The 1,153,433-nt window shown below is 33.1% G+C and overlaps 1 protein-coding gene, 2 long non-coding RNA genes and 2 other non-coding genes across 9 annotated transcripts in view; 3 read left to right on the top strand and 2 right to left on the bottom strand.

Moving 5' to 3' along the window:
- The first annotated feature begins 11,737 nt into the window (after window positions 1-11,737).
- On the top strand, window positions 11,738-11,811 carry TRNAI-GAU (transfer RNA isoleucine (anticodon GAU)). The gene has a single exon. It is a non-coding gene; the product is annotated as a tRNA-Ile (tRNA).
- A 192,923-nt stretch (window positions 11,812-204,734) lies between these two features.
- LOC118185645 (uncharacterized) lies at window positions 204,735-744,651 on the bottom strand. Of its 5 annotated transcripts, none has more exons than XM_035355536.2 (5): window positions 744,549-744,647; window positions 573,962-574,353; window positions 222,936-223,141; window positions 215,922-216,057; window positions 204,735-207,033 (listed from the first exon to the last, which is right to left on the bottom strand). In XM_035355536.2, the coding sequence occupies exons 3-5, from the start codon at window positions 223,113-223,115 to the stop codon at window positions 206,933-206,935; spliced, it is 417 nt and encodes a 138-aa protein (XP_035211427.1). In that variant the 5' UTR covers window positions 223,116-223,141; window positions 573,962-574,353; window positions 744,549-744,647; the 3' UTR covers window positions 204,735-206,932. The 5 variants fall into 5 exon arrangements, with proteins under 5 accessions (XP_035211427.1, XP_035211429.1, XP_035211426.1 ...); XM_035355538.2 differs by lacking the exons at window positions 573,962-574,353; window positions 744,549-744,647 and adding exons at window positions 350,257-350,354; window positions 546,821-546,867; XM_035355535.2 differs by lacking the exon at window positions 573,962-574,353 and having other exon boundaries at window positions 744,549-744,651.
- Window positions 416,334-735,647, top strand: LOC146993099 (uncharacterized). The gene is made up of 3 exons (XR_015038380.1): window positions 416,334-416,639; window positions 653,767-653,941; window positions 734,960-735,647. It is a non-coding gene; the product is annotated as an uncharacterized LOC146993099 (long non-coding RNA).
- On the bottom strand, window positions 597,644-597,717 carry TRNAI-GAU (transfer RNA isoleucine (anticodon GAU)). Its single transcript has one exon. It is a non-coding gene; the product is annotated as a tRNA-Ile (tRNA).
- A 46,938-nt stretch (window positions 744,652-791,589) lies between the features above and the next one.
- LOC146993100 (uncharacterized) overlaps window positions 791,590-1,153,433 on the top strand; it is a 395,311-nt gene continuing 33,467 nt past the window's right edge. The window contains exons 1-2 of the long non-coding RNA XR_015038511.1: window positions 791,590-791,787; window positions 812,299-812,387. This is a non-coding gene — a long non-coding RNA (uncharacterized LOC146993100). The remainder of the gene's footprint in view (window positions 791,788-812,298; window positions 812,388-1,153,433) is intronic.

A 1,153,433-nucleotide genomic window follows, 5' to 3' on the forward strand; every position in this document is an offset into this window, starting at 1 on the left:
TTCAAAATTCTTTGCTTTGTAGCATTATTTCACCTTTTGGAAGATGGGTAGCTCTACGGTTTTAGTTTTGCTAAAAAAGCCAAACTGGCAGCCCTTGACCAAAGAATATTGTAATAGGAGGACCGGAAAGTAATGTCGTTTCTGCGCATGTCGACAACAACTTGCTAAGGGCAGAAGTGGAAGCAAATCCATGTCAAACACTCTACCTTGGTCGACCATCCAAGAACATTTAAAGCAGAATGGAAAAATAAGCAAGTGTTTGAGTCCCCCATAATCTGTCCGAAAAGAACAAAGCCAACCTATCCATCACATGCAACGTATTGCTTCAACGGCACCATACAGAACCGTTTTTTGATCGTTTGATTAGTGGATACAAAAAAATAAGTCCTATATGATAATCCAAAACTCAAAAGGCAGTTTTAATAGGGGTTACAAAGGGTTTACATCCCGAAAAGGCGCTTCTGGGTGTTTGATAAAGTATTCGCGGAATTGTTCATTTTGAATTGCTGAAACCTGGAGAAACTGTTAATGCAGACCTTTATTGTGAACAATTGGATCTAGTGAACCAATCTTTAATTGAAAAATATCTGGCGATTGCCAACGGAAAAGGTGTCATTCTTCAACACGACAATGCAAGACCGCACTGTGCAAGACGAACACTGGAAAAATATAATGAATTGGAGTGGGAGGTACTGCCTCACCAACCATATTCGCCCGATATCGCACCCTCGGATTTCCATTTATTCCGATCCCTACAATATTTTCTCAGTGACAAAAAATTTGAAAATTTGGATGATGTCCAAAATGCCATTTCGAGATATTTAACTCAAAAACCAATGGATTTTTATCAATCTGGGATTGAAATCGGCATACTAGATGGCAAAAGGTTGCTGATAACGAGAGTGATTATATTATAGATTAAAAATAAAAACTTGATACAAATTTATTCGTTTCAATTTAATGTAAGAAAGCGACATTACTTTCCGGTCCTCCTATTACATAGACGTTCTTTGCCTTGACGTCTCATTCTAAAGGAATTTCTAACGGGTTCACCTTGCTGTTTGATTAGAGGTTTTCGCAAATTATTTTGTTAAGATTATTTTGAAATTTCAAAGATTTTTTTTCACTTTAGGATTTGAATTTTTTTCTACATTTTAAGGGCAAATTTTCATTTTTATTAAAGAAGAGAAAAATCTTTTTAAATTGGATGATATGTTTAATGATTTTACTTTGTATTTTTGTCATTTTCTTTCGTTTTCACTGATGTTTGATAAGAGGTTCTTGCAAAGATTTATTTGTGTTAAAATTATTTTGAAATTTTAAAGATTTTTTTTCATTGTAGGATTTAAATTTTTTCTAAATTTAAAGAGTAAGTTTTCATTTTTATTAAAGATTCCTTTTAGATTAAAAAAATATTTTTGAATTTGAGATATTTAAATGATTTTACTCTGTACTTTTCCAATTTTCCTTCGCTTTGAGAAGGACCAGAATTTTCAGGTGAACAATTAAGATTAAAAAATGTATTGGAATGGTTCATCAGTTAATTCTAGATACAGAAAAGTAGGATTTTGTTTTGGAAGAAGAACTGTAATTAAGTTCGACATACCTTCTTCTGACGACGTTGTGTCTAGGTTGATTGGCTTCCTCTTCTTTCTTGTTCTTTTATATTATTTTTTGGTTTTACTTATAACGGTTTATTTTAATTTTTGCATTAAAAATATTCTTATTCAACATTTATAGGATTTTATGAAGTTTTTATATTTACATAACAACATTTAGTGGCAACGTTCTTTTATGTTGCCATACTTTTTTATATTAACTATATTATTTCTTTCAAAAGAATATTTAAATATAATATTTGGTGGCAGCACCCTTTTATTTGTGTTGCGATGTATTTTTTTTTACATTTGCTTATTGCGTTATTTCTTTAAAAATAATACAGGGCGATAATATTAGATGCTAACACTTGAAAACTGAAATAAGTGAGGTTTGAAACAAATAGCTCCTTTGTTGCTAAAATACGTCAGTTAGAGAAAGGCATTTCCTTTTCGAATTAATGAACCAAATTAAGTCCATCTTCATAAGATCAAATTTAGAGATATCATTAATTAAAAATTTTCACGACCTTATGTAAGAACTGCACAATAGAAATTCAACTACTCTTTCAGAACTGGTAATGAGTACTTTTTGTTTTGGCGTATTTCATCGTAGCCAGATGTTGTCAGTTTGGTTTTTTTTTTTTTTTTTTTTTTGGCGATAATTGTCTTTTTAACTGTTGCTCTCGCGCCCACATTTTCCATCTAACGAGTTTACTTTTTTTACTGCTGTGGATTTCATGATATGGGAATTCCAAGAGATGAAGAATTGAATATTCTGTTGTTTTTTTTCCTCCCAAGAAAGAGATATAATTTGCAAAGAAAGATTACATTTGAATAACCACCTCATGAAATTAAAATGTAGCCGAATTGTTGTTCAGGCACCTTCCATGCCGGGAAGAAAAAAGTGTTTGAAAACACTTTTTGGATGACGTATTCCTTTCGGTACTGCCATATGATTCCTTTACTTACGGTATCAAAAGTTAACTTCTGTTGAGTACTAACTAACTGCTAACTAACGCTTGCTTTAAATGAATCACAACATACCAGTTAATTGGGCGAATTACATAAAAAAGTACGAGTCAGTTCTTTGTTATCTAGTCCTTGAATTAAAATCGGTGGAATCAATAAAATTGTGAAAATTGAAGAAAACTTATTCTCCCCCCCCCCAAAAAAAAATAATAATGTGGGTTGTATTCTTCACCCACAATAGTTTTGGAGAAAATTAACATAAAATTAGAGAATATGCCTTGCTGCTGTTCCCAAATGTTCTGTTTCGTCTTGCATCGACACCAAGGTGTGGCGAAAGATGTAAGTCAAAATGCGATGATATCGCACAAAAAATGCATGTATCTTTAGCTTTTTAAAAATATATATATATATATATGGCAAAGTTTTTTCAATTAATTTATAAAAAGGGTTTCGTATACAGTTTCAATTGTCTGTTTCGGCGAAACGCGATATGGAGTTAGCTTGATTCGAAAATCATTAAAAATAATTTCCTATGAAAAGCCATAATGAGATTCGAATTAGGCTAATCTACCATTTACCTCTTCTTAGTTTCTATTTTTGTTTAAATCATTTGTCGCACTTTAATTCTAATGTTTAAATAATGCCTTACTTTGATTAGCATATTGCTTACAATTAGTATTGAATTTTATTTGTAAATATTCAAGTGTTTGTATTGTTTGTTTTACCTTTAGAACACATTTCATTGCACCTTATTTTACTTATGTTAATATTTTCACGGAACCACAGTATCTAAGCAACATTTTAGCGTACGAACTAGGAATTTTCTTTTAACTTATATATATATATATATATATATATATACCAAAAAATGCATGTGTCTTTAGCTTTTTTTAAAATTTTTTTATGTATATATCAATATACAAAATAAATGAAAGATATTTTGAATATGAGTGTTTAAAATTTATTTTATGGAATAAATTACTGTATCTTCTTTTTTTTTTTTTTTTTTTTTTCGTCTTTGAGCAGAAAGCGTCTGTGTCGAATATTTCAGACTCCAAATTTCGTATACCAATTTTTTACGAAGCGTTAAATACTTCCTCTTTTATTTAATGACTATAGTGTTTATACTAAAAGGGGAGCTTGAGAGTGCGATAGTTTGCACTTCTTTTCATCAAACAACACAACCTTATTCTTCATTATCGTCAGATTACACCTAAAGAGATGGCTCGAAATATGCTTTTTATCACTATGTTTTGAAACGAGAATAATTCGCATTTGCGTATGAACGGAGCTATTATCTATTACAAAGATGACTACCTACTATCTTAGCGTTATTATGACTACCTATTATTATGAAAAAGATGACTACCTATTATTATGACAAAGATGACTACCTATTATCTTAGCGTTTTCAGCATATACCGCTTAAAATATTTTACAGCGAAAAATATGAAATACTTTTAAATCGAGATAAATTACTTTTTAATTCGAATTTTCACTCTTTGTTGGGGAAATGGAAGAAATTCGTTTTTGAAATACTGATTAGTTAAATTAAAATTCGACTGCATTTTATAGACGATTATGTATGTTAAACGTTCATTGCGAATGCTTTAGAAGCGATTTTTAAGTTTGAGAAACGTTAATTTAGATGCCCTGATTTCAAATTACTGTTTGTCGAAGTGGTTAAAGTCAAAATTGTGCGTTTAATGGAATCGATGTTTGGACATTCTGTAATTCGACCTTATTCTTAGCATGAAAGTAATATAAATTATACGATTATGATAATTTTTTCAGGGCTAATTTTGCATGTTGTGGAATTTTTTCTAAAAAGAATAAAAAAACAATTTAATGATTGGAACATTTTTTGTCTAATGTTGAATGAAGAAATGTATGAAAGCGTATATTATTTGATTAATTTCTTAAACTGGAATCAGTCCCTTCTTAAGCCGGATATTTTTTTTACTTTAGATTACTTACTTCAACTTAGATTACTTTTACTTTAGATTTTTACTTTTCTAAAGACCTTTAGCAAAATATGGGATATTATAACTTTCTTCGATTCTTGATATATTGCATACATTAAAACGCGATTCCTCTCAGTTACTAGCCCACCAGCGGCCAAGCGGTAAAATCGCTGAACACTGGTAGTTCGGTCCGAGGTTCGAATCCCGCGAACGGGCTGGCTGCATGGGCGTTTTCGTTGTTTTTCCCATGTGTAACGTGTATTCGAGCCAGTTTTCCTTAGAAAGTCCTCCACGGAGGCATCCCTCCCCTTAGGCAGATAGCCCTAGTGTGCTTTGCCGTATTCTCAATACACCACCTCTCAGTTACTGACTTAGCTGAGCAACTTGAGCTTGTACATGGAAGTGGATACGTGATGGGCGAGATATGTAGCTGCTGACGGATTCTAGAAGCTTACATTCTTCGATAATATTACATTCCCCATTGTTTATTTAGATTTCTAAATAAAAGCCTCAAAATAAAGCCTCAAAATAGAGTAAGGTTATAAATTTGGGGTTAGGGATAAATTTCGTGTTTCAAAATGATCGTGACCCCAATTTTTTGGATTTTATCTTAATACCGTTTTTCAATAAAACCTCTCATGGTCTTCACGTAAAATATCCCCCGGTTGTCCATTAAAACCCATTTGGGACTTCATGCAAAATACCACTTCCGGTTGTCCAATTATAACCAGAATCTAATCAAATCTTTTCATGAATGCAGAACGCTTAACTGCAGGAAATGAAAATTTCCGGAAGTTGTTTATGTATGGTGGACAAAAAAAATCGTTTCACACATACAGATAGAAAGACAGAGATCAAGCTAAAAATGGTGAAAATGTGTTGTGGGGACGATGATTCGCTGCTTTTTATTCACTGAAAATTCGCTATTGAAATTTTGGACCAAAAACATTACCTTCTTTACCAATGTTTTATTTGGATTATGTCTTATAATGTCTATAAGTGAGAGGGAGGTAAAAATCTACATTTATTTATTTAAATTTTGTCATTTATTTTCAGCTCCAAATTGTTATTTTCTCCTTTCTGTATAACATAAGAAATTACCTTTTCTGAAATAAAAAGAGATTGCATTTTATGCGAATTGATTATTTACCATGAAGCTGCATCTGTCTGGAAACATTCTTATGCATGTTCAGATTTTGAAGTCACTGCATCTAATGTTTGTATGATTTTAAATTGAATTTTGAGCTGGACTTAAACGGGTAAAGCAAGTTTTGCAAAAATTAACATTTCATTAAACTTTATTTGGTTTATTTATTGGTGCTTCAAACAATTACTACACGTAAAGACGTCTGAACTGGAATTTCCTTTAGAATTTGAAATAATCCTTCCACGTAATTTTGAGATATACGGATTTTATTTTTCAAAGGTATACTATTAGTCTAAAAAAGAAATGCTGCTTTTTATCTTGATCCTTGCATTATCAAGAACAGAACCCGCAAAAATAAATCAAATGAACATTTCGATACTCGAATGAAAAGAAAAAACTTATTACATATAGTTTTCGGAATTGTAATCTAAATAATTTACAGTAGTAAGCGTTAATTGGGAAACTGACTAATAATTAAATACTAGCTAACTTAGAATTCAGCATAATGAAAGATTTATTTTATCAGTCACACTTTCATGCTCTGTCTCTTAGGTTTACTCTTTATATAGTTTTGTCTAAACAGCAAGATAGCATTTAGATGCTTCCAATTGTTTCGTTCAAAATTTTAAATAAATATATTATTATAAGACGCATTTCAAAATCAATGCTTGTATAAAATACTTGCAGGAAGACTAATCGATCAAATTTCTATGGGCTAATTTAAATAATTTATTTTAAAAACTTCTGCATCAGTAGCAATTAATTAGCCGTCTTATAAAAACATCAGAGCAGTCAATTGTTGTTTGATGAATTAGAAAATATCATATATAAATTTAATCAGTTAACATTTTACTAAAATGGGAAGATAAGTTTGAGTTTCCACGAGAGCGACTGGTTGTGACAATCTATGCTCAATGCTTCAAGAAATTCCACATGTCGTTTCTCTGAGTATAATCTCCACATGCAAAATGTGAAGCACGTAAAAGTTGAAATCTTCTTTTCAAGCGTGACACCCGTCAAATCAATGGCATGCATTTCACAGCGATATATTCTGAATTCACTTTTATTAGTGCTCTGAGAATATCTACAAGTATTTTAAAAGAATGCGACTACCTTATATATAAAAAAGTTGACTCATTTTTCTTTAGATAGACTGCGCCCACCAGCGGCTGAGCGGTAAAGTCGCTGAACACTGGTAGTTCGGTCCGAGGTTCGAATCCCGCGAACGGGCTGGCTGCATGGGTGTTTTCGCGGTTTTCCCCATGTGTAACGTGTATACGTTACACATGTTTCCCTTAGAAAGTCCTCCACGAAGGCATCCCTCCCCTTAGGCAGATAGCCCTAGTGTGCTTTGCCATAATTAAATACACCGCGCCACCATTTTAGATAGACTAGAACCCAATTTTCAACTACAAAATGAAGGGTTTTTAAGGATTTTTAAACCGTGATTAAGCCATCGTAACACATAGAATCTAGCAGTTCGTTTGCCGTTCAGACAGTATGGTGGTTAGGGGAGCCTACTGCGGTACCGGAGGGCCTGGGTTCAAAGCTCGGAGAAGGCACAGATGTTTATGATGTGTCTTTGCAGCATGGGGGCACTCTAAATATATGGCGAGCCGAAAGTCCTCTGGTGTAATTTGGCAGTACAGGAGAGGTGTTAAACCCTCTGACCACCCCTGGGTAAGGGTCTGCCTCAAAATTGGGTGGCAGTAGAAGTCCAACTTCCTTGAGGCTCTGGCAACAATTCCTTCATGAAATACATGAACAACAACAATAACAGTGGTTTTAGATTACTGAAAGAGTAAAACAAATATACAATGAAGCCTCTCTGATAAAGTCAGCCGCGGTTTGAAATGATTTTATCTACTGTAGAGGCAGAGGCATTAAAAAGGTGTTTTTTTAAACTTGCTGTTTATGCTTTCAAAAACACCGGTAATTTTAATAATTATAATGATACAGTATTCACGAAGAAAGAAGAAGAACTTGAAAATGCATTTGCTGTATTTCATCGATATGGAATCGGAAGGTTCAAAATTGTTTATAATGAATTTTTAATCATCTGTTTTATTCGGTTAAAAATATTAAAATGCGGATTCAACTTATGAATTCATATATTTAGAAAAATAATTTCCTATGGCGTCAAATTTCGTTATAAGGCCACCCCTAAAGAATTGACAAAAACTGTTTTATAAGCAGAGAGATTTAATACGGGAGAAAGGATTTAGAACTGTACTATTAAGAACGCAAGTTAAGTAATATTGAGAAGAGCAGATATTAAAAAAAAGTACTTTCAACTTTTGAATGTAAATGTTGTAATTAGTATAATTATAATTTAAATAATCAGTGATACTTTATTTAAAATTATTGACATATTTTTAGTTATTTATAGCACAGAGTAAAAACTTGAGTGAAATCAGAAACGACCTGAATTTGGTGTTTGAAGAAATTAGTAATATAGGATTGTTTTTTTTTTTTCGATTAAAACAAAAAAGAAACAGCAGTGCTAAGTTAAGAGTTTTGAAATTCTCTTCATTAGCACTATATGCTTTCTTTTCAAGTATGCTTATAACACCTTAATATCTTACCGTTTCACCATACGTTCTCACTGAAACTTTAGGTCTTATTGTCTGTAAATCTCATCAAGCTCCTTGCCTATAAAGCCCACCCCCCGGGGGTCGACGTAGAGAATTCTGCGAAGCTACTGGCTAGGATCTGTACCTAGGCAGTCTCGGCCACGGGGGTATAAAATTTATGAACTTGGTGGTTCTGAAGGCTCTGGGAAAGGTCACTTATTGGCCGGCCTCGGAGCCTGGCACGTCCTAGCGCGGCGTGGTTCTAGTAACCCGGAGGTCTCCCCCGGGGTCGCTGGGTAATGTCCCGCTGCGACGGGCTCGCCCAAGCGACTGGTAGGAGCATTAGACGACCGGTGCTGCCTGGTGTCATATCCAGGTGGTGCGCTGCTCTCCTGGAGGGTAATAGTGGAGGTTGAACTTCCACGAAGTGCCCAAAGGGGGAGTAGACATGCAGTGGGATTGAGTTCTCGGAGCAGGGAAGCCTAAACTTATCTTATCTTGTTTATAAAGCCCACCAGCGGCCGAGCGGTAACGTCGCTGAACACTGGTAGTTTGGTCTGAGGTTCGAATCCCGCGAACGGGCTGGCTGCATGGGTGTTTTCGTGATTTTCCCCATGTGTAACGTTTATACGAGCCAGTTTCCCTTAAAAGGTCCTCCACGAAGGCATCCCTCTCTTAAGGCAGATAGCCCTCGAATGCTTTGCCGTAATATAATAAACCAAACCAAACCAACCTTGTCTATAAATCTGTTTATGAAATATCGCTATCTACATCAAGTCGGCACTGAAATTCAAAAGAATAATTTTATTACATAATTAAGTAAGTTCTTCGGATAAACTTCTTTTTTCCACATCGAGAGATTATTCACGTTATTTTAGATATTCCATTTTTCAGTGCATGAAATCTCTCATTGTTTAATGATGAAGGATATAATTTTAGTTATGTACCAAATTATTTTTTTTTTCTCTTCGTTAATTTCCCTACTTTATTTTTCTTTGCATATTGAGAGTACTGCTCTAGGACTGAGCCCTAGTACTCTCATTTCTCTTATGCTGTTTTTATTAAAGGATTCCAAAACATGGGATATCATGACTCATAAATTATAGTCATCAAATTTTCTGCTTTTATTATTCATACTCAATGCTACTAAAAAAAGGAGCTTAAAGACAATATAAGTCGGACTAAATTACGAAAGCTAAAGAATTTTCGTGCGAATGATTCTCATGAGTCCAGCTAGTCAAAATATAACGAAAAAAGTTTCTCTTTTATATTACTCTAAAACACATACTATCTGTCACATGTCGCTTTGAGAGAGTTTTCTGATACCAGTTTGCTGGCTGAGTAAATGTCATTACATAACTTAGATCTACAAAAATATAAGAAATTTTTCGTGTGAGGTATACAAAAATATGCATAGCAAGAAAATTAAAGTAAGTCGTCCAAGAAAACGAAGAATTATTATTTCATTAATTAGCGTTCGTACTGCCAGTTGTTAAATCAGTAGCCCTTCAGTAAGCCAAAGAAAAAAAGATTGTATTCGAAATGGGTAGTTCCGTTGAATCACCAATGCTTGACATAATGGAATAATGTTTAGAGTTCCTGCATTGGATTTGTTCTTATCATGTATTTCATCTGGATGGTGTAAAGATTTCATGGTCCTGCATCTCTGTAGCAGTCTATAAGAAGATAAAATATGCAAGTGTATATATTATTCTTTTTTTAATGGTACAATCTTCGACGGATGTAAAAGACCTTTATAAACCCTTTTGCACGACTGTAAGAATCTGAAACCTTTCAGATTTTTTTTTCGGTGCATAATAAATTAGATCTTAGTGCAGTATTTAACACTTCTGGACGTAAAGTGTCTTCACCGTGTTTTAGAATTGAAAGACATTTAAAGCTAGAAAGCATTAAATTTAGAAAATTCGCTTCCCATAAATATATGATGGTGAATGCACAGGAACATTTAATTCCATTTTAGAAATTATGCGAAATTCAGCTCTAGCTCCGATCTGGAATATAGTCAAGAAGTTTTGTGGAAACTTAACTCTTAAGTTAGTCACTCGCTAACTCAACAGTTTCCTTTTCGGCTTTCTCTTAAGCACTTTATCTCAAGCATATCAGTTAATATAATTTCTTTAAATTCGTGTATATGAATTACATTTTCGGGATCCCAACATTTCGCTTTGCGGCCCCGTCTGGGGTCGCAACTCGCAGTTCAAGAAACGCTGGTCTATTGCATTCATTCTCATAACGGTATTTATAGCTTGTTCCAGTCTATAGAGAAGAAGGATATTGAGACTCGCAAATGTAGACGAGTAATTCTTTGTCAGCACATTTTCTGTGCATTAAGTGACTGAATATTTTCTGTAGAAATAATTTTTAACCGTTTACCTGTTTCTTTAAGTTTCAGTTTGGTAATCCATCTGTAAAATGACATTCAGATAATTTAACGTCGAAACATAAGTAGGTCATATTCAAGGTGAAGCAGATACACAGCGACAAAATTTTCTTTGTATTCTTCAGCTTTCAGATACATCTTCGAGAAAAATTTATTATTATTTATTATTATTATTCATTATTTATTTTTTAAAATAAATTTCTTTTTCCCTTTAAATACTAGTTTTATATCGCTTAAGAATTGCAGGATATATGCATTCACGAGCAACGATGATAAACATGCACGTTATACACATTTGCATAACATCGTGTCTTCTGTACATCTCTTTAAATACACAGATTACAGCATTTATTGAAAACAAATATGACATACTCAGAAGAGAAGCTTTTTTTTATGAAAACTAATAACAGAACATATTTCTAAAGCAAATATTTCAATATCACTAGATGTACGCATCTTTGATTCTGCAGTCTATTTTGTGCTGAGAAAGAAATAATTGAAAAGTAATTTTATCTTCAAAAAGTAAGTCTTTAACCCCTTAACTTAAGTATAGATCCTATTTTCTGTAACTATTATTTTCTTACTTTATAGCCTTAAGAACCGGTCTCAAAAGGAGATATCAGTATGTAATCTCTGCTTGGTCTGCTGTGAGAATGGTAGCTTTAAGGAAGACTTTCTTTAAAACACTGTATTGGGCTCACAATATACCAGGGTAAAAAACCTCAAAACCCTTATGTAACCAGGTTGTTTAACTCCTGCAAATGGAATAAGAGAGCGCTTTAGCCTCCAGGGCATTGCTGGGTTACTAAGAATACATTTGCTGCGGATAGCTGCAATTGACAGAAATTCAACTGATAATATGACATCAACACGTTATTAAAAACACAATTTTAAAATTAACCTTTGTAACATGTAAAACTCCTACATGCCACGAGCTCTTCTTCCCGAAACTGCTAGAGTGCAGAGAAAGAGAGATAAGGGGAAAGACGGTTAGAAGGCCATCTTTCATGGTGCTACATTTTCTTGTAGAATTTGAACAACAATTGTTTTAAAGTTATAAAGTATTTCTCCCGCCTTCCTAGCGTGCCTTCGTAGTGTAGTGGTTCTGCACGCTGGGCCGATATTCCAGAGGCCCGTGGTTCGATTCCCGGCGAAGGCGATTGCTTATTTTTCATCTCTCCGGCCTCAAAAAAATATCCTAATGTCTCTACAGTGGCGAAGGAACTAAAAGGGTTTTGGATGATGACACTCCATACCCAGGATTTGGCGACTGGTTCCCCTAAAAAAACCCAGTCACCCTTTAAAAGGAACCTAATGTCTCTACAAAGTTATAAAAAATATCGTTTATAACCTTCGTTCTATTGATGAAGAAGCGACGAGTTTTAAAGATGCCAGCGAAATCTTTCAACCACTGTGTGGATGGTAAGGGAGTGCAATGAACTCTGTTGCTGCTTCTCTAAAAGGAGGTGATTCAAAATTTCGATATTTGATGATAATATAAATGGGATACTAAATACAAAATGCATGATTGACCACTTGGTATTAGATTACATGAATCAATCTTATTAGAAAGTGCTCATGACTACCAGATTTTGCGGTACATGTTTACCCGCGCCCTGAGATTATGAATCCGTGCGGTATGTGCAAATGAAAAATGTTTCTGGGTTTCTAAACTTTCAGAATTTCAGAATGAAGGTTTAACTCTATTATTACATACATTTGTTTACCATTCAGTCATAAAAGTTTTGTCAGTGCATTTAAAAACAAGATGCAATCCAGAATGCTGAGGTGTAAAAGGAGGACGCATCTTAGCGATCATTAGAAAAATGGAAGTGCATATTTTAAAGAATGAATTTATGTACAGTGTTTTTGCTTTCATAAGTTGCTGCTATAGGAAAAATTTTCTTCATCATTGAAAGTAGATCTGATACATATGTAGGCTTGGCTGACTTTTTAAAGAACCAAACCAAAGATGATCAGCTGACAGTCTTCGAGAAGTGCAGCAGACAATATGAGAGTTGGTTGCACTTAGATAATCTTCGAAAACCCATTAACACAACTGGAAAACTATTCATGCACTTTGTATTTTCATGAGCTGTAAGAGAGCTTTTAAGATGCTTGTGAAATCCTTTAACCACACATTACTTTGCAGATCAAATGCAGTGGAAAGAATTCTGCGTATACCTAACAAAATGGCTAGCAAATACTTGTCGCAATCTGAAACAACTGATCTAAATGCTTCATGAGTGGAAAATTTATCAGATTTCTGTTTGAAAAGTATAAATAAGTGATTTCTTATCAATGTAATTGGAAACGTTTCTGTCTTCAAGAATTTATTGAAATTTCTTTCTGATGAATCTATGGCTACCAATTCGTATCGCATGCTGAGAAGTTTCACCGCGGACATTATTTAAAACGTTAGTGACTTCATCAATAAATCTTTGATAAGTGCTAGACGTATTAAAAAGTCAAATTTACGGGTGCTTTCAAAATGTGTAAAGGGCAATACATTTAGCCGTTTTGTGAGTATATTTTGGAGAAACAGGAATCTAATAGAAAGCTAAGTCTATGCGTAAGAACATTTTGTTGCGTGCAGTTTACTAGTAAAATTTATAATAGGATTAGGTATTTTTTGTTTACTGTTTAAGTGTTTAAAAAACAGTAATCGTCAACAGGACGCTAATCACCATTTTCGGTTTCAAGAACCATATCCTAATGGAGACGAATACTTACTCTTTGATGGAAGCATAAGACATAATTTAACATATATTTAATTTATATATTTGCTATTTAAAATCTGTCAAGTGCAACTTGAGAGCAAGTGCTGGTCGAAGAAAAAGGTCAGTATTATGAATCATATTATGTTTCACAACTTGACGCGCATATGGGGATTTTGTAATTTTTAGTAGGTCGTTTAATAATTTATGAAATCCATTAATATTATCCCTAGACGCAGCTTTTTCAGAAAAAGTATCAGTAGCATTCAAAATACCACAACAGTGTTATTCTTTTTTCCATGCATCATTTAAGCACCATTTCTAATATCAAGTTCTAACTTTAAATAACACAAAAAATTTGCCTTAACTATAACAGCAGAAGAATTACTATAACAGTATAAAATACAACCATAACAGTATAAAATGGATAAATTAAGTTTCTTATTGTTCTTCTTCAAAATCAAGAGATAATTTTTATCTGTAAAAATAAAATAGTGCACTATTCAGTAAAAATAAAACAGTGAGCGGCACTGAAGTTTTATCTAGGAATTTGCTGTTTTTTCAATCTGTTTGTTGCAACTGGATTGACATCAGAATCTATATTAGTGAGACTAGTTTGATTTGTTTCCTGTACCATATAAATATTCTACAAGACATTGAGGGCAAGACATGTATCGCCAAAACACCTGCCGTTTATCTTTTCTGGGGGCGCGGGAAGCAACAGGATTCTATACACTTGCTTTACTTTTAAATTGTTGGGGATACCAATACATGTACAAAATGGCTGTGGCTGAAGGGCTACGAAAATGACGTTACCTTGAATTGTTACCGTGACAAGAATGAATTTCAACCTTCGTAAAGATTACCTTCTTTCGGAGTTGTTTGATTTCCGTAAGCTGTGACTGAGCATCAACAGAGATGCATGATTATCAATGAAAATTACACTTATCTTAGAGGAAGTTATTCTCAGAATTCTGCGTTTAGTGTTATTAAATATGTAATGAAATTTCTCTTTCCTCCCTGGTGTGTTAGAAACACGTCTGGCTAAGAATCGAGAGCTCCGGAGATCAAATCCTGGAGAAAGCATTGCTCTCTAGTTTCCTGCTCCAAAATAAACCTAAAGATTTCACAAATGTTGCTATTGAAGAAATAATTGTTTGCACACTTATTGGTAACTAATCTGAGGAAAGTTCTAACAGAAAAATGTGGTAATATTGTCCAGATCGTTGAATCACGCGAAACAATTCACTTGGCTTGCAGTCACCCAATTTTTCTTTGGCAGAAAGGCGCCGGATTTGAAGGATATGTGTCCAGCCCTCTGGTGAAATTACCTCTTCTTTTAGTTAGCTGTAAAGTTCGTTCTTGTTTGGATTTCTTATATCACGAACCATAAAATCTTGTTTCTTATATCACGAACCTTAAAATCTGTTTTCGATTGATGCTAGAACATACAATATTAATTTTTTTTTCAATTCAGTGATCGGCTTGGAGGTTATCAGTTCGAAAATGACTTCACACATATGAGCCACAAATTGGTCTCATAAATAAAGAAAACATATATTTTCTTTGCTAAAGTCTCCATTGCAAATAGTCCGAAAGGAAAGAACAGCAGTGTTTTAATAGGAACGGCTTGATTTCTGTTAAACTTGGCTTTGGAGTAGGATTCACCGGCAATGAGCAATTATCTACAGATTTGAGTGCAGAAGCAGACAGGTTAAAGTTTTCTAACTGTCCGAAATCCGGGTCACTCTGTTGTGGAGGGCTGCAGGTGGACTCCACAACAGAACTCAATGTTATATTGCTAGCAAAATGCAAGCTAGCAATATAACATTGAAACTTTAATAACAACAAGTGCATTGCTATAGACACCACTGTGCAGAATTAAGGAAATTTGCACATTATGTCGAATTTCTGAAAAACTAATGGACAGATGTTAATGAAATTTGGTATGAGTATACATTTATAACAGAGAGAGTGAGAGAAAGCTGAACCATTTATGTACACATTGTTATCAGTAAAGCTCATAATGCTAAGATTTCCACAATCCACGTTGTCATTTCGAACTGAAGATGAGTCTAGTATGGAGTATGTCAACAGTTGAGGTTTCTTAGCAGCCTATCCTACTCCTGCAGCAAGGTAGATTTCAAATCCAGGATGGTTCTCGGATGGGGAATGCAAGAAGAAATTACCTCCCGAGAGCGTCCCAGACATCCTGTATAAGGTTAAGGTTAGGAGAACTGGCTGGTCAATCCATGCGGCAAATATCCTCTCGTTCCAAGTAATCATTGACCAGCCAAGCCATTAGGGAGGAGCGTAGTCGTCCATTAACAGCAGCACAGAACAAACTACCGCCCCAGAAAATTCGAACATACAGCTCTAAGATCTCTTTTCTATATTTTACAGCAATCAGGAAGCCTTTGTCAAGAGCATGCAGGGTTGTGCGGCCATCCAGCATAATGCCTGACCAAACCCTCACATCTCCGCCATCATATTGATCCTTTTCCGGAGGTAGGGTATTGTGTTTCAAGCTCTCTCCAGGTTCAGGCACACCGAGAATCAGTGTCCAGGCTGAATCCCGATTCGTATGCAAAAAGCACGATGCTTCATAGAAGTTTGGCCCTAAGCTCATGTTGTTTGCACCATGCTGAATGCGCTCTCTTGTGTGTTGCAGTGAGTGGGTTGCAAACAGCGGGTGTTCTAGCATACAGACCTAACTCACAAAGCTTTCGGGCAACTTTAGATCGTGAAACTCGGGCTCCAGTGGCAGCATATTGCTCACATGCGAGCTGTGAAGCTGTGGCAGTCCTGTGTCGCTTTGTTGAAAGTGCCAAATAATGGTTATCATACGTCGCTGTGGATTTTGATCGATTTTGTTCAGGTCTTTTCGATATGGATCCAGTGTCTTGAAACTGATTTCACAAATTGCAAACGACATTGGGTGTTACATTGAGCTTTGCAGCCACCTGCGTTTGTGAATGACGTGCCTCCAATCTATCAATAATTCTTCTTCTTATTCAGTCTTCCATACTTTCTTGGTTATTGATTTTACGTAATACCTTAGAAAATTCACTCAACTTTTGCGAGAAACACGCCTAATGTATTGAAGGAGTGCGAGCACAGAAATCAACGAAAAACCTTCGTGCGCTTATATTTCCTCCAGAATCAAAGCTTCGCAGACACACATATGTACGAAGAAATTATCGAAGAAAATTGTATCGTTAGCCGTATAATAATAAAAATAATATCGCTTGCGATGATGAGCTAAGTTACATGAAGATCACATTTTTTATAAAAAAATTAAGATAGTCATAGAGAATTCACAGTATAAAAATACGGACAGCATTAAATATGAATTATATATTAAAGGAAAGAAGGACAAATTCTTTCTTTACAGTGAAGTTTCTAGCAAATAGAAAAAATGTTATGAACTATGAGACCGCACTACGCCATTTACTAGTTAATACGCTGCAGATAACATTCAATATGGATTCATAATATAATGCAAGTAAGCTCTTTTAATATTTTCCGGAAGTTTATAATAGAATTTGATGACAAGGTCTGTTCACTTACCCTTAAAATATGCATAAATTTATACATATAGCAAGGCAAGAATTAAGCCAAAAGAAAAGAAAGCTAAGCTAATTATCAGGATAATCTTATTTTTATAATAATGCGTAGCTATGTAACGGGATTCATCTACTTGTACATGCAAGAAGAAAATCTTACTTACGGGCGTCTCGTTAACAGAAGCAAGTCTAATAAGAGAGTTATGCAGCAGACTTTATTTTGTAAACTTTCTTGATATTTCTCATTACCTTTTTTCCTAATTAAGTTCAGATAACGCAAATAGTTGCTAGTTCGTAGGAAGAATAATGAATATAATCTGAATGTTTCTCAAAAGCATTAACGACGTATAACGAAATCGAATAGTTTCTATTAATAACTTCCCATTTTATGCACTAATTAAATATTAAACTCATGGCAATGCAACATATAGTGTTTGCATAGGTTTGAATGATTTCTTTTTCTATTTCTCTTGTAAGTACTACAGAATGAATAGTTAATATATAAGCAGAATAAATAGCTAATATAAGGAAAAACTCAGCTGTACAAATAAATGTTGATAGTTTATGTAATTTAGTCTAACTTAAAGTCTTAGTTTTACAATCCCCAGTCTCTAGAGATTCAGATATTTTATATGAGAGCTTTATTTCTTTTTTTTGTCCGGTATTAAAGAGAGGAAGTTAAATGAATAAGTCAGGCAGTATTTTAAACTATTAATACTAAGCACTTTTTAAAGGTAACAATAACTTTTTTGTTGATAATTTCTTTGTGATTTGAGAAAGGAGATATTTTGAAAGCTTTTATTCTTTTTTCTCTTTCTATAGCATCAGAGCCTATAATTTCGAATTGAGTGTGATTAACATCATGACATTTAGTCTGTTTAATTGTTTTATACTGATTTGATTTAGTATTAATTGCTGTTAGTTTATTCCTGATGGCATTTATTTCTGTTGGTTTGTTCTGAGCTGCGTTTCATTGTATTGGTTTGTTTTGAGTTGCGTTAAATTCTATTGGTTTGTTCTGAGTAGCGTTACGTTCTATAAGTTTGTTCTGAGTTGCGTTACACTCTATTGGTTTGTTCGTAGCTGTATTAAACTCCATATTGATTTAATTTAAGTGGCATTTTTCTGATCCACTGCTTCCTTTTCCCCAACAGCTGGCCAGAATTTCTCTATTCCCCCTTGAAAAGAAACAGAACTGACTGCTGAAAGCACACTTCGTAAATTTGCATTCATTATGTATGATACAGTGATCAGCTGCAATTTGCAATCTTACGACATATTTCAAAGAGCATCTTAAACTGAAATAATTGTTGAGACGATCGTCCTTGGCCTTTTTTTCTGATTATTTTGTCAGATTTTCACTTGTGTAATTATTAGTTACTGTAGAAAGTGACGAATTTTAAGAACTAGTTAGCAAATAATCGCTTAAGTTCATGTGACAAGAAACAACAAGAAGGAAGGGTGACTAACCCTTTACTATGCCAATAAGATTTAACAAAACTCCGTCTTGGAGTGTACAATAAAAGCCGACAATTGGGCTTGAACTTAAGAGACTAAGAAATTAGACTAAAACTAAGATTAACTAAAGAAATATAGCAGAAGCTATCAAGATTCTAATCGAGTTGGCCCTTTAACTTTATTTGACTACGAAGCTTAGCAAGGGCCTGAGTACGGCCGAGCGTAATAACAGCTTTGAGAGAGAGTAGCCCAAAAGGCAGATGGGAGTAAATCAGAAACTCTTGATTCTCTCTCACTCTGCAAGTAACTTCGCGGTTTAAATACCGCTCCTCCAGATTCCAAAACTACGTTCTGGCCGGAAGTAGTAAGTTGAAGTTAAGAATTTGACAGGAAAGGAAATTTAACTGTTAATAAAATTAACATAATCCTTACAATTTAATAAAATAAGCATAGTGAATCTTTCCTTGTGTTTAAGATAATTTCTAGTTATATTTTTTTCCTTTCAAATTCTGAGTGGAGTATTAATACAATATTATCTGTGTAAAATCTATTTGGAGGCTGCATCTCCTGCTTGAACAGATGAGCGCTGTACAAAATAAGATCGATATTCATCTTCATTCTTATTTTATAGTTGAATGAATTGGGCGGTATTTCAAGAAGTCCCCGTTTAAACAATGCAAAAAACGAAATTTTAGATAAACTAGAACAGTGGTTCTCAACCTTTTGCCAAACACATACTATGTAAACAAAAACTGAAAAACTTTAGTACCACCACTACATTTTACAATGATTATTTTTCAATTTCTCAATAGAAATATTTAAAAAATTGTATTTTTGCGTGCGTACGGGTTCGTAATAAATTGAATGCACAAGTCCGATGAAAAGGGAATAAAATTTATTCTTATCACAACAAATAAAACAAAATGCTGAAATTTTCTCAGAGATATTCGTACAATATCGCAATATCTCACAGTAGTTATATTTTAAACTACTAAAACGTTTAAAAGAACTCAATTCAAAACAGAGAAAGCTAATCCGATCTCACCGAGAATTCACTACAGTAAACCACAAGAACTAAGTAAACAACTGAATTGAGATGTTTTCCCCCTGCTTTTATAAGCTTTTTAAATGCACGAGAACATTCTCGCATTTTCTCGATTTTTCTGGGTAGCAAAAGAGTACAATTATGAGATATCTATTTATTAAAATGTTAAATGTACGTGCTCCTGTATTTTAGTTTTTCCGGCTTAGCTTTCTCTTCAAATAAGTCTCGTGGTGCATTGCACGGGAATATAAAACAATTTTAATTACAAATTATACTAAAAATAGCTAAATAAGTACAATATTTTGCCATTTGCACAACCTACTGGCTAAATATATTTTGCCATTTGCACAACCTATCATTTGGCCCACCAGCGGCCGAGCGGTGAAGTCGCTGAACACTGGTAGTTCGGTTCGAGGTTCGAATTCCGCGAACGGGCTGGCTGCATGGGTGTTTTCGTGGTTTTCCCCATGTGTAACGTGTATTCGAGCCAGTTTCCCTTAGAAAGCCCTCCATGAAGGCATCCCTCCCCTTAGGCAGATAGCCCTCGAGGCTTTGCCGTAATTAAAATAACCTAACCTAACCTAACAACCTATCATTTGTATTAAATATGCACACATAAAAAGTATTAGATTAAAATTATTTACTATTTTTAATTATCAAAATTTGAATTATAATACTCTAATTCTAAAATCTACTGTGAAATTTGGGCCTGTTTAAGACAGATGAATTTCTTTATGTAAGGTCTTATTTCAGTTAGTTTTAACAGTAAATTAGGATCCACTTTTAATTTTGTTCTGTATTCATTTTTCAAACATAACATGGAAGAAAATCCTTGTTCATGCAAATAGGTTGTGCAAAAAGGCAATAAAAATTTAATAGCTTTATTTGAATTGCTTTTAATTTTTTTTTCCCGTCGAGTCAAAAGTTAACAAGTATTTTATTTTTGAAATCTTCAGTTAGTGTTAGATTACAAGAAATTTCTATCAGTTGCTCTTGTTCCTCACGAGATAAAATTTCAAGTATATTTAAGCAAAATGGATTTCTACTTCAATTTTTATTTCCATAATTCTCGGCAAAAAACATGTTAAAATTATTTATGAATGAAAAACAATGATTTTTAATGTCGGATGCTTTTATTTACAAATTATTTTCGGTTAGAAAACCTTCTAAAAGTGGTAAAATGCTTAAAATATTATTATTCAATTCTTTGACTATTAGCTCGAGTTTTTTTATCATTGCATTTAATTTATCTCTAATGGTAAACAAATTAACACTTTATTATTGTAATCCTAAATTTAATTCATTTAACTTTCCAAAAATATCAACTAAACATGCGAAACACGCCAGCCCTTAATTCACTATATAAACAATATTGAAATTCATATTTTGAATTATAGAGGTGTAGAGACATTAGGCATTTTTTTAAAGCAGGCAAGATGAAAAATTACCAACGCCTTCGCCGGAAATCGAACAGCGGACCTCTGGAATACGCGCCCAGCATGCAGACCACCACACCACGAAGGCATGCCAAGAAGGTGGGAGAAATACCTTATAGAGGAAAATTTGAATTTCTAGGTAGAAGTTAAGGCGATTTTAAACTTTGCCTCTGGTTAACCACCTTACTCCGGAATGTAATAAAAGCGTTCCATGTTCATTGCTCAACTCTTGGCATAAAATCGTAAATGTTCTTGATTTTAAAGCTCGGCTTTTATTAAAATTAACAATTTTCAGAGCATGATTCAAACGATTTTCAGGTTATTCAGGTTATTTCAGGTTATATTCATTCAGGTTATCGGGTTATTTCAGATTTTCAGGTTATCGGGGATTGTTTGGCTGCTAAAGCTTCAACATGAATGGAGCAGTGAGTAAATTCAGTTTCAGGTGTGACTTTTTTTATTTGAGAAATAACACCAGAATGTCTTCCTGTTAAAGTCCAAGTTCCGTTACTGTATTCGCCAATGTACTTATTCCAAGGAATACCATTCTCAGACAAAAGTTGTCAATTACTTTGAAAATTTCATTTGCAGTTGCTTTATCATGAAAAGATTCACAAAATAAATACTCTTTGGCAATTCGTTTATCTTATTCGAAACGTAAGTGTAAGCTAATAATTCAGTAAAGTTCGTTATATCATTCTTGGCAATTCTTAGTCTTATTAGGTAACTAGGTTCCAAAGCTTTCTCACTTGAAGTAATAAAACCTTTCATTACTTGTTTACTATTTTTGAATTTCGATAATTTCCACCTAAAATATTATTCAGATTTATCCTTCAAAGCGGCATGCTTGATACAAGATGTCTTTTAAGAAACGATGATTTCATACTTTGATTGGATACTAGTTCACCGCAAACAACATACTGATGTTGGTGTGGTGGGGTGGTGTATTTAATTATGGCAAAGCACACTAGGGTTATCTGCCTAATGGGAGGGATGCCTTCGTGGAGGACTTTCTAAGGGAAACTGGCTCGTATACACGTTACACATGGGGAAAACCACGAAAACACCCATGCAGCCAGCCCGTTCGCAGGATTCGAACCTCGGACCGAACTACCAGTGTTCAGCGACTTTACCGCTCGGCCGCTGGTGGGCACATACTGATGTTGAGGGTCCATTTCATCTCCATTCCAAGTAAACCCAAATGATAAATAGCTTTCATTATATTTACTATAAACAATTTTTTCTTTTTTTTTTTTTTTCAATGTTTTTAGTGCTAGTATATTGTCTTGGATTCATCACGTTTGAATCATAACTTTCCGCTTAGTCAATCCTAGCCATTTTTCCATTTCGAAAATATAGATTTGTTTTACTATTTGTAGAAAAGTAAGGAATACAAAGCAACAAATACCTATTGTTAGAAACAGAAAATCTACTTAAAAATAATTCCAATTAAAAATGCGGCAATATGAGCCCGACATGCTAATAGACACGCTAATAAATCGATTAACTCTAAAAGACTTAATGAGATATTATTATCTTTTTATAGTAACTTATTTTTATTTCCTATTAAATACAACATTCTCCGTTTAAAAGCATCATTTATAACAAATTTTGTTACGTCTTGTCTAAAAAAATATTTGTCAAAATAAAAACTGATTATTTTGCTAGAGTCTATGATCGCATAAATTTACGAGTGTTAGAGAAAAAAAAACTTAAACAGGATGTTGGGGTATTTAATTTTGGAATTTATATTAATTAGTTAAAAATTTATATTAATTAGTTTTTGGAATTTATATTAATTAGTTAAAAATACTTTGATTGTTTGTGTACCACCTATTTTTCTCTTGCGTACCACCGGTTGAGAATTCCTGAACGAGATTATTTTGTTAGCCTTTGAAATAAAGCTCTACTTTTAGTCTTTTATATACGATGGGCTCTGTTGTCAAATGATTTTTGAGCTACTCCTTGTTTTCCATACACGTGCTCATACTCTGTAATACTCACACAGTTTATATTACATAATAACTCTAATACTGTGTGACAAACAGAAATGGAGAATCTATTTTCCTGAAGCAAATTCTACTTTGCGTTAATTATATATAATTCTCAAAATGCAAAATATACTTTCGTAATTTAAAGTTAAAAACTGCATTCAATATAATCAAATTTCAAAGAGAACGGCATATTAAAAGCTTGTGGGACCGTTGGTCATCTTTTTATGCATCACTATTACATTCTTTGCAAAATTATTAGACCAAGTAAAGTAATCCATTCGATCGAGAACACATTGTCTTAAAAATAATTGTATACATTTCTCACTAAAAAGAAATTTGAAATAATTTTATACCAATGTGTGTATGTGTGTATTGTAAAGCATGGTCAAGACTAGAAAACTAGCAAAACAAGACGTAAGCAGGATTTCTTTACCGATCAAATTGAAGGAAAAATCATGCTTTGTAAGGGTCAAAGTGAGCTTTTACACTTTGGAATCATACTCGTATCTTTTCCAAGTATTTCTTAAAGCAGCATCGCATCATTAACTTTCATATATTCTAAAAATGATTATTAATAAACTTTCTTGAAGCGATATAAATTTCTTTAATAATAATGAATGTAAATATCTTCATTTTTACTTCCTTGTACGAAGTAAAAAGGAAGTATTGTAATCGCGAAAAGTTTCAGGCAGCATATTTCAACGAAAATATCCATTTTGACCGCTATCGAATGCAATTTAACGATGTTTTTGCGTGATATCTGTACGTAAGGACAGAATAAAATACTCTTTTCCTTCAAAAAAATTATAAAAGTGCTTTAAAATGAATTCTGAAGAGAACTTTTCGTGGCGTCTGTATGAACGTATGTACGTACGTGCGTACGTACGTATCTCGCATAACTCAAAAACGAGTAGCCTCAGGACGTTGAAATTTTGTATATAGGACTGCTATAACATGTAGATGTGCACCTCGTATTTTGGTTCCAATCGGCCGCACCAAACGTATATAAATATATTTATATATATATCCACTCTGTTACCCGGCTCAGTAATCTCAATTTCTTTACTCTTATATGTTTGTAAATTGTACATTTTTTGCATTAAAAATGATTGTATTATGTTGTTTTTATCTTACGGTTAAGGTTTTTATGCCTTTAGTAAATCTATATGCAATATTTTTAGAATTATCAACAATTTTAAAGTTGTCTAAGTGCCGCTAAGCCTTTTTTTAATGGCGGCCATTGATGTTTACATTTGAAACAGGAGACTAGTGTATTTGTTGCCAATCTAGAGAAACTTAGCTTCGCTACAACAAAGATAACGCATTCATTTATTATTGCCAATTAAATCATGCTTAATTCTTTCTGGAATTTTTTCAAGGAAATAAGTGTTTGAGATTTACTTCGTAATTTTTAATATAGATATTTTGAGTTTTTATGTATTTTTGCCTTCTCGCGAAGTGAGAACTGAATTAATTGAATGAGAAATACTCAATCGTCTGTGAAAAACTATTTCTTTTTTGTTTTGTTTGCTTAATTTCTTTTATACATCGTTCTAGCTTTATTATAGTATTTGAATAGAACATGTGGCAACGATTAGATAATTCTATTCTTTAAATGATATCAATTTTGTGCATTATGAGTTATAATATGAACGAAATATAATACTGTTAATTGAATCTAGCGCCAGAGTGTTGCTATTATACACAAATACTAGAGTGAATTTTAAAGAATGCATTTATTCTATTGTGGTTTATGCGCTGTCGGCGAAGTAGATTTAATTCGATCCAATAAGTTTAAATGAAATGCAAGAAAAAATGCGTATAATTTAATATTCCGTACAAGGAAGTCATGTGGTATACACATCAGATTTTTTATTAAAGAGATACTGCGTTAAGGCTAGACTCTGAGTTTCCAACTTTGTCATCTCTAATTCAAAGAAAGCAGTCGCAAAATGAATATATATATGTATATATATATATAATTAATTAAAGTAGGATTTTGTATTTCCCTTTCGAGGATTCTGATAGCTGCTGCGCGACTCTATGTCGACGAATTATGTCTGAGGAACGTCCCCTTGCACTTGGCACAAGTGGCCCTGCTGACCTAAATGTTTTCCTGATGCCCACACGTTCCCCGGACTTGTGTCGTCCCCTATCGCTCACGTATGAGATATTAAGGATCACGAACTTCACTGGAATACTTCGACGAGCACGTTGCAGAAAATGCAAGTCTAGAATCTTGAGCAAGATTTCCAGGAACCAATCCCGCTTATCGACGGCATCCGTCTCCTTTCTATCATGCAATTTCAATCGTTAGGTAACGTTCCCATATAACCTACTGTATAAAGATATATATTTCACACGTTTCTGACCCAACCTCTAATCACGTGCCTTTCATGCTGTTTGAACTACGTGCCTACACTACTAAGTGGAACATAGTTTTATATAAAATACTAGAATCAAGAGGAAGTTTTGGTTCTTTCGGCTTGAAATAATGTGCTAATTCCTTTTTACGCCGTAAAATCTTTGGATGTTGCATTTATTGCCCTGAATTTCAAAATTTCGATATTACAGAAATTTGTTTCATTATTTTCTCCTAAAGCGGAATAAAATTCGAAAGAAAAAAATATTTATTATTGTTTTGCTTTAAAAGCAGCTTAAAACTTTCTCCAGCAGCCATGAAATGTTTTATAGTAAAACCTGCCGTATTTTATAAGCTATAAACTTTGCGAAGGGGGCATAGAAATTTCTTTTTATAAAGCAATGGCCAGTACTTTATAAGTGTAAACTTTGCAAAAAACTGTTTAATGATGTAAGTTGTTTTAAAAATTATTACTGAATTTATAAAATTGTTTAATGTTACATTAAAATACAGTATATTCTATTTCCCATGTACGGTTACGTTAATCGTGTTAATGTTTATTCTGTATCGCGCCTTGTGTTCTTCTTAACCATCCTCTTCATGATTCTTAAAACGCCGATCTTTTTCTCTAATCTTTCCTTTATATTTTGCTGATTGTAAAATTATGAATACTTATCTTCGAATGGGTCTTAAGCTCTGACCATCAGTTCTCATAAACGGGCATTCCGTCACTATACTTCCAAAGCTTCTAGTAACTGGCTTTTCATAATTTCTACTGAGTGACATGAGAGCTTCTTTTTGACCATCTACATGAGAGCTTCTTTTTGACCATCTACATGAGAGCTTCTTTTTGACCTTGACCAAGTATTTTCTGTACAAAGATATTTTCGCTAATAAAACATTCTCCAAGGCTCATCAGTTTTATTTTTTGTCGAGAATGATATAATACAGAGACTGTGTGTCCAATCTTCCAAAACTTCTTGACCTTAAAAATCTTGTGACATAAAAATGTACCACAAACCATTATAAATGGTGATTAATAAATTCACATTTCATATTTAACAGTGAATTTATTAATAACCACAATGATAAAATTACATATTCGTTTTCCTACCATATGACATGAAATCCGCACAATATGATAAAGTACGTGATACAAAACATACTTTAAACTGTAAGAAAAAAAATTACTTTTACTATCAAATGTCTGTTTTTCAGGGAAAAACATTATAAAGTATTTCTCCCGCATTCTTAGCTTGCCTTCGTGGTGTAGTGGTGAACACACTCGGTGCGTATTCGAGAGGTCCGTGGTTCGATTCCCGGCGAATGCATTACTTTTCATCTCTCCTGCTTCGAAACTACATCATGTCTCTACAGTTGCGCCCGAACTAATGGTGGTGGATGATGATTCTCCACCAGCAGGATTTGGCGACTGGGTCCCCTAAACCCTAATCGGCTTTTTAAAGGGGGTTATATAAGGTATTTCTCCCGCCTTCTTAGTGTGTCTTCGTGGTGTAGTGGTCAGCACACTCGGCCCATATTCGATAGGTCCGTCGTTCCGAGTCCTGGCGAGGGGCTCATTTTTCCTCTTTCCTGCTTCAAAATAAACCTAATGTCTCTACAACATGAAAATAATACTTTTTATGTGAATATCAAACCTACCTTTGGAATACCAGTAAATTTACATCCAATCTTATAGATGCAATGGATGCGAATGCAAGGAGAATATTCAAATTTTTATTCTGAAGTTTTCGCTTTTTTTAAGCTTCATACCGGGAAAAAATTGCTTGCAAATCTATATACCCGAACTTTGGAAAAAAGGCATCTGAACAAAGAACTGTAACACTATACGTTTTTATTTAGTAGGCAAATTAGTATTCAAATTTAGGAAAATGTAAAACTTTAATAAATAATCAGTGAAATAATTTTGTTATGTTACCTATTTGATTGCAACATTCGCAAAAAACGTTTGTCGTCAAATGAAAACGGGGTAGTAAGTATACTAAAAGGCAGTTGATGTTGTCTGAAGGCGGGGATTTTATTTTCAGTATCTTCTCATAAAAGGACAAGCAAACCACATATCTTTCTCTGTTTGCATGATCATATAATATTTTCCAGTGAACTGAATTCTTGATATTATATAAGGTATTATATGTAAGATTTCTGCAACGGCAATTTAATTTCGAAGTTTCTTTGAAACATCACTTATTAATTGCTTTTGGCCTTAAACACTCGTGATTAAATATTCGTTTAACCTTTAAGAGACGGGGCAGTTTGGAAATTTTTCACTTAAAAAGACGGGAATTCCAAATGCATTTCCACCCCCCTTTTAGCTGCCATTGTATAGGAAAACTACTACTCTTTTGCAACGTTTCCTGTAGGTCGCCTTTGTTAATTTTCAGATAAGAGACTAGAGAATAATATAAAAGAATTTGTTGAATTTGTTCTCTTTTCTGCTGTTTCTTTTCCTTAAACTAGGGAAACATATTATGGTGAGATTTCGTAGCTAAATAATTGTCATATGTTGGAATATTAACTTTTGACATTGCGTCATAATGAAAATACGCTTTAGCAGCAAATGCACGCCTATAATCAGTTCATAGTTTATTCAGATTTTATTTATTTCCAAACTGAATTTAGTTTAGAATTACGTGTACTAATTAACATTTTTAATTTAAACTCGAAAATGATGTTTAACTATTTGTTTCTCGCATAAATCGGCAGTTCGCTTTTATTTGTTTCCAAGCATTGTGTAACAGCTTATGTTTATATATCAAACATATCTCGTTGTATTTTTCTTATATTAGTTTCATTTACCTTTCTCATTAGTATTCTTATTCAGTTTAATTTATTGATTCCCCCCATTGTATCGTAAGTTATTTCATCTTTCAACTACATTATTGTTTCTTGTTCTTTCTTGCAGTTTTGTGATAAAAGCTTTTTTTATTTTTTAGCGTTTATTTAAAAAAGTATTTTCCTTTACTTTAAAAACAGATTTTATTGATTATATTTTCAATGCATTGCACTCCATTGCATTTTGCATGCTTCAAACAGCAATATTAAATACAAAAATTACAATAAAAAGCGGAAATATAAAGAAAAAGAAGTACATTTTTAATGACACTGAAAAGTTGGTGAAATTAATACTAATGTAAAATTGCTAAGATTTCACTGCTGAGGGAAACGAAAGGGAATTTACGAAACCCCACAATTGGAAGGCGCGAAGGTTATCTCGCATAAGTGGCAAAAGAGGTTATTCAGACAATGACTATCTCCGCACCCTGAAGAATGGGGGGGGGGAGGGGAATTCGCTGGCTGATATTTCGGCCACAGCCGTCTTTTTGAGACATTGCAGCTCTGGCCGATTCTTAGGCCACCCGTCTTTTAAAGGTTAAGGAAGGAGAAAAATCTGTGCAGACCACCACACCGCGAAGGCACGCCAAGAAGGTGAGAGAAATACCTTATAAGCTGTTCATGAAATACCTAATGTAATTTTCCTCAAGTGCTACCTTGAGCAGTGGGTAGAACATTTTATTATATTGAATTAAGCAAGTTTATGTACAAGATATATTTTCGATTTGAATCTGAGCAACCTTTTGTTTCTGTATTATTACAGCTGCATCTTTAAAGTCATGCTATCCGCTATGATAATCTGAAGGTAGTGAAGTACTCAAAGGTCTTTCGCGGCTTCATTCAATGCGCTGGTAATAAACAAATATAAGGATTTCCACATATAATATTCTTTGCACTTATAATTCACACAGAAATGGAATTTTGAGAAATAAATAAGAATTTGAAATATATTCAATTTTGAGAAAAAGGCTTTATTTTTCATCAGGATGAAGTTTGGCTCGGCGTGGTTTGTTTCATTATGGCAAAGCAAGCGAGGGCTATCTGCCTAAAATGAGCCTAAGAGGAGGAATGTCTTCGTGGAGAACATTCTATCGAAAACTAGCTAGTATCCCCATTACCCATGGGAAAAGCACGAGCATGCCTATGCAGTCAGCCAGTTTGCCGGGATTCGAACTATGATCGAGCTACCAGTGTTCAGCGACATCCATTTGACCGCAGTAGGTGCCTTTATGCAGATTTTTAAACTTTGAGATTAAACTGTTTTTCAGTGAATAAGTTAAACATAATTTGACCTCATGTCTTATGCTGCAAATCGGAACATACCTTATAAGGTATTTCTCACACTCTCCTAGCGTGCCTTCGTGGTGTAGTGGTTCTGCATTCTGGGCCGGTATTCCAGAGGTCCGTGGTTCGATTCCCGGAGAAGGCGTTAGCTAATTTTTCATCTCTCCGGCTTTTCCAATTAACCTAATGTCTCTACAACCTTGCTAAAATAGAAATATCCATAAAAAAGCTTCGTATCTTGGACTTGTTTAGCAGAAATTTTACACAAGTTGTCGTCAAGCATTAACAAGCAAATCGTTATTTACTCATTTAGTTTAATTAACTCGAAATTGATAACAACATGTTTGCATTTACAAATTTTAAATTTCTATAACGAGCTTTAAGTAGCAATTTTACCATTCAGCAGAATGATGTCATGTTTTGCAAACAAACTATGTAACGTACTTAAAGCCTAAGCACTTGCTTCTAACTTAGTGTTACAATCAAAGAGAGTGCTATTTAACTTCTTTTCGCAATTCCTTTAAGCTGTTTCGGGAATGCTACAAAGAACACGGGAGCATAAAAACGCAATGGAATAGAGCCTAATAAAAATCTTTAAAGGCTTGGAGTTTTCTTACACATTTTCAAAGCATTTGATAACATCCGAGTAGATAACTGGCTTTTAATCAGAATGTGAGTGATGCTTTTGGATCTCAAGAACACCGGAATAAAGGATGAATAGACGCAGGAAAGTTTTACAGTTGATGTAACAATAAGATCCCGAGCAGCCGGTTGCTCTAAATGTGGATAAAATTAACTGAGAAATGCAGATGAAAGCGTGGCTTACGTTTTAATCCGCCGTATCAAGATCCTTGACTATCAAACAGAGGTTTAACCCGAACTGAAAATAATTAAACCAGCACTCCCACCGGAGGAGAGAGGAAGTATCTGTTAACGTTTCAAGGGATTAACAGGGAGTCGGACAGTTGCAAATTTAAACCCAGGGAACTGATACGCGGTGTGAAGCTTTAACAGGCGTTAAAGGGTGACGCATAACGGGCCTCTGCTCTTATCGGCGCGCCAAGAGGAATCTGTAGGGGCGGCGCAGATCATCAAATATATCACGGAGACCGACAGCTGGACCTTATCTTCGTGTTCCATGCAGGCGCCTCCTGATCTCCGCTAGGGGATGCTCGCGAAAACTCCTTACTGCGCGACGAACTTAAAAAGGAGTTTTGGACCTCGTTCAACTTAACTGCTGGGCCTTTTTCGTCGTCTCCAGTGTCGCGTAATTTAAATTTAATCAGAAAGGGTAAGTCGCCTTTAAGATACTTCGGGAATGCTACAAAGAACTTGTACCTTAAAAATGATTAAACGTAATTTATACAGGCACTCAAGACATCTTGATTTTGCCATAGTTCTCGAAGCATGAAATTGGTTAGAGATAATTTTTGCTAGTTTTTGTAAAAGTTGTTCTTACGTTTTAGCTATACTCAAGGACATTTTTTATGCACTAATATAACTTTGAATGTAAAACGTTTATGTAGCTCTGACACCTCTCTGCTTATTATGAAAGTTGAAATAAACTTGCTTTAAATAATACAAGTAGAAAGGCCCCTTGAGAATGAATGACAAATTGACAAACATATTTAGTTAATATTTTTATATCTTGCATATTGAAACTCTGAAAATGTGTTTAAAATTTTTTAAAAATTTTAACCCGAAATCCACAAAAAATAAAATAATTATGCACATATACCACATTAACAAGATTTTCTTTTCGAAAACTGTATTTCCGAAGTTTCGAAGTCTCGCAAAAATTTAGAACTTTTAGTAAAAGACTTAGAATACGGCTTACATAATTTAACAATTTTTTAATTGAAATAATAATGTAAATGGAATGTTTTTGCTTTACAAGGTTTATTTTTAAAACGAAGTATACTGTTCGAAATTCGTTTCCTTCAGTAGCTGAGAAAACTCAGTTATATGTCGATGTGATTATATAGTATTTTGATGAGGAATAGGCTTTCCTTTTAATATGAATCCAATTATAACCTCATCGACACACCTCATTTTACCTCGTGTTGCATCCTTGTGAAACTGCATAGACTGTTAATTACTATAATTGAATGAAGGTTACGTCGACTGCTTCAGTTGAAACTTATACTAAACCGATTATGAACAACGTAATTGCAGAATTATTTTAGGTAAATTAGCTTAAAATATAATTTAGAACTGTCGGAAAAAATTAACATTAAATTTGGGCCATAACTTCAGTTACCATATAATAGGTACTCCCTTCTATGCTAGAATGCCAATTAAAATAAATGTTTCCCGGTTTATTTGTTAACCACGCTTTGTTTTCCTGTTTAACCTTTCAAAATAGTCAGAATAAGTTTTTGACTAACACTAATGTTCTCTGTTTTCTGAGCATGTGTTCGTTGATAAGTTCAAATAATGACTAATATAATTTCGTATTTTTAAGAGAGGGGAACCAGTAATACGTTTTGAGATCGAAAAAATTAGCCTTGGAGAACTTTGGAATTATAGTGGAACTTTGGTATTGGTGAAAGTATCAGAAGCGTACTGACTCAAATTAAATCAAAGAAAATGGAGCTTCAGCTACAAAAGTGTAAATGGGGAAGCAGCCACGGCTAAAGACCGATTAGGACAGATGGAATTTCGGGAAAGACAATTGGAGACAGAACATCAGATAAAAATTAAGAATTTATAAATTCAAAGTTAAAAGATAAAGGATAAAGAAGGAAGCAAACGGTCTCAGAGCATGAAGGAGTTTCAGATGCTGAGAACAAGGAAAATGATTTTCTGAAACATGTAAGTTATGAAAGGAGTCATGATTGACCCTCCGGCGAAAGCCAAAGAATAGCCTTTCTTTTTCCATCATACAAAAACGGTGCTTAATTTATAAATTCAAAGTTAAAAGATAAAGGATAAAGAAGGAAGCAAACGGTCTCAGAGCATGAAGGAGTTTCAGATGCTGAGAACAAGGAAAATGATTTTCTGAAACATGTAAGTTATGAAAGGAGTCATGATTGACCCTCCGGCGAAAGCCAAAGAATAGCCTTTCTTTTTCCATCATACAGAAACGGTGCTTAATCTATACAAAATTCCTGAAGATAATAAGGGTAACATTATTTTGTAGAGTTTAAAAGCCAAAGTTAAAAGTTTGATCTCAACTCTAGATGAAAAGGATTTAGAAAACTGTTTTAAAATTAAAGACACGGTAATAAAGGAATTCCAGATTACTCCGTTACAACATAAAAAGAATTTAGAAAGATGTATGAAAAAGTATGAGGAAACGTATACTCAGCATATAACGAAAGTTTGAGGCAGCGCTTGATTTTATTTTCTTATAACCCAGAAAAGTTACAACTTTTGATAAATTTGTGATGTTGAGAGGCCCCAACTTGTCAGCAATAGTAGTAGTGATTGCTACGAACTGGAAATTACACAGACTCTTAAGAAGGGTTTTAACTCCCTTTTTATTTCACTTTAGAAATCACAGTTGCGTTCACTCGACGCTCACAAACTACACCGACCCGGCGGTTAAACAAAAATAGAAAAGTACAACTAAAAATGAATGACAGGATGAATAGCTAACGAAGTCACTATCTACGAGGCTCTATAATTGTAACTATCTTAACCGCGTTCTAAGATACAGCTGAGATTCAGCAAACTTTCTGAAGAGAAAGTTGAAAGATTCAACTAACTGCCGAAGTAGGCACACAGGCCGAAATGCGCGGTACTTAAATTTCTACCTAGCAACCTTCACGCTCGTGATTCAAGAAGCACACTTACAAACTCGCTTCCCTTCTGTTTAAACTCAATTACTTCTGCTAAAAATTTGAATACTCTGCGCGTTCTACTAAAATTTACATACTCTGGAACTGGCAATTCTAGGCAAAAGTAAAGGCTTGACAGGAAAGATAGCTTAAAATAAATGTTAGTTAAAATAAATATAAACCCTACAAATTAATTGAAATTTTGATTGCGGATCAGCTATAAGATCAATTAAACTCAAACGTTAAGGCCTATATATGCTAAAAGAGGCAGAAAATTGGTTATCTCCTTCGGTGAATGATTCGGATAATTATGTTAATATATATAATTATGTCTAGAAGCTATATTTCGAGTACTCAGGAAGTAAACAAAATGGGACCAAAATATAAACTAGCAAGTGGAGAAGTTAGTGTGACAAAATAAGAGTAAGGGAAATTTTCAAGTCGGGTTATACAGTCGAGAAGGAGAAATACGAAGAAGTAAAAGCTTCAGAACCTAAGCAAATAAGAAAATCGTGAAATGTTTTCATTGTGAAGGGTGAAAGGTTTTCAGGGTGAAGGACACATAAAATGATTTTGTCCAGCAATAAACTTGATAGCTAAACCCAAAAGAGGATTCGAGAAAGATAACATAGATAAAGCGGAAGCTAAGAAATTAAATAAAATATGTGTAAGAATGAAGTTAGCTAAATATGCAGAAGAAATTCTACTAACTAGGGCAAAGGAAAATTGCCTAGGATAGACTTACGGATAGATAACTCTAGGTTTAATGAAGTGATTTATAACGAAGTAGAAATTACTGTAATCCAAAAATACCTAGTTCCAGAGCAATGCTTGGAGTCTGGAAGGATTTATTGTTAAAGCCCGCCGTTGGATCTGAAGTTGAAGTCCATGTAGTTTCATACCCTTAAGTATCTGGTAGGGGGGAAGAGTAGGTACAGTTTTAAGTAAATGTACATGCAGCAGTGATCCCTAATTTGAACGAAGAAGCGCTAGTGACCTTTTAGACTCTTCAGGAAACAAAGGGGTATTTATTGGGAAGAAAACAAGGAAGAAAAACTGATGTTGGAAGTTGGTCTACACACACACACACACACACACACACACACAAAAAAAAAAAAAAAAAAAAAAAAAAAAAAAAAAAAAAAAACATTTCTGAGACCGAATTTCGTCCGGAAACATCCGGAATTACGCCGCTGGCAGGGTAAAAAAACGAAACAGAAGTAAAGATGAAAAGCAGTGAGTGAGCAAGTGTCAGCTGATAGCCCACCCCTTTTACAAACCAAGCGTTTCCAGACAGGAAGAATAGGAATGTGGTTCTTCGAAAAATATGTTTCTGGATGCGTAAAATAGCAATAATGGGTATTGGTTGGATTTGAGGATCCTGTACCATACGGGGAATATTAATGGGCAGCGCTATAGTCAATTAGTGGTCCCTGAATGCCGTAGGAAGGAAACCGTGAAGTTAGCTCACGGAAGCTTAGAAGAGAAGAACTTGACAGAAAAGAAGACGAAGGAGAAGATATAAACGTCATTTTGGTGGGCAGGAATGGCGAAAGATGTCTGGAGTGGTGCGAAGCTTGCAAGAAAAAGAATTCTTGCAAGTTTATAACTGTCCGCGTTTATAACTTAGAAGGAAGATTAATGCGAAGAAAAGGGCTTCCATTAGAGAAATAGGGAAGCCAGAATTTCCTTTCAAAGTTGTAAACGCGGATATTTTAAGGCAGATTGAGCCAAAATCTTCACGAGGGCACCAGTTTGTGTTATGTGTAGTCGATCAACACAGTAAATGGTTTGAGGCAGGGCTGATTTAAAATGGTGACCGCGAGGATCACTTGTGACGCTTTCATTAATATTTTCATGCGAACCGAGAAGGGTCCGAGAAAAGGCGCCATGGATAATGGGACGAATTTTAAAGTCAAGTTAGCACAAGAGTTTTTGAGTAGACTAGGAGCCTTGCCAATATTTTCTACGGTTCTACACTGGGTTATCCGCAATCAAATGGGTTAGTGGAAAGGTAGAGCCGAACTAAGAAATCTAGCAGTTATCACATTTATTTTGGGCTTACCGGGAGATACTAAACCAGCTATTAATCAGCTGGAGTTTCACCATTTTTATTAATGTACGGCTGAATACCATAGGAACCTTTAGAGATACTTTAGTGAAGTTAAGTAGACGAGACTGTGTTATCACAAGGAATAGTAGAATCGGTAACAGAATACTTAACGCTTTGACTGCTAACAGCTTTAAGTTGAAGCGCTTCGCGTGAGCGGCGTGTGGCCGCAGAATGACTGAGCAACTAAACGGGATTCAGTATTTTCTCGTTGCTAAGCAACGAACAAAGTATGAGGTTTTTGCGAGGGTTGGATATATATTCGATAGAAATAATTTCAGAACATGCACATGAGACCAACAGTAAACAAGCAAAGCCTTCGCCGAGCGCACATTTGCGTCCGTAGTCTACACGATGGCTTGCGCCGGACGCACATGTGCGCCCATAGGCCACACCGATGGTTTTTGATGGACGCATATATGCTCCACAGAAGTCAAAGGATTAATTTCGTTTAGGTTAGAAGAAGCGGAAAAAATTCGCTAAGGAAGATTTAGAAAGTAAGCAGCAGAAATATGTTTATTATCACACTTCGAGCTCTACGGAACACAGTAAGATAATTTGAAGTAGGAGATAAGATAGAAGTATTAATACCAATATCCTAAAATAAACGTTGCTCAAAATGGACGGGACCCAAGGAAATGGTTGAGAAAAGATCTCCACATTTGAATTTGGTGAAAATGTCTGATGACATCTTCATCAAATTGCGGAAAATACATGTAACCCGTACATGCAATAGGAATGTTTACGAAGATGATGTAGAATTCGGGAATTACAGCACGCCTCTATTCAAAGAAACCCGAAAGTGGAAATTGTTACATAGGAATGGTATTCCAGATGAATGGAAACATTTAGTTAGGACACAAAAGGATAACCTAAGTAGATTGATCAAATCTTACCATGTAAAGTATTAAACGGGGAGACTAAGTAGGATACCGAAGTATCAGGTTAAAACGTGTTGAAAGGAAGTAGCCTCGCATTTACAAGGTACCTCAGCCGCTGAAACCACAAGTGGAAAAACAAACTGCTGATTTGTTAGAAATGGTTTTAACTGCTGATCTGTTAAAAAGGAGTTTACCCTCAGGTGGTAAAACAAATTGGGGATTTGTTAGAAAGGGGGATGCTACGCATACCCTATTGTATGTGAGGCAAAAAAGAAAAGTAAATATTCATTGCTGAAATATAAAAGAATTATACTGGTGTTACGAAATTTTTGTTTTTATTGTATCTCTAGGAAAAGAAATATTAATTGCTGAATCTCAAAGAATAACACTGGTATTATAATTTTTTTTATTATTGTAATTATAGGAAACATTTTGAGATATGCATTATTTATATTTGTATATTTTTTTCTTTTGTTTCTTACTTTGTTTCGTGTGATTCTCACTATGAAACCCTTTTATATTCTCTGGTTTTACTAAATTTTTTTTTTGTGCTGTGTCCAGGTTGGGAGGAATTTCCTTAGAGGTTTCAAATTAAGAAGTTGTTTAAGTTTTTCGACAAGAGCTCCAGAGCGGAGATTTAACATCCCTTTAAGAGAAAAATTCTTTGTAGAAATTTGTCTTCGCAACAGACCGCGAGGAAAGTGACGTAGTCACTAGGAAACCGGTCGTGAGGACAATGCTCGAGCGACTGAAGAGTGACTGAAAGACTTTTCACGTCCCATTGTTGAGGACTTCTTACTCATGTCTTGGATCTTTAAACCCGTAACGGTTCTTTTTTGTAACTTTAGCTATTGCTCACTCTGATTTAATTCATATTTCTTAACCATGATGTGGAGGTAATTACTTTAAGCAAAGATACTCCGTAAGTCAACGTCTTGGTCCTTGGTCGAGCGAAAACGAGTGGCGGAGTAGAGCATGACTACGCAGCAAGGACACTGCGTATGTGCCTGAGAGAATAGCTAAAAAATGTGTTAGTGCTGTGCATATCTGTATAGGAGAGTATAATAATTTTTTTAGTGGTAATAAAGTGGTAAGTACTAGTAGAAAGTGGTGTTTGGAAGCTCTTGATACCGCGAGTTTTCATCGAAAAAAGAAGCAGACTCAAAGGTCGAGTCACAGACGATTTTAAGGAATACGAGAAAACTATACCTTTTGAAACATTCTGAAAGGGGAAATTGACTTTAGAGGTAAAAGCAAAAGGGTGATGATAACTGAAGTGTTCTTAGTAAAAGAAAATTAAATTGAGGTATTATGAGGCAAGAAAATCTTTTATATGTGATTTCAATAATAATATGAGGAAAGCAGGAAGAATGAACAACGTTGTTTGCAACGTGAAGTTCTTTTATATAGGTGGTTCCCACCAGCGATCGTGCATGGATAAGACCATTGAACACTGGTAGTTCGACCTGTGTTCAAGTCTCCATGAACAAGCTGACTGGAAGTTTTTTGTGTTTTTAACCTTGTGTAGCATTAATATGAGCCATTGTTCCTTTGAAAGTCCTCTGCGAAGACATCTCTCCCCTTAGGCAGATAACCCTAGAATGCTTTTCCATAATATCATGAATCCAAAATTCATATAGGCGGCAAAATCAAAACATAAATAAATTACTCCATATACATAGGTTTGAAAAATGGTAGTTTCTCGTACATGGATTAGCATAGAGAATATGTGGTGACATGGAGACAATAAAGGGTTTATAAAAAACACCTGAAATTTACTATCTAATTTCAAAACCAGTGTGTCTAAAAGGGGAAGGAATAGCTTGTATTTGTTATCAAACTTCACTCTCAAACTTCTGATGACTATATTATTGTTTCGCTTGATGTGAAATTGCATTTGATCATTGCTCTTCCGTATCATGTGAACTTAAGTGTTTGTGAAAAGGATATAGTGAATTTTAGTATTTTGGTTCTGAATTACAAAACTCGGCTTGTGTCAAACAAATAAGCTTCTTTTTCGGTTGAAAGTTTTATCAACAGACAAAGTCTTGCCATAGGCGGTCCATTTTCTCCCATCCTGTGTGACATTTGCATACACTACCTTGAATGTAATTTTACGAATGCTTACTTTGAGTTTTCGGACATAGTCTGTCGATGAGAAGCCAACTTACGACCTCCTCGAGCTCCTTCCTGAAACATTTAAAGAAACCATACAGTTTATCTTTGAAGATGAACTCAACCATTTTTTTCCTTTATTAGAAAAACTAGTTTCGAAATTTTACAATGAATTTAATACACGAATTTTAAGTAAAATTTTGTTTTTAAACATATAGGAATTATCCCTCGTTGATGCCAATGCAGTTGCCAGCCATAGACTAATCGGTCAAGTTAAAGGAAACTCCATCCCGGAATTGAACTGTGACAGAGTCATATCGACTATCATAACTAGACTTAGGACAAATCACTTAAAAGGGATGAGGATTTCTGCAGACGGACAGCGTAGTTACACCAATATTTGTCCTCATTGACCAGATGACATCCCACTGTCTCGCCATCACATCTTCAGCTGCCCAGCAATCCAGGCCAAACTGTTTAGCATCGGCATTGAAGACCCAGTGGACCTACTTTATACTGATAGAGCTGCCGAGGTTGCAAAAGCTGTCTTTGACAGCTTCGGAGCTATCTAATTGCACATTGCCATAGACACGACATCATCATCAGGAATTAAATTGAAAAATATTAGAAAAAGCTTTACCTGTTTTCTAAACGCACTAGGTATACGAATTAATTATACATTTTAAGAATGATTACACTAAAAAGGCTGTATTTTTATCTTTTGAACGAAATTTTTTGTACACGGGATTATACTCATTATGTTCAGTAGTAAATTTGACTCAGTCATTTGACTTTGAGTCTCTCATCTGGTAGACAATTTCTATGGTCAGATTTGTTTGATATGATAATTAAGAAACTTGCCCAAAAATATAAAAATAATCCAAATAAAAAGCAATGCTGGCTTATTTTTTGGAAGTATGGAAAACAGTATTTCTAGGGAGACACTTGCATAAGTGTAATAAATTTTCTTTCCTGAATAATGTGATTAATTAAAATTACAGAACTGATTTAATTTCTTCCCATGAAAAGTCGAAATATTTTTCATAAAACTTGAAAATCATCTTATCAATTTGAAAATCTGCACATTTTTTTAAGATAACAATTGTAGTTTTTCGATATAACTTATATAAATAGCTCTCTGTCATCTTTAGTTTTCAAATATTCTGTAGCAAATTGGAAAGTGACATAAGTTATTATTTTGAAGCTGAGACCTTGAAGAGCGATAATTTAATTAGAGATGTTGATTCCTTTTTTATCCACATATGGTACTGAGCTGGTTTTTCTTGCATCCTGTGATTCAGTCCATTGATGCGAATATAAGTACTAATGAAAAACGTAACTTTAAAAAAGCTTATTTGTTTACTCATATTTCAGCGAAACTTTCACAAAATTGTCATTCGATAGTGCACTTATGATTACTCAAAAGTAATTAATGGCAGTTGAATTTGTGCGCAAGAAATGTAATCTCTAAATTACTTAATTCTTTTCTGAATAAAAATAAATGTCATACCTATTTACGTTGATAAGACTACCATGTTGAAACATTTCCGATAGTGTCTTTTGAGAAACATTGCCTAAGAGTCTAATTTAATAAACTACTGTTTAATAATTTTCTTGATACTGTTTAGTTGTCATGAAATTCAATAATTTAGCAATTAATTTAATATTACAAAATTATATTAAGATCTATTGTAACTAATACAAAATTAGATAATTTAAAATAAATTATGAACGTTTTTAATAAGAAACAGAGGGAAAATAATTAACCCGTTTTTATAAAAAATGATCTTATTACTATAATACTGTTTAACACAAAAATACAAATGCAATGAATGAAGTAGATATTGTGTATAATAAAGTACAGCACATGATACTGTACATCAATGTTTTTCTGCTATCCAATTTAAAAGCAGTTTTGCAGTATACTCTAGCGTCTCTTATCTTTGGTAATCGATTTCACCTTAGCCGATTTATTAGCGCCTTTGTTTTTCAGAGTCGTAGATACCATCGTACTCCGCATACGATGTGGAATAGCCAAGTCCCGTAAGATATGCCATCATCATATATTTGTACAATCTCTCTGGTGATCCTAACAATTTTCTTCGTTGCTTGACTTTTCTCCCTGAGTTTCCTAGAACTCATTGTTAATGAATTTGCAAAACATTTACGCGAAAAGCATAGTCATTTGAAAACTGAAAACTATAGGGAGGGCTGTTTATTGAATAGTAGCAACAGGCGTACGGGTGCTGATGGGCAATTGTAACATTGTCTCGAAAAAGGTAGTCAAGTATAGTGCTCGCAGTCGTGACTCATCGAACTCAAATCGTATTGCAAACAAATATCGTATACCAAACAAAAATTTTCGTGTCCAGCTAGGATGTTGGACACAATTCAAAGCGGACGTATATGGAAGTAACACGGTATTTTTCTAATTAAGCATGTTATGAACGTTTTAATTTTTTCAATCTCGCTCCCTGAAACTAAATCCTCTGTACGCTTTTGATATAGATTGTTTGCTTTTTCAAACTCTTTGTTATACGTGTATATAAGTTGTAGTAACTACCGTTAGATCATTCATTCATTAAGGCAACGCTCATCTTTTTACGATATTCAAAAGAGGATACAGACCTTTTATACACTTTGCCCACGATTGTTAAGTACTGAACACAAATTTTGAACATTTCCTTTTTAATAATGTTAGACATCGTTATAGATGGTGTCAAATTATTAACCGTTTTATACCACTCCGTTCTTAAGATAACTATATTTTTCTGTTGGTATGAACTATGAAATATATCACATTCAAGAAAGGGTTTTCGATTGTATATAGAAAACTATAAATTTTAGCTGCCTGTTTCAACGAGAGAGCTATTAAGCAAAACTACATTTCTCAATGCAAATGTTCGCTTCTTTAAATATTTAAAAGGTAATGGTAGACCTCCTTTATTGATGCTTGCGTGTGCGCATTGTCAATCGGAAAAGCAATTTAGAATGATACTGGTTTATGATAAGGGAAGATTTTCTGTTCAATTGACTTCTTTCAGACGTTACAGATGCACTAGAATCAGAATTACGTTACTTTGCAGTTAAATTTCATAATGCAAAAAAAGACACGGTTCTTCCTATTTCAGCAATATACTTACTTCGGATAACATGTGCTTGAGGTGACACATTTATTTTCCCCACGTAAAATTTTATGGCAGTGTACTGCACTATTAGGTAAAATTCAGGCAGACATTTGAGAGTAAATATTATTCTGAAAAAGAAGTATATATGTGGACAGAAATTTGTTCCGTGTCGGATGTTGGAATATTTTCAGTGGTTTTTGGCCTTCTACATTTAAATTTTCAGTTCTGCTATATTTAAATAAAAACTGCGAAAATTGTTATAGGTGAATAAAACGTTAATCACACAAGAAAAGGTTGATAAAGAAGACGAATTTTATTTTTTCACTTGAATGGCAGAAAATAATTCAGTGAATTCTCTTTATCAAAGAACTGTAATTATTGATGTAAATTAGTCCAAAATTGTGTTAATTCTTAACCCAAGTTTTAATCTTATTTATAGTTCTCGACATATGATGTATGACTATGATGTACGACATATGACTTAGCAATTTTAGTTCTACTATGAAGCAAAAGAGATTTTGTCCGATACAAACTGTACTTCGAATTATGAACTGCAATCATTCTCAGTAACATGCACTAGATATGATTTGTGCACATTACAGAGGAGTTCACAGATAGATTAGATGGCAGTTGCTGTAGCCATAGGCATATTAGAATATATATGACCAAAATGCTGCTTTTTTTCGTAACTGCTTAATACCTACATAGCACAAAACATCCTAAGGATATTCTGAAGATGTTTTTGCCTTATGTGGGTAGCAGTTACGAAAACGAGCAGCAGTCTGAGGATGTTGCTCGCGAGATATGTGCACATCTCAAAACATCCTCCGAACCTCCTAAACGCATCCTGAGTGCTTAATGTCACATCTCAGTGTATCCTCAAGACTTCCTAACTACGTCCCATCGACAGCGTACGGGATGTTGTCGGGATCTGAAATCCTACACACTGCATCCTCAGGGTATCCTGGAGCATCCCACTAACCTTCTAAACACATCTCTTTAAATCCTCGGAATATCCTCTCTAGGTCCCATCGACAGTGTATACGGAATGCTATTAGGTTTTAAAGTCCTATTTACTACAGCCGCAGGATATCCCGTAATATCCCAGTTTTCTCCTAAACTCATACTCTTGGGTGCTTAATGTCACATCCCAATATGTCCTTAAGACATCGTATCTAGGTCCCATCGACAGCATTTGGCTTGTTATCAGGATTTGATATACTGGTTACTATATCTCGGAATATCCCTTTAACCACCTAAACGCATACTGTCGACTACTTAATGTCACATCCCAGTATACTTCTAGGAGTCTTTCTTACATTCCAGTAAAAGTGCGTAATGACCTAAAAACCTACTTATTTTCCACAGATAGTCTCAGGCCCTCCTCCTATGGTTACTATGAAAAAATAAGATATATTGAGAGGATTTATATAACTTGTTTTTTATCTGAATTTCAATTCATTGAATAATTCGTAAATGTATCCAAAAATGAGCAAGGCCTTAAAATAAATTATCAGTACAAAATATTACAAGAAAAAATTTTGCTTTTTTTTAAATATTAAAAATTTTTTGATTTTTTTTAAGCATCCAATAGTCCAAAATTGAATTCTTCAGTGCATTTATAATTAAATTATTTTACAAAATCAGCTTCTGATTTCAGTTAATTTGTATTCAAAATTCAATAATAAAATTACCCGTTTAATAATCTTTACAGATTTAATGAATCATCTTTCTTTAAAACGCGTCAAGAATTTTTAGTCTTTTAGTGAGGCTTGTTGGGAAATTGTTAAAAGGAAATTTTATTTTTAAAACTAACTCAATTCCTAGCCACAGGATAAATAAATATGGATAAGTACTTTAGTTACATGAAAATGCTGCAGGCTTATTTATATATTTAATTGTAAAAATTATGTTGTTGACACTGTTAATAATTCTCTGCATCATTAGAAAAGTAACTCAGGGAGCTCTTTTAAAACTCTATCCGTTCAAACTTGCAAGATTTAATAAAAATTATCAATAGTTATATAATAATGACACTAGTAAAGTAACATGAACTCAGTATTAAACTGTATATGACTATAAAATAAACCAGCATATAATAATAGTGCACTGGCTTCTAAAACAATGCGCAGGATATAAAAACACATATATTACGGTAGCTATTCAATTTCTTCAGCTTCACTAATATTCTCACGTTCAACTTTACATAACTAAAGTAGTTAAAATGCAATAAAAATGCTAAGGATATTTATGAAAAAAAAAAAGTTAAAACGACCACTCCTAAAGTGACAAACATTTCTGAGAATATAAATAAATATTAATATTAAGCCTTATTTTTCTAAGACGACCATCTCTATCAAAGTCAAAAACTTCTGGAAACGGGACAGTGATCAGAGAGAATTCTTTTACTGCGAAATTAACGCACAACTGTAATTCAATACCATTAACAGTGTACGCCATTGAAAAGCATTTCCGTCTTGTAATTTAAAAGAAAAACGTTACTTTTTCTAATTTTGCCTACATTTATAGGAACGTTTGTAATCTGCAATGCAAGCAATTTAAACAATTTAAACAATTTTTCATAAAAAATATGTTATTTAAAACTTGGTAAATATTGTAGAAACTGCTAAATCATTGAAAATATCTTTCCCATACCCAAATAAATTTTTAAAGATGCCAGAAAAAATAGCAGTTAACGAAATAAAAAGAATAACCTGGCTATCAATATTTTTACTGAAGAACATTTAGAAACTACTCTTAGCAAATACGTATGAAAATTAAATAATGTTCATGCTTTCAGACGTGCAGTGTCAAAAAAGTAAAATTGGTAGATTTGAGAACAAATATTATCAGAATGTTTGACAACGGAAATCCTCCAGGAAATGCAATATGAATATCCTCAGACTGTAAAATTAGTCCTCAGGACATCTGAGAATCAACATCTTCAGGACATCCTCTCATATCCCGGGACATAGTGACTTAGAAAACAAGACACCCTCAATTAAGATACAATAACACGCCGAACAAGTATTAATTTAGAAGTGAAACAACAAAAATCAACACTATATTTGAAAATATAACGCTGATTTTTGTTGTTTGACTTCTACTAAATTAAATTGAGACATCCGCGGTATGTTACATCTTAGAATCAACGTACTCAGGATATCCTAAGTACGTGTCGAGATACTGCGACTTAAATAGGACATCTTGAGAATATTCAGTGCTATGCGGGTAAGTTCCCATTGTAACAAGCAGAAGTTTTACCTTTTGAAGCAGAAATCATTTTAAGGGACATTTTAAAAATCAATTTGGGTGCTTTTCCGTTTTGCCGGCGCAAACGATAAAGTCGCCAATAATGGTACAACTGATGCCAAAAGGAATATCTTCGCTGGTAACCTTTTTACGCTTCATTTTCAAAACAAGTCGCAGCCATTTCTTATCAGATTAATTGTTTCTTTCAATACTGGCATACAATTAGATAGAAATTTTACCAGATGGTTCAATTTTATACTCTAAGACCATTTGTGGTAATTAAGTCAATTAGGATGCAATCACACCGCTCACCCGAAGGTGAAAATATAGGAAAGGAAAAATTAAAGGTTAAATTCATCAATTTTAATGAGAATGCATTAGAAAAGTAAAGCACTACGGTTTTACATAATTTCTGAGTAGGCTATTAGTACGAATTGAAATAATTCTTGCATTTAAACTTGTATTCCAAATTAAGATTTAACTTGAAATTAATGTAGATAATTAATGAGATAATTATATTTTTGTAGCGTAGTTTACGTGAGATGAGATCACTTTGGAACACGTGATACGAACCGGCCAATCAGGATGTTGAACCATGAAAGCACAGTAAGTTCTTAAATTAATGTCTTTTTACAAATTTATTGTCTTTATTTATTGGCTTTTTACAAAATTTTAAATCCTATTAATATGTTTATGCCTTCAAAATAAAAAATTCTTAGAACTAAAAATTTTTATGTGTATACTGTATGCTGTCGCCAACAAAATCTGCTTGGCGAGATTTGCGCCAGGGAAACGGAAAAGTACCTCAATTTGTAATGCAAGTTTTTTAAAAGTCGACCTACAAACTTGTTAGACTTTGGAAAACTGTTCCTGAGCATTGGGATAAAATAAAATACCTCTTTTCGATACTGCAAAAGGCTTTATTGTCTTCGAAATTAAGGTATAGAAAAATAGTGAAGAAAAAAGTGTATCAACTAGAATTAAAGCATAAACATTATAGATAAAAATTTTATGTAATTACAATGCAAATCGTCTAAAAAAATGTGCGAACAGCTCCTGTAATCAAACCAAAGAGACAGTTATATCGGCATTATACTGCGTTAGCAATGTACTTCAAATCTTGTAGAAAGGACAGCAAAAATAATAAGTATAATTGCAATATGCATTAAAAATTTAAACCAAATTGATAACCCATTTCTTATCTAACCTATCTCCTATCTTCTTAATAAAATGATTTAAGATAAGTGTTATCTCTCTATAGTGGAAAACTATGCAATTATTTAATACAAAATTTAGCCAAGTTGATGGAAGTCTTTAAATGATTTTAGCATGTCAGCTATAATTTCCTCACAGAAGAAAATCTCGTCACATTTATATTCTTACTAGAGGAGTGTGTATATGGGATAAGAGTAAATTAAAATAACTAGATCTATTTTTTAAATGATAATTTTTATCTTCCATCGAATAAAAGTTTTTACAGTATTATAAGAACTACTATGTCTTTTTTCATTACCAATTTACTTCTGCAAAACTTACAATAGAAAACTAAAAATTATTAGGAATCAAAAGGAAATGTTTAACTTTTTTTTTTAATCTTAAAAAAGGAGAGTTTAAAGTTTGAATATTTTAGGAAAGTATTTTTCTGGAAACAGAGAAAAAGAAACAATAATTATTTACTTGCTTTTATAAATTTTATCATAAAAAGTGCGAAACCTTTGTAAATTTACATGAAAAGCTTCTGTTATTGGAAAAAATATTTTTATTGGAGTAAAAATGACAGAAATGTCTAACAGCGGTTCTAAGAAAATCTAATCATGTCTCTTGAATGCTCCTGAATTCCATCACGCGGCCTCTACAGACATGAAGTTTGGCCAGTCCTGTAGCGAAATACATAATGAAAAGAGGAAATCAATTGCATAGCCAGAATTTGATGCCTTCCTGAAGAGCACTATTCGCGCTAAAGCATCATCAGGTATCGAAGCTTCAGTGTCATCTACCAGCTATCTCGAGCCTCATTAGAAGAAAGTGAAATTGATGATCTTGTTTACCATAGCAACCCCTCCATCCATTAATTAATTTAAGTTCAGTGCTTCAAACATTCTTTAGCTTGGTGGGCTTTCATCGTTCATTAATGGTAGGTACAATGTAACTGGACTGTGTTTTTGCTTCCGTTGCAAAGCCCAATAATTTGTATGAGATACTGAAATCTTTAATACAAAGTAAGATCCGGGTCTGATGATTTTGTCTGAATCCTTTCTGAGCACATCTGAGGTAGTATTAATAAGCTATGGCTTTTGTTGGGTAGATTTATCAAGTGCATATCCGATTTACGGTATCTTCACTTTAGATGGGATTAAAAGAAGCACTGTGAATCGAGGGTAACCTACGCTTTCTAATCTTTGGTTAATGAGACTGCTTTCGGATTAATCTTGCGAAGAATCCTGAATTGTCCAAGTTCAGATTTATTTATGAGTTTTTCGAAAAATATGATATAGCAGTAGGTTTAAGGACCGTTATGAACGTTTTTTTTGGAATCTTGGAATCTCAATTTTATATCTATCTGTGAAGAGGATAAAGTTCACTTAATAAATTTTAGCTAATATATTCTATGCATTTAAAAGAAAAACACAATTTTTTTAATGTTAATCTCTCTGCCTGTAGACAGCTGAAGTTACTAATCTGTCGTAGAGGACTACACAATGTATATTTGGCCCTGATGCTAAAGACTGGGTTATTTTCAAAATAGTACATTGTTGCTCATCTCATTACTATACAATTTCCTCTACATGAGAGACAAATAAATTGAAAGATAACGTTTATTCTGTGAAGGATTAGACATCTGCTATTCTGAAAAGTATTTGATCTTTTTTAAGATGATATTCATTACAAATGCTGAGCTACGAAAGAAAAAATATTTATAAATATTTCTTATAGAGACATATTTCTTTATAGAGACAGGGATAGTTGAATGTATACGTTTTTCTGAAGGGAATGAAATTATTGTTTGAATGAATTACACATTTAGGTAAGAGAAACAAAGTTTAGCGAGCATAATTACTCAAGTGAACTGAATTACTATTTTGTAACGAATAAATTATGAACTAAATGAAGGCGAAGATTTTGTAAGAATATTTAAAATGAATCTTTGTTTTTTGAAATCTAAATATCTGAATGAAAATTAATTAATTATGAGGACTTACACGCATTTTATGAATGCAGACTGGTAGTATTCAACTTATTACTACGAAATTACTGTTTGAATGAATTGCACATTTAGGTAAGAGAAACAAACTTTAGCGAGCATAATTGCTCAAGTGAACGAAATTACTATTTTGTAACGAATAAATTATGAATTAAATGAAGGCGAAGATTTTGTTAGAATATTTAAAATGAATCTTTGTTTTTTGAAATCTAAATATCTGAATGAAATTTAATTAATTATGAGGACTTACACGCATTTTATGAATGCAGACTGGTAGTATTCAACTTATTATTACGAAATTACTGTTTGAATGAATTGCACATTTAGGTAAGAGAAACAAACTTTAGCGGGCATAATTACTCAAGTGAACGAAATTACTATTTTGTAACGAATAAACTATGAACTAAATGAAGGCGAAAATTTTGTAAGAATATTTAAAATGAATCTTTGTTTTTTGAAATCTAAATATCTGAATGAAAATTAATTAATTATGAGGACTTACACGCATTTTATGAATGCAGACTTGTAGTATTCAACTTATTACTACGAAATTACTGTTTGAATGAATTGCACATTTAGGTAAGAGAAACAAACTTTAGCGAGCATAATTGCTCAAGTGAACGAAATTACTATTTTGTAACGAATAAATTATGAATTAAATGAAGGCGAAGATTTTGTTAGAATATTTAAAATGAATCTTTGTTTTTTGAAATCTAAATATCTGAATGAAATTTAATTAATTATGAGAACTTACACGCATTTTATGAATGCAGACTGGTAGTATTCAACTTATTATTACGAAATTACTGTTTGAATGAATTGCACATTTAGGTAAGAGAAACAAACTTTAGCGAGCATAATTACTCAAGTGAACGAAATTACTATTTTGTAACGAATAAACTATGAACTAAATGAAGGCGAAGATTTTGTAAGAATATTTAAAATGAATCTTTGTTTTTTGAAATCTAAATATCTGAATGAAATTTAATTAATTATGAGGACTTACACGCATTTTATGAATGCAGACTGGTAGTATAAGCTACATAAAAGCATTGCCTCTCCGAAAAGCAAAACCTGAGATTCTTTATTTATTTCAAGCAATTCGCTCTGATTTTTCAAATAACTCCTCAGATTCGGTCATTTTTATTTTTCTGTAAGCAATGTGGAACTTAGTTGAGCTTGTTTGTAACCTGAGCTTCCCAGACTGCAAGCAATGAGTTGATTCCCAGACAAAAAGAAAACTGTCATTCTTTGAAAGTTTTATTTATTTATAAGTTACTGATTGACTTTATACTCTAATCATGATTTTATCATCTGTTGGGCAACTTATAAATTCTGCATTTGTGGAAATTCGTTTTTTGAATCACAGGAACTTAAAAGTGTTTTTGTTAACCACTATTAAACCGTTTCAGTCCGTGTTACGACTTATCAACTGCTTGTTTGAAAACAGATGCTTTAGTTATTAATTTATTGAAGGTTGTAGAGTCATTAGGTTGATTGGAAGCAGAAAAGATGAAAAATATGCAACGCCTTCGCCGGAAATCGAACCTACTGACTTCTGGAATACCGGCCCAGCGTGCTACCGTTATACCACGAAGGCGCGCTAGGGAAATGGGAGAAATACCTTATATACTCCCCTTTTTAAAGGGCGACTAGGGTTTTAGGGGACCTAGTCGCCAAATCCTGGGTGCGGAGAATCATCATCCACAACCCTTTAAGTTCGGGCGCCACTTGTAGAGTCATTAGGTCAATTGGAAGCAGAAAAGATGAAAAATATGCAACCGCCTTCGCCGGGAATCGAACCACGGACCTCTGGAATACCGGCCCAGCGTGTTACCTTTACACCACGAAGGCACGCTAGGGAAGTGGGAGAAATACCTTATAAGGTATTAATCACTTTTTTAATCATTCTTTGGGCTAGATGATACAGCTACTATTATGCGCTATTGTAAATCTTGCCGAACTTCAGTGATGAAAATAATATGACAAGTTGTCTTTTTAAATATTTATTTTGAAGCTTAACACAAGTTTTCTTGGTTAAATAAAATATGAAAATAACAGCTGAATTACAGAAAGGGGAAGATAGCAGGTTTCCCGTCGAATGATGCTACTTACTCCTCCGGTATTTCTCAGACAAAACCTGTTTTTTACATTTTCCGTTTTTATCCGCGGAAACCCCACAAAGGGAGCGTCCCTGACGAGTTTTTTCCTTGATCACTTTTCGGCCATTTCGGTGGACCCTGTGGTTTTTTTTTTACCCAAGAGAAACATGGGGGTTCTATAATGTAAACTTGAATCAATTAAAATGCTGAATCACTTCGAAATTTATTCGACGCTTCATTTGGTCCGTTATCATGAGATCTTTTAAAAGTTCAAAATCTTTAAATATTTCCTTAATTCAAAGGCAAAAATCCCTCTAAAGTGGTTTGAGTGTTTTTATGGGATTGCGCAAATTTGATGCGAAATTGTTCTGGACTAAGTTAAGCAGTATCTTTTTTACGTAAGCACAGGGCTTAATTTCTACAATTAGAAGTGCCGGAGACCTATGGAAAATCGTCGGGAAAGAGGAACAAGAATAAATAAATAAATAAATAAATAAAATGACTAATAATATGGTAAAGTGATTGATAATTAAAAAATTCAATAAGTAATTATTAAAATAATTAAATAATTAACGATTAGTATAATAATATAATTAAAATTAAAATTTAACAAAATGTAAAGCGAAAATAAAAACTTAATAAGTTATTAAATAAATGGTAAATAGTTAAATAATAAAATAAAGCACTGGACATTGACTTATTTGGGGTTCCTGCTGGAAGTATATTTTCACACAAAACTAAGAAATAGCTCTAACGGTCTCCGGTTGAATTTAATCTCTATACTACTTCAATTGACGATAGGAATAAAGACCGTTCTTTTTCCAGAGACACCAATGAAAAATGTTAAAATGGTTAAAGCATCACTAATGAAACTATAAAAACAAAGAAGAGTCTAACATTTTCTGACCATGATCAATGAATGAATTATCAATATAATTCTAGTTGTCAAGCAAAAATGACTGGGAAACAACGAATCCGAGGGTTAGATAAGGAAAAAGTAACAAATGACAACTTTCGTTCCCCGTCTTTGATTACCATTGTTCCCAAAAGTCTGCAGATGCTCTTTACCGCAGGAGACACTAGCGTTGAAATGAAAAATTTAGGCGCTGTCATAAAGTCATTATACATTGTGGAGAATAAGACTTTGACATGTGGGTGGGGGTTTTTCTTCTATTAAAAGTCTCTACTTCCATGCAAGTGTTTGTTTCCCAAAGAAAGAGAGGCATGCATTTAGAAGTGAGGATGGATTTTTAATATAATTTTTATTATTAAAAATAAAACTTTTGAGATCTAATTTCTGCTGATATTGTTGTTCAGTTACATTAAGAACTGCCAGGTGCTTCTTACTTGGAGCTCCGGTGTAGTCCGGCTCCAGTTACTCCGGTGCAGTCCGGCTCCGGTGTAGTCCGGCTGCTCTGGCTCTCGCATAATCAGCTGAATTATATCAGTTGGATAAAGTGTCGATAATACAGAAACCCATTCCGATTGGGGTGGATTCGCAAGCTTTACTTGCCTCTCAAACATAACTAGATACAAATCAGAATGATTCTCTGCGGGATCAAAATTTAGAATCAGTTTTTTTTAGATCGAAACGGCTTTTCCTAGGCACACTTTCTTTATTCCCACCAGTTAATGGATCACTTTATACAGGATACCAGGTCCAGATTAAAACTGCTGGCCGCTAACGGCGGCCAGCATTCTTAATCAGGTTATCTCAAAATCCCTTTCTTCTCTCCTAATTCTACTCTGCCTTTCTTCTTCTCTCCTAATTCTGTCTTGTCTCTCTTCCTCTTCTCTCCTAATTCTATTTTGGCTCTCTTCTTCTCTTCCAATACTATCATGCCTCTCTTCATCTTCTCTCCTAATTCCATCCTGCTCCTTTTCTTCCCTGTCACGTCTGACTTAAGTGATATTTTACAACAGACGTTTCACCAGTTCCCCCTAGTAGGCTTCGTTTCTCATAATCAGCTGTATATATTTCATAATCCAATACCTTAAGCTCAGATCCAACCTTTTCGCCTAGCTCTTCGGCTAAAGTTTTAAAGTCCTTATTCCTAATCTTTGCTAAGAATTTGATAATAACCACAATTTACATAATAAAAAATGTAACGACTCTCTCTGTATATATATATATATACATATATATATATATATATATATATATATTGTTAAACAAATAGTAGTTTGAACTTCGAGGAGTAAAATTTAAACCTTGATGTTTTTTCACAACTTACTTCACTCACCTAAAACATAAAGTCAAGACAATTTACAATATAATGTGCACATTATGCGTTCAATTATATTTAGTCTACTTGAGGGCTTAGGGTTATACAAATAATATTAATCTTTTAAATGCTTTACATTCAATTGCTTCAAAACTCAAATGTTTATGGTAATATAATATACTTTATATTTACTTATAATACAATATACTTTCATCATAATTTTCGAGGTACATTTGTGGAGATATTAGGTAGTTTTGGAAACAGGGTAGATGAAAAATGAGCAAACGCTTTCGACAAGAATCGAACCACGGACCTCTGGAATGCCGGCACTGCGTGCAGACCACTACACCACGAAGGCACGCTAGGAAAGCGGGAGAAATACCATGTACATTAGCGTATGCATTTAAAGGTAAATTAAGTTAAAATATATATATATATGCATGCTCATATCTAAACTTTGATACAAAAGCAATTTAAACATCAGATACTGGGGATTCCTAGCCTTTCCCTTTAAAACATTCAATTAAAAATCTTTTCAGTTCTTATAATTTTTACGCAAACTAATATTTCATACCCCTTATCGAAAACTTCTAATGTTTAAAACATTCAAAACGATTTTGAAAGGATATGTCGAAATATTAGCTAACATTTAGAAACTTCAGCATTATAGTAATTTTTCTCTCTTACACATTCAGTTATAATTCAATTCAATTCTTAATTTCAGCACAAGTTATCAAATTTTCAGATATTAAAAGCTCTTTTAACATAAATTCAATTTTTAAAATTTATGCTTTCTTATTTGAAACACAAAAACAAAGCGTCACATTTCTTTAAGCTTTATAGAAACCCTGTCGACTAATAAAAACAGTTATATAAGCTTGTATAAATTAAATTACAAAAATAACTTAAAATAATTTAAACCACTGCCTCAATATATAAATCCAAGGTTCTTATCCGCCTGGATATGTAGACTTGAATGCACTGGTTGACATTTGGAAAATGAAGAATCTGTTAGTCGCAAGAATTTTGTGGACGCGTGTGGCCCAGACACTTTAGCACAATCACCGCAAACACTTTACACTTCACCGGTACATCACTTTTCGGACACTGATGGCCCCCAAACTTAAAGGCTTTTCGTAACCACCTCCTAAACAGGTCAGATATTTACATTTGAAATATTTTCGGACACGAAACGGTCTCAACTAGATGCTGATGATCTTTGGACATTGACTGTCCCAAAAACTTAAAGATGAGATGTATTCAGGTAATACACACAGAAAACAATGTTACTTTGAGGAAAACGCACCTAAGTTCCGTTATTACAATTTGGGGGGCCAAAACAGCAACTAAAACCTTAAGCAGAAACGTGATGGTACCGTGGATCGGTTGGCCCTAGACGTGAACTAGTGAGTATAACCTGAAAAGAGTCACTCAGAGGATTTAACCTCATCTCTTATCAAAAAGTCATCCGAATACTAAGTTTTCTCTGCATTGGGTTGTGTAAAATAAAACAAACCTGTAATTGCAAGATCATGGGAACAAGCACACAAAAATTGAATGACATGAATTCAAGCAAACACTTCTTAATTTTAAACTATGTTAAAGTTTATTTAGAGCTTGGTATACAAGCAATGATAAATGATACAATATTGACTCCTAGCAAGTAAGGAATTTCTAAAAAAAATTATAAACTCGCATTCAATACAATTAATTGGTACAACTGGTGTGCTGTACTTTAATTAATTAAATTAACCGGAAAAGCCATTATGAATAATTCCTTCCATATTGCACTGAGATACTCATACTTTACCCCTTCGTTTTTCTTTTTCAATAGCAAAGTGAGCCAGTTAATCCGGTAGGGTTTACCAACCATCGGGCAATAATATTCAGTTAATGAGCATAATCTATTAATATGTATATATATATAGAGAGAGAGAAAATAAAAAAAAAGAACATAAAAAGAACTAAAATACAGTTAAGAAGTTTTGCACTAAACTTGTTAACATAAGATTAACAACTCGTTTCTATTAAAAAACAATTAACAATATTGCACTGATTAAGTTAGCTCCAACCATCCTCCCATATTAAGAATTTTTACTAATCTTAAGACATGTAGCTTTACAAGAGATGCAAGCACCGAACCAGAGATTAATTCTAATTTTTATTTAAGTACTTTATTTTAAAATGCTAAGTGAAAGATTACCTTCAAATCTTTAAAATACCCAATAAATTCTCTCTCTCAATTAAGCCAATAAACCATTACATCGTTATTTATTTACAACTATTTTAAAACGTGCAACACTTTATCTATGGAAGCTTAAATTCTGAACTTACAAGGAGCTCCTAAGAAACTTATTTAGAAGGAAAAAAAAGGCAACATTAAGACTTATCTTGTCCGTCCTTGGGTTTGTTGAACCGCTGTCATTCCACTTCCACTAGGCATTCCCTGGAAATTAGGAAATACTGCCGAAGAGAGGTACATTTAAATCCAAGTTAAGACATCACTAACTGATGAAACCATACTCCTACGAACGGTACGGAACCCATGAAGACGGCGGATCTCAGATTTAGCAGGCTAACTCTGGAAACATCGAAGTCTGCAGGTATTCATGAATAATTCCGTGATTCCTGATCAACTGAAGACAGATGAAGAAGTGAGAAGAAATCTGGAGCCAGCGCCACAGCATTAAATTATATGATGACTACGTATTCTATACGGGGAAAATAACAGCTTAATTACATAAAGGGAAAGATAGCAGCTTTTTAGTCTCATAATGAGACTTACTCTTCTAGAATTTCTCAAGCAATCATCCACGGAAAATCCGCAAAGAGGGGCGTCCTTGACGAGTTTTCTCTAACTCACTTTCCAGCCATTCTGGCGCACCCTGGGATATTTTCCCCAAGAGGAACTGGAAGTTCTATAATATGCACCTGATGTTACAGTATGCTTTCGTCTTCCTCATTTAATCTACAGGGTGTCTATAGTTAAAGACCCTTATTTTCAAAGTTGCCTATAAGCGAAACCAGTGGTCACAAAATTGCGAAATTTTGCGGCGGACTTAATGAAGGGATGAGAATTTCTTTGAGTGAAAAAAGAGAAGTTACAAATAGCGTCACCAGAGGACATTATATTAATAAATTATATATTTAGGTACACCTTTACAGTAGTTTTACATTTTTACAAATTTTGTTACAAAAAAAAAAAATCCACATTATGGCCACAATTTCGGCTACCATCTGAAATCGCAAGATGGCATGTTCCACAGCTGACCGAACTGTGTGCCGAGAAATGTTTAGCACGTGGCGTGAAATGCTGACTTTAATTACAGGTAAAGTTCTTGGATTTTCACAACCAGATATTTCAAACGTCCCCAGCGCCAAAAATCATATGATTGAGGTCTGGGGATCGGGAAATGTCGCAAATTACGAACAGTTCCGGCTAATGACACGTTCTTCTGTAAAATGACGTTTAACAGCATTCGTAACTCATCGTACAATGTGCGGAAGAACTCCAGCTTGCATAAAGATTGTGCGTTCAAGTCAATGACGAGCTTGCAGAATTTCTTTCTCTAACCTGCGATGCATATCGCTACCCGGTGATGGAGCATGCCACTGGACCTGTGGAACTTAGCTCCTCGAAGAAGTACGGGCCGAGAATAAATGACTCAGAAAATCCACACCATATCGTCACTTTTGATGAATACGGATGGAACCTCTAAGACAGGGCGAGGATTTTTTGATTCCCAAATTCGATTATTGTGAGTATTCACTGCACCGTCTAAATGAAAATGTGCTTCGTCTACCCAGACGATATTCCAAGGCCATTCCGTATTTACTTCAAAGGCAGCAAAAACTGAAGTGGAAACCGCAGTCAAACGTCAAAATCATGTGGAAGTAACCGATGCCCTACTGAATGTATGTAAGAATAATATCGGAGGATATTCCGAAGATCTTACAGACGTGGTCTCTTCAGCACTCCTCTACACGGCGGACACTGTTGTTGGCTTGAAAAGTTGAAGCTGTGTCCTCTACGATCTAAAGCGCAACCTCCTATACTTCTTCCGCAGACAGAGCTTTTTCTTCTAGGGTAAACAGAAAATGATCCTCTTTTTTCAGTGTGCATTTTCCGAAGGGTTTTTAACATTCATTTGACCTCTCAGGATCTTCTTCAAAGTCCGAACTTTCTGTAGAACAGCTATTGCAGAGTTACTGTTTTGGTAAAATAATTTTAATAACAAAGCGCGATCTCGTGAACTTATCGTCACTGTGAGCAGCAAGTACCTTGAAAACAAAGTCTCCGAGAGTGTTTCTAAGTTTTATAACAGCTGGTACATAATATAGACACAGATTTACATTTTGAGTTTTTCAAAGTAAAACGCCCTCTGGTGACCCTATTTTTAACTAGTTTTTTTTTCGTTGCAAGAAATTCTGATCCCTTCATTAAGTCCACCACTAAATTTCACAATTTTCTGATCACTGGTTTCACTTGTAGGAAGCTTTGAAATAGGGTCCTTTAATTATAGATACTCTGTACTTTACCTGTCTAATTTAAACGAGAACTGTTGATAACTCCTCAATTTCGATTAGGTTTATAGTATGTATTATAAAAAGATTAATAGGTGTATAAGCAGTGGAAAATATAAAATTAATAAATCTTTAATAAAGAAAAGTTAAACTTCTTAAATAACTGACGTGTTTGTTGCAGGACAAAAATCTTGAAAAGTTTTGATTCCGATATAAACTCAAGACTTTTTGTATTTTAAATGTACGTTATTTGCTGTTAACAAGTGACTGACATATTTTTTGCTGAACTTTCAACAGTATAAATAGCCACAGTTCATAACATTACGAAAAAGAAAAGAAATATGATGCAGCTAATCATAGGGATGTAATTAATTCCTTCTTGTTATTTCTTAAAACCTTCTTTTTTTAAACGTCACTTTGGATCAAGCATCAGCCTCTAGAGTTAAAAATAAATTTTAATTAAAATAATACGTTTCCTGTAAACTTTTGAAGCACAAGCTTAAAACAGCAGTTTGCAGCTTTGAGATGTAGCAAAGTACGTCGATATGAGATTCCTCTAGTTGCATGCAAAGAAAATTTGCAATATCAAAGTCGATCTTATGATTTTAATTGCATGTTATTTAACTCCCAAATTACCGACCATAAATAATACCACTGTGACTTGCTTTTGTTAACGATATTTATAATTCTAGGCAAAGGTAACGTAAAATTAAATACTAATATATTGATCTAGGAATGAGGAGGAGCCTAGGGGGGATGTTACTAGGAGAAGCTAATTGGTTAAATGGTTATACCAAACCACACGAGAGCTGGACCGTTCATTTGAGAAACCAGACGAATTATTACCGCTCATCTGTCTCAACCATTGGCTGCTGGTGCGTGTTGTTAGAAGAGAAAAACGTTGATAAAGAAAGATTTGCGATTTTTTGCTTTACACTTTTTTAAGGGCATTTCATGCAACGTTTAAGAGCATTTTCTGTAACGTAGATGTGTGGTAAATTAAAACTCAGCGTTATTTATGCAGAGAAACATTGAAAAAATTTATAAATGAAAAGAATAACGTTTGGGTTTTAAAGTTAAACTTCGAATGACTTAAAATTTCAGATGACATTACACAATTAAATACTTCAAAACATACAGTGACAACTAAGCAAAATAGATTTAGGTTTATATACATCCACTATCCCCAATGTAAATAACGCAAGTAAACGAAACTTTCCTTAACAATTTATAACTGACCATTTCTGATTTTCATACAAGCTATTCAATGACTTATTTGATCTTCTATATCTTCAATTACGTGGATAAGCTCACCCCAATTAGAAATGACTGCTTTTCCCTTGTAGAGACATTAGGTATTTTTGGAAACAAAAGAGATGAAAAATTAGCAACGCCTTCGCTGGGAATCGAACCACGGACCTCTGGATACGCTCCCAGCGTGCAGACTACTACACTACGAAGGCATGCCAAGAAGGCGGGAGAAATATCTTACATATTTCCCCTTTTAAAGGGCGACTGTGGTTTTAGGGAACCCAATCACCAAATTCTGGGTGCGGAGAATCATCATCAATCACCCTTTTTAGTTCGGGCGCCACTGTAGAGACGTTAGGTATTTTTGGAAGCAGTAGAGATGAAAAATTAGCAACGCCTTCGCCGGGAATCGAAACACGGACCTCTGGATATGCGCCCAGCGTGTAGACCACTACACCACGAAGGCATACCAAAAAGGCGGGAGAAATACCTTATACCTTTAGCACGGAAGTTTTCAAATTTTTGAAAGTAATTGGAATGGGACAACATGTCCAAAGTTTTCGATGCAATTGAGGTCAGGAGAATATGCTAGCCACTCCATGCGAGCAATGCCTTCATTTTCAAGGCATTTATCTACTAGGTTTGCTCAATATGACCCTGAATTGTCATCTATTTGAAAAAAATGTTGGATCAACTGTTGCAGAATTAAATCTTGCACTGGAGTTATGTATTTTTGAAACGTCACTGTACCTTCTGCAAATACAGGCATATTGATGCGGTAGCTCAAAATTCAGCCCCCAGTATTACACTGTTTGCACTGATATTCTTCACAGATATTACTGGACGTGTTCCTAGCTACCTCATCTTTACAAATCCTCACATGTTTATTTTCGGATTTTAAGGAAAATTTTGACTAATATGTGAACATTACGTTGGACTAAGCTGTTTTCCAATGCGCATGTTGACAACTCCCTTTCTACTATACTGCTTTGGCTCTGAAAGGAGCACAAACCCCTGTATTCGAACATACATTCCTTTCATATGCTGTCTTCGCCGCACTGACTTCAAAGCCCAGAAATGGCAGAACCGTTTTACTTCGTGATGCAAATTTCAGGTTTTCTATCACTTTAACACTGAAATATTAAAATTTATTTTCCTCTGTCTTATTTTCGCTATCAATTAATAATATAACACTCATTTTACTTGCTTTCAGTTAAATATCTGTTAGTCACGACAGTAAAAAGTTGCTTACAAAACCTAAGTGACATTGAGATTCGGATATTTTTCAAGCTTTGCCTGGTATGAACAAATTAAACAAAATGTTTACTCTGTTACATGTAATAAGAAATGCTTTGCATAATTCATGGAAGCTTATTATCTTTAAAAGTATAGCGTCTTCAACCAGATAAGTTACGCTGATGTCTTCAAATTGTTTTAATTATCGCAATGAAATTAGCCTAGACTTTGCGTCTGGTATTCCAGCGATACATTACAGTGAACACTGCGTGGGATAAATTGATACCCATCTTACCGCCCCCCCAATACATATCTAAACACTGCAGATCAGCCTTATTCCAGTTTGATCAATTACACGAATTTGCAGTATATGCACAAAACCTTGTCAAGCATGAGAAGAGGATGTGCTCTTTAACTTTAATGACCTCTCTCTAGTCTAATGAAACTCTAACCGATAATGGCATTATAGGACGAGTAGTATCCTCGTAGCATGCCTTTAGCTAACTTTAATAGTGCCTGTAGGTAATTCACTACGAATCAATGTCTTCACTCTGAATTCCCCCACCAGGTGATCCACAATAGCTAGGGAATAAATAAGATCGTTATGGATGAGCTGATCAAAGCAGACGTAACTGTTCTCGCCAATAGCCGGACACCAGAAATTAAGGACGAAGATCACGTCACCACGATTTACTGAACATATATTGCTTGTCTTTGCTTTTTACTTCGAAAGAAACTCGTGGAAAGGCATGGAACTAATTCAATAATATTTTTTGCTTTGCAAGAGCCAGCAGTATTCTCAAAATACCAAAAATATACAAATTTTGTAAAAAGTTTAGCCGGAGAAAAATTAAAAAAATTTAGAAATTAAATTTTTTTAAAAGTAAGATACTAATGTTGATTGCGAGAATAGTGATATACCATAATAAAAGATTGATCACGAAACGAGATATAAAAAAAAAGCGAGAATATTACGATATTTAATTAGAGAATTTGTAAGGATCTTAAGTTTTACTAACGTTTATTTTATTTTAAATCTTTACTATCACTTCTTATTTTCTACTTCCGGCCAGAATTATAAGCGTTAAGGTTTTTATGCAAAGTTTGTCTGGCGAACGCCAAGTATTTAAGTTGTGGCCTTTTGTCAAGCGAGAGAGAGGAAGCAGTTGAGTCAAAGCAGGCCGCTTACCTTAGAAGTTACGCAGTTGCTGTTTGCCTTCCAGGCCAGAGGTTTTAATCCTCTTGATAAATTTAAACGTATTGTAGTGTTCTCAGTTATCTGTACTACATACGCCTTCCTGTTAATATAAGGCCAATCTTCCACGTTTATTAGTTTAAAGTTAAATTAGAGTTTAGTTTTATTTTTATACTTTTACGTTAGACCCCAAGTAGCGGGTCAGTGTATTCCGAAGTACGGGAGTTATTGTATATAGAGAAAAATAAAGGGTTTTGTATACCCTTCATGTGTATCCTGTCTACTTACCACAATTAGTGAACATAGCTTTAGTAAGCTCTCTGTTCCGAGTCAGGTCCTTGTTCCCGAAGAAGGTAAGAAGGAACTTTGAACCTGATAAATTTAGATAATTTATACTTAGCTTCTATAGCTAGTTTTTGTAGGTAAATTTTCTGTTTTGTGGCGATTTCCTTTTTTGAACCTTCATTTTTACGAAAGAGAAAAATTTGAATAAAGAGGAGCTACATCTTGGAAATGATTGTAATTTATACTTAATCATTCCAAACAATCATTAAAATTCATATTTTTGATGTTACAATACATAAAGGTTAATACTAGAAGTTTTTTTCTTAATATGTTTATCTTCTCATTATTTTCTCTACTTTTCAGTAGACACAAGCATGGAAAATATAAAAAATTCTTCTAATCTTATCACATGGACAGGCATTTATAGAAAGGAATTTTTCTATTAATAAAGAAATTGAAAACTGACAATTATCTTGTATGCCTCAATGCATCTTGTATGTCTTAATGCATTATCCTATTCTTATATGTCTCAATGCATCGTCAGTGGTGTTACAATACATAAAGGTATTGTAACCACATAATAGAAAAGGTTTAGGAAGCATTTGCAAAACTTGATTAATACTGATACTTCTAATTTTACAACAATAGTTAAATTCAGCTGCGGAGCTGAATTTAAATGCGTGTTGTAAGGAAGTTTCTTCCTTTTTGTCGCGCATCTTTGTGGTAATATTGGGAACAAATACGGCTAGCAATTGGGAGGTCCTACGCTCGAATCCCAAGGACGGTGTTGCTTATTTTTCATGTTTCCTGCTCCGGCTAATACCTAATGTCCCTTCAGGTTTAGAAAGAAGAAAAACTAATTGAAAGTGCAATTTAAATTTCAGAACCAGTTGATATTAACAATAATAAATTGTCAAGTTGAAAGTCACTCCTCTAAAACAGGCGGTTTGAATGACGTATGTTTATTTAAGAGAAGGTTGAGAAACAAATCATTAGAAAATCCAACTCATTTTTTTTCTATCATTTGCAAAAGTAAGAAACACTCAGCCGCAGCATTTTATACAAAATACTTTCTTGCTTCTCTTCGCGTATATAAACATTTACTGATTTTGTATTATGAAACATTATGTTACAGTAAATACATACCTATTCAACAAAAAGTATCTCATATTAAGGTGTAGAGGAAAGAGCGGGTAATTTATAAGGTATTTCTCCCGCCTTCTTAACGAGCCTTCGCGGTGTAGTGGTTTGCACACTGGGTATTCCAGAGGTCCGCGGTTCGAAGCCACGGTGAAGGCGGTTGCTCATTTTTCATCTTTCCGGCTTTCAAAAAATCCTAATGTCTCTACAGTGGCGCCCGAACTAAAAGAGTGTTGGATGATGATTCTCCTCACCCAGGATTTGGCGATTGGGTCCCCTGAAAACCCCAGTCGCCGTTTAAAAGAGGGAGCATATAAGGTATTTCTCCCGCCTTCTTAACGAGCCTTCGTGGTGTAGTGGTTTGCACACTGGGTCGGTTTTCCAGATGTCCACGGTTCGATTCCCGGCGAAGGGGTTGTTAATTTTTCATCTTTCCTGCTTCCAAAATACCTAATGTCTCTACAAAGTTTTACATAAAACTCGATTATCTGGATTTTTCGAATAACTAGTTAGTCTGCAGTTGCATTGCATTCATGAAGTGGCAGGACAGATTTAGTTAAAGCTTAATGTTTTAGTGCAAAATGATATGAAACTTGCATAACATTCAAGAGCTGATAAATTATAGCTAGTAAATTATATAAGTAAATATTAAACAGAAAATATATTTTGAGTAACTGCTGCAAAATGAAGCAAAAGATGAAATAAACGCATGCTGAAATATTACATTAATAACATTATGGAATTTTAAAACAGTGTAAACAATGTGTAAATGAAACCAAAAATATTAGCATATTATTTTCCTAATTGAGTGATCTAAGAGGTAGAATTTTGCAGCTGAAGATGCAGTTAAAGCGAATTAATCTGATAATTTTGACATGTTTTTAGACATTGAAGTGCGTTAGAAATTAGCTGTTTGCTTTAGATGATCACAGATCCCCGATTTTGCGGTATTGTGAATGTTAATTCTAGTTAGTATGGTCTATAAGTTTACCAATGTTCGAAATCAAGTACAGGTTCTTTGTGCTCTGAAAATGTTCAATTTTGCACTTAATTCATTAACGTATTTACATGAAATGATAAAAAAAATCCCTGAAACTAATAATTGACTCAAGTTATCTTCAGGTAGCAACAACCTCTTTTTCTGAAGTTTTATAATGCATATCAATCCCAATAAACATCAATGCAATTTCTGTACTGAACGCAAGTGCATGGATTACTTTAAATAAAAAAGCTAAACTTACAAAGTTATTTAGTCAGTGGAACACAGTATCTGAGCAACGAAAGGCTAATTAGAGAAGAGAAAAAAATTTTTCCTCCAAAACAGGCGGTTTCAATCTTGTTTGTTGTTTTTATTAAGAACTTGAGATAACAATTGTAAGAAAAAATATGGGATGTTATTATAGTTTAAAGCTAAATGTTTCGCATTTCAAAATTGACAATAGCGGCAAAATTTTGATTAATGTGTTAGTTTTTATTTACTCGTTTTGCAGCTTAGAATTCTTCAATCTTATGAAGGGCAGTCTTAGATTGATTGATTTATTGAAAATGAATTTTGGATTGTTTTTGTAATAATAAATGAGTTCAGTATTATTTTTATAATTATGAGATGATAATTGGCCATATAAACCTAGTATAATGTTTCAAATTTCCTAGAGAAATATCTGAAGCTCTCTTTTATATAGTTAGGAAATATAACTCGGCTCTCTGCACAGTGATCATTCGTATTAGAGAAAACTAGGCCCACAGTTTTAAGTGCTTATTGTCGAGGCAAGCAAAGGTTCTTGTTTTTATCATGGAATTTTGATCTATCTTAATTGCATTGATCTTTACCTCTGGTTAATGCAGGTGAGCTAGTGAGGTAAATGAGCTGGAGATAAATGTTTGCTCCATGTATTGCATATAAATTTTGCAAAATACATTTTTAGTATTAAGCATTCCTAATATTCGTTTCAATTTACTGATGAAATTTTCGTATTTTTGTTTCAAATATTTCATGACAGAATTTCAGACAGAATAGAAAGGACCCCCTCTCTCTCTTTTTTGTTGAAGAAAAACTAAATTGCAATTACTTATAACTTCTACTATATTTTGAACTTGTGAAGAAATTGAGTATTATCAACTGTCATAGTTGAAGTTGACAGTATGAAACGGAGCTGACGATTATTTCGCGAGGCAAGAGATATTCACCTAAAGCTTGCGACTGTAACAAGCGACTAAAATATAAATTATACATATGGAGTTTATATATATTTATACGAATGGCATAGAGTGTATGCCACTTGACAGATGACGGCACATGTTCGCTGCGTGGTACTATGATGAATGAGCTCGCGCAAATCCTTGCTCAACTTCCTCTGCGGATAAAAAAAATCGATCAGCTTTCTTCATCTTCTTTGATCAATGGTAATGGGAAGATTCCGGCAGCGCAGACGTTTTCCTAAGATTTTCCCAGAAGTAGTAACACCAATAAGTTACTCCGTCAGCACTTGGGACACATACGTTTTCATTTGCAGAGAATTTCAACTTATCAAAATCTTAAAAAAGAGGAAAAATAAAGGAAAAGGGAAAATGTTTATAGTTCTTTTTTGCTTGTGTTATTTATTTATTTGATGTGGGTGAATGAATGGGAAGTGCGTTTAGTGCCCTCGAGGGATCTTCTTAAAGCTCGTTTTAAGATAATTTGCTTTGAGCGTTGCATTTTTAGAGCTCTTTTAAATAAATGAATTGATAAAAAATTCATATTTGTTCGTTCATTTTTCACTCTCGCTGGAGGTAGGAGTTTTTTACATAGCTATGAGATTCCCCTGCGCTTCATATTGATTATTAAAACTTTTTCTCAAGAAGCTACTGTTGTGGTATCATCGATTAAAGAATGTAGCAGCATTTTCTTGGTTGCTTTTTTTTCGTTCTTTTAACTTTCTTTCTTTCCCCTTTTTTTGCTTTTATATTTGTTTTACATTTTAATATTGCCGGAAGTTTTGCACTAAAAGCCCCCTCGAAACACTGGATATATTATGAAAATAATAATTGCAGTTCATGTTAAACAATAGCGTGACTGCAGGCTAGAAAACTCTTAAATTAATTTCGATTACCATAGTGTACGTTAAACGATGATTCCTTTCACATCTCGTATAGTTACCACATTCGGTAATGATACAATTCCGATTGTTAGTTAAAGAGAAAGACTATTGAATTCTGTTAAGCATGTAGGGTTTATATTTATTTTAACTAACATTTATTTTAAGTTATCTTTCCTGTCTAGCCTTTAATTTTCCTCTAGAATTGCCAATGCGAGAGTATGTAAATTGTAGTAGCGCGCGCAGTATATTCAAATTTAGCGGAAGTAAGTTGAGTTTAAGTAGAAGGGAAACGAGATTGTAGGTGTGCTACTTGGGGAATCGCGAACGTGAATATTGCTCGGTAGAAATTTTAGAACAGCGCGTGTCGGCCCGGCCTGTGTGCCTAGCTCGGCAGTTTTTGCTAGATCTCTCAACTGCTTATTCAGTAAGCTCGCTGAATCTCAGCGGTAATTCAGAACGCGGTTAGGTTAGTTTAAGATTTCTGAGTCTCGTGGATAGTGATTATTCATCCAGTCATTATTTTTCAGTTCTACGTTCTGTTTCAGTTAAACCGCCGTGTCGGCGTAGTTTGTGAGCGTCAAGTGGACGCATCTGTTATTTTAAAAGTTGAATAAAAGGGGCTTTAAACCCTTCTTACGTTTCTGTGTAAATTCGCACTTAGTAGCAGTCACTACCACAGTTTTCTGACAAGTTAGGGCCTCTCGATCTTACAAGCATCTAAATTACGTTTCTCATTACCTTTAACTCAATGGGCATAAAAATATTCAGCTGGATACAAACGAAACAAAGCGAAATATTCTTGACTGACTATTTTACTTGAAAACATCATAATTTCTGTTCGAAATTTGTTTTCCCACGTTAGCTTTTCCTTGAAATTCTCATAAAGAGTTTAAATTGTCCACTGTAAAACATAATATGTGAAGTTACATTACTTATTACGTCAATCCCATTCTAAATTTGATTACTTCCTCTGAACTGTTAATCACACAGAATACAATATCTGAATATTTCTCTTCAACTTAGCTATTCCTAAAATTTATTTAATAATTTTAAAATTTGTTTATTATCACATATGCCACCCTCCTTTACAGAATAGATAAACTGCTTTTCGAGATTATTTGATTATATTTCATATTGCTTCGCCAATATGACTTTTATATTGCATTTGCTGCGTTTATTACTCGTATTTGCGTTGTTGATTCTTAGTTGTTAGGTGTAGCATTCATTTTTGGTGAAAACTATTCTACGCTGAATGGTAACGTACATTTTCTGCTAATCTGAGAAATCACGAGAGAAGCATTTGACGGTTGTTTGATTACTTTGTATACTATAGCATTTTCACTACTATTTTATTTGTATTAAATATATGTGTGTAATGAACAAGTTTGGTTATTTTTATATTTTTTTATTCTCACGGTTCTCTTAAATATCTGATCCCTAGCACACAATAGTTTTAAAAACTAAAAGTCTTTATTATATAAATGAAATTCTAAATTAGCTATTCTCATTTGAACGTTAAATTTAGCATCTTTCTCTTTCCTGTTAAGAAAATATATTTTGTAATGGCAACATACCTTTCACAAGAAAATTTCTAGTTTTCTGCTTCCTTTATTTAACGGTCCTCAGGCAGTTCCTGAACTTTCTGCTTCCTTTGTTAAAGGTGAATAAAAGAAAGAGAAAGTCTGGCTGCTGGCCTTCGGAAACCTCGTGAAAGAGAGAATTAAATTTTGGTGTATAGAAATTCCTGTTGTAAGTTACTTTAGAGTTCTTTAACAAGCGCATGTTCGTAAATGGCAAAAGCGTTGCGTAAAACACCGATTTAAGGTGCTACGTAAAATTCAAATTTTGGCTGAGAATCGAGCACTTAATTTTGTTAGTTGAGTCAAGAACTTTCACTTTAATTTATAGACATTCGCTTTTATTTCTTCCTTGGGACCGTAGGCTTGGATACTAATGTATGTCGTTTTTTAATTAGCAGCATATGTGCTCTAATTCATAAGTAACGTTATATGTGGCTTATTTCAATTTACCAGAGCTATGTCTTGCATACCAAATATCGAATAACTCGTAGACGGAATTCTTGGTTTTTTTGTAATAGGTATTATGCAGCAGTTATTAAGAGATTGTTAGGATATGCATTTTTTCCCGCTTTAGTCATATTAATATAGTGTCAGTTGATTATTATCTGCTTTCAGATATCTAGTTTACATATTGCTTCAGTTTTAAGATAATGAAAAATGAAAGCCAAACACGATTCAGGAATCGATGAAGTGAAAAGTATTTTTTCTGGTCAGCAATTAAATGGAGCTTTAGAAAAACAAAATAAGGAGTCTGTGAATTATCTGAGCAAAAGTGTTTATTTTACCTGTTATTTTCAAAGATATTATTCTTCCAGTCTGTTCATTCAGGCTGCCATCACAATGAATACAGTCCCATTAGATTTTTAAACAAATTAATTCTAAATTAAATATTTATCTTAAATAATACTTCTTCTTTAGTATTAATCTCTATCATGTATATTTGAAGCGAAATATATACTGCAGCACTGAAAATACCTCTTTTTCTGTTTTCTAGAAATCTTGTTATAAAAACATAATTATATCTGATGAAATTATATCACTTACTTTCCTTCGCATGCACACTATTAATCTTTGTTATTAATGATGTGAGGTGTAAAGTTTCTAGCTGACGGACACCGTGTATTTTTAGAGTTGATTGGACATCTGAAGAACTTGCTTTTGAAAGACTATATTTAGTTCTCAATTCAAGAACTACAGGTAAGTTAATTGGGCAAAGAAGGGGATGCATGTTACTTTTTGGCTAAGTATTTAATGCGCATAACATTTAAAACTGCCTTAGAAGTTTACTAGCTGATCAGCATGAAGGTTAAGGTATTAAATTTCAACTGCGTTTTAATGTAAACCCAGTCTCGTGTGAGATTTTACCTCCCAGAATTAGAGCTCTAACTATGTATACGTATGTTAATTATACTGCCTGTTTTGGCCTAATGACGGGACTAGCAAAAGATTATAATAAAAAGCAAATTAACATCAGGTTAAGCGATTGAAGTATTCACAATTTTATTATGTATGTATTATAAGTTGTAAAAATTTCACAGCAATTTAACAAATTTAACGCACGCAGATAATGAAAGGAAAGAAAAGCATAGTAACTCAAGCCAGAAAATTAGTCCGAAAGATTTCTGTATAACTTGCATTTACAAATGAACTAAACAGAACGGAGTTTCACATCTTTTTACCCTTCCGGAATCCTTAAAACAGTTATTTTGTCCTACGAACTTTACATAAAAATTATAGCATTTCATTTTCAATGTCTTTTTCTTTTCGTTAATAAAAAATGTCGCGGGGACCCTACATAAATTTATTTAATAACGTTATTAACATTTTTCTCATTTAGTTCATAATAAAAATACAACTTACCTTTAATCATAAAATTCACATAAATTTTGAAGCTCGTTCAATCAGGTCGCAATGTTTTATGATGAACTGACTTATATAACGTGAAGGAATGAAGGACTGTACATATACACAAGGAAGCATATATTAGACTGATGACAACCATTCATGCCTCCTGTATTCATGTATATCCCTCGAAGATACATGAAACCGTCATGTACAGGTCTGATTGACTACAAAATGCGATTCATCAAATATATGTTTTAGTATTAATGTGGGATTCTAACTCCATAGTCTAACATATTTCTCGCGCGTTATCTCATTTTTAACTGTTTACTGCAGGAATAAAATTGATGGAACTCTCGCCACTTTATTTTAAGAAAATGAGATGAATGATGTTACATAGGTATTAATAGATGAACGATGTTGTGCATGTATTAATGTTTCATTAAATGTGTTTTGTTTCAAGATGATTTGTGATTGCCCAAGACAAAAACCTACGTTAGTATGATGACTGTGATTTTTAAATGAGACAATGAGTCTATTTTCTTCATTGGAGAGAATAAGTTTGAGTTATTCTTTCAATTATAGTTCTAAATAAACAAAATAAAATAAGGGAAATTAGTCATTATTCATAATGATTCAAGATAAATAATTGACTTGAAAGTCAGAATCTTTTTCTTTAATATTGAATTTTATTAATGGAACAGAAAGTAACTTTGGGTTATTTTTTGGAATACCTGGGTAATGGTTTAATTAACAAAAGTAAACATTTTTGACGAAATGATATTTGCAGTTGTTTTTAATGGGTTGATGAGTTATAAGAAAAGAAGTAAATTTTAAAAGCTTCATTAACAATAAGGAGATGTCCAGAGCATCAAACTGTTTATGCAACAAAATGTCCGCTTCAGCCCTTAGAGACTCTATATCAGTTCTTGAAGTAATATTCTTAAGAGTGTTGTTTAATATTGCGTTTTTCTTCAGCTCCAAAACACGTTTTTACAGTCGTCGATGAACTACTATAAATACGCTTACACGATCAGTGACACAGCCTCCAGGTTATCAGGGTATCTCGGTGGAGACAGCTTCACAGCAAAGCACTAGAGTACAGCTCCCGACTTTGCTTGGTCGTTCTCGGAACTCTACGTACTCTCGAGACTCTCCACGCTACAACTCGCGATGCACTCGACGACACACAGAGCACAGCTCCCGACTCTTCGGTTGAGTCGTTCCTGGAGCTCAACATGCTCTCTCGACGATGCGCTAACCGCGATACACTAGGAGACTCGTTTGGTGCACTCGACGACCCACTCGGCACTCGCTGCCCGGCTGTCAACTCGATCGACTCCGCAAGGAATGACTAACTCGAGCCTAACTATCTCGCACACTAGACGAGGCACACTCTCACTGACTGCGGACCAGCAGGGTTTATATAGCTTTCGGCTTGTGTTCGAGAATATTCTGGGCTAAACCGGTATGAATTCGTTCCAGAAGGTTCTCCATCCGTCTATGGCATATTTTTCGCCAAATGGGCGATTTCTCGCCAAATCTGACAACCCTGGCTTTATTGCTGTCTTAGGGCAACCCTAAAACTGCTTTGCGGGGAAGCCAATCTTACTGCCCCTGTGCATTTCGTAACAATATATATCGATTAACTAAAAGAACTTCATTATTTATTAACAATGAATTAACAAATTCTTCATCTTTTAGCATTGTTAGTTATTTTTTTGAGGCAGTTAAATTTTCTGAGCCCCAAATGTGAAAAAGCAAATGGATTCGAAACAGAGATCCTCCAATTGCTAAATGGACTTACTATCATTTTTAGAACGGAAGCATGCAGCGGACAATGCAATAATTCCTTATATTCTGCTCCATTTAAAAGGCAATCGAGGAGTAGCACAAGAAACTATCATTCAAATCCACGTGGTGATGTAATATTTTAATTGGTCTACAATATTTGAATTTGTGGGTGTCATTGTAGAGCTCTTTTCCAGAAAGAGAGGGAAAACAATCGGGCATATTGTCACAGGGAATCGAGCCGCATGTATTCCAATTTCTAGCTGGACCTACACGAAGAAAGCGCGAGTGAATGCTATAATTCCTTGCAACATTCTTAAAATTTTTTCTACTAAATTCTTTCAAAAACATATTCAGATAATGAGTCGGTATTCAGATAATAAATTTCATATTCGGTAAAATTTTCAAACTTTAATTTAAGAATTTGTTTCCTATTCTGCTTCTGCAAAAGTGTTTAAAAAGACATATTTTATTTCCTTTTCCTCCTGCGATTTTTCAAGTATACATGAAACAAAAGTATTTAAATTTATTTATTTATTCCTTTTCATTTTATTCCTTTTCATTTGTGTTTCTTTATTTGTGATGAAATGGGATAAAATGCAATGGAGTAATTTCCTATTCAGAAGACAGGAGACTTTGTCAGATTCTCTCAAAATGCACGCAACATTTGTCTAAAATTAACTAATATAAGATTAAACTTTCTAATTTTATTATGTGTATGCTACTTTTACATTTTATAAGGTATTTTCTCCCTCCTTCCGGCATGCCTTCGTGGTGTAACAGTAAGCACACTCGGCGCGTATTCGAGAGGCCCAGGTTCGAGTCCAGGCTAGGACATTGCTAATTTTTTCCTTCTACCGTATCAGAAATAACCTAATGACGCTACAATTTATTGGAGCATAATTAGTGGGAATACATTTTGTGCTGTTACTCACAGTCTGACAAGGATTGATAAAGCTCAAAATACTCAAGCCTTTTACATGTATAACAAATTAAAGCTGAGTGTAGAACTTTAAATTCAAATTCAATCATTTATCTTGTCGCTGCTCAATATTGTATTCCATGATATTTAAAGCTATCTATTTTACGTACGGATGCCGCCAGATGTTATATCTTACTGCTAAATATTACTAAGTGACAACGGAATGCATACGGGACAGATTACGTACGTAAAAGACAGATATTTTTATAAAGCAGGTATATAATATAAATTTATAATTTACAGTGAGCATATCTTTCACGAATCAACAGACCATTTACAAAATAAGTGGTGATATTTGGTCAGTGAAATGAGTAAATATAAAGAACGTATTGTAGAGGTATAATGCTTTCAGTATATGTTATCTTGTGAAGATGATACACGTTTTAGATTTTGCGTGATGGTGGCTGTTCACATAACAAGAGGGAATTATCGTGATTTCAGATTAATGGCGGGCGAAACAACAATTTTCATGGCAATCTAGAAATCCTAACGCTTTAGCTTCAATTATTCATCATTGCATATTGAAGCTTATCTAAGCTTTAAATGATTGAAATATTGTGTCTTGATTGTTCAGTTTAAGCTTCGGGAGATTAACAGAGCTTTGAAATGCTGTGATATTCACTGTTGTTAACAATCAATAAGCGACAGATTCTGCACTAATTTTAGAAACCGTGGATAATCTTTTCAATGAATCATGTGTTCTCTTTGATTTGAAAATACAGATATATAATGCAGTATTGAAATATTCATATTAGTTCTGGTTAATATGTAAATATCAAGTTTTTTTACTGAGTAGGAAATTTACCTAACTAATATGTCACACATCTTCAGTTAAAATAATTTAGAATCTAGTACTACACACGTCTTAAAATACTAAGACTGCCAGAAATTTCCGACTATAAAACAACGAAGTCTAGATTATTATTTATAGTCGACATTTTGTACTTTATCTTTCAAGAATTAAAATCCTGATTCTTAACAAAAATGTGTAAGGATTATGTTAATTTTATTGACAGTTAAATTTTGAGTTAAATTTCTTTCCTGTCAAATTCTTAACTTATTACTTTTTTTTTTTTTTTTTCCTTTGAGAACATACAGACTCCCCGTGCACCACATATGTACAACACGGGGCTTACAGAAGTAAGTTAACTAGAACATTATAGGTTACATGTATAAATAGACATTAAAAATTACATGCATAAATAAAGCGAACAAAAGCAGAGAACAGCAGTCTGGACTTCACGAAAACAGATAAGTTCACTGGCCAAGTCACTCCGAACATTTTCAAATCGTTCTGTAAGCATAATCTAGGGCCATCAAATGTAGGGCACGAGAAAATCAAATGTTCCACTTACTACTTCAGGCCAGAACGTAGTTTTAGAATCACGCCTGAATACATAATGAGGAGGAGCGGTATTTAAACCGCGAAGTTCTTCGGTCTTAGAAAGAGAATTACCAGGTATTCTGTCTGCACGCGTCCGCCTTTTTAGGCTACCCTCCCTCTCGTAAGCTATTATTACGCTCGGCCGTACTTAGGCACTTGACAGCTTTGCAGTGAATTAGCGTTAAGGGGAACTCGGTTAGAATCTTGTTAGCTTCGGCTATATCTCTTTAGTTTAGATCAGTTTTAGTTTACTTCTTAGCCTCTTAATTTCAATCCCAAGTACCCGGCTTTTATTGTGCACTCCAAGACGGAGTTCTGTTAAATCTTATTTGAATAATAAAGGGTTATTTACCCTTTCATCTTGTTGTTTCTTGTCACACGAACTCAAGCGATTATTCGCTTATCAGTTCTTAAGATTCTTTACGTTGAACAGCAACTTAGCCTTTACGAAGTCGAGAACTCTACAAAGGTTAAAAGAAACACTGTGTTTGAGGGATGGAAAAACATGAATTGAGGTATTAATCAGTTATGTGTCATGTAGGCTTCAAACTTCAAACCAGCCCTTTAATAATGAACTATAACCTTTAGCTACTCATGTGAATTAAATGTTGCTGAGAATTCAAGAATATTTATGATTCACCAGTGACACAGTTTGATATGAACAGAATTAGACTTGAATTTCGTCTTTTTTTTCGCACAGGAATTTCAAAGGCATTTAACTTTAATGTTTCAAAGGAAGACCAGAAAACAGAGTTTTCTTAGGGTATGGCATTCTTCCTTGCGCTTTAGAATGAAGATCACGCAAAACTATTTGCATTCTATGAAGTGGTAATGAACAGTAAGACTGGAGTAATTTTCCTAGCAAAAAATTAGTTCCCCTTAAACTGTATTGCACGCTTTGCAACCTTCAACTAATATAAAGCATAATATCAAGAAAGATTTTTCCTAATGCGTATAGGCTTTAAATGCACTGCACTAATTGTTAAGGATTATTTACTTTTGATTACAGTCTTCTCAAACGTGGAGGTATTGGAAGACACGAGACCAAATAATGATAAAAATAATTACGATAAGCTTAGATTACCTCAGGCGTTTTTGCTTGGACAAGAAACAAATTCAGACAGAGTAATGTTAGTCTTAAGACGTTTACTTTAAACACTTTTTTTTTTTCATCAAAAGTAGACTTAAAAAGTTTTGGCCTAATTTTTCGAAATTTGTGTATTGTTGAATAAACACTATAAGCTATTTCTTCCGCCTTCTTAGCATGCCTTCGTAGTGTAGTGGACAGCACGCTGGGCGCATATTCCAAAAGTCTGTGGTTCGATTTCCGGCGAAGGCGTTGCTGCTCATTTTTTATCTCCCCTGCTTCGAAATAACCTAATGTCTCTACAACACTGCCTTCACCTTTCAAAATTTATTTCATTTGTATATGGGCAATTGCTGCTTGCAATTACCGAGAGCTAATAAATTGTATGAGAATTTGAAATCGTTGTGTCAAAGAAGGGCACATTGAGCTGCGTGATTTCAATGGTTCTTACTCACCAATGCCCGAGACGACAGGCACTTTGTGCCCGTCGCTGTTACGGCTATAACATGTGTCAGAGAAGAGGCTGCGTTTCATAGCATCAGCTATCCGTACATGCGATGCGATAACGTTCGCAGTGACCGGTGACATTCGTTGTTAACAAGGCGATAATTACTTCGGATTACCTTGACGATACAACACAGAAATCAGTCTTTCTAATGGTACATATATCGACGCGGATGGACATATCAATTCCGTGACATTATCTTTTCTAACGAATGCTACCTTTACTTACAGCATCAGGATAGTCATATTGTTGCGTACAAATTCAGAACTGATTTAATATTTTATGATTTAATCACAGTTTTCTGTAAATGAGTTAAATGCTTTAAAATCTTAGTGTAAATCGCATTAATTGAAGGAAACAATGTTAGTTAAAAAGTATTGTATAGCTGTAAGCGTTTAAAACTCCGACTTGGCCTGTTTGTTCTCTTGAAACCATCCTATGCGCTGTAAAAAGGCTGCAGCGACTGAGTGCTACAGCGCTGAATACGTGTTTTTATCGAGGGAAGGTATGAGAAATTTTCAAGGTCATCTTAAGGGTAAACCTTTCTGATTTGTTTCCTAGTATTGGTATCACAACTCCGAATGAAACACTATTGGGAACTTTCTTTGTAATTCTTGCTCAAGTTTAGTAAAATCAACTTCACTCTTTCATTTTAAGGACCTTGATTCATGCGTACAAACAGGGTTTGCCGTTTTTGGAAGAGTTTGACTTCTGTTATTGGAAAAAATCTCGCTCAGTTCACGTTGGTTCGGGAGAACTGGAAAAACAATTTAGGGGATAAAAGCTAATTTTTTTTACTAAATCCAGCCAACTGTATTGTTAGGGGCGGTCTTTATTACTGAGAAGCTGAATTTTATACGTTCTCCCATCAGAGACCGAGAAAGGATTTTTAACTTATTCAGTTTCGAAAAGAAAAAAGTCCAGCGCCTTACTAGCTGCTCCGGAGGATTATCGGATGTCCGATTGCGAAAAAAATCTCGTTTCCTTGGCCTGTTAGGTGATGATGTGTGATCGAAAATGAAATAACATAATTAAGCGAGAAATCATTATGTATTTGATTACAATTTTTGAACGCGCCCTTTTACCTTCGGGAATTTCACCCTTTCTTTACTTCCGATGCTGAGAATAACCTATCAAGAAATCTTTATCTCATATTGGGCTCTCATTATCAGATTAATAAATCTGCAACGAGTAAATTGTTGCTATTTGTGTGCGGACTTGTGTGCATGTATAGGGAGAAGAAAATATGATAAACTAACAAGATCTTTAAAGAAAAATAATAACCAAGGAAGTGTCTGCTATCTTTCTATCTAGGAGATCAGGAATACCACGGATGTACTCTGTAGGTATAACTTTATTCTCTCTCTGAAAGGAAAGGTATAAGAGACTTTAATACTATTAATATCAAAAACTTCAGGGGCTGTAAATAACATTTTGAGAATATTTTGAGATAATAATAAGTAAATTTTATGAAGGAATTAAACACAACTTGAACGCAAAGACTGAATACCAATGTTTGTTCAAAAACTCTAGTGATAATTGAGATTCTCCTTCTGATTATAAAATACCAAATACTAACTCCCTTTTTTTGTGCTAAGTATATTATATGTACTTAACCGATTTTATCTGTTAATCACGAAATTCGTCTTAAATGCATTTATGCGATGAATAACGCTATAATAGTGAATCTAAATACAAAAAACCTCAAATTCAAATGCACCGGAAGATATAAAAAGCGGATACGTGGCAAAAGTTAAACTTTACAGTAGCAACAGAAAAAAAATTCAGAAATCGAAGTAACTAGGATCCATGTAATTCAGCGTTTTTTAAACTACTTCTGACATTCTTGTGAGGAATGGAATAGTTTTTGTAGCACCTGTAAAATTTGACTTTTGTCACATAGCTCTTTTTTCCATCTTCCGATTCAATTATAAACCAAAAGCTGAAACATTAAAAAAAATTAGTTAATAGAATGCCTTATATTAATTTGAAAATTTATGGCTATATGTTTGAAACCATATATGTATCAAACAATTTGTAAGGGAAGTTTCTGAGTTCAAAAAAATATATGTAAAGAGAATTCTTGGTTGGCATGCGAAATATTTGATGAATATTCGAGGAATGTGTTTCTTTTTTGTTAACGTATTTGTAAGCGTATTGAAGTTAGGAGTAAAAATAAATCTATGTTTACTAGTATCTTTTGTATTTCTTTATTGTGGATACTGCATTGTTCTATGGTCTGTAAAGAATTATCCCATGATTGATGCTTTCTTAATCCATGGCTTCATCAAATGAAAGAAAGCGTTTAAAATTTATTTTGAAAAATAAGGATAACTCCGAGATGCGGTGCCTATAAATGTAATAGATGTTTGGTATTATTGATGCTTAAATGTTAATTTAAGTTAAATAGAATCCTTGATTTCGAACTTGAATTTATGGTTTTTGAGAACTGATGTTTGATTTATGGTGTTAATAATTCGTTTGTGATGTAGTGGTGTGTTAGTGGTATGAAATTCTATGAACATGATTCAATTGTCCATGCTGAATGCTTAGCTTTCTCTAGTTTTGTATATTGATATGTACAAATTATATATTGTTTTGCGATTTTTAGTGTTTTCCTATAGTTTTGTAGTAGGGATTTTCATAAGGTGTGGAGATTCTAGGATTTGCATAGAAGTAAATTATTCAGAAGCATTTTGATTTTGTGTGAAGACACTGCAGAAGAATAATACCTTGTAGTACTTTACAAATATTAAAATATAAGCGGTTTTAATATAAATCACTGAATTCTAAGTTCGAGTTTTTATTTCCCGCTGGCACCAATAAATTTGTTTCACAATAATCTAGCATACCATTATGGGTGGGTGAAGACGTTGAGGAGAGTGAACATTAGAAGCTTGCAGTTTTCCTCCTTATACTGGCCTAGCATCGTATATTGATAATATTGATAATATTGGGGATATTGGGTATCATTGGGTACACATCCCATTTACCCCCAGTTCGCAAAGTTGGTATTTTTGGCTATTCGCCGTTACATTGCTAAGCGTTTAATGCCCGTGCCTCTGCCATAACTTCGAGTTTCTATCACTCCTTCTTTCAACAGGACAATGTTAAACTTCATCTTGCTCATGCTGTGCTATATTTCCTCAATATACAGTGTGTTCCACTTCTGCCCTGACCGGCGTTTTCGTTAGATCTCTTACCAACTGAAAACGTCTGGTCGATGGTTGCAGACAGATTGGCTCATTAACATCTGCTGGCTATCACGACAGGTGAACTCTGCCACAGAACTGAAGCCGATTGGACTTCAGCATCCGTAAATGTCATCCAAAGTTATCCATACTTAGGCGTATAATAGCTGCTATTACTGTTGGAAGCGGATGTTTGGAGTAAGGATTTCTGCACGTTCCTTACCTAATAATAATTACACCTTCTGTTATAATATATTTATAAAATAAATATATTTCAGCTAACTGCTTTCCTTCACTCTGCAGCAACAGTAATGGTCTGCAATGTAAATATAACAGTGAGACAGGGGTGTGTCATCAGTAAACTTGCGGTACTAAGCTCGACCCCTAAAATTTTAGGTAACAGAACTTTCAGCTAGGATTTCACTATAAAATTCTAAAAGTTATTTCGTTTTGCCTTCGATATCAGAAGAGTAGTGATTTGAATGAGTGTAATCAATTATTCAGTGAACCATTTTGTGACAACACGAACAGTTTATTTTTTTAGTTTTATTTAGAAATCTAATAAGTGACAACTTTAGCTTTGACATCTCAAACAACACTCAAAACATAAATGGCGTAAGATAGCAATACTCATTAACTTTCCAATACACATGAAAAGCAACTAAAATCAATTTTTCTTCTTTTCTCTAAACAAAACGAACAAGTTCAAAACATAAATGCAGAAAAACTGAATTGTAGCTATTCGTAGTTTATTAAATTACATCAAAACAAAGTTAGAGCGTTATTTTGCAACATCTGTGAGCTTGCATTGTTAGAGTATAGTTGTATTTTTACTTGAATCGTTTAAGTATGGGTTGCGTCAGCTTTATACGAGGACATATTAATTAGTTTTCTGTTGTTTCCACAGCCATCACAAATGCATTGTTAATAAACGGTGGTAGTTCACAAGAAAAGTAAATGTTACAATTTTTACAAATGGTATTGCCTTAAACTTTAGCGCCATAGTTTAGTCTGGGCCATGAAAATATTCTTATAATATCTGAAAAAATTCGAAGTGACACATAGTGATAAAGTAACTTCGAATTTAAGCTACAGAGAGGGACTCGATATGCAACAGGAATCCTCACAAGAGATCGTTATAGAATATGGGCAAGCAAGTTGTAAAGCAGCTTTAAATCAATTCGCTGATCAGTATTTGTATCACAATGTTACGGTCTCTACCGTTGGTTATCTTAACCTTCAGGTCATTGTGTTTTCAAAAGAGACAAAATATTATTCCAAAAGTTAGATCTGCCGTAAGTTTTCGTTTGCACAAAAGTTAAACATTATACTTGTCATTCCATAATCGAATATTATGCATTTTCAAAATGATTAACGATATTCAAAAACAGTTAGTGTTACTAGCATTGCGTTGTTTTTGACAGATATATTTATTTTTTTACTAAGGAGTTTATAAAATTAAATGTTTACTTGTTTATTTCTTACCGTGGCATGATCATTTTGATTGCTACTTCCTGCTGATTACCTCAGTTTTACCACACTAATAATTGCACCATTACTTCCTTAACCATTGCTGTACTTGTTAGTCGTTGGATTTTTTCAAAAATCCAACGGCTAACAAGTATTTTGATGTCTAGATGTCTTTGGTTAAAAACATTCTAAGCCACTGCTTTCCAAGCACGTTAGAATTATCTTCCCCACCTCCAAAAATACGCCCCCCAGCGGACTTCGCTGCAAACAAGGCCATAAGTCGTGGTCACTGCATTATGGAGGAACCTAATAGGTTGGCCACCTTTACCTTCTATGAAGGGACGGACAGTTACAGCCATGCTTTCTTTGGGATTCGAAGCCGGGCACTTTGGTATCGCACTCGCCTTCCTTAACCACTATACCGTCTGGGGAGCATAGAATAGTCTTTTCAGTTTTGCTTAGCAGATAAAATTGAGATAAAAATTAAAGAATACGCATGAAATTCTTTTAAAGAAATGAACTTAAATTGTACGAAGACATCATATCAAATGCTGCTTTCGAATTAGTAGTACAAGAAAAATAAGTTGTAAATTTTGTTTCAGATACGTTCATTCATTTTCGTACAATAAGCATAATGCAAAGAAATATTTATGTAAGCAACATAGATATTCATACTTAACTATCGAAAAACTGAGCCAGAAAAATCACCAATACGTGCAAATTTAAATTAACTCAAAAGTGTTTGTATAAAAAGACATTAAAGTTTTTATTGAAAATATTGAGCTCATAGAAATGAACGTGTTCTAGAGGCAGGAGAAAATTTAATGCTGTTTATAATACGTTAGTTACCCTTGCTTCATTCAAAAAATGGTGGTATTTCACTTTTATATACCATTATTTCTGCAAGAGTCATCCAGATTTCGAAGCAGGAAACGTGAAAAATCAACAGCGCCTTCGGTCGGGACTCGAACTCGTAACCTTCAGATTTGCTAATCACTTGCTTTCCAATTACACTACAAAGATGTTCTATAAAGAAGGAGAAGGTTATTTATAGATTCGAAACAGAAGATCACCGCTTTAGTTTATGAAATTATTCTCTCTTTTATGCATAATGTAAATGAATCATCCTTGCCAAACAAATAAGCACACTTTTATGTTTCGGCCCTCATGTGACAGAAAACTTTGTGTAACATCGTTAAACTCAGAATTATTGTAATTACTACTATCAACGGGAAACAGTATGTAAAAATTACACTCAGATTTAAAAATTAACTTAAAATATTTTTAAAATCCAAATACTATTTTTTCATATTTATTAAAGGCAAAATCGACTGAGATATAGAAGGGCTAACGAAAAGACCATAAATAACTTCGTTTGATAGATCGCAAACTTTCATTCAGTTTTTTGATTTTATGCAACAACATTTTTAATAACAACAAAGGATTTGATACAAATTTAAACAATTTTATCACCCTCATGTTTAGAAAATCATTTTGTATCGCTTTACAACATTTTACCTTACGCCCTCTACCGTACCTAAATTTAATCTTATTGCGCGGAAAGATGCATTCGCCGTTTCCATGGAAATTAATCCACTCACCTTGTGAGCTCCATGTTTTATATGCAGATGTAAATCGCCTGATCTGAAGTACCCTTTTTTTTTGTTTTAGAAATTTCAACCAGTTTGGTTTTATGTTTTGAAAGAATAAATAAATTTCGCCTCATTAATAAATTACTTAATGTTGTGGAAGTGTTGAATATTCAATTCCCTATGAAAATACTGTGTCGTGTGCTGGGTATTAAATGTGTTGCGGGAACCTGATTGATCTCTTTAGAGGCGAATGATTTTCAGATGATTTTCTTCATGTTTCAGACACTCTTTCGAGTGTACTCTTTTAAACGATGGAAATTACGTTGTAGATAATATGTTCTATCCACAGTATTCAAAAACCAGTCATTTGTAGTAGAATATGCATCTTATCACTTTAAAATGTTTAGAAAATTAACTTTATATCCTTACTTTATTTTCACACACATGTATATATATATATAAGAATTTATTTTACAACAAAAATGTTCATAAACCATTTCCTATCAAAATGCTGCTGGAAAATTAAATAATTACAATTGCATTTTGAAAGCAAACTCTCTACTAGGTTTACCAACTTATCTTTTTAAGGAATGAGAAAAGGAAATATTGGGTCAAAGCAAAAATAATATAAATAAAGTTCAAGGATTTAAAGGCATTAAAAATTCTAAAGATTTATTTCAGAAGATTACGCAGTTAAAAAAATAGTTTACAGTTACCAAAATTGGTAAAGCAAGCAATAGTTTTAGTACTTTATGAAAAACGTCTATAATTCTCTTAATGAAAAGAAGCTTCATAATATAGCAACCTATTGAACCTTTGTTCCAGAAATAAAGAAAGATCGACAATCAGCAAATTTAATCCTTTTCGCAAAAACTGGAAAATTTCTCTTTGTACTTCAAACGATAGATTTGCTAATTCATAAGCAGTACCAAAATTTAATAAAAATTCTATCAAATTTAGATTTATTGCAAACAGTAGCAGAAACTACAAGAAGAAATTTGACAATATATTTATAAATCTGTTTAAATCAATATGTAATATAATTTTTGATGAAGCCAATGTTGAATTCTAATATGAATCCACTACTTCTGGATTATTAATACCAACTTGCAAATAACTGAAAAAATTAAAAATTTAAAAGTTTACATATCAGCTGCTATGACTTTCAAATTCTCTACACATCTCTTCCATTTAAAGAAATCTATGAAAGCCTTCTTGAACTTCCAAAATGTTTTCCTGAAATGCTTACTGTACTAGATTTAAGAATGGAAACAATATCTCTATTTCATGCTTTTTAGTAACTTTACCAAGCATGCAAATACTCTTTATATGCAAACAATTGGTATTCCAATTCAAAGTTCTTACGTGACACACTTATGTGACCTATTTATTTTACAAAGAGTACAAGTTTCTTAAAAATCTTTCAAGAGATGGTTACAGCAAATTTGGATCTCGATTCGCAGATTTAATTCTTTCCTGAAATCCATTTGCCATCTGAAATGTTCATGAACCGAAACTATTTATCTTTTAAGAATTAACGTAAAATTAATTATCCGCTTTTGGATTACAGATGATTATTCATTTGAAATTTAGTACAGTAATTTGTGTACAAATGCATACTAGAGGCGATCAATAAATCTGAGAAAAAATAAGCACAGTATCAAACAGATGAATAGAAGAAAGTTTAATATAAGTTGAATTATACCTGCAAGAAACGCAGTGAACGGCTTAAGTGAGAAAAAGGAAGAAAAAGAAATGTATGAGAAGTCCTATAACATAAAAAACAGGTTTTTAGGACGTTCTTCATTCATCCTCTCTTTGTCTCTTACCGGTACTTAGCTCTTACCGATTTGTTATTGTCTACGTTTTGAAATATTCCTAATGTGAACTATGGTATTGCCATTGAAACTGCTTTTGGTGCAGTTTGCGTCTGCTCTATTAGGTTGATATTATTATGGGAAAACTTTGCATTTTGTTCCAGGTTTCAGAAATTTCACAGATTAAAAAAGACTAGAACCACCTTTTTCTCCTTTTTCTTTCTCTAAAGACATTTCCTTCACCGTCGCCTTTCTGCGTCTACTTCTAAAGTTGTTGCAGTTCTTTCTTGTTGAATTAATTTTTATGGTTTTCTAGTAACTTCTCCACGTGTTGTTTATCAATTTACAAGCATAAGACTAGAGACACAGTGTCGTAGATTATAAATAATTCCAAAGTGTCAAAATCCTCAAAATCTATGCCTACAACACAATCTGGTCATGAGTTCTTATAAGCCGAATTCATGACCATGCAAGTCACTTGTCGGCGAGGAGCAACGAAAATGATTTAAATTATGTTTTAAGAAGTCTCTGAGTGTTAATTTGGTGGCTTATGCTACATAAAACGCCTTTGGAAATCATATGTTGTCGCTGTGAGTGTTCGTAACTCGAGATACCGTTATTCACTACCGTAATTGAGATACCGTAGCTGTTTCATTGCTCAGATAATTTGCTCGCGATGAGAGCTGTTAGTGATCCGAGGTTCCACTGTCAATTAATGTGTTATTCTAAACTTTAAGAATAATTTTTGGCAGGCAATAATTGTTCTTCAGCATAGAGTTCTTCAATATCATTTGCTTTATTTATGAAATGCAAAATTTTGTATTGTATCCAGAAAAAAAAAAAAAAAGGTTTACAATATTCTTTGAAATTTTCTAAAATGCTTCTGAATTTCCGTTAAGAATTAAGTATTTAAATAACTACTTCACATCGAGACATTCACAGCAAAATTTCAACTTTAGTATTTGAAAAGCAGTGACAGTATAGGTAGATATTCCGTATCAGACAGTACTTTAACACAGTAATCAGACAGTACTTTGTCGAAATGCTCTGCGACACAGACAGATAGTGCTTGCATGTATTAATGACGATTCTTCTGAAAAATGAAACACCTTTTTTTTAATTTAAAGAAATACTATTGTTAAAAATTATATTTCTGTAATGGTATAAACATGCCCCAATACATGAGAATTAAGGATATATTTGCATGTGTCAGACATCTGTATATGGATGGAGATAAACTTGGCTAGCTTTGAATTTCTGAAAACTAACGCAAGATAATATCCAACAAAGTGTTTGGAGTAAAATTCAAAGGAATGGTAAAGTCTTTTGAAAAAGAAGTCCACATATGTATTCAATGGAGGTGAAGAATTACCAATCAGCATTATTTACCTAAGCCCAGACAATCTGACTTCTCAGTGTAGAATATATCTACTCGAACTTTGATGCATGATAACGCTGTGACACGTTCGTTACTAAGACGTTGGTGGGTCAGACAGTTATAACCCGTCTTTAGAGCACTTATTAAGATCTGCTGCTTTCCGATAAATTATTGCGAGCTTTCCATAACGTTTCATACATGTGTGAGCCTGTAAGTCGATTCGATGAATATTGTCCTTCTCCAGAAAATTCTGCCCTACTCTTTTTTCGACGATAAATAGCAATATATCAATTAAACGAAATCTTCGTTATTAATACCACGGAAGAGTTGAATTAGGCATAAAATAAGTGCTTTACATCAGTGGTAGTCCATTATTGTTTCGCTGTTCAGCGCCTGCGGCTCAGTACCTCCATTAGTCATGATACTATTCCACACTATCCTCAATATACCATAATAATACTTTTCGTGCATAATTCATTGGAGGTACACTTTATTTCTTTCTAGGCAAATGAACTGATGTCTGGAATCGATACTCATTACAGATCAAGCCCTTGGCCCCTTACTGCATAATCCAATCTGACGCTACTTCAAATGTTTTCCTCAGTTACAAGCAATCGGTCTTTGAACATCATTCAAAAGTCAAATCTTGGTTTGGCAGGATATCTTCTTTTATGTGCTGCAATAAAGCCGATGGGCAGATCAGGTGGTTATGTAGCATTGGTTGCATTTAACTGCTACCGCAAAATGTAGGACTTTTCACGCAGTCGTAAAGAAAAAGCCACCTTCTTCAGCTCGTCTGGGGTGTATTCCGTTGTTTGAAACGCTTTGCAGTTCTTTGCAGGTCTGTAATATATAGAAGCCGTTGTCCCTCGTTCGTATGATAATTTCAAAGGTGTGAAATCATCGACATGATCTCCCTAAGACATGGTGAAAATTTCATACTCAGAATTTCTGACAAATGAAATTTTTTGCTAGGTCTAATTTCTTTCGAACTCGCTTTCCGGTTCCTACTCAAACCTTAAGCCCAGGATTCTGAAATTATCAAATTCATCCCGGCTTTATACTGATCATATCTTAACTGCAAAACTTAATGATTTGATTAATTGTATAACGAGCTGATAACTCTAAATAAGAGTGTTCATTTTTATCTTTTTGAGATGTTTGTATCTCCTAACAGTAAGAAAACTCAAAAGATGTAATCAGATAATTACTGCTTTAAACTTGGCTTTAAAACTCATAAACTCTTCATAAAATTAAATCAAGTGCTTTTGTTTATCTCCACTGAAGAAAATAATCTCCTTCACACCGGAAGCTGCCTGAACGTTCTTATATCCCATCAGATGGTAGTCATTCGACCTTCTAGGCTTAGTGTTTTGCCAGTCGATAGCTTTTCATTGTTTGAATAGCTGTCTTAATTGAGTGTATTCTTACCCCATCCTTTGTTTTGCGTCAACGTTTCCTTTATTGTTGTCATTCTATTATTGACATACCCTTTTGCAATCTGCCCGAGGGGTAAATCGAAAAGTGGCAGCGCATAAAAACGTACCTAACGAAAAATAAGTAGGGAGTTTCTGAAAGTTTATTTCTTGGGAAGAATTTCTTTTTTCCGAAAGGAAATTTATGAATACAGGTATTTCAGGAGTTTGTGAGGAATAGATTTAATGGTCAGCTGATGCAAAAGATGTCAAATTGCTTTTTGACATAATAGCCTAAGGTACTTAAGTCTAAGGTAAAATTCTACATAACGTTGTTGTAAAACGAGCATCATTTTCTATTCATTGCCTCCTAACAAATCTAATTTAATAGTCTAAGGCATAACATGTACTAATGGCTGAGAAGTATTTGCTTCTTAAAATTTAATATACAGCTACAAAATATCTTGCATTTAATACCATTAATATCTGATATTTGCCCTTATTTCCGTTACTGTTTAATTGATCAACATGAAGAAACGAAGAGCGTGACAGTTAATACGTTTTACTGAGTTTCTGAAAGTAAACAGTGGACACAATTTACCCCCATATTATAAATTTGTACTATAAGTGCAACAGATGTTTTTTATATTATCAAAAAATTGGGAATGTTTAATATGCTGCAGTTTCAATTTTAAAAGCTAACAAATGTGAGCTGCAAGCATGCAGCAGTTAACTCTTCGAAGATAAAGACTCTGTATATAGATCATTATCAGTACGGGTTTCGCTTGATTTATTTAATTATGACAAAAAACGCGAGGGTTATTTGCCTAAGGGATGCCTTCGTGGAGGATTTTATAAGAGAAACTGGCTCGTATACACGTTATACATGGAAAAAATCACGAAAACGTCCATGTAGCCAGCCCGTTTGATGGATTTTGAACCGCGGACCGAATAACGAGTGTTCAGCGAGTTTATCACTCTGCCGCTGGTGGGCATATTATTAGGTCATAACACTTAAAGGGTTAATAATATGCTAGTTTACCTTTATCAGAAATGTAAGTATGCGAAATCATAATAGAGATATAGGTAAATCTGTATATCGTTTCAAAGGAGTTCCAGTAAAAATTTTATTTCGTATGATATTTAAGATATATCAAACAGCAGAGGTTGTATAATGGAATACTTGATTATTATTGTATAATACTTAAGCGATATCGAAGAGCAGACGTCGCACAATAGAATGCGTGATTATTATTGTAGTACTTCTCTTAATATAAAAATGTAATAAAGGAAAGAGAAAAACTAATAAATGTAATCTGTGCAAACAAAGAAGGCGTTTTTATGAAATAGTTATCATCATCTCAAACTCCATTTAAAAGCTCATCTTCATTACGGCTCAGTGAAAAAAAAAGACTTGTACCTAAATCTCCATAACACGCAAAACACCGGCATAAAACGAGACGAAGTAACGCATTTTAAGTGTTTTGAATAGCACTGGAGCTGGCTTGCTTCTATTCCAATAGTAGATCACAGACATTATAGTGTAATCAGGTCGTGGAGGAGCTCAAGAGGGGGCGCCATGTGATTAATAGGACAGAGAATCACAGTACGATGGATCGAGGGGCGTGGAAGCACTTGGTGAGCTGTTGGCAAAAATGTCCGTCGTGATTAATAGAATGCAAGCTCTTCTCCAATAGCACATCATTAAGAAATGGTATCTTTTGTTTTTATACTCAAAGTTTTTCAGTTAAAAACGATAAATAAAAGGAACTGGTTAGGTGTTATTTCACATAGAACAATATTACGCCACTAAATAAAACGCATACCCTATTTATTTATATTTCCCTTTAGAAATAAATCCCTCTTCCATGTACTGAATTATTTATAACGTAAGGAACAGACACTAGATCCATTTCTTGAATGTAATGAAAATATAAATAACAGAGTAAAATACTCTTGCAGTTCTTAGGCTGAAATACTGATTTCTTTCTTCGTGATTTAGTTCTGAAGGCAACAATGAGTTGAGAGCAAACTGAAAAAAAACTGGGAAGAACTGAAGCTATTTTACAAAATTGAAGTTTTAGTGGCTGTGCAATTTCAGCCTCGAAATCTTGGTTGAATAAATATTGTTAAAATTATTTACATTTCATTACAGAGGGAAAATTTCCTTTAAAATAATAATATAGTTGGCAATAATTTTTTACACTGTTTTGCATTATTTAACGTTTCAAAGTCAGACGCAAATGTTAGTCATTGCACAACAATTGCTGTGCTTATTCCATGATGTTTAGTGTTTGTCAAATTTTAATAAGCTTCTTAACATCAAATGAAATCTATTAGCTTCTTAACTGTTAAGTTATTGCTTAGCTATTAAGTTATTGTCCTTATCGGCGTCTGACAACCAGATTAAGCATTTCATTATTTGCAACATTTATATAATAATAGATAAAAGCTATAAATTAAACTACCATTTTTGGGAAAGCGAATTGATTAGGTTAATTTATAAGGTATATCTCCCACTTTCCAAGTGTGCCTTTGTGGTGTAGTGGTTCTGCACGCTGGCCCGGTATTCCAGAGGTCCGTAGTTCGATTCCCGACAAAGGCGTTTGCTCATTTTTCATCTTGCCCGCTTCTAAAAAATAACCTAATGTCTCTACAAATTAAATGCATAAAAGCAATAGAGAGCCACCTAGATGAAGTTAAAAGCTTTCGTAGAAGTCTGGCTGAAGGATGCTTGCTTGAGTTTAAGGTATCACGAAATCACCCACGCAGCAAAACAGTTTCACTCGGTATTGAAGCTGTTGCAACAGACAGTACTTGATTACATTACCTAGTCGATTCTTTATGAAACAAGAGGTAATTGTAAAATTAAGTTTCTGTCATGTAACACATCTTTTAGTATTAGGCACATTTAAACTGGGTCTCCAGATTCTAAAGTATCGTGTTATATGAAAGATCTCAGCTTTTTATAATACATGGCAATTCAGCGCAATTTGGTTTGGAAATTGTTGTAGGAATTGAATCTAACTGTTCGGTATGTGTGACAGGTATAAAGTACTACCTGTTGAAGTGTATGAGCATTATGCCTGCCAAGGGTTGTGTGATAAAATTAAACATAATTAATTTATAGAGACTTTATTAATTTATTGTCTAATCAGTGTTACAAAAGATATTTATATTGCATTTAATAAGTTCTTGGTAAGAGAGAGACAGACATCCACTATTTTGTCATAATAACCTAAGCTAATATAATTTAACAACTATAATCACTGAATTCTGCAGCAAATCAGTTTCACTCGGTATTGAAGTCAGTTTCACTCGGTATTGAAGTCAGTTTCACTCGGTATTGAAGTCAGTTTCACTCGGTATTGAAGTCAGTTTCACTCGGTATTGAAGGTCAGATAAATTTTAAAACTTCATGTTAGAATGCATTATGTACAGAAGAATAGAACGTTTTCACATCTAAAAAGACAATTAGGCAAACTTTGCTCTCACAATTTTAACAATGAGAAATCATTAAAGATAACCATACAAATGTTTTCTTTTAAGGAAAAAGAAGGAAACTTTGTTTCGGCAAATCCTTATGGGCTTATTTTCTTAGGCCAACAGTTTGGCATACCATTAACTTACTTGTGATTATAGCAGTTGAATTAAAATGCCAAAACACCATTAGATCTGGATATTTAAAGTACATGTCCTAAACTACAAGTATTGCAGCTCCGCTGCTCCTGCTTCTTTACTTTTGCTCTGTAGAACAGCCTACTCAGTCTATACCTATGATTACATGGAGGAATGTCAGCAGGATGCGATGTCAGTGCATTCGGAATCAAACACTACTTAATTAGGTCGGTCTTTCACGGATGAAAGTCAACAGTGGATAGCTTGGAAGCGAGTTAGTTTAACAATGTCTTGTCGCAAAGGTGTAGGCGTCGTGATCTATGACAGCGTTTTAGATCGGATGACATACCCGAGTAAAAGTATCACATCAGAAAGGAACCGCTGTGTTTAGTTGCTCTAGTGATTTGATCTAATTATTTCGTCCTCTTTCCTATCTAGCTTAAGAATTAAAGCTTTGAACCTTTATTTGATGAGCATATAAAGGGGAATCGAAACGCTGTCGTAAATTTACTTTGTAGATACTGCTAGAAGAAGCCAATGGCTTGTGCCTTCTGAATATAATATACCTTTCTTATCTTTGTATTACTCGCATGATTTGTTCAAGTAAAAAATGTCGTATGAATTATCCATCCGATTTTTTTTTCAATTGTTCAAGATGTTTGTTTCAAGTTGCATATCTAAAATCATCTTTGTTCAGCTGTATGTTATGCTGCCAATTCAGTACAGCTCGCGTTTTTTTACCAAGAATAAATGTTATAATTGTAGAGGAAACTGTCTATGCCACAGCTAATTTTATGCCACTTGTGTTTATTCATTTATTGCAGGATTTAGAACTGTAGAAATTTCGTTTAAAATTATATTCTATCTAGAGGGGCTGGTGCTTAGCCATGACAAGAAGCTTTAGAACAGTTTCTACCGAGGTGCTCTGTGTCTTGGCCAGTTCGCCGCCGTATTCAATTAATTATTTTTTTTTATGAGAACATAGAGACAGGACATTAAACTGCATGGAGATGACTTATTAACAAAATATATGTTTGAGGATTATAATGTATATAGTGTACATCCATCTACAAACCTGTCAATTACTTACGATAAATACGAACCAAAGACTGAGTAATAGACATTTATACTGACGGCTCCCAGACAGGTTATCAATTATGGTTCAGCATTCATAGTATTTTACTATGGAATTGAAACAGACTATGGACAGTATAGACTGAATTGTTATAACTTAGTTTTTCAATCTGAATGCTGTGCATTCAATAAAGCCTTGATGTGGAGGAAAAGTCATTGTCTAGTCCAGTTTCTGAAAATCCATTGATTAATGAAATCAAAGAAAATTTAAGAAATAGGAAGAAGTATCATTGTATTTTGTTACCATTGGGTTAAAGCTTAGGTGGGCTTTCCCGGCAAGGAGAGGGTGAACTTGTTGACTAAGGAGGCGATCATGGTGGAAAATGAATATTTTATAGAACTATATAAAGAAATATGCAGTTAGAGTAATGCAAAAATATTATCTTGATAAATGGTCGCAACAATGGTAAGAAATAAGGACTTATTGAAAAATATAAAAATAACTCAAAAACTGCCAATGTATAATGATATAGATGCAAATCAGTTTGTAACAAATCATGGTAGATTTCCGAAGTATCACACTAGATTTGATATACAGGAAAATTCATTATGCTTAGCTTGTAATTCAACTGGATCCGCAGGACACTTCGCGTTTGAATTCAAATTAACAGAAAGTGTACGACAGCAAATGAAAATTGAAAATTTTGAAAATATAAGCTATAATAAATTACATAAGTTTGCTAAAGGGATTGTAGGAGTTATTAACGGTAAACAGAGTGCATGTGGTGTTTTTATATTCACAAAATTACAGATGTGTTAACTGAAAATTTTCTTTTATTCTATTTTTATTTGCATTTTAGTGATATTAGAATTTTATAGATATAACTTGGAGTTTTTACTTATAACTTTATTCATTTTGACTTCTTCAGATACTAATTTTAAGCCATCTGAATATTTAATTCTATATGTCCTTCTTTTTTTTTAAGTTGATATATGTTTGATTGTGTGTTTATAGTTTGTGTTCTAATGTTGTGATTGTGTTTGAGTTTTTGTGGTGGGATTCCTTTTTTGAGGTGAACTTAGAGGCGACCAAAACAATAGCATAAGGTCTATTTTTAGGCCAGTTGGATTGGCTCGTATTAATCTCATTTGTAACCTTATTACTCTTATATATTTTAACACTCCGCCTGTCATGTTACATTTTCAGAATATTGCAGTTACTCATACATATAAAATAATTCGTTTTTTTTACTGCTAATCAAAGGAAACCACTTTGCGCTGAGTAACTCTACATCATGTGCTTTTATTTTGCTATTACTTAAGATGAATTAAGTTATACTCTAGGGCTCAAAACTTAACCAACAAATCCATTTTTCAAACAGCCGGGAAATTGTTGTAAAAAGAATTTTTGGGATCAGTACAATGAAACCCCAACTCAGTAAAAGGTGATGCAAGTGAAAATATCAGCGCTATGGCGTTAGGGCATGCAAATGCAAAGAGCCAGCTCGCGCAGGGCAAGACAATTTTAAAAGAAGAAAGGAAGGCTCATTTTCAGGAATCCTTCTACAAGTGAAAGTGAGATTTCACGTGCAGTATGGCTCCAAAAACATCAGCTTTCCTTTAGAATGATCGGCAAACTTGAGGAGGTGCGTATCTTGACATCTGTAGGTCAATAGTTTGAAATTGATAAAAATGTTTTTTCACGAACTTGGTAAGCTCCGAAACTACTCTAAAGGTTGGCGGTGGTCGGTCAAAGAAAAAACGGCGACTGATGACCCATACATTGTCCAGCAGGCGAAAAGAGATCGAAACTAGGTAACGGACAACACTGCGCAGCAACTGCATGCGGAAACTGGACGACATGCTGTGACAATTTAGTTATTTTTAGATGACAAATTGGGTTTTAATTTGTATCTTCTGTATCACTAAGTCATGCAGCCTTTTCCCTTCAGATGGATATGTAAATATTTTATACGAGCGTAATAGCATAAGTAGATTAACTGGAACCGTAAAAGTTGTCTGAGGTTGTCTGTTGCCTGCTGTCTGAAGAACATCAATTTGCGTCTCGGCATGGATGTGGTGTTGCGAAGCAGATGATAAGAGTCGCGAGCTGTTAGCTATTGGTGATTATCATTGTATAATCCTGGCCGTCAGCTGATTTTGGAGAAATCCTGTTCAAAACCGTAAGGTATAATTGAAAGCGTAGCACATTAAAATAAGATATAATTGTAGTTAACTAAACCAACTAAAGTGCGAATTTTAGAGAAATCAAGGGAGCTGTTACCTGTAATTTTATATTAATTCTCAAGTAAAGATTCTTTAAAGTTTAAGTTAAATGCTATTGAGTTCTTGCCTGATTGAATCTGGAAATATTAGTTCCATCACGATAACTCGTGTAAGGCAAACAGTGGCACCTAATAATTAAATCCCACAGAGCTAGCTGCAGAGGTTACAAAAACCCAATCACTCTCAACTCTTAACATAAGGTGTAACGGCTTGCTGTTTAGTCAGACGACTTCACAAGGTGGCCTATTCTTCTGCCGTAGTGAACGCTGCATATCGTTGACAGAAACCCATAGGCGTCATCCTTTACAGTGGTGTAGAGAACACAAAGACTAAACTTCTCATCAAAGAAGAAACGTCCTTTATTACCGATGAGAGTGATTTCTGACTGAAAAACGATTTTCTGCACTAATTAAAATGGAGAGGGATAGGGGCACGTTTCCATCCAACTAACATCAGGGTAAGAGTCTATTGAAGTGGTGCTGGCGTGCTCGTGTAGGGGATTATGCTGAACTGGCTGAAGGAGCTCCACATTTTTGGCAGTGGTTAAATTAGATCCGTACTTTGATAAAGTTAATCCCCGACGTGCGTCTTTCCCAGGGTACCACTGGTCTCAACTTTGTTTTTATGTGTGACAATGCTCGACCACACAAAACTCAGGCTGTTGAGCAGCTCTTGGAAATTGAAGATCTCCACAGAATGGATTGGCTAGCGTGATCCCCTGAAAAAAAAAAAAAAAAAAAAAAAAAAAAAAAAAAAAAAAACATGTGTCGGATACTTTAGCGAGACACCTGGCGGCACGATGTTACCCTCCAAAAACACTAGATGTTCCTTAAAGAGTGGGAATTCTTACTCCAGAAACAGCTAGGTAATCTGGTTTTAATAATCGTCATATGGTGCAACGAAACCATTGTAGTTAGAAAATATCTCTTACTTATTAAGTATTCTTTGGTTTACACTACTATTACTTACCTCTTAGTATTCTTTGGTTTACATTACTCTTACTTACTACTTAGTATTCTTTGGTTTACATTACTCTTACTTACTGCTTAGTATTCTTTGGTCTGTTCTCCCTCTTGGCCAGACAATTTTTGTACCAACGCCATTCTGTTAATAAAGCCTTTTTTATTCGTTCCGTACTGTATGCGTCCTATTAATTTTCTTTTACTTTACGTTCCTCATCCTTTAAGTATTACATTGCGCCTCTGTAATATGAATTTCATGTCTCCTAGTTGATTTTTTGCGGAATTAGGGCCAAACTAGAGAAATCGCCCCTTAAGTTTTTCCCACTAGTGTATGAGTTTTATGGGGTTTTACATGATTTGAAACTGTTGATTAGTCCAATAACCCCAATAGACGTAAAGAGAATTGTCACTATGTCTAGAATAACTACAAAGTCTTGGAAAGTCTTAAAAAACATTTTTATTTAAACAGAATTTAGAACATAAATGCACGTTCTTGCACCATCAAAATCGACCACAGCTCGTGGTGATGCAACTAAAGGAACAGTCAGATTCAATTTAAAGCATAAAATAGTCAAGGACAGCACGATTTAAACACATTCTAGGCTGGTTGAGTAATTCGAACCAGAACGTCAAAATCAAATTATTGGCTGCGAAATAATGCAAAGCCAAATAATTAATATTATCAAAGCTGGCAGGAGCTAAACGTTGTATGCACGCACAGCCAGAAACACGGTCTTTCTTAAAGTCCCAAAACCTCAGTCTAGTTACTAAACTCATTTACATTTTGGTGAGAAAAACGGAAAGGAGAAATTATAGAAGAGATTCAAATCAAAAAATTACCTTTTTCTAAAAATATTTTGTATGAGATAGTAGTTTAAGTTTTAAATCAAAACGTTCTACCAATTCTGAAGTGGATAACGGTTCAAAGTGGTATCAAAATTACCAGCCCAAAAGAAAGCTATACAATGTATAAATGTATTAAAAACTTAATCTGTGAGTGGAATTGCAAGTGAGGATTATGATATATTGTATCCCTTTGAAGCGAAATAATCTTGCTCTTACAGTCTAACACCACAAAAAATATTTTATAAGTAAAAAGTAAATAAATATAAAAATTTCATAAAATTTAAAGCAATTATAATCTGATTTAGCATTCAAGTTGCAGTGATGCCTGAAAATGAATTTTAAAGATACAGAAAAACTTTCCTTCTGTTAAATAAGTGCCTCAGTACCGTAACCGAAGTCATGCACCTACAAAATAAAAAGGTTTTCTTCAATTTATTTCTTCCGTTCTTTATTTGTTACCAACCAAGTCTATCTTTATAGGTGTGCTACGTATTTCTAACAGAAATATGCAGGCATATTTCAAATAAAACTATGTTTCAACTAATATGCATTTTAGGAACATTTTTAGCTCCTATTACGCTGGGTATTTTCAAACAAATGCAGATGGAAGAAAAGAGCTTTCAAGCGTTATTAAACTGTGAATCATTTGATACCCGATTCGTGTTTTTCATCCAATACCTTGAAATCACTTCATTTAATTTTATTAATTTTTGCTAGGAATATTCTCCTTCGGGGTATTTAATGCTCTTAATTGTCGCTTTCCAGCTGAATGTAATTATCTCTTGAGTGTCTTCGCACTTTAATTATTCGTTTGAATCACATTCATTCTTATCTCCCCGGCAATCCTAGGATTTTGTTGAAGTTAGAAAAAAAATCAAGTTATACCATTCTTTTACATGCATGATTACCATTTTAATTCGAGATCGTGTTCAACATCCTTAGAATCACTTCCGGTTTTGGTTCCTTTCTGTCTGACTGAAAATGTTTTAACTTTTGTTTTATGGATTTTTGTAGTACTCGCAATGTTTATTGATTTTAATCGTGTACCTAAAGCAGATGAGTTTTTTCCATGCTAAATAATATTCTGCTTTCTTTGCTACTTTAATCATGTGTTAATGTTTCATTTTTGGTAATTTCTGTGCTTTAATAAAATAATCTTTTCCGACGTCCTATGTTATTTAATTTTAATAGCATTAACCCCTTAAAGTTTGTTTTTCGATAAGGTATGCACCTGAGTTAGTGATGTTCACGAGGGCATTTCTTAAAAATGTTAGTAGTTTCTTTTCCATTTTTAATTTACTTATGTATGTTTATGGCAAAATAAATAAAAAAAATAATTAGTTAAAATAGTTTAGACGTTATAAAATTTTTTTTCAGCATTTAAAATAGTCTGCAACAAATAAATCGTACACAGTTTAATTAAAATATCCTATGTCAGTTTCTAGTAAAGGAAAATTTAGTGATTCTAGGTTTTACAATTCACAACATATCAGTTCGAAATTTTGTAACTGACACTCTGAGAAAATCTTTCAAAATATTATTGTGTGACTTTTATAAAGCAGTAAAATTCAAAGTCAAATTGCTCATGGGCATCTGCATTAGATAAGCAAACGTTTTCTGATGAATGTTTTGTTCCCATTAGCCCATTTTCTAATACATTTGTTGCTCAAGTTATTTGTTGTTCAGCACAAGTATAATTTTCTCTGCTATGGCTATTCATGTGCACTTAGAATGAAGGAACTCATTTGATCTTCATTCCCAAAGTGAAATAATCAACTCTGCGTTTCTGTAAATGCTTAAAAGATTTGGATTTGTTCTACTGTTTCAAAGAGAATGAGGAATCCTGAGCACAGAAGAGGTAATTAAAGGTCTGAACTTTGAAACCGACAACAGGATTGAAGCATGGAGAGAAACATTCCTTCCCTTAAAAATTAGCCTTCTAGTACTTTGCCGCAATAATTTAAACTTTAACTGAACAAACAATTAAAACAATCGTGAGGTTAATTACAATGCTTATTAACTGCGTTGCGCATGTCTTTAAATAATATACATATTACATATATATATATATCCACATTCTCCTTTGACTTCATTTCTAAACGGACAGTATTTTATATGAAGTTAGCAGTTGTTTCCTCTTATCTCTGAAATTTACTTTTAATGTTCTAACTTAATTGTCCATAAGTTGACGCTCATTAAAATAATTAAAGCAGCTTAAAAAAGTACAGTTTTGAATAAAGTTTGATCCATATTTAACCGAAGAACAAACCTAAGATGTGATCGAAAATCAATAACGATATTTCTGCATTCGAAGTTTTGATTGATGATCAAATAATATTCTTGTCGTGATCGTCCAATTAATGTGCTACTCACATGACACTACAAAGGCTGCATTCAGTGGAAGAGAAGAAATGGGACGAAAGATTGTCATTTTTATTTATGCGAGAAATTTGCAAAGAATGTAGAACATGTTTATCCAGAAATAACGTATTATAATTTCCGTAAAACAATTTTTTTCCCGATGTACTACTTCGCTATACATTTAAAAATGTGTGCTTCTCAAAATGTAAAGTTAGTTCTAGAGAATTATTGGTTTGATAATCATGTGTCTATAGTTTCTGATGGTATGAAATACGAAGAGGGGACGAGATGCTATCATTAATGAAAAGGGATGAAATTACAGTATTAAACAGAACTTATATAAAATTGAAAGGAGAAATGAGTGCAATAAATACATTTTTAAGCCGTTATAAAAGTGACTGAATAGTTTGTCTTTGTGAACAGTCATTCTCTTCTATTTTGATAAGGCGTGATGAAACACGCTCGTCTTTTTACTCTGATAAATTAGCTTACTAACAAGAATTTTCTCAAAATTTTCTTCTCATCAGATTTTCTTTAGAAAGGGCAGTCGTTATTAGTTAAACATGATCAAAAGAGAAAATTATTATTAATTACCTCAAGGTATCCGATCTCTGTAAGCAGTTTTCTTTGCATATTGAAACCTGTCCTTTCTCTTGTTTACCTTTTTCGTATTCAAAGTCTTTTCATTCCTTTCAAAAAAAATTCTTAATTTTTAGGAATATCCTTCCAATTACTATCCTTTCCTAGAAAATGAACACATTTCTTTCAGTTTCATTTATTGGCCCCGAAACACTATTCTCTTCATTAGAATTTCATAACTAAACTTTTAAATATTATATGCTCGTTACATCTACACCATCTTCACACCTGACAACTTAGTAAGCTGCTACAGTTCTTAGGGTTATTCCAGTGGAACGAAATAGACATATTTTGTTTGAAAAAAAAAGAGAGTGAACTCAAATTAACATCTTATTTACTTCTCTTTCCAGAATCGAAATGATTAGTACGAAATACAGAAGAATACTAGTAAAAAATATTTTTTATTTATTCTGTATGAAAGCGAAAGAAAAATTCCTAATTTAAAGGTTAAAAATAAATTTCGTCTATAGGCTCTCCCCCCCCCCAAAAAAAAAAAAAACTGCATTTATTTGTGAATATATTGGACTTACAGATCGGATTCCATAATGCTATGATTTAAAGGAAACTGTAATTCAAGAGTACTTAATTACAGTAAAGCGATTTTTATTCCGCACAGGAGACACTCATATTATTGTTTTGGTTCCCTGTTAGTAAGAAGTAACAACAGATACAATAGTAAACATACCTATTTACACATAAAATCACAATAGATGCATATTTATTATGCAACCTGAAAACATAGAAAATGCAATATCACAACGATTAGCTTACAGAAAATTTTTGTTTATTTTGATGCTTTAATTCCGTCAGCTTCGATATGGTAAGTACTGCACCAGAGATTTTATCAAGAAGAAAAAGTGAGGGAGATGCAGTAATATTTTTACCAAATAAGGTAATGAGAGTGTGTTTCCTCTCTAAGGACATTGCATGTTTGCCTGTATCCCATCCTTCCAAAATTGACTGACTTTTTTTCTTTGTTTCATGAATATTACCATCATTCATAAGAAGCGTCTCCAGACCCTTATTTTACGTTATTTAATGTTAGAAGTTCTGTCTGTAATTACCTTGGTTTCTTGAACCTACTCAGTCAGGCGAGTTTTCTACCTGTGATTAAAAAAAACTTTTTTTTTTATTTAAATCTTTAAATTGAACAAATGCAGAGCTTGTGCGTACGATTTAATTGTCCACAGCTTTCGAGATATCACTGAGAGAAAAGGTGAATTTAAAACTGAAGTCAAGTAGAAGCTGGCAACTATAATGCAAACAGTCTAACAATTGCTGGCTCAAACTGCTAAGTGCGCGACTGACTTCTACTAGCAACTTTAGCTAATGCCGAATAAGTACATAACAGAGGAAAGGTAAGAGAATAGTACCAATGTCAGCATCTCTGCCCAAACTTTCTCTGTCTAAACCTTCAAGTCCATTGTCTTATCTCATTTACGTCTTGATGAGAACTACGAAAAGAAAAATTGACATTTCAATCATAAGAATCAGTTTCAAATCATAAGAAAATGTGTTAACACAAAATATTCTTTGCAACTAGTTATGCATAATCTTTAGCAGTTTTAGATTAAAATTATAGAGATACATTACAAGTTTCATATGCTGATATAGTTTACAGAGTTTAATAAGAAAATAAATTAAATGCGTTAATAAAATTATTCTGTTTAATTATATCTAGCTTTTTCTTTTGGATGTTTAGCATGGATTCATAAAAGTAAGCTTAGCTGAAAACACAGTGAACACTCTCATCCCCACTACTTCCTGAAAATACCACATATCAAAGTAACGAATGCTTCAGATAATATAAATAAAAATCATCACTTAAAATTATAATTTTATTTTCTGCAATAACTAATCCCAACGCGATCGAAATAATTGGGAGTGGGATGGACTCTTACAACTATCAAGGTGCAGTGGCCGCAGGACATCGTCAGCACACCATGCCATTAAATACATCCATCTGGACGTGTCATGCTTAACAACAGAAATTCGTCTTAGCTCTGACTGCGTTTCTTCCACGCGCGGAAGTATTGGTCATGTGCATCAAGCCAAAAAAGAGATTCATCAGTGAAAATGACTCGCTATCATTCATCATGGCTCCATGATGCTCTCTGGCGGCGCTGTTCAGTTTGTGTTTAAGCTACTGTGGTGTGAGGGACAGTCGTCTTAACAATCCTGTAAACTATGTGCTAACTAAAGCTATGTGCAACCGTCTACTATTGGCACTGGCACACACAGGATGCAGCAGAAGGGAGAACCTTTCTTGTTGAATGTTCTCCGCAATAATGGAAATGGTGAGATTTGGACATGTCGGGCTTTCATATTATTTGACTGTTGAATGTAGGTTTTCCAGAGCCTGCACATTGTGAGTGAGTACCTTATTAAATCCAGAGCAATCAACAGAGTGCACAGTAATATCCTCGCTATCGATATACCACGTAATACCGAAATGAAGTACTACGATGTTACCCTTCTCAAATTCGTACAATTGTTCAGACTGCTGTCAGATTCATCTCAAGCATTATTCCCGGGGCTAGCCAAAGTAAAAATTATGCCCGTTGGATTATCAACCTGAAGTGAAGATAATTATTTCATATTGGGTTAAGAAGGTAATTATTCAGGTAAAAGATGCATTACTTCGGGAGGAGTTTTTTAAGGACTGCCTCATTCTTAAATTACGCAGCGAAAAAACACAAAACCTCACATAGCCAAGCTAATGGGACTCTAGAATTGAGCATGGAACACTACTATCAGCAATAATAAATAGGATTAATTTATGCATTTTTTATTTTCTATTCACGAACCTCATAACTGAAACTATTTTGAAACACATGAACAGAAAAGTTTAGAAGCTTAGCTCAGTTTAAATTTCTTTTAAGATTAAAAAGAAATAAAATCTCTTATCCAAACATTTCCTTTAATCTATCATGAACCTGTTCTGTATACTTCTAAAATTATGCTCCTTATATTGTTCTTCAAAGGTCTAGGAAATACACAGATCTCTAGGTCAAATAAAACTCAGAAGTATCAGCAATGAATAAAACATAACGCGCTAGTAGCTCACAAGAACTAATATCATCATATAAGGAAAAAACAGTGCATTGGTTTGCAGTGAAGTTTAATTTGAATTTGCAGATTTTTGCCTTTTTGTGCTTGTGTGTGAAGATAATAATACGTTCCTATATGCTTTAGAACATTACTTTATGAATTAGTGATTCTGCATTACACATTTGTAAAGACTTATCCAGCAGCAATAATTGTCTGGGAAGCAGAGAATTTGGTGTGATTCCTCAGAAACTGCTCTTAAAGTAATTTGGATTTAAGAGTGAGTCCCGCTGTGAAGAGTGAGCTTTCCCAAGAGTGAGCTTCGGAAAGGAAATTGCTGAAACAGTTTGCATTTGAACCCTCTCTCCCCCAGCATTTTGAAGAGTTATCCCTCATTAATGAGAAATCAAGATGAAGTTAGTTCAAAGACTACAAAATAAAAATTCTCCCCAATGGCCTACTTACGGATCGTAGGACAAATTAATCCCCCCGGGAGGAGGTGTTTGTTTGTTTCTTGGCCACTAAATCAAAATGCAAATGTTGAATACATTTTAATTTCCTCTTCGATCTAATTGCTTTTCTATTAGAAGTGTCATTAGGTATTTAATCTCTTCATCTGACAGCGGCAATCTCCCTCATCTCGACCTCCTAATAAGATCTGTCAATTCGTCCCTCCAACCGCTCTCCTTCGAGGGTTTAAGCATTATCGGAAAGGTTTAGCCAAGGAAAATGGGTCATTTTAAATGGAAACTTCGCCCTTTCTGGCTCGTTAGGTACTGACCTGAATTCTATTTTGAGGTGCAACCGATATTTGATCGAAGGCAAATAACGAAAATGGAGCTCAAGTTTCCTAAATTCTGGTCTAGTTTACATTTTACTCGATGGTATATTTTCAATTTTTTTTAATCATTTCGTGCACGAAACATAGTTTAAACGCTCTTTTACCCAAAATAAAACTGACACAAAGTTTTATCAGGTAATATAATACGGTATTTGTATTAATGTATTCTTAGCGTCCGCATACTATGTGGTCATTTGATGATTTGTGCTTATTAGATAAAACGCTATTAAATAAAGTATCTTATTCTATCCTCGTTGTGAGCTCGGAACATTCTGCCTTTAAATTTTCTTTAAAATCTGAAAATAATCAAGTCTTTTGTTAAACTTAGGTATCAAAACCACTAGTTAATTAGAACATTATTTCTTTAATTTTTTATGCAATTTAAATTCTGTTATGCCGCTTGCATTATACATGAATAAATTTAGAACGTACTATTAGTGTGAAGTTTCATCATAAATATCATAACGAGGCCAGTTAAACTATTTTCTTATGTAAACAGAAGAGTCAATTAAATAACTTCTTTGACATGCATTTAAAAGTTTTAAAATAGTTTTGTTAGTTTCGTTTGCATGACATTCTTGAAAATAATCGTAAGCTGATTAAAATTTTTAATAACCAATCAATTTTATGTACTTCCGAGAAAGAATTAGCGACAACTCAATAATAAAAGCTAATAATTTCCTTTTAGTAGCAAGCAACCATCTTATCATTGAGAGCTCCAATGTGTTAAAAACTGTAATTTTTGAGAAGAATAATTTAAATAATGCAATTGGAATGAATCAATGAAACTCGTAAGCTTCAAATATATTTTACCTTAAAGTATAAATTGTAATTATCGGAAAATAATTCTGAACAACAGCGACCGAAAGAAAGTGTACCTTTCTAAATTTTCTCGTTGCAACAATAAATTAAAGTATCAAATATTTATTTCTAGTAACTCGAACAATTACAAAATTAAACTAGTTGCTATATTGTGGATCATCCAGTAGACTAACATGCATTGAAAAACTTGCAGAAAGAATAATTTAGACCTTCTAGAAACTTTAACATTATAAATAAGAAGGAAAATATTCCGAAAGTTTTCCAAACTTTTTATGCAGAATTTTAGTTAGAAGCATTATGTATATAATCCTTGGAAGCGTGACAAATAATATTTCATAAAATTAAGGATCGACGGAGCGCCCTATATGGAAAAAATAAAATTGGCCATTTTTTCGAAAGCTTTTCTCGAAATCTGCTGTAGATACATGTTTGAAATTTTTTGCGTAATTAAAGAAAGTACACTTATATGATTATATAGAAATTTGGGACATTCTGAGTTTTAGAGTAATTTATAGAAAATTGTATTAGGTTAATATTTAGCAGTTTTCTCACACACACACACAAAAAAAAGGTAATTTTTTCCCCTTAGTTTATCACCTTTCTTTTCAGTAAATATTAAGAAACATTATAAATAAGCAGAAAAAAATTTACATACCTGTGAAAAGTAGTTCCGGAGAAAAGGTACATCGAGTATAAAAAATCACATCTGGAGAAAAAAGCTTTTTTATATAAAAATCCTCATTTATCAAACCATTCGATGATAAATTAAAACTAGATTTTTTACGGTTCTAATTTTCGTAGAGATTTAAATATGGCATTTTTAGAAAGCTAAAAGTGCAGAGAATTTGAAAATGCAAAAATCTCAAATTACCATTTTTTGAAGATTTTTGGTTTCCAACACCGCTTAAGGATTGTAACTGTAACTAGAATGGCTATAGTGCATTAAAATTCCAATACAAAAGAAAGCTGATAAATTCGATCACTTGCTCTTCTTTTGATGCCACTTAAGCTTAAACCTGCTGTTCATTTATACAGTGAATGTTAATTTTTTCCTCTACTTATTTAATGGCAAAAGATCAAGCAGTACAATAAAGTAAGTCAAACAACAAAAATCAGCGTTATATTTTCAAATTTTCACAGGACTCAGTTCGGTAAAAACCATCGAAACTATTCCTGTGAAAATTTGAAAATATAACGCTGATTTTTGTTGTTTGACTTCTAAATTAATATTTGTTTGGCGTGTTATTGTATCTTAAGTACAATAAATGTTTTGTTAATTTAAAAGATGAACATATACATGTTTGTTGGCTTACATTAAAAGATACTTATCTTAAGCTAATAAATATGCATTCAGATTCATCTCATTTCATTTAGTGACATGTTATTACATAAAAATATCATGTCACATATTGCTTGACAAATACCCGTATCGTCATTTACTAGCGTATCCTTCTCCATTCCGACTAAGTTTACCGCTTAAAAACCGGTACTTGTTTCTAAACTTACTGAAAAAATACATGGTGGCTATTTCTACTTTGGGTAATAAATATCACGCATTAAAATATACATAAAGATACTAAAATTACTATACAATGTATTTTAAACGAGGTATCAATTTCAATAATATTCGTTTTAAGTACACAAAATACTTTCCTATTTGCGGACACATTTTACATTGGTAGAATAAATCAGAAGTTTTAAATCACGTGATTAGGCGAGGGGAAGATACGCTAGGCAAAATATGTGAATAAACACGATATGTATGTCCTAAACGTTAACAGGAAAAAGCAGTTACGTATTGTACAATTCTAATCTTTTTTTTGCTGATGATTAGCGATAAAAAATATTTCTATTCTAGAAATCCGCACACACATATTTATGTAAATAAAAATACTTAATAAATAAATTCTATTCAACCGCTAAAATCGAGCGCTGAAAGCCCCTCTAATTTAGTGATAATAATTTTAAATTAAACACTAAAATTGCCTTTCATAACGCCTTTCTTACGCCAATAACCTTTCTTTCGTTGATAAAAACAACTGCAAATTCTCATATTGAGGGTTATTGATAGTTTTGTTAAGATAGTAAGTGTTTTTAAATTAAGTTAATCGTTTTTTTTAAGAAATTATGTGGTTTCTTATACACGTTAATTTGAGAGTAGTGTCCGTAAAATATAGGTATACAAAAATGTCCCTACACCTAGAGCTAATAACAATTACTTTTAAGCTTGATGCAAAGGTCGCAAATCCTCTAAAGATTCTATGCGGCAATCAAAGTGTTTCAGTTAGGAAATGTGTTATTAAAAACATATGTAACAGAAGTTTTTGTCTCTTAGCTTCAATAATAAATTATCTTCTTTCATGTTACTTTCGAGGTATGCAGCTAATGTGGGAGGTGTAAAATCGTTTGTTCATTTGTTTTAAAGTGCACATTAACAAGATAGACATTATTTGTTTAGAACTGTAGAGCTGAAATTTGGGACACTTTGCATTTATTTAAATGTTACTTTAAAAAAATATTTGACAGTGAATTTAGGAAGTCTTCTTAGTTTCAGGTGATATAACAAAATATATTTTATTATATTCTTTTCAAAATGAAGAATGCCAGTAACATTACTGTACTTATACTTTTCGTAACACAAAACCATATAAAAACTCAAAATATTAAAATTAAAATTTTTGCCATATACTTTAAAGCATTTAATTTTCGTTAATTAGTACATCTAGGGTTTATTACATAGTCAAAGAAATTCCTACAGATGTTTTTGTTAAATTATTTCCTTACCATGTATTTCCTGTAAATAAACATGTTAGTTACATTTTACCTAATTAAAAAATGAGAATAAAAGAAATATTTTTCAAAAGTGAAGTACGAAATAATTTTAAAACTATGAAACAGAAATTTCTTATTTTTGAATTAAAATTTAGAATTGATCAACTTAGAGGATTTCTTCTTAGTTCAAATAACAGAGAAACCTACAATAAGAATAACAGCAGTAATAAAAGAATTGATAAAAGAAAGGGAAAAGAGAAAAAAGAAAAAAGAAATAAAAGAAGTGGAATATAAAGTGTATAAAACATAAAATAGTTTATGTATTCGAAGTAAAATAGAAAAGTACTTTTTTACTACTTACTGCAGCTGGCCAATATTTCAAAACGATAATGTGATTTCATTCCATTTATTTAGTGTTAAATCTGATTGCCGAAAGAAACGAACACTGGAAATTGATTCTCTGCACGTATATAAGAATTAAGAACATCTCAGATGTCATAAATATTAGCATTCATTGGTCATAAAATAGTGCTCTTTAGTAATATCTATTTGAAATTTATCCTATGCACTAAAAAGTAATTGAAATCTAATAATATTTTTTTTGGATAAAAATCGGGGTTTTGCTGCTCTGAAATTAAAGGGAAAAGTGTAGGTAAACTTGCTAGTAGCATCTTAGTAAAGTATATCTTTTTCTTGTCTTGCTTTCGATATATGATCTTTGAATATAATTTAGTGATGGACTGTATTAGTAAGCAATCGACGTAGTATGAGACAGTTTTTGCGATGAGTTTTGAAACAGTTCCAGAGTGATCCTCGTAAGAGTGCTCTGGAAGGCATTTTCGCGTTCATTATTCGACAGATGTAAGACGGCATCATCCAGTGAGATATCAAACTAGTGCTCAGCTATCACACAAAACTGCTAATGAGTATGGCGTGGAATGGGTAGAAGTCTCTTCAGCGCTTGGTTGCTTCTGTTCACTCTGGTAATTATGTTATCTTGTTCTCACGGTGGATGCTATTGCAACACGTTCTGGCGAGAACTGTCTATTTTTCTTTGCTGCATTTGTAATGCTAAGCCGGGGAAATGCAACTTATTGTTGACGGAGAAAGGAGCATTGCCTGCATTTGTTCTGAATGAGCTGTTTATTCAAAGTTGAATACAACTCTTTGAAAGCTTCGTTTCCTTGGAAACAAAAGCTGTGTAATATGCAGTAATGTTTCCACAGCGTCTGCGAAGAAACTTTTATTTGATCGAATTTCACAAAAATAGTTACGCCAACAATTATCCATCTGATATCAGTTTCGTTTTATAATACATTTGGGTTGTTAAGCTCATTATATTTTGCGCAATTAATCTAAATAAATCGAATACGATATTTCATCAACACATTGACTCAACTGTTATTATCAATGATAAGAAAGTAACGGTGTAAGCTTAGTTCCGCTTAATCTTCTCCTGGGTCAACTCATTATAGATGAATAAAAGCAATTTTATGAATACTAACACATAAATGTCTGCGAAAAATGTTAAAATGAAGTTAACAGAAATTAAACAAGAGCTCACGTAGAATTAATTTATGACAACTTTATGTATGTTATACATTGGTTTTACTCATCTGAATGATGTGTATTTGAACATAAATTAGATTTAATAGCATGGATAATGTGGAGATTGCCTTTAACCATTATTTTATAAGATTATTGTAAATAAAGGAAAATTTTATTTCAGTCAAACACTTAAAAATAATAACACTTTGCTAACTGATTTTGAGGTGAGGATTTACAGCATTTTATTTAGCCAGACAGAAATTTAGGCTTTTATGAAATTCTGTTCATTTATTGCTGTTTGATAATTATGAGCGAAGACTCAAATAAAAGGAATGAAGGAATGCTGTTTATTTATAATAGGGGTCAATTAATGTGATCACGTTTGTCAGGACTTTTTGATAACATTAGCCAAAAGAAAACGGTAAACGATGAGAAAAACATATCCTGTCAAATATCAATGGAATTTAACTAATTCAGTATAAATATAATTAGAAAAATATAAAGAGTTACACAGCTTTTTAACTATAAAAAGGCAATTAATAGTTAATTGTCAGTAATAGTAATAAAAGGACAACAGTAATAAAATGTTAAGCAAAAGTTAATTTAAATATTCATATTTATAATATAGGTTTCATCAGCGTTCATAGTAGGATATTAAAAACACACCATAAGGCAGTAACTGTAATTTAGTTATTACCTCTTACGTCAATTAATAGTTAAAGGTATGCCATTTACTAATGTGTAAGTCATTGCCCATTGCGTGGATTACTTTTTTCAAATGATGCCCCCTCTACGCAACACATTCATCTAGGCGGCGTTGGAACCTTGCCATAACTCGGCGTAACGTATTCCCCGGGACATTGCCGACGGCAGTTCGGATGCGATCCTTCAACTCAGGAATAGTGGCACAACGTGTTCGGAAAACTTCTTTACTTCAGGTGCCCTCCAAAGTCTGCACATGAAAGATCAGGTGAGCGAGGCGGCTAGGAAATGTCACCAAAACGGGAAATTACTCTACCTGGAAGTGTCTGTCGCAATCTGAGCAAAGTTCCATCTGGAACTTTCCCATAACATCCCAAGCTGAAATGTTGCCGAAATAGATGCTGAGTAGCAATTACAGAGTAGTTATTCTTGAAATGACATTCAACAGCAAAGGCACGATGCTGATATCACTGTCACACTCGAAATTGCAGCTCATTAGTACACGAATGCGGCACGAGCTGGGGCGCATTCATGCAGTACGCCATTGTACTACGCAAGTCAAATTACGCTATAAACGCTGCCGGACCCTATATTTATAATCATTATAGTCGGAGGACATTATCATCATAGCATTTGTATAAAATCCGCCGATTTCATCCTCATCAGCTTTAAACGATTTATCACATAACGTGTTTGTTTCAGAAAAGTACAGACAAATATAGTCCTCTGTCACTGATGCAGCAATTTGATATATTCTTCAATATCCAATCAAGTGCCGCTCAAACGGTATAGTGGTTAGGGGAGCCCGACTGCGATACCAAAGGGCCCGTGTTCGAATCCCGGAGAAGGCATGGATGTAAAACTGTCTGTCCGTTCATAGGAGGTAACGGTGGCCGCCTATTAGGTGCCTCCATAATAAAATGCTCATTGCTTCTGGCCTTAGGAGTGGCCAATGCTGTTATAGGCAAGTGACCGCCATTTGGGAAAAAAATTCAGCCAAGCATTAATTTCCACACAATTTATGTTAGCTGGAGAAGTTTTGTTTTTATTCAGCTTCCTTTATTTCATTATGTCCTAAGAGGATGGCATGCTAAACAGTGTTTCACTGTCTGAGATGCGGTTCCAAGACATCTTCAGCAAACGCAGTGCATCAAGACGGCTAGTTTTGTTTGCTAATTTATTTGTACTTATATCTGTATCATCTGTGTTATAAAGGACTCTAACACTCATTTTACGATGATAATGTTCTTTCATCATTCTAATAATCTCTTGATCACATGGCTGAATTATGATTGTGATATTTGTTGGCAAGTATAAAATTTCATTGTGTTTAACAGGAACATTTTTGTTAAGTGCTGAGCAGATATCAGTAATAGTTTCCAATAGTTATTAATATAAAGAATAGTTATCAATATTTTTATTGATAACTCTGCAGATATCATTCTGCAGTTTGTTATCCCATTTTAAAAGACATTCATTCAAAATTACTGCCGTCGTCTGTACCGTTGAATTACACTTATAATCCACTGGTAAACTCTTCACTTCAGAGCAACACGGATTTTATCTTTTTCCGAATATTAATAGTTTTTTTTCCTTACCACACATACTCATAGAGGACACACGGTCTTTCGATATGTTACATCCTTTGAAATTTCAGTTTTAAATATACAGGGTGATTATAATTAAAATTGCGATTTCAAAACGCTCTAACTTTAAAACTACCGGGCATAATGACTTGATATTTTACCAGAAAAATGGTCAGGCAATGAAATTTTATTTAGCAAAGGAAAAAATAATAGTTCCAAAATGTGCACATAGATGGCGTTACCACTGTAATGCCAAAGGAAAGGCCTAAATGGGTTAATTAAACACAGGAATGTTGTTAGCCGAAAGGAAATGGTAGACTCGGTTGACGGCAAATTTCTTAGAGAAAAGACAAGAATACATGTTCAAAGTGTAAACAGAGATAATGACAAGAGAAAAAAAGGAACTTTATGAAACAAACACCTTACGGGTGATTAACGCTTACGTTGTTCAATATGCCTACCGCCTTGCTCCGCTACTAAGTTGGAAGCGCAAAATGGAATGTTCCACAATAGATCGGAAAGTATCCTTGGTGTGTGATACTTGCCTTCAAGTCGGCCAGATTCGCAATCTGCCCGTTGTAGATAGCATTCTTCAGGCATCCCTACAATTGATGCGCGACGATTCTACTCTCCATAGTCACATTTCGCAAATGTAGCAGTGCGCAGTTGCAGATTGTGACGTTCTACTGTACTGTAACGTCTGTAAAACTTTAATTTACAATGCGTTTAAAATTTTAGTTTAAAAGGTGTTGGCTCTTGTTTCATACAAAGAGCATAATCTCAAACCTCATTATAATCTCGATGGCAGGCTATAATATTAATTTGCTATCCCTTTGTGACGCTTTGCTTTAGCTGGATTTTTTTGCATGTGTGTGTGATGTTATCAAATTGTATTGGCATAAGTGCGTATTTAATGCAATAAAAAGGTGCATATTTCTTAATAATTACGGCTATTCCTGTTAAACGTTTACACAAAATGGAGTGCATCGATTGCGGACATCTTTGGGTATACAGGCGACAATTTATCTTATACGTGTAAACCAAATAGTGTTTCATACTAATTAATTGATGATCTAAAGCTTTGTAATTGGAAATTTTGCTCTATCTGTTTTCGTTGTCGATTTGCAATGCCTATTCTCCAAATGTCGGCACTGGGGACACTACTTTCTTTTGCATTAGGTCGGGCGTAGTCGCTTTGCATAACTGTTACCTCATTGTAGCTGTAGCTCTCTCCATTTGCAAGAATTTCAGGTTAAAGGGACTTTCCTATGCACCCTATATATATATATATATATATAGTCAAGTTAAACTGTGAGTAGCATCTAACAACAGAGAGAATGATACCGCTGTATTCCTTCTCTAATAACGATGCAAAAAATATGATTCATAGTCATACATTTTTCAGTCTGATGCGATATGGAACCCACATAAAAAATTTCGATAGGAAAAACAAACTAATTCTTTCTCTCATTATATCAGCAACAATAGCACGCAGTTTTTAATGATTTTCGTCTTTCTAATCAAATAGTCGTAAAAGCTTATATTCCATCCAATATTTCACCTATATTCAATTTCAGTCGATTAAATGTGGAAAATCATTGATCATAATTCATCAGAAACCAATAATCACTCGGAAAAATAAAGGAGAAAAATATCTTTTTTCCGAGTATTTAATTAATATCTCTGATTTTAGCTATTTGTTTTTGGAAAAAAGTGGACGTAGAACTTTTCCATGAGCCAGAAAAGAATTAAAGAATTGTAGAAAGTTTGGTCACGATAGCTATAGTTCTGACTGAGTTATTAGAGGACAACCAAACACGCAGACTTTCTTCTTTATATATAGAGACGAGAAGGTTCTGGTAATTTCCGTTTTCTCGAGATTTCTGGAAAGCTAAGGAGTAGAATTATAGTCACAGCTAACATAGTAGTAAATGACATTTATTCAGTTTAAATCTAAATGACAAGATATCTATTTATTAAATGTGCGTGCACTAGTATTTTTCCATTTTTGACGTACCTTCTCTTAAAACTCGTCACGCGCTGCATTACACGGGGGTATTGCTGAGGTATTCACATACTTATGCAAGCCTCATCACCTATCCGGTGGAACAAGTGAGGTTTTGTATTTCTTTTCTTTAACAATAATAACAATAAACTAATAATAGTTATAAAAATGTAAAAGCAGTTGTGTGAGGAGGAGTGAGTCGAGGTGCAGGCTGAGGTGACCTCAGCGGCAACAGAAAAAAACCTTAAAGAACTCTCTAATGCGAAGTTAAAATCAAAATCCCTTTCAGACTTTTTCTTCCTTCCTTTTTTAATAGTACTTTCGTGTTTTGAGTGCTGTGTTATTTTACATAGACGAATAAACCTGTCTATAAAATAAATTGCTTCAAAACGTAGTTAAATTATTAACTGTCAGTTTTTATTAATTATAACACATTTTATTCTCCTTTCCTGCAATTTTAAATGCAGTCGCCATAACCGTCAATTGACTAGACAGAGAGTGTGTTTGGTAAATCTTCAGTTGCTGTAGCTGCTTTTATGTTACCAGTCAATACAATGATAAAGATGTCAAACAATTTTTGCTTCGAAAACAGCAGTCAACATAGCAGGCTATTACGTTGTTGTTCCAAGGTGAAAATATTTCAAACACGTGACATCAGTTGCCACCAGAAGAATACTTTGGTTTTCTCATAAATTTCAAGTTAAAAAATATTGAATATAGAGAAAATAACCTAAGAAAAAATAACCCTCTTCTTCAAAGGCAGATGCGATATTTATCAATTAAATGTTACAATATTATCTTAACAACTACAATATTATTACTTACAATTATGGATTGGCGGGCCGCAGGCGGAACGTGGCAGAGTGGCACGTGGGCCCCGAAGCAAAATTATTCTGCTCGCGAATAATCGTTTCGTCTTACCGCTCCTCATCCTACTGCTGCTTTTCCTCCTGCTGCTTCTCCTCCTGCTGCTGCTCCTCCTCCTGCTACACCTTCTCTTGCTGCTCCTCATAATGCTGCTCCTTCTTCTGCTGCCCCTCCTCTTCCTGCTCATCCTGCTTCTCCTCCTCTTCCTGCTCCTCCTGCTGCTCGACCTGTTCCTGCTCCTCTTCCTGCTGCTCCTCCTCTGCAGAAAGAGGAGCACCAAGAGGAGGTGAAGCAGGAGGAGGAGCAGCAAGAGGAGGAGCAGCAAGAGGAGGCGCAGCAGGAGGAGCAGCTAGAGGAGGAGCAGTAAGAGAAGGAGCAGGAGGAGGAACGGAAAGAGGAGCATCAAGAGGAGGAGCAGAAGCAGGAAGAGGATGAGCAGCAAGAGGAGGAGCAGCAAGATGGGGATCAGGAAGATGAGGAGCAGTAGTAGTAGGAAGAGCTGCAAGAGGAGCAGCAGCAGGAAGAGCAGCAAGAGAAGGAGTAACAGAAGGACAATGTTCGTGGGAAGAATAATTATTTTTCTGGGCCCACGTGCCGTTCGCGACCTGCCATTTTTTCATGTGCCACCCTCAGCACACCATTCCATAATTGTAAAATATTGTAATATTGTAAATGACAAATATCGCATCTGCCTATGGACAAGAGGGTTATTTATTTTTAAGGTTATATTTTCTGTATTTAATGCGTTTTAACTTGAACTTTACGAGAGAACTAAAATATATTTCTGGTGGCAACTGTTGTCACGTGTTTGAAATATTTTCGCCTTGGAACAAAAGCATAATGGCCTGCTAGGTTGAATGCTGTTTTTGAAGCAAAAATGTTCTACATCTGTATAATGACTGTTAATATAAAAGCAGCTACAGCAATTAACGATTTACCGAAACACGCTCGCGGTTTAGTCCATTGACGGTTATCGCGACTGCAGTTAAAATTGCAGGAAAGGAGAATAAAATGTGTTATAATTAATAAAAACTGTCAGTTAATAATTTAACTATGTCTTGAAGCAACGTAATTTGTAGACAAGTTTATTTGGCTATGTAAAATAACAGCACTCAAAACAAGAATGTATTATTAAAAAAGGAAGTTGGAAACAACTGTCTAAACAACTGGGGTTAAAAGTCGAGTCAAGAGAAGAAATAATGATTCACACTTTCAGGGGTATCTCAGGTGCCTACCAAACAGAATTACGCGCGAGTAGATGTAAATATGAAGAGCCTTTTCGATAATCAGGAATTAATTGCTGAGGTTTTAGAAACTGAGGAAATATCAAATGCTGAGCTAGACTCTCCTCCGGAAAATATTAAGGAGTTGTTAAAAGATTGGACTTTAACTAGGATAACTTTAGAGGATGCTGATCACGAAACTTTATATAACAACAACGTATCTTTACTCATTGGAGCTGATAACGTATCTTTACTCATTGGAGCTGATAACGTATCTTTACTCATCAGAAACTGACTGATATCAGCCCGCTTTGCTAGGTACATGATCTATTTGAATGTCAACCTAGACTTCTTATATGAACGAAATTTATAATTTCGAATTGATAATTAATGTAATTTTTTTAAATTTAATGTATATAGTGCCAGTCAAGGAAATATGCCAGTCAGTGAATCTGTCATACACAGACTTCCACATCACTCATGAGGTACTGTGTATTGGGATGCGTCTTCATTATTTAACGTGGCAGGATCCCCCAGTAGGCCTACACCACGAAAAATTGCCAACATAAAACTAAGGTTTATATATATTTAACTGTTATCATAAGTTTCATGAAAATAAATGTTATTATCTTTGATATCAAATTTTTTAATTAATTATAATTATCTGTCCTTGATATTTTATGTATGGGAATTTACATAAATAACAAAAACATTTTTATTTTTCATCACAATAATTTATTTCTCTTAATAATAAAATTTATTTTTATGAAACGTATGACAACAGTTAAATATAAATCTTATTATTAACCTTATCATTAAAATATTGTTTGTATTCTTTGGATAGATGCAAGTTAGCTACCAATTTAATAATTTTAGAGGAAAATGCATTCATTGGCAACACTGTATTTCATATCTAGTTTAGGCAACAATAAAAAGAATTCTGAACTGTCTACATCGTGGAATGAGTAACTACGGAAAATTTCAAGTCAATCGGGTGTATAGTTTCGGAGATCTTGTGATGAGTCGGTGGTATTTCGCTTATATATATATATATAGATATACTACACACTTATACATATGCACACACTTACATATATATAGATATACTATGCATAAGTGTGTGTGGGTAACATATAACAAAATACGATAGCTGCTTTATGAATAATTAACGACCTAAAAATTAACTACTCTAGATTTGGTGCTCTCCCTCTAAATTCATCTATTCTCCCAAATTCGATATCATTCCATGTTAGATAACAACCTAAAAGTAACCAATCACAGCTTAATTATACAGCTAGTATAAATAGCTAATAACTGCGTAGTCTCCCTCTCTTTAGCCTCTTCGTCTGCCTGCTGACAGCGTGTCGCTCAGCTAGCTGTTGGTGTATTTAATTATGGCAAAGCACACTAGGGCTATCTGCCTAAGGGAAAGGATGCCTTCGTGGAGGAGATTCTAAGGGAAACTGGCTCGTATATACGTTACGCATGAGGAAAACCACGAAAACTCCCATGCAGCCAGCTCGTTCGCGGGATTCGAACCTCGGACCGAACTACCAGTGTTCAGCGACTTAACCGCTCGGCCGCTGGTGGGCCCGCTCAGCTAGCTATTCGCTATTAATTAAAATGCAATTGCATATCTAAAATTATGGGGCGCTTTTAACATCCCTAGTTTTCTAACAGTTATGTGTTAAGAAATTCGTTATTCAAGAATAAATGATGTTTAACTATCAAGCTGGTCATGCTTCTTCTAAAATTCCATCCTATCATCCTCTACGCCATAATGTGCCATCATCTGCGAAGCAGTTTTTTCGGCCATGACTAAAAGTGAATTGTTTTTATCTTCCGCCAAAAGTACAATGTTACACACACGCACATACATACATATATATATATATGTAATAATAAAATTCCATAGTCAAGAATACACTTAAAGTTCTAACTGCATGTTCTTTTAATTTTTAATGGCGACGTTCTCTTATTTGAAAGTACGTGGAATTAAATCCACAGCCCCGTAGTCAAGTTGTTTTTTCCGCCTTTTCTACACGTACAGTTATAGAATGTTCTCGAAATATTTAAAGCGAACTGGATTGGCTGACGAGGCGGACGTCATTTCTTAGAAGTTCCGCCTTTCCAGAGGCTATAAAAAGACTCGCAGAAGAATATCGGGGCTTTTTTCTTAAATGTCACGATGCAGTAAACTTCATACAAAAAGTTATTAGTAATTCTTTTTATTTACTCCGGATATCTGATTTTTTTAACTGCTATTTCTCCTGAATAATAGTAAATGGATCCTGTTTTTTAAACTTATCGTCTGATTATTTAAGCTACGACTAAAGCTGATACATCACAAGGAGTCTAAAGCTGATACATCATATATATATATATATATATATATATATATATATATATATATATATATATATATATATATATATAATTATTGTTACAATTATTGTTATAATTATTATATTATTATATATAATTATTGTTAATTAATATATTGTTACGGATTTGGTATTTAAATAGTTAATGTTAGTAGAATTATAAATAAATTGTTTTATTCCCCGTGCGGCGCGTGACGAATATTAAAAGAAAGCTAAGCCGGAAAATTAAAAATACAAGAGCACGTGCATTTAATATTTAACAAATGAATATTTCTTTTTAATTTCGAGAAACTGATAGAACAATCTCGCGCGTGATTTAAAAAGCTTATAAAAAGGAGGAAAACCTCTCAATTTAGTTAGTTAGTTGTTGTCTTAAGAGTTTGTTTAGAAAACTGCTTCTGTTGACTGTATAGCGAATTCGCGAATTAGCTTTCTCTAGCTATTTTGAATTAAGTTGTGTTCAACGTTTGAGTAGTTAAAAGATAAGTACTGTGAGATATTGCAATACTGTACGAATATCTGAGGAAATTTAAGCATTTTGTTTAATTTGTTGTGATAATGATAAATTTTGTTAATTTTTTCATCGGTGTGGTGTGGTGTATTTAATTATGGCAAAGCACACTAGGGCTATCTGCCTAAGAGGAGGGATGCCTTTCGTGGAGGACTTTCTAAGGGAAACTGGCTCGTATACACGTTACACATGGGGAAAACCACGAAAACGCCCATGCAGCCAGCCCGTTCGCGGGATTCGAACCTCGGACCGAACTACCAGTGTTCAGCGACTTTACCGCTCGGCCGCTGGTGGGCCATTTTTTCATCGGACTTGTGCACTTAATTCCTAACGAACCCGTTCGTACGCAACAATATGTAATAAAAATAAGAGAACTAGAATTAAAAGAAAATATAAAGAAATAAATATAAATTAATTGGTCATAAATGCAGTAAAAACGTTTACAAAAAAGGTCCAAAATTAAACTCCACTTACATTTTTTAGAATGGGACGATCACTTATCTTTAAAAAATCTGAGCCTTGCCTTTTTGCAGGATATGTTTATCCGAGCATCAAAGATAGAGAAACAGGGCTCCTAAAACGAACTTTCGAACATCGTAACCAGTAAACATGCCTTTAAATGGAGTTATTACAACTCTGATAATACGATAGCTTGTAAACTAATTACAGTAGAATCCTGAGAAAAAAAGAAAAAAATTGACAATATATATAAGGTATTTCTCCCGCTTCGCTAGCGTGCCTTCGTGGTGTAGTGGTCAGCACACTGAGCCGGTATTTCAGAGGTCCGTGGTTCGATTCCCGGGGTAGGCGGTTGCATATTTTCAACTTTCCTGCTTCCAATTAACCTAATGTCTCTACAATTATAATGTCTTCTTATTTTATTCTGTTGATGTTTATATTCATTGTTTTATTCGAAAAAATGTAACTCTTAAAATATACACAATCTAATATTTATTAAAATCCGTGTATGGGATCAAATTATGAACCTTAACATAAACGTCGATTCCCTAAAATCAGCTCATCAATAATACATTTTATTCCAGAAATAACTGTGTTGCAAATTTTAGGTGATTCATTCTGTGCGTACATAACATACATCCATATCATTCTCTCATATCCAGTATTCTAAATATACTTGCAGAAATAAAATAAAATAAATAAGTCTTCCATTTAGAGATGTCAAATTTTCACCTCTTTTTAAAATTAATTTGCTTGAACTTGGCATATGTGTTTGTTTTTATAATAGCGCTATCCATGATCTGACTGTTGAAATATAAATTTTAATTTAATTCATATTTGTCCTTTGCTAGCTAAGAGATCCCGCCCAAAGCTTATCAGTGTTTTAATGTTTTTCAACATATCATGTTCAGGACACTCCTGCTCATCACAAACAGGCGGAACCCATAAATCACAGTAACAATAAGACAGATCAGGGGTCAACAGTCTTATGCAGGTTTTTATTTTCACATAGAATGAAGAACTTACGCTAGAGGTTATCTAATGTACTTTTTGAGGACATGACCCTTCTTATTCCCTTTAAACTTCTTATAGTATTACGCTTTCTGAGGATAATAGTCAAACAACAAATTAACGGGAAAGAAGTTATTGACTTCTAAAATTTCAAGCAGTATTACCGCACATTTGAGCGGGGATATCAAATAAATATGTGAAACACACGCCAGTTATCTTCACTGACTTTACATTACGATTATGGATGAAAAATTATGATTTAAAATGATCAGAAATTAAATATTAATTCAGTGGCCTAATTAGAACTCTTGGGCCTTTAAGCAAAATATTTTCTTAGGACTCCCCAATAAATTTACAGTTGTTCTCCAATTAAAAAATACTAGGTTAAAAAAAGAGAAAAAAGAAGAAAAATGTGCTAGGTTTTTAGATTTTTAACTTGTCCCCAAAAGAGTTTGCTAGGGCTCTTTATGCTCTCGCTAAACTTCCTCTCTAACCGGCCTGCTCTTGCTTTCACTAGCTTTATTATTAAGTATCATTTTCTTCACACTTACGCCACTTCTAAAAGCTGAATAGCTGCATATGTTTAGAATTCCAGGTACAGTGTTAAGTGCTGGCATACATTTTTATATTTTTTCAGTCTTTTCTCAGTTTACCATATGGATATTCTGTTTACTTAGTAAGATGGCTATATGGATAGCATTCTTCTCAGTTTTCTTTATTAATTTTTAATCTGCTAAGTTTATCTATTAAATATCACGTTCATCTCAGTTATGCCACAAAACTCAATTCAACAACAAAATCACAGATTATTTAGAAACAGCGTATCAATTCTCGATATTGTTAGAGTTTGCCATGCAATTTTTATATTCGTTATGTTATTTCTTTAAAAACTACCCGATCGCTCAGCCAGCCGCCTCAAATAGTTATCATGCAAAGGGAAAAGTATATAATGATTTTAATGAGTCCAGTTAGTGTCATATGATAAAAAATTTAATATTTCTAATTAAACATCTCATGATTATAATACATGATTATTTAAATCAATCACATTAAAAAAATAAAACAAAATATATTTAAGAATTATTTTTATTACTTTCAAATCGCTTAGACTATTATTTAATAACCTTCCAGATTAAATTTGAAAGTATCTTAGGCTTTAGTGAATGGCAACACTCTGGTGCCTGGAAGATAAAAAAAAATTACTTTCGGAAGCGGCAACATATTGCTTTCATAGAGCTAAGTGTTTTAATTACACTCATGTCCATAAATTAAGGATAATGCAAAATCAGGCAAAGGAAGGGTTAGAAGCAAAACAAATTTGACTTATTTGTAAAGCTTATTTAGTAAACAAAAGGTAAAGAGCCAAAAAAAGATGCTATATGTTTGATATTATTAAAAAAATTAGCGATTTTTTCTCCCTGGAGCAAATTACAAAAAAAAACCTATTTACAAAAAACCAATATTACATGGTTGGTATGATTGTTAATACATTGTATGTCTTCCAGACAATGCAATACAGTCCGTACAACGCCTAGGCATGCTGAGTATCAAATTATCGATCTGATCTTAGGGGATATTACACTCACAAAGCAATGCTCTCCGAAGTTCCGGTAGACATGTAGGAAGAGGTTGACGGGCTGCAACTCGTCGGCCAAGCCTGTCCCACACGTGCTCTACTGGATTCAAGTCCGGTGAGAATGCTGGCCAGTCCATACTGGTGATATCCTCCGATTGAAGGCATTCGCTTACGATGTTTGCACGGTGAGGACGGGCGTTGTCATCCATAAACACAAATTGTGCGCCCATGGCGCCCCGAAACAAACGTACATGTTGTTCCAGAATGACGTCCGGATAGATTTGGCTTGTAATGGTTCCGATTTGAACATGCAGGTCAGTTCTGGAACCCAGAATAATTCCACCCCAAACGAACACTCTTGCACCACCGTAACGGTGTCATTCAATCATGTTTTCTTCGTGGTAACGGGTACCTGGAGCTCTCCAAATGAAAGTCCGGCGAGAATCAGACTGCAAGCTAAACCTGGACTCGTCGGAAAACATCACACAAGCCCACTGTTGCGGTGTCCACAATGCATGCTTTCTGCTTCAGGCTAACCGCAGGCGACAGTGAGTTGCAGTAAGTGGAACGCATCTGACAGGTCTACGAGCATATAGAAAAATCTGCCCTAAGCGTCTGTACACGGTCTGCCTTGAAATTGTCGTACCAGTGGCTGAAGACAGCTGACGAGACAGGTCTGAGGCTGTGCTCCGCCTGTTTCTTTTGGCAGTAACTGCCAAATACCGGTCCTCATTCGGCGTTGTAACAGTGGGGCGACCTGTGCTGTAACGTCTACTCACATTACCATCATCTTGGAATCGTTGCCAAAGCCTGGAGATGACACTCTGGGCAATTCCAAGTTCATCTGATACTTCCAGTCTGGTACGCCCACATTCCAGACGGCCGATAATTCTACCACGTAAAAAATCATCCAAATGCGTCCTTTGTGTCATAACTATTTGGTTATTGCACTGAAATGCTTATAAAGCGCCTGCAAACAATTTTACTTCTTTGCCTGTATTCCTTATATATCTCTCTCTTACACTCTGGTCATTGTGACGTACCATCGGTGTCATCTGGTTACTTCCTGAAATTTGCATATGATTCTTGAAGATGTGTGTAGTGATTTTACAGGTGATATATTTATTTTAGAGTTCGATTTCCGCGTGACTCCGAATTATCCTTAATTTATGGACATGAGTGTAAAATTAAAATATAAATATCTTACATTTTTCCGAATAGCCACCTGCACTTGTTAATGGCCTGCTTTCAATCTATCGACAATTTTTTTTGGTCCATGTCAATCCGTTATCCATACGTTTGCGGCTACGTATTTTACCTGATAGCTTGTAAAATGTATCCAACTGTTGCGAGAAGCATGGCGAATGTCGTAAAGGAGTACGAGCACACAAACCCCTCATGCACTTATTTACCCTCCACAATCACAGCTCTGTAGATACGCACATTTAAGTTTACGTATTCGACTCTGAATGTTTGCACATTTTTGCGGCGGCATAATTAGCACCTTTGGTCCAATGCGTTTTGGAAAAAAATAGACATAATTTGAAATTCTTTTGATTTTGCTCGTAAGTGTAGGTATATGTTGTAGGTCTTCGTATGTAAGTTTCCGGAGTATTTTTGGCATGTCAAGAGGATCACCACAAGACGTAAATTGAGGCATGAATCTTAATGCAGAGCAGCCTTATGGTCTGAAGATGGAAACATTCAGGACTGCATATTCATATATTTAGGTGTTTGAAACCGATAAAGACAGTTTCTCTTCGATTGGTGGAGATAGGTTTGCAGTCAAGCCTTCTGCTAAAACGCTTTCGCGGACACCAAACCACAGTCGTAAATGCTTGCAGTGCTTTCGCACGAACGTTATCTGTCGGGACGAAGATGCTGAGTATTTATCTTGATTCTGCCTTAGTTTATGATGTTTATAGGATGGAAATCTAAAGATAACATAGCAGTCATACTAATTCTTCTGCTGCCATTGAGCTTCGCAGAGCTCATCATTATGGTGTAATTGCTTGAGGCGGAGCTAAAATTGCGCCGAAGAGCAATGAAATGGATCTTTTATAAAACCGAAAAGTACAGGAGAAAATATTTTTGATTTCAAAAATTTTATTTTATTAATAAGTAAATTTTAAAGGTCGATTTTAACATTTGAATGTATGTCTGCTTCTTTGGAAAACGAACCCCTTTAAAGAATAACAAAGGGAGGAAGCAAAGCGCTCTCCCACTCAAGGCTTATTTTCAAGGAAGTGCAATGAATTTATTGTGTGTGGGTAAATTTTTCCTTCTCGAGAGTACTAGAGGGAATCATGCTGGTCGTGCACCTCCAACATTAGTGACTTCTCGCAGACAAAAGCACGTACAGACTTTTTGCACTGATGTAATCCATTGCGGGGAGAAACTATGATCAGCCGCCCAGTCGGGGGGTTTAAGGGAGTCGACTGCGATACCGAAGGCCCCCAAGTTTGAATCCCGGAGGGTCCATGCCTCCTCCGGGGAAGGCATCCCCTCATAGGAGGTAACGGTGGCCGCCTGTTAGGTGCCTCTACAACAAAATAGCGTTCACGTCTGGCCTTAGGATTGGCAAATGCTGAAAAAAGGCAAGTGTCCGCCATTCGGAGGAAAAAAAAAGGAAACTGTAATCACTTGTACGAAGCCTGTCTTTGTTTTTATCATAAAGATCACCTGTGAGATTCGTGGAGAACTTTTCTCCATGTCACATTCTACTTGACAGTTAGAATTGTATCGTTAGGAGATCGTGGTCAAAAAAGGGCGCACTGTCTGTTTTCATATTTACATATGTCCATTAAACTTCTCTCTATTTTCATTGACGCTTTAACCATTTTAGCTCTTCCCATTACTATGCTGGGAAAACTATAATCTTTACTTGTATCATTGCATGAAATAGTACATTATCAGGGCTTAAAATCATCATGGGATACTGGCTCCAAACTAGCATATGGTTAGGATTGCCTCCAAGAAAAATAAGTACCGGTTACCTAAAGATTCTGCTGTAGCAATCTGAAACAATTTTTATTAACAGTTCTGCATTTATAATAAACCGAGATTAAAGTTAAAATTACACGAAGAGATTTATAATACAGTTTAGAATATAGGCTTAACATATTTATAAAGGCAAGTTAATGAGAAAACTTTGGGCGTTCATACGAACAAACATTTCACCAAGGACAATTTTCTGTGATATTGTTCATATGCATACCTTAAAGACATTTTTAATTTGGTAAAGGTATGAGGATAGCAGACATTTGGAAATCCGAGATCAATAATAATAAATTTTATTAGTTTTATTGCAGTCACCAGTTGGCCATCATTGCCTCACAGGTTTCAAGCTACATTTCATTGAATCAGTGCCGTTCGAATTCATGATTGTATCACTTAAGATGGTGATTGTGATACCAATTAAAATTAATATAGCTTTAATTGAGAACGCACACTGAATGGGAAGTTTTGTCGCATTTGAAGCAAATTTTTGTAGCTTTGCATTTACTCTCTGGAGCATACAACTTGCAGTTGTTGTGCTTTTCTTTAGTTTTCATTAATGTTTTGAAACTCAAACTACTTATTCCTGAAAGATAGTTGTATATGTAATCCCACTGCCTGTGAATTTATATGAATGCACGAATACAGTTTATCAGAAGCAGTTCTCTCAAATACCCGATTATGTTTTACAGATCAATTGAAAAGCAATTAAGGATTTACATCAATAAGAAAAGTTACATGCGATGAGGAAGAAATGATAAATACCGATACATTTTTATACTTTGTATTTAATGTACGTACTTTTTGAAAGACGTTTGCGCGAATTTCACGCGAAGTGTAAAAATAAGGAAAATAATTCAACATTCGAAGTAAAATACTTGTGAGATTATTTAGAAGAATTGAAATTTTTTATTTTTTATTTTTTATTCTTTCCATGACTAAAAGTCATTTGGGGAGACTCTCACGATTGTATTTCAAAGCAAATCAAAAAGCTCCTTTCTTTATTTCCTAATTAAATTGGAAAAGCTTCCAAACAAATCCAGAAGTTATACTTTTATTTTTATTTATTTGATTTGGGTTAAAAACAATGGCACTTATTTTCTGTTAGCGTAATTTCAAATTTTGGCGTGGTTCGAAGAATTACAGTTGTATCAAATAAAAACGACTTCCCTGATATTTTGAATTTTATGAATATGAAGTGTGATAAAAAGGTAAAAATGTATTAAAATTCCTAATATCCTTATATATATATATATATATATATATACGTATATATATATATATATGCATTTCAAGCTTCATTTCAGAAGTTAATTATGTAGTAAGTTAATAAAAATGTTTTTAATCGATATGTATGAAATGAAATTTAGATGGGAAGGATTTTCCATAAATTGATTTGAAAACGTTTAATAGCCGGTAAATATCCTTATCCTGCAGTTTCCAATTCTTAAATCCTCCCAGTTTCTGTTTATTAAGGAACAGAAAAAAGCCTTCGATTTGTTTTATAATCGAATTAAGTAACAGAACTATGCATCGAAATTTATGCATTATAAATATTTCTTTATATCCAACATGAATATGTCGGATTTGATTTCTAGCAATTTTTTCTTTTGCAGAAGGAAGATAATCAGAATTAAGCAAAGGAACGTTTCTATGAAGCACGAAATTTGAGTTTTACAAAAGTTCTTATGCGATTCCAGGTCTAATGATTTTTATGATGTTATCAGGTTCAATGTTCCGTCTTACTTTCTTCGGGAACATGCAAGGACCTGACTCGGAACAGAGAGCTTACTAAAGCTATGTTCAATAACTGTGGGAAGTAGACAAGGATACACAAGAAGGGTATACAAAACCCTTTATTTTTCTCTATTTACAATAACTTCCGTACTTCGGAATACAAAGACCCACTACTTGTGGTCTAAACGTAAAAATATAAAAATAAAACTAAACTCTAATTTAACTTTAAAATAATAAACGTGGAAGATTGGCCTTATATTAACAGGAAGCCGTATGTAGTACAGAGAACTGTGAACACTACAATACGTTTAAAGTTATCAAGAGGATTAAACCTCTGGCGTGGAAGGCAACCAGCAACTGAGTAAAACTTCTAAGGTAAGCGGCCTGCTTCGACTAACTGCTTCCTCTCTCTCGCTTGGCAAAAAGCCGCAACTTAAGTACTTGGCGTTCGCCAGACAAACTTTGCATAAATACGTTAACGCTTATAATTCTGGCCGGAAGTAGAAAATAAGAAGTGATAGTAAAGATTTAAAATAAAATAAACGTTAGTAAAACTTAAGATCCTTACAATGTAAATAATGAAGTTTCTTGCAAATATTCGCAGAGCAAAATATTGAGCTTCGTTAAATAGAGATATTCTCTCCCTTCCCGACTTCAGTAACTCTCTCTCTTTCCCCCATCCTTTAAGAAGACCACGGAAGTAAGAAAGGAAGGAGGAGCCAACCCCGCACTACGAGTGAAGCACCGCTCCGAGACTTTGGTCTCCAGATAGAGCGTTTTTTGTTTACATTCAGAAGCTCCCTTGATACCGCTCTGATTGTATTTCGGCACACGACAATTCCATACCAAGCGAAACACGGGGCACTTTCGCATAAAAGAAATATTCACTGTGTGATGGATAATAGCAATTCGTATAATTTAGTGACATTTACACAAAAATCACATCTTGGTTACTTTTAGATAACTAACAACAGCGATTTTGATTATGAATTTGTTTTATAAAATCCTAAGCTGTTGAACTACAAAAATATAAATTTTAGCAAAAATGTTATGTTTAAAGAATGAAAAATACCTTACGATACCTTTGACATTTTATACGTCTTTAGATGCCGTCTATACAAAATTCCAGCGTTCTGAGGCTACTCGTTTTTGAATTATACGAGGTACATACACATGTGCTTACGTACAGACATCACGAAAAAACAATTCTTTTGAATCCATGTTGAAACCATTTTTCAGTCCGTTTCAGGTGAATGAGTCCATTATTCCGCCCCTACTTACAGATGTCACGCAAAAACATCGTTTAGATGAATTCAAGAGGGGTCAAAAGGGATATTTTCGTTGAAATATGAAACCCGAATTTTTTTGCAATGATAATACTTCCTTTGTTTCCTGCAATTAAAATTATCCATATTTAACAGGAAATTCTTAATACGCTATTTATTAATGCACTGAAAATAATCTCAGTGTTTTTACAATTAAAAATATAATTTTCTTCCATTTTTTTCAAAATCTGTCAGTCATTTTTTATATTGTAGCTACATTAGGTAATTTCGAAGCAAGAGGTTTGAAAAATGGGCAACGCTCTCTCTCGGAATCAAACCACGGACATCTGGAATACGCGCCCAGAGTGCCGACCACTACACTACGAAGGCATGCTAAGAAGGCGGGAGAAATACCTTATAAATATGTAGCACACACTTATAAAATAACACTCTGTAAGGCTGAATTAAAATTATGCAATAATAAACTAGAGCAGTTATTGTTTTTGTAGGAAAACTTAATCTTAGTTTAAAAAAAACTGGCGCTTGATTTTTAATTTTGCTATCTACCTGTTAATCTCCATATATCATTCAAAGAATTTCATTTGAAAAAAACTGTAATTCACAGAGTTATTTCACTGTGAGTGAACAAATTTGCTTACACAGAAAAAATTAAAACATTGCCAACAGAGATAGCATTACATATTTTATAGAAATTTCAGACATTTATAAGTAAGTGCTGTGTAAATTAATTACTGCCGTTTACTTGTAAAATCAAGCGTTGCTGAAAATATTTTATATTATTCACACCAAAATTATTCTTCTATTCAGTTAGAAAAATATGTTATAGTAAAAAGGCCTTTGCTTGAGTATCCATTTAATGCGTTTAGTTTACAATGTCTTAATTTAGAGGTTTTTATAAATGAATACTTAAAAGTTTTCTGCAAGAGCTTCAGAAACCTCAGGAAAAAAGCCTTTATGGTTTAGGGAAGGAAGAGGACCAAAAAAAATGTTTTTTTTAGTTGTAGTTTGATTAAAATTTAATGAAGTAAACTAGATTCTTTTCCTTTCCTAAAAGTTATTTTGCTTAAAAGAACCAAAATAAAAGCATTGTGAATTTAATTTGATTCTTCCGATTCAGAATATCGTTTACTTAAAATAATAAATATTCTTAAACTTGGGAACACGTTTTTGGTTCAACATCGCAGCTACAAATTATTAAACTCGGGGTCTTTATAATTTTCTAGTAAGAATTACATAATATACAGGAGTAAAATTTATCCAAAATTCTTTTTTTATAATTTCTAAGATAAAGGTATATGTTTACGAAACTCACCTAATTTTAGGAAAACAGCAGTTAGCAGTTACTTGAAAGTTGTTAGAATTAAATACAAAGCATTTTGAAAGCAAGCAGGGAGTTTTTAAAATTACTTTATAAGGTTATCATTTTGAACTAACCAGTCGTAATGCTTTGGATCTTTGCAATAACTTTTCTTTTCCATTTCCTCACCAGAATGCAAGTGAGATAGCCTATTTAAACTGAGGCTTTTGAATTTTAAGACACAGTCTGTGTTCTGGCTTCCGCGTGCACGGTACGTATTAGTTCATGTTTGTTGTAATTACTCGGCTTTGCTTTATATCGCTGCCGATATTTTGATTCGAACGCTCCAATAGAATTACTGAGCAGGATTACAAAAATATTTAAATTTTGTAGTATTAGGCTAGTGTTAAGAGTTTGAGTTAAATTTATCTGTTCTTTTTAGTGGCATCACTAAGAAATGTGGCTGATATCATAGCACAAAAGAACGCATTTATGGTTTAAAGTCTTATTTGAATCATCTCACTTTATTTCTACTGGGATTATTAAACTAGTTACTAATTCCAGATCAAGTAAAACCCCACATGTTTCGTCAGAACAAATTATGGATCATGTCGCAAGACAAAGTAAAATTTAGTCTGGCATTCCCCCTTCAAGATAACAGGTTCCACTGGCATCAAGAATTCTACTGGAAGGCTTCAGTTTCGTCGTAGAAACGATGTGAGAGTCCATAAAATCAACTATTTTTGATGACTGAAGTTCGGTGGTAACCTTTCGGGAACAATTGGATTCTCAGTTTCTACCTTATTCGGTAGAATACGAGTACAGATCAAACGGGTATTTTCATAGATCAATATTGGATGGAAGCCCACGATTCGAAGGCAGTAGACATTTTGATAAAGGAAAGAAATTTTCACCCAATAATGGCGACAGCCAAAAAATAAATCGTAAATGTGGAAACAGGGAAAAGACGTTAAGGATTTAAACTAATCACGGATAATGAAATACAGAGTTAGAAGAAAAGAAGAAAATCCCTCTCAATTCAATTAAATATAGTGTTCATAAAAAATGCGTCCTTGCCATTGATTCAAATTCTATTAAACAATATAACAGCAGATGAGCTACTGGATACAGGGGCCGCAAAGTAGTTGTAGGCAGAAAAATGTTTCACGAAACACTTTAAACGATTAGAGTGTATGATGTTGAAGGAACGAAAGTAATCGCCGCTCAAGACAAGCACTGTGAGTGCGCAGGGAAAGTAACCTTGAAGATGAAGAATGAACACCAAAAGGTGCTTTTCTTTGAAGGTAAAAATCTACAAGAAAAGGTAATATTGGATATGGATTTCTTAAAGGCTATGGGAGCGAAAACTAATTTTTAGGCAGCTACAGTACAACTGGATATGAATGAGCTTGTGAAAATAATTAGAGTCCAGCCTTCGGCTTTGAACTTGAAATAATTGAACACAGATGAGAGAGAGAAACTTTAGCAGATGACGAGAAAATTTTCAGATTTATTTCATGAGACCACAGGGTTGACTCAAGTGGTAAATCGCAGTAGAGAAACGGGGAATCACGTCCTTCCTACCGAGCAAAACCTTACAGCTATAATAAAGTCAAAGAAAGAAAAGATAGTTGAAAAACACATTTAAAAATGCTAAAGAATAAAGTTATAATCTCAGCAAATAACCCTTAAGCCCAGTAGTACTGTACAGAAAGAAAAATAATCTCTCACCTACGAAATTTAAAGCATGGCGTTTTGCTGTTGACTGTATAAAATTAAATAGCATAACAAAATATCCGATTTACTCATTACAAATAATTGAGGAAATCATTCGAAATATAAAATCCACAAAATACATGACGATGCTAGACATCACCTCTGGATATATTCAGATACGTGTACTTGCCGAAAACCGAATTTATACCAAATATTAGTTTATATCTTCCTTAGAATGCCGTTTTGCTTAAGGGGACTCATACACCTTAAAACTCATAAGATGTTCGAATAGGTAACTGTTGCAAGAATTGGGATAACTTATTTATTTTAAAAGCAATTACTACCAACGTTTTGCAGCTAATTACATAATATAGCTGCTTTCTGAAATAGTCATCAGAAAGTTTGTGTTGCCACAAATATTTTTATAATTTAATCCGCTTTGTGTTAACATTTTTCGTCATGTTTCCAACTTGCGTGTACAGTTTAAAATATTCTACTTCATAATTTAATTCCATATTTAATATATAGCTTTTATAACATCTGGAAACTACTGTGAACCTAAAATTCTAAAAATTTCATGTTAAATTTTTATTTTATTTTCAGATGAGTTTATAAAATGTATTTTATTAAAAAAATTTTTAATGTTTTCGTTCATAAAATTTTTCAATATTAAAATATTCATCAGATTGTTGGTTCAGTTAGAAAATAGTGCCCATATAAAGAATTACATCAAATTTCAAGTATGTACCATTAGCCATTTTTAAAATATCATGCGCGCAAGGTGGAAACATGGCGAAATATTTTGTCACAAAGAGGGTTCAATTACAAAAATATTTGTGGCAACACAAACTTTCTGGTTACTAGTTTCCAAAGCAGCTATATCATGTAGTCAGCTGTAAAAAGTTGGAAGTAATTGCTTTTAAAATAAATAAAATATCCCAATTCTTGCAATAGTCACATATTCGAAGATCATGAGGGGTTTAAGGTGTATGAGTCCCCTTAAGCGAAGCACTCGCCACATTTCAAAGAGCTACAGATATCATTCAAAGATCTGTCCCCAGAAAATATATACATTTGTTTACTTAGAAGATTTAATCGTTATTATCGCTGCAAATTGACGAACATATTCGAAATTTCCACGAAACATTTTTTCGCTTCTAAAAGAAGCAGGTTAATGTTTAAAGAGTGTGAAATTTAAATCTGCGGGCAAATAACTGCGTTACCTAGACTATAAGATACCTCAAAGGAGAACCGATATATTAGAAACTACCCAACACCTCATAAGATATTTTCCTCCCCCTTTCTGCCTGCCTTCGTGGTGTAAATGGAAGCACACTCGAGAGGTCCAGGGTTCGAGTCCCAGCGAGAACATTGCACATTTTCCCCGTTTATTTCTTCAAGAAACTTAATGATGCTGTAACCTAATATAGCACAAACGTTGGCCTCAATTTTGACTTTATGCTCCTATTATAGGACTTTCCTCAAAGAGTTTGCTCAATGCCAGTTAATGTTTGCCCATTTCTATATTAATTTTGCTAAAAGCAGATATGATATTTCCAAAGTATATTTATCATTTTAAGATATCCAATTTTTATATTTATTTAAATTAAATAAGTTATATTAATGGATTATAACAAAAACATGAATTATAAAGCAGAATTGTTATTGCTTTAAACATTTAAGATTTTGAATTTAATGGCTTTGCTATGCTAAAAGATGATGAAATGACCAAAACTGCAATTTTAGGAGATTTTTATCTTCATAAAAAAGAGAAGAGAAATATGTTTGCGGGTAAATTTACAAACTGAAGATTTTCAAAAATCACTGCTTTTGGTCCTTGGTCCTTTTTTAAAAATTTATTTATTTGCTATTTTAAATTTTATAAAATTCAATCATATTCGATGTTTTTCGTTTTTTATTTTATGTTATAAAAATTGTTTCATATGCTTTACATGTTATTACACATTTCCCTACAAAAGTTCATTCAATTCTCTTCAAGAGTTTTGCTAAATCATATGTTTTGCGAGCGTAAAGTTTATTTTGGACACCAATGTAATTCTGTTATTGATAGAAAATTTTTAAAGATACTTATTTATTATCATTCACTTTTTAGTTTACATTTGGTTATAGGAAATGCAGACTCATTTAGATTGCTTATACCATGTGGAAAATCGAGTTATATAGCACTCTGCAAAAAAAAAATTGGAACGAGACTATTATTTTTTATCTCTTGCAAATACCTTCATAATTTCTTTATAACTACGTGTAAAAAATACACAGAATAAACCAAATCTTTATATTAAGGTGCTGTAGATATTTTTCAAAAATCTAATGAGATTTTACTCTTCATTAAACTCTTAAAGTAAATTTACACCAAGAAAGGAAGAGAATGTATTATGCAAAATTTTAGTTTCCTCCAACTCCAGAATTAAAAAAGTATTTTCCAGACTGACTGTAAAATCTATGCTTAACTTAAAAAAGCAATCTCAATTCATTTTCGCATAAAAAGCTAACAGCCGTTCTACAAATAAAAGTGTGATTATTCTGAAAGAAAATATCATAGCAACTGTTTGAACATCAGATATTTTAAGAACAATTAATGAGATATTTTAAGAAAATTATTTTTAAAAGACTGTTTATTTTAGCATAGATGCTTTAAATTGTGTTCTGTAAATTATTGATTTATAGTTCTTGAGAAATTATTTTCAGACTTTCGTTTTGTGTACTCTCATTTGTAACTCAAAATCTAAACAGGATACTAATTGGCGGGTTTTGTTGTTTTTTAAGTTATAGTTATCAAGTTTGTGCATTATACAGAAGAAATTCCAGATCTGTTTGCGTTTTAATGCAGGATTTATTCTGATGCTTATGCTTCATAATATGAAAACTAAATTAATTAATTTTACTTTTTAAAAAGCTGCCCTTTGAAGTACTTTAGTTTTACAATCCTTTTGAAATGTTAATAAAAGAACGTTTTGCTAAAGAGCATAGTGATTTGAGTTTTGAAATATATCTTGGGATAATTATGTTTTTTTTATCTATTTCTTATCACCTATCATTTAAAACTTTTATGGTTTCTTATTTTATTTTGCTTTCGTCGCTATAATTAGTCCTTTTTAGAAGTTTTATGCAAATTTCAATTACACATAAATAAATTTAAAAATGTGTTTAATAGAACAGTAGTTCAAACAGGAGTTATTTCGCTGAAACAAATGAATCAGTGATTTTGCATTTTAGTTTCGTGTGCTGGTAGTTGAACTTGATATAAGAATCTTTTCGGATAAAATAAATCTGAAATTATAGATAGCTAGAATATTTCTAAGTATATAACTAAGTTAGTAGTTAGAATTTTAATCAGCTGCTTTATTTATTCGCACACCAGCGGCCGAGCGGTAAAGTCGCTGAACACTGGTAGTTCGGTCCGAGGTTCGAATCCCGCGAACGGGCTGGCTGCATGGGTGTTTTCGTGGTTTTACCCACGTGCAAAGTGTATACGAGCCAGTTTCCCTTACAAAGTCCTCCACGAAGGCATCCCTTCCCTTAGGCAGATAGCCGTAGTGTGCTTTGCCATAATTAAATACACCACACCTTATTTATTCGCAAGCTAGCGACTGTTTAAATGTTTGAAATGTACTATTTCTGTTATTGATAAATATTTATATTAAGTTATGCATCAAAATCTGTGGTTCAAATAAGCTTTCAGTTATTAACAATTTAGTTGTTTGGAAATTTCACATATTTATGTTCGAGGTAATTTACCTTAAAATCAATGAAACGTAAGCGACACCGCGAACCTGAAGCATAGAATTTCAATTTTAAATCTATCTGTATCCTCGATTGAAATAGACCTAATATGATAATTTACCTACTTTGAATGCTTGATATGTTCACTGTATTAGACATATCTTTCATTAATCATAATAACGCACCAGTTATTCATAACTGTCGATTGGTTGTATTGAATATTAAGTGCATTTTAAATTACATCAGTTAGGTGTTTTACCAACTATTAAATAAAAGTATTACAGTTTTAATTTATTAGAAATCTATTTGTTAGTCCAAATTTTCAGTATTTTTGAACATCTGCAAGTTGATTAAATTTGAAAAAGCTGGCTATTTGTGGGACCACAAAAGGTGGAAGAGAAATAAAGATTGTGTTATTTGCGCAATGACAATACTTGCAAAGCCGCTTGGGATTTAAATGCGTCATAGTGTTAAGTAATACACCTTAATGAAAATAAAGATAAAAAATTTATAACAACTCCGCTAAAGATCACAATTAATAAATGGGTTGACACATTTTAAACTTTATGACCCTCAGGCTAAAAGAAAGTTTTTTCCTTTTTTTAGCGTCCAATCTTAAATGTTAAAATATTTCCTTAAATATAATTTTTTGAAATTTTTTACACTTTTGTTAGCTATCTGAAAAGAAATTAATTTTTCTGATGCCTAATTACAAATTATTAATTAGGAAATATAGGAGAATTTGTTTGTTTGAGTAATTAAATATCATCTTCGTTTAAACTACTTCGTATAAATGTTTAGAATTTTAGAAAACGAGAAGTATTTAACAATCTTACCTTTAATGCAGATCACCTCATTGCTCACAGCTATTCTGCTTACTTTTCAGAACTGGAAAATGTTTTCGGGACAATCTTTTTTTTAATCAGTCAACGGATTTCTAACATTTGAATTGTAATCTAGCACTTAATGTGATTCCTTTATTACATGATAAATGATAATTTTCCAAAACAGAACATCAAGTTACATTTTCATTTGCTTTTTGGTTATCTGGGTGAATAGTTGTCTCGTTGTGCCTTAAATTCTGATAGATAAAATGTTTATGCTTCGATTTTAGAATAAGCTTTCTTGCTAATCGATGAAGGATCGAAACTTCGCTCAAACCGAAATTCCGCATTAACTTTATGTAAGCAAATCTGAATAAATGATAAGTAACAATAAAACGACGAACGATAGGGACAGTGTACCCGAGTTCTTTAAATGACTATCCTGAACTTTATCCGAATAAAATTCAGAAGGAATATGTTGGTCATCACAGCGAATTGCGCTCGTATTTCCCCTCTAGAATGCTGCCACCAGTGACCAGTCCATCCCGAGAGCTTTTACTGGAATTGGCACTAACGACACCCTCGAGAGATCGTCACCTGTTTTCTCGGCACAGTCAGTCGCGATCTTCAGCGTCGACGGAGATCAATCTCAAATATTTCCATCCTCGGAAAGATTTCTCCAAGCAGGGACTTTCAGTCCTAGTTAAAGTCTTATGAATACCTTTATAATTTTGAATGCCTTAATGAATATTATGAGGATAATGCGTAAGAGTTATTCTCATGGGACTTTAACACCTCTCATTTTCTTACCTGTCCCGCATGAATTCGTTAAATGAAGGATAGAACAATTGCTCCAGTCCTGTGGAGCTGTTCGTTGTGTCTCTATAGAAATGGTATCATTTGAGTCCAACAATCTTTTTATATAATTATGAGACTTCTGATTATCAAAAGGTGAAAATTTAGTGCTGATGTTTATAGTATAAAAATAATATTTATATGCGTATATATATATAATTTATTTACTAAATAATATTGATTATATTATCTCCTAAGTTTAATTATAGTAGAATTATCTAAAAAGAGTGAATCCTTACTTCGTAAGTTCTATTTCGAAAGATGTTTTGAAGTAACTTGAATGTAAATTGTTAAAAATGTTTAACAGGGTCTTGAATTAAATCATGAATAACAAAATTTCAATTGCAAAAGGAATAAATTGAAAGCAAGTAATTAAATTAAATGCAAGTAATAATTGCCATTGATCGGAAATTAGTTGACTTTTTAAGGGGAACAAACCAACTCCCGTTCAATGAACAATAATTAAGAAATAAATACGAAGGTGTTTCGTCCTTTACTCGAGCAATAATTCGATGCCAAAGCGGCAATTCAAGCGAGGCCAAACATTTCCGTGCATAGAAGGGATTAAGAACCAATGCAGAGAACCAAAGAACTCATCCCGATTAAGCATTTTAGCTAATTCAATTTTGAAAGAAAAGCAATTTCTGAAGTAAAATTGATAACGCTCGAGTAACTGTCCCCCGACACCCACGTGTTTATGCATTTTAGTTCAATATTATTTGTAAAAATTAAACATTGGAAATTGTCATTATGAAATAGAATACAAAGTAGTTGATTATATATATATATATATATGTGTGTGTGTGTGTGTGATGTACCAGCTTTTGTCGTAGCTTAAATTATCAGACGATAAGTTTTAAAAACAGGATCCATTTATTATATTTCAGGAGAAAATAGCAGTTACAAAATCAGATATCCGGAGTAAATAAAAAAGAATTACTAATAACTTTTTGTATGAAGTTTACTGCATCGTGACATTAAAGAAAAAACCCCCGATATTCTTTTGCGAGTCCTTTTATAGCCTCTGGAAAGGCGGAACTTCCAAGAATGACGTCAGCCAATCCAGTTCGCTTTAAATATTTCCAGAACATTCTATAACTGTACGTGTAGAAAAGGCGGGAAAAACAACTTGACTACTAGGCTGTGGATTTAATTCCACGTACTTTCAAATAAGAGAACATCGCCATTAAAAATGAAAAGAACATTCAGTTAGAAATTTAAGTGTATTCTTGACTATAGAATTTTATTATTACAAATATATATAGTGAGTTCATTAGGTAAGAGATATATATTATCTCCACCTTTTATATATATACTATATATATATGGTTTATAATTATTGATCTTTGCGTTTTCTGTTTTCTCTAACTTTTTCCTTATGAAATCAGAAATATTAAGTATTAGTAACATGGAATTGTTTGTGACACTGAAAACAAATGTGTAGGTGTCTGCAGATGCCCAGATATGCTCCATCACATATTATCTGAATAATTGTTTTATTCACTTAATTAATCACATCATTCACGAGAGATTTAATAATATGATAAGTATTTGATGGCGACAACACACAAACTATACACAAGTGCAGTTTTTTAAAGCCTTTTAAAACACATTTAAATTATTTTATGGCACAATATGGAGCAATAAATTTGAATTTTTAAAACTTTTTTTCTTTTTTTCTATCTGTAGTAATATTCTATTTTTCTCATAAAGAGAAATTTTTAATTCATTTAGCTATGAGTATGTAGCTTTGAAAGTCTTTTCTGACTATGAAATTTGGTGTTTTCTCTATACTGCGACTATTTTGAGAACATAAATACTCCACAGCAAAGTATTCTCTAAACCTGATTATTTTAATTCTTTATTATTTTCAACTGATGATTAAACATTTTAATAATGTGTTAATAATCAACACTTAATGTTATGCTGACTTCCACAGCTGGACATAGAAAAATCTGGAGCTAAATTTAGTTCTTACATCCCTTACCATACGTTTTGGTAGGAGAAGTATCTTCGGAAACCATCAGATTATTTTGAGCCATGATTATTTGAGGTTTTTGTTCTGAATTAACAATCTGATTACATCGAGCCATTTGTTGCACTCATCGATGATTTTAGATTTGTGTTCCATTCTAAGGGTTTGCAGCGAATCGCGCATAGGGTCTCAATTCATAGCGAGAGATAAAGGGAATCAAATGAAGTAAATTTAGGTACCTTTCTAATTCTATTAAAACAATGGATAAGACAAACTCAATATATAGCTTTTATTATTTGAAGGAAAATTAAAACAACTTTAACTAGTCACTCATAATTTAGGCAAGTATGCTGGTTTGAGTTCACAAAACTTCGATGTGTTTATGCAGTTTTTCTGCGGATGCTTTTCTTGGAGGAAGAATTAAAAGTAAAGGAATTAATCTGGAACATATCTGACACATAATTCCAAAAAAACGTTCTTTCTGAGAAAGATAGCTGCTAAAATTTTATATTCCTTCTTTTTACTGGATCACACAAAAGGGTCATAAAAATGCCTTATCGTAACCTCGTGAATAGCGTCATAAATGAATTTACGTTATATAACCTTAGATTAGATGAATAAATCTCCAAAGGCAAGAATCGTATCATTTATTTAACGAATAAACGAACTTCATAACAGCATTTTAACAAAAATCAACAATCTGATCAATAGCGACGTACTTTGCTTATCGTTTAACAAGCCTTCTTGATGAAAAGTGCTTTATGTGCATGGTAAAAGTAATTTCTATCTTACGTTGTAGATGCACATTGCTTGAAGAAAGGTTGATTCAAAGACGCACTTCACGTTCGCTGAGATATGGGTGATCACGTTTCGTACATCGCTGAACTGATGAAGTCAAAGTCCAGGGAGCAGCTGTTTTATTCCTCGTTGTTTGTAGAAGCTACATTGCTTTTCTTTCTCACTCAATGTTGTAGCTTGACTATCAAATAGAATAAAATGCAAGCCTGTATTTATTTCCATTCGTAAGCACTGTGATGCATTCTTTCCTTTCATTGTGAATTAGTATCACGCATTTTGGCTTTATGCCACGAGTGGAAAGCGAAAAATTTGCACGCTAATACCTTTAGTCTGTTTAAAATAAACATTTCTATTTTCTTACTAAAGCTAACAAACTTTGAGAGTCAAATGGCACATAATTTGAAAAAGAAATCTGAAATTCTACCCGTTAAAAAGCAGGTTTAAGAAAAATTTAAATTTTTCTTTATATCCTTGTGTTCAAACTAAATATTAAATTTAGATAAGTTGAAATTTAAATATTTCTAAGTTCTATTTTTTCTAGAATGTTAAGGATCAAACGGATATGTTTAAAAACCACATTCGGGATTTGTTGATTTGCTTCTTTACAGCCTGTGTAAAGATGAAAAGATTATTATTTGTTCAATTATAATTGTTTGAAGCTTAATTATACTCGTTTAAAGCTAGAGGAACAAAAGTATTATTGTTTTACATAATTTATGAAGACTTGAAACACACAAAATAAAACGCACTAAAATGTACAAGTGACAACACAGATTTTAAAAATGTATTAAAATGTTTCATTGTTGGCTCATGAAAATTCGACTGATGTTTGCTGATATAGTTCATTAAATACACATTTTTACCACTAAAAATAAATCACAGTAAATAGTTGAAGAAATTCAAAATTGAGGCAATCATACCTTCTTATATGAACTTATTATTCGTATTGAAATTAATTTAATTTCATGATTCCCAACAGACTATTACTTCACAGAAAAACCTTTGGCTTTGGCCTGGCTGTGAGATACACTTGAAGAAACGATAAAATAAATTACAAATTTTCACGAATTAAATGCATGGACTTGACCAACATCGACATGAAATTTACATATTGCAGCTGACATGATAATGCGAAGAGAAGAAATGAAGACAAATTTGACACATGAATTACGCGTTTTCGATTATGCGCGAACTTTTTTTAAAAATACATTGCATATCAGTTTGAAAATTTAGACCAATTTAAGGAAATAGCGCACAAATAAAGTAATCTACAAAAGCAAATAAAATAATAATAATAATACGTAGCCTTACTGAATATTGTGAAAAACAAAACTGTTAATTTATTAAATACCAAATTAAATGCTTTCAATTTTTACGATGTAATTTGTTAAAGGTAATAAAGCTTCGAAGAAAATCTTTGTTTCTGAAAATATTTTCAAGCATGAAACAATTTTATATTTCCAAACCTCACAGGGCAGGACTTAAGTGTGAAAGTTTTAAAGTGCTTCGCAGTCATAATTAGCTCTTTCGGAAGTCGGAATAGTCCGTTCCTAGTATGATTTTCCTTGATGAGATTAATTCCATCTTTCGATGTCACCGTTAGGAAAGCTGAACAAATCTAATTAGCGTCAAGACAAACCAGAATCTTTAAATTTCCTTTTGATTACTGAAATTAATATGTTTATTAATACGTTTGAGTAAAACATATTAATTTTAGTGTGGAAAATAGTGTAATTTCAGTAATGGAGTATCCCACAAACGGGGCATTTCCATTATGACTCTCTAACACGGAAAGTATTTGCAACGTTTGAGGTAATTATAAATGTAGTTTCTGTTATATGACAAAAGCACAGCAGAAACGTCTTCTGTTAGCTGCCTCTGCGTCAGTATTATCAAAAACAATTGTTACGTAAATTGCCAAAATATATCTATAGTAGTAATTAAATGTAACTCACGGCAAAATTTATATTTCTGGAATTTTTAAAATATTCAAGTTGTCAAAATTGGTCAGTTGGGAAATATTTACAACGCCACTCTTAGTTTTATTCTAACTCAAATATATTCACAAATCGCCCTCTTGGGCGTACAAATAGTCAGTACTTACGATTGTAATTTAAATGCGAAAAACGTAAACCTACAATAATTCTGAACTGAATAATCATCGGAAATAGCACTGAGATATTTAATATGTAGTTGGCTCTTGGCTAATACCACCGACGTAGATTAACACACGATTAATATGCACGGCCGTAAAATAACAAGCTTATCAAAACAATGTGATCGATCGTAAGGCAGAACACGCTTTGTCTGAAGTAACTCGGACCTCAGCTTAAATAGTAGCTTCTACCCTACTTTCCATAAAGCGTGAACCTAAAAGCTCGAAAGCGTGCGTAGAGAAAAGGAGGGAGTAAAGGAAAAGCTAGTTTCCAAACTAAACATTAACTGTTAGGAAGGTAAAATAAAACCCAACAATGCAAAAAAATCAAGAACTAATAAAAAGACATGCACGTGTAATAATGAAAAATATTTTTTTTACACATCTTTTGGGGTGTCAATTATTTTACGACTTCATTAATTTCTAATTGCATTATGTTTAATTTAGTGTCACAATAAACTTAAACTGACATTTCACATGCTGGAGACGTATTATGCTGGAGTCGTAAATTCTTGTCAGTTTAAAGAAGTTGTCATTAGCGAGCAAAACAAGGGAATTATGTTTTCCCTTCTTAAAGACTTTCTAAGAGTTTTTACTTAGTACTTATAATGAGATTCAAAGTCCCTCAGATGGTATAGTGGTTAGGGAAGCCTAAGAAGAGCCTGGGTTCGAATCCTGGAGAAGATATGGATGGTTGTAAAAGTATAGTCCATGCGGCATGGGGTCACTCTAAATATGCGGCGTGCTGAAAGACCTCTCCTGTGGTTTAGTGGAAGGGGAGAGGGGCGGGACACTCACGGAACAACCCTCGGGGTGCTCTCCCTCAAAACTGGAGGGGGGATAGAAGTCTATCCTATCTTTAGAGTAGGCTTTGGCAACCATTCTTCCATGTAATATGGACACAACAACAACAACAATGAGTTTTAATGATTTTGGTATCAAGTGTTGGTAATTATTTTTGTCTTTCAGTGTGTGATACTGGTCAGTATCATACACTGAAATGCATGTATTTATCAGTGATTATAAACAGTGCGTGACAGCTATATGCTTCAAGAAAGCGTTCATGAAGACTAAGCGAAACTGCATTGTATTCAGGTACCCGGGCAGGAAAGTCGCTGAAAAAAAGTAAGCATAAATAATGGCACTTGAAAATGAAGAACCTTTGAATCTCCCTAAATAATGCTCCTGCAGTCAGACCCTTCGTCGAGAACTGTGACGATTAACAAAGTGTAATCCGCTACTTGCAAGATAACGCTTTTCTTTTGGTACGTTTTATCGTTAAATGCGCAGCTAGAAAACATATTTTCTAGAATATACGTACATGGGCTATATGTATTTCGGATAATTTAGTATTTTTTTAAAGATGCTTCAGGAAGATATGTTAAAGCAATTGTATTCCATTTTTTCTTAGTGTACTTGTAAAATTCAAAGTGGTTAAAATCTGTGACTGATTTCCTAAGTCCATGGCACTGAATTCTCTTTAGTAACAAATAAATGAAAAGCCTTATAATAGATTGCAAATCAACAGTTAAAATAACGCTTTTTGGTCTCTATAAAAACTTTCTTTGGTTGTGTTACTATTGGACTCGGAAAGGGATTTTCTCAGAAAAATAGCTCTTGTTTCTGAAAAATGAGATGGAGGGTATAAGGATACGCATGAAATGGAAACACGTGATTAGCAATTCTAATGCAATGGATTATAGTATGAAGGAATCACCCATGATAAAGTCTGTCTACGATAAGACGCAGCAGGATTACTGACTAATGTTGCCGTACATAAAAGTTAAGCGATAACGCAAGGTGATAAATATTGCTAGCATGCTTTGTTAAAGAAATACACCTTCTTTTTATGCCTTGAGGAGAAAAAAGGGATTTAATTTCTGACAGCGCGTTTACCTTTATTTCAATGATTTCCTTTAAACCCCGTGACGCAAAACGGTTAAGAATTATTGAAAGGAGTTTTATAATGCCCTAGAATTGCCCTAGAATTATGTGTCTTTAGGTTTATATCAGGTTTACCATTTTAAGAATATTTTATCCCTTTAAATGAAGATCTGAGAGCAAAAATCAGCTAAATCTTTGCTAAAGTTGTCGAAAGTATTTGAAATTATTTTATGTTTGAGATGCTGATGCATTCGTGTGGTAGTATCAGCCGTGAAAGGAACATATATTCAAATAGCATATCACTTTATCTTATGCGAAAAGTTTCGGGTTTAAAAAAAATAAGGATGCACATTTAAATGCACAGGGAAATCTATAAAAAAACATCTGTACCATATGGCAATATTGGTGTCAGTTTACGCTATTTTGTGTGTTTATGCTGCGTCGGTTATGTCTTTATGTATTTGTACGTTTTCCATAACTTATGAGAAAGAACTCGAAAATGGTGTTTTGTAAATGGACAAAATTTAAATGAAAGTTAGTTGTAATATTAAGTAACATAAGGCACTAGTTTAATTAAAACTGATATTGAATAGTATTTAATTAAAATGCATTCCGAGACTACTTAAACCTCCATAATTGAAATATAACAGCAATATTTCAGACTGTTGAGTGATGCAGATTAGGTTAAGTCACTGATACTTTCGTGGAGGGCTTTGTAAGGGAAATTGGCTCATGTCACGTTACATATGGAAAAAAACCCCAAAGCCCAACCATGCAGCCAGCTCGTTCTCCCAGGATCGAACGCGAGACGAATTAACAATATTGAGTAATCTTTAACAGCGCGGCCACTGGGGAAAATAAAATATTCTTTTCCTTGATATAACAAAAATAATTTTGGAAAATAGAATAATGCATAGATTTACCAGCTGGGATTTGGCTTCATTCAGATAAAGAAGTATAACACAAATGCAAAATTCTATTTATATTTCGTGATGCGTTGTAACACCTTATAAGGTATTTCTTTCCTCCTTTCTGCATAGTTTCGTGGTGTTACTGGAAGAATACTCGGCGCGTATCCAGGGTTCGAGTCCCGGCGAGGGCACTGCTCATTTTTCATGCCTCTTGCTTCCAAAATAATAACATAGACACTCTACAACCTAAAGGGATAAAAGTTAAATGACCAGCATGGAGTTGGTAATGTATCAACAATGTAATGTATCATAGTATCATAGTATCATAATGTATCATGCAAACTAATTATTGTAAAAACACACGTAATTGCATACAATGAACTGACGAAAATAAGTTGGCAATATATCAGCATATGTATATCTAAAAGTACGTAGTAAGCATAAGTATGCAGATGAAGCTATTTTTTTTCTTTTGTTTTCAGACTTATTTATTTATGTCTTTTTTATTATTTTATATTCTTTTCTATTTTTGAGAGCTGTTTGTAAAAAAAAAAAAAAAAAAAATATGTAAACAAGTCATAATTGTAGGCATGATCTATCTACTAGAAATAAGTTGCTTCTAGCCTCCTCAATTTATAATGTCATGATCAGTTTTTACATGCAAGTAACAATGTACTGCTAGACAATAATGTAATTTCTGAAAATCAATTAACACAAACATACGTTACAGCACATAATGAATCATCAAAATTGAGCTGTTAAAGTTTCAGCACAACTTTACAACAGCACTTAAATGTAAGCTTTGTAACAATTTTATAGTTCCTAATTAATTCTGATAGTAATCAGATCATGTTTACAAAAATGATTCATAACGTGGGAACATCAAGCCTGTTTCTAATGCAATATATAATGTCCTGAAACATGTTGCCTTTACCCACTACAATAGATAACATCTTAAAATATGCACCTGCACAACTATGTATTTCGCATTGTATATCATGTAATTTAATCCCTTTCACTCGGGCTAATTTAAACGCTAAAAGGTAGAAGTACCGTTGATGCCGCCGCCGTGGCAGTACTTATAGTGTTCACTGGAGTCACAATTTCCATCGCGACTCGAGGAAAAATGATGCCAGAATGTTGTTAGTTTTCTAGTTAGTGTGTCGCGCTAATACCTGCTTACTTAGGGTAAATATTAGGTGGCCCCCCTCACTTCTACATAACATAACATATATAGCAAATGGAATTGTTATAATAATCAATACATAACTAACCCACTTTGCATTTATAACTTTTTATCAGTTATACCAATAGTCATAAAAAATTAAGTCGACCTAGAACTGGAAGTCATTAGCATTGCTGTTATTCTAAGAATACGAGTTAACCACACATCCTGATAATAAATGATTGAGCTGATAAGGAATCTTACTCACAAACTACGAGAAAAACAACATACATTAGAAGAGATAATTTTAGTTAAATATTTACGCAAACACAGTCAATTTAATTTTGTATTATGTAAAATCTTATAAGATTCTTATCGTTAGTAATTGTTACAGATTTTGAAGCTACGCAGTTTAAAAGAACAGAAGTTAAGAAATCTTAATCATTGAATTAAAGATGTTTAAAACGATTTCCTGTTTTAAAGTTTTTACACAACATTTTACCACATTAAAACAATAAAGAGCTCTAAAATATAAAAATTTCATAAAGGCTACACCAAAAATTCATATCCCACATTAAAACTCAAAAGCAATTTCTCTACACTAGCTCTTGCAAAAATCCATTCTTCTCCTATTCGTACTCGTCTATATATGGATACGGATTATGAAATTGCTTAAGTGGCCTCAGAAGAATATTAACAAGCTAGATAAGAAAATTACGCTTCTAAAGGCACATGACTTCGACGAGACAGTAGGTGAAACTAGACTTTTATTAATTTTTTTACTAATAATTATTTTAATTTGTGGGCCTTTCCTTCTTTCTCTTATTACCCTTGCGTTTCCTGGCCAGGATGTAAATGAGTAATGGTGAACGAGGATATTTAAACTGTTGAAGCGAAAAGTTTAGACAGAACGTGATTTCACTCTTGCTCGCTGCTATTTTCTTCCAGCTGCTAATCTTAATATCGGCTACACATTCTTGCCGCCGAATTACTATTATTCTGCCAATGTAGGTTCAGAGTCAACCTGTTAGCTTATATTGAATTTTGTGGTCTCTCACTAACTTTTACCTTTAATTTTAGCGTTACATTATTCTTACATTATGTTTGTAAGTACGTAAATCCGTGATCTTCTGTAAATTATATTGTGTTTAATAAAACGGTATTTAACACCCTTTCCCTGGTTGTATTCATCATCAATCCCGTGCGAGAATTCGCAAGGATTAACACTTAGGAGTATCTAATCACATTTTATGATAGCTGAGCGACTGAGATCTTACATTTGGCTACCGAATAAATCCGGACAAATGGACGAAGATCAGGCCACCTTACCACTGGCCCTACCAACGTTGCAGACCTCATCGGCTTCAGTAATTCAGGGAAAGAATTTGGATTTTAATGAATAAAGTGCCGGCCTCCATTAAACCTGCTGGGACTTTTGATGGGAGAACATCGGTCACAAATATTTTGGAAAAGGTGGACAAACACTTTTTGCTGTAACCAGTCCCAGAATTTCAAAGGATAGCGATAGCGACCCCCACCCTACGAGGACAGGCTTTAAGGTGGTTCAAAGGGATAAGTACATTTTTACTAGGAGAAACAGGCAGTGAGACATATACGTTTGAAAGGTTTAAAACCACCGTTATGAAAGCATTCCCAGTGGTCAAAGACAGAGAAAAGTTAGAAACTGAATTATAAGGCAAGTATCAAAATGTAGTCCAGGAGTAACATAATTTATTTTAAGAAAAATTCAAGTCATTTATTTATAGTATTGGAAAAAGAGCCGGATAAAGAAATTATTGAGATTATGTTGCCCTAACTATTGTCCCAGATGCAAAATTTTATTGATTAAGAATCACCAGTACTTTGTAGTAGTTGTTTGAGCTGGCGGTTAAATTTGAAAGTCGGCAGAATATAGGAAAAAATTTACCGGCGGGGAAAACTTTCCAGATAAAAAGAAATGTTTTGGCTATCGCCAAAGTAGGACGCAAGATAAAAAAAAAAAAAAAAAAAAAAAAAAAAACAAGAGGCGAAAAAGCAACAGTTAAACTAATCCGGGACGCTGAAGGAAGGAGTTTGCAGTTAGCCCTCTCGTATAGAAATTCCTCTAAATTACGGTTAAACATTGTGGTTATAAACATTTGGCGTTTTCGGTCATTCAGAATTTCCTAAATAATGTACCAACAATGGCTTTGTTAGATACTGAGACGCAAGCAAATTTTATTTCTGGAAACCTTTTTCAAAACATTTGTAAAAAACACCAACTATTTAGTGCGGAAAATATCAAAGTTATTGCCGCTTAAGGAAAATGTTGCACGTGTATAGGTAAAGCAACGTTTAATGTTCAAGTTAGAAATGAATCACAAAAAACTTTATTCTTTATTGTGAGGAATTTGCAGACCTCTTCAATTTTATAAGTGAATTTCCTAAAAACAGCCGGAGCAGAAATGAACTTTCAGGACAAAACTTTGAAGTTACAAATGCAAGTCAAATCCGAGGAATTACGTAAACTGAAGAAATGAAGAAACTAAAAGACTTGGTAAGAAACTTTTCTGATTTATTTTCTGATAAATCGGGAATCACACATTGCACAGCAAGAGCAAAATTAAAGAACAAATGTCTCTGTAAAGCAAAACCCTATAGATATGACAAAGAAGATATAATCGAGAAAAATGTTGAGGGCATGTTACAAAATAAAATAATTATTGCCATCAACAGTTCGTATGCTAGTCCGGGAGTGTTATGCCAAAAAAAAAAAAAAAAAAAAAAAAAAAAGGATTAATTGCCTCCCACGAATTTCAGAGCATGGCGATTTACTATAAGAAGGTAAATAATTTAACGAAGCATCTCGTTTATCCACTGTCTATACTAGAAGAAATTATAAGGAAAGTAAAGTCAACTAAATACACAACAACGTTATATCTTACCTTTAAAAAAAAATCCAACTGGTGAAAAGAAATATTTCGCCACTCTCTGATTAAGTTATGGTTATTTGAATATGACTAACCACTCGTGAAATATCTGCCTAACGGGAGAAATGAATTCATAGATTACATTCTAAGAAAAACTGATTCATATACACGTTACACGCTTAGAAAGCCAAGGAAGACAACTATACAGCCAGCCTGTTCACCTGCGCTCGAATCCGAGTTGAACTACGAGCACTCAGCAGGTCTTAACCCCTAAACAAATAGTGGCACACTCCGATGGCTGCACGATTAAGCAATATAATGTAAAACTATTGATAATAAACTGCAAAATACCATGAGCAACACTCATCACCATTGCTCACCATCTTATCTGTTCAGAGAAATCTTCTGTGTAATGAAGATAAATTAAAATTTTATAAATTAAATCAAAAAGTCATTAGTCTTAACATTTTTTAAGCAAGCATTGACGATGAAAAAAATAGTGTTCCTTATTTCAAAATTGGAAATCTTCTATCCGGTATCGTTTTAAGGCATTATTCAAATATTAGTATGATAAATTTGTTTATTCTTTTAAATAACTGAAAATGTTTCTTTTGTCTGTACTATGTATTTCTTTTTCTTTTCCACAAGGCTGTTCAAAGTAAATTACGAAACCTAGAAAGCTTAAGTTTTCAATTTTTCTTTGGTCGTTCAAATAAAATTTATTCAGGTAAGAAATAAACGAGCGTAAAGAAGAGGGAAAAGAAAGGAAACTTTTGACGATTTAAACAAGCAGCCGTAAATGTTGAAGTTGAAGAAAAGAATTTTGCTCGAATACACTTCTTTCGACTCAGAGTAGCCATGGTGTAAATGTTAAGGTCATGGGAACCAAAAGATGGCCCTTCAGCTTTTTTGATAAATGCTACTGGAGGCAACGCTTAAGCGTGGAAAATAAGTGTTTTGAGAATTTATCTTGCAGGTAAAACAAACTAAGGCTGAAATTTCAAAATTGAAAGGCTGCTTTGTTCCCTGAAGTCACACCTCAAATATTTTAAATTGGCTTATCGTATTTATCTTTTTCGCAAAGTGACTTTGGCAGATTCCTCGAATTTATTGGCTCGATAGCGTCTTGAACTCATGCCATAGTTAATTTTAAAGAAACCTGCAGTTTGTACGCTTAAGAATACAGAAGAAATGATTTTCAGGTAACCTCAACAGCGAAGCAGATAATTTACCTTTTGAGGTTGGATTATAAGTTCTTTCGCAGAAAACGAAAATTACAATGATACTTTGTAAGCCGGTAACTGCAGAGAATCGTCTGATTATTCGAGCAAATTACATTAAGCAATCACTTGCATATCTTCTAATCAGTGCTAAACATATGTTTACTTGCCATTTACTCGATGTTAAGCGTATCACCTAGCCGTTTGCAACTTGAATATCCTGTTAAAATTATATGTTATCAATAAAAGAAGTTACTGTCTATGGATGATACTTTAATATGCGTCATCTGGGAGGCTTGAGTTTAATATTTAAATTGTTTCTACTCTTAGTTTAAAGTTTCGATTTCTATGACTTCGATGTTATTCATTCGCCTTTTTAATTTATATTGTTAAATAAAGACACTAAAATTGAAAGTTTAAACTAAGGTTAAAGAATGAGAAACTGATTTAATGATCTCAAAAGTTTTAATAAAAATTGATGGCGTATTTCCCAGTAGGAATTTAATTTACCATTTAATACCTCTTTTAGGAATATTTGGATAAAAGTTAGTTAGAATCATATTTCCATTGAATTTTTTTATTTCTTGTTAAAATTAGTTATGTAATAAATATTCATTTGGATTATATAGTTTTGTTTATATATTATTCATAGTTTCAACTTATTGGATTTAGTAAGTTTCGTTCAGATTATAAGGTTTTTCCCCCACTTCCCTGGCGTGCATTCGTGGTGTAGTGGTTCTGCACACTGAGCCGGTATTTCAGAGGTCCGTGGTTCGATTCCCGGCGAAGGCGGTTGCATATTTTTTCATCTTTTCTGATTCCAATTAACCTAATGACTGTACAAGATAACTGAAACCGTTTTAAGATACTAGCTGAGTTAAAATACATATTACAACTTACATTAATTACCTGTAATGTTTCAAAATATTTTGATGAAATCTCATACATTCCAATATATAGTTTTCTTCTTGAGTGATCCTTCCAGTACTTCTTTAATTTTTATATATTGGTGTAAGTATGTTGCATTTACATGCTAAATAAGTATCAAAGAGACTATATCTGGAACTAACTTATGTTTTTAAAACCCAGAAATGCCAGAAGAATATATTACAAATTGTCATTAGCTTAATTCAAATCTTGGCTTAAACAACGAGATAAAAGCTGCAAAAGATTTTACTAGGGTTAATATAATGAATAAAACTTTTATGATCTTTTCGGAACAGCCAGAGGGCGTTTGTTTAACGTTTTGTGTGTCCCCTTTATTTATTATATATTATGTTCTACGTACTCAAACTATAAAATTCAGTTCAATGGCAATATCGCAAATTAATTTTAAAATGAGCATATCTTTAGAATTTGCGATACAGAGTCTTGAGCGCTAGAGATAATTTTTTTTCCGTAGAGTGTTGCCATTGCTCGATTTGAAATCGTTTAGTTTTTTAATCAAAAATTCGTTGAAGTGTTACAAAATATAAAATCGATAATAAAACAAATTTCAAATTCAAATTAGGGCTTTTACATGTCCATATTCTATGGAAGATTACGTTATTCAAATTTTGAGGGCTCTAGGTACCGTTGTTTTATCACAATGCGAAAAACATACCTACATTTGTGCAGATTCTTCATTATTTAATTTCTTTAAATATAAGACAGGGCGATAATATATGGTGGCAACGATTTGAAAAGTGATACAGCCTTTTAAAGTTTTCGACGCAAAATGTCAAAACGAAATTAATAGTCCTTCAGGGCAAATTGCTCCTTTGGACTAAAAACGCTTCGGTTTCTTTCGTCGTTAGAAATTCTAGCGTAATTAGGCCTATTTGAAGGGGGAAATGCAAAATATAAGCAGCGTTTTGGCAGGATTCAAACTCCGGAGCAACCGATTGCTAGCGGGATGTACTTTCCAATTACACCACGATGGTATACAGCAAGGAGGGATAAAGTACCTTACATTCTCTCCACTTAACTACACTTTAGTTTGGGCGCAAGTGCAGAGTCTTTAGTATTTTTGAAGCAGGGAACATGAAGGATCAGGGATACCCTGCCCAGAATTCGAAATCTAGTCCTTGCACTTGTTGGCCAGACATGCATCCAGTTACATATCAAATGCACTTCAAATAAGGAGGGAGAAAATGCAAAGTGAATAATGAGATCTTGATTCTAAGTAAAAGATTTTTCTTAACTGAAAGAGTAATGTAAGGAATATTTTTTTCCAATGGCAGATTGTGAACAATTACAAATGTGACCCAGTCCATTAATCTTTACAAGGCCGGATGTGGTGGTTTCTTTATTATGGAGGCACCTAAATAGGTGGGCTACTATAGCCTTTCCTATTAAAGGACGAACAGTTAAAACCAGGCCTTCTTCGGGATTCGAACCCAGGCCCTTCGGCATTGCAGTCAGCTTCCCTGACCACTATACCGACTGGGCGACATGTAAGGAATATTGTCATGCTATATCAAAATATGCTTTATTATTTTTAAGTGGACTCATTTATAATTTTATTTTCATCAAGATCTGAAATGTTTTTATATAACATACTTTTTCAGAAGAAACCTAATATTGCATAAAATGAATTCACAAAATAGCTGTGAACTTTTCACTTGCTATTGAAGACGGTTGATTTGCCATTAAATTAAAGATTAGTGTATTAGGTGTCAAGCTAAATTTCAACTCCTTTGATATATATGGAAAATTTATCTTAAGCAAAAGTCCTGTGTGTTAGTTTCGTGTCTTCGCGCAAAAATTGCAAGTAATGTGTGCTTCATTGTTGTTTTTACTTTTCCGTTTTTACTTTCTGACAAGTAAATTAATGAGTTACTGAAATATAAGTTTATTTTGCTCGTATTAAGACTGTGTTTGAACTGTTCCATAAAATGCCTCCTTAAATAAGAAACCATTGCTCAGATTTCGTTTTCATTGCTTTCAAAATACATTTTTAGCCTTTCAGAAGAAATTATGTCAGTTTTAATTTACGAGTTCCTGTTTAACCTAGGGTAAAAGCAATAAAATTTTACTGTTGAAACATGCGGCACTGGTATTGTGTAAACTCACTTTTTTCCCTTTCAAAATGATTTAGGGTATACAAAAATTCTTCAAACAGTTTTAGCATTCTGAAAAGATATAAAGGTGGAAGTGTACTTGGAATCTAACGATTTTAACATTAAAACACTAATTTATCGTCTTACGCCCCCCTTTGCGTTAATTCCTTTTAAAAGGATGTTTGTTATTTGATACACTAAATCGATTTTTTACACTTTCAATTTACTCCTCGATTGGTGATGGTCACTTTATAGAATTCTAAATCGCTATGCATTTACGTAAAAGACTTAATTATACTTCTGCGAAAACATTTGGCTGACAGCCAGGAAAAGAGAAGATTATGGTTTTCGGAGGGACAATTTAATTGCCAGAAAATATGTTTTATTCTCGAGATGCCTTTGCGTTCATCAAGAGCATAATTTTATGTAATTAAATATTAAAAATTGAAGCTGAGGGTGTAAAGTAGAGCGTGTAGTAATAAGATCGGAATTTCTATTCAAAGAAATGGATCTTGGGGAATAAATTCCTCTTCTGACCGGTTTGAAGTTAAATGCTGGCAATTTTTGAATTGAAATGAATTTGCGATACTTATTTTGCGTTACCAAGAAAACTAAAATAAAACAAAAAGTAAGTGTTTTAAACAGTATAACTTTTCTCTCCATAATTAAAGTGTATTGATTTAAATGTTTAAGCTTAGAATTTCAGTTAAACTTCAATCAGTTTTACATTAGGAATTCTTATGTGGGAGTTGTTTCATTTGTGTTTGTATGATTGCAAATTCCGTTTTAGTAATGCTCTTTTAATCAGAAATGGGAAAGGTTTATTTTTGTGCATTCTTTCTTTCAGGTTTGATAATGAAAAACATTCATAAAATAATAGCCTTTGAGGAAAGAATGAATTTAAATTCTTTAAATTCAGTTTCGTTGTGTGACTTTTCTTTTGATTTACAGTGTATGGATTGTGTACTAAGAGACTCACTTAAAACCTGATGAATGGAAGGGAATTGATGAAAAGGAATTTTCCATATAGCAAAATTATTAAGGCGTATATGCCAGATAGGAGGAAATTAAGATGCATTCATCCACCCTCTGCAGTTTAACAGCGAAATAGGAAATTACGCGCTACTGTGATGTGCATGAAATGATGATTCTTCGTTTTCTGAAAATATGAGTTTATTTGCTTTCTTAAAAAGCCTACTAGGGCTATCTACTCAAGGCGAAGGGTGAGATAGTAAAACATTTTCTAAGAAAATCTGATTGATATCTTCAATTCGCACGGGAAAACATAGAAAACACCCACTTAGTCAACCCGTTCTCCGAGATCATAAATCCGGGTCGAACAATCAGTGGTCAGAAATCTTATCCACTAGATTACAGGTGAGCGAAAATATAATAAAAAAAAGAAGTGTTTTTTAGCAAATAAAGCGTCCAATGGGGGAGGATAGAATAGGCGCTAGCCTGCCCTATTGGACGCACGCTATGAATTTTAGGGGGCACTGATGACGACAAAATTTACTTGACAGTTTTACAGATTTAATGAAACGAATGTATAACTGCAATGATACGAATGTGCAAGTAAGGAAAATGAAATAAATCTGCCACCTTTTTTGTTTGAATTAGACATTTAAGGAAGTAATCTTGAACATAGGAAATTTTATCAGTTGTCAAAGTTCTTTTTGGGGGATGAAAAATTATAACGATTGTAAGATTTATTCTCAGAGCTCAGGCCCTTGGTGATAATTTTATTAATGTATTTAAATGTATTATCAACTATTCAAGCTTCTTTACTGTCTTCTAAACACATATTCAAGTACAAAAGGCTCATCGTTATTCAAACTATGAGCAAATGAAAAGTTAAATTCTTAAAAAATGGTTTACGAGCATCTGCTTCCAAATTCACTTAAAAGCTTTTCAGCTTTACAGCCTGTCGAAAATAAACAAATGTATATAGATATAAAAGAGGAACATACTGCGAATAACAGAGCAAGGGGAGTTGAGTATACTGCTGCAAAACTGAAGCCAAACAGAGAGAAAATTTCCATTTAAAAATCCTCTTAACCTTAAAAGTTTCACGTAAAAAATTTTAATTCTTTTACTTCGTTCTGTGTAAATCCATATTTGTTACCTTACATGATTAAAGAGCTTTAGAATATATATTTTTAGTTAATTTGTTCCTTTAGTTATTTTATTTTCTTCATTTTCAATCTAAATTTCAAAATAAACTGCGAATGGTAGCCAGTTTCACTCAGAAAGTTCTCCTAGTAGGTACCTTTGTAGAGTCATTAGGTTAATTGGAAGCAGAAAAGATGAAAAATATGCAACCGCCTTCGCCGGGAATCGAACAACGGACCTCTGAAATATCGGCCCAGCGTGCTACCATTACACCACGAAGGCACCCTCGGGAAGTGAAAGAAATACCTTATACCTTTTCCTCAGGAAAGATGCAGTTTCAGCAATCCGTAATAAATTAACTCACCAGCCAACCAGACAAGAGAACTTATTAATTGCATTCAAATGTTATCTATAAACTATTCAGTGCTTATTGATTTACTGTTAAATTACCTCTTACACCTCTTAGTTAAATCTTAAGCATTTTAACTGCTATTACCTTCAAAAGAATAGGATTACTCTGAAAAAACAAAGGTGTAAAGGATTTATAATTTTTAAATGCCTATTAGAGAAATACTTTAAATCAAAATAAAATTACTACAGAATAATACTAGGAAATAAAAATATTTTGATACTTCCGTTAGTTAGTTGAAGCTATAATCTTTTCCCTTAATCGCCTTTTATTAATGAGGGCTTAATATCGGTCGAGAAAATACATTAAGTAAAAATATCCATTGATACGAATTTGAGATAAAAATCATTGTCTTATTCCTGCATTTTGTGAATAGATAAAAATATGCTAAGAAGATAAAATTTCAGCCCACTATGATTTCGTGTACTCTTGATTTTCAAGTGCAGGGAAATTTTAATTCAAATTCCTTAGCGTCTAGAATTTTTTTTAACCTTGTAGTTTCGAGAAGCTTTTAAAATATCTGATATTATTAAAACAGATATTATTTATCTTCATTCAATGCAATTAATTTATATCATCATCAATTCAGCAGAATTTTTTTATAAATTCTCATTTCAATAGAGCATAGTATGGTAATCTTTTTTATCTCTAAAAAAGTGAATTTTGAATTAATATTAAGTTAATAGAGTGCAGTAAATGCTGTTCTGGAAGTGCCTGACGCAGAGACCAGTGCATCTACTTGATGTACATTAAGTCTTCAAAATAATCTCGTCTTTAGTTTCGTTGTTTTGTGGGTATTGTTTTACCTATCTTCAGTTTTTTTTTTTGTCTTGGCAAACATACATTTTACAGAATATTAGTTTCTTTTCAGTTTCTTCACTTATTTTGGCTTTTGCAATATTTGAAAATACGCTTATGTATTTTTATATAGTTTTTTGACTTTATTTTGCTTTTCAACTGGTTTAAATTCTTACTGAATAATGGTTTTCTAAAATATCAAGCATAAACCAATTTCATTCTAAAACGCCTCAGATTTCTAGAATGTAAGCAGATGCGATTAGTATGCGCTAATTTGCTGTTTTTTTATTAATTACTAGCAACATTAATGTACTTTAAGTGCATCTCTAAGTGTCGATTATTCAGAAGAAGCTAGCAAAGTAAGCAACTGAGAATTGTATCAACTGAGCAGTTGATCAAAAGGGACTGAGAAGCAACTGAGATTTGGGACAACACACCTCCCAAACATTTTATCCCTCACATACTAATCCATTTTATACTTTAATTCATTCCCAGCATGTTTTCAACTTCTGCATTGATCATCCCGAAAGTTAAATTCGCGATTAATATTTATTTCAAACTAAACTAAACTAAAATCAGTGGCACAAGAGCCCTAGTGGGCAGTCCCCGAAATCTGCTTTCTTAACCGTGGGCCCCCGGGGAGCGTGAACATATGCCCTGAACAAGTGGTCAGCTTGCTGCATGACCCCTAGTCTTTAATCCCCAAACGAACTTGGTACTCATTTATCGGCCCATTAAAGGGATGAAAGGCTGAGTCAACCTTGCCCATCCCGGGGATCGAACCCAGAACCTCTGGTGTTGCAGCGCGACGCGCTAGCCACTGCGCCACCGGACTTCATTTATTTCAAATAGTTAGTCAAAATTTAACAAAAATTGCTAATTTCTTCAAAGTAAAACGAAGAAAATTCTAATTACGATTGACAGAAATGGTAGAAATAAGAAAATGAAGTACTGAAACATAGACTTGAAAAAGTGCGCTATACGTGAAGATGATATTAAATTTTAAATCTATGCTTTGGAGCAAAGTTGTAAAATTGTAGAATTAGCTAAAAGTCAAACCTTACGTATAATAAAGGAATCGAGGGAAGTTGAATCTCCAATGTTTTGAAGCGATAGCGTTTTTGGAAATTTTTAAAATATTCGCATTATCTTCCGCTTCATCTGTTGCACACAATTTTTTCTTCACAGTTTCTTCCAGTTTATTGATAAATTGTATTCTCTTGATTAATTTTACTTTATTTTTTATTGTATTCCATTTATTTGCATTTTTTATTAGCATTTCATCAACTTTTATGTTTTCTTGCATTTATTATTTGAAAGCATTTTGTGAAGGTTCTACATTACGTTACCAAGGCGTGGCAAGTGTTCTCATTTTTAAGAAATTTTTTAAACACGGAATTTCATCTTACTTCTGTTATTTACATTCCAGCTCACTGTAGCCTTATTTACTACTTTTGGCTCGATTTTTCAAAAACCATCCTTTATTCGCCTGCTTCTCTTTCATTCGTTCGATGTCCTTCTTGGCGATAGCGGTCAAGACTCATTCCTGTGAAGTGTCCATGGAGTTTTACAAAGTAACTGAGCCCGGCGCATTACGCTCGGAGTTAAATTCATGGCTTTAAGATCATCAAATTCTGTCATTTAGGATCGAAAATTTATAGTTAGAATTTCCTTTTGACATGTGAGCACTAAAAGCATAGTGCACCATGAATTTTAGAACCATGGGAAAAGAAAAGAATCGTAGCTGCATAGCGAAATTTTAAATTACAATTTTTTAATTAGTTGAAGTAAATAGTTGCAACCTACGTTGATTCGATACTGCAGAATACACTGAAGTGACAAAAGTCATGGGATACCTCCTAATATTTTGTCGGTCCTCCTTTTGCCCGGCGAAGTGCAGCAACTCGACGTGGCATGGACTCAACAAGTCGTTGGAGGTCCCCTGCAGGAATATTGAGCCATGCTGCCTGCAGGAATATTGAGCCATGTGGCCTGCAGGAATATTGAGCCCCTGCAGGAATATAGACGTCCATAATTCTGAAAGTGTTGACGGTGCAAGGTTTTGGGCACGAACTGATCTCTCGATGATGTCCCATAGATGTTCGATATAATCGAACCCATAAATGTTCGATCCGCAACAACCAAGTAACATTTAGCCCCATAAAATGCGTCCAGATTAATCTACGAAGAGCGCAGGCAGCGACATCTCAAGCAGTCACTCATGCAACATCCTACGATGCAGATCTACTCCTGATACAGGAACCTTATTGTAGAGAGGGTCAAGTAGCAAGCCTTCCCATATCGTGGAAAGTCTATCAGCGTAAAGCAGAAACTAACGAAAAATCCCCCAGAGCCACAATAGCATGCACCAACCCATCCTGGTCTCCAATAGTCATCAAGCAAGAACGAGACTTCGTTGCCATCTTACTAGCATTCAATAACGCACAGTACATAATAGCTTCAATTTACTCTTCCCCAACGGACAGTATCACTGGCACCACCTCATACATTCTTGACACCATACAACGATGCCCTTCAACCCCTCTGCTTCTTAGTGGTGATTTTAATGCGCATAACACCATATGGGGATATGCAGATACTACGACGAAGGGACAGGAGCTTGAGGACTTTCTGGCAGCCAATAACATTCATCTATTAAATACATCCGATTCCCCACCTACATTTGATAATACCTATCATGTGGGCTGGCCAGATCTCACCCTCTGTTCAAGCAGCATCGCAAACCTAGTGCAAGACTGGACTGTGGTCGATGATGAGAGCTGCTCCGATCACAAATACCTTCACTTTCTCATAAACTGTGACACGAAAATCACAGTCCTACGTAGGTACAGGCTTCCAGGCAACAAGATCCGCCCCCTCAGTCGCTCCTTCACACGCATCTTAAGTAATGAGGAAAACAACCTTGCGCTTCACAACAGCCCAGAAGGCATGGAGATTTTCACAGACCGACGACTTGAAAACCTTAAAGCAGCCTGTAGTGAACTACTCCCCACACGCGCAGCGAAGAAAATACAAGGAGTTAAGTGGTGGACGAAAGAGCTCAGACAACAACGGCAAAAATGCAGAGCTATCAGACGCCGCATACGTTCCACCACCAATGAAGACAGAAAAATCCAACTATTGGCGACATTCCGCAAGGAGCGAGCTCTTTACAAAAACAACATACTAGCGGCCAAAATTATCAGTTGGAGGAAATTTTGCACCGAAAACAGCAATCCGTATGGAATCCTCCACAAGCTAGCCTCAAGTAAAATATATCAGCCAGCTCAAATCTTCATGCAGCCACCAAATACAAGCAACGACAATCCAGTACAAAATACAGCCACCACAATCCTCAACGAAGTCTTCCCCACAGACAACGCGGAGGAAGATACGCCAGCACAGAAAATTGTTCGCATGAATACCACCATCCCACCGACTCCACATGATATACCATTTAGTGACAAGGAAGTCAAGCAAATTTTCCAACACCTACCCCTGAAAAAGGCCCCCGGTCCAGACGGCTTGGACTATAGCATCATCAAAGTTGCCTACAAAGCACGCCCCTCCTTCTTCTACAAATTCTTTAACCAACTGTTTGACAACCAAATATTCCCGCAGGCATTCAAGAAAGGACAAGTTATCCTATTCCTGAAAAAGAATAAAAGCCCGCAAGACCCGCGCTCTTTTCGCCCGATATGCCTTTTGCCAACCCTGGGCAAAATTTACGAGAGATTAATTGTTAACAGACTAAAATATCATCTCCATAGCAACAATCATCTCAGCCCCAGGCAGTATGGCTTTCGCACTGGTCTGTCCACTACGCATGCCCTCTGCAAAATTCGTGAAACAATTCAACGCAATAGCACCACAGGTTTCCATACAGCTTTCATATCCATTGACCTCCAGAGTGCGTTTGACACACTCTGGTGGCCAGCGATAAGACAGGCCCTCCGAGACGCACAGTGTCCATCCAACCTCTTCAGCGTTTTTAGTAGTTATCTAGAGAATCGTAGTCTTCTCATAGCCATCAACAACGACACTACCTTCAAAGTGCAAGAAAGAGGATGTCCCCAAGGCTCTTGTGCTGGTCCGATTCTCTGGAATTTAACATTCAACTCTGTACTGGATGCAAACTGGCCACGAAATACAAGTGTCATCGCCTACGCAGACGACGCAGCTCTTCTTGTCAAAGGTCGCACTCGTGCGGAGCTCGAGAAAAAAGGCACCGAAGTCTGCTCCCTCCTCGCCAATATCTGCAGCAACTTAAAGCTTACAATCTCTACCGCAAAGTCATCAGCAATAATAATACCCAAAGCAGGCACGAATCCAACGCGCGGCCTCTGCATCAAACTACAAGGAGCCAACATAAAGATTGTCCAAACGCTAAAATACCTAGGTGTAATCTGGGATAAAAAACTAACCTGGATCCCTCACATCCAAGAACTAAAAAACAAAACATCAGCTATAGCCAGAAAGGCCCGCGCCTTCCAAGGTAAAAACTGGGGTCAGAATCATCATATTCAGAAGATCCTCTACCATGTGGTAGCTGAAAAAATAGTCTTGTATGCTGCTGCCGTATGGGCCCAACCGATGGGAGGGCGAAAGATCAAACATCTTACATCTCTTCAACGACATTCGCCCTGAATCTCTGTAAAGCGTACCGCACCACAGCCACCAGCTCAGCGACAGTCCTTGCAGGGCTCATTCCACTCCACATACGGGCAGAACAAGAGGCAGTGTACACCACCCTCATATACCTCCGCAAAGATGCAACATTTGGCAACATAACATACAGCCCTCTGCAATTTCAAAGCCCAGGTAACACTCTTCACACTCATCCTGCACGTAAAGGCACAGGAATAAGAATTAACATCTCACGGATACAGCCACTGTCAATGACGCGAGTTTCAAGGGATACGCAAATATACACCGACGGCTCTAAGCAGGAAGATGGAGTAGGCAGCGCCTTTGCACACTATGACAAAGGAAGAATCATCCATGTATGGAAAGGATGCCTTGACTTAAACAACAGTGTGTTCCAGGCGGAGGTGCAAGCAATTATAACCGCGGTAGATTACATTTTCAATAACAATATAGAACGGGCGAAAACTTTCACTGACAGTATGTCAACGCTTCTAGCACTAGATAATCACAACCACACCTCGCCCTTGATCATCAAATTACAACAACTTTTACAGCGCAACCCGCAGAAACATCTCTCCTTAACATCGATCAAGGCACATGCAGAAAATGAGGGGAATGAAGCAGCTGATAGCCTGGCAAAGCAAGCAGCCACTGATCCAGAAGCTGAAAAAATCACAATCCCAGCCCCTCCTTCCTACCTCAAAGGGCTATTACGGGGTCAAGGCCTAAATCTTTGGCAGGAAGACTGGACGCACTGCACAACTGGAAGACGTACATACAGTTACCTCCCGAAAGTCAGCACTGAACGCAACATTGCAATAGCTCCTCTTACGGCTTATATTACGGGACACGGCCCATTCCCGACCTACTTCAATAGACATGGCATAACAACCACCGACATATGCGCCTGCGGAGCGGAAGGCTCCCCAGACCACTATGTTTTTGAATGCCATCTGACAGCAGGAAATCACCTCCCTCTTCCTTTCAACAATAGTGAAGCTTATCACTGCTTCCTTATAAAGCACAAACCGGCAGTAAATACAATTTGCAAAGTTGTTAACAAGCTCAAGAGAATGGGCCAAGATTTGTGCTCTCCTCATTAATCAAAACTCTCAAGACATGATACACTAACTAAGTCAGCATACAGTTCCACATTCTCAGACACATAAGTCTACTCCTAAAATTTACATAAGTCCCTATTACAGACACCTTTCAAATAATGTACAATCAAATGTATTTAACATTTCCTTTTCTGTATATGCATAATACTTAATTTTATTTTTATTTTTATTTATTTTATTTTATTTTATTTTTATTTTTATTTATTTTATTTTATTTTTATTTTTATTTATTTTTTTTTAATTTTTTTTTCCCTATGAGCCTGTATTTTGATCCTATTATTTTGTAACTGTATTTTTGTATCTGTATATTTAATTTGTATTTTTATTAGAATTTTATTGTGAATGTGCAAAATTATCATAGCAAATTGCAACAACAAATGTCAAAACGGTAAAACGAATGCAATCTGCCCTTGTATGGCCATGTAAATGATCTTGTTAACATCCTAAAAAGCTCCCGAGGCGGCCTCTTGAGGCCCCAGGGAGTTGTTCCTGGTTAGTGGAGGGCGCGGGACACATGCCTGTTTACCTCTGTTAGACATCAGGCGTTCCCGTCCTCCGTTACCAACCAACCATAAATGTTCGATGGGATTCATGTCGGGCGATCTAGGTGGCCAGATCATTCGCTGGAATTGTCCAGAATGTTCTAACCAATCGCGAACAGTTGTGGCCCGGTGACATGGCGCATTGTCATCCATAAAAATCCCATCGTCGTTTGAGTACGTGAAGTCCATGAATGGCTGTAAGTGATCTCCAAGTAGCTGAAGGTATCCATTTCCAGCCAATGATCGGTTCAGTTGCACCAGAGGACTGAGTCCATGCCATGTAAAAACAGCCCAGACCATTATGGAACCACCACCAGTTTGAACAGTGCCTTGTTGAAAACTTGAGTCCATGGCTTCGTGGGGTCTGCGCCACACTCGAACCCTACCATCAGCTCTTACCAACTGAAATCTTGTCTCATCTGACCAAGGCACGATTTTCCATTCGTTTAGGGACCAACCGATATGCTCATGAGCCAACGAGAGTCGCTGCAGGCGATGTCGTGCTGTCAGTAAAGGCACTCGAGTCGGTTTTCTGCTGGCATAGCCCAAGGAAGACAAATTTCGCCGCACTGTCCTATCAGACACGTCCCTCGTACGTCCCACATTGATTTCTGCGGTTATTTGACGCAGTGTTGCTTGTCTGTGAACATTGAAAACTCTACGCAGACGTCGCTGGTCTCGGTCGTTAAGTGCAGGTGGTCGACCTTTGCGCTGTCCATGGTGGGAGGTTATGCCTGAAATTAGATACTCTCGGCACACTCTTGACACTGTGGATCTCGGAATGTTGAATTCCCTAACGATATCCGAAATGGAATGACCCATGCGTCTAGCTCCAACTACCATTCCGCGTTCAAAGTCTGTTAATTCTCGTCGTGCGGCCATAATCACGTCAAAGCCTCTTCACATGAATAACTTGAACACAAATGAAAGCCCTGCCAAAGCACTTCACATTTATACATTTTCTAAGCGATACTACTGCCATATGTATATTTGCATGTTGGTATTCCATGACTTTTGTTACTTCAGTGTAAAAGATGCACTGAAGTAGACAAATACACAACAGAGGGCGTTTCGAGAACCGAAAATCGAATTTACAGATGAAAGCGTGGAATGAATCGAAAAAACGTGATATTACGCCCCAAAAAAAGTGGGCAGAGGATGAATCAATCATTTTGCGAGGAAAAATGGATTAAGTTTAAAAAAGCAACGCTTGCAAAAGGCTACCAGAGGTTTATGAAGAAAAGGTGTCAGAATTTCACAGGTTCGTAATCCAACCAAAAAAAAAAAAAAAAAAAAAAAAAAAAAAAAAAATTACGATTAAGGTCTTGAACATGAAGGAAACTCAAATCAAACTGTTATATTTTTACATGCCTAATAACATTACAGTTAATCAGAAGGGAGCATCTTCTGTGATCGTAAATACTACAAGAGCTGAAAATGTGCCTTGCACAGTAGTGGTAGCAATGACTGCTGACCTTAAAATGATTGCCGCCTTTCGCAATTTTTAAACACAAGACGATGACGGAACGAGAACTCTATCCTGGCATTATAGTTGGAGTAAATGAAATAGGGCTGGGTATTGTCCGTTTTGATGAAAAAATGGTTCAGATTTATATGGAACCGTAGGCCAATTGCTGTTCTACAAAAGAAATCACTGTTAATCATGGATAGTTTTCCCAGGCATCTTATGGAAGTTGTCAAAAAACAAATGAACTGAACAAATACTGTTGTCATTTTTCCAGGAGGACTGATATCACTTTTGCAATCACTGGATGTATCAGTGAATAAACCGTTGAAAAACTATTTTCGAAATTTTTATAACTAGTGGACATCAGCAGGGTAGCACCATTTTATTACACCAGAAAAATACAGAAACCATCCTCGAACTGATCTGCTAGTGGATTTCGGGTGCTTGGGCTGTGACTGATAAAACAACAATAGTGAATAACCTCAAGGAAATGGGGATATCTAATGGTATCGAGGGCTTTGAAGATCATTGCACATGGAAAGATGGACTTAACCTTGACAAAAACGACGACGATGGAGACGATTTGCAAACTAAAACAGACGACACAGACAGCAGCATTGCATGATTTGAGGTCTAGGAACTAGCAATGGGCAGCAGTAGGAAAGGGCGAAATTCAAGTTACAAGAAAATAAAAATGAAGATATCTTATTAGATATTGTAATGTTAATATTACTATGTATTTTTATTATAATGTAGGTTTATTTTAAAGAAATGGTATTGCGATAGTTACCAGTTGCTTATCCATGAATACTCTTCATTTGCCAATTTTTGTTGAAATCTAGTCCCACGGAAAATAAATTACTCGCATAGTTTTCAAATCTCGATTTTGGGACGATAAAATTGGTAAGAAAAGGTGGGTGGAAGAGGGGTGTATCCCTCTGAAAACAGTTCTGAAATATAATATACTTCTTACGTAACAGGCGTGAATAAAAGTCTCTTAGTCCTCATTCTTTTTCTGTCGGAAGCATATTTATGTGGATATTAAGCAATCAAGGAACACATAATTTAAGAATATCTGCTTCTTAAAGTAGAGGAGAAGGAATTTTGTACGGCAAAAGGGAGTCTTTCCAGGTTTGGTTATAATAAAGTATGCGCCACCCTGATAGCTTAGTGCTTTTGGGGGAGGAGGGGTATATCGTCGGTTTTGGGTTTGAATCCCAGAGAAAGCATGTATGTTTGTAAGTGTGTAATGTCTGCGAGGCATGAGGACACTCAAAACTGAAAATCGTCTCTTCTGCTTTGGTGGTAGGGGAAGAGTGGTTGGAGACCCTCGGCCCATCTTCCGGGGTGATCTTTCTCAAAACAGGGCAAAATTAACAGATCGCGCAGTGGGACTACACCTGTGAAAAAAAACAGAGAATTGGTAGTATCTCCATCTACTTATACATGCGAATACTGTCTGCCTTCATGTAAGGTTTTCTTGAAAAGTGGACTGGATGTGATTTGCTAGTGTCAGCAAAGGAAGTATGAATATCTACTACAGATGATGGACGTCTGCCTGGAAATCTTCAAAAAGGAAGCGTGCCCCTATTCACGCTGACCACGGGGAAAATTACAAAAATCCCATGCTGTCAGCAGGGTCCATCTCCAAGAATCAAAACTGCAGAAACTATCAATGTCTCACGGCTGTTACTTTTGTAATTGTTGACATATTTGTAATCGAATTCTTATTGTTTAAAAGAAGTATAGCTTTCTCTCACGTCAGATGCATTAGCTTTCTGTCAGGTTCGATGTATTCTGAAACTTAATCCCATTCTTTATGTTATTTCTGATTGGTTGTTTATTGTGTCTTGTTTATGATTTGTTGAAACATGATCTGTTGTAAAGTTATATATATATTACCTCTGCAAACGTTTTCACTCTTATGAACTCATCCTTAAAAGAATTTATTGTATTTTTGATTGTACAAAATGATATATTAATTAAACTTCAGGTACTGCTTATAAACTTACGAACCAATCACAATGCTTTATTAAGTCACGTGATACGGCTCGGTAATCTTATGTTATTGCTGCTCATCCCAGTCTGATTAGAACTCTCAGCTACGCTGCACGTAAAAACTGCTATTCATCAGCCAGCACCTACTCTAGTTTTAAATACGACCTGATTATGCCCATTTAATTGCTAATGACTTGAACTAACGTATGTCACTTACGATCTGTGACGTTCCTAAGACTTGCCACCTTTGACCAGAATTTCGCCTGCGGGCGAGGTGCTCTACGCACCACTGAATTAAATAAAAACCGCGATTTGCCATAGGCACTATTGATAATAACTCTGTGTAGTTGAAACCAAGTGCGAGCGAAAGCAATTGGAATTGGAGGTACTATTTGATTGAATAGTTAAAACTCTTAGTAGTTGTCACCATAATTGAAGTGATGATCCCTAGATTCCCTTTTCACTCTGTGTGTGTATTTCCTTGCGTATTACTTTGTAATATATGTTTGTTTTTCGAACCACGGCATTTTCAATATTCAACAGCAGAGCTTGGTTCGTCAAAAGTTAAAATGTACTGATCTTTTTTTTTTTTCATTGAACTTTCTATGCCAGTGTCATGATTTATCGTTCACGTGATTTTGTTTTGTTTTTTCGTGAATGATTGCTTTTTCAAGCGGAAGTGAAAGAGTGCTTTTGAAGTGTCGCGCCATTTGATGGCGTTAATAACTTTACTGTTTGGTGTCGAAGAGTTCAAGCAGTACTTACTACAAAGGAATTGGATACATTTTTAGAAACAGAAGTAAGTGAGGACAGAACTGCAGGTGTTTTGAAATCATATAAGGCTTGCGCCTTAATTCTTGCGCTTTTAAGTGATATTATTGCTTCTCTTCAACGTGAAGACACGACATGTAAAATATGGAAGAAACTCCAAGATACGTATAGTGCTAAAAGAGAAGTGAGTCAAATTTTAAAGCGTAAACGTTTAGCTACCATAAAAAATCTAAAGATGGGGCAATGAGACCTCATATCGACAATATAATGAACTTGGTTACTAATCTTAGCGTCCCACGATCTGAAGTAGGTGACTTTGATGTTATTATTTACATTTTAATGTGATTGTCAAAATATGAAAATGTTAAGCCATCACTAGAAAATGAACCAAGTGATAATTTGAGTTCAGATTTTGTTACAAACAGACTTATTGATTCTGAATCTCTTATGTTCGATTACAAAAATAAAAATAAGCATTCTAAACCAAATATGGACAAATCTGTTTTTATTAGTGCTCGTAAAGAACTGTTTTGTACTTATTGTAAAGGAAAAGGAAATTCTGTTAAATTCTGTAGAAAAAAGAACTGCGTCTGTCATAGCTGTGGGAAAACTGGTCATTTCAAAAGCGAATGTTTTGATAATTCTAAAAAGGCGGGAAAATTCATTAGTTTTAATTTTTTATCACAACAGTGTCGTAATCTTCTGTGCCATAAATCATCATTCTTTACTGCTAAAGCTGTAAATAGATTTGGTGAAAAATCACTAAAATATTGTCAGCATTTGTCCAAATATCCAAATCTAAAACGTTTGTTTTTGTTTTCACTGTAAACTATTTCATTTTCAAAAATTACGCTCAAACCTGCTGCTTCAATATTTTTGGCAGAACTTAATTGTACGTTTAATTTTGGAACGTAAAGAACATCTTTTAACATGATTTCAACACCATTCTTAGTTTTGCCGCAAATATCCCCAATGCCTTTCACTTCTAAAACCGCTGATTTTAGACGCACATTTAACAGTTCCAGTCTTAGGCTTAATTGAGGTAAACCATTCCTTGCGAGAAGATATGTGAGAGGTTTCACCAGAATCAACAATAAATTGATCATACACAATATTTTCAGCCATAAAAGATATTGTAGGTGATGCATACTTATTACTATTTGAATCTGCCTGTTTTTTAGAATTATCAAAACATTCACCGTTGAAATGACCAGTTTTCCCACAGCTATGACAGACGCAGTTATTTTTACTACAGAATTTAACAACAGAATGTCCTTTTCTTTTACAATAAGTACAAAACGGTTATTTACGAGCACTAATAAAAACCGAGTTGTCCATATTTAGCTTGGAATACAGATTTTAAATTTTTGTAATCGAATATAAGAGATTCAGAATCAATAAGTCTGTTTGAACCAAAATCTACAGCAGCTGATTTTCAGAAAGGAAATGCATTTCCTGGCCCATACAAAGAATTAATTAGATCTTTACTTTACTTAGCATATATTACAAGGCCAGATATTTTATTTGCAGTAAATTGCTTAGACCAACTGCAGGAGCATCCTACTGATGTTGCGCGGTATGCTCTAAAGAGAATTCTTAGGTACTTGAAAGACACCTTAAATTTAAAATTGATATACAAAAAGAGTGATTTGGAAAGGGTAAACTTATGTTTGTATGTAGATGCAGATTGGGGGGGGGAGATACTGAAGATAGGAAATCAATTAATGGTTACTTTATAATGTTTTCAAACTGTCCTATTATGTGGTGCTGTAACAAGCAAAAGTGTATTGCACTTTCATCAACAGAAGCTGAAATAATTGCTTTATGCAAAGGTATTCAAGATGTTTTATGGATAAAAAATGCAGTAAATGAAATTTCCAGTGTTAAAAATGTTTATAATTTTGAAGATAACCAGTTATGAATTAAAAGTATTGTCAATGAAAACTTTTCAGGTATATAAAATTAAAGTTCACTCTTTTGAACCACGGCATTTTCAGTGTTCAACAGTAATGAAAACTAACCCATATTCATACTACATATAGCGAAGCCAAGTTTTCTTAGCTGACAACTTTTGGCGCAGGTCACTAGTATTGAGCGGGTTTTGTGAATTATGCTGCAAGGTACTTTCAGTAATAGAACATCGTTTTTCTAGGTAGGCGGTTTTTAATATGAACAACATTATACATGGTAAATTTCACTTCTACTTGTTTAAGACAGTCAATAATGCCACAATGTTACTGTTTACCGTTTTGTTCTAAGGTTAAATTTTACTGTCATGTGTAACTTAGTGTCTAATTAATATTGAGCTATGTGTGTGGGGGGGAACTCAATAATTAAATTAAGGTCTGATAGCATTTTAACTTTCGAAGATTTTAACAAAATATCGAATTTGTTTAAATTCTCAATAAGACTTTACATTCAGCTAAATAATATAATTATTTCCCTCTTATTTTGCACCTAAGTAGTATTTAAATAATTTAGGTGATCAATCAAATCAAATCAAATGAAATCAAAAAATAAACAATCAAATTAAAAATTTTTGATTTGCACATTCTTAAAAAAACTTATCATTTGCATCATGTATTTTATTGATGAAGAACAAAAATAGCTTTTTTAATTTTCAACTTTTCATACATTACATAAATAATTAAATAATTTACCTTAAGCAACTTAATTTTTAAGACACGTTTTTCATTTTGTATGTCAAATGAGAAGGAAGTATGGAATTTATTTTGATTGTGTTGTACATTAACCTTTCCCAGTAACCGTAGCAAAAATATGTAACATTACGATTGCAGAAAAAGAGAGAAAATTAGACTTATAATGCGTAACTTAGTGTCTAATTAATAATGAGCTATGTGTGCGAGGGGGGGAACTCAATAATTAAATTAAGGTCTGATAGCATTTTAACTTCCGAAGATTTTAACACAATATCGAATTTGTTTAAATTCTCAATAAGACTTTACATTCAGTTAAATAATATAATTATTTCCCTCTTCTTATTTTGCATCTAAGTAGTATTTAAATAATTTAAGTGATCAATCAAATCAAATCAAATCAAATCAAAAAAATAAACAATCAAATTAAAAATTTTTGATTTGCCTATTCTTAAAAAAACTTATCATTTGCATCATGTATTTTATTGATGAAGAACAAAAATAGCTTTTTTAATTCTCAACTTTTCATACATCAAATAAATAATTTACCTTAAGCAACTTAATTTTTAAGACACTTTTTCATTTTGTACGTCAAATCAGAAGGGGATATGAAATTTACTTTGAATGTGTTATACATTAACCTTTCCCAGTAACCGTAACAAAAATATGTACCATTACAATTGCAGAAAAGAGAGGAAATTAGGACTCTTAAAAGTTTATGCTAATTAATCAAGTTACTTTGTTATTCGGGCTTTGCTATTACTTCTAATTTCTTAAACTCTCTCCAGAATGCAAGTTAGTTAATGGAAACAATAACAGAGTTTCTATATTTGTCAGATAGCCTTTGGAAACTATTGCTAACCGATTGCTCTGTTATCTTCTCTATAACTAAATTGATTTATCGGGCTTTTGTTTTGCAAGCCCCATTTGATTTGTGAACGTTTAGAGCCTGAACCAATGTTTATTTAGGTGCGTGTTAATTTGTATTTCACATGCTTATTTTACTGGAACTTTTGTTTGACCTTTTCCGCAAGATGGTATGGTACTTAATTTTTCTGTATTAGTTTAAGTAACCGTCTCGTTGCCGTGTTAATAAATAGGTTTATGTGTTGCTAACGTGAAAGGTAAGGCAGGACGATAAGTCATCCATTTGTCGTTTTGAAAGGATTTTTAATTCTAAGTATACTGCTGTATTTAATAATTGTCGATCATGTAATCCAGATTTTTGTGTAACCTAAAGTTTTATTTTGTGTAAACCTAAATTAATGTCAAGCATTAAAAAACTGTTACGTGGCAATAGTCTAAGTGCACATTCATTAATAATATACCAATGGATATAAGAAACAAGCTAGGATGTGTTTCACATTTTCTCAGGCCTTGAAAATTCCGTTCGAAAACCCTGAATTACATTTATAAAAATTAAGCAATGAACAAATACCTTAATAAAAGCAAAAGCATTAAAAAATGCAGATATACTTTTAAAAGTATTGACTTTATTTTGAAGACGAAAAACAGGAAAAGACCGTTTCTTATTTATACAAGCCGAATATTTTCTTTTGTCGAAAAATACGCAGATTTCCACTTTGAACAGGACCTCATTTTCAGTTTTTAAATAAACACTTTGGACTTCGATGTACAGTGTTTTCGTTGCATCCTGTTTCGTTAAACCGCAAGGCTCGAGGAAAATATTTATATGTACTCGAAAAGAAATAGACGGAACATTTATGAGCTTCTGGAAAATTATTTGAAAAAATATGTTATCTGGAAGGCCAAAATTGACAATATGTGAGTTTGGTTTCTAAAAATAACGTTAAAAAATTCTTAAAAAGAGACCTGGGATCATTGAAATTCTTATTTCTGGGGATCGACTCCTGTCATGAAGGAAGCAATCAAAAATAGGTTATTACGCCAGCAAGCTGAACGAGATCTGAATTTGTTCTGGGTGCAAAAATTATCGGGTAGATTCTAAATGACAATAAACATACTAAATACATAACATTTGCCTCTAAGGCAGCTTTTACGAAATCTGAAGATGTATTTTGAATATATATAGAGCAAATATCGTAGGAACTAGAAAAACTAAATGTATTTAAAGACGAGAAGTATTTTAGACCTGGGTAGCTAATTATCGCATTAATGGCACAATCTGAAGGAAGAATGAGAATAAGAAGTTAGTTTGGATCTCAATCCATAACCCTCATCGGTCAAAACTTAAGTGGTGGTTAAATGTCTGGTAGAAGGTGCTTTTGCTTGCATGAGAGGCTCATTTTTTTAAGTCAGTTACTGAATGCAGAGATATATCAATAACAGAGTTAAGAGCATCTTTTAGAAGAAGAACGGGAAATACAGCGACCGGCGTAGATGCAATGTCTTTCATTTTAAGTTTAGACTCTCATTTTATCTATTTTAGGCTCTTTATCTTTTCTCTTATGTGCATTAGACTCTCATTTCCTGTTTCGACACTGGTGGATGGAAAAATTTGTAAATAAAAAATTTACCGTTTTATGTGGTTCCTGTAGCACGAAGTATGGTTTTTTTAATAACAACGATATAAATTTTTTTTTTTAAATTAAAATTAGCCTATAAATTTTTGACCCATTGCTTTACCTTATTTTGAGAAATGAAATTGAAAATACGTATCTAGAATCAATATGTAAAGAAATAAAGCATGTAGCCGCCCTTTCCAAACAAACCGTATGTAGTATGTAGAAAATTCGATGTATTATGATTACATGAAACTTATACATACACATATATACATGTGTGTAGTATAATTCAGACTCAAAAGATATGAAATAAGAACTAAAATTCTTATTAGAAACCCCCTCTGCTACTGCAATTAATATAATTTAGTTAAGAATTTCTTAAATAAAAGGTATACGGCGAAATTAAACTCTCTTCCCGATGGAGATCGTGTTAAAAAATTCACACTAATAACGCATGCAATTATAAAACTGCAAAAGTATACATAGTAAGAGGAAGAATGGAAACTTGTAACCTTAGCTAACCAACAGAAACTGAGCGGAGCCATAAATTTTGTAGTTTTAATATAGAATCAATATCGTTATCTTCCAGTCTTTCTTCTCACTATTAATCTGTGCTGAAAACATATCCTTTGCCTTTTCTCTATCGCCATTTAGAACTCTGTAAAAGTGTGGAATGTAAGTAAACAATTAAGGAATAAAGACAGCATATTTCAAAAATGCATTTGTTCAGCTATGCATATTTCGAAAGTTTTATACGTTAAAAATTATATATTGTTGAACCGGACCATGACTTCATCTTCCATTTAATCAGTCTACATTAATATAATCTACGACAGATTCAAAAATTTCATTACATATACCATAACAAAAAATATTTGCTTTAAGTTAATAAAAGAAGAAAAATGAATAATACGCTCTAAGCTTCAGTATGATCTTTAAATGCGAGTGTTCAGCAGGTAAACGTGTACTACTTGAAGTGGACTCCAGGAAAGCAGAGATATAAATAAGTAGAGTAGGTGCATAATATACACTGGTGTGTAAAAATTAAGGACGAAGTCGAAAAATTAGCATATCAGCTGAACGAAGATGCAGAGCGGACAGAAAGACCAATCAGGAGATTAAGTAAGGTGATGTACGGTAGCACATGCGCAGATATGCAGGTAGACGTAATGGGGGAGTGTCTGAGTAGTATAAAGCATGTTGTCGGTGTAAGATCAGTATTTCTGGCAAAGAGATTGCACGCCGTATAGCAGTTAAAATCACACCGAGTTGCTGCCTCAGCGAGAAATGGCGAATAATCAATCTGTTAGACGACATCTGGATGCTTTTACCCGAGGTCCAATCATTGGGAAGTTGGAGGAAGGCCGCACGTTGGTGGTCTGTTTGCACGACGCCCTGTACGGTGTGTACCTCTAACGCCTGCCCATCGGAGAAGGCGTTCTCTGTGGTGCCGGGAACACCGGAATTGGAGAGATAATGAATGGGGACGAGTACTCTTTACAGATGAGAGCAGATTCAATCTGAGTAGCGATTCTCATCGCATACTCATCTGGAGAGAGCGGGGAAGCCGCAATCATCCCTCGAACATCATTGAAAGGGACAGGTATGGAGGTGGCGGTGTTCTCGTTTGGGGAGGCATCATGCTTGGTAGTCGTACAGACCTTCACATCTTCGACGCAGGTTCAGTCAACGGGACCCGTTATTGTAACGAGATTCTTCTTCCATATGTGCGTCTTTTTAGAGGCGTTATGGGTCCGAAGTTCCTTTTTATGGACGACAATGCACCATGTCATCGCACAGTAGCTGCCGAACAGCTTTTAGAGAGTGAGGATATTGAACGTATGGATTGGCCGGCACGATCTCCGGATCTCAATCCCATCGAGCAGGTATGGGATTTTCTAGGCAGACGCTTGGCAGCTCGTACCTTACCACCAGTAACGATTCCTGAGCTTCGATTGGCGCTGCAAGACGAATGGGCAGCAATGCCTCAACAACTCATTGACACCCTCATTCTCAGCATGAGCAGACGCTGTGAAACCTGCCTAGCAGTCAGGGGATATCATATCCCCTATTAAAGACCGGATGTTTCTTGCTGGACACCCATCACAGGGATGTTTCGGCCTTCAGTCGCATTGCGCTCCATGCTACTTTTTCAATAAAGCTTCTTTTTATCCCTCTGATTTCTCTTTTAGTAAGTGTTGTTTACATTACTCATGTCCTTACGTTTTGGGGATCTTACGGTATTAAATGTGTTGATTTGGAAAGCTTTTGTACAAAGTTATATTGAAAAAACCGTCTCGTCCTTAATTTTTGCACACCAGTGTATATAAGAATAATTTTACAATATTGTTTTGAACATTATTTAGAAAATAATAATATTATTTTTATATTTATAGTTATAAATTGCATTTTCATGATTTTTATTTTATATTTGCATGCACTTCGCATACATATTTTTCCTTTCCTGAAATTTTTTAGTTTAGTATTTGTATGTATCTATATGTACAATATATAGTGACTGCTATTCATTAAAAACAGATAAAAGGCTTTGAATTAAAATTAAATTTATCAGACGGGCGGGGACGAGAAAACAAATAAAACTGAAGTAAAAAAATGACACTAATTTTGCTGGTTGCTTTATTACCCATAACACAATTAATGTAAGACAATGGTCTCACTGGCAGCCTACAAATAAATTTTGTGCGGCCCGCGAATGCATTTAAACTATGTGTTTGCTGAAAATACGGTGTTGGAAAAGTTTAAATACTGCAGTTATTTAAAGTCCGAATTTACATTATTTTCGTTATCACTAACAAAGAACGTGAATAACGCACCTGAAAACCTATAAATCAAGATGATTAGATTACATTTTAATGTGAATATTATTCAAAGATTTGAAAATGCAGATTTAATTAATTTTTGCTCATATTTGTCAAAACACATTCAGGTGTGAATTTTTACTGTAAGAATTAGCGTTTTGTGGTAGCATTTAACAAACATACGTATTTTTATTTACGTGTCAAAGATAATTTCAATATACAACATAAAGAGACTAGGTTGTCAATATTTATTTCTAAGTTTTGTTCCGCTTCGAAAGTTTCATTATTTGTTTTTTCTTATTAATTTTAAAGTAAGTTATTTAATGATTAATTAAATACATTGAAGAATCCTTAGGTTATTTTTTTAAACAGGAGACATAAAAAATGAGCAATGCCCTCGCCGGGACTCGAACCATGGACCTCTCGAATACGCGCTGAGTGTGCTGATCATTACACCACGAAGACATGCTAAGAAGGCGGGAGAATTACTTTATATACTCCCCCTTTTAAAGGGCTACTGGGAATTACGGGATTTAGGCCAAATCCTGGTAGTGGAGAATCATCATCCACCACTTCTTTTAATTCGGGCCACCACGAAAGCATGCTAAGAAGGCAGGAGAAATACCTTATAACATTAGAATTATTTTGAATAAAAATCAATCTGAAAATTTAGTATTTAACTGTCAGTATGCTTGAAATGCAAAATGTAACCATCAAAAATGCCTTGAAGGTACCAAACTTCAGATCTCAAGTAGAAAATAAATATAAATTAATTTTTTTTTGCGTTATTATTATTTTTGTACTGATAAATATTATGTAAGCCACACTAAGAATTTATTTAAAATATTTTTTATTTTGTTACTGAAAATCTTTTATTTCGTTAAAAAACATGTTTTGGCTCAGCTCTGTATTCACATACAGCTCTGTATTCGGCTCTGTATTCAGCTCTGTATTCGGCCCGCACAGATTTTGAGACCACTGACGTAAGCAATACCTAATATACGTCTGAATCTGCTATCTCTTCGAAAACTGGAGCACAAGACCGTCTGGTCAAAGCAAGATAAAAAAAAAATTCAAAGCAAACTGAAAATTAAGAGACAATGGGTATTGACTGGGATAATGTGTCGTGTCGAGAGGAAACCAATTAGCTCTGTTTCTGATATTTAACCTGTACAATATGTACTTACAAATAATTTGATAAGCAAATTAAATATCTTAGATCCCAGGCTATTAACTCCATCTTTTAAGCTGAATAATGTAAATTTAGTAAGCAGAGGCAAGTTAAATCGATATTTAAGCCGAACAAATTAAATAATTTCTCCCACGGCAGTTTCAGAAAACATGAAATTTTTGTACTCATTGCTATGTAAGTCTTATGAAACAAATACCAGACATAAAAGAGTGTATTTAAGTTCCAGATAAAGATAAACACAAATATAAAATCTAAAAATATAAAAACTGACCAATAAGATAGTCGCCGCTTAATGTGATCAAGTTTGTCTATGTCTATTTTGATAAGAATAACCGAATGGTAACATTAAACGATGAGATGAAGTCTCCACATAACGTTGTAAAGTCATAAGGATATTTTAAAGCAGGATGGCGTGAAAAATAAGCAATGCCCTCACCAGGACTCGAACCTGGACCTCTCGAATACGCGCCGAGTGCTCTACCGTTACACCACGAAAGCAAACAGAAAGGAAGGAGAAAATACCTTATATACTCTCACTTTTAAAGAGCGACTGGGGATTAGGGGATCCAGTGGCCAAATCTTGGTGGTGAAGAATACCTTATGTCTCTCCAAGTGTGACTGCCTGAATGTTTCCATGGGTTTCTCCATTGTGATATAAATTAAAAGTATCTTTGCTTAGCAAGCTTTCCAGCAAGGAATGCCATTTTTGTTTCAGGTAGCTTATAGTCTACCTTCGGTTTATATTGCATTGTATTGCGGCTGTTCAACGTGAACGTTTCAGGTACTTGTAGTTGTGTAGTAATTAATAACTCGATCTCTTATACTTCTGGTTATAGGTTAGGAGGTGCTGGTAAGTGCAGATAATTATATGATGTCAGATGAATCATTATTTATGATATTTACTTAGATGTTTATCGCGGACAAATATTGACAATAAAGTCATAAACTAAGCAGGATGAAAATTTTACTTTGGCCAGCACGGGGAGTTACTTAATGATGAATAATTAGACCTATCATACTTCTGGTTATGGGTTAGGAATGACAGTTAAAATACAGATAATTGTATGATGTTAGATAAATCATTATTTATGACATTTACTTAAATGTTCATCGTGGGAAAAAACTGACGATAAAATAATAAACTAAGCAGAATCAAAATTATACTTTGGCCAGGAAAGGAATAAGAGAAAAGGTTGATTTATGTTTCATTAAGACTTTGTCAAAGGCACTATAATAATGCTTGCTATTTGACATATCTTGATTTATTTTTAAATGAAAACAAAACTGAAATTTAAATTTGTTTGCCTCAAGCGGGAAAAAAATATTTTATATGTTAAAAATTCCCAAATAAAGAAAGAAAAAAAATTACTTGTACACATTTATTTTTTTCATTCAAATGAAATAATTTATTAAAAAGAATAGGATTTACTTAATATTTAAAAACATAAAAGATGAGAAATATATTTTTTTGAAGATTTTGATTTTTTCCTTTCTTTCAAAGAAAGGTTTTTTAATTATATGAAATGCAGTTATGAATTTTTCGGATCTCATCTGCCGAAAATAAACGTGCAAGCTGTAGGGCTAAAAAAAGAAAGCATTGAAGTTTAAAGCTTAAGAAGAATATCATCCCAGCACAAAGACATTTAACACTCGTTTATAAAAATCAGAACTCTAAGTCAGCTTCATAATTTGCTTATAAAATTTGTTTATGATCAGAACTTGGTTACGAAGAAGGGAATTACGGTAGGTAATTCATTGTTCCTAAAGAACAGATGGACAGGGGAGCAGCAGGAGAGGTTATTTCCTGCCCATTAAATTGTTTATTTTCTCCCAACATATAACTGTATCTTCCTTGAAAACTCATTATCTTTAATTTTATCTTTTGTTTAGAGCATGATTAATGATATATCTTCCCGCGTAATGTTTTTAAAACTGAAGTCAGTGTAAAAAAATAATTCGTTAGACATAAAAGCGAAACCTCGACGAAATTCTCCATCGTTACCCCCTTTGCGTCCTCACAATGTACCTTCTTCATACAAAAAAGAAATCTCTTCTTTAGGAAAAAACCTTTTTAATGCTGCATTTGTGTCAGCGAATGCCTTTGAGTAAACAGCCGACTTAAAATAGATAGCATTCTTTAAAAATTGTTTATTGCCGTCAAAATGCCGGATTTCTGGTTATAAATCTGCAATCATTCTCTCTCCAGAAATACTTCAGGTATATCAATGTGTAGACATTTATGAGAGCTTAGAGTTTCTTAAAAATCTTTCATTGGTAAAAAGGTAGTTTTTTTTCTAATTTGTTTTCTAAATATATATAACCATTTGAAGTCGCGAAATACCAAAATTAGTTTTAAGAACATTTAGAATAGACGAAAAAAGTTTGCGTGGAAATTTTTTTGTTTTTAAAATTTCCCTCAAAACGTTCATATCACTTTCATTGGTTGAAATTCTAATTTTTAATCGAAATTTTTGTTTAAAGAAATGATATAACATCCTGTTCGAGGCCATGAATTTAATTAAAATGTTATGTTTATCACAACAGCCTACCAAAGCAAACATTTTCATAAATATAATTTTATTGTAGCAGTTGACTGAAGATAGATGGATGTTATTTTGTTTAGAGCATAAAAGTTAACCCTAAAACTTTAAATTTTTCGATAGAGGAAAAGATGAGTATTTTCGTTTGAACAACAGCTGTAATTTATACACAAATTGAAACTGTATGATGAATACGAACGTTGTGCTCAATATATTGTAATTTATCTGAATATTTTGAAATATTAAGGGCTTTATTATACTTTAAGACATGCATAAGTTTTCCCTCTCAGTGACTGAAGTCATAATTTTTAATGAAAGGTATGATGGCTTTTTAAACAGCATTTGTTTACTAATTTACTTTATTCATTGTTATTCTCATTGACCTTCTTAAAATAACTGTGTTTGTACCACTTGCAAATATTACCGGTATGAATGTGACATTTAATTGTTTTATTTGCAGTTTTTTCCAGTAAAAAGTATCTGAAAGTTTAGACACTCATTGTTTAAAATTAATGAGCATTTAAGGATTCGTAAAACACATATTAGGAAAAATAGTTGATATATGTAATTTTAAAATTAATTTTAACAAATTATGTAATGCAGCATTATCTATTCCAAAACATAATTAAGCTTCAAGTTCACAAGATTCATGATTGTACTTAAGTTTTCAAGTTTACAACGTCTTATTGAAGATTGTATTTTTTTCTGCACAGTTTTCAATTTAAAACACCATAATAGTTTTATGTCAAGATAAAGCAATCCTGAGTTGGAAGGATGCATACAAAATGTATTGAATATTAATGCACTAGACATCTGAAAGTTTAGACACTCATTGTTTAAAATTAATGATCATTTAAGGATTCGTAAAACACATATTAGGAAAAATAGTTGATATATGTAATTTTAAAATTAATTTTAACAAATTATGTAATGCAGCATTATCTATTCCAAAACATAATTAAGCTTCAAGTTCACAAGATTCATGATTGTACTTAAGTTTTCAAGTTTACAACGTCTTATTGAAGATTGTATTTTTTTCTGCACAGTTTTCAATTTAAACACCATAATAGTTTTATGTCAAGATAAAGCAATCCTGTTGAATGAGTTGGAAGGATGCATACAAAATGTATTGAATATTAATGCACTAGACGTGCATAAACTTATGTGGGTTGCAACAGCATTAATAATATGTTAATAAAACCATACCATAATGGAAATATCTGCTTCTTCGTTATTATTCTGTATCCTAAATAGTAGTAACAAGAGCGCCATTTATCGTCAATATTTGAGTATGATTTTTAACAGTGATAGTTTTTCTTCACTATACATTCCTTTGAACGAGGTTAGAAGTTACATATAAGAATTTGTATGCATTTTGACGATTCTAATAGATCAAGGTCTTTTATGTTCTTAAACTCTTTAAATCAATGTTTGAGATTTGAATCGTTATGATGGTATTACACCTTTGCTGTTCCTGAGGGATGGTTTTAATATTTTTGACCAACCGGTATGCTTAGGTTTATTACATCTCTTTAGTTGATGCTGAGTTAAGTAGTCTCAAATTTTGCTTTCTTTGTTTCAGTGTCATGAATATAAATTTCTGATTTTAATTCGTTTCTTTTTGCCTTCAAAAGCGCAGGTTGCTACCAAGGGAAAGCATAGCTAATGACGACGAATTTTAAACAGTTTTGTATAGATATATTCATTTCAACGCTTTATTTTAAATTTAATTGATATTTTCTAATTTTTTAAGCATCTGTTGTCCATATTCCATTGATTAATTAATTATCCATTGATTAATATGGGTAACCAAGTATCTTTCGCAAGAAGCGTTAAATAATTTCTAAAATTCAAAGGAAACAGTGTAAAAATATGAACAGTAGTATATCTACCTTGAAAAATTAAAGAGCACCGTTGTGCTAAGCTGAAGTGAATCTTCCATTTCATAAATTTCCTACTGGTCGCAACACATCGCAAAGAAGATTTCTAATTATAAGTATGATGCGGTCATTTAGTTCCAATATGGTTGTAAAACGTGTTAAAAAAATTCTTAGCTGAGTTCCTGTCTAGAAACCTATAGCATCATTTTTCTTGAAACTGGAAAAGAATGGAACTACGAGTTTCGAAATTCAAAGTCGTTATTCCTTAATTAAGATTGAACTGCAAAAATACGATGCTTAGAAGCCCAGCCGTATGTGTTGAACAAGTTACAAAATGGCAATCGATTAGCAAAAGAATGCTGCGTCATGTGGTTCACATTAATGAATGCCTTCCATGGTATGTGAGCCCAAAATACCCTATGAAACTTTCTTCACCCTGCAGTTTAAGAAATGGGGGACTCTCTTAGAGAATAATAAGAAAAGTTGCAAACGAATGCTCGAAAATAAGGTAAAGGAGGATATTTTACTCGTACATTTATTCATACTACGTGTCACTGTAACAAGGTGTATTTTGACGATTCTAACAGATCATGGCCTTTTATGTTCTCAAACTCTTTAAATCAATGTTTGAGATCTGAATCGTTATGATGGTATTACACCTTTGCTGTTCCTGAGAAAGAGTTTTAATATTTTTGACCAACCGGTATGCTTAGGTTTATTACATCTCCTTAGTTGATGCTGAGTTAAGTAGTCTCAAGTTTTGTTTTCTTTGTTTCAGTGTCATGAATATAAATTTCTGATTTTAATTCGTTTCTTTTTGCCTTCAAAAGCGCAGGTTGCTACCAAGGGAAAGCATAGCTAATGACGATGAATTTTAAACATTTTTGTATAGATATATTCATTTCAACTCTTTATTTTAAATTTAATTGATATTTTCTAATTTTTTAAGCCTCTGTTGTCGATTATATTCCAATGATTAATTAAATATGAAAAAAGTGCCTAGAATGAGTTTATACTTCTTAGGTGAATAATGTAAAGAAATAGTAGGTGTAAACAATGTAAAGAAAAAAAAAAAAAAGAAAAAAAATATCAGGGCTTTAAAAATTACAGTTGGCAAAATTGCTCATGATTAGCAATTTCATACTGTCAGTCCATGCTATACTGCGCTGGGTTACTCAATTAATCATTAAATGTGCTCAAAGTGTAATGAAAGTCAACATTTTTTGCCGGCAATAACTTATGAACGCAGATGAAAACAATTTATGTGTAATGATTTCTGTGAATTATAAGCAGCACAATTATTGAGCACTCTATGGGACTAAAACTGATTCAAAACTTCTTAAACTGCGTACTTTAATTCATTAAACCTGTAAATTTCTTACAAGTCATAAAGGTGAATATGAAAAGTAATTCTAATTCTACATTAGGTGAACCTAAGCTGAGAAAATTGTTGGAAATTTTGTTTTCTCAAGAACTGCGAATTTTTAACGTCTTTTGCAGGACAAAAGAACTTTCTTCCCTTTTAAAGCATACTTCTCGAAGTAAAAAAAAAACTATTCATGATTAGAGTATGCTTATTTTCTTCGTTCAAAATTTGAAAGCACCATTAATTTAATTAAAATGTAACTAACAAAAATATCCTTTAATTTTTAGTTTTTGTGGCATCCTTCGTGAAAAGTACTTTAAGGCAACGACTGGAAAGCTTAATGTGTATATTTCATTTGGCTGTGAGGTTCTAAGCTTACGTTAAGCAGCAGAGAAATTATGTTAAAAATTAGGTCATCTATGGCTCCATATTTAAGATGCTTTATCATTTACAACTAGTGAAGAATTTATTAAAAATTTGAGATTTTATTTGTTTGAGATATTACTTTAGCAATTGGATGCTTTAATTTTAAATATTTTTGTCATTGTTTCGTTTTTTTGTAAAGAATGAGAGATTTTTATTAAATTACATTTTTTTCAGCATTAGTTGTGCATTAACATTTAAGAGCATCAAGTCAAAATTTGAAACTTGTTAGGTATTCATCATTTTATTTTGCAAATTCAATTAAAAATCAACGTGTTTCAATTTTTATTTTATTACATAGAAGATCAAATAACATTAAAATCCTGCCGTAATTACAAACTGCGTACGGAAATCCAAACAACCAACCAGATCTCTCAGTCATTTACAGTTCAGTCATTTACAACTCCCATGTCAAAACGAATATATTTTCCCACTCTGATACATGAGTAGTAACTGATTTTAACTTTGAAACAACTGTTAATTTGGTGATTACCTGAAATGGCAAGCTGCGCCGTTTCAATGCTTGTGATGAGATTTGTATGTGACAAGCGGATCATTCCGAGAAAAGCAATTATTATCTGATATTGGAAATTCATGTGCGTTTTAGAAAATTAAATGATACATTTCTGAAATTAGCATTAGGAACATTAGGCATCTGCATAAATATTAGATGATATATTTTATAAATACAGAAATTGATATGAGAAATATGAGTTTGTTATTTCTTAGAATAGATGTTAAATAGTAAAATACAAGCTTATCTTATAAATGGAAAATTATTTTTAGAAAATACAAATTTAGCCAGTAAAATGTCTCTTACTGGAGCAGTGAAATTCAGAATTTTCTGAATCTATTACTAGCCATGCTGTATCAACTATGAAGATAAATTTTGCTTCCCTTGTGCAGCTCTCTCTGTCCTGCTGAAAGAATATGAAGTTAATTCACAGGCTTAACAAGAGTAGTGAGGTATCAAATTATAGCAACTTCCGAAAGGAACCAGTGGTTTGCAAAATAACTATAAGCATAAATCTTGAAGGGAACTTTGAATGGTCTGTCTTCCTTTGGAGTTACCTTTGAATGGTCCTTTTTTATTGAAAACGTTCATTTATTTTTGCAAATATTATTGCATGTTAAACAGAATAATTTTATGAAGGAATAAAAATTGCTGGTTACTCTTTTAATGAACTTAAAAAATTAAATAACATAACAATTAAAATATCTTTCTTCTTCTTCAGTTTTTGATGTTTTTTCCAAATATTCAATGTTCATTAAAGTGTTCTTCACAATTTTGAGGATCGATTTTGCAATTAACTTTTGAGACAAAAAAAGCATATTCGTATGTAAAAAAATTGGAGGGGATAAACACGATTTCAATAACATTTTCATATCTAATATTTTTCCTTTTCAGTGTATTGCAAAATCCATCCTTGTTTCTATTAAGTAAATAACAATAAAATTAGCATAAAATTTCTAAAATTTGTTAAGTTAGTAGAAGATATTATGGAAAAAATGCAAACTAAGAATACCAAGTTTAAAAAAGGTGAACTCTTAAAATGTTTATTAAACGTTTTCAGTTTTAAATACTGTTGACACTTAGTTTAAATACATATATTTTAAACTTAAACCTATTACTATACATCTGGTGAATATAATTACAAATTATAAGCTGTTTTTTTTAAACCTTATCTGACTGAATATGTTGCAAGAAATTCAAAACATGTAAATTGTATTTTGCTTTATCTGGCTTTGCTTTTAAAACTAATTCAGAATAATTTGAATTTATAAAAGAGTAACAATATTGTTTGTAAATCATAGTCAGTATCAATAATATTAAGTTGTTGTTTAGTTCTATTTTTAAAATAAACACAATTTGAAATATGAAATAACACAGAATCATTAAATTCAAACCTGCCCAACAGCTACGTCGTTTCTTCTCTTTTTTAACCACTTGTTCCTGTAGGTAACTTTCCTTTGTAATTAATTTAGTACTTTATTTATTTAAAAGCTTAATATTTGTTCCACTACGATTTACAGTGTTATACTCAAGATCTTTGTGATTTTCATTATGCCACCGCTTTCTGGAATACTTATCACAAATAATTTGCATTTATCACCTCGCGTATCAAAACTAACTGATAATACAGACAAAAATGTTTGCTGAACTGAGTAAAAGAGAAAAAAAAAACAGACTGTAAGTTCAGAACTCAGAACTCAGAAAAGAAAGAAATCAAATACCACTTAGTATTTGAAATCAAATACACTGCACATGTAAACAGTCTGGTGATAATTACGGCCACAGCTAATTACGTTCCTCTTCTACACTGATTTTTAATAAATAAATGAGGCAATTAAGAAGTGAAAGAAAATAAACATTAAAGTGGGTGGAGCATCAGAAGGCTGTAAAAATTTTTAAAAGCCTTTTTAGGCCATTTATTATCTTCAGATGGTTTAAAAATTTCTTCTCAGTGTAATAAAGGTATTAAAACATAATTCTAGCGAAAACGTGGAAAATCAGCATTTTATAGATTTCGCCAATCCTAGGGAGCACCCTTAAATCTTAAGAATTAAAGTATGGAAATAGTTGCACGGCAAGAATTATAAACTTTGTACTGAGTATATTGTGGCTTTAATATGCAACTGTCTCTGAATTTAGTCTGCAGGAACACCGTATGTTGAAAAGATCGAAACTATTCTGTGAAATAAATGAAGATCGCAATTAATTTATATTTTAACAGCGTCAATACCTTTCAAGGTAATGCGATTATTCCCACGCTGTAGGTCCTTGTATTTAAAGTTGCGTACTAACCGAAGATCACTTTGAAGATCATGGATTGCTTTTAGAAGTTGTTAATTTTCGACTGTCTCATAAACGCATAAACTCTTTACGTTTGTCAGCACAGTTCAACATATCGTGTATGTAAGTTCACAAAGAAATATTTGTTTTGTTTTTAAGAACTATGAGTTGAAATTAAAATTTGAGTAAGCATTTAGAAGCATATTTTGCTATATTTAGAAGATATCACGTTAAAACAGCTTATTATACTAAGCGTATATTAATGTGTGATTTACAAATACAGAGATGTGGTTATGATATAGTTTGATATGGTTTCTAGAAGATAGATGAGTAATAACGCATTGCACATTTCCAAGTTAGCTGCACATAACATTTTATAGATATTAAATTTGACGCGGTTATAACATAGTAATCAGCTGTGAGATGATAAGCTCATAAAGAAAGAAGCCCGTAAATTTCATATAACCTCGTATAGCCATATGTCATATAGTGTGGACATTTGTGATTAGGTTTAGTGAATGAACCATGAAAAATACGCGGGAAAACTAAGTGGTTACGAAAAGGAATATCTTCTTGAATTATGTTAGGGAAACCACGCAAGAAAATATTATATAGTGAAACTACTAAACTATTAAACTGCTTATAAAATACTCAGGTAGGCAATCAGATCCCCCCTCCCCAGGAAATCAACTTAGGACACCATTATATTGCCTTGCCTTATCTCTATGGCATTAACGGGCTCGCACAAGCAGATACAACAGTTATATCGAGCACTCTATTATTTAAAAGAATAAGCTCTAGAGAAACTTACAAATGTAAGCCTATACGCCCTTTAGCGATTTAATGCTTCACTGAATTGTAACTGTAGCCTCGCAGACAAAACTGATTTTCAAAGAGACAATGTAAACATATGCAACTGGTATCAGACTTTATAGAAGGTAAAAATGTTTCTTAACTAATTAATGTGTATGTAAATACTCACAATCTGCGTGAAAAATGATAAATATCTGAAGAAATTTCCTTTTCTGACACTTGACCGAATACATCTGCAGTCAAATCTTATGCGGGAGTCGAAACCACACCCTTGATTTCGTAAGAGCAGTCAGCCTTCGCTACCACTATACCGTCTCAAGCGGCATCTGAAAGAAGGAAGTAACGTAAAATTCAATAAGTGCGTTTTACAGCACTCATCGTGGAATTCCTTGTGGTTTCAAAGCATTAAATATAATTAAACACTAGAGCAGCGGTTGTCAACCTTTTGACTAACGCGTACCATCTCAACAAAAGTTGAAAACCTCTAGTACCACCATTATAATGTACTACTACCACCACCACTTTTGAACAAGACTCAAATCGCATAAATTTACGAGTGTTAGAGAAAAAAACTCAATCAGGATGTTGGGGTTTTAATTTTTGAATTTAATAGTTAAAAATACTTTTCGTCTTTGCGTACCACCTATTTTTCTCTTGCGTACCATCAGTGGTACGCGTACCACCGGTTGAAAATCCCTGCACTGGAGTAATTGGTAAGAGTCTTAATCTGTTTACCAGATGAACAGAAAATTATAACTACAAGCAGAAAATGGTCAGCTAGATCTGTAAAACTTCGCTGTATTGGGGAAAGGTGTCTCGGCTAATTTTTGTCATACGGTTTGTGTTTCACTTTTTATAACGAGTACAAAAGTTTCTAAAGATAAGCATGGGGACCGGAGGAACATGCAAAACGTTCGATTTCATAATATTCGCAAAATTGATTTCTTTAAATTTAAAGATGCCAAAGCATGAATCTTCGAGTCATTGAAAGCATTTCTATAGCTGATGTATATGTTTACGACTAATTTTTGTGAAAATAAAGGCCGGATAAGAACATTTGCGGATACGGTGTAATTTAAAATCAAAGAATATAAGAAATATGAAACCCTGCTCTTAATGCTAATTAAAATAAAACAGTGAATGTGGATTAGTGACACTGTGCAGTTGTTTCCAAACTGAGGCCCCAGGTTCAATTCCTGCCCGAAATAGCTTAACGGTTTAATCCTGCACTTCTTGCAAATAGACAACTATAATGCACTCATACGTGCTCTCATCTACTCTTTGAATAAATGTGCAGAGAATAAATTTTACGACTGATATCTTACAACTGTTCTTTTTTTCGGATATTTTTAGTTTTTTCTAACTTTTCAGATAAATAACCGATAAAAATTAAGATAAATAGGATAAATCATCGCTTAATTCATAAAGAAATGTGCTTTGTCTCTTCTATAGAGTTCAGTGGAGGCCCACCAGCGGCCGAGCGGTAAAATCGCTGAACACTGGTAGTTCGGTCCGAGGTTCGAATCCCGCGAACGGGCTGGCTGCATGGGCGTTTTCGTGGTTTTCCCCATGTGTAACGTGAATACGAGCCAGTTTCCCTTAGAAAGTCCTCCACGAAAGGCATCCCTTCCCTTAGGCAGATAGCCCTAGTGTGCTTTGCCATAATTAAATACACCAACACCAGAGTTCAGTGGAGATTTTATTGAAACGAACTCAAAATGTTTTTTCTTTTTGCTGCTGTCCAAATGTCTAGCTACTTTTACTGTTTTGCTTACAGTTACCGATTGAGCTCCACCTTGAACAGTAAGGGGGTTAAGAAAATGCATCATGAGTTTAAGAAGTTGCATATTATTTTAAATAGTTCCTACTAAGCATTTATTTTGTCCCTGAATACCGTCAGAATTTTAACATGAATACGAAAACATATACAGAGTGTTCCATTAGTTTGGACAATTTTAATGCTATTACATAAAATTAATAAGGAAGCGTACCAAGAAATGGTTTAGACATAAAGACTTATTACAGATATTTTCACGATGTAAGAATAAATTTTAATTAGAACTTTCACCAGTAGACTACGCTGACTGCATTACACTATAAACAATACTACAAATAATGTAGTAGTTAATCTCGAAATCTCACTCATATAAACTTTTAAAGGATTTAAATATGCATCTTACCGAAGTATTGCGTTATTTATCATTAGTTAGTAGTAGCAATATCACTTAACTATGAAACTTTTACCCAAAATTTACGTAATGCTAAAAAACGACAAACAAAAACAACAAGAACACAGGCCGCTGCAATGGATAAATCTTTGTGTAAAAACACCACTTAAATAGGTCAGGTTACTAATTTTGTAGCTTTTTAAATGTGTAAAACGTCTGAGACACTTCTTACGTCTTTTAATGCCATCTAATATAAATCTAATCATGCCTTTAGAAGCTGAATATTTGTGTGATAAGAATTTACATTGTTCTGGTGTCTTGGAACAATATTTATACTCTTTGTTCGAACTACTAAAACTTCACAATAGTAGTCATCTTTTAACTTTTGAATGAAAGCAATACGTTACCTATTTTCGAAAATTTTACGTATGTTTATTACGTACATTAATTTTACGTATTATCTAGAAAACAGTAAAACTTATGTTGATATTAATAGATTAACGTAAATAATAAACGTGTCTTCCTCCAAAAGTAAAATAATAAAGAAGGTTATTATATACAGATTTATCATTTCGATTTGAGGAAGTTATCAGTCACCACGTTTTGTTTTTCAAGAAAAATTTTCTTAAAGTATGCTGTAGCCATTAAATTCTCATCATTCGTCTAATTCTCAAGAATTCCTCTTTCTTCGGATGTACTTTCAAAATAGTTCCATATTGAGGAGGAATAAGGTTCTTGCAAACGTAAGACGGAAATGGCAACCGCTATGCTAGATTCGAAAAGACTGATTATTTTCTCTTTGAGACTCTGGGCGGAAATCCCTCACTCTCCGAACTTCCTTTTTCTTGAAACGAACTTTTCTCACAAAGTTCAAAGCAATTAATTATCACCTATCGGACATGATGTAAGTTCTTATTTGTTATTTTAGAATGTAAGTAAAGATCTTGCTGTCGTATGCTCATAAAGACTATGAGCGCTTGTAAATATAGTTCCCATTAATAATTTCCGGAAAACAATTTTCAAATCAATTACTAATACTTTATTTCTACAAAGATTATTTCACCATCCTCCTGGTGATGAACCAGTCTCAAGCTTAAAATCATTGTTTATATGAGATATCTACAGATCAGAGTTCTTTTGCATGTGGGCGTGCACTAGTAGTACTAGTGTTTTTCATTGAACCTATGATTATTCCTACCCCTTCAGACTGCGTGTTAGTTAAAATACTGCGATAATTCAAGTTAAAGTAATTGCTGTGTGTTGTTGAAACTTATCTCACTTGTCTGACAGTAGCATCAGAACAAGCCCACGAAACTGATCCTGGCAAGGAATACAAGATTGCGCCTGTAGTTGGGAAGAGCCTAGAGCACGATACAGGTGACAGTAGGACTTTGCGCTGTTCACCCCCGCCCCAATTTTGATGGAGAGCACCCCGGGGAACAGGTCTGAGAATCTCCCACCCCTCTTCCCCTACCACCAAGATATCAAGAGGAAATTCGGCTCGCCAGATATTTAGAGTGCTCCATGCCACAAACACAAGATACATTTATAAACATCTATGCATTCTCGGAGATTTGAACCCGGGCCCTTCGGTACGGAATTGCGGTGTAATGTTTCTGATCATTTTAAATGTCATATGTGTTTTAAAACTTTCCTGTGTGCCAAAAAAATACCCGCAATTCGTAAATTAATTGAACTATTAATAACTGGAGTTATTATATATAACTCCAATTATTAATAGTTCTCAGTTATATTCAATAACAGGACAACAATAATTAGCAAAAGGTAGTGTAGGTTTTTAAAGAGTGTTGGAAGTGTTAGCGGAAAAGCACTTCGTATTTTAAATACTGTTACCTCGGCTTCACTTGAAAAACATTCTGGCTGCAATTTAGAGAGAAACACGAAAATTATTCCTTTCATGGAAAGTTTTGAATTAGAAATACATCAGAATTTGGGAAAAATACGCCTCAATTTTCTATAACTGTGAATAAATTTTCAATAACTTTATATCGTTACAGGATCTGTGCTATAATTCGTAAGGTCATGAATGCTTGCAGTTGACTTTTATGTAAAATATGGATTCATTGCCATAAAGAAATGCTTACAAATATATACATCTTAGGTAGTGCGTCTAAATTATGTCTTGAGTCGTATGAGGAAAAAAGTTAAGATCTTTTCTGGCTTTCGACATTACATTGATATGCAATTGAGATTTGTTTATAATCAATCGCGTTGCATAAACGAGAAAAAAATTAATTATAATATTATTTATATAAAGTATATTTTCCTAAGTAAGATGCTACAGTTCATTAAAACTAATTAATTGAAGTTTGTAGAATATTATTGTAATCATACTAGCGTATTAGCATGTCGCATTTTAATCCAAAGATGCATTTGTAAAGTAATCTGTCAAAGTACAGGCATTTGCTAAGATAAATATTCATTTAAATATCTTTTGCTACTCATGCACAGATTAAAGATACTTTATACATGGAGATAAAATAGTAGAAATTTGTTATTGATAAAATAGGTAAATAAATGTGACATGACATGAAAGGCAAAATAGTTCATCTGCAAATTTTAGTTTATAATAAAAGCTTGTGATGTCAACTTTTCGCCTCCTGCAAAATTCGATGTACAGTAAGACCCCGCTTAACGCTGTTTCGTTTAGCGCTGTTTCGGTTTAGCGCTCTTTTATTTCAACCCGGGGATTCCACGAAATCGCTCGCAGCATACGGGGATTCCCCGAAATATTATGCAGAGATAGGTTTCAAATACATATCCGAAAGAGTGTACTTGTATTTCTTGTTTGGTGCGGTATTGTACAGACATATTTTGAAGGGGTAAATGTGGAAGATGTCGAAGAAATAATTCCAGAAGCAGCGGCTAGTCTTTCTAATGATGAGCTCAAGGAATTAACTGAACAAGAAGAAAACAAAAATGTTGACAGCAGTGATTCAGAAGAAGAGCAAAAAGAACTTTCGATGGCGTTTGTAAAAAGGAGTTTGTCTACCATAACTGAAATAATGGATCAATTCATTGAAAATGATCCGAATTTTGACAGGAGCTCAAAAGTAAGGCGTGGTGTTAGAGATGCTCTATCCGTTTATGAAGAACTTTTAAGAGAACAACGCAAAAGAAAAAGGCAAACAACATTAGATGCTTTTGTCACAAAAAGGCAGAACACTGAAAACGCGGAAGGCTAACTAAATATGACTGACTTAGAATTTTATTTGTTTTTTTTAAGAATATTCGTTTTGTTACTTATATTTTGTTTTTATTTTTGCAAGAAATAATAATGTGGTATTAATTTGGGCTTTAAGAAATAAATGTTTGGTTTTATTTTTATTAAAAAAACATACTTTTTAAATTTAATACCTAACCAATTTCCTAGCCATCTTCCCCTAACCCCAATATTTACATGTAAAGATAGCCTCGTTTAGCGCTGTTTCGCATTACGCTCTACTTTGATGGAACGTATCCCCCGCGTTAAGCGGGGTCTTACTGTATATTTCATATGAGCAAAACCTGTGGGCATTGTATGATCGCCGTTGGTTTGTGACAACAATGGAAACATACATGGAAAAGTAGTCTACATTATACGTTCTAAAGCCAGGTCCTTGTAAGGCCATGTACTTCCCTTTGACAACATCAATAATCTCCTGGTGCAGCCTCGTGTGGTTCCAGGAAGCTTTTGCCGTAGTTAGAGGTGGGCGTGGAACACATGCTTGTTTACCTCTGTTAGACACCAGGCGTTCCAGTCCTCCGTAACCTACCTTCCTATATATGCTGTTTGATTTATATGTTCTAAGTAAAGCACAGGAGCTGTTGACAGGGTATCAGCTTTAATTTAACAGCAGTGTAAGCTCGTAAACAATATCCGACATACAGCATTTTCTGAAACTGTAATCGTATGTGTTAGCAAACAGCATAATTATAACTTAAATTCTGACAGGCCAGAGTATTTTAGAAAGTATTTTAGAAAGCCACTGTGCCTAATCTTACAACTGTCTTTTTATGTGAAAATAAAAAACTGAAATCTATTGCTCCTAAATGTGTGGAAATTGTTTAAACTGGTAAGGAAGCTAAGCTGCCAAATACAGACCATCAAGTGACATGAATTCATTCTGCGGGAAAAGCCAACCGCTTTAAAGCAACTAAAAGAGCTGAATGCTAGTTACAGCAACCTCAATTTCTGTGCTTTCAGAATTTCATTGAAGAAGTATTTAGAGCCAAGTTGCAAGTCATAGTTTTAACTATGACATTTCCAGGGCCCAACAGCGGCCGAGCGGTAACGACGCTGAACACTGGTAGTTCGGTCCGAGGTTCGAATCGCGCGAACGGGCTGGCTGCATGGGTGCTTTCGTGGTTTTCCCCATGTGTAACGTGTATACGAGCCAGTTTCTCTTAGAAAGTCCTCCACGAAGGCATCCCTCCCTTTAGGCAGACAGCCCTCGTGTGTTTGCCCATAACTGAATAATCCAATCCAGAATGACATTTAGAGACCCTATAAAACATTTTCGTAAGTTAGTGTTAAGAATAAAGAACTGAATTCTAGTAATTGGCTTTTATGAATTGTTCCAAAATTTGATTCTGAAAAGGTTCTTGCAAAATTTTGTCGGATTACAGATAGAAAAATTTGCTGAAAGTTGACATTATTTTAACAAAAACTTTGTGTTTAAAAAATGAACGATTTTTAAATTCATCATTCATTTAAATTCGTTCAAAATTTAGCAACATATTCAGTTTTTATTGCAGGTAAAAATGGAACCAGATAAAGCATATCTGCGCCCCTATTTGTTTTCTTGTTTTAGTCAAGGAGGACTATTTAATGAAATGAAAGAATTATCTGTGCTTCCTTTGAAGGCTGAATCATTACGAGAGGTGAATAAAAGCATTAAAATGCAAGAATTCATAGTAATGACGAATCAAGTTTAGAAAGATCGAATTAAATTTATATGGATTAACTGAAATTCTTGATAAAGACCCAACTTAAACACTGTCGTTTCTTAGATAATGAGTATTGCAGAGTTTTCATTTCTGATAATTAAATAAAAATATTTAAAAATTCAGCGAACTTTTGAAACCACTTAGCAGTTATTAACAAAGTCTTCAGCCACAAAAATTAGATTAAAGCATAATTAGATCAAGGTTCATTGCCTTGGTCTAACTGTGAATTGCAAAGCTGAATCTTGAAGGAAGACATATCTGATAGCTTTTCCCAAGATAATTAATATTTTAATTCTCTATACTTTACATGAAACTATGTATTCGTTCTTGGTAGCCACCTTCATCTACGTGTGTAAGCAAACTTACGTGATGGCTAAATCTGGTGCCTGGTGAAGAATATTCCAAATAAATTGCAAAATATACGCAACAGTGAGGATATTTTAAGCAGTAGTTCATTGTATACACTAGAAATTACATTTTAAAGAATTCAGAAAGAATTTTTGCCTTTCCGACTCCATGCCTTTCTGGGGCAGAACGTCCAGCTAACCGTAGAAGATCCAAAGTTCGAACCTTGACCAAGGCTTAGGTGAATTTCTGAGTAGCCTGGCTGTAAAAAACTAAATGTCTCTACGGTGGTGGCTGACTAAAAGGTGGAGGATGATAACTCGTCTTTACATGGAAACGGCAACTGGATTTCTACCTCCCCAGTCTCTTTTTAAGTGAGAAGAATGTAAGGAGTTTTCTCCTTTTCTCATCGCGTGGTATCACGCCAGGCTAAAAACTGGAAAATCAGTTGTTCGAATCCCGATGAAGGTATAGTTCATTTTTCATATTTCCTGCTTTGAAAAGACTAATAGACTCTGCAGATTGTTAAAAATCCTATTATATAAATTGTAAGTTTTATATATTCTTCCTAAATTGTGTCATTGTTATGAGAATTATAGTATGGGAGATGTCGCATTAATGAAGACTTTCGAATGAATAATTCATACTTAATTATAAAAATAGAAAAGCGTGAATGTGAATTTAAATTCTTAAATACGAATAGATATTATCATGTTTGCGGGCAAATAAAAAATTAACTCCTATTTCCATATTATCATTTCTTCCTCTATTTTAACGTCAGATTCAAAATTTTGCAAAGTATTAATTTCCTTTAAATAGCTATCTTTTATATCGTCATTATTATTAACAAGTTCATTTAAATTTGGTTGATAATTTCAAAATCTAATAGAATGCCATGTTAGAGCTCAAGCTCAATTACTTAAGAAAGGTCATGTAGGTAAGTTTTCGAGCTTGTTTGTAAAGATAAAAATAATTTTAGAAATGTTATTATTCAGGAATAAGCGTTAAAGTCGTTTAAAGTTTTGTACTATTTTTATTCTTTGTAAGCTGAACGCTAAAAAATTGCTACTTTATTAGTAGTTTGAGGTCCTAAAATCTGTTACCTAAATTTCCATTTACGTACAAATTACATAAAAATAATGATGGAAGATTTATAGCATTTTAGAGTAATTTGCTATAAATTACTAATTAATTAGAGGTAAATTAAGAAAGTCAATTAATTAGGTGTCAAATATACATAGGACGAAAAAATATTCAACAACTTAAATGATAGTTATTCCTAAATATGCACATAAAAAAACTCAAGATGTCACCAGGATCAACCAATGTTTAATTATTTCGTCGCCTGCGCCATAACCAAGTTTTAATTCAAATTTCCTACCTTCATTTCTACCATTAGAAATAAGCTAGCAAATTTTCAGAAAATACTTAATTTTTTGATACCACCTTTAGATAAATTCTATATTCAATGCTATCTAATATCAGTTCTGTTATTTTTGAGAAGTACTGCTCAAGCATTTGCTGCAAATGGCGGGACCCATCGGTTATTTAGCTGTCTTCTCAGCTGAAACATTGTCCATGCTGACCGACAGCTCTTTCAGAAAAGTTTTGATTATTTAAAAATAACTGAAATAGGGACATTTAATGTAATATTCCTACGTTTAGTACAATAAATATGCTAAGCGTTAAAGTAAATCAGCAGCTTAAAGTACATGTAATAAGGTATTCATAACAAATGAAAGCGGTGCTGGAAGAATTTCAAATAAAGGGTTCATTTAAAACCTTTTAAAGTGTTTGTGACTTTGAATTGAGGTTTTTGTCTTTAAATGCTGATAAATCTGAATAAAACTCGGTTGTACGTATTATTGCATCGTATTATTGCATCAAAGGTCCTTAGCATTTCTAATTTATATTTTGAGATGTAACAGATGACTTCCATGACTGTCATCATTGTTATCATGCACAGTTTAAATTACTGAAGGACACTACATTTTTAATATAAATTATGCTTGTTTTTAAACATTAAAAGCTGACAGAATAGACGCAAATTAGCTACGTTAAATCTGTGCCTCTAAGTACACAATGATGTTAAACTGAAATATTTATACAGATGAATTTTCTTAGAGTCGTAAGACATATAGAAGAATTTAAATTAAAACAAGTACGTTCAATTTAATTCCTTGAAAAAGTTTCTGATAGACGTGAATAAGTTTATAAATAGGATATAATATATTATGAAACTGTTGAATATATTCTTTTAAAAATAAGAATATATCTGGAGGTCCATAAAGATGAAGCAATAACATGCAAATATTACGTTCTCAATATCTTAATGTATTATAGTTGGATGAAATAACAGCGTTTAACAGAGGTTTCCCATACTGAATTTTAAAGTATATTTGAATTGGCTTCAAATACAGTATATGAATTTATGCTTTTTAGTTACCAATTTTTTTCGTAGTTTGCAATACACGTCGTTATTTTACACATGTATTTCATCATTAATATGGATAATTACCTTATAAAGGAATTTCAGGTTACTTTTTCTGACATCTGTCGCCAGTACAATCATTTCTGTATGCAATATGATTTAGGTAGCATGTTTAGGTCTTCCATTTTTTTATGTGTTTCCATTGTGTTTTTTTTATTATACTATATTTACTCCTTGGAATCTAAAACGTTACATTTTTCAAATATTCATTTCATTTATTTTAGATAAAATCTAAGAAATAAAAATGTAGGTGAATATCTGATTATAGTATGGTCCTGATAAGAATTCGTTTGATTTTTATTAGAAGGAACGTTAAAGTATCTAATTGAACAAGATATTTTACTAGGGTATAGATAGGAAAAATAGGAAAAGTCATGGATGCATTGTTATTTGTTTTCTTTTTCAGCATATCAATGACCAATATAGTGGATGGAGACCAAAACTGAAATCACTTATTTAGGCATGGTTCTTACAATTTGCAATAGTTATGCAGCGTATACATATATAAACAGAAAAATGAACGAAGACTTTCTGCGAGCTATAACATTATCATACTAAACAGAAAAACATTAGCGAAGAGAGGTTTTACTTTAAACAATAACTTACAATAAGTTTGAGTACATATCTAAATACTCTATGAAAAATCACTCTAGCGATAGTTTCTTATTATGGAAGGTACGAATTAAACAATATAAGTCATATAAAAGTGATGGTAACTCGTAATAATGAAATCTTTGAAAGAATATGACTCCATGTCTTAGATGTAAATTATGAAGAATAAAGAGAGTTCATCATAATGATTTTTCTTAGGGAGTAGCATTTTTCGGCGAATAAAATTTAAGGACATTTTCTGTTTATCAAATATTATGCCTGAACATTTTACAGAAACTGAAAGATTTGCCTTAAAAATATAAATAGTTTATCAAAAAAGTTGTATTTTCCGCAGAGATGCTCTTGGCATTAATTTAAAGCGCTGACTAGATTTTGGATACAATTGGACAATCTGAAGTAGTATTTTGCTTGAAGTCTATAGAAACCTGTTTATATCAGCGGAACTTCGAACCCAAGAAAGGAGGTTGACTTGTCTGTTTAGCCGAAGGGAAAAAAGAGCACTCACTATTTTTACTTCCGCCCGATTTTATATACTATATTAGTAAGGAAGATACTCTTTTTGTCCAAAAATGAGTTCTCAATTAGTAAACACGAATTAGGGTCCTCATAGCATGTTTTTACTATTTTTTATAATGATGTCCCTCTGTGAGTCTGAATGTGTGTGGCGATTGTTTTGTCCAAGAAAACTTTTGTATGAAACTTTGTAAAATTGGGAAGATAGAAGTAATACATGCAGCCCATAAGAGTTTTCAATGAAAAACTACACTAAAATACTTTGTACAATAAAATATTTTTCAATTTTAGTATTTAAGACGTTTATATTAATGGAAGCAATATATTAGGTTTTGGCTGAAACTGATAAACTCAACTAGACGTTTCAAATCTGGTATTTAAAATACATGTGTGATTGAGAACAACATATTACATTTATAAGCATTAAATATATTCTTGGGGTCCTGCTAAATGCAACGAGAATAAACTCAAAGAAAAAGACAAGTTCTTGTTATAAAGGAATTAAATGCATTAGCTTCAAATCCTTAATTTTATGTTCGTTTCACTCTCGTGTCAAATCACCTTTTGTAGAATAGGACGCTATCACGAATTTTTTTCTATGTACTATTTTCAAAGAAATAATATTGCAGATGTAAATAATATAACACATATAAAAATTGTATGGCGACAGTTAACAGTCAATTGGGAGTTCTAAAGATATGCTGAGTTTAAAGATTTTGTGATTTTAATGTTGTATTTTATGATGTGTAATTGTGAAGAAAGTGATGTTCAATAAATAAAGCAAAAATGAAATACAAAAAACTGAACACTGATACCACAAGCTGAGTAAAGACTGAAAAACCAGTGTTAAGTGTATGGCTACAATGAACACTCTATCGAGAATTGTAAAATTACTCTGCTTTCAAATATTTTGCGACTGTAAATCCGAAGCACTACATGACCAATCGATTTAATGAGAACGGGTGTGTACATGTGCACGTATATTTATCACTGTCTTTTGTATGGGAAAATAGAACAATAATACACGAGTAGTGTTTATAATTAACATTGAGCCATACAGTTTATAAGGAATCAGATTTTATCTACAAATGATCAAACGAAAGTACCAGTTTGCTTAAAGTTCTTTCTACCTCGCCATGTCTTAACATGGAACTGGCGGGAGGTTCATATGCTTGTCATTTTATTTTCTTTATTAAAATGAGAGATTTTCAGCAAGTAACACACAACACTTACGTTCCCAGAAAAAGAAATATCCGAATGAACCAAGTTTTCGTTTAGATTTAATGGCAGTTCAAGATTGAATTTTAATCATTTTAATTCTGAGGTTTTCATACAATATCATTATTACCCGGAATAAGACGCCTGATTTAGAATCTTTCTTAATTTCAACCTTTTCTCTTTTGTATCAATAACAGAAGTATCTGATACCCGAAGTAGGTAAAGTTTAATTTAAAAGTATCCTTATTTATATAAGGCATTTTACAAATAAAATGTTGACTGTGTTAGAATTAGTTTTAGAGATATTCTGATAACAAGGGTCATGGAACTGGAGCTCAATGAACTTTGAAAGGAGTTTGTTATAGGAAGTTCACTTTTCATTTGTTCTTCTTCATGATTTAGAATAAACAGCGGGACTTATTTAAATTAATCTTTCTCATGAAAATGTCTTAGGTATGCTTGAAGCTATATATAATGCTTTTTAAATTATATTATTAATTGCAATTGTTTGAATGTTTCTCTTGATTTTAGACCTTTACGTTTATAAAATATTGAAGTGAATTTTCGAATGTGAATGTTGTTCAAATCAGTCAGACCACTATGCTTTTAAATTGCTGTGAAGTTCCTTGAATTTATGAATCAAAATGTTTGGGGAAGAGAATAGGAGAAATCAACTAATGCAAGTTCTCTACACGATCAGAATCAGCAACGAAGCAAGTTAAGCATATAATTTACAAGTTATTAATCATAATCGTTAACTCATGAAAGAAAATGAAGGAAAACTGTTGACGTTACAGGCAACAATATCTGCACCTAATATTTGCTGTTAACATAGGTAATCTATGTTAACAGCAAATGTTCGGTGCAGTTATTGTTGCCTAACTCTAACGAACGTATAAAACTGACTATGAAACTATATTTAAATATTTACGTAGTAAGAGTTATTATATATTTTAATTTATTTAGGAGGTGGCGTTTTAAAATTCAGTTTCATAAGTTCTCAGTGAACAGAGTATGTCAACCGTAACTGAGTTTGCTAGAGAGTGTTAATATCATTATACATGCACATTAAACTACTTTTACTGAAGCTCAAGACGGCTACTTTAAGCTACGAAATTGATTAGGTGATATAATTGCAGTTCCTTCTAAATATTTATTAGCTTTCTTTATTAAATAATATTAGTTTGCGAATTTTCCTTATTTTACGCAGCAGGTATAATTTTCTTTCTAGGCAATTTAAAAGTATTATTTATTTTTTAAAATTAAGTAGATATGACTAATTACAAACTTATACTCGTACATACTAGTATATACTAAATTATATATATATATATATATATATATATATATATATATATACTAATGTTCTCCTTTCTTTAATGATATTATATTAGTGTATATATATATATATATTAGCATATATATATATATATATATTAGCATATATATATTAGCATATATATATTAGTATATATATAATGTAATTATTAGTAACATGCTTAGTACTTGCGCTAAAGCTGCAAAGTAATAAAATAATAATTTATTTACTAGAACAGTATTGAATCCTTTGAAAATAAAGTAGTTAAGTTAGAATTCTGTTGAAATTCTACATTAGCATATTTAAAATTGAATTATTAAAATGGATTAATTAAAAGCGAAGTGTAAATTGTCCCTCCATAATGTAGTGTCTACACTGGTGTGCAAAAATTAAGAACGAAGTCGAAAAATTAGCATATCAGATGAACGAAGAGGCAGAGCGGACAGAAAGACCAATCAGGAGATTAAGTAAGGTGATGTACGGTAGCACATACGCAGATATGCAGGTAGACGTAATGGGGGAGTGTCTGAGTAGTATAAAGCATGTTGTCGGTGTAAGATCAGTATTTCTGGCAAAGAGATTGCACGCCGTATACCAGTTAAAATCACACCGAGTTGCTGTCTCAACGAGAAATGGCGAATAATCAATCTGTTAGACGACATCTGGATGCTTTTACCCGAGGTCGAATCATTGGGAAGTTGGAGGAAGGCCGCAGTGTGACAAGTGTGGCTGTAGAGTTCGGAATTGCTCACAGCATCGTTTCACGACTTTGGAGACAATTTCAAACTACAGGAACAGCTATCCGGGGGTTTAGTAGTGGTCGTCCACGAGGAACCACACCCGCAAATGACCGGTATATTGCCTTACAGGCCAGAAGAAACAAGCGGCAGACAGGGGGAGAAATCGCTAGACACACGACACAGGCACGACACGACACGACCGATATCGCGTTTTACCGTGGCCAGAAGACTGCACGGTGGTGGTCTGTTTGCACGACGCCCTGTACGGTGTATACCTCTAACGCCTGCCCATCGGAGAAGGCGTTCTCTGTGGTGCCGGGAACACCGGAATTGGAGAGACAATGAATGGGACGAGTACTCTTTACAGATGAGAGCAGATTCAGTCTGAGTGGCTATTCTCATCGTATACTCATCTGGAGAGAGCGGGGAAGCCGCAATCATCCCTCGACCATCATTGAAAGGGACAGGTATGGAGGTGGCGGTGTTCTCGTTTGGGGAGGCATCATGCTTGGTAGTCGTACAGACCTTCACATCTTCGACGCAGGTTCAGTCAACGGGACCTGTTATTGTAACGAGATTCTTCTTCCATATGTGCGTCTTTTCAGAGGCGCTATGGGGCCGCAGTTCCTTTTCATGGACGACAATGCACTATGTCATCGCACAGTAGCTGCCGAGCAGCTCTTAGAGAGTGAGGATTTTGAACGTATGGATTGGCCGGCACGGATCTCAATCCCATCGAGCATGTATGGGATTTTCTAGGCAGACGCTTAGCAGCTCGTACCTTACCACCAGTAACGATTCCGGAGCTTTTATTGACGCTGGAAGACGAATGGGCAGCAATGCCTCAACAACTCATTGACACCCTCATTCTCAGCATGGACAGACGCTGTGAAACCTGCCTAGCAGTCAGGGCAGATCATACCCCCTATTAAAGACCGGATGTTTCTTGCTGGTCATCCATCACAGGGATATTTCGGCCTTCAGTCGCATTGCACTCCATGCTACTTTTTAAATAAAGCTTCTTTTTATCCCTCTGATTTCTCTTTTAGTAAGTGTTGCTTACATTACTCATGTCCTTACGTATTGAGGGTCTTACGGTATTAAATGTGTTGATTTGGAAAGCTTTTGTACAAAGTTATATTGAAAAAACCGCCTCGTCCTTAATTTTTGCACACCAGTGTATATTATGATATATTAATTATTAGACTGCTATAAAACTGTTCTGACACTAATATACTTGATAAATTGTTCATTACAATTGATTTTGTCGGTTTATTACGCTAGATTTTAAACTCTTCTTAACGTGATTTTATGTAATTTGTATAACCATTTGATCTAAAAGATTAGGTTATTTAAGCATGGCAAAGCACACGAGGACATCTGTCTAAGGGAGCGAAACCTTCGTAAAAGATTTGACAAGGGAAACTGGCTCGTATTCATCTTACACTTGGGAAAAATGACAAAAATTATCCATGCTCCCAGCCTGTTCACCTGGGATCGAACTCCAAGCATTCTAGTCTAAACAACTATTAATAGCCACCTACCTTGGCCTCTAGTAATAGCCAACACTTGGCCACTAAGACTTTGGACTGAAAGAAGATATGTGACGTAAGTCAAAAGTAAGACGAGAAAGTATTTAAACCAACCATTAGTAAAACACGAAATAAATTTCACCTTAACAATTGTAAATCCACCTGCTAATTTTTCGAAACATCAAGAAGCATTAAAGGACTGGATTGCTTAGACTGGGACAAAGCACACAAGATCTATTTGCTTACATATAGGAAAGGCTCACCAGCGGCCGAGCGGTAACGTCGCTGAACACTGGTAGTTCAGTCCGAGGTTCGAATCCCGCGAACGGGCTGGCTGCATGGGTGTTTTCGTGGTTTTCCCCATGTGTTACGTGTATACTAGCCAGTTTCCCTTAAAGGTCCTCCACGAAGGAATCCCTCCCTTAAGGCAGATAGCCCTCGAGTGCTTTGCCGTAATCTAATAAACCAAACCAAACCAAACCAAACCTTAAATATATGAATGTCTTCGTGTATTAATGTTTAATAGGTACTTCGCTGGCACTCGCGTTACACATGAAAAAAAAACCTTGGAAACTCCTGCTCTGGAATTTGAAGCTAACTCAAACTACCAGCGTTCAACAGTGTGACCGCTAACTTACTGCTGGGGTTCCAAAGCGTCAAAGTGAGCTATGCTGTACTAATATGTCGAAAAATAATTACGTCTTAAATCGTATTTAATATACAAGCAAGAATAACGATATATGCATATAGGTATAACTGCCGTGAATGTGAGACGATGTTTTAGCGTTTTAAAATGTTCTCGTGAAGACCTTACCTATTCTAATATGCAGTCTAATATACAATCTTATCACATATCCTTTTATTCGAGTACACATATTTACTCAGTTTTATTTTAAAATATATTACATGCTTCATTTAATTTTCTTTCTTAGAGAATTCAACATATCGATCTTATATGTGCCTAGATGAATTATATTCAAACTCTTGTTTTCCTGTATAAAACCTTAAAAATGCTGTTTGTCTTATATATCAAATTGTTTCACAATACATTCGACTCAGTGAAATGTATATGTACACTACCTGGGCAAAAGTCATAACACACCTTTAAAAAGAGAAGATTTTGGTCTGCAGTGACATCACATGCGCCATAGTAGAGCATCAGTTTACTTTGAGAGCGATTAAATGATAAGTTGCTGCAAAATGTATTAGACATAATACCTCTATTCATATTGTTATTAGATGTGTGTTTCTAATATTATGGGCCTGTTAAATTTATCCAAGCCTAATGTGGGTAATTTCATTGTTATAGTAAAAAATGCAACAGCAAGGCAGTCAATAAAGGATTTCTGAAGTTGACGATTATAAATCTGCAAGCAGTGGTAGAGGATCATCTGAAAAAAAATCGGTTAGCTTTCGGAATGTGAATATCAGAATGTGAGTGGCAAGATTCTTCAGAGTAAGTACGAATTAATGGGAGAGAAGTTTTCTAAAAAGCCCCTTTTCACTATGATCATCGCTTAACGAATTTACGGGCCTTCTTGTTAGTTACTTGCAGTTAGACTATTGCAGAAATGAGAACTTAATACTTGACATGAAAGATCTTTGGTAATCTGATGGTCTCATCAAAGGTGTGGGTGAAGAATTTCAGGCAAGTGCTAACTTGATGGTATTGCGCCGGCACTGAAACCTGGTTAAGTTGTTCATCTCTATCTCTTTGTATAGACTGGATATTTTGGTTTATGCAGAACAAACTACTGATTCTAGGATTTTTTGAGTATTATTAATAATCTTACCTTAAGGAAATTATTGTGCATGCGTCCATACATTATCAGCACGACATCGCTACATTCGCGAATTGAGGTCTGTATCTCTAGTTCAGTGAAACGATCTAGAAGACCAAGACTATAATTTATGTTGTCTAAAACTTAACTAGTCATAAACTAGTTACCCAAAAACCATTAAGCCTCCATGTGATTCTCTTCAAATTAATGTCTGATCTGTTGTCAGCAATACTCTATAAAAAGGGGAGCGGGGAAAGTCATCGATTTTTATCTGCAACTTTCTTCCAAAAACTTGCGCAAAGTCTGTGACAGCAGAAAATTGTGAACCCGAAGTTCTGTTAGATTTTCATATAAACGTCTACCATCAACTGTCCTAGTGTTTTTTTAAAAAGCGAATGTTTGTTGCAAAAATGCTTTCCTTTTATAAACAGCGGTACTAGCTTACATGGCGAAAGCATAGTCTGTGTGAACAGGAAAAGTTTAGAAACAGCTTATATTTACTTCTGTTACTGTGTGATCGCTTTCAGGCAAAATGCCAAAGTATACTGAATGTGTGTTAGAAAGACAAAAATGCGATTAGATGTGAAAACAAAAAACAAAAAAAAAAAAAAAATATTAAGCTTTTTAATGCGTTGTTGAACTTAGATTTGCACTTCAGGTATTTCATTACGTAAGCGTGCACAGTAAGGATAGATAGCATTAAAAGAAATAAATATTGTTTCTTTTTATTCAACATGCAAAGATATCAGATAAAGATTATATTTATGTATTAAACATTACGAATTATGTACCTTTTGGCGATGAAATGTATTTCTGACGTCAGAAGATTGACGAAATAGTTTTCTTTCTTTAAATTTATAGCGGTTATTGTTTGGCAGTCTCATTTAGAATAGTATTTGCTTATTATTCTCTGCAGGATTTTATTTGTCTTCTAATGAGCTCTGATAAATTAGAAGCCAAGAGACCTCCTTAATTTAAATTAGTAATTTTCTTTAATTGGTCTGCAAGTGACAATGAAACTTAAAAAAAAAAAAATCAAATTATCGTTAAAAGGAGACAAAAAAAAATTCTCATGTATCTCGAAAACTCCGGAGCTAGTTCAACGGTTCCCGATCGCATGTAGGGATTAGTGAGAGGAGGTATTTTGAGCAACGTAATCAGAGGATTTTAATTTTTCAGAGGATAATCAGAGGATTCAACGTAATCAGAGGTAATATTTTGAGCAACGTAATACAAGTAGCTTAAAGTTTTCCTGTGCCGCCCTGTTAACATGGTGGTAAGGAAGATGGCTAACATAGCCCCCTTAGAATTGGGTCCGTAACTCGGAGAAGGCATAGTTATTCGCTAATGCATAGTGTCTTTGCGGCACTGGGCATTTAGTGTACTTTTGAGACGAAAGTCCTCTTGAGAGTTTAGTGGAAATGAAAGAGTGCTAGGAAAACCTCGGATCTGTTCCACTGAGATTTCTTCTTCAGAACTGGAAAGAAGCTGGGAAAAAAGGCCGTGCCTATAAGATGTCCAACCCCCTTGACAAAAACAGGCACTCACAAAATCCTAGCCGTGATGAATTCATATACCTGATCCAGAGATCCTTCCAGATTGGGAGAACTAGAAACATCAACAACAGGTTTTATATATGTATTTTTATTGTTGTCAAAAAAGTAATTTCTATCACCTTTTGATAATTTTGATAATTCTATCACCTTTTGATTTAGTAATTACTCGAATACACACTCTGTTTTCTCAAAGAAAGTCTCTCACGCAGCATCTCTTTTCTTAGATGAATAAGCCTGCGTGGTTTGCGAAACTGATAACGAAATCTATATTTGGTTACAGAAAATTATGTGCATACGAAAAACTCAAATGATTTGATCGGTACCTGAACATCTATTGGTGTAACACTTATCTTTTCATTGCTAAGGAGATCGGTTTAAATTAAAAAAGCAAATATCAAGGAGTATATTATGCGGAAATATTTTGTTCTTTTTTTACAAGTAATATAATAATACTTTATTGCCAAATATAAGATGTATAAAAGGTGTTAGAATAAGTGTATGGACACTACATTATAAAAAATGTAACTTATGTTGGAACTAGATTAATTTTCAAACAATTCCGTGTTTAATTTTTTGTATAACAATTTTGATCTGAGTAAAATAATAAAGCGAAAATAATAAAGCATAACATTAGACTATTTCTATTGTCTATTTATGTTTCTCAATTTTGTATCAGCAATTGTAATTTGAAAACAGTAAAATATTTGACGAATGACTCATAATCAATTTTTTGGGGGGTTTTTAAAGGTAATAAGAGCACGCGTTCTTTTAGTCTGTTTCTTTACGGATTGAATTTGATACTTCCTAGTGGTTCTTTCAGTTTCCTTTTCTTTAATTAAACAACAAACATTCATTAGAAGGATACGTATCACATTTTTTTAATGTCCTCTTCTAATCGACCAGCAAGTCGAATTTCTTGCATACACTATTGTCATCCGTAAAAGATTTATAATTGTTCCATCATTACAGTTTCTTAAAGAAAGTTAATATGAAGAAATTACTTATAGTTACTTTTAGAAAGCATCAGTCTTCTTGTAATTAGGATTTTACAACTATTAATCCCCCCCCCAAAAGTATTATCCTTATGAAATAATATTTTAGAAGTTTTCAGGTTTATTTTTAAATCGCAGAATTTAGCTTTTACAAGCTTCTTACAAGCAAACAGGTCAAAATAATGCTGCCATTATTAAATTACACTTCTATTGGTGAACTATCCATTTTACATACATTATTTTTGTATTTTACATACATTATTATTGTATTTTACTTTCAGTGTTCTAAAAGAATTTGCCTTTCGCTTATGGACGAGTTTTCAAGTAATCATTGCATGATATTATTCATACATTCTTTGTTGCATGTCTTTTGATAAAAATTCGAATACACTTTCTCAATATCTTTGTCTGTTGTTGGAGTGAAACCAATAACAGACTTTATTCCGATAAAGCTAATTTATTTGCTAATTTAGAAAAAATGAGAATTTCTACTAAGCAAGTTAGAGATCTGGAAACTCTAACTTCCTTATGAAGTTGTAATATGGAACAATACATTGATGCTTAGAATTTGATTGCCTCTTGGAATACATTGCATGAATTTTAGTTGCGGCATGAGTAATGTACGTGATAAAATCCACTCTACACTTTAATCTAAAAATTCCACTAATTATGATTTCTTTCTGTTTTATTATTCTTATATTTTTAAGTTGACTTTATTAACATTATCTTTCTGAGCTAAGATTTGTGTTCGATTGAGAGAGCCAAAGTATTATAAACTGGATTAGACGTTATATGAATTGTTTTTTTAAATAAAATTACGTTTGTCTTGGAGCAGATGTACATTTCACACAAATAAACATAAAAATGCGGTAGAACTGCAATTTGTTATTGCAACTTGCATTGTGAATTTAATATCTGGTTTTGCAATTTAGGAAAAAAGGAGAGCAGTTATTAGTACAAAGAAAGATATGTTTCCCCATTTTATACTAAAGTTCTGATAAAATCCGCTTCTTCGAAAGTTCAACGACTTTAATTCGTTTTTTTAATTACCCCTTTTGTTACTTTTTGGTTTTTTTTTTATATAAGGGCCATAAAAAATCGCGAAACTACTGTTGATGCCAATGCTGCCAAAAATAATTACGGTAACCATAACGCAAGAAAGGAAACATAATAGTAAATAACTATCTAGGATTATTGTTTTAGTTTAGATGAAAGGTTAATTTCATTTAAATACATTTTTTTATTATAGTTTATAAACAAAAGGCTAAACATAACTGAAATATATAAGTTTTTGGCTAAACATAACTGAAATATATAAGTTTTTTTTATGTCTTCCAACATACCAGAGAGTATTTCATTTTTTTTGTGCAAGCGTCTGTACATAAACTCGGACAAGTAATAATCGAAATGCTGTCGAGCAATGCGACTTTTATTACGCCATTTAGCACTGCACCACAGCCGTTCTGCTGTTTGTTTTTATATGACGCTTACTTTCGGGGTCCACAGTGCTCAAAACCGGCATTTTGCAGTTTATCAGACTTGCATGATTTCCAGCAGTTAGTACAAATTTTAATGCTTCCTGCTGCGATATTTTTTCTAATAACGTTCAATAAAGTTTTAGCCGATCGTTCTGGAACAGCGATTAAGAAGAAACATTCATTCCATTCTCTGAATAATCCGCCAAAAACACATAGTGGCGGAAGAACTCGTCCAACGTTATCCTTTCTTCTACTGAAAGGGCTTTCTTCTACTGAAAGGGCTTTCTTCTACTTCAATAATTTTACCCCATCCGCCGAATTTCAAGTTAGGCCCCGAGTAAATAAAGTTACGGCACACACCTCACGCATGCAACTGTTCCTGTCTACAACTGTATTGTGGTTAATTTTCAGATGAAGTTCACAAAATTCAATAAATGTCATTTCTTGACACCAAAAATAAATGAACCTGTAAGGAAGGGGATTTTCGAGCCTTCGAACCAATTTTGACTTCTTAATCCTTTCTTCTCATTACACAGACCCATCAGCGGCCGAGCGGTAAAGACGCTGAACACTGGTAGTTCGGTCCGAGGTTCGAATCCCGCCAACGGGCTGGCTGCATGGGTATTTTCGTGGTTTTCCCCATGTGAAACGTGTATACGAGCCAGTTTCCCTTAGAAAGTCCTCCACGACGGCATCTCTCCCCTTAGGCAGATTGCCCTCGAGGCTTTGCCATAATCACACACACACACACATCTCTACTGAGTTACCGCTAAAGCATAATTTCATCTCGTGGTTGTTCGAACAAATTTTCTATCATGAATGATGCCTCTTCTTTGAAAATATTCTATTGCAGATTTTTCGTCATTGGGCAATTTCCAAACTATTAAATCCATAGCGTTATTAGAAAAGAATTAAAAAAATTAAACTAGTATTTCAATGGCGACTTATAAATATAGAAATGTCTAAATTTAGGCACACCGACACGTTCGCTAGATCTGGTGCTTTTGCGCATATATTTTCGCTGCAATTTTTTACGGTTCCTAAAACGGAATAGTACGCAATTGTTTTAAAGCATTATAGCACTTTTATAGCTCATTTTGCCCATCTACTGTCAAAATTTTAAAATCATGTAAAGTTTTAAATTCATTCGTATTGTAAATTGTAATAGCATATTTTGCTAATTTTCATGGAACATGCATCTATTTTAAGTTAAGGGTTATTTGGTATCATGGGCAGTCCTTTAAACCCGTAATATTTTGCTTTTATTACTTTTTTGTGATATCTTCGAGAGAACTGGGCCTTTAATCACAATCGCATTGACTACGTTGTATTTATTTAATTATTATTTGAGTGAAATATCTTGGATAGTGTCTGCCGTAAAAGGGTGTGACTTGGTTATGCAGGTTAAACTGAAACTTGAGAGCTGTTTTGTTTTCATCTCCAAAGTTGAGTACTGTGTTTCATAACTTTGTGATTTGAGGCAAACTGAGCAAAACTGAAGACCATAAGGACAGTTAGATTTAAAACACTTTCGTAATATTCTTGAAGTCAATAAATGTTTAGAAGTACTCAACAAATGTCTCATTATTATTATTATTGCACAACTTAAAAAGGTTAGTAAAGAGTACGTAATATGTGTATATTTTTAAATTATACAACAATATATTTTATTCATTTACCATATACAATCGATCAAGTTTCACAAACAACACAGCGAAGAACTTGTACATCAATTTTAAAACACGAATTAATCTGATATATAGTTGTTGATATTTTAAGCCAAGCAAGTGTGTGTAGAATTTTATAGTTCATCAAAATGAATAAACAATGATATAATTTCTAATACATAAAAGATCGGTTTAATCTTGGTGCCCGATATTTCTTACGAAAACAGTCACTTTACCAGTTGTCCTACAAACTCTCACTTAATAGCACTAAGTAGCCATTTTCTCCAAAAATGCAGATAAGTGTTATTTTTTTTTTTATTTTATTTTTATTTTTATTTTTATTTATTTATTTATTTATTTATTTATTTATTTATTTATTTTTTGCAATGGAGACGATATATTTTGAAGAAAATTTACTTTCCAAAAATCACAGAAACGTGGCAATTTTAATAAAAATTAGATAAAAAACATTTCCTTGAAAATGTGGGCCCAAAATGTGTTTATATATTGTCTTTTTGACTAAAGAAAGGTTAACGTTTGCCTAAAAATATATTTGTTTATTTAATCTTAATGAAATTTAAATAAACTTTTGTAGTACAAAATATCGAAATTAAATTTACAATTTGAAGCTGGTTATATTCATTTATGTCTGGTTGAACATTAGTGTCGTGAAAACGATATAAAACCAATTATATGCCAAATGCTAAATTTACAAAGTTTTACAATTTAAATCACAGATAACAGTTTTGAAAGAATGATCGATGCGGACTCGCACATTTAGATATTTTTCAAAGTAACTGATTTATATACCCTCTTTCAAGTACTTTAAATAATGGTATGAATAAAATTCTTTTCAACTTAGAGTTCTTAAACATGTTCCCTAAATATAGACTTCACGTTTTCCTAAATATAGGCTTGAATTTTTATTCAGGATTTATTGCGAATTATTAAACTATTTTTAATTTTTATTATCTGTAACTGAAAACTATATTAGACAGTAACTATTTTTTAATTCATAATTTCCGGACATGACGTTTTCTTTTCAAAATATAGATATCTTTTGTTTTAAGCAGTAGTATCTAGCTTTGAAAGCGTACGAATAATTGAGCGAAAAACTCTGAGTACATGTATATATTCAACAACCATTAACCAGTCTTTGGATACATGGCAATACTATTTGCTGTAAATTCATAATTAAGTAATATAATTTAGTTAGTTGAATTCATTTCATCTTCAATTGTTTGCAAAAATTGTACTTAATAACTAATTTCCATGATTTATTTACACAATTTGTGTACGCATGCAAACCGCGTTTGCGCATGCGTTAAACAAATACATTTAAAAAAAAAATTATAGGCTACTGTGCGAAGGTAATAAACAAATGAATTTAGCCGTTTTTTGGATCACAGAGCTCAACTTAAGATAATAAGTTAGATTTAGTTAATTCTCGACCAATCGAAAAACTTTATAATTAATTTAGTTATTAACAGTAACTGTAATATTAAACTAGTAACGTTTAACTTTCATTATAACAGGTACATACGTTATATGAAATAACCAAACTGCATATTTTTGAAGAAATATGGCTACATTTGCATTTATTGATAACATCGTCAAGATGTACTAGCTAAGACGCTTAGTACGAAGGGAAATGTGTGAATAAATCTAATAATTCGATGAAAGGCTGTGGAAATTCAACGACACTGAATCGTGACGTGAAACTGATCCACGTATCCGTTAACATAATCCAGAATGAATGATGTTTCATACAGGAAAGTATACTTATTTACAAATTTTAAAATTCCACCATTCTGGTTTACAAATTATTATCCTAATTACTTATAACAAGTTTCGTGCACTTCTTGGAAGAAACGATACAGGAAGTGTGAACGAAACATTAGACGCCTTTAAGTCTCTTCTTAAACCCATGGCTAAGAAGCTTCAAAAGTTTTGTAGTCTAGGATAGTACCTAAACTCGCATCATCCGCTTAGTTGCTTGAGCTTTTTACCTTGCTTTAACCTTTAATCTTTCGATGTCTCAAAGCAAACGTTTGAGGAACCTTCCATCATTGTCTACTTTTCACAGATGCCCTGTTTATGGAGAGGATGCGAAATCTCAAGGCACAAAGCAACTGTTGGAAGTTCAGAACTTGCAAGTTAAGATGAATGCGTCACCACATGTGATACCTCCACTGCAATATCAACAGCATGGTTACTATCAGAAAACTGGCAGTACTTCTGTCTGCTTCATATTGAGCTTGACCAGAGGATTCTGAAAAATAAGATATTGTTAGGAACATGCTTTTAATCAAAATATGCGTTGTAATGAAATGTATTAATTTGCAACAAAATGATTAATCATGTCTTGATTTGGAAAAGGGGACAGGTACTAAAAATAGGCCAATGATGGCCGATTGCTTGAAGATGTTGCCCCAGTTATTTCATAACGATTTAAACTTCTAACAAAATTGTCATGCTGCATTGGCGTCTCTGTTATTTTCTTCAGAAAGCACTGATTGCACTGTTTTTAAGTTTCAGATTTTTAACAAAACTCTTAGAATAATCAAAGAGATTCAAATGTATTACAGTTTGCGACAGCAATTTACAGAATCTTATGATTAGATAATTATTTAAAGAAAATTGCCGTGGTCCTTTACCTAATAAAATAAATATCTGACAAAGAGAGCGCGCGGCATTTCAACATCGGTTTTAAGAAAATCTTTGCAAAAAGCTTAGCAACCATTTCGGGATTAGTTCTAAATAACGTTCACATTCTTGATGTTAGACTGAAAGTTAGAGCCATTTTGAAGTCTTAAATTTGACATGAGGGCATTTCACAGCCGCGCAGATATTCAAAGACTTGAGAGTTAGAATTTCAGAATATGTAATTCTTTTCTTAAACGTATGAAGAATGAGTATTCTGCTTTATAAGAAATTACTTCATTAAGAGAATTTTTAAAAATGTGTTTTATTTTGAAAGAAATTCATCCGCAGGAACAGCTTTTAAAGATCAAACATGTAAACAGGCGGGCACAAAATACCAAGAAGAGTAAATATTCATGCATTTTATTCGAATTTACTGTGCGCATTTATTTATTGTTAATAGGAACAGAAGCATTGTGCAAACACATAAAATATAAAATAAATATTGGCACCTTGCGTATTTAATAAATAATGGCCTATCACTGTTAAAAATTTTACAATAGAATTTCTATTTATTTAAAATTAGAAAAAAAACACACTTCGTTAATATTCATGAAGATCTCTCTGTCGCTTAAAAATCCTGTCACAAACTAGATAAAAATTAACATTTGCGAAAACGCCGAAATGAATTGCATTCAGTTGGCTGCGTATCAAAATAGGAATCCTGATAGTGTATTCTCATAAGCTTATTTTCTGAGTCTGAAAATCGCAGTTCTGTGTTTGAATTTGATAAAAGTTTTGTTTTCGACTTAGTATGCCTTACAAGGCTGGTATAAAGAAAGAAAGAAAAATAATCTAGAAAAATCATTTCCATATTTCGTTTTTTGCATAAATAGAAAATTAATTTAGTTTTTGTCATTCTGTTTTTAAAAATACTTTTATGAATACATTTTCTAGCAAAATAAAGTAAAGACAAAAATAGCAAAAATAAAAGCCTTATACTTTACCGAATTTAAATCAAGTACTACCTCTTTCTATCACTAAGCAACGCTACGTGATACTTAAGCTTTTAGGACTTGAGATTTGATTTTCTTGCACCGTTGTTAGACACGTGCTGCTCAGGTTTGCAAATGCATTCTATAATTGTGTAGAGTTCGACGGAAATCGATGTTTGAATATTGTTTACTGCCCTAGAGAGTTGAGGAAATTTTGGCTAATCTTTGGGATATGGTGAAAGGTAGTTTGGTGACATTTTGGTAACGCAATAATCTGAGAAGTACACAGTTCGAATCACAGATTATTTTGTCTCAAAGAAATGAGAGATCATGAGACATGTCATGTGACATTTTCCGGAAAATTCCGATCGTGATTTTAGCTAATAAGCACTTAGAAACAATTTAGCTAAAGTGCAGAATCGTCCACTTACTTGACCACCCACTTGTATTTGCCTGGCGCTTTTTACAAGAGTAAGAAGAATTGGATTTTTGTCAATTTTCTTTGACTTTTTAAGTGAAAATAGGTCGATTTATACATGGATAAAGTCAAGAGTGTGCGCAATGCCACTTTTGTGCAATTCTGGGATGTTTTTTAAAGTGAAAATAGGTCGACGTGTACATGGATACCACGTATGTGAAATTCTTAAAAACGCGCGAAGCAGTGGGCGATTCTGCACTTTCTGCCAATTTCGCATCTAATCTTCGTCATGATTTAGCACTTTTGTTCCATAAAAATTCTAGCATAAGCGTAATTCGGCTAGCAGATTGTTGGAAAAAATATTGAGTAAAAAAAATAAAAATAAAAAACATGCCTTTACTTCGTGAAAACAAAATGGCGTCCAAAAAAACTAGCAGGTTGCTGTAGCAGATTTGGTCGCCAAAAAATCGCCAAGTTGCCATCATTCGAAGATTCACCGAATTTTTTTTAAATGTCATTTCTAAATTTTGCTTAGTCTCTGATCAAAGCCTCACTAAAGAAATATAATTCTCTTTAGTTGAGGTTCATTGAATAAATTATAAAATATCCATTGACAAGGTTCTGTTTGACTCATCTTCAAAAAGCCCACCAGCGGCCGAGCGGTAAAGTCGCTGAACACTGGTAGTTCGGTCCGAGGTTCGAATCCCGCGAACGGGCTGGCTGCATGAGTGTTTTCGTGGTTTTACCCATGTGCAACGTATATACGAGCCAGTTTCCCTTAGAAAGTCCTCCACGAAGGCATCCCTCCTCTTAGGCAGATAGCCCTCGAGGCTTTGCCATACTCACACACACACACACACACACACACACACATCTTCAAAAAACTGCCTAAATGCAGCATAATTATAAGGGAACTTTAATTGAATTATATGATTATTTTATTGAATTATAGAGGACTCGAGTATGCTTGTGAAGAAAGAGAGCACTGCTATTAAAAATAAAGAAGAAACCCAGGGCTAGTTATCGTATATAAGTAGAACGAGAGAAGTTCTAAGTTCGAATCTATATATCGTAAGCTCTTTTCTGTCAGTATTATTCATTCTTTTAAAGGTATATTATCATGGACAAAAATATTCACCAAAAAATGTTTAAGCATATCAGATCATTCAAGTATCAGTCACAAACTTTAGATAGATTTTGAGCTACTCCTGAACAAAGCGAAGTTTCGTGATAAGAAGTACTTCTTTAGACACAGTATTCTTTTAAATGTGCTGTTTCATACACTTCCTTTTCTCCGGAATTTATTCATTATTTTATAAAATGTCAGTCATTATTTTAAATAAATCAATATTACCAAAAAGTCATTATTTTACAAATAAATGCATCTAAAAATCTCAAAACTTCATGATTTTAATTGGCAGTTGTAAATTGGTACGGGTTTCAATTTCATTCGCAACATATTTTTAAACCTATTTACATACATAGTGTTAAGGCTTTTTGCTAAGCTAATTACAATTTAAAGATAATATTAATCTTAATGGTCTTTAGGGAACATACTAAGTTTCTTGTAAATCCTGGGAAAATAAAGTTTATTCCATTCAGAAACATGATATTAAATTCCAAAAATGTTCAGTTTAGCAAATTCAATTTAGCGTTTCTCTTCTTATTGTTTATTTACTGTCTATAAAATTACGTCAGCCTTCAAAATGGTAACTGGGTTCTTTGTACAAGCTCTCAGGACGATTTGATAAGCCAGTTTTTTCAAATCAGGCGTTGAAGGTTCGAATCAACAAATCAACACTGCTACAAATTTAGTGGCCTCAGTTACTTACAAAATGATTATCTATTACAGAAAGGTGAAAAATGTATTTTACGAAAAACACCCGGTTAATCACACAAATTTAGATCATTTAAATCTTAATAAATGAGTAAAAATATAAATTGAATAAAGTGAAAGATTTTAGTCGGATAAAAATGATTAAACACAGGAAAAGAATCAATCATTTGCTAAAGCGATAACTGATAAGGAATCTGGATATATTAATAAAATATTCTTAAGAAATTATCGGCTCTTATAAAAGCTTGGAAACTGTACATGATTCGTAATCTTTTTCTTTCTGTATTCATATTATTAATAATTTTCACAATGTATGTAACAATATGCTTATGTTTTTTATTTAATCATTATGTTAGATATGAACGCAAAAATAATACCTGTTGTTTCCTTTTAAATTCCAGAATATTAATTTGCTATATGAACATCTCTATAACTACTTACAGTTTCTCAACCAGTAATAGCCAAAGTGAGCATTCACAACCAATCACTGTTTGACTGCAGAACGTTAAAGAAGTGACACTTTAAATCTTATGCTAAATTTTATGCATATAATTCGGGAAAATTTCATGAATCTTATGAAAACTAATTTGTAATATTCAAATCGTAAATGTAATTAACCTGTTATTTTTTCTATCAGAATGAGTTTGTACACTTCGGTAAATCAAAATACATAGAGATCAGTCGTTCTTCTAAGCCAGGAAACATGAAAAATCTGCTATACGCTTGACGGAATTCTAACTGAAGTTCTTTCAGTTGCACAGAAGACGTGCTAGTACTTTCACCACGAAAATACCAATTGCGGAAAGGTATAATTCCACTTAAGTGTGTATTGAAACATCAATATGCCTGAAAACGTTCCTTTATTTTTCCATTCTTTTGATATGAATCATATTTCTCATTGAGAATCTGTTGAATTACTGTACCAGACGAGAGTTTACACCAGTAAATGAAATTTTCTTAGTCATATAAAAATTTTCACTGCAAAGCCTTAAGCATATGTGTTGATTTTCTCATCCTTGAAAGATGAAAGTTAGAATAAATTTTCTTGTATTTTGTTTTCCTTTTCTTGATATTTTAGACTTATTTGTTTTCCTGGTCTTCTCTCTTTTGTTTCATTTTCAAGATCCCGCTTCTTGATTTTCTGTTTTTATATTGCTTTCTGCGTTTTAAGGTTTCTCTTGTCTCGGCGTCTTTTTTCATGTCTCTTTTACTATTTGACATTTCTTCTTTCTTTTCTTTTTGTGGACTACTTTTTTCAGGTTTTATTTTGGACCTGATGGCGTTTGACATATTGTATACGTAAATTTATCCAGCCGTTTTCCTTCTTTTCCAACGTTTCATTATTGAGTGAATGACTATAAGAATATAAAGTGCAATTCCTTTGTACTAGATATATCGTTTCATTCCTTTAATTTCTGTGTAGTTCAAAATTACTTATTTTATGTTTTGACATTGAATCACTGATCTTAATTAAACTTATTACTAACTAGGCAAGCATTTAATCAATAAGAACATTTAGAAGCAATAAATAGTACGGGTTACATATAGTGTAATAATATAAATTTAAACAAATTTAAATTCTTAACAAATACGTATAAAAGTAAAAAAGTAAAAAAGCAAATTTAAATTCTAAAAAAAAGGAAAAAAGCCAAAATAATTTAAAATAATTTAAAAATATGCAAACATGTAAGAGATTTAATTCTCGAATTAATCTACAATATCATTTAAATTCAGAAGCATAAGCAAATCAAGTGCAAAATCTATTCAAGAAAATAAATCTACTAATTTAATAAATTAAAATTAAATTAAACAATTTTTTAAAAAAATGCATATGTGAAGATCGTAGAGTAGGCAGGAGACAGACTTATCAAAGGGAAGTTGCCTCCAAACCTAACTCTCCAATCATTCAATTCGTGTTTCGTCATTCATGTAGGCAAGGGTAAAAGTCAAAACCAAAAGTAATTCCAATAAAGTGGTACCGTTAGAAATTAACATTTAAGTATTAACATTTAAGAATTAAAGTTCAAAAAGGAAAATACTAATTAAGTCTTTTGAGAAACAAGCAAGTAAAGTCAAGAATCAAACTTTTTCTTAAAAAATTAAATTTTTAAAAAATTAATTTTTTATAAAATAATAAAAAAATCTAGAAACCAATGTATTTTAGAAATCCTTGTCTACAGAAACTTCCCCTACACGAATATGCATATCAATAAAAAGAAACTATAAAAGAACTATACATAATCCATATAAACCAATAAGAAATAAAAAATAAAAAGAAACAAAAAGAACTAATTCACAATTTTTAAAATAAATATATATTTAAAAATATAATTTTATATTTCGAAAATACTTAGATACTACATAAAAATTTTTTTAAAAAATACTTAAGGCAAGTAAATAGTAAGTTTTAATTCTAACTTACCTACTATATGAGTGTTGGGGGTCTGCAAAAGTGTTGTGAAAGAGAAGTAAGTGTGTTCTTCAAATTATATAGATGGCGCTTGTGTAGGTAAAGTTGAGTGTCAAGATACTATCTTTGTTATAGTAAAAATTTTTTGTAAATATTAATATTAATTAAATTAAATTAAATTTAAAATCCTAAAGGTAGTAATATCAATTATTTAGGGAGTTAAGTAACTGAGCCAATTAAGAGATGTATGTTTGCTTGAAGGACATTAATAATAATATAATAATTTCTAGCTCCAAATTATATCGCATAAGTTAGTTTAAATACTCAACGCACAGTCCAATTAATCAAAAATAACATTACAACCATCCCGAGCAGCTTTATTTCTGAAACTGCCACTTTCAAAGGATTTTACGGCTTGCCATCTTAATTCCGAATCTGTTCTGCATTGATTAAATTTAAACATTCTCAGGCTAAAGAATTTGTCTAATGGATGTAAGCTGTTGCATATCTAAAAATGATTAGAACATAAAAAAGAAAAAAAAAAAAAAAAAAAAAAAAAAAAAAGCAATTAACTTCAGCTTTTTAAAGATTGCCTAGTTGCTTAGAACTTTTATAATGAATTTATATAATTTTTTTTGTGTGATTAAAATGTTGTATCTCACAAGCCTTTTGCACTCATCAGTTGACTTAAGGATTAGGTAAAAACATAATAACTACAAATAAAAGCTAAAGTCATATTTCATTTCCGTTTCGTTTAAGTATGAAACCAACTTGTCTTAAATTTCAAGCTTCATTCATTTATCGACTACTCGCTTGTATCTTTCATTCCCAACAAGAAACTAGTTGTATAATGTCTATTGCGCTTCATTAACATAATTACATTTAATAATTAACATAATTAATTTAACATACTTTATTAAGTTATTAACTTTATTTATTAAGTTATCTAAATTATTAACATAATTACATTTCTAAGTTTAATGATATAGTGGTTGCTCGTTTGCATCTGATTATAGTATATAGTAAGACATTTTTTTTCGTACAGCCAAATATATATATAACATTTTCAGGCTAAAGAAATGGTCTTCTGTTTCGACAATCAACAGTTTCCGACAATAAATTATTACGCAACATGTAGAAGGAGCAGGAAATACTTGCATCTGTAGCAGTGTTCATCGTTACTTGGAGAAATTCAATTTACTTTTAGCTTATCATTTGCTGTTAGGCAGTAGATTTGACTTTTCGCTATTAACTTAATCTTTACAGCATCATGCTCATTGATATATAGAAGAAAATATGTTTTACTATTAGCTTAGCATAAGTACAGTTTAGAGTAAAAACTGATTTAAATATTTAGCGTTGATACATTAAGTTATAGAAAGCTATAAATAACTATGAATGATTCACCAGATTTTAAAACAGTGTAATTTTTAGGGGTTTAATGTGTTGAATAATAGCTGACGCATGAAAAGAGTCTCTATTTATAGAGTTTTAGGATTTTTTTTGTTGCTGGAGAAGTGAAAAGTGTGCAATGCGCTCTCCGGATTTCGAACTCTGGACCTTCCACATACGCGTCGAGTTTGCTTCCAGTTTTACAACGAAGGCATGAGGAAAGGTGGGAGAAAATACTTTATAAGTCTTACCAAAATTTCCTAATTTTTTTCCCACTGTATTTTCCTGACATTTAAGGAAAGCGTGGCTCGTTGATCACACAACATATCTAAGCATTAATTTAGTACGATTCTTACGACCCATTATAGCATAGTCCTTCAGGTCTCTTGATCTAACGCGATGTGACTGCTTCCTTTGAATCGTACTTTAAAAGGAGGTACTTTTAAGTACCATCGTACTTTAAAAGGAGGAAATTTCGTTGCATGAAGTACTTGATTTAAAGTTGAATTCGCAGAATGTGTTGTGCCAAATATATTTTCGGCTAATCTTTGGGATATGGTAACAGGTAGTTTGGCGACATTTTGGTAAGGCGATAAAGGTTACTAGCTAGGACTTTAGCAGTGTACATGGATAAAGTCAAGAGTGTGCGCAATGCCATTTTTGTGCAATTCTGGGATTTTTTTTTTTAAGTGAAAATAGGTCGACGTGTACATGGATGATACCGTGTATGTGCAATTCGTAAAAACGCGGCAAGCAGTGGACGATTCAGCACTTTGTCCCAATTTCGCACCTAATCTTCGTCATGATTAAGCACATTTGTTCCATAAAAGTTCTAGCATAAGCGTAATTCGGCTAGCAGATTGTTGGAAAAAAAAGTTGAGTCTCAAAAAAAAAAAAAAAAAAAAAAAAAAAGCCTTTACTTCGTGAAAACAAAATGGCATCCAAAAAAAACTAGCAGGTTGCTGTAGCAGGGTTGGTCGCCAAATTTTCGCGAAAAAATCGCAAGTTATCATAATCCGAAGATTAACCATATTTTCTTTCAAGAAATACCTTTATAAATCGTTAGCACTGTTTCAGAATTTTCTATAAAGAGACACAGAAGTAAATACATTACTTTGCAGAATAAAATACAATTGAAGTATTCTTTTAACTTTTTTAAGCGGTGTTGTGAAGGAAAGCTTAAATGAATTTACATTTTGCAAGTTAAAGGTAAAGAAACCGTGAGTGATAATCTAAAACATAAGGCGCTTTGAATGTACAATTATTTAAAATACAGCTGTGACTTTGCTTTAAAACGTAAATTTCATGTCTAAATTTTGAGAATATCGGTAATTTTTATCTTGTGGTGAAATAAAAAAACATCAGAAATTTCTTACATTTTCGTTTTGTATGTCCATTAAGAATGTCTTGAAATTATGCTCAGTAAATTTGTAATACAGAATTCAAATAAATATATTTTACCAACCTTCTACTGCCATCGGTTTCTCAGCAGATACTGTTTGGAAGGAGGGGGCATCTGCAGACACTTCGCATTTATAGATCCCTGCTGTTGAGCGACTGACGTTACGAATGTAAACTGATCCATTGCTAGACCTGCCCAGCTGTAAATAGAAGAATTGTGTATATCATAAAATTATAAAACTACATGCATTTTAATGACGCGAAATATAGATTTGATATTACAAACAACATTTCTGAATTAGTTTATCACCAGATATGACTATCTATAAACTAAAGTAAAATTAATTTCATATTTTGATGATCAGCATAAAATTTACGAACTTTTTTAATTTTAAGCTCTTCGTCATCAGTAACGCGTCTAGCGCGTTCAAGTGAAACTTCCGAAGGCCGGCCGTAAGGCGCTACAAGCGTTCTTCTACATTTTAAAACGATTTCTAAATGTTTACTTGTTTGAGTTTTTATTTTTGTTTGTTCTAATACCTCCTAGAGGGTAGGACTAATCAGGCATTCTATTTTTAATTGAATTTTCCCCGAATTTTATGAATATTCGCGCCATTTTACATAAGATACAAGACAGTGAGAGATGGCTTCAACGTCTACTCAGCAGAAAAGAGAAAAAAGGAGGTTGTGAATTGGAAAGACAAGAAGGATATACGTTTGATGAGTATAGTCCATAATAACTCGATGATTGATGTTGGAACACGTGAAAGAACTGAAAAAAAAAAAAAAAACAATAATTGTAAAAGATTACAACAAAATGGGAGGAGTGGACCGCCTGGATCAGATGTTATAAAATTATCCTGCTGTTAGATATAAGCAGAGGTATTATGATTTTCCCATTATGCTTTATTTCCTTTTAATTTTACTTAATATTCCTTGACATTCATCCACTACGGAAATTATGTATGGGAAGTTATGATGTACAGAGAAAACAACATTACACGCTACAAAAAACAGACGGCCGCTGGGGGTAAATTTTCGCGAACAGGAGAGGGCGGCGAAAGGGTTAAAAAGCGTTATTAATTTAAAAAGAATCGAATTTATTATAAGATGATAACACAACAGAAAATAATACATTGCAATACGTGATAATTTGACTCGTTACAAATGTACAGTGTTCGCTATCTGATATGTGACAATATGAAGCATCCAATAGGGTTAAAATTGACACTTTTCGTAGGAAATGCAATTTTTAGTGTTGCATTGCATATGAAAATCATGTACTCAAGCGCGTAGAAACATTAAAAACTGGAGAACAGAAAATTTCTTTAAGTACTAGGATTGCGTGCTTTCTCTTTGTTTCAATGCATGGAAAGCTTTAACGTGCCTTATAAAAATGTCATTTTAGCAAGTTTCTAAAACTGATAGAGGAAGAATTGTGGCTTATAGAGATTGTGTATTATTCTTTTAAGAAATCTGTGCTGGTGTTGGAACGAATCAAAATGAAATGCAATGGATAGATGCAAGATGGACAAAATGATCGACAAGAACGTTTAGACTACCTCACATCTATCATCGAAAGAGAGATGAGTATTATGTGTTCATGGTATTGACGCATGTCACAGCAACATCGAGAGCCATAGTTTAAAGGCTGTTGCACAGCAACCCGTGTCAGATCGTGCCATTCAATTCTGTCTGCAAAGAATCGGAATCTTTGCAAGGCATCCATTGCTGCAGTTGCTGTTGACTTTGTACCACTCACATGCGTATCTGCATTAAGGTGTTGAACGCCAAATTTGAACAGACGATTGGCACGTCGTTGTATCTGTATTCTGACTGCAGCATCATTGAAGAAACTGAAGAAGAAGGTTCAAACCTTCGAAACTAGTCTTACAAATTTATAAATATTGATGAGTCTTTTTACTTTAATTCCTCCAATAATAATCATGTACCTGTTTCAAGGAACTGCGGTGACAGATATCATGACTCTTGCATTATGCATCCCCATAGTCTGTCACTTGGAATAATGGTACAGGATGTCATTAGATTTTACTGCTGGGCATTGGTACTTTGGTCTGGGGTTCAGTTTCCGGAGAACAGGCTAACTACACTGTCGGTTTCGTAGTTTTTACCATGTGTAACGTGTAATGCAGCCAGCTTCCCATAGAAAATAATCCACAAAGGGCTTCATTCCCTGCGGCAGATAGCCATTTCCATAATCAAGTAAACCAACACTTACCTTCAAGCTCTTCCTGCGGACAATTTTCTGCAGAACTATACACGATATACGACTACACTTGGTAATCACCGTTCAACAATTCTTCGTTGTCCACCAAGATATACTTCCGTTTTGGCTCAGCTCTTTTTCCCTTATTTCGATTATCGAACATGTCTGTTCAAAAATCTGGCGAAAATAATGTTTCAGCTTGCGCCACCCGTGGCTACGCGATATGAACTGTGAAAACTTCATGAATTGCCATACACCAAACGCACATCCCAAGCATCTTCCTGTCAACTCTGAGGCACGTCGTATGGAGGTAGGAACACTTTCTTTTGTCTGGCCAAGGTTAGATCTTTTCTTCCTCAATCCAATCCTGTTTGCTATCACAGTGCTAAGAGAGTCATTGGAGCCAGATGTGGAGCTCATCTTCGAGAGAAGAATGGGGATTCTCTGAAGGGAAAGATTTGGGATTCCCAGATAGAAAATCCCATTCTTTGTGACTTACTTAGACCTGTCGGTGTTGCTAACTTTAGATTAAAACTGGACATGACTATCTCATGAAACACCTATACAAATTTAGATGACCAGACTCTCTATTTTTGTCCATGTGATATTGACGACATATGCGGTGACCATTTGGACATATGTTCTGGTCTTAATGGAATGGCATCGGTTAATACTGTAAAAAAGTACTGTACTTTTTTTAATGTTTCTGAATTGTATAGGGCTGCTTGTCACAGACTAATGAAGTCATGCCTAGGTCTGACGTAGGATTAAAAAACTGTCCTTTCGTCCGTAATCGCAGCAACTATTTCCTGCCATGGTGTTCTAAATACAGACACATAGTACTGATTTTTTACTGATACGCAAGTTGAAAGAGGCTGCACTGCAGTTAACGTTTCTTTTTTTTACCTCCTGCCAACTTTTAAAAGGGGGTATATAAGATATTTTCTGTCTCTTTCCAGTATGCCTTCCTGGTGTAACGATACCACACTCGGCTTGTAATCGGGGGTTCCAGTTCGAGTCCTGGTGAGGGCATTGCTCATTTTTCAAGTACTTCTGCTTCGAAATGACTCTACAAGGTCGCCACCTAAAGTTAAACCTGTCGTGCATGAATATAAATTGTGTCACACATAAGTTGCAAATTACCCTCACGAATTAGACCGGACCATGTTTTTCAGTTTCGACTATTATGCTATGTTGCACACCGATTATTTGAGAGTACTGAAATAAATAACAAAATTTAATTAGTGCGTAATGAACTTATGATTTTTGTAAATATTTATTTGAAAAAAACATTGCAAAATAAAGAAAAATGATTTTCAGTTTATAATATGTCTGAGTTTTATGTGAAAGAGGTAATTAGAATAACTTCTGAAGATTATACAATGGAAACATATTGGCGCTGCAATCTCAAAAACGGGCAAGAGGGTTAATTAGTTCAAAAAAAATAAAGATGCTAAGGATTTTTCGACTTTTATTTTGTTATCGGATCAAAGTGCAAGTGAGTGGCAGTGTCAGAGAAGATTTCAAATCACATTTTTAACAATGAACCAGAATTATGGAGTAAGAATTGAATTAAATAATCTTACGTAGACTGGCAAAGAATACTGTCGCTTAGGATATATTCTATAAAGTTCTAATTGAAGCATTTTAAGAAATAATCTAGAAAGGAACAAAGAGATAAGCTAGACGAATATTATCTGGTGTTAATATGAGTACATAAATGTTCAATAAATCCTGGTATGAAATGAATCCGAATGACATAAAAGTATATTTTCATAATGATTACTTATGATCCACATGATAAAGACAGTGGTTAATGTGACTTAGAGAAAAATAATAATTGAATCCATAATGGTGAATAAAACAATGCCTCATAAAGGATTTTACAGACATCTCAATTTTTACAATTCCCACTGTAGAGATAGTGGGTTATTTTGATGATGGAGACGTGAAAAATGAGCAATGCCCTCGCTGGGACTCGAACGTGGACCTCTTGAATATGCACCGAGTGTGTTACCGTTACATTACGAAGCCATGCAGAAAGGGGAGAGAAACTACCTTATAACATAGAATAAAGTTATAGACATGTTAACAAACTGAACTGTAGTATTGTACACGAAGGACAAATTAAGTACTAAATATAGGCTAGAGAAAAATGCATCTCTAAATGAACCTTTAATGAATTCTACTGCGTTTCGTTTGGATATATTTATTTAATCTAAAGAAAACTCAATGTGGAGTCTATTATTTCAGACCCTGTGAATAAAGGCTAGAATACTGAATTTGGTTTCTCTCAATCAATGTTCGGATGTTGCAAATTGACAATGAAAAGGAAAATTCATAGATTTCACTGTAAAGTATATTGCACCTGAAAGTATTGTTATGGCAATAACACAGCCAGTTAAACGAAAATGATAAACACACTATTTCTGAATGCAGCTGATCTGTGCACCAGCTCCAGTACTACCTTTATTAAATATGTACAGTAAACAGTATTTAAGGTGCTCATTATGACATTTTGATTAAATCCGTTATGTGCATGAATTACTCTGACAAACTCAGACCCTTTATATGCTTTGTTTTCCCACTTTTTTGGTAAAATATTCCAATCTCTCAAAGTCATAACAGAAGTACATCATTCTATCACAATTTGCATCTACAAAACGGGTAGGCCGTTTGCAACCGTCCAATATCTGAGTTCTGGGAAATGCAATGCAAGGTATAGCTCACGAGTTGTCTCAATGGCAATATCAAAATTATAAGGTAGGCTTCATTCGGAATCTTGTTTAGTTACAGATCGCTGCAGGATTATTTAAATCTGTGCACAAACTTGCAGAGACGTAAGGGATGCATATTACTATTTTTATCGACTATCTGTGCTCTCTTGCGTGGACACCAGGCTTCAGTAGTGATCCAAACTGCTTACGACAAGCGATATGAGAAAGTTTTCTGCTTCCCTTTTGTCCTGTTACTCTATTCATGTCTGGTGCGATTCCAACGCCACATGATATGAAGATTGATATTCCTACGTTAACTTGAATAGCCGTAAGAACTTGGATGGAATAGAACAAATTTCTTAAGTCTCATGCGATATAAGTATTTGAGTATGTAAAGAGAAGTTATGAGTTTCATGGTACCTGCATAGTTTAGTTGTTTACGAACTATTTCCGAAAATATCACTATAAGAGACAAATATTACTTTTATAATTTTGCTGACAAACTCATAAAAATGCAAGGAAACCACTGTGTTATTTTATTCTTGCACGACTCTAAGGTGGCATGTGACTGGTGTAATCTGCTACAAGATATTCAAGATGGCTTGGGAAGTTTTACTTTATTCCCCGCATAGTTCAAACTATAATTCAAATCAAAATGTTTTCATTAAATCTCTGCACCATTTTCGGTCGCTGGGCTAAGTCCTCGTAAAGTCTTTGCCAACAGGATTCTAGTGAATTTGTTATTGGTAGCTTCTTTTCCACAGGGATGGGATCCGAAATGTGCTTGAATGATAGTAGAAGATCATAAAGGTGAATAGTGTCAATTTTTTGCAATGATCACTTTTGATCTTGAACAAAATAAGTGTTTATTATGCGTTACGAAAGCGCTCATAAATTTCCTAGAAACCCAATAAAACTGTAACAAAGTATAGGTAAAGGTAAAGGTAAAAATATGGGGGACACCAGCGATGTACCATAGGTCAACTGTTAATGCCTTCCCATACTAACTCTTAAAAAAATGTGGGTGGGATTGCAAGTTTTATGGGAATTTACATAGACTGAAGCTTTCCAAAAGGTCTAGAGTTTGCCTATTATGGTACATCGTGCAATCCCATAGTACGTCCTGCATCCAGTATTTATTAAAAACAATGATGTAGGACATAAGTAGATTACAAAATAGTCGGAATACAATTTGAGATTCACAAGATAAGATGAACATTTGATTTGGTGCAACAAAAATAGAAGGTAAACATAATTAATAAACAGATAAACATAATGAGATAATTATAATTAGTACTGGCAACACAATGTTAAAATGAATTGTAATAATAATGCTAAAGAGGTGAGTCTCCATGGGTTATTTCAGATATATTGGTTTATTGTAGTTTATAAAGTTCACGAGCGGAGTATAACAAAGTATAGCTTTTCAGCTGTACTTTCAGCGATGGTTTTCACCCACATTATTGCCGATAAATGTGCATTAGATTTATCACTTTAATCTGTCCGGCTGGTGAAAGTTGCTCTACAGGAAGTAACGTATTCCGAACATAAATTGCAATTTACAACTACAAATGTGATATGTATTCATCGTAAACCTGTTAGGTACTCACAGTATAAATTCCCGTGATAATGCCAAGAAAGATACGTTTGCTATGTTTTAACAACTATGAAATAATTACTGTTTTAAATAAATAAATGCAAAGTCATCAAGCGTAAAACGATCGTTTATTGCATGATGCGGTAAATTCGGTTAGTTCTGGATACCTAAGAAGATAAAGAATAGGTTTTAATATCGCGTTTTTAATTCCTTTTGATTATCATATTTTGGTTATAAACACTCACACGTTTGCACTGAATGTTATCTGTATTGTATTTATTTTAATTTACTACAGTTAACAACCTACACCGACACAATGATTTGAGAATAAAATATCAGGGATTTCTTTTCTGTGTTGTTCAGTCCATAATATGAGACTGACACGCAACTTTACGAACGTAGCGTTTAGTCTATAGGTAAATAATAACGAAGCTTGTCAAAAGGTATAATGATGAAAGGTTCTTTTGAGAGGGTTAAAATACTTGGCATTTATTTTTGCTTACTCCAAAGCGTAACAACATAAGTAGAGATACGTACGTCGACTTGGATGCCTTTCAGGGGGAAAAACTGGCCCGGAGGCCGATCGGTTGGGACGTATCGGAAAAACTCGACCTCATCTTTATACCATTTGATGGAGTATAGAACGTCACCTTCCAGGTCATAACCGCACGTTAATCTGGTGCCTTGACCCCGGGCTACTTTTTCAGGAACTTCCATGGATACGAGCCTCAGACTGACTGCACCTGAAAAATAGCCAGAAGCAAAAGATTAAATTATTGGTTGACATGAAACAACTCCGAAACAAGCCTATGCTCTTTTTTACCCTGAATATTCACAACAAAAATACTATAACTGTGATTTTATACTTAACATATAAGCAAAGATTTTGAAAACAAATATTTTACTAATCACCGATTATTACCAGATAAGATTCCCCTTCACCAGAAGTTGAGTTTTCTTTTTGTCAGTTTCAAATTAATTCCATTTTTAATCTATTAACTTCATTTCACGATTCATTTCGCATGTAGTCTTTCATATATCTTACTGTGAGTTAGTTATAGTTAGTCATTTAAGAAGATCAATAAGTAAGCTGTTAGGTAAACATCTGAAAAACATACATCTAAATTGTTAATCAGACGTAAAATCTCGGAAGATTATGATTGGGTAACTTAAATATGTTTGAGGAAATAAATAATACTGCAGATTAAATGTTAACATTCAAAGGTATTTTTAAATTAACGAATTTAAGCAAGGCCTTCATACATGATGAAACATAAAGCGAAATAAACTAATTGTTAATATTTTAACAATGTAGTTTTGCTCTCAGTAAAAATTCAAATCATTGCGTTTGATATGCTCCGTGAAAAAGCTATAAATGTGGCAAATGTATATTAAGAGTACTTCCTTCTCTAATATACATTTGTGTGCAAAATTAAGAGAATATGCCCTGAATTAATGTCGAATTTCTAAAAACTAATGGAGAAATTTTAATGAAATTAGTTAGGAATATACATTTATAACAGAGAATTTGATGTAAGATTCAAAGGTCATTTTATGTCCACATGATTATGAATGAATGTACGCATGAGTGTATGTATGCATGATTAGGACTGATAATTAGTGAATCTCATAAAGCAGGGATGTCCAAATTCCACATTGTGATATTTATCTGGAAATGTGTCAAATATGGTGAATGTTCCCTTCTCACAGCTAGTGAAAGTTGCTCCAGGAAGCCAGACAGGTTGCTGACCGGCACGGCATAGTAGACAGGAGGCAGCTGAGGAATATCTGTAGCACTCCAGTAGTAAAGTAGTTCTCAATTCCGGGATGATTCTCAGAACATGGATGATGCGATGAAACTGCTCTTCTAAGAGCGTCCCAGACATGCTGTATAGGTTTGTTTTGGAGATCAGGCTGACCAATCCACGTGGAGAATATCCTAATTTTCCAGATAATCGCCGATCAGCTTATGTGGACGAGAGTTGTCGTCTATTAACAGGAAGCTAGGAACAACCGAGTCACTGGAAAATCGAGCATAGGGCTCTAAGATCCCTCTCTATACCTCATAGCATTCAAGGAGCCTTTGTCGAATACATAAAGGGGTATGCGGCAGTCCAACATAATACCTACCCGAACCTTCACCTCCACTATCGCAATGATCCTTTATCCTGACGAGGGAGGGTTGCTGTCGCATTCCAGGCTTCCTCCAGATACAGGTACGCCGAGAATCAGTGTCCAGGCTGAATCTCTACTCATCTGGAAAAATCACGGTGATCTACTGAAGTCTGGTCCAAGGCTCATGTGTCTGCACAATGCTAAACGTGCTCTCCGCTGTGTTGTAGTGAGCGGGAAGCAAATAGCAGATTTTCTGCGATACTGCCCTATCTCAAGAAATCTTCAGGCAACTGTAGACTGTGAAACTTGAGTTCCAGCGACAGCATACAGCTCAAGTGATAGCTGTGTCCTGTGTTGTTGAGTTGAAAGTGCTAAATAACGATCTTCATTCGTCGCTGCGGATCTTGGTCGACCTTATCCAGGTTTTCTCGATATATACCCACTGTCCTGAAGCTATTTTCACAAAATACAAACGATTCTAAGGATTACATTGAGCTCTGTAGCTATCTGTGCTTATGACTGGCCTGCTTTCAGAATACTGATATTTCTCCATCTCAATCCGTCATCCATACGCTGGTGGCTACTCATTTTACCTGATACCTTTTTAAATTTACCCTACTCTGGCGAGAAACTCGGTGTCGTGAAGGAGTACAAGCTCACAAATTGCTGAAAACTCCTCGTGCGTTTATATACCCCTCCAGCCACAGCTCCGCAGACACGCACGTGTATGATTACTTATTCGACTCTGAATACTTTCACAATTCTTCGGGGGCATGATATTCACTTTTGATTCAACAGGTTTCATAATAATAGACGTAATCTGCAAATTCTCTGAATTTTGCACAGGAGTGTATTTTATTAATAATTAATTACCTAAAAGGTACATGATTGTTGTAATTGCATGAAAAAGCTTGAAGGAATAGCAAATGGGATTATATTGATTATCAATAAATTTAAATCTGTGTTAGTTCACTCCAAAATCGCCCCCTTGACACATGAGTAAATTGTTTCAGAGTAAATATGTTGGAACCTTTGGCGGAAATCAGTGAATATTGAACATTCAGCACGTATACAAGGCCTGGAAAGGCACCTTCCTTGAAAATATAACAAAATATTTAAAACTAGATGTATTATCATTAATGCATGTAAAGGCATGAAAGTATTGGTGCATTTTACTGTTAAATAGAATAAAATAAAATAAACACTTATCTATTGTAAAGTGCCAAAACCTCTTACCATTCACATGGCATTGTGAGAAGAATATAAACTAATGTAAAAGTAATTCACATCTCCATGAAAATAATTGTAACACATATAATACAACTGTCGTAATTTCCCAATATTTGCTACAACGTGTACTATGGTCAGTTCAAGTGAAGCGAATGCGTGCTTAAAATGTCGCATGACGGTGATCGTATCCTCGTGAATAAGTGAATAATCCAGCAAATTGAGCTTTGTATTATATTATTATCTCTAATGGTTTTTCAGTCGTTTTTGAGAATCACAGAGCGGTTTTAACCAAACAAACAAAAGAAGGGATTGCATCATTCAAAGTTGATGAGTATAACACATGTTTTGTCTATAAAACAACCTATTAACTTTAGAGTCTAGTTTTAATATTATTTTAAGTTTGTGATTTTTAATGTTTCCAGTAAAAGTAACTCACATTGAAAAACGTATTTTTGCCTACTTTTAGAAACTGATCAAAATGTGCAATCTATAAATATCATCCAATCTTCTTGAAATTTAGCATATACATCTTTTACATCAGTGAGACTCGTGAAGCAAGCAAAGTCAGCAGAAATTTTACATTTTTTTTTGCCTTACAAAATGCAACCTTACTGTATGTTTGGTAAACCAGGAAGTTTTTTAGAATGTGTTATATTTTTAAAGTGTTAGATATATAAAATTTTATATAAGTGTTAATACTCCTGTTATAATATATAACATAAGAAATCAGAACGCAAATACGAAATCAAGGAAAAAAATCAGTTGAGAAGATGAACATAATGTAAAATATCAATGAAACATTGTTAAGATCAATAAAATACTTAAGTAACTAATGGCACTGCATTTTACAGCTGATTTTATATCAGAAAGCAGCAAAAAAGATATTTTTAAGTTTTGAATTTATTTCATGTTCAAGATTTCATTTTATTGTTACTGTTACTGATTGAATTTCGTGGGGAAGCTAAACCGACACCGACAAGCAGAAAATAATCCACATTTATTATAAAATTTATTTTGATACTGACGCTGAAACAATGAAATTACATTAACACTGCTCGATAACTTAAACATTTTCTCACCATTTTCTGCTCAAGATTATCTGCAAACAAAAACATTTATTAAAAGCGTAAATTTGCACTGGCTGTGAAAATGCATTCAATATATTTATTTGTTGTAAGTAAAACATTCACATGTTTTATTTATTATTTGCTTTTGCTGCCTTTAATTTTGCACTGTAAACCTTTCTCTTAGTTAAACTTTTTTATTCTCTTTTTTATAGTCCTTTTAAGATACAGATGTTATTTTAAAACTTCTTAATTAATTTGCCAGATTAAATTTTTAAAAGTACAAAGAAAGGTTCTTTACATATTACAGCTAAATAAAGTTCTTTTTTGGCAAAGAAACCACAATTTAACCAACTTCATTAACTTTGAAACGCACAAGAATTATTTAATACGTTAAACAGGTTTGACAAGTATGTACTGAATCAAAAACTGAACATTTACTGCTCTCCTTTTCTGAAAGAAAATGAGCTTGGGAAGATAAAGAGGATTAAACGTTACTTTTCAACGCGCTCCCAAAAAATAAAGAGAATATGAAAGCCATTTCTCCGTTGCTTATAAATAAAAGACTTAAATGGAATTATTTGGATTGTGTCAGAGTAATCGTTTGGTAGAATAATTGTTTGTAGTGAACTCTGGTTTGAAATTTAACTTTTTCCACGTTGCGCAGGTTAAACACATAATCGGTCTGTTTCTTGAAATTTCTTTTCTGCTTAGTTTGCTGCTAGATTTATCTGATTGTCAAAGAATCGAAAAAGGTTAGATTTATATACTGCACATTCATTTATAAAAATTTTTTCTTCATATGCTTTCTTTAGAAAAGTTTGCGTAGAACAGATTATGTTCTCTCTAATGTACATTTTGTTTTCTACATTATACATATTAAATGTTAATATTTTAATGTTTTATAATTATTGCTTTTCTAAAGATAATGCGCAAGCGAATTATAATGAATCTTTTGCTTTTTATATAGTCTTTTTTCACGAAAGATGTTATACCGCAGTATTATTCTTTCCTGATTTAAAATTTTAATCCGTAATAAAACATAATTGTGTTAAAGAAAAGATAAGTAATGCATAAATATTTAACAAATTAAGAAATTAAACATTAAAACATTTTTCTTCTTGAAGTACTTATTTATTAAATTTTTTTAAAAGTATATTTTACATAAAAATAACTAGGATAACGTAGTTTGAATATTTCTGTATAAAACAATTTTAACACCAACGATAATAGTTCGCTTTGCGCAATTATAAATACTTCAGTACAAAACGCTTTATATATTTTAATTTGCTTTTGGAAGCAAAATTCAAGCAATTAAGAGGCCCACCAGCGACCGAGCGGTAAGTCGCTAAACACTGGGAGTTCGGTCCGAGGTTCGAATCCCGCGAACGGGCTGGCTGAATGGACGTTTTTGTGATTTTCTCCATGTGTAACGTGTATACGAGCCAGGTTCCCTTAGAAAGCCCTCGCCGAAGGTCTCTTCCTTAGGCAGATAGCCCTAGTGTGCTTTGCCATACTTAAATAAACAAAACCAATCAAGCATTTAAGATCATATCTAACTATTTTAACTTATTCATTATAAGCAAAATTTCAGCATTTACTATTGCAAAAGAAACAATTGTTTCAATTAATGTCTCAATGATGCAGTTTGCTAATGAAAAGAAAATTGCAATATTTTTAGGGTTTTATTTTCTTATTTAGCACCACATTTGTTAGGAATCAAATGCATTCTTATATTAGGAAAATGGCAATTTTAACCTGAAGGGTAATCAGTATGAAATGAGCATATAATGCAAAAATATGTTCAAATATCTTGAGCATTTCCCCAGTCGCATGACTGGGGAAAATGCTCAAGTTTTTCTACTCTTTTCTTGGAGTATATTTTACATGAATGAATTAAAAATCCTCTTCGTGCAGTTGGAAGTCCCTTGGCAGCTTTAAAATTAAGTAATATTAAGTAAGCAATAAAAAGAACTTGAAGACGTTATTGAACCTTTAACAGGTGCAAAAATATGACAACACACATTTTACGCCGAATTTGGGAAATCATCTGCGACATTCGCTTGAAAACACTTGTGAGAAGTGTTCACTTAGCTTGAATACATGTCTTACTTTTTGAAAGTTTCTGCCAGCAATTTTATGTGCTTAAAAACTGGAATTCCAAAGAGAATATGTAAACTCCATATTGTAACCATAGTAAAATTTCATACACTAAATAATAAAAATACATAACCTTGAAGTACCTATCATATTTACAACGCAAGTCGTTAAATATTTCAACAACTATAAATGAAGAAATACGAATTGTAAAAAATCAAGTGTTTTGAAAGTGAATTACAACTAATTTTAACTAACATTATGACGTCTTTGAAATGATCTCTCTAGAGACTCGATTGGCGAAGTCATTTTCCATTTCCTTCCCTTCCTGGATGAAAAGTTCAAATTTTCCGAAGACAAAAGTTGCTTAAGTTCCCGTTCGGCACAAAACTGACAATAATCCTAATGAAAGTAATTCAAGAGCAAAAAATGGGCGAAGCGTAATGTTTTAGAAATGAGTTTCAGGGTGAAATATTCATTAGAGTTACTAACTGCCTCTGTTGCATAATCACGTTGGGGCCACGATTTAGAATGCAAAATGGAGCCTATGCATCATTCAGTAGAGAACGTATGGGAGGAGACGGATAGAGGATTCATCGGTTCTAGTTTCTCTGTGTGTGAAGCCCGACCATTCTTAATTAGTCAATAATCTGAACTGCTTATTTAGGTGGGAAAAGAGTTTCCTTCTTTCCGCAATATTCTAGGAAAGATTTTACCAGGTATTTTGCAAACGGTGAAGTAAAGCGTTAGCATTATTTTAATGTATTAATTACCTAAACCTTAGTGGATTTTATTAAATTAATAAATATTTCCATTAATTATTTCCTTAAGTAATTCCTGTAAAACTCTGCACATGGATGGTGAGAATTTTAAATTTGGAAGACCAATATTTATTTAATTAAAGTTTCCTAAAGCCACCCGCATGCTTACACTTTAATATTTAAGAAATATAATGCGTATATTTGGTTAACTAACAAATTTTGTATAAACTATATGCGTGCTTGTGTGTATATATAATATATATTTAACTTAGTAATATTAATTTTAACTTAATTTTATCTCGTGGAAGCTTAAGAATTAGTTTTGCTGTTTCCATATCTATCCTCTTTACTATACAGCCTGCTTACGCTGCATTATTTTTACCATTTCCTGCTTTGAAGATAGATATGATGTTCCTCAGATGTTTTTCAAGTTTGATGTTCCTAAGATGTCTTTCAAATTTGATGTTCCTAAGATGTCTTTCAAGTTTGATGTTCCTAAAATGTCTTTCAAGTTTGATGTTCCTAAGATGTCTTTCAAGTTTGATGTTCCTAAGATGTCTTTCAAGTTTGATGTTCCTCAGATGTCATGTCTTTCAAGACACATAGCAAAATTTACTTACAATTGTTTAATAATATAAAATTATATATTAATAGAATCTTTATCTATTGGTTATTTGCGACTTTGTTTCTTGGCCGAAAATATTAATTCGATGCTAAATCATTATGCAGAAAATTTCCTGAATTATTCAGATACTTATCTGAAGTTCGAAATTAAATCTTCTATTCCTCTGACTCCACAGGCGGAAGGTGACGTAATTCTTTCTCGCTCTCAAATGCTGAGTTATAAGCACTGTATTCTTTCCAGCACACATATCCTTACCAGGATATTTTTAATAGTAGGGAATAAAATGGTAATATTTACATCCTGAATATGCTGATATAATTCATTCCAATAAAGATAAAACTAACCGAATTCAATTTATCATTACGTGGACCCTACGAACAAAACCTTTCTCATACAACTGTTTTCTTAATAAAATCTTTCTTAGTATATCATACCTTTTCTTTGACTTATTGGACTTGCATATTGTAAGTATCTGAAAATACTCTGGCGATACTTTATGAAGAATTTACTGTCTTTCAAACTAAAATCCCTGTTCTTTTAATACCTTCATGTGTCTTGCGAAATGCAGATTATGAGCTCCCTTTTTTTCCAGTTAGTCTGTAGTAATGGGCTCACCAGCAGCCGAGGAGTAAATTCTCTAAACACCGGTACTTTGGTCCGGGGTTCGATACCCGGCGAACGGTCTGGCTACATGAGCGCTTTTGTGATTTTTCCCATGTGTAACGAGCCCCACCAGCGGCCGAGCGGTAAAGTCGCTGAGCACTAGTAGTTCGGTCCAAGGTTCGAATCCCGCGAACGGGCTGGTTGCATGGGCGTTTTCGTGGTTTTCCCCATGTGTAACGTCTATACGAGCCAGTTTCCCTTAGAAAGTCTTCCACGAAGTCATCCCTTCCGTTAAGCAGATAGCCCTCGAGGCTTTGCCATAATCACACACACATTACATGTGTAGCGTATAGGTCCCAGTTTCCCTTAAAAAGACCTCCACGAAAGCTTACTCCTACCTTTATTCAGATAGCCTTAGTGCTTCGCATAATCAAATGAACCAAACTATTCTACAGTAACGATAGAAAACCTAAGCTTTGCATCTGAGTTATGAATGAACGTGCGCCTTCCACCGCATGTCCCACTTCATCTGCATACACTTGTTTCTGTTAAGCTCTGTCTGAGAAAAAATAACTGTTTCAAATATTACTGAGGGACTGTTATTAGAAAACGTGTATTATTATCGCTTCTTCACGTTCTAAATATTTCTAATATTAATTTTTCTTTATGTCTCATGCAGTTAGTAATATTATAAATATTTTATATTACATATAAATGTTACTGCACCTGCGTAAATTAAGCAATTGTTTTAAGAATTTCAGAAAACAATTATTTTCTTTATAATTATTTAAGATAAAAAATGTAAAGCAAAATTTTGACTTTTATTTGCAATAGTACTTTTACTCTCTATTTCAAATTAGGTACTTCGCATTTAAATCCGAAAAATAGTATCTGCTTATAATATATCTCTTTAAACTGCGTCACTTCAAAATTATTAGTTATAATATGATACTTACATAAAGCTCATGACGCCGCACTAACATAAGGCTTCAGCACATAAAAATTTTATATGCCTATTAATATTAAGCAATCAAAATGATGGAAACCGAAACTAACCCACTTGTGTACCATAATTCAAATCATTTTCAAACCAACTTTCATCTTAGGTACGTTGTATTGGTTTTTGTTTTTAGCTAGACGTGTTAAAGTCGTTTTTGTCTTTAAAAGTCGGAGTTTTGATAAAAAAAAAAAGAGGTAGGCAGTCTAATTAGGCCTAGAGGAGTACACAAGTAAAATTTTGTGAAGATAGCACTTATCGTTTTAATTCTGTGGGTGTGCCCAAAGTGGGCGCACTGATTGAAAAGAGCTTCGAAAAGAGTGCTGAAAAGAGCATTGTTGTCAATGAACTGACCGATGAGATGCGAAGAAACAAAGAATACAGACTCTGAGTTGTCCTAGATTATCGGTGAGCCCAGTCTGGACACACCTAGGGTTCGCCGTTTGATTTTAGGCAAGATTTCAAGGTAAAAATTTAAAGCTAATATAGAATAAGGAGATTAGCATACAGCCAAGAAATAACATAGAAATTTCTTCTCAGACAATTCTTTTATACCCTAAAAAAATCTGGAAGATTTCTTTGAAAAATGAGGGTCTTAAATAACTAAACATGGCTAAAATATATGGACTGGTTTGTGTTGAGCTGCCATTTACTATAAATAAAGAAGGTTCAGAGTAACCTATAGTAACCTATAAATCCCTTTTAATTCAATTTTTCTGTGCGTACAGAAGAAAATTTTTGTGCCGCAAAGAGTTAAAGCATTATCATTATCAAGTATTATCATTTCAGAAGCCTTAAGATTCGAATGTGTCGAGATAGATAGTTAGAATTTATTAAACGAGAAACTTCTAACATATTTTTCTACAGTAGAACATTTTAAGTTTAGTGATTTTGTCTAAGTCACTTACAAATTTAAAAACACTGGTAAGTAGTATTTACGCCAAAACGTAAAATTAGGCTCTGCGTTGCATTTAAGTGATCTTCAATTTGATTGTAAAAGTTAAAAATTAGTATTCCGTTGTACTAGCCGTTACTCACGCTTTAAGTCGATTAAATAAAGAATAAAAACTTTGCTTAACAAATAATGTGATAAAAAAATCCCTAAAAAGAATAGTGTGCAGATAATAAAAAAAAGGTAGTAGAGATAAAAATGCTTTCACCAAGATAAATAAGATTTGGAGTTAAGAACGTGATTTACTAATTTTGTAATACTTTGTAAAAGTATTTGAAAGTTGTTGTTCAAGCATATAATTCTATTGAAAGTCTTAATAATGCAACTTTTATTGTTTACATTACCTTGAGTCACAAGCTATTAGAAAAAATAAATTTGTATGTAACTAAGATTTTGTTGCTTGTAAAATTTGATTTTTAGTTTTGGTAATAACCTTTTTGACCTTTTATGCAGTTCATAGTAGCCGTTGGGTTAAGTTGTATAGACCAGTAACCTGATAGTAAGTAGTTTCGTTAGGAACTACAATCGAATGAAATCCTTACGTTAACATATTAAAAAGATTTCATGTGAAAGTGGCATCAAACTTAAAAATATAGTGGCTACTCATTTAAAAAAGCTTCTTTTTTTAAATCATTTATTTTATTTTGCATAGCAGTTAATGCTAGTTTTCCGTAGCTTACGATTTCATTTCTATTAAAACCCGAAAGTTCCTTAAATTAAAACTGAATCTCATAAAAGAGAGCAAATGCAAATATACTAGACGATTATTTTATTTATAAAGAAATATAGTTTAAGAGAATATTTTCGTCTTTTAACAATAAGGATATAAATAGAATTTTATTAAAGAACGAAATAAATTAAAGCAAAATGAAGCAAATGTCAGTAGCAGGTTTTCTATTCTTGTTTTTCCAGAAACAAATTGCATTATCAGACAGCTAGAACAGTGAATACCTACGTAGGTACCTTTTGTTATGAACAAATATGCTTGTTTTTCAAACTTCTATCAATGTATAAAACGAAGTCGTGTCATTATGTTTATGAAATTTACATGTTTTAATATCGAGAATATGATTTACAGTCTGTATATAGCAATTTTTGTACTTCACTGAAGAGACCACCTCCACCGTTTATGCTAATTTAGATTCCAACTACGTAAAGTCTATTTACTATGAGTTTACCAGCTTGATACTCGCGGCACGTGTATGCATTGTTATGCACGTGCGCCTTCGCAGCCGAATGAAAATAGAAACAAGAGATGTTCATTAAATTTCTGGTACTCCTAACTGCCTTTTGGTGCTAATCCGTCTTTGTTGTATTTGTTAATACTTCTCTTTGCAGTAACTGCTATGGGTATTTCAACAAAATGTTTTAAAGCTGTCTTTAACAGTGTACGTTTTTAATATGTTTATGAGAAGACATTTCTTTAAACAATTCTGGATGCGAATTTTCGTTAAATTGGATTAAAATGACTCTCCGTGAGTTTCGCTCCAAAACTTAAGTGAATGCAACTTTCTGAAACTAAATAATGAAACTTAACTAAACAAATACATTTATTTCCAATCAAAATTGGCTAAATACTTACATATTATTACTGAAACAAAATAATAAATCAGTAAACAGTAAACTTTGCATTATTATTATTATTATTATTATTGTTTTGTTTATTATTAATAATAAACAAAACAACAACAATCATAATAATGCAAAGTTTACTGTTTGTACTGCAGTTAAGTATATGCAGTGAGAAATGGAGAAACTAGATTTGCTTTCAAAAATACCAACATTTTAAAAATTGTTCGATAAACTCGGAAATATTCCAGTTTCTTTAATAGAAATTTAGGTGTTAAAGTTTAGGTAACGAATAAAAGTTGAATTAAAAATATTTAAATACAGGTGATGAATTAATACCTTAAAAGTATTCAGTTAAACAAGTATTAGATAATAAGGGTTAGATTAGGCTTCCTAGTCAAAAGAACTAGGCCTCTGATTACTCTATTAAATTAGTAACTGTAATAATTATCATAGTAACAAGTATCTAAAAACATACATACATGTTACCATCTAAAGACATGGTTTATACTTTAAATATATATATATATATATACTTCTGGAGAACGCTATTGAAAATACACCAATTATTCCAAGTTCTTTGCCACTTTTTCGTTTTCAAAAAGTAGTAGCAACACGCTACAATTGAAGACATTTCTACTTAGGATATGGATGAATACCTGAAACATTTCTCGATTAGGCTGCAAGAGATTTCTGCCTCCTCATTGCGTGCTTTCATAGTGTAACTGGAAAGCACGTTCGGCTAGCAATCGCGAGATACGAATTTTGAATCGCTGCAACAGCAATGTCTTGATTTATAAAGTTTCTCGAGTTCAAAATTTCTAAGACTCTAGAGTGGCGTCCGAACTAAAATGTGGTTGGCGATAATTCATCACCACCAGGATTTGGGACTGGATCCCTTCTTTCCCATTTGCCTTTGAAATGGAGAATAATGCAAGGTGCTTTCGTGGGGTGTAATTAAAAAACACGTTCGGTTAGCGCGGGATCCGGACAACATCCGATTAGTTTATGTAAGCCGCCCGGGTGTCCGGACCCGCTTTCACCTGTTATCTGTATGAAGGTCCGGAGTTTGAACCCCGGTTTGGGCATGGCATATTTTTCATGTTTTCTGTTTCGGCAAACCTGAAGGCTCTACAAGGCTACGAGCAGAACTTACCCTCTACCTCGAAAAATATAAGAGTGTGAATAAGAGAATTAGTGTCCTTAGAATTTTATTCTAAAGATTATTGGTTTCGTTTTATTTTACATTATTTTAACTGAATTAAAGTAGTTAATTGTTCTTTAGATAGCACCTAATTTTAGGCATAAGGTTTTCCTGATTACAATTAATAAATTTCAACCTTAATAGATGAAAATATTCTTCATGTGAATACAGATTCAGTAAACATTCTTAAAAATAAAAGACTTTTAAGAAAGAATCAGTCATTAAAACATGGTAAATCAAAAATGCCAAATATAATAAAACTCATTTGTCTTCTTAGTGTGCGAAATCTTGTTACGTGATTATATCCTTTGTCTACACTGGCGAAGGTAGAGTACTAAGCACTAGTCTAGTCTCGAGAGGACACAAGGAATTAAGGATATTAGAGTAGAATGCAGATTAAAATGGCATTACAAACATTTGAGGTACGAAAATCCATGAATAGATATAGCGCAGGCAGAAGCTTCATCAGCATGTCTCAACAATTAATGCAAGCTTATTTGAAACTTTAGAAGGGAATCCTTTATAATCTTTCTCACTGGCAAATTACAGTACTTCTTTGGTAAAAGTTGTTTAAAAGTTATTCTTTACAAATTTTCCTGACGTTAATATAATGACAAATTTTCATGTTTAAAAATTCATATAGTGCTACCTTAAGATTTTAACTTTAAAAAATGAAAATCTTATTATTTAAGGAAAGAAAACACTGTCTAGCTAAGCTGCGTTATAGTGTTTACTAGAGCACTCCTGGAAGAAAACCTTTGACTAGATTAAAAACCAAAAACGCAGAGTCAGAGTGAAAAACAAGTGACTACGAGAATTTCAGAAATTATTTCCATTTTGACGAATACTGAAAAGTGAAACACGAAAAACTAAGGAAAGGAAAAAAAATACATTCGCATTTAGCAGATTAAACACATTCGCATTCGCATAAAAAATACATTCGCATTTAACAGATTTAGATGATTAAACAGTGAATGCAAAAAGTTATGCAAATGAAAACGTGAAGATAAAATATGTAAATGTTATAAATAAAAATAATATGAAAAATTCATTTCTCTGTTTCTGAAAATACTATGTTAAGAGCGCAGATGTTTGCTCAAACTGTGTACAGCATTTATTGCGCGGGGAGTTGCAAATGTCGAAGAAAGGAAGTTGAGTTGTATAAAGCTACTTTATCATGCAGGTATTAATAAAAATGAACAAACCTGCAAAAGTGCTAAAGGGTTTTGTGACTGTGGAACTGAAAAGATATAATTGCTGCTGTGTTCATAAAATTATCTATAAAATTCCCTACATGTATTAAAACATCTAATCTGTGTTTTTTTAAAATTGTACTAACGTTTATTTTATTTTAAAACTTTACTATCCTCTCTTATTTTCCACTTCAAGCCAGAATTAAACACTTGTTTATGCAAATTGTACTTGCTAACGCCCAAGTATTTAAGTTGTGGCTTTTCGCCAAGAGCAGAGTTAGATAGAAAGGGAAAGTGAGCCGTCTTGCCACTGCATTCCGCACGAGTTTTCAATTAGGCTGCTGTCAGCCTTTAAGGCCAGAGGTTTAGTCCTCTTGATATTTAAAACGTATAGTAATTTCGGCAGACTGAGTACTACATACTACATATGTAATAATTTAAAAGGAGAGTCTTAGCGTTAGTCAATTGTGTAAAGCACTCGCAGTTAACTCTTACTTTTAGTTAGTTAGTAGTTTTTATATTTTTAAGTTCAGACCACAAGTGGTTGGTCTCTGTATCCCGAAGTGCGGGAGCACCTGTAATATCGTGGACAATAAAGGGTTAATTTAACCCTTCCTGCTTGTGTAGTCCATTCCACACATATTTGAACATAGCTTGAGTAAACTTCCTGTTTCTATTCAGGACACGTCATGTTCCCGAAACAGATAAAAAGGAATACAAGTCTTACAGTGGCGACCAAACTAAAAGGGTGTTGGATGATGATTCTCCTTATCCAGGATTTGGCGATTGGGTCCCCTAAAAACCCTAGTCGCCCTTTAAAACGCGTAGTATATAAGATATTTCTCCCGCCTTCCTAGCGTGACTTCGTAGTGTAGTGGTTCTGCACGCTGGGCCGGTATTCCAGAGGTCCGTGGTTCGATTCCTGGCGAAGGTGTTTGCTCATTTTTCATCCTGCATGCTTCCAAAAATACCTATTGTCTCTACAGTTTAATGCTCCATATTATATCCTTACACCTATTGTAAAACGGAGAATTAATCAGACTTTAAGAACAATATTTGGAAAACTACTTTCAATCAAATTAATGGGCATAGGCTGGTTTTGATTAAAAAATGCGTTTCCTTACAAAAATTAATATTCGCTTAGAAGGTTTTCCTTATAATTCACTGACTTTTAACGGCATTTGTGAAAGAATTAAGGGTACATGAAGAATTCTATATCAAAATGGATGGAATTTTTACGAAAGCTGGTTTTTATCTGTTTATTTCTAATTTTAAGAAAACGATTTTTATATTTGGAGTTGCATTAATTTTATCACAAGTACAATAAGTCATTTTTTCCCAGAATAAAATTCATTTCTATAATTAAATGCGTAGGATCCCATTTAGTTTTACTGATAGTTATTTTAATTTGTGAACCTTTCCTGAATTCGTATATTTCCCCTCGCATTTTCTCGCCAGTATGTAAATGAAGTAGGTAAACGAGATTATTTAAGCTGTTTGGACGAGAAGGTTAGACAGAGAGTGATTTCGTTAGTGAAAGCGCACGTTTGCTAGTTTGTAATCTTAATAGCAGTTACGCATTCTTACCATGGAGTTAGTATCCTACCGGTGTAGATTCTCTGAGTCAACCTGTTAGATTAAATACAATTGTGTAGTCTAGCACTGCATCTTTACCTTTTAAATTTATTGTTAAATTAACGCTTAAATTCTCATCGAAAATGGTCGGTGCTGTGTTGTACGCACGTAAGTCTGTGCCTTCTGTTAAACATTTTGTGATAAATAAAAGCGTTAATTTAGAGGTCAATCAACACAAATCAGCGTTATATTTGCAACGTTTTACAATGAAATTCGCAAATATATCGCTGACGTTTGTTGATTGACTCCTAAATTAATATTTTTACCTAAAATAAAAAGGTCTTTTATACCCTTTCGCTGGCTTTGTTCACCTTCAAGACTGTGCGAGAAGTCGCCAGGCCAGCACTTAAGTGATCTAGTTGCCCTTTTGTTACGTGTCAAAAAAATAAATCATTAAAATTGCTTTACTTTCACATTTTTCCTTTTCTTTCAATAAGTAATTTTTAAGATTTTGGATGTATTAAATTCTAAACCCTTTAGCTGACATTTTTATTTGATTAAAATGCGAATATTTCAATGAATCAATTAATAGTAGAGAAAGTGTTATGAGTATTTAATAGTTGAGAAAGTGTTAGTTATGTTTTTTATGTTTAATTGTCATGAGTTTAATTTTTGAGTACATGTTTAAAAGATTAATAACTGTGAGGTTATTAATTGTTTCACTATGATTTTTGTGTGTTAAAAATGAGATGGATATGAAAAAAAAAACTATGAGTCACTTTTAGAAAAGATTTTGATGGGGTAGTCTGGCCAGCTATCTAAAATTATAATATTTGGATTATTTAATAAATGTGTTTATGGATTTAATTTAGTGTATGTTTCTTTCGAGTTTTAATTGTGGTGTACTGTAGGTCACCCATGTGATCCTTACGGAACATGGTTCTTAAGTATTGGTGACTATACGATCGGTTAATTTAATTTATTTGGAATTAAGTAGTAGACTTCTTAAGTGGGAGATTTATCCTTCTCTGGTGTTTTGAAGAGTTCTGTGTTGCATTTTAAATGTTGTGTTTTAGGGCTATCTCTAAATTTGTAACGAAATTTATGTGTTTTAGGTTGAAGATCTGAACTAGTTTTATTTTAGTGAGATATAGCGTGTTAATAATTTTGTTGTGGAAATATCTTTTCGCATTTTGTTTTGATAAATAATCTTTGTTTTTACCAAAACACCAATGAGGATATTTGTCTTAATTTCTTTAATATAAAGTGTTAAGATTTTAATTCTTAGTTTAGTTTTAGTTCATTAGTTTATTTTTCTTTTGTCGCGGCACCAAGAAGTAGTCAGTTTAAAAGTTAAATTTGATTTTTTTTTCTACGTAACAATTTTATGACAGAAAAACCTACTAGATCCCTCAGATGAATTGTCTCCCAACACTTTTTTTTATAATTACCGGTTCATTCTATAGTGACATTCTAAAGAAAATATTTTAAGTAAGCTAGAATTTTCTGAAGTGCTGTTTATTTATAAATTAAATTTATATTAAAGTATTTTACAGTTAGCCAGCTAAATCCACTACCTTCGTGCATTGTCATTCATAATGTTCAAAATGATTGTAATTTTTAATTTAGATTCCTGTTTATACGTGTAACAAAACGTGGTATGCATTTTAATTCAGATTCATAAAGGAGATAAAAGTCCAATTAAAGTGTATAAAAGTACGAAATTTTGTCTAAAACTTAGGTATACGTAAAATAAATATTAATTAAAAATTAACATTTTATCCAATTCACTAATCGATACCAAACTATGTTTGTAATGCATTTTTCAATAGAAATAGAGCAAAAGTAATGAGAAATAAAAAAAATTAAAAGGTATGGAGCATTTTGAAAAAAAAAATTAAAAATTAAAAAGAAATTTCAAAAATTTAAATTGCAATAAGCCAGGAATTGTTTTCAAAGGTATTTGATATAATTATGTTAAAACATACATGCATGCAAAATTTCATGTCTCTATGACAATAATTAAAAAATATTTAATATCCACTGTACCCGTAAAGGAATAAAGAATGTTTGTTCTGTTATATAATACTTGATGAACTAAATGTATGCATTCGTTCATATTCCCGAAAATAAGTGTATATAACATTTGCTGAAACAGATTAAACACGTTTTAGTCTTTCCTTTGATAGATTTTTTGCTGTCACTAAAGCATCTACTAGCACCGAAAAGAAAGGCATAATCATCAAATTTTAATATCAATCAAATTTAAAGACATTAAAATATTCGATTTCGCTTCTATTTCATGTTTTTAGAGTTTTGCTGTATCTTAGCACGTTGAAGTGTATATTTTCCTTCCATTTCTATCTCCATCTATAGAAATATTTTCGTAACTATGGGATTTTGAAGTCCCCAAACAATGCGCAAGGGCGTGTTCTTTCTAGACATACATTGGCGTTCTTAATGAACTTGCCAGAAGTTCCAGACAAAAAACAGGTGCTTTTTTATTATAACACTTCTTATAATACTTAAATTACGCGACAAAATACCTTTGGGATTTGGCTTCAGAAGGCTCACATTCATTAGAAATGGAAACCTAATTGTGAAAAATCGCAGCCAGAGTGTTAGGAAATGAAGATCATTTTCATCCTGTTGGTTATTTGTGCAAGGAAACAGCGTTTTATCCAAATTAATAGGGAATTCGTACGTGAAAGTTTGCTTTGATTCTCTAAGGTTCATAGAAAACACTTTAATGTTTTGCAATAATAATGAGCATACCAGAACGCTTCAAGAATACTTCAAATTTTCTGATATTTAGTTATGTTATTATGCATAATAGTTTTTTCCTTTCCCAATGTTTATGGACATATTACATCTGTTAATTTTACGATATAATTCTCAAGGAATCCCTTTCCCGTTTTAATGATTTCAAAAGATTTTGTTTTAGAAGTATATTATTTTCCATTACTTATTGGAAACTTTAGTGATTTTTAAAATAAATACAGAAATGATATTAGAGATAAGAATTCAAAGGTAAACTTGGTGGTGTTAATTTTGGCCATCATTTGAATTTTATCATAAAGTTATATTCTCTTTTACAAAACGGAATTACATAAATTTAACTCTCGTGTAGCAGATAAATTTAAGGTCACTAGAATATAAAAAAAAAGCTGATCATGGTATGAATTACATGTTTAGGAAAATTGTTAACTTTAATCAATGCTATAAGCTAGTTGGCTCTTCTCATTAACACGTGTTGAAATAAACATATGTTACTGTTTGATATACGGAGGAAGTTTTGTTCATTTTCATCCTTACATGAACGCAGATATTGTTAAGAATTATTATATTCTTTGGGAAACTCAATTTGGTGATAAGACTTAAAAGGTATAATCATATATATTTCTATTTCTAAACAGTAGAGAAAAGTAGTTTTCAAGAGGTAATAAGGTAAGGAATTTATCACACCACTAAACATGCAAGTTTCGTTTTGGTACTGATATTTCGATTTAACCACTTGCGCTAAAAAGACGTGCCACACACGTCGAGATGCTTTTGTCTCAAACCGCGAGCGACGTGAACACCACGTCGATAGGCATTTATCGCATAAATGAAAATAACATGATGCACACGTCGCCTAACAACGAGATTGTTTATTTCTCGAGTTACAGCTCTGGATTTCACTCGCAGACGCGGAGCGGCGTAAATGAGAAACTTTACCGCTTGTTATATTGTAGCGCACGGCACCGCAACCGTGAAATTTAGTCGTAGCTCAAGTGGTTAAAATTTTAGGTACTATACTGTTGCTTTTGTAGTAACTAGGTGTTTGTTCATTTTTTAGTTGAATACAGGAAAACATGCAAGTGTATCTTGCCTGAAGAAAGAAATGTCTTCGGGAGGGCTTTCTGAGAGAAACTGACTCGAAGTCACATTAAGTGCAGCTAAAAACTCGAAAATACACATGTAATCATGCCACCGCCAGGATTCGAACTCGGATAGAATTATCAGGGTTCTTATCCACTTGGCTTACAGTTGGATTAGGTGCAATAATCAAATATAGAACATTTTGCTTTGTAATATTATAGAGTCTATGTCTTTTTGAGAGCATAAATTGTAGATCCTACTGAAGACGAAGTAGCTAATTCTCGCTATGTCTTTGAAGAACAGGTGTTACAGAATAAGTTTTAGAAAAGCTTTTTATTCGAACTAACGTAACTCACTCGGTGCTCACAATTCATCTGTGCTTGTTGCTAAATAATTTGAACAGAAAATAAAAATGTAAAATCACAATAAATAAGGATGGCTAAACGACTGGCTCCTTATTTATCTAAACCGTTAAATCGGCTGTACACAGCAAAGCCGAGACTAGAATATTAGTATAATCTGAAGAGGATGCCTAACACTTACTAGACAGCTATTTCAAACATGCAGCCTAAACTTGGAACTAACTCCGCTACTACTCTTCACGAACTACCAATACCAATAAATACCAATAATGAATTATTGCTAGTCTATTGCGCGAAGCGCGACGTTACCAGCTCTGCTGAAATAATGCTACGAGAACGGCAATTGAGGTTATAATCTACGTGAAGGGTATTGTGTTTGTGGGACGGTGACTTGAGTCCGGGAGAAGAAGTGGGTGTCGATGTTACACCATCTTCACGAATTCTTGAAATCGCAGCTTAAATACTGCTTCTGAACACACTTAGATTTTTCATACTGCGTCATTAAAATTTACAGGAAACTGAAGTCAGGAGGGGAAGAAAAGTCAAACTGAAAATAATTGGTTGGACTAAAATTAGGTCTTTACAATATAACGAAAAAAGAATGTAGAAGATAAAGAAGAAAATTCGTGCCTAGAAGTTAGTTTCTGGCTTTTACTTAAATTAGTAAAAAATAGCAGCTGATCCGCTATCATAGATACTTTAGTCAATATATTCAAATTAAATTATATATGACGGAAAAATATTCGAGAATAAATTCCCTCTGTTGAAGCTCCTGCGGAAAACATTTTCTAACAGAAACGTTTTCAAATTTACATAGGCTTCCAAACGTTCAGCATGTAATGCAAATTCTCAATTTTCAAAAGCTTAGTTGAATTTGAGTGGCTGAAAATCGCTGCGGATGAAGATGACAATATGTAAATATATATTACAGACAATTACGACTGACTGCCCGAAGATGTGCTAACTAGGCATCCATTGAATATATCAGCATTGTGAATGGTTCTAGGAATGTCATTTAAAAGCTGATACGAAAAATTTATAACTTTTGTCGTATAAGGTTTGATTATATGCGTGTTTCTGTGGCTCAGAGAAGACAAATGGCAGATATTCAGAGCCGGAATACTGTCGGACACATTGAAGGATAACAATCAATCAAACATGCCGTTCTTTTCTTTGGCGTTGATCACTGGGCAATTTCTCGAATGTGAAAACAGTTTTTTGGATACTTGTGCTCGGTCGCCAGGGGTTACAAACCCTTCTGAAGATCGATATATTCTATAGCAGATAATTGAAATCGACAAGCGTTCCTCCACAAATGCTGCTGTGTCACTTGGTAACCTCCACAAATGCTGCTGTGTCACTTGGTAACCTCCACAAATCCATAGTTGCTGTGTCACTTGGTAACCAGTACTGTGCGCCGATGTATTCATATAAAGAGCTGCATACACGAGTACCAAGTGCTTGTCATGCAGTAAGCACCCATTCCAGAGGAGCAAGATTAAAGTGGTGTCGTGAACATCTCGCTTGCTTCAGATTGGCACAACATCTTGTTCATGAACGAGTCCAGCTATGCCCTGAAATCATGCGATAAGGATGTAAAAGTCAAGAGAGAACGAGGTGTATGGAATTAGGTCCAGAATATCCACGAACATCACGCTTTCAGAGGTAGTAATATCATGTTGTGGAATGGAATTTCAATAGTATATCACATCGAGCTGAACATCTTAAAGAGGATTTCACGATGGCTGCGAGTCATCGAAATTAAGCTCCACACTCCATTAGGAAACCCTACATTGCAGAAGTTGATCTTGAGTTTCCCTTTATGAATAATAATGTTCGTCCCCGTTGAGTCAACATTGTTAAGTAGTGCCTAAGGGTCTAAGAACATTTAATGTATACTTGGACCGCCGTAATCTTCCGACTTTAGTTCTATTGAAAATTTTTAGGATTTCCTTGGGTGTGCTCTATGTGTACGTTTACCTCCTTCAGCCAGTCTCAGACAGCTCGAAACTGCCCTAATGGAGGAAAGGCAAAGGCGTTTGCCATGGTTGATTACCACATTGAAAGTATGGGCTATCGACGTTAAATATGTGTGAAAGTCCGAGGTGGTCACATATAATTTTAATGTTCTGTTTGTGCATTTTTAGTTTTAAACAGCAGTTTGTTAATGATTCAAATGTGACGTCATACTATGATTTACGAAAATTAAATATTGCTTACATCTTTGAACGTAAGATAAATATTTACGTTTGCTGTTTTCAGTTGCGATTTGGCATTGATCAAAGCTTTACTTTTCCATTTTTGTTGATTTGATCGTCATATGTTTAACTTTTGGAAACCAGTGTAAAATAGTTTAAGTTTGCTTTTGGTAAACAGTGTAAAATTGTTGTAGTTTACTTTTGGTAACCAGTGTACATTAGGGATTCGGAAAACTACAAAGCAATCAACGCGTTCAACGGCCGAAATTGAACATGAATCCAATCACCAGTCTTCATTCCATTACACTCAGGAATTTTTACTCGCTCTCAGAAAAAAAGAAAATTTCTACTCTTACTCTAATTTGTGTGACATGGAGTTATAAAAGATAATATTTTAGCAAAAATTCTTAATCATTTTTTACGTACAAATATCTGCATTTAAATAAAATTAACTCCGAAGGACATAAATACTATTAACATTTCATATAAGTTGAATACTATCACGACTTTGATTATTTTAAGTCTTTAACAGGGCTCTGATACAGACAACTTTACATTCTACAAATAATTTCATTGTTATGTTATAATATTCAAACATCACGCATCTCTTAACGGATAAAATATCTCGTTTTACACGAAAAAAAAATTATGAAACCTAAATGCTTCTGAATTGTTAAATGTAAGAACGTTTTCAAAAAGGTGGCTGCATTTAATAAAGAATACATTTTCGGAAAACACATTCATGAAACGTAAAAAGCTCGAACCTCCCACAGGTTTATAAGAAAAGGCCTTGCAGTCGGATGTTATCCTGCTCATATAAGAACGGATCTACTTAAATAATAATATCTGGGCATCTTATAAGATTTCTTTAAACTCTTTCTTACATTTAATGCTTCATGAAAATACCACATTTGGTATTGTGCAAGAATATATATTCTTTGCATTTGAGCAATCTTTTAAATATATTTATGGATCTTCTACTATAGATGCATAAATATTGCAAAAGACTATTTGGTTTCACAATAAAGAAACCTTTTCAAGAAACTGTGAACTTCCAACGCGAATTTTCTTTAGATCATCGCAAAATAAAATATATTTTATTAAAATGGCATCCCTCGCTTCATCTTATAGACTTTGCTTGAATATCTTTCCGCAGCATAAAAAGTAATGAGACTTAGGATACGATGCAATAAAATAGCTTTTCATTATACAAGGCCTTAACCGAAAAGTAGATACAGAATACTCATAGAAATTATCCCCGATATATTAACCCCTATAATACCGACTACCTGAATAAGGGGAGGGATGCCTTCGTGGAGGACTTTCTAATCGAAACTGGCTCATATACACGTTACACATGGGGGAAAACACAAAAACGACCATGCAGCCAACCCGTTCGCCTGGGTTCGAACCCGAATTGAAACTACTAGTGTTCAGCGATTTTACAGTTGGGCCGCTGGCGGAGACACAATTGAAATGAAATTTCAGATATTATTATTTGAAGCTATGCGCCCGAGATTGTAATAATTTAAAAAAATGAAAATGTCTCGGTTACAATGAAAACATTTCGAAATTTTGGAATGGCAACACCCACTTTGAAATTTTTGAATGACACTTACATGATTGATGAACGCATGGATTGATTGATGATCACAATGCTTGAGTGATCCCAATGATGGATGGATTGATTGATCACAATTGATCAGCGAATGGAGAAACCATAAATGGAGTTGGAACGATATATGTATGACGAAAATTTCCGGCGTGAAGCATTTACTAGGAAGAAACTATCATCATTCTTTATCATTCCTCATCAGATATGATGTAGATAGTAAATGACCGCTGCAATTATTATGGACGAATGAGGCGCATTTCTCCTTAACTGTGAACGTAAATTTCGATAATTTCGTTCACTGGGTTGACGAAAGTCCTCACAATGTCGCTCCAGCGCATTTACACAAAGTTAATATGAAAAACGTGCTCCGTAAGTAGTCCTCGGTATATAACACTGCTGCAGAATTACGTAATTTCAGAAATGCAGCAGCTCGATAGAGTTAATGATATCATATGGCTGCAAAATGGTGTTCTTCCAGATGTGTTCGGTAAGTAACGGAACAGCACTTTGCAGATAGAGTCATCTCCCGTAACGTTGCAATTTCGTAGCCACCGGGAACTCCCTACATCACTCCGACGGATTTCTGGTTTGGGGATTATTTGAAGTCCAAGGTGTACACATCAAATCCACGGGATTTGCCAGAATTGAAAGATGGCATAAAACGTAAAGTTATGAAGATTCCGCCTGCGATTTACAATAATCATTGTTGTCAATAATCTCCCGCATGCAATGCGCTATCGTCTGAGAAAGGGCACGTTGAAAATTTGAAAATCCAATAAAATTATCTTTTCCCTGTTCTTTCTTATATTGTCATTGATCATTTATGATATTCTTCTTTTGAATGTTTTACGCCGACAGTTTTTGCCATATGTGTATCGTTTCGATGCCCTTTATGGTTTTTCAATGCATTCGAAACATTTTCACTGTAACCGTAACTGTGAGAGTTCTATTGTTTTAAATCATTACAATCTCGAGCGCATACCTTTAAATAATTTCTGAGATTTCATTTCGATTGATTGAGTTGGTAGGGCGCTAGGGATTAATTTATCGAGAAGTTCTTTCATAACATTCACGGCATATACACACAGAATATTTTAAAATGATTGGATGACTAGGTATATTTTGAAAAACTGTTTGTCAAGCCATAAGTTGTTTTAAAAAATAATCAAATGAAATGCTACTTAAGATTAGGAGAAATGTAAACTACCGCTTATAAAAATAATGAAAAATTGTTACGGTTAATAAAAGCATGCAAAACTTATATATTTATAAATATTTCCTCTAAAGAAAGTTTAATTAAATAACGTTAATTAATTAAAACCTTTTCCCTTGTCCTACTGAATGTATTTTAGGAGAAAAATCAGTGCAAAATCTGTCCTAATGAAAATTATCAAAATTGCATTGTTTAAATGAACCTTTTCCTACAAATCATTTACCCATATTTGTATCTTAGATTAAAAAGTATTCACAATTATTCGTAAGAAAACCCTTCTCTAGAAATAACATTCCATAAAGCACACATAATGGCAATAGAGCTGTTAGCTTATAATATATTGAAGACACAATCTAGTAATAATAAGGCCAGAAAATATTTGCTTTAATTCGTGAATTTTAGTTTACTTTAAACACATTCTACTTAGTTTGTAGAACTCCATTATGGAGTTAAATGTGATAAAATGTGTTATATTATTCACAACGTGATTAAAGGTAGATAAAAATAGTTCCTGAAAATATTTATGAATTAAAATAGAAATATGGAAAACGCAAATGGAAGAATTTTTAATTTTAGAACAATATTTTCCTTCCAGTTTGATCTACAGAATTCTTAGGAACTGATAGATTTTGGTTGCAGATATGTGTATTTAAGTTTAATGCAAAATTTTAACTTTTTTGAAAAATAATTCACAACATAAAGGTCTCCTCAAAACTCATAACATTGACGATGGTAAGGGAGATTCCCAAATCTTTCTATCTGCTACTTGAAATCAACGTGTAATTGTCAAATATCATTTCCAAGTTAAACGGAGACAAGGAATTATTAATTATCTTAACATAAAATCCATAATATCAGATTCGCTTCCTTGTTTAAACTGGCAATTCCAGTGATCCCAAACCGATCAAACCAGTAACTTTACTATTCTGTCATTAGTCGGCCGTTTCATTTTTAAAAATGAATTTTAATAGTAAAAAGAAAACTATAAACTAATGCGCAGTTTTGCAAATAAAAAAATATGATACCAAATATTTTTAAGAGATCAAATAATTTGAATTCTGTATTAACGATATTATATAATATTCTACATAATATATATATATTTTTATTCGATAGCCATTCGAAAGTAATCATTCCACATAATTTATCCCGTATATCAAGTCATATGTTTCTTCAGCATATAAAAATGCATAATAGTAATTAATACTGCATAAAAAAGTTCTCTAATCTGAAAACTGGGTAAGATTCAAATGCCTTTGCAAATTTTTGATTGTTTCGTCCGTTTATTCACACAATTCTATTCTTTGTTGTACGTTAAATTGCAGTGATATGTTTGCACAGGCGACAACTTCTTAAAACGAAAATAAATGATCCTTTAGTATAATAGTTTTCTTAAGTTCCTATTCATTATATTTAAGCAACAATGCTATAAAATGAAATATTTATTTTGTTTTTAGGCCCGTTTACCTGACATTTCTCATTAAAAGAAAATGTTTTAAAAATGTTGCAACTGAATTTTAAGAAATAAAACTATGCGTAGTTAAAAAAATAAATTATATTTGAGAAAGTTAAAAAAATTAATTGCTTTGTGTATTTTATAGTGAGTTTTATTAGTTGAAATGGAAAGCTCGCTAGAAATAAACGCATGCGTCACTTTAAGTTTCGATACTGAATGTTTTCTGGCCATATGAAAGCCAGTTTTTCAATCACTCAATGAGTATTTTCAAATGGTTATGAGATAAAAAAAGGAATTAAGTCTCATCCGATTTTCTTTCCTTTCCTCTGACGATCAAAAAAGTAAATCCTTTATGAATTAGCGTAAGCGAATTAAATCTGGAATAGCTTTATTTGAAATAAATTGGGCTGACAAATATCCTCAAACACAGCTGCCAATGTTTATGTGACGCATTAAACGAATTAATATCAAGGTAGCATTTTGATCTATATGCAAGTTAATTAATACGAAAAATTTAGCTCGCTTTCATTATCTAAACCTGGTACCAAAAAGAGCTTGGGAGTTGAAAAAAGAAGACAATGCCTTTTTCCCCCTTTTTTTTATCCCCTCTCGAGTCCTGGGGAGTTAGGCTTCATTGATTATGCATTTGCTTTAGTTTCCGAGTTATCTTTCTTGTAAAACAGGCTTGATTAATGATCCAAATGTTGCAGTACATTATTGGCAAACATTTTGATTGCTTCTCAAAGAAAGAGAGTTTTTTACTTTATTATTTCAGAGAAGAAAATGAGATAAAACGTGGTATTAACTCAAGTGTCAGGCGACTAAAAAAGATTCTCTCTTCAGGAGATGATGATGGGGAAAAAATTCCCCACTCGTAGGCATTAAAAAAAGAGGGAAAATCTTCTCGCCGTATTGCGGTCATTTCTCCAACAACTGATAACTTCTGGGAGTTTTTTATTATATTACTTTATGTGAGACGAGAGTCATAATAATTCTTTTTTCACTGATTCTTTTTCTTCAAGATTTTTTTTTTTTTTTACGTTAGAACTACTTTTCTGTTTGTTGTTTTTACTTTTTTCTCGATTTGAAGAATGTAAAGAAGTAATCAAAGCACAAAAAATGACCCGTAATTCATTTTAAACAGGATTCTTGTTTACATTCCTAATTTGCACCTCAATAATGTGTGCAGTACCCGTAATTAGTTTGTATATGAAATGCTGAAAACGGAAAGTGTTCAGTATAACCAAAAAAGGTGAAAATTCTTAAAAACCATTTTAACGAGAATATTTCTAAGATGAACAAAACAGGTTTTTTCAATACTTATTAGTCTAGCACAAATTAAAAAGTGTAAATGAGTGAATATTGTGAGTGACAGCGCCACTTTAAGAAAAAGAAAGCTGTGAAAATGATAAGAAAAAGTGAATTAAGACAGTTTTCCCCTCTTCTGAATAATCACAAGTCGCACCGATTAGAAAAAGATAATACAAGAAATAAATGAAATTATATCCTTATAAATGAAATACTAAATGGAATTTTAATTCAGAAAGAAGTCTTCTATCTTATTAAAGAAACATTAGAATTACATTAAACAGAACAGGCACTTCAATCTACTTGCAGTATAATAAAATGTATATATTTGTAATAAATCACACTGGATCGAATTTAAGATAATAAACAGAGAGCGTTATTTTGTGCAACGTGTATTTACAAACATCAAAGACGATTTACAGCATATACACAATTATGATATCACAGTTTCTTTTTACAAATAAACACTACCGCCATCTATTGACAGTCTAAGGATACATAATCACAAACTTATATTTAACACAGGAAAATGATCTTATTAAAAGCGTCAAAATTCTTATGCAAAGTAATCTAAATTAATATTTAAATACGAGCAGCTAAACTAATTTCATTTAAAAGGTTTTTATCAGAGCACTTTGTAGAAATATAAATTTAACTAAAATTTATTAAAGATAAAAATATTCCGACATAGTATATATACTAATTTATTAATTATGAGTTGTAGATATTACTTTAAGTTCCTAATAGTTATTTTAATTTTGAAACCCTTTCCTTTACTTTCTTGTTTCCCACATACAATGCCCTCTAGAATGAGTTTTCAGCATTCCGTTCTATGTAAATGAGGTAGAACCAGTATTTATAGGAAATCTCGGTCGCTTTCGTAGAAGAGCTCAGAAGTTCTCAGTAAAGCGTGCTCTGCCTTCTGGCCACATCGTTGCTTTAAGCCAAACATATTTTGTTCGGCAGTATTCTTAAATATCTGTTAGTAAATCGTCGGTGTGGTTTAAATAAGGGCCAACTCGGTAAGTTATTTCTGTACAGCTTCGGCGAGTTAGTTAGAATTAGTTTAGTTTCATATCTTCTATCCTAAGTTAAAGCCAAAGTGGAGGCTTTCCTATAAGCCTGAGAGGGGCCAACTGTAAAAGTCTCTAAGTTAAATAAAAGAATAATTTAACCCGTCTTTGGAACTTGTTCTTACAGTTTTTCAGAAGTCGAATAATCGCTACACTTTTCTCAAGTTTCTAGTTGCTAAGGATACTCAATTTCACTAGAATCCTATATTGACCTCCGGAGGAAAAGTACGAAACATGTCTCTGGAATCCGGAAAATTCACATTGGCCACTCCGAGACCGCGAATTCCACCGGCATTAGAAAACCCGATGGAATGATTCGGATTCATCATCGAGACCATGTGGACTGTGATAAAACCAGCTGCTACCTTCGATGGCAAGGATTCCATGACGTCCTTCCTGGAGCAGTTGGAACTTCATTTTACGTTGCATCCTGTTCTGGAACTACAGAAAGTTACCATCGCCCAGGGAACATAAAAGGTCAAGCACTCAGCTGGCACAAGGGGATTGGAAATTTCCTACGGGTGAACTATATAAACATATAGCTGGGGGACATTTAAAAACGCTCTGCTAAAAGCGTTCCCAGTAGTGAAAGACAGCGCTAGGAGTGAAATACGCTGAAAAGCCTTATTTCAACTCGACGTGAAATTTTAAAGCTGGCAAGCTTCTGAGAAAGCGCGTACGGCAAGTTTTAGCCAAAGCCAGTACTCGAGACTTTCACCCTTTAAGAAAAACTGCAGAATAGTGAGTATCCTTAAAAGCAGTTTGATACGACCAACGAAACGCGATAGCAAAAATACGGATCACAAAAGAAAATCATTTGAAGTTCGCCAAAAGCAACAATAAAAAAAGAAGGGGCTGAAAAGGAAGGTAATTTAAATTAATTACGGTGTCCAAGGAGGGGTCCAGTCACCCCCACTGAGGTAAAATCCCTCAGTAGTTAAACTAAATACTCTCGCTGTGCAAAATTTGGCTTTGTCTGACATTCAAATCTTAACTGAATAACATTCTGACAACTGTATTATTGGATACCAAGGCTCAGTGCAGTTCCTTATAGCAAGAAGTTTTCAGTTTTAGGAGGCACAGATAGAACATTTAGGTTTAAACTTTCAGCGCAGAAAGTAATCGCCGTCCAAGGGAAGATTTGCAAATATCTCGGGAAAGTGTGTCTATCCGTTCAAATTAAGAACGAGCAACAGAGAGTCACTTTTCTTTTCGTAAAAGATTGATTAGTATTAGTATTTTTGGAGGTCGGCTTTTTGAGACCGGCAGGAGGGAACTTATTTCAAGTGCTCTACTTTACAGGTGCAAATGTATGCTGTGCATGAGGAAGTGCGCTCAACACCTGAAATGGAACTGGGTCACCTGTCGGAAGATGAGAAGAAGGATCTAGAAGGGGTGGTAAGAAATGTTTATAAATTATTTGATTCCAACCCCGGTTTCTGCCAGCCAATTACGCACGCATTCGATACAGGAAATATCTCCCTTAAAGACTAAACCCTTGCGCTATGATAAAGTAAAGGAGCAGATAATAGGAGAACATGCTAAAGAAACGATTAAAAATAAAATTATCATCTCGACTAGTAGCCCTTATGCAAGTATGGGAGTTTCATGCCGAAAAAAGAATAACCTTCCACCTTTAGATCCGAAATCATAGTGATTTGCCGTTGACTAACGCATATTAAATAACCAAATACACTGCGGAGCACAATGTACTGAAGCGAAAACATTTCTTATCTTCCTTCCCTGAGAATAAGATGGCAAAACTCGAGCCGAAATTTGATGACCCATTCGTGATTGAGACGTTAAAATATGCTACAGTCTGTTTAAGAGATATTAATGGACAACAGACTGTGGCGAATATTGATCAAATAAAACCATATATATAAGGACCGATTTTTCAGTTTTAAAATATCTTTTGCAGAAAACTAGAAGAGAGCCAAGAAGTAGCAGTGCTGAAATCTCCGAGACAGTTGTTTCAGCACAAAGAAGAGTAGCAACTTCTTTGTGCTGAACCTAGAGAAACCCTAGCGAAACGTCAAAAGAGTGTAAAGTTTAAGACAGGCAAAGGAAAAGTTTCAGGGCCGCCGTACAAGAGAAAAAAAGCACAGACATTTGACACAAAGCCAAACGAGACGCGTTCGGGAAAATCTTAAAGAATCCCACCTACGGTCAACTAAGGATGTCTGAGGTTGAAACGGCGGATAAAATTGATGTCTTTCCCGCGGATAAGGAAACTCAATTGGAAAGTGCCAGATGCAGACGCGAGAAGTGGCTCTCACCCGATGAAAAAGAAACAGAAATTAAGTTTCTGCAAACCCGAAGGAAGCAAGGACGATTCATCGCCAAAGGTTTGAAGAGAAGAAATTCTCCCGTGCAAACTGAAAATAGGCTGCAAAGACTTCGAGTCAACTACAACGACTGCTTTTCCACGTGGGGACAGTTTTTACAGAAACGAATGACTAAGTTAAAAGGTGAAAAAAAAAGTTATATTTTTCTTTGCTTTCTTCTTAGTTTAAATTCAGTTTATATCATAGGCTCCCTAAGCAGGGATGATTAGGGAGCGTATGATATAAACTGTTTCATCTGTGCAAAGTTTAGTTTTCCCTAAGCATGGACATTTTTTTTAATTGTTATCAAAAGCAAGAACCTTCAGTTTGTTTCTCAAGTTCGCGATAATGCAACGTATTAAGGTTTTTAGTCAAAAAGACTCAAAATTGCGAAAGTAAAATTAGAATTTTTGAAAAGCTGTTGCAAGTAATGTACAGCAACTATGTACCTCTGATGTAAAGTGAGTCTTAACTTTGAACAGTTTTTTATTTCTGTGCACTGAATATGTAAAGTTATTCTGTTTTAAAAGTAAATGTTTTTATTTTTAATGCTTGGAAAGTTTAAAGTATTGTGAATGAATGCAAATGAACTACGTGCAAGAGAGCATGAATAAGTTAAGTTAGGCTCATCAGTTTACACGAAAATTTAAAACACTTTCGCCGTTAGCATACAAAGCAAAGTGCTGAATCTATGGTGTTTTGCTAGGTCTTGGAGGTCCAGTTTTATCTAACATTTAGGAAGTTGATTAGATGGTAATTGTTGTACATTACCAAACCACACACACACACAAAGAAAAAAAAAATCGCTCGTATCTTCGCTGAGCAAATTTTTGGAGAGCGTGGAAGAATTAAATTTATGAGTGAATGAAATTGCTTGAGAGCCAAATAAATGTGATTAAATGTAATTTGTTCTTGAATATGTGGCCAAAATATCTCTGCGGATGGAGTTTTCAATGCTTTTTCCTTCCAGATATATTGGAACGAGGCACAAGAGTTCAAAAAAATATGCAGATTCCAGCAAAAGACTGTAACAATTTGTAAAATTTTTTAATTTGTAAAATTTAAACTATTTATTTTCTCTCAGGCTTAAGTTAAAGTAAGATTGTAAAGTTGGCTCTAGTGAATGTGGAGTTAAGAGTCTTAAACTCAACTTTTTGCAAGTACAGTTTAAAATGCAAAAGTTCAAATTTTGACACTCTTTCCTTTACTTTCTTGTTCCCCGTCGTTTTATGTAAATGAGTAGAACCAGTATTTTATATAAACACTTCTGGCGGTCACTAAGTGTCGGACTAAGTGTCGGTCACTTCCGCCGAAGAGCTCAGCTCTCAGTAAAACGTGTTCTGCCTTCTGGCCACATCGTTGGTTTAACCCATTCTCACGATGTTCGGTCAAATGCTTACGTGCCTGTTTGCAAATCGTCGCTGAGGTTTAAATAAGGGCCAACTGGATTAGTTATTTCTGTACAGCTTCGACTAAGTTTTAGTCAGTTAGAGTTAGTTTAGTTTCTTATTTTCTATCCTAAGTCGAAGTTGAGTTTTTCCTGTAAGTCTGATAGAGGCCAACTTTAAAATACTTTCCGAGTTAAACAAAAGGGTAATTCAACCCTTCTTTGAACTTTGTTCTTATAGTTTTCAAAAGACCAGCGAACAGTATCTCTTCTCATCTAGTTCTCTCTTCTAATTATAGTTGCTAAGGACACTCAATTTAACTAGAAATCTTATAGAGTTATTAAAATGTAATTAACATAACGATTTCGTCTTTAACTTTGTAATCGGGTAGTATGCCGTGCAAACAGAATTATTTTCAAATATGTATAGGGTGGATTTTAAAAATAAATCAATATGAAGGTTTGAAAAGATAAATTTACTCCCCATATTGGAGGAATTTTCTTATTTATGAAACTGAATAAGTAATTTGTTGTGGACATGTGCTATGGCAAAGTACTCAGACGTCAATGACGTCAGAAGTCATGCTTTCGTTGAAAACTGTCTAAGGTAAATTATGTGAATTCATATTACACAAGGCTGAAAAAGAAGGAAACTTCAAGTAGACGCTTTACCAATCGCTTTAAATCGAATCTGGGCGAAACTACTATTGATCACTGGCCTTGTTCACCTCCCAAGTGAATAAGATTACTGATTGCTGTTATCAAATACGTTAATGAATCTCAAAATTATGGATTTTAACACTTTATAAAATATATCCTTAAAGAGTTATTCGTTTTAAGGTCTATCAATTCCTTTTTAAAAAAAGTTGTTTAGCATAATAAATTAAAAAAAAAATTAGTTTCTAACAATTTCTATTTTATTAGAGTTGCAGACAGGTATAAAGCAGGCTAACTATCATGATGTACATTAAGTAATTAATTATGCAATCAATGTTGATTATGGGTTTTGGAGGCAGTAAAATAATGAGCAGAAAATATGTATAAAAAGTTTGCTGCTGTTAGTAATGTTATTAAAATAGAAACTAGCTTCATTGACAGTCATCAGTAACTTTTTATTAGCAAATGTATTTTATAAACTTTATTTATGTTCTGATTTTATTGCTGTACATACAGATATTTTCATCCTTGGTACCTTACTCATTTAACATTTACAAATCTGTATATACAGGATGTCCCAAAACTACCGCATAAACTTTGTACAGCTAGATTCCTCGTTGGGAGTACATAAAAACTGCCCAAAGAAGCTTTCCTGTACGATCCATGGTTTACGAGAAAAATACGAAAAAGAAAGTATGACGTCACTGCCGGTGCAAGGAAAAAAAAAACACTTTATTGGACATATCAACAGCAGTATTGGCATATCTTTCCAGGCGATAATGTTTAAAACGGCCGCAGAATCATCAGGAACGTTGGTCTCTTAACGTGTGGGCCGGCATACTCGGGGATCGCCTGCTTTGACCATATTTGTTACCTGAACAGCTCTCGGGACAGTCGTACTTGGTGTTTTTCAATGAGGTTTTAACCGAGTTCCTCGATGACATACCATTAGCGGCAATGCAGGGACTTTGGTTCCAGCATGATGGGGCTCCGGTGCATTTCTGTGCTCCTGTACGTAGTTGGCTGGATATGGAATACCCCGGCCTCTGGATCGGACGCGGGGGTCCGGTTCTGTGGCTGCCACGTTCGCCAGATCTTACACCTTTGGAGGTTGGGCCATCTCAAGGAACTGGTGTATCGAGACGTAGTGACAACATCAATGGACTTAGTTGCTCGTCTGGGCATGCTACTTGTACTTCGGTGGACCACGCGATGCTGCAACGTGTGATGACAACCCTTCCACGGCGTCCTCAAGCCTGTCTCGACATGCACGGTGGACACTTTGAACATCTGCTTTAAATTGTGTATATACTGCTGTTGATATGTTCAATAAAGTGTTTTTTCTTGCACCGGCAGTGACGTCATACTTTGTTTTTCGTATTTTTCTCGCAAACTATAGATCGTACAGGAACGCTTCTTTGAGCAGTTTTTGTGTACTCCCAACGAGGAATCTAGCCGTGCAGAGTTTATGTGGTCGTTTTGGGACACCCTGTATATATGCTCTTTTCCGCATTTTACTAGCCTTTCATTATTTTTTGCTTTTATGGTTCAGTTCATGAATGTTTCTAATTCTGATTAAGATTTAAGAATGCCAGGGAAAGAGTACGGTGAGATATGGCTGAATATTATTAAATAGTTCAAACAATTATTAAATAGTTTTTTTTAATTCGACATGCTCATCCTACATTAGAGATTGATATATTTATAGTACACGTTCAGAAATTTTGTAATTCATTTCCTAGATTATCATTTGAAATAAAATGTGTTTAATAAATAAATTCAAAATCAATAGTAACGTTACAAATTTATTCAATAGAAATGAAGCAAATTTTAATGACGGAAGAGAAACAGCGATGTTATAAATTTTTAAAACTTTATTTTAAATGAAATATTACGTCTAATGGAGATCGTATTAGAGACTTCACGAATTAATAAGCCTCGAGTACTCTGTCTAGCATTATCACCATTAACTGCTTTTCTAAGCTTCTTAGTTTCTTCTTACTAATTACTTCCGACAGCACTTAAAATACTTTTGCTAAATGATGTTTTTTTAATTGTACATGCTCATCCTACATTAGAGATTCGCTTGGTTTCTGATAGCAGTTTAGTGTATGGTTTATTAATAAACTGATGTGCTGAATGTACTTAAATTAAAGAACTGAAATTATGTATGGGATGTATTATTTTTATGTACGGAAAAGGGCTATGGCAGCAACCTATGAAATTACAATTACTAATTCATTTTAAGAACTTTAAGTCAAGAATAAGAATAATATTAGTTCTCAATTTTATAACGCATTGCTATAAATTTTAGACGCTCTTTTAGAAATAGATGTTTACATAGCAGAACAAAGTTAAAGAATAAAATGATGGCGCACCTCTGTAACACATTAAAATATGTATTGATATATGATCAGAAATTCGTGTTTCTGCCATATGTGAAGCTAATCACGTGCTTGTAGCGATTATATTTTGGACGGATTTCTATGTCTTAGCGTAACAATTCAGGTGACAAAGCCCTATTGTTTCGAAATTGAAGCACCCATAATATTCATCATTACTTCTAAAGAGAAAAAATATCAAGTATGCTCAGATAGCAGGTCAGCAAAATCGAAGTTCTGAGGATTAATTCTTTTTTCCTTCTATTTTTTCCTCTTCGCTCAGGTTAATGAACGTTGGATGAGAACCGAAGGTAAGAGGAAAGAAATCGTGGTCTTTTGCTAGCAAATAGATACGGCGCCGTAAAGACAAAGCCATACATATTGACGAAGAAAGAGCGGTGCTAAGGGGCACACTCTTGTTTTATTGGGACAGTATGCCAGCGGCACTCGATGAACAGTGTCCCAGACAAGCACGGTCTCCATGGACTCGTCATTAATGCTGGCGAGTTGGCGGATTCCTGGCTTCATGCCCGATTATTTTTCCCTGAAGGAGGCGGTGGTAAGAGGGAGGGGCCTTCTACTCATTGACTTGGCTTCCTAAAGCTGTTTAGAGCTTCAAAGATTCTTATTCCGTTACCTGCCGTACATTGCAATATCTAAGTTCAAGTTCTACGCAGCTCTATAACAATGTTCATTCGACCGTTAGAATAAACTTCAAACTGAAACGGCTTATTTAGTTTCAGAGACAAATGACACATTTCTTCAATATCAAATTTCCTAGAATTTAGGAATCCCCAAAGGGTGAGTATCAGATAAGCTAAGTTCAATTAATTAACGTCAAGTTGCTGTGCTTGCTTGGGTGTACAAATCCTCAATCGTATTAAGCTATGATTTCAGATATTTGTAATACCCTAAAAAAGAATAAAAAACAGCAAAAAAAAAATTACCGTTATTTGGAGATTTAATTAATTCCATAGGTTATAAACTAAGAGATACAGCAACTTAGCAACTTGGAAAGAATGTTACTTCATATTTTTCAGATTTATTGTCTGCTGTAAATAATAACTTGAGATAAAGATCCGGAAATTAATCTCGAATAGCAGAAAGTTTAATTAATTTGTGGTAAGCGTAAAAGCCCTCCATCTGTGCTTCATGTACTAAATTAAGTTAGCTGTATTTCTAATATTATATTTGAATCTGCAAGGAATATAATACTTATAATATAATACCTATTACGTTTATTGCTGAAATGATTTTAAATTAAATTAAAATTTTCAAGGTACGTACAGTACAGTAGCCTTAACCCTTTTTAATTCTTGCTGGTTATCAATTTCATTATATTTTTAAGTTCAATTTAAATTTTAAACATAAGTGTGAAAAGTAGACTTATTCCTTTATTCTCTCACTGATTATCAAATTCATTATATTTTTATTTTCAAAATTTACGTTCAAGCTAAATAATTCGCTAGATCAGTTCGATAACAGAAATAATGGACTGAGAATCGATTGCTGTAAGAACACAAGAAAAATATCAGAAACTAAAGGAGGTGAACAGAAATCAATTACGAACCAACGGGGGCTGAGCACCATTTCTTGCTGTGTTTTATGCTTTCGTCTAGTTCTTGAGCTATATGAGAATACGAAGATTCGGGAACGTAATTTATCTAAAGATGTTTTTATTCATGAACCAGAATCAGGCACAATCAACAGCTACAAAAAATTATAGCATTTCTATGAAAAACCATGTGTTTTATGATATAATTTTAGAGCGAGACTAAATATTACAAAATTTAGTATTTTTTGCTTGAAGAAGGTTGTTAATTTAGCTGAGCAACTTTAAGTATTTGATATATATTTCCTTACTCAATGCTAAATACATCGCTTGAGACGCTTCATAATGATATTATTCAAATATGTGTTATAAATTTTCCCTAATCACATAACAGCATCTTTTAAAATTCATGAAAGGCATTTCATTGCCACATTATCGCCAATGTCGAAACATTGGATTTCTGAATTCAAATTATTAGACTTACGAACGTTTCATTTAAAGATTAAGTTGTTCACTGTTATATAGATTACCGTGAGAATTCAATCCAACCAAAAAATTACTTATCTGGTAAAGACATCTTGACCAATGTTATATCTTAAATTCATATTATGTTAAATGTTAAATATGAAGCTACTTGCCGTGAAAAGGTTTCTACTTCCTCTTAGGGAGGAAAACTAAACTCTTAAGAATTTGCCAACTAACAAATTTTTGTGATTGTATAGTGAAACGTGTACAGCATTTTTGCGTTGTGAAAAAAAAATGCATCCGGGACCGCGCCGTGAGAGGATCGAAACATAAGAAAAACATATACAAGAAATATAGGAAAAAACATATTAAATATATAAAGAAAACATACTGTACGAGGTTCCAGATTAAATATCAGTTTATTCAATTACATCACAATAAGAAAAATCTTAACCTCATCTGAGAGTCTTTTCATTTAAATTCATAAAAAAAAACTTAAGGTTTGTCAGGTAATTTAAAAGAAAGGAAAGGGAAACAATTTAAGGCCTGAGAGTTAAATTTTAGATTCGACGTTGTTTTTACTGCTAAGGACGTTTTTGAAAAACTTGCTTAAAGTTCAAACACACCAAAAAAAAAATAAAACTTATCTTGAGTGGACATCTTGAAGGTCGACCGGGCTCATCGTTATACTGGTATGTTATTTTTCCACTGTAGAACAGAAACAGGAGCACTGCTGCCCAGGACGGCTATCCGCTTGGTCCTGAAAATCCTAAGTCAACACGCAGGTAACTCGTTCAAATTTCGCCTCTTTACCAGCACGTCGCACGGAAGAGTGTTTTTAGCTTCAGGCCAGAAACGTTTTTTCTAGGCAATTACTGCTCGCCTGTTCTTACTCATCCCAAGAGCAAGCTTCACGAGTAACGTCCCAAGTAAGTTCCACCCGCCAGTCAGTAAGAGAGAGAATCCAACTCGAATTTCCTTCAAGCCAGTTTTCAAGAGCAACGTCCACAAGTCCAGCAAACCCGAAAGTCAGCGAGTCAGTGAGTGCCAGAGTGAATCCAACTCGAATTTCCTTCGTCTCCTTCACAAACGCGGGCTCCCACCATGGCTTCACTTATCGCCCACTTAATTATGGCAAAATCTTCGTTTTCAACTCCAGAATGCGGAAATAAGGGTGATCGCGCATGCGCGCCCTTCTTCACTTAGCCAACCACCGGACCCTCAATCGCCAAAAACCTGAATGACTTACATTGAAAGACAAGTAGCAACCTTTGACCTTTCTGTCACGTACTTTCCTCTCTTAAGGTCAACTAACAATGAAAATTCTTTCTCGAACATTCTAAAGGACAAAACGCGCGAAATCATGACTTGGCAAAAAATTGCCTCCCTTTCCCTGCTTCTTTCACAATGAATAAAAGTTTGTACAAGATTTGCAAATAGAGGAAAATAAATAATATTCTTTTAAACTAAATCCTATTTCCAGAAGCATCTGTTTTTCCCCCAAATTAAAGCCTTAAAATAAATAATTCATAATCAAACAAAAATTAAGATTTCCATAAATCATAAAATCATTCACATAGTTTTTACAAAGCTATCAGATAATTTCTCTACATAACATCACTTTCCTAATTTTTCTCTCAGAATTTCTCGTAAATGAATAATGTCTTTCCTCGGTTTAGGGACCATCCAATCAAAATAATGTAATCAATACATTTTTATTATATAAACATTGACACTCCTTTCAGCAGTATAAAGAATTCGTAAGATACAGAACTAAAACATTAGGAGATATAAGATATTTTATGTTTATTACGAAATTTCTGATTTGGCTGTCTTTTATAAGTTCTCTTTCCCATTAGTACTTTCTAGGATGCAAAGGAATTAAACAGTATTTATGGCGAGGGTTTTGAATGTTTTCAATATGGAGCTTTTGGTAGTGACGCTTAAAGCTTTACTTTTCTATCGTCCAGCTCTGCCAGTTAATATGCCATATCCTAGCCGAAGGTGAAACGCACCATTAAAATTTTGAGTCAGCTTAGTTGTGTCAAATCCATGTAATATTTCAAATTGTAAATTCAGGTTTTGTTATTTTAGTACCCCCAGGAGTTGGAGTTTTGAGTGTTCACACAAGCTGTGATTTCTGTTAACTCAAGTTTAGTAAAAATGGTTATTTAAAACCTTCAAGAACAATGTCATATTTACATAGAGGGAGCGATAACTAGTTTGACAGACTGAAAGAGTGTGAAGGGCTTTTAGTTAAGTTAAATTCACACAGTTAAGACCCTGTATCATATAGTTTCTGAAATGCATTGTTGAATTCATAAACCGTGCCATTTGTGTTGACAGTCGGTGAAAATGGGCTCTAGATCAACTGATATTATCACTTTGGAAGCTATTGGCTGAATGTGGGATTTAGTGTAGAGTAAAATCAACCTTGGTACTTGTAATGAGTGGCCAACGATAGCTATTCATCTTCCTGCTATGATCGACTTTTTATGGGATTATCAAGTTGGACTCTGGCTAAGGAATAAAGGAAGGAGACGGTATTTAGGTCCTAGATTGATGGTTCACGCATGAAAGGCTAGAAAGCTTTCTTTGATGACCTAAACACAGTATTATGTACATGAAAACTCTTAAATTTGCTACAATTAAGATTTGAATTTCTTTTGTAATTCAGTGTTAGAACTCTAATGAAACATTCTTTGAAGTTTACGAAATTAGATTATTTAGAAAGCCTCTTAAAGACGGTTGTAATTTCCAAACTGGAAGTTCATAAGCACATTTAATTCAGTTTTAAGTTTTAATTGAAATTATATGTGAGTTATGTTAACTGCCTCGACACCTCGACACACATTTAATTCAGTTTTAAGTTTTAATTGAAATTATATGTGAGTTATGATAACTGCCTCGACACCTTCTTTAAAGGAAAGTGGAAAATATTGTTAATTTCAGATCTTTAACAGTGTTTTAGTCCTTTGAAATGCATGATCCAGATATTTTCTAAACCGCAAACTATGAGGCGAGATACTTAAAACTCACAATTCAAGACTTTTGCCCTAACTTCTTTTTCAATGGGCGAAAATGTGGGAAAAAGTTGTTTATAATTTATGGGAATAATTATGTGTAATTCATAAATGCTTAGTTGTTTTGTATAAATACTTCCCTTCATTTATATCTCAATTATTATTCTATATACTTTTTCATTAACCAGTGAGTGTGCTAAGCTTTGTTTGGTCAGTTTATAAAATGGCATGGCATGTGAACAGAAGAAACAAATATTTGATTTTACAAAATATTAGGAGATTCATTACTTCATAAACCAAATCTGCGCTTAACTTATGGCTTTGTATTATAGTGTACAGCAATGATTTACATCCAGAATTTTAGTTAAGAAAAGGTTAATATTCTTTTCATTCGAATTTGCGGAAAAAATATAATATTATGAAAATTAAGTTTCAAAAATAAAATTCACTGATAAGTTTTAAAAATGCGACATTTGAAGGGTAGCAGTAGAAATAAAAAGGCTAATAGATGCGTACATTATTGTTATCTGAACATTAATATGTGTATTATTGTTACTGGAATCTTAGTATTAAACGTTTTGCATTAAGTAAACTGATGGAGGCTTTTTCTTGCAACGAAAAATATTTTCACCAAAATAAAAATAGAATATATCTATTTAATAAATACGTAATAAAATTAATTTTACATTTTGTCAAATTGCATGGACGACGTCGTTCTTGTCACAACTAGAAAATATGCACAGTGTATGGTGTTGGTGTATTTAATTATGGCAAAGCACACGAGGGCTATCTGCCTAAAGGGAGGAATGCCCTTTCGTGGAGGACTTTCTAAGGGAAACTGGCTCGTATACACGTTACACATGGGGAAAATCACGAAAACGCCCATGCAGCCAGCCCGTTCGCAGGATTCGAACCTCAGACCGAACTACCAGTGTGTGCACAGTGTATGAATTTCTAAGTTTCAGTATTACCATAAATTTGAAGTAAAAGAAGAGTCATTCTCCTCGGGCTAGGACTGTGGCATTCTGAAGCATAATAAACATGAATGCGTTTTTTGATTAGATACAGTATCTGAGGTAGAATACCTTCGTCGAGGACTTGTTCCTGAACTTACCTTGCACTCAATTGAGAAAAATCTGAAAATATTTATGCTGCCAGCCCTTTATCCCTCCGAGAATAGAGTCCGGGGCTTATTATCAGTATTTCACGGCATTACCTAATGGCCGTAGTTAACATCAATGTGTTAGCAAAATGAAAGCATTATTTATATTGCCTTAAAATTATAAAAACAATAAATTTTCATGTAATACTTTAGATATCTAATTTCTGAAATATATTATAAGTTAATAATATTGAAGTATCTTATGTATTATAAATTCAATGAATAATAGTTGCCTTTCTACAATTTTAAGAACATTATTGTAACTTCTTGCATCGGCACAGATGGAAACAAGCGAAATATTTGAATTGTATCATTGATTGGCCTCCTAAGTGCATTTTCCTTGATTTCTTTCTGTAGGGTTCATATAAGATAAAGTTTATGCAAAAGAAAGTAATGTAGGCGGAATTTATAGATGAATTACGGGTTACCCAGATACATCCAGTATCAGAGAGTATGTTTTGAAACATTTCGCGGGAAATGTAATGCATACTCAGTTTCTAAAAGTAGCAAAAGAAGATTTTATTCATTTATAGTAATAGAGTGTAATCCCAGAAGTTACAAAACAAATATTTTGATTTAACAAGCACTGCGCAAAAATGTGCTTTTCATATTCATTAATTTTTTTTATTTGCCCAGTCTTTTGATTAGGCGGACCCCGTGAGAGTATCCTGTATTTTAATACTTGCGTTTCTGAGAAATATTTTATTGAGGTTAATAAAAGTTCTTCATTGTTCGAGATATTCTACCACACAAATTGTCAGATATTACTGAGAGAATATAATCATTTTTATTTTATGATAACAGCTAGATATATGAGTATGGACGTCTAATCATTTACAATAATATAGTCAAGATTTGACTTAGGAGCTCGAGCAAGAACATTTGTAAGAAGTTTATTTTATATTTTAATACGAAAACCTTAGTGCTTGATAAACTAGAAACTGATAGTATGATAGATTTGGTAAACATTTTAATCAAATCAACATAGAATACATTTCGTTATTTTTGCTATTCATAGCTATTTATGTGTTCCCTTCATTAAAGCAGAAAAAAAACAGCGCAGTGCTTTACTGTTTTCCGGCTATACTGCATAAGGTAATTGAGCCATTACATCCTTCTCTGCAGCACAGAAGAAAATGGGGAAGCAGAGACATTTATTATAATTAAGATCTTAAGATAAAAGCTTTATTTATAATAAAATAACTAGAATTTTCATGAGAGGTATTAAGGCTTTAAACTATCACAAGTAACTAATTTTCTCCACCCGGTCAAAAACTTATGTAAAGTGTTATAGTTTTATTATCACGAATCTATGTAAAGTTATCTTCATTTTAATTACAGAAATATAACGTAAAATCACATACTTTAGTTTCTTCTCATCGGTTAAGAATTTTAATAATATCTTTCTCGAAGTCATGAGTCTCATGCGTGTTTATTACATAGGCAAACACTTAACCTTGCGCTATTGCAAAAAACAAATGTTACTATTTACAGAAGTTATACGTGATCAATAAAAATCATTTAAAATTACTGTGTTTAATATGATTGAAATATAATAACAGACTCAACAGCAGCTGAAAAGTATATGACTTATGATTTCATAGGCCCACCAGCGGCCGAGCGGTAAAGTCGCTGAACACTGGTAGTTCGGTCCGAGGTTCGAATCCCGCGGCAATCTGGCTGCTTGGGCGTTTTCGTGGTTTTCCCCATGTGTAACGTGTATACGAGCCAGTTTCCCTTAGAAAGTCCTTCACGAAGGCATTTCTCCCCTTAGGCAGATAGCCCTCGAGGCTTTGCCATAATCACACACACACACACTATGATTTCATAAATTGCAAAGAGGCCCACCAGCGGCCGAGCGGTAAAGTCGCTGAACACTGGTAGTTCGGTCCGAGGTTCGAATCCCGCGAACGGGCTGGCTGCATGGGCGTTTTCGTGGTTTTCCCCATGTGTAACGTGTATACGAGCCAGTTTCCCTTAGAAAGTCCTCCACGAAAGGCATCCCTCCCCTTAGGCAGATAGCCCTAGTGTGCTTTGCCATAATTAAATACACCACCACACACCACCATAAATTGCAAAGTCCATTTCAAATGCTAGAGTGTCCAATTCCAGTTGAATTCTAGTTGCCCCCCAACGATTCCAGTTGAAGGGTCAAAAATGGATGATTTACTTTTGACGATTGATGAATTCCGCTTCATGTTTATCTCTTCATATAAATAGTTTTAAAATTCATTGCTAAAATTACTTGGAGACGAATTGGAATGCACTGAAACGAGGCACGAAATTTCATGCTCATTCAAAAAAGCATAACCAGACAGCTAGCAATATTTGAAGTCTAAAAGGTCATTTTCATTTTTGAAGAGCGAATGCCTAGAAAAATATCTTTTAAAAGATTTTATTACCTTTGATACACTGGTTTTTGTCAGTTTACATTCAATGCAATAAGTTACATTCTGAAGAGGCAAGAATGTCATGAGCTCTTTGAAGATAAAGCTGTTAAAACAGAGAATAAGGAACTGACTATGTATGTAGGATATCTTGAAAGAAAATATGAGTTTTAATATCTCTAAATTCTTAAATCCTAAATCAAGTAGACTGGTAAGCATGGTTCCAAAGGGAAACTTTCAGCAGAGGAGAATTTTGTTTTTCTTTTAATCTTTCGGAAAATATGTGAAAAACGTTTGGACAAGTATTTGGCAAAATATTTGGAAAACCTTACTGACTACTGATATCAGTATTTGAGTATCATAATAATATGTCATATTTTACTCAGTGGGATTATATTCTAAAACATGCAAGTGCAGAAGTATATTTGCAACAATGTTAATAATTCATTATTAGAAAGTTTTAAAATCTAGATTTGAATTTGAAATTATTTTTGTATTTTCTATTGTAAGAACTTTAAGAGAATTTTTGAAAGGATTATGGTAATTAATAGCGAACCAATACCTAATGCGCAAAATGCAAATTACTAAAGACTGAAATAATCATTAACTAAATTCGTGTGCTACTAACTAGCAACATTACCGAATTCATTTCATGAAGCATCTTAAATTTATCACACATTTTACTTCACTATCAAAGAATTAAATTACAGCCAAAGATTCCTTTGATGAAGAAAAAAAACGTGGAGAGGGAGAGAGTTAAAGGGCATTCTTTTTCATTGAAACTAATGGTAATTTTTTCAGCAGGTTTCCCGTATTTTGTGGGCATTTTTTCCGTCCTTTTTTGTGATGATGCTTCTTCTTAGGTGTACGATACTAAGAATTCCCAACCGCTGATCTCGTATTTATTTTTTCCCCTCTTTCCTCGAAAGAAGATAAGGAAAACTTCTGATAATTCTTACTTTAAGTGGAGCATAAAATTATCTTTCAATTAAAATGGAAAGCTCTGGGGACATTTCTCCGCACAAGTGATAATGTAATTAATTCTTCATTAGATTTTATATCAAGATTTTAACCAATGAATTTTATCATCGTTCATACATCTTGTTTTTTCTTTCAAAACGCTAAAAATGTGTATGATAATACGTATCTTATAAGCTATCGAGGGCAGTATTTTATGCAAAAAAGACTTTAAAGGTTTGAAATCGAAATGCAGAAGTATAGAAGATCACTCCGTCGAAATTCTTTCCCGTGCATACTTTAATGACGAATAGAATTAATAACTTTACCGAATTGAACTGTATTATACTAATGTAGGGGAGTAGTTCAATACTAATATAATCCATTTACATATTTTTTTCTATTTATCCAGGTATTTCGAGTGGCACAAACAACAGACTTAAGAGCATATCCGCTCGGCCCAGTTTGTAATCATAAAAAGACCTAAAAACCAAAAACTAACGATTTCAGCTAAAGAATCTAGATGTATAAACTATTTGAATTAAAATTGTTTGTTGAATTGAAATACGATACACTATATGCGCAAGATTTATGCATGCCAAATCCATATTTCATTTTTGTTGAATTTACGTTGTCTCTCCCCAACAGGTTTTAACTTTCATTGATAGGAAATACTGAATTGAATATTGAAATTGAGCTTAGAGTGCACTGAGTTAAAGAAAAAATATCCTTTTCTTCTGAAAGAGCTGAACTAATAGTTTTAGAAACGTATAAAAGTAGAAAAAATGGAGTTACATTTAGAAGAACTACCAGAAACGGGAATAGAAAAACACCCAATAAGTATTTTTTAAATTAAAACGGTGTTTTCAAATTTTTATCAAAAGTTTTAGTTTTTGAACGAATGAAGGTGATTAAATATATTATTTTACAATTCAAGAGAATTTTAAAATAGTTAAAAGTTTACTTTTGCTTTGGAATATTTAATTTTTGTTTGATTCCCCATTCACGCGTTTTTCCGCATTAGCATCACCAAGCATTTAATTAAGTCAGCTTTTCTTTTTATTTTTCACATACATATTTATTTAATATATTTTGATCATATTTAGGGAATGAATATAAAAACATTGATTTTATTAATTGCTTAGAAAATAAATAAGATGCCCTAATTAACTGCTTGGTAAGAAACAAGTTTACCTGATTTACTGCTTAGCAATTTGTCTATCCATAAAATGTATTAGTTTAAAACAAAGCATGTCATTTCAATTCATTGACTTTCATTACTCATTCTTTAACGATAAACATGATTTGCTAAAGATTTTAAAATGAATTTCAGAGCTCTGGTGAAGAATGTCCCAGTAAAATCATATAACTTTAATGTAGTGATTTAAATAATAATAGAAACAGTTTTTTGAGATCAATGAATTATTTACAGTGTGGAGTGTATTGTAAACGCTTCGGTGAAAAACATTACTTTGGAAACAGCGTATACATTTTCAAATGCAGCAATTTTTTTATTTTCGTTTTTTTATATCCGTAGCCTCGCACTCACATTCTTTATCCGTGTTTCAGTTTTTCAGTATAGTCCAGCTAAAAACATCAAAAAATTTCGAACGACATTATTCATGAATTCTATGAAAGCCTGATGATCACCGAGGGAAAGCACACTATATTTATTGGCGATTGAACACTAGGAACTGGTTCAGGTAAAACATAGCGACTTATCTGAAACGAATATGGGGAAGAAAATAGCTTGAAAGTAATTTGGCAAGAGATTTATTCTGCTGAATAAATAAAGTACAACAAAGGACGAAAGAAAAGAAGATCACTTTTTTGCAGGCCATTTTTTTTCGTTTCTATAAAAAAAACGGGAAAAAGTTGAAATTTCATAAATTTTGCAAATGAGGTATTTTGTAATTTTCAACTGAAAAATAACAATACATTCACAGTCTTTTAAAGCGTTGACTAACACATTACTTACGCTACAAACTATTAAAATTGCAACACCAGAAAAGATGCATCTTGTAGATTCGAAATTTTCATATTGCGTACATCATAGAAGAACATGAAAATAACTAGATTCAGGTTACTTTTATTATTGGAAAGCATGTTAAGGATATATGCTTAAGGATAGGTATGCTTTCGTTAAAGATGTTCTAAGGGAAAATGGCTCGTAATCACGTTACAGCTGGGGAAAAGCACGAAATCGCCCATGCAAATAGTCCCGTGTAAATTATTTGCAGCTTATGAAATACGTGAATTATATGTGCTTTAGCAGAGCTCTGTAGAAGTGGGCTAAGAGGACTGAACAAAGAGTTACTGATATCGTATTTAACACTGGTACAGTATTTAGCATTTAATTTCACATTGATTAACGCAGCTGTGCAGGCAAGCCTCCACATTTATTCAGCGTACTAACTGCGACCGTCGAATGACAAGGCGAAATTGATTGCTACAACCGGTTTCTCCTTCCTCTGCTACTGGGGTCCGAAGGTGTAGGACGTCTCTGGATGTCCTCACCCCGGCTGATGCATGTGCTATTTTTCTTCTTTCTTCTTTTTTTGACTGCCATCTTCGTTGCTGGATGTAGAGCCATGATATTCCTTCTAGTAAAAAATTGGAATTGAAGATTCAACTAAATAGACCCATATACCTACCACCTGCCGAAAATTAATGATGTTCTACAACTTAAAAACTTCGAGAAGTCTTCGTATGCACGTGCTTTAATCTTTCCTGATGATTTAAGAATTCGCTTGTTCTTCTTCGAAAACTATATTGGTATAGCGAGCTAACTCAATTCCTGCCGTTAAATTTTGACTGTTGTTTCTCACCGAGACTTTGTTTCACGTTGATGGAGTGAGATCTACTTTGATTTGAGTACAACGCATAACTCGTACGAGATGTTCCGATTCAAAATTGTAGGACTGATATTCGTCTGTCTGGTCGATAATTGCTTAATTTATGCTAATACTTATTCAAAATTTAATGATTTCAAAGGTATAATAAATATGCAGAACCTGCGTTATGATATCAATCTGCTTTTAGAAAGTACTGGAATTTCTGTGTCTCACAAATGCTATGTTAACACTTGGGCTCAATATAAAGAAATTAAGAGTTTTGCTTTATAAATAGGCTTCAACATGTACTGCATTTACACTCGACTATCATTCCAAATACGGCACGTTTATGCCCCGGTATCGTTTTGCTCTAACTGAACAGAAAAATTGTACGAGTTCATATATTGTTCCATTCATTCATCGTAGCATTAATTATAAACTTTTTTCTGTATAAGGTTAATCATATATATGCGTAGAGTATTTAATTTAGACACATATCACTACATTGTATTCTATCAACTAATACACACAAAGCTGTATGTCTAGATATTAGGGAACTATAAATTTTATATTTTAAACTTTATTTATTTCGGAAAGTGAACTAATTTTGCTGATAACGCTGTGTGAACATAATGTGTCTATCTCAAAGGGAAGTTTTTGAATGTCGAAATCTTAAAAGATGGGATACAGAAGTTGCATTTCCACTTCGTATCAACTGGTATTCCAGAAGGAAGTGTTATAGAAGGAAGTTTTACAATGTGTCTACAACATTGTAAATACCAGTGTCCAAAGAATTTACAATGTTTCCAGAAGAAAATACTTGCAATGTGTCTACAGCATTGTTTTTGGTTAACCTTAAAATAAGGAAATTCTGTCCCTCTGAAGCTCAAAGAAGTCTGAAAACAGTGTTTTATAGGTACAGGGACTGGGGGGATAGAAAATTTTTTGTCCAACCCATTTCGTTGAAGTACTACGTACCTGAGTGATAAAAAATGGTCTGCATTATGTTAAACGGTTGAAACTATGAAAAACTTTCCATAGGTACAAGTAGTAAGATATCCTGGCGCTGAAGAATAAGTCTTTTGCTATTCCGAGTTTAATAAGCTACGGTTTCTATATTGATTAGTATGTAGTATTTGTTTTGGTTCCTGAAAATTTGACCGTAATAAGAGGCTGAGTTTATTACAGCGAGTTTAATAAGCAGTGGGTACTGTATTTCTAAAGAAATGAATACATTATTATTTTTAGTGGATCGTGGTTTGTTTTGAAAAACATAGGTGATGAAAATATCCTCTTTGTCTAGAAAATGAAAATAGAAAAACCTATCACTTATATTGCAGCATACTAATATTTAAAAATACTTCAGATGTTAGAAAATATTAGTATGTTTATAAACTAATTATTGTCTAAAGAAATTTAAACACATTCTCTTGGAATTATTATTATGATAAAATAACACGCCGAACAAGTACTAATTTAGAAGTGAAAAACAACAAAAATCAGTGTTATATTTGCAAATATAACGCTGATTTTTGTTGTTGTCTTCTAAATTAGTCTTTTGAAAAACTGTTTTTCATTTGCATTAATTGCAGGGAATCAGTTAAATATAATTAAAAGATATACATTCCCTAAAAATCCGTTTAAATATCAAGCAATAGTGGATGTTAGTCAAAACGTTTTTGAAAAATACCTTCAATATTTTTATTTTAATATTATTGCTATCATACTGTGCGCTTAGTTTTAAGAAATACTTATGTCTTCAATTTCATTAGGCTTTTCTTTTCATATACGGAGTAGTTCAAAATTCTTTTAGTTACCTGCATTATTTTAAAGAAAGTACATTATAGTTCGTTACTAGTGAAGCACAAAATTCGTATGTGACATTGTTTCTTTATTTCTTTTGTTTTCAGAGCAGTTCCCTAGCTTTCTTAACCCCTTAACTGCCGCGGGCGTATATATACGCCTTGCTCAGCCGATGCGTTAACTGCCCCAGGCGTATATATACGTCCTTCCAAACTGCTATCATTTGCTTTGCGCTGCTACACCTAAAATTATTCGCAAAGTTAACTCATCGGCTGCGTATCTGGGCGCATCTGGGGCAGTTAACGCATCGGCATAGCAAGGCGTATATATACGCCCGCGGCAGTTAAGGGGTTAATAATCAGTTGACATCTGTCCATTCAATTTTACCATTCAGCTATAGACCAATTTGTGTAATTATTGTGTCCGGAGAGCTACATCGATTTTATACTAGGTGTGTTTAAAAGTACTAATGTCATAGTTCGACAATTGTGTACTATATTCTTCTATTTCAATGAGTTAATTCAAATTACCTATGCAACTGCACTTGAGCAGCTTTCAAATATCATTTAAAGTCTTATAAGGTGTTTCTCCCGCATTCCTATCGTGCCTTCGTGGTATAGTGGTTTTTGCACGCTGGGCCGGTATTACAGAGGTCCGTGGTTCGATTCCTGGCGAAGGCGATTGCTGATTTTTCATCTCTTCTGACTCCAAAAATATCCTGATGTTTCTACAGTCTAAGGTGGCATCTGAGATCAAATATAATCAGATTTTTAAGAATCTCAAACAGCAAAATATCTATGAATAGACTTTATTTTTCCAACAGCATTTTCGATAGTTCATTTAGCTATATTTCCTCAATAGCTTTCGATAGCTCTATCTGTTTTATTTTCAAAGATATTTTAATTAATTAAATATTTTTAATCGAATAATATATTAAATTTTGTTTAAGCATATGTTAAAATAAGAAACGGGGGAATATTCTAAGAAATACGCCCCTTATTATGAATCCTTTGAACTGATATTGGGTATGTATGATTATGCTGTATTGAAAACTACATGTATCCAGTATTCAAGATTTATTTATCGCAATTTTAGGGAAGAGAATTTCAAACTGATCTTTTCTCGATCTAGAATTTGAATTAAATATCAAGATTTAGAAGAGATATCCAGAATAAAATTGGCTATAACAGACGGAGTTCGAGTTCTTCTACCACATCCGTGAACTTCACAATCGTTTAATTCGGTTCTTTTGTTATTCTACCAGAACTTCGTCTACTGTCTCGAGGGCTTGCATTTGAGCGTTGGTACTCCGCTATAAGGATAAGAAAACATCAGAATTGGCTCAAATTTGAAAGTCGATTTTCTTCCCTGACGAGTGCTCTGGCATTAAGCTAACATGATTTCGCTCCCTACAGGTCAGAATTTCTCTCTTTCTCAGCCACGGTTGAAGTATGCCAGAACTTTGTTTTCCCTATGCTGTTTAAGCAAGAAAGGAAAGTGCAAATCCGCTTAAAATAACGAGCAATTACAAAAATATAACGAATAAGAAGTTCCAACAAAAGGGACTTAAATATATTATCAACAGTGTAATGCGAACGCTGACCAATTTGCCTTAGAAATTCCTCCAAGGAGACATTTTTTGTAAGGCATATAGCCCTTGCATTTTTCGCCATAATCAAACAACAAAACACCTTTTAGGTTAGAAGTAATCTTAGAACGAAGTTTTAAAACATACATTGTGAAAACAAACCGAGGAATTAATATTCAGACTCGAAAGAGGATATGTTTTGGCACACTGTCTATTTAAAATCTGATTTCATGTTCTATTTCTAAGATAAACTAATTCTTCTTAAAAAGCAAACTTTGGATTACGTTTTAAGATCAACTACCCTATATTTATATAAGATATAAAGGAGAAACGGCACAAAAATTTTTCTAGTACTACTAATCTATTCAACAGTTGTGGATAGAACCTGAGATGATTACATATTTTGCAATATTTGCAACTTTGTTGATTTGGTTATTCATAGGCCGTTATTTAGTTATTTTTTTGGCTGAAAATATACATTTTTCCGCAATGAAATGCATTGGTAATTTTTGTTTTATTACCGGATTTGATTAGAAACAAAAGTTTAGTTTTATATCTCATATACCTACTACCGACTTGCAGTTATCCTAATTGTGTCAAATTTCATTCGATTTGCATTCAGCCAGCCAAATCTTCATTCGATTCCACGGAAGAGATACTGCTGTATGCAAGCACTTCCTCTTCAACTCGTTCTGCTTGCGGTTGAACTCCTTAAGTTGCCGGATTTAATTTTTCTTTGTATTTATTTTCGCTTCTGAACAAAGATGTTAAATTACAGAAAACATGTATTCTCATCAATAAATTCAACTTTGTTTTATGAATACGCCGCATTAAAGGGCGAAGTATTTGTCAAACATATTATTATTTGCTAGTCGAGTAGCATATAATATTTTTTGTCTAAGAATTAATATTCAAAATATTGAGTGCAGTTTTATAATTTGAGCTTTATAGTGTATAAGTACAAAGTATAGGAGAAGCACTCTCTACTAGAATGGCTTCCAAAGTTTGAATGTGCTATAGATATGTGCTAAGCTTGTGGCACATAATGAATAATATAAATATAGGACAGATCAGCATTTGGATTTTTATTTTCTATCTAACAACTATTTCTCTTCTTTATCTAATTTAAATCAAAGAAAGTAATCTCAAAAAGCATTTTCGAAAGCTTCTTTACCTTGCAAATCTTCCTGTTGACCGCCTTTGCATCTCTCTTTTTTAAAGACCTCTATAATCATCTCTCTGTAAAAAAAACTCTGCTTTCCTAGTCGTTATAGCGACAGAGTATCACATAAGATAACTCAGTTTTATCTAAAACAAGCTGAAGGAGAGTTATTATACATAAATTTTACTTTTAATTGCCTTATCTCGGAAACTTGTAAATATCAGCTTTCCATCCAGTGTTGGGGATTCGTATGTGCTTATGCACTACCTGTTTGTGTAATAATGCACTTCTATCTCATATAAAATTAGGAAAGCTATAATACCTTAAATTAAGAGATACAGTGAGAATAATAAAATAATAATAAATACAATAAAATAAAAATAAAGAAAAAGTTTAACCTCTTACAGCCTGTGGAAAAGTGACCCCGAAATTCAAATAAAATATCCTGAAATAAATTTAATTTCCAACCCTCTAATAATTTTTAGTTTTGCTATAATGTAAATATTTCTCTTCAATGTTTTTACGATTAACTAGTTTTCTTTATATATATAATAAAAATGAATATAATAAAAACATAAACGTTTTATATAAAAGAAGGAAAGCTGAAATAAAAATATCTTCAAAAATCTTTACATTTTATAGAACATTACATGCCTTTTCTTCCAAAGGTTCATTAAGAGTTGTACTGTTTAGCAGATCTCTGTAATGAAAACGTTAGGTGCTAATTTTCCACTTACTCGCTCAAAGACTAGCAATTACTCACAGGCAGTAAGGCATGTAAGAACGTTGAATTGCAAGAAAACAATATCAGTCACGCATACAAAAAGAACTACAAAAATAACATCTACATCGATTAGGAGAAAGAGAAAATCAAACCACAAATAGACAGAAAGACAATGGGATGCAAAGAAAGAAAATATATAAAAGAGAGGCTTAAATTTGCAGTATGTAAAAACTAACTAGGTACGATTTATAAAAAAAACGTTAAGACACTTAAAGAGGAAAATAGACTAAAATAAGTGCAACATATGAAATGGAAAGAGCCATCGCTAGTTGAAAAGGGATCTCTAAGTACCAAAACATAAAATGATGAATAACATATCTATTCCATTTAGAAATAGAGTCAACATTAGAGAAACATTTTAACGTGTAAAACTAGATGATCAATCAATGACAAAGTAGCATATGCATGTGCGCCAGTAGGTGAAAGAAAAGCACACCTACAGAAAAGTTTATTGAGCATAAAAGAGGAGATAAAATAACGTTTGTGGAGAACAAATAAGAAATATTTGAAAACAAATAATTGTATGCTATAAAAGGAAAGAAAAGTAAAGAAATTTCTAGTTTACGAGAACTAAATTAGAGTGACATCGTGTTTAGACAAACAAGCAAAAGTAAGTTTTAACTAAAGACATATCAGTGTCTCCGTGTAAGTGATACACAGTGACATAACAAGTGCTGTTGAAAATAATGGAAACACCTAAAAATGAAAAGAATTGTGTAACTGTACGGTGTAAAAGCACCTTTGTCCTTTGCTTGAAATCTTTTTGGAATGGATACATAAAGTTCTGAATTGGTGTTAAAAAACTGTGTTGGTTGTGTTACTTTATACCATTCTTCTGTTAGAAATTTCTGCTTTGTTTTGAGAGATGTAGGACAGAAGAACGATATTTTACTCTATTTTCCAGCACAATTATGTTTAGTTATGTTTAGTTATGTTTAAGTTTGGTTGTTGTACAAGCCAGCGAAGTAATTTCATCTTTATATTCTTCAAATTACGTTCAAATGATTTGTAGTCGGTAAAGGGGACGGAGTATTTTTACCTTGCTAAGTGTAAGTACCTACAGGAAAGTGATTGTGTTATTAAATGGGCATAGTCGCTTAAAATGGTTATGTAGTCAAAACTACTTATTCGTTTTCATAAAGTGATAAGTGGACCTGCCTATGGCATAATTGCCCAAAGCATAATCGACTATAACATAATTGCCTAAAGCATAATCGAACTACCACCGTGTTTTACTGTAGGAAGCAAACAGTCTCGATTGCAAGCTGGTGATCTCCGCACTCCAGAGTGAAGGTTCATTCTTCTGAAAATAGTGCGTGTTTCCACTGATCAGCATTCCACGTTTAACTTTGGGAACAGCAGCTTCTCCAGCTGTGCTGCTATTATTCTATTTATGGGGTTCCCTTCGTATACTATCTGTGCCAAATTGGATTGTCTAAGATACATATTAGGGTCAACAGTCACCGTTTTTAGAGTAGCCCATAAGTGTGTTTCACAGACTATGTTTAGCATAGAGTATTGCATGTTCTAATGACTTTAGACACGATACCTCACAGTTCTAACAATAATTTTATAATTGAGGAGTTAGCGAGGATCTGTAACCTCAAACTATTCCACGAAGCGCTAACTATCTGATGTGTTAGGAAATCAGTCAGGTCAGTAGCTTTCTTTCACAACAAACTAAACTACACAAGCCGCAATTCAAGTCTATCCTTGTACATAACATTGAGAATATATATATATATATATATATATATATATATTAATCACACACAAATAAACGCAGTGAATGATCTGGCTTCTCTGATGTCATGTCAGAACAAGCCCACAAAATTCAGCATGCAAAAAGGTAAGATTGCGCTTATCGTTAGCAAGAGGATCCCAGGGGATACTAGGAGCACCCCGAGTGGATAGGCCCGAAGGTCTCCCATCTCTCTCCCCCTACTACCAGCCTTTCGAGTGAACTTTCGGCTCAACACGTATTTTGAGTGACGCACAGACACTATTCATTTACAAACACCCATGCCTTCTCCGGAATTCGAAACCAGGTCCTTCGGTACGGCAATCAGAGTCCCTACGAATTTTACCCTGATTCTTGTTGCTTTAACTACTCCAATAACTAGATCACTTGTTATTAATATCTGTGGGCGTTCTGTTCTCATTCAGAAACATATTAGCTGACGAACATAAAGACCAATGCTCGCTCATTACGGTCACAGATACGGTCGCATTAAAAAAGTATCCGCAATAGAAAGGTGTGCTCAATTATAAGTAATATAACCAACTTTTTCTCATGAATCGAGTATATCAATACATAAGCGATAACATGTCAGGTAGCGGCAAACATACAGCCCAAAATGGCATGTGAGGAAAAGTGACGCACTGGCCAGCTCAAAAATCCTGCAGAAGTGCAGCATGATCAGAGGTTATTTACCGGTATCCCAAACACTTTAAAATTATTTTAGTTACGACGCAAGTCGTAGTTGAAGATTAGCGTCACGTACGGCCGATATTGGGGGGATATAATAAACCATTTCACGAGAGCTGAAACATAGTTGGCGTTCTGCCAAAATGATTGAGATTTTCCTTTTTTTATGTAGTAAACATAGAAAAAATTAAAATTTCATTTTTCTTAGCGCTGCGCGTGGAACAATATACGATATGCCAAAAATGCGAGAAATATTTCCGATATTTGAAAGAGAATATTTTGCCAACGTGTTATAGAAATAAATATTAATCTACTTAGTTTCTGGAAACGAATGAGGAGTTCGCAGAACATAACATCCTACGAAAATTCATTTTTGACCTGTATTTAAATTCCCATTTATTAATATTTCAATACCGTAACGAAGCGTTTTTAATTATGTATTCTAATATGAGAAAACGTGGACGTGGCTAGAAACGCTGACCACGAAGAAACAATTCACCGAGATCATCTATTTTATCAAGATATCAGTAAAATTTCGTGAAATTTAGTTTTGAAAGCTAACACGAAACGAAATATAGTTATGTAGGAAACTTACAAATGCGGCTTTTTGTTATCATTCTTATAGCATAAAAAGAGCATGAAAAAAATAAATTTACTATAGCATCAGAATATACGGTGAATCAAATATAACTACAATGAATGGCGTTCGGAATTTAACTAACGAAAGTCTGCATACTAAATTTAAATAAAGACAAAAGCCGCTACAGCGAATCTCTGCTCATAGCAAATCAATTATTCTGGTCTCGTCATTTTCCCCAAGTATATTATAATTTTATACACAGTGTTCAAATTCACAAAACGTCTTTACGTTGCAATAAATTCCATCTGCGCAATTTCCTTATTTTGCCTTAAACATAAGTCAAGGCAAGTGAGACACAGGGTTCTTGGATGATCAAGGTAAACAGTAAGTATGCCTTTGGGAACAGGTTATGTTATATTCAGGCAAACAAACTTTCTGTTCTTTTTTCTTGTTTACGTGAATACAAGCTAATTTCCCTTAGCAAATCTTCTGTTAAGGCATATCTCCGCTTGCGCCTTGTGTTAGCCCAAATAATTAAATTTAATCTAATCCTTATTCGATATTAAGAGTACAGTTCAGTAAGAAAATGATTTTCCTTTCCAGTTTCTCTAGATGCAAAATTTATTCATTGTGGATTTAATTTTTAATCAGCAATTTTACACTAATTTGTTGTATCAACAATCCATCAGTATGGCGACCTGTAAACATACGATGCGGTCTGCATCGAAAATAAAGTGAGCAATAGAAGAAGAAAGCTGAATGAATTTATCTTATCAACTGTTATCTTCCGGGAAAACAATTCATACAAATCTACAGTTGATATCAAGAAGAAAACTAAATATTCAATTTTTATTCCTGAGGAAAAAGTGTATTAAAAAAAAGTTACGAAAGACAGAACATAGAGATTCTGTCAGACTAGGAAAAACATTCCTACAATATCCGTCAAAAGCAGTATTTCGAGAAAACTTTGTTGCTAGGATTTTGATTCAACTATTCTTCTTAATCTTTCCCTCAGTCTGATTGGTTGTTATATCCACAGTTTTTTCTCTAACGGCGGAAAACGTTGTGGATTGTTATTTAAATTCTTTGTGGGAGAACTCGTGTGGGACTACGATAATAAGGATGTTAAAGAAGCATTGCTGAAAAAATTCAATATTCACAAAAGCAGTAGCTTGCCAGTATTTGAACAAATCCTCCAAACAAAGGCTAATGGACGTAGAGAGATTGTTCTTTTGGGCTCGAATGGTTGTATAGGTGAGTTTAAGAAGCGGAAGGACATATTTCTTGGAAATAAGTTTGGAAAATCTGGGAAATTTTTTATTTAACCTCTCATATACAGAAAGAGATTCACTATATTGAAAAAAGAAAACATTCAATGAGTACAAAGCTAGGCTGAATGAAAAAATGAAAGGTCGAGATTCAAAAGAGAATGGCTAAATGAAAGGTCGAGATTCAAAAGAGAAAGAAGCATCTGTCGATTATTCTTAATATTTCGAATCAATGTGATTGCATTTGCCCGCATGAATGGAACTGATTTTCGTAGATTCAGGTAACTGGAATACATTCAGGTAAGTGGAACTGAGTGTCGTTGATTCAGGTAACTGGAATACATCTAAAGCTAATATGCTTGAAAAATATACCCGTTTCCTATAAACCATAGGGCGAAGTATGGGCGATGTTGGAACTGTTTGAAGAAAAAGTACGAATATGTGATGAAGGACTATGAGTTAAAAGTAAATATTCTGCTCTTGCTTGACATTTATACTCACATAGCTATAGACAATTTTCAGCGGCTAAGATCACATTTTGTAGTCGTCTTACCTCCGAATGTAACTTTTATTGTATTGCCAAAAAGCAGTCAAGGGTGAAACAAGGAGTAAGGAAAGGAATTTTAGAGGAGGTACAAGGAAAGTGTAGGGTTTATTTTTTTTATTTATTTTTTTTTTTGCTGGAATACTAATGATAGAGAAGTACTATCGATTATCAGAAAATCCAGATGTCGAAACGTCTTTCGATACCCAGTTCAAGTAAAAAAACTGCTGAAAAAGAAGGTGAAAGCCATATATTTATGTAATAATAAGGGAAAAGATATAATGGTAAGGAACAGTGACACCAGTATTTTCAAACTTCTGTACGGAGCTTTTCCGATGTGTAACGACGATGCTATATTTTAGAGACATGCCGGTGGTATAGTGAGAGAAATTAAACTGAAAAATGTTGACATCGAAAGTCTTTGGCTGATATCAATGAAGAAATGCAACACGTAGAAACCAATTCACCACTCTTGGGGATATCAAAGCAGCAACTGTCTGTCATTAATGAGACTGTGTCCATATAAACTGTAAAATCGGGAATGATGAAGCCATTTGATTTTTGTGCCAAAAGTATGGATAAAAGTTTCTTGCAATCTGCATAACAGAAGTAGAAGATTACGGATGATATTTTGTACGGAGATTAAAAGTAAAAGGTACAAGCGTGAATATTTTCAGTCGATTTAAATGAATTTGTATAATTTGTAGGTTAATATTATCATTCATAATTATAAATATGCTTTTCAGAGAAATATACGTGTCCGAAGCAAGGGCTTGAACCATTAAGTTTTAATTTATCGTATATGATATAAACTGTATTATATCACACAAGATCCCCTCAAGTATGTTGTGAAACTGAAACGAAAAATATTAAAAATGTGCATTATTATTCAATGAAATTCTAAAATAATTTTGTTTTCCAAATTAGAACTGTTATTTTCTTTTATTGGTAGGATTTTTGTTGAGCTATCTATATTTTTGTTAAACCGGATACAACGAGCTAAACACTTGGTTTTTTGAAGGCCACTGCAGTAAATTTGACTGTATGAAGAAACGAACGTTAAGTTAGAACGAAATGAAGAAGATGCAGGAACTAAACTTAAACACTGTTATGATTTGGAGGAGATGAATAAACCTGAGTATATTAAAAAAAAAGGGGCAAAATGTTTATATAGAGAACTTTATTAGCGTACGTTTTTCTGTGTAGAAAAGAGGATACTGGTAAAAGTTTACAATTGGGTGCCCCTTGTTTCTTGGCGATTCATTTTTGATGCCAAGATCGGCGTCAGGAAGGCACAATTTCAAGATGGCCGCTACACAAAACAAAAATAGGAAGACAAAGAATTTCACAAACTCTGTGTCCATATACACATCGATCTGTTGTCACTTAAAAAAAAAAAAAAAAAAAAAAAAAAACCCCTAGAATTGGACAAATTAGGCATTGCGCATTGCCTTAAATTTGTCCATGTACACATCAATCTATTTTCATTTAAATAAAATCAGGAATCGAAAACAAAGTTAGGCCCACCAGCGGCCGAGCGGTAGAGTCGCTGAACACTGGTAGTTCGGTCCGAGGTTCGAATCCCGCGAACGGGCTGGCTGCATGGGCGTTTTCGTGGTTTCCCCATGTGTAACGTGTATGTTATCGTGAAAGACCGAAATTGGAGAATGTCGACTTTCATCGAAGAATGTCAACATTCACCAAATACGTCGGGGAAAGATCGAATATTGCACTACATTCTTGTATATTCGGACCCTTCACCGGTGTATGTCGACAATCACAGATATGCTCTGGTGAAAGTCGAAAAGAGAGGTCATAAAGTGCCATAATAGTTTAAGTTGTTGCAATAAATAAGATTTGAATCACATAATTTAGTAAGTTTTTTATTACTGTTATTTTATTTTCTCATTTAGAACGTACTGTATAATTAAGTAAGTTTTTAACTTCTATTATTTTCCTTTCTCATTTTGAATGTATTGTGTGTTTTAGGTTCTCATGTTCTCAAGTTCTTATTTCGAGTTTCAAGTGCGTTTATTCGCCACTGAATTACGGAGAAGAAAATATAATATTGTTATATGTTCAACATTCACCATTAGTACATGGTGAATGTCGACGTTGACCAGTGTAAGTCAGAAATAAGAGTATTTGGAAAATATTTCGGACATACACCAAGAGACTATGTGAATTCACCGGTGAAAGTCGACATTCTCCAGATTTCGGTGTTTCACCGTAACATATATACGAGCCAGTTTCCCTTAAAACGTCCTCCACGAAGGCATTCCTCCCTTTAGGCAGATAGCCCTCGAGGCTTTGCCATAATCACACACACACACTAAAACAAAGTTAAAACTATCATGGTAACCAGAAGTGAGGTTTCATTGCCAAAATTAAAAAAAAAAAAATTCGCTAATCGAAGGGGCACCCAATTCTAAACTAGAGCCAGAATACTAATCAAAAAGGAACATAGCACGCAACAGAAAACACAGTTAAAGTTCAAAATGTATGGATTATTCAACTGGGGATTCGCAGACTTACCTTAAAATTCATGTAATAATTAATGAACTGAAGTACACAGACCACTGACTTAAATTCAGATTTATACGTAGTTTAGTATATGATACAGTCAATTTTTAGTATAGCATGTAATAGTGTAATTTTAATGAGAGTTTAGTTTTTATTCTGCATAATTTGTGCATGTTCTTGAATAAATGCTAAAAATAAACATATATGTAAGAATCCAAAATGGAATAGCATCAGCTAAAAAAATGTTGGATTAGAGAAAGGCATCTGCAACCGAAAGTCAGAAATTCCTTTAATTTCCTAGTAAAATTTAAAAGAGAAATTAAAATATGAATTTCCAAAAGGAACACACTTAAATATAAGGAGGGTTCTATTCATTTAAATCAGCTAATATTATAATAGCATTTTACGAACATTGTTTGGTGACATGAATAAATGGCTAGTGTAAATTTCAAATAAAAATTAAAACTGTTTATTTGAAAAATGGAATAAAGATTTACCGTATTCTTTTAACCGTGGGAAGTTTTATAAAGTAAATAATCCTTCATAGGAGACAAAATCCCAGAACAATGCAACGAAATTCCCGGAGCTTTTATTTTCTTCACAACAAAAATCAAGTAGTTTCGCACTTTTGCCAAACAAGTGTTAAGAAAGCATCAGGATATATCCGATGGGTTTTTTTCTCCTCGTCGCTAGGAACAAAAAGTGCTAGGATGTTAGGTTTGTTTTGAAAGAAGAATTCCTATAACAAAAATAAGCAAACACGCCTCTGTCTTGTGGGATAGAAACCGATTCCCTTACCAAATGATTTTATCGAACCGTTCAAGCAGCGTGTTCGGTTGCGGTGTGACACCAAATCTTCGAGGAGAGAGTCTGTCAACGGAAGATAAAAAAGGGAACAGGAATTACAAGTTGTTTTTCGCTTTAAAGCTTCTTTGGTATTTATTGAAAAGAATAAACTTAGTTTTACTGAGAAAGTGCTAAACATGTACAGAGACACATTAAATCAAGTATGAATTAATTTAATACGTCTCTGTACCTGCTGACAAAATACCAGCGAACTGTCATGTGGTATATGAACCGCGTGTTTCATGTTTTCTTGAGAAAACTAGAAAAACTATGAAAGCGCTTTGTATTAAAACTAATGAAGGTAAACTGGAATACTATTTTGCAACAAGTCGGAGATTTCAAGGGAAACAGAAGTATAAGTCATTTGTAGAAGTGTTATATTAAAATAAATTACACATAGGCGGTTAATTTGGTTTTTAGTATGACAGCCATCGTGACAGATACATTGTAAATCGATTTTTATTTTCCGTTATTTAATAATTAATACTTACGGTTTCCATTATCTGTGCATTACTCACATATTTAAGTATTTTTCCGCACTTTTGTGTAATTAAGTTCGTAATTAGTTGGATATTTTCCAGTCTGAAAGTAAGCGAACTCGGAGAAAGAAGTATTTTTAAAATTGATATTGGATTTAAAAATGGTTTTTGAATTAACATTACCTGTCACATCGCAGTATATAATCAAATGGGTTACAATGAAATTAATGAAAGGCGCTTAAAGCGACTATTTCTAAAATTAAAAGACCATTATAGTGCCATCTAGATTAACCTATCATTGATATATATATATATATATGTAATAATAAAATTCCATAGTCAAGAATACACTTAAAATTCTAACTGTATGTTCTTTTCATTTTTAATGGCGACGTTCTCTTATTTGAAAGTACGTGAAATTAAATCCACAGCCCCGTAGTTAAGTTGTTTTTCCCGCCTTTTCTACACGTACAGTTATAGAATGTTCTGGAAATATTTAAAGCGAACTGGATTGGCTGACGAGGTTGACGTCATTTCTTTGAAGCTCCGCCTTTCCAGAGGCTATAAAAGGACTCGCAAAAGAATATCGGGGGCTTTTTCTTAAATGTCACGATGCAGTAAACTTCATACAAAAAGTTATTAGTAATTCTTTTTATTTACTCCGGATATCTGATTTTGTAACTGCTATTTCTCCTGAATAATAATAAATGGATCCTGTTTTTCTAAACTTATCGTCTGATAATTTAAGCTACGACTAAAGCTGGTACATCATATATATATATATATATATATATATATATATATTATTACGCTCAGACGCAAAGCAAAAATCAGGATTTACTCCTAAACTTTAGCTGTATACATATAGCTAAAGAGCTAGTGAAGTCGTTTGCGGCTATCACCTCTCTGAGATAACCACATGTAAAAATGACTAAAATTCGTGGGTAAGTAAAAATTGCTGCTGCAATTACGTCTCTAAAACGACCACCTCCACAGAGGTCTAAAATCTTCTGTAACCATGAGTGGTCGCCTTAGGGTATTTTATAATGCTACAAACTTCCCATGGTAAGTCTGACTTTATTCACATGCTGGAATGAAACATAATCCATAGCTAAAACAGTCACTTTCGTGGTACTGAACATGTGCGATTTTTATAAAAAAAAAAAAAAAAAAAAAAAAAAAAAAGAAAATCATTTTGCAAATCTTGAATCAGCAAGGAAGCTTCCTTTCGTTCCTAGGAATCTTCGATTTCGAGTACATTACATATATCTCAAATGTTAACTATTTAAAGTATTTAATTCGAATCAGCTGATAGTCAATCGGTTATTTATCTAAAGATAAAGAGCATCAATCCTGATGACCACTAATTAATCACTCTATCAATATGACATGGTTTAAACCAGCCATTTTAAAGCAGTAAAATGCTTTTTGCAAGTTAATTAAAGCTGTATTAGTAAAAATATGGAATACAGAAGAGATGAAGCGTTACATATATAAACATAAAAGCATTTCGCAATAACTTTTAAAATAATATTCTTTGCAGAGATAACAGCTAAAAGACATTTAGATGTCAGAAATTCAAGTAAAAATGATTTAAAATTATCCAGAAAAAGGCTCATTGAAGAAACGTATTTAGTTCAGTATAGAATACAAAATAGTTCATCCCAAACCAGGATACGTTTGTCCCCTTCAAGAAAGATCGACTGGTAGCATAAAGTTCGTTTCACTGTTTGTATCATCAGATGATGTGGCTGAACAGTAACTAAACCGTTCAGAGAAAATTACAGAACTCTGAAGTTTTCTGTTGCACTAGAAAATGTTCTCTTGACCCAAGTAATCGAGCTACCCTGTGTAAAGGAATCACTGCAACAATCACAAACATTCCTCTGGAAAATGTCCATGTGCGTGAAGCTTTCATACTATAGTTGAAACTGTCATCGATATTCTTGCTGCCTTAAAATGATTGAAAACATATTGAGATACATTTGAAGTTCTTATTTTTGAAAGGACTAGAAAATATTAGAATGGCTTTTAAATTATGGGTGACCTAGAACTACCCTTCGCGAATCTGTAGACTAGCTAAGAATCTAATCGCATAATCTCTAATGCTGTGGCTAATTTTAACTGTCTTGGTGTTTCAACCTGTAATAAACATTTTTACATCCAACCAATTGCTCATCACCTTACTAAACCAAAAAAAACCTGCCTTTTAAATATTCTATATACAAAATTTAATATTCTACCGCATTTTTGAAATCAGAGCGATTAGGCACGTCAATACTGTCAAGACTATCCACAGGTCAAAAATTAAATATGTACATTGTGTTTTTCTTAATTACTTTCAGTCTCTTGTTGTAAAAAACTTCTTCCCTGTTTGGTTTTCTCGGTTTATGGACCCGTAATTTTGACTATATTTCATATTTTAATAATTGTTAGTGCTATAGAAGAAGAATTACTCCTTAACTTACTGCTCTTTAAATATTAAAGGGCAAAGTACGTAATTATACACGCACAGCTAATTCAAATATTCGGTCTCTCAATAATTCAAATATTTTGACTTAATTATCATTTATAAATTATTTTTATAAAATATTTATATTAATAATTTATAATTTATAATATCAAAATATTTATATAATCATTTATAAATTATTTATATTAATCATTTATAAAATTCCGTAATCATCTTTTCAACAAACGAATGTATTATCTTTTCTCAAACGACCTGCTAATCTGTATTCTATAATTTCTTCGAGGTAGAAACCTTTTTGAGAGTCACACAAAAATAACAGATCTATTTGAAATGCAGACAATTTAGGAAAAATTAAGAAATAGAGTTCATTCAAATATCACATAATGGTGCTCAAATTTTGCAAATGTGGGGGAAAAGTAAAATTGCTTCATTTGCAGAAGAAATTCATGCTCTGGTCCGCATGCCGGCAAATGGAGAAAGCATGTAACCCTCCAAGTTAATTCATGAGAGTAACATTAGGTCACTGTACATCGCAGTGAATAAGAATGCACGTACGTTCTCACCAGGAACTGCAAAACTAACAGTGAAAAATCTTAAAAATGTCAATGCGAGCGCAGCATTAGACACTTGTTAACGTGACGAAACACAAAAGTAAACAAATGAGAGAAAATTTAATTTTAGTTTATTCTGTTATAAACATGAGATATTAGGTAAAGCTGAAGCAAATTTAAAATAAGGATACCTAATAATAGCTATCTAATAATTGAGTAATACGTAATTAAATTTAATGGCGAACAGTCCTCTTCTAATAGACAGCTTCAAAAATAACATGAATGAACTTAATGTAGGTCTAAGTGTTCAATACTTGATTGCAATTACGCGTTGAAGTTTCCAATAAGATTAATCCATGCAGAAAGACGATAAAAACATGCTTTATTCGTCGAGTAAAGCAGGACATTTGAGGGTGCTATAACACTCAAATTCGGCACTGAAATAACACTCAAATACAGCACAGACGCCTTTGCTAACAAAATGCAAATTAACTAATAAATTATACTTAGAACGTATATATGAGCATATTAAAATATGTCAAAGAAATTAAAGCAATATTTTAAAAGTACACAAATCCAGTTATAAAATACCAGAAGAAGTTTTACATTAAAATCAGGAAAATAATTCTTTCTCGTAGTAGTTTTGGGAAATTTGTGCTTTCTTAGCGAAAACCCTAACCGGTCAGAAGATTAACTTTCTAACCGGCAAGGCCGTGTATATACGGCCTAGAACAGTTTTGTTATATCTGTAAGAACGTATATATACGTGCATTTAAGGAATTATGCAACAGTTGAATGAATTCTTTCCTAGTTATACAAGGTAAACATTGGAAGCAATTTATTATTGTGCTAGCACCATACGCAAAAACATTTTTGGAGGCTTTAGATATTATTTTATGCGTTTTCCTGCTTTAAAATTTCTGTCACATTAGTGCTATTTTGTCATCGTATTACTTTCAACAAAAGATTACAGGCGCATAGCCATCAAGTCGTTTGCAAGGCAATTTTTCGTCGATCGCAACAGATCATATCAAACGGATCATACAGCTCAAGTGTAAAATTTTATTATTACTAAGATTTATTATAGTTTTGCAGTCTGAACAGTTCAAGTGATTGTGCTCTTTGATCATACATCTCGAGTACAACTTTATTATTACTAAGATTTTTTATAGTTCTGTAGTCTCAATCCCTCCTATTATTATGTACCCTCAGGCACTAAAATGGGCTGAATTACACGAATCTCATAGATAATTCAGTATTATTTCTATGTGTAAAAATGTCAATTACATCAAACAAGCAATTTGGCTATTTCTAACACATAAAATATGAGGAATATAAATAGATTTTTTAAAAATTGTATTAATTTTTTTAATATAAATGTTTTTTCACTTTCTGTAATAAAGTATAAAAGAAAGAACTTCTTATGGTGAGAAATTTGCAGTTTTGTTCTTTTTAAAATACGACGCGCACTCGACTTTCATTCTTAAATTTATATACTAGCCATCAGTTGTGAAACACAATGCTTATGGAATTGCCACAGGTTAGTTGATGCAATAATTTAAAATATAAAAAAGTTTCAAATTAAATCTGAAGCCGCTTTTATTTTTGCGTAAATTTACTGTAAATGTTTGCGGCATTTTTTATAAATCAGTCCCATTTAAGAAAAATTGCAATCGGACGTATCTCCAACACACTTAATAGTGTGATGGTGTGGTGGTGTATTTAATCATGGCAAAGCACACTAGGGCTATCTGCCTAAAGGGAGGGATGCCTTCGTGGACGCCTTTCTAAGGGAAACTGGCTCGTATACACGTTACACATGGGGAAAACCACGAAAACACCCATGCAGCCAGCCCGTTCGCGGGATTCGAACCTCGAACCGAACTACCAGTGTTCGGCGACTTTACCACTCAGCCGCTGGTGGGCCACAGTTGATAGAGAAATAAGAATGTGTATGCCTAACAGGCTGCACAAGAAATCGAAATATTACACCAAAAGCAAATTCATTTCGAAAATTGGTGGAGATTTCTGTGCCAAATTCCTACCTCTTGCCTTTTAGTTTTTATGTGCGCACGTACATGTGTGTGTGTGTGTAAAAGCCAGATTTTTAATATTTGTAGTTTTCTAGTGAACAAATTGTTGGAATTCATAAGCATGAATGAATTTTGTAATCAGTACTAGAAGTTGTTGATGTTAATTGGAGACTGCTGAATTAATAACTGAACTTTTTAGGTGATTTCAACAAATATTTCACATTGATTTTCGCAATTTTGTTATATTCAACTTTGATTAGTTGAAGTTGATGCAGGATCGCATCAGAGAGCAATTTAATTGAGAATTTTTAATTTGATTTGCAGTGGAAACAAATAATCAAGTTATAAAATGACATGGTATATTAATTCCTTGATTACATTTTATCGATATGCTTATGACTGTGTTTCATAAAAATACTTCCGAGTCTCGGAAGAGATAACTGAACTTTAATTAAGCGTATGGTTCGCTCAAGCGTTGTCACTCACTGCATTAAGTATTAGAATTTACGGATGTGGCACGCGTGAAAATTGCTATTAGAATTACCTCTGCGAAGTAAAATAAGTAATGAATGCTAGGTTTATTTTGAATAACACTAGAACTATTTTACCCAGCAGACGCAACAGCACAAATTATTCTCTAAGTACAATAAATTTCGTGATAGTAGATTTTTGCAGAGCAAAATATATGCCAAAATTAAATTAGAATTATGACATAAAACGCTGTAAATAAATGCTGTAGTCTCAGACGGTGCTGTGCTTTTTAAATTAAATCTAGCCTGTACTTTTCTTTAAGAGCATCAATAAGCTCAGACGCCATATTATTCCCATTTTACTTTTTTAATGAAATTCCTCTTATTTATTACATTTTATGAAATGATCAATTTATATATACAAGGAGATTCAGAAAGATTTCAATATAATTGTAGATCCATCAGTCCAGTTCATTAGCGGCCGAGCGGTGAAATCGCTGAACACTGGTAGTTCTGACCCGAAGTCGATTGCAACCTAACGGGCTGGCTGCATGGGCGTTTCACGGTTTTCCACATCTGTAACGTGTATATGAGGCAGGTTCCCTTAAAACGTCCTCCACGATGGCATCCCCTTTCTTAGGCAGATAGTCATAATGTCTTTTGTCATAATCAACTGAAACTGAAACGTTCCAGTTTAAGGAACGGTTTGGTTAATTTTATTATGGAGAAGTACTCGAGGTCTATCTGCCTAAGGGAAGGGATGCCTGCGTGGAGGACTTTCAAAAGAATATACTGTCTCATATACGCCTTACATATGGAAAAACGACGAAAACGCCCATGCAGCCAGCCCGTTCCCTGGGATTCGAACCCCAGAACGAACTACCAGTGTTCAGGGACTTTACCGTTACCCAGCTTAAGGAATGAATCAAATAATTTAAGCCTTCTACTAATACTTCTACTACTCTTCTTCTAATTAAGCTACGACAACTGCAGTCCTGACTACGACAATTGTAGTCAAGCTTCACTTTTTATCAAAAATGTATGACATTTAAATATTTACTCACGCTCTGTGAGAAGAAATTTACAATTAACAAAATCGACATTTTTATACGTGTATGAAAACTTAATTTTTCTTGTATTTTTAATAAAAATTCTCATGCACCTATTAGATATTATAGATGCACCCTTTTTTAAAACTCGCAATATGAATAAATAAAATTCGCTCAGAAATTTTAGCTCCAAAATAGTTTAAAATCCAAAATGAAAGTGAACGAAGACTCAATTTCTATATTAATTGCATAAAAGCTCCAGAACATAAGTGCAGAGTTGCTTACAAAATAAAATTTGACTAATTTATTTGCTTATCCATGGGTGTGTGTAGTAATTTCAGTTTTAAATGACAAACATTTGACACATAGAATTCACGCAAATGTATACACTTTTGTAAACTCAGCAGATACACTCAGGTAAAGAATTAAATACTTATTTATAAGTACATAGATAACTAATAATTTCTGTCAAAAGTCTGATGACATTTCATAAATATGTATTTACAACAATATAGGATAAGGGAAAAAGTTCTCACTGTTGTCAGTTACAATATAAAGCCTGGAATACCTAAATTAAAATCATCAATTACCCAGAGAAGCATAGGAAGCGAATGGATCCATTCGCTTCCTATGCTTCTCAAGGTAAACATTTTTTCACTTCTCTGAAGCATCGAACTAGCTCGTTTGGTGTTAAGAGATGACGTTTCAGGATAAACAACTACAGGTAAAACCGAAATGGTTATTTCAGCTCTGAAGAATATGATGCATAAATATTCTGAATTCCTCTGAATGCTTTCCTATTTTATGAACGAGGAAAGGGTTTTATCAACAAACAAGAGAGAATCATTTCACAGGAAAAATCATTTGTGAAAGACTGCTCTGTGTGACTTTGACGGCATCATAATATCAATAGCAGCAACGGATAAACGAAATAATATAACATAAATCTTTACAAGTTATCTTCATTAGTGAAATCTTCATGTGCGAAGACTAATGATGGGAGTTATCTTTATATTTTACACCGTAAGAGCCGGTTTATCATGCAGTCTGAATTTTTGTACCATGGATCAATGAAACATGATCGTTCTCAAATGAGTCGCAGCTTAATTTGAGCATTTTGACGAATTTTCAGCTACAGAGAACTACCTGTTTTTCAAGTGCTTACAGAAACATTTGTGGTGGATTTATGATTCGGATAAGTATGCAATAAAAATGCATAGAAAGATTGTTTCCTTTTAAAGAAGCTCGTGAATTGTGAATGAGAAGAAGATATTTCAAAGCCGGTATTCAAGGGATGAATACCATCATTTAGACTGGAAATTGCTAGGGTAATCTACCTAAGGGATGCCTTCGAGAACTCATCTTTTAAGACAGCGATTGCCTTTGAATCAAACTTTCAGGACAATTATATTTGTTTTATTGCTATTAGCCTGTAGCCACTTATGCTAACCAAATTACACTAATAATATGAGACTGTTTTACTAGAATCAAGACAGTTAATCTGAATAAACCTTCATGTGTAAAGCCATTAGGCTATCTTTGAAGCCGGAGACGTGAAATCGCCGGGACTCGAACCTGGAGCTTTCGAATACACGCCGAGTGTGCTAATTGTTACAGCACGAAGGCATGCAGAAAGGCGGGAGAACATACCTTATACATTACCCCTTTCAATTCGACTGGGGTTTAGGGTACTCAGTTGCCAAATCTTGGTGGTGAAGTATCATCATCCACCACATTTTAGTTCGGGCGCCACTGTAGAATCATTAGGGATTTTTTTTGAGGCAGGAAACACGTGGAAAATGAGCAATGCCCTCGCCGGGACTTGAACCACGGACCTCTCGAATACGCGCCGAGTATGCTAACTGTTACACCACTAAGACATGCAAAAAGGAGTGAGAAAATATCTTATAACGGCATTAGTAAGACACATAGGAGAGCACAGTGACTCCATTCAGTATTTTTTAAATTCATAATGTTTGCTTATTGTAAATGAATATATGTTGCTATCAGAAGACGATATATGTAGCCTCAAAATCTATAATTCTATAAACCTATAACAGTAGCCTCCTAAAACTATATAGTTTTATTCACCATTCCAGATACATGCTCTCTTCGACATCCTACCAAGAGCAGAAATTTGTACTTTTGTTATTTCCATTTATATGCATTTTTATGTTTTAGTACTATTGGAATAAAGAAATGCTTATTCTATGAGAGAAATGTATGAAAACGGTGTGCTAGAAAACAATGCACGCCTGGCCTTTAGGTGTACGCCAAGCCTTTCATCTCAGTTTCATTCAAACAGCAAATTTCCATGAAACTAGCTAAACGTTTTAAGTACGGTCCCCCCCCCCCGAAAAAAAAAACTTATTTAAACGCAAAACATTAATTGCTTCTTCTAAAATCTAATTTAAAAATTCCCCGAAAAATTTACCAACAACCTTGATTTTTGTATTATTAGCTTATTTGCCTACTGCACTACATTTCAATTATTTCATGCACAGACAAAAATTATGAAATAGTAAATATGGTTTATTAATACACAAGCACTAATGAAGTAGCGGTTGCGAAATGACTACACATTAAGTGTAGTTATTTTACTACCGTCAAAGCATGTTACCTTAGTTTTAATTTTGAAGTCAAAATTAATCATTATTTTAACACGTTTAACACACCAAGAAAGGTGCCTTGTCAGTATGTAATAAAGTGATTTTAAAACAGAATTTGAACAGGAATGATATAATTCCTTTGTAGCAATGTAACTAAGCCGAAATTTTATTATTAAATTACTGTCAACATTTGGTTCTACCAAATGCTTGAGAAGTTTTATTATCTGTAAAATGCGCAGTAGAAATTATTTCTTGTTGTCACTTATCTCACTTGTCTGAAAACAGTAACATCGGAACAAGCCCACGAAATTCATCGTGGCAAGGAGTGCAAGATTGAGTCTGTGATTAGCACCATAAAGGTGAGAGTACGATTTTGCTGAGTTTCTCACCTATTGTTGATGGAGAGAACCCCGGAGGACGGGTCTGAGGGCACGGGTGGGTCTTGGCGGGGGTGCAGCGTATTAAATTACGCGGGCGGCGAAAATCAGGCGCGGGCAGACTTTTGTGACATCACGACTAAATATTTTGAATCCATTGTGAGTACTTGTCATATATATGTCATATATTAGTGAGTATGAAATAAAAATTTTATTAATCATTGAGCACTTTTTTTTTAAATTTCGGGGCGGGAATCTTAGGAAAGTACGCGGGCAGCTAATGGCCTAGGAACGGTCCTGTCCGAGGGTCTCCCGCACTACTTCGCGTACCACAAACCTCTCGAGAGGACTTTCGGCTCGCCGCATATTTAGAATGTCTCATGCTGCGCAGACATTATACATTTACAAACATCCATTTCTTCTCTTGGATTCGAACCACGGCCATCTGTACGGCAGTCAGTGTCGCAAACCGTTATCCCGGTTGGGGGGAGTAGAAATTATTTGAATATGGTAAAACTCTGATCTAACAAACGAAATGTCGTTTTATCAAAATGCAACAGGATGTAATTTCAGGAGAAAAATGTACTTTTTCCCAAATCCACCGTAAGAAAATGTGATTGAAAAGAAGAGTAGACAAACAAAATAAACTTTTTTCTAACACTATTTTGCGATATTTAATATTAAGCATTGCAGTAAATTAGAAGATTATCGTAAAATAGAAAACCAGATTTTGTAACTAGGTTACAACTTCTTTTCTGTAGATTTATAATTAATCTGCAAAAATAACTAAATCATATTAAGAGAGAGAACATTTATAAAAGAAAGTAAATAATTTACGCGGATGTATACGCACATATATACATGCATACATGTTACTATATGCTTTCTCATCATCCACATACACAAAAAAGTGAAAAAAACGCAACCATACGTTAATCATAGAATCAATGCATTTATAACATTCTGTTTATATGTATTTTATAGGTCATTCTTTAGCAGTCGTTATAACTGTTAGGAATAATTATATATGTAACGCATTCAAACTTTATTAGACTGGAGCGCACGGTTTGGTAGAACAGAGTAATCACAAATGTTACATGGCTCAATTTCTTGCCAACCCCGAACAGTGAGAACTTGATGAGCAACAGGGCCGACTGCGCAAAACCAGAGCCCATGTATTGCAAATGATAGCCTCGGGAAAAGATCATCATTGTTAGCTATCTTACTCTCTCACACTCACTCACTTAGTGTTATATCTAGGTACCTAGGCAACTTTCAACTTGACTGCTTACGAATTAACAAATGCAGCCCTTAGCGCGAATTAGCTGTCAGCTGGCATTAGAACTGTTATCCTTTACTCGCAGTGGGGGACCGTAAATAGACCGTTGCCCTAAGTTCTTTTCCATTTCTCCTGAGTCAAGTCATGATAACTTTCAGGAACTCGTATAAATAGACTTTATTTAGATTCTATATCAGAAGAGAACTAAGGTATATTTTAAACTAGTTTCATAAAGCCATGAAAGAAAAAAAAGTAAAACTGTGGTTTCAAAATGTAGTGGTAAAAACTCTCGCCCAATTTAATATAAATCTATGCTTAAAATATACCTTATCTAGACTAGGTATCACATAATGTTTCTGACTGCTGAGAACTTATTAGCTGCATACTTTACTTCCAGAAAGATTTATCATGTGAAGGGGTACCTAAAATATTTCCTTTTTAAAGCATGTCATCTTATCCATCACGTAGACTCAACCCTGCATTTTTTACTTGAAGCAATTTTTCTTCTAAAATATCAGAAAATATCTGTAACTGTAAATAGTATTGCCTAAAATGATACTAAGTTTAAGATGTTAAGAAAACATAAGTATATACTGTAGAATAAATTAATACTTTAGAAAAGTATGGAGTAAGGCTTTCACATATCCCGTTATTACTTTCAATAGCGTGAATGTAATAGGTTTACCTCATCAACAATAATTTGGTAGATGAGTTCATAAAAGAGCCAATCACTAATTCTCATGCTAGGTGTTTAAATAAATTCACAGTTTGTTATCGTAAACTGATGAAATTACATTACGGTTAGGAAATTATCCTACCGGTGGCCAAAATGACTGAAGTTTGCAGTTACTGGTATCACACCTCGGACTTACTTTCTGGTGTTTGAAACGTGTAGATTATATGTTTTTTTTTTATTTTTGTTATTTTGTCTATGTGTAACGTAAATATATGATAGTTTGCCTAAGAAAATCTTCTAAGAAGGCTTTCGTCCCCTTAAGAAGATAATCTTAGTCTGTAGTGATATCATGTAAACTGATTTAGACAGATATTTCTTTTACAACAGGCTGTAAATTATGCCAAGCTATGGGTTTTGTTATTCGCCTGGATCTAATGTTTTGTTATTCGAAGTCAAATTAAGCATATTCATCAAAGGGATTAACTACCCTGTTAGTGAAAGAGATAAATCAGACCAATGTGTTTTCAAGCACTTTTTGCTTAGTTCCCGTAGGAAGACTTCTCTGCTAAGGCGGATAGCCATGAATAGCTTTGTGGTATTAAAATATCGGTTAGTTCTATACATATCAGCCGATTATAGTATACATTGAAGGATTGAGTGTGGAATTCTACTGGTAGATAGTGTGGTTTTTTATAGCAGCAATATGCAGTTATTTTCCCTAAATCTTACCTCACTACAAGCGAAGTCTTTTTTCAATTTTCTTACAAGACTTTTAAAGCTGGAATGTTAAAGTGTTTCTAGAAATTACGGCAGATTATATGCATTCAAATCTGCACATCTACAATATCAGTTAAATGTAGCTGTTGAATTCGCACGAAAAATTCAGGAAGAAACAAGGGATAATAGTTTTCAACGGCCAAAAGCAAGCGTTTTGACAAAGCTGACAAGAATTTAAAATTTTGGAATACCACAAAATAGTTAAGCATCGCAAAATGTAGTTACCGTTTTCATATATCTGAGCCACAACGATGCAGTAATTCATTTTTTATCATTGTGTATTGCTCGAAGAAAAGAATCTTTGTTGTCATTTTGTTTCCTTGAGTATTGTTTTGTTTTGGATGATATCATTTATTCTACCCAAAACGCTTACTCAGAGTTTCACCAAATTTGTATTATATACTCTAAAATAATGTTATAAAGCTATTTTCACTTAACTTAATATTCGTTTGTGAAAGAAATATTAACTTTTATTTAAAATTTGCTAAATTTAGATTTAATGCATGGTGTAGAATTATGTTACCATTTTGATTAATTTCTACTGAACGTTACTCGCGCTACACTGTAATGCTCTCAGTACATAACCAGCGAATTGATTTTCATATGAAATATATCTTACTTATATTTTATAAATATAATTACAGTATGAAGCTAATTTGCTTAGCTTAAAGTTGTCTTAAAGTTTCCTGCATAACATTCTCCTAAAAAAACCAAATTTCCATATCAGATTTATGATATGGAATCTGTGAACAAGAAGAATTAGATAGCTTTTTACTTATAACCTATTTACTAATTGTTTTATGTTTTCATTTGCTAATCAATTATTCACGGGCTGAGGGGAAAGATGTATGAAATTTTGGATAATCGTAAACATAACACTGGATCACAGAGTATTATTAGTTTTAATAAATTTGGCTGCCTATCTATAATGCTACAGTTACTAATTTTTCATCACTAGCTGTTTCTAAATTTGTACAATTGTGTGAAATTTCCTCCAGGAAAATTTATATACTCTAAAATAATGTTATCAAGCTATTTTCACTTAACTTAATATTCGTTTGTGACTTAAGAAATATTAACTTTTATTTAAAAGTTGCTAAATTTAGATCTAACGCATGGTGTAGAATTATGTTACCGTTTTGATTAATTTCTACTGAACGTCACTCGCGCTAAACTGTAATGCTCTCAGTCCATAACCAGCGAATTGATTTTCATATGAAATATATCTTACTTATATTTTATAAATATGATTACAGTATGAAGCTATTTTGCTCAGCTTAAAGTTGTCTTAGAGTTTCCTGCATACCATTCTCCTTAAAAAATCAAATTTCCATATCAGATTTATGATACTATCTGTCAACAAGAAGAATTAGATAGCTTTTTACTTATCACTTATTTACTAATTGTTTTATATTTTCATTTCGCTAATCAATTATTCACGGGCTGGGAGAAAAGCCGTATGAAATTTTGGATAATCGAAAATATAACACTAGATCATAGAGTATTATTAGTTTTAATAAATTTGGCTGCCTATCTCTAATGCTAAAGCTACTAATTTTTCATCACTAGCTGTTTCTAAATTTGTACAATTGTGTGAATTTTCCTCCAGGAAAAATTGAACAGTCTAGTACAAAATATACCGATAAAGAAAAATCTTTCCCATTAACCCTTTGCGGCACTGTGTGTCCGGTACACCTAAAATTTCTTTCTGTACGCACAGAAAAATTGAATGAAAAAGGATTTATAGGTTACTATAGGTTACTCTGAACCTTCTTCATTTATATTAGATGGCAGCTTAACACACAACAGTCCATATATTTTAGCCATGTTTAGTTTTTTAAGACCCTCATTTTTCAAAGAAATCTTCCAGATTTTTTGGGGGATATAAAAGGAACTGTTTGAAAAGAAATTTCTATGTTTGTTTTTTGGCTATATGCTAATCTCCTTATTCTATACTAGTTTTAAATTTTTACCTTGAAATCTTGCCTAAAATCAAACGGCGAACCCTAGGTGTGCCCAGACTGGGCTCACCGATAATCTACGACAACTGAGAGTCTGTATTCTTTGTTTCTCCGCATCTCATCGGTCAGTTTATTGACAGCAATGCTCGTTTCAGCACTCTTTTAGAAGCTCTATTCAATCAGTGTGCTCACTTTGGGCACACCCACAGAAATAAATGATAAGTGCTAGCTTCACAAAATTTTACTTGTGTACTCCTCTAGGCCTAATTAGACTGCCTACCACTTTTTTTTATCAAAACTCCGACTTTAAAAGGTAGCGTGCCGGAAAGGGTTAACATTGCTTTCTTTTGATCCCTAGAAACAGAATCAGCAAAAAGAAATCGAACATCCTTTCAGATAAGAATTTAAATTTGAAAAGTAATTGTTTCCAACAATGGTTAACATTAAAGCAAAGAACAAATTCAAATACTTGAAAGTTGTTAAACTAGGATAAGAAATTTATGTTTAAAGAAGATACGGGCATTGCTGCTGTAATCAAAGTGAATCCTTCGTCTGAGATTACTCTAAATACATCTCTAATAAAGCCTTTTACTTAAAAGTACAGAAGGCTGGAAACGTGCTGCTGATCGACGTCAGTTACAATGGTTAAAGTTACATACATGAATTTTGAAAACGTAGCACCATTTGCCATGAAATTTAAAGAAAGTTACAGTCATGAAGACAAATTTCATTAGGTGAATTTACATAAGCCCGAGAAAAGTAGGATTCTCCATAGTTTACCAATAAAATCTAAGACATACTAAAAGACTTGCAGAAATGTGAAACTTCTCAATAAAATAGATATACGTCTTTCTGCGAAATATTTCCTCGGTTTGATAGATTTAAAGAATACTTTAAAACATTCGCTGAGTTTACAACTCCAGTTATAGGAAGAAGAAAACGATGAACAACTCTGTCGCTAACTTATCACACACTGAATAACAATTTCTGCACTGATTTACTACAGTAATTTTATGAATGTTCTTGCATAAACTAAAAAGGTAATCCCATTTTAAATTTCTTTAAATATATTACAGCATGAACAATATTTGTGAAGTAAGAAACTCCATTTGAGGCAGAAAATTGGTAAAGGTATAATTTATTCTGATGTTGTTTTCCATTTTCGAATTCGAAATTCTGCTGTTGGGATTTTATTTTGTTTAATTTTACGCTGCTGACAAACGTTTTAACGTTCTAACCATTCTTAGACGGAAAGGCACAAAAACAGCAACTGAAATTTAATAATTATTGAACAGGACAAAAATAGTAGCCACACAGAATTGCGGGGAAGCTCGAAGCAGAGGACTGTCTTTTCGAAATTAAGAACGGCACTGTTTTTCTTTTACGCTATATTTTAATTCCTTGAGCAATTTTACGCGCTAAAAATTATTATAGAGTGGTTTGAAAAAAATAATATACACTAGTTTGAAATTGTTTAGATAATATTAAAATTTTATCTATGCAAATTAGTTTAAAATTATGCGTGTGTTTATTAACGGATTGTGGGAATGGAATGAAATTCTATTTGAGAAGGTTTTGATGAGGAGGAAAAAAAACGCCATATAGAACAAAGCTGCTAGAGTGTGATCTGCGTGAAATTTTATGATTTTAAGGCACTTAACACTCCATTTTAAAGTACTTGAACCTGCTTTGCAACACATGTAGAACTCTCTTGGCATGCAGTTTTTAAATGCTTTAAAGTGTCTATCACAAGTATCAGTCAAGAGGCTTTCAAGGTCAGATGGTCGCAGTTCTTAACTGCAAAGGTATAGAGTCGTTCGTAGACATGCGTTTGCTATATATTTAAGCGTTGCCAGCTACTCAGATGAAAAAAAAAAATTAATATATTACAAATAAGAGTCTATATATATCTGATTGATAATTTAGATACCAAATTATTGAAACTGAGAAAGAAACTTCGGTGACGTTTAATGCATAAGAACATCTATTTAATGTTGAGAAGTTGACTAGAAAAGCAATGGATGCTTTCTAAGGCCTGCTATAAATGATTTTTTCTCTGTTGAAAATAGGTTAAGTTAGGAAAATCACATGATGTTCATTCGTTTGATACTGATAGAGTTTAAGGTCTTCTCATACAGCCGAAAGCTGCACGTAAATGTGCAGAATTTCAATAATCTTTCGGGTATGAGTCTCTGCACAAGTAATGATTAAATATCACTTTTTACTATAAGAACTGATTCGTAAGTTTATATGGAATTGTTACAACTAGGAAAACGTCATTTGAATTCTGCTTGAAGAGTAACGCTTATTTCAAAATTATTAGCCAAATGTTATTACACCAAAATATACACCAAAATATTAGCATTAGCAAAATATAATGAAAACTTCCCTTTTTTTGATGTGACGCCCATGGAAAGTCTGTAGGTTATCCTATTCAGATTTGCTTATCAAAGACGGACTGTAGTTTTTTACCCTACAGTCCATCTTTGGTATTTTCTTTTACCCTTGTATGGTTAAAAATTAATTTAATTTGGATATGGTATGATAATATCTGGGATAATTTCACAAACTGTTTGAAATGATGCCATTTTTTAATTTGAGCCAAAGTAGAGTGATTACATGAATTATTAAACTCGAACTTTTTAATTTGTATTATCTAATCTAAGCTGCTTTATGTCTTAAAATTTTATATTTCCAATATAATCTTAATAGATTTATTATAAATCATTCTTCATTTTATTTTAAATACTCTCCACTAAACTCTTATATGACATTCTCTGTTATACCCTGGCTTTTATAGCAATTTCTACTATTCTCCTTATCAAAAATTATTGCGAATAAAATCAAAACAAAGATCGGCGATATTTTAAATGGAGGCCTAAAAATCAGATCAAATGTTAAAAATCGAGAAATCAGTTCAGTTAAAAATATTTATAAGAACGAGAAAGAGATTTTCTCTGGAAAATAAACTTCCGCTATTTAAACAGCAAGTTGAAAAATATATTTTTTAGTTCAGGTGGGTTTTAATCGTTTTCAAAGTCTTGATATTATTATGTGGACCTTTGCAGTTGCTTACATGAGATTTTCTAATTTACTAGCGATGTTTAGATAGGAAAGCCTTAATTTAAGTGAATCTTTTTCCTCACTTAATAATATTATTCTTATTTTATCGGGGAGTTTTTTTTTTTTTCGGAGAAGTGGCTTGAATGAAAGATGCGGAAAATAGTTGACTGTTTTTACTAATAGTTGTACACACTGTTAAACAATAAGAAATTTAGTAAAAAGATTGCCAGTCTGCACATCGTAATTCTTCCTTCAAGTCAATTTTTTGAATTAATTCGGTTAATCCAAAAGACATTTTTATTTCTGGAATGTATCTCCTTCATTGAAGCAAATACTTAGAATGCGTATGGAATTTCCTACAATTCCTAAGCACCGCCTGAAAAGCAATAATTATTTCATATGGATAAAACGGGTCGAATTTTTTACACATAATAAAATTTTATAATCTTTCGAAAAATCGTCGTTTAAGATATCATAGTTTTGGTATGCGATCTGACTCTTTCTATCAAGTATGCAAATTAGTGGCCTAGTAAATTCAGTAAAATAACGTTTTTAGTCTCGCATGAGATTTGGTTTCTGGTTGGCCAGGATAACGGCACAAAAGTTTCCATAGTTTTTATATGTGTATTGTACATAAGAGAAAGCCCTCAAGTCCTCCATAAAAGAGTTCAATTCCAAAATAATGGGAACATTATTAATTATTTTCAGTACTTTTCGCTTTAAATGTATCAATTAATATATTAATGACCAATATATAGTAAAATTACCTGAAAGTTGTTAAAATTAAGATTGCAATATATATATATGAATGTACTCAGAATGTGTAGATATATGTATGCAAGCACATTTTTGTATATCTGTGTATATTGTATATTTATCTACCTATATTTGAATAAATACAGAATTATTATTTTTATGAGTATTCATCAGTAATATCAACACCCTATATTTAGGTCTTCGATGACCTTCATGTAAGGTTCAGTTGCTCCAAGGTAATTAGAAATAATTACCTGAGCTGAGGAAAAGTGCAACATATGTTTTTAAATAGATAGAAACCGTGTTTCAAACATTTGTGTTGATCACTAAGAAGTTCAAAAATGTACCCAGAAGAAAATCTGTCAAATTAATAGTAGTAATTTAGACACCTTAGAATATCATTTTCGAGTATTGAGAGCTAAAGTGGAAAAAACTAATGCGAGACATATAAAACGGAAGATTATGAAAGTGGGAGAAACATTTTCATAATAAATATTTATGTAACTTATACAAATCAGTTTTGCATATAAACTTTGTTTATTAATAGATATTTGGAATCTGTGTTATCTTAGACAACTTAAAAGTTTAGTATATTATCTTCTAAGCTTAAACTTTCAAAGATATTTAAGCGAGGCTTGGGAAATTTGCCAAACATTACCTGGAGATATTCCAAGCAGTTTGTGCACTTCAAAGAGCATTTTTACCGGTTCCAGATCTTTGAAGAAAGAATAACAATTTCCAATAACAGTTTTCGTGATCCATTTTATCTGCCAAACTACCAAACATAAAATGCATGCATGTATGAGTTAATACTTGGAGGTTATGTTCTGAATGTTAGCTCATCTAATTGATAGTATTCTATTTGATGAGGAAACTGTGGTATCGCGGAAACAAAATTCTCGTCAGAAAACTGTTGTTGCATATCTGTGTAAATGTTACATAAACAGTAGCATATATAAATTGCGTTACTTTGAATAATGAAATGCGATGGAAGTCTCAGTTTCACTAACCCCAGCTGGCTGTTTTCCTCTTCCTAAACTTACAGAAATATGTTTATTTCAGAATACCTTAAAAAGTTCATTAAAATATATTCGAAGTCACTTGCAGAATCAATTTGTGTAAACAGGTTTCCTTTGACACAGCAAAAGAGAAGCATGGTTAGCAAAAAAGGCGGAGCCACTTGTGTGAGCCCAACGACTCGGAAGATAGAAACCCATTCACTCGTCATCTCTGCTCATATCCAAGAAGTGCGGTTTATAAAAAATTCCTCAAAAGAAATAGGGAAACTAAAATAAAATGATTTTATCGAGGCGTGAAGTGTACCGCGTCCCACTGACGCGTGATTTATACCGAGTTAAGAATATTGGCAGGTACGACGGCGGATCTTGTGTTTGCACTGGCTGCATGTTATGGCCCGCCCGGGATGTCAGTAACAAAATTGAAGGTAAACTTAATCAAGTCTGAGGGCAGCTTTATTGTCCACCTGGGAGGTAAGATAATGGTCCATCTCTCCGCCCCCTCCCCTTTGCCTTACAATTGAGACTGAAGGCGCCATCACGTGATATTTGCCTTAGGCAATCAATCGATATAGGTGCTCCAATTTTCAGGCTTCAAAGTTGAGGTGAGTTTTTGAAGAATTTAGCTTCTTTTTTTTTTTTAAATTTGCTTTTTTGCGGTAAAAGTTTTGAAAGCTGATGTATCAACTTGAATAAATCTTACGGAACAGAACGGAATTTTTAAAATAATATTATGAAGTTAGCTTGAAGAATTCGGTATCGGAAGAAGCAGTACACCAATGAACAATAAATTAAATGAGCTTTGTTGTAGTTTTTCTAAAATATTAATAAAATGCTATTTTACTATAAAATTTAAAGAACAATTTCATTGCTTCTAAAAATAAAGTACCTAATCACATTTACAGATTACTAGAATACTTTTATGTGCGAATTTAAAAAAAATGCAAACGATGTTTTTTTTAATAGGGCAAGCGAGAAAGTTTCAAAACTAAATTTTGGCAAAGAAAAACTCGAAGCAATATACCAAATACATTTCCAAGGAAATGTGTGTATATATATTAACTCTTAAGGTGGTTTTTCAAGTCATTTTACTTATACCTAAATCTAAACGCAATGTTGCATAAAGTATTTCTCCCGCCTTCTTAGCAAGCCTTCGTGCTGTAGTCGTCTGCACGCTGGGCGCGTATTCCAGAGGTCTGCGGTTCGATTCCCAGACAAGGCGTTGCTTATTTTTCATGTTTCCTGCTTCCAAATTACCTAATGTCCCTACAAGTGGCACCTGAACTAAAAGGGTGTTGGATGATGATTCTCCTCACTCATGTTTGGCGATTGGGTCCCCTAAAAAGAGCCAGTCGCCCTTTAAAAGGAGGATTTTGGCTTCCCTGCCCCGGGAACTTAAGCCCACTACAGGTCTACTCCCCCTTTGGGCACATCGTGGAGGTTCAACCTCCACTATTACCCTCCAGGAGAGCAGCGCACCACCTGGAGATAAACCCCAGGCAGCATCGGTCGTCTAATGCTCTTACCAGTCGCTTGGGCGAGCCCGTCGCAGCGGGACATTACCCAGCGACCCCGGGGGAAACCCCCGGGTTACTAGAACCACGCCGCGCTAGGACGTGCCAGACTCCGGGGCCGGCCAATAAGTCTGGCACGTCCTAGCGCGGCGTGGTTCTAGCGCGGCCCTTTAAAAGGAGGAGTATATAAGGTTTTTCTCCCGAGTTCTTAGCGAGCCTTCGTGGTTTAGTGGTCTGCACGCTCAGCGCGTAATTTAGAGGTCCGCGGTTCGATTCCTGGCGAAGGCGTTGCATATTTCTTATCTTGCCTGCTTCCAAAAATACCTAATTTCTCTACAGTTGTATTAAAAATTGATTTGCATAACTGTGATCTACACTTGTAAAATAGTCTACAGTGAACATTATTTGACAAACGTGCTATAAAGTTTAGCATGTGCTAAAAAATTGTCAAATATATAGACATGCAGAATGATTTTTAATAGAAACATAGGTCTGTGTATTCATTTCCTAGGAAAACCGGACAAAAATTAACAAATATACTTAAATATATTGGTCTTTCATTTTTTAGAAATGAATTTTAATGCCTTTCATGTGCTCAAGGCGTAGAATTTCTAAAAAGTGTGTTAAAGGTAACAAATTTGCTGAATTAAATTCTATGATGTAAGCTTTCTGTCGAAACTAATACATTAGACAGTATATAAAAGTCTTGAAACGATTCCGTCGAAAAATAGTTAAAATTTGAAGAAAATATAGTCTTAGTTACTTTAAAGGTTTCATGTTTTAGCATATTGTTACTAATTTATTTCGATAAGAATTCATTTACTTTGAGAGCATCTATATTGAATTTACAGTGTTGTAATAGAGCACGAAAATTAACGTATATTAAAATCAAATGAACAGCTCACTTTAACAGTTCACCGTGAATTAATTTCAATAAGTAAATGGTAGGAGTCGAAATAAAACAAAATAGCAAGAACTAAAATTTTTTTAAAGCGCATTCGATTTTGGCTATCCTTTTCTTTTATTCGACAAACATCAGACTTAGCACAACATTTTAATCTGCATAAACACACTGTACTTATTTATATATCATCCCAGAACTAATCTATATGGACTATACAAAATGCTTTGTATAAATACCTGCAAAAATTACAGATAATTTTAATTCCGGTTTCTGAAAGATTTAAAAATATTCATTTTCCATTAAAGTTGCATTAAGCATGTAAGAAGTAGGTAAAGCAGCAGAAACATTCCATATTAAATCATAGTAATAATTCAGCTTGTTAACAACTATTTCTAAAATTTATCAATTTTTTTCCAGTGAAAAAAAAACAAAAATTGTATATGTGCCGTAACCATAAGTTGAAAGAAGTAAAGATCTGATAAAGCTACAAACATAAAGTTGCATGTTCATACAATGCTCTTTTAAAACACTACTACTAGATAATAATTTGCTCACTTTTAAAACAATACCAGCGTTAAAAATTCAATTCAATATTTCGTTGATTAAAGCTCTTTATCCTACACGCAGAGTTTGATTAGCAGTTTCTCGGTCATTAAAAACTACACTGAATATATACAGCCATACGCTTAATACATCACACACTTAGAATTCACGAATTCACTTAATACATACAGCCATTGATACAGTTTTATTCTTTAATAATGAAAAAATTAAAAAAAAATAAATAAAAAACGAAATCACTGGCCAATATTATATAAAGCTAAACTTCGAAGAAGGCACGCAGTCCAGAGCAGATAGTTTCATTACACCATCATTAGCTCTTGACAGACCACAGTATTTAGTCTGTATTAACTCACTTAAATAGCGCTTAATGCTATTTGCTTAACTCTGACTGCTTACACTAATTGCACTGATAAATATAAATATACTTTAGAAGTACAGTTTACTTGTAAAGTAAATGAATATGAATTAAACGAACAATAATCTTGTATCCTGTTGCCATTTATAATACAAAGACATGAACTATAAAAGAATTGATCAAAATATGAAACTTTCGGGGCTTTACACTGTATTAAAATTGGTATTCAAAATTAAGTTAAATCTCAACATATATTAAATTCATAAAAATGGCCCTATTAAATACAGATATGATTTTTTCAAGAACATTGCACTTTTATTTCAGATAATTATAGCTTATTTATTTACCACTAATTTTTTCAGTAATTGTCATAAATTAAATTCACTGTTTTTCTTTGAAGAACTGTACGTAGGTCATCAATATTTTGCACGTGTATCCGGCATGCAGATTAAAATAACGCCTATGAAACAAGCAACACTTTATTCATGAAGCAGCCAGCTTTTTAACAAACCACTTGAGCGCGCAGTACAAATGCTAATGGCATCTTAGAAATGACACTTGCGTATTATAAACTCTGTATATATGAAAATAACTGCTAGAGACATCGCTTGAACTTCAGAAAGCAGATTCCTTCAAGCAGCGAAAGACAATTAATTCTTCCAAAATGCGCTAGTGTGTTTGGAAAAGAAGCGCACAAACCAAGATACGCATAGAGTGAAAACTTAAATTATGTATCTTTTCTAGAATTGTTAACACTCGTGGATACATGGAAAATGAGATGTAAATCGACTAACGGACCATAAGTGGAAATAACTCCGTAACCATAAAGGGTTTCTCGCACAATAGAATCTTAGGAAATATAATTTGTATAGTTCAACATCTTTATTCATAAGACATTCATAACTGGAAAGGAATGAAAGTATCCTTTATATCTCGAAGTTAACAGTGGTTGGATCCTTGTGAAGTGAATATTTCATTTAAAAGTTCCCTATTAAGATAATTTTTAATTCCTTTAAATATTGCTTTGTAATTTTACTAAATGCAATAAACCGTACATTTAAACGGAATTTACAGATTTATAAGAATGACACTAATTTTATCACCATAAGCAATTTTAATAAAACGAAACCAACAATTACAGACACAAACGATATTACATATGATACTCGAAGAAGGTGACTATGGGGTTCGCTAACTTCAATATTATCCTCAGCATGCCTTTTCAGTTACCGATTACCATAAATTAACCTATAGAACTGAATGAAAAAGTTTTAAAGTCATCAATGAGAAAGTTTCATAAACATATCTGCGAAAAGTATGAATTTCTCCTAAATTTACGAAATATGATTTAGTGTTACGTGCGAAATTAACTTTTTATGAATTTGGCAATTTTTTGAAATATGACAAAAATTCTACCAATAATCACCATAAGCAATTTTAATAAAACGAAACCAACAATTACAGACACAAACGACATTACATATGATACTCGAAGAAGGTGACTATGGGGTTCGCTAACTTCAATATTATCCTCGACATGCCTTTTCAGTTATCGATTACCATAAATTAACCTATAGAACTGAATGAAAAAGTTTTGAAGTCATCAATGAGAAAGTTTCATAAACATATCTGCAAAAAGTATGAATTTCTCCTAAATTTACGAAATATGATTTAGTGTTACGTGCGAAATTAACTTTTTATGAATTTGGCAATTTTTTGAAATATGACAAAAATTCTACCAATTTATTCAGTTAATCGTTTCATCACCCCCTTATTATATCAAATATAAGTTCTTCCCTTTACGGAATATTTTATTGCGAGTCACCGAGTTTGACAATTTATTAATATTTTGGAAATTCTAAAGCCAATTTGCCTACAAAACTTTTGATTCGCGAAGTTAATAATGTTTTTTTTTTTTTTTTTTTTTTTTTTGAAAAAATATTATAAAGTCACAACGATGACATTAAAATAACAGAAATATACTTTTTAGAAAATAACATTAAAATAAAAAATTTAATCTGTTTTTGTCATGTTCTAAAATGACTTTACATTTCATTCTCTCGAATTTTAAATATCTCGATTCTGAAATTTAAGCAAGATAATAACGTTTTAAAAATCAGGACCAAATGTGGTGTCCGCCGATAACATCGCGGCAAAAACATCGCGGACGAAAACGTTGCGGAGAAAACAACGCAAGGCAAAAACATCGTGCTACAAAACATTGTGGGAGAAAACATCGCAGTTCTAAAACATCGTGGTACAAAACATCGTCGTCAAAAATAAAGCGGTTCAAAAACTTCGCAGTTTAAAAACATCGTCGTCGAAAATATCGTGGTAAAAAATAAAGTGTCTACAAATCATCGCATGACGATAACATCGCAGACATGCTTTTTCAGGTTTTAATAATTGTAAATGGATATTCTCATAATGATTTATGAGCGCAAGATGTGAAGAAGGATAATTTTTACTTTTACATTTTTTTATTAATTAATAAATTTTTGCTTAAAAAAGTAAGAAGGAAACTTAAGCATAGAAAATTAAATGCAACTTATAGATTATACTTTTCATGAAAAATTACCAGTAAAAACTTTATAAAAAATGTTTTATTAATGGCCTTTTTTAGTTAACTATGTCGCTTTAAAATTCTATTAAGTGCTTATAAGTTGCATTAATTTTCTATGCTTAAGTTTTCTTATTTTCTCAGCAAAAATTTATTAGTTTATAAAAAATGTAAAAGTAAAAATTATCCTTCTTCACATCTTGCGCTCACAAATTATTATGGGGATATCCATTTACAATTATTAAAACCTGAAAAAAGCATGTCTGCGATGTTATCGTCATGCGATGATTTGTAGACACTTTATTTTTTACCACGATATTTTTAAACTGCGAAGTTTTTGAACCGCTTTATTTTCGACGACGATGTTTTGTACCACGATGTTTTAGAACTGCGATGTTTTCTCTTTGCGATGTTTTCTCCCACGATGTTTTGCAGCACGACGTTTTTGCCTTGCGTTGTTTTCTCAGCGACGTTTTCGTCCGCGATGTTTTTGCCGCGATGTTTTCGGCTGTAACCAAAAAATGTAGCCTTAATTTGGCGTAGGTTTGGAATGAAACTCACTCGGTTTCAAGGGTGATCAAATAAAGTTCACACTTCTTTAGGAGGAAAAAAAAGGACTTTAATTTGGCTTAAATTTTGAATAAAACTTTATTAATTTCGGAGACGATCAAACATAGGTTCCTCTTCTTCAGAAGAAAAATTGTTTGAATCAAAATAGTCCTCAAAATTGATAGAAGTTTTATAAATTGACGCTAAACTAAAGTTACGTTTTTGCTTAATTTAAAATTTTACATTTGCGCGTTTATTTTCTAATTTGAAGATTAACAGCTGTTATGAAACACAACTTAGGAATCCTTGTGTTCTTTGAAAAATTTTATAATCCCCTACATTTCTCTTCAATGATTTCCGACAATTCTCTTCTTGCTTTAGTTCCAAAATACAAAATTTATTTTTCATGGATCAAAAGACTTAGTGGGCATTTTGGTTACGTTCAGGCACAGGAATTAGTCAAAATAGCAGCTCTTAAACAAGATAGTTTTGAAATAACAGCTTAAATGGCTTCGCACAAATTTCAGGTACTAACTTAAACAACTTGCTTCAAAATATCGGGCCCACCAGCGGCCGAGCGGTAAAGACGCTGAACACTGGTAGTTCGGTCTGAGGCTCGAATTCCGCGAACGGGCTGGCTGCATGGGCGTTTTCGTGGTTTTCCCCATGTGTAACGTGTATACGAGCCAGTTTCCCTTAGAAAGTCCTCCACGAAAGGCATCCCTCCCTTTAGGCAGATAGCCCTCGTGTGCTTTCCCATAATTAAATACACCATCAAAATATCGGCAAGATTTGTCGAATAATGTTTGACAAAGAAGAAGCACATATAACTTTAAACCTATGTAATCTTCGCATCTCTGTACTCAAATCCTTCATTAAATTTTCCCCATGTGTAACGTGTATACGAGCCAGTTTCCCTTAGAAAGTCCTCCACGAAAGGCATCCCTCCCCTTAGGCAGATAGCCCTAGTGTGCTTTGCCGTATTCTCAATACACACACACACACACACATACACACCTTCATTAAATTACTATACAGCAGGATACGGAACCTTCTCAACATATTTCTGAGCAAGAACTCCGACATCTGCATATGTGGGAAACAGAGAAACCCTGATAATTACACTTTCTTATGCCCCTTAAATGAGGTAATTCATATAAAATCCCCACAAAATGATCTCCTGGCGTGCCAAAGCTTTCTAGATAAGGATAAATATCAGTATCCGAAGTTTAAAAAAATTATGCAACGACTCTCTTTGCCAAGTACAAGCTCTTGTATTGCATAAATTTAATCAACTTTTACATTCTGTGAAGTAATGTAATTATGTTCAAAAGGACTCCACTTGTGAACTTTGTAAACTATAATAACCTGTAGTAACTGTACTAACCCCGTGGACACCTATTTAGTATTATTACTATAATTTATTGAGCATAGCAGTGTATTCCCAGTACTTAACACATTTATATCATCATATTAAGTTTATCTTTTATTTTTGTTATACCAAAATAGATATTCAATTTAATTTGTGAATTTGAAATTGTATTGAAACTACACTCTTAGACAAAAAACAACGACACACCAAGAAGGGATGGGACGAAAATCGGTAAAGTGCAGAAAAACATGAGCATGTGCAGAAAAACAAATGATTACAGTCTGAGAAAAATTGGATGATTTATTAAAGTGATAGAGCTTCACAAAGTGAAAAAGTCAGTAACGCGTTTGTCCACCTTTAGCCCTTATGCAAGTAGTTATTCGGTTTGGCATCGATTGATAGAGGTTGCCGATGTCCTCCTGAGGGATATCGTGCCAAATTCTGTCCAACTGGCGCGTTAGATCGTCAACACCCAGAGCTGGTAGGAGGGCCCTGCCCATAATGCTCGAAACGTGCTCATTAGGAGAGAGATCCGGCGACCTTGCTGGCCAAGGTAATGTTCGGCAAGCACTAAGGTAAGCAGTAGAAACATGTGCAGTGTGGGGGCGGGCATTATCTTGCTGAAATGTAAGCCCTGGGCGGCGTGACTTGAAGGGCAAAACAAAGGGCCTTAGAAATTAGTCGACGTACCGCTGTGCTGTAAGGTTGCGATGGATGACAACCAAAGGGTGAACTATGAACCAATTATGAAATGAAATGGCACCCCAGACCATCACTCCTAGTTGTCGGCCTGTCTGCCGGAAGACAGTCAGGTTGGTATCACACCGCTATCCGGGGCTTTCCAGACTCGCCTTCCCTGGTGATCAGGGCTCAGTTCAAAGCGGGACTCATGACTGAAGACTATTCTACTTCAGTCAGTGACATTCCAGTGCGAATGAGACCGACACCACTACAAACGGGCTTGACGTTGTACAGAGGTTAATAGTAGTCGGGCCAAGGGGAACCGCGATCTCAACCCCCTTTCTGTGAGCCGTCTATGAATGGTCCTTGCGGTCACTGAAGCACTAGTTGCACGTACAGTCGATGATAATGATGCATCTGGGGCTGTGAGTGCCGCTCTGACTATTGCTTGGTCTTCAAGTTCTGTCGTTTCTCTAGGCCTACCGCTTCGTTCTTGACGCTGTGTGCGGCCATGGTTCACCCATTCCTGCCAACATCGTCTAATAGTGGCATCGCTCGTGCTCAAATGTCGAGCTATTCTCCGATACCAACCGGCTTCTTTGAACTCAACTACACGACCTCTTTCAAATTCTGACATCTGCGCAAAGCGTTCGCGCACCTGTATGCGAGGGCATAGTTACTGTCTACCAGAGTACAAGAAATGAATTTTGTGAAGAATTTATGACCTGGAATCGTAATTTCCCCTCTTAAATATTCTGCCAGTTGCGCAGATCAGATGCGCTGTAGCGACAATCGTTCGTTCATTGGCAGTCAAAATGTAAAATTTTGCATTTTCTGTCGAAACCTGTATGCATATTAATTTGTGTCCAATTTGCTTTATATCTTCTCGGTGCGTCGTGGTGCGTCGTTTTTTTTTTTTTTTTTTTTTTGTCTAAAAGTGTATATTGTAATCTCTTTATGTCCTAAATAATACTTTTTAATAAATACTGGGTGCGGGGTGAACGGTGGGATTGCACGATGCAACTATAATAGGTAAACTCTAGATTCTTTGGAAAGCTTTCGTTGCTAACATACTCTATCTTTCTTTCTAAACTCTTACAAAGCTTGCATTTTGTTAATAGTTAGTTAGTAGGGGAAGGCATTATTAGTTGACTCTTGGTACATCCCTGGTGTCCACTATACGTTTACCTGTAGCTGTACCTGACAGCCTGATAACTGGCAGGGTAAAGTTTTGCACACACTTATACTATTGCATTTCAACATAAACTACCTAACTGAAACCTGAATTAGGGATTTTCAATAAAAAATAATTTATTCTTCGGAATTTAGTGGTAATTTTCTTACGGATTGATAATTAAGCTCTTAGCATTAATAATGTTTTCGAATGATGCTAACGTAAATTATCTGGCTCCATTTGTTTGCTTAAATAATTCAAACACTACTTAACCTAAAATTACTGAGGATGCTAACAGATTTCAAATCAAACACTAGGTCCACTACAAATGTATTTTAAATGCTTTCATATTTCAGAAGCATTCGAAGAAATAGTGGAAGTGTGGAAGTGGACTAAGAATGGCTGAATGTGGTAAGAGAGGAATTCAAATAATGCCTAATGCCTTACTGAGAGCAAATATCAGACCAATGACTTGGAAAACCGTATGAGAAACATATGAAAATGTGAAATAAAACTCCACTTAAGGAAAAACCCGCTTCTAAAGACTTTGAGTACAAACCACACTGTGGTACCATAACTTTTTGATTTTATATAATGTTTTTAATTATAATTTCACTCATGCAATTCCCTGTATGTTAAATAATATGAAACTCTAAATAGTAATGAAGAAAACCATTACATGAATAGTAATGAACAAAACCTTGTTTACAAGATAAAAACGATACACACTTCATGTGATAATGAAGACATTGATTTCAAATCGAATGCCTAGGACAGATGACATGCAGTGAAAAAAATTACTGTAATAGTAACGTATTTTACTCAGGCTGCATTTGAAGAACTGCGTCAAAGTGCAAATTTGACAGCTGGAAATAACTGCAATTTGCTCATCAAACGCAAAATCAATCAGTAACAACAATTTCACTTCATGTAACCATACACCAAAAAATATCGACTCAATGAATTATGGGTATGGCGCAGGTGATTAAATAGATATTATACGTTATACCTGGAGGCACTAAATGAGACACACAAACAGGTAGTGGAATATGAAATTTATATATTTGAATCAGCATGAATACTTCTATAAAATGTACAAATGGAAGATGTTTTATACATAAACCTTAATAAAAGAGATTTAAAAAAATATTTTGCAGGATAGGTTATTGATTAGACAAGAAATTTGATTTCATGCTTTTGCTTTAAAGATTTCAGTCTCAAAATTTCTTTATAAATGAGGAGATGCCTGAGTAAAATACGTTACTATTACAGGCATTTTTTCACTGCATGTCACTTGTCCTAGGCATCCGATTTGGAATCAATGTCTTCCTTATCACATGAAGTGTGTATCGTTTTTATCTTGTAAATAAGTTTCTGTTCATTTCTATTCATGTAATGGTTTTCTTCCTTACTATTTAGAGTTTCATATTATTTAACATACAGGGAATTGCATGAGTGAGAATATAATTAAAAATATTATATAAAATCAACAAGTTATGGTATCACAGTGTGATTTCTTTATGAGAGGGATATCTTCAGAAAGGAAACTGGTTCCTATTCGCTTTACACATGGGAAAAAATCCTCAAAAACCAACCATGCAACGAGTCTAGGATCGCTCTGACCAAACCCTAACTCTTATTATTAATTTGTACCTACAAAGAAACTTTATACTTAATAATGTTTCTAGAATATATGGCGATTTGGCGGCCAAGAAATTTAATAATACACTTTAAATCCAATTCTTTGCAAAGCCATTTTTTCTTTACCTAAAATGCGAAGTATATTAAACTAGAAAATAAATGAGAATTCTTTCTTAATAAACTAACAGTAGCAGTCTTAGAAGGAGTGTCATATGCCTAATCCTGTACCTCAAGAGTACTCCTCTAACTAATATGTTTAAAATATAGTTAATGATGTTTACCATTTTTAACGCTTCAGCAGAAAGTGTATTTTTTTTTTTTTTTTTTTTTTTTTTTACCACATTTTCTTCATGCCCTGTTCACGAGGAGGGGGGGCAGAAAATCAGCAAAATCTTAATTTCTTTTTGAATGTGAACTTTTTGAATACAGTAATAAGCAAAACACACCTATTAGAATAAAATTAAGAACTTTATTTCTCCATAAGTAGGAATTTGAATTGCTGATGCAAAAATGATAAGCTCAAAAGAATTAATGCAAAATATGCACATTTTGGGCTAGAAATCCTTTTTGAAATTAACATCAGACAATGGGAGAGAGAAACAAAAACTCGTTTTCCATTAATTAGACGTTTGAAACTATTTTAACACAAAATTATAACTCAAAAAGCTACGAATTATGAAAGAAAACAAAACACGATAGAGAAATAAAATAATTAATTAAATTAATTTTAGATATAAAATAAAAAGCAATTTAACATTTCTCGATCGAATTTGTCATCGTTAGCAGCTAAAATTATAATTAATACTAATAAAAATTAATTTATTAATATGAATTCCTTTTAAAATTTTTTAAATGTGAGAATTTACGAAAACACTTTTGGATATTAAATACTGTATTTTTAAATACGAATTTATATTATACTTTAAGAGAAAAATAATTTGTTAAATAGAAAATGATATTTGCAAATAAATACATCATTACTATCAAAATACGTTAAGCTTTTTTATAAGAAATCTAAAACTAAGCAAAACATTTTCATATTAAAGTAAAAAGGAAAACTGGAGGTGAAAGATAAATTCCATGTTCAGCGAGACCAAGTAAATAAGTTAGAACAAAAATGCTAATTATTTCTTGCTTTTTAAAAGTTGCTGAATGCATTGCTAGAGTTTGCTCTACAGGCCCTTGACATGTTGCTAGAAATGAAAGATATTGTATGTCGTAAAATATCTTCATCTATCCTGAGCTTCTGCATTCTGTAGTCATGAGCGTTATCCCCGAAATATACTTTTGGCGAAACTCATGCAGAACGCTCACTAGTTAACACTATGAAAATTAAACGCGAAGTACTCATTTTCAATGCTTCTTCCCTGGGTCATTTTTCCCTCAAGCCTAACAAACTGTATAGCGCAAATTACGCTTTTATGCCATGAATTTACGCACATTTAAGGTTTTTATGAATTTTCGGCTCAGATCAATAAATATATTGGGAATCTAAAAATTATCAAAACAAAACTATTTCGTGCAGAAATGATGACTTTTACGAGGGTAGGAACTTTAATAGGGGCAACTATTTATTTACAAGGAATACAAAAGTGATTCATGTCACCATGTTTTACAGTCCTTCAATATAGTCGCCAGCATTGTGTACAACCCGTTTCCAACGATGTGGAAGTCGCATAATACCTGTAGCAGCGCCTGTTTTGTTGATAGTTTGCATGGACCGGTCTACTGCCGCAAGAATCTCAGGAACAGTTTGGAAGCGAGTGCCAGGAAGTGGTTCCTTCATCTTAGGAATTAAGTCATAGTCACAAGGGCTTAGATCTGGGGAGTATGGTGAATGGTAAAGCACTTCCCAGCCCCATCGCTTGAACAAATCAGTCACAGCTTGCTCTGCATGCGGTGCTGTACGACCTCTGGCACATTCAATTTTTATCCAACATCGTTGTTCTTGTTTTGAAAACATCTTGACAAAACTTACTTTAGACCGCGAGCTAATACAAGGATTCGTTCTTCGCGTCACTCCGCATGCGCATGACGTAGGCAGGACGAGTCTTTTTGCTGAGAGGTAAGATAGGTATGTAGTTCACGAGTGGTATCGCGATATTCTTTGGTTTTGTTTCGTAGCGTTTTTTCAGCTGTGTTGCCACTATTAAAGTTCCAACCCTCGTATATGCAATGATAAAAATATACCTTAAAGCATAAAAAATAAGAATGCACATTCTCACTGTACACACTTCCTTTACTTCTCTAATAAAGAAAATATTATAGTATTCGTATGTAGTTATATAAATTTATTAAAACGAATTTTGTTATAGAATTATTTTCAAAAACGAATATATGTTCCCGTTCCAAATTTTGAATTAATATGCTGCATTTCATTTTTGGTTGAAGACGAAGATTTGAAAGATAAAGATCTGACAAAGAAAGATAAGAATTTATTTATTTAAGTCTAAACTAGGGGTAGATATATAAAAAAGTGGAATGGTTTCTGAAAATTTGCATAAATCCAGTTACTTAACTTAATGGAATTTTTCTTATCTAAAAGTATGTTGTTGATTTTAGAGTTCTATTGATATATGAACTAAATATATGTATATATATATATATAAGGAGAGAGCGAAAGTAAAAATAATATTATTGAAAAAGTCTGAAAATTAAGAATTAAGAAAATATTTTTTTTAATGTGTGAAAAATATATTTAAAAAATGGTGAAATTATAGCTTGCTATATATCACTGCAATTTCTTTCGCATTATAATTTGCAAGCAGCTCTTAGAATGCTTAGTGACTATTATAAGATCCAGTCCAAAACATTTCCTTATGAATAAATATTTATTCACCGCAGCAAAAACGCCAAGTTAAAATTATATACTTCCCTTTTGTCTGTAAAACCTTTTTTCTGGCTTTTATCTCTTTTATGCGCCATGGAAAAACATGTCCTTTTCTTTAAACATAGGTAATAGCCATTAGGATTTAAAACCCTATTAAGGTTGGTCATTTAGTTGAAAAGCCGAAATTTAAGAGGCATAGTAATATTTCGTGTTTTTAAGAGCTTTTTTCCCTTATTTTTACAGAATTTTAATTCCTTTGTATTGGGTACCTAATTGCCCATTTAAAAACCGATATCTCGATTGAAGTATTTTCTGAGCATTAAATAGATATCATCGATGCCCTCGAGTGCTCTATGAAGCCTATATTTTCAAATCTTTGACAATAATGGCTAAGGTGATCTTTGACAATAATGGTTACGAGATAATAAGACGGTTTAATTCAAGATAAAAGCCTGAATAAAGTAATCGTGAAATTTTAGTGCTCAGAAGCTGCATAAAAAGTAATTTCATAAAAGTATCCGAGTCTTTTTTCAGTTGGATAAAAAAAAAGTGGAGAGCATTTAAAAGTGCACAAGAGTAGCTTTATGAATTTAAGCCCATAGTAGAAAGTAATTTTTATATAAGCTAAAGGAGTTCTAGTATAATTAGGTGTTCTTATACAGAAGGTGTACTCGATTAGGGTACTTGGAATTCCTGTACCAAGGTTTTTAACTGTTGAACTAATGTTAGCTGATTGAATAGCCCAGTTATTTCAAAAAAAGCTATTCATTTATTTTTGGTGATTTTAACCTCATATTTCTTTAGTGTAATTTAATACAAATATCAGTATTTCACGTAATTACGATTTCTGTGGCTTTCATGGAGTTCATTTGGTAACTTATGGCAGATCCTGATCATAGTGAAAAACAAACATAAATGTAGATATTTGCGGTAATTTTCTTTTGCTCTATATAATAGAAGTTTTATGGGAGGATTAAGTTTAGATAAACAGATAATGAGAAATGAATACAGCATGAAAAGGACTATTCCAGCCAGTAAAATGCTTCTTTAAGCAAAAGTTGTAAATAATCACACATATTAGCAGAAGCTGGATAAAATTCATACAAGACGGAAATATCCATACAACTAGCCTTCTTTGAGGATTAAAGAATTTCAAAGGAGGACCTTAGTATTTAGCAATTTTACCCACTAGATCGCAGGTAAACTTCTAGGTTGAATAGTTACCCTAAATATTAACTATTCAGAATACACTATAGGCAAAGAGAAGAAGCAAAGTTTCATCGACATAGCAATTCTATTGATAAGATAATAAAATAAAGTCGAAAATGTGTAAGACGTCGACAAAATTTACAGGCGAAATGTCAGATGATTTCAAAACTTAAATTTCTTGCATAATTCTTTATTATTTCTTTAACGTTGAAAATATGTTTAAATTTATACCTTTAAATTCGTTAAAAAACCATCTTATGATATGAGAAGGTAATCAAAAAATCGCACGTAATTGAGCAATTGGAATTGGAAACTCTCATTGAAGCAATTTATTTTAAAATTATAACGCAGACTATTAAAGAAATCAGGAACATTTAAAAGTTTCTCAGTACGAAATTTTCTTTTTATATGTTGGTTATCTGCCTTACTTTTAAGAACCAATGGCTTCCCAAAAATTTCTAAAAACCAAACTTCATCAAATCCTTCAATTCTCAATATAATAATAATGCTAGCCACAAAATGGACAATCCTAAACACCTCCTCCTGAAGAAAACAAAATAACATCCAACACAAGCAATTACAAATTTACTCTTAAGTCCTAAATCTTACTCCGAAACAGTTAAAAACACTAAACCCAATAAAAATGTTATCGAATTCTTTTTACACAATGAGGGAAATTGGAAACATTTTCGGGAGCACTAAATTATCCTAATTAACAAAAACTTGCAATAATTCTACCCATGCCTTAGTTTATTTACATTTCCGATTCTCTGGCAGCTGAGATTTAAGAATAGTTTCCCTCACCTAAAACTAAGCAGTCAAAGAATGCGATCAGCATTTGGAAGGGTGACCACTGCGAAGGTTACTTAAGCGCTTCTATTGTCGCTACTCTCCGAGGTTTTTCTTTTTTTGTTTTAATAATAACAAATGTTACATTTGTTACCATAGATATTTAAAATAAAAGCATAATTCACTATAGTATTACATTAGAAATATTAATATAATAGTAACGATTTATTACAATAAACTTACGATAGATCGTAATATTTTTTAATATAATTGCTATCTGTAAATTTCTCTTGGTAGTCATGAGTTTCCTTACATACACTGCATAAAAATTGCTTTATTTTTTCCTTATTGTCCTTATTCGATGATTATATACGCATTAAGTAATTGTATCCCTTTTCGTAATTAATGTTGATATCTGAAATTATATTTAGACAAAATAAATATATCAGCTAAGTTTTAAGTATCGGAGATTTTTAAATGAAATGAAACAGACATGTGTAATTGGAAGCCTCTCTTATTTTTCTGAACGATTCCATATTGCTCTACTTTGTGAAAAGTAGCCTACAATTGGTACTGCTATTATAAAATCATCACTTTTTTAATTTAGGATTTTTTTTTAAATTAGCAAACGCGCGTACTGTGTTGTAGATTTTCATCTGCAGTTATAAGGTATGGGTTTCAATTGGCACTCAAGTACAGGATTCAAGTGCAGATGTGAGTTCTACTAGGAAGCTGTTAAAGACTCTACCACGGTCGATTCTAACATCTAACTGAATCACTAACTAGTTGGTTAGTTGTGCCGTCACTGTACCTTTTGGTATTAGTATTGAGATGTATTATGCCATCTGCAATAAAAGTGTGTAGCCTGACTATCACTGAAATTTTCCGTTGATATTTTTATTCGGTAACTATGTAAAAACTTGGACTTGGACTGAAAACCTCAGACATTCTTTTCAGCTGAGGGGTATGCCTGCTTCGTTTACCGAAAGGGCCAACTTCACCAAACTTACGTTATTAGGTTGCATACTTTTCTTTGGTACAGAAGTTTTGAATGTAGTTACCGGACTATATTAGACTCACAATTAAAGTAGTTTAACGATGTTCACAGTGATATCTTAGTCCTTCGATAAACTCTTTAACGTCTTCGAGGTACACTATCAATGTCGTTGAGTTGTCGCCACTGGAATGAAATTTTCTGAATGTTAAAGTGTTTTTTCACTTGAATCTAAGACGGAACCTATTCATCTTACTGTTTTCAGTAGTGAGATGTGAATCTAAGACGGATTCTATCCATCTTACGGTTTTGAGAAGTGAGTTGTGCAAATCATAAGAAACAGATAATTTTTTTTTTATACATGAAAGGTTCTAACACGCGCAAAAAACAAAAAACAAAAAAAAAAAAAAAAAAAAAAAATGTGCATCGAGCTCCCACGAGAAACAAAGTATTTAAATCAAATTCATATTATTTCGCAGCACTTTGTATTCTGATATGCAAATCCCACTCTAGTTTAAGGTTTGATGAGTTAATTTACTTATATTATTTATTTAGTTTTATATCTGAATCTGTATTCTGGATTTCATACCTTAAAGAGCTGATAAAAATTTAATTGTACATTACTTTATATAACGTAAATCTTATTGCTCTTTTTATCATCTAATATATGATACAATTAAACGTTTTAAATTCTGATAAACAGATTTCTTATGAGAAACAGCTTTCAGGACACTTGAGGATTATGCTATAAAATTTGTGAAACATTTTATGTTGCATTATATATGTTTAGGGAGAGAGAAAAATCAAAGGACTTGCCATTCTTAAAAATTAAATGAAGTCACTAAGGATACCAAAGCAATATAGAGATCTAACTATGACTGTTAGGATTTCAACATTTTAATTAAATACTATTAATACCGCATTTGCGAACTAATCAAATTTTGTTTGCAAACAGAACCAAATTTTTACTAAAACACATGAAAGTATTAAAGTTAGGAGCATGCTCTAAGACTCAAACTTCAGTTATTTATAGAAGGTAAAAGGAAACTTCTTTTCCTCTAATTTCAGAATTTTTAGAACATTTTGAAAGACGGATTTCAAAAGAATATGTAAAACATTGCCTCCGCTCTCGAATTTAGTTTGAACTGAAGACTTCTTTTTTTCACACTCCTTAATCACCGAAGCGAGAGCAGTAAACTGAAAAGAGAGCTAAAGGACGCTGTCAAAATGTCGTGTCGCCGAAGTACAAATCACTTCAGAACAACAGTCCGAAACTTGAAGTCCGAAACCGAAGTGTTTTAGATGCCTGAAGAATCCATGATAAGGAAACCGTTCAAGTTGAAGTTCGCAAGGTTCTTAAACGCTGCCGTTTTCCTTATAGTAAAAACCTCCTTCGCCCCACTTCTCTTTTGACTCCATCGAACCGTTGTTATCGCTCTGTAAAGAACACCTCTCCCCCAAACGCAACATCCTGCCTTACAGATTGAGAGAAAAAGTAAAAGAAAGAAATAAAACAATGGGAAAACATACTCGAGGCCTAGCTAAATAAAAGAAACGGCAATTGGTATTCCAACAACGGGCTCACAAATTAGAGTTTCAGAGTTGGATCGATTTTTTTTTCATGTTGAAAGGAGGAAGCCTGAAAGTCGTGCTTGCGCATTAGTGGCGATGAAACTTATGAGTGGTCCTTCCACTTTATTACCCAACCTAGCAGAAACTAGTAAGCCTTGAGGGTAACAAAATTTCATCTCATCTTCACAACTCTTGAAACACTTTCAAAAAAGCTGACATATGCTCGTTTGGTATTGGTTAGCGATCGTATGCATGGATACTTGCTTTCGGAATGAGATCAGGGAAAAAAATACAGCTGTTGAGTTATTACTTGAAATTCCATCCACATATAGAAAAACATTAGAATATTTGAAGCAGAATTGTCAGTTAGTTATGTTAGTATATGAGCCACAATGCCTAAAATCTGGAAATAAAAGATATATTTTACATTTAGTGAAGCACAGTTTTAAAAACAGTTCTGTAATATTAATAAATTAAGCACTATGTAAATAAAGGTTTTCTTGTTTGCATGCTACCTATACCTTTCGAGTAACAACGTATATGCAAGTTAAATGCTTCAAAGATGACGACGCTTCCTTGTAACGAATATTTTTATAGTGCTAAGAGCAAGTGATAATAAATATTTGGTTTTAGAGTATATTTTTAGCTGAAGCTTAGAATAATAGTTCTGTAATATTAACAAATACAACACTATGTAAATAAAGGTTTTCATGTATGCATGCTACCTATACCTTTCGAGTAACAACGTATACAAATACAGCACTATGTAAATAAAGGTTTTCATGTATGCATGCTACCTATACGTTTCGAGTAACTACGTATATGTAGGTTAAATGCTTTAAAGTTGACGACACTTCCTCGTAACGAATATGTTTACAGTGCTAAGAACAAGTGAGAATAAATATTTGGTTTTAGAGTATATTTTTAGCTAAAGCTTAGAATAACAGTTCTGTGATATTAACAAATACAGCACTACGTAAATGAAGGTTCCCTCGTTTGCATGCTACCTATACCTTTCGAGTAACAACGTATACAAATACAGCACTATGTAAATAAAGGTTTTCACGTATGCATGCTACCTATACGTTTCGAGTAACTACGTATATGTAGGTTAAATGCTTTAAAGTTGACTACACTTCCTCGTAACGAATATTTTTACAGTGCTAAGAACAAGTGAGAATAAAGAGTATATTTTTAGCTGAAGCTTAGAATAATAGTTCTGTGATATTAACAAATACAGCACTACGTAAATGAAGGTTTCCTTGTTAGCATGCTACCTATACCTTTCGAGTTACAACGTATATGCAAGTTAAATGCTTCAAAGTTGACAACACTTCCTTGTAACGAATATTTTTACATTGCTAAGAACAAGAGATAATAAATATTTAGTTTTAGAGTATATTTTTAGCTGAAGTTTAGAATAATAGTTCTGTAATATTAACAAATACAGCACTATGTAAATAAAGGTTTCCTTATTTGCATGCTACCTATGCGTTTCGAGTAACAAGGTATGTGTAGGTTAAATGCTTTAAAGTTGACGACACTTCCTCGTAACGAATATTTTCAAAGTGCTAAGAACAAGATATAATAAATATTTGGTTTCAGAGTATATTTTTAGCAGAAGCTTAGAATAATAGTGCAACGTCATTCTTATAATAATCTAAGCATTAATTTGAGCTTTATAGAGCGCTTTTTCCAAATGAAACTTCTTTCTTAAGCAATGCAATGCTCAAAGTGATAATATTTATGGAAATTTGTTACTTTTTTCAAAAACTAAGTATTTAAATCAAATCGTACTTAAGGACTTAGGGAAACAATTTCTTTCAAGTTGAATTAATATTCAGTGTATCTTTAGTAACTTATAATAAATATTTTATTAAAAACTTTGAAGTGCGAACACACTATTTTATCTATAGTTATATGTTAGAATTTAAATAAAATATGCATTACATGCAAAATTCTATAAAAGCATGCATAAAATATACACGGAAAAAATTCTTTCACGTAATTTTTATGAGTCTCTAATCTAATCCATCTTTTATTCTGAATACCTTCTAAAGTGATTAAATCTGAAAAAACTGTAGAAAGGATATGAAAAAAAAAAAAAAAGTAAAAAAGTCCGTCTAGGATTTCTATCTATGTAAGATAGCCGTTTTTTACGTTTTATTCCTTTTTTCTTTTCTGCCGTCGAAACAAAATAATTCATGAAATACATTTTTAAGCTTAGATTTGTCATTTTAGTTATTTTTAAATTTATATCCAAAAGTTTAAATTACACTATCAAGAACTCCTTAGATTTCCGTTATATTACTTACAGCATAACAATTGTTTCAGAGTGAATCAAATCCCAAAAAATGAAAGCGTAAGTATTCTAAAAAATTATCAAAAGTAAGAGATTTCTGTATAAGCAGTATAATTCTTTTATAAAATGCGGCATATTTATTTTTAAAATATTTCGTTCAATGAAAATAATTTTACCATTTTATTTTAGTCAAATAAAGAGTAACGGAATAAAATTCATTACGCAATTACAGTTTATTTAATATTTCATTCATTTTGTTTGCATATATCATCGAGTAGAGGGAAACGTATAACTTGCGAGTAATACTTGGAAATATCCGATGCAGTGACACGCGTCCGAATGATGTAAGCTATTTGAGCAAGCCTGTTGTTAACCCTTTCAATATGATGCACCCCTCTCGCAGCGCGGCTGCGAAAAATGATTGTAGCTGCGGCTTGCTTGATAAGAAACAAGAAAAACAAGTTACTAAAACGCAGCTGTTGTCAAATGTATTCTTCCTGTTTGGTTCTGTTATGACTGCTACTCTTTTTTAGTGATTTTTTTCCTTCTAGCTGCGGAATATATGACTTGAAGATCATAGAGCGGCATTTGTCTGATCGGAAGTAACAACAGCAAAAGTAAACAAAAATGAAAGAAATACAATGCAAGGTAGTTCTTCATAAGAATAATATTTGCCTATCATAAAAGTTCGCAACAAACTGGTGAAGAGTATTATATGCAAAAACTGAAATCACCAGAGTGAGAATGTAATGGAATTTTAGTTTCTGCATTCTTATTCACAAAATGTTTTTGAAGCTTGCGAGAAGAGAAGAAACGAAATTTCCAGTAAATATATTTAATTTTTCTCCTCGTTCTAAAGCAGATAATATTGAGCAGCATTACTAAATAGTTTCTTTTATAATGTATATTAACAAAAATATTTTATTTGCAAGGTCGTTCCGAAAGTTAAATTATTTCAAGGTTATATAAATTATCAGACTATTGTTTTAATTATTTATTTACTTATATTTTTAATAAGGGCAAACAATGTTCTGAGTTATTCCTTGGCGAACTGAAAATTATTTTATTACGATCTTAATGAAACTGATATAGTAACTGTACTGATTTTTTGTTTTCAAATGCAATAATAATATCTTCATGCAATCGTGTACTAGTAATTGTTTATGAGCATTTTGTTGGACACTTTGACACTGTTTGAAACACCTTGATACCGTTTAATTAAGGCACTTTGAATTGCAGAATACTTTAATATACGCATAAGGTATATTTTAGAAAGAACCATGAGTTTTTAAGGTATTTTCTTCCTTCTTTCTGCATGCCTTCGTGGTATAAAAGTATACTTCGTGGTATTTTTCATGTCTTCTACTTTAAAATAACCTAATGATTCTACAAGTTATGCAGATATACAATTGCATCGAATATAGTGCCAGGCATCTAAAAAGGTGCTGGTGTAGTCAGCTTAGATTTGTAGTATTATTTTCGATGTTGATAATTAATCACTGAGCCGAAATGTGAGAACGATTATGTTTAATAGGAAACATGTTTCGTAAAATATTTAGTAATGAAATTTGAATCCAGCTAGGACATTTGCTGATGAAAGATCGCGTACAGTTACCTCGTCGTATAAATGATGAATTTAACTTCCATTCCCGTTTTCTGTTTAAACATGTAAATCAATTCAGAATCCTTTATTGTCATTCACGCCAAAGGAAAAAAAAGATACCTGCTATCTCTGACTATACATAATACTTCTCTAATACAATCTTATGCATAGACTCAGGCTGAAGCCAGAATAATGTTTTAAAGAAATACAGAAATTACTTGTACATAATTTTCGAACTTACTTTCTTATTCCTTTCTTGTTTTTTTTTTCCCTAACCGCATTTTTTCTTTATAAATATTATCTGAAAGCATTAAGGCATATTACGAGGTATATTTGCTAGCAGTGAACATTTTTAAGCGTAAACGTAGTATAATCATTATTTATTCATTAAAAACATGTTTCCTTGATAAACCTTTCAGCAGAAGTATTATTCCGATGCATGTAATAATTTTAACCCAAATGAACAAGTTAACTTTAATATAAAATATTATTTTGGAATTAATCTACAAAGTTGGGGCATATAGTGAACTCGGATGGACTCAGTATTAATTTTACAATGTTAATCCGACTATTAATTTTATTATTTCGCAGCTCGGAGAATTTACAGAGTTTAGAATTTAATAATGCTAGGAATGTAGTTTTCTTGTCGAATAAATGTGTTTAACGTTTTAATATGCTCAGAGAATTCACAATGATCATATACTTCCACAATGATCATATACTTCGCATCTGCTTTTCGAAGAGTCGTGCATTAACTGTTACTAGAATTCCTTTTTTTTTTTCTTTCCCTGAATAGAAGTTATAGCTTTGTTACTATCTGCCCACTTATGCAGCTACATTGAAATTTGCAATTGGTTTTTGTATTTGTGAATTTATCATTTTTAGATGTTACACTTATCTCCTGATTACCTTCTAGACACATTTATCGAATTTTATATTCTGATTAATAACTTTGCTTTGATATGCCAGTCTTACCCCAACATCTTCGTAATTCTAGCTTACAACTGAAGCAATAACAGAAGATTTAATACAATAATATAGAAACAATAATTTGGATGATATTTTGGGTAAAATATTGTTTACAACGATAACGCAAGTTTTATTTCGAATTATTAAAAAACTGTTTTTTTTCCAGTATATGCATTTTATACAGTTTTATTAGCATTTGAAGTGTTTTAGTTTGCATCGTCAATTATTGTATTTGGGATACTTCTAGTCATTCAATCTTTAGAAATAGTGTTACAAATTTGAAATAATTCATTTATGAAAACTAATTGAATCAAGAAATTAGTTTAAAAATAAGAACACTGCTAGGCATCATTAATATATAGTGTATCAGATAACATTACTAAAAACAAAGTTAAGATTAAAACTGATTTTGAAATTAGAATGAATAAACATATTCAGTTTCTTTCATTTCTGTGTAAATATTCACTGGCTTATGCTTTCGGTATTTAGCAACTTATATTCAAAATTCTGCCGTGTTTTCATTTGTATATAACTTAATTTAAAATTTTGATTCTACTAGTTTCAACTAAAAACAAAATAAAAATTAGAATTCAAGCCTTTGTCCTACTTAATATTCTCCAGTTGTTCCACCAAATACTACCTTTTTACTATTAAATATAAATCCCTTAGAAATTGATGTAAACCTATAAACGTGTTCTTTTCTTCTAAAGGAATGGAGTCTCAACTGGCCAGTTTCGTTAGGCACCATAGGCAGTAAAAGTTCTCTTTCTAGTACTTTAGTAGTGGCCCATTTTCGCCTTTTTAGAGTGTAAGAAATAGTCCGAAGTTTCTGGACCAAAAGCAGTTTTATGAAATTTGTCTCAAAGGAAATCTTGCACAGTTTATGTCAAACTTCTTATCGTACTGATGAAAAAAATCCAAATCCAGTTCCATATGTATGCATCAAGATCTTCTGAAACTTCAATACACTTTTTATACTCATTCAGATGCTGCGGCAGCGCATAAAATATATTAAACTCTAGCGCTTGCTTTCCATAAAATTATCATAAAAAGGCATTTGATGAATAAGTTCCACTTCCTTCGATCAGGTGGAAGAAATATTGCAGTGTGTTTCTTTTACGAAAAGCTAAAAAAAATGGTGATTGGATCGGAAAATAGAAACAAACCCCCTTCCCCCCCTTGAAAAATAAATAAAAAAACAAAACAAAATCATGTTTCTGAAACAAAAGTTCTCAAAACATTGTTATATTTTCATATTAAAATTTGATAGTAGTAGTGCAGTCAGATATTTGCAATTTGATAGTAGTAGTTTCTAAACTTTTAATTCGGAATCATTCATGTAAATATTTATGCATAACGTTAGTTAAAATTAGAATAATTTTATTAAATTCTTAACTAACAAGGCAAAATATACAAAATTAATTTCGACTATATTCACAAAAAATAAAACTATCTGATTCAGAGCTACATCTACTTAATTTAATTCAGAATAGTTAAAAACTGTTGCATATATTCAAATTTACAATTAAAATTAAGCAATAAACAACTTTAGATTGGTGTTAATTTTATAGAAAATTATTGTCTGTGAAGGTCCTCGCAACCCGTTATTTCAGTATTTTTCTTGCAATGACGGATTCTAGAAATTTTACACAAAACAACTGATTTCCATAAAGTTTTGACTACATTTAAACTTGCAAAAAGTATCTGTTTTATATATGTAAATGAAATGTCAAATGTACAGAACTGTTGTGTAACTTTCAATATTTGCTTACTTTGCTATGACGGTTGTTTATGCAGGTTTTTCAACATTTCCAGCAAGCCTATCTGTGTGCCGAAATTACAGGTTCATTCAAAGTTTCTTTGTTTAGACGCATAGCAAGTGAGACCTACATTTTAAGGGTAGAAATGCCTTTGCATAGGACGTTTTAAAGAAGTATGGTTCTTATTCAAAATAAACAATTTAAATACGTATAGTAAAATAAAAATAAGGAAAACAACGTGTGCCCGAAGATATTGAGAGCCTGCTAGTTTGGTTATTTTTGTTTCGTTAATTTTTAATAAATATATAGAATGTATATAGGGTGTATTAAATACATATGTGTTCGCTAATTTTTGTTCAATATATATGGGATAAAATGGCTCTGAACAATTTTTATACGTTTAGTACTAGTCACAGTTTTAAAAGCAATGTTCAAAGTTTTTGTAACAAGTGGCAAAAGTTACACAACCTCGACATGCAACAAAAATAATCGAACTAGCAAGTACTGGTTGACGGTCGTCCAACTGTAGGCGAATGAAATTAATGTATCAAGGTAAACTCCGGCTGTTACAAGAAATACGCAAGCAATAGCTTGTTTTATTGCTTGTAATTGCATGTTGTATTGTTGGCATTTATTGTCGAAACAAACAATAGCTTGTTTATTGCTTGTTACGGCAATGCTTGGACTGCTTGTTTATTGAAGAAACATTTTTCTAAAATTTTGTCCTGCAGCATCCCACACCAAATATTCATTTTCGAGCTGTCCCCCTTCAGGTCTGTTGTGATATGAGGGTTTTTAAATACCCTAATCCTCAAATTATGTTTATATTAAATCAAACAAAATTGTCGGGAAAAACTGTAATGCCGTGTAATAATAGCACGCAAATTTACAGCAGTACCTCTTACAGAGCGCCTTTTGCTGGAGATGCGAAGCAAGGTTGGTTTACGAATGAGTGAGGATCTTCTTAAATCGCTTTCCCTGTAGCGATTGCGGAGACATACACGATAGATTTTAGCCATTTCCAATGACTCGTTAGACAAGCTCACCGAGATGGCCCATAATACCATGACAGCGACCGGAAATGTTGCACCAGCGTTTAAAGTATAACGGATTTCAACTTGTTTTGAACGATTTCAACGAACCTATTTCAACACGTTCCAGATCGCGTTCAATCTCACGAGAGTAGCAGAAAAAAATGCTGTTCATCAAGTCTACAACGACGGGGCAATACAGAGTATTGCTGGTACCATCAGCGTTGCAAAGAAAAAGCTACCAAATGCATAAAACCCTGTACGTTTCAGGCGGACTTCAGGTGACGGCAAAACCGAGATTAATCATCTATACCTCTCAGATAAATCTACAGCGTCACAGTATCTGATTGATACTGGAGCAGACGTATCGGTATCTCCGCCCACAGTTATGGAGCGCCATCGACCACCCGCAAAGCGTCAACGTTTTGCTGCGAATCGAACACAATACCTACTTTTGGTCAAAGATTACCGTTACGCAAGGAATTTCATTGGCCTTTTGTCATCGCTTGAGTCTCTCAACCTAATATTGAGGCTGACTTTCTACGTCAATTTGGATTATTGGTTGACATCTGTCAAGGATGTTTAGTGGACTCCCTTACCTAATTGCGTTCTAAAGGAACTGTGACTAAAAAGATATAAATCACATCAAGGGATTAAGCGAGGATGCTACATTTCACAAACTGCTTGCCAAATTTCCTGCACTTATGGAAGTTAGCTCAATGCACGAAAAATTAATCATGACATTATTCACTGTATTGAGACTAGAGTTCTAACTGTTTTACATCGCGCTGTGGCCGCGCAGTTTTTTAGACGATAAGCTTAAAGGAATCAAACAAAAAATCAGTACCTGGTTGAAACCGGAATATGCAAGCCATCCATAAAGCTGCTGGGCATCCCCTCTGCACATAGCGACCAAAAGCAATGGAGATTGGCGACCATCTGATGATTATAGGAAATTAAATAGTGTTACCATTCCAGCTTGGTATCCTGTTCATCAGGCACAAGACAGTCTCCAAGTGTTGGATGGGAAGCGGGTATTTTCAATCCTTTGCTTGGAAAAAGCAACCCTCAAATTCCCGTGAGAGATGATGTTCCCAAAACAGCCGTTTTTACTCCATTCGCTTTCTTCGAATATTTGTTCATGCCATTCGGGTTATCGAATGTTGCTGCTACATTCCAGAGCATTATTCATCATATTCTCAGCGGAATGGATTTTTGCGCATCGTAATTTGATGGTTTATTGTTAGCATCTGAAAATGACATGAAACACATGCAACATCTTAAGATGGTGTTCCAGCGATTCACGAATTATGGTGTAATACTATATGCAGCTAAATGTGTCTTGGTAATTAGCTGTGAAATTTCTAGGACATATGATAACTCCCGAATGTATCAGTCTTTTGCCGGATAAAGTTTCAGCAATTGTGAATTTTCCAAAGCCAGAAGCGGTGAGAGGATCGTCATCGTTTTCTGGCTATGCAATTTGTACCGCCCTTTTATTCCGTACTTTGCAAAAACTCAAGCAGTACTTATTTTATACCTAAAGGGTGTGACGAAGAAGAATAAAAGACTAAATGTGTGGTCGGAAATAACCACAAATGCATTTGAAAAATATAAAGAGGACCGATGTTGTACCATCCTTCGTCGGAGGCCCCGCTGATTTGTTGCTTCTGACACAGCTACGGATGCAGCTGTTTATTACGTATCGCGCTCTAAATTAAGATTTTAGAAAATGGATATTTAATGTAATGCATTTCAATTTATTAAAACTTTAACTGCATTTAACGCTCAAGCATTATGTTGCACCTACTTGTGGCTCGAGAATTCTACTAATTTGAATTTTATCTGATAAATTCATTATTAATATTACCGCATTCACACCCTTGATTTGATGTTCGGAGGTACGTTGTGTAAGAATCTTGTTATTTCGACTTTTGAAAAATGCTGTAATTTTATCCTGTGCGCATATGCCACTATGAATAATTTGCATCTTTTTTTATGAAGTTTTATCAATCATTCTAATGTGGACATGGTTCAAAACCTTATATACTAATAATCTGCATGGTGATATTTAAAATTCGAATTCACATTTGAGTGTGATGGAACTTTAAGGAAGCGTCTGTAACAATACTTCACATGTAAGTCTTGAGTAAAAGATTTAAAGAAAATTAAATTTTAACTTTACATAAAAATTAAAGCCCAGTTTCAATTTGCAATCATTATACCTAGGATAATTTATGTGCTATTCAATGAAGAATTTGTAAGGCAGAAATGGAACGATATTTTAATAATTCATTAATTTTAAGTAACATTCTTAATAATGAATTTATGCATTCCATTCTTCAGTAACATATTTAAATTTCATGAGTCTGTTGAAATCTCAGAGCCCACATCTTGAAGTATCTCTTGTGTGGTACTGGGGGATTACATTAAAGAGTATTATTATTTACTTATGTAAAATAATATCACTCTTTGCTGGTTTCAATTAGATTCTTATTATTGCTTTAATCAGAAAGATCCCTAAAATTAGGTATAACAGGATTTCAAATTCAGTATTAAATGTAATTCTAAAGACACGAGAACCGCGGTGGTTCACAATTACATAGATGTTAATGAATATTCAAACGCATATGTAATTCGATTTGCTTTAAAATGCAGCGCTTAATTATTTTCAGTTGTCAAATTATCAGCAAACTATATTACTGCAACAGCAATGATTTCGCCAAGAAAAGAATTACTTTCCAAAGTGACTACCTTTTGTAATTACATAAGAAAAATTATTAAGAACTATCTTGGTACACATAAGTAACTCCTTTTTTACATAAAATGAACTTCTGCGAAATTCTTTTTCACATTAAACTTATGCTTGTACATTTGCTTTAAATTTCATTCAAAAATAAATGCTGCAAATTATAATAGCAAAATTTTTAGTTTATTTTCTTCGTTATGTAAAATACAGAAACAGAAGTTGGCACATTTTTCGAGAAGAAAGTTTATTTTGTGATTGAATTGAAACTCATACATGAAATGAAAATTTCATGTGAAAACTGTACGTTATTGGACGAAGAAAGCAACTTCTGATAACGACTGGTATGATAAAACATCTAATAAATGAACGTGACACGGAAAAATTATCAAATGTACAAGTATGTACAAAGACCAGATATGTAATATTTACTTAATGAGTAAAACGAAATAGCATTAAAGAATCTTTGGAGATTTATTTCGATCACGAATCGAGCGCCTCAGTTCTCAGTGCTCAGACGAGTAACACGACCAGTAGAATTGTAGAAACATTGGGTATTCTTTTTAAAGAGGAGAAATGAAAAATGAGCAATGCCCTTGCCAGGACTGGAACCACGGACCTCTTGTATACACGTCGAAACCTTAAAGAAAACGCATTCACGGGGAAAAAATCGTTTATTCCTTAGTGATATATTTAAATGCAGGTTTGTCGAGACATCAGGTAATTTGGAAGCAGGAAAGATGAAAAATATGCAACACCTTCGCCTGGAATCGAACCTCGGACCTCTGGAATACGCGCCCAGCGTGCAGACCACGACACAACGAAGGCAGGCCAAGAAGGTGGGAGAAATACTTTATATACTCTCCTTTTAAAGGCGACTGGGAATTTTAGAGGACCCAATCGCCAAATCCTGGGTGAGGAGAATCATCATCCAACACCCTTTTAGTTCGGGTGCCACTGTAGAGAAATTAGTAATTTGAAAGCAGGAAAGATGACAAATAAGCTACGCCTTCTCCGGGAGATGAACCACGGACCTCTGGAATACGCACCCAGCGTGCAGACCAACACACCACGAAGTCATGTCAAGAAGAAATACCTTATCAGTTAAGGTAAAATTGATTGTTTATAGAATCAGTTTATCAGTTACTCCAATTTTAGAGAGGGACAAATGATATAAAAACTGGAACTATTGTACATGTGTGCAAATGCAATCAAAGCGACTTCTAGCTTTCTGAAATAAATTTACATCAAAGTAACTGAAAAATTAGTTGTAACATACACACACACACACACACAAAAAAAAAAAAAAAAAAAAAAAAAAAAATAAAAGAGAGAGGGAAAAAAAGTTCGAAATGCGAAAAAAAAAGTCGTTCTAAATTTAGTAACGTAACATAAAAAAATAAAATATTATAAATGAAAAAACAATTGCATTAGAAATTCAACAAAATATTTAAAATAATATTTGAATGCATAAGCCGAATCCATAAGGTTAAAGTTTTACTCATGTCAAGAAAATGGTTTCACGTACAGAAATATGCTATTGATAAAGTAGTTCTAGTCCTAAATCCAGAACATGATGTGCACAAAACGTTAAGCAAAGCACGTTAAGGTTATTTCCTAAATAGAAGGTTGCCTTCTTGGAGAACTTTCTTAGTAAATCTCATATATTTGTATCACACAAGGGGTAAAAACCACGATAATGCGTATGCAGCAAGCCTTTTCGCTGGGATTTTAATCGGATTGAAGTACCAGTATTCAGCGGGGTTATTCACTCGACCGCTGGTGTGTACCAATTTTAGATTTCATATTTTAGAGAAATAGGTTATTGAATGTTTTTCGACGTTATCATATAATAAAGTATGGAATTAAATACTTAAATTGTATGCCTCTGTGTTTCTGTTGTTCCTAATTTGCCTGACCTGTAAAGGATTCCAGATAACGTTCGCTAACTTTACTGTGATCATGTGATCAGCAGGGAAAGTATTGCTCCTGTCGGTTGGCCAAGATCTTAAGCGTCTTATAAGTGCAGAACGACACAAGCCCACCTCCGTTCTAATTTTTATGGATAGAAAACACATTTTGAGAAGAATCTCATCGTCTCTTATACCAATCAGAGCAGCAATCCTATAAGTATTCCTTTCTCTTGTGCACATATTAGATAATGGTCCATTAATTAATATGATAGTAGTTACATAGGTTATTATTTCTCTTATTCCCATATTACTTAAAACTGTGTAAAGACAATCAAATTTTAGGTAATCCTTTCGGCTACAACATATTCAATAATTCTTTAATATAATCACACTACTCAGTGTAATGAGTCGATGGTTCGTGAAAGGCCAGATAATTAGCCTCCTACTGCACCAGTAATAATTTCATTCACAGAGATTAATTTCGTTCTCTAATATGAGAATGTTCTACAATACTAACACACTATCATTTCCATCATTAGATAACCTTTAAATGCGCAAGAGTTACTAACAACGCTTTAATAAAGTGGTAAGATGAGTCAATTAAAATCAACAACACAACTTTAGGTTTAATGGAAGTCTCATTGGGAAGTATAAACGACTGGATTTAGCCCCCACTCTACACTTAACACCATGAATGCTAATATTTGTTTACATGGAACAGTCGCATATGCAAATATTGAGGATCGAATGCCATTTTCTCCCAGTATTAATGAATACAATGAATATTAATTACATTTCAAACTATTAGGCAGTAGAGAACATCTAGAAAGGTTCAGCATTTGTCTATCATACTCATGAAATACACGGAATACTATGTCTAATACGTTATGGCTAACCCCTTTATTTTATTCATTGGTTAAATATTTATAAAAGAAAATGTTGCTTGCATAGAAATCTCTGTTCGTCTGTGGTATCTTTTTAAAATTAAATATCAAACTGACACAATATATTATAATGGAAGCCATCTTCGATGTATGAATACTTAAACATATTAAAATTTAAAATAAAAGTGTAGAATGCCTTTCAGTGAAAAAAGATAGCCGATTCAACGCATGCAGAAGCTCCTCTGCTATTTATTTGTAGCATTCAATTATGTTATGGCTAGAAAGGGTTAGTCAAATGACAAAATAAAGGTAAATAAAGCTTATGAAATAATCAATGACGGAAAAATTTCGATTTTGGTCAGTTTAACAGCAGTCGGTAAATATAACGGCATAAACATCGAAAGCAGGGAAATGGAAAATCTTGAATTATTCACTATCCTGTAGGATTCGAATTCCAGATCTCCAGAATAATTTCTTATATTTCTCCGAATATCATAACTGGCAGGAAGAAGAAGGCAGAAAGAAGCCTAGTTGACCGATCCAAACTGGTAAAGTAGCGTCCTCAATTTTTGATTATGGCTGTTAAAATAGGCAAGACGATTTTAGGATGAGTGCAGTAGTCCAAAAATAAATTGTGTTCTGAATAGTATTATTATTAGTGTGTCTCCAGACCGACATGCTTACTGTACAATTACAAGACTTCAGGGGAGTATTGTCTTTAATTCCTTAGATTCGTTTCCTTCCCAAAGATTCCAACTCGGGGCAGAACGAGTTGTCTTATTTAGTAACGGAAAAATATCTGGGGGTTTACTAAGTCAGTCCTCGCCTAGAGATCACTGAATGCTGAGTCAAGTATGCTATTCAGTGCATCAGAACAACGCATGGAAGGAAAACTCCCAAACAGCCGGGAAAGTGATTTGGGTTTAGGTATGAAATAGTTCCACGTTTTTGTCTCATTGATTACTCCATCAGTATTCTGATAATTTATTGACCGTTAACTTGTATTGCTGATTAAAATCAACTCAAAGAACTGTTTCCTTTACCAGTTTAAGGGAACAAATTAAAGCAGAGTTCTGATATAATTAGAATTGTGTGAAAACGTAAATGGTTTTAACTATTTCACTAACCTTTTAATTACTTTAAAACCATAAAAAACGCTGTGCTATTTGAAAATAGTTTAAGAAACTGGAATACATCTTAAAGATATTTTCAGATTTATTAACAGCAGTTCACGGTATTCAGTTATAAATTATTTCACTTTTCTTGTATTAAAAGTTCACTGCTAACACATATTTTCAAATCAGATGAGAGAGCTCTTGAAACTAAAGTTAACGTTTCAAACGTGATAATATCTTGACAGCATAAAAATAAATTGTAAAATAGTATAGAATAAAAAAAAAAAAACAAATGACTTATTACTTCGTCTTAAGTCCATAAATACGTTTTCTAAATGACGCAATTTGTAGTTGACATTCAAATGTAGGAAACTACGAGTACTTAAAATTTCTTTCTGGTCGCTAAGCTGAAACTAAACTAAAGATTCACAAACGTTTTCGTATCAGTCGATTTGTCGGAAATTCACATAAAAAGGTCAGAGCGATAGGAAATAAACTAAACAGTTTAATTTTAAGTAAGAGAATATAATCTGTGAATTTTGATTAAATTGCACAGCCTTTTAAAAATGTATTTAATGAACATTGTTACAGTGTATAATGATAATAACACTGCATTTGACTCTATAGCATATAAGCACAATAATTGCATAAATGCAAGGGTTTAAATAAATTACGAGTTAATGAGTCCATAAGGTTCTTTTTCATGAAGTAGCAGTTTACTGCAATTTTTTCAATTTTACGCTTTCAGAATAATCTTACTTTGAAATTCCCAATAAGTGAAATAAATTTCATTTCGAAGAAGCTACATAGCAGCTGAATTCACGTAAGATGAAAACGAGAAATCCGAAAAGTCCGTTTTAATTTATCCTAGCTTCCTACTTTAGTAGAAACAGTTGGTGAAGTGGGAAACGAAAGAAACCTATCACCCCGATGTGTAATCATGGCGATCTCAAGAGCGTTGCCAGAAATTCCTGGAGATTGTGCGCTAATACTCCCTAACTCTTGGAGCCCCAGCTACAAGTTGGCGGAAGAATGGAGAGAGAAACAGTCTCGGAGAAAAGGAAGGTTGGAGGTCATTAAAAAAAAGAGAAAAAATAAAAGAAAAAAAAAGGGAAAGAATTGCAGCCGGAAGAAGCAAACACTTCCAACTATTTCGAAATTGGAAAGAATACTTCGCGTGGACGGCAAATTTTAAACTCGCGGAAGTGCAGAGCTCTTTGTTTTCATGCGAGAAAATAAAATGAAACAACAGTCTTGGAGAAATAAGAACTACTCAGGGAGTGGACAGCGGTTTAAACGGAAATCGCAACCTACGGCCTTTCACTTCCGAAGTCAAGGGATAAGGGGCCATCTCTGCAACTCACACTCGAGTGGATCTTGATCTTTCCGAAAAAGTCTGAAAGAATTATTGAATACTTTCCTTGGCTCTATTCGAGTAGATTGAAATACTTTGTAAACGAAAAACATTTAATAAAAGTCTAACAAGGCTAATCTTTAGATCTGGTCAAAGCAAGCGTGACAGTACTGAAGCTCTTCAAGAGCAGAAAACCAAATATTTTTTGGAAGAAAGATTTAGAAAATGCTCTAAAAGAAAATATTTTACATGATACGTAAAGAACTTGTTCTACATTTAGAAGCAGCTATCCTTTAATTTTAAACGTAGATCATGCATATAGCTAGTACTAGAAAAAATTTAAATCTTCAATCATATAAAATCTTAACCACCGATTTAAATTTTTTATCTTAAAACTCTCAGCAAATCATAAAGTTGCACAAGACATTTAGAAAGTATTAAATATTTTGAACTACATGACAGATTAGGATTTTTTCGTAACTGCACTCTTCATTTAATATTTTAGAGAAAGTTTCATATCCTTATTTATTTTTTTTTAGTTTTCGCGAATTTCTAGCGATACTCTGAGTGCTAAAATATTTTTAATTATGTTATAAGTATATAAACAAATGACATAATTGAAAAAAGAGAATGAACTTAATTAGTTGCAGCCTTTAATTAATTGTTATTTAAATGAAGCACAGATTTGTACCACAACTTGAGCATTAGTAATTGACAAAATTCTGCTTTTACTTAACGATTATTTTTAACAGGGAAGAGGCAATATAATTTGCTTCCCAAGAAGGAAATATCACCTTTTCACCTCTCCAATTGAAGTGAGATTTTTTATTTAAAACTTTCTGAAAACAACCTGAATTTTATAAATTATTAATACCGTTTAGATATTTTGTTCTCATAGACCTATATATACATACATATATATATATATCACATGACTTTTGCATAACGCTGGTGACATAAAAGAAACTAAAACTCAAAAACAGCCAATAATAATTTTACAGCAGTATTAAATATTCAATCAAATGCACAGAAACCGAAACTAACCCACCCTGAATTAAAATATCATCTTGACCAAGACACTTCCTTCCCGTTTTCGGCCTATATGGAAACCTGCTGCGCTGTTCGCTTTTTATTGTAAACAATATCAGTAATGTAACTGTTCTGCGACAGGCATGATTATTTATGGCTGCAAACGTCCATTAAAATGAAAGTGGATATTTAATCTTCCTCGGCTGCCAAGTCTCCATTTCATTGGATCAAAGTCTTCAATATCTATCATATCAATATTCCTAAATCATTGCATCTAAGTAAACTATATTATATACACAAGTTGTTTCCGAATTCGACCGACAAATTCAGAGGCGTGATAGTAGGCATCAAGAGGACGAAAAATTACCTTAGAACACGGAGTCGCAAACCACGTGTAGTGGGAGAAAGTCGCAAAAATTGTTATGAAGGGTGTTATGTCGAATGGAACAAAAGGGGCTAATAATAAGTAGTAAAGCATTTATTTGACGTAAAGAAGGATTACATCGCAATTCAAATACATCACAATTCAACTTTGAAACAAGATGCTGAGACAATTTTATAGGAATTGTTGAAACCCAACCGGTGACCTGGCGATGTCTGCTGAAGTGATGACGATCCCCGTGGTGTCAGGTCCTTCAGTGTATCCACTAGCATCTGATACACAACAGGTTTCACTTGGTGCGAAAAGAAGAAATACTAGGGACTGAAGTCCGGGGACTGTGGAGGCCAAGCAACAGATCCGCCGTGACCAATCCACCTCCCGGGATATATAGCAACGAGCTGGTTACGCACCGCAATCGCAAAATGAACTGGTGCACCATGATGTATGAACCTGATGTTTTGGCGCACAGTGGGCGATATTGCCTGCTTAAAATCTGGGAAGACGTGCTGTAGGAAAACAAGGTAATTTGCGCAGAAGTTACGTCCCAACAGATGATCTCTGAGAATCCCTGTTCGTATATTAAAATTCGCGTTGCACTTCGGAGGGGACAGTGCTGTGAGGATTTTCGGAAGGCGACATGTGCGCATTCTACATGTATTAACATGTACATGCCTTCTCTAGCAAAGCAGGTTCCATCTGTGAATAAAACAGTGGCAGGAAACTGTGAATCATTTTATGTGCATCAAACATCCAGCGTACGAACTCTACCAGATGGGAGTATTCGGCATCGCCTGGGATTTGAACCTTCTGGAAAGGGTGGATGTTTTCTTCAAGCAGAACCTTCCACACCATTTTATGACGAATACCGAGTTTAGTTACAACCGATCGTGTGCTGGTCGACGGAGAAATGACACACTGTTGCAGTATTCGGTTTTCTCTTTCAGGTGTGCGCACACTGCGTTCTTGCGCTCCATCACTCCACGTTATTTGAAAGGATACCGTCACCCATAACCGTCGATTGATATTCGCAAAGGAGGTACGGTTCGGACAAGGTCTTCTCTTATATTGCGTTTGGTAGATCCTCTCTGCGAGGCGTGCTTTGTTCCCTTCTCGGCCGTAAACCAGATGCATATCCGCATACGTTCATGTCATCTGATCTATTGTTTCGGAATGATGTTTAACTCCAGCGAATTCTGCAATTTCCAAAATTGGAAATTGGTTCGCTGCTTTTATTTTTAACATACGTTTTGGAAATTTGCATATGAAAAGGTTTCTTCTTCTGGACCGCAGTGCTTCTAAACCTCGCATTTATTTGGGAACTCTTCTTGTCAGTCTCAATGTTCTATAGAAGTCTATTTTTGCGATTTTAACCCCCTAAATGTGGTTTGCGACCCCATGTTCTATGGTAATTTTTCAGCTTCTTGATGCCTACGATGATCATTCTGAATTTGTCGGTCCTATTCAGAAACACCCTTTATATATTTATCTTTTTGGTATGATTAACTCCATACATTATAATAAATAAGAAACTAATCGCAATTAATGGCATCTGTGGTGTGCGAGCTCGAGCATTCAACAGAGCACTAGTTCCCTGAGTTATGTAGCTAATACGTTCCCTGAAACTTTGCGCAAATCGAATTTTACATAAGTTGAATTTGTAAATTGCTCAACGGCAACTTCGCAAGAAGTTGAAATATTTATTATATGTACATATGAATGTATATTATTTACACAGCATTATTTTATAAATGGAACATCATGAAGCACTATTTACTGAAATATAAAAATATGAAAAATATCCAAAGAAACTGAATAACATCTTAAACTGAAATAACTCTTTTGAAACGAAAAATGCCTTGGAAGAGCTAATTTAGCTGTGTAGTGGGAGAGCCCGCACTAGAGCTGGATGATAGAGATGGGAAATGCTGTTCTCTGGTAACTTCTGCCTTTCTTGATACTGAAGTATATGAGTAGTCGGGGTCATTTGAGTTCTGATCTTGACTATGGTGTGACAGAAATCTCACAAACATGGGTAAAGTAGGTCGACTCTGTGGCGACATGATTTTCGACCTCGTATACCTCTTTGTAGCTAAACATATCGGAATGGATACAGCAGCTAACATTCCCAAACCGTACGGTGTTCGGATGGCTTCCTATCTGCTAAATCTTACGGGTACTACAAGTAAAGACCATTAAGGTATCCGCTTCTATATCACTAGCCGCACCTTCAGTATCCGCTTATATCAGGCCTCCGATCCAGTAACCGAAAAATATCTCATCTCTGGTTAGGGCACATTTTGTGCTTTCAACAACGCGAAGTTTATCTTTTACTATCGTAAACAGTGTAGAAATAGATCGATTTATATCCGAAGCTGTTGTTGATGGAATTTTCCCATTTTTATACACGTAAATTAGCGTTTGTTCAATTTTCAGTTTTTTGTTCTAAATAATTACAGTTTTTTAGATATATTACCAGTGCATTTGGTTTTGCATTTAGAATCAACAATGAGCACTAAAGGCGGAAAACAATTGATTAAACTAACTGCACTTATATTGTTTAGCAAATGATTAAACTAACTGGGCTTATATAGCGCACTTCGGGGAAACGAGGGATTGCTTACTGAGCCCTTATCTTTTATTGGTAGTATTCAGTTTGAAAGTTAATATGTAACTGAGAAAATACGTAAATCGTGTGTTACGTAAATCTAGGGATTACTGTAATACGTCGAGTATGATAATTACTATAATCGAGAAATACCAATTCGATCTTAGTTGAAACAAATCTGCTGTACGAATTAAAGGATTTTTGGATGCTTTACATCACTTCTGTCGTTTAGAAGACGTGTGAATTCTTTACAGAAATGAAAATGTCGAAAAACTAATTGCACTATCAGAGAGAGGTAATTTTGTATTTATTTTCATTACCACTGAATCATTTTTGTAAAGATTACTACACATAAAATTGTGTACAAACAGTGCATTATAGGATTTTTATTGTGATAAAATTTCTCATAGCATGCAAGATACGCACTTACATGTATATAAATATATATATATACCTCCACGAAGCCCTACAAAATTTATGGCATTGTAATAAAAATGTTGAAATCTAATTGGATTTCAAACTGCAACTAAATAAAAATTGAAACTGTTCCTCGACTGAAATGCATAATTTATATAACACGTATATTCAAGATATATACGAAATAAGTTCGAAGAACAAATTCTATTAGTGTATGCCACTGCAGGGCCCAAACAAAATGTGTCATCAATAATTCTTATCATATAGCGAGATGGAAGCTCGCTATATATATATAACATTAAACATTCAGAGCTGAGCTGTGTTAGTCCTTTCTTTCCTATGACTAATAACAAATTTTTACCTTATAATAAAAATTTTCCCATTATTCATTCGGGAGAAAGAACCAAGGTGGTTATGAAATGTCACATTTTCATTCTTGATTGATAGTTATTTGGGCCAACAAATAAAAGCTTGTTAGAAATATTCGATTGAATTTTACCATTCTTAGATGTCTATATACTACGCAGAGTCTTATTTTTGCATGCATGCTTCAAGTGCTAATCTCACATGATTTTGTCCCGAAGGCGATAGTTAATGTCAACAAAAACTATATATTGGAGTGTATTATGTTCGAACGCCATTCTTGAAGTGACAATTATAAGTTAATATTATGAAATCAAATTTGAACTGCAGTTTTTCAGGCAAAATTTATTTTTTCTCTTTTATCTTTCTTTTTTGTTTTGTTTTGGTGTTGTTATTGAAAAGGGGTAACTAAAAAACAGAAAAACTTTCTTTAAATACTTACTAAAAATGAGTATAAACTTAAATGCTAATCACTATTTACTATATTCTAAATTTAAATTCCAGTTAAATTCTTTATCGTAGTTCTTATTTACTACCTTCAGGATTCCCATATTCTTCATTCAATACATAAAATTATCTACATTAACTATTTAAAACAAAGATATAATGTAAAGTGACTTTGAAAATACTATATAATAGCATTATTCGGCACAATTTAGTAGCAGATTTCCCAAAATAGCTAAATGTTTACGAGAGACACTTAAGACATCTTTCTCTTATGAGAAAAAATTTAAGTAGAGATGTTACTGTAAAAGCCCGAAGTCTAGTAAATCCTAGTTTTTACCGGTAAAACCTAGATTTTACTAACGCGGTTTGGTAAAAGTCCGAAGTATGCTCTAATATGATTCCATTTCGGGCTTTTACAAAGCTTTTGAGTTATAAAACCTAGGAGGTACCAACGCTTTCGGGTAAAATCCCAAAACGAGGGATTACTTATGATAGTATTTTCCATTCTCAGATATATTGTATATCCAAAAACGTTAAAGCACAGTTTAACTTTTTAATTGATAATATGAATTGTAAAAATGACCAAAATAAGGTATGATTTAAGATTATGTCCATGAAACTGTCTTACAATTATTTTTCAAAGTGTTACAAGAAATAAAAAAAAATGCAATATTATGCTATTTCACAAATAAAATCCGACGCAAAAAAGCTGAATTAATGCTCAATTCTCTCAATAACTACTGAAGATATTTCAATAATTAAAAAAAATAATTTTGGCAATAGTTAAAAAAATTAATAAAAATTATGAAATTTTAAAAATAAGATAAATGCAGTATGTTTTTCTTTAATAAATCTAGTACTTCTTACTAACTTTTACAACAAGGTTGACTGTTATGGCATTTGAATTACAAAGTAGGTCAGCTCATTTACACAAACACATCTTCGTAGTGCACTTCTTTGAACATTTGCATTTTCTGAGTCTTTCTCTTCCAATGCATATGGGTCATTAAGCTAAAGCGTTTAGAAAACACATTTCTGTAAGAAGGAACTGTAGTAATTCAGAAGTCAAACAACAAAAATCAGCGTTATATTTTCAAATTTTCACAAGACTAGTTTCGATGGTTTTACCGAACCACCATCCTCAGCTGCAAAAGCGCAAATGAACGAGATACGATATAATTTGCGCTTTTGCAGCTGAGGATGGTGGTTTGGTAAAACCATCGAAACTAGTCCTGTGAAAATTCGAAAATATAATGCTGATTTTTGTTGTTTGATTTCTGAATTAGTATTTGTTCGGCGTGTTATTGTGTCTTAATTAAGGAACTGTAGTGTAGAGATTTGTTTTATAAAAAATCTTATTCTGGGTTACTTTGTTATTGGAACTGCATGGATAGGATTAATATTTAGGGAAATACAGCTTGCCGCTAACTTTCTCTAAAATTCTATGTATTCCTACACACTATAGTTTATCAAATTTCGCATTTTGTTTAATCCTGCAAACAATAGAAACAAGGGTTTCTTTTACAGTCTGTTAAACCAAAGAATAGTTTATAATAAGTTTGTTTACGTTTAGACATGCATTAGATTCGGTTCTGTCCTCTGAAGCAATTATCGATACAAGGTGTTAGGGAAAAATTAAAAAACGAGACCTGTAAGTGACAGGTAAAAGTATCCGCTGTTTAAAAGTTCGCTGGTAGATTTTCCGTTTGATTATTTCCGCCGTCTTTGGAGATCTCTCATCTACGTACGTAGATTACATAGCAATTTAAGCCTTTTACTTTAAAATAGGGAACTCAGAATCATTCTTTCTCAGTTTGCCCCATAAACGTGGTAACTACAAGTTAAGGTCGATAGTCGAGTCCCTTAACTATTTTTCCCACTTCATTTCGGTTTAGCGTATTTCGTTTCGTGAAAAGACCACGAATAAAGGCAGATTTGAATTATAGTCTCAAACGAGGTGGACAAAATAAATGCTGTGCAATGATTAGGACGTGAGAAATGAAAGAGGGTAAAAAAACCTTTAAGTACCTATTTTAAAGTAACACATTATAATGCACGAAGATGTGCGTTTGTAATATAATATGCATGGCTAGGTCTAATAGACGTGTACACGTACTTTTACGTAAAACAGGAAAACTGATTAGAGCACCATAAAAGATCAGCACAGTCCCTATGAAGCTTTTATAAATTATGCTCCATAAAGCAAGACAAATTAGCCAATAGGATTATTTTTATAATGCAAAATATCTGCTGCAAAAATTATCTTCGTGGATTACATAAGAAAATTCATATATCGTTTATGAAATTAAAAACTCTGTCTGTGCCAGGCTGAATGCGGAAATGCTGTCTCTATAAAGGTCATGCTAAGCATACATCATCACGCTGCATTTCATTAATCCTAAAATATGTTACGCTATTCCGAGACCTTCTGTGTGCTGTCCAACTTGAATTGAGGCACGTCGAGATCACCTTTATCTCAGAAGCTAGCTGAGGAAAAGAAATCCTTTTGCGGAAATGAGCAATTACATGTAATGAATAGCGGTATATAGACATCATCTCCCTGGGTGATTGGTGAAATTGATCATGATCTCAAGTAGAAGTTTTAGCATTTTGTAACCGTTTGCAATGTTCTCAAAACAGTCGTATGAGATGCATTAATCATTGCAGTTTTTTGGATTTGATAATACTCATTTTCTAGCCTTTGAATAGCGGGTTATGAGGTGGATTACATAAAACCTGAATTAGAAGAAGCAATCAGAAACTAAATCAGATTTCAAATTTTACAAAAATAAAATTTCGTGCTGTCATCATAATTTGTTAGCATCACATATTCAACTATTAGTTTCTAAACCATCTGAATTTGCACGAGATTCGTACTTTATTCTGTGAGTGAAAACAACAGAAGAAAGTTTAAAATTACCTATGTAGCAGCATGTTTATTTTTAAATTATTACTAACAGATTATTGATTGCACGAAATTACCTAAATTATACTTAATTGCCTATCTTTCAGTTGAACAGCAGCGTCATTTAGTTGGCACAGTACCACTAGCTGTATATCTCTGAAATAATGAGTCCAATGGGCTTGATCCGAAATATTCCACTTATAATTATGCTAGAAACTGAAATACCCTACATAAAGCTAAAATACGCAGAAGATCCATTAAAAAATGATAATAGGGATAAATGAATAAAAAGATCTAATAAAAATAACAATAAGAGCCTAAATAAATACAGTAGGGATAAAAGCATAAAGTTTGAAAGTAAAAAGACAACTGGAACTTATGCATGATCAATCAGTAGAGAGTTAAATATAATGTGTTTTGAAATTTTAATGTTACAAAATAAATTGTTATTAAAAATTTGCAACGTGAAAATTAAAAATAAAAATAAATAAATCGCGTACTGTTTTCTATTTCTTTTTCTATTATTTTCCCCCTCCAAACTCAAGACACATTTATTAAAGCATGTCATCAGCAACCACTTTGCAGGTGAGATCAGCTGGAGAGCCAAACTGATTATTTTTTTCAAGATTCCCATTCAGGGTAATCAGTTTACAATCATTTCTCTGAATATTACTCTGGTTTCTGATCTGTGGGGAAATATTTCCGTTTGCTCTCTCCTTTTAGGGAAGGAATCGCTTTACCGATAAATGATTTTAGAAAACATTAGGCCATTTTTATTATTTACGCGCCATTCCCTACAGCAGTCAAGAATAAAGTTTACGAAAAGGTTTTGTGTGGTAATGTTTAATATTTATGCGAAAAGTTTGCCTTATTATGATTAAGTTTTAGAAACGGGACTGAAGTATTACTGACTTATATTTATTACTGACTTATAATATAAATCAGTAATAATATAAGGCATTAATACAAGAATTCTGTTGGATAGTATAACCAGTCTCGCATAACACTTAGAATTTATTGGACAACTGAACATTTTCAAGAGTAACTGAAATGTGGAGTGTTCATTTTATACATAGAATGAATGAGAAAGTTACTCCGAAATAAGAATATTTCTTCTTAAAAAATTCCTTAGCATCTATTGATAGCAAATTTTAGAAACGTGTTCTCTTAATTTCGTGCAATTTTTAAAAATGCACGAAATTAAGAGCTTAAAATCTTAAGAAGTTTTTTTAATGGCATTATTAAATATTATGAATGCTTAACATTTAAACGCAGAACCATTGAAAATTCGCGAAATGAACAGAAAAGTATTCAATCAAGTAATCACTCAAAACTCATCATTTAAATGACATCAATAAAACGGACTTCTATATACATTCAAGTCAAGAACGTCACTTTGAATCTAACACGCTTGGTAATAGGGGATTAGAACAATGCGCGATCTAGAAAACAAAACTTGAAAAAGCTAAGAACGTAAACACAAAACCTCTTCAAACAAAGGCTTAGGAAATTACGATAGTGCTTCTAGTAGCCAATTCTATCTTACAGCGAAGAAGACAGGATTTCGGGTAAATACTTACAATTCTCTCCGAAGTTTAGAGGTGCCTCCTTCCGATCTAGAATGCAAGTAACTTATCAAGTAATGTTTAGAAATTTCTGTTCCGTATCATTGATCGTTCGAGATTAGTACGTCAAGAGGAATAAACTGAATGAAATTTGTCATTTAGTTAAGAGTTTATATAACTATTTAAGTAGTTCGTATAAAAGAAAATTAAGGGCAGAAGTAAAAGACCCATTAATCAAACTAAACGTTCTCCATAGCAATTAGCGATATTTAAATCTATGTAATTTTAAACATTTTGATGGATTTGAAATGTGTCACTTATTGCCGTAATGAAATGAAGACAAAAATTCTTTTCACATTTTTAAATTAAGTAATTTTTAAAAGGAACTGTTTTTAGTAAAAGTTAACTTGATTAAGACTGAATGATTCTGGGCATATGATTTATGTATGTTAGAATATGTAATAAAATGTACCTAAAATTGGTTTTCAGAAGACTGTTGGTATCGTAATTAAATTATCTGTAAAAACTTTAATCACCTCCTGCTAGCGTTATGTTTTTAACCTGAAAATTCTTTGCAGTGCCTTAACTTTTTAAATGCACATGAATTTCTTATATCAATTTCTTCTTATCTATATAAGCAGTAATTTACATGAGTTTATGAGTTATTGGAATAAGAAAACATTTCAATGTTTCTAGTTGTAGGACATATGGAACTATATTCTAATCAAGATTCTTCTTCGTTGGATTTAAAGTTGTCTAGCAGAAACAAACAATTAAAAATTTTTTGGACCGAATTTGGAAATGGAGAAAATAATTAATAACATAATATAACATAAAAAATAAAAGAGATTTAATAATGCACTTCGGTTTTAATTAAATATAACACAGGGATAAATAACGTCTCTGAAACCTTCATAAGAATAAGGGAGTTAGCGCGTTTCTCAGAAATCCGTGTAGATTAAAATAGTTTATTTAAATCAAAATTTCATTCAAAAAACAGGAAAAAAGAAAAGTAAATCGGGAATACAAGTCAAAACATTATTCAGACTTTAAATAAATTATTTCAAATACAGTCCTTTTGAATAAAATTTACAAAATTTTCAAAGAAAGCCTGAGTCATTTTTAATTAACGTCAGTTAAAAGCATATGAACAGTTAAGGAAAACAGCTAATAGTTCACTTCTCTCTGAGCTGATATTTATTCACTGTTAAATGCAACGGCTCTACGAAGTTTATCTGATATCGCGTCACACATATTAAATTTGAATAAAGTTGCGGATGCAAAATGAGTAGCTTCATCAGCAATTATCTTTTAGCTGGTGCAAAGTACTTAGCTTAACTGCGAAGAATTTGCAACGTTATCTTTGGAACTTGACAATGGAGAATTTGCAACATAATCTTCCCAAATATTTCAGATCAATTTTTCCTTCATGGTTCTAATCACTAGATCAGAATAGGAGGAACAATTCCTTACTGCTTCGTTTGCGCGCTATTGGACAGCTAATTGTTACATACCGCACCCTTTCTGAAAAGCGAACGGAAACATTTTCTGACACACCTTTTATATCGTATTACATATAGTATATATATATATATATATATATGATGTTGTATGATCTTAAATCCATTTAATGCGAATACAAGTTATTACTACTTGCGCAATTGCTGCAAAGTTAGTTAATAATAATTTATTTCCTAAACAGTATTGATTAATTGATTATATTATCTCCTAAGTTTAATTAAAGTAGAATTATTTTAAAAGTGTGAATCCATACTGGTAAGTTATATTTTGAAAGATGTTTTGAAGTAATTTGAAAGCAAAATGTTAATAATGTTTTAACGGGGACTGGAGTTAAATCACCATGAAGAATAAAATTTCAATTGTAAAAGGAAAAATTAAAACATGTAATCATTGTCATTCATCGGAAATTAGTTGACTTTTCAAGGGGAACAAACCAACTCCTGTTCAATGAACAATAATTGATAAAATACGTAAATACGAAAGTGTTTCGTCTTTACTCGAGTTATAAGTTAAAGCCAAACCGGCAATTCTAGTCAGGCCAAATATTTCCGCGAATAGAAGGAATTATGAACCAATGCTGATACTCAAAGAACTTATTCTTATGAAGCATTTTAGTCAATTCAATTTGGAGTAAAAATCAATTACTGTAGAGAAATCCTATTTAACTCGAGTAACCGTCCGCGACACTTTCATGTTTATGCATTTGAGTACTATATTATTTGTAGAAATTAAACATTGGAAATTGTCATTATGAAATCGAATTCAAAGTAAAGTTGAAATAAACATAGAAGATTACAAAATAAGATAAATAATGCAAACTTTGTAAAAACAAATCAAAGACAATATAAAAGTAATATAAAAATAATATAGAAAATAATATAAATAAGATCAGTGAATGTACATGAAGATATAAAGGCCAGAAAAGGTATTAAGTAACTTACATTCTTTCTAGTGGGGGAGTTGGCAAAGTGTTCTCTTCGTGTCTGACTCATAAGTGTAGGGTGTCCGAAAATTCTTAGGTAAAGCCAAACCAGCAATTCTAGTCAAGCCAAATATTTATGTATATATTGAATCAATGATCAATACTGGAGACAAAGAATAACTGAACAAAACCAATTTTAAAGATCATAGCAAAGTATAACTTGGAGAACTATTAATCAGATTTTCTTTTAACTGGTAACATGATATTTGAGTTTTTATCTTAAAACTTACATTAAAAATGCGGCTTAAAAATTTACCATTCAGCATTTTTGAAAATGTAGTAAGTTATAGATTTTTAAAGGAACATGCTATCAGTTGGATAATTTGCAAATGGCCGTAACGTAGTTTAAATATATATATATTGATTTAAAATAAGGTGGATTAGATAAGGCAATTTATGTCTAATTTTCAATGACGTTAAACCCCGTTTAACGAAGTTTATGTTTTTTTACGTATATCAAACGCATGAAAAGTAAGGAAAAAGAAGAAAGAGAAAAGGAGAACTGCTTAATAAGGGATCATTTATACTGTCATTTAATAGAAAAGAGAAGAAAGTATTTCAGTTTTATCTTATCTTTACCCTTTTTTTTTTATACGCTGACCTAATTTTGACTTTTTATAAAGAATTTTTAATTAATCAAAAACGTGAGTTCTGAACTTTCATTTGAGAGTTAATTCGCTTCAATTAAGTGGAAATGCTATTATACTGAAAATAAGGAATGAGTTTATTATCGTTAATCTACAAGTTAATCTACAATCATGATTGTCGATTGCTAAAATTTATACGATTTATACAGAGCTCACAATAGTTCACACCATATTGCATCAGTTGTATATAAAGAAGGTACCTGCAGATTCCATCGAAATAATAGAAGAAATAAAATCTACAAAACTTAGGAATTGTTAGAATTCATATAAAAATCAAATAAAACAGTGAAAACCTTGACGTTTTTTTAAGGATGGCGCAAAGTAATTTGTTTCTCCGTTCTTTGACATCGAAAAGTAACAATTAGTATATATTTTTTGCGGGAAAAGATCGCAAATTCAGATGTTTGTTGTAAATGCATTGTTCAGATTATCTTGATGTATCAATTAAGTAATCCCCCGAAAGTATTTTTCTAAACATAGTAAAATTAAACATAAAATTAACAAAATAGCTGTCACATTAATTGTGGCGCATTTCCTGTGAACATGAGTTTAACTCATTTGATCTTTTAAAATTCATAATTATGTAAGAGTCTGTAGACTAATCCAATCTTTACTTACTAGTTAATCTTTATTTAGAACAACTTAATAAAATAGTGAAAATTTTGTCCTTGTAATATAACATGAAATATATATCTATTTATAATATAATATTTGGATTATAATAATAATTTTAAAATTTATAATATAACATATGTCTAAAATAATATTTTCGGGGAGGGAGGGTAATTGAAACTGACTATCAGACTGCAAGTGTATTAGATGTCACTTCTACATATTTCATTCAAATACTTCAGTATCCTATTTCTTGCTTCACTTAGGAAAAATCTTTGGCCTCTTGCTTTCGTTTGAGGTTGACCCCCTCCAAGTGACAAAGGCAAATAAAGAACGGCAAGGGAAGTGACAGGCGTGTGGTTTCAATCTCTACGGAGAGCGGAGGTCGCGTCTTTACTTCGATGAGAACTTTAAAGGACCACCAAAAAGAGACGAGAGAAGGGGGAAGGAAGGTCAGCTAGGGATAGTTTCAGTCGTTGGGAAATTTATCGGTAATTTAGTTTGACAAGGGTCTGATTGTAGTCGTTACGAAGAAAGACATAGAAACAGCTTTCCCACTTGTATTTCTCGCGGCAAATATTTCTTCAGTTGGGTAGGTAAGCTCGTATTCGAGGAGAAAGCGAAATCTTTCACCAGAAAGAATAATTCCTTTCTCCTTCAAGACGCTGCTTAATATCAAATTAAGAGGATAAATAAAGGATATTATTTGATAACTAGACTATTACTTAAAACACAAGTGCACTATTATTATACATAGTAATTAAAGTAATTAAAATTAATATGTGATGATACAACATTTTTCACCTCTCAAATATAAACTATTTTAGCTTGGTATACAACATGTGCAATAAATAGTAATAAAAATACGCAAATCTTAAGTACATAAATATTTTTTGGGTATCTTGAGAACAGAAAGGGAAATCACTTTATTAGTATGCACATATAATTTTATTTATTTATTTATTAAAATGCAAATTTCTAAAAACATTTCAGTATGCGACTCTATATAAATTCTGCCCCCCCCAAAAAAAAGGGCAGTCTATTTTGTACAGAGAAATAAACTATCATCACATATTGTTGCTCCTAGTTATATGCGCACTTAAAGTGCACTTTTGTTTAGATTTTATATACCAATAAGGAAGTAGTGTACGCGATGCTTAACAATTTTAATGCACTTAGATGGATTCATAAGCTAAGGTCTTTTTTCTGCTTTTCTCGAGATTCACTTAAACTTCATTTCCGCATACTTTTGATGTAAACTAATGAAAAATGCCAAAACGCATTCTGTTGCTTGCACGACAGTCGTTCAAGATTCAAGATATATCTCAGAAACGGCATCTGGTACAACAAATTCAAACTTGTATACTAAAAATCGTTTAAATCTAAACATAAAACTATGCGATTCCGAAAAAGACGGAAAATAGTATTGGCTATAAATAATACGACGCAGACAGTGCTTGGCAGCTTATTTTGTCCCCCCAACACATCTTTTTTGGTCGAAGGTTTAAAATTTAAAAACTTAACGCGTGTCTTTGACTTTCAGCTGACTTCTGTAGTTAATGATTTCAGGTTAAAAAAAATCCCCTCGAACATAAAAACTTTGAGCTTTATAGCGCAATGTACGCACAGGATAACGTAATTTGCTTGAATTACTGCAGTAACTTCACTGTTTATAAAAACATATTTAAAATTGTCTATAATTTATGTTGTCAGAAAATCTGCTATAAAATAAGTGTAAATTCTTTAAATGTGTAATCTATATTAAATAATTCTCATATACAGTTTCTAACGTATTTAACAAAAAAGGAGTAAATAATTGTCAAACTATTCAGAAGCCGCGTGATTAAAACTATGGAACACAGGTAAGTTCACTCTTGGCTCGATTTCCAGGTAGTAAATATATTATGCTTTGTTTTTCACTTTTCTTAAGTGACTCATATGAGAGATATACTAGTATACCACTATGATAGAGATTTTCTCTCAAGCTCTTCATGAAGCTGCCGCAACCAAGGAATGCAGACATTTCCTCCTTTGTTGTAACTTATTACCTGCTCCTTCAATTTCGAATTGAAATGTTTGAAAACCTGGAGGTTAATCTAAAATCAAGGGCTTAGTTCGATCCCCCGATAAGTTGTGCAAGTTTGCGTGCCATCTCTGTAACCCCTTCTTTACGTTTAACATCCTTTAGTGCTCTTTAGGCAGTACTTTAAGTGATAAGATGGCTCGATTATAATGCTTATTGAATTCCAGCTAATATAACTATGAAATAACCAGTAAGTAACTGGACGTTGGACAAAAATGGACAACCAAAGATAACTTAATCTAAAATAGTTCTCTGTGTTAATTTAAAATCCTCTTAACCTTTTATCGTGAGACCAAATTTCAATTTCGATGAACTATGTGAAAAGATTTTTAATACTACTCTCTGCTTGGTTCTTGAATAACTAAACACTACGTATGGAAGAGATAGGGATAGGGATAAATAGATGCAAAATGTTAAATTAAGCAAATTAGAACAATCTATGCCAATATAGTATTTTCCATTATATATGTAAGTAAAATTCAACTTTCATGTGCTATTAGTTTGACCGTAACACTTAACACATCTGAATTACCATATAAAAATTTTAATTATAAGCTATTTCTTTCCCCCTTTTCGCATTCCTTCATAGTGTAATTGGAAGCATTCGAGAGGCCCAGGGTTTTAATACCGGAGAGGTTATTGCACATTTTTCACGTCTCCTACTTCAAAATAACATAATGAACCTACAAATTTTGAATAAAAAGTAGTGTTTATTTTTTTAATACGTATTCTGTTTACAAAGTATTGACGCATGCATTTTGTTGTTTAATGAAGTAATTTAATTATCGAATGGCAAATACACAGGATATTAATTCAGAAGTCAAGCAACAAAAATCAGCGTTATATTTTCAAATTTTCACAGTTAGTTTCACATATTAACGCTGATTTTTGTTGTTTGACTTCTGAATTAATATTTGTTCGACGTGTTATTGTATCTTAATTTTAAAATACACAGAATGTTAAAAATTGATGGTTCTAAGCTTTATTCTTTTACTACTTATCTCAGGTGCATAGCTATAGTTACTACAATTTTCAAAATACGTTAGAAATATTTTTTAAATGTGCATAGCTATAGTTACTACAATTTTCAAAATACGTTAGAAATATTTTTTAAATCAGTTTTCGCGCTGCATGTTCGAAGACATAAAATTTAACATTTTTATAACAGTTCACAGAGCAAAGTTATTTGGAATATTTCAATTGCACAAAAGGCTGTACGACGCATTTTCGTGCAAAATTCGCAAACATGTTTGAGAATAAATCCACGTATATAAACCAATTTGTAACACTTCTCATTAAAAATAATTTCCGCTGGATTTAGGAAGAAATCAGAAAGCAAAAGATCCTTGTATCGGCAATATATGTGTAAAAGAACTAACGTTAATGAATTTGTAGCTGGTTGCATGGAGGCATTAGTTACGCATTTTACTGAGAATTTTGCACCTAAATGTATACATTTCTGTTGTGCAACAAGTACTGAGGAACAAATAATATATTGCTATTTGGAAGTTTCTTTCATATGGCACTATAGTAAAAACTTGTATTGACATTTACTGAACCACTCCACTGATGATGCTGAGAATGTGCCAATAAAATTTTTTACTTTATTTTGTGAACATGAATAGTTGGAGGTGTGGTGTCAAGTAGCGTCAATATTTATAATAATAAACCTGTAACCACCTTTTTCAAATAGTGTCTGTATTTTCAGCTCTGTACTTTTGAACAAATATCTGTTTATACAAAAGAGTAATAATATTGGCAGTTACAGTTTAACTTTATTGAGATTTGCCGCATAGCACATTTGTTTGTTCCAAAGCAAATTAATAAGCAATGTAATGAAGCAAATACAAATTTCACTGAAAATGTTTAGGAGGGGAAAAGCGCACGCCTTTCAAAGTACATCAACAACGACAGGTAGAAGAAGAAACTTTCTTATGCGTTTGATGAATTTCAGATATTTGTATACTCTGGTTTGCTGAAAAAATAACAAACCAATCTCTTACAAATGCTTTCAAATCACAGATTTCTGAGTAACATATAAATATAATAAATTATACCCGAAAACATTGCCTCGTGGATCGTATGGCTCGCGAAACGTTTGATGTGCGAAACTGTGAAAACAAGTGATCTGCATTGCATTGATCCGAGTTTAAAACGGTCTCATGTATTGGACAACCGTTCATTCTGAAACCATTTTACAAAGTAAAACAAAGGATTGCATATAATTTGGCCTTGCAATACATAATCTTGGGCAAATGCTAATTCTTTTTAATTGAAAGATAATATGATCTAAATGCGATTTGTAAGGTAATTCCATGTAAATATTTTTAATTTTAATACAAATTAAAAAATATATATATATAATAAATTATCTTAAGCCATTACTTGTCGTGATTCTTTCCCACGTGCCCAACGTGAAAGGTATGTTTATTGTCGACCATAGCTGTACGAAAAGTTTGTTTGAATTTGATTTCCACTCTTACAGTTTTAGTGCATTGTTCTTTTCATTGGATACGAGTAACTCGTTTTATAACTTTGCCATTTCTTACATCTTATGAAAAAAGGCAAAGGAAATTCTCCGAGTGAAAATTAAATGTTAAGAATCTATGCAACAAATGCGTAACTGCCATGCCTCTCAAGTGAGACCTCTTAAAAATACACGAATAATAGTAATTAAGTTTTTAATAAAATTTTTAATTAATAATTCTTTTTAATTAATAATAGTATTATTTAAAATATAATAATAAAAAAAGAAAATCTGAAAGGTTTCAGATTATAATTTATCTCCACAGAGGCGTTTTTTCAACATTTTGTTGTTACCTTTATTTAATCATGTTCTTCGCACTTAAACTATAAAATTCATTCAACAGCCATATCATAAAATAATTTTTAAATGAGCATATCTTAAGAATTTCCGATGCAGAGTCTCGCGCGCTGGTGATAAAAATGCTCCCCCCCGTACAGTGTTGCCACTGCTCGCTTTGAAATCATTTAGTTTGCTAATGAATAATTCGTTGAAGTGTTAAAAATATGAAATTGATAATAAAACAAACTTCTTCAAACTAGGGCTTCCACATGCCCATATTCTATGGAAGATTGCGTTATTTAAATTTTGATGGCTCTAGGTAACGTTGTTTTATCACAATGCGAGAAACATACATACATTCATGCAGATTCTTCATTATTTAATTTCTTTAAATATAATACAGGGCGATAATATTTGATGGCAACAATATTAAAAGTGAAACAACGCTGAAATCGACGCAACATGCCAAAACGAAATTAATAGCCCTTTTTGCGCAAATTGGCCTTTTGGACTAATAATATAAATAAATTGACATAATTTTTTAATATCAGTTTAGTTAATTGATTAATTATAAGAATGATTAATACTTTTATTAATAATAATAATAATAATAATAATGGATTTTTTAGTAAAAATATTCAGGTTATGCCTTTATGACGTAAAAAGATGCTATTTTAAAGACACAAGGGGATTTAAAAATTTGGTAGTTAATGGGTTTAAAATTAGGTTAAAGCATATTAAATAGGTATAATTCTGAAGGCATTTTAAGAAGAAAGACATCGCCTAGTTATGAGCCAGCTCTAATGTATATGTTACTGTGAGAGACCGAAATTGGAGAATGTCGACTTTCACCGAAGAATGTCAACATTCACCAAATACGTCGGTGAAAGATCGAATATTGCATTACATTCTTGTACATTCGGACCCTTACCGGTGCATGTCAACAATCACAGATATGCTCTGGTGTAGGTCGGAAAGAGAGGAGTATATGTACACGCTGACATTGCAAAAGGAAGTGTTCCGAAAATAAATACAGTTGTAAAAGCAAGGGCCTCTTGTGCAATTCAACGTGTCATAAAAGTTTAACTCGTTACAATAAATAAGATTTGAATCACATAATTTAGTAAGTTTTTAACTTCTATTATTTTCCTTTCTTATTTTGAATGTACTGTGTGTTTTAAGTTCTTATATTCTTAAGTTCTTATTTTAAGTCTCAAGTGCGTTTTTTCGCGACTGAATTACGGAGAAGAAAATATAATATTCTTATATGTTCAACATTCACCATTAGTACAAGCGGAATGTCGACATTTACCGGTGCAAGTCAGAAATAAGAGTATTTGGAAAGTATTTCGGACATACACCAGGCGACTATGTGAATGTTGACATTCACCGGTGAATGTCGACATTCTCCAGATTTCGGTGTTTCACCGTAACATATATATAAAAAGAGAGACTGATAGAGAGAAATATTGATGGCTCACCTTTCTAACGATGAGAGCGAATTTATGAAGAATTTAATGCAATCATGGCAGCTTTAACACATTTATTCCCTGACGGAATAATACTTTTGTTACATTCATACATTTTTATGAAGACACGGATAAATTGGCGCTAATCTGTCTGGTTCTTTAGTGAATCCTTACATGTTTAGTACCTGAAGAAAGAAAGTGCATCAAAATAGAGTATAAGTTTGGAGGCGACAAAAAGCAGAGAAGAAAACGCGACGTATCTAAGATGAAAATCCGGTTCGGAGTGATTAAGTTTAGTTCGGCTTTATTCCTACCAGTTACTTAGGTTTTTGTTCGGAAATTTGGTATTATTATTGGCTAAACTATTACGTAGGAATCCTAGAAAGAAATATAAAAGAATAAATTTTAAAATGACGCAGTTTAGAGACATTTAATGCAAGTAGTTACAATTTTGAGGAACGAGAGGGAAAATAATCTAATTGAAATTAATATAACATTGGAATTTGAAGTTAGAATTTTGATTTATATATTGTTATCTTGCGTATATAATGTGTGTGAAGAGGCATAACGCTGCTTTATATATGCTATTGAAAAAAAAAAAATAAAAAAAAAAAAAAAATGGGACGAATGCTTCACTTTTCTAGCATCTATTAGTTCACTTTAACGTACTTCACTACAAACGAACTAACTCTGTATAGCTGTGTGGATATACCATGACAGAAAAAAAACAGAGTTTACATGATTTGGTGGTCTCAAAGTCTGCAGCTGCAATGTTGTCGAAACAGGAAAATTGAAATGTAGTATAGGCTGCCATAAGATGCTGCCCAGATCCACCTATAGGCTATAACAGCAAAAGAAAGATTTCCTTATGTGGTATCATTAGAATTGATTAGATATGGGCTATATAGTGCGAGCCAAAACTAAATCGTAAATTGAAAAATTACTATCATTAAAGACTGCCACGAAAATAAAAAAATCGTCAGAAATCTAATAAGGGGAAGATTATGTTGACTGCCATGCACGACTGTGACAGCATATCCTAACACATACCGTATCCCAACTGCTATTCATTTTAGGAACTTCATATGTGACTAGCGTTAAAAAAATTTCAATGTTTTCTGCCAAGTCCTTAGGTAGACATAGATCAACCTACGCCGCATTTGTTTACTTGATGGCGCATTCGTTTCGAACTGTTTCAAAGATTCTTCAGATAACAGAACTCCCCATTCGATGTTTCATATTCTGATGGTGATTTCACTTTTCCTAAATGATAAATTGCTAAATGATGATATAGGAAGTGATTCAAACAATCGTGTAAAAATCATATTTATGTTGTAGCCACCGGTCTTCTTTCAATAGGTGGCTACATTACGCTGCAAGTAATTAATAGAAATCCCAGGTTCATTATCTTTCTTCAGTTAAAATAAGGATATTTTTCGAAATCTGGATTTTAAAAATCTGCAGAAAATAAAGTTTAATATGATGAGAAGTTAATTTTTATCACAATGTGAAATTTTTTCATTCATAATGAAATCTTAAATTTTTTACCTATATGGGGCTATTTAAGCTGAGAATTTTCCCCCATGTAGATTTGCGATAATGTAGGAAGTAAAAAAACGAAACACTTTCATGGGTTTAGGATAATGATATCTACTCGAGAAGATAGAGCAACAGAATGCCTACCCCAAAATACAGAATATTTCAGAGTATGTACTGACAATAGAAAAGAAACAAGCACGTTGGTATATCGGAATGCCTTTTCTTTTTAAGGCTAAATACCGTAGGGAACTAAATATTTCGGGTAATTCCCAACCCACATTCTAAGATTATCTCTTTCCACAACTAGGCAGTTAGTGCAGTCAGCCAAAGACCTAGGAAAATATAAAGACAATATATTTGGGATTGTTTAGGAAGATAAAATTTAGAGATTGATTTCGCTACTGCAATACGTAAAACAATTTGAAATCGAATCTTTATGCATAATTTTCTATTTCGCTTCGTATATATTATTATAGATTATAATTTTATTGAATAATATTTTAGAAGAAACTTTTATATCTTATTTTTTCTACAAAAAAGATTAAAATTTTGTTAAAAAGCAAAAATATTGAAAACAACTATGAATTTTATTTCTTCATACATTAAGGATCATTTTTGATGCAATCGCAGAATCATTAAATACAGGTATGATATTTTGAAATCAAGTTACGGACATTTGCTTTACTACTTTATACTGTGCGTAAGGCATCAGTACTTAAAATGCTATGTCGTATAAATTAGGCGCACATATATGATGAGGAATGATGCAGATTTTAGGCTAGATGCTTGTACGCGCTTATGACAAAAATTTGCATTTGCAAATTTATTTTATTTATTTATTTAGAATGACGCTGCTTAAATAGTTTATTTTCTTTCATTCTTATCTTCTGAGGAGGATAGCCCTACCAGTGGCACAGTGTTTAAGACCGCTTTAATAATGGGAGTTAAATTCGCGTTCGATTTCAGATAAACGGGCTGGCTGCATGGTTGATTTTTGAGGTTTTTCTCCATGCGAACCATGAGATAACCCAATACGAAACGGTTTCCCTCGAACATATCCTTCCTCTTAATCAGATAGTCCTCGTGTGCTTGCTTTCTTCATATTCAAATACTCTTGAGTGAAAGCCTTGTACAAGCAAAGCATAGCACCCCTTAAATACACTCTTAGACTTAAAAAAAAATTAAAAAAAAAAAAAGAAAGAAAGAAAAACCACGCACCAAGAAGGAGTTATCCGAATGGGACCAAAATCGGTAGATGTGATGTACATGTACAGAAAACAAGTGATTACAGTTTGAGAAAAAATTGGAGAAATTTATTGAAGTGATAGAGCTTCACAAAGTGGGAAAGTCACTAAAGCGTTTGTCCACATCTGGCTCTTATGCAAGCAGTTATTCGGCTTGGCATCGATTGATAGAGGTTGTGGATGGCCTCCTGAGGGATATCGTGACAAATTCTGTCGAACTGGCGCGTTAGATCGTCAACGTCCCGAGCTGGTCGGAGGGTCTTGCCCGTAATGCTCCAAACGTGCTCAATAGGAGAGAGATCCGACGATCTTGCTGGCCAAGGTAATGTTCGGCAAGCACTAAGGCAAGCAGTAGAAATATGCGCAATGTGGGGGCGGGCATTATCTTGCTGAAATGTAAGCCCAGGTTGGAGTGACATGAAATGCAACACAACGGACCTTAAAAATTCGTCGACGTACCGCTGTGCTGTAAGGTTGCGACGGATGACAACCAAAGGGGACCTACTACGAAATAAAATGGCACCTCAGACCATCACTCATGGTTGTCGGCCTGTCTGCCGGAAGACAGTCAGGTTGGTATCACACCGCTGTCCAGGGCGTCTCCAAACTCGCCTTCGCTGGTCATCGGGGCTCAGTTCAAAGCGTGACTCATCACTAAAGACTGTTCTACTCCGGTCAGTGATATTCCAGTGCGAATGAGCCCGACACCACTGCAAACGGGCTTGACGTTGTACAGAGGTCAATAGTAGTCGGCGCAAGGGGCGCTGTGACCTCAATCCCTTTCCGTGAGCCGTCTATGAATGGTCCTTACGGTCACTGAAGCACTAGTTGCACATACAATCGATGATAATGATGCATCTGGGGCTGTGAGTGCCGCTCTGACGATTGCTCGGTCTTCACGTTCTGTCATTTCTCTAGGTCTACCGCTTTCTTCTTGATGCTGTGTGTGTGGCCATGGTTCACCCATTCCTGCCAACATCGTTTAATAGGGACATCGCTCCTGCTCAGTGTCGAGATATTCGCCGATAAGACCAACCGGCTTCTTTGAGGCCAACTACAGGACCTCTCTCAAATTCTGACATCTGCGCATAACGTTCGCGCACCTGTATGCGAGGCAAAGAATTTATGACCTAAAATCCTAATTTTTCCTCTTAAATATCCTGCCAGTTGCGCAGATCAGATGCGCTGTAGCGAGAACCGTTCGTTCATTGGCAGCCAAAATGTAAAATTTTGCATTCTCCGTTGAAACCTGTATGCATATCAATTTGTGTCCAGTTTGCTTTATATCTTCTCGGTGCGTCGTGTTTTTCGTCTAAGAGTGTATTGAACTAAATCTCATGTATTAAAACCTTTGCTTGGTTTCAAGGTAAATGTGCATTCTACGAATGCAGCACCAATTAAATATCAATGTTACGTATGAGAGTAAATACACGTGAACTTAAAAGAAGTCGCTAAACTGGTGAGTCTTTAATGTTTACTTGCCTTACGAAATAGGGTAAAAAAATATAACATATTTAAATTTGATCTACGGTTACCAATCGCGACATTGTTCATAAAAAGTGCGTCTTTTAATCCCTGCAGTGTATTTTGGTGAAAAAACACGCTGTTAGGCATACTAAATACAGTACTGCGGATAGAAGCATTCATAGCTTTGAAGTTTGCACTGTGCAATAAACCTCAATGGGGCATGCAAATGATTAACACTGACACGCATATACGAAACACTTGTGCCGTAACACTAACTAGAATCTCTATACAAAGGGAGTAAAAAAGGCTGTTTTAAGTGCAGGTATCATGTGTTCCCCTTACTGAATCGAAAACAAAATAAATGACAGCGTTATGGATTATTCCATGAAGCCTATCTCAGATTCCGCATCTTAAAAGATGACGAAGAACAAAGTACTCCTTTTGAAGCAGAAAGAAAACATTCTCCATCAAGCCATAAAAATTATTCAAATTTTACTGTACTGATTCAAATTTTACTCTACTGAAAAAAGCTTACCATTAAATTCCGGCTTGAGAAGATGTGACGAAAACAGTCGTTTCTACAGCATTCGATATCTTTGAATATTTGTTCAAGCCTTCTGGGTTATCGAATATTGCGGTTACATTCAAGAGGCTTATTCATCATGTTCTCAGCGGAATGGATTTTTGTGCATCGTACTTTGATGATTTAGTAGTAGCATCTGAAAATGACACTCAACACATGCAACATCTTAAGATGGGGTTCTAGAGATTCATGTATTATTGTATAATACTAAATGCAGCTAAACGTGTCTTGGGTAAATCAACTGTGAAATTTCTAGAACGTATGATAACTATCGAGGCTGTCACTCCCTCGCCGGAGAAAGTTTCAGCAATTGTGAATTTGGCAAAACTAGAAACATTGAGTGAGTGAGTGATGGGGCACGTGGGCACCATTCCTCTACCATTGTGGTTAATCGGTTTAGCGCCACATCCACCATTCTCTAGAGATAACGAGAAACAGTGAAAATCTTCAGAGTTTTCTGGTTATGTGCAATTTTTACTGCCGTTTTATTCCACACTCTACAGAAACTCAAGCAATACAAAATGCACACCTAAAGGAAAAGACATTTGAGGAATTTAATTTCATAACAAATTAAATAAAGTTCAGTCAGGCGCCACTGTGTTCTGACACAGCTATGGGCGCTGCTGTTTACCAAAATTTGAAAAAAGTTGGCAGCCTCTTGCGTCTTACTCCTAAAAATAAAAAATAAAAATATCTCGAATACAACAGAGATGCGCTGCAATAGAGATAGAGGCTGCTAAATACCAGAGGGAGGAGGTAGTTTTAACACGCCTTTAGAATTGTTGACTGTCGTATTACCCATAATCATCTTTTATCAATCATCAAATCATAATCATCAAAGGCGAAAGTGAACCCTTATTTGTCCCAATTGTAAAGTTGTTTTATCAGTGGGTCACTTTTTAACTCATTGTTCTTATATTAATATACTTCGTATGAAGCATTTTTAATATAATAACTGCGACTTAGCTTTTGACAAAATAATCGGAAAAGACATCAACACTAATTTATTTCATTACCTACAAGAGTCAAGCTTTTATTATTTAATTTTAATCGTTTTTAGAAAACACCTTTGTATTTTAAAAGTGTGTTTTAATGTACCTCATGTTCACATCTGTAGTCATTGCATAGTTTCATATACTTTTCATTCCAATGCATCTGGTTTAATGTCCTGGTTTTAAACTTGTATTTGGTAATATCTGACACATGTCTGGAGGAAATAAATTTCCAGGTTGTGTGCCGAAACCCAACCAACCAACCAACCAGCCAGCCATACCTTACAAGTTTTTTACCCTGCGCAATCATGAGAAGTACAGTGTTTTTTTTAAGGTTTGACGCATTATTGGAAGTATAGTTATGATTTAGGCATTTCTCAGTTATGTTTCAGTGAAAAAATGTTAGAGTTTACCGTAGCTGGAGTTTTCTGCGCTCGGGGACAATTGAAGATCTTGCGCACATTTCTGTGTGCCCAGAATGGAAAACATTTAATTCCAAAATTTCGCAACATCAATTTAGCGCCTTCTGGATGCTGCGCCCGGGGACAATGTCCCCCTTGCCCCAACTCTAGCTACGCCACACTTGTTCGCAAAATCTGAAATAGCTCTTACTTTCTTTAAAAAAAATATTTCAGCATGTTTAATCGGCCATTTATCAACGCTTCCCTCCAATTAAGATTTCTACATTACAGCTAGAAATGGAAGCCGTAAGCATCTACGTTTTCTAGCTAATCCTCTTCCTTAAGTGTTACATATTCCACTGGTAGCCCAAATTTAATTTTATTACTCGTGTGCACAACTTAGAAAGAGCTATATCGATCGAAAAACTTTATTATTGTAGTTGTGATCAATACATATATATCAGTAACTCATTCCGCTTAATTGAAACATGTGTAGTTATTTGCCCTTCTATGCTGCTTTATTTAAAACGAAGTTCCTTATATATTTTAATAAATGAATTATTTTGCTGTTTTACGATGCATTTTCTACTTTCTTAGCTTTCTCAGTCAGAACTTAATAATTTCTGATATGCAGACGAAAGAAATTCTCTTATATTCTCACCGTACTCCAGCAAGATGAAGTTTCAGGAAAATTATATACATATGTTAGGAATTATTTAGTATCTTAGAAAATGCCCCCTTCTCCACCAGCCAGTATGATGATTAGTGATGCTGACTGCCGCACCGATAGGCCAGGATTCGAACCCCCAAGAAGGTATGGATGTTTGTAAGCGTACAGTGTCTGTGCGGTAAGTGGTACTCAAAATACATGACGAGTTGCAAAATCCTCTTGAGAGGTTAAATGTAGGAAAAGAGGGGTGAAAGACCCTCGGACCGTATCTCATATAATATTAAATAACCCATAAGGTATATTCTTCCTCCTTTCTGCACGCCTTCGTGGTGTAACGGTAATACACTCGGCGCGCGTTCGAGTCCCGGCGAGGGCATTGGTCATTTTTTGTGTTTCCTAATTCAAAATTTCTAATGACTCTGCAGTGGCGCCCGAAGTGGGAAGTTGGTCAATAGTGATATTTTTCCACCAGGATTTGGCGACTAGGTCCCCTAATTCCCAGTCGCCTTTTAAAAGGGGGAGTACATAAGGTATATTCTCCTTCCTTTCTGCATACCTTCGTGGCGTAATTGTGTCATGTATTCGAGAAATCCCAGGTTCTAGTCTCGGAAAGGGCATTGCTCATTTTTCGTGTTTCCTACTTGAGAAATCTCTACAAATTATAAAATTAAAATTCTCTACTCTAAAGACTACACAAACTTGCGCAATATATCTTGATTAACATACACGCATTATTTGTATCTCGTGGATTTTCTAATACCTACCAACATATATAAATAATATTAGCTTTTAAACCTCAAATAAGTTCAAACTTTAGAAGTTAAAAAATGGGAAAAGTTATTTCTAGCTTTATGTCTGCAAAAGTTTCTAGAAGTCTATAAAGGAAAACCTTAGTATTTTGCAAAGCACACCAGATAAATTCCAACTTTTATGATAATCTTGTACTGTTGTGTTAGTGTTGTCTGTCACAGATCATACATTGTAAAATGTTACGACTTCCAAGAAACTCACTTTCCTATATCATACCTTAAATAATAGCAATAAAATGCATCACAGAGCTAGCATACAGAACGTATCAGAAAGATATCTCGATATTTGTGAAAGCTTGCATTTATTTGCATTGCATGTCATCATTTGCATTCAGGTTATCTCCTTTTTGTAAAATATGCAGTCAACATTCCAAGTGAAGTGTCTAAGAATTTTAATCTTTTCTTTACGATATTTTGAGTTAAGGCGAAAAGAAAGACGGTTATATATAGACTCTCACTGAAGCGAACTGTAGTCAGAAACGCTGTATATCATGAGAATGAGTAATGATTTCTCTCACTAGTAATAAGTATGTCTAGTATGCAGGATATTGTATTTGTTTCCATTATTTAAATGAAATTCAGGGAAGCTAATGTAAAACGGAGATGAACTAAAATCTGGTCGCCTGAATAGGGCAGTATAAAAGTGTGAAAAAGGAGATATGCAGAGTTTATTAGGTTTTCCAAAATAAAATAACAGCTATGTCCTTGCCGAGATTCGAACTCTTGAATCCTAGTAGCACTAGGCTAGTAGCACCTGGCTAGCACTCGAACTTCCGAGTGCTAGCCAGACGAGCTTTTAATTAGACCATGAAGGTATGGGGTGAGGTGGGGGAGAAATTTTTAGCAGACATGTTTGGTGAAGGTGTAGAATAACACATCGGTGTGAGTGCATTCGATATAAACTGCAAATCTGGACCGAATTCTCTTAAATAGAATTTCTTTTTTGAGATTTACACTCCAGAAATGAAAAGAAACTGATTATCTCAAGGAAAGACTTTGAATATAATAGTGTTACGAATTTGGTATTTAAAAAACTAATGTTAGTTCAATTATAAATCAAGTGGTTTTATTTCTCGCGTAGTGCAACGCGTGACAAATATTAAAAGAAAGCTAAGCCGGAAAATTGAAAATACAAGAGCGCGTGCGTTAAACATTTAATAAATATCTCTTTTTGATTTCGAAAAAGTACTAGAAAATTCTCGCGTGCGATTTTAAAATCTTATAAAAGGAGGAAAACCTCGCAGTTCGTTGTAGTTACTTAGTTTATTGTTGTTTAGAAAACTGCTCTTGTTGACTGTAGCGAATTCGCGGATTAGCTTTCTTTAGCTGTTTTGGAATTAAGTTCTATTGAACGTTTGAGTATTTAAAAGATAACTACTGTGAGATATTGTAATACTGCACGATAATTTGAGGAAATTTAAGCATATTTCTTGTGATGATAATAAATTTTTGTTCATTTTTCATCGGACTTGTGCATTCATTTCGTAACGAACCCGTATGCACGCAACAATATTATAGAGTTTAGACAACTACAGTTTAAATACTTGTTTAGAAGTTGGAAACCTTAGATTTATTTATTTATTTATTTAGGAGATAATTACCTTCGGATATTTCATGAATATTTGCTAGATTAAAACAAAATACAAATTTAATATATATGTATAAATTCGAAGTATAATGAAAGTTCCAAAGATATTTTCCAGTTAAAATTTGGTTGCATTCTTTCTTGATGTCATATGAAATTTTTAAAACCAATAATGAAACCTGTTTCTCTGGATGAAAATTATTGCAATATATTTACCTTAATAATCACCTTAATATATATCATCTTAATAAAATTTCTGAAGGGGAAGTTATTATGAAAGTTTTGAAATTTACGATAAACTTGTATTACTAATGCTGAGAGATGCGTTAGAAGAAACGTTCTGATTTACAAAATTTCCAAAATAATGACTAGAAAAGAAACAAAAAATGAACTTGTTTAGTTTTAAATTCCAAAAATTAATCTTTCATTCAAAAAATTCCAAAGACCGTTGAAAAGAAGTGTAGGGAAAAATTCCTTTTAATACACCAGACGTGACGGCTTGCTATTATTCGACTTTCGATATATTGAACTAAAAATACGTTTCTATAAAATCATCAATCCTCTCGTGAGGAAATTTAAAAATGGCACTTGGAGAAATCGTATTACTGCATCATCATCAATCACAAACGCACCTCCATGATGATTTACCGTCAAGCCTAACTGAAATGGAAATAAACGAGTAGAGCTCATGTCCACTAGTCAGAGGTAATCTTTAGTTCTTTCCCTACCTTGCCACTTACACTCAATTTCTGCAGCAGATTCAAATAAATATACACCTGTCTTTCTCTTACAACCTACTCTCCACTGCGCCGGTATGGAATTCCCCAGTTACTTTGATTGCCTCCCATTCATAATTGATAATATTTGATATCAGTTTAGGCGTGGTCCCATACAAAGAATGCTCCTATAGCAAATTTTGTTTTGTTGTGGCTGTTTTCTTCTCGGGCAAGGGTATGCACATACATCTGTCTGTTTCAGTATAATAACATAGTAAAGAAAATTGTATTGGTTACATTTATCAAAATTTGGTGCTATTTTTAGGTTATTACCTAGTTACCAATAACTATTTCTTAGAATTAATAAAAGCCCTTTCTGTTAGATTTTTTAAATATTGAGTACCTAAAGATCTAAATCTGCGCATGAAAACTCTAATTAGGTTAACAATTTAACTACACTGATCTCTTATATCAGTGATTAATACGGTGCGCTAGAAATGATATCTAAAAATACTGATTCCTAATTGTACTTAAAAGACAGCAAGTTACTCGTTACTTTAATACAATTTTATTTAAAAAGGATTACCTAAAAATAATACTAAATTTAAAATCTCACTAAATTGCTGTATTTTGTTTATCGTATGCTGCTCTGTTTGAAGAATGTAATAAGAATGCTTTCTAGATGCATTAAATTAGTTCCACGTTTTGTCAAGTTTTTATTTTTTACTAGACTATAAAATGTATCAAGCACTAATTTTAAGCTTCAAAACTTACTAAACGCAGAATCTTAGTCATTTATGTTTTAAAAGTGAGCGGAAAAAGTTCCGCACCAAATGCCTGCTGAATAATACATTTTGTTGTAGTCAGACACAGTCAGACTCATTTTGTCTTACAGACATTGTCAGAAGATTCAGGTTTATGACTTAAACTTCATACGGAGATTTTTGCTGCGATTTCTAACGAACATGTATGACTATATCTCAGTCAAAATCATTTTAATTAGATATAATTCATTATGTTATCTCCTGACTAAAGCATTCATGACATTCGATAATTCTTCGGGGTTCCAATAAGTCATCACCACAATAAAAATGTACAAATTTTTAATGTCCCTTCCTTTCTTCAATACACAAATCTTATCGATGCTGCCGCTTCGTGCTGTATCAGCTGAGTAGCAATACTGATGCTGAAATGCAGTCTGCAAGTGTAATAAGAAATGGCACTGTAAGGATTGCAAGATACATACGAGGACAGGATTACCGTATCTTTTTCTTCTTAGTACATTTTTCTGTGTGTAAGAAAGCCTATGAGGTTACACTGCAGATTAATCAATGAATCCTTTATGTCAGGCTAGGACTTTCATCGATGTCACTGAAAACATCCTGTGTGACCGGTGGTTAATTCCCGTAATGTTGGACTTATGGAACACCCTCTATAATGAGGTCTACAAAAAACTGAAAATATTGCCACGTGTTTTCTCGCCAGTGTTAAGTTGCCACATTAATTTTTTAGATCTATTCAGGTTTTCATTGACTGCAATAAATGAGAAATGTATTTGATTTATAATTAATCATGGTATCAAGGCTAACTATAAAGCGCTGTTTATAAATTGCATTGCGTTTTCTCTTTCATCCACGCCGAACATGTTGTATTTATTTTAAACATGGAGAATTCCCCTCGTTATTAGATTAAGTACTTAAATTCTACGGTAATGCATTCTGATATCTGAGAATTCATGAAAGAAAATTCTTACTTTTGGGATAACATGAAACTATAAGTCTCACTTTCAATTGGGTAAACCTAAACTAAAAATCCTTAAGCTTTCATGCTGACTTATTATTTCTAATTACCTTAAGTAATTCAATAGCATTCTGCATACCGCTAAAATAGTAAATGTTGTTGAGGTTTCAGAGCCTGTCAATAAGTGTCAAAAATGAAATGATTGATTTCTTCATGGTCAGAGCACCTTTTGCAACAGTCACGTGTAACTAATCGAATTTGATAGCATGTGAGATTGAATTTACTTACTAGAAATACGCTTCTCTTGGTATAAACCAACGAAATATTTATTTGTGACTAATTAATTTGCAAGGGCATTAACGATTAATGAAGGAATGTTAGAAATCGATTAAACAGCTCGGAAATGGGAATAGCAGTGAACTGTTTTGCATCTTGTAAACACACTGCTAAAGGTGCTCTCGCTTCTTGTTTAAATGATTGCATAATATCATGCAAATTCCCACTTTGGGGCTATATTTTTGCTACATTGTTGGAACAAAGGAGAGGGGTGTTTGGTGCTAAAATAGTTCAAATTCTTTTTGTAATTATTATATATATTAAAACTTTATCTTTTAAGAAACATTTCTGAAGACGTTTTTTACAAGACCAAAATGAACGTATCTTTTTCACACACACACACACACATATATATATAATATATGTTATGTAAGATATAACAAATTAAGATAGCTGCTTTAAAAATAATTGGCGATCTCAAAACTAACATTCTACATTTGGTCCTCTAGTAAAGCTACTGGAAAAGGGCAAGTAAAACTAATATTAACCAATCATAGCTTGCCTCTACAATTACATCAAACTTGGTATAAATACTCTTGGAACAATAAACTACTTCATTATTCTGCGGCATTCCTGCAAATATTTCTATTTTGCTATGCCTTCCTTTGTTCTTATTCTAAGATGCTATAACGTGCATATAAAAATATTGTAATTGCTTATGATCTAGAAACAACATATTTACTAAGAAATGACTTGATTATGAGCGAAAATAAACCTTGGTGATTTACTGAAATCCAGTTTTTGGTATCTTCATTGAGAAAATTCCAGAATGCTGTTATGCTGGCGCGAAATAGCCAACTACTTCAAAGACAATATTTGCCGATATATACCAAATATCGCAAAGATAAGAGGTTGGTTGATTTGGTTTCTTTCATTATAGTAAAATATGCGGGAGCAATATGTGCATGGGAAGCACTGCCTTCGTAGATTACTTAATATGAGAAATTGTGTCATCGCCTCTTCCCACAAGCTACTGACTGCATTATTGATGCTTTAGGCATTTAGAAGAGAACACTGCAGGATCTCCTAATTTATTTTGGAAAATCAATTTATTTTTATTTGAAATAAAACAGATTTCTGTTGCCTGATATTTTACATTTTTGTTTTCCTTTAAAATATTTCAAGCATATTTTCCTTACAAAATTAAGCCATTCCTTACGAAATTAATTATTAATTAATTACGAAGTCTCAGAAATAGTGTTTATATTATCCTGTTTACATCACTGTTTTAACGCTGTATTCATGTTAATGCAGAGAAAATAGCTATTTAATAACTTTCATTACCTCTTTCAGATGGACTTAAGGCCATCTGTAGAATTTGCATCAGAATTATAAGTTTCATATCATGATGCTCAGCTAATATAAATATACAATTAAAAATCTGTTATTCTTAATTTCAGTTAGATTTCAGATTTATTATGTATTAAACCAATTAACATCATACTAACATCATTCAAATTGGATCTCTGGTTTTTTAACAGCAATTTGCCTAAAATTTCGTTATTCGATTTCTTTTTCTTTTCTTAGGTTTCTTCAGGTTTGGCTTATCGAAGTTCAAATATATAGAATATTAGATTAAAGAAAAGTGTATCTCTACTATGTCTTAGTGTTGAAAATTTTATAATAATGAAAATAGTATTTCTTATTTCCAATGCACATGTCATGAACTAAATGTGATGGCCAATTCTTTTACCATTAACAGAAATAATGAAATACATAAATACTCGTTTAGGCAATATATTTACATTTTAAGCAATATATACGGGACTTTCGAAAAAGAACAAGTATTATTTTTTATGCTGTTAACTTCACCATGGTAAAGAAATAAGTAGTTTTTCTTGTGACTGTTCGCCATTTTTTTCACAGATAACGTAATAAAAATTCAAGATCTTCTTAAAGGATAATCTTAAATTCGGGCTGATAAGCGTAGAATATGTTCCAGTAAAATAGGCAGTTAAATAATAAACAGTCCTTTAAAATAATAATAAGTAGCCTATTTTTAAGTCAATATATAAATTATATTTTTGTCTAATTTAATTTTATCATGTAACAGATAACTGCGATAAAAAGCATTTAGTTCTTACTGTAGTACCTTTTGGGAGGAAGGAAGGTCCAGCGCTCGAATATTTGCTCGAAGGCATTCGTCGGGAGCGGCCGAAACCATTAGTCATTTGGTCATCTTTTCGCGGAGAATATTGTCCAAAGTGAACCACAGGAGATAGGCTGATATTGAATGCTCTAAATGGGAAAAGGACACACACATACAGAAGCTAAATCTTAGGCACACACCCTTGTGTTTGGTACAGTGATTAGCAGTCAGCCACAGTTAATCACTATAAAGACATCTGCTATAATACGTAAGTCTGTAACTTTAAAGTTTAATTTCAACCATGATTTTCTGGTTTTTGAATTTTATAGCATTTTATCGACTTCAGATAGTTTTCAACCAAAAATTTATCAGCTCAGATTCAAAGAGGCAAATTTAATTAAGATATTAATGGAATTTTAAACTCAGCAGTAACTCCTGAGCATCTTTGTAAAATAACGAGAAAGAGAAATTATTGTTTCCTAAAACTTAAAACTCGATGTTGCATGCAGTTAATTTTAATAAGCATCAAATTTCGCAAAATGTGCATCGCCATGCAAATGAACATTAATTTTACCAGCTTTTCTGAGAGCCTAACTCTTTCATAAAATATCCAAAACTTTTTAACACGTTAACTACAGCGGGATCACTAGATGGGTCACACGTTATGGCGATAATGATATCGTGTGAACCAGTCTAATCTGACAGGTGCACATGATTTTCATAAATTGCTTTCTGTAGCTTGCTCTTTAAGTTTTACGATTTTCTCTTAAAGCTGTTGGAATGCAAAACAAATGGTTTTTATAACATTTATTAATAACTGTTGTCATCAAGTTAAAACCCAAAGAGAGGCTTTTAATATATTAGTCTAAGTTTGCTACTCGCAAAATTTTAGTGAGACAATTGATTCAAATTTCAGGAAAGGCCCAATCTGTGTAATGAACTGAAATGCAGATAATTAAATTTCGCGAGAATATTTGCGAAGTCATGTTGCGCTAATTTTGAAAAGCATCATTTCTTATTTTAATTAATTAGTATTCGCTTCAGACTTAATCCTTCTACTGTTAATTAATTCCCTCGTCCTTCAATAAACATGTCAGTTGGCATGTTATCGAATACTATGAAAGAACTTTTTACTCAACTATTTTATATGCAGCAAAACGTTTCGAACTCATACAATATTAAAAATCACGCGAAACGCATGAAAAGTAATGTAGGCAAACACACAACCACAAACACACAAATTCTAATCTAAAATGTATCTCATTACTTTTTGTTACTGATATTTAATGAATGAAGTTTGGAATTAAATTAGTGAAAGTTTAGGAAAGCATGTTCCTTTCAATTAGACTGTTCAATGCTTACGTGTTCCCATTAGTAACTAAAAATTAAGTTTTTGTCAAATCTTGAACAATATACAATATTGAGAATATTATATATTACATTTTTTCTTTCTGAAAATTATTTAGAGAAGCGATCGGGTATAAGCGTGGGAAGCTTACTTTCTTTAAAAGGACTGCTTTTTATAGAAGTAAATAGATAATTCATAAAGGAAAGACAATCTAAGGCTATCAGCTTTGAATCGGAAGGAATGATTATTCAACAGAAAGTGTCTCACAAAGGAAAAATCACGAACCAATACACGAATGCTTTGAGAAAAACCGACAGTTCTGAGATTAGTTCCATGCAGTACTTATCATTTTGGAATTATAATACGATTTAAAAATTCTTTTTATATGATTTATTCTAGCTAATACGTTATTTCTACGTCACTTCAATCCTGTTTCTTCTGTTTATTCCGTCAGCCTTCACCAGAAGGAAAATTAGTCGGAGTTTAAATAAGAAGCGAAGTGGAAATTTGGATAAAGTACTTTTGCAACCACCCAATACAGCTAATTAACCTGCAAAGAGCCGTCGCTATAGCTGATCTGCGAATTAGTGAGTGAAAATTTGTATCGTTTATAGCGTTAATCGAGAATCCACATTAGTTACCGTCAAAGTAAAATTTTGTAATTTCCTGATTAAATGCTTGAGTTCCTGAAGACTCGCAAGTAGCGGAGACAACTGTTAATTTTAAATTCTAAATCACAAGGAGTGGTCTAATAAACCTTTTAGATAAGTTTGCAACACCTATCATTGAATATTCGCTTAAAAGTGACTTCGCGAACGGCTGGCGAAACTTAAATGATTTGGTCACATATCGCTTCTTGCATGTATTTAATTATAAACATACGTCACTTCTTTTTTTAAATTTGTAAAACCACTCCAGTTTTACAAATTTAAAAGGCGTTAATTTACTCGACAAGATCCTGCTTTTAAAATTACAACACATGAGTCGGAGGTATTGCACCCAGAGTTTTAAAACAACTTATCAACACAACCACTAATTCTCGATATCCGTTTAAAAATTGTCGCTAGAACACAAGCTCCAATAGGCTTGCTGTTAAGATCTATGCCACTTGCCACTCAATTTGAGTAAACTTTGCCGTCTGAGCTAGTATTGTGTCGATAGCCAAGGAGAACGGATAGATTTGAACTCAAATCTAATCATTAGTAATAGTTAGGAATAATTGCAGAAAGGTTTACATCTTATATGCTTTACTGAAGTTTACTTATATTTCTCTTTAGTTTTGAAGATGATAATTCGTCGGAAAAAATAGAGTTAGGCAAGTGGAGTAAAATTAATGCTAACGAAGTTTAACTTTACAAGTCTATTAACTTATTCAATAGCTTTCTCAATTAACGAACACTGAACTTCTTATGTCTCAGGATGCATTAGTTCAAATATAATTAAATTTATATACATATATTATTATGTTATTTCAAATATGAGTTGCATTTTTATGCATTCCTATCAGACATTCCTGAGTTTAATTTTCTATCATTGCGGCCCTGACATTTTCATGGATCTATTTTCATGGAATTTTTAAAAGTAGTCAGTTATTCCTGAAAATTTCGCTTTCCGGAATTAGAAGCTGTTTGGATTGCATTTTTAAACTGAGGTAAAATTTTTACTCAACGTTTTGCTTCTTGAAGAACTCGTACTGCTCTCTTTCAAAATGCATAGAATGATTTTAAAGCTACTATCAGTTTTAAATTGCATACGCCTATCTAACATATTATAGTACTTAAATTTTAACTTGCATTCTAGAACTTTACACTCGACTGCTTGAAAATGTTATTTAGATTTAATCCATATTTTGTGTAAAGGCATTTACATATGGAGTTAAGAGTTTAAACCCTGCTTTTGTTCTGCAATTATTTCTTATTTTATAAATTTATTAAAAAAAAGGGGCGTGAACAAAATACAAGTGTCTCATTTAATGTTATCAAAATGAGTAGAATCACAATGAATTTGAACTAAATTTATATTTTATCGCTGTAAGATACAATATAGAAATAATCTGATAAGTTTCAACTTAGAAGTGAAAGATAATTAATTAAATAAATTATACTCTTCTTTGACAGTAGTTATAATACAACATTATTTTGGTCGGTCGTGGAACTTTAAGACCAGTTTCTAAGATATGTTTAAGACGTACCAGTATTTCACCAAGATTTAAACTATTTAATAAATATATCTCTGAAAAGCTTTTTTTTAACGGCCTGAACCAAATTTAGTAAATTATCTGCATTTCATAAAATGTCAGATACATTTAGAAAGAAGATGCAATAAAATAGTTCTTTTAGATGAGTTTCTCAAAATCCTTTAATTTCCTTTCGGAGCAAAATGAAAATCTTGCATTTCATTTCCATGTCGCAAATCTTTCCTTGGGGTAACAATATTTCCAAGCAAAGATTCGACATTTTATTTTATTTACAATATTTTTTATTACTTTTTGTTATGGAAGTTTTTTTAAAAAAATTTGGTTTCTTATATCTTTGAGACTGAAAAATAACTCACCCTGAATGTGTTGCAAATTGAATCATTTGAATAATAAGTGGGCCTGTCATCTCCTGTAAATACCGGTTTCATCACCTCGAACAATCAGTTTATTATGCAATAAGAGGGGACAGCTACCTTAAAGGAATGTTTCATGTTATTTGAAACGTGCATGTAATCCTACTGAATATCCACAGCTATGTAGTCGTCCAATTGGGTGCAACAGTTAGAAGCGTCAAATTTGTAACTTAATAGTTCTCTCGTGCTCCTGTCATAGCTCTTGTAGCTAGGTTTGCGATAACGAGTATGGTGCTCTAGAGCACTCAGATTTGCGAGGGACGTTGAGATGGCCACTGGATCAATTCATATGAGAGAGGAATTCTGAATGCTCTTGGCAAATTAATTGGAGCATTTATTAACAGTATTTCTATTTAATGCTCTTATTAATTCCAGAAAAAGGTGATTGATGTTTTCATGGATATAGCTTTGTATCAGCGAATGTTTAATAATATAGGTAGCTAAAATTTAATAACATTACATTTTCAAATTTTATGCTGCGAATCTTTATTAATTACTTTTTATTCACAGTCAAAGATTTTGTAGCCTAAGAAATGTGCATCAGTAGATATGCTGTTCTATAGTAGAACAATTTTACGAAAGTATATCAAAACAATTTTTGAATTTGGTGTGAAATTATAGCTTGCTATTATTTCTTATTTAACAAAAACAAATTATATTATGCCATTAATAAAATATGAAGTGTTTAATACTTATTTGAGAATATTACAAATTAGGTTAATTAAGCATTTTTATGCACACACACAGACACAAAATTGCATTTCTTCTCTGCGAACAAAAGTGTGATAATCTTGATGACATTTAATTTTTTATTTATATTTTTTCTGCCTGTAAATAATAAAAATGGTATTTTGAGATAAGAACTCTCTAGTATACTCCATGAAAATGCATGTTACCACTTAAGGGAGAAATATATGTAATATAGAACCTTTTCGAATTTTGATACGAAATATTTAATATAAACTCTCAGAGAACATTATATTATTTTTGAATGATCTTTGCTGTTAAAATGTTGCTCCAAGTGGCCGTATTTTAGAAATTTATATGCTTCTTTGAGTTATTTTTAACAATTTTGACTTTTTTTCTTAAATCCGTTGCTTAGTAGATCTCTAAATTTGACGACCAGAATCCGTAAGAGGTGAATTTTCTGATTTTGCCATCATGACGCACGTCTTTGTATAAGATTTTGAAATGCTCCAGCTTCGGGAAATTATAAAACCTTCAATATTCACAAAACAGGAAGAAGAACCAGTTAAAATACAAGTCCTTCTCATACTTTTGTTTTGCTCAAACCAGTATTTCATACACAAACGCTAAAGCGTCTTAAACACGTTCGAGTGACAGGATAAATTAATTTATGAAAATAAAGTCTGATATTTAATTTCAGAATCACTTGCTCACAATAAAATACATTTTATTGCTCCTCTTAGGCATGTTTATAAACTCGAGTTATTAATATTTAACTTTGACAGCGTTGATTTAACGCTTTGGATGGCGAATATAAACAGAAAAGCGAAGCGCGTTCAAAGTTTCAAATCATAAACTTCACAGCTTAGTTTACTTCATTTATAATAAACAAATAGTTGCGGTTTATTAAAACTAAGACAAGCATTGACCTCAAAAGTATAAAAAAATTTACAACGAAGATATACTACAACATTTGAAGCGTCTGAATACTTTTTAGATGTCAGACAGCACGTCTAAAACGGTACTTTTTATTTGAGTTTTATCCTTCTTCAGGTTACTTCCACAACTACGTAGGTTTTTTTTTCTACTTAACCTATTGTAGTTGTCTATTTTGTTATACTATTATAGTTCACTTTTTCACAATTTTCTGTATTTTAAGGAATGACATCTTGTACATTATAGATGATGAAGGAAGGTATGTATTTTGCTTACGAAGATTTCCTCGGATTCTATTTTAAATTTCAATATAATTTTACTGCTCTGCATTTCATTTACGTTTGTATTTATATTGCATTTTAGGTAACTGATCATCATTCAGTATAGTGTGTTTGTAATTTACTCACTTATTTCAGTTCTGAAGGTATTAAGCATCTTATATAATTTGGTAACTACCATTTTCAGGTAAAAGTCTTAAGTCTTGTTTGTAAAAAAAAGTTATCGTTATGAAAAATTAGCAATTTGTCACACATTTAAATAATTGCATTTTAGCTTACAACAGCTTACAGCAGTTAATTTTATGCAAATATATTTCAAAATTTCACTTTATATAAGCGCTGAGTATAATAAATATGGTTTATATGAGAGAAAAATGTATGCATTTTCACTTATACAGATAAATATCTCCTACTTCATATGAGTTGAGAAATATTTGGTAAATTTTAAATCTTCAGATAGCTCAAGCTTGAAGTTTACTTTTAATGGTCTTTCCAGGTGACAGACTGTCACTCTAAATAATGACAAATTTACTAAGACTATGTTAATTTTTTTAAACTTTTAATGGATAATTTGTATATTTCAAATGCCGCTGATATTTATTTTACCGATGTTTATATTAAATGACAGCAAGCAATTTAGTCTCTATGCTTAATTATTTTACTATCACGTATTTATTATCAGCCCTAACAAAAATTAATAGCATCTGATTCTAGATTTAGGCTTTTAATAATAACAAATTAAAATAAATTTCTGGAAGCAAGTGAAACTTAAAAAGGCTTTTCTTAAGCATCAGTTTCACACAGAGACTATTCAATTCACGCATTAATTGCTACATATTTTATGTGGATATTGCAACTGAAAGAACTACCTTGTTAATATTCAGTAACTAAACATTTGCTCCTAAATATCACCTAAGATAAAACAGGGAAACGAAAAGCACATTCAATGTCTTTGGGTTGATTTAATTGTTAAAGCATTTGTAATGTGCATGCTTACTTGAGTTTATACTGGAATTCATAGAGGGCGTACTATACTAGAGTGTTAACCTCGTAAGCACCGAAAAATGAAAAAATAATGAATATTATTAAGCATGCTTCTATTTTCAAACAACTGAAAAGGCCATTTAAAGCGCCATCATATTAAAACTAGTAAAAACGTTAATTAAGAAATTTGAGAGCCTGTCTCTCAAAATTAAATTACCTTAAGATTTTACTTTTACAAATAGCAATATTCATATAATTTATGGCACGTGTTCGATATCAGTATTTGTGCACCTTTGATAATGAAAGAGTGATAGCCCTTGCAAAGATATAGAAAGAGTATTATAACCGCTAATAACAGCATGAAGACGATAAACAGGTGAGCGTATTGGAAAGATCTGTTTGGAAACATGCCTTCCTCAACTGTTCTTTCAAAGCTCAAAGGTATTACATCAAGCAAGTATTGAACTAATGCTAATCGAAGTTCTCTTGATGTAAAGAGAACTTCGATTCGAGCAATAAACAAGCTGAAATACGTGCTTGAAATAAGGGAAAAGAACACCGGCATAGTTTTTGAGTCCCTTCGTTCTCCCCAATGCAAAGAAAAGCAAAACAAAAACCTTGCGTTTTTTTGAATTAAAATATCTACACCGTCAGGGGAAAAAATTTTGTGTTTCTTAACCATAAAAAAAATACCGTAGCTTGAATACAATGATTGCATGTGATACATGTTCATGTTCAGTTTGCTTCATGTATACCGAATTAAATCAAAGACTGAAAACCTATGCTTATTAATATTTCTTATCAATTTCCAATAATTCCTTATATATATCCTTGAAGAAATACGTTTTCTATTCTCAGCTCGTAAAAATATTTTTCCCTGCTTATATGAGAAAAGAAAACGTTATATCATATAACCACAAGTTAAGAATTTCTCCACCAAGAGTAAGTGCAAAAAGCGCCCACTTTACGTGAGAAAGAAAGCAGTAAAGTACCGGAAGGGAAATAAAATTCGAAAAACTTCTGTCGAAGGATATAAAAGATAAGCTCACCCAGATAGAGTGCCCCTCCCGAAGGAGCTGAGAAACAGTTGTTTAACATAATGCATCATTTACACCCGTTCTCCTATATTAGCCCCTTGCTACGAAACGTTCATATCGACGTTTCATATTCTTTTTCGGTTTCAATAGCTATATTGAGGCTTCTTCAGCAACTTTTTTCTCACATTCCGTTTTCCGTATCATTTTTAAGATATTAGAAGCTTATGGAAGGAAGAGAGTGAAATCTTGCGCAAGCGTGCTTTTAAAAATTCAATAGTGCAGAAAATGTAAATGTATTGTGGCGAAATTTTGGAGAAGATAGTACAATGTTGCAACTCTATATGAGTATATATTTTATTCAGATAAGAGCTCCATACTGTACTGCATGTAAATGCATATTACCACGTAAAGAGGAAAACACTGCACTTAGGAATAAGTTCCACGCTTTGAAAGTGAATTTTTGAGATCCAAGCCAATTAAAACTCTTGGATGGCATTTATTAATTTGTCGAATTTGGCAATACAAGCGACAGTTGTCTGCTAAGGAGAGGAATGTTTTTGTAGAGACTTTCGTAGAATGAGAGGAGGAAACACTGTTGTTTGCAAGTATTTTCTAGAACGATTATGATTTGACTATTGATACTTTAAATATAAATATAATTTATTACGGCATATGCATAACCTAATCCATAAAAGCAAATAGCAAAATTATCAGCATTAAAAAAGTTAAACCCAAACTAGAAATAGATAAAATTTAAACTGATGATTTCTTTCTGATCTCAAGATATTTACCTGTTAATATATGGTAACTATTACAATTTATTAATAAATGTACATCAAAAATTATATATTAGATTTATATTTATCAATATACAAGCATCATTAGAGAATTTCTTGAAATTTTGAGTTAATAAGCGAACCAAATGAAAGCTTAGGGCAATTCTCATTTTACTACCTCACCGTCATAGATTTTAGAATAATTTACATCATGAATATACGTTTCCCATAATCTGCTAAAACGTGGCATTTTAGCGAACGAATGAGATGGCAACGAAGAAAACAAGCTTAACACAAAAATTCAATTGCACGGCTCTTATAAGGTCAAATGTGAAGCTCCCGTTTTTGAGAGAAAATTAAACTTTCTTTAAAGGTTAGAATTTAAGCTTAATGAGCAGTGGCTCTTTAAGAATAAAACTTAATAAATCAACTTTCTTTATTACGGAGCCTGGCATTAATTACATTGGAATTCTCAGAAATGTGCCCTAATTTGTTGGAGATAATCATGGCAAACTTAAATCCTTCTAAACTAAGTGTTGAATAAACTGTTGGAAAATTACTGGCGTCTAGTTGAACACGAACATGAAAGTTTTCAATTAACTTTTAAATTCTTCCTTTAAGGGGATGGTGGACTTTAAAAATTAGTTTTTTAAGTTTATGTGTTTTCAGCAGGAAATTTTATACATATATATATTATAACATCAGTTTATAAAGTACATGTTCACAATTTCAATTTATTTTAAATTAAAAAAAAATTAAACAAATAATTAAGGATTTTAATTAAAGATTTAAAATGCTCCTTGCGCGCTAATTTTCAATATTTTTTCCTAATTTTTCCTTTAAGTTAGTTATAAAGACTTTTTGTGTATCCGTTATTGAATATGATGGATAAGAAATTTTTAAAAAGGATTTTTGTGAACTTAAACCCAGTTTTCCGAAAAATGTCACCTTTTGTTAAACATTATCACAAGTTTAAACTTCTTAATAGCCTCATATCCAAAAATGCATACACAGATCTACCGTAACATATAAGAAGATAGTTTCTTCCAACGATCTTCAAACTTACCTTTAACACATGGTCATGAGAAACAACAACTTTAATATGAATATATAGACTCTGGAACATTTTCGTATCATTTAACTATTTTTAATCTCATAATATTAAATTTGAGAAAAATAAACATATCGCAAATAGGTATGCGATTCCAAGTTAGAGGTAGAAATAATTTATGCATTATATATAATGAAAGTTTTAAAATTCATCCGCATCCTATGCTTTACCTTCATTTCTTACATTTACATTATTTTTTAATGCTTTACAATATTTTTTACTATTTCTGTTTTTTTTTTTCCCAAGCAGGTAATCTCTTTTTGCTTTGGTTCAAGCGACGTTGATGACGCTTTTTTGCAATAAGTAGGGAAAGCGAGTTGGCTTCCTCCTGTTCTACGCCTATAGCATTTACATAACCAAAGTTAAATTCATTAATAGTTGTTAATACTGACATTTCTAGCCTTTTTTTGGAAATAAACACTTCTTTTGGTTAAATATATAAATTATAACATCAGTAAATAGCTGTTGAAATACATTTTTTTTTTTTTTAAATTTCTCCAAAATTTAAAGAGCAAAGTTTACGCTGTTTACACATTTTAAATGCTTGTAACTTCTTTAAAAATTAGAATATTTGAACTTGGTTTTTTGAATATGAATTATTTGAATACTACGAGAGTAAAAAAAAAACAAATTCAATACGTTGGTTAAATTTTAGTTATTTTAAAGTCCACCGTCCCCTTAAGCGAGTAACATTAACAGAAAGACTTCGCAAACGAATAAAATAATGAATAACATTAAAATCTATAAATAAATACACAAATTAAAGGAAAAACGTGTATAAATATTACAGTAAAATTACGAAAAAAATAAATAAAATAAAATTACATCAACCAATAAATAAATAAATAAAGTGAAGTAAAAAATAAGAAGTATAAAAGCTAGACGCACAGTTCTTAAACTAAGATTGCCCGTTTCTGCATTAGAAATTTACTTGAAAAATTTAACATATTTTCCTCATCCTATAAGACGATTTATATATTTTTTCTCAGAGATAATATGATGTTATTAAATGCAGAACATACATATTCTCTGGACACTATTAAATTTTAATTTTAATATTTTCTGTAAAAATGAAAAATTACATTTTTACTACTAACCTTTTGAATGTCAGAGGGTACAACCCAAGTATAAAAAAAAAATTAGGTTACTAATGGTTCAAATTCTACCAATAGTGAGAATATTTTTTGGAGACGTAGCAAATAATCACTGTATTTAAATCCAGCAATTAAATCGCTTTAACTTCATTGTTCTATTTAATATTCTGAAAGTGTAAAGCTTGAAACGAAATTCAAAATCTCAAAGTGTCTTCCAAGCAAAGTTCAACGTTTGAAAGCCCTTTCATTAAAACATTTTGAAATGCCAAAAATCAAATTATTATACTGAAAAATATAGATTTGTACTACACGTCATATTACAATTATTTGTAAAAATTCCTTACAGCCTTGGGAAATGGTTACCTTAAAATAAATACGATTATAAAGGGAATAATTAATACGTTACTTTCTTTTATTAAGCTGTTCTGATATGAATTAGATCGTTCTTCCAAAGTACAACACATTAACCCGATATAAAGTGTATCATTATTTAACAAATGTTTGAGTGCATAAAAAAGGTAATGTATTTCCTAGAAAATTACTTAAACAAAATCCATAAACAAAGAAATCCTTAAACAAAATCCTAGAAAATCTTTAAACAAAATGCAACTATGAAAGCATTGTGTCATAATTTGTACCTCTTTTGCATCAGCTACTATTTTCGTTTTAAAACTGCACAATGACGATCTCTGTGAAAACTCAAAAGGTAAGTGTTTATACAGAAAGTACCATTTAAAAGTGCATTTAACGAAATAAATACATTAAAATACTTGAATAACAGATAAGAGGGATTTATATAAGGAAGGGTTACCTTATAAGAAATATTTTAAAACAAATATACTCCAGATGATAAAGTTAAAACTTTGCTTGCAGTAATTTTTTAATATGATGTGTACTTGCTAGAGCATCTATTAGTGAAAATGTTCCTTTATGCAAATCGATAAAAAATAAATATAGTTATTTAAAGCAACTATTATTACGGAAGATGGATTCCAGATTTTACCACTGTCACTCTTATTATACTGTCGCATTAAGATACTTTAATGACATCATTTATATTTCTAGACTTAATAACAGTATAAAAGAGGGTACAGTTAAAATACTCTAGAGAGGAAGAACTCCACTTCTGCAAGAAATGAGAGATATAAATAGCATTTATCTCCCGGAACCTTAAGCCATTGAACTTGAAGGAGAGTAACAATTAACTGCATTAATAGCGAGGCGAGACGGTCCATTTGAGTTGGGCAATCACAACCAAAGACTAGAAGAAATCTTCAGACAGTGCTTTCAGCCTGAAAGAAGGAACCAAAACGAATAATCATTTGGCTCTTCTGTCCTCGTGGAATCAAGAGATGACACATGAAGTTTCGCCATTCAACTTCGAATTCTATTTATCCATGAAGCTTCCATTTCACATCTACCTTCAACCACAAGTCCCAAGGGATTTTCCCCGAATTTCTTCCGACGTGAGGCACAAAGGAAAGCTTTCCTATTGGTAGAATATCAGAATCCGCATCTTTCCGGTCTTCTCATTTTCTTTTCATCCGTCAAACAATCAAATGAGTTATTATGATGCACCTGTTGCTGCTTCAGTAAAGATTTTATAACAGAATATCATATCAAAACATTTATTAACTTAAAGTAAATAATAGGAGTACTTTATTCTAAAATTTATCCTGTTAATGCCCGTAAAACGTACAATTAATAAACCTTTTTCATTGAAGGTGAGGTATTTGTTGTTGGATACTAATTACAGCTTTACTGTGATAATTTAGTAAAAAGAAACACATGACATCGGTTGAATTAATTTTGTTACTTAATTTACAATTTTGAATTTATAAGCACTAACGCATATTTTAATAATGGAAATAAGCCCTTTTTCAAGTACATATTTTTTTAGGTATTATACATTTGATCTGTTTCTGATCGATATTCCGAATATCATTACATGCTAAAACTTAGTTTAAGTAAAAACCAGAAATATAAAAATTGTTGTTCGTTATCTTAGTCTTACTCCTATATTTAAATATTTACTTTTTTGTCAGGTACACCAATTTTCCACTTTAATATAAATTCACAATAACTTCTCTTCTAACTAATGTAACTAGAATTACATTAGAATTCAGTCAAAAGCTTTCAACAGGTTTTTACTTGAATAAACTTTATACAGAAATATGTTAACACAATGCTTAAATACTGAAAGATAATTTAAGTATGGTTATTTTCCCATCATATCAAAATATCCATGCAAGTCAATTTTGTCACTAATGGTAAGCAAATTAGACTCATTCATAGCTTAGTTTCGATATACAGCAGATTTAATTTCAGCATCTTTGCTTATAATCCTTGATAGCAAGTAATTTACTCAACTTGCGAATACAGTCCTAGATAAATAAAGATTTAGCAATAAGTGTAAGAAAAGGGGGCTTAAAATCTCTTCAAATTATTACTTTGAACTTGAAATAATTCAAAGCGTAAAAACTAGTTTTATATTAAAATGCACACTTATTCATTATTATCTGAAAATACTAGCTAATGTATAAACTGATATATTTACCTGAAAATATTATTGCTTTTTAACATTGTAGAGACATTATGATTATTTTTGGAAGCAGGCAAGATGAAAAATTAGCAAACGCCTTCGCCTGGAATTCAGCCACGGACATCTGAAATACCGGCTCAGTGAGCTGGTATATAAATACTTTATATACTCCCCCTTTTAAAGGGCGACTGGGGTTTTTAATGGGACCCAATCGCCAGATCCTGGGTGAGAAGAATCATCATCCAACACCCTTTTAGTTCGGGCGCCACTGTAGAGACATTAGGATTTTTGGAAGCAAAAGAGATGAAAATTTAACAAACGCCTTCGCCGGGAATCAAACCACAGACCTCTGAAATACCAGCTGAGTGTGCTGACCACTACAACACGAAGGCACGCTTGGAAGGAGGGAGAAATACCTTATAACATACAAAAGATATTTAGTTTAAAACAAAAAAGAACCGTTAAAATTAAATAATATCTTAAAGTTAAATAAAAAGTTTTCAATCAGGATTATCATATCAGTCCTCGGTCATGATATTTACAGGCAAATACATGAAAGAGTTCATCGACGTATGAAGATAGAAGGTAAAGATTAATTAAAAGGGTATTCTCGCATCGAAACCGGGATAAATTATGATCATCTAAATATATGCAGTTCAGCAATTTTAAATAATTTTTTAATATGCATACATGGAGAAGAAGAAAATTATTATGAAATCTTTTCTACACCAGAATGGCGTAAAGCGAAGAAACTCTTACCATTGATTTATATGAAAACCTTTTTAAAAGTTGCCAGGCTTCCTTAGAAGATCTGTCAAGCAATGACAAATTAAACGCAAAACCTAATTAAAAAGAGAGTGATATGATAAATCCATTGTAATTAGAGATAATATATGTAAAGTTTTCACTTTGAAATGTTAGTAGGTAGCGAGGGCAGAGAAACTTTGAAGCAGTGAAAGTGACGATACTACTTCAGAAGTTATTATTGGACATTCAACCTGTAAGTAGTGAAAAGACTTAGATGTAGAAGAGAAAAAATGGAAATAATTTATCAGCATATCATTATCCTTTGTATCTCTCCAATAGCAATATATTTCTACAATTTCCATACTTGCATATCTAATTTCAAGGAGTGAGTTCGCCAAGTAATGTGGCTCATGTAAAAGGCTAGGTTAGGTATTTGCGTACGGCAAGGAATACAAAGGCTCAACGGGAAGGGAAGCTCTCAAGGAAGCCTTTTTAACGGGAACTCGTTCGCATTTAAGTTACACATGGAAAAAAAAATCACCAAAACCAACCATGTAGCAAGTCCATTCACCTAGGATAGAACCCGGGTCGAATTTCCAGTATTCATTAAATTTAACCAGTCCACCACTGATGGGGACCTGATGTAAAAGGCATCAAATACAATAATATACTTGACTGCATAAAATGATTCACTAATTTTGGTAAGTAACAAAATATCCAGCGAAACGATCCTAAGTCTGGTACCCTTTCGTAAATGATGTACTTCTGTTCAATCACTGCGTCAAAATATTTTAACAATATTTTCTCTTTTCAACCTTTCAAAATATGCTTGTTGACAGGAAAAGTATAGGAAAATCGCGTGCAGTTCACGTACTGATTAAAGTTATTGGAAGGGATCTTATCTAAAAGTGAGTAATCACACCAAAAGCAAGATTAACAAATTAGCATATCGCTTACTATAACGAGAAAGAAATTAGAGATTCATTTATATTATTAGAAATAGCGGTTATTAAACAGAACTGAAACGGCTAGGTTTCAAAGCAATACTTGTCTAAACGAGAACCATATTGCACTTAGTACAACAATTAGACAACACAATCTGAGTTTCCCAATTTAATTAATTTCTGAACTTGTGATGTCTATGTTACTAGTTTCCAAATTCCGTCGTAGGATTCCCAGGAAATATAAATATGGTGAGCGTCCATAATAAATCATGACCTTAATGAAGAAAAAGAAAACTGCAACTGAAATCCACTGGTTAAGTTATTCCTGTGTTTAAAAAAATGCTAGAATTTATTTTCCCAACTTCGTGAAACTATTCTTTTTCCCAAAGAAACGGCATGGCTTCAGTTAGAATAAGAATACTGATTCACTTGCATAAAGGAAAGAAAAGAATGAAATCTGAAGAATTTTAAATTAGAACCCGAGGAAAAAGAAAAAAGTGTTATTTAGTATTATGGGACAGGATGAAGGTTTACGAAAGACTACTCAGTTATTTACTTTTTGCATCGTACGAATCTCAGATGCAATTACTACCACTATTATAAATTTAAAACATGTTATTAATATCAATTTGAAATATTCTACTGATATTCAAAATCCATTATGTGAATTATGTTCTGTATTTAATCAGGATAACATTTGAAACCTCTATGGAACTTTGAAAGCTAGAATAAAATACATTAATGAAATTTAGAGTTCAAGTAAATTACTGCTACTTTATTATAATTACCTTACATTATTGAACGGCGTTGCCTTACTATAATTTTATCGCAAGTAATCTATTTTTCTATCTTTGGTAGATTAATAGTGTTTATGTCGTTCCAAGAAATTTTTGATTTTTTAATGTGATATTTAACTATTCTTCGGGCTCATAAATTATGCTGTTCAATGCTATTCAGTGTATTCAGCTGATATATAAAGTCATGTTCCGATCGCCATCATCATTTTGGTGATTATTCGTTGTTACAGTTACTATTCTGATGGTGATTTCACAGTGAATTTCTGATTGCTCAAAAACTCATATATGTAAAATGAGTTTATTGTTACAGCATATTTCACGAGACTTTTATTTCTGGAGAAATCGCAACAATTAGTCTTTATGACATACGCCCCCTTATGGTTTCGTCAGCGTACAGAATTTAGCAATTTTACTTACTTATTTCTGTCAGATTTTTCCTTTTGACGTCTTTTACTCTCAATTTAAATTCATCTAAATCATACCTTTTACCAGAATTATCATTTATATCAAATTAAATTTGTAATTTTATCAAAGAAATAACAATTTTTACTTGTAGATAATTCAACAGTTACAGAAATGTTTTAAAATATAACTGCCGTTTTATTCATTTCGGTACATTTATTTTATCCTCCAAACCGATTGAATGAAAAAAAAATAATTATGATTTCTTCATTTTATTCACTTAACTTCTTAACCGCAGTGGTGTCCCTTATAAATAAGCGCCTCACAGTCTAAATTATGTTGCATTTACTGTGAAGTTTCTGATATAAAATTCAATAAGTAGAGATAATTTACATTGGTTTCAGGTTTTTTCCAATACCAATAATAAAATAAAGCAATTACATAACGCAGAAGCAATAACTTCGGGATATATTACACCGCGTTCAGCAAGTATTTTTATTCCCTTATTTTTTGTTAGGTATTTTGGGAGAAAAACAATATCTAAGTATTTTTTGCGAAGAAAATACAACACTGTATGCAATAAAAGAGGCCATATAATTGAAGAGGTAAATAAGAGTTTTTCAAGAAAAACGATTTGGTCGGGACTCTTTCAGTCTTACAAGCACTTTGCGTATTAATTAATAAATTTTTCAAATCAGGGTTTCAAGGGTTTAAAGTCGAATGAATGAAAGGAGGTAACTGCGATCTCTAGCGCTAAAATTATATGACCGAGTTTAAAAAAGATATGTGAATGGATCATGGAAGAAAGGATCATGGGTGAATGGATCATGGAAATTTCGAAAACAATAATTGAGGTGAATTTAAGAAAACTAGGATTTCTAGCACGACGAATGGTTTCGGTTATGATATAATCTGACAAGATTCTTCATTTTCATTTGATAAAAGTTATAATAGAATTAAGTAGATTCGTTCAGATATTTAAAATTACCCATGAACCAATCCTTTAATGAATTGTATTTTTATTTTTATGGCATTCACATTCAGCAAAAAGTGGTGAAAAGACTTCAGATTATTTGAAACATGACTGTTAACTATTAACATACACCACGATGGCACGCTGGGAGGGGAGGAGATATACCTTATAAATCTTAGAAAACTCCGATTTTCCAGTTAACTCATTAATTGGCAAATGAGAAGGTAAAATTGTAATATTAAGATTACAGTATCTAATAAGAAATCTCCATTTCTACTCCCTCTTAATTTAAATCTCACTCTTTCCTAATGCTGCATCTGCTACTCCTTAGAATTAAAATCATCCATAAATAATTAGAGAAGTGCAACTGACAAAGCGAAATCGTAGACGAATGTCAGATCGTGTTTGCTTCGTTGTGACATTGAGTTTTCTATTAAGATGGCATAAAGTTGAATAGTTAGAAGTGAAATGTCCAGTGTGACCTCTTCAGGTAGTTTTCGAAGGCTAGTCTTCGTTGGTAAGACAATTTCTACATGGACGAATCCATTTTAAATTTAGAGGAGCTCGTTCTCTGAACGCATTGATGATGGCAGAAATTACAAGAATATTTTTAAAAATTTCAGAAACTGGCGATAAGATGGTTCGGTTTGTTTGATTATGGCAAAGCACTCGAGGGTTATCTGCTTAAGAGGAGGGATGCCTTCGTGGAGAACTTTCTATGGGAACCTATTTAGTATACACGTTAACACAAGAGAAAAACCACGAGAACGCTCATGCAGCCATCCCATTCGCCGTGACTCGAGTCCCGAACCGAACTACCAATGTTCAGCGACTTTACTACTCTTCCGCTGATAGACGCCATTACAAAACAAAAAAAAAATTGATTGAAATATTTGAGTCTGCTAGCTCTGTGAGAAATTTTCTACAAAAGCTTAGGACTAGTGATATACATTCTACCTCGCGTTGGTTCTGCAGAAAATTGGACTTCACAGGCATCATCATCACATGGCGATGCAACTTGTGAAATTTCAATAGAACTCGCATTCTCTGTAGAACTGCATAGAAGTCTCTGAGACTTGTTCTTCTCAGATATTCTCACCAAAATTCAACAATTTCATGACTTTAAATCTCACGATTTTTCAAAGCTGAAAGTGCATCTTTTACGGTTTTTTAAGAACACTAAGGAGAATGAAATTTATCTTGTAGCTGGATGTAATTCGCAGTGATTCTATAAGCAAACACAGTTGTATAATGTGGGTGAGACGGAAAATCCAGGAACTTTTCTGAAAACGTCAATGCATCACACATGTCAGTGCGTCAGTACATGCACTCACTTTTGGGTATGTTGTTACAGGAAGTCATATGTATGCAGTTAGATGCATTAATTCGAAGGCATAGATCAGTGATCCCTATAGAAATGTTTCATGTTATCCATAAGGTTGCAGCTTGTTTTAGGGAGCGCTTGTTAATGGATACATCGAAAGCAAATTCTTTTCATTTCATAAATCAAGCACCAATTAGTGTGTCTATATTTTACAAAAATACTTGCATATTAATATATTCATCTAAACTCTTTTGCAGTAATTTTAATTATTTCTCTCCGAAGCACCTTAATATGATTTGGAAGTTCAGTAAAGCATGAGTGTTTTTAAACATAAATTTTTTTGAGTCCCTTGTGTATAGGCGTCACTGATTATTCTGCATATTATGAATTATTTAATCGCTCATAAGCATAAAAAATGTCCTATGTATCGCTTATAAATACATACGAATCGTAAGTAAAATATAAGTTATACATGTAAAATTATTGTAAAACGAATAAAAGCTTGCTTCATAAAATATGAAATTTATGTAGGAAAGTGAGGATTACGTATAGCATATACAGATTTCAGTTGTAAAATAACAAAATCAACTGCAGCATTTTATACATATGTGCAAGTGTATATATGTAGAGATAAATTAAACGAGAAAGAGAGAGGACAGGCAGATAAACAAAGAGATAGAGAATAAATGTGAAAGTAATACACTTGAGATGTAATTTTATTGCGCATTGGGTTTGAATTAACAGCACATGGCAGAAAAAAGGGAATATAGTGGAAAAGTTCAAACAGTTCATTTACAAAGACAAAACGTAAATGTTGGAGAGTCTACCAGTCAGAAAGTTTCCCGAATAAGATTTTAAAATATTTTACCAGTATTTTTGAAGTTTATAAGGAATGAGTTACTTTGTTATTAAGTACTATTTTAGAGAAACATGACAGCAGGTGGAATCATTCATAATATTGGTTAAACCTTACTTAATTCAAGTAGATTCAAACATATAACAGGTTATAAATAAATAAATGCATAATGCATTTTTTTTTTACATTCGAAAGTTAACCTTGTGACCTGCAACTACAGTCATGAACTCGAACATTTTTGTTAGTATTTGTTGACGAAAAGTTTGTGAACCAATCACACCGTCTGTCGATAATTCGTATTTTTCCTTGATATGTTTAGAGATAGGTAAACTGAAGACGCAGAATAAATTTAAAGGTCAGATGTTTCAGATAATTTATTGCGAAGAAATTTCTCAACACCTGGAAACTAACGCATCACATGAGGTCGCATAATATCTTATAATGTTTGTAAACTATCTTACCATATTCCCATACCCTAAAGATGTAAATTGATTATTTTAAATCTCTAAAGAATGCATTTCAGGTAACAGTTGTCCCCCCGTGTGAACAGTCTCGTGGTTGTTGAAGCGAATGAGTTTGCAATTTTCCTACAAGGGCCTCACGTATTGGAATTTTGCATCTAGCATTTATCCTTGAACGTGAGCTGCTAAAACCGAAACTTAATTTCCTCAGTAAAAACGAAAACAAAGAAATATAAAACACTTCTCTTAAGTTGTCTGCGAATTTTTTAGGGGGTCTCCTCGACCATTAGACTCGTTAACATGCGTGGTGCGCAGTTTCATCAGATCCGCCACTTCTAGAGTAGAGACCGCACGTTGAATATAATTAGCACGACGTTAGGATTAACGCCACTCGCCTGTACTAGGCAATCTATGCAAAGCAGTCCTGCCGATTAGCTTTCTTCTGCAAACAGAATTTCCGAACTTCTCTCCGGGGACTTCCTCCAAATGATACATGCGGGAGTTTCAGTTCTGTCTGCGTCAAAAGTAGATCGATATGTTTTCACGTGAGGGATGATCCTTAGCTCTCTGCTACAGTTTAGTTATCTGAAGAAATTTTGACTCCATATATTTCATAGCATTCAAAGACAGGAATATAAAGGTGTTCTGTTATTGAGTATGACATGCAATAATCTTCTGCAATGACATTAGCATAGCACTTCAATGTCTTTCGCATGCACGATAGGAAACCTTGATCCCATGCCGCTGTTTACTCGTAGATTGTTTAGGGGATATAAATACGATTTAAGGTGCAAGTAGTTAGCCAGGGACTGGTCTTAAGAAGGACTGTAGGTAATATCAAATTATATGCTGCAATTAAAATGGAAAGCAAATAAAGCGAACCTCCAGCTGCTAAGAAAAATGGGTAATGTAAACAGTTTTTGCTTTGTTGTTTTAGTAAATTAATTGAATAAAATTGTAAAATAAAAGGTAAAATTGGTAAGAAATTTGATTTAAAACACTAAGAATAACTACTTATAATGAGTGAGCTATCAGTCATGAAATAAGATTTAAGAGCAAGTTTTCAGTTAGCATTCAGAAAGACTGAATTTCAAGTTCGATTTGGGGCAGTCAGACTTTAAGAATCTGGGGAAGAATTAAAAGAATAAGTTTAATTTCCCCCATATGAAGAAGGAACTTAAGATTTTGCTATCACTCTTATGGAAATGGAGATACAAGGCATACCAAGATTCTTTCTTGAAAGCTGAATTTTATGCAAATTTAAGGGAAAATTTTTAAGATTTCCTATTCCTCAAGCGCTTAGAGAGAGAAAGTCCAGTGACATGCTATGCCTCCATAACCTGGTGATAAAATAAAATTTATTCGCAAATACGTATAGTACACATGGGAAAAATAAATATTTTGATTGAGATTAAATATACCATCTTGTAGTAGGTATTTTTAATAACAGAAATATAATTATATTCCAATTTCATCTTTACGGGTTTGTTTTACGTCTTGTGACAATTATCGAATATGCATTATTATTATACGTATTTTAAATATTTTTCTCATAAAAATCCCTTTACTTTACATTCATCTTACGAGAAAATTTCTGAAGCATACCAGATAAGTGCTTTACTAGTTTAAATAAGATTTTTAGTGTTGGTTATTTTAGGAATTTATTTGCTTACTTTATAACCATGTTTAGGTATTGTAAATAGGTTGTAACACAATAACAATGTGTGCTATGAGAGTTTGTCTATCACTACCTTAAGGTGGTAAAATCTTTTCAATCGTAATCAATCAAAAGTAAGCTCTGCGTTAAATGCTAAATTACAAATTTCCGTTAATTTGTGGCCCACCAGCGGCCGAGTGGTAAAGTCGCTGAACACTGGTAGTTCGGTCCGAGGTTCGAATCCCGCGAACGGGCTGGCTGCATGGGCGTTTTCGTGGTTTTCCCCATATGTAACGTGTATACGAGCCAGTTTCCCTTAGAAAGTCCTCCACGAAAGGCACCCCTCCTCTTAGGCAAATAGCCCTAGTGTGCTTTGCCATGATTAAATACACCCCACCACCACACCCACTCCGTTAATTTGTTACTAGGTTTGCCATATCAGGTTTTGAAGCTTGATTCGAAAAATCTTGTTTCCTTCAGCCTCATGTTCAGTAGAGAAATTATTTAGAATTTTAAATTTCTATGAGCTTAAGAAAATGACTCCTAGAAAATTCGCCTACTTCCTTTTAGCTTCTATAATAACTCCAGAAATCAGAATTAAGCTTGTATGCAGTTTTTGAAAGATCCGGACATGGTCCACTATGGCAGAAAGGCGCCATGAAATGTCAACTTCGCAGCTGATATCCCACTTACCAAATTTGGCAATGCCTTGGTACTCTTTTCTATGTCCTTTGTTAAAATAAAAGTAAGAAAGATTATTTACCTGAATCTTCTTGATGCTACTGTGTAAAACTAAACTGAACAGTGACTCATAAGGCAGATATGATGAATAGTTTATAATTATACTGGATTCTCTGCAAGGAGGAAGTACTTTACATCTGACATGATTTATTCCTGCGGATTCCCTTTAACTCATTGCAGACGGCACACACAGAATTTACAGCGTCGTTAGTATTATAAAAATAAAAGATACTTAAATTTGTTCATAATTTTTCTGACTTTTTAGTACTTTTCTTTAATCAGATTTTTTAACTGGAAGTGCTGTTTATAACTTTTACTAAATATATCGACTACCTTTGTGACACCCAAATGAGTATAACTATTAAATTAAGCTACTTATAAGTTCACCTCTTTGGAAGTTACCTCAACTGGTTGGCGAGTTATCATCTCTCTTACTGATTCCTCTGAACTCATTATGCAACTCAAACATTAATATAAAACTTTATTCCTCATAACTTGAAGCATTTACATTTAATGTAGCATAAGACGTTTCATTAAAACTTCTGCTTTTTCACTTATGATTTTAGTCCTAAGGTCCATACAAATTTTATGGCAAATGTCGCAGAGTGAAGTTAGGAGTAACCAATATGAATCTGAGAAGAACTCTGGTCGCTATTGCTCCTGCTTGCCTAAACTCCCGCTCATTTTGACAGGTGGTGAACGTCTGAAATTGTTATAATTGGCTAGTGCCGAAAGTTAGTTACGATTTTCTGTCCAACACAGTTTGCGTAGAGTTGCTAGAATTACAACCCTTTCAATAAATTGTAGATTTTAAGGAAATAGCTCTCAAATAGAAGTTGAATAAATTATTTTCTATAAGAGTAAATTACACAAGTTTTGGAGGAATAGAGCTATACGTTAACCTTTAACATGAGTATCTTATGGTAATTAAAAGTAATAAGAGGGGTGGTAGTGTGCGACCCAATTATGTTAACTGCTAAAGCTTTACATAAATAGTTTAAATAAATCATTAGACATCTTTTGATATTACAACCTCAAACTGTAAGAAAGGCATTTACGTTATTATACGTGTTTGGTATTCATGTAAACATATCTCTTCTCCTCTGCATTACCGATTGAAAAAATGTCAAAAAATAGTTATGATCAAGTGTTCTAAAATTTAGTTTAACTTAAGTTGGCTGCAATGTTAGGTAGTAGGAATATAAGAAACCAAGAATTCCCATGACTTTATTTATAAAAGCATTATTTATCCTGAAAATGTTAGTAAATAATAGTAATGACAATAAATAATCTAGAAATAAAATAATACAAATATGGCTAAGATATTTAGCAATCTACGAGCATGCATTTGGACTTAAGTTTGAACTTAAGCTTCGCTTAAGTTTAAATAAAATAGCGTGAAATTGTTTTACTACCCTTTTGATATAAAGAATTATTCACTCTTGTTGAACCAGTTGTGAAGTAAAAAGATGCATGTAAAGCTACACAATATATTAATTACGTTCTCTTAATTTTAATGCACGCCTTTGAAACATTCATTGCGAAACAAAATAATTCAGCGAAAGCAATATTTTGAATTGAAATCTTCGATGTGTGGAGAAAAAAATAACGTACTTCTCTGATGTCCAAGCCGGATAAGAGTGTAAACAGAAAGTTACTTCTCTACGCTTTTTATATATGTCTAGTTTCTCAATTTTAAAGTAAATTATCAATGTTACCAGTATTACCATCAGAAAAAATTTGAAGGAAACTCTCAAAGTAATTTTGGAAATGAATCGCAGTTTTATGATATAATTGGAATTTTTACAAGGGTAGAACAAACCTTTAAGTATAATTTTGTATCCTGCATACAAAGTTATTTAAATGGAGAATAAATATGTACAAATTGGAACAAAATATTTAATCACGTAAATATTTAACTGTGCTGCAATAAGGAAAAACTGTTGTCATAAAGTGGTGAATATATCTAAAGACAGAGTTGCAAATTGAAATGCAGATAAAAAAATCATCAGAAAAGAAACTTATTCATTTATTGTTTTTAAAGACAAAGAAATTGACCTAACATTTACAATAACGTATACAAGTTTGGTTCTCCGACTGTTGCACGGATTCTAGAATCCATTAGTCAGAGATATATGCAGATAACCTAATCATGATACGGAAAAATAATTTTAAATCCTGATTATTTTCGACAACATTTGGAGTAAAACAACGCAAGAAACAACTTTTGCTTTCTGCAGTTTTTCTTTTTCGGATATAAAACGTTAGCTACGCATTGAGGAAAATATTTATGGTCAGGATTGAAGTAGGATACAAGATTACAAGAAGGAGGCATTCAATTTGGACTTCCGATTGATGATCGAGAAATTAACCTCACCAATCCTAACAGTTTGCTTATAACACTGCAACATATAACACCATTCATCTTGAATCTTGTCTCTAATATGCGCATTTTGTAGTTATGCCTGAAATTTGTGGGCAAGCTCTTCTTACGTTTTTAGTTATGATGAAATTATTCTTCCCCTTTTTAAATTTACTGTAGTTGTGATAAAATTGTCCAAATCACCTGTAAAAACAACGTTAATGGCTGACTATGATCTTAGATTTTAGGCTCACACTTGAAGTCTAATAATCCCTCTTATAGAAGTTAGTACTTCTAGATAGTGCCATTATTATTAATTTTATAACAAGCTTAATTCATTAAGTCTCACAGTAAGTTATAAAGGAAATAGGGTTTTTGCTTTTCTTGAAATTGTTTGCATTTACTGTTCCAAGTGTTGTTTCATTCTATGACTTCTTGTTTCTAGTTATTTAACTCACTTGATGATTCTAATACTTTCGCTCTGAATGAAGGTGAGTCTCTAAATTAAGTTACGTGTTATACATATGGTTATATGCCCATAATGTTAACCTGTTCATTTTTTTTTATTTATTAATTTATATCTACAGCAGCTTTGCGTTTGCACAAAATATGTTAATATAAAATATTAAATTTCGCCCTATTCTTATTTCTTTTATCGTTTTTCTGTATATGTATATATGTATTTATCTAAAATCTTACTGTTTATATGTTATAAGGTATTTTCCACCTTCTTAGCGTGCCTTCGTGGTGTAGCGCTCTGCACGCTGGACGCGTATTCCAGAGGTTCGCGGTTCGATTCCCGGTGAAGGTGTCGTTTATTTTTCATGACTCCTGCTTCCAAAATAATGTAATAGCTCTACAATGTATATGTTACCATGAAAGACCGAAATTGGAGAATGTCGACTTTCACCGAAGAATATCAACATTCACCAAATACGTCGGTGAAAGACCGAATATTTCACTACATTCTTGTATATTCGGACCCTCACCGGTGTATGTCGACAATCACAGATATGCTCTGGTGAAAGTCGAAAAGAGAGGTCATAAAGTGCCATAATAGTTTAAGTTGTTGCAATAAATAAGATTTGAATCACATAATTTAGTAAGTTTTTTATTACTGTTATTTTATTTTCTCATTTAGAACGTACTGTATAATTAAGTAAGTTTTTAACTTCTATTATTTTCCTTTCTCATTTTGAATGTATTGTGTGTTTTAGGTTCTCATGTTCTTAAGTTCTTATTTCAAGTCTCATGTGCGTTTATTCGCGACTGAATTACGGAGAAGAAAATATAATATTGTTATATGTTCAACATTCACCATTAGTACATGGTGAATGTCGACATTGACCGGTGTAAGTCAGAAATAAGAGTATTTGGAAAATATTTCGGACATACACCAAGAGACTATGTGAATGTTGACATTCACCGGTGAAAGTCGACATTCTCCAGATTTCGGTGTTTCACCGTAACATATATAAAAACAATAAGATTTTAGCCATTAGTAAATTGATACTCTTTTATAACCTTTTCTAAGTGTGATGTTATAAATAAAATAATAAATCTTTATTGACTAGAGTGATACCGATAGTTCTGAAATGGGTAGAAGAATTGTTTGAATGTAATGTAACGTTTTCTGAGCGTAAGCGTAGAGAAGGAAGAGGATAAATAGTGAATCTACATTCTTTCGAAAATAGCTATCATTTACATCTGAAAAAGACAAAACTTTGCTATAAAGTTTCTGAAATTTTCAAAATATTTCAAATAAAATTTTTGAGTTAAATCTTTCCATACTATTACTTTTATGCTTCTCACACTAAACGTGCGTATACCACATGCATTTTCTACTTTTCGTACCGACATTTCTACTTTCTTTACAGACATCTCTACTTTCCTTACAGACAAGACAAATTAAAAGACAAAAACAAGGTCTTCCATGCATGTTATGATTGATGAAATCACAGTTCTTAATTCTAGTTTTCTCCCCGTTTTTCTTTATTCGTTTGTGCTAATTTCTAAATACAAATGTTTGTATAACTGACTCTTGTGAGTTTAATTTCCACTGGATTTCGAGAAAACCTGAACTAGCACTTTTTTTCAAATAAGCAATAAATCAGAACTGCACAAGGCTTTTTGAGAAATCAAAGAAAATTAAAAACAAATAAACAGTTTGCAATTTTCGCACTTATATAGGAAAGTGTTGCAATTTTAATAAAAGCAATAAAAATTTAAAATGTGTTTTCGAGAAACATTGAATGCCGAAGATAGGAATGGGAACTACAGAAATGTTAAAATACCAATTATGAAATGTTCCTGGAAATATGCTTACACAATCTACATTTGATTTCATAAACAAAGTTGTTTTTCTCGAAATATTTGCTTTTAGCTTTTTCGAGAAATTAATTTCGAAATCTAAATCTGTTCATTCATTCTAAAATTTTATTTTTTAGCACAGGAGGGAGTCCTCTTAATTTAAAATAGTTAGTTCTGAACAACCTTGGCTTCAAGCTATTTCTCATTCTACGGTTTTAAAATCATCTGAAAGGATTGGGTATCCAAATAATAGCATTTAAACAAAACATGTATTTGTTGGATAACGTTTGTAGCATGTATTTCACTGCACAGTTTTGAAATTGATTAAATTTTAGAAAAAACAATTTAAAATGTGTGCATTAATTTACAGATTTATAAATTAACATCACAAAACGAGAAATTTATAAATTTATACGCTATTATGCAGCTTTAATTAGTTTAACTATCAGGTAACCTGTTAAAAATTAAATTAAGCTAAATATCAGATAACGTGTTTGAAAGTTCTAAATATTCATACATGTAGAAGTAGTGGAACGTTGTCGAAATAGACGAATTAAAGATATTAGCACTGCAAATATAAGAAAACATCCTTAATAATCTATCAAAAATTAAAGTTAGTTATTTTATAATTTTATTTAACAATGTATGTTGATTCAAATAACAACATCAACTGTTTAGATATGGCAAATTTCAAACAGCAATTGATAACATAATTAATAAAACTGGGATAAAGATTTAACTAGATGACTTATTTATACAAAAAACATATTGTTCTTCAATTGTTATTAACAATAAAAATTGGAGCTAACATATGAAAAAAAAACTCAGAAACGGAAATCAAACTCATTATTTTAAAAGAAAAATTCTAAATAAAAAACATAGAAAATGCACAGATCAGTTACATAAAATATTAGAACGTTAGAAATATTTAATGAATGTAATAAATTTTATAATATTCCGTTAAAAAGAGCTATCTGCTTTTTTATCTACTGTGCTTGTTTAGTTTGAGTTTTTTCATGATCTGTAACTGCCATTCTTGCCGACATGTATGCCTACCATGCAGCGATATCTCCAGAGATTTGCTTAGCTTCATACGGGAGTTAAAAATATGTCCAGTTTAGCATGAAGCTCAATTCACCCAATAGAAACCCAGCGTAATTTTAACCCAATGTAAAAATTATTTAGTATTTTTAAGTGAAAATATGATTCGGCGGGGACATTTCCCAGTTCCTAAAAATAACAACAAGAAGGAATTAATAATTTGATTTTTCTGGCATGTATTTACAAATAGTCTTAACAATGTAATGAACAACACTATATCTTGTTTTTGAATTTTTCTTTGTTTCATTCCTCTGCACGTTTAATTATGTTATAAAGTATTTCTCCCGCTTTCCTAGCGTGACTTCGTGGTGTAGTGGTTCTGCACGCTGGGCCGGTATTCCAGAAGTTCGTGGTTCGATTCCCGGTGAAGGCGGTAGCTAATTTTTCATCTCTCCGGCTTTTCTAATTAACCTAATGTCTCTACAATGTAAAGAGGCCCACCAGCGGCCGAGCGGTAAAATCGCTGAACACTGGTAGTTCGGTTCGAGGTTCGAATCCCGCGAACGGGCTGGCTGCATGGGCGTTTTCGTGGTTTTCCCTATGTGTAACGTGTATACGAGTCAGTTTCCCTTAGAAAGTCCTCCACGAAGGCATCCTTTCCCTTAGGCAGATAGCCCTAGTGTGCTTTGCCATATTCTCAATACACATACACATACACATACTACAATGTAAAGCCAAATAGGAACAAATAATTGTTTTTATTTATAAATGAAGAATGACAGATAAAACTATTTAAATCTTAGAATTCATTAATTAGTATATTTCTAAAATTAAAATGAAGTTTTAAAATCTTTAATGGTTTACATTTTTCATACATTTTTTTTTTACTTCATACATTTTATTTCATACATTTTGTTAAAAAAAAATTATAGTTATTTTTATCTGATCCTCAACAGGTCATTAGGTTTGCAAATTTTTTTACAGAAAAATAGTAAATAAAAAAGCAGAACTTCTGATTTTTCACAGAAGAAGGCTTACAATTACCAATTAATTTTCCGGTCTTCCGAATTTTACTAATTTCTAAATTTAAATGTGAAAACGATTTCCAACTGTCCGTTAATGTATTAAAGATCTAAAATATGATGGAATACTAAACATTTTTAATGGAATCAAATATTTCTAGTAAAGCTTGCATATTGCCTATTTCATATTATGTACGACAGAAATTATTCGCGGTTTTTTTACTTTTCTGGGTAACGTTACTGATGCGATGCACAAAGATTAATAGCTCTTTACATTAAAAATATTATTTTGATCTACCCACGAAAAGTAGAATTGTTCCAGGTTAAAATTTGCAATAAGTAAAATATAGCTTTCTGAAGGAAAATACAGTTAACAGAGTTTTGAAAAATACTAAAGCTACCGAAAATGTAATAGGCGAGAAGTCATATACTGTGTTCTCCACAACTTTTCATCAATGTCTTCGAAATGTGTGCCTATAAATTTGGACAGAATTTCACCTAGACTGCCTCTTTATTCGTAATTTATATGAAACAAATACTTTTCTTGAGGTAAAAAATTCAAAAACCAAAATTTTCAGGAGATTATACTTGCCGATTATACATGCAATATTCTGAACGCAAGTCGATGCAAATAAAATTTCCTTTCCTCAGTTTGAATTGTGTAATATAATCTTTTGTTTTTTTCGAAGGCAAGAAAGAGGATTTGACAAATGTATTATCAATTATTAATTCTAACAATACCAGCATTCAATCAAAGCTTGATCACAAACCTTTCAACTCCATTCTGTTTGTTTAATATTTAAAAGGGCGTAAGAAATCCAATTTCAGTGCTACAATACATATGATGTACTTTGGATCTGTCTTCCTTCTCTCGTCTCATCCGTTCGCAATACTAGAGAAAAAAAATGGCTGATCTTTAAGTTTTGTGATTTTATGTTCTCGGTGAATGACCATTATTAACCACTTTTAATTAAGAATTCAAATTTTTGAGTTCCTATACCAAATATCTTAGATCTTAAGCTCAGATATATTAAATATTTAAGACGATGCCTTTGCTTTTTATTATCGATAAAGATTATGCAGATTTCGCTATTAATATAAGTGTTGATATGTTTCAGCTAAAAATGTTGTAATCGTTCCATTATTCTACTCTGATAGTTGCTTTATTGCATAAATACGTCATGCTGTATTGTAATAATCAGAACGAACTTCAAGTTCTCTTCTCTTCCCTTGTCCCAAAAAGGAATCATGAAAGAACCCTTAAAGACCCTCGAGGAGACTTACGTTCCGTTGAATTTACAGCATTCATACCACCGCTATTCATTGTATGAAAATTAGACTTAGGGGCATTTAAAACATTGGATTAAAGGTAGTGAATTATATAACAGATAGGGAAAAAATAATCTGCTTTCCTTTAATAGTCACTGAAAATATTTGGCCTCTCTTTCATACTTTCTGTCTATGATCGCATCTAAGATTTTCGTTAAAAGGTTAATTAAATCTTCTTGATTACAGAAACGTTTTGAGCCTACCACATTTAAGAAAACCTGGCAGTTTTTAGGATTTTCTCAGCGGGAAACAATTTGATGCACTTATCTTAAGAATTTGTGCAGTAGTTTCCCAGAGCATTCGTTCCTCTAAACTGTAAAATGAACTTATCAGAATAATTTGGTTATGCAGAAAGGGAATACGCCATTTGAAATCCACCGGTCCTTCTTTTTTCCCTCTTTTTTTCTCTTTTCCACCGTCTCGCCCCAAATTGAAATTTGCGCCAAAGGTCAATTATTAAAATTCACGCTACGTGAACGTTATATCCTGGATCAGTTACTTTCTGGAGCGGTCATGTGTAATAATTGCACTTTTCGCTGTAAGATTAAGTTCAAAATAAAGATTGAATTCTAAAAATATTAAGAAAAGGAAAGTGCGTTATTTTTATTTTTCAATCAAGGAAAATCTGAAGATACACTCGTTGAAAAGAAAAATCAAGATGGGCATTTTTTTAAGCTTTCCTGCAATGTACTAATATCGATGTATACAAATGTATATAAGCGTTAATGCATGAGTAATTTCTTTCCATCTGTTGTCAGTAATACTACTTCGGCCCCTTGAATGAGATACAGGGGACTTTGGATGAGATCACTACGCTGTTCAAAAGAGGTGACAAAAAATAAAAAAAAAAAAAAGACTCAGGTATCTCGTATAATTTCAAGTATCTCGTACTTGCAGTCATCTGAATCGTAAATCGCATCAGTAGCAATAATTTTGCCCAAGAACTTCAAGTTTGGATGGATGTAATATTTTACACAGTATTAAAACTTTTACATTCCATACAAAACATCATTTTCAACGTACCACGTAAATAAATGAGAATTTTGAGATGCAAGAATTACAGCTTTGTAACGTCTTCATCTATGGCTGTGCACCATGTATAAGAAATGTAAGTGAATGTTTTTTTTTTATTAAAAGAAACACAACAAGTTCCCCATGTACCACATAGTATCACATGGAGCTTACAGAAGTAAGTAAGAAACACAATACAAACTAAACAGAAGAGAAAATTGAAATAAAATTAAGGATGATTACACAGTTTTACAATGAATTGACAAAAAGTGTTAAAAGCACTTCTCTCGGAAATAAATTGGTAAAACTCTGGAGGCCAGTTAATATTAAAATTTTTCAGTCCCAGTTTCAAGACTTTTCTTTCGCTCTCATATTTAGGGCATAGAAGAAGCACATGTTCTACATTCTCCTCGCCGCCGAGGACACAGTCACAGACAGACTCAGGACTCAACTTAAATCTGTTCAAATAACTTTTAAAATTCCCATGTCCACTAAGAAACTGGGTTAATTTATAATTTGTGAAGAAATGATGACACGACAATCTCATTTTAATAGAAGGGAAAAATCTTCTAGTTAAACTCCCTTTATTTGAATTAATGAATTCGTGATTCCACGACTCCACAATGCTTTCATACATGACCTTCTTATAGAAGGAATTAGGGATATTGACAAAAGTGTCAATTTCCCGCTTAGTCTCAGTCTTAGCAAGGAAATTGGCTCGCTCGTTCCCAACAACACCTGTATGACCACGAACAAATGAAAATGAAACCGAAATATTTTTATCCTTTAGATTTTTCAGTTCTTTTTGAATCTCGATAATGATATTATTAGAAGAAGAAATACATTTTAAGATCTCCAAGGATGAGTAAGTAAGTGAATGTTACCATGATGGTTATGAGATAAAATTTTACAATAAATTTCAGCTATGAGATCTTTCAGAATAAATCATTAAGCTTTCATTTTCAGCTAGTAATTTGAGTTAAGCATCCATTTACAATGACAAAATTAGTAACACTGTTACGAAAGGAGAATACTTCACATTTTGAATGTAAATCTTTATTACGCAATCATTCTCATATCGTCTTATGCATAATATGCAAACATTCTCGCTTCTAATACAGAGTGTGCCTAGATAGTTTTAAAACTGAATTTATAAACATGAAGATATGGGAAAAGCACTTTTCTCTCTGTTTAGATTTCTACATCTCTTGACACCTTCACAGAGATTTTGAATTATTTCATAGTAGTCAACACTTGGAAAGTACATATTATACATACTGTTTTAAAAGGTTACAAAATGTTATCAAATTGTTACCTTTTAAGTTAAGATTTCTCTTTAGGAAACAGGAATTAGTTCATATGTGCCACATCTGCCGAGTAGTAGCGAAAGACTTCACCTTTATTTATTATATCCTTTCTGATAACAGCTGTACTGTGCGAAGAAAACATTCTTATTTATCAATGAGTCATTAAATCGATATCGCAGATAACGACCGCATTAAAGAACAAATATTCTGTGACATTGCTTAGTAGAAGTATCTTGGCTAGATTTCTTTCCATAAAAATAAGGTATGGTGATATTTAAATTCTAAATTATTATTAAATTCTAAATTGAATTATTACTACAAGAATGTCTCACTCTAAGAAAACAGTCACAAAGTAAAATCGCTTTAAATTTATTCTACCTTACCAGTTGAAAGAGTTTAAACTGAATGGGCAACGTAAAATTACCAACCAACCTTCACCTGGTTTAAAACTTAAAGCTTCCTTTTACCATGGTGGATTAGAAACCCTTCCATGAAGGCATTCCTCCTCTTAGGCAGATAGCCGAGTGCTTTGCACCATAAAAACCAAACCAAATAAACCAAACCTCTTAAAATGGTTGATAAATTCAACAATTTAAATCAAACCTGACTAAAGATCTAGATAACGACAGAAATTCAAACACACAACTTACCAAAGGGGGATCTAACCTCAATCTTCAATATCCGCATCGAGATCAGTCTTGGACTCGCCAACAGGCCTTGCTTTAACCGGCAAGACAGCGATGGAAAGTAAACTCTTACATACATATTCGTAATTCCTATTGTTGACTAATGCGCCGTTGTCTGACCTACAGTCAGCCCAAGCCTACGAAATTCCTCCTGACAAGGAGCGCAAGCTACTCCTGTCGTGGGCAACAGTCTTGAGCACATAACAGGTGACAGTGCGATTTAGCTCAGATCCACCCCCAATTTTAATGGAGAGCCTCGTAGTGGGACGGATCCGAGGTTCTGCCACCCCTGTTCCCCTACCAGCAACCTCTCGAGAGGACTTTTGTCTCGCCGCATACTTAAAGTGTCCTCATGTCGTACGGACACTATACATTCACAAACATGGATGCCTTCCACGGGCCCTTCGGCACGCAGTTAACGGCGCTAACCACAATATTAGTTGGGCGGCTTCGTAATTCCTATACCTCTTTATACTATAACTGCTTGTAGTCTTATCTAAATAAATTCATAAATAAATAAGCAAGCTTTGTGGCGAAAAGAGGTAGCTAGGAACGAAGCAAATGAAATCATATTTTGTTATTAAAACATAAATTTCACAACCGGAGTATATTTTAATGAAAGCGATTTAAGTTGTGTTAGTAAGTATTGCCGCTATAATTTAGCCATTAAATTAGTTGAAAACTATTCATTGCGAAACAAACATTCTCTTGTATGTGATTAGATATCCGTTTAGATATCTCTACTTGAAAGAGAAAAGAAAAAAAATAAAGATAAAAAAAATATGAAATTCCATTAACATTTCTACAATTAACTGAGTCCACTGACCAGTGAATATAGTGCATATAGACCGTTAAACGATGGTAACTTGATTCAGCTTCGAACCCAAACTGATTGCCTGTGTTCACTGTTATTTTCTGTTGTGTTGCAAGGTATTTCTCCCGCCTTCTTGGCATGATTTCGTGGTGTGGTCGTCTGCAAGCTGGGCGCTTATTCCAGAGGTCCGTGTTTCGATGCCCGGCGAAGGCGTTGCTAATTTTTGAAGTCGCTTGTTTCGAAATAACCTAATTTCTCTACAGTGGCATCCGAACTAAAAGGTTGTTGGATGATGATTGTCCACACCCGGGATTTGACGATTGGGTCCTCTAAAAAACCCCAGTCGCCATTTAAAAGGGGGAGTATATAAAGTATTTGTCCCGCCTTCGTGGTGTGGTGGTCTGCACGCTCGGCGCGTATTCCAGAGGTCCGCGGTTCGATTCCCGGCGAAGGCGTCGGTAATTTTCATCTTCCCTGCTTCCAAGTAATGTCTCTACAGTGTAAAATAAATAAGAAGCAGCTTTCCTCAGAGAGACCAACACAAACGCATCTTCCCTTTAAACAGGCAGTCATCATGTGCTTTGTTGTGTACAATTAAATAAACAAATAGCATTAAGGACCGAGTTTTAAGAATTAATATTATATCCTCATGATATACCTTCGTAAGTTTTCAATGTAACTCGTTAAATTACAGTAATAATAGTTTTTTTTTCCTTTCATTTCGTAGTTGCGATAACAAATTACTTATGTAATCGTTTATGTTCATAAACAAAAGTGAGAAAATAATAAGTTTCCTCTGTGCCGCGATCCCTATTACTACATATTCAAGCTCTTACGTTGAATTATCGATATCTCTCACACGCTCATATTTCAAAAATGCAGTTATTTAGAAGCCTTTCGTAATTAGTTGCAAGATTTGTAGTTTCAAGTACAAGATGGAAAGATAATCATTTCGATATCAATAATATTTCAAACTTTTATTAAACATTAATTCTATTTTAAGCTGAATTAAAAAATGTCTTAACTAGATCACGACTGAATTTCAGATATTATGTTAACTAACCGACCTTCATTAAAGCATGGTACAATATTACAGAAGGATCCGAGTTCACCGGTTAGATTTGTCTTATTCTGAGCATTATTACTGATAACTGGAAGACATCATTAGCGTCAAGATAAAGGGGAATCCCATACATTTTTCTGAGAATACACGAGCTCACAATTATTAGGTGCACCTACGAGCGTGCAGGTTCTGAAAATTTTTTAACCTTCTAAAATAAATATCGTCTCATTCAACTGCGAAACATTTCTGCCGTTAAAAATTAACGCAAGCTCTTTAGAATTAACACATGAGTAATTTTGTTAATTGCAATCATGCCAGATTTTAACGAGATTTCTGAGTAGCGCGAGGTACAAATTTGATGTTATTAGTGGTGTTCTACAGGATGCATTCTAAACACATCTGCTTTCTGCTGAAGAAGGTAACCGAAATTCCACACTTTTGGATTTTAAAAAGAAATGCCTTTTCCGAGAGACATCTTCAGAAGCTTTCGATCTAATCGAAAGCAACGATTTAAAAAGAATGGCGATGAATATGTTTTCGCTTATGAAATCAAGTTCGCTTTTTAATTTCAGTAAATTGAAGATTAAGAAATTTACTATTTAAAACGAGGGCGCTGTAGAAAATTTTCTTTAAACTTAAAAATTTGTTTAATTGGAATACCGCTCGAGAACTGTGTCTGCAGTTGACTCTTATACGGATTATTATTTAATAATTATTTTCAGTTTCTTTTAAATATTAAAGGATTAAAAGTCTAAATGAAAATAAAGAAAACTCCTCGTTTTTAAATATAAAGAATTCTATTAATAAATGTTTTATTTTCATGTTTTACCACTAATGATGTGAATTTAATCTACAAAGAATTTGACAGTGAATTTAAAGTTTGAATAGCAATAGACACTTCGTATTTTAAAGAGCCATATTGTGAAGAGAAAACAGAGAAATTTCATTGCCAGAATTTCATTACAATGTTGTATTTTAACGAATTAAATCGTGAGAAACGACAAAAAATTTCAAAATAAGAATTTCGAAACAAATGAAACAACGCATATTATATGCACATAATGTAATTGCAATAAAATAAAAAGAAAAATTAAAATGACAGTATAAAACAAGAACAAAGGTATAAGAAAAAGTTCCTCTTTTACTTTCGTTTTCTTTCAATTTACTTCACTTGTCATATTATTTCCTTCTATCGATTTCAAATGCCAAATATGCATAACATATTCCACACACTGCTTTCGCTTGCTGCTAAAATCTAATTAATTGTTCCACCGTATCTTCCTTTTGATATTTATAAGCCGAAATGAAATTTAATTTAGAATATAGCCATGTAAAATCTTCGTCTAGTTAACTAAATATCAAAGTATATTACGGAACTTTAATGAATGTGTAAATATATAACCGTAATGTAGCGAAACCAAACGGAATATATCGTGCAAGGTAACTAACATAAAAAGGTATCATTTGTAAGATAAACCTACGCTTCTTTCTCTCTCTGTATATATCTCTCTCTATATATATGTAAGATTAAAAATATGTGAATCAAAATTATAACTTAAATATTTATTATAATTTAATCTCATTGCGTACTTTCTTTTATCAAAATAGGTTAAAAAATTGCGTATTTTTTATTACATATTTCAAATCTGCATATATTTTAGAGTTAAAATATACAAAAATTTTTGTAAAAGAGGTTTTTTTTCAATATACAAGGCTTGTATACAAGCTTTACAAGGGCTTTTCGCCGCCCTGTTCAATATGATTGTTAACGAAACCGGTTGCCGTATAACTAAGTCCGGGTTTGAATTTCATAGATGTTACGACAATTTATCTTTTCTACCTGCGAGTGTAATATCAATTTCCCTGTGGCCCACCAGCGGCCGAGCGGTAAAATCGCTGAACACTGGTAGTTCGGTCCGAGGTTCGAATCCCGCGAACGGTCTGGCTGCATGGGCATTTTCGTGGTTTTCCCCACGTGTAACGTGTATAGGAGCCAGTTTCCCTTAGAAAGTCCTCCACGAAGGCATCCCTCCCCTTAGGTAGATAGCCCTAGTGTGCTTTGCCGTATTCTCAATACACCAATACACCATCAATTTCCCTGTTGTGCAACCTGGGCAAAGTCTTGGTGAAAAGACGGCTGAATGGATGACGGATTAGGCTATTTAAGAATGACGCTTAAAGGCCTAGTATCTGGTCATAAGGGAAGTAAAATACATTTTAATTCAGTAGTTCTGGTGACAAAAAGTGTAAAAAAAAAGTTTAAAAACATTTGAAAAACGGAATAAGCTAATTATTCAGTTATGGCAAAGCACACGAGGGCTATCTGCTTAAAGGGAGGAATGCCTTCGTGGAGAATTTTCTAAGGGAAACTGACTCGTACACACGTTACACATGGGGAAAACCACGAAAACGCCTGTGCAGCCAGCCCACTCGCGGGATTCGAACCTCGGACCGAACTACCAGTGTTCAGCATCTTTACCGCTCGGCCGCTGGTAGGCCACTGGAATAAGCTAAATAGTATGCAACAAAATGTTTTGCTGTTCAGCAGTTTGTGTCACAAAAAGAACAAAGAACCTTTTGGAAACGTTTGAATAACAGAGAAAAGTTAAATATTATACTACGAGTCTGAAACAATTTTGTCTATAAAACATGAAACACGCCTAACACAGTCTCATCATAAATGAATTCCTGAATCAGTGCACGCAAGCTTATAGAAAAATTGATTCTGTCAGATAATGATAGTTAATATGATCAAGAATTCACTTGGGATATGCATTTTTAATGCCTAACAGTAAAGAATGATGCTATTAAGTTGTCTTTATTTCTGAAAAAAGGATAAACATTCCGGAAAAAGCTTTTAGAACGATAGAAGATGAATCTTACTTTAAGAGGTATCAAGAACAAGGAATTATGTATTGTTATCATTTCTGAATCTTTGTAATATAATAGAATTAATTAGTATACCGGGTACTCTGAACTGCACTTCACTCTGAACTTATGTTAGACTAAAACAAATGCTTTAAAATTAAATATTTTCCGCTGCTAGATGTTTATTGATTGTGTATAGATTTTTATTGTTTCAAATTTGAAGCGATTTTGATTAAAAGACGTGAGTAAAAATGCAGTAAAATGTTGAGAATAGCTTTCTGGAATATTCATGTAGCCAATTCATGTTATGCCGTTCTGTCTGTAGTGAAATTAAATATTGGTTCATCTGTGAACACGCGCAATACGTGTCAAATTATATTTGATCTAGTCACTATGCTCTCTGTAATGGATTAGCTGCGCTTGTGGAGAGGTGTGGAAAGCATTTCATGCCGAAGGTTTGAATCTAAACCACTATTTCAAAGTAATGCAACGATTTACTTTGAAAATATCACAAAAGTGATTGTAATAAAGGGGAATTATCACTATCATAAAAGTAATGGCTATAATCAAAAAAGGAGATTTAGGTTTAATAGTAGACATTAGAAGTCGTTTTAAAGAGTCATTTTTTTAACATTGTGTTTGTATGCGACTACGGTTTTCATCAAAAGAGGCTCCAAAATTTTGGTAAAAATTAATTTAAAAAATATTTATATGTTATATTCAGACAGCAGTACTTTAATGGCACTTTCTGAAGTACTATCATAACCGCGTTTTGTCTCATAAAACAAGTTGTAACGAAAGAGCACCCAGTCTACTCTCAAATTCAGAAATATTTTTAAAAAACAGATCACTTCAGACAGACTGAATTGTTAAACTTGATTTATTATCTATGATACAACACTTCTAATTATCATGTTATGTAGTTCGTTTGATTTATTAATTATTCATAAAAGTACATTTGTTGAAAGGTATTCATAGAAAACACGTTGTTTCATTATATTTTGTTGCATATGCATAAAGAACAGTAAGGGAACCTTGAATTAGTTTTTGAAAAATATATTTCAATACAATTTTAATCTAAACTATCAGGTTTCATATGAGGAGGTCATTACAAGTTGTATTCCTTAAAATCTCACTTAATCAGACTCATTATGACATCTTACTGCATATAAATACATGAGTCGAGATAATTATGAATCCGGTAATATTGATTACAACCATTACTTGAAAATAAAGAAATATCTCATGAAGAAATTTTATTCAAGTGGGAGTAATTATTGCCAGGTTGAAATAACTCCTTTTCTGCTCGTGTTTTAATTTAGCTGATGAATTTTTTAGTACACTCTGCTACATATTTACGAATGTATAAATAGTAGCTTCGTCAAAGATGCTGAAACACTTAATAATATTTAATAGCTTTCTTATATTTAACGTTAAAACAAAAATTTTAAAAATGGAAATTGGTTTCGTATAAAAGCAAAATTTTGCAACATGAGTTAAAAATCATCATAATCCACATAAAATTTTAAATGAGAAAAGAAAGAATTTTGCAATGCATAAAAGAATCTGCTATACTTTGTGATAGAGGCCGTATCCTGAAGCTTAATAATTTCGATAAACTAGAGCAGATTTGAGTTAAAATAATATGCAGAATAGCAATTATTAGAGGAGTTAAAGCAAAAAGAATCAGAGTAATATTGTTAAATCTTCAGGACTAGTTTTGAAGGTTTAAATATACAACATTCTGCTTCAGTTGCGGAAATGCAAATGACAAATGAGAAGCCAATGCTAAGATAAGATAATGCAATAAGAATGAGAGAAAAGAAGTATGACCAATCAATAGAGGCGACTTAGTCAATAGAGGGCGACTGGCGCCCTCTATTGATGAAAAATTAAAAACAACTATAAAATAATTTCTTTAGTAGTTGAGGATAAAGACGTTAACTGGGACCGTTAACTCCAATTTAGAGATTTTTTATAAATGTGAAAACCCTCTAGATCTAATTCGCTTACGTCATGATGCCTTTTGGATACTTTTGGCTGCAGAAAAATAGAAAAAGTGACTTTCTGACCAAAACTGTTGGGCAGCGAAGGATTTAGGTGCCCGACAGTTTTGGTCATATGCCTCATGTTCCTTAGCGCAAAATTTCAAGATTCTCTTAGTTTGATCAATACAAATTAAATCACATTAGCAAGGACATTACATTAGCATTACCTCAGAAATCTGGAAATCCATATCCTGAATGTGGTCCTGAAGTGTAGAAATGCGAATTTTATTCACAGAGTAAAAATGTCTCAAAGGCTGAAATTTTGCAAAATACGTGCAATTTTAATCAAAGGAATCGAAGGAATATTCGAACAAAAGAAAGGAATAATAAACTAATTTTTATAATCTTCAGAAACGAAAGGGTGACATTTAATGTGTTGAGATCGGAATTTTTTAACCCCTTGGTCAATAATGTTAGATTAAAAGCCTCTGCCATAAGCAACTGCATTTTAGTAATTTAGTTCTTCACCAAGAGCCGACTTGGAGCAGCTAACCTGAAGTGCATGTAAAACGGAATAACATGAAGCTAATTTCCGTTTATCCAAATGACATGATTTTAAATGGGGAGGAATCCACACAGGTGAAGGTTTACTGTAAACAATAGTACTAAAGATGGCTATGTTGCGTGTAAGCAAGATGTCAAGAAACGGAAGGGATGTCGCAAGTTCAAAAGTGAACTGAATCCTGCCATTCAGTTCACTTTTAATTGGAATTCATTACTGAAAGAGTTTTACTTCTGTCAAACAAGGGGAAAGATATTGTCAGAGCAGTGGAGCTACACAGAGAATTTTAAAATTTCAAATAATTTGGATTTATAATAATGCATACAGATAATTCAGCTAAAATAACACCACGAACAAATACTAATTTAGAAATTCAACAACAAAAATCAGCGTTATATTTGCAAATTTTCACAGGACTAGTGATAATGATATGGTTAGGTAAAACCATCAAAACTAGTCCTGCGAAAATTTGCAAATACAACGCTGATTTTTGTTTTTTGACTTCTAAATTAGTAAAATGCATATAGATATCAGCAAGCGTAGGAGTAAGAGGGCTTCCCATGGCAAATCCCTTAGTTTGCTTATAATGTTGTACTTTGGAAAATAAAATGTGCTTGATTCAAACAGAATTGAGAAAGTGAAGTTAATTCATTAATTCTGATACAGGAGAAATGAAATTCTTATTTTTAGGCATTTAAATGCACCTTTCACTGAGACGTTGAGTTTTTGTCTTTTGGATAATGCTTTCAAAAAAAAAATATGGTTGATCTTTACATTATGGTAACTTGGCGATTTTTTGGCGACCAACTCTTCTACAGCAACCCTATATTTTTTTTCCCGCCGCCATTTTGTCTTCACGAAGTAAAGACATGTTTCTTTTCTTTTTATCTACTGAACACTTCTTCCAACAATCTACTAGCCGAATTACACTTATGCTAGAAATTTTATCTAACAAAACTGCTTAATCATGACAAATATTCACTGCAAAATTGGGAAAAAGTGCAGAATACCATACTCCTTACGCGGTTTTCAAAATAACACATACACATAAACCATGTACACGTCGACTTATTTTTACTTAAAAAAATATCCCAGAATTGCACAAAAATGGCATTGCACACACTCTTCACTATATCCATGTACACTGCTTTTTTCTCATAAATTAGAAAAATTTCACGAAAATACATGACAATTTTCTGAATCTTTAAACCCGGTAAAAAGAACATATATGAAATTACCTGATCGCGAAAAAGTATATACCCTTTCCAAATATGAACATTTCCACATATAAAATAAATAAAATATCCAAAAACTTTTACCTCTAAATCATCTATTATATTATAAACGTCACCAACGAATTCATACCGCAAGCATTACAAATACTTAGTATCAAATATTTAAATTATTTCCATGCACGTTTACTTCAACTAAAACGTATACCAAATTCCTACAAACATAAAATTCACAAAATAACTTTCATTTAATTAAAATATCACTAAACCATGTACACGTCGACTTATTTTTACTTAAAAAAAAATCCCAGAATTGCACAAAAATGGCATTGCGCACACTCTTCACCATATCCATGTACACTCCTTTTTTCTCATAAATTAGAAAAATTTCACGAAAATACATGACAATTTTCTGAATCTTTAAACACGGTAAAAAGAACATATATGAAATTACCTAATAACGAAAAAGTATATACCCTTTCCAAATATGAACATTTCTAACTAACTTACATAATCTTCTTCAGAATCTTGATTACGTGTCCGATAAACTTTTCTTATTTCTGTTTCAGGATCTTTAAAATCATACTTATAGTTCACAGCAAGGTACCAGGTAAAATAAATAACTTAATAAAACATCTTTACTTCTATCTCGCACAACCTTAAAGACACACTTATTACTACCCCTTTCAATCCTACTAAATACCCATTTCGAATTCACTTTAGTTAAGGCCATGGGATCCAAAAATTAACGAACGCTGTTTCATACAACACAGAATAAAGCCAAATACAAAATTTCCAGATATTTCCCGATTTCCCCCCTTTTCCGATTAAAGAACCGTAATTCGTCCATTAATATCACATGACATATCCCATGATCTCTCATTTCCCTCACACAAAATAATGCGTAATCTGAACTGAGTACTGCTCACATTATTACCAAAGTCCCAGATAGTAACCTTTATCGCCTCCAAAATGTCCTCAAACTATCAGTTACCATATTCTAAAGATCAGAGATAAAGGTTAAGGCTTATTATAATCCGGTACTTTCGAGAGCAATGTTATTTTTGAATACCTTTCGCATAATCTGAGTACTCAAATTTCCTACTCAATTCATTATTTTAATCAATCCAGCAACAGAAAAAATAATAATTTGCATCTTAAAAACAGAAAATGAGGGGGGAAAACCAATGTAATCTTAGTTATCAGTTTTTGTAACTACTGAACCAGTTTCTCATAAACGAAACTCTCACGTAGTATAATAGAATTTAATAGTATTGTAGTTTAAGTGCATGGTATCAACAAAAACGTGAAGCTAAAATAAAAAATAAGTATATAAATAATATAGCAGTATCGCATAAAAAACTATGACTTTCCTCTTTCATGAATCCTCATCTATAACACTAACACCCTTAGTGGTAGGCAACTAACAAATGTTCTCAAAAATAGCAAACTTCGCTTGTGATGTGCTTAAACTTCGCATACTATTTTATTGAAAATTTTTTGTTTCTTTTTATAGTTTACTAATTTTTGGATAATTTTCACAAAACAATACAAATTTTGATGTCTTCTGCAGGTTACCACTTTCTAGAGAACTCTCACAAAACAATGCAAATTTTGATTTATCTAATCCATTACTGCTGACTAGAGATTTCACTATTTTAGAACGCAGCATATTAGCGTCATTTATTTAAGCTACAAAATATATATTTACAACTGAATAATGCGGCAACAAACGAGCGGTAACATCATTAAATACAGGTAGTTTGATCCGGGTTCAGATCGCGGGCGCTGACTGCATGGGAATTTTCATTGTCATATATGAAATGTGAAAGGTTTCGTGGTCCACATGAAACGTGAATACGTGCTTTTTTTCCTCTAGAAAATCCTCTAGGGATACGTGTTTATCCTTGAGTAAATTTTGCCATGATCTAAGTTTGGTTTCGTTTATTTGATTATCGCAATGCGTTCGAGATCTACCCGTCTAAGGGAAGAAATAGTAGCTTTATGAGAATTTTCCTCAAAGAAACCAGCTTGTATACACGTTACACATGGGGAAATCCGTGAAAATGCCTATGCAGCCAGCCCTTTCGCTGGGGTTCGAACCCCGGACGAAATACCAGTGTTCAGGGACTTTACGTCTAGGTGGGTCGACCATAATCTAAATAAAACAGAAAATTACTAGTTTTCAGACTCACAGATTCAATGTTAATTTCGGTACTTACGGAAAATCCCGTTGGCCAGTTTTGCCTATTATAGGAAAGACGCCAAACTACCCGATTTTTGGCCAAAAACGGAAAAGTCTTCTTTGAACACGCTGGGTTTGGTGTAACCTTGATTACACGTGTTAGTTATTACACGTATTAGTGTTAGTTATAAGTACCTTAATTTCTCCTGCTGTTTCGCTTAAGTGAATTCCAGTTAATTGTGGTCTTTAATTAACTGTGATATAACGTTTTTTTAATATTTTGTACGGTCTGTAATATATAAGAAACCGAGTGATGGGATCTGATTATTGCCACTGAAAAATATTTTGAAGCTCTTTGGGCATGCTTAAAATATCTTCACATTTGCTGCGATTTCCCTGGAAATTTTTCATTCTATTAATTCTGGAGTTCTCAGCATAGGAGGAATTTCAGAGTTTCAGCGGGAATGAGGTGAGCCTTTTGTTTACCTGCTACGTATTTAGTTTATGAACATAAAAACTACTTCCGTATAAGTTTTGGTAATTATCTATATTTTCCATGCTTTTCCTTGTTTAATTTATAAAACCCATTAAAACGAATCTAAAGTTAAATAAATGTATATGTATTTTTCGAGTTTGGGAAAGGAAGGAATAAATGATGGTCTAGCTTATGAGAAAAGTGATGCATGGCGCAAAAAATGTTGAAAACCGCAGTATCCGTTAAATATTTATTCTTTACTGTTGTGAAAGGCATATATTTAATAACTGCCAGCCGGAAATTGGTGATAAAAAATAAAATTAGGCATTATTTTGTAAAATTTTTAAAGCTTTATAAAACTTTTTAAACTGAAAGGAGTAATAAAACTTAATTGAATTTAAATTGAGCAAATCTATTTTTTAAAAGTCAACACTGATTTTATTTTCTAAATGTAACTGAAAAAAAAGGCCTTCCTGAAAAATAACATTAAGGAAGAATCTATTTGCTAAACCTACTGGTATCATAATTTATAACTACGACGAATTCGCATTAATTTAAACTCATAAGAACCAGCAAAAATATTCGAATAATTGAAAGTAATTTGGAAAGTAAAACTTAAAAACATGAAAAATAATTAACCAGGAAAGCAAACACTGAAATACATTTGTAAATCTGTGTGGCATCTATGATTCAAGTTTTACTAACAGTTAGCTATTTATTAATTTATATTCGATTGCCCACCGATCTGCTTGTCCACTGATCTGAATTGCCCACCGATCTGCTTGTCACATTTCTTGTTTAGACTATAGGATTATGATAATTGTACGTCAAGTGACATTGATTGAAATTAGAATGTGATCTTTACTGGCCAGTTCACTGGATTACTCTCCATTGCCCCTGTCGTAGTTGAAAGAATGGTTCTCAGAGCAGACTGAAAGCTAGAGAGAGTTTGGTAAGCGTTAGAAAACTTGTTGATTTATTCTGTCTGACCCAACAGCATTAAATAGGTGTTGTGAATTATAATCATGCCGTAACTGTAGTTTAGCGGTTAATTGATTTAACTGATAGTTGACATTTATGTTGTTATTTCGTTGTGTTACTATAAGCAGTGGCTAATAAAGTTTTAAGTTAGATTTAACTTTGAGTTTTATCTTGTGTTTCATAGCGAAAATTAATAGAGGCGATAATTCGCCATCTTTTAGAGATTAATTCTTAAGGTCAGCACTTAATTAATTCTTAATTAATTAAAAAACTTAGAAAGTACTACTGAAAAAACGTTTTATATTTCTATCGCATTTGAAAATAGCTGCCTGAGTACATACACTATTACGAAAAGGCTTGATTAATAGTTATAATTTTATGTCTGTTAATTTTAGTCAGTTTTTAGATTTCTTACAACCGTTGTAATTCTTTTTCTGATGAAGGCCAAATAAGAATAAATGGTACAAAACGCTCAGTCGATGTCATGACCGACTTCGCTGATACTGAACATGTTTGGATAAGAACAGAACGATTAATCAACACTAGTTTCTTTTCATTTGTTGCAGTCTCGCAGGAAGCTTTAAGAATTCCTTTATCCCTTACTGCTCACACACTTCCAAATCTTTGTCCGTTCAAGCTTAATCTACTATTAACGCATAATAGGGAAAGAGAGGAAAGAAAAAAAATGTAACTTTCTTGAAATTTCCTAAAGTGCTACTGAATGCTATAGGTCTCTAAAGAATGCGGATGATGAAGTAGACAAAATTACAATATTATTAAAGCACGTTGTATTTACGGATGGGGGTACTTTTCCGTTTTGCCGGCGCAAGCGATAAAGTCGCCAATAATGGTACAACCGATGCCAAACGGAATGTTCTCGCTGGTAACCTTTTACGCCTCATTTTCAAAACAAGTCGCAGCTTTTTCTTATCAGATTGATTGTTTCTTTCAATACTGGCATATCATTACATAGAATTTTTATCAGATAGTTCAGTTTTATGTCTAAGGCAATTTTCGGCAATTAAGTCAATTAGGATGCAATCACAGCGTTTACCCGAAGCCGAAAATATAGAAAAGGTAATGTCAAGGGTTAAATTCATCAATTCTAATGAGAATGCATTAGCGAAGTAAAGCACTGCAGTTTTACATAATTTCTGAGTATGTTATTCGTACGAAATTGAAATATTTCTTGCATTTAGACTTGTGTTCCAAATTAAGATTTAACATGAAATTAATGTAGATAATTACTGAGAGCATTAGATTTTTGTAGAGTAGTTTACGTGACATGAGACCGCTTGGGGTCACGTGATATGAACCGGCGAATCAGGATGTTGAACCATGAAAGCATAGTAAATTCTTAAATTAATGTCTTTTTACAAATTTGTTGTGTTTATTTATTGGCTTTTTATAAAATTTTAAGCGATATTAAAATGTTTATGCCTTCTTTTTTAAAAAGAATTCTTAGAACTAACATATTTTTAAATATTTTTTATGTGTATACTGTATGTTGTCGCCAATAAAGTCTGCTTGGCGAGATTTGCGCCGGCGAAACGGAAAAGTACCCGGATGGGTAATGATGAAAACAATATATAGCCATGTTTTTTAAGCAATTAAAATTACGCATATCATCCCACAAAAGAACAACACTTAGGTTTCTATCCAAATAAGTTGAAATGGGGAAAGTGTAGAATCGTCCACTGATTGGCGCGTTTTTTAGAATTGCACCTACTCGGTATCCATGTACACATCGACCTATTTTCACTCAAACATCCCAGAATTTCACAAAAATTGTATTGCGCACTCCCTTGACTTAATCCATGTACACATCGACATACATTCACTTAAAAAGTCAAAGAAAATTGACAAAAATCCACTTCTTCTCACTTCTGTAAAAAGCGCCAAACAAATAAGTGGGCGATTCTGCACTTCAGCTGTTGAAATTTTAAGACAAGCAGTTCAAATTAACGAAATTTCTTTACATCTTAACTGATATATAACCGCGACTTCAGCTCTGGTTACTATTAAACGAGAATTCCTTAAGATTTCAAACTATCGATTTCAAATTAGCGAGAGTTTCCTTTTTATCGAGAGCTATCAACATAAAAGTATATAATAAGTGATAACTGTAGGTATCGCTGTCAAATTGCGTAACTACTGGAGTATGTAGCTATTCATGCAGTCTTATTTTCCCTTAAAACTTAGTGGAAGGTTTAAAGAACAAATTTTGGGAATTCAGATGCGTGTTTACGTAACCAAACGGACACTGATCGATTTGATAAGTTTATTCAGAAGATTGCGTAAATGTTCGAGCGAAAATGCATAGCTTTTCTCCAGTTGAAGTAAAAATATATTTTGCATACATTTCCTAGTTTTAACTCGTTAAACTTAATTCGTTTAAAGAGTTATCCGAAGTGCTTTCCCAGTAATTAAGATTAATTTTAAAGGCGCATGAAATGATTTAAATAGCTGTCACAAACTCTTTTAGCAAAAGTGAAAAAAAAAAAAAAAAAGTAAGCAGAATAAAGAAGATTTGTTCGAAAATTGCTCTGAGAGATTTCATGCTGGTATTTCAATTACACGTTTCAAATATCGGTCGATTACCTATTTCCTCTTGCAGATGCATAATATTACTGCCTTAGTTACGAAATATATCATGGACACCTCCCCTTTGCCTTGAATTAATTAATCTTAAAACAAGGTTCTTTGCACACCGTGTTTCTGAAACCTAACATTGACACAGCTTAGTAAATGGATCGTTCGATTACGAGACCTTCTTACAGCTTCTTGTTAGCGACAAAGTTTTGATAGCAAGCTAATAGCGGCATTAAGAAATATCGACGATATTAACAGATAGTAAACCTCGATTATTATCGGATATATTACGGTGCAGGACATAATTAATCTGCTTCACTTGAACTATATTATGTAGTATTTAAAAGAAGCTTCGCATTGTTCTTTCAGAGCGAAAACAGTTTATGCTGGCACAGCTTATCTCATTTCGTGTCATGTATTTAAAAATGTTCATGGAAGTATATATAAAGATTAAGACGAGATGAAATTTAATATTATTGTTACTGCTGCAGTGATTATAGGCCGAAGTAAACAGTCTAAAAATCATAAGGAAGTAATTACCTCATAGGTGATTATCTGCCAGAGATACATCTCAAAAACAGCACGTTGTATTTTTTGACAAAAATTATGCTCGTAATAAAGGGAAATACTCATCAGAAATATATACATTTTAGAACTATAGCGCAATATTCTAAAATACTTAAAAACATTTAAGAAAAAAATAGCAAATTTCCTGGCATTTAAAAAAATATGGTAAATGATTATGAGATAACAATAAAAATTAGCGTAACTAAAAATTAAAATAAATGCAGATGTGTGTAAGGGATTTAAAACCCTTTTGCATTCCTGTGTGTGAGTATGGCAAAGCCTCGAGGGCTATCTGCCTAAGAGGAGGGATGCCTTCGTGGAGGACTTTCTAAGGGAAACTGGCTCGTATACACGTTACACATGGGGAAAACCACGAAAACGCCCATGCAGCCAGCCCGTTCGCGGGATTCGAACCTCGGACCGAACTACCAGTGTTCAGCGACTTTACCGCTCGGCCGCTGGTGGGCTTTGCATTCGCTGGTGGCAGCATAGGGTCAGCTATGATAAATTTCTACCGTGAGTGCAAATAAAAATAATATTAGAGGGTACTTTTCCATTTTGCCGGCGAAGTGATAAAGTCTCGCTAATAATGGTACAACCGATGCCAAACGGTATATTCTCGCTGGTAACCTTCTACGCCTTATTTTCAAAACAAGTCGCAGCTTTTTCTTATCAGATTGATTGTTTCTTTCAATACTGGCATTTAATTACATAGAATTTTTATCAGATAGTTCAGTTTTATGTCTAAGGCCATTTTCGGTAACCACGTCAATTAGGATGCAATCGCAGCTCTTACCCGAAGCCGAAAATAGAGAAAAGGAAAGTCAAGGGTTAAATTCATCAATTCTAATGAGAATGCATTAGTGAAGTAAAGCACTGCAGTTTTACATAATTTCTGAGTAAGCTATTCGTACGCATTGAAATATTTCTTGCATTTAAACTTGTGTTCCAAATTAAGATTTAACTTGAAATTAATGTAGATAATTACTGAGAGCATTAGATTTTTGTAGAGTAGTTTACGTGAGATGAGATCGCTTGGAGTCACGTGATATGAACCGGCGAATTAGTATGTTGAACCATGAAAGCATAGTAAGTTCTTAAATTAATGTCTTTTTACAAATTTATTGTCTTTATTTATTGGCTTTTTATAAAGTTTTAAGCGATATTAAAATGTTTATGCCTTCAAAAAAAAAAAAAAATTCTTAGAACTAAAATTTTTTATGTGTATACTGTATGTTGTCGCCAATAAAGTCTGCTTGGCGAGATTTGCGCCGGCGAAACGGAAAAGTACCTATTAAAGTTTAAATATCTGTAAGGTATAAAATTAAAAACTTAAGGGAATGTTTTATTGCAATTCTTTTATATGTTAAATGAGTTTTTGTTGTTAAGTTTGTGATTTTCTGAATTTTACGGATCAATTCATGAAGGATTGCTGTTAATATCGTTTATGACATTTCTTTGATACTAAAGCCAATAAAAGGGCGATTTGTTTTGGTGAATTTGCATGCTCAAGTTTGTCAACATATGTTCAAAGTGTTCTTTGTATTCACTCTCCAAATTACTCTACCTAAATATTTGCTATCAGTTTCAGGTTATTTTTGTATTAAAAATATTCTAAGCATTATTTATTTTCTAATATTCTACAGGTAGTTACTTTTTATGATGACATTTTTAAGGACAGTGGGCCCATTTAGTATGTCTTCGAATCTGGGAAAGATAGAAAAAGGGCTTTCCCTCATTTAGAAACTTATTTTATTTTTCCGAGTTTATTAAGTAGAAACGAAAACTGTCGAGTCTCACCAAAATTTGCGCCATTGGTTCGAGATGTAGATGTCTAGCAAGAATCTTCATTTTTTTTTATTGCTTATAACATGAACGAGAAAACGTGACATTTAAATTATTTGACTTTCTCTATAACCAAATATGATTTCTTCGAGAATATAAAGATGCAAAGGGTACTGTACGATCTACTCTGTACTGTACAATCTACATATGAAAATTAATCCTCAGTAAAATAATATTTGTTTTGATTTATTAGACTATGGCAGAGCAATCGGGAACTATCTGCCTGAGAAGAGGCAGGGAGGAAGCTGGCTTGGGGGCGCTGGCTCGAATGTCCTTCACAAAAGTAATTTTTCAAAAGATGGATGGAAAATGTTTAAAAAAGCTTATCTAACGTTTCTTAAGCTATTGAAATCTTGTTGGATTCGGATTTTCCCATACAGTGCGTGCTAATATTCGACTGTTTTATTAAAATATGATATATTTAAGGGGGCTCATACACCTTAAACCCCTTATGAGCTTCAAATTATGTGACTGTTGCAAGAATTGAGATATTTTATTTATTTTAAAAGTAATTACCTCCAACTTTTTACTACATAATATAGCTACTTTGGAAACTAGCAACCAGAAAGTTTGTGTTACCACAAATATTTTCGTAATTTAATCCGCTTTGTGACAAAATCTTTCGTCATTTTTCCACCTTGCGCGCATGATATTTTAAAAATGGCTAATGGTACATACTTGAAATTTGATGGAATTCTTTATATGGGCACTATTTTCTAACTGAACCAAAAATCTGATGCATATTTTAATATTAAAAAATTTTATGCTCGAAAACATTACAGATTTTTTTAATAAAATACATTTTATAAACTCAACTCCAAATAAAATAAAACTTTAACATGAAATTCTCAGTTTGTTTTTGGTTTACAGTAGTTTTCAAATGTTATAAAAGCTATATATAAACTATGGAATTAAATAATGCAACAGATAATTTTAAACTGTGCGCGCAAAGTGGAAACATGACGAAAATTCTTGTCTTAAAGCGGATTAGATTACAAAAGGATTTGTGGCAAGACAAACTTTCTGATTACGATTTCAGAAAGGATATATTATGTAGTCAGCCATAAAAAGTTGGAAGTAATTGCTTTTAAAATAAATAAGTTATTCCAATTCTTGCAACAGTCACATATTCGATGATCATAAGGGGTTTAAGGTGTATGAGCCCCCTTAAGCACAATTTCTTATGACAATTAAGTAATATTTTACAGTTATGTTAATTTATCATATTACTTAAACATGCAATATTTTATTTTCATGTATTTATATAATGTGTCTGAACTCTGTTACATCATGACAAGGCAGTAAAAGCGATTTACCTAAGCAGCTGTCTCGCTTACTTTGTACCATATGGTATACAGCGCTGTGAGCTAAAGCTATTAAGATAAACTGAACACATCGCTAGATTTATTTACGTATAAAATATTTAAGCAGAAGTACTTAAAAATGTAATAGAGCAAAATTTTATAATGAAATTCGAGAGGATATAGGTGCTTATTAATTAAATATAGCAAACTAACCGCGATTTGTATCCCTAGCCTTGAATTCTTCCTCTCCCAAATTTCCCTTCGTGTTTGTGCCTAGAAAGCTGCTTGACTGTTGGTTGCCACTAGCTTTGAATATTCGACAGCCACTCGTTAATTCACGGTTCAGTCACTCTGTCTGCTTTTTATATTGCTTAGATATGGTGTACATTTAGCTTAATTGGAGATAGGGGCTCATAATTGCCTTAAAGTGTCTTATGGATCTGGTGCTATCTTTGTCTAAAGTCAGTAGAATGTTCAAAGTATACATGTTTTTGTTTAAAAATTGGGTTTTACATTGTGTTAAACAGTTATTGCATGTCAAGACCATTCAGCGAGCACCGGCATCAGCTGGATGAACACAAAAACATAGTAGAATTTAAAAACAATTTCGCCTGTATCTATAAAACATTTTTAATTATAACATGTACAAATAAAACACATCTTACTTATTTAGATAATGATAGCACTATAGTCATGAGTTACTTTAAAATGAATACCTTAGCTCCAATTAAGCTAAAGGCAGATACTACGCCAGTGCTGAAAACAGAAAGACTGACTGAACAGTCAGTTAACAAGGGGCTGGCTAAAATTCCAAAGTTGGTCATCGCCAACACTCGCACAACTTTCAAGGCGTAACACCTAACATTGGCAAAAATAAAGAAATCACACATTTTTATATGCAATTAATGTTACACCAAGTCATTTTTTTTAGAAACTAAAATACAGTGACAACGGGACAACGATTTCAAAGAAGATAATTTTCATATTCTATTGAAAATTTTAGGAAAAATTTCGCTATCGTTTTGTTTAGGTACCTGAACTCTCGCTTAGAAAGTTCCATGAAGGGGATCCCTGTGCCAGACAGTGCTTTGCCATAAATCAGATCAATGAAGCCAAACCAAACTTAAATGTCGTCTAAGCAACACAAATTTTCTTTGCAATTTACTGTTATAAAATATAGCTGTAGATCATTATCTACATCGACGATTATCAGACTGATTTGGAGGATAATAAATCCTTATAAAAGAATTATAAAAATCTGTGAACATATTGTAATTTCAGATATGAATTGTTGAACTTTCCCTGGGATTCGGTGTTATTTACAAAATTTCCGTGTAAGACCTGGGTAAAAATAAATTTCAGCTTCTTTAAAAATTATGTGTTAGAATAATGCTTGAAATAAATATTTAGCACTGATGTTTAACTTCAATTTTCTTTCTTTAAGAAAAGCACAGTTGCCTCTCATTTAATAGGATAAAATAGCAAATGCAAATAAGAAAGCAGAATGTAAGAGCCCTTTGCATAATATGTGGCCGCTTCAATGCAAAAGAACTTGATGTTAATTTTAAAAAATTTGAAACGATGTTTCAAAGTCCATGCAATAACTGTTTTTACACTATTAATCATTTAGTGATTACTTCTCATATGAAACAATGTATTGTTTTAATTGCAAGAAATACGCAATAAAGCAAGAAAAATATTACTTAAAAATTCAGCCAAAATAATTGAATAAATTTATCTGGATGAATATTCAAGCTAAATAAAAATCTTATAAATCTTCTAGGTGTACATTAAATTACATAAATAAATTTACCCACACTATTACGCTATAACGAATGTTTTGAGAGTTCGACAAATGGCTGTCTTAACAATACAACGCAAGACCCGAAACATTAATTAATTTTTTATAAAAGATTTAGGTTCGAATACTAATATTTTAATTGCACTCAAATATAATGGCATTTTGCATAAGCTTCTGAAAGGAGTTTACAAACGAATTCTAGGTGATTGCTTACATTAAATGTGCTCAACCAATTTCTGGCACTAATTTCGGTCTGACAATATATCTGCAAAATAAAATCTACAGCAAATAAACTTCATAGGAAGCACGTAATCTTCTCTGCCTCTGAGTATATGAAATGCGACACTTCCAGTGGTAGTTTGCTAATTTCAAGCAGTTCTGAACTTAAAAGGCTTTATTAAGAGAGCTATTAAAAGACGCTATTAAGACGCTATTGAAAAAAAAGACTGCGTTATATCGCTAAACAATAAAAAACGACCTGCAGCTGGTTTTTACGCATTTATCTAATATTAAAATTAAACAGAATTATAGCAGTTTATTTGAACAATTAATAAGGAAAAGTATTTAAATATATATCGCAAATTCCATGTAGCAAATTAATAGGAGAAGAGTAATGCCTGAAATTCAGTGCCTTTAATTTTGCATTCAGAATACTGTTTAGCTTACGTAACAGGTCTACATACTTTTCTAGCACATTTGAAATTCATTTGCTATTTTCTCTTTACACAGATCTTTGTTGCTTCGATCTGAGAAAATAAGTATCTTTTCAGGAGCACTAAGTAATGTCAATATCGATTAGATTAAAGATAAAAAAAGTTCACTAATTTAGAAGAAGAGTAATTTATCATTTAAGCTTCATTACGATTTTTATACTAATTTTCATTCAACATTTAGCTAAAACATTTGCAACTGATTAAATTTGTTGCAAATTAAGTTAAATTGCAGTTACTCGAAGGATCTTTTGATGTAATTTTAAATTGAACTTTTTTTTTCCTTGAGTGCAGAAGAGTTTATTTTGGAGCCATCCCCCCAAACAATAGGTTTACGTGTTTCAAAATAATCATTTCTCATTTGTCACGTTTCTTCCCCACCACACTCGAACAGGGAAAATGCACTCATTCATGATTACATGGCTGTTACCTAGAATATTATTACAATTCGTTGGAGTACTTGCAAAACTTAGTTTGCCGATCAAAATAATCGCAGGAACGTGAATATGAACATTTACAAATCCAAAACAGTCAACTCCGTTAATGATGCTTTAGTGAATTAACAATCTTAAGGCTGTACTGTGTGCACGTATTTTGTTAGAATGGTAATTTGTTTGATTACTTTTATAGAATAACAATTAACATGTTTATAATGTTTATGTACTATCGATTTACAATAACTTTACTACCAAGATTGGCTTGATCTTAGTTCTCGAAATATTCACGTCAATCAAGAGGATTTGTCTAAAAGTGACTTCAATTTTATTAGAAACATGTAGTACTTTGAATGTTCAAAATAACGTATTTCCAGATCGTAATTTACTGTAGGCTAAAAACCTAATATTTTGGTTGATGGTAGAAACAGTGCATAATTCTTCAGCAATCGCTGAATTTAACATATGAAAATAAACCAATGCACTAAGGTGAAAGCAGTTGATGCATGAAATATACATTCAGAAATTCACAAAGTGCACGCACAAACACATGCTACACATTCAAACTGATATGTCATAAAGGAAGCACAAAACAAACCTTAAATTTTCATGAAAGGTGAAACATGCTAGCATGTGTAGTTGCAACTGCTGACAGTATAGAAAGGCTGATTAAAATGGCCATTTTTTTATTCGGAAATCGCATTTGCTTGCTGCTTTTCTGTGATCATGTTATGCTTTGTGTAATAATAATAAATTGAAAAAAAAACATGAAAGCCGAAAGAAACTTAGCCAACTGAGATTATGTATTTAAATACTGTACAAATGCTGCCAAAATTAGTCGATATCAGGTGACTAGGTACTTACTTATATTATCGCAACCATTTTGGCGCAATTTGGCGATTTTTTACGGATCAAAATGTAAAAGTTACTTATCATATGCAAGCTGATAGATAGTTTTCGCGCCTTCGTTGGTAGAAAGATACCTAAACTACCAATATTTAAAGTAAGTTTGGTAAACAATATCAACAAAGGAACAGAAAACATACTTTAGCAATTTAAAATAGAGATTTGAATTGTTAATTAAGGCATAGACTAAAAAAAATAAAACACTTAAATTCTTCTTCAAATCTTTCTGCATTTTTTTGCGTTATTCTTCTCCCGAAGTACACAGCGATCTGTTTTCACTTAAAAAAAATCAGAGAATTACAGAGACTCGGTTTCGTGCAATCTTTGACAACAGCGGTTTTCTATAAAACACATTCCCTTTAGAAAATTCTCAAAAAAATTCTGTATTATTGCCGAAATTTTACTGCAGTTTCTTCCATTGCTGGCGAATTCCACAAGCTCGTATTTTAACACTAGGTTTAAGGCAAAAATATCACGATTTGTATATAAAAACCGTTGGAACGTGGAATACAACAAAACAGGACGAATACCGAAAATGGCGGCGTTACTTGACAGAAACTATTGTTGTGAGTATGGTTGCCGGAAGAATGGTTATGCGTACTGAACCAAAGTTCTCTTGAGAGGTTGCTGGTAGGGCAAAAGATTGGAAGACCCTCACACCCTCCCCCCCAATATGCTCACCTGTATGTGCCTTGGGCACATACAGGTGACAAGGTTATACAAGATAGACGCAATCTTGGTCCCTTGGCACTACGTATTTCGCAGGCGTGTTTTGATATCAGAGATTTGATCTCATGTTACTATCAATCGGATGGGATAAATAACAAGCAAATAAGCCTGTCTAGAATATTTTAGATAGAAAATGCGAACAAAGCTCCTTATATACCAATTTGGATAATAGGCTTAATACCCAATATAGTATTCTACTATATGATGTTATTATGTACATGTATCAAAGACTAGCAAGCGGGAAAGTCGCTTACGAATAATAGTTCGACGCAGGTTCAAATACTGGCGAAAGTTCTGAATGCATAGCTGTTTATATTTCGCCGCGTAACACGGACCCTTTTAAAATCCATCACTAAGGTATCCCTTACACGAATAGCCTTAGCATGCTTTGCACAATTCCAAGAAATGGTAAACACCACGAAAAGAAATTATTTATTTCTTCAGTAGAAAATTACATAGAAGGTATTATGGGCAAATGAATTTAATTTTTAAAATATTTACAACAATTAACTTCATAATACCGTTTTAATGGATAATGAGGTCGCAAGATTGAACTGGGGCTATACGACATTGAATGAAAAATATTGGCGAGTAAAGAGAAACACATGAAAATTCTTGGGGAAGTTCGTTTGACCTTAGTGTTTAATTCAGAAGGTAACTACCAGAGTACTATGAAATTACTAAGGGATAATTAAAAGGTTATACTTAATTTGAGTTTTATAGTACAAAAGTGGGAACACTGCCAACAACTGTTTTAGATTATTAGTACAAGTGCCACATCTGATGTGCTAAAACCTCTTGCATATGTATAACATATCCACATCTAAGACTGTATGTAACACAGTGTTAGAGTCCAAGATATTTGATATTGTGACAAGTACGTCAACGTTATTATGCCCAATTAATATTATTCAACAATATTGCAAACGAAATTTGATAATGAGCATGTGAAGAAAATTTAACTCTCATTTGCACTAAGTGTTCTTTCGCTTTATATTATATACTTTATTTATTAGTGAACTGTCTGAAATAAATGGATTTTGAGAAACACGACCTATTGGCAACTCAGAATATTTCCTTAGAAATAAATAATGACATAATATATAGTACGCTGTTACCGGTAGTTATTTATTCACATTAGCTTAAAGCGGTCTTTAAAAAGATAAACAGAAGTTAGGATTCATGCAGTTGCCTTCTTAGTTTATATTACATAGCTGTGACTGAATAACAAAGGGAAAAGAAAACTTTGACTGAATATGGCGGAAGTTTCGCTAATTTAAAACTTCTATATCTCTCAATAGATTACGGATCTCGAATGATTTGTTTCGAAAAACAATAACGAATGTACGATACATTCATTAACTTCCTTGAGCTGAAATGAACTACTAAACGTTCAAGGATGCAGAGATAAAGATAATAATGTCATCCAATTTCTATAACGTTTGATGGCGTGCTAAACAACTTAAAGCAAATTGCATTCGCAATTTCATTTATTAACTTAGTTTATTTCTTCTTTTAATTTCTGTTTCACTTCGAATGCGAAGTGATCGAATCTATTCTGCTATTTTACGTGCTAATTCTTGTCAAGAATTGATGAAATCTATTGAATCCGCGTAAGTTATATAGTATAGATTAGCAGAAAAGTTAGGGTTGGGCATTATTTGAACTTTTGACTTAAAAAACGTTTAATTACAATAATGCATGAAATGCTATTAGATAAATTGGTAAAAATAATAACGTTCGAGCTGAAAGGCCTTTGCATAATTTAATAATAAATGGAAAAAATATGGTTTCTAGAAGACAGAATATATGGAGAGAGATAAACTAAAGACTGAATTTTAGATGTGTCACATAATCCTTCGCAATCCCCAGTAAATTGTTTCTTTAAAGAGCTTTAGGAGATGTTTTAGCCCCAATTGTATTCAGTCGTAATTTAATTTATGAAAGATAGTTTAAATTTATATATATGTGTGTATTGAAATAGAGCGTATTATAGACAGAGACTTAAAAATAATATAATATGTACGTATGCAGTAGGTATTTAATTTAGAAATCGTATTTACCAGATGGTCCTGTGACTTTATCATAATATGCAAAAAATTAAAAATATTGAACTTAAATAAATTAGCTAATGGTAAAAGCAAGAATACATGTATCCGTGGAATTCAGGAAAGTTCAAATGTGGTGTCGGGTTTTTTGAGATTCGATAGCAAACTTACAAAACATGATCTCATTTACAGATTAGTCTTGCATATGCTTATATATATATATGTAATATTAATTTAGATGTAATAAAACTGCTTTCTTATTGCGATAAGATGACTTGGTAGCGAAACGTGCAATGGATTGGGTCGGAGAGGACTGCATCATAACTCGAAGACTTTGCTGCGTATTTAGTAAGATGACACTCGAAGAACGTTAAATTATACACATAATTTTATTTTTTGATAATTCACATTATAACTGTTGATGCGCTACGCACTTTCTTATTTTGTTCAATTTATTTTAAACTATGGATAAATTTATGAAAGTAAACTTTGCGTAGCTAGAGACACAGCAGAAAGTAGCAGAAAAGACGAGCGAAAAGAAGAAGAGAGAGATGCTACGTAATTGACCTTTTTATGCGAATTCCATTTCAGATCACATGATACTTTAATGTACAGGATTTTGGGTTCAGATTTCATCGGTTAGTGCGCATCAGAACTGCAGGAAGACAAATTTATTGCCGTTACTTTTAGATTGAAACGGAAGTTAAAGGACTATTAATTTATTATTTGAAAGGTAGATTTTACATATTATATATTATATATATATATAAATATAAACGTGTGTGTATATGTGTGTGCGGGATAAAGTATTTGTAGTTGAGCATTGAAGATACTGAAGAAGATGAATGATTTACAGATCTTTTTTGAACCGAAATTTCCTAGACAAACACATTGAAGCAATACAGGGCTTTTAACATATTCTCAAAAGAATGTATGCATAACGGTGAAAGCGAAGCAGTGGATTATATTTCAGCAGCAATTTAAATCTGAGAAGATATGATTAGATTGTAATGTGGTTGTTAATGAAATTATCATTCCATTTTATTTCGATTGCTGTTTGGTTTTGGTTTGCAAAATTTAATATTAATGTTAGATGAAGCACCTTTTTCATGTAAATACATGCGGCCTAAACGTAAATCGTGTGTCAAAGATTAATTTTGAAATAACGCAGCCCAAAGAAATGTTATACAGTCTTGACGATTGCTTGGAGATTTTTTGGGCCTGTACTTTTTTGGGCTGATCAGTTATCGAACTGAGATAAAGAGCGGCAACCCTAGAACTAGTTTGACGAGAGGAAAAAAGAACGCATGAGAAGAAGGAAGGCGAAGAAAAAGCTAGTCCGAGGAATAAAAATCATGGATGTTGTCGAAGACAGATACGAGTTTAATCTGAGAAGTAAATAAATAAATTTGTTATGATAATTAAATAAATTTCGATGACTCTTCGGAATGCAAGTGATCTGGGAGGTCTGGATAACAACATTATGCTTTCAAAGGAATACTTTGAACCTTAGCTAACATTCGAAAAAGGACCGTCTTGTACGCATAACGTAAAAGGGCTAAGAAAATAGTTATTTTCGATATGCAAGAAAATCTCAGTTTCATGTTAGTACATGCAACTTTAAAACATCTCAGTACTCTTTACAGAAGTTTTATGCTTGTAAACCGCATGCTTATGAAGACAAATCATTAACAAAATACACCTTGTTCACATATGAAAATTTTTATAGCACTCTATTAAGAAATCTTAATATTTTTTCCTTTAAATTCTTTTGGTAAGTTCAGATATTTTACTGATAATTTTGCAACAATTAACACTTGCACAAAAATTTTCATTAATACAATATCTTGCCAGTTACAGAACCATACTAGTGATACAAAGTTAATATGTTGAAAAATATTAATTATTCGAAAAAAAAGCTTGTTTATTGACTGGCGTATCTCCTTTTGGAGACAGCATACGATTAAAAATTAATCTAAATTTCTATACATTATATTAAAGCTATTCTTGGTGGTAATAATTTGTTATTATCTGTAGCTGAATATTATATTTCATTAGATTAAGTTAGCGTAATGCATAATAAAATTATCATTAATTATTCAACACACAAAAAGGCATAAATTTTTTTTAAATCAAAAAGGTGTAGATTATTTTTATCTCAAACACATTTCATGAAAGTTCTCTTTATAGCTATATCTCGCTATTTGAAATAACTTTATCAATTTGTTTCGGTGTATGACTGAAATATGAAGACATTTTTCACTTTCTCAAAAATAAGTAATTTAGCAAAATTGAAAAATTCAACTTTTGAATAAATGTATGACCTTAAAATTGCTAATTGTCCTTAAGTTCAGGAAATGTGTTTAGGATATTTTTGTTGTTTACCAAGAAATGTGCGATTTTGAATGAGAAAAAATCTTTCATTCTGAGCAGTCAAGCATACTGTCGCACTCCATATCATCTAGAGCAGATAATAAATGTCGACACTTAAAGTAGCGGTAGTCAGGTATCGAAATTTAAGACATAGTGCTTGATGCAAAAAACAGCGACTATCTCTCTATCCTACACCCTATTCTGCATCGGTCACTACGAATCTCCGACGGGAGTATCCTGGTATACCAAATTCAAAAACAGCTTATGACAATGCCCATCTCACAGACCCACTCCAAATGAGTTTCCGCTCATACAGGTGTTCAAGGCAATGAAGCCGCTGGCCTTCTGGCCAAGTAGGCAGCTAGTGGTAGGGAATTACTACAACCACCAACTGAACTTCCTTGGTCTCGCATTAAACGAATAACTTTGATAAGCTTGCTACAAAATTCGTAAAGTAGAAGGTCAGAGGTGGAACGAACGACATTTCGCTTATTGCCAAGACCCACCGTGCTAGTTCAACACAATTTTTGACAGGTCATGGGCCATTCCCAGTATACGTCAACAAATTCGGACTTAGATATACTCCCTTTTGCGAATGCGGAAAGGAAGGTAACACAGACCATTATTACTTTCATTGTGTTAATACAAGAACCTCTCCAGGTTCTTGTATTAGGTTCTTGTATAACACAAGAAACCAGCACACTGTGGATGTCTAACACACTGAGAAATAGAGTAGTCCATGGTAAAATAGAGAAAATCTCAATACACTGCATAAGAAGAAACCACTGTGAATAATATGTTTGAAATGATCGGAATTCAAAGCAGGTAACCAGGATAACGCTTGGAGTCTGCAGTTTTCAAGCTAAATAATCCCCGAACTACTGGTAAGTTCATCATAGAATAGTAAAGCTTGTTTTCGTTCAATAAGAAATATAAATCTGAGCGATTGTTTCAGTTACTCAGTACGATGATTGATATGAATTAATTTTGAGCAAGAGCGACTATGTAAAATATAGAAACTGCTGTTAGTACATAATATCCAATACTAGCTTTGGAGATTTCCCCCGCTGTGATGGTATATAATTCCGTTTGGTTGACTTCCGTGGTCGGAAACCATCATAGCGGTGTACTTACTCACTTACTAGTTCACTTTAGCATCTTCACTATAATTACATCAAAGCTTTCCAGTTTACTCGCTCTGTTCCCTATTTTGACAGGTGAAACTATATATTATTCCTATTTATTTCGGCTATGTATTTATAATGTCCTTCTTTCTTTTAGTGCTATTTTAAATTCTGTATATTGTATGGAATGAGTTAACTAATTTTTTTTTTTGCTAAAGAACTCAAGTTCTTTTCCAGCAGCAATTTATAGTAAATGCTGCTTTGGCTTGCAAATTGCTTCTTTGGTATCATTTAATGCTGCTTTGGCTTGTGAAATGTTTTAGAGTAAATTCCCTTCGTCATAAAGAGTACAAATAGGGTACATATTATTTATATTCATACTTAGCTGCATATCATATGTTCTAATTAAATTGCAACTAGTCCTAAGGTACTGTAATCTTCCTAGAAACATGCAGATATATCTTTCAAGAACAAATGAATCCAGAAATAGTGCATACATAACAGTAACGCCGTCTACGTTAGGAAGAACGCTTGAATATAAACTTATTTTAAATAAAATTTAGTTTTATTATCATAAAATAGACTGATGAATTATAGATACGTGTATTACAACACTATATTTCATAAATTGTATATTAATATATAAAGGATGTTGACTGTAAATTAACTATAATTATTTCTGCCAAAAAGATTAGCATCTTATAACACATTTTAACCAGCAAATACATTTTAATGGCAGAACTAATCAGTTCTTTAAAAAAATTTCGAAGTAATTTTTATCATTCGCAAATATTTTTGTATCTTGCAGTTATTTTCATGTTGTATATGCCCTTAAAAATTTACGATCTTTATATTATGCAAATTCAAAACTAAACCTTTACTATTTCAAAAAATGATGACATTGCTATGCTAAAATAAAATAACGTATTATTACAAATACATACAAATATTTTATTATAAATCTGGTGATGGCTAAATTTTAATATGTATCTATCTAGGCCCTAATATAAATCCAGCCTAATGAATGTTTTATTTTCATTTCGTTACAGTATTGTGTAGCATTCAACTCATTCATTTATTAAGTTCAATACTCATCATTCACCAATTATTTAGTTGTCTTTGTCGAGATTATTACTCTATCAGCGCTATATTTTATCATGCATTTAAGCAAATGCGTTGCTCAGAGCGATGAAGCTTGGTATAAATCGCAAGGCAGTCGCAAAATATATCCATCACATCTCGTCATAAAATAGAAACATAGCGCAGTATTGTACCAACGTCAATTGCATTATAGATAATAGTTGGATCAGACAACTATTAAGAGAAGAGGATGCGAGACAATTCTAGTCGAAATTCTGTCTTTCGAGAGCTCAAGAGTAATGTGGATTTCTAAGACTTTAGCCGGTTTCCTTCAAGGGTATGCATGCATCTAGTCTCTAGTGAATCAATCCATGAGGTCGTATTGCCCTTAGGGGGATGGTGTTGACATTCTGCAAGGCCTATGTTTGCGAGAAATATATCAATACCTTGTGAATTAGCTAAAAGTGCCAATGGAAATTTACAACTTTTGAAAGTAATTTGAGATTGAAAGAACATTTACTTGTATGGAGAAAGCACACAAGTGGAAATACCACTAGGCTTAGTTTGGCTTATTTAATTACCGCAAAGCACGCAAGGGCTATCTTCCTTAGAGGACCTTCTAAGGAAAGGCTAATTTAGCAGTAAATTAAGATCATTTGTAAAATATCATAGCTATTTGTATGATTAAAAACTTAAATGAATTTTTTAGTATGCGAATAGTATTTATAGATTTAGTTTTATGATGTGCGAAAGACTGTTAACTATTAAAAGTGCGAAAGACTATTAACAGTCAGTCAGAATTTCTTGTAAAATACACTAAATGATAATGGAATTAAATCTCTGTTGATTATTTATTTAATATGCGATTAGTTTTTACATATATAGGTATGTATTATCATGTATGCACTGGTGTACAAAATTAAATTATAATCGTTATTATAATTGTTATAAAACATCCCAGAATTGCACAAAAGTGGCATTGCGCACACTCTTGACTTTATCCATGTACACATCGACCTACTTTTACTTAAAAAGGCAAAGAAAATTGACAAAAATCCAATTCTTACTCTTGTAAAAAGCGCCAAACAAATAAGTGGGCATTTCTGCACTTTAGCAGGGAAAGTGTTTCTAAGTGCTTGTTAGCTAAAATCACGATTGGAATTTTCCGGAAAATGTCACATTACATGTCTCACGATCTTTCATTTCTCTGAAACAAAATAATCTGTGATTCAAACTGTGTACCTCTCAGATTATTGCTAAAGTCCTAGCTAGTAACCTTTATCGTCTTACCAAAATGTCTCCAAACAACCTGTTACCATATTCCAAAGATTAGCCAATATTGTAATTATTGTAATTAAAATATGTGTGTTCAAAAGTTCTAGACTCTATAGGTAAGATCATGTTAACAGAAGTCCTGTTTCCTTAGTCCGCAAACCTGAAACTTATTATTTGAATTATGATTTAATGTTTATAAAAGTTTAGGTTAATAAAAGCCAAATTCTCAGTTAATTGCAAAACCTTAAATCAATCTTCCAGAATTAAAAAATAAAAAGTCCTTAAAAATGAAACCTGTGTTTTCTATTGTTTACTGGATGAGATACTAACTGCATATTGCTATAGTTCTCAAAGATTGCTATAGATCAGTCATATTAGAAAAGATAGATCAAATAAGAGAGTATTAAGTATCGATAATTTGATTATCAATAATTAAAGTAATGCTTATTATTAATTCTGCCTTGAACATCCAGTATTAATTCTACCATGAACATCTAATACTTAGCAAACTTTTAAGTAAATAAAAAGAGAACATAATTAATTCGTATTGCAGAACTTCAGACTTAGTACCAGCCTGGTTTAGAAGAAATTAGCATTCTCACAAGACAATCTTCGTAGTGCATCCATTCCACATCCTTCAACACTAATCACTATGCAAATAAGAAGATGACGTAATTAATAGCAGTTTAACAGCAAGTAGAGTACAAAAGTCTCTGAAGCTGCTTGTTTTGGGAAAAGAGTTACCGGAACTTCTGTTTAACAAAAATACAAATGGTATTAAACAGCATCAACACTGCTTTCGTTAAATCTAAATTTAGCCATTCAAATGAAATAATTATCCACGCTCATTAACCAATGAGAATGTAATAAAATTAAATTCTAAATTTCTTATGATATTTATTTCAAGTAGATATTATCTCGAGTCTCCTCGCTTTTTTTCTTTTACAGTTCAGTTGTAAATATACTATAAGAGCTGCAAGAATTATCCCATTGTCCAGTATTTGTTATAAAGCAGATGCAAGGCCTTTTAAAATATTGATGTGCATGCATATTTTGAGCTTTACAAACGTACTAAAACTAATTCTTATGTTTATACAAACTTATTGGTAAATATTTAGATTTAAACTGTGTTTTAGAAGAATGAATCTATTTTTATTCTTGGCTTGGTAAATAAAATCTTTTATTTGCATTAAGTTTTACAGCGCTATTGTAAATTATGTATTGGTCTGTGTTTGCATGTTCTAACACTGTTGCTCTTCGAAACACTTCAGAAATTGTTTCAAGACGCATTTCTATTTAATAAGAACAATAAAACATGAAGTTATTGAGACAGGATCTGCAAATAAATTTGAAAATAAATATGTATAAAGACTCTCTTTTAGCTTTTATAAATTTCAATAATTTTAGATAATTCTCTTTCTTAATGAGAAATATTTACTCTGATAATAATATTATTATTGATTTTGAAAATGTTCCTCTCAATTAAAAAATTATCCAGCATGCAGATGAAACATATTCGATAGTTAAATTAGGCATATAAAACATTCATTGTGGAAGGATACGGAGGTCACGTAATTTGTTGGTTATATAGTGGCACGAAAATCAAATTCTCTGCAGTTACTTCACTGTTTCTAAATTTTGTTGTGACTGGATTTTGTAATTTTACAGCTTTTAGAGATGCATTGGCATTCTTCATTTAATGAAAAATATTCTTAATTAATATATTTTAATAAGTATATTGTTAATATATTTTAATAAGTATATTATTAAATTATATTGTTAATATATTTTAATAAGTATATTATTAAATTATATTGTTAATATATTTTAATAAGTATATTCTTAAATTATATTGTTAATATATTTTAATAAATATATTCTTAATATATTTTAATAATTATATTAAAATATAATTCTTCATTTCAAAAATTACATCCGTATTTATTTTCTATGCCATTCTTCATTTAATGAAGTGTAGTCGGGTTTATTTAGCAGATTCTTGTATAAAACCCATTTCCAAACTTAATTTCACATGAAAAACCCATTTCCAAACATAATTTTACTTGAAAAACTCATTTCCAAACATAATTTTACCGAGTTTAATTTCACTGAGTTAAACACAAGTGCACTTTCGATATACTTTAAATTTTCCCCAGGCGTGTTGTACTAGCCGCCAGCAGGAACATTTATGTACCACTAATATACGAACCTTTCATTAGGCGCACCAGCGCCAAACATTGTGCCAATGTTTTTATGCCATAAATCATGAAGGATATCCCAAGTTTCACTCATAGAATAAAAGTACTCATTATTATGAGTTCTCCAAGGCTCACCATGACGAACACCCATTTTCCAGCATTACACTTATCGCTTTGATACTACAGCCTGTCCTGTTATGCAGCTAGGACACGCCTGTCCTAGCTGCATAGCAGGACAGGCTGTGGTGGTATTGTCCTAGCTGCATAGCAGGATAGGCTGTGGTATTGTATTGTCTAGCGCTATTGAAGAATAGAAAATAGAAAACACGAATTCAGTAGTTCAATGCTTTCAACGCGGAAGCTGTGTTCCCACTATACGCTTCACTTGCTTTAATTGAATATTTAGCGTTTGTGCACGGACATTCTTCGTGGAGGACATTTTAGAGGAAACTGGTTCTTATTTAGGTTTATATAAGGAAAACCAGAAACATCCTTTGCAGGTAACACTTGTGAGGCAGTTTGGTTCGAGTCGAACTACCACTGTTCCGCAATCTCATCCAGTCTACTCCTGCTGGGGTAGAAATTTTAGGATTACTGTAAAGTTACCGTTATTGAAGTTACTGAAAGGCTAAATAACATGGTTTATAAAGTGCTAGTTTTCGCAAGGCAAGTCAGTTAAGCTTGGAGACGAAAAACAAAAACTTATTATCTTACTTCACAAAAAAACTTCGTGCATTCAGATTAAAATAGTGTCCAGACTTTATTAGGAAATAAAATACGTGTTTGGAAAAGTGAAGCATTATCCGGCTGCAGACTTTAATCATCCATTGTTACAACTGAAATTAGCTTTGCAGAGGAGCCCCAAATACTCTGGGTTTTACCTCCAATGGCGCCATAAATAAAACTTTTATCTCATTAATCAGCAGCCTCTTCGCTTTGAACACAAGTCTCGATGCAGCGATGAATAAATAAGAAGGTGAAGTAATGCGCCGCACTTCCTAATGACACAAAAATCAGTGCTTCAAAAACTGAACAAAATCTCGGTTCAGTTAATGGGCGACCGTGAATCTGATGACAGCATCAATTCATTACTATTTATTACAAGGTTCAAACTATCAAAATCTATGGTCCGTGAAGTAACTGATTAATCGGTTCGATGTCTGGAGTGTTCTATTATTTTCTGATATTTTCCGAGTTCGGTGAAAATTTTCAATCGTGAGAATTTGCTGAGTGAAACTGTTATTCGAATTTCTTTCATTTTTCGTTTCTAGATTCTCAGTATTGTTATCAGTTTGGAGGAAAAAGAAAGTTAAAGAGCTACGCACAGTTTTTAAAAGACAGATTGGTTAAAATATTAAAAACTTCTATATTTTCATGTCGGTTTTTTCAGTGCGGATTGTTTATGGAATAACATGTATACAATTATATATGTTCTGTAAATAGTAAAATACACGGCCGCTATAAACAATATTATGAAAATAAAAGTTACTTGAAAGCATTTTTTACTGACTTTTATCTTCCGAAAAGTTGAGAGGAAAATTATGCGAATTATCTAATTTTCAAAGGAGGCAGTAGGAAGAGTTATATATAAATAGTGTTTGCTTTCCTCTTACTAACAAAGACAAACCCTCACAAAATACCCGTGAAGATCACGCCAAACATTTCTTATCTAATTCCTTGAACTTTATGCCAGCCTAATACAAGAACCGACCCTCACAGTTAAACAGATTCTACCTGACATTCGAGCCTATGATTTCGCAGTGTTCGCACACTAATTATTTATGTATGATTTGAGGACTAAGTAGTAGCAGAGACAATGATAACAACGGTCTGGTTAGATATTGCAATGTTAATATTACGACGTATTTTTGTTGGAATATAGTTTTTTTTTAAAAAATGATTGTAATAGTTACCTTCAGCTTATGCATGACTGTAGGTAACTACTTTTCATGTATTACGTTCTTACCGTAACGAAGTCCTTCGGGAATTTTATTATTTGCATAATTTTCCCTTCTCAAATTTTTATCTATGAAGTTAGTAAAAAAGGGGAAGTATGATATGCGAGAATAATTTCTGTGCATTTGGAAGATACTCAAGAATGCAAATTTCTCATATGTTCTTTGAGGCTTCAAAAGTACATTTTACCTCCTCTGAAACAGTTTGTTAATAAAAAGTTGATGCAAGACTATTTTACCCTGCCCATGCCGTGAGTATGTTGAGCAAGATTCGTTTTCTTACCCAAAAGAAAAGAACGAGGATGCCTGACGTACGAATATAATAGGTTAACAGACCATCAGATCATAAAAAAGGGCTTATATTTTAATGATAAATACGTTCGTAATTCCTTACATTCATTATTTAATTCAGTTTAAGTATCATTTTTTCGAGTCCGATTATAACTGCTTATCCTAACAGCTAGTTCTAGCTACCCCTATTTGGCGCTTCCTTCTTTACGAAGTTTTCTTTACCTAACTTGTTGCATTCTGAACATTAAAAGAAAGAATGTAAGTTGCCTTCTTGAAATCATAAAAAAATCCTCTTTATTCACTTCTTCTCTTCCTCAAATCATGTTCGTTAAGTTGGCTCGTGTTTTTGAATTTCGAAGGAGATCGATCAGTTGCCCAGCAATTCTCAGCAACAGGTTTCTTGGTCGAATTAAGCATTTTTAAGACGAATGAAACATTTTAGTTTTAAATTCATACTACTGTTGCAGAATATCAATGTGTCAAACTACTCAAAATCTGTGCTCAGGAAAATGAAAGCCTGTGAGCATATCCGTGCGTCGATATTAATGAAACGTATATACATATAATGATGTATTACCAACTTTAGTCGTAGCTTAAATTATCAGACGATAAGTTTAAAAAAAACAAGATCCATTTATTACTATTCAGGAGAAATAGCAGTTACAAAATCAGATATCCAGAGTAAATAAAAAGAATTACTAGTAACTTTTTGTATGAAGTTTACTGCATCGTGACATTTAAGAAAAAGCCCCCGATATTATTTTGCGAGTCTTTTTATAGCCTCTGAAAAGGCGGAGCTTCCAAGAAATGACGTCAGCCTCGTCAGCCAATCCATTTCGCTTTAAATATTTCCAGAACATTCTATAACTGTACGCGTAGAAAAAGCGGGAAAAAAAACTTGACTACGGGGCTGTAGATTTAATTCCACGTACTTTCAAATAAGAGAACGTCGCCATTAAAAATGAAAAGAACATACAGTTAGAATTTTAAGTGTATTCTTGACTATGGAGTTTTATTGTTACAAATATATATATCATAATTCAATTAATTTATTGACGGAATTTCAATATTATAAACTATGCAGCATAGCTATTAATACGCATAGCATACAGTATAAAAACGCCTTTTCCATTAAGGCAAATTTGGTCATAGTAGATAATCGAATGTAAAAATTCTACAATCGTTTTTCTTGTACAAAATATAATAATCTAAGTTCCGTATGTAGGCAAATTAAATTTTGCATTAGTACATATTTATTTCAATTAAAAGTATATAAACAAAAGAAAACACAGGTATCCCAAAGTACGGAAGTCAGCCTATGTAAGTTAATTAAAAAATGTTACATTAGGATGCGTCAGAGTCAGAGAGAAGAGATAGAAATTCAGTTTGAAGGCCTTTTCAATTCTGAGGAATCTCGAAATACCTCGGCATGTTATTATCGCGATTGTACTAATGGTTATCCGATAAACAACCACTATGTGAGATTAGATGAACGCTTAAAAGGAATAATTTGAAATTATAACTCTGAAATTATAATGATGATCATATACGACCATCGGCTCACAGTATTCGCTTTACTCCAATGAGAAAATTTACGACATTTGTTAAAGAATGTCGTTTCAGGTATAAGAATTATTAAGTGAGGATATTTTTAAGAATAATATTACATACATTTATTAGAATGAAAAACGTAATTTTATTAACATGATTAAATCCATTTAAGTAAAATAATGTATTTACTAAATTATTTAAATAATTAGTAATTACAATTTATTTAATAAATTATTTAAATCCATTGAAAATAACTGCGCTTTTAAACATTCTGGTTCTCATCTGAAAATATATTCGGATATATTATCACATATTATTCATTTATTATGTACTCTGCCATTAGGCACTATACGAAAGGAGAGGAATGCCTCGTAGAGTTATTTTTTGGGGGGGGGGAGTGAAAATGACCCGGATCCACGTTACATATGGGCAAAACTACGGAAAGGCCTACGAAGTCAGCCCGTTCGCCGGGACTCCAATCCCGGACCGATCTACAAGCTTTCAGCGCATTCGAAGATGTATTTACTAAATTATTTAAATAATTAGTAATTATAATTTATTTACTAAATTGTTTACTAAGGCGTTTATTTTTACAACGAGCGAAGAATAAAAATGCCATTACATTCTTCTCCCATATACACAAATATTTTGAAACAAAAATACCCTTTAACTTTTGCTGAGCACTGGTAGTTAGGTCCGAGGTTCGAATCCCGCGAACGGGCTGGCTGCATGGGCGTTTTCGTGGTTTTCCCCATGTGTGACGTGATTACGAGCCAGTTTCCCTTAGAAAGTCTTCCACGAAGGCATCCCTCCCCTTAGGTAGGTAGCCCTAATGTGCTTTGCCATAATTAAATACACAAACACCAACACCACCCTTTAACTTTTGATTGACACTGGCACGTAAAATGAAAATAAAAATATGAATCTTTCCTATATATTACACGTTTTACTTTACAGTTAATTCTAATAATCGGATTAACTTGCGTCTTGAAGTGCAGCTCATGGTACGAATTGCATTTATTTCTTGTAGTGGTCTGTATGAGTGAAAATATTTTTGAATGTTTTGCAACAGAATAAGTTCTCCAAATTTTAAGTGAAATGCTCTGAACGTATCCCACGTTTAAGGCCTGATAAATCACATGTCATATTTACTTCTTCTCTATCACTTAGAAAAGCTACAGTTGAGTGAACGCGGTACTGTATTTTCCTATAGCAGAATATGAAGCACGTATGTAGTACAGTAGTTCTGAGTTTCGTAAATGTGTCAGTAATGAGTAGCTTGACAAAATGCAGGCGGGCTTTACAGCTGCATTTAAACATCGATTTGAGTAGTTTAAAATAAACGATTTAAGAATTTAAAATGCTATGTTAAATTACTATGCCTTTTTAAAATTTAGTTTAAATATTACGCGGAATAACAATCAAAAACAAAGTCCAACATTTAGAATCAGCGTAAATTTTTTAAAAAAATTTACGCTGATTTTTAATATTGGACTTTGTTTTTGATTACTATGCACTTTGTCAGATGAAATTCGTTGTTGATAATATATGATGGAACAGCAAACTTGAGAGAATAATCCAAACGTCCAACAAATGGAAAAAAAATCGTGTTTTAAATTCAAGATAAATTAAAACATGATTTTTAAAAATATTTTTATTTTAGTATACAGACTTATTTCATTGACGCATTCTAAAGTTTGAAATACCTTTGGTGGATGGGTTTCACTATGTACGACTCCAAGAGTTCAACAAAACATATAAAGGTTGAAGAATACAAAGTTGCAGAATAAGTACTGTTAATGAATGAGTAAGAAGTTCGATAATCGTTCCATTACTGTAGTACTACCAGTTGTTTAGAGGTTAAAGACTATTAAATATGGCAGTTCTTTCATGGGTTCGAACTAAGGCAAACGGGCTAGCTGCATAATTGATTTCCATGGTTTCTAAGCATGTGCAACGTGAATACGAGCCAGATAGCCTTAGGAAGTGCTATACGAAGACATCTATCTCCTTAGGCTAGCTCTCGAACGCTTTCTACTTATATAACCAATAGAAGTAAATTATATAATTTCTATATAAAAACAATAAAAATAATTTCTAGTTTAGTAAGAACAGTTAGCAGTTAAACAGTTTCTGGTTTAGTAAGAATAGTTTCTAGTTTAGTAAGAACAGTTAGTAGTTAAAAGTTGTTTACGGGAAAGTAAATACTGCTCGAATTAGCTGAGAATAGGTGGAAAATAAAAATATAGTGGAAAATTCTCGGAAGTTCTGAAATGTTTGGAATTTTGCATGATATTACTTCTCCATATTATAAGTAAAATTTATTTCGATATGCTCATTTTGTGGTAAAAATGATTGATGATTATTTGAACATTTTTATGAATTCTGAAAATAACAGTTCTTAAAATTAAAAATTTCCTTTTAATGGAAATTTAATATTTTAATTAAAACTTATATATAAATAAAATAAAATTGATGTCATTATGTCAGGAATAGTCTAAAAAATATAACAAAACAGATTATTGGAAAAATGCTGAGATGACTTTTGGGTTGCAAAATAAATACGAATTTCTTCCATTGTTTCTTTGAATTAACCTAAATTGTTACTAGCGTAATGTTAAGTAGCTTCTTGCAGTTCTTTTCTTCCTCTACAGCATATACTCATAATTTTTAAACTTGCTGATATATTAGATTTCTTTTCAGACAAAATGCAAAAGGTAGCATTTTCGACACTTGCTTCTTGTTCACCTATGCAAAAGGTAGCATTTTCGACACTTGCTTCTTGTTCACCTATGCAAAAGGTAGCATTTTCGATACTTGCTTCTCTTCACTTTCTTCTTGAAAGTTCCGAGGCCAGAACAGCTGCTCAGGGCTTTTCTGTTGAGTTAAGAGAAGTCGTTATTATTAGAAAACATTGCAAAGGAATGGTTTTAAGCGATTCTTTTAGTAACTTTAGGAAGGAATATAGTGGAAAATTCTCGGAAGTTCTGAAATGTTTGGAATTTTGCATGATATTACTTCTCCATATTATAAGTAAAATTTATTTCGATATGCTCATTTTGTGGTAAAAATGATTGATGATTATTTGAACATTTTTATGAATTCTGAAAATAACAGTTCTTAAAATTAAAAATTTCCTTTTAATGGAAATTTAATATTTTAATTAAAACTTATATATAAATAAAATAAAATTGATGTCATTATGTCAGGAATAGTCTAAAAAATATAACAAAACAGATTATTGGAAAAATGCTGAGATGACTTTTGGGTTGCAAAATAAATACGAATTTCTTCCATTGTTTCTTTGAATTAACCTAAATTGTTACTAGCGTAATGTTAAGTAGCTTCTTGCAGTTCTTTTCTTCCTCTACAGCATATACTCATAATTTTTAAACTTGCTGATATATTAGATTTCTTTTCAGACAAAATGCAAAAGGTAGCATTTTCGACACTTGCTTCTTGTTCACCTATGCAAAAGGTAGCATTTTCGACACTTGCTTCTTGTTCACCTATGCAAAAGGTAGCATTTTCGATACTTGCTTCTCTTCACTTTCTTCTTGAAAGTTCCGAGGCCAGAACAGCTGCTCAGGGCTTTTCTGTTGAGTTAAGAGAAGTCGTTATTATTAGAAAACATTGCAAAGGAATGGTTTTAAGCGATTCTTTTAGTAACTTTAGGAAGGGGTTCATTGGACCCCGCAGAGCTCTGCGCTATTTAGTTTCATGAGGATCATCTGAACAAATTCATCCAAAAGGATACGTAACTGACCCAGTTCAATGAGGTTCTCATAACATCGTTGCCTGTCACTTAGCCTCGAAAGATAGGATAAAAACCTTGAAACAGGAGCTACATCCTCTAAGCGAAAGAGATAACATTAGTGCTCCGCTATAGCAGCCATTTTGTTTGCTAGATACTTGGGTATTCTTGGATGCAGAGGAAGATTTTTCTTACAGTTTTATAACCAGTTATTAGAAATGACATTTTCACATCAATATGAAGCACAGGAAAAATGGTTAAATCGTAATAAGCCACCAGCATTTCAAGCGAAGGTAACAAATAGCCACAATCACACAAAAGAACATACACTAACAAATTCAGGCATACTTAATACTGAGCTTTATTTTTAGCAAATTTAGGCAATACAGTAGTAATGATCTGACCGGTTGCACGGTTTGCTTCTTTAACTTAAACAGTGCTCGCCCCCATGCTGTAAATCTAAAGAAAACTGCTAGTGAACAACTCAGTTGAGAATTTTTATTGCACCTACCTTATTCTCCTGATCTAGCGCCTTTATATTTTCACTTCCTCATCTTTTTTGTGTAGCTTTGCAGTACTCTGTGAGGCGTTTCTTTCAACAATGATGTGGATCTGAAAAGTGGATCGATGAAATCTTTGGTGATTTCTACTACTGAGGTTCTGACTTATTAATAGAAAGTCGGCAAGCAATCTTAAGCAATGAAAGATAACTCTTATTTCACTAATTTTTTTTGATGAAAATAAAAGCTTAAACTAATTGGAAGAGATCAATCAGACTTAGATAACCTAATTTATAAATGACTTCAGAGTTAAGAAATTAATGAACTTCACTTTTACTCTATACTTGCAGAGAATTTTTCCAATATCATTATACATGAATAGCGGTTATTGACTTAGCAAATAACTGGATGCAAATATATTTTGTCTTCAACAACTTGATTTAAAAAAACTCCATGTGCACAGATTTCTGATTAAAAAAAAGCATGGATTTCTTTGTCACAGAATAAAAAAAAAACAAAAAAAGTCAAATGTTTAATTACACAGCTTATTATTTAATCTTCAAGTATAGCTAATTATTATTTCTACGGAAGAAAAATAATTTAAACTGCAACATTTCTGGAAGAAAACTATGTCCCACAAGAGTCCTTCGCCCTAATAACACTATTAAATTAAATTCGTAGCATTAAAACAGCGAGTGTTAATTTCATTATCTAGAGAAGTGATTTTTGAATTGTTATTAAATATTTAAATATTTATCTTTTTATGTCAGGTAGATTATTGCATTAAAGATGTTTATTCACTCTTCACAGACAAAGAACAAACGAAAAACACATCCACGTTAAAATGAGTTATACATTTATGCTAATGGTCACAAAATATTCTGTTTTAATATTTATATGAAGAGAGTTATTTTCTTATGTGTGCAGTATATATTAAAACAAAGAAATCGCATACATTAGAGAGTTGCTTTACTGCACCCCTTCCAAAGAAAGGAAAGCTAAGTTAAAAAAAAAATGAAATTGCTTTGAATCTCTGCATGTTTCTCAGTATCGTCATTATGCATAGTGGATTCTTACGTTGTACGTAAGTGCGCGTGGTAAAATGCTTATTTAATGAATAATTTTTGTTTTACCAACAACGAATTAACTTCGTTATAAAAAGGATTTATTTAATATTTTAAAGATTATCTGACTCCAGAATTATAAAGCTTAAAATGTAATTCAGTATCCTATTTCTTCCATCTATTTTACTTTTTATTTCAGATATAAACTTCATTCAAGTTTCTCAGGTCTCTTTAGTAGTTCTAAAATTCTACATTACTAACTGAAATTACTTTAAAAAACTTATTGTGCTACTGGTGTATTAGCATTATATTGAAGCAAGAAACATGAAAAATGAAGGATTGCAATCCCTAATTCAAACTTTTGATAGCCTAATTTGCTTCCAAATACAACACGAAAGCACGAGGTAAGGGAGAAGAAAATCCCTTACATTCTTTCTCACCTAAAGGAAACTAGGAAAGAAGGGACTAAGTCTCCAAACCCTGGTGGTGACTAATTATTGTCCACTGCATTTTAATTCGGGTGTCACCTGTACAGTCATATACATAGATGCATATTTTAAAGTGGAGAAACATCAAACATCTGCGATGCCCATGGGAACGCGAACTCCAGACGTCACGACTGTTAGCCAGCCGTGATTTCAACTACACCACTAAGGCACATGGTAAAGGAGAAAAAAAATATTTACACCTACGACTGAATAAAATAATACATTCACTCTTTTATTATTAATATGTATTGGCTGTAGTGATAAAATCCTGATCAAATATATATATATATATATATATATATATATATATGTAGCAGTAGCCCAACTTTCATGATATAATTTTGATCTAACTATAATTATATCTTGATTTGCTATATCTATCTATCTATATATATATGTGATGTATCAGCTTTAGTCGTAGCTCAAATAATCAGACGATAAGTTTAAAAAACAGGATCCATTCATTATTATTCAGGAGAAATAGCAGTTACAAAAATCAGATATCCGGATTAATAAAAAGGATTACTAATAACTTTTTGTATGAAGTTTACTGCATCATGACGTTTAAGAAAAAGCCCCGATATTCCTTTTGCGAGTCCTTTTATAGCCTCTGGAAAGGCGGAGCTTCCAAGAAAGGACGTCAGCCTCGTCAGCCAATCCAGTTCGCTTTAAATATCTTCAGAACATTCTATAACTGTACGTGTAGAAAAGGCGGGAAAAACAACTTGACTACTGGGCTGTAGATTTAATTCCACGTACTTTCAAATAAGAGAACGTCGCCATTAAAAATGAAAAGAACATACAGTTAGAATTTTAAGTGTATTTTTGACTGTGGAATTTTATTATTACATATATATATATATGTAATTAATCATCTTAACTTTTCAAGTGCTAATGTCTAAATTATATATATATATATATATATATTAATTATAAGAAATGTAAACAAATTTGATTAATGAGAAGAACCTCAAGATTTCCTGGAAAACATGAAATTCATTTGAAACTCTTCCTTGATCAAGGATCTCTGTTGAGGCCGTTTCGCTGATAACAGACATTTTTTATCCACAAGAGCATTCATCTGAAATATCTGAAGGGTCTAGAATCTTAGAACGAATAAATATTTGTATGAATACACCTTTTACGAAGCTCATGTATCTATATAGAGGGTTTAAGTTTTCGAGATAACTATAAATCTTAGAGAGTGCGATGTTTGCTTATTTTAGGAATCGAATTTGAGATGAAATTACGATATTTGTTTCATAAATTATACCACTGCTAAATTAAATAAATCGACATGAAACAATAATACATTTTATTTATTTAAGAAACACATTTTCATGCTGATGATTATGGAATACCACAGCTTTACATAAGATATACGAAAATTTATTATTTAATTATACGCAGATGACAAAAATATAGCAAGAACAACATACCACAACACATTATACTAACACAAATAAATTATATGTAGCATAATGTTTTAGTACTTTTATGATGAGCTATGCTATGCTGGTCATCAAAGATGAAGAATTCGTTTTCAAGAATTTTATCAAAATGGATTAAAAAACCAAATATTCTTATCTACAGTTTTAACATATTAGATGTAGTGAACAAATACAACACTTACCTCTTAGTCTGATACTATTAAACTCGCTTTCCCAATATCGTGGATTCAAATCTGCACTATCAGTAATCCAAATTTTATGGATGTTCAAAATTTATTTGAAAATTAAAGACATAAATTATAAGGTATTTCTCCCGCCTTCTTAGCATATTTTCGTGGTGTAATGGTCAGCACGCTCGGCTCGTATTCGAGGGGTCCGTGGTTCGAGTTCCGGCGAGAGCATTGCTCATTTTTCATCTCTCCTGCCTTCCGAAATAACCTAATGTCTCTACATTGGCGCTCGAACTAAAAAAAGGTGGTGGATGATGATTCTCCACCACCAGGATTTGGGAATTGGACCTCCTAATACCTTCGCCCTTTAAAAGGGGGAGTATATAATTTATTTCTCCCGCCTTCTTAACATGCCTTCGTGGTGTAATGGCCAGCACGCTCAGCGCGTATTCGAGAGGTCTATGGGTAGAGTCCCGGCGAGGGCATTGCTCATTTTTCATCTCTCCTGCTTTCCGAAATAACCTAATGTTTGTACAAAATTACAATTAATATTTTGCACGTCAAGATAGAGGCCGCAATGTGGTGTCGTATGTTCATGCAGCGTTTCGTTAGAAGCAAGCTTTTAATTGTTTTGGAGCGAATGCATTGGCTAGATGGTAAAATCGCTTGAGTACTAGTAGTTCATCCTAGGTTTGGTTCCCAGCCACTGAACTTTTATGGTTCTTTCGATGTATAACATGTTTATAGGGCCTTTTAGGTAAGAAATACCTCCACAGACAGAAAATTCTCGAACAGATAGGTCCTAGAGCTATCCTTTTTAAATTTTCATTTATCAGTTTCTATATCTGCATCGTGTTATCAAGATAGAATTAACTCGAACTTCAAATATATAAGGAATTAACAGTATATGAAAACATATGTGCTGTGCAAAAGAAAATTTATTTTGCCATTTCTTAAAGGTCTCAAATACCGTTTCAAACTCATATAAACGTGTGATTTACTGTCAGAGTATATCCGTTTCGTGATGTAGTGGTTAAATATAAGCACGACGCTAAGCTCTACCTATTTACAAGTAAGAAGCCGTATCGAAACGTTAAGGCTAATGCGATGCGTGCTTTTCAAAAATACGAGCAATCAAGCCTAAGAAGATGGATGTATAGTTGTTCAGCCGAAAGAACTTTCAGCTCGCTAATGAAACATCATCATTAGAGGGAAAACAGAGAAGTCCGACGGGGAGCAAATGAGGAAGGTCATTTATCAAATAGCCACTTCTACTTCCTTCAGAATCAGATATTAAAAAGAAATGAGAAAAAAAAAATCTGGCGTTTTCCTGTCGCAGTTTTTAAAACTTGTAAAAAGTGTTTATTTTTTGTAATTCTAAGTCGTTACTACGTGAAGCTGATGACACGCAATATGAAATTTACTGAGCAGTGATTTCCGCGCAGCTATTAACTGCATTTCTCATTAGTAAGAAACTATGGGTACATACGGAATATGCATATATATTGAAAATATGAATGCGAACGAATGACTGCTACTGAACTTATTTTGAGACATTTACATATATATAACGTTATATTAAATGATGTATTTAATGCTTCAGTTACTTAATAATTTATAAGTGATTCGGCTATTTGTTATATATATGATTTTATTTATATATTTTTTATTTATATATGAAATATCACTTAAAATAAATATTTTATGATCTTCAATAAATTGTCATTCAATAAATTGGATGAGATAAAAAGGTTTAGTCGATATAACATAAAAAAAATTGTTTTTGATTGTCAACAAGAAAATACAGAAAAGTATCTTCACCTGCTTGAAAACCTATTTCCACAATAGATTAAAACACAACAATGAAATGTGGATGTTAAGCAATGTTGGAAAGAATTAGTCATGCAGTAGGAATGAATAGGAAAAAAGAAAATGATATTTTGGTTTTCCTTTCGTATACAACCGTACATTGGTTTAAGAACTTAAATACTGAAACCATATATATAGCGTTTGAATTCAGAAATAATATCATAATTTCTTCTTTTCAAGTTGATCATAAATGCTCGAATCAAGCTGGAATCTAATTTAAACGTACTTAATTGTTGTTTATCATTTATGTGCACCATATTTACACTGTTATTTGCTTATATCATATTATTGTATTCTAATTTTATCAAGAGGGGTGGAAATGACGTGAATAATTTAATTTCAGAAGAATGTGGTTATAGTAAGAACATAACAAATTAAAAGTATTCATGGATTCCAGTAATTACAACAATAATATTGGTTAGAAAGAAAGCCAGATTCCAATATTACGATAATATATAGTAATATTACAATAATAACGCATAGCCCAACGCTATAATACTTGACAAAAATCAGTGCTGTTAAAACTACTGCTTTTATAGTCTGGTACAGATTGCAAGTCTGTTTTCTCACGCGCAATGATCTTCAGAACCGGGATTATGTTACTTGTTCCTCGCAAACTCTCGTGTGAACGCTCCATTACATTTAACATGCTACCATTGCAGGTGAGTAAAAAGAGGAGAGCTTAACTGGAACTTCGCAGGTAGTTTTCTGAAGTCTGCCTTTGTTAATGAAGACGAAAACAATCCACTACTTAGAGAAGCTCGCTTTCTGATTACCTTGAAGGGGAAGATAATGTTTTGAATATTAAAAAAAATTGGAATCTTGTACTAAAAAGCTAGGATGAAATAGACGAATGAACACGAATAAGAAGATAAAAAAAAGTAAATCAAAATTCTAGCATCATTTTGCAAATAGTCCCTTTAACTTACATTTTAGTTTGGTTATTTTGCCTTACCTTCCTAAAAATAATAAGTGTTTACAATAAATCCCTCTAAACTCATTTCAAAATGAGTCCAAGTCATGTGATTCTTGTATAACGCTAACGATGCATAGACGCTTCAGTGAATAAGATTGCAATAGAGAACCATTCTTATATTTAATATCTAAATCATATACAGAGAATTTATAGACCATCGAAAAAGGCTACCTGAAGGATGCTTTATATTCTTAAACAAAACGAAAGCAGCGTGATCACTATGTACAGTAAAATGACTTTCATGAAATAAGAATCCAGTAATAAATTTTATCTACAACACAGACAACTGGAATACAATTTGGAATAAATTTGTGACATACATATATATTAAGCATCCAAAAAATCTGCGTAGTTGTATAATATTTTTAGGGAGCTGTTTTTTTAATAACTTCGATATTTGCATTATTGACTTGATGTTTCCTATCTTGAACTTAATATCCTAGAAAATTGTATCTTTTCTTCCGAAAAGTGCCACTTTGAATGTATTAATTTTAAGCTTCGTTTCTCACATATATAAAATATTATTTTAAGATGTTCTAAGTGTTAAAATTTTGGGAGAATACCATGATGTCGTCAAAATAGTTTAAAACAATCTAAATTGATATTCATTTAAAATTTGTCTTCGAACTTTTTGAAAAACAGCTGGGTCCTTTTTCCAGTCAAAAGGCAATCTGTTTAATTCAGAAAGACGAAATTTGCTGTGAATGCTAAATTTTTATTACCCACATTTAATTTTATACTCCAATCACCAGATGCTAATGTAAGAAACATTTTTACAATCATTAATTGATCTAGCACTGCATCTGTTCCAGGTATAGGTTCTAAATCTGTTTCTGCAATTTGCTTAAGTTTTGATCAGTAAGTTAAATCAAAATTCAGCTTCAATTTTCAATAGCATTTTGAACTTCCATTTCAAATATTAATTTCTGTCCTGAAAATAGTAAGTACTTATTCCCTCTAAACTGCCTTATTCCAAAATTAGTTCATACTTAGTATGATTCTTAAATAACGATAATTATGCAGACTCTTACATAAATACTTCAAAAAATAAAATTTCAATTAGAACCGGAACTTTTTATTAACAGCCAATAGATTCGAAACGGTAATTCAAATCACGCTGAGCCCAACTTTCATCTTAGATACGTCACATTCCTTCTGGGCTTCTCTTGCTAGCTAATCGCTACTTTTCATCGTCTTCAATAATTAAAACATTCTAGAACAAGCGCTTATATCGCCACTTAATCTGCGTTTGCTGAAAGCATTTTTGTCAACGAGAATAAAAGATGAAATTAACATCTACCATGACTACAACTACGTCCTTATGCCATCGACAACTATCTTCATTGTCTAAATCATTACATTTTAACCTAGATAAATCATTGCATAGACACACATATACACATACACATATACATTGACAAATACTGAAAACCAAAATAGACAAGACAAATTATGAAACACAATATGCAGAATCATTAATTTTTCTGAAGCAAGAAACATGAAAAATCTGCAACGCCCCACCGAGATTCGAGTACTCGACTGCTAAACAGACTTACTTGAAGTTCCACAACGTGGAAGGTACGTGGTAAGGAGGGAGAAAATGCCTTACAAACTGACGTTTTAAATTGCATAAATCTACAATGACATAAAGTACAAAGTGAAGCTTGCTTATGAAAGCAAAGAAGTATTAATTAATATGAGTTTTCTCATCCAGAGCTAAGTCACAGCTCTTAAAATATGTGTAAAAATGTGTACAATAAGAAATAATAACATGTAAACATAAAAATGAAAACTATGACAAATTGAAATGTAAAAGTGGAACAGTAAAATTGTGCGCACTTTTTTAATTCATTAGATTTTTTATCAATTTTTCATTATTTGTCGTATCTTTAAATACACATTTAAACTTTTGTTCGAGTTATTCGGTAACTGCATATTTTGACCTTTTATTTTATTAAATTTTCCGAAATTAATTTTCATGAATAGACCGGTTAGGTTGGAAATCCAAGACAATGAAAATGTGCGTAGAAGATCATATATGTGCATATATCATTTCACATTCTACTGATTAAATTTCCTTTTATTTTTTATATCGCATCTTTCTTATGGATTTTAAATTAAGGAGAAACATGTGGATATGTTTTTGTTACTTTAGTATTAGTTTTTAATCCAACATTCCCATATCTGCCAATCTGTTAACAATTTATTCCAAACTGTCGTGCCCTTTATTTTCGTTTTTCCGTCCTTATGCTTTCATGTTTTTATGTATTGTTAACTGGCTCTATATAAGGGAAATCCAAAATGCTTATTAGATTATTCAGTACTTTCCTTTTGCTTTCATAAGTAAACGTAAAGCTATTTTGCTGTATATTAATCTATATTTAATGGTTAATCAAGCTCAGATTAATCAAGCATATATTATCTATAGTATATAAGGTCATTGTTTATTGATTAATTTTTAATACAAATCACTAGATTTCTATCAGTGAAAGAAGAGGAATGTCTTTATGGAGGGCTTCCTAAGGAGATCAAGTTCACATTTGTTTTGCACGTGGAGGCACCAGAAAGATACCAATGCGATCAGTTCGCCCCCCTTTCCATCACAAAACAGGCTCATGATGAGCAGACATTATTCTGCAACTTCACCCATACAGACACTTCCAGAAAGTGGATTTACATAAATGAAAGCATAATTTTGTATCACTGGTACTAGTATTATACTGTACTATGCTCTCATAGATCTGCTATGTAATTTAACTTCAGATTTTTCATTATAATGCAGATTAAATTGCATTTCCTGAATAACTTTGGATACATTTTTGATGGCCTTTTCTTAATCACACTGCATGAAAAAACACAGCTATAGTATGAATATTTCTAAACTGTAATGAATGAATTTTGCATTAACCACGAACTTGGAAGTTTTATGTGCGAAACGCTGTTTTCATGTAAAATATTTTAACAAGGCGATAGTTCCGCTGCAAAACTTCTCCACCATCCTGCTAAAGCAAATATAATAGGGTGAAAAGAACACTATCATGAGAAGAAATTTGTTAAAACGGGCGCTATTTTAGTTGGTATAACAGCAAATTAGCAACTATACGTTTTTCTTCTCCTGCCTTTCTCTAGAAAAATTCTAGTGCATTTCTTTCTCGAAAATGAAATTCCTTTCAAAGATGCAAAGATAGCATTTCCATCTTGGAAGCAGCTCATTTCTTTCGAAAAGAGCTGATACTATGATTGCATAAATCAAGGATAAATAATAAGTTCTAATTTATTAATTACGCTAAAGTGAGATTTGAGAATAAAAAGACCAGATGTGTTAGCATTTAAAAAAGTTTTTAATACTGATTTTACAGTATTTCCGGATGACTGGGAATTTTAAGCTTAGAGGATTGCAAATTTAGAATTGAAATATGTATTTTGAAGTAAATATTTTTTCTCTTTAAAGATATTATTTCTTGAAAATCTTTAGATCTTGAGCCTAAACATTATACGTAAGAAAGTAATAAGGAAGTAAAGAAGTTTACTTCCTTATTATTATTATACATTGAAAAGAGTTTTACGTTTCAATGTATTTTAGTTATTCTTCTTAGGACTTAATAAATTATTCACGTTGTTAAGAGTAATATCGTTAGAGTAAATGTAATACCCCAACAATATTACATTCACTCTAGCGGCTTTTCCCACAGGGCTGCCATCTGTGGGAAATGCCGGATAATATCTATATCTGTAGCAAGGAACGAGTTAAAAAACGTAACTCTACAGTCAACATCTTCTCAGTTATAATATGAAATAACACATAAGAGAATAGTATCTATTAAAGGTTTTGCGCTCTGGTGTGGGATTGATCAAATGAAACTGCTTAAAACAGAGATTTTACAATGAGACGTGGCATTATTCAGAGATAAACAATTAAACACATATCCACGTTTTACACTTGGCAAAGGGGCTAAAAAATGAGAATTATTCAGTAACTTAAGTGGGAAGAATTATTTAAAGATTTACGTTAAATAATAAGATTGTTAACATATAATTAAGATTTTACGACTAATGAATGTTGTTTATTTGCTTATATAATTTTAATAGCAATAAAAATTCCATTTACGTAATGCAAAAACATGTGCATAGTTCAGTTTAAAAAATCGAATCCTTTAGTCCTGTCAAAATATAATAAGAAATCAAAATTACATAACATAACTATCAATTTACAATTGTTTTAAATATGGTTCACGTGTAGCTTTGCTCTAAGCTTAGAGCAGAATATGTGTTTCTTCTTTTAAGTACACAAAACTCAATTAATTGATGGACCATTCATTTATATCGTTGTTTCGCACTTCAGACATACTAATGCACTACAAAATAAACCGCGCATTTATGACGCGAAGGCTCGTGAATGTGCTTTATCAGCTCTGTTGCACATTTTCACCTTCAGGTTCTCTAATAGCTGCATTTATTTCGCTCGGCTTTACAGAGAGGATGTGGAGAGTAAGGAAAGCAGATTGCTGTAGTCTTTGAATACATGTCAAAAATGGAGCTTAAAAGTCAAAATCTCTGCCTAACCTCAAACTTATCTCTTGCTTCCGTTTCAGTAGTAACAGACAAGTTTGAATGGAAATTTTTGATTAAAGGAAGTTTTTGATTGAAAAGGTGAAAGATGATTTATACACTGTTCTTTTCTACATTTAAGCCATCACTGTTATGTTTGATACAAAAGTATTGACTGTACTATTAAGGTACATCTCTTTAGTGGTTTTTGTCACTAAGCAAATAATGTGCATTTAACAATTATCTGCATTTTTTTTTTTTTTTGAAATCTTAAGCCGCGAAGTTTATACGTAGAAATCCAGACAAATACATATACTGACGAAACATACTATACAATGCTGATGTCGTTTTCCTTAACGTGGAGCTATAAACTAAACTTGATAAGAATATACTTAACATTTAAAAATGCATTTTGGGCGAAAAGAAATGCTATTTATTCACTCATGACTTATTAATAACCTGTGAAACGTGAAATTAGCCTGTCATGGAAAATTCTAGGCTAGAAATTCGCCTCTAACGGCTACTACTTCCTTAAGAAAGTATAGCTTTATTTTCCAGACGCTTCATGAATTACTATTTGCGGCGGTTATACCTGATGTTGCATTTATAAAATTGGTATGAATTATAACGAAGATCAAATACCTTTGATTCACTTTTTAATAAGTGTTTTCAATAAAGATAATTTTCATTCTATAATCTTATAGTCTAAAATATAGATGCTAAATACGGATTCCAGTACCAATATTTCATTTTATGAGTTCTTTTGCAGGTGAGAATGAGGAGCTGGGATAATATTTCAATTTACATTTTGCAAAACCCTTCCCTCTCTTCAGAATGGCTGTTTCGCAAAATACGTTATACGTAATTTTCATTCCCAAACCCGAACGCATTTTATTTGATCATTAGTAATTTTTACGAGAAATTTCTAAAAGAAATTTTCAAATTGTTACATAGTAACGAATATTAATAGTAATTTATTCATAATTCTGTAGCTCTTTTATTACGTTAATTTTGCAAACAATCTTAGCCACAAATAATACCCAAGTCCTAACGTTAGCATTCCAGTATATAGATGCTACGTAATCTAACACATAACTCGGAATAAATATTTAAAATCTGAATTCAGGCCGTTTAAATAAGAAAGTATACTCTAAGTGCTGAAAGTATAAATACGAAACGAGATTTTACTGTTGATGTTATAAGGCATCTAAAAGATTTATTTCAGAAAGAATATTTATGACAGAGTCCCTGTAGTGATTTGAATCGTATTTATAGCAGATGACTCTTTTGTAAAAATAGAGAATTTGAACCCCCCCCCCCCACGCAATAAACTCATTTTATTTGCACAAAAATACGAAATACAATGGAGTGGAACAGACAGCTATTAAAATAATGCGTTTCCTCTTCTCCTGAGGATAAATACCAAAAGGAAATATTTGTCAGGAGGAATACAAAACTTTTATTTGCTGACACCATGTGAATTGACCTTGTTGAATATTTCACACAGCGACTGAATCCCTCTATTTTTGATTCAGTTAGTTAAAACTAAATGTAATAAACATATTTTAAATGCATATGAACATATTCGCATACATACTTGACGTGTGGTATTCAGCTATAAAACAATTTTATTTAACTTAAAATAAGCCAGGATGAATCGCAACGCCGTTAATTGTAATAATTTATGAAAACGCTCGTTCGTTCCATACTTTTAAATATTTTCATTTCAGCGAAATGATATGAATCTTTGATACGATATCAATAAAATAAATGAAGTTTTGCATAGTAATACGGTGTTACGTTTGCATTATTATTATCAATAACAAGGGAAAGATTCCTCATTTGAAGATAATATTTTCGGTTGAAATCAACACCTAATAAATAATTGCATTCTGCTCTACTTAAGTATCTAGGCAAGGCACCGATGACGATAGTCCATGCATTCTGCTAGTCTATTCAACGGGAAATCGAATCTAGTACATGAAACGTTAAGAATTCCGTGGTCTTATGTCACTTGGCTGCTAAAGTTGTACAATTGCGATATTCGCAACATATGTATAATGAAAAATTAAAAAAAAGGAATATACATTTATTTTTATTTACGTTTTAAAAACGTTTTTGGAAATAAATTATATTTTAATGTAGTTGAATGTAATAATACATAATTTCACCGCTTTAGAATTTGAGATATGATCGATGAACAGTATGTTTTGAAATTAATTGAACGAAATGCATATATTTTTGTTTATCATGGCATTGTTGTGCTTATTTATTGCAAAATGAACAAGTAGAACAACCTCTTGGGATTTTTCATTTGATTATTTCTTCAATTGAACAAAAAAGAGTTTACTAAAGATGGTTTTAAAATATCTCCACTTTATTTACTTAACGTAAACCTTTAGTACTGTTTTAAATATTCAGTGCAGTTATGGTCACACATTTTGTAAAAAAAATTCTGCTTGATGATTTTTCTTTAATTTCTGAAAATACCTGGAAAAACCTTTTCAGAAATAAAAATACTGAACTTTACATTTAAGGAAAATAGAAATATAAATTTAATAATTGCCAAGCGTTTATAAAAATAATTATTTTGTGCACCAAAATTTCTGCGTATTCTCTACTTCTAGAGCCTGATTTTGTATGCTGTAAAATATATAAATTTCTCTTCGAAGATCCGCAGACATATTTTATGATTTCACAACAACGGCTTCCACATATACCAGTTTTATTTGGAAAATAACAGTTCCAGGCGTATACCGATGACGTTTATTTCTATTAAACTGAACATGTCTGATCAAATTAAAGTGATTGTAGCTTCTCAAACAAAAATGAAGGCACGTTTTGAGAGCTAACTCTGAAACAAAGTTACGTAGAACAATCTAGGCAGTCACTAAGTTCTACCTCATGATACAATTACTTTAAAGTGGCATTCCGAAATGCACTAATTTGCAATAATTCTTAGTCATATGTCATCGAATACAAATCGATTACAGAGAGCACAGCATAGTGTCGCATTTCTAATATACTTCTGATGTGTATTGAGTATTTTGCCTGCTCAAAATTTACTGTGTGGCTTGACGTGTTAATCAGCCTGATTCGCTTTACTCTTTCTTGCTCAAAGTGAAACGACAAAAATCACATTTCAAGGCAAAATCTTCTGCTTCTCGGATACCCTTTAGGCTAGTGAAACTGACGGTAAATCTCCTTGAGGGGGACCTCGTTGCTGAATGCAGCTAACAATTAACATTGAGCAGCCCTTCTGGAAGAATATTTGCCGTTACGCGTGTGCTAGTCATAAGCTACATCAAATCAATAATGCTCATCGGATGAGCAGCGCATTATCAGATAATATTAAGGGGATTTGCGTATCGCATATTCCAAGCGCTGGGTTTTCTCCTCTAGATGACTAACCACTTTTTGATATGATAGATCAAGATGCTGGGTATTTTAGCAAATTGTGCAGCTGTTTTTTGGAATATGTTGAAAGTTTATAAGAAGCGTATTATTCATTATATATGATTGATTTATTATCAAATGTAACTGCCTTGTTCTGTACGCTTACTTTGCGAAAGTAATACAATCTCTGCAATTGTTTGCCTGCTATGTAAAAGCAATTCACACTTGTTGAGAAAGAACTGCTGATTTTTAATTCTGTTGGAAGAAACCTTTTTGATATATGTAGTTTAAACCAAGGCATTTCTGAAAGGTGGAGTTTTCCAGCTACGTATAAATATAGATATTTGTATAGAGTATAAGAAGAAAATACTATTTAAGCATAAAATATAGAATTGTGATTGAAGTGATTAAATTTCATTTGCAAGTCAAAATGCAAAAGATAAACTTGATCTGAATAGAAATACATAAAATATATAATATACGCAAAAAATACTTAGTATAACTAAATATAGATAAGCTATATTTAAATAGGCAACTCACTACCGAGTATTCAAGTTTAATGGTTTTTGATTATAAAAGAAATGAAAGTCTAAGAATGTTAAAAAGCACAAGAAAAGGAAATAATAATAGTTGTGCACGTAACAATAATATACTTGTGTGCAAAATTAAGCGGATTTGTAAATTATGTCTATTTTTACGAAAGGTATTAATGTCACCATAGAATTATGCAGATATTTAATGTCGAATACGTGCGTGTCTGCAGAGCTGTGTTTGTGGATGGTATGTATGTTTGTGGATGTATGTTTCGCACTCCTTCGACATCCGCAAGAGTTGGATAATTTTGTAAGATATCGGATAAAATTACTAGCACGACCGTATCGATGACGGAATGAGATAAATAATTGTCGATAGAATGAGGCAGATCAATCAAAAGCACAGGTGGCTACAGAGGTCAGTGTAACTCCCAGTACTGTCTGCAATTTGGAGAAAATGTTTAAGGACGCTGGATCTATATCCACAAAACCTGGACATGGTCGATCAAGATCAAAAGGGACGAATAAGGATCTTTCATTGGCACTTTCATCGCGGCGACACAAAACTGCTACAGCTGCTCAGCTCTCCCTTGAGCTATAACAGAAATCCCAGCTTTATGGTATACAGTTGCTTGAACGTTTCATGAGATACAACTTTCTTCCGCTCCTTGCAGCACTCAAGAGAATGCAGAAAACGGTGCAGAAAACATGCGCCTTGGACGAGTCTTCAGCGGAGCACCGTGCCTTTTACAGATGAGTCGAAATTTAGCCTGGACACCGATTCTCGGAGAAACTGTATCTGGAGAGGACCTCGAACACGGTACCATTCCTCCCTCTTCAGGGAAAGGAATCATTACGGTGGCGGAGGTGTAATCGTTTGGGAAGGCATTATGCTGGACGGCTGCACACTCCTTCATGTTTTTGACAAAGACTTCCTAACTGCTGTAAGGTACAGAGAGTAGATCGTAGACCCTATGTTACTTTTTAAGGGCGCAGATGGTTCTGAGTTTCTGTTTAATGGACGACAAAACTCGTCCACATAGGGCTCATCTGGTCGATGATTACTTGGAAAGTGAGGATATTCGTCGCATGGAATGGCTAGCTAGATTTCCTTACCTTAACCTCTAAAGCATGTCTGGGACGCTCTTGAAAGAGCAATTTCATCTCACCTTCCCCTTTCAAGAACCATCATGGAGTTGAAAATTGCCCTGGTGCAGGAGTGGGATCGACTGCACAGGGACGTTTCAACTGTCTCCTGTCCAGTATGCCATCACGCTGGCAACCTGTCTGGCTGAGAGAGAGGACCATTTCCCATATAACACACACTTTCAATTCAATATCGCAACTTTTGATTTTGGACATCCCTGCATTATGAGTTTAACAGTAATCTGAGAATAAAAATCATTTTTGAACGTTACATCTCTTTCTCTGTTATAAATGTATATTCACAACAAATTTTATTAAAATCTGTCCTTTTGTTTTTCAGAAATTTAACATAATGTGCAGATTATCTTAATTTTGAACGCATGTGTGTGCATCCTCATTTACTTCAGAAGATTCAAATACATTTATGACTTCAATTCATACAAAATTAACTTTGCTACTCTAAACGTCAATTACTTTATTGCTACGAAAATATTAATGTATGAATGTAAAAGAAATGCTATATTAATGGATATTAAAATTGTAATTTCACCTATTAAAGGAATGAAGAAAATAAAAGACCAGACTTAGAGATAACCTTTCCGTGGGGCGTAAAGCAGTGTGCAAAAGAAAATAAGCTAATTTCGATGCGTAAAAGTAACATTTTACTTTTTCAGGGTTTGAAAAGAAAAAAAAAATATTGGAAATTGAACTTGCACCTCTGGGAACATTCGAGTGTAATTATAATCAGCAAGTTCTGAATACCGATAACGATGCTTCTTAATCGACTTTGATAGTTTAATCTCAGTTCCGGTTTTAATACCCGGAAAGATTGAAACAAAAATATCAAAAGCAAGAAAAGAATCCTCAGTCACCAATTTCTTCCGCTTTTAGAAATTTTACTTTAGATTTTCTGCAATTAGAAAATGACTCTGAAAAAAAAGTGGGCTTTGAAAGACATTCGCATATATTCTAAAGACCGCTTTTTGTCGTTGCAGTAGGGAGCTGGAATTAGTTTCGGAATGTTTCGTTTCAAGCATTTTCTTAATTGAAATTTTAGAATTAACATACTTTCGTTAACGCGCTCCCTGCCTGGAAATAATTACTTGCTTGTTTACTGCCTTGTAAAGCTCTAGTGAGTGATGATGTATTTGCCGGGTTTTGAATTGGCTGCTAGCAATATGCGCTTTATTTGGTATTTATTAAGTAGGCAGGTGTTAAAAATAGTGCCTTGCCCAATCGTTTTACAGGATTTTGAAGTAGAAAATAGCTTATTAAAAAACTTTCATTCAACTGCACTCTATATATGGCATGGATTATATGAGAGCAGTATCATAAATTACATAACAGCTATATAAGCTAGATGAGGAAGATAAATTATTTTGAGTATTTATTCTTACGATTAAGAAAAATTTGGAAAACAATACCATTTCCAGTCGAGTTATAAAAACAGCTGCGTCTTGCCATCAAATTTTGAAATTTCAACAATTAATGGTAATATTAATAATTAATAAACATCTGCAAATTATTTTACTGTTGGAAGAATAATTTGCAGCTGGAAAAAAAGCATGATTTTGTCTCGAAATGCACATATCATTTATATGTTAAGAAATCAGTTTTAAATAGGAACTGAATTTTACAAATTTGAATGAACTTAACATATTTTTGCCTCTAAATCTGTCCACGAGGTACATTATAATCCCTAACAGCAGAACGGAAAGTTTGTTAACAAGGATTTAAAATTCGACTCAAGCGAATAATATGAATGTCATCTGACAAATTTATCTTAAAGAAGGACTCGAAATATGATTTTTGGCTTGAACATTGAATTCTGCGACATTGAAGAAATTTAGCTTGGATTCAAGACTTTCAAAGGAAGAAAAATCATTTGTTATAGCTTATTGTTAAGCTTTAAATAAAAGAATAAAATAGAGGCTAGTACTCATATTTACTACCGTTGAGTGAAATCATTGGCATTAAATCAAGAAATTTAATTTGAAATTTCAAATAATAAATTCTGCATTCGAGACAAGTTAATACATACCCAACAATGAAGTTTTACTTTGCATTTGGAAGACGAAATTTCGTTATAATAAAATGTAGCTTAAGGTTTACAACCAAAACGTCTATCGAATTTATTCTTCGGTTGAGTATTGTATTGAATATATAATCAACTTATAATTTGAAATTACTTCTTCCGATATTCTTCTAATTATATCAGCAATGCGTCTTTTCCGTTTATGAAAATTTCTAGTTACTTGAATAATTTTTGACTTCTACAAGACGAGGCTTTATTTAGTATTGTTTTCGTGTGACTCCTTAGAGAGTTAAGTTATTCATCGCACTCATAGAATATTCTATGTTTCTTTTGAGATGTCTAATTTCGAAGCTCACACTTTAGTTTTTCGAGTCTTCTAGAGAAATGACGAAGCTTCGAACAAAATTAAATTGGAAATTTCGGTACTGGATTTCGTGCATTTTATTGAACTCATCATTTATCTGAAGGATTAGTTATTAGAAACGAACTCTAATGAAAAAGTACTCTTGCTTTTAAAAAAGTAACGATACGCATATTATTAAGTAATTAACTTTTATTTTCAGCTATATGTTATATTTAGAAAACGTTGAGAACACGGGAATTATATAGATCGTTTCGTGAAAGTTATACGAATAAATATTTCTTCAGCTGTTGGTCGTAGAAACTTCCAAGAAATAGATCAAATAAGGTAGACTTAAGAATGTGCGATTTTGTTTATATGACGGTTTTAGTGAAAATATTAGAAATTTACATATATAACTGGGCACAGTTAGGAAACGAACAATGAAATGCGTGTTTACAAGAGTCAGTTTAATTAAACAGAGAACAAAAATCCACATTCAATCAAAATTACAGGTGATATCATTATTTAAAATTTTGGATGACTACATATAAATTTTGCTAAAGATATTAAATGCAGGTTATGCTTCTGAAAGCGAATTTCTAAAAAAATACTTATTAGGTTAGAAAAATTAATTTAGGAATTTCGGGTAAAATTTATTTTTTTGTAGAAATGTACAATTTCTTAATTTTATGTATATTACCATTCTGTTTTATGCGCCGTCAGTCCTTTCATTAGCTGAAAAAGATGAATTTGCATAACTTATTATTTTTAAAGAAGTTACTATGCACCTTTCTTTCTAAAATATTTTAAACAGAATAAGGAGTATCTTTCTATCTCAAACTTTCTTTGAAACAAATTTGAAAATAATTTCGTATTTTTTACTAAAAGGTGCGGCGTGACCAGTGTTTTTAAATGCCTAATATGGTACTATTCCGTTTTGAGGACCGCAAAAAATCGCCAAACTATTGTTGATGCCAGTGCTGCCAAAAATAATTACGGCAACCCTAACGTAAGAAAGAAAGTATAATAATAAATAACGATCTAATTATTGTTTTAATTTATATCGAAGGTTAATTTCATATAACGCTTTTTTATTATTATAATTTATATAAAAAAGGCTAAACATAACTGAATGGAAGCATAAGAGTAAATAACTATTTCAGATAATTATTATAATTTATATAAAAAAAGGCTAAACATAACAGAATGGATTCCTGCATCGCTATTTCGCTAGTTATCGCTAAAGCACAATTTCATACGCAATCTGAAATCAGCGCGTACGCTAGATTTGGCGCGCTGTTAAATGGACGCGTTTACTAGATTTAACGCTTTTGCGCATACATTTTCGCTGCAATTTTTTACGGTCCTCAAAACGGAATAGTACCCCTAATATTTTATATACTTTACTTTATTCGACTCAATTATAAACTGGCCCACCAGCGGCCGAGCGGTAAAGTCGCTGAACACTGGTAGTTCGGTCCGAGGTTCGAATCCCGCGAACGGGCTGGCTGCATGGGTGTTTTCGTGGTTTTCCCCATGTGTAACGTGTATACGAGCCAGTTTCTCTTAGAAAGTCCTCCACGAAAGGCATCCCTCCTCTTAGGCAGATAGCCCTAGTGTGCTTTGCCATAATTAAATACACCAAATACACCAATTATAAACTGCCACCGATTACCTATGACCAATTTAGATAACTATAAACACGCCGATTAAAAGGATAATTAGTAGCAAAATATATTTTGAAACTTCTGTATAGATAATATTGCGAGTTCTGTTACTGCGATAATCTAAATGTTGAAACTTGATAAACTTTTTGATTTTATTTCTAATAGTTATGAATAAATATAGTAATTACTCTGTGGAACTACTTAACCGCTTAATTTATATTTCAGTATTGAATATGTAAGTACTTAGTAAGATTTTAATAACTTTAATTTAACACTCATCTTTCGAAGATGTTTATATCATTGGCATAACTACAAATACTTCGTAAAATAAACTAATCCATATTTCTGCATAACCGCGCAAACATATTTGCAAAGTATGTTTAGTATATGTGCTTAAATTTTGTCTGCTGTAAATGCCTGTAAAAGATGCTTGCTACATAAGTAACATATAATTCTTCTTGAATAAACAAAATGCAGGGTTAGCACAAATGACTTTGTCGTTTTGAAAAGGCTATATTTTTCAAAAGTATTTTACATACACACATGAACGATATATGAGAAGAACCAGAAGAACCACAAACTCATCACGTTTATATACCCTCTACAAATATTCAGTATGTGTCCCTTTGGTGACATGACCAGACGTCTAAACGACAATCGAGTCCATTACATACATTTTATAGCGTTGCTATCAAGATGATCGTCCTGTCAATTGACCAGATGTTCGAAATACCACAAAAATTGTGTGGAAGATTTTGTATTAACTATTGCATTTCAAACCGTGCAATGAGTAGTTCCTGCAACAATTAAAGCCGGAGGATTACGCCAGTCGACTAGTTATTTACGTGATGATATTCAGCGATGAAGCAGCGTTTCACGTATATGGAAAACTTGGTGAAATAGTGAAAGGAACTTGATGAGTTTGTGGTTCGTTTTACATATTTTTCATCTGCGTAACCCGTAATACTTTTGAAAATATAGCCTTTTCAAAATGAATGAATCATTTATGCTAAACCTGTACATCAACACAAAGGTGACTGAAACTAGATAATAAAATGAAAAATATTAACTTTCATCCCAATTCAGGCTTATGTAGATGGTCAATTTGAGAAAAGAAGTTAGATGAGCCTGAAGGATAAAATTTTCACTCTTCTTCAGTAGTAAATAAGTATTCTTGTCAAGTGTTCTAATTCCAGTACTATAAGGATAGCCCAAGATATATTATGGAAAAATTTTGAGATCTACCGTATATGTAACTTGATTTTATTGAATTTTATACAGAAACAATAATAACAATTTTTAACTCTTGTGCATCTTCTGAATAGATTGTTATAGTTTTAATTAAAGTGGAAAAGAGTACTGTTGTCAGTAATAAGTTGCACTTCAAGTCAAATGAATTTCAAAATGAATCAAACGAAATAAAAAACTGAATCAAAATACTTATAAAGTGAATCAAAATAAATAACTTATAAACTGAATAAAAATAAATGATTCAGTTTATAAACAAATCAAAGCAGTAAAACTGTCTTTAATTTAGTCAAAATATAAAGTGCTTGAAGTCGAATAAAGAACCCTTTTGTCCTCAGTTAATGCTTCGTGCGTCTTTTAAAGTGTGTTTAATGAGAAATTTCACTTAATATGTTATAATAAAATGACATATTAGAGAACATAATCATTCAGAATGCCAACTGTTCATTCGGGACACATTTCGTTTCTAACCCAAAGCACGATTTAAGTTGATTTTATAACTTGCAAAGCGTTTACTAATGGAAATACTTTTGCTTTAGTTCTAATATGGAAAATGCGTTTTTTACCTTTAGCTTATTTCTGTAAAAATCGTTAACCGCGCAAAGCGCTCTGTCGATTCAGCGGATATTTTAGAGAACTATTCGTATGTGTAATTCCGAATATTTCAGTGCATGTTCTGTCATTTTGGAGGATAAAAAATAGGATACAAAATAATTTTTACGTGCGAATATTTAATTCCAAATATATAAAAACATGTTTGTGATAAATATTTAAATATGTGTTAAAAGGTATGTGTTGGGAAATGTTTAAGACGAAAAAAGCACTGATTATAAAATTATGTAAATAAGTTTACAATTTTCTTCGTACTGAAATCGGAAGCTCTGCAGTTATCATAATGATACATACTAAATACAAATAATTTCATTACGCAAAATTTGGAAGAAACACTAAAATGGGTTTTAGGTCAGCCTCACTTTTGTGTTCCGAAACTATTTGTTCTTCAAGTTGGTTTTTGAATATCTGATTCAGGAAGTAAAAAAAGTAATCTTTAATTAAACATACACAATTAATTTTTTGACTAATAGAAAATAGACAATAAAATATTAATATGAAACTACATGGCATTTAGCGCAGCTTATTTGAATTGCGATATAACTACACATCGATTAATAAGAACAACCATATTCCAATTTACGGTTTAAGAAGAAATATCCTCAGCATAAAGAGATATGTTTCTTGCTTCGCTTAAGAAGATTACTTCTCAAAAGATCTTAGATTTAGAGCCATCATATTTGAAAGACTGAAAAGCTGCTTCTCTCTAAAACGTTGTAAAAGCATTCAAGCTTTTTAGACAATTTGTAAGAGAAAACGGAAAATTCATTTTGAGGAATGGAATTTTGATCATTAGAAGCTTGCTGCTTCTAAACCTCTGGAGAGAAGGGCTTTTCCGACGTGTAAGGAGATTTCTGACTAAGCTTGTGTAGATAAAAGCAAAAATTAAGAGTTTGGACTCTTAGGAAAATGAAAATAGTCGATTTATTTTAAGTAATTGTCGTATTTTTGCAAAGGACTTTTCATGTAAAAAGCTGGGCATTCCTCTTAAGACTATCTTTATTTAATTTGATGTTAGACAAGATAAATTCTAATACACAGCATTTATTTTTCTTTTTCAAACTAGAAGAACTCAGAATTAATTGCATTAAAAAGGGCAATACTCATTTAGTAGCTGCAAAACTGTACTGGGGAATTTTTAAATTCCTGGTGTGGAAATAAATTTTAGTTAACCTTTTCTTGAAAGGGTGATCTAAAATTAATTTTGCACTATTGTTTTTGAAATTTCAGTTTTCACTTAGCATGATGTTAGGCAGGATAAATTCTAATACATTTATTTTGCTTTTTATACCAAATAGAGGAATTCAGTACTGATTTATTAAAAAAAGCGATACTCATTTAGTAGTTGCAAGACTATAGTGGGAAGTTTTTAATACAGCCCTGGTACGGAAATAAATTTTAGGTAACCTTTCCTTGAACGGATTTTCTAAAATTATTTTTGAACTATTTTTTTTTTAAATTTCAGTTTTCACTATAATTACGTTAACGTAAAATATCCAATTACAGTAAAGGAACATAGTAAATTTAAAATTCTAGTAACTTGTCTGAAGTAATATGAGATGTTTTAAAGATACAGTAGCAATTACATTAAGATAAAGGACGCTACGTTATTCTTTTTCTGTCATAACAATTTAAACCTATGCAGTTTATGCATAACTGTTCTAAATTATAGCTGTTTATTAATCATATACGACTTTTTAGCTTAAATGCAATATTTGTATTAAATCTAATAAAAAAAATTCCGTATGATACTTCGTAAAATGTTCAAGACAAAAACAAAAGTTTCATAATAATTTTTTAGTTCATGTACGGCAGAAAATACCTTGGAATACTGTGCCTTCTAAACTGATATCTTCCCCCTGCATGTCTTTAAGTGTGATTATGAATGTGAAAAAATTACTTAGAGCTTGGAAAAAAATATTAAAACAGGGTTTTCTTCAAATACATATAAAACTGTTAATAGGCATATATTTTTCACTGAGATGAATTTTGAAGTAACCTGATAAAATTTTCTCTCATAATAAGAGTTTGCGCATTGCAAAGTAGATTTTTATTTAACGTCATTTTTGTAATATATATTATATATAATAAAAAATTACGTCTATAGTCCATCCTCTCTTTCAAGTAAAATTAAAATTAGGTTTGCAATGGTTACTGAGATTTTATATGAGCATTACGACAATTTGAAACGTGTTACGTTTGAAATATGCCTTTTCTATTTCTAATGAATACATTGAAGAGATAACACAATTTATAAACAAAAAAAAATCATCTGCTAGTAAAACAAAACGTGTATCAGTTTCTATGAAATCATGTAATACGATTTGCTATACTTTTTAATAAATAGTTTTCCTACTTTTCCAATCAAAAATACAGCTAACTTAAGGGAGTTTGCCAAAATTTATGACGTAGTAGATGATTCTGTCAAAGTATTTCTGAGATGGAAATCTTTTGCTTTGCTCGTCATCAGTCCGGATTAAGATACTCAAATAGCAGTTTGAGAATTGGAAAACCACAAAAACATGTGCAAAGCTGGTCATGTTCTACCGATATTAGAGGTGAACCACTGTTTTCCCATTCTAAAATGAACCGGCAGAAGTAGTAACGTGTATTTAGCTCACAGTTTTAATTTTGATGGTGGTAAAATAATCATTGCATGCAGTGTTGAATTATAGTGTCAAAAATCTACAAACATTGATACGAACTGTATTCACAGAGGAAAGCATACTAAGTAAACACTCCTCGTGCAGGAGCCAGAAATGACACAAAAACGTCTTAAAAACACAATACAGAAAGCAATAAGTTTTCTGTTTATTGAACGGAACAGTGTAATACACTAGATACAGAATACGGTTTCGCAAGAGCGATTCAAAGTACCGACCAGTCACAGTGATTCATGTCTGTTACTGACGGTGCATGGATTGCCAAATATTTTCGAAGATATATGGAGTGTCAATGATATTAGCACTGGTGAGACAATTCTTGTTGCATAATCTATGTTGAAAGCAACAAGCGTTTCAGATAAATCAGATGAACGTAAAAACCACGCGGTGGGTTCAGCACGCTAAACCCATCGATTCCGAAAGATCCGGTTCAAATACTCATGTACACGCATGTGTAAGTGGGCTAGAATCCAACTTATATTTACGCATGTGTAAGTGGGCTAGAATCTCACTGTGCTGAAACCACTACCGACAATGCACAGTCATGCGAGCATCACTCATTAAAAAAAAGAGACTCTTCTTTTGTTGGATTGCGCATTAGCACTGAAGGCGTAATGAGTACGTTTCCTCAAGTACAGTTTTCATTAAAGAATCATAAGTCAAAAAGTTAACTACGAAATCTTTATTTAATAAAATAGGATAATTTTGCTTAACTTAAGCATAACAAAAAGTAATAATCTTCACAGACATTAAAAGACTGAAGTATTGAAAAGAATAACTTACATAGAATCATCATCAGTCCTAAATATCAGGCTTACCTATTTTAGGCAATAATAAAAATGAAACAGCAACAGGAACATACTTTGGACACCGTACCTGAAAAGAGAAAGTACTAACACGTAGCTAAGGTGAAAGTCAAATATACTGCATTGCTCACGAACTTTACTTTCTTCTCGCCAATATATACCTTGGTGCACGTTCGTTTCGTATGCCTTTCGAGTTTCATTATGCAAAATACCTAAATTTATGCTAACATCTTTTATTCGCCTGACGTTAATTTGCTTTAGTTTCTCAGATGACACTATTCCTTAACCAAACAACAAACTTCATAGAATTTATGTGCGTTGAAACTCTCAGTTTTTAGCTTCTCAACAATGGGAGACAGTGTATTAAACAAAGGGAGTACTAAACGTTGGTTAATAAAGAATATGGCCATCTCATATAATTTTATAGGTTTAAAAATGGGCTTTCTTGCTGCAAATGAGATTACTCATGTGACTCAGACGGGTATATGTACCCCCAAAATCCCAACATTATATGATCACGTTATCTCTTCTTCATAACTGTGTAAACCAGTATCATGACTGAATATTTAGTTTGTCCATACATTTTATCTACTCTTCTAGACCCTCAGAAGTGTCTAAAGGAGATAATGCCTGATTGAGAAATGGTCTTCTACCATTTCTCAATCAGGCATTATCTCCTTTAGACACTGTAATGTACCAGGTGCAGGACCGCTATGCTGATATAGAATGCAAGCAGCCTACGTCCGGTCTCCTCCAATCTTAAAAAATTACAAAACAACAGCTTTTACATTTTTATCGTATGCAACTGCAATAATAATTGACCTTCGTTTATTTTCAATTAAAAGAACGTATATTTACTTCTTGCAGATATACTTTGCTTACATTTGTACAATGCAGCTCATTTTACAAAAGTCATTGTTCTTTGATTTAAATTTCAGTTATTACCTTCCCCACATTAACCCCGCACATAGCTGAATTCTTTCTACACTGCTGGCCATTAAACTCGCAACAGCGTGAAGGAAAGCAAATACAAAAAATATATTTATTGTGCATAAACAATATAGCATGAAGACAGAATAATCAAAATTGTAAGCATTCTAGAGGTTTACAGAGGTTCGAAATTAGTAGAAATGGCTGCCGGTCCTGGCATATAAACCGCCCTTACCAGATTAGGCATGGAGTCGAACTGTACTTCGGTGACAGAAACGTGCTACTCATTCCATGCTGCTTCAAGTCTATACCACACTTCATTAACTGTATTAGCTTGAAAGGGGGGCGGCACAGTCTCTCAGCAACCCATGACCAGATGGTTTCAATGGGTAACAGATCTGGAGACCGTGAAGGCTAGGGCAGCATTCGAATTCCTTGTGTATAGACAAAGATCTTGCGTTATCGTGTTGGAAGATCGCGTTTGACAGGACCCGAACATAGGGCACAACCACTGGACGTAAGATATCAGAAATGTACCGATCTGCTTTCATATTACCGTCGATCCGAACTAGACATCTGCGTGTCGTCTACTCAATGTCTGCCCAAACCATCACACCAGGTGCAGGACCGCTATGCTGATATAGAATGCAAGCAGCCTACGTCCGGTCTCCTCCAACATTCCAGACACTTAACGGCCATCAGAATACTACAGGCAGAACCAGGACTTGTCTGAAAAGACGACATAGTTCTACTCCTGTATCCAGCCTTGTCGTTCGGTGCAACAGATTTGCCGTCTCTCTCTATGCTGCATTGTCAAGGAAGCCGAAGTAATGGCCGCCGTGCTGATACTCCACGCTGCTGCAAACGTCGACACGCCCTACGATCGGATACTGAGCGCGCTGCAAAAATGCCCATATACGTGGTTCGTGATGTGGTTGTACGATTTTGCAGGGCTGACCTCACAATATATGTCTCCTCTTAGGCGTTAGTCACGGGAGGGCATTGGGATACTGCATGCTGTTCAGTGTTACCTTCAGCAACACATTGGTTCCATAATGGTTAGATGTCGACCAGTGCGACGGGTGATGTCATGGAACAATAGGCACTCTCGATAGGCACCGATTCTGCCTCTATCGAATTACGACACATGGTGGTAAACATTTCTACTTCTTATTCGAGGCATAACGCGGTATTCGGAGCAAACTCTAATCTTATAAAGTGCTTTCCGAATGTGAAATCCTCTACACAACATTTCTTTTATGCAGTGCTTCAGATGACGCTTCTCTCTCCTGCGTAGTCTAAATGCGCTCTGAAATAGTAATCATTTTCATATCCAAACCTCTTCTTCCTTTCATATGGTTTTGACGTTCGTCAGATCATTCCTTCTGTTGTTGCAATTTTAATGGCCAGCATTATATATATATATCACAGTGATATTTTTCTGTAATACGACGTGCTGCATTTATATTAATTTGAAAAGTAAAAATTCAAAAAATTCGTATAACTATATGAAAGTAAGTTGCACGGCTGATTAACATTATTCTTTTCTGTAATATTTTAATGGAAGCAACCCGGGTGAAATGGAAATTTACAGAAATTATGCCCGGAAAAGAAAACTTTGTAACCTTAGTTTTTTCTTCTTCTAAATATTACTTAAAAATATCTGAATTAGTAAAAGTAAATTAGTGGAAAAGAAAATTGTTGTGTTAGTAGCGCTGCAGATAAATGAAGTTCTCAAAGACTGATTTGCAATCTCTGTTTTAACACACAGAATTAATACGACATATTTCTAAATCAACAAAGAAAGGATATTGATGCTAAGCAGTAAAAACAAATCTATTCTGCAACATGTAAGTTATTAAAGAATCTATGGGGTATCAATGATGCATTCGCTAATACTTATTATAAGCTTTCAGAATAATAATATAAAGGAAACAGTGATGAAATGAAGGAAAATTAAATAACTCTCTTTACAGAAAATATATTAATGTATTCGTATTATAGTGTTTTGATACAATATCACTCTACAGTTCTTATTAAAAACATCATTTATTAAACTAAATAATTGTTAATTCTCGATAAAATGTCTGATTTTTCCTATCTTGGGTACCTAACCGTAAAACTAAAATTTATTGAGACATTCTACATAGCTCCTATGAAAATCATTAAGTATTTAGGAGAGCCTTTCTTACATAATAAATGAACTATAAGCTCATGAACTATAAACTGTCAAATGCAGACTAAGGGAAAATCTAAAAAGAGAGACATAGAGCAGGGGGAAAATGATTCTTTCCTTCCAGATTCTTGAAAATCTATTTAAAAAAAAAAAAAAAAAAAAAAAAAAAAAAAAAAAACACATTTAAGTTGGAATCTTAAAGCAAGGTAAATTAAACTTAACTCTACAAACATTGTATGCCTGCATTAAGCATTAATAAGAGATATTTAAAAAATGATATGGCTGTAAAATGATATAGATGTATTGCTTTTTTAATGTAGATGTATTGTTTTGCTTCACCCGACCAGCATATGAATCAACTGCTAATTGGCCAAGCATGACAGCTTTTGTATTGTACATTCTGAAATCACAGTGCAATATTCGTATCATTTTAGTAAAGTAAGGCCTTTAAAAACAGTATAAATGTTTATAGTATTTTGATATATTTTATGGCAACAAAATTATTAAAAGTGTGTTTGCCAGGGCTTCCTTACAACTATTTACTTGCCTTCGTGGTGTAGTGGTCTGCGTGCTGAGCACGTATTCCAGAGGCCCGTGGTTCGATTCCCGGAGAAGGCGTTGCTCGTTTCTCATGACTTTTGCTTCCAAAAAATAACCTAATGTCTCTACAGTGGCGCCCGAATTAAAAGGGTGGTGGATGATGATTCTCCACACCCAGGATTTGGCGATTGGGTCTCCTAAAACCCCAGTCGCCCTTTAAAAGGGGGAGTATATAAGGTATTTCTCCTGCCTTCTTTGTATGCCTTCGTGGTGTAGTGGTCTGCTAGCTGGGCGCGTATTCCAGTGGTCCGTGCTTCGATTCCCGGCCAAGGCGCGTTGGTCATTTTTCTAGTCTTCTGCTTCCAAAAAATACCTAATGTCTCTACAAATGTAATTAACTAAATACATTTTAAGGTCATATATTATGTACAATGGGCATATAAGTTTTCTCTAATTCTGCTATTTGTGAACTATTATCTTTTTTACTGGATGATAAAAGTAGATAGGATTTTTTTTTAATATGTACCACGAATTTTTGTATCATTTTTTCCTAGTTTGTATATCTTTTCAGTTTGTAGAATTCAGAATCTTTACATTTCTTGTATAATTTGAGTACGATGTGTACGTATATGTGTGGGGGGGATGTGTACTCGTTAATATATCAAAATTGGTTTAAATATTTTTGGTGCAATCGTACATTTTACAGAGTAAATATATCAGCTTATAACTTGTTTAAAGTGTTAACCTAGAAATTGAAAATAATAAAATGAAGAATAATAAAAAAAAAAATATATTGATACTTTAACTACATAGTTTTAGATGTTGTACATTTAGGTCTGTTTGAATCGAAATATCATTAGGACAGATACAAACCAAAAGATCGTTTTTTGCATCCTGTTGAATATGCTTTGAAATTCTTTCGTGTCATTATATAGCTTTGAACTGAAGGCGAAGATTAATCTTAAATCATTATTTTGAAGCTATTACGCTCTAACCAGCTGTCAAAAATATTGCACTATTGTTGCATTTTTAAATACATATTGCAGTAAGGTATTAAAACATTTACCTTCCGCTAATTTGACACAGATAGAAAACCCATAGTTTAAGATTTAGGCTTGTTCTGTTAGAATAGGAAAGGAAGCATAATCGAATTGAAATGATGTAGATGGAAGTTTGTTTGCAAAGTTATAAGATATTTCTCCTGCCGTCTTAGCATGCCTTCCTAGCGTAGTGATCAGCACGCTCGGCGCGTATTGAGAGGCTCATGGTTCGATTCCGAGCGATGGCGTTGCTCCTTTTTCATCCCTCCGGCTTCGAAATAACCTAATGTCTCAACAAAGTGTGCATTTTGTAAGATGCAACACTGCATAACTCGATGCAAATATCGAAAGCTTGAAGCTGGATTAAGGGGCTCATACACTTTAAACACTTCATGATATTCGAATATATGACTGTTGCAAGAATTGGAATATTTTATTTATTTTAAAAGCAATTACTTCCAACCTTTTACAGCTGACTACATAATATAGCTGCTTCGGAAACTAGTAACCAGAAAGTTTGTGTTGCCACAAATATTTTTTGTAATTTAATCCGCTTTGTGACAAAATATTTCGCCATGTTTCCTCTTTGCGCGCATGATATTTTAAAAATGGCTAATGGTACATACTTGAAATTTGATGGAATTCTTTATATGGGCACTATTTTCTACCTGTACCAAAAATCGGATGAATATTTTAATATTGAAAAATTTCATGGACGAAAACATTACAGATTTTTTTAATAAAATACATTTTATAAACTCAACTCAAAATAAAATAAAAATTTAACATGAAATTTTTAGAATTTTAGGTTCACAGTAGTTTCCAAATGTTAAAAAAGGCTATGTATTAAATATGGAATTAAATTATGCAACACAATGTTTTAAACTGTGCGCGCAAGGTGGAAACATGACGAAACATTTTGTCACAAAGCGGATTAAATTATAAAAATATTTGCGGCAACATAAACTTTCTGATTACTATTTCAGAAAGCAGCTATATTATGTAGTCAGTTGTAAAAAGTTGGAAGTAATGGCTTTTAAAATAAATAAGCTATCTCAATTCTTGCAACAGTCACATATTCGAAGATCGTATGGGTTTTTAAGGTGTATGAGTCCCCTTAAGTACAAAGTTATGTTTGAGATTATAGCTAAGCCAATATCCAAAACTATGTTTACGGATTAGTGCTGTGATCATTTACTAGCTAAAATATTCATTCTTGCAATTTTATATGTGATTTATATGTGATTGTGTATTTTAGATTTTTTTCACCGAGCTACTCTGGGAACCAATAGATACTCAATCAATGGATGCATACGTAATCGTCTATATTTCAAAGTTAATTTCTTTTTCTAATTTTTTATGATATATCTATGTTTAATGCAAATCGGAAGGCGAATATTCTTGCACCGAACATATTTATTATTTTTTTTAAGTTTACATTAAGACTCCCAAAGAGAGCGTAATATTAAAACGCGCATGTTATTAAAGTATTAAGCTTAGGACTATAACGTCCTCACTAGTGTACACAACTCAACTAATGATGAACGATAGCATGAGCAAATCAGATATTTTTAATCGGGGCTTCAACAAGACTGCCTTTCACTCTTCAGAAACATTTTTATAGAAGACCTTTCAAAATTAACGTTACGCCTCTGCGATTGATAATTAGGTAAAAAAAAAAAAAAACTTCAGAAATTTTTCACTCAGCAAACGCATATTAAGATTGTGTAAAACTACGTTTAGCATTTTTACCAACTAATATTACATCAGGGTAATAAAGGTAAGACTAAATCTTTAACAAGAATATAAATTTTTATAATATATACGACTCTTCAGTTCAAAGCTATGTATCTATTTTATACTTTTGTTATTACACATATGTCCACGTTCTGCTATAATCTTATCTAAATTCACTCAAGACTAGTTTCTAAATTTTTATGAAGCTCATTTTTATTTCAAAACTTAGATTGAAATTTCCTCTTAATTAAATGAGAAAATCTATGCTAACTATCCAGAGTGTTTCTGATTAAGTAAGAATATATTTATAGAAAAAATTATGCTACTCAATTAGTACAAATTTAATTTGTAGAAATATACTTTTGAATGCACTGTTTTTGTCAGTATGTGGCTTTATGTGATAATCTTAGCTACTTCACTCTTCTGTTTACCGATGATTTGCTTAACAGAGGGAAAGAAGACCACGTATTATCGGTCTACGGAATAAAAATAACAGCCTGATACGGTAATTTCTCACGAAATGAAAGTAAAAACATTTCGTCCTTGCAAAAATAAAATGTTAGTATTGATAAACTAATTTTCTCCGAAAAGAAAAAAAAAAAAAAAAAAAAAATACGAAAAGAAACAAACCTAGCCGTTTTTCTAGTACTTCTCAGATTTGCTTAACTGCAGTTAATCATCTGTTTGCTTCCTCAGTGAAATCCCTGACGTCTGATCTCAGAAATTCTGAAGGGGGAGAAGAATTTTCCCCTTCATTTCTCTGCTTTCGTAGATCGCGCAAATTAAGGTCGTCCATTCATCATCCGGGCTGCGAAGATTTGCTTGTACCTCACTTAGCTTTCCATTTTCAAAAACATACCTCAGTGGTGGAATAATAATTACTTTTCGAGTTCTCACACTTTTGTGTACCCCGATGTACTTCAATTTGCATCTATCGCGCCAGCTAAATCATCAAATGTTTACAACAGTTATTTATGGGTTAGTTCCACGTTTTCTTCATAGTCCTAGGCTTTTTAAAATATATATATTTAAATTTGATTTTCTTTTACTTTTATAAGAAAATAACAAAAGGCTTATTTCTAAAAACTGGTTACAGTTAGTGAAAGATATTTTATACTTCTAAGTTCACATATATGATCCTACATGAGTTATGTTGCAGACGTTCAGCTTCTCAGCCTTTTGTATTATGGATGGATTACGAATATAGTAATTTATATTATATTTAATAAATTAGATAACTAGGAATTGTAGATTGCGAAGAGTTAGGTTTGTAGGATTCTCCACTATGTAATTCTAAGTTACAGTTGAAAGTGAAGAATCTTAAGAACTGATAAGCGAATAATCGCTTGAGTTCGTGTGACAGGAAACAACATGATAGAAGGGTAAAATAACCCTTTTTTATTCCAATCAAGATTTAACAGAACTCCGTCTTGGAGTTGTACAATAAAGCCGACACTTGGACTTCAGCTTGTAAGATTCTCACTAGTGTATTTCTCAGTTACTGTAGAAAGTGACGAGTCTTAATTACTAGTCAGCGAATAATCGCACAAGCTCGTGTGACAAGAAACAAGAAGGAAGGGTAACTAACTCTTTATTATTCCAGTAAGATTTAACAAAATTCCGCCTTGGAGTGTACAATAAAAGCCGACACTTTGGCTTGCACTTAAGAGACTAAAAATTAAACTAGAACTAAGATTAACTAAAAAGATATAGCCGAAGCTATCAAGATTCTAATAGAGTTGCCCCTTAACTCTATTTGACTACGGAGCTTATCAAGGGCGTGAGTAGGGCGGAGCGTAATAACAGCTTTGACAGAGAGTAGCCAAAAGGCAGACGCGCGCAAATCAGAAACTCTGATTCTCTCTAACTCAGCAAGTAGACTTCGCGGTTTAAATACCGTTCCTCCTCATTAAGTATTCAGAGTGATTCCAAAACTACGTTCTGGCCGGAAGTAGTAAGTTGAAGTTAAGAACTTGACAGGAAAGGAACTTTAACTAAATATTTAACTGTTAATAAAATTAACATGATGCTTACAAGCTTAGGAGACTAAGAATTAAACTAACCTAATTTTAACTAAAGGAGATATAGCCGAAGTTCTAACAGAGTTGGCCCCTCAACGCTAATTGACTGCGAAGCTATCAAGGGCCTAAAGTACGGCCGAGCATAATAATAGCTTACGAGACAGTAGCCTAAAAAGGCGGACGCGTGCAACCAGAATATCTGGTATCTCTCATTGAGACATAAGAATTTCGCGGTTAAATACCGCTCTTCTTCATTAGCATTCAGACGCCATTTTAAAACTACGTTCTGGCAGGAAGTTTTAAGTTGAAATTAAGAATCGATAAGAAAGGAAGTTTAACTCTAATATAATCCTTGCATATTTTCCAAATTCCATTTTTCCAATTTCCAAATTCCAAGCTCGCGATAAAATTCAGCAAAAAATTGTCATTGTACCTTTCCTGAGATTTTTAGCTAAGCGAATAAAACAAAAGTGTAAAACTTAATTTGAGAGCTTTTTACATTCAAGCTTAAAATATGATTGCATTCATGTACTGTGGATTTGATGGGAAAATTAGTAATATAACTGATTTATTTGTTTTTATTAGCTTTACCATTCTTCAAACATGATTCACATAATTAATTCCCTTATTACAAATAATGAAATGAAAGTATAGAAACTGAATGCAAAGGATTGAATAATTAAAACAATTTGTTTGCTAAAGTTCAGCTTGTTTCAAATAGAATAAACCCCTGCTATATTAACTGTTGACAGCATATTTTGTATTACTATGGTCATTTCGTGTATTAAAGAATTAATAATCGACTCGTAAAATATCAGCGGCAGACCACAAGTGCGGACTTCATGTATTTATGACACCACGCATCATTACATGATTCGCTAAATTTTCTTTAATTTTGACACTAAACATGAAGAAAATCAGAGCCCAAATCTTAATAAGTATTCACATAAGCCCTAAATTCGAAAACAGGCGTTCGTTTTTTTTTTTTTTTTTTTTTTTTTTTGCAAGAAATGTTTGAGAAACCAATACATGACATGCATTTCTGTATGTTAAATCAAATCAGGAAATATGTTGTCTTTCGTTGCAGAGAAGTTAACAATCTAAAAATAATTTGGCTAATTATCTCAAATTTTTTTAAGGTATTTTATTACCAAACTGCATTTCCTAATCGTTTAAAACTATATTTTACTAACCATTCATTTCCTTATGTTAAAATGGGGATAATTTTCGATATAGCAGTATGACTTCAATATGGTTCTAGTCTTCCAGGAGGACGTTTTCGGATAGAATAAATAAACATACTCCACTGTGACAAATTTTCAATTTGTTGCATCATGTAAAGTTCATTGAGCATAGCTAAATGCAAATAACCCCGAAACGTCACCCAATAATTTACTGTGGTTCTATCGCTGATTTACTTCGAGAACGATAAGATAGATTGTGTCGCATTATAGCTTCAAATGGCTGATCCGCAAGTCGAAATATCCTAACTTGAGACTGCAACGAGAAAAGAGCGTTCCCAGGATTATCCCTTTTTGAGAACTCAACGGGGAAAAAAATGCTTTATCTCGAGTATTAAGGCTTGACACTTCTAAAGGTGAAAAAAGAATATCACTTTATTCCACTATTCTTATTCATTTTTCTTCCTTGAAATTCAGCAAAGATTTGAAGATTTCAAGCCAAGGCTTTAGTTTAAAAATTAATTCAACGAAAGACAACATATTTCCTGATCTGATTTATCGTACAGAAATGCATGTGTCACGTATTGGTTTCTCAAACATTTTTTTTTTTTGCAGAAAACGAACGCCTGTTTTTGAATTTCGGGCTTATGAGAATACTTATTAAGATTTGTGCTCTGATTTTCTTCATGTTTAGTGTCAAAATTAAAGAAAATTTAGCGAATCATGTAATGATGTGTGATATCATAATACATGAAGTCCGCACTTATGATCTTCTGCTAATATTTTACGAGCCGATTATTAATTCTTTCAAATACCCTAAGTTTTCGTTTTGTGATATGTGAATAGAACTAAGCACAAATGATATCAGCCTATAATATATGGTAAAGATAATTTTAGTCGTTAAATTGACTAAGCAAGGAATCAAAGCAATTAGAGGAATCATATTTATTTTAGAACGACATTATAATGGTAGAATAAGGAGATTAAAATCCCAGGTAAATTTGAGATGTAGAACATGCACAAATCATTGCAGCTAGTACTTCTACCATCTTCAGCTGGTGGAAGTACCAGCTAGAGTTGAAGATGGCAGTAAGAGGTATTGCAGTCGATGTGGCGTCAATTCTTTGCCGTATGTATTCATGAGTTCATCTGTCGTACTAGCTGTCGGATGTTTTCTGACAAGTTTTTCTACAATTAATGACTACGTATTTTCACTTCATAATGGAACTAGAGAAAGTAGCGACAAATCTAGGAGACAAATACTGTGCGTTGGTGAAACAATGGCACAGAGAGCTCTCATATTGCCCTGTTGAAAAGTGACAAAGCTTAAGAATTGTCGTGAAAGAAAGGGGTAAGAGAAGAAAAATTGCTGTAGAAGGCCAAACTCCAAATCAATGAAAAGCGAGAAAGAGGTGTGACAGTGGTTGCACATTCACATATATTCGGTCTACATTCAATGATTTATACTGCCCTCACAAACAAGTATAAGACTAAGGAGACTGTGGCAAGTATTTTTACGCAACGGCCACTTGTTTTCAGTGATGTTGAAAAATTGCTTCTCGTATGGATGAACAAGAAGCAAATGAAAGGCATCCTATTAATGGAAACGTAAGTTGTGAGAAGGCGAAACTAATATTTTCAGACTTCCATTAACGAGAAGCGATGGATGAAGAAGAAGCGCCACTCTAAGGACATTAGGTATTTTTTGGAAGCAGGTAACATGAAAAAGGAGTAACGTCTTCGCCGGGAATCGAACCGCGGACCTCTGGAATACGCGCCCAGCTTACAGACCACAGCACTACGAAAGCATGCTAGAAAGGCGGGAGAATTACCTTTACGATGAGATGCCAAACACATGAGCTAACTGTATTATAAATATATGTTTTATCGATCACATCTACTATGAATAAAACATCTTGAAGTATAAATATGTATACCCATATATATTATGTGAAAAGTTAAATGATAGAAATAGCATATGAACCATCACAAAACAATTAAATTTTATACTAAACTTTAATTCGTTAACTTAAAATTTATTATGACTTACTGCTTTATCAAACTACAAAAAGATTGATTTTACAAAATTAATAATTGCCCCTGTAATAAATATGTAACTCTAAAATAACAATTGCTCCATTAACAACTACGTGAATCATGACTATGCATGTGATTTCAGTCTTGCACGGTGTTCGCACTTGAATGTAATTTCCAATCATCGGCTGCAAACTGCAATAGTAAATATTGATTTTAAGTTAATTTCAAGCTTAGGAGCTGCACTTCACATTTAATTATACGAACATGAATTGATACTGCAACATATTACACGAAAATAGTATAGCTATAAGTACGCAAATAGTCTACTATCGTAATTCGTGCATACGGTGAAGGAGACTTAAGTCTAGGCGTTCTGATACTCGCGTTTCAATATAATTCGAAATTAAAGTATTATAATAGTTCTTTTGGTAACAAAGTTAGTTGAGAAATAGCGTTTATTCATAAAAGATGCCAATTAATAAATAAAATTTGATGAATTGACTTTCAAAAAGTTTCCTACATGGGGATATAAAATTGATGCCTTTCTCAGTTGTAATGATATATCATTTTCTTAGATTATTTGATCTAACATTAAATAGTTTTGCGTGAGTATGGAAATCCAGAATTCGCAATAGAATAAACAGAGGAATTATTATCTGAAGTAACCGCGGAGTGTTCATGATTCATTGAAAGTAAATGTATACAAAGAAAATTACGAAAGATTAGCAAAAGGAACGAATTAATACTATTAGTAATATAGACACCTTACAGCTAACTTGAATGGTGTATTGGTGTATTTAATTATGGCAAAGCACACGAGGGCTATCTGCCTAAAGGGAGGGATGCCTTCGTGGAGGACTTTCTAAGAGAAACTGGCTCGTATACACGTTATACATGGGGAAAACCACGAAAACGCCCATGCAGCCAGCCCGTTTGCGGGATTCGAACCTCGGACCGAACTACCAGTGTTCAGCGACTTTACCGCTCGGCCGCTGGTGGGCCTAACTTGAATGAAAAGCGAAAGCATTTAGTACAGTATTAACATTTGATGAAAATGTACATATATATAAAATATATTTTGTAATGCTTTTTGCCGAATCATGTATGAGAAATCTCGTCAGTTTTACTTGATAGTATTTGTTTTGACTCCGTGAAATTATTAATAATTAGTAATTCTTAATTAAGACACAATAACACGCCGAACAAATACTAATTCAGAAGTCAAACAACAAAAATCAGCGTTATATTTTCAAATTCAATAAAAATAAATTAAAACCTAACAAGAAATACTAATTCTAATTCAGAAGTCAAACAACAAAAATCAGCGTTATATTTTCAAATTAAAAAATATAACGCTGATTTTTGTTGTTTTCAAATTTGAAAATATAACGCTGATTTTTGTTGTTTTTCAAATTTGAAAATATAACGCTGATTTTTGTTGTTTGACTTCTGAATTAGAATTAGTATTTCTTGTTTGGTTTTAATTTATTTTTAGAGGCAAATACGACTTTATTATGCAATAAATATTTCTTTTTACCCTTACGTAATAAAGAATACTTATTCTTTCTCCGTAGAATTTTCCATTCTATAAATAAATAGGACCATCTTAAAATACACCCAAACATTTAACAAATATGCGATTCTCTAAACTGAAGAAAGTGCTTTGCATAGAACAGTTATTACTTTAATTTTAATTGAGTCGTTGAGCAACTTTAAAACAGCTTTGTTTAGTATTCAGAAGCATATTCGAATAAAGAGCGTTAATTACCTATCCGTAGTTTCATGTAAAAGGAAATAAATATTGTTGAGTGCTTTCGATTCTTTCTTTTGTTACTATTCCCAACTAATGGAAGACTTCAGGTAGTATCAAATTTAGCCTACCTCTTCTAGATCTTCACAGTTCGGGATGAGGAGAAGAATACAATAAGCTTAGGCCCATCCAACAGCTTCTAAACGTTTTATTCTTGTAGAAGAATGTTTGCGATCCTCCAAGTTAGTTACGTATTTCCCTCCAGACACGCAATAATGCACTTCTCTTGAAATAGAGACAAAGTTTGAAATAGGAAAGTAATTATGAGAAGAGATTTTTCACGTAGTGTAAACAGGAAGATGCTTTATTTTAGGCAGTAGATAACATAATGAACGTCATTTACTGCCATTATATATTGAGGCTGTCAGGTAATTATTTTGCTTTCAATATGAAGAACTGAAATCTCTCGGCATAGGCCAAACATAAAGACAGTTATGTAGTCGTTTTGTTCATATTTTTAAACAAAGTTTATTCAGATTTGTATTAAAGAACGCTTATTTAATAAATTTTTTTATACTTTAGTATCCATAGTTATACTTAAAGAGAGAAAATCAGAAGAGATAGAAAGAACATGATGAAATTATGGCGATTAAAACAATGTAATTATTTTCAACGGGATCATGATCTCGACTTCATAAAACTGTATCATAAATATGCGCAGCTTCTGCCAGGAGTGTAATGTTTAACTTCACTAGTCACTAGCTATTGTAAATACATTCAAAATAAAATAAGAGCTAATTACAGAGTTTGAACAACTTGGAAATATTAACAGAATTTATACCTATGAAAATCCCTACTAGATTTTAAATGTTATTCTTGATGTTTCCCTAATTGCGTCAGAAAATGTTTTAAATATTTATAAAAATAATCGGCGTCATTGCAAGCAAATCTCAAAAAACAAATGCATTATCTCAGGAATTTAGCAGTTAAAAATTTATTTCCGTGCTGATAATTAATGGGAGTTTTATAATGGCTTGCTTAAAAGTTACAGTCACATTTAAATTTACACAATTTCATTAAGAACTTATGCGTACATAATGTATAAGGTAAATTAAGTCACTAAGCACTGCATGTGTGTAGGACAAGTTAGATTAAAAGAAGGAAAATCTGTGTGGTTAAATAATTATAGTTAAGACTTACTTATATAAAAGAACTTTTTTTTAAACTTTACGTTTATTCTGTGAAGGATGAGAAACAAAATATAAGAATTTCGTATTAAATTGTCTTTGCTTTTAAATTAAATTAAATCAAAATAACATTAATCATTTCTGATGCTTCTCAAAACCTTTCTTTTTCCTCCTTACAATGATAACGTAGGATTTAATAATTCTTATCATTTATTCTCAGATGTTGGTAACATATTACGTAAGGCAAAAACTAATTTCAAATCTCGAAAAAATGTACTTTTCACACCCAGTGGTTTTCCATGAATATCTTCATCTGCTCTTCATTTACAGCCTGCATTACATGGAAAATAAGTCAACATTATGAAACACATTTCTTTTAGACAAACATGATGATTAACTATGAGCGCTTTTTAGTCACTTCTTTCGTTTTTCTTTATCTTTAATTGTGAAATGTGTGTTTTGATTCATGTAATAGTAAACCTCCTATCTTATTAAGAGTTTAGAGCAATTTATACCAACTCCCTGCAGCAAAACTTAAAGTATCTTAAAAATTAAAAAGTTATTTATATTCATTTAATACAAACGCTAACCGTAAGATATGCCTTATGAAGCTTATACGATTCGATTTAAGCAGTATGAATTTTAACCCTGTTCCAGAATTCGACGATATTAAAGCATAAAACTGCAAAGCAGAAAATGCAAAACAAGATATTAAAAATTGTAGAAATAAAAACAGAAACGTGAGAATGCAGTACTATTATAACAAGTACGGTCACAAATTTTGTACATAGATGATTTTAGTGCAATTATATGTGACATTGTTGCATATTTCTGCATAATTAAAGTGAAATTTATATGTGAAATTGTAGTATTTTTCTGCGTAATTAACGTGAAATTTATATGCGAAATTGTTGTATTTTTTGTGTAATTAACGCGAAATTTATATGTGAGATTGTTGTATTTTTTGTGTAATTAACGCGAAATTTATATATGAAATTGTTGTATTTTTCCGTGTAATTAACGCAAAGTTTATATGTGAAATTGTTGTATTTTTCTGTTTAGTGTGAGGGAAGTTATGCTGGAAAGGTAAGAATACAGGGGTAAATGTATTTAGCATTGAGTAAATAGGTGTCTCGGTAATTTGGAGAGATATCGCCAAGCTGGCAACAGTTTTGGCAATAATTTGGCAACATTTGGGTTCGATTCCGTAACAGGTACTCCAACTAAATAAATGTAATTGATCTATCAGCTGTAACCGTACTTCGAGTGTCATATTGCCTTCCAGGAATTTTGAGAAGGAGAAAGTTCTAGAAATACGGATCTTCGCAGAGGGTTGAAAACTATATAAGGCCGGACAGAGCATCTGCTATCAGTTGTAGTTGTTCTTAGCTCTAAGTGTGAGATCGAAGTAGTGAAATATCTCCGGGTAGCTTTCTCTGTAGATGCGCTTTGCACTGCATTGTATTTAGCGTTTATAGTAGTTGGAAGTGTAACTACTGGTTGTACTCTATGATACTCTCAACAATTAAACGACTATTTCAGTGGAAAGTTCTAGATCTCTGAAGTGTTTCTTTTGATAAAAATAAATTTTACTAACCTATCATCGGACATGTGTGCATTCAATCAAATACGAATATTTACGCATGCAGCAGTACTTTCTTGCAACACGAAAAAATGTATAAAATTTTATTTCTCAGAAGAGATATTTTTGAAAAAGTGTAACATACAAAGTCTCGACAGCAATCCAGTTGAAACTAGTTGCATTATGAACATGCGAATTTTCTTTATAATGATTAAAATATTAGAAATGTACTTTGGAATTATCTTATGTCTGAGAGTGTGTGTAATTTTAGTTTCAAAAGTTTTCTTAGCTTTTCTGTGTAACAGCCTTTTATTTAGACAGAAACATTTCTTTCATTAACACTTCAGATCAGAGAATTCATCATAAAACGTTATTTTGAGTAATGTTTGTTAAGGAATTCTATCTTGTATCCACTCCTCACATATCGTAAGCTAATATGTCAAGACGGTGACATGCAAATGATCGTTTGCAATGAGGCAATTAATTATTAATGAAAACTCTTCTCCTGTATCTTAATTAATAACGCTGAGACCGAAAGCGTTTATTGTGAAGATGAGGGGGACTAACTTCATCGAATGATTATTTTAATATCCTTCTCAAGAATATCACTTCAGTATCCATTGCTGAAGATGGACATTTCACAATAATGAGTGAGGGATACCAGAGTAAATATTCATATTCATTCTATTAATAAATCCTGCTGTAATATCACATGCAGTGGTGAACATCATTACAGGCTGAATAAGCTTTTGCAGTTATTGATGTCATTGTAAACACAGAGTATGATATACAGCGAGCCATTAGTTACATAGAGAATGTTCTTAGGCAATGTAACATAGAATTTGTGAGTATTATGAGCGTTTAAATCTACGAGCTTCATTAATCCTTCAATAAACATTCTAATAGTAGAGTTCATACGATTTTTACTGTATTAGAAAGATTAATGAAATTCATACTAAAATAATTATGTTGAATTCACTGAATTCTGCATAATGTTGTTCAGTATGCTCTTTTGTTGCTGCAGAAAGAGTGACATGAAAATATTTTACGGCAGGGGGAATTTTATGTATTGTCACCCAGCTTTAAAATTTATGCTCTGTGTTACAAAATTCAAACTGCTGCTGTTGTTATTTATCTTAAATTTTATGCTTATTATTATAGGACATAGTTTCAATATTTTTACGCAGAAATGAATTTCCTTATTCAAATATTTTTTATTCAACTGGATTCATAGCGCATAAAATGAGGTCTTTCAAAGAGGTTGTTAGGATTATGTCAATTTTATTAACAGTTAAATTTTGAGTTAAAGTTTCTTTTCTATCAATTCTTAATTTCAACTTACCACTTCGGCCAGAACATAGTTTTAGAATCACGTCTGAATACATAATAAGGAAGAGCGGTATTTAACCGCGAAGTTCTTCGGTCTTAGAGAGAGAGAGAGATACCAGGTATTCTGGCTGCAGGCGTCCGCCTTTATAGGCTATTCTCTCGTAAGCTATTATCACGCTCGGACGTACTTTACGCCCGTGATAGCTTCGCAGTGTATTAACGTTAAGGGGCCTACTCTGTTAGAATTTTGATAGCTTCGGATATACCTCTTTAGTTTAGATCAGTTTAGGTTAATTTTTAGTATCTTAAGTTCAAGCCGAAGTGTTGGTTTTATTTTACACTCCAAGGCGGAGTTTTGTTAAACTTTAGTTGGAATAATAAAGGGCTAGTTTACCTTTCTATCTTGCTGTTTCCTGTCACACGAACTCAAGCCATTATTCGCTTATCAGTTCTTACGATTCTTCACTTCCAACAGTACTTTAGAAATACAGAGTGAGGAACTCTACAAGGTATGTGTCTTGTATCTTCTCCGGAACACAGAATAATATCAGTATGGATTTATATTCACTATTCGTTTAATGGTTCACTAGCAAATACGCCGAATGTCAATAATTGAATAACACATTTAATTTGTAAGATAACAAAAATAAACTAGTGAGGATTTATTTAATTATTTTTACTAATAGTTTATTTGTAGTTAAAGCAACTTTCCTTTTCACCCACGCTTTTCATGCCAGAATGTAAATTAGATAGCGCGCGAATGTTTCGCAAGTTGATTTTAGAGTGTATTCTGCCTCCTTACCGTGACTTAATAGCAATTTGATTCTATGGCGCTCAGTGCTTCTAGACATTAGACTTGTCCCTACCAGTTTCTACGAACCACAGCCTTCCTTCTCGTTTACTTTATCATGTGAGCCATTAGGGTAGTATAATTGAAAGTCATTTTAAGTTCAACATTACTTGTTAAAGTTAAGCAACATAAAACCTTGGCGTACGTAAAACCAACTGGGGTAGACTGTCAATTCTTTGTGATCGAATGAAAGGGTTTTTTACTCACTTTTGACTTTGTTCTGCCTACGGTTAAAGACCCGAGGATAATTCCTCTACAGTCTTTCTAGAGCTCGTGAGTTTATGTTACTAAAGAATACGAGACTGTATAAACTATATTTTCACACTTTAAAAAGAAAATTACGATAAAAAGATTAAAAGTAAATTCTTAATCACAAATATAAAGCTTCTAGGCGTTTACTGCATTTATTTAAAACTGCCACTTTAGTTACAAATTTATGCTTAATTTAGATTAAAGAACCAATGCAATATATAATAAATATTTTCTGTATGGATGCTTGCATAAGACAAATAGATTTTAGAACCTAACTAAGAATAAATTGAATAAGATTATGAAAAATCTCAATATTTTGTTTTGTATTTCGAATTTCATGTGAACTTTCGATCTTCTTAATTGATAGTTATAACCTGAACAATAAAAATGAAATAAAAGATAGTTTTTTTTATATTTCCTAGATGTCCAATAATTGACACTAGATTACCATTAGATCAATTCCGATTTTCCATTCATTTAATTTATTTTCATTTCTTTGAAGGAGGATTGCATTTTTTCTTTGCAAATAGTAAAGAGTTATCTAACTTCAGTGCACAATAAATGTGGACTAATTATACATACAGAGGCAAGTACTACCGAGTTAAAGTCTTAAACAATCATAATGTTAAACCGAACTTTCAGGTTGTGATTCGTTTATCCTTGAATTATCTCGCAATAGAGCAATCTTTATTACGTTTGTGTTATGTGTGAAATAGATTCATTTTATATTTAATTTTTTAAGTTTGCAAGACAATTTTATTTCTTAATTTATACTTTTTATATCATATTGATATGTATTTGATGTATCAGCTTTAGTCGTAGCTTAAATAATCAGACGATAAGTTTAAAAAAAATAAGGATCCATTTATTGAGAAATAGCAGTTACAAAAATCGGAAATCCAGAGTAAATAAAATGAATTACTAATAACGTTTTGTATGAAGTTTACTGCATCGTGAAATTTAAGAAAAAGCCCCGATATTCCTTTTGCGAGTCCTTTTATAGCCTCTGGAAAGGCGGAGCTTCCAAGAAATGACGTCAGCCTCGTCAGCCAATCCAGTTCGCTTTAAATATCTTCAGAACATTCTATAACTGTACGTGTAGAAAAGGCGGGAAAAACAACTTGACTACGGGGCTGTGAATTTAATTCCACGTACTTTCAAATAAGAGACCGTCGCCATTAAAAATGAAAAGAACATACAGTTAGAATTTTAAGTGTATTCTTGACTGTGGAATTTTATTATTACATGTATATATATATATATGTACACATACAGGAATTTGTTATATTATACAATAAGGAGTTAAAACACGTGTATTGTAATAATACTATTTTATACTCGTTGATAAATAATACTTAAAAATATTTGTTTAAATAATAAGGCGATAAAATTTTATTTCTTATTTTGTAACTTTAATATCATATATGATACTTTATACTATTAAGAGTTGAAACGCATGGAACATAATAATGCTTGGCATTTGTTTGCAATTAGTGTCAGTTGTTGTAGATCATTTCTATACTTCCCTTTTTTAAGATTGAAATAAATTTCTATTTCTTATTTTGTAATTTTAATATCATATTGCTATACGATATTTTACACAGTAGCAAGTTGAATTCAGACGTACGGCACATAATAATATTCCATTGTTTATAAGTAGTTTTCTTTGTGAAAGCCTTGTAAATGTATGCAGATTGGAGATTAAATTCAACACTGAGGAGGAAGAGGCCTTTAGAGAAGGATGCTTGCTTTTGGTAAAAATGATTGGGAAAATCTATAATCCACGCTTTGACTGAAAGTTTAGATAATGTCTAAAATTTTTTAGCTCATAAAAAATTCTTCATACATTTTTTATGAAAGATTTGTAGCTAGCTACCGAATTAGAATGAAGTTTTCTACACTGCTTACAGATTCTATAAAGAACGTTTCTTTACCTTTTAGAGACATTAGGTAATTTGGAGGCAGGAAAAGATGAAAAATATGCAAAGTCTTCGCCGGGAATCAAAACACGGACCTCTGGAATACGCGCCCAGCATTCAGACCACCACACTACGAAGGCATGCCAACGGGGAAGAAATACCTTATATATTCCCACTTGTAAAAGGCCCCTGGGGCTTTTAGGGGACACAGTCGCCAAATCCTGCGTGTGGAGAATCATAATCCACCACCCTTTTAGTTCGGGCGCCACTGTAGAGATATTAGGTAATTAGGAAACAGGAAAAGATGAAAAATATGCATCGCCTGCGCTGGGAATCGAACAACAGACCTTTGGAATACGCGCTCAGCGTGCAGACCACCACACCACGAAAGCATGCCAAGAAGCCGGGAGAAATACCTTATAATTTTAAATGGAATTAATTACTGTATTAGTTTTACTACAATGTAATGTGAAACCTAAAATTTAAGGTATTTTAAAAAGCGCGAACCTGCAGAAAAAAACCGTCTTTTAGTTGTAACAGATGTTAAAACTTTTACAATAAATGGTATTTTCTTAAATGAATGCAGTTGTGTTTTTGAAATTTATAACAATTAACACATATCAGAAAGGTTAGTACGCCATTAATGTAAGCAGAAAAAAAAGGTTTTCACAAAAAATTCTTGATAAATATTAATGAATGAAACTCTTCATTCCATAACAAGATAAGATTAAACACTCTGCTAAAAATTTGCACCAAAAGAATAAGAATTTAATACTTTTTTCCACTTATTTGTTCTTCATTTAACCTAATTTTATGTGTAACTGATGATACACGTTGTGCTGTCATAAAGCGAAGATAAATAGTACATAAAATGTATTAACACGAACAGCTAATGATGAGGTATTTCTCTTAAAGGTACATTTTTACTTGATTAACGATCAAAGACAATGCGGTTAATCTTACATGCAATTGTTATCATTTTGTTTGTAGTTGGAGACATTACCTTACAGTATATTTTCTTCAATCATTTCATTTCGAAATTAGGTTGTTCATATGAATGTACTTCTGTAAATCTAAAATCAGAGGAGTATCAATGATTACCTATTCGGTCATTTATTAAGATAAGAACTGATGATTTATGTTTCCTAAATAGTTTCAGAAACAATTACTGTCCTGTTCGTAAATTAAGCAAAATTTGATAGGCTGAACAAAATTTTATATTTTGAATTATGGTTTTGGGGTTAGTAAGCATCAATTATTACAACGCATGACATTAGGAATAGGAAATTACACTGAAAATATTATATTTAACTGAATTTCTGCGAACTGAACAACTCGAAAATTTAAAAGCAAACGAAAAACGAAGTCATTAATAAGGAGGACCCCCGAGAAAATCAAAGATGTTGAAATTTAAACCTTGAAGGCACATTGTGATTACAAAATTAATCACATAAATGCTATGAGAAAAAGAAGCGTATATTCGAGAGCAGAATCACTCGGGTTTGAAATGTAAGCACGAAGGAAAGTTCAAAGACAAATTTTCTAAGCCTTTCTAAATCAGCATATTAATGGAATATTAAAGTCTGCGTCGCAGTTACTTATATACACCAGATATGAATAATCACATTTCTATAATATATTTTTTAAGAAAATTGTTTGTAATTTAAAAGATATACTGTTAAAATAAATACTTAAATAAAACAAAAATATGAATCCCCAAATTATACTAAATGGGACACCTCCTGGTTAAGCGCAGAGTGAACAAACACTGAAAATACTCTTAATTCATCACGGCTTTCATTTCTGTAAATGAGCAATTGGATAAGCGTTTTTTTCCTTTAGTACTTTTCGCTTTTAAAGCTCCACTTGTTTCTTCTGTAGGTAACGATAATGCTGTTTCCCTTATAAAATCCTCCACAACGCATCCTTCTAAGAAAGATAGTCTTCCATCATCTTCCCGAAAATGTAACCTAAATCAGCTTTCTAGGTGAAATTTGTATAATTTATTTCCTTTAAATTTTGCTTATAGTTCCTAAAGAAAAAATATATTTTGCTTAGATGATATGTAAATAAAATTTCAGTTTAATGATGATCACAGTGAGTTTAACTTACTCAAAAATTCTGCTTTTTCATTCATCGGAGTATTTTGGAAGAATATCTGCAACACGCTATAGTTTACGTTTTCTAATGATAATCTTATTTAATATCGATTAAAAATTAAGTAAGTAGAATCGAAATATAAATTATGTCACTTCAAAATAAAGCCACATTTTAATTGTTAAATTCTACTAACTTATAAATAAATCGAATAATTTAATATATCAGCATACTTCCGAAATAAAGGTCTGTTGTTATTTTCAGACTCAACATTTCGCATTTAATAAATTTCAGAATATTATTTATCTGAGCAGTAAACATGCAATAGCAAATTTATTTATATTCTGTTTGAAGCACGGAGTGTTTTACTTTATAGACATAGCAGACATATTATATAAAACATACAGAAAAATTGTTTACAATAATAATAATATAAATAATAATGAAATCAGAAAACCACAGAATATGGGGAACTTAGGAACTCTTTTTTTTTTTTGGCATATTTACAGGTGGATATATTATTAAATGCACACTTTCTTATGAATAGCTGTTTACACTGAGTAAAATATGTAAATAAAGCACTATCATAAGAAGACTATTTTGTTGGATACCAATGGAACCAGAATTTTTTCATAGAATAAGTTCGTCTTTTTTTTATCATGCCGCACTAAAAGGGGCTCCGAAATTGCATGGGGAGCCTGAAACAGTCAGTAATGTATTTGGTTTGAAATTTCAGATGCTTGAAGCTAATTGCAAAATTTGTTTAAGCCAGAGTAGGGAAACCCTTCATTTTAGTGTATTGGGTAAATACGCATTGTGCGATTTTGCATGGTTTATGGAAAACTAATTGCGTAATTTGTTTTTATTTTTTTTATATGAATTGCTTAATACCGTTTGAATATACAACTACTTGGTTGTTTTGTACTTTTAAAATTATAAAGAATGGTTGTAACATTTCTTTACTTCACATAGAAAAGAAGCGTAAAGTGTTAAGTAAAAAATAGGTTCTGAAATGTGACGTAGTATGTTTATAGTTGATATAAAATAAAGTGAGTTTAAGTGAAATATGATCAAAACTATTGCTTTAAACACTTAAACGAATAAACAGTCCAACCAGAAAATCGTTGAGAAGAAGCATTAAACACTGGTGAAAATTCTTCTAGAAATTTGAAGGAAATTTGAAGGATACGTGTGAAATATTTGTTGAAGAAAATACTCTGGCTTGAAGTCTGAAACAGTATCGATTATTTTACAGAGATAACAAAAGTCCATTGTTTATATCTACCGTCATAAAATTCACGATCATGAAACTTCGGCTATACGTATGCTGCAAAAATCAGTCTTCCAATAAATGTCCAACAAGAGAAGGTAACTCTTGGGTAACGACCGAGGATGCTGAGATTTCAAAATCAAATCGTGGACATTTTCCATCGGGAAATATCAGATATTTGAGCTAAACTTACTCCATGCATGTTTTTTTGAAGCAGTAAGAATATATCGGCGGTAAAAGAGAAAGGGTGTCTTCAGTGGTCTATGGGAATCGGGCAATGCCGAAAAATGCTCGAAGCAGCGGTTTGGCCATGCTCCAAATGCTTTCAGAGCAAGAATTTGGCAAAAAATACAAAAATAAAAGAGCGCTATTGAATCTGCGGTCTGGAAAAACATGGCGGCTGCACCACATTCCATTGCCTATTGATTAAATTTAATTTCCACTAAAGTGTGTTAAAATGTTTTTTACAAAGTTCTAAAAGGAAATTTCATCAGATACGTTTGAAAGTAATAGAGCTAGCGACTATCAGAGACTCTGAAACATAAACTGCATTTTTTAAAGCTTGACTTCTTTGAAAAAAGATTGCTTTTTAGCATATTTTCTTCTAAAAATATTCTCGAGTTATCATTTTAAGATTCTTAATGTACAAACTATTGAAGATAAATTTATGACTCACGGTATGTCTTTGAAAGCAGCGGAAGGTTTGTTTTATTTTCGTTGTTTGTTATCTAATTCTTGTAAACTTTTCTAAGAATAATAAGAAAAATGTAGCAAATATTTTTCTTAGAGATTATATAACGTAATCATTTAATCTATTTGATTTTCTGCATTCTTGTTTCCCCACTCCATTTAAAACTAAAACCAGTACAGTTGCTGATGTTTTCACTTTGAAACGGTAACTTATATGTATATAGATATTAAATTTCTGTGTTCCTTTACCTATTTCTCATCAACTAGAACTTGAAATATAATATTTCATTAACTAGAAATTCAACTTCGAAATTATACCAAGTGGGGTAACATGATATTAAATTAATATCAAGTCGATTATTAACATGAAATACTGTTTAATATTCTGAATTAAAAGAAATAAGAAAAATCATTGGGCTTTTATGCAGTTGAGTATAGAAATAATAAGCAAATAAGACCTAAGATAAAGAAATTTCTGAACTATTTTAGTAATCTTCTTTCTGAACCATTTCGGAGTAGCTCTTCTCACCGAAATACATTAACAATTAAAACAAAGGTAAACTAAGCTTGATATTAGTGAGGACTTAAAAAGCAAAAAGAAAAAATAATACTTCTTACTCTCTTTAAGGATCTCCATTGGCAAATCAAAATCAGTTCGCTTTTTATAAAGTTTATCTTTTTTCTCATCTCTCCTCCCGGCTTTATGTTCATCTTTGGACATTGCCCAAAGTCTTCTGCTCGTCTGGGCTCCACCCACTCTGGATTTACTTCGCTTTATTATCTGATTACTAGGTGTTTTATAGATGAATCTTACTTTTTTGTGTTTTCAGATAATTGGAAGTGATTTTTGGATAACTTCAAATTATTTACAATACCAGACTTCGGTAACAGACATACTTTTAATGAACTTACCATAGAAAGAAATCAAATAACTTACTAGTGCTATTAGGTATAGCTTTCAGAAAACGAAGTACTTTTGAAACTGATGATTTAGAATTATATTCAAAGCAATAGGTACGAGTTAAAACAATTATATTTTCCTAACTTATGCGTCTGTTCCCAGGAATACAAATAAATCTTTCAATATCTTCAGCAAGAAACTTCGAATTTATGTATCCTGAATTAAACTGTGTAAGAGAGCTGTAAAAACAACCTGATGATAATAATAAATTGAAAAAATTTTGCGTCCTCGCGTTACCGGTTTTATCCAAAATCGTCTACACTAGTACAAAAAGACTAAAAATTGTGAACTCTTTCTAATGCATGTTCAGTGCTGCGAGATGTATGCATTGTGCAAAATCCGGTTTTTTATTTGATGGGAAGCTTGCTCATATTAATTTAAAAGAAACTTTTAAAGATTTATGAGTAAGTAATTCTAACAGAGTTTAAATCGGAAATAATTAAAAGTAAATTCGGATGTTAACTTTTTATCTACTTACTTTTGCAACGCAATAAGCTTCAAATGAAATGATATTTAGGCAGTTAAATATTTCGTAAAATGAAAGAAATGAGAAAATTAAAAGGACTTTGTGTCTAACGAGATGACAGAAAATATATCTTAAGTAGTTTAGAGAAAAAATTTTTTAAAAAAACTGTACATATATAAATGTATCCATTTATATCACTAAAGGTTATTTATCAGAATAAAATTCTTCTATGAAACAAATGACAAAATTTACATATAAGTTAACACGAGTATTAAATTTACATGACGCATATTCAGCGCTTTTTTTAAAGAGTTTCCTCCAAGTTGTACCTCTCTTTAAAACTATTTCCTGGGTAGGGCGAAAAATGCTGTTTTAAATCTATTATTTACGGGCATTAATACGATTCGCATTTCTGGGAGTTTTAACTATCCTTGTCTCATGTAGAGTATTTTTATGACACTCCATTCGGGAGGAAAGAAAAACTACGAAAGAACACTTTTGAGATCATAAACGTCATTATTCGTCACAAGGTAATTAAGCATATCCGACTTCAAGTTCTCAGACCAGTGAGTTGGAGAAAGTAAATGCACCATGCACACTCGTTTGCTTATAGCTCTTTGCTATAACCGCAAGCAATGCGGCCACTCGTATAAATTGAATAAAATTTCTAGCTGAGTCTTAATAAATTAAAGTTTAGGGAAATTATGCAGACTGTCTTTCAGGTTGATTGAATGGAAGAGGAAATAAAGCCTTTTCGTTATGTAACCTCGCACTGAACCAATCTGATTACTTCCTTAAAACTTTCTCCTGCACATTCCCAAGTAATTCCTTGAAAAATCACGAGTTTTATTGCGAGATATTTTCTTGAAACTTAAGTAAATATATAAACAGAAGAGAAAGTAATTAACTTAAATGTAAAGTTCGGTACTCGAATATTTGAGAGGTTAAGATTTCCTACTAGCCTCAACTAAAACTGTCAAACTTCTTTGATTTCAAAACAGAAGTTTTAAGGTCCTTATGTGTTGATTCTTCAAGATCAAAATTATTTTATTAATCACTGTAATAAAAGTTTGAGTTATACACTAAAAGTGCATTTATTTAAAAAATATCCCACATAAAAATATAAAATAATAATTTTTATACCGAACATGAGCTTAGAATGTCTAAATATTTAATACTAAAGGATACATCTAGCTCCGCCTGAGCATGATTACATTTTCTTTTTACATACTATTTTATAAGTATTTTTCTTGTACTTAGGAGTACTTACTGTAGCTATTCCTTAAAATATTAGAAGTCATTATTAAAAGATAAAACCTTAAAATGTCTTATGTTAATCGTATAGTGAATATCAAAAACAAGAAGCATTCTAGTGCTTTATAAAATTATAGAACAAAAGAAATATTCAATAAATTTAATAGTTGTATGTGCATTAACAGCAGGTGCTTTCCAATTGTCATTGCTTCGCAGCAATTGCTTGTAGGAAAGTGTTATTTTAAATGTAAAAATTGTTTTTTTTAGTTAACTTTGAAGTAACACCATATGAGCGCCAACTCTCCTAACATTACTAATATATTGGCAGTGAACACTTATGATGCATAACATAAATTTGGCTCTCGCTTCGTTTCGGATAGAATGAAATATCTGAAAACGTTGGTTGTGACATAAGAAAGATCTGTTCACAAAATCTAAATAACATTGCTCAATATGTGGTATCGAGGTGAATATTCAAAAGATTATTTTATTCCGATTAAACTACAGAACTACAGCATGATAACTATGCTTTCTTGAGTGATTTCATTTCATCTACCTCTTCCATAAAGAGTATGATATCTCCGTCTAACAATCAAATTAAATTATCCTAGTATCTTGTTTCTGATATATATATAGACATACATTTGTGATGACTTGGTAATGATGCAGTTATTTGTTGAAGCAAAGATAATATGTGATCCGCAGTGAAGATGAACTTGGAAATACGGGTAATTAGCTGAGAGATAGAAGATGGATGCATAAAAATGTAGGAGCTTACAGTGATGGCAGATTTTTAATATTTATTTCATTTTAGTTAAATATTTTGCGGCCACAAGTATCGTGGTACACTGTTCCAGAGCATAACATTTACATTTTTGAAGATATTAACAATTAAAAGCGAGATGTACAGCAGTGATCTGGATAGGTCGATGAGAGGAAGAAAGGTCTGTTATTATTCAATATGGAAAATAAATTTTAAGAGAAAATTTTCGGTTCGAATTAGTTACACCATCATCGTTATGTAAACGTCATACGATATGGATTAAATCTAGAAATGATGCAATCCAGGAAAAATTATAAACAATTGCTATTTTTAGAAAAGAGAAGGAGAATACCCAAATTGAAATAAAGACTTAAGGGGCTATTACTAATTTAAGTTAAAATTTTGATTTACATATTATTTATCTTACATTTGAATTGGCTTTTACTGCAGATATTTGGGAACATACATCCCTCATGGTTTGTCACTTATTCAATTACATATTATGCCTTGTTTGGAAATCTCGCAGTATCAAAAATTCAGGTAAGTTTCCTGTAGGAAGGACTTTGTAGAGCCTCGGTGAAAAACAGATAAACAGATAAATGATACTTAATACAATGCATGATATAGTACTAAATGGAAATGTAAAATTTGTTAGTAGAATATAGAAATTTAGATCTGGATTTGAAAACAGTAACCCGAATATCAGTGAAACAGTTGATAGACAATTTGGAATATTTTTTCTAATGAGGAAGACACCATATCTCGTGGGCAGCCAAAGAAAATTCAGCTAAACATTTGCTGAATATACATGGAGATAGGTAAATGAATTGTAACCTTCGTGCAGACATATATAAGACTAATTAGCTGGAAGAACTGTAGAAGAGATACATTAGATTTTTGCTTTGAAGGGTATGATTGCCCAAATGTTCCAAAAATAATTACACAGTGTCCAGTCCAAATGTGGAAGATATCTGAAAGCTCAAATAGAGGACAAAGAAAGATGCTTTAGAGATGTTTTAGTACAATTTGTAGTATGTTCTCCCCTTCTGTTCCTAACAATATTTTTTCCTGAAATACTATTCTGAATTTGCAAAAATGGAAGGAATTTCTACATTTCCTGCTTTACAATAACTATAACAAACATTCAAAATTTCTTTACCCGCAAACACATGGTATTCAAATGGGAAGTTCCTATTCAACTCATCTTTGTAACTCATTTTTGTTTCCTAAAGAATTTAAGTTTCTTTTAATTTTCTGATAATGGTTTCACTAACTCTGAGCACACTTTCTGATATATTGATGACATTATTTATTACATTCAACATTTATAACCTCACTGAAAATAACATCATCTACTCCAACTGTCTAAAACTTAATATGACCGACAAAAATCAAACAGTAATAGACTATCTGGATCTTAGTATTAATAATCTTAAATTATATTTTTGATAAAATAATAGAATTTAATTCTTATACCATTAAAATTATAAATTGGAATTCCAATATATCTAAAAACGTGATAGCAAATGAAATTATAAATAAAGTTTTCAGAATTTGAAAAAAATCTACTGAATTAGAAAAACAACAAGAAGAAATCTTAAACTTACAAAAATTTTAAAATGTAATGAAATTCCAATCAACTTCATTAACAGTCTTTTAAAAAGAATCTGGAGTAGTCCACACGCTATGAAGCATTTTAGAAGTACGAATATTTTACCTGAAAGCTCCGATAGAGAAAAATAAAGAAGGATGCTTTAGGAAGTTGTATAGGTTTTTATTGGTTTGGTTTTTATTGGTTTATTATAGTAGTATAGGTTTATCTGCTGTAGTTTACTTCTTTACTTTGCTGTAAATAATTTTCGGGGCGTTCTATTTTCAAGTCGTCATAATGAGCCCATGATGTGAAGACGTTTTACGTTTCTAACATTCGTCCTTGACTTCTTTTTCTTACTTTCCTTTGCATTTTACTAACATTGTAATTTTCTTAAAAATAAAAAAATAATAATAATAAATTTTATATAAAAATATTTTTCTTAATACCATTAAATTCCCCATGAAGAAATTTCTAAGCTCCTTTGAGAATAGTTTTAAAATACAAAACAAAAACTTTTTACTATTAGAGTCTCTAACAATTTTTAAAGTATATTAAATATTTGAAATTTTGTATTTTAATTTTAATATTCTCGGAAGTTTACATTATCAGAAATTGGAGATAAGACAGAGCATCTAAGCAGCAAGATGGGGTGCGAAGGAAAAAGGGGCTGTGCAGTTAGTAATAGCGATATTTAACCCTCTCCCTGATCAGTCTGAGGGATCTCGGAATGAGAAAACCATCAAGCAGTGATTCGTCCGAGTATACTCGGTGTCCTCATACGCTTAACTTATGATTAACAGGAGCGCTCGGGGTAAATACCTCCAGTTTTCACTGCAAAGCACATTTTCCTCCCCCTCCTACCCATGAAAGCGACCGCAAGCAGACAGTAATCTCGGGAATTTTTAACTTCAGGGAGTTCTGATGAAGAACAAAACTATCCCTCCTTTCTTCAGATGCTGGCGAAGCTTTAGAAGTTATTCGGTGAGCATCACAGTAGTGTAACAGAATAGGCTTGTTACTTCGCAGAGAGTGGGAATGCATTGTCAAGCAGGGAAGTTAACTTTATTGGAGACGGAAGACAGAATTTTTCAGACTAGTTTTTATTGTGACTGCTTAACACTGGCGTTAAAGACTCAGTTCCTTTGTTCAAATTGTAAGCTTTGCGATTAGATGAGAGCATTTTGCAATGCAAAAGGATGTGATGACAAAATGTTGATTAGTTTTCAAATGTGATGCAGTTTAGATTCCAGGAAGGAAGGTAGCCAAAATAAAGTTAGTAATTTTGAGTTTCACATTTTTTAAAAGTTATTAATTTTGAGATTTTTTAAAGTTAGTAATTTTGAGTTTCACATTTTTTAAAAGTTATTAATTTTGAGATTTTTTAAAGTTAGTAATTTTGAGTTTCATACTTTTTTATATTAAACATAGTTCCCTTTACAAAGAAAAAAGCTTAGCCATAGGAAAGCCTATTTAAAAAAAGCATTAGAGAGTAAAGGAAACAAGATAGATATAATTTTGAAAGAAAAACCTAAAATTTCGATTTAAATTTTGAATAAAACATTTTTGGCCAATGAATGTAAACTGAAAAGATTCTGAAAAAATTTTCACTTTAGTTTTAAAATTTTGCAAATGATAATTAGAAAGGTACACATTTCTTGAAAATATTTGCTCAAATATCATAATGTAATTTTAAGTCATTGTCCTGAAAGTATTTTTGTAGAAACTATTGTATTCAATATAAAAACCACTTTCTTTTGTACAATCTCGAAATTCTATTAAAATTAAATAGGTACACACTTTAATAATCTACATTTTCTAATGGTAAAACAATGTAAAATGAACTTTAGAAATTAATAACGTACAAACCTAACAAAATGCAGTATATTAATAGAATAACTATGAACTATTTATACAATGCTAAAAGCCACTCATCTTTTATAAGGAACGAAGGTTTTTCATTGATGTTGTATTTAAGCACCCCTCAGCCAACAGCAAGTATTTACGCTGATATGTAAAATAAAAAAATGTGAAATACATATTATCTAAATAATCTTGTTTCAAAAGAATAATTTGAATTTAAATAAATTTAATTTAAATACAAATTTAATTAATTCTTTGCGCCATTGCTTCAAGGAATGAAATTTAAATTTTAACAATCATGTATATACGTAAAAAAGCAAATTTCAAGTTAAAATAATTAAAAAATGTGCAAACATATAAAATATTTAATTTTCGAACTAATCTAAAATATCATTTAAATTCAGATAACATAAGTAAATCAAGTGCAAAATCTTATATATATATATGTAAAATAAAATTTCAGCTTCAATTTAAAAATATCCCCTTAAGCTTACTTTTAAATTATATTATTGCCCGTTTCCATCCTCAAAGTGATAGCTTGCTTGTCTCTTTGAGCTGCGTCATTTCAAATCTAATCATTGAGCTATGATTCTAATCTATTGATCATGATACTTGTAATGACATAAGAAAAATTCTTCTATCCCGTCATGATGCTAAATTTATCAAATTACAACCATAATTAATCAAAAGAAATAAAAGAGAACATAACATTCATATCGCAGCCTATCAGTTTCTATGAGCTGCTACAGTGTGTTATCCATCGCTTCTCTTTTTTACTTCAAATATATTAAAAATGTGAAAAGCACTCATGCTATCAATGTAGAATGGATACGCATATTGAATTAATATTTATTCATACAAATGCCAGCCAAATATGGTATTGGGAAGCCTTAATATTGCTTCCAAATACTTAAGAACAGTAGAATTGAAAGATAATAGTTCAGTGCATTCGTCAATATGCTCTTTATCCATGGACTGTCCAGAGTTACAAAGAGTACACATAGAAAAGCCCTTAAATCCAATTTAAAAAAAGATGGGCATTCAGAAAATTCTGCCCAGTCAAAAGACTAAATAACGCCACATCTACAGCACGAGGAAAATTTTAAATAACTGGATTTGAAATAGTGAGACACTCCCAGGCTTTTCTCTTAGCTTCATTTGACAGGTAGAAGGCAAACCTCCTCTTAAATTCTAATTTAATTAGGAGTTTTTCAGAATTGAAAGTCATACGGTCATTAGTGGTTTGTACAATTCCTTTCTTTGCTAGGAAATCGACTCTTTCATTTCCCTCGATGACACAACGGGCAGGAATCCACTGCAAGACAGTTGAATCAGCCTTGTTGAGAATCTTCCTACATTCGTAAATTCGTTCAGAAGTGCAAATTTTATTGTTGGAGATAACCTACAAATATTACATAGAGCTGGGTATTTTATATTAATGATTTCTTTATTAAGAAAAGAGATGTATTCAACCCACTGCGACTGTATATTTATATATACTAGAGCTATATGATGTTCTACGTTAGTACATCTGAAATATCATTATAAACATAGATGTGTGTACAAGTACATATATATGCACACGGGAAATTAGCCAGGTTTTCATATTGGTATGTCCTTCAATAAACGTATCCAAGCTTGAAATGGAAAAACTTGCTTTGATTTCTCCAGCTGCTGGCAAAGATGGCTCAAATCAAATAAGAGATATTTTGTGTCATTCTAAATTATAAAATAATATAAACTTGGCTAATCACCTGTGCGATCTAGTACGTACGAGCGGTTACGCAGTTTATTTATAGACTATCTCACGTAGATACACACATACCCAAAAATGCGTTAGTAATTCTAAAAATATATTTGTTCAAAATTCATTTGATTATACCAGTTTAAATTACTTTTTAACTCTTATTTCATAGATTAATTTCAATTAGAAAATATGCATGGTAGGTAGATATTATATATTTAGGGAGGCTTAATAAAGCTTGCACATCACAACTGTCTGATCTAAGCAATCTTGTTGCTTTCTTAACGCATTATGAATAAAATGTAATTTATTGCTGCTGTTGCTGTTTTTTTATTCAAATCAAGGAAACCTCTAAAGGCTTACTTGTTTAACATGTTTTAATAAAATATAACTAATAAAATATAGCTTTTTAAATTCTTTTTTAGACTAGTGTAGTCAAAATAAAACTTAAAAAAATTAATGTTCATTAAAACAAATTCAAACTAATTCATAATTTGTCATAAAGCTCTTAAACGCGTAAAGACAGTTATTAATTAATTATAAAAATTTATTTTATGCGAAAGTAAATATTACAATGCATAACATTTAAGGACATACAAATATCTGCTTAATAGCAAAATCGAAATTTGATGCTACTTAGTGAATTGTAATTTTCTCTTTACTATATATAAGCAAGTTATAACCATCTCTGTAGAGAATTAAAAATAACATAAATAAATAATGAATACTGTGTTCATATTTTTTAGCGAATTACGAAAATACATAAAGGTTTGATTATTTTGGGGAAGACGGTGAGGTAATTGGAATTCTATTCCGTTAGACTGACATTGCTTTCAAGATTTTGACAATGCAACAGCATTAAAAGTAGGAGTTTGTATTTAGTTAACTCTTGTATGTTTAGATATTTCTAATTGGTTGCACATTTAAATATTACCTGATATTTCATACCATTAAACCATAAAATCGGTTTCAAGAGAGATCCACATTACTGTAGCCAATTTAGACACTAGAACATATGAGCTTAGCCTTCGTGCAGAACCCCAGGCAGTTGTGTACGACTAAAGCATTCAATTGAATGTTCCAGTCATCCCGGAAGATCCAATCAAACGCACTAATGATTGGAGTCGATATCCTTTTATGCTGATGTAAATAATGAGGATTTGGCGCCGGAATGAATCTTCAAGTCTTTTAATCCACTGGATATTCGTCATAGCAAAACATCGAATCCAGATGGAATCAAGAATAATGGCTGAACTTTCGAAACCCCATTACCTTCTCAGAAACTAATTAGAAGAGGCTATTCTTCGAAAGCTGCTGGAGACAGGTTCATGTCAGTTTGCATCCAAAGCGAAATGCTGGCCAAGCTCAGTTGGATTCTTTCCATGTCATACGTGTCGATAATTTTAATGTGTATATTTTTACTATAACACTCTTATCTACTGAGTGCTGTTATGGTGCAGCTTAGGAGATAATAGTTCATTAAATGCGTAAATCTTTCACGAAGAGTATTATTACATTTTCGATACATTTAATTGATTAATTTATTGTGGTTAAATGCAATAACTATTGGATTAAAGATATTGTTGAATTAAATGAATAACTTATTTTAAAGTAAGCTGAGTAATTAGTTGTTTAAGAAATAGTTCTTATATTTATAGGAGAGAAGAACCTTACCATCGTACCATTTTATAGTCCAATAATGAGTTTAGATTTTTTTAAACAGAAAAGCGTTTTTTAAAATTTTTCTATAAAATGTTAACCGCAGACTAGCTGTGTACTGTTAGGAATTCATGTTTTCCTAATAATGATTTTAAAGGCATTTATCTCGGTTTACTGATTCATGAAGTAAAGAACACAAAACCAGATAGAGCTCATTTGAACATTAATGAAATTCTGGAGAAAGTAAGTATTGTTTTACATTTTCTCCGCTTCCATTCTTAAGTGATAGAAGAAACTGAGACGGCAAGCCGCAGTATCAACGTTTCTAAAAAACTCATGAAATTTCCAGAGGTATAGATAGAAAGACTCTAGCATTCAACGATTCACTGAGAAATCATTTATAGCTATTACTGGCAGTGGGATGTATATAATTTATTATCCTTATACACACACGCACATTAATTTTGCAGTTAATGATTCTCAGTCTATATTATGTCTGATTATGAAGCTTCATGTTGATTTTGAAACTTACAATCGCGTTTTTTGATTTGTTTAACCCTCTGACAGCTCAATTTGTGGACCGAAATCGCTTCAAAAATTGTGTAATTTTTTTTTTGCATATTTTAAATCTACATATATTGGAGAATTGAAAAATGCATTTTTTGTTTCTAGAAAATATTTTTTTTACAGATTTTTATCATGAGAAACTAAGTTGCCAAAAAAACAATTTTAGATGTTATCACCCCAAAAAAAATTTTAAATAAATTTCAGTCGTATTACAGTTAATTTCTATTTATTGCATAGTATAAAAAAATAAAATTATAAAATTAAAAGCGGCAAAACTTTTGACGTTAATTCCAATCCAGTCTTTCCTAACACTTTTAGAATTCTAATATCTTAGTTTTTTACGTTTCACTGCTATTTGTCTCGAAAGGTGGCGCTACATCAGTTTTTGCTTTTGTTTCGCCCCTTTTTTCGGTAAAACTACAGTCGTCACTCATCCATTTTGTGAAATATTTCTGCTCCTGAAGAAAAACTACCTGTATCTGGCCGCCTTCCTAATCGGCAAAGCTTTATTTAAAATATACTCCAAAATAACTTTGCTATTTGACATAAAAAATATTGAGTAAATATCTGATCTGACCCTTTTCTCATCCTATACAGCTCGATTACCTCATTTTGGGATCCTAAAAATGTTTTATCATCATTAGTAAATTTTGTTAATTTTGTTACTCGTTTAACATAACATCTTTTAAACATAGTAATTGAAGATTCATTGTAAGATCACTGATAAACTCTAGATTTACGACATGCGTTACAAGACAGCTAAACGTAAGAACATATACTTGATGAAAAATAATTTTCTTTTGAAGTTTTTACCCGATAAGGAAAGGACCACAAAATTACAATTTAAAGCATAATCTTAATTTACTTTATCACTAGGAAAGTTGATTTGCGATAGATGTCCTTGGAAATATAATACATTCATGAACGTTTTCCTGCGGAACGATTTGCCGTTTCAATGTTAAAATGTTTACATAACAAAACGCGATAAAACCGAGCACCTACGCCTTATGAAAATATTGCAAACTGCTTTAGTGCTTAATATGTAAAGTAACTATATTTCCGTTATTAGTAGTCCAAAGTTTTCCTCAGATGATCGAAATTTAATGTTGTTAATAAAGCTCAGCAACCAACCGAATACACTTTGAAGTTTTAGAAAGAATGTTAATTCTGAAATCCAGACAACTCTTTTATGCTAAATCCATCAGTACAAGAAATTCGTTAGGCTGTTCTTTCAATGTTTCCTTGCAACTTCGAACTATTTGAGAAAATAGACTATAACTTGGTAATAACTAAACTAATTCGGCCAATCCATCAAAGGTTAAGAATTGCTTATTCAAACAGTTAATGTCCGTTTGAAGCTCAACCTGCATTTTTTTTCCATTGAAAGTGGCTCAAATTTTCAACGGATAAGATATTCGCACTCCCAAAAACATTCTGGACATAAATATTTGCCATTTGTTTCGGTTATAACATCAACCAAGAAAGCGTAATGTTTGAAGCGCTCTATAGTGTACATAATTAATTTTCTGTAAAGCTTTTATAACTGTTTCTATTAAATTCGCCAACAAAACAGTAGCAAATAATTTCAATCACGGTATAGAAATTGGTGTTTTAATAATATAGTGGCTTGAATTTTTACTATCAACAGTTTCACATTCATAGATGACTTATCCGATGATCTTACATAGACAAATGAACCACAACATATTCGATTAAATCGAAAGATCCATATAAGTAAATATTTGGGGTTCTGTATAAAATAACAGTTCTAAAAATGCGAACACAGTGCAGAGGTTTGTTCTACACATGCAGTTTTCCACATGCAGTTCCTTATGAGAATATATCTTCTCATGCCAGTTTAAGTCTTCATCGTTTCTCAAGAAGATTCTTATCTGATATTATAAATTAATATTACAGTGCATACAGAGCTATCGAATAATTTTTACATAGAGAATAATACATTAGTCTTTATCATAACGTCTATTAATAATATTGAACACCAAAATCGTTTATGGCTTTTTTTCTTACAACATGTCACAGCGTTTAAAACCAGTTCAATTTGTTATACGACATAATTTTACTTCTGCTGTTTCATCTGTACACAGTTCGTGGAGCTCATGTTCAACTTTTCAACTTTCTTAAGCATTTCTTACCTTTCATTCACTAATTCAGAACCATCTTGAATAGTACCAACACCAGTCAATATATCATCTTTGTTAAAATCCACTTACACTAAGGCTACAGAAAAATTAACACTTTTGTCAGGTGTCATTTCTAGAACTCTTATAGCTAGCTACATGTGGCGCAGAAGCAATTAAGTAATTGATAGTATTTAAGCAAAGAACTAGCTTATAATTATCTCTTCATGTTCTCTTGATATCTCTATGTTTAAGATTTAGCTTCAAATTCCCTGGATAATACTTTTATCAAACTTTCTTACAATGCTGTAAAACTAAAATCCCGAAGAATATTAATTAAATCATCTTCCGTGTTTGAAACCAATCATTAAAGTATCATTAAAAGAAATAGCTGATGATTATTTTTCATTGGAATATAAATATTGATGTCAATTTTATATTTAAGCTTGATTCACTGAAATGATAACTAATACAAAAAAATTGGGTGCTTTGAGTTAAAGACATAGTTTTGTTTCATCCACAAATCTTAATGCAAAAACGATGTAATAAGGAACAGACATGTATCTCTTGTATCTAGCTATAATAGTAACCGTTATGTTGTGCTGCATTTGAAGCATAAAACCCACCTGACGTAAACACTTGACACTATAAAATAGATGAATCGTACGGAAACAACTGAAGTCATGCAGGATCTAGCAAATCACTTATTTTTACTTCCCATTTTACTTAATTACACGGTATATATGTAGAGACATTAGGTTAATTGCAAGCAGGAAAGATGAAAAATGAGCAACGCCTTCGCCGGGAATCGAACCACGGATCTCTGGATACGCGCCCAGCGTGCAGACCACCACAGCACGAAGAACTATGCTTAGAACTATATCTCCATGTTCTCTTGGTATCTCTATGTTTAAGATTTAGTTTCATATTGCCGCTTTAAAGTTTAGTTTCGGTTTAGTCCCGGTTACAATTACAGGTTTAAGGTTTAGTTTAGTTTAGGTTTAGTTCCGGGTACAATTGCCGGTTTAAGGTTTAGTTTAGGTTTAGTGGTTTAAGGTTTAGTTTCAAATTGTCAAATTATCCGATGCTAATGCCGATGCCTAATGTAATATGTATCATATTACATTCATTGGCTGTTATTCAATCCACTACGTTCATTGGATATAATGCAATAAATTGCAACAATTACAATCAATTAATTTGTAAAAGGAATTATATGTTAATTTAAAACTGCACAGTTTTTATTTATTAAATCTTATTTGTGCATTAATTTATTTTTATTTTTCCCTTTTCGCTGAAAAGAGATGTAATACTGGTAAAAATACATGACGGAAAGATTATAAAAAATATAAACAAGAAATAATTTTACAAAACATCTTAGGAATTTTGTAATTAAATTTAATCATTAAATAATGTACTATAATTTGTATTTTTTTGTGTAATCGAAAACGTCGCTGAAAACGTTAGAAAATTGCAAATTATAAGCTTTTCATTTTTAAAGTTACTGCCGATACAATCTTAGCATTTTTGCTGTTATAGATGTGTTTAAAATCCATAGACTAATTTGACTTTTCAGCATATGTGAATTAATACAGTTTCAAAGTTTAACAGAAATATTTGTTATAATTTAATTCACGTTCTTGGAGTCAGAAATGAACATAATGAAATCGTAGAACGAACAGAACTGAGACATAACTAAAATGCGTTGTTATAGCTTTAAAATAGAAATGTACCTAATGATTTCTAATTTATAAAGTAAGCAGTAAAACATTATGGCGCTGATGATCATTTCGAATCGTTGCAACGAAAAAAAAGATCTTAAATAACAGTTGTATTTAAATTGGAAATCAGTAATCGCTTTTCTTTGCTCATCTTAATGGATCATGATGTCGATTTGGAAGGAATCAACGAGGAAATTACAAAAGCCATAATCGCTTCTTTTAGATATTAGGGTGGCATAAAAAAGTTGCCCGAAGAGGAAAAAAAGACGAAAGGAATAAAGAATACGTCTTTGATGAATTTGAAAGAAATGTTGGCTAAAAGTATGATTTTTAGGAAAGTTAAATATCGAAACCTTTTATAAAATGAAATTATTCTGTAAATTTAGCATTTCATAATTTTAAAACTTTATTGACTAGGGAAATATAAGCAACATAAAAAAAGCTAGCTATTTTGCATTTAAAAAGATGTGACGAGAAAATTCCCTTTTTTGTTTCCAGCTGAAGACGCAAACGTATTTAATGGAAGGATATGAGAAATCAAAACAGACAGCTGCAAATATTTGAAACATTTAAATTCTAGCTGTGAACAAGATTCTTGAATACAATGCAACTTGCGTTGAGCGGGAAGCATCTTAAAAATATAATTATAGGTTAATATTATAACAGTTATAAAAAATTACTAGTTGGGAATAAGTGATAAAAATTTGGAAAAAAATTTCCTTCTATAAAAGCACCAACATCTCCGTTTTATTTAATGAAATTTAAATATTAATTTAAATTAAAATTTTAATGGTTTTACTTAATTTTTATTAAAAAAATTATAAAGCTATAATTTATTATAATCATGTAGTAAAGTTTCAATATTATGGGTACAAAACTCTTCATGTACTTTTTACTTGATGTTTACACAGAAGCTTCTTCTGTTATATTTTTGTTTAACCAATCTGTAGCTTTTATTTTATACCAGAACAGAAGTTTCAGTTTCACTTATTTCTGCGTACCTGATCGTGATGCTAATAGACAGACATAGTCCCTATTCAAGCGCTGTGTTAACGTCCTTTGTCTGTGACTTTCCTTCTTGTTTTTAAGTTCATCTTGTTAATTATAAACTACAGTGGACGCTTGTTGATTCGAACTCAAAGGTTCTCAGAAAGGAAAACGAATTATCCGAACTTCGAATTATACGATGCTAAAAGAAAATAACATTAAAAGTGTATCACTGAAGAGAAAAGTGTATAAACCCAGAAAATATATTGTACTATGCTATCTAATAAGCATATTAAAAAGCAATAAAGGCATACCTTAGTCATAAAATGAAGTAGAAAGTAATACAGTATTTCTCCCACCTTCTTAGTATGATTTCGTGGTGTGGTGGTCTGCACGCTGGGGACCTACAGAGTATTTCAGAGGTCCGTGGTTCGATTCCCTGCGAAGGATCATTTTTGGCATATCCCGTTTAAAAAAATACCTAATGTCTCTACAGTGGCGCCCGAACTAAAGGGTGGCGGATGATGATTCCCACACCCAGGCTTTCGCGATAACACCTGTTGCCCTTTAAAAGGGGGTTTATATACGGTATTTCTCCCGCCCTCTTAGCATGTCTCAGTGGTGTGGTGGTCTGCACGCTGGGAACGTATTCCAGAGGTCCGTGGTTCGATTCTCGTCGAACGCGTTGCTTATTTTTCACATTTCCCGTTTCATAAAAATACCTAATGTCTGTACAAGGTACACAGTAGAAAATAAATTTCAATTAAAACTGTGAATTGCACTTTGAGAAAAACTGTAGAATGGATTTTGGGTGTTGTTTATTATGCCTACATTTTTTCAGCCAGTTTTTGATTTAAAGTAAACATTTCAATTCATTTTCAGAGGAATGTTCAATACAAATAAATGCTTTCGGAGCTTTTATAGAGCCCATTATGGTATGATCATTAGGACGCTTAACAGTCTCTGCATTCTCTTCTGAATCCGATAAGGTCTGTTCTTTATCACCGTCTCGAGCAGTTTTTATTATGTCACCGTCGCTCAGTTTCCTACGGACTTACAAGTGTTCAGCTACCCTTATATAATTAGAAAATGTAACGTTATCACGTTTAAATGGTTTTAATTGAGGGAAAACTGTATCAGTATCCTTACATAGATATGTTTGTTCTCATCAGCGTGCATCAATTTAGCATGACGAAAGGAATTTCTATTGAGCATTCTTTAACAGCATCCCATGCCACGCTACCATTATAGCTGCTACCAGAGTAATGCCGTAGTCATCACCACAATCTAAAGAAAAAATGATTTGTTGTAAGAGTCTCTTACGATAATTTGTTTTCAGATTTTAGATGATTCCTTAATCTATTGATTGTAGCTTCGCAGTTTTGTTTAGCCGCAAATATTCAACCTGCATGGATTTCATTTCTGGAAGGTTATTGTGACAGGTTGCGTTATTTAGAAATAAGAGAATTTTACCCTTTTGTCATGAAAACTACTTATCTATTATTTTTAAGCAATTACTAAAGGTGTCTCGTGTAGTCCATGCTTTTGTTTTGGATTCATAATCAACTGACAGGGTTCGAATTTTTTTAAAACGTAGTGGATTCTTCGACTGTCCAACCATTATTAATTTTCTTTCTGCTGCCATCCATATCATCACAAACTAAAGCTGTAATCCTCTTTTTACTGCTTTTACCTCGTACGCAAGCATCCCCAATATGTTTACAAAAATGTTTGTCAGGAAGTTTTATAAAAATTGCACTTTCCTCCGCAATAAAACTATCTTTCGGCTGGTAAATAGAGAAAAGCCATAGCAGTTTCATACCGAAGCCTTAGTTTACATCAAAGCTTTGGCCATATATAGTTTGTTAAAAAATATTGCTCCTTGACTTAAATCGAGAAAATCATCCATCACTGCATTTAAAATCTTCATTACCCATTCGACTTGCCAATTCATCAAACTTCGTCTTATGCGAATAATTATAATTGTTATCAAGGTCAATGTAGGAAATCTTGTAATATGTATCTTAAACTACGTATAAAACACTGTATTTATAAATATAATCAATGCATACTAATTGACATCTGGGACTGTTCTAGTTAATGGACGTGGTGCTGTACTGATTAACCAGTATGGTAGAGGCACAGTGTCCACGTCCCCCGTCATTTGTACTTGCACTTGCAATACGTGTTCCTTTATCAGAAAATTTCGAGATCTAGCCTCCTAGAACCACAGTAGTAGAGCTTTTCCTAAATCTTCATGGGACGCATTTCTCATGCCTTTCCTTCCTCTAGCATATTTTCCCAGGGATCTAAAACTGATTCTCTGTTTTTCAAATAAGTTGACAAGTTTCAAATAAGTTTTTTTTTAATTCCATAGTCAGTAGCTAGTTTTTTTTACATTCGTCATTCTCTACTTTTTTATAACTTCTACCTTTGTTTCCAAAATTAGAGTTTTGTACTTTCCACGTGTAAACATTCTGAATTTTTACACCTTCACAGTACACGCTGAGGAAGAAACACTAGGCCACATTAACTTGTCTGCACTGCCAGTATAAAGGACGCAGCTCTCTAAAATCTGTAATAAAGACTGCTTTTTCTGAAATTCTAACAAAATTGGTAACAAGTAAACAAATGATTCTCTTTCTATCCCCATCCACTAATAAACGGTTATGAATGAATCCAAGGAAACAGGTTAGGCCAGGGAGCTTTGTTCGTTAAGCACTGATAAGAGTTGAACTGTAGGACAATACACACTAACGTTTAGCGGAAATGACATAGTCTAGGAATGCGGACATGTGCCTTTTTACACAGAAAACAAATACACATGATTTTGACACCTAAAATAATAAATGCAGCGTGTATGTTCTCCGTTAAACGAGAAAAAAGAAATTATTTTTGTCAAATTTTTCCTTCGAATTAACCGAAGTGATAAAAATTTAGTCCTAATTAATGAAATATTTTTAGTATTAATTCCAATACAATTTAGTATTAATTCCAAAGTTTTGGGGGGCTTTCGATTAGTTCGAATTAACCGAAGGTTCGAATTACTGAGCGCCCACCGTAAACGCTCTAATATATAATTTCTAATAAAACCTAGGCTTGCATTCACCTACCTTTTCAAAATCTATAACTTTTTTCCCCTCTCTGCATTAAGCAAGTTTGTAAATCTTTTTTCAGGATAAACGGGTTAAAACTAATAAAACGAACTATGAACACAAGGTCTATAATTTGAAATGAGCAATAGAAAAACGAGAAATTCATTAAAACTTACAAAAGTGGATTTCCATGAAATAACGATTTCGTGATTTTAAGTATCCTATGTTCTGAAAAATGATTAATACAAAATATCAACAGATACTAGAATAAAATACTAGACGTTTATACATTTACAATGATATTTATTTGGGGAAGAAATCTATCCTTTTATCGTCATTTTTAAATATACGAGCAAAAGCTCGTATATATGTCATAATAAAAGCAAAGGAAAAGACGGAACACTGTAGATGCGTGATTAGACCCATATTGAAGAAGATTTTGATTGCGTTTTATGCTAGTAATGCTAACTTAGTAATACCTAAAGAACTTGGCAGTCGAGGCAGTTTTAATTCCATTTTTATTTGCAACTGATATTTGTGGCCACAATCACTTGGCACTCTAGTCGTGCCTTTCCACAGAAGATTTACATTTTTGATATTGTTGAGATAGAAAGCAAGCCAGCGAAATTACATCTTAGCCCAGTAGAGAGCAAAAGCTGAAGTGCGTAGTTATGAAGGATGGAAGCACGGCGAAGAGAAAAGTTTTTTGGTTTACAGTGGCAGTTTCAGTTCTTAATTATTACGTCATCAGAGTTGCGCGGGCCATAGAGTGATCTAGAAATGACGCAATGCAGAGAAGTAATTACGATTTTAGAATAGACAGGAAGAATTAATGTTTATACTTATATTATAATTCTGATTCATATAATTTTATCTTACATATATATATAAATGTCATGAAAATTCTTCCAAATCAAATGTGAATTTACTCTGTTTTCTAATACAATTCACTAGGAGTAAGTAAACACATAAATTAATTACTTAACATTACAAAGACACATATATGTATCTTCCTGAAAATACAGAAACGCAATTTGAAAATGAGAAACAAGAGAGTGATGCGTATCATCTTCAACACAAAGCATATTGACGCAATGCTTTTATCTATTTATTTTTTTAAGAGCACGATACTGTTAAGCGCTGATATCGATTCCTCAAAATTTCTTCCTATTTCAATCATTTTCATAAATTTCTCAATTGCAACAATTTCCTGTAAAATCCCTTTCCCGTGTCATCAGGAACGAATTTTCAAAGGGGTTTAAAAAGACAATGAATACGTACAACACTATAAAATGAGATAAAAGTACTATGAACAGTCACAGAAGCAAGTCGCATATTTCGAAGAATATGTGCTTGGAAGTGGATCAAGTAATCATTAGAAGGCGCAGATTGTTATGAATGTTTCTCACCACAGCTCACACAGCTTAATGACTGCCGAAATTCCAATCCCTTCTTAATGACTGCAAGACCAGTTCGGAAGAAACTAGTTCAAATATCGAGATGAAACAAGAAGAAGCCTTTAAGTGACTACCTGGATTTTATTCGCCCCCTTTCTTTCTTGCATTTGTAAAACTTTCACTTTATTTTCTAGGCACTTATTTGACGCCTGCTATAGTTTCGTGTAAATTTATGGTTATAGAAGTTCAGATTTAATCATATAAAATATAGTAAAAAGAAAAGAGAACGGTAAATAAATTTGTAAGTAAAAATTTCTTGCATAACTTTCTCTAGAAGAAGTGACTGCTTACATTTGCTAGTTATTAATAAGTTGGAGTATAACTCGCGCATATATCAAAAGCATATATACCATTTAAAAAAAAGCAATATCAAATTTAAGAGATTTGATTTTATTGAAACTAAACTTGATTTTATTAAAACTTTATTAAAACTAAAACTGCGTTTTATTAAAACTTAATTATATATAAATAAAACATTTTTATGAGTCCTGTATTCAGAAAACTCAGAATTAATCTGTAGATGTTTGAATGTTTTGGTTCTTTATATCTCTGAGAATTCTCAATGTGCATTAAATATATTTCAAAATATTATTTCAATAATTTTAGTCACTGTCGGTGAATAATTCAGCCGTTAAAACTGACGTTATTCGTGAATAGTTCACTTTCGTCGATGTAATTACTCCACAGAAATGGAACCTTAACTTTCACTCACTGAATCTTCATAATAAAATGAATATTAAAGGCAGACTCTCTGGAGCTTAATTAACTAATACCAGGAAATATTCAGGGTTTTAAAAATTTGCATAACCATGTAAACATTACATTAAAATCATTTAAAATAATTTGCTTAGCTTAATCATGATTGTTTACACACGATATAACAAACCGTTTCGAAGAACTAGTATTAGAAGACTCAAATATACAGATTAGAGATAAAGCCTAGTTATTTAATGGGAATTCTGCATTACTTTTGTAAATGTAATTATAGAAACGCATTAGGGAAGAAAGAGAAAAGGTATGATATGCATGCAAAATAAATACGACAGCCTATTGACTTCTTTTCGTATAAAATTAAAGTAAATATTAAAGTTAGCTTAAAAGTTTAATATACCCTTAAATGTCATAAAATTAAGTGTAACATACTGAGAAATTAAGTGTAACATAGGCTTTTTGGATAAAAAGACGCACATGTTTAGTTTTAAATAAAAAGCACTTTTTAAGAAAATCGCTGTTTATTTAGTCGTATTTACATTTAGCCTATAATGTTTTACTGACTTTGTTTCGTGTGCTTCAAGTATATTCATTTTAAAACTTGAATGGAATACTTATATAATATGAGTTTATTTAGAATAACTTAAATGAACTGTAACATTCTTAACTAAATGTTTATGCTATCAGTTTATTTAGAATAACTTAAATGAACTGTAGTGTTCTTAACTAAATGTTTATGCTATCAGTTTATGCGAAATTCTTTAACCAAATTAGAAAATGAAAAAAAAAAAATAATGTAAGTTTATAAGAATATTAATTAACTAAATTAAATAATTTAATACCAAGAAAACAGATCTACATACTTTGAGATTGCATATATATATTGAACTTATGTGCTGCGTAATACTAATGAACTTTTGAAGTGTCAGGGTAATAAATTACAAATACTTGATGAGCATGATTGTAAGGTATTTCACTGAGGCTCTAAGTGTATAGCTAGATGCGTTTGATGTGTGTACAGATTTTTTTGTATATTCACAGAATTTTCAAAGGAAAAAAAACCTAACATGTAATGTAATTTTAATAGATTTACTTAAAATGGATTGTTTATTTCAATTTCGTGAAATTGTTTACCTTATTAGTTACTCAATATGCAATATATAAATAATTGTAACAAAATATACTCTTTGTAAACATTTCTATGGAAATTTAAAGGAACAAGCTCCTTTGTTTCATTCGTATTTTTAATAAATGTACGGTACAGTTATATGGCTTCTCTCTCTGACAATACAAAGAAAGCAGAAATGCTATAGTAAATGCCTTTACGTAAAATTTCTGTAAAACTTAAGTATGGAAAAAAAGTATTTTAACTAGAAGACTAACTAAAGAATATATTAAGTAATTTATTATAAGTTTAAATGTGAGATAACTCTAAGCTTAAATATAAAAGTAGATGTAAGTAAGTAATATGTATAAATATAATATAGAAATATGTATAAATATAATATAATATAATATAGTAATAAATATAGTTATATGTATAATATGTATATGCTTAAATATAAAAAGTAGGTGTAAATTTTTTCTAAGTTTTCAATAGAAAATAGGATAATTAAGTTTCAAAAGTGATATAAAAATGAATGCGATAATTATAAACAGGGAGTAAATGCTTCGAAACAAGTCGTGCACTGGGCTGGTGTTTTGTTCTCTAAATAAATTAATAAGACGTTTTCCTGGAAGGAAAATTTTTAAAACACACCATGAATAATTCAATTAAACCTATTGGTACCGAATTACTATTTGCGAAAGAACAAACGCGAGACGTTATTAGAGAACAAGGATAAGGAATTTAACGTAAAGAATTTTTTTTACAATCACTCTTACAAGTGAAATGGTAAATATATATATATATATATATATATATATATATAATCAAATGGAAAGCAACTACTTACAATGGAAGACGGTTTTCATTTCTTACAAGATTTGAGAACTCTAATTCTCGGTTCGGTCAGACGACTGCAGCAATAAGCGCAGTCTTTTATTGGAGGTAGTGACGAAAGGAGGTTGGGTGGGGTACAGGGAGGCAAATGCAGTATGCTCTGTGTGTGTTAAAAGAACCGTAGCGGGAAGAACCGAAATTTCGGTTGAAAAACAAATTGCATTTGTATGCCCTGGGGTTCCTTTCCCGTCGTTTTCTTTTTTTCCCATCTTTTTTCATTTTTATTTTATTTTTTGAAAAGGGCTGAGCAAAAATCATGATGTGGCGTTTATTTGATCGCCAAAGAGAGCAGGGGTACGAAAAATCTACTAAAAATCGAGCCGTTTTTGAGTTCCCGCTTTTTATGGTTCAGTAATCGCTCGTAGCAGCGGCAGGCAGTGCCGCAAGAGAACAAACATTTTGTAAAGTGGAAAACAAGAGCATGCCGGGAAGGTTTTTTGAGGCCCAAAGTGCGAAGATATTATAAAAATGAAAAATATTTGCGCTTTCTGGGTAGGGATTTATTGTCAAAACTTCACGAGTTCGAATAATAAATTTTGAAATTCATTTTATACCTTTACAAAATCTGAGTTCTGAGAGCATCGAAATCAGATAAGCTGAAATGAGAAGAAGCGTGAAAGAACTCAACATATGCATATAGCGCATTTTTCATCAATGTTAGTATCACTGTTGATGAAGTAAACCTCTCGTATAGCTTCAAAAATTTAATAACATTACCAATACACTTTAATACCAATACAGGTTTCTTGCAATGTGTTGTGCTTACTTAGTTATTGAAATAGACGGTTTCGAAATAAATTCGGTTCGGTTACTGTATTGTTAGCTAAATATTTTTTTAGCCGAATTCAACAAATATATAGATAATAACTATACTACATATAATGTAAGTATATCCACTTGAACTCACACTGAACGATTGAAGCGCTGTAACAATTTGTACTTCGGTACAAAATCGTTTCTTATTTTTGTTAGTATTTAGAGCAATTTAATGGTGGTTATTTAGGTAATCTTATATGAAATAACTACCAGCATTTTTCATATATGAAACGCCATCGGAACTAGAGGAGTCCCAATTTCAAAGTCGTTTACATAAAATATGCATCTCAGTTCTGCAGAAATACGTTAAAGAAGCCAAATTTGACATGATATAGCAGTTTTCTATAATTTCGAAAGCTCTAAAAACCAGCGGTAGGTAAACACGAATATATATTGTAGAGATTAGGTTAGTTTTAAAGTAGAAAAGATGAAAAATGAGCAATGCCTTCACCGGGAATCGAGCCACGGACCTCTGGAATACGCGCCCAGCGTAGTGTGCTGACCACTACACTACGAAGGCATGCTAAGAAGCTGGGAGAAATACTTTATATACTCCCCTTTTAAAGGGCGACTGGGGTTTTAGGGGACCCATTCGCCAAATCCTGGATGTAGAAAATCATCATCCGCCACCCATTTTAGTTCGAGCGCCAGTGTAGAGCTAATAGGAGTTTTTGGAAGCAGGAGTGATGAAAAATGAGCAACGCCAATACATTGAGCAACGCCCAGCGTACTGACCATTATACTACAAAGGCATGCTGAGAAGGCGGGAGAAATATCCTATAATATAACGAAACAAATCTAGATAATCTAAATAAATTTGCCAATGAAATTTACCATAGGAAATAACTACATAAAACTTTGAAATATATATGTGAGGAATTATCGCATATCTCTGTGATTCCTGTCTTGGTGTAACTGGTTAGCATGCTCCATCAGTAGTTGGAAGCTCGAATCCGAGCAAGAGAGCAAAACTGATTTCTCAAGTTTCTATAAAACGTAATCTACTCTCATCAGTGCCGCCTGATCTAATAACGAAGTAGACAGTAAAATGTCATTAAATGAATTTGGCAAACTAAGTTTCATAGTAGTTAGGAATATTGTAAGGAATTATTACATTTCCTATGAAAGTTATCATAGTGCAACTGTTATTAGCACGTCTGAGCAACAAGTAGAAGATCCGTGATTCAGATCCAAGGAAGGGCTTTATGTTAAGTCACTAGTAATAAAATCAAACAAGTGTTTCATCGGTTTTGTGAATACACATAAACACAGCTTCCTTGTAGATTTTTCTTAAGCTTTTAAAATAACATAATATTTTCTATGAAACGATTTTACGGTGGTAATACCGCTGAAGAGCAAATTACGTTTTCCGAGAACTTGAAAAAAGGTGAAAAGGTCTTTCTGCGATTAAATTCTTCTCAAAGTGTTTTGCTGAGATCGAAGATTTCTATACAAATAAATGACTTCAGTCTTTATCTAAATCACTAGGCAACATGATTAAAATAGATTTTTCGGTTGCAAATAATTCTTTCCAAGTTTTTTAACTCTTCCATGCCTCTAAATCCCATTTCACTTTGAAGTACGCTTCGAGAATAAATTAATTAAATAATTTTAAGCTTGTTTCTATATTTTACTCTTTTCAGAGAAACCTAAGCACCTAAGTTATGATATTTGTTGAAATTATGCATTTTCACAATTTGTCTTTCATGCAAAATGGATTTAATCTATTGCTGGAATTTCCGAAATTAATTTAATCTTATAAGAATAATAATTTATTTCTCACACATTACACAGCTTCGTTTTTATTTTGCAATCAACTGGAATTTTAATTCCTCTTTTAAGGTAAATTAGAATGTTTGATTGTATATACGCAGCTAAAATGATTTGTACAAAGGAATAAATTTTTTACTAAATAATCTCATTGATTTCGCTTATGAATAACAAATTACGAATGCTTTTTAATAACCAGGGTAAAGGTTTTCAAAACAAAGCGAAATTTTATGCATATTTATAACTTACAGAAATCGTAAATTTGCTGGTGATCATTTAAATGCTTTCTGACAATAATTTTATTTATCTGTTTTTATTCTCAAACGGAATTAAACTCAATTTTAAGTTAAAAAATATTGTGCTTTTAGAACTGAGTAGGAGGGTCTTTTAGCTTTAATGCAAATGAAAAATACTGGAAAATAGGTAAGTATATATCTAAAACTTTATAAAATATATCTTTTATCGTGGATAGTAATTTCAGCAGTTAAGCCTGTGTGGGAAGAGAATCTTGAGGAAGTAAGTTCAGTGAAAATTTCTGTTACATTAAAATATATTAAATTACTCTAAATGAATTTCTTCGGCATACATTTTCAGTAACCTACGCATAAAATGAAATTATTTATCTAGATTCAATTAAATTAATTAATCTTTCAGACGCATCAAGACCCATATGGCATCAGATTATGATGCCTATTTTACTCCACTCATATCTCATGATAAACTATACATTGAATGCCCATACAAGAATAAGATATTTAATACAAAGAATTCCTGGAAGTAGGTTTAATCAGGAGAAATTTCACATGTATACACCATCATCCTTTTATCCTCACAGCTTTCCGAGTAACATAAAAAATTGGGTAAACTAAGCGATAAAAATAAATAATGAAAGTTACATATTTAGATTCCAGAAATGTTTATTATAATGTGAAAATAATGAACAATAAAATAAATTCGAAGGCTGAATAGCCTCGGCCTTTCTTTACTAAAGTGTTCATGAATTAAAAAAAGTCATTGTTTTCAAGAAGTGGAATTTCAATCCTTTCAAAGTGTCTGATCCACAGAAAAGGTTATGTATAATTGTTTGGATTTACAAACGTCCATAGTTTGTTTTCAATTTTTATTTTTCAGGTAATATTAATTATCTTTTTTCATGTTAAAATGTACCGAATTGTTATTTTTATAACGTCAGATATTACTTACCACTACAATGCATGGTGCTAGAAACATAATGCAGAATATTCATTTCCTTGCCACTTAACATTACGGTTTTCCTCACTTCATTCTACCCAAAGCGAATGAGCTGCATACTTGCATTTGGTGTATAACTAACTTAACACTCACATTCATACTGTAGAAAGTGTATCGGAATCTCGAGATCTTTAGTGTAAATACGATTGTTATTTTTATAAAGAACCATAATTACAAAATCAATTTTGCCAACAATAATTATCAAATCAATCAAACAACTCATTCAGAATTTCAAATATTTGTTCATTTTTATTCTTAAATATAAGGAATTTCTTTGAAACTTTGATTTACTTTCTTTTCATTCAGAAATTTCTTTCACATATTTTGCATAAATCTATCCTCATTTTGTACGAAGCTACAATTTAGGAAGGATTATTTTACTTAATATACATTACAATTTCTAGGTCAGTCTATCGTTTTTAGGATATTCTTAGTAAGTTTATTTGTAGTGATACATTTTCAGCAGTAAAAGTATTGAAATCATTAAGTTATCTGACACTATAAGGGGGAAAAAGGTGCAAAGGATTACGATTGTTTAATATTGAAAGCACAAAAAACGGCTGCTTAAATTTAAAATTGTGAGGGAGCATCAACATAATAATTTAAATACTGAACAGCGAAATTTCCTAGAAAAATAGAAAACATAATTGATTAAAATTTTAAAATACCCGGAAACTTTTAAATTCAGCCGTTTTTATATCTTTCTTGTCTTCGTGTTTAGTCTATTAAATATTAAACGCTTACATATTTTCCATTTAACGAGTTTCTTAAGGTTTTTCTCAGAGTAATTATTCAGAGTAGAAATTAATTCGACTAATGGTTTTCTTCAGTTTCGATATGCGTGACTCGTTTTCCTTTTGTAGTCACTAGTAGAGTGCTAACAGCTTAGTTTACAATATAAAATGTATGTTACTAATTATACACTTGTATGTAAGAGAATTAAATCCTTAGATATAAAGTTTTTCTTATAAATCGTAATTATACCAGTTCACAGTCTTGAATATTAAAAAGGTTATGCTGTTCTATATTTTGATCAACGAATTTTAAAAATGAGTATTTTTATGACTATAAATACTTCCTTCCTGCATTTCTTTCGTTCAAAAATACAAATATGAAGAATTTTTCATGGGCTGTAAGGCAAGTTTCAGCAAAGATTCGCTTGTAATGCATTTTGCCGAAGGGTTCCCGTATAATTCTGTGGCGGACTTGGCGGAAGAGATCCTCAGAAATATAGAAATTCATTATGTATAAAAGTCTGAAAATGCAGTAGAGAGAAACGTACTGCGTAGGTGATGCAGAAAATAGAAGATTTACAATTTAAATCAGTTCCATTCCATTTTCAATATCTTCAAAAAATTTATCATGAGTTAAGATTTGACAGCCTTTCATAGCTGTTAAGGTGAAATCGGAAAAAGTTAAATTTTTATTGCTATCTTTTAAGGAAGGCAAAGTGAAAAGAAATGTTCAGTCTCAATATATATTTTGTTTCCATTCATTTACGTTATGATGCTCTTTATACACAGTTATTGACGCAAATGTAAGACTTAAAAAAGCAAGAAATAGATATACAGGAAATTAGACATCTAAAATGCTGTAGAAGTTAATGATACCATTTAAAGTTAAGGTTTACTGTTTCTAAAATAATGGATATATGGCTCATTGAGATCAAGGAATACATTTAATTAAAGCATTTTATTTCTATAGTTTTAAAGAAAATACAATGAAACCTCAATTCACAAATTTAATTCATCCCCGATGTATTTGCAAGCCGAAAGGATACTTTCTATAAGAATCTATGCAATATAGTTGGTTAATTTGTTCCTGAGCACGGGTGACTTCTTATTCAAATTTTATCACAGTGCTTTGTGAATGCGTTCATAACTCAAAACAAATTTCAAATCAGTAAACATAAAACAGAAAAGTTAAATACAATGATAAGCAGATAAAATAGACAAATACTTAATTTTACTATACCTGTACAAAGACGAGTGACATGCATAAGTTGAAAATGAAGAGGAAAGTGTTATTGCTTGGATGCGAAATTCTCTTCCATGAAAACTTCAGGTAATTAACTATTTTTAGCCGGGATCTTTTCTTTGTCTCTGAGAGCCATTCGGTTACGCATGAGACTCAGTGGGCTTCTGCTTCACTCAAATGTTTCAAATTTCACTCAATTTTGTTATAGCATATGTTTCAAAATACTTTTAAAGTGAGATGTACCATTCTCGTCATCTGAATGAAAATGCTTGGGCTTGCTACGTCTTCATCAAGGAGAAATATTTTTGCGTGTTAACTTTGCATCTTAGGACAGTTTGCACAAACTTCTGTGATCACAGAACTCTTTTCGCTTTTTTACTCTTCTTCTGAAGACATTTCTTCTAGAACTGCCTTTTAATGCTGCTCCGCTTTTTTATTATTTTTATAGCATTTAGTTTTGTTTAGAAACAAAGTATCATAAATAAAAAAAACGGAAAAAAATTTCCTAAGATTCAAAGTGCTCATAGTTAGTTAAGAATTAGCTCATAGTTAGTGAGAATTAAGCAATGGAAAATCTTAGCTCGTCATCCGTGGCATTTCTTCTGTAAATAATTCGTTCGTGAAGTGAAGCGTTCGTGATCCAAAGTTTTACTGTATTTCAGTTATTTTCAACGAATATGCTAGAGAGATTTTAGACATCAGATGTCAACAGCCCTCCTTAGTTAGTTCTTCTTATTTCTTTCTAGACAATTCTTTCCTCATTAAGGCTGATAATGAAGCTATTTATCATTCGTATTATTAACTGAATCTACATTATATTCCATTCGTATCATAAACTGAAAGTGTATTTAAGGAGAATTATTATAACTAAATACATATACTTATTTACACTACCTTGCAGTTTATGCCTTTACTACTATCACACTGAATAAGAATCGCACCAAAATTTCAAATTATTCAAAAGAAGTAACCTTGTTTTGCTTTTGATTTTGAGTAAAACTCTGTACATTTAGAGTGTGATCAGACACGGCTTTCTCATATTCAGACGAAAAAAACAATTCTCCCCAAATCATTTTGATCCCAGACATGAGGAGCATGCCTCGGACTTAAACCACACAGTAATCAGAACTGGTCGAATGTATCTAAATCACCAAATACTGTAGCTTCGCTAAAGATCGTAGTTTAATTCCTAGCTTAAATGTGCTCCCAAGATTTAAATCAAACTGCAGAAGAAAGATTTGTAATGTTTTTTAATGTATTTGCAATACAATGAGTAGTTTATTACATAATAAAACAGAACGTAGTATGACTGAAGCTACTATTAGTGTATGCCACTCAAAATTGGTTTGGTGGTTGGATGGCGAACATACTACTTAAACAGTACAGTCGGTTTCACTTTCATTTGGTTCTATGCTCGAGCTAGATCGTGAATGTAAAGAATTGGCGTATTGGCAAATTTTAAGGTTTAGTATAGATAATACTGTACAAGAACACACTAAATTTTGACTGTGCAGTTCAAAGCTTTCTTTATTATGTTTAGCAAGTATCTACATGCAGTTTATCTATTTCTTTTCCATTTTGTATAGCAAATTATAGCACATAACGACATCTGTAACACAGCTCTTGCTCACGAGCGCTATACAATATCACACCTAGCGAATACTGCCAGCTCAGAAAATGACCTTTTTTATTAAACGTTTAAGAATTTTGTCCCATCGTAAAAAAGAGACAAATCATAAACCGAATTATCGTAAATTAGGGGTCAACTTTATTTACGTATACAAACCCAAATACGTAATGAAAAATTAAAGTTTAATGCCAAGCTCTTTGCAACAGGCGCTATAAAGTTAAGGAGGGTTAAATAAAATTAAAGGAGTATGTTAAGGTAATTTCTTTTGTTTCAAGTGGGTAAAAGGTCCTCCATAATTCCCGAGAAGATAGAAATTGATGCTTCAAACAAGTAGTTTCAGAATTTTTTATTTGCGTGTGACACTAATCTAAGAGGCTGAACTCGAATCACTTATTAAAAAAAAATTCTATAACTACTCGAAAAGACTATTGCATTTCGTAAGGTCTATATATCTGCCTATTTTAAAGCACAGTATTTATGTGGTTTAATTTGCGATTAATATAGCTATTCATGCACTTTTAAGACATTTTAAATATTTGAACAATAGTAATTTAGTAAAAGTGTTACGGTGAAACAAAATGAATGATTTACTTTTTATTAAAAATTTCTGAAGAATACATGAGTAACATGTCAGGAACCGAATTGGAATATTACTGATTTAGGGTTTTGCATTAAGACACGGAAATGATTATAATTTTTCTTTGTATTGTTTTTGAATTTTGTGTATTTTTATGTAAGGTACTGCTTGCTTATTAATAAATTATTATATTAAAACCGTTGCTTATTCTATTAACAAAAACTTTAGAGTTTTCCTTGAATTTCTGCAAAATACAAAGGCATTATCACATTTTTAAGTAGTTCAGCAATCGAAGATTACCGAAGGTTTTGACAACCTTACAACATAGAAAATACTCAAGATTGAAAGCTTGTTTAATTTTACCTCTATATGCACGTAGAGGAGAAGACATAACGTAAGCAATTTGTTGAAATAGTTCCTGGAGCAAGGAAAATCGAAAAGCAAAGAATTTTAAAACGAGAATAAATACAGACGAAGGGTGGAGTAAATAATCTTAATGTCCTAAATGAGAGCGAGTCTAACACCAGAATTCCTAATGCTCGATAAAACTGCGAGCTCACTCTTTGTCGCGAACTCCAAATGGCATTTCTGGTGGCGAGCAGCCGAATTACGTACGCGATGCGTTTTGGCTCCCTTTGTTGGAGCTCAACCCGCTCTCGCGATAATTATATCTGCGAGTCTTATCCCCTATAAACCGGGGCATTTAATTACAGCAGGGTAATTTGCCTAAAAGGATTTAGTGCCGCTTATCAAAATGTGTTGTTTCTTGACGGTATGTGGGAATATGTAAAAATTACTTTTCCTTTCCCTCGTCGGAAGGGATCTACTTGAAACACGTGTGTCAGGGGCTGCTGCAAAATCACGCTAAAGGTTTAACAGTGTGTGTTCAAAGTTCAAAACTAAAGTTATAAAACTTATGCACTATAATGATTTACTTTTTAATCTCTCCCATACTTATATTATTAACAAATGCATAGTGTAAATTACACTCTTAATATTTTACACATGCAGTTTTGATTTACTGTATTACATTTCTATACATGTGGAATCATATCATAGAGCATTGCATTGTTGGAGATAATAAAACAAAGTAATGTAAAATTCATTTAAACCTTTTATAAGAATTAAAAATATAAAACGTTTCTATAAATAATAAATAAAAATTTTACAGAACAATGATAGCACATACATTTATTAAATCTTTTCTAATAAGTATGTTTATAACATATGTAGAAAATTTATTATAAATATAGCAGTATAGATTAATATAGAAAATTTTACTTGTATTTTCTAAATTTAGTTTCTTTATTAACTTCGTGCTAAACTGACAAACGTGCTATTTCTTAAGGATAAATCTTTGACAAAAAGCATTTATTTTTACTTTGTTCAAGCATAGGCGTTATTATAATTACTGATTTTATTTCGGGAATTAGTTTAGTGTTTTCGGAATTATTTTAATACTAAAATCGCGAAGCAAAATCTCACAAAGTTCCAAATCTGGATTTAATGCTTCTTTGATAAGATATTTACAAACTAACGATTCAAAAGAATTAAATGTAAAAGTTATATGGCTTCACATTTTAAACTATCTTTGGTATATTTAAAAAAAAAAAATTCTTAAAATAGGTATAGTTATGAAGCCTAAATATATACAGTTTACAAAACTGTAATCAGAAGACCAAAATCAAACAAGCACAACATGAATAATTTTTGAAGGGAGTAGATTAATTAAATTATGACTCTTTCAAAATGCATTTTATTTTCTATACTTCCGTTTAATCATCCTAATTGCATTTTGTGTATTGAAAATCGAGTTTTAAGCTCGATTTGGGAAACAGTAAGAAAAACTTGATTTTACAAACTAATAAAAAAGTATAGCATTTTCCAAATTAATAAATCTGATTTTTTTTATGTTTATAAAACAGTAGTAGAAACATGATTACTCATATGAACGTCAAATGAAATTGCATTTCTTAATCAATATTTATATTTATTCCGAGTTAAAGCCGGAATCAATTATATTTTTTATACATCCAGGATAAGATAATATATTAAAAGTGGAACAGATTTTTTTAATATATGCCCTTTCCCAATTTTCCAAATGTGGTATTTCTGTTAATGCTACAGAATATTACAAAAGACGTTTAATAAGGATTTTGTTTCTTCTAAAAGCAAAATGTTATTTCTTTGTTTTGTTAAATAAGAAAACATTTGATTCATAATTTTTTTGAATTGCTTTTGATTATTACTTATTTTAAATCTAAGAATCTTAAATCAAGGAAGTAGTTTTCCCCATAACAATAAATCAGATTTTCTTCCGAAACTTCCAAGAAAGCTATTTCTTCTGTAAGCACATAGCTTCATTATTATTTTCCCCCACCATTAATTAGGTACTAAGGAAACGAAAGCAAGGTTTTCTTTCTTTGAAAATAAAGAGTGAAATCTACGATGACAAACAAGATTAAGATATCTATTCTCCATCTTTTATGACTACACCGATGTTTTAAGCAGCGTGGTAGTTAGGAAAATTTGAAACAGTGTCTTGCCGCTGAACTCTGAATAGAATCCCTGATAAGCCATGAACGTTTGTGATTGTAATATCGTTTCTGAATGTGGCTATTTAAAATGAATTACTCTGAGAATCCTATGATGAATCTGAAGGTAGGATGAAAGAAATAGAAGGTCTTCAGAATAAATCCTCCATGGCATTCTTGTTTACAACTTGGGGCTGATGGCCGTCGTGTTCTTTGCCTTAATTAAATAATTAAGCCCTACCCAGTCTTACAACAACTACACCTTTAAGTAGCATAGCAATCACCATGAACTGCGCGTTTTTATGTCTATTTCCTGTTTACAAGAATGACTGTATTGTTGTTCATGTTTATGCATAAGTTATCCAACCTTTCGAAATAAATATTTTATTTTATTTAATAAACTGTAAGTGAAAGTTAAATGTTGCTCATGTATGTGACAGTGTCTGCACATCCTGAAAAACTCCGAAATGTAAGACCAAAGCTTTTTTTAAAATTCTCCAAAGCAATTATACCTGCATCTCCATCCTGACTGGCTGGTTGGTAATAGTAAAGCACGCGATAGCTATCTGTCTAGAAAGGAATGCCTTCGGGGAAGAGCTTCACAATTAAATTTCTTGTTATTTACAATACACTTAGACAAAACTACAAAAATAATTGTCGCAACTCCAAAATGAGAATCCTGGACGAAACTAGTCCTGTTTAGCCTAACCACTGGTCGGCCCCCAATATGATTGAAAGAACATGTAAAATATTGTGGAGACTGATTTTTTTCCCGATTACCTGTAGTTAGCTTCGTTTCACTCATGGTACAAATTACAACCTTTCTCTATCATTGGATATTTTGCAAGTTTCAATTTTAACTATGTAACTCAGACTTCTGTAGCTTCAAGAAGTATGCTATAATGAGTATTGACCTTTACATTTAAGCTGCAGACTTTTACGTTTGCTACTAATAATTTGATCATCAATAGCAAATTTAACTAGCCACTGTTATTTTAACACATTCTGTCATCAGCGGAGAGATATTTATTTTACGCTACGTAATTTTGTCGAATTTGATTTTAATTTCGTTCAAAATAAGCACATCAAACCTTTCGGCACTATTAGAAATGAAAGTTTTAGTGTAATTGAAATCAAACGTTTCTCCAAAGCTTACGAAGTAATATTGCTGAGTATCTATTGTCGAGTAAATATTTAATATGCAAATGATTACCTTTTCGGAGTTTAAGATGTATATTTCAGACATTTTATTGGCATTTAAGATATACATTTCAGATACTTAAGATGCACATTTCAGGCTTTCAGACACATGTAATAACCATTGTCATGGCAATTATATGCGTAGTACATTTATCTACACACATTAAAACACTAGTCTTTTTAAATTATTTCGACAGTAATAATTTACAAAATATTAGAAGTTCAAACCACAATCTGTAAGATAATTCAGTCAGTTATTAAGAAAAATGTACGCTAAAAGTTATTTTCATTAATCTTTTTACTAATGACTAAAAATTTTCACATGCAAATTAACGACTGGTTATTCCCGTAAGGACTGTTTATCCGAATGTCTATGTTAAATTCCAAGAATGTGCAAGATAATATAACACTTTTAATCCTTTTAACAGCAACTCTTGTGTTCCATATTACCTCTTTTTTTATAGCAGGCAGTCAAGACATAGAATAAATGATAAGTTTTCATAAATCTCTAATGAAATGACCTATAGCCTATTTTATGCGTAAACTGTGAGCTCACTTTCTAGCAATATTTGTGTTTCGTGCAAATGTCTTCAGCTCAAAAAATTATAATATTCTTATTTATACATGTGGAATGGTTCATATAATTTCTTCAGATCTTTCTGTTTTATTATTTTACTTATTTACCTTCAGCAAAAGGGGAATTTATCTGGAAGCCACTATATTGCTTTATTATATAAATTACATTTAGGTGCTTATCGCTATCATAATGATAACTACCTTCCCGCAAAAGAATGAAAATCTATCAAAATGATAAAGCTGCTGCCATATATGACACATACGGACAAAGCTTAATTGCAAATTTAGCAAATACAGACGAAACAAAAAACTGTTAGCAGTGAAGCAATTGTTTTCGTACCAAGGCAGAATTCTTTTAACTCAGCTTAAGCCAAATAAACGTAACATAAGTATTTAGTGAAATTTAAAATTTTTAGCAAAATATGTATTCGATTTTTAAGGTTTAAGTTTTAACTAATTAAATCACTGGCCATGCATGCTGGGAAATCAGGTACCGTTCTCGGGAAGAATAGAAAAAAATGTGTTTGAAAGGTTTGTTCGCCTTTACAAAATTCTCGTAAAAGCTTCACAATGGATAGCATTTTTAAATCACTCTCTCTCCTTAAAGTTTTGCTGTCATGTAAATTAGCAGTTACATGAATTCTGAAAGGAAATAAAAAAGTGAAACAGAGCTACTGGAACACAGATAAATTTTAGCTAAACTGTTCGGATTTTACGAGAATGTAACGGTATGTTCATATTTACTAAAGAAGAATTATTAACATTAATAATATTAATTTCTATTATGTGTGAAGATAAAGTTATTGTTGGGTCAAGGGAAAAGTATTGCTTCATTTATGCAACCAGACAAAGTCTAGCATCGACACTATAGACAGAATGTCGTGACAATGTACAGCCCTAATGGACGAGTTATTTCACTGTACCTGAGTGAAAAAAAAAAAAAAAAAAAAAAAAAAAAAAAAACTGGAAAAGTTTGCTTGTATTATCAGTTACTCCAAAGTACTCTAGAGCTATCTGCCTACGGGGACGTGTATGCTCACGAAGGACTTTCTAAAGGAAACTGGAGCATAGAAAATGAGTTATTGAAGTTTTCCAGATCTGTCTAATTGCTTTACAGAAACAAAGCAGTAATAAAAAGGAAATGAAATTATGTCAAAATTGTAAAAGCTTGTATAGCAAGAGCATTCGTACACTACGCGCTATAGTACTTATCGTTACGCCTATTGGCCATAGAAAATAAAAAGTTCTGAATTTTTATATATATTTTTATTATTAATTTTAAATTAGTTATACTTTTCACAGATATATGCTTGAGTACTTAATCATGTCTATCTTTATGTAAGGAGAAAATCTCGTGTGTACCTGAAGACAAGTTATTAGGCAATGATATAAATATGTTTTATGCTTAAAAATAATAATTAAAAATATTTTTCCAAAATGTATTAAAATCTGTTTTAATTGATTACATATAGCTCTAAAGACAGGCGAATTTGAATTGAAACCCTCAACAACTGAAAAAAAGTCGGAAAAATGCAGCAGGTCACTGATAGAATGACATAATTTCATAATAATGTATTTATGCATATATCTATTAATCAGGTACCTTTGTTTAAAGAAAAAATATATATTCGAAACTCTGAAAGCATGAAAAATTGCCTGTACAGGAACATGAAGTCCATAAACTCATTTATTGCAAGGAGCTAAATTTTAATTATGAACTTAAATCAGTTTTTAATAGTTGCATAAATTTAAAGTGCATAACTTTCTGACAATGTTAGCTGATAGTTTTTCCTGTCACGGAGAAAGATTTTAAATGCTGGCATTTCAGACGAAATAAAATAATAATAATTGAAAAGCTTCCATCTATAATTATCCATTGTCACTAGATTTAATGTACTTACAGGATTTTTGAATGAATCGGTCTTATAAAATCTATGTAGCAGAAATAATAATGGAAAACTAAATATAAATTAAGATTTCCAGTTTTTCAAAAACAAAGCAACTGATCTAACAAAGAAAAAATGAAATGCTGTTTTTTGGGTGCTTCCGGTAATGCTTTTATTTGCTAGATTTTAATATTATTCATAACCTGAGCATGAAATCTATTTCACAGAAACACATTATATGTATGGAGGTTTATTTAGAAAATGATGCATTCAGAAACTCTTCTCACAATAAAATTAATTGAGAAGTCATAATGATGCAAAATGACTTCCTTCTCCACATAAGTTTATGTTAATGTTATAACGAGTATGTCATAAGACTAACAGTCTCAAAAGTAGTTAAGGTGGAAAAAGATCTGTTGAAAGTCAGTTAATTAATTAAATATATTTTACAGTTTCAATCAAAATTTCCGTTTCCATACATTATAGAAACTTATAAAGCCGCACAGTAGAAGCTCATCGATGAATTTGGATCAAAAAGAACATAATTTTCATTGCGATCAAATTGCATGAAATTTTAGAAAGCAGTGTTTGATTGGTTAATCGAGTATTTTGCAAATTTTAAGCTTGGAAAAGGAGGTAGTTTCTTTACGTTAGAAAGGCACTTTGAATGTTTTGGCTACAGGTTTCTTTTTTAAACATCTTCTCTCTTCTGAGATTTCTTTAAATACTGATCCTAGACACATATTTCCAATTACAAAATTTCTCAAAATTAGGTAAATAATATTATTAAAACTGTTTTAACACTGCGATTCAGCACTGGGTTCCTTAAATACAAAACTTTTATCTATTCTACTTAGAAGTAAATTCTAATTAATAAAAATGTTTGTCCTGTTTTAATAAATAAAATCATTTCTACCTTTATTTACAAATTCGCAGAGATACTGAACATAAGAATTAATGACTAGAAAAATTTTAAGTGAAAACAACAATACGACTTTTACAGGATAATATAATATCTTATTTATACATAAATATAGAGATAATAATTTTATTCAGAGAGAAACTGCAAAACATACCTTTCTAATTTTGCAATATGACATTACGCACCAGGCAGCCCTTGGTACCTGCATGCAATAGGCAATATCCTTTTGCAGTTTAAATAGCCTAGATGTTGTCTGTTTTAGCAGAAGGGTCGGTAAAATTATAAAGGGGCGCAGATAAGAACTGAAAACCATTTATGAATGACCTCGTGTAATGATACGGCAAACCTGAATCTCAAATAAATGCCAGATATCATTATTTGCAAAGTACAAGGTAGTCCAAATGTCAATGAGGATTTTAAAGAAGTTATAAAAATTAAAATATCAATAAGAGGCTGCGGTTTACGCAAAAATTAATCTGAAAGCTTTTCCGAAAAAAAAAGCTATACCTTATTGTGAATAAAGCACTGAGAATATTAGAATTAGAATATCACTCAGAATTATATTTGCTAGCTTCTTCTATTGGCAGTTACCATGAACAATTACTTTTTTCACAAGAAATACATTTCTTGCATGTGAATAAATCGTCTCCGGTACCAATATGATCGTTACTATCAAACTGATATAGCATTCTCTATCAATAAAAATTTGAAGTGGATACATACCCAGTGGAGTAGCGAGCATAACTGGCCCCCGAGGCAGAATACCTTTTGGCGCCCCCCTTCCCCGGAAAAAACACAGTGATATGATCAAAATCTTTGAGAGATACCATTTGGCGCCCCTCTGCGAGCGCCGCCCGGGGCATCATACACCCCTTACTAAAAGTAGTACCCTAGCTAAAGATTCACCATCATAAAAACCACACTCCTTTACATCATATAAATTTTTACAATCTGTGATCTTTCTTTAAAATTCTGTATGTATATTGTAACAGTTTATTGTTATAGACGTGTAATTTAATTTCAGATGTTTTCTTACATCTTGATTAAAGATGTCACTACGTACACTTCTCTATAGAAAAGAGAAGCGAAGAACAGTTTGCAAGATGATGCATCTTATAGTTATTTTTCATTTGTTGCTGTTTGAAGGGGAGGGTGAAGCAAGCAAAACAAATCACTGTTGAGTCTTCCCGCTTTCCGCAGCTAAGCGATCGGTTTCGTAAATGAGCTTCTAATAAAACGGATGTCAATACGAGAACTCTTTCAAGCACATCATAGATAGGGCAGACTCTTCCCCGTCTAATCTTCTTGCTAACGAATCCAGGAGACACCCCGCTGCATTTTTGCTCAGAATGCTACGCGGGGGGTGACAAGAGCCCTCGTAAAGCGTGACGGCGGAAAAAAATTGCCTGCTTTCGAAGCAACTGACCACTGCTTAGCAGGCAGTCGAATGAAAAAGTTTCGTTTGCCGATATATCCACGCTGTTCCCCCAACTCATCTTCAAGAAATAAAAAAGCACTTGCTAAAAAGTAATAAAGGATGGTTTTGGAAGCAAAGGACTAATATTTTACCACTTTTATTCGAAACAATATTTGATAGGGATTTTGTTCATTAGATGAGCCTTGAATATTTCGCTCAGCTAATCGCGATACATGTATAAAAAGAAGTTTAGTTGTGGTATATAAAACTCGTTGTATAGCTATGTGTCTGTATGTTTGCTTGTATGTATGCACGCATTAAACTATTAATTCAACTGAGTAAAAGAGGAAAAGCGTTTTTGCTTATATTTTTCATTTCACCAAGTTTCATCATTTGCATCACATTCTACAGTTTTCAACGACACAAAATTCTCTTGTGGTGTGAACATTTCTATTTGAATTCTCTTACTTCCATACGATCTACATTAAAATTTATATGTTTATACATAAATATAGAGATAATAATTTGAAATAATTCAGAATAAATAAATAATTTGAAAAATACTTAAATAAAGAGAAGCTTTTACAAACAGTATAAAATACTTTATTCATGCTCAAATAATTTGTAAAAGAGCTAACAAGGGAGAAATTAAATTTTCCAAAACAATTTTCAGTCATGGAGGTTTAGCCTTTTTTATAATCTTCAGTTTTTTGCTGAAATATATCTATAAATAACTTGATATCTTATCTGTAGGTACTGTTTTGCAGTACGTGATATCTAGATTTATTTATTTCCGATTTCAGAACTCAGAACCAGATAATGTAAGCATTCATATGTTATGCATTCTAAACTTAGTATAATTCATGATATAAATTAGGGGCATTTATTATGAAAAATGTGTGATACGCGTTTCGAAATACTACGCACGAGAAAAGAAAAAGTGCAAACAAACTAGAGCCGTGTACCTAATTTAATAATGAATAAGGTTAATACAGTTAAATCAAGCAACACTAACACAATGTTTGTAGAATTTTCTTTGCATTTTTATATTTACCGTCTATACACTGACATTTCATCATGTAAGCTTAATTTCTTTTTAATGGAAAATAAAACGAAACATAAGTTTAAGATTACTTGTTTGTCACAGGAAATTCATTTAAATATATTCACAAAGTACAATTAAAAAGGTGACGACACTTCTTAGATAAGGTAAAAAAATGTCGAAAGTATGCGACGACTATCATTTGAGCTCCCGGTCTACTCGGCCGATCGACGAACTTCAAGGTCAACCAGTAGCCGAACGGTATAGTTCGATTCGGGTATCGATTCCCGGCGAGCGGACCAGCTTCATGGCCGTTTTCTTGGCTTTCCACATGTGTACGAGCGAGTTTCTTTTAGAAAGTTTGCCACGAAGGCATCAATCCCCTTAGGCAGTTAGTCCTCGAGTGCTTTGTCATAGTCAAACAAACCAAATCAAATCGACAAAATTCATCTAGCATTAGCGTTGATCTAGTATTGCAGTTTCCATACAAAATCGAACTTATGAGTTAATGATTAATAATATTTTAAGTTTATAAACTTAAAAGTATAATAAAATCAGACAAATATTTCGGTTCTCTTAAAAAGAAATAATATATAATGTTGTCCATTCATAAAACTGAATTTTTTTCTGTTGTTGAATAAAATTAAAGTTTAAACCAAAAACATTCAATTTTAGAACTTCCCGTGTCAGTTTCTGCTTTTTGTTTCTGAGCCTATATTACTAGAATGAACAGAATAATATTAAAATATGAGGTAAATATGTTGCCGCACAAACAGCATTGAAAGAAGAAGAAAATTTAAAGAGGCTTATAATATACAATACATGAATATATATAAATTTTAACGTTACCTTTATATTTAATTTCGGATACAGACGTTAATCTGCAAAAGAATTGCAGTTAGAAATTTTGCAATAAATAAGTTAAACATCTTTACTCAGAGCATTGGAAATAATTACCGAGAGCGTTAAAGCCTATTTGATTTCTCAAACTTATGGTGTGAAAATATATTTGTTGCAACTTTATTTCTACTCGGGTTGAAGTTCAATGGTATCCCAATTTTTAACCATCGGTTATATGGGTATAGTCTTAACTGTATGAATTATTACACCGTAGCACACTACGGGGCTCCAGAAGGAACCCATGGAGTTCCTTGCAAAAATTTTCACAGTTCGTGCTTTTTGCACTGTCAAAAATTTAGAACAGTAACTTTCGCACTTATGACAATTTACCTTTACAAGTCTCCAATAATTCATGTCTCATTTGAATAAATTGCTTATTTGTTACAAAATATCCACTATTTACTACTTCGTTTATGCCAAATTAGAGGAAAATTTCTTTTATATAAAACTTCTTAATATAAAGTTATCTTATGCTATGTAAAATTCCTTGCTCTATTTCATACTACAGCTATCCTAATTTTTTGTAAAATTTTATGTATACGAAGTTCGTTAATACAATGTAAAGTTACTATGTTCAACATTCCTTTAATGCAAAGTTTTTTATAAAAATTTCTTTTGCGCAATATGTGAATTTGTTTTTATATAACGCATTGTTGAATAATGCAGACCCACTAGTCTGTTAATTTTTCTTATAAATATATCATGTAATTATATGTTTAATTTGGTGCACATATTTTATCTCCTCTAATTGAGTGGTAGTTGATAATCACCTAAATTTTTCAATTGTTTTGGTTTTTATTGTATAGTTGATATTTTTGTAGTATTGGTTTCAAAACTTTTATTTGCAGAACTAGAGATAGAATTACAAATAAATTAAGTTTTAAATGATTTATTTTCTTACACTTATGAACAACGAACCTTTATAATACCGAAAATCGAGGCTGATGCTAGCAATTTAGGCTGCGTCCTGTGAAACCAATGAAATAGCCTTTCAGTAATTTATACTTTCTTTTCGTATTGCATGACATTTTTTGAAAATATTCAAACAATAAAATTATATTTTGAACTTTACTTGTTTAATTCATTAATTTTTGCTTAACACTGATGGATTTTTGTTAATTTGTTTTACATTTGAATCAATCACATATCTAAATTTCATTTCAGAATAAAATTTATTACATAATCATTTGCAAATCATACTAGATTAGCAAACTAATTTATAAATGATCATACTTGTAAATTGTCTTTTTGGTTATGAATTCTGGTCCCCATAATGATTATTCACTTCTTGCAACATCAAAACGTAAAATCAAATACACCTTAAAAAACTGTTTTAAATTGTAACTGCTGTAAGTTGCAAATTGTTAAATTAATAGACAAAATTAACCAGGTAATTTCGCAAGTTTTACCTCTAAGATTTTAGCCTTTAATTTACCATTGGTGTAGCCAAATCAGTGATAGTATGTCTTGTTCTAGACTTCAATGCAGGCATATCCTTTTTTATTACCTTCCCTTCATTCAATAATTTTTTGAAAGCGTAGCAGTTTTTTTCTAAATCTTCATCACTTATTTCAAGAATATTATGTAAGAAATAAATACTATCTCTTTTCATTTTTTACCATTGAAAGTGTCCAGGTAGCGAAGTGCATGCATTATCCAAATCATATTAAATGTGTTTCGTTCTAAATTTATTTGCAGTGTTTCAGCATAGTATTTGTATTGAAATTACCGTGTCACTTGCTTTTACCACATTTTAACAGCAGAAATTAAATAGGATTTTTGATCTATGTCTTCATTGGTGATAGGCCTTTTTCCTCACTTTCAAATACATTTTTGTTACTTCACTTTTCGCCCACCAGCGGCCGAGCGGTAACGTCGCTGAACACTGGTAGTTCGGTCCGAAGTTCGAACCCCGCGAACGGGCTGGCTGCATGGGCGTTTTCGTGGTTTTCCCCATGTGTAACGTGTATACGAGCCAGTTTCCCTTAGAAAGTCCTCCACAAAGGCATCCCCCCTTAAGGCAGATAGCCCTCGAGTGCTTTGCCGTAATCTAATAAACCAAACCGTTACTTCACTTTTTTCTGTATCCTAAGCTTTCGGCACTTTAACCTTTCAGTGGATTATAAAGCAAGTTTAATATTCGTATTTTAGGATGTAGTAGTAGTTTGCTGACATCTGTTAAGAACATGGTGCAAAATTATCAGAAAAAACACGAACCTGATATTCTTCGATACATAAATCAAGCAATCAACTGAAGTGTTCTGCATTGATTAGTTTGTTTATTCTTAATTCGTAAAGGATGAACATCGACTGCGATACGAATCTAGAGCCCTCTAGTTAGTAAAGGCTTCCGCCACCAAGCTAGGGTTATTCATAATGTTTACTTGAAGGCATAAATATCAGATGCATGTCTTGAATTTTTCATTGACAGTAATCTGACGAAGCGTTTTGTTTAGGGATAATGAAGGTGTGTTATGTTGCTTTAGCAGTAAGTTTGCCATTGTTTTTCTTGTATCTGTATTAATCTTTGAAAAACTTCAAACTGTGCCAAATCCATAGAATTAAGAAGTACCCATGTGGAGGGATTAAGCAGTTTATAACAATATTTAAATCTCTCCATTTACATCATCCAATACTATAATACTGTTCCGTCCCTGTATAAATGGTTAGTGCATTTTTATACCCATCACGAAACCTGCGGGTAATACTGAATACTAGATATAACACAGTATTCATGTAATATACAAGTCCGCTATTTAGTATTAAGTAGAGTTCAACGGATGACAGACTTAAAGAAATCATACATTGCATTAATATAAAACATACATTATAAAAGTAATGAAATTGGCCCCCATCACGAGTTTGTGCTTTTTGCCGCGTCTGCTACTAAAAGACAACTTGAGTGCGTTTAGGCTTAATTGCCAAAATTGTTTGGGCCGCCGAAACTGCAGGTCATTGGAACCACAGACATTGATTAAGTGCATATGAGGGCACAAGTACAATCTGAATTATACAGCACGATACAATAATCATAGAACATGTATTTAACAAATATTAACCTTAGCAAATTATTGTAAAACTCCTGTGAAAAGGTAATATTCCTATGAATTCAACTGATTCTTATTCGAACATACATGCATTTTTATCTCATGTCTCAACTAATATTTTATTTTAATTATCTCATTCCTTTCAAATCTCAAACTTTAAGAAAACACTTTTACTTGGAACGGATTCTATATCTTTACATAACTTAAGAATGAGTGATCTGTTTAAAACTAAACAAAATGTACATGTTGCAGTTTAAAATATTCGGGACTGTTAAGAATATTTAATTATAAAGAGCGATATCATCCATTACTAATTGCTATGATTATATAGTTTATTCAAGCTCTCAGCCTCCTTTTGCAAGTACCATAATTAAATATTCTCGCATTCCATAACACAGGTCGAGACGTATATGTAATTTATGTATAGCAATTATTTAAGGACGGTAATGGACTGTGATTGGAAACGAATAAATAAAATGAGTTACAAATTAAAAGTAAATTTATATGAAATCTGCAACAGTTTTCAAGCTTTCACAACCAATTTAATTTGCATTTCTTATCTGCCTCTAAATATTATAAACCAATTTGCATCATTTAACGTTTCTTTTTTTAATGAAGCAAACTAATCTCTATAAATGAATCAAATGACGAAATGCATTGCAGCCTGATGACAAAATGAAATATTCAAAGATCTTGGAATTGAATGTTTTCAAAGGGGCATACAATCAAAATCGCGGATTAATTTTCTTAATGGAATTTTTCTCTTGCTATATTTTAGTTTTAATTGGTAAGTTTCAAGCTGTATTCTACATCGAGATAAATAGACTTCTCACCTTTAACTCTCGCTTGCCCAGTGACAAGTTCCAATTATTTCTTACGCTTTTCTAGAGTCACACTGTGCCATATTTCAAAGTCTTAAATATATTGTTCTTCTCAAGATGTAACCATCACTCAAAATTGTCCCAAATTTTTAAGCTTGCCTTTTTAAACTAGTAGTGTTGCTTATATTTTAACGGCTACGAGACAGTACGACGTGTTTAAGTTTTGACAGTTGCTACAAAGAATGCAAATTGAGAATCGATGCTTGAACTTAGTTCTCAACAGTTGTCGAGGTATTGTAGGTGTCTATTATTGGATTCTTAAGAACGGGTCTGGTATTTTTCTTTCTTTGGGAACTATTTACTGCCTATCGTACTGCCCGTCACCTTTCTAAATATGGACACTAATAATTATTTTTCACTTAAATCCATATTATAATTAAGTGATATTTTTCAGGTTATATGTATTATACTTTATAGTCATAAAATAAGGTTAAGTAAGTTTTTATTCAGGTTCAAAGAGTTAACCATTGATAATAAAGCAAACAAATACGATTGCTGGATAATAAAAGTTAAATAATATTGATAAACCTGCTTTCCTGTAAGATAATAGTGTAGCCTAAACTGTAGAAATTTCACTATTACAAAAATGTTTTCTGAGATTTTAATAACCAAGCTTGTGCCTCAAAGTGTAAAAATTGAATGAATCGCTTTAAACGACATAAAATTCCGATGAATTAAGAATATGGCGTTCGATTTCTTATTCAAATCTTGGATGACAGAATTATGTTACTCTTGAAGTAATTACTGCACAATGCACAATTAGTTGCTTTTTGTATCGAACCCATTGTGTTATTTGAGGTTTGTACTAGTATACTAAATGTGGTGAAAACTAGCCAAAGGTACTAGTATACTAAATGTGGTGAAAACTAGCCAAAGGTACTAGTATACTAAATGTGGTGAAACTAGCCTAGCTTCAAATTTTACTGCACTGCTAGACATTATATCTGTTCAAACGGAGATGAAAAGTATCGTATTTGAACAGATATTCCCAATACCGTCAACAAAATTCTTGGAAACATCGCAATATATGCTGCAGTTAATTTTATGTAGATGCGTTTCATTTTTATATTTGTTTACATTTCTTTCGGTGTCAGTGAGATCAAACGAATTCTGCAAACTTTATGTGCTAACAAACATGTTGAAAAGCATTGACAGTCATAGATTTACGTACCTTATTACAGTAGCAAATGCTAAAAGATAAGCTAATTATGAACTTATGATGTAAATAGTTTTTAATTCCTTAGTGGTCATGATTTAAGCAATTTACTTGTTACCTTTTTCGAAGTGCTGTAAATCTCCATAAGATTTCCCAGCGTATTTACCAACGACAAAATATCCTTCTGTGATTGAACTCGAGCAGTTTAAAGTTGCGCATTTCACGGGACAGCTGCATGTGTAATATTTCGGTAAAGTTTTAGAGTAAAACTTTATGTGCTAACAAACATGTTGAAAAACGTCGACTGTTAGTCAATGCTTTTCAGCATGTTCAACATTTCGGTAAAGTTTTATTCTAAAACTTTATGTGCTAACAAACATGTTGTAAGCATTGACTGACTGTAATGATTTTCAACATGTTCAACATTTCAACATGTTAGATTTGCGTACGTTCATATTACAACATGTTATGACAGCTGCATATGTAATATTTCGGTAATGTTTTAGAATAAGGAAAATTTTATTTTTTCTTTAAGAATGCATTTGTAGTTTTATAAAGATTAATCCATCAACGGCAATGTTTTGCACGTCACACTTATTTGAATTATGTTGAGAAAGATACCGTAGAACCGCTCCGATATTGCTTAAACTGATTTTGAGCTTAAAACCTGCTTCCAAAAGCATACGTTTCACTAAACTATGAGCAGAGAATACAAACTTTCATGAGCAACGGTACAAAAGAATTTAACTGGATAATTATAAAAAGAAATAAACAGTAAAGTTCATTTATAAGTAAAAAACCAAAACAAACTATTCGTCAGAAGGACTGCTGAAATATCTTTTAAGGAATATTTTACTCACAAGGTATTGAATCACAGAGAGAAGATTTTAGTCAGTGCTTAATGTAATTAATGTTTAGAATTTATGAAATTTTATTTTGTTATCGATAAAAGAGGAACCCTGAGTTTAAACTCATGCGAAACATTTACGAACTTTGACAAACGAAGCGAAAAAAATTAGTTTTAAAAGGAATCGGTTGCATGACATATCGAAAATCGTCTAACATTTTAATCAAATCACAAATAACTTAATTTTAAGATAGCCAAACACAAGCTTATTTTAAATCAATTTACAGTACCACACAATAGGCAAAGTTGTAACTTTTATTTCTGTAACTAGTTTGTTTGCACTTGAGATTTGGTACTGCGTTATAATTTTGTTATGTAAGAGAGAGAGAAAGAAAAATAATGAGATTTCAAAATAAGCGTTTCGGAATTATCTTTCTATCAGCGGCAATACGCATCCAACCCTATGGTTTTAACCCTGAAGAAGAAGATTATTGCATTCCAGTATGTATGCTGGTACGATTTTTAGGAATGCTAAAAGTGTGAAAATGTGCGTATACATTTCGCAATAAATTCGCAGTACACACTGCTTCGCTCATTCGTTCACGCTCATATCTTTTTTTCTTTCTTAAGTGAAACAAAATATATTACTTAAAACTTCGTGTAGTGCAAATTTAAGTGTTTGAGAATATAACAATATTTTCAAAGAAAAATGCTTAAGTTAATTTCATTTAATTTCAAGGAAAAATAAATGTCATAATTAAGAAAAGATGACAGCTCGGCTGATACTAATTAGTACAAAATGCTATGTGACGTTTTTAACAAAGGTAAATTTAATGCACTTTTATTTCTAAGAAGTCAAAGAAGAAAGAAAATGTTCTTTTCTTTGGTACTTAAAATTATGAAGTTGCGGTTTCTAGGAAGGCGTTATCTTTTACGCATTTATCTCTTTTATTATCTTTTTATGCCACTTTTATTATAACGTCTAAATTACAGAAAAAGCCACAATACACAAGAGAATTTCGAAGCTAATGACATTTTACTTAAAAGTCTTTTATCTGTTCCACTAAGAAAACAAATAAATACGGTGCATTAATAACTTCTTTAGCACAGGCCAACAGTGTAACAAGAAAGACCTCCAAATTCGCAAAAATAAGTATCGCAAATACTTAATTTCCCCCTCGAACTCTTTAGCACGAGGTATTTGAAGCATATTAAATATAATGTAGCATGAACCAACTTTTGTGTAGAAATAAACTAATCACAGAAACATTTTCGCGACTTTTATGTGCTATCACTTTGGAACTATTCCTGATAAGCGATGCTTTTTCATTTTGCTTTATAACGGGAAAATTGTACCTGAGTTTCTGCAAACGTTTTTACAGTTACGAAGAATATCGTTTAAATATTTTTTTTTCTATTTTGACTGAGCCTTATTTTGTAAAATACGGAAAAAAAATCATTAATGCTTAGTCAGCTAGCTGCACGTTTCACTGGGAACATTCAGTGATTAAACAATTCTACCATTTGACCACTTTTCAGCGCCTACGTTCGAACATTTTAACATGAGGGTGGTGACTAAATTTCAGCGGCATTTGTAACGCAGATTTTCCCAGTACTATCCTATTAAAATTGAAACTATGAAATTAAGTACTTGCGGTACTTGATATTGCACAGATTGAAGTGAGTAGAAATGATTATGAATGGAGTCATTTGGTTACTAAATGCATTTAAAACAACAGCTATAATATTTTTACATACATCAAGTGAAGCAGAAAATTAAAAAAAAATATTGCGAGTTGTATAACTTTTATATTGCTTAATTAAAAAAGATGGAAAAATTAAGAATTATTACAAGCTTTGTGTAAAAGCAGGTACTGTTTTCAATGTGTGTCATTAAAGACACTTCGAAATATCTAACAAGAGTTATAAATGCAGTTTTGCGGTTATTGATGCGTTCATTAAATTCGTTTAATTATGTACAGAAGCTACTTCTAGTAGATAAAAGATAGCTAAGTTTGTAATCTAAAATTTGTTATTCGAAATTTTTTACAGTGCACTACTGACGATATACTTCTGTTGTTACTTATGCTCACTTGCCTGAAAGTAACATCAGCTCAAGCCCACGAAACTCCTCGTGGCCAGGAGCGCAAGATGCGCTCCTTGCAACAGACTTAAGCACCTTACAACTGACAATGCAATTAAGCTCGGTTCCATCTTCCAAATTTGATGGAGAGCACCCCAAGGGGACGGGTCCGACGGTCTCCCATCCCTCTCCCCTTCCACCAAACCACACGATAGGACTTTCGGTTCGCCGCATATTTAGAGTGCTTCCATGCCGTACCTACGCTATACATTTGCAAACATCCATGCCTTCTCCGGGATTCGAACCCGGGTCCTTCTGTACGGCAGTCAGCGATGCTTACTACTATACCGGTTGGGCGGCTTGCAATTTCTTTATACTCGAAACGATAATTTCGGAAATGAAAGAAAAAAAATAGGATTGAGTGTAATGAATACAATTATAATGCTGAGAACGAGCCGTATACGTTATTGTTTTCAGATTGCGCAGTAGAGCTACCTTTAACAGACTTAAAGAAACATTAAACGTTTTATTGTAGCCATCGACTTAACGTTCTAGTCTTTAAAGTATGTCTCTCTTGCCGTCATTATTCTAATTAAGAATTTTGAAAAAGATATGAATTGCAAAAAATAAATTCACTGGCAAGCGCTGTACAGAAGATTTTACTGTTGAACAATGCCAGATAATGCATTTTTAAACTGAACATTACACTAAACTGAAATTGAAAGATAAATAACCTTATATGCGATTGAAGATACACACGCTTTACGTAGTGAAAAGCTTTCAGGAAGAAATACATACGTCAAACATGTGTTGTTTTAGATCAATTTAATATTAAAATGAGTTTTTTAAAAATATTTAAGCAAGAAATTCATAAAGTTCTTCTCAAATTTTAGAGAATACCTCAAATGAGAGGAAATTTTATATCTCTGTCTTATTCTAAATATATTGGTATTTCAGTTAAGGAAATGTAGAACTTTTTTTCCATTATCAGTTCTACAAAAACAATATATCAAACCCGTTTCGTAATCGCCAATATTGATTTACTAAACAACGTATGCCATACCTGTGAAAGCGATGACCAAAGTGGCTGCAGTGAGAACCCACATGTTGATTGGGGAGTCGATGACGAACAATAAAGCTGAAAAGAGTCTAAATCTTTATATATTTGGATAACATTAAAGTAAATCGCTTTTTTTGTACATATCTAATTAAGTTGCGGAAACATGCAATCTACTTCCTTCACGATTACTGTGTTTGCAGGATGCCCACTGAATATTTAACATGCTGTTTAGGTTACAGTGTGAGGATATCCGGAACAGATTTTTTTTTTAAAATTTAGCAACCTTGAGCAGAACCACGAATCATTTGCTTGCCAAAATAATATCAATGTTTGCTAAATTTTATGGGTATTTAACTGTAGAAAAATTATAATGCAAAGCATATCATTTACGCACTTTCAAAATAATCTGAAACAGAAAGGAAATTTGCAGCTTTTAATCTCTTGTCTAGAACGAGTTCAAAACTTTTGGAAGGAGAACTAAATCTGAAATAAGAATGCAGTTTACAGAAATCGCTAACCTCTTCAAATCATTGAAAATAACAAATCCGAAATAATATTTGTAATACTGTGTTTATCTCATTATGGTTTCTGAATGACAAAAAAATTATTTTACTTTCTATGCAGTGATTAGACATACCAGCTCTTAAAATAAGTTGTTTGTATTAACTAACCAGAAGAATCAGAGGTGCTGATGCAAATTCAAATCTGATGTGCCATGAAGATCGCCGCTTTTTCTTATGGCACAGACTGTCCTTCACTATCGATAGACAGACTTGTATCATCGATAAGCAAGTGGGCTTTGTTTATCGATTACGGAATTTTCAAATAAATAAAATTCAGTGATTCTTTTCCTCGTGTGCTCTATCATACGTAACTATTATTTTAAATTGTACATATACAATCACTAGATTCTAATATCTGTTTTATAGTTATACATTGTTTTCTGCTTGGACAACAATACAGACATATATTAATTTCCATTATTTTTAGACCCATTATATGCACAACTGCTGTTTTTCATTCACAAGAGAATTAAAATAAGCATATCAATACTTTTGATCATTGTATCAGCAAATATGAGCCAGTTTCTGTTTATTAAGACATTTATAAAAGTCTCACGATGAGTTAATTCGAAGAAGGGAAACGATTGCCTGTATCATAGAGATTTATTCGAATTATGTGCGTTCTCGTATATAACAAGAATAAAATTAAATATGAAGGCAGGCCCGTTTTATTTCTGTAAGATTTTCTGTATACAGCCTTACCACAATTCCGCATAAAACGTAAAAGAAGCCTCGAGACTTCGAAATCGATTGCAAAATGCAAAGTATATCAGCTATTCCCCATCGATGGTGAAAGGACAGTTTGAGCCATCCTACAATGAAATCTCGATCTCACAAGCTTCCGAGCAGTACAGTCGTGAACACTGGTAGTTCGGTCCGTCGTTCGAATTCGGATTAATGAGATGGCTGCATGAGATGGAGCGGTGAAATCGTGAACAATGTTAATTGGGTCAGCAGTTCGAAATCTCCATTAACAGGCAGGCTGAATGGACGTTTTCGTAGATTTACGCGTACGTAAAGTGGAGACGTGTGTATGTGTGTGTGTGTGTGATTATGGCAAAGGCTCGAGGGCTATCTGCCTAAGAGGAGGGATGCCTTCGTCGAGGACTTTCTAAGGGAAACTGGCTCGTATACACGTTACACATGGGGAAAACCACGAAAACGCCCATGCAGCCAGCCCGTTCGCGGGATTCGAACCTCGGACCGAACTACCAGTGTTCAGCGATTTTACCGCTCGGACGCTGGTGGGCAAAGTGGAGACGAGACAGTTTACATCAGAAATTTTATAACCATTTCCGGCACGCTACCTTTTAAAGTCGGAGTTTTGATTAAAAAAAAAAGATAGGCAGTCTAATTAGGCCTAGAGGAGTACACAAGTAAAATTTTGTGAAGATAGCACTTATCGTTTTAATTCTGTGGGTGTGCCCAAAGTGGCACACTGATTAAATAGAGCTTCGAAAAGAGTGCTGAAACGAGCATTGTTGTGAATGAACTGACCGATGAAATGCGGAGAAACAAAGAATACAGACTCTCAGTTGTCCTAGATTATCGGTGAGCCCAGGCTGGGCACACCTAGGGTTCGCCGTTTGATTTTAGGTAAGATTTCAAGGTAAAAATTTAAAACTAATATAGAATAAGGAGAATATCATACCGCCAGAAAAATAACATAGAAATTTCTTTTCAAGCAATTCCTTTTATACCCTAAAAAAATCTGAAAAAATTCCTTAAAAAATGCGGGTCTTAATAAACTAAACATGGCTAAAATATATGGACTGCTTTGTGTTGAGCTGCCATCTACTATAAATAAAGAAGGTTCAGAGTAACCTATAAATTCTTTTTCATTCAATTTTTTTGCGCGTACAGAAGGAAATTTTTAGGTGTGTCCACATCGGACACACTGTGCCGCAAAGGGTTAACGAAGGGTATCTCCTCTTAAGCAGCTAGCTCACGAATGCTTTGCAAGGTTCGAATCCTGCGAACGGGCTGGCTGCATGGGTGTTTTCGTGGTTTTCCCCATGTGTAACGTGAATACGAGCTAGTTTCCCTTAGAAAGTCCTCCACGAAGGCATCGCCGCCTTAGGCAGATAGCCCTCGTGTGCTTTGCCATAATTAAATACACCGACACGAATGCTTTGCCATTATCAACTAAACGGAAACAAACCATACAAATTTAATTCGTTCCTGATTATTCTTAGTAACCCAAAAGAAGTTTCCCAATATAAATTAATGTAAAATTGATTAATTCGTTCGGGGCTCACAGATGTAAAATTTCCAATAGTATTCCATGTAGAAAGTCAACGACCAAACATCAATGGAAATCATCATGTCTAAGGCAGAAGAACAAAAATATACTACAAAACACATGAAGAGACAAAAGCTTCTTGTGATTTTATTGTGACACTGCACAAAAATTTAATTAGTGTCTTGTTTCTTTTAGCAGGTGACAAGACACGGAGTCTTTACTTCACAAATATAGTATAATAACAATCTCTTAAAACGCAATAAAGTTTTAACATTAACGCATATTTACAGCTTTCGCAAACAAAAATATTTATTGATAAAAATAAAAAATAAGACTTACGGATATCTGGCTATATAAGAATTTTCATGGCTTTCCACAAGTCTAATATGAATGTTATTTCCTTAGAAAGTTCTTCACGAAAGCATAAATTTGCTCAGCAGGTAGCCTGTTGCTTACGCCTTTAATCTTCTCAAAAGGCATGAGTAAAGTGAGAAAACAAAGGTTCTTTCGTCGATATTCAACGCGTGGGCCGCAGGTGGCCCAGTTAGCTTAATTTGGCGATCTGAAACAACATTTATTTGTAGTTCTTGCAGACAAAATTTGAAAGCACCTGAGATGAAGTGAAATTGTTAATTTTTTAAAAGGATGTTGAAATTTAAGTTTTAGAAGTCTTGTAAAGCTTTAATTTTGTGACGCTTCTGGTATACAGTTATCTCTGTTGATTGCACGCGGTCGTTTTATGCACGACACGAACTAATCTTGCAATACACGAGATTGAGATGCTATGCTTGTACAGGTATAACGATGCGAGGCAATTCTAATTTTTGATATACAGGGTGCGACAGCGTTCATAGTAGGATATTAAAAGCACACCATAAGGCAGCAATTATAATTTAATTATTACCTCTTATGTCAATTAATAAGTAAAGGTATGCCATTTACTAATGTGTAAGTCATTGTCTGTTGCGTGGATTACTTTTTGAATATGATGCCTGTCAAATGATGCCCCCTCTCCACGACACATTCGTCTAGGCGGCGTTGGAAACTTGCCATAACTCGGCGTAACGTATTCCCTGGGACACTGTCGACAGCAGTTCTGATGCGATCCTTCAACTCAGGAATGGTGGCACAACGTGTTCGAAACATTTCTTGCTTCAGGTGGCCCCAAAAGAAAAAGTCTGCACATGAAAGATCAGGTGGCCAGAAAATGTCACCAAAACGGAAAATTACTCTACCTGGAAATGTCTGTCGCAAGAAATCCATGCAAATTCTGTCTGTATGCGAGATCGCTCCGTCTTGTTTTCCGTGGCTTCTGGTGTCCTCACAGTTCTTTCACTTCTTCCCGGTTTGCCATTGCAAACAGAACGTGTTGTTCGAAATGCGCTTACCCACCTCACAATTGTCCGTCCATCTGGAACTTTCCCATGACGTCCCAAGTTGAAATGTTGCCGAAATAGACACTGGGTAGCAATAACAGAGTAGTTATTCTTGAAATAACTTTCAACAGCAAAGGCACGATGCTGTGCACTCCACCGATCCATAATCACTGTCCCACTCGAAATGGCAGCCTATTAGTACACGAATGCGGCACGAGCTGGCAGACATTCATGCAGTATGTCATTGTACTACGCAAGTCAAATTACGCTATGAACGCTGCCGCACCCTGCATTTTAATTCCCAGTCTGTATTTGTAAGATTTTATCGGTTATAATGGACACCTCCAAAACGTAAAGGGAAAAATACCTGACGAAAATCGATTATTGTAATATTCCGAAGCTACGCCATAGCTGTTAGCCGTGAAAAGAGCATTATCCGGTGTTTAACTTTCCTTTGTTCTCATTTTAATTAAATAAGGCCAAGACAAAAAAAACGCTCGTATGGAAGAAATATATGTAATAAAGAAAGCAGTTTCCATATATACCATTACATGTTATTAAACATACTTCTCTCATGTCTTACAAAAGGAAAGAAAAGAGGAAGTAATGAATACCAGACACTGTTCTTCATCGGCATTAAACTATGAAAGGATGTAGCAATTGTGTATACAAAGGTAGAATAACTTCACTGTCTGAAACAATTATAAAGTGCAGTTTTTGCAGAGGGATATGGAGTTTTAGATCAATTAGCATAAATTTTTGCACTTGATGCATATTATTTCTTTAACGTTATTTTTGATGCATCGACAGAAAAAGTTCCATTTATTCACATTTTATGTATTGCTGACGATTCCAAATGCAGAGTAAGGTACTTACGTATTTTCCCTAAGACGCAAATGTTGACTGAAGTCGTGCCAAATTTGCGCCAGCCGTTCCGAGGGGAGGATTTTGAAAGAAAAGTTCACTCTTTATTTAATTAGATTATCATCGGATATAAGTTGCTAAGTTAGGGCCTGCAACATACGAGACTGTATACAAGTGTACACAAGGGTTGCCCAAGTTATTCCGCATCAGTGAATCTTTGTGAATCATTATTTAAAAAATAAGACTTACTGATTCCCACTTCGCTGATGTATTTAGAATAGCATGTTGCAATTGCAAACTCAATTTATCAGGAATACTGTAATGTTCATACCGATGTTAGAAATCGCATTAATTTTTAAGTAAATTTTATTGCTACCCAACCGGGATAGCGGTTAGCGTCGCTGATTGCCATACGAAGTGCACGGGCTTGAGTCCCGGAGAAGGATGTTTCACACATGGATGTTTGGAAATGTGCGGGCGGCATGGAGGTAGTCTAAATATGCGGCGAGCCGAATTCCTCTCGAGAGGTTGTTGGTAGGGGAAGAGGGGGGAGACACACGGACCTGTCCCCCCCCCGAGGTACTCTCATGGAGGTAGGAAAGGGAGGAGGGGCCATTCCGCGCTAGAAGTGAAGCACTGCTTTGAAGCTTGGGTCACCAGACTGGGTTTTCTTTGTTTACATTCAGAAGCTCGCTTGACAAGATTCTGATAGTATTTCGACACACGACAGTTCCATAGAAATCGAAAAAGGGACACTCTCGCATGAAAGAAACATTCATAGTGTAATGGATAATAGCAATTTGTATAGTTTACTGACATTTACGCAAAAATCACATCTTAGTTATTTTCGATAACTAACAACAGCGATTTTGATTATGAATTTGTTTTATAAAATTCTAAGCTGTTGCACTACAAAAATATAGATTTTAAGAAAATTGCTAAAAGAGATCTGCCAAAATTTATTTTCTAGAAGATTTGAAAAGTTTGAAACTTGATGGCTAAATGTAAATATAAAATTATGTATGTTAAAATATTTGTAATTAGGCACATAGGTCAGATTAAGTTTTTAAATAGAGTAACGCATGCAAGGGCTATCTGCCTAAAGAGAGAGATGCCATCGTGGAGGAATTTTGAAGAAAAACTGACCTTTGAGTGGGTATTAAAGATAATACTTATAATTTTCATTCAAATTACATTAATATATATTTTTTATGTAAAACTTTCGGGTGTATGCTAAATTAGTGTAAATTACTTTACACGAAAAATATAGTGAATGCACAGAAATTAAAGATTTGCACATGCCGGAAATGAAAAATAGGAAATATGTATGGGTATTTATGCATGTGCTTGCAAAAAGCATGTACCTGCCTTTGGCAAAATACTTAAATATTCATTAAATTATTTATAAATGTATTTGAAATGAAGAATTTATTCACTTATAAACAACTGTGAAAGTACTGTGAAGAAATCTAATGATTAAATGTATCTAATTTATAATGATTATAAATGTTATCTAAATATATAATAACCTTAATATTGAATTGTAAACATAAATTGAAATCCTGTTGACAAATACGTTATAAAACTATTTAAGCAAGAATTGTTCGTATTGGAAAGCAATCTGTTAAAAGGTATTGTAAAGCAAATGCTATGAGATGCGCACTTAAGAACGTAATAAAGAGTTTTGGAATATGTATTGTTGAAATGAAGGGTAAAAAAAAATCTGATAAGTATAATTAAAAGAATTATTCCCTTTACATTTTATAATAACTCAGTTACAAGTTTTAAATAATACTTAAACAAACAAAAAAAAAAAAAAAACTTATTTTATTCCCTTTCAGAAATGTTCAGAGAAAGTCAAATACTATTTAATTCCTAATAATTCTCTAATTTAAAATGAACCGAATAGAGCATTAATTATAAATTGACTTACATTTTTCGATTTAAAAGAAGCCAAAAAATCATGTCATATTTAAGTCGCCCCCTCAAATTTAGGGGCGATACTGAGCAAAGTCGTACTGTCACCTGTATGGTGCTCAAGACTGTTGCCAATGACAGGAGCAGTCTTGCACTCCTTGCCATGCTGAATTTCGTGGGCTTGTTCTGATGTTACTGTTAGTCAAGTGAGATAAGTAACAACAGCAACAAATTTTATTTCTTAATTATTAAACTGTTAGGTATTTTATTCTACGCTAACGCCCGCGTGCATGGTAAATATATTTATGTGATCCGAAATAAAGAAGATATTGTGTATGGCAGAACTAAATATTAATAATAATTATATTAATAGTAAGCGTGCGGTCAGTTAATCATTTCGGTAGAAGTCATCTGTTAAATTTAGAGCTTGGATCTCATTAGTGTTCATACTTGTATTATATTTATGTGCTCGGTTGAAATAAACTGTGTTAAGTTGTAAAATATACTGTCGCTATCGACATATCCACAATTTTAAGAAAGATTTCAACGCAGCTCTTAGCTAACTCTTAACATTTATCGAAATAGATAAATTGATCATTCACTTATTTATTTTATATTTTGAACATGATGTAGGAAAATGTAATTCAAGAAGAAAAATTTCAGAAAATAAGCTTTGCTTAATAAGAAGTTCACAAAAGGAATTCTAATATAACTTTAACATGTACTATCATATGCAAGAAGAGAAGGCTTAAGAAAATACTAAAACCTCTACTTTAAGGATAAAATTTCTTGAAGCCATCCATCATTTAATCTTCTGTACTAAACATTTGATATATTACAGTTTGAGATATTTACTCCGAAGTGCGTCTTTTATTTCTCTCAATTTTAACCCTTCGCATAAACACAACTCAAAAAATACGAAACTCGTGAAATATAAAGAAAAAACAATTCAACAAAATTGAACTAAATATGAAACTGAAATATTTTGTTTTTACATATTTTGTGAGGAGATAATTTCTCAACCAAACGTAAACTCAAACAGAGCGCACATTTCTCAGATTCTACTCTTTAAATTTTTCATTGTTGCGAAACGCGGGCAGAGAATGCAATGAGAAGTTGGTGGGAATAAAACGTGAAGCGTTCCTTTCACGTTACTAATTTTGCGTTCTTGTTAACTTGTGTGTGGAGTTAAGAAATATTCCACTTAAAATACAACAATTAAGGCTACATTTTTATACCCACAATAGATGTTATAGTTTGAGCTTACTGAAGCAAAGGAACCAAAATTGAAGGAAACCTTTAAGCATCCTACCTCTTGGTATTAAGGCGGTGCTTTTCGTATTAATGGATTTTAATTATAGTCGCCGCAGGCTATAAAAATGGCTCACTTTTAAAGAATTCAGTGTTTTATTTACGTTCAAGTGGACGCTTTTATTAAAAGCATCGCATTTTTCTTTTTATGAAAATTTCATTAAAAACGCTCAAAAGAGAAGCTAAATGAAGTTTTTATGAGCAGTTGTTAGTTTACATTCAGAACGAGAAGACATTATTTAAGAGCTAGAGCACCGGATTGGACCACTATCAAATAAACGTTTACGGTTAAAATTACGCAGCTGGTAAGTGTATATTACACTTTGTTTATTACGAAACAACACAATAGCACTAAGTTTTCTTGTGTTCCGTATAATACAGCAGAAAAAGTTAATATGACTATACAGAAATATTAGTACATAACATTTTTATCTTAAAATGCTGGATCAAAACATGGCCACAGTTAAACAGTTAAATTAAATCTTATCAGCCCATCCCCCAGCTACTAAAGAAAGAATAGAAACAATATTGGAAATTCCATTGCTTACATGATTTCCAATAACATAGACTAATTGTTTTTATTCGTTCTCCTAATTAATAACGTTAGAAAAGCAGAATCCGGACTCATTAAGCAACAACAACCGTCACGTCAGCAACTCGCCTTGTCAACTCTTCGGACTGATGAGTGACTGAGTAGAAAGAACGTTGAATAGCGCTAGTTTGATATGAATCCTTCCAATCGCTGAATGCTGGTTGAACCCGGCGTCGATAACTGGCGAACTGGTTGCGTGCGTGGTCCATTTTCGAGGTTTTCTCTAAGTGTAACATGAAGATAAGCCATTTATTCTTAAAACATTCTCCATGAAGGCATTCCTTTTCTTAGGCAGACAGTCCCTTGGTATTTATCACATTAAAATAATGAAAACACCTAGCAGCATAGTGTTTTTTTTTTCTGTGTGGCGTAAATACGATCCAGTTTATTCTAAAGTAACCTCCACAAATGGATTTTTTTTAAGCAGACGAATAAACTTTCATTTTAATATAAAAACTTTTCATAAAAAACATTTTATACACAACCTAAAAAAATCATCCAAAGCCAGTTACCAGTAAAACCTTATATACAATTGTTTCACGTACGTAGTTTACTATTAATTATCAGTTGCATTTATACGCTGGAGAAAAAAAATAAAAGAACAATTATAAAAATGAGTATAACGTTAGTGATACCGGAAAAAATTAAATGGCATTGGTTAGGTAAGGATTACAATGCCAGTGTTATAATATAATCTAAAAGAAGTCGATTCCTTATGCAAAGAAATGGAAATTTTTCCGTTTGTAATACTCCTTTCTGTAATAAAGGTAGATTATTAACCGATGCTTAAATCAGACTATAAGGGTTTTTAGATGTGATAGGATCTGGAATGTAAATATGGACAGTGAAAACGTTTTTCCGTCAAATCAACAGACTTACTGCAAAATATGCCAAGATTTTGGGAAGCCAAAGTCAGGAAACAAAAGATATGAGGAGATCTAAATACACTCTTAGACAAAAAAAAAAAAAAAAAAAAAAAAGGACGCACTAAGAAGGAACTATCCGAATGGGACAAAAATCATACACATAAAAAGAAATGAAAGTGATGTACATACACATAAAAAGAAATGATTGCAGTTTGAGAAAAACTGGTTGATTTATTGAAATAATAGAGCATCACAAACTGTAAAAGTCAGTAACGCGTTTGTGTATATCTGGCCCTTATGCGAGCAGTTATTCGGCTTGGCATCGATTGATAGAGGTTGTGGATATACTCCTGAGGGATATCGTGCCAAATTCTGTCCAACTAGCGCGTTAGATCGTCAACATCCCGAGCTGGTTGGAGAGCCATGCCCATAATGCTTCAAACGTGCTCAATAGGAGAGAGATTCGGCGACCTTGCTGGCCAAGGTAATGTTAGGCAAGCAGTAGAAGCATGTGCAGTGTGGGGGCGGGCATTATCTTGCTGAAATGTAAGCCCAGGGTGGCGTGACATGAAGGACTACACAACGGGCCTTAGAACTTCACCGACGAACCGCTGTGCTGTAAGGTTGCGACGGATGACAAGCAAAGGGGTCCTACTATGAAATGAAATGGCCCCCCAGACCATCACTCCTGGTTGTCGGCCTGTCTGCCGGACGACACTCAGTTTGGTATCACACCGCTGTCCGGGGCGTCTCCAGACTTGTCTTCGTTGGTCATCGGGGCTCAGTTCAAAGTGCGACTCATCACTGAAGACTATTCTACTCCAGTAAGTGACATTTCAGCGCGAATGAGACCGACACCACTACAAACGGGCTTGATGTTGTACGGAGGTCAATGGTAATCGGGGAAAGGGGCGCCGTGACCTCACTCCCTTTTTATGACCCTTCTATGAATGGTCGTTACGGTCACTGAAGCACTAGTTGCACGTATAATCGATGATAATGATGCATCTGGAGCTGTGAGTGCCACTGTGACGATTGCTCCGTCTTCACGTTCTGTCGTTTCTCTAGGCCTACCGCTTCCTTCTTGACGCTGTGTGCGGCCATGGTTCACCCATTCCTGCCAACATCGTCTAATAGTGGCATCGCTCGTGCTGAAATGTCGAGCTAATCTCCGATAAGACCAACCGGCTTCTTTGAGCCCACTACACGACCTCTCTCAAATTCTGACATCTGCGCATATTGATCGTACTTACTGTCTACCAGAGTACACGAAATTAAATTCGTGAAAAATTTATGACCTGAAATCGTAATTTCTCCTCTTAAATATACTGTAAGCCGCGCAGATCAGCTGCGCTGTAGTGACAACCGTTCATTCATTGGCAGCCAAAATGTGAAATTTTGCCTTTTCCGTCGAAACCTGTATGCATATAAATTTGTATCCAATTTGCTTTATATCTTCTGGGTGCGTCTTTTTTTTTTTTTTTTTTGTTTTTGTTTTGTTGTCTCAGAGTGTATATCCAAAAATGTTCTTTCCAGAATCTGAAAATCATTTAAAGATCCATCCATGCAACCTACCTCCTCGATGTCCAAGTCAAGGCCGAAAATGTGCCACTAATTTTTCTGGGGAACATTTATTAGCTCTAATTGCCACAAAATAACTGAAGGTGTATTGCCACCTTTAAGTTTAATTGACTAAAAACAACAGTTTTTGAAGATGTGTGACATACAAAATAAAAGTCTTGACAAAATTTCCTTTTTTATCTTCAAAATAAAACTAATTATTCTTATTTTAATTATCCCTTTTCTCCTTATTTCCACTGTATTTTATATGAGATAGAGGAATGTGATTAAAAAAAATGAATTTTTGCAATCTTGGTCCGTCAACTAGCAAACGTACATCTAAAATATAATGAGCAACTACACAAAAGATATGCTAAATTTAAAAAGAAACTAATAAATATTAATTAAGTAATTAGTTCATCATTTTAAGCTTCTGGATAAATCGTTATGCGTATTTTTCTTTTGAATTTCACCATTATATGATGAATTTCATTCAAATAATCGTTTTGTGATCACTTCCATGGTAAAGCTAAGACCTTCGTCTCAGTAGTCAAGCGTTTCAACGTCCTGTATGAACTTGACAATTTTTCAGTGTAGGCAGTAAGGATTTTGCGAATTAGTATTTAAAGATAAAATTTAGGAACTCAACTATGGCATTTTTTAATGACGAATACATTTTACTCAACAATCTCTTAAAAGTATACAAAGTACCTAATATATGGTTTATTTATTGAAAGCAATAATTTACAATAATGTGTTATGAATACATTTTGAATACAAATTCTATTTTCCATAAAGATACCGTAAAATTTAACATATATTTTTCATTTTGTATTAATCCTCTATTAGTGGCTGGCTTATATAAAGTTTAAATAACATGTACATGCGCAGGACCTCTAAGATAAATTAATTAAGGTCATTTAAATTAATTAGGTCATTGAAACAATATAATTAATTAGGTCTCACTAAATAATTACTAATTTAGCTAAATAATTACTAATTAATTAGGTCATTGAAACAATCATACAGGTTAGTTGTTTCAATGACCTTTTTACCTGAAGGAAATCTTATCATGTGTTTCAGTTAGTGGTTATTTAGTGTCTATCGCCACCAAGCTGAGAGATCTTAGTCTGATTTTACATCCCAGTTAAATTTTTAAATATTGTATTTGTAAACGTAAAACTAAATTAAAAATTTTTATATAAGTATTATTTAAGTACAATGCATTTGTAAATCAATTATTAAGTCCGTAACTAGTGTTTATAAAGAAACATAACATGTGCAAATATGAAATAAATATCAGGAAATAGCATTGCTTATGTAGTAGCAACCACGGACAATCAAACCTTGTCACTAGAGTCGTATCCATTTCGCTTTATGATAAAAGTTTTTCTTACACAGGAATACTATAGTTTTAGCATAGCCCGATTTGAAACAAAGTTTTGAAGATATTAAAGAAAGTGTAGAAAATGGAGTGAGATGTAGAAAATTGTACAAATAATTCATGTCTTGGGAAAGAGATAAAGGAATGGTAATATATGTAAGGGTGAAATTATGACGATTAAAGCAGCTGTTAGTTAATTTAATTCTCCCATTTTCAGTTTGAAGAGATGTTTGCTGTGAACGAAATTAAAACATTTGAAAGTTTATGACGTGCAGTATGCTCCTCTCCTTTAACTACGAAGAGTTAAAATTCAACACTTCATACGTGAAGTATAAAATTCATGTGCTGAAGCATTAATTAGTTTAGAGAACTAATATTTTGGATTATTTTCCAAGCAAAATGCATTTTAGTTGACTAAGCTTAGAGTTACATTTCCTAATATACATCCAGACTTTTAATTCATTACTTAAGGATACACAACTTGTGTTTGAATGCTTAGCAAAGTAATGAAATTCTTTAATGAAATCTTATTGACTTTTCAAATTTCAGTGCTCTAGGAATTGAATTTAATGATGATAACTACGCAATCAAAAGCTTTAAAGAGTAAAGTCTGAAAAATCATACTAAGACAAAAACGAATAAGAAGTTAATTTCATTTTCTGATGGAGAAAAATATTCTGCATAAGGAGTCACCTATCTCCACTCATAAATAAAAACTTTGTTTATGAAATCTTTAAACCTGTTTAAAAGCTTGCTTTTAAATAGGTACTAATTCAGAAGTCAAACAACAAAAATTAGCGTTATATTTTCAAATTTTCACAAGACTAGTTTCGTTGGTTTTACCGAACCACCATCCTCAGCTGCAAAAACACAAATGAACGAGATAGGATATAATGATTAGATAAGAAAGCCTGGACAGAAAATAAGCTAGTGGCGCCATCTGTTGACGAAACTAGAACTAAAATATAATTTCTTTAAAGGCCGAAGGCCAAGATGGATTGGAATTAGGATCGTTAACTAGAACAGAAAGATTTTTTTGATTGCGAAATGCCTCTAGAAAATCTAATTCTCCAATAGAAGATGTTTTTTTGAATAATTTTAGCAGCAGAAAATTTGAAAGTGTGATTTTCGGACCAACAATGTTGGGCAACAGAAGACTTCTATGTTTCCTTTTTCTAACATATGCCTCATGTTCCTTGACGCGAAATTGTAAGGCTGTCTTAGTTTGGCCAATGTAAATTAAACCACACTGGCAAGGAATCCTATAAATGCCCCAGGAGTTCATATCCGGAATGGGGTCCTTGAGTATGGAACGCAGAATTTTATTGATGCGTGAATAAACTACTAAAAGATTATTTTTGATTATTTTTAACTAAAAGATTATTTTTGAGTTAAATAAGTATTATATGACAAGATTGATTTTGAAATAGCGTATTTCAAAAAAAGAGATTTATTATAAGCATTTAAGGTAGGAAGGGGAAATAACCAAATAAAAATGGAAATTTAAGGTGCTTTTCAAGTTAGAATTTTGTTTCACATAGCTTTTAATCTTACACATACATATGCTTTAATGATCCTATAGTCAAGGTGATGTGGGATTCTTAAAATTCCGTCATTCAAAACGTTTTAGGCGAATATTTCGAGTCCGCAAGGTTATCGATAGTACTTTGATCAATCGATCACACGAGTTTCTTTCCACAGCTACTGTCCAACCAACACAGTCTTTTCTTGTATTTCGGAACCCAATTTTACTTAACAATCCAATTAAACATTTATTACTCTTATAAAAAGTGCATTATTAGCTGGCTGTTTTATGGTAATTGAGACAAAAAACCGAGACGAGAGCAAATCTAAACAGATAAGGAAGGGATCATACATGCAGAGGTTCTCTTTCATTAAACGGAGAGAAGAAGCTCATTATAGACCATGGAAAATTTCTATAAGATGTCATTAGAAAACTTGATTTAAAATGATGTTAGCGATAAGGTGCTATCATTCGAGAACAAATTGCATTTAAGAGATGAGGGTTCCTAATGACATTGTCGCCGAAAGATCGTTTTGACTTTTTCTGTTTTTTTCCTCAGTCTTAATCGAATTAAATGGAGATTTTTACGCTTTGAAGATGTGACTCAGTGCTACGAACGCCTTTTCTCGAATTGAGTTTCACGGTTATACGTCAGATAATAATGAGATGGTAACTTCATGCTTTATTTAAAAAATGATAACTAAGGCTTTCTGATGAAGGCAGTTGAAGTACATTGAATATGTTTCTAAGAAACAGAAATAAAACCCAATTTATACATAATAATCCTTTTAGGCAATTCATTGTTATTTCGAATCCAATTTTTTTCAAATTCGGATAACATATGAATTAAATATTTGCTCAACAATTTAGGTATTAAACAGTTTGAGTAGCTGAGATAAAATAACTATAATGTACATTTAGTTTTTACATTCTTTTTTCAAATGCTGTTTTCAGGACAGGAAATTTGACACCTACGCATACATATAACAGAGAAAAGATGATACGTGAATTTTTAATTTTTTGATAGTACATAAATATAAAGAAACAGTTGACTACTTTGTATATGACAGCTCACAAATATCAAAATTTCACCTTAAAAATCAGCAGCTACTATTGAGCAGAACAGAATTGCATGTCATAACATTGGGGCATTCCTCTGACACTGTGCAACTGTTTGCACATATGCAGGCTGATCCAAGCACTAATATACATATTCCCATAATGTTAGCTTCCCACAGGTATGGCAGTATAAAGGAGGAGATTACGTGTGAAGAGGGTCTTCGTGCTTTCACTTACTATATCAACTGTTTTCTTATTCAACTATGTACATGTGACTCTGTATATTTTTGTTTCTTTTTCCCCATTCACATGTACATATCTCATTTCTGAGGTTACGGCCATCTTTACCGTCCTCTATCTTTAGCATCGTCATTTCCGCCCTCGAGCGACCCTTAAGCGGCATGCTTCTCGTCCAAGGGGATATATTTCTATACGTTTTTCTTATTGCATACCTTCATTTTGTTTGTAACACACAGTCCAGTCACATTAATGTGACCATAAATCGCTCCGTTTCTGTCAAAATCCAGAATAACCACCTTTCGCACAGTAGACCGCTGTGAGATGTGCAGGAAGTCTCACAGAGAGAGTCAATTAGGTTCTTGAAGGTGTTTATTTGGATGTTGAGCCATGCCGACTCCATTGCAGTGGCCAGCTGCGCTAGTTTACACTGTTGAGGATCCATGGCACGAAAAACGCAATCGAGGTGGTCCCTCAGACTTTTTATTTGGTTTAAGTTCGGGGATTTTGCTGGCCAAGGGAGTATTGTAAACTCATCCTGGTGCTATTGAACCGCGCACATAAACTACGAGCTGTATGACACTTCGCATTGTCCTGCTGGTAGATGCCATCATTCTGAGGAAAAACAATTCGCACGTAGGGGTAACCATGGTCCGTAAGGACAGAATCGTATTTCTGTTGATTCATCGTGCCTTTCACAATGATGAGTGCACCCAGAACATAATACTCCCTCCTTCAGATTGTACGTTTCCAGAAATTGTTGCATGGTGTTTGCTTTCCAACGTTTCACGCCGTATACACCAACGTCCATCCGTCTGATGCAGCATAAAACGTGATCCGTTGGAAATCTCATCCTATCCCACTCAGTGGACGTCCAGTTGTCTTGATGGCGTGCAAATTCCAGACTTCGTTATCGATTAGCTGCAATCAGGGTAGGTTGCGTAGGATGTCAGTCAGCACAGGATGAGCTTCAGTCAGCATAGGCCGATGAGCTGCAGTTAGTGCAGCAGACGCCTAGTTCCAACGTTGCAGCAGACGCCTTGTTCGAACTAGGTTGCCGGTCTATTTCTCCCGAACGTATCTCAAAGGGCGTCTTTCACATCTGACATCGAAGGCCTGTGGTTCACCACATTTGCCACATCGCTGATTTTAGATAGTGTGATTTTGCCATGCATGGTATACTTTTACCACGGCAGCACGTGAAAAGTTTACAAAATTAGCCGCTTCAGAAATGCCTCCATTCTTGGCCGGAAAGCCCAATGATCATGCCCTTTTGGACCTCAGAGAAATTGTTCCATTTCTGCATTACGTCAACGATTACCATGTTTTCTGATTCGCTCAAACACTCTTCATATACGCTCCACTGCTATGTGCTTCCGCATGCCTTCTGTGATTGGTTATTTTCCGTTGACGCCGAAAGTAGGTGGTGGTCACATTAATGTGACTGGACTGTGTATTTATCAATTGTTTCCATGCTTTGATAATTATGTCATCCTGCATAAGCATACGCTCCTACTTGAACTGCTGCAGTTTACTGTGATCATGTCATATTGCTTTATAATAAGCTTTATATATATATATATATATAGATAGATATTTTATATATCTGTATATATTTTTATATTTATATCTATACATATACACAAAGTTCTTTCGCGGACTTTGTTTTCCCAACCGTTGGCCGTAAAAATATACATCACATTTAAAAAAGACACACTTTTAAATGACGTAAATATGAACGTTTGTGTATTTTTAAAAATTAATTTTTTAAATCATTTAAGGTTTTGTTACTTTTAATACAGTCCGCAGATTTCTATATTTATGGTAAGAAAAACTTTATTCCCATTATTAAAAAAAAAAAAAAAAAAAAAAAACCTCACGGAAAGTGTGAGGTCCGACAGAAACTAACTGGGGTGTTTAATTTAAAAGTTTAGAATCATATTCAGGAATTGCATATAAACTGCAATGCGAATTTTTGAATTTCTTCTTAAATAAAAATAAAATATCTGTTTAGGAAATTATCCTGATGTTGACAACATCAATGATGAACATTACTATTTAGAGTGCAGTGAAAAGTAATGAACAATTTACACTATTTTAAAAAGGAGATTTGATTCACAGAATTTAACAAAATTCGTAGTCTTGAAAAGAATGGCAAGCTTTAATTTTTGCAACTTTGACTGCGTAAATTAAAAATGAGAAATACTTCTAACTTAAAAAGTTTCATTTACGAGTGATTAATAGATTAATATTATATTTTTCGATAATTCTTAAAGCAAAAGCCTTAAAGAGTATTAATAACGTGTTTTTAGAGATAATAATTTGCGGGTGTGAAAAATCTCTCGGAATACCAGTTGTGACAAAATCATTAATTAAAGAATGTTACACATTAATAAATTTCGAAATATTCTCACTGATTGACATTTAATGGAGAAAATCTAATTCCATTTATTCTAGATTATTTTATAACCGACTTCTTAAGGCAAGTCCAAAACGATATCAAGAATCCCAAATTCTGAAATTAACTATTCGGGGCATATTTTGTCGTATGGGAATCAAACATTTCGTGCTTTATTCCATATAATGAGTATAAACGTTTCTAAAGATAACTATGTGGACCGGGAGACCGTATAAAAAGTAATATTTCGCGATTTTAGATGATGATACAGATGTTGCATAAAAATATTCACTCGTATGCAAAATTAAGAAAATTTGCATATTATGTCAAATTTCTGAAAGTCTAATGGACATATTTTAATGAAAATTTAATATAAATATACATTTATAACAGAGGAAGTGATGTACCATTCAAATTCATTTTAGGCCCACCAGCGGCCGAGCGGTAAAGTCGCTGAACACTGGTAGTTTGGTCCGAGGTACGAATCCTGCGAACGGGCTGGCTGCATGGGCGTTTTCGTGGTTTTTCCCCATGTGTAACGTGTATACGAGCCAGTTTCTTTTAGAAAGCCCTCCACGAAGGCATCTATACCCTTAGGCAGATAGCCCTAGTGTGCTTTGCCATAATTAAATAAACCAAACCAAACAAATTCATTTTATGAACGCATGATTATCAGTTAACTCACAGTGCCAGGTTTGTCCAAAATTCAAGTTGTGATATCAAAATGAAACTGAGTCTGATATGGGCTTCTGACCTCTCTCGTAGTCAGAAACGTAGCGCAGCTTGATGGCATACTCTACAGGAGACAGTTAAGAAGTACCTGCGCAGTCGATCCTACTCCTGCCCGAAAGCAATTTTCCAACTAGGGGATGGTTCTTGGAAGGGGATGGTGAGATGAAATTGCCCTTCCAAGCGGTCCCAGTCATGCTCTATAGGTTAAGATAAAGAGATCTAGCTAGTCAGTCCATGCGAGAAATATCCTCACTTTCCGGATAAATGTCGACCATCTGAGCCTTATGTGGACGATCATTATCGTCCCTCAACAGGAACCCAGAACCAACTGCGCTTTTGAAAAGTCGAACATAGGTTTCTAAGATCTTCTAGCTATATCTCCTTGCAGTCGTGGGAGTCTTTGTAAAACAGACGCAGAGGTGTGCGAGTGTCCATCATAGTGCTTCCCCAAACCATTACACCTCCAGGAGCGTAATAATAATTTTCCCTGATAAGAGAGGGATGGTATCGTGTTTCAGGCTGTCTCCCCAGATACAGGTACGCCAAGAATCAGTGTCCAGACTGAATCTTGACTTATCTGTGAAAAACGCAGTGCTCCACTAAAGTGTAGTCCAAGGCGCATGTTGTCTGCTAAACGCACTCTCTTATGTGCTGCAGTGAGCGGGACGCGAACAGTGGGTCTTCTGGCATACAGCCCTATATAACAAAGCCATCGGACAACTATTAGACCATGAAATCGGGTTCCAGTGGCTGACTACAGCTCACGTGAGAGCTGAGAAGCTGTAGCAGTCCTATGTCATCTCGCTGAAACTACCAAATTACGATCATCATTCGTCATTGTGGATCTTGATGGAACTTGCCCAGGTCCTTTCGATCTTAATCTAGTGCCCTGAAACTGTTTTCATAAATTTCAGACGTCATTGGACGTTACATTGAGCTCTGTAGCCATCCGCGCTTGTGATTGGCCTTCCTCCAGTCTACCGACAACTTTCCATGTCATTCCGTCATCTATACGTTCGTGGCTTCTCAATTTACCGGACATCTTACGAAATTTCCAAACTCTTCGCGAAACGTGGAAAATGTCGTTAAATACACAGATCGCCGAAAACACCTCGAGCGGTTACATCTCTTCCACAGTCCCAGCCGTTTACATTTACGTATTCGACTCTGAATATTTGCATAATTCTTGGGTGGCATAACGAGTGCCTTTGGATTAATACGTTTCGTAAAAATAGACTAAATTTGTAAATTTCTCTTAATTTTGCACACGAGTGTAGTTACAGTCATGGCTAATCGATAACGTCTGTTTCTTGAATTGCAGGAAACCTCAAGCTAGAAGACATAAACAGCTGTACTAGAAATTTCTACTACATATAATTTTTGATTCTTTATTATTACAACATTTTTCCTCCTCTCTAAATAATCGATAAGTACATGTGCACATATACACACAAAAAAAACCTACATATATTCCATATATAAGGTATATATACAAACATGCGTCATGGCTTATATATATATATATGTGTGATTATACTGTATAAGTAGTGGTAAGTAATTACAAGTAAAGAAAGAAAATGATGGTCTGCATCACGGTCTGTGTGAAATGATTCCGCGGAAAATAAATCATGGATACCAAGCATAGTTACTTCGAAACACTGAATAATTAAAATGCTCTTTATTTTATTAGGTTATTAGCTGCTAATTAAAATATGTAACGTTTTCTTTAAACAGCACTTGTTCCCAATAATTAGAAATACAAAAACATTACAATTTTCAAATGCTTATTATTTAAAATGCATTGCGGTTATAAACACTGTTTTCGAAGTTTTGTTACAGAGTTAATTAGTATTAGTAAAAATGCTGAATGAATAAGTTGGTAATTAATTTTTTACAATTAATTTTTTGTTGAAGAAAATACTTTTACTTTAGAAATTTATAGAAATCGTGCGTTAAGATTTAGAAAATGTTATTTTAAGCTATACCTATATAGCTAAAAATATTTGTTAAGAAAGTATATAAAATTATTAAATGAAACTAAAAACGTTCTCAGTATTATGATTATGTGTTTATGTTACGATAATTATTTTATGCAGAGATATATATAAGATAGTTATTTTATTGCTTTATTCTGTCACAATTGGAGTAATAAAATAAAACTGTTAAATGCGGTATAAATAAAAAAAGTGAAAATATTATCTGTAGTCATAGAAATAGGGTTATAAATGATCATCAGAATTTATACTTTTGTGTGAATTTCGATCATATTTGATTGTCGTAAAGTTTCTTTTCTTCTTTACAACTGAGGATATATCTAAAAATGTATTTTAGATATTTGTATAATGTAAATGATTATAAAATGAATATGTAATTTAACTTTCTTCTGAATGACTTTGCTTTTCATGTAACCTGAAAATGCATATCACATGAAGCAAAAATTAAGTCACGAATAACTCAAAATATGTACAACTCGCATACAGTAGTTTAATAAAATATTAAAATACAAAATAAATCTAATAAATTTAATTGCATATTGAAAATTTTTAACATAATTTTTCAAAAATAATGGATTGAAAATTACTGATATGACATAGAATGTTTTTATACAAATGTAGTTCGTAAAGTCATTAGGTTATTTTGAAGCAGGATACATGAAAAATGAGCAATGCCCTCGCTGGGACTTGAATCTGGTTCACTCTATTACGTGTCGAGTGCGCTAGCATTACATCTCCAAACCATACTGGAAAAAGGGAGAAAATACCTTATAACTTAAAAGGCGATTAAACGTGTTCTTTAATCTAAGCTTGATGAAAGGGATAAAATGCATATCAGTTAAGGTATTTTTAATGTAAGTCTTAAGGAAGATGTTGGTTAATGTAAATATTAGGAAGGTGTTGGTAATGTAATTTTATTAAGGAAGCTCTTTATAAAGCCATATTTTTCCTTTAAAGATTGTTAAAGCTTGTATTTTTTCAGAAATGTGTGAAACTTTAGCAGATTTTTGTGCCAGTAAATAAATAAATCAAAACCATTCTTTTAAAACTGTTAATGTAACAATTATTCTAGAATATTCGAATTTAATTGACATTTAGAAGCTAAAATGAAATGTTGAATTAATGCATTAAAGCATAGATGTTCAATGAAACAAATTCATTCTTATATATATTTAAAGGTAATTTAAGCTCTAACGAAATGTGTTATTGGATGTAGATTCTGGAAGCCATATTCTACATGAAAAACTGTAACATCCAGAATTTAATACGAATAACTTACTGTTTACTGCCGAAAGTATGAACTAATATAAAGTCATAAATATAATATGAGAAAATAATATTCTAACTTATGAAAGTTCATAGAAGGGCATAACGAGATTAACTGTGAATGTTTAAGTTTTGTAGAAACGAAAGTAAGATTTTTAAATAATATAATATAAATAATATAAATCACGTACTCGTAAAATTATATCGATAAATTCTTTTAGCAATATACTTAAACAAACCTAATAAGAAGAAATATAAATAGAAGTAATAAGAAGAAACTTCTATAATAAATTTGAGAAATCAACCACAAAATGTAGAAAATGAATGAAAATTTACACGAAAGTTTTGTATGAATCACAGAAAGAATTTTATAAACCAAAATGTTTTATTATCTTAAACTTTTATGTAAATCGTTTCACCTTTAGCTAAACACGTCTGCTTACCATTTAAATCGTATTCAGTTGAAACTCATTATAAGTTAATTATGCTCAAGACTAATACCATACGCTTTTAAGATATCCATCAATGGCTCCCTAAGATTTCCTTTCTTCTACCGAATCAAACGCTTTCAGTTCAAAAAACTTCAAAGAACATTCCTAGATAAATAAATTCAGCTTGTTGCTGATGCGCATTTGTATCTATTGTGCCAACAGCAATGCGAAAACTAAGCAACAGTTACGGCGAAATCAAGTTAAATTATCGAACGAGCATTTCTAATTTAAAACTTAGATACAAAAGGGTACCTACAAATTTCTCGTAATCTGTATGGTCCAAACGTATGATGTACTTCAATACAAATGCCGCCGAATGCAAATTTAATTCAGGAGAAACCAAAATTTAATTATCGGATTGTGTCTCAAACGATGAACTTCTTGCCTAGTCATTTGCAGCTGTTTTCGATTTGCATTAGAAACATTTTGCTTTCTTTTCAGTGCGCCGCTATGCACATTTCCTGTCTTTCAAAACCGCTCCACATTCTCTAGCGGTTTATAAAACAACAGAATTCGAATTATGATTCTGAATTTTATTTCTCTAAAGTTGTCACATATTTGGCGACTAAAATACAATTTACTGCTTTTAAATTACTCCAGACTTCAATAACTCCCTTGAGGTCATTCATTATTACAATATGCGTAAGTAAATTATTCTGAGTAGCAGAATTCTTGCAAGAAAGAAACGAATGGGGTAAGAAGTAGCTTTGTCTAAAGAGCAATAAAACTTTGGTAGTTAAATTATTTTCAATATTCTTTAGTTTTAAATGTGCAACGCTAAACCAAGTCTGTAACTTTAATCAGAATTCAATATATTACGAAATTATTTTAATTCAGAAAAAGAAAATTAATCTTATTGCCTGCTCAAGCCCAAATGTTTTGTTTGGAGAATCTAATTAAATGCTTAGTTTAGGAATTAAATTTTTTAGTGCAGATTTAATTTAGTTAGAGCTTTTCTCCAACAATCTGCGACGAAGTCAATATAGACTGTTGAAGATTACTTGCTCTGAAAATAAATTGTCTCCTGTTAGAACAATCTACGTATATTCATAACCATGAATTAATATAAATGGATTCGTTTGTGTCTTTTATAATTAAGATTATCTTTTAACATGAAGTCGTTCTGTGAGTAATTGTTTAGTTTCGACAATATATTAAAGGATAATTATGGGATAGTTGCCTACGTGAAGCATATTTTAAGGGAAGCTACCTCGTATACGTATCACTTACGGGAAAAATCATGAAAACATCGTGAAGTCGGACTATTCTGGAATGAAACGAACCTCAAAGATAAATACCAACGTAAAACATAGTTAATTCCATATGTATTTTCATTAAATACATCTAAGAGAACAACAATATCCAGAAGCATAATTTTGATCACCTATATGTTTCAAAAAATTTTATTTGTTGCTGCAAACTTAGCAGATTAAATTCTACATGTAAAGTTGCATATTTGTATACTCGAACTATGTTAAAAAGACGCAAATAACTGCACGTAAATGCATACTAAATTATGCAAATTCAAGCAAAGTGTTATCGTTCAAACATATCTTAAATATCAAGTTGCGCAATAGATATAACATATATAGAAAAACACTGTGCATATAATAATTGAGTTACTTTTGCATTTATCTTGCTAATGAATAGTTTTCATACATGATGCAGATGAGTGAATAGCAATGGATACAAAATGTGATGCACTTGAAGAAATAGACCCAAATGTAAAATATCGTGGACATGAACGAATCGACACAAATATGAAACATCATGACCGTGAAATGCGAAACGTGTATTATGAATGTCAGTTTACAATGCAAGATGTTGCGAGTAATACGACATTGCAACAAAAAAATTAACTTAATAAGAAAATAATGGTTAATACAACTTTAATGCCAGTGTAACACCAGCCATTCTTGAAATAACAGCTGCATGTGACTGCCCGAGTTTTGTAATAAACAGATCTATAGTATTCCATGCGACTTTAATGAGAGAAATTGGGGGTAAGTGGAAAATGTATTCCTTAAATGACTGATATCTTCAGACGACAGCCCAGATGCTACAAGAGGCTTCACAATGAAGTATTGTAAAGCGTCTTTCTTCGTGTTATCAAAACTTGTAGCTATGCAAATCGTAATAAGAAAAGTGCATTTGTACCAACTGTTAATTACAACCAGAAGGGACTGGAAATTTTAATTATTCATTTTCTCTACTGTAATTATTCATTTTCTCTACTGTGTAACTCACAAGGCCCTCTCATCTACTGCGGATAGTTTTTTAGCACCTAACAGGCGTGGCAAACGCATTGTAGCATTTGGGTTTTACTGGTAAGTAATCAGAATAATTATAAACGTTTCTTAATTAAATTTTGAATGTTACTGTAGTCCCCAGGACCTTCTTCTACATCGGTAAAAATGTTTATTGCTGTCTGAGATACACAAAAAAAAAAATGTGCAGTGAAAGATTTTAAGTATAAAAAGTAACATTATTCGTATCAAGTTGCTTTAGAAGGCATATGAACACTCATTACTTAATGCTATGGCATATAATGCCTTCTCTGCTATTTTTAAGTTTTATTTTTTACAACCAGTCGATGAATCGAATGGTCTATTATAATATTTTACATGTATAAAACTTAACTGATTTGTTCTAAAACTTTCTGTTATCGACTGTTACTGTTCTTTTTCATAGCCTACGTCTGTCACAGTTTCTATCATGGACAATCTATGTCTTATCATTCCAACAATAACACTGTTTTGAGTGACCAGAACTTGAAAATACTGTGATGCTTTTAGCTTGTAAGTACGAGATATTTTATAAATAGGTAGTAAGGTTTTATCCCAAAACAGTTCGTTGTATATTGCAATTTGAAGATGAATGGATCGTCTTTGTATATTTAGAAGCTACATATGGAGGCCTGAGGACCAGTGCATACGCTGTCAGAATTTAATTTAAAAATATGTGATTGCAAAAATAACAGTAAAGGATTTCTTCTATGGATGAGATATTAATTGCACATTTCTTCCTAATTTCGTTGCCCATTCATTTGAAATTTGATCCTGACTACCTTCTCATTATTGAAAAATTTTATTATTATAGGAATAGGCATGCTCATTTTAACAATAGGAATACATATCAGTTAGCTAGTCATATGTAAATCTGGCAAATGTCGCCCAAGAGGGATAGTGCTTAGTGACTCTGATTGCCATACCGATGGGCTCAGGTTCGAATGCCGGAGAAGGTATGGATGCTTGTAAATATATAATGTCTGTGTGGCATGGGGACAATCTAAATATGCTGCGAGCCGGAAGTTCTCTCGAGAGATTGGTGATAGGAGAAGAGGGGTGGGAGACCTTCGGACCCGTCCCCTCCAGATTGTCTCTATCCAAGTTGGGGGCGGAACTGAGCAAAGTCGTACTGTCACCTGCATGGTGCTCAAAGTTCTTGCCAACGATCGGAACAATCTTGCATTCCCTGCCACGTTCAATTTCGTGGGCTTTTTCTGATGTTACTGTGAGACAGGTCACAACAACAAAAACAACAAATCTAATAAATACATTATTACAAAGCTAAATATGTTTTATATTCCGTCTTATCAAAAATATATGTACGATATAGGTTTTCTCTGATGTTATTTGAAAAATTTATTCGGTGAAATGACAGTTAAACGACACCGTGAAATGGATTCAGTCCGAAATTCGTCTCCTGCTAAATTCTAACAACTGAGCCATACGGAAATTGTGATGCTATACCAGCGAAAGTTAGCTATATGCTTTTGCACGAGTTGAAAGTTCTAAGCAAAGTTAGATTAGAAGTAGATGCCATTAAAAAAGGAAATGGAACAAAGATGCACTTGTACACTGCAGCACAACGAATATTTGCTTCTGTACCATACCTTGTGAATAATACTGTAATGAATGTACTAGTATAATTCCGTAGAATGAAGATTCCCAGTTGTGAATTCCATTACACAAGTATTAAAATTTAAAAACATCCACAAGATACAAAACTAAAATATATAACGGAATTAAGTATGATGTTGGGCGTTCTGGGGAAAAAACAAGCACTACTGTAACTGTTAAGGCACTGCAGGACACGATATATACAGCTGAACAAGACATACACAAGCAAAACATAAGGGGATACTGCACATATATTGTATATGGATAGATATACTCAGATAAAGGAAATGACTGTTGTTATATATTACCAGTGCACGTGCCTTTTAACGCAATTATAAGCGCAAGATACTCTTAATACCATAAAATCTGAGAGTTGATAATATAACAAATAATACAGTTACAGACTATTAAAAGGGTAATGGTAAATAATATAGCACAGAACCTGTACTAATTATTAGTGCCAGATGCGATAGTTAGAAGCAAGTTAGTCAAATCCACACATTAATTCTATGCAATCACAAGTTTAAAACGAGAGCAAAGTTAGAAAATAAAAAGAATAATGTAAATAGTGAAATAAATAATGGCACAGATGTTAAATATAGTGTAAGTAACCAAATTTATATCACATACGGTAACATAAAAGCATTCTTTTACAAACTTATTATATAGAATGAAGTGTAATTATATGATAATAGCAGATAACATTTAGTTAAAAGCATTTAAATTAAAGGTAGAAATAAAATATCATAGCTACTTAGCAGATATGAAAAAAAAATATGACTAATTAATTATTCTTGACACCATTAGGAAAATGCGTTAAGTTTAAATAAACATGATTTATTTTATTAATAATGCAATATTTTACCTTAATCTAGTCGTATCATAAATCACACGTTTGCGCTCTCTCCAGAATCACATTTCTGATATCTTTAAAAACAGAAGAAAAATGATGCATACTCATCCAAAAGCCTCAACAATTTTATGCAATGTATGGTAATCACATGATCAGTATGTTACGATTAATAAAAGATCCGGTGAATTTAATAGAAAGCTTAAGTAAAGATACAGTTATTAGTTCACTTGTTATTCATCACTCCGGCTTGAAATAATGTAATACTAATCACTCTTGCAGAATCATCATTCTATGAGACGCTGATGAATTCCGTGGATTCATTCTATGAGCTCTAGCCGACCGGTTTGAATCGCAGAACTTCCTTTTTCATTCTTCGTAGAAAAGATTGTCTTTTTGGAAGAAACCTGAAACAATGAACGAAGATTTTAGTCTTCATTCTATATACTCATAATTAAGTGGAATGTTTGATAATCGCTTTCATGCGTCAAAATGTATCTTCAAATAGCTACGGTAAATTTCTTTAGAAAAAGAGTTTACTTCCAAAACTAGACAATCTTTTCTCTTTGATTTCCTTTGCTTATTACATAAAAATAATAGTTAAAATAGGCTTGAAATGTTGCTATGAAATTTAAAGTGATTCTAATCCAAATTAGTTTTCTTTGTTCTTTTGTTTTGGAACTAAACCCTTTCTCTGAAAAAGTGTTTTAAATTTCATTAAATAGTTTTAAAGATAATTAGAAAGCTGAAACAAATAAAGTAAGAATTTTGTGAAGGTAATATATTTTTCTTGGTGATAATAATTATATTTCTATTCACTAAAGATATGCAATTTCGTTTCAGTTACATGATTGAAAATCTATCTATGTCAGAGAAATACAGTATATCTAAATTCAAATTTCTTGATATTAATATTAAGATAATCATATAATGCTTAAAATATATCTGCTTGGAAAGTATAGCTGAAAGCTAAAATATATCTGCTTGGAAAGTATAGCTGAAAGCTTAAAATATATCTGCTTGGAAAGTATAGCTGAAAGCTATTTGTGAGGTGAAAATACCTCCTGCAACTAAAATGCATGATTTTATTCCGAAATATCTAAAACTATATACTAAAATAATACTATATATCTAAAACTACATATCTATCTTAAAAACAATTATAGATTGTCGAAAACTATTTAAAGGAAAATATTATTTATGTTGGAAAATACCATTTATGTTGCAGTTAAAAATTATGAATGAAAAAAATATGATGTAACTTAAGCTGCAAGTGGGATATAAAACCAAAATTTTCCTGCTTTTTTTAACTCCAAAATGTTATTGCCTTAAATAATTATAAATTACCTTGAAAGATACAAAATTATTATTATGTAACGACCCTTGTATACCTTATAATACCTATAGATGTTATGTTATACTATTGCAATTAGAAATTAAGACTCTAAATAACCATTAATTTTCAAATGATGAAATTTCTTCTCAGTTTGAGCAATAAAGTATTGTTGGTCAGCGTTATGTTTTTTATTATGTAATTAACAACAGTGATAAAGTTACTATAAGCAATATTTCAAATCACGAAAACATTTGAATAAAACACATATATTTTACCGCTCTTCATGTATATGTATCAAATGGAGCAAGTAGCTAAGTGTCTAACTATGCATGCACTCACGAAGCCTCAAACATTAACTGAAAATTTTACTCACATGATAAAATTTTCTTTTTTTTAACTAATTCAGCTGTTTTAATAAAAGGTACGTGTTATTACTGAAAACCGTATTAAAATAATATTAATAAAAAATTTTATTCGCACACATGATGTAAAGGTTTGCTTTCAATGCTTTAGAGGAATTCACAAAAATAAAATGTGTCAGAATGTTTTATGAGATCAATCGAAATCCTCCTTCATCAGCAAGACCTTAGACTCTGAAAATTTAACACTAAGATGCAGCATTTTATAAAACATAGGGAGGAAAGAAAAAGGATACACCATGATAGCTTTATTTATTGTAACGAATTTTTATATGAATATACCTTTCGAAAGTTTCGTAGCGCAGATGTCTGAATAGCTGAAGCTACAAAGCATAGAAACTTACGATTCTCCTTCATGATTTTTGGTTGGTATAAGAAAAGAGAAAAAATTCCAATTCTGAAGCAGACTTCCATTCGAATTTGATTTTGTCATTTCACTTTGGCTATGCAAGTGCCCTTCAAGCAATTTTGCGCAAAGAGGGGACACATGTGACCATCTCATAGATAATGTACAAATCGGTTTAAAGGAAGCATGAAGATGAAACCGAGGATGGCCTGACATTCAAATTAGAGTGATACTGTCATTCGACGTTGTTTGTACGGCTCTTTGAACCATAGCAGAACGCAGTGTCAAGATAGCAGCAATCGAACTAGGGTAATGACAAAACATGAGGTTAAAGGCTTGTCAATTAACGCTCCCTCAGCACCCGATTTGTCATTATGAGCGAACCGACTTGTAAAAGGAACACTAGTAGCGCAAAGGTACATTGAGATGAGGGTCTGAGAATAGATATCGGCTCTCACAACATCCATTGTGACAACATTTAATCCATGCACAACTTTACAATCATTATATTTATTTTGGAGTAGGAAACACGAAAATTTAGCAGTGCCTTCTCCCAGATTCAAACTCCGGACCTTCCGTTACCATTTGGTCATGATTTCCAATTACACCACGAAGTCATGCGATAAGAAAGGGGAACTACTTTACACACCAATAAGCGTGGTGCAGTGGTGCCAAAGTCGTTCGACCTGGAAACCCACTGACTAAATTAGAAGTGCCTTCAGCGATGAGCCCTGCTTCGAAATGAGCCATGATGGCCAGCGAAGATATCACTCGTTTCTAACATGAAGTCATGATACACTGTCATGGTTATCACTGACTTTTATCACTGAACTGCTCCTCTTTTCGATGCTCATTTGACTTGCATATCAAATGGATGATGGCGAGTGGCATACGAATATGATTTCTCCTGGTCGCCTTCTTGCTTGGTAAAAATGTTATTGATATTCTTGGCAATCCATCCATTACAAGGTGATCTGGATCTAATTCGACAATAGGAGAGGTTTTGGGAAAAAATCTTGGAGGAGGTCATTTGTCAACTCTACAAGTCAGTGCCAAACCAAATAAGATCTTGTATAAGGTCAAGAAGACGATTGAAAGTTCAATCGTTTCTTTTTCCTTACACATAAATCACATATATCGAACTCTTGTTTCATTCGGATGACTCCTACTTGGTGCGTCATTTTATTTTTGTGTATGTAGACTTTACCAGATTTCGATAAATAAAAAAAAATGCTTTCTACTGTAATCATGGGAGTACCTTATACGGGCGTTTACGTATAAAGATCTGTGGAGTAATAAAGCATAAATATAGCGAAATAAATATGAAAAAACTAAGAGCATTATAACTCGGGGAATTTAAACTTCTGAATTCCAGCTTAACATTTATCAGGTTTTAGGCTAAAATGATTATACAGAATAATATATTTTGTGTTTATAATGCTTTTAGTTCAGTGTTTCTAACTGATAGTGTTCACGAGCATCCATCCTGGACAACATGGGAATCTATATGTTTGAAGAATATTTTTTCTCTAATGTAAGAAATGGTAAATATCAAACTAAGCGTTTTAGTTTCCGATTGAAAATACATAGTGATTAATCACCTGTTCTACACAAAAGAGAAAATTATTTCTTAAAAAGTAATTCTGCTCTAAATGTTGTTGAATAGTATTGTTTTCCGAAACCATTTAAGCCAGTTCATATTATTCTGTCATTAGTTTAGGATTTTTATATTAAAACTTGCGTTAGTAAACTGCATGTAAATACTGGCTTAAAATCTTTTAGATATGCGAATAGCATTATATATTTACAACATCTGCCTAATATGATCAAATGCATCCTCACTTTAATACTATTTATCTCTCATTATTGTAATATCCTAAAAGCATACTTAATTTTTTCATATTTTAATTACATTTTAGCTTATCCTTAATAAGCTCAAGTTTTACAATGCATTCCGTGAACTTGCATTTTTAAGTTGCATTTACTGTTAAAATATTTTAACGGCTTCTTGCTAAACCAAATTATTCATATATGAACTATTATTATTTTACCACTCGCAACTTCATTTTGCGACATTCCTTTCTAATCGCAATGAATGTTTTGTTTCTTGAATGTGCGGCCTACTTTATTGAATGTTATATTCTTCAGATTTTTAAAAAGCTTAGGATTTTGTTAATCTAGCTAAATAACATAAATTTTAATTTCAACTCACCTTTCGAGGCATCGTTCAATCATTGCAAATATATTGAAGAGCAAAATGTGATAAAAGATAATGCATATCGATTAGATCTGATTTCAAAGCGATAAAAATGCACTATAATTTATACAGTTCAGTTTACTTTTGCCTGTATTACTTTAAATTCAAACGTAAAAGAAAGCATTGACTACTTACCTAAAAATATGGGCAGTCTCAGGATGAACTTTTATATGCTTCTACTTTCCAGCTCACGGAATTTTCTCATACATACAGCAGAGTTAGTGTCACTTTAGCACGCGGGATGCCTATAAATATCTTCCAAGGCTGTCTTTATATGCAACTAAAAAACAGAAGGTGAATCGAAACACTTTCTTTCAAATAGCTCCCAGAAAAAGGATTTTGTTTTTGTTCTTCGATACAGCGATATCATATGCGAGAGCAGGAATTGACTCACTGTCGTAATTTTAGTATGAATCCGAGAATAAAAACTGGCTCCTGGCAAAACAATGAGGTTTAAATGGCGTAGAGATTTTTATCGGATATTTCTCGAACATTTTTCCCGAACGTCATAACCGAAATTTATATATAGAGATAGATACAAACAAATTTTTAAAAATAATCAGCATGCGTACAAATCGTTACTGTGGTGTTACAAATTTTATAGTCTATTTCATCAACTGATTAATTGTGGCGTAGTACCTAAGGGGTACATAAGAAGTACTACTTAAGGTCTGTCTAAGAAAGTGAATTTTCGTTGAGGATTTTTTAATTGTGAATACGAGCCAGTTTGCCTAAGAAATTCCTCCAAGAATACCTACTCTTAAGCATATTTCCCTAATACAGCCTGAGCAAAAACTTTAAGGCCAGTAAAAAGTTTTGAGAAAATGTAAAATGAAATAAAAGAGATTCAAATAATATTAATTATTAAAGTTCATTGATAAGAAATAAATGCTATAAACATAATTTGTAAATACATAATTATGAGAAACGTGGTTATTTACAAAGTTAGTATTTCTGCCTGAGTAAAAACTTTAAGGCCACCAGTCATTTTTTTAAAAAATAAATATAATATAATCGTGTAATTACCATTGCAACTACTAGCTTGTGACAACGCTGCAATTTTCATATTTGTCATACGTTTCTTCGAAGTATTGGTGATCTTTGTGAAGATGACGAAGGGTAAGAAGTTAACTGATCATGAAAGAGGAGAGATCGAAGCTTTGTCTTCAACAGGAATGAGTAGTCGTGCTATTGCGATAAAGATAGGAAGATCAAAGACTGTAGTCAAAAATTTTTTTAAATTGAAAGACAATTATGGTAAAAAGAATACTGGGGGAAGACCTAAAGCTTTGTCTTCGCGAGATGAAAGAAGAGTTTGCCAACTTGTATCTACTGGAAAGTACTCAACCAGGAAACTGATTCCGACGACAGGTTTAAAAGTTTGTCAAAAAACGATTTATAACACAATTAGAAGATCTGGAAGGTTCACTTATACAGCAAAATTGACTAAGCCGCAGTTACTGCAGAGACACAAAATAGAGCGTTTGAACTTTAGCCAGAAAGTCATGACCTGGGACAACCAATGGATAGAAATTATTTTTTCTGACGAAAAAAATGGAATTTGGATGGACCAGATGGCTGGAATTTCTACTGGCATGATATAAGAAATGAAAAAGAAATATTCTCCAAGCGCCAATTAGGTGGAGGGTCTGTCATGACTTGGGGCTGTTTTGTTTACAATGGTGTGGGCTCAATTACATTCGTTTCAGGTAGAATGAATTCACAAGGATACCAAAATGTCCTAACAAATCATCCTTTGCCATATGCTGAATGTCTTGCTGGAGAAAATTGGAAATATCAGCAAGACAATGCATCGATCCATTCGAGTAACAGGACAAAAATTCGTTCCAAGTCAACAATGTTAAAACTGTGAAATGGCCAGCTATATCACCTGACCTCAACCCAATCGAGAACCTTTGGGATGACCTAGCAAGAAGAGGTTATGCCAATAGGAGACATTTTGCATCAACAACAGAGCTGAAATCTACTATCGAAGATGAATGGTATAAGACCGACCCCACCCTTTATCAAAAACTCGTTTCATCCATGAAAACAAGAATATTTGAAGTAATTCGAAGAAATGGCTCCTACACAACCTTCTAAGAATTTTTACTTTTTTTCGTATATGTTATTTTCTATGTTGGCCTTAAAGTTTTTACTCAGACTCAAATATTCATCTGTGTGTTCTGTAATATTTCCTAATAATAAAATATTTGCAAGTTAATTTTTATACTTTTTTTATTTTTATTTAAGCTCAATAATTATCAATCAAATGGTATTTTAATTCCTCAGTTTAAATGTTGCCATTTTCTCAAAAATTTTTACTGGCCTTAAAAATTTTACTCAGGTTTTATACTTTGCCTTGTATCTAATAAAACGGCTTATCTGAATATCACATTTTTTTTGCAGTTGCTATGATTAAAAAATGATAAAATAAATTTTATCCTTAAGAACAATTCAAAGGGATGTCTTTGTGGAGGACTTTCTAAAGGAAACTGGCTATTATACAGGTTACACATGGGGAAAACCACGAAAACGTCCCGTGTAGCCAGCCCGTTCGCTTGGATTCGAATCTAGATTGGATTATCAGTTTTCAACGACTGATTAAGGCACCAAAAGCAACTGATTAAGGCAAAGTAAAGCAGAGCTTCTGCGTCAGAGGAGGGATGCTTTCATTGAGGTACTGCTAGAAGAAACTGAATCTTTTTAGGATGAAAGCACCCATGAACATGAACCTGGTACTGCCAGTGTCCAGCGTCTTATCCATTTGGCCACTTACTCGAGCTTATATGACACAGTGAAAGAAGTGATTGATCTTCGCTATGAACCCTCAAGTATCAAAAAACTAATAACAAAGAATACTAAAATTAAATTATCGGTTTCTTGAACTACGACAGTGTTTCTTGGCTTCAAGAAAACTTAAGTTTCAGATTTATAGCTCTTAAAATAATATTTCAGTATGTAATACATATTATGACAGTTCAAATGCGTAATATTTCCTCGTGAATACTTGCAATGTAAAATCAATTAAAGAAAGCATGTCTTTGTTTTAGAGTCACGTTAGAAGACTTGATCTATGAGACTTAAAGCATTAAAGACTGAATTTTCCCGAACATCTACTTTTTACTTACCTGTAAAAAAATAGTTAAATATTTGCAATAATTGCACCACGTCACATTGGGAAAAATATATAAAAGCCAATAAAGCAAACATGGGAAAGCATCTTCCATGATTTATTTCATTCGTATGTGGATAATTAAAAATAATTATAGTTACCTTTCAGTCAAGCTCAGAAAACGTTTCTCCTCATAACAAATGAGCGAAAATTCGAATTTAATAGACAACTGTCTTTAAGAGTTAAGTATAGTATTTATGTGTAGTTTATTTGAACCAATACATTATGTTAACTGAAAGAAGAAATTTCTAATCAAGGGATTTAAATACTGAAGCTATGAAAAAGAAAAAAAGGTTTCCTTTCTCTGAAATGTTGAGAAATCTACAACATTTTTCTCAGAAGCTTTAGAATTTAAAATAATTAATTTAATCTAATTGCATAAAGACATTTTTAACTTATTTCTTTAAGTCTTTAAAGATGTCTTTAAAAAGTAAATGTTAGTTAAAAACATACTGACTGAAAATTTCTATTTATTACTTATATGTTGAATTGCAGTTCTCAGAATACTTTTTTTAAGCCTCCGCATAAAATTACTTATTATTACGATACAATTATTACTTTTTATATTTATTTTTATTGCAGAAATTAATTTTCTAGTTAGATTGAATAATAGTTTTTAATAAAGACATTACAGAATTCTTAAAAGCATATTTTGCGTAATTCAGGTTTAAACCTACGAAATCGTTTTACATAACATGTTAACAGCTGATTTTTACTAAATGTAATGAATTTTCTAAGATATAAGTTAAATAATCTAGAACTACTACAAACTGTTTTTCAGCATTCTAGTGATACACGTTCATTATCATTTACTATTTTGAAACAGTAATTTAGTTCTTATTTTAAATGATGAAGTTTAATAATTTTCCATATTTCTGCAAGTCCGTAAAGAAACAATGCAATATATTCTGAACTCTTAATGTTACTAAAAAAGTGGAAACAGGTCTTAGGAAACGGATCTGTATTCTATTGTACAGATGGGGGGGGGTGATGAGAATCTCAGGGTTGCTCTTCAGATAATTCTGTAAAATTACTTAATAATTTATCGTAATATGTAGTGGAGTGAATGCATGCACATACGAAAACAAAATATTTCTTGAACGCATGCTTCTGAACACTGACTGAGATAAGTTCCATTATGTTATGCTTTAGCAAGGGCCATGCTAATCAAAAAAAGCTCAGACAGTTTTGTGGTTCTTAAAAAACGCCTTATTCCTGATATCCCCATTTAACGATATTTTAGCTTCATGAAAAGTTTACAAATCGAAGAAAAATACATTTCATAATCCTAAAACGAATTAGTAGTGGAAACGTAAGTAGTTGTTGCCCATTCGCAAGACAGAAAATGCGTATAATAAAGTTTATAGTAAAATCTACCTGAAAATGTATGATAAATAAGCCAGAAATGTAAATGTGACAAACATGTTTATATAAATCTGAATCAAAGGCTAGAAAAGAGTTTTGCTTCTATTAAAAAGCAGTATAACTGTCACTTCCAATGACATAAAGAAAAAAGCATTATCACTTCCAGCTTTTCCGACTGAGGAATGAAATATATCATTAAAACAGAACATTTTAAAATACTTAAAATAACAATATTAAATGGTTTTGGGATTTGGGCAGTTTTAAGTGGTTACAATAATGGCCTCGAAACACAACTATGTTTATGGAGACACTTTATTATACGGAGTACGTGCAAGATACTTGAAATTCAAACGGACAAGGTCCATTTCTTGGAAAGTAATATTAAGTTTTAAGAATTAAGTTTACAAGTTGCAACATTACGTTTTAACACATTTGGAAAGAATATTATTTATTATAAAGGTGTGCAGTAAAGCTGCTCAGTGGCTCAGCTCGATTATGGTTGTGTTAAGGGGTGTTGGAACCCAAAAATCTTAAAAAAAAGGTGATTTTCGGATTTTTGCATTTTCAAATTTTCTATATTTTTACCTTTCTAAAAACACCATTTTCTAATCTCTATGAAAATTAGAACTTTAAAAAATCTAGTTTTAATTTGTCATCGAATGCTTTGATAAATGAGGATTTTTCCATAAAACCGCGTTTTTCTCCAAACGTGATTATTTTTTATACTCGATGTACCTTTTCTCAGGAACTATTGCTCACAGGTATCTAATTTTTATGGCTTATTTATCAGTTTTACTAATATTTCTGAAATGAGCTTTTTGTGATAAACTAAGAAAATAAATTTGAAAGATTTTTTTGTGTGCGAAAAGTGCTAAAATTTGCTGTGAGTAACAAAATATTCTGTAAATTACTCTAAAATTCAAAATGTTTCAAAATTTCATTTCAGTATAATCAGGTATAATTACACAAAACATTTCAAGCGTGCATCTACAGCAGAGTTTGAGAAAAGGTACATCGAAAATGGTCATTTTAACATTGTCGGTATAGGGGTTGCTGATACCCCTTAAAAGGAAATATTGTTGCTGAATTTGAAAACGAATATGTAAATGATATTACAAGTTTTGGGGATGTTGCTTGATAGTAGGAAAATATTATATTTTAAGAGTAAAAATCAAATATTCGCTGTTAGTTTCTTTATGCTAAATTGTAGGAGTATTTATAATCTCGAACAGCATCTCGGAAAATTTGACTGTACTGATAGTTTCATGAATGTAATTAATTAATTTAATCTTGCAAAACTTTCCTATTCCTTATGCCGAATCTTAACGTGTAAGGATTTATTTTGTTCTAACCAATTATTTTTAGTTTGATTTTCCTGTACCTCCTGACTTCAGTTTCCAGCCAGAATGTAAATTTTGTTATGATGTATTCTAAACATAGTTCTGAAGCAGTATTGAAGCTGCGTTTCAGGAGTTCAAAAAATAGTTGTAGCGGACTTAGTTTCGATGTTTATGCTGCGAGTTTGAAATTTAGCTCGGTAGCATTTTAGTTCGGTGTTTGACACCTTCCTGTTTATAACGATATTCCTCTGCTCGGCTTTTTGTGTGCAGCAGATTTAAAGTTAGTTAATTTAAGGAACTAGGCATTAGATATCTTAATTTACCAGTGATTTGTTACATTCTTATTTTTCTGTTGATTTACGTAGCCACAGGTAAGGGTGATTTCTGAGCACGAAGTGTTTGCACATGTTCATTTTAGTTTAAAATAAAATGTTGCTTTAAAACCTTCTTCTGCAGTTTACTTTCCAAAGATATAGCGAGAATTCGCTACTTTGTCTTCCAGATAGGGTTGAAGATTGTATGTTATCAAAGAATACACAGAGACTCTATAAAGGATAGGAAAACGCATTTAATATTTGAATTTAGAAAGCAAAGCAATTTATAATGCTCATGATTCTCAGTATACGTAGCCTGGAGAATATAGCAATACAAAGAACCATGGTTAATCGTGTTCAAAAGGCAAATTTCTGTAGAATGATATTTAGTAAACATTCTTAATCAAAACTGCTGATTAGTAAAGGTCACTTATCGAAATAGCTCTCATAGAAATTCATATAAACGTAGATATCTTAATTATTTTGTATTGTAAATTCACCTACCTTATTTGAATCTGTTTTTAAATTGATTGCCTTTTATCTGCTGAAAGAGATTTCGCAGATAAATGTTACTATAAAAAATAGCTCGGAATTTTATATTAAGCTTCCAAAAGATTCGAAATATTTGTAGATACTGAAGCATTAAAGAAATAAAATGTACTTACCTCCAGTAAAACTGCACTGCTTATTTGCACTACCGAAAAAAATCAATTATTTATTAATAATTTATTATTTACAGTTTAAGGTATATACTTATTTATTGTTTGTATCATTACATATAGGAATTCACAGAATTCACTTGTAAATTAGTTTTTCCTAGAGAATGGTATATTTTATTAATTGTAAAATGTAGTGATATTTTAGGAATAAAGCGTTTGCTCTACTGAAGAAGTACAGCCGAAGTAAATTGTTTTGTTGATTATAGGAAAACTAATAAGGATTATCTGGCTAAAGTAAACGACAGCTTCAACAAAAACTTTTAGAGATAAACTAGGTCATATTTACGTTATATAATCGCAGCAAAACATGAATCAGAATGATAAGTACACGCTTTTGTGCTAATATAATAGATGAAAAGTCGAACAATCAATGTGTCTACCTAAGGAAGAAGTTGGTAATATAACCTGATTAGTTTCGAACTCAGTTTGATTTCTGATGAGAAATGGGACTGGGCTAAAGGAACATTGCTCGTGCTTAACGTTAATTCAGGTTGAAGCAGAGAGCTACAATTTCCGATCTGCCAATAAAAATGTACTACTAGCAACAAAGTAAACGTCAACATTTCAAAATTTAATCCTTTGCAATTTTCCTGTCACCATATTTTAATTTTTATAATCGAGTTTGTAATTTTGAAGTAATTACAGATACTTCATCCAAAGACTGCATGAAAGCAGCTAGTGGTATAGTCTCAAAGTGAATACGTCACCATCTTTATATCTTTATATCGGGACAGTATTTCTGAACGACTTGATTTAGAAGTGCCCTGAAATCTGAGCTTTTGCAAATGCAAATTTAAAAGCACTGATTTTTAAAACATGAAGCGTAAAATATGCAATATATTTCACCTGATATTACTTTTTGTATACATTTATACGTGGTTAGATGCGATATTTCCCTGAAATATAGATAAATCTCCTATACGATTTTTTTATTTGAAACAAATTATTGTATCAGCTTTTCATAAGCCTCTGAATTCATTCGTATGGTAGTAAATTTGATACTAGTAACATATCTCTTTTGGCAGATATATATGACCAAATAATCGCTAGTACGAGCGAGTAAATAAAAGTACGAGCTGCAAAGTATCTCACATATAAAAAAGCATACATTTAATAAGACACCTAGAAATAAAATGAATGTTTCGATATCTGAAGGATTAATTATTAGAGGACATTGAGGACACTGGAACATATTAAGCTCATTTGCATCAACATAATAGATATGATAAACAGTGGAAAATGTGCGAAAGCAAACGTTTCTATCAAAGTAAGAGGAACCGTAGGCGTGTAGTAAAGATACAAGTGAACCTTAAATGATTTGAGGAATTTACTCAAGTAAATTTGTGCCCGTTAAATTATGAACTGTTTTGCTGAAATGTAAATAATTAAATGAAAAAATGCACTGATTTTTACAATTTTCCATATTTTCGAAACGTTGGATTTATATAGGCTGGTGTCTGAAATTTTGCAAATTTAAAAAAAAAAAAAAAAAAAAAAAAAAAAAAAAAACAATCTTTTCATATTGAAAAAGTGATAACATAGTGAAGCTTGTGGATATATTAAAAGTTACATTTTTAATTAAGTCCTTAATATTATCTTTGATATGAAATTTGTAAATTTATTTCATATCCAACTTTCCTTTCCCTTGAAAAATTAAGTTCGTAACTTGCATCAAATAAATTATATAAGTGATTTGAAGTATTGGGAATCACTAAGCTAGTAAGAAGAAGTAATTAATTATGAAGCCATTTCGCTTTTCATTTTGCAGTGTAAATTCACCTTCGCTCCATGTAAAGCACTATTATATGTGTAGAGTATGGCTTTTGATGTCAGTTTATGTCTCTGAAGAATTTACAATGATGCTTCTTTACTCAATTTTCCTGGTACTGACAAAAGACTCTATAATATTAATCAAATTTATTTGTGGATTTATTTTCCTTCTTTTGGCATTGTTGCTCAAAATTTTATCCTGCTAAATTTTAATTAATTTTATGTTGCTAAAGTTAATTGTGCCTTCAAACAGAGACTGAAACAGTCTCACAAACATATTTAAAATAATATATCTGTTGTCTTCGTATTTCAAATGCACTACAGATCCATTATTGCTAGGTGTGCGTTTTGAAATTAAATAAAGGTTTCCGGAGTTTATTTCTTATTTTGTATCACAAGTTTGATAAATTTGACAACATATGTTACTTATTAACAGGAGAATTGTTTGCATTGAAACGTCGCTCCACAATCCAAACGTTTGACGTTTCCCAATTGGAAAAGGGCGTTCACAGTGTTATTGACTGAAATAGAATATTTTGAATGTTAAGCAATCAATTGCGACTTTTAGTCTCGAACCACCGCTCATGAGAGAAGGCTCATCTGATGCAGAGGAAGTCGATGAATAGTTTTGCTTATAAAAGTTTGAGAGTCAGAAGAAATGTGCTCTATTTGAACAAGAAGTACTCTTATCGACCTGAGCTTTCGAAGCAGATAATTTAATTTTCATTGTTTTCCAACTATCGGCTTTTTTCTTCAGGTCCTATAAAAGAAGTGATGGTTTCAGTACTATGGTAAATTCTTTGCTCAAATTAAATTTCCAACTAACTTGCCTTTTCATTGCATTTTCAAGGTTGGAAGTTTCCCTAAAAGAATGTTCGTCGCTTGACTTACCTTGAAAGCTTCTATTTGTTAAAGGTGCCGCATTTTGAGCCAAAACTTTAAATCTGGTAATCGGGTATCATAGTCTAAGAAGTTACATAAAGGACTGAATTTAAATTTCTCTAAAGGACGTTTATTATATATATGCAGTGTATATGTTAATTTATTAATTCTACTTGTCACCGAAAAGAAATTCTGGGAAATATTATAACGATGGAAGTATAATTTTAGGGTCATTAGGCTTATTTTGGAACAGTAAAATTCAACGATACCGTCTCCTAGATTCTATCACCAGGACCATGCAAACGTGTAAACGTCTAATTACGCTGCTTAGCTTTATTGTAAGGAAACAGAAGCTGGGTGGAAGTGGATCGAGGTACCAAATCCAGATTGTGACGAATTATCATCCACCACATTTTAATTCGCGCGCCGTTTGTAGAGTAATTAGGTTTATTTCGGAGCAGGAAACATAAAATATCAGAGACGTCCTCTCCGAGAACCGAATTCCTGAATTTCTGATGCTAGTCAGATGTGTTTTCCAATTACATCACCATGGCACGCGACAGAAAAGAAGAAGATAATAATAAGCGAACTGACACTTTTAAAGAAACCATCCGCAGTCACTAGTACTCAATTAGCAGACACTGAATTTTTGATGTCAATATATAAGGTATTTCTCCTACTTCCCTAGCGTGCCTTCGTGGTGTAACCGTAGCACGCTAAGCCGGTATTCCAGAGGTCCGTGGTTCGATTCCCGACGAAGGCAGTTGCATATTTTTCATCTTTTCTGCTTCCAAGTAACTTAATGACTCTACAAGTGGCGCCCGAACTAAAAGGGTTGTGGATAATGATTCTCCGCACGCAGGATTTGGCGACTAGTTCCCCTAAAACTCTAGTCGCCCTTTAAAAAGGGGAGTATATAAGGTATTTCTCCCACTGCCATAGCGTGAGTTCGTGGTGTAACGGTAGCACGCTGGGCCGATATTCTAGAGGTCCGTGGTTCTATTCTTCGCGGTTGCTAATTTTTCATCTCTCCTGCTTCCAAAAAATCCTAATGACTCTACAAATAAACGTATGATATTTCCTCTCCTTCGCATGCGAAATGATGCGGATTTTCTTTACATCGTGCATTTTAAAGTGAAAAGTAAAACATCCTTGTTGAATAATAGGACGAATTTTAGAATTACAAATGCTGTTATTACTGTTCAGTACCATGATTAAAGTACGTACTTGTGACTAAAGGAGACTGAGAAAAGATATTTACATAAACTAAGTGTAAAGTACCTTCCCAAATCATTTAAGTTGCTTTCTGAATGAAAGTAATCTTTAAATAAATTAAGGACGTTCTTAAAACAGAAATGTAACGCAAAGCAGTGTCTGCAAAACTCTTTAACATCGTAGCCTAATTACAAATCCGCTCGATGTATCATGACACATGCATGCAGTTTCAAAGAAACTGCAGTTGTCAATCTGAAAAAAAAAAAAAAAAAAAAAAAAAAAAAGGAAAGAGCGAAAGAAGATTTATAAAAATACATAGTGGAATAATGTATTAATAATAACGATAATATATCATATATATAACGATAATATGTATATATATATATATAACTCCTCCTATATTCCGTTCAGAATAAACATATGCGAAAAACAAAAAAAACACATATATAGTATATGTTCCTTTTTTTTGCATATGTTTATTCTGAATGGAATATGGGAGGCGTTTTAGAAGTATTATTTATTAGTTTACTACTTTCTATTTATTCTTCTATGCATATATATATATATATATATATATAATATCAATTTTATTTATATTATTTATTTTATATATAATTTATTTTTGAAAACGTCTTTAACCTTTTGGAGCAGCAGCTCTTGGTAACTTTTAGGCGAGCTTTCTACAATTTATATATATATATTAATTTTAAGATATTTTTTTTATAATTTATGCAGTACTCTCTCTACATATAATTATTGAATATAAATTAATGAATAACAGTAGGTAAATATATTAATTAATTAATAAGAGAAGGGTAATTGGAAACGTTTCGCTCTCACTACTCACCAAAACATTCATCCTGAGCCACTGATGTGAAAATTCAGTTCAGATTACTGAATATTTTGTCAACGTGACAATAACAATACAGTTAAAAACAGTTACAATTACAGTTAAAATTACAATAACTAGTTGTAACGAAAATATAAAACAAGAAATAAAAATTAGTACTTTTAGCAAAAATTTACTATTTTCTGTGTAATCGCTTTACCTAACATAATCAGGAGAACACTTGCACGAGTACACTTAAACTTCACAAGTGAGAATAGTTTTAAAACCGTCCATATCATCATCACGCTCACTAATGCAAGCCTGTAAAATGATTTTGCATAATGCATAAACTTAAGGGTACTTAAAAATGAAATAAAACGAAATATAAAAAACGCCACGCTAGAATAATTTTAATATTTGGAAAAGTAAACGTACTTTAAGCCACAGTGAATATTTGCAATACAGTATTGTAAAAAATACTACTTTTTAGTTTACGACAACGTAAATTTTTCAGATCCCCAGCACTCGAGTTCCACATCAAATTATGCGAAGATTCACATTGAACCAAGTTTGAATGCAGTTTCTTCCACTTTCCAATAATAAATACATGTTAATGTGTAAATACTTTAGAAAATATTAGAATTAAGAATATATTTTTCTTACAAAAAACACAAGCATAATTAATATAATGGTTAACAAATAGAATCCTTTTGTTAGTCTAGTTTTCTCCCAAAGGACTCAGGCGTTATTGCTATCGTCCACGAATAATATGAAAGAATATGGACGTTAAAATCGTACTTCAAGAGGTACAAACTTTAAGTTAGACATATAAAATAAAATCATCCAGGTATAGATAGAATGTATATGCTACCTACAGTGTATGAAAATAAGCATTGTACAGAATGCCTTAACGCTAGGTAATATATACAAGGTGTGTTCGAAAAGTTCGGTGATTTTTCTCATAATTAAAAAAACCGCGCCGGTTAGGATCTTGCACTCACGCAGACGCAGTAATAGAAATGTCATCTAGAGCCATCTAACGGCCATTTTACGACAGATAAGGGGAAGCGCACGTTATGAGCAGTTTAACACAGTCAGTGTGAGAAAGATTGTCAGTGTGACATGGAGCAAGGCATAAAGTTTTGCTTCAAATTAGGCAAAACGGCGACGGAGACACATGGCATGTTAGTGAAAGTTTACGGTCAGGAAATCTGCTCCATGACAACGCCCGGCCGCACACTGCGTTCCGTGTAACCCAATTCCTCGACAGGCACCAGGTTTCAGTTTCGGGTCACCCTCCATATTCTATAGATCTGGCTCCGGCGGACTTCTTCCTGTTTCCCCGCCTCAAAGGAGTTTTGAAAGGCCAACACTTTTCCGACATTACTGAGATCCAACAACGTGTGACAACGATTCTTCGAGTCATACCGAAAGAAGAGTTTGCAGACAGTTTCCAACAATTGTACACTCGATGTCAATAGTGTATTGTTGCTAATGGCGGATACTTTGAAGGCCAGTAAAGCTATTTTGCTTGTTTCTCTTGTTTCCTTTTTTTATGGTAAAATTCACCGAACTTTTCGAACACACCTTGTAGAATGTGGAAATCTCGAAGCCAGAGTTGAAATAATTAGTATTTCACAAATTTTCATGCAGTGCTCCCCAAAAGAAAAAATATTCTCCGCAGGGTGTAAAATGCTTTCGCTAATGTTTCTAATGTCGCATAAAACGACACGTGACTTTTGCCTGAAACTAGGAATTCGTTTTGGTTTTTCGACTTATTTAAGGAATGACGAAATACGCTGCTTTAAATTTATTCAGTGGAAAAAAAATTAGTTCACACGGTGTTGTGTAAAAATAGAACAAGAAGAAACAGAGTTTGACAAGGAATCATGGCCAACTAACATTCAATGATGCAACGATAATGAAATGTCTAACGTGCCAGACAATGCCACAAAAGCAGTGTTTTTCTATAATAGAAACTGCCTGTAAGGAAAATATATATTTCAATGATAAATTCTGGCTTCGTGTAGACAGCCTTCAGCTTAACATTTACAAGAATCATGTGGTTACAGAGTAAGTCACTGCTTCTTGCAGAATTTAGCAGACCTTAAAGACAAAGTAATACTCAACTAATTAAAGTATAAATTCGTAATTCATACGGTAAAATTCTACTACAAACGTAGGCTCAGATCTTCTAAATCACGCGAGCAAAACATGGCTTGCAAAAGCTAAAGCTGATTCAGGTGAGGTTAGGCGAAAATAGTTCAGAGAAGTTCTGAGTTGCAGCCAAAAGTTCTCTCCTAACTTCAAGAACTCTGGCTTAATATGCATTAACCATTTTGTATCCTGTTGGGAGCCGACAAAAATAGAAGTGACAATAAAAATAAAATTATAAGGTAACGAGTTAATAACCATAAAGCCCTACAGTGTGAGCAGAATTAATGAGGTAAATTCTAAGAGGGACCTGCAAGACTATTGAGTGTTCAATCCCTGATTAAAAGCAGAATTAATCTGAATCATCCTGTTAAAGAAGGTGTTATTACTATCGTTTTCTACATCATATCTTTTAAATATAAGCATTTTCATGGATCAATTTTAATACGTTGTCTAATTAGCATATATCATTCTATATAATACCCAGGTACAACATATAAAGCGTGGGAAAAGTAAAACAATTTAGATATGTCATACATTGACCCAAACGCTGGACATTAAATATTGCCCAGATATCCTACAGAATGCCTGTTTTTGTATTACATTGACGATAACAAGTATACAAATTTCAATCACCGTTGAATCGTAAGGAAATAATAAACTGATGTAATTCATACTGTTGAGGGGGTTAGTAAAGCATTTAATTTAAATAATGTCTTTATTTTAGTTTTAAAATGTCTTCATATTTTAATAGAAAGTACTTAAATCTCACCCTGATATCATTTAAGGAAAAAACCAGTGCATGCCTTTTTTTCTGCTTCAAAGGATAGAAAATGAGCACATAAGACCGGGATATAAGTACATAATACAGTCCAGCAGCAACCTATGTAATATGTTAAGCTCTTCTGACATTTATCTGTATTATCTGTTGTGCGAATTCCATAGTAAATTATATAACCTGTTGTCCGAATCCGGCTTTTAAACGTGTAGTCCGATATCTGAATTTGAATGCTGGAATGGTGCACTTGGGTTGAGTATATAATCTTTTGAGAGGCGATCATGAATTTCATAGTAATGCTTGTATTAGTAAATAACATCGAAAGCAAGAATACTGTGGAATTACTGAGCCTCGATCAATAATATTTGAATATTATAATATCATTTTGTTGACCTAGACGGGAAGGATGTTACAAGATATGATCAGATTAGTAAGATTCCGGATGAAAGCTTTGGAAGTTATAATTCATGACAATGAAATTTGAGGTAGATCTGACTGTGATACGAATAATTTTGGAACCTTTCAAAATTAAATTTGTATATCCTTTTCATGGAGCCCTATCTGTTGATCTGTATCACGCACTGTTAAAAATATGCCCATTCAATTACATTAACACTATTAGAAGTTTAGGCACTAATGTTAAGAGCTTTTCTGAGCTTTGGAAATATGTTTTTTTTTTGTATGCATATTTATTGAAATGTACTTCTCAGTCTTACGGGCCTTTTTATTTGCCGCTAATTGCGAATATTCTCTATTTGAGTCCCAAATTTCTCTTTTCTATTTAAGTCCCAAACATAATATTTGGTAGTACAACTTCAGTATTCTATGTTAAATATCTTATCTATCTACCTCTCTCGCTCTCTCTCTATATATTTATGTATATATTCTTCCTTCTATGCAAGAATTCAAGATTTTATTGAAAAAGCTTAAGCCTGAGGTCTGAGGTCATCTTTTTATTTAAATTGCGACGCGATATCAGAAGATGCTAAGCCAATTGAAGGTATAAGAATATACTAAAATATATGTGCGATTAATAACATTTTTATTAAAATAAATTTTCTAGTCGCATATTGGACAATGGTCGTGGTTATGTGTTGAGAACAGTGGTTCTCAACCTTTTGACTAACGCGAACCACCTAAACAAATTTTAAAAACTTTAGTACCACCACTATATTTCAACATGATTATTTTTCAATTTCTCAATAGAAATATTTAAAAAAATATATTTTGCCATTTGCCCAACCTGTTAGCGGTTTGTATTAAATATGCACACGTAAAAAATATTAGATTAAAAATTGCGTACCATTTTAATTATCAAAATTTAAGTTATAATACCGTAATTCTAAAATTTAGTGTGAAATTTGCGCCTGTTTAAGAGAGATCAGTTTCTTTATGTCTGGTTATATTTCACTTAGCTTTAACGGTAAATTAGGATCCACTTTTAATTTTGCTCTGTATTTTTTCAAATATAACATGGAAGGAAATACTTGTTCATACAAATAGGTTGTGCAAATTTTAATACATTTACTTGAAATGCCCTTAAATTATTTTTTCTTTCAGTTCAGCCTAAAGCTAACACGTGTTTTATCTTTGAAATCTTCAGTTTGAGTTCTATCAAGTGTTATTTTTATTCACGAGATTTTTGAATTCAATAGTTAAAAATGCTTTGTTTTTGCGTACGACCTATTTTTCTCTTGCTTATCACCGATTGAGAATAGCTGGTGTAAAGCATTCCATGGCTAGGCAGTGAAAACAGTTTGTAGGTGCAATGGAGATATGTGATGCTGTGATAGTATAAGAGGCGTATGAACACAGAAACAATAACGTTGCAATTAAAAATGCCTACTTAATGTGATCTGCTCGACTAGACTATTTCTTCTAGAGAGTTGTCGGGCAGAACTCTTTTTCATTCCTTGTGTCCAGACCCAATTAATTAAAGAACAACGTGTTTAATGGGACAGGCATTTCAGAAATTTTGTAGGTAAAAATATTCTATCCCGACACTAACTATAACCGGAATAACTGGAATAGTGGGACAAAATTCAAATTTTATAATGCCATCTTTCACCTTATTGCCACCCAATGTTAAGTTGCGTAAATCAAGCCTGAATTTATGGTGTACTTTAAATGGATTTTTACTGACTCTATCGCATCTTCTAGAACATAGCTTTCTAAACACTTTTGACAAAAACTCTACATAAAATTAATATCTGTTTATCCTTTTAGATCAAAATCCCTTTTCATGTGAGCATAGTACTCCCTCATCCATCCGAAGAAATAAAATTCTGACAGTTATTCATTCTTACCGTGACGGAAGTATTTTACGAAATTTTACGTCCGACTAGTCATGCAATATTTTTAGATTCCACTACAAAATCCAGATTTTTTCTCCTTAATACTTTGCTATAGCAATTTCAAGAGCAAAATTAAGAAATACGTAGGAACTTTAAATTTTAATACAGAATTTAACTAAGTAGCTTTTTTCTACAAGAGTTTTAGCGGGTAGACACACAGTAATGAAAAGGTTTTGATCCGTTTGTACTGATTAACCACTGCTGGAAAATATTTATCAAAATGATCAATGGGCTGTGCATGATACATGGTCAACATACACTGAATTCTGAACGTTGTTTTAATCTCAGTCCGATTCTGTTACATATATTTATGCAGCCAAATAAAACAAGCTCCCTAAACTGGGCTTTTGCTTTTTATTTAATTTTTTTTTTTTTTTTTTTTTGCTTGAAATTTTGTCTAACGGATGCATAATTTGGGTTTTATTTCATAATAAAGACACATTTCTCGAAATGACAGGTGTACAACTTGTTAAAGGACATACAGTTGTACACCTTAAAAATAAAATTACTGGGGCGCCATGGTTTGCGATGGGCACATTGTCCGAAGAAGATACATTACATAGACTGAAAACTTGCGATCCAGAGTTTCTGCGATGTATTAAAGAAAAATCTCCCGGCAAATAGACAGAAATTCGTATTCTTTAGTGATAAGTCTCATTTAGGCAGTATTTATGAACATGTTCTCAGTCGCAAATCGTAATAGATATCATTACTATTACATAACACGCGCCTTTCAGAGCCACGAGGAACGATTTCCATATTTGAGTATGAGAAGTCATTATCTACAGAATGCATTCACCTTTAAATTTTATAATTGGCAATACCAGTGAAAGTACATGATCATACTGAATTTTGGGTTTTGTTTTATTGCTTATTAAAATCATTTCATAATGTCGTTATTAAAAAAAATAAAATATTGACACCGAAATACTGGCCATGTTTCCGAACAGCATCTGAGTCAGCCTAATTGTTCTCTCGAAAACATTCTTGTAAATATATGGTCTTTCGAATCTATGAAGCACACCACCAGATGATAGCTTATGCGTAATCCCACAGTCAACAAACAGATGAAAACGGGATATTAAATACGACTACATAGCCTTAGAGATAATAATCGACGTAGTTCCTACTATTTCGTGCACACAGCTTCAGGAAAATCCATGCTCCTAGAGAAATATTAATCACTATTAACTATCCAAATAACCTGTAATGCTTAAAATTATTAAATAATTACTTTTATGTCATAGGGAACCACTCATTAAATTAACTTTGGTTCCTTGGGAGATTGTCAGATAACTTATCACGCCGCCTTAATAAAAGAATGCTTAAATGTATTTTTTCATTAAAATTTTAAACAAATGCATAACTTATGCTTACGAATCAGTTTCTGCTACTTGCAGTACCTAAACTAAGATAAAACTATTAAAGTAAAGTTTAAGTATTTATCTCTCGAAATTTACAAAGCAAAGTTCTATCAGTTTTGGCACAGACTTTCTAAATACGCGAGCAACGCAGCGAGAAAAAGGTTAAACCGATTAAAAAAATTCTAATATGCAGGTCGAGAAGTATCGCATAGGTCAGCGTTGTTACCAACTTCTCTAACTTTAAGAACCCCACTTTTATATACGCGTTAACTAAGTTGTATTATGTGGGAGCCGAAGAAAGTAGAGGAGACAGTGCTGATAAAATAATATGATAATGGGTTAATAAAGATAAGGTCGTCGTGGAGGTTTAACCTCCACTATTACCCTCCAAGGGAGCAGCGCACCACCTGGATATGACACCAGGCAGCACCGGTCGTCTAATGCTCCTACCAGTCGCTTGGGCGAGCCCGTCGCAGCGGGACATTACCCAGCGATCCCGGGGGAGACCTCCGGGCTACTAGTACCACGCCCCGCTAGGACGTGCCAGACTCCGAGGCCGGCCAATAAGTGACCTTTCCCAGAGCCTTCAGAACCACCAAGTTCATAAATTTTATACCCCCGTGGCCGAGACTGCCTAGGTACAGATCCTAGCCTGTAGCTTCGCAGAGTTCTATTCGCAGAGCCTGTAGAGTTCGCAGAGTTCGCAGAGCCTGTAGCCTGTAGTTCGCAGAGCTTTATTAACCCATCCCGGGGGGGATGGGTTAATAAAGTAAAACCTTAGTTATTATTTACCACAAACCATTTATTTCACAATCCAACAGAACGTTTGCCTGAGTGATTGAGTGGTAGTGTGTGCACATTACGAATTTCCCACACAGCCTTCTCGGAGTTAAATATAGCAAGTTACTTAGCATGTTACAAGGAGTTTTTCGCAAATTACATATATAAAAGAATTAGATTATTTGATTTAACCAAACATACGAGACACTCTTACGCCATCCCAGAATTTGACTGAGTTGTCCTTGAGGTTGTAGAGACATTGGGTATTTTTGGAAGCAGGCAAGATGAAAAATTAGCAACCGCCTTCACCGGGAATCGAACCACGGACCTCTGGAATATCGACCCAGCGTGCAGAACCACTACACCATGAAGGCACGCTAGGAAAGTGGGAGAAATACCTTATAAGGTAAATTTAAAAGAAGCAATATTTTAAAAAACGAACTAATGAAAATAGAAGATTATGATTTTGAAGAGAAAATTTTGTTTATAATATAAATTTATGAACATATAAATGAACAAAAAATCATGGATAAAATGCGTAAGCGATCAGTAAGCTTGAAATCATTTTTCAGCGAGAATTTCTATTGTTAAAATTGTTATTATTGTTGTTATCAGTAAAAGGAAAAATTATTCACTTTTCAGATAAGAGATATAAACTGTGAGCATTTTGTGCGAAAAAGAAGTAAACGTCAAATGATTAGTAAATGGTAAGGAAATTTACGAAGCATTTTTTAAACTGCTGTCAGTAGAACGGCAGCATGTGAGCATATTCTGCATGTAAAAAAGCAGTTACCTTATAGCATTATACTCTTAGAAAACATACCAGTAGTGCCAGGATTCGCTAATTAAATTTCTCATAGTGTTATCTATGACAGTATAAAATATCTTGCAATAAAATTTATAACGCTCATTATTGCTCGGCAATTTTAATCAAAAGAATGAAATCCTTCTCGCCTTGATAAAGCATTCCATTTGAAGTAACGAAGTGCATTAATCAAATAAGATAAAATTTTGGAAAAAGGGGTGCTTTCCAATTTCCTGATAGCTCAAGACTTTGCTTTGAAAAACTTCGTAAAGCCGATTCAAAATAAATTCTCTAAATTTGGAAAGATATTTCTGAAAGAAGAGAAAAATATCTCGATGAAGCTGCGGATATCAAAGCTTCGCGTGGAGACAAAACAAGTCCAAAATCCTTCTTTGATTCCAGATTGAGAAGGAAGATGAAAATCTAATTAATTAAGGTAAAAAGAAAAGTTAAATAAAGCGTCCCCATACGCATTTTATTTTGTTACTTTGTTGAAGCCATCTGATTTATTAGATAATCTACGTGTTGCGCGGCAAAGTAAACAAAAGGATCTCGACTTGCTTTGGGTAAATGGAAAAGGTGCTGGAGGCTGTAGAGTGTGTGTCTAGGATGTTGACTTAATTAAGTTTCTTCCCTTTGAATCAATGTTTTCGTACCCAGTTTAACTGAATTAAGAGGGTCTTAACTGCCTCTGAAGATGCGACAACTGAAACTAAAACCTCTGCCCCATATCTTATTATAAAAAGTGAAATACTTTGCAAAGCGAAAGTGTTGAAATTTGTTTTTGAATCCATAAAAACATTTGAATAAGCAGAAGATTGTTTTTAAATTCGTTATCATGCACGTACATGAATCTTCAGATTGGTTTTCAAGAAACTGCTTTGAAAAAAGAGAAATAATTTAAATACCAAGAAGTAGCCAAAATATATAATGGTCAATTAAGTTTTAAAAATGTACTGCTTTTGTAAACCTTGAAAGTTTGCGTTAACAAACCACAACCTATGACAAATTTCAAACAATACCAATTGAACTCGAATAATTATTATGAGAATGAATGAATTTCAAAGAACTTTCTGATATTAGTTATTTATTTTATTCTTAAATAATTTATATATAAAGTGCGTTGGGGAAATAAAATTTAAATGATCATTTATTCCCTAATATAACTCGTGTCGATAAAAATACGAATGGAGCTTATGATATTTTTTTGTTAAATTCTTGTCAAGAAAAATAATTCCAAGAATACGGTGTTTTAACATATGAAAAAAAAATTCTAAGAGACGGTAACCTTTTAGAATTTCAATTTTATTTGGAAACAGTAAGGACTGCTTTCAGTTAAAATAGAAATCCTAACATAAACTGGAAGCAGATTGCAGATACTACTAAACTAATAAATAATTATTGTCTTAAACAACTCATAAAATACTGAAGAAGATTAAAACAGCCTTTTTAATTAGTCAAAAGCTTAACAACAGAATAGAGACAACTTATGCTACAGATGGAACTTCCACTGCTTACGGATATTTAAATTAACATAACAAAAAGTTAAATTCGAACTTAGAAACATAGTCTGAGACTGCGCATAAAATAGACTAATTTAAGCTGCCTCAACTATTTTATCGACGCGAGATTTAAACATCGGCCAACGAGATGCTAAAACAGGAATAAAATATTTAAGTAGAGCAACCGCATGACGCGATTATTATATGCTAAAAATTTAAACGCTAAGCTTAAATATACAGAAATCTAGTTTGCATTGTAGTTAGGTATACAGAAAGGAGAAGTTATGGTAAAGACTTAAATCCTAATAACTGATTAATTAATATAAAATACCTTACAACCTCTTTAAAAGAAGTACATATAGTATATAATACACACACACACAGAACATATATCTATATATAGATATAGATATGTGTATATAGATATAGATCAATAGTGTATAATTTATAAATGTCTATATATAGACATTTATAATATCTATATCTAGATATATAATAATATAGATTTATAATATCTATATATAGATATATAATAATATATATAGATTTATAATAATATATATAGATTTATAATATCTATATATAGATTTATAATATCTATATATAGATATATAATAATATATATAGATTTATAATATCTATATCTAGATATATAATAATATATATAGATTTATAATATCTATATATAGATATATAGTGTATAATTTATAAGTATATGTATATAGAGAAACTAGTAAGAAATCTAGAATTAAATCCATAAAGATATGAAATTCAAAACCAATAAAATCCCCAAATCTCCCAATAAAATGAAAAAAAAAAAAAACTATTAACTGTTTCCAAACCAGAAGAAATCCCGAAAACAACAGAAAGGAATTCAATTGAATCTGATCTACTTTCACTTGACGACATTGAATCAGATTTTAATTGTATTCCTTTTCCTATTTATGTATTTTTACATATACATACACTGGTGGACAGTTGCTAAGGACGGATTACAAACGGTTATTGTAGCGTTAAAAAGTAAGTGTGTTTGATGCCAAGTGAAATAAAGGGTTCAACATTACTTCTTTAAGTTAAGTCAGAAGTGTTGGCTTATGAAAGCCCGAGTGGGGCCATTCGTGCAACTATTTGTGATTGAATAAAGGGTTCTTTACATTCTTCTTCTGACTTTGTCTGTTGTTTTAGGACCTGATGATAATTCCGCATGCATTCTTTTCAGAGCTCGTTTGTTTATGCTACCTAAGAAAACGAGACTCTATAAAATTATAAAAATTCCGAAATACTGCACTAATGTGAAATATTTTCTCTTTGATTTAAGTTATAAAATGGTTTTCTTCCCTCAAAAATATTCAATGATTCTAAATCTTCAAAGGTGCTCTTAAAATAACATACGTTTTCCAGTGAGATTAGAAGGTTCAATCATAAATCAATGTTCCTTGCTAAGAGGCTGAAAAAGGCATAACAGAAAATAACGAAGGGAAGCTTGAAATTTATGAGTCTTCAGATTTATTATTCATAAACGTACATCTCTGAAAATAAATCATTTGTCATGTGGACTATAATTTGTTAAAAGATAGTATTTATAGTGTAGAGACATTAGGTATTTTTTTTTTTGGAAACCGGAGAGATGAAAAATTAGCAAAAGCCTTCGCCGGGAATCGAACCGCAGACCTCTGGAATACCGGCCCAATATGCAGACCACTACACCACGAAGACACGCTAAGAAAGCAGGAGAAATACCTTAGAGTAGTATTTATTTTACTTAAAATTTGAAATATGAAATACTAATCCATTGCCCTGAAGACTAAAATAAAGTTCAAAGAAGGTTAACAATGTTTACACAAAAACTGGAGCAAAAGGATGCATTTAGTAAGCTAAGTATTTTAGTATAGTTGATATACAGTACTCGTTACTGAAAACTGCATCTTCCAAAGAGTCCTGATAAAGTTATCAATTTCGTTTTTAGGCACTCGTTCTCTTGAAACAATATAATCGCGGAAAAGTAAACCATGCTGCCAAATATGAGTTAGTGTGCGAAAGAATGTTACTGTTAGGTGTTAATTTATTCCAGTAAATATAGTTTGATATTTATAATTCTACTAAATTTTAAAGGAGACTGAAAGCACCTTGAATATCTAGAAAAGAGCAAAAATGTATAATTTCAGTTTTTCTTTTATACGATGTAAAAATTATCACGCTACAAGAGCGAAGAAAATTTTCAGATTTTAAATAGAATAGTTTTGAGATACATTTCTCAGGCATTATTTAGGTGCAGCAAGAGAAGCAGTTCAAAAGCAATTTTTTCAATTAAAGCTTAAGTAAAAATTACACGGTTAAATCTGAAGAAAAGTCATATGCTAAAAGTAATCAATTTAATTACAAAGTTCCAAATTTCTAGAAAGATAACATTCTTCATAAAAGAACATAGATTTAATAAATAACTATAAAACATCGCACAGCCAAAACAGAACAAATTGTAAGTAAAGTTCTTCAAATAATAGCATTAGTTTTAAATAACTTAGTTTACAAGATAAGCCAAAGATAACTAAAATTTTTGATTAGGACTTTAAACTTAAAAATAAATTCTTCGAGTAAACTTTAGCCTGAAGTCTAGCAGCCGAATATAACGAATAATGATAAAATTTAATAAAATAGCTTTTGTGACGTATATCTGAAGTCCGATTATTTTCAAACATTTTCTTTCAATATATTTAAGTGAAAAGTGAGCAAATAGGATGTATTTAATAAGGAATTAAAATTAAAATGGAATAAGGGTTTAATAATACTTGTAAATTAAAGCATAAAAGGTTCGATAACATTAGGTTTAGTAAAAATAAAAATATTAGCGATTTTACCCCACCCAAATATCGCGACATTACATTTCAGTACTATAATTTATTTAACTATTGAAATTTAATAAGTGTTACTGCCTCAGTTCATTTTTTGAGCCTTTCCTGTATGCCTTGTTTCGTTACATACTCGCTTAATCCAGATGTCTTGTGCAGATTGTATGATAAGCATGAAGTGTAAATTGAGAGGAAGGATAAATAAGCGGAATGACACGTAGTCGTTTCTATGACCGCCATCACGCATTGCCGCAGAAGCCTTTGTTAGATTAAAAGTAATCGTCGCGACGATTACTTTTAAAGTTTGGTCTTTAAGTCGGCTTTTTTAAAGTTTGGCTAGTTTTGGTAATTGTAAAATTTAGTAAAGTACATTGTTCGACTCATTTGGTATTTGAAGCTTTAAGTAGAAGCCCTAGTGTTGTATCCAGTTAAACTGTTGTGCGTTCGAACTAGTACCTGTAAGTAAAGGAAACTTTTATTTTTGTGCTTGCATTATTTTACATTAATTCACAGGTGGTGATAAAATATAGTCAGGGTAATATATTTCATTGTTTACGGCTGTTGTTATGATATTCAGTTTAAGATAACAAAAATAAATCTCAGCTACAGATAGGGTAATGTTTGAGGGTGAGTGGTTGGCAAATGTAATTAATTAGGTAGAAGCCGCCCAGACGGTATAGTGGTTAGGGAAGCCTACTGCTATACCGAAATTTCCGGATTAGAATCCCGGATGAATGTTTGTAAATGTATAGTATCTTTGCGGCATGGGGTTCACTCTAAACACATGGGAAGCCGAAAGTCCTCTAGTGTAGTTTGGTGGAAGGGAAGAGGGATGGGAGACCCTTAGACCACCTCCCGGGATGCTCTTCCCCAAAATTAGTATGGGAAGTAGAAGTCCAACCTCATTGAGGCTCTGGTAACCATTCTTCCATGAAATACATGGACAAGACAACAACAACATAGTTCAAGTGAAACGGATTTGAATTAGAAGAACTTACCCACCGCCCAATCGAGATAGTTGTTAGCGACGCTGAATGCCGAGCCGAAGGGCCCGGATCGAATCCAGGAGAAGGCAAGGACGTTTGTAAAGATATAGTGTGTATGGGGCAAGGGGCACTTCAAATATGCAGCGAGCCGAAAGTCCTCTCGAGAGATTGGTGGTAGGGCAAGAGGGGTGGAAGACCCGTCTTCCCCGGGTTGCTCTCCATCAAAAATTTGGGTAGAACAGAGCGAAGTCGTACTGTTACCTGCATGTTGCTGAAATGCTCTAGCCAACAACAGGCGTAATCTTGCTCTCCTTGCCACGATGAATTTCGTGGGCTTGTACTGATGTTACTGTCAGTGACAGAGAAGTGAGATAAGTCACAACACAACAACAATTAGTTAGAAGGATATCCCTCATAGTGATACCACTCTCATGTAGAATTCTGGAAGATTTAATTTTTTTTTCATTTTCTAATTAAAAGGAGTTAATTTTCAGTTTTTTAGAGATAAAAAGGGTGGCTAGATTAATATTAACAACATCTAATATGTACCACTGATTGTAATACAAAAGAACAGAGAAGCACTCTTATTTGTAATATTTAAACCTATTTCAATAAATTTGATGAATTTTCTGTGATTCTACGAGGATGTGTTACTTCCTGTTAGATACGAATTCCTAAGAAGTTAACTATTTACCAATATATTTTTTCTCTATAGGTATAATAATGAATACTTTCCGCAATAAACGTAGTTCCATGCATTTGAAATGTCGTAGTAAAAAAATAAAAAAATTCATAATTACCCTCAGTTTAAAATATTCTTCTCGCAGACTAAAGCTGAACTCAGTAGACTTTCTAACACAATTTTGAGTTTTGCTGAGAATCAAAGAATTCTTTTTATGGAATGGAAAGATCTTCAGAAATTTAAAACTGCTCCTTCTGAGGTAATGAGAAAATGTCTGGGAAATGTGAACACAGGAAAACAATGAACTTTTCTCTCCAAGTAGTTTCAATTTCTTGGATTTTCTCTTAGAAAATAGTTACTATAGATGGCTGCTGAAGATAGTGTGAGGGAGAAGGGAAAAAAGGAAATATTTTTCAACAAGAGCGCAAATAAGAACGTAATACAGTCATCAAACTAATATTATGTTTCAGTAACTGCAAACAAAAATGTAAAAATGTAAAAAAAAAAACGGAGTTAAGCAGTTCAGCATTTAATTCTTTTTATTCTATCACTTAATTAGTTAGCAAATATATTTCAACCAAATACCATTTAATACTTCTTAAAAATGATAAACATATTAATACAAATCTAAAAGAAAAATTAAATTTCTAAAACGAATATACATTTTTAAAAGAAAAACTCTAGATAATATCTTTATTAAGTATTTTAACAGATATGTATGTAATACCTAACTTCATGTTTTGAAACTCACGTCTAAAAATACAGGGTTTGTTAGCATTTTTAATTAATTAATTATTTTCTGCGCCCTCCTTATTAAATCCGTGCCTAAGCGACTGATACATGCGCGACAACACTGTTCCGCTTTTGATTCTTAATTTTACGTATACAGTCATTTGATATCAAGCATTAAAATAAGCATTTGGGTGATATTTTTAATCTGTACTGTGAAATTATATTTAGATTTTTGCTCTCGTTTTTTAAAAAGAGTATCATCTTTACTATCATGATATTATTTTGTCTTTAAGAATTTATCTTAGTAATTATTTAATCAGAATTATTTTCAGAAAATTACAGTCTTTGAGCCCAAAGCGAATACTATATTTCCTTACATCATGAGCTCTGTATTTTTTGTAATGTATTCGGAAGGACTCCCGATGCGTTAATTAGGCGATCAGAAATACTAAATATAACAAACTGTACAAATATCCCCCAACTAAAAGATTGTGGTTGATAATTCGCCATCACCAAGAAACCCCTTTAAAAGGGGGACTATGTAAGGTATTTCCTATGTATATTCCGTACAATTCTTACAGGCATGGGCTTAATTTATAACTAATTTCCATTACTCACAGAGTTTACCACATGAAGGTCTTCATGAAAGGTTTGCCCTACCAAGGGATAATTAAAGTGCTGGCAAGAGCGCGATAGGTATTGCGCTGAGGCCAGCCTAACAAACAAGTATCAAAGTATTTTCTCCCTCCTTTCTGCGTGCCTTCGTGGTATAACTGGAAGCATGTCCAACGCGTAGTCCGGAGATCGTCCGCAGTTCAATTCCTTTCGGGAGCATTTCACGTTTTCCACGTATCTTGTATCGATAAACCTAATGACTCTACAACACTGAATGAAGCTCTTCTTATCATTAGGAATAACAGGTATTCCAAATGGCTAAACACACTCTCCTACAACGATTAATTTACAACCACTGGAGATAAAATATAAGTAAAACTATCTAATGTTCTTTTTTTTTAATAGCATAAAGTATATTTTAAATCACCGCAGAGCTTTCCAGCTTAACGGACTGTTCAAAATTAAAACCCATGGTTATTTTTAAAAGAAGGACGAATTCCCAAATGTAATTTACCAAATGGTATTTTCTTTCATAATCACAAGAAAGGATGGGCCGACGAAACCGGTGTGAAATTGTGGATAAGAAGTGTTTGGCAAAAGCGCCCTTTTTGCCTTAAATAATCTAAAAAGTCCTTCAGTCTGGGACATGTTCAGATCTCATCTAACGAATAATACGAAGAAATTATTCAAAGGGGACAATACAGACATGGCAGTTATTCCAGGCGGACTAAGGCCATTAATTTAGCCTTTACATGTGTGCATCAATAAACCATTCAAAGAAAATTTACTAAAAAGAGAGTGGAATACGTGTATGTTAAAAGGTGAACAAACATTTACAAAAGGAGACCAAATGCATCGTGCTAGTTTAGAAATAGTGTGTGAGTACATAATAAAAGCATGGAATGGAATTATATCCAACATAATTCAAAAATTTAAAAAGTGCAGTATATCTAACAATCTAGATGGAACGGAAGATGATTTTCTATTTATGGATTAGAGTAACAGTAATTGTGAAGTTATAACATAAGACGAAGAATTTTATGTTATCCGATAATTATAATTTTTAAGTTCGTTAGGTATGTCATCTTTTTTTAAATAAACAACATTTAGGTATATATAAAAATATAATTTTTAGGCTCATTCTTTATTTTTAAATCTTTCACTTTTATACCCAGCGTATAAGGCGTATAACCCAGGCGTATAATGCGCATTATACCTGGCGTATAACGCGCAACCGTAAATTTCAATATTATTTTTTGTATTGAAAGTGCGCATTATACTCCAGAATATACGGTAATTATTATTATTGAATCAATACATTTAATTTTTACGAAAAAATATAATTTTAAAAGGTTTCGGTTTCTAGCTGGTGAAAAACGATTAGCTTATACTATCTTCTCGTATCTCTCGTGTATTAAAAATTCGAACTCAGTTAGTCCAACATTCCAGTTTATCACTTTATAATTCTGATAACACTGCTCAGTTATGTTTTCATTAATTTCTTATATTTAAATAGAATATAGGTGTAGGTTTCCCATCTGATATTTAATTTTATCATTTCGGGTTACTAATAGTCTAATATGCTACAAGAAATTTATAAATACATAATCATTTAAGTCAGTCTTAAGAATGTGGAATAGTTTTGCTAATTTTTTAGTACCACGTTAAAACGTGGATCATACGATAAGGTAACACTAGTGGGCAAAATCTGGTTAATTAATGAAGTGCAGAAGGAGCCAAGGAAGAGTCCTATTGATAAGGATTGTGACTTACCTCCTAGTCTTTTATAAACATTTTAAATAACAAAGCTGTAATCATCTTTAATAGAATGGCGTGAGAAGAAAGAATCGGAAAACAAAAGAGAAGGTTGATTGTCCTGAGATTTACGTGTGGAGTTTGAAGTGTTTTAAACAGTCATATAACATAGTTTTCAGGAATCTAGTAGTATGGGTCAAAGCTGAGGTTTATCCAAGAAAATATAAATTAGTGATCTTATAGCAAGCTTAAGATATTTTAATAATTTTGAAACTAGAAATAACGTAACCTGTAAAACAAACTGCAATGAAAACGCATCAGTAAATGCAGAAAAGGCAAACGAGTGGTTTTGAACATATTTCAAATTATGAATGCGGAAATATTTCTTATGTAAACGAAATAAGTCTTTAATATTGTGCACACTAGATGAAACTTTAATTTTTGAAGGTGAAACGTACAATACTGACAGAAACAGCAAAGAAAGAGAGACGAGGTCTTTCTGACGATTATAGAAACTATCGCTTTTCAGTGGTAGGAAACCTGTCCTGTGAAACAAATAACGCTTAACGAAAATTTATCAGAGAACCTTGAATGACTAATAAATTGCCTGGAAGAACCAGATAAATAATTCTGCAGCGTTAATGGGAAAGTTTTATCTTTGCGGATAATTGTACCGTCCATCATGGTATTATTGACGCAAAATGCATCAACATTACGTTCTTTCGTAATATATTTCGTAATATGACTTTCGAAATGGAATTTGGGAATCAAATTACCTTTCACATTCTCAAATATTTATATTGTCGGTAAGCAATTTTGAAATGTTTGTGTAGCATCGATTCAAATTCTAAAATGAACTTTGATGCACCGCTATTGGTAAACTTGAAAAAAAGTTACTGCATATGCAATTATGAAATGCTTCTACAACGAAGGCTTTTTACGTAAAAACTGTCAGAAAACGAAATTCATTCCAAAAGAATTTGAACTTACACTCGTTCCAGAAACCAGAAGACTGTAACGTCTCATTTATGTATCTTACTAAAATGCTACTAAGTAAGCTACTGCTTGTGGCCAACTTTTAATGAAGAAAACGAAAATGGAACTACGAGTACAAATAACTAGAGAGCCGTTGCCAACCACTCCACAGTCTATGATCTATGAGCGTATTAGAAAAAGTAAGATAGTTTCTTGAAATATGTCTTTAACCACTTGCACTAAAAAGACGTGCCGCGCACGTCGAGACGCTTTTGTCTCAAACCGCGAGCGACGTGAACGCCACGTCGATAGGCATTTATCGCAAAAATGAAGATAACGTGGTGCACACGTCGTCTAACAACGAGATTGTTTATGTTTAGGAACGTACAAGAACTCAGTTAATACACAATATGTTAATAATGTAGATATTTTGTGGCATTATAATGTAGATTTTTTCTGGCAACTGTTATGTTTTTTATATATTTCTTTGAGCTTGATAACTCATGGAATGTTATTCTTTTTGTAACGTTTAGAATGCTAAATAAATAAGTTCGTTGTTAATTAAAAAGGTTTTCTCTGTGAAATATATTACCATTCGTCCGAAGTTATTAATTAAGTCAAGAAATGATTAATTTCAAACAGTTTATTTCTCGAGTTACGGCTCTGGATTGCATTCGCAGACACGGAGCGGCGTAAATGAGACACTTTACTGCTTTTATATTGTAGCGCACGGCACCGCAACTGTGAAGTTTAATCGTAGCGCAAGTGGTTAAAGGCATGCTTTTGCATTTTATACGTGATTTTGAAAATTTATAGCTTTTGAATGACATAATTGTAGCTATTTTTTCATCGTTTCTTCATTTACGCGAAATCGACTAAACGTAAATGGAAATATAACTGATGTAAGTATATATATAAAAGGGGTTTTTAATAACAATGCTAATTTTTTGAAGTATTGAATAATTTGAATGCTTTTGAATTCCCCACTGATTTAAAATTGAGAACATTCGAATGTATTAGATTAATATCAGCTCGAAATGGTATCAGGAACATAACAGTTCCCATTTAAAATGCAATGATTATCTTGCCCTAATCTCGCAAGTGTATGTAATTTTATGGTATCTGCTTATGGTAAGTGTAACAGATTTGGCTTAGTCTAGTCCAATACTTATTTTGAAACTACATCATCTATTAAAAATTCTTAGTAATTGTTTCTGACAACCTAGTACGAAATGGCTAAATTAATCTTAAAACAGGAAGGCGTTTCAAAGATTCAGTTATTAAAAATTTCAGAGCAAGCAATTTTGTTTCGCTAAGAAGAAATAAAATAATTGCAACAAAATGTTTGAAAATCAAATGCAAACTCGGCTGTCAAATAAAAATTTAACTTCAGAAAATGTCATTTCGGTGCAAAATCAAAACTGTCCTAACGCAATAAAAATGTTAATCATGTCTTTGAAGAAAAAATGCGAAGCGAACTTTCATGAAATGAAGTTCTTGTAATTGAAAACAAATGAGGTCACATCGGCTAAAGCAGCTCCTGGATGCAAGGGGATAAAAATGAGTCGAAGCTATTGCCGTTGGGAATGTGTTCGCAGAGTTTTCGTATACTCGGAATCCACGCTAAGTTCATTTAAGCTGCACTAATGTGATATAATTGCAAAACTCAGCCTTATTCTGAGATTGTGAAGAGGAACGTCCTCAAAATGCAAAAGGAATTTTATAGGATGAAAACCCACAGCTAGATGTTGAACACGGTACTTCCAAAATGCAGAATTCGCTAAACGTTAATGATTTCTCTGAGTTCTGACACTACAAATCAAGGAATTCAGAAGCATCTAGATTTTTTGATTTTACTTTATATATCTAAGGCATTAAGTTAAGCATGTACATGTATCTATTAATTCAATTTTAAACACAACCTTACTTTTTTAGCTTTCGTATTCTTCCTTTTAATTGCAATTTTTCCCACTATATGCTTCCACTTCTTATAACACAACGAGAGTTATTGTAAGAATGAAAACTGATTGACACACAGATGCCCAAACTTCCCCAAATTTAATAAAATAGTTCGCAATGTTATTAATTTATTTTGATTTATAATAATAATTTTCGATGCATGTTAAATCTTTATGATTACATTATTAACAATTGTTCTAAATAAAACTCATTATACGTTCCTTGGCAAAATTTGCTTTCCAGTTAAATATCATCTTCCACATTTTATGGCAGAGATAAAACTTTACGAAAGAATAAAGCTAAGTTAGTCAAGTGCCGCCCAGACGATGTAGTGGTTAGGGAAGCCGACAGCGATACCGAAGGTCTCGGGTTCGTATCTCGGAGAAGGATGGTAATGGTGGCCGCCTGTTAGGTGCCTCCATAATTAAACGACCACCACTTCTGGCCTTAGTAGTGGCGAAAGTCTAAAAATGGCTAGTGTTCGCCATAAAGAAAATAAAATAAGTGGAGTTTCATTAGCATGTGCTTTATATTAAAGTAATAAATTATAATACATAATTAGTAATGATGCTTTGGAATCTTTACATACATTTTCATCCTTACATTTGTGACACAAAAATATTTAAACGACTGTTTAATCATAAACATTAATATAATCGTTATAACTGTTTAATATAATATTATAAATGCTTCATATAATGTTAGTAATAAATGCTTGATAGCATACACAATTTAAGATTAATTATAGATTCTATTTACGAATCTTTATGAAAGATTAAAAATAGGTAAATAATTGATATATATATATATGTGTGTATGTACTATGTTCATACAAATATGCTAATATTGATAGGTAAATAAGAATTTCGTGTTTGAATATCCATAACATCCTTGAAACAGTGTGATAAATGCATATCAAATACACTCACAAAATAAGAAGAATATAGTCATTCACAAAATCTTGACATTTGAGTTTCACGTGAATTATGTTGTCAATTTCCTATATTTCATGGAAGAATGGTTGGTAGAGCCTCAATTAGGTTGGATTTCTATTTTCCTCCCCAGTTTTGAGGAAGAGCATCCGGGAGGTGGTCCGAAGGTCTCACATCACTCTTCCCTTCCACTAAACCACACTAGAGGACTTTTGGTTCACCATATAGTTAGAGTGTTCCATGCCGCACTATACATTTACAAATATCCATGCCCTCTCTGGGATTCGAACCTGGCCCTTTCGGTGCCGCAGTAGACTCCCTTAACTATTATATAGGGTGTCCCGTAAATGTTGCGACAAACTTCTTGCGGAGGTAGAACACATCATAAAGATTAAGAACAGCATAGGAACCCCTGCCCAGAAACGAACTGTACTCCGCCAGAGGGTGTTGTACAGGATAGTGCTAGTAAAAAGTGAGGATTGCTTCGTTCGAGCGGTAGGCGTCATACGAAGAGAATGGAATGCTATACGAACGGAGAGCTTGTGAACATGTAGTTCCAACATGATAAGGAGGCTGCTCATTTTGGACTGGATATTCCTAGCAATTTGAACAGAGCATTCTCGCATCGATGTATTGGGGGTGGTGGACTGGTTCCCTGGCCCCCGCGCTCACCGGATTTATCGAATTCATCAATTCATGGATGAAATGATGAATCGATAAATCATCTGGAAATTTCTTCAGATGATTTATCGAATTCATCAATTTTTCTAAGGAACATTCTTCTAATTCACTTATTTTACTTAATTTTTATCTTCTTTCCCAAGCAATCAGGAGTTCTTCGAGGAAGCATGATTCCGTTAAAGAGAGGTAAAAATATTACCATAATTTCCCTGCGTTTCTCCCAGACTACCTAACGCTCATAACTTTCCTGAAAATTCATCCTACAACGCTCATGCATCTACTTTCAAACGTCCAGAAACATAATTGTTCATAACCATAATTAATTGTTTGATTTACACATAAACTGGAACAAGTAAATTCCATCTTCGAAACTTTCCCGGAGTTGATTGATGGCATTTAGATAACTCATAGCCACAGCTGGGAAATTTTTCACCACTCTTGCTGCTTTTGAATTCGGGATTACCGCTTGAAGCAACTACTAGAATTTATCCTCTTCAGGAATGCTCTCATCTTCATGGGTCTTGGAAAATTGACTTCAAAATACCAAGTATTCTTTCGCATCGCCATTAAATTTCTTCAATTCAATCTCCTGTAATGTCCCAATCAAATTATGTTTCGGATACGCGGGACTTAACGTCGAAAGGGACAATTCTCAGAACCCGCACAATTCCAGGAAACCCACGTAGCTAGATTACCATTTTTACTTACTACAAAGACTTGAACGCCAAACACTAATCGATTATCGCTCAGATTGGGATCACGTGAGGCTTTAGAAGCAGAACTTTTGTCTGATTGGTTGTCTCTACCTAGGATTGAGGCCAGCCGAGACATTTTCGGTGAGGTTTGAAAACATCCCGCGCAGCCGCTACTTTGTTTTCGTAGCTGAACGGGACTTTGCTTCAGGCGGGGCTATTTTTTCTAGGAATCCTCCCGTTTAAACCAGTGTTACCAGAATCTCGTTTCTCGGAAAAGTCCCGTCTAGCAGAAACTGTAGCCATGTGTGATAACCTCTTAACTTGAACTTCCTGTTTCTGGAAATTTCTCCAGATGATTTTGTAAAGTCATTAGGTTATTTTGAAATAGGAGGGATAAAAAAAGAGGAATATCCTCGCCGGAACTCGAATCTGTACCTCTTTAATATGTTCCGAGTGTGCTACCGTTACACAATGAGATCATACTGGAAGGAGGGAGGAAATACCTTATATATTCCCCCTTTTAGAGGGGCCCACCAGCGGCCGAGCGGTAAAGACGCTGAACACTGGTAGTTCGGTCCGAGGTTCGAATCCCGCGAACGGGCTGGCTGCATGGGCGTTTTCGTGGTTTTCCCCATGTGTAACGTGTATACGAGCCAGTTTCCCTTAGAAAGTCCTCCACGAAAGGCATCCCTCCCCTTAGGCAGATAGCCCTAGTGTGCTTTGCCATAATTAAATACACCACACCACCCCCTTTTAGAGGGCGACTGGGGATTAGGGAACCCAATCGCCAAATCCTGGTGGTGGCGAATGATCGTCAGCCACTTTTTAAATAGGGTGCCAATGTTAGAGTCATTAGCTAATTTTTGAAGCGGGAGAGGTGAAAAATGAGCAATACTGGAACCTGGACCTCTCGAATACGTGCCGGATGTGCTATCGTTATACGAAGAAGACATGCTGAAACGAGAGAGAAAATACGTAGCTCTTTACATTCTAAAGATTTTAAACGTATCATTTTACCCCGCGACGTCAGTCCTTTACTGCTTGTTGACGAGTGAAATTATTCCATTCGCAACGAAGGTAATAATTGTACAGCAAAACGTAAGTCAAAACTTCGCAGTTGTGTATAAAAATCCCTTTATTTCTCACAGTATAAAAAACTGAAGTGCAGTTTAATGCATTTGTAGTGGTTACATGAGTAGATTCTGAATTAAGTGTTGTCAAGCTATGTTTTAAGAAATTTATAGCATATTAGCAAAAGGTTTGCATACCCTGTTCAGTAACTCTAAATAGATGGAATTTTTTTCTGTTGTTGTTTTGAATGGCTTTTAAATTCCTTTCATACAAGTGTTACCAAATTTAAATTATTTCTCTGAGCCATAACATTATGAAAAAGAGAAAATTTGCATTTTTAGAAATTAAGTAAATGGCAGAATTTTCTTGAGTATGCCGTTAAGAGTTAAACAGATCACATATAAAAATCTAAGATTTTAATAGCCTTTCCTACATTTATATATAATTTGCGATAAAACTTGAATTTTAGCCGTTAATTTAACTCAGTTATACCGAAAAATATTAGCTTTTGAAGGTTCATTATAGTATTTTATTGTGATACCTAAGTACAAACGTTTATTTAAGAGTTGTTTGAAAACGATACTTAATGCTGGAATAGGATGGAGTCATTTCAGACCTTTATATACATTGCTTGCCAAGTTAGCTCCTAAGTTTATTTGACACAGATGAATTCGGCTCCTCGGGTGTCAACATAGCTTCCTCCTGAATTCAGTTGATAAACTGTGAAACTAACATAGCCTTCTGCTGTTTCAATAGTATTAATTTGTACTTCTGTAATACAGTCAATAGAAGCTCATCAAGCAATCTCTGGTCTAATTCGTGCAGTTTAATATCTAATTATTTTACATACATATTCTTAAGTGCAGTTTAGAATTCTCTATAGATCTGAACTCTCTTTGGATTTGAATTTAAATCTAAATTTATCTCTATTTCTAGGAATACATATAGTATTCTTATGATAGAAAGTAAAATCTTCTTTGTTGGAAGATAAAGTTATTATGGATTTCAGTTTCATTTAGATGTTAGTACAGATATTTGTCTTATAAATATCTATGTCTATACTATCTGTATATAAATACTTGCTAAAATAAATGTCCTGAAAATAAATAAAAATAATAAAAAAATAATAAATAAATAACAAAAGATAATAATAAAAAGAATGTGTCCTGAAATCTGAATCATTGTTCAATAAACTTGCTATAAATGACACTTATTTCGTTTCAAAGCACTGAAAACAGTATTATGAGCCTTGCTACTATTATAAAAAAAACATTAAAAATCTCAGCGATAGTTCATTTATGGAAATGCTGTAAGGAAATTAATTTTTTTAAAATTAAGAGCAGCCTTTCTCCCCTCTAACGTTGCTCTGTTTTACAGTGTATTGTCGTATAAAAAATTAAGAAATTAACCTTTCTATTTTTGTTACAATATTTCTCATCATAGTAAGGCAGACATTTTCATGGTATTTTCGTTCCACTTTATTCTACCTTGATGAAGGTAAAATAATGTGGAATAACTGTGTTTCCATTGAAGCAGAGCTACGAAACCAGCCTCCACATAGCAAGACATAATAACAATAACAGTAATAATAATATTAGAGACATAAATTATCGTAAATTAATTTATATTAACAAGTTAACATTAGACATTGATGATGTGAAGATAAACTAACAGTATGTTAAAGCAAAGTTACTTCATGTCATTTCAAGAAATTTTGATTACTATGTATAATCTATTTAATGCAGTATACAAAAAAACGTTGAATGCAAAATCGTATTTCACAAGATTTATAGTTCCTCCTCTTAAGACGTGATGACATATCAAGCGGTCCTTATTTCGATATTTTTTGTAAGAATTATATTTTACGTGAATTTATACGAGAATGCCGACGAAATGGAAAAGAGATTAGTAAATCTGACTACCGTGCCGAAGGGCCCGGGTTGAAATCCCAGAAAAGGCATGGATGTAATTTGTCTGTTCCTTCATAGGAGGCAACGGTGGCCCGTCTGTTAGGTGCTTCCATAGTAAAGTGACTACTGCTTCCGGTCTTAGTAGTGGACAACGCCTACAAAGGCTAGTTCCAACACCCATTGGAAATAATAAAAATACTAACTTTGCAAGCGCAAAAATGGTCAAATTACCAGAGTTTATCTGTTTTAACAACTCGGCTGTTGGTGGGGACGTTGACTGAATTAAAGCCAACTGATTCTGAATGAATTAAGGCCCTTGCGCTGAATTTGCAGCTGCTGCTTCATAAATTCCCTTCCTTACGGAAATACAGCATAGGTATTACATTTTCTGGAAAGGATGTCTCTGTCTAGGTGAGTACCACTTGGATACTCTCCCGAAAAGAATTCTCGGAATGAAGTTCTAGTCTTTCAATCGACAACCTCCGCGTGTCAAATCAAAAAACTTGAGAAATAGAATTTCTTGATTTTCATATCTGTAATAATGAAAGAGACGAGGAAGATTCTTTAAGTTGAATAAATTTTATTAGTTTAATTATTTACATAACATTTTGAGCTTCCAAATTACTAATATGATTCAAGTAAAGTAATCTGCAAATGCAAAAATATAAGTTTCTTTTTTTTTAATTTTACCTCGAAATGCAATATTAGAAACTTCAACAGTTTGTTATTTGGCTTCTCAAGCTCTCATTTGTTATTTCTCAAGTCAAATTCCTTGAATATGCATATTATTGTGTTTGATTCATTCCTCATATTCAAATTCCTTGAATATGCATATTATTGTGTTTGATTCATCCCTCATATTCAAATTCTTGAATATGCATATTATTGTGTTTGATTCATTCCTCATATTCAAATTCCTTGAATATGCATATTATTGTGTTTGATTCATACCTAATATTGATCAACTTTAAGGATATGCATATTTACACTGTTATTTAGAACTTCGTTTAAGAAAGTGGCTATAGTTAGAAGTAATAATCTTGTCTTTACTTTGCCTAGTAGTAGAAGGTGAGGGGAAAAGGTCAGTAGAAAACCTAACTATTGCACAAGGAAAATATGCTGTTTTAATCTTGATTAGATGGTAACCTCAGTTTGGTAATAAACATGCGTCTTACAATTCAAGAGTAACTCGTAATAATTTTTAGTAGATTTTGAAAAAAAAATAGATCGTAATATTTAATGTATTATAATGCAAGTTTCTCAGCATTCTGCAAGTAATTTTATTACGAAAATTTTAATTTTTCTAAATAGTGACAAAGGAAATAATAATTTATGAAAACCGTAAACTACTATTTTCTGCCCAAATGCTGTCACTTAATTCATACTTTTCAGGTCAAAAGCTCCAAACGGAGGTGACAACATGTATCGATTTAAATATCGACTGCTAAAGAAATACACATTATGAAAATAATATTTACTTCGGGAACGGTAATAAAAGTGTGTGGTAAATATGCTTGAACAAAGATACAGTAGAAGTGTCTAATGCGCTTAACAACACCCATACAAGCAACTTTGCTATCACCCTGAGCATTCTTTCATTATAAAGAAAATCACTTTTAATCTTCATAATATCCAGGTGGCTAAAGACATGTTATGTTGCCTTATTAAAAGCGTGTAAGAGGGATATTGGAATCTTAATGTATGCTAATATAGGAAATTTTGAGGAAAGTGTGGCATTCCTGAACATCAGGAAAAATTACTCATTTGTGGCTTCTCCTTCTGAGTGTTACTCAGAAAAGTGTGTTTTAGGTATCGGAGAAATCTGTATTAAGCTTTAATCGAAATAAGGATGTTTTATGTGCTTTGAGACTATCTCCAAAACAGTAGAATAAGGAACATGTGTGTAATTTACCTTTTAACCCTTAATTAAAAAACATGTCTTAAATGGGATTAAAAACAATTTTGTTTCACGAGTATGTCATTATTAATTCTGTGCACATTTAAATAAGTCTGAAACATATTTTGCTATATGGTCCAGACTGTCTTAAAACACGGTTTTTCGAAAGGTCTTTCGTGACATACCAAAATTCCTCTACGAAACTTACTACATGTGAAAAGGTTTAAAAGCATTGTGGTTTAAGGTAATTACTTAAAACCCTAATTTTTTGCTATAGGTTTTAAAATGTATAAAAATGAAAGAAAGGAAGAAATTTCAAGAAAAATAAAACAAGCTTAATTGCTTGTTTTACTTTTGCACTTTTATAATATTTGCATTTTTTTAAGAAACTCACTATGGCTCAAAAGCTGATAAATTAAAACAATTTTCGTTTTAGGTAATTGAGGTAAAGCGTTTAAGAAATTTTGAATAAGAAAAGAAAACAGGAAATGTTAAACAGGATATTTATTTCAGTTATTTTTCAAAATTTCATCATTTATTCCAGGCCGTAAATGCAGAAAAAAATTTCCTTATTCTTCATAAAAAAGGGAAATGCCGAATATTATTTCAAAATTACTCATATTCCGCCCTTTACCTCAGAATACCTAACGCAGATTTCATAAGCATTATTTCTGTTTCTTAAAAAAATGAGAAATAAGGCAATTCTTTAAAATGAACTTGAAGTTTAGAAATCTCACATTAAATTTATTTAACTTTTAAAATTCAGGAAAATAGCAGAGTTCCTTTATATAAAATTTCGTTCTTAAATTTCATATGCATAGACGTTAAACAATTTTTCTCAATAAAATTTAATGAGGCTCAACTAACACATATTTAGTTTAATAATAACTTAAAGTGGCTCTTTTATCTACAACATACAAGTCGTCTTAATGTCGTTTTTATTTTCAAACTCATTAATAGCTGAAACATAAGTAGGAACTTTTGTTAAACAGCATAAAATTTAGCTTTTTCAGAATGTTTTACGTAGCTTGTTTGTTGCCATAAAATACGAGTTTAAGTATATGAGATTATGCACTTACGATATATATGAGGTAGATTTAAGAATTAGATGTGGTAAATTATTTTTAGTAAATATGATCGATTAATATATAAAAGTTTTTTAACATGCAGGTATCTTAGATAAATATTCTAATATTTAAGATTTTTTATGTTACTCAAATTTTTGTTCCAGCTCTAATTATATTAGTTGTTTCGAGATCTACAAATAATTTCTAGAAGAAATGCATTATATATATTGCTTAAATATAATGTATATTATATATAATGTATATTTAAGCAATATTATATATTGCTTAAATATACATTAGAGAGAAATGAAAGATGTGCAATTCCCCCACTGGGAATCGAACCAAGGACCTCTCGAATCCATGTCGAGTGTGAGGACCATTACACCACGAAGGCATGCTAAGAAGGCGGGGAAAATACCTTATATACTTCCCCCTTTTAAAGAGCGACTGGGGATTAGGAGACCCAGTTGCCAAATCCTGGTGGTGGAGAATCAGTTCGGGAGTCATTAGGTTATTTCAAAGCAGGAGAGGTGAAAAATGAGAATTCCCTTGCCGGGAATCGAAACACAGACCTCTCGAATTCGCGTCGAGCGTGCTGACCACTATACCACGAAGGCATGTTAAGAAGGCGGGAGAAATACCTTATAACTTAAAAAAAACCTTTGGTGACTATTATTATTTGGTATAGTGACAATGAATGATATCAAGTAAAACAAAGATAACATTATTTAACCAATCAACATAAAAGTCAGTCTTCTACAGTCCTAATATTGCTTAAATATACTTAAATTAAAATTAATTTTAAACAATTCAAAAATTTAAGCAACTCATACCTTTTTTAAATCTCAAGACTAATTTCCACGATTTGCTTCGTGGTCTCACCCGACCAATTTCTAGTATAGTTCTTAAGAGAGTAGAAGCCTAAAAGTAGCTACTGAATTTGATACTTCAGTTGTAAGGAATTACTGCATTCCCCTTGAAAGTGTTCTGGAAATATTAGTGGTTATAACATTTGCAGTTCGCCACTTGGAAGATCTGTAGTTCAGATTCCTACGAGAGTACAGTTGACTTTTCGCCATTCTTGGTACCAAAAAATAACTAAAAACAGTCTGTACAGTAGCGCCCGAACTAAAATGTGGTAGATGATAATACGTAACCACCTAAATTTAATCAATATATTGATACTATGTCAGTAATTTTTGAAATACCAAATTATTAACAAACATAATCATTAACTTATAATGTTTTGTTTTGTTAGGGCGCAGCCCGGTCCCCCTTGCAAAACAAAGTTTGCCCTATGACCATATACGGGCTACGCCAGTACAAAAGTCACCACACAATCACCATCTTTTTTTATGCTTATAATGTTCAGCAGTTATTACGAAACAGGAAAAGAATTCGTGTATGTATTTGTTGGATAAAATCTCATGCAGTATCATATGGCAAAGAGTTGGCTGACCAGTTTAACAAGAGAGGCTGCTGAACGTTATAATGCGGAACATGCTTCCACTCCCTGAACGAGATCATAGCTTAAAAATTGCGTCCTGGCAATCTCACTAAAAATAATGGCAGGAAGAATAGAATTTTTGTTAACAGAGCAGACGCAGCTTTAATTATCTATCAACAGTTTGCAGCGTTAATAGGATTTTTTTATGCTTGAGACGTGAAAAATGTACAATGCCTTCCCCAGGACTCAAACTTGGACCTCTCGAATACGTGCCGAGTGTGCTACCTTTACACCTTGGAGGCATGCTGGAAGGAGGCAGAAAATATCTCATAAATTAATTTGAATCAAAACATTTTGATACCGCTGTTATCCAAAGTATATAACAGAACATGGTCCCTTCATAACGATTTACTATAAACATGAATTTGCCAATGCTGATCATTGCGTTTGCAAAGACATCAGATCTCGAGATCGTTATATGATGGAATGTCCCTTAAAGAAGCAATACAATGTTATATTTCCTACAGCTTGTAAGGATCTTAAGTTTTACTAACGTTTATTTTATTTTAAATCTTTCTATCACTTCTTATTTTCTACTTCCGGCCAGAATTAAAAGCGTTAACTTATTTATGGAAAATTTATCTGGCGAACGCCAAGTACTTAAGTTGTGGCTTTTTGCCAAGCGAAGAGAGGAAGGAGTTAGTTGAAGCAGGCCGCTTGCCTTAGAATTTTTCTCGGTTGCTGTTTGCCTTCCAGGCCAGATGTTTAATCCTCGTGATAATTTTAAACGTATTGTAGTGTTAACAGTTCTCTGTACTACATACGGCTTCCTGTTAATATCCGGCCAATCTTACACGTAGGCCCTTGTTGATTATTCCAAATTTAAGTTAGAGTTTAGTTATATTTTTATATTCTTACGTTCAGACCACAAGTAGTTGGTCTCTGTATTCCGAAGTACGGAAATTATTGTAAAGAGTGAAAAATAAAGGGTTTTGTATAACCTTCTTGTGTATCTTGTCTACTTCCCACAGTTATTGAACATAGCTTTAGTAAGCTCCCTGTTCCGAGTCAGGTCCTTGCATGTTCCCAAAGAAAGTAAGACGGAACATTGAACCTGATAAGCTAATGACATTCTTTACAAAAGATTCCTTATTAAGCAAAAGCAACTTGTTCTTAAAATATGTAAGATTTTAATCTAGTTGCTGCACTGGGAATAGATATTTGTCACATCGCTTAAAAAATATGAGTATAATAGTATCAGCATACTTACTTCTTCTTTGAAATTTTAATTATAAGCTCATGCGCAGTAACTTCATTTTATCAGTATAAGACGTAAAGGCTTAATTACGACATCATGATTATTTATATGAACAATTTTATGAGTTTTTTTATCGAATTTTGTGAAATCTACGGGCTGTGGCCTTTTTGAACTTCATTTTAATGCAATTGCACTTCTTTTTAATTTTTATTTCACATTCTATTGAATATGTTTCACAAATTCTTAATTTTTATATTGTAAAATGAAAAATGTAATTAATCTGGTTATTATTATTTAAAATTAAAATATGTATAGTTAATTATGTAATGAGGGACAATATCTGTTAACTTTTGGTAAAAAACAGGTGTCCCCTTTTGTCAGCTGAACTTATTTGAATTCAGTTGACTGGGTCTCTAGCCTCTTTGCAGACATCCTTTAAGAAAAGAATAATCGTATTCTCCTTGTGCATGCTAATAAATCGTATTCTCCTTGTGCATGCTCTCTTGAATAAAAATATCGTATTCTCCTTGTGCATGCTCTCTTGCACAAGCTAACAACTGTTAATACGTCTGGCTAGCAAATGGACGATTCGTGGTTCAAATCCTGACGAGAATATAGTAAAGTTTACCGCACCAAAATTCTAATATATAGGAATAATATATTCAATACAGGAATAATAATTACTAATTAATATTCAATGTAAGGTTTACCTATATTGTTGTGCGCAGTGTCTGATATGATTAATACCTAGCATATACACGTGCTGTCTGCATAGTTGTTCGGAAAGCTTACTCGTAATTAATAGTTGAAATTCAGTTGTACTTCCTGCCAATACAGCAGCGGTTCTCAACCTTTTGACTCACGCGTACCATCTAGACAAAAATTGAAAACCTTTAGTACCACCACCACAAAGTACTACTACCACCACCACTCATGAACAAAGCTCAGATCGCATAAACTTACGAATGTTGGAGAAAAATAGTCAAGCAGGATGTTGGGGTTTTAATTTTTGAATTTAATAGTTAAAAATATTTTGCTGCCCTTGCGTACCACTTATTTTTCTCTTGCGTACCACCGGTTGAGAACCCCTAGTCTATAAGATAGTTAATTTAATTTGTGATATTCTATGAAGTCTCTTTCAATTCTCTGTAACCAAAGTATGATTTACGAAACTTTTAAGTTACTGCTTGAAATTAAATTGTGGATAACTTAGTAGTTTAATGGTATTTCAGTAGGGAACTGCATGTAAAATATTATTTGAAAACTATCTTTTGAAATATTTTTGTTTGAATTTTTTTGTATTATGCAAGGGATCTCTAATAAGCCGTTCAGAAAACATGAACTTCATGTAATATTATTCGTATTTCGAAGTTAATTTGAGGAGAATCGAAGAAGAGAAAATGTTTACATTTGTTTACTTCAAGGTGACAAGGGCAAAAAAGGATGTTTTCTTGGGGCGAGAAACGCTATTATTAACCTAACATAAAACACGTTATCTAAATTCATTGAATCTCCATCTCTTCGAAATATTTTTTATCATATTAAAGTCTTCGCTTCACAATTCTTGCTCTTCTTTCTGTTTAACATTGCAATTAACGGTCCTTCTCAACGAAGAAAATGCCAAGAAACGACACGCGATTATTGTACCTGAAGGGAGGGAAAAATCTGAGCTTAATCAGTTCGAGAATAATTCAATGCTGATAGTTTTTCCGCCTGCAAACATTTTTTCATTACCATTCTTCCCTTAAAACTGCATAAGCAGCTCCCCTTGCTTGAGCCGTTTTATTTTCTTTTACCGCCTTTCACGAATGGATAAATAAAAGCTCGCTTCGAATAACAGAAGAAGTTAAAATAGGAGGAATAAAAAGAGCGAATTATTTCTGAAATAAAATTTACCTTTCTCACTCTTAGGGTAACTGATTATGACGCCTAAAGTTCTGATATCTCCTTTACAGAGAACAGAAGAAAGCGAAACAGATTAAAAAATAAATAAATTGAAGCTGCAGAAACAACCGGAGAGGAAAATAAATTGTTAAAGATTGAGTTTAGAAAGTAAAAGATATGGGGGGACAGCGTCTCGAGTTAGACCCTCCGAATGTAAATTGAATTAAAATGATACGGTGATTTCTGAAAGAGTAATGTATTTCCTAGATAGAGTTGTGTCTGGACTAAATACCGATGTTTTAGAGAGTTAAAGTCTGTGTAAGGGTTTGGTTCTTCATTCTGTAAGTTTTAATAATTTTCTTAGAAGCAATGAGAAACAGCTTTGGATTTCAATAATTTTTTATCGCATGCTCGAATTCTTTCCGTATTTCGTTTTCTCTTTCACGCTACATAGCAAAGGTTCAAATGATTAAATACTGAATTCAATATCAAGCGGTCTTTTTTCACCCTATTTTGATTTCGTTGTAAATATTTAAGAGCTTTTATATGTTTTAACCTTTTCGTTGTTGGGATAAACGCATAGAATCTAAGACCATAAATGCTTACGGCAATTTTAATTGCCGTAAGCATTTGTGGCCGTAAGCATTTTTAATTTATGAGTAAATCTGTTCTTTATGTTCCTGCAAAACTGATAATAAATACATGACTGAAGCAGTTGCCAACAGTCGATAACGCTTAGTACTTGATTTACAGAAACAATTTTATGAATTTTAAAATTGTCCTTCTCAATAAAAGTTACTGAGAAAAGTATCTTCATTTTTTCTTTTTATTCCTTCAGCATTTTATCGGTATGTAGAATGCGTAAATAATTGTGTTCCATTTGTACGTCTTTCTGTACGAAATTATTGCCGAGTATCTCTTCGCTAGATATCAAATTGCAGTTTAGAATATCTGCTTCCAACATTTTTGAAAACATTCTCAAAAGTTCTCACTCACATGCAAAAAATCGGAGAAAATGCAAGAATCTCATACTAAAAAACTGAATACCTAGAAGAAATATAGATATGTATATATTTTCCCCTCATGATATGTAAAGTAGGTAGCACGTAGCAAAATTATTAGCATTTAAAACTCATTGATCTATAAATTGCTAAACTATGCAAATAGGAGTTGAAAACAAATCTGCATGTAAATTAGCTTTGAAACATTTGAAAGTGAATCATGATTGCATAAAAATTTTAATTCTTGTTCAGTAGTAACTATAGTTTCCCTTCTACGTTGTATAAAATAACCGCATAGCCTCATCAGCGACTTTGACAGAGGATGCATTATGGGAAAAAATAACTCTATACTCGTTTCCTTCATATTTCCAATTAGGGTTGACAGAGTACTTCTGTGGATGAAATTGTTTTCAGAGAATGGTTCGATAAAAGATGTATGACACGAAAGAAGGTTCTGGATAGCATACGCTGACATAGACCAGAGACATTTTTCATCTTACCAGGACATCTTTGATTGACTATTCCGCGTCATCAACATTATTGACGCAGCAATGGCGAGCGGTAATAAATTCGTCATTTATCAAACTCTGAAGTATGGGCGTGTTAGCCGTTTCTCAGGTTACGTTTAACGCTTGAGCAATAGCCAGACTTAAATAGAGCTTTCAACGTTGTGCTTGGCAGATTGACTAACATGACATCTCCCTGTCTGATGAATCGTGGATTTTTTAAATGAAAATGATGATGTAATATGTGCACAATGGCTGATGAGGTGAAAGGTGGCATTAACAGTGTATTCATACCCAACATACCAAGGCAACGAAAGTTTTGTATGGGGTGCTAGTGGACTTAACAATAGGTCATTTCTCATCAGAGTTCATACAACCATTATGGTTGCTGAATACGTCAGTTATATTCTGCGACCAATTGCGCTTCTGCGTTTATAACATCTCCCAGAAGTAATTTTCTAGCAGGACAATACCGCTTTTCAAAAAAGAGCAACAACGCGAAGCTTCTTTAGACTTAACAACGTCCCACTTCTTCCGTCGCCTGCTAGATTACTTAATTTAAATTCCATCGAAGATGTGTTAGATATGGTCAAATGAAGGTAGACGTGCAATGACAGTCCTTCTGCACATCTTCATAAACTTTGGACGCCACTTAATAAAAACACGGATGACACGTCTAGGAAGCATCATTGAAACTCTACTAAATTCAATGCCACGTATGTAAATAAAGCAGTCCAAGCCACAGGTCGACAATGTATCTATAAATAGAAAGCATATTGCTTTCAAATGCAAATCGTTTTCCCTGCATTACTTTCTGTATTGCTTGGAAAAATTGAACGTTTACCAGCATTCTTTCTTGATGTTCTGTTTTCTAAAGACAGTAGTGCATATGCTTGTCAGTTATTAAGCAATTATATAGATTCAGATTTCTTTAATGTACGAAAAATGAGTAACTGTGAACAACAGGATTCATTTCAATTCCAGATATCCAAGCATAAGTTGTGATTACATTAAAAATACTTATGATAGTGTAAATTTTAATTGTGTGCATAATTGCAAGCTCACACTTTCCGATAGAACTGCATGCTCACGCTTTGCAACAAAAAATTAATTTTAGCCAAACATGATTTTATTGCATCTAAATCAAATTCTCTTATTTGATTTGAAATGTGGTAACAAGAAATGGAATGAATCTAGAAAATAAGAAAACGATTCTTTTTCTATCTTTTGCCCTACTTGTTCATCAGATTTTAATTGATTTTAATTATTGCTCATTTTATTGTACTGCTATTTCAAAAACTTCCATTGTATAACTAACATTGTTATACGTCGAGGCTTCGGCAACATTCGCAGATCTTGAAACACTTTGCATTGCCAGATACTTTAGTAGTAACTTAAAACCGTGTGTGGCAGACTCTTTAAATCCTGCATCAAGGCGCGTTATCTTAAGCAAAATAATAAAAAAGCACTACATTTAATAGGCGATTGACGAAAATTTTAACATATTTTTGCCACTAATTTATAACTTAAATTCTGGATCAAAACTGAAGAGATTTCTGTTTACCGCCAGTTACAATAACTGGAACAAACAGATAAGTTATATTTTAGTTGCATTACCCTATAGGCGACGGGCATAATTAAAAAAATCCAAGCACATTACTCATTTACATGAAGGTCACTTTGAGGTCAGATGCGGTACAACGGATCAAGCAAGGGAAAGGGCATGAAGCGCAAAATAAATGTTGCTGTAGATAAAGTGTAGTTGAAATTCATCACTATATAATCTTCATGTTCGCACGATCAAACTTTAAATTAGAACGGCAGAATCAGTATAAAGGAAGATGTAAAGACACCAAGAAAGCACGATAATTAAAGATTAACGAGCGGCCAGGGTTTTCGCTAAGAAAACACAAATTTTCCAAAACTACTATGAGAACGAATTATTTTTTTGATTTTAATGTAAAAACTCTCCTGGTATTTCATACTGGGATTTGTTTTCTTTTTATATATTTCCTTAATTTCTTTGACATATTTTAATATGCACGTATATATACGTTCTTACAGATATCACAAAAAATATTCTAGGCCGTATATATACGGCCTTGCCGCTTAGAGGGTTAATATAATTGAAAAATTTAGCATAAAACTTCTAAAATAAAAATGAATAACTAGGTCTTTATGTTAGGCCCTTCTTTTCCAAATTATATTAATTATGATATTATTTGCTTTCTTTTGATTTTATTATGCATATTTAGTTTTATAATTTTTTCAGAGTAATTTTGTTACATGTTATATATCTTATAATTTTACAACATTTAAAAGTGAAAAATAAGAATATTTAGGTAAATTTTGGAAAATCAGCTAATTAAATTTTATCAATTATATCTGCCATCTACTCTTTTTTCGCATAGGTATATTGTATATTATTATTGAATGGGCAACTGTATCACTGCTCTTATTTTTCTTTGTTTAATCTTTAAATCATAAGTCTATTAAGTCTGGTACGTTTCCTTACACGCTGAGATTATGTGCATTACTGCAAGTATAAAAGATTGCGTAAATATAGTGTTTAAGCTGCTCATGTATAGTTAGGCCATGTGAAATGAAGAGGAAATGCGTTTGATTAAATAAGTTTATTCAATTACCAGCTTATCGACACATATTCTTGAGCATTGTAATATTAATTTATTTGATTGCCCTAAAGAATACAATTTCTGTGTTTTATGTGACAATAACAAAATCTCTTGCTATCAAAAGAAAGTCTCTTTGACGAAAATGCTGTGTAGCTTTGCATTTCAAACATATGTAAAAAGCAGAAGCATGTTACCAAGATTATATGTGACACGGGTTTTCTTACTTCAGATATTGAAGAATGTAGCAGAAACTAACAAAAAAATTAGTAGGGCGTAATCTTTAAAAGGGTTCATGATCAACCTATATAAGCGGGTGATTAAGAAGTTGTTAAGAAAGGAAACTCAAGTAAGAGATTTTTTTGAAATAGTGTGATATCCTCCTTAACGCCCATGCAGCCAATGGACACCTTGAAGCTGGTTTTGTGCTTTATGCAACAGAGCAATAAACCGAATGATAATCTAAGAATGTTCCTGTTTTTGACAGTGTTATTTGAGTTAATCACACTGAACCTTACAAATGTATAATTTTTTACTTCTTTAGTATGTTTTGTGATGTACTTCTTCAGACATATATATTTATATACATATGTTTGAAAAGTTTTTATTCCTTCTTTTGAAAAGTTTTAACTCTTCAAGCTAAGTAGGTACTCCCTTAAAATCAGGTATATGTTAACTAGTAGCAATTCGCTATTTACTTTAATCTGTACATTTGCCTTACCAGGCTAGTTTGTACGGTTTTTTCCCCTGCTCCATTAATGTGTTTCTCATTTATTTTTAACCAGCGGACGCGTCGGGAAATGAAACAGAAAAATTGAGTCTTAAGTTATATTAGGTATTTTTGTCGATTTAATAGTCAAAAGGTTTTTTCGTGTTAAGTCTCAATTCTTCATGTTTTGACGAAACACGGTATGGAATTAGCTGGATTCGAAGCTCATTGTGCATTTCCCTTGAAAATTCCGTAATGAGATTCGAATTAGTCTAATTTACCATTTACCACTTCTTAGTTATTTTGCTAGTGTTTTAAAATAATTTCTTTGTTTATTTAATTTTTTAGGATTGTTTAAACTTTAATCAACATTTTTTAAAATTCAAATTTGATTTGAGTTTTACATTCACTTTTTATTTATCAGTTTTCTTAAGTATTTCCTACTTCTTGTATTTTAACTTTTTGTAATTGCAATTTATTTTTACATAGTGTTAAAACATTTTACGCGAGAACCACAGTATCACATTTGCTTTTAAGCAATAGCATGATTTCCTTTTTACCTTGATTTCAAATTTTGCAGCTCAGTGTGCAAAATTCTTGACCGCACAGGTCTTTTTTAGCTTGTTCTCCTTTATTCCATTATATTTACATTACATATATATAAAAAACAAAATCTTTCTCTAAACCAAAAACTTTCATTCTGATTCTTAAATCTTTCCAACACAGCAACTGCATATAGTACACATAAATCTGAAAACTCCCACATGCAAAAAAATATTTCCCCATTTCCTTATGCATTAGTTACGGTTTCCTAAGCTTAATTTATCATCACCATTTCCCATTTGCATTTAGCTGATAAATAAAAAAAAAGTTCAATTAAATGCACAAAAGAAAAAGAATCCTCAAAAGGCACCAAATAAGTTTTCATTACATGAAATAAATTTGCCAAATTGCTTTTTTTTAAATTTGATCAGAAACAGTTGTATAAAAAGTCGGGGAAGTAAATAGAGTCATGATTAACGAAACAGAACATGATCCCGGGAGGTACAAAAAAAAATAAAACGCATGACATCTGTTTTGAAACTAAAACTTAGTTTTGATTTCTTATTTTTATAAGAATATCCTATGCCATAAATGAATTTATGTAAGTTCGGATTATAGTGAAGCATGTGCAATTTCATTTTGTACACCGAGGGCCCCTTTAAAAGTACTACTGCACTTTGCAATGATTTTGAGTTTGAGTGTATTCTTTTCCATAAAACGCTATAAAGCGTTTTAAGGAAATTCGTGGAATGTAATCGTTATCGTGCTCTTTGTAATTCTCTTTTACTCTTTCTTGGTAATTTCTCGAAATGAATGTCATTTTTGTAAATTTTTGACTAAGGAATATTTTAGCTGTTTTAATAAAATATGAGTTAATCCTGAAATTGATTTTTTAATATTTAATAGTTTGTTTAGCAATACGACTGCGTTTTCTCTGAATACTTGTACTAAGCAAAATTAGATCAAATCCAAGTATAATTTCAAATGTTTGAAATGATAAATAATAAAAGCGAAGACCGAAGAAATTATTTCCTCTCTAAAATAATGAATTAAAATTGAATAACGCTTCTGAGGAACCGAAATATGAGATTTCTTGGAGCAAGTTTTAAAAACAGTTGGCATTTATAAAGGAAATTAAAATCTGATGTCTAGTCTGTAGATGTTAGATTAAAATAAACAAGTGAAGCGGAAATCTAATTTACCCTCGTATGGAAAAAATGACTGCACAGTGAAATACCTATTTGAAGTGATTGGGATTAAGTAGGACTAAGTGGGATTATAGTAGTTTATCTTACATTCATTTCTTAATGCTAAAGGGCCCACCAGCGGCCGAGCGGTAAAGACGCTGAACACTGGTAGTTCGGTCTGAGGTTCGAATCCCGCGAACGGGCTGGCTGCATGGGCGTTTTCGTGGTTTTCCCCATGTGTAACGTGTATACGAGCCAGTTTCCCTTAGAAAGTCCTCCACGAAAGGCATCCCTCCCTTTAGGCAGATAGCCCTCGTGTGCTTTGCCATAACTGAATAATTCAAAAAAAATTCTTAATGCTAAAGTAGAGAACAATTGTATACTGCAAACTAGTAGGATTAAGAAAGTGTTATAGCATATAAATTATAGATTATAAATTACCTATTATAGATTTTGAAGGGTGATGTTAAAAATGGAAAACTTAGTTTCGTTAATACAATATTAAATAAAACTAGCATAAAAAGATAGAAAATCAAATAATTGGAAAAACATAAGGAAAATGTACAAAAATTGAGTAGGAAGAGTTCAAAACAAAGCTTTCAAAAACAATAATTCAGCACTTGTGAAAACGAAAATACAAACATACGCAATTTTTTTAAATTTTTCTATTATTATTTCGCATAGTTTTGAAACTGTTAGTTTTCTATCTCTTTTATTAATAAAATGGCTCTAATTCAACTTCCAAGTCTCAAGAAATCCCGCTTTAGTGAGTTCTATATTCTGTAACATTTAACAACTTATTTTGTTTTCTACTTTACTTCTCTTTCAGGTTAGTTATAATTTACAACATTTTTTTCAAAACTCCTGTTTTACAATCTCTAAGTTTGCTCACAGTTTACTTGGCACAGCCGTTAGTATATTTTAACTTAAATATTCTTCGCAATTTTAAAAAAATATTTTCTTCAAAAATATTTTCTCGATGCATTACAATTAAAAATATTATTTAAACACTAGAACTTATTCTATTCGTTGAACTTAACTGCAAAACATTTCTTTTCGTTGAATTGAAGTAAATTAAAACTTCTCTAGAGCTCAAATTGAGATCATTTTAGATTCATTTCCCAGCGAATTATTCTCCACTTGAACTCAGACTGGCGGTTTTTGGATTAATAAATCGATGTTTTTTTTCGATGTTGTAATTCGGTTTTTATTCCAAATTATTCATTTTTACTTCTGCAGTATAAGTATTTCGATTTTTTTTTTCTTTTTTGAGTTTTATCAGTTGCAAATCTCAACACATTTTAGGCTTTGCTACTATACAGCAGTAAATATATATATATTTTATCATTTCAAAATGTTGTTGCTCTTGTGTTGCAGATTTTAAGACATATTCAACTAATTTTTATTTTTGTATTTTCATATTATATCTCATGTTATACTTTTTAGATTAAATTTCCATTTTTTCATACGTTGAATTACTTATATTGTTGATGAGTTTATTATTTTTTTGGGAGTTGGTTCACTAAAATTTTAAAATGTTTTATCGGATTTTTAAGCTCTTTTGATTATTTTTAATTTATGCTTTTATTTTTTAACCCAGCTTATACGTTTTCAAAATTGGCATTCACTTTTGTTTTTTTCAGGTTTGAATTAAAAGTAACTGCGTATGGTTTTGTGTTTCAAGTGTTCGATTATTGTTTTTTGAAACTTTTCTTTTTGGACTCGATCTATTCAATTTTTTTACATTTTTTAAAAAATTTGTGTATTATTTCAAAATCGTTTTGAATTTTTCTCTTATTTCGAAGCTATTATTTTTGCACTGCTTAGTTTAGCAGTAGGGCTAACTGCTTATTGTGGCTTGTGGGGATTAAGGCACAGGTTACTTTGATTATATTTTATACATTTTCTAAGATATTTAGTTTACTAAGATTATTTTTAAATTTCAATTTCTAATTTGTTGTCCTTGTCAGTTCAGAAACAGGATGTTTTATTTATTTACTTCTTTCGGTGCACAAACCCCCTCATGACGATGTTGCGAAAGATGTAAAATAATTTTTCATTTTGGGGAGGGGGCTGGCATATTTTCAATCCCCTATTTGAGGATTACGACTGCGCTTCTGTTTTCTTGGTTTTTGCATGTGGTTTATTCCAAACCTAATATGAGATGTATTACTTTTATATAACTTCCTTGTACGAAGTAAAAAAAAGGAAGTATAGTAATCGCGAAAAGTTTCAGGCAGCATATTTCAACGAAAATATCCATTTCGACCGCTATCGAATGCAATTTAACGATGTTTTTGCGTGATATCTGTACGTAAGGACAGAATAAAATACTCTTTTCCTTCAAAAAAATTATAAAACTGCTTTAAAATTAATTCTGAAGAGAATTTTTCGTGGCGTCTGTACGAACGTGCGTACGTACGTATCTCGCATAACTCAAAAACGAGTAGCCTCAGAACGTTGAAATTTTGTATATAGGACTGCTATAACACGTAGATGTGCACCTCGTATTCTGGTTGCAATCGGTCGCACCAAACGTATATAAATATATTTATATATATATATATATATATATATATATATATATCCACATATATATCCACTCTGTTACCCGGCTCAGTGATCTCAGTTTCTTTACTCTTATATGTTTGTAAATTGTACATTGTTTTGCTTTAAAGATGATTGAATTATGTTGTTCTTATCTTCCGGTTAAGGATTTTATGCCTTTAGTTAATCTGTGTGCAATATTTTTAGAATTATCAGCAATTTTAAAGTTGTTTAATTGCCGCTAAGCCTGTTTTTAATGGCGGCCATTGATGTTTACATTTGAAACAGGAGACTAGTGGATTTGTTGCCAATCTAGAGAAACTTACCTTCGCAACAACAAAGATAACGCATTCATTTATTATTGCCAATTAAATCATGCTTAATTCTTTCTGGAATTTTTTCGAGGAAATATGTGTTTGAGATTTACTTCGTAATTTTTAATATAGATACTCGTATTTTGAGTTTTTATGTATTTTTGCCTTCTTGCGAAGTGAGAATTGAATTAATTAAATGAGAAATATTCAATCGTCCGTGAAAAACTGTTACTTTTTTCTTTTTTTGCTTAATTTCTTTTATATATCACTCTAGCTTTATTATAGTATTTGAATAGAACATGTGGCAACGATTAGATAATTCTATTCTTTAAATGATATAAATTTTGTGCATTATGAGTTATAATATGAACGAAATATATACGTTAAGTGTTATATAATTATTGGATTATGTAACAGTTAACTTAGTTGCCGTTATATAATTATTATATAAGTTAACTGTTATATAATTATTAATACTGTTAAGTGAATCTAGCGCCAGAGTGTCGCTATGGTAAACAAATACTAGAGTGAATTTTAAAGAACGCATTTATTCTATTGTGGTTTATGCGCTGTCGGCGAAGTACATTTAATTCAATCCAATAAGTTTAAATGAAATGCAAGAAAAAATGCGTATAATTTAATATTCCAATACAAGGAAGTCATGTGGTGTACACATCAGATTTTTTTATTCTGCATTATTACCACCACATTTTGCTGCTATTAGCGCACAACTGGATTAGGTGTTGGGCAAATTTTTACTTTATACTTATTCCTCTATTATTTTATGTATAATCCAATTTTATATAATCCATCGAATGTAAGTTAATCAAAAATGTATCTCTAATTCGTTACCTTTTGCGTGGTGCTGTCATTGGTACAGGCAATTTAACTTTATTTAAAGCAGCCTTTTCAGTAATATTTTTTTGTTTACTTTAGTTAGTTTATGAATGCAGTAGGATACTGTATTTTCAAAAAATCATAATTATGTAACGTGGCCTCGAAACGTGCTTTACCACATGAATGAGAATTGCAGATGAAAAGCTGACAATCTTTCTGTTGTATCCCAAATTTTGTAACCTATAGAGGCCTAGCGGATAAGACACTACTATTCAACCCGGTTCAAACCCTAGAAAATAAGCTCGATGCATGGGGCTAGCTATATTTTTCTCAATGCTTAACAGTATTACAAACCAATTTTGTTTAGAAAATCCTGCTCAAAGGCAGCATCACTAGTGTCCGAGTGGCTAATGTCGTTGAATACTGGTTGTTCGACTTACTTTGCGTTGACTGTAGGCGAAAGGGCTGAATACGTGGCTGGATTTCGTGGTTTTTGCACATATCACGGAATATGAGTTAGTATCCTACAGAAAATCCTCTATGTAGTATCTCTGCTCTTAGGCATATGACCCTCGGACTTTTCTATATCCAGATAATTAAACCTAGCCTCCTCGAAAACACCTCTCTTCTCAAGCAGTTCTTAGGTATCTCTTTTCTTAGGTGCTTTGTCATAATCCAATGAATTCAAATCCAATCCAGGCATTATTTGATATTACAGGAATATACACTGGTTATCATATATTAAGGAAAAATCACAAAAATAACGATTACTGAAAAAGTTACATGTAGAATTTAATGAAACTTACCCACAATATACAACACATAGTAAGGTATCAAATAACATACAAAGAAATTGCCAGACAAATATGGTAGTATAGAAATTAGCATATGTATAAAATGAACAAATCGAAGGTGTCAGTTTGCTATAGGAAAAGTACCTTCAATATGGAATATGATCGCCTCTAGAAGCAATGCAGAACATACAACGATATGTGATGCTTTCAATTATGCGGTCTGTCAGTTCCATTTGAAGCGAGAGCCATTGCTCTTGCAAGGCAGTTGCAAGCGCGACAAGATTCTGAGGGGCGGATTGAGAGCAGATTGACGTCTTCCTAAAGTATCCCAAACGTGCTCGATAGGATTCAAGTCCGGGGATCGAGCTGGCCACTCCACGCGCATAATTGTTTCTTGTTGAAGATAATCATCTACGATGCGAGCCCTGTGTGGTCTTGCGTTGTCGTCCTCTAACAGGAAAGCATCACCTATTGCACCGGCATAATGGAGCACATAAACATCAAGGATGCCATCTCTATAAATCTGAGCATTCACGGTTCGCCTTGGAAAGACATGGAGGTCTATGCGTCCACCCAAAGAGATGCCACCCCAAACACAGACACTTCCCCTTCCGTATGCATCTATTTCACGGATGTTTGACGGATGATAACGGGTTCTAGGTTCTCTCCATATCAAACTACGCGTACCATCTCTTTCTAGACTAAACCTGGACTCATCCGTAAAGAGAACCGCCCTCCATTGATCAGACGCCCATTGGACATGTTGTCGTGCCCACTGAAAACGGTCCCTCCTATGGCGTGACGTGAGCGGCAAACAAATGGCTGATCGCCTCGCGTACAGACCACCTTCGTGAAGCCCTTCTGCGCACAGTTGACGTTGACACGAACCTTCCGGTGGCTGCAGCAAGGGAGGATCTAAGAAGAGTCGGAGTAGCGGTTCTATTCCTGCGTGCACATTAAGTCAAATATCGGTCATCGGCGCTCGGCGTAGCAATTGGCCGTCCTTGGCTGAGGCCTCCTACATGCCGTATCTGTGGTTTGAAATTGCCTCCAAAATTGCCAAGTCTCTTGGGCTCGTTTCGAAATTTAGCACTAGATCTCATCACTCAACATCTTTATTATTAATTCTGCATAATGAATTTTGCGTAAGCAATTTTTATGAAAAAAATGCTTTACTTCTAAATTTACGCCAATGGCTTTTCATTTTCATAATTTTTTTACCTCTTTTTCATCATTCTTTCTTAAATTCCCATGTCTCTCAGCAGTGTACATTTTGCCTCATGCCTGTGGATTTGATGAATAAGCGAAATCGAAACTGATCAGCCAGAGCATTTCATAAGTGAAATAAATGCTTATTTTGGTCTACACTTTTTACAATTTCCAGTCTTGTTTGCAACATGTTACTTATGTTTTACATAAAAATATAACAAACTTTTAAGAAGTAAAGCTTACGCAACGCTTATCAAGGAACACTCCAAGTAACGACGTTTTTAGCACGCCTCGTTGTTGCCACGCGGCGAATCGTAATAACTATTCAAAACATTACATCATGTTGCCACTTAGGAAATTATATAGAAATGTTAATTGGTTTCTTAATAATTATATAGAAATGTTAAATTATGTTCCACTACATGCCAATTGACAACCCAGTATAATTGGTTGTACAATCCACGACATGAAATTCTATAATTTAGACTTAAGGGTAGTACATTATTGGTATTAAGCACAATTTAAATTGCGGAACATAAAACAGCTCATTGGAAATACTGAAATATTTACATAATCGAAAATTGCAATAACACATACAAAATGTTTGAAGTTATATAAGAAGATATATATATTTTTTTGCAGATTGTGAAAAATAACATATGCTGTTCAGATACTTACACCTTTTATACGCACTTTTTGAATCAGTCACTTTCCATACCTCCCATCATTCTTCATATAACCCGTCAAACAATTTACAGTCGCCTCGAGAGCGTTTTTCCATTTTTTGTCATCCATCCAGAATCGTTTCAACGAACCCTTGGAAATTTACTACATGACAATACATAAATACCAGCATATTATTTTAATCCAAATTAACCTAGTTATTATTCTCTTGACTAGTTAAGGCATGAGCTATATGAGCTATATATCGTTAAAATTACAAGTGATTTGTTAAAGATAGGGAAAATTTACTCTTGAAATGACATCACGTGATTTCATTTCCAGTTTAATCTTCTTTGTCGTTAAAATATAATTCAGTTGGACAAAGTGACTTAATGGTACTTTCTCCAAACAAAATAAAATTGCGAAGCCAGATAATTCTTACATTTAGATTGTGTAAATACATTTTACATTAATTTTGGCTAAACGCACGAGTTAATCAAACATGTTTTACAACTGAGAAGTTTAGCATTGCGTCGGTTTATATTTCATTCTAATTTTATTCATTATTTTACTATCTGAGACTTGCAATCCTATATTAAGCAATTTTACAGGTCATCAGAAATATTATACAAAGATAAAATAAAATTACATTAAAGTGTCGTTTAAAGGTGTAGTACTGATACTTCTGGAAATACATTTGTGGAATGTTTATGGTTTCCCTGACTTCGGACATCATTCTGAGTGTTTCAAAATTTGCATTTGTCAGTGCTACTTGGAAGCAGCCTGGAGTTAAAATGAATTAAAGAAAATAGAGGAAATTTTGTAGCGACATTAGGTATTTTTTTGGAAGCAGGAGAGATGAAAAATGAGCAGCGCCTTCGCCGGGAATCCAACCACGGACCTCTGGAATACGCGCCCAGCATGCAGACCACTACACCACGATGGCTTGCTGAGAAGGCTGGAAAAATACCTTATAACTTTTTTCATCTAATTATTGGTCCTACGTGAAATAATTCATGTAAAAATGTGTATGTTCTTTTACTCAGTAAACAACATGACGTTTGATTATACTTTAAGAGATACAGGTAAGAAAATGCATTTCACATTAGTACCATATTCATCAGCTGTATAATGTGAAAGAGAACCGGGATATTGACATGCGTTTTCTCAGGATAATATGATGCTTGAAGGTCGAAAGTTTGGTTTGTGCATAATGTTTACTTAGCTAGTGTTTAAGGATTAATAGTTAGTTATGCCTTCAAATTAAATTACGAGAATAAATCAAAACTTTAAACTGTACGGCTGTTAAATAACTCAGAATGTTATGGATGAGAATTATAAAAAGAAATGTAGAAAATCCACTTAGATGATACATGAAATGTAGAAAAACGATAAATTCTTACTTTTCTTCTGAGGTATTTTCCCACTTGGCGGGAATAAAAAGGATAAAATTAGAGGTTATAGATCATTTCTGGTGGGAAGCAGGAATTCGCCAAGCAGTAGTAGCCAGTTATTGTGTTCGATGAAAGCCTGTTTTATAACTTATATTTAGGTTGTCCAATTGATTATGATTTCCTTCAGAAGTTAAGTAAATGAAAAAGTAATCGCCATTACTTTCAATCGATATTGCAAAGTTTCTTAAGCTGCAACTTGTTTCAGATGTTTTATGTTTCTGTTGTGGAATAACCAATCTACTGCGATCTTTAACTAATTTAAAATATTTCATACAAGAACGATTTAACTAATATAGGTATAACTTACAACACTCTGCACTAAATTATAGCGATAAATGCAATTAAAAATTTTTTGATTAAAATTGTTAACAATAAATTATTTCATATGATATTCTTAAAATACAAATTCCAAATGACTCATTAAATTTTTTAAATTACCTCTGTTTACATGACAACTGTTTAATTATGTTTTATTCAAAGCTGAAATCTAACCATATATTTTAATAAATTTTAAATAAAAAATTATCTGGATATGAAATGTTTTGAATTGTTATTCAACCACGGATACCGACACCGCTACCCAAATCGCTCAGTGTGTTCCTACTAAATAACAGAGCAAAAGAAAGCCATTCAATTCTATGGATGGCTGTCGGTCATATTCTCGCATAAAGCCCTCCTGTAACCGTGACTATATACGCCTTCAAAAAGCTTGCTGCGTGGAAGGCACATACGGAAGTTAGCTCCGGGAGCAATTTATTCTTGCAGTTCAGTTGAGGTAGTAAGGGAAGGAATTTCCATCTATCCTTTCTGAAATATGTTTCTTATGTATCCAGTTGCGGATACAACTGAAAAAAACGGCCTCACAAAGCCAACGGAAAACTTCCTGAATCAATACATAGATATACAGTTCAGAACTTTGAATCCGATTTTGTTGCCCTTGTTTCTTTTTCCGTGATAAAAAGCAGTTATCCGATGAAGGAAGTCAAGTTTTAAGATCAGTATACCGTTATGTAGATGTTCCTTTACCATCTCAAAAGCAGAGTAATTTAACGAGACACTCAAATCCGGGTATTCTTTAAGTTCTTTTACAAGACATTTCCTCGAAAATGGAAAATAATTGTCGAGCTTCTAGATTAAGTAACATAATTTTACCCATATATATATATGTAACTATTAGTAAAAAAGACAAAAAGGAAAAGACTTCCATAAGTAGGCCATCCCATTCCATTCGAGCAAAAAAATAGAAATAACTTTTTCTTTCGTTTACATGTGCATTTGCATGTAGATTCTAACATTATTACATGTCGTCTTCCAACAGTAGAAAGATGTTATAAAATGAAATAAATTATCCATTTCCGCATTATTTTTATATTTTTTACGGAAAGTTTTCAATTAATACTTATAAACTAATATTTCAAATAAAGGAGTTAGCCTTTTATTTGCTACAAACATGGTAATCCCATGCTACAGTTTTCTTATCAAGTGCAAAATAGTCTCACATTATTTAACACTATAAGGTATCGTTATAGTTCTTTAACCAGCTATTTCATGTTTAACAGCTTTCCTATTATCCTCATTTCCAGTTTCCTGCCAGAATGTAAATTTCTAACTTGGGCAATATTCAAATGAGGTAGTAAAAAGAGAATATTAAGCAGAAGGTTCTAGAGAGTAGAAACAGAGCGTGTTCTGCCTGCTGAAGGTCACGTTTCTAAATTGATTAGCTTGCTAGTAGCATTTTCCGGCGTTGCGTTGTTCTCTCCACTAGGCTTGTTAGGTCAGAGCGATTTTGCGTGTTATTCTAATTGTGGAGCAGTAAGCCTAATTTACTTAATCCATAGTTTTACTTAATCCATTAACTTTGATTTAAGCCATACTCATTTGCTTTTGTAAGTACGAGTGTTAACATTTATTTGAGACAAATAATACTGTCCTTTACACACTTTCCCTGTCTCTGTAGTACTTACACAGTGACAAACCACACTGACAATATATGCTATAAATCCCCCAAGAATTAAGTTTAAAAAGGAATCTTTAGGAATCGAACCATGAATTTACTTCATAAGGAAAAAGTGATTTGAAAAATAAATTTCTGGCGAATCCGTACTATTTTGTGGTAGAGTCATTAGGATTTTTGTAATAGGAAACAGGAAAAATGAGCAATACCCTCACCAGGACTCGAATCTGGACCTACCGAGTCCAGATTCGAGTAAGGTGCAGATTCGAGTAAGGAAGGAGAAAATACTTTATATTGTAACTGATAGAAGCAACAAATGGAAGCACTACAAGACTATTAATGTTATATCTTACAGTAGAAGATTTTTATTGGAAAGACGAACATTTTTTAAAGGCTTTATGAATGACCGCGAGAGAAAATTCTCGGACAGTGGCAAACTCATCTCAAATAATTGAGTTCATTAGCAAGCAAAGGTTCTGAGGAACAATCATTGAAAGCGCGAAATATACACTGAAAAGAACCCGTTTCTGCTTAGCCGGATGACATGACTTAGCAGGGGCAGGCAAATAAAAAGATAAGCTTTTACAGTAGTGCTGCAATCGGATTCATTGCGGGTTATAAGAATAATCAAAAAAAGAGAAGGGTATTGTCAGATTCAGTTTCAAAAATTACCTGGATGGCTGGATCAGTCGAATGTATAACTGATAAAAATCTGGGATAAAACTTTATTATTGTAAGTCTAGTTTTGTTTAGATTTTTCAACGGTAAGTTTTTTTTTTTTTTTTAAGAAATGTTAAAATTACAGATAAAGACTATTAAACTCTTTTTCCTTTTCCCTGAATTTTGAAGAGAAATTTAAAATTTTGAACGAAAATAATGTTTTTTTATATTTTACAACTCCTTTTCCTAGCTTCCATTTTGATTAAATTTAATATGATAAAACCGCCTTTAAAAGACCTTGGCTATAACGTTCATCGAACAAACTTAGTGACACTTCAATGAATTTCCTATTTTGCGGAAACTGATATATTATCAAATCGGTTTCGCCCACACCTTTCTAAATTTAAAGCAATTCCGAAAAATCTGAGCTGCTTGCTGCTTAAAGAGGAAAATATATCGTGCAAATCGTTTCCTAGGCATGAAAGCAAATATGCATTTTAGTTTTCGAAGAAAGCCTCATGATCAAAGGAACTGAAAGACACCAATTATTTCCTGGACTTCTCTTTCAGGAGAACTGAATGAAAGATTGGCATTGAGTGGGAGACTTCTCATCATAAAAATATTTAAATATTTCTCTGCAATGTAGGTATATACCAGATTTCTGTGTGTATTATATTCAATAGCGCATTTAGCTTGTATTGTTATGCCGCTTTTTCTGTACACAAAAGATTCTGAACTGCAATTGCTATGTGAAACAGAATTCCAAACCTTACTTAATCATAAAATATGAAACGCAATTGTGTTTTTATATTTTGATACCTTATTGATTCTTATTTGTGAAAGTTAGTAATACCGGGGAAAATCGTTTAACGAGTCTAAAATTGGCATTATATATTTGAAAATAGCAGTAAGTACTTTCCATGTATGTTGATAGGTAGCAGAACCGTCTTAGTGCATGATATTCATTTCGTTAGTTATTCAGTACGACTTGCACATGCCTAGTTCAGCTTGAATATGCCGTTGGAAGCAGAGGACTGTTCAAGAAAGGAGCAGCCTTCTGTTACTCCTTTTTTGAGCTGGGGAAGACAAAAGGACTTCCAGCAAAAGATATTCATAAAGGAATGTTTCTTGCTTATGAAAAATGTATCTGTCGTGTGAACCGTGAAAAGTGGATTTCTCAGGGTCTCTCCAAAGTTTGCAATGAGAACCAAAGTGGGTGTCCTGTTAGGTTAGGTTAGGTTATAAGGCATTTTTCCCACTTCCCTAGCGTGCCTTCGTGGTGTAACGGTAGCACGCTGGGCCGGAATTCCAAAAGTCCCTGGTTAGATTCCCGGCGAAGGCGGTTGCATATTTTTCATCTTTTCTGCTTTCAAAAAAATACCTAATGTCTCTATAAGTGGCGCCCGAAATAAAAGGGTTCTGGATGATGATTCTCCGCACCCAGGATTTGGCAACCTAAAACCCTAGTCGGCCTTTAAAAAGGGAGGATATAAGGTATTTCTCCCACTTTCCTAGCGTGCTTTCATGGTGTAGTGGTTCTGCACGCTGGGCCGGTATTCCAGAGCTCCGTGGTTCGATTCCCGGCGAAGGCGTTTGCTATTTTTTATCTTGTCTGCTTTAAAAAAATGTCTCTATAAGTGGCGCTCGAACTAAAAGGGTTGTGGATGATGATTCTCCGTACCCAGGATTTGGCGACTAGGTCTCCTAAAACCCTAGTCGCCCTTTAAGAAGGGGAGTATATAAGGTATTTCTCCCACTTCCCTAGCGTGCCTTCGTGGTGTAACGGTAGCACGCTGGGCCGGTATTCCAGAGGTCCGTGGTTCGATTCCCGGCGAAGGCAGTTGTTAATTTTTCATCTCTCTGGCCTCCTAAAATTCCTAATGACTCTACAATGTTTATTTATTTAATTACGGCAAAGCCTCGACGGCTATCTGCGTAAGGGGAGGGATGCCTTCGTGGAGGACTTTCTAAGGGAAACTAGCTCGTATACACGTTACACATGGGGAAAACCACGAAAAAACCCATGCAGCCAAACCGTTCGCGGGATTCCAACATCGGACCGAACTACCAGTGTTCAGCGACTTTACCGCTCGGCCGCTGGCGGGCCCAGTGGGTGTCCTGTTCAGATTGAGATAGACTCAGCAAGACAGACGCTGTGAGACAGGATTCGAAAAATGTGCTGTGCACTATAACAATACAGTAGCAATGTCTGTTTGGCCACTAAAAAAAGGTCTTCGAGACGAAAGCTTTGTACATCACGGCGATGATCAAGATGAACATATAATGTGACTGAAACAGCAACCCAAAGAACTTTATAAAACTGATGTTGGAGTGCTAATAAAACGATGGCAGAAGTGTGTAAATAATTATGAAGATTATCTTGAGAAATAAAAATAGATTTTAAGGGATTATCCCATTAGGTTTCTTCTGCAACTTAATTATGACTGCATTTCATAGAAACACTACAAGCCAGATATTATGTAGTCAAACCAAGTACCATGCAAAAACATGGAAGAATACATTTGGTTCTAAAAAAATTACATACAAATTTTGAGGTGCTTCGCTTTGTGAAATAGACTGTAAATCTTCTCTTACGAATAGCTGTTCTTTAAATTGAGGCTTTAAATAGCTCCCTTTTAATAGAAATGATGCGGGAAATAAGCAACTTAAATTTTAAATTAATAATAACTGTTTTCGTTTTCTTTAATATTTCACCGACACTACAAATATTTATTTGTTATCAACGAAAGGGAAAAAGCGTAAAGGTTTAAAAATTACAGAAAGGATGCCTATAAAACTAAATAAAGGATACAACTGATTTTTTTTTCTCTTACATTTAATTCAAATAACGATTATATTTTTTAATTTGGTCAAACCTTTAACCTTTGCATTTCAGACGGGAGATAATTTTAACGCCAACTTAAATTTAAGTTTCTTCACCCCACCACGGCATTTGAAAACAATAATGCTTCTAGCTTCAAAAATGAGAATTAAGTAACTTTAACATTGTAACATTATTTGCAAAGCTAAACATAATACGTTTTGTAATGATTAATTTCATTGTCAAAGTTCAGAAATCTGAAATATATACTATGTGTGAGAACAGATTAACAATTTTTCCAATTTTTTAAGTTTTAACTATGGCTAAGTAAGAAAAATTTTATCTTATCAATTCCTTAGAGGCAATAATTGAATTTTATGTTATTTATTTCAACATGGCTGAAACTTTTCGCTTAGAGGTTTCCATAGGTGCTGATTTAAAAGAAGTATCGATTTTTTATCCGAGCTAAGGGACTTCTTTACTCTACGGGGTTGCGCCTGATTAGTTTTCTCAGAGACGCTGCAATGGCTTTCCGATAATTAGATCTAAAGAATTAACAGTTGCATTGTTTGTGTTGAATATAATGGAAAATTAAAAGCATAATTTTGTTAAAATACATAAAAAACATTTAAAAATGCACGTTGTTTTACCAAAATTGCATCTTTATTTTCTTACCGAAAATATATTTTTAGTAAAAACAAATAATTATTTTCTGATTTCAGTGCGATACCGTAGATAAATGTTTTGCTTATTCACAAGACAAAAAGCAAGAGTTAAGGGGTATCAGAAACCCCTATACCGACAATGTTAAATTGGCCATTTTCGATGTACCTTTTCTCAAAATCTGCTGTAGATACACACTTGAAATTTTTGTGTAATTAAAGTATACCTACTCGATTATACTGAAATGAGCTTTTGAAACATTTTGAATTTTAGAGTAATTTACAGAATATTTTGTTAGGCATAGTAAAATTTAGCACTTTTCTCACACAAAAACTTTTTAAATTATTTTATTCTAAGTTTATCACAAAAAGCTATTAGGAAACCTAATAAATAAGCCATAAAAACCTAATAAATAAGCCATAATATTAGGAAACCTAATAAATAAGCCATTAAAAAATTTAGATACCTGTAAGCAGTAGTTCCTGAGAAAAGGTACATCGAGTATAAAAAAAATCATGTTTGGAGAAAACGTTATGTAAAAATCCTCATTGATCAAATCAGTCGATGACATATTAAAACTAGATTTTTTTACAGTTCTAATTTTCATATAGATTAAAGAATGGTATTTTTATAAAGATAAAAGTGTAGATAATTTGAAAATGCAAAAATCCGAAATCAAAATTTTTGATCACAACATTTGTTTGGCGTAAAAAATATTGCGAAATGTTAATAGTATTTAATTTTATTTCCTGTGGATTAGATTGGCGCAAAATGATCCAACAGGTGACTCACCGTGATCGTGCTAGATCGCATACCGTTACGTTGACCGATATCGTGCTTCAGTTGATGTCAAGATGATCAAGGACTATCATGACAAACGTGTGGCCAAAGAATATGAATAAGAGAAGAAGGAAAGCTCCCATAGACATAATGTAAACCAGCCTGAGGCGACTTTCTAATGGAAGCTAGTATGTGGTGAAGCAAACGTGCAGGGTGCTGTCGAAATTCCTTCTTGAAATGTTAGTGAAGTACGAAGTATAATGTGCTATTTGAGAATTAGGCTTTGCTCTTATTTATGTTCGAAATTTTTATTCCGAAATTTTATTCTATTACATGATTTTTTTATTTTACGGATGACGTGTTCGTTTTACAATTAATGATTTTTGAACTTAAATATTTAATAAATGGTTACTATTAGATTAAATTATGCTTTCATTTTAAATGTCTATGGTAATAACATTCCCATAATTAAATTCATAGATGTAATATTTATTATCAAAAAATACAAAAAAAAAATCGCATAGAGTAGCGAGCGGAGAAACGTATAAGTAACCTTTCTCAGTGGTTACCCTCTCCAAATACTGACCGCGTCATTGACTTCTTGGTTTTAGGTGAAGAAACCAATTCTTACCGCTCAGCTGCCAGAGATTTGGAAATGCAAGCAAACTAGGACATAGGGAGAATTACAGCAAGTTGTTATTAATAAGATAGATTAATTAGGATAAATTAGTGCTTCCGAAGATGTTTTAAAGCTCCTTCATTGTGCAAAAGAACTGCATTTTTACTGGGGTTAGTGTTTTGAAATGTTTCGGATTATGATGTAAATTTGGAATTGCTTGTGTTAGATGTTATTTTTTTCTTTTCAGGGAGAGATTGTTAGAACTGTCCACTTTGTTGGTTGGCATTATGCTAAAAATTGAGGGATTTGGTAAAGTTTGGTTTTTAGAAGTTTGGGGCAGCATCCGGTTCATAAAAGTAAGGCAGATAATCAGCATTGCATGAGAAAGCATCATACTTAGAAACGTTTAAATAACCCCGATTCCTTTAATACTCTGGGTTATAATTTTAAAATGAAATATTCCAATGAGAGTTTCAAATTCAATCGCTCATTTCATGCGATTTTTTATAACCTTCTCCTGTCACGAGATAGATTTTTAACGAAATTAAAGCTGGAATAATATATATTTAAAATTCAAGATATCAGAAGTAATTAATCAAAGAATTCACATTTTTAAATCAATCAATATATTGCTCTGACAGGTTCTCAAATGTTGCTGGCTGTTATGGATGGCATTCGTAGATGAATTTCAAGTCCTGTCATCACGCCTTACAATTTTCGACTTAATTTTCCTCTGTGGCGTTCCTGCGTCGTTGAAACTACTTCTCCCAATTCAAATTCTTTGGTGTGATTATAGGATCTATAACAGAAATTTGCAGAAGCAACCGTCCTTCTGCATCCACAAGAAGAAGAATATGCAAACTGTTCAGGAAATATTCCCGGAAAATCCATAAAAGAAAACACGAAGTTGAAAAAGGGTATATATATATATATATATATATATATGTCCACTTTCGCATTACGAACAATTATAACCTGTTTTGCTCCATGCATCCGTTTCATTGCTGCTATACGATTATCCCACCTATCCAAAACTCTAAAAACAAGTAAACAAGTATACATTTATTTAGATTTAGGCTGTTTCTATCAGGAAAGCAGGAAATAGATGGAGTCAACCTGACTACACCTTCTCTCTGAAACTATGAAATTCTACCCAGGTTGAGAATACATGAGTTAAACTGTCAATTATCTCAATGAATTGCGATCTCCCCGTGTAGTACAGTGTCAGGGGTTGTGTCCTTTTGCTTTCTTTTTTATTTTTTATCACTTTGAAAATAAATAAATGAAAACAGACAGCAATATAATTTTTCCATTTCAAGAACAATAATATTTTTTGTTTCATACAATTACTGATTTTTTACGTTATTAACAGTTATTAACAACTGTTAACGTTATTAACAGTTTATTAACAGTTTTTAGTAGAGAGATTTCTTCAATTTCACTGTGATGCTACTTAAATACGTAAAAGTTAGACTTTATGTTTTCGCAACGTAATTCCCTTCATATTAGTTTGACTCTTTTGACTGTTTCCTCTGTAATTTCTTAACAAGACTGAAAATTCAACGGACATTCCTTAGATTTCTAGACATTTATTTGGATATTATTTCTCTCACTAGCTTACATTAGATGAAATTTCGTTTTCAAATACATTCCTTTATTTCAATGAATTTCATAATATTGTTCCTGAAAGCATTTTTGTTTAAACTGAATGCAACAAAAGGAAGAGAAATATTTTTATAAGGTTTTACTACTTCATATGTTACAAATAACTGTAACATGTGAAGGATTTGTCTACTGAAATTGCGAAAATTAAGAAGAGATTAATTTAGCCTTGCACCTCGACACCGAAGCAAATGGAGACATTCTTAAGGTTCTACCAGATATCATCACGAAAGTCAAAATGCTTACTTTAATAACTCATCGCGAGTCAAATATAACCTTTGAGTAAGTCGCGATTCAAATATCATCTTTGAATAGAAAATAATGTGATGTGTTTCCGACTTCGAACAGTTCAGAGAGTAGAAACAAAATGTCTGAGTAGAAGTAAATTTCTTAGGTTGAGTCTTGGTTCCTAGGGTGATCCATGTCAGAACCTGAGTTGTTAAAAAACACGTAAATCTTATTTTAATGTAATAGTATAGCGCTATAATTTTATTTTAAACCTGTTTCCAGAACTTCCTCGTGATTTATTATTCCTTATTCAGCAAGCATTTACAAAAGGCACTGTCTTCTGTAGAGAATGTAGCCAAATTAGCAAACGCAAATTATTCTCAGGGTTTGTAAAATACAAATAAATATAGAATTAACCCATGTGTTAAGTATAACTTTTCTTTAAGTTAAACAGATTGATAAGAGGTATGAAAATAAAGTATGGGTTATGAAGTATGAAAGACATGGAAATAGCTGTTGTGAATGTATGATAAAATATTAAAGTACCCAACTCTGTTTAGAATTGTAAGAAGTTTTCGCCTTCTTCAAGTCGTTTCTTCGTGCTTTAGCATGCTGGCTGGCATATGGAAATAAAAACAGACGTTCGAATTCCTGCGAGACAATTGCTGATTATTCGTGCTTTCTTCTTCGATAAATATCTAATCGTTCTACAAAATCATACAACCGATATTCGTCTATTTATTTAAAACAAATTTCTATAAAAAATTGTAAATATCAGGAGAGAAACTGAATTAAGATAAATACTGAATTAAGTGAAAAACTGAAAAACTGAATCGGGAGAAAACTTAACCCTTTGAACTCGAAATATTTCTGTACACTTTATATTTATTTACTCGAAGTCAATTTTCTAAATTAAATTTAGTCGTCATTTCAAAGGTATCGGTTCTCGATTACGTAATATCAGTATTTGTATTTAAAATGTGATTCCACATTATGCGTGACATTAATGAATGTATCACAGTCCACACACAATGGACATTCATTAAAAGTACATTTCAACTCCATATCCGAATGTAATGAATACTCTGTATCTGATCGTTGTAGTGGTATTTACAGCTTCAAACCAGACTCCAGGTGCACTAGCGGTTAGACGAACTTAGTGTGGTGAAATGCAACCCAGCATCTGTCATCTGAGACCTTCTAACCCAACTGCGCTCGCAGCTCCTCAAACGCTAACTAAATTACTTTACCCAGCTAACATTTCGCGGATTCCATAGTCTATTCCCTTTTGGGAAATTTACCGTCGCACATCTGCTGCCTCGAAGTTGGAAATGATTCCTGCACCAGCGCAATTTCTTCCTCGGAATGTCCAAAGCATGCCTGCATTTAACAGCACTAAATGCTGTCGGCTATAGTCATTTGTTGGAAGATTTCAACTTCCAACTGCTTAGATTCCAAAGGGCATTAGGTACGCACTCTTTGCGTTAAACTCTATTATCTGCAATTCGATAGTTAAACAAGCTATTTTTTTTTCGCTCCGTACAGTTTGAGATAGCTTTAAAACATTGTTAACGCAACTGATTTTCTTTCCAGTACAGGTTTCCAAATGCCCAGACTAATTTATTTCAAGCAGATTCCTTAATTAAATCTTTTGAAGTCTTCTTATGCATTTTTGCAGTAATTTATGTTTCCTATATTTACTCTTTATAAGTTGTCAGTTTTCACGGAATGGAAAATCTTCGAGGTTATTTAATAGATATATTAATTCATAACGTTTTTCTATAAGCACTTTATTTTATTGCGGATTTGGTCAAAAATACTCAACATTTTAATGAACTAAACTTTCATGATTTGAATTGTTAACTGTCTCGTGTTTCAATCATTAACATATCTTATCAGGTTCAATGTTTCTTCTAACCTTCTTCGGAAACATACAATGACCTGACTAGAACAGAGAGCTTACTAAAGCTATGTTCACTAATTGTAGTAAGTAGACAGGATACAGACGAAGGGTATACAAAACCCTTTATTTTTTTTCTTTATATACAATGACTTCCGTACTTCGGAATACAATGACCCTCCACTCGGGGTCTAACTTAAAAGATATCAAAATAAAACTAAACTCTAATTTAACTTTAGAATAAGATTGGCCTTATAATAACAGGAAGCGTATGTAGCACAGAGACTGTGAACACTACAATACGTTTAATTTATCAAGAGGATTAAAACCTCTGGCCTGGAAGGCAAAGTAGCAACTGCGTAACTTCTAAGGTAAGCGGCCTGCTTCGAACTCACGGCTTCCTCTCTTCTGCTTGGCAAAAAGGCCACACTTAAATACTTGGCGTTCGCCAGACAACTTTGCATAAACTCCTTCACGCTTATAATTCTGGCCGGAAGTAGAAAATAAGAAGTGATAGTAAAGATTTAAAATAAAATAAACGTTAGTAAAACTTAAGATCCTTACAATCTTTTAGGAAAACAAGCGGAATATAAGGCTTGTTATGTAATTGTCCATTTAAAATAATTAGATACCCGTTTCTATCGTAATATGTCGAATTTTTAGTTATTTTAAACTTAACATTAATATTTTAAAATTATTACTTTGAATAAACTTAGTAAGGTTTATATATGTACATATATTCAGAGAAAGAAGCAAAAGAATATATAAAATAGGTTAGCTGTCATCATTTTTTACCTAATAAAAAAGGGTCATTTTTTTAGAATTAATTTCAGATGGAGTTAACGGTTTGTATCTTATTATTTGAACTTCTGGTCCAAAACATCATATAGAGTTTGCATTTAAATACTTTTCCCCGTGCAAATGTACTTTGCACTCTCTTTAAAAGTACAATGCTTATAGTTTATTAAGAGATGGTTCTCAGCGATTAGTATCAGCATTGGCTTTCAAACCACTTGAGATTTCGAGTTATTATAATTTCAAAGAGTTCAAATTATGTCTGTATGGGCTACCTCAGCATGTTTTTAGTTTTAATCTAATCAATTGTTCAGCCGTTAAATAGAGTTCTCTTACTCCGTCATCATTCATTCTACGAAAATAAATTCTTATGACTCAATGAACTGATAATGTGCACTATTTGATAAAATAAAAAGAATTCAAGAATTACCAGAAGAGTCCCCACTTGAAGTAAGTGTCCAGCTTGAAGTAAGGCATAAAGCAATAAATCGGGGCAATTTTCTTAATAGGAGATATCAAATTTAACTGAATGTGATTTCTAAAATTTTATCTAGGTGGAAAAATCGAATTCTTATTACAGTTTAATGGTACTTAAAATTCTGAATAATTAACAGCAGCGTTTTTGAAAGTTTTTTTTTTTTCTGCTGGAGACCACTTATATAAACTAGAACGTCCCGCGGACCATCTTATTCTTGACCGCTTCAAAGTAATTTTTAGCATTCATCACTTGCAGTATACTTATACTTTAAAATATAATTAAGTAAAATTCACCTGGTGTTACCTTATTATTAAATAATCAAGTTAATAGAAGAAAATTTATGTTGGTTTTAAAACCAATCCCCAACCAATTATGATGTTGGTTTTAGTAATTCAAGGATTATCTTAATAATTAAAATATCCTAAATGTCGGTACTTACATTTATGAGATGGATGGGTCTGCCAATTCTTGCATAGTTGTTCTATGTTTGGATGAATGCAAGTTAGAAGCACCAGATTGAGAAGTCTGTAGGTATGATAATCGGTAATAAATTTTATAAAATGTCAATCGTGGAGAAAAAGTGATGGACTATTGCAATGTGTAAATTCAAAACTTTAAGATTTTAAGCTATAGTGGGCAACATGCAATTCATTTGAATTTTATTTTTTGTCTTTTTTGGAAATCTCCGAAGACCAAGAGGGCAGGTTTCGAGGACCACTTACAGTCTATGATCCCGAACCATAAACTGAGAAGTTTAAAAATGTTTTAATATCACTCTGATTTTGATTTTAGTGCTCAACAATCATCTTCATCTTTTTATTTCTTTCCATATATATTAAATTATCTACCGTGCAGAAATTGAGTTTAATATAATCCTTTTATCATTTTTGCTTATTTTTAGTGAAACTGCTGGAGCATACTAATAACGTATTCTGCAATCTCCTTCTTAAATTAAATATAAGGTAATGACAGCATTCCCTTCATATTCGTTAAACTATTATAGCAAATTTCTTATGTCACGCCACTCCAGATGGAGTCGTGATTGCACGCGATAAAGATGTCCACCCGTTTCATACAATTACTGGCAATTCAATCGGTGTGTTCATAAAGAATGTTGCATCAAAAGAAATGAATAGAAGTAAAAATGATATGAATATTTTTAGCAATTTTATTTCTTACTTAATCATCTGAGGCTCATAGTTACAGAGTATATATGTATGTGTATTTCACAGTGAGAGAAAATAAATGTAGAAGGCTTTGCTAAATTTAAAATTTGAGAAAAATCCTTGTTTTGCATTACTTTTGAAAAAGCTCTATTGATTTCAAAGACGATCAGACACACGCCCCTCTTCAGCAGGAAAAGAAAAATCCGCAAAAGGCTAGGGGATCGACGATCGAGTTTATATTATTTATACGATATACGTATTTTCCGCGATCGATTAGCGGTACGTATTTACCTCGATACCGCGGTACGTATATACGTATTTTCCTCGATTGATGGTTTTGTGGCCTCCACTGCTTTCGATATAAGTACATATTGCAGAATATATTTTCTTTCTTCTGAAGATAGGAACTTATTTTGTTATGTTTTGTTATGGCTGGTCTGATCGCCCTCGAAACTGATGAAGTATTATTCATAATTTTCGCGAAACTATTGTTGCTGTTTTGCTTAAAAATTTTACAGTTGCTTGTTACTCTTCCAATTTGCTAAATTTTATGATTTAATTCATTTCAACGAATATGTGACTGCACGCATATCTTTAGGATACTTTTCCTCTTATCATGTTTAGCTGTTGACAAAAGAAGTACCACCATTTTTTTTCTTATAACAAGTATACTCTGTTCTTTATTGAAATTAATTTCACTACAACGTTAACATTTTCTTAACAATAACATTAATAAGATAATAAGATAAGTAAGATATGTAAATTAATTAAGAGATAAACATACCTTTTACGTAACCTTCAGTTATGATATGTAATTATATGTTATTGATGACCTAATACTGAAGCGGTTTTTCAGTTTTTTGACAGTACACTTTATTAAGTTACATTAAAATTTAGCAGAATAATTCTTTTTGGTTTGCTATGTTGTCAATTGAAAACCTATGATAACACGACACAGTAGTGTGGATTTTGAGTTAGCGAGAGTTTAGCAGATGTGTGAACTGCCTGCTGTAATTTAAATAAACCGACTGCAATTCGTTATAAAAAAAAAGGATTGAAGTTTTATTTAGTAACTTCTAGTCAGCTGTCCTTTTGATTAAACCTATTTTTCTATTTACAAATTTAATTAATTGTCTTTTCTTCGTTGTATATTCCGACTTCCTGCTCGCATCGTATGCATATGTTGCTTCAAATATGGTTTTATCCAAATCCGTCGACTGGTTGGTAGTATGCCATTGTGTCAAAAAAAAGAATTCAAATAAAGTAGAACTTTAATACTACTTATCAAGTGATACCTTCAGCAGCATGTGTGAACTTTAGAACTTTAACCCGTAGTGACAATATAATATAACATCGAAGAAATGGTTTCCTTTGCTAGATTATTGGAAAAAAGATTCTATATTTATGAGATGAAAATAATCGAACACCTTTATTATTGACAGAGAGTATATAACATTGCTCAAGATAAGTTTCGAAACACAAATTCCTGAAAAGTGCTTTTCATGCTAGAAAATCATTAAAAGAATTTATCAAATTTTAGCATATCTACAAATTGAAGTCAAAATTATTGAAACACTGGTTTCAAGTGATCATTTGCAGATATGCTAAAATATGAAGTTTCGTATTTAGTGAAATTATATTTAATATGATCTCTACGTTTAAGCTCCTTGTCGCTCTGCTACCTGTACAATTAATTTGAGTTATGTAATAACGTTCTGAAATTTCTTTAGACCCAGTTCTACACGCTATGAGCACGGTCTATAATATGTTTTGTGACGTCTTTCAGAAAGAATATGTACTTGTATCTTGAACTTTGTCCAGGAAATTAGGGCAATATAATATATGTAATTTGGGGGGAGGGAGGGATTTTGGCATTAAAATCAAGAAAATAGATCTTTCTTACGACAATTTGTTGAAATTTGGACTTTCTTAGCGGAACTCCATGTCGATCAGTAGGTGAAAGCCTGATCATTTTCTAGTAGAGCTTTAACAAACAAAGTATTAGCTTACATATAGCTTTGTTTGTAAATGATATGTACAAAAATTTATAAATTTTATACCGTTTGACTGATAAGTGTCAAGGGGAACAAAGTTATCATGACCTGAACGACTAACTTCTTTGATGCATTTCTTAAATTTGGATCTAGAGCTCCCCTTTTTGAAAACATTTAGCTATGCCATCTTTTTGAAAGCTTTCATATCTAGACACTCGATATTGAATCTGTATCGTTACTTTCGCTTTCTGTTGATATCGCAGATTCAACCAAGTACACTATAAGTTAAGCCCCGTTTATGTTCAAGTTTGCATTAATACTGATCCATACCCTATATGAAGCAATATTCAAGCACATTGCAAGATAGAAATAAAGACGCTAAAGCAACACTGTAAGCTGTAAGTAGCAATACATACTGTATACAGGTGAATACTTAAGCTATGATTTATTTGAATTTAAATAAGTTAAAACAATTTCAGTGCGATTCAGAAAACATGCCTTTTAAAGTTATTTTGGGAAAGATGAATGCTACAGTTTTAATCTTTATTACATCTTATTTGAACGTATAAATCCTTTAGAATGATCAATTTCGCTCAAACTTCAATTTCAGATCTCTGTCTCTGAGGTGCTTACATAAATTAACGACGCATCCGACGAAAGATCTCACGCTGAATTTGATGGAAGGCAATAAATTTCATGCTTCAAATAGAGAAATAATCCCGGCAAGATCAGAAGGAGGTATGGATGTCTACGCAAATGAATGGGAACGACTACATCGATTAAAGGTAATCCGGATGTAATGAGTTCCATATTCCTGATATGCATGTATAAGAAATATTTAATTTTTGCTTACGTAAATCACATATAAATTGAATTAACATTCAGCTTTCGCAGGGACGTAGATATACAGGCATATTAATGTAATCACTTAAATTTAACTTTAAATCATTAAATAACAAACGCAAAAGTTGCAAGCTAGATTGAGTAATAATAATGTTAAAAAATCAACCTTTACAGCAATTTTAAATAACTCGCTTTACTTAAGTAAGAAAGAATGTTCTTCACCTTTCTAAAAGGTAGAGCTTTGGCTAGAATTAATGCAAATAACCTCGAGGCCATTTAATTTTAAGGGCCATATTTGACTGTAACTACACTTTTATTGCCGTTTCTGGTTTACTAGGATTCTTTTAAACGCAGAGTGTTTCCCCACTCTTTTTTCGACGCAGTGTTTTAGCATATCACTTTAAAAACTGTATGACAATAAATAAAAAACTTTTAGCCAGCAATATAATTAAGCATGGTTGAGATCACAAGTTCATATTAGGGGGTCATCTAGCAAGTGAAAAGCTGAAGAATTCACATTAGTCTTCCAGGAAACTAACAATTTGTAGAGATTATTAGTTCGTTTTGTGATGCACGAAATGCAAGGAATCAATTGTGCGCTTTCCAGGATACGAACCACGAATCTCTCACTTACCAACTGAGCATGCTAACTACTTAGACTAATACAGCAAACACAGAGGACTAATTACTTATATTTTCTCCCACATTAAAGCCGATCTGGTAGAGACAGGCGCCGAAGTCCGTCAAATACAGGGAGTGACGTATTATCGTTCGCCATATTTTAGTTCGGGATACATCATGGAGACTATTAGATTTGTGGAATCGGAAAACGCGAAAAAGCAGTTGTGTCCTCTTTGGAATTCATAACATTTGATTTCCACTTACCAGCTGGACGTGCTAGCCATTTGTCTCACAAGATCCTGCGTAGGTAAATAAAATGTGCTCATTCCTTACAGTTCTTTATCGATTTTTTTGTTACAGTTATCGAAATCAAAAATATTAATTGTTATTTCATTAGTATTTATATATATGTTGCGATTTAGATCACTCAGATTTGCCGACTGGCAAATCAGAAGAATTAAGTATTACCTAATTCAAAATTTCAGAAGCATAGTTTCAACACAATCATATTTGGGTAGTTCTCGTAAAATAATAACTTGTATAAATTCCATAACTTGAACGTTTTGAATATTTACATATTTTTCTTTCAAATTTTAGTTTTAACAATTATTTTAAATATTTTTCCGATAAATTATATTATTAATCAAAGCTAATGTGATTGCACCCTTCCATTTTCAGATTAAATTAAAGTCATTGCTGAATATTTTTATTGCGACTAAGTAGTTAAAGCGTTGACTTAATGTCAACTGCACGCAATCATTGCAATTAGTCAAATGAACTCATCGTGCCTCTTTCCGTTTTGTATAGCCCTTTTGAACGAGATAAAATAAATATCCTCTTCTCTTTTAAAATCAGGAGTTTTAACATCTGAGGCACACTGAAGAAAATGCAGCCACAGGCTTTCAGCCTTCCCACTAATACTAAAACCACCAATTTTAAATCACCAAATATCCAAAAATATACAAAAGAATTTATATGTTTCATACAAACTAGGTGAGCCACTTTCTAACAAGTCTATTGCGTTTTTCTCCGTTCAACACTTTTCCTTTTCGAAAATGTATTTATACTGACTTTTCTACTAGTGCAGATTTGTTTGTGAGTGTAGTGATATGTATTGCACAAATGTTTTCCGGCTGTCAGTATTAGCTCCTATTCCTTCGTAATTTTACTGGCATGAATAAATTATGTTTCTTCAAAATGTCAGTAAATTCTAGGTTTTACACATGTTGTTTCTAATTGCTTGAAGCTTTTTATTATAGTAAATTACTTTTAGTTTGGAATTTTATAGCACGTATTTTACTTTACTATGCTGAAGCGAAGACTATTAATCAATATTAATTAAGGTACTCTATAATTAAGTACTGTTTAGAGTTTTAGAAAGCATGAAAAAAATGCCAAAACTAAACGTTTCTTTAATCGTTCTTTTTCGTTCTTTTATTAAAATTCAACGAAACGTATAAAACGAAACTTATGTAGGTCCGAATATGTGAATTACATCATTACATGGATAAGGAATTATAAGTTCACATATACTATATTATAAGTATATACATTATAAGTTCACACATTATAAGTTCACTTTTAAAGCTTAGCCTTTGCATACGGAGTCGTTTATTAAGATATGTTAAGGTTCCAAATCATTTATCTTTTACCTTAGCGCACAATTAGTGCCACGAGGTTTAAGGTACTTTCGTTTTCATTCAGCCACTCAGCAAAGTGAGACTTCTCTGATATGCTGCTATAAGAAATCGCTGCCATAAAGTGACGTATCATTATTTATTTATCTTTCAAATTAAAAGTATGCACTGCTTAACTAAATGAATTATTTAAAAGCCTATAATTTATGTACTGCGGCTCTAACTAATGTAATTTGTAACATATCTCATACGTGTGTTTTTGTAATATACATTACCCATTAGCTTTTTATAACTGTCCTTTACAAAACGTTTCCTAATGCATTATGTTATCTACTTTGGTAGAGAATAATGGTTTACGAGTCTCCAAGTGATGAATGTCTTCTACAGTGATTTGAGTTATTTTATGAAATCACATTTCATTATATATGTTTGAAATAACAACAGAAGTTTTCACAGTTATTACTTCTAATGACATCTCAAATGAAGCAGTAGTATTGATTTTCATTACGGATAATTTTAGCAAGAAGTAAATCCACAATTATAGAATATTACGAAAAGAAGCAAGAAGTAAATCCACAATTATAGAATATTACGAAAAGAAGCAAGAAGTAAATCCACAATTATAGAATATTACGAAAAAAATCAAGTTAAGGATACAAATTTCTTACTGGCTGTTCCAGATTTAGTCAGACTTATAGAGATGTGAAATATATTTATCTCTTGTCCAAAATGGGCTTACTTTCGGTTCGGGAAAAATGAACTCCAAATCGCTTCTAGTGTATTTTGCAATGAAAGCGAAGCCAAATTAGTTAACTTAGCATAAACACTAAAGAAAACGCTCTCTTCGTAGTATAAAATAATAACCGTAGTATAACAAATAATAAACGTAGTATAAACCCCTTTCATTGACTTTACCTAAAAACAAAAGCAATATGTAAAGAAATGGACCGAGGAGAATGAAACACCAAAGAGCAGCGCATAGCAGTATTTTACGAAAATGTCATACCGAAAAACGCTGTAAGCTATATTCCTGCCACTCGTAATCGTTCTCTGGACACCCTTTAAAAATGGGAAATTTTCACCCTCATGGCTGGAAATAGAGCTTCCGAAGCCTTGATCAAATTTATAGCATACAAGCCGAAACTCGTTTTAATGAAAGAATGAGAGAACGTGCATTATTTTGCACCTAGGTTATATATCTGTGTTTTACTAATATTAATTATCATTAAATATTATATAATTTAGTAATATTTTTATAAATATTATTTTTCTAAAGCCTTTGCACTGAATAAACTTAAAAAGAAGCCTTTTAATGTTCTAACATTTCCAGAATTCTTTTTGTTGGTCATTTAGACACAGAATATGGTCGTTTACTTTCTTAATGCTAGGAGAAAGCATTCAATCAATTCAAACAATGTGACATTTATTAAAAGTTCGCCTATATTTCTTTTAGTTTGGAATTTTATAGCACGTATTTTACTTTCCTATGCTGAAGCGAAGACTATTAATCAATATTAATCAAGGTACTCCATAATTAAGTACTGTTTAGAGTTTTAGAAAGCATGAAAAAAATGCCAAAACTAAACGTATCTTTAATCGCTTTTATTTTTCGTTCTTTTTTTAAAATTCAACGAAACGTATAAAACGAAACTTATGTAGGTCCGAATATGTGAATTACATCATTACATGGATAAGGAATTATAAATTCACATATACTATATTATAAGTATATACATTATAAGTTCACATATTATAAGTTCACTTTTAAAGCTTAGCCTTTGCATACGGAGTCGTTTATTAAGATATGTTAAGGTTCCAAGTCATTTATCTTTTACCTTAGCGCACAATTAGTGCCACGAGGTTTAAGGTACTTTCGTTTTCATTCAGCCACTCAGCAAAGTGAGACTTTTCTGATATGCTTCAAATAAAGCAATTAGATTAATTAATTAATTAATTAATTTTCTGATTAGCTTCAAATAAAGCAAGAGTTACACCACATTTTTACTTGTGTTCAAAATAATTATTCATGCACTTGTGCAACTTATGAATTTCTGTGTAGTGATGATTAAACCTTAAGTTATGTAGTGCTATTTTAATTGGTATTTTGACGAAAACTAACAAAGCAAATTAACTTTGTAACATTTCGTTTTACAACTAAAATTAAACGAATTGTAAATGAAACTGAGGCATGGTTATACCGCTATTCTGGAGCGGAAGAATCTTTATTTATGAAGTAGTAAATAACTTGTTAACTCTTGAAAGTCGCATATGGTGATTTGGTAACCTATCAGTTAAAACGAGCGTCATTTCTTGACATATACTATTTAATTATTTCTTCGTTTTGAACTCGCAAGAAACAAAACAGTTTATGTAAAAATTATGTATATCATTCATGATTCATAAATTTCATTAATCAAAAATCTTCACAAGTAAGGTAAGGATCGAGCTAATGTCAACCTTTCTTATGTTTTCCGAACTCGGTTGTTTTACGCCCATTTTCATTGCAGATTCATATGAGCAGGTTTTTCATTGCTAATTCATTTATGCATTCATTCGCACTTAATAATTATGAAAGATTACACATCTTCTGCATTTTCATTTTAAAAAATGCGATTTCATTTTCATCAGCAGTAAGTTCAGATACGGCAATTTCTGACATTATTGCTAATACCATCTCGCCCCTGCCAATGGATCGGATGGATGAACCTGTTCTTTGGCCACCACGTTTGGTAGATTTAATATTGTAGAGACATTAGGTATTATTTGGAAGCCAGACAGAAGAAAAATATGCAACCGCCTTCGCCGGGAATCGAACCACGGACCTCTGGAATACCGGCCCAGCGTGCTACCCTTACAACACGAAGGCACGCTAGGGAAGTGGGAAAAATACCTTATATACTCCCCTTTTTAAAGGGCGACTAGGGTTTTAGGGGAACTAGTCGGCAAATCCTGGGTGCGGAGAATCATCATTCACATCTCTTTTTAGTTCGGGCGCCACTTGAAGAGTGATTAGGTTAATTGGAAGCAGAAAAGCTGAAAAATATGCAACCGCCTTCGCCGGGAATCGAACCACGTACCTCTGGAATACCGGCCCAGCGTGCTACCGTTACACCACGAAGGCATGCTAGGGAAGTGGGAGAAATACCTTATAATATGACTGGATTTCTTCATCTGGGTGTATATTAAAAGCATGATTTTCTAATGCCCCACTTATTCCGAGGAAGATCTAATAGTTTATACTTTGCTGCTGAAAATATATGTGAAATATACGAGGTTTTTGTTAAAGTAAGCCATTGCATGCCTCGCTGCTCTGAATCTGCTAATGCTATTGGTGGGTACACTTTCGAGTACCAATTGGGAAAAGCGGAATCATTAAAATGTTCGTTTCTTTTGACTTTAGAAGTGTTAACTGTAACTTTCAGCTAATGATGTAAAAGAGAAATACAAAGTTTCATCAAATGTAAAATGACATGCAGCATGAAATATGTAATCAAATGTATTCATTTCTTAAAACGATAGGATTAGAATCTTTTAAACGAAATAAGAATCATTTAAGCATTTTCTCAAACCGTGGTTTCCTTAGTCTGATCGAAAGACAATTTTTATTGGGTTATGAAAAGTTTTGAAAAGTTTTTCTTAAAGTACAGTTATACAGATTGGCTTATAATTATAAATAATTTGAAACTGTAAATTAATTATTAGCAGCTGAACACATTTGTACTTCATTGTTACATTACTTTCTTCGTCGAATCTCATTAATTTAGAGCAGTCATATGCGTAAAAGTTACGATAAATCGTACCTGTATCTGTGAGTAGCGTATCGTAGCTGTCAGTCGCAAGGTTATAAAGTTTAGTAAACGCTATTTTAAATCATGCCTGAGTGCGGAAGAATAATTTATTGGATAAGCGAAGGCAGTTTCAAGGTTCTTTAGAAATGTAATGTATTATTTACTAATGCACTCAAAAGATAGCAGTTGTCAATTACGAAATTTATCATTTGCTGAGCGCTTTTGAATTAAATTTCCCACTATTTATGATGATTAATACCGTTTTTACAATAACTGTTTGGAGATCCACCCAGTCTGTTTAAACCACTTTATAAAAGTATTTAAGAAGCAAATACTCGGAGTATTAAGGAAATATATTAGAAATTATTATAAATTATTCATAGCTCTATCAGCGGGCTTTCTTTAGATTATTGAGTAAATTTTTGACGCACTTCTTGCACACATCCTTCCTCGGTAAACCAGGTTGCAATTGAAAATACTGCGGAAAAATAAAAATAAAATGTTTTTCTAGTAACTGTTGCCATTATATACTCGTAGTAATGAACACGAAGAAATATTTATATCCTATGAGCGACCTTTTGCGAATTTTGCTTAAACACTGAACTCATATCCTAAATCAATCAAAAAATTAAAATTATTAAATTAAAATACTTCATTGAGAGGCAATGAATGAAACTTAAAAACAGAAATTTCACAAGAAACTTTACGAGTTATAAGAAAATTTTTTGTTACACTGTAATAATAAATATTAAAAATTTTCTTTGAGACCAGACGTAAAACTTGGATTTTAATAGTTTTCAGTTGTAAAATTCTCTCAAGTAAATTTAAAACAAAAATCCCCCATTTGCATCCAAACGTACTATTTTCTACTGACTCTAACTTCTTTTTGAAGGTGAATGTATGAAGTAAATTGCTAAATCTTGTGAAATATCTTAATATTTCAAAAATTTTATAAAAATGAATAAGATACTAATATTTGTAAGTGGTTATAATATTATAAAAAAATTTTATATTTTACACAGTTTATTAGTGTATATCTTTTATGTAATTTACCTCAATCAATGATTCGTTTTACATAAATTGCAAAATTTCAATCAGTTAATTAATTTCGCTCATAAGTTTTTCAAATCAATGATATATGTGAATTTACGTTTTGGCAAATTTTGAAATTTGGTGTAGTTAATATAAGCGATAATAACGAAAATGTGGTTTACTTTGTTAACATATTTTGAAAGAATGAAAAATAGACCTCTTTTCCTCTCGAGCATCAATGAAAAGAAAGGAAAGTAAGTAGTTTACTACAAATTAAGAATTCTGCCAAGTTGAATTATTCTTGGCGTAAACTGAAAAAAATGCGCCAAGGTAAATTTTTAAATTTCTCTATAAATTTCTCACCAAAATTTTAAATTTTAATATTAAGGCATAATTTGAGTCGTAGAATCAAAATGAGGAAAAAAAATGATGTATTATTTTAAAAAAGTTCGATTTTGTGTCAAAATACCTATGTTAGAATAATGCCATGTATAAATCTAATATATATCCTAGATCGCACTTTCGAGACATAAAAACGCAATTTGAATTTCGTAAATCAGCCGAGTAGAACGGGAGATAAATATTTTTTGGCTCAGTGTATCCTTTTGTTAGATCTAGAAAATTAAATAGCTATGTTCAGAAAATATTTCTTTTAGTCTATGTGGTGTCTGTAAAATAAAATAACGCAATCAGCCAGAAATACTTGATAACGTGAAGGATGAAATGTATGATCTGAAAGAAATATAAAATTAAAATAACTTACCCCCAAAGGATGACAATTCAAATAATACAAATCAATTAATATTTATTATATCTTGGCATCATAAAATTTTGAATCAGTACCAGCATAAATTAAGTAAATATCGCCAGACAGAAGATTATCAGCCATGATCGTATAGTGGCCAAAAGTCTCAGTCCTACCATTTTGAATCCTAACCTCTCGTACGAGATGTGCGTAGTATTCGAATCAAAGTAAATCTCATTCCATCAACGTAAAGCAAAGTTTCGTGATAAAAAGTCAAATTTTTTCACGGCGGAAATTGAGTTGACTGGTTGTTTCAATATATTTTTTGAGAAGCACAAGGAGAACACTCATATCATCCGGAAAGTGGAGCACGTGTACATGAGTCCTTTTGAAGATTTTTAAATTGTAGAACATCGTTAATTTACGGCAGTTAGTAATAGATTTATTTCGTTGAATCTTCAGTACCAATTACTTTACTAGGAGGAACACATTGCTCTACATCCAGCACGGAGATGGCAGTCTAAAAAAAGAAAGAAAAAGAACAAAAATGGCACACGCGTCAGCCGGGCTGAGGACAGCCAGAAGAGCGTCCTACACCTTCGGAGCCCAACAGCGGAAGGAGGAGAAACCGGTTGTAGCCGTCAATTTCGCCTTGTCATTTAGCGGTCACAGTGAGCATACTTGACGTTTAATAAATGTGAAGGCTTGCGTGCACATTCCCTCCGGCCAAAGAAGAACAAACGTAGCACAGTTCACAATATCATAACTCTTGACGAAGCACAACTCTAATTTGCAGATGAAACTTGCTATATTTGAAATTACGTAAATCAGAATTTTTGGATCTGTTATCCATTTGAAATGAGAACTTAATCAAATATATCTGTCTGCCATAATCCAAATCATTATCAAATATTAAATTATCAAAATAGGCTTGCCGGCACAGTGTCATTTCATATCTTCGGTTATTTTTATCAACATCTTTATTAGAGAAGAGTGGGAGTTTGAATACAACAGAAACTAAACTATAAGCAAACATCTTATTTTAGGTGTGATAAGTTAAAGTCTCAGCTGATACTTCCATTAATCAGGCTAGGAGGATGTTTCTAGTCAAACAAATGTTTATTTTTCATTTTGCTGTGTCTTTTAAGTAGACATCATATTGGCACCGGAAAATGAGATGCTTGATTTCAAGGAGGCTTAATATATCGAAAGGATATTGACAGAATATGACTACTGACTCACCGGGAAAAGGTGAATTTCTGAAGTACCATCAAGCCTGAATATTCATCATAGGATTAGAATGCACGGCAAGAAATTCAGATATATCTCCATATGAGAGCATACAAGCTTCTTAATTCTTGCCTATTTTAAATTATTTCTTAATTCACGAATGTAAGCTTTTTAATTACTCTTTTTCTGAATATAATAGAGAAAAAAAACCATGTCTCTTGATAACTTAATTCAATTTGGTTCTCAGGGAATAGCCAAATGTTGAACTGAAATAGAATTAAACTAATGAATTTTTATAGTAAAAAGATTTAACTTAAATAAATGTGAACTTTTTTGCTGACTGCAATTTCGTTCTGCCGCAGTTAAATAAAAGACTGTTATTTTTATTATTAACACTTGTATTAAACAACGTTTTTCTGTTACAAAAATGTGTTTAGTAACAAAGCTGGACTGCTTTCTAACGAAACCGAAGTCGGTAATAAATTTTGTATTTGGTTTTGCTATTTCTATATTGAAATTTCTCACCTATTTACTATCAAATTGCATCGTTGCATTAGATTGCAAAGTTGCACCAGCTGCATCATATCAAATTGCAAAGTTGTTTTTCTTATAACATTGAGTTTTCTTCTGCATAGTAAATTTCAAGTAAATGTTTAAACACAGTTTTCAAATTATGCAGTTATTTAATATTTGTGAGAAAAGAAAATATGATTATTTTTCTTTAGAAAGAATGATTTTTATAAATGATTCAATGAATACTTCCCGACTCTCACTCGCAGAAAAATAAACTTTTTGGCCAAAATCCCGTGAAAATCCAAAAGAAGCCAGTCTATGTTCTATAGAATTAGAGGGAAATAAAAATCCAATTAATTCACATAGTAACCTTAATTCAAATAGGGCGATTGTTTTTAATACGTCTGTGTAATATGGAGACATTTCTTGAAAATAATTTATGATTACATTTTGAGTTAGCGTATTAGTTAACGTATTTGTTGCAACCTAATGTCTTTCTAACAGTTATATTAGTTTTCTTCTCATATATAGAACTGCAGTAGTACTTAATTAAATGTTTTGTATATACCCGAAAGAAAAGTTTTAAAGTTTTTCTATTTCAAGTTCAAAATATTCTCTAAATTTTAAATAAATTCGAGTTGTTTTTACATGCGCACTTGCATTTCTCTATATAGTGCATTTCATTTTATTCTCTGAAAAACAACATTTCCTTTGGAGTTAGATCTTTCATTATACAGTTGTTTATTCATAATAGAATATTCTACAATCACATCCTCAACTAATTGTAAATTTAATATGGACTAAGGAACACGTTAACAACGAGGGTAACGAGACAGCTGACCAACTGGCAAAGGAGGCAGCAAGCAACATAGCTGCACAGATGGTAACTATTCCAGCGCCACCCTCGTATCTCAAGAGAACTCTTAAGGAAAAAGGTCTGCAGAAGTGGCAAGCTGAATGGGAGACCTGTGATACGGGTCGCAGAACCAATTTATTTCTGCCTAGAGTGAAAATGGAGCGCCAATACTCCATACCTCCCATCACTAATTACATCTCGGGGCACGGGCCCTTTCCCACCTATTTTGAGCGATTTGGTATCTCTCATACAGGCTTGTGCGTCTGTGGGTCGCTCGGAACTCCAGACCATTACATCTTTGAATGCCCGCTCACGGAGAATAATCACCTCCACTTGCCAGCAGACAACCAAATAGCCTTCAAACGATTCATCGTTAAGAACAAAGGCACAGTGAATACCATCTGCAGAATAATCAGCCAGATAACCGCCCTGGGGCAAGACCTATGCCAACCCCACTAATTCAGGGTCTTAAGTGAATGTAAGTACTCCTCTGCATCTAAGGAAATACAGTATCTTCCTTCTGCTAAGCGCATGTACCTTCTTTATTAATAGTATTTATGTGTCATGTCATGTATGTGTTATGTTAATAATTTTTTTTCTTTTTTTTTTTTTCTTTTTTTTTTAAATGTGTAACCAGTATGTTATGTAACGTATACCTTGCAAACCTAAAATCTGTAATACAATATAAATAGCCAATGTATCTCTCATCTGCTCCTGTATGGCAATGTAATAAATCCTTTAAGATCTCAATAAACCCCCCGGTAGATAGGGGAGGGCGCGGGACATATGCTTGTTTACCTCTGTTAAACACCAGGCGTCCCCGTCCTCCGTCACCTGTCACCTGTTTATTCATAATACATAGTACCAATTTTACAAGAAAATTAGAAAAGAAGTTGCCTTATAAAGAGCGTCTATCTTTAAAGCGCTTTGTAAAGCAATTACAGCTCAAAATTGTCAGCACCATAAATGTATAACGAAAGTAAAATGGGAATAGATAATATAGAGACTGATTTACAGTCACAAAACAATCCTGATCTGAATCTGTCACATATACTATATCTTGTATCTTAGGCAATAGGTCTTAATATAGGATATCCGTGAGAGGAACATTTGGCTCCCCTAGCCCACCTAGGCTTTTTATCTGTGAACTAAAGTGAAACACAGTCTATTTTCATAGCAGCGTTGATTTAAAATGATGCTCTCTAGAGTAATAGAATCGCAAAAATGCGTTTATTTCAGAACTGAAAAATGGAATGAATTTGAGACAAATAAATAAAGAAGCCAGTCGTAAACTTCTGTTTATCGATCCATTTCCCTACCGTGGACGATTAAAACAGTATATAATATGGATTTAAAATCTTTGTTACATAAATCGAAGAAGTTTAATATCTGTAAGCTAGCTGCCTTAAGAATGTTACGTATATGTATCTTAGACCTTAGTCTATTTCATTTAACATAAGCACTGAATGCTTTAACAAGTGAACTTTTGAACGCTTTTAACAGTTCAGTTGAAGCTGTGTAATAGCTTTGAGAAATGATGGATTTTAATATTTCTTGCTTAACATGAGTACTTTTGCTGTGGCTGATATGAAGTTCAAGTATTGATTTAAAGTACAAAATAGGAACTAACGATGCGTAAGCAAGTAACACTTTCTATCCTTATTTCCAGAAAATTTATAATTTTCTTATCGAAATGCCTTAGAATTACAAAACAATTATGTAACCGTTATTTTTAATGCGTCACTGCTTTGTTTATTGTAAAACACACTTAAGTGAATACTTTGGATCAAAGCAAATAATATTAGAAGCCTCTTTTATTAATTGAAATAATGGTAGAAATGTTCATAAAGTTTTGCAATAGATGTAGTACACCTATTGTATTTGAAATTCTGTCAAATATATGCATTTCCAAAAGTACAATGATAGGTATTATGCCTCTCGAATGACAAACCATTTAAGAGAAAATATTTGCCACAACGTTTGGAGTATAAAAAAATTGGGAAGGCTCAGGTAGAGACGTTTCTGATGTCAAAATATCTCGACTCAACTACAGAGAATTCAACTTTTTCCACTCCAAGTTTAGACTTCTTTATGTTAAACTTAGTTTATTTTGTAATAAAAGATTTCATGACTTGTATCTTAGATACTACTTTAATAATAATAAATTGCATTTTGGTAATTGATTACAAGCAAATATTGGTAAAACGGACGAATAGGCATGCACTTTGTAAGAACCATTGCTTTGAAGCTATACAGAATTTAGAAACTAACGTTACTCAGAATATTAATTAAATTTACGTTATATCAAGATGAAAGCAGAATGAAAGACCAGTAAATTTGGCATTCTGTAAGATAAAGAAGTGCTTTTGTTAAAGAAAAGAGTCTTATCTTTTGTTTTAGGGAATGTACTTCATGTGTAAAAGAGCTTAATAATTACGTAACGTTTTAGAATGCGGCATGCAAAGAGTATAATAAACATATATAAAATTGCATTTATATATTAAATTGCATTTAAATCAAGATTAAGATACAATAACACGCCGAACAAATATTAACTAAGAAGCCAAACAACAAAAAGTCAGCGTTATATTTTCAAATTTTCACAGGACTAGTTTCGATGGTTCTATCGAACCATCATCCTCAGCTGCAAAAGCGTAAATGAACGAGGTAAGATATAATGATTAGCCTGGACATGAGACAAGCTACTGCGCAATCTGTTGATGAAACCAGAACTAAAACATATTTTCTGTAAAGGCTGAAGGCAAAGATGGATTGGAATTAGGATCGTCAACTAGAAAAGAAAGATTTTTTTTTTAATGTTAAATGTCTCTAGAAAATCCAGTTCACCAATGGAAGATGTTTTTTGAACAATTTTGACAGCAGAAAATTGAAAGTGACCAACAATGTTGGGCAACAGAAGACTTCTGTGTTTTCTTTTTTCTAACATATGCCTCATGTTCCTTAACGCGAAAGTTTAAGGCTCTCTTAGTTTGGCCAATGTAAATTAAACCACACAGGCTAGGAATCCTGTAAATACCCCAATAATTCATATAAGGAATGGGGTCCTTGAGTACGAAAGTCGAAATTTTATTGATGGGAGAATAAACGACCCGAAAGTTAAATTTCTGCAAAATACATGCAACGTTATAGCTAATTAATGGAAAGACGGAAATAACAACAGGATTTTTATAATCTCCTAAAACAGAAGTGTGCCTTTTGTTATACTGAGAGGAGAATTTTTTAACTGCTTGATTAATAATGCTGGGTGAAAACCCCTGTCAATAGCTATTGCTTTTAAATAATTTAGTTCTTTACCAAGGCCTAGTTTGGAGGAGCAAACTTGAAGAGCACGGAAAAGATAGGAATAAAATGAAGCTAACTTTTTTTTACTCGGATGACATGATTTGAAGTGTGGTGGATGACAACCCGATGAAATTTCACGGTAACCCATAGTACTGAAGTTGGATGTGTTACGTGTGACCAGAATGTCGAAAAACGGAAGCGAATTGCAAGTCTGAAACGTGAACTGAATATCAGAATCAATGGAATTCATTGTTTAAAGGCTTTATTTAAATCATCTTTATTACCTTCAAACAGGGTAAAAGTATCGTCTACGTAGCAGAACCCTACCGGGAAGTTTAATTTTCAAACAATTTTGATTCATAATAATGCATGTAGATATCAGCCAGAATGGGACTGAGGGGGCTTCCCTTCGCTAATCCCTCAGTTTGCTTGTAATATTTATTTTGGAAAACAAAATGTGTTTGTTTCAAACAGAGTTGAGTGAGAGAAATTATCTCATCAATTTCGATGCAAGAGAAATGAAATTCGCGAAGTCTGGTTTCTAGACATCTTAATGCACCCTCCACTGGAACATTGGTGAATAATGATTTTACACCAAAAGAAATTTCATGAGTACATTTTTAGGAGAAATGTTTTTAACCTTTTTTACAAACTCTTGAATTTTTTATGGTGTAAATGTGTTTATGATGTAATGAGGCATATGTTAGAAAAAAGGAAACACAGAAGTCTTCTGTTACCTAACATCGGTGGTCCGAAAATCACACTTTCAATTTTTCTGCTGCCAAAAGTATTCAAAAATACATCTTCCATTGGTGAACAGGATTTTCTAGAGGCATTTCACATTCAAAAAAATCCTTCTGTTCTAGTTAACGACCCTAATTCCAATCCATCTTTGCCTTCAGCCTTTAAAGAAATTATGTTTTAATTCTGGTTTCATCAACAGATTGTTCCAGTAGCTTGTCTCCTGTCCAGGCTTTCTGATCTCATCTAATCATTATATCTTACTTCGTTCATTTACGCTTTTGCAGCTGAGGATGATGGTTCGGTAAAACCATCGAAACTAGTCCTTTGAAAATTTGAAAATATAACGCTGATTTTTTCTGTTTGGCTTCTAAGTTAAATCCTTAAGTAGAGTGAGTTTTGGAAATTAGCTGACAGAACTTCTGAACTATTTTGCTATTTTTCATATATTCAAGTCAGACTTGATTCCTTTGTATGCAAAGTATATTCCTTATGTTAACTGAATAACATAATTAAAATCTGGAATTAAATTGATTGTAAATGTAATCAGTGTCTACGATACTATAGTTAATGCATAAGTCGAAAATATTTCAGTACAGCTTGAATGAAGCAGCTTTGGACGAACTACCTATATGATTTAATATGGTGTTGAAATTAACTTATATCTTGCGTTTTAAAAATACTCTTTTTCAAAACTCATTGTTTACTTGATAATTATCATAATTATCAAGTAACAAGTAACTGTCTTGTGAAACTAACTATCTTGTGGAATTTGATTTAAGGATAGTTAGTCTAATGATATTTCACACCAGTAGGAAATGTTTCTAACTCCGATACTTTGTTACAAAATTCTATTAAAACAATTTTCTGAACCGTAAATACTAGATAAATTAACTTCTACTGTTTGATGTAGTTTAATTACTAGATTAACAAGCTAGGATCAAAGAATGAGCACATGTTTTGCATCTAAAGCAAATAAGTTGAAATTTCCAATCCAAAGTATACGATTAAAAAGTAATCAGATAATTTGTTCAAAACAAATTCAAAGCGTTGAAAATGCCACCTCTTGAGGCTATCTCTGTGATGTGTATTTTCGTTTCATTCATTCCATTCGCTTCTTCTCAGCTAATCAAACTCCCATTCTTTGCATAGCGTGCAACTTCCGGAATCCAGCGCTGGAAAACTCCGGCTTCATTCTGGAATTCTTACGAACGATTGAAGCTTATAATTAAATCCTATCTTGCTTAACTGTCCGAGTGTTAATGGTTGGTGGAACGTCGGAATATAAACATCATTTCCATTCGCAAATGAAGGACCGAAATCAACTTAAAGTCCCCTTGCATGAAAGTGATCTCATGAGACGAGCCTCTATTCCGAGATGCTATGCCGTTAAATGAATAGCTGGAAGTCCATTTACTCTTCTTCGGGCAACTCTTGCACACTTGTTACGTTGTAATTTTAATTACATTCAACGAGTTACGAAGACTGAGCTCCGAAATTTGTATATACGTACCTCCTAATGGAACGAGTCTTACATTAAATCTGAGTAATTGCAGAGCTCGTGGAAACAATTCCAACAATTATAATCAATGTGTCTGGAGGAAGTATTTTCACATTTAGAAAAATTCATACAATCATTATTTACTCAACTCTTTATTATTAGATTAAATGTCTTCACATTTGGTGGGATATGTGATAATTCTGTAGTTACGAAAATCATTAAGGAGCAACATAGAATACTTTAAGAAAAGAAGTCTGTTAGCAGTGATCGGGTAAGTTTTTCAAAAACAAATAAGTATCTTTAATATGATAATCAAATGATATCACTCCTTTTATGTTAGAAATATAATTTCATTTATCAAAAAATCTATTCCTATGCGTCGTTACTTGAGAATATTCAAACGAATTAAAAATTAGTAATTAGCGTTTATAGCGCTCATAGAATAACACTCATGGAAATTTCAGCGTATTTTAAATATACCAGAGTAAATATTATTTCAAACAACCACGATATTATTCGAATGGATTCTTATTACTAAATTATTACTGAAATAAACAGCAGAGGATATTTATTCGGTCCATATTTAAGAAATAAAATCTAATTATTTACCGCTGAAAATGTATTGTTAAAGACATATATTACATAACTGTACCATAGTGAAACCGTCCTAATGTCCTTTGATGTAAGTAGCTAATATTATCTTTTTTTCTAAGTATTTATAAACAATTCCCTTTGTCTTTATTCCGCAAACACGTTAAATATTTTACGCTTATGAAAAAAAATTACCAAGAAAAGTTCTTTGATTAAAATGAATCTGAATTAATCAGTTATAAAGGGAGTTTAAATTTTGATAAACTTAAAATTTATTTAATTGCTATGAAATGTTAATTTGGAATGAGGAAGACTTATATTTGAAAATTAATTTTTACATTTTTTCATGCTAGTTACATGCCCTGAAACCATTCTTTGCAAACCAGGCTTCCACGAAAGTAATTAGAAAATGTTTTTGAGTCCTTGAATTGCTTATTTTGCTAACACTAAAAATTAAATATATCAAAATACTATATGAATGTTACGTAAGACTCTTATTACGAAATGAAACTTCATGCTTTCTAATTAATCACTGTTGTGTAGTCATATGCTTAAATTTAGGAAAGGAATATTAAATAAAGAACAGGTTAACTATAAGGTAAAGCTATAATACAGGAGATAAAAATGTAATACTCTCTTTTCTTGAAATCCCATTTATTCAATACTTAGTGAGTACGTCTTTCCAAATTTAAATCATTTCTACATGTAATAGTTTAATTTTAATAGAGTTTTATTAATATTTATTCATTTTTTACTTAAATTTTTTACTTAGCTTAACATTTATATTTTTTATACTTTACATTACTTTAATTTTTAACTATACTTTAATTTTTAACTAAACTAAAAATTTTCAGAAATAAGCATTTATACGTTTCTGATACGTAGTGAATATAGTGGCTTAGTGAATAAATTCATTAGGTATTAGCAGTTTGGTGTTTAGTTTAATTACTTATAGAACAGGAATGTATTATTAATTTTTTCCCTACATGTGCATAAATATAGGCCAGTTACGTGTAAATACGAGTAGATTTAATCAAGGAAAATTTTCAGATAGTAATGAAAATTGTACGATTCTAAAACTTTATTTATCATATTATTGTCAGGTGTGCGCTAATCACAGAAAAATAATTTTCACCAGGCAAGAAATTTCGTTTTATTTCGTTTTATTTAAGAAATTTCGTTTCTCAAGTTTTGCTTTCGCAAATTTTACCCTAATGGTAATCTTAATAAAGCTGTTTTAAGAAAATATTTGCATGACATATTTAGAAAATCTGAAATGTGTTATTATCAGATAAAGAACAACATACACTTAAAATAATGCCCAAACTGGTTATATGAAAAAAGATATCCTTTTTTCAATAAATTTCGTCTTCTTTCCCCTCCCCGAATATACAGTCAGATCTTCTGCGGGTATAGTTCATGTTTAATTTTTATATGGTCTCTTATCGTGTCTGAGAATGATACAAACTAGAGTATAATCAATTTACACAAAAAGTTAGAAGATAGACCTCATGTGGAAATTCTTCGGTGCAACAACTGGGTTTAGAAATAAAGTTTCTTATGTAAAGAATTTGGAATCAAATCTGTAACACATGCGTATAAAAATTTTTCGTCCTGATCCCTTCTCGTTTTCTACTTTTCGGTTCCTATGCCCTGTAAAAAAAATCTGTAATGCAGATAAAACAGTGATACTATTATGGTGGCATGCACTGCTTAAATTATACAAGACGCGTTTTCGGAAAACAATTCGAGGAAATAAAATTTAAAAAATGGCTCCGCTCACTTAACAATAAGGAATTTGTAATTCTTTAGTTCTCCTAAATACTTTTTTTTTCAATTTCACATAATGATTTCTCAATTTCTTCTTATGTACCTAATTTATTTCTATAGTGGGGGGATGAATATGACGTAAGTAGGAATAAACACTGAAAGAAATCGATCGAGTGTCTTAATTGTTTAAAAGTCAAAATGACATTCTTTATAAATTCATCAACTAAGTTACCAATTAAAATAAGTTCTGAAACTGAGTTCGTTTTTCATATTTTAACTTCAAATTACTGACACAATAGTTTTCATATGTATTGTCCAGAAATATGGGGAATTTCATACGTATTGTCCAGAAATTGGGGAATTATTTCCCATTTACGCCCTATTTACATTTAATTTTTAAAACTGTTTTTAAAATCTAGCCTCAGGAGATTTTAAGATTATGCCTGTACTCTCCCACAGAAGTGATCATAAAACAAGTAGTATAGGATTTTGAAGATAAAATGCTGTCTACGTAATTTATTTGAAAAGAAAACCATTAAATTAAGAAAAAGTTAAAAATCTATTTATTTCACAACCGTAGATTTGTTGTTTGAGGCCCGGTGTTGCTGTGGCTAGCGCGTCGCGCAGGAGAACCACAGGTCCGGTGTTCGATACCCTTGCGGCGCAAGGTTGACTCAGCCTTTTATTCCATAAGTAGGTCGATAAAATGAGTAAAATGTTCGCTTGGAGACTGAACGCCGGGGCTTCTCCTGCGACAAGCAGACACCTTTTTTAGGGCATATGTTCGTGCACCACGGAGCCCACGATCTAAAAAACGCAGATGCCAGGCAACTGCCTACTATCGCTCTCTAAGGGCTGTTTGTGCCACTGAGTTTATTTTAGTTTAGTTTTTGATTGTTGTTTGGGGGTGAATAGACTAAAATGTTATAAAAAAGTATAGTTTTCAATGCCTGTTTGCTGTTAAAATCTGCACTGTTTCAAAAATTTAGTATTTGAATTTTCCTTTCGATTTCATCAATCTTAGGTTTGATTTAACTGATATTACGAGTATTAATCTAAATTTTTTTAAGAAGGCAAAGGTAGATTTTTCTTTAAAAGAGGAGAGATTTCAAAGTTTGTGAAAAAAACACTGTTAAAATTATTCACGTTCGTAGATAAAATTTAAGAGTTAAGCGCTCTGTGATGACCCAGTGGTTTATCAAACACTTTAGCCCCACTCTGCCCTTTCACTAGTGCTAGAAGATTCTCCACTGCTTTCGCCTCCTTTCCAAACTCGAAAAATACATATATAAATTCATTTAAATTTAGATTATTTTTAAGCTTGTTTGATAAATTAAACTTCAAAAGCATAGCAAACGTTCATAAATGCCAAAACTTGTCTAAAAGTTTTATTGTACATTCATAAACTGTAAATAAATGCTTAGCAGATAAATAAAATACTGACTGCTTTCTTCCCCCTAATGCTATGAAATTTCCTCCTTGGTTCAAAATCCCTGACTTTTATGAAGCAGTTGTAACAAATGTCTAGGAAAAAAAAATATCACCTGAAAAGTATTCAAAGTTTAATTGTTGAATTAACGAATCACAAAAAATAAACGTGAAGCATTCTGGTACCCGTTCAAATGCTTTTTAGTATTATATTTTCATGGTTCTTTCCTGTGTGTATCAAATATAAATTAATTTCTTCAGGAAATCCTCCAAAAAAGTACCCCCCAAACCAGTAAACAAATAAACCCTAAGAACTTTCTGCCATAGTAAAATGGCCTTAACCGTTAGATCGGAGGTCCCTAACAAGGGGGAGTTTCAACTAAGGGGACTTCCATAGTTTCAGGGGTGTCATCCTTTTATTTAGATGTTACGTATTTAGTTTTAGTTTAGCAATAAAAAAAATACTTTGATTCACGTTTTTGGTATTTATCAACATTTTCTATATATGTTTATTGTTTAATTTATGAAGAACAAGTTCAAAGTAATGTATTATATCTGAATAAATATATATTTATTTTTCGAATTTGGAAAAGGAGGAAGGGAGTGACCTGCTAACCAGCTATCAGTGGGGAAAGGAGCGCATGGGGCAAAGCAGATTTTGGAACACTGCTTTAAATGTTTTTCTTCTGATATGCAAATATTCTCATTTTCCGATGGTCGAATTGTTTTCTTTTTTTCATTTAGAAGTGCCGTTCGCAAGTTGTTGGCCACATAACAATGCATACCTTCTTTGAGATTCAGGTTCGAATCTCGAACAATTTATGCATCGTTCTAGCTGTGTGTACTTTCTCTCGCAAATAAAATATGGATCTGTTCCTCACAGTGAACCTCTGAGCAACGTTCTCGCTAAAGAGGCAGCCAAATGACCAGAATTCTGCCGCTTGTGACCAATGCATCTGGTCATTGGGAAAAATATTTACTCGAGCATGTATTTGGCATGGTTTATTTTATTTTAAAGACTCTTTAGTACTACTTTAAAGGCATGTATTTATCATTTCTACCGGTTTGCAATTTATTCTATATTTAAAATTTCTATTTTATGTGGAGGGAGTAGTGGCTATTCATGACTCAATAGTTCAACTGATGAAACGTTAATTTATGTAATATGCATATTTCGGAAATCTTAAGTCCTCTTTTCTTGAAAAAATATTAAATTCCAACTTGTTACGCACAGTACATAACGGGCTTTAGTTATGACTTTATAAGGTATTTCTCCCGCTTTCCTAGCGTCCTTCGTTGTGTAACGGTAGCACGCTGGGCCGGTATTCAGAGGTCCGTGGTTCGATTTCCAGCGAAGGCGTTGTTAATTTTTCATCTTTCCGGCCTCCAAAAAAATCCTAAGTCTCTACAGTGGCGCCCGAACTAAAAGGGTGTTGGATGATGATTCTCTTCACCCAGATTTGGCGACGAGTTTCCCTGAAACCCTAGTCGCCCTTTAAAAAGGGGAGTATATAAGGTATTTCTCCCGCTTTCCTAGCGTCCTTCGTTGTGTAACGGTAGCATGCTGGGCCGGTATTCCAGAGGTCCGTGGTTCGATTCCCGGCGAAGGCGTTGTTAATTTTTCATTTTTCCAGCCTTCAAAAAAATCTTAATGTCTCTACAACTTAATAATATATTTATTACTGCTTAATAATAGAAGGTATTTAAAATCTTCAGAGAGGTTAAGAGATTTTCTTTCCAATTGTGACTGCCTATTTACTAAGGTGATGGAAATTGATAAGAAACTTTTCAGTGATACAAATGCTAAAATATGCATAACTAATAAAATGTTGAAATAAGCATAAGCAGTAAAATCTGACACATTACGCATTAGTTAGTTATAGAATTATTTCATGATGTCGGATATGGAATAATAGGAAAGAGAACCCTGAAACGTAATAAATCGAAAGATTTTAGTTTAGCGTACTGTTAAGGAAACCTGAAACGTACACCGTTGGCAGCGGAAGAGAGTAAACTCAATTTTACTTTTATATATGTCTTGATAAAAGAGTAGGCCTCACTTTACAATGTATTTATACGACGCATTATCTAGAAATAAGAAGTAGCTATTTTCAAGTAAATACACAACACCTCTAGGAGATTTTCGGATGGTAAGTACATTTGGTGTTCTTCAAGTTCAATAATTTTATTTATTGAGAAAATGTTGAATTTGATACCAAACTAAACTAGCACCCAAACCTAAAAACTAACTAGTATACAAACTAGTACGCAAACTTGTTTCGAAAATCCCATTCTAAGTTTGCATACATTCAATAAACAGGAAACAATTCATTGAAATTTGCGGCAGTTTTTCAGAAAGAATTTTAATATTGGCATTTAAAATGTTGTTCTTTAAACTGAAACTTTTTTAAATGCTTTTAAGTATATTTTATCCAAACCTAATATTTTATATAGAATTTAAATAATTTTTAATGTAGTTTTAAGTCTGTGAGCAGGTTTGACTCTTCCGAATGGGGAAGATAATTACAGTTATAAAATTAAATTACGAAACAAGTGGAAGAATCTTTGCCACCGTTACTCTCAATAATAATAAGTATATGCATTACAAAATTTATTAATATCTCTTTTATTTTTCTCTTGCCTGCACACTAGATTATCGTAATTAAAGTCTGAATATTCGTCACAACTGGGAAAATTTATAAACCATCAGATTTAATGAAATATCCCAAGAAACAAACGAAGGATGCGTGCTGCAATACTAAGTTAGTTTAATCACCACTGAGTTAACTCTAACACTGGCAGATGGAAAGAATTCAAATAATAATATTTCATGAAGTGCTCGCTATTATCCAAATGAAAGAGAACTGTTAAGTTACAGTGTGTAACTGAATTCATCTTTCTGGCATTCCTTTAGATGTATCTAATTATACAATATCCTTGGCAGTAAAATTAATCTGGTAAGACCATTCTCATATAATATGTCTTTTAGATATTGCATTAAAAAGGTAAATCAAGTAAAGTGGTTTTTTGACATACCTTTGAAACCATCCAAGTTCACTAGGTTCCAAAATAAGCTAAATGGATTGATCATTTTAAGAAAAATGTATAATGCTTCTGATGATTCTATATTTTATAGAATTAATGACTTAATAAGGCTTTCAGCCTTATTCCAGGGGAAGCACAACAAATAAATTTTGTCTTTCAGCATAATGTCAACTCATTCCTTTTTTAGACTTTTCGGCAGTAGTGGGAATGGCCAACTTTTCTTTTCAGCGACCTCGTTGAGATAAAATATTTCCGTAAATCCAAGTTTAAAATAATGCTTGGTATGCGTGAATTGAATATTCGGAATTGCAAAAGACAATTTTCATTTCATATTCGACAGATATCGATTTTTATAAACTTCTTAACCCTCTGGCTGCTCATCCCGCGAATTCCACGAGCAACTCAAATGTAGCAAAATCTACTCATCCCGCGATTTCCGCGGGCATGTGTTTTTCTTCCTTTATTGAGGAGCGCATCCTGTTTTTTTTTCCCGTTTAACCATTGAAATAAATTATATGCAGTATTAGACGTTTAGTTTACGTTTTGGTCAACAGATATCGTTAGCTGTCCACTAAATTGCGGAATTTGAAAGGCACGTGGTATTACCGCTCAAACTTCCCTTTTTGCCGCATTTTTCTTACAGAAATGGCTGCTATAAAGCGTTCAGCGATTATCTTGATTATTTAATAAAATTATTGAATTATTAATTAGATTTATTGATTAGATTAATAATTAGATTGATTATTAATTAGATTTATTGATTAGATTAATAATTAGATTGATTATTAATTAGATTTATTGATTAGATTAATAATTAGATTGATTATTAATTAGATTTATTGATTATATTAATAATTAGATTGATTATTAATTAGATTTATTGATTATATTAATAATTAGATTGATTATTAATTAGATTTATTGATTAGATTAATAATTAGATTGATTATTAATTAGATTTATTGATTAGATTAATAATTAGATTGATTATTAATTAGATTTAATTAATTTGGTGCAAAGACTGTGAAGTTGGACTTCACAACCCTGTTTTTAATCCTGTTTTTAAGTTTATCATACTAAGCTGCATTTCTAAGGTATTTTCCCCTCAGTGCTTCATATTTTCTTAAATGTAATACATTTTGCTTTTTTATATTATGGAATAAATAAAAATTAACTGTAATTCGACTGAAATTTATATAAGAATTTTTTTTTTTTTGCTGATGACATCTGAATTTGGTTTTTTTGACAACTTAGTTTCTAATGATAAAAATCTATATAAAAAATGTTTTCTAGAAAGAAAAGTGCTTTTTTCAATTCTCAATATGCAAAAAAAAAAAAAAAAATGACACAATTTTTGAAGCAATTTCGGTCGACAAATTGAGCAATCAGAGGGTTAATAGAAAATTCTCATTTCTTTTAAAGCTGAATCAAGGCATGTCATCATTAATTTTGAGCTGAACAAGAAGTATTAATTTAAGTACTTGATCATCAAAAACAAATCCTTGATGGAACTTAAAAAGGTATAATAAAGCAAGTGCCTAGAAATATAGTCGCAATTTTCCGCTCAGTTCCTTACAGCATTGTAAACTCACGACGGAGCACGTCATATAGATTTTTATGACTTTGCTCAATGTTAGATGATCGGTTTGCTTATGTCGTATATTATTCTGCTTGAGGGATATTTCATGCCTATAAACCTCCTCGTCGTTCCTTTTCTTAAAACATATCTTTTCAAGTACAGCCCGCAGACACATAAAGCTGAAGACATGGCGTTTATCAAAGGCGAGAAGATAGTATGTGAGAATGTGTTAACGATTTAACTCTCTGACAGTTGTACTTTCAACATATTCACTGCATTTCATGAACAACACCATAATTTATTTACATTCCTACAGTGATATTCTGGAATTATTCATTTTTGTAAACATAATATTTTTAAATTAAAATTTAAATGCCTTGATTTGTTTGTTTTTGGGGGGAGATTTGCTAAAGATTTACGAGTATAAAGGATGAATATATATATATAGTGGCAAACTAACTGTGATATTTTGTTATTCTTAAATAGTTTTGTTGCAAACTTTATGTCGTTATCCGGTTACATTCTTGTTCAGATTTCAGTAGCATATTTTTAACATATACATAAAAAGCGGAATATAAATGTGCATCTTTAAACGAATAATACATTAATGAGCTAAAAGTATAAAGAAGAAATTCCCTAAAATCGGTTGTCAAATTAAAAGTGATAATAATAAATTAATATTTCTCACCATTAGTTTTCTAATTTGTAGTGAATGCCTAGTTAACATTCCTTTAAATCATTTCATTGCTCAACCACATGCTAAGCGTATGTTTTCTATAATTCGCTTTCTTCAGTGGAGAGCAATAATTATACTCAATAATATTTCGGATTCTATATATTTGTTATATTTACTACCTGCATATTTTTACTTTTTTCTACAACTCTTACAAAGTCATTTTGATTAGTTAATATTACACTACAGTTGTTAACGTTATTTACTGGGTAGTTTTCTGAACTTAACTGATCTATTTATTTTGTGGCATATTCATTTTTATTATTCCTTTGGTTATCCATATCAAAATTTTACCACATACTTGCTTTGTGTTTTAACAAATATAGAGGTTTTACCACATACTTGCTTTGTGTTTTAACAAATATAGAGGTTTTACCACATACTTGCTTTGTGTTTTAACAAATATAGAGGTTTGTCTACATAAGTGAAAAATTAGCTGTCTCTTCTGCAGAACTATTGGATTAGAAGTTTTAAAACGATGTTTGACTTTATTGTATTATTCATTATGTACGCCAGAGAAATGGTTATCCTGTTAAATTATCTTTTATCAGCAACACCCTGAAGAGATGCTACGAGATACGTGAAATCTTTCGTGTTACTGGTGCATGCAAGATGTAAAATATCTCTTCAGAGATTTGGTATCTCACTTTACTTCCCCTGAAATTTTTTTATTACTCTTATACTTTTGCCTATCGAGATCTGGCTGATTTAGGAAAGATTATACTTTTAGGTATATATATATATATATATATATATATATATATATATATATACATGCAGAGAGAGAAACAGAGAGAAAGATGAATATACATGTTATATACCTACACATGCATACACCGATGTGTATAGGAAGTAAAAATATTAATCAGGATCCAATAAAATTCTTTGCTTTAAATTTTATAAAGGTTACCCATGTGAACGTAAATCAAAACTTCATATACTACTCTACGAAACATTATGTTTAAATATAACACAACTGAACTTGTTACGAGTCGAGTTCACAAGGAAGGATTAACCTGAAAGGTGATTAAGCATTGCTTTTCTGGATGCAGTTGAAGTTGCCTTAATTAAATAAGGTAAATAAAAATGATTAATTTGACAATAGTATTCTGAAATACACTTTATTCACTTATATTAATAAGTCTTACCCCAAGTAATCGTACGTGAGGTCAGAATAAGGCGTATTACTTTAGGCTTGTTCGTTGATTAAAAAAAATGCAAGGAAATCAAAGGGTTTTTGTCGTATTGTACCTAGATTTATCGATTTAACTATGAATGATGAATAATACCTCATGATTGCAGAAGGCATTAGAAAGAATGTAGGAAGAGGGTTGAAAAATACGGTAGAGTGGTTGCCAGTAGCAACCTGAAAATTTAAAGTGGCAACCAATTCAGTAAATGGCTAAGCATGTATAGAACACAACGCTGAAAACGCGAAATATTTGCCGGGTATTAAGGTTTGAATATTTTTCGAAATGCACGAGGCTTAAAAAAGGCCATTATCTGCAAGATAACCGCAATAAATATTAATTCTTAATGGAAAAAATGTTATCTAACAACACTTAGGTCAAAGAACATCTATATTTAGTTATGATCATCGGAAAAATTTGAGGGTGACAAAGTGAAAATTTTCTCGTCAATCTTTTCATTCAAAATTTGACTCCAGAACTTTTTTGCATTTTTCTCAAGAATGCAAATGAAGACCAACGAAGGAAAATATGAAGAATAAGAAAACTAAAAATACGTTTCAGCGGCGAAAAAACTGTTACTATTATACACTAAATATCTCAGTAAATTTATAAATTTACAAGATGAACCTTCGCTGAGCTATGTAAAATCAAAGGACTAATTAGTTAACGCATTAATTTCTGTAATAAATATAGAAAGTGTTTAAAATCCAAAATATGTTTATTAATGCTTCAGTCGCAGAGAATTGTTTTTAAATATTTACTTATTCATTATAAAAATTAATTGCATAATTTTGCTTTAATAATAACTGAAACCTGCAGTTCTCAGAATAGTTAACTTTTCCCCTGAAGCATTACATACCGCCTACAAATAGCTTTGTAAAAAGGAGTAGCTATTAACCATGATACGTTTATAGCTTTATCCTGTTTCTCAAAGTAGAGATAACATGAGTACTTTACATACATTAGTTTAGGAAAAAAATGTATAAAAGGCAATGAAATATCAGTTCTTTCAATACAGAATCAAAGGCATAGAAAAAAAAAAGTTTTCATTCGTTATGGATTTTAAGCTTATTTCAGTCATTTTGTTGGCGGAACCGGTTGCCATAGCTTTGCGTCTGGTTACAAATCCTGGAGAAGATGTTTGTGAGCAAGTGATATCTGTAAGAGAGCATTTCAAATACCGTCGAAATGAAAGTTCTTGCAAGTGATTGGTGAAGAGACCTTCGAATCCTTGCTCCCGGTAGTTCTCATTAAAACCTGGGGGGGGGGAGAGGTTCTGGAAAAGTTTGAGGAATCATCTGTATAATGTCCAACGGTAGAAACAGGTGCAACCCTTGCGTTCTTGGTCATGACGTTCTAATGCAACTTACAGACAACTGAAATTAAGTCCCATCAACATATATGTGAATCAAAAATTAAAATCTTTTCTATGACGCTTCATGTTTTGGTTATTTAATACTTAGATTGTAAGGTTAAATTTGCGATTTAAACTTTTTGATTAGTTAAATACTTATATTGTAAGATTAAACGTAATTTAAAATTTATAACTGTTTAGACTGCCCGATGAATTATCCTTTTGTCTTTACCTGCCAATACAATAGTATTAAGTAATTACAGGAGTAAAAACAACTAAGGATTTATTTTTAACTTCAGTTCGTAGTATGGAGATAACAGAACTAACAAAAATAACTTTCATTAAACTAGGGATAGCGAAGTTAGGGACTTACTTACAATAATGAATATTAAAGTATTCAAACATCAAAAATTTTCATTTAGTTCCTACCATATGGCTCTGTTTTAAGATTTAAAAAATTAGTTTTAATCACAGGAAACTTGCTAACGGGTTCCAAACGCGTTAACAACGGACGATCATCGAGGACCTTCATTACTGCCAGCTCAAGTTTGTAAACCTGTCTCTTAAACTCAAATTTATGTCTCCTATATAAAGCTCTTCTCATTTATATAGTCTGGTGGAGTAGACAAAACGATAGAAGCGGAGGAAATATTTTATCGCAATAAATAACGTGTTGATTAAAAGAAACCTGACATGTAAAGCAGTTATTTTATAAACTTGATGTCATTTCTCGCATTAATAATTACTAAGATTTAAAACTAACACGATCTTTATTTCGGCCCACCAGCGGCCGAGCGGTAAAGTCGCTGAACACTGGTAGTTCGGTCCGAGGTTCGAATCCCGCGAACGGGCTGACTGCATGGGTGTTTTCGTGGTTTTCCTCATGTGTAACGTGTATACAAGCCAGTTTCCCTTAAACGTCCTAAACGAAGGTATCTCTCCCCTTAGGCAGATAGCTCTTGAGGCTTTGTCGTAATTATATAACCTAGACTAGACTAACCTAGATAACCTAGATGATCTTTATTTCACTATTTTCTGTAAATAATTTCCATAGCCTCTTTGCCATTCTTTGCATAATTAACTGAAAGTGCCAGAATTACCAGTGGATTAATTCATTTCCTGATGTATCTGTTTGAGACATATCCTTAACAATTAAAATATTTTTTTGACGATTTGGTACAAAACCAGCTGATATTCTTTTAATTTATTTATTAGCATCTTTTTCTTTTTATCTTAATCATTTTCATTTTTTTAAATCACATTTTAGCTAGCTGTAAGCAATTTTTCGTCGATAAAAATTTAAACTATCGATTCAGACTTTTCAGCCGTAAATTATGATAATGCTTTTATGTGAAAGAATGACGTTATGGAAACTAAAATATGGCAGATTTAGTTTCTTCCGGGGATTATGAATAAGCTTAGAAATTGTTACAAGAAATTAGACATTTGCATTCACGTCACAAGTTGATTTACATTTGGAAGATGGTAAGTAAAACGTTCAAATAATAAAACAATGATATTTCAATCCATATAGTTTTTGTTTTAATATAGTCCCTCTACATCCCAAAGGAAAATTCAGTGCCGAAAAAGCGTATTTGGAAAGAAAATCTTTTGAGTACCAATTTATAAGAAGTGTCACATCTTTATCTCATACTAACCGGCATCGGTTATTTCCAAAATTTTTCAGGCATAAATATCTTTTGAACTCGTCGTTTAAATATCTTTTGATATTAAATATTCGTCGTTAACACATGGTCTCATTTCAAGACACGAAGGTAAGTGTTTATACTAAGACGTTTTGGTCACATACACTCTTCTCTAAACGTCTAGGAAACCTAAATATTCTATAATCAGAAAGAAAGGTATCAATGAGAAAAGATTTTTCCTATCCGAATAATTTTAATAAACAAATTGAAAAATCATTCATTCAATCAATAATTCCTACGACATCCTTAAAATTTTTTAAGATCCCTTACAGGTTATGCAAATGGGCTTTCGAATGCAAATATTTTAAGGTTATCTTTACAACACGCAAAAAACTGCATTTAAAACCAAGGTTTTCAAATTCCCATTTGCGGGAAAAGTACAAAACAAACCTCACTTAAAATTTGTCAAAAAATCAGTTTTAGATTGTTGTAGGTTTTAGGACGATCAGACATAGGTTTCCTTTCTTCACGAAGAAGAAAATTCTTGCAAAGTTGGGAGAAGTGTTGATGAACTGATACAGAAAACAATGAATGTACCAATGTTCGAAAATGTACGCATCATCATCTCTCGGAGAAATAATTATGAAATGTGTAAGAAAAATTAAAGTGTTAGCATTTATTCGGCTTGGCATCGATTGATAGAGGTTGCGGATGTCTTCCTAAGGGATATCGTACCAAAATATATCCAACTGGCGCAATAGATCGTCAACATCCCGAGCTGGTTCGAGGGCCCTGCCTATAATGCTCCAAACGTGCTTAATAGGAGAGAGATCCGGCGACCTTGTTGGCCCAGGTAATGTTCGCCAAGCACTAAGGCAGGCAGTAAAATCATGTGCAGTGTGGGGACGGGCGTTATCAGGCTCAAATGTAATCCCAGGATCGCATGACATGAAGGGCAACACGACGGGCCTTAGAACTTCGTCGACGTACCGCTGTGCTGTAAGGTTTCGACGGATGACAACCAAAGGGGTTCTACTATTAAATGAAATGTCACCCCAGACCATCACTCCTGGAGTCTGCCGGAAGACAGTCAAGTTGGTATCACACCGCTGTCCGGAGCGTCTCCAGACTCGTCTTCGCTGGTATCGGAGCTCAATTCAAAGCAGGACTCATCACTGAAGACTATTCTACTCCAGTCAGTGACATTCCAGTGCGAATGACTATGACACCACTTCAAACGGGCTTGACGGTGTGCAGAGGTCAATGGTAGTCGGTGCAAGGGGCGCCGTGACCTCAACTCGCTTTCTATGAGCCGTCTATGAATGGTCCTTGTGGTCATTGAAGCACTAGTTGCACGTACAATCCTTGACAATGATGCATCTGGGGCTGTTTGTGCCGCGCTGACGATTGCTCTGTCTTCACGTTTTGTCGTTTCTCTTGGCCTACCGCTTCCTTCTTGAGGCTGTGTGGCCATGGTTCACCCATTCCTGCCAACATCATCTAATAGTGGCGTCGCTCCTGCTCAAATGTCGAGCTATTCGCCAATAAGACTAACCGACTTCTTTGAGCCTAACTATACGACCTCTCTAAAATTCTGACATCTGCGCATATCGTTCGCGCACCTGTATGCGAGGCATAGTTACTGTCTACCAGAGTACACGGAATGAAATTCGTGACGAATTTATGACCTGGAATCGTAATTTCTCCTCTTAAATATCCTGCCAGTTGCGCAGATCAGATGCGCTGTAGCGACAACCGTTTATTCGTTGGCATCCAAAATGTAAAATTTTGCATTTTCCGTCGAAACCTGTATGCATATCAATTTGTGTCCAATTTGCTTCATATCTATCTTCTCGGTGCGTCGTTTTTTGATTAAGACTGTATCACTATTAATGTTAAAATCTGAATTTTGAATTCATACCATTTAAACTAAAATCAAAACTTACAGCCAATTCAATTAAAATTTAGGGGGAAAATTTAACAAAAAAGGCATTAGTGCATAATGTTTCATTTTAAGTTGTACTTCTTCATACATTTTTATAGCTTATTATAATCTAACACTGAAAATTCAAATTCATTACTAAATTATATCAACAAAAAGCCTTATTTAATAAAGCAGAGATGCGAAATATGTTTTTCTTGTTGGAAAAAATCGTTTAAAGCAAGAAAGACCTAATTATCCGCTCGGGTTTTAGTGGCTCTGACAGCCTCTTCAGACACGCTGCTTTTTCTATTAGCAATAATGATGCTCTGAAAGTTAAACAAGCTTATAGCATCCCTTCCGCAGGGGGATGTAATTTAATCGCTTGTTTTAACTAATTAGGAGTGGATGCTTTTAGACACTCTCATGACATGGATCATCCGGATGCTCTCTCTGAATGACTGAATTTAAATGTTGTCTGTGGCTATGAATTACATCTATTAGAGGGAAATTATTCCTCTTTCTTTCTGAGATTTAAAGAACAATATTGGTTTTGATTACTTTGCTGGGAAGGTCTTACTTTATCCAATTAAATACTGTTGCAAAATTATATTTTTCGCTAAGGCAATTGCAATTTTCATATTAAATAATTAGTCGAATGATATGAAAAAAAGGTTTGTTAGGCTAACAGACGGGTATTTGAATTATTCTGCTAGATTCTCCATTCGTAATTTTTAACCTTGTTATCAAAGTATCATTGCTTCTGTGTATATTTTGTGTCACCGAAAATAACATTTCGAACAAAGTTTCTGCTTTGTCTTCCTTGTTTGAAGTCACAAACGTCTCTTTCTGTCACAATTCAATTTTGAAAAATTTTGTTAAGTTACGCTATGAGAGTATTCATCTTTTACTACTCAGCTTGGCAAATTACCTGTTTCCAAAGATTTTGCCATTCGACGTTACCTAAGATCTTTCAATTATCTTTCAACGTGAAACAGAACATTGCGTAGCTAACTGAACGATTTGAAAGAAATACGCATACTTCGTAATAATTTTTAATTTTATTCTGGCTTTTCTGGCTTTATCTCAGTTGCAAGTTTTAAGACACATTTTAATATAATCAGTTTATGAGATTCTTAATCAATCCAACTGATAATTTTTATAAACATTTTCATTAATACTGTAATTATTGAATAACATTATCTGATACCATAGATTATTACTTCTATTGGTACAGAGGAATCGTAACTTTTTTTATATATTACGCAATTTTGCGCATCAGTTTACTTTTTAATTTCGAATTTTTTATATAAATGAAATTCCCATAATATGTTTAGTTTCATCTCTCTGAAACGATAATGTTAAACAAACAGCAACGAAGCTTTCTTTCAGAAATGATAAATATATGAGCTCGTTTCTCTCTACATTTTGTAAAATGCAAATCTAATTTAAAATACAGTTTTATGGAGTTTTAGGAAAAGAAACCAAAGTGTGAAGATAAATGCTTAAGACTCAGGCACTCAGGCAAACTCTTGAAATTCATTAAAAGCAGTTATCTATCTATGACATGTAATTTTATTTAAAAAGTTGTGGGGAATTTTCTTCTGCCTTACTGTGCGTTTTCGCTGCGTAATTGGGAGCAAGTCAAGTTAGGAGCTGGAAGGCAGGGATTTCGAGTCTCGGTGAAGATATTGTTCACTTCCCCGTTTTCTACTTCCAGATAAACCTAAAGATTCTACATGGCTTTCTAAATACAAAATTATTAACCATAAATATTTCTCCCGCTTTCTTAGCATGCCTTCGTGGTGTAATGGTCAGCACGCTCGGCGCGTATTCGAGAGGTCCGTAATTCGAGTCCCGGCGAGGGAATTGCTCATTTTTCATCTCTCTTGCTTTCAAAAAATACCCAATGTCTCTAAAACTTCACAAAAGCAAGTTTTAAAAGCTTTTTGATGCACACTGGATTATGACGTATAAAAATAGTCTACTTTTAAAGTTAAGAAAAAGTTAAAACTGAGATGAAAGTCGCTGCGAAATAATGCTGTGCAACATTTCAATTTGTATTATTAAGGCAAAGAAGTTATCAGCTCTTTTCTACAGTAAGGATATCTTCGTGGACGATTTTCTATTCTAAACATCCTGTAATTATCGCATGAAAAAAGCAGCGAAAAATCAACGGTCACGTTTTTCCATTCTCTGAAAGTGGAATCAAAACAAACAAAAAAAAAAAAAAAAAAAAAAAAAAAAAAAAAGAGTGTTCCAAAATTGTATTAAATGTCTTTTATTTATAAATGAAATATGATTGTTATTGGAATAAGTCTTTTAATATTTATAAAATTTCAATTTTTTATCTGTTTTCCTTAGTTTGATGCTTTTTGTTCTATGATACTTGACTGTCCTTTGCTGTAGAGTTACATACGACCTATTTTCGCGTCATTTGTGTCGGTATATATATTTTATTTTATCAGACGTTTTATTTCTGCGTCAGTTTCTTCCGTCAGTGGCCGGACACTTGTTTCTCAATCATTCCGTATCAAATGCAGACATATTTATTTTTAGCAAGTCCACTATTTTTCCTATGACACATTCCCTACTGTATAATAACTATGGTTTTCGTTTTACATTCTTGCGGTATACGTCGAAAGAAAACCTTTATGCACTTTTCTTTGCATAATGAGACAAGTACATGATACAAAGAGAGATTATTTTATAAACCAATATTTCAATAGATTCTAATTAAAAATGCTGGCAATTAACTTAGCAAATGAACTAATATTTAATCTGCGCCAGATTAGGTGTTACTTTCAGGAGTAAGGGATTAGGAGTTGCCGGGTATCAAAGTTCATTCTTTATAGTTGATGATTTCTGATTAAATTTCATTAAAAATTAAGAAATTACAGAAAGACATAAATAGTAAAAATACAAACTTGGAATTAAAGAATTCTTAACCGGATACTATGCTTCTTAAAGGAACTAAAAATAAACTTTCAATATTGCTTATTTTCTTGGTTAAAAACTTACATTTTATTTCAGATTCTGTTTCCTAACTAATTAATCATAAATAGGCGAATGTTAGCAATAAACAAAATACTAATTTAATTTTTGCGTAACATTAATTCAGCTTAAATTAACAAGGTAGAACTGATAAAGCAAGTAAATTGCTTCAAAAAGGATAATCTTACAACAGGGAATTTCTAAACAAATGAATTAAAGAATACTGAATTGCTCCGGAACACTTTTTTAGAATTTTAAAACAACACGCTTTAGTTTAAGCGAAACTAATTAGTAGATAGCACTAATCAGATTTGAATTTAAAAAAAAAGTAGTGCGAAGAATTACGGGTCGACACGGGAGCTGTAACATTTAAAAAAGTGTATAAATGTAAGCTATTAGTAAACGCTTGCACAGATATGGATACTGGGAGAAGGAATTTTGAAGCAAGTAACAAGCACAATGCAGTTTACAGCTGCAGGCTTGCTTAAAAGCTGCAGTGAATTGTGTAGACAACTGCAGTAAGAAAATAAATAATTTTTACTGCGGTTATATGCATTAAAAACTATAGTTCAAAATTTACATTGAATATTCTTATAACTCATTTTGAAAACACAGGTATTCTTGTCTTTAATTTTAGAGCAACAACCCATAAAGTGAAACAGAATATTTATACGTAAAGGATTACAATTATTTCTTTACTGTTTCCACTTTATTTCTTAAAATGATTTAATCCTCTATTTGATGATGCAGTAAACCTCTCTTAACACGACTCGCTCTTAATTAAGACTCAGTTAACAAGAGTAAGATTTAAGACCGTGAGCGATGTATATGATCTTATAGAAAGTTTTATCAGTTTGTAAAGACATTACGTATTTTGTAAGCAGGAAAGATAAAAAATTAACAACGCCTTCGCCGGGAATCGAACCACGGACCTCTGGAATACCGGCTCAGCGTGCAGACCACCACACCACAAAGGCATGCGAAGAAGGTGGGAGAAATACCTTATAAGTTAACGGTAATTTCGGTTACCACGAATTGCGAACTGTGATTTTAGGCCGTTGCGTCGTTAGGTGTTTTTTCATTGAACACGAACTCGTAAAAGTTATTTATATTTTTTCTCGTTATTTCTCTGCAGTGACTGCGTTCAGAAACGTTTTATTGAAAGTCTCACAGAATACACTGTATTCTTTTACCCTTTCCGGCACGCTACCTTTTAAAGTTGGAGTTTTGATAAAAAAAAAAAAAAAAAAAAAAAAAGGTAGGCAGTCTAATTAGGCCGAAAGAAGTACACAAGTAAAATTTTGTGAAGATAGCACTTATCGTTTAATTCTGTGCGTGTGCTCAAAGTGGGCACACTCATTGAATAGAGCTTCGAAAAGAGTGCTGAAACGAGCACGATTAATGTGCGGAGAAACAAGGAATACAGACTCTCAGTTGTCCTAGATTATCGGTGAGCCTGGTCTGGGCACACCTAGGGTTCGCTGTTTGATTTTAGGCAAGATTTAAGCGTAAAAGCGTAAAACTTTAAAACTAATATAGAATAAGGAGATTAGCATACAGCTAAGAAACTAACATAGAAATTTCTTTTTAAACCATTCCTTTTATACCCTAAAAAAAACTGGAGGATTTCTTTGAAAAATGAGGGTTTTAAAAAACTAAACATGTCTAAAATATATGCACTGGTTTATGTTGAGCTGCCATCTACTATAAATAAAGAAGGTTCAGAGTAACCTATAGTAACCTATAAATTCGTTTTCATTCAGTTTTTCTGTGCGTACAAAAGGAAATCTTTAGGTGTTAAAACACAGCCAGCACGAGTAACACTGCCCGACAATAGCTATCATCTCATCAACAAATGGACAATATAATAACCTAGCTGAATTAGAGCTCCTTAAGAGCTAGACTGTTGAAGAACTGTGTAGCGACTATTCGCTGAGTTCTTATAAGTAAGTCTAAAGAAGGGTTAAATTCCAACTCAAAATAAATAAACAGATGCCCACTTTTCGAGCTTATAATACCTCCACTTGGGATTTAACTCAAGCTGGAAAATATAAAACTAATCTAATGCTAACTAAAATAAAACAGCCGAATGTGCACAGAATTAACTAACAGAGTTCGTCCTTATGTAAGATCATCGGCGTATACTAGCAGGCGCGTAGCAGTACAGCCGTATAACACTAAGCTTAGACTAGCAACAACTTGGCCGAAAGAGAGAACACACTCTCCTATGCTTTTCTATTGACGTCACCTAGACTTCAGCTTAAATGCTCGTTTCTACCTCATTTATTAAAATCGAAATCTTGAAGACTCATTCTGGCAGGTGAACGAGAAGGTAAAGGAAAATCTTGTTCCAAAATAAAAATAACTGTTAGGAAAATAAAGTAAATCCTACAGCAACTCTATTCAAATGTGTTTTGTATTCTTTAAAAGTTAACTAGTACGAGTACTATTATATCTTGAATAATTTTTAATTAAGGTATTGCGCTCCCGGGTGTTATTGTTGAAGGTGACGATGTCGTGTGGGTGGACTGCAGTGAAATCTTTATACTTGAGGTGCAAGATATGTCATCTGAAGAAAGTGAGGAGGTCATAACTGATATCATTCAGCCCACCCTCCAGGTGGTCAAAGATGTGAACATCTGAATTGACCACTAATTTTACGAAAGACGTGAGCAATGCCCGTGAAGTTGTTTTCATTCCGATCTGCTGCAGCACAATATAAAGGAATTTTTCACCAGAAAATGATCAGCGAGTAAAATTTCTTAAGTACAGTAATTAATGTAGTGCTGCAGTGTTTTCTATAAGAGCATACATATATTTGGCTTGTTTTAATTATGGAAAAGCACTCTAGGATTATCTGCCTAAGGAAGAGGATGCCTTTTCGAAGGACTTTCTAAGGAAAACTGGCTCGTATACGCGTTGCACATGGGCAAACCATAAAAACGCCCAGCAGCCAGCCTGTTCGCCGGCATTGGAATACGTACCTTTTAGCGACTTTACCGCTCGGCTGCTGCGGGGGCCGATGGCATACTTACATAATATACTGTTGTAGTTACATATGTACCTATACACTGTCAATGGGTAATGTATACAAAAAAAAACCTATTCAAAAATTTAAAATATGTGCTCCTAGTTAACACGAAATTTTACCACGAATTCTTGATTTTTTTTATCCCTAGGGATTCGTGTTAACGAGGATTTACTGTAATATAATAAAACTAATGATTGGTAAAAAGCAAGGGGGTTGTTAAAAGTATTTAAATTTTATTTTGACATTCAAACAAAATTGCATAGCGCTTGGATATTTTCTTATTTTTGTGCAGTTTAAGGCAAAGGTAAAGTTTTACGATTAAAATTCTTTTTTACCTCATTAAACTACTTTATTACGTCAAAATATTTCTCGAAACGAGCTAAAAATTGATTTTTTATATAAATTTTAACAAGCTAGCTTAACAAAGGTGACTCATAAGAGTGTTTCTCGATGGGAAATTTGGTTAGAGAAGTAATTTATTTTGAGTTCTATGATCCGTCGTTTTATCCTTTCTGGAAAGCTACTTTTCTTAAAATGTATTTTTGCGATGCAAAAGAAGTTACGAACAACTTCATTAGGGAACAGAAAAGAATAATGTAATAAATGATATGAGATATGAAAAGTAATCACTTTATACAGTTTCATTTTAGGTTGCAGAAGAAAGTTGTATCTCATGTGTTAAACAATGCAAAAATTACTTTAGATGAAATGAAATGGAAATTTCATTACCAAGGATGTATCTGCCATGCATATCAGCAAACGTCCCAAGGTACAGAAATATATCATTTTGAGAATACGGGGTGGAAGTCATTTAATTCTAAAATGTAATCCAAAAACTGTTGATCTAATTAAGATGATACGAGCATATTCTACATTTGGCTGAAATCTTGGCTTATACCACGACCTGATACTGTAAGGCTGTGGAATAAGAGGACCCAGTATGAATTTAATTTAGCAGTTTCAAGTAGAAATAATTGGCATGGGAAATGAAGGAAGAATATGCTTTTGCATCCAGCACTAAAGACATGAAAAATCTTTGTATTTATGTTTGCAGAGGAGAAGAAACATTTAGGACCATGAAAACTAGTTGAATTCAACATACTTTAAGGAATAATTAGATTTTCAATGTATATTAGTTTCTGTTATCCGAAATGTATTATTTAAATACCTGCGTTTAAAATGAAAGAAAGAAATTGCATATATATATATATATATACGTTGATTCAGATTAGCAATCAAATTTTAGGTTGTGTTTTAGTGTTTCTTCAGCATGAACATTCTCGTGAAATGGGAAATAGAGGCCTAGTAATTTTTTCAATATTAGAAAATGAGCTTCAATCAAATACACTCGTTCAAGCACATTTTAATATGTTTATTTAATTTAGGAAATGCGAATTATTTTACCTGTCTGCTAATAAAAGGGTCTAAGAAGTAGATCTTTAAAAATAATATGCCTTATAATAAATCGGAAGAATTTATGAATGTATTACTTGTTGTTCCGCATGAATTGCCTGAAATAAATTAGCTTAAATTTCTTTGATCCCCTAATCTTATTTATAGTTAAAATTTCTTATTTAATTCTTAGTTTTCGTAACGTTTTCTTTGTTTTACAAACAAACTTGGTCCTAATGTATTTTAATTAATATCTGAGATGTTAAACTAATTAACTACCTGCTAGCAGAAGAAGATAATCCTCAATCTTACCCAAGAAGTTAACTTATGAGTTCGCCCATGGTGACCAGTTATTAATATAAACAAAAAGGGAAAGATCATTTTCTTTTGACTGGAGGGTTGTAAAGTTAGAGAAACAAGGCATGTTTACAGAAAAATGGCAATGCACTATTTATTTTAAACCGTGTTAGCAACACGTTTGTAGGTGCAATGAAGATTTACTAATGTAATTCTCTTAAAAACAAAGCTAATCAGGTGAACGATTTCAAAAATTTAGAACTTTCCGTTTTTAACAGGGAAATGTGTTGACGTTTTATACGAATGACGTTTTATTCGTTGCTGTTTGCATTCTATGTAATTAGTCGGTTGCTTTCTTACAAATACGTCCTGCTTCTGTAGTTCTATAGCACTTTCAATCAAAATTTAAATGCGCGGAAAAGTAGCAGTTATTTAAAATGATATTGGATGTTGCTTTCGTATAAATATGTGCTGCTTCTGCAATTCAATAGCGTTTTCAATCAAAATTTAGATGAGTGAAAAAGCAGCAGTCATTTGAAATCATATTACGTAGATGGTTGCTTTCGTATAAATAGGTGCTGCTTTTGCAATTCAAGGGCATTTTCAATCAAAAATCAAATGCGTGGAAACGCAGCAGTTATTTGGAATGACATTAGATGATTGCTTTCGTACAAATACGTGCTGCTTCTGCAAATGAAGAGCATTTTCAATCAAAAATTAAAGTGGTTCATACGGTTATAAGAAGCAAGACTGTATACTTTTAGAAGCTTAGCACGGATCTTTATCACAAGTGTGGATAACTATGTAATTAACTAATTTCTTGACGAAATAAGGCCTGAAAGAAACATACCCGGGTGAGATCATTGCGTGATATATTCAGATTAGGATCCATGTTGCGATGATTAAGAAACGTATCTGAAGCCTGCCATTAGAAGGTGGGTCTTTTAAATTATAAACGCAGTCTACGTGGTTTAGCTAAAATTCTACATACTCATAAAAGGATGAACGAAATTTTTAAACCCTAGGAAAAATACTTTTGCTATGAAAGGTGTTTTCTGAATTTAAAAAAATTTATTCATCATTGTTTATCGTAATTACAAAAATAAATTAGTTTGAATTACTGTGCTTGCCATGTTCAGGCTTTCTAACTCAAATAAAATAACGAACTTTATATTATTTTTCAAATATTTGGTGTTTTTTGTTGTTTTTAAAATTTTCAGTGCTAAATATTCATGTAGACTTAGCGCTTTTAAATATTCATTGAGAAGAGTTATGGCAAAATTCAGTGTGAATAATTTCCTTATATATTTTCGGTTAAAATATGTTTGCTACGCAATTTCTTGCATTTAATAACTGTTTATTACTTGGTAAATAACAGGACAGAAAATTAATGTTATTTTTCTGTAATTGAAACGTATTCGGTGTGTAAAATGGATTATATTTTAAAAGATTATTTGCATATTTATAAAATTTCAAATATTGGTAAGCAAATGTATTCATATACAATTAAACAAACAAAACTAATGCTAAAAATATTGTAAGATAATATTTTATTCCTTTAAGCCTAAATAAGCAAAATTATTCCCGAATCTTCTTGGCCTCTCTTGCTAAACAAAATTATTGGCGAAATTCTTCGATCAGTATTGCCCTTTCTGCATATATATTTTTAATATTGCTTTAACTTTAATGTATTAAATTTGACCAATGTCTTGTGGATGGATTTTGAGCTTTTGAAGAACCTTTTCCTAGACATTAATCTCTCTAATAAATCTCTCTATCTCCTCTCAATACAAATGATTATTAAAATAATTCGTTTTCCTGTTTTTAAGAGCCCTTTTGCTTGCTGAAATACAAAATATAAGCAAATAACCTAACATACTGGAAAGATGTTTTTAGTTTTATTTATTTAAGTTGTAAGGACCTTAAGTTTTACTAACGTTTATTTTATTTTAAATCTTTACTATCACTTCTTATTTTCTACTTCCGGACAGAATTATAAGCGTTAACGTATTTATGCAAAGTTTGTCTGGCGAACGCCAAGTATTTAAGTTGTGGCTTTTTGCCAAGCGAGAGAGAGGAAGCAGTTAGTCGAAGCAGGCCGCTTACCTTAGAAGTTTTACTCAGTTGCTGGTTGCCTTCCAGGCCAGAGGTTTAATCCTCTTGATAACTTTAAACGTATTGTAGTGTTCACAGTTCTCTGTACTACATACGGCTTCCTGTTAATATAAGGCCAATCTTCCACGTTTATTATTTCAAAGTTAAGAGTTTAGTTTTATTTTTTATATTTTTACGTTTAGACCACAAGTAGTGGATCTGTGTATTCCGAAGTACGGAAGTTATTGTAAATAGAGAAAAATAAAGGGTTTTGTATACCCTTCTTGTGTATCCTGTCTACTTCCCACAGTGATTGAACATAGCTTTAGTAAGCTCTCTGTTCCGAGTCAGGTCCTTGCATGTTCCCGAAGAAAGTAAGACGGAACAATTGAACCTGATAAAGTGTTGATTTAAAGAATTTGAATTTTTTTTATTTGTAGTAGTTGCTTCCAATTTGACCAATTGTTTATTTACTTTCGACATTTTTTATTATAATTTATTTTATAGGTATATTAGAGTATTTTTGTTTTAGGTTACGTCGAAGCAGATAATGGATATTCAATTCAGAGCGAATAAAAAATTTTAATTGAATTTTAAGAGTTAATGTTTTAAACGAGTGCTTTCAACTAGCTACGAATTCGTAGGACTGGACTGGATTAGTTGAGGGAAAGCAAGTTTCTGCCTATGCGTAGGGTGAAGGTCTTTGTTACGGTTAGTGGCACATATTTATGTTTTACATAATTCATGTAATCGGACCTTTATTCCTAGGGAATAGAAGTCTAAGAAAACTACCCGTGTTTCGCTGCTTTAGCCACTCTTTTTGTCCTTTGGGTCTAGCTGACTGTCACTAACATTGTGAGGATTAAAAAATATATATATAAGGACAGAAGTGCATTCTGTAAACTTAAGTTTCGACAACCATTTCGGTTTATGTACCGACAGAGATAAATGTAGAATCGATTAGTTTAGCTTACATCCAGTTGCTAACACTCATTGTTTTGGAATGAAAGTCTTAATGTAGTGAAATGGTTCCAGTTTTTGTTCTCGAGCTTTTCCTTCTTCGTAGACAAACAAACATTCAATAAACTGATCATGTATTATGGCTCTCGTGTCCATAGTGTCTACTCCCATTGGCAAGTCCCGCATGCATTGTAAAATACTTCTCTTCACTCTGGAAATACCATAGAGTTGCTTCTTAACTTGTTAGTCCCCTGATATGTTACTGACTAGACACACTTAGGGTGAGACAACATGCCCTTTGATAAGCTAGAAAGAAGGACTTCAAAACGTACAGAAATCATAGTCGTGGGCGCATTTTAGGTAAGGTGCTTTCAGAGGCGGAGAGTGCTATAGGTACCTAAATAGGCAAAACCAGAACCATATTTATTATGAAAAGAAATAAAAGTGGTCCATATATTAGCACTGTAGGATTCAGAGTAAATTTATACTGTGAAACAGTGAAAGATTAAAATGGAGAAATTCAGAAAGGTGTGATACATCAAATTTACCAAATTTAAAACACATTTTTAGAAACAAATATATAAAATCCTTAAAATGCTCGCAAGCAATGCAAATGTATATAATAAAAGAATTGTTCAGAACAAAGCATAATACCTATAATATAATCGCATAAAGATACAAATTAAGACAAAAAAATCAACTAAAGTTTAAATCAATATTTCGTGTACACCCAAAAACTACAGTCACAAAAGAATATAGAAAGCATAACTAAATTTTAAGGATGAATGTCTTAAATGACAGCGTTCAAGTAGTTGTGAATCAATTTTTTTCGTAAGAAAGAAGAAATCACACGCAGAAATTGAGGCCTTGGAATTGGTTTCTATTACAATCTATTACAAATACTGTATTATTCATCAAAAAGTCAAATAAACAGAAAATGAATTATTTTAAAATTTAAACAAAATAAAGTTGTTTACAAACTAATTATCAGTAAGACCATTGCTCCTAGCTAGAAAAATATATATCTAAAGGTTAATGCTAAAACTAGTGGAAAATATACATACGCCGTGAAAATGATAAGTGATAATTATTAAGCAAAAAGAGCTAATATAATTCTGCAGAGAAATCGGTACCATTACACGAAGTATAAATGAAAATCTAGTACTTTCTTTAGATTCTAATTTTTTTTTTTTTGTTAAAGAATATTAAAGACTGCTTTAAGCCTAGTTGTTTTAGATAACTAACAGATATATGGATGATATTATTGCTATTAATAACTAAATATTAATATAACTGAAATAAACTTAATAAACTTAACATATTAAAAAATACAAATGCCTCAAATTAAATGAAACCAACAGCTATCTTAAACGTTTTGACTACCTTGATATAAAAGTTACTAACTGCAAATGTATGAACATTTTCAAAAAAAGCCATTTTCATCTTTAAATCAGTTAAATGTAATATATACTAAAAGTCTTTGGTCTCTGAAACATATTGTTGCTAACAAGATATAGGCATTACTAATTCCGAAGTCAAACAACAAAAATCAGCGTTATATTTTCAAAATTTTCACAGGACTAACTAGTCCTCTAGAAAATCCAGTCCTCCAATAGAAGATGTTTTTTGAATAATTTTAGCAGCAGAAAAATTGAAACTGTGCTTTTCGGACCAACAATGTTGAGCAACAGAAGTCTTCTGTGTTTCCTAGATTTTCTAGAGGCATTTCACATTCAAAAAAATCTTTCTGTTCTAGTTAACGATCCTAATTACAATCCATCTTTGCCTTCGGCCTTTAAAGAAATTATGTTTTAGTTCTGGTTTCACCAACAGATGGCGCCACTTGCTTATTCTTGTCCAGGCTTTCTTATCTAATCATTATTTCCTATCTTGTTCATTTGCAGTTTTGCAGCTGAGGATGGTGGTTCGGTAAAACCATCGAAACTAGTCCTGTGAAAATTTTTAAAATATAACGCTGATTTTTGTTGTTTGACTTCGGAATTAGTATTTATTCGGCGTGTTATTGTGTCTTGATATAGGCATAATAATTAAAATTGTTTCACCCACCAAAATAGCTTTTCACATGATATCAATGCATTTGATGATAAAATTATTAATAGCGAAATAACTCACTAATTTTTCAAAAGTAATTTTAAGCTTTGACATTATTGTCCAATAAGCCCCTTTTTTTTGTGAAATTTACGATGTACTTGAGACATCCCTCATACGTAAATGTTTCGCCCACCAGCGGCCGAGCGGTAAAGTCGCTGAACACTGGTAGTTCGGTCCGAGGTTCGAATCCCGCGAACGGGCTGGCTGCATGGGCGTTTTCGTGGTTTTCCCCATGTGTAACGTGTATACGAGCCAGTTTCCCTTAGAAAGTCCTCCACGAAAGGCATCCCTCCCTTTAGGCAGATAGCCCTCGAGGCTTTGCCATAATCACACACACACACATACGTAAATGTTTCAAATTACGCATCATTTACTGAATTTTATACAAGCTTTCTTTGCTTCCATTTTTTTATTGCCACACAACATATTCATTTATCAATATCTCGAGAAAACATTTAGCAATTTTTTCATTATTTTAAGGCTTACTTATATCATTTTGGCAGAAAAATTATATTCATATCACTCTAATTATAATTACTAAAATAACATGCCCCTACTAATGCCCTTACGGATTATTAAATTTATTATTTTCTTCTAGTAAAAATTGAAAAGTAACGTTAAGCAGCATTCAAACACGAATCCTTTTGCAATTTAAACGCTAACTAAGCATCTAACGAGAGTAATATAAAAATTTTTAACTTAAATTGCCTTATTACTTTTCTTACTCATTTTGTTAATTTAAAGCATTTAAAATTAAAATTATATGGTTTTTATTATTACAAGTTAACTCTGATCATATTTTCAGTTATGATTCAGATATGCATTTTCAGTTAGCAGACTAATGACATGCAGAAGCATTTTTTTTCGATTTTAACCAAAATGTTTTGTTAAGTTGTTCTTAGTTCTTCAGTTAATGCAAATATGCGGTGTGTTACAAAATTTAACTAGTCTTTTTAACATTCTATATATCTTCCTCTTAAATAGAAGTACCCTTAACCCCTTCCCGACTAACGACCAACTTGCGTTCTGGCTAACAGTTCAGTTCTTCAGTTAATGCAAATATGCGGTGTGTTACAAAATTTAACTAGTCTTTTTAACATTCTATATATCTTCCTCTTAAATAGAAGTACCCTTAACCCCTTCCCGACTAACGACCAACTTGCGTTCTGGCTAACAGATCGTAAGTCGATCTGATAATATGTTGATCAGGTATTTAATTTTTACATGAATGGTAGTAGTATGTTAACACTTTTTTTAAATTTCTGATATTTCTACCATCTTCATATTTTATTTTTAATCTTTTGTGTTTTTATTTTTTAATAGTTTTTGAAGCCTTCAGTAGAATTTAATTAATGCAAAATAGCCAATAGATGCTTGAAATTTGCGAGATATGTCTGCGTCCTACGGATGTTATAACATTCGTATTTTAATATTTATATTAGAAGAAATACACACTACCAATAACGACAACATCAATAAAAAAATAGTTTCCAGATTAAAGTTTTGTCAACAGAACACAAATATCTCAAATGTGCAACTTTGGAAAAGCCAACACACAGCCCCCAAAATAATTTTGTGTACAGTGTAAAAGCATAGAGAATTTGGCCATTTTGTCTGATAATGCTAGTTATCGTACACGTATCAATAAATGCTATTAATGTAAAATTGTTTATAATTTTACTCTTTGTCGTCGTAAACCGACTAAGTGTATGTTTTTCGGATTTTGATATTCACTTCATGATCTGACTTATCTGATATGGTAGAGAGCGGGTTAAATCTGATACAAAATCGTCATAAATTTATTACAAAAACAAAGATTTAAAATATCTAACTATATGTCTAATTTTTTCTTCCTTAATGAATAAAATTAGCCATGAAATTGTCATTTCTGTGCCCTTTGTGTAATTTGTTTTTAAATATGTTAAATATGCAAAGAATGTTTAGTTGACTCATTATTAATGTTTACCACCTTTCCGTATTTTTTTGCGATTCTAGGTTATGAATTTTCATGAATATTTATACTATTACGCAAGATAGAAGTTTTATTTACTCTTCTGCTTCTCAAGGGTGTTTTTAGGCTTCCTACATTTTCGTATATATAGGCATTTTTACATTTCGTTTCTTATCTTTTATGTTTTATTGCATTATAGTTTACTTTCCGTTTGTTAATTCTCTCAGGGTTGTTATTTGTTATTTATCCCAGTCCTGCTTAAAAGGCTATATTTATTTCTTAATATATTTTAATTTTTAACAATAACTCCTTTTATTGTTTCCATACTTAATCCTTCACTGATCCATAGCAACAACAATGTTTTTGACATTGAAACTTTAATATATATATTCTAAGAAAGACTCTTTTACATTATAGCTTGAATCGCGTTAAGTTACTTTTAGTATTTTCTATTGGATAAGAGTGGATTAGTAGTAACAATTTCTAAAATTACTTTAGAACTTGACGTTGGGTTCATATGCATAAAATCAATAGTAGCCATTGTTTGTCTGTGAAAGAAGATTATTTTTGTAAATTTAAATTGGTATCTTCTGCTGTGATTTTGATATTTTTTATGTAATCTGTAATTATTTATTTTATAGCGATAATTTAATTTAATATAGCATAGATTTGAGAACACGAAAGTGTATTAATTATGGTTGCGAAACTAATGCATCATACATGAAGCATGAGTATTACAAATAATGACCTTATTTGTGGTCTTAATTCATTGGAATATAAATCACGATATCAATATTACATTATTATACATTATATATCTATATATATTACGTTGGCTAGCTTAGCTTATTTGATTATGGCAAAAAACGCGAAGGCTATCTTCCAAAATGTTGGGATGACTTCGTGGAGACGTTTCTATGGAAAATTCCGCAGTACACGTGAGGGAATCCATGAAACCCGTCTTGCAGTCAGCCTGATGCGAACTACGAACGTTCACTGGATTTATCTTTAAGAAACTGGCAAAAAACGCGAAGGCTATCTTCCAAAATGTTGGGATGACTTCGTGGAGACGTTTCTATGGAAAATTCCGCAGTACACGTGAGGGAATCCATGAAACCCGTCTTGCAGTCAGCCTGATGCGAACTACGAACGTTCACTGGATTTATCTTTAAGAAACTGGTGGGCTGCTATTTGTACTGGAATATTTATATCATAATAGTATTTATATTTTAATTATCAATTTAAGTAACATAAATTATTTTAATCTAAATTGGATTTTAAATTGGATTAAATTGAATTACCTTTTTATCTTTGGAAATGTTATGAACATTATTACAATAGATTATAATAGCACACATAACATATTTAGAACGTTTCCCATAATATTGTTGCAGATTATAAAAAGCAACTTGTACAATTAAAGCATAATTCTAATATATGTTTGTTTACATTGCAGTTGAGTGACATTTTTACTGCTGGAATTGTTGCTTAATATTATTAAATTAATTATTTACAATGAAAGAAATATTTTTATTAAAATAAGAATTGTTTGAGTTTTTGTCAAATGAAATCATATATATGTTATCATGAATATAGTATACTTTTAAATAATGACCATTTGTAATTACAATGAATTAAATAATTAATTAAAATAGCAAACAGTTTCTGAAGAAATGCATTAATTTTAAGACTTTAAATATAATATAGAAGGTATAAAAGTTTATCCTCCACTTTGGCAGATAACGCTCGCATGCTTTACTGTAATCAAATAAGCCAAACCTGACAATATAAGTAGAATAATGTTGGAATCATACTAAACTCACCCTAATAGAAAGCAATTCGAAGAAGCAGAGCGGAAAAAATAGAATAATTTGGTAACGAAAATTAGTTTGAACCTAATCGTCGTAGAGCTTCTGAAGTATCGGAATGAGCAATGACTCAGATGTCAGTGATACAGGTTTACACTTAAGTTTAGGTGACGAGAAAGACAATATCCTAACGCTGATAAATTTGTCTAAACAAGAAATAACCGGTGAAAAATATGGAAAAAGGCTGAAATATTGCCACATGATATAGAGGAATATACGTGACTAGGAATAAGAAAGAAAGGGAAAAGTTGAACATTGAATTGGAAAAATTGTAGCTAAAGGTTTGAGTTAAAAATTATGTTTTATGAGTGATTACAGAGTGCAAATTTGATTTTGATTCTCAAGGGCTATTCATTGTCACTAGAAATGTATGGTTGAAGTTGCATAAGTTAAACGACTGCAAAAGAGAGCTTTTGTAAGATAATAGTTATTGTTTCAAGTGTACAATGCTAATTAAATTTTCAAGAAAAATTGTTCTTATATTTAATAAATACATGTTACAATTTTCGTAATAAGCGCTTTTTTTCTTAATGGATTTTTATTTAACATCTGTATGTGTGATTTAAAGTACAAGAGCATCTGTATACTTTAGATAACTGTTCTGTTCCAAGATATCTTACATAACTATAATGTTCCAAAATATCTTACATAACTACTCTGCCCCAAGTGCATGAAAGCAAAAATACCTAAATCATTCAACCAGTATCCGAACACACTACCTTCAAAAATCCAAGTATTCAATAAAATTATAATTAATATATTCAAGTTAGTTATAAAGCATCTCTTTTAAATGTAGCATACAATAATTAAAATTGTGTACATTAAGTGCGTATATATTTGTTTGTATACTAACATAACGTGCTGAAACTATAGCAAGATTAATATAATTAGTAAAATATATTCAGACAATTCATGGTTCATACATTCATCTTTAGCAATTGCATTAGCATTACATTAGAATAGCAAAATTATATTAACAGTATACTGAGGGAGAAAAGTGGCGTGTGCTGCTTCTGTTCACTGCTTGTGCCCTCTAATTAAAGAAGAAGTAATATTCATAGTTTGAATCCTCAGTTCGAAAAACAACAAAATGTATAGTCATTTAAAATGTCTGGTATTCTAGCCAGACAGTAAACACTGGATAGAGGTTTTCCTCTCCTCACCTCCGGGCTCTGAGACGCGTGAATAACAAATTTTATAGGAAAAACTCTGGGAAGAAAGAAAGGAAAAGTTAGGAGCAAAACCTAATTAGAAGGGAGTCAAATTCAGAAATCATTTGGCAATGTCTGGGTTCTTAAAAATTCTTTTCTTAGGGAAATGCACAAAAAAAGAAGGTAATTTTAATGATTAAATTAAACAATTTTATTGATTGCTTTTAATTTCAACAGTTATTTTACAGTTCTTAAATTATATATGTATAACACACCATTCAGCATCGTGAATATTGTAATAATCTAAAATTGTCGTTTCATTCTTACTTATTTTCTTACTTGCAGTTTCTAATTCCTTACGAGCTGAAGGCTCCACAATTCTCTAAAAAACATTTTGATATGAAAATTGGCCGAATTCTCATTAACTCATGATGTATTATTTCCCCAGTCACAAAGGAGTGCTAAAGTATTTACAATAAAATTTCTCCTCTCTGTGCATTAGAAAACTCTTTCAGAACTCCATTTATATACTCCTTATATGTATGAACACTGTGGAATACATATTCTATGCTCACTTTAGTGGCATACTTTGTCTTCTTTGGACGAATTAAGAACAATTAATTTAGAGGTAAAAAGTTATTTCTGCGATTTGGAACCAACAATCCTTCAATTTAAATTATTTTTTAAATTCAGTTATTCATTCGATAAACTATTCTCAAGACTAGTTATTCCTCATTGTTTCAGAAATTGCTACTTTTACTACCTTTCTTTTTTTCTTATTATTCATGCTAAATATTGTCATAGATATTCGAAATGTTAAATCATTCATATATTTAGTACACAATATAACAATGTACAAAATCATAATTTTCTATAATAACATTTAAAACACTTCATTATTAGTCATGTTTCATATTTATTTCATTCACAAAATACTCTCTTTTGAACTCATAAAGTATTTAAAAAATAAATGAATAAGGTTTACATTATCTATTATATCTTCAACCTACAGCGCAAAACTCTAGATCATCAAGTTTAACATCACTTGATACCTATCAGCCAACTGAACCAACGGCTATTCTTCAACGCTTTAACCTTTCAAGGATTTGCAATACTGATACTAATTCACAAAGCACAATTAATAGCACTGATGATATGAATAAAAAAACCCAAACGATTATGAGGAATGCATTTTGTTGTTACAAATTTGAATATCTGGCAAAAAAGGTCTCTCTATAAGTTTATACCTAAATATCAAACCTTTGATTGATTTTATAAAAGATTCAAAACTTGCTGCAAAAACCCCGCATTCGTCTTCACCCATATATGATTATAAGGAAATAAACAATTCTAATGATATTAGCCATCGTATCATTTCTGAGAAATATATCGATTCAACAACTTCACCTGTTAGCTGTTAAAGAAGAAAATTCTATGACGACGCAGCTCTATCAGCGATCAGTTCCAACTATGGAATTGAAAACTATTTGCATAAAATATCTTCACACAATAAAAGAATTTCAACATCAAATCAAAGAACTCCTCTGCAACAAAATTATATCCAGGATGCAAACAATTTTCCACCCAATGATTACAGCAATATGCAGAATGTACCACCAAATGAAGGAACTGATATTTATTGTTAAAATACCAATAACGCGTGTATGTCTCTTATATCTCATGACCAAATACAAAATGGATCCAGATCATATGCCGAAGTAGTCAAAATAAATAAAGATCCAACTAAAAGACAAACAACAACACTTCTTATTATCCCAAAGCCTCAAATGACGAATTGTGTATTGCAAGATAATTTAGAAAAATACAAGCCAATTTTTAAATGCAATGCAATGAAAAATGTCAATGATATAGTTTCTTTCAAAATACAATCCAAAAGGAAGCCTAAATGCACAATAAACAATCTACCAAACAATACTGGTTCCGAAGATGTCACTGAAGTAATTAAATTGTAAGGTATTTCTCCTGCTTTCCTAGCGTGCCTTCGTGGTGTGGTGGTTCTGCACGCTGGGCCGATATTTCAGAGATCCGTGGTTCGATTCCCGGCTAAGGCGTGTGCTAATTTTTCATCTCTCCGCCTTCCAAAATAATACGTAATGTATCTGTAAAACAAGCAAATAATTTAGAAGAGAACGAATTCAAACTCTCTTTTAAAATAAATGACAAAAAAGGGAATAAAATGCTAATTGAATGCTCTCCTCTAGCCTTCAAAATACTAGTGAAATAAAATATTATCAACTAAGGATAAAGAAGTCACAAAATCGCAAAATTTTATGGTTTACGTCAATGTTTTATATGTCAAGACTTTACCCACTCAGTCGGAAATTGCAAGCACAAAAATTATTGTGCATTCTGAGGCAGCAATCACAATATCGAAGAATGCCAAGCAGAAACCAATCATGTATAAACTGCAAACTCCATAATGACGCTAATAATACGTCATACGAACCTTAATTCATATCACCCTGCGTATGCACTAAACTGTCCAATATATCAAAAGGAAGTGACCAAAATAATTACAAGAACCGAATATGACATCTTGGATTAAATTCATTCTTACAACCAACAAGTTAAAATCACTTCTTCACTTGAATTCACCAAAACAATATAATTAAAATGTCGACTATACTAAAAATAAATAATTTTCAACTCTTAAAATACAAGAAATTAACGTTCAAATAACCCACTCTTGTATACCAAACCTGGTCCAAATTTCAACCGAGCTCAGTCCAGACATAATCTTCATACAAGAACCCTACTGTATCAATGGAAAGGTTAGCTGAATACCAAAATGTTGGAATTGTATTCAGTGGGAATCTTCAATCAGATCAGCTATCATACAATAACAAATACTTATCTCCAATAATAATCTATACAAGCAAATATATAGTATCCATATTATTAAAGCAAATCAACTTATAATTACTTCCTTCTATGCATCGTCAATGGAAAATTTAGGAAAAAATATAACAATATTTTTCTTAATAATAACAAAATATTTAATCTGTCGATACATAATAAGAGACGACTTTAATGTCCACAATATAATATGGGGATATAACAATATTGATGCAAGAGGTGAACAATCAGAGGATTGAATAGCAAAATATAATCTAATTCTTCATAATAATGATAATAGCCTGCCTACATATGAAACAATACATGAACGTGGACGGCATGATTTAACTATAAACTCATATCAAATAGCTAACTAAATTTTATCACGGGACGTTTGAGATACCATATCGCTATCTGACCATAAAATAATCTTCATAATAAATCTTAATTTTGAAATAACCTCAACTCATCGATTTCAAATTAATCCAAGATCTATTAAAACTTTTAATCATCTCGTGAAACAAGATCTCTTCAAAATCCATATGGAAATCAATAATTCATCTGATAAAGAAACATTCAATAAATCAATGGAAAACCTTACAATATCTATACAGAACTGTTGCAAACATTAATTTATAACCAAAGAACTAAACAATAAACTTAATTTAAACTGATGGACTAAACACCTAAGGATACAGAGAAATAAAATAAGAGCATTCTATAGGTAAATGAAAAAAATCTCCCTTCAAAAATTCAAAGATAAATTTTACATTATATACTCACAACAAAAAGCAATTTATAAAAAAAAAAATATAGTTTCAGCTAAAATGAAATGCTGGAGAAATTATTGTACCAAAAACACGGAAACCTACGGAAATATTTACAAGAGCTGTATGAACAAAGTTTTTAAACCAACCCAAATCTCATTCCCTTCAAACCTCAATCAATCTGAATATCAAGATCAAGATACAACTTTAATTGCTCTATCTAATATCATGGATCAAGTGTTTTGACAAAACTCCTCTTAAGAAGATACTGCTGAATTATCATATATCAGAAATAATAATTTCAGCTCCAGATACAATGTATGACTTATCATTTAAATTAAAAGAAATTTCTAATAAAATAAAAAAATTAGCAAAGTAAGGTAATCTTATCGGATGGAATACCAAACAAAATAGTCCTAATTATCCTTTATATCGATAGAACTCTATTTTTAGATCTCAGTAATGAGTGCCTAAACTTAAGTACTATTTCTGCTTGCTTCAAAACTGGTCAAGTCATTTTGCTTAGCCAACCAAGTACAGATGCAAATACTCCAAAATCATACAGACCAATCAACTTATTAGAGGCAATAGGAAAAATCTTAGTAAGAATAACAGCAAATCGCCTCCGACGTCATCTAAGAAAAATAGAATATATTAGCAATAATCAGTTTGGATTCATCTCCAATAAATTGACAACGAATGCCATGGATTCAGCTTTAAACCACATTCATACCCAATAACTCCAATAACCTACATTCTGCTCTTTTATGCCTGGATCTATTCAAAGCTATTGACTCTCTGTTGTGGCAATCTGTACTCGAAGATTAAGAAAAGGAAATTGTCCAAAAAATATATTCAACATACTACAATATTATCTAAACGAAAGAAACAGTATTATAATATACAACGATAATATAATAGAAAAAACTCAACAAAGAGTTTGTCTACAAGGATTATGCTTCAGCGCTTATCTTTGGAACCTTACTGTTAACACGTTGAGAGCCAAGCGTATTTCTTAGGCAATCCCGTTCAGGCCACGCGCGCCGCTTAAAAGCGCTGGCATTGTAGGGCCAGCGATTCTTATCGCAGTAGAAGATAGTTTACGTTTGAAACGTGATTCCTATAGGCATACATTTAACACGTTACGCTCCAAGTCTGTTTTGTAAATAGTTACATTCTATGCAAAGGTATTACGAAGCAGAAAATTAGCATTACTGAAGTCCGGAAAAAATAAGCGCTATCCCTTACAATTTGTGAAAAAGAAGTTATTCCATCGAACAGAAATGCACGAATATCTAAAAAACGACAGCATAAACTCCAAAGAAAACCGGAAAAAGCCTCTAAAGTACGCAAATATTGTAAATTATGTTATGATAAAAATCAACTGAAGCTGGTAGAGTAATGGCCAGATAAAAGACTAAGACAGTTGTCACAATTTTTAATAGCTGTAATGGAGAACCGTTTTTATGCTTACCGTGTTTCAGTGAAATCCATTAGTCCTGTAATGAATCAAAATTAAGTAAACTTTAAATAATTTTTCTGTAATTCCATAAAACAGTGTAAATTGTATAGTTGTATATCATGTTACACGCTATCAGCCAGCGGCGGTCGACGCGGCCTAAACGCAAAGTCTAGTGTCAGCCACAGATGGCTGACGCGGCCTAAACGGAAAGTCTAGTGTCAGTCACAGATGGCTGACATGGCGCTCAACGTGTTAACTCAGTAACATCTTTCAAATGGCCAAAACATACACAAATTGTTGCTTTTGCTGACGACGCAGGTTTTGTGATCAGTGGTAGACCAAGGAATATTCTGGAAGATAATGTAACTGAAACTTACGTTATAATTTTTAAATTGAGTGCAATAAATTGAAACTGACAATAAATGAAGAAAAATCAAAAGCTATAATTTTCCATAAAAAATCCCAAAATATCATTAGTCTACCAAAATTTTCCATAGAACATAATAGAATAAAAATAGTTCCAAAACTTTTATTTTTAGGCTTAATGATAGACCCGGACACAACTGGATTTAGCATCTCAAATATATAAGAACTAAAGCACATAAAAAAGCAAAAAACATACGATATGTCCAAGGAGTAAATTGTGGACTAATTCCCAATGTTCAAAAAAATATTGTTCAATACAGCAATAGCAAATATAGTCTATGGCACAGAAATTTGGGCAAAACCTATGACCATCCGGAAACAAAAACAAACTTATGATATATTTGTAATTGATTCTATTTAAGTTTGAAATGAAATTACATTTGAAACTATCAAAATCATCATTAAGCATAATCACTTTCCTGCAATGAAAGTTATATTGTAAAGTAAACAGCTTTACAGTTAAAGTTCCTAAACTTCATTTTTATACTCAAACGTATCCACTAAGGACATATGCTTCACAAAAAAGATGACAGAAAAATGTTAGAAGATTGTAACAAAAATATATTTATATCAGTACTGTAGTAAAGTAATCTATTACATGAACTAAAACTAAATTATAACTTATCATACAAACCTATTAGGCCAACTTATTAAGTATTCTACTTATCGCTATCAAGTGAAAACACTTAACTAACTTTAAGAATTCGACATAAATTTGATATGAAATGACAACATCTCAATTAAAAGAAACAGAATCATATAATAAACTCTATATCAAGAAACTATTATGAACTATTATAATTATGACTGTTGTTTATAACACCAATAATTTTGCTCATGAACTATATGAAATACTAAGAATTATTTACCAGTATTCTATAAATGAACCATTATAACCTATATACAAATTATATATAAACTATTCATGATCTGTATGTCAATGTGTTAATTCGAACATTTATTAACTATTACAACTACAAATTATTAGGAACTATTAGGATAAATGAAATATTTATCATTGATCTCTTGAATATATAAACTGTCTTATGTTTGAATATATATTTTGAAATACTATACTAAACTAAATTGAATTATACATTGCATTACATATTGAATTCGTGAAAACCTAAATTGTACTATTCATTTAAATACTGTACTAATTAATTAAAATTCTCAAAACTATACCATGTATTGATAACTAGTCAAAATTGTATTGTATTAATTGTATCACTTGTATTATACCGAATATATATATATATATATATATAATTTATTTCCTAAACCGTATTGATTAATTGATTATATTATCTCCTAAGTTTAATTAAAGTAGAATTATTTTAAAAGTGGGCATCCATACTGGTAAGTTATATTTTGAAAGATGTTTTGAAGTAATTTGAAAGCAAAATGTTGATAATGTTTTAACGGGGACTGGAGTTAAATCATCACGAAGAATAATATTACAATTGCAAAAGTAAAAATTAAAACATGTAATTATTGTCATTGATCGGAAATTAGTTGACTTTTCAAGGGGAACAAACCAACTCCCGTTCAATGATCAATAATTGATAGAAATACGTAAATATGAAAGTGTTTCGTCTTTACTCGAGTTATAAATTAAAGCCAAACCGGCAATTCTAGTCAGGCCAAATATTTCCGCGAATAGTTGTTACTCAAAGAACTGATTCTCATGAAGCATTTTAGTCAATTCAATTTGGAGTAAAAATCAATTACTGTAGAGAAATCTTGTAAAACTCGAGTAATCGTCCCCGACACTATCATCTTTATGTATTTGAGTACTAAATTATTTGTAGAAATTAAACATTGGAAATTGTCATTAAAGTAAAGTTGAAATAAACATAGAAGATTATAAAAAAGATAAATAATGCAAACTTTGCAAAAACAAATCAAAGAGAACATAAAAATAATATAAAAATAATATAAAAATAAAATAGAAAATAATATAAATAAGATCAGTGAATGTACATGAAGATATAAAGGCCAGAAAGGTATTAAGTAACTTACATTCTTTCTAGTGGGGGAGTTGGCAGTGTGTTCTCTTCGTGTCTGACTCAGAAGTGTAGGGTGTCCGAAAATTCTTAGCGGCAGTAGGGGCTTTGAATTATATCAGTCGGCAAGACTTGGGTGAAGAAATTTATGGTAGTGGGTGGGACTTGGAATTCTTGAGGGATGTATTTTGTGGAGTTCTTATCTGAGAGAGACCGTCTGTTAAGATTTTTTTAAAAATACTAGTGAATGGAAATTAATTAATTTCTGGCTAATTGTCGTGTCGCAATGATTAAGAATTTAAGAAAGGAAAAAGGCATTTTCGCTATCCAAGAGCTAGTAGACAGTCTAAAGGCAGGAAATAGGCCCATTTTTTAGTAACAGTATAGTAACAGTATATGTCTGAAGACAATTAGCTTTTTACAATATATACAATTGAGTAATTACACTATATACAAATCTTTCAACTGACAGTCATCCAACTTATACCGCCTTCTCAGGTTTAGGAATAAATTATCATATCCCTATCAGTTAAATGATTTAGAGTGAGTATTTAACGCCTGCTCTTTTAAGGCAATGGTTGATAAATTGAAAGGGAATTAGATTATTTTTGAGAATTTTGATAAGGATCAAAATTTCGCGTTGTAAATCTATTGTATCTGTGCATATAGTTTTAATTCGTTGTATTTGATTAATTATAGTATTGTTAATTACTTTTTTGGATATGTTGGAGTTCCAATTTATTAATTTGTTAGTATTGAAATTGAAGTTTCTTGTTTTGTCAAAAAGTAAAATTTTTTTGTAGTTAATGATTTGAAGATCTAGAAAGTCTATGCTATTTTGTGAATTATTAGTTTTATTAAGTTTAAGACAATTCGGATAAATGTCGGAGTTTTCAATTTTACCAAAATTATTAATGGTAATAAGGTCATCAATAAATCTGTAGGTGTGTTTGTAGTAATTTAACTCTTGTGGTTGTAGATTTTTTTGGAAGTTAAATTCTTTGACAAATAAAAAGATATTACAGATCGAGGTGCTGGAATGTAAGCCCATTGGCAATCCTCTGACTTGTTTAAAAAGTTGATTTTGAAACTTGATGAAAACTTGAAAAACTATTTTCAGCCAATTTAAACTCTACAGCATCAAAACGCAGAGAGGAAAAAGAGGAAGCAAAATAAAAAATAATGCGAGATTTTTATCCACTTTGGATACACTTGCATTGAAAAAACAATTGAAATGTTTTTTTGACTCAGACTGTTTTCCCAAGAAACTTCTCAACTGGTTACACTCCTGTACTAATAAATTCCTTATCAAACTAAAAAAATTCATTCAAGAAAGCTACGACGACATACAAATCATTAAAGACATGATTCTTGATTTTAGTCTTTTCAGACTCTCTAATAGTCTCACTCAACGCAAAATTTATTTTAAAGTCAATTTTCTGCATCCGCAGTTTGACAATATTCATTTCTCAAGAATCATCAGAGATTGTAAAGATTACTTCCCCGCAGTTGACACTATACCAATGATTGCATTTAAATATCAAAGGACCTTAACCAACTTGCTTACTAACCACCATGAAATAGATGAAACTGCAGAATGACATTGTAAGACACCAATTTACAGCAATTACGTAGATTCTAATCACCAGCACATAATTACTGGCAACCTGAATATCATACAAAACCATCAACTAAAAACACTAATGAGTTATGGTACAAAATTTAGACCAGTCAGAAACATGACTACAAATTACTGTTACAAGACTTTCGAAAACAACATCAACGAATTTATAGTTAAAGCAAGCTATCAACTGAATTTTCCCATAGATACCTTCTTAAAATGGAAAGCTAAAATTCTTCAACGCATATCCACAGAAATCAGTCACCTCAAATTTAAAAGTACACTGAACTGGTCGCAACTTACATCTGATATTAGTAAATTAAAACAGCTTTTTACTATTACAAAAATAGATAAAGCAACTAATAACTTTAGCATTATATGAAAACAATTCTACACTGAGATTATTCATAAAGAACTTCTCAACGCAACTACTTATCAATCAGCCAACCTTACAGAAACATCTATAATAAACAGGATTAAAACTTTTCATAAGAAACTCAATATTACTTTCAATGCAAACTACAACAGATTTACTAATCTTTATGCGATTCCCAAATTCCATAAAACACCATTAAAATTTAGATTTATAGCTAATGGAACTAATAATTACAAGAAAAATATAGACTATTATTTTTCAATTCAACTTAATAAAATCTGTAAATTTATTTTCAATGATTGTAACACTAATCATAACTATTGCTGGATCATTCATAATAACACTCCTGTCATTAATACCATTCATACCATTAACATCCAAAACATTAACTGCTATGATTTTGAAAACTTATATACCTCACTTCCTCTAGAAGAAATCTATACCAGTCTACTTGATCTACCAAAACTTTTCCCTAATATACTCAATATCATGACTCTTGACAAATGGAAAACCTACCTAAAATGCACATTTTTTCATAACTACATCAAGTTTCAAAATCAACTTTTTAAACAAGTCAGAGGATTGCCAATGGGCTTACATTCCAGCACCTCGATCTGTAATATCTTTTTATTTGTCAAAGAATTTAACTTCCAAAAAAATCTACAACCACAAGAGTTAAATTAGTACAAACACACCTACAGATTTATTGATGACCTTATTACAATTAATAATTTTGGTAAAATTGAAAACTCCGATATTTATCCGAATTGTCTTAAACTTAATAAAACTAATAATTCACGAAATAGCATAGACTTTCTAGATCTTCAAATCATTAACTACAAAAAAATTTTACTTTTTGACAAAACAAGAAACTTCAATTTCAATACTAACAAATTAATAAATTGGAAGTCCAACATATCCAAAAAAGTAATTAACAATACTATAATTAATCAAATACAACGAATTAAAACTATATGCACAGATACAATAGATTTACAACGCGAAATTTTGATCTTTATCAAAATTCTCAAAAATAATCTAATTCCCTTTCAATTTATCAACCATTGCCTTAAAAGAGCAGGCGTTAAATACTCACTCTAAATCATTTAACTTATAGGGATATGATAATTTATTCCTAAACCTGAGAAGGCGGTATAAGTTGGATGACTGTCAGTTGAAAGATTTGTATATAGTGTAATTACTCAATTGTATATATTGTAAAAAGCTAATTGTCTTCAGACATATACTGTTACTATACTGTTACTAAAAAAATGGGCCTATTTCCTGCCTTTAGACTGTCTACTAGCTCTTGGATAGCGAAAATGCCTTTTTCCTTTCTTAAATTCTTAATCATTGCGACACGACAATTAGCCAGAAATTAATTAATTTCCATTCACTAGTATTTTTAAAAAAATCTTAACAGACGGTCTCTCTCAGATAAGAACTCCACAAAATACATCGCTCAAGAATTCCAAGTCCCACCCACTACCATAAATTTCTTCACCCAAGTCTTGCCGACTGATATAATTCAAAGCCCCTACTGCCGCTAAGAATTTTCGGACACCCTACACTTCTGAGTCAGACACGAAGAGAACACACTGCCAACTCCCCCACTAGAAAGAATGTAAGTTACTTAATACCTTTCTGGCCTTTATATCTTCATGTACATTCACTGATCTTATTTATATTATTTTCTATTTTATTTTTATATTATTTTTATATTATTTTTATGTTCCCTTTGATTTGTTTTTGCAAAGTTTGCATTATTTATCTTTTTTATAATCTTCTATGTTTATTTCAACTTTACTTTAATGACAATATCCAATGTTTAATTTCTACAAATAATATAGTACTCAAATACATAAAGATGATAGTGTCGGGGACGATTACTCGAGTTTTACAAGATTTCTCTACAGTAATTGATTTTTACTCCAAATTGAATTGACTAAAATGCTTCATGAGAATCAGTTCTTTGAGTAACAACTATTCGCGGAAATATTTGGCCTGACTAGAATTGCCGGTTTGGCTTTAATTTATAACTCGAGTAAAGACGAAACACTTTCATATTTACGTATTTCTATCAATTATTGATCATTGAACGGGAGTTGGTTTGTTCCCCTTGAAAAGTCAACTAATTTCCGATCAATGACAATAATTACATGTTTTAATTTTTACTTTTGCAATTGTAATATTATTCTTCGTGATGATTTAACTCCAGTCCCCGTTAAAACATTATTAACATTTTGCTTTCAAATTACTTCAAAACATCTTTCAAAATATAACTTACCAGTATGGATGCACACTTTTAAAATAATTCTACTTTAATTAAACTTAGGAGATAATATAATCAATTAATCAATACGGTTTAGGAAATAAATTATTATTAACTAATTTTGCAGCAATTGCGCAAGTAATAATAACTTGTATTCGCACTAAATGGATTTAAGTTCATACAACATTATATATATATATATATATATATATATATATATATATCGCTACCACAAGGACCAAATTGTACAAGGTTAAAATTGGATATGTATCCAAAGCATGTAAGGGCGAAGACACCCCCTGTTAAATGTTATGTATATTTTTGTATACATTTTCGAAATTTTAATAAATGTCTGGAATCTGGGTTGCGAGTCCCGGGGCTCACAGAAGGTCTCAGGACTGTCGATGTGAGGTGAAAAAAATGTTTCGCTCCACGACAGCTCGGTGAGCCCTCTGATCTTTTGGGCTTTCTCTAGATCGAAGTGTGGTGGGACAATACCTATATTTCTCATAGTAAACATTGGGTGTCCCACTACATTTCGACCAGACTAGACCAGAATAGTCGTTAGACTCTTCTCCAAGATTCTAGTTGCCAAGGGCATTAAATTACTTAGAACTTCATAATATCTTGGTTTTATATAATACATATATATATATAAACTAATCGTGATAAATATGCGCATTCAAGTTGTATGAATATATGTAAGCCTGTATATACACAATAATGTGCAGCGCCGACTTTGCCTCATGTAAAACTCTCCATGAGTTCCAGCATTAGTGAGTCCCAGATGATGCACATTTGTCTGCTAATGAGCTGCCATTCTGTTTGATTGTTCAATGTGGATAACTTGGTTGTTGAAACCTTCTGAAATTTATTTAAAAAATAATGATACTGTAGTTCCGCATTTTATATTTTTAAGAATAATGATTCCATAGTTTCTGTCTGCAGTACCTTAAGAAATTTTCCTAAAAACGCTGTATCAGCATAGTGAAATTAAAAGACCGTATCACCAATATGTCTCGTAATATGTTACGAAGCGTAATGGACCGCTTTCAGTATCGCTCAGATGAGTGTGTTGTACAGCAGCATCGTCTTTTATCGTCTTTTGATAGGGTCATATTCAGATATTGACTGATAAATGGTATTTCGAAAAATACTACTTGACATAGAGAATAATAAAAAAAGAAGTTGTTTCGATTATGGCGAGATTTTATAAATACGCTATCAATGCTGACGTAACCTATATTTAATCTTACAGACTTTTTTACATTTAGAAGCATAGAAAATGTAAAACATTTTTGAACAAAAATTTAAATACTGTTAGAGAGACTTTAAGCTTCATGTTCAGTCTTATATTCTGAGTAATCTTGCATATGCTCATTCTTGGTGATAGCCAGACAGATTCTTTTCCAGATTACTACAGATTACAGTGAATATATTTATTTCTTCCTAAGAAAAATTACATCCGATATGCTAACATTTATTTTTATATGATTAATTTTATTCCGGAAACAAAAACGAACTTATGATATATTTTTAATTGGTTCTATTTAAGTTTGAAATGAAATTACATTTGAAACTATCAAAATCATTTTTAAAAATGATCACTTTCCTACAATGAAAGTAATATTGTATTCTACGAGCTACTATATACCATATCCAGCTACACATAGATTTTACCTTCTTGGAATGAAATAAAATGCTTATTTCTTGACCAGCCGTTAACTGCAACTAGTAAAATTTTCTTTCGTTAGTACTAACGAGTCAAAGCTAAAACAATAATGTGAAAAAAGGAGAATGACGCCCTAATGTATATACCATCCTGATCAAATTTTGGAGGTAACAGTAAACTATCCTTTGCGTAGTTAAAATTTTATCTAGTTATACTTGGTAAATACTTGCAGCTTCTGTGAATTCGTGATTTATACTATATAAGGTTTCGAGTAGTGTTATACATATTTTAGTGTAATAAGTAATTTAAATGGGTAAACGTTTAACTCAACCATATGAATAAGTTATTTATTTTAAGGCAAAGGATATTAATAAACTATAATAAAAAATTTCCAGGAGTTTTGGGAATTTGGAGTGGGAAAAAATATGATTTCTCGTGATCAATAATTATCGAAATTAAAACAGTTGTTCTTTGGGCTCTTGGTATATAGAAGTAGTCCTTCTGTCTGTCAGAGTGAATGCTTATAGTTTGAGTCCGAGCAAAATGTATTTTTCTATGTTATTTCTTTTCTTTTCCCCCATGATTCTTTATTGATTAATATTTTCGTTTTCGTATCATAAGACATTTCAATTAAACATAGAGATTATTTTCCTGAACGTGGGGAAATATCAAAGCAGAATAAAGTATTGAAAACATAACTGATGTATTGATACTTTATTTTAACATTGCTTTGCGTGTTCTTTGAATATTTATTTTAATTCTGTTGAGATGCGAATAATGTGACGGTAAGTTATGCAAGTTTACGTTACAACATATTACAACCTCAGCTGACTCAAAGCTGGTATGAATTCAAACATTTCACAGCAAAATGTATCCTTAAAACCAAATCCACAACTGAGTTTGATATTTTGTCATCATTTGTTATGTTTGACTGCTCTTCTGCGCCAGTAAATGGAAAATCTTTTATGCACTTTTTCACTTGAAAACTGCATTTTCCCCTGGTATTTTTAAATTGGTGGGAAAAAACAAATTCTTTCTCTGCGCTATTCCAGTTATTTCTCCCTCGCATTTTAGTAATATAATTAATTTCCTCAAGAAAAATACTTTTTATCCTACTAGATCATATTTGAATGCTCCCTTTGTGGATTCTGTTGTGAATAAGTTTTGATTAAAATAAACTTGAAAGATTTCACTGGAAAACATTAATGGCATCAACTAAGCGTCTGTGCAGAAAAAGCTATTGTAATTAAAAGTGACTATTTAAAACAGCAACATGTTTCTTATTAATAACATGAGCACTTATTAATGAAACATCTTGAGTTTAATCCAGCGATTTCGTGAAATGGATCACCATCATGTGGGAAACCTCAATGAAATATTTTGCTGTTTATTAACTAACTGAGGGTCTACAAATTTAAAGGTCATTTCAATTATTGCGCGCATGTATGTATGGTAGATGAATTATTCGTATGATCAAATAGAAAAGAAAATATTCCCTTCATTTACTAACAAAAACGTTTATAATCTTGCGTGATATAAAAGTCTATAATTTTATATGTAATTACTTCTGAATTATTTTACAGTAATGCGAGTAAGATCTCCAGGGACGTTTTTTAAAATACTCTATTACATATGAAAATATTAGTAGTCTCAGTACTATTCACCACAGTGAAAGGTTGCATATACACAAAGAATTTGTCACGTAAGCTAGTTTTAAGAGAATTAATGTTTTTTGCAGGTAATCTATGAATGCTCTCGTTCGTTATATTAATCAGATAGAAATTAACTGAACAAACTGTTTAACACTTTTGCACTATTTTTTTTGATAAAACGTTTTACGAAGTTCCACAATTGATACCATCTTTTCCTTATCGACATCTTACACGAATTGCATTTATTTATTTATTCCTTTGAAAGAAGAAGTTAATAGTACTCGCTCCGCTGAATTTTAAAAGAAAGAAATTTCGCCGGCTTTACATTTCAAAAACCAACTACCCTCAGAATATCTTGAAGTTGCTTTCTACTGGAAACAAATTCCTTATGAAATGAAAATTCTTACCAGTTTCAAGCATTTTTAGAAGCTTTCACATCATGCGCAAAACGCATCTTTCCAAGCCATCGTTGCACGCATTTCAAAGCAAAAACTGGATTTATCTGCCTAACTAAATATTTCTGCTCTATCACTCATTTAAATTTATTCGTAAAGCATTAAAGAGGCTAATCTTTGAGAATTACTTTTATAAGTGAATGAAATTAAAATGACATATTAATGACCGGTTGTAATAATGTTTATTTTTGGTTTTTATAGAAGTATAGCTGAAAAAGTACAGCACTGCTGATAACGTTAGTATGAATACTGAATTCACGACTTCTTTGTCAGAAATTTTACTCTTCAACTATTTGTGTACTGCAAAGTGTATATGTTTTCGTTCACTGTGGATTCCTTTCATTTTTATCTCCATATTAGTTCCGCGAAAAGATTTAGGTGCATAACCAAACTGCGACTTTTGTACGGAGCCTAAATATATTAATGAACATTAAGTGAATCAGCTATAATTTGCAAATATTAATACGACAGTGTTTTACTTCTTTGTGTTGGAAGATATACTTTCGCTACCCTGCTTATTTCAACCACACCTCTGTGTTTCTAGTAGATATGTTACCGTGAAAAACCGAAATTGGAGAATGTCGACTTTCATCGAAGAATGTCAACATTCACCAAATACGTCGGGGAAAGATCGAATATTGCACTACATTCTTGTATATTCGGACCCTTCACCGGTGTATGTCGACAATTACAGATATGCTCTGGTGAAAGTTGAAAAGAGAGGTTATAAAGTGCCATAATAGTTTAAGTTGTTGCAATAAATAAGATTTGAATCACATAATTTAGTAAGTTTTTTATTACTGTTATTTTATTTTCTCATTTAGAACGTACTGTATAATTAAGTAAGTTTTTAACTTCTATTATTTTCCTATTATCTCATTTTGAATTATTTGAATTCATTTTGAATTTGATTTGACTATTATCTCATTTTGAATGTATTGTGTGTTTTAGGTTCTCATGTTCTTAAGTTCTTATTTCAAGTCTCAAGTGCGTTAATTCGCGACTGACTTACGGAGAAGAAAATATAATATTGTTATATGTTCAGCATTCACCATTAGTACATGGTGAATGTCGACATTGACCGGTGTAAGTCAGAAATAAGAGTATTTGGAAAATATTTCGGACATACACCAAGAGACTACGTGAATGTTTGACATTCACCTGTGAAAGTCGACATTCTCCAGATTTCGGTGTTTCACCGTAACATATACATTTCAAGAACACTGCTTGAGTAAAATTATATGACGTGTATTCTTGCAGGCTATCTATGTCTAAAGAAATGAACGTCTTCGTGGAGTACTTTTAAAGGAAACTGGCTCATCCTTGTGTAACAAACAGAGAATATTCAATAGAATTCATATGCAACCAAACCGTTCGCCGGTGTTTGAACACAATGTTCAGCGTCTTTACAACTCAGTCATCCACATCTTGCATGAGCTAAATCTTTAAATCTTAGAGCGTGAATATATTACTCGGTATAGTGCTCTGCAAAACCTTGTATGGTGATGTTTAAAACTGATGCATGGTTAATTCCAATAATGACAATATTTTTGTCATTTTTTTTACAATTTTTTAGTACAAGATATCGTAATGAGTAATGAACGCTGCATTGCGAATAGTATAATCGAGATAAGTTTAGCATAAATAAAAAGTTATTTGTTATTTTTTCTCATTTTCCTCCCAGAATTTTCTAGAATGTGCATTAGAAAATACACTATTTAGTTCATTTCTCAAAATATTAGCGGTAAAATTTAAGAAATCATGTAAATGGATTCCTAAGATGGATATATCAAAGATTTGCTCTCCACTATATAAATCAATAATAAAGTATAATCGATGAAAACTAATGATAACTGAAATTACTCGTTGATAGCTAACATATGTTTTGAAGAAGAATATTGCCCGGTATTAAATTCCTTATATTAAATTTGAGAAATAGTAAATTTCTTAGAAATAAGAAAAGCTAGCTTCCGTGAGAACTTCAGGTATTCTTTTTTATCTGCGAAGTACAATATATACTTGTTGTTGAATAAACTAAATGTATTATTTTCTCCCTTCTTTTTTGCTTTATCAAATGCAATATTAAGAGAATTAACAGGAAATGTTAAATGCATTGAGAACTGAAATGGAATTATTTTAATCTAGCCATTGTAACTTTAACTATGCTTCAGTAAGACACTCAATAAACTAATATAAACAACTAATATAATTCCAACTCGATAATGTTTGCTTTGTTACTTCACGCATAATGTAAAAATAAAAACAGTCAGTTTATATGTTAAATTAATTCAAGCTTTTAGATTTAAAAAAAATTCTAATTTTGAATATGAGCATATTATTGTTTTTGGGGTATAAAATTATTTTTAGGGAAGGAAAATTTAATATTCTTTGCAAAAAGGAGTAAAATTTATTTTCTGTATAATGCTATTGGAAAGAAGATTTTATTTTTTACTGAATGATAAGATTTTCATTCACGATGTCTCTATTGCTACTTTGAAGCAGTTTCAAAAAGAAAGTCTCCATTATTCCAAGATGGCTCCGACTTAAACCATCGTAAATATAAATACAAGTTTTTTCCAGTTTGAAATGCCCAAAGCCATAAGCATGGTTGTGATATGGTGATATCTGTATTGCCACCACTGCATCATAACTTTTTCAATAACAGCTTGGGGCTTATATCCATGTCGAGCAAAAATCTATAACTTTGAGGATTTAGCACGAATTTACACGTTGCGAAAATGGAGGAAAAATATTTCAATCCAGATGTTGCATTTGGGATGGACCAATGCTTTTTAAAGAGGATTTGAATTTCTGTGAGAAAACCGTTTTTCATAAGCTTCTGGATTTTGTCGCTATGACGAATGATAGAGATAAGTATTTATGAAAATGGAATGAAAAACTGAAATCAGCCCTCTATTGAGAAATGAGCGTCCAACCTAAGAGTTTTATTTAGATGCTCGTCCAATGTAATAAATGCAGAGGCAAATTTTTCTCCCAAAGTTTTAGTAACAAATGATGCATCTGAGAACAACGCATCCAAGCTCACGAAATACCTTCCCAGTTAAGGAAATAGAAACAGGAATAATAAAAACAACGTCACGTTCAAGCCTCTTTTCAACATGAAAGCAATATATTAGAGATTAAATATATAATCACATTTATGTTAGAATACAGCATGATTGATGTAACGATTATTTGAGAAAAGCTCTATCATTTATTTCTCTCACAACTATCGCTAGTTGTCCTCCCCTTTGTTGCACTTCATCAGTTGTTTCCGAGAGAAAAATCTTTTCTCATAAAGTGAGATATCGTTTGTTCATTGTATTTAATTTCGTACACTAAATGTCTTGTTGGGAAACATGAATGATTCAAAAAGTAGCAAACTTTTCAATATTTGCAAACTAATAGACTGTATATATATGAGAAACATTTTCTATATAAAATTATTTATGTAGAGAGATTACAGCACCTGGCTTTTAATTAAATTTGTATGATGCAGCAATACATTGGTGAAAGACAGCCAGTTTTGATGAACCACCTCCATGACTTTTCTTCTTTAGTGGTGCTGCCTTACGCAAGAGCTTTTTTTAAGCTGTAAACAACCATTCTACCTTTAAAACAATGTTTTATTTGTGTAACGGGAGTTAATTTTTTTTTCTGTGGAATTGAGCGTACCATGCTTTTATCTCAAAAATGTCCTAGAAGGCATCAAATTATTTTTTTTTTTAAATTTGCTATAATGTTTAATTAATAGGATAACAGGACATGCAACTTAGAAATGAAGGCTGCATTTCAAACCAGGTATTTTTGCATACTTGTAGAAAAAGAGAGGTAAAATAACGAAGGTAGTTGGAAAGTACGTAAGAGATCTAATTATACTAAATACTTAAGTACTTTTAATTTTCAGCCAGCATGTTACGCTTTCAATAAACTCAAATAACAATAAGATATGTTTTGAAGCTAACATATGTTAATTAATAATAAGTGAGTGAGTGAGTGCACCGCTATGATGGCTTCCGAACACGGACATGAACCAAACGGAATTATATACCATCACGGCGGGGAAGACTCCAAAGTAACAAGGTTGAATATTACATACTAATAACAGTTTTTACATATTGATAACTGCAGGCACTAAGCGTTATTCTGGTTATCTGCTTTAAGTTCTGAACATTTAAAACATAATATTATTCACGGTTGTTTCTCCTTAGGCAGTGTCTTGAGATTTTCTCTATTTTATCAGGGGCTATTCTGGTTTTGAGTGTATTAGACGTCCACATTGCCCAGCCACAGTCCACTGGTTTCTTCAAGTGCCAGGTTCTTGTATGTACACAATGGAAGTAATAATGGTCCGTGTCGCCTTCCTCTCCGCATTCGCAGAAAGGAGTATCCCTAAGTCTGAATCTGTTCACGTATACTGGGAATGGGCCATGACCTGTCAAGAACTGTGTTAAGCTAGCACAGTGGGTCTTTATTTCCATGTTAACTTTTGGCAGTAAGCGAAATGTCCTTCGTCCTACCTCTGCCTCTGCCCATCTACTTTGCCAATTTTATAGCAGACTTGTCAAAGTTGTTCGCTTAATATGAGACTAAGGAAGTTTAGTTGGTCTTTCTAATATATCCGTGCAGTTGGCTGCCTGCTTGGCCAGTAGGTCAGCGGCTTTATTGCCTTGAATCCATGTGTGAGCGGGAACCCATTTTAAAGTGGATCTTTGCGAAATAGGCATTTCCAGAAGCTGTTTCTGAATTCGGTATACCAAAGGGCTCCGGCTGTTTTGACTTGCGATAGCCGCCAGAGTATACTAAACACTGAATTACTGAAAGTGAAATGGCTCTGTGCTACTTTCTACGTTTTACATTGGTTTTACATTTTTACAGCTCCAGGCGGAGTTTATCTTCTTGCGCAACTGACATAATTCAAATGAATAAAACCACAAATATTAAAGAAGAAAGAAAGAGCTGTTATTGAGTTCTTAATTAGAAAAAATATATATATACCGCTGCCAATATCCGTATACCACTACGAAGTATGCTTAATAAGGCATAAAATGACTTGAATAATGTGCGAAATTGGCCGAAACTTTTAAACGAGAATAAAATGTTAAAGACTAACCACCTTGTAGTGGATGGACATCGACGGCAGTCACGGATGAAAACAAAAAAGCGGTGTGATGTACCGACAATTTGTGCATAACGGTACATCACTGTTCTAGCGATAGCTCAAGTGAAGAACTTAACTGTGGTGATACTGCTTCCCAAAAAATTATCCACAGCCTGTCATTGTGCGAAAGCTGTCTACGAATAGGGACTTTCATCAATTAGCAGCTTATTTACTACACTCGTCTTCGGAAATGTTAGAAGTATTTAAAGCCAATAAGGATACCAATTCTTTCAGTGTCATGTTTGAAAACTTAGCATATTTTTCAAGATAAAAAAATCAGTCAGTAGACTGTCTTCTCATAGGGATCTTCTCAATCAACGAATTATAAAAGCCAGTGATTCACACCTAAAGCGAATATGAATGATTTTTGTAGGCGAGAAGACAGGGATTTTAGCTTACGGCATCTTAAAAAAGGGCAACAAAAATAAATGAGTGCAAAGCAGTTATATCACGATAAAATACAGGACTATATACATCACTGGCAACATGCAGTTTCTTGCGTAATTTCGACAGTCAATGATCTCTCTTCCCTTTACATTCTTGATCTAGCTTATTCAGGCATGACTAGAAGAGAAACACGCTAATGTGACAATCAAAATCGTAAAAAACAACGCTAAATATAAGGTTGTTTTTTACGATTTTGATTATTCAGGCATATTAAAGTGAATGAGGAAAATTAGGCTGTCAGGAAATGAAAGAAGAGAGAGACCAAATGAAACGTTTCACTGTGGCTTTGATAAGTGTGTTCAGTGCGGTGTAAATACATTTCACCAAAAGTGAGTGTTTTCAAGATTACCATATAGCATACAAATAATTATTATCTACATACACATGTAATTCCATGCCTCAAATAAATTGAAATTTAATAAGAAAGCTTTTATACCTAACCTTGTAAAAGTGATCAATGGCTTTATTAACTTCTGGGAAAAAATGAAGAAATTCGAGCTAAGCTAACAGTATTTGCTAGATGAGCTGTCAGTGTCTAAATTTGAATGAATATTTTTAAGAAACAACTGTCTGCTTAAAATTAATGGAATTTAACAGAATTTCTTATTGCTGTATTTTAAATGAATTTATTAACTTCCTTGAATTCTTTGGTATTTTTCGCAAATGTCTCATAAAATAGGGAATACTCTAATTTTTTTCTTATATAATTTGCAGTTATATGATTTATTTATTTACAAGTATTTGTAATTTCTGTGGCATTATTTCATCGTTATTATTTAAAAGCACGCGATTTGAGAAGCAAACTGTATTACTATCAGTTGTAATTTGCTATGAATTTGTATGATATTATATGCTTAGTTTTTAAACACAGATCAAAAACCATAATATTTTTGGAAAGAGTAAAATGCCATGTTAGAGTAAATTTCTAACCGAGATTATTTTATAGTAATTGTTAGAGTAAATTGCTAACCGAGATTATTTTATAGTAATTGTTAGAGTAAATTGCTAACCGGGATTATTTTATAGTAATTGTTAGAGTAAATTGCTAACCGGAATTATTTTATAGTAATTGTTAGAGTAAATTGCTAACCGGGATTATTTTATAGTAATTGTTAGAGTAAATTGCTAACCGGGATTACTTTATAGTAATTGTTAGAGTAAATTGCTAACCGGGATTATTTTATAGTAATCGTTAGAGTAAATTGCTAACCGGGATTATTTTATAGAAATTAGTGTAATTGAGGCCACTATAAGTTAATTTTAAACGGTTTCTGTTAGTATATTGAAAATTGCTTGCAGATGCGAATAGCCAAGATAGACTTGCCTGCAGATGAGAATTCCTAATTTTATTCCCCGTGGAAGCTAACATATTTGCAATTAAATTATTATGTTTTAGGTTCAGCTAAACTAAGTCACTATTACTAATAGATATTCTTTAAATATTAAATAAGGTAAAAAATGTAGTAACTAAACATTTTAGTCCGCTGCAGTCTTACTCAAATAATCAAAGGCAAAACCCTCATTTTGCTTTTTTATTTATGAAGCAAGACACATTTTAAATGACTGGAAGCTTATGCTCTAATTTATTTCAGAAAACGCAAAATTTAAAAGAGAATACTTTGCAGGCTTCAAAAAGCGCAGTGTGCAGCATAAATTAGTCAATGCTCAATGCGCAAAATAAAATAATTTATTAAAACTGTATTGTAGTAAAGAACAGCATGCTAGAGAAGATTGATATTTTATCAGAACACTATTATGTAGATCTTTAAATGTAGAGTTGTCCACTGATCGAATTGCTGATTATCGCCATCAGTTTTTGAGTATTATAGGCAGAGAATGAGGGGGAAGCAAACTACATGTCTTCTAAAAAAGACTATATGATATTTTCGAATAATGTTTACATATTTTATTTCATATTCCTTTACAGTGCGCAGTAGTATAAAATAGCAGATAACTTTTATAATCTCTCAAGATCAGCCAGAATTCAATACATTTAAGTATAAGAGAGGGGAATAATTAACGCACGTACAAAATTCGATACAGCAAAGTATAAAAGTAAAGAATAAACAAAATAATTAATAAAAACGCAAAGTGTCACACATCTTGTAGCATCTCTTCAGAGGTTGATGCCAGAGAAAAATGCAACATTTGAGTTAAATTTCTAAACTAAATAAGGTACAACGTAACAATGCAAAAATTTTAATTCAAAGCAACAAATTTTTTATGCTTGTGTTTAAATTATCTAATTCTTAAATAATTTAGTACAACAGAAACAGAGCTAAAAATCAAGTATGTGGAGCAAAAATGACTAAATTTGCTTAGTAAACGAATGCAAACAATTTAGTCATGAGATGCAAAATCTTCACTAGAGAAGTAAAATAAAAGCAGAAAACCAATTAGAAAAATAATTAAAAACTGGAGTATAATTATTAAATGAAAGAAACGAGGTTTTGAAAAATGCAGTGATCCCCAAAAAAATCAGAATTATAAGTAGCAAACATTATACAATCCAAAGTTGCCTATACTAATTATAAATTACTCAAAATATAGTTAAGGATAATAAATGCGAGTCATAGTATATTTTAGTTGTTACTGTGAAGTAACCAAAAGATGAAATTTCAGAAAATGTTTTTTATGTAATTATGTTATTACTGTAAAGTAAACAAGAGAGGAAATTTCAGAAACTTTTTAAATAATTAAAGTTTAGAGTCCAAATTTAAGTAATTTCAAATGTAAATGATATACGACAAATGAGGAAGAAATGGAAAGAGTGATAATTTGACTGTGCTGGTTTTACTAACAAGTTTTAAATTTAAGTATTTAAGCAAAATTGTCGAGTCACGTGTTTACGACTGAGAAGAAAATATTTCTTTTGCAATTAAAGAAATTTAAAACGGAGAATGTAATAAAATTTAAATGAGCAGAATTCACATGATAAGGCTATTTAAGATCTCGAAATGAAACAGCTCATTATTTAGTACAAACTAAGAAATTTTATTAAATAATCCTTCAAAAAAGGTACAATATAAAAATGAAATGTAGGAATTAAAACAAAATCTGTTGAAACCAGCCACGACAAAAAAATTCAGTTTACCCTTCCAGTTAAGGCTTCTGTGTACGATTTCGCGTATATGTGGAGTTAAAACTTTAAAAAATTTAAATTGACGGTGTAATTTGGCGACCTGGTTTCACCACCCGCCAACCTATATACATTGGTAAGAGAGATCATATTTTCTGTTCAAACATTCGATAGCGAGTCTTCAATGAATAAGCACAAATTAGGGTCTCTACAACACGTTTTGATGTTCTTAAAATAATGTCTGTCTGTCTGTGTATTTGTCTGTCTATGTGTATGGGCATGATAATGTTTTGTCCACGATTAGTCTTATAACAAGCTACCAAAATTTATATTTTGTAATATGAATATAAGAAGGTTTTCCTGCGAAATTCTAGGTTAATCCATTCTTCACTTTAATACTTTCCGGCAAGCTACCTTTTAAAGTTGGAGTTTTGATTTAAAAAAAAATGGTAGGCAGTCTAATTAGGCCTAGAGGAGTACAAAAGAAAAATTTTTTGAAGATAGCACTTATCTTTTAATTCTGTGGGTGTGCCCAAAGTGGCACACTGATTGAATAGCGCTTCGAAAAGAGGGCTGAAACAAGCATTGTTGTCAATGAACTGACCGATGAGATGCGGAGAAACAAAGAATACAGACTCACAGTTGTCCTAGATTATCGGTGAGCCCGGTCTGGACACACCTAATGTTCGCCGTTTGATTTTAGGCAAGATTTCAAGGTAAAAATTTAAAACTAATATAGAATAAGGAGATTAGCATACAGCCAAAAATAACATAGAAATTTCTTTTCCAACAATTGCTTTTATACCCTAAAAAAATCTGGAAGATTTGTTTGAAAAATGAGGGTCTTAAAAAACTAAGCATGGCTAAAATACATCGACTAGTTTGTGTTGAGCTGCCATCTATTATAAATAAAGAAGGTTCAGAGTAACCTATAGTAACCTATAAATTCTTTCTCATTCAATTTTTCTGTGCGTACAGAAGGAAATTTTTAGGTGTGTCCAGAGCGAATACACTGTGCTGCAAGCAGATAACCGTGAAGACTTTTACCGTAACCAATCTAAGGTCCTTATGCTTCATTTCTAACGTTCAAAGAATTTTTTGTTGCACAACTGATGCTTAACAAAGGATTTTTATTGGAACTGACGTATTACATAGAGCGCGTAATCGCTTACGATAAGTAACAGCAATTTCTACTGCACTCATCTTAAGTAAGGAAATCCTTATTCTATACATTCCTATGGTATAAAACACTTTTTATCAACATACCTAGTTTATGCTTATGATGTCGGTGGCTTATAATCGGTTATAAGGCTTATAATATAAGGTCTCATAAACGGTTTGACGGGCAAAAGCAGCATGAGGGAATATGTGTAATATTTTATCCAATTTTGTAAATTTAATTTAGAAAATTAATTTTGGGCAATTTATTTATTTATTAATTTAATATAAATATTCAGCGAATAAATGTTTCAAATTCTATTGCGGATGCTAAAAGAATAAGAAAGCGGCTGAAAGAAAGATAATGGTATATCATTTATAAGTTCTTCTACAGTTGATTTTGTTTTTAGTCTTTCCTTCAAACCCCTGGAAGGAAAGAAATGTTCATAGCATCAGATAGCAGCGCGAAAGAAGTCATCGAGTTATTAAAGAAAAAGTAACATATCATGGAAATTTACAAATATTTTAATCCAACATATTTTAAATTTTATTTCTTAGAAAGGTTAGAACGATTTGTATTGTAACAACTCATAAAAATTTTCTTCATTTACACCTAAGCACGTAACAAAGTTATACATATAGTGCAAAATAGTGTGACAATAAATTACTTCACATGCATATCACCTTTCATATTAATGGGTTTAGTAGCAATTATGCTTAAATTTTGTTTGTTTTTAATTGATGGTCATTAAACGGATTAGTATTATTGCAAAGCATCAAAATTTCTTATGCCTCTTTATTATTAAATTCTAAGACTATAAGGCATTTCTCCCACTTCCCTAGCGTGCCTTCGTGGTGTAACGGTCGCACGCTGGGCCGGTATTCCAGAGGTCCGTGGTTCGATTCCCGTTGAAGGCAGTTGCGTATTTTTCATCTCTGTGGCTTCCAAAACTTCCTAATGTCTCTACAAGACGTTTTCGGTAAATGTTCGTTTCGAACTAAACTTATGCAAATATTTAGAAATTTAAAATCGAGCATTTCATTTAGTCTAAAATAATTTTGTGTTATTTCATAATTTTAGTCAATAGTTTATCCCATATTTTCTGAGTTAGCAGTACAAATTTATTCCAATTTTAGGACGCAAATACAATGACAAATTACTCTGTGCTTCCAATTTCATATAATTTTAATTGTATTCAATGCATATATGGTATCATAAATTTGTCTGTATGAATTTATTACACATTTAACTATCGTAATAAATAGTATAAATTTTTAATCTAAACATATTTGCATCTAACTAGTATGTGACTGAATGTGACTCCATTTCCTTGTGTAACAAGAAGCTTTACTACCAGTCTGCAGATTCAACGTATATATGATATCATAAACTTATCTGTATGAATTTATTGCATCTTTAACTAACGTAATAAATAGTATAAATTTTTAATCTAAACATATTTGCATCTGACTAGTGTGTGACTGAATGTGACTCCATTTCCTTGTGTAACAAGAAGCTTTACTACCAATCTGCAGATTCAACGTATATATGATATCATAAACTTATCTGTATTAATTTATTGCATCTTTAACTAACGTAATAAAAGGTATAAATTTTTAAACTAAACATATTTGCATCTGACTAGTATGTGACTGAATGTGACTCCATTTCCTTGTGTAACAAGAAGCTTTACTACCAATCTGCAGATTCAACGTATATATGATATCATAAACTTATCTGTATGAATTTATTGCATCTTTAACTAACGTAATAAAAGGTATAAATTTTTAATCTAAACATATTTGCATCTGACTAGTGTGTGACTGAATGTGACTCCATTTCCTTGTGTAACAAGAAGCTTTACTACCAATCTGTAGATCAGATTCCTATGAAAAATCGTATAGGCATTTAAAATCATTAAGAGACCCGTGTCCAGCATTCAGAGCAGCTTTGGTCTCTGGCTAGGCAATAAAAATAGATGTTCGATAAGTTTGTTGTCGCCAAATATCTGAGACAAGTAAGGCATTTGAAAAATCACTTTTCAACGTGTTATGCTTACGGAGTTCGATGTTTCATCAGCTGCTTGCAGCAATCATTTCCCACGGTAAGCAACCTTATTATTGGTAATCTATCTTGAGATATGTAACGTAATGTTATGGAGCTGTTATGGGAATCGAAAAACATCAACCTCATCGAAAATATCTCGATATTGAACTCTAAGAAACGTTCATCGGGATCAGAAATCAGAATCTACTTATTCTTTATGTTTTAGGAAATACATAAATGCATTAATGGTAGCGAAATTTTATCGAATTGAAGTACAGTTTTAGATGATATGAAAACCTCACTTTCATCAAACGGTTTGAAAGTGAGGGTATAAGTAAAATCAACTTCTGGAGAGTTTAAATGATATACCATGACTTGATTTTTCCCTTTAATAATACTATACCTATTTAAGGGGACTCATGCACCTTAAAACCCATAACTCATACAACAAGGTGGTTCGAATATGTGACTGTTGCAAGAATTGGGATAACTTATTTATTTTAAAAACAATTACTACCAACTTTTTACAGCTGACTACATAATATAGCTGCTTTCTGAAATAGTAATCAGAAAGCTTGTGTTGCCACAAATATTTTTATAATTTAATCCGCTTTGTGGCAATATTTTTCGTCATGTTTCCAACTTGCGCGCACGGTTTAAAACATTCTGTTTTATAATTTAATTCCATATTTAATATATAGCTTTTATAAAATTTGGAAACTACTGTGAACCTAAAATTCTAAAAATTTCATGTTAAATTTTTATTTCATTTTGAGTTGAGTTTATAAAATGTATTTTATTAAAAAATTTGTAATGTTTTTGTCCATAAAATTTTTAAATATTAAAATATTCATCAGATTGTTGGTTCAGTTAGAAAATGGTGCCCATATAAAGAACTCCATCTAATTTGTATGTACCATTAACCATTTTTAAAATATCATGCGCGCAAGGTGGAAACACGGCGAAATATTTTGTCACAAAGAGGATTAAATTACAAAAATATGTGTGGCAACACAAACTTTCTGGCTACTAGTTTACAAAGCAGCTATATTATGTAATCAGCTGTAAAAATTTGGAAGTAATTGCTTTTAAAATAAATAAAATATCCCAATTCTTGCAACAGTCACATATTCGAAGATCATGAGAGGTTTAAGGTGTATGAGTCCCCTTAACGGTTGCAATGAATCACAAATACATTCGACGAAATTTCGATTAAATTAAAATGTAAAATTCCGCAATTTTCAAAATAATTCCATAACTCCTTTCATTACATGACTACATAAATATTAATTGCAATTTCATTTAGGTTGACAAAAACGCTTAATGTAAGCTTATTTTTAATGCAATGAAATATTCGCCTTTTCCCTTCCTTTAATATGGTAATCAAATTATTATACGTATAATATTAGTTAATTTAATCTTAATCTCACTAATAATCAGTGCTTTTTTTATGCGCCTCTCCTTTTTAGTGTCTTTCTTGGAAACGTTCGTTAGTACCAATATTATTTCATAAGTACTGCTAAATATTTATTGTAATGGACGGGATTGATGAAAATATTTTATGTGCCTCATTCTGTACTAGTATCTTAAAATATTGTGGAAATATGGGAAGAGGAATTGAAAATGTCAAAAACTGCGAGTTTTGAAAAAGAACAATAGAGGAACTTATTTTGGTTAGCACGAAATATAAAACCTAAATTTTCCTAATTTAGTAACATGAAATCTAGTTTTAGCTTCGTAATTAAAAATTATCATTTAAGTTTAAGATTTCCTGAATCTTAACTTAATGAGATATTAAAAGTTAAATCTGCAAGCTACAGTCTGTACAATAAAACTAAATTGTGTTTTAAAATAGTTTTCATTTATTTAATTTCCCTGAAATTGTAAATTCCCTCTGTAGAATAAAGTTTAACTGTTATTTGCTTGATATAACAAATATATGTTTTCTTACATCGTAAAGGCATCCATTCTATTGGAATAAGAATTAAAAAATAAAATGCAATACCAGACTTCTATAGCTTATTTATCACAGCACTCGGCATTTGCAGATTATTCATAACTGAGATAGATGCCACTTTAGATTAAGAGAGGTTAATGTAAGAGCACTTTGACCAATGAGAATTTAAATGATTCAACACAAATGAGTAGCATTGTAGACGGAGCCCTGATCTGTAACTCGGAAATTTCAGAATTTTTTACAAAAGCTAATTCGAGCTACGAAGCTTAATTCGAGAAACAATTCAATAATGTATTAAAATACCGAACTGAGAATTTTCTGAGATAGATATCACTTAAGATAGAGAAGTGTAAGCGATAATTTGACCAACGGGAATTTACATGATGCACCATTGCAACATGGAGTTACATCACTGAACGTCATAGCTGGCATCATCCGATCTAGCTTCTTCCCTTCTGGACAAGGTCAAGTTTGTCACCCCCAATCACTGAATTGAATGAGAGTTTTCGTCAGAAATTTTTTGCCCCCTTGGAGGCAGCTAGAAAGAGGTCACTGTGGTCACTGTAAGAGACGAACGTACGCAAGAGTTGGTGGAAGAAAAAACTCCGCAAAGCAATGATGATGGGCAAAGCTATTCACCTTCTATCTCAGAAAGGACATTTGAAAGAACATTTTGACTTTTGGATGCCTCAATTGCATAAGATTTCATGCACAATCTCTTCCCTGTATTATATGTCAAGATGCTTCTCTCAACGCCGCCCAGCCCGTATAGTGGTTAGACACTAACTGCTGTACCGATGGGCCCGGATTCGAATTCCGGAGAGGGCAGGAATGTTTGTTGGCGTATAGTGTCCGTGCAGCATGGGGCGCACTCAAAATTCAAAGAATATTTACTAGGTTTGTATTCGCAGTGCAATGGTAGCTTGGAAAAAATAAATGTCGTTAATGGTAAGTTCTGATATCTTTTACATCTTCTTGTGTACTTAAGGATGTAATTAGTTTTCCCAACAGACTGAGTTCATTCATTCGCGATTGTTGTGCTGTAAATTTGCTTTTTTTTTCTTTAATTCCTCGAAAAACAAACTATGACAAACACACATGCGTAGCTTTGTAGGAAAGTACACACATGAGTAACCAGGAAATTTTCAGAAATTTTTATAAAATAAACACTTTACTTTAGATTTTTACTTGAAAGATAGACTAAGATACAGAACGAAGCATTTCGCGAATTTCCAATGCTTTATTAGAAGCAATTCAGCAATGTAATAAAATAACAAAAAAGAAATTTTACTTTTTATCAAGCACAGACTTTAAAAATGCGACGTTTTCTAGTTATAAATATTTGAATACTAATTTAAATAACTCTATTAATGTAAATTATAACTCAAAAATCGCAAACGTAATTTTACGCATTAAAACTTATCATTAAATATGCTTTGTTAACGGCGTAAATACCCGAAGTAGGCATAAGCAAAGCTTCCCGAAGTATTGCTTTCTATATTGCTTCCCGAATTTCTATATTTCTATATTACTTCCCGAAGTATTGCTATAACCCGAAGTATTGCTTTCTGTTCGAAGTTTGCATGCTATTAACAATTAGAATTCACGATTAAGCTGAAATGGAGACTGAACATTCAGTAAATACTTTATTGTATTCAAAATGTTTCGCCTCTGTCGCTCTCTGAGTACATCACTGCCTTAAGTCCAAGATTATCCGATCATTATTAGTATTTTCCAATTTCATTTAATTACAGTTTACACACCCGGAATCCAGTTGCATCTGGAACCTAAATGGGCTCATTTTCCAACTTAACTTTACGCAAATGGACTTCATTTGAGACTCCGAGTCTCCGGTAGGCAAATGCACGTCACAATCCTCATACTTAATTGTTAACTCCCGCCCAAAAGTGGGGAAGCTATAAATAGATTAAATGACATTTGAAATAAAATCATCTAGTAGTTGCTTAGTTTAATGAAGAAGAAACTGTATAGAAACACCTTATCATACAGCTTCTTAAAATAAAATGTCTACCCGATTCTGAATAACAACTCTCGATGATATTTATATTTTAGGAAGAATATAAATAGCAGTGTGATTACGTAGAAGAAATCTGCGTTCCATAAAACGCTATGATGCTTAATAAAGTAGTTTTAACTCTGATAATTGAGCTTTTTATTTCTTATGTTGCGTCTTAGCGTGTGTTTAACTGGCATATTCTTGGAAATGTTACAATCCAGAAGAAATTCTGATAAGTAACTTTCATTTCTCCTACCCTATTAATTACTCGTAGAATATTTGTCATTATTCTGAATGTCATTACATCTATTGGAAAAAAGGAATATATAAAGCAGATGCTTAAATCCTTCATTTTTTCAATCAAGAATTACGTTTATTTCCCCAAAATGTGAAAAGAAATCAAAAATATGTATCTTACATGAAGGATGATTCTTTTTTCCTTTTTTGTATTTCAGCACTTCTTATCTGACATCGTTTACTGTGGAAAAAAATAAGCCTCATTCAATAAATCTCCAAAAAAGTTATCGCAAAGGAAAATTTTATTGTCAGATGAATGAAAGGGAGAAATCATCGAAGTAAGAACGTATTAAATGGGTCAGCGGAAGAAGTTTTGTTGCTCATTTCAGAAGTTAGAACTATTTATTCAAACGCTTAAAAAGTACATTCCTTAGAGTTCAAACTTTGAATCACCGAAACGAATTTCACACGTTGAATTACCCATCTGGAATCGAGAGAGTTTGGGCTCGTAAACTGGAAAGACTGTTACTTAATGAATTCCATTTTGTATGAATAGTTGCTATGTGATATAAATAGTTTCTATGTGATATAAATAGTTTCTATGTGATGATTAGTTTACTTGTGATGATTAATTGTTATCACAAGTAAAACCATATATGTCATACTTTATAGTTCCTTTTATGCATTTAATATTGCGTAATAACTCTTTAAATATGCGATTACTAAACGAATGTGAAAATATGTTAATTGTTATATCTATAATATATGTACGTATACAAATTTGTAAGATCCACGAGTATGGATTATAATGAAGCATGTTATATTCGTAAGTGCTAAAGTGATGAGTACATTTATGTTATTTATTTATTCAGCAGCATCTTTTGCGATATCATAAAAAGTTCTCAATAAAATATTCTGTGTTAAGTGAAAAGGAATAAAATATGAAAGAAAATATTCCAATTTATTATTTAAATATTATGGCATGGGGTTATTCACAATACGCCAGCAATATGCTTGCACTAACAACCTGCATTTGATTCTACATATTCCATCTTCATTCTGTATCAGTAACACGCTTTAAACAAATACATAAAACTTGATACAATTTTTAAATAACACAATTAGTAATATATTTAAAACGCTTAACCCTGACAGGATGACTCTGAATTAAGCAAATCTAGCTTTGTATAATTTTTTTCGCAGCATTTCCTCATTCATTAAATATTAGCAATGCCACTCGCTTGTTAATTTTATGTCCATTTTAAACTTTTTACATCATTGTTTGTTAACTGATCGAGAATAATAGGACAAACTCTAATAATGGAAAGAATTCATCTCTTTCTAAGCTCTCAATATCTGATCGGATCTACAGGAGTAGAATATCAATAATGCTGCATATTAAAAATATAAGAATATCTATTACGACAGAAGAAACTAAGATGATTTTGTTTAATTTAAATCGAATAATACGAGTCATGTCATTTTAGTTTACTGAATGCTTTCTGCGAAGTGAACAGTTAAGGAAAAGGATTTATTATATCTATAAATGGATGCAAGAACATTAATGGAGTTCTAACTTGTATTCGTTTTTCCCTGCTTCATTCATGGAAATAATTATTACGAGTTTCAGCGTTTTTAATATTTCAGGCAATCACACAAATCCCCAAAAAGAACAAAAATAATGACATGCAAAATTTCATTAGTTCAGTACATACAGTGCTATGTACTTATGAGAGCAAAATTTAATGAAATATGTATTTGAAGGATTGCAGCTAGAAATTTTATGCAGCAAAACTGTGTTAATTACAATATCCATTCACAAAATATTTCATTATATTTCTTCGATTTCAAATAACACTTGAAAGCCCCAAATCCGAAACCATGCGTACTATGATAATACATTTCCGTAAGCAGATGTAGGAAATGAAATATAGATTTCGAAATATTAAAAGCTTTATTCCAGTATTATTAAAAATAAATTTAAATCATTTCTATTGTTGAAAACCGACAAAATACGAATCGGTCTACGAACCGCAGACAGTTATTAAGCATGCGATAGATTATACTAATCATTATACTAATCATTTATGTAATATACTCGTATTATGTGCTTTGCCTTGTAATTAATATTCAAACAAAGGGATTTTTAATGCAATCTTTGAATGCAGTCATGCATTATTAAATTCTGTCCTTCATAAGATGCAAATGTATTTCAAAATTTCAAACTGAAGTTTTAAGAGAAATTTATACCCTGCCTTATGTCACCATAGTCTGTGTACAACACAAATTACGTATTCAACTATGGTGTATTTTAAAAGTTTACCGTTAATAAAAATGGGATATGCTCAAACAGATTTTAGTCAGTTATAAAACAGACAGAAGTTTGTATTCATATTTCTTCAACTAACCTCCATTGGTTTTCTTCCAAATACAGTCAAAATTTTGTTGGACAAATATAAATTTGTTATTTCTGAAGTACATTTACTTTGAATATATACCAGCTATAGTCGTAGCTTAAATTATCAGACGATAAATTTTAAAAAAATCAGGATCCATTTATTATTATTCAGGAGAAATAGCAGTTACAAAAATCAGATATCCGGAGTAAATAAAAAGAATTACTAATAACTTTTTGTATGAAGTTTACTGCATCGTGACATTTAAGAAAAAGCCCCGATATTCTTTTTGCGAGTCCCATTATAGCCTCTGGAAAGGCGGAGCTTCCAAGAAACGACGTCAGCCTCGTCAGCCATTCCAGTTCGCTTTAAATATCTCCAGAAGGGCCCACCAGCGGCCGAGCGGTAAAGTCGCTGAACACTGGTAGTTCGGTCCGAGGTTCGAATCCCGCGAACGGGCTGGCTGCATGGGCGTTTTCGTGGTTTTCCCCATGTGTAACGTGTATACGAGCCAGTTTCCCTTAGAAAGTCCTCCACGAAAGGCATCCCTCCCCTTAGGCAGATAGCCCTCGTGTGCTTTGCCATAATTAAATACACCACAACACCTAAATATCTCCAGAACATTCTAAAACTGTACGTGTAGAAAAGACGGGAAAAACAACTTGACTACGGGGCTGTGCATTTAATTCCACTTACTTTCAAATAAGAGACCGTCACATTAAAAATAAAAAGTATTAAATGTATTCTTGACTATGGAATTTTATTATTACATATATATATCATAAGTAAGGTTGTAAGAACAAAATTAAAAAGACCAATTTAGGTCAAAATTTTGCGCATTGTGCTGCAAAATTAAGGAAATTAGAAGATAAATTTTAGTAAGCTCGCCAAAAAGTTACCAAGAGCTGTGGCTCCAAGAAAACTCCAACATAAGCATATTCAGTTGCTATGAAATTGTGAAAGTGGAAAAAAATTGTATATTTACAAGTTAATCTGAGCCAGTAATTGAAAGTAAAGAGGGAGCTAGCCTGCTTTACAGTGTTTTTTGGAAGTTAAGACTAACCTATCGTAAAAGTGGAACTGTAAACAGTATCCGGCAACTCATTACCTGAAGCTTAAAAAACAAAAACAAAAAAAAAAAAATAAATAAACAGAAACATTCTGAAACTTTTTTTCGCTTAAAGCTGCGAAAAAGAAATATTATTATAAGTAAGGTTGTAAGAACAAAACTAAGAAGACCAATTTAGGTCAACATTTTGCTCATTGTGCTGCAAAATTAAGGAAATTAGAAAATAAGTAAGTTTAGTAAGCTCGCCAAAAAGTTACCAAGAGCTGTGGCTCCAAGAAAACTCCAACATATATATATATATATATATATATATTGAAATATACTCTTTTTAATATATGTGGCACTTAAAAATATGCATGTTAAAACATGTGAACATGTCAACCATTTCAGCCATTTTCAAAACGTTTTCAGAGTGTTTTTTTCCTACCTAATAGATTAATAAAAAATTTAATTATGCAAAGATTAGCAAAATACGGTGCCCAAAATCAGACTGTGTAGCTACCAAAATGATTCTCAACAATCTGAGCACAGATGTTGGTCATTGGTACACCAATGTACTAACGGTAACGATATTAAGCATCGGGAAGGAGATTTAAAGCTTATTTCCTGTTATTATTGTCAGTGCAAGACATAAAATGCTTTTCCTCAGAATTAAGGTACTTATAAAATAAATTAAATTTTATTTTTGGGAAATGCGTATGGAACATAAATTATTAATAGGGTTTTTCGGTGCATTACTTTCCATTTTTGAAATTTCTTCTGATATCTCATTTCATAGGAATCAATGATGAATGTATCGTGTTTTGGGACAACATTAGTGGAAATACATATAAATATCAGTTACTGAATATGTATATTGCATTGTTGAAAAATAACTTTTTAAATGTAAACTTTCTATTAAATAATTCGCTAAAACGATTTAAATATAAGAATGCTTTTCTGTCTTACTGCTTTCTCTATCAAAAGCTTCCTTTTATACATTTTTATAATAAAAAATAATAGTGTTTTGATTTGCCTTCAGTATAGTTACAAATAGAAAAGTTTCGTGTCTCTCTTATTTTATAAATTATAATTATATCAGATTTTATGTGATTTGATATATAATGCGTATGTGCATTCAAGAAAAGCTTCAGTTTCAGAAAAACAGTGAAATTTTAAGGAAATTAGAATTTCTCTTACAATAATGTTTTAATATTATTTTCTGATTAATTTCAAGAACATAAAGCAGCCGAATTATAGGAATAGCATTTTAAATTGCAAATATTTCAAAATCTTTTTTGTAAATATTTAGAAATTCTCTTATTTATTTCATCCTTACCCCAACAAAAGAAAAAAAGACCGGAGGTTGAAAATTAGATGTTTTCCAATAAAAATTTCCAAGAAGGACAATAATATTCAAAGAGAGCGAATTTCAATAACCAGGATTTCGTACGAGTCGAATAAAAGACGATTAGTTAAAAAGTAAGTTATTTACTGTCAGTCTACGTTCTTTTCATTATCCTCCTAATTTATGCAGATATATTTTGTTTTCTTCTAAAGATACATCTTCATTTATGACGGAATTTCATCACATTTTTCACCTTCTACAGCACGTAGAAAATATTTATTATTAATGAATAGTATTCCATTAAAAAACCTGAAATCATTCGTTTTAACAATATCGAACTATTTTTACTTGCGTATTGAATCAACATTTAGAATAAAAAGGCGCACGTTTAGTAGTATCAGTCTAGCAATAGGTAGTGTTAATTGTTAGTTGCCTGATGTATTCTATCAAGCTCTCATTTCATTTACTAGCACATTTTGTTATATATTTTTTGTATAAATGCGTTTAAATTTAAGCATAAAACATTTAAACGATTATATAATGGCTATACATTTATGTTAGCCTTTATATAATCGTTATATTGCTAAACTTGTAAGTAGATAATTATACAGTTTAAGGCAATGATTAGTTGCACAACAGAAGTTCCTTTTCCGTGCTATAGATCTCGCACAGCGCAGTGTGGTTTTCACAGCAGTTATTGAAATTATCTGCAAAACCATAAACTTGTAAGTAGATAATTATGCAGTTTTTTAAGGCAATGATTATATGTCCAACAGAAGTTCCTTTCCGTGTTATAGATCTCGAGATGTAATCACAGCTCAGTATGGGTTTCAAAGCAGTTATTGAATTAATCTGCAAAATTATAAACTTGTAAGTAGATAATTATACAGTTTTTAAGGCAATGATTATTTGCCCAACAGAAGTTCCTCTTCCGTGCTATAGATCTCGAGATGTAATCACAGTGCATTGTGGGTTTCAAAGCAAATATTGAATTAATCTGCAAACCTATAGAAGTCACAGTTGTATCATCGATCTAATAGAACACTTTCTGGGTCTTGAATCTGTCAAAGTGAACTTGATGACTTGAAGTTCTTATGAAATGTGACATTTTCATTGTTGGTAAACTAAAAACATTAGAGCCATCTCTACAGGTTTCGGACCGAAAACATACATCTCAAAAACTTATCCATTACTGATGCGGATACGGTAAGAAATTATATGTTTAAACAAATGTTGAGAGAATGTAATCATCATTTTTATGATAAAAATGAAAATAAGAAACATATATTTAAATCTTTAAATCTTTGACCAATTTTGTTTTCATTTTATTTATTATTTGCCTATCTGCTTATAAACATCAAAGCCATTTAAAATTGGATCAAATATTTCGAATATATTAGAACAAAATCTTCGAATTTGGAATTTTTATATGTATTTATTTTATTTTATTAAATATTTCACTTTGGAAATTTTTCATTTGTTATTTTCAAACGCTTTTTATCGGAAAAATGTACGTTGAAATTATCAATTATCAGCAAATGTGACTTTTGCAGAATTAATCTCTGACGGTTTCTTACCCACCTTCTCAAAAACTGTGTTTAACGTTGAATTTAATTCAATTCTAAAATAAATACCTAGAGCTGCTTACGTAAAAAGAATAATTTAATCTGTAGGATAGAAGCCTTCACATTTCTTGTTTATGAAAATAGCTGAAGTTTAATTTTTAACTTTCTTACGCGAGACAACAGAAAACTTCAGGCGGTAAAAGTTTTCGCATCTTTGAAAGCTCATATATATGTCACATTTATTCGGCTCTAAGGCCTGAGAGGCAGGATGGTAGCATTTTCCACATGAGAAGTATTATTCATTTTCTTGTTTTTTTGAAATTCTTAGTTAGCATAACATGTGAATCATTCAGCTCTCCAGTGGATATAATGAGAATCTGTTTCTGAAATGTTTTTTGAAACATTTTTCTGTTTTGAAGTAACTCCTTATTTATTTCCTTGGAGCAGCAGCTTGAAATATTTACCATATTTTATTTGCATTTAACTCTTTCTAGCATTTATATTTTAATGACGAGTTAATTTTATCTCCAGGCGCCTTTAGTGTGTGCGACATAGTTTTTCATAGATAAAAGCAGAGAAGGAAACACTTTTTGCTCATTTGTCTAGGTATGGAACCTAGACCGTGAAAGACATATTAGCGCAGATTTCAGTTATACAAGATATTACTTAATATTTACATTTATATAAAATTTCTAATGCATTTATACAAGAACGCTTGTATTTTATATCTAATTTAAATTTAATTACCTGTGTTTACGTCATTCACTGCATATTTGACGACGTTTCTGTGAACGTAACTATAACTTAAGTTATGCTATAATTTTTGTATTTCTTCTGATTATATTCTTAACACTCTAAAATATTATAAATATCGTATTCATGCAAGAATGATTGCAACCAACAGCGGCTCTATGAATGTATGCTGGTTTAATATTTTAGTTAAAATTTTTGCAGCTTTTTGCGATATGTCACTTTAAAGCTTTATCTGTTTTAGCTTCGTTTATGTTAGAAAACTGAATTCTTGAAGAAGCTGAATGACGAATACTGTAGAAAATAGTCATAAAATTTACTAGATAAAAGTTATAAATGAGTCAAACTTCTTTTAAAACTGAATATATTTTCATATATATTAATTTTTCTAATTAGGTACCTACAAATGTAGATGGATTGCGATAGATAGATCAATAGGTGAGCAGTTTTTTACTTCTATTTGCAGTAAATTAGAGATCTGATTTATTGCAAACGCCAGTTAGTTAGAAAACTCAACTAAGTTACTTGTTTTTAAATATATACTTTTCTGGTCCTTAAAGTTAACGATTTTATAAAGGTACCTTTCTTTTACAAATTTACTTTCAAAAATTATTTTAAAAAATAAAATTAAAGAAAAAATAAACCCAAATTTATATAACTTTTAGAATGTTGACAACTAAATTTTTAGTAATGCATAATATATTCAATGAAAGGACAGAACTTTGAAACAGTATGATGCAGTATAGATAACGTTATTTCGATAATTTCATTTATAAGCTTTAAATTCTTGAGTATCAGTTAAAATTCGAAATTATCGCCTTTAAATTAAGACGATAATAATTTGTTCAATTTCGATTAAAATGGAATTTCAGGTTTAATTAATAAAGAAATATGTTAGTTCATGCATTAGAAACTAAGGTCCATTCGCTTCAAGAAGCATATTTTAATTATTATAAATGTTTTAAAAGTATTAAATGTTTTAGCTTCGTTTATTTTTTATATCTTGCTAAATTAGTAATCAAATTTATTCATTTTATACAATTATAATTATTTTAAATTATTTTATTTATTTTTAATTTATAATAATTGTTTTAATTTAATTTCATTTTAATAATTTGAGTGTTATTACACAGCACTGAAATGTTATTAAGAAATGACTGAATTATTAGTTCTTCTTTTCGCTCATTTCTGCTTACAATTATGTTACGAAAATAGGTCTTGTCTTTCACAAAACTATAATGTAACTAAAATGCATCAGATTTCTTTATTAGTTTCTTTAGTTTTCTATATATTAACAAGATGATGTTTTTTTTCCGTTTCATAGTTTCGCAATTATATCGAAAAGAAGCAAAACATTAAACGCAACGCCCATTTTTCCAAATGCATAGAAACTCATAAAACACTTGATGTACTCATGCATCCACTCAATTACCCTTTAAAAGAACAAAAATGACGCTTTCTCACTCTCGCCATAAATTTATTTTAAGGCTTAAAAAAAGGGAAACCCTTATCGTGTTTTCCATAAAATATGTTTATGTATATAAACTAAGAAAGATAAAAAAAATATTATGAATTAAAATTGCGCTGATTAATTAGTATTGAAAAAAGAAACAGTTATTACGAATTAAAACCATGATGATTAATTACTAGAGATAATAGTCCTAGAAACAAAATATTACTGTGCCATTATATTTTATCCTGGTTTTAGGATAAAATTTCATATTCTCTCCCATTTCTGCAATACAATCCGATTAACTGTCTCTGCTATAAATAACAGTTTCAATTTATGAATTAACCATGTGTGTTTACATAGCTGAAAATCTACGCATTGGCACATTTGTACTGCACTTACATTTATCAACCACTTAGGATATTTTTTTTAATCTGCTTACTAAGAGGCGGATCTTATTTCCTTGAAGAAGTCCAATTATACTGTAACAGGAAAAAAATTACCGTCGGTAGGCACTATTCTATTAAGAATATATACTCACCTAATGCATTAAAACTTACCAAAGGTTTTTCCAGAGAAGTCTGAAAAGCACTGTTAAATTACACATTTCAGTCATTTTGTCATGCATTTCACTTTGAATCTACTCTTCTAAAACATATATGTAGATATAATTCAAACAAGCACAAAATCTCTTACGTGAAACATTGCTTCATTATAATTTTGTTTTAAAATCACCGCATCTAAAACTATATAAATATTTAAATGTTAAAAATATTAAATATTAAAAATATTTTGATGTGTTTCATATTCCTTAGACAGTCATATCCTGCATGATTTTATATTTTATACTAAATAGAATTTATTATCTGCTTTAAAAGCAATTAATATATATTTTTCCTCTATTAAAAAAAATATTAGAGTGAAGTAGAAGATATGTAAACAGTTCGAGAATTAAAGTAATTTATTTGCGTTATATCAGTTATTATTAACGTACGTCTTATGATGCATATTACTTATATTTTTTAGCGCGTCTGCATGAATACTCATTGATTGTCAAAAGTTTGGTTGACGTGCAGCAACACGTTGCTGGTTTCTCTGTTTGCCGCAGACCACGCGTTTCACATTTTTAAATCCTAAGGAAAATGTCGGGTAAAATTTCACGTATCGCCCGAATGAAAAACGGAGCGATTCAATGACAGGGACGTCGACAGGAAAAAGTGTGACGACACAAGGTAAAAAAGTTTTCTTACCTCGTAATAAAGAGGCGAAGATGATCCACTCGAGCATGGTCAATCCAGCGGCTCCGACCCCGCGACTGCCGAGAGCCGTGTTTCCGCCTCTGCTTTAACCGCGTCCGCAGCGCCTCCGTTGCCGGTAGAATAGTGTCCGCTCGGGTATCATGAGCGCGGATTTCAATTGATATTTGACAGCAGGCTAATGATTCTTCCGCAGTCGGTGCATTTTCCGCACAATTAAAAGTGCAGGATTGACCGCACTTCATTAATCCGTGGCTAAAAATAAATATTACCTTGTTTTGTCATCAACGAAATTTTTTGTTTTTTGTTTAAAGACTATACATGCTTGAGCTAAACTTTGAAAACGTTTCATTAATGGTGCAGGCAGTATTGTTATAGATGAGGGAACCTTCCGTGTACTGAAATGAAGAGCTTATTTATTTTTCAAAAAATGCTCCTAACGTTATGAGGTGTTTCTCCCGCCTTTCTAGCGAGACTTCTGGTCGGCATGTTCTGCGCGTAATTGAGAAGTCCGCGGTTCGATTCCCGGCGAAGGCGTTGCTAGTTACTATTAAAATTACCCATATAGTAGATAAGCTAATGGACATAGGTCCAGACTTATGCCATGTGTAAATATAACTGGTCAGTATATCAGCTAATTTCAATGTAAATCAGTATCATTCAAGCATAAGTAATCTAGATATGTCTGCGATGTGTGTATATAGTGTAAGCAAGCGTGTCCTAATGTATGTTATTATTATTATTATTATTATTTTATTTTATTTTTATTTTTATTGTGCTAGGTGTATATACTAGCTCTGTCTTATTATTCCAAAGCAAATTAAGGTAATGTCATGTAGGTATTTAGAAAGTATATGTATGTAACAGTGCTGGATTGCATGTCAGCAAATATGTATTAACAGAAGCATATAAATAACTACTAATGTATATCTTCCCTTGTTTAGCCATGTACAATGCTATTTTTGAAGATTCAATAATCACTGGACCCGGGCACTTTGGACGGGTGTCTACCCGGTGGCATTTGGTTCGCGGAACTGCCAACCGGATGGTCCAGGCGTCGGGTTTGGGCGCCTTGTGCAAGCCTCCCATGTGGCCTCTCTGGCTTTACTCTGAATAAGGGCGGACGTGGCCCTATATACTAATTAACGTAATAGTAAAGGGGTGGTGACCACGTCCTCCGTCACTATCACTATCACTATCACTATCTTTCCTGCTTCCAAAAAAAAATAACTAATGTCTCTACAGTGGCGCTCGAACTAAAAAGAGTAATGGATGATGATTCTCCCCATCCAGAATTTGGCGATTGGATCCCCTAAAAACAAAAGTCACCTTTTAAAAAGGGGGATTATATAAGGTATTTCTTCCGCCTTCTTAGCGAGCCTTCGTGGTGTAGTAGTCTGCACGCTCAGCGCGTAATTGAAAGGCCCGGCGATGGCGTTGCATATTTTTCATCTTGCCTACTTCCAAAAATACCTAATGTCTCTACAAAGTAATATGTTGAAATTTAAAGGCTAAAAAATTATTAAAAATCGATAAGTTAGCTCACTTCGAGGACTGAAAAGTATTTTGTTTCGTCATCTAAATTCTATTATGATAACTATAGAAGCAACAAAGATAAATGAAAGCAACAAGATTTCGTATAGCTTTCGAATGTAATCTACTTGCAAAGCGTGAGAAATACAAAACTTAACAGTAAGGCTACATCCACTACGTTCGTATTATGCTCTAGTGGTAATACAGTTAAATTTATTCAAAATGCTTCGAATGGAGAAAAAAGGTATATTTTAAATTGTCACATCTTTTAATTATACGATAGTAGAAGTAGTTCAGTAACTGTAATAAGGCTCAGAGAAAATAGGGAATGATTTCGTTTTTTCTACCCGAACCCTTTGCTTCATTAGATGAAATAAGAGATGTTTCTTTATAATTTGCTTTCACGTTGTTTGAAATTAGCAATGATTTGTTCTAATATTTCATCAAGATATTTGCGAAAGTCTTAGGTTCATAAGTGATCACGTTTTAGAGATATATGCAGAGATTATTTCATGTATGTAACAAATTCACTACATTATGAAATATATTCGGGCACCATTAGGCTTTAGCATAAATAGTTTTATCTTGTAATTTAATAATTAGTCGACTCACGTTTTACTTGTCTGTCAGTGGCAGTGAGTCAAACTATTTTCCGGTACGAATTGACAGGAATCTCTCAACTATTTGTCCTGTAAAGTTGTTGCTAACGATAAAGAGAAGAGACTCATTCTTTAAAGATGAGTTCTATTTTATACTGACAGCAAAGTACTTTTTTTCGAAGATGTTGTGTTTATATTTGCATCTCTGTTCGTAGCTCTTCTTATAGCTGTTCTTGTGATTAAATAATCATTTAATCCATCCCATCTCATAATAAAATAATCATTTAATGAAATAATCATTAATGATCCCATCTCTGAAAATAAACATTTAATGGTCCCATCTGATCGTCTAAACAACAAATCTACACACACCGTACTAAGTAAAAGGATCCGTTTTAACTTATCATAAGAAATAAAGGTCAAATCATAAATGATGCAAATTCCGATGTTTTGATGGTAGAGATGAATTATCCAAAACTGTAAAGGTTGACTTATACACAACAACCTCAGTCCTTAATACAGTCTCAATGAAAAAAAAGGTTGAACTTTTTTGTAGACTTCTAAAACTATATCAGAGCAATATGTGGTGTATGGTGCATAACAATGGCCTTAGCAAAAACATTCTATTTCATGGTACTTTCATTTTAAAATGTACCTAAAATTTCTGAATACGCGCGAATATCAATTACTTAAAAGAACCTAGATTTACATCTGTAATTTTAGAGGTATTAAATTTTCAGTTATAGATACAACTTACTGAAAGTTTAATGTAAATGGCAAGAAAAAAGGAAGAGGAGATTGAAGGTCAAATTCAATAGACCTCATTAGTTTACAAACCATTTTCACTAAGAATTTGGAAGTTTATTGGTAAAGAGTTTATATAATCAACAAATTATTAAGATTTAAACTTTTACTATAACTATTTTTTCGAAAGTCCTCACCGGAATGCAAATTAGTCCTGTAAGTATTTAAACCGAGTGTTTGAATGTCTCAGAGCTATTGACATTCTTGCTTGCAGTTTACGTCCTGTTGCCAGGACTGCCAAAGATTATTTCAACTTTTTGCATTTTGCTACCTGATAACAAAAGCGCGCCGTTAAGTATTTCATCCAGCTTTTAAGGTATTTTCTCTCTCCTTTCCGCATGCCTTCGTGGTGTAACTGGAAGCACACGCGACGCGTATTCGAGAGGTCCAGGGTTCGAGTCCCGGCGAGGGCATTGCACATTTGTCACCTATCCTGCTTCAAAAGGACTTAATGGCTCTACATTTTCAACTGAACTAAAAGGTGGTTGATGATAATTCATCACCACGAAGATTTGGAGATTGGGCCCCATGATTCCCAATCGCCTTTTAAAAGAGGGAGCACATACGGTATTTTATCCCTCTGTTCCTTATGCGTTCGTGATGTAACTGGAAGTACACTAAGCGTATATTCGAGAGGTCCTCGTTTCCGAAAGTACCGGCGAGGACAACGCCGATTATTCAGGTCTCCTTCTTCAAAATAACCTAATGACTCTACAAGCTCAAGTAAACAATTTTGTGTAATATCCGATTACGAAAGTTAAATTTAAATTTCATATGAATATCCGCAGGTGGCGGAGTTTTATTTTGTAAGCATAAGTGATGCATTCTGCTAAATTTAAAGAGTTATTAAAAGGGTTAATTCAACATTCGTAGGACTTTGTTATGGTAACTCAGACTTAACTCAGACTGTTAATCTAGGGTCTAGAGGAGACTGACTTAAACTTCTACACATTTAGGACCGTAAATATTAATATCTTCTGAAAATGTGAACCTTACTTCCGATTATTTCTTCCTATTTATATATGCAAAGTTAGTTGTTGTTTCAGCACAAAAGAAAATATTTGCTTCGAGGGTTCCTATTATCTAAAGTAAATTAATAAAATCATCAATAGGTGTAAAGTATCTCTACCCCCTCTAAAGAAAAATATCGAGACAAATTTTGAAGAAAATGCAGTTTCGGAAAAGATGAATCTAAACGCAAAGCAAAAACATTCATCACTTGACAAGACATTAACGAATTGTTTTTCAAGCCATAATGACAAATTAACTGAAAATAAATATTAAAAAAAGGAACTGCATTTTATCGTTTTGTCTAATTCAAAATTTACCAGATTTCATCTATGGATTAGGCCTAAGGTTGCAAGTATTTAACTATTTTTACGTTTGTTCCAGTCTTTCTCGAGTTGCCATGAGTGTGATTTTCATTTGAAGACGTTTCCCAATTTTAACACTAATTATTGAAGTCATTTTATTAAATTTTATATAGATGGAAGATCATAAAAGTAACAAAGAAAATTAAGCTTATGCCTCTCAGTAATGTCCATTTTTGCAGTCCACTACTTTTATTTTTCACAATTGTTGATTTTCCGCTTCCATAAATGTGTAATTTCTCCACTGGTTGTTTTAATCTTGTTTTCCGCTAATTTTTCATTTTTCCTACTTAAATTCTAAGATATATTTGGTTTATATTTGGCATATTTATAGAAGATATTTTTGATTTTCGCAAAACTACATTTTCTTTTATATGTTTGTCTAGTTTTATTTTTCTAGTATTTGAAGTAATGGGTAATTTGATTCGCAGTATTAGGTCGTCTACTTTTGATGAGAATGAAATATTCAAACTAACAATTTCAAATCTTTTACTCAAGAAGCTTACCTTTTTTTTAGTATTATTATTATTTAGTCTAATACATCTTGATGCGACTTAAAAAATCTATTGTTATTTTTTAATTTCAACTTAATAAATATGGTATGTATATATAAAGTTGATTAAACAAAAGAGAACAAATTAATATATATATATATATATATATATATATATATATATATATACAACATCTTATACATATGCGTATATATATTTCGTAAACACACACACATAATATATGCATATATCGTATACACATGCATATATAAAAAGTCCAAGAAAGTCCATTATTTTTGTAGCTGTTGGTACAAATTCTTCCAGTTACAAAAATACCTTAAATATTCATACTTGCGCTTCTTTAAATTTAAAGAAAACAATTTTATAAAAATTTCAGAACCTATCATTTTGAGCGGGCTCTATCGTCCCTGTACTTATATTAAAAAAATTGTATTCGCTTTAAAAAATAAGCACAAATTCATTGAATCCCTTAGGATACAAATTCGCAGAGATATTTGATATAAGTAGGAGATTATACTCTGCGACCGTACACAAACTGAAAGAGAAATGCTTGTATTTATAATTAACTATTAATGAAACACCACTTTAGAAAAAGGTTTTTGATGCTAAGAGATTAAGTGACGTATTTCATGTAGATTACTTTGAAAAAATATTGAACAATATAAGTTTTTCAAAATGGCTATTACAAAGACTTACAGAATTCTTTTTTCTAGAAAACGCTGACAAGCTTTAGTATTGCCACGTTAACAACTCGTAATTTACTTGCATTACCTGAAAATGAAAGAGATTTGTATTTTAATGAGGTTTTTGTTCGGTTACCAAATTATGATTCTAAAGTAAGAGAACTTCATGAGAAAATTAATAACGTATTTTTAGATTTTGAAAATTTATAAATTACTTGTGGAAAAATTCATTAGTCATACAAAATGTAACAAAATTATAAATTAAAGAAACTTCTAAATTACAAGTAAACGACATTTAAAGGAGAGAAATCAACATTGAATTGTATTAATTTATTAACGAACCTTTCAAATTATACTGAAAATTACGTCCTTAATTGTAAATTTTGAAATAAATATACTGGCGAATTTTTGTCATACGTTAGTCAAACCTTTTTTTTAAATTTTTATAATGAGTAAAATTCTTTCCTTAACTGCAAGTATAAGGATCAGAGGCATGCTTAAAAGTTTGATTTCTTAATTGTTACAAATTTGATTCCTGTAAATTATAAAATGCCAAAATTTGAATATCTATGTCATTTAAAATATTTGTGTAATTAAGTATGTTTGTGACAAATGGTTGCTAAAATGAGGACCGGGTAAGGATTTCTGTGGACTCGATGTATCTATATTGTATATATAATGAATCATAAATTGTTGAAGCATTATATAGAAATATTCATGATGCGTTGTAGATGATACATCGTATAAGTCTTGTTGAAGGTTGTAGATCCAGAATGAATAAGTTATAGTCTAAACAAGATTTAAATATTTACTTTTTATTTAATGCTTATTTAAGACTGACAAACATTTTTCAATAGGACAACATAAATGAATAGACGCGAAGAAGAAAGATTAAGCAGAAAACTTGGCAACAGCAGAAACGAAATATGTCGTATTCCAAGTTGGAAACTTACTTGAAAATGGGAAAAAGGTTCGGATTGCAATCGTATCATTGGCTATTAAAAGTTCCAAAACATTTTTAATAGACTTTTAAACTTTGAGTGTGCAATCTGTAAAGGACAGAAAGGAAAATAGAGAGTTAAGTAACCATTGAAATTTAAAGTTATTATTTTGTTTTATGTATTTTATTTTACATCTATAGAAATAGATGAAAATCAAAATGATATAAAAGAATATGAAAGAAGAAGTAAATGAGGAAATCTGCCTTTATGAAAAAGATATAAAGCAATTGGAAGGCCAGGTAAAACAAACAAAAAATTAATGCCAACATAAGGCTAAAAGCTGTCCATCGTTTTCCATCTTAATACGCAAAATAATGAAAAATGAAGCATGATGCAGATGCAAAACGGTAGAAAAAAAATTAAAAATTTATACATGAGTTTCCTATGAATGAAATTAACTATTAATGGAGAAATTTTAAGGTATTTCTCCCGACTTCTTAGCGAGCCTTCCTGGTGTATCGGTCTGCACGCTCAGCGCGTAATTGAGAGATCCACGGTTCGATTCCCGGCGAAGACGTTGCTAGTTTTTCATCTTTCCTGCTTCCAAAAAATACCTGATGTCTCTACAGTGGCGCCCGAACTAAAAAGGATGTTGGATGATGATTCGCCTCACCCAGGATTTCGCGATTGCGTCCCATAAACACCCCAGTCGCCCTTTAAAACGGAGAGTATATAAGGTTTCTCTCCCGCCTTCTTAGCCAGCCTTCGTGGTGTAGTGGTCTGCATGCTCAGCGCTTAATTAAGAGGTTCGCGGTTCGATTCCTGGCGATGGCGTTGCTAATTTTTCATCTTGCTGCTTCCAAAAATACCTAAAGTCTGTACAAAATAAAGAATAAAACTGCAGATGTAACTGTCGACAGAACTACATTGATATTAAAATTATAATTATTTTAAAAAGTGAAAATAACTCTATTTTGAAATGCTGTTTATACATAAAAAGGGAGTTTAAACAGCAATTTTATAATTCCATGTCGAACTGTAACCTCTTAAATATTATTTCATTCTTCTTCAATAATTTAGAAATGATAATTATTTAATTTATGAGTTTCCGTTGCCATAAATTCCTATCGAATTTTTTTATCCACCATTTTTATCCAGATTTGTTCATCTTGCTTCATTTTTCACTATTTTCTAAGTTACGTTGCGAAGAAGTTTAGAGTTTTTAACATTGCATTTGCACCATTAATTGATGATTTCTTATTTTTTCATAAATTACTTAAGGGTCACACTAAATAATTAGTAATGTGATTGGCAATAAATTATTATACGCCATGCATGGCTCTCTTTCCCATTAGACAGATTATAATAGATAATTTAATACATTGTCAATGAATTTAATAATGATCTCTGAGTTACTAATTATTTTCTTCATTTTGACAGCTTTTAGTTCACCATATTTCTCGAACTGCTTTTCATTTCTGATATATGTTATTTCCTCTAACGCAAAAATCACTCATACATTTTATGTCATTTTGATCTATATTAAAGTTTATTTCTATATTTCTGCTCATTACGGTATTGTGTCCTTCTTTTTCAAATTCACTTCAATTTGAATTATATGTATATATTCGATTAAAGAAGAATTCTTTACCGTATTTTGTTCAACGTACTTAGAAACGCAAGTACGAAACCCAATTAATCGTTAATATATTCTTCATTGTTGTTTAGGACCTTCTCTCTGTGCGCAGAAAATGTTTCGATGCCTTGGTACATATTACTCGGTCTTAATTCAAAGAATTTATTCAACTAAGTCCTCAGTTCTTAGGACTGAGGACTTAGTTGATTACTGAGATATTATTTATTACTGAGATACATACCGCGCAAATTGTTTGAAACAGATAAAAAGAGATAAAAATCTGATGCAGACAAATTAATAGGGTATGGGGAGATGAAACAGCACTTCTCATCTGAATTCCTGAATTTGAGCTTTGACCACATAGACGATGTGAAGACAGACATTGGTCGTGTTGCAGAAGAATGCCATTTTGACCATTAGGTCTTTTTTTGCTGAAATGTGTTTTTCTTTTAAGGTCACAATTCCCATTTTTGAAGCGCAGTCACCAACAACGGGGTTGTTTTGAGGCAATACTCTTTCTACATACCCAAAACCAATCTCACTAGCAGATTCGGTGAAATAAATACCTTGATTAAATGCAAAGAGCAAAAGCTGTCTAAAATTCAATTTTTTCCATTTTACATTCCATTTTAATGATCTAAAAAAGCATGAAAATAAAAAATAAAAATGATAAAATAAAAATATCATCTTGTAGACATTTCTCTTTCAAATAATATAAACTATTTTGTCCATGCTTTGTAATTTTCCTTGCATTTGTAGCTTTAAAACATATAAAAACAAACTCACGACTTATTCTTTAGATGGATATATATATATTTGGCGAGCTCACTACAATTTTTCTTCTTATTATTTCATTATTTTTGCAGCATATTGCGCAAAAAATTTTTAAGACCAAATAGCTGCACAGAGACTGCACAGTAAGACTGCACAGTATACTTACTAGCTTTTCAGTTATATATATACACATACATATATGTCTATATAATTGAAATATTTAAATTAAAATTAGATTTAGAAATATTTTAATAACGCACGGATTCAATTTAGAGCATATAGCTAGCAAATATAAAAAATAAAAAATATTTATAAACATGACAAACCACTGTAAATAACACTTGTCCAGCATTGTGATAACAGAGCACAAATGCATAAAATAAAAAAAAATAGTTTAATAAAATTAAAAAGCAGAATCAAAGAGATAGTACAAATAAAGCTGAATCTGAATCTCTTGGCACATCTTCGTCGTTAGATAATCCAATAAAGCAAATGGAACAGCCTGTTTCTAAACTAATAGGGACACAAATTTCTTGTCTTTAAAACTTCAATAAACAATTTGTGCCTTCATCCTCTTTCATTCATAGTTGAAGAAAACAGTATCAATTCCTTCCACATGATTTAAATAAATAATATACAAAGTAGATTAATTTAATTAACTCTACGAAATTCGTATTGAGTTTAATTATACGAAACAACGCAGAAAATAGTTTACAGTACAAATTAAGCAGTTTAAGTCTGTCACAAACAAGTTATTTGTCAAAAAAAGGAATTAACAACTGTGTCGAATCAATTTAGCGAGGTAAGAAAACAATCTAGAAACTATGTTAAAATCATTTGTCCTCGCAGCTCGGGTTGCGCTAAACCTAACATGCGCTACACTGCAAAATAATTTCAAACGGAACAGTAATGTTAAAGGAAAAAATTGTTTTTTTTAAACAAATAAATCCTTAATCTTCTGTAGTACAAAAATTAAAGCCAGCATATTTGAGGTTACCTTAAAAAGCCAGCAGATGTGAGGTTACCTTAAAAATGCTGCTGTTAGAAGTAAGCCATTTTCTCCATTTTGCGCCACTTCCCACCAAACGATTGAATAGTAGAGAAGTGGCAGTATTTTTGAACGTTTTAAAACGTGGTATGGTAGAGTACATAGCACACTCTTAAAAAGAGCATTTTGAAGGTAAACGCAAATCTGTTCTTTTCCTTTTGCAACTAATTTTTGTGCTACGCAACATTAAGAATTTATTTGCTAAAAAGACTATTTTTTTGCTATACCATTACCGTTCCACTGGAAATTATTTTGCAATGGAACACATGCCGTACTACGAAGATGCATGATTTGAGCATTTTCTCTAGATTCTTTTAAATCTTGCTTAATTTATTCAGCACGTTTTATTCTTTTTTATGAATGATTTATTTATTAAAGACTTCAACTGCTGCATTATATATTATTATTTTACTGTTTACTAGATTTTGCTGCTTAATATCTGCTCTGTATATTATTTATTTATATCATGTGGAAGGTAATGATACTAATTTTTTCAACTGTTTGGATCATAACGGATTTGAACTTGTATAACATAGAGCAGGTACTGCTTATTGAAGTTTTAAGTTTAAAAAATGTGCACTGCAGATAAAACATTCTTTTTGATGTTTTAAATTTAGAAAATTTGCATCATTACCAATTAAGGGACAGGTTTTCCATTTGCTTCTCTCGGTCCACCAACCCGCTAACTAAGATGTGCCAAGAGATGCAAATTCTGTCTTATTTGCGCTATCTTTTTTATTCATTTTTGTTTTTTATTTTTATAAAACTACTTTTTATATTTTTTATGCATTTGTGCTCTTTGATCACAATGCCGGACACATTTCACTCATAATAGTTTATTGCATTTGCGAACCATTTTTATTTCTTATTTTTAATATTTTCCAGCTCTTTGCTCTAGTTTGAATATGTATCGGAGTTAAATATTTCTAATGTTTCAATCATTTCCATTAGTTACTGAAGCTAATAGGGCAAAACTGGAGTTTAGTTTATTGAAGAGACATTAGGATTTTTTGGAAGCCAGTGTGTGTGTGTGTGTGTGTGTGTAATTATGGCAAAGCCTCGAGGGCTATCTGCCTAAGAGGAGGGATGCCTTCGTGGAGGACTTTCTAAGGGAAACTGGCTCGGATACACGTTACACATGGGGAAAACCACGAAAAAGCCCATGCAGCCAGCCCGTTCGCGGGATTCGAACCTCGGACCGAACTACCAGTGTTCAGCGACTTTACCGCTCGGCCGCTGGTGGGCTTGGAAGCCAGAGAGATGAAAAATATGCAACCGCCTTCGCCGGGAATTGAACCACGGACCTCTGGAATACCGGCCCAGCGTGCTACCGTTACACCACGAAGTCACGCTAGGGAAGTGGGAGAAATACATAATATTATGAATTTTTTCATTTGTATTTTATTTTCTATACACAGAGAGAGAGAAAAACAATTGCGAAATTGTTTTTAATTTTAGTTTTGTTAATCAATTGGTTTATTAGCCGAAACGGAGCTAAAACCTTAAGTTTAAACTTTTATTCTAATTATCTAGCCCTCAGGTAGTTTGTTACATATGGGTTAGCTAAACATTAAAATTTAAATTCCCAAACAACTGATTATGTTCTAGCAAATTTTGTTAAATCCACCTATTCATTACTGCACGCATGTGTAGTTACGAAAGCCATAAGTTATGAAAAGCTTATTAATAAAATCGTAAAATATCAGCATATATAAATATTTTACATTTCCTAGCGTCGCCATTCATAAAGAGATTAATAAATTTTAAATGTTAAAGCAAAATAGCAAAATTTAATTTGAATCCTATGAAAAGAAGAATTTGCTTCGGGAAAAGTGTATGCATTAACATATGTTATTTAATTTAACCCAAAGCTGCTATTTAAATGTAAAATCTCCCGCGTAAAGTTCTTCAACTTCTGATTTATGGAGTTATAATATGATGTGTTTAAAAATTTCCTGTTTCTTGAAAGCTTAGTAAATTTTGCATCATTTTTGTATAGAATGCGGTAAAAAAATAATTCGCCGGAGACTCTAATGTACTCACGATTGATATAGATAAATAAATAATTTAGTGACATATGATAGATTTCTGTATCAAAAATTCTTTAAATTTCTAAAGGAAAAATATTCAAATGTTAGGCAAATATTATCAGCATTATTAAGGAAACATGTTTTGCCACACAGGTAATCTAATAACGAACACGCTACTGTAATTAAAAATATCTAATACCACTTTGGGGTTTCAGTAAAATAATAGTTTATATATATATTCGTAATAATAAAATTCCATAGTCAAGAATACACTTAAAATTCTAACTGTATGTTCTTTTCATTTTTAATGGCGACGTTCTCTTATTTGAAAGTACGTGGAATTAAATCCACAGCTCCGTAGTCAAGTTGTTTTTCCCGCCTTTTGAACACGTACGGTTATAGAATGTTCTGAAAATATTTAAAGTGAACTGGATTGGCTGACGAGGCTATAAAAGGACTCGCAAAGGAATATCGGGTTTTTTTCTTAAATGGAACGATGCAGTAAACTTCATACAAACAATTATTAGTAATTCTTTTTATTTACTCCGGATATCTGATTTTGTAACAGCTATTTCTCCTGAATAATAATAAATGGATCCTGTTTTTTTTTAAAACTTATCGTCTGATAATTTAAGCTACGACTAAAGCTGGTACATCACATATATATATATATGTGTGTAATAATAAAATTCCATAGTCAAGAATACACTTAAAATTCTAACTGTATGTTCTTTTCATTCTTAATGGCGACGTTCTCTTATTTGAAAGTACGTGGAATTAAATCCACAGCTCCGTAGTCAAGTTGTTTTTCCCGTTTTTTCTACACGTACAGTTATAGAATGTTCTGGAGATATTTAAAGCGAACTGGAATGCCTGACGAGGCTGACGTCATTTCTTGGAAGTTCCGCCTTTCCAGAGGCTATAAAAGGTCTCGCGAAGGAATATCGGGGCTTTTTCTTAAATGTCACGATGCAGTAAACTTCATACAAAAAGTTATTAGTAATTCTTTTTATTTACTCCGGAGATATCTGATTTTGTAACTGCTATTTCTCCTGAATAATAATAAATGGATCCTGTTTTTTTTTTTTTTTTTTTTTTTTTTTTACTTATCGTCTGATAATTTAAGCTACGACTAAAGCTGGTACATCCCACATATATATATATATATACTTAAAATCATATTGGCATTTTGATTTGTTTTACTAGAAGTACTTAACTCTGTACTAAAATAGATTCTGAAAGGAAATTAGTAATTTCAATTTGATAAAAAAACTGTCATAAGAATTTCGGTAATGCTAAAATCGTAGTATGTTCAGTCAAATTATATTTCATATGTAGAATATACATACATTTGACGCATTTAAAATATCAGGAATTTTCATGCTCTGTACATTTTAGATAACCGTAAGATGCATTAAAACATTTCATATATTCTATCGAAATGTAGTAAACGTTTTACCTTGCAAAATAAAGATTAATATCTTTAGTCTTTTCCAGTTCCAAAGTATTTATAAATCTTGTATTTCATTTTGAATACATTCATATTATTGTATCTTTGCTGACTATATCGGTTCATGACGAAAATTTTCTGTAGATACTTACTGCAAACAGAGTGTGGTAATTGAATTATGAGAGTACTGCAATCAAAAGATAATGACGTGGGTTAAGGTCACAAACTGGAATTACAATGAACTTTGACTTATTTACAACATTGCTGAGAGGACATTTTTTTAACGCTGAGAATTACACAAATGAATGTTAATGTTCAATTTTACGTCATTCAGTCCAGTTGTTGCAAACTCTCTGTGGATCTGACTCTGTGGATTAATAACACATCCTCACACTTGCAAATATAAAAGCATTGGTCTTGAAACCATAATTAATATCTTTAGTCTTTTCCAGTTCCAAAGTATTTATAAATCTTGTATTTCATTTGAAGGCATTCATATTATTGTATCTTTGCTGACTATATCGGTTCATGACGAAAATTTCTGAAGATACTTGCTGCAAACAGAGTGTGGCTGCAAACAGATTCCACATCACTTCTATTCTCCAGATTCTTCTCTGGAGACAATTTTATTTCAAAACTTTAAATTGACACTTAAAGGATTTTTGTGACATTAGAGAGATCAAAGGACTGTAGTACCTCTTCCTAGAGCTATGTCTGAAACAAACCTTACTCATTGTTTCCTTTCGTTAACTGATTATGATATTTCTAGCAATATCGCAGAAGGTTCGTACGTCTTGTACTATATATCAAAGTAAGTTTTGCGTTGTTCCCGTTTTTTACTTCCTTGTACGAAGTAAAAAGAGGTATTGTAATCGCGAAAAGTTTCAGGCAGCATATTTCAACGAAAATATCCATTTTGACCGCTATCAAATGCAATTTAACGATGATTTTGCGTGATATCTGTACGTAAGGACAGAATAAAATACTCCTTTCCTTCAAAAAAAATATAAAATTGCTTTAAAATGAATTATGAAGAGAATTTTTCTTGGCGTCTGTACGAACGTATGTACGTACGTGCGTAAGTACGTATCTCGCATAACTCGAAAACGAGTAGCCTCAGAACGTTGAAATTTTTTATATAGGATTGCTATAACGTGTAGATGTGCACCTCGTATTTTGGTTGCAATCGGCTGCCCCAAACGTATATAAATATATTTATATGTATATCCACACTGTTACCCGGGTTAGTGATTTCAGATTCTTTACTCTTATATGTTTGTAAATTGTACATTTTTTGCTTTAAAAATGATTGAATTATGTTGTTTTTATCTTCCGGTTAAGGATTTTATGCCTTTAGTAAATCTGTGTGCAATATTTTTAGAATTATCAGCAATTTTAAAGTTGTTTAATTGCCGCTAAGCCTGTTTTTAATGGCGGCCATTGATGTTTACATTTGAAACAGGAGACTAGTGGATTTGTTGCCAATCTAGAGAAACTTCGCTTCGCAACGACAAAGATAACGCATTCATTTATTATTGCCAATTAAATCATGCTTAATTCTTTCTGGAATTTTTTAGAGGAAATAAGTGTTTGAGATTTACTTCGTAATTTTTAATATAGATATTTTGAGTTTTTATGTATTTTTGCCTTCTCGCGAAGTGAGAACTGAATTAATTAAATGAGAAATACTCAATCGTCTGTGAAAAACTGTTTCTTTTTTGTTTTGTTTGCTTAATTTCTTTTATACATCATTCTAGTTTTATTATAGTATTTGAATAGAACATGTGGCAACGATTAGATAATTCTATTCTTTAAATGATATAAATTTTGTGTATTATGAGTTATAATATGAACGAAATATATAAGTTAACTGTTATATAATTATTGGATTATATAACAGTTAACTTAGTTTCCGTTATATAATTATTATATAAGTTAACTGTTATATAATTATTAACACTGTTAAGTGAATCTAGCGCCAGAGTGTCGCTATGGTAAACAAATACTAGAGTGAATTTTAAAGAACGCATTTATTCTATTGTGGTTTATGCGCTGTCGGCGAAGTACATTTAATTCAATCCAATAAGTTTAAATGAAATGCAAGAAAAAATGCGTATAATTTAATATTCCAATACAAGGAAGTCATGTGGTGTACACATCAGATTTTTTAAAGAAGTAGAATAGCAATATTAAGTTACCACATCTTGTATTTATTTAAAGCATTCCAATATAAAGCCTTCAAATATTGATAAATTAAGAGATAATTTTTATTGGCCGTAGTCACTTTTAAATACATTTATCATTGTCAAATGTCACTCACTACTTGCATTTTTATCATTTTAATATTAACTAACATTGGTCGTCAAAATTATATTCAGTGATTAATTCAACTTTAATGCACAATGCACTGTATGAATATAAGTATTGTGGAGACATTAAGTATTTTTGGAAGCAGGCGAGATGAAAAATTAGCAACACCTTCGTCGGAAATCGAACCGCGGACCTCTCGATTACGCGCTGAGCGTGCAGACCACTACACCACGAAGGCTCGCTAAGAAGGCGGCAGAAATACTTTATATACTCCCCCTTTTAAAGGGTGACTGGGGTTTTTAGGAAACACAATTGCGAAATCCTGGGTGAGGAGAATCATTATCCAACACCCTCTTAGTTCGGTTGCCGCTGTAGAGACATTAAGTAAATTTTTGGAAGCAGACAAGAGGTAAAATATGCAATGCCTTCCCCACGAATCAAATCGCGGGCCTCTCAGTTACGCGCTGAGCGTGCAGTTCGGGCCCCACTACTCTCGAACGCTCGCTAAGAAGGCGGGAGAAATACCTTATATATCTTTGTAAATGTGTGTGTAAAGAGAATGTATAATACTAAAGTTGTAGGCTGGTAGACATTGGCCAAACTAAGAGAGCCTTAAAATTTTCGCGTCAAGGAACATGAGGCATATGTTAGAAAAAAGGAAACACAGAAGGCTTCTGTTGCTCAACATTGTTGGTCCGAAAATCACACTTTCAATTTTTCTGCTGCCAAAGTTATTCAAAAAACATCTTCCATTGGAGAACTGAATTGTCTAGAGGCATTTCACATTCAAAAAAATCTTTCTGTTCTAGTTAACGATTCTAATTCCAATCCATCCTTGCCTTCGGTCTTTAAAGAAATTATGTTTTAGTTCTGATGGAGCAGCTTGCTTATTCTTGTACAGACTTTCTTACCTTATCTAATCATTATTTCCTATCTTGTTCATTTGCGATTTTGCAGCTGAGGATGGTGGTTTGGTAAAACCATCGAAACTAGTCCTGTAAAAATTTTGAAAATTTAACGCTGATTTTTGTTGTTTGACTTCTGAATTAGTATGTAGGTTCGTTCTTTAAAAAATTATTAAGAATGTAAACAAATAAAAACCCGCTTTATTTAATAACAATGTAATTAATAAACGAGAAGAACAATGTTGTGCAAAATATAATTGGCGCGAAACATTTGGACGACTAAAATTTTGATGGTGCTTATTTTTATAATACATAAATTTGTTAGTCTCCAGCATAGAATATTGCTTTTTTATTCAGTCGGCAAATAATGATTCTTACCAACATTTTGCATTTTAATTAACAGGTAATTAAAGAAAAATAAGCTTTTAATGTCTTACTTTTTTTAATGCTATCATTCTCATTAAACAAGGATTTTAATTGAAGATCTCAAAATGAAGCACTGAAAAACAAGTTTTAGCTCATGATTTAAAAAAATCCCTAGATTAATTTCACATCATGTTCAACTTTATCATCATGTAATATTTGATTCTTAAAGTGAGACAGTAATCGTTCTACTAACATTCATATAATACAGTATGAAAGACTAATCACTATTAAAGGTCTCCTCATATTCTCGCTTGATATCAAATCTTTGTTCACTTACATAGCTATAGAAGGGGCTCTGAATTATCTAAAATCTAGATTTAGAGAATTTCTTTTTTCATACTTACATAGCTATAGAAGGGGCTCTAAATTATCTAAAATCTAGATTTAGAGAATTTCTTTTTTCATGTATAAAAGATGAACAATCACCTCTACCCAACTTTGTCTCAACAAAACCCATTTTATCTTCCAGAAAATTATTATTTCCAAATTGTAGAATTAACCAGGAAAGTTCTCTCAGTCGTTTTCTTGCAAGTGCCTTATTTGGAATAAAAAATGTTTAAAAAAATATTTTTCTCTTCTGGATTCGGGGACTACCAGCGGCCGAGCGGTAATCATTTCATTCTTCCATTACCATGCACTAATGAAACAGATAAGATTCTGCAAACTGATTTTCTTCTTGATATGGCAAGTTTGATGGCTAGCAAGAATATACGCAGAGATTTCCAAAATTAGCTCTCACTATTTGCGATTATTTTGTGCCTCTTTCCCTTAAAATGAAGGCTACATATTTAAAATTTTAATATTTATTCTGATGAAGTGTCATTCTCGGTTTGTACTGCATTGTTCCCTTGTTGAAGTGTTATTCTCGGTTTGTACTGCACTGTTCCCTTGATGAAGTGTTATTTTCGGTTTGTACTGCATTGTTCCCTTGATGAAGTGTTATTCTCGGTTTGTACTGCATTGTTCCCTTGATGAAGTGTTATTCTCGGTTTGTACTGCATTGTTCCTTTCATGAAGTGTTATTCTCGGTTTGTACTGCATTGTTCCCTTTCTGGCTTTGTATGCTTGGAATTTAGAAGGTATCGTCACCTAACACGTTGAGCAGATTAGAGATTGATGTATCTCTTGAAGAGTAAATCGTTTTGAAAACTGACATTTAGTTAATTAGTCGAAGTTAATTGTTGCAATGAGTGCTTCTATTGACGACCGGGCCCATAAGTGGCATAGTGCATAAGACCGCTGAAACTGGCAGATAGTCTGATATTACAATGACGAACAGGTTTGCTGCATGAGCGATTTGGGAATACTTCCATGCATAACATGAATGGCGGTTTCTCTTTGTGAAGGGCATTCTTCTTAGGCTTTTCTTGCAATGTGACGCCCAGCAAAAGCTGATTGGTTAAGACTGCTGAATACTGAGATTTCGACGGGGTTTGAACCCATGTGAATGGACTTGGTTTTTCTTGTTTTTCTCACGTCCTCTTATAACGTGAATATGAGTCAATGTGTCTTAGATTGACTTCCAAGAAGGCATTCCTCCCCTTTGAAGACTACTAGTAGTAAATGGTTAATTCTGGAAGCATCGTAGTTAAGCTTATAAGGTATTTCTCCCTCATTTCCGCATGCCTTCTTTTGTGTAATTGGAAGTATACTCGATGTGTATTTGAGAGGTCCGGAATTTGAATGCCGGGAAGGGGATTTCACATTTTTTTTCAGTGCCTGCATGGATATAACTTATTTACCCTACATGCTTTTGCGAGGACTGCAAGTATTGAATGGTATTTTTTGAATTATATGTGCAAAGTAGTTTCAGTCTATAATATCTAGTAAGTTTGATATGATGAAGTTAACTCTGTATATTTGGTCTTCCAGGTATATTTGGTAAACCTATCAGGTTCAATGTTCCGTCTTACTTTCTTCGGGAACATGCAAAGGACCTGACTCGGAACAGAGAGCTTACTAAAGCTATGTTCAATAACTGTGGGAAGTAGACAGGATACACAAGAAGGGTATACAAAACCCTTTATTTTTCTCTATTTACAATAACTTCCGTACTTCGGAATACAAAGACCCACTACTTGTGGTCTAAACGTAAAAATATAAAAATAAAACTAAACTCTTAACTTTGAAATAATAAACGTGGAAGATTGGCCTTATATTAACAGGAAGCCGTATGTAGTACAGAGAACTGTGAACACTACAATACGTTTAAAGTTATCAAGAGGATTAAACCTCTGGCCTGGAAGGCAACCAGCAACTGAGTAAAACTTCTAAGGTAAGCGGCCTGCTTCGACTAACTGCTTCCTCTCCCTCGCTTGGCAAAAAGCCACAACTTAAATACTTGGCGTTCGCCAGACAAACTTTGCATAAATACATTAACGCTTATAATTCTGGCCGGAAGTAGAAAATAAGAAGTGATAGTAAAGATTTAAAATAAAATAAACGTTAGTAAAACTTAAGATCCTTACAAACCATTGTTCATGTTAATAAATTATTTATTTTATTATTATCTATTTTCTGTATTACGGAATTTAGTCGCTTACCGTTAACTCTCCCGGCTTGATTTGTATTAGACGGCTTCTAAGAAACTGTACTTTTAAAAGTAGGTAATTATATTTGTGATAAATTTCATGTGAATAATTGGCATTTCTTTAACCTATCTGGCCAAAAACAAATTTGAAGTATTTAAATGTAGGCTAGTTACATAGATCCGTAATTAAATATATGCATTTCTCTTCTCCTACAAATTAAATTGATCAAATTAGACAATGAGGAACTGCGTCCGTTACTTTGCAAAACTGCATTGTAACTTTGCAAGAAGTTATAATGCTCAACGAAAGCAAATGTTTTAAAGTCATAAGCGCATAATTTTAATAATACTTCCAATTTGAAACATCTTCTTCGGTATAAAACGATGGTGATTGATATAAAGGAAGAATATTTTATCCATTAACTCGTTGTTTTAAATAAGAAATACTAAATTACTTCTCAAATATTTTCTTTCCTGATATTCGAAATTACAGACTAATTTTAAAATGCCTCAAAGAAATTCAGAAGATTATTTTAAATACGCTTGTTTAGAGGAGACCTCCTGATTTCCTGACAGGTTATAAATATGTAAGAATAAAGAGATTCGCGATTGCATGACATATTATTTCTTATCCAACACGCCTGCACAATATCACGCTTGATGAGCTTCACAAAGGGAAAAATTGACTTTTCTGGAAGTGGTTCAATTAGCTAACAAGAGCCTTAGTTTAGATTTTATTTCTTTCGATTTCGCCATTTTTTACACTGTGATTTTAATATAAATTTTAATCGTTAATATTTTCTTTCCACATCCTTAAAATGGTAAAGTGACATAACCAAATAATAAGTTACTTAGATATGTTATCTATATACACGCACAGTTTCCTTTCGTAATTGATAAAGTAGAATTACGAATTTAAAGTTTTAAAATCATTTTACCAGCAAATACTAACGCAAACTTTCAGATACTGTGTTTAACAAAAATTTCAGTTTTAGAGTTTGGAATGGCTATAACAGTCTACAAAACGTTTCTTGCATGTCCTGATTAGTTTTCTAGATAAACATATAAATATTTTACATGATATGAATTCAGAAGTCAAACAACAAAAATCAGCGTTATATTTTCAAATTTTCACAGGACTAGTTACGATGATTTTACCGAACCATCATCCTCAGCTACAAAAGCGCAAATGAACGAGATACTATATAATGATAAGATAAGAAAGCCTGACCAGGAGATAAGCCACTGACGCCATCTGTTGATGAAACCAGAAGTAAAACATAATAGGCTGAAGGCAAAGATGGATTTGAATTAGGGTCGTTAACTAGAACAGAAAGATTTTTTTGAATGTGAAATGCCTCTAGAAAATCCAGTTCACCAATGGAAGATGTTTGAATAATTTTGGCAGCAGAAAAATTGAAAGTGTGATTCTCGGATCAACAATGCTGGGCAACAGTAAACTTCTGTATTTCCTTTTTCTAACATATCCTCATGTCCCTTAACGCAAAAAAATGAAACATTACACAAATTTAAGCCCATCTTATGATCAAGTTTTGGACAAAATGCCAAACAGTTTGAGTTTTAATAACAGGTTGGGATTAAAAATTGTTAGGTTGATTTTTATTAATTTCCGGTTTTCTGTGAGAAAAGGTCTGAACGAATAACAGTTCATTGAGAAAAAAATGAGGGACAAGCTATTATAGCTCACCGGTGTTAAACAAAATTAAAAATCGGCCTTGGACACCACATGACTTCTTTGTATGGCCTGTTAAATTACACATATTTATCACTGTACTTCATTTAAATTTATTTCTTCGAATTATTCTAACTTAATTAACCAATCTCTCGAAGTAGGTTGAAAATGACATCAAAAACTGCAAATTTTGAAACTAAATTTCCAGGTAAATTTTTGTCGTACGAGAGTCAAACTTAATTTCGAATTAAAAGTTTGATTTCATTATATGTTGAAAATTAATTCTTTCAAAATTTTTCAAATTAAAAAATGATGTTCTTTAAATTTTGCTCATATCAATAAAATTTCAATATTTTCGTTATTTAAAACACTTCTGCATTTGGAAGTATATGACTACGACCAGTGATTGCGAAATTAAAGGTCAAGTAAGGACTTTGAATCCGTGTAATGGGGTGGGTATATATGTATATATACAAGTTTCGTTCTACCGATTGCAGTAAAAAAGGGAGGTTTGTGATTAGATATTATAGCAATCCCAAGTATAAAATTTCTATGGCTAATCGTTTTTGAGTTATGCAAGATTCATACATTCATACATGCGTACGTACATACTTACAAATGTCACGAAAAATTCCCTTTTGAATCCATTTTAAACGTATTTAGTTAGGGGGGAAAACACTCATTTGTAATGTCCGTACATACAGACATCATGCATAAAAATTAACTAATTTGATTCGGCAAAGGTCAAAGTAAATATTTCTGCTGAAGTTAATTCTCGAATTTTTTTTTTTTTTTTTTTTTTTTCAATTGCAATAATCTATTTACTTCGCACAAGTAAGTGAGTGAGTGAGCGTAACCAAAGCAGACCACTGACCTGGCTTTAGCCTCTCAGTGTGTCATTTTCCTGGTAGAAACCATCTACTCTCTGCTAAATCCTGCTCCGGGAAACGCAGCCGAATAGACGGCTAAGAGACTCATAAAGTGTACATGTAAGCTTGGATATTGTTGTTCGGAGAAAGAGTATTCTGTTAGTAAGTACTTAAAATTAAACAGAGAAGCAATCAAAAGACTGTTAAGAATCGCTGTTAGAATAGACAGAAATTTGTGTTAGATAAAGTAAAGAAAGGGGGACTCTACCTGAAAAATTAACTGCCGTGGATTTTCTGGACTTGCCAAATGTCTACATGCGGATGCTAATCCTGACACAACTGTCATATATTTATTGGGCTTTTGTAAAATCGTTGGTCTTGCATAAAGGAAAGACGTAACCTATTAAACTATTGCACATAGTAAATTCAAAAAAATAATTAAAAAAAAAAGATTTAAAGAAAAGTCCTGGCGCCCAAACGTAATTTAACGCAGATTACTTTCCATGCGAATGACTCTTATGTAAAAATATTTAAAAGATTGTCTACCTGTTATCACTAAGCTAACGAATTCCTGCATAATTTAGTTCTTTGCGCAAACTTAAGCTGGAGTTGTTTTACAAATTGAACCATGCATCTACATTTTCTTTCGTAGTACTTTCAGACAGGATAATACATATAGAAGTACAAAACTGAATATTAAAGTGAAAACTAACATGAGACTGAGTACAGAAATACAGAAAGCTTATGAGGTATTTCTCCCACTTCCCTAGCGTGCCTTCGTGGTGTAACGGCAGCACTCTGGGCAGGTATTCCAGAGGTCCGTGGTTCGATTCCAGGCGAAGGGGTTTGCTATTTTTCATCTCTCGTGCTTCCAAGAAAAATCCTAATGTCTCTACAAGCTGATCCTTAATACCTGAATACATAACACTTAAAAATGTATACGTAATACATGAAAACTAAAACTGATGAACATAATACATAAAACTGATCATTAGGTAATGCTATGTAATCTAAATCCTAGCCAAGTACGAACTAACCTTCATAGTACATGCATAAAAGTAATAAATACAGACTTGAGTACTTCAAAGTGAACATAAACAGAAAAGTACAGCACCATACTAATTTAAAAATCAAACAAATTCTAAATTAGTACTTGTTCGGTATCGTAATTGTAATGATATCGTAATTACGGCACCGTACTCAGTAAAACTGATATCTGATTCCAAAAACTTAAATACATAATGCTGATACATAATTTACAAAGAAAAACCTTACCTAAATTAGTTCCATAGTTACTTTAATCACCTTACAACAGGCAAGTAATATATGAAAAACATAATTACGCACTTAATGCTGATCACTAGGGAGAGATTCAAACATACAGCTGATCACATAAATACAGATATCTGTTCCTTAATATTTACATAAAATGTTGAACATTTATTAAATTTAAGAAGGCAAAAATACCATAGCAAGAATAATATCATTCACAAACTTGAGGTGATAAGATAAGTTGACCTTGCCCTTCTTGAACCTACTTGTAATTGAAATATACAATTAGTAAGTGTAGGAAACACTCTGCAGTTGAAGATTTTACTGGCTCAATCTAGTCTTTCGAGTCCTAAACGTGTACATTAATTGCAAAAGTAAAATTTTTAAAGAATATAGGCACGTTGTTGCCATAGTCCTAATTATCTGAGTTAGTCTTGGACTGAGAGGTCCGAGATGTGTGCCCCGCATAATTAACAGATTGATTTAGTGTGTCTTGTCCAATTTATGATTCAGAGCGCTAAGCGCTTGATTCTTTCTGTTTGAGGACACTTATCGTCGTATTAGAGAAGACTTCCTCTGACAATGGCTGATTACTGCTTGTAGCTTTTTATTTGCTGTTTTGTTTGTTCTCATATTTGCTGCCCATTGTGGCCGTTAAGCTTGCCTTGGCTTTCGTATATGGTACTGTGCCGTGTTTTGTATTGTGCCGTGTTTGGTATTGTGCCAGTGGAAGACGTAGTCATCTGGATCCCCCACCTCTCCCCACAGACATATTTCTGTGTCACTCAGGCTGAATCTGTGCAGATAGGTCAGGAAAGGGCCATGACCTGTATAAAACTGTGTCTGACTGCCACTACTGCAATTTAACGCTAGCGTTGTTTTAGGGAAGAGCATATATGTTCTCCTTCCTGTATCCGCTGTGTCTCATCTGACATGCCATCTGTCTATCAGTTGTTTTAAAGCGATCTTTTGAGATGAGACTTAGGTAATTTGTCTGGCACTTCTGTACTTGAGACCTCCTTTGCCGGTTCTTTAGCCAGGGTATCCGCTTCCTCATTGTCTTTTATGCCCACATGAGCCGGCACCCACGTGAGGCATGGCTTTCCTGATGGCACAAGTATGTAAAAATCAGAATCAAACCTTTATTTCCCTTAGTAGCATTAAAAGCAACATGTATCTTAAATTTGTTCATATTAAGTTCAAAGTAAGGACTAAATTAAGCTACATAATTTATGATAATTGAATCACATATTACTTCGTGAAAAGCTTCTAGTGCACGCATAATGGCTTAAATTTTAATCGAAGGAAGTTTAGCATTAGCAAGCACTGTATTAAAGATTTTGTACTCAGGTTAGAATTTAAATGAAATATTAGTCTAATCAGACACCGACATAATTTAAGAAATTTAACGCCGATAGTCACTCTTACTATGCATAAGCATACAATAAGGAAGAGATCGTAACAAATTTAAATTTGAAGAAAATTTCCTAGTAGTAAAATCATATAAGGTATTTTCTATATCCTTCTCGTATGTCTGTGTTGTGTAACTATAGCACATTCGGCACGTACTCGAGAGGTCCGTGGTTGGAGTCCCGGAAAAGGACATTGCTCATTTTTCACGTCTCCTTCATCAAGAAGACCTAATACCTTTACAACCGTAATTCACACGATAAGATATATTTATAGCCAAAGTAAATCAATCGAGGATGTTGATCTTTAACTAAGGATATGACCAACAAAAACCTAAACAGTTAATTTTCGGTTTATTTCAAAATGTATGGAGTATATTTTGAAATCGTTAATATTCTAGAAACTGGAAGACATTTACAGCCGTAATAAACTTTCTTATGAAAAGCGATTGACGCAGCCACGTACAAAGTAGTTCAGCAAAAGATTTTGCACCTGATGAACTAAACATTTCAGCATATATTATCATTCTTAAATTCTAACTTCCTGAAAATCTTCGCTTAAGTTGAACCCTTTTAATAGTTAAGTAGGATGGGATGTTTGAGTGTTAAAATATAAAATGCTATTTTTTACAATGAGTCGTGTGTAATTTTTAAGTTTATATTCTGTACTTTCATATGGCTATAAGTTCAGCATTACAGAATTACAATGAAAATACCGTTTCCTTCAGCCAGGTATAATTATTATTTTTCGCTTATATTCAAAAGCATAGGTTATGAAATTTATATATTTTAAAGATAAATATATCATTATTAAATTAGTAAGTTTTAATTACGACCTGATACGATTATACATTGCTGTTCAAAAGACCTTATTTTAGAATAAAGGTTATACAATCAAGGTTCGTCATTAAATATCAAGTTAATGCTTAAATATCTTATGGCTTAAGAGCTCCAAAATTAATTAGCCGTTTTTGCTTCCTAAGGCAATATTTTGCACTATTCCTATATTATGAACAAGGGGGAAATACCTTCTTCTCTTGCACAAAGTTAAAAAAAAAAATGACTATACCTCCATTTATTGGCAGCTCCAGCGTTAAACGAGTTAAGAGAAAAGGCTGTGTTCTAAGGGATTTTTTTGCGCACAAAATATGTCAAGAGTACATTATATTTGCTTGACATTCTCCCCACATTATCTTGAGATAGCCAGAGGGGAATTTCATTAGTAAATTAGTTTCTTCTGAAAACGATTTTAAAGTAATCAATAATGGAAATGCTTGCATGATCTTCGTGCGAAAATGGGCTAGATTTATCCAAAATATTTAACCCTTAAATAAATAACAAAATAACAGGGATGATTGATATGTGCAAAATAAATTGATAATCGAATTCTTTCTCAAAGCAAAAATAATCATTAACATCATTAAATTTACTTCCGCTAGACTTTAGTCTAGCTTTTCAATCACTGTGATATTGACACCTATAGATAAATAATTAAAAGATTTCATTATTATCAATGACTAGAGATAAAAAATACTGACATACTTTCCCGTAAAATTAATGCCTAAGTTAGTGTGAAGCTTACATTATGTTACATTACCTCAAAATATAATTTAAACAAAGAATGATAAAAATCCATTAATTTTACTCTATTAAAAGCCCTATATGTAACAAAGTACTGAATTACCAGAAAACTAAGAAGATTACTGAAATATTGCATATGAATTAGGCAGGTACATAACAAAAGGTACTTAACCTGGATCGTATCTGAAATGCAGAATTCGTCCTGCTTTTAACTGAACTGCACGATACACTCTGAACCACAGCTTTATAACTGCTATCAAACATATTCCAAATCTTCACACTTAATGAAAATAAATCACTTATTCCACCACTACAATACGTTTTCCCATTTTGGAATAAAGTGAAAAGATAGTGAATTCAAAATTATTAAAAGGGAGAGATATATTTTTCTTTGAATCCCAAAGATTTTTGATCGGGTTTTGTGATGTAGTTTTAAATACATTTGATACAAATCCTTTAGAATGTTTAAACGTTTTCTAAAATGAATAAATAAATAATAAATCAAATGAATCTTCATACTTTGAGCATAATAATACAAAGCGAAATTTACGAAATGATTTAACAGGATTAACTTGAATATACGCTTAATCAAGATAAAATTAAGCTAAGCAGATAAAATTACGAACATTTAAATAGTAAGATTAATATAAAATGAAACTATTATTTCAATTATTTAATACATTAACACTGCTCTCTCGTGCAGTCTCTCTTGTCATATACTTAATTATCTAATGGTGTGGCAACTTAAGAACACCAAAATACTCTTTTTATTATGTTCAGCCTAAATTGTCAATATACGAAATAGCAACTTGGGGCTTCTTTTATTTTTTCATTACTTTTTTTAGAATGATTCTTAATCTTACAATTTCTCGCTATGAATTTCCGAATACAATTTCCTCGCTATAATAAAACTTATAATATTTGTATTTTTGTCATAAATTACATTTCTATAGAAATGTAGATGCATGGAAAATTTGTAAGGGGTAATATGAGAAATTATATATATATATATATATATAATTTACCATATCTACAACAGTAATATATAGATATATATATATACATATATAATGTTCTAATACGTAGAAGAAAACACTGGAAGTTTTAACAGCTTTCGATATCCATCATGGCTAGTGGTTAAGGCATTTAGATAAAAGCAACAAAACTGAATTTCAACAAATCACCAGTCTATATTTTCACACGTATCCAATTAATTTGACAGACACTTATTCAATCATAATTATATATGATAAATTTCTAGGTACATTAGTTTTTTAAAAGAAATAACTTGGGCAGTTGTGAAGCAAAGTGGCGCGAGGATGACAGAGCAGCACTTAGGAAAAGGAATGGAATGACGTAATTTATTTTGCGAGCGCTATTAATACTAAGTACACACAGAAAGTACTCTAAGCTATGATTGGCTAATTTTAGGTCGTTACATACTCTTGGAAGGATCTCGAATTGGGAGAACAGATGACTTTAGGGGAAGAGCACCAAATCTAGAATTGTTAATTTTGAGGTCACCAATTATTTTTAAAGCATCTATCGTATTTTCTAATATCTTACACGTATATATATATATATATATATATATACATACGTATGTATATGGAAAATATATATGGTACATGGAAAGTTTTCTTATTATAAATTATTATGAAAAAGTGAATCGTAAATAAAATTATCAGTTGTACGAACATACAAAGGTAAGTCTCAGATTTGCTGTGAAACTTAAAGCGCATGTAATATTGCCGGAACATAGTAATGTACGAATATGATTCCATAGTCCTCTAAACAATCTCAAGTCAGTAAAAGTACTTGAAAACAACGTTTTTTAATACATTGTAATCATTGTGCATGCCAGCATCCATGTTGCCTGGCGGTGAGTGTGCTCTGTGAAAAGGTGCTTATATTATGGTGAATAGTGATATTTTGTTTGTGCAAATGTGATTTTCTACATATTTCTTACATTTCTACAAGCTTCGGTTTCGATATTTTTGCTTCTTTTGGATCTACATAGCCTATTTCTGAAGAAATAAGGATATTCAAGTTTCCCATGTCAGGCAAGCTTATTTGCATGCTTAGCGTAAGTTTGTTGGTTATTTTAACGGTTTAAAGCTTGTCTACTGCTTTAATCTGTATATATTTGATGTATTTACTGTTCCGGTTCATGAATATATAAGTATTTTTACATTGTCTTGCTTATTTTGTACGTATTAAACTTTGAAAATTTTCGAACAGGCCATTAAGCCTAAAGGATGCCGATTGTTGACTATTGAATGTGTTGGTGCACTAACACATTAAGTCTTTAAGCTCGGTGACAAAGAAAGGTCGAACCAGTTTTGGTGCGCCAAATTCGAAGTTTTCTGCCGTTATGTTACTCCCTCAATTTTCATGCCAGAACTTTCGTCTTTGTTTTACAAATTATTTTAGATCTTACAGAGTAAGTATTCCTTGAGTCAACACTTTATCACTGCTGCAGTTGATCGAGAAATTTTTAAGCTATTTTTTTACATATTCTACTCAAATCACGTATAGTTAAAGTTTACCCTAATGCATATGTTCCCTCTGCATACTGAATTTCTATGAACATCAGGAATTTCCAGGACTTAAATAGAGATATTTAAGTCGCTGTGAACTGGAACATTTCGTAATATTTTCTTTTGATATACAAAATTTCATTTGTTAAGCTTAAGATTTCCAGAAGCCATAAAGCATTCATTAAACAAGCTATAGATAACTAGGCATAAATTATATTAGTTTATACAAGAAGTACTTCAGATATTTTATAACTTTTCAAGACGATACTGTTTACGCAAAATCTAGGAAAGTATGCGTTGCATTTCAAAGAAAAAAATAATATTTGTTCATGCTAAGAAATCTTTTATTTATAAAAATAACTCAGCCAGAATCTGATGCTTTGAAATTCAGCTTGAGATTGTCTAATTTCACCTCCTCTCCATTTTCCCTTGGGCTTGAATATATCTTGATCTTATTCAAAGAGTTGTTAAAAACGAAAATGAGGAATTGAAATGCAATGGAAACTATTGGGGTTCGCTATCCTCAAAATGCGTAGTTGAGTGTCTACTCTGATGGCTTTATGTTAGAGAGAGCGCCCGGTGCTGAAGCAAGTATCCTTAACGAGTTTTTTTAGTTTCTACCTGGGTCCTCTTACTGCTGCTTTTGATGGGGAAATCGAAGCCATTGTTGTAGCTATTCAACAACTGTCGGTTTGTAGCCACTCTTTTGTAAAGGCAGTCATATTGTCAGATTCCAAAAGTGCACTTCGAGACATTCTGAATAATCAAAATATTTCCGAAAGAATCTTAGACTGTAGGTTTTTACTTAAGGCATTGCACAAATAATTTCTTTCCAATGGATTCCAGACCACTGTGGAACTATGTGCAACGAAAATGCCGATACATTGGCTAAGAAAGAAAGTTTGATAATGCAACGCATTAATCGACCGCTTTCTTTTCATAGGACTAAATTGTTTTTTTAACTGACTCTTAAAAGAAACTACTTAAGCAGGCTATGATTCAGCGTGATATGGATAAGAGATGGAGGATTCAGGAGAAAGAGACAACTTTCATTCCCAGTTTCCTAAGAAAGACAATAGTAGCTCTATTTAGACGTCTGACCTTACGTGACTGTTTGCGATACCACCTCTACAGAAATGGAGTGGTTTATTCCCAAAACTACGTTTTGTGTGACTCCAATCAGCCTATGATTTTTTAACATTTAAATAATTATATTGCACTTTATCGGTATGAGGACATTGTTAAAAAGTACTGGAAAGCCGGTGAACTAATAACTTAAGCGCTACAGTTTGGCATTTGCAAAATATATTTATAAACATAACTGCTACATATAGGATAATTTATGTTATGCTTCATTAAGGACGCACAGTGTTAAGACTTTATGATACTCTCATGGAATATTTTCAATGAGATAATTCTGAAAATTCCTTTCTCTTTTTCCTCTTTCCTTTCTACAAAATAAATGTGTGCAAGCGTATTCTCCAAGATGAAAGTAACGATAGTTTATTAAATCTCCTTTCTTGTTTAATGACCACATTTTTACATTTGGCCTAAACTTTTAGCAATCATCTTTCACTGTGTTTCATCTGTGAAAGAAGGATATTAATATTTTATGTGAAAGGCTGCAAAATATTTCTGTCGATTAGTGCTCGTAACAAGTCCAAATTGATGAAGAACATACACCTTCGAAAATCTGCTGACAATGAGATGTTTAGACAGACATTAACGATTAAATGTATGTCTTTTTTTCCAGTATGTTTTATTATTTCTGTATTTTGCCTTCTTATGTTTCCAAAGTTTAGTTATAAATATTAGAAATTTCTTCAACAATTCTTCGTCTGCACTTCTACCTCTTATTATTTTTTCATACAATTAGTAGTTAGTATTACTTTCCTGTACAAAGATGAACACCATCTGGCATCCTTATAAGAAAACACATCTTATTTAACATCTTTCAGAGATGAACGTTGAATTTTTAAAGCTATATGAAAGACATATTTTGGAATGGTGATAAATATTTGCTAGAAGAAATATATATGGTTCTACTTCAAGTACCAGAGAAAGGAAAACCTTTTTACTGATGATTTTGAGTCACGCATAGCGATCAATTTTTCGAGAAATATATATTATTTGTTTAGTAGCGCTTCCGTTTTATTTCTTTGATAAAATACTGGGCAAAACGTTTTTGCTAATGAAACGAGTGTTCAATATAAGGTATAAAATATAGTTTTGGAGTTGACACATTTCACATATCATATAACAAGAACTCTGAATATATACTTAAAAGAATGAATAATAAATACTAAGATAGAAAATAAAATGTTAGTAAAGTTAATTTTAAAAAAGTAATGGATGAGCTAATATTATAAAAGATCTATCTTTTCAGGATTCTCTAGCATGCAAATATTTTAAATTCTCCATGTACGAAGGTTTGTACTTTCCAGAATATTTTTATTATTTTCTAAGTTTGAAGAATTTCAGTCCCAGGTTTTCTGACCTAATGCACTGCATTTAATCATCATATGAAACTTATCGAAAATCAGTTAACGTATATTTCTTCGTGAATACTTATGAAGCTAATTTGCAGCTCTTTCTGTCCATCAATCTCATATTTTACAAAGACTACCGTTCATCTTTCAATATTGCCCACCAGCGGCCGAGCGGTAAAGTCGCTGAACACTGGTAGTTCGGTCCGAGGTTCGAATCCCGCGAACGGGCTGGCTGCATGGACGTTTTCGTGGTTTTCTCCACGTGTAACGTGTATACGAGCCAGTTTCACTTAGAAAGTCCTCCACGAAAGCATCCCTCCTCTTAAGCAGATAGCCCTCGTGTGCTTTGCCATAATTAAATACACCACCATCTTTCAATATTTCCCTCCGACCGCTTTCTGACCTAAAAATATATTTTATAATTTCAGAGAGAATATAATAATTAACCCAGAAATTAACCAAGAATTGACTTGCAATAGTTACAGCAATAAGGTTTGCAAACATATAAACGGTAAGAAAATAGAATTATTTTCTTCAGTGCCCAACAATTATTTGAAGTAAATTTTGTTTGATGTTCACATAAGTTTTCCTTCAGTCTCTTCACAGAAATCTCTCGCTGCAGTGAAACACCATATGCTGTCCCTCAGCTATCAGAGTACCATAAATCTTAGATTGTTTTTTTCCCTCAGAAAGTATAAAAATGAAGGTTGATTTACTAGGCTGTGCTGTGGATATTGACCAATGAACTACTAAATCTGCCTTATGCTGGATAATATATCGTATCAATCATTCATATTTGGTTCGAGAAGCTCGTTATCATTACATGGAAATAAAAGTAAAATTAAGACATAGTTAATTTATTTTGCAAACATATTAAATGAACTCTGATAAAATTAAAATAGGTCGTCGCATCCTTTAAGATGACAATGATACGCAAAACGGGCTTGCGAGAAAAGTGCACAGTTAAAGGCATAAAGATTTTAATAAAATAAATAAAGGTACATATTCAAGATAATCAGAATTCTGTGAATTTGAACAGGTAATAAATAGCATGAAAAGTTTAACAGTAGAAGATAGAGAACTATTATTTAACATAATTTAGATTATTTTAGAAGGTTATTCAGCAAAATGTTATAAAAAAGACATTTCTCTCCTTCCCCTGTCATACGTTAGCTAGAGACAAAATGGCTCTTGATCTTTGAAATTTATTCCTTACACATCAAATAATTTATTAGAAATATATTATTCTTTACTTGTACTATAAGGTATTTCTCCGTCATGCCTTCGTGGTGCAGTGGTTTGCACGCTGGGCGCATATTCCAGAGGTCCACGCCTCAATTCCAGGCGAAGGCGTTTCTAACTTTTCAGTTCTTCTGCTTCCAAAAAAAGTCTTAATGTCTCTACAAGTTGCGACCGAAATAAAAGGGTGGTGGATGATGATTCTCCACACTCAGGATTTGGCGATTGGGTCCCCTAAAAACCCCAGTCGCCCTTTAAAAGGGGGAGTATATAAAGTATTTCTCCCAGCTTCTTAGCATGCCTTCGTAGTGTGGTGGTCTGCACCCTGGGCGCGTATTCCAGAGGTCCGTGGTTCAGTTCCCGGCGAGGACTTTGCTCATTTATCATCTCTTCTGCTTTCAATTAACCTAATGACTCTACTGTACATTGAAGAACAATCAGAGATATTGTTTAAAATATTAAATATTTTAAATGTTAAACAGGAAACATTTCCATGTTTGATGGCAAGCCCTCACATTTTTCACTCCGAATTGTATTTCGACTTTGGCATCGGATGTTGATTAAAAGACTATAAAAGTCTATAAATAAGCCGGTTTTGAAGTTTTCGCTCTCTTTTCTCTGCCCCTTTGAATGTTACCTTCTCACGTGTCAATGAAGACTGCAAGAAATGTTGAGTAACTTTTTTTCCAAGCCCATTTGGCACCGCCATTTCATTAACAAATCCTCGTGCTTCTTCGTACAATTATTTATTTTTCATATAAAAGCCTTATAATCGCCACATAGTTTACAACCGAAATACATAGACCTTTCAAAATAAGAGGACAATTTTGAGGTGATAATTACTTAATATAAAATGTAAATGACAATAAAACTCAAAAAATTCCATTAGTAAGTTATTCATCCGAGGTCTAATCTGACAAATTAAAAGCATTCCATTTCATCGAGATTATTTTCTTTGTTAACTGAGTGTATTAAGGACAGTCGGAATCCCCTGTAAAGACAATGTTAAATTGGCCATCTTCAATGTACCTTTTCTCAAAATCTGCTGTGGATGCACGTTTAAAATTTTTTGTGTAATTGAAGTACATCCATCTGATTATACTGCAATGAGCTTTTGAAACATTTTGAGTTTTAGAGCAATTTAAAGAATAATGTATTAAGCATAGTAAAATTTAGCAGTTCTCTCACAAAAACAAATTTGTGAAAATTCTTAGTTTATCATAAAAAGCTCATTTCACTAAACATTAGGAAGCATAATAAATAAGCCATAAAATATTTACATACCTGACAGCAGTAGTTCCTGAGAAAAAGTACATAGAATAAAAAAATTACATTTGGAGAAAAACTAATTTCTATGTAAAAATTCTCAATTATCAAAGCATTCGATCGTAAAACTAGATTTTTTTATTTCTTCTAACTTTCATAGAGATCAAAGTATGATATTTTTAGAAAACTAAAAGTGTAGAATCCTAAATCACCATTGAAACTTAATGAATTTGAAAATGCAAAAATGCTAAATCACCATTTTTTGAAGATTTTTGGCTTTCAACACCCCTTAAAATATTATCACACATTATTGTAATCATTTAAGGTTTTTAGTGGATTCACTTAAAACAATTTTGAAGTTAGTTGTTCAGTATGAATGTATGGTGGTCACTTACATTTATACGTTTTGTTAGCTCCAGCCTGATCCGGGCTGATTAAGGTCATGGAATATTTAAAAAAAACACTTACTAATTTATACAAAAAAATAATATTATTAAGGATACTTTAGTTATTGTTACAAGTAACGTACTAGCCATGAAATTCTTGCGACTTATAACTTAAATAGTGATCAGGGATAATTTAAAGTAATTAAATAGTTGAAAAGAATTGAATTACATAAAAAAGTGAAAAAAATAGGAAAGTGCAACATTAAATAATAATTAAGAAATTAAGAACATAAACAAATAATGTAAATGTGGGTGTTTTATGTGTATTGACATTGTATTGGTAATTACAAGGTTTAAAAATATGACTTATTTTGTAAAACCTATTGATATGTAGTAATATTCAATAGTTTATTTAACAAAAGAAATTTTATATGTCAGCATGTTTGAAATCACTATTTTAGGGAAATATTGCATGTAAAATATAAATTGCGTGTAAATTTTTCAATTCTGAATCACATATATGTAGAGTCATTAGGTAATTTGGAAACACCCGGAGAGATGAAAAATTAGCAACCGCCTTCGCCGAGAATCTAACCACGGACCTCTGGAATACTGGCTCAGCGTGCAGAACAACTACACCAAGAAGGCAAGCTAGGAAAGCGGGAGAAATACCTTATATACTCCCCTTTGTAAAGGGCGACTGGGGTTTTTAGGGTCCCAATCGCCAAATCCTGGGTGTGGAGAATCCTCGTCCAACACCCTTTTAGTTCGGGCGCCACTTGTAGAGACGTTAGGTACTTTTTGGAGGCAAAAAAGATGAAAAATTAGCAACCGCCTTCGCCGAGAATCGAACCACGGACCTCTGGAATACCGGCGTAGCGTGCAGAACCACTACACCATGAAGGCACGCTAGGAAAGCAGGAGAGATACCTTATATATGTACGCAGTGCACTGTAGCGTACCCAAACATGAAGAGACTATATTGTGAAAAGAATATGCATTTGAAAACTGCGAGATATTATACATATGACAATTGTGAATTTATTGCAAGATTAGAAAAGGTGTAGTACCAAGTTTCCATAGACAAGGTCGGACTGGTTTCACAAGAATATGTGCCATTTAAATCAGCAACTCATGTTATCGATGTCGTGATATGGCTGTTCGTTTTTTTTCATAGGGAAGAGGGAATGTGATTTTAGGCCCTCACATTTTTCCCTCCGAATTTCATTTCGACTTTGGCCCACTGATGTTCGTTAAAAAGACTGTAAATGGACAGACTTCGAAGTTTTCACTCTCCTCCTCTTTGATTGTTAATCTTCGCACGCGTCAATGAAGACTGCAAGTTATATCACCGCCGTTTCATTAGCAAGTCTTCGTGATTCTCCATATAATTATTTATTTTTCATACCTATGAAAGTGTTTAATACTCAGTATCAGTATTTTGCTCATTGCGTACATTGCTAATATGCAGAAGCATTCCCAATTTCGGAACTGTACCCAGTGGGCAGTTCTTTACCCCACAGCAAAGCAGCGGATTTTATTAAAATAGCTGGACCTTTTTAATTTCTATCCAGTCCTATACTTTTCTGCTAGCAGGAAGTCAAAATTTAATTAGTGACTATTGTGATGTTTCCAGATTTTATTTCCTTCGATGTGCTGTTCTCTACGACGCATTCACGAATGTTATTCCGCGATTGGTGTTATATAGGTTTCTTATGATCAAATATTTATCAATATACATCATTCTAGTTTTAAGGTTTTGAATAAATACGTCTTTCACAGGTAATGATATTACGCGTTCTTTTTTATACTATACATGGTATGTCAACATTAATCTTTTATCTAATTTTAGGTTACTAAAGCACACCTGAATCAAAATCTTAATGTTCTCTTTTATTCGGGTTATTAGCGTCATTCACGCCGTTTGAAAAAAGTAACATAATATAATTTTATTCACTCGAAATATAAGGAAAGAAGTTTTAAAACAGGCATGCATAAAGATGTAAAGAAGAGAAATGCACAAAGAGAAAATGGCTAAAATGTGATTTTAAATACGTATAGACCTTTAGAAAGAAGACATTAAAACGAAGTAATAAAAATCCAAATGATACGTTTAAATGAGCCTCAGATACATTTATCTGTAAAAAAGGAAATATTTAAAGCATTATCATAGTGTTACGAATTTGGTATTTAAAAAGCTAATGTTAGTTCAATTAGAAATTAAATGGTTTTATTTCTCGCGCAGTGCAGCGCGTGACGAATATTAAAAGAAAGCTAAGCCGGAAAATTGAAAATACAAGAGCGCGTGCATTAAATAAATAAATATCTCTTTTTGATTTCGAGAAAGTACTGGAAAATTCTAGCGCGTGATTTTAAAATCTTATAAAAGGAGGAAAACATCTCAGTTTGTAGTAGTTGCTTAGTTTGTTATTGTTTAGAAAACTACTGTTGTTGATTGTAGCGAATTCGCGGATTAGCGTTCTTTAGCTGTTTTGAATTACGTTCTATTGACATTTGAGTAGTTAAAAGAAAACTACTGTGAGATATTGTAATACTGCATGATAATTTGAGAAAATTTAAGCATTTTTGTTGTGATAATAATAAATTTTTGTTCATTTTTCATCGGACTTGTGCATTCATTTCATAACGAACCCGTACGCACGCAACAATTTTTGGTGTCAGAAGTGGGATTTGAATGCCAATAACAAGAGCGATGGAAGAACAATTGAGACAGCTCATTAGTGCTTTTGCTGCATTCCAATAAAAGATGGAAGCTGGCCAAGCATCATTTAAGGAAGAAATGAAATTGGGCCAGGAATCCGTTAAGGAAGAAATGAAATTGGGCCAGGAATCCGTTAAGGACGAAATGAAAGCCGTTCAAGCTGGTCAAGAAGAAATGAAAAGAGAAATTACTTGCATAATAGAAAATAAATTTGAAGCTATGGAAGGCAGAATTGACGCAGTTGAAAATAAAGTTGGACATATTGAAGAAAGAGTTTCTTCGGTGAAAGAAGAAATAGAAGAAAGAGTTTCTTCTGTAAAAGAACAAATTGATGAGAGAGTTTCTGCAGTTGCCAAAGAAATGGATACTTTAAAGAAATTCGTAGCGTCGGCAGGGAGCAGGAGTGATGATTTTAAATTCTTACCAATGCCTGCTCGTCCACCTCTGAAGCTATCCACATATGATGGGAAGACCTCCTGGCAGGTGTATAAGACACAATTTTCTATCGTGGCGGATGCGAATGGATGGGATTCCCAAGCTAAGGCCTGTCATCTCGCCGCTTCTCTAAGAGCCGACGCAGCGGATATCCTTCAGACTCTTCCCGAAAACAAAAGGTTAGATTTCGAAGCTCTGTCCGGCGCCTTGGAGTTGCGCTTTGGGGAGAAGTGTTTAAAAGACTACAGCAGGCTCCAATTAAAATCTCGTCAACAGAAGCCTACCGAAACACTTCAGGAGCTCGCCGCGGATGTTGAAAGGCTGTCCCATCTCGCCTTTTCGGAATGCCCGACAGAAACAAGGGAAATCCTGTCCTTGCAATACTTTATCGACGGCATCCGAGATACTGAAATACATAAAGCTCTACGAATGGCGGATGTAAAAGATTTAAAAAGTGCTCTAGTGTACGCCATGAAATTTGAGGCAGCCCAGCAAGCCACTCGTCGAGACCGCCACCCTGTCAGAGCTGCTCAAGTCCAGGAACCAGGGGATCAAGTCACCGCTCGACTTGACGATTTAACTAGACAACTGAACGCCTTGAGACGGAATATTGGTGAGAAGAAACCGACCGTTAAGTGCTGGAACTGCGGTGCTGAAGGACACATACGACGAAACTGCAAAACACCCCAGGGTACTGATGTTAAGACCGCTTCTAACAAGCAGCAGGGAAACTAATTAGTGGCCATCTCGCGGGGCGGAGGTTGCCAGATAATGAAAAGCCCCCGTTTAAAGCGCTTCAGATTTCTGCAGTGAGAGGCGGCAGTAATGGACTTTTCATAATAGGACATATTAATGGAGTTCCGTGCAATATGACTATAGATACAGGAGCCAACGTCACCATCATCCGAAAAGATTTGGCTCAACAACTAGGAAACAAACTTATCTGGACGCCGCCCTGCGTTACCCTCCAGACTGTGTCCGGTGAGAAGATCGACATCGACGGAAAAGTAAATGTTAACATCACGTTTGGAAGTGCCGCTTACCATCACACGGCATATGTAGCAGAAATCACTGATTCTTGCATACTCGGATTGGACTTTCTAAGGAAATACAATTTTTCCTTGGATTTTAAAAATAACGAATTGCATTCTACATCTGAGGACATAGCGTTATTTCTCGTTAATGATGAAGAAGTTAAATCTGTCCATAAAATCATAGCACAAGACTATATTACAATACCGGCAAGAACAGAAATTTTACTTCCTGGATCCATAGCCGAAAATAGAAATTTCCGCTACGGCATCATAGAATATCCCAATAACTGTAATATCCCAAAAGGAGTATTAGTAGCCTCAACACTCGTCGACCTATCCAGAACGGTTATCCCGGTGAGAGTCGCCAATGTAACTGAAAAGTCGAGAGTTATTAAGAAAGGTGAAGTGGTTGCAACATGTACTGCAGTAACCAGCGTTGAAAAAAAGAGTAACATCCCAGAATCCGTGTCCTCAGAGAGCATTACATCGGAGTTATTGCAGAATGCACAATTAAACGATAAAGAGAAAAATGCTGCCGATCGCGTCATTAAAGATCTTCAAGTTGTTTTCTCCCGCTCGTTTCTGACGTGGGTCGAACTAGTTTGACACAACATAGAATAGATACTGGCGATCATCCCCCGATCAAGCAACATCCAAGACGTCTACCGTTTGCTAAACAGGAAGAGGTGCGAACACTGTTAAAAGATATGGAAGAAGGCGATGTCATCGAGCCTTCAGCGAGTCCATGGGCATTTCCCATCGTTCTCGTCAGAAAGAAAGACGGCTCAACAAGATTTTGCGTTGACTATCGCCGGTTGAATGAGGTTACGAAGAAAGACAGTTACCCTCTTCCTAGAATTGATGACATTCTAGACACTCTTTCTGGAAGCAAGTGGTTCTCAACACTTGATTTAAAGAGTGGGTATTGGCAGGTAGAAATCCATCCTGATGACCGAGAAAAGACGGCATTTACTACGGGACAAGGACTTTGGCAGTTCAAAGTGATGCCGTTTGGACTGTGTAATGCGCCGGCAACATTCGAACGTCTTATGGAGACTGTTTTGAAAGGCCTTTCTTACGAAGCCTGTCTGATATACCTGGACGATATCATCATCGTCGGAAAGAGTTTTGAAGAGCATCTAGAAAATCTTAGAAAGGTGCTTCAGAAACTGAAAGAGGCCAATCTGAAGCTGACTCCCGCTAAATGCAAATTGTTTCGAAAGGAAGTGACTTACCTGGGACATGTCATCTCTGCAGAAGGTGTGCGCACGGATCCTGAAAAGGTATCAGCGGTTAAATCCTGGACGCGTCCCGAAAATGTCCATCAGCTGAGAAGCTTCCTAGGGCTTTGCACCTACTATAGGAGATTCGTGAAGAACTTTTCTTCCATCGCAAGACCACTTCACAAGCTGACAGAGAGCAAGCAAAGATTCTTGTGGACAAAGGAATGCGAGGATGCATTTAACAACTTAAAGGAAGCTTTAACATCTGCTCCAATCCTGACGTATCCTCAGCTCGACAGACCATTTATTCTCGACACCGACGCGAGCAATGAAAGTGTCGGTGCTGTTTTGTCCCAAGAAATAGACGGCCAAGAACGTGTAGTAGCTTACTGGAGCAAGTGCCTGTCTAAACCGGAGAGGAATTACTGTGTCACAAGGAAAGAGTTGCTCGCCATAGTCAAAGCTGTAGAACATTTCCATCATTATCTATACGGGAGAAAATTCCTCCTCCGCACGGACCATGCCTCATTGGCGTGGCTTTTAAATTTCAAAAATCCTGAGGGTCAAATAGCCAGGTGGATACAGAGACTCCAAGAATATGACATCACTATCCGTCATCGTAAGGGATCATCACACGGAAACGCCGACGCCCTGTCTAGAAGACCTTGCCAAGAAAACTGCCGATATTGTTCCAGGGTGGAAGCGAAATACGAACTGCTGACTCCGGTCGCAAGACAAATTACAACATCAACATCGGCTGCTCGAGACCCGTGGAGTGATGATGAAGTCAGGAAAGACCAGCTGGAAGACCGCGACATTAAACCCATACTTGATTTAATAGAGTCATCAAACAGAAAACCTACATGGCAGGACATTTCTATCTGTAGTCCTACAACAAAACAATACTGGGCACTTTGGAATTCACTTCACATTCGAAACGGCGTCTTATACCGGAAATTCGAGTCGGATGATGGGAAGACGTTCCGATGGCAACTGATACTTCCAAGATCCCGGATTCCTGATGTCCTCAAAGAACTACATAACAGCCCTATAGGAGGTCACTTTGGAATTATGAAGACCTTACAGAGAGTTCGTGAGCGCTTTTACTGGAATAATGCAAAGAATGACGTGCAAAAGTGGTGCCGATCTTGCGATGCCTGTGCAGGTCGGAAAGGACCGAGGAAACGCAGCCGAGGCAGACTGCAACGTTACAACGTAGGTGCGCCTTTTGAACGTATCGCCTTTGACATCCTGGGACCTCTGCCACGAACTGCTGATGGCAACAAATACATACTCGTTGTCATTGATTACTTCACCAAGTGGCCTGAAGCTTATCCTATTCCTGATCAAGAGGCAGTCACAGTAGCTGAGGTAATGATACAGCACTGGATCTCCAGGTTCGGAGTGCCTCTTCAGTTACATTCCGATCAGGGAAGGAATTTTGCCTCGGCAGTAATCAAAGAACTATGCAAACTACTTGGCATTGACAAAACTCAAACGACGCCATTGCATCCCCAGTCGGACGGCATGGTAGAGAGGTTCAATCGAACCATCCTTAATAACCTCTCATTAGTGGTTTCCAGAAACCAACAGGACTGGGACAAGAAATTACCACTCTTTTTACTGGCTTACCGCAGTGCTGTCCACGAGACTACCGGCTATTCTCCATCACAGATGCTCTTCGGTCTTGACCTTCGTCTGCCTTGTGATCTATTGTTTGGCCGCCCTCCGGATGCTCCTTCATCATCTGAGGAATATATTCAAGATCTCCAGGCCCGGTTTGAAGTGATGCACAATTTTGCACGAGAGCGAGTCAACTTGGCGACGGAGAAGATGAAGACTCGATACGACACAAGAGCTACTGAACATCAATTCCACGAAGGAGACAAGGTGTGGTTGTGGAATCCGACTCGACGGAAAGGACTTTGTCCGAAATTACAGTCACCTTGGGATGGGCCGTACACAGTCCTAAACAGGCTGAATGACGTCGTGGTTCGGATTCGTAAGTCTTCGAACTCTAAACCTAAAGTCGTTCATTACGACAGGTTAGCTCATTACTATGGCCATAGTACATAATGTAAATAATTGTAAATAGTATAAGACCATGGTCCATTTTTGTTTTTAAATGTGTATTTGATTTGTATTTGATAGCATTTGATTTGTTTTATGTATTGCATTTATTGTTCATGTTGTTTATTATTGTAATGTAATGCTTATTAATGCATTTATGCCACAGTTGTAAGTTTTGCTTCCTGTCCAGGGATTGTACTGCCCGGGACGTGCAGTCCTTGGGAAGGGGGCAGTGTTACGAATTTGGTATTTAAAAAGCTAATGTTAGTTCAATTAGAAATTAAATGGTTTTATTTCTCGCGCAGTGCAGCGCGTGACGAATATTAAAAGAAAGCTAAGCCGGAAAATTGAAAATACAAGAGCGCGTGCATTAAATAAATAAATATCTCTTTTTGATTTCGAGAAAGTACTGGAAAATTCTAGCGCGTGATTTTAAAATCTTATAAAAGGAGGAAAACATCTCAGTTTGTAGTAGTTGCTTAGTTTGTTGTTGTTTAGAAAACTACTGTTGTTGATTGTAGCGAATTCGCGGATTAGCGTTCTTTAGCTGTTTTGAATTACGTTCTATTGACATTTGAGTAGTTAAAAGAAAACTACTGTGAGATATTGTAATACTGCATGATAATTTGAGAAAATTTAAGCATTTTTGTTGTGATAATAATAAATTTTTGTTCATTTTTCATCGGACTTGTGCATTCATTTCATAACGAACCCGTACGCACGCAACAATAGCAAAATGTTTCTGTTACAAACCAAAGTTCACTATGTATTCTAATTTCGAAGTTTACTGCAAAAACTCTACTAGGCACTTTTATTTTTATGTGGGTCATATGGCAAAGCAAAAACAAATTAATAATATATCGAGACAAGTATAATCCATCTTCAAAAAAGAAATATAATTTGCTAAGAGATGAGAGTTTGTAAGCATTATGAAGCTTGAAAGGCAATGTGCACTATAGGTATCTCTTCTACGAGCATCCTTAACAAATGGAATGAAGCGTTGTTAAGACAGGATGAAACAGTTTGTTAAGGCAGGCAAGATAATAGACTCACAGAAGATCTAAAAGTTGTAACTTCGTCTTAGATCCACTTTAATATAACTTAGATGCTGATATCAACCTGAGTTTGGACCTACGTTTCTTAAAATTTCAAAGTATTATCTTTAATTCACATGCCAGCAATAATTAGAAAATGAAAGAGAATTATGATTTTGAATATTTAGTGACCTAACCGCAAAAATATTCCGAGTACCCAAGAAAGAAAACTATACGTAAGAGAAGAGTGAAAAATTTATTTTGAAAATTTAGATCGCTTATAATTGGATAAGTTGCTTTTTACTTCCTTGTACGAAGTAAAAGGAAAGTATTGTAATCGCGAAAAATTTCGAGTATCATATTTCCATTTTGTTAAGATATTTGTAATCGCATTCTTACTGGTTAAAAGGAAGTACAGCTTTCTTTCACGTCCGATACATTCATTAGCTTTCAGCCAGGTCCGAGTTATTCTGAAACTTAAATCTCGTTCTGTATGTTACTTTTGATTGGTTATTTATTGCGTCTTGTTTATGATTTGTTAAACCATGATCTGTTATAAAGTTATATATATGACCTCTGTAACCGCTTATCCTTGCTTGTACTTATTCTGCTTGTATTACTCTGCTTGTACTTATGGTTGCTTGTGTTTCTTTGCATGTAACACTGCGTGTATCTCTGCGTATCTCAATAATAAATATTTGCTTTGCGAACCACGGCATTTTCTATGTTTAACACATTTTGACCGCTATCGGATTAGCAATGTTTCTGCGTGACATCTGCACGTAAGGACAGAATAAAGAACTCCTTTTCCCCCAAAAAATTATAAAACTGATTTAAGATGAATTCAGAAGAGATTTTGCCGTGGCGTCTGTACGTACATACGTATCTCACATAACTCAAAAAAGAGTAGCCTCAGAACGTTGAAGTTTTGTATATACAGAACTGCTATAACATGCAGATGTGCACCTCCCACTTTCGTTGCAATCGGCCGCACCAAAATTGCATAAATATATATAAATACACACTCTGTTACTCGGCTCAGTGAGCACAGTTTCTTTATTCTTATATGTTTGTAAATTTTGCATTTTTTGCTTTAAAAATCGTTGAATAATGTTGCGCTGGGTGGGATTTTTATGCCTTCAGTTAACATGCATGCAATAATTGTGAAATTATCAACAATTTACGAGTTTTTAAGTGCGGCTAAGCCTAATTTTTGATTACCATGATATCCATGATTGTTTACATTTGAAACTTAGCAGAACAGTGGATTTGTTGCCAATCTAGAGAAACTAAGCTTCCCAACAACAAAGTAACGTTATCTTTTATTATTGCGAATTAAATTATGCTTAATCCATTCTGCAATTATCATTTAAGTAATTAGCTTGTTTTTGCATAGAACCTGTAATTTTAAAGGTAAAAATTAATTTTTTAATTGTTTTAACTGTGCTTGAAGTTCTATGTTTTTCTATATCTTTCAAATTTTAATGAAAATATTTTGGATTTTTATGTATTTTTGCCTTGATTTTCTGTTTCTTTTTTATTTCTTTAATTTCTTTTATACATCGTTTTAGATCCATTATAGTATTTGAATAAACCTTTTGGTAATTCTTCATATGATATAATTTTTGTGCACTATGAGTTACGAAATGAACGAGATGCAATGCTGTTAACTGAACCTAGCGGCGAAGTGTCGCTATGGTAAATAAATATAGTTATTTTTAAAAAGTGCACTTTTCTATTGTGGCTTATTCGCTATCCGCGAAGTAGATTTAATTCAAAGTTTGTTAACTGTTAATTGAATATGTTTAAATTAAATGCAGGAAAATTGCGTATAATTTAATATTCTGTACAAGGAAATCATGTGGTGTGTACAACAGATTTTTTATTAAACGTGTTGTAACGGGCGAAATATGTTAGTTTGATCTTTGGCTGTCAAAGTCTTCCTAAAATTTTCGCCATTACATCCAAAATTTTCGCCATACATGTATTACTTTAAAGTTTGCATATTAATATTTTACATTTTCGTTACTCAAAATATTAACCCTTCAGTTTTGAATGAAGCTTCGTTATCTTATGAAATTATGTTTTGTGAACATTTTGGGAGCAAATTCCCAGACCATTTTATATTTTGCTAGGCGGTGGTCATTTTGCATATAACAAACTGGTCACTGACGGTATCGCTCTTATTGTATTTCATTTCCTCCCCAAATCCTGGTGGTGGAGAATCAGCCCTCACCACCTATGTTAGTTCGGGCGCCAATGTACTTTCGAAGTAGGAGACACGAAAAAGGAGCAATGCCCTCGCCGGGATTCGAATCTCGGACCTCTCGAATACGCGCCAAATGTGCTGACCATTACACCACGAAGGCATGCTAAGAACGAGGAAGAAACCGCTTATAAGACTAATCAAGGGCATTTAATTTGCTGATCTTAATAATCCTTTTATATTATATTAAAAAATAAATTTAATTACTTTTGAATTGTAATCTACATAAATACCTTCGCACGATTAGATGCTTCATATAGCATTTTTGGGACAGAAGAATTTGTTATTGAAAATGGGCTGTGATAAATATAAACAAATTAACTGCCAATTAAACAAATAGCACGTAATAAAGTGCTATTTGTTTAACTGGCAAGAATTCTTAATAGTAGAAATTTAACCAAGAATCCAGTTTGAATGTTGTATGCTCAAGATTAATAAATAATGCTTAAATATTATGGGAAAAGTTGTTCTTGTAGTTGCTGTGATTAATCTCTCTTCTCTGATACCAGAACAAGCCCCCGAAATTCATCTTGGGAAGGAGGCAACATTGCGCCTGTCTTTGGAAAGAGCCCTGCGCACCATACAAGCGACAGTAATACCTTGCACAGTTCCGTTCCGGAGATCTAGGGTCTCCCAGGCTTTTTCTCCTACCACCAACCTCTTGAGAGTACTTTTGGCTCGACGCATATTTTCAGTACCTCCATGCCTCAAAAACACTACACATTTACAAATAAAAATACATGCCTTCTCCGATATCTGAATCACGGGCCCTTCGGAACAGTGAGTGTCACTAACCCAGTTATATCCCAGTTAGGCGGCAATGGGAAAAGCACGCTATTTCTTTGACTCGGATAAACGGATATTAGATAAAGTGAGCGAATTTCATAACTCTAAGACGTTATACAAAAGCATGAAAATGGCAGAACACTTAATAATTCAAACAGCAATATTTGTTTTAGAGAACCAGTTGAGAAGAGCATTTTTGATATTTTGTTGTGTAAATGTACAAACTTTCTAACTCGTGCTTATAAGATAAAAATGTCTGTAGCTCAAAAAGAATTTTTTACAGATTAAAGCAATAGTCCCAAATTCAAATAACATGTGGCCCGACGGTATGATCTGAAACACCTGAAGGATCAGATTTTTTATTTTTCATATTTCTTTTCTTCATTAAATTAAAAATTTTATTAACAAACTAAAAAATATTTTAATTAAATATTTATATTTCAGTTCCTAAATATTTATAAAAAGATACATAAGCAAAAATAATAATATCGCAAAGGAAAATAAATTCAAATTCTTATTTATTTTCTATCTGAAATCTTACTTTTGTTACCCGTAAGTCAGTCTTGTTGGTTGCATTTTGTAATTCAAATATACTGACGGCTAAATATAAAATTCCTTGATATTTCTTCCTAATGATTATAGCATGTTTAATTAATCACTGAATAACTTACTTTAATTTAAACTATAACTAAATATGATCTGAAAGCTTTATAAGCTTTTAAAGAAACTTTATTGAGACAATACTGGGGATTAAATAACAACAACCTAGTGTATTTCTCTTATTTATTAAAATTTTCTTCGACGCATGAATAAATATGCATGTTTTCGTATAATATTAATATAAACTTCTTCATTGCTTACTATTTCGTGATACTTGATGGCGTTTCAATTCTGATAAAGTTTTTCGGTTTGGAGAGAAATTACTGGAAATTATATTCATAACAGATTGTTGTTGATCAACCTATTCTTTTCATACTAATATTTAACTGTAAAAAAACCTGTTCACATGTAAATGTTTCCAAAGAAACGATTATTCTTAGTGCTGCATAGACATATGGTTATTTTGATGCTGGAGACGGGAAAAATGAGCAATATCGTTTTGGGCCTCGAACCTGGACGTGTCGAATACGCGCCGAGTGTGCTGGTAGTTCTGCGCAAGTCGCCGTTCGTGTTGTTTGAGCTCTCTACGAATCTGCTTATTTATCGGTAAATATTACCTGTGTGTCCCTTATTTTGTGATATTTTGAAAGTTTATTCGTTCCGGTGTAGATATTTGTGCTTCTTCTTGGATTATCTTGTGTATTGGTGAAGATGCAAGCATTTTAAAATCGGTACCATGCAAGATGGCTCATTAGCATATTCATCGTAAGTTTTTGCTTTTATTTGCTTGAATTGACTAGTTAACTTTATCCTGATATGAAATTCTGATTACTTACATGTTTCTTTATATGTATGCTAAAAATCGCTGATCATAAATGCCTATTTTTGGAAATATTAGCATTTTCCGCTTCGAATAGGAGTCAGGTTCAGCGTGGCGGCCGTTTGTTGTCATTTGAAATTTTCGGATTTTGCGCCGGTACTTTTGATTTTTCAGCCAACTGATAAAATGTTTAAGTAATTATATCTTTAAGATACAATAACACGCCGAACAAATATTAATTTAGAAGTCAAACAACAAAAATCAGCGTTATATTTTCCAATTTTCACAGGTCTAGTTTAAATGGTTTTACCGAACCATCATCCTCATCATTATTATCTTATCAAATTATTATATCCTATCTCGTTCATTTGCTCTTTAGCAGCTGAGGATGATGGTTCGGTTAAACCATCGAAACTAGTCCTGTGAAAATTTGAAAATATAACGCTGACTTTTGTTGTTTGACTTCTAAATTAGTAATTATATCTTTATCCAGGAAAAATTCTCGATATTCCGGTGCGCTGACTTTACGTGTTGTTTGGCCCGTCGGAAGAATATTGTGATTTATACGTGGAACTTTTGTTTAATGTGTGCTTATATGTTTTAAATCTATTTTAAACATATTTTAAAACTTTCAGAGTTTTTAGAGAATTTTATTTCAGATTTTATTGTGTTGTGTTATTTGAATTTAAGGATTCGAAAAATTTTAACAGAGAGTTTTTTTAATATATGTTTTAAATTCTGTTGATCCTAAGCTGACGGGAAATGTCACAAATTGATAGGAAAATGAGTCAGGTTGAGATTTTACTAGCTGATACTATCATTGATTATAAAGATGAAGAAAAGCAATATATCTTCTCAGTTATGTGCAACATGAATAAGATTGTATATTTATTAAGGGAGAAAAGAGTTCCAAAGTGCTTAATTGGCAATCTTAGTAACGAAATAAATTATATTGCGGAATGGGTTGCCAACAAAAATATTGAATCTGCGCAAGCAAGAGTTGAATATTTAGAAGACAAACTGGATCATATTGTTAATGAATCAACAGGAATTCGTGGAAAGTTTGAGTTTGATAATGAAGAAGAAGGAAAATGGACAGAGGTCAGAGCAAGAAAACAGAAGAAGAAAATTAGAAATATGGAAGAGATAGATTCAAAGGAGAATGAGATATTTTTTAGACCTAGGAAAGATGGTGTACATGTTTATGACGAAATAAAGTCTAATGTTGATCCAGGAAAATTGGGCATTGGAGTAATAAGCTCATTCTGCAGAAAGCAGGGTGATATGATTGTGAGACTGAAGAATAGAGAAGAGTGTAAAAGATTGGAAGACGAAATCGTCAACAATGAAAAAATTAATAATTTAGTAAGACCAAAAAGAAGGAAATTTATAAAACCTAAAATTATAATTTATAATGTATCAGATGAGGTTCCTGATGACAGGCTAATACATGCTCTGAAGAGCGACTGTAGTTGTGATAACCCGCCCGGAGGTTGACTCAGGCGAATGCCTGGGAAGTACTGGTTGAGGTCTGTACCTAGGCAGTCTCAAGCACGGAGGATAAAAACAGACTTCACAGAAGGCCTGAGGGCTCTCGGGACAGAGTAAGGCTCGGCAGGGACCGTACGGGTACTGCCTTTCTGCCCTTGCTCTGTGGGGTCGCAACATGGTAGATTGTAAGTTCGGTGGGGCGGCACTTAATTCTGTTTGGCAACAGCCTCAGGGCGAAAGTGGCCCCATCCGCTAGCGTTGTACTTGTGATAAAGACTGTGTACGGTCTCTATTTAGGATGAGGGCCTCCGAGCAATATGTATCTCAAAGGGTTTTCCAGGTTACACGGGAATGTCAAAGTGGGTTAATCTTTGGATTATGGTAACTTCGCGATTTTTTGGCGAAAATTTGGCGACCAACCCTGCTACAGCAACCTGCTAGTTTTTTTTTTTTTTTTTTTTTTTTTTTTTTTTTTTTTAAGGCCATTTTGTTTTCGCGAAGTAAAGGGATGTTTTTTTTTTTTTACTCAACATTTTTTCCAACAATCTGCTAGCCGAATTACGCTTATGCTAGAACTTTTATGGAACAAAAGTGCTTAATCATGACGAAAATTAGGGGCGAAATTGGGAGAAAGTGCAGAATCGCCCACTGCTTGCCGCGTTTCTAAGAATTGCACATACACCGTATCCATGTACACGTCGACCTATTTTCACTTAAAAAAACATCTCAGAATTGCACAAAAATGGCATTGCGCACACTCTTGACTTTATCCATGTCCACTGCTAAAGTCCTTGCTAGTAACCTCTATCGCCTTACCAAAATGTCGCCAAACTACTTACCATTTTCCAAAGATTAGCCTCAAAGTGTTTCCTTTGAAGATCAAAAAATTATGATTGACTGGAAATCCTACTCGGTAAACATTTTGTTACGACCAAAGAGGTGTACTAGCTGCTTAGCATCAAACTTCCAAAGTTTGTGCAAATTGCTCGGAGGAACATGGATAGGTAAGTTGTAAGCCTAAGAGTTTTTCATGTATTAATTGTAAGGAATTTAATAAGAAATATCACACAAATTATGATTATCACCATCAGCTGTCTAAGGACTGCTTTGTTTACCAGGATGAGGTGAAATTCATTCATGAGCATTTAGACATATAATTATTTTTTTGCAGATTTATCTATTGTCGGCTAGGATATTTTGGATTTTCTGTGTTTTCTTCTTTACACCATTTGTCTTCCAATAAAGTTTGATCTCTACTGTTGTATATTCATTCCTCGCCTTCCCTGGATAATATTGCTCTTCATAGATTTACAACTACTGATTTGGAATAAGGAATTTCAGCTGTTTTTATTGTATAATGTTTTAGATTTATATTTTGCAGTTTTTAAGTGTATATAATTAGTTTCACTGTAAATAGAAAATGTTTAGCTGAAACTTTAGATTTTAGAGCATTTGAAGATTCCGAGGACTGATTGGACTCATTAAAGGGACAGATTTTGTGTTTTATTGCATATTTTAAATTATTTTGATTTTACCTAAAGATTTTTATAATTGCATTTATAATCAAGTTACTGAATGTGAATCTGAATTATTGTGCTGCAGCGGCTTGCCGGTTCTCTGCAAAAGATATAATGAATTAATATACTCCAGAAGTCATAACTATACAGGAACCTTATTATATGAAAGATAAGATGGCATATATCCTGGGGACTTGGAGCGTTGTTGATTCGGATAGGGGCACAGCGGCAATTATAGTTACGAGAAATGATATTGACTTCGTGGTGGACGTGGTGTCTGATTATATTGTAGCCATTTCTGTTGAGACTAATGAAGGAAATTTTGCATAATATCAGTTTACTTCTCTCCGGTAGAGGATCTTAATTGTCATTTGTACAGCTTTGAAATTGTAATGAAAAAATATAAAGATGATTTTTATTAATATTGGCGATTTTAATGCGAAGGATTTTAATTGGGGGACATCGATCTTAGATGAACGGGGTATTTTAACTTATGACTTTATTTTAGCTAATAATCTGAAACGTTTTAATCATGAGAACTCTATACCAACGTTTTCCTCTCCGGTTGGGGAAGGTTGGATCGATTTTCTATTGGGATCAAATCAAATTGATTTTAATGCTTTTAACCCTCTCTGATCCCTTTGGAATTGCCACGGCTGGCGAGTTAGTCTCAATAAACATCCATCACCACTGAAACTTATGAGACTGCAAATGAGTGTCAGTTTGGTTTGTTTTATTAGATTACGGCAAAGCACTCGAGGGCTATCTGCCTTAAGGGAGGGATGCCTTCGTGGAGGACTTTCTAAGGGAAACTGGCTCGTATACACGTTACACATGGGAAAAACCAAGAAAACGCCCATGCAGCCAGCCCGTTCGCGGGATTCGAACTACCAGTGTTCAGAGACGTTACCGCTCGGCCGCTGGTGGGCCCAAGTGAGTGTCAGTATCTAGTCAGTTAGTGTATTCGTGTAATGTCTTTTCGATTCCATAGTGAAGTCTGTGGTGCTTCAAGCACTTTTACATGTTTATTTCTCACTTTCTGATATGTTACTTTGTTATCAATGATAATTCATTTTATTCAATAATTCGCAAATGTTTTAAATTTAATTAAAATATTTATATAACTGTAATTTTTAAATGAGTGCTATTCTTGCAACAGACTTTCCAGTAATTTATAAAATACTGTCCTCTGTACTGTAAATTACTGTCTTTATTCAAAAACAAATGGGAAGCTCACTAAATGATACAAACTATGGCTTGAGTCAGAAGTAACCAGAGAAGTGCATTACGGCCGGCTGAGGCCACTTCTCTTCATTCTTCTAAACTTAAACTAACAAATTAAAATATAGTCATAACAAAAGTACTTAGACTAACAAATTGAAGATAATTATACCAAAAGCAAAAACATGTAGTTTAAAATAAGCCTTACAAAATATTGCTCAGAGTAAGTACATAGAACGATGTAGTTTTTTTCCCACGTACAATTATATTAATTTATATTACTTAAAAAATTGTGGCTAGAAATGTTAGGAAAGATTTTTTAAAGATTTCCGTCAGTTCTGCAGACATTTATTCAATTTTTTCAGTTACATTAATATGCGTTTTAAATTACTAAGCAATAAGAAAAAACATTAGAATTGGCTTTTTAATTTTTCCCCCATTATAAAATATTTCTATGTATGGATTGTGGTTCTATGTATTGTTAGGCCCTCCAGCGGCCCAGCGGTAAAGCCGTTGAACACTGGCAGTTCGGTCCGAGGTTCGAATCCCGCGAACGGGTTGGCTGCATGGGCGGTTTCGTGGTTTTCACCCATGTGTAACGTGTATACGAGCCAGTTACCCTTAGAAAGTCATCCACGGACGGTTTCCTCCCCTTAAGCAGATAGCCCTAGTGTGCTTTGCCGTAATGAAATAAACCAAACCAAATCTATGTATTGGTTATGTTTCTGTGTATGGGTAAACATTTAGTTTTCAGAAAGAGACATTTCTGTTCTTGAAGTTCTTTGTTAATGCTTGGGTGAAAAATGCTGTTTTCAACTCATTGCGAAACAAGTCTACTCTACTGACTAATTTCCATCTGCATGCATTAAAAAGAGTTTTTTTTTTTTTTTTTTTTTTTTTTTTTTTTTTTTTTTTTTTTTTCAATGGCAGGCACTAACCGATATAGGCGTTGGTCACTACTAAGGCCAGAAGCGTTGGTCAATTTATTATGGAGGCACCTAATAAGTGGGCCACCGATGCCGCCTATGAAGGGTCAGAGAATTCGGTACGGCATTCAGTGCCGCTAACCACTTTTCTGCCTGGGCGGTAAAACGATAACTTTAAACGAATACAAGTTTCCTTAGAGAAATTCGGTCATTAAAGAAAACAAAGCCTTACTTGGGTTCAAAATGTAATATTTCGTCACTTAAGCCGTATTTACTTGAAATTATAACTCTCTTTTTTCTATATTTGTGGGTCTAAAATTTAAGAAGACTTATAAATAGATATTTTGATAAATGAAATTTGAGAATGAGAGAAAGGAATTTAATTATCGTATTAGTGATACAAGTACACTGCTTAACTGGTAAACATATCACATGTGTATTTATCATACATGTAAACCTCATATATTATGTAGAGACATTAGTTTTTTTTTTTAAGCAAGAGAGATGAAAAATGAGAATGCCCTCGCCAGGACTCGAACCACGGACTTCTCGAATTCGCGTCGAGCGTGCTGACTATTACACCACGAAGGCATGCTAAGAAGGAGGAAGAAATACCTTATATACTCCCCATTTTAAAGGGCGACTGTGGGTTAGGGGACTGTGGGTTAGGGGCCAAATCCTGGGGGGGGGGCGAACAATCATCATCCACCACTAGTTTTAGTTCGGACGCCACTGTAGAGACATTATGTTATTTCGAAGCAGGAGAGATGAAAAATGAGCAACGTCTTCGCCGGGACTTGAACCATGAACCTCTTAAATACGCGTCGAGCGTGCTGACCACTACACCAAGAAGGTACGCTAAGAAGACGGGAGAAATATCTTATAATTATAATCGCTAATTAAAATAGCAACGTTTAGCTGATCTATTGTACTAGTATGGCTAAAACCAAATAGGTATAAAGGTATCACGAGCGTTCCCAGTTTTTGCGTCCTATACCACAGTAAAATATTGTATACAGTTATGCAGCTTACTTTTTATTCTAATCGGAATTAGATTAGTTCTAACCAGCATCATGTTCTCATCAGACATTGACTCATAGTTTCATGTCTAAACCCTTATCCTAAAATTTAAGTGGGCTTTGTGTTCTTCTTATTTTCGAGTAAACATGGTATGTGTTAAAAACAGAGGCTTAAAAACTTAGCTCAGAATTATCGCGTGTGAGAAGCATGCTACACTTCAACTTGCTCCAGGCAAGAGTTTTCGGTTCAGGTTTAGACTTTCGAAATTCGAGGGGGTGGAAACCTTCCTCTTGAATAAGCGGCGAACAAATATATGCTCAATGTTAAGACTTAATTTTGTAATTTGTTATTAATGTTATGTTTAATATGTTTAGTGTTTCGCTAAGGAACTCAATATACAAGGCAAGCAGTCACGCCAAGAAGACCTTCACAGTCACGACAGTCACGCCAAGGCTTCCTTTAACGTAGATATTTCTTCGATTGAAATAAAACAGTCTGTCTTTTGAAAAAATGAAAAATTAGTAGGTTAATTTTTTAACATGACCTACCCGCATTGTGATCTGTATTTTATGTCATATAATATAATTTGTTTGCACTATATTTGTATATCATATTACTAATGAATTTTGAATTAGACATATAAACTCAAAGTAAAATAAATAAAATAGCCACTCAACATTTATTTTTGCGTATACGCAAACTTCAACATTAAAAACATCAGTTACTAAATTTTGTAAGCTAAAAATACACACACACACACACACACACACACAAAAAAAAAAAAAAAAAAAAAAAAAAAAGAAGTAACCGCAGCTGAATAGTGAAATTCGACTTCTTTTAGAACAATCAAGTAACAAATTCGAAAGTCTTAAATTGGTGGATATCAAAATAGAAACATTAGTAGATTACAAAGATTCATGAACCCTTTAATCGACCGAAAGAATGCTCAGAAAAAATTGTAACGTAGAGATTCAGAGCGAACAAGTATTCATGATTTCTGAATCAAAAGAATAATTTTTTCTACTCTCCCAATGAATCGCTGAATTTGGATGCGAATCGTTAGCAAACCCTTAATGTGAAATTACCTGAAACGACAAATCCAAAATTTCATGGGGGCCCACCAGCGGCCGAGCGGTAAAGTCGCTGAACACTGGTAGTTCAGTCCGAGGTTCGAAGCCCGCGAACGGGCTGGCTGCATGGGCGTTTTCGTGGTTTTCCCCATGTGTAACGTGTATACGAGCCAGTTTCCCTTAGAAAGTCCTCCACGATGGCATCCCTCCCCGTAGGCAGATAGCCCTCGTGTGCTTTGCCATAATTAAATACACCAACACCAAAATTTTATGTAAAGATAAGTGGTTGGCTTACATTTCAGAGTGCATGAGAAACATAGATGCACAATAACAAATCGCTTGACAGTGTCAGCAAATACAAATATTTAAGAGCCAGTTTAGCAGGAACTGCTGTGGAAAATATGGAAGATTTTTCTATTTCAAGCAAAAATTATAAAAAGCAGTTTGTTAGCTTGAACAAAGATTCGGAAGGAAAGCAGTTTGATAAATACCCACATGAAACAATTACTAGAAATACACATACTTAAACATCCCAGAGACTTAGTGGATTTTCGGAAATTATTTGATAAGATTCAAAGTAATATCCGAAGCTGAGAGTTGTTAGATGTATCGTCAGCTACCTTTCGCGTATTATTATCTCCTGTAATCTTAAAGGCATTACTGAGTGATTTAATATTCGAATTTAATAAAGAACTAGGAGATGAGTATTCTACTAATAATCTGATGTCTTTTTGCACAAGCCGTTAATAGCTACAAAAAACTGTGTTGCACTTTCATAACTTCCCAGTACATTCGCATCTAAGCGCGTTTATTTCCTGACCGATTAGCGTGCAATCATAAAAGAGAAAACCCCGTGCTGCTGCAGCTTCTGAGACATTGGCAAGCAATTTGGCTTTGAAATTTAAACTTAGTATTTTCCTTAGAAACGAGCTGCATTTGAGTAAATATTGTTTGTATAGAATGGGTTTGCCAACTGAAAATAAATAATCGCTGCTAATTAAAAACAGAAATTGTTTTTGATGCTTGAAACCTGGCCATGTTTCTTCACACTATTAATCGAAGGCAAAGACGTCTAGCGATAAAGCCATAACGAATGAGGCAAACTGAGTTTCTCAGAAAAGTATACCTTCGAATAATAATTGTTCAAATGAAGTTTGTCTTCAAACGTTGAGAGTGTATATTTTTAAGGAAAACAATTCAAAATATCTTATAAGGATAACTGTATACATGGGTAACCAAGCAAGTTATGTATTCAAAGTTGTTGCTAAAAGAGATAAAATTAAAGGGATTAAGAGAAGTATCTGTGAACCATGGTTTATTCGGAGGAATAAGCACATATAGAAAAGAACCAAAAATATCGAGTTAAACTAGAGAGTGCAGATGGAAGCTTTAATTCTGAATGAGAGACTTTAGACGAAAATAAAATTTACTCTTGTGTTTCTAATTTTAACGATTCCCATTGGTCGAACCAATTAAAAGATCTTGGTATTTTAATGAGCTATACGACTATAAATGATAGATCCTATTTGTATTATTCACATTAAATTATTATTCAGATGAAATTCAGACGAAATTCATTCGCTTATTCGAGATAATTATGCAGGAAAATTATTAACAGGAAATATAATACTTCAGGAGGTTTAGATGCTGTTCACACATTATAGAGGATAGTAATGGGTAAATTTCAGACAAATGATACTTCTGCAAACAGTTCGATATTAATGTTGTCACTCCACATAAATAACGCAAAAATTACATATCTCTGGAAGCCCACCAGCGGCCGAGCGGTAAAGTCGCAGAACACTGGTAGTTTGGTCCGAGGTTCGAATCCCGCGAACGGGCTGGCTGCATGGACGTTTTCGTGGTTTTTCCCTTGTGTAACGTGTATACGAGCCAGTTTCCCTTAGAAAGTCCTCCACGATGGCATTCCTCCCCTTAGGCAGATAGCCCTCGAGGCTTTGCCATAATCACACAAACACACGCATATCTCTGGAATTTAAATACGTTGAGTGTTGAAGATAGTTGCTAAAAGTGCACTAAAACAGAAACCCAAGAACTTGCTGTGGAATATTTCAGGGAAACTCATAGTAAAGACAATACAGGCAGATATAGCTGCATTTGCCCTGCTTAAACGGACATCATCTTTTACCTGATAACAAAGTATTAGCCCAAAAAAGACATTACAGTGAAATCATTTACATCAAAGAATCAGGTAAACGAATATCAAGAGTTTTCCGTCAATAAAAAGAGAAAACGTCATTGAGTAAGTTGTTCAGAATAAATTGTAGAATGTTTTCGATGTACATTATTTGCCACACAGAGCGATAGTCAAAGACAGCTGCACCACTAAAATTCATCTTGTGTTTGATGGCTAGTCAAAAATTGGAAACTCCGTATCAATGAATGCCTTGAAAAAGGACCTCTGTCTAATTGAGATGTTTCGGACAATTTTAAATAGGTTCAAATGGGGAAAGAACGACGCAACTGCAGACATCAAGCGGACCTTCTTGCAAATAAGCTTGAATGAAAATGATAGACGGTTTGTGTGGTGGAAAGACGGAGATTCTCAACTGGCAATCACTTACAAACATACCAGAGTCACTTTCGGTATTTCAAGAAGCTCTCTTCTGCTTGAAGCTTTTTTGAATCACACTCTAGATCAGGTAGAAGAGTCCTCGAAAAATCTTGCAATAAAATTGAAAGAGTCATTTTATGTGAGTAACTGTGATGCAATGTTGACTCTGTCACTAACTTAGACAATTTCAAATGAAAGTCTGAAAAAATTCTAAAAGCAGCTAAATTTGATTTACGTGTATGCAGAAATAATTATCTTCCTGGGATAGAAGTTTTCTTGACAGACAGCTCAGCTTATGTTGATGAAAACGATTTATCGCATTTATGTTCCACATGGAATATCAATAATGCCATCTTCTCATGCTGTAGTTGCCAGAAACTGAGAAAAACAATGAACCGATTACCAAACGGAAAATTTTGTCTAAAGAAGATCAATTATTTTATCCGATAGGTTTCATTTGTCAGATAACGTCATTGAGTAAGTTGTTCAGAATAAATTGTAGAATGTTTTCGATGTACATTATCTGCCACACAGAGCGATATTCAAAGACAGCTGCACCACTAAAGTTCCTAAACTGCTCCTACAAGAATGCTGGAAGTTGAGAATCTAATGGGATTCTGAATTACCGGACGATATAACTAAAAGACATTAAAAATGCAAATCTCAGTTACCTGAACTGAAAAACCACAAAATACCTCGTAGAATATCTGATTTAGATCTTAGCTAATGCGACATATATAATTGCTACATTTTGTGATTCTTGTAAGTCTGCAAATGCAACTTGGGTTTTTCGCAAACCAAAACAGGAGGGAAAAGTAACTTGTCAATTAGTATCAGCTAGACAAAGATTGCTCCTATAAAAAGTCAATTCTGAGGATAGAATGGCTCTCCTGCTTTATTGGGGTTAGATTACCGAATGCAGTGAAGAAAGGCTTGAAATTAGAAGATATGTAGTCAGTCGTACTGATCTGATTCTATGGACTTACTCTATTGCATCTAAATAGAAGGCGCTTCAGAAATATTTCTGTCTAACCTTGTAAATAAAATTAGAACTCTATCAAAATCCAACGAGGGTAACTTTATTCCTGGAACTTAAATTCTTGCAGACATATCATCAAGAGGTTGCTCTGTAAAAGCCGAACGGCCTCCATGTCGTAGAGGTTTCAAAGATAAATGAGTGGATTTATGAAATGTCACCTGACGAAAGATGAACATTATAACCACATATATTCCTACAGAAGAAGAATTAGATTTGCTAGTTGTATATATACATTTTATTGAAATTCTAAAGCACCTAACAAGAAATCAGGAGGATTATCGGCTGAAGAATTTAAAGAATCTGCACTTGTACTTTTCAAAAAGTTCAAGAAGACTCTTACCACATTGGGAAAACGCAGCATTTAAAATCATCGACATTTACAAACGCTGGATGGAATTTGTGAATAAAAAAAAAAAAAAAAAAAAAAAAAAAAAAAAAAAAAACTCCTCTAGAGAGAAGACTATGAAAATTTTAAAGTACATTAAAGTACAGTATTTGATCATGATATAGTTAAGTGCCTAATTTTACTTAAACATAGAGAGCTTGGGCATTGTGGAGTAGTATAGTTAATGATAACTTTGAGTGAAAACTGCCGGATACTGAAAAACAGACGAACTTATAAAAGGAGTAAAAATTATCTATGTTTTTTGTCAAACATTCAGAGTTAAGCTCTCTAAAGTTCCAATAGAAATACTTCCTGAATATTGCGTAAATAATGCCTGCAGTTTCAAAATTACTGGAGTGGATGAGGCAGGTCTATGGTTACTGAAATAAAGCTAAATGGATCCTGATTTTAAACTGTGCAGTTCATAGAGCAGTATATTTAGAATTTCTGACTTCTCTATCGATAGACAATTTCTTATTGGCACTTAGGAGTTTCATAGGTCATCGAGGTCACCCTTCGGTAATATATTCGGACAATAAAACTAACTTTATTGTAACTCAAAATTTATTGAAAGAATTCCAACCTAAAAGATTAAAAAACATCTATTTCTCCTATTACTTAGAAATTCTTACCTTTAATATCCCGTGGTTGGTGGATTTTTGGAGAGGTTAAATTATGTTCCAAACAAAATTCTGAAGAAGGCTTTACGATGAGCTTCTTTAAAATATCAAGATTTGGGAACTGTTTCTGTGCCGGTGAGAATGCTAGACTAAATGCTAGACCACGAATCCTTGTCAGTGAAGATCCAGAGGATTTAAACCCATTAAAAGCTGGTTTGTTTTTGGAGGGAAAACGCCTAAATAGCATAGCTGATTGTCATCAGATAAGAAACTGTTCACAAAAACAGGATAAAAGGATTAGTTTACAGAATAATGCTAATGTCAGATATTCGAATTAGGAGGTTTCGAAAGGAATACTTGGGCAACTGGATTAAAAGCAGCAACTGGGAGCGGAGTTTATTTCCCTAACATTAGAGGCATCTTTTTAATCTGAAATGATAACTTCGGAAGATTATATTAGCCTTTGAGAAGAATATTATCGATCTACACTAGCAAAGGCGAAGTCATTAGAACCGACAATTAAAACTAAAGTAGGATTTGTGACTAGACCCACCAAAAAGTTGTTTCCTTTAAAACTAGAAGGTGATAAAGGTGTTGTCAACGCAGATAATGTTACAATGGATGAAGAATATCCTGAAAGCCAAGTTAATCCTGATTAGCATCCTGTCACAATTAGAACTAGAGGTGCTGTTCGACCTCTCACAAGATATGAAGAAGGAGATGTTGAGTTCTGGTTACCGAAACTTAAAAGGGGGAATGTTAAAAACATAGGCTTAACGATCTACCGCAGAATTATCGTGCTTTAAAAGCACGCTACAGGCAGGAGTGCTCAACGTTTTTCAGGCAGGAAATTTCGGTTCAGTTTTAAGACTTTGAAATTCGAGGTAAAACGTCTCCTTCAATAGGCGGCGGACAATTATATACTCAGTGTTAAGACTAATTTTGCAGCTTGTTATTTATGTGTAATATATTTAGTATTTCGTTAAGATGTGACCCTTTTATTTGTGGATTACTTGCATTGAATTCTAATTCAGGACCTCAACATACAAGTCACGCCGGGAAGACAAGGTCGGCTCTCTTTAGATACGTCTTCGACTGAAATGAACAATCTTTGAAGAGATAAAATATTAGTAAGATAAATTTTAACAGTATACATGCAGTTTAATTCTCATACAGAAAACGAAAGATGTTCTGAATACTATGTGCGTTCTATCGTACGGCTTTTAAGATTCGATTTCTTTAGATGCAGAATTACGTTTTTTTTTTTTTTTTTTTTTTTTTTTTTTTGCCACATCTACTGCGTTTCTACGTCCTCAACTTTTCTACGTCTCCAACAACTCAACGTTTCAACTTTATGCCAAGATGACCTTAGAATGGATCAATTATAATGCAACAAATACGAATTGACATTCAGTAAATGATTTCGCTGCCTCAGCTGCATCTTCCCGCATGCTCAGGTTCATCTTTCCTGATTGACTGAGACTGAGACACTGTTCCGTTTGTATGAAAGAAGCTAACAATTTACGCCTTATGTCTATAACAGTAGTGACAGCTATACAGTTGTCTGAAGATTCTCTTATGTACTTCTGGGATCACTGACTATGGTTAAGGTGTCTGGATAGTCTACACTCATATACATTTCCCTTTCTCATTATTATTTCGGGCTTTTCTCTGAATAAAGAAATAAAGTTAAGCCTTTTATTTTTATTTTTACTTTTATACGTTGCCTTCTTCTGTAGAATTTCACTGAAAATCATATTCTACAATTGGATTATGAGAAATATGTGTCAATATATGTATGAAATGTAAAATTATGAACTATAATGTTTTCATCTTACCCGAAGTTTTATTTTGTCTTATAATAGTCTAGAATTTCTTACCAAATTCTGCACATAAACGCACACTGTTCAGCTCAAAAGTACCAAATATTTTATTTAATTCAATATGCTTAAGTCTTTCAACTGAAAATGAAGAAAAAAATCTACTGAATCGAAATTTTAAACTGGCATAACAAAATCTTATATCATATAAGAAATAATAGGCATAATAATATAACATAAATTTACAAAAATGTTATTAAAAGACGAAAATTGATTTTAGCTATTCAAGGTAAGTTGAATACACATAATTGCATTAAACAGCAGTTTAAAGCACTTAACAGCTTTCTTACAGACCCTTATCAACTTACTTTTTTAAATATTTTGTATTTGATATTAAAAGAAGGCCAAAAAAATTGAAGATTACGGCATTTTTTCATGTATAGAAAGAAAATAAATAAAAAACAATTCCGCTGTTTTGTTTCCGTTTATTTAAGTTTGATTAAATATTTTTTCTCTGAGTTATTTTTATGAATTTTATTCGATAAAAAAAATTGAAGCAATGTTCTGTGTTTAAACTTCATCATCAGGCTTCTCTAACACATGGATGCACTTTTTTCCAACATTTTAAAATTAAAATTTGCCCTGAAGCCTTATTATTTAAGTAAACAGTTTTCAATATATCCTGTTTTAAATAAAGATATTTTTATTATTTAATGCCTCAAAGTTACATTTACGTTTTTGTGAGTTATGTCTATGTGGATATCTAAAGCATTATGAAAATTTTATATGCACAAAATTTAAGTTGATATATGTTTAGCTTTTTAATTCATTAAATTCATTACTTAAGACTAAATTTTTATATCTCGAATCTAACTCAACGACTATGAAATCCGTTTTCGCCACGAAACGAATTCAAAACTTTTATTAACAACTCCTTTTATATTCCTTTCAGAGCAGTGATGCTCTTAAAATGTTATTTGAGCTGAATTTTTAAGAGCCAGAGAATTTTTAAGAGCCAGCATTTATTTTCAGTCTTTAAATCTACATTCAGCAAGCTTTCGATTCAGAGAAGTTTATTTACAAAACATTCATTTATTTTTAACCTAATCTTGGATCTTTAGAACCAAACATATGAAAGGTTATTGCAATATCCACTTAGTATGTATAAGTACTTAGTATGTTAAGTAGAACTTAGTATGTACAATAAGAGCACACACATAAGCACAGAGAAAAGTAGTGTGCTCAAAAGTCAGATAAGTACCAAATCACGTAATTTTACTTAATTTTAATAATAATCACATTGTTTAATACCTACAGTTAAAGTACTATCAGAAATAGAATAGTTATTTAAATATTTTAAGTCTACGATTCTATATGTAAATCTGTAGCGTACGTTTTTTTTAAATTTTAGATAAAAACAGTTTATTTTAATCGAAACTTAAATGGAAACTAACTTCCGTACTGTTAAATTGCTTTTATCACATCTGTGATAACTCCCTCAACAAAAAAGAATCCCTACTACGCATAATACAGCAAGAAATAGATCCAATACTAATATCTCAATTAATCTTAATTAATTACGCTCACTCTGTCCACTCACTCTCCTCCCACTAGTGACTACGTCACCCATGTTGTAGAACACTGGTAGTTCGATTTGGATTCGATTTCTGTTTGTCTGTGAAGTGTATATTAGCATACTTGTTACTTATATGTTAAATGTTTTCTAGTTTCCATTTCTTTCGTCAGTTTTCACCAAACATAGATTAGTGAAATTAGTAAACATAGATTAGTTTGGATTTAGATACCAAGTGAATTTGCAGTTTAGAAAGAATACTTCGGTAACCTTTCAGTAGTCCGAAGCAGGGAACCATCCACCTAACTGACACGAAGATCGGTGAGTGATTATTGTATCTATTAATAGGTAAGGATTACCATGTCCACTTCGAACCGAGTAAATAATTCAACGTTCTATTTTGCATTTCACTACATTAAATGCTTGAGTTCTTGAAATTGCTCAATTAACGGTGGCGACCACTTCCAAACCTCAAAGTAGGAATGGCAATAAATTCAGATTTGGAAATTTCAGAGATTTTGGTTAACTTTCCAGTTGGTAGGGTAGAACAGAATGTGATCGACAAGATGAAAATAAGAGAAAAGCTCTCTTCAGTTAAACTAGAAAGGGGGGATCGTATTCAGAGGTTAGTCCCCCAGGTTAAATGAAAATCTTCTTAGATGAAGGGTGAAATTTTTCGTTGTTTAGGGGAAGTAGTGAGTTTATTTTGTTACAGAACTTTTGTGTCATCTTAGATTGAACATTCGCAGTGGGAGATAAAATATTGAATTGAATTTAAGGAAAACATATTGGAATTGAGCGTAGAGGAATTGAAAGGATAAGCTGTTCAAAATTCCGCTTTGAATTGTGCACATTTTAAAAGGTTAGAAAAGACCACACCTTGCGCTAAATTTACCATACTAATTGATGGCATGCTTGTTTGAATCACGTAGTGACCATGAGACTGAAATAGGTGTGATAATCTTCTATATTGATCTAAATATTATCACTATGACAAGGTGAAAGAAGACGTTATTGAAAAGCCTGATGAAAAACAAAATAAATCACTCCTGTATGTATTCTCTATGCCAATGATGCAGAATCATGTTGGAAAAAGATAACCTACCGTCCATAGACCAAGTAAGGCATTTTGAAGTTGGTTATAAAACCCTAAATAGAACAACTAAATATCTTGTAAAGAATTCCAATTTGATGGTCTAAAGCTTAATAACTCAAAATGTTAAGTTCATAGCAAAATAACTTAGATATTTGGGTTATAAAATGTATTAGAAGTAGACATAGTGGAACGAATTTAATAAACCTTACCCACTTCTCACAACAGTGAAAAGACTATCATCATTTCTAGAACTGAATTGTTTTAGAATATGCTGAAAAAACATTTTACATTTATCGCAGAATCAGTCTTAAACTTGAACCAGGGAAAGAAACTCTGTTCTGGTGGTCAGCTGAAGAAAATACAGTTTCTGAAATGTTGAAACCTGCTTTAACGTATGATTCTGTATTAAAATTTCGGAACCCATGAGAATTGCATATTGCTGTAGGTAAGTCGTAAGTTTTAGTTGGACCTGATCTTTTGCAAGGTATAAATCGGTTACATACTGTAATAAGTTATTTTATAGCATACAGAGAGGATATTCGATGTCTTTCTTCGATGAAAGAGAGAAACGTGCTATGTTAATGACAATCTGGAAATTTAGAGTACGGTATACAGGGTACCCACAGATCGCGTCTTATCATGTGGCGGTTAAATCTTTAAAATTTATCCTAAGAATTCAGCATGAGCCAGATAAATAAAAATGCAGTTGTTGATGCATTATACCGCATTAAATCAGACGAGGGAAAAAACAAAGTAAAAATGCGCAGTGTTAATGTTTCCATTATTGGATTCTTGAGATAATTTAGTAAGGATATTCAAAGCAAGTTCTTAATTAAGAAAATTCAATTCTTATTTGCGGGATCGTGATTTACTTGCCCGCATGGTCTTAATGGGTTTAAAAAACGGATGAAACAATTACGGTGTTATTGATAGGTGTTGGTTGATTGTAAAGGAACAAATAACGGAGAGAAAATTCTGCAAGTCGTTCGAACCAGTGTGAAAATATGTATGATACATGATATGTAAGAATCGGAATTGGCTGGGCATTTAGGCACGAGACAAATAGTTTAAAGAGTGGAGAAAAGGAACGTATTTGCCTCGGTTACAGAAATTGTTCGTGAATATTACCAGATCGGTACTTTTCCGTTTCGGCGGCGCAAATCTCGCCAAGCAGACTTTATTAGCGACAACACGTAATATACACATAAATGATGTTAACAAATGTTAGTTCTAAGAAATTTTTATTTTAAAGGTAAGAACATTTTAATATCGCTTAAAATTTTGCAAAAAGACAATAAATTTGTAAAACGATATTAAGATTTTTTCTGTGCTTTCATGGTACAACATCCTGATTCGCAGTTTCTTATCACGTGACCACAATGATCTCATTTCAAGTAAACTACGCTACAAAAACTTACGTAATTCTCTCAGTAATTGTTTACATTAATTTCAAGTTAAATCTTAATTACAAATTTAAATGCAAGAATTGTTTCAATTCGTATGAATAGCTTATTCCGAAATTATATAAAACCGCAGTGCTTTACTACGATAGTGCATTCTCGTTAGAATTTATGAATTTAACCCTTTGCGTCTTCTGTATTTTTGCCTTCGGATGATTGATGTGATTGCATCCCAATTGACGTAATTACCGCGAATGGCCTTAGGGTATAAAGTTGAAGTATCTGGGTAAAAATTCTAAGTTATTGTATGCCAGTATTGAAAGAAGCAATCAATCTGATAAGAAATGACTGCGACTTGTTTTGAAAATGAGGCGTAAAAGATTACCATCGAGGATATTTCGTTTGGAATCGGTTGTACCATTTTTGGCGACTTTATCGCTTGCGCCGGCAAAATGGAAAAGTACCGTCAGATCTTATGCAACACGTTCACTTTTTAGCAACATTAATTTTAGCAAGGATGAATACTGCATGGCATAAAATCTAATTTTTCACATGAAACAGTTGAAATTGACTGCTATGCAAAAATACGATAACTTAAGTTTTTTTAGAGATAGCTGATATTTTATTCAAAGCAGTTGGAGATAATGTTATTGTGGCTCTCTTATTCTAAAGCAGAATCATATTCTTTTTTAAATAAATTAAAATTCTGATCCACACTAAGACTAATTTCTAATAATTGACTGTAATATATTAGCTGATAATTTGAGGAAATGTGCGACCTTGACATGAAACACCTGAAAATGCTAGAACATCGACTTCACATTAATATTACAAATCGCGTGAATAAGGAAATGTTAAAAATTATTCAAACATGTGTGAAAACCTTATCATCAGCTAACTTATTTCCATGTAAAGAAACTGGCATATGGCTTGACAACTCCAGAACTGTACATGGCTGAAAAAACATCCACCGTATTTTTCTTAGAGAGAAAAATAATTGCATTATTATATAAATGTTTTTGAGAAAAAGCATAAATAAAATTTTAAGTAAAATACATTCAAAAATTAATCGATAAGATGACGCACAGCTCGGATTTCAGCGCGCGTCAAGAGTTAACACTAGAACTACCATCATTTTAACTGTTCCATGTGAAAGTTTGGATGCCACTTATTTATTTGTGAGCTAAGACCGCTGAAGTTTTATAACTTTTCTGAACTTTACATAATGTTCATACACAGGTTTACAAAACTTTATTCAGTTAGAAAAATATATATATTTCTGTGTTTATAATTAACTTTTTATTGAGAATATGGCCAATTATTTTACCTCGGTCAATTGATTTTTTTGCTATGTTAAAAATTCCCAATTTGTTTAGCAAATAGTTTTTATTAATTTAAAAAGATATTTTCTCCTTTTCGCACTTTTCATAGATACTAAATATGTTAATTTGTTAATATTCAAATATTTTTTCTCCTCTTTCACACTTTTCATAGCAACTAAATATGCTTATGTTGGAGTTTTCTCGGAGCCACAGTGTTTGGTAACTTTTTGGCGAGCTTTCTAAAATTTATCTTCTAATTTCCTTAATTTTGCAGCACAATGCGCAAAGTTTTGACCTAAATTGGTTTTTTCTCGTTTGTTCTTACAGCCTTACTTATATACATATATTTACTAAAGAAATATTGACTCTATTATCTCCTAATATAAAACGTTTTTGAACTAAGTGAATTTCAGATCATTCAACATTATATATATATATATATATATATATATTATATTTTCTTTGATTTGTTTTTACAAAGTTTGCATTATTTATCTTTTTTATAATCTTCTATGTTTATTTCAACTTTACTTTGAATTCGATTTCATAATGACAATTTCCAATGTTTAATTTCTACAAATAATATAGTACTCAAATGCATAAAGATGAAAGTGTCGGGGACGGTTATTCGAGTTTTACAGGATTTCTCTACAGTAATTGATTTTTACTCCAAATTGAATTGACTAAAATGCTTCATGAGAATAAGTTCTTTGAGTATCAGCATTGGTTCATAATTCCTACTATTCGCGGAAATATTTGGCCTGACTAGAATTGCCGGTTTGGCTTTAACTTATAACTCGAGTAAAGACGAAACACTTTCGTATTTACGTATTTTATCAATTATTGTTCATTGAACGGGAGTTGGTTTGTTCCCCTTGAAAAGTCAACTAATTTCCGATCAATGACAATGATTACATGTTTTAATTTTTCCTTTTACAATTGAAATAATATTCTTCGTGATGATTTAACTCCAGTCTCCGTTAAAACATTATTAACAATTTGCTTTCAAATTACTTCAAAACATCTTTCAAAATATAACTTACCAATATGGATGCACACTTTTAAAATAATTCTACTTTAATTAAACTTAGGAAATAATATAATCAATTAATCAACACTGTTTAGGAAATAAATTATTATTAACTAACTTTGCAGCAATTGCGCAAGTAATAATAACTTGTATTCGCACTAAATGGATTCAAGATCATACAACATTATATATATATATATATATATATATATATATATATGTAACTACGAATAGCCAACTAGAATGTTTCCAACGCCAAAATCATGATAAAAATCTAGGGAAATAATATTATATGCAAAGAGAAATGTGAAAAATGGAAGAATAATAGTTTCATTACTGTTATTTATACAGGTAACAAAGAGAAAAATGATAGAAATATATGATGAGCAGAAGTTCGAAGACAGCTTCAAAATGACAGTTTGCCGATGTCACTAGATGAGGTAAGTGCCTTTTAGCTCTTTCGTACATTCGAGGAACGCTGAGGCTCATCATATTATTGATGTTACTGATAATGCTAGGAAACCGTCCAAAAATGCAGCATTTTATAATTCTGCAAAATATACTGTTGGTAGTATTGACAAAATGATTAAAACCTGTTTAATAAAATCAGGAAATCCAGCTAGCCAATGCATGTGTTGTATAATACTTTAGATTTGGTGGCAAGCAATGCTTGGATTTTTCACAAGGAAATTAAGGGAAGCATAATTTCTAAAAGTAAACATTTTAATGGTATTTTTAGAAGAATCTCGACGAAAAACACATGATTACCATCTGAATTCCATTCTCTGTTCCACACAATTCCTGTCAAGAATGAAAACTATATCTTCGATACAATGCGAAACTGGAAATGCAGTGAAAACATAGTTATGTCCAACAAATGCAAGATATTGGTTGGTGGAAAACTTGGGAAAGTAATAAAAATCATGCTTTGTATTAACAGTAGTATATAAATGTAAAACTGCCACTTACTAGAACTTCAACAAAGGAAAACGTGAAATTGAATGTTGCATTTCTGTCAACGCACTTCGTTTCAGATTAGTCAGATTTTATTTCAGAATTCACTTTCATTAAATTTTCCTGTTATTACATTAACCAGGCGTTATTCATGTATGTTTATCAATATTTTCTGTATTTTACAGAATTTCACGAAAATGTTCTTTCGTACTTTGCATAGATTATAAGTAACGAAGCTAATATTAAATTATTTTTATTTACAAAATCTGTTTTGGGATCAAATTACATTTGAATATAAAAGTATTTTTTACAAACATGTTACTTTTTAATGTTTTTTAACGCGAAGTAATTCTAAAATTTGGGGTTGGAAACCCTATTTCCAGAAACGAGTTGGTGGTTATTTCGCTTTACTGCTTTACGACCAGCAGTTCTTGAAACTCCTCAAATACCGGGGGCTAAGATTTGCTAAATATTAGTTGCATTACAAAACACAGACCTAAAGAATTATGTTTTACTGAAGTTTAATTTGACTTATATTAAATAGTGAGGTCGATAATTCATTAATGGAGGAGCAAAGGAAAAATAAATGGGTGCAGCCGAATAGTTGATTCAGTTTACTCTTATATATGTCATATATATGTTACTGTGAAAGACCGAAATTGGAGAATGTCGACTTTCACCGGAGAATGTCAACATTCACCAAATGCGTCGGTGAAAGATCGAATATAGCATTACATTCTTGTACGTTCGGACCCTCATCGGTGTATGTCGACAATCACAGATATGCTCTGGTGTAGGTCGAAAAGAGAGGAGTATATGTACACGCTGCCATTGCAAAAGGAAGTGTTCCAAATAAATGCAGTTGTAAAAGCAAGGGCCTCTTGTGCAGTTCAAAGTGTCATAATAGTTTAAGTTGTTGAAATAACTAAGATTTGAATCACATAATTTAGTAAGTTTTTAACTTCTGTTATTTTCCTTCTCATTTTGAATGTATTGTGTGTTTTAAGTTCTTATATTCTTATTTTAAGTCTCAAGTGCGTTTTCTCGCGACTGAATTACGGAGAAGAAAATATAATATTCTTATATGTTCAAAATTCACCATTAAGTACATGGTGAATGTCGACATTTACCGGTGTAAGTCAGAAATAAGAATATTTGGAAATTATTTCGGGCATACACTAAGCGACTATGTGAATGTTGACATTCACCGGTGAAAGTCGACTTTCTCCAGATTTCGGTGTTCACCGTAAGATATATAAAAATTCCTAAATATATATATATATAAAGTCCTAAATTGCGTTGACTTAATTTCTGAAGTTAATTCTTCTGATTTCACTTAATTCTTTATTTATACATGTCTGTATTGAATGTCGATGACCAGGGAAACAAAATGATTGGAAAGAGAAATTAATGTCTAATTATTTAACAAACCAAAAACTGATTTTTAATTGGTAAAGAAGTTCCAGACTTTTGGAAAGCACTGGTAATGTTTTGTTACATGGTTATCAATTGATAAGCAGGAAGGTTCATCAGCTCCTCAAAAATCATCTGGTGTTAGAAAAGCGTAGGTGTGTAATTGCGTAATATTTTATCTGGATTTAACAGTTTCTATTCTTGATTCAGTGAAATTGCTTATTCAAGTTAAGGAAAGGTTTCAGGCAAGATGTATTTTCTTTTAATTATTTTCTTTTCTAAAAGAGGAATTTGATATCAGATCATTGAATAAGTTGCAGAGAAATGGTAGTTCAAAATTTATACTTTCACCGTTAATATTAATCACAATTGTTTATGATCATAACTAAGCGAAACATTTAAGTAAAGATTTTTGCAAAGACAATTTTTCGACCTATTTTCACTTACCGTTGCGTAAAATTAAAAGTCATCAAGAATTCAGCACCCTTAGAAATCCACTTTTTCAGTCCGTGTCTATTTAAATCAAAATAATGGGTTTATACATTTTCTTCATCAGTTACAATTAATTCCTTGCTTTATCAGAAAACGTTTTCTGCGAAATTTAGTGCTTTCAATGGAAATATAACTTTTTAATGCGATGAATCCCAGTAACCTGAACGTGTAAAAACAGTATAGAAAAAAAAAACACTAAGCAATCTCTTAACTGAAAACTTAAGTAAAAACTGAAAAATGTCTCAAATTTCCTGATAATGTAATGATATTATATGTCTAAGCTTTCATACATTGCGTTAAAAGTGAGTGTTCGCTTTCGTATGATGTATTTCACGACAAGCGCTGTTGTGCTTAAAATGAGTAATAGGGCTTCAGAAATGCTTCACGAAAGGCTATGGTATGAAATGCAAGCTAGCATATTAAATCGCTAAACTGAAAGATTGCCAAAGCAACAAGGGGTAGGCTGTGGACGACAATTCACTCTTTTCCTCGTTACGATCTGTTTAAAAGCAGAATGTACGTTGTATTACTCTAATTAAGTGTAGATGTTTATTTCCTACTTTATCTAAAGCGCCGATCGCACAAAATTTGCTGTGACACTTACGGGGGGTGATTAGTTGGAAAGTATGTTGCCACTAATTTGTTACTAATAATAAAGTACCAACGTTTGCAGATTGTTTATTTTATCCAAGTTTCGGTATGGTCCAGGTTATCCACGAAATAATGTTATTCTCAGTCGAGCGTGTCACATTTAAACATAATTATGCGTCTCTACTATAAATGTCTATTGCGTGGAAAACAAAGTATGCGATGGACTGACGTTGCTGATAATACTAGAATGGAAATGCTAAGTTATGAGAAGTAAACTGTTGATAGGACAACTATATTTAAGCACACGATAGCTTCATTGAGATAAAATCTGATGGGTGAGAAATGTCATTTATTGTTACCTATTTATTAGAATACAAGTATTTAAGCAAAATAAAGCTTTATGCATGGAAAATGTGACAGTTTGCCCTCAATCATCTGTGCATACTAAAGCTATTCGCACATTTTAGGCGGTTTCCATAGTATTTACCAAAATATTTTACATAAAACGTTTGTGTTTCAAATGTTCCGTTTGATAACCCGTATTTTTCAGTATTTTTGTACACCGTAATTTCCAAGACAATACAGCTTTCTTTCAGTAGCGGAAGAGGTATTTTACACCTTTCCTCTTGAAAAGCTTTCCAAAGTCCATGGATGGGTGTAGGTCGACATCTGGACAATCAGCTTTTTAAAGTTCCAAAGAGCAAAAATCTGTGGATGCTTCATCAAAAGATTTATTAGGGTTATGAGTGAAAGATTTGTCCTTGATACGCCTTTCTTGTTCCCTTTTTTCCAGGAAATTAACTGGATTTTTGACGTGCGGCTGCTTTCTTTCTGTTGATGAAGGTCAATTGATTGATGGCACTGTGGGTAAAGAGAAGGTATTTCATATTTGAAAATTAGGTGTAAAATATGTTTCTGACAATATGTGAAGTTGACCTTAACAGTTTTCTTCACTCTCTTTAAATTTTGTGTACACTGAGTATGAATTTTATTCAAAATGTACGTCAAAGTAAGGCAGTTTTGGAGATCTGGGTCTGGGATGTCAGGTTTATTTATAGCTATAGGTAAGTATAATCGACTACACTTTAGAGTTATTTATCGGAGCTAGTGTGCAGCTCCCGGGAATCACAGCTTTCGAAAAGTACTTTTTTTGTCTTCCCATAAAGCTCGATTTAGGATTAATTCAAGATTAAATAAGAAAGGAAATTAGTTTACTTTTCATCAAATTGCCCGCCTTCTAGAAAAGTAGTTTTATGTTCCTTTTAAGCGTAGTCCATTTCTAAATTAACAATAAGGTATCCTTAATGTAAACAAACATTTACTAAGATTAAAAATTAACGCAAATAAAAGTGAAAAAAATCACCGAGTAACTAACTAGCGCAAAATTTTCAAAGCTATGTTTAACGCAGTAGAAGTTATTGTGTTTTAAGCACAAATTTGTATATTATATAGTAAGAACAATGCGGGGCAAGAAACAATTTCTTCCACACCTACGATATTCCTATCGTGAAGCGGACGCTACACCATTAAGTAGCTTTTTATCCAAAAGACAAAATTCTAAACCTTTTAGCTAATCCTCAGTTCGAGGACTGATTTTTGCTTCTGAAATCTAAAATTTTGGTTTTCATCAAAGCAATCGGAAAACAAGGTAAGACATTTTAACATCTTTTTATTTTCACGTGTGTCCTATATACATACTGCACTCAATATAAATTTTGTAAATACCACAAGAATGAAGGAGCGTTGTTTCTTCGTTTAAATAAAACTTGAATTTATTATATAGTTGAAAGGAAACTATATTATTAAGCTCTTTGGAACATCTGGAAACGATAGGGCTAAGTATCTATCTGCCATTCATCTCTAAACTTTGTCCCTTCTTTCCAGATGCTCAAATAGTATGATCCTGTGGTAGAACTCAAAACCATAACTATGGTTGCCGGCTTCTCTACCACCATGCAAACAGAGAAGCGCATGAGTTTACAAGCAATAAAATCGCTGAACACGGGTTATATATATTTGGGTTAGATTCCTAGTCAAAGGACTTACTGCATATTATTTATTATTGTTTAACGCGACTATGAATTAGCTACCCTTAACACATCCTCATCGAAGGCCTTCCTACCTTTAGATAGATAGCCTTGGCATGCTTTAGCATATGTAAATAAACCTACTGAAGTGCAAAAGGCAGGATTTGAGTTCAGATGCTTTCTACTTAACCCACTAACAACCGCACTAACTTTCACTTGAAGGAAATGGAAAAAAGTGTTTTTAATGTATTAGAGTACAGTTAAGAGAAACAAATATAATTGAAATAATTATTTATTTTTATTGAAGCTACAAAATGTTGTGAAATCGCAAAATCAGTCGAAACCGGTTACTTTTGGGATAAGTAGAAATCTTCGAAGCATTTGCTATACAAAGGTATATAACATTTATTACAAACAGTTATCATTTGACTACCACAGTATTTATAAGTTTTACTTTCGTTTGTTGAATTTTTCCGATAATATGATTTGTGAGATTCTTTCTGGTTTCGCTTCTCGCTAAATTCTAAATGAAAAATTATCTATAGACACAATCACTACATGAAGATGAAGGCTGAGAATTTTCAGAATAGTCTTCTCTTGCTTTCAGAATTACCAGAGAAGCACTCCTGTGGAAATCTAATAGGAAGATTTTGGAAATCTCATAATGTTCCATGCATTTGATTTAGCTACATAAATAAAATTCGTAAAAATAGGCCTCCACCATTTTTTATTTTTTACTTGCACTTTATATACATGGCAATAAAATTGTCCAGAATATCCAGTCATTCATATATTTCATGCAATTTCGGATGATTTTAAGTTGCTTTAGGGATACAGATTTGTTTTCTTTTCTTGAATACCTCTTGGCCACTGTAGGCGGATAAACTGCATCAAAGTTAGTTGCCATACCTATGATGAAACCGTTGTTCAGTTGAATTATTGCAATGATATGATCTTTGTCAAATGCGATGCCATATGCTCTACGTTCTTCTTTTTCCACTTTGTTTACGAGTATAATAGGACAGTTTCCTTATCTGTCCTAAGAATTGTCCCAGTGCATGAAATTGCAGCTCATTCAAATCCGACAACAACATATGTGATGTAAAAATAGTTTCCAAAATAAACTTAATTATCTGAAGGAAATTCCACCACACTGTAAGGATCTTAAGTTTTACTAACGTTTATTTTATTTTAAATCTTTACTATCACTTCTTATTTTCTACTTCCGGCCAGAATTATAAGCGTGAAGGAGTTTATGCAAAGTTGTCTGGCGAGCGCCAAGTATTTAAGTGTGGCCTTTTTGCCAAGCAGAAGAGAGGAAGCCGTGAGTTCGAAGCAGGCCGCTTACCTTAGAAGTTACGCAGTTGCTACTTTGCCTTCCAGGCCAGAGGTTTTAATCCTCTTGATAAATTAAACGTATTGTAGTGTTCACAGTCTCTGTGCTACATACGCTTTCTGTTATTATAAGGCCAATCTTATTCTAAAGTTAAATTAGAGTTTAGTTTTATTTTGATATCTTTTAAGTTAGACCCCGAGTGGAGGGTCATTGTATTCCGAAGTACGGAAGTCATTGTATATAAAGAAAAAAATAAAGGGTTTTGTATACCCTTCGTCTGTATCCTGTCTACTTACTACAATTAGTGAACATAGCTTTAGTAAGCTCTCTGTTCTAGTCAGGTCATTGTATGTTTCCGAAGAAGGTAAGAAGAAACATTGAACCTGATAGTGGCGCCCGACGAAGAATAACCATGGCCGAGTTTCAAGAAGAACCTGTGCTGCCTGCAGAAACAGCTCAGAATCCAGAAATGCCAGCTGCCGCCCTGGAAGGATTTGGGTATATTGTCCAGACCATGCGCGCTTCGATGAAACCAGAAGCAACGTTTAATGGACACTCACAGGTAACCAGTTTTTTGGAAAAATTGGATGACCACTTCATGCTCTACCCCGTGCACGAGTTTCAAAAAGTTACCTTAGCTACCAGCGCTTTGAGGGGCCAAGCGCTTAACTGGTTCAAATGTATCGGCAGAAGTCTCTTGGGTCAAGCAGGAAGTCCCACCTATACCTACGAAAATTTCAAGACTGCCCTACTAAAAGCCTTCCCTGTTGTAAGGGATCGTGCGAAATTAGAAACAGAACTTTTCAGTATATATCAACAAAGAATGGAAAACCTCTCCAGGTTTATTTTAAGAAAAATTCACGTTTTCAAGCTCTTGTATGGAAACCGTCCGGATCCTGAAATAATTCAAGTGATTTTGCCGAGGTTACTACCCCAAGTGCAAGACTTTATTGAATTGAGAAATCCGACTACACTGGAAAAATTATTTGAGCTAGCAATCCAGTTTGAAAGTAGAAGAACGGCGGACGTCGAAAGAAGACGCCAATATCAACAGCGAAACCAATTTGGTACGCCAAGACTACAGCAAACTCAAGCACATGGCTACGGAGAAAAAGCGAATCAGTGGGCAAGGAAACCCGAGCATTCAAAAACAGCCGGCGAACGTCGACAGTTCAATAGCAACCCAGGAAAAAAGTCTCAAGGCCAGTGGAGAAAGAAGGAAAGCACCGAAAGAAAAAATAATTTAAACTAAAACGGATTTCTGCTGACGAGAGGGTGCGGAAATCCGAAGGCCACGAAAACCCCTCTTCCTACAAGTTAAATACAGTAATGGTGAAAAATTTAACTCTTCCGAAGATTGAAGTCTTGGTAAATAATATCCCGGCCACCGCACTCCTGGATACCGGCGCGCAGTGTTCCTGTGTGGCAGAAGTCTTTTTTAGAAAGTATTTTCGCAAATACCGCATATATAATGCGGATAATACAACAGTATTAGCGGCGCAAGGAGAACAATGTAAGTGCGTAGGTAAAGTACCTTTGTACATCCGTATCAAGGACGAACAAGTAAAGGTGATGTTTTTTATAGTAAAGAATTTGCAAGCACACTTAATACTAGGAATAGACTTTCTTTCAGACGCACAAGCTACACTGGATTTTAATGCAGCGTCTCTTAAGCTGACGATGAAGCCAGTGCGTGTAGAAAAGGTTGAACCGCCAAGGGTAAATCTCGACCACCTGCCTAATGACGAGCAAGATAGAATCCGACAAGTGGTAAGTGAATTTGCTTCCTTATTTAGTGATATTCCAGGATTTACCCAGGTTACCAACCATAGTATTGACACCGGAGATGCATTGCCGGTTCGTCAAAAACCATACCGGTATGATAAGAATAAGGAAAAAATTATAGAATGGCATATTACCGATATGCTACGTAAAAAGATCGTAACGCCTATCTCAAGTAGTTATGCTAGTCCGGTGGTTTTATGTAAGAAAAATAATGATTATCCTTTGGAGCATCCAAAAAGGTGGAGATTCGCTATTGATTACCGTAAATTAAATTCCATAACGAAATATCCGGTATATCCGTTACCGATTATAGAAGAAATTTTAAGGAACATAAAATCAACCAAATTTATGACAACTTTAGACTTAACGAATGGTTATTTTCAAATAGGGATCAGGCCTGAGGACGTGCCTAAGACTGCTTTTATAACCAAGTCTGGCACTTATGCATTTTTGCGAATGCCGTTTGGCCTTTCAGGCGCCCCAGCAACATTTCAGCGATGCATGGACATTGTGTTAAGACCTGTTCTCGGAAAGTCCACATTTATCTATTTAGACGATATCATTATTACTAGTGATAATCTAGACCAACATGTACAGGATTTAAGACAGGTGTTTTCTTTATTAAATGAGGCCGGTCTAAAAGTTAATGTCGAAAAATGCAAATTTGCAGCCCCTGAATTAAAATATTTAGGTTACAAAATATCGCAAAAAGGGATCGAGACAGATGAATCAAAAATAATCGCGGTACAAAAGTATCCCACTCCAAACACGGCAAAGAAGCTCTCTTCTTTTCTAGGACTTTGTTCATATTATAGGTCCTTTATAAAAGATTTTGCGGCTATCGCTGAGCCATTGTTAAAATTAAAAAGGAAAAAGGCAAGATTCTCGTGGACGGCCGAAGCCAATAGTGCTTTCGAAAAATTAAAACAAGCATTAACGCAAGCCCCTGTGTTGAAATTTCCTGAAAAGGATGAAAATTTAGAAATTTCAGCGGATGCTTCGGATTATGCGGTAGGAGCGGTACTTTCGCAAAATCAGCAGCCAGTAGCATTTTTTAGCCGAACTTTAAATCAAACACAAAGAAACTATTCCGCGACCGAGAGAGAGGCACTTGCAGTTCTGTTAGCAGTGCAAAAGTTCCGAGTCTATTTTGGAAAGGCGCCGATAACAGTATATTCTGATCATGCGGCGGTAACTAGATTGTACTCTGGAAAAAATTTATCCCCAAGGTTAATAAGATGGGCACTCAAGCTGCAAGAATATAATCTGGTAATCAAGCATACCCCCGGAAAGGAAAATATCGTAGCAGATGCCCTGTCACGAATTAAATTAGACGAACAGGGTAATACCGTAAAAGTTGCAATGCTGACAGCGTGTACAATAAATTCCCGAGAAACTGTAATAACCGAACTGGGTAAGGATCCTGAGTTTGGAAGTATTTATGAGTATTTGAAGGATCCTGAAAATTTTAGCCACCAAGATATTGTGGCGATAAGAAATAGGGCGGCCCATTACGAACTAATAGATGGTCTATTATTTTATACAAAAACTACGAATTCCAACAACGAATTTCGACCTGTTATCCCAGCTAGTCTTAGATTAAATATCCTGCAAGAGCTCCATGACAGCCCTTTAGCTTCTCATGCTGGTATTCGAAAAACTACTCAACGCGTACGCGAGGCAGTCTACTTTCCTGAACTGCAAAAGTTAACAAGGGCGTATGTCCAGTCCTGCCCAACATGTCAAGCCGTTAATTATATTAATTTCCGCCCGGCCGGGTTTCTAAATAGTATTAAATCCGAATTTCCAAATGAAATAATCGGTATCGATTTATTGGGCCCTTTCCCAAAAAGTCAGTTAAACAAAAGTCGCTATCTCCTTGTTATAGTTGATCATTTTAGTAAATGGACCGAAATTGTTCCCTTAAAACGAGCCTCCGCGAAATTAGTTACCGATTCTATTTTAAATAAATATATTTTAAAATACGGGGCGCCCCTAAAAGTTATATCGGATAATGGTCCTCAATTTGTAAGTAATATATTTGAAGACATGTGCCAAAAACTGGGCATACGTCATTTAAAAATGGTCCCGTATCGGCCGCAATCAAATATAGCGGAACGGGTCAACAGAAATATAGTGAAAATTATCCGTAGTTATGTTAAAAATTTTCATAAAAGCTGGGATAACTATGTCAATGAATTTGCTTTCGCCCTTAGGACCGCAAAACATGATACAACGGGCAAAACTCCTGCTGAGTTATTTCTAGGCAGAAAGATTATAACACCGTTAGATAAATTATTTTATGTGCAACAAAGAGCCCCAGAATTTAAAATGGGTGATATAGAAAAACTAATTAAGGAAGCAAAGAAGAATACGGAAGTAGCACAAAGAAAACAGAAGCTCTATTATGATTTGAAACGACGGGGAGTAACTTATAAAGTAGGGGATGAAGTACTAAAAATTAAGCATTCACTTTCTTCAGCACCAGAAGATAAAACTGCCAAATTTTTCCCACGCTTTGAAGGACCATATGTTATAGAAAAAATAACTCACGCTGTTGTAGTATTAAAGGCAAGAAATGGTGAAACCTGTTCCGCAAACATTGACCAGATAAAACCATTCTATGACCGTAATAAAATGCAAATCTTTTCAGATCTTTTGCAGGATCCGGTACGGCAGACACCGCAGGTACAAGTTCCAGAGGTGGGAAAACGACAAGTACAAGGGCAAGCCAATGAGAGACAGAAGCAAGTGAAAAGAAAATTGCCCCGCGGAAAAATTGAAGGTACAAAGAAAAAGAAGCCGTTCCACCGTCCAAAAAACAGAGTTCACGAACACCCCCAGAATGAAGAAGGGAGAAGGACGACGTATGTGGAAAAGACCGGGAGAAAGGACGGCAACTATAACCCGGCTGTGAAACGGAAGATTGACTCATCCGACAGAACTCTCCGCAGCAAAAGTCGCCGAACTGCGGAAGGGCCATCAGCGGCGGAGGAAAAAGTACAAGAAAAATTTGAACGGCCAACAACGAGGTCCAAGCAGGATCACGACAGAAGTTTCCCGGTTCCACCAAGACCAGCTGCCTTCAAACGGCCAAGACCACAAGCAGAGGACAGAAGGAAGATGTTCAAGGGTGGCCGTAGTGGTGAAAAACGGAAGCTTCCAGAGGAAAGCACTGAAGGGCGAGCCCGTACAAGAAGGAGGATCAACCAAGCTACGGTCTGCAGCACCTTTAAAGACTGGGCCCAGAAAAGGATGTCTGAATATTACAAAGATAAGTAAAATTTTATGTTACTTTACAAACTTAAGTTAATCTTTCATTCTTACTGCAAGTGGCAGATTTGAAGAAGTTTTACCTCATGCGAGGTCTACCTTTATCGCCAAAAGGGCGAGAAATGAGTTGTGACCGATTTTCTTATTATGTTTTTCAATTACTCGCGCGTAAAACTAAAGTTGATGTATAATAGCGTTGTATAAAGACTTAAATTGTATAAATTTTATTTAAAACATTCTAACAAGAAAGAAGTTTTAGTCTGAAAGACTTTTTGAAATGTAGTATTATTTCAATGTAGAAAGAATTGGCACTTGCTTTGAAAAGAATAGAAGTTAACAATGTACTACTAATGTATGTTTTCAAATGTGTAAAATTAACGGCATCTTCATATGTTCTTGTATACATGTGAACTGTTATTTTGAATGTTTAGAAATACCGTGATATGGTAAAAGTGAAAGTAATGTTAAAAAATTTTGTTATTCGTGTGACTGTAAAGATTAAATCATGGTGAATATGTGTTAAAGGTTGAATGATGTAGTTAGGCTCTCTGACGCTACACTTTAGAGTTAGCCACTTTCAGAATAGTACCTCAGGGTCTAGAGTTGAAATTAGGGTGTGTTAAGAGGTCTCGTATGTTGAATTTTAACACGTTAGTGTTTTGATTGTAGGAGGAAGTGTTGAACACATAGACAGAAACACATTCGTGTTTGGTGTTTTTACAACACATGTCAGAGAGCACGGGGAGAGATAATTAAAATAGTCATGAATGAAATAAGAATGTTAAGAAAAGTATATTCTATATGTTATTTACAATGTCATTCTGTAACATTTCATTAAACTAGTTTTCCTTCCAGATCTCTGGAAGGAACCAGAATTGAATAAAGCTCCTGTTTTGATGCAGTACAGATGAAAAAGAAAAAAGATTGTTGTATATTCCGGGAGCTGCTATTGTAACAAATTTCTTTCTTTTAAAATTTTCTAGTTTCTAGCTAAGTTATGTTTGTAAAAGTTTGGCCTCGCGTTAGTTTCTAGAGCTAAAAGTTTTCAACAAGGTCGTTTTAGACCTCAGTTTCAAACTAATTAACTCTGGCGGGAAGTATGTAAGGATCTTAAGTTTTACTAACGTTTATTTTATTTTAAATCTTTACTATCACTTCTTATTTTCTACTTCCGGCCAGAATTATAAGCGTGAAGGAGTTTATGCAAAGTTGTCTGGCGAGCGCCAAGTATTTAAGTGTGGCCTTTTTGCCAAGCAGAAGAGAGGAAGCCGTGAGTTCGAAGCAGGCCGCTTACCTTAGAAGTTACGCAGTTGCTACTTTGCCTTCCAGGCCAGAGGTTTTAATCCTCTTGATAAATTAAACGTATTGTAGTGTTCACAGTCTCTGTGCTACATACGCTTTCTGTTATTATAAGGCCAATCTTATTCTAAAGTTAAATTAGAGTTTAGTTTTATTTTGATATCTTTTAAGTTAGACCCCGAGTGGAGGGTCATTGTATTCCGAAGTACGGAAGTCATTGTATATAAAGAAAAAAATAAAGGGTTTTGTATACCCTTCGTCTGTATCCTGTCTACTTACTACAATTAGTGAACATAGCTTTAGTAAGCTCTCTGTTCTAGTCAGGTCATTGTATGTTTCCGAAGAAGGTAAGAAGAAACATTGAACCTGATAACACTTAAAAGATTTGCTACCATCTAGTCCAAAATCAGTTAATGTCTTTGAATATTTTCCTGAATGTAAATCAAAATGATGTAAATAATTTTCATAGGAAGACAAAGCACCAAAGAATTTATAAAAATAAGGTGCTATTTTCTCATCTATAGAAAAATGTGTTGAAACAAAACCTCGTACCGCATGAAATTGGCATTTAAAATATTTAAATAGAGACGGACCTTAAGCAGGTTTTTGGTATTGTCCATGAGACATAGAAAATGTCATTACTAGGCATACTAACGGATTGTTTGCTGACAGGCAACAGTGAGTTTACAGAAGAACAACTTTTCCAAGCGATCCTTTTTTCGTTTTTTTTTTTTTTTAAATGATTCAGAATTTTTTTACCATTTGTGTCGGAATTAGGTACTTTTTGGCCTTTTTTTGATAAAAAAATATCGATCTCACCTGATATTTCTGCACTGACAAACATCATCTAACACATCATCATCAATACATTCCTTATAGATCGCAATGTCTGGCTCTGTGGTAATCACTATTTCACTTCGATCATCATCATCTGATAAAAGTTCTAAAATATCACATTTATCTAACTCCTTCATAAATTAGAATGCTTCATTCAAATTCAAAAAAACGTTGTCTCGGATATTCATTATACTAGAATATTTGCTTTGTGGAATCTGTAAAAGAAAATACCAGTATCTATAAAAATATGTGTATATTTATAAAAACACTGATTTCAACCTACGTTGCGTTTTCGCAACATTTTAAAAAATGCATTTTTATACCAAAAAAGTTAAATAATAACCTTACCTTATCTTAGCTTTTGATGCTAATATACCGTTTGTAGGAAAAGTTCATTATATTTTATTAGTTTTGCCCTCTATGTGATTTACTTAATTGGAAAAAAAATAACTTTGCAAAAATGTACCGAGCTGATCATTTACTTTTATAAAGGTTTTTAAATGTGAGAGAACCATTTTTTTTTTTTTTTGCCCAGAAAAAATGAAGTTTTATCTGTAATATAAAAAAAAAAAAGAGTTAACGAATAAAGCACTATACAGTAGACGAAAAAAGGTGTTTTGACTAATGTTGCGAAATAGAAACGTCATTCGTTAATCGGGTTCGAAAGAAAACTCGAAGTTGTGAATATAAAGAAATGAACTATTATATAAAGGTTTGAGTACACGTTTTAAATTAACTAGAATCCCATGTTCAAACTTCCTGTCTATTTTTAAGAAAAATGTTTCAATGTTTTTAAGACTAGTACACGAAAAAAAGTATGAAAAGATAAATAAATGTTTCATTTGTTTAGTGTTTTACACGATTTCCTTTAGAAAGTTCTCCAATGAGCTAAATTTATTAATTTCCCTAATTGACTCATTTAATGGATAACCTACTATAGCAGCTATACAAAAGACTTCTGTTTAGTTTTCTCGGTACGAAATGAAACCTGATCTCCGAAAGCTTTCTCTCATAAACTTTGCTGTTAATAATCATCTACAAATTTAATTTCTAGCATTTCAGAAACTGAAGCAAAATGCAAAAACTAGTACGATATGCAAATTACATGCGTTTTACTTCCAGCCGCACAAAACTAAAAACTAGAAAAAGCTATTGACAAAATAGATTGGAACTTCTCAGTGAAGTGAATAGTTATTTGTTTGCTTAACGTACTTAAAGCTCAAATGAACTGCTTGCCTTAGGAGAAGGGATGCCTTCGTGGAGACTAAAGTGGAAAACGATTAGAGGCCTATTTTTAAGAAAAACTGCCTCGTCGTTACGTTGCACATGGGAATACTTCGAAAATTTCTAGATAACATACACATTTGCCGGGATTGAAGCTATGACTAAACTGCCGATAATCAGCATTCTTATCCAATTCGTGGTCCACTGAAGTGAATACAGCAGTAATATAAAAATTCTAATTCAATGTAATGAATTTCTAAAGTAACTTTTAGCGCGAAGGAATCGTGGAAAGGAAATCAATCGGCTGCTCTAGATCTCCTAGCGTTTTTAATATTAGATTTGCTCCGTCGTATAATTACATGATTCTTTATACTATGTAAGGATTATGTTAATTTTATTAACAGTTAAACTTTGAGTTAAACTTCCTTTCCTATCGGTTTTCGTGGTTTTCCCCATGTGTAACGTGTATACGAGCCAGTTTCCCTTAGAAAGTCCTCCACGAAGGCATGCCTCGCCTTAGGCAGATAGCCCTCGAGGCTTTGCCGTAATTCAATAACCTAACCTAACCTAACCTTTCCTATCACTTCTTAATTTCAACTTACCACTTCCGGCCATAACGTAGTTTTAGAATCACGTTTGGATGCAAATCGAGGAGGAGCGGTATATAACCTCGGAAGTTCTACTGTATTAGTCAGAGAGAACCAGAGATTCTGGTTAGCACGCGTCCGCCTTTTTAGGCTACTCTCTCTTAAGCTATTATTACGCTTGGCCGTAGTTTAGGCCCTTCATAGCTTCGCAGTCAATTAGCGTTAAGGGGCCGACTCTGTTATAATCTTGATAGCTTCTATATCTCTTTAGTTAAGATTATTTTAGTTTAATTCTTAGTTTCTTAAGTTCAGGCCCGAGTGTCAGCTTTATTCTACAATACCTAGATGGAGTTTTGTTAAATCTTATTTGAGAAATAAAGGTCTTTTAACCCTTTTCAAGTTTATTTACTATCTCATGAACTCAAGCGATTATTCGCTTGCTAGTTCTTAAGATTCTTCACATTCTTAGAGTCATACAGTAGGGAGGCCTACAACATATATATATTTGTTATTTTCAATATTTTTTCTCCGAGTCTCTCCTGCAACCAAGTTCGTAAGTTTTATTAACAATAATCTCATATGGGAAGACTGCTAATATGATTTGGGAACATTTCATCAAACTTTTATGTAGAACTCCAAAAGCTGTTTCCAGATTTAATTTTCATTCGTGTTCTAATTATTTTCAGAAGTTACTATCTTAACATTAGTTAAAACTTAAAATGGCTAGCTGAAATCATCATTATTATAGAACAAAATCTTTGACGGCATTTATCAAATTCAAAGCACTAAAACTAGTTTTCAAACTGATTATGTTACTTAATAAAATTAATTAATATCCGATATCCGTACTTGAATCTTGTTCCAATCACTTTACTTTTGCGTTTTAGAGAATCACAAATCTAATTGCCAATTTTTTCCGTGATAGAACTAGAAACATCCAAATATAGTTATGTTATAGAGATGAACCCCTTATTTTGAACTATATTAACCTTCCGAATGCAGATCTACTTCAGCGCTCTATATTGTACAGCTTTCTAAGTTTCACAATGAATACGATAATGTAACTTCTCTTATTCAAACTACAATAATCCAGTACAATGCTTGTTTTGCCAGCATTTTCCTATTCTATCAATAGGGGAAGAAAAGTACCCAGTGTTATTTCAGAAAGTGAAATATTGAAATAATTTTAAATTTAGCACGGTTAGAGCTGAGTATATTAACTCCACAAAATACTTTGCGAAAAATAACAGAGAGAGGATAGAAAATTTCCTGTTACATTAAAAGAAAATCCTAGATTCTAAAAAGGAATATTTTATAAAACTACCTAGCAGATACTTCTGGAGAATAAAATGCATTTACGAAAATGATGATTTTTATTCAATAATTGCAGCAGTTAAATAGAAATAGAATAAAAACTGCATTTCTTCTGGTAAAATAGAAAAGGAAAGATTTCACATTATGATCTTTAAATTTCAATTAAATAATCCAGCAACTGAATTTCAGCGATTTCATAATGATCCAATGGAAATAATCAATTTTTCTCATGTTGTAAAAACCTTCGTTTTCACGGATAAAGGCCAGTAGAAAGAGTAACTTAGGAATTGCTTCTTTCATCGAGTCCTAATGCTGCCGACTTCTGAAAAAAATAATTGTATTATCGGCCATTCAATGAATAACGGATCACGGAGAAAGATAAATTCATGAACAACAGCAAATATTTCTATACAGCATTCAAAAGAGAGAAAAAATAGGCTACAGGGCATTCTTAAAATGCCGATAAATGTATCAACAAATATGGATGACCCATTAAAGAAGCAATAAAAGTGTGGTAAGTATTTAATAGCCCACAGAAAAATAACGAAATAAATGCGAGAAGGGTTTTTAAAACACGTTCATTCCGTCTCTTATCCGTTATACTAATGTTCTGATGTTTAACTTTGGATTTCGTGTTAAAAACTCTAAAGAAGTAAGCTCTTTTGCCTTTTGACTGCCGTTGCATTACGTTGCAATTTTCTTGCAGTCAGTCTGAGACCAGTATATTCTTATACATTGGCCTCCACCGGAAACATGATTATATTGCTAGATAACCTTATTTGATTAAACCTTATTTGATTAGAACCTTATTTGATTATTTTAATAACCTTATTTGATTAAACTTCATTACTAAGAAATAACTATAGAACTAAAAGCTGCGAACATACAGATTTTAAATGATATCCATATTTAGCTTTTAGTCATTATTACTTGTATCAAATAAACATTCAAAAGTATAAATGTCAAATAAATAAAAAAAAAAAATTACTGTTCATTAAGTGAACAGGATGGAATCTACTTCAGCAAAATTCTTCCCTCCTTTGTCTCTTATCTCTTGGGTTGTCCATGAACTATGCAATATGTTTAATTAAAAAATTATCTAGTTTGTTTCGAACTACTATAACTTAAAGAACGACTGATTGGGTCAAATACACGTTACGCTTTAAAGCATAATAATCAAATACCCTTAACACTTAAATTAATCAATATTTCAAAGCTCGCATACGTGGGAAGTAGTTATATAAATAAATTCATAAAAATTAATTTTCATTTGTATCTCAGAAATAATTTTGCTACATCCTTATTAGAAATAGCTCAATAGATTAAATTATCAAAAGCTGTGTTAAGATTCTATCATTAACTGATGATCTCAGTGACTGAAATATAGAGTATAAATTAAAGCGAATAATATACATTATCTAAAATATAACAAACCAAGGTATTATTTAAAGAGTATAAATATTTCTTTCTTAATATCGTAGTAACATTTTTAAAATAATGGAAGCTGTTTTATTAAATATTTAAATGCAAGCCGTATTGTTATTAATATGGCTGGATGAGTTAAACTGCAGGTGCAATTTTTATATTAATTACGCTTTAGCTTGATGTGTTACAAAAAGCCCCATTATCAGAATATCATTCGGTATTTTTTTCTGTTGTTGTGTTGTCTCCTTCTCTCTCTCAGGGCCCACCAGCGGCCGAGCGGTAAAGTCGCTGAACACTGGGAGTTCGGTCCGAGGTTCCAATCCCGCGAACGGGCTGGCTGCATGGGCGTTTTCGTGGTTTTCCCCATGTGTAACGTGTATACGAGCCAGTTTCCCTTAGAAAGTCCTCCACAAAGGCATCCCTCCCCTTAGGCAGATAGCCCTCGAGGCTTTGCCATAATCACACACACACCTCCTCTCTCTCTCTCTCTCTACCTTCAGAAGTTATTAAATATAATTTATGTGCACTAGACACACACACACACACATATATACATACTTATATACACTTTTGCTTGTATATATATAGAGAGAGAGAGAAAAGAAGAAGCAAAATTAAGATTATGACTGTCTTCATTGAAATTAAAAATGCGTTAAGTCCATACAAAGAGACTGAAATTATTAAAATTTCAAGCTCATTGGACCCATCAACTATTAGCAGTTGCACATTGAATTTCCAAATTAGTAACTAGTGAACACCCCTGGCGACGATGCGGAATCTAGCGGTCTACCATATCCCACATAAGTTCGATTGACAAATGGTTTGGATCATAATTCCTTGCTGGCCAAGGAAAAGTAGCAACAGCTAAGAGACAGTCTAGATATGCTCTTCCTCTGGAAGAGAAAATCTGCTACCTGTGCAACAAAGCCAAGGCCTTGGAGGGATGGACAGGGGACAAAATTTAAACAAATGTTTTTGACTTATATGGACATACAAGGCCCTTGAAAGAAATACATTGGAATCCTCAGAATACATAAACTGCACTGCATAAATTTTAGGATTATTTACGTTAAGCATAACAGCAGACCTGTTAGTCCAAATATATGCGAGCCATAAAGAGCGTAGCATTATCCTGTCGGAAAAGGCTCCAGGACTGCATATTATGAAGGGAAACGAAAACGGCAGCAGAATGTTGACAACAATGGACCCGATACTCATCTGCATTACCTACTGAAAAGGGACTCTTCGCTGAATACTACGCGATGCTATCTGGCTGGCATACTTGACTCATCATCACTGGAGCTCTCTTTCTCGATATTTCGAAGGCCTTTGACTGTGTATGGTTACAGCGCTTCACCTACAAATTAATTACTCTTGGTTTCCCAGATTACATCATAAACCTCATTAATTCCTATCTTTACAATATACACTTTGTCGCTCGTTATATCTAATTTTCTCAGTAATTCTCTGCATTAATTTCAAGTTAAATCTTAATTTGGAATACAAGTTTAAATGAAAGCATTGAAATAATTCTTATGAATAGCTTAGAATTGACAATTCGTATGAATAGCTTACTCAGAAATTATATAAAACCGCAGTGCTTTACTTCGCTAGTGCATTCTCATTAGAATTGATGAATTTAACCATTGACTTTGCCTTTTCTATATTTTCGGCTTCGGGTGAGCAGTGTGATTGCATCCTAATTAACTTAATTACCGTGAATGGCCTTAGGGCATAAAACTAAACTTTCTGGTAAAAACTGTCTGTAATTGTATGCCAGTAGTATAAGAAACAATCAATCTGATAAGAAATGGCTGTGACTTGTTTTGAAAATGAGGCGTAAAAGATTAACAGCGAGGACATTCCGTTTGGCATCAGTTGTACCATTATTGGCGACTTTACCGCTTGTGCCGGCAAAATGGAAAAGTACTAGTCCCTCATGCATCATTCCTTGGAATCCAAGACAGGGCCATGGTGGAAAGTAGTCCAGAAATATTTTGGGATGTCACCTAATGTATGGGCTTCTGTCGTATATTTAGAAAGGTGCACACCCAAAACACACATCACAAGTTCTAGACGTGGAATGGTAATTTCTTTTATAGGTGCAACTCTCAACGTATGCACTACAAAACTAATACCGTCAAAACTCTCAATCCGGACTTTAATCCGGACTCGTCGGGAATTCAGCGATTCCGGATTATAGATCATCAGTTTAAATCTGGTAAGATAGCATGCAGAAATTATGAAACTAAAAATATGAAACCGTAATTTATGAAAAAAAAAACAAAACAATTATGATCTAAAGGGTATCAAAATTTACAAAAAAAAATTAATATTTATTTGTTTACTTTATTAAACATTTCTTTCAACGCGCGCATGCGTAAAGCATACATTACGCATAGTCGAAATTCGAAAATTGCAACCAGAAAACTATTTGATGTGTATTCGTGATATTTATAATGAATTAGATTTAAATCACATCAAAGACAGAGTACATCGAGATGAAATACTACATTTAGTAATGAATTATAAGCGGAATAAAATAAAAACATCTGCACTGAAGATGAGGATAATGCTGACAGATTAACTTCCGGTTCATTGCGCGCTGCGACCCCCCCCCCCCCCACAGAGCAGCGTGAAATTGATAAACAGATTTCGGAATGGTTAGAGAAACAAATCACCTCTCTGTCACTTTCTTCATGCCTTTATCCATTTTTTGCAGCACTTCCACTTTTTGTTTAATGGACATCGAAACACGCTTTTGCTTTATAGATCCTTCGGCAGCTCCAGAATCGGAAATTCTATTTGACATAATCGAAAGTTCAAACTTACTTTTATAAAATTGCTCTAACAGTCTGCAAAAAATAATAAGCCGGATCCATTCGAAGATTAAGGAACAATGAAATCTGCAACATTAACTGAAATAGATAATTAGATAATTTTGGCTTAGCTTATACCGTCCGTTATACATTAAACGCGCATGCGTAAAGGTATTATGTGCATGCGTGAACGCATTATGCGTTGACGCATGCGCAGAAAGTTTGTAGCTTTGAGGTCCGGATTATAGATCATTCCGGATTAAGGACTTTTGACTGTACTTTCTTTTCAGTTTCACACTTCAAAGAAAGTACGGTTTCATAAGCGTGCTGGCTACCATTACAATATACATGAAGTGACCAGAAACTTCTATCTCCTAACCCTATACGTAGCAGCATTCTCAACTAATTCAGAATTCGTAATTTATTTTACCATTTCAAAAATTTACTTTTAATATAATCTATTTTTATCTATATAATATACATATATATATATAATATACACACATATATATATAATAGATATTATATAATCTACTTTTATGGTCCAAATTTCCAAACAGGTGTCAAGAAACCCAAAGGATAAAACATTGTCTGCGTTAATAAAATTTCTCTTTTAGATAAGTTTTCTATAACCAGTACAATCTTAATTTCAATATAAAGATTAGCTTCTTTGTCCCACATAATCCCTGAAACTGGTACAGGATTCCCCAGTGCAAGTTCTGAGCGCAAATCTCTTCGAACTAACACATTTTTCTGCACCGGTCAGTAGATCCACATAAGCAAGTCCATTCGGCAGAATATTTCACAAAACCCACCAGCTCCTTTTCGTTGTCTACCAAAGTTACGCAATTATCAATATAAAAGGATCTATCTAATTTCTGAGCAATAAAACTTTGTCATTCAGATACTTGTGACAAATGCTCAGAAATAACCACCCCCAACAGATAACTTTACCCTAAAAACTACCCTTCTGTGGTGGAAAACCTTCACCACCTTATCTTTCTCTCACCGTTAAAATCTCAAAAAATCCGTATCCTCTTTTCTCAACTCTATCTGTCGAAATGCTTGCCAGATATCAGAAGTATTGCACATTTTTCTGATAAACATTTCACAAACATTTTTCTATAAATCTCAACAAAATTGAAGGGATTTTTTCTATTAAATTGGGCCCTTTGACAAAAGAACCATTAACGGAGGACGATCTACTAACTTTACATGATGCGTCAAAAACAGTTCTCATCCTAGTTACGACACCACCTGGTTTATCTTTAAAAATTCTATCATATTCTTCATATTTATTCAGAAACTTAAGTTTTCAGGTAACATTAAATAATCTTCTTTCCCCTACATGGCAATATGAGGATAATTTTACATTATATCCTAACCAAAAAACCTTAGGCAATAATGACTATCTTCAATTCACGTTAGAGAGTTCAGAAATTGTTCGTGGGCAATTTCATCTTCAGCAGCAGATGTTAAGTTTTATAAGGTATTTCTCACACCTCATTAGCATACCTTCGTGGCGTAGTGGTCAGCATGCTCAGCGTTTGACTATGATACTATTCCAAACGACTGTCCTGATGTTGTGGGTTAAAAGCAGATATATTAAAGGGCACTTGGCTGAGCACAGCCGCGTTAGCTAAGCGCCTTGAGATGGTGGAATGTTCCGCGTGTGGTGTGGAATCAGATATAGCACACTGGATAGCGGACAGTGATGCTGTAGCGGCAATTTGTCCTGTCGCACTGTCATCCGACTTGCATCGCATTCGTGTGCTTTCCACAGCCTTTATTCCGCGGATGAGCACCTTGCAGGAAACTTTGTTGCTAACACCTTCGCGTAACCGCATCTATGCGGTACATGTGATGGCATATTGCTCGGTATGACCATCCCACTTCACGCATCCTACTTTGCGTCCACTAGCAGCTATAATTATTCGCCTTTGCGGTCTTTCGCCGCCAACACTTAAATCTGAAAAGCCAATAAATTATTGAGCTAGCTTCTAATTTAATATTTAATTGTGCAGTTTTAGACTTCTGCAAAACATTTAAACTCTTGAATGTTCTTATTTTTATTTGCATATCCACAAGTTGCGGTTAGTGTAGAGCAGAGTTGTGCTTTTATGCTCAAGTTCTGTTTAAAAAAAAAGTTGTTTATAACCTTAGCAAGAGTTTGTCGTTTATCTCAGACATAGCGATAACTCGTTTCACATTTCTAGGGTTATAGGACTAAAGTAGCCATACGAGATTAAGTATACTCCTACACCTTTATAACAAGTCTTGTCTGTTGTTAGGTGTGCTGCGTTAAGCATGAGGTCGATTATTATCGGCCAAGAGGGTTGTAGTACACTCGTATATTGCATTACATTAGTTTTATAGCAAGCAGTATATTGGTGTTCTGTGAAATTGTAGCACGAAGAAAACGTTATTGGACCTATAATTTGTAGGACAAAACTACTATTTATCAAGTGAAATGCAAATAGTTACAAGTTAAGTTGCATGGGCAAACAGTATACCTACGTGATATGGGTTAAAGGCGAAGACAGCGGATGTAAAAGGAAGATTGTAGAAAACAATGTGAATAATGAATATTTTCCCAACAGAATTTGAATAATGTACGGTTTATTCCAATTGCTTTACGAACATGTGTGAAGCAGTCTCGGCGCAAAACGAGACACCATGAACAGTTAACGAACCGTGATACAGCAAGAATTGTACGATACAGAGAAAATTATTTCCCTAATCCATTTCTCTGTTAGAATTAATTGAATTATTACGTGAATGCAATCACGTTAAATGAAATTACTATGCAGTTTTAATTATAACTTAAGTATAATTGCAAGCGCAATTATTAACAAATTGAAATTGTATTAACTATAAAGTTACAATGTAATTAGAATTCAATTTATTACATCTGAAGCAAGGCGTGTTAACTTTATGTAATACATAAAATCCTATAGTCGGGAAGGAAAATCCGCAGATAAGATCATGTCTTGGAAGTTAAAATTGAGATAAACGAAAACATTGCAACTGAGCGAAACACTATTCTTCAAACACTTCATTTACCTTCCACCTGCTTTTGCTCACAGAAATTTCTCAGAATGTTATCTTTAATTCCTCTTCAATACGCCATTACTCGAAGTGAATTCTTAGAATACTAGCGTTCTTCGAAATATAAGCGTTTTAATTTAGCTTCCAAATTTAAGAATTTGGCTACTCATTGAACAGAATTGGTATTTAGTTTTTTTTTTTTTTTTTTTTTTTTTTCCATTTACAACAGCAACAAATGCAATTATAATTACAGTTATGACACGGTGTCATATCAAATTTGTTAACATCACAGTAGTAGAACTGCAATATAAATTAAATCTTGACGAAGTAGCGACTGAATGCACAAGGTTTGCCGTTGAAGAGTGGTAGTTCAATTTGCGTTTGAATCCTGGAGAACAGTTTATAAGTTTTTCCCTCCCTCCTTTCCAGCCTGCCTTCGTGGTGTAAAGGTAACATATTTGGCACGTATTCGAGAGTTTCAGGTTCGAATCCCGCGGGGGTTTTGTTCATTTTTCGTGTTGCATACTAATGATACTAAAATACTAATGGTTGTACAGTGGCGCCCGAACTAAAATGCTGTAGATCAGTGCTCCGCAACCGGTGTGCCGCGGCACACTGGTGCGCCATGAGTAGGATATAGGTGTGCCGCAATCAAATACATGTATTTGATATTTTGCAATTTTTTATCATGTATTTAATACACAATGACAATTTTTTTCCTTAATAATGTCTATTTTAAATGTTTTTATATATTCCACTGTTGTGTGGTTGTGTGTGTGTGATTGTAAGTGTGTCAGCATTTGAATTTTTTCGGCACTTCCTAAATAACTCGGAACTCTTTGGTGTGCCACGAAATTCCAGAAAGATTTTTTGTGCGTCGCAGGTGATAAAAGGTTGCGAAGCACTGCTGTAGATGATGTTTCTTTCTCACCAAGATTGGACAATTGGATCCTCTAATCCCCAGCCGTACTTTAAAAGGGGAGTATATAACGCATTTTCTTCCTCCTCTTTGCATGCCTTCGTGGTGTAACTATAGCACACTCGACGCGTATTCAAAAAGTCTAGGTTCGAGTCCCGGAAAAGACATTGCTCATTTTTCACGTCTTCAGCATCAAAATAACCTAATGACTATACGAATTTAATGCTTGGGTATCTTCATGGTTTCCAATATGTAGCATGAATATGAATCTTTTTTTCCCTGAAAGAGTACTTTTCAAAGGTACACATTCCTTAAGATGCTATCTTGCATTTGATTAAACAAAAATTCCATTCCTAATTTTGTTTTAGAGTGTTATAATTTTTTTCTTCTTTAACACTTCTTGCATATGGAGCCCGTTGTAACAAATTAGAGTTCATTATACATTGAAATTGTCCGCTGCATTCAATAAAAGCCTAAGAGGTAATTAATTCCATTACTGCAAGATGGAGTTCACACAACAATCGGAAAGAATGGTCTGGAATAAAAGCTATTTTTCTACCAGCAGGTATTCATCCGTAGCCATTTCTACTTGAGAGTATTACGCTTATTTATATTTATCTAAAACTCTATAAAGTAATTCTTACAGGTGTAATCCACTAGTAAAAAACTAATGCTTTTGGATGGTTCATTAAGAAATATGTTAGATTTAACAAAAACCCAGTTCAAAATTAACTCTATTTCATGTTGTTATTATACACTGATTAAGTAGGATAGTCTCGGAAAGAAATTAAAGTCATTTCCTACCGGCAGTAATCATTACTGTCATTTAATAATATGCTGTTGTTTTTAAACGGCGGGCTACTTTCAATTTAATGCATTCGTCGGAAATGGCCAACACCCATCAGCCATTTAACTATCTCTGCTACTTGGGGCGATAGATTTACCTGTGTGACAGCTGGGAAATTCCATCCTAATTTTGGTGATCACCCCGGAGAACGCATCCGAAGGTATCTCATCCCCTCTTCCCTACCATTAAGACACTCTCAAAGTGGCTCTACCCTGTTCGAATATATTGACTTTTATTATAACCTAGGGCACAACTTTACGGATACACCCTATTCAAAACGTTAGCTGCTGGACCTGTAAAGAAGGTTAGATAATCTACCATCTTCTCTTAGAATTTTAAGTAAAAAGCATCTAACTCCAAAGATAGATTAAAATAATTTATTTACTTAATATTTAGCCTGGCGAGATCCAAACCGGCCGTAATTTTAGAAAGCAGTCTTTTTTCAGGTTGCGTGATAGCAGAATAAAAGTTAAAGTAAGATTCAAATATTAAATTACAAGATAAAATGTGTCTACCACTTTTGACTTTGATTCTCAGAGCCTCTTGAGCAGTGATGGCTAGTAAAGATAAATTCCAAATAAGCAGTGTTGTCGATAGGAGAAGTACTAACGAGACGGTCAGCGATACCCTCCAAAAGCTCTCCAACAGATTCAAGAACTCTCCAACAGATTCAGAGCTTAGGAATTTCTGCATTGGTTTTCTTGATTTGATAGTATATTTGCAGCCTTCAACGCATATCTTCTCTTGGCCTTGTGTTTATCCATTATAAGTAACGTTATTGGGAATTTTATTCATCATTAAATTTACTTTTCATTACATTTTCTTCTCAAACTAGCATGAAATGAAGCCAATATATACCAAATTCCTTATCAAGCATTCGAAACCTTTTGCGTGCATTATTTTCCAGCTCTACTGTACTCCCAGTCTCTGATGACCGATTTCATAGTGTCATTAATAGCTTTCCTTTCTTCTATAAAATATATATACCACATGAAAACAGTTAGATGTGATAGGTAATTTTTCTCACAAACTTTGTGATTCAATGCATGTTTCTGCAAACCTTTTTTCACGATTAAAACGAGACTTAATATCCGCACGTTGCTGCAGTCTGATTTCGTGATAATATACCACTTAGAATGCCAACTCTAGTCCATATTTTTTAGAAATTATTATCTAGAATTAAATTTTAAACTTCAGCAAGAACTTAATAACGTTTTATGATATGTTTTATATCAAATTTTATGTGGCCCTGCTAATTTCAGAAAAGAAAATAAGTTAGATTTCCTTTTGAGCAAAACATATGCATATCGACTTGCAAGAAATATATTGACACAACGTTTTAGAATAGCAAACTTCTATCTATTCCTGTTAGATTGTGTACACGCTTTATAGTTGAGGATATAAACATTTTTTCAAAGATGCATATTTAATTTCATATTTTAGAAGCGCCCCGTTTATAATTTATCGATAATTATGCTAGTAACAATAAATACAATTAATCAAAATTAATTGCTACTGGAAAGTCATTTAATTTTAGATCTCTTGGAAATAGAATTATTCTAAACTTGAAAGTTAGTTTAAAGAAACATATCTTTTATATTAGTATTATATTTATTTTTCTAATTATGAATAAATTTATAGGCAGTAAGCCAATTACAATTTTTCTCTTGAAAGCTAATGTCATTATGGAACTGAAATTGCCTAAGAAATGGGATCGGAATGCAACAAATTAACAAATTTAGAAGATCACTTATGGGATTTTCATGCATTAAAAATGCAATTCAAATTTAGGAGAGCAGAAATAGGGCAAAAACCTTTTCCTGTAACTTATTCCTTTTTTTTATTGTGCTTTTAGTTATGTACTTTAGTTCCACGAGTTTTATTACTTTTATAATTTTCTTTGTTAATTTCGACGGAAATTTTAAAAATATTTGTCAAAGATCTATAATCTAGATTTCTTCTGGTACGTTTACTATACGCATTCCTCAGTAAATTTTAATTTTATTACTTTTTCTGTACTCTCAGCGCGTATGAATATTATCTAATGTTTTGTAGAAAAAGGAAATTTCAAAAGCAAAGTGAGTTTCTTTCCGAGGAAGGTGCAAAATTTTATGAAGTTTGAAATTGCCTAATGAGTAGGCTTAGTGTGTATTATTAAAATATTAAAAACTGCAATATTTAAATATTTGTATTATGGCACTCAAATCAAATAATATATTGTGTTCATCATATGTAATTACTATAACCAAACTTGTTGTATTACCGAACATAACTCCTTCCTGAAGGCCTAGTGTCAAGTATATAATATTATCTTCACACAGTAAAATTCTGCACTTCTAATTAGTCTGGGAATGGTAAGATAAATAGTTTCTCATCATTTTAATGCTTTCATATCACATGAAGAATCATTGTCTTACCTTTTATCATTTGCAGAACTGATAGAAAATTTTATATACAAATGGTACAAAGTCCATTATCCGCAGAACTTACGTGTACTAACTCTTTGCTATACTCTTATTACGCCTGCATCAAAAATGTCCATAATAGACAAGTACTCTATTAATAAATAGTTTTAAATACTTTCGTTATTTTATTTAGCCCGCAGTGAACTAAAAATAATTTTGCGTAATTGAATTAAAATAATGGATAACGGTCACGTTAAATTCAATAAAATTATTTTTTAATGTACTCATTAAAATAAAACTACATCAGAAAAGATTAATTAAAACTGAATAAAACTAAAATGAAGATGTAAAATATCCAGGCCGAGTTAGGTAATATTTGTATACACTGACTATATTAAGTATAACAGGAAACGAAAAACTGGAACTAACATTAGATGCAATTTTACACATTTTATTTATTATTTTATATTTAAAAGAACGTAGTTATTATATATATTTTTCAGAATCATTCAGGTCTTTTAGCGTAAGATTATGACAATAAAATAAAAATCTTCCTTGATTTTAATAAAGGAAGAAAAAAATTTTAGCGTAGCATTACTGAATCATAAAATTTAATTTCGACAAGAACGCTCAGTAATTTAATTTCATGTGTCACATTTTTTATGAAACACGTAAGTTTTCTCTTTAAACTAAATAAATAAAAGTTAAGAATTATTTAGGCAAAAAATAACAGCCACCTATGAAGTGCAATTATTTTAAAGGTGTGGAATAGCATGATTAAAGCTGGAACCTACAATCTTTTCCCATGCATAAAAAGTGCGTTCTGTTAAATATATATTTCATAATAAAGCTACGACCAGCTAAACTACGAAATGATGTAGATTGTGAAATAACACAAATATTCCTCATAAAATATGTATTTTGTTTAATAAGATGAAAATATATTTAGTAAGAAAAGATTTTGTATTCACTAAATCAGTAATACACTGACTACCAATAAGTATTTGGACACTTATGCAAATGACGATATCTGCGGTCCCAAGGTACGCCACGGACTCCGCCGGTATATATCGTGTAGGAAACAGCATCGGCTTTAGTCGCATACAAGATGCCTCGCAATTCGGAGCTCTCTGATTTCGAGAAAGGTATAATTATCGGGTATCACAAATGTGGCCGATCCTTAAGGGTCATATCTAGCGATCTGAAGTACCCAAAATCGACAGTGGCCTATGTGATTAAGAAGTTGAAGGTGAGGGGTGATAGTCGGAATGTGCCCCGAGTCGGCAAACCAACGAAACTGGGGGATAGAGACCGACGAGTGCTGTTCAGAGAAATTCGGAAGAACCGCACCCAACCAATAGCCTTCATCTGCGAGGAGTTTCAACAGGCATTCGGGAGTATTGTTTCAATGAATACCATCCGTAAGGAAGCACATCTGCTTGGTTTTCATAGTCGTGCTACTGCCCATAAGCCTTTGATCACAAAGTGCAACCGCGCTGCTCGGTTAATGTGGTGCAAAGCACATCGAAATTGGACCGTAGATCAGTGGTAACGGGTTCTTTGGAGTGACGAATCAAGGTTCACCCTTTACCGTTCGGATAGCAGGGTCTGGCGTCTACCTGGAGAACGTCTCCTGCCAGAATGCATTGTGCCAACAGTCAAGTTCGGCGAAGGTGGAATTATGGTCTGGGGTGTTTCTCCTGGTATGGGCTGGGACCCTTGGTCCCAATTCATGGTAAGCTCAACTCCGATGCCTACTGCACTATTTTGGATGACAATGTGCTTCCTACGTTGTGGCAGTTTTACGGGTTGGACCCCTGTTACTTTCAGGACGACAATGCCAGTTGTCATGTTTCGACGTTAACCAAGGCTTGGTATGGTGCCAAGGGAGTTCATCGAATGGACTGGCCTGCCCAGAGTCCAGACCTGAACCCTATCGAGAACCTCTGGGACGAGTTGCATCGCCGAATTCAGGGGTACACTACCCTTGCAAAATCGGTGAAGGAACTTCTATGTCTTCTCCAAGCCGAGTGGAAGAAAATACCACTAGCTGTCATACAAAGACTTGTGGAAAGTATGCCCACGCTGTAATTACCTCTCGTGGAGGTCCTGCCAACTATTGATTTTGAATAAAGATAGTTTTTTCTATCACAGGTGTCCAAATACTTATTGGTAGTCAGTGTATTAATGAATGGAACAGTCGAAATAAAACACGTGGTAGAAACGCGTACATGAATTTCATGTTTTTTGAAACAGATCATTAGGGAAGTGGCTTTCAGAACTTGTAAGAATCATTGCACAGAAGTTTTTAACTTATGTTTAAGCTACGTTTTATAATAAATGTCCAAAGAAGTGTGTTTGACTGTAGAGACATTAGGTATTTTTTTGGAAGCAGGCAATATGAAAAATATGCTACGCCTTCGCCGTAAATCGAACCACGGAACTTTCAATTACGCGCTGAGCGTGCAGACCACCACACCACGAAGGTATGCGAAGAAGGCGGGAGAAATACCTTATATGACAATGAATTCTGCTACCAAAGAAATATTTAAAATTAAGAAAAGTTTGAGAATGGTTTGCACATCTTTTCCGGGCTTCTACATAAATCACTAAAAATGAAATTACGCTTTTTAATTCTAAAACTGCTAAACTTTTCACTTAAAGAATTTAAAATATTTTATAGCTATTGAAGAAAATTTGTAATAAAAATGTATTGAAATTAAAGAATTTTTTTAAAATGAAACAAATTTTACTACTACGTTTATAGATAGTTATTCTTGAAACAAAAATGTGCAACAGTTAGCTTATGTTTAGAAGCCCAGCTGTTGTTATTATTTGAATCCTTCAGTACTCATTTGAAGAATATAATTTTCATATAGACTTCCAGTAAGCTCCCTACGAAAAGCAGTTATTCATAATGTTAAAGTAAATAATTGAAACAATTCTGCAATGGGATTTAAATGAAATTCTAAATTAAAATTTTTTTGAATTTTGTACACTGGGTACTTGTGCAGTATGAAATTCGATGATGTATAAAAAAGGGAAAATCATACCTTTTATAAAAAGAAATAAATGCTTAATTGGGCATGTAGATGGTAACCTTTAATTTGCTTCCTTTTTTAAGTAAAAATAATGCGCAGTGTTGCCATCGAATAAACTAGAAATATTGAAATTATTAACTAGAAATATTGAAATTAAACATTATTTAATTTTTAAATTAATTAAATCAAAATTATTTAATGAAATTTATTTAAATCATCAAATTTAATTATTTCAGCATAAATTTTTTAAACTTTAGTTATTAAAAAGAGCGAAAGACAATTGAGAAAATATATCATCGATCGGCAAAGTCAAAAATCTTCAAACTCATTGCTCCGGGAAACACTATGAATAAAGTTTCCAAACTATGGGACAAAATGATGGTATAGCTTTCAGATAATTATTATTTTACATGCGTCAGATACAGCTTGTAACTTCCTTAGTATAATGAAAAAAAGACATTAACAAATGAACTCTGAAAATAAATTTGAGTAAAAACTGCGAAAAATGTAGATTAACGGTTTTGGTGTTTTTCATATTTCACTAAATTAGATATGAATGTCACCAAACCTTTTATTTCAAATCGTGTAATTAATTAATTAAGAAGAAAAGAAAATATTAATAAATTGTTTGATTTAATTATTCAAAAATTATCCTGCGTTTGAAAGAGAAACCTGTTTTGATATTTGAAACATTTTGTCTGTTCCCTGATAAAACTTAAAAAGGACATGGGAATCTATCTTTTCATATGTTCTTCTTCCAAGCTTCATTTTGAAATTTTTTTAAGTTTTTGTTTTCATTTAGCTGCGAAGAAAAAGTTTATTTTCATTTCATTCCCCATTATGCAATAAAATTGATTTAAATGTTCGCTTTCTAAAACAGTCTTCATTTATTTAATTTACTCGCAACAACAAAAAGTGCGTTTTAAATGATTTATTTTTGTCATTTTTTTTTTCTATTTTTCGCATGTATCATGTTATGTTACCTACATGAATTAAGTTACAGTCTTCTTTAAGCCACGAAAAGCTGAAAGAATCTTAATAAATGAGAAGATAGATGAATAACTTTGATGAAAATTAAATTGAATAGGAAATATATGATGATTTTAAAGAGCAGTTCAAATTATTTTACAAGAGTATCGAATTTTCATGAAAATCTGTCTTATCTCAGAGAAATTGCCCAGAAATGAAGTGTGCAGTGAAGTGTGCCCTCGCAGTGCAAAAACTACTTCACATGACATCTTTTACACAATTTACAGAACCAGTACTCTTTTTTATCCTGCTGATGTTAATGTTAAACTAGCGTTTCTCAAACTGATTTAAAGTTACGCCACATTTTAGAATATTCCGCAAATACCTTACTTATATTGGAGAGTATACTGTATATGTTAATTAACCTATATATATAAAATAAATAAAATATAAATAATAAATAGTTAATTAACATAAAGTACCTTACAAAGCCTGATTCCTTTTGTATATTATTATATAAAATAGGAAAATGCGTTTCGTATGTAAATAACTGAAAAATATCACAAATATTCACATTTTTTCAACATTTTCGTGATGTCTTGGGATAACGTGGAAGATATTCTTCTTTTGGTTTAATTAATTATTAAAAAATATAAGTAATAATAAAATAGCTTATTTTGTATGTTCTATCTTTTCCTGTATGCTAGAAATTTGACTAATTAGTGCAATTTCATGTTCCCGAAAATTATGTTTTAAGATAAATTTAAAATATTTGCACTTTTATCTATTGATTTACTGCTTAGGTTTTCATGTTCACTCTTTCGATTAAAATGCAGAAATCATTAAATTATTACGCCAATAACATTAAGGGAATTAACAGAAGCCATGATTATGAAGAGGAAATTTTTGAGTCTTTTCCAACTCGTTTACGAAAGCATAGTGGAAACTTCTTTAAATATCTAGAATAGTTTATAACTAAATATGTATCTTATGTTAAAAGTAATAATCAATTATAATATTTTGAGCAGTTTTAATAATCTGATGTTAATTGCATTAATATCTGATACTCTTAAGCTCTGAACAACCTTTGATTAAATTAACTAATATGAATTCTCTCTTTTCACATTCCTGCTTAATTAATTACATTTCCAAGGTTAACTTTGAAGAATTTTCATGGAAAGTTTACAGCAGTTATAATTCCAGTTAAAAGGTAGGAATGTATGTTACAAGAGAAAAGAGGCTACTACAAATAATAACACTTTACTTAAACATTGAACATTTGAACAAGTTACTTTCCACTTCCCATACAACCGGTCACCTGTTTATATAATGAGCAAATAAATATTATTAAAATTATTAAAATGAAACAACTTTATTAGGTATATCTGCTTGAAGATTAGTACAATACTTTCATAAAATATTTTTTTGCATCGACATGACGTAACATAAGAGCTTGAATGCAATAATGATGATAAAGAGTTTATATTGGAAAGTTACTTGAACGTAAGTGATGGAATTTTCTGTCTGCACTGATAACTACATATTCATACAAAGTAACTATATAACTGCATATTAATACAATTAAATATTTATACAAAGTAACTATATAACTACATATTAATACAATTAAATATTTATACAAAGTAACTAACATATTAATACTACATATTAATACAATTAAGTATTTATACAAAGTTAAAATTTCAAATTTTTCCTTCTCATTAGTGTTTTAAGCGTCAGGAAAGGTAAACACGCAAATAAACACTAAAATATTTAAAGTTGCATTTTATTTGCTCATTTCATTCTTCAGCGACTCTTTTTAGCGACTAGCAGATTTTCTTCAGTTTTAAATACTGATATTTTTCGTGTTCAATTGATACAAACCCATTAATATAATTCAAGCGAATGTCTCGAGTAAACGTATGGTGACAAAAAAACTAAGAAATAAAGTCAGTTCGCTTGAACTAAATTAATAAAGTTTCTGTTAAAAAAGCATGTAATAAACCATTAAGATGATTATCATAACCATTTTTCGATTACAAAAACAAAAACGAAAAAAAAAATCCCACGTTACTGAATAATGAGATAGGTAAATTTTGTATACCTGTAAATGTAAAATAATGACTGAAACTTCACGCATCCATTTCCATTTTTAGCCTGAACCACTATTTGAATAAAGAAGTAAATTTCAGAAGAAGAGAAAGGAACCGGTTAATTAGGCGCAATACCTCAAAGTAACATTTCATTACTCAGGAAGTAATTTCATATAACAACCGTGCTACAAATGAAGATTATCAAAGCATTTCTAGGTGTATACCTCGGAATAAATGGCTTTATGTGTCTTACAAACAAGATTGAATTCTGCTACAGCCGTCATCACTTACCTGCTGGACCTGATGCCCTAGCATATAACAAAGCTCAATTAAAGCCTTCATAAAATGACGATTTGAGCTCTGTTAACGTCTTAAATATTAGCTCAATGAAATGAAGTTCGTTGTGTAGTGGTAAGAAGTCAAACAAAAATCCGGTATGGAAAATTTTGTCGTCGGGTTCAAATGTAGTTAGTTTCCCTATCTGAGATTACATTCCCCCTCTAAGGAAGTAGAAAACTTGTTGTGTTAAGTCCGTAGAACATGCGGTGCAGTCAGACCTAATTAACGTCTAAGGCGTCGCATTTATCACTTGGATTGGTACATATGGAACAAAACAAAAATAGTGCTTTTTTAGTCTACACACGTGTGAAGCTATTCTCCGAAGAAGAGAGGAGTAGTTTTAACTCTCTGAAACAGAAAAAAATCCCGTAGTTACCTCTTTTGTAACGCTGATTTCTAGCGGTCGCTTTGATGGTGGGGGGGGGGGGTAAGGAAAATATGCTTCGCAGTGAAAGCTGGAGGTAATAAACACTGTGCTCGGGTAATCATATATAAAGCATTTGAAGTTATCTAATCGGGTGAATTACTGCGTCATAATTTTCTCATTCCAACGTAACTCGAGCAAATCAGGGAAAGGGTTAACTTAAAACATGCTATTTAATGCTTCTTCGAATCCCGTAACAACAAATGTGGCTTACACTAAGGTTAAATTGAGAATAGATTTTTCAACATAATTTTAAAAGCGCATAATAGTAATTCAGGAAATTACAATTTAGAGGAATTTCAAATCTGAATAATCTGAGAATAAATTTGCTAAATATTTCTTGAGCAGAGATATTTAAAACTGAATGTTATGGGATAAAGATATACGATTCTCAGATAAATTACATGTTTAAGAAAAATAGAAATTTATTAAATTACTCAATTAAAATATGTTTTTTATACCACATGTGCCTTGCACCTCAATATATATTTAACAAAAATATCAGTTTGTCTTTAAGAAAAATAAAAACAGAAAAAAAAAAAAATGTGTGTCCCAAAAGTTTATAGACAAATGTAGTTTTTCGCGAATTGTTTAGCAGCAGGCGTGATGGGGATGTTGGGCTTTTATATGATAATGCCCTCATTCAAACCTCCAATTTAAAAAGGAAAAAAGAGCCTTTGAACTGCGTTTAATTATACCTAAAAGCTATGAAACGTTCTGATGCTGAAGTTAATGGATTCTGAATTTTAAATTACACAGTCCTTGACCTGATACAGTAGGTCTATTTAGGAAGTTTTGAAACTCCTGAATTGATCTGTAAGCACGTCTTACTATGTAATAAATACTTCGTAAGACGCCACATCAGCCAAAAACAGGATTAGGAAGATCCCGAGTGACGGATAGTCACAGCGATAGGCAAGTGCAAAGAATGGTTTAAAGTCGGTTAGCCAAATTACAAGAGATTGTGGATTGCAAATACCCTGAAACTCTGTTCATAGGCGAATGAAGGAATCTGCTTATGTGATTCACGTGAAAATAGTTCGATCATTAACGCTGTCACAGCTTCACGAAAGAATGAGATTGCAATAGGCCGTAAGCACATGGCATATGGTGACAACTGACATTAATTTCATTTATGCCTCTAATGCCACAAAAAATTCTTAGACATAGAAAGTATCTTGAATGGCCACCAATGAGCCACGATTTTAACTCGATCGAGAATGTATGAGATATTATGCCTCGAAGAGTTTACAAGAATGGAAGGCAGTTTTCTTCCAGGAATTCCTTAGAAGCAGCCGTCGAGACTGCATGGTAATACACGGAATCAGAGTTATTACAAAACTTAGTTCTCTTGATAGAGAAACATGCATTTGACGTCATATGGAATAATAGGGCGACTTTAAAGTATTGAGTAATTTGAAATTTTTCACAAGTTGTTAAAATGTTAATATTCTATAAACTTTTGGAACGCATATTCTTCTGTGTTTTTATTTTTTCTAAAGTACAAATTGCTATCTTAGTTGAGTACCGGAATGTAACCTGCATGTGATGTAAATAAAAAGATTTTTATTTGGTGTTTATGTTCCTTTCTATTTTTCTGAAACTCGTGATATACTTGCATCTATAAACTTTTGGGACGGAGTGTATATGTATATGAGCACACACATTGCTGGTCACTAAAACAGATACATCCTAAAGGAACGTAGTTAACAGAATCATATATTCATATTTTTTCAAATATTTTACAGTGGAGTGAAGAACATATTTTAGATAATTTTGAGTTAAAGAACATGTAGAAATCAGCCCACATCTAGACGTGGATTCAAACAAACTTCGGATGGAATTCTGGGATATTGCAGTCCATGCAGATTCAATGCTGTGCCAACGTTATCCGTCGTACTGGCTCACAAATGATAAATATCATCGTGCCATCATCTCTCTGCAACCATTTCGCAACGCAATTTTAGTTGCTATTGTTCGGATTGCTAATGAAACGACATACATCGCTTTCAGTTGATGAGAGACCTGGGGAACACAAGGCTGAGACAGGAACCGAACATCCCATCATTAAAGAAATAAAGATAGAATGAGCAATGCATTATCACACATCTTAATAAAAGAGGGTGGGAGGAAAGTCCCGATTATATATCACAGCCGCTGTCATCTGGACATCAGTAATGTATTGGTAGCTGGTAAGTACAAGATATGTGGACTAAACGCTGAAGGATGCCTACCAGTGGTATTCTCTATTATCAATCCAGGTTTAAACTGGTGTGAAGATGAAGAATACAAGCTTCCAGAGCTCGTGCCTCAGAAGTCATCAAGGTGAGGTTAGTAGAAGCATGAATAGCCAGCAAGGACAGTAGTATCGCTGCCTAGCGAGCCTCCCGTCAGTTTGCATCCATTACGAACCGAAGAGAACTAGATTCATTAAAGAAGGGAAGCAGAAATGAGTGCTGCTTACAGTATTTTAATTAATCTCCGTCTATCGTTTAAATACTACTGTAAATAGTAATAAAATATTTTGTTTTATTAAAGAAAGCTTTTTGGTGTTGTCTGGATTAATTCCTTCTGTTATTAGGGTATCTGCGGAGTCCTTCTTCAGCGGTCTACCGTGAAGAAGAATAAAAATCGGCTTTACCTTTAAATATTATTACTGATCTTCTAAAATTACTGACACCCCCGCTGGGATCTTGATTATTGAGCTCTTTAATTATTACATGACCATAATTATGTGGCCATTTATTAACTTCAATAATGGATGATGGAAAGAAATTACCTACTAATTATGAAACGTTTCTATATGAATATCTAATAAATTGGAAGATTGGTTAGGAAAAGAAATACGTGATATAGCAGGAGAAATCAAAGTCCTATTGACGCCGTTAGGGAAAAAAAAAGGTCGGCTTGATCTAGTAGAAAAGAATTTACGAAATTATTATCTGATGACTCTAAATGTTCTCAAAGTGATTTTGATAGAGACTGGGATAGAAACACAATATACTGTGAAAATGTTTATGGGGATAACAGTATTCTTAACGCCACAGTTCCACACCGGAAGTTTAGATTGCCAAAATCGAATTAGAAAATTCATTGGTGATGTTAAAAAATGGTTTGATTTCTGGAGTCAATCTAATAAAATTCATGATACTACAGATATTTCACCTGAAGATAAAATGCGATATTTGATTCAAGCCACAGTTAAGAGTGCGGGCAGAAGATATCGTTGATTTTTCTCCTAGAAATGGAAGGTGTGGTGTGGTGGTGTATTTAATTATGGCAAAGCACACTAGGGCTATCTGCCTAAGGGGAGGGATGCCTTTCGTGGAGGACTTTCTAAGGGAAACTGGCTCGTATACACGTTACACATGGGGAAAACCACGAAAACGCCCATGCAGCCAGCCCGTTCGCGGGATTCGAACTTCGGACCGAACTACCAGTGTTCAGCGACTTTACCGCTCGGCCGCTGGTGGGCCTAGAAATTGAAGGAAAATAATTTGTGTATTGATCGATTTGGATTCGCAACCATCTTCTTTAAGCAAACGGGTCGCAAGGGAAATGCGATACCATAAAATTAAGGAGGTAAATGCTATTCTTAATTTATTGGGTGATAAGGAACATTCCGAGAAACTGTTTCGATATAGAATACTCTTGATTAGTGTAAACGGCGATTATCACTGCAATTTTGAAGCCCTTGACCAGCAAGAAAATTGTTCCGACATCTCTATCCCAAAACTAGGCTCGTATGTTAAAGAACATTTTGACAATGATACTGTTATGACAGATTAAAAAAGGATAATTGCTAGAAATCAATTAGTTAATAGAGGATGACGTAGCAGATAAGCTCTTTAATGGAAAAATAATACATATGTCGTGGTTATCATTTGCTGTTGGAACAGCACTAGGATGCACTTTAATGCGAAAAATACAATGTCCACATACTGATGCTAATTCTACGATGATAGTAATAAATATGCTTGCCACTCTTTCAGAACTGTGGAGACTTAAAGTTATCGGAATAGAAAGATCCGGCCACAATGAAAACAAGAGAGAAAAGAGATTTACAAGAAAAAAACAATTTCAAAATTCTGTTTCACTTTGAATGAAGAAGTGCGTTATGAAGTCGCACTTTCCTGGGCTGAAAATCATTTATCTCTACCCACCAGTAAAGATTTAGAATCTACCATCCAGAAAATTCTTTCACGTTTAGTTTACTGATACGACGCAGTTTTTAATGACTGTTGTAACTCAGGGGTAATCGAAGAAGTTAAAACAATGTAGTTATTGACAAAAAAAAACACTTTTTTTTTCCTGCAAAGACCGGTGATTAACTAAACTTTTTATGTCGGCTACTAGCCATTTTTATGTTTTTCGATATAAATCGTGGTCATTTTATTATGGAGGTACATGATAGGCCGCTACCGTTAACTCCTACGATAGGGACAAACAATTTATATGCCTGTATTTTACGGGATTCGAACCCGTGACCGTCGATATTGCAGTCGGCTCCCATAACAATTATACCGTTTGAGCGGCGATTAAAGAAAGTAGCTTAAAACTACACTCATGTCCATAAATTAAGGATAATTCGGAGTCACGCGGAAATCGAACTCTAAAATAAATCTATCGCCTGTAAAATCACTACACACATCTTCAAGAATCATATGCAAAAGTAACCATATGGCACCGATGGTACGCACAATGACGAGAGTGTAAGAGAGTGATATATAAGGAATACAGGCGAAGAAGTAAAATTGTTCGCAGGCGCCTTATAAGCATTTCAGTGCAATAACCGAATAGTTATGACCCAAAGCAGCATTTGGAGGATTTTTTACGTGGTAGAATTATCGGCCGTCTGGAATGTGGGCGTACCCAACTGGAAGTATCAGACGAACTTGGAATTGCACAGAGTGTCATCTCCAGGCTTTGGCAACGATTCCAAGATGATTGTAATGTGAGTAGACGTTACAGCACAGGTCGTCCCAGAGTTACAACGCCGAATGAGGACAGGTATTTGGCAGTTACTGCCAAAAGAAACAGGCGAAGCACAGCCTCAGACCTGTCTCGTCAGCTCTCTTCAGCCACTGGTATGAAACTTTCATGGCAGACCGTGTACAGACGCTTAGGGCAGATTGGTCTATATGCTCGTAGACCTGTCAGATGCGTTCCACTTACTGCGACTCACTGTCGCCTGCGGTTAGCCTGGAGTAGAGAGTATGCATTTTGGACACCGCAACAGTGGGCTTGTCTGATATTTTCCGACGAGTCCAGGTTTAGATTGCAGTCTGATTCTCGCCGGACTTTCATATGGAGAGCTCCAGGTACTCGTTACCACCAAGAAAACGTCATTGAACGACACCGTTACGGTGGTGCAGGAGTGCTCGCTTGGGGTGGAATTATTCTGGGTACCAGAACTGACCTGCATGTTCAAATTGGAACCATGACAAGCCAAATCTATCGGGACGTCATTCTGGAACAACATGTACGTTTGTTTCGGGGCGCCATGGGCGCACAATTTGTGTTTATGGATGACAACGCCCGTCCTCGCCGTGCAAACATCGTAAGCGAATGCTTTCAATCGGAGGATATCACCCGTGTGGACTGGCCAGCATTCTCACCCGACTTGAATCCAGTAGAGCACGTGTGGGACATGCTTGGCCGACGAGTTGCAGCCCGTCAACCTCCTCCTACATGTCTACCAGAACTTTGGAGAGCATTGCTTTTTGAGTGGTATAATATCCCCCAAGATCAGATCGATAATTTGATACTCAGCATGCCTAGTCGTTGTACGGACTGTATTGTATCGTCTGGGAGACATACAATGTATTAACAATCATACCAACCATGTAATATTGGTTTTTTGTAAATAGGTTTTTTTTTGTAATTTGCTCCAGGGAGAAAAAATCGCTAATTTTTTTAATAATATCAAACATATAGCAATTTTTTTTGCTCTTTACCTTTTGTTTAATAAATAAGTTTTACAAATAAGTCAAATTTGTTTTGCTTCTAACTCTTCCTTTGCCTGATTTTGTATTATCCTTAATTTATGGATATGAGTGTAATTCAACCAATCTTTGATACGTCTACGCAAACAAAATTGTCTTCCTGTCTGAAGCAATGTCTGGTGTGCGGTCGAACTTTGATAGGACTAATTCCTTCTCTTCTGTTCAGACTTCGAGAAGACAGGTTTGCTACTAAGGCAGAGACATCGAGTAGACAGGTTTGCTACTAGGGCAGACATCGAGAAGACAGGTCTGCTACTACGGCAGAGACTTCGAAAAGACACTTGCTACTACAAACATCGAAAGGCCTTTTTACAGATCAGTGTAAAGCTTCAAGACAGAGAATGACTTCGATATTGTGTAGAAATGACGTGGAAAAAAGAAAATATTTCGTCATACTAGTGTTCAGTCACTAGAGAACGGAGGCAGAAATAAGCGATGCTTTGCCATATTTGTAATTAATCTCCTTCTGTCACATGAATTATTTTGTACATAGTAATAAAATAGTTGTTGTTCTGAAACGAAGCTCTCCCTTTTTGCCTTCTAATATTGTAGTATCGAAGGATTCCCTCTTTAGCGGCTCTCTGGGAATCCACTGTGAAGGTAAGCTTTTCCTTTCAATAATATTACTGATCTACTAAAATTATTGGCACATCAAAGTGGGCGTTTGAGGAATTTACTTATTGTATAATTATACATATGATACGACTGAAGGTCCATGGACCTCGTTGAACGCAGTATTGTAGCGGTAAGAGAAACCAAAACAATAGTCGCCTTTTTAACACCCTTGATGTTGCAAACGTCTATATAGCCCAGGTGTGAATATTTGGGAAATTAATATTACTTATGATTTGAATAATTATGCATATTGAATAAATACATAATTGCAATACACTGAGTTTCTTGGTCCAAGGTATCTGGATACAGTTTTGAGACACCTAATAATAATTAAAAAAAGATATCTGCTGTCTCAACATTGATAATTTTTTTAGTTGCATGTCGCCGTTTATTAATTGTATGTCACACTGTGGGGCGCTTTTATACCTATCGGCTACAAATTCTCATAACAATCATTGAATCTCTATGAATACTAACAGCAATATTAAAAGAAGCCAATCCACAGCCCCAATGAGATACTTTGCCGAAACATTATGACATGAGCTCCTTCTTCTTACTCGATCCCTAGCACGATGCGGAACATGGAAAGCATCCAGAAAATCCGGTTTCTGGATGCAAATTCGGAACGTCCAGTCTCTTTTCAATACTTAATCATTCAAATAAACCTGCATGCTCTACCTTTCAATCAATGTTTCGATTTTAATTTCTTTTTGAGCTTCCGTCATGGCGTAGCAATTTTAATGATTAACGATGTACATATAGTGTGTATACTGGTTATGAAAACTGTTCAGATATCTTTAGCATACCAATAAGCAGCAAAATACCTATAAAGGAAAAGTTAGCAAAACATTTAAAACATAAAGATTTTAATGATGTAAAACACTACTCATACGATTTTTAATTAAATATTAAAATTTAATCGAATTATATCATTTTTGTTGAATGGTTTATACAGCTATCTTTGTTTGCAATTTCTTAACCGAAATGTACTTTTATTAACTACTTTCACGCAGTTTAAAGATTTCGCAACTCTTTACTGTAGGTTTAAAAATACCAGTAGAAGTTCGACTAGAACTTGTCAGTAAACTTCTTACAATATAGATAGAATTTGAAAAGAATGCATAAATCGTACCCAATGAATGGAATTGATGAATGTTTAACCGTTGCAACTGTTAACCGTTCTAAGAGATAATTTTTAACAAAGAAAGCGATCAGACTTCGTTGTATCAGACTCCATGGAACTTTTAAGGAAGATCAAGCATGTATCAAAGCAACATAAAGCAATATTTGTCATTTCTCGATTGATTGCACCCCCAGTACCCAGCACATAAAGTTAAGCGTTCTGTACACAATATTTGCAGTCAGTTATAGTCTGGCAAATATAATAGATCTGTGAGATTGTATTGTCAACAGAGATCACTTACTCTATCATAAGGTTGCATATGATCAGTCGTCAGAACGGCACTCAGGATCCCAGATTCATCATTATCATCAATCCTAAGTGCAAATGGTGCTTCCGTGACCGCAAACACCATTACTAAACGACTCAGAGAAAAATGACTGAGGTGACCGTGCATCTTGTGTCGACTACTATTCACCGCTGTACACCTACGAGCCCGCCTGCATTGGTGTTGGACACATTCGACCTGTAACGTCACTGACTAGAGTAGAATCGACTTCAGTCATGAATCCCGCTTCGAATTGAGCCCTGATGATCAGCAAAGTATTGTCTGGAGAGGGCTCGGGCAGCGGTTGGATACCAACCTGACTGTCGTCCGCCATACAGCTCAACAACCGGGAGTGATAGTCCGGGGTGCCCTTTTATTTAATAACAGGGCCCCTTTGGTTGTCGTCGAAGCACCATTACAGCACAGCAGTATGTCGACGATATTCTATGCCCCATTGTGTTGCCCTACATATCACGCCATCCTGGGCTTATAATTCAGCATGATAATACCCGCACGCACTCGGTGATAGTTTCTACTGTTTGTCTTTGTACTTTCCCATACTACCTTGGTAAGCAAGGTCGCCGGATCTCTCTCTCCCATTCAGAATGCCTGGAGCATTATGGGCGGAGCCCTCCAACGAGTTCGGGATTTTCCCGATCTAACGCGTCGATTGGACAGAATTTGGCATAATATCCCGCAGGAAGGCATCCGCCAACTCTATCAATCAATGCTAAACCGAATAGGTAGCTTGCATAAGGGCCAGAGGTTTATCAACACGTACGTTACTGACTTGTTCAATTTGTGAAGTTCTTTCTCTTGAATAAATGATCCAGTTTATCTGAAACTGTAATCATTTTTTTTCCGTACATATTCTTCACGTATATCGATTTTCGTCCCATTCGGATAACTCCTTCTTTGTGCGTCTTTTTGAGGAGGGGGTCTTAGAATGTATTTTATGCTTAGTAATAAGTCGCTTAACGTCTCCTAAGAGCTTAGACACTAATTGATGATTGTGAAACATACGAAATTTTTTTAAATAATATTTGTTCATTTACTGAAAAACTCACATGCTCTCATATTACATTCAACATCCATCGAAAATTCTATATTTTCTTGCCTTTCCTATTTTGATGGCATGTATGGTAGCTTACCATCAAAACTCAGTCAGTTTGAATTGACACCATAGCATTATCGGTTAAAAATATATGCCTTTTAACCGGGAAATTCATCAAAGTAAACACAATATTTTATATTTATATATAAATGTTTCAGTTTTATTTCATTGCATTGCATTTCGAGTTTTTTGCTAGATCACATTCAGAAAAATGTTTCAGGTTGTAAGTTATTTGTATCTCACATAATTAAGAGCAAACTTGGAACTTACTTTAATAATGTCAATATTGGTTACTGTGGGGTGTGTGATATATGTGCGAATTTTTAGGCAGGATCAATAAATATAACTATTGGATACTTTCATTCAAACTCTCTGAAACTTAAATTCATTACCTTAGCCTGAAGAAAAACTAATGCTCTGTGATAAATGTATTAAAACTCAGCAACTTGGTAGGAGGTCTATTCTTAAACGAAAAGAGATAAAGAAGAAGAAAAACTAAAGTTGTTCACAATATTTATAATAAAAATTAACTGTCAATAACAAGTCGGGTATAGCAAAATTGATTAACATTCACAGCGGGAATAGAAACAAAGTGAAGTTTATTCAGTGCCTATTTAGATTATCATTAATCTTTTTTAATGCAGGCAACGTAGATCTGAATAAATGTAAAGCAATAGGATCGATGTTTTGATTGATAAAAAAATATAACGAGGCCTATCTACTTGGCGTTAAGCGTGAAAACATGTACATAAATAGTGATATTTGTAGATATGCATATGCGATAACTGTAAATTTTAAAATAATCTCTCTTTAAAAATGCACGAACAATATAGTTGTACGCAAGTAAAACTGAGTTTAAAATCTTCCTGAAAATTTTTTTTGTAATGTTAATTAAACTGTGTGCATTTGACGCAATTTTTAATTAAATCATTTTTTGCCATAATCTAAAAACTGATAAATAATTTAATCATTTCGAAAATTAATAACATAAATGAGAAGAGTATCTGAATTATATTGAGGATTCAGGTACTTACGCTAATTTACTTGAAAAATCAAATTTTTGAATTATTTTTATCGAAAAGTTTGAATTGTAACCTTAAAAAAATTGGATATTCTAAGTAAATATTTTCTTAGGCTTACTTCCAAAAAGTTAAGAATTTTTCATCCAATTCGGTGGGATTTCACGATGTTTCTGTGAAGTATGTATTATTTGAAATGATAATGTTTTTATTTATTTTACTTCTTCGAAGTGATGACGTTCATGAGCACGTGACCTCATTGTAAATGAGACGACATGGGTGTATTCCATATGGAACGGTTGGGTAATTTGCTATAGCTACCACATTCGAAGCTCTGAAATTCCATGCATGGCACAAGAAAACGTTTCAGATTCTTTTAAAGTCAATTCCTGAAGCAGCCTCATGAGGCTTCGACAGACTTTCGACTGTTTATTATTTTTTGTTATTGCACATTTGTTATTTTTTGTTTATTATTTTTTGTCTATTTTTTGTTTTTTATTTTTTGCTGTGTGTTGAAAATAATATTAATTTCAACTTGAGATTGGACATACTATTTTTTTTCCTCTAATTACGCAATTTTTTCTCTAATTAAGCTAATTTATTCTCTAATTAATCAAAAAGAAGTGGAAGATGCTGATTTAAAGATTTTCAATAAGATGGAGCATTGTCCCACTTCTCCAATCGTGTAATGAGATAAATTGCCGAAGTCCAGAATATGAGAGTCACGAAAATGGACCTATCCCATGGTCCACAATGAGTCGCGATCTTACCCCATTAGGCATCTTCCTGTTCGGTGATTCATAATGAATGAATTGATATTCTTGATTACCTCACAGAGAGAATTGCGCAAGCATCTAAAAGTATTAAACGAGTTCATGTTAGTATTTGGACTGAAACTGAAAATCACTGACATGTGTTGTACTTTCAATGATACTCAAATGAAAATTTTATTAATTTTGCTCTTAGTTCTTCTAAGTGATTGATTAAATAATACCACTTTGAGGCAATGTCACATAATGCATACTTTCAGGGGTTCCACGAAATTCCACCGCTCATTCTCGGAGGTTGTGTCCGTATTAAACATCAAAAACAATTTAAGATGATTCAGATTTGGTTCAAAATCTAAAGCGATAATATTTCCGAATATGAACACCAAATTATTACACTAATTGCTGTTGCATTAATGAAGTCCCTTTTGTTAACAGCTGCTTTTAGTTGCTTTCATCAAAGAAATTTTAGACGGCTAGCTACTGCGAACGTAATTTTTCGTAATGGAATGTTAAAATAAATTGAAACTAAGATATTTTTCATAATTAGAGGAGTGATAGTAAATTTTTAAGTATGAGAGTTGAGAAAATATAATTGATTACGTTAGAAAGCTAGATGATTTTTAAATGATTATTTACAATTTCATTTAAATTAAATGAGCTAAATCAATTTAGATGAATATTTATGATGTTAGATGAAATGAGCTAAATCAATTTTGATGATTATTTATGATGTTAGGGGACGTTTTACTTATGGCCTGGGTCTTCGCTTAGATAATACGTATTTTCCTGTAAAAGATCAAAATTTTATAAAACGTTGAAGAACATTTTCAAGGGACTATTTATTTTCAAATTAAAAAAATTAAGTTCCTGACCAATAACGGTCAAGACTTATCGACGATACGTAAGATCGTTTCTCATTATGAAAGTATAGTGCTCAACATAGCTGTAGGTTAACCATTTTAAAAATTATTACATCTATGTTTCTTGCATTTTACATCAAGCATTATTTTTCTTATACAATATGTGTTAAAATTTAAGTAGAATTATAACAATCCATTAACCCCTTAACTGCCGCGGGCGTATATATACGCCTTGCTCAGCCGATGCGTTAACTGCCCCAGGCGTATATATACGTCCTTCCAAACTGCTATCATTTGCTTTGCGCTGCTACACCTAAAATTATTCGCAAAGTTAACGCATCGGCTGCGCATCTGGGCGCATCTGGGGCAGTTAATGCATCGGCTGAGCAAGGCGTATATATACGCCCGCGGCAGTTAAGGGGTTAAATAAACGCAGAAAAATTTCTAACACATATCCGCTACCATTTGCATTCAAATTAAATTTAATGCCTTAGTAACATATTGATTACAAGCCTCTGCCTATGTGTTCATTCTTCCCAAATATTTATATAATTTCACTATTTTTATATTCAGTTTATACCATTTTACATTTACGAATGTAAAGCCGATACAAAACCGGATAATAAAGAAATTAAATTTGTTTTTAATTTAAAGGTTTTCGATTGTAAATATTAAGTTTAATGAGTTAGGAACTAAAGATATTATTTTTATCTGAGAAAAAGAGAAATGTTTGTATGTTTCCTTTCTTTATGTATATATATATATATATATATATAAAATAATAAAATTCCATAATCAAGAATACACTTAAAATTCTAACTGTATGTTCTTTTCATTTTTAATGGCGACGTTCTCTTATTTGAAAGTACGTGGAATTAAATCCACAGCTCCGTAGTCAAGTTGTTTTTCCCGTTTTTTCTACACGTACAGTTATAGAATGTTCTGGAGATATTTAAAGCGAACTGGAATGCCTGACGAGGCTGACGTCATTTCTTGGAAGTTCCGCCTTTCCAGAGGCTATAAAAGGTCTCGCGAAGGAATATCGGGGCTTTTTCTTAAATGTCACGATGCAGTAAACTTCATACAAAAAGTTATTAGTAATTCTTTTTATTTACTCCGGAGATATCTGATTTTGTAACTGCTATTTCTCCTGAATAATAATAAATGGATCCTGTTTTTTAAACTTATCGTCTGATAATTTAAGCTACGACTAAAGCTGGTACATCACACACACACACACACACACACACACACACACACACACACATATATATATATATATATATATATATGTATATATATATCTGTGTAAGAAAGATAGACTATGTAAAAGATTGATTGTAAATTAGCAGCGTAACTTAATTTCCCCTCTGCATTCTAAAATAGTAGCTTCTATTTGCATTGCGTCATTTCGACACTAATCCATGTCATATGATTCTTACTTTATTCTGATGGTGTAAATGGAACTAAAAGAGTCAATAATAATTTTACAACAGTTTTAATTATCCAAGCAAAATGCACTGAGAACCGAAACTAACTCAGTCTGAATTAAGATTTCACCTGACTGGCACTCGCTCGCTACTCTTCGGCCTAGATGGACAGTTGTCTGCTGTTATTTCTTGCTGCAAAGTTATCAAACAAGTAAATTTCTTGAAAATAGGCACAAGTAATGTACCAAGCTGTTTGTGGCCGCTATATGTTTACTGGAAATAAAATGATTATTTAATGCGCCTCGGCTGCCATTCTCCTCTTCATTATGGATCAACATTTCTACGCCATATGATTCAATGGACAAATCAAATTATGCCTCTTTCTATTTGTCTGCTCTCTTTCAACATTTCTACGCCAGTCTCCTCTTCATTATGAATCAGCATTTCTACGTCATACGCCATCAAAATTCCTGCTGTTCATTATTTCTAAATTTTGCTTTCATTGCATTTATATATGTATATATATAGATAGAGAGAGAGAGAGAGAGAGAGAGAGAAATGAATTTTAAAATAAAGCTCACATTTTAACTCTCAGGAAGCTGAAGTAGGTAATTTAAATTAAATCGGTTTATGAAAGTTTAAAGATAAACAAAATATGTGTAAGTCTCTAATAAATCAGACTGGATCGAAAGTAATGTAATAAGCAAAAGAGCGTTATTCCACACAACGTTTATTGACGAACACCAAAGACGAACTGATACATATAGTACATAATTATGACATCACAGTTTCTTTTTACAAACACTACCGCCATCTATTGGCAATCGAAGGATACATAAGCGTAAACTTAACAAAAGAAGATATTTAATAACAGCATGAGTTTCTTCATTCAGAGCAAACTGACAACGTGACAATAAAAATTATATAAAAAGTAACAATAAAAATGTATAAACAAAGTAATAAAATAATTATAGTATGTAAGTATGAGAATAAATATAAAGTACGCTAGAAACTGGAATAGCCGTTAGGAAATTGCAGTTGTATAATAGAAGTAAACACTAAGCTTGTAGGGTCCTATTTAGTTTTACTAATAGTTATTTTAACTTTTGATACTTTCCTGCATTCTCTTGTTTCTCTTCGCATTTCCTCGTCGAGATGCAAATATAGTTGGTGAACGATAATATTTAAAATGTTGGATAGATGACTTGATCAAAAGGATAGATGACCTGATTTCGCTAGTGAAACCACACTTTTGTTATTTTGTTCTCCGGCAGTTAATCTTAGTAGCGGCTACGCATTCTGGCCTTCTAGTTAGGATATTGCCGGTGTAGGTTTCTGAGTCAGCCTGTTAGATTAAATTGAATTGATTAAATTGAATTGATTAAATAAATTGATTGAATTGATTAAATAAATTTACCTTTTAAATTTATTGTTAAATGAACTGTAAGTTCTCACCCTACGTGGTCAGTGTTTTGTGTAAGCACGTTATTCCGTACGTTCTGTTATACAGTTTGTGACAAATAAAGTGGTCACAAACTAAATACACTCTTTCCTTCTTATACTAATCTTCACGTCTATGCGAGATGCTGCAAGTAGGTTTTGTTACTACTTTATGATTGCAAAACATACTAGATCTCACAGCCTACATTGTCATATACCAAACAAATAAAATCTATGTATTACCTATTAATGTAAAATCCATATGGCAGAAGTGATGTGAAAAATAAAATACACATATTCAATAGGTAATTTAATATATCTGACATTTTCAATAGGTAATTTAATATATCTGCCATTAGGGGGCGGCATATATACGGTTCCATTAGCTATCTTTTGAACTACGCCCTTACACTTGAGAAAAATATTTTCTGAAATTCTTTAACAATTCAAAAGATCAAAACAAATTCATTAATGGAGAGTGACTTTTGAATCCACCTTTACGCAGTTCAAAGATGAATGAAATAAAAAAGTTTAAAAAGTATGAAATAAAAGCTATTCATTTTTATGTCTATAAATGACAACGCATAATAAAAGAGTAAAACGGGACATAGAATATTATACTAATATCCGAAAAGAACATGCAAGTAATAAATATAAGTTCAAAATGAAAAATAAAATGCAAATCTGAAAGTAGATAAGAAAATTAAGAAAATATAACAATACAAATAACGGGATCAAATGCATTCATGTTTTCAATAAATCTCTATTCATCTGTCTCTCTTTGTATTTGTCTCTCTCTTTCTGTGCACACACATACAAACGCACATTTGCATATATGTATGCATGTGCTAAATTTTTAATAATAAGCGCTCTTTAGGTATCTTAACTGTACTGTAACGTGAGCTTTGTGACTGCTAATTCCGCCAATATTGGTTTTGAGTTTATTTTATTTTATTTTATACTTTTCTCGGAAGGAAACCTGTAAACTTATGCTGAATTGTTAAATATGCTGTATTATGAGACTAGAACTGGCATTACAACAAAGGACTTTTTTCCGCTTTGATTAGGGATTAAAAAGAATTGCAAATAGTAGTTCTGCAAATACATTATATAAGGGAAATATATTTAAAAATATTTATAAATAAATGTATTCTTGAATCACTTATGAAATGTAATATCTCTTTTTCCTAAATTGCTTGCTGAGTATCAATGCATTTAGAAGTAGCAGACTTAAATAGAAATTCTGTAGCTTGTCTCTGTTTATTGATACGATAAAGGACAAAAAATCTAATATCACATTCCTACATACAATATATTAGTTTGCACTTTTTTCTAGTAGATGAACAACATCTAGGCTTTAGTGAGCTATTAAAATCACGTGATTCCATTTTATTACTTTATCAACCTTTTTATTAAGTTCCAAACACATTTCAAATAAATATAGAAAAAGAAAATTATATGTAAATATGAAATTTTAAGTAAAAGACTAGCTAAAAGTGGCAAAATGTCTCAATGCACTTTCTGGGTTTTCCTAAATAGGTACTTCATCTTACCAGTGACCGCGAAACAGCCGATACACTGGGCAGTTAGGATATTGATCATGTAACCTCTCCTTCCCGACGGAACTATTTTTTCGTCAAAACTGCCTCAATTTTAAGCGCTTATAACTGTCTTTTATAAGACAGCAAGTAAATTGATGTGTACCAGCTCTTTTGAAATGTCGAAATTCATGATGAGAATGCCATGTATCTGAAGACCATGCCGTTGTGTTATAAAGTTAGTGCACATAATGCACCGCCTGATATAGATGAAACCAAGGTCATTAGTCAAAACGGTTAGGCTCTTACCAACGCTGACGTCACATGATTACAGAAGTAGGAGAAACAAACGCTTAGAGAGAGTAGGGAAGAACATGCTTCTGAGCAGACTAGTAGTCAGCGACATCATACAAGAGCAAACCTTGTAGTACAGTAACCTCGGATGAAAAAAAAATAAAAATATTTCATCTGAGTGGATTTGAAAGAAATGTCGTGATCTGTCGACAGCCAATCAAATCTAATTCATTTCAGCAAATTTCATCGTTTTGAAATCTTATGGCGAAATTTCGGTGGGAGTTTTGGTAAGTTTAATTTCCGTTAACAGGGAAACGTTTTCTTTAATAAAGGAGTGGACTGAGATATATTGTTACCAACTGCTTACATCTTAAATCTCATTTTAAATGTGGGGAGAGTTTCGTTAAAGTTTCTGCTAATGTGAATGGTAGGAGCAGTTGCTTCTGTTTTCCCAGAAGACAAAGACAAGAAAGTGTCATCTGTGAACGAGTATGAGCGAAAAAGATTTATTCAAATAAAGGTTCAATGGATAATTTCTAAGTTTCAGTAAAATAAAAAAACCTTACGTGGAATAAAAACGCAATATTCCCCAATGTAATGAAGTACTAACCATTTAACCATAGAAATATGGATGAAAAGGGTACCAGACTATTGTTGTGCTGAACCATTTGATGGGACATTTACTGTAATATTTGATACCAGAATTGTTTATTTGTTCTGAGACATTTATCATTAAGGAGTTACCGATCTAATATAAAACTGTTCGAACTTCTACTGCTCACATAATTCATTATATTTAGGCAAATATAAATAAATAACAGATTATGAAAAAGCCTGCTATTTGCATTTTCTTAATACAACGATGTATCGGATTACCACGGTATGTACCTTTTACTTCAAACAATTTTAAATATTAAACTTAAATTAATAACTAAAAACTTAAGTTTAATATTTTAAATATTAAACTTAAATTAATAACTTAAATTAATAACTTAAGTGACATAAGCTCAAATTACAGCTTAAATGAATTATAGAATAAAATTATTAAAATCGCACCCCGCATTACTCATGAAATATTTATACAGATTTTCGGGTTTCATTAGATTTTGTATATGAAAGGTGATAAAATTGCATACATTTTTAAAGAATTCTTACCGGATAAACATACATTGTGCAATTATTAATTAATCCGTAGAGAAAAGTGCATACTCGTACTTCCGACTTCTCATCTAGAGTAGCATTCAAAGAGGTTCTAACTCACAGAGGTCATTCAGACTTCCAGAATCAATTAAACGTATCCGTTAGGCATGAAGGTTTGTTAGAAATAGCTCTGTCTTATAATTATGGAATGACGTTTTGTAGGCATCATTACTCACTGACATCATTAAATTCCGTATACTGCGCCCTGAAGCGACAGAGGCTCAAAGCCAAGCTTCAATATCAAACTCAATTGCCATTAGATTCTTTCTTTAGTTCTGATACCACGAGAATTCTCCTTTTCTTCTCTTATATCAGGCTTTATTTATTTTATTTCCACTTACTTACTGATCTTGCCAGTCTCTCCAAACTTACTTATTGCAATAAAATGTTGTGGACAAATTGTGCTTTTCTTCAAAAACTTGAAATTATTTGCGTGTTATTTATTATTTATTCAGCTAGTGAAAATTAGAATATTTAAGTGCAGAAACACATGCACATATATTTATGTATATATTCACTGTGATAATTAATTCTTGAAAACATTTAAAAAAAAAGTACAGAAATCTATAGAAATTATAATATTTGCTAACAAAATAAAAGCAAAATAGTTGAGATCGATCAATAGCTTAAAACCAAAGTAACGCTCTGGAACAGAAAGAAATGAGAAATGCAATATGATCATTCAAAACCAACGAATAAAGATGTAACGGCAAACTTAAAATAAGACCGATTCGTGAAACATAAAAACAAAATTTAAAAAAAAATGAAGATAATAACAACAACAAAAAAAAAAAAAATACGTTTACAAAAAAAAAAAATAAATAAATAAATAAAAAAAAAAAAAAAAAAAAAATGCGTTAAGGGAGTAGAGCCAAAGAAAAGTTGAAGAAAAAATCAGACTTTTAGAGTATCACGATTCTGATAGTAGAATGAAAAGTCACAGTCAAAATATTGATTCGAATCACGATCACAATTCAATTAATAAGAATGGTAGAACTTTGAATGTTTCATTCTACAGCTACTCCCAGAGTGGGAGAAGAGATTAAACTCATGCATGAGGGAAATAAAAGGCAATGTCGAAAAGCTTTTTCCAATTAATTAAGCTTTAAATATATGTATAGTAACAAGTAAATGAAAACAATAAAATATGTTTAGTTGGTACACGTGATGCAAAAATAATGGTATTAAAAAATGAAAAATGAAGGTGGAAAAGATTACATTGAGTCCTCGGAGCAATTTATATTTTTAACTTCAGTATGTTCAGTGATATAGTTGCGTTGCAGATTAAAATTCAACTGTAACGACTTTTTTCGTTTAGCAGCTGGGTGTCCAAATTAAATGAATACTCCAAAGGTAAAAAAAAAAGAAAAAGAAAATATGACATATTGAAATTTTCGCCTTATTTAGGCTTCGAAGATTATTTATGCAAACAGGCTCACTACATGTTTTAACAAATGAAAAAAAATGCTAAAGATTAAGCTTACCAGTTTTGATATGGCTTATCCTTTAGAAGAAAAATTCATCTCGTTTAAGAAATTTATTATGCCCTATGCATTAATCTTATGCGAAATATTATGTGTACAGAAAAAGATATAACGACTATATTTATTATCTTTAAACCAGTCAAAACTGCAGTCCAGAAAATCATGGCAAAATAAATATCAGTAGTCCTTTATTTGATATACTACAGATGACAATAATTTTAGATCAAAATTTGTCTTTAAGAGAGAAGTAATTTATTTACATGCTATATTTTACTAAATGTATATGAAATTACAATTGTAACGCAGTCTTTGTGATGGAAGTTTCAGTTGACAAGTTCCCTAAACACTTGAGCAAAACAAAACAGAGTAGAAAAGTACATAATATGCAAAACCTGGCATGGAAATTATTAATAAGGTTATACCTTAAGCCACTTCTACCCAATCCGAAGAGCGATGAGAGAGATCATTTCAGGCCTGTAAGTAACTGAATTTCATGAAATACAAAATTTTGAGTTTTTACTTTTCTACATATGTTATGTAATTTTGTTTCTTAACTTCAATTTGTCAGTAATTTACTGCTTCTTATTTTAGTATTGAGTTTCTCAGTAATTGAATTTCATTAATCTGATTCAATTTGTTGAGTTTAAAGTAATTTTTATAATTTATTTTTAAGCTGTAAAAGTTAACTTTAAAATTTAGATTTGGTAGTGTTAATATTTTTATCCTTTAAAGTGATGTTTGGTTTTTAACTTTTGTTTAAGAACTTAAATTTACTTCTGGTTTTATTTGTACTGTTTTGGTTGAAATTGTTTTGGCTTGACCTTTAAGTTTATTTAAGTTTTAAATTTTAAAAAAGTAATTTTTAATTTTTTTATATTTTAAAAAGTTATAAGGTGTTTCTCCCACCTTCTTGGCGTGCCTTCGTGGTGTGGTGGTTTGCATGTTGGGCGCGTATTCCAGAGTTCCGTGGTTAGATTCCCGGCGAAGGCGTTGCATATTTTTCATCTTTCCTGCTTCCACAATACCTAATGTCTCTACAGTGGCGTCTGAATTAAAAGGGTGGTGGATGATGACTCTCCACAACAGGGATTTGGCGACTGGATCCCCTAGAAACTCCAGCCGCCCTTTAAAAGGGGAAGTATATAAGATATTTCTGCCACCTTCTTGGCGTGCCTATGTGGTGTGGTGGTCTGCACGCTGGGTGCGTATTCCAGAGGTCCGTGGTGATTAACGTCTTAAAGACAAAGTTTATCGCAACAAACCAAGAACAACTATTGCATTGAAATTGGAAACTGAAACACAATGTCGCGATATTCCTAATGACCTGTTTCGTGACGTTTGTGAACACCTTGGTGTGCGTTATCAGCGTTGTCCGGACAATGATGGTCATCAGTTTGAACATTCGCTAACATGATTCCTCAATTATATTTGTGTTTTCCATTCGAAGCCATTCCATTTCGTTCTATTTTCAAAAATAAAGTTTTGCTCGTCATTCGAAGTGTGAGTACATTTTTTGAGAAACCCTGTATATAAATCAGAAATCTATAAACTGCAGCTTTTACGATTTTAACTCATTTCTAACTTTTCCTGCTTGCTCATACATAACGTCTTAATTGTTAAGCTGGCATTAGTGGATAGAGTGTTATTATTGAAGTTGGTTGTACCTCAGCTAAGCATCGCCGAATGAAGTTTTGCGAAAGTTTCGGATACAGAGAGATGAAAGAAACGTTCAGGTCTAATCATTCTTGCCGGACTTGACTTGGTTCGACGTTTTGTAGAAACTGGAAGTTTGTGTCATCGCCTTCGTAGTGGTGCACCAAGTTTATCAGAGGTCCGTACTTCCGCTGTAGCTTCACAGATTCACATTCTAGGGAAACAGTCAACATGTGCAGTAAGTAGAGCGCGAAAGGTGGCACGGAATACTGGTAAACTGAATACATTGGTATTTCGCTTCCTTTGTAGTTTTTTAAAATTGTACCCTTGTAAATTGCAATCATGCCACCAGCTCTTATCAAAAGACAAAACTAAGCGATGTGAATTCGAAAATTGGGATTTGTCGAAAATCTATGACGATCCACAATGGCTTCTCAATATCTTGCGGACAGATGAGGCTCATTTTCCATTGCATGGAATCGTCACCACCGCTTTTAACTATTTGGTGTGATTTCATGTGTTCGTTATTGTGAGCCCTTATATTTTGAAGAGAGCTGTATAAAAGCTGGCTGGAAGATCAATTCTACGAGTTCTTTCATTTTTTTCTGAGATTTAAAATAGTTTCAGACTTATCGGACACCCTGTATTTAACTTAAATTTATCTCTGAGTAACACTTATTAAGGTCCGTTGCATCTGGAATCAAAGCATTGATATTAAGACTCCTTATTAAAGCATGAGATTTTATTAAATAAAATGACACTTAAGTGAGTTTTGTATTTAATGTTATAATAAAAAAGCTTTTCACGAATGTTCAGTGGGAAGATTTGTTTCCTTTAGCGACAGAAAATAACCGAATTTATAGTGGTTTAATTTTATTTTTCGATCTATATTTAAACTGAGCGATAGGTCATTACGAATTTAGAAAATCAGACAGAATTATAATATTACAGGCTCTAGCGTATCAAACTTTGCAATTTGTAAACGGAAACGTGAACAGTGACGATGGCGTTTCTCAAAATAGGAAAAATGTACGTTTGTCTCGAAATGTCCTTTTTAGACACTGAAATACGAAATCTGTTAAGGAATTTGAAAAAAAAATTGTTTGCTCGAGTCGACTGTCAAAGAATGATAGGAAAAAAAATCTTTAGTTATTTGATTCTCATATACTAACGTTGAGGGATAGTACGTTAAAGATTTCGGTAGATATTCCCAAATAATTTCTGAAGTGCTGAGCTGGCGGAACCATACTTCGTGTTGATAAAGCAACATTTCAAACACGTTTTCTCTACCTCGCAATAGGAATTCTTTATTTCTTAAGCAATTTTGTCATAGCTGCAAGAAAAATATTTCCAAAATATAATTCACATTTTTGGTAAGACATTGATAGTTTTTGATAACTGTTATTTGGAGAAAACATTACAGAATCATTTTAAAAACGGAATTTTTTTCATATCCACCCTCTGTAATTTCATGACACTTTAAATTTTAGGAAAAGGATATTTGTATTACTGTAGTTTTCTGAAGTAGTAGTAATAATATATTGTTTTGTTCAGTGTTTAATAGAAAAATGTTTCATTTTGCTGTGCATTTTTAACGAATACTTGTTCTCAAATCAATAAAATTAATTATTTCTTTTATGTGTACAAAATTTGTAAGCAATGCGTAAGAAAGTGTGTAGCAATTTGGAAATCAAATCTAACTAAAACCATTCATTAAGATTAGGAAATTGTATTTGTAAGGTTTATAAATGTAATATATTTTTGGGATGAAATTAGTGTTAATACTGAATGCAAATACAATCATGCTTTATATTAAATCTTTAACATTTTAATAACACACACACACACACACACACACAGAAAACCTAAATTGGAAAACATAGTCACAACCCTTTTGCTATACAGTCTCATTTACTGCAATCAGCTCTTAGAAATATGTATGCATCATATCTATAAAGTATACTCAGGTAAATGTGAATTTCTTATTAAACAGCCCTATTTGAAACTTGAGTTAATTCAATGAAATTAGGTTTTCTTTGAGCAACTAACGTTTTTAGGTGTCCTTCTGGTACCGTTTGCACAAATAACTCATCAAATTATATTGTCTCCCAAGGAAATTAAAGTAAACAATAGGAAAATGTTTGATGCGTCTTATGAAACAATATTTCTCATTTGGCAAACAAATTTAAACAGTAAGATTTGCAGTGTTTCACTTGATCTGGTAATGCTAACTACTACAAAATCCGTAACAGGCGTAAAGCAAATTATTGCTATGTCTGAAGTAACTACAAATTCTTCAGAAGGTTTAAATTACCTTTTTATTTAAATATAATTTAAAGCATAAACGCTCTCTTGTTCAACTCATGGTCATGCAACTAAATAGAACAGACAAATTAAATCGAAGGCGGAACAGTAGTCAAAGATTACACAATTAAATATTACTATAAGCGGGCTCAGTAACTCCACCGGAGCATTAAAACAAAAGAGTCTGCAGAGATAGAAAGTCAAGCCGAATAATTGCAACTGTCACATCGAGCAGAAAACTGATACATAGAGTGCACGCAAAGCCAGAAACACGCTGTCTCTAAAATTCCAAAACCTCGATTTAAATACTGGCTAACTCATCTGCATTCTGATGTGGAAAACGGAAAGTAAAATTTATGTAAAGACCGAAATCATAAAAACTGGTTATCATAAAAACTGGTTAATTTAAATAACAAGCTTACAGTTTAGCTAATTTATGCGAAATTTTATAAACAGATGTTGAGTATATCGAGTGTAAAGTTTCAATATTTCTTCACCCTTTCTTCATGAATTTCTGCATTTTTGTGTAAGTGATTTATGTTCTCAAAATGTAATAGCACTGGAGAGGAAACTCACTTTATGAATTTCCAAAGATTCTAATGCGTTATATTATTTTTTGCATGTATATATATATACCTCTGTCTCTGTTTCCATAAATTAAAACCATAAATTATTATAATAAATAAATTTTTGAAACGGTATTTTAATTTAGTATTTCTAGACTTCTATTCCAGTAAAAATCATAAAGTAAAAAGAAAAATCTTGAATCGCAAAAATACCAAAATCGAAAGTAAACATTTTAAGCATTGAAAAAGTAGTTATTGTCATTGACTGCAGATATATATATGTGTGTACCCAGTGTATCAGTAATTGGTGAATTGCAATTTTTGCACAGATTACCTTCCCCTACTACGGCCCACTAGGAAGTCAGTTTTATTTATTTTTTCCCTGGTCGAATGTCCGAAACTTTTCAACTTCAGTCAGTAAACCATAGATGTGCGAAGACGAACGAACTTGGAAACGGGGCTGCAAACCGCGCACATGCTTAGAGGCTCCCAATAAAGACAACTGCATGCAACATTTCAAAAAGCATCAAACGGGAGATGACAATTAGCCGCTTGTTATTTTTTCCTGAATTCCTGAGACGAAGCATAAGCATTAATGAAATTTTCAACAAAAACCCAGCGACGAAGGAAAAAACATTTTTCGAGAAGAAACTTGTCCGGGACAACGCGGACCTTAGCCCACTTCCTTCCATCATATTGAAAAACGTCACTCGGAGAACTTGCATCGCACTTGGTCACGACCTCGCAGCTCGCAAGCCACAGGTAGGCTGTAATTTATCCCTTTTTTAATTTTTGTACCGTGAAAACTTCGGCTCGTGCATCTCGTACAACTTTTTAAAACCTCGGCATCTCTAAAAATAAGGACAGCCTCTGAATTCTCTATTGGCTAAAATTAACTATATATCAATAATTGCCAAATCAAATACTTATCTTTAACTTTCTCCAACCAATGAGAAAATGATAATCACCGTCAATTTTCCAAGAAAAGTCTATTCCCTTTTAAATGTGACGTACTTGAAAAACTTTAAAGGAATTCGCACAATTGTTCGCGTGCAAAATTTCGAAGAATGTACCTTATTTCTTTTAAAGATGCGACAACGGCAATAATAAACAAACCAGAAAGTTTTCCGCTTCAGACGAAAGCCGAACGAGCCTTCAACGAGTGAAACACGTGTACAATTTAGAAAGTTAAAGGGCGGGAGCTGAAGCTGTCCGCCGACTTATGACCTTGAAAGGAAAAGGCGTGGGAAGGAAAATCATCCGCCGTTTAGCTTTACAGTCCTTTTCGCTAGCTTTTGAGGAAATTTACCCTATTCAATAGGATACTGTGTTTAAATAATAATATGTTAAATACATTAAGAATTTACACATAATGTAAAATTCATAAATTCACTATGCACTGTAAATTAATACACAACACTTACGAGGTCTAGCATTATCCGGCCCGAAAATGGCTCATGGATGTCATGCCATGAAGGATAAACGCAAACGACCCCAAGTTGTCATCAACATATCGTTGAGCTGTTAAAGTTGTTTGCAGATGACTAACGTCGACCAATTGTCTTAACTGATGGTCCCCAAACTATTACCCCAATGGGAGAATGTCTGTGTGCTTCTGTAAAACAAAGGCCGATTAGTATCGCTAGCCCAAATCCCTCCACACAGAGACCCTATGCTCATCTACTCTAAAACTGAAACGGGATTCATCGCTGCACAAGATGTGATGCGAATCTGATGTCAGATGTGATGATCGGCTACGACACCACTCCAGACGACTCTGACGATGTAATGGTGTTAAGGCATGCATTTTAAAGGCCGGTGTGATCGCAGTTTGGCCTCAGGCTAACACCATGAGATGATGGAAGGTGCCACGGGAGGAATGGTAGATGATGTAGCACGTTGGATAGCAGATAATGATGCCGTTGGAACAGCTCGAGCCTTTTGAATTGTCAATAAAGTTTTCGTCAAAACGGCATTATTGATTGTATCTCTAGGAAACTGCAGTGCTAAAAAATGAGAAAAGGTAAATAGACCGCAAATGTTACCTATTTTCTAAGATTCGAGTTGCGCTGTGGAAAGTTAATGCTCACTGACTTTGAAAATTTAATCATTTGCATATTTGGTATTAAGCGATTTGTATACAAAATTACAAGATAAAAGGATTATATTTTAAGGGTGCTTACTTCCTTCTTTTTTAATAAAGAGTGTATTTGAGGTGTCTCAAATTTATTATTTGACAACTTGTTAAAAATTATTGGAAAACGACACCGGCATTTATTAGTGAGCTTCTTAAATATTTCTAGTTGTAGTGTGAAAATGTATAACTCTTTGGAAATTCAATACCTCCTTTCCAGTGCATTCAATCGAGTTGTCATTTTTAAAAATTTAAATCATATATAAATTTTTAAGGATCAAAATAATTTCTTTTTAAAAGCATAAAGCCTTGTTACATGTCATAATTAATGTTATCAATTATTCGCGTATTACTAAAGGTTTAACTTTTCTTGGACACTGGGAATGCTGCACATCCGCTCATGTGCTCGTGTTAATATATTCACCTCACACGCTGCAGCATTAATTCTAGTCCTTTTATTTTTTACCTTCAATTTGTGCTAATGCTTCTTAACCTTAATTCTGAGCACTTATTTCCAGCTATACGTTTTTCTTACTCCTATAGTTTTTGCTGTCTATTTCATCACTTGAATTGCGCATATATTTCTTTGCTTCAGGCAAGTATCTCCTCAGTGACACATTATTTAATCTAATAAAGGATTCAGCAAAAGTGCATTTAGAATTTATCGAGATTTACACAAAACAAAATGGTAATTTCAGACGGATATCTACACAGTCCAGTCACATTAATGTGACCACCACCTACTTTCGGCGTCAACGGAAAATAACCAATCACAGAAGGCATGCGGAATCACATAGCAGTGGAGCGTATATGAAGAGTGTTCGAGCGAATCAGAAAACATGGTAATCGTTGACGTAATGCAGAAACGGAACAATTTCTCTGAGGTCCAAAAGGGCATGATCATTGGGCTTTCCGGCCAAGAATGGAGGCATTTCTGAAGCGGCTAATTTTGTAAACTTTTCACGTGCTGCCGTGGTAAAAGTATACCATGCATGGCAAAATCACACTATCTAAAATCAGCGATGTGGCAAATGTGGTGAACCACAGGCCTTCGATGACAGATGTGAAAGACGCCCTTTGAGATACGTTCGGGAGAAATAGACCGGCAACCTAGTTCGAACTAGGCGTCTGCTGCAACGTTCGAACTAGGCGTCTGCTGCACTAACTGCAGCTCATCGGCCTATGCTGACTGAAGCTCATCCTGTGCTGACTGACATCCTACGCAACCTACCCTGATTGCAGCTAATCGATAACGAAGTCTGGAATTTGCACGCCAGCAAGACAACTGGACGTCCACTGAGTGGGATAGGATGAGATTTCCAACGGATCACGTTTTATGCTGCATCAGACGGATGGACGTTGGCGTATACGGCGTGAAACGTTGGAAAGCAAACACCATGCAACAATTTCTGGAAACGTACAATCTGAAGGAGGGAGTATTATGTTCTGGGTGCACTCATCATTGTGAAAGGCACGATGAATCAACAGAAATACGATTCTGTCCTTACGGACCATGGTTACCCCTACGTGCGAATTGTTTTTCCTCAGAATGATGGCATCTACCAGCAGGACAATGCGAAGTGTCATACAGCTCGTAGTTTATGTGCGCGGTTCAATAGCACCAGGATGAGTTTACAATACTCCCTTGGCCAGCAAAATCCCCGAACTTAAACCAAATAAAAAGTCTGAGGGACCACCTCGATTGCGTTTTTCGTGCCATGGATCCTCAACAGTGTAAACTAGCGCAGCTGGCCACTGCAATTGAGTCGGCATGGCTCAACATCCAAATAAAAACCTTCAAGAACCTAATTGACTCTCTCTGTGAGACATCTTGCACATCTCACAGCGGTCTACTGTGCGAAAGGTGGTTATTCTGGATTTTGACAGAAACGGAGCGATTTATGGTCACATTAATGTGACTGGACTGTGTAATATCTGAATTTCCAGTAGTTTGATCGCTTAATTTTACTTTGATGTCACTTAAAGTTAAGCTTGCTTCTAATTTATCTATGCATTTCTGACTACTTCATTGATTTTTAAAACACATTAAAAAACAGTTCAGCTAATTACGCAGTTTTAGATGACATTGAATCAGTTTGCGTGAATCTGTATGACACGCAAATTGCTATACAATGTTTAATCAACGTACAAAATTAGTTTATTGGCTTCATTTTACGCAAAAAAAAAGACTTTTTAAGTACATTAAACCTAACAGCAGGATTAGATTTCGCTTATAATCCTATATAAATGTAACACAATCTTTAACACAATTTCAGAATTTTTGTAGTATATATAGGTGTTCTTTTGCATATAAAAATAACTCCATTGTTTGAATTTGTCGAAAAAAGCCCGGTAATTTGACTTACAGAAATATTTTTAATGTATACGTTTCCTTGAAATAAAATATGGAAAGGGACTACTTGCATTGCAGAAAATTCTAACTTGGCCTATTGGCGAAACAACAAAACTTTTATCCAGATTTTTTTTTTAATTTCGGAGGGTCTATGATTTCGGAGAGCATTTAATTAGAAAAGCTGTAATATTATCACGATTTTTAACGTTTACTACAACTTCTTCTTTCCTTAGTCTCTCCCAAAATACAAACTATTTGCTTGGATATTTAAGCCGAAGGTTTGAAAGCTTTGGAGTTGCAACTTCTGGATGCCTCATTTGTAGTTACCGCCATTTCTGAGGAAGCTTATTCCTGTTTCAGCCATTTTGCTAACCAATATAGAAGAGCATTTTAATTGCTGGATCCAACTTAAATACACTATTTTGTGGGTAGACTCAGTTACGTTACGAAAATATGCAATTAAACTTTTGTTTTTAAAAAAAAACCGCATGTAGCGGAATTTTGTTCTGAATTTTAGCACAACTGGTACTTTCTGTTAATTTCAAGAGTTAAACGAAAAGGTTTTTTTAACCTCTGTAACTCTCTGTCATTTGCTTTAGACTAGAGCGATAACCGACTGTTGGTCTAGTAGGGTCTGAAGAACAGTGATTTAAGGCTCTACTAAGTTATAACCTCACATAGTTGACGTTTTTACTGTACAAATTAGCTTCCGTGAATTGCAAATTTTAAAAAAGGATTGTAACTAATTCAACTCTTCATATATAACCGACAAACTCTCATTTATGTGAGAATTCAAGACGTTTCTTATTAAACCTTTAATGCCTAACTACAACTCCTTAGTACAACCTAGTCTAGAGACACAAAGAACAGAAAGCGGCAATTAGTCAAGATCCACTACTAGCATATTAATTCAATGAATTGCATCTTCTATTATACTACAGTCTACAGTCTGTGCATTTTAGAAATCAGAAAATGTAGGACATAAGGACTGAAGTTTTACCTGGCTAAATATTTAAAAAAAGCACAAAAAAATGCGTTAATTAAGAAAAGTAATTAACTTCAACTAGTGCATTATTTTTACGCTGAAGAGTTTTTATGCATTATGAAGCCGATTCGCATTCTTCTCCCGTTTTCGTAATTTAGTTCACAATGAAATGAAATCTTGAAAAACTTTCAATTAGTTGTTTTTCTTAAAAATCTGAAGTTTCTCGTTTGTTGACTAACAATAATGTTCCTGTATATTTTATATCAAATATCTTCAAGAAACCAAAGCCGAATTTTAGTTGTTTTTGATAGTACTTCCATATTTCCAAAGCTCTAAATAGTAATATCATTGAACATCTCTTGGAAATAACTGCTTGATAACGGTTTCATTACATATCCAGCTTCTAACGTATGTATTTTAATGATATCGAAAGAGATTATTAAAGAGATTGTAATTAAAATTCAAGTGTTTTATTAACATGCTTTATTTTGAAATCTGTAAAATGCAATTTATACATTGCAAAAGCTCTGAACTAAAATCAAATATTTTCAAGACTTTACACTACCAAACAGAGTAAGTCACATTTTTCAATTAAACAAGACAAGAAAAAATAAATAGCTTCTTAGAAAGATGATTTGTACAAATTTCACTTATAACCATACCAAAGCAGTCAGAAAGCATTCTCATAATTTTTCAATCTTTTAGTTATCATAATTTTCATGTAAAACATGCGAAATATAATTCTTATAATAAATGCATATATTTTGCTTTGTCATTATCTATTCCAAAGAAACAATTCTATTATCAGTGTGCATCAAACCTTTCTGAGGTATTTTTTCCGCAAAGCTAGAATCTGTTCGCATCTAACAATCTGAATTCATTAACGACTGGCCTCCGCAAAGATCAATTTTTGTGCCCTTTGTTCTTTATACTGTACACTAATGATTTATCTAGTCATTGAGTTTCTCTGTTTTCAACTATGCAGATGACACACATATTTATCTTTCTAGAATAAAATCCTTCTCTTAGCTTTCCAGTGAAAAGTCTTCATTGAAACTGAACATATTTTAGAGAGAAAATATACATGTAATTCTTTTTGTAAGCTCGTATACACTGAAAATTGGCTGGTGCAGCGTATTTAACTGAACTGTGACTGAAGGAAACTACGAAATTTGAGAGCATTAGTAAATGTCTAAGCACTTAAAAAACATAAGTTGAATAGAATCTATGTAATAAAAAAATTGTGTCAAATTTAGGGAATAGGGGCAATTTTTAACAATATATTGAAGAAGCAGAACTCATCTTCTGCGTGATCGTTGATAAAATCTCATTACGTCTAGACACTTCATGTTTATAAAATTTCCCACTAAAGATTTGAACACTTTGATCAGCACTTATAATATGTCTTTAAATACCCTGCAGCAGCTGCTATAAAGTTTTCTAAAAATGAAATAATTTTTTTACTTTTCTTCATGAAACGCTCTAAGTATTTGAAGAATTCAAACACTCAAAACAACTTCTGCCCCTGTATAATATTTCTTAACATAGAAAACTGTGGATATTTTTGTATGATTTGCCATAATATATTATTTAACATATCAGTAGGTCAAATTTTTTTTAAATTATATCATCAGCCTCATTTGATTTTTTAATATTCATTAGCTCTATTCTTAATATAGATAGAATATTTTATACGATTTAGCGATTATATATGCATCCATATACCTATATTTCATAATTTATCTATCTATCTATTTATGTATATCTCCAAATTTGATATTAAAAATTAGCATTAAGTAGTTGTCTCATTACGGCGTCGGTCATTCTCAAACATGAGTTGATAGTTACGTGGTGATGAAAGCAAAAACTTAATTTTCATTTTGTGCGCATAACGTTTCTGCTGTTACTTGCTGTTCTATACACACGTTGCCATTTATCTCGCTCTTCTTCCATCGTATTGTCACAAGATGTAGAACAGACAAAAATATGATCAAGACGGGAGCACAGATGAAATGTCCATTACGAACACACATTATGAATGTGCTTCTCAAGAATAAAATTTTATGTATTAAATCGTCACGACAGCTAACATTTGACCGAAACTGTGTATTCAAGCACTCACGTGCTACCAGCATCCAAATCATAGCATATATATATGATTTGGATAAGCATATATATATGATTTGGATAAACATATATATATATATGCTTAATTTAGAAGTCAAACAACAAAAATCAGCGTTATATTTTCAAATTTTCACAGGACTAGTTTCGATAGTTTTATCCAACCATCACCCTCAGCTGCAAAAGCGCAAATGAACGAGATAAGATATAATGTATGTGTATTTAATTATGGCAAAGCACACTAGGGCTATCTGCCCCCTAAGGGGAGGGATGCCTTTGTGGAGAACTTTCTAATGGAAACTGGCTCGTATATACGTTACACATGGGGAAAACCACGAAAACACCCATGCAGCCAGCCCGTTCGCGGGATTCGAACCTCGGACCGAACTACCAGTGTTCAGCGACTTTATCGCTCGGCCGCTGCTGAGCGATAAGATATAATGATTAGATAAGCTAAGAAAGCCTGGACAGGAGAAAAGCTGCTGGCGTTATATGAACTAAAAAATAATTTCTTTAAATGCTTAAGTCAAAGATGAATTGGAATAAGGGTCGTTAACTAAAGCAGAAATCTTTCTGTTGCAGTTAACAACCCTAATTCCAATTTTTTTTTCTGTTCTAGTTACGATCCTAATTCCAAAAATCTTTCTGTTCTAGTTAACGACCCTAATTCCAATCCATCGTTGCCTTCAGCCTTTAAAGAAATTATGTTTTAGTTCTGGTTTCATCAACAGATGGCACCAGTAGCTTATCTCCTATCCAGGCTTTCTTATCTTATCTAATCATTATATCTTGCCTCTTCCATTTGCGCTTTTGCAGCTGCGAGTGATGATTCGGTAAAACCATCGAAACTAGTCCTGTGAAAATTTGAAAATATAACGCTGATTTTTGTTGTTTGACTTCTTAATTAATATTTGTTCGGCGTGTTATTGTATCTTTATGATATCCATATGCTATTAAGATTAATGATGTTAATAAATTATAGTACTTGGCTGTGAAAATTTACTCCATCCTGTCAGTAGATAAGATTATTTAAAATTTTTCCTCACGCCTTAAACAACTAAATTTGAATAATAGCAATCTGTAAGATAAGAAATGATCCTTTTAAATTCATTTTGCGAAATTTCCTCTTATTCGCGAATTAAATTACATTTTTCAAAAAATGTAAATTTATCGTATCATTCCTGAAATGAAATGTAACATTTGATGTAAAATCAACAACTGTCTAAGGAAAATATCTGCACACTGTCTGCATATTAAATACAGAAAATGGCAGACATTTAATTTTATCAATGCCAAAGTATTTATGAATTTAATACGAGGACAATCTATTTTGAATTTGGATTAAAGTGGAAAAAATAAATTGGACATTTATATTTATGAATTCAAGTTTGACTCAATCGAAAGATCATTTACCTAAGCACCAAATTAACTAATTGAATTAAGGGCGTTACTACGTAATCAATGGTACTTTAGAAATTAGTAACTAGAAAAATAAAATAAAAGCAAACTAATATTAATCGAAATCCGAGAGAAGCATTTAAATTAATGGACAAATGAGGAAAAGCATATGAAATTAAATCTGAGGCAAATGAACTGAGTCTGAAATCGCTCTATTAGCAATAGAAAATACATATAAATTGGAAAACGATATGCCGTATTTTAAGAACAAATGATATCGAAAGCCAAAGAAAAATCGCTTTAAGCTGAAACATAAGTGAATTAACATAGAATTATTTTACTCTTATTATATTTCTAAAACTTTACTTTTGTATTCAAACTTGTCTGTGCCTTCTATGTGGCTACGTGTGGAGGTAGCATGGGTCCCATTCCTCAACAACCAGATCCTAAGCCTCTTTCGCTCTGTGTAGCAGCGGTTATTGACGAACTTGGAGGCAACACTCATTACTTACTTTCTTGTCTTCCTCACCTCAAAGAAAGCTTTATTTCAAATCAGTTAACATTGATACTTTGTGCAATCTCTGAAATAAATTTGGCTTTGATATCTCTTGTCATGGATCTTCTTCATGTTGTATTTTGAATGGCCAGCAGAAGTACAAAGAATTGTATATAATCACCTTCTCTTAGGAAAAATGGTATAATAACTTGTTTCAGTCTCCGTCTTCATCTGCTTCCATTCATTAAGATGATATTTATATTCTTAAAGAAAGTAAGAAACATTATAAGTTAATATATAACAAGGAATAAAAGAATATTATGATCCGATTAAGCAAGTCATGTTACTCAGGAAACTAGTTTAGCTTCAAACGAGAAGTCTCCCATCTAACTCATTTACGGTATTAGTGAATGATGGTTTCTTATTATAGCGTGCGATCCTCATTTCCTTAGCACAGTTGAAATTTGACCTTTAGCAGTTGTTAACGTATTGCTTTAAAGCATGTGAATTCCTAAAAATAGCGCAAGTAGTGGTGGCAGGTGTTGTATTTGTAGTTGCATAAATAAAATAATCTTCATAAATCTTACAAATAAAGTTTATTTCTTGTTCGCATTATTGAAGTTCAGTGAGGCTTCCTGTTTGGTTGCAATTCTAACAATTCGTGAGAGCAAGGAAAAGTTAGATTGGTGCAATTAAATAGTAATAATTAATAATATAGCCGAAATAACAACGGCTTTATATACTATTCTACAAAATCTCAAAATGCTTATAAATTACCTCTAGCGATATTAACAAAGTGTTTGAAATAATGTTAAGTTGTTTGAAATAATGTTAAGTTTTATGTTTATTTAGCGCTTTGTCATTTTGCCCTATTTTAGTCTTTTCCCACCAGGAGGAAAATTAGCTAGTGTACATCAAGACAGTGTTCTTTAATTTTAAAAGAGAGCTTTTGAGAGAGATCGCTGATCATCTTACTGTTATTTTGGCCCAGTTTCTAAACCGAATTCAGTTGGCTTCAGCATTTGCCAGCCGTGTTTGCTCGCATGAATCGAGGTCCAGATCCAAAGCTTATATCCAGACATGTCTTTTAGGTTTGACTTTAATTCTTATAATCTATTAAAATCCCGCGACCTGCGGATGTCTTCTATTTAAACACGAGTTGCGGAAATTTTTAGACTGAAAGACTGATAAAATGTTTTGTTTAAATATTCTCTCGAGTTGGTGTTACTACTTTACTGAAAGATTTAGGACAGACCGTTAAGTCCGTTGGTTAGATGTACGGATTCTGAATTTAACATTTAAAATAATTAGGTTCTGTATACAATTAAATTTAAATACCTTGATATTCTGGAGTACGATTCATGAGGGCTTTCGTTAAAATTGAATGTTACTTCAAGTAAATGCTCAAACTAATGAAAATGAGATTTGAACAAATTAAACTGTTTACTTGTTTAGAGGTATGAAATCTAGAATAAACAGCATAATTATTGAATTTATGATGATGAATGATTGGTGAAATACCACATAAAATATCTTTAACTTTATAAACGAGTTTTAAGTTAAAGATCATAAAAATGTGCTTGGAGAGTGTAATGCATTTCTTTAGAGTAAAAATAAGGTTCCTGGATCAGTCTGTAATTTTTATTTAGTCTGTAATTTTATTAAATTTATTAATATATTCCTCAGCCAAATAATGCCTCTACTTGCGACTATTATAAAAATTTTCTAAACAAGAACTGAATTAAGCTGCTGCCTGTAATTTACAAAAATTTCAACATAAATTTCTGTTTAAAATGATTAGTCTTGCAGAAGCTATATGGAAATTATATATGAATATATTGAAAAATGGGATTTTAAAATCTATTGGGATCAATTATTTGAGTATAATAAATGTCAGCTGCCTTCCTACTTAGTTCTGTGAATTTATCTTTCGTTAAAATAATTTTAAAATGATTGTTTTTTTTTCATGCCTGCTTTACTGTTGAACACAATATTAAAATCCGGTAAAAATATGCCGCATTCTCCCGTGATATGCTCCTGTGGTGTAAGAGGTTAACACATTAATCTAGTAACTAGAAAATCAGTGGTGGAATTCCGACAGCTGATTTTCGAGTTTGCTGGTTTCAAAAAATCCTGATACGTCTCTAAAGACCCAGCTTCGTAAAATATAACAAATTTGAGTCCAATGGGTATTAAATTAGATTTATTATTTTTGACAAAACACTCAAAGGCTATTTGCGGAATAAAGATAGTCTACGGGGAACATTTCCTTAGAGAAAAAGGAATATTTGTAAAAGAAAAAGTCATATTTTCATTATATGAGGAGTGGGGGATCACGAAATCCCATAGGGCAAATCTTTTCCGTTACGGGAATTGGAATATTCAGTTGTTTAGTCACTAGGTACTGACTAGTGCAAAAGAAAAAGTAAAGAAATTCTGTGTAAAGGAGCGCAAACTCAAACTAAGACAAAGAAGAATAAATAATACAGACTATCGATAACGTAAAATCTCTAAAATTGAAATACGTATTTCTTGTTTGTATTCAGTAATTATCGCATTACATTCATCTCTTAAATAAAAGGCGGAATATAAATTCTGTTCAATCATTGATATTATGGCATTCAAATTAAGAGTTAAAAAAAAAAAAACTTTTGTGCAAAGAATTAATCAAGAAATATTTCTGAAGACTAAATCATTATAGCTTTCATCAGTTGATGCCTAGGTTTCAACTTTTCATTTCATCTGAAGAATGCAATTTGTAAATAAAACAAATTCAGAAGTAAAAGAATCTACATTGAAAATATAAATTTATATTAAACAGGTTTCAAAGATTTCAGTAGATATTCACCGTGTTAAAACAGAAAAAACGACTGTTTAATTGAGCAAAATCGGCTGTTAGAATTTAATCACGCAACATGAAACTGTTTATCTGTTGCAAAAGAAAAAAAAATAAATATTAAAATTAGGGAAGAGAGCAACCGTAGCTTCGCTTAGATTTTGAAGGTGTCAGACACAACTCCCTGTTCCTCAGAAGCTAGAGGAGATTGCTTATATTAAATAAGTATTAAAACTAAGTTATATTTTAATGGAATTAATTTACGAACGAACATTAAAAATATGAATATTTTAGTAGAGTTTAAAAGAAAAATTGGCATAATCCCTAGGTATCAGGTTAACACTTATAAAAGTTTAAATATAACTTTTAGTGTGTTAGAGACAAACATTTTTTATTTAACCCCCAAAACTAAGCACTGAATTCAGCGTACATGATTTATAGAAATGAGAGCTGAAAAATAACTTGTCTGTACTGATAATGTTTACCAACTCGCATTTAGCGATACAGTTATTTTGCATTTAATCAATAAAAAATAAAGTATATTGCTAAATTAACCGTAAAAATAATTTTAGAACACTGTCTACAAATATATTTACAGAACGAATATTCATCGAAATTTATTTGGAGTTACACTATTTTGTATTAACATATTAATGTGCTTTTACCAAAGAATTTTTTTTTTAATTCATCAGCAAAATGTAATCATTGAAAGCAATGCACAGGAATGAACTGTACTATGCCAAAGCACACGCGAGCGATTTGCCTAAAAGAGAGGGACCTTCTTGGAGGACTCTGGAAGATAGATTGGTTCGTATTTACAAGAGGAAAATCACAAAAGATTTACATAAGGAAAACTACAAATAATCTCATGCATCAATCCCATTCACCTAGAACTGAACAGGTGTTGAACTGCTAATGTTCATCGGTTTTACTTTTCAGCCACTGGGACAGACAAGTGACGTAAATTTACGTTAGTTACACAAGCTTTCGCATTATTAGTGTTAATATTTTCGTAATGATAAAAAATTTAAGGTACTTAGACGTATGCAGCAGAAACAAAATTCAGTATAAAATCTGCTGTTTGAATTACAATTGCTACTCGTAATCTGTGTAGCCAGATTTAGAAATACATTGCAGGATTAGTTTAGGCTTAGACTGTTTCAAAGTACTATCAAAGGCCATATTTTGAGGTTAAACGAAACCATAAATTTAGGAACGGTTCATTAATTATCTGGAGATTTCTCATTACTCATTTTCACCAAATAATTTTGCCGTCAGCATCACGGAAGACAGTAAGGTATTTATGATTTAAAACAGCGTTCTTTTAAATACTGAAATAGTTTTCCTTTTAATATCGAATCAAAAAGCAAAGTATTTATGCTCACTTGGCTTCTAATAAAATAATTTATTTGCTACGAAATAGAAAGTGAAAGCAGGTCAAATGAGCTCTTTTTCTTGAATCAAATCATAAAATATGGGTAGGGCGAATAAGCGTGAAGTTATTAATTTCCGAGCGGATATAAGATGGCTTTAACCAAAAGTTGACCCTGAAAAAAAAAGGAAACACAGTGGAGCAACAATAACAAACAGCATTTAAAAATTTTTTTGAACAGGCAATAAATACTGAAAATAAACATGAAAGGTTAAAGTCATTGAAATGTAATTTCAAAAATTAGATTCTCCGTGAGAACTGTGGAATTCTGAGGTATGATATAATTTTAAAATAAGTCTCTTAAAAGATGAATAATAATAGAATTTAGATAATAAAATTAAGCATGTCAATAACATGGTTAATTTATAATTTAATTACACGAATCTACAGGTAAACACTTCCATTACTGTGGACAGCCTCCCAATACTTCTGGTTAATTTTCGCTGATGTAGAACTTAAAAGCAAGTAATAAATATACAGGTACATAAATTAATAAATACTAACTTTTTAAGGCACATTGTCTCTTACAGATGTAAACATGCGAACTAAACTTTTCCAAATTTCTCTTGAATATATATTGATGTACAAATTTAAAAACAATCAGAGCGTTTGCAGAACTAGTAAAAGTTATTTCTCCCGCTTTCCTAGCGTGCCCTCGTGGTATAGTAGTTCTGCATGAGGTCCGCGATTCGATTCCCGGCGAAGGCGTTGCTAATTTTTCATCTCTCTGGCATTTCCAATTTACCTAATGTTTTTACAGTGGCGCCCGAACTAAAAGGGTTGTGGATGATGACTCTCCACACCCAGGATTTGGCGATTGGGTCACCTAAAACCCCAGTCGCCCTTTAAAAGGGGTAGTGTATAAGGTATTTCTCCAGCCTTCCTAGCGTGCCTTCGTGGTGTAGTGGTTCTGCATGCTGGGCCGGTATTCCAGAGGTCCGTGGTTCGATTCCCGGCGAAGGCGTTGCTAGCTTTTCATCTCTTTGGCTTTTCAAATTTACCTAATGTCTTTACAAGTTCTTAAGCTATGATGAGGTAATAAAATATCATAACTAGTAAAAACTAATAATCTATAAAAAAGTAAATTAATAACTAAGCGGAAGGTATTAAAGTTCTCGTTCACATTTAAGTTTAATTTTGCACAATAACAGCTGAATGAAACACTTGAGTAATCGAACAAATGGTCGACTCTTCATAGGGGGAATCGTGACAACGCTTTTGATTTTTCTTTTATACTGCCTTCAGTGCACGCTGATGGGTGGTGTGGTGGTGGTGTATTTAATTATGGCAAAACACACTAGGGCTATCTGCTTAAGGGTAGGGATGCTTTCGTGGAGGCCTTTCTAAGGGAAACTGGCTCGTATACACGTTACACATGGGGAAAACCACGAAAACACCCGTGCAGCCAGCCCGTTCGCGGGATTCGAATCTCGGACCGAACTACCAGTGTTAGCGACTTTACCGCTCGGCCGCTGGTGGGCGCACGCTGATGGGAGAGATGTGATTCTGAAAAAAGAAGAAAAGGAAAAAAATTGCCGTAACTCAATTCAAAATAAAATCTTAACTTTTCATACATTAATGATCATGAGTTATTAATTTCTAAAAATTGGATTTCAAGTAAAAGCAAATATAAATACTAATTTAACATGATTTTAATCTGTCTAAACCTTAAACACTACATACATTAAGAATAGAGAATAACTATGAATACGTGTTACGTAGTCTAGACTTAAATTAAACAATTAGATGCGATTCATTTATTATAATTAAAAGAATTTTCTCTCTTTATCTACTTCTCACCATCTTCAGTACAACATACGTATTATCAGATAATAAACATTTACACACATTTAACTCAAATATTTATTTGTTCTACATATTACACAGAAGTTTATTTAATCAGGTAGTTAATCATATAGCTTCCTGCAGCTCCAGAAAGCTTTAGGTGTTTAAGCAAGATACTTTTGTATTTTTTCCCCTTTGAGCCAGGAAAAGCAATAGAAGCGATCATCTATATGTTTATTGTTGCAATAATGAATGATCAACTAATGAATAAAAGAATTTTTCCTAAGTGTTTATACTCACTACATTCAATATTAAGGAATGCCCAATGAATGTTATTTGATAATATTCAGTGTAAAACACAGTTTATATGCGTTGAATTAAGAAACTGACTTCATTTTTAAGACTGTTCATATTTGCGTAATGATTCGTTTCCTCAAGAAACCTAATTTGATTGTTGTTACAGATATCCAAAGCACACTTTTGAGTTTCCAGGCTTTTCCGGATAATGATGTAAGCACCAGGTTTAGATGTTGGTTTAGTGCAGAAATATAATTCTTTATTGTTGTAAAATATTATGCTTTAATAAATTTCGATGGATCAGTTGTAAGTGAATTAGGGTTAATTAAAACTAATATTATAACACATTTCTTGATATGCTGTTTGATTAAGATATTTGAGAAAACTGGTTTGTGTAATGATGAAGCGGTCATAACAGCAGTGAAGGACCACTTTCCCACTATTCACCAATCATACTGCTTTTAGTTAAAACTCTAGACTGGATATTAGAGAGTTTCCCTTTCAGAACACACTATTTCGTTTTAGTAACACACTTGAAATCCAGAGTTATGGATTAATTTAAATTTATCAGTTTAAGATAGCTGTATAGCAACCTGTTATTTAATAACCAAATAGTATATATACAGGTGACAAGTGACGGAGGACGGGACGCCTGGTGTTTAACATAGGTAAACAGGCGTGTGTCCCACGCCCTCCCCTATCTAGGAATAACAACTCCGTGGGGCGCCGTGAGGCTGCCCCGGGAGTTTATAATACAGATCTAAAGCTCAGTACATGGTCAAACAGGGGCTGAGTATTATTGTTTGACAATGGTTACGTGACAATAGCTTTGTGGGTGTGCATGGCCGTTGGAATAACACAGATACATAAAAATATACAAAACAAATACAAGAATATATACATGTGCAGACAAAAACAAACAAATATGAACATAAGGATGCATTGATATTAAGAAAAATATGAAGAGAGACACATATGCTCTCTTCTAGACTCATATGCATAAGATACAAGAGTAAAAACAAGAGCAATACAAAAAAGTAAAACAGTAAAAACCTAAAATACTAAAAAAATGCTAAAATACAGAATGGGGTAAAGGGAGTCATATGTGTATTGCTGGTATCCTTGTAGTTGTAAATGTGCTGCGAGTACTTAAACACAGAGATGAAGCAATGAGTACCGGATGTAGAGTTATGGTGCCAGGAGTTCGCTGAAAGTACAGTCTGCACTATAGTTCAAATTTGCAAGAGTTCAGGTTACACTAATGTGTAGCGTACACTGTGGTACTGATAGCACAAAATTTGGAGTTTGGCACAGTCACTAAGTTTTAACGCAATTGCTATAGGTTGGTCCAGTCGCTACAGCGTAGACACTATGTTAGGCACAGTAATTTGAGTACACAGTCACAATGGTTGCACAGTTACTATGACAGTGAACAGTTTAAGAGAATTATCTAAGTCACAGTGTAGGTACTGATGGTCACTGATGTGTGCACTAGTGTTTAAGCATAGTCGGAGTTGGTGCATGATGTATACGTGCGATGTACCATGCATTGCAGTAGGTTGGAAAGTGATGTAGGCATTCGAAGGCACTTTGTGTTGACACAGTTGGTACTCTGCTAACACACCGGTAAGGTAAATTCTAAAGAAGATAGATGTGTGCACATAAAATATAATAAATGTTGTAAGATTATTTAATTTGCTAAACGAGTTATTTTATTATATTCAGAATTTTTATTGTGACTTCTCTCTTTCCATTTTACGGGCCCACCAGCGGCCGAGCGGTATAGTCGCTGAACACTGGTAATTCGGTCTGAGGTTCGAATCCCGCGAACTTTTCTGTTTCATTTCCCGACGCGTCCGCTGGTTAAAAATAAATGAGAAACACATTAATGGTGCAGGGGGAAAAAACTATACAAACTAGCCTGGTAAGGCAGATGTACAGATTAAAATAAATAGCGAATTGCTATTATTTAATATATACATGATTTTAAGGGAGTACCTACTTAGCTTAAAGAGTTAAGACTTTGCAAAAGAAGGAATAAAAACTTTTTAAACATATGTATGTGATGTACCAGCTTTTGTCAGGAATAAATAGATTGTTGAAAAATCATAAATGTAGTCGTAGCTTAAATTATCAGACGATAAGTTTAAAAAACAGGATCCATTTACTATTGGTCAGGAGAAATAGCAGTTACAAAATCAGATATCCGGAGTAAATAAAAAAGAACTACTAATAACATTTTGTATGAAGGTTTAATGCATCGTGACATTTAAGAAAAAGCCCCGATATTCTTCTACGAATCCTTTTATAGCCTCTGGAAAGGCGGAGCTTCCAAGAAATGACGTCAGCCTCGTCAGCCAATCCAGTTCGCTTTAAATATTTCCAGAACATTCTATAACTGTACGTGTAGAAAAGGTGGGAAAAAGAACTTGACTACGGGGCTGTGGATTTAATTCCACGTACTTTCAAATAAGAGAACGTCGCCATTAAAAATGAGAAGAACATACAGTTAGAATTTTAAGTGTATTCTTGACTATGGAATTTTATTATTACATGTATATAAATATATATGTCTGAAGAAGTACATCACAAAACATACTAAAGAAGTAAGAAATTACACATTTGTAAGGTTCAGTGTGATTAAATCGAATAACACTGTCAAAAACAGGAACATTCTTATATTACCTTTCGGTTTATTGGTTTGTTGCATACAGCACAAAACCAGCTTCAAGGTGCCCATTGGTTGCATGGGTGTTTTCGTGGTTTTCCCCATGTGTAACGTGTATACGAGCCAATTTTCCTTAGAAAGTCCTTCACGAAGGCATCCCTCTACTTAAGCAGATAGCCCTCGAGGCTTTGCCGTAATTAAATAACCTAACCTTTCCATTTTACCACCAGAATGCAAATTAGCTCGTATGTATTTAAGTAGAAGTTTGATTTTCTGAATTCGGATTGTGTTCTACTTATTTGAAGGCCACATTGCCACATTCCTACCTCCTATGCTAAGAAAATAAGGGTTCCTATCTCTGACCTTGCAATATATTTGCCGACAGTAATTTCACACCGATAAAAGTCTTAGAGCCAACTTCACGATTAATTTACTCTACGTACCCTCTGGCTATTAGCTATTTAGATTTACATTGTATTTCTATTTTGAATTCTCGCCATAAATTCTGTCTGATTTGTAAGCACCATGTGCTTTCTGCTCATCTTTCTTAGCTTTAAAATAAAGGGTCTTTTATATCCATCTTAAGTCACTATAATATATTTTTTGCGGCTTAGCCTGAGTCGTTTACTGGCTTACTGATTTACTTTAGTCACAAGTTACATTTAGTAAAAGGAAAGCTCTATGAATATATTACTCATTCAATAAAAACCTAATATCGTTTCTCCAAAAGAGTGCGAATAGATATCTAAATACATTGAATTTTTCGTATCTGAAGAATTCATTGCGGAGTCGGAATTACAATTGTTTCAGATAACTCAATCCTTTTACAATCGGATCCTTTTACCAGATAATTCGTGAGAGCTATTTTCCAAAATAAAAGTAGATAAATGTATAATTACATAACAATTTTAAACAAAAGTCAACACTCCCTTCTAGTCTTCATTGCAGTGACATCCGACCTGCGGTCTTTACATAAACCAAACGGATTAAATCATCCGAAAACTAAATATCGTTATTGAGTCTTATTAAAAGTAAGTACTAAAATCCATTTACACAGTTATGTTGTTTCAAATCCTAGTAGTTAGCAAAGCCACTGAAAATAGGTGTTTCTGTCCTCGGCTCAATTTTCAGCGAACTCAAGTTTAACTGTATGACAATCGTGTTTCACTTAAGCTTCACGTATATACAAGTCACTTTCCCTTCGAAAATTCTCCACAAACATTTTTCGTTTAAATTGCTCATCATAATTTCGTAAGTAGTGCCGAGATTACTTGCTTTCATAGCAGCATATTTAGTTGTATCTGCAGATTGAATGAAATAATTAAAAGAATTTAATGCAAAAATCCTAATTTGAAATGACTGAGTTCTGAATTTAATGATCCAAAGTTATTTTTCTCCAACGTTTCGGTAATGGAAGTTGAGTTAAATGTGTTCTTAATCTATGGAAAGAACTATCTACCTTCAAATACTTCCATTACGGAGAAGTTAAAAAAATTATTCGATTTAATTCTAGCCAACAAATGTAGAGCCTGTCTGTTTACCCGTTCATAAAATAAATGCAATCCGGTGAAAACACAGAGTAAAATGTACAACCCGCCTATTCCTCCGGTAATCGACTTCAACTTGAAACTGCTAGTTGCGTACTGTCTTCTCCACTTTAGACTAGACAAAGCTACTAAGAACTGATTATTTGCCTTTCGTTCTATTCCCAGTGCTTGAACTAGTTTGCGGCACAGTTTTCGTAATAGGCTAATTTTCTTTGGAACGTTCTTAATGAATTGTAGATAATTCTAATACATTAATAATGAAATTAACTACCGTAATTAAGTAATTAATTACCGTAGTCAGTTTCTTCCTTTGACCTCTGATGTATTTTGTATGCTTTGAAATTTGTGCCATAAATTGTAAACATGTGACTCTTCTTCCCAAGAAAATCTACAATAAACAAAAGAGAAAAACCAACTTAAAAGTCATTTGTAGATCTAAAACGAATTTTGTTTTGCTAAATAATCAGGTGAAATAAGATCTTTTTCTTGCTTAAGAATATAAATTTAACATACTTCTTTGGTTGGTTTCCAATTATTTCTTTCTCCAAAGCCTCTCTTTGACTCCAGATAACTCAAATCTCTTAATGAAACAACATTTCAAGAAACTTTAATTAACAACATTTCCCTTATGTTACATTGACCCAATGAAATTTACTAAAGCGTAATATTTTGCAGCTCTAAAGAAATATATTTCTCTAGCAAGTCAATATCTAATTGTCGTGCCTACAGTCATCATCCGGGAAAGCCTACGCAAAAGTATTATTTGGATATCTGTAACAACAATTAACAGATTAGGTTGCCTGACAGAAGAAATCATTATGTCATGAAATTTATTTGGCATATTTTCCATCTCCTATGAAAATATTTGGCATCTGCACTACATTGGTGGGCAGTAGTTCGTTACCCAACTTGGACTCATAGGAGTTTTTCTTTTACGAGTTTTTAGACAGGGACGTAATAAGTATAATAGTTATTGTGTCAGTTCAGTAGTTCAAAATTGCCTCTAAGTTGTGCACATATAAAAAGTACCAAATGTTTCATCTTCCTTCAGTTTTTAGTACATTTTATTTTACTAATTATCCTAAATATTATTCTTCGATTTACTGGCTGATACCTTTGTTTCATGATATAAAGGCTTGTTGAACATCCGATGATCTAAATATTTAAACATTTCCAGAATACCAAGTGATTGTTATACGGATGATATTCCGGATCAAAGAATATTCACCATAAGTTCACAGTTTTAAATGTGCAAGTGATACGTAGAAATCAGCAAATGGAGTAATCAGTACTGTAGAAAAAGAATATTCAGAGCTGTTATAGAAGTTCGAATATTCAGAGCAGTTAATAGTAATTTCCGAAATGTATAATCAACAATGCCGATTAACCTTTCAGCTGTCTGCGGGCAAATTCCCATCTCTTTAAGTATTCTCAATCTATGTGTCCGCTGAACGTGAAAGGTAACGAAGTGATCAATTAAATGCGAATTGGAAAGAGCTAGACCTGGAGCAATGTTGGGTTCCTAATCGAAGAACTATGTCTTTCACACCCGAAGCAAATGGAAGGGGCGTTTAATATCTAATTTATTCCGTCACATCACCTTCTGAATAATTAAACGCATTTGGCTCGTGAGGTTATTTATTCGGCGTGGTTGGGCCCATTCAGCCGCTAAATTCAATAATGCTCGGTCTTGTCAGGAAAGGAAGTCAATCTGAATGGGTGTTATCCGATCGATGGGAAAGAGAGAGCAGCCTGGGGGTCCACAAGAATCGGAATGGAAATCATTTCTGCTTCGTGGGAGTCGATTTCCTGCAGGCTTTGTAGAGACTCCCGTCGGGAATGTACACACATGTCACGGCTTCCGGTACTAAACAAAGAAGAACTAAAAAAAAAATCACGCGTGGCTCCAAATACTTTATAAATTTCCAATAATCGGTGCTTGCCTTGAAAAGGGGCATTTATAACATATAGCGGGGTATTATTTTTCATAAAAATGCCACGATTTATTGAATGCGATCACTGCGCGAGGAAGAAAACCGCGTTATTGTTCTTTAACTTACTCGAATTACTTCACTCCTAATCTCTTCCTTCAGATAAAAAGATATTGATGCACTTAGAAGTAATTTAGAACTTTTCAGAGACTTTATATGTTCACTTGCAAGCAATAAATACTTCATTTATAAGACTGAATTATAAATTCTAGGTTAAGTTCTACCGTCTAAAAATGTTTTGCTTCGGGATTTTTAATTAAAGTTTTGTTTTTTAACGAATTCAACCAATAAAACATAATGAGTAAATACGGATATTAAAGATTCTCTAGAGTGGGGAAATGCATTAGGGTTATAAGTATTTCTCCCGTCTTCGTGGTGTAGTGGTCTGCACCCTCAGCGCGTATTTGAGAGGTTCGCGGTTCGATTCTCGGCGAAGGCGTTGCATATTTTTCATCTTGCCTACTTCCAAAAAAAAAAAAAAGTTCTAATGTCCCTACAAGTGGCGCCCGAACTAAAAGGGTCTTGGATGATAATTCTCCTCACCCAGAATTTGGCGATTGGTCCCCAAAAAACCCCAGTTGCCCTTTAAAAGGCGGACTATATAAGGTATTTCTCCCCCTTCGTGGTGTAGTGGTCTGCAGGCTCAGTGCGTAATTGAGAGGTTCGCGGTTGGATTCCCGGCAAAGGCGTTGCATATTTTTCATCTTGCCTGCTTCCAGAAAAATCCTAATTTCTCTACAGGGTGACAGCGAAAACTTAAAATTTTTTCAAAGAATTGATTCCTCCAAGATTCCAATACTTATGCGATAAAAAATTATATCATCTAAAAAAGGAAAGAAAAGGTGGCAGTGGTTCTAGGATTCAAAATCGCACTTCTTGTTGATGAAACTTACTGACCGAAACGCACGCAGTTAGACCGAAAGACACTCAGTTAGAGGAGGTTCAAAATCAGAACCTCCATTCGAAACTCTACCAGTAATGTATTTGAAAAATGAAAGCTATTGTAGTAAATACCTTGCTGACCAATAAAACTGCTACGCCATGAACAAAAGCCTCCAAAAGAGTGTAAAGCGCGTTCATTGAATTGGCAATACACAGCTGTGAAATATTCTACATAGTCTTTTCAATCATAAAGCTTAACCCTTTCCGGCACGCTACTTTTTAAAGTCGGAGTTTTGATTAAAAAAAAAAAAGTTAGGCAGTCTAATTAGGCCTAGAGGAGTGCACAAGTAAAATTTTTTGAAGATAGTACTTATCGTTTTAATTCTGGGGGTGTGCCCAAAGTGGCACACTGATTGAATAGAGCTTCGAAAAGAGTTCTGGAACTAGCATTATTGTCAATGAACTAACCGATGAGATGCGGAGAAACAAAGAATACAGACTCTCAGTTGTCCTAGATTATCGGTCAGCCCGGTCTGGGCACACCTAGGGTTCGCCGTTTGATTCTGGGCAAGATTTCAAGGTAAAAATTTAAAAATAATATAGAATAAGGAGATTGGCATACAGCCAAAAAAATAACATAGAAATTTCCTTTCAAACAATTCCTTTTATACCCTAAAAAAGATTTGGAAGATTTCTTTGAAATATGAGGGTCTTAAAAAACTAAGCATGGCTAAATTATATGGACTGGTTTGTGTTGAGCTGCCACCTACTATAAATAAAGAAGGTTCAGAGTAACCTATAGTAACCTATAAATCCTTTTTCATTCAATTTTTCTGTGCGTACAGAAGGAAATTTTCAGGTGTGTCCAGACCGGACACACTGTGCCGCAAAGGGTTAATATAAAACATTGGTTATAACTGAATGTCAATGGAAAAATTAGCAAAAAAATTAGCAATAAAATAAAGGGCACATCGAGGAAGATCTTGCTGTAAATTTAAAATGAAACAGGTCAGATTTGAACTTTGCAAAAATTACCTCGAATAGGTGGAATTACTTATAATAGTGAACGATACATATATACTTATATATATGTGTGTGTGTGTAAAGATAATTGCGTAACATGCATAAATATGGTATTTATAGTTCGTAAGTAAAGCACGCTTACAGAAATTGATATGATAATCAAATATAGTACGTACTAAACTGCATACTGCACTGCTTAATGATGTAATGCAAAATATAGAGTAATTATAAAATATCTGGCAAAAATGTATGTGCAGGTAGCATTAGCACCCACATAAGCAGATTTTGTAATGGAATAAGTGCGGCTAAATGGCATTTTGAGGGGGTACGCAGTACGACTGAAAGGGAACTGAAAGCATTCTGCTGGCGTAAATTCTATTTTCTCATGCGGATTTCGAGCAGTTTGCCTCCCTACAGCAATACAATGTGCACTGAGAGGAATTTTGTCCATGAGCTGCTACCAAAGCAAAATAGCTGCGCTCTGGAATCGTTCTTTGTATCTCTATCAAATATTTGCTCCGTTTCAGCCGTAACCCCACAGATAAAATGCACGTTGGCAAGCTCCGCTCTCGTCTATTGATACGTATAGCTCAAACTTCGTTCGGGGAATCACAACTTATGCTAACAGAACGCATTTATCTTCTGCTTGCTGTCAGCTACTATCTCAGGCCCACCAGCGGCCGAGCGGTAAAGTCGCTGAACACTGGTAGTTCGGTCCGAGGTTCGAATCCCGCGAACGGGCTGGCTGCATGGGTGTTTTCGTGGTTTTCCCTATGTGTAACGTGTATACGAGCCAGTTTCCCTTAGAAAGTCCTCCACGAAGGCATCCCTCCTCTTAGGCAGATAGCCCTCGAGGCTTTGCCATAATCTCTCTCACACACACACATAGCTACTATCTCAGCATGTCGTTTCCGCACACATTCCCTCTGCTAACTTCAGTCCTCTATACCTGCTTATCATTTTTGCCAGATATTTTTCAATAAACCTGTACGCTACACACTTAAGTATACTCCCTCTTGTTCTCGTATTCATAAAAGTAATGAATTCGCCCACTTTAGCTTAAGGCGTAGAAGGTAAATCATTAAATAAACAAATGTACTTCCAGTACTGTAAATGACGGGCATTCCAATTGTGGCTCATAACTGACCATTAAGTTAGAAGACCTTTTTTGATCCGTCGCGAAATGTTTTAAAAATCAGTTACTTCGTTTTGTTATATAACGTAATGTGCAAATTAACTTGATAGCAAAATAAAATTTCATAATTTTAATGAAACGCAAATTAAAAATAATTTAATAATAAATATGTCCTCCTATTGTTTTAATAATGTCTTTCACATGCTTGGGCATTAATTTCATCAGCTTTTGTTTAACATGAACATCAGGAAACGGCAGTCTGAAAATGTTAAAAATTAGAAAGTTTAGTGATTTCACTCTTCTTTTTACATTACCCCAAGATTTTTTTAATTGCGTTGAAGTCAGAGGAATTTCTTGGTCAGTCAATGTCGCGCATTTTGATGAATTTTGGAAGTTTTAACTCACAATAACTTATTGAGAAATGCCATTTCAACTTTATAGTAAATTTTTCAGAGTTGTTACTGTTTTCTTCTTTACAATTTGACGTAAGTCTTCAAATTCATCATACCAATAATGAATATAAGTGAGCCAGTTACATGAAGAGAACAGCAACCCAGCACATTTCCCTTTAAAAAGAGAGCAATATTTCACAATCTATCTAATCTGGTTGATATGCTTCGGTGAGATGCTATCTTTAGGTAACTTTTTAACATATCGAGAGTACTGTCTCTGAAAAACGTCTAGTGAGTTATCAGAAAAAGGATTCCCAATCCTTGTGTAGCCATACTGAATAGTATATTGATTCAAATCCCTCTCTTCACCTTCATATGAACCGTTGAAATTTGCTTTACCTGAAACAGAGCTCAATTTAAGATCTGCTTTGAAAAGTCTTCTCTGTACAGTAGATCATGTACATGGACAACAGAACGGGCAAATATTTATGTACGTAAAAGATTAGTGAGCCTAGGGCGTGTTTTCGTTTTTTGTTTCAAAATAGAATCATCCCTAATGGCAGTTTAACGCTTTTTGACAACTTTCCAATTCTTTGTGGTTCAGTGCTTTGCACATTTTTCATGGCTCTTGCTTCAAAATAATTTAATGAACAACTTATTAGAATTAATGCGTCATAATAAAATACGAAATTCTACAGATTCTAACGTTTCACATTCTCCGTAAACGTAATCAGGAAAGTAAATAATTCGATTAAAAGTCACAGCCATTAGTTAAACAAAACATTTATTCAGAAATTTATAGACACGCAAAAGACAGAAATTAGAACAGATTAAATAAATTTCAGGAAAGACAGGAAGTTAAAATAGCAATTCTAAGCTGAATCCCTTAAGTTATGGTCTTGACTTCTGATAACGAATGCAATCTTCTCGAATTTGCCTAAATCACGCGACTTACAGTAAGTAGTTTTAGTTTTGATAAAGAATCCTATTCATGAATTCTGGTAAGAATAGAAAAAGACGATTTAAGTCAGGTTTACCAGTTCTGATAAGGGATTAGGTGTTGTTCGTCTTTCTCTAGCAACACTGATTTGCAGATATTGATAGTACTTTGCCAAATGCAATTGATGTCAAGCACGTAGCTCATAGTAGAAGTAATATCAGAGGAGTTAAAAACTAATCGCGATTTGTTACTGGAAATATATTACAAGAATTTAAGTGCATACAAAGCAAATATGTTTAAACTTTCTGGCTGTAAACGGGAAATTAAATACATACCTATAAATTGTTACTACTATTCCCTTTTCCTTGAAATGAAAGACCAAGGCTAAAATTTAAATTAAAAGCAAGCTAGAAATCTGTAATAAGACACTGTTAAATATACAGATGTACAGGGTGGCGCAGGGAAACGGGAAATTTCGAAATAACGTCCTTTCCACGAATAAATTCATAAAACTAGTAATTTATTAACGAAAGTGCATGTATTCAGCATGCCATTTATGATTTTACAATCAAAATGTCCAAAAGTGTCTTTACTTTTTAAAGATGACATCGGAAAGATGTGCTTCCATTCGGCGTTCACACTCTAACAGCCTGTTATGAAAACTCTGGAATGCGCGGTGTAGCAAATCTTGGGGAATGGCAGTGATTTCTTTTTCAATCTTCTCCTTCAGTTCACGGATTGTTGCAGGACGTGTACGATACACCTTGCCTTTAAGATATCCCCACAGGAAGAAGTAGCACGCACTAAGATCAAGGGATCTCTCGCTACTGCACGTTCTGCACCAGTCCAATGATTCATGATTACTAAATGGCAATGCGCTCACAACAATTGTGCAAAGTTTCGAACAACTGCCGGCTCTACAGTGCTGCCAACTGTAACGTTGAAAATTTCCCGTTTCCCTGCGCCACCTTGTATTAATACCAAACCTAGTGGCACTCTTAGATGAAAACCAGACGTTGAATGTCAGAATACAATCGAAGCTTTCTTTGAGAATACTTTTCATCACCGGCTCACCAAAAAATAGGTATTGTTTAGGAAAGATCCTTAAATTTATTAGATGATAAAATTATATTACAATAATTGTAATATTATTTGTATATATTTTAAAAGCGCTTAATTTGATTACATTTAGCGGGGTGCTACCAGAGTTGCTAAATTTGAATGCCTATCACTTCCTCTTTTTTACTAACGCTATTAAAAAGATGAGAACTGTAAGGGTGAAACGCTACATTAATAGAATGTCTTTCATTAAAACACAACAAAGAAGTCACATACCTAAATTAAGCAGTAATACGTACAATAGTTTCATAGGCTATAAAAGTAAAATACTGTGTGAGAAATATTGAGGAGTATGCATACATATATGAGAGTGCGCGAGCGTGTACTTACTAAAATACATTCTTCGCAAAAACGGGTCAGAGTTTACTTCCATGGTACATGGTGTAGAGTCATTAGGATTTTTTGGAAGCCAGAGAGATGAAAAATTAGCAACCGCCTTCGCCGGGAATCGAACCACGGACCTCTGGAATACCGGCCCAGCGTGCTACCGTTACACCACGAAGGCACGCTAGGGAAGTGGGAGAAATACCTTATATACTCCCCTTTTTAAAGGGCGACTAGGGTTTTGGGGGACCTAGTCGCCAAATCCTGGGTGTGGAGAATCATCATCCACAACCCTTTTAGTTCAGGCGCCACTTTTAGAGTCATTAGGATTTTTCGAAAGCCAGAGAGATGAAAAATTAGCAACCGCCTTCGCCAGGAATTGAACCACGGTCCTCTGGAATACCGGCCCAGCATGCTACCGTTACACCACGAAGGCACGCTAGGGAAGTGGGAGAAATACCTTATAATGGGATTACAGTTGCATTCATAAAACATGCTAATAATGCCCTAGACGATTTCGAGGTACACTTAGGTTCCATTCTCTGTATTTACTTACACACCTGCTTACAGATTACCTTGTCAATAGTATGAATTGCTTCCAGGGTTGCTTTCTGTAACTTCTTCCAATTTATGGTAATAAGACGAAAATACGCAAGAAGAAACGGCAACCTAAGCAAAGCCACCTGGATAGTAACGCACAATCACATTGCAACGGGCATAAATATAAATCGAGCAGAACGCCCTCACAGTTAAGTCATTGCCTTATCGTAAGTACCGATACTGAGTATTACACATGATTCAAGTTCACTATAAAACAAAGGAAAAAAAAAACTTTTTATGTAAACTGAGGACTGAAATATCATTGACTTTCTGTGTTAACTGCATACAGAATACGAAGTTTACACCAATGTACATATAGAGTTCTCCCTTCTGAAAACAGTTTTATCTATGTAGATTAAGGCAACAATCTAGAGCTTAGGTTCATTTTGATATCACTTGATTAATCTCATTTCTATTTGGATTACTTTCACTGAGTGCATGAATTTTTTTCCAAATTTTATTTTAGAGTGTCAGGATAACTTTTATGTTATTTACCGAAGATTAATAATAATAAAAAAAATGGTAATTGCTTTGTTCATTCAATCTAAACTGATTCTGTAAGAAAAATTCTTTTATTTCATTGCATTTATTCTTTTTATCCCAGAACTCGTAATTACAGAGGGTCATACCCAATGCTCTTGCCATTTTCTGCAATTTAATAAATTATATCCAGTGGAGTCAGTTTTATCATTACCATATTTTTAAGCACATTTTAAAGTTATTTCGTTTTTGCTTTTACATAGTGGAAATTACACGACTTTATCGCTGGATGAGTTCATGTTTGCTAATTCCTAGTTTATGATTAATTATTTTTCCACTTACTAACTGCAAATGCAATTAGAGAAGATGGTAATATTTTATTGCAGAACACATTCAAATTTCTCAGAATTGACAGTCTTATTTTGTTGAAAGGAATTTTAAGCTTCTTAATAATTTGAGTTATGCGATTGTTAATTATTTCTAAAATATCAACGAATGATATTTTATTGGGTAGTGGTGCATACAAAAACATTTATACGTCAAGAATCAAATCAATATTGATTCCAATGGAATGAAAGAACTTTTTTTTCCCTTTGATCATACTCTCTCCGCATACTGTCAACTTATTAAATAAACTCAGATTTTCTTCATAGTAAATTCAAATCTTTGAAGTTAAGGTAGTTCCATTTATAAAGATGTTATTTTTAATTCGTTATTATGGATTTTATTTACAAGTGTAACCGAAGAAATTATTGCTCTATGCACTTGGATAATGTAGAAGCCAAAATGTTATTTTCTGTTTATAAAACTTACGAAATAAATTTTGAAATGATTTCATTATCAATAAATTAAAGAGGTATCTCTAAAATCTGCATGATATAAGTAGACTGTGAATTAGATTTGCGAGGAGACAATTCAGAATATTACTATTTTATAATATAAAATTTTAAACACTAAATTCTAATACTATTAATAATATTACCTAGCACTATCGATTTCGATATTATGAGCATAAAATATTTTTATTGTAATTATATCACAAGTTTAAGACAATCTCACAGTCTCTTCTAAAATATATATTAATCAGTGCAGCTTTAAGATAATTATTTATTCCTAAACACGTAAAGCATTTAAAATACAGCATATTCTGTGACATACTTTACACTGACTTCATTTTTTAGAATGATGAAATTTTGACAAGTGCATTTATGTACTTGTCTTTTACTCTGACGAGTAACAGAGGTTAATATGCTAAAATATGAAGGACAACATTATGAATGCTGTTTTATTTTCAGTTGCTTACGTGAGCTCAATTTACGCAATCAGTCCAGTACTACGATATGAGCCCCCCCCCACACCAAAAATCGCCCGTTTATCTAGGCGAGCAAACAGAAAAGCCTTAACTTTGCTTCTTTTTATTTACTCTGAATAAGATGACAATGCGGAGCCTATATTCCTTTCTTCCTTTTTTAAGTAGAGGTTTTAACACTGAATTATGTTTTAAAGAGGTCCGGTGGCGCAGTGGCTAGCGCATCGCGCAGCAGCACCACAGGTCCAGGGTTCGAACCCCTGGCTGGGCAAGGTCGACTCAGCCTTTCATCCCTTTATTTCCATCCCTTGGGTCGATAAGATGAGTACCAAGTTCGCTTGGGGACTAAACATTGGGAGTCCTGCGACAAGCTGACCACTTGTTCAGGGCATATGCTTACACACCCCCGGGGCCAACGGGCAAAAAAGCAGATTTCGGGGCACTGCAGGCCTTAGCCCGTTAGGCCTGCTTGCGTCACTGAGTTTAGTTTTTATTTTTTACATTTTTAAAGCGCCGCATAAAATCATGAAATTTACTGCTTTGTAAGATCCCTTTAAATCTGTGGATCTGACGTTTTCCACTTAGACAGCTGCGTGAGAATTCCTTCTCGCGCAGTTGTCTTTTCAATATTAAGAATGATCAGAAATCACATGAATTTAAGTCCGTGTTATGTGGAAGGTAAGCGATGTCCCGTTGATTTCTGAGAGTGCTGGGATGAAGTCTATGTGATAAGTAAATAATTAAGTCTGAAAAATGATAATTTCAGACTTGATAATTTGAATCACTGTGTTTACAGCAGATACAAAAAATTATTCTTGAAGACCTTTTTTTCAAAGCAGGAGAGATGAAAAATGAACAATGCCCTCTTCGGGACTAACTACGCACCTCTCGAATACACACCGAATGTGCTGGCCTTTACACCACGGAGGGTGTAAGCAGGTGGGAGATAATTTTTGGGTGGAGGTTAAGGCTTGGTGTATATCCTTCAAAGACGTGACTCCCTTTCGTTAAACATAACTTTATTCTCACACACCATAATTTTAAACACAACTAATATAACATAACAGAAAACTACTAAATTAAAATTCGTACATAAGCTCCAATACGAATTCTGGAAACACTGCGTGATCGTCGTAGAGACAAACCTGCCACGCAATTTGCAGACCTCTTCGAGCAGGGAATCCAATTTAGAATTCTCAAATACATTGACAGATACAGATGAAGAAACTTCGTTTACCTGAGCGGGTGTAACTTCCAATATCCTATCCGCAATGCTGGCAGCTTTCGACGAATCAAGCGGCTCAAGCGACGCTAGGATAGACTGGACATTTGGCAGCATCTGCTGCATGAATAACTCCAGTAACAAAGAGTCAGGTACATTGTATTTTTCAGCACACCTTGTCATGACACGTGGCAATTCCGATGGCTTCCTATCTCCAAGTTGCTCACCGGCGAGTAATTTCCGGATTTCACTGGTACTGCTTTCTCCACAGCGTTCCGTAATGGCAGCTTTGAGGTCGTCGTAAGAAGAATCTGTGCATTACCGGAGTATGATATCTCGATTCAACGCAGCAATTTCCAGCGGCAAATGAGCGACGCAGTAGTTGAATTTCGTCTTCGGCTCCGTAACAGGCTTGGGTGCGGCTAAAGCAAAAGTTGATTCGCACATAGCAAACCCCAATGCCGGGTCAGTAGGATTGCAAACTGGTATCCTGACGGCAGCAGACTCTTCCATGACAGTAGCTGAAGAGAAAAACACGAAAGTCCTGGAACGAAGCTCCTGAACAGACAACCAGAACGCAGCTTTATGCGAGTAGCCGGGTCACCATTTTATGGTGGGTGGAGGTTAGGGCTTTGTGTATATCCTTCAAAGACATGACTCCATTTCGTGAAACATAACTTTATTCTCACACACAATAATTTTAAACACAACTAACATTACATAACGAAATAACATAACAGAAAACTATTAAACTAAAATTCGTACATCCTACGCTCGAGTTAAAGATGAAGTGGGCGAGTTCACTGCCGCGCTAGCAGTTTTTACATACACAACATGACGTGGTCTAGCGGTGCACGCAGCCGAAAATCAGACTGCCACATACTTCTCCTTTTAAAGGGAGACTGGAGATTACGGTATCCGATCGCCAACTCCTGGTGATGGAGAATCATCATTCACCATTTTTTTTTTTAATTCGGGCGCCAATGTAGAGATTTTAGGTTATTTCGAAGCAGGAGACATGAAAAATGAGCAATGCCCTCCCTGGGACTCGAACCACGAAACTCTCGAATACGCACCGAGTGTGCTACACCATGAGAGCATGCTAAGGAAATGAGAGAAATACCTTATACTGTATTTTTAAAATTTTGTGTCTTGAATATAATTTAGAAATACTTTTTAGAGCTTTGCTGATGCATATGTTTTATCAATTGAATATTATTTACTAATAAATTTGAACATACCCTACTTACAATTAAAAAAAATCATGCTTGATTAAATTTTGAATTTTTCGTCTAGTACTTCGGTAAAAAAAATATTTTTTATGTCTTAAAAAATGTGCTAATTATATTTCGCCGAAAAATTTAAATATTTTTTAATGAAGTAAACTTTGAAATATTTAATATGTGCATTAGTTATTGAATGAGGTAGGCAAGACCTGAAAGTCAAGGAATCTTTTTTGCAGTGCTAAAGAAATGTGTAAAAATTTAAGTGACTGTATGGTAGCTTACTATCATATGGTTACCATAGGGTAGAGTGTACTATTTACATAGTTTTTTTTTCTTTTTGGTCCATTTTTCTGTACAAGTATGAAACTAGAACCACATTGTTACATTAAATATTTTCTGCTATTTTGTTAAAACATATGTGTGCTAATCTTGGGAGTATAAGATAGAAAGATGAATAATTTATTTGGAAAAAATTGCGTGAAGTGAAACCTCATATTGCTCTTATTTCTTTAGATGGCCACCACTGACAACGAGACTTTTGTCAGGAAAATAATTAAAACAGTACTGAAAATAACTGATAGGTCTGTAAGGCTTAATAGTTTGATTTGTCTTTTAAATGGGTATGAATTTGCAAAAGTAATTGAAAGGTTACTAGACAATTAAAGTAAAGCTTTTCAAATCACGAGTCTTGTAAAGGGACTGTTTTAGCATAACCTTGAAATATAGTTCTAGGGTCATTAGGTTATTTTGAAGCAGGAAATATGAGCAATATCCTCACCGGTACTCGAACCTGGACCATTCGAATACGCGCCGTGTGTGCTACCATTACACTACTAAGGTATGTAGAAAGGAGGGATAAAATACCTTATATACTTCCCCTTTTAAAGGACGACTGTGGATTAGGAGACTAAATCAGCCAAATCCTGGTGCTAAAGAATCATCATTCACCACCTTTCTGTTTTTAGTTCGGCCGTCACTGTAAAGGATTAGACTATTCTGAAGCAGGAAACATAAAAAATTAGTAATGGCCTCGTCGTGACTCGAAACTGGACCTCTCGAATACGCGCCGAAGGCATGCAGAATGGAGGGAAGAAACACCTTATATAGTTAGAGTAATATTTAAGCAATTATTTTCATACATTCGTTATCATACTGCGGTAATAGTAGTTACAATTTTTTACATTAAATTTATCTCTTTATATAGATATTATTAAAGTTGATAAAATTGTTTGTAAATAGATGTGACTGAATCAGCTGTATTTGCTTAATTGCAATGACAGAAATTTTAACGTAAGGCCTGAATAGATTTATTTGTATTGCTAAAATACTGCACTATATAAATTTCATTTGGCAGGAAATGTTCAGCACTTTTGAATTGAATTTATATATATATATATATATATTTGAGATTTAGTTTTGTTAAATCTGTTATTTAATAACTAGATACTTATAATTACGTGTACATGAACATGACTATAATCATACTTATTCACAGAGATGGAGATTCTTAACTTCACCAAAGTTAAGAATTAAGCTTTTTTACATCTAGAACTACGTGTTGCATAAATACCTATTATGCTATAGATTTTATTTTAATAAATTTTGTGCACGATTGTCTAGCACTGAAAATGAGATGCGGAATAAGATAATGCGTTATTACGTGCGTTATTGCATATTACGTGGTACGAGATGCTTCCGTAATTCCCAAACTGTGGCTTGAGAATTGGTGTTTTCTGAATCATGTAAATTTTTTAAAGTTTGTTTCGTTACGTTATAATTTATTATATTTTGTGTGTTATCAAGTTTATTATAATTTTGTATTGATGTTTAATTTATATTCTGAGAAATACAGGTAGCATTCAAGTATTGTAAAGAGTTGGTCGACGCAGTTATTTGTATATTATTATTTCTTCTTTATTCTAGGATTTCTCCTTTCTTCCGTGAAAAATACGTATGTGTGTGATAATAAGTTCCAAGCGTGTTGCCATCAGTAGTAAGCAAACATTAAGGATATAGCAACTACGTTAAATTTGAAATCTTTGTTAAATTTCTAATTTACAAGCCTTTTGCCCATTTTGCTTGCTTGTTTATATAATATTTTGACTTTTAATAGTTTTTCCCTTTCTAAAAAATAAGGTTTCGTCTAGTTTCATTTAAATTTGGGTTAGTGCATTGTAGATTACTTAAAATTTAAGCAGATACTAGAAAATACCGTCTTTTGGCAACGCATTTCTAGTTAGGTGCCAATTTGTTAAACAAGCTGTTGTGATGAAATCCCACTGTTTAATTTCCCGATAAAAGATGTCAGAAAATAAATTTGCTTTGAGATTATTGAGCATTTTAAAATTTAATCATTTTAAAATTACCCATTATACTGTGTAAATTTGTCAGATATTTTGTGGTTTTTGTTTACTTGAAAGATTTCTTTTTCAAACTTTAAAAATTGTCTTCTTGCACAATAATTTACGTTTGCTGTTATATTTTTAAACATAAAATCATTTAATTAGAATTTGATATTTTGTTTTTGTATGACAAAATGCGCGTCCTTTTTTAAAGATTTCATAGCTCACTTTTGGCTGTAACGCTAAATATTTAGGAAGCACTGAAATACAGAGTTGTACAAATGTATGCAATGAAATATAATGCCACGTGTACGTATAAAATATTGAATTCAATAATAGATACATACAATAATTAAAGTCATGATTTGCAGTCGTCAAAAGATATGCCCATTCAATGGCTGCGACTTTAATTTTATTTCTAAATTATACAACGCGGGTTTAAAATTTTATAAAGGGAATTTGTACAAATGTTTTATATTACATTTGTACTGGCATGCATAGAGAAGGACAGAGGCCGATGGGCTTCTAGGTATTTAAAATTGTGTTTAGTTTATTAGCACTGAATTTTATTATAAATTATTCGAAGTGCATTTCCTTCTCTATAGTTCTGTATATTTCATCAACACTAATTGCTGGTTTATGCTTCTGCTGGCTCATCAACACTTCTGCTGGTTTATGCTTAAAATTACCAGCTTTAATGGAAAATTGACCTATATTTCTATTTTTTGTGTAATGTTTTTAATAGGGATTCTAATATGGATAACCGAATTGGTAGTTTTGTTAATGGGTTTTGCCTATTGGCTTTTGCGGAGATTTGGCCAAAGGATACCTATATTGGTTTGTGGAGCTTTGTATATTGGTTTTTACGGGGGTTCGGCCTACGAGTACCCGTATAGATCTACGGGTTTTTGTCAACTAGCTTTTACTGTGATTTGGCCTAGGTGTACCCATACAAGTCTGTTGGTTATTTCTACGTGTACCCGTAGGCAAATCTCCGTACAATTTTTTTAGGGATCTGTACGGGGCATTATTAGCATATTTTAGGGAACTCCCGTGATTTCTTGAAAAGAATGGTGTTGTCATTTGGGAAGTTATTATTTTCTTCTTTGAGTTTATTTTTTTAATCGCTTATGAAAGTTGATCTATTCTAAAGGTATCAACGAAACTTGCTGCTTGTAATTGCCATCATCGTTATCACTCTCAATAAAATATGGCGATGTTTAATAAAAATTGCATTTCCATTTCTCTTTCACGTTTTTGTTTTCCTATCATGTCGTTCTGATAATTTTCCCTTTTGAATAACTGACAGTTTCCGAAAGGAAAAATTTCAGAAGCGTATTGCTTCTTTAATAATTTTGGAAAAGGATATTTTCAGAAGTTCCTTTTGAAAATCCCTTTTATAATCCTCATCTTCAAAATATATTGAATGGTCGTTTTTTCGGGTTTAAACTCAAAGCTTGTAAGCAGCTATCCAACGGTCCGCGATTTTTTTTTTTTAATTTTAGGAAAGCTGTAACATATTCGCATTACTTTACTTCTGTGAAGTAATTATTACATGTAGTGATGATAGGTTCTCTAGATGGCATCATTGAAAAATTTTAGCTTTTACTTAAAAATGTTAATTTAGCTTTTATTCAAATTGTTAATAAACTATGTTGTCACGTATCGTCATCTAACGTGGATACGAGCCAGTTTCCTTTGCAAAGACCTCCATGGGGCATCACGCCCTTTCAGTGTAGTGCCTAATGTCGAAGCACGTAATAAATACAATAAATATAATTATATCTTTGTTTTTCCCTCCCCTATGAGTCAAGTGACGTCACTGGTTGAACACGTATGTATCATTTAACTTGAGTGTCCGAAAGAGCACTAAATTTTCTAAAAAACCTACCTGCTACTCAGTAATACACATTATTACGTAAGATATAGTGAATATACATTAGTATAAGAAAGTATAATTTCAAAATTTGCAGAATGTGACATTTTTGAGCTAAGATTTTCTCAATATGTTTAAGCAAGGGCAGGAAACTACGTAACCTTTGTATTTTAGAACTGGCAATGATACCACACATATTTAAAAAGAATGAAACCGAATTTAATTAGTGTCTTGTCTGTCTCGCAAGAAAATTGGCTGACGTATCTCAATTTACGTATTAATAATATGCTTACACCGACTTTTAAATTATCTATGCATATATTATGATGACTCCCACTACAAGTAGTTTGAAGTGCTAGATTTAATTAATTATCCTTTTGTCCGCTATTTTACGTATTGAGTTGATTTATTGCCTAATTTTTGAAACTTAAAATGGAAAAGGTTGTAGATGAAAGAGCATTATTAAATGGAGTCAAAAGATATTTAGTTTTTATTTATTAATTTTTGCATCTGTTGCGTTTTAGCCATAAAACAAAAGTGATGCTGATATTTATTAAATATTTATGAACCTATCAAACCAACTGTTAATTTTGAATTTTTATTTTAAAAGTCTTTTGAAATCAAGATTTCTTAATGATAATAAAACTACAGCTTCTTCTGTGATAACTTATAATTCAGTTCTTGAACTTCTGTGATAACTTATAATTCAGTTCTTGAACTAATTTAAAATGAGCAAACTGCGTCTTGAAACAAGAGACGACTAATTTCAAACTGCATATTTTATTTCCTTAAAAGTTACTAGTACTGACGTTTTTCTCTCTTAGTTTTGCAGAATAAGATTATTTTACTTCTTATATGTCTGCGTGGTCTTATGTATTCACTATATGCAAATTGGCATGAAGATCGTATTAAATACAAATTAAGTCATTTAAATGCACACATTTTATTTATTACAAATGGCTGTTATTTATATAAATCGCTGGTACTTCCTTGGATTGACTTTTCTAAATTCACTTTTTGTCACTTTTGCTAGGAACGTTTTGTCAATTAAAGCATGAGTTATCTATCGAAATTGATTCAAATTAAATCAATGCAACAGATTTGGAAATATAGCATACGGTCTTTCTTCTTTCAAATTCAGAATTATCCTTCCAGTATTTTCATTTTGTCCACAAGATAATCCTATTTTTTCACTTTAATGAAGGAAAAGTAATAGATTTTTTTTTTTTTTTTTTTTGCAATAAATTGATGAAAGTTAGACAAGCAGGTGATGAGAGAATACTTTCAGTGGCTCTGCAAGCACAAAAAAGAAGCATCATAATTATAAATCGATTGATGTCAGCTAATTAAGCAATCTCTGTCATTCCCTCCCTTCATTATCTTGTCCCCTAGAGATAAGAGTCATGAGCCCAGACTTCATGCGAATTGCTTTATAATACCGGTTCATTTACTGCATTAATATTTCGAATTTTTATTAGGGGTAATACATACAGACTTTATCCCTAGCGACGCTCATCACGCTGACTACAATTTAATAAAGGGAAAATTAATCCTATCATTCTCTATTCTAAAATGAATAGAACTCGTCAAAATAAGTTAAAATAAATTACTGAAATTCTTCCTTTAGAAATAACATCCATGAAATACTGATATAAGAACACAGAGAATGGAAGCTATTTTATTTCTTAGACAGACACAAATAAATGCTGTTGCATATTTAATACGATAAAAGACTCTTTTGCTTTGCAATCAGGCACGAAAATGAAACTTTTGAATGCACAAAAAGCTCATGTACAAGCATGACAATTAGACTGAAAGTATGGCAATATTAGTATTTTAATATTACCTTTAAAGTAGTTCTAAGAATAAAACTTAAATCTAAAACAACGTACATGCTTATTATAATATTCAGAAACAATCCACAAATGGCTTATGTGCATAATAATAATCCAAACAGAAAGACGTGTACGATCATCTTTAACTGCATGTATCCATTATAAAAAGAAAGACTTACTTGAAATGTTACCCTAGGGTTTAAGATTTTCTTCAACAGTCTGAAAAACCATGGTTTCATTTCCTGAAGGGAAGCGAATGTAGATTTAGTTTCATATTTATTATCTTAAAGTGAAAATTATGCGTTTTAACGAAAATATACCCAAAGGGAGAAATAAAATAAATGAATTGAAAATAAACTAAACGAAAAATGCAGAAAAGATGTGAAGCTATCAAATGCAATAAAAGAGTATATGTATTATATTATACATGTTTGTTGTAATGTAATAAACAGAAACGTACTATAAGACCGACGTTCGAAGCTATAAATTAAACAAACTATGAACCAAATAAACAAAATCAAAGATACAAAAGTAAATGTTTTATTTGTTAGATACCACTCTCAAAGCCTGAACTGAATGAATTCGTGTCTAAATGTCTAAAACAAAGGAAACACTGGTAACTTTTCATAGTTCAATTCTTCACTAAATGAAGTGGCTGATTAGATATCTTCCAGGTTACTTTATTGCGTGACAGGTCGCCGAGGATTGTGCAGATAAGAAGGCTATCGGTGCCGATGAATGAGCTGAATACATGAGTATTTTTGAAGTCCTTCCTAATGTTAAACTTTCATTATCTACATGAATACGCGTCGACTTTATATAAAAACCTTTACCAAAGCGTTTATTCCCTCAGATAGATTGCCTAATCTGCTTTTCCATGGTAAAAAATAATCCAATTCATTCCCCTTATATAATATAAATACAAATTATTTTCTGTTAGAAAGTCATTCAGGATAACATCCCTCATAAGGAAATAGTTTTTGAATTTGTCGACATTAATATATACACCTATCTGTATAAAATTACAAAACTTGGTATCGTATAATGTGCCACTGGATTTCTTTTTTAAAAATATGAGCGCAAAACTTTAACTGTGTGCATACTGATGGGCCCCGGAGTTGCGCAGCTGTGCTCATAGAAGATTTGCTTTAACGAATATATTTGATATTCTTTAAAAATCTTTTAAAATTTAAAAGGACTTTTAGACGAACAGTATCCAGATTACAATAATACAGAAACCCGGATGGTTTGTCTTATTACAAATCCATCCTATAATATGCAGATACTTAAAAATATTTTACCATCTACTTACTAAAAATGTACAAACCTTTTATTCAAAACTTTAAATTTTTGGTGCGCAATGATAGTATGCTCTCAATATCTGTTTGTTTAGATATTTTTATTAGATAAGGCAATACGGGGGCGATATGAACAGGCTGCTGAGTTGAAATAGAACAACTTTATTAGAAGGACAGATCTTGCAAAAAGTACATAATTTAAACATGGAGAAACACATTGCAGTACGGTAATTGTGTTAATGAAATCTTCATATTATCGGTAAGTATTCAGGTCAATAAAGTAATTTGTTAGTAGTTATTTTTGGGGGAATTAAAATCTATGCGCTGATTTTTGACAGCATATCGAGTGACTATCGCTAACCTCCGCGATGTCCATTAATGCGTTAAATGTGAAAATTAGAAACATTTAAGGCAAGTACTTACATGTATGAACACGTTATAATTACTTATGCGCGTTATATGACTGCCAACACAACATAAAGGAAAAAGAATGGAAAGCTAACCGAAAACCCAGCAACCGTTAAACCCCGCCAGCATTGTGCCATATGCCATCTGAACAACAGTGCGCCATCTACCATTTTTAACCCCATACGATTTTTCATCTTCTACTGCACTTAAATGTAGATTACATCGAAAAAAAATGTTGAGTACTTTGACCCTGAGGATAAAACAGGTATTCAATTTAATTTGTGAATTTCAAATCGCTTTGAAATTGTATTGTAATCTCTTTATATCCTAAATCTTATGTTAAATAAATATTGGATGCAGGGTGTGCGGTGGCATTGCACGATGTGCCATAATTGAAAAATTCTAGATCCTTTGGAAATCTTCAGTTGCTCATTTTCTCAGCCCACCTTTGCAAAACTCTTATAAAACTTGCCCTTTTCTAATATTTAATTACTATGGAAAGGCATTATGTGTTGACCCATGGTGCATTACTGGTGTCCCCATACTTTTTCTGTCCCTGTACCTGACCCTATTAAGGGTTAAGCATGTCTTCCAATATACGACATACAACAGGTGGGCAACTACAATAATTTCGTACAAGGCAGCGAATCCTCTGGAGCCGGCCCTGGTTAAGCACTGCATCTGAATATATTTTAGATATGTAGCATTCTCATTCTATTTATTTCGTATATACTATCAGAGAAATGCACGCTTGAAATTTCGGTTTGGGAAAAAATATTAATTTGGATCATCAGATTTTTGAAATTAAGAAGAAAAAGCGGTCAAAACCTTTTACAGTACAGTGCCAGAGGATATGTCTGTAAACTGGATGATTCTACATAAACGTCTGGAAGAAAAACTAAGCTCCATAATATTATGCTGAACACTTTCTAGTTGGAGTCTAATTATTTATTAAACAAACAGCGGATGAATTACTTTCCTTGAGAGATGTGCGCTTTCCGAGAACATACTGGCGCTTATTGGCTTTTATGTAACAATAGGTATAGATGACTCAATTAAACTTTGGTCCCGAACGTTCATTCTGAAGAAAATCGGAGCTGAGTCAAAGGTATATTGTAGTTAATTTTAAGTACATAAAGTATATGTCTTTCATAATTCGGCCGCTGAAGAAACTGACTTTGTAAATTCTGGCTTTCATTTACACATCGCGAAAAATCAAGTGGCCTCTTTGATTAGATCACCATTGTTATTTCATATGATAATCCAATGTATGATCCAATGAAAGGTTTTCAAACTACATAGTTTTCTTAGGTTAAATATTCGAACTGATATAATTTCAGAGCAAATTTTTTTTCCATGCAGTGATAAGTCGCAGGATGCTTTTAAATTAATAACGTTTACATGCTATTAATTTTTATTGCTCACCTAATTATTTCCTAAGTAATAAATGAAGCCACAAAATCTTTCTTTTCCACTCTTAGGTAGTAAGACCATTTTATTCAGCATTCTTAGGTAGCTCCATTTTATAAAAAGTGCACAAAATGTTTTCTAATCAAACAAACTTTTGAAGTGAAATTTAGCTACGTTTTAAGGTGGAGTTTATAAAAATAAAAGAACTTCTTAAGATGGAAGACATAGTTATCTGCTACATTTGGAAGAAACTGAAATCTTTTTACAACCATAGCTTTCTTTTTAGTATTAGCTCTTTGCGCACGAAGTACAGCTTTTAGACACAGTCAAATTATCTCGTTGCATTTGGTGTGCCTCTAAGATACGCTACAAATGCACTTCAATAAAAAACAAAATGTTTCGATTTGCATCTAAATTTAAGTTGGACTTAGCTTCATGTTTAGCTTAACCTTTCTCTGATTTAAGTATTAGACGTTTCTTTGATCGATTAAATAAAAAAAATATGACATTTCCTGTGCAAAAAATTAGTTTAAAAAAGAGTACTCTCAAGAGAATCTATCAAAATAAGTACAACGATGTGTGGGTGTCAGTCATCTTCAGATGAAGATCAGAGTTTAAATTAGAGCTATACATCACAAATAAACAAAAGTTAATTGAATACTGTCCCTTCCCTCTGAAAACCGCTTATGCCATTCAAACACACGTGCATGAGACAAAGTTTCATCTCCATAAGCCTCGGTTAACATTTGAAATGTTTCTTCCGTGGCTGATTTCTTAAGTTTCACAAGAAACTTGATGTTGATTAGCTGTTCGGTTTTTACATTGGGCATTTATCCCGCAGAATGCAGTTGCACGTGTTCACTCAATGACGCAGTGCTCCCTCTTCGGTTAAGTCGAAACTGACCGCATGGATAGAGGAGGTGTGAGGCATGACGTCACCAAAACAGTTGTTGCTTACTCCATTTTCAAGCTACACACTTTTTAGTGTCCCTTTTTTGTGTCACACCTCGTATATGGCCAGTTGAACGATATCACGAAGAAAGATAGCTGCCCTTGTCCTAGAACTGACTACATTCTGAACACCATTTTTGTAAGTGGATTTCGACGCTTGTTTTAAAAAGTGGACATTAGCAGGTAGAGATATAACCTTACGTCCGAGAAAAAAATGGCATTTATTACTGAACCAGGAACTTGGCAGTTCAAGTTGGATTATGTAATACGCCGGCAAAATTTGAACGCCCTATGGATATCGCGCTGAGAGGTCGTTCTTACGAAGCCTGTTTGATATGCCTTGGATTATGCCATCATCGTCGGGAAAAAAGTTTGAATATCATTTGTAAAATAGTAGGAAGGTGCTTCAGAAATTGAAGTAAACCAGAAAAAAGTTTAATTTAGACATGAAATTTCAGACAGGTAACACCTCGGGTATGTCATATCCTCCGAAGTCATGTGTACGGATCCAGAAAACGTGTCAGCACTTTAAGATTGAGGAATGCCCCAAAATTTCCATCATCTGAGAGGTTTTTGCGGGTTTTCTATCAGTTTGTGAAGGGGCTGTCGCAAAACCCCCTTTATATACTGACAGAAAGCAAGCAGATGTTTTTGTCAACAAAAGGATCTGAGGATGCATTTAACAAACTGAAGTAGGCTTTAACAGTTACGACGATTTTGACGAATCCTCAGCACGATAAAACATTTATTCTTGACATTGACGAGATTAATGGGAATATTAGTGTTCTTTGTTCCAGCAAATGGAAGGCCCACCAGAGGCCTAGCGGTAAAGACGCTGAAAACTGGTAGTTCGGTCCGAGGTTCGAATCCCGCGAACCCGCTGGCTGCATGGACGTTTTCCCCATGTGTAACGTGTATACGAGCCAGTTTCCCTTAAAAACGTCCTCCGCGAAGGCATCCCTCCCTTTAGGCAGATAGCCCTCGTGTGCTTTGCCATAATTGAGTAATCCAATCCAGCAAATAGACGGTCAACTAAGTGTCCTAGCATAGTATAGCGAGTGTCTAGCTAAACTGGAGAGGAATTACTGTGATTTCAGGAAACATTTGCTCTCCATAGTTAAAAGCCGTAGAGCATTTGCACCATTAACTCTACGTCAGAAAATTTTTCCTCCGCAGAGATCATCCAAGGCTGTTAGATTTCAAGGAAACCGCAGACCAAATAAGCAGGTGGATAGGGATAGTCCAGCAATAGGAAATCACTATTCGACATCAGAAACAACCCTGTCTAAACGACCGTGCCAAGAAAGCTTCCTATTTGTTCCAGGGTCGAATCGAAATAGGAGCTGCTTAATTTAGTGGTCGTTCGGCAAGTTACAGCTTCAACATCGCCTGACCCAGACCCATGGAGTTACGAAAGAGTCAGGAAAGCCTTGTTGGAAGATGATGACGCAAAACCCGTCACTGACAGAATAGTCTTCAAATAAAAAAAACCTACTTGGCAGACCAAAGTCCTGCAACAAAATAATATTGGGCTGTCAGGGAGTCACTACATATTATTAGAATTTGTAATCGAATGATGGAAAGGCATTCTAATGTCAGCTGATTATTCCAAGATACCGGATCCCGGACATTCTTAAAGAATCAGTAGCAATCCAACTAGAGGCTGCTTCGGAATGTGGCATAGAGTTGAAATACACTTCTACTGCAGTAATGCAAAGGCTGACGTACAAAAGTTATGTCAATCTTGAGATGCCTGTGCGGGCAGGAAGGGACCTAAGAAACGCAGTTGAGAGAATCTCCAACATTACAATGCAGGACGCCTTTTGAGCGCATGACCCTCCTGGAATCTCTCTCACGAGCACCTGATAGCAACAAATACATATTCCTTGTCATTTATTCCTTCAGCAGTGGCCTAAAATGTATTTTATCCCTAACCAAGAGGTTATCTCGGAAGTAGACGTGGTGATGCAGCATTGGATATCCCGGGTTTGAGTGCCTCTTCAGTTACGCTTGGATCAACGACGGAATTTTATCTCGGCTGTAATTAAAGAACTCTGCAAACTAATTGGCGTTAATAAAATCGAAACAACACTTTTACATCCACAATCAGACGACATGGTACACAGTTGTAAATCGAACCGTCCTTAACAACCGCTCGTAATGGTTTTCAGAAAAAAATATTGGGGCCAGAAGTTATCACAGTTTTCACAGCGCTATCCGCAATACTGCCGGCTAGTCCCCATCCTAGATGCTCTTCGGCTGGAATCTTCGTCTGTCTTGTGATTTCTCGTTTGGTCGCGCCCCTGATGCTCCTTCGTCGCCAGAGGATTACATTCAGGATCTTCAGGTAATATTTGAAGTTAAGCACAATTTTGCCCAAAAGAAAGTCAGTTTCGCGATGGAGAAGATGAAGACCTCATACGGTAGGCCAGCTACATGACGTCGATACAGCGAAGGTGACAAAATGTGGTTATCTAATCTGATTCGACGGAAAGATTTTCTCCTGAACAACTTTCATACTGGGACGTTCCTTACACGGTCCTAAACACGCTAAACGACGACATAGTTTGGATCCGTAAGTCACGAAATTCTAAGACTAAAATTTTTCATTACTATAACCAGAGTAGCCCCCTTAGTGTATATAATGTAAATAATAAACTAAGACCATGGTCCTATTTGTAGTATATGAATTTGTAAGTTCATTCATTTAATTATGAATTTATTATTTGATTTGCTGTATTTTATTTATTGAAATTATTGTTTTAGTATTTCATTGATTTCCTTTAGCTGTAAGTATTGCTTTCTCACCAGGGATTCTACAGCCCGGCAAGTGCAGGGAAAGGAAGGCCTAGGAAGAGGGCAATATTATGAATTTTGAATACATGTAAATAATTTTAGCCAAATTATATGTGCAGTTGTGGTATCGTTTGTATAATGTATTATGAAATGCTTGAAAAAGCGAATCTCTGCTAGAAAAAAACAAGGTTACAGGGACAAGTCTATTTAATATTGATGTAAATGGCCACCTTGCGAAATTCGCGAGATAGCGTCAAGCTGCCTATCGTTTTGGCGACTATTTGGCAGCATTTTTGTATTTTTGTCCTTGTACAACTGTTGTAGAGTATTTAGGGTTTTTGATGCTGGAGACGTGAAAAATGAGCAGAGACCCCCGCGGGCTTCCAATTCCGCACTTCTCGAATACGCGTCGAATGTGCTTCCAGTTATACCACGCACGTATGCAGAAAGGAGGATGCCTTATAGAGTAACTGGTGCTGTAATTGAATATGTAACAGTATACGGGCCTTATAGGCAACTTTAATGGTATATCCCTTTTAGTAATTTCGAGAAATGAAAGGTACTAGAGATTTCTCGGTGGACGGGGGGGGGGAAACAGTGTAAGCCCGGAGAGAGCACCAGTTCTCAGTTTTCAGTTTAGAGTTAGATCTCCATGCAAGCTTCGCTCTTTACATGTGCTTTGCTTTGGGTTCAATTTAGTTTTAAATGGTAGTAATTGATTGGGCTGTGTCACACTGGGAAGAACTATACGAGTACTTTTGCAGAAAGTTCTGGAACTGTGAAGGGTTTCTTTGGTGAAAATAAATTTTATCAAACTGCCATCGATTATGTGATAATGCCAACTGGTGCATCCATTACAAACCCGTGCTCAAGCAATATTATCTTCACTGTTTAGTCGAAATTATGGAAATAAATTTCTAATTATTGAGGAACTTGTAATTATAGCCAGTTGTATATCTTGCCTACCGTTTCGAAAATATAAGAGTATTATACAGAAGAAAAATACAGATTATGACCAATATTCCCGTTATTTTCTTCATAATCTGTCTATAATATAGTAATAATAATGAATTAATTTAAAAAAAATACTGTCTTTTAAAGTTCACTTTTGAGTTTCTCTTGAATTTCTTTTTTGAGATTTTTGAATTACACTAAATTCAGTCAGAGAAATCCAGATGAACAAACCTGAAACAACGACTGAATATATAAAGACTCGTGTAAATTATCTAAAGGCGTAATTAACTTTCGGCCTAAAAATAATTCTGCTGCGGTTTTCCCCGTAGTATCGTGATTTGCCGTTCTTAAAGCATAAGCTAACTCATTTATGTAGCCATCCCAGCGCTTGTGATGTGTGCTAACGTAACTGCGAATTATTTTTACAATGTTTTTATTAACTCTTTCTGCTATGTTTGCCTGTGGTCTATACGGAACCATTTTGATATGGCGTATGCCAAGTGCAGTGCATATGTTTTCAAATATTTGACTAATGAATTGTTTACCGTTATCGCTAATGACTTTTATCGGTGCACCGTATTTTAAAATGTATCTGTGTAAGAATGCATCTGGGACTGTTTTGGCTGACGCGTGTTTAAGTGGAACAATTTCTGTCCATTTTGAAAAATGATTTACAATTACTAAAAGAAAACGATTTTTTTTAACTCACTCTGGGGGAAAGGGCCATGAAGATCTATGCCTAAAATTTCATTCGGAAATGTAGCGCGAATGCTATTTAAGTACTCGGTCGGACTGTAATTAATATCATTTATTAAGTGACATTGATTGCAGGACCTGACATACGCAGTTACTATTTTGTATAATTGCGGGAAATATACCGCCTCGCGTACCCTTTTTAAAGTTTTTCTGACCCCTAAATGACCCGCTGTTTTCGCGTCGTGTAATTCCTTCAAAATGCTTAATGGAAGCGAGGCTGGGATGCCTGGTTTGTACTCGAGATTTTTGTTTGTTGTTTTCGTATAAAATAATAAATTATCTATAATTTCATAGTTTTCTGCTCTATTTCTTATCGCATCGATATCTGTATGTTCAAAGCTTTCGGGGTCTTTCAAATATGCATAGATACTTCCAAATTCAGGATCAGCTTTCAGTTCAGCAATAATTGTATCTTTAGAATCTAAAATTTTTGAAGTCAACACAGCGCATTTAAGTTCATTATATAGTATTAAGTTCATCATAAGTATGTGAAGAATTAAACCACAGAGGGCTGAGCGCTACTTTCAAAGTTAACTACAATTCCAAGAATGATAAAGTGATTATATCAAAAGCGCAGCAAGGCATTAGTCAGCAAGCAGGACCAGTATTCAACAAAAGCAAGGCAAATTGAAGCAGACAGCTGTGATTAATTTGATGCGTTACCTGCTAATTGTAATTAATTAATCCTTGCTTCGTTTTGCTCCTATTACACAAGTTGCTGACGAAACAAGAAGAAATTCCATATTAAGGCAATAATGACTCATGTTCGCTGTTGTGGAAATTCTCAAGTTATAGGCGTAATGAAGAAAACTATCTCGATTTCAGGAGAGGGTTTTTCCGATTAATTATTTATTTTTAAAATGACTAAATGACTGAACTTAATTTTTCCACTACCGCGCAAAATATATTGAAGTGCAAAGAAATTACTCCACATTTATAAGGCGATTTTAAAATTATCCTTTCTCTTTCCGAATCCTTAAAGTTTTCATGTTTATGTTATTAGAGGATAAGACATATTTAATTCCGATTCTGTGTACAAGTAGAGGTATATGTAAGACATTTTAAATCATCTGTGCGTATCTATATGTATAAATATATAAGAATGTTTGCTTACTAGATCAAGGATTTTGTTTAAATCTTCCCTGTTCTTTATTGTATATTCTGAAGTAATAAAAAATATAGGTCCAAAGAATAAATTATTACAGAGTTACACATCGTGCTATTGATCCAATGTAACTAGAGATCGTGGTATTTTAGTTTGGATCAATTAAATTTAGATTTAACACGTCAGAAAACAATTTTTCTCTTCTTTTTAATATAGCATACTTTTGGGCGGGGGCGATTTGTATCATGCAGCTATCAAACCAAAACTTTTGTTGGTTATCTGTATCTACAAATAGAACTATTTCAAATACAGTGACGCAGGCAGAGAGAAAATGTTATTATAAATCGAGTTGAGAAATATTCTTATAAATTTCATCTAGATAAAGTGTTCTGCAAAGACTGCAAGGACTCAACATTTGTTCATAAGCTGGTCATAGACGCGTAGCTTCACTTTAGTTATTCCTTTAGTTTATGACAACTTTTGTCATGTGATGTTTGTCAGAAATATGCAAAAAACGTATTTTGAAAAGCACCTCATGCATTATATCGTATCAATAAATAGTTATGAAAATAAATATTTCAATGAGTGTAAAGTATATCATTATTTTTCAGGCTTGGTTGATTAACATTAATTATTTCGAGACGATTTTGTCAATGCTAGATTAATTAAAATAAAAATTTTAAATTCGGATTTTTATTATGTTAAATGAAAATCTAAATTTTAAATGAAAGAACCGATGACCCTTTAATAACTTTCGATACATCAACAGCCGTTCGTTCTTCATACTAACGAATTTTAATTGCCCTCATTCCGCCAAGGTACTATAGAATAATAAAAGGTGACACCTTATCAGGTTATTTAAATTATAACAAATCACGTAAGGACTATCAGCTTAAGGGTTTCATGAAGTCCTTTAATTAACTTTGGCTCGTATTCACGTAGAAATCAAAGAAACCTCCCACGCAAGCTGTCTTTTGTTGAGACTGAACCTGGATCGAAAACTACTAGCATTCAGTGGTCTTACCGCACGGTCATTGATGATTTCATGCCTTTTCAGATATTTTAATTCAATTTTAACTGATTGGCTCTCATTTTTGATATTTTTTGTATGCCAATTTTTCGTGTACCTAGAATACACACAGTGAGGCTTTTCATAATAGTTTTCAAAATGATACTTAAAAACGAGCCGATAACTTGCAAAATATTTCGGTTCTTTTCATATATCTTTGAGTTTTGGCAGGCGACTTGCAATGTACTCTTTCTAAGTTCTTTAAATTTCGGGCGAATTTTCAGATGCTTATATTAGATCTTGTCTCTCAATATAATTTATCTGTATCTCTAATGGAAAAAAAAACATTGTTCTTGCATCCTTTCTTCAATAAAATGCCTTCTTTTTGCTTTCATGTCGCTGTCTTCTAGACCGCTAATATTCATTCAGTTCTAATGTATCGCTATCCGATCTGTGCACAATTTATGATCTTTCAGTCCACTCTTTTGACTCGTTTCATATAGCAAATAAATTAACTGCTCAGAGGCAAAATGTATTCGACTGAATCATGAAAGAAATGGAACAAAAAGCAGGTATAAGTTCGGAAATATGAGAGCGAGTATTGCAAACAGCATGTAAGTATCGCTTAGTAAAAGGCATTTTTAAGGCTCTAGTTACCCAGGACTCCAAATATTTGAACTGCAAAATCTTCTTTCAAAGAAATGTAAAATTAACCTACTGTTAGTTTATTTATAGATTTAAAAATTTCGTTTAGATTTACAAAGATAGGTTCGAAAGTTTATATAGGTGTGTATGTATGTATGTATACGTGTTATAGATATGAGATTAGAAGATAGCTGTTAAGGATGTGATGTTTATCGGTAATTGCATGGAAGAACTTTAATGCATACTGTCTCAAGATTACATAATGTAGACAGACTTCCCCAAAACAACACATTAATTTATTTATGGAAACACTTGATTATCACACATATGTTCTCATGGATTATCGCACCCTCACTTTTTTATAAAACAGATTACAATTTTAAAATAATGGACAAAAGAGAGGGAGGAGGCAACACAGATAATACACGCAAGCGAAGCAGGAAAATTATTGAATTTCGCATTAGCAGAAATGATATTTATAGGCTTGATTTCTTTGTTTAATTTTTGAACTCTGCGTTTGGGGAAGAGCCATCAACAATGCGGGAGGATAAGATGACATAATGCGAATTAGTTTTCAGATATGGTCTACTTTAGATACCATGAAAAGGGCGTAGCCAAATTAAAATGACTTTTCTAAAATAAACTATATATGCTATATACACACACCATATATATATATATATATATTATTAATTTTACTTGTAAATATTCATATGTTGTATATTTCTCCTTTTCACACATTTCATAGTAAATAAATTTGCTGATGTTGAAGTTTTCACGGAGCCACAGTTTTGGTAACTTTTTAGCGTGCGTACTAAAATTTATCTTCTAATTTCCTTAATTTTGCAGCACAATGCGCAAAATTTTTGACCACATAGGTCTTTTTTCGTTTGTTCTTACTACTTAACTTTAAATTATATATACTATATATATATAAAATGTTGTATGATCTTAAATTCACTTAGTGCGAAATCGAGTTATTCTACTACTTGAGCAATTGCTGCAAAGTAAGTTAATAATAATTTATTTACTAAATAATATTGATTATATTATCTCCTAAGATTAATTTTAGTAGAATTATCTTAAAAAAGTGAATCCATGCTTAGTAAGTTCTATTTCGAAAGATGTTTTGAAGTAACTTGAATGTAAATTGTTAAAAATGCTTAACGGGGGCTTGAATTAAATCATGAATAACAAAATTTCAATTGTAAAAAGAGGTAAATTAAAATCAAGTAATTACATTAAATGCAAGTAATCATTGCCATTGATCGGAAATTAGTTGACTTTTCAAGGGGAACAAACCAACTCCCGTTCAATGAACAATAATTAAGAAATAAATACGAAGGTGTTTCGTCCTTTAGTCGAGCAATAAGGCGATGCCAAACCGGCAATTCAAGCTAGGCCAAACATTTCCGTGAATAGAAGGGATTCTGTGCAGGCGATCGCAATATTAGTGAAACATTTCATGAGGACCACATTTAAAGGTGACATTCTTTCTACACTGATAATGAGGCAACTGTTCAGTGGGTTGAATTATTTTATTGACCATGAAACTTCTTGATCAGAAATATTACATAAACTTGAGCTGTTGGCATTTTCTGTAAAAATTATTTTCAGATGGTTTATATTACCAAAAGTAAAGCGGATCGCTTTGAAGTCCTTTGAATTCATTTAAATCATAAAAATGCAGTCCTTACAGATATGCCCCAAACAACAAGTTAATTAGATATATAAGTAATGTAAAAATAATTCAAGCAATTACTGCATGTTTAGTATCGATCAACAGAATGTCCAGCAAGAAGCAAATTTATTTTCTTAAGGAAAATCACATTAAAAATGGAATATCAAATTCCAGTTATTTACAGAAGCATTAAAAGTATAATGAACTCCCAAGGCGTCTTTAGAGTAACCATGGGAATCACATGAAATCCATGGGAGCAATTGGAAATTCTCTGCTTTGAGAGGAAGAGGTTGTTTTCTATCTAATTTGATTATCCTTCATTAAAGAGACGGTATGTTCTCAACCTGACTAGGGATCCCTCTACATCTGGCATTACACCAGAAGCTTAAATTGAGCATCTTCTACTGCACTAATTCGAACCATTAATGAATTATCATTGCATTATCTAGAATCTTGAATTTGAACTAAGACCTTAATGCAAAATTCACTCCCATTTCAGTTGGTGGTGGAGTTCTCGGCAAATACGTTTAATTATGAGAATTAACATAATTATAACAGGTCTGTGGCTCTTAGTATTTTTTTTATTTTGGGGACACTAAAAGGTACATATTGAGATAAAAGTATTCATTTAAATTTCTAATGCAATCAATAAAGGTTATTTGTATAAAGTAATGCAGTTTGCCGTTTCGCAAAATTCCCGCTGATATCATTGTCCTCTGTTTCGACCATGATAACAGAAAAGGAAATTTTAAGAAAAATTAACGAAAAGCATAACAGTTAATAGGTATTTCATGCAAATTAAGAAAATAAAATTAAGGAAAATTAAGGTCCATTTCATTCACTCTGAATCAAATGCGTCTTAATTTGTTTTAATTTATTAATATTTTAATCCTAAATTCTCAGAAAGAGAATCATTGATTAAAATGTTAACTTAATTAATTTCATAAACTGCACAAAGATATATCTAGATTTCTTTATCGTTTGTTGCAATAATTTCGTTCTTGGCTATGAAAAACATCGTTTTTATATAAGCGTTTACAGGAGTTACAAATTTGTTCATACATATATGGTTCAGGGAAGAAAGTAATGGACTAGAATTCTTAATGAATTTTAATTTTAGTTGAAAAGACAAAACTATTGTTATAAAGGTTTCCTAATTAAATTTTATTGAATTTACATATACAGCAAAAGAAAACGCTAATTCCAGAATTCATGTTTCAGTAAAGCATGAAAGAATTGTAATCTTCCATGATTTACTTATGGTTACTTATGGTACTAATATTATCCATTTTAGCAGCTGTTATCAATTGCATTAGTGTGGTTTGCCTATATATCTGATATTGTTAATGCTCTGGTTTGTTGGAAATATCTTTTTTAGTTGTAAAACTATATCTGATATTGTTAATGTTCTGGTTTGTAGGAAATATCTTATTTAGCTGTAAAACTGTTGAGAATAGGTATTGGGAATGAAACTTTTCCATCAGTAACGTTATTTAAATCTGTTGCTTACAAATTGCATGCATATATAAGTATAATGGAAAATTTTAAACCTATGATTGACGTTCATCAAAATGGCTTAAAAGGTATGATAGTTAAACGATAATTTTATATAAACTAACTGAGTGAATGAAGTGGGTTAAGAAAAATAGCGATCGTAATGGATACATTCAGGAAAGCATTATCATTTGCTACAAAAAAAAGGAAAAAGAGCTAGAAAATTTCGAATATAGAAACAAATAAATAAATACATAAACTTTCAAGAACGCTATAAATATAACCTCTACAACGATATGTTATCTATTTGATTCTACAACTTCATGTAGACTGGAATGGCAACGGTAAAAATAATAATGCTGTTTTAGAAGATCGATGTCTTAAAAGTGTAAAATAAATCGTTAAAACATAGTAGTGAAAGGTGTTTCTTAAACACATAAAAAGTGTTTTTATGATGCAGCAACCGCTATATTTATTGATGACTCGAGTTAGTAACGGTAAAATATTATGGCAAATTGTGAGAAGACAGAAAAACAGTCAAATGGTGCCAATTGTTCAGAATTTATGAAGGTAAGTGTAAAAAATTCTTTTTTGGATAGATAAGCCAGAACTTTGGTTTTATCAGATAGAAGTACAATTTAAAATTCATGGTATGACTAATGAAGGTACCAAATTTAGCTACATTGTCTCACAAATAGAACCTAAATATGCAGAACCTATTTGGGACATAATAACCGCTAAGGCTAAAAATGAATATGCATCGCCAAAAAAGCGTTTATTAATGGTATTCAAAGAAAGTGAAAACAAACGAATCAAACGCGTTTTCTCAAGCATTGAAATGGACGAAATGAAACTAAGCTATCTATTACCAAAATTGAAATCCTTGGCAACCAACGATATTTCCGACATGGTATTAAAAGCACTATGGACTGAAAAATTGCAGCTCTATATCAAATATATATTGGTGGTTAGGATGAAGGTAATGATCAAATGTCGATTATGGTTGTTAAGATTTTTGACATGCATTCACAAACTGAAGTAAAGATTCATTCAACGAAAGTCAAGAATTCAAGGGCGTCGCAGATTACCATTTCACAATTACTCGACAATACATCTTCTTTGGAACTGCGGATTGACGAGCTCCATTTCTAGCACCAGCCAAATGAAGAAAGCCATAGTACAGAAAGAAATAACAAATCATTGTCTAAAATCTTCGTTGGAACTGCGGATTGACGAGCTCCATTTCTAGCACCAGCCAAATGAAGAAAGCCATAGTACAGAAAGAAATAACAAATCATTGTCTAAAATGCGCATGCAGAAGATGGATTTACTCTAAAACTCACTGGCGTAATAGCCCTAATGAGCCAAGACCTGCAATGCCCGAAATCTGCTTTCTTGACCGTGGGCCCGGGGTACGTAAGTATATGCCCTGAACAAGTGGTCAGCTTGTCGCAGGACCCCCAGTGTTTAGTCCCCAAGCGAACTTGGTACTCATTTTATCGAACCAAGAGGTGGAAATCAAGGGATGAAAGGCTGAGTCGACCTTGGCCAGGCCAGGAATCGAACCCCGGACCTGTGGTGCTGCTGCGCGATGCACTAGCCACTACGCCGCCGAGCTACGTGAACATTTAATGCTGTATATTAGTTTTTGATTTAATTATTGTAAATATTTTGTAAAAGTGCATTGATGAACCTTACTGCAATGTAAGTATTCAGGTGACAGTAACAACTATTTTCTCCTTGTTTCGCAACTATGCTGCTTGGAAAGGGAGAAGGTGTTAACGTCTACAAACGGTGTTGGTGTGTATTTAATTACGGCAAAACACACTAGGGCTATCTGCCTAAGGGGAGGGATGCCTTTCGTGGAGGACTTTCTAAGGGAAACTGGCTCGTATACACGTTACACATGGGGAAAACCACGAAAACGCCCATGCAGCCAGCCCGTTCGCGGGATTCGAACCTCGAAACGAACTACCAGTGTTCAGCGACTTTACCGCTCGGCCGCTGGTGGGCCCCTCTACAAACGATATGTAATCTTTGTTTCTACAATTTTATGTAGACTGGAATGGCAACAGTAAAAATAATAATATGATTATAATAATAAAGTTGCTTTAAAAAAATCAGTGTCTGAAAATTTATAATTTTCGTAAAAATATTGTAGTGAAAGGTTATTCTTAAACACATAAATAGTATTTTTGTGTTGTAGCAACCGCTACATTAATACGCTTAACTAATGGCATATAACAGTTGATAACTTTTGTAGGACTAGATAAAATATCAATAATCAGAATTAGTCATTGTAATGAACAGAAGTGAAATACATTGCATTCCTCACAAAAATGTTATAATTTTGAAAAATGGAATTAGATTTGTTAATTTGAACAACCACTCTAATTGCGTAACACTGAAATTCTCAATAAAATTGGCAGAAAAATAATTATCAAAAAATATGCTTGTTTATTTGGTTAGCATATAAAATATTTTTATTTGAAATATTTTATTAGTTGCACCTTTGGTTGTTCCCATCATGCGGATTTTGGAGTTTTGGTTGTGTTATAGAGTTGCCTTTAAAAACACGTAATGAAGATATTTTCTGTTATAGGACAATACTCGCCGAGTAAATTTCTGTTGAAATATTTGTATAGTCAATAGCCGTTTTTGAAGCAGGAGAGCTGAAAAATGACCAATGCCCTCGCGTGGACTCGAACGTGGACCTCTCGAATGCGCGCCGAGTGTGCTACCGTTACATCACGAAAACATGCAGATTAGGAGGAAGAAAATATACACCCCCTTTTAAAGTTCGACTGGGGATTAGGGGACCCAATTGCCTAATGCTGTTGGTGAAGAAGCATAACCCGCCACCGTTTTTAGTTTGGGCCCCAATATAGAATCATTGCATTTTTTTCGAAGCAGGAGAGATGAAAAATGAGCATTTCCTCGGAGGGACTCGGAACAACGGAACTCTCGAATACGCGCTCGGTGTACTACCATTACACCACGAAGGCATGCAGGAAGGAGGGAGAAAATACCTGAGAGATGCATGTGACAATTTGATACATCCAACAGGAAAATATACTTTCATCATTAGTTCATTTAGACCGCAGCAAAATTTTTCTAAACATAAGAAATACATCTCTTATGTTATTTATTCTAATAAATATGGATACCAAATACTAGGACACACTAAAAAATCTTTCAATATTGGCTTTGAAAACACGAACACATTTAATTTAACGGTGGCCAATATCCAATGCTAGCGCATATTTCTTACTACAGAATATTGCTTGGCGCTTGTTTCCCTACAGCGTAAAAGATCCAAAAATAATATTATAGTTATTAGTACCTATGTTTCTTTATGTTCTCGGAAATTCTAGCCTCTTTCAGAGTAGGCTTTTTGAAAGGTTTCATTATATTTCGCGCTGCAAAGGGACTCCATAATTACTAATCTCAGTTCAATAAGACTTCCCGTTTCCGCAATTGAACTATGATATTTAGGCTCATCAACGGCCAAACAGTAAAATCCCTGAACACTGGTAGATCTACCCAGGTAGGTCAAGGTAGAACACTGGGACCATTAAGCATCATTTTGTAAAATGGCGGATGTTTCAAATACCGGCCAACAGGCTGACTGCATGGGAGTTTATGTGGTTTCTCCATGTGTAACGTGAATAACAGCGAATTTCCCATCAAAGATCCTCGATGAAGGCATATTTTGCTCTAGACAGATAGCCTTCGATTTCTTTGCTCTAATCTAAAAACCCCATAATTCTTAAATCCTATGAGATTTATAATTTATACAGTGTAATTTGAATATAGGTTTCATATATTATTATTTTCATGCCATTTAAGATTTAAATAAAACTTTTAGTGCCTTATACTAAACTAGTTTCCTCTATTGTATCTCGACATATTAAGAGTGAATATACCTCGGTTGTGGTAAAGAAGGTTAGACAAGTGTAAAAAAATAAAAAATGTGTTGTGATAGAAATGTGTGGTCTAAAAGGAATATGAAATTAAAGTAACTTACCCCCAGTAGGATGACAATTCAAATAATGTAAATTAGGTAATATTTATTTTATCTTGACATCGTTAAAATTTTGAATCAGTACCAGCATAAATTAAGTAAATATCGCCAGACAGAAGATTATCAATCATGATCGTATAGTGGCCGAAAATCTCAGTCCTACCATCTTTGAATCCTAACCTTTCGTACGAGAAACGCGTAATATTCCAATCCAAGTAGATTTCATTCCATCATCGTCAGGCAAAGTTTCGTGATAAAAAAGTCAAGTTTCATAACGGCAGATATTGAGTTGATTGGTTATTCCAATATATTTTGACGAAACACAAGGCGAATACTCATATCATCCGGAAAGTGGAACACGTGCACATGAAGTCCTTTCGAGGATTTTTTAATTGTGGAACATCGTGTAATTTACGGTAGCAATGAGTCTCTAGATTATTTTAGTTGAATCTTCAGTACCAATTTCTTTATTAGGGAGAACACATTGCTCTACATACAGCACGGAGATAGCAGTCTAAAAAGGAACGAACAAAGAACAAAAATGGCACACGCGTCATCCGGGACTAAGGACAGCCAGAAGACCGTCCTACACCTTCGGAGTCCAGCAGCAGAAGGAGGAGAAACCGGTTGTAGCCATCAATTTTGCTCTGTCATTGAGCGGTCGCAGTGAACAGACTTTATGTTGAATAAATGTGGAGGCTTGCCTGCACAACAAGGATGCTTTTAGATGTCCATTGTCCATTGACGTTACTTGACAGATGATTTCAATCCATTAAACCATTAAAAGGACTGATATTTTGCTACAATGCGTTTTTAGAACACGTTAATATTTTACAGTTATCTATGAATTAACTATATTTTTAAGCATTGAATCATTGAATATGTAAATATCCGAAGTGATTTAATATCTAGATCGTTATATCACGCATTTTCTTAACGAGTAATTTTATAACTTGCGTGAATTTATCTCAATGCTTTCCCCTATGCATTTGCTAAGCCTTATTATACAGATTACTAAGAGATTTGTTTTCCAAAGAATTTTTATTAGCAATGGCATAACATACTACGTTCTTATTTTTTGTTGTTATATTTTCAAAAAATTACTTTTCCGTTTTTCATTATCATTCAGTTTGTAAAATGACGAATCTTTTAAATATTTTTCACTAATATTTTCGTTCTTATCTTTTAAATGTTTAGCTTTCGTAAAAAGGGAAGCTTTTACTTACATAATGACTTGATTTGTTTACAATAAAACTCTGTTTGCAGTTTTCACCTTTAAGCACAAGACCTTGTTTTTATCTGAAACTAATGAAATAAAAAATGCTATGATTCTTAATTTTTAACACTTTTATAATTCATATTGATTAATTATAGTATAATTAGCACTGAAACAAGCTTTTCCATTTGAATTTAGATGTCAGGCAAATTGTAACTATATTTACATACATACTAAAAGTTTCTTAAACGTAATTAAATAAAAGTTTTTATCAATTTACACACTTTTATAAAAGCATCACAATGAATCTTGTATTGACATACTTTGAGTAGGCAGAAGAATAAGTGAGAAGTAACTTATATGAAAGTCTTTTCTTAAGTATATTACTTTACTTGCATAAAATGAATAACTTAGGCTATTCAGTGATTTAGCATACAGGCAATACTGAAAGCTTCTTTAGAAATAATATAGGCAATACTGAAACTATGTTCAAATTACTGTTTAGAAATTCTTAATCTTTAATTAATTTCTTGCGGCGTTCCGTTAGAGGGCACTCCTTCTACTAATAAAGGGCCACTAGAGGCCGAGCGGTAAAGTCGCTGAACACTGGTAATTTGGTGAGAGGTTTTACAATGTGTTACGTTTGCACGAGACAGGTTCCCATAGAAAATCCTCCACGAAGGCCCCTTGAGCAAGCAATCCTCGAAAACTAAATCTACTAATGAAGAATTTTTGTTATTCTGATGTGATGAATCAGAGATATACATAGACAGATACTAAAGGCCAGAACTGCCTCATACTAAGTCATGTTTATCATAAATGGGACTACTTATGTGAAACTGGAGACACTAGGCCTAATAATTTGGACCTTCAAAACATTTTTAGACGTATAAATCAATTATAATTATTTAATATGGACTCAAGAATGTTCATAGAAATTTTATGTCTCACCGCATTATAATTTTATACTTCCTTTCTTCCTGTGCTAGAATCGACACATTTTAAACATGCATAGTCTGCTCATTCTTCGGTGTCTAGAGCATAACAGACCTGGAAATTTATACCAAATTACCATGAACATTACCAATTAAAGTGAAAAAAAAACTTTTTGACCTATCTTAGTGCATAGATAAAATATGTATATTTTCCCTTTTGCTTATTTAAACCTAAGTGCTTTATGAAAGGAAAATGAATTTGGTTTTGGCGCATGCAAAAACGTACAGAAGTTTTATATTTTTGCATAGTTTACTTCAGAAGCAAAATTCAACGGAAATATGAAATCACGAATGAGTATAGGAACTTTTGATCATGGCGAAATTCTTTTGCGTAGAATGTCTTGTTAATTAAATTTTCTTTACTAATATTTGTAAAGACAAATTTAAATTATCTATAATGCAATCGTAAATGAACTTTGCACAATTAATAAAGAACATGTGCTTTTGGGCTTGAAATGAAAAATGACCACGAATGCCGGTCTCTGAATTAAAATCAAATTAATACAGCGGTGTCAAAAATAAGTATTTCACAATAATATAATCATGCGAAATTTTGACTTCTTTCCAATACCTAGAATTCAAGGTTTATGCATATATTAGTATTTTAGTTAAAAATCTATTTCAGTAACAATTTAAGAATAGGAATTAATTTATTAAAGAAAAGTAGCTTACATTAACATCAGTTAAGAATGAAAGCGAGGCGTAATACTTAATGTGTGATATTAAAGTGAAAGAAACCAAATGTCAATACATATCTTCGATTAAAATAATAAAAAATGTTTTAATTGAAATGCTGATCAATTATATGCATATAAGAGGTATAGTTCAAGATAAAATGAATGCAAGAAGTTAAATAAATATATTATTATTTTATTGTAGCAAAAATTCTGATTAACAATACCCTTCCTTTCGGAGATGTTTCGATCGCTTCTTTAAATTACCTCTTTCAGCGTGAAATGAGAATTTTGAGCATTGCCGGAGGAGATCAATTTATTTTGTTGCTTACTTAAGTTTGCAATTTACTCCTTTTTCGCAAGTATTTCACGTGGTTGGCGGTTGAAATATATGCACCAAAAAACATTTCGTTAGTATTTTCATATAGGTTTTCTTATTTTTTATATTTCTTTGAAAATGTAATTACTCTCAACAGAAGATAACTTCTTAAATCACAAATCGTTTACTAACACAAATAGCATTCAAAACAGAATTTTCAGAGGATGAACAAATGGGTTTTTATGGTCACATAATAATGCTTAATCTTTGTATTTCCTAAAATGCCCGCCGAATGAAAATTGTTATACTACAAGTAATTTTCATTCTTTAAACATATTACAAATATTAGTATTCTAAGCTACAAAGCGTGTAATTATGATTTTAATACTCCAAAGTATTCTGTTTAACATTTATACAACTTAAATAGGATAATAGAATCAATTTGACATCGACTTTTTTTCGGATGTCAAAGATACATGAAGTTCTTCCCACAAGGTTAAAAATGGAGTTAAAGTTAAAAGTACTGATATCAGTCTAAAACTAACTTATTGGTAACAGTGATTGAACATTGTATATTATACAGCAATTTTCAAATTTTAGAACTAAAATAAAGGTAAAATTTTTCTCTAGATATCACTGCACATTCTTAATTTCTTTGCAAGAATAAAAATAATGCACACTTGTTGGAAATATAAGTGAATTTCTATTCCTTTGTTTTTTTCATCACTATTAGAGATATTATTGAAAACTCGCTCAAAAAAATCAAAATCATAATGTATGATATTCTAAAATACTATTCCCCTCCCAGCCGAAAGTAAACGGCGCACCTTACACATGCCCCCCCCGGATTAAGGTAATTTTAAAATACTGCTAACATTCTTATTGGACCCCCTAAAGGACCAAATCATATCAGTATTTATGCAAAATGTGTATTTTAAACTACATCTTACTAATGAAGTTAACGTTTACGCTTTTTGGGGGGAGAAGGTGTGATACGTGTGGCGGCTGAATCCTAACATCTGCGATAAATGGGATGGATGTTTTCAAAGACGCGGAAACTGGAACGTATTTAATTTACACATGGGAAAATCTCGAAAACTGCTATGTAACCAGCCCGTTTACTGGATAGAATTTACAGTAGAAGCACATGGATTTTATATTAATTTATACAGTTGTTTGCAGTCTGTGAAATCAGTGGGAGTACAAAATATGGTTTAATTTGTTACCTCAAACACGGCAACAATCCCAGAATATTTCATTTTTTAATACTTTATTACAGCAGTTGAAAAGAAATTATTGATAATTAACTTCCCATAGTGATGTTTAATTAGAGTATTTTGATACAGTACACTTTTATTTTAGATTTTGTTTCAGAAAACGGCGAAAAAGGAAAATAGCTTTATTATTGAAATAATAATATGTATAAACATGCCGAAAATTCCTATTTATTAATAAGCATATCGGAAAATTATTTTTATTTTATTAGCAATTTAATTAAAGCAATTTAATTAGAACGGTAAAACATGAGAATTTATTTTTGTGGACTCTTTCTGATGGCTTTATTTCAGAAACTGCTCTTATCCCTCAAACATTAATTGTAACTTCCTCAGGATTACGGTGTTTGAGCACCAGGGGGCCTGGACAAGAGACCTTACCTCTTGTAGAAACAGCTAAAAGTTCTCAAACAATTCACGAAGTAACTCAAAGAAACTTATGGCAAGAGGTCTTTGAAAATTCATACAAGTTGAAGTTAAAGTCACTAAGAGCAAACTAAGAGCAGAAGCAGTAGAGCTGATAAAACAAGAGAAGTGCAGTAATGTAGTAAAACACTTGGTCCCAATAATTCAAAAATAAGGATTACCAAAGACAACACAAGACTATATACCAAATAAAAAGTGGTATACTAAAAATCAGTAGGAAATGTACCGAATTTAATTGGTAGAGTTAAAAATTTCTTCAGAAATGGAGAATATAATTAAGATTTTGTCCACTGAATTATCTGTAACCTATATTTCGGGATTTTAATCCGTTATTTTTTTTTCATAATGTTTTGTATGAATATACCTTTGAACATTTTACTAATTTCCATAAAAACATGAAACATATCTTTAACAGCATTAAACATTTCACCAAGATCTAGTATTCGAGATTAATTTGAGTTTTCATTACGAGAGTTCCTAAGAACGCTTACTTGACACTTAACGGCATGAGATTTTAGTGGCGGACGTATTTACATTTAAAGTGGTAAAACTAACAGAGTTATCCTTTAACCTAGAATCAACATTAAGTGTACGGTAGCATATCCCCGAAAGTTTACCGTGTGTCCAGTTAAATCACAATTGCATCACCAAACCACTTTTCATTTTTTGCCTGCGCAGTTTTCAGTTTTGTGCTTACCGTCACATTTCACCGGTCTAGACTTTTAATATGCATTCTTCAGAAGAATTGTTAACTGTTGGCAATTATGTCACTGAAACACACCGCCTTTAATTTTATATGGAGCAACATATATATTGAAATATAAAAATTTGGTGATTTCTTAAATACTTTCAAAACCTGGGATGAGTTTTAATTGGACGTTGTACAACGGTATATGTTTCTGTTTTTAACCTAAATAATTCTCCAGCTATTTTTGCAGTAAAGCTTAAATTTAAGTTCCTCCTCATTTTCATTAACAGGCATTCTTCTAAATACCACCTTAAGGGGTCTCTCAAATTTTTCTCTGATAATATCATTATCAACATGGTTATCAATTAGGTATTTAGATATAATTTTGTGATTATTTTCTTCTTGAAGTAAAACTTTCAAGAAGTCATCATTTACCCTTAGCGAAGTATTTGGCTCAGTATCACGTCTAAGAACTTCCAGAAAGTCGAAAAATTTAACAGGTAGGTTGAATCATGATGGATTTAAAATTAGTGCTCTGTACATCAAAACACAATTGCATCACCAAATCGTTATGCCGCAAGTGGTTGTCCACAACACAGTTATCCTTAACAATATTTCTAACATCAACTCTGTTGTCGTCATCTTTAGATAATCCAAGAATTGTTTCTGCAGAGAAACATCAAGGTTTGGTTTTAAGATCTTGCTCGGGTTGGTCGTAATTTTAGAAAAAACGAAGCCATCAGCATCCACAGTATCATTCACACCTTTCTTTTATTTATTCGAACCGTTACTAATTTTACTAGACTAGGTTTGTTACGGTACTTAGAAGCATTTCTTACAAAACCAATGTCATTTTCAAGATTATTAGTAACAGAAACATTATCAGAATCAAAGCTAGCACCACTATAAGAAACATAATTTTTAGAGCATTGAACACAACATTAAAGGAACTGTTTCAATCACGAAATGGCACCACATTTTTCGTACTCGGCCGATCATAATCCGAAACATTTCAAACTGAGATTCATACTAACGTTATTCCATCGGAACACATTTATAAAATTTCTCCATATCATCCAGTTTCGATAACAGTAGTCCAAGTAGAAGCACTAAGTCATAAGGACTGTAAGAGTCTTTCGAGAGTAAGTTCTTATAACTTGCACCAAAATTTAAAGTCACCGAATAGAGAACATAACTTGAAGGCACATAATCATTTTTAAGCATCGCGCGGTCAAGGCTTTCCATATGTGTGAGCGCTAGAAACGAGTGCCTGTTCATTTCACTATTCATAAAGCACAATCACAGAAATCTAAAATCATAGGAGTACTAGAGAGCATGTCCTACACACACCAAAGTTGGCGGTCGAATTCATCAATTGTAAGTTCTTTTCTCGTTGATAGAAAATTGAAAATAGTGTGCACAATGTGTATTTTACAATAAAGAAGCCGCTATAGTGACACAATGCAATTATGAAAAAAACAATTAGATTTTTTACCATTTATTTTGTTCTGTACCGCCACGGTACTGAAGTAAAGTATCACCACGGCACTGACTCGTAAAATAGGTAATCTCAAGGGTTAGGAACTTGCAAAACATATTTAAGTCAATTTCACAGACTTAAAATTAAGATAGTAGTTAATGTAATATTTTGCGTTATGTTATCATTTTTTTCGGGATCGTCCCTCAGAGAAATAATCATGTTAGGAAATACAAATAACAAGCAGAGCATTTAACCAATTAATCTCTTTTTTTCAATTCAAGTTCTAGGTTAATTAATAAGTAACAAATATAAGTAAAAGTACACATATTGAGATAAATATTTCTACATAAGTAAGGGGTACTCCCATAAACTTTCTTTTTATTGTAGCATACAGCAGTCCGTTACACTTTCACCTAGCATTATCACTTCATTATAATAATTAAGCTTCTCAAGTATCCACTTATACATTAATGATACTTTTAATAACAATCCATCAATTTGTAGAGACATTAGGATTTTTTGGAAGCCAGAGAGATGAAAAATATGCAACCGCCTTCGCCGGGAATCGAACCGCTGACCTCTGGAATACCGACCCAGCGTGCTACCGTTACACCACGAAGGTACGCTAGGAAAGTGGGAGAAATACCTTATAAATTAATTAAATTTCATTGCTACCGACATCAGGAAAACAGCGGAGACTATTTCTAACTGCTCATTCATATAAACACCTTTACATTAACTCATATTAGCTGTAAATTAAGAAAATTAAAAAGTATACCTAAACTAAACTAAACAAAATATATAATAAACAAAATATATAATAAAGTTATCTAGATGAATCAAGCTTGCCGACGACACTCATTGCTAGGGATGGGAGCAAATATTTCAATGGGTCGGGAACTATGAGTAGGCCGATAGTTCCTCTGTACGAAAGTCTCCGCTAAAGTCCCCGACAGGAACATTGGAAATAGAACACTTTGGATTTACATACCTAATCCATGAAAGGGGCCAAGAAACATCACTGGATCCGCCATATTGAGATACTTATGGTGAAGCCCGTGAGTAACACAGGTATGATGGATATGAGGCTATTTCTGACATATGCAAATTTGTGATTTAACATTTTCTTCAATCTCGTTTCTTGTAAAATTAGGTTTGATATATTTGAGAATAACCGTTACATGTTTCAATTTCGTTTATTTGATTAGGCATATAAATTTTACCAGTGAAAGATCTAACGAAAGAAATTTTAAATATTCGTTTAGGAACAAAAACATTTAGTAATATAATGATAAAATAATTAAAAAAAAAAGGTTTTAAAAGATTTTCGTTTGGATTCTTTTATATAAAAAGTATTAAAATATCTTAAAAATCAACTTACATTATAATTATTTTCTTTTCATTATCTGTGAAAATTGTCCATTCCAATGTAAAATTCGATTATGGTGGCCAGAAATCGTTTTGCAAATTCACTTACTGTTACAGTGTTCAGCTCTGATTCCAGTTGCTCCGGGAGTTTATTTAGAGTGCTCAAACATTTCAGCTTTGTTTTCATTTTAAGGGTACGTATAATTTGTAAGGAGCTAAATTAATTGAGTAGGAATGATGAAGGATATCTGTCGTGTTGTTAGATGCCGAAAACTGCTCTATGTGAATACAGTTGTAACGAATACATGGAAACAACTCTACCTCAGGTTTCGTTCACCTCATTAAACTCACTGATACGTGTGTCTAAACAATTCGGGGAATAGCAGACATCAGAATCGTTTACTTATAAGAATTTAGAATAATTTTACCTACTTTTTCAATATTTTGGCTTTGTTCTGATCAACGGACATCCAAAATGATTTCAAAATTAGCTGAATTTTGAAAAGGTTAAAATACAGCTAGGTTACCATCTGACTAAATGAGTCTCAGATTAAAACTTTTTGAATATTTTTTATGGCTTGAATCACTGTCACATAATTTTTAGAAAAGCTCCACTACACATATGTTGCTTTCCCACATCAACGATCTTAGAGCATAATAAAATTTTAAAGTACATCCAATGCTGTGTTAATATGTACTCATAAAAGGATAAATAAAAGTTGACTAAGAAGAGATTCGACTAGCAATCCAATTTAGAAATGTTGTGCCCAGCTATGTAGCGTTTCCTTTCAATGAGTAAATATTAATGTAAGTGGCTGGCGACTTCTTCACATTTTCGAGAACTATGGAGCATTTATACGTTTTATTGAGACACATGAATGGTTTGAAAGATTTTTTACTTTATAAGGCATATCTCCAGGTTTCCTACCATGCCTTTGTGTTGTAGTGGTTCTACACGCTGGGCCGGTATTCCAGAAGTCCGTGGTTCCATTCCCGGCGAAAGCGTTTGCTGTTTTTTCATCTCTCCGGCTTTTCCAATTAACCTAATGTCTCTATAGTGGCGCCCGAACAAAAAAGGGTGTTGGATGAGGATTCTCCACACCCAGGATTTCGCGATTGGGTCCCCTAAAAACCCCAGTCGCTCTTTAAAAGGGGAAGTATATAAGGTATATCTCCCGCTTTCCTAACATGCCTTCGTCGTGTAGTGGTTCTGCACGCTGAGCTGGTATTCCAGAGGTCCGTGGTTCGATTCCCGGCGAAGGCGTTTGCTAATTTTTCATCTCTCCGTGTTTCCAATTAACCTAACACCTCTGTTACCGTGAAAGACCGAAATTGGAGAATGTCGACTTTCACCGGAGAATGTCAACATTCACTAAATACGTCGGGGAAAGATCGAATATCTCTTTACATTCTTGTACATTCGGAACCTCACCGGTGTATGTCAACAATCACAGATATGCTCTGTTGTAGGTCGAAAAGAGAGGAGTCGACAAAGAGGCGACTGGCTGTTTCCCGCCAAATCCTTTGTTCTGGTGTGAATTAGTCACCTTTGTCAGTCTTATGCAAGGTTTGATGGTACAAGCAACATTTTCTTAATTTTTTCCCCGATGCCCTAATTTATACTGGCTGAATACTGCAGTGAATCGTGATCTTTTTCTTGAAAAGTTAAATCCATTAATTGCTGGTAAACGAGAAGACAATCGTTTTTATTTTTCTCAAGAAAAGTACTCTAAAATACTTTCTGAAATGGTTTCTGCTAAAACTAAGTGCAACATACCTTTCAACTTCTATTATTTTCCTTTCTCATTTTGAATGCACTACGGGTTTTAAGTTCTTATGTTATTAAGTTCTTATTTAAGTTTCAAGTGCGTTTTTTTTTTTTTTTTTGCGACTGAATTACGGAGAAGAAAATATAATATTCTTATATGTTCAACATTCACCATAGTACGTGGTGAATGTCCACATTTACCGGTGTAAGTCAAAAATAAGAGTATTTGGAAAATATTTAGGACATGCACCAAGCGACTATGTGAATGTTGACATTCACCGGTGAAAGTCGACATTCTCCAGATTTCGGTGGTTCACCGTAACATCTCTACAACTTGACCAAATAATAGCTTTCACTTAACTGTAAGATGTTCTACTGAATTCAAGAAATCACCCACGCAGTAAAATGAAGTATTGTTTTAAAACCTCCGAATTCCTTAATACATTTCTCATATACGTAATATCAAAAGCACAATTTTCTACTTCTGTACTTCTGTTTCTCTAGCCAAAAGCGTGAAATAGAGGACAACATTTGCAGCTTAGACTACTGACATTCTGCATTCGTACGTTAAATGTAATATGTCACCTACTGAAGAGAGTTTCAAGTGAATAAAAAGGGGCAAAACTGATTTTTCATTGTTTCTGAGCTTGGTACTAAGCACTACATTTTATGCCAGACAAAATAAATACAAAAACAAAAGAAGGTAAGCATGAATAAACAGCAATAAAATAAAAGCGTAGAGCGAAAATACTGTCAGTGTTAGTTCTTTTCGAACCAAATACATTATTAATTTTACAGCGTGAGAAAAAGATGAAAAGTTAAAATTTACCGAACTCCCCATCAATATCCTAAGAAGGCGGTAAAAAAAAACTTATAAATATTAAACGTAGCAAAGGACCAAAAGCTGCACTTTCATATTTCTTTCTTCAAGCCAAAAAAGCATCTTTAAGATAAATGACCTTTATTTAAAAATACAGGTCTTTTGTTTTGTGACTGAATGAAAACGAGCAGCAAGATTATAGTTCTTTTTACCTACTTTCCGGTGAAAATATTTTTATATATTTTAATCGTTATTAAAGAAAATTGCTCTCATTGCTTTATAAAATTCTATTTCTTGAAAGCATTTAGTGAGAAGCATTACTCTCCTCTTTTTCTGTGTTCAAAAATGTTATGTTAAATGCTATTTCTGAGTTTCTTTAACTACTGTTTGTTTTAACTTAGATTTGTTGTGCCATGCTTCTCTGTTGTTGATATTTGCAGGATATTGCTAGTTTAAATTATAATTTTGATTTACATATTTTATCTTATATATATTGTTGTGACATTAGGTATTTCGTTTGGAAGCAGGAGTCATGAAAAATAAGCAACGCCTTCACCGGGAATCGAAACACGGACCTCTGGGAAAACGCGTCCAGCGTGCAGATCACTACACTTCGAAGGCATGCTAAGAGGACGGGAAGAAATACCTTATATACCCCCTCTTTTAAAGGGCGACTGGCGTTTTTTAGAGGAACCAGTCACCAAATCCTGGGTGTGGAGAATCATCACCCTCGACACTTTTAGTTCTGGCGTCACTATAGGTTATTTCGAAGCAGGAGTGATGAAAAAGTAGCAACGTCTTCGCCGGAAATCGACCCACGGACCTCTGACATACGCGCCCAGCGTGCAGACCACTACACTACGAAGGCATTCTAAGAAGACGGTAGAAATATCTTATAATATATATATATATATATATACACACATTTCCAAATAAAATCGTACTTACAAAATAAAATCGTACTTAAACAGCAAAGAGCTGATAATATAATTTTATTGTAAGTAATAAATCTTTATATACTTAGAATTACATTAGAAGTAAGATGTAATCGTAAATAGAAAATTTAGTATGGTAATAAACGGATTATGATTCTAGACCATATTACGAGATCACAGGAATGTTTTTTTTTTCAATTAATAGTCCCTATCAAATATGAAATTTTACAAACATAGAAAAAATAAATTATTAAGTACTTCAGAAGTAAAATTTATTCCATCTTCTCTCAATTTGCTCATATTTCTATTCATAGGCAAATATTGCATGCAATGCAGATTTGTCTTTTCCAGTCTTACGATTATCTTAATTAATTAAATTGTATTTAATTATAATAATTAATATTATCTTAATATAAAGATCTGACATGAATCTCCGAAACAAAATATTTTAATCTGTAATCAAGCATATTAACATGTGTTCATAAAATCTCACTGGAAATAAAAATCAGTATCAAATGTAGGCTAATTACATTGAAAACTCATAAAAAAGTGATAGAAAATTTTGTATTGTAAATGTAATAATAAATGTAGGGAAACGTTGCTATCGATGGGTAACTTTTGCTAAATGAGCCTTGAAATCCACAAATTTGGCAATTTTACAGGATATTTACATGTTAATGTAAATTTTAATTTTCATACTACACATATCCAAGTACAGAAGTTATAATTATGAAATGTTCAGTAAATATTAGAAAAATAAAAATAGGTGGCACAAGCCCAATGAAAGAAACTGGTCGCCTTCATTGACCCTATGCGTTTCTATGAATGGGCCGGTAGCTATTTTGTTTTTAATACAGTATCATCCTAATACAACTCAATAAAATATTTAAAACTATTTTGAGTATGATTCGTAAATATAAAATGCGGATTAAAAACTAACTCAGACCACTGAAAATACATTGAAACGTATTGATAGCTTCTCATTATTCACAAGGATTCAGAAGTTGGATTTTAGTTTAGATTTTGTAATCATAAAATAGGCCTAATGCGAGAATTTACGAAATAACACTGAATTTCGTTTATTAGAAACAATTTAATTATAATGAAAGTTTGATCGTAATTTATAGTTAGGCTACAATTAAAAGAACAATAACCATAACTTGAAAATTTTCAAATAGCATAAAATAATTATTAAGCCTACTATTAATATTAGGCTGCAAATCTTACACAAATTACTGAATCAGTTATTCGTTCTTGATGAGTTACATTACATTTTTTGCAATAATACATTTTTGATCTCCTTTATAACATCAGCACACTTCTCATGAACTCACACTACATACGACAGACATTGAATGATGGTTTTCTTGAAGTCATGGCAACAGATAGCACAGAACCATGAATTCCCGTTGATAGTATTGATAGCCCTATTTACTGAAGGCAATGAAAATTTAACCTTTACTGTCTTCTCCAGTCAAGAGGTTTGGAATCGCCTTTTCACAGCGGTGCCTCTTTTACATTTTATTTAAGGGTCTTCCAGAATCTGCTTGTATGAGCTACTTGTCAGTATTGAGCTTTATCTGAGCCTTTTCCATCTGAGAATTTAGATGGAATCGGAGAGATTTCACTCAAAGAAACTTTTGATAACAGTGTTGATTCACCTGCTGTAAGCGATTCTCAATCTGTTCTACTGGTGATTGCAACAGAGATTTTCTCCCTGAAGACCGCCTGCATCTCATATGACACTCCACTAGCAGAAGCAGTTAGGCTTCTGCTAGTGTCAGGAACTTCTACAACAGGAACATCATTTGTGTCAAATTGCATTGCTGCAACAAAATGAGTGTCTTGAAATACATCTCTGTTCACTGGCCAAACTCCTGTTTCAGCAAAGCCATTCATTGCCATCCCTACAGTTGCTGTTTGTCCGTACGCGTTCACAAACCATCTTGCTATATGGAACTGGGTGACAGTTTCTAATTTTCTTTTTTCCTGTCGTAGAAACTTGTTCCTTAATGTTTCTGGATCTATTTATTGTACAGATACAATTTTAAAACTATAAATAGGCATAAATTAAGCAAGAAGTAATGAAAATCATTATTATAATTTCAAAAAAATATTCATTTTACACACCAGTTAAGGATACTCTGGTTTAGATTAAAATTAGACTAATAGCTTATAATTAATTTTATAACAAAGAAAGTGAGCCATCATCTAATTACAGATTTAATTGCTAAATTAGATACAGTGACATTTTATTCTTCAATTTATTACAAAGTTACAAAACATTAGCCTCGATATGTTTTTAATTGATGGGCTACCAGCCCATCCATAGCAACGCAGTCTGGGTCATTGAAGGCAACTAGCAGTCGGTATGTAATACGTCCGCGATTTCGATTATAGCAAAGTAAACAACCATTGTTAATATAGCCAAATAACGCTGATTTAACACAGTTTTAAATGTTATCAGTAACAACTGAAATGCTCTCAACGTCTTACTGATATCTATATTTTCTTTACATTGATGAATTGGAAGAAAAGTACAAAAATCTTATTTTCTTTTAAAACAATATTGTTTGAGAGTGGATCTTTTCCCAGCCAAGATGGCGGTTTTCAAGCTTCGCATAGTATACTAAATAGTCACCATGTAGCGCCTACTTTCAAAATAACTAGAAAACAATGGAGGTGGCTCGACGAAGGAGCGGAGCCATCGATAGCAACCTTACCCTAATACCTTCATAAAATATTCTGTATACGACTTTCATCATTTTCGGCAAAACATTCTCAAATTTTTTAAGTTCTTTATAAAAATCATCATAATATAAAGGCCATGAATATAACAATGATACGTTTTAAAACAAACCGGACCTGTTTTAAAGCGTCATTGAGTTAAAATATCATTTCAGTTCAAAAATTTAAAGTAATGAAGATTATTTTACAGTTATTAGCGTTTATAAAACAGATAATCTGAGGAAAAAGAACTTTCAAATTTCGATAAATTCAAAGAAATAATTTCAAGACATTTTCAAAAGTTTTCGTCACTGTTAAACATGGTTTTAAAAATATAGAGAGGGACGTTTCATTTCAGTGAATTTTTCTTTTGTGGAATGCTTGCTAAGCAATTTTGTAAATTAGTATTAGTTCTTGTTTGAGTTAGTTACAGGCAGTTACATAGAATATGATAACTTAAACAATCTTATAATATTTTATACGAAGCTGCTTTCGGAAATTCCCTGTATAGAAAGTGTTTGAAGTTTCCACGCTTCCATGAGTATGACACATTGTTAAAACGGAGATTAAAATAGGAATTATTTTACTCTATTTTCATAACGTTTTTATTTACAATTCGAAAATATTTAACAATTCAAAAAAAGTAACACTTACATTGAGTGAATTCAATAAATCGCCTTTTGACATAAAACGAAATTAGCTGCTATTTATTGTCAATCTTTTCCTATATTCATATCTTTCTAGATAGTTTAAGATATTCGCTCCATATATAATTTTTTTAAAAATAAAACGAGATTAAATTTTTATTGCGTTGTTGTTCTTTTCGAAATAGATGAGAATAATTAGACATTCAATCGTAAGAAACAGTTATTTCGTGTAGTTGATGCACTATTAATTAATAATTATTAATTTTCGATGCGCAATGCCTACTATATACCTACAATCCCTACTGCTGAATATATGAAATCAATATTCTGTTGGGACGATGCAATCTTCCGTCATAAGATTTAGGGAATGTTGAAGAAACACATTAAAATCTATCGCAATATTGGAATTCAGGTATAGAAAAATGAGGTACTTAGTGTATCGATTTTCATAGTTCCCCATGGCTCTCCTTTCAATATCCACTCTGTCTTAGAATATGCTCTGGAAAAGATGTTCTGAAATTTACATAAAGCTGCTTTCATAGATATAAGTTTAAAATGGCAATTGGGGAGCTAAAAATACTCTGTTGTATTAGTATGAAAGAAATACGATTTATTTTATAATATGGCTACAATAAAATCAGTATTTCCTTTGCTAAGGAATTTTTTTATGACATTTAAACTTCTAAAGAAATTTTAAGATATGGAATAAGATTTTTCTTTTAAATGAATTTATGTCTTGTTAAAAAAATGTTCATCTGTACTATAATAAAGGCCTTAAATTGCTTAAATAAAATTTATAAATAATAAGGGCTTTTCTGCAATTAACTAATAACTATAAAAAAGTAAAAAAAAAAATTAAAAATAGTTGTTTGGGTTGTAGGGTTTATATTTATTTTAACTAACATTTATTTTAAGTTTAAACTATCTTTCCTGTCAATCCTTACTTTCCCCTGGAACTGCCAATGCCAGAATATGTAAATTTGAGTAGAACGCGCAAGCATTCAAATTATCAGCGGAAGTAGTATGATTTAAATAGAAGGAAACGAGTTCGGTGAGAGAGTTATTCTTACTTAGCGAGCGCGGAGGTAGTTATCGAGAATTGAAGAACCCCGCGTTGCGGCCTATGTGCTTGGCGGGAAGTAGTGGCAATTGTTCCAGTGAGCTTCAAGTCTGCTGAATTAGCTGCGGTATTTGTAAAACGCGGTGAGTTAGTTATTTTAGAGAGCCTCGTAGTTAGAATATTGTCTTTACTTTCTTTTCAGGTTTTTATTTTTATTTGATTGCCTAGTGGGCACAGTCTGTAAGCGTCAAGAGGACGCCATTGTAATTTATTACGTTGAATAAAAAGGGACTTAAACCCTTTATAAGACTCTGTGGTTTATACAAGCTTTCACAGTCACCTCTTGGTTGCGTGCAAGTTAGAGGCGCGCAACGTTATAGGGTCAAATAAAATGATTACTAAAGATTATCAGAAGTTAAAAAGAGGAACTAAAATTTCTCACAAATAAAGAAATTATTGAAAAAATATATGAAATGAAACTTTCATGCAAGAAATGCATGAAAATAAATAAAACTTTACATTGATGTCCATTCCGATAATGCATTTTAACCAACGGTAAACCATTGAACAACATCCTTTGTGGCACTATTTTTCTCGAATGTGTTTGTTAAGTGAATGCTATCAAAATATCTGCAGTATTTTTCGCACTTATAGTGCAGCTATAGTGCAACTGTAAAGACATTCTTAATTTAAAGATATTATTAATCATTACCTATGACAGCACAATCACCATAAGTAATGAAAAAAATACCAAAAAAAATTAAGTAAATAAATAAATAAAACCTTTGCGAGACATAAAATCTTGCAAGAAATTACCAAATTTAAAACTACGCAAAAATTAAACTGTACGAGAGAATAACAAAACTAAAATTATACAAGAACAAAACAGCAAAGTACTAAATTTGTATTCATTACGATAATGTTTTCAAATTAATTTAAACTAGCCAACCAAAGATAAGAGTTATGTGCCATTACGTTGGGGGTACATTATAATGCGTCCCCTTACATTGTATTATGTGTTATGTGCCATATACGTTCTACAACACATGTTTAGGTTTTTAAAAGTTTAAAGTTTCCGTTTTTAGAGTACTCTTTAACTACATAATTTCTTTAGCAATAATAATTTTTAACAAAATATTTCAATATACCAAAATATATTTTTAATTACGTCTTCAGCATAATAAAACATATGTCTAAATCTGTAAATGATTCCTGTTAAAAATATGCCCAAATGATAAAACAGTTCAGTAAAACGCTAATTGATTAATACCTGTTTAACAAACTAAATATCACATTTAACGTTTTTAAAAATAATTTTTAATATTGAAATGAAAATAATTGTTTGAATACACTGTAGTAATAACTGACATTTATCTGGTGTTCTATCTGATTCAGCAACTATTTTCAGTTACTTTCTTACAGGTTTACAGTCTATCTTTGCAAGATAACAAATATATCCGGTTTTTCTTTTAAAGATTCACTTTTCTTAAATGAAACAAACAGAAATTTAAACTTTTGCAGCACAGTGTGTCCGGTCTGGACCCACCTAAAAATATCCTTCTGTACACACAGAAAAATTGTATGAAAAAGGATTTATAGGTTACTATAGGTTACTCTGAATCTTTTTTATTTATAGTAGATGGCAGCTCAACACAAACCCGTCCATACATTTTAGCCATGTTTAGTTTTTTTAAGACCCTCATTTTTCAAAAAAAAATCTTCCAGATTTTTTTAGGGGGTAAAAGGAATTGTTTGAAAAGAAATTTCTATGTTATTTTTGGTTGTATGCTAATCTCTTTATTCTGTACTAGTTTTAAATTTTTACCTTGAAATCTTGCCTAAAATCAAACGGCGAACCCTAGGTGTGCCCAGACCAAGCTCGCCGATAATCTAGGACAACTGAGAGTCTGTATTTGTTGTTTTTCCGCATCTCATCGGTCGGTTCATTGACAACAATGCTCGTTTCAGCACTCTTTTCGAAGCTCTATTCAATCAGTGTGTCTACTTTGGGCACACCCACAGAATTAAACAATAAGTGCTATCTTCAAAAATTTTACTTGTGTACTCACTCCTCTAGGCTTAATTAGACTGCCTACCTGTTTTTTTATCAAAACTTCAAATTTAAAAGGTAGCGTGCCGGAGAGGGTTGAATCAGAAAGCGGAATTAACTGACATTAAGAACCAAAACTGAATTTTAAGTTATATACAATCACAAACATTTGTATGGATATATAAATTAATGCATAATTTTAAAGCAATTTTTAACGAACATTTTTCCAAATAAAAAAAACTTCGTGAAAGACACATGCCTTTATTTCAAGTTAACTAGAACATTCTGTTTTAATTCCTTGAAGTACTAAACTTAATCGATAAGGTATTTCTCCCGCCTTCTTAGCATGCCTTCGTGGCCAGCACGCTCGAAGCATATTCGAGAGTTCCGCGGTTCAAGTACCGGCGAGGGCATTGCTCATTTTTCATCTCTCCTGCTTTCAAAAAACATTGCTTGAGAAGAAAGTATCCAGGGATATTGGGTAAAAATACACACTATTTATGTTTTTAGTAGTTTGTAATTTCTGAATAACTTTTCGTAGATCAAACATTTTAATTTAAAATTAGGCTCTGAATTTAGAAAGCAAGAGTTTAGTAAAAACCTCCATCATCGCTGAATGATTGTGGGAGAAACTTTCCGCTCCTACGCTTCGGTTCTTCTGCTCATGACGTCACTGATAAAACAGCCGCTCGTAATCATTCCTCATATCATAAGGCAGCACTCAGCATTGAGCTCTATGAACAATGGCAGAAGTATTGGAACATGTCCCATTACAGGTAGAAGAATGCACCGCATGTTTCTTGATTGTGGATCAGAACTTAGCTGCTCTCCGCAGTTTACTCAATATTTAACAGGGCAAGCCCCATATATGACCTAATTGTATTGGTTTGGCGTCAAAAATAATGACCTCTGAGCGGTGGCATTGGTGATGCTCGTCACGATTTGTTCGACTGGACGTACACCAAATCTATCATTGAAAACGCCCTCCGAGAACCATCGACAAGCATGTGTCAAGAACACCAGGAAACATAAATATAATCGCATAAATTGAGAAAATTCGAAACTTAATTTCTGGTTACGTTTCGTATTGAAATAAGCACATTGAATATCATAAGCTTACTGTATGCCCTCTTCCTACTCCCTTTTCCATTTTAGGTCGTATATATCCAGGCCAAGTACACAGATGGTAGGTTGAGCCTCGCATTATTGCTCAATCACATAAAACATTGTACTGCCTGTGAACACTGTACTAAGAGTACAGCTGCGAGCCTGGAATAGTATGCTTCTCCTTCTCTCTACCCCCGAAAAAAAAGAGCCGGCAATTATTATGCATTTTTTCCTTCTGCGTATGGAGTTATATTTTTCTATTTTATATCTCTGCTTTACTTACTGAACATAATTTTAAGATTTCTGTAGTTACTCAATAGTGTATATATGCTTTGTAATACACTGTTCTGCTTCACAAATATGTTAATTTACAGGTGATTGCCTTGCTTTTAGCTGTACTCATACGGAAATGTTTATGTAAATAATATCATGTCCACATTTCCTTACTATACATTCTGCTACAATTTGCGTCGTTATAATATTGTATCTGCAAATACGTATCACAGTTTTCTTTCTTTCCGTGCATGACTATATTGTAATGCAGAATTGAGTTCATTAAACTTATAACGTATTGCTCATCCTCCTCCCTTGCTAAACCTCTTACGATTAATTGGATAATAAGTTTCTTGTTTAGATGTTATTTGGTATGCATCCTAAGGACAGACCTGGAGGATGTAACAAAAGCGTAATGTTTTAAACAGTTCTGATAATCAGACTTTTACCTCAAAAAGTTAACTAAACCCAGTAGAGGGCTGCCCCCTTATCGATTGAAAAGAAAAAAGGAAAGGGGTTTTACATTTAAACAAAATTTTTAAGAAGGCAGAGGCTCAACCTACCATCTGCGTACTTGGCCTGGATATATTCCACCTAAAATGGGAAAGGGAATAGGAAGAGGGCGTACAGTAAGCTTATGATATTCACTGTGCTTATTTTAATACGAAACGTAACCAGAAATTAAGTTTCAAATTTTCTATTTAAGTATAAAATATACCAAATCTGTTGCAGACCTTAAGACCACACTTTTAAACAGTACCTCGGCAATACAGAGAAAAACTGTGATAGATTCATTTTCCAGATGGGATTCACACTTTACTGTTTGCTCATCATTAGAGTTAATCATGATGGTTCCATCCGACGGTACATGGTTATAGTTAACAGTACGATTATAATGATCTCAGGAAGTGAAAAAGTTTCAGGAACGATGCACACTGAAGTGTTTACTCCGTAAACAGGCAAATTATAGTTTACAACTGTACTTAAAGTCGCTTTTATATTTGTAAAAAACAGTCAGAAAATCCCACATTTATGGTTATCACAGGTCACTCATTTGACAGATTCACGTAACTGAATACATTTTGTAAATTACTGATTGCAGGATGCTCCCCCAATCAAAATTGGCATCGTTAATCTGACAATAGTAATCATAGTTTCTTCTTTTTGTGAATGGTTATCGTTTCAACATTAATCGAAAAAGAGTGCAATAATCATGCTTTCTAATCTTTCCAAAACTAAGGATAGCGGATAATAAATGACTCTGTGTGCAACCATGATAACGCGAAGCCATTAGTAGATAACACTGTAACAAATGCATATGTAATCATACCATCTTGTTACAGATGCATAGCCCTAAGTGTCATGTAAAAATAATTAAGAAAGATAGAGCATTGTTAACGAAATAGTACTTTTGCTGTCTCTTTTTTATCCTCCGTAAAGTTAAAAACACATTTTGCACCGTCTATTAAAGTTTCTATCCTAAGTATAAATTAAACTTAAATACAAATCTGATTCTATGTTTCTGTGTGGAAGAGCAGTGATATAATCAGATATGCGCTTAGTTTGTTCAAATGTATAATGTTTGAATAATTTTACAACTTTTTGTAGACAAATTGCTCAGTTTCACGCTCATTCGTTTTCCGAGGATTATGTTTTAGTTGATGCCATCCTATGATATGTTTAGTTGATCCGTCCAGCACCTATTGTTTAAGTAAGTTGTGGTATGTTTCTTTTAGTCCCCTGTTTCATTTTGGATAAATTAATGTTTTGTAAATCTTCCTATTTGAAATGGGTAGTATGCAGTTATAACACAAGTTTACAGAAATCATCAGCTTTTAAAAAAGTAAGTACAAGTAAGTTTAGAGAATATTTCGTAGCACGGAACTCTAAAACTCAAATATTCTCTCTCTGCTGGATTCAGTTCAAGGATCTTCCTGTTGATACAGAATAGAAACTTCATTGCCATTTCCCCTCGCCTTATACAGATTGCGTTGTTAACCATGGTAATAACGGCTTCGGAGCGTCGAGTCTCCTAATAGTTTTTTTTTTCCCTTTTGATTTTCGTTTCCTGTGTTTCGCTCTGTCAAAAGTCCTCAAACGAAAGTTTATTTGAATTACAGTCTCATATGTGTTGGAGAAATTTTCTCCAACACATATGAGATGCTGTACGGCGTTGACGCCACTCGTTACGATCATAGGTGAAAGGGGTCTAAAACCCCTTTAAGCGCTTCTTTTAAAATAAAGTATTGTAGCTAGACGTGATATCCTTTAAATCACTAGAGCATGCAGCCATAATGTTTTGCATTCTTCAGCACTTAAAAGGGGACATGGCAAATAAATGAAACGCAATCGACTAAATTCAGAGATGGACAAGTTATTGCTTGTCATATTTATGGTCGGACAATACTGTAAAGCTTGTGTGATTCTTCGAAGGAGGAATGTGAAACATCAGTTTTCCTCAGCCTAAATTCAAGCCACTGATGTTCCAATGGTTAGTGGGAGTCTAAATCGCTTACACCAAAAGATAATGCTTGGGGGAATGGGATAGGTACCTGTAACATATGTTTAGCTTAATAACTTGCTTTAAACCATTTCTGTTCTTTAAAACATTTAACTCATAAACTCTTAATTAAAAAGAGGAAAATTGACAACAAAAGACACGTAACGCAATTGCTTCAAACCGAAGCTTCAAAGCTGAATTTAATGAGTGATATTTGTTCAAGAACTGCCAAACTATTATCACAGTTCACGATGTACAAAATTTAGTTTATACTTATTTACAACATTACTTTGCAACGTACTCTTATTACATAAATGCCATATAATATTATATGGGCATTTATCTATGCGTTGTACAAATTATGAAAGACTTTTTGTTGATATCTAAATAATTACAGCACTAATATACACAGAGAATGCTGATGGATGCACTGGTGGAAGCAAGATCTGTAGTACAATCGCAGGGTTTATTAAAAAAAGTCATTTTCAGCGTTGTGAAGAAGAACAGTACTGCTTAAAATAGTTTCCAGCGTTATTCTGATAATTAATATAATTTTAAAACTCGGTGTAAAATTACAGTTAGACTGGTGTAGATTTTGAATAAAATTCTAGCTAATATGTTATTTTGTCAAATTTAAAATATTACAATTTCGTGTTTTTTCTTCTTCTTAAATCAGTGTGACGAAAGATCTGTTAAGGGGTAACAAATGTAATGCTTCTCATTTTAATGAACCAGTTATTATGATTTAAGTCTTTAACTTCTTTATTATGATTTAAGTCTTTTTACTTCCGTATTCCTTATCAGGATGGAAATTAGATTTGCGTGTATTAAAGGTGAAGGATTTTGAATCTTAATGAGAGAACTTCTGGTAGTCGCATCAGCTATTAGTACTTTTCGCCACCTCTGTTTAAAGGTAATATTCGGACTTAGAAATTTTACCTAGACGATGCTTGGCGTTTGAGCGCTGGTAAAATACTTTGAGCCAACTTATTTCTTAATTCATCTTGTCTGTAGTTTATTACTGCGTGTCAATATTTGAATTTAATTGTCTGAATTTCAATAGCCCCGTGTGGTGGTTTTGTCTGCAATCTAAGATGTACCTTTATGTACAATTTTTTTAATGAGTATTTAAGGTTAAGAAATAACTAGCTATCTTGTCTAGTAGGTCTGAAGGACTTAACTTTGTAGAGTCATTTGGTTTTTTGAAGTAGGAAACACGAAAAATGAGCAATACCTTTGCCAGGACTCGAACCTGGACCTTTCGAATGCACGCCGAGTGTGCTACCGTTGCACTACAGAGAGAGAAAATACCTTACAACTTTAGTTTCCAGTTACATGACTAACCCAAATCAAGAATAACGCAAATCAAGAATAATTCTTAAATAGATCCTGAAAAAGGACTGTACGAAATACGCTATTGGATATAAAATCGAGAGCTAGCAATGCGAGCATAATATTGAAAGATGAGGACGTGGCTTCGTTTTAAAAGAAGAATACTTATATTCCTCCTTTAAAAATTTTCCTGTTTTCTTTAAACCTCTTCTCAAGTGCTCCTCAGTTATTCCACAAAATTACGGAACGCCATTCCAGCTATAATAATTATTCTGAGCAAGTCTATAACTTTTTAAACATATCTTTAAAGAGGTCTCAGATAACATCAAATTTCCTGGGAAGGAAGAGAGAAGAGAGGCTTCTTGTAGCACCACCATGTAACTCAAGCGTAAATTAGACAATTTACTTCAACCGATTAAAGACTAGAGTTACAAAGTAGATTAAGTGCAATTAATGTGTTAAAATTAAAAGACTATACTTTAGATTTTTAATTAATAACGAAATTTATTATATCCAATTTAAATGCATCGTACAGATTTGATTTCGCCGACTACAACTTCATTATTTGATTTCGCCGACTATTCATTACATTCACTGCTTTATTTATCTTCTTTTTCGTTTGTTTTTATGTTTAACTGAATAATGTTAAATGCTGAAATAAATCAGAGAAGGTAATTTACATGCTTAGAAAGCCTCCAAATAAGCCAACCTATTGTATTATTTTCCAGTTAATTAAAATGGAGAAAAGCTGAAAACCAGTTTATTTTAATTAACAAGTATAGCATCTTAAACATAACTATAGGAGTTCTTATTCTTATATTTTGCAACAATGAAACAGCAGCGATAAATCCAATATTTTCTACGTAATTTTTAAAGAAAATTTGTTATTTATATTAAATTGTGTACTCTTAAAAATTAATATAAAATATAGTTTCATTTAATAAATGCCTTTAAATTATTTTTCAAACATTTAATCAAAAGAAATAAAAAATATCAAGCGCACCGAAGATATCAGGAATGGAAATAATATGTATTATACCGCTTTGATAATTAATTAACGATTTTTACGTTTTGCAGTTTGACGTTGTGGAGGAGAATCGTTAGTTCGTCTGTAGATATGAACCTGAAATATTAGTGGAAATAAAGTTTATTTTTTTATACAAATGTCAAATATGCTATTAAAACATATGCTTTCCTTTTTTTTATTTCTTTACCCTGCTCCACTTTTTCCGAGATAAAGTTTGCGGTGAGTGTCAGACAAAGGAGCTTTTTACTTACGGAAATGCATTTTCACCGTAAGAAATAAAAGATCTCTTCTTTTCGCAAAAAAAAAATTAAAAGTCGTGTTACTTTCGGAAAGCTCTTAAAACAGTGTCGAATCTCATACCACAGAACTATTCTCGGCTGCCTCGTTAAGCTAAATGCATTGTTACACTTATGAAGAAAGAGTGCTTTCTCGAGCAATAACAGCAGTTGGTTTTTCTGGCAAATTTCTCTTACGTGACGATGAATATGGAAAAGGAGTAGGTGGCGATGCAAATCCTGTCCACCATTTCCATCCAATTACCGGGATCTTTGGAAAGTCTGTCTCCGTCTTTTGAGGGGATTTGGGACGCGCCCGAGTAATCTTCTGCTGATTGAAAGTTCGTTTCTAAAAGATTCCCCGTCTTAATAGAAACTGTGTCTCTTTCTTTTTTCTATCAGCAGCACTTAAACCGCTGGACTGTTGCGTCAAGTACTTGAATGAATTCTTCCCGGCGCAAGTTCTTGCACACGCGTCAGGTACTTTGACACTCTTCGGGGTTAACTGGAACCGCCAATGTAAGCCCCGAAAAGCATTTTCTTTCTTCAAAAAATAACACAAAGAAAAAAATGGCTCTTCAAAAGGTGGATTGAATTGCGGAAAGGACCATGCTGAAAGAAGTCCAGTTTAAGAAAAATAAATTACAAGACACACTGAACCTCACTTCAAATTCCTTTTCCAAACTCGTTTCCTGAGGCTTTCTTCCCGCGTTTGAGTTTGAAGGAGTATTTTGAAGGTGCTTATAAGTAACCGGTTACACGCTAAGCTAGGAACAAAATATCAGTAGTGTATTTTCGGAGCTTTATCCATTGCCTTTCATAAATCTATTTTAAGTATTTTCTATTATGAAAAGAATAAAATAACTGAGAAAAACCGCTTACGCGATATTTATATTTCGCGACTGAATATCTTATTACATTATATTTATTATTCAATACCCTAAAAATATGTGTCAATTAAGCAAGTCAGTGATTTATTTCGATAAAGTGATTTAGTTTACTTAATGTTAGAGGAAGTGTAAAGCTCTTTTTCCTCCCTCTAACATTAAATGTGTAGAGCAGAGTGATGTGAACAAATGTGAAGAGCAGAGTGCAACAAATGTGAAGAGCAAATAACAGTGTGAAGAGCAAATAACAATGCGAAGAGCAAATAACAATGTGAAGAGCAAATAACAATGGGAAGAGCAAATATGTAAAACAAACAAATGTGAAGAGCAGAGTGCGCTTTTATTTTTCAATTTATTGTTATAATAATTAAAATGGCAGACGTCATGATGCAAGGAATTTCGATCTATAATATGAAGCTAGAACACGTAAGAACAATAAACAAACTACTTATTCATATATACTACTGGAGTAACATACTATTTTTATATCAATAAACATTCTACATATAACATACTACTTATACATGAATGATATCGAAGTATCAAGGAATTGAACTGGGGAATAAATTGAGGAATTGAATTGCGGAATATTATATTGTGCTACACGTTTGTTACAACACTGCAAGTAAAAAAAAAATTGTGTGCCCACTTAGGGTTTTTTTTCGGATGCAAATTGTTTATTATTAGTTCAACTTGCAATCCATTAAGAATATTTTTGATTTTCCTAGATGAGGCTAAAATTTGGTGGCGTCTCGAATGCGGTCAAGAGGGGGAAACCTTGACATAATTGCGAAGGGGAAAATAGCAGGTGCATTAGGGATTATAAGGGGAGATATATTGTAAATGAAAAGTGTTTTTAGGTCTCATTCAGTATTTTAGAGTTCTCTATTCTTCACTGTAAGTCGGTAATGTATACAAGGATGTACATGGTACTAGAATGGAAATAAATTATATAGGATGCGAAAAGTTTTGAAGTTAAAATCCCATTTAATTAATCTTAATTATTTATTTACTGTATCGATTTATTACTAATTATAATAGATTGAAATATTTGAATATGAATTAGCTGAATATTTAAGAAAAATATTATGACTGCGAGAATATAAAAAAACATTTTTTGAATCTTTGCTTTCTTATAGAAAGCAGATGAATTCATTTTTACTCAATGAAAATCAAAATTTAGTAGCTAATTAATCTGTCCTCTATCGAGCATCTTAGTTCAGTGATCCGTATTAATGTACCTCTTTTTTAATTTAAATGCTTCAAGAATAATTAGAAAATTACTTAATTCTCTTCTTATTCTTAAATTCTTCATTAAAAAAACTGTATTTACAGCTATAATCAGGTGAAATAATTCTCTAAATATAATTCAAAGCATAAAAAATAAACTACATGAACGGCTTGGAAATGGAACTAGCACTGAGATTCTCTTTAAGAAATAAGGTGAAGCTTACAAAAAGTCTACGAAGCGAAGTAATTCAGTAGAATATTTTCTAACTCTTTATGATTAAATTGCACTCAATTATACTTTATAAAAGACATGTAAATACGATTTAATGTATATGTGTGGATGTGTGTGTGGCTCAGTAGCGGCTGAGCGGTAAAGTCGTTAAACCCTGGTAGGTCGATCCGGGGTTCGAATCGTGGTGAACGAGATGGCTGTATTGACGTTTTCGTGGTTTTCCCATGTGTAACATGCATACGAGTCAGTTTTTGCTTAGAAAGTTCTTCACGAGGCATCCTTACTTAGGCAAATAGCCGTCGAATACTTTGCTATAAGCAAACAAACCAGACCAAGCAATAGATATGTAGCTTAACAAACTGCTATATTTTATGTATACTTATAAAATAGTATATAAATATATATGATTATTAAAAGAAAGGAAAAGTCGGATCTTAATTTATTGTATATAATTTAATCCCTATGAAGGCCCTAACAATTTTTTTTCACTTAAAGTCGTTATCCAAAAGGAGAACAAATAAAACTAAACTTCAGATACATATACAATACTAAATATAATACGAAATATAAAAATAAATTATATATGTACGAAATCTAACTAACCATTTATATTGATATTACGTAAATATACGTATGGTAATGAACATTGTATAATAAAGATATTTTTCTTCGATATTTTATACCTTGTTTTATATTTTGTTCCATTTAGATATACCTATACGTAGTTATATATAATCCGTATTAACTATTACATATAAAACGCAAAAGTGCATCAATAATGTATTTTTTGGTTTTATTTAACTTCATTCTGAAGAATTTACCGCAGTCTAGTTTGCGTTATTTTATTCATAAGTCTCAAATAAAAACAATTATTGTTTATATGTCGTTAGACAATTAACCAAAAAGCAGCGACCACAATGTAATTGAAAAACAGTCCTTAGACATAAAAAGGTTGAAAGCCATTTGGGTTATGACTTTTTTCTCAGATACTCAGCTACTTCGCAAACATGTAACATAGTATTCGAAATGAAAAACTCAATATTTACCACAAATTCGTTGATGTAATAAATATCTGTCTTTCTACTTCTATGGCTTTAAAAAAAGATGTTATTTTCCTTACAGTTTATCGTTCAATAATACATTTTCATCGTACAAAATTGCATTCACTCGAAGAATTCAACTTGTATTTTCCTCTGTATAAAACTGAATGTAGAGAAGTTAGATGTTTAAACGATCCCCCCTCCAATATTTTCTCAAGATCCCGAGCAGGATTATCCCTCCTTTTCAGCTTCCCCCGTGAAAAAATTGGTTGTAAATTTACAGCTTCACCGCATATAGGCTGATTTCTAAAAATTACCTCTTTTTAGGAATTTTCATAACATTATCGCATCTTAAAATATTAAGCTTTTAATTGTCTTTCTTCCAACGCACTTCCTTTGCAAATGACAAAAGAGTTTTTGACATTTTATTTGAATGAATTTATTTGAATAGTGAAAAGTGGATTGAAATTGATAATCCTTAACTTACCTAGGAATAACAAATTTTATTGCTCTTTTATGAGCAAGAGTACTAACTGTACAACCATCTCTGGACTGTAAAAGTTTGCTGACTTTTGGGTCTCCTTTCCTCTTTCAATCTGTGTATCATCTGAACTAGAGATCAGCGTACCTTTCTGAACAAATTCTGATTAAATCATTTAAAAAAAATCTGATGTGACTAGTACATGACCACACGTCAGTTCCATGTTAAGTCATGAACCTTGTGGAACAGCAAAAATTTGCAAGTTCCGTCTGATTATTTGTAAATAAAATCTAATATTTGTATAAACTGTACGGGTTAGTATTAATTATATACACTACTCAAATTTATTGTTGTATTCTCCAATACAATGGACAATAACTATACTTGATTATGTACGCATCCGTTCTCGTGCTTTGATCTGAAAATATCGCATCCATCGTAATATATCCCTCTGGTCCTATAGTGTTTTAGATTCACAGATAATTGACTTAACAGTCAGAAACATTTTAACAGCAGCATAGACTTAGAATTCCCAGTAAAGTGTTATCATACATTCCTTTTAACTGTTTTTACAGTTTATGATATCACTAATCAGTATTTTTAATAAGATTAGCAATTTTTCAGTTTGCCATTTAAACTTTACTTATTGAACATCACTTTCATGGCACTTACGCCACATAAAATTGAACAACAAAGTGGTCTCGTGGATTTCCTTATGTGTAATATGAATATAAGCTAATTTCTGTGAATCTTCGGATTATGGTAACTTGGCGATTTTTTGGCGAAACTTTGGCGACCAACCCTGCTACAGCAACCTGCTAGTTTTTTTTTTTTTTTTTTTTTTTTTTTGACGCCATTTTGTTTTCACGAAGTAAAGGCATTTTTTTTTTTTTTTTTACTCAAAATTTTTTCCAACAATCTGCCAGCTTATGCTAGAACTTTTATGGAACAAAAGTGCTTAATCATGACGAAGATTAGAGGCGAAATTGGGAGAAAGTGCAGAATCGCCCACTGCTTGCCGCGTTTTTAAGAATTGCATATACACGATATCCATGTACACGTCGACCTATTTTCACTTAAAAAAATCCCAGAATTGTACAAAAATGGCATGGCACACACTCTTGGCTTTATCCATGTACATATCGACCTATTTTCACATAAAAAGTCAAAGAAAATTGACAAAAATCCAATTCTTCTTACTCTTGTAAAAAGCGCCAAACAAATAAGTGGACGATTCTGCACTTTAGCAGCGAAATTGTTTCTAAGTGCTTATTAGCTAAAATCCCGATTGGAATTTTCCAGAAAATGTCACATTACATGTCTCATGATGTCTCATTTCTCTGAGACAAAATAATCTGTGATTCGAACTGTCTACTTCTCAGATTATTGCTACTAAAGTCCTAGCTAGTAACCTTTATTCCTTATATTCCAAAGATTAGCCCTAATTTCCTTTAAAATTCGCCAGTGACGGCATCTCTTCCCTTAGAAACATAGTCCTCGTGCGCTTTACTGTATTAGAATATCCTAACCAAGTAGAGATGAAACTTTAGATTAGCACGTTGACAAGCTGTTAGCAACATAGAAGTGCTTGTATAATCATCTTTCAGCATGAACTTTAAGGTATTCTGTCTTATACTTAATAAATATGATAATAACGACCACTTCTGATTATTTTATTTGATTTTTTTTATTTGATTTTATCTGATTATTTTATTTTATTTTATTTCAAAAAATTAAACAATGTACTCGTCATTTCAAAGTGATAGCGTCATATAGTTTCAAAAGAGTCATAATACACAAACTGAAAAATATTAATTTTTACAAAATTATCTCGGTACGATATGAAGGGTTGTTGTTCATGTTTGTATTCAAAAAATATTTTTTCTTTCTTAATTACTAGCGCAGTTTAGGAATACATGATCGTATTGAAAGCTATTGATTCACATGCAATACACTAATATTTAAAAAAAAAAAGTTCGTGGTATTTGTCTATTGGTGTATCCGTTCGATATCGTTTTATCTGACTCCTTTGATCAAAAGTTGAACTAAAAATTTATCTCTTTCTCCTTACACACACACACACATCATAACAACAATAACAATTAAAAAGCATATTTATTTGATTCTAACTAATTTTTAATGTTAATTACTGACCTTGGAATAACTTGTATTTCAGCCAGAAGTATTTACAGCAACAAATTGAATCCCTTTTATTATAGGTAAAGGATAAAGCTTGAAATATATATTTGATATCTAAATATTAATAAATAAAACAAAATTTAAATTTCCTTTATGACTATTTCCCTTACAACAGAGATAGTCGGAAAGTTAAACATGATTTGTTCTTCTGCTACCTGGATGTTCAGAAAGAACTGATGCATCAAATCTGAGTAATAAGGGCTTAAATTTCTACATATAGAGTAATTTATATTTTTCTTTTTATATGCATTATTTCTGCTTTCCTCTGTGTCAGAATTCCTTAGCCGTGGTCGTTTTCCTATTAAAGGTGTCTGTCTATAGTTTACTTTGGAGAAAAGATAATGCTAGATATAATGAATGTGATGGTATATAAATGCCATTTCTGAATTCTTTACTGGAAAATATATGTAGAATGAATCTTATAGTATGGTTGAATTGAAACTATTTCATAATGATTATTTGAAAGATTATTTAAAAATGAAAGTTTGAGTGATTTCAGTTGAATAACTTTAAATTACTTGAAATAAGTTTTGCGTTAAATTAGTTAACAAAATATTTATAAGCAATGAATATTTAATTTTAAGTAATAAAACTTTGCGAAAAAGAACAGATTTTTTACGTTATAAAGAATCCAACTTTTAGCACATGAATTCATTACACTTCGATCAAAAGTGCCTTATTAAACACGCAGAATTTTGAAAGCAAAATAAAATAATTTTCTGTATGTTAATTACCAGATAATCATTAGCATGAGATATGTTTTGAGGCTCAAAAAATTAATTTCTTTAAAATTTTTTAATCATAACTTCTTAAAATAGAACTAATTTTGAATTTAACAATTTGTTTAACAAATTTTCAAAATTATCTCTTTTTTTCATTTTTACATTCCTCTCTGTAAAAATACTACTAAATTCTTTGCTAGAAATAATGTTTCTCGGCGAAAGCCACTATCATAGAAACTGACAAAATTTAAAGCTATAAATTTTCTTAAGGAATTCCACACATTGCCGTTGTTTTAAATTATTACCACCGAGATAGAATAAGAGCAAAATATAACTTTTTAGCACTGCTAATATTAATTTTGAACATTTTGGTGTGATTTATGGTTATAAGTGAAATATATTTATGTGAGGGCTTAAATACAGCAACGGGAAATATGCGGACTAATGCATGTTGAGATTTCTCTGTTGTTTAAAGTTATTTGCATTATATGACCTGCATAGCGATCAAAGTTCCCCTTAGAATTTCATGAATATATTCATAATATATTACAAAAAATTATTTTTAAAAAAACTTTCATTTATAAAAAAATCTCTTTTGTAAGTAATGTACGTATTTACCATCTTTTTAATAATATGGAAAAGGTATTACGAGATTATTATTTATGCAGGGTGAATAAGAGATTATGTAGCTTAAAGTATTTTTGAATTTTAGCCGAAGTTCTTAATTTGAATTATAAATAAGTAATGTTCAAATAAGATCATAATTTATGGAATAATTTATTAAGTTTTTTTTTAATTAAAAGCAGAAAATAATTTTGGAAGTTATATTATTTTATCCTACATTTAATCTAATGTTGTATATAGCTTCTCTTTCTAGTTATCCACCAGTTACAGGATATTGGAAAGAAAATATTTTGTTGGTTGATCTTTACAATATGGTAACTGGTAGTTTGGCGACATTTTGGAGGCAATAAAGGTTACTACCTGGGACTTTGGTAATAATATGAGCAGTACTCAGTTCCGATTACGCATTATTTTGTGTGAGGGAAATGAGAGATCATGGGATATGTCATGTGATATTAATGGACGAATTACGGTTCTTTAATCGGGAAAAAATCTGGAAATTTTGTATTTGGTTTATTCTGTGTTGTGTGAAACAGTGTTCGTGAATTTTTGGATCCCATGGCCGTAACTAAAGAAAAGTTTATCGGACACGTAATCAAGATTCTGAAGAAGATTAAGTAAGTTAGTATTTTTAATTATTTGAGGATATTATTTTTATGCATTGTTCTAAATGTAAGGTGGAAGTAAAGGAATTTGGTATTATTGGGAAAATTGTTATTAGCAATGATTTAGTTTAAAGTAATTAGGATTGTAAGGTAATTTTTATTAATTTAATGTATGTGCTCATTTATATTTTAAGTAGTGTTTTTGAATTTAATTATATTTTAATTAAATGATAGTTATTTTGTGAATTTTATGTTTGTAGGAATTTGGTATACGTTTCAGTTGAAGTAAACGTGCATGGAAATAATTTAAATATTTGATACTAAGTATTTGTAATGCTTGCGGTATGAATTCGTTGGTGACGTGTATAATGTAATAGATGATTTAGAGGTAAAAGTTTTTGGATATTTTATTTATTTTATATGTGGAAATGTTCATATTTGGAAAGGGTAAATACTTTTTCGCGATCAGGTAATTTCATATATGTTCTTTTTACCGGGTTTAAAGATTGAGAAAATTGTCATGTATTTTCGTGAAATTTTTCTAATTTATGAGAAAAAAGCAGTGTACATGGATATAGTGAAGAGTGTGCGCAATGCCATTTTTGTGCAATTCTGGGATGTTTTTTTAAGTAAAAATAAGTCGGCGTGTACATGGTTTATGTGTATGTGTTATTTTGAAAAACGCGTAAGGAGTATGGTATTGTGCACTTTTTCCCAATTTTTGCAGTGAATATTTGTCATGATTAAGCAGTTTTGTTAGATAAAATTTCTAGCATAAGTGTAATTCGGCTAGTAGATTGTTGGAAGAAGTGTTCAGTAGATTAAAAGAAAAGAAACATATCTTTACTTTGTGAAGACAAAATGGCGGCGGGAAAAAAAATAGAGGGTTGCTGTAGGAGAATTGGTCGCCAAATTTTCGCCAAAAAAACGCCAAGTTACCATAATGTAAAGAGCAACCATTTTGTTTATTAATTTTTTATTATTATTAAAGTATTATTTATTAATAGTATATCAGGTTGCAATTTCGATTTTACCACTGCCTTTTAAATTATTGATGGCAAACTGCTGGTGCTCGTAAAATTTAATAGTAATAAATTTTAAATAAATTTTAACAGTGCGACAAAAAAAAATTTAGTCTGCTTACAAATAGGTATATTTATTAATATACTCAGAAGAGTGACAAACGCATAGGGTTGCAAGAAAACAACGGTTGATTGACCAACAAAAACGAGCGCGGAGAAAAACTTAGAACCAATCATACGGCGAGGATTGCTCGCGGTCACACCATTCCTTTATTACCTTTATGGATGAACGAGTAAAACTAAAAAGTTTCCAATTTGGGTTTTTTTTCTTAAGATGAGTGACAGACCAATAAGAGATGCAGAAAATGTTATGATACAGTATTTCATCGCTTAAACAGTGATGTTTAAGCGATGAAAGAAGAGAAAAGCATTCTTTTCCCCTATAGGTTTGGTAATAGCCATACATACCATCACAGTCATCATTTTTAAATGCGTGAGTTCATAAACGCGTTTGTCTGAGAAGTTTTCTATAATCTGAGAACACAGGCAAGGATTACTCAAAGTCAATTTTCATCACGAATTCTGAATACGTGCCTTCTTTCCTTCATTATTTGTCATTCTTCTGTATGATTGCATTAACTCGACACGCACATAGAAGACATATTCGCGATTTCGTAAGAAAAAATATTTCTGAAGGAGTTCGCCTTATTGTATTTCTCTACGTCATGGCCCAATCTCACTTCTCATATGCAACTAAATCTTAAATTATGTGGGAGCATCAGGAAACCCTACCACGATTCTGCATGTATTATTTACTTTTCCAAAACTCAGTTATTTATATCCCTTTTTTTAATCAAGAGCCTTATTAACCCTCCAGGCGGCAAGGCCGTATATATGCGTTCGAAAATAATGGCTCTCATAGCGGCAAGGCAGCATATATGCGTCCAAATATTTTGGCCCTCATGGCGGCAAGGCAGCATATATACGTAAACCTAAATTTTGGCACGAAACGGCAAAGCAGCATATATACGGCCTGTCTCAGAATGCCCTCCCCTCACTGCTCTTAATGTAAACTGACAGGTGATAATTTTTCTCTGCGGGAGGTAATTGAGGAGAGGAAACTATCTATTCGCTAGGGGCAAATGGGTTTCATCGTTAGGTTTTGAATAACAGTTCGAAATAAATAGCTCGTTCAAAACTTCCAGCTGTTCTGTGCTTATACCAGCTATAGTAAACTTAAATGTTTATATATAAATGTAAAGAGAATTTTCATTTTCCAGCCTAATTATTCTCCAAATTTTAGATGTAGTTTGGCAAAATGTAATTGGAATTAAAATTAAAATTGCAAGAAACTGAAACAATATTTTGAAATATGTGATTTCAATTATATTGCAATTGTAATTAGCTTCGCAATTACAATTAGAAAGTAAGTACTTTTTAAATGCAACAATAATGTATGTAATTGCATTTTAATTCTTAAGTCTTACAATTACAATGCAATGATAATCACAAACATTATAATTATATAATCTAATTACAATTAAAAATTTTATTGCATCTAATCACAACTACGGTAATATTAGCTAATTATAACGTAATTTTAACGGCAATTGCAGTTGGTAATTATAACTACGTAATTAGGAAAGTAATTGTCTCTGATAATTAGAATTACTTAACATAGTGAAATTATGATGATAATTGTAATTCTAAGTGTAGTATGCAATTGTAATAAAATTATGCAATTACTAAGTAGTTATAGTTAAAAAGTAGCTGTTTTTTTAATTACAATTACAATTTACGTAATTTCATTTAAATTACAATTACTCTATATTTGTGAAATCCAATTTCATATTCAATGCAACTGCAATCATATAATCTAATTACAATTAGACTGTCATTGTAACTCCAGTAAGTAATTATAATAATGTAATTAGGATAGCAATTGTTTCTGATAAAAGCAGTTACGTAGCCCAGGAAAATCATGATCTTAATTGCAAAGGTAATTACAGAATGCAATTGAAAACACATAGTAATTGGAATAATATTATGCAATTATCTTGCAATTACAATGTAACAATTTTTAATTACATATACAATTTACTCATATGTATTTTAATTATAATTGCATTTTAATTGTGAAATCTAATTGAATAAACAGTATAACTGTAATTATATAATCTAATAAAAATTACAATGCAATTGTAATGACCTCTTAATTAAAATTGCGCAGCAGATGATTGTAACTATTTAATCAGAAAAACAACTGCCCCTTATAATTTCAGTGACATAGGCTAAGGAAATCGTGATAATTTTTGAAAATTGCAGTCAATAATATTATATTCAAAATGTTTCTGCATTTTGGATAATGAGTTTTTAAATAATACAACGGGATAATCACCTATAAGAAAAATATTAATATTTTCTGTCATGTCTTCTGAAACATCTTACATATATTGTAGTTTGTGGTACCAGCATAAATAGGAGTTTATTTAAAGGAAATATTTTATATAGACCGAAATGCACATAACGTTAGTAAGCAAATATGTATGTTTATGATCTTCGATATACGTGTGAACTTAAATTACAAGATTAAGGGAAAGCAAGCAAAGAGTTTATACCAGTGCAAAGGGATATTTTCGCAAAGGATTTGTTACGGGACGCTTGTCTTGTTTACATTACACAAGAAATAAATCATAAAAATTACATTTATCCTTTTCTTTTCAGAAAGGTTTGGTTTGGTTTATTTAATTATGGCAAAGCACACTAGGGCTATCTGCCTATGAGGAGGGATGCCTTCGTGGAGGACTTTCTAAGGGAAACTGGCTCGTATACACGTTACACATGGGGAAAACCACGAAAACAGCCAGCCCGTTCGCGAGATTCGAACCTCGGACCGAACTACCAGTGTTCAGCGACTTTACCGCTCGGCCGCTGGTGGGTCTCTTTTCAGAAAGGAGATCATCAAGGACTAAACTAAGCCTCATAATTTTATCCAACCTATTGCTTTAACTGGTAAAAAAGGATTCTGATCAGCAATCAGTATGCTTAATTGCTGTGTGTATTAGACATTTTACTAAATCCATTTATTATGAATTACCGCCCAGACAGTAAAGCGGTTCGTGACTCTGGTTGCCGTACCGAAGAGCCTGGGTTCGAATCCCGGATAGGGCATGAATGTAATTTCTTCGGCCTCTTCATAGGTGGCAACGCTGGTCCACGTATTAGTTCCCTCCTTAATAACATGACCGACCTTAGTAGTGATCAATGTCTATAAACGGCTACTACCTGCCATTGGAAAAAAAAATTTACGAATTGGTCTTTTATTCAACATAACATACATTTTCCATAAATAGTTAAAATGCATTATTCAGTTACTTGCATGAACTTGCATGAACTATTTTCCATCATTGTTTCACTTAAGAACAAATAAAAGTACAATTTTCTTATGCACCTGTGATTGTCATATTATTTGGATTACTGTAAAGACTGCAAAGATGCTTCTGTGGAGGACTTTCTAAGGGAAACTGGCTCATGTTCACATCACCCGTTAATAAAAGCAGAAAAAGATCTTTACTTAATTGAATGCAACGAAACGTTTAAGAAGAATGATGTACTCATAGAGAACTTTCTAAAATAAAATGATTTGTATTCATGTTACACATAAGGAAATCCACGGAGCTATCTAAACATTTAGATTGTTCGCCAAAATGGGCATCCGATTTGAACTAGTAGTATTCAAAAGACGACTTATTACTCTGCTGAGCGAAAAATCTAATTGCTTTTGAAGTTATATTGTAATTCGAACAATCATTGTATTACAATTGTTATTATTATTTTTTCCCCAAAGGCAGATTGTGAACAGTTACAGTGAAACACATTCCATTAGTCTATACAAGGCCAGAAGTTGCAGTCACTTTATTATGGAGGCATCTAATATGTGGGATCATCGCCTCCTATGAAAGGACGAACAGTTAAAGCCATGCCTTCTCCGGGATTCGAACCCAGGCCCTTCGGTATCGCAGTCAGGCTTCCCTAACCACTATACCATCTGGGCGGCACAATTACAATTATAACTGCATTAGTTGTAGTTTTAACTACAATGGATAACCAGCTTTTCTCAGTCAATAACAGATAGCTTAAACTTTAAAGATAAATGGAAGGTCTTATAATTTGTCGAATGGCAATATTCTAAGAAAGTGTAGTCTCCAGGATTTTCGAAGTTTAATTACAGTCTTACATTTCGCATACTCGCAGCACTTGCCCAAAGGCTGTTCCAAGATTATTTCTGTTCACCTCATCCATTAATTTTGGAGCAGAATCATGTCTAGAGACATTTTTTTCTGAGGACAGTATTTTATATAATAGAAAAAAATAATAATAATAATAATGCGTCTCCCTCAAGGTGCAGGAAACAACAAGTACTGATAAATTTAATTGAAATTACAATTATAATTTTAGTTAATACAAATACAATGTTATACTTTAACGGTTAGAATTACATTATAGTTCTAATGGCAAAAATATCAAATGAGTGTTATAGATTAGTATACTTTTATTTATCACAATATTAAACTTTTAATGCCGTTTTATTTTATTTAGCTTATCACAATATTGAGCTTTTTAATACCGTCGGTACTGAAAAAATGTTTTACTACTGTCATGAAATGTATATTCGATAATAGTTTCTAATTGATGTTTTTATTATATATTTTTCTGCATAATTCATAAATGTTTGCAATGGAAATAATTCTGAGGCTTTTATAATACTTCTAAATTTTCATGAAATAAAGTTCCATTAAGGTTTACTTGAAGGAGACTCTCAGTGCAAGCACTCGAAAAGAAGTTATGCTACATTTACATATTATGAAACGGTTGAATGTAGAGTATTTACTTGTAACAGCGGTGCTCAATATATCGCGTTTTCTGAAAGAATGCATATGTTGCCTAAAATCGAATTTAAATCACTATAATCAGAATAATTGGCTAAAGTATTAAATTGTAATTTTTACAGCATCAATCGAATTAGTAGATTTTATTGAAGATAAAAATGTGTTGATATTGACAAGCTATATTAGCTTTTGTACTATAATGAATGCTAGCTAGTAGCTATATGAATATAATGAATGTACTATAATGAATGCTAGCTAGTAGCTATATGAATATAATGAATGTACTATAATGAATGCTACCTAGTAGATACTCTAGTTAATAGCTAGAGTAAAACTCAGGATATGGTAACATTAAGTAAATAAATAAATTAATTAAAAAAAAAAAAAAAAAAAAGAAGAAGCAGAAAACGAAAGCGAAAAGGAACTGAATACATTCGGAAAGAGAAGGCTTACTATGGTGAAACATTAGAAACGTGTAGACAAAGTATTAATACTATATGTGATAAAATACTAAGGACAAATTGAAATACATCATAGCTACGTTTGGTGCATTCTATATTATTTGTATCAATATTAATATAAGTACCGAAAAATACTTAAAAAATAGGTATTTTCGAAACTTTAAAGGAACAAAATTGCAGTCTGAAAATTTATAGCAGCGGAACTTTTGAAGTAATTTCATGCCTTCTGAAGGTCGCCATGAACATAACAATTTATAACTGTCAGCTTTTACAACTAGGAATCAGACAAACTCTATTGTCTGTTAAACCGGACTGTCTAGTAATGTTTTCGGTACTGTCTAGTTTCCGGGAATGGCGATGTATGCAAGCTTTTTCCTCTTTCTGCCCTAAGAATAAACAGCTCATAGGGGAATTCTGAAAAATATATAACCCTTTCATATATGTACTCATACCCTGATATTTACAATAGCGTTTCTTTATTTAGATAGCTTTGAGCATGCAAATTCAGTAAAAATCAGAAAACAAGTACCATACTTATAACAAAGCAGATTATCTCAGTAAATGAAGGGAATTAAGTACCGGCGATGGCAAGATTTTCCCATGGTTTGAAGACTAAGTAATTTATTCCTTTCAGAAAATTTTCTCGGAAAGCAAATCATCACTTACGGATAGAAGAATGTTCTAAGAACTACGGGACAAATTTATAATGGGAATAAAAGAATGAAAGAAATCGGAAACTCTTTTCTAGTAATCATTTTACTCCTCGAAAGTTGGTTTCAGTATCACCTTTTTAAGAAAATGACACATGAAATGGATTTCAGAAACTGAATCTCGAAATCATCAATAACTATCCAATATTCTGCATTTGTAAATATTTAATTTGCATTTCAACCAAATGTTGAAAACAAAGCGTAAAAAAATCTCCTTACAAAAGGAAAAAAAAAAAATTCCCATTTTTTTACAGTGATATTCCATTAAATTATATCAGAAAATCATATCACTGATGGATGCAATAAATACTAATTTCAGACATGTTGCCTGTTTATGTTGTTAACTCTCTTTTGCAACTGAACACTGGTAGTTTTGCCTAAGTTTGAATTCCGGCGAATGCGTTCGTTGCTTGGTATTTTGGTGAATTTTAGGTTGATATATCAAACCAGTTTCTCTGAAAAAGTCATCTACAAACGCATCCTTTTCCTCAAGCAGGTGCCCATCGTATGCTGCCTGACGAATGTGCAAGAATTTTTCTTCTTTTACACAGCTTTCATAATCATGTATTACCCACCAGCGGCCGAGCGGTAAAGACGCTGAACACTGGTAGTTCGGTCCGAGGTTCGAATCCCCCGAACGGGCTGGCTGCATGGTCGTTTTCGTGGTTTTCCCCATGTGTAACGTGTATACGAGCCAGTTTCCCTTAGAAAGTCCTCCACGAAAGCATCTCTCCATTTAGGCAGATAACCCTCATGTGCTTTGCCTTGAATAGCACTATACCAATAATACCATAATCACATAATTATATTATTGAACATTTTTAATTTGCAAAACTATAAGTTATGGAAAACTCAATGACATGTTTATTTAGATAAATAAAAAGATAAAAATTAAATGCGTCATCGACATCATTTTGTTAGTAATATCATTATATAATCTATTGTACTTTTTTTTTTTTTTTTTTTTTTTTTTTAGTGTACTGGGGAATTAAAGAAAATTTCTCAAAAGTATCATCATGGTTTCGTAAACTGATATATAGTGTTAAATTATTATATTAAATTTCAGTTTATTATAGCAGAAATCGTAAATAGCTGCATTATGTATAGCTCTTGCTTCGCTGAGCTTTCAGAAGTTAATCTGCGTCCATCCGCATAATCGAGGAGCAGGTCGATTTGTTTCTCAGTGCAATCGCTGTGGGATCTTAATTCTACTGACCGATGTTCTATAAATTTAAAATATTTTGCCCTGCCGAAATTCTGTAGCTCTCTACATTCTAAAACTTTTGCCGTTGTGAAGTGCCAAATTCTTAGAATTTCGCCATCCCTAAATTTTCTTGTTCGATGCCTCTTTAAATTCTAAGAATTTTTCAGCCATTAATCTGCCTCCTGGCCAGACGTGTTTTTCGATGCCACATATGTCACTGAAAAAGTTGAAAAATCGGAATTTTAAAAGCAAACTTCCTACTTTTCATAAAATAAATTTTATCGATTAGCAGTGCTATGGAAGCATTAAAACATTTATGTAATAAATACACAAATACTTCAGAAACATTTTTTTCTCTCTACTGAAGAAAGGCCTGTCTCTGACTACCTGCGAATTTGATTAAGTTTTATCCAAAATCTACGTCAAAGCGTTTCTTTTTGGCCTAATATTAAATTTTACATTGGCATGTTCCTGTCCCTGCTTGATGTTGACAAGATTTATTCAAAACTTACTGTTCTTATTTTTTATTTTAAAACAAACAATTTAAATGGAAATCCTCAGCTTGCTTTTATTTATTTAAATAATAACATTTGATAATGTGAATTGAGATCAAGAAGTAATTTGCGTATTTGAACCCAAAAAAAAGTTAAACACCAATTTTGAAGCTTTTGTTTTGGTTTGCTTTATTTTTCCTTCAAAGCACGCGAGAGCTATCTGCCTAAAGGGAGGAATGCCTCCGTGGAGGACATTCTAAGAAAAACTTACTCGCGCCCACATTATGCACAGAGAAAACCACAAAAATTCCACTTTGAAAGGTAAAAGTGTCTAATTTTTTAGAGCGAGATTTTCCTAACAATGAATTTTAGCCATTTAATATAAGTGCTATATTTCATTAAGAATTAAAACAATGTTCTTTTGTGATTAACGTAAGGTAACTCTTTCTGTCAAAAATAATCATATGAAAATGCACCGAATTTCATTACCATGTAATTTAGTTCGGAAACTGAGAGGTATCTGTGACTTCTTGTCTATATGTAGAAAATTTTTAATAAGGTTATTATAACTGAAATTTGTTTCAAAATATTCAATATTTCATAACTTCTATCAACCAATAAATGCGATAAAGGTAAACTCATCTTTTATAAATATGAAACAAGATAAACGAAATAAATTTGTGGTAAAATGAATTACAAACATTATGTCGAAATGACTGACACTGAGCATGTGTTTGTTATTTTAATAGTAATTTAATTATCAATTACATGTAGCTTTCAATAGGAATTAGGTATTTTAAGCCTCTTATAAATTTTTCCTTAGCGTTAAAGCTCGATAACATGAATCAAAAGCAGAAAATTAGTTAAACTACACTGTCTCACTAGTCGTAAGATTATGTTACTGAAATATGCATATAAAAACAAATTAACATTTTATAAACGTACATTAAAATACCGAAACGCAATAAAAATCAATAACATTTATACTTAAAAAGCAACAAAGCCGGGCTCATGTGAGTCACTAGAAGAGGCGCCAAATTGGTTATACGAATTCGAAAATTACCTTAATTATTAGAGGAAATAGGCTTCGTCAAACTTAAATCAATAAAACAAACCAAAAAAAATTGCAAGAAAACCTGGAAATTAATGCAATATGCATTTCAGTGTTATTTCTTATTTATCAAAAACGAATTTTTTAACGTTTTCATTTGAAAATTATAAATAATTGGCTACATTATTTCTCTGAATTTATAAAACTACGATTAAAAAATACTTTAAGAATTATGGTATAATTCTGCTATAAGAGTTATGACATTTTGATTTAATACAATTACTTTTGCTTAATACAAGTGTAGCTATTTTTATATTTATATGGACGCGCATTGACCTTTCTGCCTCAGGTGAAAAATTATCTTGGCACGGTTCTGATAAGCAATTAAGATTAGAAATATGCACAAAATTAGTAACAAGGCAATACAAAACTTCCTTTTCTGTTTTGGATTTCCAGAAAAAATATCTTTTTTCGTCTAACCAAAGCATGGACACAAAACGTGTTCCTTCCTCCGTAAGGGCAAAAGCAGCCCATCTGCTTACTCGCCTCTAGGCGGTAATCAAAGGACAGTAGGGAACCATCACTTAAGTGAAACCACTTGTTGATCGCCCTACAAGAAGGGGGGAAGAAAATCTAACAAAGGCCGTTTTCTGGACAATTTTGGTTCACACTAAATGAAAAAAAAATTGTAAACATGGTTAATTTTTACTGCAGTTTTCGAGACGTAAATAGATTTGAATGCGAGCCGCCCGGTGGGTTAATGATGCGAGGGCAATCCCAAAAAAAAGGTCTCCTATATTTTTAGATATACAAAGAACCATTTATTTTCTATAATTGCTACATCACTTTAAAGATTGCAGAATGCTTTATTTTCCAACATAATCGCCATTTCGGTCGATGCATTTTTGTAGACGCTGTGGCAGTTTTACAATGCCCATGTCATACCAGCTTGCCGCCATGCCCTTCAGGAAGCGTCAATCGAGTCCAAGAAGTTGTCCTTTTCGTCTCCATAGCGGCGAAGAAATTCGCGGGAAGAATCAACCCGTTGCCGTTTCTGGTCTTCTGTCAGCATACGCGGCACCCATCTTGCACACACCTTCCAATATTGCAACTTTTCCAATATTGCAACAAGATGAAATTTCCCTCCCAAGAGCATCTCAGACATACTCTGTAGGATTACGGCCAGGAGATCTGGCTGGCCAATCCATGCGGCGAATATCCTCCCTTTCCATGTAATCGTCGGCCAGCTGAGCCCTATGTGGATTAGCGTTGACGTCCGTTAACAGGAATTCAGGACCAACCGTGCCCCTGAAAAGTCGAACATACAGCTCTTAGATCTCCTTTCTATGCCAGTAGCAGTCAGGCAGTTCATGTCAAACACATGCAGGGTTGTGCCGTTGCCCAACATAAAGCCTGCCCAAACCAATACACCTCCTCAATCGTAATGATCTTTTCTCTGATGAGGGAAGAATGGTATCGTGCTCCAGGCTGGGACTCCAAGAATCAGTGCCCAGGCTAAATCTCGACTCATCTGTAAAAATGGGCAGTGCTCCACTGAAGTCTGCTCCAAGGCGCGAGATGTCTGCATCGTGCTAAATCCTTTGTGTTGCGCGCTACAGTGAGCGGAACCCAAACAGAGATTCTTCTGGCATATAGTCTTATCTCTTGAAGACCTCGGACAATTGTGGCCCGGGAATTTCGAGCTCCAGGGGCAGCACACAGCTTACGTAAGAGCTGTGACGCTCTAGCAGTCCTGTTTCGCTACTCTGAAAGTGCCAAATCACGATCTTCATTCATTGTTGTGGATCTTTGTCGACCTTGTCCCAGTCTTTTTGATACGCATCCAGTGTCCTGAAACTGTTTGCACTAACTGCAGACTACATGGAGCTCTGTAGGCACCCTCATTTGAGATTGGCTTGTCTCCAGTTCTACCGATTTCTGACCACCTCATTCCATCATCGATACTTTCGTAGCTACTCATTTTAACTGATTCCTTATAAAATTCGCCGCCGAAAAACACGGCGAACGAAAAGTACGAGCACACAAACCGCTGAAAAACCCTCGTGCGCTCATACCTCCCTCCACTATCACAGCTCCGCAGAAACGCAAGTGTACGCTGATCTATTCGACTCTGAATATTTGCATAATGCATCAGTGGCATAATTAGTATATTCAATATTTTTCAAAAAAAAAAAAAGAAAAGAAAATCATAAATTGCAAATTCTTTTAATTTTGCACACTCATATATATATACATATATAATGAAGTACTCTAAAATGCATTTAAAAAACGAAGGAAAAATGAGACATAAAATTTGCACCATGTGCTGCTAAATTTTTAAATTAAAATTTAAGTATGTAAAGTTTTAAACCAAACAATATGGCGTTTAAATATTTGAAAGCTTGCTATCATCTTCGTGAAAAAAGTTGCAAAAGGGAAATAGAAAAGAAGAAGACAAATCATGAACTAAATTACACTTCAATTGGAAAAATGGGAAAAATTACAGATAAAACCAAAATACTAAATATTTTTGGTTAATCTTCTCTGTTTAATGCTTCAAACAGAACTTGTCAAGAGAAAAGTCTTTTGAAGCTTTAAACTTGTAAGACATTAGGTATTTTTTGGAAGCAGTAAAAATGAAAAATTAGCAACGCCTTCGCCGGGAATCGAACCGCGGACCTCTCAATTATGCGCTGAGCGTACAGAGCACTACACCACGAAGTCTCGCTAAGAAGGCGGGGAGAAATACCTTATATACTCCCCCCTTTTAAAGAGCGCCTGGAAATTTTAGGGGACCCAATCGCCAAATGCTGGGTGAGGAGAATCTTCATCTAACATGATTTTAGTTTCGGCGTCCCTGTAGAGAACTTAGGATTATTTTGAAAGCAGAAAAGATGAAAAATTAGCAACGCCTTCGCCGGGAATCGAACCGCAGACATCTCAATTACGCGCTGAGCGTGCAGACCACTACACCACGAAGGCTCGCTAAGAAGGCGGGGAGAAATACCTTATAAACTAAGTTATTCAACTAGAAAATGATAAACATGTTTCGTTCAAATGAACTTACTGAGTCTTTAAACCGTTTTAATTAATCTTATATTCTTTACAAACTTAAACTAAATAAAAGTCTCATTAAAGTTACTTCTTTTCCCGACGTGTTTTCGTTCTCTATGTCGCAAAATGTACAAAAATGCTAAAAGAAATAATCCTAAAAGTCACTAAAAAAATAACACTAACTAAACATCAAAAGGCCAAAAAAAAGACTAAAGATGAAATAACCGTTTGATAAAAAATGTATTCGAATTAAAAAATAATCAATTTTCAGAAACTAAACTATAGGAACAAACTTTTCTGCAATTAAAATCTTGTCAAACTCCTGTCTAAGTAAAGGTGCAATTTTTAGCAATTTTGCTCAAAAAAGGAAAAATTAAAAACCCTTAAAACAGTAAAATTATTGAACAAATTAAACCTACCCTTCAGTAGACGTAAAGGCCGGCAGTATGTAAGAACTGGAAAAATTCCAGACGCTGAAAAGGTTTCCAAATTTCGAACAAAACCTAGCAGAAGGGCTTCTAGATGAATAAAAAAACTTAAAGGTACATAAAAAGTGAAAAAAGAAAGTCGGACACCTTAAACTCTGCATCTGAGAAAACGTCTACAGTTGCAGAGTGAATGAGATTACTGAAGACTATTATGTTGATTTCTGGTTAAGGTATCGAGAAACGGTTGTTTTCATAGGTGGAGGATAAGTTTGCTATAACTTTCATTTAAGTAGATAGCCATTATTTTTCCATAATTTATTAAACGGTGGGGCTTCCGAGTACACAAATTTCGGATCCGAACAAGTGTCGGTAATGATGACGCTTCGATGCAATTAAAAACATTTTCGTCAAATGCATGTTGCGAGGCACCTTTTAAATTGTCACTGATTATGAGAAACTTCTCGCTTTTTTAGAAAAGCACCGGAAATAACAGAGAAATATAACGTAGAAAAAAAGGAAATGTCATCGGAATTCGCAAATGCCGAAAAACAATGTTTCGAAAGTGTTTCTCAATTCCACTGTATGCTTTTCGACGTCTAACTTATTCCTCTAAAGCGCGCGCAATTTAACCGGCTCTCAAAAGAAAATATTTCACTAGTTAAGAATACACAACACGAAGTCAGTCGTATTCGAGCATTCCTCCGCAGGAGGAGCTTCTTTCTTCTTCTTCTTTATTTATCCATTTATTTCTATTTTTTCCCTTACTCTAAGCCGGGATGGCTATGAATAACTGCGCACGGTCGTATAGAAGGCCTACGCGCGCTTTGCATGCTAATGCCACGGACCAAGTCTCCGGGAAGCGAAATGTTATAGCTTAGCATTCTGGCCCAGCATGCATAAGTATACGGATAGGAAGAGTTTGAAATTCCACTGAAAAAAAAAATACTTTGCAAGAATCGCAGCCGCTTTAGTTTCTATTTTTTTTTTTTAACTCGTCTAGAATAAAAGTGCTTGTAGCGAGAAAGTGCAAGATGCCGTTTGTGTCTTACCACTATTGTGTACCCGCGTTCCAGCTTACTCCTACAAGCTAGAAGTTTCAATTTTATTTTTATTTTTTCATTTTATCTGAGAATAATGTACTTTTTACAGAATTGCAGACTTAACACTTCGCTTTGAAATTTTATTTTGGTATTCATCTCTTCAACATTCGGGAGGAAAATGTATACTCGAAAGTTCTGCTTGCAGCTTTATTATTATTGCGCACAACAACAGGCCTTCGGACGCAGAAATGATTGTGCGATTTGCTTATTTTTATTTGAATATATATTCTTTGTAGATGCTATTTATAATCAAAGACTCTCCGTAGGAGAGTATGGAAAAAGAAGAATGAAAATGACATCTTTCTCTCGGTATGTGAATCTAGGATATTCAAGCTTTCAAAAAAATTTGTTCGCTGTTCGCTGTTTTTAGAGAGCTATATACTGAATGCCAAAGGTCATCATGGATATTAAATGAAAAGCGTAATATCATATTCAAAGTTCACAGAATATTACTGAGTTTGATTTTTTTTGTTCTGAAAGAATGGAGATTTTGCAGTTTACAATGAGCTTAACATATTTTGTTCAATTCTTTCTGTACTTGTGAGAGAAATAAGATTGACCACAAATATTGACTCAAGAGAATGACAAGTTTAGCAATAAATTAACCTTGCTGATGGTTGAAAAGCATTACATTTGGATATCTTAGAGTAAAGATGTGAAGGCATTTTTAATATTTATTTCGGGGGGTGGTATGCAACATGATTATTTGGAGTTAGGAAATTATTTAGAATTAAGTTTCAGGAGTAGTAAAATTGCGGTAGATTTTGACCATAAACTCTGTATGTCAAAGTTTCTAATACATACGAAACTGAATGCAAATGCTTTTAGTGTAAACACATTTAAACTACAAATAATTCTTCCCAGGAAGAGGTATCAACTAAAACAAATTACATTCATTCATTCAAAGTAAATCGCCAAGTGTTTTAACGCATTCGTATTCTAAAAACACTTTGTTTAGCAGGTACAAAATATTGATCAATTTAATTTAGAATTCCATAGCATTTTATATATCCACCTTTGTCGGATCATATTAAATTTGTAGAAAAATATTTTCCATTGTTCCAATTACCTTACTATGTAGAATCCTTAGGCTTTTCAGATCAGGAAACATGAAAACAAGTGGTCTTGCCAAGGATGCGATAGTGGTCTTGCCAAGGATGCGATTGTGGTCTTGCCAGGTTCGCATCCTGGCAAGACAGTTCAAATTACACAACAGAGGCAGGTGCCATGTCGCAAATTACCTTACCAAGTTGTCGCTCTGACTTAAATAATGTAGTGGCTCGTAAGAGTCAAACTGCACATCTATATTCAAAGAGTAAAATTTGTGATAATGTTTTTTAATTAGATGATTCCCTCTTCGAATCGAGGGTTGTTCAAAATTGCTTCGTAGAAAGTCGTACGTTTTATAAAATTTCGATTTTTCATCATGAACGAAATAAGCCGGGCTGGACAATATGGTAATTAGAGAAGTGTGTTGGATACATCTTTGGTCTCAAATTCGCTGCTGTGCAAGGTTTTATTATCCTGTATGTTTATGAGTATATACTGAATTTATGGATTTATGGAATGGGGTGCACTTAAAATTTGCCGATTCGAAAATTATTCCAAATGATTAACTGAAGAGAAGGAAGTATACACCGTCTTCGAATTCCATATACCTGGGTGTTCTCGAACAAAAATAGAGCTTCCTTTGTTAAACCTGAGCTGGGTTTAGTTTACCAGTACGAGCTTTGTCGTGTTGAAACATTATGTATTTTTTGAAAGTAGGAGAGATGAAAAAATGAGTAATGTCCTCACCGGTACTCGAACCACGGACCTCTCGAATACACGCCGATCGTGCTGAGCATTACACCATGAAGGTATGCTAAAAAGGAGGACGAAAAACCTTATAGCCGTACTTAAGTAATCTAGTCTAGGAACTGCTCGAATCATAATGTAATAAGACTTTGCAAAGCCAGATTATTAAGACTGAAAAAACTACGGAAATTATTAAGAATGTAGGATTTTAGAAACTCGATGGTAATCGATTTTTAAACTATTCTCACAAATAAAATAGAGCAACTCTTCGCAAATACAGTTCGACCTGAGAAAACACATTAACAAACGCAATCTTCTTATCCAGAAAGATTAACTGTTAAACACATGCATTGGGATTGAAACTATCACAGCTAGGAAGAATTTCCAATAAACAAGTGAATACGTTACGTTATCCTTCGCCTCTGGGTGGCAATGCACTTTTCAGTGTTGACAGATTGTGCAAATGCAGTTGTATGTTGCTGAATGGTGTAAATGAAAATTATTTCAGTGTCAATTCCTTATCCGTCTTTCAAATGGAAGATTCATTTTTGCGAGAACAATTTTATCTCCGTCTGAGTGTCTTTCAGTATGAAGTTATGTTACATACAAGCCTAATGCATTTTATCAAAGTACTTTATACGCAGTAAAATAAGAATTTATATCTACGTTTATGTTATTTTCCTAAATCTGTTCTGAAAGTATTCAAGTAAAAGTAGCAGAAAAATGTAAAATACGTAAACGATGTTACGAAAGTAATAATTCATGCAAAATTATTAGTTACTTTCAATTTAGATACTAACATAGATTCACTAAACTCTTAAAAATAATTTTTCTTTTATTTCTAAGCTAAAGTGAATTTTTTAGTTTGCGACTAAGTTATTGCGCAATTTCCGTTAAGTTAATAAATTATTTTACGATATTTAACTTGGAGCGCCCTGGTGTTCCAAATTAAGAGAATTTTCTGAGTTGATCTTTTATTACCAGAGCTGAAGAAAAGTTCTTAATAAATTTTTGTACGGACAAAAGTCAATATATTTTTATAAATTTAAAATTATAAATAATAATAGAAAAAGTATAAGACATATATTTAGCAAACTATTTTTTCAAAACTTTTGTTCACATTTTTAGTTTGTTATTTTTATATTATTTATATTTAATTCTTGGTATTATGATTATGTTATATGCTGTATATCATAGAGAAAAATTTAAGAAAACCTTATTTTTAAAGGGTTCGATGCAAGAAAACGGTTAAAGAATATAATATACCACAGCTACGGTATATACAAATTGTCTTATTAGGTTCTAAAAGAGAGTTTAAAGGGTTGGAAAAAAATGGCTAATAGGGAGTATGATCTCCTATAATAGCTCTTACGATGGGACTTCATACTGGAAAAAAGCATTTTATAAATTCCTGCTACAACAGATTCCAGTCTTGCAGCAAATTTTTTTTTTTTCAGGTTTTGTATGATTTTGGAAATGAATGACCATTTTCATCGACCATTTTCCAGCAAAAAGATCGCTACTGTGAAACTCTTCAAGTTTTTGTAGTTAAGTGTTAAATGTGATTAGTGTCATTGCGATATAAGTCAAAGCATTAAGTTATATAATACTGGCAAATTTTCATTTCCAAAGACTGAGCTTTGCGTAGTGTCTGTCAGAAACTTATCTATACGTCGCATTGAAATCATATTGCATCTTTAATCTCTGAATTCTCTGTCTAGAACTGTAAGAATATGCTCAAATTTCGTGCAAGTTGCGTTGCGTAATTATAAGAGGTAAAAAGATAGTCCTTTCATTATCTTATTATCGTATTATGTCCTTCTATCATCGTGAAATTAATGGAGTTAAAATACACTGCTGGCCATTAAAATTGCAACATCATGAAGGAAAGCAATTAAAAACGACATTTATTGTACGTAAACAGTTTAATATGAAGACAAAATGATTAAATTTTTAAGCAGTTTGGGGGTTTACAGGGGTGCGAAATTAACAGAAACAGCTGCTACCCTTGGCAGATAAAACGGCCCCTACCAGGTTAGGCATGGAGGCGAACTGGGCTTGGATGACAGAAACGGGCAATTCATTCCATGCTGCTTCAAGTCAATGTCACACTTCATCAACCAGAGTAGCGGGACAGGGATGGCGAGCCAGTTTGTTTTCAATGGATGACAGTTCTGGAGACCGTGCAGGCCAGGGCAGTAATCGAATACCCTGTGTATCGGGGAAGGTCAGAACACGACATGCAACATGTGGTCTTGCTTTATCTCTTGTTGGAAAATGGCATTTGGCAAGCCTCGAAGATAGGGCACAACCACTGGCCGTAAGATGTCAGAAATATACCGATCTGCTTTAAAATTACTGTCGATCCTAACCAGTGATGCTTGTGTCATACACCCAGTGGCATCCCAAGTGCAACAGGTGCAGGGCCTCTATGCTGATATCGAATGCAAGCAGGTGACGTGCAGTCGCCTCGGACACTCCAGACACTTATACGGCCATCAGTTATACTGTCACTTATACTTATATCACTTATACTGTTTGCACGTAGAACTGGAACACGTCTGAAAAGGGCGCATTGTGACACTCCTCTAGCCAGGTTTCTCGCCTGGCGCACCAGAGTCGCCGTCTTTCTCTATGCTGCATTGTCAAGGGAAGCGGAACTAATGGTCACCCTGCTGATAGTCAACGCTGCTGAAATACTCCACGCACCTTACGAGTTGATAAGGTGCGTGCTACAAACATGCCCATTTCCTGACTAATGGTCCATCATGTGGTCGTACGGTTTTCCAGAGCTGACTTCACAATATGTCTGTCCTCTCTGTCGTTAGTCATCGTAGCGCGTTCAGATTCTGCATGCCGTTCAGTATGACCCTCAGCAACCGATTGGTTCCATAGTGACATGACAATGGTTGGATGTAGACCAGTGCGACGGGCGATATCATGATAACGATAATCCACACTCACGACGAGCAACGATCCTGCCTCTGTCGAATTCCGACAGTTGCTAGTAAGCCTTTCTTTTATTATTCGAGGCATAACACGATATTCCGAGCAAACTCCAAATTTACAAATTGCTTTCCAAATGAGAAATCTGCTACATAACTTTTCTTTTATGCAGTGCTTCAGATGTCGTTTCTCCCTGCTGCGTCGTCTTAATGTGCTGAAATACTAATCATTTACGATAAAATAAGATTTAATTTAGAAGTCAAACAATAAAACTCAATTATAATTGCGCTTTCGTAGCTGAGGATGATGGTTCGGCAAAACCATCGAAACTAGTCCTGTGAAAATTTGCAAATATAATGTTCAGTTTTGTTGTTTGACTTCTAAATTAATACTAATCATTTGCATATTCCAATTTTTTCTTCCTTTCGTGTGATTTTTGTCGTTCGTGAGCTCATTCTTTCCTGGTGTTGCAATTTTAATGGCCAGCAGTGTAGTGGTACGCATTATGCAACGAAGTACTTTAAAAAAATAAGGGGCTGTATACCTTAGAAACCGAGATTTTGGTCCAAACGCTCCTTTTGTTTTCTTACGCTCGGTGAAAGTCTTATTTCTTATGTTTCCAAAGCTTTGAATTTTGTTCCTACGTTCATTTAAACCGGAGTTATGATACTTTATTTGACACCTTGTTCTCGAAAAGTATACCATAAGTGCACAAGACGTAAATATTGAAAAGGCCGAAGTGGATGTGTCAGAGTTGTTTACTTTTATTTTCGGGGCTTAAAACATTATCTAATTGCATTTTAAAGACCAAAAATTATTTTTATGATGGCAACAAAACAAATTTCAAGCATATTTTCAAGCTGTGTGTTATGAATTCCCTAATACATTTTAGCTCGTGTTTTGATTCTGTGTTTACATTGCTGATAAGCGCTTTATTTATTACCGTGTAATATTCATTAATTTTTGTGTGTATAGATAGATATTGATATATATTAGTTATAGATATGGTAAATTAGGTATAGATATTGGTTTTGGTTACTACACTGCAAACGAGTATGAAAGGTTTGATGTTAACCGTATCGACAATGGAAAACGACATTCCCTGATTTGGTTTTAAAAAGCAGAGAAAAATGTTAAAAGCTGCGAGAAAGCAAAAAAATGTAAATTCTGAAAAACAAGAGGACATTAGTTATAAATCAGGGGAATTTTAAGTTTACAAACTCGTTAAAAGTAGGTAATCGTGTGTTTGAATTCTTTAAATGCGTTTATCTCGTTTTTCAATTTTCGTGTTTTAATGCTAACATGAAACACAATATCTCTAAAACTTATGATTGAAATCTTATGCAAATTGGTATACATGTTTAGAACACTTCATGTAAGGAGGTATACTATTTACTAATTGATAAATGTATTTTTATCAGGTTATTATACGTTAAACATAAATTTTAATGAGAAAATATGCTTTTTCTTTGTTATATTACGCATTTTAGCTTTAAAAATTTTAAATAACTTCCTAGCTTTAAAATAATAGTCTACCTCCTTGAGAATATCGTTATGATGGGTTTGCATTTTACAAAGTATGAAAATATATTATACTATTTTAACACAGTGTTTCTAATTTATTGTAAATATTGCTGTTTTTTTTTTTTTTTTTTTTTTTTTTTTTTTTTTTTTGGCTTGTTTTCTTACTTTACTCCAAAAATACAAAATTAATGGTCATTAAATAACTCAGCTTCTTCATTTTTTCAACATTAATTTTTTAAAGCCAAAATTAAATGCACAAATTTTAAAATTTTTTTAAAAAAGTGTTCGAAGATATACAGCTTCCTAATTTTCGTTTTCGCCTAACTGGGCGGGTATTCTAGTGGACTTGGGCCCCACCAGTGACCCAGCCGTTAAAATATATTATACTTTTTTTAACACAGTGTTTCTAATTTATTGTAAATATTGCTGTTTTATTTGCTTGTTTTCTTACTTTACTCCAAAAATACAAAATTAATGGTCATTAAATAACTCAGCTTCTTCATTTTTTCAACAATAATTTTTTTAAAGCCAAAATTAAATGCACAAATTAAAAATTTTTAAAAAAAAGTGTTCGAAGATATACAGCCCCCTAATTTTCGTTTTCGCCTACCTGGGCGGGTATTCTAGTGGACTTGAGCCCCACCAGTGACCCAGGCGTTAAGAAATTTGAATGCGGGTTGTTCGATCCAGTTTCAAACACAAGCGAACGGCTGCGGTTACGTGGTAATTTTGTATTATTTTCCCCATGCGTAATATGAATACGAGCCAATTTACCTTTGAAAGTCTCCATGAAGGCGCCCCTTTCTTTTAGGCAAATAGCTCTACTGTGGCTTCTCTTATTCAAGAAACTAACCCAAACCAATTCTCTAAGAATTAAGAAAATTAATAAATTAAAAATAAGAAAAAAAAGTAAAAATTAAAATAAGAAAAAATAACAATAAAGTAAAGTATCAGAGTAAAACTCACTAATCATTAAGTGTATCGTTCCTTCGCAAGAAGATAACATCTGCTGTATATGTGAAATAATGCTAAATTGGAGATTTTCATGTAGCTTCATTTCTAAAAGAATATATCTACCTCTATGATTTTCAGCTTATTTTGTTATTTTTTTAAATATGTGGAATGAAATTGGAGCAAAAATATTGAACCTAGTGTGAAACTCCATTATTTATATATGTCTATACATATATTGATCGTAAACTGCAAGGTTTTAAAGAGCAGTAGAATGAGCTACAGATTTCATCATATTACCTTAAACCACGTCTTTTGAATATTCCCCGTTGACATAAAAAGCATCGAATCAATTCACATTCCAAACTAAATTATTAAATATTCTCAAAGTATGCATTTCGTAAGAATTCCATTCACAAAGTAAATTCAGTTATTAAGAGAATTCTGCAAATCCCGCATGGAATTCAACGGAGCGTCTTTCATGTGGCGCAGTACCTCCGTCGAGTGATGTGCCAGTTAATCGTTGATAATCAATAAATGCACACCATTCTCCCCAATGTCTGTATAATTAGCAGAAGAAAAAAGGCAACTTAAGCTGCGCAGTGAACTTGAGCGCTTCACCAATTAGTTTCCAAGCAAAGAGCAAACTGTGCTTAGGATAATGAACAGATAAATGAACTGAATTCCGAGGGAAAATAAATGAACTGTGTCAGTTGATTCCTTCCCGTGATTTCCCTTAAGAGCGGCACTGGATCATTGGCTTTAGATGCTGAATGATAACACATCCGGCACTTCCGGAAATAAAAACTGCCATCGGTAATTGCTTCTTAAGCTGTTCGAGATTAAAGTCCAACTTTACACGCGAAACTTGAACGTCAGAGTAAAAACCACTTTGTTCGTAATAAGCGAATTAACTCCATTTTCGTGAGAGTTTCCGAAGCTGTTGCGTCCTTGCCAGCCGGAATTCTTCACCCAAAAGAGTTTTGAGTCTTCATTGAAACAAAATCGTTTTCCTGTGATTTCATTATTCCTCTTCAGCCTTCACCCGCGCTTGATTTATGCATCGTCAGATTACAGACGCTATTCGGTGGAAAAGTACGTCATGCGTCCACTAATTTTTAAAACCTACTTGTCTCTTCAATCGTCGCTCTGGTGTGAAATAATTTAACTTGCTCCTGCGCAAAGGGAGCTTCAAATTCAAGCTCCTCGGAGTCTCACCTTTATGAGCAAAGAGATGCTGATTCCCATTTCAAATGAAGCCTGAGTGGAAATTTGATCTGAATGAATATTTTTCAAGATAGATGCATGAAATGTTTCATACAATATCGTGTTGTAAGCGACTGAAATAAAGTGTATAAGCCGAAATTTATTTACTATTGCTGCAGAGAGTATAGATGCAAGCTTTTAACTTTACTGACTCTAAACTTTACATAGAACTGGGTCTATCGTTAAATAGAATCTGGATGACTGATGTCTAAGCCCTGCTAGATTCAAAACTTAAGAGCCTCTAATGGGTTACATTTCTTTCCTGTATAGCTTTCAAAGCGACATCGTTTTTTCATTTGAAAATAATAATGCTTGTAGAGTGATCAGGATATTTTGAAGCAGTAGATGTGAGAAATGTGCAATGCTCTCGCCCGGTCTCGAACCTGGACCTCGCTAATACGCGCCGAGTGTGCTATTGTTACACCACGAAAGCTCGCTAGGAAGACGGGAGAGATACCTTACATGCTGAAACTTCCAGCATTTTTATTCAACACTATAATGTATGGCAGTTTCAAAACCTCAAAATATATGTACTTATATGCTTTAAGTTTGGTGTAATTAGTTTATAAAAAAATATCGAGTAAGTATATTCTTAGTTTAACATTGTGAAAAGAGGAGCAAAACGAGTTCTATATTTGAAAAAAAAACCTACTGCAAGACTGCCGAAAACCAAGTGATGATAAATTTGGGTTTAGACTTCAGGACTTATAGATTCTGATTTCAAGCGATGATGATTTCATGCAGCATTTGCTCACGGTGGTGTATGTAGCTTTTTTCATCATAGTTAACAAATAGTACCATTACCAGCAATTTAAGGTACATTTAAGCTTTCCCACGAGTAAAAACTGGTTAGGTAGGTTAATGTGCCAATGCACACGAATGCTATCTGCCGAAAGCAAAAGAAGCCTTCGTGGAGAGAAAAAGAGAGTCTGAGAGAAATCGGCTTGTGTTCGTATTATCCACAGGGAAAAACACGGAAAACATCCATGCAGTCAGCCTATTGGTCTGTGTTCGAATCGTATTGAACTATCAATATTCAGAGATCTTAATCATTCCTCCATTGTTGAAGAGATTAAAAAAAAAAGGAAATATCATGCTGTAGGTTTCGGATTCGAGTCACTGTATTATATATGCATTCCAGTTCCTAAATTTAGGTCATCAGTCAGTTCTGTTACACTGTTAGAATTATAATAGTTTCCTAATTGTTAAAGTTTAATTCTGATAATTCTATAGCGATTTTTTTATCGTCTGATACAGTGCTTATCCAGTTCAAAGTTTTGGGGCAAGGCAGTTGTGTTCTTGGGGGTCACTCCATTGTAGTAACTGGTAACTGACGGCTTTGCGTTAAAGTTAGCTTGCGTATTAAACTGTATATTGAACTAAAATTATACTTATTTTACATCTGCAAGAAGCTGTATTAAGAATACAAGAATACGACAACTTGCAAATAGTACTGAAGGGGTTATGTAGAAGCTAATTTATTGTCCTCATTATATGAAGATCTCGCTTGCGACGAGGTTCTGTCTAGTCGAGAATCTTAGAATGTTCTGACTACTTGCTCTGTCTGGAACATTTTATAGACGAGATTAGTCACGCCCTTTTAATATATTGGTTTTATTTTACGTCATCTGCTTCGTAGTAATCAAAGACGATGTCAGGTGAGCTGCAGAATCTTTAGTCAATCAGCCTCCTGAATTCGATAGGCGTTGATGCCAGACACAATGCAAATCGCTAAAATTCCCTGACACTGGCCGGGAATTTACAACCTTTTTAATATCAAGTGCAGGCGTGGTGAACACGTTACTCCTTCTGTAATGTCAGAGCATGTTGTCTCACAGCTCATAACGGCTCGAAGATTGCTACTTGTGAGGGGACAGCTCACACGCATTTCTTATTTTTCTGTAGTCTGCATCTATATGCAGTCTTTTCATTCAGTTCAAGATAAATTTTAAACGCCAAAGCATGAAGTTTAAAATAGCGTGGCTTCTTAACTGCAGTTTACAATTACTTACGACTTTAGAGTACTGCTTGTCACTTTGGGTTTACATAATTATGTTGCTCATGCCTTCGAATTTCTAGCCGGGCAGTAATTAAAAAATTGAAATTGTCAGAATAAAATTATTTACAGGAGTCTATTGGATTACGTCATTAACCAGCAACTGTTTGTTCCTTTAGGCCAGGCCCTTTGTAAATTAAAGTTCCAGATCTTGATTTGCGGCAAAATGAATGAATAAAAATTGAAAATATATAAATATAAATAAAATACACACACGGAGAAAACAATAATAATAATAACTGCTACTTAATATTGTAAGTCATTAATTCTCTTGTCAGAGATCATTAGCCTGGATACTAAATGCAGCTTATGTCAGGGTAGCTAATCACATTTGCAAGCAGAATTTTTAATAAGAGCTATACTAGCTCTCAGTGAGCTCAGTGATCTCTAATTATATAATATTTTAATTAATATTTTTATTTACGGCTAAATTTCTTCCTCCACGGTTTGTACAAAATTTTACTCTTTACTAATTCCCTGAAATTATAATTTTACCTGTATGCCATGAACTATTATCTAATGAGCAAAGCAATTTCTGTTACTATACTACTTCGGATATCTTTGGGGTACTGAATAATTTCAGAATGCGAAAATTATCGTAAAAATTGCTGTATTCAGAGAAAACGTATTATTTCTGAAATTTAAAAAAATGAAGTTTTAATGTTTTACATTTACATTCACGCACGTTTATGTAAAGAACCTTGTTTTAAGTCGTCTACTTGAAATATTTTAGAAATAAATGAACACTAAACTTTAACATTATCTTCTTTAGGCATAACAATACATAAATAATATACCATTTATGAAGAGAAATATTTAAGAAGTATAAGTGTTGCTTTGAACGTGATCAAGCAATGTTATTAGCTTGCCTGAAAAGGCCATTACAAGTTTAATGGGCAGCTTTTATTCGAAAGAAAGCTCATTACATGATAAGCGCACACAGAGTAATCGTTGATTTTTTCCTTCAGGATATATCGGACGTTGTAAGAAATACCTGAAGTTGCCAGTTTATGCGAAATAATATCATTTTAGCTATATTTTGTTCACTTCAACTTGTTTTATTTTCTAGCTTTTACCACTTTTCCAGCTTATTTTATTTATAAAATAAATAACAATCCTCCCAAAGACAAATTAACAATCTTTCCTAGTATAATTCAACAAATGAAAAATTTCCTTGTTTATTATTAAACATCTGAAGATAGTATGTATTTTATTGAGCGTGTAAGATTTGTTTTATTTATTTTTCATTTACAAGGGTAATATTTTGCTTCAATCTGTTCACTTATATGACCCCTGCTACTTTTCTGTTCTTGTTAATCATCCTATTAAAATGCTTAATTTTAATCCAAGATGCAATTTAGTCTTTGCTTCATATTTGATGCTATGAAAATGCCCTAACCCTTCAGAATAATAAGCAAGGGTCATGGTTTTACAAGTTTAGAATCATTCACAGCAATATGAAAGCTTCCACATACACACAGGACTTTGGAATATTGATGGTGTATAATATGTAAAGGCTGAATCCGTATTGAAGAGCAAGAAGTTTGATGGCGTAGAATGCTGAAATTCCGATCCACAATGTGTTAGGAAACTGGTAATAAATTAAATCTTCATTTTATTTCAGGAAACACAAACATCTTGGTACATCATCTGTGCCTAATAAAACATAATCATTTTTGATAACTTTGCAGTAAGTAGGAAGCAGCAGACAGTAGTTCAGTTAGACCGAAGAGCAGTGAGAGAGTGCGTTATATTCAGGATGAAATTTTAATTCAGACTGAGTTAGTTTTGGTTCTCAATGCATTTTGATTGGATAATTAAAACTGCTGTAAACTTATGATTAGCTGTTTGAGTTTTAGTTCCATTTACATCATCACAACTACGTAAGAGTCATATGACATGGATTAGTCTCAAAATGACGCAGTGCAAAGAGAGATTACTGTTATTCGACTAAGAGAAGGAAAATTAATTTACGCTGCTGCTTTAAATTATAATGTATGTTTTACATATTTTTCTTACGTATCTCCCTCCTTATCTATATATATATATAAGAAAGAGATTGATTATATAATTAAGAAAGGAATTTAATAAATTTCGCGCCAAATCAGTAGAATGTTGGTTAATTTTATCTAGTTTCTGATATACTTCTGATATATATATCTTTTAAATAAGATCTTTTAACTTCTAAATTAATATATATCTTTTGTTCAAGATGGGCAGTTATTTTAAGAGACGTTAGTAATTTCTTTTCTATTAAATTATGGATCTTGGAATAGCACATAATGAAATATTAACATCATAAATTACAGGACATATTCCTCTGCCTTTTCTTTCGCTTTTGTACCAGCCTTCGCTTGATTGATAAGAAAGATGCTGGACAGGTTCTTCTTATCTCTCATTGTGCATCCATCCCACTTATCTTCGTGGTTGTAGCGGAAAAAATATTGCAAGGAATATTTGTGATAGTCTCCGTCACATGTGCTCGATGTGTTTTCAGAAAAATCACTTTCTCTTAAACTGCTTCTAAAAGACTATTATAAGCTAGTGAAGTGAAATATTTCAGTGTAGTTGTAAATACCTACGCAAAATATATTAAGTAACTTTAACTAATGCACAAAAGTGACGTTTCAAAAAGTCCTCTCTGGCTCGGGATAAAATCTGATGCAGAAGCTTATCATATGAGTGCAAGTGAGAACTTCTTTATTTCAGTTATTGGGATATTTTTTATTCCTCTTTCTGTTCTTGAGGCTGGTGCAGTTAAATATGAAGCTTGGCAAATTTTGCTGTGCAAGTAATTTTCGCGCCATGCATTGTGTAAAATTCTCTTTCCCCCCAAAAATCTGAAGAAAAACTGTATTCTGGAAGCTATATGTGAACATAAATTTGTTTAACTTTTATATTCGCATACTGTTTAGTACTTGTAATATTTTATGAGACATGTGATTGAGAAACATTTGCCATGTGCATGAAAATCGTATGAGTAAGAAATGAAAGACTGACACATGAAAATATTTAAGCAACTGACGCGGCATTAATGAAAACACATTTAACAGAGCAACATTTCTCAGATACAGTGGTTTCTGATGACCAGATTTCGCAGTTAAAGATGAATATTAGGTCAATGTTAAGACATTCTGCAGAATATACAGTGCACTTCAAATATACACAATTTTACAACAATTTATAGCTGTTGGTTTTCTTCATATATATATTTAAGTATATATATTTTCAGTAATATATTTTTAATAAATCTTCTATGGATGGTTTGATATAGGTCAAACAAGTGAGCATTAGTCAACAACAATGCATAGTTTGAATTTATAATACAAATAATTATGAATATTTTTAACGTATTTTTAATAATTCTTCTTTTCACTCATATGTAAATGTATTATCTGTTTTATTTCAATTATACATTAAGCGTATGTGCAATGCTTCTGTCAAGCACAGAGGAAATACTGTGTTCTGAAGCAGTTTGCTACAAAATATGTTCTTTCATTTAGGTGTAATTATTCAGCTGCAGATATTTTCTGAACCTTGATAAGAGCTGTAATATGAATTTACGCAGCTTGCAGTTTGGGTGCAATCATACCGCGATTGTACACTATCATACTTTTTAAATCCTTCGTAAAGATTTTCGTTTAATTTCTGGTATTACTTCCTGATGATTTTTTTAAGTCAAACGAGGCACCGTTCAACACCACTAAACAGACAATATTGACTTAATGAATCATTCGTAAAAAGACGTTGAAGGGCATCTTACATGTGAAACAGGAGACAATAGAACCTTATTTATTGAGAAATAAAACAAATTTTTAAGAGCAATATTCAAAAACCTACTAAAATCTTCTTTTATTTAGAAATTAAATGCTGCCTTATAAAGCCTTTTTATTGGGAAGCATCTTACATGTGAAACAGGGGCAATAGAACTTTATTTATTGAGCAATAAAACAAAGCTTTTAAGAAGCAATATTCAAAACCTACTAAAATATTCTTTCATTTAGAAATTAAATGCTGCCTTATAAAGCATTTTTATTGGGAAGTATTGACTTCATTTCTCGATTTAAATCAAGAAATTACTTGTAAATCAAACTTTTGCAGTTATTGATCGTTTAAAGTAATAAGTAGCCTTAAGATAAAGAAAATCTTGGAAAAGTCCGCATGTTTATACTGATAGAGTAACTTAAAATAGGCCTTTTTTAATACAGGAAATAAATGTCGAATTATTGACATATTTTAATAGGTTTTTGTTTCAACTGTTTGCCTGACAAATGTCTCAGAACACGACTGAAACCATATAACCATTTATTCTATTTTCCGTAATGTCCAGGTTTTTCAGTTAACTTCATTTTAATCTTAATAAATTCATAAAGCTTAATCTAATTAAGTTCAAGAAAAATTGATATTTCTTTCTATTTGAAAGCTGATAAGAAAATCTTAATAAATTCATAAAGCTGAAGAGCTTATAAACTAATAGACTAAGTGTATTCCTTATTATCTTATCCTCTTCTCATTTCCTCTTCATTACATCCCATGAGAGCAGCATTATGTGGGAATATAGTTTACTAAGAAACAATTCTCATTTTGCTTTGGACTCCTTACTATTCAAAGCTGAGTCTATTTAATTTAAAAGTTAACAAAGTAGACCTGTTAACAACTAATAACAAGCATAAATGTAAAAATTACTCTTAAAAATTATAAATGGGAGATAAGAAACTCCGATTATGGGATTAATAGAAGCTTATATTTTTTAACATATACAGTAAAGAATGATTTATTAAATTCAAGGAAGATTTTTTTATTAATTAAACAAATTGAAATTAATGCATAATGTTGTATAACTTTCTACAGTTTCTTTCTTAAATATTAATGAAAAAATTAGTAAGAGTTAATAAGTATTTTAATTAAAAAAATTAAGTATGACGTGCATTTTCATTATAATGTTAGTCAGAAGTACGTTTTCATTGAATTCAAAAGTTTCGATAATAAACTGGTAACTCTTTTATTATTCATAATCTTTCGTTTAAATATAAATAATATATTTGGCGTTATTAGATATTAAAGGTATGTATCTGAATTTCAGGAGTATTACTGTCCAAGCTTAAGAGGCTGAATGAAAAGAAAATCTATAAATTAACTAGACCCCTCGTTCAAATTCAAAACAAAACCCTTCCAATTGCTAGACTGACATTCTAACAAAATGCACTATAAGAGCACACAGAGGGGAATATGGCACTTCCTTATATTCTCCACTGCTTAAAGAGCGAATGGGTAGAGGGAAGGTACCCGGTCGACGATGAGGATGGTGATGAGTTATTTCCCATCCCCATTTTAGCTCCGATTTAATTGTGGGGCCCACCAGCGGCCGAGCGGTAAAGACGCTGAACACGGGTAGCTCGGTCCGAGGTTCGAATCTCGCGAACGGGCTGGCTGCATGGGCGTTTTCGTGGTTTTCCCCATGTGTAACGTGTATACGAGCCAGTTTCCCTTAGAAAGTCCCCCACGAAGGCATCCCTCCCTTTAGGCAGATAGCCCTCGTGTGCTTTGCCATAATTAAATAATCCAATCCAATCCTTTATTGTGGAAATTACTGGACATCTGATCCAGGAAAAATAAGATAACAACTGCACTCTCATCGGAATTTGAACCAAGGACCTTTCATTTGCTAACTGATGTAACAGTATTCAGGGTACGCACAAGGGGATGTGGTGTTTCCCTATATTTTATTATAGAAAATGCAGGTACTTAGATTATAAGTTGCACTATTAATAATGAATGTTTTACGAGATCCGGAAATTTAATTCTACGAATACTCATGTAATGTTTTGCAGAACATAATTATATCAAAATACCTGTATATTCGTATTCGAACATGTCTGAACCAATATGGTCAGTACAAGTCGGCAGAGTCAGAGCGGTCGCTTATTGCGAAATTAACAGACCAAGCTCTGCATAAAAATAAGCAATTAGAGTTAAGCGTAGTGCATTAACATCAAACTTCATATAAAAATTAAGATGGAAGAAGGGAAAAAATATGACATAAATATCTAACTTCCCACCATTAAAAAATTTTGTTTTAAAATACGTAGGTAGTTTCTTTTTACATTTAATTTCGATAACTATTTTGTAAACTTTATTTCAAAAAATGCAAATGCTATATTCATAAATATGTTAATAGAGTGAACACTATTATTGAATATTCATAACGTTATGAAATCCTGCCTTATATATGTTTCAAATCAAGTCAAATGTACAGGTTACTGCTAGCAATATTTTTATTTTAATCATTAAAAATATGAATGGTATTAAATTGCCATAATTTGATTAAAATTAACATTAGAAAGTAATTTGCTATGACTTTTAATAAATTTTTGCTTCATTTAGTATTATATGCACGAATTTATTAAATTTTGTTCAGAAGATTTAAGCTTACTAATTTCAAAATGGATTCTTTTTAGAAAATCCCTAGCTTGTGATATTCTGCTCAAAGTATTTTTTTCTATAAAGATAGCAGAATCATGCTACTGCAATGAATTTCTTCTACCGCTGCCTGTAAATGAATAAAACAAGAGAATGAAAAGCGGTTCTTCGTGTTCTCTTTGTGCATTACGCATCACTTCTCACCTCATGATATGATTGGTGAAGCAAAATAACCAATTTGAATACAAAGCTAACAAACATTTCCTTTCTTGATACTTTGTTACGATCATTTTAAAAGATTGGAAAAGGTGCAAAAACAACACGAGGTCATTAAGTTTCCATCTTGGGCAATTTATTTTTAATCGAAATTCTTTTGTAGCGGAGCATCCTTTAATCTTATTGACTTGTTTTACATTGGAAGAAAAATCTTAATGAGCTCCATTACACTGATTTAGAAAAAGATTTTTTTACGACGATTGAATGCCAACGCAGAAATTGGCTGCTGCTTCATTTTGTTTTATTTTAATTTTTCGATTTTTTTTTCCTTCCTCTCTGCTAGAGTTGGTCTGATTTGTCTTTTTCACTGCGGCGACCTCAGGAATTGCTCCTTTGTAACCACAGAAGCGTAAAAGCAATTTGCATGTTATTACAAAAGCAATGAATCCCAAAGACAAGCTTCGGGTTCGCTTCCTTCACCCAATTTTTCGCTTTAATAGAATACAGAGTGCGACTAGAAAATCTATTCTATTTACTTCCCTACATTCTTAGTGGAGGGGTCTTTTATGGATTGATATGTGTCTCCTATCAATTAAGCCAATCCACATAATTGATACAGGACTGTCTCGGAGTTTCCTAGCCGAAACAGAAATTGCCCAAATTAATATACCAGGTGCCCTAGCGTAAGTCGGACTGTTTCGGAATGTCTCGGATTGATGTTCCTTGCTTCCCGTTCTCTCGCTTCGTTTCTTGTGTCGATACTAATGAGATGATCTCGAAGCGGCAATGACACGGCTCATGTTTCCCCAGCGATCAATATCGAATTTACTGATTCTGTTAAAAATCCTTCGGAGAATCACTAATTAAAGTGATGCTTATCATGTCCTGCCTTCAGAGCACAGGGATGGCGGTGTTTGCAACTGAATTTCTCCAGATTTGCATATAATTGAAGCCAAAGTACTTAGACAATTATCTTGTGAACTTTTAGTAAATAACTAATGGTGCCCTAATTTTCCTAGATGACAAAAATTCTGCTAAGCATTTTACATTAAAATACATGTCGTGTTTGAAAGTTATCTTCTTCCGCTCTGGGATTTTAGTTTATTTTAAACTGACAAGGAAATGTTTATACATTCTGTCTTGAAGTGCGAATGCTTGTGCAGTAATGTTGTATGAATGTTTTAAATTTGCTTACAATTTATTTACTCTTATTTAAAAATGAACACTAACATAGAACTTAATTTTATTAATTGAATTCATTACGCATGTTTTATTTTAAATGCTTTCTTATTTTGCTTGTGTATCATAGATATATTCTAATTTTCATTGACGGATAACGATACGTACTGATTTCAAATAAAACATTTTTCGCAAAGAACAACAACAAACAAAAACTCAGCAAAAACATTTCCAATCTTAAATTGTGTGTGCATTATCATAAGTTAATTTTAAGCTTAGAATTATCGATCATGACGTGCTTTATGAAAGCCACTTAACTGATTTTACCCTAGTCGTAAAATCTGGTGTATTAAACTTATAAGGAGTACTCAATAGACTGTGTTTAAAGTCGTGTTTGAGCTTTAAATAATAATGAATAATAAGGAAGGCCAGATTATCAGGTTCAATGTTTCTTCTAACCTTCTTCGGAAACATACAATGACCTGACTAGAACAGAGAGCTTACTAAAGCTATGTTCACTAATTGTAGTAAGTAGACAGGTTACAGACGAAGGGTATACAAAACCCTTTATTTTTTTCTTTATATACAATGACTTCCGTACTTCGGAATACAATGACCCTCCACTCGGGGTCTAACTTAAAAGATATCAAAATAAAACTAAACTCTAATTTAACTTTAGAATAAGATTGGCCTTATAATAACAGGAAGCGTATGTAGCACAGAGACTGTGAACACTACAATACGTTTAATTTATCAAGAGGATTAAAACCTCTGGCCTGGAGGGCAAAGTAGCAACTGCGTAACTTCTAAGGTAAGCGGCCTGCTTCGAACTCACGGCTTCCTCTCTTCTGCTTGGCAAAAAGGCCACACTTAAATACTTGGCGTTCGCCAGACAACTTTGCATAAACTCCTTCACGCTTATAATTCTGGCCGGAAGTAGAAAATAAGAAGTGATAGTAAAGATTTAAAATAAAATAAACGTTAGTAAAACTTAAGATCCTTACATACTTCCCGCCAGAGTTAATTAGTTTGAAACTGAGGTCTAAAACGACCTTGTTGAAAACTTTTAGCTCTAGAAACTAACGCGAGGCCAACCTTTTACAGTCATAACTTAGCTAGAAACTAGAAAATTTTAAAAGAAAGAAATTTGTTACAATAGCAGCTCCCGGAATATACAACAATCTTTTTTCTTTTTCATCTGTACTGCATCAAAACAGGAGCTTTATTCAATTCTGGTTCCTTCCAGAGATCTGGAAGGAAAACTCGTTTAATGAAATGTTACAGAATGACATTGCAAATAACATATAGAATATACTTTTCTTAACATTCTTATTTCATTCATGACTATTTTAATTATCTCTCCCCGTGCTCTCTGACATGTGTTGTAAAAACACCAAACACGAATGTGTTTCTGTCTATGTGTTCAACACTTCCTCCTACAATCAAAACACTAACGTGTTAAAATTCAACATACGAGACCTCTTAACACACCCTAATTTCAACTCTAGAGCCTGAGGTACTATTCTGAAAGTGGCTAACTCTAAAGTGTAGCGTCAGAGAGCCTAACTACATCATTCAACCTTTAACACATATTCACCATGATTTAATCTTTACAGTCACACGAATAACAAATTTTTTTAACATTACTTTCACTTTTACCATATCACGTTATTTTTAAACATTCAAAATAACAGTTCACATGTATACAAGAACATATCAAGATGCCGTTAATTTTACACATTTGAAAACATACATTAGTAGTACATTGTTAACTTCTATTCTTTTCAAAGCAAGTGCCAATTCTTTCTACATTGAAATAATACTACATTTCAAAAAGTCTTTCAGACTAAAACTTCTTTCTTGTTAGAATGTTTTAAATAAAATTTATACAATAACTTTTTACAATATTTAAGTCTTTATACAACGCTATTATACATCAACTTTAGTTTTACGCGCGAGTAATTGAAAAACATAATAAGAAAATCGGTCACAACTCATTTCTCGCCCTTTTGGCGATAAAGGTAGACCTCGCATGAGGTAAAACTTCTTGAAATCTGCCACTTGCAGTAAGAATGAAAGATTAACTTAAGTTTGTAAAGTAACATAAAATTTTACTTATCTTTGTAATATTCAGACATCCTTTTCTGGGCCCAGTCTTTAAAGGTGCTGCAGACCGTAGCTTGGTTGATCCTCCTTCTTGTACGGGCTCGCCCTTCAGTGCTTTCCTCTGGAAGCTTCCGTTTTTCACCACTACGGCCACCCTTGAACATCTTCCTTCTGTCCTCTGCTTGTGGTCTTGGCCGTTTGAAGGCAGCTGGTCTTGGTGGAACCGGGAAACTTCTGTCGTGATCCTGCTTGGACCTCGTTGTTGGCCGTTCAAATTTTTCTTGTACTTTTTCCTCCGCCGCTGATGGCCCTTCCGCAGTTCGGCGACTTTTGCTGCGGAGAGTTCTGTCGGATGAGTCAATCTTCCGTTTCACAGCCGGGTTATAGTTGCCGTCCTTTCTCCCGGTCTTTTCCACATACGTCGTCCTTCTCCCTTCTTCATTCTGGGGGTGTTCGTGAACTCTGTTTTTTGGACGGTGGAACGGCTTCTTTTTCTTTGTACCTTCAATTTTTCCGCCGGGCAATTCGCTCTCGGTCGCGGAATAGTTTCTTTGTGTTTGATTTAAAGTTCGGCTAAAAAATGCCACTGGCTGCTGATTTTGCGAAAGTACCGCTCCTACCGCATAATCCGAAGCATCCGCTGAAATTTCTAAATTTTCATCCTTTTCAGGAAATTTCAACACAGGGGCTTGCGTTAATGCTTGTTTTAATTTTTCGAAAGCACTATTGGCTTCGGCCGTCCACGAGAATCTTGCCTTTTTCCTTTTTAATTTTAACAATGGCTCAGCGATAGCCGCAAAATCTTTTATAAAGGACCTATAATATGAACAAAGTCCTAGAAAAGAAGAGAGCTTCTTTGCCGTGTTTGGAGTCGGATACTTTTGTACAGCGATTATTTTTGATTCATCTGTCTCGATCCCTTTTTGCGATATTTTGTAACCTAAATATTTTAATTCAGGGGCTGCAAATTTGCATTTTTCGACATTAACTTTTAGACCGGCCTCATTTAATAAAGAAAACACCTGTCTTAAATCCTGTACATGTTGGTCTAGATTATCACTAGTAATAATGATATCGTCTAAATAGATAAATGTGGACTTTCCGAGAACAGGTCTTAACACAATGTCCATGCATCGCTGAAATGTTGCTGGGGCGCCTGAAAGGCCAAACGGCATTCGCAAAAATGCATAAGTGCCAGACTTGGTTATAAAAGCAGTCTTAGGCACGTCCTCAGGCCTGATCCCTATTTGAAAATAACCATTCGTTAAGTCTAAAGTTGTCATAAATTTGGTTGATTTTATGTTCCTTAAAATTTCTTCTATAATCGGTAACGGATATACCGGATATTTCGTTATGGAATTTAATTTACGGTAATCAATAGCGAATCTCCACCTTTTTGGATTCTCCAAAGGATAATCATTATTTTTTTTACATAAAACCACCGGACTAGCATAACTACTTGAGATAGGCGTTACGATCTTTTTACGTAGCATATCGGTAATATGCCATTCTATAATTTTTTCCTTATTCTTATCATACCGGTATGGTTTTTGACGAACCGGCAATGCATCTCCGGTGTCAATACTATGGTTAGTAACCTGGGTAAATCCTGGAATATCACTAAATAAGGAAGCAAATTCACTTACCACTTGTCGGATTCTATCTTGCTCGTCATTAGGCAGGTGGTCGAGATTTAACCTTGGCGGTTCAACCTTTTCTACACGCACTGGTTTCATCGTCAGCTTAAGAGACGCTTCATTAAAATCCAGTGTAGCTTGTGCGTCTGAAAGAAAGTCTATTCCTAGTATTAAGTGTGCTTGCAAATTCTTTACTATAAAAAACATCACCTTTACTTGTTCGTCCTGGATACGGATGTACAAAGGTACTTTACCTACGCACTTACATTGTTCTCCTTGCGCCGCTAATACTGTTGTATTATCCGCATTATATATGCGGTATTTGTGAAAATACTTTCTAAAAAAGACTTCTGCCACACAGGAACACTGCGCGCCGGTATCCAGGAGTGCGGTGGCCGGGATATTATTTACCAAGACTTCAATCTTCGGAAGAGTTAAATTTTTCACCATTACTGTATTTAACTTGTAGGAAGAGGGGTTTTCGTGGCCTTCGGATTTCCGCACCCTCTCGTCAGCAGAAATCCGTTTTAGTTTAAATTATTTTTCCTTTCGGTGCTTTCCTTCTTTCTCCACTGGCCTTGAGACTTTTTTCCTGGGTTGCTATTGAACTGTCGACGTTCGCCGGCTGTTTTTGAATGCTCGGGTTTCCTTGCCCACTGATTCGCTTTTTCTCCGTAGCCATGTGCTTGGGTTTGCTGTAGTCTTGGCGTACCAAATTGGTTTCGCTGTTGATATTGGCGTCTTCTTTCGACGTCCGCCGTTCTTCTACTTTCAAACTGGATTGCTAGCTCAAATAATTTTTCCAGTGTAGTCGGATTTCTCAATTCAATAAAGTCTTGCACTTGGGGTAGTAACCTTGGCAAAATCACTTGAATTATTTCAGGATCCGGACGGTTTCCATACAAGAGCTTGAAAACGTGAATTTTTCTTAAAATAAATCGCGAGATGTTTTCCATTCTTTGTTGATATATACTGAAAAGTTCTGTTTCTAATTTCGCACGATCCCTTACAACAGGGAAGGCTTTTAGTAGGGCAGTCTTGAAATTTTCGTAGGTATAGGTGGGACTTCCTGCTTGACCCAAGAGACTTCTGCCGATACATTTGAACCAGTTAAGCGCTTGGCCCCTCAAAGCGCTGGTAGCTAAGGTAACTTTTTGAAACTCGTGCACGGGGTAGAGCATGAAGTGGTCATCCAATTTTTCCAAAAAACTGGTTACCTGTGAGTTTCCATTAAACGTTGCTTCTGGTTTCATCGAAGCGCGCATGGTCTGGACAATATACCCAAATCCTTCCAGGGCGGCAGCTGGCATTTCTGGATTCTGAGCTGTTTCTGCAGGCAGCACAGGTTCTTCTTGAAACTCGGCCATGGTTATTCTTCGTCGGGCGCCACTATCAGGTTCAATGTTTCTTCTAACCTTCTTCGGAAACATACAATGACCTGACTAGAACAGAGAGCTTACTAAAGCTATGTTCACTAATTGTAGTAAGTAGACAGGATACAGACGAAGGGTATACAAAACCCTTTATTTTTTTCTTTATATACAATGACTTCCGTACTTCGGAATACAATGACCCTCCACTCGGGGTCTAACTTAAAAGATATCAAAATAAAACTAAACTCTAATTTAACTTTAGAATAAGATTGGCCTTATAATAACAGGAAGCGTATGTAGCACAGAGACTGTGAACACTACAATACGTTTAATTTATCAAGAGGATTAAAACCTCTGGCCTGGAAGGCAAAGTAGCAACTGCGTAACTTCTAAGGTAAGCGGCCTGCTTCGAACTCACGGCTTCCTCTCTTCTGCTTGGCAAAAAGGCCACACTTAAATACTTGGCGTTCGCCAGACAACTTTGCATAAACTCCTTCACGCTTATAATTCTGGCCGGAAGTAGAAAATAAGAAGTGATAGTAAAGATTTAAAATAAAATAAACGTTAGTAAAACTTAAGATCCTTACAAGATAAACACAATGCTCAAAGGAGCTACAGGGGTTGGACAAAAATATGGAAACACCTTTAAAAAAACATGTTTCTTTGCTTAATAGGGTGTAGGAAACCCGTTGGCATCCAAAACAGCTTGCAGTCTTCTCGGAATGGATAAATACAGTTCCTGTATGTTTGCGAAGGGAATATTATACCATTCTTCCTTCAAAACGGTGGCAAGTTCAGATAACGATGTTGGCGGTGGATAACGAGAACGCACTTTAAGTTCCAATGTGGACCACAAAGGTTCGATAATATTCAGGTCTGGTGACTCGGGTGGCCAGGGGAGATGGGACAACTCATCCTCGTGCTCAGAAAACCAGTCCTGAACAATGTGAGCTGTGTGAACAGGGGCTTTGTCGTCTTGGAAGACACCATCACCATCGGGGAACGAAGTTTGTACCATGGGATGAACTTGATCGGCCAAAATGCTCACATAAGTCTTGGAAGTCATGTGCCCTGACACAGTTATCATGGGGCTAGCAGAGAACCACGATATGGCTGCCCAAACCATAACAGAACCCCCGCCATGTTTCACTCTTGGCAAAAAGCAGTCTGTACTATAGGGTTGAGATGGCGTTCCCCAGACGTAAAGTTGGCCAGAAGATGGAAACAATGTGAAAGAAGACTCGTCAGACCATATTACTCGCTTCCACTGCTCTATAGTGCAGGCTTTATGACTTAAACACCACCTTTTCCTGTTACGGGCATTAGCATCACTGATGAGTGGCTTCTCAATTGCAGCTCGGCCAGCAATTCCCTGTTTATGAAGCTCCCTTCTAATTGTTTTGGTACTCACAGGGTTCGGTAACACAACATTCATTTCAGCAGTAACTTTTGCAGCTGTGGTCTTCTTATTTTTCGTCACAGTTGCCCTTAATGATCGTCTGTCACGATCACTCAGGACACACTTTCGTCCGCGCTGTGATTTAGCAGATGATGTTTTTCCGCTTTTCAAGTATGCGGAATAAACCTTCGATACAGTACCTCTTGAAACACTAAACACCTCGGCTACCTTGCTTACGGAAGCACCTACCATACATGCTCCAACAATTTGCCCACGTTCGAAGTCTGTTAACTCTGACATAATGCAATGACAACCTCACATAACAGTACTCCGACAACAACTGAACTGTTTAGCACATTTACGAAGTTGTATAGGTGGCGTCAGTAGTCAAAAACGCCAGCGCCACCTACATATTTCATTAAAATCAATCTTTCTTTTCAAACATGCATTTCACAAGGTGTTTCCATATTTTTGTCCATCCACTGTATATGTGTATATACGCGTAAAAATATTTTTAACGGTGAGTTATCGTATAACGTTTTCCCAAGTCTTATTAATATTTAGATTTTGATAAATGGCTTACTTATGTGAACTGAACACTGTTCGGAAATTGCGTCAAATATGAAACAGGAAAAACATTTAGCCGCAATTTAATGGGTATCCGTTTTTCTTCAGAAGGAAGAAACTTTTCTTCTGATGAAGAAAGACCAGTGTCTGATCATCGTCGAAATCGTTAGAGCTTCATTCAAAATCTATGGCAATTTTGAAATTGCTTGCATTTAATGCCTAATTTTAAATTCTACATTATAATATTTCTTTCCTAATTAATCTATACGTATCCATCAAAGACGGCAGTTTCATTAAAACTTCTTCAAACATTATCTATATAAGTATGTTACATATACATTAATGATATAGCTGCTTTTATTAACTTGAATTACATTGGAAATATAACCTTGTTATCAATGTTTAAAATTAAACAACTGAAGTAACAAAACTATATAGCTTGATCTCAAGATTACCTAACTGCAAACGCATTGCTGTATGATGAAATACGAATATTTTAACAAACCGCTTAAATATATGCATTGAGCTTCCATTTCACCTAAAATGCTAATAGCTAACACAGTTAAACACCAAGTTCCTAGAACCATAAACGCTCCTATTCATTTATATGAATGTGTTTGTTTTTAAATACAACGTTAATCATCATAGGTGGACACTTCCGTACTTCACCATTCATTACACAAGTTTTACGCTTTCCTGTCTTTTAGTACACAGTTTTGTCTCATTTTTATGCAGGTAACTTCAATTCTGTATTTACCTGAACGTTTTACTTAAGGCCCATTGCAAACATTCGGCTGACGGTGGAAGTACGTAGGGATTACTTAGTCTAGGTTCTTTTATACCTGAATATGTCGTATTCTGTAGTCTTCATGTCATAAATACAGTATCTCAAATCCGACGTTTCTAATTTTCCGAGCTCAAATTTATAATGGACATTCAAGACGCAGCAGCTATCGAATTCAGAATAGCATTTCAAGATTTTTACTTCATTTTAATTCTCTTCCTCCTTTTCATACATTCAATGCTAACAAATGTTTTAGAATCCTTTTTAAATAATGGCATAGGCTTAATTATGTTTCTTCAAGATATGGTTAGGAGTAATGTAAATCAAATTATCACTTTATGTCGCTTAGTTTATTTATTATTTAAAATAATGACTTAACATTGGTTATATATTTACAACAGGAATTAAACTGTTAATCTTACAATATTTTATCTTATACATATTTTCCGTGAAGAAATCAATTAGTTATGCAATATTATTCCTTTTAATTTTTCTTTCAGCATTTCTTGTTGCTGTAATTTTTTTCCGGATTATTATTAGTTTTCTCTTACTTAGGATTGAATTTTCTCTTTTTAACTACACTATTTTATTTGTCTTTTACGCATGTGTTTACGTCTTTTTTTATTCGATTTACTTCTTCATAGATTTATAATATCACTGGGTTTCAGTGTTTATGTAGTGTCGTTTATTTTAACCCTGTCCGGCACGCTATCTTTTAAAGTCGGAGTTTTGATAAAAAAAAAAAAAAAAAAAAGGTAGGCAGTCTAATTAGGCCTAGAGGAGTACACAAGTAAAATTTTGTGAAGATAGCATTTATCATTTTAATTCTGTGGGTGTGCACAAAGTGGCACACTGATTGAATAGAGCTTCGAAAAGAGTGCTGAAGCGAGCATTGTTGTAATTGAACTGACCGATGAGATTCGAAGAAACAAAAAATACAGACTCTCAGTTGTCCTAGATTATCGGTAAGCCCAGTTTAGGCACACCTAGGGTTCGCCGTTTGATTTTAGGCAAGATTTCAAGGTAAAAATTTAAAACTAATATAGAATAAGGAGATTAGCATACAGCCAAAAAATAACATAGAAATTTCCTTTCAAATAATTCCTTTTATACCCTAAAAAAAATATGAAGATTTCTTTGAAAAATGAGGATCTTAATAAACTAAACATGGCTAAAATACATGAACTGGTTTGTGTTGAGTTGCCATCTACTATAAATAAAGAAGGTTCAGAGTAACCTAAAAATCCTCTTTCATTCAATTTTTCTGTGCGTACAGAAGGAAATTTTTAGGTGTGTCCAGACCGGACACACTGTGCCGCAAAAAGTTAATGCCTTTTATTATCCCGCTTATACGATAGAATTTAGCTTAAATAAGGCAAACGTTTGGAGGAGGGGGGGAAGCTCTTCACTTATTTTAATTTTCACATTTCATGATCGGAAATTTTAGCAGTAAATGTAAATCTACCATATATATATTTAATTTTTACATTCAGATGATGGTATTTTTATCCAAAAGCACGATAATATTGTGTAATTTTCAGTTTCTATGTTTCCATTCTATAACACTGCCATTTATTATACTGTTTTACGCTTTCCTGTCTTTTAATATATAACTTTTGTCACATTTTTATATTGTTAGCTTCACTTTTTCATTCACTTTTAGTATTTTGTTTTAGATCCATAGCAATCATTAGGCTGGTGTTGGAAGTACATAGAGATTAACTTGTTTAAGTCCCCCCCCGAATATGTCATTTTGTTGGAAATGAAGTTGTAAATTAATTGGATTTATAGATAATCAAAAATAGATCCACAAAAGTTCTTAACTCGGACTTTAATTTTGCAACTGCTAGCCGTATACGTAAATTTCCAATAATGAATTCTAATAATTTTAATAATAATTGTAAATGGCTGGGATGTCCACGTTTTGCGTTTTTTGATTTAAAAAAATTAAAATTACAAACTTTTTTCAAATTACAAACTCTAACTCGTTATACGTTAGTAAGGGCGCTATGATTATGTTTAGGTAAATGGTACATAATAAAAGATTGAATACAAGGCGTGTGGCTCCCGCACAACAAAATATCATCTTTTTATTTTAAAGTTGCAAATTACATTTAGGGTTCATATACAAACTGAAGTTCGAATCGTTTGCATTTGCACGCAAGTAAAAATAAAACATCCGTTTAGAAAATGGTTTCTAATGTTAATAGATTAAGGGAAAACATTTCTATGCAGATTATTGTAAAACATATTGATGAATCTAATGTCTCTCAAAAGGGAAATCTAGTTAAGTGAGCCTTATAAAATTTATATTGTAGACAACACCGACATATAGTCAGTGGCACTTATTGGCACGTAGTCAATTAGTAATATAATTTGCATACATTACAAATTCTACTATTTCAGTGAATTGTTCTGCATAATTCTAAAGTAGAAATGCATATACATAGAAATAATTTATTTTTAGCCTTTAAAAACTTATAAATTAATTTAATTCGCTGAAATCCTTTCGGTTGACTTGTTCACATGTTATATAAGGAAACTGGTATTCAGCTGGTATCTTAATATAAATTATTTCACAGAATACTTCAGTTTTCTTTTTCCACTACTGTTAAACATCATCAATTTTTACAGGCAGTTTTGCATAACATGCCAATTAAAATCAAAATCTAAAAAACGTTATCTTAGAATTTAACTTCATCAATTATTTAGAATCCACTCTCTAACAGAATGAAAATTTCCTTTAATTCCTTCTGTTTGAGACAATAAGTGAGAGTCAAATTAATAAGATTAAATTCAGTGCTTGCTGTTAATGTTCATATATCATTAAATTCAAAATTAGGTGATTTTGCTTTTCATGTAAAAGCCCACCAGCGGCCGAGCGGTAAAGACGCTGAACACTGGTAGTTCTGTCTGAGGTTCGAATCCCGCGAACGGGCTGGCTGCATGGGCGTTTTCGTGGTTTTCCCCATGTGTAACGTGTATACGAGCCAGTTTCCCTTAGAAAGTCCTCCACGAAAAGCATCCCTCCCTTTAGGCAGATAGCCCTCGTGTGCTTTGCCATAATTAAATACACCAATAAATACACCAATAAAATTTTCATGTAAAATGTTAAATTCATAATTGCACCAGATACTTCTTAGCATTCGCGAAATAACAACGTTTCGATTACTTTTATTTTGTTTCATATCTGTATTACATGATCTTGCATGCTAAGAGAAATGTACCGAAAATATTTTGGCAATAAATGTTAATGCGTTTTCAGAAAGATGATGTAAGTCTTTTTATCTGCGCATTTTAGAGGTATTACCTCAAGTGAGAAGTGCGTCAAGTTATAAATGCTACTCGCATATCTACCTTCAGTCGCCTCAGAGAGAAGAAAGTTATAAATAATTTAAAAATCTAGACGTGAAAAATAGCCCAGCATCGGCTTGTTTATTTTCTTTGCCTCCAGCGTTTACCAAACATAATGATTAATCTGAGTGCGCGCGTGTTTTGTAGTCACTGGAATAAATATTCAGTACCATACCCATTCACTAAACTGACTCGAAGTTTATTCAGAAAAAATAAACAAATAATGCCACAGTTCCAAATAAATATGGTATTATGAAGAGTTTTAAAAGATAAAATCGAGCCTCTGAGGCAAAATGAGTTTTGTATATTGAGACAGAATGCTTAGCCGCAGTTTTATTAGTCCATTTAAATTTTAGAATATTGAACCGCTTTAGGGATTATCACTGAATTACAGTTTCATTCAGAGAAAAAGTAACCATTCCATCCAAAAAAGTATAGATGCATCCAAAAAAGTATAGATTAACGACCCCATGGATTATTTGATTATAAATATATAGTTAATGTTTATTGCGGCGTGTTTATTTTCACAGTAAATATATGATATAATTTTGCTCTAAATTTAAGTGCGTGTACAGCAAACTTCACGATATAATACTCCAGATAACGCTCACCATAATGATCACTGTTATTTTAATAAACATTCGTATTTTAGAAGTTTCTAGGATTAAAATATCTTACTTTCTAAAATCGTTCCTTAACATTTTAGTGAGTATACGATATCAATAATATAGGTAGGATTTTCCTGTACATATTAGACAGAGATCATGGCATTATTTCAGTACATACGTTCAGAGAGATCATTCGATTTTTCTTAACCAATAAAAATACTTGTCAGCTAGATGCATTAACTATTAAACTCACAAGACCTCTCACGGGGAAATGCGATGATGTTTTACATTCTCCTCTACCTTAAGGAGGGGATTAAGAGAAGTCACAAAATCCAGCCGAAAAAATCCAGGTGAGAAGGAGTAATCTTTTTTCAATATTTTAATTCGGGCGCCTAGAAACTTATAGATTTTTCGGAGCCAAGAAACATGATAAATTAACGGAGTCCTCCCACGGATTCGAACCCTGAATATTTTAGTTACTAGCTGTAAATAATAATCGCTTACACCACACTGCCATGCACGAAGAAATGTGCTAATTCTTGAAAGCTATAGGGGCAACGTATTAGAGCCTGTACTTGGAAACTATCAGGGCAGAAAACTTGATAACTTTCTCAAGTAGGATGGTTCTGAAATTGCACGCGTATTCTTGGAAATTTAAACATATAATTCACTCATATACCCATAAATATGCGTATATTTTGCGGATCATGCTGTCTGAGCAACTTTGTAAAGAATTTAAGAAATTCTTATTCTTGGAGGCTGTGCGAGACTGGTCGCAGCAAAGATATTGTCCACATTGTATATAAGACCTACATCTGGGTACTTCTGGGCATTATTGGAATACTAGAATTAGTTTTTAAATAAAGTCTGTTTTGTAATGAAAAGGGAATTAGTAAAAAGTTTTAAAAAAATGTATAAATTTTCCGAAATTTATATATAATTTCTTTCTTTCTACATAATTTTCACGTTGTTTAAACGATTACAGCATTGTATAATGTATGTTGTTATAGAAAAAGTTTCTGAATTTTCATATATTTTCCTAATTATCGACGACCTACCTTCATACAATGATTGTTTTAAATTAAAACCTCAAGAAACTTGGAAAAAGAATTTTTTCTTTATTCCAAGAGATCTTCCTACATATTTACTAAACATAACGGCTAAAGGCTCTCAGACACAATTTAAATTGGCTCTTAAATTGGATCCTTGTTACCGGGTTGATTGGCTTATGACAAAATGATTCTGAGACTCCAGTACCTATGACAAAGAATTGCAACAGTCATTTCAGTAGCAGGTTTGCTGTTTGACAGATGAAGGATACATCGAAAATTACCGATTTAAACGCGAAACTTAGACTTCTCTCAGCATTCGAAACATTTAACAATGATCAGTCCTTGGGTAATAAGATTTTAAAATCGATAAATGCTTCGTTAGGCCAAAAATATTCAGAAAGAATTTTTTTCTAAATCTCTAACACTGTATGACTTAACACGACTCTTATGCACAGTAATGCGTGGATATAATACAGCTCAATGCAATCGCAATGAAGACATAAACATCTATCATATCAGAAGGGGCTATTTGTATGCTGTGGTCGAAGCATTCTTCCGTCAAGGGTGAAATTTACTGCCGGACATCTTTCGTCTCGTCACCCTGCCTTACATTCACTGACCTCACAAAATCTATTCACGTGGAAATCAGAAGAAGGCAACTTTAATAGATAGAATCTGAAGTATCCCTGATATAAAATTCCCTTGCAATACATGTGCATATTACAAGTATATATTGCAAGTTACTAAACAAGAAATCATAGTGATTTAAGCTGTCAATAAACGATATTTAGTAGATGTTCATTTTGTAAAAACCTATTTGGGAGTCATTGGGTTCATCTTGTTAACTAACGTGTTTATAAATACTTTTTAGGAAAATATAAAAATCATTCAAACAAAAACGTTAAGATATAACGCAACTTTTATTTCGTCATTAAATATTTACACGCATTTTAATTCAATTTAGCCTTTTTATTTCATTCATTATTTCAGAAAATCAACTAAACATTTTCTTCTTTATTTCTTCCTATATAAATGCAATATTCAGCAAAACTAATTATTGAGTAAAAACAAGTTAAACCTCTCGATTCAAATGACTAAATATAATTTTAAAACAAATAACTGAAAGTTTCATTATTTAAGTAAATACGTCTACTAGATGCGCTCCCTGCATTTCTTGATGAAGGACATAGCTAATGAACTTTATTTTTAAATAAAATTTCTGTAAACAATTTAATAGTTTATGTGTTGCTGTTTCCAGGAAAATTAAATTCATATTAATTTTTTTATCTATCTAATGAGATAATTTTATTTGAAAATATTTAAAAATGCGATATTTTATCAGAATCTTTTTATTAAAATTTTTATCTTTATGCTTAATAACAATGTGTGCAAGGTAGCATTTGTTATGATAACAACTTCGGTTATATGTTCCGAATTAAAAAGATTTTGTGGTTATATTACGTGCACTTTATTGCATTTCTTCTTTATCTACTGAAGTACAAAGTCGGTACATTCAGTACGGAAATTGTAAAAGTATAGCATCTTTAATGAACGTTATCCGATAAAAAAAGAAAGAAAATGCAAGAAGGAAGAGTACATTGTGATTTCAATAAAGCAAAATAGAAAGAAATAAGGAAAATATTTTGGTCGGTAGATTTTATGCAGGCTCTATGATCCGTGCCACATGCATCAAGATAGAAAGCAATAATGAAAATATTTTAGTCGGTTTTATGCAGACTGTGCGATGTGCGGAATCTTGATACATATGGCATGAACGTTGAATTTTGCGGAAATTATAAGTATTTTAAAGTATTAACAAATATTCTTAATATAACACTGTTTTTTCATTCCTTTGAATATTTTGGTATTTGATTGTTTTTTAATTATACTGTCGCAGAGGAAAATTCTACCTTGAATGAAATTCGTTTTAATATTGCTGAAAATTTGTGATTAATATTGCTGAAAATTTGTGATTAATAATGCTGCATTTCGAATTTTATACTACTAATAATAATATACTTAATTATACTTTTTATCTCTAGCAATAACGTTACTTTAAAGAATATATTTCACCTATATCTTTTATTACATACTTAACAAATAGATGTTAATATTAAATTTTTTATGACAACTTTTAGACATTTTCGAAGTTAATATCCATGTCACAATTTCGGCTTTGGAAAATATTTCGGTATTGTGTTTTAAGAATGTAATACAGATTCAAGCAGTTTTTCCATTTTTCAAATCAGTCAGTTTCACTAGTAAATGCATAGTATGTTTATAGCAAACATAATCCTATCCAGATTAAAGTCCATAAAATTAAAGTTTTTTATCTGTTAGAGGTTAAAAGAGAAATCCAGATACCATAAACTTTCATTCGAAGATTTCCTTTTTTAGGTTCGAAAAGAATTTACCGAAATAGAAGATGTATTCGACGGTTAGATGTTAGGAAATCAGCTTTTCTCTTCTTGTTGACTGTCGGGACGCAAAGTAGATTTTCATGTCTTGATTCGTCACCAGATGAGCTAAAATAACTCAACAGAAGTGAGAATCTCTCAGAAATTCCCCTCTTTTCACTGTTATAAAGAATTTTTTTTTTCCTCCCAGCATCATTTTGGGTTAAAGAAACTAGCTGAATGTATTAATCGCAGATATGAATAGCACACTCCATAAGTACAAGTTAGTATCACACTATCTGAGCATCGGCCTTTAATAGCGGTTTTACTTAATTTAACACTGTTTAAGTTTACAATAATTGGCTTTCCTACTTTATTAGTTGAAATGGGAGATGTAATGCAAGTATGCTAATTATTCTTCTGTTATTTATGCAAGGTGCGTGGATAAATTACTACGATATATCTAATTAAAACTTAATAGTGCGAATTAACTTGAACATCGATCAGCAAGTTATTTCCATTTCTTGAAGGTATAAAATAAGTTTATTTAATTAAAATAAAAGCAAGTACTGAGCTTTGGAACACATGGCCTTTGCTTCTGAACAAAGCAAACAGGATCTTGAATGACTGATTACAGGTTTAAGGTTTAATTTGAAAACATTTCATCGAATAAGGCATGTTTTTAGGTTACGGTAATTAAGAAAGGGATGACTTCATAGACGACTTTCTAGAGAGACATGTCTCCAATTCAAGGTTCACATGCGAATTGTAGATATATTTGATGATAAAATGTAAAATTCGCTGTGATAATAGAATAAATTTGATGATTTTTGGCAAAATGTTTTGGACTGAACTGCTCGTGCATGAGCAGAGAATAACATTAGGTTAGAAAATGAAGCTTGATAGTTACGAAAAACGTTTTAGAACTTTCAGGACAATAAATAACATTAAATTTGCTCCAAAGCAAATGAAAGTAGCAAACTACCGTACGTAGATGAATCCGCGTATATATGACGCACGATAAATAACACTCTGCGAAGTTAAAGCTTTAGAAATCGTTAATAAATGCTTAACTAACTGCGCTTAATTTATGGCGAGATTGAAATTTTATATCTGTCAAAGCACATTATAAATGATTTGTCATAATGACGAGCACGTACCTTTTGAATGACTGATTATAGATCAAAGGTTCAATTCAAAAAATTTTATCAAATGAGGTGAGTTTTTAGGTTGCGGCAATTTTAATCATGTGATATCCTTTTTGAGAAACGTAGAAGGACTATAAAGGTTTAAAAATCCCGCCCTAGAAAAACTTCTAGTTAATAATTTCTATTTTAACTTATAAAGGTTTTTAAGTGAGTTATCCAACACAAGAATTAGTCAAAATTATGTACTTATACCATTTTTAACCTACAAGCTTTACTGTCTTTGTGAGTACGGGTGAGGCAATCGCAAGGTACCCCAGCCCTTCAAGGGATCACCCTCTTGGTTGGACGAGAGTCAGGATCCTAGAGTCCTAGTGATCTTTCCTCTTTTCTTTTCTTGCTTTCTATATCTGTGTTATTTCCACTTCCCCCCCCCCCGTGAGGTTTTCCTTTTCGAAGTTTGGGACTCAAACTAAGATTCCGTTACATCCCTTTGTTGCACGTTTTTCATGGAGAGAAAACCGTCTACGCCTTTGCCGTGCGTTGTGACCCGTAAGGCTAGAAAGGAGGGTCCTGGTAGTTAAGGGACGAGGTACTGTCCCCAACACACTGCTCTGCTTCAAATTAAAACAACAAAACCTCTGCTTCAAATTAAAACGAGAGACACTTAGTTGTCTCCGCAAGTGTCTATCAGCTAGTCATTTCTTTAACTATATACCTCCAAGCTGTCGCTATCCAAATTATACCAAGTTTGTTCCCTTTATTTGCATACAAGTCAGCACATCGATCAGCAAGATTAGATGAACTAATAGAGCAGCTGCATGAACCCTTTATCATAATAGAGTATTTTAATGGCCATAGCATAGCCTGCTCTGGGGAAGTAAGGATACAAACCGCCGACGCAGACAAACTGAGCAAATGATCGAAAACATGGACTTCGTCTTCTCAATAGTAGACAAGATACCTACTTCCACGAGCCTACAAGGATATTCCACGTTCTTGTTCTAGCCAACTGTTCGACATCTCTTTTAACATTTCGTACATTTAGTGTTGGAAATTATTCTTACGTTTTCCCATTTTTGTTTCTGTCACACGAGAATGAGTAAATCCCATGTCAAAATACCCCGTTTTATATTCCGTTATACTTAACAGGGCAGATGGGAACCCTTCTCGTCTTTTGAAGAGATGACAGAAAAGAGATGGTAAAAGATGCGCCTATCGATGATGATGTGAAAACTGTCACTGATGTCATTATTCGTGCAGCTAACAGCTTGATATTTTGCACTGAGATTAGAAAGCTAAATCGATTTTGGATTTTTTTTTAATTTTTCAAAAAAGAATTTTTTAACAAAGGAAAAAAAAGAAATGTCAAGATCAAATTTATGTCAATAATGCAAAAGCAATTAATGAATACTGTAGCTGTGAAGATTTGAAGCCAAAGCTGCCACCTGCTCAACGGGTTGCAGAAACTGAAAGCTACTGTGGGATAGGTGGGTGGGGAGGTGACAGTGAGTTCAAAGCAGATCATTGATACGGGAAGAAGAAACATGAACAAAATACATTAAGAGATCAATTGCAATAGGAAAATTTTAACCAAAACACAAGAATCATCTTTCTTTTTTTAATTCTTATTTCTTAATTAAAAGAATAATTTAATGAGTTATTTTTATAAAATTTTAATTAATTAATATTTTATTATGTAGTTTTCATTTGCAAAAACAGCAACTGTTAGCAGGATGTTGCAGAAGAAAAAGAGAGTGGAAGAAAAGCTAAATTTTTCAAGCTTTTCGGCGGCTTCATTTCAAGACTCTTCGCCTGAATGAGATTCTTTGGCATTCCACTGCAAACGAAAGGAAATAAGGCAAATACATTCTGATCTAAAATATTAGATTATTAGCTTGTAATATTTTACATTGTTTACTCCACTTACCCTTTTAATACTCGCAATTATTTTTTCGATTAAATTATATTTACATATTTTCGGCATTTATTCATAATTTATAAATCACTGTTTTGTGCTTTTAGTAATTTTCTGTTTTCGAACGTTTTAAATTTTTATAAGTATTTTATATTACTACTACTACTAATAATAATAATAATATTAATATTATATATATGTGTGTGTGTGTGTAAAATGAGTTACGCATTTAATTATTTTTTGCAAAACATAAAATAAACCTATTTTTGACTTAACATTAATTTTACAATATGGCCTATGGCCACTGCAAAGCTTATTGTTGGTTATTGCATGAAATCTTTGATAATGAGAACAGAAACATTATGAATCAATATTAGTTTTGGGATTGCTTTCGTTGATTACTAGATTGACGATTCTGGTTTTGCAAATTAAGAGCGAACGCTTATCACCATGGAGGTATTAAATTACCTAAATAATAACACGTATAATTATGATTGTTAGATAACGATTATTTAAAAACTATGTTTAAGTCTTGCTTTCATTTACCTTAATAATAATAAGGCTTGAATTTACTCTTAAAAATCAGTGTTAATTTATTTTAAAACTTCTGAACAGAGTTACGGAAACTGATTAAAATGACGCTTTTCTGATCACAGTTCAAAAATTTCTAAAACGATAAACGTCAACCACAAGAATCCAACACTTTTTTCAGAAACAAATCTGGAAGAGTTGGCTATTTCTGAAGAGATTCTGCTGTAAACAAAGCGTAATTCCATTGTCTGCTCATGTGACCATGGGATGCTGGAGCACGATGTTTGGTCCAAGAGCCTTCTGCGTGACTAAGTACCTGGGCGAATTCATGGCCCCGTGATACACTCGCAGATGTTGAGAAGCCTATAATTAGGATCTCGCTGTCAAACCAACTCCCTTTCAGGCGAAACGCCCTCATTAAGGCAATGATTTTATTCTCCTCGTTCCGCAACTTAAAGATCCGCGCTAGTTATCATACAATGAAGATATTCCATCTAATTTACTTTGGTATTTTACTTTTCCGGCTTCTGTCATGATGGTGTACGTACATTTATCTCACATTCTTGTTTTACGTAAACTCAGGATCCTTACAAGGTTATTTATGGTATATATAAAAAACTGTTCATGGCTCATGATTGTATACGTAGAAAAATGTATTAAAATAGGATTTTCAGATTGTTATTATAAAGTGTTTTAAAAAAGAGACATTTTAAAGTACAAGGAACGTACCGCTATTGATGTAAGGTGTTTCAAATGTTATATTGTGCATTGAACCCAATGCAACAAAAAATTAGTTTTACCTGATATTTTCATGTTTTATAATTTTTGAATTTTTATATGAATATTTCAATATCATTTTATGTAGTGCTTGAAAATATTCAAATCGAAATCAAGTAATTTACCATTGGTCATAAATCAAGAACCTTTACTGATAAATATCAGGTTGATATTTATCAGTTCTCTTACGCATGTGGAAATGATTTCTTCCGTTTTTCGGAATTTATTAAAAATACATTTATTTGTTGTTAAGGAAGTATTTAAAGAACATTATTAAGAATTAGATTATTAGGAAGATAAGTGTGGGAAAGAAATTGCATAAATTTATTGCCGCACTTAATATTAGATTCGGAAATTTTCTATCGAGTTAAAGGGAAAAAATCATTTTCTACTAACAGAAATTTTAATCTTTTCATTAATTTTACTATAAGTGATTCATTTTATCATATCTGTTTTAGGCGTATAAAATGTTGCAAACATACAAAATAGCTTTAATAACTTTAAAAATGGACTTCATATCTGAAGGCATCTCTGACAGATATAACAGACCGGAGTAAAAATTAGACAGAATCACAGTGGATGCCAAACATTTCACTTACTAAATATAGCATTCATAGCGGTTTATGTGTTCATTTGGGAAGACGTAGTAACAGAATGCGCTGCTGTTTCAATATCGAGAAAAATAAAATGCAATTACAAATTGCAGTGATAAGTAATTCCATTCACATGCATATCAAGAAGAAGTATAATCAACTTTATAACTGTTTTCTAAAGCAGTGTACCCCAACCTTTTTATCACCGCATTTTAGATTATTTTGATTTATTAATTTTAATTTAATTATATTTAAACATGCCTTCAAAATAAAATTCAGTTACACCAAAAAATAAATAAAAAGTGGTTTAACATTTTAATTTACTCAATGAGAACCCTGAGCTTGTTTCTTTGCAATGAGACTGTTCCATCTGGGGCTAATCGGAGACAATGACACTCGAAATGTGTTATTGCTTATGTCCAGTTTATTCCGTTGCTTTGCTTTGGTTGCTGTTACTGCAGAAAACTCCGCCTCAAACAGCTAGGTTGTTGGAAATGGCAATAGGGATTTAAGTGATGTGGTGGCAATCTCAGGGTACTTTAATCCAGAACACTGGCAGAGTTGTTGTCTCTAACGTAGTATCAAGGCCGCCATCATTTGCAATTTCCAGCAGTTGATCTTCTTGCACAGACATGCTAGATTCCCCTGATTTGTTGAAAAATGGGTCGCACATCCATTCCATACCAGTTCGTGGGTCTGGGAACTCTTTTAAAAGCAAAAACAGGTGATCGTGCACGAACTGGGAGAATGAATGTTCAGGCTCGCCTGAAATTTTAATGATACACAGATGTTTTTAATTTGGGGTATAAATCTAGGAATTTAAATTCAGTTTCAATAAAATGGGCGGCCAGGTACCATTTGACCGGTCCGTGTACCGCGGGTTGGGAATCACTGTTCTAAAGCATATCAATCTCAGCATGAATACACCATTATGTTTCTACAACTATGAAATCTGACTAAAGTTTATCAACATCATTTAATTAGAATATCATAGAAGAATACCTAATTTTTAATAAAATGTACCATATCAAACAGAATGTACACGTTTTTCTAAGGATAAAAATAATAAAAATCTTCATGTATTTACTTAATTTTCTATCCCTCTAATAAATTTCATGTATTTAGTAATTTTCCTATTATCTCTGTTTTATTCAAAATCCTGCCACGCCTTTTCTTTTGTAGGTAAATTCTGTATTATATAATGAATAATAAAAACAGTGCAATCGTGTTTAAATCTAATTACAGATGTGTGTATTTTTGCTTAAACTAAAACATGTCTATCTGAAATTTGCGCAGACAAACAATAAAATCTTTCCTAAATTTGAAATCAAAGTATTTAAATTTATAACAAAATGGACCATTTAACATCTTATAATCACATACAAATTCTGTTTGCCTAAACATCATGAACAGCATCGAAAGAAAAATATTTATGACTACCCTTTTCTTCCAAAACGAAAATTTTCTGGGTATACATCATTTTATCTCTAGTTAAATAGATGCGAACATATTCTCATAGATTTTCCATTTTTCAAACATTGATATAGAATTTATTCTATAATGCTGTAACAACTAAGGAACTATTTCTAACTTAAAGCCTCTCACCTCTCAATGTTACTTTAAAGCTGTGATGCGAGCAGGAACACTAAAATCTAAATCAACTTAACACATAAACTAGTGTGTGGTAAATCCAATTTACTAGATCAGATCCGTTCTCTGAATAACAGGCTAGCGCGGCAACCGTTTGCACAGACAAATGTTTGTCGATTGCTACTCATACTGTTAACGAATTCTTTCCATCACTTTATACTACCAAACCGCTTGCCAATCAAATTTGTAAAATCTGTGAACTGAGTAAGTTATGCCACAAAACTAGGTATAAAGGAAAAAAACAAATCTAAACCTAAGCCGTTAGTTATAAACTCATATAGAATTTTTATTATCATTTTATTTGTGTAATTTGAATCGGATTATACACTGGTGTGCAAAAATTAAGGACGAAGTCGAAAAATTAGCATATCAGCTGAACGAAGAGGCAGAGCGGACAGAAAGACCAATCAGGAGATTAAGTAAGGTAGCACATGCGCAGATATGCAGGTAGATGTAATGGGGGAGTGTCTGAGTAGTATAAAGCATGTTGTCGGTGTAAGATCAGTATTTCTGGCAAAGTTATTGCACCCCGTATAGCAGTTAAAATCACACCGAGTTGCTGTCTCAGCGAGAAATGGCGAATAATCAATCTGTTAGACGACATCTGGATGCTTTTACCCGAGGTCGAATCATTGGGAAGTTGGAGGAAGGCCGCAGTGTGACAAGTGTGGCTGCAGAGTTCGGAATTGCTCACAGCATCGTTTCACGAGTTTGGAGACAATTTCAAACTACAGGAAAAGCTATCCGGGGGTTTAGTAGTGGTCGTCCACGAGGAACCACACCCGCACATGACCGGTATATTGCCTTACAGGCCAGAAGAAACAGGCGGCAGACAGCGGGAGAAATCGCTAGACACACGACACAGTCGACTGGACGACCGATATCGCGTTTTACCGTGGCCAGAAGACTGCGCGGTGGTGGTCTGTTTGCACGACGCCCTGTACGGTGTGTACCTCTAACGCCTGCCCATCGGAGAAGGCGGTCTCTGTGGTGCCGGGAACACCGGAATTGGAGAGACAATGAATGGGGACGAGTACTCTTTACAGATGAGAGCAGATTCAGTCTGAGTAGCGATTCTCATCGCATACTCATCTGGAGAAAGCGGGGAAGCCGCAATCATCCCTGGAACATCATTCAAAGGGACAGGTATGGAGGTGGCGGTGTTCTCGTTTGGAGAGGCATCATGCTTGGTAGTCGTACAGACCTTCACATCTTCGACGCAGTTTCAGTCAACGGGACCCATTATTGTAACGAGATTCTTCTTCCATATGTGCGTCTTTTTAGAGGCGCTATGGGTCCGCAGTTCCTTTTCATGGACGACAATGCACCATGTCATCGCACAGTAGCTGCCGAACAGCTCTTAGAGAGTGAGGATATTGAACGTATGGATTGGCCGGCACGATCTCCGGATCTCAATCCCATCGAGAATGTATGGGATTTTCTAGGCAGACGCTTGGCAGCTCGTACCTTACCACCAGCAACGATTCCGGAGCTTCGATTGGCGCTGCAAGACGAATGGGCAGCAATGCCTCAACAACTCATTGACACCCTCATTCTCAGCATGGGCAGACGCTGTGAAACCTGCCTAGCAGTCAGGGGAGATCATATCCCCTATTAAAGACCGGATGTTTCTTGCTGGACACCCATCACAGGGACGTTTCGGCCTTCAGTCGCATTGCGCTCCATGCTACTTTTTCAATAAAGCTTCTTTTTATCCCCCTGATTTCTCTTTTAGTAAGTGTTGCTTACATTACTCATGTCCTTACGTATTGGGGATTTTACGGTATTAAATGTGTTGATTTGGAAAGCTTTTGTACAAAGTTATATTGAAAAAACCGTCTCGTCCTTAATTTTTGCACACCAGTGTAGTTTGAGCTCATTTACCTAAACTCTGAAATTTACTTTTGTTTAAATTTTGTTAAATTGCTTTCCCAATGTTTTAAGTTTCATGTTGCCATTTCTTGGACCTATTTTATTTTGCTTTTGTTGCTTCTATTAAAACCTTAAAGGCGAGTATGGTTCCCAGAAAGAGACTGAGTTTTTTGTCTTAATTTAGTCTTGAAATTGCTAATTATAATTAGAATTTACACCTTAGCTATGGAGAGGCAAATAAGATTTATGGCTGTTTGACGCTATTATAATTCCTGATAATGCAACATAGTAACAATTTTACTTTTGTAGTTTTTCCACGAATAGTCTTTTTTCTTATACTAAAAATTTATGGCTGTTTAGCTTATACTTTCTGATAAAGGAAGATAAGTAACATTTTTACTTTTGAATTTTTTCCCGTGGGTTGTCTTTCTCTTATACTTTTCTATTCTAGCTCGATGCATTTAATGCATTTACCTGTTTATCTACCTCATTGTTTTACTTCTATATAGAAATATTTTGTTGCTTATTAACTTTTTACATACTTTTAGCCCTTATAAATACTGAAATTTATTTGCTGATGAACAAATAAAATTACCCGCACAGATGTATATGCGCATGTATATATATGCAAGTATTAGGCATTTTTGAACGATTAATATATATATATATATAACACTAAATAAATATTTTAAAATACGTCCCATATTAAATTTGAAACAAATCATGTACCCTCAAAAAAAAAAAAAAAAAAAAAAAAAAACGGAAGCACAGTGGCAAACTGCATGATAGGTGCAAAAACATTACATATTTCCATGCATCGAGAGTCGGTGCAACGAAAGAAATAAGAAGATCAGCCTATTTCTAAACCACCAAAGACACAAAGTATAACACTTAAAATACTCTCAGAAAATTAAACGAAGTAATCTGTACCTTTATATTTTTTTAACCCTTTCACGCCATATTAAATAATGTAAAACATTGCAAAATTATAGCAGCAAATTATAAGAAAGCTTATTTTTTTATTTTGAGCAAATCGAGTCCAAAAACAAACGTATTAATACAAGCGATCCAACATGTAAAAAATTATAAATGAAAATTTGAAATCTTACAGGCCACATCTAACAGAATTTTTTTTTTTTTTTTTTTTTGCAAAATTATAGCCATAAAATCGTAAATATACAAACAAAAGCTTTAAAATATTTAAAAAAATGTTTTCTATTAAAATGGACCAAGTGTAAAAAAACAAAACAGGTAAATAGAAGCAGTTCAACATATGTAAAGTAACGTGCATTATAATATTAAAAGAAAATAAACCATTACTACTGCCTACGGTGTCTTAGTATACATTTTATTCTGATTTTTGAGCAGCATTTCTCCTCATGCACGTTTATGAATGAAAATAAAAATCGATCTAACTTGTTTTTACTGAATGAAATTCATTTTCCAGCTAATTATTGGTGTTGGTGTATTTAATTATGGCAAAGCACACGAGGGCTATCTGCCTAAGGGGAGGGATGCCTTTCGTGGAGGACTTTCTAAGGGAAACTGGCTCGTATACACGTTACACATGGGGAAAACCACGAAAACGCCCATGCAGCCAGCCCGTTCGCGGGATTCGAACCTCGGACCGAACTACCAGTGTTCAGCGACTTTACCGCTCGGCCGCTGGTGGGCCCAGCTAATTATTGATGTATCCTTTTAATAGTGAAATGCATATAGGAAGCAGAAATTTTTAGATTATCGAAGTTTACCAAATATTTTAAATGTGAATAAATAATGACTTTTACACCATTTATAATTAGCAGTTGCTCAAAAAACACTGGCAGCAATATATATATATAATTATTTATGGGAATATAGGTCTGGATTTCATGTCCTGTAACTCGAAAAATTCAATCTTAAGGTTCAAAAAGGACTCTTTTTACCAAGATTTGCGGAGCTTCTCATATGAGCATTTCAATGAACTATTGATTTATGCTGGGCGCAACTCAAATGCTATTTTTCTTTTCTTGTCGTCGCAAGAATTCGACATGTTTCTCTGATGCTTCGTCACGTTTCTGGTATAAAAATGTTGAAGTCAATCTATTTATTCTGCCTTACTTTCCCATAAATTGTCAGCTACATTTCACACGGTATTTGGAAAGTAGTTCATCTTACATATCCAGTTATCTCACTTACAAATGAAGAAATTGAGTTAGTAATGCTAATAGTGCTATCCACAGGATAAAAATTCCCTATCTGCTAAATCTCTTAATACCCAAAATGGTTTGAGTCTCGTGCTTATTTCTGCAGACTTTTTTTTAAAAAAATATCTTTATTCACATCTTTTGCAATCAAAGATAAAATTCATATTTTCTGTCATAAAATTCACACTTATCATGTCTTCAATAAAATCTGGAAAAATCTCTTTGCGTGAAATCCTTTTTAACATCAAGATATAGAAATGATTTAAATATTACGTTTGTGAAAGTACCTGTTCAAATCTTATTTACTCAAAGAGAAATTTCAAGATTCAGGCTCAAATTTTTATTTATCAAAAAGCAGTTTGTGTGGGGAGGGAGTTCAGAAAAGTACTCAAATGCTTCATTCTGCATATTCAAACTTTATTTCACTTTTGTTGCGCCCAAATGTTGGTTGTAAACTAACATATGAAGAAAAGGTCATGATTTAAAAATACCAGATAAAAGTGCTATTGTCCCGAGATTTCCAATTTAAGAAATAGTTCTCAATAAAAATAATCTTACTACGACTGTAAACAGCAGAGCAAGCTAGTGCAAGACCCGAAACGAGGAATCCAGTAGAGGATTTGATCCCCAGCCTCTTAAAAACTACCTTCTCGGAAAAATACTATAGACATTTCTTTACTTTATAGTAATGTTTTAAACATTATTGAAACCTATTTACTTAACTTCAAGAACTATTTACTACTTATATCAGTATAGGAGTCTAAGGAGTATCTCAGCTAAATGCCTTTCTAGATTTTGAAGTACTATTAATATCTCTAAGACATACCAAATCATCCTTTCGAACAGACTAAATTTAAAATTTAACTAATCAAAATTCATATATTAAAAGATACCAGTTAATGAAGGTAGATCCGTTTAGAGCTTAAGGGATTATCGTTTAGAGCTTAAGAGCCTGTATCCTAGACTTTTCACTATTTGTCCCAAATTTACATTACATTAAAAACGTTCTCGGTTCTCATTACAAATAGTCAAATAAGTATTTTCGTTCTGCGAGGCGTAATATCTTTACTTATTACCCAAGCGTTAGGGGAAAGGGCCAGTTCTATCGAGGCATAGTATTATTATTATTATGAAATTTTCCATTGCTTTGTAAAGTTATCTTTTCATGAGAGAAAACAAAATTAATCTAAAGAAGTTTTGATACACAACCTTTTTTTTATCACAGACTTTTTTTACCGAAGATAACAATAATTATCTTTAAATTACATGAGCTTCCAAAAAAACACGATTAACTATAACAACTTTTAGATTCTATGAATTAATGTAAAAGGTAATATATTTTTTATTGATTTAAAGTAGACTAGAAATTTGCATAAACTATTTTGATTGTCGACATTAACTTAAACTGAAAGTCTTCAAGGAAGCGTTTTCTAGCAATTGCTTAACTAATTACTTCTAGCAACAAACTAATAATTAATTTTATGTGAAAAATTTCTAATTGACATTTTAAAATTTTATTTTAGTATCCCAGCTTTTAAGTGTGTAAAACATTCCATCGTACAAAGAGAATTGTTTCAGAAGGATTCGTGTTACATAGCAATGAACAGCATTTAAATTGAATGCTTAGACGGAATGCGTTTATGATTGAGAAAAAAGGAATCGCTGTCTTTCTAACCATCGAGGAAATAAATTTTAATTCTGAGAAAGACATGGAAAGCAACAGTTCGCAGATGCCTGTCACAACATTCTGCAGCATGACTTGGGTCGGCATAATTGCGCCTCGAAAGATTAAGCGACAAGTACTATTTACTCTTACATTCTTTCTCAGAATAAACAACCAATGGGCTAATGACGGTCAGTAATTATGAATAATTTTGCGCGCCGACTTATTTTGTCGTCTTACTCAGACTGAAATCTTGCGGCCGAGAGAGATTTCGCGTTGATGCCACTAATGGGCCGAGGGAATTCTCATTCATTCATTCAGGTTGGACGCGTAAACATCTAATGAATGAAAGAGACTGAAGATCTTGCGGAGGGAAACTGAAACATTCCGTCTGCGAGGATTAGAGGCGAGGAAAGGGTAACTCAGGCACGCGATATTGAATTAATTGCACAGCTAAATGAAATTCGGAAATTCCACTGAAGCTTGGCCTAGATAGTGTAATCAACTAATGCCTTTTCGCTCATTCAGCTAATGTTGTACTCGTGATGATCCTTTGTTCTAAAATAAATGCATTCATCTCTGTATCGGTTTCAGAGGTGAGCGAATGCCCTAGAAGAAAGATTTTCTCTAAATCCCCGATATCCTAGGGAAGCAATGAGAAAAGAAATTGTTACATAATATTAGCAATCTGTAACGTCGAAGTTACAAAATTATAAATGGTTTCTTCCTGCTTGAATTAAGAGAATTCGATAAATATACGTAGACTTATTCCTGTTAATATTTACAACCGTTGAAACACACGTACTTTAAAAACAAGAAAAAATGTAGTTGTTCTGAGACATTCAAAATTAAAAACAATGAGCAAATTTTCAGAACTTTTTTTTGGCAAAGAATTGGGTCTCAATTTTGCTATGCCAGCCATCAAAAGTATCTCCTTTGGAATTTTAACCCATTAACCGCCAAAACTACAAGGAATGTTTCTTTTCTCATGAAAATAATAACAAATATTAAATTAAGCATTTATAACATAAATTTACATTGAAAATAAAAAAATGCTCTTACCTGTGGAAAAAGCGAGTGTTGCGTTCGCGCAACGTCAGCGGAATAAGACTACGGATGTTTAGTGACTAGGATTGTACTCGTGTGCGTTGTTTCTTTTAAGTGGAGCACTGGATTACTCTTTCGCTGCATATTGTTTTATAAATCTACAAATCACTTTCCTTGTAATTAACTTAATATTAAAATATACTATATATTTCTTTGACAAATACAGATTATTTCATTTGAAAGATTCAAGCATGAAAAGCTCCAGTACAATCATGATGTAAAGCTACATTACATACTTTGCATCTATAAACAGTCTGGCTATGGCACTCTTTACAACGAAGTCTTTTGTTATCATCGGACTTTACGATAAAAAGTCTACGATCTCCATGCAATGGTTTTTGAATGCTGAATTTACTAGGATTTCCTGTTGCTGATCTATTTCTGGCTAATTCTACACTCTCAGTAGGAGTTTGCAAAAAGAATAATGCAAACTCGCGTCTGAAATCTAAAAGACACTTTTTGTTTCCAGTAGTAGAAAGTCGTGATATTTAGTAAGTTTAGATACGGTCTCATCTCATATAATTTATCAGTATTGTCAACTTGACTATTGTCAAATGCAAATTCTGCTTCATATTCCTGTACTACAAACGTGATATCAATTCTCGTACAACAGGAACAGAAATGTCCTTATCAAAAGACCAATAAATTTTTTTCTTGAGGTAAAGAATGATATCCTGTAAGCAGTAATATTCCAATAAATCTTCTCATATAGGCTTCACATGCAATAAATTCTGGGCCTTTTTTTTTTTTTTTTTTTTTGCTGAGCGTATATATTTATCTGTTCAACGAGAAGAGAGTAAATGTCTAAACCAAAAAGAAAATCTGTGCACTAGTTTTATCTTGTGTTTTGTCTTTTATAATTTCTCTTCTATCTCTTTCTTCATGTTCTTCCTGAGACATAACTAACAGTTCCTTTTTTCTCCACTTCAAGATTTCAGTCTTCTGCTTTTTAAACTTTTTAGTATGACTATAACTACTTTTAGAAGGCTGAAATTTACTTCTTACATGAATTTCAACTTCCCCAGTAGTATCATTTGGTAAAATATCATTATCATTATTTAAAACATTACCATTCCTTTCTTTTTCGCCACTAGCCTCTGCAATTTCTGGGGGAACAACAACAATATCAGTTTCATTCTGGTCATTATTAACATTATCATCATCTGATCTTCATCAAAAAATCTTTGAAGGGCTTCTTCTAATGTAAGATACCTCGTTCTAGGCATTTTTAAACAACCAGAGCATGAAACAGAACATCGAAAAGAATGAGTGCAAAAGGAGATTGACTATCCGTTTCCTGCTGACTTTGCGTCAACGCAACACCTGTTTTTTCTTCTTTCCCAACACAAATATAAACATCTGACTGATGTAATGTTCTGATAAACAGTGACCTTGACTAAAAATAGATCACTCATAAAGGCTGCAATTCTTTCGTTAAATATTTTCAGCAAAAATTCCCGGTCGAAAATTTTGCTTAAAGTATGAGATTAATTATTATAAACAAAATGATTGTTGAAGGCAAATATTTTTTTACAGAAATAATCTTCATAATATTCCCTACACAAAATCATCGGCTGGTATAAAATATCTTAGATAGTTATATTTATATACGCATTTATTTTGACCGTTGCGTCAACGCAACACCAGCGGGTAATGGGTTAAGACAGAATTACAACTTTAGGATTATTTGTAGAATTTTTAATATTTTTTCTTATAATCTAAAATTGTATACATTTTTATAATTTCAAAAATATATTATAGTTTATTTTTTTAATTGTATAGTTTAAGATAAATAGTAACAAAATAATGCAATTTCAGTATCATTCACGTTTAATCAGCCTTCAGCAAAATTTCATTTTAAGACTGTTATTTTCTAAACCTTTTTTTTTTAAACTTTCAAACATTTTAAGACTGTTTTTCAGTTCGCTTAAGCTAAATAAAATTTCTTACCTTATAATATAAATTCCTAGATGATTGAGTTAAATTTCAGGCCTGACATTTATAATGACAATTTCTCGAAACGTTTTATGAGAAAAGAAATCAGATCAATATCCCTCTCCTCCCAAACCTGTATACGAGATGCGATGCAAGTTTACAAATAGTTCCTGCATAACTAAATAAGAATTTTTATGTGTTGTTGTCAGTTGAAAATAACTTTTATAAGGTAGTCAAGCATGAGACTCATTTATGTCAGACACGCCATGAGTCATTTTGTATGTCATGAGTCAAGCATGTCATTTATATGAAAAAAGATTTTTTACTTAAATAAATGGCGAATTGAAACATTATATTTTACATACAAAGCTTCCTTCATCGAATAACACATTTTTAAATTTAAGGAAAGGTCGTTCATCTTTGAAGTTCTTTGAGAAATTACTTTTTCTGGTGTTCTAGAAGTCTAGCAAAATAAAAGGAGCAATAATACAAGTGCTCATATGTAACATGATTATTTTGCTCAGTCAAATTTTGAGTAAATTCGTATTAAAGATAGCGTTTAAATCATTTGAATATAAAGAATAATCAAACGGACATAACAAAAAATTTAAAAATGTTATGAAAAAATTTGCAATTTGTAGATTTCTTTAGCCTAAGACCTGAGAAAACATGATAGTCTCGATATCACAGAAAATCTTTTAAATTTTCTGAAGTTAATCAGGGATATTTTCGCTGCTATAATCTTACCAACTTACCTATAACTAATATAAAGGACTTACGCTACTTGTCAAAGCACGGTTATCGTAATAGGTTGCTGCACGTTTTAAAAAGTATTAGCTTTTCTAACTACAGATCCTTACATACGTTCAGTTTACGCATTGACATGATCGCCTGCTGTTATGTTACTTGCTGAAGCGAGTTTTCTTACTTGCTGAATCGCATTTCGAAGCACATTTATTTTTAATTTAGCGGATTCTTCAGTGTATACTGTATCCGTAATGGAAAGCCAGAGAAATTTGGACGAAACATCATGAAAGTTTGAAACGCTTTTAGTGTTTTTACAATCCAGTATTCCAGACTGAAAAAAATAAAATGAATGTTCTAAATCAAAATGTTTCTATCAACTCAGTCAACACGACTTCTTCTCCCAGGCCGCAAAATCTTATTGATAGCAGATTTGAGGGATTTTTTATTCGGTTGACACTGCGTGGTGCATTAGTAAAAAGTGATATATCTTTCGGCCTCTCAACGGGTTAGCGAGATGCCTTAAGTTTGTTTTTACTTCTCTTTGATCATAATAGCGTAATCTATCATAGCAGACAATGACACAAGAAAAAAGGCTATTTAGAAATGGTCTCTGTGTAATCTCCTCCGAAGCTCACTTGAGCCCCTTTGAGCAGTTAGAAGAATGTGATTTCAGCAAGAAAATCCTGAATCAGGCAACTTCTTTAATGCTTTTCCCTTTTTGTTTCACATTTCTTACTGTAATATTTTTTGGGCTTTCAGTTGTACCAGCCATGACTTGTTGATTATGAGTATCAAAATGTTGGAGATCTCCGCAGGATTAAATATGACGTAAGTTCTACTGTTTAAATTACTTGGAATAAATTGTTCCTTTTATTACAGTAAAGCAATGACATATTCGGAATTATACTTGATAGGATAAACTCGGTGAGTTTTAGACCGCGCATTTGTTACCATTAAGGGAAGTGATGCATTTGCAACATTTAAATTTGGAATATTAATCTTAAACATGGAAGAACTGGTGAAAATCCATCAAGGTTGTATCAGCATCGTAAAAGTATAACTTTGTGATATAGTTCAACAATAATTAGGTTGCTAATGCTCCTATTTTTAATATACCTACATAGATTTTTTGAAGTTATTGAATTAACATGTGCAGTCATGCTGGTAATGATTATAGATATTTTAAGTCATTATTACCTATATTTAAGCAGCCAGCGCTAACGTCTTACGTTATATTTAATGACACAAATACGGAGGGTGGAATAAAGGTGAATTCAAAGCTTTTTTCTTCTTTCCCACCTTTTTTTTAATTTAAAGATAAAAGGTGGAGAATTATAGCTTCAGAAATAAGTCGAAACTAGACAACTTTAAGTTTCTAAGCATTTTAGCGCGCGCGAAGTTCAGTAAAATGACCAAAAAAAAAAAAAAAAAATTCTAAAACACTGCACTCTTAATTTAGGCGCTAGATTAATCATGTTTGAAAAAGGATACATAATTGAAGAGGAATTTCACCATGTTATTGGAATTTTGTTTTCCGATCTTAGCAGTAAAGATATTTATATGTTATTCATAGCGGTCGAATATACGCAGCATCTGATGTAAAATACACTGACGGATAAAAAAAATTCCAACAGCAAGAAGGAATTCTCCTAGATAAACGATATTGATGGGTGTGTTTATACATATGAAAGATGACGTTTAATCAAATTTCGTGCTAGGTGTATAAGCCTGGCGCTAGTAGCGCCACTATTAACATGCAAGCGAGGTTTGCTTTTAATACGCGCTGTAAAGTTCTTGAGGGTTATTTGTCGGTGGGATTTGACGTAGACAGTTGATGTTAATTTTCCGTCAGCGGGGCTACCTGGCCGATATGCTAACTACCCAGTGGACCGGCTGCCTCGCTGTCGGTGGAAAGAAAGAAAGTTGATGTTAATCAAGAATGCCTTTAAGAAGACGAAGAAGTTATTATCAACAGCTCAGTCAATTTGAATGAGATCGTGCTATGGGGCTACCTGAAGGTGGATTTCCTTTCCGCGATATTGCAGAAATACTTGGCAGGAATGCATCCACTGTGCATGAATGTTGGCAGTAGTGATCAATGGAATATACTAGCTCAAGAAGACCGGCTTCCGGAGGGCAACATGGCATTACTCAGAGGAAAAACCGCCGTGTTCGACGTATAACAGTGGCACATCGTTTTGCATCTGCAGCAGTAATTCGAGCTTCCCTGTGGTGCCTACTTCGAGTAATTCGAGTGACACAACGAACTGTTATAAACCGTTTACTTGAAGGACACTTCCGAGCCAGACGGCCTGTAGCGTGCATCCCACTGACTCCAAACCACTGCCGTTTGCGACGTCAATGTTATCAAGCTAGAGCTCACTGGAGGACGGAATGGAGATCTGTTGTATTTTTTATGAAAGCCGGTTTTGCCTTGGAGCCACTGATAACAATGTATTGGTTAGAAGGAGGCCTGCAACCAACCTGTCAACCAACTTTAAGGTTAACTATTCTAAATGAATTACACGATTCGCTCACGTCTATCCACCTTGGAATTAGAAAACAATACAACGAGTTTGTGCATTTCCCGCAGTTAAAAAATTTCATAAATTCGAATGTCAGGTCGTGCCGTATTTGTCATTTAAATAACGTCGTTAATTATAGCTTAGCCGGGTACTTGAAAAGAATAAAAGCAACATTTCCTAACGAATCGGTTGTTTTTGATTTGTTGCGTCAATTTCCCCTCAGTGAAATAAATAAAAATCGATAATTACTTATTATCTCAGACCATTTCTATAAATGGGTTGAAAAAGTCCTCCTGAGAAGACCTTTGGTAAAACAGTTGCAAATTCGCTTTTAAATAAATATATTTTAAAATATGAAGCTCCGTTAAAATTAATTTCCGATAATGGTAAGCAATTTGTCAGCCAAGTATTTGAAGAGCTATCAGCAGGACTTGGCATACGCCACCTGTAAACGGTACTTTATCGGCCGCAATAAAGCATAGCGGGCGAGTGAATAAGAACAAAATAAAAATCATACGTTGGAGCCAATGAGTTAGCATATTCATCACGAACAGCAAAAATTGCTACTACGTGGAAACCTCCAGAACTTTTCTTAGGCCTAAAGTTAATTAAGCCGCTGTACACGTTATTCTTTGTACAGAAGAGGTCCCCAGAATTCCAAATGAAAGGTATCCAAAAGACAACAGATGAAGTAGTTAAAAATTCAGACATGACACAGGAGAAACAAGAAATATACTGTGACAGAAATCGGATTGAAGTCAATTATAAAGCGGGAGATCAAGCTCTAAAATTTAAGCATTCTATTGCACCGGCCAGCGAAAACGCGTAGTCATATTTTTTCCTCAATTTCAAGGACCTTACACAATCGAAAGAATTAGGAATATTTGAAAGTTAAAGATGGAGAACAAATAGTGGCAAATGTAGACAAATTAATCCATATTATGATCGAACTAAAATGGAAAATTTTATACATATTTTAGAGAAAACTCACCTGAATAAAGCGAATGCCACGAGAAGCAGCGACGGCGAGCAGACACCTATAGAAGATAAAATGCCTTCTACAAAAAGAAAGACAACTGCGAATACAGAGGAACATGTAAAAATAACCTAGAAAGCAAAACAAGCAAGAAAGGACAAAAGGCTTACCTGCAATGAATCCAGGAGGCGCCGCGAATTACGAAAGGAGTGCCAAGCTACGTAAAACTCCGAAGGAAAGTTCCAACAGCGGATCCAAAGTACGGAGAGGAACCGATGTCGAGACGGCTAAGGAACAAGCGGCCAGGCGAAAAAGCCTTTGAAGACTCCAAAGAAAGTCCAATATTCTTTCAAGTGCCTGAACTACAGAAGGGAGGACTAAAGAGAAATTACACGCCAGTGAAAGAGACCAGCTGAGCCGAATGAAAGCAATAAACTCCCGGGGGGGGAGGGTAAATGTCCAGATTTACGGAAAGTCCCAAGAAGCGAAAGGCTCTGAAGAAAGGGAAGTACCAGCATCGCCAAAAGGTTTGAATTAGACAAATAAATTTCTGCCCTCCTGAAAAGACTTCGTGACGAGAAGAATGGAAGAGTACTAAAGATCAGTAAGATAGGTGCAATTTGGTTTTTACTTTAGTAAGGCTCAGTTGTAATGTATGTATTCAATTGCATGGTACGAATGATATGTTTATGTGCAAGCTAGCAAAATTGAGAGAGATTAAGCTAAAAGAAAAGCTAACTATTCGTATGAGTTCAGTTAACCTGCCTAGCCAACACTCGAGTTTAAATTACGCTTTTATTAGCATATTAGGTGCAGTTTTGAAAATATGGTGTAATTGAGGCTTGGTAAGTCAAGTACTGCTAAACCTAGGTTATCGGTTATGTTTTCCACACGCAAACGAAAGATATTATACTTCAGTTCTGGAGAGCAATGGGGAAAGAAACTTAAAATGAGGAGTGAATGTGGGGAATGAATGTGTAGGTAAATTTAAATTAAAGGAAATGCTTTGTTAAAAGCTATGTATCATGTCTGTAGAATATTGTTAGAATATTGTCTGTAGAATATTGTTTTTTTCTTCCAAAATTTCTGGAATGATGTGAGCTGCTGATAAGCTGTACCTTGTGACGAATCCATATCTTTTGTAAACATATATATATATATATACACTTAGAAGCTCATGTTACTGTAAGAGGTTGGCGCTGAAATTTTTAAATAGTCAGAATTTTAAGTTCTTTAAATTAAAAAAAAAAAAACAATAAGAATTTTAAGTTTTCCGCGTACTTAAATTCTGGCAGGGAAATTTCTAGTGATTTCTTTAATTTTACTAGCAGTCAATTCTTAGTTAAAAGAACTCTTTTCAGATTCATTTACACCCCCGCTTTCTTACCAGAATGTTAATAACTAGCAAGCTCATATTAAATGAAGTAGAAGGATGCGCTATTTAAGAGAAGATTTTGGAAGCATTTTAGGGCGTTGTATGCTTCCTTGAAGCCCACATTGCTTGTATTAGAGACTAGATTGCTGTGGCGTTGAGCGCTTCTAGCCGTTAGGCTTGTTTTCCGCCGACTTCTACGAGTCGAAGCCTTCCTGTACGTTAAATTGTTCTAGATTTACTATATTTCTTTTTAAGTTCATCGTTAACTGTTTGAGTTGGCAGAAGTGTTGGCTTTGTGTAAGCCCTAGTGGGGCCCTCTATTAAATTGTATTGAATGAATAAGGGGTTTTTAAATCTTCATCAGATATCATTCTGCACTTAAAGACCTGGGGATAATTCTTCATACAGTGTTTTAGAACTCATTAGTTTATGCCTTTAGAGAGAACGAAACTCTATAGCAGATTTAAAATTTAAATAATGCTCAGATGACTAACAAAATGTGCACTGAAGCATTTCATAGAATTTAATTTTAATCGGAAATTTTACTTAGTTTGACTGATGTTTATGTAATAAAACTGCCAGAAGGCTTTATCACTCCTTTAAGGATTCAGAATTGGAAGTAAGATCTTTAAAAACCGAATAAATTAGTTTTATTAAAAATAAAAGACGGTAACCTACAAAATTACATGCATATAATTAATGTAATTCTATAAATAATTGAAGTACAAATACGCAGATTAAGTTTATTACAATGATGTGTATTGTGCAACAGTTGCATGCATTTTTTTTAATATAATTATCAGCTATTATCATTAGGGTTTTAAAAACATAACTAAATTGGAGTTTCTAGAGAGCTAGAAAAGTGAAGAACTGTGTAGCGATTATTCGCTCACTTAAATTCTAAGTCCAAAGAAGGATTAAATCATCCTTCATTCCAACTCAAAACAAACGAAGACATGGCTTCTTCTCGTGCTTACAATAAGCTTTCACTTGGACTTTAACCCAAGATAGAAAATATAAATATAATCTAATACTAACAAAAATTAATCAGACGAAGCTGCACAGAATCTGCTAACAGATTTCAGCCTTATTTAAAATCACTGCCGTAAACTAGCAGGCGCACAGCAGTACGGCCGTAGAACAGTAAGTTTAGACTAGCAGCAATAATGTGGCCGAAAGACAGAATGCGCATTCCTACGCTAAGTAATTAAACAAATGAGCGAATATACTCCAAAGGAGTTGAATTTTTAATACATATCTATATTTTTGAAATTAATCCTAAAATGAAAAATATGATAATATAACATTTCGAGATACCTAGAAATTAATCCTAAAATGAAAAATATGATAATATAACATTTCGAGATACCTAGAAATTAATTTTGAAGAAACTGAATTAAACTTTCAGATATGAGTATTTTTCACCTACTACTGACAGAAGAAATGGGAAGTTTATAATTAAGAAACAAGGGTGTTTGGAAAGATTTCTAAAGCGTACATTATTTTAAAAGTTTTTCATAATGATAAAAAGAATACAGTGGGAGTTATATCATTAAATTAATGTACTATAACGAAAACGAGTACTGAGCTAATAGGCTCAGCAATATTCAACAAAGAATATTTAAGACCGAGTAGAACTAAAATCAAGTAACGTGATTCTAGGGTAGCTTAAACTAAAGAGAAAAATTTGGACAAAGTGAATTATCTGGATAAAAGTGGCTAAGATAGATGAAAATAAATGAAGTATTTACGTTTTAGAAGAAAAAATCATAATTATTGAAATAAATTTCAAGAAAGGAAAACGTAAATACCGTTTACATGCTAAAAATTTACTTTGTTTCATAACAGAAAATTAATCAGGTTAATAATAGCAGTATACAACTTGAAATAAATAAAATACAATTGAATTTAATAGGGAAAAATAAGAACCGAAACAAACATCTAGGGGGCAAAAAAAAGATTGTAAGATTTAAATCTTAAAACAGACAAGAAAACAGTTAATAGCCATCGATAAAAATATCGTACAAGAAACACAAATAATTCTTGTCTGAAAGAAAATAAAACATCTCTCTGTTTCTCAAGTTATGACTTTTATACGCTTTCACGCTGGAAAGTTCTGGATAAATGTCAGTCCGAAGAAAAGGAAAACAGCATCCGATTTTTCCCCGATCCTCGATTCTTTTCGAAATGTGGTCTACTTCATGTTTGATGCAGGGACGAAAATCATACACTAGGTGAGTTTCGATAAAGAAAGTTCTATAAGTCTATTGGAAAGGGAATTTACTAGCGCTCTGAATTTTTTCTAAAACTAAATTGAATTTATTTGCTTGTGATGAAACAAGATCTTCCTGAATTTGAAATGTTCTTTTATTACTTATGTTACTTCATAACTTATTTTAGCTAGTTATGTAAGTTAAAAGCTTTAACTAACAGCCTATATATGCTTAAGTTTAACATACCTAAGCTAACTAATTTAAAGCTTTAACTAAAGACTTCTCTGGAGCATTTATTGCGTTTGTATTTGCGGTGCTGTATTATAGTATATAAAATAATTTTTATGACCGTAATTACTTTTGTGTCTACACTTAACTAGTACAGATGTACTAAAATAAAATTATACATGACTCCCATTTTTCGTTATGATATTTGCAAGTTGTGTTGGAGGACCCTTAATCGAATCGCCGACAGATTACTTGCGAGTTTTAGATCAAGATAAACAACAGCGATGCTTAAAACTCTTCCAAGGTTAGCTCTCTGTATTGTTCTTAAGTTATAACTAAGTCTTCAAGCAACCATTTGTAATTTTTCTTTACGAGAAATTTTGAATGCATCATCATAAAAACATTACTAAAAGTATTAAGACGGATAACTATTTATTGTACACCAGCACTGGCTATGCTCTTTTTGCACCTTGCTAAAATCGTTGTTAATATTGCCACGACTAGTACACTTGAACAATTACGAATAAGAAACTTCTTTTAAAAATGTAATCTAATTTTTCTGACATTCATATCATTAAAGTTTCCTGGTATTAGTATTTATACCTTATATACTACTTCTGCATTTGATTCTTATTTCATTATTTAAAGATTTCCTGGGGGCTGGGACAAGTGTGTCCCGCGCAGCCACTTTAATTAAATAAGGTTCAAAAAATTTATCCAGCTGTACATTTGGAAGAGGTTAAATCTCGCATCTGTTATTACCTAAAAGCAATTACTGAAACAATTCAAATACTAATATTGTTATTTCTAAAACCATGATCGACGGAATTCTCTTTGAGAAACAATTTTTAATGTTTTAAGCCTTTTGAAAGACAGGTAATCCTATATTTAATTGTATGATGTTTTGATTCTCCCTATAAAAATCAGATTCGGCTGAGAACAGTACTATATTTTCACGCGTAATATATTCCTTCATTTTCTATCTAAATCTGCTTCTTTGCTACCCTCACTCAGCTTGTTTTATCTTGTTCGGGTTGCCACACATTAAAAAAAAAAGTGTCTGCCTAAAACATTGTGGAAGTAAACGTCACGGAGAAAATAACGCAGGGCGAAAAGGTCGTGCTACAAAACATCGTGACAGAAGCAATAATTTTTAATTAGCCAAGAAATAATATGTTAAGTTTTTAAATAAATCTAAAATGACAACTTGATTTAGTTTTTCCATCCCAGAAGCTCAGCGACGGTACAACGTGGTTGGTATTGGATTCCTTAAGGAAAACATCACAAATGAAATTGTGAATCGTGATTTATATCTTAGTTCTTCAAAATGAAACAACTGGAAGTCTTTTCTGCCTGCTGACTGGAAAATAATTCGCATACATTAAATGCATTTTTTCATCTAGCAAGTGAAACAACAAATAATATAATTTACTTTACGCTTTCATGGCTGATGCAAGTATTATATAATAATATCCATGGCAAAATGTAGCACTTTTATCTATAAGAATTTCATGAATGCTTCGAAACCAAATTACTACATATTAATATGTAGAGTCATTTGGTTTTCGAAGCAGGAAACGTGAAAAATATGCAATGCTCTCGCCGGGATTCTAACATGGGATCTCCAGATTGCCAGCCGAAGTGCTTATATGTAGAAGGCATGCTGCACAGAGATAAAACATTATTTACATTCTCCCCCCCCCGTTAAAGAGAGACTGGGAGAGAGAGGAAGCAGTCGTCAAAATCTAATGGCAAAGAATATTATGCATATTATTTCAGTTTGGTAGTCGCTTGTAGAGTAATTTCTTAGACCTTTTTTTGCAAACAATTTGAGTATTCAGAAGTGCCCTCACCGGTATTCGAATGACGGATCTCTCGATTGCTAACAGGATGAGATTTCAATTACACCACGGAGGCACACGGTAAATAGGAAGAAAATTCTTACCAACTATATAATGGATTAAGCATAGTTGACATGACCATAGCATAAGCATAGTTGATTGACATACTAAGCATAGTTGATCGACTAAGTATGACTATGATAGTCATACTAAGCATAGTTGCTTGACATTTTTCAAAAATGTCAATACGAAGTAATGTCTGTCATATTTTTGTTTTCCTTATTTGTACTAAAAGTAAATTTATAATCAGATCTTCATTATTGTCATAGATATTGTTGTATTTTTAGTCCTGATTAAAGACGTTTATATAAATTATTGCGCAGTTTGACTTAAATACTAACAGTGATGCAGGTTAAAATTATATCAGATCTATGAGTATGGACTTTTATAATCATATATTTGACTTTCCACACAATCTCAAAATATTTTTAAATACTCATAAATATTGTGTCATTGATTCTAATTTTATTTTATTTTACTTAGTATTTTACTTTATTTTACTTAGTACTTTTATTTTACTTAGTATTGCGCAGTTTAACTTAAATACTAACAGTGATGCAGGTTAAAATTATATCAGATCTATGAATATGGACTTTTATAATCATATACTTGACTTTCCAAACAATCTCAAAATATTTTTAAATGCTCATAAATATTGTGTCATTGATTCTAATTTTATTTTAAATTTTAATTTTTCTCAAACTTATCTTGCCTTTTATCTGAGATTGCCAAGCTGCTATACATTTTTACTTTTATTTTTATTATTTTATTTATTTATTTTTTTTAATCTCTGTATGTTCTTCTTTATACCATATGCACGATTTTCCTATTCTCAGTTTTCCCGCCAGTTTGCAATGCAGATGAGGTGGATGTTATTAGCGGCTGGCCTACCAGAGCTATGAACCAATGAATATTTAAGGAACCCCACTTCGTTTACTATGGAAAACCTCTACTCATCATTCGCCTCGGCAAAGAGCCTTCAACGTCTCTCCTTAATGAGAGGCATGGATGCAAAATTCCTTTGAAGCGAGCTTTCCTTCTTGAAAGTCAGATGTTTGTTTATTATTTTCTTTTTCAATCCGAAGGTTTTCTATGTGAAACAGAATGCACTTCTGGAAGACAATAAAATAATTTTTCTTTATTTCGGTATCACAGCACTCTGTTTACAATTTAGATCAGTCAAAGAATATAAAACAGAAAATGCCTGAATGAAAAAGACTAGGATCTTCATTTTAAGTGTTCAGCTTTATTCAAAATCAAGGAAAAGCTTATGTGAACAAATTTCTGATTCGTTTAGGACAAAAATATAGCTATGGAATAGCAGTGAACTTTTCTTAATTTAAAAAAAAGCACATTGGTTAGCAGCGAAATTTAACTTGTGATTTAAACTAAATTTGGCTAGAAGAAAAATGTACCTTTTCTGCCACTGAAGCAAAAATAGATTTAGAAGCGTAAAAAATCAACAGTTCCTTCGTTGGCATTTAAAATATGGATCTTCCTGTTAACTTTTGGACATGCTATGCTTTCTTTTACTAAATTGTATTTTAATTACCACGTTACACTTATGATAATTATTTCTTGTTATTTATATTTCTTCTGTTAGCCTTACCGAAATATAAATAAGGTGGAATTAATGTAGCGAGCGAAAATGTAAATTTACAGAAGGAGTTTGGTAACGCATCAGCCAACATTGAAGCTGTTTCATTCATAAACTGCCTACTGCGATGTGCATATTTAAGTGTTTTTATTCCAACATCCCGTAAGGAGAGGTGACTAAGCTTAAATTAAGAGGCAATTAGCTTTATCCTTATACTGCCTCCAAACACAAAATTAAAGAAAGTTAAATGCAGTAATGTTGTTAGATAGATTAGATAAATTAGTTTCAGCTAGATTTCAGCCAGGAATCATGGCAACCAATCCGTGGGGTTAATTCGGTGTTCTGGTAGATTGCATTCAAGCAATTTTGAAACCATAGGTCAGTTTTGATGGGAAAAACTTTTGAGGCTTTGGAAAGTCATTTCTTATTATAACGCGTATAGGAAAAATAGAAATTCGTTGTAGCTGTCTCGGTTTAATGAAGGCAAGAGCCGAAAGATTACTACGTAGGTTGTAAATAATTTTCTGCAGCTTTTCCAAGCGCCTTTGTGGTATGATTAGAAGCACGTCTGGCAAACATTGGAGGATCCAGATTTGAATTTCAGGAAGGGAATAGCTAATTTATTATGTTTCCTGATCTGATAAATATCTAATAGCTCTTCATGAGACGCCCAGACCTAAAGATAGATAATTCGTGAACACCTGATTTAACTGCGTCTCCTCCTTCCTAGTCGCTTTTTAAGTGGGCAAAAAGCAAAGAATTTTCTTGTTCCTTACCATGTGCCTTCTTGGTGCAACTATGAGGATTCAAAACCTGGCTAACCGAGACACAGTTTACAGGCTTTGAAAGCGGTGTCATTTGAAGCATTATCTAATAACGAAAGAAAGAGCTAAATTAGAAACCCAATTGTACATCATGTGTCAAATGAAGCTGACGAATTAACAGCATTTGTAATTAGCAAAGTAGAAATTTCTGAGTTACTTTAATGTGTGAAACCTGAAGAAGAAATGGTCGAGTTTATAATCCCTCAGATTGTTTCTCATGTTCAATATTTTTTTTCAGTTGCATGACTTCAAGAGCGTACAAGAGTCGTTCCAAGTTAGCAATAAATTGTAATAGTAGAAGGTTAGGTTAAAATCGGTTGCAAGTAATACGGAGTGTAAGTAGTTCAACATCAGAGTGTAAAAATTTAAGAAAGCAGTATTCTTTTGAAAATAGGTTGAACCATTTTAGGGGAAGAAAAATAGTTGCGAGTAAATGTTTTTAATTGTGAAACTTAAATTACATTTATGTCCTTGAGAGGAAGATTTAAGCAAATGAGTCATTGTTTTTATGGGCTCAGTATTATTATTAACACCAAACGTATGGAATACCTGAACCGAGTTGCAAAAGGCTTGCACATGATCTAAGGTACTCAAATGAAAAGAAGTAAATCCATCAGATAAGTTCTATCTCCCAAGTTACAATACGTTGCCGACAGCCGTGTAAAAATATTTCAGAATATCTAGGGAAAAAAGTGTCACTTTCCCAAATGTGTCAGTTGCACTAAGAACTTGTTTATGTATGCTAGTGTCTGCAGTCTCAGATGAACGCAGCTTTTCAAACCTAATCCTGGATGTGTGATAACATCAAAGGTGGAGAATTTTCAATATTTTGCTGTCGCTATATATAGAATACATGAGCCGCTATATATGAATATTGTGTATGAGGTGGAAAATCAAATAAAATTTGCGTCGTTGATATATTGGAATATCGTTATATTTCGTTATATCGTTACGATATATATATATATATACGATATATATATATATCGTTATGATATAGTTACACGTTATATAATATACACGTTATATGTAATATATAAATATAGTTACACGTTATATAATATATCCTTATATCGTTACGATATTGGAATATCGTGGAGCATTAATGAGCAAGCAACCGATTCTGCAAACCGATTCTGAGTTAATGATATCAGAGGTGGAGAACAATTTTGCTGTCGCTATATATAGAATTAAAGTACATAAGATGGAAAATCGAATAAAATGCGCGCTGTTGACATCTATGATATTGGAATTTTGTGAAGCATTAATGAGAAAGTTAAAAACAGATTCTGAATTAATATATATATATATATATATATAAATTCAGAATCTATGTGTATATATGTGCATTTGTGTGTGCATGCATATGTATAGCCGGAGTATTAAAAAAATTGGAACACACGGGCATAACATTCATAAGAAATTACTAAAAATAACTGACAAGCTTTTGTTTAATAAAAAGTGGATAAATAGCAATGAGGGAACTTCGCCAATAGTTCAAGCTACTATAATATCAAATACTTTACTTTGATTACACGATTTTCCATTATCTGTTCATTTAAGCATAAGAGATATTTCAAAGGGCCAAGAAAGCAACGTATTTCCCTCATTTGTAGTAATGCTTTACTGAATATGTGCAGATTTTGCACAATATTTTAGCTCTAAATGGTCGTCGTATTCCGACAAAATATATATTTAACATAACATATAATTATTCGTAATGAGGTAGCTGGAATCAATTTGCTCGGCTTTCATCTAAAAATCCGATAAATAAGCAGATTTCTTTTAGTAGTAGCTGATTACTAGAGCTGTAGCAAACCGCATGTATTCGTTACCGAGTAACGGGTACAACGGTTGACTCGAAGTACCGATCCGGTACTCACAAATTCATTTCGTTACTCGCATCTGTTCGTTACTCGCATCTGTCGTACGATGCGGTTTATTCGAGTACGAATGATGCGGTTGCTATGCGAATACGTATGATGCGGTTTCTATGCGAATACGAATGATGCGGTTGCTGTTCGAATACGAATGATACATTTGCTAACAATACCCGTGTGCCACATTTTTCATTGATAATTTCGAATTTTTTTGGTTAACTCATCGGGCAAACTCTTGTTTACATTATGTGTTTTAGTTGAAATATTGTTTAGTTGTTGATATTTAAGAAAATGATCAATTTTGATAGCGTGAAGCGTTATTTTGTATTTGCTTTTTACATTTAGATTTATAGCGCATATTATGTCTGTAATTTGAAAATTTAGATGATTATTGATATTTTTTCTTGAGCGTGCCATAGGGAGATTTTATTGATTTGAAATATTTATATACTGCACTTAGGTATTGTTTAAATAAGAATATGTAGGTTAATATAAGTTCTTTACTTAGGAGTAAGTATTGTAATCGAGAAATAAAAAGGAAGTAAGTATTGTAATCGAGAAAAATTTTTGGGTATCATATTTCAACGGAAATATCCATTTTTGACGATTACGGAATCCATGTGAACTATTTTTTGGGTGACGTCTGTACGTACAAACACAATTTTTTTTTTCCCAGAAACGGATTGTTAATGTAATCCCATTTACTCTAAGCTGATACTTATGACTAATGATTATGATTAAGTTGATACTTGAAAGGGATTTTTTTCGTGATGTGTAAGTACGTATATATGCATTTCACATAACTCAAAAACGATTAGAAATTTTGTATATGAGCCCATTATAACATCTAGATGTGCACCTCCCTTTTTATTGCAATCGGTAATACTACAAAACGTAAATATGTATATTTTAAATAAATTATAATTAAATGTAAAGTACATATATATATATCATTATAATTAAATGTAAAGTACACACACATTTATATGTATATAAATATAAAATAAAAGCCAAGTAAGGCAAAAATAAAAGCCTTGGTTTTTATTTTATTTATTTATCACTAAGTAAGTTACTTGGCTTTTATTTTCGCAATCGTTGGTTGTAGTCAGGACTTAATTTTTAAAATTAGAAGTGCTGGAGCTCTATGGAAGGCCATCAGGAAAGATGAATAAATAAATAAATAAATATAAATAAAAAACAAATAAAATAACTAATGCAATAATAAAATAATTAACAACTAGAATATTTAATGATTATTATTATAATTCAATAAAAATGTAAAGACAAATGAAAATTTAATTAATTCTTAAATTAATGATGAACAACTAAGTAATGAAATAAAATACCAGACATCGTCTGGTTTGGGGGCTGTGGCTGAAATTGCAATTTAAGAACCAAGCCAAGCATTAGCTAAATTTAGGCCCTTGATGAGCAAATAATGTACTGTTTACCAGAGTATAGATAGAAATTTGGTTATGTAGCCTATTCTTCTAAAACGATGTTTCGTCGCTGCCTTCCCCCACCAATTCCCTTTTTTTCGGTTTCGGATTATTTGGTTACGACAATGCACACTAGGGCTATTGCCTAAGGGAAGGGATGCCTTCGTGGAGGACTTTTTAAAGGAAACTGGCTCATATGCAAGTTATACATGGGGAAAACCCCGAAAACGCTCGTGCAGCCAGCCGTTAGCCGGGAATTGAACCCTGGACTGAACTATTAGTCTTCAGCGACTTTGCCGCTCGAGCGCTGGTGGGTTCTTCGCTGTTTGAAAAATAGGTGTTCACTTTTCGATAAAGCAAGCACCTGTTTTCTTCAATTAAAACAGGTTATACGACATGACTCTTACTACTTCATTCTCACTTAGCTTTTGATTTCTAATATTGATTCAATATTTTCTGTAGGCATTCTGATTAAAATAATGGATTTCAAACATGTGCAAAAGGCGTGTATCTGTATATAATTAGGTTTTTATAACATAGAGTCCATTTTATTAATTTCTAAAGCAATAGAATCACATTATCGCTGTTTTGAAAGAAAGCAAAAATGTGACAAATGTATAATGAACATTAATATACATGCTTTACTAGAAATTTACCCTTTCGTCATTAGCGGTTCTGGTGAAAGGAATGGGGAGCAGCAGCAAACGAAATAACGAATAGCGGACAAATAACGAAATCTAATCTTTAATGCGGTCTCCCAATTTCTTTAGCCCACCAGCGGCCGAGCGGTAACGTCGTTGAACACTGGTAGTTCGGTCTGAGGTTCGAATCCCGCGAACGGGTTGGCTGCATGGGTGTTTTCGTGGTTTTCGCCATGTGTAACGTGTATACAAGCCATTTCCCTTACAAAGTCCTCCACGAAGGCATCCCTCCCTTTAGGCAGATAGCCCTAGTGTGCTTTGCCATAATTAAATACACCAACACCAATCCAGTTTCTTTATTTGTATTTGGGAAAGTTTTATTGTCATTATGAAAAGTGAAATTTGATATGGCTACCGCATAACTTTTTAAATTATGCTTATTTTTGCTGCATTTCATTTAAATTTATTTCCTCGAATTATTCTAACTTAATTAAGCGATACCCGAAGGCGAGTTACAAATGGCATCAAACACTGCAAATTTTGAAATTAAATTTCCCGGTCAATCTCTGTCTACGGGACTCAAACTTCTTGTATTTTTATTTTTTCATAACGAGTATAAAACTTTGCCAGCTATAAATATAGGAACCAGAAGACAACATTAAAAGTTAGATTTCATAATTTGTCCAAAATTAATTCTTTTTAAAATTTGACATTGACAAAATATGAATATTTTAGTCATTTAAAATACTTCTGTATTTTTGTTGCACCGTATTTAAACTTGCTTCTTCGAGTTATTGACACTAAATTACATTAATTCCGTTAACTATTAGAAAATAGTTATAGCAAATCATCTAATTACGACATCTCTAAGAGGTCACTTTCTAAGAAATCTGTATTTTTGAGAACATAAACAAACATTGGTAGTGAACATCACCTTTTTAAGACCACGATATTATATTCAGATACAACACCTTCTGAGCACGTCTGAAATTCATTCTTCTGCTCAGCATAATTCGTCTGCATAAAATAATAAATAGTATTAGAAATCAAAAGCTAAGTCGAAGTAGAAACAGTCATCTCTTCTAAACCATTTTAATTGAAGTAAACAGACGTTCGTCTTATCGTAAAGTAAGCACCTATTTTTCAAACAGCGGATGAAACGGAAAAGAGGGAATTGGCGGGGGAAGGCAGCGAACGAAATGACATTTTTTGGAGCTGGGATGAAATGAGAAAGGACGAAAAAGTACTAAGCCAATAAGACAAGGTCTGGTATTTTACTTTATAATTTAACAATTCATCATAAATTTAAGAATTATTTTAATTTTTATTTGTCTTTACATTTTTGTTAAATTTTACTTATTATTAAGTATTATTTTATTAAGTATTTTATTTCAATTGATAATTATTATGTTACTTTAATTATTCATTACTTTAATCACTAATTTTTATTATTTTAATTATTAAGTTTTTTAATAAGTAATTTTTTAGTATTTTAATTACTAATTAATGTTATTATTGTAATATTTATTTTATTTCGTTATTTATTTTTTATTTTATTTTTTCCTGACGGCCTTCCATAGGCGCTTCTGACTTCTGAGACACCACAAAAGGAGGTGAATTATTTGTATCCAAAAATACGACGCGAAACTTCCTATCGCATAGGGCCGTATACCGATAAAATAAGCTCAGGATACGAATACCGATCGATTTTACCGAAAGTAACGAGTAACGATACGAAAATAACGAGTACTGGTTCACCGAGTAACGAATACATACGGGTACACAATTTCTCGTTACTTCTACAGCACTACTGATTACTTTTCAATGAGAATGGAAATAAATCTATTACGTTTCGTCTCCACAGAAACAGTTGCACTTGTTTTCTTAAAAGTTATTTTAAAACATGGGAGGCCACGAAAAGTAACTTCAGGTTAAGGTCGACAATTTATTTGCCAGAGTTTAAGGTAAATTCACAATTTGAAATTAATTGCGCAAGCCTTGGTATAAAGGATCATAAATGGGCTCCATATAGGTTTCCGGCCAACGCTGCAGAGTGTGGGAATAAAAAGACAGATAAAATTACCTGCGCATGCGTTAAAGCGTAACATTAACGCTGAGAATCCAATAAAATTTGATGATCTCGCGTATGTGTTAAAAACTGCAAAAAATGGTCTGCTGAATCATTCTTGGAGTGAAAATTAATTAGACCACTGAATAAGTTTCTTTACTTGTGTAAAACGGCTATGTTAGATTAGGTCATTTGAATATGGTAAATTGCTGACGGCTGTACTTCTTAACGAAGGCATGCCTTTGTGCAAGACTTTCTATAAGGAACTGGCTCGTATTTTCGTTACAAGAAAATTCACGAAAACCTAAAATGCTAAAGATCTGTTCTCCTGGGTTGACATACCAGTTTGCAGCAGTCTTAATCATGCGGCCGTTGTTGGGGCATGTACAAAACGGAAGCAAGAATTTAAGGCAAAACCACTCAAAAATCATTTGATGTTACTCCTAACATGTCGGGTAAACACACGCTACACAGAAATTGTATTACTGTTAGAGAAAGCATGAATAAATTTTTATAGTGGATGGCACAGAATTCTGAAAATGAAGCACTGTTCCTGGAAATTAATGCATATGATGGATCTTATGTAACAGAAAGTATATACGCATTTTTCGTTCATTTGAAACTAAGGGTTAATGCAGAATTCTCCGCAAACGCAGATCAGATGAAAACATTTTACAAGAAGAAAGACATGTTTCTGATAAAACATATAAGTAGTCACCCGATAGGAGGTCGACCAGAGCTTTCATTAGAAAGACAGCTGGGCGAGGATTATCACCATCAAAATATCAATGTAAGTTGTCCTTTCATCTTGGGAAAAAAAAAATGGCTCCGACCAAACGTCCGGAAATGTGTAAAGAGCCCTAGGGTTGGGGGGGGGCACCGAATAAAGAAGATCAGCCGTCTACGAAAACTTACTGCGAAACAGATAATAGGAGCCCCCCACAGAGTCGACTACCAAGAAGTTTACGACACCCCGAGGCAAACGAAAAGGAACACGGCGATAGAAGTATAGTTCTACCACAAAAAGAAAAAAGGTCTTGGACACTAGTTCGTTTCGCAGACACCTACAGAGTCACGGATACGCGAACATCCAAATTGACGGAGTGGGCCTGGAAACCAACGACGACTTGCAGACAAGTAGAAAACTAGGCCCCTATTAGGCAACGTATTACGCACAGTTTTAATACAGTGCTAGATAAGAATGGAACTTCATTCTAATATGTGAAACTGAAGTTCACATGAAAGGACACAAAAATTATGTATAATGGATTCAAGCGAATGTTTTCTGGTAATGGCTAGCAGGTTATTGTTAGAGGTGGTGAAAGTCCGTTGACAAATATTAACTTTATTTGTTACGGTGTACATTCAAGCTGTATGTATTCCAAAATCCAACTAGAATCGGTGAATAAATTTTGTTGCATTTTTAGATGCACCTGCAAGTAGTTGTGCAAATAAACACCGTCAACTTCCAATTATCCAGTGTTATAGTGAGCACGACGTCCACGGTATATTCGAGGGTAGTTGAAACGACACTTGATATAGGAATAATCAATATTATGGTTAACAGAAATCTATTAGTAATAATCTGCTTGTGTTTTCAAGCAGCTTAATATGGACAATACTTCGTTTAGTCATATATATTAATCAGAGTTTCAAAAAAAAAAAAAAAAGAAATTAATAAATTATGAAAAAAATCATAAATTATGAAAGACAAAATTCTTTATAAACGGTAAAATTAAGCTATAAATAGTCTTGAAGAGCAAAATTTACTGCATCTCTTGAATTCAAATTCGAGGCGAAAATTCGTTTTTTATGGTTTGCTTTTCATGGTAAATTATTTATATTTTTTGACAACTTAGAAGTAAATCTAACACTAAAAGTATATTTTGTATTACTGTGTGATATCTTAAATCTTTCTGAATTAAGATTAATAATTTTGTTCTAAAAATTTTACATTTACTTACATTTTTCTTTGAAAAATATTGTAAATTCATGTTAAAATAATTTAAATGTCTAATATTAGATAGTTTACGGAGGTTGTCTTTTAAATAAAGTCCGTGAAATTTGGTCCGTACTTGAGGATGAACGGGCATGCAGTCTCTCGTCATTTTTTCCGACTCCACTTGTATTTCCGAAGTTCATGTGTACTCTTCCTAGTGTGAAAATGTTTAAGAAGATCAAGCGGCCCGCTGACATGAAATATGGTCAGTGATCTGGTTCTTTACAATAAGAAACACGGAAATTACGGATATTCGCCAATAGATATGTGGAGTGTAGAGTGACAAAGCAATGAATGACATTAAAGTGCGAAAATGGGTGAGATTATTCCAGACACGGATGGAGATGTGAAAAATGATCGTGAACGTGGCTCTTTCTATTTTTGGCAGAGCTCTGCGAGGAACATACACAAAACTCGCTGTTCGTTACTATGAATGCTTAAACCGACATGGAGTTTGTGTAGAAAAATAGATAATTTTATTTAAATTTAGAAAATAAATGTGATTTTCAGAAATATGATTTCATATAAATATTCTGATATTTTTATTTAAAACGAAACTTATTTAAAAATCAAACTTTTTTTGGGCAAGTTGTTGAAAATGGAATCTTTCAGAAGGTTGAAGTATGAACGCTTAACATAGTTTTCTTCAAAAACATCTGCCTAATATTTGAATTTAACAAACATTCTCTATTCATAAAAAGCAAATTTAAAGTTAATTTTAATGAAATTTAATGCAAACAAATAAATGATTAATTATTGTTGCGAATTAATCTACAATATCATTTGAATTCTGAAAGCGTATGTAAATCAAGTGCAAGTATAAAAATCCATGAATAAATCTAAAATTCCAAAAATTTTTTATTCCTAAAAAGTTTATTTAGAAAAATGCATAAGTGAATGGTTGTTGAGCAGGCAGGAGACAGACTAACCAAGGGGAAGTTGCCTCCAAACCTAACTATTCAATCATTCAATTTGTTAAGACAACAATAACACGCCGAATAAATACTAATTCAGAAGTCAAACAACAAAAATCAGCGTTAATTTACAAAACTTTCACAGGACTAGTTTCGATGGTTTTACCGAACCATCATCTTCAGCTGCAAAACCGCAAATGAACAAGATAGGAAATAATGTTTAGATAAGATAAGAAAGCCTGGACAAGAATAAGCAAGTGGCGCCATCTGTTGGCGAAACCAGAACTAAAACATAATTTCTCTAAAAGCCGAAGGCAAATTTGGATTGGAATTAGGATCGTTAACTAGAACAGAAAGATTTTTATGAATGTGAAATGCCTCTAGAAAATCCAGTTCTCCAATGGAAGATGTTTTTTGAATAATTTTGGCAGCAGAAAAATTGAAAGTGTGATTTTCGGACCAACAATGTTGAGCAACAGAAGACTTCTGTGTTTCCTTTTTTCTAACATATGCCTCATGTTCTTTGACGCGAAATTTTAAGGCTCTCTTAGTTTGGCCAATGTAAATTAAACCGCACTGGCAAGGAATCCTATAAATACCCCAGGAATTCATATCCGGAATGGGGTCCTTGAGTATAGAAGTTGGAATTTTATTGATGGGAGAGTAAACAACCCGAAAGTTAAATTTCTGCAAAATATGTGCAACTTTATAGCTAATTGATGGAAAGAAGGGAATGACAACAGAATTTTTATAATCTCCTAAAATAAGAGTGTGGCTTTTAGTGTGTTGAGATGAGAATTTTTTAACTGCTTGATTAATAATGTTGGGTGAAAAGCCCCTGTCAATAGCTATTGCTTTTAAATAATTTAGTTCTTCATCAAGGGCTAGTTTGGAGGAGCAAACTTGAAGAGCACGGAAAACATAGGAATAAAATGAAGCTAACTTTTGTTTAGTCGGATGACATGATTTAAAGTGTGGTGGAAGGCAAACCGATGAAGGTTTACGGTAAACTGTAGTACTGAAGTTGGATGTGTTACGTGTGACCAGAATGTCGAGAAACGGAAGAGAATTGCAAGTCTCAAGTTCAAAAGTGAACTGAATAGCAGGATCAATAGAATTCATTGTTGAAAGAACTCTATTTAAATCATCTTTATTACCTTCAAACAGGGTAAAAGTATCGTCTACGTAGCGGAACCATGCCGGGAAGTTTAAAGTTTCAAACAATTTTGATTCATAATAATGCATGTAGATATCAGCCAGGATGGGACTGAGGGGGCTTCCCATGGCTAATCCCTCAGTTTGCTTGTAATATTTATTTTGGAAAACAAAATGTGTTTGTTTCAAACAGAGTTGAGTGAGAGAAATTAGCTCCTCAATTTCGATGCAAGAGAAATGAAATTCGCGAAGTCTGGTTTCTAGACATCTTAATGCACCCTCCACTGGGACATTGGTGAATAATGATTTTACATCAAAAGAAACCATGAGTAAATTACTAGGAGAAATGTTTTTAATCTTTTTTACAAACTCTATTGAATTTTTTATGGTGTAAATGTTATTGTCTAATAGAGTTGAAAATCTAGAAACTAAATATTTAGCTAAAGGATACGAGGCAGTACCTAAATTTGATACAATAGGGCGGAAAGGAATACCACTTTTATGAATTTTGGGAAGAGCATATAATCTGGCACAACTCGCAACAGATGGGATAAGCGAATGTTTTAAGTTGCTTGAAATGATTTGCGAAGATTTGATCGCACTTTTTATTCGAAAAACTTCTTTTACAGTCTTCCAGTCCAAGTAGTTCAAAAAATCTTCCCATTGTAAACATCAAGCCAATAGTTAGTATTTCTAATGTTAGTCTTTCAGAAGAACAAGAGAGAATTCTAAAATATAATTTTAACTTCTCACAAACTTGTAAACCCTCGATTCCAAAGATTTTGGCTCCTATCGAAAAAGCTTTCAAGTTCAGTAAAGTTTCAGATTCACAGAAAGAAATGATTAGGCATCTTATCGCTCATAATGTGAAATTCAATAATAAACCTTTGAAACCAAATCTAACTGCGAGAGAAAGAGCTACAATGCGTGAAATTCATTCTAACCCGGATATTATCATTTCAAAGGCCGACAAAGGTGGCCAGATAGTCGTCATGGATAAGAACACTTACATCGATGGTGTCACTAAACTCTTAAACGAAGGACCATATAATCCGATCCCTAAAGATCCTTCACCTTCGGACTTATCCAAAATAAAAACTGCGATCAAATCTTCGCAAATCATTTCAAGCAACTTAAAACATTCGCTTATCCCATCTGTTGCGAATTGTGCCAGATTATATGCTCTTCCCAAAATTCATAAAAGTGGTATTCCTTTCCGCCCTATTGTATCAAATTTAGGTACTGCCTCGTATCCATTAGCTAAATATTTAGTTTCTAGATTTTCCACTCTATTAGACAATAACATTTACACCATAAAAAATTCAATAGAGTTTGTAAAAAAGGTTAAAAACATTTCTCCTCGTAATTTACTCATGGTTTCTTTTGATGTAAAATCATTATTCACCAATGTCCCAGTGGAGGGTGCATTAAGATGTCTAGAAACCAGACTTCGCGAATTTCATTTCTCTTGCATCGAAATTGATGAGCTAATTTCTCTCACCCAACTCTGTTTGAAACAAACACATTTTGTTTTCCAAAATAAATATTACAAGCAAACTGAGGGATTAGCCATGGGAAGCCCCCTCAGTCCCATCCTGGCTGATATCTACATGCATTATTATGAATCAAAATTGTTTGAAACTTTAAACTTCCCGGCATGGTTCCGCTACGTAGACGATACTTTTACCCTGTTTGAAGGTAATAAAGATGATTTAAATAGAGTTCTTTCAACAATGAATTCTATTGATCCTGCTATTCAGTTCACTTTTGAACTTGAGACTTGCAATTCTCTTCCGTTTCTCGACATTCTGGTCACACGTAACACATCCAACTTCAGTACTACAGTTTACCGTAAACCTTCATCGGTTTGCCTTCCACCACACTTTAAATCATGTCATCCGACTAAACAAAAGTTAGCTTCATTTTATTCCTATGTTTTCCGTGCTCTTCAAGTTTGCTCCTCCAAACTAGCCCTTGATGAAGAACTAAATTATTTAAAAGCAATAGCTATTGACAGGGGCTTTTCACCCAACATTATTAATCAAGCAGTTAAAAAATTCTCATCTCAACACACTAAAAGCCACACTCTTATTTTAGGAGATTATAAAAATTCTGTTGTCATTCCCTTCTTTCCATCAATTAGCTATAAAGTTGCACATATTTTGCAGAAATTTAACTTTCGGGTTGTTTACTCTCCCATCAATAAAATTCCAACTTCTATACTCAAGGACCCCATTCCGGATATGAATTCCTGGGGTATTTATAGGATTCCTTGCCAGTGCGGTTTAATTTACATTGGCCAAACTAAGAGAGCCTTAAAATTTCGCGTCAAAGAACATGAGGCATATGTTAGAAAAAAGGAAACACAGAAGTCTTCTGTTGCTCAACATTGTTGGTCCGAAAATCACACTTTCAATTTTTCTGCTGCCAAAATTATTCAAAAAACATCTTCCATTGGAGAACTGGATTTTCTAGAGGCATTTCACATTCATAAAAATCTTTCTGTTCTAGTTAACGATCCTAATTCCAATCCAAATTTGCCTTCGGCTTTTAGAGAAATTATGTTTTAGTTCTGGTTTCGCCAACAGATGGCGCCACTTGCTTATTCTTGTCCAGGCTTTCTTATCTTATCTAAACATTATTTCCTATCTTGTTCATTTGCGGTTTTGCAGCTGAAGATGATGGTTCGGTAAAACCATCGAAACTAGTCCTGTGAAAGTTTTGTAAATTAACGCTGATTTTTGTTGTTTGACTTCTGAATTAGCATTCAATTTGTGTTTCGTCATCCATGTAGGCAAGGGTCAAAGTCAAAACCAAAAGTAATACCAATATGGTGAATTACTAAAATGAAATTTAAATAAGTGGAATTTTGAGAAATTAGCAATTAAAAGACAAGAATTAAAATTAAAATTAAAAAAAAAATAAAATAAAATAAGAGTAGAAAACCGTAGTAGTTTAGAAACTCTTGCTCACAGAAACTTCCCCTACACGAATTATGCATATAAATTAGACATTATCTATAAAAAAAATAATATATAAATTATACTTAAATAAAAAAATGCAAGTAAATAGTAAGTTTTAATTTAACTTACCAACTAGTTTGTTTTTGGGGAGTGGAGAAGCATTGCCAAACATTAAGAGTGTTGCCATCATTAAATGATGTAAGTAGTGTGTTCTGCAAACTTTAAATAGAGAGCGCTAATGTAAGGTTGAGTGTAAGGCTGCTATTTGTGATCAGTTAAAAAAAAAAAAAAAACTATTCTGTAAGCTTTTAAGTAAAGTAAAATGTGTGTTTTGTTGTAAAAATGTGTAAAAAATTGCAAACTGTAACGTTATGTGAAAAATGTTGCAACTATTAAGGAATGTAAAATATTAAGGATGTAAAAATTGAAAAGTTTTTGAAAAAAAAAGTACGAATAAAATTTTTTGAAGTAAAATGTAATTTTAATTTAGATTTTGAAAAATTTTTTAAATGTTATATTTAAAAAAAGAAATTTATTGTAATATTCTAAATTTATTTATTTAAAATTAAATTTAACTTTACTTTATTCTTTTGCCTAATATTTGCTATCTCTGCTGTTATCCCATGATTTACTTGCTTTTAGTATTTTCCATAGACAAATTTGTTTTATGCTTTTACGGATTCTAATCATCACTTTTACAGTCGCTTCGCAATAAATAAGCTTAACTTCCTTTCTAATCTAACACCCGGTTAATCCGCTCCCTGCTGATCCGCTACCCGTTACCTTTGTTTCTTAGAGCTCTAGGCCTTGAGCTCGGTACGAAGGCAATAAGTCATTTGTAGTACAGGCTAAAGATTAAGCTAGAAGTGGATTAGAGACAACAGATTTAACCTTACACATTTACAACACGACAACGTGCACGGGGAAGAGCGACAATTCCTTACTTTCTGTCGGCACTTAAAGGGAGATTGAGAAGAGGCGCGAAGAGACTCAGTTGACTAAATCCAGATAGTGACGAGTTATCATCCCACTTTTAGTTTGGGCTACTACTGCAGACCTGCTGACAGCAGCAGAAGATGCAGTAAGATATGAAAAATCAACTGTGTCCTTGCCAGGATTTGAGCCACAAATCTGCCACTTGCTAGCTGGACCTGTTAACCATTTATACAGTAAAAATACATACGAGTTAAGGTAATAATTAATTACAAATATATTTTAAAGTGCTTTTGTAAAATACAGTTATCTTTAATGTGGCAACATTCATATCAGAGATCGATTACTGTACGCTCACTCTTATAGACTACAGTAATAGTGGGTCTAAACGTAACTGATATTTTTCTGCTAAAAGTTTGTTGAGGAATATATGTACATGTGAAAATATAATGAGGATTCTAATGAACAAATAAAGTTATAATATACGGAATGAAGAATGAAGTAAAATATTTAGCGTGGGATTATAAAGTCCTATTGCATTTCTAACATTTCTACTATGGGCAATAGGTATCGCAATTTGTTATTACGAAATTAATGTTTTTGCTGCTTTTAGAATCTGTTTATGCCAGTTAAAGTATTTATTTTAAGAAACAGTCTATCACTCTAGGACGAAAAATAGCAGCGTATCTCTGTTAAATGTCTGGAAATCTCACTGAGATATCCTTGGCAAAAAGCCCAAAGTTACTTCTGGAGATGATATTAATTTGGCGTAGCTCATTTTGCAGTGAATGTTCAGAATTAATGCCTTAATTCCATCTAATGATGCTGAACATTTTTTCTTCCATTGGAATCTAACTTTAAACTACGCAGAACGGAATATGTTTGTCAATTACTGACTAATTCAATATTCATCAGATGAATTTAAGCACCAAAAGAGAGTTGGGAGAAGATAATGAAGATAATGTTATTATATAATTTCAGATTGTTTTGGAAATTAATCCCAAAGCTAATTTTTGTATACTTCTTTTATTTATTCGGCATAAAACAGACGTGAAAAATAATTTATGAATATGTTTAATTCATATCATTATTGTAATTCACTTTCAGAATATTTATTAAGATGCTGCTTATGACGTAAAAAGTTCTCTATATTGTAAAAATTTGGAGCATATTTATTAACGACACTTTTATCACACTAGTATATAAAAGAATGAAAATATGCTTATATAAATTTAATATTTCTTACGAAGACATTTAATAATTTACTATTATTCTTCTTAGTCTTATATTACAAATAATTAGTGCGTGAAATCCATATAAATGTGTTTTACAATCTCTTTATATTCTTTATGATATTTAGCTCCACCTTCACTTTTTTATAAACCTATATTTCGTAGAAAGCGCTATTGATACTTCCTTGTACGAAGTAAAAAGGAAGTATTGTAATCGCGAAAAGTTTCAGGCAGCATATTTCATCGAAAATATCCATTTTGACCGCTATCGAATGCAATTTAACGATCTTTTTGCGTGATATCTGTACGTAAGAACAGAATAAAAGACTCGTTTCCTCCAAAAAATTATAAAACTGCTTTAAAATTAATTCTGAAAAGAATTTTTCGTGGCGTCTGTACGAACGTATGTATCTCGCATAACTCAAAAACGAGTAGCCTCAGAACGTTGAAATTTTGTATATAGGACTGCTATAACATGTAGATGTGCACCTCGTATTTTGGTTGCTATCGGCCGCACCAAACGTATATAAATATATTTATATATATATCCACTCTGTTACCCGGCTCAGTGATCTCAGTTTCTTTACTCTTACATGTTTGTAAATTGTACATTTTTTGCTTTAAAAATGATTGAATTATGTTGTTTTTATCTTCCGGTTAAGGATTTTATGCCTTTAGTAAATCTGTATGCAATATTTTTAGGTTTAAAGTTTTTTAACTGCCGCTAAGCTTTTTTTTTTTTTTTTTTTTTTACGGCGGCCATTGATTGTTTACATTTGAACCAGCAGACTAGTGGATTTGTTGCCAATCTAGAGAAACTTAGCTTCGCAACAACAAAGATAACGCCTTCATTTATTATTGCCAATTAAATCATGCTTAATCCTTTTTGGAATTTTTTCGAGGAAATAAGTATTTAAGATTTACTTCGTAATGTTTAATATAGATATTTTGAGTTTTTTGTATTTTTGCCTTGTCACGAAGTGAGAACTGAATTAATTGAATGAGAAATACTCAATCGTCTGTAAAAAACTGTTTCTTTTTTGTTTTGTTTGCTTAATTTCTTTTATACATCATTCTAGCTTTATTATAGTATTTGAATAGAACATGTGGCAACGATTAGATAATTCTATTCTTTAAATGATATAAATTTTGTGCATTATGAGCTATGATATGAACGAAATATAATACTGTTAAGTGAATCTAGCGCCAGAGTGTCGCTATGGCAAGCAAATACTAGACTGAATTTTAAGGAATGCGTTTACTCTATTGTGGTTTATGCGCTGTCGGCGAAGAAGATTGAATTCAATCCAATAAGTTTAAATGAAATGCAAGAAAAAATGCGTATAATTTAATATTCCGTACAAGGAAGTCATGTGGTGTACACATCAGATTTTTTTTTTAACTAGCTGCTGAGAAAAGATCTGAATGCTGCCAATCAGATCAAACTTCAACATTTTCGGCGTCCTAAGAATTCATTATACATAACGCCCTGTGTAAATTAAAAGTAATAATATTTCAGAGCGAAATACACTTTTATTAACTGTCGCTTATAAGAAGATCTTAGGTGCACCCTTACGAAAATCGAAACCCTAGGTTGCTGATTGCATCCTTAAAAATTCGTCCTGCATCCAGTTTGCTGAATACCTCCTTTTTAGAAAATTTTCTTCCTATTAAGAATACCGATATTCTTAAATTACATAATTTTTCACCTGTCTGAGGGATAGATTCGTGTTGGTGTATTTAATTATGGCAAAGCACACGAGGGCTATCTGCCTAAGAGGAGGGATGCCTTCGTGGAGGACTTTCTAAGGGAAACTGGCTCGTATACACGTTACACATGGGGAAAACCACGAAAACGCCTATGCAGCCAGCCCGTTCGCGGGATTCGAACCTCGGACCGAACTACCAGTGTTCAGCGACTTTACCGCTCGGCCGCTGGTGGGCCTCTGCGGGATAGAAACTTTACCTGTTAGTGCAAGTAATATTCAAAACTTTTCGGTTTTTCAATACCTTAAAAAAAAAAAAAAAAAAAAGGGAGGTTTCAAGTATTGAAAAATCTAACAGTTTTGAAAACTTACTGGCATTTCCTCTGAAACACGAGCTTTCGCTTCTATGAGTATTTATTATTCATTATATTTTTAATCATGTTATCATCTAGTAGTTATTCTCTTAATTTTAATATATGCAATTAAGTTCACAGAAACAATCATAAGATAAAAGATATCAAACTATGAGTTGGATATACTTGCTTATAAATACGAAAATATATTGATTAGAGATTATTAATAAATTAATTAAAATATATATATAAATTATTACAAAACTACTACAATTACTTATAAAATAATTCAAATGTATTGATAAGAGTTTACTTATGAATTTATTTTATTTCAATATAGTTGCGATTTATATTAGAATGTACATTCTTAAGCTTGCTGATGTTTCTTAAGCTTTTATTGGTGTGTATGGTGTATTTAATTACGGCAAAGCACACTAAGGCTATCTGCCTAAGGGGAGGGATGCCTTCGTGGAGGACTTTCTAAGGGAAACTGGCTCGTATACACGTCACACATGGGGAAAACCACGAAAACACCCATGCAGCCAGCCCGTTCGCGGGATTCGAACCTCGGACCGAACTACCAGTGTTCAGCGATTTTACCGCTCGGCCGCGGGTGGGCCTAAGCTTTTATTGGACTTATATGTCTACATATTTATAGAACTTAATACCATCACATTAGATTCTATATAATCACAAAGTCTGACTTAATATTAAAGAAATTAGCTTTAATTAATGGCATAAGCAGATTAATATTACTCTAAAATTAAGTAATTGATTTGGCATTGTACGGATGTTAATTTGTAAAAGATTCTACTTTTGCACATCAAGAAGCATTGATACACCTACGTTACATAAAATTAGGCAAAGCAACAACCTTGAATTTGACGTAGATTTTAATTCAAACTCTATGCCAAGCACAAAGTAGTTCCTTAATTTTATGTTTTACTTTGACGTGTTTTTCTTCTCTCATTACACCTCCCTGATTTTGAAACTTTAATTCCAGCCTCAAGGAGTTTTACTTTTAGACGATTTGCTGAAGTTTACAGTTTATTCTTGGTCCGCTGCGTGATTCCTTATTTCTCCAAACTCATGAGCGGCTGAGCGGTAACGTCGTTGAACACTGGTAGTTCAATCCCGCAAACTGCCTGGCTGAATAGACGTTTTCGGGGTTTTCCTCATGTGTTATTTTTATTCCTCATAATCGTATAATTAGCCTTATAGCATGTTTTTCCCACAATACCACGTGATCAATTGTATTGTACCGCTATTGCATTCTATTACTAAGTGTGGTACGAGTCCTGTACCATAATTGGTAGTAACCAATGTATCGACCTTTGTATATCTTAAACACAGTTGCATGCTAAATATATTTTGTATAACATATTCTTTTTTCGTACCTATTGTTGTACTATAGGGATTGAATGCGTATCGAGATCAAATTATATTGTACGCTACCTACTTCTTCTGTATCACATCACTACCTGCGGTATTGTAACATGACTTTGTTATAGCGAATATCTAGTTTATTACACTGACTTTCAATATGTTGCTTTGTCAAATATATGTACTTGGCTATGCAATGTATCCCGATCCAGTTGTTAGTCTTTTGAATTCAGTCGAATTCTGAACGCTTTACGCATTTCCCATGTATCAGTTCTTCCAGTCACACACTGATGGCTATTGTATTCTTATATTTTTATTTCTTTTGGTATATCCTCTGTGTATTGCAGTAATCATTTACATTCATTATGTCACTATGTTCTCTGTTTTTATATTATATTGTCATTAAGTATAATTCTACTGTCTATATTTTACTCATTGTATATTATTGGGCTGCCCAACATCAGACTGTACTTTAGCTTATGTATATTCTATATTTGTGTGTATTACACCTTTGTAAAATTTTTGCTTATTGTCAAAACTCGCCCTTGTTTGGCCCTGCATGCTTTTGTTATTTTATTTAATAAATGTGGGGCCTGGGCGGTTGTTGGGACTGTCTTTCGTGGGCATTTGGTCTGTTGGACTGCCCTCGAGTTGAATTTGGCTCTGGGTTTGGGCGCCCGGTGCGTGGCGTATTGTGATTCCTCTTTAGGCTCTAGATATAGGTGGACGTGGTGCTATACCGATTAACCTTTTGGTAAAGGGACAGTGCCCACGTCCTCCGTTGCTTATCGCTTATATACTCCTCCCCTAAAGGGCGACTGAGGATTAGGGGACCCAATCGCCAAATTCTGGGGGTGGACAATTATCATCCGCCAGCCTTTTAGTTCGGGCGCCACTTGTAGCGTCGTTTTCTCTTTTTGCCCATAAACTATATTAGATCCTACAGTGAACCTGGAGAATTTTTGCTCAGGCATAAATAACTACTAACACAGAAGGAGGGGGAAAATAAACCTTTATTAATTCAAAAATAGTTAACGGAAAGGCACGCTCTCCGTGCGTTACAAAGACACCGTCAAACTTGTGGTGAAACTAAAAACGTAGAATATAATTCAAGCCAAGTTTTAAAATAAATAGTGCTAGATAGCACGCAAATTACGCCTAACAGGTGGACTCATAAAAACCTAATACGCGTGATGATAAATCAGAAATGGCCAGGAGAGCGTGTTTTCGCTAGCCAGCGCACGTTTCGTTGTGGTTTCGCTGTTACGCTAGTAAGCTTCTTGGCCATTTCTGATTTATCATGACACTTGTTAGGCTTTTGTGAGTCCACCTGTTAGCATAACTTACGTGCTATCCAGCACTACTTATATATTTATACGCTTCTACTCTTGACTTGAATTATATTCTACGTTTTGAGTTTCACCGCAAGTTTGACGGTGCTTTTGTAACGCACGTAGGCATGCATTTCTGTTAACTCTTTTGAATTAATAAAAGGTTATTTCCACCCTTCTTCTGTGCTGGTAGTTATTCACGCCTATGCGAGAATTCGCTAGGTTCATTGTAGGATCTAATTTAGTTTATGTGGAAAAAGAGAGAACGGCTCTACAACATAACGTTTATCTCTAATGCACATATTTTTGTATCATATCTTGTATAAATATATAAATAATAAAAGTGTAAATATATAATAGTAAAATTGTATAATAGTAAAATTGTATAAATAGTAAAATTGTATAATAGTAAAATTGTATAAATAGTAAAATTGTATAAATATATAAATATTAAGAGTATAAATAGATAAATAGCAAAAATAAAAATAGTAAAAAGTAATAGTAAAAGTATTTATTATATCTTGTTAAATAGTATATAAATATTTCAGTAAATTATTATTTTCATACCTGTATATATTCTGTAAAAAGTTCTTGTAATATCTGGCACAATATGTGTCTTTATGAAATTTATATTAATATTATTATGTTAACCAATTTTGAAAATAGTACGTAGTATTTTTAAAAACGTAGAGCACTACGTTTCGCAAATTCATGAAACACACACGGGCATTAACCACTTAAAAAAAGAATAAGAAAGAAAGACTTCCACTATTTTCCTCGAAAAAAGATTATAAAAATGATTTTATTTAATATTTTGTTCAAATTCAAAAAAAAAAAAAAAAGTCAATTCTTTTTCGCTGTCTTTTATTGTTTATTTCGTCATTCCCTACTTTTCCTTTTAGCAGAAAGGAATAGAGAAACGTAAACATCTAGGCCTCCATTGACGAGTCATGTCACACTACATTTACTATTCCTTCCACCTCGCTTAAAAAAGAGTTGAAAAGGGAAAATGTGCAGATGTATACATATTTTGATGTGATTAAAGACAAATACCGAAATATTGCAGAGTAACCCATGTATCCGAGAATAATTTCTGAGCACGTTTCGTAGCATATTTCTCCAAAATATTTTCTCGCCAAACTTGTGACAGAAGCGTTCTCTGAAACTTGATTCGAATAAATAGTCGGCATATTTCTTCTCCTCGTCTATTCTGTCTCTGCTATATGTTCCCACATATATATATTCCCCCTGCATTATGTAAATAGCGAGAGAAGCTTCTATGAATGCATTGCCTGGTATTTATTTACATTATATATTCAATCCAGTATGATTGTTTTATTTCCCTCATAACTATTTCAGTCAAATTTCATAAATTCTGGTTTCATGTTTCATCATTCTATCCTATCTCCAAGAATATTCATATCTTTATACGTAATTAATTACAAGCAATCAGTCAGTGGCTCAACTCATGTGAATATGGCAACAAAGAAACTGCATTCATTTATTTATTCCATTAGCTTGCAGTGCAATATTATAAACATCAGAGCTTTGCTGGTGGATCTAGCACCTAAGACAAACTTCAAGACTGAGTCTCCTAAATACATTTTACCTCTTTCAAATCAGTCATAAATTAATTATATTTTAATTTTGTCCCTCAGTAACTCTGTTTTTCTCAAGGCAATTACTTTGCTGTATCCATTTTTGAGACAGCTCTGGCAAACATAACCATATTATTTAAAGTGCAATTTAATTACATTATAGATCTTTTTTTACATTATTATTGAAGGGGTAGCACAAATATGTGTTATTTGAGCCAGAAATAACTTAAACTACGTAAATTCTCATAATAGATTCAAATTATAGATTAAGAACTTATTTAAAGACTAAATAATTTTATTACAGATGCAAGAATAGTACGCATCATTTAATAATAGGATAAATTCAACTTTAGTTTTGCTCTGATTTCGAAACGAAAAGCCAACTACATTTCGAAAGACAATCCCATGCTATCTCTCTTTGTTGGAAGAAAAAGTTATTTCTATCGAAATTGAATTTTCTGCAAAAATGTTTTGATGAATTTTTGCATAAATTTTGCATAGGAGTATTGTTTAAAGTGTCTTTATGTGAGATACCATTTTTGTATTTCTTATGAAGGAAACTTCGGTTTTCTTTCCTATTGATTTTAGTGCCTAAATCCTAACGAAAATTATAGTCTTCATATTATATAACATAATTAAGACACAATAACACGCCGAATAAATACTAATTCAGAAGTCAAACAACAAAAATAAGCGTTATACCTACAAAATTTTCACAGGACTAGTTTCGATGGTTTTACCGAACCATCATCTTCAGCTGCAAAACCGCAAATGAACAAGATAGGAAATAATGATTAGATAAGATAAGAAAGCCTGGACAAGAATAAGCAAGTGGCGCCATCTGTTGGCGAAACCAGAACTAAAACATAATTTCTCTAAAAGCCGAAGGCAAATTTGGATTGGAATTAGGATCGTTAACTAGAACAGAAAGATTTTTATGAATGTGAAATGCCTCTAGAAAATCCAGTTCTCCAATGGAAGATGTTTTTTGAATAATTTTGGCAGCAGAAAAATTGAAAGTGTGATTTTCGAACCAACAATGTTGAGCAACAGAAGACTTCTGTGTTTCCTTTTTTCTAACATATGCCTCATGTTCTTTGACGCGAAATTTTAAGGCTCTCCTAGTTTGGCCAATGTAAATTAAACCACACTGGCAAGGAATCCTATAAATACCCCAGGAATTCATATCCGGAATGGGGTCCTTGAGTATAGAAGTTGGAATTTTATTGATGGGAGAATAAACAACCCGAAAGTTAAACTTCTGCAAAATATGTGCAACTTTATAGCTAATTGATGGAAAGAAGGGAATGACAACAGAATTTTTATAATCTCCTAAAATAAGAGTGTGGCTTTTAGTGTGTTGAGATGAGAATTTTTTAACTGCTTGATTAATAATGTTGGGTGAAAAGCCCCTGTCAATAGCTATTGCTTTTAAATAATTTAGTTCTTCATCAAGGGCTAGTTTGGAGGAGCAAACTTGAAGAGCACGGAAAACATAGGAATAAAATGAAGCTAACTTTTGTTTAGTCGGATGACATGATTTAAAGTGTGGTGGAAGGCAAACCGATGAAGGTTTACGGTAAACCGTAGTACTGAAGTTGGATGTGCTACGTGTGACCAGAATGTCGAGAAACGGAAGAGAATTGCAAGTCTCAAGTTCAAAAGTGAACTGAATAGCAGGATCAATAGAATTCATTGTTGAAAGAACTTTATTTAAATCATCTTTATTACCTTCAAACAGAGTAAAAGTATCGTCTACGTAGCGGAACCATGCCGGGAAGTTTAAAGTTTCAAACAATTTTGATTCATAATAATGCATGTAGATATCAGCCAGGATGGGACTGAGGGGGCTTCCCATGGCTAATCCCTCAGTTTGCTTGTAATATTTATTTTGGAATACAAAATGTGTTTGTTTCAAACAGAGTTGAGTGAGAGAAATTAGCTCATCAATTTCGATGCAAGAGAAATGAAATTCGCGAAGTCTGGTTTCTAGACATCTTAATGCACCCTCCACTGGTACATTGGTGAATAATGATTTTACATCAAAAGAAACCATGAGTAAATTACTAGGAGAAATGTTTTTAACCTTTTTTACAAACTCTATTGAATTTTTTATGGTGTAAATGTTATTGTCTAAGAGAGTGGAAAATCTAGAAACTAAATATTTAGCTAAAGGATACGAGGCAGTACCTAAATTTGATACAATAGGGCGGAAAGGAATACCACTTTTATGAATTTTGGGAAGAGCATATAATCTGGCACAATTCGCAACAGATGGGATAAGCGAATGTTTTAAGTTGCTTGAAATGATTTGCGAAGATTTGATCGCAGTTTTTATTTTGGATAAGTCCGAAGGTGAAGGATCTTTAGGGATCGGATTATATGGTCCTTCGTTTAAGAGTTTAGTGACACCATCGATGTAAGTGTTCTTATCCATGACGACTATCTGGCCACCTTTGTCGGCCTTTGAAATGATAATATCCGGGTTAGAATGAATTTCACGCATTGTAGCTCTTTCTCTCGCAGTTAGATTTGGTTTCAAAGGTTTATTATTGAATTTCACATTATGAGCGATAAGATGCCTAATCATTTCTTTCTGTGAATCTGAAACTTTACTGAACTTGAAAGCTTTTTCAATAGGAGCCAAAATCTTTGGAATCGAGGGTTTACAGGTTTGTGAGAAGTTAAAATTATATTTTAGAATTCTCTCTTGTTCTTCTGAAAGACTAACATTAGAAATATTAACTATTGGCTTGATGTTTACAATGGGAAGATTTTTTGAACTACTTGAACTGGAAGACCGTAAAAGAAGTTTTTCGAATTTAACTGCAAGGGTGTTTTTATGAAGGTTAACTGCATTCTCCGTTCTAGACCAAGACTTTTGTTCAAGGGCAGTGAATTTTGGATATGATTTAGCGAGTTCCAGATGAAGCTTATGGAGTTCATGTTCAATTTTGGACAATTGTTGACGTGTATCCCTTATCACGGACCGAAGTAAGGCAAGCTTGCAATTTAACAGAATTCTTGAAACACGACTCGAAGATTTTTGATTAGATTTGATTTGAATAAAATTAGGGATCAATTTTTTACATTTACATTTAAGTAAAAAGTCAAGATGATTCAGGAATTTTTGCCGTTTCAGACATATTTTGCAGAAGTTTAACTTTCGGGTTGTTTATTCTCCCATCAATAAAATTCCAACTTCTATACTCAAGGACCCCATTCCGGATATGAATTCCTGGGGTATTTATAGGATTCCTTGCCAGTGTGGTTTAATTTACATTGGCCAAACTAGGAGAGCCTTAAAATTTCGCGTCAAAGAACATGAGGCATATGTTAGAAAAAAGGAAACACAGAAGTCTTCTGTTGCTCAACATTGTTGGTCCGAAAATCACACTTTCAATTTTTCTGCTGCCAAAATTATTCAAAAAACATCTTCCATTGGAGAACTGGATTTTCTAGAGGCATTTCACATTCATAAAAATCTTTCTGTTCTAGTTAACGATCCTAATTCCAATCCAAATTTGCCTTCGGCTTTTAGAGAAATTATGTTTTAGTTCTGGTTTCGCCAACAGATGGCGCCACTTGCTTATTCTTGTCCAGGCTTTCTTATCTTATCTAATCATTATTTCCTATCTTGTTCATTTGCGGTTTTGCAGCTGAAGATGATGGTTCGGTAAAACCATCGAAACTAGTCCTGTGAAAATTTTGTAGGTATAACGCTGATTTTTGTTGTTTGACTTCTGAATTAGTATTATATAACATATAAATAATAGGGGGACCGGAAAGTAATGTCGTTTTCTTACATTAAATTCAAACGAATACATTTTTAACAAGTTTTTATTTTTAATCAATAATATAATCACCCTCGTTATCAAGAACCTTTTGCCATCTAATGTGCAGATTTTCAATCACGGACCGATAAAAATCAATTGGTTTTTGAGTAAAATATCTCGAGACGACATTTTGGACATCATGCAAATTTTCAAGTTTTTTGCCACTAAGAAAATCTTTTAGAGATCAGAATAAATGGAAATCCAATGCTGCGATATCGGCCGAGTATGGTGGATGAGTATGGTAGTACCTCCCACCCCAATTCATTAATTTTTTCCTGTGTTCGTCTTGCACAGTGCGGTTTTGATTTGTCGTGTGTCAGAATGACGCCTTTTCTCTTGACAATTGATATTTTTCGATTAAAGATTGGTTCACTGCATCCAGTTGTTCACAATAAAGGTCTGCATTAGCAGTTTGTCCAGGTTTCAGCAATTCAAAATGAACAATTCCGTGAATACTCCATCAAACACCCAGAAGCGCCTTTTCGCGATGTAAACCCTTTGTAACTAAATTAACTGCCTTTTGAGTTTTGGATTGTCATATAGGACTTATTTTTTGTCTCCACTAATCAAAAAATCAAAAACGGTTCTGTATGGTGTCGTAGAAGCAATACGTTGCATATGATGGATAGGTTGGTTTTGTTCTTTTCGGACAGATTAAGGGGGACTCAAACACCTGCTTTGCTTATTTTTCCATTCTGCTTTAAATGTTCTTGGAAGGTCGACCAAGGTTGGTTAAGAGCTTTTGACATGGATTTGCTGCCACTTCTGCCCTTAGCATGCTGTCGACATGCGCAGAAACGACATTATTTTTCGGTCCCCCTATTATGTTATTCTACAAAATGCTTAAAACAATGTTTTACAGATTGAGTTATAAATTGCAGTTATAGACTAATATCAAAAGATAAGAAAAATAAGTAAATAAAATAACAGACATATTATTTGGTGTCATAGCCTGTAAATCCATCTCTTTGAATCGCAATGTTCGTCTAGTTGGGTTCGAAGTTATCTGATAGCTGAATGGAATGAACAGACTTTGTGACGAAATAAGGCATATAGGAAAGATGTAAATCATAAAAACATTTCGTTATTAAAACTTGAACATAAACCCTATTAGGTTATTACAGTAAAGAACTCTAGAATTACAGTAACTTACTTCAGGAAAGATGCTTCGAGGACGCTGTCTAAGAGAAACCGACTAGTATTCATATAACACACATGGGGAAACTCAGTATTTTGCCTCTTTAGCCACTTTCTTTTCTTTTCACCATCGACGGAACAGCTGACCCACTGGGTTAGGTGCTTTTCAGCCTATTGGATCCCGTCGATGGAATTTTTAAAAAAAATACATGAATAAATATAATTAAAGATCTTAGTACTGTGTCCTCCGGGGATTGGCCACGAAACGAGGAACATTGAAAGCCACTCATCCATTAGACAGCGGGACTATAGTGAGAGCATTAATAATTGTTTATTTAAATGCTTCATAAAATTTATATTTCGAAACCTTCAACAGAAGTATACGCTGACGGATGCATTGATGAAAACCGATACCGTGCCTTCAGTGTCAAAGGTTTTCGTGACTGCCGATGTGGGTTCTATGTGCTTGCTGAGAACTGTAGGACAAAACAGGAATGATAACTGCTAAAAGCTAATACCTGCCAGTCTTCTTTGATAGGACTATAACGATAAAATTTCAGTTCAAACCAGCTTCAATATAACATGACCGAGATAGAACTTGAAGTAAACTCGAGCCTTGAAGTAAACTTGAAGTAAAACAATTGCCATATATTTTGCAAAATTTTAAAACAAATGTTAAAAAAGAATATTTTATAAAGCCAACAGAAAATCATTTAAAAATGTGTTCTTAAAAACTTCAACCGACAAACACCTTTTCTGGATTTGAAAGGCATAATCCGTGCTATTCCCCTTATTTTGGCAAAATCTAATTATCTTTTATTTGAATAAGATACTTAGCGTTCTCTTCAGATATATGCAAAGCCATTAAAAGCATCAGAAACATTAATCACCCCCCTTTTGAAAGCGAAATCGTGTTTCTTCCTAATTTATTTGTTATTACAAACTAATTGTTTGTTTTAAAGTTAATGACATATCTGCTACGTAACTCTTCATCATACACTGTTCTCTGAATGATAGCTGGTGTTAATAGGCGCAAAGAATCCAATATCAGAATAAACTTCTTAATTTATCGATTACATCATTTTCTTCAGAATGATCAATAAATGGAAGTAAAATTAATCTTTTAAGTAGGACAATTACGCAACACATTATAATACAAACTGTGAGTTTAAAGCATAAGTAATAATGATATTTCTACTCAATCTTAAAAAAAATATTAATATTGGAATTTAAATTTTTTGCGTTTTATTTAGCTAACTAGAGATTTTGCGTTTGTGTACGCAAATAAAGCTGACACACACTACGCGGTTATAATTAAAACAATGTGTATTATGCATGAGACGTTACGATGAGGTTTAGGAACGGGCTCAGTTAGTTTAAAATGTGTGAAAACACACAAATGATTAGTTTCTTTTATTATGGCAAAGCACTCCAGAGCTATATGTTTAAAAGGAGGGATGTCTTCGTGAATAATTTTCTAACTACTTCGTATACACACTACAGAAAGGAAAAACCACGAAAATGCCCATGCAGCCAACCAATTCACCTGGAATCGAACCCAGATGGATTGGTTGGGTTTGGTTTATTATGTTATGGAAAAGCCGACTATGTCTGCCTGTCTAAGAGAAGGGATGTTTTCGTGGAGTAGTTTCTAAGGGAAACTGACTCGTATACACGCTACACATATGAAAAACCACAGAAAAGTCCACGTAACCAACCCCATGGTTGGGATTCGAAACCTGGACCAGAACTGTCAATATTCAGCGACTTTACTACTTGGCCGCTGTTGAGCGAGAAGTAGAAATATAGGAAGAATGTTAATTTTACAAGAAAATTTTGAAATAACTCATTGGGGAAAAATTCTCTTTATAATGTATCAATGATAGTTAAAAAAACTAATAGGCCTACACAAGACATCAGTTTAATACAAAGTGACGTTAAAAATATTTGAGTAAGGCGAAACTCGTTAGTGTTACCTTCTTGAAAACTGAGTATAGAAAACTAACATATATTTGTTTTAGATGGGAGCAAAAGAAATTTCATATAAAATTTGCTAGCTTTATAGATATTATATATACATATTATTTACTAGCTATATTATTACATACAGACATTATTTGCTAGCCATATAGACATTGGTATATGTTAAATATTAGGTAATTTAATGCCTAGAAAGTATTTTGAGGGCTATATTTGCCTGTGACTTCGCACATGGGAGTGGGACTGCAATAACCCTACGTAATTAATACGTTTATACATCTAAAAAGGTATCAGGGTATATTGCTATTATCCACTTGGACATTGGTAAGTCTTATATATATATAGATGTATATATATATATATATATGTGTGTGTGTGTGTGTGTGTGTGTGTGTGTGTGTGTGTGTGTGTGTGTGTGTGTGTGTGTGTGTGTGTGTGTGTGTGTGTGTGTATAATTTTAAAGAATTAAACCAGTTAACAAAAGAAACATATAGAGAAAGAAAATTTTATTTGAATTACCGTCTGAGCCTAGTATATAATTGCTTCGCCAGATAATGTCTCATATTTTTGTATGACCGTATACTATTAATAGATTGTGGATATTTTACCTTTTTTCCTATTACGGAAATGCATAATTTACATCATTACCCAGATCATCGAAATTATGTACTTGACATGATTAAATTCTTCATTTCGGCACCAAATGAATTCATGTCCGGTGAGGAAACGATTCATTTAGGTACTGCTAATGTACATTTGTGTAAGCGATGATAATTAATGTGAAGTTGCCGATAATTTATCAAACTGGTAGGCTGTATGGATAACGTATTGTTATTTTAATGAAAAATAAATAAATTGAAGACGATTAATGTCAGGAAAAATGTAATAATATCATTCATTTTGTCAATTATGATCTTAAGAATTAATTCAGTACACATCCCATTTAAGAAATTACGAAAGAAAATAACTAATCCGCGCAAAAGAAAATCTTGAAAATTTTAAAAACAAAATGTACTTACACCTTTCTGCTGCTTTCTTTGCGTTCTTTATGCCCAATAAGATTTGTTGTAATCAAAGCACTTAACTTATTCATATCTTTAAAAAACATTTCGAAAATCAAAAAGTACATACACATCTGCATTTTTGAGAATTCAATCAAATGTTATAAAATAAGCTGTCAGTGAATTCCATTGAAAGGATAAAAACTTTTTATAGCATTTGTTTTCCTTTCCTTCGTTTCTTTTTTCCTTTTTTTTTTTCCGTACGCCGTTTCTGAAGTTAAGTCCGTATCATTTATTTTAGGAGAGCTCAAAAATCACAAATCTTAATTTATAGAGAACGAAAGGGAATTTAATGCTACATAATTTTCCCTACGCTTAATGATAAAAATGATCCCGAGGATTCTTCACTGTCGCTTCCTTTTTTATGCTTTTTCAGTGTATTTTTTGCCTTAGGTAGCGTATAGCTTATCTTCTATGGGGGGGAATAAGAAGGAATAACGGGGGATGGGGGCAAATCGACCATTTTCACTAATACGCCATGGCTGGAGCACAGTAGGTTCCCCTTGGGTCGGATTAAAGCCGTTATCAATTCGGAGCACGTTGCAAAGAGTGAGAAGGGCGGTATATATCGTGAGTTTCCAGGTTACCAAAACAGACTGATGCTTTTCCTCATCCCAAAAGAGCGATGAAAACTTCATTGGTTAAAGGAGCTGCTCATTTAGCTTGGCTGCCTCCTCTTGAACGCGATCTGGCCCATATTTTTGTTTGGTTACGGATAATGAAACACGTATAAACACGTTTATTTCTCAAACACGCACAACAATTGTTTTGAATAGATACCCCGAATACTTTCACTTTCTTCTTAACTTTCACTCTGAATAGATACTGTTACTTTGAATGGTTAAGAACTGCGAGTTTTCACGGCTCACGATTTTGTGGAAGCTAGATATAAAAACGGAACTATTTATTATACGCGGTCTGTTGCTAACAGCACTAACTCTCATAGACTGCAGTTAGTTTAAATTTAACGCGCTGAGTTCTACTCAAGAACTGTGTTGAGATGCTTTTATAAAGCCCAAATTAAGATTTGTATCATATTAGTACTTTTAAAATCTCGAAAAGCATAAATTGCTTTACAAATAACGAAGTTTGCATTCCGTAGCTGAACATGTTAGAATTCACGTAGAGACATGACACTAGTGTTGAGTTTGTAGAGACATTAGGTACTTTTGGAAACAGGCAAGACGAAAAATTAGCAACGCCTTTGCCGGGAATCGAACCACAGAACTCTGGAAATACCGGCCCAGCATGCAGAACCGCTACACCACGAAGGCTCGCTAGGAAAGCAGGAGAAATACCTTATAAGTTCAATCAAAGTAAAATAGATCATCTGATCCATAGAACAGGAATATATTATAAGATCACTTATTTTTTATAAAATCAGGATAAGCAGATTAATGCCTTATTGCATTTCCCGGATTTCACTTTTCGAAAGTGTTTTCCAAATTGCGATTGCTCAAATCCGAAAAACATAAAACTAATGTGTTTGTTGAATTAAAATAATCTATTCCATGTGTTCGTCAGTGAGTGAACAGATAAAAACAATTAGATTCCTAAAAGAAGGCCTGTGCGGACGTATGCCTTCGTGGTTTCGCCAACGAGTAACATAAGCAAAAGCAACTCAATTCTCCGTAGTCCTCTTTGAGGTTCGTTGTATGTAAAATAACAATACTTAATTTCGTCATTATATAAAAGAACCAGTTTATATATTTCCAGTTTGCTTTAAAATGTCAGTTTCCCGATTATAGTAGTTACGCATGAAGTTTCGTAAAAATAGCAGTTGAGCATGAAGTTGTGTACCTGAAATGACCTGAATGTAGTTTTAATTTATAAACCAAAGAATATGTTTATTTCTCCAATTTTTCAGATCAAAATTTTTATATGAGATGCAGTATATGTGAGTGTTTCAACGGCTCTTACTAATCTGTTACTCGAATGGTTCGTCAATGGACGGAGCTGGTAGCGCCAGATTTTGTGCATTTGCGTAAGGTCTTAAGGGAAACGTATTATTTAGCTTGGCTATTTTTGTTTGATATTTGTTTTCTCTAAAGTGGACAGATACTCAATCCAAGACTGTGTTCTTTAATCAATATATTTTATCTTTGCGGTCAGAGAACATTCAGAACGCTACATTGAGGTTTTGAAGAACCAGGTTCATTCTTAAAGCCTACTACGAAAGCAACGTTTGGATGTGCTGAGAACTTCCCTGTCGTAAGGCTGTTCGCTTGTTTTTATGGGGCTATATTTAGCCATTTCTTTTTTCATTTATAGCTGTTTATCTCCCAAAAAGAAATTCAGATCACTGTAGACATTCCAGGGGTGACAAAGCTTCACGAGAGTCTGAGCCAAATGCTAAAATTTAGAAATTTCGAAAGCCACATCTAGATTTTCCAAGAACCATTAACAGATAGTTGTAATATTTTAAAAATATAGAAACTATGTTTTAAGAATAAGGAACATTTCAAGCAAATTAAGGATGCTAATTCAGAAGTCAAACAACAAAAATCAGCGTTATATTTACAAAATTTTCACAGGCGGTTCACAGGTCAAAATGCTGCGGTTTTGCAGCTGAAGATGGTGGTTCGGTAAAACCATCGAAACTAGTCCTGTGAAAATTTTGTAAATATAAAGCTGATTTTTGTTGTTTGACTTCTTAATTAGTATTTATTCGGCGTGTTATTGTGTCTTAAATTAAGGATGGTTTATTATTCCTTAGTTAATGTGGCTATTCCTATTGCTTATGCTCTGTGTCTGCGAAAGCATGTCACTGCAAATATAAATGAACTTTTCGACAGTATTTTGATTCTTATTTTATCAGAGAGAACCAAGTATTTCCTCCAAATTTTAGATATTGAATGATTTTAAGAGTTTAATTATTTAAGAGTTAGTTATTAAACGATTAATGATTAATCATCCTCTAAAGTTCCCTAATTTCAATCCTTAAAAATCTGAACATGGAAAGCTTTTCATTTCAGAGAAGAAAAAAAAAGCACATGCTCTCAACAAACATACACCCTTTTATAAAACATTAAAACGTGTATCGACGCAATTGCTGAGAAACCGAAATAGAACTATTTTGAAATAAACTCAAATGAGCAATCATATCACATAAAAATGTTGTTGTTTCTTTTTTCGTTTCTCACATTCAACTAACGTGAACGTCAGCATATTAATATCAAGTCTTAAATCCTATGATCAGGCAATTAGATATGAGTTGCACCGTGTGATATACATATATGTTTCTTTTAACAATGCGAGTTACAACTATACTTAGTTTTCATGTTATTCAGTAAGACTCGTTCATACATCATGTAGAGAGTAGCAGACATATAGGTTTTGTCTTTCTGCTTCCCCAATAGCCGTGAATATCCATAACAGTGTAGAGTATTAAACCTTAGCGCTCCGTTGGCTTCGCTAAGGAGCCGTCCCTCATTTGTTCTGTAACTCCGTAGGCTCCGCTGCTGAGCCATCCGTCATTTGTTCTGTAACTCTGTATGCTCCGTTGCGGAGCCCAATGTTTTTAGCATGATTAGGCTTAAGATGTTACGGAATCGTCGGCGTTGGCAATTGTTATCTGTAGTTAAAACGTGCTCAATCTCACTACTGTTACGATTGAAACATTATTTGACCCATTTTATGGTTAGCAACATGGAGAAAAATAATTATTGTGATGGGAATGTAGAGTTGAGTGATAGTGAAGATGTGTTTGATTTTTCATTGTTAGAAGATATTGTGGAAGACAATGTTGATTATAATTCTGACACTTCAAGTAGTGGTTCCGAAATTATACTACCAAAGAGATGACGGATGGTAGTTATTGAAAGTGAAAGCGAAGAGTCGCCGGAAGACGTAGGTGAATGGCGCGATGTCACGGAAGAATTAGATATTCAGGATAGAATACATATTAGTGTATCGCCAAAGGTGAAATACAAAATTTAAAATTTGCTTTTCATTTACAAGAAGAAGGTGCATATGTATAAAATAAATAAAATCAAAAACATTCACAAGCACGTGTATTTCTTCTCACTTAAATTAAGACTCCTTCTTCACACTCATTCCGCTTCGAAAATGTGCCAGAGTTGCTGGTAGGCAGTGGTACAAAAACGTGCGGAGCGCTAAGGGTTAAGTTATTTTGAAGCAGAACTACAGGAGAAATGTGCAATACCTCCCGCGATTCGAACCTGGACCTTTCGAATACGGGCCGAGTGTGCTACCGTTACACCACGAAGGCATACGGAAAGGAGGGAGAAAATACTTTATATACTCCTCCTTTTAAAAGGCAACTGGTGTTTAGGAGCCCCAAATCCTAGTGGTGACAAATTTTTGTCCACCACCTTTTAGTTCGGGCGCTACTGTAGATCCATTAGATTATTTTGATGCAAAAGGCGTGAAAAATGAGCAATGCTCTCGTCGGGACTCGAACCTGACTGAATCTCTCGAACACGTGTTGAGTATGCTACCGTAACACTACGCAGACATGCTGGAGGAGGGAGAACACCTTATAACAGTAAATCACAAAAATTATTACTTTAAAAATAACTTAAATGCACACATTTTTCAATTTTTTAAAAATAGTTATACACCTTCCGTAAATTGGGAAATTAAGCTACTAACTGTTAAAAGTGCTGATATTTTTATATACGCGCAGGATACAAAATGTAATTACATTTTTAAGTTAAGATTATTTATTTTTACAATAATAATCACATATGAGAGGGCAAAAGGTAACGTACCGCTTGCTAGAACACATTTAAATTTGCATGGCTTAAGATATGAAAGACTAAAGATTCCATTTACTGTCTGCTTCTAAATTAATAAGAAGGTTTAGGTTAATTGATACCAGCTTTCCAAGATATATCAAATTTTCGACTACTCGATTTTTTTCCCATAATTTTTAATGTCGCCTGTATTCACTTTCAACTAAATCTTAAAAGCCTACAGCGTATTGAGAAACTGACAATCAGTGATAAGGAGAAAGCGGAAAAAAGAGGTAAGGTAAATTAGCGTACCCCCTTTCCTCTTTCTCCTTAACGTTTTCCCCTTATTGATTAAATAGTTATATTAAATCAATAAGGGGAAAACCTAAATAGATGGAAGGAGATTATAATAAACCAGCATACCGCCTTTACGTCTATATGCGTTTTTTATTCGATTGTTTTAATATATTCACAAAAATTCTAAAAAAAGTACAAATATACATTCATGTTACCTTAATTATAATCGGCAGTCATCCCGAAAAATTATAATTCCCATACAAATTTGGGCTAGAAATATGTTACGCCAAATACAATTTTTTTAACCATATGAACGAAAATTAAGTAGTCCTTCCGTCTGATAGTCGCTTCTCCCACCTGGAAGGTCTAGGTTCCCACATGTGGAAAAGTTTGAATCTGTTCTTTTAACCAAAATGCTTTCTCTTCAGTCATTTTGTAGCGAAAAAAAATTCCATATTGACCTCTAATATATATCATTACAAAAGACCAGGGTAAAAAGTCGCTTAGAGTAAATAATGGGATTTTTAATGGCCAAATAAAAACTGTCTTCGTTTCCCCACTTAATGTGTTCTGAGGGCGGTTTTCAGTCTTCTGTATAAACAGTTCGTTTTTGACAGGGAGTGGAAACTGGTGTTGTAAGTACTGTCCGCGGCTGACTTTGAGCACTTTGATAAATGACGTTTTGTTTTGAGGATCAAATACACGATACGAACAGACGGATTATTTCAAGCGTAGAAATCTATGGTTGCACTCAGAGATATTTTTATGCATATACATTAGCCCAAGAAAGTGGACGTTCTTTCATTCGACCGTTTACCAATTTTTCAAGAGACTCTTTGTTATGCTTTACATATAACGTTTTCATTTCTGATACGAATGAATTCAGGTCTAATGTAGTAGTTGAAAATTCCGGTACCCAATTGAAAATGCGAGCAACGAAATTATTGGTTTTGCTAAAATCACTCATTCAATTTATGATTAAATTTTATCAGCTTCTTGTTATAGCTTAAAATTTCTATACGTTCCATTCTTATTTGACTAAAAGAAAAATTTTCAAAATATCAAAAGGTTGTTTGGAAGAAAATTAAATAATGTTATAAGGTATTTCTCCCACTTCCCCAGCGTAAATTTGTGGTGTAGTGGTTTAGCACGCTGGGCCGGTATTCCAGAGGTCGGTGGGCTCACCAGCAGCCGAGCGGTAAAGTCGCTGAACACTGGTAGTTCGGTCCGAGGTTCGAATCCCGCGAACGGGCTGGCTGCATGGGCGTTTTCGTGGTTTTCCCCATGTGTAACGTGTATACGAGCCAGTTTCCCTTAGAAAGTCCTCCACGAAAGGCATCCCTCCCCTTAGGCAGATAGCCCTAGTGTGCTTTGCCGTAATTAAATACACCACACCACACCAGAGGTCGGTGGTTCGATTCCCGGCGAAGGCGGTTGCATATTTTTCATCTTTTCTGCTTCCAAAAATACCTAATGACTCTACAAGTGGCGCCCGAACTAAAAGTGTTGTGGATGATGATTCTCCGCACCCAGGATTTGGCGACTAAGTCCCCTGAAACCCTAGTCGCCCTTTAAAAAGGGGAGTATATAAGGTATTTCTCCCACTTCCCCAGCGTACCTTTGTGGTGTAGTGGTTTAGCACGCTGGGCCGGTATTCCAGAGGTCCGTGGTTCGATTCCCGGCGAAGGCGGTTGCATATTTTTCATCTCTCCGGCTTCCAATAAAACTAATGACTCTACAATGTATGACGGACATAACTTTTCGATTTAAACATTAATAATTTTAAAAGAGAGTATAATGAATATGATATAATGAGAGTATAATGTAATTTCTTAATATATTGGCTTAAGTTATTAATAATATTTATGTTTTTTTTTTTTTTTTTTTTTTTTTTTTTTTACTTATTGAAGATTCCCTTCAAAATGTTCAAATAAATGTTAAATTGGTTATACCAAAGAAGAGTATGATATTCACACAACTTTCTAAGTATCGAAGGAAGAATAATTCCCGACATCTCCACTTATTGCAATTATATCAGTGTGCTGATGAATTACAGTACATGCAACACAGATTCAAATTTATAAATATGAAACAAAATATGAAAATCTATTTCTATTTTGCTTAGTAAACAATAATTCAATAGTCAATGATGAATTACAAAGCACGAAGAATTTCCATCGAAATTTTCTTAAGACTCTAATACATAATTATTTCTTTTCTTACAATTATAACCACACATGACAGGTCAAAGCATAACATTTGGGTCTCTAGATGACTAATTAAGACACAATAACACGCCGAATAAATACTAATTCAGAAGTCAAACAACAAAAATCAGCGTTATACCTTTTGTAGGTATAACGCTGATTTTTGTTGTTTGACTTCTGAATTAGTCTCTAGATGACATTTAACACTCCATGGTTTAAGACATGAAAGAATAAAGATCCCATTTACTGCGTGCTTGTAAGTTAAAAATAAGATTTAGGGTAACTAATACCAGCTTTTCAAGATATGTCAAATTTTAGATTATTGGAAAATTTGACATTAATTTATTAAGAAATTGCAAAAGTAGTAACTATAAAAGACAAATTTGAAGCAACAACTTTATAAAGTATTTCTCCCGCCTTCTTAGCATGCCTTCGTGGTGTAGTGGTCTGCACTCTCGCCGCGTATTCGAAAGGTTCGAGCCCCGGCGAGAGCATTGTTCATTCTTCACTTCTTCTTAAAAAAAAAAAAAAAAAAAAAAAAACTAATATTTCTACAACTTTACCCTAGAATCTCGCAGTTATTTTACAGCTATTAAAGTTATAAAAATACCATCGTAAAGGAAATTGTCATTCGTAAGCACTGTAGTATCTGTTTTTAGAGAATAGAAATCGGCAAAAATTTTCTTATGTTTCCAGATATGATCACCTCAATATATATTTCCTCAGTCGCTAATACGAGCTAAAATTAATGTTCTGTTTTTATAAAAAATTTGTTGATATCAGTTGATCTTTCTTGAATGCATTCTGGGAACTGAATGACCCACATGGATTTAGAGCTGCCGGGGAGGGGGAGAGAAATACATGAAGGAGTAGATGCAACAGATTTGTTGAAAAGTCTAAACATTTCTCTATCATGCATATTTAAAACTCGTGATTTCTTATTTTGACAAGTACTTTCCTCGCTCTTGGCCCCCTTAAGTTGGAAATATTGAACATGCCTTTGTTCTTCCTCAAATAGTTTCCTGTTTATGAAGTTTATTAATCTTGGTTGAGCTAGACGTACGGTATGTTGAGCTTCGGCTTTTTAGCACACTTCCATACTAATATGAACAGAGCTGCTGATATTAACCGCTAGAGGTTACATCAAAAAAATTACTTTGATTATCTCTTCTGCAACGATGTTAAATTCATAGCATAATTTTCTCTAATTTGCCGGGATCCCCACAAAGTAAGCGTTTTTTGTAAATTTAATTATGAGTACGGAGATTGATATTCACAGTCTTCGAATTCTGTAAGGAGAATAGAGCAGATAGCTCTCGAGTGCTTTACCATAATAAATCACTTCTACCTACCCACCCATCCACCTAACCTATTATGTAACAGGTATCCGGCATCATATTTTGGGACAGCTTACTTTTTCAAGCCATTAAATATTAAATTAATTAAAAAAACCTGTTCTGCTTGAAACTGCAGTTTAAGGGTTTCTAATACGTTTTGTGATACATTATTCTCACTTCCTTTTAAAAGTACTCTTGGAACTAGGAGGTAGTCGGTGTTTTTAAAGCTATTTTCCCTACACCTAATTTAACACCTTATCTAAAACTTGTTTGTATGCACTATATTTAAAGCAGATGATATTTAACTACGTAAAGAAATATTTAAAGTTTAAAATTACACACTTTATCAAATAATTATCTTGAAATACTATTTTTTCATCATAATAATTCTTAAAATAAGAATCGTTTTTTTGATATAAGTAAAATATTTTTTCAAGGAAAAAATATTGAACTCAAAAATGAATATTTCCTCTTTTGAATAGATAAGTCATATCATGAGAGTCATCCCGCACTAAATTTTCGATTAAATAAAATGCAAAAGACACATTCCTTAATTTTTTTTAATAGGGAGTTCTCAATATCTCTTCAATATCTTTATTGAGGTTTTCTAACAGTAGCCCTTTGGAGAATCTCCTAGAGTAGAATTTAATTATTTTCTTAGGCATTTTGAAAGTATTTAAGATTTAAATATTTATATATTCATAAACTTGCTGTACTTATGTTCTAAAAAGAACAAAATGTCAGTATTACAGTTAATATTTTAAACAAAAATTTTGAAAAACAAAACATTATTTTTTTAGCTTTTTCTGTAGACTTTCAATCTATGTACTGAATTCCAAAGCAAAAGCACATTTCTTGCAGTTACAATTTTGCCCATATAGTATATATTTCTGTATTCCTTTTATGTGTCCAAATGAACCGCAGTCCATTCACAAAACAGCAGGTTTGAAATATCCTGAACAAAAGATAAAAATTTAATTATTTTTCCTTCGGAAATTTAGAGGATAAATTTGGACGTATAGCTTGTAGTGATGGAGCTGTACTGTTTGGAGATGCGATAGGTGAACAAACGCTGAATTTTTCTCTTAAATATATAGCTACAAGAACTTATTAAAAACGGAAGATGATGTGGCTTTAAAATTCACAGTTATATGAAGAACCAGGAAATGTGATAGAAAACTTATTGTAAAATGTTTTGAATTATAAAAACGAAGGCTGTTTTTTCCAGTTTTACATTTTTTTAATCATAATCGTATGAATACATCCAAATTTCATTAATAGCCACAATATATATCTATTTCTTTTGGCCGAATGACTTTGATGAATATTTCCATAATAACTTTGTGCATTCAGCCATGTACGTATGTCTAAGAGAAACTTAAAGAACATTATGCTTTTTAGCTTTTGTTTAAGATTTGAATTTTTTTCTATTACTCTGTTTATTATTCATACAGAGATATAGAAAAAGGAGCGATTTATTTAATTTACTTCTTCAGAGATTCTTCTCCCTCCGACTAAATGTAATTTTTTGCAGCATGTATCTTTAATATGAATACCATTGCTTGTTTTTCTTAAGAAATGTTAACACCTTATCTAAAACTTGTTTGTATGCACTATATTTAAAGCAGATGATATTTAACTACGCCAAGCAATATTTAAAGTTTAAAATTACACACTTATCAAATAATTATCTTGAAATACTATTTTTTCATCATAATAATTCTTAAAATAAGAATCCTTTTTTTGATATAAGTAAAATATTTTTTCAAGGAAAAAATATTGAGCTCAAAAATGAATATTTCCTCTTTTGAATAGATAAGTCATATCATGAGAGTCATCACACACTAAATTTTCGATTAAATAAAATGCAAAAGACACATTTCTTATTTTTTTTTTTAATAGGGAGTTGTTGTAAACGGAAGACTCATTAAATGATGTCAGGTTTTAAAAAACCATTAGACACCATGTTTCAGAGCAGGAGATGTGAAAAATATGCAGTGAGGATTTGAAATCCAAGCTTCCCAATTGCTAGTCGGGCGTGCTTCTAATTACACAAATCAGAGACAGTGATTCTAATGCATTGAAGGTCTTCCACTCGTTATTAAAGAAAGAAAGCGCTGATATATATGTAGATTTTTATATTACCTAACTGTATCACACGGGATAAAGCAACTGCAGCTTTTGTTTCGTTCATCGAACATTAAACAATAAATATTACTGATATCAAACCAATTATAGAATCCAATCATCTAAGGTTGCCATACTTTTAAGGGGGCTCATACATCTTAAACCCCTTATGATCTTCAAATTATGTGACTGTTGCAAGAATTGAGATATTTTATTTATTTGAAAAGTAATTACCTCCAACCTTTTACAGCTGACTACATAATACAGCTGCTTTGGAAACTAGTAACCAGAAAGTTTGTGTTGCCACAAATATTTTTGTAATTTAATCAGCATTGTCACCAACGTTTTCGTCATTTTTCCACCTTGCGCGCATGATATTTTAAAAAGGGCTAATGGTACATACATGAAATTTGATGGAATTCATTATATGGGCACTATTTTCTAACTGAACCAAAAATCTGATGAATATTTTAATATTAAAAAATTTTATGCACGAAAACGTTACAGATTTTTTTAATAAAATACATTTTATAAACTCAACTCCAGATAAAATAAAAATTTAACATGAAATTCTCAGTTTTTTTTGGTTTACAGTAGTTTCCAAATGTTATAAAAGCTATATATAAACTATGGAATTAAAAATGCAACATATAATTTTAAACTGTACGCGCAAGGTGAAAACATGACGAAACTTTTTGTCACAAAGCGGATTAAATTATAAAAATATTTGTGGCAACACAAACTTTCTGATTACGATTTCAGAAAGCAGCTACTATATTATGTAGTCAGCCTTAAAAAGTTGGACGTAATTTCTTTTAAAATAAATAAGTTATCTCAATTCTTGCAACATCCACATATTCGAAGATCATAAGGAGTTTAAGTTGTATGAGCCCCCTTAAGGAATCAAATTGAGAAATTCAATTGCAGCTGCCCTGAAGAACATCAATAAGTTTTTAGTGCAAGAACATTGTATGAGAGATCTCCGTTGATTTGCAAAATTTTGCTCAGGAATTGCAAAATTCGCTTATATTAAAGTGATTTCTGTGGATATACTTCTGATTCAATTAAAATTATTTATAAATAAATGAATTGTTATATTAGTGTTTCCTAAATTCTCCTTTCTAGGATAACAGTATGTGCGGAAATAATGGTACGGAATCGGTGTTATTAACTTTAACACGACTTCGTTTTTCGTCATTATACATGCCAGAGTTTCTCAAGTTCACTTTTAGAAATTGGCAAATTCTTCAGACCCCTTACTATTGTTTCCTTCAAAAGCAATTTAAGCTGATATAAGCTATAAGTGCTTGTAGGAAAAAATGCGAAAAAGAGAATAAACTAAAATTTAAAAAGGACATCTTAAACTAAATTTAATCGATTTCAGGAATAGAGCGAGTGGGCGGGAACGGTAAAGGTGTCGAACGCTGAAAGTTTGACTCTGGTATAAATTCCTGTGGCCGGGTTGCCTGAAAACTTTTTCATGGCTTTTCCCATGTGTACCGTGAATATGAGTCAGTTTTCTTTAGAAAGTCTTCCACAGAGGCATCTCTTCCTTTACACATACCTCTCGAGTGCTTTACCATAATCAACGAAGCCAAATCGATATTAGAAATCTGTTACTCCTACTGCAATGCTCATTTCTCTTCCCAAATTCTTCCGATACAATTTTCGTTTATAGCTAAACTTTCAATATGTATCTTTTAATTTAGGATTTGATGAAATTTTAACTAATGGATGTTGTTATAAATATAAATATTGGAAGAAGTAGCATTTATTAACAATAATATGCTTTCTGTCTACCGAAAAATCTGGGACAACAATCCCAGAAGCTTAAATTAATTAATAATTTTTATATATTCTGGTAAAGAAAGGTTATTTTGTTATTCGCATTAACAAAGCAGAGAGAATGAAAGTTAAAAGGTTTTTATGCAGCTAGAAAAAAATATAGCAGTTTTATGTTATTTTTATAGTACGCACACCAATGTTTTAATACAGTATTTCAAGGTAACTTTTGTTCAAATAATAATGCTTTAGTTCCGACCCTTCATGCGAATATTTTGCAATTGCAATCTAACAAACTAATGTCTTTTAAAAATTCATGCTTTGTATTTGCGTGTATATATTTGATGAGGCAATCAACTGCTGTATTTCATGAAAAACAAATGCATTTCATGAACAATTCAAATGCATTTTTAAGACCTTCCGGAGTAAAACATTTCTTATAATGTTCCAAATGAAACAAAGACAACCAATAGCGTAGTGCAAAGTAGAATTACCAAAATGAACCATTACCAGCATAATTAGAGATCGGATTAAGTTTCTTGTTCTGCGGTTTCCAATTATTAAAGTAATCTTTTCTCCAATTTATCTTCTAGACCACATATAACTTAAAAATGAAATCGACTTAAGATATATCTATATATATACAGATATAAATAAGAAATTACGTTCAAATCATTTTCTGAGATTTATAAATTTGCGTCGTGACTAGTATGGTTTTTGATGAATAAATTAAAATGCTTGATTATGAATCTTAATTCTAAATTTATTGAGCTTAGTTTTTTTCCGTTTCTAATTTTTCAAATCTAAATGATGTTAAAATCAAAGCGTTAATGTTTATTAACTTCTACATTTCAATGCGACATATGCTTAAAAATGTATTAAATTTTTAAAGAATTTGAAACATTTTGATCTTTACTGGAAGTCAGCAAAATCCTTTACAAGCTTGTAGTTGGCAATGAACCTATTTTTAATACAAAGGCTTAGAAAATACACCATACTTACACTGCTTTGGAAATTCTTCAATATGTTATGTAAAGTCTTCCTCGTGCTACATTTCCACTGCTGAAACACAGTGTTATTTTACTACTGACTATTAAATTCAATTCAACTGCACGTGCAACAACAATGCAATAAAATAAAGTGCAGCAAACTTATATACGTTAGCGGCTAAGTCACGCCGTAAAAGAGCTGCGGTCTGAAAATTACATAATTATGGAAAGTATAGTAAATATTTATTCCTAAGTGAAATGAGTATTTATGAAAAGCCACAATTATCTCTGATTTATCTTAATCCGTTTACATAATATTACGAAGCTTGTTTGAGGCAAATTGTTTCCAATTTCAGTAGTAGCTTAAATCGACAGTGTCATTAATACTTCAAGCTTCTGTCTCATTTATTTCTTTTCACTTACAGTATAATGTAATTATCATAAGAAATGCTAAATTGTAAATATATCTAAAAGGTGAAATACAGCAATTTCTTCGCATTATGATGATCTTTTACAAATGAGCTTATATACATATGTATGTAATGAAAACAAGAAAAAAAAACAGTGTAGTATTGATGCGTAATACCTAGTTGGTGTGTTGGTGTATTTAATTATGGCAAAGCACACGAGGGCTATCTGCCTAAAGGGAGGGATGCCTTCGTGGAGGACTTTCTAAGGGAAACTGGCTCGTATACACGTTACACATGGGGAAAACCACGAAAACGCCCATGCAGCCAGCCCGTTCGCGAGATTCGAACCTCGGACCGAACTACCAGTGTTTAGCGACTTTACCGCTCGGCCGCTGGTGGGCGCGTAATACCTAGAGAGGATAGATCATAAATCCATATTGAAGAGGAAGAATTCTGATTGCGTAGTATTCTGAAACGTTGACTTTGTAATATCTAAGAAACCGGGCAGTCGAGGCAGTTTTAATCCATTTTTATTTGCATTTGACATTTGTAGCAACAGTTCACTTGACGCTCTACTCGTGCCTATTCCAGAACATTTGCATTTTTGATATTATTGCGATTAGAAGCGAGCACAATTAAGCACTGACCAAGCAGCAAGAAGTTCAAGCTGAAAGTGCTGCATTTATCCAATATGGCAGGCTGATAAGAGAAAAGTTTGGGTTTAGGTTAGAAAAGTTTTAGTTCCCAAGAGTTACGTCATCAGCATTGTGCAGGACATGCAAGGTGGAATGATCTAGAAATGAGGCAGTTCAGAGAAGTTATTACGATTTTTAGAACACAGAGCGAGAATTAAAGATTTATCGTTAGTTTAAATTATGATTCTGATTTACAAGTTTTTTATCTTAAACATCCACAGTTCACTTGACACTCTAGTCATGCCTATTCAAGAACACTTACATTTTTGATATTACTGCGATGGGAAGCGAGCGCAACAAAACAGCGACCAAGCAGCACTGAAGTTCAAGCTGAAAGTGTTGAATTTATCCAATATGGCAGGCTGTCAAGAGAAAAGTTTTGGTTTAGGTTAGAAAAGTTTTAGTTTCCAAGAGTTACGTCATCAGCGTTCCGCAGACCAGGCAAGCAGTTATGATCTAGAAATTGCACAATCTAGAAAAGTTATTACGATGTTTAGAACAGACAGGGAGAATTAAAGGTTGGTAGAGACATTAGGTATTTTTTTAAAGCAGGAAAGATGAAAAATGAGGAATTCCCTCGCCGGAGAACCATGGACTCCAACCATGGACCTCTCGAATACGCGTCGAGCGTGCTGACCTCTGCACCACGAAGCCATGCTAAGAAGGCGGGAGAAATACGTTATATACTCCCTCTTTTAAAAGGCGACTGGGGATTAGGGGACCCAATCGCCTAATCCTGGTGGTGGAGAATCATCATTCACCACCTTCTTTAGTTCCAAGACCACTACAGAGACATTAGGTTGCTCGAAGCAGAAGAGATAAAAAATGAGCGCTGCCCTCGCCGGAATTCGAATGCGCGTCGAGCATGCTGATCACTACACCAGGAAGGCATGCTAAGAAGCCCGGATAAATACCTCATAGGGTTACCCCGTTAGTTTAAATTATAATTTTGATTTATGCATTCTTTTATCTTACATATTTCCCTACAATGCCAAAATACCTCATAGGGTTAATATCCTCATAGGGATAAATACCTCATAGGGTTACCCCGTTAGTTTAAATTATAATTTTGATTTATGCATTCTATTATCTTACATATTTCCCTACAATGCCAAAAAATATTTACCTTTTTACTAAGCAACGGTTGTTTTTTTTTTATATATAAATATATATTGTATTTAAGCATACTCTAACCATCAGTAAGGTTATTGGAGAAGACATGCCAAGTAATCGTCAAGGTATCATGGTATTATCAGTATTGCATTATATCATTATGTTTTTGTATTAAATATGTCAAATATCCACAATAAGAACTTCTTATTCAATTAATCATGACATGTATTTTATATCTTCCAATTTTCATGCGGAAATATTTTCATCAAGAATGTTTGAAAAACGTTTCATTGAACATTTACTTTGTAGAAGTATTTTCGTGAAGAAAGTTTACAAAACATTTCATTGGACATTTTTCTAAAAACTCGAGGACTTTCAAAAATTATATTTGTGTTAATTTATTGTTCAGTTTTATTTAGAGATTTTATTATTGTTGTAACAGTTGTAAATTATATGTGTAAGTATTTCGTAATCTACATGTGAGAAAGTTCATGAACAATGGCAGATCGTACTAAAACCTGAAAGCTATGTCCTTGATGCTTCCTCATGTCTTTCCTCATATCATAAACTTTCTATTGCTTCGCTAATCCACTAATGTTTTTCCCCCCAAGATGCTCCCCCACCTTTTTTTGAAGGGGGGTTTATTGTAAGATACAATAAAATACAATAGCAAAGCGAAGAAATAATGGACAACCTCAAAATTGACTATTCTAAATTTCGTGTTCTCCCTCTAAATTCATGTTTTCTTCCAAATTCGAGATCTTTCCAAAGTCATATGACGATTACATAACGCTGCTTGCAAAGAGAACTCAAACCTAAAATTAACCAATCGCGCCTTAGCTGTACATATGCGCCTATCTAGTATAAATAATTCTTCGTGAGCAATTACGTCCTTTTTCTTAAATTCTCCTTTTCTTAAATTTGAACGTGGAGAGACTTTAGTGCTTAGTTAGAAAACTGGCACTCGAAAGAGGGACTTGTAGACAGGCGTAGCCATATCGAGCATAATTTTTATTGCTGGACAGGAACTAATTAATTAATCGAAAACATATTTTTCATTACACATGATTATCGCGCAAAACGCACCCGACAGAGTTATATAGAGTAACATATTTTAGATAACTGTGTAGTTAGCAGCACCACAAAGCAAAGAGGGCAAAGAAGCGTCTTCACTGTAAGAGCGCTAAAGCGAAAATTGCGCTATTTATGAAAGCTCACCAGGAGAAGGTTTTGGTTTAGGTTAGAAAAGTTTCAGATCTCAAAATTTTGAATTGAGGTTCCGAATTAGCTACGTCATCAGCGTTACGTAAGCCATGTGACATAGATTAATTTAGAAATGCCACAATTCAGAGAAGTCATTGCGATTTTGAGAATACAGATAGGAAATACCCAAATTAAAAATTAGGAGTTAACAGGCTATTACTAAATTAAATTATGAGGCTGATTTACATACCTTTTTCTTACATATATATGTATACATGCCCGCATACATTTGTAATATGTAACCATGAGAGGAGTCAAAGACATTTTTCCCATGTATTCTTGCTGATGAACATCCAACTAGTGATTAGAATGCTCGGGTCTAGTCCAGAGAAAGGCATAATTAAATTTCTACGATTCACCTCTCCAAAAACCTAATGAACCTGTAAATGTATGCATGAAAAATAAATGGTCAAGATAATGCATTTTTTAATTCGCCTACTTTAAAGGTGAATTAGAAATAATTAAAGCTGTTAGGCTAACTGATTATGTCAAAGTACTCCAGAGTTATCTTTCTTAAAAAAAAAAAAAAAATCTCTCCCGCGACTTACTGGTAAATTCACTGGACACTGGCAATTAGAACCGGGTTCAAATCCTAGCCAACGAGCTGGCTGCATAAGAATTTTTGTTTGCCGCGAGTTCAAAATGAATACGACCCATGTCCGTTAGAAAGTTCTCCGTGAAAGCTCCTCCCCTTAAGCAGATAATCTTCCTGTAGTTTGCGATAATTCAAGCTGTGATCTAACTTTATAAGGTATTTCTCTCGCCTTCTTAGCAATCCAATAATCTAACCAATTAAATTAAAGGTTGGTAGAGATAGGCAATCTAACTTTATAAGGTATTTCTCCCGCCTTCTTAGCATGCCTTCTTAGTGTATTGCTCCGCACGGTCGGCGCGGAGCGTATTCCAGAGGCCCGTGGTTCGAGTCTCAGCGAAGGCGTTGCTCATTTTTCACACTTCCTGCTCCCAAAATATTCTAATGTCTCTACATTTGCGCCCGAACTAAAAGGTGGTCAATGATGATTCTTCACCACAAGGATTTGGCGATGGGGTCTCCTAAAATACCAGTCGCCCTTTGAAAGTGGGAGTATATAAAGTATTTCTCCCGCCTTCGTAGCGTAGTGGTCAGCACGTTAGGCGCGTATTCGAGAGGCCCGTGGTTCGAGTCCCGTCGAATGCGTTGTTCATGTTTCACACTTCTTGTTTCCAAAATGTTCTAATGTCTCCACAACTTAACCCATCGGAAGAATATTGTATGAGAAATTGGCTCGTATCAACATTATACGCGGGAATTTAAAAAAATAAATCTTTCTCTATCAAACCATTAGCAAGGAAATGAACTCCAAATCAGCTGCGAGATTTCAGCTAGCTTATTCATTCTGCCATGGAGGGTAAAAAAAAGTCTCATAGAAATGTAGGTCAAATGTTAGAAGATATTAAACATTAAGAAGCTGGGGCAATACAAGTTGAAAAAATTTATTTTCTCATTCAGGTCAGAAATACTTTATCATAACTTATTGTATATAATTAAGACACAATAACATGCCGAATAAATACTAATTCAGAAGTCAAACAACAAAAATCAGCGTTATATTTAGAAAAATTTCACAGGGGTAGTTTCGATGGTTTTACCGAACCACCATCCTCAGCTGCAAAACCGCAAATGATTTTCGGTTTTGCGGCAAATCATTTGCGGTTTTGCAGCTGAGGATGGTGGTTCGTAAAACCATCGAAATTTAGTCCTGTGAAAATTTTGTAAATATAACGCTGATTTTTGTTGTTTTACTTCTGAATTATTGTATATATTTAAATTTTCAGGAATACTTCATTTAATTGTGTCTTGCTTATTTTGGCTTAAAACCCATTCGACTCTCTTCCCGTTAGCCACTTTTAATAATTGCCAAGCACATCTTTACCTATATCAAGCAATGAAAATATTTAAAACGGAGACTAAATTGAATTTTTCATACGTGGAAATCTGTATGAATTTTATCGGCTAAATTGCTTACTAAGATACTCTACGTCGAAATCTATCAATTAAACTTCAATACCTCAAAGCATACAAATGAATGTTCCTAGACAGTAAAAGAAACATGGTTTTTGTAGCAGTAGAGAGACTTCAGATTCTAAACTTATAAAAAGAGAAATGAGCCGAAAATGGCACCTTAAAATATTCGTTTACAAAAGACGAAAGTTTCTCACCTGAAAGCTCTTTTGGCAATGCAGGTGAAAGTCTGTTCGGAAATTGTCTTAGACTCACTGTGTATTTTCTAATCTTGTTATTTCAGATCATCCTTTTTTTCACCATGGGTGCGATAAAGAACAAAAGGTGCCGAAATTTTTCCCCTGATGGCTCTAATAGTATTCTATATTCTCGCGAGGGTGTCATGGGAAAATAAATTACACTGCGGCTTCGTTATTCAACCGCTAAGGAATAACATGCCACCAAGAATTTTCTCTCAAAACTTCCTTTAATGGATTAAACGGATTAAAGGAAAAATTGGAGCAATTTAGCATGCAAGCTTGTTTTAAGAGGGAACTTCAGTAAATCTGGAAAATAAACATTTTATATTAAACCCAACATAAATTGCAAGCACGCTGCAGAAGTTAAATGTGCATGAATTATGACCAGGGTACAAGAAAATGCTGCCAAAATTAAAATCGCACCTCTCAAGCGGAACCGAAAATTTGATTAAAATATCCCCTTTTAGCTTAATAAATCAGAATGTATATACGGGAAAGACATGCAAAGGCATATTAAATTGAAAGTAAATGATTATACTAATTATTTCTCAAATTCGTGTTCAGTTATGAATAATGAGCTACAAATATTATGCATTAATAAAAGCAGAGAACTATGTATAACCGAAGATACGTACATTTTTAACTGAAGCCTTCAAAAAAAGGACGAAAAAAATTCCCTCAGTTGGGGATACAATTATATGGGAAATTTAAAACACGTGTATTTTTTTATCCATTTAGCAGATTACCCCATTCACAGCAAGAAGCGATTTCGATGAAACGCATCTGTTTCGGGTAAGGGGACGCAGCTTTCCCATCGAAACAGCTGTCGGTTGGATTAATCGGTTTTTAAAATATTATTTTTGCTTTCTTAAGTGTCTCTACAAATCGATTGTAAAATCCCCACCTCCAGGCTTAAACGTTCGAAAATACGAAACGCAAAATGTGGCTTCAACCCTAATTATTCGCAAAGATCCATATTTCGAGAGAGCTTCAACCTATCCGAAAAGGCTACCGAAGTCTGGATCCTTATCGAATTTCTCTAGGTGAAACGGATCTGCATTGAGGATAATATATATATCTATATCTTTATATAGATATAGATATATACGTACACATTCACCAAAAAAATACGAATATTTCCCGGAAAGTCGATTACTTTCTCTCTTTTTCTGCCGTTTACTTTCATTTCATCCTTCTGAAAAGAGTTCTTTCCTCCGCAATCATCTTTTGAGCTTTTCCTTGCCACCCCAGGGGAAAGGCACGTGACCCCCCAGGGGTGCGCATGTCTTCCATAGTGAATGTAATTTTTCTATTTCTTTTTCCTCATCTTCGCCAGTAGCAAGCACGTAGTGAAGAACACATGACAACACGTGCGTTTTTCCAACAGTCTGTCACCGGCGCAGGGTGGAGCCGCGCTTTACAGGGTTTGGAATTTTGCCGCACTTATTAAATGGGTGGATTCTTTTTTTTTTTTCTTTTCTCTTCTGCTTACTGGGAGCATCTCAAGTCGACAACGAAGTCTATGCATACTCTATTTTATTACGCTTTTCCATTAAATAGAGTTGTATCCGCCTTATGGTAATTAGGAGAATTTTCTTGCCTACATCTTACAAATTCTCTTACAATCTAGATTAACATGTAGAAACTGCGAAAATTTCTGAGAAGAATGTAAACTCTCATTTACATGGAAAGATAATTAGAAACGTGGGATGTTTTGCGTGAAACCTCCTTTCCCCCCCTCCCCATTTTTATTTTTATTTTTACTTCTTTTCTTTATAAGTATATCGAGCGAAAAAAAAGAATATAAGAATTTATTCATTGCGTCAGACTAACTTTTAAATAATATAAAATTGGAAAAAGTTCTCTTACTGAGTTAGAAAATAAAATAATTTTAATTTTTTATAGTTTCATTTTTAAGACTTAAAGTGAACAAGATTAAGAAGAAATTTTTGGATTAAAAGCTTTTATTTCTCTTGGTAATATAACTCTCATCATATGCATAAAATGTTAGGTAGTTTTCGATGAAATGAAATGTTATGCCAAAAGTTAAAGTTTGTGTTGAACAACTTAAATAAAAGAATTTATGCAATTATTCCCTATTCAAAGTAAAAAAAAAAAAAAATGCAGGGACGCGGTCTAAATACGCGGCGAGCCGAAAGTCCTCTCGAGAGGTAGGTGATAGGGAAAGAAGAGTGGGAGACCCTTGGACCCGTCCCGCCGGGGTGCTCACCGTCAGGAGCGGAACTGAGCTAAATCGCACTGTCACCTGTAAGATGCTCAAGGCTATTGCCAACAATAATGGAATTTTGTTTGGTGAAGGAAAAAAAAAAGTTCCAAACTTTTTCGACAGATGGCGCTGTTAGTGTCTCATTGCTCTTGTGGATGTATAGCCGAAAGGAAACAATAGATTCTAAGGGTTTACGAAAATTTTATTAGCGAAAAGACAAGAATACCTATTTACAGAGTAAACAGCGATAGTGAGAGCAGAAGCTTCACGAAACAAACACCTTTCGGATGATTAACGCATAAGATGCTCTCCTGCTTGTTCCGTTGCTAACTGGAAGCGCAAAACTGCATGTTCCAAAACAGATCGGAGGGCACCTGTGCTGATGCTATCAATATGCTGCGTGATGCTTGCCTTCAGATCGGCCAGATTCGCAATCCACCCGCTGTAAACAACATTCTTCAGGTATCCCCAAAGCCAAAAGTTACACGGGCTTAAGTCCGGAGAGCTAGGCGGCCACGCTGTTGGAAAATGGCGGCTTATGATTCTGTCATCTGCGAAATGAGTGATCAGCAGCTGCTTCACACGAGTAGCAATGTGTGCAGTAGCGCTCTTTTGCATGAATATTGTGCGATCCACACATTGACGTTACTGAAGTTCCGAAAAGACATGGTTACGCACAAGTGCTTCATACCGCTTCATACGCAGGTAACGGAACCCGCAGGTGTGATCTTCTCGAAGAAGAATGGATCGACGACAAACGCTGACGGTATTCCGAACCATACAGCGACCTTTTCAGAGCGAAGAGGTAATGACTGCAACGGGAACGGTTTCTCGGTTGCCCGTATCCTGCAATTTTAAGTATTTAGAGAACCTTGCAAATGGAAATGAGCAACGTCAGATCACAAAATGTTCCAAGGTTTTTCATTATCCACTTCAATCCGGGCAAGAAATTGTAGTGCAAACGATTCACAGGTTTCCAACAGCAAGCAACTGCTGCACGTGAGTTATACGGATAAAAGCGCAGGATGTTCCGTAGGTCTGTGCGTACCGTGCTGATAGGCATATCCAGCATCCAACCAGTTCCCCGTACACTGCTGATTTCTGCATCACTATTCGTCTGTTCTTGTAAAAGCAGTTGCCATATTTTCCACTGCAGACGCCGAAACTAGTTTTCATCCTCTACCTCGTTTCACGTCAAATAAACCGGTCTCTTCGAATTTTTCTATCATTTTCCGCAGGCCATATGTAATCATTGTGCCGGATTTTATGCCTTTTAATATCCGGGACTTCTGCACAGCTGTTAACGCACAGTCACTATTCTGATAGAAAATCTTCACGAGAAGAGTACCATCTTTCTTCGTCAGTCATGATGAAGCACTCAGGCAAAATGTTATGTGTGTCGTTAGTGCTCTGCATTTTTATCTCAGCCATGTCATTATCAAATATAAATGACGGCATATATTTAAGAATAATTTCCTCGGTATTTGTTCTAGCAGATGAAAATTTTGTGTCATATATCATTTTAACCACTTTATATGTGCAGTCTGATGTTTTGAAACTGAGTTCGTGTCTAGCAGTGTGGCATGAAATTGTAGCTTCTTTGGCAGCATACTCCAGATCATAGTTATTGCTATTACTATCTTTGGCTTTTAAAAAACTCTCATGTTTCCTGAAGTAGTAGCATTAATACGACTCCTATGTTTAGCTGTTTTCGCGTGGTCTTGAATATCGACCTTTCCTTTATGTGTAAAAGAAAATTTTCCAGTGCATAATGTGTAATAAACACGTTCATTGTCACTGTCATTACAAAATTTCAAACATTTGTATTCCGTTTGGAAGTTAACATTAAACACACATTTTCTTTTGCACATTGCTATGATGAGATGAAAAACGAATGGAGATACAGGGGTTGGACAAAAATATGGAAACACCTTTAAAAAAACATGTTTCTTTGCTTAATATGGTGTAGGAAACCCGTTGGCATCCAAAACAGCTTGCAGTCTTCTCGGAATGGATAAATACAGTTCCTGTATGTTTGCCAAGGGAATATTATACCATTTTTCCTGCAAAACGGTGGCAAGTTCAGATAACGATGTTGGCGGTGGATAACGAGAACGCACTTTCCGTTCCAATGTAGACCACAAAGGTTCAATAATATTCAGGTCTCGTGACTGTGGTGGCCAGGGAAGATGGGACAACTCGTCCTCGTGCTCAGAAAACCAGTCCTGGACAATGTGAGCTGTGTGAACAGGGGCTTTGTCGTCTTGGAAGACACCATCACCATCGGGGAACAAAGTTTGTACCATGGGATGAACTTGATCGGCCAAAATGTTCACATAAGTCTTGGCAGTCATGTGCCCTGACACAGTTATCATGGGGCTAGCAGAGAACCACGATATAGCTGCCCAAACCATAACAGAACCCCCGCCATGTTTCACTCTTGGCAACAAGCAGTCTGTATTACAGGCTTGAGATGGCGTTCTCCAGACGTAAACTCGGCCAGAAGTGGGAAACAATGTGAAAGAAGACTCGTCAGACCATATTACTCGCTTCCACTGCTCTATAGTCCAGGCTTTATGAATTAAACACCACCTTTTCCTGTTTACGGGCATTAGCATCAGTGATGAGTGGCTTCTCAATTGCAGCATGGCCAGCAATTCCCTGTTTATGAAGCTCCCTTCTAATTGTTTTGGTACTCACAGGGTTCGGTAACACAACATTCATTTCAGCAGTAACTTTTGCAGCTGTGGTCTTCTTATTTTTCGTCACAATTGCTTTTAATGATCGTCTGTCACGATCACTCAGGACACACTTTCGTCCGCGCTGTGATTTAGCAGATGATGTTTTTCCGCTTTTCAAATATGCAGAATAAATCTTCGATACAGTACCTCTTGAAACACTAAACACCTCGGCTACCTTGCTTACGGAAGCACCTACCATACGTGCTCCAACAATTTGCCCACGTTCGAAGTCTGTTAACTTTGACATAATGTAATGACAACCTCACATGACAGTACTCTGACAACAACTGAACTGTTTAGCACATTTACGAAGTTGCATAGGTGGCGTCAGTAGTCAAAAATGCCAGCGCCTCCTACATATTTCATTAAAATCAATCTTTCTTTTCAAACATGCATTTCACAAGGTGTTTCCATATTTTTGTCCATCCACTGTAAAAATGATCAAAACTATGTAGGTAGAGTAAAGATGCTTTTGTACGATTAAATTTCAGCTAGAAAAATGGCTAATACCGGAGGAATACTGACAGGCAGAGCTGGGCAAGAGAAAGTAAAGCTCCAAGTTTCGCTGCCAGAAACTCGATATCTGAAACATTGAAAATCATCGCCTAAAAGAGTTTTAATTCATTTGAATTCTAGTAGGGGCATGCGAAAAGCAGAAGACATAATTTAGATCCAAATCATAAAAATGGGTTCATTAACAGGAAATATAGTCCACATATTTATAGACGTCATGATGTATACTTCTAGGCAATTATTCGTGTTACTTACTAACTGATGATTTCTTGGTATTTTTACCTAAGACCATTTCAACTGCACTACAAATAACTGGATTAAAAATTACTTCAATTAAAATTAATTCCAATGCACCAAAATAATTTTAATTTTGAAATGTAACTTTGATAATAGGGCACAAAATTACAGAGATATTTATAAAATTTTGAGTAAATTTTCGCAGAAATCTTCAAAATTTTAATTTAAAACATACTTGATGACCCTTGAAGAGTTTATCAAAAGAAAGTTAGTTGACGACTAACAATTCTAGGTACATCGGCAGGCAGTTTCACAAAAGTATAACTGCCTGCTAAACATTGCAAGAGAAACGAATGAAATCAATATAAAATTTTCAGAAATACAGAGTGGCAGTCGAGTTCCTGTAGAGATTTAGAAAATCATTCAAGAAAACTGTTTAGGGTTGCATTTGGCATGTATTTGCGTTTCTAGGTAGAAGTGGAAACCGATGAGTAGTGTGCACCATAAAGACACGCAAAGATGTAATTAAATTTGTATTTGCTTCACATAACCTTTTGATGAATGGGGCCTTATAAGTTATTCAATTTATCTCTTTATTCGAAGAGAACAAATCTACATTAGCAATTCCATCACGTGCCGTCATCAAGTGCTGAACGGAAAATTCACATGTAAGTTCGAAAATTTGAATATTCAGATAATTAATTAACAGACTGAGAAACTGGCGTCAAGAATGAATTGTAGATCGGAGAAGAAAATTTCCGTCCGATCCGGTAATTAGAACACACATATTATGACGGAAAGAGAGAGAGGTTCGATTCTTGACTGAGCAAATTAAGATTGTAGCAAAAGAAAATAGTCAAATTAACCAAAAAATTATCAAAATTTAAAAAAATGAAGAAGGGATGTTGAATGGGAATTCACTTAACACGAAACATTTATTTAAAATGACACTTTAAACTAATAATAATAAAATGACACTAGGGAAAGTGAAGTTCTGCAATGCAGACTTTGATTTAGCGTGTAAGGATTCAAATCGCTTTGTTATATCTCGGATGTATCACATGGAATAATTTGTGAAGTGAGGAATCTTTGGACGTTTAGGAACAAGGCAGATAATCATGAAAGCAGTGAGATTTGTGAATATTTCAAGACAGGCAGTCTCTACGCTATAGAAATAATTTCAGAACTCTGTAACAGTTGTAAGAAGGCCTGTACAAGGTTGTAAACAATTAATAACTGCTTCTCAAAATCAGTATCTGGCAACAACTACCCGTCGGAAGTTAACTGCAGAGCTTGCAGCCGTCAATAGAACTTTTCTAACATGGAGAATTAACTATATTCAGAAAATGAAAAAGGGTTTTCTAGCAAAAGGTTAAGTGTATGTTTTTCACTGTCTTTACGACAAAACAGAGATCAGTTTGGAAATCGGAGCGAAGAACATCAGGACTGTAGTTATAAAGTATTTCTCCCGCCTTCGTGGTGTGGTGGTCTGCACGTTGGGCGCGTATTCCTGAGGTTCGTGGTTCGGTTCCCAGCGAAGGTGTTGCATATTTTTCATTTTTCCTGCTTCTAAAGAACTCTAATAGCTCCTGACATCTTTCACGCATGTTCAGAAATCATAATTTGTTTCCCAAATATTTTGCATTTTATTTGATCCGAAATCTTAATAAGCAATCAAAATACTGAAGCATATGTTGTTAACTACGGCGTAAGATTACTCCACACTGTCTTCCGTTTAAAAAGTGTTCACTATCGAAATTTTAGGTTAATTTGCATGTATGTTTTAGCCGTAGAAATTTAATGCTACTATTGTACTAATTTATCGCTATCGTCTTAGTTTTAGTTCTTTTTCTTAACTAGTTTCTCTATTTTAAAAAGTATTCAAGTTTTAAATTCATAAAATTTAAAACTTGTAACTACTGTATAATACTCAAAGCTATGTAACTACTGTATAATACTCAAATAGAAGACTGACATTTTATTTTCTCTTCTCGATAAAATAACACATTTTCCAAAAAATTTTAACAGAGGTTCAAACTTTAATTTTTTAAAGAATTTAATTAATTTTCTTCCATTATTTGTTTTCTGACCCTGAAGTAAAGCCTTGTGAACTGAATGAAGATCTAAAATTTTCACTATTTTCGTTAAAACGAATACATTTTAAATACCTTAATGCAGTCCGTTACATTTTGGGGAAAGAAACATGTTGGGATTTTAATTATTCGCTTTTTTCTTCATTTCCCGTACTTAAATTTTCATCTGTAAATCTGGTTTTAACCAATATTTTCCTGTGCGTAGTTATGATTTCTGATTGGCATAACAATTTACGCATTCCTCCAAATAGTGTTTACTCCCAGGAGATACCAGTCTTTATTTATAATCACAGTTCCATGACCGTATTACCTAATTCTGGGGAATATCGCTACAACTTCATTTAAAAAACTTCCTTTGATGAAAGAATATTTATTACTTCTGATTTTAATACATGAGTCCAAGTCAGATAGACCATATCCATAGCCTCAAGGACATTTTTCTAGGTATTTCCTGTAGTAATATTCTAAAGGACGATTTCAAAAATTTTTAGAATGCCCCGGTCTAAAGTTTGCAATGCCATTGTGCATTTGGATAGAAAGAAAGACTTTCCACATAAGAAACTACTTTCCACTTTCCACAGAAAGACTTTGCTGCGTATTCTTCTGCTTTCTTTTGTCTGAAAAACAATTGCTTTTTATTAACATATGAATATCCAGTGCTTCGATAATTCTGCTTTTGAAATCGTATTTTCTTTTCAAATTCTTTTAAAATTTCACAGTTAATAACTTAATTGTCACGGAGTCACGTGGTGACGAGTAATGAGCTGATTTCTGTCAGCAAGCATTAATGAGCATCAAAAACCACTGCCTAGTCAAGCCTTTAAACGGATCGCCTTCCTATTCACTAGTCATACTAAATCTGGTCTGGGGAGTTCCAGTTTGTCTTCAGTCCCTTTCCTATTATCCACCACTTATAGCTTACAAATGGTATTGAGAAAAGGAAATGCCTTCCGAAAAAACTATTGGAGCCGAGAAAAGAAAAGTCAAAGGAAGAAAAAATCAAATGAAAAAAGGTGCATAACTAAAGCTATGCAATATGTAAATTAACTATTTGAAGATAATGCTGAATAAAAATATATTGTGATGGGTTTAAAGCGAAGAACCATCAAGCAACGAATCAAATTACTCCAAGAATTAAAAAATGTACTTAACCTTTATTTTTCGTACCGTACTTCAAAATACTATTATTATCCAAAGTCAAAAGTTATAAGTGTGTAGAGTCCAATAGGATAACTCCTGTGTGACAACTGGAATAGTAACTGCACAGGAGAAGGGTTAAAAGTACCCTTGATTAACTCTTTAGAATTTACTATGCGTCAACTCGACGTTAACAAACTACGCCTGTTATTGGGCGGTAACTGAAATTCAGATAACGAAACTAAAAATTTGAAGATATGTACAAGTACTATAACTACGCTACAGGGCTCAGCTAAATCCATTTCTTAAACTCCCGTTGAAAACTAGTGGCAGCAAGTAAACGTAATTAAGCCACGCGGACCAGCAATAAATCTGGGAGCAAACGCTTAAGCAGCAAAACGTGACGGCAGTAGCCTAACTTTCACCTTTCCTACTGAAACTCGGTTTTTAAACTCTTTCTTCACTGTCGAATTTGCATTCTTTCACGCGCTCTACCAAATTTAAATGTTCTTGCACTGACAATTAGGGGAATGAAGGCTTGTAGGAAAGAATAACAAATTAAATAAAATTGGTTATTTAAAATAAACATAAATCCCTACAAGTGTATAGCTATCTAAATACGCCTCCTGCAATGAAACTTTTGTCCCAAATTAATAAGCCTTCAATATATAGCTTAATAAATATTACGCCTTTGTAATATTGCTTGGTATTCTTATATACTTAAATAAATGTCTCACTAGTAAATATAATAGGTTTATATATATAAGCATCTTTAATTTCCAGTTATGTTTGCTTAGAATACTGCAAAGAATATAGAATGAAATTCCTCGAACAAATTTCACTTTAAGTCTGATTATAGTTAAATAATCCTAGAAATTGTTTTCATAATGATAAGTTGACATAATGTTTTTACATATAATCTTAAGTATTTCTAAGGAATGCATTTTTCATTTGGCTGCGAGAGTAACTTGATTTTCATAATTGTTATCACACAGTTCCATAACTCGTACAGTAGCTCATCTTTATTCAAAGTACTAGTGAGAGTCAATTTCTTAAAGAAGTCTCCTCAAATGCGGGAACATTCATTCTCTCGACGGATTACATGTAATAATACCACGGATCCATCGACTCAATGTACAAGTGAATACAAAGCCAACAGATTGGATTGATTCTAAGTACATTAGTTACAATAGAGCAATAGTTCAAAACCACTGTCCGACTTTCGCGTAATTACCAATCCTGATGCTCAGACGGCGTAAAGCTTTTCGGTTTAATTTTGTCCACGGAGGAAACTAATAGCGTGTCCTTTCACTAGGTTAGGCGCACTGAAGCCCGCTTGATGGCTTCTCGAGTAAACATTTACGTAACACTCATCAGTCTTCACACTGTTATTTCGAAACAGCGAAGGAAAAGGATTTAATAATGAATGTGATATTGTATCGTATTTACAATAAGGCGGAAGCAGCGAAGAGTATAGCGGCATAAAATCCTACTGCTTCACAAGTTTCAGGGGCAAAGAGTGACGGAATCATGATGTGTCGTAGTATTACTTATACGTGTTGCAACTTCATGCATTGTCATTTCATAAAATTTATAAACTTTTTCTGTAACTAAGAAATTATTGTTATCCAGCCGACATATGTGTAAATATTTAAGAAAAATTTCTTCAGGTTTTTAACACTTCTGCTTTATTACTAAAAATGATTTCAGCAACGTATGCCGGTCAGTGGTGTTAAAGGAAATAAGAAACAAATCAATCACTTCTTTACAACACTGTCCAAAAAAGGAATCACCGGTATAATTAAAAAGGAAAACAAAACTTGAAGGTATGAGAAAAGCATAAATTAGATGCAGAAGAAATTTAAGAAAAGGAGACGGAAGAAGAAAAATCCCTGAAGATGGGAGAGAAAGTCGAAGCAGAGGACATAATTTTAATAAGCTGTATTCGAAGGAATTGTTTAGACATTTTTATTGAACACTATGAAAATTATTGCTTTCAGGCAACACTTTCGTTAAGAAAATAAAAAACTAAAAAATAATTAATGAAATAAATTTAAGAATAAGATAATATGAATAAGCATATTTGCAAATAAATAAATACACGGGCTGAAGAAATCAATAACATAGCTACTTAGGATTCTCATGTCCAAAATTATCTTTACGTACCCAAAAATGATGATATTCAATGAAATGTCGAATCAATGTGATCCGTACTTGCAGGGAATGTGTGAAAACCAAGCCTAATTAGCATTATCCAATCAAAAGTAATCAAACGGTTTGTGATATGCAAATCTAGGCGTTACGTCATCCAAGGGTGAATCAAGCGCTTTGCGCAAACTGAATATTTGAGTGAATTTCTGCAACATAGCGTTTGATTTCAGTGTGTAGGGACTCAAAGCGGTTTGTTATGGCTTCGAAGTATCATTTGGAAGAATCTGTAAAGTGGCGAATTATCGGCCGTTTAGAAGCAGGGCAGTCAATCATGGAAACAGCCACATGTCTTAATATTTAAAGATAGACAGTCTCTAAGCTATGGAAACAGTTTCAAAATGATGGAAGTGTTGTAAGGAGGCCTGGACAAGGTCGGAAACGAATGACAACTGCTTCTGAAGATCGGTATCTGGCATTAACTGCCCGTCGTAACAGAAAGGCTACTGCTCGCCAGTTAAGTTCAGAGCTTGCAGCCGCCACTGGAACTGCTGCATCACGGCAAACAATATACAGAAGGCTTAATGAAAGGCCTTTATGCCAGAAAGCCAAGAGTATGTGTTTTACTGTCTTCACAGAAAAAGAGGGATCGCTTTAATTGGTGTAAAGAACATCAAAACTGGACTGAACATCAATGGTCCCATGTTCTCTTTACTGATGAGTCGCGGTTTAGTTTAACTGGTGATTCTAAACGTGTTTACATCTGGAGGGAGTCAGGAACACGAAATGATCCCTCGAACATTGTGGAACGTGACCGTTTCGGTAGTGGAGGTGTGATGGTATGGGGTGGAATAATGATCGATGGACGTACGCCCTTACACGTGTTCTGCAGTTGATCTGTGACAGGCCAGATATATCGAGATGGTCTTAGATCCTTATGTAAGACTTTTCAGGGGTGCGTATGGACCTGACTTTTTATTTATGGATGATAATGCCCGTCCACATCGAGCAAACCTCGTTGATGAATTACTTGAAAGTGAAGACATTAAGCGAATACCTTGGCCACCAAACTCTCCTGACCTTAACCCGATAGAGAACTTATGGGACTACCTTGGAAGAGCAATTGCACGTATACATCCTCCTCCTAGAGATGTAAATGCTCTGAAGACGGCATTGCTGGAAGAGTGGAGATTAATTCCCCAAACTGTGGTTAACAACGTTATTTCCAGACTTAAAACATGTTGTGATATGTGTGTACAAGTCAGGGGAGATCATATTCCATATTAAATTCGTAAGACTTAATGCTTTTTCTGAATCATTCCTTTTTTTCTTAACTCTCTTTGTCACACTTTATTACCATTTTTATTGTTTCATGCTACAATTTTATATCATATGAGGTGATCTTCAATTTTTTCTTTTGCATTTATGTGTCATCATGTTATGTATGATTCCACGAAAATTCATTAAATTATAAGTCATAGTCTCTGAGAAATCCGTGAATTTATGCATGTAAACATAATTTTGGACATGAGTACAACTGATTTATAACTGAAAACAACACATATACTTTAGGGTGATATGAACTGGACTGAGTATGCACCGCAAGTGCTTGTACTCATGTCTTTTATTTTTCGTCCTTTGCACTGCTTCGGTATACGATATCAGAAATTAAAGACAGTTTTAGTGTATGGTCCTCCTCTGCATTTCTGACTTTCGTTTCTTTTCACTTGTTTAATTATGCTGTAGCACTGTAGCTTAAAAAAGAATGTAACTTAATTTATTTAGAAATTTCAAATTAATTATTAAAACTTTCATAAAAAAAGTCTTCAATATATTGCATCACAAAATTATTTCATGGTTATGTGGCCTTTAAGTTAGATATCTTTTTGAAAGAAAATAGTAATGCTTCTTCGTGTATATGCGACAGCAACTTCACATATTTACAAAAATATGCAAATAGAAAATTAACAAAAATATGTTATATTTACAAAAAATATGATAAATTTTATGCATCTTTGCTTCAACCCAATGCCATATGCTGCATCACCAGAATGATTGATATTTTATGCCTCTTATAACGCCGCGAATTTTATACATGTCTTTCCCCAACGTTCAGATGGTTTCTCTTCACTTTCGTACCACTGTAGTTAGAAAAGGAGGTTTAATTGGAGAGGCAAATTCAGTGAGTATTTCTGGTGGACATGAGAACTCTCTATCCTTCCGTTACATAACAGTGAAGTATATATTGTCTTGTGTCATCATCGTATAAGGTATTTCTACCGCCTTCTTAGCGTGCCTTCGTAGTGTAGTGGTCTGCATTCTGGGCGCGTATTCCAGAGGTCCGCGGTTCGATTCTTGACGAAGGCTTTGCTCATCTTTTCATCTTGCCTGCTTCCAAAAATACCTAATGTCTCTACAATCGTGATGCCATCACGTCCTGTATGAATTGGTTAAGTATCCATTTCCGTTTCCTGGATTCTTGAGGAATTTTCCTAAACCCAGCCGAGCAAATATCCTCGAAACGAGATGAATTCATCAATTCAGGACTGCACTGCGGATTATGCACTAGTGACAGATCAGCAGGGCGTGCTCAGAAAATTCCTAAAATTCAGGAACAAAACAGCTTCGAAAGGATCAGAGAGATTCTTCTAAGTTAATCTGCTAGCTGCTGTGGAAAGAGCAAGGGTTACCAGGACTTGTATTCCTTTTTGGGAACGTGACGTGTCCTGAATAGGAACAGGGAGCTTACTCAAGCTATGTTCAAATAGATGTGGAATGGACAATACAAGCAGGAATGGTTAACCTTACCCTTTATTTTCTACAATATTATAGGTGCTCCCCCACTTCGGGATACAGAGACCAACCACTTGTGGTCTGAACTTAAAAATATAAAACTGCTAACTAAAATTTTAAATAAGAGCTGACTTTGAGTAGTTTATACAAATCCCTAAGACTGGCCTTTTAAAATATTACGTATGTAGTACGTAAACTGCCGAAAACTGCAATACGTTTTAAATATCAAGAGGACTAAACCTCCGGCCTTAAAGGCGGACAGCAGCTGATTGAAAACTCGCGTGTAATGTAGTGGCAAGGCGACTCACTTTCTAACTCTTGCCAAAAAGCCACAACTTAAATACTTGGGCGTTAGCAAGCATAATTTGCATAAACAATAACGCGTTTAATTCTGGGCGGAAGTGGAAGATAAGAGGGGATAGTGTAGTTTTAAAACAAAATAAACGTTAGTATAACCCAAGATTCTTACAGGTTTGCAAAATGTCCATTTTTGGAAGCCTGTAATTAGCTTTCCTGTCCTTGTCCCTTTTTGAGCTTAGAAAAAATGACAAATTAATTTTGTTTCTAAATGAAACTCTCTTGCAGCTGTTTGATGACATTTAACATCATAATTTAATCAGTTGGCAGGAGGTACCAACCTGTGCTAGACTTTAGTTATGATCTTTTCTCAGTGACGCAGTTCTCCCAGCATAGTATCCAAATGAAAAGGATCTCGATTTGACGAAGAATATTTTTGGCTTTGAAGTTCATCTGCATTTGAAAAATTAGACTAGTTTTAAAAAAGATGGTAACTTACACCCAATCGCCTTTCATTCTAGAAAATTAAGGTCTTCTGATATGCAAGTACTGAACTAGAGTGCTTAGCAATTATTGATGACATAGATAAATTTTATTACTAAATTTTCATGGTTATCATTTTACTGTACATACTGATCATGCTGCTTTAGTTTGGCTTAAGGATATTAAACATCCTACAGGTAGGTTATTCAGATGATCTTTGAAATTATCTATGTATGAATTTGATATAAAATATAAAAAGCATTCTACTAATGTTGAAGCTGATATGTTAACTAGAAATCCTATTTGTCAACATTTAGGTTTGCAAGTTAATTTATTATCATTAGAAGAAATTAAAGAACATCCAAATTTAGATAATGCAATACTAAGTATGAGAAAATTAATGATGTGTTAACTATTAAAAAGCAAGGATTATGTAAAATTGTAATTCCAATAACTCTTACAGTTATTACTGTAAGAGTAATAACTGTGAGAGTTATTGGAATTACAATCTGCTAGTTACTGGCGATTAAAGGGCATAAGCAACCTTACTCAAGCCTGCTCGTCATGTAGGTCTTATCAACTGTTTACAATTGCAGTACAACCGAAATTTGTTTGTGCTTGATGCATTTGCTTCTGTTTCATTTCATTTTGTTCATAAACGTTATGTTTAATATCGGTTATTTATAATAATTTCCTTGACTTTAATTCAATAATTTAAACTGGATTTATTCTTTTATTTGTTAGAGTATATACGAATTGGAACGTACGGTAAATACGCAATTTATTCCTCAGAAGTATAATCAATGGTTACAGCCGAAAACATCGCGGCAAAAACATCGCAGACGAAAATGTCGCGGAGAAAACAACGCAAGGAGAAAGCGTCGTGCTTCAAAACATCGTGGGAGAAAACATCGCAAAGAGAAAACATCGCAGTTCTAAAACATCGTGTTACAGAACATCGTCGTCGAAAATAAAGCGGTTCAAAAACATCGCAGTTTAAAAACATCGTCGTTGAAAATATCGTGGTAAAAAATAAAGTATCTACAAATCATCGCATGACGATAACATCGCAGACATGCTTTTTTCAGGCATGCTTTAAGAAGTGTAAATGGATATTCCCATAATGATTTGTGAGCGCAAGATGGAAAGAAGGATAATTTTTACTTTCATATTTTTTATTAATTAATAAATTTTTGCTGAGAAAATAAAAAGGAAACTTAAGCATAAAAAATTAATGCAACTTTTAGCACTTAATAGAATTTTAAACCGACATACTTAACTAACAAAGGCCATTAATAAATCATTTTTATAAAGTTTTACTGGTAATATTTCATGAAAAGTATAATCTATAAGTTACATTTAATTTTCTATGCTTAAGTTTCCTTCTTACGTTTTCAGCAAAAATTTATTAGTTAATAAAATATGTGAAAGTAAAATTTATCCTTCTTTACACCTTGCGCTCACAAATCATTATGGGAATATCCATTTACAATTATTAAAACCTGAAAAAAGCATGTCTGCGATGTTATCGTCATGCGATGATTTGTAGATACTTTATTTTTTACCACGATATTTTCGACGACGATGTTTTTAAACTGCGATGTTTTTGAACCGCTTTATTTTCTACGACGATGTTTTGTACCACGATGTTTTAGAACTGCGATGTTTTCTCTTTGCGATGTTTTCTCCCACGATGTTTTGTAGCACGACGTTTTCGCCTTGCGTTGTTTTCTCCGCGACGTTTTCGTCCACGATGTTTTTGCCGCGATGTTATCGGCGGACACCATAATCAATAAAGATTCAGCTAATATATCTTGTAATGTTCCCTGTTTTGTAATCATTCTTAAAGGATAATTTACGTAATTTAAGTAATGAAGCAACTTGCAACATAAGTTTCAAAATCTCGAACTGTTTATCCCCAGATAACAAAATATCAACCACACACCGTATTTACTTTTTTTTAAATTGTACCAAAGTTGCAATTGGGACAAATTCTCTTCTGAGCATGCACATTACGCGAAATTCATTTAACGTTGATCAATTGAGTGTGCAGTTTGCCATTACGCAAACCGTACGCACATAACACTTTTGGTTTTCAGAAATGAGAACCCTCGAGGGCTATCTACCTAAGGAAAGGAATGCCTTCGTGGAGTACTTTCTAAGGGAAACTGACTCGTATACACGTTGCGCATTGGGAAAGCCACGGAAACACCCATGCAGCCGGCCCGTTCGCTGCATTCGAACCTTGGAACTAACTACTAGTTTTCAGCCACTTTACCGCTCAGCCGCCGGCGGGCAATAATTATTATGAAAATTTGAGAAAGATACTGAGTTAGCATGCAGCTCAGTATCACAAATAATCCAAATAAATGATGAATATACAACCTTATATGCTTTAATTATACCTTGTAGATTTTTCCATGTATTTAGTGAAATGGTTTTATTTAAAATAAAGCGCATGATTATCATTCCATATATAATCATAATTACAGATTTATTATAAGCTTGTCTGGAAATAATTTAAAATATAAAAAGAAAATAATGAAGACGATGAAAGAAATATCTAAAATTTATTCGCTTTGCCTCGTTGATAATGTTTTCCTTTCTATCATAATCGCTTTTGCACTGAAGATAGGCATGTTAAGTGTATAATTAAGTAGCTATCAAAGTAAATTATCTTTAAAATAAACTACCGAATCAAAGAAGGATTCTCATCTCACTTCACCTAATATTACACTTAAATAAAAAAAAATTAATTAGGTGATTCATTTAGTGGTAAGTTTATTATTATTTTATTATGGCAGAGAAATATATAAAAATGTAATCAATATCACTCTTGAACATACCGCCAAAAAACTAAGAAATGTTTATTGGGGCGATAAATTTGCTATCAGTGAAAGGAAAGCTGGTCAGTTTCCTCTTTTAAGTTGGGCTAAATTGATCCAATCTGCCGATCATATTACCCTAAATTAAGATAATTTGGATAAATCGGTTAAATTAGCTGATAATTCAGGCTCAATAGTAGCGCAGTTTGCTTTAATTTATTTCTCGATCGAAAGTGTCCTTAAGGACTGGAGAAATAGACGAACACTTTATAATGTAGTATGGAGAGACATCATAGTGACATTAGCAAAATACCGACGATAGAAAGCTCTAGTATTGTAACTCAATTATTAAGTAATATTTGAGCAAGAAATACCGTCACTAGTGACGAGTTGTTCTAGTGAATCATTAGCTAATTATTGAGAAGTCATTTGTCTAGTTAACCGTTAAGTAAATAATAAAGAAATAAATGCTAGAGGTTAAGCTTACGAAGAAATTCAGCATTAAAATTAGCATAAGCAATTGTGAAATACTTGCAGTGCTCTGTGTTACAGAAAAGCTTTGATAAAGCTGAACTAAGGTCCAGCTACAGAGTGGTCAGCAATAAATTTTATACTTATTTATCTTCTTTCTTTGAGTTCTTCATTTGCTTGCAATAAAATTACTTTCCTCCTCGTATGATACATTTTTTTAGTTATTAGCTCATTTTAACTATGCGCAAGGTTTAACGTTATTTTATAATATTCAACTACTCAGTTCAGAAAAGTCCAAGCATAAATATATTTTTTATTTATGGGGGCTATTCGCAGTTAATGTTATCTGTGAAAGGCAAATAAAGAAACTTAAAATGATGGGGAAACGTAACAACCAAAGTAAAGCACTTTGAGATGTTGCAGTACAGAAAAGTATCGCATTACTTCTGAATTACGTTAAGTACATTTTCTTTAAAGTATTGCTTTCAAATTTGAGAAATCGGAATAAAGAAAGGTAAAATTTTAGATTAACTCTGTAACGTTGCGCGCCTCCAACTTGCACGCAACCAAGAGGTGACTGTGAAAACTGTATAAAACACAGAGTCTTGTGAAGGGTTTAAGTCCCTTTTTATTCAACGTAATAAATTACAATTGCGTGCTCTTGACGCTCACAGACTGTGCCAACTCGGCAGTCAAATAAAAATAATAACCTGAAAAGAAACTAAAGACAAGACTCTAACTACGAGGCTCTCTAAAATAACTAACTCACCGCGTTTTGCAATACCGCTGCTAATTCCGCAGACTTGAAGCTCACTTGAACGATTAACACTACTTCCCGCCAAGCACATAGGCCGAAACGCGGGGTTCTTCAATTTCTCGCTAACTACCTCCGCGCTCGTGAAGTAAGAATATCCCACACCGAACTTGTTTCCTTCTATTTAAATCAGAATACTTCCGCTGATAATTTGAATCCTTGCGCGTTCTACTCAAATTTACATATTCTGGATTGGCAGTTCCAGGGGAAAGTAAGGCTTGACAGGAAAGATAGTTCAAACTTAAAATAAATGTTAGTTAAAATAAATATAAACCCTACAACTCTATACTTTGAGAATATCTGCAGCACTTTAAGATTTCTTTGGTGACAAGGCTTGTGATATTTCGGCATTTTACGGGGATTAGTATTTAAAAACATCTCAGTACTTATCAAATATGAGGATAGAGGATAAAGATAAATCATATTAATAATGCTCTCAGTACAAAGGCATCCCTCCCCTTAGGCAGATAGCCTTAGTGCGCTTTGCCATAATTAAATACACCACACCACACCATCTTTGCTCTCAGTAAATCTATATGACAGAATTTTTATCTACACAAAAATGAAGCAATTCAATCAACTATAATTCTTCTTCTTTTCAATTCTTGTAGAACACTAATTATTGAAATAGCATAAGTAAAATTTTAAACTGCATCATTGTAGCCGCGTAACTTTTCAATATAAATGAAAGTTTTCTTTATAATAAACAACAGTTATTATAATGTTAATTTACATAAATTTAAATTGTTTTTATAAGACTAATTTCAGGAAAAGTAAGAATATTCTTGGCACCTCTCATGAAATGTCACAGATTAAATCTATGGGGCTCCATATTAGGGGTGTTAGAAAACTTGGCTGGAAAAGGATAGCAAGAGGAAACTCTAGAAATACCCATCGCCTCTGTGCGAAGCGATTTATTTCCGAAACCAATCTGGTGTTGATGGGTTGCCAGATTACGGGGTATTGATGATGAAGATAGCAAATTGTTAGCGGGCAAAGGCCTTAAGTCGCATCTTTTATTTTGGGTAATTGACGTTGGAGTTATATAGAGGCCTTAGTAGTGGAGTATTTTCGCTTTTATATTTACCTTAAATGGGAAGAATAAACCTTTCCTGACATAAATAGATTAGACGTAAATCAGATTCATTTTAACCTGAAACCGGAGATTTAGAGCTTTCAGGTTTAATATTGTGTTACGTATCAAATCTACTTTATCCTATGTAATGAAATAAACTTTATAAGGTATTTGGAATTTCATTTTCTACTTCAAAGTTCTAAATAATACAGGAAGTATTACAATACACTGAAAATGCATTTGCCAAAATATCTTATTTTCCATCTGCTGACCTTCCGTCACTGCTCAATTTCTCTAAAATATCTTTAGATAAACATTTGAAAAGAAAATTATTTTTAAACCAAGCTAAATTCCTTTTCGAGATATATACTTTTATAATGCGTAAGAGAAGGTATAAAAACTTTGATAAAGCGAACAAGAACAAAGTATCTACTGTTAAAACTAACAAGAAATTAATATGTTTGTAAATAAATTTCCAAGATATCAAAGAACGTGCAAAATTACAAACTGAGGTAAGAAATCAACTGTCGCATTTCTGAATAATCTGCTTTAGTAATGGGAAAATGCACGCTAATTCAGTTAAATTACTTGAAAGAATTACTATAAGCAAATTAAACGGAGACAACATATCCTTAGAATTTTTTTAGCTAATTGAATAATTTACGCTGCATAACCATGTATGTATTTTACACTACTATAAATGATTCATTGCATGTATTTCCGTTCATGAAGTATTTATGCATACATTTCCTTCATTTTATGCGTATCTATAAAGAGATATTGCGGAAGGCTACGAATTTCAAAAAATAATAAAAATCAAAAGGTTTCGAATTACTAAGACTCTCAATTTAATTTGAGATAATTTAGGATCATCTGAAAGAAAAAGAATGGTCAAAATATAGAAATAAAATAGAATGTAGTGCATGAAAAAGAAAAGAGCCCGACCAGGATAGGTCCATTGAAATATCATCCACCCGCCAAATGGATGAAACGGAATCGGCATCGTTGAGTTGGTCACGCCTGCTCGACTTGGAGTAGGAACAGGAGGAAAAAATTCACATACGTGACCAGAATGACATGCTTCTACAAGAATGTGTCACTTTCGATCATTATAATGTGATTGAACTATGCGGGGAAACCGAAGTTAAGACCGTAAAAGTAAACTTCTGATTTTATTTCCTTCTCGTAACTTCAAGAATAGAAATTTATCACATATTGCATTATGAATTTGAAATTTCCTCAAAATTTAAAAAATCTAGCCCCAAACTTTTATAATACTGATCTGAGATCAGATTATAAATTATAGAAGAGGGATGAATTATTTTGAGAATAGAATTTTTTCATAGGTTGGAAACTAACTTCTTTCTTTACTCAGCAATAGAAACAGATTTCAAAACGTATTTTGTAGGTTTCTGCTCTTAAAAAACATCCGTTAGCTCTTTAAAATGACCAACTAATTAAGAATATAAATGTTTTTTAACTTATTTTAAGAAACCATGTTAACCCGCGGGAAGGCGCGTGGGGTGCATCATACCCCAACCCTACATAAAAGTGGAATATTCCTAACTTGTGAAACTGAAATTCTGTGCTGCTTTCAGTAGCTGAGTTTCTAGTTGTGGTTGACTTTTAGAACCGCTTTTTCTTTGCCTGTGTGTTTCAAAAAAGGATTTATCGGTATTTTGTTGGAACTGGGGTATGACACATCCCACGCGCCTGTCCGTGTAAGTGTTTTTCTGACTGAATATTTAGTTCAGAAATTTATTTCTAGAGTGTAACAGTAAATATTTCTACTCGCAAGTGATTTTAAAGTACTTGACATTAAATTCTGAAAAATTTATAACTGCATTATGGTAAAAAGAATGAGTCCATATGAACTGGAGATGCAACGCATGTGAGATTTATTAGAAATATTTGAAAGCGATGAAGATTGCATTTCGGAAACTGAAGATGAAACTAAGAATATTTTCTACAATATTTTGGTTTCGAAAAAGATAAAACATTAATTCCTGATGTTCCTAAAAAAGGAAAAACTGTTCCAACGTTATATAACGATCATACTATAGATTATACTATTGGAGAAAATAAAACGTCAGGAATTATATGTTTTAATAATATGACTAAAGGAGCAGTGGATATGGGAGATGAAATGTCAGCCAATTATTCAATTGCCAGAATAACAGGAAGGTGGCCAATGGTAATTTTCTTTCCTGCACTGAATGTTGCTGTAATAAATGCTTGAATTATATTACATTCAACTGCTAATCCACCAACAAGAAACAGAAGTCTGTTTTTGAAGGACTTAGCATTACAATTAATGTAAAAAAGTATTGAACAAAGATCAGAGATTAATACTTTTCCAAGAAATTGACGTACTTCATGCAAAACAAAAGCAGAAGTTTCGATGAAGAATTAAAACGAATACATGAAATTCGAAACAACTAAGTATGAAAGATGTGTTCAATTTTTTGCCCACGCGCCAAGGACAGAAGAACGTGAATGCAATGTTTAAAATGTGAAAACATTCTGCACCAAGAACACATGAATGTATTTCGATCAAAGTGTGAAGAAATAAATAAAGCATGGTGTATTAGAGATGCAATGAAACTTTAGGCATGATATTATTTTCATTTATCTTAATTTTAACTCTAAGATTATTTCGGAAATTAATTTTTTGAAACCCAATTATTATTCACTTATTTATAATACACGAGAACAAAAAAAAAAAAAAAAAAAAAAAAAAAAACAGTTTTAAAACTAAATAATACTATTTTTATTCTATTTTAAATATTGGGGTATGTGATACCCCACGCGCCTACTCTAGTAACTTTCCTTGGTGCGACTTCCGCCGGGTTAAGATATCGAAATTTTAGAATTTACCTTTTGTTCTCAGAGTGGCTGTTATGATGGCATGAACATTCATTTCAGCATTTTGAAATGTTAACTGCATTTCAATGCTCCTTTCCCCCAGGCAAATTGAAACTTCAGTGTGACTGTATGAATACCTATGTCGTTAACTCAAAGGAACACTTGTATTGGCTTTAGTATTCCGGAATTACTAAATGGCAGTTGTGTTGGCATCTGGAATGAGCATTCCTCTTGGTAAATTGGAATCCCAGTTTTGATGGAAAGGACGTCGCATTATAAGCGAACTCTTTCAAAAAAGTAAAATGTTATTTCAACAGATGGTTGGTTCCCTTTAGAGATTTTATTACCCAGCAAAAAAATTAAACTTAAAATCTTAAAATCGGTGGAAAACCTCTGACTCATTAAAACAAAATTTTCGGGTAATGGGATATATTTATTTGTATATTTTCATAGCAATATCTTGGAAGTTTTATATATTATTTCCCTGTGTCTACTTTTTTGACACTGAAAAAAAGAAAAACAGGAAAGAGTTTAGAAGTTTAATGGCAAGACAAAAAAAGAACACTAAATGCTTTGATCTTTTTTTTTTTTCCATGGATATTTTTTTTTCCATTTAAGTAATTTATGGTAAATCCAAAGTGTTTAAAGGTGAAAAATATATCGTTAAATTTTTTTTTCTTGTCAGTAAAATAAAGTACAGCTCCACCAGTGTCCAGATGATTAAAACCCCTGAAATCTAATAGTTCGAATTTGGTTTCCACCCAAACACAAGGGATGGTTGTATGGCGGGTTTTCGGGGTTTATCCCTGCGTAAAGTGAATAATAGCGGGTTTTCCTTAAATCGCCCTCCAAAAAGGCAATCCTTGCCTCAGGCAGATAGCCCTAGTATGTTTTGACATATTCAAGTAAAAACTTAGTAGGCTACGTAAAGCCACTCAAAGCCATTATTTTGAAGAATTAATTTACAATAAATCTGAGTTTTACAAAAGTTTCATTCTCCAAAAGGTGGGATTTTTCCCCAATTTGTTTTTCTCCACTCTCTCTTAAACAATTTTCTATAAACTCGATGAACTCAAATTGTCATACATTTGGTAATTTTATAAAAGTTACGTAATTCATGAAGCAAAGTCCGAGGAAGCAGCACAATCACTTTTCTTGCAGCTGGGACCTATGCAACCAGAGTACGGTAAGAAATTTTGCTCGTTTATTTTCTGATAAACCTGGAGTAGCACAAATAATACAACAAAAAACGTTACTGAAGAATAACGGCGCCTGTAGAGTAAAGCCTTACCGTTACGAAAAATCAAACAAATTATAACTGAGCAACAAATTGAAGAAACGTTGAAAAATAGATTAACTATTCCCATTGGCAGTCCGTATGCTAGTCCAGTAGTGTTATGCCGCAAAAAGAATAATCTGCCTCACACAAACTTTAAAGCTTGGCTATTGGCTATTGACTATTGACTATAGGAAGCTAATCCACTGCTATAATCACTGTCTATAATCGAAGAAATCGTTAGGAAAATAAATTCAACTGTTTAGGGGTGCCAAATCCTAGTAGTGGCAAATTATTGTCCATCACCTTTTCGCTCAGGCGCTACTGTAGAGTCATTAGATTATTTTGATGCAGGAGACGTGAAAAATGAGCAATGCTCTCCCCGGGACTCGAACCTGGAACTCTTGTCTGGGTTTAAAATATCGTTAGTGGTTTATTGCCTGAACCAGTGAATACCAAATGACTGTCGGCAATCTATTACAATCTATTACGGCTTAAATGTAGTCTTATTTTATTAAATCAATTTAATCCTTCAGTTTTTAGGAGTATAATTTCCGGTGATATACTTGAAATGTCTACCATCTGTTTGTGACATTTGGTCGAAAGGCACAAGACTTCCTCTTTCAGAGTTAAAAGTCCTCTTCTTAACATACATTCTCAAGAATTTTTGGGATAATATACAAAATACCTCAAATTTGAAATATTGATTTTTTTGGCAGTTTTAGTTCGAAGTAAGGCTTTTAAGTCGATAAAATTAATGTGTCTGACGTTAACATTTGAAAAACAATTTACTATTTTTAATAGAATTTGAAACTATATGTTTTTTTTTTTTTTTTTTTTTTTTTTTTTTTAACTAGAAAACAGCTCTTACTCTTTAAGAGTTGTTTTTCCTTGCTTCGGTCATTTCAGCGTAGTAATTGTTTACGAAACCTAATCATTTCGAATTTGTCCATAATTTTGAATTCTAGCAAACACTATCGAAATGTAAATTTGTCTTTTTTAATTTTTGAAACATGTCAAGTACCTCATGTCTAAGTGTTTGACTTTTCTAAAGGTGTTTTTTTTTTTTTTTTTTTTCCCGGGGAAAAATATAATGTGCTATACCTTATGTTGTAGCAGCATCATAAACATTATCACCAATTTTCTGATACCTACTGATTTTTGTTTCCAATTACATCTGACTATAATCCAAAAGTGCAAAAAAAAATGCTAAAAGTATCCAGGTATACCATAAGAATAAACATGAATCTTCTTCATGAGAATATGTTCTTTAAACCAGCATCATCCTAACAGTTATCAGATATGCACGAATTATATATATGAAGATTAATATAATTAAAGGAATTTTATAATTTTTATGAGGTTTTATTGGCATATTTATATGCCAATAAATCCTTATACTCTTATTATATTGACTTACTGATTATTATACTTTTATCTTATTTTATTGGCATACTGATTATTATACTTTTATCTTATTTTATTGACATACTGATTGTTTTACCGTTATTGTAAAAATTTACCATTTCTGAAAATAAAAAATATATGTCCTTTTTCTTACTTTATCTGGAGCATTCTATAATCAGATTAGTATTCGATAGTAGGTAATTTTCTGTCTCTTTGTTATACAAAATCAGCTAGAAAGTGCTTCACAAAGGCATTCCTCTTTCTAGGCAGATAGCTCTCGTTTGCTTTGCCATAATCAAACAAATCGAACCTAACCTATATAAGCAAGCAAACTGTTGGTACATAATAATGAACAAAGCATTTTTTCATGCTCTCATTCAGTGGTCATATCTCAGTGGTTGATGATCCAAACATCGAGTGTGAATTAGCACTGAGTATTTGTAATTCTTCCTGGGCTCAAATCTCAGAGTTCCAAAGAGTTAATTAAATAGTTTCCACGATTCTTCTCATGAAGTTTTATTACAACAAGTGCATGGTACTCGAATATTTCCATTGTGGCATAGCATTCCACACCTATCTGTGTAAGCAGATGAAACCCTTAGAGAAGGATTTTTAAAGAAATCTGATACATTACACAGGGAGGAAACCACGAAAATTCACGTTTAGTCAACGCGCTTATTCCCGTTTGTGAGGATTTGAACCCGGGTCGAACTATCACTGCTCAGAGTTTCTACTTGTCAGCTATTACAGCCTAATGTAGAACGCGTAAAGGCAATGTTCTTAACTATTAAGTGTTCAGAGTATAAGCCTGACAAAATATTGTTCGTCAAAGTATTGTTTTCATACTAGGTGACAAAGTATTGTTCGTTCATGGAAAAAAAAAAGTTTCATCAGATGCCTGTAGACACTTTATAAAGTAAAATGATTTAGCTAACAAAAAAATCTTAAAAAGTCTTAATATTTTATTCTAGTTACGTTTTTTTAAGATGTACCTCGATTTTGAATCTTGCTTCGCAAAATATATGTCTTTATGAGTACCAAATAGGTGATAGTGTAGATAATATGCATAAGAAATGCATATTATCTGCATACATACGAGTACTGTACACATGTCACTTTTTATAGCCCATACTTACAGTAAGAGACTGAGCTTCATTTACAAAACACTTCAGAAGTATTTCCAAATGCATTCCCAAGTACGCTTGATGTTAAAATTGCATTCCATTGCATAAAATGCTTTTAAAGACATTTATTCCTGAGAGACTTACGATAGCGACCAAAAACCATTATAGTAAGGTAACAAAATATTAAATTGAACACAGCATTTTTTGCTAAAGCATATTAACAGCTTGTGCTTTATTCATTACTAGAAGTCCATTCGTAATTTATTCGTTGTTTCTTTAGTTTTCTCAAACCTACAACGAAAGATCTTTGCATTTTAACTGAGCGTTGCCAGCACATAACATCATTTACCATATTATTCAGACAATAATTACGAAAGCCGGAAAACGAATTTAATCCCTTTGTCATTAAAATCTTCTTATTTGCGACGCAGTAGAATTGCATTAATGCAATAAATTTTGAAAAATGTTTCACTTGATTATTTGGTTAATCCTTTTAAAGTTATTTTCCCTCCTGCTACTCAAACAAACATGGATGCAATTTTAATTTTATTTCTTTTTTTCAGAATAGACGATCATCACTATGTATTTAAACTTTGGTTTTCTGCTTAATGAGCTGTTATTGGTAATTAGCGGGAAGAATGTCATTAAACTTGACCATTAAATTCTAAAAATGTAACCTGGGATGGGTATTTTACTTGAATGTTGAATTAGATTTCTTTATAGCTTTGAAAGTGTACTGTTTATTTACATGTAAAACACACACACCAAAAATAAACATTTATTAGCTGTGACAATTAAGTCATATTTTTTTAGCATCAGAATATTTTAAAGCAGTTGTGTAAATTCTGCAATGCCTTAAGCTTTGTTAACTGTTTTGGTATTTTTGATTTATGGATTAAGATAAAAAATGCATTTTCTTAATTGAAAAAAAATAAACTGTTTTCATACTTTAAACTGGATATTTTAAGTCCAAAGCCGGTAGATAGTCTATATGGCTTGAAACAATTAAGAAATTTATCACCAAAGGAATATTTCCACCGCAAATGGATAAGAAACTGATAACATTCTTAAAGTTCTTCATCTTTGATAACACAAAGGAATTTTTTCATGTTACTTAGATCAAAATGATACAACTTATAGAACTTGAAAAGATTTTCTTCCCAGTGGAGGACGGAGCATTAAATTTTGTGAGAAGTTTTACGTTAGAACTGTTGCAGAAGCTGACTTTTAAATAAGGTAACGGAAGTTTCCGTTTCATATCGACTGCATGTAGTAGTTAAAAGCCACTTAGAGACTAAAGAGCCGCCTAAAGGTTGGTAGTCAGTAACTGTGACTACTGCACCGAAGGGCCCGGGCTTAAATCCCGAAGAAGGCATGGATGTTGTAAATGTATTGTGTATTTGCAACATCGAGGGAATTCTTAACACGCTCGTTGCTGAGTGACAGTTTCAAAAATGGTTCCACGACGCCAATAAATTTTAATTAAGTAATTGTAAAATAAAAATACAAAACATGGATTTATGGGAAAGACATTGAATTTACATAATTTTTTAATGCTTTATTAATTATACGAGTTATATCGTAGTCGGTTTTTGCAATAAAATGTTTTATGACAGCCTATAAGTATACTCGTAGTTGGCGGTTGCGTATAACAAAGCTTCGTTATTATTATCAGTCTGGTGGAAGGATAAGAGGGCTAGGAGACTCTCCCATGGCTTTCCCGGGAGCGTAATGGCAAACCGCACATTGAGTTGATCAATGTTAGGCGAATTTCGCTTACTGCGCATGCCCAGAATATAATTTGGTGCAAATGCAACTTTGGCGCAATTCTTAAAGAAGATAAATACGGTATATGGTTGATATTGTGTTATCTGGGTGTTAAACAGTTCGGGGTTTTAAAACTTGTTAGGTTGTAAGTTGCTTCATTACATAGAATGTAACTATCGATTGTATACTACGCAAATTTTAGTTTAAAAAGGATTACAAAACAGGAAAGATTACAAAATATATTAGCCGAATGCTTATTGATTATAATTCTGAGGAATAAAAGCAATTGAGTATTTATCATACGTTCCATTTCTATATACTTTAACAAATTAAGGAATAAATTCAGCTTAAATTACAGAATTAAAGTCAAATAACTGATATTAAATGTAATGTTTATGAATAAAATAAGCCAAAATGAAATGAAACAGGAGCACACGCAATAAGCACACACAAAATTCCGGAGTATTTCAAATGTAAACAGTAAATCAAATATGACAAACAGGCTTGTGTAGGGTTGCTTATGCTTAGTCGCCAGAATTTGATCCCACGCCAACGGTACACCATTGAGCATGCGCAGTAAGCGAAATTCTTTAACATTGATCAACTCAATGTGCGGTTTGCCATTACGCTTCCCAGGATGCTTTCCCTCAAAACTGAGGTGGGACGGGCCAAAGTCGTACTGTCTCTTACATCGTACCCAAGACAGTTTGCCAACGTCAAACGCAGCCTTGTACTCCTTGTCATGCTGAAATTCATGTACTTGAGATTAACCACAACAACAGAGACTTAATATTAAGATGGCTAAAATTACATTTCAAGACGTTTATTCATGGTGCATATTCATATGCATTCATTTCTGCAAAAGCGCCTAGTTATGGGGGATCATATCAATACAGATTAAATTATTTTGTCTTCAAATGTTAAGGAAATGAATATACCAGTAAGTATAATTTTAAGTCGATTGGGGACTTTTCAGACCCGGCGTTTCTGCCCTGATCTTTCGGTGCTGATATTTGGATCTCACTTTCTTGTCAATAAAGTAGTATTCTTTGTAACTAACACTTAGCCTATTTTAGAAACATGTTTTACTGTCCTAAATCAGAATATGCTTGAAATCAGTTTCTAGGGTGCACCACGTGGGGGTAGTTAGCTAAGCATTGCTTTTCGTTTTCCTTTATTGTTTGTTTATGGCGTATAATTTCATCAGATGATACAGCTAAACCGCTATATGCAATGTAAAAAACATAATTGTATCAAATTGTCCTTAGAAGATAAAAAACACGCAGTCTTTATCTTGACCAAGAAAATATTCCTCCAGGGAATCCTTACCTATAGATTATATTTATATCCATATAGTAAAACAACATTTATAAAAAAACAAATGTATGTCCATTATGCGTAATTTTGAAAGGGATCTGTTGACAGTATTTGGCTTATTTCTGTTAGAATAAGGAAAAGGAAATTATGCACTACGCAAATTGCTACAATAGCTTTAGGTGCAGGTTTGATAAGCTCATGACAGTTTAGCGTGAAGTCTCATGATGTAGGGGGTTTATATCCCGCTCTAAAACAGAAGGAGTTCTTCAAGTTGAGTTACTTTAAATGCACGTGAGGAGCCATAATTTGAAAAATTAGTAACAGTAGGCACAATTTTTCCTTAATTTTACATTTAAATTAAGAAGCATGTCGGAAATGGCGCGACCAAAACACAATGGACCGAAAAAGACAGGCTTCTAACGGTCAGTTGAGATTTAGCCATCTAAACCTGCCAGTTTTCTGCATTGGATATAATTTTCATACAGTTCGGAAAAGTGCGGTGCACCTTATTAAAAGTTTGATTTCACTTTTGTGAAGCTAGATATTATGAATACAGTTATCCAAAATAAACCCGAATGCATCCGGTGGGACATACAGAAGATATATCACACGTTACGGAAACCATATTCTATTTACATTTTCTCTAAAACGTTTTGAGATAAAGATTTGATATTTTCAATATTACTACTGTTTTGTTTTGATTGGAATACAAAACAGGAGATGTTGTTTAGAAATGGCTCCTAAAATTGACAGATGGCTCGAAGGTAACGAAAATGCACTTTCCGAGGTAAAATATTTCTATCAATAAATTGTGAAGCCATGAAAAAAAAACGAGTTTATTGCTCTTTATTTTTTAATATATGAAATTTGAAAGAAGAAGCGTCTAGCTGAATTTAAAAATGAAACAACTGCAGCAAAATAGCATCTTTAAACTGTTCGAAAGCCCTTAAACATTAAAAAATAAAGTCTCTGATCCTTAAAAAATCCACCTACTCAAAGATCAAATGAACTGGAGATATCTTCTGGCATTTGTAAGCGAAAACTTTCATAAAGATTTAAAGTTAAAAATAATGTTTTAAACCTAAACTTCATCTGTTTTTGCCAAAGCATACTGCACAAAGAAAACCAAAAAGTGGGAAAATGTATGAAAGACGCCTAGCTGCTGATAAATAGAAATTTCTGGACGTACTCGATAAGACATGGGTATATTTAAGTGACTGTAACAAAAAAAAAATGCATTTCTATTCGTTAGCTGACGAAAATGAGAGTACGGAATTGCTTCATCAATGTACAGACAAAGCAAATTCAAAACAATTAAGTGAGGCTACAATTAATTAATTCACTGTACTATCATCAGAAAGTTTTAATTCAGTCTTCTATGGAAATGATATCGATCCAGTTGCGCTTCATGTGGAGAAAAGCTCTAGTCACACGTCTAAGGCAAACACTGCTTATTTAGCGAAGAAAAAATCATAAATGTATTCCAGTTATCAAAATACCTGCAGAATTACTTGATGATTCTCCTATAGACTTTTTCGCACTCAGTTTGTCAAAACGAGCCTCTGGAAATTGCATCCAAGAACACTGGAGACTTTGGTGAACGACCCAAGAAGAGTGTGATAAAATTGGCGTGACGGGTGCTCAAAAAGAGTTTTCTTTTTTGGAAAATTCGAGCTAGCGTCCTATAGCCAAAAATCAAGGCCATCAAACAGAAAAAAATCGCCACAAGAAATACTGCCTTTATGCATACAAATTAATAATCAAGTTTGTTATCATGTAGTGCGAACGACCTTCTGTATATGTCTGTAATTTAAATAATAAATTACCCTGATTTGTTATTAAATGGGCTCACAGATGCTCCATTACGTTGAAAGGAAATATTTGTCTCTCTAATTCCTCTGCGTCATTCTTCTTATTGCTTAGAATTTCAATACTGAATGAGTACCATGCACAAGAAAGGAAATCGAATCTTACACCAGATTGTTAAGAAATCGTAACTGGAAAATGCCCATGCCGCTTTGCCACATGAAATAATTTATTTCCAATCATTATTTAAAATAGTATCATCAACATAAATAATAAAAGGATGTAGAGGCTTGCTAAACGCAGTGTATTTTGCATTATTATTATGCATTACGAATTTTATGAGATAAATTAATTTAACATTATGATGTGATTTAATTAACTTAAAACTCATATTTCAGACTACTGGTAAACGAATGGTTAGAATTACTCTACTCTGTAACGTTGCTCACCATACAGAATTGCGTGACTGACAACTACTGACGAATTTATATATTTTTGCTTTGATTTAAGCGCCGGAAACTTTGTTTAAATTAATTCACTTCTTTTTAATAAAAATGTTTGGAGGTTTGATCTATTTTTAACAATCAAATTAGCTTAAAAGTAAAGTGTTTAAAATTAAAAGGCACTTTCTATTATTGTAACTTTTGCAGTGGGTAACTATTAAAAGGTACTATTAAATTAATGCTACCATTAATGATAACTATTAAGAGCAACCATTAAAAGAGTATAAACTTACTTTCCCGTGTGTCTGAAAATGCATCAGATTCTAGATTTTAATAATGGATGGAAAAAATTTAAATTTGCGACATTTTCAAAATTTGAATCATTTGATTTGGCAAATTAGGAGACGAGATTACGCTGATTTGCAGTGCCCAGCATATCCAACTCACTTCTACCTGACAATTTCACTTTTTTTTAAGAAAGCACGTTTGTCTCTTACCGAAACCTTCATTTTCTTCATATTCGAAAGCACTGGACATCCTTTGAAATATTCTGAGTTTCAAGCCGCTTAGTCACTGGTCAAAACACTTTTTAATTCAATAGAGTTTTAAACTTCGTCGTTAGCTAACAATCTTCCCACTTAGCTATTATTCATTTCACTGAAGAAAGGAAAGTAGCAGCTAGAGATACTTCAGATGAAAATGATGTGATATTCGACGCTTCCAGTTTATCTTTACAAACCGACAAAATGCCGCCTCAATGGGCTATGGAGATGCTATAGCCAAATCCTCACTTCATGGTCATCAGCGTTATGTTCTTTCTTCAGTATCTTTCGTTGTCTAAACGAAGCAACCGTTTGTTTTTCTTGCGATATCATATGCCTTCACAATTCTTGGTTACACGCATCAAGTTGTCGCCCATTTTTGTCGAAATTCGGTGAGACATTGTTTACACCTTTTTTCGGTTTTAATAACTAAGTATTATCTTTAGACTAAACACAATATTTTGTTTCTTGATTCTTTTTAGCTATAGGTATGATAAAACATTTACTTTTCATATTAAATAATGTTTAAGAGAAAAGACCACGTATTCTATAAAAGCACTGAAGCTACTCAAGTAATTAAAAATTTTGATTATTAAATGACTTTGATCTGGTTAAAAAGCGGTCATCTACTTATATATCGGACATGCACGTATGTATTTTGTTATGAAAGAGAGTTCTGAAATAATGATAATTAACCGACGTATAAATTTTGAGAAGAAAATAATGTTTTAATGTATTTTTTAGTTTTTATTTTGTTTTTGTATTCTAATTTTTGAGTAAGTGCTTCAGTTAATCGAAGTAAAAATATATAATTTTATAACTTACCACGATTCCGTATTTCCTATATGCTTTGCTTTGTGAACCATATAATAACTGTATCATTTAATAACTTTCACTGATAAGGATTAACTTTAAGTATGTCATAAAGCCCTTCAGAGAAAATGTATTAGTCATTTTATAAGGTATTTCTTCCACTTTCCTAGCGTGCCTTCGTGGTGTAGTGGTTCTGCACACTGGGCCGGTCCGTGGTTCGATTCCCGGCGAAAGCTTCGCTAATTTTTAATCTCTTTGGCTTTTACAATTAACCTAATGTCTCTACAACTTTTATATTTTGGTTTCGTTTAGAATTTTGCTTTAATATTAAACAATTTTGGCCCCTTTTTAACATTGCAACTGCATAATGATCAGAAAATATAGGCAATCATTTGCAATATCAAAGAAATACTGTATTTTTGTAGCACAGTTTATGGGAAAGACGAACTTTGTCTGCTCTTTTAAATTGCTAATATATGGACTTTACCATTAGTAAGAAAACTATCAACGGATATCAGGTTTCCCATGATTTCCTTTTATGGATTTTTAGAATAATAGTGCCTTTTTACAGAAATCAGAAAATACACGAAATTTCAGCGTATGAGAAATTCTTGAAGTATGATAAAGTGTTTCGAGTGCAATGAATTCCAAGACCGTTTTCGCGGTACTACTAAAACAACCCCCTGATTGATTTGCACGAAACCATTACCATGAAAGGAGCATTTTCTTTCACTAAACAGTGCCTTCTAGTAGGATTCTAAATGTCGGCAGAAATTCAAAACCTTTATTACATCCATTACCTGTTACGGTTTGTGAAATAAGACCTACTTTTAAGTGATAAATTGTCATTCGGACGCCTCTGCTTGGATAGTTTCAAATCTAGAACTACTGTTTCCACTTTCGAAAGGGAAAGAGGTAGTGAAAAGAAGAAACATTGAAGAGAAACAAAACAAAAATTCCATTGCGATGTTGCGTGGCAATGGGAAGAGCAAATCCCTGGCGACAATTTGTTTCGCTTTCGTAATATCATCTTATACGAGCAAAATAGATCACGCGAAGCAGTTGTGATACTGGAGTACGAATCATACAATTTGTCTAGATCAAATCTTCTCACGCGATGAAGAGTTGCCGGTACGTGCCACTGCTCATGCAAAAACACTCCATTACACCACGTGTGCTCCGTCTCATATCAACTGCTTCCAGTAGCTTAAGTCCTGTTTACACTTTATCACTTTACACGACTCAAGTGCGTGAAAGAAGAATTTTTAGTATTTATTTCCTTTAAAATACCGGAAATACATTTTATAGATTTCATTTGCAAAATTATTTGTTTTCATACGAACAAGCGATTCTTTTCTTAAATTCAGTTCTTCTCTTCAATCCTGTGTTTTAACACATATTATATTTCTGAAAAAGGTAAAGCATAATAACACGAGCAAGATTCGAATCATCAAAAATGTATTTTAGCGCAAAAGCTGAGTTTTATATTGTCTGTTTCAAAATAAACTCTATTTTTGTTCATCATACAATTTTTTTTCACACAGTGAAAGTATAAATATCGAAAACAAAATTAGAGATATTAAAATAATTATTTATAAATAATATTGCTAAATAATTATTTAAAAATAATATTGCAAAGTGCCTTTTTCACAAAATTATTTATAAAGGTATAATTCTATTCTGATCGTTACAAGTACTTACTTATTGCTTTTTCGTCCAATATTTCCTTTTTATGGACAATTTGACGCTTGTAATGAACAGCCCCTGAGACCAGTCTATAAACTCTGATATCCAGTTTATTATATACTCTGATATCTAATTTATTATATCTGATATTAATTTACTCTGATATCTGGCACTAATTTTCAAATCCGTACTGTCTTGGTAAAGTATATCACTTCTTTATTAGCTTACAACACCTGAAGGGAAACAATCTAAATGTGAGAGCATAAAGTGCATGATAAAGTAAATGGAAAAATAGATTTTGGAATTTATAAAATTCATTTAAAATCAGGATACTAATAATTTTTAAGCAATTTCGATAAAAATGTATGGCTTTCCGCTACTTTTCGTTACTTTTATTTTTTCCAAATTTTTCACTTTTCATAAATTCAAAAATGTCTTGGCTGATGAAAACATTTCTTCCAGTTTTCTATCGGGCTATTCCAGAAATTTGTTACCCAGACATTTGAAATCTTTCTTCTTTTGCCAGATCCCTTACAAACTATTTGCTTGAACCAAGCCAAATATAAAATAGACGCAGCGCAAATATCTTCGGATATTTTGAATTTTTCCGTATTATGTTTTTTGCTTGCAGTTTCAAATGCAATAAAATTCAGCAATTTTGTTCTTATAGTTTTTTCTCTGCTTTTCTAAGAGTGCGTTATGTACGATAACTTACGTGCTGAATATTCTTTAGCCTATCATTTTTATATTTACGCCTCTAATTTTAATCTTATAAAATAATTTTATTTAAATCTGTTGCAGCTTTTAACACAAGGAAAGACATGTAATGATGATATGAACATGAAATTCGTATAATAAGTTTTACTTTATTTCATCCACAATATGGTCAAACTATCTAAACAAAGTATTCTCCTTCATGCACAAGAAGGACAGAAAGTGCTTTAAATTGTCGGATACAGAACCGCATATGAATCCCATTAGTTTACTAAGAAATAATGTGTTACTTTCTTTCCCTTTTGTATTCTCTCTTTCCAAGCATTATTTTGCTAAGGCATTTGACTAAGTGACAATGATTTCTCACTCTTTTATGTAATTAAGCAAGTTAAACAAACTTAACACTCCCTGTGTATCGGCGCAGTCACCATTTTGAAAAAGTGGGCCGTGGAGTCTTTCTTTCTAGTTTTTAAAGCATAAGAAACAGATGTAATGGGCTAAACTGGATTTTTGTATTGTTTTCTAAGTACCAAACCTAAGAACCAAAGATTTCTAAGCTCTGAAATCAAAATAGAATAACATCTGAATTTCCGTGTGAGATTGCTACGACTTTCCTCATCCTAAATCCTAAATCCAAGAAATACTGCTAAGTTATTTGAATATGATAAAGCACACAAGAGCTATCTGCCTAGGGTTAGAGATACCTAGGCATTATTCACGTCATACAGTGGATGAAAAATGTATTGGCAATTGCCTATAAATGATCATATTTGCTAACAAAGTATGTTTACAAATTTTATCTTAACATAGCGATTACAGAAGGAGAAAAGACAAACAAATATAACAAAATTTTCTTTTTTTAATCAAAATCTACGAGAAAATCCAAAATTTACGTGATAAAAAAAGTATTGGCAAAATTAAGAAATTGACAAAATTATGAGCAAAAACAAAATCAGTATATGTTTAGTACTTTGTATGCATACCATTTACATCTATAACAGCTTGTAATCTGTTTCTCATAGATGAAACTAAGGTCTTTGTTGTACTGCTGGAAATTTTGTGCCACTATTGCAAGAGTAAACATTTCAGATCGTCTTTACTTGAAATTTTATGTTTCCTTATTTCTAGATCCAGCAGGTGCCATAAATTTTCAATTGGATTGATGTCACGCGATTGAGGTGGGGTTTTTAACTGGCGAAGAGCATTGTAGAGTAGCCATTCATGGGTGAGATTTGCTGTATGCTTGGAGTTATTGCCTTGTTGAAAAACGGAGGATGTTCCCAAGCCAAGATTTTGGGCACTGATTTTTAAGTTATGGCGCAAAATGTCAATGTATGTACGTGCTGTCATAATACCATCAATAAAATACAGGTTGCCAACTCCATTAGCTGCCATACAGCCCCAAACTAAGACGCTGCGTCCACCATGTTTTACAGTAGCAGTTAAATGTTGCTTTTCCAATTCAGTATTTGGCCTCCTCCACACATATCGTCGTCCATCACTACCGAAAATGTTAAACTTTGATTCGTCGGAAAAAATAACTGTGTTCCAAAACTCTTCAGATAAATCAACGTGGGATTTTGCGAAATCTAACCTCTTTCTCATATTTATTTCTGAGATGAATGGTTTCTTTCTAGCTGCCCTTCCATAATAACTTCTCTCGTGGAAAACATTCCGTACAGTCTGTACGCTGAAAGTCTTTTGCGAAGTGAAAGCAGCATCTCTAGCTATCTGGGTGCACTTATTTTCGAGTTTTTCTTAACCTTGTTAATAATGACACGTTCTTCTCTTGTAGAAAATATTCGAGGTCGTCCACTTCTAGTCTTATTTTTAGTTGATCCTGTTTCCTTGAACTTTTTTACAACACTTCTGACAGTAAATAAACTTATATTCAACTGCACTCCTATAGCACGATAAGTTAAACCTTCATTTCTGAGCCTTATAATCGTGTTTTTAACACTAACGTCCAACTCCTTCGATTTCGAAGTCATTTTACTGCAGTAATCGCAAAATAATGCATAGACGCTTTTGGAGTAGTTTTTCAGACTTTATACCGGTAGAATTTCTTATCAATCGAAACACGTGACTTCAATTAAACAAAATTTGAATAGCAATTAAAACTTTGCCAATACTTTTTTGACATGCAAATTTTCGTTTTCAAAAGAAAAAATCGTAGAAAGTTCTAATTAAAGTAAAATTTTTACTATTTTTATAGATCTACGATGTCTTGTATTATTTACGACAGCTAAAATTGCATAACTTTTTATTTATTTGTCAATATGAATAAATTAAGGCAATTGCCAATACTTTTCTTACCCACTGTACGTATTATGTTCATGGTTCGTATTCACCTCACATATGGAGAAAAAGCGAAAGTCAACAATGCAACTAGCCTGTTTGCTTTGAATAAAGCACGGTATCTAACGGTCTTAACCACTTGGCCACTGGACGGGCAGTTCTACAAAGAGATATAAGTTTTTTCATAATATCATCCCTAATTTTATTGAAAAGAAGTTTACCATGGCTTCTAAGTGTACTAGAGGAAAATGATGCTTTTGTAGAAAGAGCAGGAGAGACAGTAAGTATATATTCTAGGACGAAGAGTGTTACTCAACACCCCGTTTATACACTGCTTATAAAGGAAGAAATAATTAGGAAAATGAAATCGACTAATCACATGCTAACGTAGATCTCACTTTGAAATATTTTCGATTATTAAAAATATCGTCTAAAACAATAATGAATACCAGGTAATCTACAAGGATTAGCATTTTACATTTGATATTTCAACTGACGCTACGAAAAAAAAATACTTAAATTGATTATGTGGAATTCAAATGCTTTCAAAAGTGCTGGTGTACTTATTTTTCTTGTGTACCATTCTTTCCAATAAGAACTATTCAAATATTTACAACATAAATAAGTGCCTTGATCACAAATTGATAGAAAATATTCGTACAATAAAACAAACACTTCTTTAAATGCCTACTCTAAAAAATATTTCTGTGAAGTTTTTACGCCATTTGAAATTTATTTCAGTACTGCTATTTCAATCCTTTATTTGAAAAGCAAAAACTAAATAAAACTGGAAGAAATATGTTTTGAGGTCATTAATTTATTTATATATAAGAAAGGTTCTTTCCAGGAAAATCCTCATAATAGCTAGAATTTAAGAAGCTGCCAAAAAAAGAGCTTTCACAGCTTGCGTAACCTACTAGTAAAGCGTTTCTCATTTTATTATCCTTCACTTCCCATGTTTGATTTCTTTACCCGTGGGACATTTTTCCATTTTCAGATCACATAAACGAATAACGTTACGATTGCGTTAACTTGTTCTAGACTGCTATCCAATGTGTTTTTGAAGTACCTTTTACTCCAAGGAAAGAAAATATAGGGTGACTCAAGGCGTTAAAAATACCACGACAAGCCATAATAGTAGTCGCTTAAAACGAAGCTAAAAAAAACTGATAGGAAATGGAAAATGGATCATGCGAGGGTAGAAGTATAGAAATAAAGCACACAAAAAAGTGTATGCCAGGAAAATTTTTCGACGATATGTTTTCTTATGCCGATAGAAAATACTATTTCTTTAGTATGAGATAGACAAAAGTATTCGCATTTCCATTTCGAGAAAGCGACAGGATTATTATCCTTCTGTCCGCGAAAAGAGTTTGGATTCAGTGGATGAGTCCTTTCCTCATTGAAGCCGAGTTACTTTTCATTACTCTTTTACGCTGTCAAATGATTGTCGATGATCTCGTAGTCAAAAGGGATCGGCTACACTTATAGAATAACTTGATGAAGAGTTAATATTTGCTACGAATAAACAAAACAGACGAATGGGTCTTATCTTTTCTTGCAAGTACTACATTAATTTCAAAACATTTTAAATAGAAAATATACTAAAATATTTTTAAAAAATGGGAAACGTTCTAAACCACCGTCTTTGCTTTAAAAGTACATTTTTGCAGGAGTAATTTTTGCGTGAATGAGAAAAAAGACATACCATAATTTAGTTTTAGTTATATATGATAATTAGGTGATAGTAACTCAGTGTGTTATACAAATGACTGATGTTAATAAAAAAGAAGAGAAACAAAAGTTAAGCCTTGTCTGAGAGAACGAGCAATAATGTCGATGAAATGAATTGCTTAAGTACTTGTCTTTCTTTTCATTGCTTAAGTAAGTTTCGATTTCCATAGAAAGCAAACGATTTAAAAGTTTTCGGTGAATACATTGCTCTTCAGTAATCCAACCTAAGCCGCATTCGCTAACATTCAATGACTCTTTTTGCCCCTTTGCACATTTAGTACTAAGCCCACCGCTAGGCGAGCAGTAGCATCTCTGAGCACTGGCAGTTAAACTGGGTTAAAATCTTGGCGAACGGGTTGGCTACACAGGAGGGTTTGGGATTTTTACTCCTGTGTAACATCAATATGAGCCAGTATCCGTTGAATCCTCCTTCACGAAGGTATCCATTCCCTTAAGCAGGTAACCCCTGTCATTTTTGTCGTAATAAAATAACCATGTACATAATTATTCTTGAGACATGTGTAGTGAGCGTATTTCAATTTAAGAGCGTTACGAAATCCAGAATGCCTCAAAGCCAAACGAGTAAGAATTATAGTCTAGTACTGGCTGCAAGGTCAAACCTGCCTCGCAATTAAGCCCGTACTAGATTTTTACTTGCAGCCCGTGCTAGAGAATTTTTGCCAGTAATTCTCATTTTTTGCAATGAAAGATAAATTGAAATGAAACTTCTATTAACTGGGGTAACTGAGTTTAAGTGGTTTACATTACCTGCCTCAATAACAGAACAGTAAGCGTTAGTTTACCAAAAGTTTCTGTCATTGACTGGTCATTTACTATACAAAATAACGTTGGTTTGAATAAATAATACCTCACAACAACAAATATTAATGATTTTATCAATTGGCTAAGAGGAAAATTAATCCACACAGATCAAAATAAATAAGATCACCTTCATTATTTACTTGCTCGTAAGTGTCTGGATAGACTGCGTTTAGAAAAACAAATTGGAGAGAAAGCTTGAAGAAAAACTGCTTTCTACATGGGGCGAAACAATAATATTAATCAGTCTGCAGGGCCAACGGAAAGAAAAATATCAACAATTTTGCTAAACAATAAAAAAGCTATTGTTGCTAAACGAAATCAGTTTCCCTTATACCTGCCTGTTTCTTGAAAATTCTTAAATCACAAGGAGGAACGATCAATGAAGTGGTTTACGAATGTCATAAGGATAATTTGCTATAACTTTTAACATTGGTTTATCGCGAATGATAACACTGAAGTTCTTTATAAGGTGACCGGTAATAATGACCCAAGATTTTACCACTGTCGAAGTAAAAGTGCCTTCAAGAGGAGTTGATTTTCACATAACTCTCTTGTATCAATAGACATAAAACTTATTGACACTGTTCCTCAAAAATCTAACGTTTTATGCTTACTAGAACCTTTGGCTCAGCAATTAAGGCAGCATAAGTATGCTATCAAACATTCGTTTATTTCGGAAGAACAATTGTTTGGAACAATTTTTCTGCTTTGTCACAACAGCCAATCACCACAGATCACTTTGGGGTAAAATTTCTTTCGAAAAGAAGGAAGGTATGAAACAAATTCACGTGTGATATGGGCCTTAGTATGCTAAATTATAAAAGTATCGTTCAGTTTTAACATTCAGGAATCCGAAATGCTATAGTAGCTAATTATCAAAAACTTATTATGCTTATATTACTAATGCTTATATTCTAAGCATGATCACACCTAAGTTATTACTAATATTGAAACAAGCAAGATATTCGTTAGTTAATAAGGCACCAAACCGTTGAAATGTGTCCTGAGCACTGTTTTGGAAAATAATTTTAGTAGTAATTTACATGTCACTTACTAACTGATTAATATAGAGGTGGTGACTTCAATATTAACTGGGCTATGCAAAAAGTATAACCATTAATCGATTTCCTTGAAGTCTGAAATTGAAAATTAATTAAAAACGCTGACGCAGTAACTACAAGATCGGGAGTTACAACTGATACAGTATTTTCAAGATACCTCGATCAACTTCAGTCTAGGAATTTTGTATCATATTTTATATATTACAATATTTATGTATCATTTTTAACTCTAAAGGTATGGAGGTGAAAGTTATTAATTTTCATTATACATAAAATGATTTTTCATTGACTATTTTTATAATATCGTGGTTTAATAACCTGTTATAGCTCATATTTATCGTATACAGGTTTCAATTAAACCTTTTGACATTTCTAGCGCATTTTTATTTGTTCTTAGATTATTTGCTATGTCTTATTTTCACTCTCACTGTTTAATAATTCATTTGTTCCTTACTTCAGTAGTGAACTTTAAAATTGCTTTAAACTGAGAAACAGGTACTTTGGGATAATTGAGTAAATATGTAGGTGTAAATACGAATTGTGTAATTATGGTCCCTAAGCATTTTCCTGCAGATGTAGATAATATTCTCAATAGAATATCAATTGTAGAACAAAAGTTACCAATAGCCAGTGATTGCAGACAAATGGGAAGCAAGTTACTTTGTAAAATAATACGCAAAATTATTTCTATTATAAAATGCGTTTGTTACTTGCATAGTTCTTTACTTATAGCTTTATTTAATACTGATCAGTTTATTCTGTAAAGCGACAAAAACAATTTTTCAAAATACTCCTGAAATATACTCTACTCAACATTAAATTACAGCGTCATAAAGGAAATATCACAGAAATTAGAAACCCCGTAATCAATAATCATTTTTATCATATGCACATGATCAAAAATTGGAAGCAAAATATTCAGTGCATGAGGAATATTTTGCCACGCTGTAAAACTTGAGTAACAGTAACACTCTTACTACTCTGCAACACTCTGAGTACTTACAATTTAAAGAAAGGAACCAAATTTTACTGATAGAAAAGCGGTACATTATCCCATAAAAATTTTCTATTCTCACCTCATTTTGTCCCATTCAGTTTTCAAATTAAAGACATTTAGCTTACGCAAAGGAACACTAATTAATCCAATAACAAATTAGCTGAATAAGATTAATTATATCGACCGAAGACATTAATTAGGTTTTTAAATAAAATTAATTAGGAGAAGCATAAAGGAAGAGGTAATTTTCATTCTACCCATGGTCTAGATTTTCGGAACATCTTTCATTACCTGTGATGAGAACTAAATTAAAACGAAATTCGGCTTAGGAATAATGTATATCGCACAAAATTTCCTGAATATTATTGTGCTTTCATTATTATGTTTACCTGACGTTTCAAATTTGAAATTATTATATGATTCTATTTACCGTACCTTAAATAAATTTAAAAGAAATTAGAAACCAAAGCTCACATTCTTACAAATATAATGCTATAGAATGCTATACTTTCTTTTCTGTTTTAGGTTGTTGATTCTTTCATATTAAACTAATACATGAAGTAAAAATAAGCTTATAATGTTCACCGCTTCGTTGTCTATGGTAAAATATTGAGAAACCTAGTGACTTGTGTAGCTAATTATCGCTGAGTTCAAGCACTAACAAAGTAGAGTTGAGAAGGGTTAAAATACCCTTTTATTCACTCACAGAAATGATAACAGAGGGCCCTTCCTCGGGCTTACAGGAAAGCCTCCACTCGGACTTTTAAATCAGGATAAGAAAATATGAAACTAAACTAATACTAACTAAACAGACTAAGCCGAAGCTAGACACAAATACCTTATTGGCCCTTAACACAAACTAGCTTATGATTATCAACAGGCACGTAGAATAAGACCGAGCGTAATAGATTCACGAATGAAATAGCCAGAAGGCAAACACGCGCCACTAAGGACTCCTAAGCGCTCTCTCTTTTTGAAATAAGTAGAACTTCCTTTAAATACTACTTCTAACTTATTTGCATTCAACGCGATTCTAAAAACTCATTCTGGTAGGGACTTGTAAGTGTGAAACAAGAAATGAAAGGAAAGGGTTTCAAAGTTCAAAATTTCTGTTATAAAATTGCACAATTCCTAGAAAAAAAAGCTGCCAGAGCCTCGAAGAGGTTGGAAAAAATTCTAAAGAAGACCAGGGTTCCAAGGGCATCATCATCTTCTCTGACTGCAGATCAGCATTGCAAGCGATCAAGAAGGGCAAATGTCAACTCAGTCATCAGATCATTAAGCTCACAAACAAAATCATTGCTGCCCAAAGATCCTGATTCTTACAATGGATACCGGCTCATGTAAATATTTTTGGTAGTGAGAAGGTCAATGAGCTTGCAAAGGCATCCCGTGATTCTCCTCAGCCATCCAACTGCCTGACCCTCGTTGCGTTGATGCCAATGCAGTTGCCAGCCAAAGACTAATCGGTCAAGTTAAAGGAAACTCCATACCGGAATTGAACTGTGACAGAGCCATATCGACTATCATAAGCAGACTTAGGACAAATCACTTAAAAGGGATGAGGATTTCTGCAGACGGACAGCGTAGTTACACCAACATTTGTCCTCATTGCCCAGATGATATCCCACTGTCTCGCCATCACATCTTCAGCTGTCCAACAGTGCAGGTCAGACTGTTTAACATCGGTATTGAAGACCCAGTGGACCTACTTTATACTGATAGAGCTGCCGAGGTTGCAAAAACTGTCTTTGGCAGCTTCGGAGCTATACAATTGCACTTTGTCATAGACACGACATCATTATTACTGTTATAAAATTAACATACACCTTACAAGCTCATTACAGTTCGCCGTACAGGACAGATATATGTCCCACACTCTCATTAATTTAAAACTACGCTTTATAGAACTATTGTCATAATATGACATACAAGGGAACCAAAACTTAATTTTATTTAAACTTCGGTAAGTGATTTAACTAAATTAATCTTCAAGTGTTTTGCATTTTATCGGTATTTATTCTCATGAATAATGCAGTAGCAGTAGCAGCGTGGTCCTAGCCCATTAGATGCGCGCATGACTCTGAATAAATATTTCATTTTTCTTAACTTTAATGTTCAAGAACTATTACTTGTATAAAAATCAGCTCGTCTGCTCTGTAGGCTACTATGATGGTTCGGATAATTTTTTTCATGTCTAAATGAAGAAAGCATTCCTGAAGTCGCTTTTGTCATGTGAATAAAGAGCAGTCGAAATATAAAATGCACAAACTTTACAAGTCTACTTATAAAAACAATGATCCTGAAGTGATAGATACCCTTACATGAGCTGGTGCATTCAAGCAAACAAATGAATAAATGAAAAATAAGATTGTTTTGTACAGTTCAAAACATAATCCAAAACGAATAATCAGTCTTAAAGCGATAGAATTAAGACATGAAATGGTTGATGGTCTTATAATTTGAAGATAAAATTTTCTTACGATAAGTAGTGAATAAATGTTTGAATAACAAACCATGTAAGTAGAAAGTAATTCTTGCAAAATATTCTTAATAGATAACTATACCATACACTTTCGGTTACAAATTTCATCCAGAGCTAAGAAAAGTCCTAAAGATCTTTCCTTTTAACTTTAAAATTCTATTCGATTCACATATAAGGAAGGTATATATTTTAAAATATAATATACTACTTTCTTTGCGCTACCGAAGTTTATAATTGCTGTGCAGGAAAGAAATGTGATTAATAAAGTCACATAACGCGATGAATAACTTGTTACTAGACCAAAAAATATTCAGAGGAATTTCAGCTATTTTTCATAATTTAAGAGCTCGTATTTGTGTGTCACGTAAGTTAATGCATGGCTGCTGTTTTCATTATGTTTTGCTTTCTCCCCAAATAATTGAACCCATTCCATAATTTTGCCCAACTTCTGTTTGAAGGTAGATCTACATGCTGGTTATATTAAAAGCCGACGAGTTCACACATTTACAAAGAGGAGTATAATAATTCTTAAATTCAGAAAGAAGACTATTAGAATTTGTCTTCGTTGGCAAGATTTCCAAAATTTGTAATCTAAAGTATAAAGACTGATTTTTTCTTTTGGCTATTTAGAGAGGAAATATGATTACACTTTTGACTGTGTGGTAGCATAAATCTTAAGTCTCTTTTATTATAACTCGTATTTGTTTGGAGGGAAACTGTATTACCCGAAACTGCATGTTCAATTTTCTCAGTAGAGATCGTGAAATGTGATTTAGCAATTCAAATGCGTATTTTCAACGCTGTTCAGATAGATTATATTAAACATAATACTACTATGCTCTATTCTTGAATTTCCTATATCTCGGGTGATGTGATTCAATTAATAAAATACATTCTTTGAAAAGACTCTACCTCGTAATAACATTACTTGTAGCTGAAGGAAAAACCCGGTAAAACAAAATTTCGGAATTCAATCACTGCAGTTGTCACATCCTGATAAGTGTAACACAACTTTATTCTGCAAACTACCTCAACTTTAGTTCAATTCTTTTGGAAAATTAGTTAAAGTATAGCTAAGCAGACGAAAGATAATTACTTTAGAAGGAAAGGTTTTGTTAAGGTCTTTCTAAGGGAAACTAACTAATGTGGGATTCCTCACAGTGTAATGCTGAGTTACTGTTGAGCGTGAAGAATCTGAAGAACTGATAAGCGAATAATCGCTTGAGTTCGTGTGATAGGAAACAACAAGATAGAAGGGTAAATAACCCTTTATTATTCAAATAAGATTTAACAGAACTCCGTCTTGGAATGTACAATAAAAGCTGACACTTGGGCTTGAACGTAAGGGGCTAAGAATTAAACTAATCTAAACTAAAGAGATATAGCCGAAGCTATCAAGATTCTACCCGAGTTGGCCTCTTAACGTTAATAAACTGTGAAGCTGTCAAGGGCTTAAAGTACGGCTGAGCGTAATAATAGCTTACGAGAGAGTAGCCTAAAAGGGCGGACGCGTGCAGACAGAATACCTGGTACCTCTCTGTCTAAGACTTTGGAACTTTGGAACTTTGCGGTTATACTGGCTTTCAGCAGGAAATTAAAGTCCTGCTCTTGCCAGTTCCTGGTGTGATCCCATGTAGAGCCTGACAGAGTAGAAACCTGAAAGAAATTTTCTCTCGTGGAGGTAGAAGTTTGCTGGAGAGAGAGAAAGAGAAAAAGAAGCACTTTGCTCCTGTACTGCAACATTTTGGATGGAATCCGCCAAGCAGGGGCCGGAGAAAGAAACTTCGGATGACCTGTGTAGGATAGCCCGAATACTAACTGTTCATTCGTCGGAGCCAGTCACGTAGGAGGTCACCCTCCCAGAAACTGACCCCGATCGGTGCTGCTTGATCTGTCTAAGACCGAAGAACTTCGCGATTAAATACCGCTCTTCCTCATTATGTATTCGAACGTGATTCTAAAACTACGCTCTGGCCGGAAGTAGTAAGTTGAAGTTAAGAATAGATAGGAAAGGAACTTTAACTCAAAATTTAACTGTTAATGAAATTAACATAATCCTTACACTAATATTCAGGTTACTCATGATAAAAGCCATGAAAAGATCATACACCGAATTCTTTTATCGGGGTGACTTCAAAAGTGGAAAGTTTAGAAATAATAGTATAGTGTGTTCTACCTTCTTGCCAACATCTAAAGATTTTATTTCACTTACATTGTGAATGGCAGTTTTAGTAATACGAAGTCCTGGAAAGAATATTTCTTTTTACTTGTTGCCAACACATGCCGTCTGAAAATAAGATTTTTGAATCTGGCTGCTAATGCGTTTTCAGCGTCTATAACACTTTTTGCATGAATTCTACAGAGCGATCAGATTCATTTTTTTTTTTTATTGTAATAACTCAATGCAAATTACTTTCGACTTCCTGTGGCCTACGGTGCCGTTCTGGTGCTGAGGTTAAACTGACATCACAAGCTCTGCCACGGTTGATACAGATGTCTTATGACTTGACCTACGACATTACTGAAATAGTTATGGGCCAGCATTTACATTCAATGCTTACATAGTTGTTACATGATTTAAAGTACATTATTGCAAACTTATAGATTAAGCACTTGTTTTCTACAATTGCATACATGACATTGAAAATTTTATGATTTTGAACATAGATTACATAGATAACAGTTCATACAATTTGTTTACATGTACATGGTATGAATTCAATGGCTACAGTGGGATTACACTAATGCTTAATTTTTCTTATTTACACATAGTGATTACCATATCATTACACTAACACTTAAATACTGACATTTGTGGATAGTTGCAGCAGATAATTTGTGATTTTGTGTTCAGTTATTGAAAGATCGACGAGCCTGGACATGCAGTTCATAAGAAAGTTGAGGAATTTTAGTAGATAATCATGTTCAGAATATTAAGAATTATTCAAAATTAAATCATGAGTCAGTAAACGAAATGCTTAATTTGTTCGACTTGAAACTATCTTGCGTGAATTGAAATTACTGAGTTATGATGGAGATAAATTGTCGGGGATTTTATTAATAAATAAGTTACTCCAAAAATTATAATTGAATAAACTAAACAATTTGAGATGTGTATTAATTGAACTAAATTTCTCAATTTAGACGACTTCAATTTCTTGTTCTTTTTTTAAAAATTCATTTGGAAAGCAACAAGCATCTCTAATAATGACCCAAACTAAAATGTGGATTATTAGAATATTGCCTCAAATTCCCCATATAATTGCTCTAAAAGCTTTGTAATTAAATATAACAGCGGTAAAGAAGAACGCATACGATGTCGATTTATGCACTAAATATATGAATTTAAATCATTCAACGATAGATGTGACCTTACTAGCTTTGTGCCAACTTCCTGTGGACCTTCTACAGAGCAGCCGATTACAGATCCACTTCGCTTTCACTACACAGCCGAGAGTAGTGCCTACCACTCTTTACCACCGACAGTGATGCCTAACAACAACTCTCTGGTGGTGTAGGCACCAGTTCTTATTTTACTACGGTGCTAGAGAAGGGAAGCTTCCTCAATGACATGCAGCTTTGTCCTCCCAGGTTAAGCCTTGGACCTCACCGTCAACTATGATTTCTCCCTTTCCAGTATACATTCAACCTGAAATCGGATACGTTAAAAGTTGGCAAAAATTTTCATATGTAATGAATACGAAAACCAGTCTTCTGTACGGAATTTTTGGTCCATAACGCTGAGAGAGTTGATAAATATAGCAGAAGAAAAGAAATACAGCCCTCCAGGTATATGAATTCGCCATGTGAAAGTTCTCTGATCCTTTCAACCCAAGCGAAAACTGGTTACTAAGTGCAGGTACAAGTGGGTGAAACACCAAAAATTCATCATTGGTCGTACATGCATATTCCACCGAATTACCTGTGTTATATCTGCTTTAAGCAACTCATTCTGCAAAGGCTAATGCTTATAAACTAGGATGACAAACTGTAATTTTAGGACAATATCGCTGATGAATAGATGGAATGAAATTAGCTTGATTTCGTTGATTATGCCAAAGCACACTAGGGGTATTTGCCTAAGGGAAGGGATGCCTTCGTGAAGGAATTTCTAAGAGGGAAACTCGCTCGTACACAAGTTACGAACGGAGAAAAGCACGAAAATGCCCATGAAGCCAGCCCATTCGTCCGGAATCGAACCCAGGTCGGAACTATCAGTGTTCAGCGATTTACCGCTCGATCGCTGGTGGGCAGGAATGAAATAAGACTGGATTTCAGGACTTGGAAATAAGACTGGTTTCAGGATTTCACCATAGTTTTTAATTTCGGAAGCATCAAGTGCGTTACTAGAGCAAATTCACTCCTAGTAATCCTCCAAGGTTAATCAACACTTTTATTCCTAGATTAGAGTGGATTGATTTGATTTGGTTATTTCAAATCGCATTAGGGCTAATTGATCAAAAGTGAGGGATGCCTTCGCAGAAAGCACTTTTAAGGTAAACTATCCTACTTTTGTTAACTTGGTGAAGCCAAAAATTCGCCCGTGCAACCAGATCGGTTGCCAGGATTTAAAATTTTGTCTAGTGTTCCGCTTATCTATCGCCCAGCAGTCGCTTTCTGGATATATCTACTCAAACGTGTTGTACCATTCTCGTATCTCCGTCAAATAAACTAGACCTGTTCTAGGCTAAATATTTACTTATATATATAACTATGTACAGATTACATTTTAGAAAACCTTCAAAATACGTTTTCATTACAGTAGAGCACGCAAACCAGCGTCCGCTCTTTTCTCTTCCACACTCAGTCTCTTTTTACTCCCACCTGCGACCAAGGGGAAAGTCCACTTCCCTCTTCCGGCTGAGGTGAGAAGAGGGTTCACTGTCCCTTCTTTTAGGGCGGGTGGCCAAGTGTTCTTCAGAGAAGGGGGAACCTTACAGTGTGCATTAGAATGCAACTGATTTAGATATTATTTCGGTATCTAAGCGATGATACCTTGGATTGTTTCTTCTGTTATAACTGACCATGCTTTAAGCGGCTAGATGGAGCTCTTGCATTCAATCAAAATTTGGATTCTATCATTGGTAGAAAATCAGCCTAATTCACTACAAGTATAATTTCCAATAATTCTGATCCAAACAGAGAACAGTGATCCAGATTTCTAATTTTAAGTTCAATGAAATCACTGAAGATCCTTATAAGAACTCTACTTTCTGATCTACTAAAATCATATTAGCTGCTAACATTACACATGGGATGATTTAGTGACTTTAGCAAAAAGCTGTTCATAAAGTGTATTGATATCTATTTCCCGTGAAAAGTATGTTATCGCCAGTATTTGTTGTTAAATATTCCTTGCCCGTACAATCTGATTAGAGGTAGAAGAGGGGTAAAAGAGCACAGAAGACTTTTTAATACACATTTTAAATAAATAACATAATTACTATCCGATTTTAAGATTACTCCCATGTTCCCATATTGTACTCTTAACCAAGAATCAAGACATCCACAATTTATCAGTTACCCTTATAGCCTTAAATGTGATTTGTATGTATGCTTGCAAAAGAGGAATTGCTTCTTTGAATTCCATAACAAATAACTGTTTAAGAAAACTATATACATTGATATAACTCTTTACTTCATTATAATGACATTATATGCATGTAGTTCTAAGATACCAATTTGGGTACCACTTAATTAGCATAAATAAAATTTTTCAAAATGTACTTTTTATGTTTTTTTTCTTTTAATAGTTCCATTTTAAATACACACATAAAAAATTAGATAAAAATATTGAGGAATAACTTCTCGGGTCTCAAGAGGTTAAGGGAAAAAAATGTTGAAAGTAGTAAATATCCTTCCATTAAAAATATTTTTCTAGAAGAAATTACACACTAGCTCGCACAAAAAGTCCCCATGAGAGAATGATTGGAAGAAAACCAGATTTTTTTTGCATAGAATAAAGATCTAATAAATTATTTAAACTTCAAAGATATACAGGCATGCACAAGGTGTTGCGGGTCCATTGCAACAACTCGGGTCTCAAGAGGTTAAGGGGAAAAAATATTGAAATTAGTAAATATCCTTCCAATAAAAATATTTTTCTAGAAGGCATTATACACTAGCTCGCCCAAAAAATCCCCATGAGAGAATGCTTGGAAGAAAACCAGATTTTTTTTTTTTTTTTTTTGCATAGAATAAAGATCTAATAAATTACTTAAATTTCAAAGATATATAGGCATGAACAAGGTGTTGCAGGTCCATTTCAACAATACATTCTTGAATGCATCGTTGCATCGAATCATTGAGAACATGAGCCATGTCCCTTGTTGTCGGCATGCGTCGTGAACCAAAAGTTGTTGATGTCACCTCACAGTTGTTTATTTTCCTTTCTTAGAGAAGAAAGATATTCATTCAACAACCAGACATAACGTAGAAATGTTCTACTGGCAATAGATCGAGTGATCGGGCTGTCAAAGAGAGCACTTGTATACTTTGCAATGTATGTTTAGGATGAGTTAATTAGTATGCAGCCGGAATTTATCTCGTGAGAAAAACGACATTTGGAATATCTTGAAAATAGGCAGAGATAAAGCAAATAATCAACATAAAGGCATCTTGTTAATGTGTGCCAACAATGTGCACTACAGATGAATGAGTGTTAGCACTAACGTCAAGCAAGTTATTATTGCATGTCCGCTGTAACACCAATACACATCTTTGCAAATATTTCTATTAGGGAAAGCCTTCGTAAAAGACGGGTTGGACACTAAAGTTGCAACAGACAGTCGTCGTGAAAGGCTGCTAGTTGATACTGAAAATGTGAAATTATTCTGCACACTTAGCAAAATGTACTCATAAGTGGATCCTGGCTGTGATACAGAGTTACGTCCTATGTGGTGATTGATGTATTCTGACGTCCGTCTCGTTTCCCGGACGCCCTGCGCATTTCCTTGCTGGATTCATTGTTACCAAGTCCCAACAACACTGCGTTTCCATTACGATACGGCTACGGGACTGATCAGAACTTCCCATAAACTTGCCAGTCTTCTGAAAGTCCGAGTATGATGACTCTTTAAGTCTGGTGAACAAAGAAGACAAGCTATTTTAAAGGTATTATATTCTTTTCCTTGTTCCCTAGAATCGGAAATAGCAGAACGTTTCGCTTAATATAGGCGTGATAATACCCAAGCTAATGACTTTCTACGTCATTTGGATGTTTATACCCTGCGTACTTATCATCAAATGCCAGTTTCATTCTTTGTACGTTTGCACTTCATGAGAAATTAGAATGCCAGTGTGTTTGCGTTTCCAGTGCGTTGATGTGGCATATTTCTCTGCCAGGCAATATAATCTTCAATAAGACTTAATATTAAGATGAAAATCCTGACGTTTTCGATTACTTATATTCTATAATGCACAAATATGAATTTTTGTTTATTAGTTTTAATATATAAAATTGGGTTTCAGATCATCGTTTTACATTTTAAATTTGGCATGCATTAATAAAATCAATCCTATGACTATCTGGTACTCAGTTTTCAATATTTTCATTCATTTCTATCAGAAAAAGAGCCTTTAAACACCAATATATTCAAACTCATGCTGAAAACACTCCAGCATTTTACTCAGTTAATTCAATTACTACATATCTCGTTACTAGCTTGTGGATTCTACTGAAGTTTTACTGCCATACTGCTGTCTCTCACAATTAAAATAATTTGATACTGTTGAACATTTTGTAATGCACCAATTGAAAGGTTTATTTTTATTTTAAGAACAAGAAGAAATACAAAATATTATAGAACTTCGTGACCTTCCTTAACGCTGTCAAAAAAAGAGATCACTCTAAGGGATAGTTAAGTTCTGCTGAGGATCATTGAGCTCTGATAAATCGATTCTTGTAAGGTAACGACTCGATATTTTATCATTAACTCGTATTGCAAGATATATATGTGCCATTAAAGGTATCAGCTAATTCTTATATGTGCCTTGATTGAAGAATTTATATGTTTCGTGAATATTTGCAGGACTTAAAGATATCTCTTAGCGACATCTTCAATATTAAAGGTATTCTGTTTAAGAATATAATTTTTTCTGTGATAACGTTAAAAACAAGACCAAGTTGTAGTCAAACATATTCTTCTAATGTTAAATAAATTAATAATTTTAAAAGTAAATGATGTATTAAAAAAGCGTGAGCTCAATATTTCTAATTTGCATAGTAAATATAAGTATTTCTTAAAGGTCTCAAACGCATTAAAATTTATTATTTACTAACTTTTAAGATTTTTTTTTAGTATTTTGAAAGTAATGAATCTAATAACACACATTCGCATCTTAAAATTATCGAAGCATTTCAGCGTCATAATACTCATCTTCAATCTCTTAACTCTTGATTTCCGAGTATAATGTTATTTAATATTACGAAATTATATATACATATTTAGGATGCATAAAAACCAACAGGCTGTTTTTGAAAAGATAGGTTACTTTTTGCCTAATTAAAACTTATGCACTTGGGTATTTTTGTTCCCATCAGCTAAGATATATAAAAATTCTCCTATACGATTCCGGGAGCTCAGTGAATCCGTTACTATTTACTATGCAATAATTCTGCAAAGAGATTTATATTAGCTCATTTTGCAGATTCCTGGAGTGACTGAGTTGATTCCAAAACAAGAAACTTAGCATCTTTGCAGTTCTTAAGATTAAACTAATCAGTGAAGTTAATGCAAATATATATGTAATATTTAATATAAGAAACTTACGGCAGATATTTTGTTTGGAGTTTGTTGTTAATATGCAATTCATGTTTGCCACCGTGCTGATAAATGACGCTGTGAAGATCTAGTTCATAAAAGGAAGCAACATTTCTGCTTACTGCCATCTTGCGATCTAATGAACTATTTCCTTGCCTTTGAGGTTGCTCTATTCGATGGCAGATAGGAAAGCTTCCTGACAAGTATACGGCGCTAAGCCTGAGTTTCTGCATGGAAGTTTAAATTTCAGTACCGACAACTGGCTCAAATGCTGAAGTGAACAAATATCTTATGATGAGCGTTCACTATGCTGATTTATCTGAATCTCTGTAATCAAGGATTCTATTTGTAGATTCTGGATTATTTGATGTGACAGAGAGCTCTTTTTTTAAACTTTTATTTCCTTTTTGGTAGCAGTGGTTATGGGTGCAAGGCCTAGTGTCCCATAACAACAGGAAAGTGGCTAGCTATTTTTGAGGATAAAGGAAAGTAAACGAAATATTTTATTTCTTGAATTCAATGAAAGTTTAAGAGGAACAAAAATCATGAATCCTAATTTCCAAATTAAAAAGACGGATGAAACCAGTTTCATGAAAACATATTCCAAACACTGAGAAGTCGTTTGTGGGCAGTGGATAAAGCATGAAGGTCACTGAAGATAATAGAATAGAAATTTAAAAAGTTATTCGAAAAGATAAAAATATTTTAGCAACAAATATTTCTCAGAGTAAATTCTTTTATGTTGTGCACATAAAAATGAGCAAAACTTCAAATGAGGCTTACATGAAAGTGCAGTAAATTACTGGCTTTACTAAATTAATTACTGGTTTGAAAAGATATATGATTCCGAATTAAAAAGGCAGTACACGTTTTTGGAACTGAATTTAGTATAACAATGTTGTAGATATTTGTAGAAACGATCTGTTGGATATATTATAAATAATGTCAATTAGTTGTATTATTAAAAATAAACAAGTCGTCTTGCATTTATTCTTGAATTTACTATCATTTATTCATACTGCATATACAACATGCTTTGTATATGGAGATAAATCATCCAGTTCCAATTTGGATTGTAACTTTATCGAAAAAATACAAGTATTTTGAGATAGATATAAAAACAATATTAAAAACATAAAACAATATTGAAAGCGTGAAAGTTTAAGTAAATTGTCTAAATTTACTTAAAAATGAAAAACAAACAAGTGTACAAGGACCACGAAGTAAGAATTTAATTTATTAATAGTTCTTTTTTATTTTTGAACAAGCCTTTTCCTTTACTTTTCTTGCTTCCTTCCCATATTTCCCTGCCCGAATGAGTTTTTATGATTACATTTTATGTAAATGAGGTAAAAAGGAGTAGTTAATCTGAAGTCTGGGTTACTTCACTAGAAGAGACTAGTAGAGCTTAGAAGAGTTAGAACAGCTCTTTCTGCCATCCGGCCAGCCAACCAGCCAACCAGCGGCAGAGCAGTAAAGTCTCTGAACACTGCGAGTTCGCTCCGAGGTTCTAATTCCACGAACGGGATAGCTGCTTGGGCACTTTGGTGTTTTCCACATGTATAACGTGTATACCAGCCAGTTTCTCTTAGGAGGTCCTCCCCGAAGGCATTACTCCTCTCAGACAGATAACCCTCGAGGCTTTGCCGTTATCACATAAGCCAAACCAAACAAAACCGTTTGCTTTCCGGACACGTTGTTGCTAATATTCTAATCTTACTACTATTCGGCCGTATGTTTACGGGTGTCCGCCGATAACATCGCGGCAAAAATATCGCTGAACGAAAACGTCGCGGAGAAAATAACGCAAGGCGAAAACGTCGTGCTACAAAACATCGTGGATGAAAACATCCCAAAGAGAAAACATCGCAGTTCTAAAACATCGTGATACAAAACATTGACGTCGAAAGTAAAGCGATTCAAAAACTTCGCAGTTTAAAAACATCGTCGTTGAAAATATCGTGGTAAAAAATAAAGTATCCACAAATCATCGCATAACCATAACATCGAAGACATGCTTTTTTTCAGGTTTTTAATAACTGGAAAAGGATAATCTCATAATGACTTCTGAGCGCAAGATCCTAAAAAAGGATAATTTTTACTTTCACGTTTTTTTATTAACTAATAAATTTTTGCTGAAAAAGTAAGAAGGAAACTTAAGCATAGAAAATTAAATGCAACTCATAGATTATACTTTTCATGAAAAATTACCAATAAAACTTTATAAAAATTATTTATTAATTGCCTTTGTTAGTTAACTGTGTCGGTTTAAAATTCTATTAAGTGCTATAACTTGCATTAATTTTCTATGCTTAAGTTTCCGTCTTATTTTCTCAGCAAACATTTATTAGTTAATAAAAATATGAAATTAAAAATTATCGTTCTTTCCATCTTGCGCTAACAAATCATTATGGGAATATCCAGTTATTAAAGCCGGAAAAAAGCCTGTCTGCAATGTTATCGTCATGCGATGATTTGTAGATACTTTTTTTACCACGATGTTTTCGACGACGATGTTTTTAAACTGCGAAGTTTTTGAACCGCTTTATTTTCGACGACGATGTTTTGTACCACGATGTTTTAGAACTGCGATGTTTTCTCCCACGATGTTTTGTAGCACAACGTTTTCGCTTTGAGCTGTTTTCTCCGCGACGTTTTTGGTGTAACCTTTTTTACTTGACTGCTAGTATCCGCAGGTGATCTTAAAAAAGCGCCAACTCTGTTAGTGAATTCTCTGCAGCTTCTGCTAGTTTTATTTCAATAAATATTAGATTAGTTCTGATTTTCTATCTTGACTTAAAGCCCGGGATAAGCTTACTGTAAGCCGGAGCAGGGGGCCATCTATACATTTACTTTGAGTTGGAATAAAGGGTGAATTTAACACTTTATTGGAGTTATTACTGGCTTGAAAACTGAGATAAGTCGCTGCACAGCTCTTCAATTTTCTAGCCCTCAAAGACTTCCAAATTAGCAAGGATATTACAAGTTTTTATTTACAACAGAAAATTTAAGACTTCAAAATTAGAAAGATTGCATTATATAATATAATCTGCATAAATTACATTTACATCAGCTGAAATATGGAAACAAGTTATAATTTTCTCTAGAAATGCTTTTAATATTTTGGAAAATTTATAACTTATCATTATAAATAAAAACAAATAAAATGTTAGTACCATTCATTCATTAAGTACTAATTGAGAATTTCAACTAAGTTTAACTATTTAAAGAGCTGACATTTTAGAAATGACAAAATAAAATTACATCTAGATAGATAGGGTTTTAAATTCATATTTCATGCAATCATAATTTAAGTGCTCATCGAAAAACTGATTAAATTTGGGGAAAACCTAATAATTTTAAATGATTATTTTATAATCCAAAACTTAGCACTTATGTTTCTTGTCTATTCAAATACGTTTTCAAACTTGATTAATTACTTTTCATTTGCTAAGAAAGAAATTGTCTAAATTTACTTAGGAATGAAAAAGAAACAATCTTACAACGACCAAGATATAAACACGAAACTTTGAAACGATGCAATCTAATTAAATTCTTGTATTCAGATTGTGAAAACTCATTGTATTCAGATTGAGTATTTTAAAATGCAGTCTTCTAAAAGCTGGATATAGGAAATGGATATCATATTGAACATTAGCACATTATCCTTTATATATACTACTGGATTTAAAACCTACTGATGCAAGACTATGCAAAATTGAAGTTGCAATATTTTTACAGAACATTATTTCAGTCATTAAAGAATTGAGCTTAAGAAAACTGATGAAAATTTAATGCATATGCATGGTGATATCTTTCAGTTTTTTTTAGAAAAGCAAAAATTTGGAAATTACATAAAGTTGCATTGCAAAAGATATAGAAAGAGGTATGTGTATATATATATCTTTGGGAATGTATGTATGTCGGCAGTTTTAAAATTCTTCCTTATTTACATTTAATAAATATATGCATTTGAAATGCTAGTATTTACGAGGAGGAAGTAAAACTATTAATATATGATAGCCTAGATCGGGGAAAACGTAAGGCATTATTTAGCCTTTGCAATCAAAAGATATGAATATAATCAAATTTTTGCACTTGGATAGATACGAACCATTTCAAGCAATGTAGTCTGACTTAACTTCCTTCCCCAAATAATAAAATTTGTACACTTGACAGATATTAGCTCACTGTCGCTTGAGGTGCAAAGAATGTGAACTTTCAATCTCTTTTAAACGGGCTGAACAGTAACAGTCCAATTCAAGTTCCGTTCGCAATTACTTTTTGTGCGAGTATAATAATTGGCATTAACGAACTATATTGAGTCATTCCCGTTAGAATTAAGTAAAACGCATTAAGGGAGTAATTTGCGTATTTCAGGGATGACTCGTGGTGCTGTCTCGCCTTAATATCTTATAGCCAAGCTTGTTCTGTGCCTTAAGGAAATCGGAAATTTTTACTAATCAAATTTATGCGCTCCGGGGAACATTAAATGAGACATTAGAAGCAGCACTTTCGACGCGAAAGTTCAATCTATGTCTTCCTTCGGCTGTTTTTGGATTTTGTTTCATTCGCTTAGCACCTTTTGTATTCAGCATAGTTAACAGCTTCTCAAAATCTGGAATCTGATTTTCCTGAGGTAGCAACAGTTCAGGAAAGGGAGGAACCATTTTGTTTTGATAAGTTGCTTTCTTTCTGTCATCAGTTTTATTTATTTAATCAAAGGGTGTTTTACAAAAGGTGTATCGTTTCAAACAATCTTCGACTGATTTAAATCTATTTACGTACTATTCCGTTTAGCTAGGCATTTTAAAGTTTACGTTTTTTCTTTTAAATTTATTCGCAGCACATTTTTGTTATTTTTAAATTCGAATCAGGAGTTCTTGAAGTACTACTAATGTTAGTAACACACTAGTAATGTAGCATACTAGTAATGTTAGTAACATACTAGTAATGTTAGGATATTTACTTGCGCTTTCAGTTCTTGAATAATAAAAGAAAGTTTGTTACCTGATACACATAACATAAAGAAACTTTTCTTCCTACATGGCTTAATACGGATTTTACAAAGAACAGGCTTGTAAAAGTAATCTTCTCCTACGATGTAATCATTGGATTACTGACGTTATGTAAAAGTAGCTCAACGATCCAGAAGACGTTAAATCTATAAAAACCAATTCTGAGCTATTTATTTCTTCTATTCATTTGATTTTCTTAATGCATTATTTTCACAGAAGTGAATTTTATTAATTCCTTGAGTTTTGCACGATAATGATTTTATAAACCTACATTATTATATTATTATTAAATACCTACATTATTGTTCATACTCAGTATAAGTTAATGCTGCAAAATTTCAATGCAAGTACTTAAAGACGTTTAGATTTCAAAATAAACTAAAGCATAGTCTAAATTCCTATAAATTTTTCAGTTCCGTCAATTGATTGATTGATAATTATTCCGAGAATTTTGCTCAACAGATTCGTGTATATTGAGCTAATATTTTGCATACTATACCTTTATTACCTCTTAATATATTAAAAAGTAAATACGTAAAATGTAAAAATGATTAAAAATATGTTATTTTGTATAAAGTATAATAGTGATCATACATACATCATATAAAGCCATTCGAAAAATATTTTCAGTTTGAGTGAATTTGTTTCTTGCACTCTCGTGTTATGAGTGTTTCATTCAGCGTGATTTTAAAACCACCAATTAAAATGCCTTCAAGTCTTTTCTACATGTTAAATCTCAAGTAAATATTGGAAACAAGATGTTAGAAGTACGTTCTTAGCACTAAAATAAAACAATTTTGTGAGTCGCATTTTTCACTGTATCCTCGTTGTTGTTCGAGTTTCATCTTGATTTTATTCTTTCTGCTTTATTTTTTTTAGAAAAATAAAGCAGAAAATTAAATAAATTAATTAGAAAAATAAATTAGTTTTTTAGAAAAATGCTAAGAATGCTCTACTCTGATAAAATAATACAGCTTTCACTGTTATTGCCTTTCTCCATCAATATTTCTACTCCTTTCATTTATTTTCAAATCCTTCAATACCAGAAATAGTTTCAACACTTTGCTGACATTAATAATTCTTCGTCAACAGGACCTACCTAATTTCAATATCAAAATAACCGTAATGATAATAATTTAACAGATATGAATTACCATTAAACTTCAAGTTTAAATTCTAGATAAGCTTTAGAAATTAAATTCACGGCCAATAAAAATTGTGATTCTCTTCCAAAATAGTACAAGCTTTTACTACTTTTCAAGTAGGTATCCGATAACGTCTTTGGGGGATGACACATGGATAAACAACGAAACAGTTAATCCGCGCATGGAATATAGGATTTAGTATAAGTATGTATATGCATATACCATAATTATGCAGATTTAAGTATGCTCATAGTACCAAAAACGAAATATTTGATAATGAGCCTTTTCTTCACCCACAGCCAGTTGACAAAGCATAAAAATGCATACGCATACGATCAGTAGCAGTAATAACGTGTAAAATTGCAATACAAATAAAATAAATTTCAACTTGTTTCAACAACAACAACGTTTTAATGTCATGTATTAAACTTTGACTCTCGTGTTTTGTTTTCCTGTATGTATTTTTATACATATTTATGTATACTTACCTTAATTAAATCTCAATTGACTAAACATCAGATAATGCTACAATAAAATATTTATAATAATATATTAGTTCTAGTGATTTTTCAGGCCCATTTTTCAGACTGGGTTACCAGAACGCAGAAAAAATGCTGCAAAATTGAACACTGAGAGAGTTTTAATCAAAAACTGAGAATGACATGTTCCGTTGTTATATTTTAACATAGGTGATCTACGTTATTGAAGACCTTCTTCAAAATTTATCTTAAAATAGTTGTTATAATTATAATATCATAATAAGAAAGCGTGCTTAAATGTATATCTGTAAACTTTTATTCTTTTCTTATAATCTATTAAAGCTATTATTACGCACATGCATATGTCTTAAGCTTACAAAATATATTAATAAGTTGTTATGCATTTTTCTAAGAAACGTGTAGAGACATTAGGTATATTTTTGGATGTAGGAAAGATGAAAAATTAGCAAACGCCTTCGCCGGGAATCGAACCACTGACCTCTGGAATACCGGCCCAGTGTACTAACCACTACACTACGATGGCACGCTAGGAACGCGGGAGAAATGCCTTATCTACTTCCCCTTTTAAAGGGCGACTGTGTTTTTTAGGGGATCCTATCGCCAAATCCTGGGGGAGGAGTTTCATTATCCAACACCCTTCTTAGTTCTGACGCCACTGTAGAGACATTAGGATATTTTTCCGAAGCCGGAGAGATGAAAAATGAGCAAACGCCTTCGCCGGGAATCGAACCGCGGACCTCTGGAATACCGGCCCAGCGTGCAAAACCACTACACCACGAAGGCACGCTAGAAAAGCGGGAGATATACCTTATAAACTATCCATCAAAAACTTCGATAAGATGTGAAATACTGTTTTAAATAATTTTAACCTTTGCTTATTTGAAATTTAAAACTGGCATTAAGAATCTTTATAATAGGTTCAATCTAGGATTACAATTTTAGATAACTAATGAATATTTTACGCTTTCGTTTACACATGCATAATAGGTGAATTTCAAAGCTCTTTTTATAATTTATAGATTACTGAATCAATAAAAATCGTTTATATCCATTTTATCATATGTTGTAGTTTTATCATTCATATAGATACTATTAAAATACTTTCAAACATGAAAATAGTTTAACGGTGTAGTCAAAAGTTAGTTCATTCCCTCCGGGGAAAATTAAAAGCATAAAACTATTCTACAACATTCATTTCTCAACAAGAATAAAAATGCGTCAACACTTTCAAATAGTTCTAGTGTAAATGATAGCCAATGACATAATTTTGTGAATCGTCCCTTAAATGTAGACCTGTGGGAACTGCTTCTAAGTCATTGCAAACGACATATCCACATAAAACTTACGTCGATAGCTGAAAAAATTTCTTGAAGGAAATATTCTTTCCCAGAAAAATCCTTAACCGCAGCATGGGCAACGCAACCAACGACGGGTAATGGTGATAACACACACTCAATAAATGGCTCTCGCTTAAACTCAAGGGAAATAAAGCGTGCAAAAAATACCTCAACGGCAGGATAGCGCGCCTCAAATTGTTTCTTCTTTTATCCTTATTTCAAAAAGCGATCTCGGAGCTGTCATTCTCTCTATTTTAGTGTTGTCGAGACTCTCGGAGGACACCGAAATTTGCCGCTTAGCTAAAGAAATACGCAAGAGTTATGCAGTTTACCCCGAAGGAATTGAGTTTAAAATGCTTCATTTAGGAAGGAGAGAGGTTTATTTGCTTACAAGGGAAAAAATATAGCAAGGTGCAAATTTTTGAGTAAAAGAAGATTGCTGTTTAATACTTGCGGGAAGAATGAAGAATGAAGGCCAAATTTTTCAACGAGGATCTTTTTTTAAATAAAAAAGAATTCAATTTTCTCCACCGCTAAATGTACATTGATGTCTTTGAGGCAATTTTAACTCACTAAATTAATTTACAGAATTACAACAGACAATAGGTTAAAGCATCCAAACAGAAAGTTAAAGCCCCTTCTACGACAAGTTATCCCCAGAGAAGTTCCATTCTAAGCATGTTGTCTTAAATCAGATATGACATGGGTAGAAGAAAAAGAGGGGAAAACAATTTTTTATTACTTACTGTAGTTTGACAGTTAAAAATGTTTGTTCTTTAGTTTTAGAAATCCAGGTAGGAATATCTGTAAAAGTCTGAAACGTGAACAATTTATCTATGCTAAATATATTAATTTTGTCACATTTTTTAATGTCGTAAGTCTCTAATTGGATTTAAAATTCGCAAATAGGCAAAAATTATGGTGAAATGAAAATTTATGTTAACGTAGTTTGTAAATAAAACTCCTTTCATCACGGGGACGATCTGACATATGTCCCTCTTCTTCAAGAAACCAAAACATTTGCAAAGGTGGAAAAAGCTAACAATATGATAAATTAAAAAAGTCAATAAATGAAGCAGAGTGAAAGACCATAGCTCCATTTCTCGAAGAAAACAATAATGAACCAAGGAAAACCTGTGTTATTTGAATTTTGAAAGGCTTGGGAAATTTTGCGTTGGAAATATGTCGTTATCCCAAAGGGTAAAAAAATTTCAAACTTGAAATTCTTCAGAAAAATCTCTTTCACCGACTAGAGAAGTTTTGTGTATAGTTTAACAGAATAAAATTTAAAATTTTTGTAAATTACATCTATGTTTCGCTATCGAATATTTTTAAAAAAATTGTTTTTCCTTTCGGAAAAATATATCTTTTATCATCCTCTTTTTGTGTGGCCTATATATGTCAAACTACCCACTTCCATGAAATGATTATATCATCCCTAGAATTAACATCATAAAAATTCTTTTAATTTTTAAAAATTAATTTTATTAGTAGGCAAGAAAACTATTCTTGTCATTGTAATCGGTGTTTTTGAGGGAATGCAAATCTCTTGGAAATGTCTTCGGTATGGGTGATTAGAATTATGTTTTAAGTGGTATCGCATTAACTTTTAACAAGCGATAAAAACTGCTTCAATGATTTTCTTCTGGGTACAACCAAATTTCGGAGGCTGATACTTATTTGGATGTTGTAGAAAATTTATTGTCTGCATATCATTCAAATTTATTTGTAGAAAATTGCTTTGCTGTAAGGGTCGAATGCGGCTCATCAAGATATTATTCAGTTGGAGAAATGCTAGAGAGGAATTTGAGTGTCATAATCTCAATAGCACTCTTGTTGGACGCTTCAAAGTTGTATGAAAAGTTGTGCCGCCAGTTGCAAAAGAAAGTGCTTATAGTTATTGAGAGGAAATATAAGAACGAGATTTTCGGAAAAGAGGTCGGAAAAGAGGAGAAATATGGATAACTTCTGAATTTTAACTAATCCTTCTCTTTCAATGTCATTTCTATCTTAGTATTTCCAAATTCCATGCGGAAAGACATATAACTCGAAGGGAACAGGTTCAATCAATCGTTGGTATTGCACATTATAGACGCTTCATTGTTTAAATAATTATAAATATGTGAATGGAACACAGGTTTGATGTTTCCTAAATTTTATCTCTATTTTTCCTTCGTAAAGAAAGTTTTGCATAACCACAAGCAGGAAGAATAACATGGAAAAATTGAATAGCTGCAGGCCAAAATATGGCGGCAAAAACATCACGGGCAAAAACGTCGCGGAGAAAACAACGCAACGCGAAAATGTTGACGAACAAACCGTCGTGGGAGAAACGAAACCAAGGAGAATACATCGCAGTTCTAAAACATCGTGGTATAAAACATCGTCGTCGAAAATAAAGCTATTAAAATACTTTACAGTTTAAAAACATCGTCGTCGAAAACATCATGGGGAAAAGTAAAGTCACAAGTTTTGCATATATGCATAAAGATTTGTGAGCGTAGGAAGGAGTGAGGATTATTTTTGTTTTTATATTTTTGAATTAAATAAGAAATTTTTCCAAAAAACATTAAGGAGGAAACTTAAACATTCAGAAACTGAAAATGAGTAGAAAACTAATGCTACTTATAGCTGTTAACAGAATTTTATAATTTTATAATTAATTAAATAATTTTAATAGAGATAATCACATGCAATTGCTTATCTTCCTTTTCCTAACATTTTCCAGACTATATTTTGCATGAAACATTACCAATAAAGTTATATAAAAGAGGTTGATTAATTAATTATTTAATAACATTCATCAATTAACCGTATAAGTTTAAAAATTATGTTAACTGCTATAACTAGCATCATTTTTCTACTCATTTTCAGTTTTTGAATACTCAAATCTCGTTCTTATTTTTTCAGCAAAAATTTAATAGTTATTTTAAAAACAGGAAATATAAAAGTAAAAATATCCTTAATTCCTTCTTGCATTTAGAAATCCTTAGGGAAACATGCATTTATATCTAATCTGAAAACCTTTAAACTTTTAAACCTGAAAAAAAAAACCTGGATAACCTTTAAAAGCGGAAAGAATGATGTTTGCCATGTTATCGTCATACGATAACTTGTAGGTGATTTATTTTTACCACGCTATTTTAAATTGCGAATTTTTTTAACCACTTTATTTTCAATGATGAAATTTTGTACCACGATGTTTTAGAACTGTGATGTTTTCTCCTTGCTTTTTTTTTTGTCTCCCACGATGTTTTTGCACGAGACTGCGTTTTCGCTGTACTTTGTTTTATTCGCGACGTCTTCGTCGGCGATGTATTTGCCGTAATGTTTTCGGCGAGCGAATAAGTGTTCAAGGATAATTTCATTATGATGCCAAAATATTATAACGAAAGATGGTTTCGACTATGTACTAACCACATTTTCTTTGCAATGAGAAACTGAATTTATTGACAGCAATTTTTATTGAACTGGAGACTTAACAATACTGCTTACTATATCAGGTTCAATGTTCCGTCTTACTTTCTTTGGGAACATGCAAGGACCTGATTCGGAACAGGGAGCTTACTAAAGCTATGTTCAATAACTGTGGGAAGTAGACAGGATACACAAGAAGGGTATACAAAACCCTTTATTTTTCTCTATTTACAATAATTTCCGTACTTCGGAATACAAAGACCCACTACTTGTGGTCTAAACGTAAGAACATAAAAATATAACTAAACGCTAACTTAACTTTGAAATAATAAACGTGGAAGATTGGCCTTATATTAACAGGAAGCCGTATGTAGTACAGAGAACTGTTAACACTACAATACGTTTAAAATTATCAAGAGGATTAAACCTCTGGCCTGGAAGGCAACCAGCAACTGAGTAAAACTTCTAAGGCAAGCGGCCTGCTTCGTCTAACTCCTTCCTCTCTCTTGCTTGGCAAAAAGCCACAACGCCAAGTACTTGGCGTTACCCAAGTACCACAACGCCAAGTACTTGGCGTTCACCAGACAAATTTTGCATAAATAAGTTAACGCTTATAATTCTGGCCGGAAGTAGAAAATAAGAAGTGATAGTTAAGATTTAAAATAAAATAAACGTTAGTAAAACTTAAGATCCTTACAACTATAAAGTTGCCTTGACAATCCAGGTAACTGTTCTTTTGTAGTCAAACTGATTTACCTATTATGTACTACCTGCGTGAATTGAATTCCAGATGCTCCATTTAGCATCAATGATATAACCACATTCATAATTTTTCAAATTCTGTCACTTTATCTTTAAGAAAACATTACTTGTTATTGTGCGTTATAAGAATTCGGCTGCTGTCATTATCATCTTCCGCAAATTCTGAGATCCTCTTTACTCTGTATAAACATCTCAAAAAACGAGTTCTCCTACAGTAAACATCTCACACAATTAGATGTGTCTTATTCTTTTACGATTTTTCCCGTATTTTGCACGTGGCAATCAATTGCTTGTTTTTGCGTTTCTTATTCGTTTAAATACTTTTGCATAACCAAAACGCTTGACAACATAGAAGATGATATGGATTTTCTTTAAAAATTTATCTTCATTATTTGGCTATCAAGATAAATTTTCTGAGAAGTAAAAGACTCCATGCCCACATTATTCCCTTCACATTATTAACCTTCCAGCACGCGCGCTATGCAATTTTACATGAGCGCGCGTGCGTCTTATTTTTTACGACATCCGTTATTTTACTGTTTTTGGCACGAAAAACGACAGAAATTAATGACTATTGATAATAAATTTGTTAAGAAATAAAATATTAATCTTATTATTGCAAAATACAAATGATATCACATTCAAATATAAGTAAATTATTTTTAAGTTCTTATGCTAGTGAGATGGAAATGCAGTGATGTATAAAAAGATAGAAATAGAAATTATAGAAAATTTTAAATTTATTATTTAATAATTATATTTTAAAATCGAAGCTAATTTTAATATTCATCAAAGGCAAGTACAGAGAAGTAAAAAAAGAAAATACCTTGGTAGGGAAAAAAGTAAGTTTAGCATTACTTACTTTTGCAAGGAAATTTACTTCTTACTTTAAAGTATGTCTAAAATCCTGCTTTTCACTTTCCATATTTGAAAGGGCACCAACAAAAATCTAGTGCGTAAAATCAACTTGCGAACCTTTCCACAAACAAGCTTTACCATATCAGCTGTCAAAATGTATAATTACTATATGACTTATGTGTGAAGTTGGTTGTGAAAAAATACAAAATACCAAAAACACACTTTAAACTAACTTTAATATTTTTATTTATTTCTAAAAAATAGAAATAAAAGAAAATAGGAAATCGTTATTATTCTCCCATTCAAAGGTTTCCTTGTCTTCCTTTTCTTCATTAGATAATTCTTGAAGAATGCGAGAAAAATCAGCTGGTTGCACAATTTTTTTTTTTTTTTTTTTTTTTTTTTTCTTCATGAAAACCGAAGTAAAACTTACAGAGCCAAATGTATTCAAATTAAAATAATACACAGCAATTAATAACACAAAATTACAAAAAAAAACTTTTCCGAATTTTCTCCCACGAGCACGCGCGTGTCGTAAACTTTACGTAAAAGCTGCCACGTAGCACAAAAGCCCAGTAAAAAAATAGTCAAATGACTTCCTATTGGCACATTCCATGATGTGTGGAAAGGCAGAAAGG

This window comes from Stegodyphus dumicola, chromosome X1 (assembly GCF_044657685.1).
Source record: "Stegodyphus dumicola isolate Sdum_Otavi_A_Nest chromosome X1, ASM4465768v1".
NCBI lineage: Eukaryota > Metazoa > Arthropoda > Arachnida > Araneae > Eresidae > Stegodyphus > Stegodyphus dumicola.

Bases quoted from the DNA above. Each gene is read 5' to 3' on its own strand.
- LOC118185645 (XM_035355534.2), bottom strand. From the start codon at position 546,863: ATGTGGGTTCTCACTGCAGCCACTTTGGTCATCGCTTTCACAG. The intron at 216,058-222,935 runs GTACGTATCTCT...TTCTATTTACAG, and splicing joins TGAAAGGCATCCAAGTCGAC to CTGGGCAGGTCTAGCAATGG. The intron at 207,034-215,921 runs GTTGGTAAAATA...CTTATTTTTCAG, and splicing joins GAAACCGATGGCAGTAGAAG to AATCCTCTGGTCAAGCTCAA.